At 44.8% G+C, this 1132770-nt stretch overlaps 3 protein-coding genes across 7 annotated transcripts in view; 2 read left to right on the top strand and 1 right to left on the bottom strand.

The window, feature by feature from the left end:
* Positions 1–160, top strand: part of zfhx4 (zinc finger homeobox 4) — a 249213-nt gene extending 249053 nt beyond the window's left edge. The window contains exon 10 of the mRNA XM_078540278.1: positions 1–160. This exon is cut by the window's left edge and continues 3965 nt beyond it. The gene's annotated coding sequence lies outside the window, so the exon portion shown is untranslated.
* Positions 161–158008: 157848 nt separating this feature from the next.
* On the bottom strand, positions 158009–186884 carry pex2 (peroxisomal biogenesis factor 2). 2 transcript variants are annotated; one of them, XM_078540275.1, is made up of 2 exons: positions 186652–186884; positions 158009–160979 (listed from the first exon to the last, which is right to left on the bottom strand). In XM_078540275.1, exon 2 carries the CDS (start codon positions 160960–160962, stop codon positions 160054–160056), a length of 909 nt encoding a protein of 302 aa, XP_078396401.1. In that variant the 5' UTR covers positions 160963–160979; positions 186652–186884; the 3' UTR covers positions 158009–160053. The 2 variants fall into 2 exon arrangements, with proteins under 2 accessions (XP_078396401.1, XP_078396402.1); XM_078540276.1 differs by lacking the exon at positions 186652–186884 and adding an exon at positions 180703–180779.
* A 355-nt stretch (positions 186885–187239) lies between these two features.
* On the top strand, positions 187240–852563 carry LOC144679671 (uncharacterized). Of its 4 annotated transcripts, none has more exons than XM_078540271.1 (32): positions 187240–187644; positions 214920–215069; positions 219155–219286; positions 249244–249314; positions 254183–254318; positions 303143–303283; positions 356849–357007; positions 357757–357840; positions 370824–370970; positions 389202–389369; positions 405785–405964; positions 427702–427785; positions 464975–465142; positions 467549–467632; positions 490033–490200; positions 492399–492641; positions 494108–494338; positions 539855–540085; positions 563633–563755; positions 572526–572810; positions 581615–581861; positions 634709–634898; positions 653712–653865; positions 711056–711223; positions 712149–712316; positions 745608–745775; positions 773806–773915; positions 785455–785529; positions 793527–793620; positions 801367–801437; positions 826497–826599; positions 851496–852563. In XM_078540271.1, the coding sequence occupies exons 1-32, from the start codon at positions 187366–187368 to the stop codon at positions 851958–851960; spliced, it is 5277 nt and encodes a 1758-aa protein (XP_078396397.1). In that variant the 5' UTR covers positions 187240–187365; the 3' UTR covers positions 851961–852563. The 4 variants fall into 4 exon arrangements, with proteins under 4 accessions (XP_078396397.1, XP_078396399.1, XP_078396398.1 ...); XM_078540273.1 differs by lacking the exon at positions 851496–852563 and adding an exon at positions 826990–827062; XM_078540272.1 differs by lacking the exon at positions 214920–215069.
* The last annotated feature ends 280207 nt before the right edge of the window (positions 852564–1132770 follow it).

Below are 1132770 nucleotides of genomic sequence, written 5' to 3'. Positions count from 1 at the left end.
AAATAACATGGTTTTGAAAACATTTTTTATTTTGTCACAGACCTGTTGTCATAGTTGAAATGACGTTTATTGTAGATGGTATCTGAACTTATTCTTCTGGAAATAGTTCATCAAGTATGTTTGTTGCTCATTGTGATACATTAAAAACTGTATCTGCAAATCTTGTCTAGTGTCCTGTGCTCTGCATACAGACATTAGAAGTTAGTTTATGAGAATATACACACAAAATAATAAAACTGTTAGAATTCTACAAGTCACATGGTTAAGAAACTCACTTGATTACATCATATTTTGCTATGACTCCCTTCAATAACATGTAAAATTGTTCAAGTTATTGGAAAGTTCAAAGTTCAACCAATACATTTAGATTGCAACATAAAATATTTTTAGGTATTTGGGAAACTCCAATCGCTCTGTTTCAGGATAATTTATCATATGATCTGGACCCCTTGTCAGAGCAATATAAATCCTTTTCACTTAGATACTTTTGCAACATTTAGTTAATTAAATACATGTATCATTAAAAGATACAGCAAACAAAAAAACATTTATAAATACCTGCTCTCCTTATGTGACCTAAATGACTTCACAGTACTCTTATTTCCCAGTTTTTACTGGTGTTCCATTTTAAGGTATACAAGACCAGTTCAGGCCAGTATTTTTATTTCCCAGTTTTTACTGTTTTTTCACTCTGGGTTTTACTTTATTTTCTACAGATCAAAGACTTCTGGTCTGCAAAAGCTCTGAATGCTCCATGCAACAAAGAAATAGTTTGCTCGGTGATTTAATGGGGAGAATTTTAGCCTGAAAAGCAGGCAGTTTTGGGTCGGGTTAGGGCTGGTCTGAGAAATCTATTTTCCAACTCAAAACCACCCCCAATGCAGCCATTTCTGGCTTTAACTGAGGCTGGAAGGTGGGAGAGGTAACCAATCCACTCCAAGGATGCGGGTTGGTACTTTTAAATATAAGGAGGCCTTGAGTTTCACTGTCATTCAGCTTTTCAACTTTAACCGTTGTCAGTCAGGTTTCCTGACTGTCAGAAACTCAGCAACTTCATCCAGGCAGAGACATGATCACTTCAGGAGGTGAATGTCTTTACATCTACCTCCTGAATCCAGGTCCATGCCTGAGGAGTCTCCACAATCGGGCACCCCCTCAAAAACCTCCCCCCACCCCGAGGCCTCCAATTTCACTGCCCCATTTTTGGCCTTTGATATCCCCTACAAAGAGGCCTTCGATATCTCCCACTTCCCCAGCATAGGCTTCCGATCTCCCCTCTGTCCCCCAGCCAAACCCCGGGACCCAACCTCCCTGAAAATGAGACTTCCGATTCTCTTCCCAGGCCTGACAGCCCACATGATCAATCCCCCTTCTCTCCCCAATGGAGTCTCATCTTTCACAGTCGACTCCCAAATCAAGACACTTCCCCCGCCCCAAAACATGGACCTGCCTGCTCCTGCAGTCTTCACTAATTGGTTTCCTGCCCAACTAGAGGTCACTCAGGCAGGGAATCAACCAGTGGTGTCATGGACTTGCTGTGGAGTTCAAACTCCCCAATATATATGGAAATTCTAAACTCCAAATTCATCATGAATTCCTGACTGACCCTTGGACAAGTGAAAATTTAGTAAAAGTAAAGTAATAGTAAAAATGCCTTGAGGTTTCTACCATCGCAAATATTTATTTACCACATTTATCAGTAGAGTGGAGCATTTTAGTAAATAGCAAGACCTCCCTCCCTTAAAAATATAACATCATATAAAATAAACCACCGATGAAGACAAAGTACACTATGGCCACAGAATTGTGGCTCATGTTCTCTCATAGTTACCAAAACTGGCAGCTTCTTGCAGCCACCCCAGTTGATAGTTCTATAATCTCTGCGTACTATTCAATCACGGTCATAAACAATGACTACCTAGAAAAAGCAGACAGTTTCTTGTACATTAAGTAATTCAGACAGTCAATATTTCTGAACTTTTGACATTTAACTTTAATAGAATAAGTGAAACCCTCAATAAAGCAGCAGGTAAGTGACAAAATGTTGTTTAATCAAATCAAAAGCTATTATTGGCAGTATTTACAACTGGAAAATCTGTACATTTGTAGACCTGTTTTTGTTGTGCTTGCCTCAAGAGACAATACTTAAATTCTGAGCAAGTTTTTTAAAATTTCTTGTTATTGCACTTTTTTTATTGCAAATTCTACCAATGTTTCCTTGTTACAGCCTGACTTGGATGAATGATTGAAGGAAGAAGGTCAAGAGACTAAAGGTCAAGATCATTAATCTTTCAGTCTGCACTCAATTTTGTAGAGCAGTACAGATATGAAGTTGATGATTTCTATTCAATCAAACCTGTTCTTTTCCTTTCAGTACTTTAGTATCTTCGAAACAACAAATTCTTTGTAAAGCCTCAAGATAGCTACAAATTACAAAATTTTCCAGCACCAGAAATCCTTATTCAGGTACTCATGAATTTTTCGAACTTCTTTTTGGGTTGTTGGATTGCTGGCAAAGCTGGCATTTATTGTCCATTCCTAATATTCCTGAGAATATTTTTTTAACTGTTAGTTTTTGTAGTGATTTGATGCAATGGAATGGCTGGCTGGTCAACTACTCTAGTGGGGAGCAAGAATTACATACAGGCTAGACTGGCTATGGACAGCAGGCTTCCATCCCTAAAGGACATTATTTAGGTTTTTACAACTATCTGATTGGCTGCTTCATTGTTATTTTTACCAATACCAGCTATCTCCAGATATTTAAAACTCTAATTCATATTCATATGCTGTGATTTGAATTCATGCTCCCTGGATTACTTGTCCAATAATATAGCCATTATACTAAACGACCAGACTCAATAACCCCTTTGTGCTTCAGTTGAGTTATTCAGTTGGGGAAGATGAGTAATTATGACAGCTGTTCAAGACAGTCTGTTCCTAACAGTAAAGGAGAATGCGTATCTGCCATAATGTTTTTAGTCTCCAAAATTTTAAGAAATTATATTCTGTGTATTGGATATTTTTATTTATTATTTCATGGGATGTGAGCATCGCTGGCTAGGCCAACATTTATCATCCATCTTTAATTGCCCTTGGAAAGGTAGAAATGAGCTGCCTTCTTGAACTGCTGCAGTGGATGTGGTGTATGTACAATCAGAGAGCTATTAGGGAGGGAGTTCCAGGAATTTGACCCAGCAACAGTGAAGGAACAGCGATATATTTCCAAATCAGGATGACGTGTGGCTTGGACGGGAACTTCCAGGTGGTGGTGTTCCCATCTATCTGCTACCCTTGTCCTTCTAGGTAGTAGAGGTCATGGTTTTGGGAGGTGCTGTTGAAGGAGCCTTGGTGAGTTGTTACAGTGCATCTTGTAGATGGTACACGCTGTTGCCACTGTCATCAGTGATGGAGGGAGTGGATGTTGAAGGTTGTGGATTGGGTGCCAGTCAAGCAGGCTGCTTTGTCCTGGATGGTGTCAAGCTTCTTGAGTGTTATTGGAGCTGCACTCATCCAGGCAAGTGGAGATTATTCCATCATGGCCTACTCCTGCTCCTATTTCTTATGTTCTTATCAAACTTCGGACTTGTACCTTGTAGATTGTGGACGGGCTTTGGGGAGTCAGGAAGTGAGCTACTCATCACACAATTCTCAGCCTCTGACCTATTCTTGTAGCCACAGTTTTTAAATGGCTGGTCCAGTTCAGTTTCTGGTCAATGGTAACCCCCAAGATGTTGATAGTGGCGGACTCAGCAACGGTAATGCTATTGAATGTCAAGGGGAGATGGTTGGATTCTCACTTATTGGAGATGGTCATTGTCTGACACTTGTGTGGCGCAAATGTTACTTGCCACTTATCAGCCCAAGCCTGAGTGTTGTCCAGGTCTTGCTGTATAGGGGCACGGACGGCTTCCATATTTGAGGAGTTGCGAATGATCCTGGACATTGTGCCAGTCATTCCCATTTCTGACCTTAAGGTGGAGTGAAGGTCATTGATGAAGCAGCTGAAGATGGTTGTGCCTAGGACACTACCCTGAGGAACTCCTGCAATGATGTCCTGGGACTGAGATGATTGACCTCCAATAACCATAACCATATCCCTTTGTGCTAGGTATGACATCAACCAGTAGAGAGTTTTCCCCTGATTTACATTGACTCCAGTTTTACTAGGGATCCTTGATGCCACAGACAGTCAAATGCTGCCTTGATGTCAAAGGCTGTCACTCTCACCTCACCTCTCGAATTCAGCTCTTTTGTCCATGTTTGAACTAAGGCTGTAATGAGGTAAGGAGCTGAATGACCCTGACGGAACACACAGTGAGCATCAGTGAGCAGGTTATTGCTGAGTAAGTGCCGCTTGATAGCACTGTCAACGACCCCTTCCATCGCTTTGCTGATGATTGAGAGTAGACTGATGGGGTGGTAATTGGCTGGGTTAGATTTATCCTGCTTTTTGTAGACAGGACATAACTGGGCAGTTTTCCACATTGCTGGCTAGATGCCAGTGTTGTAGCTGTCCTGGAACAGCTTGGCTAAGAGCACAGCTAGTTCTGGAATGTTGTCAGGGTCCATAGCCTTTGCAGTATCCAGTGCATCCAGCCATTTATTGATTTTTAAAAATTAATTCACAGGATGTGGGCTTCACTGGCTGGGCCAGCATTTATTACCCATCTCTAGTTGCCTGAGAAGGTGGTGGTGAGCTGCCTTCTTGAACCGCTTCTTGAATCATGTGGAGCAAATTGAATTGGCTGAAGACTGGCATCTATGATGCTGGGGACCTCAGGAGGAGGCCAAGTTGGATCATCCACTTGGCACATCTGGCTGAAGTTTGTTGCAAATGCTTCAGAATTGTCTTTTGTACTGGTGTGCTGGACACCCCCATCATTGAGGATGGAGATATTTGTGGGGCCTCCTCCTCCTGCCAGTTGTTTAATTGTCCACTACCATTCATGAATGAACGTGGCAGGACTGCAGAGCTTAGGTCTGATCTGTTGGTTGTGGGATTGCTTAGCTCTATCTTAGCGCATGCTGCTTTTGCTTTTTGGCATGAAAGTAGTCCTGTGTTGTAGCTTCACCAGGTTGACATCTCATTTTTAGGTATGCCTGGTGCTGCTTCTGGTGCAAACTCTTCATTGAACCAGGGTTGATCCCCTGGTTTGATGGCAGTGGTAGAATGAGAATCTGCCGGGCCATAACGTTACAGATTGTGGTTGTATACGGTTTTGCTGCTGCTGATGGCCCACAGTGTCTCATGGATGCCCAGTTTTGAGTTGCTAGATCTATTTGAAATATATCCCATTTAGCACGGTGGTAGTGCCACACAACACGATGGAGGGTATCCTCAATGTGAAGGCTTGACTTCATCTCCACAAGAACCTTGAGGTGGTCACTCCTACTAACATTGTCATGGACAGATACATCGGCAGCAAGTAGGTTGGTGAGGATGAGGCCACGTAGGATTTTCCCTCTTGTTGGTTCCCTCACCACTTGTCACAGACCCAGTCTTGTAGTTATTTCCTTTAGGACTCGGGTAATGATGGTGCTACTGAGCCACTCTTGGTGATGGATATTGAAGTCCCCCACCCAGAGTACATCCTGCACCCTTGCAACCCTCAGTGCTTCCTCCAAGTGGTGTTCAACATAGAGGAGTACTGATTCATCAGCTGAGCGTGTGCAGTAGTGATAACCAGCAGGATGTTTCCTTGCCCATGTTTGACCTGATGCCATGAGACTTCATGGGGTCCAGAGCTGATGTTGAGAACTCCCAGGGCAAATCTCTCCCAAATGTTTACCACAGTGCTACAACCCCAGGTGGGCCTGTCCTGTCAGCAGGACAAGACATACCCAGGGATGGTGATGGTGGTGTCTGGGACATTTTCTGTAAGGTACGATTCTGTGAGTGTGACTATGTCAGGCTGTTGCTTGACTAGTCTGTGCAACAGCTTTCCTGATTTTGGCACATGCCCCCAGATGTTAGTAAGGAGGATTTTGCAGGGTTTGGGTTTGCCATTGTCATTTCCAGTGCCTAAGTCAGGTGGTCTGCCTGGTTTTATTTCTTTTTGACTTTTCTGTAGTGGTTTAATGCCATTTCAGAGGGCATTTAATAGTTTGGGTCTGGAATTGCATGTAGGCCAGACCAGGTAAGGACAGCAGATTTCCTTCCCTAAAGGACATTAGCGAACCAGATGGGCTTTTATAACAATCAACAATGGTTTCATGGTCACTATTACTGAGACTAACTTTTTAATTCCAGATTTATTAACTAGCTGCTGTGATGAGATTCGAACTCATGTCCCCAGAGCAATAGCCTGGGCCTCTGAATTACTGGTCTGGTGACATTACCAGTATGCCCCCTCCCCCTCCCCCTCCCCTATCCAGACGAATTTGTTGCTCCCTTGCAAATTACATATTCTAATGATAATGATCTTTGAAATATATTTCTTCGCTCAGTCACTTTTCAGTAATTTATTCAGGTATGATTGAATATTTGTTATTGATGAATATGCAGTTTTTGTGTAGAATTAAAAGGCATTCTTTGGCCAAGTAATAGCGTTTGAAAATAGAAATCTATTCTGTTAGCTACGAAGTTAAAATGTCACTATTTCAATCATAAATTTGCAATTGCGTATCTAATAAAAGCTATAACTTAGCAGTTAGTGTTTGTGATCTTAATGAACAGATATTTAATGCTTTTTTATGATAATCCACTATTCACTATTTTAACAAAGATGTTAATCTTCTTACTTTAAATATATTAATAATAACATGTAGGAGACAGCAGAATGTGACACTAATGCTTTACATGTCCGTGTGGTAATATAACATTAGCATGCTATGAAAAAGTAACTTAAACACTGCCAATCTCAGGTATCTTTTAACCTTTGAAAAACTTCAGGCGCCAGGAACATTTCCAGGTTCCAAACCCACATGTGTCAGAGTTCTGCCAACAGGAGGAAATCTTCCGGAAGACCAAATAACAGGTTTCTTCTGCATCTGCCATCCAATTAAGAATAGCTAGAGGAAGGCCAAATAGGAGGGCCCGCAGCACTGGATGAATGGATGCCTCAATGGGAGAGGTGGACACTGCTGAGGCTGGTGTAGTATTAGGATGTTCGGGACTGTAAGGGTTAATGTGGGACTGGGAAAACTGTACCTCCCTATTATGATGTACAGGGTCACATGGGAGTGGTAGCGTGTAGTAGTGAGTCTGGTAGAAGTCAGCATGAAGATAGCACCTAGTCAGGACTGTATCCTGTATATATGTAAATAGTTATTTGTTATTAATAAACAGTTATTATTCAACCATACAAGCCTCTAGACCTCTTCATAAGACAACATGTGACCTTACAACATGGTGGCATTGGGTGAAGGACCCCAAAGTCCCTAAGAATGAAGAAATAAAGAAACTGCAGTCTGATCTGAGAGAAGTGCGCCCAACTTGAAGACCTCGAATACGTAGCTGGAGATCACCTATGAAGTTCCATTACAGGCGTGGAGGCTGAAGGGCAGAAGAAAGATCCACTGTGCAGCGTAAGAGAGCTCCACCAGAGCACATGGGGGTCAATTGTGAGACCCAATCGAAAGCAGTCAAAGGACCTAGTCAGATTGCAAAAGAAGGCTGAAAAAAGCTTTGAAATTCAGTGCAATAATCAGGCAGAACTGGCAGACCAATTGTTTAACGAGCACGGCTTGAACGCAATGGCCTGGATCCAGAGTCAGCGCCATAACGCATGGCAACCACACCTGAACAAAAAAAAAATTAAGGAGAAGTCAGAGCAAAAAATTGGCTTCAGTTCAATTCTTCAAGCTCAGGAAAGCAACCTGCTGGCCAAAATGATTTGTTCAAAAGATCTTCTGCAGAATCGCTGAAGTTTAAAACAACTCCGTCACGGCAAGAGCCCGTCAAATCCTGACAAGCACAGGAAGAAAAAAATTATTACAGTGGTGCCATTTAAAAAAAATAAATTTAAAGCTGTACTGTGCCATGATGGTAAATCAACATTGTCAGATCAATTAAGGCAAATGGAAGAGCCAGACCCGGTGCAAAATTGGGCATTATGGAGAAGAAGATTTTTAAGATATATGATAGCATCGGGCTTGGATAAGAAAACAAAGGCTGAACAAGTGAAGATGCTATTATGTTCAGTAGTTCCAATAGCTGATGACATAATTGCCATAAAAGGAATAAATGAATCTTTGGAAAACTTTGAAGAGGTCATGAATTCCTTTGACACCTACTTTAACCTGAGGCAATAAAACTTTGGAGCAAGCAAAATTTAACTAGAGTCCAAACACCCGGAGAACCTGTAGGCTCTTTCATAAATAAATTATACAGATTGGCTAAAGACTGTGACTGGTGACCTTAAGCTGGAGCTCATAAGAGACGGAATAGGAGTGGCCAATGACACTTTTTCAAATGTGCTCCAGTCTAAAGAAATTCTGACTTTGGAAAAAGCCATCCAACTCATCAGACAATTGGAAGACCGCCAGAAAAGCCAATCCATTTTTTGCGGCTAAGTTAAACTGTGGTATGGAGCAACCCCAACAGTCCAGTTGATAAAACAACAAAAAGACAAAGTGACTCCAGGCCAAGGAAAACAAGACCCAAGCAAAACACAAGATGATGGGAGAGCATGTCAGTGCTGTGACGCCAAAGGACCTCTCAGTTGTGAGCAGTGTCCAGCAATCACTGTGCAGTGCTTTCACTGCAATCGCATGGAACATTTTGGAAAGATGTGCAAATCCAAAACCTCAAGATGTGCGGAGGATCCAAAATGAGTCCATGAGATAGAAGAGCCACACCAAGACATCCAACAAAACTTCTTTCAAGAAATTAAGGATCCCAGATTCATGTTTTGGAATGCTGACGTATCTGTAAATGGTCACTTCACAAATTTCAAGTTAGACACAGGAGCCAATGTGATGTTCCTGTCTGATAAGGAACCGTGGCTAGTGAAACAATGTCTGAAGCTGCCTACAACACAGTTATATGGATGGGAGACATCAAGCTCCAGGTCAAAGGTACATTGCAAGCAACGCTCCAATATAAAAACAAACAAATATGGGCAACGTTATATGTGCTCCACAACCAAGAATTTTATCTACTGAGCAAGAAAGCCTGTGTCGACCTCATCCATAACATTGACAAAATTAACCGGCAAGGATCTAGTCCCAATTTTAAAAAGGATTTTCCAAAATTTTTCCATGGCCTGGGGCAATTTAAGGCTGCATACAGCATAACACTGAAAAACAATGCCAAACCCATGTGCTTGTTTGCACCATGGAAAATACTGCAGCCGTTTATGTAGCAAGTACAAAAGCAGCTTGATGAGATGACCAAGATGGGGGTCATCTTCTTCACTCAGCCGACAGAATGGTGTTTCAGGATGGTCCCAGTTCTGAAGCCAAACGGGTCCATTGGCATCAGTATCAACCTGACACAATTCAACAAGGCAGTGGCGAGGTAAATCCACCTGATGTCCTCAGTGGGTGACAACTTGACCAAACTCTCCAAGACCACAATGTTCTCAAAACCTGATGCCAACAGCAGCTTCTGGTAGGTACCTTTAGACGAGAAATCTAAGTCGCTGAGTTTGGAGGAGTGGCAGTCTTGACTGTTTTGGGCCGATTCTATTGGTCTGGTGTTGAAGTTGTACTTGGTATTTCCATCATTTGGGTTTCTACTTCTGATTCACTCAAATGTATGAAAGGAGGTTTGCCATGAGGAATGAGGAGAAGACTTCTGGGGTATATATCAAGTAAGAACATTGTTGATCTTCATCACTCAGGACAATGACACCTTCTCTGTCAAGATCCCTGATCCAAACCTTGACACCTTTGTTTAGCCTGGGCAGGTTTTTAGTACAGTACCACCTATTGTAAGTGGAAGCTTGTCGCTGTCTGTTGGACTGATTTCGGTCCTGAATCTCCTGATAGTCCCTGACAGCCAACCCAGGGATTAATTTCATCGGCAGCATGGGAAGTTGAGTGTAAAGTTTTCTGCCCATCAGCAGCTCTGATGGGACTAATCCACATTGTACTGGGGTGGATCTATATGTCAAAAGCACAGTTGGAAAATCATCATTTTTCTTCAAGAGGGTTTTAATAGTGCAAACGCCACTTTCTGCCTCACCGTTAGATTGTGGATACCTTTGGGAGCTGGTGAGGTGTTGAAACCCGTAATTGCTGGCAAAATGAGTGAAGTGCTCATGAGTGAATTGCAGGCTGTTGTCGGGCACCACCTGGTCTGGAATGCCATGGATTGCAAAGATTTCTCTCGATGGCCTAATGACCAATTCTGTGGTCATTATGTGTAAACACTTCACTTCAATCCACCAAGAGAAGAAATAAACAATGAGGAGGAAGGACTTGCCATTTTATAGGAATAGATCCATTCCCAAAAGTTCCCATGGTCTGGTAGGGAAATCTTTGGGGATAAGGGGCACCCATGGACTGGTTTGTGCAGCGCACACACCTGGCAGTTTAAAATCACCTCAATTGCTCTTGATATTCCTGGCCACCACACTGCAGACTGGATTCATGCTCTGCACTTTGTGAAGCCCAAGTGGCTTTGGTGGATTCGGTGTAGAATCACTGGCCGGAGTGAGACAGGAATGCCCAACTGATCTTCATACACTGGCAGATCATCAATAACAGTGAATCGAAAGAAGCATTCTTGGACTTCTTCTTGGTGTAGCTCATCTATCTCATGGGCTCATTTTGGATCCTCTGCATGTCTTGAGGTTTTGGACTCACACATCTTTCCATAGTGCCCCATGTGATTGCAGTGAAAGTACTGCACAGTGATTGCTGGAACACTGCTTGCGCCACAGCATTGACATGGTCTACTACTGTCTTGTGTTTTGCTTGGGAATTGCTTTCCTTGGCCTGGAGTCACCTTGTGGATTTGTAAGACGTTTCTTAGTTCATCCAGAAATACCCTACATTCCCCTCATTTAAATTTTTTTTAGTTTCTTAAATTACTCCATGTCAATCACGCTCTGTGAGAAGTACTTCTGATATTGGTCCTAAATTTCTCTTTTGCTAGTTTGAACTTATGTCCCTTTGTCCTACTGTTGTAATAAACTAAAGGGAAATGTTGGAGAAGTTGTTGAACTAAAGGAGACATCCAAGGACACTAACAGAAATTGAGGAAGAAATAGCGAAAGCTCTGTCGAGAGTGGATCTGTTCCAGAGGACTGCAGAGCGGCCATTGTAATATTTCATTTAAAAAGGAAGATAGAGCACAGGTCAGCTATTTTACCATCTCTGATGTTAAAATTGGGTAAAGTGGTAGGGAGAGGTTCCTAAATATCTAGATGAATATAAAGTAATAATCAGAATTTTAAAAACCTAGATATCTGAAAAGATTACACTTCAAAAAAAACTGATAGAGTCCTTTAAGGAGGTAAAATATATGGTAGATAGGGGAAATGCAGTGGATGGGGTGTGCATGGATTTCTCAGAAAGCCTTTGGCAAGGTACCACTTTGGAAAAATTAAGGGGTATAGAATTAGGGGAGGGTAACAAATTTTATTAAAAGTGGATTGGCAGCAAGGAAACTCAAAATGCAAATTCACCTCAACATAGTCAATCATAGGAAGGCCCAGCTGCAGATCCTGCCCCTGTTGCCGGTGTATAGTTCCCCGGTCATGAAATTTTATAGCCTTTCCTGCCAGCTTCCTGCCCAGAACAGGTGGAGTATGGGTCAGCAGGATATAAATGAGACCTAGAATTTTTCATTTTTTTTTATTCATTCATGGGATGTGGGCATCGCTGGCTAGGCCAGCATTTATTGCCCATTCCTAATTGCCCTTGAGAAGGTGGGGGGTGAGCTGCCTTCTTGAAGCCCTGCAACCCATGTGGTGTAGATATATTCACAGTGTTGTTCGGGAGGGAGTTCCAGGATTCTGACCCAGCAACACTGAAGGAACAGCGATTTATTTCCAAATCAGGATGGTGAGTGGCTTGGAGGGGAACTTTCAGGTGGTGGTGTTCCCATGTGTCTGCTGCCCTTGTCCTTCTAGATGGTAGTGGTCATGGGTTTGGAAGGTTCTGTCTGAGGAGCCTTGGTGAGTTCCTACAGTGCATCTTATAGATGGTACACACTGCTGTTACTGTGCGTCGGTGGTGGAGGGATTGAATGTTTGTTTGTGCATGGGGTGTCAATCAATCGGACTGCTTTGTCCCAGATAGCATCAAGCTTCTTCAGCGTTGTGGGAGCTGCACTCATCCAGGCAAGTGGGGAGTATTCCATCACACTCATGACTTGTACCTTGTAGCTGGTAGACAGGATTTGGGAAGTCAGGAGGTGAGTTACCAGCTCTTGTAGCCACAGTATTTATATGCCTAATCCAGTTCAATTTCTAGCCAATGGTAACCCCCAAGATGTTGATAGAGGGGGATTTAGCAATGGTAATGCCATTGAATGTCAAAGGGAAATGGTTAGATTTTCTCTTGTTGCAGATGGTAATTGTCTAGCACTAACGTGGCACGAATGTTACCTGTCTCTTGTCAGCCCAAGCCTGGATATTGTCCGGGTCTTGCTGCATTTGGACATGGACTGCTTCAGTATCTGAGGAGTCGTTAACGGTGCTGAACATTGTGCAATCGTCAACGAACATCACCACTTCTGACCTTATGATAGAAGGAAGGTCATTAATGAAGCAGCTCAAGATGGTTGGGCTGAGGACACTACTGAGCCTTATTTCTGAAGCAGTGTGGAGGCACACAACAAAGGTTGTAATGCAGCACAGCACAGCATCTGACCTCCTGTTTGGCACTTCAGTTTATCCTCCCCTGAGGAGTGCAGCGTACTTTGCCTCTCAGAAGGTGGTGGTTGTTCAGGACACGAGTAATACCTTAAACTCTTGGGTACACGAACACCTGGTAAATGTTTGGTGCTCTGTCAAACCACTGCCTTCTTTCCAAAACGAAAGCAGTGAAAATGTTGTTCCTGAAGAAGAAGGTTTCTGTTACTTGCTTAATGTATCTGTGAGCAACTGGCTGGCTGATTTCATATTTTTCACCCATGGTAGCATGGAACAATGGGATAGCAAAATTTTTTAAGGCAAAACCATGAGAAGAATTCCTATGTAATGCACATTCTCTGTAGGTTGGCCTCCAAGAAGTGCTATAGCTATATAGCAGCTGCTTATTTAAATGGCAGAGCTGACGATACTCTTATGAAGGAATTTCTGGGTCAGAAAGAGTTAATTATGAAGTAAGAATGGGTGCTTACATAACAGTATCTTAACAGTGCAGAAGGAGGCCATTCAGCCCATCAAGCCTGCACTGGCTCTTTGAAAGAGCATTCCACTTAGACCCACTCTCCTGCCTTATCTCCATAACTTTGCACATTCTCTCTTTTCAGGTAGCAATCCAATTCCCTTTTGAATATCTCGATCGAACCTGCTTCCACCACCCTTTCAGGAAGTTTGTTCCAGACTCCAACCACCTTCTGGGTGAAAACATTTTTCCTCACATCACATTTACTCTTTTTCCCAATTATTTTTAATCTGTGCCCTCTAGTTCTTGATGTTCTCTTGAGTGGGAACAGTTTCTCACTATTTACCCTGTCCATACCCCTCAGGATCTTGTATACCTCTATCAAGTCTCCTCTCAGCCTTCTTTTCTCCAAGGAAAAAAGTCCCAACCTCACCAATCTATCCTCATAGATTCAGTTCTTTATTCCTGGAATCATTCTTGTGAATCTTCTCTGTACTCTTTCCAATGCCTTCACATCCTTCCTCAATTATGGTGCCCAGAACTGGATGCAGTACTCCAGATGAGTCCTAACTAGTGTCTTATACAAGTTCAACACGACCTCCTTACTCTTGTACTCAATGCCCCTATTAATAAAGCCTAAGATACTATATGCTTTATGCTTTATCAACTGCTCTCTCAACATGCCCTGCCATCTTCAATGACCTATGTACAATTCACCAAGGTCCGTCCCTCTGTTCCTACATCTCCTTTAGAGGCTCTCCCTTTATTTTATACTGTATCACCATATTTTTCCTGTCAAAATAAATCACCTCATACTTCTCTGCATTGAACTTCATCTGCTACTTGTCTGCCCAGTCCACCAACATATCTATGTCCTTTTGAAGTTCAAGACTATCTCCATCACAGTTGACAACATTTCCAATCTTCGTATCATCTGCAAATTTTGAAATCATGCCCTGCACACCACAGTCTAGGTCATTAATATATATCAGGAAGAGCAAGGATCCCAACAATGACCTCTGGGGAACTCCACTACAAACCTTCCTCCAATTTGAAATTTCACTACTCTCTGTTTCCTGTCACTCAGCCCATTTCTTATCCAAATGCCTACTTTCCCTTTTATTCCATGGCCTAGAATTTTGTTCACAAGTCTATTGTGTGGCACTGTATCAAATGCCTTTTGAAAATCCATATACACCACATCAGCAGCGTTTCCCTTATCAACCTTCTCTGTTACCTCCTCAAAAAATTCCAGCAAATCAGTTAAGCATGATTTTCCTTTAATGAATCCATGCTGGCTTTCCTTAACTATCCTGCACTGAGTGACTATTGATTTTATCCCATACTTTAGTTTCCAGAAGTTTCCCTACCACTGAGGTCAAACTGACTGGTTTGTAGTTGCCAGCTTTATCCTTGCCCCCTTTTTTGAACAAGGATGTAACAGTCATGATTCTCCAGTCCTCTGGCACCTCTCCTGTGTCTAAGGAAGACTGAAAGATTATTACTAGTGCCTCTGAAATTTCCACTCTCACTTCCGTCAGTACCCTTAGATGCATCTCATCCGGCCCTGGTACCTTATTTATTTTAGGTAAAGATAGCCTTTCCAGCACCTCCTTCCTCTCAATTGTAAGTTCTTCTAGTGTACCAGTTACCTCCTTTCTTATCTAGGCCTGGGTAGGATCCGCTTCCTTTGTAAAGACAGATGCAAAGTATTCGTTCAACACCTGCGCTATTTCTCCAGCCTCCATATGCAAGTCCCCCTTTTTGTCCCTAATCGGCCATACTCTTTCTTTTATCACCTTTTTATTATTTACTTGCTTATAGCAAACCTTGGGGTTCCCTTTTATGTTCGCTGCCGGCCTCTTTTCATGCTTTCTCCTTGCATTTCTTATTAGTCTCTTCACTTCCCCTCTGGTCCTTCTATATTCAGTCTTATTCTACAGTTTATTTTCTACCTGACGTTTATCGTACGTTCTCTTCTTCCTTTTCATCTTAACCTCTATCTCTCTCATCATGCAGGCTGCTCTGGATTTATTTGTCCTACCTTTCCCCTTCAAGGGAATATATCTTGATATTGCCTGCAATACTTTTTCTTTGAAGGTGGCCCATTGTCCAATCACCATCTTTTCTGCCAACATTTGATTCCAACTCACTCGACTCAGATGCATTCTCATTCCATCGAAGCTGGCTTTCCCCCCCAATTAATTATCCCCCCCGCTCTGGATTGTTCCCTTTCCTTTTACGTGATTAACCTAAACTTTATCATACAATGGTCACTGCCCCCTAGAGGTTCTCCCACTCATATCTGATCCACTTGGGCCAACTCATTCCCCAGAACCAGGTCCAAAAGTGTAGTTGGCCTGGAAACATACTGCTGCAGAAAATTATCTTGAACACACTTCAGAAACTCTCGCCCCTCTTGTCCCTTTGCACTATTCCTATCCCAGTCTATAATTGGATAATTGAAGTCCCCCATTATAATTACTCTATAATTCTTGCATTTCTCCATAACTTCTTTGTACATTTGTTTCACTACATTCCTTCAGTTAGCTGGTGGTCTACATACCACACAAATCAACGTTATCGCACCTTTTTCATTCCTTACCTCTAGCCAGAGAGATTCCGCCCTTGACCACTCTGGAGCATCCTCTCTCCCCAATACTGTATGCCAGCTTTAATCAATATTGGCACTCCCCCCATGACCACCCACCCCCCCCCCCCACCCCCCACCTCCACTTTTCCTCCTAAACAACTTGTACCCAGGAATATTTAATGTCCAGTCCTGCCTGCTTTGAGCCAGGTCTCTGTTATAGCAATAATATCATAATTCCATTTGTCAGCTTGTGCCTGCAGTTCACCAACTTTATTTATCACACTCCGTGCATTTACATACATGCATATTAGCCCTGATTTAGGCTTTTTTACTTTCCCCCTTATTCTGGCCCCATCTAATGACTTGCTATTGCCTATTCTAATTCTATCAAACTCTCCAAGTATTCTGTTTACCTTGATACTACTCTCTGATATATCTTCATTATCAGTTGATACTTCACTACTTCCACTTTTTCTCCTTTGCGCTCTGAATTTCCCCTCAGACTTCCACCCCAGCCAATCTAGTTTAAACCCTTCCCAACAGCACTAGCAAACCTTCCCACGAGGACATCCCTCTTCTTGTACAGGTTACACTTGCCTCAGAACTAATCCTAATGCCTCTGAAATCTAAAGCCTCCCTTCTATTTAATTTCTCCAGCCACAAGTTGAATTGCTCAATGTTCCTATTCTTATGCTTATGCTCACTAGCACGTGGCACTGGGAGTAATTCTGAGATTACTGCTCTTGAGGTCCTGCTTTTTAATTCCCTTCCTAACGCCCTAAAATTTGCTTTTAGGACCTCATACCTTTTCCTACCTATGTCATTGGTCCCAATGTGGACCACGACCTCTGGCTGTTCACCCTCCCCCAAAAGAATGTCCTGCAGCCACTTTGTGACAACCTTGACCCTGGCACCAGGGGGATAACATACCATCCTGGATTCACATCTATGGCCACAGAAACGCCTGTCTGCTCCCCTAATTATGGAATCCCCTACTACTATAGCACTTCCACTCTTTCTGCTCCCCTCCTCTGTAGCTGAGCCAGCTGTGGTGCCAAGACATTTGCTCCTGCTACAGTCCTCTGAGGAACTATCTTGCTCACCATAATCCAAAATCAAATGGAAAAGCAGTTAGAGACCAAGATAGCCTCAGCCTCAGGGGGTTTCTGCACTACTTGCCTGTTTCTCTCAGATACTCTGGCAGTCACCTATTCCCTCTCTGCCTGTGTACTATTTAGCTGCGGTGTGGCCACCTCTCTAAATGTGCTAACCACGTAATCCTCAGCCTTGTGGATGCACCACAGTGACTCCAGCCACCGCTCAAGCTCAACAATTCAGAGCTCAAATTTCTGTAGCTGGCGACACTCCTGCAGATGTAGTCATCAAGGGCACTTTGTGCCTGCACAACTTTCCACATGCCGCAAGATGCGCATTCCACATAGCTGAGCTGTACTGACACACCTTAAACTTTTATATAAAGTGTTTACTACAGTATTTATTTACTAATTTATTTTAATTTACTTATTTATTTTAATTATTTTCCTAATTAATTTAGAACAATTCCTATGTATACTACAATTTACTGTGTTTATTAAGTGTTAGAACCACCCACAAATACAACTAAAAGTTATATGTTTCTTAATTACACAGGTATGTGTTTTAGGTATTTATTTTAATTATTTTATTTTATATTGTTTTTATTTTAAAGTTTTACTTCTTGTTATTTATAGATCTACCTTAACTCCTGTGTCCTAAGCTGGCTTTTAACACACTGTCCCTTACACCAAGCATTTAACGGCCAATCAACTTACCTGTCTCCTGTGATGTCACAGTTGTTTTTCTCCCACTCAGTTTCTTCAAAAGCTGAAATGCTCCTGCCCCATGTCTGCCGCACTCCGATCCCTGGGCTCTATTTATGCTGCTCCCAGCTCCCGGCCTGCCTCTGCTCTGCTCCCGGATAGGAAATGCCGCGATCCGATCCTTGGGCTCTTTTTATACTGTTCCCGGCTCCTGACTTGCCTGTGCTCCGCTCCCAAGTAGGAAAGCCTGGGCTGAACACCTGAGCTACACTCACATCTCCCTTTCTGTCTCTGCAAAAATTGCTTCTGCTCCAAATCTGGGGGCACCGTTTAACTCCTAAAGGGATTCCCATCCAATCTGTAACAATTGCTGCAAAAGTTGGTGCAAGTGAAACACCACCTGGAAGCATCATCCGAGATTAATCAACCAGAAATGCCGAGTGGATGATCCATCTCAGCTTCCTCCTGAGGTCCCCAGCTGCCAGTCTTCAGTCAATTCAATTTGCTCCATGTGATATCAAACAATGGCTGAATGCAATAGATACAGGAAAGGCTATAGGCTCTGACAACATCCCATTGTAGTTCCAAAGACTTGTTCCAGTACAAATCCAACATTGGCATTACTGAAAACTTGAAAAACTGCCTAAGCATGTCCTGTACACAAAAAGCAGGACAAATCCAATGCGGCCGAATGTCAATCTATTCTCAATCATCAACAAACTGATAGAAGGTTATGTCGGCAATGCTATCAATTGACCCTTACTCGACAATAAACTGCTCACTGATGTTCAGTTTGGGCTCTGCTAGGGTCATTCAGTTCCAGTCCTCACTAAAGCCTTAGTCTAAACATGGACAAAAGAGCTGAACTCCAGAGGTGAGGCGAGAGTACCTATGGCATCAAGGAAGTGCTTCACAGAGTGTTACCTCAAGTAGTTTTAGCAAAGTTGAAGTCAACGGGAATCGGGGGAAAGCATCACTGATTGGAATCATACCAAACATAAAGGACGATGATTCCTAACATAAAGGATGATGATTGTGGTTGTTGGAGGCCAATATCAGCCCAGGGCATTGCTACAGGATTTTCTCAGGGTAGTTTTGGAGGCCCAACTATCTTCCGCTGCTTTGTCAATGATCTTCGCTCCATCTTAATGTAAGAAGTAGGGATATTCGCTGATGATTCACAACTCCTCAGATATTTAATCAGGTTGTGCCTGCATGCAGCAAGACCTGGACAACACTCTACCTAGGGCTGATAAGTGGCAAGTAATATTCATGTCACGCAAGTGCCAGGCAGTGACCAGCTCTAACAAAAGAGAATCTAACCATCTCCCTTTGACATTCAAAAGCATCATCATCACTGAATCCTCCACCATCGACATCCTGTGAGTTACCATTGACCAAAAACTTAACTGGGTTATCCATATAAATACTATGGCTACATGAGGAGGTCAGAGACTAAGAAATCTGGTGAGTAACTCTCCTTCTGACTCCCCAAAACTTGTCCATTATCTATAAGGCATAGGTCAGGAGTGTGATGGAATACTCTTCACGTGGCTGGACGAGGGTAACTCCAACAACACTCAAGTATCTCAACGCCTTCCAGGACAAAGATCCCACTTTATTGCCACTCCATCCACTACTTTAGACATTCACTCCCTCCACTACCAATGCACAGTGGTGGCAGTGTGCACCATATACAAGATGCACTGCAGCAACTTGTGTAGGCTTCTTTGACAGTCCCTTCCAAATCCACAACCTCTACCACCCAAAAGAAAAAGGGCAGCAGAAGTTTGGGAACACCACTATCTGCCAGTTCCCTTCCAAGCCACACACCATTCTTACTTGGAACTATATTGTCATTGCTTCACTTTCACTGGGACAAAATCCCTCCCTAACACCACTGTAGGTGTACCTCCACCACATGGACTGCAGTGGTTCAAGAAGGCAGCTCACAACCACCTTCTCGAAGGCAAGGATTGGCAATAAATGCTGGCCTTGTCAGTGATGCTCAATCCTATGAATGAATAAAAAAAACAATAGTTGTAAAAAATTGATTTCAAAATAAGTCATGCAGTGCAAAAAAAAAGGACCTAAATGGCTATCATGTAAAAGTGCAGGAAAGGTAATGTGATGAAACTAAAATAATCTCCAAACTAGTAAAAGGCAATCCTCATTCCTGCAGGCTGGATTATGTACATGCTGTTGGGCCACTTTCAACTGGGTGAGCAGAGGAAGCAGTAAGTTAGGTATAAGATGCAGCGTGGGACTCATTAAATATTTCTACCTTGAGCAGGCTATCGGTGAAGCCTCAAAAATGGCAAAACTTTTCTTCATTGCAAAACATGAGCCACTGTGAATCATGCACACTGGACTAGTTGCCCAAATATAAGCAAGGCTTAAGAGAATTGGTTCCGTCAAAACCTATACTGGAAATATTTTTTATTCATTTTTTAAATTGTTTACAAGTATAATTTGCATCATCTGTGTCTAAAGGTTCTATAGTAAATGAGCTGTTTTGTGCAATAATCCATTTAGATGTTCTTAAATTTAGATTAATAACCAAGATGAATGTATTTGAATATTTTTGATTGTATTGAGTAATTAATCAGTATTTACAGGTTGATCTCTGGAACTAGGTTTATTTCCTAAATGTCATTCTACAAAAAAAAGAGAAATTCAAAGTACAAGCATTCCAAATGTATATACACAATAGGCTAATTAGAACTTGCTCTGCCTCCAGTTACACTGGAATTAAGCCACTAAGGAATATAATGTACTATCAAATGCTTTTCCCCAGTTTACCTAATTAAGGTTGCCTAATTTATTTTTAATATATGGTGTAAACAGAATGTATAATGACTTCCCATGGGATATGACTTGCATCCTACTCATTGTCCTGATCATGGCTGCTCTAGAGTAGTTGTGACCTATCTCATGGGTCTTTATAATAGTCCACTACATATGGTGCTTTGGGTGATGATGCTCTTGCGGTTCTTTAATAAGAAATTTGAATGGAATTTATTTTACATTTGGTTAAAGAATTTCTCAACTAGTCTAATAATTTGTTTTGAATAAGAGCATTAGAGTTTAATGGCCTTTTTTGTGTCAATTTTTACAAGGGCATTATTTTTCAGCTTGCAGACTTGTTGCTCCTGGCATGGCCCATACTAGTTAGAGTAAAAAGATACACACGTACAAACAAATGAATTAGAGGCAGGAGTAGGCCACTCAGCCCCTCAAGCCTGCTCTGCCATTCAATAAGATCATGGCCAATCTGTTTGTAACCACAACTCCACATTCCTGCCTATCCCAGGTGACCTTTCACCCTCATGCTTATCAAGAATCTATCTGCCACTGCGTTAAAAATATTCAAAGACTCTTCCACCGCCTTTTGAAGAAGAAAGTACCAAAGACACACGACCCTCTGAGAGGAAAAAAAATTCTCCTCATCCCTATCTTAAATGGGCGACCCCTTATTTTTAAAGAATTCTGGATCAGGCAAGAAATCACTTTCACAAAACCCCAGCCCAATTCACACTTTCTGCCTTAAACTGTAATGTTTTGGAGGAATCAAATCAAGGGGCTCAAATAGTGCTAACTTTTAGAACAGCTCTGCAAGTGGCACAGCATCAAAAGCTCACCCTGTAATGCCCTTTAGTAGGACTAAGATAAAATAAAATTAAAGATAGAATTTTTTTAAAGCACCCTAAATATTATATTTCATATTTGAAGTGCCACAAGATGAAAAAGCATGTAAGGGGATCAGCAGATATCAGAGCCAGGCTGCTCATTACTGCATCATTATGCTGGGCCCTGGCACAACTCCCTGATAGTGGCCAGGGATCAGCATGCATTTTCAGAACCGTAGCATCCACTTTAAGAGCCACGGGATCGAGAACAGTATGGGCAGGCTTTGAAAATCATGATCTCAGAGGTCATATTGGAATCACATCACATCTGGGACAGTTTCAAATTTTCAAAGGGCTAGCAGGGAAGGGAATGGGAAACACACTCACTCCTAATTAACTCCCCCTTAAGCACATTAACGAGCTCATTAAAGAGCTTGTCCTCTTGAGTCTAGAATTTTAAATTATTTTCTTGGCGAGCCCTAATGGTCTTGTGCATGTGCACAACTGTCAAGTTCGTCTAGGGGACCTGGTAATTTTTTCTGCAGTTGCTTTGAGTTGAAATCTGGGGGACCAACTCGCACTGGCAAGAGAATGGGTCAAAATCCTGGAACTCTCTCCCTAACAGCACTGTGGGTGTACCTACACCACATGGACTCAGCAGTTCAAGAAGGCAGCTCACCACCACCTTCTCAAGGGCAGTTAGGGATGGGCAATAAATGCTGGCCTAGCCAGCGATACCCACATCCCATGAATGAATTCTTTAAAAAGAGCGGTGCAACAAAGCTTATTGTCCATGGCTGCATTAACTTGTCCTTGCAAGGAACTGCCTGGATCTTTGATAAAAATGTCTGGAGTGCTTTAAAAAATGCTTGCTATTTCACTCTGTCTGTTGACTTAAGCCTGAGGAGTATGATTACTGGATTAGTGCCGTATGACTGATTTCACAACCTTCCAAAATCACAGGAGGATGCCTTCCATTTTACAGTTTGATTGGCAGCTCCAATTGGTTATAGACTGTTTGAAGTAGGACTATGAATTCAAATGTTTGTGTTTATAAGGATTAAGGATTTGAATGTTTTTTTATAAGAATGTAGTTAAAGGAATGTAAATGTTTTGAATGGGTTTTTTATGAATGAGTTTTTTTTAAATAAAGTTTACATTGACACTTAGAACTTTATTTAATCTCAGCATGGGTCCTGAGGTCCACCTATGGTGAATACTGGGTGAGTTGGCATGGTAGATGTAAGGGCAAAGGGTGATGATGGGAGGGCATGGGTTGGCATGAGTAGACACTAAGTTGGCATAGAGGCTATAAAGGGCTGTAGAAAGTGGGTAAAGGTTGGCATGGAGGGTAACAGGGATGATGGGGGTGAGTATAGGGACATACTTTGACATGGAGTGTATGAGAGGCCATAGGGGGTTGGTAGAGGACATGAGGTGACATGAGTTGGCATGGATGGAGCATGGGGAGTGTACGAGGAGTGTGAGGGGTGAGGGCTGTTTTTAGTTTTATTTCTTTTTTAAAAATCTTGGGCACAGTGCCAGAGCACAGACTCAGACCTTCTGCAAGCCCACCTCCACATCCTGCAGCCTTCACATTCATTCCAGGAGTGGTGGACCCGACTCCCAGAGAACTCCACCACCCCGGAACAAAAATCCAACCATCCGGGGCTCTTTCTCCCAGGTCGGGTTTGTGGAGCCGAGAAATGTCCCGACTCTGCACTCCTGACACCGGAACAAAAATCCAGCTCTCAACACCTTAAGCAAATGTCATACAGGGAAATAAATGTTAATACCTACTTTGTATCTGGGTTGTAACCAACATTGATTCTTTCATTCTTCTCTCTCTCTACAAACGGTAATAGGAAGCTTACAATTTTTATAGGGCTCTGGTCAGTACACCCATCCATTGTAACCTTGATGATTCATTATCGTTTTTCCGTTTTCCTAATGAATTGTTGATCATTGCCTTTGTTTGTATGAGATATAGGCTACCCTCTTATCTAAAAGACCTTTGTAGCTTTATTCATCACTCATTGCTAACAAAAAAAATCCTCCTTGCTGACAAAGCCTTTTCCTGTAAAGGTCCTCCATACTCTAAAACATTCTAGGAATGAGCTAATTGACTATTTTATTATTTCTGGCCACATTATAAGTCTACAAGCTATAAGGCAAAAGAAACCAAAAACCTTAACCATATGAGGTTAAAACAAATTTTATCCCAACATATATAATATATTTTTATTTGTTCATAGGATGTGGGCATCGCTCTATAGGCCAGCATTCCTAATGGCCCTTGAGAAGGTGGTGGTGAGCTGCCTTCTTGAACCGCTGCAGTCCATGTGTTGTAAGAACACCCACAGTGCTGTTAGGAAGGGAGTTCAAGGATTTTGACCCAGCGACAGTGAAGGAATGACAATATACTTCATAGTCAGAATGGAGGGAAACTTGAAAGTGGTGTTGTTCCCATGCATCTGCTGCCCTTCTTCTAGGTGATAGAGGTTGCAAGTTTGGAAGATGCTGTTGAAGGCATCTTGTAGATGGTACACGATGCCACCACTGTGCATCAATGGTGGAGGGAGTGAATGTTTAAGGTGGTGGATTGGGTGCCATTCAAGCAGGCTGCTTTGTTCTGGATGGTGTCAAGCTTCTTCAGTGTTGCTGGAGCTGCAGTCATCCAGGCAGGTAAGAATATTTCATCACACTCCTGACTTATGCCTTGTAGATGGTGGACAGCTTTTGGGGAGTCAGGAGGTGAGTTACTCCCTGCAGAATTCCCAGCCCCTGACCTGCCCTTGTAGCCTTAGTATTTATATGCCTAGTCCAGTCAGTTTCTGATCAATGGTAACCCCCAGGATGCTGATAGTGGGGGATTCAGCGATGGTAAAGCCATTGAATGTCAAGGAGAAATTGTTGGATTCTCTCTTGTTGGAGATGGCCATTGCCTGACACTTGCGTGGCACGAATGTTACCTGCCACTTAGTAACCCAAGCCTGAATGTTGTCCAGGTCTTGCTGCATATGGACATGGACTGCTTTAGTAGCTGAGGAGTCACAAATGGTGCTGAATATTATGCAATCGTTCGCGAGCATTCCCACTTCTGACCTTATGACAGAGAGAAGGTCAGTGATGAAACAGCTGAAGATGGTTGGGCCTAAGACACTACCCTGAGGAACTCGTGCAGCAATGTCCTGAGACTGAGATGATTCACCTCCATCACTTTGCTGATGATCGAGAGTAGACTGCTGCAGCAGTGATTGACCAGGTTGGATTTGTCTTGCTTTTTGTGGACAGGGCATACCTGGGCAATTGTCCACATTGCCGGGTAGATGCTAGTGTCGTAGCTCTACTGGAATACCTTGGCTAGGCGTATGGCTAGTTCTGGAGCACAAGTCTTCAGTACTATTGCTGGAATGTTGTCAGGGCCCATAGCCTTTGCAGTAACTAGTGCCTTCAGCAATTTCTTGATATCACATGGAGTGAATCAAAATGGCTGAAGAACGGCATCTGTGATGCTGGGGACCCCCGGAGGAGGCTGAGATGTATCATCTACTAGGCACTTCTGGCTGAAGATGGCTGCAAATGCTTCAGTCTTGTCTCTTCCATTGATGTGCTGGGCATCATTGAGGATGGGGATATTTGTGGAGCCTCCTCCTCCAGTTAGTTGTTTAATTGTCCACCGCTGTTAGAGCTTGCATATCTTTTGTTACAGAAGATTTGCCAAGTACAAATGTTTGACTCACCAACTGTCATAAGTTGAGGCAGGCTGCTTTCTTTCCTGAACATGGCCACAATGCTGTCTTTTCACTCAGCTGTAGTTATCTAAATCAAAGTTTATAGTTATGCAATCTCTGCTGCTAATTTTTGAAATTAAAGATTAGAGTCCAAAAATTGCCATCGGTGATCATAGTTAAACTGGCAGAAATTGTGTGATTGTAGTCAGTAAAGTCAGAGTGTGAATTTCCACGTGTTCCCTCCCCAATTTCCACTTGTAGTAAAATTACTCTGAAGGTGTTGGGGCTGCCATGCATTAATACTTTGCTGTCCTTGCTATTTCTCATGCAACTGGTCATTAAGGGGAACATGTACCAAATTACAGGCTTCACAGATCACACATGCAACCCATTCTTATTGGCCATTTGGATTTTGCTGAGCAGCTGAGCTCAGCTGTTCTTCTCACCTCTACACATCAAGTTGTTGTTTCCAAGATCATGACTGACCTCAACTCCTCTGACAATCTCCCCTCTATAGCCTGCAACCTCAGTCTCCCAACCCTGAATAGCTGACTTCTACTTGCTTCCCGAGATTCACTAACATGACTGTCCTAGAATACCCATCATTGCAGTCTATTCCTGCCCCACTGAACAAATTTCTTACTATCTTGCATTTTCAATTTTTTTCCTCGCCCGGTCTCTTCCCATCACCACTCTTCAGACACTCTCCACCACTTTAAGTGTTTCCAGGCCCTAACCATCTCCTTTTCACCTTGGATGTCCAATCCTCTACACCTTCATTCCCTATCAAGGTGGATTAAGGGCTCTCCCTTAGAGGGAGAAGTCAAAACAGTCTAAATCCACCACCATGCTGTTCCACCTGCCTGAACTTGTTCTTACTTTGAACAAAGTTTTTAACTCTACACCTTTCCTCCAGATAAAAGTTATTGCTTTGGTTGCTATTGGTCCAGCTATTCCTGTCTTTTTGTGCAAAATGTGGAACATTCCTTGTTCCAGGACTACGCAGGTTGCCTCCCTCACCTCTTTTTCTGAGACGTTGATAACTGTATTGATGTGTTTCTTGCTCTTGCCCTAAACTTGAAAATTTAATCAACTTTGCTTCCAATTTCCACCATTCTCTCACCTTCACGTGATCCATCTTTGATTATTCCTCAACGTTCCAACTTCATTTCTGGGGTTAGGCTTTCGACAAATATCCATTTTAAACCCACTGACTCCTAGAGCTACTTTGACTACCCTTGTTCTTACCCCATTTCCTGTAAGGAATCCATTCCATTCTCTCAGTTTCTCCATCTCTGTCACATCTATACTGATGGTGCCACCTTCCGTACTAATGCTTACAAAATGTTTCTTTTTTTTCTCAACCAAGGATTTCCTTTCCTACTGTGGTTGACAGGCCCCTCCAACATAGCAATTCCATTTCACGGACTTCTGCTCTCATCCCTTCCCCTCCGCTCCTCAAATGAAGCCATATAGGGAGAACTGAAAAACAAAAAAGGAGCAATCACATTGCTGGGAATGTACTATAGGCCCCCAAACAGTCAGAGAGAAATAAAAGAGCAGATATGTAGGCAAATTTCTGAGAAGTGTAAAAATAATAGGGTAGTAATAGTGGGGGATTTCAACATCCCCAACATTAACTGGGTTAGTCATAGTGTGGTAGGTTTAGAGGGAGCAGAATTCTTAAAAAGCATCCAGGAGAACTTTTTAAGCCAGTACATAGAAGGTCCGACAAGAGAGAGAGCGGTCCTGGACTTAATTTTTGGGAATGAAGCCGGGCAAGTGGTAGAGGTATCAGTGGGGGAACATTTTGCAAATAATGATCATAACTCTGTTAGATTCAAGGTTGTTATGGAAAAGGTCAAGGATGGGCCAGAAATCAGAGTTCTAAATTGGGGCAAGACCGATTTTAATAAGATCAGATATGATTTGGCCAGACTGGACTGGGAGCAGCTACTTTTAGGTAAATCTGCATCAGAGCAGTGGGACTCATTCAAGAAGGAAATAGGGAGAGTACAGGGCCAACATATTCCAGTAAAGATGAAGGGTGGGCCCAACAAATCCAGAGCACCCTGGATGTAGAGGGATATACAGGATTGGATAAAGAGAAAATGGGAGGCTTATGGCAGATACCAAGGGCTCAAAACAGCAGAAGCCCTAGAGGAGTATAGAATGTGTAGAGGGGAACTTAAAAAGGAAATCAGGAGAGCAAAAAGGGAGCATGAAAAAACATTGGCAGGTAAAATAAAGGAAAATCAAAAGTTATTTTACATGTACATTAAGAGTAAGAGGATAACTAGTGAAAGAGTAGGGCTCATTAAGGACCATAGTGGTAATTTGTGTGTGGGGTTGGAAGACATAGGTAGGGTTCTAAATGAATAGTTTGTGTCGGTGTTCACAAGTGAGAGGGACAACATGGGTATGGAAATCAGGCAGAAGGACTGTGATATAATTAAAGAAATTAACATAGAAAGGGAGGAGATTCTAAGTGATCTGGCAGGCTTAAAAGTAGATAAATCTCCAGGCCCGGATGAAATGTATCCCAGGCTGTTGAGTGAGGCAAGGGAGGAGATAGCAGGGGCGCTGGCAATAATTTTCAAGACCTCTCTGGCCACAGGAGAGGTGCCAGAGGACTGGAGGACAGCCAATGTGTTACCGTTATTCAAGAAGGGAGGAAGGGATAAACCAGGGAACTATAGGCCAGTCAGTCTAACCTTACTGGTGGGGAAACTATTGGAAGCAATTCTGAGGGACACAATTAATCTACACTTGGAGAGGCAGAGATTAATAAAGGACAGTCAGCATGGTTTTGTTAAGGGGAGGTCATGCCTGACCAGTTTGATTGAATTTTTTGAAGAGGTGACCAGGTGTGTAGATGAGGGCAATGTATTTGACGTAGTCTACTTGGACTTCAGCAAGGCTTTTGATAAGGGCCTGCATGGGAGACTGATAATGAAGGTAAGAGCCCATGGGATCCAAGGCAATTTGGCAAATTGGATCCAGAATTGGCTGAGTGGCAGGAAGCAGAGGGTGATGGTTGAGGGGTGTTTTTGTGACTGGATGCCTGTGTCTAGTCAGGTTCCACAGGGATCAGTGTTGGGTCCCTTGCTGTTTGTAGTATATATAAACAATTTAGACTTTAATGTAGGAGGGTTGATCAACAAGTTCGCAGATGACCTGAAAATTGGTGGGGTGGCAAATAGTGAGGAGGGTAGCCTTAGATTACAGGAGGATATAGACGGGCTGGTCAGATGGGCTGATCAGTGGCAAGTGGAATTTAATCCGGATAAGTGTGAGGTGATGCACCTGGGCAGGACAAATAAGTCACGGGAATACACGATGAATGGTAGGACCCTGGGAAGTACCGAGGGTCGGAGGGACCTTGGCGTGCATGTCCACTGGTCCCTTAAGGTAGCGGGATAGGTAGATAAGGTGGTTAAGAATGCATATGAGATACTTGCTTTTATTAGCTGAGGCATAGAATATAAGAGCAAGGAGGTTATGCTGGAACTGTATAAAATGCTGGCTAGAGTATTGCATGCAGTTCTGTAAGGATGTGATTGCACTAGAGAGAGTGCAGAGGAGATTTACCAGGATGTTGCCTGAGATGGAGAGTTTTAGTTATGAAGAGAGATTGGGTAGATTGGGGTTATTTTCCTTGGAGCAGAGGAGATTGAGGGGGGACATGATTGAGGTGTATAAAATTATGAGGGGCATAGATAGGGTAGACAGGAAGGAACTTTTCCCCTTGGTGGAGGGATCAATAACCAGGTGGCACAGATTTAAGGTAAGGGACAGGAGGTTTAGAGGAGATGTGAGGAAGAATTCTTTCACTCAGAAAGTGGTGGGCATCTGGAACTTACTGCCTGAAAGGGTGGTAGAGGCGGAAACCCTCATAACATTTAAGAAGTATTTGGATGTGCACTTGTGATGCTGTGCATACAAGGTTATAGTCCTAGTGCTGGAAAATGGGATTAGAATAGTTAGGTACTTGTTTGACCAGCGCAGACTCGATGGGCTGAAGGGCCTTTTTCTGTGCTGTAGACCTCCATGATTCTGTGACTCCCCACCAGAACAATGAAAGGGTTCCCTTTGTCCTCATCTTCCACCTCACCAGCCTCCACGTTCAACAGATCTCCCTCCATCATGTCCATCACATTCAGGGTAATGCCACCACCAAATACACCTTCCCTTCCCCTTTCTGCATCTGAAGGGACTGTTCCCTCTGCGATACTCTGGTCCACTTCTCTATCACCCCTAACACCTCCCTCCTTTTCTATGGCACCTTTCAATGCAAGCGCAGGGATACACCACCTGCCCTTTTATCCCCTCCCTTCCCACCCTCTAGGGTCCCAAATACTACATCCATGTATAGCAGCGATTTACTTGTATTGCTTTCACTTTTGTGTACTGTGTTTGTTTCTCATGATGTGGTCCCCTTTACATTGAGCAGACCAAACCCAGATGAAGTCACTGCTTTGGGATCATCCCCATTCAGTCCGTAAGTGTGGTCACTTACCATTTTAATTCACTGCCCCAATCCCATTCTGAGCTCTCTCCCCTCAGCCTCCCACACTGTTCCATGTATCGCAACATAAGCTCGAGGAACAACACCTTGTCTTTTGATTAAGCACTTTACAGCCTTCCAGATCCAATGTTGAGTTCAATCATTTTAGATCATAGCTGTTTTCAGCCTTATCCTATTTTTCGCTCAATGTCTCTGGAGTCTGAAGTTAGATGGAAGGCAGTTACAGATCTGTGCTGTTCATTTCAGGAAGACCTACACCCAATTCATACAAACAAACATACAGCCCCTCGAGCCTGCTTCGCCATTCAATAAGATCATGGCTGAGCTGTTTGTGTTTCGAATTCCACATTTCCATCCACCTCCAGTAACCTTAGATTCTTGTTAGGCAAAGGAATCAATCTACCTCTGCCTTAAAAATAATCAATGACCCCACCTCCACCGCCTTCAGAGGCATAGAGTTCCAAAGTCGCACTCTCTGAGAGAAAAAAAATTCTCCACATCTCTGTCCTAAAAGGGTGACCCCTAATTTTAAAACACTGCCCCGTATTTCTGGATTCACCTACAAGAGGAAACATCCTTTGCACGTCCACCTTGTCAAGACCGTTCAGGATCTTATATACTTCAATCAAGTCACCCCCTAACTCTTCTAAACTCCAGTAGAAACAAGCCCAGCCTGTATAACCTCTCCTCATAAGAAAATCCACTCATTCCAGGTATCAATCTTATAAACCTTCTCTGAACCATCTCCAATGCATTTACATCCTCCCTTAAATAAGGAGGCCAAAATTGCATACAATATTCAAGATGTGGTCTCACCACTGCCCTGTATAACTGAAGCATAACATCCCTACTTTTATGTTTAATTTCTCTCATAATAAAGGATAGCATTCCATTAGCCATCTTAATTACTTGCCTGCGTACTAACTTTTTGTGACTCATGCAGTAGAACACCTAGATCCCTCTGCACCTCAGAATTCTGCGGCCGTTCTCCGTTTAAATAATACTCTGCTTTTTTATTCTTCCTGCCAAAGTGAACAACTTCACATTCTCCCACATTATACTCCATCTGCCAGATTTTTGCCCACTCACTCAACCTATCTATATCCATCTGCAACCTCCTTATGTCCTCTTCACAACACACTTTCCTACCTATCTTTGTGTCATCTGCAAATTTAGCTACCATGCCTTCACTCCACTCATCTAAGTCATTGATATAAATTGTAAAAAGTTGAGGCCGCAGCACATAACCCTGCAGGATTCCACTCGTCACATCCTGCCAATCAGAAAAAGAACCATTTGTGCATTGTCTCTGTTTTCTGCCAGCCAGCCATGACACTTGTGCTGGAGTATTCGCACGGTCTACAACCTACAAAATTACCAAAAAGATAAGTTTTTTAAAAATGTGATTTGAGGAGCAGCAGTGTCTTTCCTACTCCACAACACACTTAAGGCCCACTAACAGACTATGGTTGCCACAAACCCCCAACCCAACCTCCCATTATTCTTCCCCTGTCCCACCTACGAGTATTTAACTGTAATTGTATCACTCAGCATGTGTGAGCTGCTTCTGGAGGTGAGTCAGGTACTAGCTGCTCCACCCATAATATTAAAATGAGGCCAGGGGCAGCAGTGGCGCGGTGGTATTGTCACTGGACTGGTAATGCAGAGATGCAGGGTAATGCTCTGGGGACCCAGGTTTGAATCTCACCACAGCACACAGATTACAATCAAAATCTGGAATTAAAAGTCGATTGTTTGAAAAGCCCATCTGGTTCACCAGTGTCCTTTAGGGAGGGAAATCTGCTGTCCTTACCTGGTCTGGTCCACATGTGACTCCAGATCCACAGGAATGTGGTTGACTCTTAAATGCCCTCTGAAATGGCCTAGCAAGCCACACTTCCTCTTTGCTACGGCTGGAAACTAAGCATTTCCCAGGCACAGTGTCGAACAAAGTCTGCCGTCTTGCCTTTTGAGGGTTTGTTAAGTACTGTGAAAGCCTTTTTAAAGCTGAGCATATTTCTGTTGTAGTGTGCCTATTGATTTCCTGGTGGACAATTGGAGAGGAAAATCAGTCTTAAGTTCTTTATTTTGGCTATCTGGGAAGTTGAAGCAAAATTGAGCAAATATGCAATATGAATAAACAGTGAGTCAGGCATTCTCTCTTGGATGAGTATTAGTCATACAATAAAAGGACAAGATTTGGATTAACAGCACATTATTAGGAGAAATTAACCTTTCATATGATTTTTTAGCACCACAAAATGAATGAAACAGTCATTGTCAGTTATTTTATTGTGCAGCAGAATTTGAGAGAGATATAAACTTGGGAGAACAGAGAAGATGGGAGGCATACTCTCACAAGACTAACTACCCCAGGGGCCTTTTGTATTATAACATTCAGCTATCCCAGGATGATGCAAGACCACCATATGCTGAAATTCAGGGTCAACATGGACACTGTGACTGTTGTCTGATGTGAAAACCTAACTCTAGACTGGACCATTGTCTGATGCTGAAATAATCAACATAAGGAAATAGACTTCGTGACCTTATCCTTGCCAGCCTAACTGCCGTAGCCATATCCGCCCCTGAAGTAACCATCGCACAATTCTGGTGAAGAAAATGTCTTGTTTCTGCCAGGATGTCCACCATCCTGTAAGGCGGTGCTACCACAAACTGAGGACAGATGTAGCATCCCAAAGACAGGCATTCATAAGGCATTGTGGGCCATCAGTAGCAGCAGAACTGTACACAACCACAAACTGCAACCACATTGTCCACCACAATTGATGACCCTGAAGTCAGGAGATCCACTCTGAAAGCTGACTCAAGCAAAGTGCACTAAGTATAGAATCAGACAAATCTTGGAGTGAGGTGGCAACCTGGTAATGCACATAGCTACCCGAATTCTAAGCACCAAAGTTTTGTCCTAGAGATAGAACTACCCATAATCAATGGATCAGAGTGGAGCTCTAACACCTGAACACATCCAGTCAAGAATGGCAAAAGACAATCGGGCAAAGAGGCACAATGAACATTTCCATCCTCGACAATGGCAGAACTCAACACAAGAATGTAAGGCATAGCATGAAGCATCTTCAGTGAAAGGTGCTGAGTTGGTGACCTTATTTGGCATTCTCCTGAAGTCCCCATCATCATAGATGGTGTCTTAGGCTCAACAATCTTCAGCTGCTTCATCACGGGCCATCCCTCCATTCTAAGGTTAGAAATGGGGATGTTTGCTGGTGATTGCACAGTTCTCAGCACCCCCCACCCCCACCACCCCCCGCCCAGATGATAAAGCAGTCCATGTCCACATGCAGCAAAACCTGGATAACATTAAGGCTTGGGCTCAAAAGTGGCAAGTAACATTCATGTCACACAATGACCATCTCCAACAGGAGAGAATCTAAGATATTCAATGGCATTACCATCACTGATTCCCGGACAGTTAACAACCTAGGGGGTCACCATTGACCAGAAACTTTTCTCAACCAACCACATAAATACTGTGGCTACAAGAGCAGATCAGAGGTTAGGAATTCTGCAGTGAGCAACCTCACCCATGACTTCCCAAAAACTGTCCACTATCTACAAGGCACAAATCCGGACTGTGATGGCATACATTTGCTTGGGTGAATGCAGGTCCAACATTGCTCAAGAAGCTCCACACCATCCAAAACAAACCCCACTTGATTGTCAACCCATCCATAACTTTCATCATTCACTCCCTCCATCACAGGCACACAGTAGCAGCAGTGCGTCATATATACAAGAGGAACATAGGACTTAGGAGCAGGAGTAGACCATTCAGCACTTCGAGCGTGCTCCGCCATTCAATAAGATCATGGAAGATCTGGTAGAGATCTCAACTCCACTTTCTCTTGAACCCCTTGTCTACCAAAACATAAGCCTTACTCTGAATTTATCCAGGCAATGTCCCAGCCTCCACTTCTTTCTGGGGAAGAAAATTCCACATACGAACAACCTTCTGAGAGAAAAAAAATCCTCGTCTCTGTCTTAAAAGGAGACTCTTTATTCTTAAACTGTGTTCCCTAGTTCTAGACTCCCCCAAAAGTGGAAACATCCTCACAGTGTCTACCCTATCAAGTCCCCTCAGGATCTTATCTGTTTCAATAAGATTACCTTTCATTCTTCTAAAGATACAAGATGCACTGCAGCAATTCACTGAAGCTTCTTTGATCTCCCAAACCCACAAACTCTGCCACCTAGAGCAAGGGCAGCAGGTGATGGGAACACCACCTCTTGCAGGTTCCTCTAAGTTGCTGAAGACCTGGGTACCAGAATTATCTACTAATCTGTTCCAGCACAGCTATGATACTGGCATCTACCCAGAAATTGGAATATTTCTTGTCTAATTTCTATCGAAAGAAGATAGGATAAATCTAACTCAGCCAATTACCACCCAATCAGTGTCCTCCCAATAAGCAAAGTGTTATAAGAACTCATCCCTCTTGCCATCCAACAACATCTACTCACTAATAATCTGGTAACCAAAGCTCAGCTTGGATTCTACCAGAATCACACAGCTCCAAATCTCATCAGAGTCTTGATCTGGTCCAAGAGCTGAATGCCAGAGAAGAGTTAAGGATACTTGTTTTGAACAACAAGGCTACAATGGACCAAGTAGAGAATCTAAAAGCCCTAGCAAAAGTGAGGTCAATGAGAGTTAAGGGGATAGCTCTATAGACCCTTGGTTTAGCTTCTCACCCAAAAGATGATGCCTCTGACAGTGCATCAATAATCTTCCCTCCATTTTGACATAAGGTTGGGTTTTTGCTGACATTTCCACAGTGTTCCATCCATTCACAAATCTTCTCAGAACAAAGCAGCCCATGCTAACCTACAGCATAACTCGGATTTGCCAGTGGCAGGTACAATTCATGCCATGTATGTGTCAGGTAATCTTATTGAACAAGAGAAGAAAAAGCCCAATTTTATCCCCTTCAATTTAACAGCTCCCATCACTAGCTTCCCATCATCCTGTGGCTACAGAAATAGGGTAGAGGTTGGTTAATTTTGAATTAGTGGCTCATCTTCTCGCCAGTCAAAGCCTTTCTACCATCTACAAAGCTCAAGTCATAAATATAATGGTGTACTCAACATTCATCTGGATGCTTGGAGCTGAAAATATACTTAAGAAGTTAACTCAAGTCTAGAAACAAGCAACTCATTTGAACGGTGTCACTGCCACAGATTCACACATTTGGCTTAAGAAAGTAGAAGCACAGGGTATAAAATGAACAGTTGTGACCTGGGCATATCGTTGGCTAAGGGACAGGGGGCAGAGAGTAGAGGTCAAGTAGTGGCCCTATGGGACTGTCAACCAATGTTCATTTTTTATGTGAGCCAAGTGACTGGAGTGTCATTCAGGTAGATTGAATTAGTGATTAGACCATCACTTGATTAGAATGGTTTTTAGGGAGTCACTGAGCTTAGCACATGCCCATGTACTTCCTTTCTGCAAGTGTGGCGTAACATCAAAGGGAATAGCTGACATAAGAGCCCTTGTATAGGCACATTAATAAATGTAAGGTTGTCAGATGAGCAATGGGGCCAATTAAAGATGAAAATAATGATCTATTGGTGGAGACAGAAGGCATGGCTGAGTACCTTGCATTGGCGTTTACCAAGAAAGAGGACTTTTCCAAGGCTAAGGTAAATCAGTTGTTGTCAGGATACTGGATAAGATATAAATAGATAGGAGCCACTGGAAAGGCTGACTACTTAAAGTGGATAAGTTACCTGGTCTGGATGGGATGCAGTTTAACGTTGGCAGTGGGGAAACAATACTCTGGGCAAAAATTAATAGTCATATGGAAAAGAATAGAATAACAAAGAATTTGATAAGGACAAATCATGTTTGACTAACTTGATTGAGATTTTTGATGAGGAAACAGAGAGGCTGGATGCAGGCAGCGCAGTTGATGTTTTTATGTAGGCTTTCTGAAGGGTTTATCAAAAATTACCACATAAAAAGGTATTGTTAGCAAAATTGAAACCCATGGAATAAAAAGGGCAGTAGCAGCATGGAGAAAAACTTGACTAAGGGATAGAAAATTATTTTGGTGAGTGGCTGTTGTTTGGACTGGAGGGAGTTATGCAGTAGTGTACATCAGGGTTCAGTACTAGGACCACTGCTGCTTTTAATATACATTGAGGACTTGGACTTGGGGTACAAGGTACAATTTCAAAATTTGTAGATGGCATGAAACTTGGAAGTGTAGTAAACAGTAAGGAAGATAGTAATGGACTTTTAGGAGAAATAGACAGGCTGGAATGGGCAGACACATGGTAGATGAAATTTCACACAGAGAAATGTGAAGTGGTGCATTTTGGTAGGAAGAAGGAGGAGAGACAATACAAGCTAAATAGTACAATTTTAAAGAGAGTGGAAGAAGAGAGTCCTGGGGGTGTTTGTGGACAAATACTTGGATGTGGCAGGACAAGTTAGCATGGTAGTTAATAAAGCGTATGGGATCCTAGACTTTATAAATAGCGGCATAAAGCACAAAAGCCAGGAAGTTATATTAAAGCTACAAAAAAATCTAGTTTGGCACCAGCTCAAGTACTGTGTCCAATTCTGAGCACCACACTTTACAAAAGATGTGAAGGCTTTGGAGAGGATACAGAAAAGATTTACTAGAATAGTTCCAAAGATCAGGGCTTCAAGTTTTGTGAATAGACTGGAGAAGTTGGGATTGTTCTCTTTAGCGCAGAGATGGCTAAGAGGAGATTTAACAGAAGTGCTTAAAATCATGAAGGATTTATGTAGAGTGAAATAGGAGAAACTGTTTCCAATGGTTGTAGTGCCTATAATCAAAGGGCAAAGATTTAAGGTGATTAGCAAAAGGATCGGATATGACATGAGTCTTATACAATAAATGGTTAGGATTTAGAATGCATTGATTAGGTGGTGCAGATTCAGTAGTAGCTTTCAAATGAGAATTGAATAAATACTTGAAGAAGAAAAAAGATCAGAAATATGGGAAAGAGCCTGTGATTGGGACTAAATGGTTTGCTCTTTGAAAGCGCTGGCTCAAACTCGATAGGCTGAATGGCCTCCTCCTATCCTACACTATTCTACAATTCCATGTGATGCTAATCAATGCATTATGGTCTTCATATTTTCTGGTTTTAGCTTGGTGGCCCTTTTTGGATGTAGAACGGGAGACTTGAGAATTCTGATGCCTATGTGGATCACACTATGTGGATGTCCATTTCTCTTTCATTAACTTTACAGATGTATATATGTTTTGCTACATGAAGGGTGATTGAATGGCAAGTAAGCTTAAGTAATTTTATTTGAATAATACAAACAGATTACTGTTTTTATATTGGTCTGGGAGCTTCCTGTAATTAAAATAGTTGAGAATGAAAATGCAGCATTTGCCATGGCCGCTGGCCCCATCTGCAAGCCTCTAAATCTCAGGGTGAAAATTAAGCCTTGTTATGAGTAAGGCTTTAAAAGTGTGAAACTCTACTTTGTGCAAGTTTTGTGAATACCATTTTACCAAAAAAAATCTCTAGTTTGAAACGCAACTCATTTAGGAAACTAACTTGAATCTGTTTAAATGTAAATTAAATGATGTTCTGCACTATTATGTGAAGATGTCCCTCTTGTCCCTCCTTCCCTCCTTATTTCAGAATTTGGAAGAAAACTATTTTGAACTGTATCGTAACAAGGAAATGTGTTCGTAACTCCCTGTGAAAAATGTTCTCCATTTTATAGCCTCGACTTTCAATAGTGGGTAAAAATGGAATTGAGCAAAACACAAACATTCTGGTGCATACAGTATAGGGAACAGACCTGGTTTAATTTTCTGATGGGAGTCCCTCTCCATAATCCTATAGGTACAGTAAAACCAAGACATTATGCTTGGAATCAAAAAATCTCACAAGGCAGAAGTTCATGAATGACTCCAGCTGGCAGTTAAAAGGAAAGCTGTGGTGGAGACAGAATTAATTAATTACAATGGCATTCCATTACAATTACAATTGCATTGGAGAAATGCAGGCAATGGATTCTGCTTTCAGAGGTGCATCAAAGGAAATTACTTTTTTTGGAGGTTGAAAAACAACCTCCAGCAAAAAGTACAGTTACCAGCTGCCTGGAGGGAGATTGGCTCAACTGGCAGTGTGGTCATCCAAATTTTCCTTGCACCTGTCTGCAAACTGGAAGAAGCTTACTAATATTTATGAGCAAGTGAAGGTCAATGCACTTCTCACTTTTGCACATATTTTGTGTGTGTGTGTTAGGGCGGAATTTTCCGAGCCCGCTGGTGGCGGGCGTGATAGGTGGTGTGTGCGGAAAATATGGCTTGACCTGCTTCCCGATGGCCTGAAGGCAGGTTGCGATCGTCCACTCAGCCTGCCGATGGTGGGCCACGGTTCCTGCCATTGGTCAGCGGGGAGCTAATTGCAATACGTTGGCATATAATTAAAAGGCCATCCCGCCAGGCTCTTGGAACCCCACCGTATCGTCCATCCACGTCGGCGGGAAAGCACGCTGACGTGTTTCACAATAGCACACAGGCAACGTGCACTTGGCGGCCTTCACTTGGGGGGAACTGATGTGAGTGGGCAGCAGCGTTCTCCATAGCTCGCCCATTGTTTACAGGCCTCAGGGGCACCAGGGGGCAGGGGCAACTGATGCCTGGCCCCAGAGGCAACTGCTGAGGGGGGTGGGGATGGTGTCTGAGGGCAAGTGCTGGACGGCCTCGGAGGAGACTGGTGAGTTGGGTGGGGGGGTGGGGGGGGGGGGCGGTCAAGTGCTGCCCTGGCGCTGCATCCCGTGCACAGGCAATCGAGGAGGGGGACAGGGTAAGCGAAGGGAGTGGCCACACATTAGGGACACCTGTATAAACTGACCATGCCTCTACAACTAAGACAGATCAGGCACAGCCACAGTGATATGATTGGGGTCAGACTATGCAAGCAACGCGGAGGCACCAAAGGGCCACCAAGTGCTCCATACTTTACCCCACTCACGCCACCCCCCCCCACCCCATCCCGCCAGAGTTCGAATCCGCCACCACTTTATTGGATCGCGAAGCAGTTGGACTGCACACGTTGTACAATCTCCTCGCCAACGCTGGCCATGTAGCTGTCACTGCTGAGGTGCTCACAGCCCCTTGCAAACTCAACATCCTGGTTTGGACCAGTGTCCCCCATGTTGCAGGTCGACAGGGCAGCCATGCAGCACACTCATCTCTGGCGATTCGAGGGGTGACCTGCACTCTCCAGAAAGTATTAAGGGGCGTACACACAGGGCCAGGAAAGGTACTAAGTACAGCCAAGGTAACCATGTCTCTCTCTCTTTCATGCTGCAGGAGGACCATGTTAGGATCATGGATCCTGGTGACCTAGCTGTATGCCTGATGGCCTACAGAGACTGTAGAAGACGGAGGAGAGAGTGACTGAGGCACCTGGCCGCGCAAAGGCAGGAGCAGCAACCTCAGGAAGAAGGGGCAGAAGGGGCTCCTGCACATGCTGCACAGGAGCGACAGCGAGCCATGGCTGGTCGGCACCTAGCGACACCCAGGATCTATATCTGCATTCCTGCAGATGACTGAGAACCAGTGTCACCAATGACTGCGCATGTCTAGGGACCTGATGGCTCTCATTTGCCACTTACTGCAGGACTTGGTGCCAAGGGGACATGGAGGGCATCCACTGCCAGCGGCTGTGAAAGTGACCACGGTGCTCAATTTCTGTCAGTGGCTCCTTTCAAAGCTCCACAGGTGACCTCTGTGGGATTTCACAATCCGCTACGCACAAATGGATCCACAAGGTCACATATGCCATCTTTTCCATGGCACACAACTTTATGCATTTCGCCCGGGACCAGGACAGCCAGGATGCAAGGGCCATTGGATTTGCCCTGATCTCAGGATTCCCACAGGTGCAGGGCATGATTGACTGCACTCATGTAGCGCTCAGGTCTCCATCGCTACACTCAGTGGGCTTCATCAACCGCAAGGGCTTTCACTCACTCAATGTGCAGCTGGTATGCGACTACCAGAAACGCATCCTGCAGGTATGAGCATGGTTTCCAGGGATTGTGTATAACTCCTACATTCTAAGTTGCTCGCAGATCCCTGCAGTCTTGCAGGGTCCACAGAGGTTGCAGGGTTGGCTTCTTGGTGACAAGGGCTACCCGCAGAGGCCGTGGCTGATGATAGCCGTGCGGTACCTCAGACTGCAGCAGTGCGAAGGTATAATGAGGCTCATGCAGCAGCTCGCAACTTGGTGGAGAAAACCATCAGGATGCTGAAGATGCAGTTCCGGTGCCTGGACTGGTCTGGTGGAGCCCTGCAATACAGTCCGCAGAGGGTGTCTCACATCATCGCCATCTGCTGCGCCCTTTACAACCTGCACTGCAACGGGGAGAGGAGCTGGCTGAGGAGGAGATGGAGGAGCTGCATGTCTCCTCCAATGAGGAGGACGCTGATGGAAATGAGTGTGAAGAGATCCTCGGTGGTGACAACAACGGGGCTGAGGCTCTCGCACTAGCTTGACGAGGCAGGCACACGCGGGAGGCCCTCAGAGCTGCCATATCTGTGGAGGATGATGACGACATGCAGTGAGTGCATGTACAGTTGTGAACGTTTGACTCCAGTCTGGCTTTTGGCAGCACCAATACCCTCTGTGAGAATGCCCCTGTCATTGAGATGCAGTGGAGGCCCTAATAGTCGCTCGATCACAGGAGGATGATGACGACATGCAGTGAGGACACTCCACAGATCTTCACATAGCCTCTGAGAATGTCTGGCTCCTGTCTGACCGAGGGCGGCTCATCTGCGCTCCATGATCAGGGCCATCTCAGAGATGCACCCATGAAACTTTAGACGCATCTGATGCTGTGTCTGCCTTCAGTGCCGCAGCGTTTCAGGAGCTGGTGCACAGCATCACTGGGCGCAGATGCTGGTGTGATGGGGGCCAGCCCCATCTTAAAGGTGCTGAGGGCACACAGAGAATGAGAGAACTCTGTGGCGCCTGCCCACTACAGTCTTTTTGCCTTTGCTGGCCATGTCTCCCAGACAGCAGTGGTGGGCTGGTGGTGATGAGTGCTTTGCTGGTGGCTACTTTTTAAAGATGGCAGCCGGCGTGATGCAACAGCAGGTGATGGCAAGTGGGCGAATGGGAGCCTGCCCACCTTGGAAACGGTGTGTTTCCCGGGAATGCTTAAATAATGAGGTGGGCTCGGGATGATACAGCATGAAAACCTACTATTTTCGTTGGCAGGTAGGACTCCATTTTACCCGCCCGCTACCACACTTGGTGCAAATTTGGGAAAATTCCACCCATAGAGCTGATTTTCCTGGCAACTTTTCTTGGTGGAAATATTGAACTTTATTTACAAGACAAAAGCAGCAACTACATGCGTGCACCAAACTCTAAAACTAAAGGAGAACTCTCTCCTCGAGGTTCGCCGCGCTGCTAACTCATTGGTTTACACAGATCATGTGATCTTACAACACAGGATTATTCTTAAAGCTGTAGTCCTATGTTTATCAAAACTATAATTACTACATTCCTCCCCCTTTAACTTTTTTGTACATTTTGTATTCACAAGGATATTTATCTCATGACATTACAATGTTTACGCAGGTCATGAAATTACAAGTTCAGTCTTTCAGGTGGTTTCCTGATTCGTGTGGAAGGTCGTAGCTCCATGACCTCCAATTCTTTGACAGGAACCACATTCTCTGGACACATTAACATCAGGTACCTCATTAGGCAGCTCAGTGTCGTCCGCTCTAACAGAGACATCGGGCATGTCTATCCTTGGTTGAGCAACTTCAACAGCAACCACAGGTTCAGCAATGGTTACAGGTGCAACATCATTTTTTGGGGTATCTCCCTCCTTCTTAAATGGCCCACATGCTTACGGGTGATCCGGCCCTCCACTTCCACGTGGCATGACAATGGTCCGGTCACAGAGCTTACATTACCAGGTAACCACTTCGGTCCTCCACCAAATTTCCTTACATGTACTGCTTCTCCAACAGTAAATTGTCACTTACAACTATGCAGATCATGAGTCGCTTTTTGGTTCCCTTGGCTTTACTCCACCTTCCCGTCCAAATTGGGAAGTATCAGGTTTAGACTTGATCGAAGACAGCGCCTCATCAGTAATTCTGCAAGTGTTGCACCTGTTGTAGTGTGGGGGTGGGGGGGTTGTTCTGTAGTGAAATAGGAAACAAGCAAGTTTAGTTTCTAACAATTCACTTGTTAACTTTTTCATTCCCTCCTTTTATTGTCTTTTCGGAACCTTCTTCCTTTTTGTCTTCTTTCTACCACAGAGTTTAGTCTCGGCCTTCTTTTTGACTTCACTGTCGGCCAGACTTCTCTCAGGTGAAATCTCAACTTGTCTTAGTTCAGTAGTTGAGCTACCCATGATTTCATTATCTACTCGCATCTTAGAAAGTTCTACGACTTTTGCTTTTGAAGCCTCTTTTGCTTCATTCAGCTGATTCTTCAGCTCTTCTGTCTCCTTCCTGTATCTGTTGGCTTCCTCCTGGAACCTTGAACATTGCTGCGTCCTCTCTGCCAACTAGTTCTTCAGTTTGTTCAGAGGGATGTTAAATTCTTCCTGGTTCTCTTCGTAATTTTCCAGAGGTGCAAACTTTGACCTGAGGGATCCTTGTAATGTGTGAAGGTCTTTCAACAGGTTTTCCTTCTCTTTATGAAACTCACTCACTTCATCTTGAATCTTGTCATTCAGCAGAGTCTCATTGAGTTTCTTCTGCTGTTCTTCCATGTTGTTGTTTCAGACAGTCTTCATTTCTTCAGGTTGCTGAATGTTTACACATTCCTTTTTCATCCACTTGCGGTCCTTGGACTCTCCAGGCTCTTTCTGCAGTACCTTGCCTTGTTCCTTTTCCAACTCAGTAACTTTTCCTGCTTCCTTTTGAAATCTTACTGGCCAATTAAGGTTAATTTCCCTCAAACAATTTCGATCTAGAAGGCTTGGCCCTCTATCTCCTAAGACCATCACTGGTAGTTGTGCTGTTTGGTGTCTATAATAAACAGGTGCTCTGGTGATACCTTTTACCTGGATTTCTTCACCTCGTATACATTTTCAACTTGGCAGAAGTTTGTTCCAAATTTAATTATTGAGCACATTATATTTAAATATATTTATATAATATATTTAAATATCTGAAAGTGTGTTCTCCTATTACAGTGGTAGAAGCACCCGTGTCTACTTCCATTTTTTAAGGTTTACCATTCACTTGCAATGTGATGGTAATTGGCTCATTTGACCCAACTTTCATGTTGAATCAGGAATAGATGTGAGAAATGTAAGGTTGTTTCAAGCTCTTCTATGTTATATAATTTATTGGGCTTTGTTTGTTGCCTGGAAGCCTGTTTAAATCTCGCTTTGCAACGTTTAAATATGTGCCCCCTTTTGTGACAAAAATAACACTCCACCTTCTTAAATTGCCAATTGTTCGGAGTAAGATTATTTCCATGTCAATAAAAATTAGTTTTTGAATTTGCAGCTAAGCTGTTTCCTCTAAATTTCCAGTTAATGGGGCTGTTTCCCACTTTGTGGCAGAGTCCCGGCTTTTCATGTCACTTTCGGCTGACCATTCCCGCCCAACTAGGGAAACGGCGCCATTTTGCGCACCTTGAATCACTTGTCAATCCCTTATAGTGCTTTCCATCACAAGCACTATTTCTAACGCTTTCTTAAAATCAAGATCCGTTTCAGCCAGCAATTTTTATTGAATAGCGTTATCTTGCACGCCACAGACCAAACAATCCCTGAGCATATCATTCAGGCTTTCACCGAAATCACAATATTCTGTTAGTTGTTTTAATTTTGCCACGTAGATAGCAATGGTCTCCCCCAGGTCTTTAATTCTGTGAATTGAACCTGAACCTCTACAGGGCTTGGGTTGGAAATGTCCCTTAATGAAGTCTACTAATTCGCTGAAGGTCTTTGAATCAGGGGCACTGGGGACTATCAAGCTTCAAATTAAACTGTAGGTCTTGCTCCCACAAATACTCAGGAAAATTGCTCTCCCCCCGCGCCCCCCTCCCACCATGATTTCGTTGGCTTGAAAGTAGAACACAAGACGTTCTATATATTGAGACCAGTCATCTTTGGCTGGCTCAAATGAATCGATTTAGTCAAACTGTGGCATCTCGGATGAGTATATCTTCCTTTCCTTTTAATTACCTTAGATACTCACAATCGCTGGGTGAGGGACAGCACCGGATCTGATTTATCCTCATCGCTAGTTTGTTATAGAGTTGATTTTCCAGGCAACTTTTCTTGGTGGAAACACTGAGCTTTATTTACAAGATAGCAGCAGCAACTACATGCATGCAACAAACTTTATAACTAAAGAAGAACTCTCTCCTAGAGGTTCACTGCACTGCTAACTCATTGATTTCCACAGATCATGTGATCTTACAACATAAGATTATTCTTAAAGCCACAGTCCTACATTTATCAAAACTATAATTATTGCAGTGTGGGGATCATCAAACATGGTACAAGCCAAATTAAGAACTTAAACACCTTCTCTGAAATGCAATTTGAAGCATTTATACACTGCATACAATTCCTCATTGAGTGAAAACTGGATGTCACTTTTCTCTTGCAGGTGGACTAGTCAACATGGAAGAAAAAAAAACAGGTTCTAAGTCTCTCAATCCAATCAGTGGTCTTAACAGCAATGGATACAGAAGTTATCCCTAGTATCCTAAGAGCCATTAACTTCTCCCTTCCTTCATAGTGCAAAAATCCAGGAACCGTGGACTGGTAGTTACTGATGGAGTAGGGCCAATTCCCTGATCAAGATCTGGTTTTTAAATATTTTTAGTATGCCTCCTGTATTTTGTATAGATCTATTTAAATGCTAACAGCAACTAACAACAATTAAGGAAATATTGACTAAAAGAATAACATGCAAAAATGGCAGAGGTCCTAACAAAAACAATTAATACAAGGAGCAAATTGAGCCTTAAGTGTTTGGAAACACAAAGAAAAAACACTTTTTCACACAACAGGATCTTGACTTACCTTTAAGAAGTAGGCCAGACTTCAAAATTCCCAATGAGTTCAACTGAAATGAGCAAGAAGTCCCTAGTTATGTGCTTGAAATTCCAACAAGGTTCTGTGTTCAAATAATTATTCACTATAATAGACACGCACATGCTCGTAGTATGGTCTCATTTTTTGAAGCCAAAATTGCAGGCTGTGTATCAGGTGCCTGATTTCTCCAGCTTCTACACTGCTGAGACAGCCTTGCAAAGTTTACCTTCTTATTTAACAAAATCATGAATCCATTCTTTATAAACAGGTTTATGAAAGTTAGTTTCCAAGGATCTTCTCCCTTGTTGAAGGGGAAAAAACCCTAAGAAGTTCACCCTCTATGACTATACTACACAAAGGAAACTATCCCCCCCTATCAGGTGTGGATATGATTAGATAACACATCTGCAAAGTTACTCAGCACTTTTACAAGCCTCTAGCATAAATTCAGTTACCTAGGTGGATTCTGAAGTAATATCTATTTCCAGGAGATTTTTCTGCCTGCACAGGTAGACCTGACCAGGGCTGAGGCTTTCCGTGTATCCATCTCACTGATGCTGCTGGGAACTTATGAACAAACATTTAAGTGAGCAGTAACAATGTTGGAATGCCCAAATCCTGTGACTTGAGCTCCCAATGCACCAAAGGTACTTAGAATTAAGTAAGAGTTACACCTGTACAGGATGAGGAGCAGTGCTCCCCTGGGGTCTATTCACCTCTCTCCATCATATTCCCGACCACAGGAACCTTCTCTTCTTTGCCATGTTTCCCTCCTCATGTGGTATTCTGGTGTAACCCATTGACACTCCTCTAGGTCCAGCTTTATTTCTTCCCTCATTGTCACCCACTTTTGCATTGCACCAACCCTCCTTTTCTCCTTCCCTCCACAATATTACCAACATTCCCCTTTGTTATTTTCTCTTTCCCTTTTTTTGAGGCTTGGTGCTGAGGGACGATGGGTCAGTCAGACAGGCCCAGGTGATCGGGGTGGGGGGAGGGGAGGTAGGCCCGCCACCCAAAACCTGTTGGAAGGCCCCAAGGGACAGCAGGTCTCCCCGACATGAGCAAAATTTCCATGGAGGCTAGAAGTGGCCCTTAGTCAGCCAATTAAGTCACTCAGTTGGACTCCGAGCAGGCAGCTGATCCGCCAGGTTTCCCATTGCTGTGAAAATGGCATGGAGGCAGGCAGACATCGGGCACTCCTCCAAGACTTTCCCACGCCATTTTTCCTATCTTCCCTCCTCCCATCCCATCGCCAAAGGCTGGTAAAATTACCATCATTAACTCTAGCCGGGTTTTTCCGTTCCCACCAGCGGCAGGTGTTATGGTAGGCAGGAGGGGAAAATATTGCAGGAGCAAAATAGTCACCATAAAAACAGGTTGTGATTGTCCGCTCCCGCTCTCAATGGTGGTGTGCTTTTCCCGCCATATCATGTTGGGAATTCCATTTGATTACATTAGAATACATGAGAATATCATGAATGCTCATTATCAAGGCAGCTCGCTGGAATCACATCCCCACGCTGGATCAAAAGGCCACGCTGGCATCTAATTAGATGGTGTGATTCATAACCGCATATAAGCAACTGGCACCTGACGACCTGCACTTCACTCATAACTTCGAGGTTAGTTTGCCCACCTTCCATCATGCAACACTTGTGGCACCTTGGACTCTGCGCCAGCTTCACGGGTAGCACCACTTCGCTTTCAAGGGAGTGCTGTAGAGGCAAGGCTGTATGTACCAGACCAGCCATAAGACAGGGGTGGGTTGTGATATGCTGCAGGGCAAGGGCTCAACTGGGCGGTGAGTGGGTGGGGGAACACAAAACAGTGACAAAGGAAGGGGCTGGAGGGCAAGGGCTCGGCTGGGGCATGGGGAAGACAAAACAGAAGTAAGGGAAGGGACTGGAGGGCAAGGGCTTGACTAGGGGGGTGGGGGGAGACTTGGGAAGCTTGCACTCAGATACATGACTGGAGTGGGCGGGGGGAAGGGGTAGTGTCCTCTGGGCCAGGATTGGGAGAGTCTCTTACAGTAAGACATAAGCAAGTCAGGGTCAGAGTGGGAGGATTGCGAGTGAAGAAGCGCTTCAGCTTCCATTGTTGAGCTTCCAAAGACAGTCCTTGTCCCAATCCAGGGAGGGGAAGGGCATGTCAGTCCGCTGTCAGTCGTGCTCAGCATGGTTTGGGCAGGAAGTGATCATCTTCTCACGAATGGCAGTCAAGGGGTTTCTGGCACAGTATTCGGCTGCAGATTGTACAATCACAGTCAGAGGAGGTATCTGCAGCCTGTAGATGGGGAACAAGTCGTGCAGGGGTGGGCACTTGATGGTCTCTTGGGAGGGTCCCTATATGTGACAATACAGTAGGCTTCAAGATGGGGAGGGGCAAGGTTTACATGGGCCTAGGTACATCCACCTCAAACGACTCGGGGGTAACACAGAGATATCAACCAGAATTACAATGGGATCAAGGATTACAGGAGGAAGACTGAGTAATAGGAGGGAGTGAAACCTGAGCATTATGCTACTCCAGGACAATGGGAGGGATGTCCACGGTCACACAGAGAGAGTTGAAGCTGGTCTGGTAATAAAAGCCTGAGGACCACCACCTTGGAGCCTCAAGCAATGGTGCAGCAGAAAGTGAAGCTAAGAAAAAACACTGCCGGGGAGAGCTGTTAGGGCTTCTGGGAGGAGTGGATCACAGCCTTGGAGGGCTGATTAAAGGCACATCCATCTGAAATCTGTATTACCAAATGGGGAGCTGAGACTTGTTAGGAGCATTTCAATAACTATTGAGGCAATCTGGAGCCTTCAATGTAATAGCACATTCATGGGAGATTAATTCTGATGCGTTACAATCATCGATCTCCCTGCAATAACCCATTGCACCAATCATGGTAACTCCCCAGTGTGATCATGACTCCAAACACAAGTGGGGACCTGGGCAAACAGGAGAAGCCTCTTGGAAACATCACCTTGCAGCTGCAAGGTTCAGAGATGGGAACTCCCAAGCCCCCCCAAAAAGAATCTCATCCCCTCACAGAGCATATGCCATCATTTATATTCCAAAGGATGTAGTTATAGGGTCCACTGAATGAGCAATTTATCGCCTCGAATAAATGCAGGACCTCCAAGCGCCTGGCCAAATCCATCTCATAGCAGTAGGTCTGTTGAAATACGGCCGGGGGTGTGGGGAGCGGAAGCATACTGTGACACTTGGAGCGGTCATTGCTCAGGCCAGGACTGTATTGGCTAATAGGTGCCTAGACTGTAAGAAAGCTCTTAAACCCACAGTCACTCATGAGCCAGCAACAGAAAGCGAACCTTTGGAGGCTGATGTTCAGTCATGTCTTTCTTTCAATGTTCCTGCAGAGAGGAAACCTTCAGGAAGATAGAGGGTGCATTTAATGTTGCCTGCATCATTGCATGCAGGCAGGAGAAAGGCCGCGAAGTGTGCTACAGCGGCGCCAGGCTCGCCAAAGGGAGGAGCTTCACTCTGATGAGCAAGGGGCAGCAGTGCCCTCTCTGGTCCCAGAGGATGAGGCCCACAGAAACGTTGCATGTAGGCACCTCTCAAGACCGAGGATGTACAGAAGACACATGTCTCTTCTGTAGATGAGCGAGAGACAGTGTCGTCGACGCCTCCGCATGTCCAGGGATCTGGTGGCTCACATCTGCCCCATTCTCCATGAGTTGATGCCGTGGGGATTGGGAGGGCATCCTTTGCCAGTGGTTCTGAAAGTCACTGCCACCCTGAACTTCTACGCAACTGGCCCTTTCCAGTGTTTCACTGGGGAGCTTGGCGGGATCTTTCAAGCTTCAACCCACAGGTGCATACAAGAAGTGATGGATGCCCTCTTTGCCAAGGCCCGCAGTTATGTGCATTTTGCTAGAGATCAAGTTAGCCAGGCAGCCAGAGCATTGGGCTTTGCTGCTATTTCCAGATTCCCACAGGTGCAGGATGCCATCAACTGCACTCATGTGGCTATAAGAGCTCCCTGTCAACAAGCAATGCAATACATCAAATGGAAAAGCTTCCACTTGTTCAATGTGCAGCTGGTTTGCAACCACCAGAAACACATCAATGCAAGTTTGTGCGAGATACCCATGAAGCTGTCACGACTCCTGCATCTTGAGTAGATCTCAGATTCCGAACATTTTCAAGGGATAGAACCATAGAACCGTTACAGCACAGAAGGAGGCCATTCGGCCCATCTTGTCCATGCCAGCCCGAGGACACCCAGGTGCCCTTTCTAATCCCAGCTTCCTGCACCCGGCCCATAGCCCTGCAGCTTACATCACTTAAGGTGCAGATCCAGGTACTTTTTAAAAGAGTTTAGAGTTTCTGCCTCGACCACCAACTTGGGCAGCGAATTCCAGACGCCCACTACCCTCTGCGTAAAAAAGTTATTTCTCATGTTCCCCCTACACCTTCTGCCACTTATCTTGAATCTATGTCCCCTGGTTCTAGAATTCTCCACCAAGGGAAACAATTTTATCCTGTCCACTCTATCTATTCCCCTCATAATTTTGTACACCCCAATCAAGTTACCTCTCAGCCTTCTTTGTTACAAGGAAAATAACCCCAACCTATCCAATCTCTCCTCGTAGTTACACTTTTCTAACCCTGGCAACATTCTTGTAAACCTCCCCTGCACTCTCTCCAGAGCTATTACGTCCTTCCTGTAATGTGGTGACCAGAACTGCACACGATACTCCAGTTGTGGCCTCACCAGTGTTTTATACAATTCCAACATTATATCCTTACTTTTATATTCTATGCCTCTGCCAATGAAGGAGAGCATTCCATATGCCTTCTTTACAACCTTGTCTACTTGAACTGCTGCCTTCAGGGGCCTGTGTACTTGTACGCCAAGATCTCACTTCATCTACCCCTCTTAGTACATTCCCATTTATTGTGTAATCCCTGTAACTGTTTGACCTCGCTAAATGTATGACCTCACACTTCTCTATGTTAAAATCCATCTGCCACTTTACCGCCCACTCCACCAACCCATCTATATCGTTTTGGAGATTATGGCTATCCTCTACACTATCCACTACTAGGCCAATCTTTGTGTCATCTGCAAATTTCCCAATCGTGCCCCCCACATTAATGTCCAAATCATTAATATATAACACAAACAGCAAGGGTCACAACACCGAGTCCTGTGGAACACCACTTGAGACAACTTTCCATTCACAAGGGCATCCATCAACCATTACCCTTTGTTTCCTGTTACAAAGCCAACCTTTTATCCAGTTTGCCACATTACCCTGAATCCCATGGGCTTTTACTTTCCTGACCAATCTGCCATGTGGGACCTTGTCAAATCCATGTACACAACATCCACTGCACTACCTTCATCAACCCTTCTTGTCACTTCCTCAAAGAATTCAATCAAATTTGTGAGGCATGACCTTCCTTTAACAAATCCATGCTGACCATCCCTGACTAGTCCATGCCTTTCCATGTGACAGTTAATCCTATCTCTCAGGATTGATTCTACTAATTTGCTCACCACTGATGTAAGACTAACTGGCCTATAATTGTTCGGCATTTCCTTTGATCCCTTTTTAAACAATGGAACTACTTTTGCATTTCTCCAGTCCTCCGGTACTTCCCCTGTATCTAATGAAGATTGAAAAATCATCCTCAGAGCAGCTGCTATCTCCTCCCTGACTTCCTTCAGCAGCCTCGGAAACAATCCATCTGGCCCCGGTGACTTATCAACTTTCAAGGATTCCAATCCTTCGAGTACTTCCTCTCTCTTTATGACTATCCCGTCCAATATCTCGTAGTCTTCCTCCTGGACTTCTATATCTACATCCTCCCTTTCCTTTGTAAACATGGAGACAAAATATTCATTCAAAACCCTTCCCACAGCCTCTGCATCTACACACAAGTTTCCAACTTCATCTCTGATAGGTCCCACTTTTTTCTTAACTAACCTTTTAGCATTAATGTATTGGTAAAACATCTTTGGGTTATCTTTAACTTTACTTGCTAATCTTTTTTCATGCCCTTTCTTTGATTTCCTTTTTTACTTCATCCCTGCACTTCCTATATTCTTCTAGGCTGTCTGCAGTGCTTAATTCTTTGTGCCTATCGTCCACTTTCTTTTTCTGTTTGATCTTCCCCTCTATTCCTCCAGAAAACCAGGGGGGTCTAGATTTGGCAGTACCGCTCTTATTTTTGTAGGGGACATGTCTACTTTGTACAATTAGGATCTTGCTTTTTAGTGCTTCCCACTGGTTTTCCACTGTTCTATCCTCCAGCAGTGCTGTCCAGTCCACCTCAGCCAAGTCCCTTCTCATTTATGCAAAATTTGCCTTCCCCCAATTCAAGACTTTTGCTCCTGCCTTATCTTTGTCCTTTTCCATCGTAATGCTAAATCTAACTGAATTGTGATCACTGTCCCCAATATGATCGCGAACTGTCACTTCACCCACTTGCCCTTCTTCGTTCCCCAAGACTAGGTCTAGAATTGCATCTCCTCTTGTTGGGTTTGTCACTAATTGGTTGAAAAAAATTCCTGGACACACTGCATGAATCTTTCTCCCTCAGTGCCCCTTATATGTTTGAATCCCAGTTGATATTAGGATAGTTGAAGTCTCCTACTATTATTGCCCTCTTGTTCTTACAAGCAGAAGTTTGCCTACATATTTGTTCTTCTATCTCCCTTTCACTATTTGGGGATCTGTAGTATACTCCCAGTAGTGTGACTGCCCCTTTTTTATTTCTAAGCTCAATCCATAAAGCCTCGTTTGTTGACCCATTTAGTATATCATCCCTTCTCACAACTGGAATTGATTCTTTAACTATTAGTGCTACCCCCCTCCTATTTTATCTCCTACTCTATCGTGTCTGAAGACTCTATAACCAGGGATATTAAGCTGCCAGTTTTGTCCCTCCTTCAGCCAGGTCTCCGTAATAGCAATGACATCCTGCTGCCATGTGTCTACCTGTGCCCTTAACTCATCTACCTTGTTTGTAATACTCCTTGCATTGAAATATAAACAGTTTAACCCCATCAATTTCCCTTCTGGACACTTTTTAAACTTTGCTTCTCCTGTAACTCCATGTAAATCACAACGTCCCTAGCTAATGTTCTACATCCATTTTTCTGAACTGAATCTGACCTATCTATTCCTACTCCTGGATCCCATCCCCCTGCCACACTTGTTTAAATACTCCCCAACAGAACTAGCAAAAGCCCACTCAAGGACACTGGTCCCAGCTCTGCCTGGGTGCAGCCCGTCTGCTTTGTACAGGTCCCACCTTCCCCAGAACCAGTCCCAGTGCCTCAAGAATCTGAATCCCTCCCGGCTACACCATCTCTCCAGCTACATGTTCATTTGGTCTATCCTCTTATTCCTGCTCTCGCTAGCACATGGAACTGGGAGTAATCCTGAGATTACTACATTTGAGGTCCTGCATATTAATTTATCTCCTAACTTCCTGTACTGAGCTTGCAGGGCCTCATCCCTTAGTTTACCTATGTCGTTGGTACCAATGTGTACCACGACCACTGGCTGTCTACCTTCCCTCCCCAGAATGTTTAGCAGCCGCTCCATGACATCCTGGACCCTGACACCAGGGAGGCAACATACCATCCATGATTCACGTTTGTGGCCACAGAGGCGTCTGTCTGTGCCCCTAACTATTGAATCCCCTATCACTATAGCCCTGCCACTTGTTTTCCTCCTGCCCCTCTAAGCAGCAGAGCCACCATCAGTGCCATGAACTTGGCTGTTGCTGCTTTCCCCTGAGAGGCTATCCTCCCGCAACGGTATCCAAAGCAGTATATCTGTTAGAGAGAGGGATGACCACAGGGGACTCCTGCACTACCTTCCTGAGTCTTTTACTATTCTTGATGGTCACCCATTCCCTTTCTTCACCTGCGGTGTGACCACCTCGCTAAACGTGCTATCCACGACTTGCTCAGCATCGCGGATGCTCCACAATGAGTCCACCCGCAGCTCCAGCTCCGAAATCCGGTTAGCTAGAAGCTGCATTTGGACACACCTTCCGCACGCATGGTCACCATGATACACAACATCCATGGTTGGCTCCTCGGTGACAAAGGCTACCCACAAAGGATATGGCTGATAATGGCTGACCAACAGCCACAAACTCCAGCTGAGGAAAGGTACAACAATGCTCATTCTGCCACCCGAACATTGGTAGAGCAGACCACTGGCATTTTGAAGATGCAATTCCGACGCCTCGACAGATCTGGCGGTGCATTCCAGTACACTCCCCAGGGGGTCTCACAGATCATCGTGGTTTGCTGTGCCCTGCACAACCTAGTGCTGCAAAGGGGGAAGGATGCCGAGACGGAGGAGTTCCATGTCTCCTCCAATGAGGAGCATATCAAGAGGGATGGGGGTGATGAGGTCGAGAAAGCCGGGACTGTAGGGGAAGAAGCCATAGCAAGGGCCAGATGAGGCAGGCATGCATGTGAGGCGCTCATAACCACCAGATTCCAGGCAGATGATGACGAGTAGTAGTTCTTATCCTGTCGGACCAGTGCCCTCCATGATGGGCCCACATCACCACCAGCGTGGCTAGTCTTCTCAAGCATTCTGAGATTGAGAGTTTACGCATTCTGTTCACCATGTCCTCATCCTTTGAAAGATGATGAAGCCTTGGGTGCATGTGTCCTTGCTGAGATGAGGTACCAACTGGAGGTTGTTCCGGCATCACATGGCAGAAGGTGCTGTCTCTTCAAGCATCTCTCCAGCATCCCAGTCGCTAAGGCAGTCTAAAAGAGGCAGGAGTTGCACTACAGTGCTCAGTGGATTCATGGCAGTGTACCTTCAGTCTGACAAAGCACCCCAAGAAGATCCATCTCCAGCAATGGAAAAATGCCTTGTGTGTCACTTTGATGGTGATACTGCTACGCTAGACTTGGGCCAAGGCAGGCAAGGATGTTCAACAGATGTTAACGCTTGTTCAAAGCACTCAGTCCTCAACATTACCTTAATCCCCCATTACATTGAGACCCTCAATTCTCAATTAGGGATGCAGGGCTCCAGTTAGCCTGACCTTTCAATGGGCATAGATCATTTCACGATGACCATCTCCACACATTTGCCTGGCAGGTGTAAAAAAGCTTCCTTTTTGACACCATCAGTTTCCCATAATTGTTAGTCCTGGCTCTTGTGATCCCAAAAATGCAGACACGCCACGGAGCCCTCAAGGTTCTGCTGCATTGATAATAAACAGCACACATCAACTGCATTACATCCTAGCTCCTAGCCCATTTCTGCCCTGAGCATTGTTTTCCCATCAAACTAACATATAAGCATTGAGGCCATGCTTAACGGTTCCAATGACCACAACATATCTCCATATGGATGTAGAATCGCTGAGCTTGGCGAGTGCTTAGGGGAGGGGAGGCTAAGCAGAACGAGTGGGCCAGCGCTGCATCCCTTTTTGATGATAGCCTTATGGGTGCTATGCAGTTAATTCCAAGGTGCAAAATGGTTAAAGCTGTACCTTTGAACACCAGGACACATGAGGTGGGAAGGTATGCGCATATTGTCAGCTTAGCAGATGTACATTCGTAGAGTCGACAGTACTGGCAGGAGCGCACACGATGTCTGAGTATGGGCTTATAGACAGGAAATCCTCACGGATGACAGAGAGCACAGAGTTTAAGGAAAGATTACCCTTCACCATGCACATCTACATCTCTCTTTCTACACTACACCTTCACCTTCCCACAATGAAGACAAGTCGGGGAATACACGAGCCTCCATCTTACACAGCCAAGAATGAACATCACTTGAACCTGCAATGCATGTCCGCGAGATGACTTGCACAAGCACACTTTACATTGAGGGTGAGGCATCACTGATTTCAAAAATGAACTGAGAAGAGACACACTGTGATGAGATGGCTGTACACACATCGACCAGAGGCACATGATGCAAAGTTTTCCGTAAGGAGCGGGAGGGAACATGGTATGATACCTGATTGACCACAACACAACTCAGCATACAGAGGAGGCATACACAAGAGGAGAAGTGGAATGGCTGCAATTTTATTTGCATTGGTATAAAGTATATACATATTGTGCTCCAAATATTTCTTGACCTTCCTAACCCTGTCGCGACATCTTGATGCATCCCCGACATTCACAGCGGAGGTGGAGGCAGCCTGCTGACTGCTGTGCCCTCTTGTCCATGATTACTTTGGCAGGCGTCCTCTGGAGGGCCAAAACTTGGAGGGCCCCAGCCTGCTTTGAGTCTCCTACTGTGGGGAAGGTGCACCCTGCTCGGCTTGAGTAGCTGAAGGTGATGGGGTCACAGGCAGAGGGGTTTGGAATTGTCCGGACGCTCCCGGAGTCACCCAGAGTGGATGGCCCCGGGGTGTCCAGCTGCTGGTCCTTGTCCCTATGAGTGCCAGAAGGCCCCTTGCTGACTCCTTGAGGGCAAGGAGCACATGGAATGAGATCTAGGTGCCCTGGCCCCCTCTCACATAGCCACTGGTGGATGCCACCAATGCCTATAGTGATGGAGTGCAACTCCCGCAGTAGCTCAGGCACAATGTCCTGGACGAAGGTCTCCATGGCAGTCGCCACCCTACCAGTATTGACCTCAGTGCGCTGGAATGCCAGGTGCTATTACCTCAGACTGAATGCAGACGGACTCCTCCATCAAACACTGCAATCTGTGGAATGCAGCTGAAAACCCTGCCTGATTTTGCCATGTCTGTTGCTGCAGCTCAAATATCTGCATTAGGACTGAGTCCACAGGCTCGTCATCTGACTGGGACTCAGCAGAATCCTGGCCTTCAGCAGTCCTCTTGAGTGTCGGTGACCTTGGATATCCCTGCCTCTGCCTGCTGTGGATCAGAGTCTCTGCTGTGCTCATCAGATTATGACACCGAGCCTGCTCTAGATCTAGGTCCCACTGTGGTGTATGTCTCTGCGCTGGTGGAGGGTGTGGGTGAACACTGTGATGGGTCTTCCATAAGTCAGTCCTCAAGATCCTCATCCGAGATGTTTTTAGGGCTGGACTTGAGGGGGCTGGCTTCCAGTGTCCCTGGGGTGCTTAGCTGTGGTGCCTATGGAACAGAATAGAGAGTAGTGATTTGGACAAGCTGAGTGCGTGGGCAAATGCATGGCAGATGCAGCATAATGTGGATAAATGTGAGGTTATCTACTTTGGTAACAAAAACAGGAAGGCAGATTATTATCTGAATGGCTATAAATTGAGAGAGGGGAATGTGCAATGAGACCTGGGTGTCCCCGTACACCAGTCGCTGAAGGCAAGCATGCAGGTGCAGCAGGCGGTAAAGAAGGCAAATGGTATATTGGCCTTCATTGCGAGAGGATTTGAGTACAGGAGCAGGGATGTCTTGCTGCAATTTACAGGGTCTTGGTGAGACCACACCTGAAATATTGTGTGCAGTTTTGGTCTCCTTATCTGAGGAAGGATGTTCTTGCTATAGAAGAAGTGCAACAAAAGTTTACCAGACTGATTCCTGGGATGGCGGGACTGACATATGAGGAAAGAGTGAGTCAGTTAGGATTATGTTCGCAGGAGTTCAGAAGAATGACGGGGGATCTCATAGAAACCTATAAAATTCTAAAAGGACTAGACAGGGTAGATGCAGGAAGGATGTTCCCGATGGTGCGGGAGTCCAGAACCAGGGGTCACAGTCTGAGGATACGGGGTAGACCATTTAGGACTGAGATGAGGAGAAATTTCTTCACCCAGAGAATGGTGAGTCTGTGGAATTCGCTACCACAGAAAGTAGTTGAGGCCAAAACATTGTATGTTTTCAAGAAAAAGTTAGATATAGCTTTTGGGGTAAAAGGGATCAAAGGATATGGGAAGAAAGCGGGAGCAGGCTATTGAGTTGGATGATCAGCCATGATCATAATGAATGGCGGAGCAGGCGGAGGGCCGAATGGCCTACTCCTGCTCCTATTTTCTATGTTTCTATAATTAGTGCATGGCAACAGACTCCAAGACATAACATTGCACTTACAGTCTCCCTATCTGAAGGATCAGCCGGTGCCCTCACTTGGGTGTGTGCCTCCGACCTCACCGGTCCCAGTCCTCTCCAGCCAAGTGTACTGCATGCTCCTCATACTGGGTGAGGGCCCTGATCTCTGGCATCCCACCACTGGTCTGGGACTTCCTTTTATTATGGACAAACTTAGCCTGCATGAAGACAGATGGAGAGTGTGAGCATGAAGCAATGCCTGTGTTGTGTGGGTGCTGAGTGGAGCCTGTACAGGATGAGGACACAAATTGCACAAGATGTGAGCCCCTATGGAGATGTCAAGGTGTGTGTGGGAGAGTGAGTGGTGATGTACCTTGTGCTGGTAGTATGTGAGATCCATGTGGACTGTCATCCAGCGAATATGCGAGGGGCTTGTGAGTGTGTGAGCTTAGAGGGATGAAAAGATTGAAATACCCTGGCTGTGTGGATGAGATCATTCATCCTTTTGTTACACTGTATTACTGTTCTCCTGTGGGCTGAGTTTGCGCTCACCTCCTCCCAAGCCGGGCTGATGACCTTGTTAAGCCTCCGCCAGCCATCCCCAGGGTAGAGAATGCCTTGGTAGCCCCGACAGCATCCAGAAGATGACCCAGCGAGGCATCACTAAACTTGGAAGTGGCACTCTTCCTGTTTTTGGGGGCCATTTCTTGCCTGGGCTGCAGACATTGAAAGATGTATGTGCGGGTGTAGTTTAAATATGGTGCCCGGGGCAAGGACCCGCTGAGGTCACGGCAAGGCGAGCGTATAATATGCCACCAACCAGTGAAATGGTATGTTTCCAGCATACTTAATGAGGCAAGAAGTGGACAATTGGGCGTGAAAACATGCCATTGAGGTCAGCGGGGAAAAAGCTGCTTTTCCCACCTGCCACTGTATTTAGACCACAGAGGGGAAAATTCCACCTGTGCTTCTCTCTTCACAGATGCTGCCTGACCTGGTGAGTGTTTCCAGCGTTTTCTATTTTTTGTGAACAGGTGGTTGGTGGGAGACTGCAGGGCTAACCTCTGCAGCAAACACAAAATACTATGGATGCTGGAAATTTGAAATAAAAAGAACAATAGTGTTTTTTAAAGGAAGTAGTATCTGAGGAAAGGGAGAGACTTACAATGTCAGCTAGCATGGGGGCCAGGGAATTTGATAGTCAGCAGTTTAATAGGAATGAAGTGAAGGGAGTGGTAAGTCAACCTCATGAACAAGGTGAAGTTGAAGAAGGCATGACAGAAAAATGGGAGGTAAACCAGAGAAAGACAGGTTCAGGGATAAAGTGGTGGGGTGAAAAAGGTGAGGAAGTCTTGCTTGAGATTAGGCTTGGTGGGCAAATCTATCAAATATCCAATTAGCCTTCTTTCTCTATGGAGAAGAGTCCCAGCTTTTCCAGTCTCTTCATGGATCCAGCAGATGTAGTTAAATGAATGAGCTTTAGTAACAAAGTTGTCTATTAGTGCCTCACAATTATTGGAGGTGGGGGTGGAGGAGGAAAGGGAGAAGGGTTTTTCTAGTATAGACAAATGCAGTGTTATGCACACTGCATAGGGCCATGCGGAACCAATCCTATGGGTGTTGAGTAGGGAAAGACTCAGATGGTGTAGTACATGAATCCCTGAAGGGGCACAGCCAGTGTTGAGAGGCTATTACAAACACAAATATAGTTCTAGGATATATTGCCAGGGCAATTAAATGTAAAACAAATAATACTATTCTGACGTTATATAAGATCTTGGTTAGGCCACATTTAAAATACTGTGTCCAGTTTTTGTCACTCCCCCCTTCATTCTGCATGATGAAGGGGATCTGAAAGTAGAGTGCCAATGGTTAATATATTGATCAAAGGCCATTAGTTACCATGGGCAGGATTTTACGCTGGCAGGATTTTACAGTCCTGTTGATGTCAATGGACTTTTGAATGGCTTGCTGCATTTTATGGCCCCACCTCTGCCACAACAGGGCCATAAAATTCCTACCCATGAGTTGGAGCTTTTTGATTCAGAAAACCATAGACTTCAAAGAAATTTGATTCAGGTCTTTTAACTAATGAAAGGATGAGATTCAGTCCATGCGGATTGGCTATTTGAGTTAGATTGGTTAGGAAGAATTAGGGGACATGAATATAAGTTGCACAAACTTGGAACAAGGTTAGCTATCAGGAAACATTTCTGTTCATAGTTTCATTGATCAATGAAGAAATTGAGTGTGGATTTGCTGCAAACATTCAAGAGGAAACTGGACAAGTTCCTAACAGTGGCTGACAAAACCACGGATAGAAAGATAGATATTGAAATGTGTCTCTAAGTCATCATGGTCCTCTGGAACTTACATGATTGCCCTTGGTGGTAGGGGTGGGGATGTGGGTGTCAAAAAGAAATATCCTAGCAGTATACCTTTTTAAATTGGTCTAGAGTTTTGTTTTCTTAGGCTTTCGCAGGTTATTGCATGCTGGTTGGGAGGCAGGGGGAGCAGATGCGAACCATCATGTGCATGAGTTGCACCATGACAGTCTACAGCAGCCTTGATGGACTAGATGATCTTTTCCTGTCCTTTGTCTTTCTATATTGATTTATATTGATTATCTGTCATTCATTCATTTTCTGCTTATGGGACCTGGCTGTTTGCAAATTGGATGCCACTTTCACCTACATAAATGACTATACTTCAGAAGTAATTCTTCCACTGTGAAACACTTCTAGTCATCCTAAAGGCATGTTAAGGTGCGATATAAATGCAAATTCTTTCTATCCAAGTCACATTTTTGTATCTTAAACAGCAAAAGAACATTTATGAATCCCTTTGTTATGGAAGGCTAAGACATAAAAAATGGTCAATTAAGGTTTTGCATCTGTGAAACACTCCAGTAGGCTTAACAAGGACCTGAAATAGTTCAAAGCTATTCATTATTGTGCATATTCATCAAATTGGGGTCCATAGGCCATCAAGCTAATGTTAAAATTGCTCTTTAATGTTACTTTGTATCTGCAGTTTATATTGTTAACACAGTGTAGCAGTCTACTTTTCTAGCACTGCACTAACATATTATTTTAAATTGCAGTATGTCTGCCAGATGTTTAACTGAAGTATGCCAACCAGATGTGAAGCATGTATAGTAGAATAAAATATATGCAAATGGAACACCAGAAATGCAGATAGCAAATAATTGTGACATAAAAACACAACTGAATCTAGGCCAGTAAAGAAGGATTTTGTAACAATGAAATTGGCATTCTTGTTAAGGAGTCCTTAATGTTATGTCATAAAACTGCTTTAAATTCCCAGCCAGGGGGGCAATGTTCTCTAAAATGTAGGAATAAATTATTGCTGCTTCATAGATTTTTTGAAAATGCAAGAAACTAATGACTAATGCTAAGTAAAGCAAAATCTAAATGCAGGTAGAAGGCACCATTCACTGAAACTCAACTCTCCATTCTAGGAAAATGAACACTCACTGTGGAATAAATGACAATGGAAGTTAAATTCAAATCACAAAACATGTTAGCAGTGAAATAGAAGGACAGAATCAGCCACCATTAAACCATTAGAGTGAGGAAAGAATGATAAAACTGGAAGAGATCAAGAAATACCGGTAAGTTTTCCATCAATGTAAATATTTAGAATTAGATAATCAAAGGCGCTGTGAGGGAAAAAAGAGAGGAATACATACAAACTGGATAAGGTATTCTAACACACTATTCCTCAAAAAAGCAGGCAAAGATTCGCTTTCAAGTATTCTGTTATGATAAAGAGAGTATGAAGGACTTATGACATCAAATGAGAAAGTTAGTAAATATAGTCATGATGATATTATGATAATCACATACTAACTAAATTGAATAAAGCTCTTCCAAGTAACACATGAGGACTAACAGTGGGTCCCCAACACATTGAGAAATCCTATACTGGCAAAGACTAATATTTATTTCTCAGTTGCTGATACAGATTTGAAGAAAGAAAACAGATGCATGGAGCAGCTCTGTGATGCAATATTAGTTGAGAATCTGAAATGTACTGGTGACAATATGAGTGCTCCGGCACTCTTTACTAATAATGGCAAGGCACAATCCTCAGTGAAAGGTCATTCCAAATCCTTTATATATGCCAAGATCATATAGCATCCATTTGTTAAATATCAACATATGCGAAAAGTGAATCTCAGATCCATCAATGTAACTACTTCTACAACCTGTTTTACATAGGCTTCTGTGCCTTGCAAATAGAAAGCCTTCAGATATTTTGGAATTGTCTTGGCGATGACAGATGCAGCTGTATTTTATATGCAGGTTCTCCATTTAACCTCATGAAAAGTGGTTTTAACAGTGCCACAGGCAATTACCACTTAGTGCCTACAAATTGCCATATAAAATAGCACATGTGGCTTGAAATGTGATGGTCTACATCATTTACACAAGTGCTAAGTGCTCCACCATGCTATGGGGCATGCATATAGCGACAGGCACACTAAAGTGAGTCAAACCATGTTGTGTTGCAATAAAACTGCAAAGCATAAATAAATACATATTAATCCCCTAAATTGCAATTCCAACACGGCATTGGCAAAATATATACAAATATGACCTGGTCATGTTCTAACTGTTGTGGAAAAAAAACATAATTAAATAACTAGCTGATATATAAGCAATTTTGTAAAATATACCAGGAAATATTGTTGATCAGCATATTGTTAAATTAGAATACAAATCTGTTTGAAGCATTAATTCAAATCTTCCAATGCAATTATATGGCCATCTTGAAATACCACACGGTAGGGTCGCAAGTGTCAAGCCAAGTTTCAAATATTCCATATGCAGTGGGGTGGGGGAGGGGAAGTCTGAATTAACAGTTTAAATTGGTCAGTTATTGATAATAGGGACTGTTGTGCTAAATGATTGTAGAATTACTTTATGACTTAACGGAAGTATAGATGGAGCCCAAAATATCAAGGGAAGAATTTGAGTTGGATTAAAAAAGGGAAGTTTGCAGGGAACAATCAATTGGTAAAGTTGGAGTGCCAAGTTGATAGCCACTGTACACCTTAAATGGGAATAACATTGATTTTGACAATGTAACACATTTTGCATGCTTATCTGTGACATTGGTCATGGAAGAACACTGGCTTGGGTTTAATTCTGTTCATGTAGTGGATTAAAATATCAATTGTTGTTGTCCTATTACCTTCACTTTGTCTATAATTTCATTTGTGATTTGTTATAGTATAGATCACCTTTATCAGAGCAACACACACTAGAGTATAACATCAGCAATAATTTCCTAACATATTTGTTGTCAATGAAAGTTCCAGATAGGTGGAAGGAAAAATAAAGAATAGTTCTGAAAGTAAGAAGAACTGAAAAGAGTGCAAGCACAAAGAAACATGTTCCTTAAATGTTAAAGTTTTGTGAACCTAATGTCAACTCAGGAACTTTGGTTTTGGTATATAGGCCATACATCCCAATGACTGTTGGATTGTATCAAACAGCATGTCCCTTTGACTGTTCACAACAGGCAAAGTACTGACTATCCCCAACCAGGCCGTGCTTGCAAAACTCAAAACATAGTGTCCAACAATAGATGTGATTCTGTGATTGAACAAAACTTGCTAAACAATTATGATTGTGCTAAGAATTACACTGAAACCAATTAAGATAGACAGTTGGGTTCGCAATTTGGTTCACTTACGCATGCTAGAAGCCACATATATTCACACACAGGGCCCTGCCCTTTACAGACAGAAGGAGCATGCCCAGACATTGTGCCTCTTTCAACTAAAGAAAGGTTGGAACAGTCGTTCCTGATTCATTCCCCAGGCCAATGCCCTGACCAATCAGAGTTGACCCGCCCAGTTTAAATTTGAACAAAGCTGGGCAGTTAATTGTTCCATGTTGCATTCTCCATGGGAACGCCTCCACCAATCAGAGTCCAGTTGCCAACCAAACAGCACTCTCTTCTCATGCAGTATAAACTGTTGTTCCTTTTTACTATTGGTCTTCGCATTTTTCATCAAACCTCATCCAAGGGCTGGATGATATTTCCATTATGAAATAGAATAAAAATAAATATCTGTGGACAGCATTTTAATCATTTATATTTTAGGTCATTGATTGTGAAGCATGGAGATTTCTTTTCAGCTTTTAAAACCTTTATTTTAGCTTTTTCAGGTCTTCAGTGCCCTGAGGCAGTTGTCTGCCTTCAGTGAACTTTCTCGCAGCGCTCACCCACGACCGTGGAAACATCATCGCCCGCCCTCTTCCCCCCACCCCGCCACAGCAGCGCTGAGCCTTTCAGCATGCATTTCACACTGGCTGGCCAATTAATTGACGTGAAATCACGGTCAGGGGTCGATCGTGATCAGGGGCCCGTTTCTCGACTGTTCCCAGGCCCGCCGATCGGGTACACCTGCTGAAGGTAAAATTCAGCCCTATAAACCCAGCTTGCCGGAATCATCCCCCCACGCTGGATCATCTGACGTATTTCACAACTGTGCATAAGCAATGTGCACCTGGCGAGCTGCACTTTGCTCAGGACTTCGAGGTTTGCTTGCCTACCTTGCTTCAGGCAGTCATCGGCGCCTGGCTTCACAGACAGCACCACATCACTTTTAGGGCAGGTCTCTACGTACCAGGCCAGCCATAAGGCAGGGGTGGCTTTTCAGTGGCTGCAGAGCTAGGGTTTGCTTGGGGAAGGGGGAGAAGTGGCCTTAGGCAAGGGAAGAGGTTGCAGGGTGAGGGCTTTACTGCAGAAGGAGGGTATCCCAGGCTGTGTGTGGGGGCACAAATTGATCTGTGCAAGGGGCCTCAAGGTGGTGCGGGCTGAGGAGTTAGTCTCCAGAGGCCAGATGGAGATGTGAGGGTGTGTGTGAAAGAGTAAGTGGTGATGTCCCTTGAGCTGGCAGTTAGTGAGATGCCAGTGAATGTGTGATGGGCTTGAGTGTGTGTGTTTAGAATGATGAGATGGTTGCCTTACCCAGGCGGCACAGATAAGGTGATTCATTCTCTATCCACATTGGATGGCCAATCTCTTCTGTGCAGCATGGGCACTGACCACCACTGCCATCATCTACCAAGCCTGAGTGGTGAGATTACTGGACCTCCTGCAGCCAGAGCTGGGGTAGAGGACATCATGACAGGCCTCCACACCATCCAAAAGGCATTCCAGGGATGCATCACTGAATCAGGGGGCTGCAGTCTTCTTGCATTTTGAGGTCATGTATTCTGTGCAGCAGTCCAGGGCTAGAAGCACTGAGAGGTGTGCACGCGGCTGCACTTTAAATATGGCACCTGGCGTGAGGAAATGGCAAGTGGCAATGAGGGCCTGCCCACCATCGAAACGGTGTGTTTCCCGGGAATGCATGGTTAACGAGCTGGGATTGAGACAATATGGCGTGAAAAGCCGCCATTGCGGCCTGTGGTTAAAACGTTCCTTTTCCTGCCTTCCACCACACTTAGTGCAAATCTGGGACAATTCCGCCCATAGTCTTTTGATGGTGACCTTAAATTGGATTGTGCCTACAGTCAGGCTGTCTGTACACCCTACTGGCTACCTGCTTCTTGAGATGGGTATATTAAAGCTTAAATAAATTGCCTGAAACTAATTAGAACTAATTTCCTGTGCATATTGAGTAAGGTGTAGGAAGCGTACTGAAACGGGTGGGAGCAGGATGTCTGGTTTGTTAAGATAAAAGCAAACTGCGGATGCTGGAAATCTGAAACAAAAACAGAAAATGCTGGAAAAACTCAGTAAGTCTAGCAGCATCTGTGGAGGGACAAACAGAGTTAATGTTTTGAGTCCATATGACTCTTCTTTAAGAGTCACATGGACTCAAAATATTAACTCTTTTTCTCTCTCCACAGCTGCTACTAGCCCTGCTGAGTTTTTCCAGCATTTTCTGTTTTTGTGTCTGGTTTGTTAAAGCTGCTGAAAAAATTTATAAGTGCATGACTACATTGGGGGAAAGGATCTTCCAACTTTTAAAAAGGTAAAAGACAGTATTTTTTAAAAGTAGCAGCCTTTATAAAAGTTTCTTTGTAGATGCAGAAACAGGGCAAGCCAAACGCGAGTGAAGTGAACCCAATGCTAGGGTACAGAATTAAGTCTGTTGCAAGTCTATTGCACAGGGCTGTATCCCCTAATATAGGTTGTTTGATAGCTGATAAAGAGGACATGCTATTTGACTTCTGTTTGATAACTCCAAGCCATCCTCCCTACAAGACAGTATTGTGCGATTACTGGCAGGATGTGCCAGCCAGACTTAACACTGAGTATAGTATACTTGGATTCAGAAAATGGAAAGGTAAGACTACCCAATAGTACTGTGCACCAAATACATGGCTCCACATTGCATGCAACAAAATGTTGCTTGTCAACCTGTTCCATTTTTATTGCTCAGTCATTACAAGCCCTCAAACCTCTTTCATTTCTATGATAGGGAGTTTAGTGATGGCGGCTGAAGTTCAGAACTGATGGTTGGACTTTTTGTTTCAGTGAAGACCATTGCTTGGTACATAAGTGATATAAATGGTACTTGCCTTGGTCACATACTAGCTGTACATTCAGCGAGTGGAAACTCTTCCTGTTGATGAAGGCTCCTGGCACCTCTTTAAAACCCTAAGATGCAGGACATTAGGTCCAAGGTATTTGTTATTTTTTAGTCTCAATAATTTCTCCAGGACTATTTCTTAACTAATAATATACTTAAATCTTTCATTTTCACCAAACCCTTGGTTCCTCATTACTTCGGATATTCTTATGGGTGGAATCATCCCAGATTTGCACTAAGTGAGGTAGCAGGTAGGTAAAACAATGTCTTACCTGCCGGCCGCAATGGCGGCTTTTCACGCCGTATCGTCCCAAACCTGCCGCATTAATTATGCATTCCCGGGAAACACACCATTTTCATGGCGGGCGGGCTCTCATTTGCCCGTCATGCCATCACCTCACTGCTTCATCACGTCGGGCGCCATATTTAAAGTCCAGCCATGCACACACCTCTCAGTGCTTCCAGCCCACCACTGCTGCAAAGAAGACATGGCCCTGAAAGACAAAAAGGCGGCAGCCCCCAGGGTTCAATGACACATCCCTTGAGTGCCTGTTGGATGAAGTGGAGGCTCATCCTGATGTCCTCTACCCCTCTTTGGCCGCAGGATGGGCAGCAACATCACCAATCCAGCTTGGGAGGCAGTGGCGGCGCAGGATAAGTCACTCTTCACATCAGTCTCAACTCACACACTCACAAACCCGTCACACATCCAAAGGGCCCTCACTCACTGCCAGTTCAAGGGACATCACCATCCACTCTCTAACACTCACCTTCATTGTCTTCTTCCCGCTGATGGGACCACTCACCACCCACACATGCCAAACACACATCACCTGGCCTGGCAGGGGTCCTGCTTATGCTTTCTCCATTGCGGTTTATGCAGGACAAGCTGGCACCCAACAAGAGGGAGAGGTTGCAGACTGCGGAAGAATGCTTGAAATCAAGGTCCACACAGACTTTGAAAACAGAGCCATCCAGTTGGCCGGCGAGGACCTGGACTGATCCTGTGCTGACGGTGAGATCAGCGGTGCTCTACCAAGTGAAGATCCAGCAATGCAACATCCATCAGACAACCATGCTGTGAGTGATATGTCCTGTTTCACAGACCACTGCCATGCACTAATTATCTCTCCTAGTTTTTGCAGGCGCATCTGGGAAATAGCCAAGGCAGTCGACGACCCAGGGCCTCCAATCAAGCCCTGAGGGAAGCTGTGAAGAGGAATCCAGTGAAAGCCTCCCTAAAGATCCATCACAGCGCTCACCCACACCCTCCACCAGCGCAGGGACACACACCTCAGTGGGACTTAGCTTTAGAGTAGCCTTGGGATCACAATCTGGTGAACACATCGCACTTTCTGATCCACAGCAGGCGGCAGCAGGGACTTGCCAGGTGTCTGGCACTCAGAGGTCTGCTGGAGGCCAGAACGTTGCTGAGCCCAAGTCAGATGACGAACCTCTGGGCTTGATCATGTCACAGTTGCTGGAGCTGAAAAGGCAACTCAGGAACATCAGGAAGGGATGGCCACTGCACTCCTCAGATTGCAAGGCTCGATGGAGGAGACCTTCAGGCTGAGGTGATAGCGCCGGCATGTCAATGCACCGAGGTCAACACTGGTAGGATGGCAGCTGGCATAGAGACCTTGGTCCAGGTGTTTGCTCCTGCTCTGCTGCGTGGGCTGAACTCCATCGTTGATGCCATAGTTGGCCTCCAACAGTGTGTACGTGAGAGGGGTGCGGGGCAGATCAATCTTACTTCTGCTACCCCTTCTCCTCAAGCAGTCAGCCTGGGGCCCTTGGGTACCCATAGGGAGGAGGGTCAGCAGATGTACCCCCCGGGGCAATCCACCCAGGTGACTTTGGGTGTGTCCGGCCCATCCGAATCCCCTCTCCCTGTGACCTCAGTGGCTGCAGCTGCACAGGCTGAGGAGGGAGACACTGCCACATAGCAGGGCTCTGAAAGTAGGCCAGGGCCCTCCAGGTCTCAGCCCTCCAGAGGACGACCGCCAAAGTCACACAGACAGGGCGTAGCAGTCAGCAGGCTGCTTCCACCTCCACTCTGGATGACCGGGGAGCACCATGACATAGCGGCAGGATTAGGAAGGTTAAGAAGATGTAATTATACAGCCTGGGCATGGGTGTTAATCACTTGTACATAATGTTCACTATTGTCAATAAACTCCCAAGAATGTTTCCCTGCTCCTTGTTATGACAAGCAATGTTCATATCACTCAGATGTGAAACCTTGGTTCCTGCACAAGATAAAGGCAGGGCCTCTTCCCTGTGCTTTGTGCAGCCTTCAGACCAAAGTGATGGTCCGGACTCATTGGGCACATTACTGATGCCTGCACCTCGATGGTGCTTTTCATTACTTCCAGAATGTAGGGGGCAGGCATCACAGAGTTCCATCATTCTCTCTGTGTGTTCTCAGCACCTTACGGTAGGGCTGGCCCCCATCTCTTCTGTAACCAGCGACACTGTACTCCTGAAGGGGTCAGGTGCTGAAGGCAGACAAAGGTTCAGGTGCTTTTAAAGTTTCATGGCTGCGTCTCAATGATATGACCCTGATCACAGAGTGCAAGCGAGCTGCCCTCGGCCAGACAGGAATCGGACATTCTCAGAGGTTATGTGAAGATCTATGGACTGTCCTCACTGCATGTCATCATCATCCTCCTGCAATCAAGTGACTATTTGGGCCTCCACTGCATCTCCATGACAGGAGCTTTATCACAGGGGGTATGTGCACTGCCATAAGCCAGACTGGAGTCAAACGTTCGCAGATGCAATGTGAGGATCTATGGGGTCACCTTCCTGCATGTCATCATCATCGTCCACAAACCTAGCAGGTATGAGGGCCTCCCGAGTGTGCCTGCCTCGTCAGGCCAGTGCAAGGCCCTCATCGCCATCATCGTCGCCTTCGAGGATCTCCTCACACTGATCACCATTAATGTCCTCCTCATCGGAGGAGACCTCCAGCTCCTGCATCTCCTCCTCAGTGAGCTCCTGTCCCTGCTGCAGCGCCAGCTTGTAAATGGCACAGCAGGTGACAAGGATCCATGACGCCTTCTGTGGTCTGCATTGCAGACCTTTACCAGACCGGTCCAGGCACCAGAATCTCATTTTCGGCATCCCGATGGTTTGCTCCGCCAAGGTGCGAGTTGCAGCATAAGCCTCCTTATTGTTATACCATCGGTCTGCTGCAGTCTGAGGCTGCAGTCTGAGGCTGCCGCATGGGTGTCATCAGCCACGTCCTCTGCGGGTAGCCCTTGTCCCCAAGGAGCCATCCATGCAGCTTCTGTGGACCCTGGAATATGTCAGGGACCTGAGATTGACTGAGAATGTAGGAGTCGTGGACACTCCCTGGAAACCATGTGCAGACCTGCAGGATGCATTTATGGTGGACACACACCAGATGCACATTCAGCGAATGGAAGCCCTTGCGGTTGATGTAGCTGACTGTTTGTTGCGACAGATATTTAAAAGTTACATGAGTGCATCTGTGGGAAACCTGAGATCTGGGCAAATCCAATTGCTTTTGCATCCTGTCGTTCCTGGTCCCGGGCGAAATGCACAAAGTTGTGTGCCCTCACGAAGATGTCGGCCGTCACCTCATGGATACATTTGTTGATGGAATCTTGTGAAATCCCACAGAAGTCACCTGTGGAGCCCTGAAAGGAGCCACTGGCATAGAAATTCAGCACCGCAGTCACTTTCACGACCATTGGCAGTGGATGCCCTCCATTTCCCAGTGGTGCCAAATCCTGCAACAGGTGGCAGATGTGACCGACCAGTTCCCTAGACATGTGCAGTCTTTGGCGACTCTGGTTCTTGGTCATGTGCAGGAATGAAAGGCGGCATCTATAGACCCTGGGTCTAGCTAGGTGCCAACCATCGACAGATCACTGTAACTCTTTGGTGGCGTGTACAGGAGCCCAAGCCACCCATTCTTCCAGATGACTCTGCTCCACCCTCTGCGCAGCCAGGCACCTCAGTCCCTCTCTTCTCCGACATCTTCACTCTTCGTATGTCATGAAGCATACTGCGAGTTCACCTGGCTCCATGATCCTGATGTACTCCTCCTGCAGGATAAAGGAGATAGACGCATGGGTTAGCTTGTGTGTACTAAAAACCTCTCTTAGTTAAGTCTGAAGGTCCCTTAATACATCCCGGAGAGTGCTGGCCACCACTTGGATGGTCAGATATTAGTGCTCTGCATGGCTGCCTGAAACCCCATCCACCTCCGACCCATTCCACCTGACCAAAGCGGCAGCTTTGCCCACTGGACTGCATGCTGTGCTCTCAGCTCAGGTGCAGTCATTCTCCTAACCCGCATTGCAAGGCTGCACTGTTAGCTTGAACCATGGGAAGGAATGGTCCAAGCGGAATGATGACATTGCAAGGGGCTGTGAGTGCCTCCACCAGTGACTGCTCCATAGCCAGCTTTAGCAAGGAGATTGTACAATATGTCCAGTCGTCCAACTGTTCTGCAGTCCACTAAAATGCAGTCTGTACCCGAGGGGTGAAAAACTCTGGAGCACTTTACCGCCTCCCAAGTTGCCTCAACCGCAGGGCACCCCCAATTCAAAGTTGCCTCAACCACAGGGCAGCCTTTGCACCCCCAAACCCAAAGTTGCCTCAACCACAGGGCCACCTTTGCCCCTTCCAACATTCCTCAACCTTGAAGTCCAACAGGCGATCCTCACAAGCACTCCACAACATTACTGTGTACTCACCTCTGAGTTCCCCTCAAAGTGCAGCCCACCAAGTGCATGCCTTATACATGCTGTTGTGAAACACGTCAGCATTGTGGGCGGATGATCCAGCGGGAGCGGTGGGGGGAAATGATTATGCCAGGCTGTCCTTATAATGACATGCTGATGTATTACAATGAAGGTCCCAACATCCGATGGTGGAAAACGCGGCCCACCATCAGTGGGCTGAGCACAAACTGGTTTGGTTTCAGGACATTGTGAAACTGATTTTTGGCCTTCTTCCCATATTGTCTGCTCACGCCACCAAACACGCCCGACGCCAGTGGGCAGGGACAATTCCGCTCTATATCTTCTACCCTGAAGACAGATACAAAGTATTTGATTAATGACTCATTTCTTTATTCTCCATTTATGATATTTCCTGCCTCTGCCTCTAAGGGACAAATGTTATTTATCTCTTCCTTTTTACATACTGATAGAAGCTTTTACAATCTGTGTTTATGTCTCTAGCTAGTTTACACTTATATCCTGTTAATTTCTTTCATCAGCAACATTTTTGTCATCCTTTGCTGAATTTTCACATCCTCCAAGTCCTTAGGCTATTCATTTTAGCAACATCACAAATCTCTTCCTTTAATCTAATACTATCTTTAAGTTCTCTTGGCATCCACTTTTCCAGTGGGGTTTCTATTTCTTAATGGAAAGTGTAATTGTTGAAAACTATTAATTAATTCTTTAAATATTTGCAATCATGTGTTTTAATATAGTTTCCCAATCTACCTTTTCCACCTTTGCCCTACATAGTTTGCATTATTTAGGTATAAGCCCCTTATTTCAGAATTAACCACCTGATTCTCACACTTGATTTAAAATTTTGTCCTATTATAATCACTCTTTCTCAGTAGCTCCTTTACCACAACATAATTGATTCATCCTGTCTCATTGCCAAATCTAGATCTAAACAGCCTGTTGCCTAATTGGTTTCTTTACATACTGAACTAAAAACGTGTTTTTGAACACATTTCATGTATTTGTCTCCCAAGCCATTGCTGCAAATTTGGTTTGCCTAGTCTTTAGGAAGGTAAAAGTCCTCTATGATTACTATATTACCCTTGTAATATGCACCTCTAAGTTTTCCAATTTATAATCTTCATGACACTACCAAAATTGTTAAGGGACCTATAAACTTCTCCCACTACTATTTCACCTGATATTCCTTAGATCCACCCAAACAGATTTTGGGCAGGATTTTGGGTTTGGGGTTGGGTCCCAGACATCAAGGTTAAATAGGGGTTGCAACCTTCACTTTGTGGGGAACAATCAACCAGCAGTGATTTTCTCCAAACTGGTCATTAGCAACCAAAGGGCGGGCTTGCTGTCCAATTATGAATGATAAGCTCCCAAAGCTGGAGGGCCCATAGGGGACCCCCACCACTGAAGGAGATGAAGCTGCAGTTCAGACAAGAGGCAGAGAGAGTGCCTACATCTTAAGCTGCCCTCTCTCCAACTTTTTAAACCTTTTAATTAAAAAAATCCCTTAGCAGTCAGGCCATGGAACCCGTCCACAAGGTGACCTGTTGCAGTGGCAGCTGTGGCTGGGCAGGCAGAGAGTGTCTCAAAGCCTGCCTGGAGCACAGGATGCTGACCTGCTGTCAGGAAGCTGCATCCAGGATGGTTGCCTACTCCCCAAAGCCTTGGAACATTCCATTTGACCTCGACCAGTAGACCTTAAGTGGCCATTTAACCTCCTTAATTGAGGAAAATCTAAAATGGCCCGGGTGGGGTGCAGAATGACACTGGCAAACCAGCCAGCGACACAGATTTTTGCACCGGCACCTCCATGCTCGCCCCCATCAGGGGTAAAAATTCTATGGGCTGGATGTTATGGGACGCTGTTGACCCTGCCCTCCCTGATCATAAAGTCAGGGGGGAGCTCACCCAACAGAATGGCTGCCCACAGCCATTTAACACCAATTGGCCATGAATAGACTGGAGGCAGGATTTCTGCACCTCAGGGCAGGAAGTTCCATCTCCGAGAGCTGGTGGCCAATCAGATGCTGGCAGCTCTCCAACATTAATTGCCCACTTAAGGGCCTTAATTGGCCCACTTATGAGCTGGCCACCCGATGCCACCCCCACCATTAGTAAAATTGCTGCTGGAGTAGGGATGAATGGCTAGGTGATCAGTAGGTTGTAGCTGGACTTTTTGTGTTCCCCCACCTTCAAACCCGCCAGTGGGAGGGCATATAATCCAGCCCTATGTCTTAATTTCTGAGCCAAGATCGTTTTCTCTACTGTCTTTATCCCATTCTTCAGAATCAGGGCAACTCCTCCTTTTCCATTTTGTCTATCTCTTTTTCAGGTCAAGTACCATAGAATATTTAATCCCCAACCTTGTTCACTCTGTAACCATGTTTCCATAATGGCTATTAGATCAAACCAGTTAATTTCTAGATGTGTTATTAATGCATTTATTTCCTTGTGAAAGTTTCATGGATTCAAATATAGTGCCTTTAGTCTTTTTAAATTTGTTTTCTATTTTTCCCTGATGTCACCCTAGTTGATAATGTTCTACACCTCGATTACTCTCTCTGTCCCTGACCCGCTCTGCTCATTTTTCTCAAATTGCTACTTGTCTACAGCCTTGACATTTCTCCTTTTGCTTTTGAAGATACCCTTTCCTGAATCCACCCAACCCTTCCCTTCATTAGTTTAAAGCCCTATTTGCCACTCTAATTTTTCTATTTGTCAGGACAGTGGTCCCTGCCTGGTTTAAGATGAGCCGGTCCCAGTGGAACAGCTCCATCTTTCCCTAGTACTGGTACCAGTGCTCCATGAACTGCCTCCCTCACTACTGTTTCAGTGACACATTTAAACTTCTAATCTGTTTGGCGCTATCCCTATCGGTGTGTAGTTCAGGTGACAATCCAGAGATTATTACCCACAAAATTCTTAATTTTAATTTCAGCATGAGCTCCTCAAATTCCCTCTCGCAGAATCTCATTCTTAGTTCTGCCTATGTATTTGGTTCCAACATGGACCACAACAACTGGATCCTTCTCCTCTCATCCCAAGTTCTTCTCCAAACATGTGGGGATGTTCTTAACCCTGACACCAGGTAGGCAACACATCTTCAGAATTCCCGGTGGTAGCTGCAGGAAACAGTATCTAGCCCCCAGACAATACTGTTTCCAACCATTACCACATTCTTTTTCATTCCCACCAACTCCCCAAATGGCCTCCTGTACCATGGTGCCAAGGACAATTTGCTCATCAACCATGCAGACTTTGCCCTCATTCAGGCAGGCAGCAAGAACCTCATACCCATTGAATCACAGCAAAGGCTGAGGCTCCTCCACCACTGCACCTGGGGTCCTCTTACTTGCCCAAAACACATTTGTATCCTCCTGTCCCCACCCACTAACCAGGCCTGTATCATTTCCTTACCTAAGGGGTGTAGCTATCTTCTGAATCAAAAGTCTGCATTTTACTGGAAGAGAGGATGTTGAGACATTGGGGCCCAAATCACGTCACGTGGCCGCTCAGGTAAGCGATGGGTCATGGAAATGGGTTTCACTGCTCAAATTTAATTAACAGCCATTAGTGTGGGAGCCGGCCAATAATGGGTAGCAGACAGGAGGAAGTCCCAGCAGCTAAAACACGGGTGCTATATTTAAAAGGAGGGCATCACTCTGTTTAAAGACATCACAAATAGAGGCACTTGGATTGGAGAGTAAACAAGGGTTATTCAAAGGAATGACTGTATTTCAAGGAAGAGTTGCTACTAGGTGTTTTGTCTTGTGTTCAGGGTCTAAATGGGGTTCTTTAGGGTTTGTCTTTTTCCCTAATAAAGCTATTTTAAACTGTAGTTCATAAAAATCATTCTTATTTATTTACAAATCTACGAACATCTCAGCAACTCTGCACAAGTTTATACATCCCCTTCCCTCCAGATCTCAGTTCTTTAGCCATGTGTCATTAAATCATAGTTACATTAACATCATGTGCTTCTGATGTTAACCCTTTACTCTACATCTAACCTCAAGTCTTTATCCCAACTATATACATCCTCCTTTATCTTTCCCCCAAAGTCACAGACTTCCCAGGGTTAGTCTCTGAGGTGCCTTGACCAATCTCCCTGATCTTGTTCTGATCTCTTTCTAAGATTGAAGACATTCTGCACTCTCTTCATTCAATACAAGTGTCCTTCTCCTGCGTGGCTGTAGAGCTTTGTCCTGTTTCTTGTTCCTTATCTTTGTCTGTATCTGAATAGTAAGCCCAAGTTTCTATTGGCTTCCTTTCCAAGGATATTAAGGCATTGCAGTTTTTCCTTATATTTCTCTGGTCCATCTCAATCTTATATGATCTTGGCTGTGGAGCTCTTTCTATGACTATGCCTCCTGTCTATTGCTCTCATACACATACTTTCTTCCCAGGCTTCAGCACTAACAAGTCTCATGCTCTGTGCTTGAAGTTGAAGTCATGAGCTTGTTTGTGTCTCTGTTGCTCTTCTCATTTTTTAATTCTTTCTTGGTCATTTGAGGTGATATTTGGTTCTAGTTTCTGTTGCAGAGCTTCTAGTTGCATTCTTAGTCATCTTCCCATTGTTATGATATGGCAGGTCGTAATTGCTGGGCTGTCCAAATCCCAAAGGGAAACTTGGCCAAGCTATCACAATGATTTGCAATTTGTATTTTATTACAAGAGGGTATGTCTACTGAAGTCAGAAGTAAAGATTCCACTACCAATTTTGGAGATTTTAAACATTAAATTAAAACATTTATTAACAAAAGAAACAAAAACTTAAACACACAAGATTATAGTCACATAGCTAAATTTAGCCTTATAACATTTCCCAAAATATTTCTACCTAGCTAGACCACAAATAAACACCATTTTACAGACAACAGTTCCTATAGATTCTTAAGCTATAAAACATCCAATAATATTACTGCAAGGCACTCACTGTTGCAATAGGGGAGGTATGTCATGAGCTTCTCCCTCCCTCTCATTCGCCAAGGCTTATTAAAAAACAACCTGGCTTTCTGGAACCAACAGACACTTCTCTGGGGTGACTAGGTGCTGCCACTTCACAATACACTCTTCAAGATTTCACATAGCCACTCCCATACAGCTTTCAATCTGCTTAAAAATATTTTTTCTTTTTCATCTTTACCCATTTTTCTTAACTGTCTTTTGAAAGTTACTTTTCCCAGAAACTAAAATCTTTCATGTTGCCTTTATGGCCACTACATTCAGGAAAAATAAACTTAATAACTTTGCTTTATGTATTTATGATCTTTGCCTGTTGTAAAACTTCCTGTTATGTCTCTTTGAAATTCAATAGCTAAACATTCAACTCCATATCTATCTCGTAATGCAAATTCTTATTCACGCTGTATCTACTGGGATCCCATCTTAACTCACTTATTTCCGCTTCAAAATGCCTACTTTTATACCTAACCCCTTTGAAGATTTAAACTTTGCAGCCTGACTGTCTTCAGTTTAATTAAATTAGTCACACATCCAACATGCACATAGTCCCCATAAGCCTGCATCACAGTATCCCAAAGTAATATTGAAACAAATGATATTTCCTTTACACCATTAACAACTCTGATGGTGAAACCGATTTTGTAGCAGTGAAGTTCTAAAACTAAAAGGTCTTCATTCTTTCTCATTGAGTTTTTTATGGCTTTCTCACCTCTCTCAGCTTTTCCATTAACCTGAGGATATTGAGGTGAGCTAGTCACGCAAATGAACCCATATTCCTTCACAAAGTTGTGGAATAATTCATCAGCAAATTGTAGACCATTGTCTGACATCACAATATCCAGAATTCCATGTGTTGCATAAATTCTCTTCAGTGTCTAAATGACTGCTCCACCATGATGCTGGGCAATCTGTTCACTTCAATCCATCTGGAGTAGTAATCAATGATACTGATGAATACTTTGCCTTCAAACTCACATAAATCCATTCCCAGGTGTTCCCATGAACTCAAAGAAAAAGTGGAGAGTGCCAGTGGTTTGCTCTGCTGATGGCTATTTACTGCACATGTAAGACAATGGAAAGTTATCTCTTCAATAGAACAAGTAATGCCTGGCCACCAGACTGACTGCAAGGCTCTTTCTCAGCATTTCCCTATCCCTAAGCGGCCTTGATGTATTTTTTTGGAGAATTTCAAGTCAAAGTGTTTTGGGGATGACTAGTCTATCGGTTAAACCAAGAAATCATCAATGATTGTGAGATGTTTTCTTTGTTCAAAGCATTGGCACAGTACTGGGTTGTTAGGAGTACAATCTGGCCATCCTCTCTGGCAATAGTCTTTTATTTGGATACATTTATCATCCTGCTGTTGTGATTGTTTAATCTCTTAATTTAATCTCTTGTTTACTCTCTTCTCAGTGGCTGGTAAGTGTTTGGTAATGAGTGATGTATATGCTTCCATTTCCTCAATGAATATCAAATCTTCCAGTTTGGTTACTTCAACTATTATTCTTGATAGTGCACCTGCTGTCATCTAGTATTTCTTTTGAACATACTCAGTCACTGAATTGTATCCCATTAGTCTGAGTCCGAAACATTGAATTTGAGTCGCCATTTTTGCAATCTCCTTAGATTAATAAGAGCAGCTAAAGGCTTGTGGTTGGTTTCAATTTTAAATCTTAATCTCATCACATAATCTGAGAACTTCTCACATGTCCAAGTTGTTGTCAATGTTTCTTTCTCAATGGTTGCATACCTTTTCTCTGTGTCTGTAAGTGATCTTGAGGCATAATAAATTGGTTTTATTTTTCCACCATTTTGAACTTGAAATAAAACTGCCTGTAGACAATGCATCCGCTGCTCTGCTACAATTGTTGGCAATTCTGGATTGTAGTGCACTAGAATTTCAGGAGAAATTAGAAGATTTTTGATCTTGTCAAAAGCATTTTGCTGGTCCACATTCCAGCACCACCGTTGACCTTGTCTCAACAGATGTCTCAATGGCTCACTGGTTTCTGACAAATGTGGTAGAAACCTGCCTACTTGGTTAACCATTCCTAGGAAACTCCATAGCTCTGTAATATTCCTGGGTTGCGGGAAAGGTCTAATCACCTTAGTTTTCTATGGGTTGGCTGGTATTCCTTAAGCTTGAAAAATGTGCCCTAAACATTTAATCGTACGTTTTGCAAATTCGTATTTCTCGTTCAATGTCGAACCTGTATCCTGTAGAACTTTCAGGTCCACTTACGCTGTATGGTCATGCTTTTACTTAATGGAGCCACGTACAAATATGTCGTCCATATGGCATATTACTCCTTTCATGCCTTATAGGGTCTGAGACATCATTCTCTAGAATATTTCTGGAGCAGACACAATTCCAAATGGTAATCTATTTAAGCAATAATGGCCAAATGGTATTATAAAAGTAGTCAGCAGTCTGGATTCTTTGTTGAGGTAACTGCCAAAAGCCATGGTTTGCATCTAATTTGGTGAAGAGGGTACTTTTTGCTAATTTGACAAAAATTTCATCCGTTGATGCCATTGGGTGAATCTCACACTCTACGGATTTGTTTCATTAAGTCAAGTCTCTTCAGATTCCAATTGAGCCACTAGGCTTTGGTACTGTGACTAATCGAGAACACTACTTTATCGGTGTGGTTATTGGAGAGGTAACCTCTTGTTGTAGCACAAACTCAATCTCTCTCTTGACAAGCGTGGGTGAGGGACCTTTGTCAGTGTGAAGAGGCAAATTGGTTTATCATCTGCTCTTAGGGTTACATGACACTCTGTTTTCAGCTTTCCTAAGCCTGCAAATACTGTTGGAAATTTATTCCTGAATATGTTATTGGACTGCTCATGAGAAATTTCATCAACCTTATAGATCGGCCTCAATTGTAAGCATGCTTTCCTGCTTAATAATGATGATTCTTGGTTCTGTATGACATTTAGAGGTTCAATAATTTCTTTATCCTTATATCTTCATCTTGCCAAGTGTTGTCCTAATACTTTCAGTGTAGTCCCTCCTGGATGGATGATGGCAGTACTGTGAAATATTTAAGCGCTTTGCTTCATCAGATAAGACTGAACCACCTGCATCTGTGTCTAATTTAAACACTGTGGGGTGTCCATCCACTTCAAGTTTAGTGCTTCAGTAATTATTTTCTTTTAGTTTCTTTAACCTCCCCTAGGAAGGTTTTTGTTTCTGTGGCTCTTCCACGTCTTGTATTTGGTTTGACCTTGTTGTTTTCTCTTTTCTCTTGTGGCTACTTGTATTTTAGATTGGCAAACATTTCAAAAGTGTCCTAACTTTCCACTGTTCTGGCACTCTGCCCCACCCCCACCCCCTGCTGGGCATTCTTCCTGCTTGTGCAGGGTTTTCTGCCACACCAAGAGGATTTCAAGATGGCAGTTGGCGCGATTTTCCCTGATTTCGCAGGCTTCTGCTTTAATGCGCTTTCTCTTTACTGTCTGACACATTGAATGGCGTCACTCATTCATTTCCAAGGAACATCCCTTTCCCCATGAGCAACCACTCTATTTTGCTTTCTGAGCTTGGTCTGTCATGTGAACTTAGGTCTTCTCTTGTTTGCAAGAGATCTGAAAGAGTGTCATCTAGGATCCCAACTATTATGCGATTGCGTATTAATTCATCCCTTAGGATCCACCTAGTTGGAATTTTACGTTAGCCTATACAGGTCGTTAATGAATGAATCCATGCATTCACCTGGTTTTTGTTTCCACTTATTACATTTATTTCAATTATTACATTTTTTTGAATTCTGAAGAATGAATCAAATACCTGGAGGCTTCATCTTAAAAGCTTGAAGCCTCATTGATTCCCTATCTCACTATTACATTGTTGGCAATAGCTCCAACTGCATAGAGTAAAGTACTAACCTGATCCTTTTTTCCCTTGTGCAAACATGAAGCTGTTTGATACCTGAAAAATCTCTTTTTCCAGTTGTCTCAGTGTTGAGCTTGTTGTGAGCCTTCAGCACTTTGGAATGATTCTGTGAGTGGCAGTGTAGACTCCATGCTTGTCCTAAACTCTGGATCTGCTGCTGTTTCAGTAGTCTGGCTTGTAGATTCTGGTCTTTGTTCGCTGCTGTCTGGACTCCAGGCCTTTGTCTCAGCTTGCATCTGCTGCACCCACGATCTTCCGAGCCCTCAGATGAGTCTTCAATCTATTTTCTTTTTGACCTTCTTCCAAGCATCTGTAGGTCTGTCAGGTCTGCAGTCATCACTTCACAGTCTGCAATTTCCCTAAGAAAGCTGCTTTAGATTGTAGTTCTGAAAAACTAGTCTTGTTTATTTACAGACCTATGTACATCTCAGTACTCTACATGAGTTGTATTTCTCCTTCCCTCCAGATCTCAGTTACTTAGTCATGTGTTGATACATCGTCATTATCAGCAAGAAGCAGTCCATGTCCAAATGCAGCAAGACCTGGACAATATCCAGGTTTGGGCTGACAAGTGGCAAGTAACATTTGCACCACACAAGTATTAGAGTGTATAAAGTGTTTTCCATTTGTTAGCAAAGGTAACCTAGGTGTTTGGTAGCGTAGCATGACTGCAGTAGTAATTTTAGCCATGAAAAGGTATTAGGTAGGAGCCTGTAATGCAAAGGCTGCTGGGGAACTTGACATAGGTTAGCCTAGACAAAGGACAGAGCACAAACTAGGCCATAATAGTCCACAGCAGGTGTGAACCCAGTGATTAGAGGTATATGGGTGTAAGTTATTAGAATGCTAAGTAAGACGAGACAGGAGACCTACAACACTTAGCACTTATTGGCCCAAATTTTACACCCCATGGGTGGATGCGTGCCTGACCCGAACGGGCATAAAATCGCACAAGATGACGTTGGGCGAGCGTCCCGATGTCACCACGCGATCATACGTTCGGCGGTCGCGCACAAAAGTCGGAAGAGCATCTGCCAACAATTAGGCAGGCAATTAAGCTCACTAATGCCCCATTTGCAAACGATCTTTCATAGCCCATCTAACCTTACAGTTGGCGGACAGGCCAATCAGCCAGGTGGGCTTTACATTTTTGATGAAACCTCATCCAAGGGCGGGATGAAATCTTCGTTAGGATTTAAAATTAAAATAAACATCTGGGGATTGTTTTTTTTATGAGGTATGCTTTCAGGTGCTTGATTGTGCTGCATGGACATTTTTTGCAGCATTTTTATGCTTTCTTTTATTATTTGGAGGTCTGCAGCTCCCTGATGCATCTGCCTGCCTTCAGGGAGCTCAGTGGAAGCGCTCACCAACACCAGCGTTGACGTTGACGCCCACCCTCTTCCCACCCCCACCGGCAGTGCTGAGCCTTTCTCAGGGCGCGTTTCACACTGGCTGGCTGTTAATTGGCCAGCCATCATGAAATCGGTCAGCAGCCGATTGCGGTCGGGGGACCATTTCCCGTCTGCTCCCAGGCCCGCCGATCACGCACACCCGACAAGTGCAAAATTCAGGCCATTGTGACAGCAATTATAGGTAACGAGGTGTCAATCATTGGAATGCCACACAACAGGACAGGACAGTTGATCGGAAACACTTTACACCTATTGTGATAGGTTGTGAGCCTATGTGACCAAGAACACATGAGGAGTCACGAGAGGACAGGGACTAAATGTATAAAAGACAATGTAACAACTCAGAGGGAAAAGTACTGACTTAGATTGGATTGACTAAGACAGGCTCTCCCTGTGTTCGCTTGAACAAATGATCGAAAACTGTACCTGAATCTCTGAGGTGTTTGATTTCACCGCCACACAAGTGCTAGGCAATGACCATCTCCAACAAGAGAGAATCTAACCATCATCCCTTACCATTCATTGGCATTACCATCGCTGAATCCCCCACTATCGACATCCTGGGGGTTACCATTGACCAGAAAATGAACTGGACTAGCCATATAAATACTGTGGCTACAAGAGCAGATCAGAGGCTCAGAATCCTGTGGCAAGTAATTCACTTCCTGACTCCCCAAAGCCTGTCCATCATCTACAAGGCACAAGTCAGGAGTATGATGGAATACTCTCCACTTGTCTGGATGAGTGCAGCTCCAAAAACACTCAGGAAACTTGACACCATCCAGAACAAAGCAGCCCACTAGATTGGAACCCCATCCACAAACACTGTCTCCCTTCACCACGGATACAAGTGGCAGCAGTGTGTACCATCTTCAAGCCACACTATAGGAACTCACCAAGCCTACTTAGTCAGCAGCTTCCAAACTCATGACCATTATCATCTAGAAGGACAAGGGCAGCAGACACATGGGAACACCACCACCTGCAAGTTCCCCTCCAAGCACTCACCATCATGAGTTGGAAATATATTGCTGTTCCTTCACTGTCGCTGTATTAAAATCCTGGAACTCCCTCCCTAACAGCACTGTGAGTGCACCTACACCACATGGATTGCAGAGGTTCAAGAAGGTAACTCACCACCACCTTCTCAAGGGCAATTAGGGATGGGTAATAAATGCTGGCCCAACCAACAAAGGCCACATCCCACTAACACATTTTTAAAAAATCATGTGCCTCAGATGATAGCCCTTTACTCTACACCAGATTTAGTAATGCCTCCCTGGTGATAGCTGTATTGTTGCCAATGGAGGAGGAGGCAATGGAGCTCGAGGAGTTTCAACAGGACAGTTAGTCACTGAGGGTGTGGTGGGTCCACAGCGTTTAAAGAGTGAGTTACTTTATGGAAGCATCTGTGAAACCTTCTATCAAGCAATACCTATGGTGTACCTTTAGCCAGTGATGAACACGGGGAGTTCCAGATGAAGGAGTTAGTGGAAAGTGAAACTCTGTACATACGAACATACTAAACAGAAGCAGAAGTAGGCCATTCGGCCACTGGGGCATGCTCCACCATTCAATAAGATCATGGCTGAGCTTTCTGTGTTTCGAATTCCACATTCCCATCTACCTCTGATAATCTTTGATTCCCTTGCCTAACATGAATCTATCCACCTCTGCCTTAAAAATATTCAATGACCCTGCCTCCACTGCATTCGAAGGCAGAGAGTTCCAAAGTCACACAACCTGCAGAGAAAAAAATTCTCCTCATCTCTGTCCTGAAAGGGCAACCCCCTAATTTTAAAACAGTGCCCCTTATTTCTGGACTCACCCACATGAGGAAACTTCCCTTCCACGTCCACCTTGTCAATATCGTTCAGGATCTTATATACTTCAATCAAATCACCCCCTAACTCTTCTAAACTCCATTGAAAAAAAGCACAGTCTGTATAACCTCTCCTCATAAGAAAACCGACTCATTCCATTCCTTACAAACCTTCTCCGAACCACCTCCAACGCATTTACATGCTTTCTTAAATAAGGAGACCAAAACTGCACACAATATTCATGATGTGGTCTCATCATTCCCCTGTATAACTGAAGCATAACATCCTTACTTTTATGTTCAATTCTCATAATAAAGGAGAACATTCAATTAGCCATCTTAATTACTTGCTGTACCGCACATTAACATTTTGTGACTCATGCACTGGAACAGCTAGATCCTTCTGCATCTCGAAATTCAGCGGATGTTCTCCGTTTAAGTAATACTCTGCTTTTTTATTCTTCTTGCCAAAGTGAACAACTTCACATTTTCCTACATTATACTCCATCTGCCAGACTTTTGTCCACTCACTTAACCTATTCATATCCGTCTGCAACCTCCATACATCCTCTTAAGAACACTTTCCTGCCTATCTTTGTGTCAAATTAGCTAACAGGCCTTCACTCCTCTCATCTAAGTCAGTGATATAAATTGTAAAATGTTAAGGCCCCAGCACAGACCCCTGCAGGATTCCAATCTTCACATTCTGCCAATCAGAAAAAGACCCACTTATACATACTCTCTGTTATCTGCCAGCCAACCAATCTTCTGTCCATGCTAATATGTTACATCCAATGCCATGGGCTTTTATTTTCCGCAATACCCTTTGTTGTGGCACTTTATCAAATGCCTTCTGTGGCTCCTCTTTATCCACAGCACTTGTTACTCCTTCAAAGAACTCGAATAAATGTGTTAAACATGATTTCCCTTTCACAAAACCTTCTGACTCTCCCTGATTACTTTGAGTTTCTCTAAGTGCCCAGCTATAACCTCCTTAATGATTGATGCTAACAACTTCCTCATGACAGAGGTCAAGCTAACTGGCCTATAGTTTCCTGTTTTCTGCCTTCCTCCGTTCTTGAATAGAGGGGTTATATTTGCTATTTTCCAGTCTGATGGAACCTTTCCAGAATCTAGGGAATTTTGGAATTTTAACACCAATGTGCATCTACTACCTCATCAGCCAGCTCTTTTAAGACCATAGGATGAATTCCACCAGGACCTGGAGACTTGTCAGATCACAGCTCCATCAGTTTGTTCAGTACTGCTTCCCTAGTGATTGTAATTTCACCAAGTTCCCCTCTCCCTTCCACCTCCTGATTTACAGCTACGACTGGAATGTTTGTTGTATCGTCTATAGTGAAGACAGGAACAAAATATTTGTTAATTTCTTCCGCCACTTCCGTATTATCTACTATTTACTCCCAACTGTCACTCACGAGAGGACCAACATTCACTTTACTTATTCTTTTCCTGTAGAAACTCTTGCTATCCATTTTTACACTTGAAGCTAGCTCCCCCTCATACTCAAATTTCTTTCTCCTGATTAACCTTTTGGTGATTCTGTGCCATTCTTTATATTCTGACTAATTAGCTGGCCTGCCACTCATTTTTGCACAGGACAATGCTTTTTCCTTAAGTTTGATGCTTTCCTTAACATCTTTAGTTAACCACAGATAGTGGGTCCTCCGCTTAGAATTTTTCATTATAGTCGGAATATACTTATCCTGAGTATTCTGAAATGTACTCCTTAAATGTCTGCCACTGCCTGACTTAATATCCCAGTTAACTTCAGCTAGCTCAGCCTTCGTGCCCACATAGTTGCCCTTATCTAAGTTTAAAACGCCAGTCTTAGATCCAGTCTCTCTCAAACTGGATGTAAAATTCAATCATATTGTGGTCGCTGCTGCCTCGTGATGCCTTCACTCTAAGGTCATTTATTAATCCTATCACATTACACAATACCAAGTCTAATATAATCTGCTCTGTGGTTGGTTCCAGAATGTGCTGCTCTAAAAAGCTATCTCAAAAGCATTCTATGAACTCCTCATCCAGGCTGCTACTGCCAATCTGATTTTTCCAGTTTATATGTAGATTAAAATCACCCATGATTATTACTGTCCCTTTATCACAAGCACCCAATATTTCTTCTTGTATACTTTGTCCTACATTGTGGTTACTGATAGGGGTCCTGTAGACCACTCTCACTAGTGACTTCTTTCCCCTACTATTCCTCATCTCCACCCAAACCAATTCCACATCCTGATCTTCTGAACCAAGGTCATCCCTAACTATTGCACAAATGCCATCCTTGATCAACAGTGCTAACCCTCCACCTTTAACTAGTTTCCTATTTTTCTTGAACATCAAATACTGCTCAATATTCAGGACCTACTCTTTGTCAACCTGCAGCCACGTCTCCGTAATGGCTGTTAGATCATATTTATTTACTTCAATGTGCACTATCAATTCATTTACTTTGTTATGAATGCTACACGAATTCAGATACGGAGCTTTTAGTTTTGTCTTATCTTTGTAACATCTAGTTTTGGCTATTGGTGTATTCTTAGGTTTTATCTCTCCATCCCTTCTTGCTATTCTATAACCCTCACTTCCAATATTACTATTATGGTGTCTCCTGCCTTGAATCTACCCCTTGATTTGCCATATATACCCAAGCTTGATCCCTCAGCCCCCTTGTTTAATTTAAAGCTCTCTCCACTTCCCTAGTTGTGTGACTTCCAAGAACCTGCGTCCCTGCATCGGTCAGGTCCCAATGGTACAGTCCCCACTTTCCCCAGTGCTGATGCCAGTGCCCCACAAACTGGAACCCACTTCTCCCACACCAGTCTTTGAGCCATGCATTCATCTCTCTAATCTTATTTGCCCTATGCCAATTTGCATGTGGCTCAGGTAATAATCCAAAGATTATTACCTTTGAGGTTCTGCATCTTAGATTGGTACCTAGGTTCTCATACTGACTATGCAGAATCTCCTTCCTTGTTCTGCTTATGTCACTGATATCTACATAGACCACAATGACTGGATCCTCCCCCTCCCACTGCAAGTTCCTCTCCAGCCCTGAACAGATGTCCTGAACCCTGGCACCAGGCAAGCAACATAGTCTTCTGGACTCTCACTCTTTGCTGCAGAGAACAGTGTCAATCCCCCTCACTATACTGTCCCCTACTACCACTACATTCTTGTTTGCTCTTCCTACTTGAATGGTTTCCTGTACCATAGTGCTATGGCCAGCCTGCTCATTTACCTTGCAGACCTCATCTTCATCCACACAGGTTGTGAGCACTTCAAAACTGTTTGACAATTGCAAAGTCTGAGGCTCCTCCACTACTGCCTGCTCGGTCACATTACCTGCCTCACTCGTAGTCACATCCCCCTGTCCCTCACTGCTGACCAAAACAGGCGACCCTATTCTGAGAGGCATGACCGTCTTCTGGAACAATGTCCAGGTATTTCTCTTATGTTGCGCAGTGTCTGCATTTCGGCTTCCAGATCGATAATCTTGATCCGATATTCTTCTAGCTGCTTACACTGTGCATTCAGATACAGAGGGGGAGGCGGTGGAGTGGTTGTATTGTCACTAAACTAGTAATCCAGGGACCCAAGGTAATGCTCTGGGGACCCAGGACCACGGCAGATGGTGGAATTTGGATTCAGTAAAAATCTGGAATTAAAAGTCTAATGTTAATTGTTGTAAACCCTTTAGGGAAGGAAATTGGTGACTCCAGATCCACAGCAATGTGGTTGACACTTAAATTCCCTCTAAAATGGCCTGGAAAGCCACTCAATTGTATCAAACCACTCTAAAGTCAATAAAAAGGAATGAAAGCGAACAAACCACCCGGCATCGACCTAGGCACTGGAACTGACAATGGTAAATCTAGTTCTGTTGACCCTGCAAAGTCCTCCTTACTATTATCTGAGGATACTCTCCATCATGTTGTGTGGCACCACCACCGTGCTAAATGGGATAGATTGCAAACAGATCTAGCAACTCAAGGCTGGGCAACCATGACGCGCTGTGGGCCATCAGCTGGAGCAGGATTGTACTCAACCACAATCGTAACCTCATGGCCCAGCATATCCCCCACTCCACCATTACCACCAAGCCAGGGGATCAACCCTAGTTCAATGAAGAGTGCAGGAGGGCATGCCAGGAGCTGCACCAGGCATACCTAAAAATGAGGCGTCAACTTGGTGAAGCTATAAAACTGGACTACTTGTGTGCCAGACAGCATAAGCAGCAAGTGATAGACAGAGCTAAGCAATTCTAGAACTAATGAATCAGATCTATGCTCTGCAGTCCTGCCACATCCAGTTGAGAATGGCGGTGGACAATTGAACAACTCACTGGAGTCCACAAATATCCCCATCCTCAATGATGCAGGATCACAGCACATCAGTGCGAAAGATAAGGTTGAAGTATTCGCAACAATCTTCATTCAGAAGTGCCAAGTGGATGATCCATCTTGGCCTCTTCCGGAGGTACCCAGCATTGAAGATGTCAGTCTTCAGCCAATTCACTTCACTCAATGTGATATCAAGAAACGGCTGAAAGCACTGGATACTGCAAAGGTTATGGGCCCTGAAAACATTCTGACAATAGCACTGAAGTCTTCTACTTCAGAACTTGCCACGCCCCTAGCCAAGCTGTTCCGGTACAGCTACAACACTGGCATCCACCCAGCAATTGGAAAATTGCCCAGGTTTGTCCTACACACAAAAAGCAGGACAATTCCAACCCGACCAATTACCGCCCTATCAGTCTACTCTCGGTCATCAGGAAAGTGATGGAAGGGATCATCAACAGTACTATTAAGCAGCACTTGCTTAGCAATAACCTGCTTACTGACGCCCAGTTTGGGTTCCGCCAGGGCCACTCAGCTCCTGACCTCATTAGTTCAAACATGGACAAAAGAGCTGAACCCCGAGGTGAGGTGAGAGTGACTGCCCTTGAGATCAAGGCCGCAGTTGACTGAGTGTGACATCAAGGAGCCCTAGCAAAACTGGAGTCAATGGAAATCAGAGGGAAAACTCTCCACTGGTTGGAATCATACTTAGTACAAAGGAAGATGGTTGTGGTTGTTGGAGGTTAATCATCTCAGTTCCAGGACATCACTGCTGGAGTTCCTCAGGGTAGTATCCTAGGCCCAGCTATCTTCAGCTGCTTCATCAATGACCTTCCTTCCATCTTAAGGTCAGAAATGGGGATGTTTGCTGATGATTGTGCAACGTTCAGCACTATTTGCGACTCCTCAGATACTGAAGCAGTCCATGTCCAAGACCTGGACAATATCCAGGCTTGGGTTGACAAGTGGCAAGAAACAATCGTGCCACATAAGCGCCAGGCAATGACCACTTCCAACAAGAGAGAATCTAACCATCGCCCCTTGACATTCAATGGCATTACCATCACTGAATTTCCAATTATCAACATCCTGGGGGGTTACCATTGACCAGAAACTGAACTGAACTATGGCTACAAGAACAGAGGCTAGGAAACCTGCGATGAGTAATTCACTTCGTGACTCCCCAAAGCCTGTCCGCCATCTACAAGGCACAAGTCAGGAGTGTGATGGGATACTGTCCATTTGCCTGGGTGAGTGCAACTCCAACAACACTAAAGAAGCTTGACACCATCCAGGACAAAGCAGCCCACTTGATTGGCACCCCATCCACAAACATTCATTCCCTCCATCACTGACGAACAGTGGCAGCAGTATGTACCATCTATAAGATGAACTGCGGGAACTCACTAAGCCTCCTTAGACAGCACCTTCCATACCCCCGACAACTACCATCTAGAAGAAGGGCAGCTGACTCATGGGAACAGCACCACCTACTACTACTTCTGATCTTGATTCTTAATCTATAGTTAAAACCTGAAAAGGACTTACCCTAACTTACCACATGAACCTAATTCGCTACTCACTCAGTCTCCATCTCACTCCGGCTTAGTCGCCTGTCTCCTCGCACACCCCTTACTGATGGGCTGCCCTTATTCTAACATTACTCTTGTCTCTCTGACAGGTCCAGTACCAGAGAAGGCAACAACTAAGGAAGAGGAACCTAATGAGACCTCAGAAGGAGCCACCATCTGAAGATACTGCAATAAATTATTCTAGTGCACCCTCCATCCGCACAGATACTCGCATACCAGTGGGCATTAGTGTGCAATTAGAAAGGGTGGCACCAACTGGTGAGCAATGGTACAGCAACATGTGAGCAGCTATCAGAAGTAGTGATAGGTATGCAGCCCCCCATTAGAGGACTGAGGAAGGGCTCAGTGATGCTCAGCTTCACACAGATAGTGAGCCTCTGGAGCCATCAGCAAAGTGGCAGATACTGGAGCAGCAACAGCTGAAAATGTGTGGACAGCTGTCCAAGTTTCCAGAGGTTGCTCACACCCATGTGTGGGCAATGGAAGAATCCATCCAAACCATAAGTGGAGCCATATCTCCTTCTTTGAGAAAGTGGAGACCATCATAGAGAGACATAAGTAGAATACTACCCTGTGGGTGCAGCAAGTACCCGCTGATCTGCGCATGTCATCGCCTCATCCATGAGCTCTGTTGAGTGATGGGTGGATGAGATGGTTCTGAGATACCTGGACCAGGTCCCAGCTGCTCAAGTGCTCCAGGAGCAGAGAGAGGGACAGATGGGCCTTGAAAGGGTGGAGGGGTGGCTTTCTGAATCTTGTAGGGGTTTCTCTCAGTGTGCTTCAGTCATTGATTGTGGCTTTTCAGCCCTTTTGAGGGTGACACCAATATTTCATGAAGCCACGATGACAGACAAGTGTCCTGCATAGATGCAGATGCCCCCACCTTGTGCCTGGACCCTCAAGGCCTCAGCCACCCAGAGGATGAACGCCGTGGTCTCAAATGCCTGAAACAGAAAGGCAGGCAACCTGTTTCCACTTCAGCTGCATGCATCGGGACAGCACAATGTCGGAGCACCATGAACATTCGCATAAAACCACTTAATTGCACTTGGGTCTCACAGGTCATAATTGATTGTGGAAAGTGACAGATTTGACTCAATATGTAAAATGAAAGATAATGTCTTGCTTCAGGTAATACCTCAAGTGCTCATTTCTGACCACTGGGCTGTCATCAGCTGGTGAGCTCTTGAGAAGGGGCTTCAGAAGGTTTGCACTGCATGAGGTAATGGTGAGTGTATGCCTTGGCATCCTTCAAGATGGACTAATAATAAGGGCATTCATGGAAAGGCCACCAAGGCTGTCTGAGGAAGTGAAGCACTTACATAGGCATTTAAGATAGGCTCAGGAGGAACGGGTCCATATGAATTGTTCACATGTCTCCCTGGCTGGCACTTCAGTGCCCATTGGCATCAGCCACATTTGCTATCTGGTTTCGAGCCCCTTCCAGATCCTCCTCTAGGACGAGGCTTCACGCTCAGGGAGGTCCCCATTCTCCAAAGACTCCTCCCCTCTGCAGCACAAGGTTGTCCAGAATATAGTACAATGCTACGTGAGACCCTTGATAGTGCATGCTGAAGTGTTTAGCCAGATCTCTCCAGGCACTAGAACCTAACATTCAGAAGGCCTATGGCATGCTCAATGGTTGCCCGTTTAGTCATGTGGCACTTGTTGTGGGTGTCTCTGCCTCTGTGTTCAGGTGCCACACAGGTGTAAGGAGCCATGTCTTCAGTACATAGCCCTTGTCGCCCAGGATCCATCCACAAAGGCATGTGGGTGGCCTGAAAGGTTAGGGCACTGGGGACCACCTCAGGATGAACAAGCCATGACAGCTTCCTGGGAATCTTGCACATGACAGCAGGAACCATTTATGATGGTCACATGCTAGCTGTTCATTCAGCGAATGGAAACTCTTCTTATTGACAAAGCCTCTGCAGCAGCCTTAATGGCCACATGCTTGCAGTCTATTACGCTCCACACCTGGGGGAATTCAGTGACAGCCCTGAATCTAACAATCTTCTTGGCCTGACTGGCCTAATCTGTGTGAAACCATATGAATTGGCCTACCCTCTGGTACCAGGCATCAGCTACCTGCTTGACGCAGCGAAAGATTGCTCACTGGGAGTTCCCACAGAGGTCTCCAGAGATTCCCTGGAATGATCCTGAGGCATAAAGGTTGAGGACCATTGTGACTCTCATCGCCACAGGCAATGGGTGACTGCCACATCCCACAGGTCTTAATTCGTTCTCCAGAGTTTTGGACAGCTCCAACGCCGCCTGCCTGGACAGCCACAGCCTTCACAGACACCACTACTGTGACATCTGCATGCATTTGCCGATAAATCCTTTTGGCCGGATAACACCTCTATGACGGTGAACATGCAATCATGGCCATCTCCGCCCTCCTCATCTGTGTCTCTGTTCACCCTCATGAGCCAGCTGCTCCCCAGGACTGCTGTTGCAGTCCAACACCCTGTAACCGTACCTGTCACTCTCTCTCTCTCTCTCATCCCCTCCGTCAGTGGAACAGTCAAAATCTAAATCTGAGGAGGTATTAGATATGCTGTCTGTACTTAAAGTTGATAAGGCACCAGGACTGGATGAGATCCAAGAATCTGAGGGCAGTGAGATTGGAAATTACAGAGGCAATGACCATAATTTTACAGTCTTCCTTAGACTCAGCACCCCTAAGCTAGGGGTGCTGAGTCTAGAGCGTGCTAGAGGACTGGAGAATTGCAAATGTTACACCGTCATTCAAAAAGGGGTGTAAAGTTAAGCCCAGCAACTACAGGCGAGTCAATTTAACCTAAATGCTTTTAGAAATGATAATTCAGGACAAAATTAACAGTAGTTTGAGAAAATGCAGGCTAATTATGGAAAGCAGCATTGATTTGTTAAGGACAAATCATGTTTGACTAGCTTGTATTTTGATGAGGTAAATAATGAGCGTGATGTTGCTGATGTAGCGTATATGGGCTTCCAAAAGTCATTTGCAAAAGTGCCACACAACATTAGCTGTCATGTTCAGGTAAATTTTTAAAGGTGTCATGTCCTTCAGTGGTTGAGTGAGTGGATGAGTGAGTGGGTGAGTAGGTGGATGGGTGAGTGAATAAATAGGTGAGTGAGTGGCTGAGTTAGTGTGTGGGTGGGTGAGTAAGGAAGTGGGTGGATGACTGGGTGGGTGGGTGAGCAGTTGAGTGAGTGGGTGAGTGAGTTGGTAAGTGGCTGAATGGGTAGTGCGATGGGAACAGGTAGTCAGGTCAGGGGGGTAATAAGGTCAGGCCAGGAGTGGTTGGGTTGTTGGGATAGTCAGATAGGGTTGGGGTCATGGGCTCAAGTTGTGGGGGTAATCGGGTCGTGGGATAGTCAGGTCGGGTCGAGGGGTAGTCGGGTCGGGTTGTGTGCATAGTCAGGTTGGGTCAGCGGGGTGGTGGGGGTGCGGTAGTCAGGTTGGGTCAGAGATTTACTGGTGTAACATTTCAATGTAAGTCTTGCATGTCTGGCCTAAGTCTCTGACCATAAACTCTGTATCGGAGACTTTCATGTAGTGTCCTGGGCAGTGCAAACAGCTCACTGAAAGTTTGAAATTCCCAGGCAATTTCAACACATCCCAGGCACGTAACAGCAACTTATGTCCAGATTTTGCTGCTCTGGATCTTGGAGGATCCTGGACAATATAAAATAAAGGGTATAATTTTAAAGGGGATTCAGGAGCAGAGGGACCTGAGTGTATATGTGCATAAATCATTGTAGGTGGCAGGACAAATTGAGAGTGCAGTTAATAAACCATAGAGCATCCTGAGCTAGGGGCATAGAGTACAAGAGCAAGAAAGTTATGTTAAACTAATAAAAATCACTGGTTCGGCCGCTACTGGAGTACTGTGTCTGAAGGGTGCGAAGGCAATAGAGAGGGTACAGGTTCACGAGAATGGTTCCAGGGAAGGTGAACTTCAGTTATGTAAAAAGACTGGAGAAGTTGGAACTGTTCTCACTGGAGAAGAAGAGGTTGAGAGGAGATTTAATATTGAGGTATTTAAAACCATGAGGGGGTCTGAACAGAGTAGATAGGGAGAAAGTGTTCCCATTAGTGGAAGGATTGAGAACCAGAGGGCACAGATTTAAGGTAATTGGCAAATGGAGCAATTGCGACATGAGGGAAACCCTATTCACACAGTGAGTGGTTAGGATCTGGAATGCACTGCCTGAGAGCGTGGTGGAAACGGGGCCAATTGAGGTTTTCAAAAGAGAATTGGATAATTTTGCTGGGCTATGGAGAAAAGGCAGGGAAATGACACGAGATGAATTGCTCCTTCAGAGTGCCAGCACAGACATGATGGGCTGAATGACCTCCTTCTGTCCTGAAACCATTCTATGATTCCATGATTTTATGAATCATGAGACCCATTACTAATTGCTGTGCTCATATCTCAAAACTCTCTCAGTTCCTAACTCTGCATGCATGCGTTGCACACCAGAGAGATCTTTCCCATATTTTGTCCCTGTTGTGTACACCCACTTGGCAGCACCTCCAGCTTCTCCCTCCCATGCTGAATTACCTATCCCCCTTCCTGTGTTGAAATGCTGCTGCTCTCAGTGCTTCCACCTCCAGCCACCACACAGCTACCACTGAACTCTCATCTCCTTATAGCTGATGAGCGCTGAAGCTCTGTGGGCCCCGTGCACCCCTAGTAAAAACTGGTCAGTGAGAAACAAGGATAAACTCTCCAGTGGCTGCAGTCATATGTGGAACAAAAGAAGATGACTGCGATTGTTAAAGCACTAAGGTCTCAGCTCTACGACATCACTGCAGGTGTTCTTCGTGTTAGCATCCTAAATTCAACCATCTTCAACAGCTCCATCAATGATCTCCTCCCCACTGTGCCTTCTCAGGATGACAGCATCGGTTTTGCAACCGCTACCAATTCACCCAGTACCCTTAAATAAAAACATGAGAAACAGGAGCAGGACTAGGCCATTCGGCCTTTTGAGCCTGCTCCAGCATTCAATTCAATCATGGCTGATCTTCTATCTCAATTCTACCTTCCAAAGTTCTCTGCCAGCCAGCCACCCTAGGCTGTGGCTGTCCATGCCAAGGCAGTGCAATCCAAAGGCAGGCCTACCAGGGCCATAGCTGTGTAAGGTTGTCCCGCTTAATTGCTTAAACTCAATTGAATGATTTCTCATGTTACAGGCTCGAGCCTATAGTCCAAGTGCAAATTTATTTCTCAGATGTCCAATAGTATCACAAATTATGGTTTTGCAACCTGGCTTACTGCAGACCCAAGGTGATCAAACTTGGCCTCTGTAGATGTTTCTCTTTCAACTGTCCCATGAGCTCTGACTCGAGAAAGCTGCTCCCCTGATCCATGTGTACCCTTTTTTTCTGAGTCATATCACATGATGCCCAGAATGTATCTTGAAGCAAAGTTCCTTCTCGCCAAACCTCCAGACTTGACATAATAGCCTTGATGGTTTAGCTGTTAAGCAGCTGGTATTATAAAAGGAACAGGTGACCTAGACAATCCCAGATGGTTAAGGTCAGGATTTTAAGTCCCACGGGCAGGTGGGTGCCTGACCCGGACAGATGTGAAATAGTGCGAGATGGGCCGAGTATCCCAACGTCATCGCGCACTTGCGCAACGTTTCACTCAGTGGGTGCGCTTCCAACTGCCACGCGCACCCACCAACAATTAAACAGGCAATTAAGCCCATTATGCTACAATTAACAGCGATTTTACATGGCCTGTCCACATTTATAGTTTGAGAATGGGCGGCATTCCAGGTGGCATTCACATTTTTGCTCCAACCTTGATCCAGGGCAGGATGAAATCTCCATGGGGAAATAAAATAAAAAGAGATATCTTGGAGACCTTTTTTTATGAGATATGCTTTCAGGCACCTGATGGTGCTGCATGGGCATATTTTGCAGCATTTTTGTCATTTCCTTTTATTCTGCGGAGGTCTGCAGCTCCCTGGGGCAGCTCACTAGAATTTCTCACCTGCACCCTCAATTAGGTTGGTGCCTACCTCCACCCTGGTATTGTTGAGCATTTCAGTGCACGTTTCACACAGACTGGCTGTCAATTGGCCAGCCAGCGTGTAATCGCAGTCAGGGGCCGATAGCGGCTGAAGGCCCATTTCCCGTCCGCTTCCGGGCCTGCTGATCACACATGCCCAACTAACTAAAAATTCAGGCCATAGGAAAGTTACAGTTCAGAAAGTGGCCATTCAGCACATCGTGTCTGCGCCAGCCAAAAAGAGAAAAAAGAAATTAGCCGCTCATTTTAATTCCACTTTCCAGCACCTGGTCTGTAGGCTTGCAGGTTACAGCACTTCAGATGTAGATCCAGGTACCTTTTAAATGAGTGAGGGTTTCAGCCTCAACCACCAACTTAGGCAGTGAATCCTAAAAGCCCACCACCCTCTGGGTGAAAATTTTTTCCTCATCTCCCCTCTAATCCTTCTACTAATCACCTTAAATCTATGCCCCCGGTAATTGAAACCGTGAGCTCGGGGAAAGATGCCTTTCCTGTCTACTCTATCTAGGACCCTCATAATTTTGTACACCTCAATTAGGTCACTCTTAGCCTCCTCTGTTCTAAGGAAAACAACCCTAGCCTATCGAATCTCTCCTCATAGCTGCAATTTTCAAGCCCTGGCATCATTCTTATAAATCTGCACTCTGCACTCTCTCCAAGGCAATTATGCCCATCCTGCAATGTGGTGACCAGAACTGTTCATAAAATTCCAGCTGTAGCCTAACCAGCATTTTATACAGTTCCATCATTACATCCTTGCTTTTGTATTCAATACATCGCCCAAGAAAGGAAAGCATTCCATTTACTTGCTTAACCACCTTGTCCGCTTGTCCTGCAACCTTCAAGGACCTGTGACCATGTACTCCAAGGTCTCTCACTTCCTCAGCACCTCTTAATAGTTTCCCGTATATTGAGTATTCCCTTGCTTTATTTGCCCTCCCCGAATGCATTACCTCACTTTTCCAGATTGAATTCCATTTATCACTTCTCTGCCCACCCAACCAAACCATTGATATCATTCTGGAGTTGACAACTATCCTCTTCGCTATCAACCACATGGCCAATTTTTGTTTCATCTGCAAATTTCCCTATTATACCTCCCACATTTAAGCCTAAACCATTAATATATGCAACAAACAGCAAGGACCCCAACACTGAGCCCTGTGGAACACCACTGGAAACTGTTTTCCGTTCGCAAAAACATCCATCGACCATTACCCTTTGTTTCCTGTCACTGAGCCAATTTTGGATCCAACCTGCCGCCTTTCCCTGTATCCCACGAGATCTCACTTTCCTGACCAGTCTGCCATGTGGTACCTTGTCAAATGCCTTACTAAAATCCATGTAGACAACACCCACTGCACTACCCTCATCAATCCTCCTTGTTGCTTCCTCGAAAAATTCTATTAAGTTAGTAATACACAATCTTCCCCTAACAAAACCACGCTGACTGTCCCTGAACAATCCTTGCCTTTCTAAGTGACAGTTTACCCCGTTTCTCAGAATTGTTTCCAATAATTTGCCAACCACCAAAGTCAGACTGACCGGCCTATAATTTTCTAGCCTACCCCTCGCACACTTTTTGGTGTAACGTTTGCAGACCTCCAATCCTCTGGAACCTCACCTGTATCAAGTGAAGATTGGCAAATAATCCTCAGAGCATCCGCTATTTCTTCCCTGACTTCCTTCAACAGCCTGGGATGCAATCCACCTGGTCCTGGTGATTTATCCACCTTCAAGGATGCCAGTGCCTTCAGTACTTCCTCTCTCACTATGCTTATTGATACTGCATGGGTACATCATTGTTTCCCTCATGAATTGCCAGCCTGATGTGGTAGAGATGCTTGTGTATTCTGACAATTCCTTGAGTGATGCTGTCGGGAGATCTTTGCTCCTGCTAGAACCACCATGGCAGCAAGATTGGGGGCAGGTGCCAGACAAAGTGTAGTCAAAAAAGTCCTCAATGGCCGAACAGGTAAAGGAAGACTGTGCATCTCTTTGGCTACAAAGGCAGATGAAGACTGCCGTGGCAAGGTGGTCCTGGTTATTGTGGCTCAACATGTCACCAAAATCTAACCACTAATCCGTCAAGATTGTGTGGAAATTGACGACACCCAAGGTCCCTATGTTAAATAAAGCCACGCGCACACTTCTACCAGGGTCCATTTGTCAAGTCCTGTGGCGATGGGGAATTGATGACAGGGACAGGGCTGTGAACCTGAGAGTCCCCAGTCAAGAATCTGCACACAGACAGATGCTTTGGGTTGGGGCAGAGCTATCTTTAGGGTACAGCATCTGTGACTGAGCAATCCTCTTCAGGATACCATCTGCTCACCCTAGATGGGGAAGGGACTAGAAAAGGTGCCCTAAAAACAGGCTGTTCCACTTTCTCCTGACTGGAGAACCACACACTGCTCGATTACCATCTTTGTCTTCAAAGAAAGAAAACTCTGAATTTTGCAATTTTGAATGTTAGAACACTCATGGATAATCTCAAGAGTGACCATCCAGAAAGAAGAACTGCAATTATATCGGACCGTTGGCAGACAAGAAAGGAAAAGGAAGCAAAGCCTGCACTGTGGATCCCACTGCCTCATGGGACATCCTGCCCTTTGTGCCCAAAGAACAATGGGTTGAGAATTGGCCCATTCAGTCAGATGAAGAACCATGGCAGAAAAACATGATCCTGAGTAGATGTCATCCTCGAATCGAGGGACAGACGATGACAATGCTTCCATTGTTCTCATGCATCTCCGATGTTAACACAAATCCTTATCAAGGTATGATTACCTTTGATGGGGCACAAACAAAATCTAACATAAGGCCATATGCAGTTTCCCCTACTGAGTCATCAGCCTTTCACCAGCCATACTGCAGCTGCTGTTTAGGATTGAGCACTAGGCCAGGCAAAGGCATTCTCAAAAGAGACACCAAGGGAACGTGGATAGCCTTTGTTATCCAGTAACCCTCTGGTTGTCCAGTACCCTCTGGTTTCTCGGTACCCCAAATGCTGATAGTACAGAGGACTACCATGAAGTAAAGGCATCATTACTATTTCCAGAATACCAGGCATTGATGAGCATGATGTGCTGAATATGAACAAAAACCATTGAAAACTGAGAGAGGAACCCTTTGCAGCTGCAGTACATCTCTTGATTTACGTGTGGTGCCTACAAAGCAATGTGTGTGCAGCTATTGACATTCTGCATATTGGGGATGCCTGCTATCTTGGCAAAGCTACATACTCACTCTGCCTGCTTCCCTCCAGAAAGAGAGAATTAAATATATTCAGCTCTCTTGGAATACACGTCCTCAAATCACCTCCCTTGTACAAACCCTCCTTCCTGCACTATCTCTCAAGTCACACATTCATCTGCATTATCATTCTACTTCTTTCTTCACGAGTGTGTGGAACTGGGAGTAATCTGGAGATTACTACCTTTGCGATGCTGCTTATTAATTTCTTTCCTAGCTCTCTAAAATTTCCTTGCAGGACCTCAACTCTCTTTCTACCTATGTCATTGGTACCTACATGGACCACAGCTGCTGGGCTGGTCATCCTCACCCCTCAGAATTTTCTTCAGATGCTTAGTAACATTCTTGCCTCTATCACTAGGGAGGCCACAGACCAATAATTTCTGTGACCACAGAAATGCCTGGCTGTTGCTCTAACAATTGAATCCCCTATTAATATTGGTTTTCAGACAGTGCTCTTTCCCCCACCCATCCACCTGTACAGCTGAGCCACACGTGGTGCCATGTACTTGGCTTTAGCTGTACACCCCAGAGGAACCATCAGCCTCTCCAGTATTCAGAACTAAATACCAGTTAGAGAGCAAGATGTACTGAGGGACTCCTGCACTATCTGACTGGTCCTCCTCTCTGACTGTCACCCATTCTCTCTTTGCCTGCATACACAATAGCTGTGGTGTGACCACCTCCAGAAACATAGGGGGAGGCGATGGCGGAGTGGTATTGTCACTGGACTAGTAATCCAGACACGCAGGTTAATGCTCTGGGGACCCAGGTTCAAATCCCACCATGGCAGATGGTGGAATTTGAATTCAATAAAAATCTGGAATTAAAAGTCTGATGATGACCATAAAACCATTGTCGATTGTTGTAAAAACTCATCTGGTTCACTAATGTCCTTCAGACAAGTGACTCCAGACCCACAGCAATGTGATTGACTCTTAAATGCCCTCTGAAATGACCTAGCAAGCCATTCAGTTGCTACAAAGCCTCAAAAAAGGAATTAAACCAGACGGACCACAGGCATTGACCTAGGCACCTGAAATGATAATGGCAATCTCAGCCCTGTTGACCTTGCAAAGTCCTCCTTGCTAACATCTGGAGCCTAGTGCCAAAATTGGGAGAGCTGTCTCACAGATTAGTCAAGCAACAGCCTGACATAGTCATCCTCATGGAATCATACCTTACAGGTAATGTCCCAGACACCACCATCACCATCCCTGGGTATGCCCAGGCCCAGCAGAGGTGGCAGCGCAGTGGTATACAGGGAGTTGCCCTGGGAGTTCTCAACATCGACTCCGGACCTCATTAAGTCTCATGGTGTCTGGCCAAACTTAGGCAAGGAAACCTGCTGATTACCACATACCGCCCTCTCTCAACTGATGAGTCAGTACTCCTCCATGTTGAACACAACTTGGAGGAAGCACTGAGGGTGGCAAGGGTGCAGAAAGTACTTTGAGTGAGAGACTTCAATGTCCATCACCAAGAGTGGCTCAGGTAGCACCACTGCTGGCCGAGCCCTAAATGACATAGCTGCTAGACTGGGTCTGCGGCAGGTAGTGAGGGAACCAACAAGAGGGAAAACCATACTTGACCTCATTCTCACCAACCTGCCTGCCTCAGATTCATCTGTTCATGACAGTATCAGTAGTGACCATTGCACAGTCATTGTGAAGACGAAGTCCCGCCTTCACATTGAGGATACCCTCCATCGTGTTGTGTGGCATCACCGCCACCACTAAAAGGGATAGATTTCGAACAGATCCAGCAACTCAAGACTGGGCATCCATGAGGAGCTGTGAGCCATCAGCAGCAGCAGAATTGTACTCAAATCTGTAACCTCATGGCCCAGCATATCCCCCACTCTACCATTACCATCAAGCCAGGGGATCAACCCTGGTTCAATGAAGAGTGCAGGAGGGCATGCAAGGAGCAGCACCAGGCATACCTAAAAATGAGGTGTCAACCTGGTGAAGCTATAACACAGGACTATTTGCGTGCCAAACCGCATAAGCAGAAAGTGATAGACAGAGCTAAGCAATCCCACAACCAGTGGATCAGATCAAAGCTCTGCAGTCCTGCCCCATCCCCCCAGTCACGAATGGTGGTGGACAATTAAACAACTCACTGGAGGAGGAGGAGGTTCCACAAATATCCCCACCCTCAATGATGGAGTAGCCCAGCACATCAATGCAAAACATAAGGCTGAACAATCTTCAGACAGAAGTGCCAAGTGGACGATTCATCTCGGCCTCCTCCAGAGGTTCGCAGTATCACAGATGCCAGTCTTCTGTCAATTTGATTCACCTCACGTGATATCAAGAAATGGCTGAAGGCACGGGATACTGCAAAGGCTATGGGCCCTGGCAACATTCCGGCAATAGTACTGAAGACTTGTGCTCCAGAACTTGCCGTGCCCCTAGCCAAGCTGTTCCTGTACAGCTACAACACTAGCATCTACCCGGCTATGTAGAAAATTGCCCAGGTATGTCCTGGACAAATCCAACCCAGCCAATTACCACCCCATCAGCCTACTCTCCTTCATCAGTAAAGGAAGGGGTCATCAACAGTGCTATCAAGCGGCACTTGCTTAGCAATAAGCTTCTCACTGATGCCCTGTTTGGGTTCCGCCAGGACCACTCAGCTCCTGATCTCATTACAGCCTTGCGTTCAACCATGGACAAAAGAGCTGAACTCTCATGATGAGGTGAGAGTGACTGCCCTTGACATCATGGCCACATTTTACTGAGTGTGGCATCAAGAAGCCCTAGCAAAACTGGAGTCAATAGGAATCAGGAGGAAAACTCTCCGCTGGTTGGAGTCATACCTAGCACAAAGGAAGATGGTTGTGGTTGTTGGAGGTCAGTCATCTCAGCTCCAGGACATCACTGCAGGAGTTCCTCAAGGTAGTGTCCTCGGCCCAAATGATTTTCAGCTGCTTCATCAATGACCTTCCTTCCATCATAAGGCCAGAAGTGGGGATGTTCGCTGATGATTGCACAATGTTCAGCACCATCACGACTCCTCAGATACTGAAGTAGTCCATGTCCAAATGCAGCAAGACCTGGACAATATCCAGACTTGGGCTGAAAAGTGGTAAGTAACATTCGCACCACACAAGTGTCAGGCAATGATCGTCTCCAACAAGAGAGAATCCAACCATCGCCCCTTGATGTTCAACGGCATTACCATCACTGAATCTCCAACTATCAGCATCCTGGGGGTTACCATCGACCAGAAACTGAACTGGACCAGCCATATAAATAATGTGGCTACAAGAGCAGGTCAGAGGCTAGGAATTGTGCGACGAGTAACCCACTTCCTGACTCCCCAAAGCCTGCCCACCATCTACAAGGCACAAGTCAGGAGTGTGATGGAATATTCCCCACTTGCCTGGTTGAGTGCAGCTCCCACAACACACAAGAAGCTTGACACCATCCAGGACAGAGCAGCCCGCTTGATTGGCACCACATCCACAAACATTCACTCCCTCTACCACCGAAGCAGTAGCAACAGTGTGTATCATATACAAGATGTACTGCAGGAATTCACCAAGGCTCCTTCTACAGCACCTTCCAAGCCCACGACCACTACCATCTAGAAGGACAAGGGCAGCAGATACATGGGAACCCCACCACCTGGAAGTTCTCCTCCAAGTCACTCACCATCCTGACTTGGAAATATATCACTGTTCCTTCACTGTCACTGGGTCAAAATCCTGGAACTCCCTTCCTAAAGCACTGTGGGTGTACTTACACCACATCGACTGTAGCTGTTCAAGAAGGCAGCTCACCACCACCTTCTCAAGAGATGGGCAATAAATGCTGGCCAAGCCAGCGAAGCCTACATTCCATGAATGAATGAAAAAAACCAAGCTGGCTACATAGCAGTAATCTTCACAGATGCACTGCAGTGCTGCCAGCTGCCACTCAAGCTCCAAAACATGGAGCTTAAGCTCCTCCAGCTGATGACACTTCCTACATGTGATTGTCTAGGGCATAAGCAACATCCTGGGGTTCCCACATGGTACAGGATGTGCTGGGACTGAGGTGCCCTCCCATGCCTCTATTTGACTATGATCTAAACTTACCAGAGATAAACTAAGACTTGTCCCTGATCTGGCACACTAGATTTTTTTTTACCTCTCACCCTGACACTTGTGGTTCCTTACCTCCGAGCTCTCTGAATGAGGGGATTCACTACTTATAACTCTTCCACCACTCTGCTGTTCCATCCTGAACTCTCTCAGTTTCACATTCCCTTACCTCTGAGCTCTGAAATTCTTTCTTAGAAACTGACCTCTGAAAAGCTATGATACTGTTGGTCTCTTGCAATATTTCCCCCCAGGCTCCCTCTCTCTCCAGTCTCGCTGACTTTCTGCTCCTGCTTTTACCTGACAGTCTTTCTCCCTGTTTCCCCTCAGGCACGATCTCTCTGCTCTCACTGATGTAGAAATTCAGTTATTTTTATCCAGCTTATTTGTTTGATGTCAACACTGCTGTTTTAGTATTTGGGTGATGGTGTTTGCAAAGGACTGAAATGTTACTATGGGGACCAGGATTAGATGCATTAGAAACATTTTCATCCTCCTCTGCCTTGTCCCTATCCTGCAAGTTCTTCAATCTCTTTGTCTGAGGTCTGTTTTTCCTCACTCAGGTCAAGTCCCAGTCGATTGCAAAGTTCTGTAGGATAAAGCACATCATTATGATCTGAGATACTTTGATGGGACTATGCTGTAAAACTGCTCCTAATCAGTCAAAATATTGAAACCATTCAGATTAGAATTATTGAATTCCAATATTTCCGTTCATATTGGCCATGGGGTTATATGAAGAGCTCTAATGTCCACTCCTAATTGTGATTAAAATGAAACAGAAAAAGGCGTATGGAAATTGTCAAGCTCATAATGCAGCAGAGAAATCGTGCTGAATGCAGGAAGTGCGGAGAAAAACTGAAAATTGAATTAAGATAGCATACGAAACTAGATTGGCAGGTAAAATAAAAGAGAATACTAAAGTTTTATAAGCTGATAAAGAGTAAAACAATATTCAAAGGAAGATTAATGATCAAAAAGGAACCCTGGACAGAGAGCATGGCTGAAGCATTAAATGAATGCTTTGCACCTGTCTTCATAAAGGAGGAGAGCATTGCCGATGTTGAAATAAAGGGGGAGATGGTAGGGAAATTGGTTAGAATAAAAATAAAGAGGATGTTCTAAAAAGAATGACAGAACTCAAAGTAGTAACATCACCCATTCCAGATGGGAAACATCTGGGTTGCTGACGGAAGTAACAGTGGAAATTGAAGAGGCTCTGGCCACAATCTTCCAATTCTCTTTGGATATGTTCGTAGTGCCAGAGGAATGGAGAATTACAAATGTTATACCTTATTTAAAAAAGTGGGGAGGGTAAACTAGGTAACTATACACGAGTCAGCCTAACTTCAGTGGTAGGGAAATTTCTAGAGATCATAATCCGGGACAACATTAACTGGTATTCGAGAGAATATGGGTTGATAAATAATAGCTAACCGATTTGTTAAAGGCAACATTTGAGTTAGCTGATGAAATAACAGAGAGGTGTGATGAAGGCAGAGCAGTTGATACGTATAAGGACTTCCAAACAGCATTTCATAATACGTCACACAATAGACTTATTAACAAAATCAAAATTAAACGCACAGTGACACAGTGGAGACAAAATTGGTTTAGAGAAAGGAGAGAGCAGTGGCGAATGATTGTTAGTCAAACTGGATGGAAGCATACAGTGGTGTTCCACAGGGATTGGTTTTAGGCCCACTACGCTTTTGACACGTATGAATAACTTGGACTTGGGTATATTAGGCAAAAAAAGAAATTTGCAGATGACACAAACTTGGAAATAGAGTAAATAGTGAGGATGATAGTAACAGACTTCAGGAGGCCATAGACAGATAGTTGAAATGAGTAGACACATAGCAGATGAAATTTAATGTAGGGAAGTGCAAAGTGATGCATTGAGGAACTAAGAATGAGGAATGGCAATATAATTGAAATGGCACAATTTTAAAGGGGGTGCAGAAACAAAGAAATCGGGGGGTTAATTTACACAAATCTTTGATGCCCTGCCGGACAAGTTGAGAGACTGCTAAAAAAGCATTAGTGATCCTGAGTAGAGACATAGGCCTCAATATTAATCTGAAGGTGGCTTCCATGTGGGTTTGGGGGGGTGGTGGCATGGGTGGTGGAATTAAGTGGTGGAAACCTAGAAATGAACTGAGCGGGTCAGAGTCTGTGACTGCAACTCAAAAGAACTAATTAATTTTAACCTCTGAGTTTTGCATTTCCAAGTTGTGTAGCGAGCTGATGTGATCTTAACCATATTTAAAGGGCCAGTTCATAAATGTAAACTGGAGATGTTAAGGGTGAATGGTGAAAATAAAGCAAGGGTAGTATCTAGATTTAATGATGTTTTGCGAGAATTACTGCTGGGTGCAGTCAAGAGGAGGAAAAGAAGGGACATACATTTTCCCAGCAATGGGAGGAAGAACACTATGGCTCTCACCAAGAAGGTATAGTTGGAGGTAGCTGAGGAGGTAAGTAGCAGAAGCATTGTGTCTAGTTCATGGATGCAACGTAGAAAGTGATTTAATGACCGACCCAGATAAGAAAAAGTGAGTACATCTGCTGATTGAACTATGCCCTGTGATTTAAGCAGGCTCCCGTTTACTCTGGCTGGGGTTTTCCAGCTCCGTCGTGGTGGGACCTGCCGCTGGAGATTCGGCGCCCCAGCCAAAAGTCCATTGGCTGGACTGGCCAGAAAGTCTTGTCCTCTGTCTTTTTGTTTTCCATCATTCCTCACATCCATTCAACTTTCAGCATCTTCCAACCTTCACTTTCTATGTACTTCATCACCTCCCCATTTACCCATCCACTGTTGATACTCAAACAAATACTTTTGCGTACAATGCAGCAAGCCCTGTTCACCTATTACCCCTGTGCTCGCTGACCTACATTGGCTCCCAGTCAAGCAACTTCTTGATTTTAAAATTCTCATCCTTGTTTTCAAATCCTTCCATGGCCTTTCCCCTCCCTATCTCTGTAATATCCTCCAGCCCCACAGCCCCCCAAGACATATGCACTCCTCTGCTCCTGTCCTCTTGAGCATCCCCAATATTAGTTGCTCCACTATTGGTGGCCAACCATCAGCTGCCTACACTCTAAGCTCTGGAATACCCTCCCTATACTTTACCTCTCTAACTTGCTTTCCTTCATTAAGATGCCCCTTAAACCTACTTCTTTGGCCAAGCTTTTGGTCATCTGACCTAATGTTTCCTTAGGTGGCTCAGTGTCAAATTTTGTTTTATAATGCTCATGTGAAGCACCTTTGGGTGTTTTATTATGTTAAAGGCAGTATATAAATATAAGCTGTTATTGTTATCTTATATTCACCATCACTGGTTCCACTGCATCCATTGGGTAAATACCTCCCCTTCACTCACAGGCAATTATCACACTAAGCTGTGTGGGTTTACGACCTCTCAGCTGCCTTGAAGGTATCTTGCAGGCTTTGTTTTGTGATAAGTACTGCACTTTAGCAACTGCTGCAAAAAAAATTAAAGGGCAGCGCACTGAAAAAACTGGCAGCACAAAACAACTAAATTTTAAAGGGGCGTTACGCACAGGTTTGCTTTCTCAGGAGGGGGATTTACAGGACCGAGGTGAATCACTTCAAATAGTACAGTTCACAGAGGGGGCCACCCTGGGGGTAAGAGCCACAACTGCATCCCTCTCAGTCAGAGATGCAGAGATAGGGAGCTCTTAGATAGCTGGTGATAGAATTACAAATATCTCTGACATGGGTATGCTGTGTTCAATTTATTAAGGACTGAATTATAAGAAGGCTGAGAATGGTGATTGTCAAAATTGTGACTTTGCTAAAGCTAAATGAATCATTTTGTCTTCTATGTCCTTCACATATAAAGTGCAAGTCCCAGGACATCCATGTGAAGGATTCCTCAGAGGACCTCATTCTTCTCTGGACACACGACTACAGGACCTATAGTCCTGCACCTTTGCAGATGCTCACACTTCGGTTGCCCAGTTACTGGCTTCTCACCTTATGATTCACATCTCACAACTAAACACGAGTAGGCACTTCTGGCAGGAATAGCTGTGGACAGTGTGCTTCAGGAAGCACAATCCTTTGCAAACTCTACTCAGCTGGCCACATTTGCTGAACCCTGGGACATATCATTGAGAAGGAGAATGCTAAAGGTGCATCAACAAATTCACCAGGTACTGACAGACGTTGCCATGCGCACTCTCTATAATAGGCAAACGGTTAGAGGAGTCCAATTTGCTTGCTAGTGGATTGGTGGTATGGTGGTGCAGGGAATTGTTAGAATTTCTGCCATGGAGAGAAAGCACACATCAATGGATATTCTAGCAAAGCTCTCAATTGAGTCCATGCAGACTATGACCACAGCCATGCAAACTTTGGATGCCAACATGGATGCTACCTTAGACAGGATAACAGATATCTTATCTGTAACCTCGTAACATGTCTTTGATCTTCACCAAGCTGATATGCAGCAGAGAGGAGTTTTGTAGTGCTGGCCAGAGATAGGGATGATGGTGAAAGGGGAAATCAAAGTGGAACTCGACACAAAGTACTTCCAATCCCTACTTGCTACACTTCCCTCAGCCAGTGTCTCACATGTTGCCTCAGCACCCGATGGCCAACTCTGTGCCTGCACAGGTGTAGGTGTGGTAGCCTTTGGCCAGAACATCAATTTCTCCAAAACCCAGGAGTCATCGGCCAAAAGTAACTCAGCAGTAAAGGCAGGGAACTGCGGAGCCTGCCTCTACCTCTACTAAAAACCTTAAGGGTTGCAGCATATAGAAACAATAGGAGTTGTAAGTTAAAGAAACTGTTATTCACCAAGGGTATGTTCGTGTTTGACACAATATTATGTTGTTACATTTATTTTTTCTAATAATGCTACATAAAATTTATTGATTTGCACCGATTCCACATCTTCTCCATCATTGCATCCCAGTGGCCAATTTGTCCTTTCATTAATTTCACAATGGATGTCACATTTTGGGACTCCTTAGACAGATGTGCAGTGAGTGGATGAGTAGTTGAAGCACTCTGTAATGCAAGGTTGGTGGATCGGTTGCTGGTGGTTGTGGGGGCGAACTGTGGTATTTCATTTCTTAATCTTTTACACTGGATGAAACCCATTTGATATTAGGGCACCATGGCATTCATGGCAGGAGGTTGGTCTAACAATGAGTGCTCCACCTTGAAACTCCTCTTTGTCCTCCGCCCCTTTATGTTCTTCTCATCCAAAGATGAGTGGTAAGCCCTTTTCTCCTCCCCGATCAGGACCTCTCTCCTGTGGATCTGTCTCCTGTATACATGCTGTTCCCACCATAGCAAATTGTCACTGCTGTAGATGGTGGTAGTCTTCTTCTTCTAACATATTATTAAAGACATCTAAGGTGTTTCCCATTTGCTCTTGTCAATTTGAAATTTTCCAAGCTGTGTCCAAGCACTCTTTGGAGGCATCTGTCAGAGGGAACTGAGACAGCAGCTGTGTTGAGCTTTTATTCAGATGGGACAGTGATGTTTAAATACCCACCTAAGCAGCTGCTCAAAGTCACCCCTGTTTCCCTTGCCAGTTTCTTAAGCCCCAGGAAATCCATCCTGCTCAAGCTAAATTTGCAGCCAAGTTTAAAACAATTTTTAAAAACCTCAGTAACATCTCCTAAGGATGTTAATTGAGCTGACAATGAGCAACAAATTAGAAAATCCCTCAACTGCAGCCCGTCAGTTTCTTGCCAGGAACCAAACACATCTCTGTTAAACCCGGAAGTGGGCAAATTGGAGCTAGGTTGTTCTTCTGCTCTAAAAATCAATAATTATTTTTCCTCCCTGCTGCTCCCAACCCATCCATTCTACCCATAAAGTACTAAAACATGGAAGTTATGCTAAACACTAATAAATGACTGGTTAGGTCTCAGTTGGAGCAGCGTGTCCAATTCTGGACACAACACTATATGAAGGATGTGTACGCATTGGAGTAGATACAGAGGAAATTTACTATAAGAGTGCTGGGATGGAGGGAATTCAATTATATGGAGACACTGAACTCTGGGGCATAGAGTGAATTGGGAACTGCATACTTCATAAACAGGGTGTTGAAGTTAGGAATTTAATGCTTGTGGGAATTTGGTGCAGAAGAGGGAGAAAGTGTTGCTTTTATTTCTTTTTGTTTTAACTCCAGTAGCTGCTGAGTGTTTTTCTTTCGTCCTGAAGCAAGGAAACTAACTTACTGTAATTTACATTACTAAATTATTAACTAATTAAATAAATAAGATTGAATAGACACAGCAGGCAGCTAGTGTGCCATAACCGTGCCACGTGGGAGTTTGGGGCATGCATTGTGACCCCGGATAGACATATTTGCGGTCAGTGTCCAAGTTCAAATACTTTGGCTCAGAGTTGTTGAGTTGGAGTCTGAGCTGCAGACATTGCAGTACATCGGGAGTGGGGAGCGTGGTGGTGGTGGTGGGCAGGGGCGTTAGCTGGGTATTTGTTCCAGGAGGCAGTCCCTCCCCTTAGGTTAAGTAGAATGTTTGAGTTGGTCAATGGTCAGGGACAGAAAGTTATGACTACGAGTCAAGTAGGTACAGGGATCAGCATGTAGTGATGGGAGTGCCTCATCCCTTGACATTGACCAACAGGTATGAGGTACTTGCCACCTGTGTGAATGAAAGCAATGCAAGCAGGATGGATGGGCAAAATGACCATAACATCATGGTGCATGAAGCCATTTAAGTAGGGGAAATGAAAAAGAATGTAGTAGTGATATGGAACAGTATAGTCAGGGGGATAGATGGTGTTCTCTGCAGCTGTGACTGGAAGTTCTATAGCTTGTGTTTCCTGCCCAGTGCTAGGGCTAAAGACATCACCTCACAGTTGGAGACAAACTTGGAGTGGGAGAAGGAGGATTGATGTTGTGGTCCATGTAGAAAACAATTACATAGGTAGGCTAGGAATGTTATTCTGCTCAGAGAGTTTCAGGAGTTAGGGTCCAAACTAAAACACAGAACCTCAAAGGTAATAATCTCTGGATTGTTACCTAAGAAACATGCCAATTGGCATAGGGTCAAGCAGATTAGAGAATTAAACACATGGCTCACAGGGTGGTGAGAGAAGAAGGGGCTTTGATTCATAGGCACTGGCATCAGTACTCAGGAAATAGGGAGCTGTTCCATTGGGATGGGCTCCATTTAAACTGGGCTAGGATCAGTGTCCTGGTATATTATATAACTAGGACCATGGATAGGGCCTTAAACTAAAAAGGGGAGAAGGATCATGTGAAGGGAGATTTAGAAACCTATAGAGAAAAGTTGCGGCAGTAGAGCAATGTAGTGATCTGGGTAACATAAGCGGAGGGAGACAGGAAGGCATAGAGTTTAACAGTCATAGTGCTTCAAAGAATAGTAGTAAAAAATAAAATTAAATCTTTTTATCTAATATGCGAAGCATTCATAATAAAATAGATGAACTAGTGACACAAATAGAGATTAATGATTTAGATCTAATCGTAATTACAGAGACATGATTCCAAGGTGACCAAGGTTAGGCACTAAATATTCCAAGGTACACCACGTTTCATAAAGACAGACAGAATGGAAAAGCAGAAGGGGTAGCCTTGCTAGTAAAGGATGACGTAAGGACAGTGTTATGACCACAGCCGATGTTAATTGCTGTGCAAACCAAATCCCAGAGGAAAACCTGGCTTACAAGCCATACTCCTTTTTTTGTATTCTGAAAACAAGAAGAGAACGTATTGATCTCAGCAGTAAAAAGTCCAGTAATACTTTTGGGATTTTAAAGATTAAAAATAAAAGTGTTATTAACAAGAATAAAAGAAAACTTAAGCACACAAGATTACCGATATAATTAAAATTAGTCTGACAAAACATTCCCCCAAAAAGACTTTCTACTTGGTCAGACCCAGAAGTGAACACCTTCCCGGCAACACTCCCTTATAATTGTTTAACTTTAAAAAATCCAGTAATATTACCCAAGGCAAACTGCTGTAGCTTCAACAAAAGGCATATCACATGACCAGTAGCTCTCTTCCACTCTGCTGTGAAAATACAAACTTCAGAATAAAACTGTTTTTTGCAGCCCAAGACTTTTCTGGCTTAACTGGATGGTTGATTCAAACTGCATCCTCTCTCAGCCAGAGCTCAAGCTATAGCTCCAGCTGCTACATCACACACCTCCTGCTCAATAGCCCAACAGCTTCAAACAGCTACAGCCCCAATAAGCTCTCCACAGTAACTCTGAAATACCTTTGTTTCCCTTTCATCTCAGGTTCCATTGTTTTTACACCTCTTTGAAACTCAAATCCTTTCAAAAATAAGATCTTTCATGTTTCCATCTCGTCTTTGCTTTCGGGTCAATAAAATATAATATCCCCACTTCTATTTACCTATGGCTATTTACCTATGGAACCCCTACAAGATGCAAACATGTCCCTTTGTATCTCTGACTCCCCTTTGATATTCAAACAAACTCTCCACTTATCTAAAAATGCAAATGTTAGATCAAACCTATTCACTCGTACCTCAAACCTAACGCCTATATCCTTTTCATGTTTTACACTCCCCAGGCAACCTGTCTCCTAATAATCTCTGCCCAGCTTAGGCAGGTTAATTAGTAATCGCATATAAAAATGCCCCTGCAAGAAGTGTTCATAATACAGGGTAAAATCGTCCCAGAGTTGTGCTAAAAGCGGTAGCGGGCAAGGAAAAGAATGTTTTACCCGTCGGCTGCAATAGCGACTTTCCATGCCGTACCGCCCCAATCCTGACTCATTAATCATGCATTCCCGAGAACACGCTGGGTCGCTGGCCTCTCATTTTCCCACTCTGCTATCACACCAGGCCTTCATTAAGCCAGGCGACATGTTTAAAGGCCACTCCTGCACAGAGCTAGCACTCTTCAATAGATAGGAAACTGCTGCAAAGTCATGGCTACCAAAAGGAGGAAACGTGCTGCCCCAGATTTAGCAGTGCCTCCCTCAAGCACCTACTGAACGCAGTAGAGGCCTGCCACATTGTCCTCTGGTCAAGGTCTGGTTGAAGGCCAGCTAGCAAGGTCACCAATCCAGCATGGGACGCAGTGGCAATGGTAATCAGCAGCAAGGCCCTACAAAAGAGGACATCCATCCAGTTCCAAAAGAGGATGAATGATCTAATCTGTTCTGCCAGGGTAAGTTACTCTTCTCATCACTCTTAATTCACACACTTACAAACCCATCACGCATCCACAGGGATCTCACACCTGAAGGGACAACGCCACTAACTCTCTCACACACCCTCACATCTCCATCAGGCTCAGATTCTCTGGAGTCCACATCCCCATCCTGTCCATGGCTTCGCTCACCACACAAACAGTCCAAGCAGTGTCATATGTCCTGCTCACACTCTCTCTATCTGTTCTCATGCAGGAAAAGCCTGCTCACAACAGCAGGGCAATTTCCCAGTTCAGGGGTGGAGTGGCTCACATGAGGCCCCTCACTCACATTGAGGAGCATGCCATCGCACTGACTGGTGAGGATGTGGACCATGCCTGTGGCACTGGTGAGGTCGGCGGTGAAGATCCACGTGAGGGCCCTGCACCACATCATCCCTCTCACAACACAAATGTGAGTGTTCTCTCTCTTACTTTTGACTCTGCTGCCATGCACTAATTATCTCTACTTTGGTTCACAGGGAGCTCTGCCAGGCGACCGATGCCCTCAGCCCAGCCAATCCCTCAGCTCCATCTAGGTCCTCACCGCCAGCCAAGAGGACACCTCCGTCATTGAAGAGCTGGAAATAAGCAGCTGGGAAGGTCCATCACAGCGCTTACCACACCCACCACCAGCGCAGAGACACACACCTCAGTGGGACCTAGATCAAGAGCAGGCTCACGTTCACAATCTGGTGGTCACCGCACGGACACGTGTCCACAGCAGGAGGAGGCAGGTTCAGCCGAGCTTCTCGGCGCTCAGGGGACTGCTGGGGAAGAGGCATCTGTGAGGTCAGATGATTCGGCCTCCCAACTCATTGTGGAGAGTCAGCATAAGGCGGGGGAATATCATGCCTGCTCTCTAATGAAGTGGTGCCCACATGTGCGCGGATGGAGGTCTCCATTGGATGGATGGTGGATGCAGCAGCTGGACACCCTGGGCCATCCATTCAGGAATATCAGAGGCTGTCCTCTCCCTCCGAGTCCCCTTTCCCTGTGACCCCCTCAACCTCGTCCTCTGTCACTGCAGAGGTAGTAGCTGGCCCGCAGGAGGACAGCCAAAGCAAACCAGGGCCCTCAAGGCCTTGGTTATCCAGAGGATGTTTGTCGATGTCATCAGAGGCAACAGGGGCCACCATTGCACAGGCTGTCTCTATCCCAGCTGCGTATATCAGGGCAACACCTAGAAGTGTTAGGTCTAGAAAATTTAAGAAATTCCAATCACAATTGGTTGCACAGGTGAACATATTATGTCACTTCATAATCTGAAAACACATTCACTTTCACAGAATGATGTGTAATGGTTTTAGTTTCATTGACAGGCTTTGTGAGTCTTCCCACTGCATCCCCCTCCCACTAGCAGTTCAGCTGCACGCAGCTGGCCCACGAGTGATTCTGGAAGGAGAAATGTGTGTGTGTGTGTGTATGTCACGACCTTTCAGAGCCTCGTGCAAGCACTCTCCCGCACAAGTGCATCCTTCTTCCATCACACGTGTCTCAATGTTCTCAGCATTTTCAATGCTGTCTGCTGGAGTTTTCTGAGCTGACCTGCATCTCCGCCCACCCACTGATCACACTCCCATGCAGCATGAGTATCCTTTTACTTTTGATTTTAGAAGCATGGCACTGGTGAAGTTTGTCTCCAGCTCCCCTGCCCTTTCTCCTCCCCCAGTCACCTATGTCCTTTCCCCCATCACTGTCGACCCCCCTAGCATCGCCTTCCACCTCCCCACTGTCACCTACCAGCTAGAACCCTTTACTTTCGGGGACATCCCGGTGAACGTGCACATTCCCTACCTCCCTGAGAATCCTACCCCCATCCACATTGACCTCCTCCTTCCCAACCCCATGGTCCGTCTTGCCTTTGTCAGGCAGGCTCGGCATGGGCAGTCGGGAAGCCAGTGGCCCGCAATTGAGGCTGGAAGGCGATTCCCCACTGGCAGGCCAATTATGGCACGCCCAGCATGAAACGCGAGCGGCAGTGCTCAGCACTCCCTGTGCAGGCTGTGGGGGAAGAGACGGCGAGCGGGGTAAGTGCGAACTTCACACATGCGCAGAGCTGCCTGAGGGAGATGAACCGTTTTTTTAAAAAAGTAAAGAAATTACAAACAATATAAAGTATGTCCCCTCATGTGACTCTGTTATGCAGGGACATGTTATTTATTCAACTTAATTTTTAAAATTTTATTCTTATTTGCGTTAGGAAACCTCATCCTGCCCGTGGATGAGGTTTCCTAAAAAGTGCAAAGGCCACCTGGCCTTTTCGCCTTCCCGTAACCATAAGGTTGGACGGGCAGTGAAAAATGTCAGTCAATTAATACTTTAATGGCCTGAACAGGCCTTTTAATTGCCAGCGCGCCCGCCAACCGAAATATCGTGCAACTGCACAATGACTTCGATACGCTCGTCCAACATCAATGCGTGTCATTTTATGCTCGAGCGGGTCGGGCGCATGCATGCCTGCTGAACTAAAAGTTTTGCCCCAGGTCCCCACTCTCCGTCCCTCTTCAAACGCTACCATCACACCTTCACCGTCCCACCCTACCGGCTCAGTCTGCCCTCTCTCATTCTCACCATTACCTCCTACCCTCGTCCACCCTCATTTCGCTCCCCCAGAGGCAGTCATCGACCCCACAGACCTCTCCCTCGCATGGTCACCTGGACATTCCCCCTTACTCCTTCCTCCACCTTTACTCCTTCCTCCCTGAACTCCTTCCCCCATGCGGACACCTTGTCCACTGCAGTCTCCTCTCCCCCCTCCAAACTCCTTTCTCCCCCCACCAAAACCCTGCCCCCCTATGAACTCCTGCCCCTTCCAAACTCCTTCCCTTACACCTTCCTCCCCAGTACACCTACCTACCCAGTTGTCATAATCTCTGTTACACCCTCCTCCCCCATACTCCCACCCCACCTTCCCAATCTCACCCCCGACACCATCATTCCCCACCCAACAACCTCAACCGCCGACACCATTGTTCCTCCTTCTCAACTTCACCCCCCCACCGACATCATCGTTCGCCCCTCCCAATCTCACCCCCACCAACACACCTTCCTGTCCCAGTCAAACCTAGACCTTCTTCTCCCATCAGAACCACCCCTCCAACCCCACTCCTGGTAAACCTTCTTCTCCCTGTCCAACCTATACCTTCCTCTCCGCCACCTCAACAATCATCCATAGCAGCTCATTTTCAAGACACTGATGTCCAGAAGCATACACTCAATGGTGACCTTCCATGAGCTGCTTCGCAGCAGAGCCATGTCCATATAAATCCACTCAGCATGCGATGCCCTCCAGGGTCCAGTTGCTGTAGGGCTCCAGCATCTCCTGCTGCTCGGATGTCTGTGATGTGAGCAAGGCCCTGGCAGCATGTCCCGACTTTTGTACGTCACACTTGTCAAGATGTGTTCTGCACCGGCGTGTTTTCCTGTCAGCATGGGCAGTAAATTTGATATGGGGGAATAATTCTGGTGAGCTGGGCTTACAATGATATACAGATGTATTAAAATGAAGTTCACAATATGCGGTGGTAGGAAATGCGGCCCACCATTGTGGGTGGAGTGGATGATTGCAAACTGGTTTCACAACATCGCAAAACCAATTTTTGGCCTTCCCTCTCCATTGGCCACTCACCCCCGCCATGACGGCCGACGCTAAAGGGCATGGAAAATTCTGCACACAGTTGAATTCTATATTAAGTTTGAGAACGACATATTCCAGTCCAAAACAAGAATCTTAAACTTAAACAAAGCTAATTACATTGGCGTGAGAGGAGAGCTGGCTAACATTCATTAGGTAAGTAGACTATAAGGTATGGCAGCAATTAAACAATGCGAAACATTTAAAGAAACAATTCAAAATATTCAACAAAACTAAATCGAAAACAAACATTAAAAAAACAAAACCTCAGCGAGTAAGATTCAGCCTTGGCTTCCAAGGAAAATTAACGACTGCATTAGATTAACAAAAGAGGCCTATGGTGTTGTGAAGAGTAGTATTGAGTCTGATGATTGGGAAAGTTTTAGAAACCAGTAAAGGGAACCAAAAGTTGATAAAAAGGGAAAAGCTACAATGAGAGTAATCTAGCCAGGAATACAAAAAACAGATTGCAAGAATTCTTACAAGTATATAAAAAGGAGTATAGATAAAGTAAATATTGATCCCTTAGAGACAGGCAGCAGAAGTTATTAAGGGAAATGATGAGATGGCAGAGAGGTTGAAAAAATATTTTGGCCAGAATTTTCCCGTTGGCGATTTGAGGGCGGGGCCTGCTCGCCGATGGGAAAATGATGTGGGATATGTTGGGAGGAATCCCCGACGTCATCCCGGTCTCTTTAAATTTTTAGGAAGGCGGGCGGACAGCAAAATCAGCTGTCCGCCCGCTGACCTGTCAATGGCCAATTGAGGCCATTGACAGGGTCATTAAGATAATTAAAGACCTTGCCCGTCCAACCTTAAGGCTGGCGGGCAGGCCAGGAGCCCCAGCGGGCATCTGATAATACATGAAACCTCATCCACTGGCGGGATGAAGTTTCATGTCCATTTTTAAAAACTTTAATAAAGTTTATGTCCTTTTTATTAACATTTCCCATCTCATGTGACATTGTCACATGAGGGGGACATGTTAATAATTTTGATATTTTTCTATTTTTAATGTTTTTGACACTGTCAGTAATCTCCCTGAGACAGGACTTAGTCTCAGGGAGCAGTGTGCTCTTTCGCGTGCATGCGCAAAAGAGTGCACTTTGACAGATGGGGATTCCCTCCCCCACCTCCTGTCGGGCAGGCTGCTTGGGGGGCCTTAATTGGCCCGCCCACTCAAAATGGCAGCGGGCCCCGTTTCGGCAGCAGAGTTTAGCTGTTCGCCCACTGCCGAGCCGGTGGGGCCCGCCCGCCAACCGAGGGCAAAATTCTGCCCTTTGTTCTGTCTTTGCAATAAAAGACACAAATTACATACCAAAAATAAATGGTAACAAAAGATCTAATAAAACTGAGAAATATAAGGTAATTAATATCAGCAAAGAAAAAATTATGGAGAAACTTAAGGGACTAAAAGCTGACAAATCCCCACATATCTTTGGTTTTTTTTAAAAGAGGTAGCTTCAGAAATTGTGTGTGCGTTGATTGTGATTTTCCAAAATTCCCTACATTCTAGAATAGCCCTAGTGAATTGGAAGTTAACAAATATAACATCGCTATTCAAGAAAGGAGGGAGAAAGAAAACAGGAATCTACAAGCCAGTTAACCTGACAGCAGTCATTGAGAACATGCTGAAATCTATTATTAGGGAAATCTTAACAATGCACTCAGAGTTAACATGGTTTGACAAAAGGGAAATTGTGTTCAACAAACTTTTAGTATTTTTGAGGATGTAACTAATGTTATGATGCGGCAGAATATGTGTGCCAGGCTGACCAAATCCACAAGGGAAACCTGGTCCCGCTATCACAATGTTTTTGCAGTTTGTATTTATTATGAAAAGATGTGTGTACTGAATTCAAAATTAATTAGTCCATCAAGACATTTAGAGATTTAAAAAATTAAATTTAAATATTTATTAACAAAATAAAAGGTTTCAAGCACATACATAGGACTACAATTACTTAATCCTATAATAACTCCTAAAATTCCTAATTAACCTGACTCCCAATTACACACCTCCTTTAAGGCAACAGTCCAAAATAGATTTTAGATTTACAACAAAACCAGCAAGCTGACACAGTACCCACTTGACAGTGGAATTCCAAATGGTTTTCTCCAACTTCAGTTACTGGACACAGCCGACTTATGCACAAATGGCTGGAGGCTTCTTGATGGCTGTTTCACACACTCCTGTTAGATCTTACATGGCCCTCTTTTCAATAGCCTTTCATTCTCCTTTATATAGGTTTCTCTCTCTTTAATATGCAAATTCCATTGTTCCATATGTCTTTGGAATGGTACCTTTCCCATAATATAAAAGCTTTCATGTTGCCAATGTTGTCAGCAACCTTTGGGAAAAATAAACACACTCCTTAGCCTTGCTTATCTGTCTAGTTGTAAGCAGACTAACTTTGCAATCCAAACAATTCCTTCACTTATCTAAAAATGCAAATTCCCTTCACCTCTTACATGCTAAGCCAGCATCCATGTTTACTCATTAGTATTTCAAGCACATTTCTACACCTAACTTCTTTTGATAGTTCCAAGCTTGCAGTCTACCTGACTCCAAATGTAATTAAATCACACAGACAAAGCCAACTATACTCACACCCATAAAGCTACTTTACAATAAACTAGAACAATATTATGAAAATTAATAAGATTGAATAAATGTTGTATACATGGATTTCCAAAGGGCATTCAATAAAGTGCCACACAAAAGGCGAATGTGCAACATTAGGGTGCATGGAGTCTGGGATAATACATTAGTATGGATAGAGGATTAGTTAATGGACTGTAAACAGAGAACAAGAATAATAGGGTATTTTCAAGTTTGCAAGCTATAACTAGTGGATTATCACGAAAATCGGTGCTAGAGCCTCAGCAATTTATACTCTTACATTTATTACATTAATAGATTTTGCGGGCATGGGGTGGACAGCTTTTTCCCCCATTTCAGGAGTCAGCCAACAGCTGAAAGATCCAAAAGAAGCCTGCATTGCCGGTGGGCTTAACAAGTTGAGAGTGGAACTTATGCCTCTCAGTGGAAGGAAGTTTTGCCTTTGAGAGCTGCCAGCCAATCTGATTGGCTGCTCAGACTGCATGCAGGCCCAAGAAGAAGGCAGCCTGGCATCTGGCCCCAGGTAAGTTGAGGATCTTAGGCAGGGAGGAATCAGGCAGCCTAGGGAGGAGGCTGTGGTTTAGGGGGTGAGAGGGCCCATTTTGGAATCCAGGTGGGGAGGAACAAAGGGGAACTAACAGGGCAGGGGGAAGTCCCAAATGCATAAAGAGCACCCCTCAACAACTGTACCCTCATCCTTCCCTCCCACCTTTACAAAGCTTTTTTTTAAAAAAAATCCCTGCCCACTCCAGCCTACCCATACAAACTATCTAATGGCATGGGTAGTACATTTTATGGGTCAATTGGCTTCTTAACTGTTTTAATATGCCTTTAAGAGTATAGCAGCATGACATTACTAAAAGGGAAATGTGATCATGCAATCCAGCCTTCCACTTTTGCTTAGCATAGACCATTGCATACAGAACTGTTTTCATCAAGCTTAATGTGATCTCATGTTCCACATCTTAATAAATGAACCCACAACGTGTTTACCCAATCCCTTATGAGCGATAAGATATTATGTCATTAAAATAACATGATGTGGTGATGAGCAGTGGTTAAACAGCCTGGCAGTGAGATTAGGTACAGGGATTACAGGGTTAACAGCTTTAGGTAGTCCTACATGGCATGAGAAGACCCCCAACATTTTGGTCAGACCTCAGCGAGTCCATAGCATCGATGAGTATTAAAAACACAGCGTCGGACTGCACAGAAAAGCTTTGAAGATACAATGCCGAGATAGTGCACAAATATAGAGCTGGTAAGCAGATGGATCCCTTGTGCTGAGATGGCTGAGCATAGCCTGCCAGTTCTGTCAGTCGAGAGGACCAGCATCGGGTTAGCTCAAATATAAAAGCAAAATACTGCGGATGCTGGAAATCTGAAACAAAAACAAAAAATGCTGGCAGCAGGTCTAACAGCATCTGTGGAGAGAAAAACAGAGCTAACATTTCGAGTCTGTAAGACTCTTCTTCAGAGCTAAAGAGAAGTAAAAATGTGATGAAATTTATACTGTTTAAGGGTGCTGAAGCAGGTGAAGCTGGATAGAAGGCCAATGATAGGCAGGGGCAAAGGAGAGACTGACAAAGATGTCATGCACAAAAGAACAAAGGGGTGTTAATGATAGTAGTACTGGCTAAAGGAGGTGCTGATGGAGGCATTAAGGTAAGAAAGCAGAATGTGATAATAGCAGGACATGGGTAAGCACTTTGGAAAGAACAACATGAACAAGTGACAGATGGCCCTTTTGGGGGGTGGGATGGGGGGAGGGGACAGTGGTGGGAAAAAAGATTGAAAATAGGATAAAAGGTAGGGATAAAACAATGAATAAAAATGAAAATAAATAAAAATAAGTGGAGAAAAAATTAAAATTAAAAAATAAAAATGAATATTGAAAAAAAGGGATAAAAAAGGGTGAAATTGGAGGAGACAGTTCATGGTCTGAAGTTGTTGAACTCAATGTTAAGTCCGGAAGGCTGTAAAGTGCCTAATTGGAAGATGAGGTGCTGCTCCTCCAGTTTGTGTTGAGCCTCACTGGAACATTGCAGCAGGCCAAGGACGGACACATGGGTACGAGAGCAGGATGGTGTGTTGAAATGGCAAGCGACAAGAAGACCTGGGTCATGCTTGCAGACAGACCGATGGTGTTCTGCAAAGCGGTCACCCGTCTGGTTTGGTCTCTCCAATGTAGAGGAGACCAAATTGGGAGCAGCAAATGCAGTACACAAAATTGAAGGAGGTGGAAGTGAAGTGCTGCTTCACCTGAAAGGAGTGTTTGGGCCCTTGGATGGTGAGGAGGGAAGAGGTAAAGGGGCAGGTGTTGCACCTTCTGTGATTGCATGGGAAAGTGCCATGGGAGGAGGATGAGGTGTTGGGGGTGATGGAGGAATGGACCAGGGTGTCGGAGAGGGAACGGTCCCTATGGAATGCTGACGGGGGGTGCGGGGTGAGGGGAAGATATGTTTGGTGGTGGCATCATGCTGGAGTTGATGGAAATGGCGGAGGATGATCCTTTGAATGCGGATGCTGGTGAGGTGAAAAGTGAGGACAAGGGGGACCCTATCATGGTTCTGGGGGGGGGCGAGGAAGGTGTGAAGGCAGAGGCATGGGAGCTGGGTCGGACACGGTTGAGGGCCCTGTCAACCACAGTGGATGGGAAGCCTAGGTTAAGGAAGAAGGAAGACTTGTCGGAAGCTCAGTTTTGGAAAGTGGCATCATCAGAACAGATGTGATGGAGGCAAAGGAACTGAGAAAATGGGATGGAGTCCTTACAGGAAGCAGGGTGTAAGGAGCTGTAGTCGAGGTACCTGTGGAAGTCGGTGGGCTTGTAATGAATATCAGTGGATGGTGTATCACCAGAAATTGAGACAGAGAGGTCAAGGAAAAGAGGGGGAGTGTCGGAGATGTACCATGTGAAGGTGATGGAGGGGTGGAAATTGGAAGTAAAACTGATAAATTTTTCCAGGTCCAGACAAGAACATGATGTGGCACCAGTACAGTTATCAATATACCGAAAAAAGAGTTGTGGGAGGGGGCCTGAGTAGGACTGGAACAAGGAATGTTCCACATACCTCATAAAGAGACAGGCGTAACTGGGGCCCATGTGGGTACCCATAGCCACACTTTTTATCTGGAGGAAGTGAGGTAAGCTTAAGAAGAAATTGTTCAGTGAGAGGACAAGTTCAGCCAGATGGGGGAGAGTGGTGGTGGATGGGAATTGTTCGGGCCTCTGTTCAAGGAAGAAGCAGAGAGCCCTCATCAGGTTAGCTCAGTCAGGAAAGACAAGTGACCAGGGTGTAGGCCAGATCAATAGCAAGCAAGGAAGTGTCAAACAAAAAGAACATCATAAGACTCGAACCAGTGAAGGTTGTGATTATAATGGGCAGCTTCGGGAGTTGCTGAACAAGAAATAGAATAAAAAGTAAAGACGCTATTACTCTTTGATGCATTCCTGCTGCAACTCATCTTGTTCCTGGACAGTGCTTCAGAAAACCAATCTAGGTACTAAAGAAGAAGAAAGGTCAAAGGGATATTGTCAGAATGTTCACAAACTCCCCAGTTTGAATTGAGATGCAGTTGACCTACTATTCGAATTCAAAATGTTTAAACAGCATACAGAGCTATGATTTCTTAATTCAGGTGTATCTGAACCAGACAAGCAAGCTATAAAATTTCACTTAGCAATTGGGAGTGAAGGTTTAATAGGCTGAACACATCAGGATTAACAGAGGAAGAGCTAAAGGATCTACAAAATATATGGATGAATTGGAAAACTAGTTCAAAGGCAGGTTAAACTTCCGTATTCATTGATTAGAATTCATGTTATTTCAACAACAGCCTACAGAACCTATAGACCACTTTGTCAGCAGATACAGAGAAAAGGGTACATGCTGTGATTTTTCAAACACAGAGCTAGCAGACAGAATTATTGAATTGGTGCTTGCATCCACTCCCATGGAAGTATTCCAGAGAGATCTGCTAGACAAACCCAAAACATATAGCATCCACTCAAGGATGGAATTAAGTACAAAACAATCCTCGCAAGTTGACAAAGCTTACAGGTCCTCAGTACCACTCCAATTGTTGACACACTCACTAGAACACCCAAACCTAGCAAGGCACTTGGAAGGTATGGCATTCTGCATGCACCAAGGAAATGCCCAGCTTTTCACCAATCTGCAAGAGATGTGGCAGAAAGGGACATTGCAATGGCAGTGCACTAGAGCAAATGTTGATGCAGCTACAAAGAGTTGTGCACTGATCCAAACAGACCATACACAACCAGTACCTTCAAGCAATAAGAATGACCATCTGGTGTCCCATCAGAAACATTTATATGGGGTGATTGACAAACCAGAAATGATGATGATGTGCATGATGAGACAAAGAGCAGTGAACACATGTTTCAGACTGTCAATCTAGTGGAAAACACAGGTGCGACCACACCACTCAAACTGTTTACCAAGATTCCAATTATCTGTCGTAAGAAATTTGGTAACTATTTGTTATTGGCCAAGAGTGACACAGGGGCAAGTGCCAACATACTATCTCTGCAAATTCTATAAGTCATGTATCTACAGATGTGGAAGGCCATGGCAAATCCTACTATTGTGAAACTTTCTGTGTACAACGATTGACTAATTCCATGCACAGGATCCATTGTCCTGGAGTGCAAGTAAAATCAATCCTCCTTGGTGTTACAGATGTTCTACATCATGGAGGCTAAAGGCCCAGCATCTGCAGGTCTACCAGCATGTTGTGATCCCATGCTAGTAACAATCCATGGAATCAGTCAGACCTTACAAGGTAGATCAACATCAGAACCTACTCCTATTGACATAGTTCGTGACTTAACATTGAGATATCCAGAATGTTTCAACATAATTGATAGTTTCAAGGGAGCTGCAACATGACACTCTCAGGAGAATGCACGTCTGTCAGTTGATCTACCACATAAGCACAGCATCCACATACAAACCAAATTGAAGGTTGAACTAGACAAAATGGAGAAAGAAGGAATCATTAGAACAATACAAGAGCACATAGATTGTTGCAGCTCAACCATGTGTCATAAAGAAGGACAGATCATTGAGAGTATGCCTTGATCCACGATGTTTAAATGCAGCTTTGAAAGATTGTCCTTACAAAATACCCACATTAGAAGTGTTAAACTTGCAATTTGCAGATGCAAAATTCTTCTCTAAGCTTGACGTTAGTAGTTACTACATCTCACGGAGAAGTCCCAAAAGTTTACTACATTTCGTATCCCATTCAGACGATACTGTTTTCAACAAATTCCTTTCAGGCTATCTGTTAGCCAGGATCGCTTTCAACCTCACACAGACCACATTACATGCACTGAGCCAGGATGCATCTGTTTTGCAGATGATATTGCTATTGTGGGAAGAACAAAGCAAGAGCATGATCATAATCTGCACTTATTGATGCAAGCGGCACATAATGAAGGATCAATGTTCAACAGTCTGAAACATGATATCAACTTGCTGCAGACCAATTTCTTTGGTTCTATTTACTCCAGTGCTAATGTATGTCCCAATCCAAGTAAAATGGAGGATATTAAAGTCATGCCAACTCCTTAAGATAAGGATGATCTTTGAAGATGTCTAGGTCTCCTTAACTTCTTGTCTCCATACATTCCCAATTTCGCTAAAAATCTTTATTGCTAAGGGAATTGTTGAGAAATGATGTGCCCTTCCTGTGGCATGAAGGCCACCAATACCTCTTTGAAGCACTGACATTGCATTTTTATGATCCTTGGGAGAAAACTACCCTGGAGATAGATGCCTCACAGAAAGGTCTAGGAGCATGCATACTACAAAAAGGCAAACAGTTTGCATTTGCTTCAAAATCTCTGTTCATAAGGCAATCCAACGATTCCAACATTGAGCAGGAAACATTAGCTTTAATGTTTGGAATCATACATTTTCATACCTATCTATTTGGCAAAAGGTTTGTGGTGGAGTCCGACCATAAGCCGCTGGAGATGATTTGGCAAAAACCATTGACCAGTGCACAGCCAAGATTGTAACATCTCTTGATAAAGATTCAAGGTTATGACTGTGAGTTTAGATACATGCCAGGTAGCTTGATAGTCACACCGGATATACTTAGCAGATTGTCTTACCTAGCTAAAACAGAAGGTATGTCCTTAGATCTACAAGTTGACTTCATTGACATTGAACTTGAAGATGTTATACAAATCGATCTGGTACATTTTGCATAATGCAAATGCCAGCAGCTACAAGAAGAAACGGTGAAAGATCCTACACAACAGAAACTGGAAAACCATCATTGAAATATGGCCTGGTTTAATTCAGCACGTCCATGAATAGGTGAGACCATTTTGGCCTTATCAGGATCAGCTAGGCATCTAGCAGGGAGTCATTTTTAAAGGCTGGCAGATCATCATACCGGACTCTTTGAGACCTGATATTTTTCAACAACTTCATCACTCATACGTGGGCATAATCGGCATAAACAAGAAGACTCACAAGAGAGACAGTCAATTGGCCAGGTATGAACAATGACATTGAAGTTGTATTCAAGAAGTGCAAGGCACGTCAGCACAAAGCACCATTGATTCCACATGAAATTCCTACCCATCTTTGATCCAAAATTACTTCCAACCTCTTTCATGTTCAGGGTACCGATTTCATCGTCATTGTCTACTACTTTACGATCATTTGACAATTGCACAATATATCAAGCACAACTGTCACACAAACTCTAAGTGCAATTTTCTGTTTATTTGGTGTGCCTAGAGAGATCATCATGGATAATGGTCTGCAATTTATTGGCAAGCCTGGGGTCCGTAAAATCCAGCCCTTAGACAAACAGACCGAATGTAATCTGTCAAAATTTGCTGATTATACAATGCTAGGTGGGAATGTAAGCTGCGACGGGGGCACAAAGAAGCTGCAAAGGGCTACAGACAAGTTAAGTGATTGGGGAAGTGCAAAGTTATTCATCTTGGTCGTAAGAATAGAAAAGCTGAATATTTTGTAAAGGAGTGAAACTTTTAACTGTTGACGTTCAGAGAGACTTGAATGTACTCATACAAGAAACTCAGAGGCCTGAATTTTTGCTCCTGTGACCCAGCACAGAGTCAGGACAATGCCGGCTCCACAAACCCAACCTAGGAAAAAGTGCCCCGGAAGTTCCGATTTTTGGTCTGGCGGGGTGGAGAGGTAAAAATGGGAATCGCGGAGGGCAACCCCTGAAACAGCGCAGAGACTGTTGGGTGCAGAGGCAGGCTGGGCGGAAGACCTGCCTCAGTGTTCTGGCACTTTGTAGATGATATCAAAAAATGAATAAAACAAAAAGCATCCTTCCAGCCCTCACTCATCACATCCTCTCACTCACCCACACACACGCCCCTGTCTGATCCATTCCAACTCATGACACCTCATGCCCCCCACCCACCACCCCCATAGCCCCTCATACCCTCCATGCCAACCTATACCCCTCTATCCATCGCCCATAGCCCTTTATAACGCCTATGTTAACTTATTCCCCTCTACCCACCGCCTGGCTCCTTACAGCCCATATGCGAACTTATGTTCCTGCAACCCCCATGTAACCATTTATAGCCCCATGCCAAATTATGCCCTCCATCCACCCCCATGACCCTTTATAGTCCCTATGCAAACTTATGACCCTCTACCCATCCCATTACCCTTTATAGCCCCTATGCCAACTTAGTGCAAATTCATGCCAACCCATGCCTCCTACCCCCATTACCCCCTGCAAAAATGGCAGAGGCCATATTCGGGGGTGGGACTTCTGGATCCAGGCCTCCACTACCATTTTTGCTCTGCATGAAAATTCTGGCCAGAAAGTTAGCATGCAGGGACATCATACAATTAGGGAGGCAAATGGCATTTTGGCCTTTATTGCAAAGGGATTGGAGTACAATAATAAAGTTATTTTACAATTGTGTTGGCTTTTGTTGAGACTGCACTTGGAGAGTGTGTGTAATTTTGGTCTCCATATCTAAGGAAGGATATACTTGCAGTGGAAGTGGTAGAACATAGGTTCACTAAATTTGTTCTTGGTATGAGAGTTTTGACCTATGATGAGAGGCTGAGTAAATTCAGCCTATGCTCTCTGGAGTTTAGAAAAATGAGAAGCGATCTCATTGAAACATATTGGGCAGAATTTTTAGGTTGGTGTGCGGGCGCGCACCCGACCCGATCGGATGCAAAATCACGCGAGATGAAGTCAGGCGAGCATCCCAACGTCAAACCAAGTACATGTGACGTTTTGGTCGGCGGGCGCGTGCAAAAGTCGGAAGCACGCCCGCCAACAATTAAGAGGGCAATTAGTATAATTAAAGTTGCAATTGTCTCCGATTTTTTGTGGTTTGTCCAACCTTATTGTTGGCAGATGGGCAAATAGGTCAGGCGGACTTTGCATTTTTCATGAAATCTCATCGAAGGGCAGGACGATGTTTCCATTATTAAATTAGAAAAAATAAAAATGTATGGGCAGCATTTTTATCATGTATATGTTCAGGTGGCTGATTGTGATGCTTGGACATTTTTTCCTGATTCTAAAAGCTTTATTTAATGGTTTTGAAGTCTTCAGCTCCCTGAGGCAGCTCTCTGCCTTCAGGGAGCTTTCATTCCGTGCTCGCCCGCGCTTACATCAGCACCCGCCCTTCTCCCGCCCCCACCCTGGCAGCACTGAGCATTTCAGCGTGAGCTTCACGCTGGCTGGCCCTTAATTGGCTAGCCAGGGTGAAATCGCGGACAGGAGCCGATCGCGGTTGGTAGTCCATTCCCCAGCCAATCCTGGACCTGCCGATCCCGCCCGTCCGCCGACCTAAAAATCCTGCCCATAAGGTTCTGAAGGGGCTTGACAGTGTAGATATTGAGAGGAATCTAAAAGACTGGGGTACCGGATAAGGGGCCAATCATTTAGGACTGAGACAAGGAGAAATTTCTCCACCTAGAGGGTTGTGAATCTTTGGAATTCTCTACCCCGGATGGTTGTGAATGCTTCATCATTGAGTGTGTTTAAGGTTGAGATAGACAACATTTTGGTCTCTCAGGGAATCACAGGATATGAGAAGTTGGAAGGAAAGTGGAGTTGAGACAGAAGTTCAGCCATGATCAGATTAAAAGTAGAATTAGGCTTAAGGAACCCTATAGCCCATTCCTACTCCTATTTTTTTATGTTTTTATGTTCTTCAGCTGGGACTGTTCTTTTTAGAGCAGAAAATGTTAAAGGAAAGTTTAATATATGTGTTCAAATTCATAGAAGGCTTTGATAGGATATTCAGGGAGAAACAGTTTGGTATCAGACGGCTGATAACCAGAGGACGTAGATTTAAGACAATTGGCAAAAGAACCAAGAGGGAGATGAAGAGACATTTTATTTTATGCCGTGAATTGTTATAATCTGGAATGCACCACCAACTAGTCAAGCATGATGGGCTGAATGGCTGAGTCCAAATCCTGGAACTCTCTGTCTCACAGCACTGAACAGCAGTGGTTCAAGAAGGTGTTTCACCAACACCTTCTCAAAAGCAATTAGTGATGGGCAATAAATGCTGGCCTTGCTGGCAATACCCATATCCCGTAAATGAATTTAAAAAATCTGTCAGCTGCAACAAAAATGTCTAGAACAAGTGCAACAGCAAGTGGGTGCGAGATCCTAAACCAGAAGAACTGAAGATGAAAGAATCATCAGGAGAAACTAGAGACACCAGCAGGAATCTGCATCATTATTTATGAAGGCACGTAAAAGTCTGATTATACACTCTGTAGCAGAAGTGGAGCTATCCAGATGGCTCACAATAAACAAATCACTGGTTACAAGTACAAGTTACAAGTTACACGAGAGAAGAAAAGATTGGATGGCAACCAATAAATAAGCATCCATATGAATATAGTTAAAACAGCAACTAAAATTTCTAATAGAAAAGATTCTGAGCAACATCACGGATAACAAAGTCACCACCAATAAAGAATGGTAGAATAGTGCAAAAATCTATAACAATTACCTTATTTATCAGTACCTTAAAGTTGTTGGCACCAGAACTGTTAAAGTTTATAGTTAATACCCTCACTGATTATTTTCATTTTATATAATATTTTATTTTCCTTTGAGAAAGATAATGTAGGGATATTGGTGTAACTTTGTATCCAAAGTAAAGCACAGGTTATTGCTGTCTTTCCTCTCTGGTGCGGAAGTGTATGCATGACTGACTATTACATGTTCTTAGTTTAAAATAGCAAAAGTAGCAACATAAAATCTTAAATCACTTTCTTGACATCAATTGAATACAGTAACAACATTGCAAAAGGGGGATCAAGGGAGAAAAAGATAAAGTTAACAGGAGAGGGAAAGAAAGGAGCTGGAGAGAAAAGACATGAGGGGAATTTCAAGGGGTGGGTTTGGGTTAGGTATTAAAGTATTAAGTATTAAAAATCTGAATCCTGACTCCAACACACTTCCAACTCCACCCACTTCCAGTTTTAAACAGAGAGGGGATGGCACAAGGCAAGGGGAGGGCGTTGCAGGTTGGCAATCTGCATTCTAATTTCCTTTCGCTGTGCGCAGCCTATTTGTTGAACTTTGCAATGCATTTAAGATTGCCTCATGGCTGCACATGTATACATCCTAAAGGGACTGCTTCTTATGCATGGCCTGTTTATTCCCAGCGCAATAAGTTCCGAACTGCTGCGAGACTATGCACCTGTGTAGATTTGGGGGAATGTTGAGAACGGGCAACCATTTCGCTTCCAGAAGGTGGGTTGACAATTTTAATGCTATAATGAGCCTGTATGCCTCATATTTATCCACCATTTCCAATTTAACTCTGGTCAGCTTGGTTTCCAGTCAGGTGGAGAATACTGGAGAAAAAGCCACAGGACCAGGTAAGGAGTGAGGGGGACACCATCCCATGGGTATGGTCCAATCCCAACCCTGTACTTTGGGGGACAGAGGGGTGGGGTGGGGTCATCCAATTCCTGACTCCAGGTGGTGAAGACTGCTGGTTCATGGAGTTAAGTGCCTTTCCATTTACCTGCTGGATCCAGTATATCTGCCTCACCAACCTCCCACAATCAAACGCACCCCCAACTATTCTGATCCACCCCAAGACCTCCAAACTCCCTCCCTCCATCCCAAGGCCTCCAATCTCCAACACCCCCACTCCACCGAAGGCTTTGAACTCCCCCACGTCCTCTGATCTTGCCCCTCCACTTCCAATAAATTAGAATCAAACCCTCCCACCAGGATTAGATGCCCCACTATAGGGTTGAACCCCTTCCCAGGGTCAAGCATCAGACCACTCCTCCTCCCTGGGTTGGGAGTCTGACCTACTCGGTCCTGTTGCAGCCTCTTCTTCAGCATTCCATGCTAGATTGGAATCCAAGCCTGTCAATCAGATTGGTTTCCAGGCAGGGAAGCTGTCAGTGACATCACACATACGCTGGGGAGTTAAATCTCAAGAACATGCAAAAATGCATTCACTTTCATGTTTCCTGTGTGTGACCTCCCTCCTCCCTCCCATGGGTCAATAAGTTAAAATTCCCCACAGAGAGAAACAATGCATAAGTGAGAGATAGTCAGGGGAAAAGAGTGACATAATGGATGATTGCATTAATTGATTATCCCATTGAAAATGATGGGTGTGCAGAAAATAAGAAGGAGAGAGAGAGAAAGGAAAGAAAGATGAAAATATAGACAGAGAAAACTAATAGGGAATGAAAAGCACAGAGGAAGACAGACAGATAGAGTGATGGATAGGATTTGACAGCTAGACTTCATACGACAGTTACGTATTAAACTGTCTCCTTTCATTCAAGGTAAAATTGAAGTTTGGAGAGGGGGATGTGACCTCTTACAAAATCTGTCCAGAGATAAGGCCATGTGACCTCATACATAATCTGCCCAGAGACAAACCCATGTGACCAGCTTGTTATGGAGACAAAGACTTAAATCAAAACTTATTGAAGTAAGGTACAGGTTTTAAGAGCTGGACACAAAGGGGATGCAGCTGGTCTTGTTGTGCCCAGATATATAATGTATAAACGTGGCATAAGGTTTTCAGTTGTGTTAAGAAGTTAATGGGAAATACCTTTTCTGTAGTTTAGTCTATTAGTTGCCTACTAAGTAATGTTTAGTCAACGTTGATTTTAGCTCTGTTAGAGTCTTAAAAATGTGAAATCTTGCCATGCGATTCTTTGTGTTGATCACTGGGAAATTTATATTTATTTTTAAAAGTTATCAGTCTCTACAAGGCTCATAACAAACCGGGGGTTCTTGTGGGATATCAATGCAGAGGCTGTAAAATGGATATACTGGAATATTCCAGAGTTTCAATGAACAAGATTTCATATTTACTTTTGTTCCCTTCATTGAAAAGTTGGCGTGGCTGCTTCTATTGCTCGAGCATTTGTATAAAGAGAGGAATTGTTTCCAAATGCCTCACAATAGTTAACAAAGGTTGATTTGAAGGTTGTAGCAAAGAAGTTAAGAGTAACTTTGAAAGTAGAAGCTAAAAATGCAGAGATTTTTGATGTATTGGCTCAGCACTTGAATTTGAGGAGGAAAAGGGTGATTCCAATAATACTCAGGCTGTGTTAGATAGCATTTAATTAAAAATGAAACAACCTCAATTGGAAAGAGATAGAGAAAGGTAAAAACTTGAATTCAAGAAGGAGAGAGAAGAATTAAAAAAAGAATTAAAAAAGAAGAAAAATTAAGAGAAATTCGAAAACTTGAACTTGTTTTCCAAAGTGCAAAGTAGCAGGAAAGCCTTGGCCTGATTTTCGCTACTGGGTCGGAAGCACAGAGTCAGGACAATTCTTGGCTCCACAAACCTGACCTGGGAGAAAATGCCCCAGAGGGTTGGATTTTCAGTTGGGGGGGTCGGGTGAAAATAGGAATCATGGCAGGCGACCCAAAACAATTGTGGAGGCTGCCTGGTGCAGAGTTGGACTAGGTGCAAGGCCTGCACTGGCACTGCATCAAAGGTTTGTTTTTAAAAACACAATAAAACATAAAACAGCCCTCCAGCCCTCATCCTTCACAGCTGGTCAACCCCTCACACTCCCTATGCAAACCCATGCCAACTGATGCCCTCCACCCATCCCCATGGCCTCCATGCCCTCCCAATCAGCCCATGACCCTTACACCTGACCTTTCTCAAAGGTGTCCCAGGACCATATCCAAAGGGGTACCCTAGCTCTCCAAAAGGGTAGCCCACCTCTCCAAAGGACTCCGCAAAGTTTAGACTCGCTCCAACCAGATCTAATCTGCACATGCCATGTTTCCCACTCATAATTAATGAAAATCAGACATGACTGGAGACCACTGACGTTTTATATGGGCAGCTGCCTCTGTGAAACACATATGTGCAAATCCTGACCCTCCCCATTCCTTCACCCACCCCGAAAATTGTAGGTGCCATGTTAGGGATCAAACTTCCAGATTTTGCTTCTTCCACCATGACAGTCTCTCCGTCATTGTGAAAATCCAGGCCCTTGAGTTTCAAAGAGAAAGCAAGATAGAAAAAGGGAAACTGGAATGAGATAAATTAGAAAGGAAATTTAAACTCGACAGAGAAAGGCTTTGATTACGTGAACAGAGGGTGGCGGGAAAGCATTATGACTCATCTAACTCCTGGTTTTTATTTGACAAGAAATTTTCACTTAGTGTTTAAATTCAGTGAAGAAGGTGTTGAAATTTGTGTGATTTGAGAAAGTTGTTATGAAACTGCATTGGGCAAAAGAAAGTTGGATAATTTCATTGCAGATCGAGTTTGTGGGGAATGCTTTAGAAGTGTACTCACCTCTTTCAGAGATACAATCTGATGATCATAAGTGAAAACTGCTATTCTCAATGGCTATGACTTAGTGCCACAAATTACAGCCACAAATTTAGAAATTTAAGGGAGAAACAGGGTAAGACTTTTGTGGAATTTGCAAGAGAAATCAAGATGATATTTGGTAGGTGGTATAGGTTTATGAGGGTTTAACATGATTTTCAAAACCTTAGAGAGAAAATACTAATGGAAGAATTTAAAAATATTGTCCCTTTAGGTACAAGGCCCCACCTAGAAGACCATAAAATTTCTAAGATAAGAATGGCTGTAGTAACGCCAGGTGACAATGAACTGTCTCATAAGCACGAAAGTGGCAGTAAGCCTTTGTTTGCAAACCCACAGAGAAACTGGAGAGGTAAGAGGTTTCATTATGAATGGATTGCTAGCTACAGCGAGGAAGATAGCAAAAATGAATTGGCAGATACACCTCACTAGTAAGAAAAGAGAATATGGTTGATAAATATGATTCAAGGAAACTAACATATTATTTTTGTCATAAGAGAGGGCAAGTAAAAGTGGACTGCTTGAAATTACAAGATAAACCTGTAGCATTGTAAGATTGCACAATGTTTCTTCAGAAAATGCTGCATCGGTGGGTGAAGCTTAGGACAAACCAATAGCTTCAAATATATTTACCATTGGAGTAGATCAGAGTATATACAATTATAGAAGTTTTCTGTTTAAAGGTGAAGTAATTCCACTTTTGTCTGGTATAGTTGGCAGGTTGGTCGGTATTCTGAGATACAGGGCCATCTCAATTATTGATGTTAGCAAGTGACATGAATTTCTCTCCAGAAATTTCGTTAAATGAAAGCATTTTGATATGGGTTATTGATGGAAATTATTTACCTGGTTATGTAAGGGTGGAATTTTACCTGTGGTGCACTGCGCTCAATGACAGAACAGGAAGTAGGTGCTATTTACGCTCTGTTACTTTTTGCTGATTCCCACACGATTACAATTAAAATTTAAAGTGCCAGAATCATGCACTTTAGACACGTGTGATCATGTGGTAGAGGAAGTTTTGCAGTAATGAAACCCATCGTCATCTGACAATGGAAGCAAGTTGGGTGAGTCCATTCCTGACTTCTTCCTTTAAAATTGGAGGGCTATCTACCCCATTCTACCCTATTCTCCTTTGAGCTTTTTTCTCCTTCCTTTCTGCCCTTTCACTAATATCCTATTTCCCACTCTTCTCCCACCTTTTGTCCTTACCACACCTCTAGAGATGATTCGGGAAAGGTCTATGAGTCAGCTCATCAATTAACTGGTGCATTCTCCATTGCAGCACTTTTACCAATCAGAGTCCACTTGCCAACCAATCAGCACTGTCTACTCATGAAGTATAAATTGTTGTTCCCTTTACATTTTGTATTCTTGCGAATACCCTGATGAGTGCAAGATGTAAAGCTTCAACATGTTTTTCATTCAATGATAATCAAATTCTTGTTATTTTGCTAATAATCTAAGTACATGCTTTATCTTTATAACTCATCTTTTCTTGTGTATATGGGTCTGTGTGTTTGAGGCAGTGAATGCTTTCATCGCTTTTACATTTCAGGTGTTGTGTAAATAAACATTTATTCTTTCTTTTGAGTTAAATGCACCAGAAAGCTTGTTTGTATCAATCCTTTAAAGTCACAACACTCCAAAATGTTTATAACACCCCTTCTAAAATATATACATCTTGTTGTGAACAACTATGAGATGAGGGAAAAGGGGAAAAGTTATCCCAGCACCTCTCTCCATCTATAACAATGCAAGCTGCCATTCTCCTGCTCCCCTACCTTGCGCTGCAAAGTTCAACAAGTGGCAGTTGGAGATGAGGTAAAGCCATCTGAATTAAACATGCAGGCAAAGCGTGAACAAGGTGTGACAAAGCACGTAGCAAGAGTACTCAAAGCTAGTTACGAAACAAAGGAAAGCAATGCTTTGAAACAGTATGGCTCCACTGGAATCAATACTGACACCTTCAAGCTGCGAGGGACAATTCGTGTCCTTGGAGATAAATTCAAGCTTCAGAATTATGAAGCTATCACTCTTGCTAGAAAATAATTGGAATAAACTAGAATTCAGTGGGAGAATGAAAACGAAAAAGAAATTAAGGAAATTTGTGAGCTGAATAAAAAGTAGTAACAAACATTCCTAGATAAACATTGAAATAACCTTAACAAAGTTCTTAAAGCAGCTTAAAAGGATTTTATTGAGCAAATGAATGAACAGCTTGCACAAAAGGAGGCAAAGGATTAAATGATGGAACAAACTTAGATAAACGTGATCCTGAACGTAAACAGCATGAAGTGAATTCAATTGCTGTAGCGAACAATCCAGATGTTTTGTTGGTTGAAACTTTCTTCACAGACTTAGACATTAAGAAAACCCACAGATGTGGAAGAGAATGGGGATCAGGGGTTAAAACCTGACGAGGAAGGTTTAAAGACTGTGTTAACACCCAGATGATGATATTGTCCTTGACAAACTTAACCAGACCTTAACCAAACTTAATCCGGGACACCCTGGTCCACTCCTCCATCATCCCCTACTCCTCAACCCCCACTTATGGCACCTCCCCATGCCCACGCAGAAGATGCAACACCTGCCCCTTCACTTCCTCTCTCCTCACCGTCCAAGGGCCCAAACACTCCTTTCAAGTGAAGCAGCATTTCACTTGCATTTCCCCTAACTTAGTCTACTGCATTCGTTGCTCCCAATGCGGTCTCCTCTACATTGGAGAGACCAAACGCAAACTGGGCGACCGTTTTGCGGAACACCTGCGGTCTGTCCGCAAGAAAGACCCAAACCTCCCTGTCGCTTGCCATTTTAACACTCCACCCTGTTCTCTTGCCAACATGTCTGTCCTTGGCTTGCTGCATTGTTCCAGTGAAGCCCAACGCAAACTGGAGGAACAGCACCTCATCTTCCGACTAGGCACTTTACAGCCCTCCGGGCTGAATATTGAATTCAACAACTTTAGATCTTAAACTCCCCCTCCCCCCATCCCCACCCCGTTTCTTTCCCCCCCCCGCTTTTTTTTCAATAATTTATATAGATTCTTCTTTCCCCACCTATTTCCATTATTTTTAAATCTAAAACTAAAACCTTTAGTCTTTCCACCCCACCCCCACTAGAGCTGTACTTTGAATATCCTGTCTTCCATTCTTAATTAGCACTTTTCTCAGACAAATACCACCACCTTCAACACCTCTTTGACCCTTTTGTCTGTGACATCTTTTGATTATCTGCTCATCTCCACAATCACCACACCACACCCTCAATGTGTCTTCCCCCCCCCCCCCCCCCCACCCACCTTAAACCAATTTTTATTTCTCCCTTCTTCTAACTATGCTCCAGTTCTGCCGAAGGGCCATGAAGGCTCGAAACGTTAACTGATTTCTTCTCCGCCGATGCTGCCAGACCTGCTGAGTTTTTCCAGGTAATTCTGTTTTTGTTTTAACCAGACCAAACTAAGTATATAACTTTCTAACCAAGGACATGGAAAAGTTGTAAAGGCTACACGAAACGGGGCTGTAAAATTCTGCCCCAGGTCACAGGCTGGGACTTCTAGAGTGAGTAACTCACCCTTTGACTCCTGAAATCCTGTCTATCATCCACAAGGCACAAATCAGGAGTGCAATGGAATACTCTCCACTTGCCTGGATAAGTGCTGCTGCAATAGCACTCAAGAAGCTCGACACTGTCCAGCACAAAGCAGCCCACTTGATTTTGCCATAAATATTATTAACCTGGATGAAGGAACAGAAAGTTGTAATTTTGCACAAGACACTAAGGGGCAAATTTTCACAGAGTCACAAAGATGCTGCGGACCTTTAAAAATTATGGATGGGACCTGGATGCTGAAGCCCCACCACCATTTCCAACAGATCCAACTTTTGCCTGCAAGGGGAAGAGGGCTAAAAGCTACAAAAGCACGTATCTCAACAAGGGGTTCTGAGTTCACAGATTGATTGACAGTTTAAAGAGGATGTTAAAGGATTAGCTGTCTTTGCTGCATTACTGAATAATATGGATTTGTTTTTATAACAGATTAACCCACCTATGGAGATTTAAAAGCTTTGAATGGGCTTCATGAATGCGAGCTTTTTTTACTCTCGAGTGTGTGTGTGAGTGAGAGTTGTATTAGATTCTTAGAAGATTATTTTCTTTCATGGATGGCTCCTGAGGTCCACTCAAGATGGATACTGGGTGAGTGGCTATGGATGTGGCATGACGAGTATGAGGGGGTGCAGAGAGTGGGTGGGGGTATGAATTGGCATGGAGATGGCATGAGTTGGCATGGAGGTGGCAAGGGGTTATGATGGGGGTGTGAGGTGGCATGGGGATGGGTTCATGGCATGACTTGTGGGTAGGGAAGTGAGGAGGCGTGAGGGCTAGAGGGCTTAACAGCTTCTAAAACAACAGGGATGAAGTCCCAGAGAACCAAGAGGAGCCCTCTAAACAGCATTTGCTCATGCCTTTGGCCACCTACAGTGTGCTTCTAGGGTTGACAGGCCTGACTCTATCCCGTCTCCGCCTTCCCAGAATGAAAATTTGGTCTAATGGGTTCTTTAAATTGAGGCACGTCTAGAGGAAATTTCCCGACTCAAACTAACCGCCTGGATAGTGAAAATCAGTCCCTAAGTTGGGAGGCATGAAGAGTTGTGTGTTTAGGATCAGGAAGTTACAAAGGTACATAGATAATCCAAAGTTAACAGGCAAAAGTATAGCCAATGGAGTTCAACATGGGAAAGTGCAAGCACATCCACTTTGCATTCAAGAAAGGCAAATTGGAATACTTTCTTAATGGGGAGAGATTAGGAGCTGTGGAGGAACAAAGAGATTTAGGTTTTCATAAATCACCAAAAGCTAGTGCACTTGTGCAAAAAGAAATCAAAAAAAGCTGGTGGAATGTTGGCCTTTATCTTAAGGAGAATATGGAATAGAAAAATGAGGCATTTATACTTCTGTTATACATAGTCTTGGTTAGTCCCCATCTGGGGTATTGTGTTCAATTTAAGGCAACACACCTCAGGAAAGATATTAGCTCTGGTAGGGGTACAGTGCAGATTCACTAGAATTATGCCAGGTTTAAAGGATTAAATTACAGATTGCATAAACTTTGATAATGTTTCAAAAGGTTTCTTCAGATAAAATTTCTAATTAAGTTTTTTTTAATAAAAAAGAGGCTGCCTGTGTGAGACAGGATGAGAAACAAACGGGCAGACTTCAAACATCACAACCTTCCTATTTTTCGTTTATATCTGAATTCTAACCAGTCAAACAATTACTCTTTGCAATGGAAATTCACATTATGGGGGTGAATTTAACCTAACGTACCCAGTGGAAACCTGGCATGATTAGGTTGGTTGTAATTGTAAAACAGGTAGGTGATCTGATCCCATCAGGGATCTGGGAGGATTAGGTTAAAATTACCTCCAGTCTGTGTATATAGTACATATATTTCAGTTTGTGTTTTTCAAAATGTTTTGTAGTACAGAAATTGGATAATGGAGTAGTTTTTCAAGTGAACTTTTAAATAAAAAGCTATTTTTTTTATGAGAGACAAATGTGAGAGAGAGAGATAGAGGGAATGTTGTAGTCCTATAAAGAAAATTCCTGTTTACATATGATTTGTTTATACAGCTGCAGGGGTGGTGGGAGAGAAGCACAAATCATTTGCAGTTGAGTGGAAAATTCCAGAAGCCATGCAAGTTTTTTTAAATTTTAACCTGATAATAAAGTTAACCATTTTGTTATCAGTTCTTTTTAAATCAGAAATCAGGACACCCAACTCTAACAAGCAGATCAATCTTGGGGGATGAGGTAACATCCAAATATAAGTGGGTTTGGATTAGGTGGGAAGTTAAAATATTAAAAAATTCCAACTTGACTCCAATCCGGCAGCATTTGGTCTTAACTGAGGCAGGTTAAGAGGTGGAAACCCTCAGGAGGCAGTTGGTAAAACTTCATAAGGAGGCTGCGTGCCTCCATTTTAACATGATTTCTATTTTTAACTCATGGTAGCTGGGTTTTCCTGGTCTCAAGAAACCCGGTAGATAAAAGGAGGCAGGAAGGGCTGGATCCTTAAGGTGCATGCCTTTGCAGTGGTTCTTCCATGGCCCAACAAGCTACCCATCGTGATCGCTCCTCTCCCCTCCCAATCTCTTTGCTCACCTGGGCCAGATTTTCGCTCCCAAGGCAAGTAGCTCAAGTCAGGAAATTTCCTGGCTCAGTGCACCTACTTCAGCATGAAGTGCCCCAAATGGAGCAATTTTCATTTGGGGAGGTTGCAAGATAGAGTCAGGCTCCCTGCCCCCGGACATTGATCGGAGGCTGCCACAGGGGCTGCCTGCTGATTGCCAAGGTGGGCTGTTTAAAAAAGCAGCTTTGGTTCTCTGGAACTTCATCCCAATTGTTTTGTTAAACTGTAGGCTCTCTAGCCCTTACCCCTCACAACCCCTACCCATTCCCCATGTCCATACATGCCAACCCATTCCCATAGCCCCTTACAGTACTTATGCCAACTTAATGCCAATTAATGACCTTCCAACCACCACCCTTTTCCCTTACACCTTCCATGCCAACTTACCCAGTATTCACAATAGGCCGATCTCTGGAGCCATGCTGAGCTGAAATTAAGCTCTAAGTACCTATTATTGAATTCACAATATAAAAAAAGAGCCCCATTCATGAAAGTCCATTCGATATATACCCTTGAAGGGTCAAGCACTTAATCCTTTATAAAATAAATATCTGTATACATAACCCCATGTCAACGACAACTAATCCTTTAGTAAGTTCTTTGATCTGTCAATCAAATTGTGAACTTATAACATCCCCACTGTGATAACGGGAGGTTGTGGAAGGCAGGCAAAGCATTAATAATGCTATAATGATAGCACTTAGGGTTATGCCAGCAAACAGCTATTGAAACTGCTAGAACAGATTACCTTTCAACTCTCAGACACAGGCAGGCAGTTTTTTTCAAATTTTTAAAGTTCAACAGCCCTTATCCACTCTTCAAGAGTATTTAAGACCTCTCTAAAGATTTGCAACTCTCACACTGCAGAATGGGGCTCTTGCTCCAGCAAAAGTGGGGCCTGTTTGAGCTCAGTAGTAGTGTTCAGACATTGGGTTCCTCTCATGTGTGAGTCACGTCTCATCCCCATTCCTATCAAAAATGGGGGTAGAACTTCTGGATCCAGGTCCTGTATTTTGTAAAGATTCCCAGAGTCTCCACAACACTGCAAAAATCCAGCCCAATATCTCTGCTCCACTATCACTGAACCTTTCCACTCTGCGATTGTGGCCTTGTGCCACAGGCTTTCTTGTCCAATGGTCTAGTCAGCTTGTCAATCAGGCTGGCTGTTAGCAGAAGGTCTGGAGGAAAATATTAAGTTAAACCTGGAGGGTGTTTGGGGAGATTGGTCCTTCTGCATTTCCTGCTCATAACTCCTATAACGCCTATCCACCACTCTGCCCCTCACCCCTGGCTCTGACCACTTATCTTAGTAAAGCTTTGGAGTCAATTCCAAACTCCCTCACAGCAGCAAAAAAGAGGCATGAGATATTTTAACTCATTGGGCTTATTTAAATGCTGCTGGCCCAATTTCCACTTGTTCCAGAGGCAGGAACTTGACGAAAAGTGGTTTAAATTCACATGGCCCTGATGCCACCCACCAAGACAAGGTAGATGGCTTGCTGGCTGTTGCTCTGTCCCGTGAGGTCCCAGTGATCAGAGGAGGGGTGAATTCTCCTGGCCCCACAAGGAAAGTAACAAAACAAAATAGCAACTTACCTTTTGGGCCTTTAAAACTTTATTGACCCCAGTCCATTTCCTCACTAGGTTGGGTGAGCAACTCTTAAGAAACAAAATAAGTGGCATTTCGACTGTGGGATTGGGAGTTGGTTGGGGTTGATGGTAACTTTGAGAATGGTAGGGGGCTGCTGGTGACCCTGACAGCAGGGTGCTGGTGACCTTAAAGCCAGGGGAGAAAAATTATTTGCAATGCCTGTAAGCTATTGCAGCATCACATTTAAAGAGGAACAACAGAAAAATATGTTAAACAGCTATAGTTTTTAACTTCCTTACACTGTTGTTGAATTCAAAGCTGCCATTTTCAAGTTCGGCTGCTCTCTGGGGGCTTCAACACCACCTTGTGGCCGACGGGGGGTGCGCAGTTCAGTTGTGCAAATAACAAAGAAACACAGGTGGCTGCAAGACTCCAGCCAGTCTCCTAGATTGCAGGCCAATCAAAGCTTTAGAAATATGGGACAAATGCCATCCTGGGAAGAAAAAATACGGGATGCAGGGCATTCAGCAAAATTATGGGATGATCCCGTAAAAAAGAGGAGGGTTGATCATCCTGCACTAGGTTGACCTGCAGGAAACTGAGGCCACCTAGTAAATTTTGCAGTTGGGTCTTGATGATGTCATGGAGATCCAATATGCTAATATTAAAGGGGAGCTCACTGCCTTTGCTTGGGTGTTCTTGCAACCTGCTCAATGGACAGCTCAGCTCCCAGCAACACAAGTGACCTGGACAATTCTTGCTGACCACTTGAAACCTGGATTTCAACAGTGGAATGGATTAATATTGCCCCTTTGGACATTTGTTTCAGGTCATGTTTTGAGAAGTAATTGCTGGACATCTTAATTCATAGCAAGATTGGCCATTCGCAGTTGTTAGCTCACTTCATTTCCAAGAGATTTTAAAATTTGCTGACTAAATTTTGCTCAGTTAAATTTAAAATTAAATGGTGTTTAAGCAGCTATTCATTTCACAGAATCAGAAACACCAAGCTTAAAATTTGTATAATTTATATATTTTTGCAGCTGTGGTATGTATTTGATTGAAGGAAAACAGCACTTACCAAAACCAGGAAAGTAATCCTTGACCCCCAAGATCTCCGGCTGAAAATGTGGGGCCAACAAGATAGCCACCCCGCCAGAATTGAAGGCTAGGTGGTTAATGTAAACTCCCCCTCATCGCCACTCCAGGAGCCACATAGCTTTGTCTCCCAGAATGGTATGGGTTTCGTGCAGGAAGCACACCGCATACTTCCCGTCCCTGAGGACTGAGAAGTTCTGGAACCTGCGCTGTGCGTTCCTGCTGCTGTTGATGTTGAGGCTGGCTATGGTAGTCTTCATTTACTATTTTAAGCCTTCCTCTCCTTCAGGAGCCCAGCGAGAGACCTGTGGTCCCTGCTCTTAGCGTTCCGATCCAGCCTCGAGGCCCTCATAGGTGGACCAGAACCCAAGCGGAAAAGAATGCTACTGGTCCAGGGCCGACCGGACACTGTCTCGGCGACCACGATTACTCGCTAAAAAATCCTGAAGCTCATGTAAAGGGATGAGGGGAGAATCGTTGGGGGGCAGCAGGGGATCCATCACCTCACCTGACAACGACTCCCGGTGCTCACCACCGAAACCCCATCCTCCTCCTGGTTGTCGCCTCCAGCTTCCAACCCCTCCCCCGTATTGAGTACGGGGGCTGGTTTGGAGCTGCCAGTCGGCTCCGCCTCCACCTCAGTCCCACCCCTAGGATCAATGGGTCCACTCTGGTCTCCTCTTGGGGATGTGGGCCAAAGGGCGGTGGAGGCTCGGAGCCCCGCTTCCCCCCCAGGCACCAGGTTACCTGGCGAGTCTGGAAAAAAACTCCAGACCTAGGACGGAGGTGCCCGGTGTTGAAGGTTGGGAGGGAGCGGGGAGGCCTTACTCACCACCGCCGTCCGATGACCCAGTTGTCGTGAAGGGACTGCTGCAGTCCCCTGGTGGGCCAGATGGTATCTCGAGGGTAAAAGGTGGGTCGGGGCAGGGCACCACTGCAAGGGCAATACCCTCACTGACCCCCGAGGGGCCCTGCTCAGGGAACTGTAGCAGGGGGACAGGGATTTGGGCTCCCCCACCAGAGGGCAGAACGAGGACTTATGGGGCAGAGATGCCACCATATTTTCATTGTGGAAGGGGACACATGTGACCTCGTAAGTCTCGAGGTCCTCCTCCTCCAAGGGATGGCGTCTCTTCCAGGGTAGGCTGGGGCCTGGGGTGACCTTCATCTGTGAGGCCCATGCCGCCTCGTCCATCCCCTCCGGACGCTCTGCCCTCTGGGGCTTTGGCTGGTCTATTCTTTTTAGGACAACCACCAGCTCGGGGTTGCATGCCCCATTGCTGCCGGACCCAGGAGCCCATGTATGAACGATGCCGGGCTCAGCACATGGTGCTGAGGCGCACTCGGGCCCGGGCCGGATGATGATTTTCTCTCTGAGCCGGTGTCCCTGGGTGTCTGGGGATCAGGGTTTGTTTGGGGAGTTTGGGGGATTTGAGCGGCCGCCTCCGCATGGCGGGTCTTCCGTCGCGCCTTCTTCTGCGCGGGGTCTCTCCCCCCCGCCTCGCCAGCAGCCGAGATGGTGGTGGCCACCGGTGGCACCTCCCCTTACGGGGGAGGAAGATGGAGTGGTGGCGGGGAGAGGAGCGGCAGTACCAGCGCGGCCGTTTAAGTGACATTGGCGGCCTTGGAGGCGGGGCAGTTCTTTCAGACGTGCCCCACCTCCTTGCAGGCATGGCACCACACGCCGTCCGCCAACCAGAAGACACGGTAGGCAGCGCCCTCAAAGGTGACATCAAACCACCCCTCCGTGAAGTCCACATGGGCCAGGTGCACCACCCACTCAGACCTCAGGAAGAACACCGCCTTCCCATACATGCACAAGGCTGCAACAATGGCCGGGGGGCCGACAACCCCAGCCAAAGCCTTCACGCACGTTCCTACGGTCAACTTGGGGTGAATGGAGCTCTTTACCCCTATGGCTCTGGTCAGGAGGCAGAAAGGTGATGAGGCTGCGGGAGCAACGGAGGCCACGGAAGCAGTCACTCCAACATAGGACTTCTTGGCGGGTCCCACCACTGGTGATAGCGCCGCCTCCACAGCTGCTGCGGCCACCGGTGACCCCGCGGCCGCCATTGGGAGATTAGCCACACCTACCTCGAGCTCTGTCGGTGGTAGCAACAGCGTTTAGAAAGGGGGAGAGGGGGAAAAGAAGGACTACTCTCTCTTTCCTGATGGTGTGTAAAGACAGAAGGGGAGGAGAGAGAGGGAAAAAGGACAGGGAGGCACAGAAGGGGAAAGAGTAATGGGTGCAGGGTGGGTGGGTGTCGCTGGGTGGAGTGGAGAGGGGTGGTGGGGACCTAGCTGTTCTTCTTGTAGAGGAAGGGCAATGTCTTCACCAGGCAGCTGGTACTGCCTGGCACAAGGAAGTCAAGCCCATCCCTGTTCACCAGGCAGCACCTGCTAACTGGACTTGGACATGGGCAGGGCAAGAAGGCGGAGTGGGGGGCAAGATGTTAAATGGACATACGCATGCACCCCTTCTCCCAAGTCCTTTCAGTCATCCTCTTCCTCCCCCTACAAAGCAACATGGTCTTCACAGCCCCCACCAAACAAAAGTCCAGACACCCACCTCAGATGTAATGAAAAAAAGTCCTTGCCTCCCTGTCTTGCATAATCTCCTCTCTCTCTCTCTCTCTCTCCTCCAATTCTTTAGGCCTCAGGCCTTGCAGGCTCCAGGCCCCTGCAGCCCTGGAAACAATACCAGCAGAAGGCTTCTAGTGTCCCTTGGGCAGCAGCAAAACCAGAGCAGCTTGTAAAAATCCAGAGGAGTGTGTTGGAAAACCAATAATAGCAGCAGCAGGGTGTACCTTTCCCAGTGGCAGCAGGGTGTACCTCTCCCAGCAGCAGCAGGGTGTACCTCTCCCAGCAGCAGGGTGTACCTCTCCCAGCAGCAGGGTGTACCTCTCCCAGCAGCAGCAGGGTGTACCTCTCCCAGCAGCAGGGTGTACCTCTCCCAGCAGCAGGGTGTACCTTTCCCAGCAGTAGGGTGTACCTCTCCCAGCAGCAGCAGGGTGTACCTCTCCTAGCAGCAGCAGGGTGTACCTCTCCCAGTGGCAGCAGGGTGTACCTCTCCCAGTGGCAGCAGGGTGTACCTCTCCCAGTGGCAGCAGGGTGTACCTTTCCCAGTGGCAGCAGGGTGTACCTCTCCCAGCAGCAGGGTGTATCTCTCCCAGTGACAGCAGGGTGTACCTCTCCCAGTAGCAGCAGCCATAGTCAACACACTACACACAGCAACAGATCCCACTCAGGCAGGGACGAGCTGCCCCAAGCCCAGTCAGGAAGCACAGCCTGGACACGGGTGTTAATCACTTGTACGTACTGTTCACTATTGTCAATAAACTCCCAAGAATGTCTCCCTGCCTATAGCTCCTTGTTCTGATGAGCAATGTTCATGTCACTCAGATGTGAAACCTTTCTGCACAAGATAAAGACAGGTGTCTCAGTCCACGGCCTCTTCCCTGTGCTTTTGTGCAGCCTTGAGATCAAACTGATGGTCTGGCCTCACACTCACTGGACACATTACTGATGCCTGTACCTCGATGGTGCTTGTCATTGCTGCCAGAATGCCAGGGGCAGGCGTCACAGAGTTCCGTCATTCTCTCTGTGCTCTCAGCACCTTTAAGGTGGGGCTGGCTGCCATCTCTTCAGCATCTGTGACCACTGATGCTGTGCTCCTGAAGGGATCAGGTGCTGAAGGTGGACAAAGTGTCAGGCACTTCTAAAGTTTCATGGCTGTGTCTCGATGATATAACCCTGATCACAGAGTGCAAGCGAGCTGCCCTTGGCCAGACAGGAGTCAGACATTCTCAGAGGCTATGTGAAGATTTATGGAGTGTCCTCATTGCATGTCGTCACCATCCTCCACAAATCTAGCAGCTATGAGGGCCTCCCGAGCATTCCTGCCTTGTCAGGCTAGTGTGAGGGCCTCATCCCCGTCATTATCGTCTTCGAGGACCTCCTCATCCTCAAGTCTGTTGGCGTCCTCCTCATCCTAGGAGACCTCCAGCTCCTCCATTTCCTCTTCAGCCAGCTCCTCTCCCTGTTGCTGCACCAGGTTGTAAAGTGCACAGCAGAAGATGATGATGCATGACACCCTCTGTGGGTTATATTGCAGGGCTCCACCAGACCGTTCCAGGCACCAGAGCCTTATTTTCAGCATCCCGATGGTCTGCTCCACCAATTTGCGAGCTGCAGCACGAGCCTCATTATACCTTCGTTCGGCTTCAGTCTGAGTCTTCCGAATGGGTGTCATCAGCCATGACCTCTGTGGGTAGACCTTGTCCCTGAGGAGTCATCCCTGAACCCTGGAATACATCAGGGATCTGTGACCAATTGAGAATGTAGGAGTCAAGCACGCGCCCTGGAAACCCTAAGCAGATTTGCAGAATGTGTTTCTGGTGGTTGCACACCAACTGCACATTCAGCGATTGTGGTTGATGTAGTTGGCCGTGTGTTGTGATGGAGACCTGAGGGCCACGTGAGTGCAGTCGATGGCATCCTGCACCTGTGGGAAACCCGAGATCTGGGCAAATCCAATCGCTCTTGCATCCTGGCTGTCCTGGTCCCGGGCAAAATGCACAAAGTTGTGTGCCCTCACGATGATGGCATCTGTAGGTGCAGATTCATGGATGCATTTGTGGGTGGAGGCTTGTGATATCCCACAGAGGTCACCTGTGGAGCCCTGAAAGAAGCCACTGGCATAAAACATGAGCGCCGTTGTCACTTTCATGGCAGTGGATGCCCTCCATGTCCCCCGTGGTACTAAATCCTGCAGCAGGTGGCAGATGTGACCGACCAGTTCCCTAGACAGGTGCAGTCTTCAGCGACACTGTTTCTCGGTCATCTGCAGGATTGAAAGGCAGCGTCTATAGACCCTGGGAATTGCTAAGCGCCGACCAGTGACAGCTCGCTATGCCTGTACGGCGGCATGTGCGGGAGGCCCAGCCAACCCCTCCTCCAGGCAGCCAGGTGTCTCAGTCCCTCTCTCCTCCCTCAACTTCACTCTCTGTATGCCAGGAGGCATACAGTTGATTCACCAGGCTCCATGGTCCTGATGTACTCCTCCTGCAGGATGAAAGAGAGAGACGCTTGGTTAGCATGGGTGTACTAAGAACCTGTCCTTGTTAAGTGTGAAGGCGCCTTAGCACTTCCTGGAGAGTGCTGGCCACCACTTGGATGGCCAGAGATTAGTGCGCTGCATGGCTGCCCAAAACCCCACTCACCAATCTGACTGATTGGTGGCAGCTTTGCCCATTGGACTGCATGCTGTGCTCTCAGCTCAAGCGCAAGCATTCTCCTAACCCACGCTGCAAGGCAGCACTGTTAGCTTGAACCATGCTGTTAGCTTGAGCTTGACTGGTCCAATCCGTGATGCTGACATTGCAAGGGGCTGTGAGCACCTCCGCCAGTGACTGCTCCATGGCCAGTTTTAGCAAGGAGATTGTACAATGTGCAGATTCGTCCAACTGTTCTGCAGCCCACTAAAATGCTCATTAATTTGCAGTCTGTGCTTGAGTGGTGAAAAGTTCTGGAGCACTTGGTGGCACTTTGATGCCTTGATTGGGCAGATAAACTAAAAGCCCGACTCCAATCATATCAATGGCTATGCCTGAACTGGCTCAGTTGCAGAGGAATGGTCACTTTATATAAGGTGCCCCTAATGCGTGGCCGCTTCCCTCACTCACCCGACCCGCCACCTTGAATGTTTGTCCGCTACATTCAACCGCGGGGCTGCCCTTGTCCCCTTGCAACGCAACTCAAGCTTGAAGTCCAACGGGGGACCTTTGTGAGCACCGCACAATGTTACTACGTACTCCCCTCTGAGTTCCCCTCAAGATACAACCTGCCAAGTGCATACCTTTTATATGCCGTTGTGAAACATGTCGGCATGCTTTCCCACTGACTTGGGCAGATGATCCAGTGGTGGAGCAGGCGGGGGGGAGGCGATTTCGGCAGCCAGGCCTAATAATGACACGTGGATATATTACAATGAAGCTCCTGATGTCCGATGGCAGGAAATGCGGCCTGCCATCAGCGGGCTGAGTGAATGATTGCAAACTGGTTTCACACCATTGTGAAACTAATCGTGCTATGTTGTCCGCTCAAGCCACCAAACACACACAATGCTGGTGGGCACGGAATATCCTGGCCTTCATTGCTTCTCCATATCCCTTCTGCCAAACGCATCACTTTACACTTTTCTGTATTAAATTCCATCTACCACATCTGCCCATTCTAGTAGCCTGTTGCAGGAAATTTGTGTTATCCTCACTGTTTGCCACTCCCCTATCCGCAAATTTTGAAATTTTACTCCACATTCCAAGATCCAAGTCATTTGTTTATAGCAACAAAAAATGTTGATATTCCAAAAGCCTACCAATATTTCAGGGGCAAAATATCAATTTCATTTCCCCCATCAGTAGTAACTTTGAAAAACTCCCAACAGGCTGGTTAAACATGACCTTTCTTTCCTGAGCCATGCCTTCTCTTTTAAAGTTATGTTTTTTCAAATATTTATCCATTAGATCTTTCCAAATTGTTTCAAAGACTTTTCCTACAATTCTCCTTACATATTCATTGCATCCAACACTGCTTCGATTCTTTTTCAAATAATAACTACTACATTAACCATTTTCCAATCCTTATAATTTGCTTCTAAATTTAACAAACTTACAAAAATAGCAGAGAAGTTTCAGTAATTTCAGTCCTTCAAGACTTACAGGGGGTGGGGGGTGGGAAGCGTGTTTTCTGCGGTTTCCACAGGTTTTGCATGGAAGTTACTGTAATCAAGCAGGAGAGCCTCATGGATAGTCACCCCACTGGTGTATGTTAATTTTTTTGTCATGCATTTATTGTTTTCTATTAGTCACCCTTGTGGGGAAGTGTAGAATCACTGACAGCAACCTCTAGATTTCCATTTAATGGTGCATATGCGGACTCTAGACACCGTTGGCAGTTTCAGAAGAAAAATGACAGCGAAAATGAACAGTTTTGCTCCAATTGCTACTGCAAAATCCAGGCCTTTATTATGCTTAAATCCTGTCAAACACTGAGCTACTATAGAGTAGTATATTACACGCATTGGGGTAGATTTTCTATGTTAAATTGCCTTTTTTCCTTCTATTTCCTAAGTCTTCATTGAATTTCTGGCCAGGTAGGAAAATTTAACAAGATAGATGTGTTAATTGTAATATCAGGTTTTTTTGTAATTGTAAAAGACTGCAGAAAAACGTATTCAATTTATACTCAGCCTTGCAATCAAATGTGGTGTTTAGAGTTATAGTCAACCAAATAATTATTTTACCCTTTTATCAAAATGGAGGATCTACCATAATTTTAGTTCTACAATAGATCAACTTATGTTAATTTTGCGAAGGACAGCCAAAAGTTAGCCTATAACTGTTTAATACCGAGACTGTGCATTCCTATGGGTCTGCCGTTCAAGGCAACTGCAGTGCAGGAAGTAGCTTTTTGCCAAGCAGGTGCTTCCCATTGAGCTATAGTTGACCCAGAAGGCAACCAACAGGTGCTTCAATTTCTGAAAACAGATTGAACAGTTCAGAGAAAGGAGATGCTATGATTGCCACGTTGGAATCTCCAGTGAGACAGGCTGGAGACTATGTGAACTCAGCAATTGAGGACAGAAGGCTATAAAAATGTGCTTTGAAATGCACTAATGGAAGTAATTTGCCTGAACTGCAAAAATTAGAGGGAGACTGTGAAGTTCACCTTTGGGATCTGTAATGTTCATTTTTTAAAAAGTGGATTAATTGAGAATGTACTAAAATGTAATTAAGTATAGTTTCTGCTGAGAATGGATGCTCTTAATTCTTCACTGGTGATGCAAATAAGCCCTGGGAGATTCACTCTAGTTTGACCTAGGCACATTGATAACAATGCTCTGATAGATACTTGATCTATTTGCCAGGCAATACATGTTACAGCTTGTACAAATGTCCAACATTGTCCGAGAATTTGCTGCAACAGGGCAGTTTGTGGTGTGCCCTCTTCATGTGTTTTTTTTCCCCTCACTCTTTAGCTCCAGAATATTTTGTGCCACAGATTGCTGGCAGGACAGCAAAGTCCCATTTTTACGAGGCTAACGGTGGGGCAGTGCAAATTGTTCAACAATTTCTGGTAATTGGCAACTCATGACATATCACTTCCTTGCCACAAACTGGATTACTTACATGCTAAATGCCAAGCACATTAAACTCTATTTTCCCAGCAAATAGGAATCCAAACAGGTTTGTGTCTAATTATTCTTGAGGCAATAATTTGCCTCTACAAAGGTTCTATAATTATGGATAAATAAGGGACTTGTTATTAAGACAGGAATTTAGAACTTTATCTCTGTATTTTCTCACTAATCACCACAACCTTTAGCAAAGTATACAATGTAATTACATAGAGGAAAGAGAGAAATTAGGGTGAAGGTACATAATTCCATGAAAGGTGAATACAAGTAATTCATAAAATGTCAGTTTCTTTACTAGCGATAGGGCAGATAAATTTTCATGCATGTTCTCCCAATTGTCTGTCATAGCTTTGAGTGAAGAGCTGTAGAAACCCTGGGTAAACAAGTACAAGCTCAAGAGATAGTCTTGAATTTGTAAAAGGCATTAAGTAGGCCACAGACCAAGCAGTGTGTGTAGTTTTAGATGCAGCATTATAGAAGACATTAAAGTCACAGACAAAATACAGTGTAGATTCACCAGGATAATAGCAAGGATGAGAAACTGTAGTTTTATGAGAGACCCCAGATAAATTTCCACTGCAGCAGAGAAAGCTAGGAGATTTATGAAAGGCTTTGATGGGCTGAATACTGAAAGACTTTTTCCTCTGGTAGGGGAATCATTGCCAAGTGGGTCATCAATTTAAGATGGTCACCAAGGGAGTTAGGAGAATTGTTTACACAAAGAGTTATTAGGACATGTAATGCTTCACCACAGGGGAGTTGTTGAGGCAGAGATCACTGCACCTTTTAAAGAAAAGAATAGATAAACATTTGTGTCAAAGGAAAATATAGGACCAAAGGGTGACAGCAGACAGTGAGAATATTTTGGATAGCTCAAGCAAAGAACTGGCAAAGACAAAATGTGGCAAATGGCCTCCTTCGATGATGCAAGCTAACGCTGGAATTTTGTCAGGCCGACAGGATTATTGTCCACTGACCAGAGACCCGGCTTGTTCCATGGGGAGGTCTGATGGAATCAAGTGCCCTTCAGGCAATTAGTTGGCTGCCATCGGGACTTTTCTGTGGTTGGGGTCACTGGTGACGGAAGTACTTTATGGATAAAGGTGTATACTTTTGAAAGATCAAGGGCCATTTTTGAGTGCATAAACAGTGACACCCCAATAGGAAGCCCAAGGTTCCACAGTGACTTAGGCAACAGGCATAATGGTGGTCTTAGGCAGCTACATGAGATGCCTAAAAAATGGGTCAAAAGAATTTAGTAGATAATTGAATACACAGCAGATTGGGCGTGGGCTGTCCCATTGCTAAATTTGCCAGCATTGTACCTATTTTACACCTGAAAATTTCTACTCCCAAATGGTGTTTGTGTAGAAAGCCAAATGTTGGAGGTCCATGAACTTTAGAAACACATAAAACCTCAAGGCTAGAAAAGACCAAAATGTGCTGTCTTCAAGATTCTTGTTTAATTTGACTTCAAGGAGAGCGAAGTGATATGCTCATACAACCTCCCTTGACGAGATAACTGAAAATTAACCATCCTCTGAGAAGCTTTCATATATTCTGCTGAAACTCATATACTCATGTGCAAATATTCTATCATGTACTGATTAAAATATCTCCGATGGATCCTCTGTATCTCCAAATCATATGCAATTGAAAACCTCCAACATATACGGTCCCTCATTCTTCTCCTTCAGCAAGAATAGTCTCAGTTTTGAGAGTCAATTCCAAATTTTTATTCTCTAATCTTTTAATCATTCTTGGAGCACTTCTTTCAGATCACCTAATTCGTTCCTGCAGTGGAAGTCTCCAGAACTACACAAAATATTGCAGGTGTAGTCTCACAAATGCTCTACAAAATGGCAGAATACCTTCCTTCAATAGACTATATTCCTAATTTTATTCAGCCAAATCCTAATTCTTTTTCTTGACAGTAACTGGAAATTGGTTTGATGTTTTGAGAAGTAAATCAAATACAATTTCTTTCCTGAGTTATTTTGTCAGTGTTTACCCTGTAAGTGCATAGTTTCATTCTTATTGACATTAAAGTGCCTCTGCCAATTATTGGCCTGTGTTCCCAGTTTAGGTTCATTGTATCTTTGTCCAGTTTTGCAGGATATGAGGTACACCTTTTTGCAAATGAAGCTGCTGACACCCTCTTGCAGATCATAGGGCCGAATTTTACGGCTCCAGCTTGGGGGGGGGACGCCTGATCAGGCGTAAAATCGTGTGAGATGACGTCGGGCAAGTGTCCCAACATCATTGCACACTTGTGCAATATTTTGCTTGGCAGGCACGCACGGCAGTCAAAAGCGCACCCACTGACAATTAAAAAGGCAATTAAGCCCATTAATGCCACAATTGAATGTGATTTTTCATGGCTTGTCCAACCTTATGGTAGGCGGATGAACAAATAAAAAAAAATCCACCTTAGCATGCCGTCACCAGCATTATGCATGTTATTTTTTAAAAAATTACTTTTGCAATTAAACACTGAAATGTTAAAAAATTACTTTTGCAATAAAATTTCCAGTAAATGACACTAGTAATGACACCCCCATCCGCATCTTTAGTTACTTTATGAACAAGTCCTATAAACTGGTAAGGTACAACTTGCTCATTTTTGAAAATTCCTGCCTCTTGCTAATTGGTTTATAGTTTATATAAGGGTCTTTTTAAAAAGCTTGTGTTACTTTTCAGCATTTTCAAAAGGGACTTTTTTCCCAACCTTACCATGAACTAATCAATGGTAATTTAGAATATTTAATATAGTTAAAAATCAGTTTTAACGCATCCTCCTTGAAACATGAAAGGATGCAAATAAACTAAGCACATTACTGATATTTCAGCATAGTTTTTAGAACACACATATCTATATATAATAGAAAGTTTGTTTGTTGGGAGTACATTGGTGTATTGTGTTATGTGAATATATTTTTTTCTTTGAGTGCCCATCAGTTTTCAATTTCTTCAGTGGTCAATTATCTCTTTTTATTTTTCCTTATTGGGTAAATCTCCCATCTAATTAGTAACTATTGGTAATTGAAGCATTCATGAGGGCATTAGATGATTATTTAAATAGAAACAGTGTGCAGAGTTATGAGGAAAAGGCAGGAGATTGGCATTAAGTTAAAATGTTCAGAGAGCCTGTACAGACACGATGGGCCGAATGGCCTCCTTCAGCACCATAACAATTCTGTGATCCAGTGAACTAACAATAATAGAAAGTAACCAATCTTATTGCACAAAATATTTTTCCCTCTCCCAAAATTGTTCCACCTAATCACATTGCAGCATCCCATTCTCTGCAGGACACTTATATGCCCTGAAAGTAAACTTGATACAATAAAGAAAAATATTGCAAAATTAATAAAGTTCTCCATCTCATTTGCTAGTCACTCAGGCACCTCTTCCTACTCCCCCAATGAACAGTCTTGACCCTAGATACACCCTCCCATGCTTGCTGATAGCACCACTTAGAGTATCAAAGAAAGCTAGATAGAAATGTAAAACAACACCAAGGGTAGAACTTTCGGGTCGGCAGGCGGCCGCGATCAGCAGGCCCGGCAGTGGCCGCGGAACGGATCGCTGACTGTGATCAGCCTCCAACCGCAATTTCACGTTGGCTGGCCAATTAATGGCCAGCCAGCATGAAAGGCGCGCTGAAAGGCTCAGCACTGTTGGGGTGGGGGTGGAGGAGGGCTAGCGCTGAAGTCAGTGCCGGCGCAGGGGAGCACGCAATGAAAGCTCCCTGAAGGCAGAGAGCTGTCTCAGGGAGCTGACAAATTTAAAATCAATAAAAACAGAAGTTAAAATCCAGAAAAAATGTCCACGCATCAGAATGAGTCACCTCAACATATGGATGCTGAAAATTCTGTCCAAACATTTTAATCTTCTTTTTAATTAATCTCGGAAACCTCATCCAGCCCTTGGATGAGGTTTTCTCAAAAAGGCAAAGACCGCCTGGCTGATTTGCCTGCTTGCCAACTGTAACATTGGATGGGCAGTGAAAAATCGGCGTCAATTGCTACTTTAATGGCCTTAATGGGCCTCTTAATCGTTGGCGGACGCGCTGCAGACTCTTGCACGTGCCTGCCAACCGAAATATCGCGCGAGTGCGCGATGACATCGGGACGCTTGCTCGACATCGTCATGCGCTATTTCACGCTCGAGCCTGCCGGGCTTGTGCCCGCACGCCGAGCGGAAAATTCTACCCTAAGAGTTTCTACAAGTATTTAAAAAGGAAAAGAGTAACTAAAATGAGTATTGGTCCTCCAGAGAGAGAGAGCCTGGGGAATTAATAAAGGGAAATAAGGAAATGGTGGAAGTGTTGAACAGATGTTTTGTGTCTATCTTCATTGTAGAAGACACAAGTAACATCCCAGAAATACTTGTAAATCAAGAAGTGAAAGGGAAGGAGGAACTTAAAACAATTACAACCACTAGGGAAAAGGCACTGAGAAAAATTTTAGAACTAAAGGCTGTCAAGCCCCCGGGAACTGATGGCTTGCATCCTAGGGTCCTCAAAGAAGTGGTTGCTGAGATAGTAGATGCATTGGTTGTAATTTTCCAAAATTCCCTAGATTCTGGAAAGGTCCCATCAGATTGAAAAATAGCAAATGTAACTCCTCTATTCAAGAAATGAGGGAGGCAGAAAGCAGAAAACTAAGGCCAGTTAGCCTAATATCTGTCACAGTGAAAATGCTAGAAACTATTAAGGAGGTTATAGCAGGCCACTTAGAAAATCTTAAAGCAATCAGGCAGACTCAACATGGTTTTCTGAAATGGCAATTGTGTTGACTATTTCATTAGAGTTCTTTGAGGAAGTAACAAGCAACATGGATAAAGGGGAACCTGTAGATGTGGTGTACATGGACTTTCAAATGGCATCTGAGAAGGGCCACATCACAAAATAAGAGCTCGTGGTGTACAGGATAACATATTGGCATGGATGGAGGATTTTTTAGCTAACAGGAAGCAGAGAGTATGGAGGCTGTAACTAGTTTAGTGCCACAGGTCTCAGTGTTGGGGTCTCAACTAGTTACAATCTATATCAATGACTTGGATGAAGGGACCAGATGTATAGTTGCTAGATTTGCTGATGACACAAAGATAGGTAGAAGAATAGTTGTGAAGAGGACATAAAAGACTCTAAAAGGGATATAAATAGGTTAAGTGAGTGGGCAAAAATTGGGCAGATGCTGAATATAATGTGGGAAAATGTGAACTTGTCCACTTTGGCAGGAGAAATAGAAAAGCAGAATATTATTTAAATGGAGAGAGCTTGCAGAACTCTGTGGTACAGAGGGATCTCGATGCCTTGGTACAAGAATCATGAAAATGTTAATCTGCAGGTACAGCAACTGACTTAGGAAGGCAAATGGAATGTGTCATTTTTTGCAAGGTGAATGGCATATAAAAGTAGGGAAACGTTGTTACAGTTGTACAGGGTGGTAGTGAGACCACATCTTGAAAAATGTATACAGTTTTGGTCTCCTTAAGAAACTATATAATTGCAATGAAAGCAGCTCAAAGAAGGTTTACTCATCTGATTCCTAGATGATGGGGTTATCTTATGAGGAAAGGTTGGACAGGTTGGGTCTTTATCAATTAGAGTTTAGAAGAATGAGATGGTGATCTTATTGAAACATAAGATCATACGAACATATGAAGTAGGAACTGAAGTAGACCATTCAGCCCTCGAGCCTGCTCTGCCATTCAATAAGATCATGGTGGATCTGTTTGTATTTCAAGTTCTACATTCCCATCTACCTCTGATGACCCTTGATTCCCATGCCTAACAAGAATCTATCTACCTCTGCCTTAAAAATATTCAGTGACCCTGCTCCCACTGTCTTCTGAGGCAGAGAGTTCCAAACCCTCAGAGAAAAAAAAATCTCATCTCTGTCCTTTTAGGGTGATTCCTAATTTTAAAACAGTGCCCCCTAATTCTGGACTCACCCACAAGGGGAAACATTCTTTCCACGTCCATCTTGTCAAGACCATTCAGGATCTTATATACTTCAATTACGTCACTCCTCAATTTCTAAACTCCAGTGGAAACAAGCCCAGCCCTGTTCAACCTATCCTCATAAGATAACACATTCGTTCCAAGTATCAATCTAGTTAAACCTCCTCTAAATCACCTCCAACGCATTTACATCATTCCTTAAATAAGGAGACCAAAACTGCACACAGTATTCAGGTTGAGGTCTCACCATTTCCCTGTATACTGAAGCATAACATCCTCACTTTTATGTGCAATTGTTCTCGTATTAAAAGGATAGCATTCCATTAGCCTTCTTGATTATTTATTTTACCTGCGTAGTAACATTTTGTGACTCATACTAGAACACCTAGATCACTCTGCACCTTGGAATTCTGCAGTCGTTCTCTGTTTAAATAATAAACTGCCTTTTTTTATTTTCTTGCTAAAGTGAACAACTTCACATTTTCCTACATTATACTTCATTTGCCTGATTTTTTCCCACTCACTCAACTTATCTATATCTGTCTGCAAACTCCTTCTGTCTCCTTCACAACAAACTTTCCTACCTATCTTTGTGTCATCTGCAAATTTAGCTACCATGCTTTCGTTCCCCTCATCTAAGTCATTGATGTAAATTGTAAAAAGTTGAGGCCCCAACACAAACCCCACTAGTTGCATCCTGCAAATCTGAAAAAGACCCATTCATGCATAGTCTTTGTTTTCTGCCAGTCAGCCAATTCTCTATCCAGGCGAATATGTTACCCCCTACACCATGAGCTTTTATTATCTGCAATAAACTTTGATGTGGCACCTTATCAAATACCTTCTGGAAATCCAGGTACAGTACATATACAGGCTCCCCTTTATCCACAGTACCGGTTACCCCTTCAAAGAACTCTAATAAATTGGTCAAACGTGATTTCCCTTTCACAGAACCATGTTGACTCTTCCCGATGACCTTGAGTTTCTCTAAGTACTCAGCTATAACTTCTTTAATGATCGATTCTAACACCTTCCCCACCACAGATGTCAAACTAACTGGTTTATAGTTTCCTGTTTTTGGCTTCCCTTCCTTGCTACTTTCCAGTCTGGTGGAACCTTTCCAGAATCTAGGAAATTTTGGAAAATTAACACTAATGCAGCTACTACCTCGTTAGCCACCTCTTTTAAGAACCTAGGATGAAGTCCATCAGGACCCAGAGACTTGTCAGCCCGCAGCTCCATCAGTTTGCTCAGTACTCCTTCCCTAGTGATAGTAATTTCACCAAGTTCCCTTCTCCCTTCCACCTCCTGATTTACCCACCCAAACTGATTCCACATCCTGATCTCCTGAATCAAGGTCATCTCTAATTATTGCACAAATGCCACCCTTGATTAACAGTGCTACCCCGCCACCTTTACCTAGCTTCCTATTCTTCTTGAAGGTCCTATATCCCTCAATATTCAGGACCCAATGCTTGTCATCTTGCCTGTAATGGGTATCAGATCATGTTTATTTACTTCAATGTGCAATATAAATGTGTTTACTTTGTTATGAATGCTATGTGCATTCAGATACAAAGCCTTTAGCTTTGTCTTTGTGTTATCTGTGAGATATCTAGTCTTGATTCTTGGTGCATTCATAGGTTTTTTCTATCTCTGTCCCTTCCTGCCATTCTCCGACCCTCATTTCCCATTGACTATTTTCCTCTCTTACCTGTCTCCACTCTTTGATGTCTCCTACTACCACTATGTTCCTTTTTGCTCCCCCAACTTGAATGGCTTCCTGTACCATGGTCAGTTTACTCATCCACCCTACAGCCCCCACTCTCGTCCAAACAAGCTGAGAGAACCTCAAACCTATTGGACAATTGTAGAAGCTCACAATCCTGCACTCCAGCCCTCTGGGTCCCCTTACCTGCATCACTCGCAGTCACACCCTCCTGTCCCTGACCACTGACAAAATCAGAAGACCCTATCCTAAGTGGTGTGACTGCCTCCTGGTACAAGGCAACTGGTAACTTTCCACCTCTCTTATGTGTTGCAGAGTTTGCAGCTCAGCCTTCAGCTCAATGACTTTGAGCCGAAGTTCCTCGAGCCACAATTACTGCAGACATGATTGCCCTGGATCACAATGTTATCCAGGAGCTCCCGCATGCTGTAGCCTTGGCACATCACCTGTCCTACCATCCTTAATATGTTTTAGTTAATTATATTATTCACTTACTTATGCTTTTTAATATATTTTATTAACTCTGCTACCAATTTGTATACTATTTTAAACCTTAGGAATAGAAAAGGCTTTAGCCGCTCACCAGATACTCACCAAACAACTAGTTCCTTTTCCTGTAGTAGAGCAAGAACCAAATCCTACAGTGTGAGAAAGATAGAATGAGAAAACAAACACCTCCCTCCCCCCTTCACCAACCTCCCCCTCTCACCAAACTCCAAGTCTGCACTCAGTTTCCTCAGCTGCACTTCGTTTGCTAAGGCTGAGATCCAGAGGATACTTGACGGAGTGGATGTTGAGAGGATGTTTTCCCTTATGGAAGTGTCTGGAACTAGGGGACATGGTTTAAAAATAAGAATCCTCCTATTTAAGACAGAAACGAGGAGAATTTTTTTCTCTCAGTGGGCTGTTAGTCTGTGGAATTCTCTTTCCCAAAGAGCAAGGGAGGCAGGGTCATTGAATATATTTAAGGCTGAGTTAGATAGGTTCTTGATTAACAAGGAAGTCAAAGGTTATAGGGGAAATTAAAGTTGAGGCCACAATCAGATCAGCCACGATCTTATCAAATGGCAGAGCAGGCTTGAGGGGCCGAATAGCCTATGCCTAATTCGTATGTTCATACATATATCCAAAGACACCCTTCCAATCCAATTCTAGCAAATTGTTTAAATGCCTGATGTGAAGGACACATGCACATGACAAACAGACAAAAAGTAAATGTGTGTTGGTGTACCTCTTGCTCTCTCTCTCATTCTGTGATTAGTCTTTAATGTGAAAGGTTGCTGGACGAAACGACAAGACTACTTAAGGAAAAGGTTCCAGCTGGCAGAGATCACTGGAGGAACAGAGAAAGTACTGGAAGCAGTGAGAGAGAGAGAAAGAGAGAGAGTGTGATGAACATAAAGAGAAAGTGGGAGAGTATTTGACACAGAAAAACTTGATAAAGTAATACTCTCTTTCCTCTTGTTCTTTCTATATTAGAGGCATGGAGAAGCGCAGACCAGCTTCTATTAAAGGGTGGGGCCGGGTGTTCAAACCTCTGGCTGTACATACTAGACACTGCAAACATTGGCATACAAACTGCAGCAGTTGCGGCTAAGTCTCACAAACATCCAAATATCCTCAAGTACAGAAAGAATAAAGCACATCAGTCTCAACTCAGCACTGCAGCCTGTCAGTGTTCCCTATCCTCACACCCAGCACCTGGATAAGCTAAGCTCACAAGAGATAACGATACCGAAGATGGTGATGAGAAGCAAAGCTCAGTACAGGTAACACATACAGAGCTCCATGTTTTACATCTTAAATGTACCCACGAGAAATGCCATGGAAAGCTTAGTGTTCTAATAAAATATACACTGCCATTTCTTTTTGGCAGCATGGATGATTTAGAACTATCAATCCAAAATACATTTTTCCCCCGATCAATTTAGAAAGAAAACTAATTTTCACAGTAAAAGAGAGAAAAGGTGATGCATAATGAATGGATTAAAATAATGAATTATTAAAGAGATAGACACATTGAGGTTTATCTGCTGGACATCATCTACATGTAGCACGATCAGCACAGAAAGGTAAATTGATGAGTGAAGGAATAAGGAAATGACAGGCTGATTACCTTTTGATTATTTTGCAAAACTGATGAGACAGCAGATGGTATTCCTTTGCATTAAAAGACTGAGCACAGCGTTTTTCTTCTTTCACATTCCTCATATTGGGACTGTTTGTTAGCTTCCCCCTCCCCCAACTCAATTCAGTAAGATTGGAAATTACTGCATATTTGCAATGAAATTGGTTTTCTCAGGAAAACTGATGAATCACTTACTGCCAGTGACTGGAAGGAAAAGCTGCTGTATATGCCCTTATATAATGAATTTTTAGGTGATACACTTCATGGAAAAATATAACTCAAAGCAAGAACAGTCACAATAGTATTTTTGGGTGATAATAAATGAAGGGACTGATTCATACTACTGGTTACAGGAAATATAAATGGTCTGAGAATCCATTCTATTTCTCCTGCAGAGCTTTATACATAGTGTTTACATATTTTCTCTCGTAAGTAATGAACTAATACACTAAACTTAATATAGTAGACATTTGTGTGAATCACCATTTTATTAATGCAAATGGATACAGTAACTGCCAATGAATGCACTTCTAAAATGAATATTCCACCTTCCCCAGATTTTTAAAAGATCATCAATTAGCTGTTTTTTTCCCCAAAACCCTCCGCCCCCAAAGTTTAAAACAGGCAATGATCATTGATAAAATAAAAGCATCTGGTGAAACACTCTTCCACCTCAATAAAATTAGTTAGCCTGCCTTAATTCTTGCTTCCACACAACCACTGTGACCCCAACTCATTATGTCTTAAAGCCCAAGTTCATACTATACCATTATGGAAGTAATTTTGACATCTATAAGTGCAAAGCTTAGCAATTTCTGGACCAATTTAGTAACCAAATAATTTTGTATTAAGATTTTTATAGAAAACATGTTGCGAATTATGCTGAAATATTTAAGCGATTTGAACTTGGGAACAGCATCAAAATTTGCAGGTGGCACAAATATGATGACCATTGTTTAAGAGTACCTGAAGTGACTTCAGGAGCATATAGATTAGTAGATGAGTTAATAAATGTTGGATTAAATTTAAAGTAGAGTGTTCTATTTTGGGATGAAGAATAAAGAGACAAAATATATACACAATGGTCAAACTCTAAAGAGCAGATAGATTCGGGAGTTCAATAAAATCTTTATCCCACTCTTAAAGTTGTAAAAACATAAAAGGGGTCATTTGAGATCTTAGTTTGGTTAAAAGGGGCATAGAATACAAAACCTACAGAAATGATTGGTTTCACAACCGCTCTAAATGTTTAGGATTCGGTGCCTTAAATTATAAACAATGTTGAGGTTTGGGAGACGGTACAGGAGATGTAGTAAGATATATATACACCAGGTTGAGGCTTTAGTTACAAGGATTATTAGAAATTTTGGTGAGGAGACTAAAATCACCAAAATAAAGGGAAGGCTAGATGATGTTTTTTAAATGTTGCTAGGAAATGGATTATTTTACCAGAAATCACGTTAGATACAGAATCCATAATAACTTTGAAAGGGAAGTGGATAAATATTTGAAAAAGAAAATTTTTAAAGAATATGGGAACATGTTCACTCTCAGGGCAGGCAAAATGGACCAAGAAGTATACTGTGTTGTAAAATTTTATGAGGGAGGTGGGCTAATAGTACCAAAAGCTCCTCCAGCCATTTTCACTGCTTTTCTATCATCACTTCACTACAGAAACAGTTATTTTTCCATCATCAAAGTTTAAGGTTAGAACAAATTGAATACTCAAATATAGTTGTGATACAGGATTCAGTATAATGAACAGTGAATTTTAAAAGCAAATAAATTGGAGCGGCAGGCAAATACAGAGTATATTGAGGACATTTTTCAAGAATTTCTATGTGTTACAGATGAAATTAAGATGCTTGGGACAAGGGATCTCAAGTTAATCAAAACAAATGACTATGCTTTAGTAATGCACAACATATTAGCACAATAGTCATTTGGCAAGGAAATTATATTAAATTTCATTCATGTACTTATGTATTGAGTAGATTAGATTTCTAAAACCCAAAAAGGTCACACATTGTAATCACTAGTAAAGGAACAGGAACAATACAATTTGGTCTTAACTGAGAGATAGCAAAATACAGAGATGATAGGTAAATGATTTCCTGCAGTGAATTATTTAGAAAAGGTTTCTGTATTTCTGCAGCCAAAAATGTACATGTTTTATCTTATTTCGAAAATAATTGCATTTATGATGTCCTCAGGATGTCTGAAAGTTTCCACAAATGGCAAATTAAACAAGTAGCCTAATCTGTTTATAATGATAGGTTTGATCGAGGGAACAACTTTGGCTAAGATACTAGGAGCAGTCACTACCTGCTCTGCAGATAGTACCATGTAATCTTTCACATCCATCTAACCAGGTAAATGTGGCCACATTTTCTCTTATCCAAAAGATGGCATCTTCAACAATTCAGCTGTTCTTGAAATATTGCATCGAAATGTCAATCCAGATTATGTGTTCAAATCCCAAATTAGGGGTTAGGCATATTTGAATCAGACTGACTTGTGAACTTCAGGTGTCAAAGGTACTAAATTTTGGACTTCACTGTTGCATTTTGGGCAAGTGAAGTAAGCATCAGATAGGTAATTACTTTTAATGCAGTAATAACAAAAAACGTGCTTACAACCAATTGTGTGAGGCATTGTTGGCCAATCACCACAAAGGGCACATTCTTTACAGTGGATAGCTAGTGTGCCATCATTATCATGGTGATGACCTACTGGAAGGAACCACGATGAGACAGCTGTTTTCAGTCTTCTTGCATTGATCAGTGGCAGAAGAAATATTAGGAATTCAGCAAAGCCGTGCCATAACAGTTCTCGATTCATGTATTCAAAGCCAACTTGACGAAAACCCTGAGGTCTGGAGAAAACTGCTCTGATTCCCAAGAGTCGTTCTGGAAATGTGGCAAACCTACCCTTCTGAAGAAAGATAAGAAAATTCAGTAGTCCAGCCACCTTCAAAAGTCCAACTATAAAAGTGATGAAATATTTCATCTTGTGAATACTTGACTCTGGAGAGTGATGACTGAATAAATCATGGGCTCTCTCTTGCAACCATTTCGCCCCAATGGTGCATAACGCATACCATAACTTCTGATGTTTACTCATTGGCTGATACTTTGGTCCCTGAGATAAGTCATTTTTATATTTGATATTCAGAAGTGTCTGGCCAACTGTTGCATTTTTGGAATAGACTGTAAATCTCCACAACAGAAGTTGTAGAAAGGCTTTCAGTTCTGGCTCAAAGTGTGTTAATAAGCCGGGTTTGAAACATTGAAAACACTGGGTAAACTGGGACCACATGAGTTGTTCTAAGGCTCCATCCAGTTCAAAAGCATCCAGCTGGCTTATTCTTAGTACTGGATTCAGGGAACTTAAGCTGTCCTCTTTGGAATCCATGTTGCAACCAATGGCATCTAGAGAGAAACAAACAAATAGACCAAAGAATTCAGTATTTAATCTCATCTAATTATCTGAAAGAAAAGCTTGCATATCCTCAGCCATCGTAATTTAACTACATTAAAAAAAACAAAAAATACTATACAATCCATAAAATCAAATTTTTCTTGTGGGGTCAATATTTGTGAAAGTTAATTTTCAGCAAATCATTTTAATCCTCAACATACTTTCTGCTCTCTCCAAACCTGAAGCTAATAACTCATGTATATCGTTTCATTGTACAACCAGTCCTCAACTATTCTCATGCGTACAGATGTGCAGTGTGCAGACTATTGAAACACAAGCAGAAGCAAAGTATTGTAGATGCTGGAAATCTGAAATAAAAACAGAAAATACTGAAAGTACTCAGCAGGTCTGGCAGCATCAGTGGAGAGAGAAATAGAGCTAACGGGCTGGATTTTTGTGGAAGAGATGGGAAGGGCCAGTTGGGAAAGTTCCTGACCCTGCATTGAGATGATCCCTGGCTTCCATCTTTTTGTTCCTGGGCTGCAGGGGTGGGAATGAGTCTGGGCTGCTGACTCTGGAGGCAGGACTGAGGCAACAACTGAGGCAGGCAGATGGCTAGGCTGGCAGGCTAGATGCCTGCCTCCTTTTACTGGGGCATCGGCCCAGTTGTAATCGTGACTGCTAGGCCCCCACCCGGCCACAATTCCCATATCCCACATGCCTCCTCAAATCCCAATGTCCCTTCCATTACCCATATGCCCCTTCAATGCCTCCCCATGCATCCTCCACACCCACTCTCCCAGTATCCACTATGGACAGAACCAATGGGCCATTTGGAAAGTCTTTGAAACGTTCCTGAAACTGACAGCTTAAGCAGAGACTTTGAAAAGATAGTTTGATAAAAATTTTTCGGTTTACAACTTCTTAAAAGCTGTCAATAAATCACAGCCATTCATTGTTTTAATGTCAGAAGCTTTTATTGATTTCAGACTTCTTAATCTTGTGCAAGTAAACACACAGGCTTTGAAAAAAAACACATCAAAGAAATAATAACTTATTACAAAGTAATAGAGATGTCAAACAAAGCTTGCTCTCCCCTCTGCAGCTGTGTCAACATAGTCCGCTGACCTAAGTGGATTAGTCATTCTTGGAGCTCAGCCCAGCATTCATGCTGAGGTCATCTGGAAAAAAAGGTGTCTGCTTCTGTTGATACAGTTGCCAGATGAATTCATTATGAATGCTTGGCTGAGCTTCAGGAATGACTAATCCACTTATCTTAGCAGGAAATTTTGACAGCTGCCGAGAGGAGTGCAGGCTTTGTTTGACTATCATCTCAATCAACTTGTAACAAGTTATTCTTTGATGTGGTTTTTCAATGCTGGTGTGTTTATTTACATAAGAATTTAAGAGGTCTGAACTAGATAAAAGCTTTTTGAAATTGAAACTACGAATGGCTGTAGTTGACAGACAGCTTTATGATAAGGTAAGAACGGCTGTTTTCTCTTGGTTGCCAACTCAGAACGAGCGATCCCCATGGTTCTCAACTCCACCGAGGTGCTGTGAACCACATACATTAACAGAATGGGTCCAACTCCATCAACATTGAGGTGGAGAGAGGTTGGTGCATGTGTCTGAAATGCCCTTCCAAGCAATGGAGCTGGAAGGGCAGGAGTGCAGGCTGGTTTTGATTTCTTTTTTCTCTTGTTTATCGCGCACCAGCCAAAATTGCCAGATATGGAAATGGTGGCAGGAATCCTAGAATTGTATCCCACCTGTCATTTTTGAAGGCCTCACTACTCGACCTAACTACAAAAATCCGGGTCAATGTTTCAGGTCAACAACATTTCATCATAAGTGGGGAGATTAATGTTTTAAACAAGGGAAAGTGAGAAAGATGACAAAAAGAACAAAAGGGAGGTCTGTGAAAGGGTGGAAGGCAGGAGATTAAATGACAAAGGAATTGATGGTACAAGATGAAATGGAACCAGGTCAAGAAACAAAAAAAATGTCGAGAGGAGGTGTGAATGGCAGAATCATGAACAGTTGCCATCTGAAAGGAAAAAAAAATAGAAAGAAAGAGAAATAAACAAAATCTGCGAAGAGAAAATAAACAAAATGTGGATAGAGGTTACAATATAAAATTGCTGAGCTCATTGTTGAGTCTGGAAGACTTTAAACTACCTAGTTGAAAGATGAGGTGCTGCTCCTCAAGCTTGCGTTGAGTTTCACTGGAACATTGTAAGGGACTGGAGATGGAAAGGTCAGTGTGGGAGCAAGGTGGAGAATTAAAACAGCAGGTGGTTAGAAGTTTCGGGTCAAGCTTGTGGACTGAACAGATCTATTCCACAAAGACTTCACCCAACCTGCATTTGGACATTGTGGAGGTCACATAATAAGCAGCAAATACAGCACACTAAATCGAAAGGGGTACAAGTAAATCAGTTTGACCTAGGAGGAGTGATTGGGACTTTGGATGGTGAGAAGGAAGATGGTGAGAAGGAAGGCGGTAAAAATGCAGGCGTTGTATCTCCTACCCTTGCATAGAAAGATGTCACGGGAAGGGGAGAGAGTGTTGGGAGTGACTGAGGAGTGGACCAGGATATCTTGGATGGAACGTACCTTCATGATGCTGAAAAGGGAGGAAGGGGAATATGTGTTTGGTACTGGCACCACGCTGGAAGTCTCAGAAATGGCGAGGATAAACTGTTGAATGTGGAGGTTGGTGGGAAGGAAGGTGAGGACAAGTGGAACCCCAATCTGGTTCTAGGAGGGAGGGGAAGGAGTGAGAGCAGAAATGCGCAAAAGTTAATGGACATGGTTGAGTGCCCTGTCAGCCACTATGAAGTGGAATCCTCAGTTGAGGATAAAGAAAGACATATCAGAAGCACTAGTATGGAAGGTTGTGCTTTTGAAACTATTATTTACTTTATACCCACCGACTCCCACAGCTATCTTGACTACACTTCCTCACACCCAGCTTCCTGGAAAGATTGCATTCCATTCTCCCAGTTTCTATGTCTTCAAGCGCTCAGGTCTCCGTTGCTACACTCGGTGGACTTCATCAACCGCAAATGCTTCCACTCACTGAACATGCAGCTGGTATGCAACCACCAGAAACGCATCCTGCTGGTGTGCGCATGGCTTCCAGGGAGTGTGCACGACGCCTACATACTGAGTCGCTTGCAGATCCCTGCAGTCTTCCAGGGTCCACAGAGGCTGTAGGGTTGGCTCTTTGGGGACAAGGGCTACCTGCAGCGGCCGTGGCTGATGATACCCGTGCGGCGGCCTCAGACCGCAGCAGAGCGACGCTATAATGAGGCTTATGCAGCAGCTTGCAACTTGGTGAGTAGACCATCCGGATGCTGAAGATGCGATTCCAGTGTCTGGACTGGTCTGGTGGAGCCCTGCAATATAGTCCGCTGAGGGTGTCACGCATTGTTGTCATCTGCTGCGCCATTTATAACCTGGCGCTGCAACGGGGAGAGGAGCTGGCTGAGGAGGAGATGGAGGAGCTGCACATCTCCTCCGGTGACGATGACGCCGACGGGGATGAGGGTGAGGGGGACCTTGGTGGTGGCGATGACAGGGATGAGGCTCTCGCACTGGCTTGATGAGGCAGGCGCACTCAGGAGGTCCTCATAGCTACCAGATTTGTGGAGGATGACAACGACATACAGTGAGGCGTCCCTATATATCCTCGCATTGCAGTTGTGAAGTTTGAATCCAGTCTGGTTTATGGCAGTGCCAACACCCTCTGTGAGAATGCTCCTGTCATGGAGATGCAGTGGAGGCCCTAATAGTGGCTCGATCGCAGGAGGATGACAACAACATGCAGTGAGGACACTCCATATATCTTAACATAGCGTTTGATAATGTATGACTCCTGTCTGGCCGAAGGCAGTTCGCTTGCGCTCCATGATCAGGGCCATCTCTGAGACGCAGCAATGAAACATTAGATACATCTGATGCTGTGTCCGCCTTCAGCATCTCAGCCCTTCAGGAGTTGGTGCACAGCATCACTGGGTGCAAATGCTGGTGTGATGGGGGCCAGTCCTACCTTAAAAGGTGCTGAGAGCACACAGAGAGAATGAGAGAACTCTGTGGCACCTGCCCACTATATTCTGGCAGCAAAGAGCAGCACCGCCGAGGTGCAGGCATCAGTAATGTTTCCAGAGAGTGTGAAGTTGGACCACTGTGGTCTGACGGCTGCACAGGGTACAGGGAAGAGGCCCTGGACTGAGACACCTGCCTTTTATCTTGTGCAGAAAGGTTTAACATCTGAGTGACAAGAACACTGCGCATCAGAACAAGGAGCTACAGGCAGGGAGGCATTAAGAGTTTATTACAATAGTGAACCGTATGTACAAGTGATCAACACCCGTGGCCATACCGTGCAACTACTTTACCTAACTTTCCTAACCCTGCCACTGCGTCTTGGTGCTCCCCGGGCATCCACAGCAGAGGTGGAGGAAGCGTGCTGACTGTGATGTCCTGTCTGTGATGACTTTGGCGGGCATCCTTTGGAGGGCCCCAGCTTGCTTTTGGGGTCCTGCTGTGTGGCAGTGGCACGCTCCTCGGCTTGTGAAGCTGCAGCTGCTGAGGTCACAGGAAGAGGGGGTTCAGATGGGCCGGACACTCCCAGGGTCACGTGGGTGGATGGCCCTGGAATGTGCAGCTGCTGATCCTCCTCCCTACGGGTGCCCAAGGGCCTCTGGCTGACTCTGTGAATGGAAAGGGTAGCTGAAGTTCGAGCTGCCCAGCACTCCTCTTGCGTACACACTGGTGGAGGCCAACTATGGCATCAGAGATGGAGTTAAGCCCGCGCTGCAGTGAAGGAGTGATGTCCTGGACCAAGGTCTCCATGGCAGCTGCCATCCTACCAGTGTTCACCTCGGTGCGTTGCATTGCAGGCGATATCACCTCAGCCTAAAGATGGACAGAGTCCTCTATCCTGCCTTGCAATCTGAGAAGTGCAGCGGACATCCCTTCCTAATGTTCCCGAGCTTGCCTTAGCAGCTCCAGCAACTGTGACATGACTGAGTCCAGAGGCATGTCATCTGACTCAGACACAGCAACGTTCTGGCCTCCAGTAGTCCTCTGAATGACGGGCACCTGGGAAGTCCCTGCCTCCGCCTGCTGTGCATCAGAAAGTGTGATGTGCTCACCAGATTGTGATCTCGAGGCTAGTCTAAAGCTACGTCCCACCGAGCTGTGTTTGAGAGTGAGAGTTCGGAGTGATGAAAGTGATAGAATGACTTACTCTAGCGGAACAGAGGAGATCATTCATCTTTTTGCGGCACTGGGTGGCTGTCCTCCTCTGCAGGACATTTGCGCTGACCACCGCTGCCACCAACCGGGTTGGTGACTTTGCTGCCCATCCTGTGGCCAAAGCGGGGGTAGAGCACATCCCTTCGGGCCTCCAAGGCACTTCTCAAGTTGCTCAAGGGGCCCGTCGTTGAAGCCGAGGGCCGCAGTCTTTTTTCCTTTGCTGACCATGTCTTCCGGGCAGCGGTGGTGAGCTGGTAGTGATGAGCGCCTTGCTGGCAGCTGCCTTTTAAATATAGCGGCTGGCATGATGCAACAGCGGGATGGTGGTGAGCAGGCGAATGGTAGCCTGCCCACCATGGAAACGGCGTGTTTTGCGGGAGTGAATAATTAATGAGGCGGGCTCGGGAAGATACGGCGTGAAATTCGCCATTTTCGTCGGTGGATAGGACTCCATTTTACCCACCCGCTACCGCATTTAGTGCAATTCTGGGAAAATGCCGCCCATTATGCGTTCTTTATCCCATCCAACACCCCCCTCCATTTGCTCTAAACCTGTTATATTCTGCCTCTCTACCTCACTTTCCTGCTTTAAGATGCTCTTTAAAACATACTTTAACCAAGCTTTCGGTCATGTGACCTAATATCTGCTTTTTTTTTGACGTGGGAAGACCATTTATTTTATTAGCAATTACATGTAAACTCCTGAGTTAACAGGAGGTTTCCTGGGAAAACCAGTTACAAGACTGCAAATCATTCAAAAAAAATCAGAACAATGCTTGCTAGGACCGACATTTATCAATGGAAACCTAAAAATGAAACAATGGAATGTGGCAGCTTGGTATCATTGTTTTCATAATGCTCCAGTGAAGCACCTTGGGATGTTTTATTACATTAAAGATGTATATAAATATAAGTTGTTGTTTGTCTGTCATTTTCCAGTTCTAATCAAAGGTCATTGATCTGAAATGTTAACTCTGCATCTCACTCCACAGATGCTGCCAGACCTGCTGAGTAGTTCCAGCGTACTCTGTTTTTGTTCAAATAAAAAGAGCCAAGAGGATTGTAAGGAAATGGCAGACCACCCAACCCTGACCCTGCCTTTGCCAGGCATTTATTTACTTTCTAGCTGAGGTCAATAGATAGCGATCAAGATTTCTTTCCCTTCTTGTTGAGGTCAACTGCAGCATGACCACTGCCGTCAAGAGAAAATGTGTTTAATGATAGTTTAGCAATATATTGTGTCCCCATTTTATTTGTTACACTCAAGAACGTTCCAAAGATTCTCTGCAATACAGTAGCTTTTAATTTCTACATTGAGTAGAATTTATGTTTAATTGAAATACTACAGTAAAAGCGTTGGTGTGACTCTGGTACAAACCACATTTCATAGGAGTAAGCACTAAATAGAAGACCACTTAACCATCTGGGGATGATCAATGTTGTTATTTTAAATCATTTCTTAATTTTTATACCAGTTTATCTATCATGTGCATTCTTTTTATTTTTAAAAAAAAATATATTTTGGATAAAAGTAAACAACCAGCTTAGCGGATTTGAGCCACAGCAAAACTGCTAATTCACATTGTGCCTTGAAGACAAAATATGGATTAGAGCTCCAATTACATTAGAAACGATTACATCTCAATATGCAAAAGTAATTGTATCAGTGAATTCTGCATATTGATGATGCAACTACTCCATATTAAGAAAAGCCCAATAAACAGTATTGTCAAACTGCAAAATGCCCAAACTAGCGTTATGCTATCTAAAAGAGGACAGAATGGGTGAAATTGACCCAAATTTGCACTAAATGTGGTAGCGAGCGGGTAAAATGGCGTGCTGCCTGCCGACGGCAATGGCGGGTTTTCACGCCGTATCATCCCGAGCCTGTCTCATTATCTATGCATCTGGGAAACACGCCTTTTCCATGGTGGGTGGGCTCCTCATGAGCCCGATCGCCATCACCCTGCCATTGCATCATGCTAGGCGCCATGTTTAAAAGCCAGCCGCAAGCACAGCGCTCATTGCATCCAGCTCACCACTGCTGCCCGGGAGACATGGCCCTCAAAGGCAAGAAGACTGCAGCTCCTCGGTTTAATGACAGATCCCTTGAGCGACTGCTGGATGCTGTGGAGGAAAGTTGGGATATCCTTTATGCCTGCTCTGGCCGCAGGATGGGGAGCAACCTGACCAATCTGGCTTGGGAGGTGATGGCAGTGGTGGTCAGCGCCAATGCCCTTCAGAAGAGGACAGCCATCCAATGCCGCTAGAGGATGAATGATCTCCGTTCTGCCAGGGTAAGTCATTCTTTTCATCACTCTCAACGCACACACTCACAAACCCAGCACACATCCACAGGGCCCTCACTTACTGCCAGTTCAAGGGGCATCATGATTCACTCTCACACTCACCGTCATTGTCCTCACCCCATCCATGGGACCACTCACCAACCGCACAGGCCAGGCACATTTATCATCTGGCCTGGCAAGCGTCCTGCTTATACCTTCTCCATCTCTATCCATGCAGGACAAACTGGCACACAAGAGAGAGAGGTCACAGACCGGTGGCGGAATGCCTGAAATTTAGGTCTTCACGGGCTTTGAAAACAGAGCCATCCAGCTGGCAGGTGAGGATCTGGATCTCTTACACAGGCCACTGCCATGCACTAATTATCTCTCCTTGCTTTCAAAGGCACATCTGCCAAACAGCTGACAGAGTCCATGGCCTCCAACCAAGCCCTGAATCTAGAGGAATCTAGATTCTAGAACCCTCCCTGAAGTCCTGTCACAGCGCTCACCCACACCCTCCACCAGTGCAGAGACACACACCCCGGTGGGACCTAGCTTTAGAGTAGCCCTGGGATCACAGTCTGGTGAGCACATCGCATTGTCTGATCCACTGCAGGTGGCAGCAGGGACTTCCCAGGTGTCTGGCAGTCGAAGGACTGCTGGAGGCCAGAAATTTGCTGAATCTGAGTCAGATGAGACGAGCTGTCAAGAGTTGCTGAAGCTGCAAAGGCAAGCTTGGGACAATTAGGAAGGGAGGTCCGCTGCGCTCCTCAGATTGCAAGGCATGATGGAGGAGTCCATCTGCCTTCAGTCTGAGGTGATAGCACCGGCATTTCAACGGACAGAGGTCAACACTGGCAAGATGGTGGCCGCCATGGAGACTTTGATCCAGGACTTCGCTACTGCGCGGGCTCAACTCCATCGCTGATGCCATAGTTGGCCTCCAACAGTATGTATGTGAGAGGGGTGCTGGGCAGCTTGATCTCACTCCAACCACCCCTGCTCCTCAAAGAGTCAGCCTGGGGCCCACGGTCACCCATAGGGAGGAGGATCCACAGGTGCACACTCCCATCTATCCATGTGATTCTGAGAATATCCGGCCCATCAGACTCCACTCTTCATGTGATCTCAACAGCTCTAGCTTCACAGGCCGAGGAGGTGCCACTGCCACACAGCAGGACCCTGAAAGAGGACGCCTTCCAAAGTCATCATAGACAGGGCATCACAGTCAGCAGGCTGCCACCACCTCCGTTGTGGATGTCCATAGTGGCAGGGTTAGAACAGTTAAGGAGAATTAACTCTTTTTGAGTCAACCAAGTAAACTAAATTAACAAAATTAGGGACAAAGTAAAAGGCAGCCCATTTAAGGGAAACTGCAAAAACAAAGACAAAATTTAAAGGAAACTTACAAACATTAAACCAAAATGTGATTAATAGTGTCAATAAAACACCCCAGCCCCCACGGTGCCCACTGAGCATGGAAGGCCTCGAAGTGCTGGCAGACACCGCGTGCTCCCTCTCCAGGGACACCTGGCCGCGAACATAGTCGCGGAAGAGGGGCAGGCAGTTGGGTCGGATGATCCCCTTGATTGCCCGCTGCCTGGACCTGTTAATGGCCAAATTGGCCAGGCCCAGGAGCAGGTTCAGTAGAAGGTCCTCCTCCCTCCCGGCCTCCCTCCGCATTGGGTGTCCGTAGATCAGAAGCATGGGACTGAAGTGCAAACAAAACAACAGTAGAAGATCTTTTTAAATAACTGAAAAGGAAGTGCAGCCTACAACACCCTATATATACACACAGGGTCCACGGACTCCACAAGACCGCAAAAGACGCAGGTGTCTTGGGAGTCCGTGAACTGACACAACCTACAATTGTATGAGACTGCTGCACGCAACACCCTCCACCCCAGGTCCCCAATGGAAAGTGGATGACACCTCCGTAGATGGCCCCCCACACTGGGGAAGCAGCAGAATAGATCTCCCGGCACTTGCAGGTCAGCCGGGTCGGTGAATATGAGGAGCACGTCATCGGCATAAGCTGAGAGGACCACTCTGATGCCCGGCCTGCGCAGAACCAATCCCGACAACCTCCTCCGCAAAAGGCCCAGAAAGGCTCCACGCAGATAGAATACAATTGGCCAGACAGGGGGCAGCTCTGACGCACTCCTCTCCCAAAGCGAAGGGGCGCTGTCAGGGACCCATTAACCTTAACTAGACACTCTGCGGCATACAGAAGTCAGATCTGGGCAACAGAATGCATCCAGAACCCGAATGCTCGCAGAGCCCTGAATAAATATTCGTGATCCACCCTGTCGAACGCCATCTCCTGGTCAAGAGGCAGGAAGGCACTCGACAGACCCGTCTTCTGGAAGAAGTGGATGATGTCCCGGACCAGATGGATATTATTGAAGACGGTGCGGCCAGGACCATGTAGGACCGGTCGGGGTGGAGCATGTGGTCCAGCAGGGTGCTGAGGAGGGAGGCCGGGCGCCAGTTCTTAAGGTGGTGGAGATCCTCCTTCTTAGGCAGCAGGGCAATCACAGCCTTGCGCCATGAGAGGATCATCACCCCAGTCACGATACTCTCCCCCAGGACCCCTGTGTAGTCGTTCCCCAGGACATCCCAGAACAGCCTGATTACTCCATGGTCAGCCCTTCTAGCCCCAGGGACTTGCCTGCGGATAGGCTGTCGAGGGCACCAGTCAGCTCCCCCAGACTTATAGGGGAGTTAAGCTTTCCGGCGCCCTGCGGGCCGACCTGCGGCAGGTCCTCCCACAAAACTCTGCGAGCATCCTCGCTGGACGGATCCGGAGAGAACAGAGCAGTATAATAGTCTCGGGCGATGGCCCTGATGCCCCCCCAGATCCAAGACAAGGGATCCGTCATCGGCCAGCAGCATAAGGAGCTGCTGACAGACCCCATGCCGTTTTTCCAGCAAGTAGAAGGGGGAGCCGCAGTCTAGGACTCGAAGGAACTTGATCCGCGACCTCACGAACGCACGGCATGACATGACAAATTGCAGGTCACGCAGCGCGCCCTTCTTCTCTTCATACGCTAGCCTCAGGGCCGGGTCCTTATCGGGCGGATGGAAACATGCCTCCAGGTTGAGTACCTCCTTCTCCAACTCCTTGACCCTGAATTTTCGCCTCCTTGTCGACCCCCTCACGTACTTCTGACAGAAGATGCGGACGTGAGCCTTGCCTACGTCCCACTATAGCTTCAAGGAGAGGAATTCTCCCCACTTCCTTCTCCAGCCAGCCCAGAAATGACGGAACGAGTCCAGGAACCCCTCGTCCTTCAGTAGCAAGCTGTTGAAGTGCCAGTATGTGGAGCCTGTCCGAGCGCAGAACAGAACGAGTTCTGCCCTCACCAGACGGTGGTCCGTGCATGGCACCTGCTGCACAGAAGCCGACGGAACGCAGGGCACAAATGCCTTAGAAACGTTAAGGTGGTTGAGTCTGGATGCTCTGACTCCAGGGTGACACAAAAGTGAAAACACTGGAGTCAAGATGGAGATGTCGCCAGACGTCCATCAAGTCGAAGGACCCGACCAGGTCCCTCAAATTACTCATACCTAGCGAGCAGTGCTGGGCACTGTGAAGGCCTGGCCCCGTGGGTACAGTTGAAATCCCCCCCACCGAGGACGATGCACTCGCCCACGTCGATATAGCCGAGATGAGTGGACACTTGCTCAAAGAAGCTCACTTGCTGCTGTGCGCCCAGGGGAGCGTACACATTCACAAAGTGAAGCAGCGCACCCCGTAGGTGGACAGTAAAGTGCAGCAACTGGCCTGGCACCATCTTCTTGACCCCCAAGATCTCTGGCTGAAAGCGTGTGGCCAACAAGATAGCCACCCTGCCAGAATTGGAGGCTAGATGACTCATGTAGACATATCCTCACCACTTCAGGAGCCTCGTAGCTTTGTCTCCCGGAACGGTATGCGTTTTCTGCAGGAAGCAAACTGCATAGTTCCCGTCCCTGAGGACCGAGAAGATCGGGAACCTGCGCTGTGCGTCCCTGCTGCTGTTGATGTTGATGCTTGCTATGGTAGTCTTTATTGTCAGAAGTAATGCAAAGTGTAAGAAGGAGAGGACTATTTTAATCCTTCCCCTCCTTCAGGAGCCCAGCGAGAAATGTGTGGCCCCTGCTCTTAGCGTTCCGGTCCAGCCCAGGGGTCTTGAGGGCCTCGCGTGCGGACCAAAACCCAAAAGGAAAAGGATGCCACCGGTCCAGGGCCAGCTGGACCCTGTCTCGGTGACTGCAATTACGCGCTAAAAATTCCTGGAGCTCCCTTAAAGGGATGTGGGGGGAATTGGTGGAGGGCTCTGTCAGTGGTAGCAACAGTGTTTAGAAAGGGAGAGAGAGGGGGAAAAGAAGGATTACCCTCTCCCTCCTGATGGTGTATAGAGATGGAAGGGGAGGAGAGAGGGGAAATGACAGGGAGGCACAGAAGGGGAAAGGGTAACGAGAGTAGGGTGGAGTGGAGCAGGGTGGTGGGGGCCTAGCTGTTCTTCCCATAGGGGGAAGACGATGTCTTCACCAAGCAGCTGGTACTGCTTTGTACATGGAAGTCAGGTCCATCCCTGTTCACCAGGCAGCACCTGCTACCTGGACTTGGACATGGGCAGGGTGAGAAAGGGGGGCCCCAAGATGTTAAATGAACATGCGAACACACCCCTTGACCCAGAGTCCCTTCAGCAGTCTTCTTCCTCCCCCTACAGAGCAACATGGTCTTCACAGCCCCCACCAAGCAAAAGTCCAGACACCCACCACAGATGTAATGAAAACTGTCCTTGCCTCCCAGCTTCCCTGTCTTGCAGCACTTCCTCTCTTTCTCCTCCAATTCTTCTTGCCTCAGGCCTTGCAGGCTCCAGGTCCTAGCAGGGATAGCCACAGGAATAAGGCAGCAGCAAGAAAGCTACTGGAAATCCCACATCAGCAGCAACAGCCACAGTCACAGCCAGCACCAAGCACAACCACAGCAACAGCACACAACTCAGGCAGTAATGAGCTGCAGCTGAGACCAATCAGGAAGTACAGCCTGGGCACGGGTGTTAATCAACTCTTTTCGAGTTATCGACAGATCGCATGTAACTCTTTCGAGTACATTCACAGTTCTTGGTTTCCGGGAGTGGGACATGAACCCACAACCTTCTGATTCAAAGGCGAGGGTGCTATGAACTGAGCCACAGCTGACACCTCTCACGGGTGTTAATCACTTGTACATAATGTTCACTATTGTCAATAAACTCCCAAGGATGTCTCCCTGCCTATGGCTCCTTGTTCTGATGAGCCATGTCCTTATCACTCAGATGTGAAACCTTTCTGCACAAGATAAAGGCAGGTGTCTCAGTCCAGGACCCCTTCCCTGTGCTTTGTGCAGCCTTGAGACCAAAGTGATGGTCTGGCCTCACACTCACTGGAGACATTACTGATGCCTGCACCTCGGCAGTGCTCATCATTGCTGCTAGAAGGTAGCGGACAGACACCACAGAGTTCTCTCATTCTCTCTGTGTGCTCTCAGCACCTTTAAGGAGGGGCTGGCCCCCATCTCGTTAGCATCTGTGACCACTGATGCTGTGCTCAGGCTCCTGAAGCACTCAGGTGCTGAAGGCGGACAAAGAATCAGATGCTTCTAAAGTTTCATTGTTGCGTCTCTATCATATGATCCTGATCATGGAACGCAAGCAAGCTACCCTCGGCCAGACAGGAGTCAGGCATTCTCAGAGGCTGTGTGAAGATCTATGTCGTCATCATCCTCCTGCAATCGAGTGGCTATTAGGGCCTCCACTACCGCTCCATGACAGCAGTCTCACAGAGGGTATTTGCACTGCCATTAGCCAGACTGGAGTCAAACGTTCATAAATGTGATGTGAGGAACTATGGGCTCACCTCACTGCATGTCGTCATCATCCTCCACAAATCTAGCAGCTATGAGGGCCTCCCCCATGTGCCTGCCTCGTCTAGCCAGTGCGAGGGCCTCATCCCTGTCATTGTCGCCTCTCAGGCCCTCCTCAGCCTCCTCCCTGTTGGTGTCGTCCTCCTCAGAAGAGACATGCAGCTCTTCCATCGCCTCCTCAGCCAGCTTGTCTCCTTGCTGGGAGCGCCAGGTTGTAAAGGGTGCAGCAGATGACAACGAATCATGATACCCTCTGCGGACTGTATTGTAGGGCTCCACCAGACCGGTCCAGGCACTGGAACCTCATCTTCAGCATCCTGATGGTCTGCTCCACCAAGGTGCGAGTTGCAGCATGAGTCCCATTATGCCATCGCTCTGCTGCAGTCTGAGGCTGCCGCATGGGTGTCATCAGCCACGGCCTCTGCGGGTAGCCCTTGCCCCCGGGAGCCATCCCTGCAGCTTCTGTGGACCCTGGAAGACTTCAGGGATCTGTGACCAACTGAGGATGTAGGCGTCGTGCAAACTCCCTGGAAACCGTGCACACCGCTGCAGGATGCGGTTCTGGTGGTCGCACACCAGCTGTACATTCAGCAAATGGAAGCCCTTGCGGTTGATGCAGTCCACCGTTTGTTGTGACAGAGATCTGAGTGCCATGCACAAAGTTGCGTGCTCTCGTCAAGATAGCATCCATAACCTCATGGATGCATCTGTGGCTGGAGGCTTGAGAGATCCCAAAGAGGTGAAGTGTGGAGCCCTGAAAGGAGCCACTGGCATAGAAAATAAGTACCACAGTCACTTTCACAGCCACTGGCAGTGGATGTCCTCGTGGCACCAAATCTGCAGTAACTGGCAGATGTGAGTGACCAGTTCCCTAGACATTCACAGTCTTTGGCAACACTGGTTCTTGGTCTTTTGCAGGAATGAAAGGCGGCATCTATAGACCCTGGGTGGCAGGTGCAGGAGCCCCAGCCACCCCTTCTTCCTGAGGTTGCTGCTCCTACTTCTGCGCAACCAGGAGCCTCAGTTGCTCTCTCCTCCGTCTTCTTTGCGCTCTGTAGGCCATCAGGCATACAGCTAGTTCACCAGGCTCCATGAACCTGATGTACTCCTTTGCAGGATGAAAGAGAGAGACACGTGGTTAGCATGGGTGCACTAAGAACCTGTCCTAGTTAAGTGTGACAGCCCCTTAACGCCTCTTGGAGAGTGCTGGCCACCACTTGGATGGCCAGACATTAGTGCGCTGCATGGCTGCCCTGTTAGCTTGAATCATGAGGGAGACTGGTCCAAACCAGGATGCTGAGTTTGCAAAGGGCTATGAACGCCTCTAGCAGTGACTCCTACATGGCCAGATTTAGCGAGGAGATTGTACAAAGTGTGCAGTCCAACTGCTCTGCAGTCCACTACAGTGCTCATGAATTTGCTGTCTGTACTGGGTTGGGGGGAGCTCTGGAGAACTTGGTGGCAATTTGAAGCCTCTGCGTTGCTTGAGTTGGCAGATAAACTAGGTGCCCGAACCCAATCATATCAATGTGGCTGCGCCTGGACTGTTTCAGTTCCAGAGGAACAGTCACTTTCTGCAGGTTTCCCAAATGCGTGGCCACATCCCTCGCCCCACCTTACCCCCAACCCTGAATGCTTGTGCATTATATTCAACAGCAGGGCTGCACTTAGCACCCCCCCTCACAAGTTGCCTCTGAGGTAGGGCGACACTTGCCACCCGCTCCCCCTCAAAAGTCACCTCCGAGCAGGGGACCCCCCCTACCCCCGCCACCACACCCCTGAAGCCTATAAAGCAACAGGTGACCATGGCGAGCTCTGCAGAAAGTTGCTGTGCACTCACCTCCAGTTCACCCATAGTGCATGCCGCCAAGTGCACGTCACCTTTGTGCTGCTGTGAAACACCTCTGCATGCTTTTCCACCAACGAGGGCAAACGATCCCGTGGGGGTGCAAGAGCCTGGCAGGATGGCCTGGTAATGATATGCTGATATATTACAATGAGGTTCCTGATGACCGATGGTGGGAAACTAGGCCCGCTGTCAGTGGGCTGAGCAGACAATCACAACCTGCCTTCCTGCCGTCGTGAAACCGACCGCGCCATATTATCCGCTCACGCTACCTGTCACGCCTGCGGGCATGGAATATTCCACCCAATATTTTTAACGAAAGACTGTAAACTTTAAGATCACTCAAATAGGCTACAATGTACTAAAGTTGTACATAAATGCCTGTGGATTTATGTGATTGAAGGTCAAATTTACTTTTTTACGATTGGTGCTGAGAAAAATGTAATTAAACCTAGGGCAGGAAAGTACTGAAAAGCTCGGATTAAACCTTAGAGAAAATGATTTGGGGTAGACAAAGTTCTATTAAACCCATTTAAAATAACTGATAATTCAAAGATTAGTCATAGCCTAATTGACATAAAATATTTGATTAATATCTAGATTTTATGTTATGGTAATATGTATAAAAGCAAAAAAAAAGATTGTTTTACTGAAAATTACTGTACATAAATGCCATGCGCTACTGTACAGAAATATTTACTTCAGCATAGGTAAGGTACCAGTAGCCTGGATTTTGCAGTGGTCATGACAGGAAAACTGTCAGCATTCGCTGTTATTACTCCACTGAAACTGACAGCAACTTTGGAGACCTGACATGTGCAGAATTACAAAAAAATCCAGAAGTTGCTGTCAGTGATCCTATGCTTCCCTAGAGGGTATGTCGTTAAGGTACCCCCAGATGGCAATCAATCAATGAGAAATCAAGTGAATTGTTGAGAAACTTCATTCTTAAACAGTTAGTCTCACTGTAAAAACCCTTGAAAAAGTTACACCTTATTGAATGAGGTTTTTAACTGGGTTTTTAAATGATGTGCTAACTTCCTAATTAACGTTAAATCTTCCCACTGGTCATGAGTAACTAATTTTATGTTTGTGGAATGCCAAATTTCTCCATGGTAAAAAAAGTGGAATTCTTTTATTAAGTTTGTTCATCTTTATTTTAGCTCCTACTTAGCCCAATCGTAATAATTTAATTTATTTCTCTATTTGAAAATTCAAATTAAATGTTAAGGATATTAGGTACTTTTAACTGCTTGGTTTGTTGTATGCAAGAATACTTCAATTTGATTAGTTGCTTGCTGACACCATTGCTGCTACGTGCCAAGACTTCCCCTTGACTTAGTTCCAGATTTAAACCGTTGTCAGGAAAGAGGAAAACCATGCCACAGAGATCACTAGATCTTTTTGGGCAGCTTTCTTCAAGGTCAGTAGCATGCTGCCATTAATGGAGCAAAGAGAGAGGTGATGCATAAGAGTCCATGGTCAAAGGAAGGGACAGACAATGAATTTGTAGTGTTGAAGACAGGTAAGACTAAGACCACAAAAGGGATTTAAAAATAAGGATGAGAATTTTAAATCTATGGCATTGTGGGTCTGGGACCCAGTGTAGGTAAGCAACAACATGGGTGAGAGCTAATCAGGACTAGCTCCCAAGAAAGACTACCAGCTTGTAAGACAAGGGTTAATGAGGGCGTCTTGAGGTATTCTAATGTTATATTGCCATTGATTTCTTTTTATATTGTAATAATATTAACCTTTAGCCTTTGCTTGTTAAGCAGGGAAGTATGAATTGCTTTGGAATGGTGATCTCTAGGCTGTTGGATCAGGACTGACCCTGCAGCAATGGTCAGTTTCAGGATGAATGAATAAAAGACTTAATTAAAAGCGTCCCATTTTACACCTGTTTCTTACGTTTCAGAGAACTTTAATCATTTGATAACGATATGAGAAAATATAGTTTCACAAAGGAACACATCTGGTCGTACATCATCAATTTAATTGGTATGGATGATACAGAAACAACGACAGACTTATAATTAAAGGTTTCATTTGGTAGAATAGCAATTATATGGAACAAGAGGGAAACTATCAATAAGATAATGAACTAAAAGAGTCACACTTGTTAGCTCAATGGAGAAAAAAGCCTGTTAAGCAAGAAAAACTAACATTATTGATAAGGTTATGTCAATTAAATTCTCCTTACATGGATTTGTATTTTAACATTTATATAATTGCGCAATGAAGAATTATGTGTTTTGTCACGCACACCAACAACTTGCACTGTTAATGTAGCAAAATGTGCCAAGGTGCTTCAAAGGAGAGTTGGCAGACAAAATTTTACACCAGCCCCTTAAGGAGATATTAGGACAGGTGATAAAAAAGCTTGGTCAAATAGGTTTTAAGGTGCATCTTAAAGGAGGAGATAGATGTAGAGAAGTGGAAAGTTTTCGGGAAGAAATTTCAGGGCTAAGTGTCTAGATGGCCAATCACACCCTAGTCAATGGTGGGGTGATGGAAATCCAAGATGCATGAGGCCAAAATTGGGGGAACACAGACACCACACATAATGGGTATGAAAGAGATATATAAATTGGCATTTTTTTAATGAGTATTTGATTTTGTAAAGGCCTAAGATACAAAGCTCAAAACTGTAGCATATTTGAAACCAACCAACCATCATCAAGTGTGGTGGTCAGTACGACTTTTTAACTGTATGCTTAAGTCTATCGCATGTACTGCATACTTGAACATTAAAGGCAGGTGTCATAGGTTTATTAAGTATGCCTTATTAGAAACCTTGTGCCAATATCCTAATCCATTGCCAAATGAGTTCTGCCACCCTGGCTTTCCTTTGATACTAAACTTAACTCAGCTACTTGCTGTTGAAGGGTCATGTTGGACTCGAAACGTCAACTCTTTTCTTCTCCACCGATGCTGCCAGACCTGCTGAGTTTTTCCAGGTAATTCTGTTTTTGTTTTGGATTTCCAGCATCCGCAGTAGCTTTTTGTTTTTACTTGCTGACATGCCTATCTCCTCCAAAGCTCCCAGTTAGAAATCATTGTTATTCCTTGGTGCAAACAATCATCCCCCTTGCAAAAAATCATTCTGCACCAATTCCACCAGTGTCAAAAGCTTTTCCCCCCAACAACAAATATGCCTACTATACTACTATTTAAGAACACCATATCTCTACTAGGTGCCTAGTCATGTGGGCTCTTAATTCCAGCGTCACATTTTTCCTATAGTCTCAGGAGACTCTGAGGTGACTAGCTGAGCTATTATTTCCAATCCTTTGGTTGTGGGCCATTTCCCTTTTAAGAAACAATGAAGAGTAAAGGCATTTGCATGATATCATATGGAATACAACCCCGGTTTCTGAAAAGGGAAAAACAGGTACTATCAAGGAAATATTCATCACGTGAGTCTTCTGCATGTCCAGCTATAAGTAAAGAAACACTTGCAGAAGAAGGGAGGGGGTGTGAAGGGTACTATGATACTCCTGCACGTAGATGTTAAACTGCAGATGGGGCAAGAGCAAGGTAGCTGCAACAGGAAAACATCCTCATTAAGGTACGATTGCCTCCTGCTACTCTGACGGCCTTGGCGATGTCACTGAATTTCTTCTGGCACTGAGAAACCATGCAGGGGTTGCAGAAGGTGGCACTAATTGTTAAAGCCTCTTCCTTCAATGAGTCTGCACCACAACCTCAGTGGGCCTCTTTCATTCTGCAAAAGTGCAGTTGCAGTACTGTTTTGGAGCTAATCCCTCACTAAAAAATTCTAGTCTCCAAATATCTGTATAACTTTTCATCAACATTTTATTTCAGTTTTTGAAAGGAATGCATTTAGCCAACTTTGAAGCAGATTTTATGGCTTGTCTGCACAAAACAGAATGTTAATTTGTCACATGCTTTAATGTACTCTCTCCAGTACGGAAATCCAAATTCCAGAAACACCAGAGCTGGATTTTTGTGCCTTCATTCAGGCTGGAACGCTGCAGGGGGACTTAAAAATGGCAGGCGGGACCAGATTCCAGAATTCCCACATTATGTCAGAAAATGGTTTGACTCGCAATTCGCATCTTGAGGTTAAAAATCTGGGCCCAGCTGTCCAGAATTTTTTTGAGCAGGCCTAAGCAACTCACAGGCTCGCCACTCATGGCATTGCAACAGATTGTGAAATAGTGAATGTGAAAGCCTTTATAGTCATTCTAATGGTCCTGCTTCTACTGAAGATAAGAGTAAGTCTTTAGTGTTTCAGTGGGAAGGCTGCAGGAGAGAGACAAGATGGATGACAGAGGAAGAAAAGTCAGCTAATTGCGTAGGAATTAAAATTAAAAATCAAAGCCTTTCACACTGGTAATACATTGCCAATCTTTTTGGGAAAGAAACCTGGTTTTTTATATTGAATTTTTAGTAAATAATCATTACCCTACTTTCCCCAGCCTGGGCCTGTTGGTAGTGCAAATTCTGGGTCACCTGGAATCACCTGTTCTCTAGGCATCATTTTGGTACAGTACTTTGGAAACATGGAAGATACAATATTTGGATAAATATTTTTGTTAGTGCTTTATAATGTTTTGTCGCTGCTTTGTATCTCAGGTCCATATATATATATCTGGTTCACACACTTATGGTTATCATTCTAACATTATTCTATAATCCAGAAAATTCTGAAATCCACAAATGCCTTGGTCCCAAGCATTTCGGACTGGAGAGCTTTGTTACCATAGGACTTTACATCATTTGTGTTTATCATGTTTCTTAGCTAAACTCACCACAATATCTGGCAGTAATGCTTGTTTTTAAAATATATTTTAAACCAATATAAATTATAATAGCATATCACTGTGGGAGTAGGAACTTCCCTTGAATTTTTCTTCAATACAGTTATTGAACAGTTTACAAATTATGAATTAATACATTTTATTTGGCAACATATTATTGACAGAAACCTATCAATAGTAATGTGACTATTGTCAGGAGCTTGTCAACATTAATGTAGTTATGATTTAGAGATCACACGGATGTAAGGCAGGCAGAAAGACGTCTCCCACAGGCTTCTATCAATACCTACATTTCTATTGACAAGCTCCCAAGACGTACCAGGAGATGTATTACCATCACAGTCCTCTGTCAATAGCTTTTCCCTTTAAGAAAATTGTTGTCTAAATTTTCAAAGCTTATGGAAAAAGCCTGTTTCCTCAAACAACTTTTAGGCCTACTACACTCCACAAACACTACCAATAACTTGCACTTCAATTTGGAAAAGTATGCGCTCTATTATATTGATGGTAATAACTAAGGAATTAGATTGAATCAAAAATGTGTTTAAAGGCATTTAGGTATTGTACTGCTCACTGCTTAAGATAAAAGTCTTCTCTGCAGTTTTTTGGGGGGAAAATGCTTGGACAAAGCGAAAAAACAAGCAGCAAGAAAGATGAGATGCTTCCTTGATACTTTGAAAATACACCAACTTGAAGCATTGCAAATATTACTGTAATATATAGACAAAAGAATCTTGGAGCTGCAAACATTTTGCCAAGTCCAGATTCCAGCAGTAGACACAATTGGGGGGCGGGGTGGTTGGCAGTGGTTACAAGCATCATTTAAGTTCGAATTTTTGCTTTGGCCACGTTAATAGATTTGTTGGGTGGTTTACATTTTATTTAGTTCATGCTTGTCCCTAGTTGCCCTGAGAGATAGCTTCTGTTTATGTTACCAACTCCACTAGTGCGATCCAAGGCCTCCCAACTCTCCAAAAAAAAGCTCTTCCTGCAGTTTCCAGTGGCAGGAATGTCAGTAACCAGAGTTCATAGATTTAAGTTGACTGGCAGAGGAACTAAAGGCATTTTTTCACACAGCAAGTAGTTATGATTTGGAGGACTGCCTGAAAGCATGGTGGAAGCAGATGAAGTATCTTTCAAAAGGAAATTGAGAAATATTTAGACGGAATCATGGAATGATACAGCACAGGAGGCAGCAATTCAGCCAATAGTGCCTGTGTTGGCTCTTTGGTAGAGCTAAACAATTACAGCCTGCTCTTTCCTCATTGCCCTGTAAATGTTTTCCCTTCAAGTATTTACCAAATTCTCTTTTCATCTCTCTAAATGCTGAATTATGTGCAACTCTGTTCTGTGGCCTTAAGTTGCAGCTCAAAGGAATTGTTGAAATTTTCTAAACTTTTTTGACAGAGGATTTCTACAGCCAGCAGATTTCTATCTCACTGTCTCCACTGGATTTAAACCAAAGTCTAGCTTCTACAACAGGATTTATGAATCATTTACCTCACTGTTCTGTCACTGGCAGCAGCCCCAATTTAAACTTAGAAACTAAATGCCAAAGCACCACTGCCACCCAGAGATGCTGAGACCTACCAAAAGCAGTTTTCTTTGGTGCTTGGGAGGCAATATATTAGAAGTAATGCAGATGGCTACATTTTTTATCTGATTTCAGATGGGCTTAGCTGCCTGCTCAAGCCTCACAGTTTCCCAATTTCTGCCTTGTATGAACTCAGGCTTCATAGATTGCAAATTGCATCTTTCATAATTAAGAATAAACACACTTGCATTTATATAGTGCCTTTCACAAACCTCAGGGCATTTCAAAGTGCTTCACAACCAGCAAAATATTTTTTTCATTCTTTCATGGGATGTGGGCGTTACTGGCAAGGCCAGCATTTGTTGCCCATCCTCAATTGCCCTTGAACTGACCTTGCTACATCATTTCAGAGGACAGTTAAGAGTCTGGAGTCACATGTAGGCCAGACCAGGTAAGGATGGCAGATTTCCTTCCCTAAAAGGGCTTTAGGGAACCAGATGGGTTTATATGACAATTGATGATAGGTTCATGGTCACAATTGCTGAGACTAGCTTTACATTCCAGATGTATTAATTGAATTCAAATTCCACCAGTTGCAGTGGTTGGATTTGAACCCATGCCCCCAGAGCATTAGCCTGGGTCTCTGGATTACTAGTCCAGCAACATTACCACAACACCATCGTCTCCCCCAGTGTAGTCACTAGTAGTAATGTAAGGAAATACATGACAGTCATTTATTCCTGCTAGTGCATTGGAGTCTGTCTTCATTACAAGTTGGACAGATCCCTCAGCATTGCATGCTCCAGCATATTAAAGAACAGGTTCCACTTTAACCCGCTGTTCAGATCAACATGACAGAACTTCTCAAAAGTGATACTGTATAAACTTCCTTTGAATTCTGAACTTTAGTTTCCATGTATCAAGTGGACTTTTTTATATTATAATTTGCACATTTTGAAAAGACAATCTTCTGAAATGACAGCTTATTTTTTGCAACATTTAGAATTATGTCACTTTTCAGTAGAATACACTTCTCTAGTGGCTAGCAATACATATCAAAAACAGTATCCTGGAAAAGATTAAATGAAAATGGTAAGATAAATCCTTGAAGTGCTGTTTCATAAAGTACTACAGTATCTGTAAAACACCCCCTATAATAAATAACTTAATAAGCTTCTCTCCAGGTAGCTGGTTTTCCAAACAGGTCACAATCTGTCCTGTAGTTCCAAGCTCCTGGAACTTCTCATTCTGTTACCAACTTTTAGCTCCCAGGACTGCCACTGCTACTGGGCTTGGCAGAAGAATGTTGTATTTCTGTATCTAAACCTGAGAAATGCAGATAAGATGGAAGCCCCAATCAGGAAACCAGTCACCTTATGTTAAGGTTATACACAAAAAAGGCAAAAAAAAAGTCTGCCAATGTTTTTTATTTAAACAGACAGATATTTAAGTACTCATCAAGGGACTGATAACCTGCAGCATTCCTTTAATATAGTTACATTTTTCTAGAATTCTGAAGGTTATGATGTCATACAAATGTTTACAATTCATTCAGGCTAAATTAATGTACCTGCATGTCAGCCGTGGTTCAGTTGGCAGCATTCTCACCTCTGATTCAGAAGGTTGTGGGTTCAAGTCTCACTCCGGAGACTTGTGCACAATAATCTAGCCTGCTACTCTAGTGCGGTACTGAGGGAGTGCTGCACTGTCAGAGGTGCTGATTTTGGAATGAGATGTTAACCCAAGGCTCTGCCCTTTCAGGTGGGTGTAAAAGATCCCAAGGCTCTACTTCGAAGATGAGTAGGGGAGTTAACCATGGTGTCATTTAAAAAAAAATTCTTTCATGGATGCAGGTTTCGCTGGCTAAGCCAGCATTTGGTGCCTATCCCTAATTGGCCTTGAGAAGGTGTTGATGACTTCTGGGCAGTACTTCCCTCAACCAACATCGCAAAACCAGATTATCTATCATTATCACATTGCTGTATGTTGGAGTTTGCTGTGTGCAAATTGGCTGCCACATTTCTCACAATACAACAGTGAATACTTAAAAATGTTCTCATAGGCTTTGGAGAAGGAGTCAACAATGACCTGGAGCTCAGTTTCTGAATGAACCATTGACACTCGTGTCCTTTAGGGGTGTCCTCAAAGCACCCCTGAAGAGGTCAAACATCCCACTGACTTGTGACTGATTAAAATGGAGAAGGTACATTTGGGAAGGTGCCAAGCACATTGAGAGATTTTGTCAGGAACAGCAGAGGCAAAGTCAAGAGAGTGCGCCCCAACCTCCAAACAAATCATCAACCCAACCCTTCAAGCACCACCTGCCCCACATGTGGCAGAGTCTGCAGATTGTGCATTGGAACTCATCAGCCATCTCAAAACCCACTGAACTGGAGTGGAAGCAAGTCATCCCAAGGGGCTACCTAAGAAGACACATAAAAGTGCTTCATTGGCTGTAAAGTGCTTTTGCATGCTCAGTGGTTGTGAAAGGTATTATATAAATGTAAGTCTTTTTTCTTCAGCCAGACATTTTAACAAGAGGGCACTCAGTAGAACACATACTTCTGCTATGCTGTGTTAACTCAATGTTATTACAATTACGCAGCTCTTTGTTGTGTGATTGTTGCTCTGTAACTACAAAGCTGAAAAAAGAAATCTTTTTATTAAGAGCTTCCAGCTCACTGAGGAGGGGCTTTAGGCCAATCCACATCCAAAAACCTGCTCTGAAAACTCTGCTCACATTTTGACAACGGTGACAAATTCCATCCCAGCAGCTGAGACAATCCATATCATTCTAAAACAATCAACAACATTCTAAATAAAACAGCCCAAAACATTCTAAAAAAAGTCAATTCACCCCATCTCCCAATGTTAATGGATCCTTTTAAAATTCCAGGATCTGAACGCGGATCTGCATCTTCGCAAAAGACTAATCAGTTCTTCCTTGGGCCGTGCCCCATCTGTGTACCAAGTTTCATTGAAATCTGCCCATTAGTTTTTGAGATCATTTATAGATAAACAGGCTAACAAATGGGCGAAAGCATTACCTCCACCCATCGTCAGTGGCAGAGGTTAAAACATTCCAGTAGTAATCAAAATGGCAGTTTGCTAACAGTAGCTTCCTCTCCTTGCGTCCTCCACCCACCCCGATTTCTGTTCTAAGTCTTATGATGATATATCCATTGCTGGCTTCAATTTCTATTCATCTGCCTCACATGGGAGAAAGAAAAAAGTAGTTGAACTCTAGTCCGTGCCTCACACAGTCTGAGATCAGGACCTCATTACGGACCATCATAGGCATTAACCTCATGGTATTGTATTATATACTACAGAAGAAGGCCATTCGTTCCATCATGCCTGTGCTGGTTTCTTGTCAGCACTCTCTGTTCATACAGTATAAAATTGTTGCTTCCCCTGACATTGGTATTCTTGCGATTGTCCTGATGAGTGCAAGACAAAAAGATTTGGCAAAATATCTTTTTTCAGCAATACTCGAGTTCTGTACTATCAAACGATTATTTATAATGTAATCTTTTGTGAAACACCAGATCTCTTCAGAAGGTCCAGGGTAGGAAACATGCAGCAATTAGAGGAAGGGGAAGAAATCCACAAAACAATACATGTCAAAGAGGCTTCTGAAGGCAAAGGGTGAGGTAGGTGATTTTGATAATTCACCAAAAAGCTCTTCATTGTAGGAGTAAAATATTATTTGTGGTCTTCCACATTATAAGTTGAAGATGCTAAATTTGCTCTAGTAGCAGATTAATGCCAGCCACCAAAAATACTATGACTAAGATGACGTTTCTCTCTAAATTTGAGGGGCTACGGAAATCGTAAGAGCGCGTTCGAGGTAAATTTGTGACAAGAGGTTGGGCATGCCCTGGCTCAAGCGCTCCGTAGAGCAGCCACAGGTAGGCCATGATTTATTATCGTGCTTTTTAATTAAGGAAATTGAATCCGGACTTTAACAGAGAGGACGAGGAAATAAACGCCCGGTCCCTTTTTTAAAAGATACAACTACAGAGCATTGACCGAGTTTCACCGATTACAAGCACAACACCTACCAGAACCTCTCTTCCTCCCAACCGCGTAAAGCCTCTGTAACCAAGCGACCAGTTGCCCTTCCGGAATGCAAAACAACCAATCAGAGGGCAGCTTCCGCCTGTCACTCGTCAACGGTTACCGGTTTAGGGGTGTGAAAACAATCGCTGCAAACCCGTTTGACCCTTTTCAAACGTATAAGAGAAGAAAATGGAGCTTGTCTATGCTAAGGAGGCCACTCGTACCCTCTCCCTCTCCCTCTCTCGGTTAATAATTCACATTTTTTCCTTTGCGCCGCTGATTTTATTACAGGCTCTCGGCCGACCAAGTGCGAGGAACCGGTTTTAGTGACGTACGCGATTGGCATGGGAGCGAACCAAACCGCCCGCTCGAGCGACCTTTCTCACCAACCAGTGGCGAGGAGGCGGGCGCCCCAAACGCACCCTCTACCAATTAGTGTAGAGGAGGCGGGAGTAGCAGCCCCCCCCCCCCCCCCCGCCTTTTCACCAATCAGTGTAAAGAAGGCGGGCGCTCCAGCCACACCTGCACCAATCAGTGTAGAGGAAGCGTTCGCTCCTGCTGCCCTTTCCACCAATAGGGGTAGAGGAGGCGGGAGTTCCAGCGGCGCATTCCGTTAGATTCAAAGTTTGGTTAACAGCTAGAACCAAGCGGCTGGAGATTGGCGTATTGTCAAAATGCCTAACGACAAAAGTCTTTTGTATGATTGAACCAGATCAATGGATATTGGCGAGCAGGACCTGAGGGTCCGTTGTTCTGATCGGGATCGAATAAAATTACAGACTGGCTCCTCGGGCCGTGGTAATGTTGAAGGAGGCGTTAGTGGCGGCTTGCGGCGGGACTTGGAGCTGCTGGGAGCGGGAGGCAAGGAATCTGCGTTTCCAGCACCAACATTAGTCAGGCAAAACATGAAACATTTATCGAACGAATTCCAAGGCTTGTATGAGGAAAAATTGAGACAGCTAGAAAATAAAGATGAAAGTAAAGGCACTCTAAAGGTAAGTAGTCTGCAGAAAACAAGAATAAATTTGTAACTGACAAAGATCCAAAGTGTGTCTTTCTTAATCACATACATTAGAACAGGTACACATTTGGAAGAGAAAATATAGGCAATAGGTTATTCATATGGCGCCTTAGTTTTCTTACAACAAATGGCAACAAGTGCTATCCGTCTACCTCAAAAATGTGATGAATGAACCATTCCTCAGTTCAATTCATGCCTCACGACATTAAATACTTATTAAGACTTCAAAACTTCATAAATTCTTGCTAGATCACAACCTCTTAATGTATTTGGCCATATTTGAAACCATAGTTCTCTTTAAAAATGGAAATTTTCAGAACCATCCCTGATATATTTAAACAGTGAGGAGGTTAGTTATAGACTTCAGGAGGATGTAAACTGGTAAATGGGAGATGAAATTTAAGAAGAAAAGTATGAAGTCATGCATTCTGTTAGGATGATGAAAGTAATATAAACTATTTTAATTTTAAATGGGCTGCAGGAACAGATACAGGCCAGGGAGGTACTTATTCAAATCTTTGAAGGTGGACAAGTTAAAGAACGTTGGATTGGTAAAAGAAGCACTGGTGACATGAAAAATATTTTACGCAGCTAGTGGTTAGGATCTTGGATGCACTGCCTGAGAGTTCGGTGGAGGCAGACTAAATTTTTAAAAATCAGAAGAGAATTGAATAATTAACTGAACAAAACATTTGCTGGGTTATAGGGAACAAACAGGTGGGTGAGTGGGATGAGGTGAGTTGCTCTTGCAGAGAGCCAGCAAAGAAAAGATGGGCTGAATGATCTCGTGCTGTAGCCGTTCTATGATTTTATAATATGAAATTTGTTTCATTCAACGCAGTTATTTCGGGAGCCAGGTTCAGGCATGCGAACAATATGCCTGCCCAGCAAAGCTGGTTTTGGGTGAATAGCACGTTGATGCTGGGAATGTTGACTTGGGAGAGGATGTTGACATTAGATTGATTATTTTTCCAATAAATTTGAAGGATTTTGTGGAGACAGCATTGATGGGGGGTATTTCTCCAATACTTTGAGGTGCCAGATTGATGTACTGTTGCCTTTGGATGCGCATAGATCTGCTTTTCTGTTGAAGTATGGTGGGGGTTCCAGAATGCTTTGCACTTGCACTTGATTAGCTCCTGTATCTCTTGGTCATTCTTGTTGAACCAGTTTCTGGTCCCAGTTGAGAAGCCAAGAATGTCTTCATTATGGTGAAATGTAAAGTAGACAATTACTCTGGACACATTGTAACTCTTGTGGCGAGGAGTTGAGAGGCTGTGTGTAAGGCAGTGGCTGAGAAGAGCTGCCTTTGCCGGATCCATGAGGCTTTAACGTTAATTTTCTTAGGGCTGTGTTCTGTTGCTGTCACTGTTTAGGGGCCAGGTTGATGGAGATGATGGATTAGGCAACAATTGTCCAGCAGTCATTGACACAGGCCATAGCGTGAGTGACTCGGACATCCCTGCAATCTTTTGCTTGGATGGTGACGTAGTTAATCAGGTGCCAGCGCTTGCATTGTGGGCGTTGTTACAAGGCCCTATGCTAGTCTCTCTGACTAAACAGTGTTGGTTATGACGAGGTCATGTTTTAAGCATTTCATCAGGTGAAGAACTCCATTGGAATTTGTTTTCCTTATTCCTCCCTTGCTAATTACACCTTTCCAGAGGTTCGTTGAAGTTACCAAGGCTTATCTCTTGCTGGGACTTGGGTTAGGGATTACTCTAGGTTGGAGTAGAATCCCTCTTTGGCTCGCCTAATACATTTAGTCTAAGAGTATATACACCCATGACAGTAGCACACAGTTTCCTTATTAGGGTGAGCCAAAGGGTCATGAGGGTCTCGCGTATCCAACTGGGGAGTCACTGCGTAGCCAGACAGGCTCATTTTTGATGGTGAAGCCCATCCCATGAAGGTGCCATTCCTCTTCCAGATTGCTGTTCCAGAAAAAAGTATTTGCTATGGCTCTCACTGGTTAGAGGAGGGAGGTTTTTAATAATAGCTGGTGGGTTTAATTGGCAGCTTGGTGGACTAATATTTGCCACAGAGCTGAAGAAAGGATCAAAGGTTACATTTTTGGCTTCCGTCTATGGAGGGAAAAAAATCAATTTGTTACAATGAGGGAGGCAGAAAAGTCTCTCCTTTCTTACAGCTAGAGCAACACCTAGATACTGTAGATTTGATGCATGAACACTAATATGAACATTCATTGTCAGATGTTATGATCTCCATAGAAACTGCTAACTTTTAAAAAGAGATTCAAATTTCCAGTTAGTAACTAAAAGAATGACATGGCAAGATTTCATGTTTGAAAACTTTTACTCTAACAAATGACTAAAAGCACTATTGACTAAGCACTGTTTTTCTTTTTGTAGCCATCTTACATTTTGAACTACAGCGAGGAACATTCCTTTTTTATACTTATTAAACATCACACTCTCCATGGAATTTCAAACTTTATAGCAAACAGTCCTCAGTTGCTTCTAGCTTCCCAATGGGTTCTAGTATCCCCTCTTTACCGAGTAGTAACTTTGAGTGACTGTCTCCAAGCGCTTTCCCCAGTTTTCAGAGTTTCTTAAATCCACCACTAGCAGTAAAGCCTGCTGCAATGATTCTTCTCCAGGTTATACCAGGACAGATCTCCCGGAATCCTTAGGAGGCTGCAAGGACATGTCTCTCCTGTGTCCAGCAATAGTATCTCGTGAAGCCAAGCAGCCTTTCTCTCGGATGTCGACACAGAACTGCTGTCTGTGATATTCATTGATTTGTAGGGAAGCTTGTAGCCTGATCTCCTCTGCCCTCTTTCCCCATGGCAATGTGAAACATATTAACTTTGTGTCCAGGTAGAACTGCTGATTAGCTATTTTTGACCCAACTCCCTCTCATCTTATAAGTAAATGGACAGATTGCAGCACAACTATTTATAACCGGTTATCTACAACACCTTTCTGGCACTCAGAGTCTACTCATCGTAAACTCAGAGACTGTTGCTATTGTCTCAAAGTATAAATACTTTGCACCTTCTTCTCAGTAAAACAATCTAAGTCCTCCTGTGATGTCTAACAATTAAACCACCCAGGCTTACTGTCAGGCAGACTGCAGAACAGGTCAGATTGCATGACCTCCTTCATTTACCCTAAGTTTAAAGCTACAGTCCCAAAATATAACAATCTTATAATTGTACCACAGTTAGCTCAAAGATTATTGAATTGCACAATGAACTTGGGCTGTTCACATTATTTGTTATTTCTGATGTGTGGATCACTACTCAAGAAAGTAGGGAGAGCGAAAACTACAAGCCAGTTAGCCTGACATCAGTTGTTGGCTAAGTGCTGGAATCTATTATTAAATAAGTCTTAACAAAGCACTTAGAAAATTCAAGGATGACCAGACAGTCAACATGATTTCACGAAAGGGAAATCATGTTTAACAAATTTAGTTTTTTGAGGATGTAACGAGTAGGGAACCAGGGGATGTAGTGTACTTCGATTTTCAAAAGGCATTCGATAATGTGCCACAGAAAAGGTTAATAGGCAAGATAAGGGAGGTAATATATCATGGATAGAGGATTGGTTAACAGACAGGAAGCAAACAGTAGGGATAAAAAGGGCATTTTCAAGTTGGCAGGTTGTAACTGGTGGAGTGCTGCAAGCATCAGCGTTAAGGCCTCAACTATTTCAATCTGTATTAATGACTTAAATGAAGAGACAGAGAATGTAATGTATTTAAGTTTGCTGATGATACAAAGCTAGGTGGGAATGAAAACTGTGAATAAGACACAAAGAGATGTGGACAGGTTAAATGAGTGGGCAAAAAGGTGGCAGATGGAGTATAATGTGGGGAGGTGTGAGGCTATTCACTTTATTCGTAAGAATAGAAAAGCAGAATATTTTTTAAAAGGCATGAAACTTGTTAATGTTGATGTTCAGAGGGACTTGGGTATACTCGTACCAGGAACACAGAAAGCTAGTGTGCAGGCACCGCAAGCAATTAGGAAGGCAAACGACATTAGCCTTTATTGCAAGTGGATTGCAGTACAAGAATTAAGAAGTCTTGCTACAGTTGTACAAGGTCCTGGTGAGGACCTGGGATATTGTATGCAGTTTTTGTATCTGTATTTAAGAAAGGATATACTTACATCGAAGGCGGTTCACTAGCCTGGTTCCTGGGATGAAAGGCTTGTCCTAAGATGAGAAGCTAACTAAATTGGGTCTATAGTCTCTGGAGTTTAGAAGAATGCGAGGTGATATCATTGAAATGTACAAGATTCTGAAGGGTTTGACAGGGTAGACACTGAGGTTGTTTTCCCCTGGCTAGAGAATCTAAACATAAGAACATACGAATTAGGAGCGGGAGTAGGCCACTTGGCCCCTCAAGCCTGCTCTGCCATTCAATAAGACCATGGCTGATCTGATTTTAACCTCATACCCCTGCCTACTCCGATAACCTTTCAGCTCCTTGCTTATCAAGAATCTATCTACCTCTGCTTTAAGATATTCAAGGATACTCCCTCAACCACCTTTTGAGGAAGAGAATTCCAATGTCTCACTACCCTCTGAGAGAAAAAATCTTTCCTCATCTCTGCCCTAAATGGGCAGCCCCTTATTTTGAAACAGTGAGCCCGAGTTCTAGATTCTCCCACAAGAGGAAATTTCCTTTCCACATTCACCCTGTCAAGTCTCCCCAGGATCTTATCACAGTATCTTTACAGTGCAGAAGGAGGCCATTCGTCATCGAGTCCGCAACTGTTTTTCTGTAAGACCATGCCACCTCCACCTAGTCCCATTTCTCTGCCTTATCCGCGTAACCTTGCACATTCTCTCTTTTCAGGTAGCGATCCAATTCCCTTTTGAATACCTTGATCGAATCTGCCTCCCCCATCCTTTCAGGAAGTTTGTTCCAGACTTCAACCACCCTCTGGGTGAAAAAAATTTCCTCGCATCACATTTACTCCTATTGCCAATTATTTTGAATTTGTGCCCTTCAGTTCTTGATGTTCTCTTGAGTGGGAACAGTTTCTCACTATTTACCCTGTCCATACCCCTCATGATCTTGAATACCTCTATCAAGTCTTCTCTTAGCCTTCTTTTCTCCAAGGAAAAGAGTCCCAACCTCTCCAATCTATCCTCATAGCTGCAGCTCTTCACACCAGGAATCATTAATCCCTCCAATACCTTCACATCCTTCCTCAAGTATGGCGTCCAGGACTGGACGCAGTACTCCAGAAGAGGCCTAACTAGTGTCTTGTACAAATTCAACATGACTTCCTTTCTTTTGTACTCAGTGCCCCTATTAATAAAGCCTAAGATACTGTATGCTTTATTAACTGCTTTCTCAACATGCCCTGCAATCTTCAATGACCTATGTGCGTATACACTGAGATCCCTCTGTTCCTTTAGAGGCTCTCCCTTTATTTTATACTGTCTCACCATAACTTTCCTGCCAAATCGAATCACCTCACACTTCTCTGCATTGAACTTCATCTCCCACTTGTCTGCCCAAAATGTTGATGTCCTTTTGAAGTTCAAGATTATCTCCATCACAGTTGAAAAAATTTCCAATCTTCGTATCATCTACAAATTTTAAAATCATGCCCTGCACACCACAGTCTAGGTCATTAATATATATCAGGAGGAGCAAGGGTCCCAACATTGACCCCTGGGGAACTCCACTACAAACTTTCCTCCAATCTGAAAAACAACCATTTATCACTACTCTCTGTTCCCTGTCACTCTGCCAATTTCTTATCCAAGTGCCTACTTTTCCTTCTATTCCATGACCTAGAATTTTGCTCGCAAGTCTGTGTGTGACACTGTATCAAATGTCTTTTGAAAATCCATATACACCACATCAGCAGTGTTTCCTTTATCAACCTTCTCTGTTACCTCCTCAAAAACTCCAAGTTTGTTAAACATGATTTATGATTTTTATCCTGTTCTATAGTTTCCAGAAGTTTCCTTACCACTGAGGTCAAACTGACTGGCCTGTAGTTGCCAGCTTTATCCTTGCACCCCTTTTTGAACAAAGGTGTAACATTCGTAGTTCTCTAGTCCTCTAGCATGCCCCCTGTGTCTAAGGAAGACTGAAAGATTATCACTAGTGCCTCTGCAATTTCCACTCTCACTTCCCTCAGTTCCCTTGGATGCATCTCATCTGGTCCTGGAACCTTATCGATTTTGGGTAAAGCTAGCCTTTCCGACACCACCTTCTTGTGTACCAGTTACCCCCTTTCTCACCTTAGCCTGGGTAGCAAGTGCTTCCTTTGTGAGGACAGATGCAAAGTACTTGTTCAACATCTCCGCCATTTCTTCAGCCCCCACATACAAGTCCTCTTTTTTTGACCCTAATCGGCCCTACTCTTTATTTTACCATCCTTTTATTTTTTTACATGCTGATAGAAGACCTTGGGATTTCCTTTTATGTTTGCTGCCAGCGTCTTTTCATGCTCTCTCCTCGCTTTTCTTATTAGTTTCTTCACTTCCCCTCTAGTCCTTCTATATTTAGCCTGATTCACCATTGTATTTTCTACCTGACATCTGTTGTACGTGCACTTCTTCCTTTTCGTCTTTACTTTTAACTCTCTCGTCATTCAGGGCGCTCTGGGTTTAATTGCCCTACCTTTCCCTTTCAAGGGAATATATCTTGACATTGCCTGAAATACTTTTTCTTTGAAGGTGATCCATTGTTCAGCCATTGTCTTTTCTGCCAACAATTAACCCCTACTCTGGATTGTTCCCGGTCCTTTTCCATGATTAACCTAAACCCTATGATACAATAGTCACTTCCCCCTAGAGGCTCGCCTACTTTATTTGATCCACTTGGGCCTTCTGATTCCCTGGAACCAGGTCCAAAAGTGCATGTCCTCTCGTTGGACTGGAAACATGCTGCTTTAGAAAATGATCTTGAACACATTCCAGGAACTCTCGCCCCTCTTGTCTTTTTGTACTCTTCCTATCCCAGTCTATATTTGGATAATTGAATTCTTCCATAATGATAACTCTATAACTCTTGCACCTCTCCGTAATTTCTTTGCAAATTTGTTTCTCCACACCCCTTCCACGAGTTGGTGGTCTATATACTACACCAATCAATGTTACTGCACCTTTCCCATTTCTTGCCTCTAGCCAGAGAGATTCTGTCCTTGACCTCTCTGAAACATCCTCCCTCTCCAGTACAGTAATGCCAACTTTAACCAATATTGTCACTCCCAGCCCCTCACTTTTCTTCCTTTCCTGTCTCTCCTAAACACCTTGTACCCAGGCATATTTACGCCCATTCCTGCCCTTCTTTGAGCCAGGTCTCTGTTATAGCAATAATATCATAATTACATTTGTCAACCTGTGCCTGCAGTTCGCCAATCTTATGAACCACACTCCTTGCATTCACATACATTAGCCCTGATTTAGGCTTTTTTACTTTCCCGCTTATTTTGACCTCATCTAATGACTTTCTGTTGCCTAATCTAATTCTATCAAACTCTCCAAGTATCCTATCTACCGTGATGCAACTCTCTGATTTATCCTCATTATCAGTTGATATTTCACTACTTCCTACTGCCAGTTTTTCTCCTCTGTACTTTGAATTTCCCCCTAGGTTCCCACCCACCCTGCTAAACTAGTTTAAACCCACCCCAACAGCACTAGCAAATCTCCCTGCAAGGACACTAGTCCCGTCTTTCTTGTACAGGTCCCATCTGCTGCAGAACCGATCCCAATGCCTCAGAAATCTGAAGCCCTCCCTTCTACTCCATTTCTGCAGCCACGTGTTAAACTGCTCAATCGTCCTATTCTTATGTTCACTAGCACATGGCACTGGGAGTAATCTGAGATTACAGATCTTGAGGTCCTGCTTTTTAATTCCCTTCCTAACTCCCTAAAATTTGCTTTTAGGACCTCATCTCTTTCCCTACCTATGTCATCGGTCCTAATATGGATCACAACCTCTGGCTGTTCACCTTCCCCCAAAAGAATGTCCTGCAGCTGCTCTGGCATCCTTAACCCTGGCACCAGGGAGGCCACATAGCATGCTGGAGTCACGTCTATGGCCGTAGAAACACCTGTCTGCTCCTCGAACTATGGAATCCCCTACTATAGCACTTCCACTCTTCCTCCTCCCCTCCTGTGCAGCTGAGCCACCTATGGTGCCACGAACTTGGCCCTTGCTACACTCCTCTGAGGAACCATCTCGCTCACCGGTATCCAAAATGGAAAAGTAGCTCGAGAGTGAGATGGCCTCAGGGGTTTCCTGCACTACCTGCCTGTTTCTCTTAGATACTCTGGCGGTCACCCATTCTCTCTCTGCCTGTGTACTTCTTAGCTGCGGTGTGACCACCTCTCTAAATATGCTATCTATGTATCCTCAGCCTTGTGGATGCACCACAGTGACTCCAGTTGTTGCTCAAGCTCTGCAACTCGGAGCTCAAGTTTCTGCAGCTGGTGACACTTCCTGCAGATGTAGTCATCGAGGCCACTTTGTGCTTTCACAACTTCCCACATCCAGCAAGATGCACATTCCACCTGGTCGAGCTACACTGACATGCCTTATACTTTATCTAAAGCACTTACTACAGTATTTACTAATTTGTTTTAATTATTATCTTAATTTAGGGTAATTCCTGTGAATACTACAATTTACTGTGCTCATCTCAGCCTTGCTCCTTCTCACGCTTTTAACTCTCTGACACTGCTCTCAGTTTCATCCCTTCTCGTGCTTTTATAACATTCAGACTCAGCTCTCCAGTCCAGTTGTATGTTTCAATCAAGTTGCCTCTTATTCTTCTAAACTCCAGCAGATACAAGCTTAGCCTGTCCAACCTTTTCTCATAAGATAACCTGCCCGTTCCAGGTATTAAACGAGTAAACCTTCTTTGAACTGCTTCTAATGCATTTACATCTTTTCTTAAATAAGGATATCAATACTGTACACAGTACTCCAGATGTGGCCTCATCAATGCCCTGTATAACTGAAGCATGACCTCTCTACTCATGTATTCAATTCCACTTGCAATAAACTATAGCATTTCATTAGCTTTGCTAATTACTTGCTGCACCTGCATAATAACCTTTTGTGATTCATGCAAGTCTGGAACACGAGAACACAGCCTCCGGGTGGAGCTGATCATTTGGGAGTGAGATGAGGTGAAATTTCTTAACTTAAAAGGTTGTGAACCTTTGGAATTCTCTATCCGAGAGGGTTGTAGAAGGCTGAGATAGACAGATTTTTGGCCTTTTAGGGAATCCAGGGAGTGGACAAGAAAGTGGAGTTGAAACTGAAGATCAGCCATGATTGTATTGAATGGTGTAGCAGGCTTGATGGGCCATATGGTCTACTACCCCTATTCCTTATGTTTCTTATGGAGGATTGCTTATTTTGCATGTGCTTTTCCAACAGCATCAAGTATGTTCTGCTCAAAGCACTAATCACAAGCTTTATATTTGCAACTATATTATCCCTGATTGGTCTGTCTGTGACATTCACCTTATCCACTGTCTCTGTTTTGTACTTCATTTTTGAAGTACTAATGTCTTGCTTGGTTCCAATGCAAGTGACACAGCTCCAAAATACCACCACCTTGGATTTCATGACTACTACTATGCTTCCCTGATGTTGGGTGTGAATGCGTAAGAAATTTCTCTAACTTAACACTAATAAGTCCAACAGTACCCTGATCATCTCCTGCCAAAACCTCCACATCTTAGGCCTGGTCTGTTATTATTTAGACTGAACACCACTGCACACCAAAGATAATTTATCCATGATGCACAACCTCATTGTTTACTTTCACCTTGAGTTTCACTTGAATTCCTATTTGCAAAGCATCACTAAGGTTGCCTATTTCTGCCTCTGCAACATTACACACCTCTAATCTGTATCACCTCACTGCCACTAAGACCTTCATCTGGCGTTTATTTATCTTTAGGCTCATCAGTGGTCTCCTTGCCAGCTTCTGAAATTTAACCCTACATAAACTACTGGTCAGTTAAAACTCTGCCACACAAATTATGTCATCTTCGTTTCTGCTAACCTGCATTGGCTTCCCTTCCCCTAACACATCAAATTCAATGCTGAACCTTGTTCTCATTTAAATGGCTTTACCCCCCTGCCCCCTTACATTTGCAAAGTCTTCGGGTCGTATGTGTCTGTGCATTTCTTTTGCTCTTCCAACTTTTTAAGAATTCATGGTTGGCATATGGGTGTCACTGGTGAGAATATCTTTTATTGCTCATCCTTAGTTGCAACTGAAAAGGCAGAAGTGAGTTGCCCTCTTGAACCATTGCAGTCCGTTTGGTGAAGGTACTCCCACAATGCTGCAATGTAGGAAGTTCCAGGATTTTGACCCAACGACAATGAAGCAATGGAGATAAGTAACTTGGAGGGAAATTTGCCCTTCCCCTTCACTATAGTGGAGGTTCTGAGTTTGAGAGATGCTGTCGAAGAAGAGTTAACATGCTGCTGCAGTGAATCCTGTATATACTACATACTACAGCCAGGTGGATGCAGTAGATGTTTATGGTGCTGGATGAGCTGCTGATCAAGCAGACTGCTTTGTCCTGTATGATAAACTTTTGAGTGTTGCAGCTACACTCATCTAAGAAAGTATGGGGTATTCTGTTACATTCCTGACTGATGCATTGTAGGTGGTGGAGAGGCTTTGGGAAGTCAGGAGATGAACCATTCTCTGCAGAATACTCAGCCTCTGGCCTGTACTAGTAGCTATGACATTTGTTTGGCTCTTCTAGTTCAGTTCTGGTCCATGACAATACCCAGGATGGTGGAGAATTTGGTGAAGGCAATGCTGCTGAATGTCATGGCGGGATGGTTAGACTTTCCCATGTTGGCAATGTTCATTGTCACTTGAGTAGTACGAATATTGCCACTTAATCAACTCAAGCCTGGATGGAAGTTGCTCAGGTCTTGCTGCATGCAAATGGAGTTGAACTCTGCAATCATCAGTGGATAGCTTTCTAACCTTATGATGGAAGGAAGGTAATTAATGAAGCAGTTGAAGATTTGGCCTAGGATGCTGCCCTGAAGAACTGCTGCAGCGATGTCCTGGAACTATGATTGGTCTCCAACAACTCCAACCATTTGTGCTTTGTACCTAATATGAATCCAGCCAGTGGGGAATTTTCTCCTAATCCCCATTGGCCAGTTTTACAAAGCTTCCTCGGTGCCACATTGGTCGACTGCTGCCTTCTCGCCAAGGACGGTCTCTTTCAGTTCACCTCAGCTCTTTTGTCATGTTTGGATCAAGACTGTAATGAGGTCTTGGAGATTATGCAATCCTGACTGAACCCAAACTAAGCTTCAGTGAGCAGGTTATTAGTTAGTAAGTGCTATATGATGACCCTGTTGATGATCTCTTCCATCACTCTGACTATTGAGAATAGATTGATAAAATGGACATATTGGGTAACTTTCTGCAATATCTGGTAGATGCCAGTCTTGTAGCTGCACTGGAACAGTTGGGCTGTTGTCAAGAACCACAGCCTTTTCTGTGCCCAGTGCACTCAGCCATTTCTTCGTATCACGTTCACAGAATCACAGAATCAAACAGTGCAGAATAGGCCCTTTGGCCCATCGAGTCTGCACCGACATGTGAGAAACACCTGACCTACCTACCTAATCCCATTTACCAGCACTTGGCCCATAGCCTTGAATGTTATGACGTGCCAAGTGCTCATCCAGGTACTTTTTAAAGGATGTGAGGCAACCCGCCTCCACCACCCTCCCAGGCAGCGCATTCCAGACCGTCACCACCCTCTGGGTAAAAAAGTTTTTCCTCACATCCCCCCTAAACCTCCCGCCCCTCACCTTGAACTTATGTCCCCTTGTGACTGACCCTTCAACTAAGGGGAACAGCTGCTCCCTATCCACCCTATCCATGCCCCTCATAATCTTGTACACCTCGATCAGGTCGCCCCTTAGTCTTCTCTGCTCTGATGAAAACAACCCAAGTCTATCCAACCTCTCTTCATAACTTAAATGTTTCATCCTAGGCAACATCCTGGTGAATCTCCTCTGCACCCCCTCCAGTGCAATGACATCCTTCCTATAACGTGTCGACCAGAACTGCACACAGTACTCCAGTTGTGGCCTCACCAAGGTTCTATACAACTCCAACATGACCTCCTACTTTTGTAATCTATGCCTCAATTGATAAAGGCAAGTGTCCCATATGCCTTTTTCACCACCCCACGGACATGCCCCTCCGCCTTCAGAGATCTATGGACACACGCCAAGGTCCCTTTGTTCTTCAGAACTTCCTAGTGTCATGCCGTTCATTGAATACTTCCTTGTCAAATTACTCCTTCCAAAGTGTATCATCTCACACTTTTCAGGGTTAAATCCCATCTGCCACTTATCTGCCCATTTGACCATCCCGTCTATATCTTCCTGTAGCCCAAGACACTCAACCTCACTGTTAACCACCCGGCCAATCTTTGTGTCATCTGCAAACTTACTAACCCTACCCCCCACATAGTCATCTATGTCGTTTATATACATGATGAATAATAGGGGACCCGGCACAGATCCCTGTGGTACGCCACTGGACACTGGCTTCTAGACACTAAAGCATCCTTCTGTCATCACCCTCTGTCTCCTACAACTAAGCCAATTTTGAATCCACCTTATCAAATTACCCTGTATCCCATGTGCATTTGCCTTCTTTATAAGTCTCCCATGTGGGACCTTGTCAAAAGCTTTGCTGAAATCCATACAAACTACATCAACTGCACTACCCTCATCTACACACCTGGCTACCTCCTCAAAAAAATTAATCAAATTTGTTAGGCATGACCTCCCTCTGACAAAGCCATGCTGACTATCCTTGATCAAACCTTGCCTCTCCCAAGTGGAGTTAGATTCTCTCCTTCAGAATTTTCTCCAATAGTTTCCCTACCACTGACGTGAGACTCACTGGCCTGTAGTTCCCTGGCTTATCTCTACAACCCTTCTTAAATAGCAGAACCACATTAGCTGTTCTCCAGTCCTCTGGCACCTCCCCTGTGGCCAGAGAGGAATTAAAAATTTGGGTCAGAGCCCTTGCGATCTCTTCCCTTGTCTCCCTCAGCAGTCTGGGACACAACATCCAGACCTGGAGATTTGTCCACTTTTAAGCCTGCCAACATCTCCAATGCCTTGTCACTCCATATATTTGTGAATCAAAGTGGTTGAAGACTGGCACCTGTAATGGTGGAGACCTCAAGAGGATGTGAAGAAGGATCATCCGCTCGACACTTCTGGTTGTAGATGGTTGCAAATGCTTCAGCCTTTTCTTTTGAACCCATCCTGTATTCCGCTATTATTGAGGATGTTCGTGGAACAATTACTTGTTTAACTGTTCACCACCAGTCATGACTAGATCTGATAGGCTTTCAGAGCTTTCATCTGACTCATTTGTTGTTAGACAGAGCTAAGCAATTCCACATTGTACTTCTCTTGTTTAGAATGCATATAGTCTTGTTGCTTCACTAGTTAGCATTTTCAAGCATGCCAGGTGCTGTTCCTGGAATGCTGATTTACTCTCCTCATTGAACCAGGATTGGCCATCTGACATGATGAAAAAGTGGGTATATGTTGGGCCATGAGGTTACAATAAAGTACATTCTTTCCTGTACAACTACTGCCAAAATCCTGGGTTCTCACTGTAGTGTTGCATCACCCTCTGAAATTTCCTGCCTCATCATTAAGCTTGATCCTGGGATCTATGCTTTGAGCTCTAGTTGTGGTTTCAAGCTCCATTTTTTGCCAGAGATGTATAATTCATGTGTACCTGAGTGTTGTCACTAAGATTTCAGTGAAGGCTTGTGATGGATGTGTAAAATTATTATGCTCTGTCTACTTGAACTATAGGGCAGAGAAGAGAATAACCAATGGGCCCAATTGTGGTTTTAGATCTTCTAAACATAGATTCTGCCTGGAGAGAACATTTTTAACTTTCAAATTGTAGGGTTAACTATTGACAATTACAGGCCTGGCACTTATAATTTTCTTTTGGTGGTGGGGAGAGGGTGCAGGAGGGGAAGAATGGAGTGAGCTGGATGCCTGGCATGTACAGAGATTAATTACCATGGCTAAAATGGCCCAAATAAAGATATTGAAATCTCTAACCCAATTGTTGGATTTCTGTGTGCCAATTCTCTAAGTCTGGAGTCCTTGGGTGCAGAATAGCATAGTTTGGATTTAGCTTTCATTAAGTGTGCATGGGGATACTGCCAGAGCTTAACCAGTTAAAACTGTGCAGCTTACTGGTGTTGCTGGTGTTTGTTTAGCTAAGGCCACTTTGGGCATTGTCTGGTAGACTTTCTGGAGCCAGGTGGAAAGTACCGCAACTCCTAGTGACAGATCTAAGTTGTAAAGTGCTATTAGTGAGCCAGTTTTGCTGGTCAATCATTAACAGAACTCTGAAATATTATGGACTTGCCTAAAGTGAACCACCAGTTTAGGTCTGAAGTCAGGTTCATTCTAGATTAAGTAAAGGTGACTGTTTCCCGTCCGTGGTGGACATTTAGTGGCCAGTTTTTTCTGTTGTTGCTAGCTGATACACTACATGATTCATTAAATTCATTTTTGCACCATTCCATGGTGGGATTTGAACTCAAGATTTCTGGGTTTCTATCCTAGTAGCATGGCCACTATACTACCATACCCAGTCAGAAAGCAGAGACAAAGAATGCCTTAAGGTGCATGGTAAGCAACAGTGTAAAATGAGAATGCATTGCCACGATCTTGCTTATCATAACATGGATGTATATCGCACAGTGGCTGAAGGTGTAGAATTTCAGCAGCTGCTGTTTGTTTCTCTACAGCTTGGGCATGGTCGCTACCAAGACAGATGTTGTTTCTTTGAGGGTTACAATTCATTTTAAAATTTAGTTTGTAATTCAGGCTTGCGACTCTACAATGAGATACTTATTGAGGCAAAATTGATATAAAATTATATAAAAAGTTATTCAAAATTCATTCAATGTAAGATGATCATACATTAGCAAAAATCTTGAATAATTACGGAGAAGTTTTATCACTGCTACCGATAAATATGGTGTTGTCTGTGCCCAATCTGGGAGACGACAATCGTTCCTAACCTGGACCACTTCTCTTGCATGCTCCTGGGGATGAATTCATCAGAATTTCTTGAAATTTCCTGATTTAAATTCCAAGATCCTAGGTGTACGTGATCACTGTCATGCCTGCTCATTAAGATAATTATACCAAAAGAGTTAAAAACAAGTCTATATAAGGCAAAACTAATGAGCAGACATCTACAGTTCTACTAATGAGATGAAAACTCTTCTTTGAACTACTGAGCACAAATTATGTTATCACACAGCACATTCTTTCTGCAGCTGGTTAATGCTCAGTCTTGGGAATCGAGTGACTCCAGGTCTGACTTTAATCCTGCAACCCTTCCATATTGCAATGCATTAGTGTTACATTATAATTGGTATGTTAATTCATTATTTCAATAGATTCAATTTATATTTCAACAATACAAGATGCAGTCTCATACCTAGCCTTCATGTTACACTTCGAGAACTTCATCTTCCTAAGTCTCTTTCCTTGTCAGCGATGTGATAGGTCTTTGTAGTGTTTTGAAAATTGCATTGTGCATTTTGTCCACTTGGGGCTACCATACACACATGTACCAGCAGAGGGAGTCTGCTAGGAAGAGATAATAAAAGGTCCATGTTTACAGTTCGAATTCTAAATGTCTTTGGTTGAATATGTAACTGTTTCTGTCCCAAGAAATTCACAATTGCTTCAGGATGGGGGAAAAATAAGAAACATTGCTTTCAGGCATGAAACTTTTTGAGGTTTTTTTGTCTACTTGCTGCAGATAGCATTTTAAGTTGGAGATTTATGGATATACACAAGAGGCACTCCAGCTCAGATTTAGAAACAAGAAAGCTTGCATAGTGTACACACACACTCACTGATCTTGCAAAAATAACTATCAAATCAAAAAGAAATCTTGAATCATTACAGAGAAGTTTTATCACTGTTACCAATGAATATGGTGTTGTCTGTGCCCAAGCTACCACCTTTTGATGTGCATTCAATGTTTCAAAGGCATGATGAAGGTTTTGCAATCACAGATGGCAAAAAAAGCCTGACTTCTCTACAATAGAGGTGAAGAATTGGAAGATATTTTTGTGACACTTTGCCTGTGCAAGATTAAAATGCCTATGACTCAAATAAAATGCATTAACAACCTATTTCATGCCCAAGAAAAATATAGTTTACGAACAATTGTCTTCCAACGCACTAAGCAAGAAGCAAACTGGACAATTGACCAATATTGCATGCATTTGAGGCAACTAGCAATCAAATGTGACTTAGGTGATGTTGAACATGTCAAATGAGAAATCGAAACACAAATAATCGAAGGTCATCTCTCTAGTCAACTATGCTGAAAAGCAATTAAGACAGAAAACTGTCAGAGCTGATGGAGTTAGCAAGATTGCTGTCGCTTTCAGAATCCAGACCGACTGAAGTTAAGGCTGCCAAAATTAACTACCACAAGTTCAAATGTCAGGAAGATATAATAGTTTTCATAATGTTATTGGAATTTATTGTAGAGTTGTCTGTGTGTGTGTGTGTCTGTGTGTGTGTCTGTGTCTGTGTGTGTGTGTTTGTTTGTGTGCGTGTGTGTGTGACTGACTTAACTGAATTAAAGGCAGCTGCTCTGAAGGCTTTGATGTAACAGAAAATAAGCCAGGTTTGAAATGTTAAGTAGATAAACATAGGTGTAAAGGGAACTTTTGCATTTTTAAATAAACCAAACTAGCTTGAATTCAAAAGAGGGGGCTGAAATGTTTCACCTAGCCAGGAGAAGTTAAGAAACAGTGTGTTAATTTTTCCCAAAGATTCCTGGTAAAATTGGTACTATGGTAAATTTTATTATTAGAGAGGTAAAGTCCAAAGACGCAGTGAAACAGTGGGAATTTGCATTCAAATGGGAAAATATGTATAAAGGAGAGAAGGCTGTGTGTAAGGGAAGGCATTTTAAGACCTAACGCACGTATGAAAAGCCTCCAGCATCTAAGCCTCAAGCTGCTGCTACAAGGAACCAAAGCTGAGAAAAACACTTTGAATTCGGCCGTTCAGGGTATTTTGTGTTACTTTGCCTGGGTCTTTTAAAATCTATATGTCTCACTCTTGCTTTATCGGAAGTGAAACCGGGGTTTAGATTAATTAGCGGATTTAGAAGTTATCATAGTAGTAATTTGTAGATCTATGTGTCTGCTTAAAATAATTTCTTTTATTAATAAAGGTTTAATTTCATTTTGTAAGAAACATATAAGACTTGGTGGCCTTCTATTTACTAAATTCAAAGCCTGCATCTCGAAATAAGTACAAATTGCAAATAGTTGTGGCAGCTGCTTCAAGTTTACCTCTGGGATTTGGGCAGCTTGGCATTTACCACCTGCCTGCAATACATCAACCCCTGTGAATACCCATCACTCACTTGCCAGGAAAGCACCTGCAAAGCAACAATGGCACACTTGTCCAAATGACGCTTCCACCATGGTGGCGCTTCTCCACACTGTATAGTGTCCTGTTACTGCAAAATAGTGTAAAGCTTGTGGAAAACCCAACCACTTTTCTTGTGTTTGTTGCTCATCAGCAAAATCAACTATTAAGAGCAATACCGCAGAAGGGTGCCACACATTCGTATCATAGCAAAAAGTCAAGAAAATGTAGCCAATGGAGAGACAGATGACTCTGAATATACTTTTGCACTTTTTTTCGGACACTGTGACTAGCCCTTTGTGACAGTGACCTTTGGCTGCTCAGACATAGATGCTCTGTGATTGCCAATTGCAATTCCGCCATTGGACAACATTTGCTAAATAATCCTCAGTGTGCAAAAAATTACGCTGACCACCAATTTAAGATTGTCAGTGGAGCTCGCAGTGTGGCACACTTGCAAGTACTGGAAGCTACATATATTAATATATAGGGCCCTGTTCTTTGCAGACAGAAAGAGGATGTACACACATTGCGCCTGTTTAGGTACGTAAAATAAGTGACAGCCGTTTGCTGACTCATTCCTCGGCAATGCCTTGACCAATCAGGGTCAAGCTGTCTGCTTTAAATTTCAAACAATGCTTGGCAGTTAACTGTCAGTCACCATCACTGATGCATTCTCCATGGCAATTCTACTTGCCAATCAATCAGCACTCTCTTCACATATGGTATAAATTGTTGTTTTCCCCTTATATTGGTATTCTTGCAAAATGGCCTGATGAGTGCAAGACAAAAAGCTTAGACATGTCTCTTTTTTCAGCAATACTCAAGATCCAGGAGCATCTCTCAGTGTCACGGGAGACAAAATGTTTAACAAACCTCAGGATTGCCCCATTTTCTGCATATCAGAGAACACAAAAAATTTCCCTTACAATAGTGACAAAGCACTGAAAGTTCTCGGGACTTTAGAAACCCCCAATCTCGTTCAAAGACACCAGAATAAATGCTGTATTCTATGTTATATCTGGACAATGTGACACAGGGCAGGATTTTCAGGTCTTTGGGCAGGCATTGCAGGCGGGCCCCCGAACGGCTGGGAAACGGTCTGCCTCCTGCGATCGGTCCCCAACCACGATTTCATGCTGGCTGGCCAAGTAATGGCCAGCCAGCGTGAAAGGTATGCTGAGAAGCTCAGCGTTGCCGGGGTGGGGGTGGGAGGAGTGCGAGCACAAAAATCTGGCCATGCGTGGGGGAGTGGCACTGAAAGCTCCCTGATGGCAGGGAGCTGGTTTGGGGAGCTGCACAATTTTAAAATCAAAAATAAATATTTATAAAATCTGAAAAAAAAGCCCTGACATGGGACTCTCTCACAATTACATGAAGAGAATAAAAATTCTGCCCAAAAATTTATATTTATTAGTTAATTGTAGAAACCTCATCAGATTAGGTTTGCTAAAAAATCAAAAGGCTGCCTGGCTTATTCGCCCGCCTGCCAACTGTAAGGTTGGATGTGCAGCGAAAAATATGTTTAAATTAATTGATTAAGGGCCTTAATAGGCCTCTTAATTGTTGGTAGGCGCTCTGCTGCCTGCCCATTGAAATATCGCATGAGTGCGCAATGATGTTGGGATGCTTGCCCAACGTCATTGCACACTATTTCACGCCCGATCGGGTCGGGCGCGTGCCCGCCCGTGGGATGTAAAATCCTGCCCATAGTTATCAGTTTCCACACAGCAACAGATCTGCATGTGATCGCAGTCACATACGCAGTTCCTACACATACCAGCAACATTCTTGAATTGCATGCTGGCCACTGCACTGCTATCGACAAACTGAAAGATGTTAAATGCAAGCTGCATATAGACCCCAATCTGTCCTCAGTCACACGTTAATGGCGACAAATACCATTTCAAGCAAGGAAGCAGACAGAGGAAGAATTTTAGTGCCTACTTGAACTTGACATTATTGAGAAAGTTGGGGATGAGCCTACCCCTTGGGTCTCACCCAGACAAGTAATGAAGAAACCCAAGAGTGAGAACCAGATTAGAATCTGCGTTAAAATGCGGTCACCAAACCATACAATCAATGGCATCACAGAGAAAGTGAATGGTACTAAACACTTTGCTAAACTTGACCTCAATACGGACTACCATCAATTCGGGTTTGCAGAAAAATCAAGCTATCTTACAGTATTCTCCACTCACATTGGACTTTTTCTGTACAAGAGGCTCAACTTTGGAGTAATTCAATAACAGGTATTTTAGTACCTGATTCAGGATGTACTTCAAGAATTTGAAGGCATGCTGAACATTATTGATGACATTCTCATCTATTGTCACACTGAAAGTGAACTCGAGACGTGCCTACGACATCTTAGAGAATGTAACCTCACTTTGAACAAAGACAAGTGTTTAAAACAAAATAAAAGCAGAATTACCTGGAAAAACTCAGCAAGTCTGGCAGCATCGGCGGAGAAGAAATCAGTCAACGTTTCGAGCCCTCATGGCTCTTCGGCAGAACTGAAGCATAGTTTCAACAAGGGAGAAATATAAATTGGTTTAAGGTGGGTGGGGGGGAAGAGACACATTGAGGGTGTGGTGTGAGCAGATAATCAAAAGATGTCAGAGACAAAAGTGTCAAAGAGGTGTTGAAGGTGGTGGTCTTTGTCTGAGAAAAGTGCTAATTAAGAATGGAAAACAGGATATTCAAAGTACAGCTCTAGTGGGGGTGGGGTGGAAAGACTAAAGGTTTTAGTTTTAGATTTAAAAATAATGGAAATAGGTGGGGAAAGAAGAATCTATATAAATTATTAAAAAAAAAGGCGGGTGGGGGGGGAAAGAAACGGGGTGGGGATGGGGGGAGGGGGAGTTTAAGATCTAAAGTTGTTGAATTCAATATTCAGCCCAGAAGGCTGTAAAGTGCCTAGTCGGAAGATGAGGTGCTGTTCCTCCAGTTTGCGTTGGGCTTCACTGGAACAATGCAGCAAGCCAAGGACAGACATGTTGGCAAGAGAACAGGGTGGAGTGTTAAAATGGCAAGCGACAGGGAGGTTTGGGTCTCTCTTGCGGACAGACCGCAGGTGTTCCGCAAAACGGTCGCCCAGTTTGCGTTTGGTCTCTCCAATGTAGAGGAGACCGCATTGGGAGCAACGAATGCAGTAGACTAAGTTAGGGGAAATGCAAGTGAAATGCTGCTTCACTTGAAAGGAGTGTTTGGGCCCTTGGACGGTGAGGAGAGAGGAAGTGAAGGGGCAGGTGTTGCATCTTCTGCGTGGGCATGGGGAGGTGCCATAAGTGGGGGTTGAGGAGTAGGGGGTGATGGAGGAGTGGACCAGGGTGTCCCGGAGGGAACGATCCCTACGGAATGCCGTCAAGGGGGGTGAAGGGAAGATGTGTTTGGTGGTGGCATCGTGCTGGAGTTGGCGGAAATGGCGGAGGATGATCCTTTGAATGCGGAGGCTGGTGGGGTGATAAGTGAGGACAAGGGGGACCCTATCATGTTTCTGGGAAGGAGGAGAAGGCGTGAGGGAGGATGCGCGGGATATGGGCCGGACACGGTTGAGGGCCCTGTCAACGACCGTGGATGGAAAACCTCGGTTAAGGAAGAAGGAGGACATGTCAGAGGAGCTGTTTTTGAAGGTAGCGTCATCAGAACAGATGCGACGGAGGCGAAGGAACTGAGAGAATGGGATGGAGTCTTTACAGGAAGCGGGGTGTGAGGAGCTGTAGTCGAGGTAGCTGTGGGAGTCGGTAGGCTTGTAATGGATATTGGTGGACAGTCTATCATCAGAAATTGAGACAGAGAGGTCAAGGAAGGGAAGAGAAGTGTCAGAGATGGACCATGTGAAGATGATGGAGGGGTGGAGATTGGAAGCAAAATTAATAAATTTTTCCAGGTCCCGACGAGAGCATGAAGCAGCACCGAAGTAATCATCGATGTACCGGAGAAAGAGTTGTGGGAGGGGGCCGGAGTAGGACTGGAACAAGGAATGTTCCACATACCCCATAAAGAGACAGGCATAGCTGGGGCCCATGCGGGTACCCATAGCCACACCTTTTATTTGGAGGAAGTGAGAGGAGTTAAAGGAGAAATTGTTCAGTGTGAGAACAAGTTCAGCCAGACGGAGGAGAGTAGTGGTGGATGGGGATTGTTGGGGCCTCTGTTCAAGGAAGAAGCTAAGGGCCCTCAGACCATCCTGGTGGGGGATGGAGGTGTAGAGGGATTGGACATCCATGGTGAAGAGGAAGCGGTTGGGGCCAGGGAACTGGAAATTGTTGATGTGACGTAAGGTGTCAGAGGAATCACGGATGTAGGTGGGAAGGGACTGGACAAGGGGAGAGAGAAGGGAGTCAAGATAACGAGAAATGAGTTCCGTGGGGCAGGAACAGGCTGACACGATCGGTCTGCCAGGACAGTTCTGTTTGTGGATTTTGGGTAGGAGGTAGAAGCGGGCCGTCCGAGGTTGGGCGACTATCAAGTTGGAAGCTGTGGGAGGAAGATCTCCAGAGGAGATGAGGTCAGTGACAGTCCTGGAAACAATGGCTTGATGTTCTGTGGTGGGGTCATGGTCCAGGGAGAGGTAGGAGGAAACGTCTGCGAGTTGACGCTCAGCCTCCGCGAGGTAGAGGTTGTTCAATGAAAGTAAAATTGAATCCTCCATTCATGTGTTCAACAGTGAAGGAGTATCTCCTGATCCACGGAAAGTTGAAGGCATTGCAAATCTGCGAATCCTACAAATGTGCAGGAAGTCTGGAGTCTGCTAGGACTCGTCATGTACTGACGTCGCTTCATTCCTGACCTCGCTATGCTATCTGCCCTCCTACGTGACCTGACAAAAGAAACCACCAAGTGGCAGTGGACTACATCACACAAGCAGGCTGTGATCGAACAAGTTGCACAAATCCTTATTTCAACCCTGAGAACCTGAGAAAACCACCAAGCTAGTTGTGGCTGCAAGCCCGGTTGGCTTAGGTGCAGTTCTCGTGCAGAAAGATGAGACAGGCAACCTATCAATCGTTGTGATGGCAAGCAGATTGCTAAAACTCATAGTGCAGCGTTCTTCACAAACAAAGAAGTGCTCTCAATCACATGGGGTATCTACACTTTCACCTTTCCTTGTGTGGAAGCAAGTTTTAAGTAATAACCAATCATAGACCATTAGTAGGTTGTTCAACAATCTGCATAGCAAACTACCCACTGAATAGAGTGTCGGATACTCGAACAATGACTATAAGTTGCATGCTGATAGTCCACTGGGTTGAGGTTGCTTGGCTGATACTCTTTTGCGACATCCATTGACAATGGTCAGTGTTAACCGTGAGGAAAAAGTTGTTGAACAACATCTTAACTAAGTAAGCCAAAATACAGTGCCAGAGTCACTAAGACTGTCTGACATCAAAGCAGCAACAAAACAAGATGAGGCATTAGAACTATGTATAATGGCTATGGAATCACAAAACTGAAAAGAAATGATCAGAGAGCATCTACAAACAAATTTGCTCACACACGACAAGGTCTTCACAATAATTGAAATGAGCTCACCTGAACTCTGCTCAACCACATCTGATCTTGTATTAACCAACAATTGCATTGTTATTTTACAATCATTGTGAGAATGTGTTGTAGATATAGCATGTGAAGGTCACCAGGAAATCGCCAAAACTAAACAACTCCTTAGAGAAAATATATGATTTCCAAGAATTGACTGCATGATAGAGCGCAAAATCCATCAATATTTGCCATGTCAAGCAACCACAATGTCAAATCTTCGTGATCCTCACAAGGTGTCTGAACAACCTCCAAGACCATGGATTGAGGTTAGTGTTGATGTCGATGATTTGCACTCTGGTGAACACCTGCTTGTTGTCACTGATGACTACAGCAGATTCCTAGTCATGGAAATAGTTACATCAACTTCAATGAAAGCAGTTATCCAAAAGCTTGACCAGATTTTCGCTTTGCTTGGAATTCCTTAAACAGTGAGAAGTGACAGTGGATCCCCATTCAACAGCGATAAGCTCAGTAAATTTGCAAACTACCTAGATTTCAGTCATCGAAAAATCACACCCTGTTGGCCAAGAGCTAAAGGCAAAGTTGAGAGATTTACGTGTACTTTGAAAGAACTGATATGTAAAGCTGCAGCTGAGAACAAGTCATGGAAGCAAATGTTGTATTGCTTTCTTTGCAATTACAGAGTGACTCTGCACTTGGAAAACCTCCAGCTACAATCATCTTTGTACATCCTATGTGCACCTGTTTTCATGAGCTACCCTGTGGAGCTAATGAACAACATGTATGCAAATGTGATCGGAACAGAAGGATCGAATGGGAGCAGAGCAAAACTTGAAATTTAGAGCTACACCGCTAAAGCCAGGAGATGAAGGACTTGCAAAACGTGATGGTCATGTTGGAAAGCAAACAGCCCCACTATGACACCCGACCATTTATTCTGACCAACGCAAAAGAGTCCGTGATCACTGCTAAGCACGGTTCGCAAATCATCACACGAATGCCCCATTCGACAAAACGTAATTTGTAAACATTGAATCTGATTCCAACATCGACACCTCAGAGGAAGAACATGAGTTAAATGAGACCACGGCTGATGTTAATCGATACCTTACTCGTGAGAAAAAACATCCACCATACTTAAATGATTGTTATGTAGTGAACTATTTTCAATTGATGAACAAATCTTTCATCTCATTGTATATAACTGAGTAAATTGTTAAATTAATACAAAAGTTAGAATATGTAATAGTGGGCTGAATCTCCCATGGAGTGGCAATCAGCGTTGAATTGACGCTCCACTCCTATTTGTTTACACAGCGCTGGAGCTCCACATTTCTGGACTGGACTACCAAACTGGGCTTCTTCAGAAATGCGGAGTATACCTGTTCTTGGAGTCTATCCTCGTAGTCCAGGATCATTGGGGAAGCCAAGCTACGCCCCATTTCTGCAGCACCAGCTGCTGTATTCTGGTAAGTTTTCATTCATTAACACACTGAAACACTTTGCGACATTTAAATAGCGTTTCAGTGTGTTAGTAAATGAGTGCGAGTGTGGTATTTGGGTAGATTGGTGAGTTCGGGTCGGATCAGGGTTAGGTGGAATCAGAGGATCAGGGAAGTGAGTCGGAGGTTGGAGGGTCGGGGTGTGGGGATGTCAGTGGGGATCAGTTGTATAGTTACCCAGGAGTTAGACATGGTTTTCTTCTGTCTAATATTCCCTGTGTAACTATCCAGGTAACTGAGTTGGAACCTTCTGAAATCTACAACTTTAACTCAGAGCAGGGGAATTGTCCATCGGAAGTTCAAACTTCCTAGGTAATTGCCTCGAGTCCTTGCATTGGGATTTTCTAAGGTTCCCACTTTGCATCTTCTGAAATCAGAAGATCTGGGCCAGTGTTACTGATGAAGTTGAAAGTTCAAGTTATCCCTAAGTTTATTGTTTACACTTCTGGAAACAAACCATTGAAGTATGCTATGCCTCTTATCAACTAAGAAGGGGAGGAATGTAGTGTATTGAAAATTACATTGTGCATTTTGTCTACTTGAGGCTACCATACACAAGTGTACCAATAGAGGGACTCTGCTCGGAAGAGATAATAAAGGATCAATGTTTAACAGTTCATGTAGTTCTAATTCTAAACATATCTGGCTGAATGTATTACTGTTTCTGTCCCAAGAACTTTGTAGTATCTGCTTTCAACGTGATGGAAGAAATTACATAGGGGACCTTTTGTCCTGCTGACCACTTTGATATTCTAGACGTCCAAGTCCAATAACATAATCCAGGCTTACTCATTGTCAATTTTCAAACGTGACCTTATGCAAGAGCTTTGTTGAAGGAGTGTGTTTGCTATGAGGCTGACTCCCTTCCATTTTAATTACTGAAGGCTGATATAGACTGGAGTCTTCCATTCCTGTATCTACTTTTCTACTTTGCCATATATCCACCTTGGTATTTGGTCCTGGTTCTCATGTTTTATGGAGGAAGCCCTTCTGCGCTTGACTGGGTGGACAGCCCTGCAGACCACCCTGTATGGTGGCCTCCACCATAATATTGAGGAAGCCATAAAATAGTCTGGGTAGCAGAGGGAATGCTTGTCTTACTGCTATTTTGAGAGAGAATAGTTCAATAATCCTTTTATCTGCCCTGGCATTGATCTTGAAGCTTGAATACACATCGTAGATAAAATATTTGGCCTTGCAGTTCCATAGCTTCTTGCTTCTTCATGAGGACCATGAGCTACTAGTTGGATAGCCTTAAGTATCAATGAATGTAATTAAATGGAGCTCCTGCTGAGCTTTATGACATTCTCCAGTCTCATGCAAAATGGCAACCTATGCTTCCTATGACAATCCTAAGTACCACTTTAACAACTCATTGATGCAAGTGAAATTCTTGGGATGTTTTCCGACTCAACTCACAAGGATCCTGTTCTCTGGAGTGCTAAAGGTACTGTGCCTTAAATAAAATTCTATTGATCAGCTTTGGAAGAACAGTTTCAGAGTGAGTCAGTAGTTCCTGGCATGGTTTTCCGAAAGCATTGTAATTTCTCTCTTTACGCACTTGCTTAGAGCAGCGTTTAGGAATTTGAATGCCATATTAAAAGTGGTAGGAACAATTTTAATTGAATAAAATTATCACATAACTAGCTTATTGGTTTAAGTCTGATTATTTGTCTCTAGTGTATTAGTGTTAACCTGCTTAATAAACTGAATGACAACTGCCATGTATAGAGGTGGAGTTTAGCTGCATTTGTGTTGATGATTTTCTTTTACAAGGCATTTCCTTTTCTCTTTTTCCATTTCTTGGAGAGACTAAAGGATGACCAATCAGCGGGCAGGCAAGTAACTTACTTGTGGGCCTCTGTGGATGTGATTTTAAAACTGTCTGCTGTAAAGAGAACATGAGAGACTCAAAGTGACTATCCCTTTAGTTTCCCCTCCAGGGAGGAAGCTATCTGACCTTGTATTGGCACCTTCCCATGTTGGTTAGCTTCCTGTCCTTGCAGGTGCAAATTCAGTTTGAATTCCGTGTCATTGTACACTGGATCTTTATTATACTACAACATTATGTCACCCAGTTAGTGAAATTGATATGCAAATTGTAGGATTGGAAGTTGGCTGTCTGCCACAAAGCAATTAATTGTAAAATTGATTGAGCTATAAACACAATAGTGCTATATTTTTTATCTTGAAATTTTTTGAAAAGGAATAGTAGGTGGGTATTGTTCAATTGTGATTTGAACATATGGGCAGATATTGTAGCTTCTGCACTCAGCTGCCAGATGGTGGTGTTGTGGCTGTGCTAAGACCTGGTGTTTTATCCAGGATGAAGTTTTCAATCTGCCTGAGTTGCTGTGCTAACTTTCTATACAATTGATGCATAGTTTTTGCATATCAGGCAATAGTTATGTTTTCCAGTTGGTGAATCAAGTGGTCGGCATCCTCAAGTACTAGGTAGAATGGAATGGAAGAAATGGATATAAAACTAGAATTTATCAAATGGGTGCACTGTGAGGTTTCTGAAACTGCACCAACTTGAAATTATTCCTTGAAATGGGTCATATTTACATTGGTAGTGCTTTAACACAAATCGGGCAAATTTTATATAATTTGTATTTTGACTAATTTTGGGTCCAATTTGATTTCAAGCCATGTAAAAAGGACACATTGAGCTGTTCTGGCCTTCAAGTTGAAGGAAATGTGAAGGGTCAAGTGTGAATTCAATGCTTTTGTTAAACTTTGACTAGGTTTAATTTTATTTTAGATGAAGTTAAGGATTCTTCAGTCCTATGTAAATGATCTTAGTGACCAGAATGAAGTATTGGTTCAAGCCGTTGAAGACCTTGAGAGAGAAGCAAATGAAAAGGTTACAAATATGGATACTAAACTTCAGAGAGCTGACCAAACACTATACGTAAGATTATATATATTCTATTTTTCCTATTTTTTTCTTTGTTTTTGAGTTTCAGCACAAATGGTCTACAAAAGTTCAGTGAAGAATAATTAACTCTGTAGAAGTATCTTCTAGGCAAAATTAGAGAAATGTTTTTTCACCAGAATACAATTGTGAAGCTTAGAACCTGTCTAATTAGATAGATTATTTGAGGTGGAAAGGGGTGAGTAAACTAGGAGGCATTCATATAAAACACAGAGCAAGGACTTAAGTTTGAGCGGAAGTATTTCTTTTCAGGAAGAGTTATCACTCTGGAAACAGTTACCAAAGCATGCAATATGGATTTGCTGAAGAATTTATTGGTCCCTCATATCCTGAAACTTAGGAGACTGGCCGAGATATTTACAAAAAAAAGCAGTTCACTGAAAAAGTCTTGTAAAATGAGTTGATAAAATTGTGGGATCCTGGGTTTTATAACTAGGGACAAATAACAAAAAAAATCAATAAAGGTGACAATAAACCTATACAAATCATTAGTTGGGCTATAGTTAAAGTACTTCTACTTTAGGGAGGTCATCAAGGCCATGGAGCACAGACTAAGATAATGGACTGTAACTTCTGAAGGAATGGCAATTGCTTTGGTATGCCACTCCGCTTGAAAGTACTTAGTATCACCTGGATTTCCAGCTATCTCGCCTGACCTTCCGACTCAGGGCTGGCGAGATCTGTGTGGTGCATATTTATTGACTTGTCTTGTAAATGCTTCTGTAAATTCTGTGCCTACCACTACTTCTGGCAGGGCATTCCATGTGCGAATAACCCACTTCATTAAAAAAATTCTTCTAATATTTTCCTTTGTTGTTTTGACAATGATTACAAATGTATACCCTTTAGTTACTAACTTGTGGAAAAAATATTTCCTTATTTACCACATCAAAACAGTTGGAATTTCAAACACATCCAATCAAGTGGTCTCTCATCTTTTACGGCCTAATAAAAGAAGCACCGTTCCTCTAGTCTCTCCTCATAATTAAAATTACTCAAACCTAATGGGCTGTAACTTCTGAGCTCCAGGAAAGTGTAGGTTAACTAAAAGGTGCACTGGGGTGTCAGGTCAGGCCGGGGTAGTGGGAGGGGTGTTGAACGTGGCCGGGGGCAAGAAGGGTGTCTGCCCTGGGTTGGGGAGTGGGGGGGTTGTGGGAGGGGGTGTTCGGCCTTGCGGGTAGGGGTGGGTGTTGGGGGGGGGGGGCTGTTGTCGGGTGTGGCTGGGGGTGGGAGGGGTGTTGGACATGGCCAGAGGGGGTCACGGGGTTGGGCATGGCCTGGGGTGAGGGGAGTCGAGCCTGGTCAGCGGGAAGTGGAAGAGGGGGTTGTTGGGGGAGGTCGGCAGTTGGGCCTCAGGGAAGGGAGCCCTGGGTTGGGGGTGGGGGGCCATGGGAGTGGAAGTCCCATGGGGGTGGGGTGGGTAGGGGGTGTCCCATGTGGGGGGTGGGGGGGGTGTATCCCATGGAAGACTGGTGTGGGTCTACACACTTCTTGCTAACTATTGTACAGACCCATACCAGCCCCCATGGGACTCTCCCCACCCGCCACCCCTAAAATATGCCCCCTACGGGACTCTTCCACCCCCACCCCCACCCCCACCCCCACCCCCACCCAGGAACTCCCTTCCTTGAGGCCAGACTGCGACATCCCCCACCACCAGGTCTAACTGCCCACCCCTCCCACCACCAGGTCCAACTGGTGACTGCCAACCCCACCCCCCACTTAACCCTAGGCTTGTCAATGACTTTTAAACCTGGCTGGACCTTTAGCTGCTGTAAACCAGGTAAGTTTAGTGCTGTAAAAAGGGGGTGTGGCGTACTTACCTGCGACTGAGCGGCCCTCGGCGATGGGCCCTGGGAGTGAGCATTTTCGGGTTGTTCTCGGTGCAGGGCAATTGCCCATCGGAAGTTTGCACTTCTTGGACAATTGCTGTGCAATCCTTGCCTGGCAACGTCTGGGGATGGGAGTGGGGTGGGTGGTTTCCCCAGTGCACCTTTGGGGTAACCCCCTACAATTAACTCAGAAGTTACAGCTCATTAGGTTTGAGTAATTTTAGTCATGAGGGGAGACTAGAGGAACTGGGGCTTCATTCATTAGACTGGTAAAAGATGAGAGACTCCTTGACTGGAAATGTTTAAAATCCAAATGTTTTGATGTGGTAAAAATATTATTTCCACAAGTTAGTAACTAAAGGGTATACATTTGTAATCATTGCAAAGCAACCAAGGGAAATATTAGAAGAATTTTTTTTATGAAGTGGGTTATTTGTACATGGAATGCCCTGCCAGAAGTGGTGATGGGCACAGAATTTACAGAAACGTTTACAAGCGAAGTCAATAAATATTTGTAAAAGAAAAGAAATGTGATAGAGCAGGGGATTGGATCCGAGAAAGACAAACCTGAATGCTTTGTTAATGATGAGAGACGAGGAGCTGTGAAGGAGCAAAGGTATTGGCAGATCAGCTTAACGGGCTAATTCTCCCCCACCAACACCCACCCCTGCCGACCCCCCGCTCTGCCCCTCCCTCCCGCCCATTGCCAAGTGCACTTTGGGCATCTGCCTAGTGGAATGTGCCCAGTGGCCTTGGGAGGAGGCCAGAACCTTTTGAGGCCTGAACATTTTGAAGGGCGAGCTTCATGAGCACTGGAGTGGTGATCAAATGTCCAGCTAAGATCAGACCGCAAGAAGATAGGTAAGATGAAATATTAGGGTGGTCCTGATCTGTGGAAGGGGGCAAAGGTGAGAGTGGTAATGAAGCAAGCTGAAATTTTGGAGCCTGGAAGTGCCTTCCTGTTCATCCTGGCCCCACAAAAAGGAAGAGGAACTTATCTTTGGAATCTTCTTTGGCTGGGTCACCTGATTATGGTAACCACTCAGTTTAGACCAAAAATAACCAAACCTATGTATGTCTTAGGGAGCCGATCAGAAAGACTTGCATTTATATGACATGTTTTATGATCCCTTACTGCCCCAAAGTGCTTTACAGCCAATGAAATACTTATTTAGGTTTAGCCACTGATAGTGTAGGAAATGCAGCAGCTAATCTGGATACAGCAAGATCCCAGAAACAGCAACGTGGTATTGACCTGATAATTTCTTTTAGTGATACTTAGGGACAAACACTGGTCAGGATACTTGTGGGAACTCTCCTGCTCTTCTTTGAAATAGTGCCATGGGATCATTCACATTCCAACAAGAGGACAGATGGGGTCTCAGTTTAATGGCTCATCTGAAAGCTGGCACTTCCTAGTATTGCACTGCAGTGCTGCCTGTGTTTTGTTTCAGCCTTTGGGATGGGACTGGAACCTACAACCTTCTGATTCAGAAGCAAGTGTGCTTCCACTGAGCCATGGCATTAGAATTTACAGCTTCACTCAGAGTCATTGTTGCAGCTGCAGTGATGGCAACAATGGAGAGGTAGATCTTTGCCCTTGGTTTTGGGCCTTAACACACATTTCCACAGGGTTAGTGGCACAAAAATTCAGCCCTATGTTCCAGTGGCTAACAGTGCATAACCGGCAAAAGTATGGGCTGAATTGCTTTCTTTTCTTCTGCATGATTCTAGGTTGCTGGATCTAAAAATACATACATACAAAATGGGAGCAGAAATAGGCCATTCGGCCCCTTGATGCTGCTCCACCATTCAATTCAATGACCCCGTATATGAATACGTAGAACTGGTAATAGACCCAAAGCAAGAGAAACTTGAAAAAATTTCAATTTTTAGTCTATAGTCACAATCCTGTGGGGGTTGGTAAGCTCATTTGGCTAGATGGCTAGAGTGTGATGCAAAATGATGCCAATGGTGCAGGTTCAATCCCCGTATTGGCTGTGATAGTCCATGAAGGCTTGCCTCCTTGCTTTGCCCCATGCTTATTGCGGAGTGGTACCCCCCAAGCCATATAACCACTTGTCTCTCTCTAATGGAGAGATGTCTATGGTCCCTTGTAGACTATGGCTAATTGCCAATCACAGTTCTGCACCTATTATTGTCAACAATTTCAGTACATATGTTTCAGCAAAGCAAAATAGAATGACTCCAGTATCTTGTATTTGACAGGAACAACAGTTGAAATGGGAAGCTTCTAAGAAAGAAACTGATCATCTACGCAGAGAAAACCTGGACATAAAAGTGGATCTCAGAACCCTGGTTGGTGCCATCCAACAAACTGAAATAATGCAGAGCTTTGATGTAGGTGATGATTATTATTAGCCTTGGCATCTAAATTTTGCATGATTTTGGAACCATAGAGCTACCACACTGAAGGATGTAATTTGACCAATTGAGCTTGTTTAACCTAAAAAGAGAGGCACATTTGGATCAGTAGAGGGAGGGGGGATGTGCTAAAGTCTGAAAAACTATTTCATCTGCTTTTAACCTGCCCCTTTCTAGCTTTAACTGAGGCCAAGGTAGGATGGGCAGCCAACCAGCTCCAAGGAATTCTTTTGGAACTTTAACTGATAATGAGACTATCAAGCTCGTTGTCATTCAGGTTTTTAACTTTAACTCTCATCAGCCAGGTTTCCAGAGCATCCAGGCGAGGACTTGGTGGATTTGGGAGGTAAGTGCCTTCACACCTACCTTCTGGATATAGGTGCCTGTCTGAGATCAAGGCTCCCCCATGACCTTCCTTCTTTGCTGATCTCACCATGAGTCCTCAGATTTCCACACCCTGCCCACTGCCACAGCCCTAGATTTTCTCCCTTCCCACAATCAGACTCCCAATTTTCTCCACATCGTAACAGGTCTCCAATTTTGTTTTCCTTTCTCCCCACGCCACTCTTTCACCACTGCCCCCAACATGAGGCCTCTTAGCTAACCACCCCACCCTCCCACCCTGACTTTCAAACTCAGATTACCCCTGTGGAATCCAATTTCCCCCATCCCATTCCCCTCACTTCTCCTGGGATCGGCATCCTGCCGAACTGGACTCCACTCTTCCTTTCTCACCCTTCCTCCTACCAATTCTCGACTGACCCAGCTCTGAACCCGGCACTGATTTATGTGCTACTGCAGCCTTCACTGGCTTGCTGCTCGATTCGAGGCCCAATTTGTCAATCATGTTGGTCTCCTGGAAGAAAACTGATTAGCAATGTCACTAACATGCTGTGAAGTTAAAAGTACACACTGTGCTGGGAAATCCCAAATTGTGGATTCCCCATGACTTTCTGACTGACCCTCATCCTGTGGCTCAGGTAAGTAAAGTTTTGCCCCACTGTGTCTGTGCTGGCCCTTGGAGCAATCCAAACTTGTTCTCAATGCCCTGTTCTGTCCCTGTCTTCGTCTGCTTCAAATATTTATCTACTTTTCCCTTTGAAAGGTGTAGTGATGTCTGCCTAAAATACTCTCTGGTAAAGCATTCTTTATTTCAACAATTGTCTGTCAAAGAAACATTGCCTACCTTTCTTCCTCACATCTTAGTGATAATTTTAAATTGATAACCTTCCATCATTGACTATGCAGGAGGAATTTATCTTTCCCTGTTCATTTTCTGCATATTTTAAAAGCTCCATTAAATCTCCTCTTTGTCCCAGTGTATTTACTCCTGGAATCTCAAATGCCTCCTTATAACCAGATTGTTGTTTGGTTGTATAAAACTTAGTATTGTTGAAAAAAGACATTTTGTTGAAGCTTTTCATCTTGCACTCATCAGGCCAATTGCAAGAATACCAATGTCAGGTGAAGCAACAACTATACTGTATGAGAAGAGAGTGCTGATTGGTTAGCAAATGGACTCTGATTGGTAGAGGCACTGCCAGAGAGAGTGCTCCAGTTAATGGTGAGTGACAGTTAACTGCCAAGCATTGTTTGAAATTTAAACCAGGCAGCTTGACACTTATTGGTCAAGGCATTTCCCTGAGGAATGAACCAGCGAATGGCCATTAGTTATTTTGTTTAGCTGAAACAGATGCAATGGGCAGAATTTTGCACTTGTTGGGCAGGCTCGGTGGGGTTCGTTGTTTCGAGGAGGTTACCAAGAAAGTAGATGAAGGAAAGGCTGTGGATGTTGTCTACATGGACTTTAGGAAGGCCTTTGACAAGGTCCCACATGGGAGGTTAGTTCAGAAGGTTCAGACACTTGGTATCCGTGGCGAGGTTGTAAACTGGATTCGAAATTGGCTGTGTGGGAGAAGACAGAGAGTGGTAATGGATGATTGCTTCTCAGACTGGAGGTCTGTGACTAGTGGTGTGCCTCAGGGATCTGTGCTGGGACCATTGTTGTTTGTTGTCTATATCAATGATTTGGATGATAATGTGGTGAATTGGATCAGCAAGTTTGCTGATGACACTAAGATTGGAGGCGTTGTGGACAGCGAGGAAGGCTTTCAAAGCTTGCAGAGAGATCTGGACCAACTGGAAAAATGTGCCAGAAAATGGCAGATGGAATTTAATGCGGAAAAGTGTGAGGTATTGCATTTTGGAAGGTCAAACCAAGGTAGGACATACACAGTAAATGGTAGGGCACTGAGGAGTGCGGAGGAACAAAGGGATCTGGGAGTTCAGATACATAATTCCCTGAAAGTGGCGTCACAGGTAGACAAGGTTGTAAAGTAAGCTTTTGGCATACTGGCCTTCATAAATCAAAGTATTGAGTATAGGAATTGGGATGTTATGGTGAGGTTGTATAAGACATTGGTGAGGCCAACTTTGGAGCATTGTGTGCAGTTCTGGTCGCCTAACTGCAGGAAGGATATCAGTAAGATTGAGAGAATGCAGAGAAGATTTACTAGGATGTTGCCGGGTCTTAAGGAGTTGAGTTACAGGGAAAGATTAAACAGGTTAGGACTTTATTCCTTGGAGCGTAGAAGAATGAGGGGAGATTTGATAGAAGTTTACAAAATTATAAGGGGTATAGACAGAGTAAATGCGAGTAGGCTCTTTCCACTTAGATTAGGAGAGATAAACACGAGAGGACATGGCTTTAGGGTGAAAGGGAAACGGTTTAGGGGGAACATTAGGGGGAACTTCTTCACTCAGAGAGTGGTGAGAGTGTGGAACGAGCTACCATCTGACGTGGTAAATGCGGGCTCACTCTTAAGTTTTAAGAATAAATTGGATAGATACATGGATGGGAGAGGTCTGGAGGGTTATGGACTAGGTGCAGGTCAATGGGACTAGCGGAATAATATTTCGGCACAGACTACAAGGGCCGAAAGGCCTGTTTTCTGTGCTGTAGTGTTCTATGGTTCTATGGGTGGGTCGAGAAGCTAACTGCTGCCCGTGATTGGGGCTGGACCACGATTTCTTGCTGGCGGGCAAATTAAGGACCGCCCATGTGAAATGTGTGCTGCAGTGCTCAGTGCTGCCTGTATGGGTGGGGAGGAGGGAGAGCGGGGAACTTTGCGCATGCGCACGAGTGCGCGCTGGAAAAGATCCTTGAGGCACAGAGTTGCCTCAGGGATATGAAGAGTTCTGAAAAACAAAAATAAAAGGCAGAATTTTCACCTCAGCGGGCGGATGTGCGCCTGACCCGCTCGAACATGAAATGATGCGTGATGACGTTGGGCGTGCGTCCCAACGTCAACGTGCGATTGTGCAATAGTTCAGTCGGTTGACGTCATTGTGCGCTCGAGTGGGTTGGGTGCGCGCCCACCCCCCCGAGGTGAAACTTCTGCCCAATGTGTTTACATCTTCTGTCTCTCTATAAAGAACAGGGCCTTGTGTATTAATATATGTAGCTTCCAGTACACGCAAAGGTGCTATACTACGAGCCGACTGACAATCTTAAGTTGGTTGTTAGCTTAATTTTTAGCACACTGAGGATTGTTTAGCAAATGTTGTCCAATCGCAGAATCACATCTAATGTTGGACATTGTTTTGAGTTTTGCAAGCATGGGCTGGTTGGGTACGGTTTGTACCTTGCCCGTTGCAAACAGTGGAAGGGACATGCTGTTTGATTCAATCAGCCAGTCTTTGGGATGTATGGCCTACATATCTAGCATCACACTGGGGTACTGAAATTCATATACCACATTACTCATTTGTGTGACAGGTAAAACGTCTTTTTGACTTGACGGCAGCATCCTGTTAGCGGCAAATACCACTCGTGTTGCTACTGCATAGTAGCAGTGTGAAACAGTTAGCTTCACCTGTTGCTCAAATTTTTGAGAATTGCCCTTCCAGGGACATCTGAGATAGACTGGGCACTTCTCAGGGTCGAAAGTGATATCCTTAGGTCAGTTTATGAGTTTGCACGAAATAATCTGATCAGGGTAGCCATTACCTCGCAGAATATTTTTGAAGCGCCCTATTTCAGCATCAAGCTTGCATGGTGAGCAAATGGCTTGGGTCCTATTTATGAGGTTGCTGATAAGGCCAATCTTATAGCATATGTAACTATAACTTGCTATTGTCCTAAAATGAATATGAAAAACTTCAACAAAATGTCTTTTTTCAGCAATATAACCAGATTCTTTCCCCTTGCGTACTCGTGGATATTTGCTGTATGCTCTTGGTATCTTTAATATCCTTTCTGTAACATAATTTCTAGAATGGCACACAGCATTCTATGGCCTAATCAATGTATAAATGTAATATGTAGTTTATATTTAAGGGTTACGTGGGGGGCAGGCAAAAAAGTGGAGTTAAGGCCACAATCTGATCAGCCACTCCTAGTTATTATGATTTTATGATCATCTTTACTTATTTGCATCTGTTTATAAAAAGACAGTTCTACTGGGCATTTTAGAGCTTTATCTACGTATATTTTTGTTCTGAAGGAGTCATGTATTTAAATTCATGGATTTCTGTTCATCCACACCCTTCTATTTAGTGTATGCATCCCATTAATTGTATTTTTTCACTTTTCCCAAAATGCATTACTTCACACTTAGATTAAGTTGCATTTGACGCCTGTCCAAAACTTTTCTCACTGCCTTGTTCTGTCCCAATCTTCCCCTACCTCAAATATTTGTCTCCCTTTCCCTTTGAAAGGTGCAGTGATCTCTGCATAAATCACTCTGTGGCAAAACATTCTGTACTCCAACAACTTCCATGGAAATAAATTTTTCCCAACCTTGCTCCTCACTTTCTTAGTAATCTGAATATAACCAATAGAATTGTGGTTTTATAAAGAGGGACGAAGAAGTCCATTTCACTAAATGGTCCTTGTCATCCAAAAACCTTTTACTGGTCCTCGTTGTTTGGAAAACCTCTTACTTCATTATTATTCACATATCATTTATTTTTGAAAACAAAAGGGTGTGACTACAAGTGAGGCAGGTATGGGAATCTAAAATTTAATATTGGAGGGGCCTTGGGCCCTTGCAATTGTCCAACAGATTTTAGGCTCTTGCAACTTGTGGGGACGAGAGTGGGGGCTGCAGGGAGGATGAACAAACTGACCACGGCATCGTGGTGCAGGGAGCCATTCAATGGGGTGGGGGGAGTAAAAAAGAAGGTAATGGTAGTAGTTAGGGACAGTATAGTTAGGGCCAGACTTAAGGACAGATCCTCAGGGATGCAGAGGAATTTGAAGTGGGAGGAGAAGGATCCAGTTGTCGTGGTCCATGTGGTATCAATGACATAGGTAGGACTTCGATAAAGGTTCTGCTGAGGGAGTATGAGCACCTAAGGACTAAATTAAAAAGCAAACCACAAAGGATTACTGCCTGAGCCATGAGCAAATTGACATTGGATAAGTAGGATTAGAGAGTTGAATGCGTGGCTCAAAGATTGGCATGAGAGAAATGCATTTCATTTCATGGGGTACTGGCACCAGTAGTGGGGAAAGTGGAGGTGTGCTATTGGGCCGGCCTTCACCTGAACTGTGCTGGGATCAGTGTACTGGTGAATCATATAACTAGGGCTGTAGAGAGAGTTTTAAACTAAATAGTGGTGAGGAAAGATTTGGGAAGTTAAAGAGAAAGGAGAAGACAATAGTGCAGGGTAGCAATGAAGGTAATGATAACCAAAGTGTGAGAGGAAGGGGAAGAGCATACAATCGTAAGAGAGCTCCAATAAAGAAGGTCATAGTGGAGAAAAATGGTAAAAAGATAGAATTAATGGTTCTTCATTTGAATGCATGCAGCATTCATAACAAGATGGATGTATTGATAGCACAGATAGAAATAAATTAGCATGATATCGTAGCCATTACAGAGTTGGTTGCAAAGTGACCACGGCTGGGACCTAAATATTCAAGGGTATTTGACATTTTGGAAGGACAGGAAGAAAGGAAAAGGAGGTGGCTCTGTTAGTAAAGGATGAGATCAGTAGTGAGAAATGATCTTGGTTCAAAGGATCAAAATGTAGAATCAGTTTGGGTGGAGATAAGAAAAAGCAAAGGAAAGAGATCACTGGTGGCTGTGGTTTATAGGCCCCCCTAACAGTAGTTGCACTAGAGGACAGAGTATAAATCAAGACATGATGTGGGCTTGCAAGAAAGGTACTGCAATAATCTTGGGAGATTTTAATCTTCATTAACATTGGATGGATCAAATTGGCAAATGTAACTTGGAGGATGAGTTCATAAAGTGTGTTCGGGACAGTTTCTTCGAACAATACGTTCCGGAACCAACGAGGGAACAGGCTATTTTTGACCTGGTAATGTGTAATGAGTCAGGATAAGTTAATGACCTCATGATAAAGGATCCCCTAAGTAAGAATGATCATAAATGATAGAATTTCACATTGGCTGGAGTTTTCTGGCCCTGTTGGTATCAGGCGTCATGATGGGTGGGGAGGGGGAGCAATATAGTGAGAAGGCCAAAAATCGGTTTCATGTTGGTGTGAAAGCACAGCAGTATCATCTGATGGTGTCAGCCGTGGCAGAACATCAATCCTGCTTGAGGCCGGTGTGAACTCACTTTGCATCCCGTTAATGGAATGCAAAGTAAGGCCCAACCGGAATCATCCCCCCACACCATTTACTGTTACACCCGCAGGAAAACACGTCTGCCCAGAACACGTCTTGACAAGTGTGACATGTAGAAGTTGGGACTTACCATTAGGGCCTTGCTCAGATCATGGATGTCTGAGGAGCAGAATATGCTGGAGCCCTACAGCTGACCCTGGAGGAACATGTGCATCGCATGCTGGGTGGACTCTCATGGACATGGATCCACCATGAAGCAGCCCACGGAAGGTAGGAGGTCTCCGTTGATGTCTTGGGTCTGCTTCAGAACATCACAGTCTTGCCATGGGCTGCTATGGATGATCAACTTGGGGGTGAGTGGCAGAGAGGAAGGTCCAGCTGTGAGTGGGAGAGCACCGGGAGGTGGGGCAAAGGTGTCAAGGGGTGGTGAGGTTGGGAGGGAAGGATGAAGGTGGCGGGGGGGGTTGAGGTTGGGAGGGGGGAACATGGGGGAGTAGGGTGTAACGGGGGAGAATGCAGCAAGTGGAGAGGTAGGTGTAAGGGTTGGAGGAAGGTGTAAGGAAAGGAATCTGGAGGCGGGCAGAGAAAGGAATCTGGAGGCGGGCAGAGAAAGGAATCTGGAGGCGGGCAGAGAAAGGAATCTGGAGGCGGGCAGAGAAAGGAATCTGGAGGCGGGCAGAGAAAGGAATCTGGAGGCGGGCAGAGAAAGGAATCTGGAGGCGGGCAGAGAAAGGAATCTGGAGGCGGGCAGAGAAAGGAATCTGGAGGCGGGCAGAGAAAGGAATCTGGAGGCGGGCAGAGAAAGGAATCTGGAGGCGGGCAGAGAAAGGAATCTGGAGGCGGGGTGGGAAGGAGGAGTCCGGGGGGAGGACCAAGCAAGAGTGGAGGAGGGAGTAAGGGTGGAGATGGGGGTTGTCTAGGTGAACATGCAAGTGAGGGGTCTGTGGAGTCAATGACTGGCTCCTGGTGAGCAAACTGAGGGAGGGTATGGTACAAAGGAACGGTGAGTCTGAGAAAAGGCAGAGGGAGCCTGAAGGGTGGGAGGGTGAAAGTGTGTTGGTTGTGGTAGAAGGGACTGTGAGGATGGTTGTTGGGGACTTGGAGGCATACATGGACCCCGGGGATGGGAAGGAGGAGATCGGGGAGGTCATTGTGGATGGGGGTAGGACTCTTAGGAAAGTAGGGAACGTGCACGTTCACCTGGAGTGACGCGGGTTCAGGTTGCTAGGCGACTGTGTGGATGTGGAAGGTGATGCCGGGGGATCAACAATGATGGGGTAAAGGACATGGATGACTGGGAAATGGGAAAGGACAGGGAACTTGAGCAAAAATCTGACTACAGCCATCGTTGTCGAAATCAAAAGTGAGCGGAGCCTCATGTTGGATGGGCACAGGTGCTGCATGGGAGTGCGGTCAGTGGATGGGCGGAGATGCAGGTCAGCTCAGGTGGACAACTGAAAGAGAACCCCAGCAGGCAGCATTGAAAATGCCCGGGACGTTGAGATGAGTGTGATGAATGAAGGATCCGCGTGCGTGGGAGAGTGCTTGCAAGAGGCTCTGAAAGGCCTTGCCACACACACTTCTCCCTCTGGAATCACTCATGCTCTGGCTGGGTGCAGCTGAACTGTTTGTGGGGACAGCAGGGGTGGTGAGTGGTGGGTGAATGTATGGGGAGGACTTGCGGAGCCTGTCAATGAAGCTGAAAGACAACATTACACATTATTCAGTGAAAGTGAATATATTTTCGATTATAAAGTGACAAAATGTGTTCACTCATGCATCCACTTGTTGTCAGAATTTGTTAACTTTTCTCGGCCTCCGACTCCTTCTAGTTGCTGACCTGACATCCGCAGCAGGGGTGGAGACAGCCTTTGCAATTGGTGGCCCTGTTGCCTCTGTTGACTTTGGCTTGTGTCCTCTGGAGAGCTGAGGCCTTGAGTGCCCTGGCTTGCTTTGGCTGTCCTCTTGTGGGCCAGCTGCTCCCTCTGCTGTGACAGGGATGAGGTTGAGGCGGTCACAAGCAAACGGGACTCCGAGGAAGTGGACAGCTTCTGAGATTCTTGAGTGGATGACCCAGGGGTGTCCAGCTGCTGTGTGATGTTCCCCCACCCTTTGTTGATTCTCTATGATGAGTTGGAAGGCCAAATCCAGAGGCTCATCATCTGACTCGGACCTCACTGGTGCCTCTTCTCCAGCAGTCCTCCGAGTTTCCGGAGCCCAGCTGAAGCTGCCTCCTCCTGCTGCCCCATAACCCTTGATTCCCTTACTGATTTAAAAATCTGTTTATCTCAGCCATGAATATACTTAATGATCCAGCCTCTAAGCCCTCTGCGGTAAAGAATTCCACAGATTCACTACCCTCTGAGAGAAGAAACACCTCCTCACCTCTCTTAAATGGGCGACCCCTTACTCTGAGATTATGCCCCCTGGTCTGAGATTCTCTTACAAGGGGAAACATCCTCTCAGCATCTTCCCTGTCAAGCCTCCTAGGAATCTTGGATGTTTCAATAAGGTCGCCTCTCATTCTTCTAAACTCCAATGAGTACAGCCCCAACCTCCTCAAACTCTCCTCATAGAAAATCCCTCCATACCTGGGATCAACCTAGTGAACCTTCTCTGGACTGCCTCCAATGTCAGTATATCTTTCATTAGATAAGGGGACAAAAACTGTTTACAGTATTCCAGGTGTGGCCTATTTAGTGCCTTGTATAATTTTATCATACTGCATTCCCTTTGAAATAAAAGCCAACATTTCATATGCCTTCCCGATTACCTGCTGAACTTGTATGTTAGCTTTTTGGGATTCATGCAAGAGGACTCTCGAATCACTCTGTGCTGTATTTTTCTGCAGTCTTTCTCCATTTAAATAATATTCAACTCCTCTATTCCTGCCAAAATGCATAACCTCACATTTTCCCACATCATCTGCCAGGTTTTTGCCCACTCGCTTAACCTGTCTATATCCCTCTGTGGACACTCCGCTGCCATTTCTTGGTTCCCCATTATTATTTCCCTAGCCTCATTCTCTAAGGGGCCTATGTTCACTTAGGCCTCTCTCTTCCTTTTTATATATTTAAAGAAGCTCTTACTTGCTAGTTTACCCTCAAAGTTTATTTTCTCCCCCTTTATTATTTTTTTGGTCATCTTTTGTTGGTATTTAAAACTTTCCCAATCCTCTGGTTTACCATTAATCTTTGCCACATTGTATGCCCGAACCTTCCTGTCACACTCTGGGTATCATTACCTAAATAGCTGCCCTGCAATGCTGCCATATCCTTTTGCTTTGTTAGCCTACGTATCCCCTCTCCACTATCCTCCCCCCTACTATTTAGTTTAAAGCGCTCTCTACAGCCCTAATTATTCAATTCGCCAGGATACCGGTCCCAGCAAGGTTTAAGCGAAGCCTGTCCCAACGGAACAGCTCCCTTCTACCCCAGTACTGGTGCCAGTGCCCCATGAACTGAAATCCATTCCTCCCACACCAGTCTTTGAGCCACACCTTTAACTCCTTAACTTTATTTGCCCTATGCCAGTTTGCCCGTGGCTCAGGTAGTAATCCAGAGATTATTACCTTGGAGGTTCTGCTTTTTAAATTAGCTCCTAACTGTTCAAATTCTTTCAGCAGAACCTTCTTTCTAGCCCTATCAGTGTCTTTGGCACCAATGATGGACAATGACAACTGGATCTCTCCCACTCCAAGTTCCTTTTGAGCCCTGAGGAGATGTCTTTAACCCTGGCACTGGGCAGGCAACACAGCCTTCAGGACTTACGCACACGGCTGCAGAGAACACTATCTATCCTCCAAATTATACTGTCCCATACCACTACTACATTCCAATTTCCTCCCCTCACTTGTATGGCTCCCTGTACCACGGTGCCGTGGTCAATTTGCTCATCCTCCCTGCAGTCCCCGCTCTCGTCCACACAGCTTGCAAGAACCTCATGACTGTTGGACAATTGCAGGGGCCGAGTCCCCTCGAACGCTACCCCCCTGGGTCCCCATACCTGCTTCACTTGCAGTCACACCCTCCTGTCCCTGATCACAGACCAAATTTGAATTACCTAGTCTGTGGGGTGTGACCGCCTCCTGGAGCAAAGTGTCCAGGTAATTATCCCCCTCCCTGATGTGGCGCAATGTCTGCAGCTCGGACTCCAGCTCCTTAACTCGGATCCAAAGCTCCTTGAGCTGCAAGCACTTAGTGTGGATGTGTTCGCTCTGGATCACCTTGGTGTCCAGCAGAACCCACATGGTGCAGCAGCAATATCACCCATCCTGCCATCGCTATCTTATTTTATTTAATTAATTACTCTAGTATCCCTGCTTTTTACACTTGAAGAATCTCCCACTCTTTACACTTTATTGTAATTCTTTGACGCACCAGTATTGCTCTTATACGTAACAAACTATTTTTAAGAAAAAGACAACAAATGAAAAATAAGACTAGAGACCTAAACACAAACTAAAAACCTTACTTTTACTTTAAAGACTGGCAATACTCACCAATGCTACTCACCAATCAGCTTCTCTCCATGTTCTTTAAAGGCCTCTCGCCCCTTTCTCTGCGCTCTTTAATGGCCTCTCGCCCCTTTCTCTGCGCTCTTTAAGGGCCTCTTACTCTTCTTGCACTCTCTCACTGTTAATGGCCCCACTGCCCCTCTTGCTGTCTCATTGTTAAAGGCTCCGCTGCTCCTCTTGCAGTATCGCTGCTAATGGCCCTGTGACTCCTCTCGCACTCTCACTATTAAAGGCCCCTCTGCTCCTCTTGCTCTCTCACAGTTAAAAGCCCCGCTGCTCCTCTCGCTCTCTCACTGTTAAAGGCCCCGATGCTCCTCTCGCTCTCTCACTTAATGATCCCGCTGTTCCTCTCGCTCTAACACTGTTAATGGCCCCGCTGCCCCCCTCACACTATCACTGTTAATGGCCCTGCTGCTCCTTTCGCTCTCTTGCTGTTAATAGCCACGCTGCTTCTCGCACACTCTTGCTGTTAATAGCCTTGCTGCTCCTCTCGCACTCTCTGCTGTGTCACATAAGACTCTCGAGGTCGAAGGCTCAAGCACTGAGATGTATCTTTTATTTTCCATCTAAGCGTTACTTTAAGGGAGGCTTAATGATCAGACTCCATGATGAGATGCTGGTTTTCAAGTCATCAGGCGCATCTCAAGAACGCTGGATGCAAAACATTGATCCACGCTGCAGTGTTGCACTTTGGCCTAGGTGTGGGCATTACAACTCGGTATGTGTGTTTGACATATAATGAGGCCCATGTTTATGATGGGGAGAGGTTAAGTAGCCATATGAATGTGACTGAGTCAAGCACTTTGATGTTCATTTGCTTAGTTGTAGAGATAGGCACTCCTGTGAGTAATTGTACAAAGGTCTTTATGTGGAAGTATGTCACCAGTAAACTGCTGATGGCAATTATTATAAAGATGGATCTCATGAAAATCTATTTTGAACACGGACCCCTCTAATGATGAACCCCTTCTGCATGGTATCAGTCTTGGTTACATGGCTTTGCCTCCCTGCTGCTCTGCTATTGGCAGGCTCCTCATCCTCATCCGTTTTGGAATTAGCAGAATGTACAGGAGCACCCTTCTCCAACTCCTAATCCTCTTCTTCCTCAGAGATAGCAGTTCTGCCTATGGCCTTGTCATCATCAATTTGGAGGCCCCTACGCTGTGTAGTGTTGTGCAGCATACAACAACTATTCTTGAAACCTTTGCTGGGGCATATTGCAGAGCTCTACCTGAGCGATCGAGACACCTGAATCTCATCTTTAAATGCCAATGGCTTGCTTGATGGTACTCCTAGTGATGGTATGGCTGCTGTTGTGGTTGTGTTCTGCCTCGGATTGTGGGTTCCTAAAGGGGTCATCAGCCAAGTTCTTAACGGGTAGCCCTTGACCCCTAGGAGCAAATCACTGATCTGTATTGGTTGCTGAAATAGATGGAGGAGTTGCAAACGCTTTAATATGAAGTAGTCAAGGCAGCCGTCTGGGAATCTTGCATACGTTTGAAGAAAGACCTTGTTGTGGTCACAAACCACCTGGACATTGAGTGAAAGGACTTCTGGTTAACAAAGCTGTCCGCGCATGCTTAGTTGGGGCCTTTATTGCAACATGGGTGCAATCTATGACACACTGCACCTGAGGGAAGCCTGCGATTTACGTGCAGGCTGTAACACTCTGCATTTGAGAAGGCATTAGTTACTGCCTTAATAAAGCGATGTGCTGCTGACTGGGATATACCAGACAGGTCTCCTGTTGAGCCCTGGAAAGAGCCAGAGGCATGGAAGTTTAGTGCAATGATTAACTGGCAGGCATGCAGGTCGATGGATTGTGCCTCCTGGATCATGCGACAGATGCCTGTTACAACTTCATGGCTCAAAATAAGTCTCCTACTGCACTGATTTTCTGTCATGTTGAGGTCAGTATGCCCTTCCCACATGGTAGAACCTGGTTGTGTGTCTTTCCGCCCCCCACCCACAACCATGCTTTCCTAGTGCCTTCTCCTCATGACCTTCGGCCCTCCCTCTGGGTGCAAGAGTTGGTAAGGGCAACAAAAAAAAATTGCCCTGGGAGAGCTGCAGTCCCACCCTCCCACTTCCTTGGGTGATGAGAAGACATTTGGAGTTAAGTTCTTCACACTTCTTGAACAGTAAATACAAATTTGAAGATAAATCTACAGGAGTACCTTACCAAAAGGGGTACCCTGGCTTTCCAAGGAAATGCACAAAGAACTGACCTGCTCTGACTTGGTCTGCTCTGCTCATGTTGGGTTCCACACAACAGGAATGGCAAAATCCAACTTGACTGGAGGCAACTGATGATTTAAATGGCCAGCTGCCTTTGTGAACCGTGCATGTGCAAACCCGGCCCGCTCCCGCCAAAATAGGAAGCGCTGTGTTTGGGGGCAGGACTTAGGATTTCTGTGCTAATTTGCCATTTTCACCATGACGGAGAGCCTCTTCGTTGTGGTAAAAATTCAGGCCTCTCTCCCTTCAACTTGGCTGTACCAGTAGTCTAAGTCACTGTTAGGAGTTCATTAGAATTTTAAACTCTTCTAGCCAACACCAGACTTCAACTGAATCTTTCTTGAAAAAGATGTTTCTTTCCATCCAGCTTGTGCTAAACTCAAAAATATCAAAGAACCTAAAAAAAACCCTGCTTGAACACAGAATCACACCCACAATCTACTCACAATATAATTAACTTGTTGATCCCTTCTTTGAATGGTTTACCTTGCAGGCAGGGAGCCACATTATCTTTTACTGGAAACCCGGTGCTTTACCAGAAAATCTTATCTTGGAGAAGCCTAGTTCTTAAAGGGACCATTGTTCCAAGATTAAAATATAGTTTGTTTTCCCCCAGAAGCACATGGGGCATCACACTTGACACTTAAAAATGCTTACATCTTGTGACAACCTATTTTCTATCTGCACCAGGTTACCACTCTTAAAACACATCAGTGAATATTATTCAATATAAAAGGGAAAAAAAACTATTTGTTCTATTACTGACTGCACAGGTTTCTGGACTGGTTTGAGAGAGGAGGGGTTTTAATTCGCTTGGGACAGTGAGTGATTAACCTCTGACCCAAAAATTTGATTTGAAACAAATGACAACCAGGGATGGGAGGGAAAATCACCCTAAAAATTGGTGGGGGCGCAGATGGGGAAATTATTGTTGAAAACTTTTTGAAATAATATCTATATGCTGGTCATGGCTAGACCATGCAACCACATTAAAAATGTCAAAAACTGCCTCACATGCAACATCGTGGCCAAAGCTTGTAATTGTGACAGTTTACAGCAAAATTAAATAGGAAATGTTGATACATCAATTAATAGTGGGAAAGGTTACCTATAACTACGAGCAATAAATGTGACTAGAGAAAGTAAGGTTTTGTGGACAAGAAGTGTATTTAGACAATAGATTTTAATATTATAAAGCAACATATATATAAATTGAGATCTAGATAGATATTACCTGACACATTGAACTGCACTTGCTATCGACTGGCTCAGTCACCTAAAAGAATCTGCTTGCTTTGTTGTGAATTATTTATTTTGATTTGTGCATGTTGGTCATCATCTGTAATCTTGTAAATGTGTGCTAATATCCTGATCCAGGTCATTTATATGTATACATTTAAAACTATCAACGATCCTCAGGATGACACTTGGTATTTTGCAAATTATCTCTTTCTATCCTGGAAAGTTCCTATTTTCAGGCTGTTACATCAAGGCCTATTGGAGCTTAATCCTCCAATACTTAACCATCTGAATGCTACATCTGTATTTTGCCATCCAAATGAATTTTGAATGCATCCAGAGGTTGGATATAGACTAGTCAGTCTAATGAGTTATTCCTGATATTTATCATTCCAGGGGCAGAATTTTATCTGCCAAGGGGAGGTGGGTTCGGATGTGGGGTTAAATTCTCAAGAAGCAGCGTTGAGTCGGGAACCCAGTATGCTCCTGCACACTTCTGAGTTTGAACGTGAGTGGGGAACCCCATGCAGCTGTTGGGAAATTCATCAAAATATGCAAATTTAATCCTGCATTCTGGCTTTAACAGCCAGTGTACAGGCTTCCTAAGCTTTCTGCGTCTTGCCATGGTCACCGAGGAGGGAGCACATCAAGGAATGATTGTTTAATGAAATTGATGTGTTGGGAAAACTTCAATTGTGAAACTGAAAATCTGCAGGCTTGCCTATCTGAGATGATGCTGCTCACAGCACTTCTAAGAGTGTGCTCTTTGTGCTTGACAGGTGATTTCCAACTTTTGCAGATCAGTTTACTTGCCTTGAACTCACCTTGATCTGCATTTCCCTGTTGTTAATCTTCACCGTAGCAAGTGAGCAGTTTATACAGCCTCTACCTTGCACCTCTGCTGAGAAATAAGAGGAACAGCAACACCAACAGTACCAGCAGCAGAAGCAATGGCAGCAGCAGCACCAGCTGACTTCTCAGCCACATGGCACTCCACAGGACACAAGATAGACCCAGATCCAGCTCAAAGGAAGTGAGACACCTAACACAGAGTATACAGGTAGAAGATCATCTCCCATGACATGTGTAAGTATTTGTGCCTCAGGAGGCTCAGGCTTCCATGGCGGGTCATTACTGACATCTGCAGCCTCCTTGAGGAAGATCTCCTTCCCAGTGGACTGGGAGAGCATGCATTGAAACTGGCCAACAAGATGGTTATCACTGGAACAACCCCCCCGTTCCACCCTGCCCCACCTCACTGCACTCGCAGTTCTCTATCTTTCCCTGGATATATAGAGTTCTACACTTTCTTAACGTGTAAGGAGAGAAAGCAGAGAGTTGTTAGTGTGACCTGGAGAGGAGGGAAGGACATCATGTGTGGAGGGTAACTTTGAGATATGGGTGCGAGATGGCACAAAGATGTGGTGAGTGTGTGTTGACTGTTCGGATGAGGATGTGAGGAGGTGCCTGGAGAGAGAGAGAGGGATGCGTGGATCTGCAATGTGTGTTGGTCTGAGGAGTGTTGTGCAGGAGAATGTTGGGAAAGTTAGAATATTGGCTTTGTCACCTCAGTGATAGACCACTCACCTTTCTTGCCCACCCTTCTCCCCAGAGGTCCATGAATCTCTTGGGGCACTGTCTTCAGGTTTGAGGGACCACACTCCTGCTGCTCACTTTCTTGATCATTTCTATCCAGGCCTGCTTGGTTGGAGAGACTGTCCCTTTCCTCCCGTCCTTGACAAACATCACCTCGTTTCAGTCCTTAAGATCCCTCCAGGTAAGAGTCCTAGAAGTGGTGGGGGTGGTGGGAAGGAGCAGGGCAGCCTTCCCTGGCCTCCATTCCTGTGGTTGCTGAAGACACAAGAATCAATGTACAGCTCAGCCATTTCAACCCCTACTGGGGTCCCTTTTAACTAGAAACCCTTCCTCTGTCAGATTGGTAGTCATCCTGCCTGCCTTCTATAATTGACGGAAAACTCAGAATTGGAATTTTGAAGCTATGTTAAACAGCCAAGGCAAAGCTTGCTTTGATTAACTGCAGGTTTCTGACTTGCTACCAGTCTACCTGCTGCATGCAGGTCAGTTCAGTTAAGATTCTGTTCTAAATATCAGCCTGACATGTGGCCTTTTTTTCCTCTGAGGATTTGGGATCAAGCCCACTCACAGACATGAGGGAGTAAGCCAGGCTGATACCTGCTGGAGGTTCTGCCCTTTAAATGAATCTGAGGTTACCTGATCATGAAATCATGTGCTAATTGCCAAGAGGAGATGTGAGAGTAAATGCCCATCGGGGCAGCGTTTGATTGAATATGGTGTTAAAGAGCCTTAGCAGGACTGAAGTTAGTGGGGTCAAAGAGAACACTTTCCAATCACTGGAGTTATATCTAAACCAATGAAAGATGGTCATTGTTGTTGGAGGCTGATTATCACAGCACTAGGATATTACTGAATGAGTTCTTTCAGGGCAGCATTCTTGGTTCAACCATTAATCAGCTGCTTCATCAATGACCTACCTTCTCATTAAGTAACCTAATTACTTAATGCTACTTTCACAAGTGTAATTCTTCTGATACTCCTCTGGTAATGGAGCAGCCTAAACTAGTGTATTGCAAGACGTGGATATAATTCCGTTTGTGGTTGACAAATGGCAGGTAACATTCATGGTAGGTAATAACAATCTCTTTCTGACCTTCAACAGCACCACCATTGCTGAGTGTTCCACCCTCAACATCTTGAGGGTTGCTGCTGATCAGAAGCGTAATTGGACTAACTGTATTCACATTGGGTTTACGAGAGCACAGCAGAGGCTGAGTAGTCTTTGATAAGTGGCTCACTTCTGATCCCTTAAAACCTCTCCACCATCAGCAAAACTCAAATCAAGAGTGTGATACTGTAATCAGCTCTTGTTTGGATAGGTGCCGCTATAATAAGGCTCAAGAAGTTTAACACTGGGACAGAGCAGTTTGCTTGATCTTCCCCACAAAAGGAAACATTCTCTCTCTATTCACTCTATCAAAAGCTTTCATAATTTTAATGATCTCTATTAGGCCACCCCTCAGCCTTTTTTGAAGCGAGGAGAGACCTAGCCTGTGAGTCCTTTCCTGATACTTATGGCATCATTCTTGTAAATTTTCCCTGCACCCTCTCCAGCGCCTTCATATCCTTTTTATAATCTGGCAACATGAATTGCAGACAGTCCCTATTAGCTGCTAGACTTAAAATTCGTAAAGATGATTGACTGCTCCCAAATTAACTTTTTTGTTGGGAGGGGGTGGTTTTGTTTATCTTACTTTAAATTTTAAAAAATCAACACTAGTACTGATTAGCAGCATGGTAATGCAACATGATGGAGTGGTGGGATGCAAGTTAATTCACACTTTAAGTTTGCGGGCTTTACTGGAGCACTGTGTGAAGTGCCAACTGATACCAGGTAGTTTTCCACAGGCAAGGTTTCATGCATTGGCTCTATCCAGACAAGAGCTGATTACAGTATCACACTCTTGATTTGAGTTCTTCCTCTTTTTTGGGAAGGGATAGCGACCTGGGTTCTGCATTCTCCCACCGCTGCTTTCAGTAGCACTGTGATCAGTAGCAGATTTGTTTCTGTCGCATGATTTTGGTTACAGGAGATTTTTTTTAAAAAAACTTTGTTACTACAGCCTGCTCCATCTAGTGGCTTGGACAAGAAATGGCCTATGTCATATAGTGTAAGATGGTGATTCTGCTTCAGCGAAGACTCTGGAACAACTTTCCAGATCTTTTTACAGCTTAAAATGTTAATTCTTCTTTGTCGAGGGAGGCTTTCTTAGGCATACTTTGACATTTTTGTTCTGCTAATATCTCATAGTGCTTCACCAAAAATGTTGGCATTTTTATGTTAAATTCATCTATCTTCAGTGAGTTTGAGGAGATGCTGTTAATAATGGTTGCATTTTATCATGTGTGTACAATGTATTATATTCAAAGAGAAATAGAAATATTCCCTCACTTGAGCAACCGGAAGAACTAGGTAGATATTTCAACATACAACATTTCCAGCAATATGTGCTAAGTTCAATCTTCCTGTTCCAGTGGTTCAGGTGAAAGTTAAAAGATTGATTGGCACTATTTGAGGAAGAATTCCTCTAGTTTGGATAGCATTCTGTTCTCAACCAAAGTCACCAAGTAAACTTTGAAACATCTGATAATGCATTTCATCGTAGAGTGACAGGAGAGGAATCAGGAACAGCAGAGTTATGAGCTGAGAAATTATGGCAGTTGCATTTTTGAATCTTTCACTAGATTCAAGAGATCAAAGTTGCTGATGAGGGATTGAAACTCTGGGAATACAGCAGAAGGCAAACCTAAATCCCCACCCAAAAAACAGAGTAATATATGGGTGAAAGTTATTGTTGCTATTGGAAGGTGTGATTGGTGAGCTTATAGATATAGTTTGCAACTATAATACAAACATATGAATGCATTTTCTATCTTTAAGACTTTTAGACACTACGCACTCTAATCCAAAAGTATAAAGAAAATCAGTCATTTGCAGTCTGTCTATTATTTCTATTAGATATTAAATTTGTACATGTGGCATGCACTTCACTGAAAAGTAATTGTAAGTACTTGCAGTACCTTTAACTCCTGTGGGTGATCCTGCTGCTTCTCCAGATACCATGCCCTAAGAGCACGCTGGTGACCATGGACTTCCATGGAATTGGTCCATGCTTATTTTTGGCAAAGTACTTCAGTGGTTTGCCTATGTGGTGTAAGTACACCCACAGTGCGTTTAGAGAGGGAGTTTCATGATTCGGACACAGTGACAGTGAAGGAATGGTGATTATAGTTCCAAGTCAAGCTGGTGTGTGACTTGGAGGGGCTCTTGCAGGTGGTGGTGTTCCCATGTGTCTGCTGCCCTTGTCCTTTTAGGGAGTAGGGGCTACAGGCTGTTGAAGGAGCCCTGGCGAGTTGTTGCAATGCATCTTGTGAGATGGTACACACTGCTGCCTCTCTGTGCTGGTGGTGGAGGGAATATTTACAGTGGTGAATGGGGTGTCGATCAAGTGGGCTGCTTTGTCTTGGACGGTGTTGAGCTTCCTGAGTGTTGTGGGAGTTGCACTCATCCAGGTAAGTGAAGAGTATTCTATCACACTTCTGACTTGTGCCTTGTAGATGATAGAAGGGGCTTGGGGAGTCAGGAGGTGAGTTACTCATCACAGAATCCCCAGCCTCCGATCTGCTCTTGTAACCACAGTATTTATGTGACTGGTCCAGTTCAGAACCTTGTCAATAGTAACTCTCCAGGATGTGTACTTGGGCTCAAATGTTAGAAAGAAAGTATATTGCAACATCTTTGTCGAAACTTAATTTATTCTCCTAAGGTAAAGTCTCCTAGATGACTAAATTGCTTTGGTGCTGTGCAGTGCTGGGAAAGTTTGAGAGAATCCTAAACATTCTCCTACCATCATGCTAAGTCAAGTAAGGCCAATCAGCTGAGGGCTACAATTCACAAACTCTCTATGTTTTAACTAGAGCTTCTCTGCAAGGTTGTTTCCTAGTTTTATTGACATTTGCAAATTACTGTTCCATCATTTTATATGCTGTCTTATTGATCAAAGGAGAATTGTAGTATCCACTTTGCAAATACTTGCACAGCTCCTCATTTCTCTGTTTATTAAATTTGAGGATTTAGGAATTCTAATACCTGTGTGCATATTGGTTGAAAAGTATTGGCAGGATTGTGAGCTGTAATCTTACCACTGCATTCTAATTAGAAAAATCAGGGGTTCAGTGAAAAGCCATTTCCATTCATTCTATTATGGCTTCTTGAGGTTTCCTTAAGTCTGAATTGGCAATATTTGTAAAGGAGCTGCTTGACAAATTTATTGACATTACTTGTTTAAAGTTGACAAATGTTTTTGACACCAGAGTTTGGTGTTTGGTACATGCCAGGAAAGCCCTGCTCCACATATTCTGCAACACTCTATCAAATGATTTAAAAAAAAACTACCATAAAGGAGTATCCTCCATTTTTCAAATATTGGTCTTTTTCACATTCTGAAATCTCTCCCAGCTATTAGCGCACATTAGGTTTGTTTTTCGTTAGGATAAGAATTTTATTGGCTTTGATTAGCTTCATGTCAAAATGAACTAATGCTATTATGTGGTCCTGGGGCTTTATATAACATGGCAGAGGAAGGTTAAGTTTGATTTGCCTGGCATGTGATCATAACCATGAAGTTTGGCATGCCTAGCTGCTGATGTTCCCAGAAACATTCAAACTTAGCCTTAAACAATGTCCTATGGTATGAGAATGTGAGAAAGGTGTACATACTTCAAAGAAGAAAGAAAACCATACACGATAGATGACTGTACCATTGTTATTGTTTGGATCAGTCTGGATTTTTAATGTTGTTTGTTCGACAATGAGCTGAAATTGCAGGAAAGAATAGAAATAAATGGGTTCAGATCAATTGGAAGAGTAACATTTATTTATGTAAACATATTGAGATAAGTGGGTTATGTTTCCATTATAAATGAGAATAAAGAGTTTTTTTTTGCACTTAACAACATAAGAGAGGTGTTGTTTGTACCTTCTGAGCTATTTCTCACTTAAAAGCTTCTCTGCAACATGCAGATTCAGCAATATGCTGCAATGGGATTTGAATTTTCATGTAACTGACAAAATTGTTAATCATTCCTGTGTTTTTATGCTTTTTACAAACTGACAGAGCAATGTTTACACTTCTTAATGGCTTCCTTTATGGTCGCTAATTGATTTGCTTCATTACCACATGCCATTAGGGTAGTGGAATGCAGTAAATGAGCTGTTTGATGCTAGAACATAATGAACTAATTGGGCTAATTAAAATCAATATGTGTGCCAATATCTAACCAGGAACTGGAATGCTACTTTTATCTATGGAAGATTACCAACTCTGTAGCTGAGACCTAATGCTGATTTATGAGTGCCCGATGATCATTAGTTGGAATAAATTGCTTGTAGTCGTAGAAACAGCATTATTCAAGTAGATGATACTAAGTGCATTGTTAGGTCACCAAAAAGGGCAATCTATGTTGTAGATTGTCACCTTAAACCTCTGTTCGTATATCAGTCTGCTGTTGTGAAAATTTACTTTATTTTTGGAACTGTTATTAGATGGTGTAAACTACTTTGCCTGATGCACTTCACTGTGATGGTGAAATTTGAGCAAGGAATTAAATTTTAAAATGTAGCACTTTCTAATTAAAATACCAGTATGTATGCTTATCAAAAGTAAGAGAAATACAAATAAAACAATATTGTAGACAAGTTGCACCTGACAATGCTTCTGAACTGTATTCACAAACCCCTATGCCAGCTGACACATACAGTTACAATTCGCTTCAATAGTATTTTGCCAGTTTGTGGTTGAGCTATGATGTAGATGTAACACTAATTTTGTAATATTTAGTCTCTTCGTAGAAAACAAAAAGACACAACTCGAGTCAGCAACCATAACAGTTGTGGAAGTCTGAACAGCATATGCTGAATCAATATTGGGTATGCTTTCTAATTGTTAAGGGCCTCAGAAAGGTTCATGATTCAGAATATAATACCTTGGCCCGAATCTTCCGTTCAGGGTCAGAGCACCTATTTCCAACCCTGACCATTCAAAAAAACTCATGCTTACCTTGCTCCGATTTTTCAGGGTAATCTTCTGATGAAGGATCCTGCAGAACTCAGTGCAGGAAACCTTGGAGGGAGCAGCAGAGAGAATCCATGCAGAAACCATGGCCCTTTTTTTTATAGCACCAACTGCCATATTCTGAATGTAAAGGGTTTAAATGTCCCAAAGCATCTTTGAAAAGCTACGGTGGGAAGTTAAGGATGTAAGGTGGGTTAAGTAAGTGGGTAAAGGGGTACTACGGTGGAAGCTGGGTAGGATGGCAGGTGGGTGAGGTGGTAGGGTGGCAGCTGGGTAGGGTGGCAGGGTGGAGGTGGGTGAGGTGATAGGGTGGCAGGTGTTTAGGGTGGGAGTTGGGTAGGGTAGAAGGTGGGTAGGATGGCACCTGGGTGAGGGGGTAGGTGGGTTGGAGGGTAGTCGGGTCAGGAGGAGTTGTCAGGTTGGGTGCTAGTCAAATTGAGTTGGGGGAGTCGGGTGGTGGGGGCTAGTCAAGTTGGGTTGGGGGAGATGGATGGTGGGGGCTAGTCAAGTTGGGTCAAGAGGAGCTGGCAGAGATGGCATGAAGCTCGTCTGCCAATGTGAGGTCAGTCTGGACCTTCTTGCTCGCCATTAATAGATGTAGCAGAGATTTTAGGTGCCTCATCCGTCTTTCACACTGGCAGTGACCTCCTGAGGTCATTGCTTGTATGAAGGCTTGCAGGTCTGAGCACAAGCCCAGAGACCCCTGACTCTGTTCCTGGAGCTGCCTCTCCATGAGAGTCACCATCTCTCAATGGAGGAGGCAGTGCGTTTGGTGCCCAGGGTCATTGCAGTACTCATGCTGCGCATGGACTTCTCCATGACAGAGACCATGGCACGCAAACTCTCAGGAATCTCCGCCAGATCCTCCCGTGTACCCCACTGGTCATCCAGCATCTGTCGCCAGAGGCTCGTCATTTGCCTCAGACTCAGCATGTTCCTGGTCTCCAGCAGCCCTCTGACTGTTGGCACCTTGAGCACTCTCTGCCTCCAACCAGCTCCTCGGAGTGGAGTGTGTTGTGCTCCTCACAATGTGCACTGACATTGTAGCTGACGACTTAATGACCACTGGGGTGCTTGTCTCTGCGCTGGTGCCTGGTGCAGGGAGGGGTGTGACACAGGTGCATCTGATGGGCACTGGTCCTCCGGTGTCAAGGTGGTTCCTTGGGGTCCTGCAATCATTTGCTGGATGGCAATTCTAGGGCAGGAAAATGACATGTCAGTGGAAAATTACATGTCAGTAGTATCAGTCATCACACCGTCACTGTGCATGCTAGGCGGGCTCGTCTTTCAATGAACAATGGGGACTGAAGGTTGAGGTTTCCATTTCAGATGAGACAACAGGATAATGTTTACACACTCCGACACTCTTGCATCTGTGCACTGCACTCTTACCTTCATCAGAGACCCCTGCCTCTCCACAACCAGTAGATCGAGTTGGGCATCGGCACTCCATCTCCAGGGCATCCATCTCGTACCTTGTCAGAATCATCAGGTATGCCTGTCCTTGATCTCTTGATGGTGTTATGGCTTCTCTTCTGAAAGGACAGAGGAGCATTGATTAGTCCTCTCTCTACTTGCAGCGCCATTGCAGCCTGGCCAACCATACCTGAGGAACACCTTGCACGGCACATTCGAGTCGTGGCCCTCAACCTGCAAAGCAATCAGGCCAAGCAGCCAGAGCTCTCAGCCTTGGCCGACGCCGATATCAGTGACAGTTGGCACTCAGACTTGTACACCCCTTAGCACCGGGGGGGGACGGCCAGCTGTTAACACTTTCCCACACAGATCCATGCCAACTCGGTACTCACCCTTGCCAAGCACAGCAGATCATTGAACCTTTTATGGCACTGTACCCATGTGCACCGCACAACATCATGGCTGCTGACCTGGGCTGCCACCTCTGTCCATGCCTTCTTCGTGAGGTCTGGTGGCATCCTCTTGTCACCCCTGGGTATCAAGATGTCCTGCCTGACACTGACATTCTCCACAATGATTCCTAAGCACTCATCCAAGAACCAGGGGGCAAGTGCCTATTGGACTTGCCCTCCCACCTGGCATGCCCAGCAGGTGCAGATGCCATTGCTATTCCACACAGATCTTTCTTCCTGGAACTTGACAGCTCCCCCTGGGGACCTGGCAGCCTTCAGGAAGCTGCCTGTGCTGCTTTTGAATCCCCCACCGGTTTGTCATTGGACCCGGCATCTGATAGGCTCCTGGCCCAACTTAGCCCTTCCGACCAGTGAAAAGATGCATTTCCCCTGCGGGCCTTAATTGGCCACCCGGTGTGATATTGCATTGAAAACGTGATCCCACCCGGTAGCGGATTTTTCATCTGCTTCTGGGCTCGCTGACTGTGCGTGCATGCCTAGGATGAAAAGCATGAAGTACAGGCCTTAAAGTTGGAGACCATTTTTGAAAGGTCCTGGGGAGCAGGGGAATTGCCCCCCGAAATTCAAAGTTCCCGGGCAATTCCCAAGGAGTCCTTGCATTGGGACTTCCGAGGGGTCTCGTAGTGACTGAACAGTGGGTATGTCCAGTCTCCGACCATCTAGAGATTGGAAGATCTGGGCCCTTGTTTATTTGGTGTCAGTAGGAAAGCTGTTTTGTAGTCCAATGCCCTGTAATGTTTAAGCTAAAAGTTAATATTTTGGTGTTTTCTATCATTAATAAAGTATGTGCACCCAACTTCCCCTCCTGGGTCCTTTGTTAGTCGTTATTATAAATGGTACTCCTTCTTCAGGTGTTCTCTCTCTCTCTCCTTTAAATCTGCCGTCATCACCCTTATCCTTAAAAACCCAACCTTTGACCCCACTGTCCTTGCAAACTACCATCCCATCTCTAACCTCCCTTTCCTCTCCAAAGTCCATGGAGGTGTTGTCACCTTCCAATCCTTTCCCATCTTTTCCAGAACTCCATGTTTGAAACCTTTCAATCAGGTCCTGCCCTGGCACCGTACTAAAACAGCTCTTATCAAAGTCACAAATTACGTTCTATGTGACTGTGACAACGTAAACTTTCCCTCCTTGTTCTTCTTGACCTGTCTGTAGCCTTTAACATGGTTGACCACATCATCCTCCTCCAGTGCCTCTTCACTATTGTTCAGCTGGGTGGGACTGTTCTCAACGTGATTCCATCCTTATCTATTCTAATTGTAGCTAGAGAAGTACTTGCAATGGCTTCTCTTACTGTTCCTGTACCATTACCTCTGGTGTCCCTCAAAGATCTATCCTTGGTCATCTCCTATTTCTCATCTACATGCTGCCCCTCGATGACATCATCCAAAAGCATATTGTTAGTTTTCACATGTAAACTGACGACATCTACCTCTATCTCACCACCACCTCTCTTGACTCATGTACTGTTGCTAAATTTTAGACGGCTTATCCAACATACGGTACTGGATGAGCAGAAATTTCCTCTAAATAAACATTGGGAAGATTGAAGCCATTGTTTTTGGTCCCTGCTCCAAACTCCATCCCTTAGCTACTGACTTCATCCCTCTCTCTGGCAATAGTCTGAGATTAAGCCAGTCTGTTTGCAACCTTGGTGTCACGTTTGACCCAAGTTGAGCTTCCAACTTCATTTTTGTAGCATCATTAAGTCTGCCTATTTCCACCTCCTAACATCTCCTAACTTCATCCCTGTCTCAGCTCATTTGCTGCTGAAACCTTCATTCATACATTCAATGTCTCGAGACTTGACTCTTATCTTGGAATCTGCTGCCAAGCTTTTATTTTTTGAGGCAGACTCGAACTGAAAAGGGAAACTGAGAAAGGAAACAGGAAAAGGAAACTAACCCTTCCAGTTTCTAAGGAAATGGAAACTGAACTTGAGATTTGAAAACCAAAACTTCTGGGCAGACTGAAACTAAGGCTAGAGAAAGGGATGCAGAGCCGTCCAAGCTCAGTAGTATGTTATGAATATCTAGTTCATGGTTAATGTGTTATAGAGTTTAGCTTTAGGTTTGGGAAATTAAAGTCGTAGCTGTAGAAAATGGGATAAATGCAATTCAAGCAAGCTTGGAGCCTATTATACTTAAAAGGTTGGGACCATGTTGCTACAAGATGTTAACAGCTAGAAAGGTAAGATAATTCAAATGCTGAATTTTAGAGGTTGCCATAAAACCTCAAGTAATGGCAGTTCAACAGGTGACCCATGTCTGTTTAATTAAGTTAGAAGAGATAGAGCTATAAAATAGCTTGTGGGTTCACTTAACCAAAGAGCTGGAGACGTGGTGTCTACAAAGTTTGCAGTACTGGCAGCCCAGAAGAATATTTTTGTTTTGGTAGGTAGAGCTAAATTAGTTTAAAAGCATTCAGTAAAACCCATTCACTTCATCAGGTCAAAAAGAAATTGTAAATGAGGGAGAAAGTCATTTAGTAGTACAGAACTTGAGTATAATTTAAAAAGAGACGTACTCTCAGTTTGAATCTTGTGAGGGAGCAGAAGCTTGAAGATTGCCTAATCTGAAGCTAGTGGGAGAATCTACAATGGGCCTCACAGTGTCTCATTGCAAAAGAATCATCTGAATTAGCTTGGAAGTATTGAAAAGTAACCAGAACAAGGGACTTGAGGCATCCGCAGTCAAGAGATGGTAAATGAAAGTTTTACTGCTGAGAATAGCTGGAGGAGAATTCTCCAGAGGACCATGGAATACTTGTGGGTGGTCCCCACAGAAGTAAATAGCTTTAAAATTGAAGTGTCTTAAAAGAGAATTCTTGGGGGAAGCAAGAAGTAAACATGAGTGCATAACATTCATAAGCTAATCATATTTGCTTTGTTTAATTTTTTTATGTGCAATAATGTTTGTTTTGATAAAAAAGTGAAAACTTGTGGTTAAAGTGAGGTATTTGGATTTATTTTTAATTGTCAATGGTCCCTAACCAGATCGTAACAGGTAGCAGTTGGTGAGCCCAGTGGTGTAGTACAGGCAAGCTGAAGAAGACAGGGCCCAGATCTGGAAGCTGAGAATAAGTTATTTTTTAATTTTTTCATGGGACGTAGGTGTCATTGGTTAGGCCAGTATTGTTATTGTCCATTTCTAATAGCCCTTGAGAAGGCGGTGGTGAGCCAAATTTTTGAACCGCTGCAGTTCACGTGATGTAGGTTTACCCACAGTGCTGTTAGGGAGGGTGGCCCAGGATTTTGACCTCGTGATAGTGAAGGAACGGCAATTTAGTTCCAGATCAGATTGTTGCATGGCTTGGGGCCCTTTCTTATTTCAAGATAGCATTGGAAGATTTACGCTATCCAGTTCATTGGAAGAAGAGTTTTGGAGGTTCTGCAGACGTGCGCCATTTTTGGTAAAGACCCCCATGTCTGTGGCACTCTGGTTGGTTGTGTGCTGCTGTTGGCTGAGGATAAGACTACATCCTAGAAAGAAAGGAGTTGAAATTCTTTGTAAGGAAGACAGAGTTTTGAAGAACTTTCTGATTGAATTTGATGTGTGGACTGCTGAGCAATTCATAAGGTCTGTCTTAGTTGTACTTGCCATTTAATGTGTAATTTATACTTATTTATATTGTAGTTTATAATCAACCATAATTTGCTTGTTAATTCATGTTTAACTTATGTTGATTCTAGATGTTAGTGTAAATGAGGTTATTTAAAATAGTATTTAGTGTTTGTTTTGTTTGACTCCTGTAGAGTAAAAATTCTTGTGTTCAAAACTTTGGAATTTTACTAACTTTTTAACTAACATTCTTTTACTAACTAACTGGGATCTCAGATTCCTTTTTTAAAAAAAGTTATTAGTCTCTACCAAGATCGTAACACCATTCCAATGTACTCCTGTCTGGTCTCCCACATTCTATCTTGCACAAACTTTAGGTCATCCAAAACACTGCTACCCATGTCCTAACTCACACCATGTCCCTTTCCCTTATCACCCCATGCTTGGTAACCTATATTGGTTCCCAATCAAGCAACATCTTGATTTTAAAATTCTCATCCTTCTTTTTAAATCCCACCATGGCTTGGCCTCTCCCTTCTCTGTAATCTCCTCCAGCCCACAACCCTTCAGTCTGTGCCCTCCTAATTTTGGCCTCGTGAGCATCCCTGATTTTAATTGCTCCACTATTGATGGTCGTGCCCTTAGTTGCTTAGGACCTAAGCTTTGGAACACCCTCCCTGCACCTTCGTACCTCTCTACCTTATTTTCCTCCTTTCCTCCAAACATACTTCTTTGACCAGACTTTTAGCCATCTGACCTAATATCTCATTATGTGACTTGGTGTCGCATTTTGTTTTTTAATGCCCGGTGAAGTGCCTCGTGATGTTTTATTATGTTAAAGTCTGTATATAAGTTTAAGCTGTTATTTTTGTGTGAACTTCTTAAATTGGGATAAGAGGAGAAACCACCTTTAATTGCACTTGGCAAATCAAAGCTGGGTTGTGACTCTTTAATTCAATGATAAAGTTCCAATTGGATCTGTGTAACTTTTAAGGGAAGGAGCATAAAATTGTTGAGAAATTTAAGAAGCTAACTATGGGAAACTGCTCATGAATACTTAGCTTTTTTTCCTTTTTGCACAAATTCGTAGGTTGGGGGTGGGAAAAAGTATCTTGATAGACTTTGCTTTCATCCCAAGGGTTAGAATTCAGGCAAGCATTAAGGCCTAGTCCAAATTGAGTCAAGTCTTACCTTCCTTCTGGACACAAATGCAAGCTGGCCCTAAATTTGGCAATGGAAATGAGAGAATACTTGGTGTATGGGATGGGGAAAATTCACATTAAAGCATTCCTGATGGCACCAATCTTGTTGTTAAGACGCACTGTTGCTGCTGAGAAGAGGAACCTTCACTATCTTAGGTAATGTCATATCTGCATTTAGGGTTTTTTTTTCTTCAGTTCTTGGTTACATTGTGCAAACATGTTATGTTATCAGTAATAGAAATTGCATGAGAGTTAAACTCAGGATCTTGCATGATTCTTCCCATTTCAATAATCGTCATTGGTCAAATATTGGTGAAGCTTCAATGACTGTCCACCACATGTTGTGCTTTGGACCGTCCAGTGCTCTTCCATTTAATTATGTGTTGTAGCTATGTCATGGTTTGTAGTTTGAGGGGTACCATTGGGTAATCAAAGGATTAATTCATCTGCCTTTTAATATTTTCTTCGTCAAGGACCCTACTACCTTCCTCTCGGCACTCATCTGACTGAAACAGTTGTATCTTTCTGGGGATAGCCAGGTTTTGAACCACTACTTGGCCATGTAGCACTCTGTACTGCTATCACAGTAATGAGTTTTATCACCTGACCTGGCACCAGTGCCTTTCAGTAGTTCTGTGCAGTGACAGGTTTAAATGGATTCTTTGAAGGTGGGACAAATTTAGCAGGGTAGTTGGGTCAGGGCTTACCAGCACTGGAAGTATTTAAGGTCTGAATATTGAGTGGTCCTGACTTTATAGGTGGACAAGGAGCTCCAAGCCCACTATCATGTGGAAACTGAGCCAGATGGACCTCAGTCTTTTTAGAATAACAATTACTAAGTTCTTATGAAGTGTTATCAGTAGATATTTTACTCTATGCCCTTCTATTCAATGCCAAAGCAAATGTCCATAGAGCTCCATGGACCAAATCTGTAAATAAAAATCTTTAAAATGCTTAAAAGGAAAAAAACCTGAGTTTCCTCTAACCATATTCCTTTTCCTTTTATACACTGTAGTTTTCTTCCCTTAACTTGAGGAATATTCCATTGGAGCTAGTTGCAAAATCAGCACTTCATAGTTCAATCAGGTAAGTGTAGAATTACAGAGATTTTGCCTGGCTTAAGCCAAGCTGTGTAATCTGATGGCTCACTAAGTGCTCTATGTTTGGATGGAAAGAAATGGGTATAACTTGCGCCATGCACGCTATATATAGTTGTACCAAGCATTTATTGGCCTAACAAATGATCCTTAAAAAGATTGCAGGAGGCTGAAAAAAAAAGTCAAAGAACATTCTTTTTTCTTGTTCATCTTGAAGAACAGGCGTGCTCCTCTTGAGTCCACAAGGAACTTTGGGACACTCCTGGCTTATTTTTTTGACCCTGCGTGGGATCTCCTTCCTCCAGCCCCTTGACCTGATCTGCCTGTTGGTCAGCACAAGAGCCAGTTGACCTCCCTGACCAACCTGCTTCAGCAGGATACCGGTTTGGTCTAATTGTTTCTTACCTTCATTTTAATGGGGCCCAATGCTGAATTTCACTCGGTCCTCAAACTGGAAAGTTTTGGACACCAGTTTAATTTTTCCCCATGTAACTGTTGTTCAGTTTCCAGGCAAACAAGAGTGCTGTCTTACAGCACAGTGCTACTGTCTTACAGACAGTGTTGTCTAACAATTTTTAAATTTCTCTTTTTTTTAGGTGAAACACTAAAAAGGCTTGCTTAAACCTGTAATCAAATTGTTAATTGTAGAATGTGAAGGTTGCTAGTCCAGTCATGCTGCCTACTTTGTAATGCACCAAATTTATGTAAGGTCAGTTAATGTAACAACAGGTAGATTGATACGAAATTATTGAAGTATTTGTTGTAGTTTTGAAACCATGGAGCCTTCCCTGTTGTTTAGCTTTCCTCAGCTGGTAAGTTTTGACATCTGCTGGTTTGGAACAGTTGTCAACAGCAGGGTAGCTGCTTTCAGTAGCAGTTGGCTGGATGGCTGCATGCCAGCTCGTACCATCTGTGCACCTGACATTTCCTTCTAATTAACAGAGGGGTTAATTGTTTTGGCAGGCTCAAGTGTAGTGTCTAACATTACCCAAGGGAAATTCGTACAAGTGCAGGAGTGGTGGGGAACTGGGGATGGTGGAGCTAACATTCTATTGTCAGACAATGGTTAACAGTTTTACTGGCTAGGCATTTGCAATAAGCTTGAACAATTTTTCTGATGAATTATGCCAGGCTGCGGTAATGATGTAGAAGGAATTGAGCTTAGCAATGCGAAGACCACTGCCTCGAGGCAATTGTGGGAGACCAATTTGCATGTTATTACTGCATATTCATACCTAATTTTGTTAGGCTGTGCTAATAGAATAAAATGACAGTATGAAAAACCTAACATCGAGTCTATTGCCAACAAAGTTTTTGGGTTTCATTTTTTGGTTTTAATACTGATAACTGATCGTTTGGATAAAGATCCAGAAATTGACAGTAGCACCATTTTTTAGCCTGACAACATAATTTATAAAGCTGTATTCTGTGAGGTTTGTTTATACTGATAGTTTTATATAATTCTTGTAATGCTAACTCTGATAGTGTAAGGTTCATGGCTTTTCCAAATATGAAATTACACTAAATACCAAAAATAGATACCTCTTTTTCTGACTATAATTTGAGTTCTGCTATAATTTGAGTCCTGCAATATTTTTACAATATCTTTACATTTTTCATTATAATGCTTTCAGATATGACTTGGGATACTTAATTATATATTATCCTGCTTTCACATTGAACCTAGTAACTAAAACTTCTATTAAAGGCTGGACTTTTGGATCACAGGAAAATATTTTTTATTTTAACTTCATAAATGCTAAATATATTTTGCCTTGATAATTAGTAATTGAAATTGAATAAACTGTTGTATTTTATTAGCTGATGTTTTTTATTGGTTCATGGGATATGGGTGTTGCTGGCTAGGCCATTTATTGCCCATCCTCATTGCCCTTGAAAAGGTCGTGGTGAATCGCCTTCTTGAGCTGCAGTCCGTGTGGAGTAGGTACACCCACAGTATTGTTAGGCAGGGAGTTCCAGGATTTTGATCCAGTGATAGTGAAGGAATGGTGATATAGCTCCATGTCAGGATGGTGCGTGGCTTGAAGGGGAGCTTGCAGGTGATGGTGCTTCATGCTTCTGCTGCCCTTGTCAATCTCAGTGGTAGGGGCCGTGGATTAGGAAGGTTCTGTCAAAGGAGGCTTGCCGAGTTACTGCAGTGTATCTTAAAGATGATACACTCTGCTGCCACTGTGCGCCAGTGGTAAAGGGAGCGAATGTTTATGGTGTTGAATGTGATGCTGATCAATGTGATAATATTAAATGCTAGTTAATGTAATATAAACTAGTTTTTAGTAACACTTTTCTAGTAATGGAAAGATGTTGTAAATTGCCCAATAAGGTTGGCAAACTCATCCGAGGCCCTTGGGTCAATCTCAGCCAACTTGATAGGATGATATCTTGGACCAATGGGCATGTCATAGGGGAGTTGACATCTAACCACTCCCAGCAGCTCACTGGAGTGGCTTTGACCTCCTAGCAGGGAATCCCACAGCTCTGCCTACACTGTGCCTCCAGTGACACCGCAACTCAGACATGCTTTAACCAACCTTAACCATACAGCCTAAGGAAGAATGTGATGAATTTACATCATAAATCCCCGACTTTCTTTCATATTTCATTTTTTTCCTCATTTTATTTGTTTCATGTAACCTTTATGTTCTGAGCAACTACATGTTATTGCTTAATGAGGGAAAGGGACAGGCAGCATTCAGAGCCAGGGAAGATGAAGAGGCTAGAGCAAAAAGTTGACAGAGTGTGACAGAGCAGAAGAAGAATCATTATTGCAAGTAAGAGACCTGGATGTTCGCCAAGTTGGGATGGCATGGGAGCCCTTTAAAAATAACAGGCGGGTCCCAATTCTGGGGTTCCTGATTCCTGACCTCATTCCTGGGCTTTCTGATTTCTGCCGGGGCCTTTTAAGGGTGCGGCTTGGTTCAGATCAAATGCCCGCATCCTGCACTCCAAACTTAGTCAACAACATTGCGAAGATAGGCACGTCCTAATCCTCTGCAATTTTCATGTAGTCAGGCCAGCTTTTTAAAGAGTCGTAGTTTCACAGCACCTCAAAAGGTGTCATGAACCATGGTCTGCATGATGAAAACTTTTGAAAGGTAAGTTCAAAAAGCCCTTCTCATGCTCCCTATGCCAGGTTTTATAGTGTATAGTGAGTCAAGGGGCGTGAAAGCCCCACAGCTTGGAAACATGAGGGACTATGGAGGTTGGACGGAGGGGCATAAGGTAGCATGGATGGGGCATGGGAAGTGTGTGGCTTGTGTGAGGAGTGTGGGTTGAAGGGCTTTACTTTTCTCACTATAGCTGGGATGGAGTCCCAGCGGCACCAAGGCGGGCCTTTTAAACAGCCCACCTCGGCACTGGGCGGCCTCTGTGGCTCCCTCCGACCGCTTTCACAGGTTGGCTGTCTCAGCTGCATTCCACACCCGACCCATCGATGAAGATCCCATCTTTGCGGACACTTTCTCCCGAGGTGGGCATGCGAGGCAGGGAATTTTCCTGACTCCCACTACCCATCTCAAAGATGAAAATCCAGGCTCAAGACTCTTTCAGGAAGCTTTCATTTATGATTCTCGCCATAATTGTGAGTCAGACCAAGATGATATTGGCACTAGATTAGAGGTATGTGAATATTGTGGAACAAAAAAGTGGAAAAAAGAGCCATCTTTCATGTGTTGTGTAAATGGTAACATCTGATTACCATCCTTAAGTGAGCTGCCTGACCTACTGAATGTTGTTCTTATGGGAACAACAACAAAATCAAAACATTCCTTGAAAAACATCAGTAAATATAACAGCTGAGTAGGATCGTCAAGAAATCTCTTTATTTTGGCTCAAGAAGGAAGTTCTAATGTGATTTATCATTAAATATTTAATGTTTCAACAAACATTGAAAATGCAGACAGTGGCACTGAGAATGTAGAGGATGACACTACAGATGGTGTCTTTGACACTGATGATGAAATATTCAGAATATTAACAAACACTGAGGAAATAGGTGTAGATGTTGATTTTGATCCTGAGGATTTTGAGCGACACTGAGGATGTAGAGTATGATTAGTAGAAATCATATAGGCAAAATTGTAAATCTAATTAAACTAGAGTCAAGTAAAGTAAACGAAAGTAAATTCATTGTGAAAAAAATTGTCAAGTAATATTTTTGAGCATAATAATTTTGTGTGAATTTAGGTATGTGTTTCATATTTGTATTATTAAAATTGTTGATTAAAATAATTGTGTGAAAGAAGGTAATTATGTGAATTATTGAATGAAACTTGTTGGATATGTGGTCCATATGCCCTTAGGATGAATATCTCAGCTTATTACTTAATAAAACAATTTTTTCTTATTTTTAGTACCTTATTTTTAACTCCAAACCCTTTATTTAAGAAATAGGAGCAGGAGTAGGCCATTTGGCCCAATGAGAATTTCCTGGACTGAGGACAGGTAGCCCAACTTGTACATGAATAAAATTGACAACATGTACATTATCTAGATCTTCATATTTCCTATTTTAGTTATGACTTAATTTGGTTATTAGTAATGTGGTATGACATAAAGCTTACTATGTTGAGCTCACCATGAAAGCTTGTTCCATCTGCTTTAATCATAGGTTTTTGTCTGTTTTATAATCTTTGCTTAAAGTTATGTTAGTAAACATTGAGGTGCCTAATAACATAGTAAAATCATGCAATAAGTGAGATGTAATTATGATAAATTAACTTGTATTTGCCATAATTTTGCTTTTGTAAATTTTTCACGAGCTGTTAGTAAAGATCGAAATGTTATGTATAGTAAATGGAATTTTATTTTGGCTATGAACTATACATTTATACCCAACAGAGAGAAATCTGAGGAGATTTTGAAGCCCCACTTGAAAAGCTTAAAATCCCAGTTGGTAGCTGGAGATCAATTGGCTCAAAGGCTTCCTGAGGAACTAAAGGAAGTGTTGTGTGACAGTGGAAGAAGTGAGGCCGAGGTATGTTTAATTATATTATTCAAAGGAAATTACATGCAGCAGAAAGTGCTTGAATACTCTGCAAATGTTAGCCTCTGTGGAGAGACCAGACAAGTTAATGAATGGTGCTCACTGTTCATTATCTCAAAAAGCTACCCACAAAGATTTAGTGAGGTCTAGAACATAGGCCAGGATTTTCCGCGCCTGCCAGCGTCGGGAGTGTTTGGTGGTGAGTGGACAATATGGCACGATCAGTTTCACGATGGCGTGAAACCAGCTCGTGATTGTCTGCTCAGCTCGCCGATAGCGGACCGCGTTCTCTGCCATCAGACATCGGGAACCTCATTGTAATACAGCAGCATATCATTATTAGCCCTGCCTGCCGGAATTGTCCCCCCCCCACAGCTGGATCGTCCACCCACTGGCGGGAAAACACGCCGGTGTAGAACACACCTTGACAACTGTGATGTGCAGAAGTCGGGACTTAGCCACCAGGGCTTTGCTCACGTCACAGACATTCAAGGAGCAGAAGATGCTGGAGCCTGACACCAGTTGCACACTGGAGGAACATCCATGGCATGCTGGGTGGATTGTCATGGACGTGGCTCTGCTGCGAAGCAGCGCATGGAAGTTGGATGATCACCGTTGATGCTCATGATGGATGATGTCAAGGGGGTGGGAGAGGAAGGGTTAGGATTGCCTGGGAAAGGAAGAGGTTATGGGAGTTTGAGTTTGTGGGGTGGCTGGGGGAATGAAGATGGTAGGATGGGGTGAGGTTGGGAGGGGGGGGAAATTAAGTTGTTGGGGGGAGGGAGAATGAGGGAGGAGAGGGTAATGGGGGAGAAGATGGCAACTGGGGAGTTGGGTATAAGGGGGGCTAGAAGGTGCAAGGGAAGGAATGCGGAGAGGGGAGGGTGTCTGGGGGGGAGGAAGGGGTGTGGAGAGGAGAGGGTGTCCAGGGGGAGGAAGGGGCGCGGAGAGGGGAGGGAGTAAGGGCGGAAGAAGAACTAGGAGCGGAGGAAGGAGTCAGGAAGGGGGTAGTGGTAACGCTGGAGGAAGAGGTAAGGCTGGAGGAAGGAGTCGGGAGGGGGAGGGGCTAAGGGTGGTGGAAGAGGTAAGGGTGGAGGAAGGAATCTGGAAGGGGGAGGGACTAAGGGGGTTTGGGAGGACTAGTGGGGGTGGGAAATGGGTTCCGGCAGGGGGGAAGTGGCTCCAGAGGGAGAAAAGGGGGAAGGAGTGTGGAAAGTTGGGATGTGCATGTGAACGTGCATGGAAGGGGTCGGATAGGTCCATGTCTGCCTCCTGGGGAGTGAACTGAGGGTGGGCGTGGTATGGAAGAAGGGCCCTGGGGGTGGGAAGGAGCAAGTTTGGTAGGGGTGAATGTGGATTGTGGTGGGATTTTCAGGTAAGAAGGGAACGTGTATGTCCGCCTGGACATTCCCAAAGGAAAAGGGTTGTGGTTGGTAGATAATGGAGGGGAGATGGAGGGTGATGCTGGGGGTGGGGGGTCAGCTCTGATGGGGGAAAGGAAATGGGTGACTAGGGGAGGGTAAAGGACAGGGGAGCGAAAGTGAAACCGAATTAGCGCCGTGCTGTCCAAATTGAAAGTGAAACGAGAGTCGTGGTGGGCGAGATCAGGTGCTGCATGGGAATGTGATGAGTGGGTGGGCGGAGATGCAGGTCAGCTCAGGTGGACAACTGAAAGTGAACCTCAGCAGGCAGTATTGAAAATGCTCAGGACATTGAGATGAGTGTGAAACGTGAAGGATCCGCATTCGTGGGAGTGTTCTTGCACAAGGCTCCGAAAAGCCCTGCCCCGCAAACATTTTTCCTTCCAGAATCACTCGTGGGCCGGCTGCTCCCTCTGCAGTGACGGGTCTTCCAGGCTACTTATTTCCACCTCTTCACTGGAGGAGGAGTCCACTCGGCTGCAGGTGAAGATATGGATGGAGCTGAGGGACTGGCTGGCTAAGGGTGTCAGTTCCAGACCTCCCTGTGAATCATAGTAGAGATAATATTTCATGGCAACAGAGTCAAAAGCAGGAGAGGAAGCACCCGCAGTTGCGTTGAGGGAGGGTTGATGTGGTGCAAGATCCTCAGGTTAGTGTTCGCCGCCGACTTTACCGTCACCACAGGCATTGTCCACGTCCTCGCCAGTTAGCGTGATGGCACACTCCTCAAAGTGAGTGAGGGGCCTAATGTGGGCCACTCCACCCCCAGTCTGGTGATGTGAGCAGGCTTCTCATGCAAGAAAGCAGATGGAGAGAATGTGAGCATAACACATGGCACTGCATGTAATGTTTGTGTGGTGAACGGCGCCATGGACACAAATGAGGATGTGAGCTCGAGAGGATATGAGCCTGATGGAGATGTGAGGGTGTGCGTGAGTTAATGGTGTTGTCGCTTGATGTGTGAGATCCCTGTGGATGTGTGATGGGTTTGTGTGTGAGTTGAGAGTGATGAGAAGAGTGAGTTACCCTGGCAGAATGAATGGGACCATTCATACTATAGTGGCACTGGGTGGCGGTCCTCTTTTGCAGGGAATTGGCACTGACCACCGCCTCCCAAACCTGGTTGGTAATGCCGATGCCCACCCTGCGGCCAGAGCAGGGGTAGAGGACATTGTGGTGGGCCTCCACGGCATCCAAAAAGTGTTCCAGTGATACATCATTAAACTGGGGGCTGCAGTCTTATGATAATAGCAAAAAACTGCGGATGCTGGAAATCGAAAACAAAAACAAAAATACCTGGAAAAACTCAGCAGGTTTGGCAGCATCTGTGGAAGGGAGCACAGTTAACGTTTCGAGTCCGCATGACTCTTCAACAGAACTAAGGAAAAATAGAAAAGGGGTGAAATATAAGCTGGTTTAAGGGGGGGCGGGGTTTAAGGTGGGTCTTGTCCCAACCCCCCCTTAAACCAGCTTATATTTCACCCCTTTTCTATTTTTCCTTAGTTCTGTTGAAGAGTCATGCGGACTCGAAACGTTAACTGTGCTCCCTTCCACAGATGCTGCCAGACCTGCTGAGTTTTTCCAGGTATTTTTGTTGTTGTTGTTGTTGTTGATGTAGTCTTCTTGCCTTTTGTGAACATCTTTTCTGCAGTGGTCATGGCTTGGAAGCACTGAGATATGTACGTGCAGCTAGACTTTAAATATGACGCCCGGCATGATGAAGTGGCAAGATGATGGAGGATGGGCAAAGAAATGGCGAAGAAATGGAAATGGCATGTTTCCTGGGAATGCATAAATAATATGGCAGGTTTGGGACGATATAGCGTGAAAATCTGCCATTGCGTTTTACCTGCCCGCTACCACACTTAGCGCAAATCTGGGATGATTCCACCCATAGCTTTCCTCATTTTTGTTGTCTGTTCCTTTTTGCCACCATCTACAAGGGATCTGTAGAATCCAACAGCAGGACAAGCAGTAGGCAGGCTGATCAGCCCATCAGATTGAATAATTCTTAGACAGCAAGCCAGGAAGTAAAAAACAGAGAATGTAAGTCACATTCAAATCATTGTACGGTCAGCAAAATAAAGATCAGGACATACACATGGAGTTAAGGGAAAAACATAAATGTCAGGACAGGCTTTTAAAACAATAGCTTTTATTTTGTTAAAAATCTGTAATTTTTAAATGTTCTTAGGCAATGAGACACCAGAATTGAAGAATTAGTTTTTCAGGGCTAGAGGGATTGTTCAATATTTATTACTTAGTACATCATTTAAAAATACAGTTACTCCTGTTCTGAACAGGATTTAACATTTTCATTGGTTTTACAGTAAGAATAGTGCATGAATAGTTGTAGTTCACAATAAATCAGCGATTTCTAATGGTTCCATCAGCGAAGACTGCAACAGTACACCCAAGGATGTCCAGGGTATCGCTGACTGTAACTTCTGAATTTCCATGCTTAACCACATATACGGATGCCAGATGTTGCGCTGACAGAATTGTTGTTCATTGTACTGCAAATTCTGGGACATTGTTTTACTTGTGTAACCTTTTTCAAAGGGGGATTACACTCAAAATGTTAACTTATCTACTCTGTCCATTGAGGCTAACAGGCCTGCTATGCCATTGTAGCATTTTCTATTTTTGTTTTACATTTTAACTATCTTCAGTGTTTTTCTTTAACTTGTATAATGTTCTTCATATGATATAAATATTAGCCTTTGATCGACAAACTTGAAGAAATATTTTAAATTATACATTCATGTGAATTTACTGCAGCTTTCTTTTGTTTATGCATTATGTCATAAAATATTCTGCATCTATTAAATTCCTTTAGAACGTACCTATAAATTCACTGTCTTCCTAGCAATGACCAAAGACAACTAATGTAATATTAGTAGGATATCACATCCTTCAACAATTTCTGTAATGTATCAAAACATTGAGAATTTAATCATGAAGTAAGATAAAGTACATTAAGTAATTTTAAAAATGAGGAAAACCAATTACAATCTTATACTTTTTTTCAAAATAACAGGGTCACAAACAATATAATTTCTATATTTGTCTCTTAAAAGATAGTTTATACATAATAGAACTATGATACTTTCAACAGACAAGATCCACTCTAATTACACCACCAACTGCCATTATCTTTGAGCTAAAAACTGTAGTGCACATAGCAGCATTTGCTGTAGTGAATGAATTAAACAATAGAGTTGGATCTAATATAGACTGGCTATTCAAAGTAGTAACGATTTTTTAAGGGCATTTGAATTTTTATTAAATAGACAAAATCTCTGCTGAAGCAATTGTTAATATGCATTATCTGGAAAGTATAAAGCTGCGAGAATTTTTCACTGTATATAGTATTTTCACAAGCTTCTTTTCAGGCAATAAACTAATGTTTTATTATAATGTAGTGGTTGCTGATAAGTAGCATTTTTATCACTTGATGCTTTGAGATAAAACTACAATACTTAACATCGTTAAACTTTTAATTTTACAGAACAAATAAATGTAAAAGTATTTACCAACAACATAGCAGTACAAAGTCAAAACAAAGTGATATGATTGCATTATCTGCATCTATTAAAATCTCAGTTGTATTTGTAAAATTTGACAGAACAAATCATTGGAAAACATCCTAGAGCATTAATTTTTACTTGCGCCTTCTGTAGTTAGTGCATTGAATGATAACAATGTCATGAATATAGCTTGTTGTATGTTGTAATATTCAACTTTATTGATGAAAAATATTGTGAATAATTTTAAATTATGTGTATTCAATGGTTTCAAATAAGGGTTGGGAATCTATGCAGTATCCATGAAGAGGTAAAAAGGTTTATAGAAATTTATAAAGCTCAAAAAAGTAGACACTTCAACGCTTTTCAGTATAAAAAGCTTAACTGTTTCATAGAAGAAGTCTCCATTTTCAATCTCCCAACTGTCTAGCCTTTGGCCCTTCGTTTGCCACAGCAAGCTCCCTCAAGTCTGCTTTTGCTGCCTCTTTGTCATTTTCTCCCGCCCTGGTTGTTCCCCCGTCATCGTTCTCATTTTCCTCCCTCAAGCCCAAGGGATTTTACAAATATGGCATACAGTTGACTCAACTAATCATCACATGGTTTGGCTGGAGCAAATGAAGCACAATTAGACCTTCCCCATCTCTCCCAAAACTGCTTACTATCCAGGATCATCTTGGAATGCAGAAATAGCCCCATGAATTATTTTCTCTGCTAACAATTGTCTCCTTAAACCCCTCTCCCCTTGTCCCTACATCCTGGCCTCCTATGTTTGAGAAGCTCATGAACTTATTTGTCATTAAGATTGAGATGATCCATTCAGCTGTCCTGGCACATTCCTTTCTTTCCCATCAGCTACCAAGCTAGACCTCGCTCAAGGTTCAACCCCTGCATCTAGCCTAAATGTTATCCCATCATTCTATCTATCTTACCTGTTAACACTTCTACAACTCCTTTTGCTTGGATGATACCCATCTGGTCCTTATAGGTTTCCTCTATTTTAAAAGGTGTTGCCTAAGTGACCAAAATCGTGATGCCCTATGCCAATACCTTAATTTTTTGCTTTGACTAACTACCCTCAACTTGTTCATCAGTATGTAGAATAGGTAGTGTTTCAGAAAATATAACACAAGCTCTTTGCTGAAAGTTTCCTTCCTTAGGCTGGAATCGTCCCAGATTTGCACTAAGTGCATTAGCGGGTGGGAAAAAGGACGTTTTACCCACTGGCCGCAATGGCGGCTTATCACGCCGTATTGTCCCAATCCCACCTCATTAATCAAACATTCCCAGGAAACATGCCATTTGGCTGGCGGGCGGCCTCCGATTCGCCCGCCATGCTGTCATCTCGCTGCTTCCTCACAGCAGACGCCATATTTAAAGTGCAGCCACGCGCACACCTCTTAGTGCTTTCAGCCCAGGACTGCTGCGCAGAAGACATGGCCCCGAAAGGCAAGAGGACTGTAGTCCTTCGATTCAGTGGCACGTCCCTAGAATGCCTTTTGGATCCACCATATGTCCTCTACCTCTGTTCTGGGCGAAGGTCAGCAAGCAAGGTCACCAACCTGCACGGGAGGCAGTGGTAGAGGTGGTCAGCACCAACACCCTGCAAAAGAGGACAGCCACCCAGTGCCGATAGAGGATGAATGATCTCCTTTCCACCAGGGTAACACTCTCAACTCATACACTCACAAACCCATCACACATCCACAGGGTTCTCACATCTCAAGACGACAACACCAATAGCTCTTGCACACACCCTCTCATCTCCATCAGGCTCATATCCTCTGGAGCTTGTGTTCTCATCCAGTCCATGGGTTCAATTTTACCCCCCTTTGGGGGGGTTGTGCGGGGGCTGGTGGGAGTGAGCGTGAACCCGATCAGTGCCAACGATCGGGTCCGTGCTGCCACTGTACGTGGGCGGGCCAATTAAGGCCCGCCCAGCGTGACGCTCGCCCGGAAGCGCTTAGCAGCCCCTGTGGAACATAGCAATCTTTCGCACTGTATCAGTGGTATTCCTTTCATATATATTTCTCTGATTTTTTTAATATATCAATAAATAGCTCGACCAACAAGACCTGATCAACAGCTGCACAACCAGATAGCAGCCAATAGAAACAATAGTTGTTTATAAAAAAATTGAATTTGCGGGGAAAATAATTGATATAATAGGTAATAGTCTGATTAACAGTTATCCTTATTGTGTGTGTTTTTGGCATCCAGATGTTTGTATAACACATCTGTCTAACATCACGGGGCACTTAAACAGCTTGTCTCTTTCTAATTAAGTCATTATGCACATTTGTACATGTGTATATTAGCGGTTTATTCCACATTCTAGTGTAGACAGAAATATTGCATGCATCAACCTTGGCAGACAAGATGTTTCAAAAATTTAACAGTTTTTAGATGACAGTTTTACATTGCCTTTTTTAACACTTATTAACTAAAGAAAAAATGCAGCATTTGAAAAGAGAAATTACTGAAGCATGATTGAATAGTTATTGCTTAACAGAAAATGCATTGAAGTCTTTATTTGTTAATGACATTGTTGCATTCTATTGAATCAACCTCTAAAAAGCATGGTAATAGTTAAAAATGTAAGTTTAGAGATTATTTTAATTGAAAATATTGAATTGTGGAGCTGCCACTGCCCACCTGGCTCTTCGTTTCTTTTGCAATTTATAATTGATTTAATAATTTAATATTCCCATCATCACAGATGAATTATTTATTACCCATAAGCTCTTATCTTACTAATTATTTAATTTTAGTGGATGCAAGTATTTTATTAAAATCTGAATAGTCATGTTCAGTGATATATCAAACTTAAGCATGACAGTGATGCATGGGGATAAGGCAACTGAAGTTTATCAGCTAAGATAAAAGCAAAAAACTGCGGATGCTGGAAATCCAAAACAAAAACAAAAATACCTGGAAAAACTCAGCAGGTCTGGCAACATCTGTGGAGAGGAGCACAGTTAACGTTTCGAGTCCACATGACTCTTCAACAGAACTAAGGAAAAGTAGAAAAGGGGTGAAATATAAGCTGGTTTAAGGGGTGGGGGGGGGGAACGGACAAGAAGAGCTGGATAGAGGACCAGTGATAGGTGGAGATAACCAAAAGATGTCACAGACAAATGATCAAAGAGGTGTTGAAGGTGGTGATATTATCTAAAGGAATGTGCTAATTAAGGGTAGAAAGCAGGATGAGCAAGATACAGATAGCCCTAGTGGGGGTGGGGTGGGGTGAAGGAATCGAAAAAGGCTAAAAGGTAGAGATAAAACAATGGATGGAAATACATTTAAAAATAATGGAAATAGGTGGGAAAAGAAAAAGCTATATAAATTATTGGAAAAAACAAAAAGGAGGGGGAAAATCGGAAAGGGGGTGGAGATGGAGGAGAGAGTTCATGATCTAAAATTGTTGAACTCAATATTCAGTCCGGAAGGCTATAAAGTGCCCAGTCAGAAGATGAGGTGCTGTTCGTCCAGTTTGCGTTGAGCTTCACTGGAACAATGCAGCAAGCCAAGGACGGATGTGTGGGCATGAGAGCAGGGTGGAGTGTTGAAATGGCAAGCGACAGGGAGGCCTAGGTCATGCTTGCGGACAGACCGAAGGTATTCTGCAAAGCGGTCACCCAGTTATCTTTGAAGTAGTCCTTGCCTGCATGCAGCAAGATATGGACAACATTCAGACTTGGGCTGATAAGTGGAAAGAAACATTCAGATCATACAAGTGCCAGTCAATGATCATCTCCAAAAGAGAAGTCAACTTCCTGGGAATTACATTGACTGGATTAATTGCACTCGCCATATAAATACTGTGTCCAAAAGAGCAGGTCAGAGACTGGGAATTCTGTGGCAAGCAATTCACCTCCTGATTCCCCAAAGCCTGTTCACCATCTACAAGTCAGGAATGTGATGGCACATTCTCCACTTGCTGGGTTAAGTGAAGCTCGGATAACACTCAGGAAGCTCAACACCATTCAGGACAAAGAAGCCCGCTTGTCGGCACCTCATCCACCATCTTAAACATTCATTCCCTCCACCACTGGCGCACAGTGCCAGCAGTATGTACCATCCATAAGATGTACCTCAGCAAATTGCCAAGCCTTCTTCAACAGCACCTTCTAAATCTGCGACCTCTACCACCTAAAAGGGAAAGGGCAGGAGATGCAAGGAACACCGTTACCTGCAAGTTCCCTTTCAAGGCACACACCATCCTGACTTGGAATTGACTTGACCGTCTCCTGCCCATCGTCTGCGCATACACTCCTTTCAAGTGAAGCAGCACTTCACTTGCACTTCCCTCAATTTAGTCTACTGCATTCACTGCTCCCCGTGTGGTCTCCTCTACATTGGAGAGACCAAAGGCAGACTGGGTGACCGCTTTGCGGAACACCTTCGGTCCGTTCACAAGCATGACTCAGACCTCCCTGTCGCTTGCCATTTCAACACACCACCCTGCTCTCATGCTCACATGTCCGCCCTTGGCCTGCTGCAATGTTCCAGTGAAACTCAACGCAAACTGGAGGAACAGCACCTCATCTTCCGATTAGGCACTTTACAGCCTTCCGAACTTAACATTGAGTTCAACAACTTCAGATCATGAACTCTCTTCTCCATCCTCACCCCTTTCCAATCCACTTTTTTCTAATAATTATTATATATTTTTGAATATATTTTTCTTTTCCCACCTATTTCTATTATTTTTAAATTTATTTCCATCCATTGTTTTATCTCCACCTTTTAGCCTATTTCGATCCCTTCCCCCCACCCCACCCCCACTAGGGCCATCTGTCACTTGCTCATCCTGCTTTATACCCTTAATGTCACCATTAGCACATCCTTTAGCTAATATCACCACCATCAACACCCTTTTGTCTATGACATCTTTGGCAATCTCTCCTTTGCCTCCACCTATCACTGGACCTCTAGCCAGCTCCACCTGTCCCACCCCCCTCAAACAGCTTATATTTCACCTCATTTCTATTTCTCTTCAGTTCTGATGAAGAGTCATATGGACTCGAAACGTTAATTCTCTCTTCCTCTCCACAGATACTATCAGACCTGCTGAGTTTTTTCCAGCTATTTTTATCCTTGTTTCAGATTTCCAGCATCCATAGTATTTTGCTTTTATCTGACTTGGAACTATATTGCTGTTTCTTCATTGCCACTGGGTCAAGATCCTGGAACTCCCTCCCGAACAGCACTGTGGGTATGTTTACTCTGCATAGACTGCAGTGGTTCAAGAAGGTGGCTCTCCATCACTTTCTCTAGTGTAACTAGGAATGGACAATAAGTGTCTGGCTTTCCAGCAATGCTTACATCACTTGAACAAATAAAAACAAATGTGTGTGATATATTCTCGCTTACATATCAGTCGTACTTATATTGACATATTTTTCCTTTGATTCCCATTAATTTCAGTTATGCTAGTGTTCTTTGATGCCACACTCAGTCAAATGCTACCTTGATGTCAAAGGCAGTCACTCTCACCTCCCCTCTGGAATTCCATTCTTTTGTTCATGTTTGGAATAAGGCTATTAATGAGGTCTGGTATCGTGCCCCTGGCAGAACAGAAACTAAGCATTGGTGAACAGGTTATTGCTGAGTAAGTGTTGCTTGCAGTATTGTCATTGGCACTTTGCTGATGGGATTTGAAATCATGTCTCCAGAGCATTAGTCTGGTAACAGTACCATTATGCTACCATCCTCACCGCTCATATATATTCACCACTCTCTGCACAAGGTGATCCAAAACAAAATGTCTGCTTTCCTTCGAAGCATGAATTTGTACACCCTTGCTGAATTAGTCATTATATTAAACATTAAGGTTTTATTTTCCTGTACCTCTATAGAATATTGAATATTTCAATTATTTCATTTAAGAGCCAATTTTTCACCAGTGTAAATAACCAGTCTCTTGTAGCCCCTCCATATAACTCCTGTGCTTCGTCTAAGTTATCAATTTAGTGTCCTTTACCAAACCTTCTTTAATACCACGCTGATATGGTTACCATAATTGTACACAATATTCCAGACTGGGCCAGACATAGCTTTGAACAAACTCATTATCACTTCCTGGCACGTAAGTTGTGTGTTTAGATGTTAGAACTTAAGATCAAGATTGCTTTGTTTGCAACTGGCACATACTATACTAATGGTTTTGTGTAATTTATCTACAATTGTTTCCAGATTTTTTTTTGAGCTATATTCTGTAAACTAAAATCATAGTTACACTAAAATTGTTGGCATTGATCACCATACTTGAGTATCCAGGTTATCAACATTATAGCAATAATAATGAGAATTTGCTGTTCAACAAAATACTTAGTTTTAACTTTTTTATATTTCATAATGTCTGTATAAATATAATGGTTAGATTTACAAGATGGCTTAATAATGCAACATATTAATATACTAATGCCAGATTAATATAAATATGCTACTATTGTTGCCACCAGTGCTATTTCAACAATCTTTGTATGAATCTTTCGTCTGTGCACTGCCAGTACTACCTATCCCCAAATTACAGAGAGAGAGAATGAGAGAGAAATTCATTCATGTAGCACTACTTCTAGTGGTACTATGCAGACTTTCCTCAATTTTCCAGGGCAGGCAGCACATGGGCCACACGGCACCCATCTTTAATATGGATGCACACAGTCAGGTAAAGGGGGCCCATAAACACTGGCATAGACTTTTTGGGTTTATTGGTCTATTTCTCTGCTGTAAATTCTATGGCCAGGATTTTCTCCTCGTCGGGCAGGCTCGGCCAGGCTGGGTGGGAGCGGATGGGAAGTCGACCGCCACCCACGATCAGGGTGGACCTCGATTTCCAATTAAGGCCCACCCAGCGTGAAATGCGCATGGCAGCGCACAGTGCTGCCTGTGTGGGGGGGAGGAGGGCGAGTGTGCAACTTCGCGCATGCGCATGGGTGTGCGCTGGAAAAGCTTGCTGAGGCACAGAGCTGCCTCAGGGAGCTGAAGAGTTTAAGAATTAAAAATAAACAATTTTAAATTGTTAAAAAAGCATGTCCCTCATGTGACTCTGTCACATTAGCAGGGACATGTTCTTAATGAAATGTTAAAATTTATATTTTCTTTTTAATTGCTATTCGAAACCTCCTCCTGTGGATGAGGTTTCCTAAAAAGTGCAAAGGCCGTTTGGCCTTTCTGCCTGCCCGTTTACCGTAAGGTTGGATGGGCAGCGAAAAATTACATTTAATTGGGACTCTAATGGCCTTAAAGTGCCTTTTAATTGTCGGTGGGCACACTGCCGACTGCAGCGTGCGCCCACCGACTGAAATATCGTGTGAGTGCGCAATGACGTCAGGATGCTCGCCCGACGTCATCGCATGTCATTTTACGCTCGAGCGGATCGGGCTCAGCGAAAATCCTGCCCTATGTAAAAATTGTACTGGACGGCCAATCACAGATTTTCCATAACTTGGGCAGAGGTTTACCATTGAAATCTGCTAAAAAAAAACTTTTACTCGTTTTCTCCACCCCATTTTTATGAAAAACTATGATCCTTGGATATTTGTGCTAAACAAAGAAACTAGGGGCAGGATCTTGGCCCCAATATGAGGACAAAGATGGGGCGGACAGGCTCGTAATTTAACACCTCCATTCAACATGCTGATCTGTTAACACCATATCACCTCCGAGCCATTCTGGGGAAAGCCAGATCGGGGCAGAACGGTTAGCTACCTTAAGCATGTGGTGGGTAACTTGTTCAGGTAATTAAAAGGAAAATTAAGACCATCAATCAGAGGCCAAAAGAAACTTTATCATGGACAAGTCATATGTTTCTCATATAAGATAAAAGCAAAAAACTGCGGATGCTGGAAATCCAAAACAAAAACAAAAATACCTGGAAAAACTCAGCAGGTCTGGCAGCATCTGCGGAGAGGAGCACAGTTAACGTTTCGAGTCCGAATATGTTTCTTATGTTATGCTTGCTACCATATGTCAGGCGAGATGTTGACATCGTCCAAATATTAACTATATTACTTTTGTGGGCTATGCCTTGCAGTCGAGCAGTTGATGTTACGATGGTTGCAGGTAATTTTGAAGAAAATTATATTAGATATTATGTAAAAGGTTTTGAATTTCTCCATACAATTCAATCTCCTTTGCATTCTCCAATTCGCCATAGAAAACTCCAATCTGTTATTCCACTGTTGCCCCACTGAAGCTGTTTCTGTCTACTGCATTGCACCTTGTCTGATGGCAATGTGACACAATTTGACTATGAAGCTCTCATGTTTCCTTGCAATCTCAAACAGCATTATATCTTTAATAAACATTCCAAAATTGTAGTAGTAATATATCTCTTCTAGCACATTCAATAAAAATGTAGTTCATAATTATCCAAATCTAATTCTCTAAAATATTAAGATAGTTTATGCTATTAAGTTAATTTTGGAAATGATAATTAATGAAATGGTACATTGCAAAATGTAGAAATTATGAGTCATCTAATGTAAACCTGTAAGATGTTAAAATTATTTTAAAAATTCATTGCAAGCAAGTATGTCAATATGTAATTAAAATAAATTTATATTTATGAATTTAAATATACAAATGTACATTTATATCTATTAATATTTATGAATTGAACATTTAAAATTATTTACCAAAGATGGTTAAATAAATATTTATGAAATTATAAGTGACACAACATTTACAAATTAAATGAATAAATATTTATTGAAAAGGTTGGTGAGTTGCTGAGTGAATTGGTGCATCCTAAATACTAGACTTGGAATCTCCTGAGTGGTTGGGGCTGGGTGCAGTGGAAATGATCTTGAGGCCTAATTCTGAGATGGATGAATTTTAAGAAAGTTGAGAGAATGAAGCTGATTGAGTTGGGTGGATATGATGTTTTTTCGGTAAATAAAAATTATATAAATCTTAAAAATGGTTAAATGAATAAGTATTTCTTGAAAAAAGACAGGGGGTGTGTGTGAAATGAGTGGAATAGGGGGTGCCCTGGAGACTAGAACTGGAATCCCATAGCAAATGGCAGGTGGTGCAGTGGTAATGGGAATGACCTGAAGTCCCAATATTGGGAGGAGCAAGCTTCTGCAAAGTATCAGACTCCAGAGGATGGTGGATACTCCATTATTGAGCTGAGATAGATATATTTTTGATCTTTCACTGAATAAGGGATATGGGGAATTGATGGGGGAGGAGGGGGTACGGGAGGAGTGTTGAGGCAGATGATCAGCCATGATTGTATTGAACGGTGGAGCAGGTTCGAGGGGCCATATAGTCCACTCCTTCTCCTATTTCTTATTTTCTTGTAATGCAAGGTGGATGACATGCAGAAGGTGACAAACATATTAAAAAATAATGTAAAAAAGAGTTGAGGATGCCAAACAGGGAGAAGGGAGGGTCCAATTTGGAAAAGTTTGATATGTTATTTTAATGATGATGATAAATCATTTAATAATTAAAAATAAGAAAAACTGGAAAGGCAACAGTAATAAAGTTATTTCCCTGAATTAATAGTTGGCAGAGTAGAACACTACCTGCATCCTGGGGGTGTGAAGGCTAGGAAGCTGTGGTGACTTAGCAGTGGGGACCTGGAGCTTTTGAAATGGAAATGCTGGTGTGGCTGGAATCATGATAGCCAAAAGGTCATTATTTAATATTGGGAAATTCTATTAAAGGCATGCCTAGAAGCATGAAGTGAAATAGTGAGGTATAACTATGGACACCTTAACATTGGAAAACTCATACCTATCTATCTATTTTTGAAATGGAATGTGTGGCATACACACTGATTTTCATGCATTATAAGTGCATAAACACTCAAGTGGAAAACTGAAGTTGGGAGAAAAATGGTAATGGTGGTTGAAACAAAACTCCTTACAGAATACTGAATTAGGTACACAAACAGCATTGCTCAGTTGGGATTGTTGTGATTGAATTGAAAACCACTATTGGCAAAGTTTTAGTTGTGGAGAGAGATGAGAATCTGAAAGATGGTAGTCTTGTTCTACTGACAAATCTTACAAAGAAAAAAATGACATGGCTTTTTCATATCTAACTGTTTATTGGAGATGATCCATTGGGACTGATTTTTCACCCATCAAAACCTATGTTAATAAGGCAATAATGGCCTCAAAATGTTCAGTTCTTTCCATCCCCCCGGGCCCTACCTACCTGTGGATTGGTGAGGCAATGGAGCCACGCTTGATACTGCACTGACCTGAGTTGCAGTTGACTGAACAATTTGAGCTGTGCAGCTCGATGGTAAGATTTAAGTGAGGCCCAAGCTTAAAATTGAAAATTGGCTACATTGCAACTCATCTGCACAAATTTTAAATAATTTTGTATCTCAGTGAATTTAAAGTCCTTTTGTCAGATTATAGCAATAACCTAGTTCTAGCTCAGCTCTAATATAGCTGGCATGTTGGAACAAGGAATTGTGCATTGTTTTTAGATGGTCTTGTGAAGTGATTTTTTGAAAAAGTTTGTATTTGTAAATCTACCAACATGTATGGGAATTTATTTAATGTTATCCTGTTGAATAGAACATTTTTTAAACATTTTATAACAATTTTGCTCCTTCTCCTCCTTCACCTCCCTGAAGAAAAGCTACGTGAGTTATTTTTAAATTATCTAATTAATTGGAAAAGAAGTTGACACATTTTTGAAAGTATTACACAGTACTATAGTTTGCACTTGTTTGTCAAATATTGAGTTCTTTTCACAGTTCTAACAGCCTGAATATTTCAGTTTACTATATGCGTTTAATGGACGTTAACTATACTCAGGCAAAATTCTGCATATGCCTTCAGGCAGTTGGAATATTTTGAGTATGTAACAGGTAGTTAATGAAATTGAGAGCTGCAAAAGAAATATATGAACACTAAATTATTTAGTTTGTTCTAGTATAACTTAGCTTCCAAGACATATGAATGTCAGGATGAAAAAATACCATAAATTGGTTTTCTGGACAACATTTACTCATATTGCTCTTGGTCTCACTTTGCTTACTCAGAGCATTTATCCTGATTTATTTCCTCATGAACAATTATATCAGGTGTGCAGTATTTCAACATGCTGGGTTAGATAGGAGTTATTGAACATGAGAATGTCTTTCCTTTCTTCTTCCCAAATTGTGGTTAATATATAATGTGGCATGACAGCAGGATTTAGGTAACTATTGAGTTATCATTACTGGAAGATCTTCAATTTTCTTATTTCCCCACTTGCTCCCACCCTTTCAGTTATTCAGCTTTTTGTTCTTTGTTCTTACTCCCCTTCACTATACAAAATACTTGGAGAGGTGCTCGGTACGACACTGCGCTGTAGTTTTGTGATCATTATAGACCTGAACCCATTAGGGGTGCTGAGGGAAGTTGTTCCATCAGAAGGTTAAAAATGCTGGCATAGCTGCAGTCAGTTCTTGCCCTACTTGTCTTACTTTATAGTTATATCTCAGGATAGCAGTTGAAAGGCTACATGGTATATCATATAGGATTTGCCAGACCCTTCTCCTATTACAGTAGTGACAGTTTCTTTTCCTTGCCTTTTTTCCCTTTACATGAATGTAGACCAAGATTCAAACTGACAGGCTCCTGAGAAACCCAAACTGTATTCATCAAACACACTACATTCCATCTAATTTAACCTACAGTTCTGTAATTTATGATGCTTTCTTGAATTTGAACTTGCTTTGTGACAAATGTAGAATTTTTGTTATGTTAGAGTTGTGTTTCACCCCACAAACTCCAACTCATGCAAAATTCTCTGTCTGCATCCTGTTTGGCACAAGGTTCAGCCCATCTGTCACTGCAACTGAATGCCCAGTTAGTGTCCACCACCTGCAATTAATTGATGTACAATTAACAGATTCTCTTCTCTCTTTTAAATAAAAAATAAAGTTTATTAAATGTGTCAACTTATTTTCCAATTAATTAGACAATTTAAAAATAACTCATGTAGCTTTTATTCAGGGAGATGAAGGAGGACAAGGGGCGAAACCGTTATAAAATGTTTAAGAAATTTTCTATTCAACAGGATAACATTTAAAAGTTCCCAGAATTGGTAGCTTTATAAGTACAAACGTAAAAAGAAATCACTTCACAAGACCATCAACAACCAAAATTTTAAAACAAAATCAAATATCTCCATATTTTGTACAAAGCATTGTGAGACACCCTCTAGGATCCGTAACAATTTTTTATACATGCATTTCTCTTGTAAAACAATCTGATAGTTAATGGCCTGCATCCACTTGTTTAATTTTCAAGGTTTCCTTGTTCTCCATTTGTTGCAAGCCAGCAAGGTTAATTCATAACCTTGTTATGATTACACTTTTTGTAGAGTGTACATTATCCCACAAGGAATGATTATCTATGTAACACTCAATGGGTATTTTCAGTACATCCATTGTACAAAATCTCAGGAACTATTTGATAAATAGAATCCCATATTGACTGCCTCCATAAGAGCAATGTTTCAATAGCCAGGGCACTTTTGGCAACCCTTTTTATTTTCTTAGCATCATATTCTCACCAATCAAAATATAAAACCAGCTGCATTAGAACTCCCGTCAGGAAGAAATCCAGGTTCCCACCTGCCCTCATTATGCATCCTTGACTGACAGCCGCGACCAATAAAAGCATGAGCTCAACAGGAATTCTGTTTTGACAAGTGAAGTAAATTGTTGACTTTGCTTGATTGACATCTTTAAGTGGTTACAATAAATTGTTCCTTCTGACTCTCTTTTGTCAATGTCTCTCCATCTATTTGGACAAGATTAAGAGGTGTGAAGTGTTTTAATGCCTCTGTTATTGATACCTTAATGGTTCGCCTGGTTGACACTTTTATACGGTTGTAGGAACGCCATGTTTTTTTCAAAGATAATTTCTGAATGTGTAACTTTTTTCTTCTCAGTTCCGCACTTGCCATTGCTGTTATATGACTCTGGTTATGTACATACTGGGTGAATGGACATGAGTTGACATGGAGAGTATGAGGGGCCTTGGGGAGTGGCTGGGGGCATGATTTGGCATTGAGTTGGCATGGAGGGTTTGAGGGGCCATAAGGAGTGGCTAGGGGTCATGGGTAAGACTTTAAGCTTACCTTTAAAAAGGTTCCTGAATCTAGACTTTGGTTCACAGCTCCCCTGAGGGACCATGAGCCACAAGTCATGAAGAAGCTGGTCCAATTCCATGAAAATTGGGAAGGGATCGTGGGGTGGTGGGTGGACCTGGAGATACCTACCTCCATAATGGATTTGGGAGAGCTTGCTACTGCACCATGATCCCGGGCTAGTGAAAATTGCCAGCACTGTGAATGGGGGTGAGAATACCAGAATTTTCCCACAGCCTCTATTTTTAAATGGGTCTGGAGCTCCTGACTATGTAAAAATCAGACCCAATATATTTAAAAACCACACAGGTCTGACTCCAAATTTTAAGTTCTACTTTAATCTCAGTAATAACACACGTCAAAAAAAAAACATGCCCATAAGAGTTCATCAACAGAGTTCATCAACATACACCATGGAGATACCCGAAAGATTTATTTTGTGGTACCAATAAAACATTGCATGGACTGCTTTTAGTTGAACACCTATTTTCAGCAAAACAGATCTCACCTAAAAAGGCGCCATGCCATTGATGCATAATTCAGGCCGTAGACGCTTTAGTTTAGTTTCCATAGTTTTCCTTCTGCATCAGCTGCCTCTTCTCTCTGAAAGGTATCGCCTTAAGGAAATGTGTCTTTTATGTGGATTGACCTACACTCCCATGAATATGTTACCAAAAGATTTTCAAGATTACTTTTCCAGCTGTGGGGGAATCACACTAACATCTCTATCAGCCAGTTGCTCTTCAAATCCTCTAGAAAAGAACCTTACTTTAACCTTAAGTCACATTTTTCAGTACAAACCCACCTACTGGTATGCGACAAAGCTTATTATAATCTTGAGTAAACTCCAAACTCTCTCCCAACCACCTAATTCTTGGTGCTTTGCTTCTCATTAGTTTAAGCTCAAGTTTACTGGCAGCTACCATAACTTCATGGCCATGAGAACTTTTGCTTATAACTTCTGTTATGAGACTGCTCTATGGCTGTTATTTCATTGTTTAGTGTATTCAAGCTACGGCCTTGATTTGCACTTTTATATTTGTCAGGAAGACTGCTGTGAGATCTCCCTCTTTCACTTTCAGAGGTTCTTTCTCCAGTTCATTACTGTTCTCTGAAAACGAGTCATGTCTGGACTCACTTTCACTACTTGCAGCGTGCTTTCTTACTTTCCACTCTTTCACTTCAATTTGTTAGTCTCCTTCTTGGCCGTTATCCTGAACATTCAACCAATATTTAAACTTTACAGTAGTTCTTGCTGCATATCCCACCATTTTCACAACCCTCCATTCATTAGACCCATCTGGAATATATGTCACCTTTGTTCCTGCTCTGGGCAGTTGGCCTGTGGATGTCTTAGCTGTCTGTGTGTCATGATCACTCACATTACCACTCTCCAGCTCTTGATCAATTGCATTCTGTTCCTCAGAACTCTCATTGCAAAAGACATGTTTGAGGTACAAGGTGCTTTGTTTGCTTCTACTAGCTGCTTTGATTCTGAGATTTTATAATGCTAGTTAATCATGACAATTGAATGGATTGATTGCCATGTTTGCCATCATAGTCAATTATCTTACTAGGGTCATTCCATTCCCCATGACCCTCCCTTTTATAACATACCAAAGCTCCTGAATTAAACTCTGTCTCAGGTGGTCTTATACTGCCTCAGTTCTTTCTGAATTTTCTTTGAAATCTCAGCTTTGATGGAACCCTGTCTCCCTGCATGTAGAACATTCAAATATGCAGAAAAATTGGAACTAATTGTAGTACCTTTTAGAGCAGAAAGACTGCACACAGCACAGAAGGTAATTTGGGATTTTGCCTGTAGACTAATTGATGGGGGCTATGTCCTCTGACCATCTTCAGTGAATTCTTGGTAGAATGCTTATGTGACAGTATCATGAAACAAAAATTGTGCAACCAACTAAGGAAAAAGCTATTTTAGATCTAGTATTGTGCATTATGACTGGTTTAATTAGTAAGCTCATAGTAAAGGATCCTCTGGGAAAAAGTGATCATAATAAAACTGAATTCCATATTAAGCTTGACAGTGACACACTCTTAAGGCAGAATCATCCCAGATTTGCACTAAGTACGGTAGCCGGTGGGAAAAAGGATGTTTTAACCGCCGGCTGCAATGGTGGCGTTTCACGCCATATCGTCATTGATGGCAGGCCGCATTTCCTGCTGGCAGACATCAGGAACGCCATCTTAGTACATTTGCATCTAATTATAAGCCCTGCTCACCGGAATCATCCATCCACACTGGATCATCTGGGCATGTCCGCATGATTGCACGCTGACATGTTTCACAACTGTACATAAGCGACGTGCACCTGGTGAGCTGCATTTCGCTCGGGACTTCAAAGTTTGTTTGCCCACCTTGCTTCAGGAAGCACTCACGGTCATTAGCGCTAGCCTTCGCAGGCAGCTCTCATTCTTCTAAACTCCAATGAGTATTGGCCCAACCTGCTCAACCTTTCTTCATAAAATAAACCTGTCATCCCAGGAATCAGCCTGGTGAACCTTCTCTGAACTGCTTCCAATGCAAGCATTGTACCCCCTTAAGTAAAGTGACCAAAACTGCACACAGTACTCTAGGTGTGGTCTCACTAATGCCCTATACAGTTGTAGCAAGACTTAACCTACTTTTATACTCCCCGCTTGCAATAAAGGCCAACATTCCATTTGTCTTCCTAATTATTTGCTGTACCTGTGTGCTGTCTTTTTGTGATTCATATCCAAGGACACCCAGGTCCCTCTGTACTGCAACATTCAGCAGTCTTTCTCCATTTAAATAATGTTCTGCTTTTCTATTCTTCCTGCCAAAGTGGATAACCTCTCATTTTTTCCACATTATACTCCACATGCCAATTTTCTGCCCACTCACTTAACCTATTTATATCCCTTTGCAGACTCTTTGTATCCTCCTCACAACTTGTATCCTCCTCCAACACATTCCCAAGTGCACCTAGGGATGGACAGTAAATGTTGGCCTTGGTAGTGATGCTCATTTCTCGAGGATGAATAAAAAGAATAACAAAACAAAAACTAGGACCATTTACTAAAGGATTAAACTAAACATTGCCATAAAATTGAACAGATATTGCAATAATACACGTGAACTGGTAACGTAAATTTCATTTAAATTATATTTTAGGGTGATACATGGTTGGAATGATCTAGTCTATGACCGTAAATATTTTTCTCCTGTATTGTTGTACTCACAGATTATTTTCAGAATCGTATATTTTTGCAATGCATTATGCTTTAACAAAAAATAAGGTTGAGATTTAAATAGAGTTTGATACAGAAACAACCAGTTTGTGACTTGAAAGAAATATTGTTATATTACATAACTGAATGTTGCCCATTGATAGAGTGCTCTCACTTGACCTAATACGCATGGAGTAGGTACCTCACCATGGTAACCCTGGTCTTCAGGCGCTCAAGACAGTAAATCATTTGAACCCTTTCTATGTAATACTTTTATTGGCTCTGCAATTGAAATGTCACGCTTCACGAGCAGAAAAGCTAGTAATTTCTTGCGGGTGATTAAACTACCTCTATAATGTATGAGGATGGATGAAACTCTAATGCTGCTGGTCAAAATAAGGTTCAGATTTTCTTTGTAAAATCCAATTGCAGCTATGCTTTCCAGGTTGCTTTGTTTTATACTGCAGTTGCCAATGTTTTGATAGATTTCTGAATGAATATACTATATCAGCACTCTGTTGTATCTAGAGTAGTAAAGGATGCCTTGATTTTTTTTTTAATTTATAAAAATATCACTTGGCAGAAGTAAACATAAAACCCATAACTATTAACAGAAATCAAATAGTGTTTTATGGTGAAACACTTTTTACCCCTTTTAAGAGAATAGTTGGAAAATATATTACAACCTGTCTGATTTTCTGATGAATGTAACGTGCCTGAAATGTTTTTTCAATTCTGTGTAAAGTTAATTTTAAATTTCAAATTACTGCAAACAAAACATCATCTCATGTTCCGGTGATAGTAATTATTCTGCTAAAAATCTTTATCAGATTTCTCAAAATCCCCTAAATGTACCTTTCATCTGCTGATTTAAAGAACTGGTTGAAATCCTTTCCCATTTGTACCCCCTTTTCACATCCCCCATTCTCCTATCACATTCCACACTGGAAAATCCATTACTTCCTTCTTGTTTCCATTCACTGTCTCCTACCGTAGCATTCTAGGTGCTTCTGCCTCGTACCCTGACCCTTTTCCACCTTGCTCCTTTCCTGGCCTGCCTTACCCATCTTCCTTCACCCTACCTTACTCTGATGCTTCTCTCATGCAGTACCTGACGGCCACCAATGCAGAACACTCAACACGCTACCATACTTCATCCCACCTAAAAGAACATAAATGAGGCAAGGAACCTGAACATAAATGAAGCAGACAACTTGAACACACAAGGAGCAAATCAACTTAAAAATTGGATGAGAGTAGAAGGTGTCAAAAAAAAAGGGAGAGAGATGCAGAAAAGAAGTGAGAGAATGAAAAGAGCACACAAAGAAGAAGAATCCATAATACACTGCTGAGAGAGTTTCTTCCCCTGCTTTTCTGTTGTTTAAGTCATAGGAGACACACGAGTGATACTACAATTATTAAACAATTGAAAAGGCACCAACAAAAAATAAAGTTGTTTCAATCCTCAGAATGTGGCAATAACATTACATTTTTCAAAACTAATTTTGAGACACCTGTCCTTATTTTCTAATCAAATAGAAATGGAAATACGCATATGTTGAATTAATTTCTGATGTTGCTTGAAGCATTTCTTGAAGCTTTCAGTATTGAAGTTTTCTATTGATGCTGAGCCATTTTATTTGTATTGTGGGACAAATTTGATGACAGTGGGAAAACATTGTGCAATTTTATGTATTTGCAGTTGCTCCAAGCTGCTCCTGCATGTGTGTAAATCAAACGTGTAGTTATTGTGAAGTCATATTTGCAACTTTGTCAGTATGGATTGAACTTTTCCCAGAGTCCATGGTAAGTCCATAAAGGCCAACAGTAATGGAATTTCTTGGCTGGCTTGTACAAGTAGGCAATGTGGCTATCTTTCTTTCAGCGGGAGCCAACGTGACAGGCCCAATATTAAGTGTCACTGGTGGGACATGTTTAGTATCACCATCAGCAGTATTTTGGTTAGAAACAGCTGATTTAAGCTTATGCTTAACAAAAATATCATGGGCTGAATTTTCCCCCCGTTGGGGGGGATGTTAATGGGTGCGTGCAGACGCGCTTCCGATCGGCGCCCCCGATCGGAGGTGCAGTGCCATTTTATGTGGGCGGGCCAATTAAGACCCGCCCAGCGTGATATCCACAGGGAAGCGCTAGGCACTTCCTGTGTGGGCGGGGGGCACTCATCTCCCTAAGGCTAAGTGCTGCCTCAGGGAGATCGCCTCTACTTTCAAAAATATTAAAAATAGAAAAAAATTTCCCATACATGTCCCCTCATGTAACAATGTCACGAGTTGGGACATTATGTTCATAATTTCCAAAAAAACTTTATTAAAATTTTAAAAACCCTACATGAAACCTCATCCCGCCTGTGGATGAGGTTTCATGTTTTTTCTAGTTCCTGCTGGGGCTCCTGGCCTGCCCACCAACCTTAAGATTAGACAGGCAGGTCCACTAATTATTTTAATTGCTCTATCAGTGGCTTTAATTGGCCTTTGACAGGTCGGCAGGCACGCAGCTGATTTTGCTGCACCCCTGCTTTCTTGAAAATTTAAATGGGGCGTGGTGATGTCGGGAGTTCCGCCCGACATCGCCGCGTGTCCCGCCCCCGCTCGCCAACGGTAAAATCCAGCCCCATGTGTCTGATGGAAAGTACTTAGGAGCATAGGATTTCGGAGCAGGAGGAGGACATTTGATAAGATTATGGCTGATTTGATTGTGGTCTGAACTCCTTTCCCTTGTAGCTCTTCTTTCATTAGATTTCTATTGTGTAGGGGAGGCGCTAAAGTGTTAACATAAACACCAGCATAGACCAGCTGGACTGAATTACTGGATTCTCTGATGTACCTTATATATGATGACCCCATTAAACAATCGGCTTGGTAAAATATTGATCTCTAGTTGAATTTGACATTTGTATAAACCTGGCAGGGGCATCTAATGACATAGATGAAGTATTACAACATTGTAGTGTTATGTTTCCATGAGAGTCTCAAAATTGATAGGAATATTTTAGTTATTCAGACAAAACTCTTTAAGCTGAACATTTCCTATTCAGGTTTTTTATTCAATTAAATATTAAAACAATCACCTATGTATATACTGCATGTTTCAAATTTCAAGCTATCAAATGCATATAGGAAAACACAAGGAAAAGCTAATAATTTGCTGCTATTTTTACTGAGGGCAGAATTTTATGGTCTGCTGATGGACTTGCAGGCGGGGACCTGTAAACTTCCCCGAATGGCCTAACTGCCCCTCTCCTGCTCTCCCTCAACATGTCCACAATTTTACGTAGGTTGGGTGAGGCCTAGGGATACCTGCCTGCTCTGACCCTAATTGAGGCCCTTTTTAAGGGCTGCTTGCCCGGTCTAAATTTTGCAGCTGGCGGGAGGAGTTCATGGGCAGGCTGGAAGCCTAGCAGTGATCCTGCTCTGGCGTCAGATGGGAAGTGGCGTGGTTGTGTGCCTCTCTCAAGGGCCTGCTTTCCAAATCGGATGCCTCTCCCCTCTCCTCCACAGGCCTGCCCGCCGACATCTTCATCAAGACCCCCCTCCTACTCCTCCCTATTAACATGCCGGGCCTCACCTACCATTCCCACTGTGAGACCCTCTGGACTTGTCTCTCCTGGACTCTGGGACTTAGAATCTGTGATCGGTTGTGTACGACTCTTGCCCCTGCTGCCACTGGCACTACTGGGACTATAGAGCTGCTGGCTAGTCTGACTTATGCATTAAGCAGCTGCTGTGATTGGTAGGGATGCTTTTTCTGCTGAGTCCTAAGGTGGTGGGGCAGAAAACCTTGCTATCCAAGAAATCCTAACCCTGGTCTTTCCCAAGACCAGTATTGGGGTGATTATGAACAGCTGTCAATCTACAAGAACTTGCTCTGACAATTGACCTCATCCCGCTTCCCTATAAGGAGCAGGTGAGCAGTTGTCATAAACAGTTTGGCAGATTAAATGCAAGTTCAGTATAGACCATCTGACTACTCGCGTGCAATGTAATGGAACATCAGCTACTAAGTAAATATGTGCACTTAATGATAATTGTATATAATTCTGTTTCATTGTATACAGGCTATGGGCATTAACTGGGGATTCACTTACGTCATGATGAATAGGAACAGACTGAAACTTTGGTTGTTGGGTTGGAAGGTGTGCGCTTGTGCTGTGTATCTCAGTAAATAATGCTTATTAAGGTGTAAAGAATGGCTTCAGGTGTATCCTTCATCACTTGGCTTTCTGGATTAGAACATAGGGGGCTGAATTTTCACGAGCGTGAAATAGCACACGACAGCGTCGGGCGAGTGTCCTGATGTTGTCATCTGCGGGCAGGATGAGGTTTCTGATGTTAATATAAAAATAAAATAAAAGTTTTCAGAACTCATTTGCAACATGACCCTGCTCATGTGACAGAGGGGACATGTTTACTTTATTTTTAAAAACTTTATTTTTAATATGGAAAACCTTCAGTTCCCTGAGGTAGCTCTATGCCTTCAGCAAGCTTTCTGAATGCACCCGTGTGCATGCGTTGACTTCCGCGCTCGCTTGCCTCCCACCCCCCCGCGCCACCCAGGCACGCTGAGCATTTCAGCGTGTGATTCATGCTGGCTGGTCGTTAATTGACCAGGGAGCGTGAAATTGGGATCGGGACCCAACTGCAGGCGGTGGACCGTTGCACAGCTGCTCCCAGGCCCATCTGACTAAGGGAAAATCCTCCCCATAGTAGCGGAGGATGGTTGCCTACAAGTGAAAGTTGGAAACTAAGAAAACATTTTTACAGACAGAAAACTAAAATCCAAGTAGTCATTGTGTAAAATGGTAGAAAGCAAATGAACATTGGTGGGGGATGAGCTATCTGCTTACCAAAGAGAAACAAGGCAGGCATAGCCTTGAATGCACTTCTTACAGGTAGTAAAATCAGAAGTAAAGTATTTTGTGAGATGGATGTCTATCAGTTAGATAGTGATGAAGGTTTGGATCTTGTATTAGAATGCCTTTGAAGAAGTCTACAAGAAAAATGAACTGTTAAATCCTATGAGGCATGGCCAGAATTTGAGAGATTTCAGAAAACAGATGTCCATTCAATGGAGGAATATATTGTGGACCATAACAGGTTGTATTAAAGATTGACAAAATTCAATTTGGGGATCCCTGGATGAGTGCTAGCATTTAAATTACTGGAATATGCTAATGTGCCTCATATAGACAGACAGTTGATTTTAACTGGTGTTCAGTTCTCAGAGAAGGAAACCTTATTGGATCATATGTCTGCTGCCTTAAAAAAAATCCTGGGGAGAAAAATAGTAATTTACTTCCGGCTTCATAGAATGAATAATATACTTTCACAGTGACACAAAGAATTGAAGACATAATGATTACCAGATTTTGTAATAGTCCAAACACTAGATGCAGGTGTCAATACAATGGAAAGATTAAAGAGTGGCAGAATAAGGATAAAAGCATGTTTAACAGATCTAGCTATTACAGCAGAAGACAAAACTGGAACGGAAGTAATTATTGAACGAATCCCAGAATGTTCAAGGAACAGTTAATGGGTGCTTCAGGTATGATTTGAAATATCACTATGTGGTGAACTGCCCAAAGCAAAGAGGCAGGGTCCTCAAAATTATACATAACAAAGACATTGCTGAGAAGGTGGATGAAGATAATGATGAATCCAAGCAAATTATACTGGTCACAAGAAATTTTAATCCTGAGATCAATGTTAGCCTTGGACTCATTTAACTATGCAATGCTAGATAGCGCTTGTACTTCTACAGCACACCTGACAGATTGGTTAGATAGACAATTTGCTAAATCTACTTGTGAAAGGTTAAAAATCTTGCTAAAATAGACAGGTGTGGTTAATGAAGTGTATGTGAGGCTCTAGAAGAGATTAGTGATAATTGTGAAATGTATAAAAGTGTTGGAGGACAACATCACATTCTATTGTAAGCCTTCTACTGGCATGTGACTTTAATGAGGTAGTTGCCATGGATCTAAAGGCATGGGACAAGACAGATATTTTCATCCCACTTTTATAGGCCTGTCTACAACAATACATAGTAAGGACAATAGGGTTTTTATAGATAAAATCATGGAAAAGGACTGGATTTGGGACGCCAGTAAAGTTTATGATTTGAAAACTGTGGAAATTAAATAACTGCGTCTGCATCTATGGCTTCAATGATCCTTCCAGATCATGGTATTTTTAGCTGCGATGTGTTTTGCTGAAAATAAGTTGTTTTCAACTAAAAGCACTCCCGCAATGTTTTATTGATACTGTAAAGGAAAATTTTTAGGTATCCTCATGATACATGTTGATTTCTTCTGAGATCGTGCTATGGAATTTGAGAAATACGTTGTTAATAAGATTAGAGTGGAATTTAATTGGGAGCCAAGCTTGTGGGGCTTATAAATATATCGGCCTGAATTTTCCCGTTGGCGATTTGGGGGTGGGACCCTCAACGTCATCCTGGTCCCTTTAAATTTTTAGGAAGGTGGGCGGACAGCGAAATCAGCAGTCCACCTGCTGACCTGTCAATGGCCAATTGAGGCCATTGACAGAATAATTAAGATAATTAAAGACCTGCCCATCCAACCTTATGGCTAGCGGGCAGGCCAGGAGCCCCAGCGGGCTTCTGATAATACATGAAACCTCATCCACTGGCGGGATGAGGTTTCATGTCTGTTTTTAAAACTTAATACATTTTATGTGATATTTATTAACATGGCTCATCTCGTGTGGCATTGCCACATGAGGGGGACATGTTAATAATTTTTTAATTTTTCTATTTTTAAATTTCTTTGGACTGTCAGTAATCTCCCTGAGACAGCACTATGACAGCTGGGGATTCCTTCCCCCCCCCCCAACCTTGCACAGGAAGCGCATAACGCTTCCTATCGGGCAGGCCACTGGGCGGGCCACTCAAATTGGCGGCGGACCCTGTTTCGGTGGCGGGGGTCGGTTGTCCGCCCGCCGCCGAGCCGGTGGGACCCGCATGCCCACCAAGGGCAAAATTCTGCTCATTGGTTTAGATATTAAAGAAAGTACCCCTAGAATAACTTTAATCAACAATCCTATTCAGAGAGTATTACTCCCATCCCGTTTAATCATACTAGATCATGACAGAAAGGTAGTTTCTTTACAATTGGGGACAATTGCTAAGCTTGATTGGTCTGTTGAATTAGTTATGCTCTCAGACTAGAGCAGATGCTAGTTTTGATATGATAGAGAAAAGAATACGATGTAACATCCTAAAGTAGAGAATGTTTTAACAGCAAATAAAACTGGATAAATGCATACTTAATTTCCCATCCATGGATGACCCAAAGGACATGGAGCTTGTCATTTTTAGTGATGCTTCACATGCTAACCTTCTTAATGGATATTCTCGTATAGCTGATTTCATAATATTTCTGACGGGTGAAAATGAGAAATCTTGCCTTTAGCTTGGGAAGCTAAGAAAATAAAATGTGTTGTTAAAAATACTTTAGCTGCCGAAACTCTGGCTCTTATGGAGGCAGTGGATATGGGATCTTATCTGTCAAGTGAAATTCTGTACAATGGACATACTGAATATAGAATGCCCATTGAATGTTCTGTAGTTAAGCATTCCTTGTAGGATAATGTACATTCTATTTAAAAGTGTAAATGAGAAAAGGTTATGAATAGACCTTGACGACTTGAAACAAATGCTGGAGAAAAAGGAAATCTTGAAAATTAAATGGGTTGATGTAAGTCAACTGTTCAATTGTTTTACAAAAGGAACAAAAAAATTGTTAGGGGTCCTGGAAGATGGGTATCTCACAATGTAAAGCTCTGTACAGAAAATATGGAGGTCTTTGATTTAATGTATTTTGAAATTTTGGTTGTACATATAAACTCTAATTTTTATTTAAAAGAAAGACAAGGGAATCTATTAATTGTATATTAATTGTATTTAATTATATTCAGGTGGTGGACATTAGCTGGGTATTTGCTTGTGCTCCTAGAGATAGGAACAGATTTAAACTGTGGTTTGTGTTAGCAAGTGCATGCTTCTAATGTGTATCTTTGTAATTAAAGCTTATAAAAGTTTGTAAAAATTGGTGACAATTCTATCCTTCATGAACTAGCTTTCTGGAAGAGAACAGTCATTTCTGGATGGTGAGGAGAGGTATTGCTGGTGACCCTGCTGCTGCTGTCTGTGGAATTCAGAGGAGAGGAAAGGTGTTGCAGCTGCTGCTGTGGTCTGGAGGAACCTGTGGCAGAATTTTACATTGGCAGGTTTGCAGGCAGGGAAAGCCCGTAAAATTCCTTGGATGGCCTTCCTACTGACCTCCTGCCTGCCCTGACCTCTCTGTAATTTTACAGTGGAACAGGCTAGACTTAGGCCAGCCCTTGCCCCATTTGAGGCCCTTAAGTGGCCAATTAATAACCACTTAAGGGCTGTTCCCCACCCAGCCTCAACTTTCAGGCTGATGGGAGAAGTTTAGGAGCAGGAGGGAGGCTTGGAAAGTGACCCTGCACAGGCCTTGGGCCCCCTCCCACAATCAGGCATGCCCCCACAGCCCCCCCCCCCCCCCCCCCCCCACCGCTTGACCTATCAAACAACACCCTCACCTCTCTTGCCCATTCCCTGGGCCTCACCTCCCTTCACTTCCCCACTCTGAGACCCCCAGGTTTACCTGGTTCTGGACTCTGGGACTCAGAAACTAGGTACTGCTTGTTATCCCAATCTTGTCCACGGCAGCCTCTGGTGCTGCTGGGACTAGAGAGCTGTTGGCCAATAGCTCTCTGAGGCAGGACTTCCTCCCGAGCAAGGGGGAGTAAGTCCTTTCTTCAGCCAAAGGCTACAGGGTAGTCAGTATTTGCAGTGATGCATTCTCCACTGACTCTTTGGGTGGAGGGCTGGGAAACGCTGCATCCAAAAAATCCTGGCCCTGGAGTAAGTGGAGGAGCCTGGGAAGAGGGAGCATCTTTGAGCTCCTTTGCTGTTGACTCTTCCTATTAGGAGGGGGAAAGGGAGGAAGAGACAATGAGACTTAGCAGCATCTGTTTCAGAGAAGGGAGAGAGAGAGCCCAACTTTACTGCAAGGGGTGGTGTTATATTGTTATATTATTTGTGAAGAGCTAGGAACTAATTATTATGCGGACGTACAAAAGTGCAGACTGACGTTCAATACTTTTCTAAAAGGCACTAGTGGAGAGGAAAAGGTCAGCTACATCCTTTTGTGGGCAGGAGAGAAAGGGTCAAATTTATTTAATAGCTGGGAGATCAGTGAGGATGACTGTATAAATCCAGTCAAAAATTTTTTTTGAAAAATTCAGTGCACATTCCTAGTCAAAGTAAAATCACCAGATCCACCAAAATGAATTTCAAAGCTTGAGGTAGGAACCAGGTGAGCCTTGTTGATAATTTCATAACAAATTCGAAAAATGGAGCCTGAAAATGTAAATTCCAAGAAACAGTTGAAACGCTGCTAGATTAACTCACTTGGCTCTCAGGACACTCTGAAGTACAAAAATATTTATTGGAAAGGACAAACTCTCAATATCTCAGGCTGTAGACATTGTCAGAGCACAGGAAGCAACAAGTATGCAGATGACAATGCTGACTACCCAGATGGCTAAATAAAAGCAGCAGGGTTGGTGCAACAAAAGAATGGAAACCAGACAGAGGGACAGATGTGCAGGAGCTGTGGACAACCATGAGTTCACAAACAGAAGGAAACGACCCTCATATGGTTCAAACTGTAGAGCTTGTGGAAAGCGCAAACACTGGGACAAGAGGCGCAGAACAAAGAAAGAAGATGGTAAACAAATTATCAGACTGAGCAACAGGGCGATTGAGAAGGAAAAGAAACTAAAACATCCATACCCTGGCAGATGAGGGAGTATTACCTATTGTGTCTCAGCAAATGATCCAGGGATGGCCTGATAAGATACAGCAAACACAGCAAGCAATGCAGCAGTATTGGTCTATCAGAGATGATATCTCGCTAGAAGATGGTGTTCTGCTAAGCAGATCCAGAAAAATCATAACAAAAACGATGCGGAAAGAACTTCTCCTGAAGATCATGAAGACAACATAGAAATGGAGAAGTGTGTAAGCTCAGAACCAGATCAGCTGTGTACTGGATAGACATCTACAAAAGTATTGAAAGAATGGTGTCTACGTGCAATGCACACCAGAAGTACACAAATAGACAGCAGAAAGAGGAGAGAGATGATGGCTACCGAAGTACCAGCCAGAACATGACATACTGTGGCAGCCGGTTTATTCACACATAATCAAGAATGGTATCTCGTGGTTGCATATTACTACTCAAAGTTCCCTTTTATCCGAAAGGTAAAAGGTTTGAGAGCTACAATAATCATCTCGCATTGAGTTCTGTTTGCTGAGCAAGGGATTCTTGAAAGAATAATATATGACAATGGAACCCAATTCACCTCTACAGAATCTAAGGAATTTGCTGAACAGTATGTGTTCAATGCCATCCCCTCATCACCACATTACCCAAGGAGGACATGGTTTTTGAAAGACACATCTAGATGACCAAGAGAACCCTCATGAAACGCCAAGTGACAAAGGAAGACTCAAATCTTGCCTTAGTGTCACTATGATCTACACCTCTCAGGGCTGACATGAAATTGCCTGCAGAGCTATTGAATGGAAGACGGCTCTGCCAAGCAAGATACACCTCCAAATGACCAGGAGGAAGTAAGACAACAACTCACTGATGCACAGGTAGAAGGAGGTCAACACTTCAATATGCATGCCAAATCTTTGCTTGTCTTGTTGGGCAGACAAACCGGACATGAACAGGATCCAATCGTGAAAACCTGGAACCCAGTAAAAGTTGTTGGTGAAGCTGATTCTCTAAGGTCATACATTGAGACAGAAATGGTCCACATTTGACCTACACCTGAGCTGGAAAAGCAGAAAAGATCATCAACATCACTAACCAGCGAGGAGACATCAACAACATCACCAGCAAGTGACACTGCATTAATGACCATATAAATACTGTGGCTACAAGAGCAGGTCAGAAGCTAGGAAGCCTGTGGTGAGTAACTAGCCTCCTGACTCCCCAAAGCCTGTCCACCATCTACAAGGCACAAGTCAGGAATACTCCCCACTTGCCTGGATAAGTGTAGCTCCCACAACACTCAAGAAGCTTGACACCATCCAGGCCTGCTTGATTGGCACCCCATCCACAAACATTCACTCCCTCCACCACCGATGCACAGTAGCAGCAGTGTGTACCATCTACAGGATGCACTTCAGGAATTCACCAAAGCTCCTTTGACAGCACCTTCCAAACCCGTGATCACTACCAACTAGAAGGATAAGGGCAGCAGATAGATGGGAGCACCACCACTTGGAAGTTTCCCTCCAAGTCACTCACCACCCTGACTTGGCAATATATCGCTGTTCTTTCACTGTCTCTGGGTCAAAATCCTGGAACTCTCTTTCTAACAGCACTGTGGGTGTACCTACACACCACATGGATTGCAGCAATTCAAGAAGGCAGCTCACCACCACATTCTGAACGGTAACCAGGATGGGCAATAAGTGCTGGCCTAGTCATCCTGTCAACGAATAAAAAAAAAAGCACGACTCCTACATCACCAGAATCAACACTCAGCATCGCCTGTGCAGCATGCCAACTCACCGCTGAGAGCAATGATTGCTAAATCAGGGAGGCAGTGGCATAGTGGTACTGTCACTGGACTAGTATTCCAGAGACCCAGCGTAATGCTCTGGGGACGTGGGTTTAATAGTGAAATTTGAATTCAATAAAAATCTGGAATTAAAAGTCTAATGATGATCGTGAAACCATTGTCAATTGTTGTAAAAACCCATCTGGTTCACTAATGTCCTTCCTTTAGGGAAGGAAATCTGCCTGTGACTCCAGACCCATAGCAATGTGGTTGACTCTTAAAAATGCCCTTTGAATGAGGACAATTAGGGATGGGCAATAAATGCTGGCCTAGCCAGCGATACACACAACCCATGAATGAATTTTAAAAATCTACAAGATAGAGGCACAACATCTTACCATCTGAATGATATGAATAATATTTTGAGAAACACAAACTATAACACACAAGGTATTCAGTTTAATTATAAAAGGTGACTTTGAATCTTCTTTAACTTTTCTCTTATCCAAACTAATGATTGGAACAGTTAGATTGATATAAAGGCATTATATTTTGTAAAGAATATTATTCGTAAAGAGCTAGTTGTTATGCAGACATACATTAAGGATGCCACATTTACTGCTGTACTGCAGTCAGGTGCTGAGCAACAGTGTATTAGTCCACCAGACACATGGGCTAGAGTTTTCCCGTTGGTGTGCGGGGGCGGGCCCTGCACGTACATGTGTAAAATGACGCGCGGTGATGTCGGGCGAGAGTCCCGATGTCACCCCGCACCGTCGCGATATTTTGTTGGGCAGGCACGCGATGCTCTCCAATGTGCGCCCGCCATTAATTAACGGGCCACTTAAGACCCTTGAGGCACCAATTGACTGCGATTTTTCAGCCCTTGCAATCTTCGGGTCGGCGCACGGGTGCAGCAGGCAGGCAGGTAGGACACATTTGTATAAACCTCGTCCACGGGCGAGATAAGAGGGCTCAGTGGGGTCACAAGTGCGCTCTGTCAAATATTGATGTTTCAAAGTTACTGACACTTGCCTGTGTGATCAGCAATACTTCAAAACGCAGACCAGCTGCTTGGTCTGCACTCTCAACCTTCAGGTCAGCACTCTGCAGTGAGGAATCTTTTTTGGGCCTGCATGTTTCAGCAAGCCTTCCCTTAGCCTGGGAATGGTGGCTGAACTCTCCATTGGAGGCACCTCCTCTGAGGAGGAAGGGAGGGATAAAATAGGGAGAATGCCAGGAGTGCACATTCAGCCTCCAGGGGAGCGACCTTTGGGAGGTCAGGTGCAGGCACGAGGGGTGCAGGGCCAAGAGGTAGTCCAAAGCGGAAGGGGCTGCAGAAGTCACCACTATTCTGCTGCCAGGGTTTACAGGTGGCGAAGCAGCTACCTCAATATGACTGAGGTGCAGTGCCAAAGGAGGCTCCGTCCCTCAAGGGAGACAGTCAACGATATCTGTCAGATGATTGGGCTTGAGATCTCCGCTAACTGTGTGGTTGGACACCCTATGCCAGTGGCTCTAAAGGTCACAGCTGCCCTGAACTTCTATGCCTCTGGCTCCCTCCAGGGGCCAGTGGGTGATCTTTGTGGTGTCTCCCAATCAGCTGTCCACACTTGTGTCAAGCAGGTTACAGACACTCTGTTCGTGCATTGACCTTCATCCTCGACTGTTGGGACGAGGCAAGCCAGATACAGCGAGCCAGAGGCTTCGCGGCCATTGCTAGCTTCCCCCGCGTCCAGGGTGCAACAGACTGCACACATGGCCATCAAGGTGCCAATGGGTGAGCCCGGTGCCTTTGTCAACAGGAAGGGCTTCCACTCCATGAACGCGCAGATAGTGTGTGATCACAGGATGTTGATTCTACAAGTTTGTGCAAGGTACCCAGGCAGCTTCCGCGACGCCTTAATCCTCAGGTACTCCCAGATGCCGGGGCTCTCAGTGCTCCAGTCGGGCTGGATGGATGGCTCCTGGGTGACAAGGGCTATCCCCTCAGAAGGTGGCTCATGACACCTTTCCGCCATCCAAGAACGGAAGCTGAGCAGCTGTACAATAGGAGCCACACCTCCACAAGGGCTGTGTTGGAGAGAGCCATTGGTCTTCTCAAGGTGCGCTTCCGATGCTGGGACCGCTCAGCGGGCACATTCCTGTACCCCCCCCCGGGTCGTGTGTCACTGATAGTGGTTGCATGCTGCGCTCTCCACAATCTTGCGCTGGAAAGGGGGGGGGGACACTGCGGACGATGAAGACGTCGACACAGTGGCTGCGGCTGCACATGATGAGTCCAGCAGTGAGTCTGAGGATGAGCATGCACAGGGAAATGCTGAGGGGGTAGACGTTGACCCAGGCATACTCCAGGGAGGCAGGAACACCCAGGAGGCTTTAATCCATCAAACCTTCAGCTAGCACACCATATATGGACCTCTAGGACAAGCCTGGGCTGTATGCTCCATATTTGAGACCTAAGTGCAAAATTTGCCTGGTTAGGAACATTAACTAAGGCCCTTGTTAATAAAGCTGAATGTACCACAAAGCACTCATTACATTATATGAAACCATCCACCTGCAGAAGGAAAGAGGCAACCTCAACCATGGTGACATGACTGAATTTATTATTGCAACCAAAGAAACTTAATGAAACAAAATGAAAAAGTTGTTAAAAAATCACAGCAACTCATAAAAACCTCATTGCGAGCCAACACAAAAGCACCAGTGATAAACCCGGGTGCTATGTCTTGGTGCTGACTCCTCGCTGGGAGTGGCATCTGAGACAGCCTGCTGACTCTGCTGTCCTGTTGGCGTCGATGACCTTGATGGTCGCCCTCTGGCCCGTGGAGCCTGTGCTGGCCCCGCCTGGGAGGGAGCTGCCAGTTCCACAGCTGGCATCTCCCCAGTGATCGCAGCCTCACCGGATGCAACGGTCACTAGCAGAGGGGCTGAGGAGCCGCTGCCCTCATCCGGAGCGCCCTGAGAGGAGCCCACAGAGACGACAGGCAGCTGCTGCACCCAAGTGAGGTCGCTTCGGACCTCCCTGCTCACCGTGGATGGATAGGCATCAAGCTGGGAAACTTGGTGCCCAGACCATCTCCCACACTGGCACTGACCAGCTGAGGTCAGTGCCAATGTGAGGGCTTGCTGGTCCAAACGCATGCCCAGGAAGCATTTGGACCAGCCACTCTCTCCATGGAGGACGCATGGTGCTTGGACATGAGGCTCACTGACACCAAGCCAAGCATAGCCTCATGTATCTCCCCCAGATGCTCCACACCCGGCCACATTTTCTGCGCTTGCTGCGTCGCAGATAACTCTAGCGGCACATCATCAGGCACCAACTGAGCATATGCCTGGCCCCCTGCAACCCTCCGACTGCTGGCACCATGGACACTCTCTGTCTCTGCCAGCTCCTCCAGCAACTGTGAAGTGCCCTCACCGCTGTGCCCCGGGACACTAGCCGATGTTCTAATTCCCAATGAGGTGCTAGTATCTGCTCTGGTGCCTGCCTGGCAGAGATGGTGTGACGCTGGTGAGACTAAAGGACCCTCAGGTGTGAGAGGGGACCCCTGCTGCTGCTCCTCCCGGCCCTGCTCCGCTGATGCTGAAAGGAAGAACAAGGACATTGGATTAGTTAACGTGGAGACAATGTCAATGTGTGTCCCTGTCCCCCAGATCATTATGTGCTCATCCTTCCATAAGCAATGGTCAGGGCATGTTGCAAACTTCAATCACTGAACATTCAGCACTGCCATGGCTGCTGGGAGAACAATGGTGACCTCACTGCTGGGCAAACATACCTACCCGTGGCACTCCAGCCTCACCGACACCAGTGGACCAGCCCGCATAGCATCTCTCCAAATCTAGGGCCTCCTGCTCGAAGCGGCTGAGAATTGCTTACTGTGCCGGCCCGCCGGCAGTCCTCACCCGATCGGCAGCATTATGTGCATTCTTCTCCTGAAAAAGAGAGAAGAGCATTGATTTGTGCTAATTGTACCTCGACTCTCTTCGCGGACGGCCCACCCCAACCAGAGTGGGACATTGCAGGGCTCCAGTGTCTTCTCAACCTGCTGCTGTTGAACACTCATAAAGATGCTAGGCCTGTCTCCCCCACCACCACCCCACCCCCTTGGACAAATGCTGCCTACATCACATCAGGCACCACACGGGGGGGCGGGGAGGGGGAGGTGCACCAGGGGGAAAGCCCACCTGTTGGGTTACGTGACCAATGCCAACATGTTACTCGCCCTTCCTGAGCGCAACAGGTCGTTGAAGCGCTTGCGACAGTGAACCCAGGTGCGCCGCATTACGTCGTGGGAGCTCACCACCTCCGCCACCTCCTCCCCGGCACGTTTGATCATGTTGGCGGACCTCCTCTTCCCATCCAGGAGGCACCAGATACCAGGATCTCCCGCCATGCTGCCACCTCCTTGAGGACGGCAGCAAGGCAATCATCAGAAATACAAGGGGCACAGTGCCCCCCCCTGCCTTACCCTTCTGTCTGGCCTGCTCACCAGCAGCGCTCTGGGAAGCCCTTCCACTGGCCATCATTCGCAGCCTTTGAAAGGTTGCAGCAGCTTTTTAAAACAGGCCCCCAGGTTGCCATTGGACCTGGCGGTCATTGCAGACCCGCTGCTGCCCGCCCACTCCCGCTGTCCTTGGGAGCCGCGTTTTACGCTGGGCGGGCTTTAATTGGCCCGCCTGCATAAAATGGGTCAGCACCGCCCACTCCTGCTCTGCACCCCCCGCCAGCCAGAAAATTCAGCCCATGGAATGCTGTAAGAAACACACTCAATGAAGCACCAGCATTTTGAATTTACAATGTGGTTATTTCAAATTTATGGGAACCACAAAACACAACAGGTGGATGCCTGGTGCACTATTTGAAAAAGATTTACCTGAAGATGGTGGAGGGAGGAAAGAGAAAGTGTGTGTGTATTATATAGGCCACACAAACAATAAAATGCACCCACCCCCATTGCCTGGCCTGGGATAGCTGGAGCTGCCTGGATGATGTTTTTTATGAGATCTGGTGGAGGACTGTGCCCAGGCAGTCCTCGCCGTCCCGAGTGAGGACATCTGCTTCTGCCTATCAGGAAGATCAGTACCAGAGACTTTTAATAATCTCTAGAAAGTGCAACCCTGCAGCACTGTCCCACCCACCAAGCCCAAGCCTGACTTTGAGTGGTGACCCCTTCCCTTTCTTTTCTCTCTCTCTCTCTTTAAGACTTGACCTGCGTTCTCCTAGAACTGCATTGAAGGGAGGAAGGCACTCTCCAAACCCAATCTAAAAGTGAGGTTGTTTTTCCTTTTCAGTTCCATTCCGTGCAGATTAAGATCATAAGAATAAGATCATAAGAAATAGGAGCAGGAGTAGGCCTATCACCCCATCGAGCCTGCTCTGCCATTCAGTAAAATCATGGCTTATCTGATTGTTGCCTTAACTCCACGTGCCTGCCAGCCCCTGATTATCCTCGATTCCCTTGTACAAGGCTATCATGAGGAACATCAGGCCTGAGACTTGGGGTGGGTAAACCTCGCAAAGCTTCAACAGCGATTTCAACTTTCCTGGCTCTGGGGTCCACAAGGACCTATTCGGGAATGGTTGCCTCTGCTGCTTCAGCTGCCTCTGCAGCCCTGTCACTGTTCGCTCTAATCACCATAAAACATGGGTGAGGAGCTACCCTTACCCCAACATGACGATTGGCACCTCAACCATCGGAACAGCCTCGAAAATGTATAGGAAGGCCATCCTTTTTTGGAAGTGGAAGTGGTGCACCTGCCCTCGAGAGAGAGGGCACATGGTGGGCAGAACCTTCCTGCTGGTACATCCTCTTGAGGCTTGTGTGCAGCAGACTGTCATCTCACCCTATATCCTGGGTGAGCTCCCCCTCCCCTGCCTTTGCCAACTGGAGGAAGTGAGGTCAGGGAGGGTGCCGATCCCGCCCCGCTTTAGAGAGACTAACCCTGACATGCCTTCTCTATCCAGCACCTAGTCTTTGTGGAGATGGCACAGGAGGACAATATGGAGGATTGATTCTCCATTTAGCATAGGGGACCGCCTACTGTGGCTTCTCGATGTTGGACACTGAGTAGTGCCATGCTTGTAAGGAGGTTGGGCATAAATGATAAAACTGCCCCATCTCCTGGGTTGCTGACAAAATCCAGGCAACTGAGGGTGGCACCCATCGCCATTCGTCCTGCTGCTGCCATACGCGGATCCGAACCCTCGGGCCTGCATTTGGCAGCCAATGTCACTGCTGCTGTCAGTGGGGAGGGGTGGAATGTCTGCGCAGAAGGAAGGTGAGGTGAGGAACCAAATACCTCGATGCAAACCCCCATCCCCCCCACAAAGATTATGCAAACCTGCCGCATGTGTCCCCGTGTGCGACCCTGGGTTGTGCCTGAGCCTGAAACTGTGCCTGCTTTGGTGGAACTTTCATATCTCAGTTGCAGGAGTGAAGGAGAAAGGAAGGGTGCACGCTGGAGGTCTCAGCAGACTTCGAGGTCTCCTTTCCTCTCCATCTCTCCTGGAAAAGGAGAAGAAGGTGCCACTCCTCAGATGTGGGAAAGAGCCTGGGTAAGGGATGTCCCTCTGTGTTCACCATGCACTATTAGTGGAAGTCCTCCATCTTTTGTCTGGCCTTAACCTCTCGAGCATGTCAGAAGACCCTGCCCGAGGGTGGGATGGAGGATCCACCTGGTATAACCCAGTCACTCGTTGCCAGGTTAGGCATCCTGGAGGCTGAGTTGGGTGAGGTCAATGAGGCTAAAGTTGCCTGCTCATGTACATGACCTGCTCGACCTGGTGCAGGATTCAAATAAAATGGCCCCACCCACTGGGTCACTGCTGCTGGTGGGGAAGGAAAGGTCCCCTTTCTCTGTCTTTGACTTGACACAGGGGTACTGGTCGTGGAGATGGAGCTTTTCCCTGTGTCGGCACATGCCCCGAATTCTGGGGCCTTGATCCGCTGCTTCCCTCTGGCCCAGCCCCCCTAGAGGAGCACACAGAGGACCTGTCTGCTGTTGATCCTGCATTGGGATAGTGACAAAGGTAGGGTTGGCTGGCGTGGCTGTGCGGTGAGCGGGTTGGTTACTAATGGTGACAACCCAGAGGAGGACATGGCATTTGGTGGAGGGCACCATGAATGACTTGAAATCCATCGCGAGTGAGGCAGTGGACAACTGAGTGTTTCCTACCGAGTCTCCCTTCATCCCCCTTGTGGAACTCTGGGAATTCCTGGCCAACAGATTGGGTCTCTGTGACAAGTTTCAGCTGGATCTTAACTGATGATTGGAGCTGGCACTGCCTGACAGATCTATCTGTTCTGCTGCAAAGACTACAGGCATGAGAGAAAAGTGAGCTGACTTGAGGTACACTGGTTCAAGATGTTCCTCACTAGGCTGCTGTGGGTGGGAGGATCATGCGTGACTATGTTCCCTCCGCTCTGTGCAGTGTAGGTGGTGGTTGCAGTATACTCTTGCCTGAAGGACAGCTATAGCCAGCCTCAACATCAAAGGCGCCTTCCTGGAAGAAAACCACACCTTTTAAGGTGACAAAGCTATGCAGCTCCTACAGTGGCAAGGAGTGGTCTAGATGAGCCAGCTCACCTCCATTTCTGTCTTGCTGGCCCCACATTTTCAGCTGGAGATCTTAGAGGTTGAAGAATCTGTGCAAGGTTTCTTGCTTCACCTCCCCATCCAGCTAGGGCATGTGCCTCTTCACTTCATGAATGTGTACATTCTCCAGGCTGGCACATGCAGTAAGCACGCTCCTTTGAAGAAGAAGCTCCATCTTAGCTCCATTGTCACCTTTGATCTTTTCCTCAGGGGAGATTTCAACTGTTCCCTTGAGGTGAGGGACCACTCTGGTTCCTCGCACTGCCAGGTGGTGATGGAGAAGTTGGGGGACTGGGCCAGGCACTACGACTTGGTAAACATTTGGTGAAATCTCCAGACCTACTCCAGTGCTTTCACTTTCGTGAGGTCTGGAGGAGGGACCAAAATTGACTACCTTTACGTTTCTTGGGCATATGTCTCCTACTTTCCAGCAACTTCTGTGCAGGCAGTGCAGTGCTTGGAGCACCGCCTGGTGTGGGCGCAGCTGGTTTCGCTCTCTGCTTGGGTGGGCTCTGTATACTGGCATTATAACTTTGCTTCTGGAGGATGAGTGTTTCCGGGACGTCGATTCTGGTTTGACTGGAGAAAGAAGCAGGGAGGTTCCCTCTCCTTGAAGTTATGGTGGGATGTGGGCTAGGCTCACATCAGCACATCTTCTTTCGGGAGGACACAAGAGGGTCAACAAGAAGGCAGAAGGCCAGGTTCCAGAGGTTGGAAAAAATGTGCTCAACCTAGAGTTCCACCTTGGTCAGGCCGTTAAAGACCCTGCCCTGTGGAAGGCCTATGGAGAGAAGAAGGATGTGCTAGCTGCACCTCAAGGCATGTTCATGAGTTTGTGGATCAGGCTCCTCCAGAACCTGGACTGAGGCTCCCCCTTCTACTTCCTGGAAAAAAGGCTGGGAGTCTGTAAGCAGCTTCTGGGGCTGCTGGCTGCCACCAGGTCCCCGGTGTCCAACATTAGTGTCCAGGCTTGAGCCTATTATAGTACTCTGTTCTCTTGGGATGCTCACAGGAGGACCTGCTGAAGATTGGCCCAGAGAACGTACAGCATCTCAATGCTCTGCTTAGACTGGCGAAGTTAACTGGTGCCCACGACAGGTTTTTGAGGGGCATGTCCTCTGGGCTGGAATGGTTGACAGTGGAGTAATGAGCAGGAATGTCTTGTTGAGTGACTGCACACAGGTCCCGGGGAAAGTCTGGCGACTGGGGAGATAGCCCTCTGTTGGCGCAGGGCCGTCAGTGTCCTGCTGCCCAAGAGGGGTGAACTCAACCTGCTTACGAACTGGCACCCAGCCTCTCTCCTCTTCACGGACTACAAGATTTTTGTCAGGGCCAAGCCTGCTTGCCTTGGCGCCTTGCTGACCCGCATGACCCACCCTGACCCATCCTACATGTTCCCAGCTGGACAATCCATGACAACATCCATTTGATCCAGGACCTGGTCCACTGTTCCCAGAGAGCTGGTTTGTCGGTCGCCATCCTTTCCTCACTTGAAGCCTTTTGCCTGGAGCACTACCCAGTTCCTTTACTTGGGAGTCTACCTTAATTCTGGCCAGAATGCCTGGCCATTGAACTAGCAAGAGCTGGAAGCCAAGATAAGCACTCACCTAGGGCGCTGGATAGGACTGCTCTGTGTGCTGTGTACTGTGACTAAATTAAAGGAACCACTTTCATTGCATTTATAACATTACTAGAAGATTTCTTTGTGGATTGGCAAGTTTAAGGATACTGCTTTATAAGGACACGAAGATTATATCATTTTTTCATTCATGCATGGGATGTGGACATCGCTGGCTAGGCCAGCATTTATTACCCATCCCTAATTGCCCTTGAGATGTAGTGTACAATGCATTTTTCTGCTGCTGAAGAATAGGTGAATGTTTCCTTAATCATTCTTAAAATCAGCTGTGCGGTCAGTTACAGATAAGACAGCTCTGTTTTTTAAATATTTAAACCTACAGAATTTAATTGTCAATATATAGAGGTTGTGATGAATCATGGTTTGATTCTTAATTTTGCTGATTGTAAGGTGTTAGTTTTAGATTCCGGTCAGAAAATGGGCAGCATTAGGCCAATGACTGTTTTTCTTTTTAATATATAGGTATACAGCATTATCCCATGTAGATGAGAATTTTAGTTCAATTTTCCACATCGGATAAATTAAGGGTATTAACCTGAGCTTTGCAAACAAGCAAAGTATTATACAAATAGAGATGGGGCAGAATTTTCTGTCTACCGGGCGGGTGGGCCCGACCCAATCTCCGGCGGGCGGGGAGCTGATTCCCACCGGAGAAGTGAGCCCCGCTGCCATTTTACGTGGGCGGGCCAATTAAGGCCCGCCCAGCGTGACGTCCAATGGGAAGCGCTATGCGCTTCCTGTGCGGGTGGGGGGGGGATTCCCCGAAAGCGAGAGTGTGCTCTTTCACGCATGCGCACAAAAGAGCGCACATCTCCCTGAGGCTAAGTGCTGCCTCAGGGAGATCGCTGACACTTGTACAAACATTAAAAATAGAAAAATAAAATCCTTAACATGCCCCCCTCATGTGACAATGTCACATGAGATGGGACATGTTCATAAATTACACTGAAATTTTATTAAACTTATAAAATCCCTACATGAAACCTCATCCTCATGTTTTTTCTATTGCCCATCGGCACTCCTGGCCTGCCCGCCAGCCTTAAGGTTGGACGGGCAGGTCCTTTAATTGTTTCAATGATCCTGTCAATGGCCTCAATTGGCCATTGACAGGTTGGCGGGCGCACAGCTGATTTTGCTGTGGGCCCGCCTTCCTGAAGATTTAAATGGGGTAGGATGACGTCGGGGATTCCCCCCGACGTCGTCCCGCGTCATTTTACGCATCGGCGAGTGGGCCCCACCCCCTGCTCGCCGATGGCAAAATTCTGCCCATGCTGTCCTCCATATTATATGCTGCATACACCACCAAAGTGGTCTTGTAGATTGCTGCATTGCACTATGAATTGGGAAACTTTAGGCATTGGGAAAAAATATATAAGGAATAACCTCTTTTTAAGCTATTTAGTGATATTACATTGCAATAATCCCATGATTCTGTGCAGTGTAAAAAGCTTAACCACCCTGCAACATTAGTTAATTTTTCTTAGTTTAGGATGAATATTGGTGCTTATTCTCAAGTAATCCTGCTTGGGAAAACAAAATGTTACACTACCAATTTCCCTGACTAATTTTTTTCACTGCGCCTTTAGATGCTTCAATTCTTACAGACTTCCTGCTATATCTTTCCAGGATTATTGCCAGATTTCTTTTCATCTTATTAAATTCTTCCAGTTTTTCGATAATGGCCGTTACCTATGTCAGTTGTAAACATGGGATTTTACCTTCCTGCATAGCCTTGACTAAAGTCTGTCATGAAAGGACCTGCAACCACAAGGTTTTCCTGCTCAAGGACCTAGCCTTCGGCTCAGGTACCCTGTGGCACTAGGTACAGCTCCAGCTTCACTCTCTCAGGTTATCACATCTAGTCCAACCCACAAGGTACATGGGTGTGTGCTTGTTTGAAATTTTTCATCAATGTAGGAGAGAATCATGGCAGAGGCTTAGGCATGGGAGACAATCATTAGGGGTTACTCTGTATAAATTCAAACTGACCTGCTGCACTTTTGCAGCGTGATTTGTTCTAGTTACCTGAGGGAACCTTAGTTAGTGGGTATATCCTTCTGTTATTTGTGACAGATGCACAGATAACAGAATCTGTGCATGTCTGAATCAAAGGGACAGATTTTACTTACAATTTTATGTATTCCTCAGAAAGTTGGAAGAGTACAATCATTTATTTAATATTTGAGCAATGATCCAGGTTCCTTTGCAAAGATTGGTTCAAGAAGGCAACATGATCTCAAGGCATTTGGGCAGCATATCCAGGAACCTTTCAATAGATTCAGAAGATGCCTACTTTTACATTGTTGCTTAGCAATGTCACCATATGTGTCACAGCTTTTGTTTCAGTGTCTTATTTGGCATTATAACATGCCTTCAATTGTCCTTTCATTCCAAGATTGTTCAGAAATGGCTAAATATTGTATTGTGTTCTTAAATGATCAATTCTTAAAAATACTTTGTCACAACACCATTTAAACAGTCCTCCACAAATTCGCTTTGCATCCCAGGAGTTTGGTTTCATTGACCACAATAAGTTTCATCTGTAGATATAACAAGATGTCACATTTGTAGATAGCTATCTGTGTACTATATTGGAATCCTGCCTCTAGATTAATTTGCAGAACTGGTTAGTGCTAGATTCATATTCTCGGCCAGATATTGGTGTCCATTTTCAGCATCCTATTCGAGATTTCTACATTTGAAACTACTATGTAAGTGGTCTGACTACAGGCTATCATTATTCTAGTAAACAAAGGGGTTCTGTGTGCATGTGAGATACTAGCCCCAAGTGTTGAATGTTCTCCAGGTGGACTTGTTATTGACATTACCTGCTCAATATTAGTTGCATTCCACCCATCATAAACTTAATGGCATGAACATCACTTGCATGGACAACCCTAAGCAGGCTCAAAACTAATAAATTGCCTGTGATGGGTACAATGTATGTGAGGGTTGGGTCTGAGGCTGGTCACATGGAGATAACCTCCAGTACGCAGTGCCCTGGCCAATATTTATGCCTCAGTCAAAATGTTTTTTTTAAAAAAGCAGATTAACTGCTCATTGCCACATTGCTATTTGCGGAAACCTATTGAGGAGAAATTGGCTGCCATGTTTCCTACACTACAACAGCGACAACACATCAAAATAAAAAGTCCTTAATTGGCTGCAAAGCTTAAGGGCATTTTGAAGTTGTAAACAGCACTATATAACTGCACTCAAAGCACTGGAGAAGTATCACCAGCAGTGCCTTCACAAGATCCTCCAAATCTAGTGGCAAAAAAGATGGTCCAACAACAGCTTCCTCTCCTGAGCCAACATGCCCAGCGTCGAAATGCTACTTACGCACAACCAGCACCGCTGGGCAGGACATGTCATTCGCATGCCTGACACCAGACTCCTGAAGCAACTGTTTTACTTGAATCTCAGTCATGGCAGGAGGCTCCCATGAGGACAGTGGAAAAACTTTAGGGGTGTCCTCAAAGCATCCCTGAAGAGATCAAACACCCCAGCTGATTCATGGGAGTCTCCATCTTTTGATCTTCCAAAATGGAGAAGCTTCATTTGGGAAGGCACCGAGCACATCAAGAAGCTTCATCGGGAGCACGCAGAGGCAAAGTCGAGGCATCGGAGAGAGCCCTCATCTGCCCGACCCTCCAACCACCATCTGCCCGGCATTTAGTAGACTCGACACATTGCACAATGGGCATCAGCCATCTCAGTAGCCATCAAACTAGAGTTGAAGCAGGTCATCCTCAGTCCCAAGGGGCTGCCTAAGAAGAAGGATATAAATGAAAGTCTTTCTTTCTTTAGTGGCACTTTTGAATATCAGTGGGAAATAGTTAAACTTTCTGTTGTTTGATATAGTCATTGACTGGCACGTATGCAGTATAAATTTTACTTGCCACTTGTCAGTCTAATCCTGGATGTTTTTCGGGTTCTGCTGTAGGCTGGCATGGGCTACTTTAGTATTGGAGGAGCTATGAAAGGATGTGAATACTGTGAAGTTGTAAGCAGTAGAGCTGTTTGCTAATATTGTTAAGAGAGCTACATCAATGAAGCATATGAAGGTCATTGGTCCAAAGATGGTTTCCTTAGGCGTTGCTGCAGTGATGTTATTAGGATTGTGATGAATGCGCCTGACAACCACAGGCATCTTTCTTTCATGTCAGGTATGACTTCAGCACTGGAGAGTTTGCCTATTAGCATGCATTGACTTAAGTTTTGTCTAAGCTCCTTTGTACCATATTTGATTGAATGCTGCCATAGTGCCGAACGTAGATTCGCTACAATGATGCTAGGGTTGGGAAATTGTAATTTTGAGGAACAATATGAGATACTAGGATAATTTCCACTGGAGCAAAGAAGATCAACAGGAAATTTAATTGAGCTTTTTAAAATTATGAAGGATTTTGCTAGTGTTATGAGATAGTTGAAAAGTTAGCTATGAGTGCTCATCAGTTTAAAATTAGAGTAAAGAAATAAGGGGGAATTTCTTTGCATTGTTGTTGGAGCATGGATTGCTTTACTAAAATGTTTGGTTAAGGCAAAGATTGTAGCATGTATTACTGGAAAGTTGATTAAATATTTGATGTGGAAGGGCACACAATGGAAATGCAGGATTCATTTGGTTTGTTCTGCAAAGAACAAGCTCTGTTATGATACGTTGACTTACCTCCTTTTTGTGCTGTGAACTTCTATGGTTCTATGCTCATTAGAAAAAAAAATACCCTACATATATCCTGGTGTACGCTTACCCTGGTAGCTAATTTTCCTCCTGTAAGGAAGCTCCAGGTAAGAGGAATTTTATTTGTGCTCTTGAGGTAATTCAGTAACTCTCAAGAAATACTAAAACGTTTGCTTTCAGAAGCAAGCTTTCCAAAGTTGTTTGTCTTTGCAGAGAAAATTTACTACTTACTGTTAAGAGTGTGAGTGAATGATTCGCTTCCTGCACCTAGAACCACATGAGGCAGACGAAACACATGCTTGCATCTGTTTCTGTAGCTAGTTTTTTCTGGACCAAGTTGCCAGAGGCTTGAGGGGTGCCACTCCACATCGAGCATAACTAACCAGGACGCTCTCCCGCTCTTACTGTCTGCCATTGGCATATTAGAAGGATTTACAAGTTGAAAATCAATTGTTTGGCCACATTATGAATGCACCTTCTGTGGCCATCAAGCCCTGGAGTGGGACTCAAATCTGGAGCTGTTGGCTCAAAGGCACTACCCACTGCACCACAACATCTCCTGAATGTCAAATGATCTTCAGATAATAATAAAATGTGATATAATTGCAGTGTTTATCTATAATTGGGTCAAATACTATTAAATTACTAATGCTGCCAAGAATTTAAAAATTAATCATTAAAATTTTTAATCATAAAATTAAATACCTGCTAATCTTGGTTTTAATCACATTTTATGAATGTATTTACTGCATCTGTCTCTTTCAAGTTTGTTTTATACATATCTTTAAATAAATCGATTCAGTATTACCACAAACTGTTAATGAATGAATAAATAAATAGATTTAAAAAAACGTTTTAATAATGAAAACACAAAACCAAGCCTCACTGAACTATAACACAGCCTCAGTTCAGCATACTGAACTGAGCCACTATGTGAAAAGGACACCTGAGCCCTATTGCTTGCTATTAGTTACATCACAAATCTCAAGTTTAAAAAAAAGCATTCAAAAAACTCCAAAAATATTAACACGTTAATGACAGAATTTAACTACAATTAATTAAAATGCTAGTATATAAATATTATTTTGATCAGTATGTTCTAACTCGTAAAGTGTCAGCTTTTGACTAACTTGGACTTTATCTTAAAATATTTACATGGAATTTAAACACAATTAATAACAATATGCAGAAATTGATTATCTTGGCAAGGTTTACAGCTTGCTTTAATTGCTTAAAATAGCATTTGTCAGTTTTATGTTTTATTGACAAACTTTATCGATTTATCTGATTTTTGACTTTGTCTTGTCTCTGGTACATAAGATTCACATGTGCTGTTGAAATGGGAAATGGTTGTATTGATTTCCTTAACTTCAGCTGAAATGCTAAAGATTTTTGGATAAGCTTTCTCATTACTTAAGCCAAAATCAATGTGAAAGAGCTTCTTTTAATGAAAGAGCAGCCTGAGCACCTACTACAGAAATGGAGTCCTGTTCATCCTTTGCTTTAGGTATTGATCACCTAGGCTGTTTTACTGATGTCCAATTGGTTGACTTTGTCGTTCAGCTTTGTGTGTAAACTTGCAGCTTCAGAAAAGAAAAGGCATGATACAGAGATGACAAATGAAATCCTATTCCTGCAACAGAAAAAGGTGGGTTCCTTGTTGAGGTTTAGCTCTAAGCTATTCTGTGTAACTTATATTGAATGATTGTCTTAAATGTGTGATCTACTAGCACAACAATACGAGTACTTGCATGGAAGGCACGTTTATGTTCGTACAAGAGAAATAAAAGAATGTTGATTGAGTTTTCAGTTTGTCAATTGTAGATAGTATTTTCTGATTCAGGAGAAGAGATCAAGAATCAGTATTTGGTCTTCCTTTGCTGAAAGTACGTTCGTAGTAACATTAATATATTTTCTTTGGCTACTGTTATTAATTAATTGTTGGATTCCTTTCAGCTTGAAGCAAAGGAACACAGGATTCATTATCTTCAAAAAGAGCAACAAAACAAGAAGACAGAAGCTCATGGTAGGACAGCTCAGCAAGAACAGAATGAACTGGATGTTGATTGCAAGTCACTTCAGCCGGCACAACATAAGGTATTTTGCATAGCTATCATTAACTGTCCTGTACTACATAAATTACCTAATTACTCGTCTTAATTAAGTGAAAGGGACTTATTGACATGTGAGTCAGATAGCAGTATCATGGTACTGTGTTCTGAATTTATTAATTTTCAATTAATGGTCTTTTCACGTAAGCTTCATAATTTCAAAATCTGCAAAGCTACATAGAATTATTTTGTATACAGAACATTATGCTTTTGACTCATAACTGAGTAAGTGTATTTATATAATGCACCATGGATTGGCACTTTCTGAGCAGAATATTCAGCTGTAGGTCAGTCTGCATTTTTTTCCAGTTATTTCAAACGTCAGTGAGTGTCAAACTATTCAAAGTGTTGGTAATCGATTTATATAGTTTCTGTACACAGAGACCAGAAGGAAGTCAATATTTTAAAGGCCGTACACTGGCAACAAGAACACACTGAAATGGAGTAGTGGCATTTTTGGTGCATTCTTCCTCATCTCTATTTCCCTGTCAGCATAACAGCAGCCAAATTGATCCAGGCATACTTGAGTGTATGCTGTAAATTGCACTGAAAATTTTATTTGTGTAATCTTAGAGGGCTGAGTCATACATATTTTTTCATCAGCCTCAAATTTTGGAGGAGCATCCCTGACATAGTGATACTTCATTTATACCAGAGTATTAGAATCTGTGCTGTTGAAGGTAATAGAACAAGCAGCTGAGAAGTATCCATCCTTTTGGAGTGGGTTGAGGCCTTGACTGGTTTATATAAAACTTTCAATGCTAGTTGTGTTCATGTATTGTATGACACATTGCTTGAAATTTATTTGAAAATGTTTCATTTTGAAATGATTTATTTCTAATTGTTCTGTTGTGATTGACATGGATACATAATCCAATGAATCTTTCTCTAAGAATTATTGAAGCTTTTTCTTTCATTAGCACCTATATTATAATCATTATTTAATTATTGATTGTTTTATACTCAAATTCATATTAGCATAAACACACAAGCAACAAAAGAGAAAATGTGTTTTATACAGAGGTACAATGACAATGCCTATGTTATATTTGAAATTACTTTGATATGCTCATCCAGATTGCCACTCCTCTTGTAATTACTTACCTTGAAATCCAACCGCTCCTAACCCGCCTGACCTTCCAGCTCAGGCCGGCTGAGATCTGTGCAGTTTTGCACACTCCTGGAGCCTACAGTCGAGGGCAGCTCAGTCGCAAGTGAGCAAGCCATGCCCCCGTTTTTACGGCATTAGCTGCCGTAAACCAGAGAAGTTTAAAGGTCTTTTACAAGCCAGGAAGAAGGTAAGTGTGTAAGGTAACTGGATAGGATTTGGGGAGGTGGGGAGGGTTGAGTTGGCCTAGGGTTGGGGGAGGGGAAGGGGGGTGGTTGTTGGGTTGGGCCTTGGTGGAGGGGGTGGGGGGGCTGCTTGGGGGAGATGGGGGGTAGTGTCAGGCCCGGAGGGGGGGAGTCAGGAGTCGGATCGGGTCAGGGGTGGGGCGTGGAGTTGGGTGTAGGGAGTTGGGTAATCGGGTCGGGGTTGGGATTCGGGAGCCGGGAGCTGGGAATCGGGAGCCGGGTCAGGCCTGGTGGTGGGGTAGGGTAGTCAGGTGAGTATTGGTGAAGAGTCCTGTGGGAAGTCGGTGGGGGGGTAGCTTGGGGTGGTAGTGGGGGACTTTGGGAGTCCCGTTGGGGTGGTGGGGGGGCTTTCATGGGGGGGGGTCAAGATGGGTCAGTACAATATTTACCCAGAAGCTAGAGGTGGTTTTAATTCTTCCACCTGTTTCTGGGTAACTATTGCTGTAACACAGTCAGAACCATCCAAAGTTTGCGATTTAAAGCACATTTTCAGATGGTTCCCATTGCAGGGGAACTGCCCATCAGAATTTTGAACTTCCTGGGCAATCTCCGTGCAGCCATTACCTGGGAACTTTTGGGGGTGATTCCCCAGCGCATTTTTTTACCCCCAAATACACTGCCCAGGAGCTCGGAAGTTATGGGCCAGTAAGTTGAGACGGGAAGTGAAGAGGAAAATGTGATTGGCAAAGAGAGAATATGATAATAGAATGGCAGTTAACAACCCAAAAATCTTCTGCTGGTATGTAAATAGTAAGTGGGTAGTAAGAGGCTGTCCTATTAGGTACAAAGAGGGTGGTATATGCTTAGAGGCACAGGGCAAGGTTAGAATACTTAATGAGTACTTTGTATCAGTGTTTACTAAGGAAGAGGATGCTGACAAAATATCGGTAGAAGTGAAGATGGTTCAGGTATTGAATGGAGGGAAAATTGATAAGATCTACTAGATATATTAGAAAGATACACTAGAAAGGTTGACTGTGCTTGTAGGGGATAAATTGCCTGTTTGGGATGACTTGCATCCCAGGTTGCTAAGGGAAGTGGGGCTGGAAATAGCGAAGGAGCTTGCCATAATCTTCCAATCTTCCCCAGACAGAAGGAAGGTGCCAGAGGATTGGAGAGTGGCAAATATGATGCTCTTATTCAAGAAAGGGTGTAAGGACATTTCGAGTAACTACAGCCTAGTCAGTTTAACCTCAGTGGTGGATAAGGCTTTCGACAGGGAAACTCAACAGACACTTGGAGAGGTTTGCGTTAATTACAGAGAGCCAGCATGGATTTGTAAAAGGCAGATTGTGCTTTACTAATCTAATTGAATTTTTTGATGAAGTAACAGAAGGTTGATGAAGGACTGAATGTTGTCTATTTTAAGAAAGTGTTTGAAAATGCCACATAAAAGGCAGGCTAACAAAATTGAGGCTTATCAAATAGGAGGGTCATTGTTAGCTTGGATTAAAAAAAAATGAATTAAGGACAGAAAACTGCGAGCTGTGGTAAATGGTAGTTTTTCAGATTAGAGGATGGTAGTGGCGTTCCCAAAGGTTAGTGCAAGGACCGCTACTGGAAATGTTTGAATTGGGAACACATCATGTACTGAATTGGTAATAGAGCGAGGTAGGACGAGTAGAAAAAAATAATTCCATTATGAGAATTTGACTAAACTTGGGAATTTGTAGCAGAAGGGATGGAGTAATATTCTTGGGTCACGTGGACTGCAGCAGTTAAAGAAGGTGCTTCATGACCACCTTCTTAAAGGCTACGAAGGATGGAAAATATATTCTGACATGGCTGGTGACATTCTGATTCTGAGAATTAATTTTAATAAGCAATTTAATTTCAATTTAAATGACTAAGGAATTTCTGGTCCTGCCCAAGGTGGGAAACGCCACAGGTGGGACAGAAAATTTGGAGAGGCAGCCAAAAGTCCATTGACTTTCAGTGCATGGAAGCGATGGGACTGGAAAATCACAGCCAAAAAGTCTGAACCTATACAACATTTATAGTAAAATGGCAGCACAGGAAATAGCTATATCACATGTTCCTGCAGAATGTGGGAGTTTTGAGTCACAAATATTAATTTGGACAAACACAACTGCAAACTTTCAGTGCATAGAAGCGATGGGACTGGAAAATCACAGCCAAAAAGTCTGAACCTATACAATATTTATAGTAAAATTGCAGCACAGGAAATAGCTATATCACATGGTCCTGCAGAATGTGGGAGTTTTGAGTCACAAATATTAATTTGGACAAACACAACTGCAAACATTCTCTCTGAATGAGATCACTTGTACTCAAGATCTCAACTTGAGATAGACAATCTGGAGAAAGAATTCGGAAAATAGTCACATCAGTCAGATAGGACGCAGGCAATGGTCAGCAGAGGATCAGGGAAAGTAAGGACGGACAGTATGATAAAAATATGAAAGTGTATGAGAAGAGAAAGAGGTTAGTGCAGCTTCCTACATGTTATGATGGAAAAAATAAACAAATCTTACCGCTTAATTTTGAAATTTTTCCCAAGAGCTTCCCTTATCCATTGCATTTCAGCTGATGTTACCCCTTCTCCGGTGTCTCTGCTGTGCTGACTCCACTAGGGTTGCCAACGCTAGGGAAAAACAAGGGATGCAGAGGTAGGGGAGGTGGCAGGGTAAAGAAATAGTCAACAATGTAAGTAACAAAGTAAGTGTGGCACCGCTGAGAAGTAACAGTGCAGTGGAATTAAATTTATAAGTATATACTGAAACAAGAAAGTTAGCAATTCACCAAGGCTCCTTGACAGTATCTTCCAAACCAGCGACCTCTGCCATCTGGAAGGACAAGGGCAGCAGACACATGGGAACACCACCACCTGCAAATTCCTTTCCAAGCCACACGCCATCCTGACTTAGAACTAAGTCCCCCTGTCGGAGGGGTTGTGCGGGGGCGGGTGTGAGCGGGCGCAGACCCGATTGGTGCCCCCGATCGGGTCCGCGCCACCATTTTACGTGGGCTGGCCAATTAAGGCCCGCCTATTGTGACGCGCACCCAAAAGCGCTGAGCGCTCCCTTTATGGGTGGGTTGCCTGAGTCAGGAGTGCACTCTTTAGCGCGCAAATGCAGAAATTTCCCTGAGGCATCTCTGTGCCTCAGGGAGACAAGTTTTAAGTTTTAAAGGTTAATGAAGTGGAGAAGTCATTTTTATGACATGTCCCCTCATGTGAAACTGCCACATGTGCATTAACTTTAATAAAAATTTGTGTGGAAATTTAAAATCATTCATGAAACCTCATCCCGCCCGTGGATGAGGTTCCATGAAAAATGCGAAGGCCGCCTGGGCTCTTCGCCGGCCCACCAACCTTAGGGTTGGACAAGCAGCTCAGGTAATTGCTCAATTGCCTTTTTAAATGGCCTTAATAGGCCTTTGACAGTTTGGTGGGTGCGCAGCCGACTCGGCTGCGCGCCCGCCGAACTGAGAATCTAAATGATGTGTGGTGATGTCGGGATGCATGCCCAATGCCACCCCACTTCATTTTACGGCTCGGCGAGCTGAAGATTCAGGCCTATGTTGCTGTTCATTCACTGTCGCTGCGTCAAAACTCTGGAATTTCCTTCTTGGATGCTGATCTTGAGTACCTGAACACCGAGATTCAGGAACTGGCGAGCAATGTGGCCCGAGTCAACAAGAAGACCTGCACCAACCTCCACCACCTGCTGCTCACCATCAGCAATGACAAGGTGCTCAACAAGCTGCCGGGAGAAACCACCATAGCCCTGAACATCATGGCCATGCTACTGCCCAAGAAAACCAGACATCTCAGCAAGGTTTATGCCTGAAGGGGAAAGATCAGAAAAAGATCAAAACATAATGCGAATAAAAAATTTTAAAGAAAAAATATACTGCCCAATGTATGGCTAAAAACCATAATCTTGTGGTACAGCAGCCCCCCACTGTCAAAACCTCAGTTCTTCCAAGATCCCACTTCCCCTGCTATAAGTCAGCAACAGCCAACTTGCAGGCTGCCTGGACCCTTCCCATCCCCTTCAAGCCTGGCGGAAATGTATCTACATAGGACAGTGTACCAGCTCCCATCCCAGTCTCGGGGTCAATCCCTGACGCCCCTGCAAGCCTTGGCCCTACACACCCAACCCTCAAGCCTCGGCCCCCTCCTCCAAGCCCGCCATCCGAACAGCCTATCTGCACTCCCCTCCAGTCTTGCCCCCCTCCTCACCCCACCCTCTCTGTCTCACCCCCTTCCCCAGCACTCCCCTCTGTCCGTGTCCACCTCTTCCTCTGTCTCCCCCTCGTCCGCCTCCCACCCCCTCCCTCCCAGTCCCCCTCCTGCTCCCCTCCATGTCCTCCTCCCCTTCGCTTCTTGTACCCCTCCTCCTCTGCCCCGTCCCTCCTCTCTCTCTCCATCTCCCTCTCTCTCTTTCTCCCCGTCTCCACCTCTCTCTCTGTCTCCCCTCTCTCCTTCCCCTCTTACCCTGTCTCTCCTTCTCCCTCCTCTCTCTCTCTGTCTCCCTCCTCTCCATCTGCCTCCCTCTCTCTCTCCATCTTCGTCTCCCTCTCTTTCTCCATCTCTGTCTCCCTCTCTCTATCCCTCTATGTCTATCTCTCTCCCCCTATCTTTCTGCCCCCCTCGCTGCCTGTCTGTCTCTTTCTCTCGCTGTCTCTCGCTCCCTCTCTCTCACTGTCTCTCTTGCTCCCTCTTTCTCTCTGCCGCCACCCCCCCACCCCCCTGCTATCTCCCAGCTGATGTTACAACTGGACAAGCCTGATCCCAGAGTGGAACCCAGCTTCTTAGATCCCAACTTTTAATTTGTTTGGATACGTGGAGAGTGGCTACTGAGCAGAGTCACTGGAGTTAGCTGATGAACTTTTAACAAAAGAATAAAACATTTAGTTAACAAGAAAAGATGGACTATATTACAATACTCCTTCACCCACAACTATACTTTTACAGATATGTACAGACTTGTAAGGATAGCACAAGTTACAAAAGCTATCTTTTACTCTAATATTCACAGTAAGTACACAGTCCATGTAAACGAGTAGACGACCTGTGGTCAGACACCCCACACTCTGAAACAAAGTTACAAATGCCACCTCAACCAGATGGTATGGATCTCTCAACTCCCCCCAAATGCTTGTCACACCATGAGCCAACCAGCCTCACTGAACTCTGTCTTTCACGTGAGGGTTTCCAACCTCCACTCTCCAAGAACTCGCTTTGGAATCGTCTCTCAAACCAACGCTTTCTCTCAGACGCCTTCCGCAAGGGTCCACTTCCAGGGTTTTGCACCCTCTGTCCGATGTTTCTCTCCCCATGGGTCACCACATGCTTTCAAGCTGTCTCCCACGCATTCTCTCTCACCGACTCAGCTGTCAACAGTACACCACTGCTTCACATGCCCATAACAAAAAGTTACAGACCTTCAACCATCTCTTCGGACCTTCTGGCCTCCCACTAGCCTTTATATCACTATAAATCTGCTTCCCATGTTGTTTGTCTCTTTAAGCCGGAAGCCTTTCTCTGCTCCTCACTCTTAACTTCACCTAACAGGATCTTTTCCAGGTTCCTGTCCTTCCTTTGACTAGAAGGTCTTCTTGGGACTTTCTCCTTTTCCACTCCCCTGGATTTGGGGACTTTATTCTTTAGCTTGGGACTTGCTATCTGTCCCTTCCAGGTTGCTTCTGTTTGGCAGCTGTCTTCAAACTGAACTGACAACTGCAGTTTCTTTAGTTTTTCTGTGTGTGTGTGTGTGTGTGTGTGTGTGTGCGTGCGTGCGCGTGTGGGGGTGGGACCTGCCTCCCTGGACCCCTGTTGCTAGGCAGGTTTTTTCCACTTGTGTTTGCTTTAACTTCTCTTAGAGTTGAAAAATTAATTAGAAATGCAGGCACCTTTTAAAGTGAAACTAAAACTCAACTTGACCTTTTCTTAACACACAAATATAGAAATACAAATCAAACTTAAACTTTAAAGCTAAATCTCATGTTGAACACCCACAAATACAAATATAACTTACTTAAACTGCTTTTATTTTCTAACACTTGCTCTCGTTGTCTCTCTCTCACTCTCGCTGTCTCTATCTCTCCTTCGCTCTCAGTGTCACTCTCTATCAATCTCACTGTCTCTCTCCCTCTCACTGTGTCCCTCTCTCTCGCGTTCTCGCTGTCTCTGGCGGAATCGTCCTAGATTTGCATACAATGGTAGGCTTTCATGCCATATTGTCCCGAACCCATCGCATTATTTACGCATTCCTGGGAAACATGCCGTTTCCATTGCGGGTGGTCTCTCATTTGCCCGCCATGCCATCACTTCACTGCTTCGTTACGCCGGGTGCCACATTTAAAGTCCAGCTGCATGCACACATCTCAGGACTGTTGCAGTATAGACGTCCACGAAAGGCAAAAAGACTGCAGCCCCATGTTTAATGACACATCACTGGAATGCCATTTGAATGCCGTGGAGGCCGCCATGATGTCCTGTACCCCCGCCCTGGCAGCAGGATGGGCAGCGACATCACCAATCCAACATGGCAGGCGGTGGCAGTGGTGGTCAGTGCCAATGCTGTACAGAAGGTGTTGGCATCCAATGCAGATAAAGGATGAATAATATCATCCGTGCAGCCAGGGTATGGCAACCATCTCATCACTCTAAACTCACACACTCAAGCTCATCACACATTCACTGGCATCTCACTCATTGCCAGCTCAAGGGAAATCACCACCCAGTCTTATACACATACCCTCACATGTCCATCTGGCCTAATTTCCTCTGGAGACTACCTCCTCAGCCCTCACCATCTTGAGGCTACTTGCAACATGTGCCCCCATGCACACCCTGGGATACCCTTCTTCCCTAGTACAGTTCTCGTCCTGCAGCCTCTTCCATTGCCTGAGGTCACTTCTCCCCTTTCACCAAGCAAGATCTTGCCCTTCAGCCATTGAAAAGCCACCCACACATGGTTGATCTGGTAGGTAAAGACTTACCCGTGAGCCCCTCTAAAAGTGATATGGTGCTGTCTGTGAAGCCTGGCGCTGATGACTGCGGGTGCTGTCTCTCTATTTCTCTCTCACTGTCTCTCACTCTCTTTCTCACTGTCTCACTCTCTCTCGCTGTCGCTCACTGTCTCGCTGTCTCTCACTCTCTCGCTGTCTCTCACTCTCTCGCTGTCTCTCACTCTCTCGCTGTCTCTCTTTCTCTCGTTGTCTCTCTTTTTCTCGCTGTCTCTCGCTTGCGCTCACTTGCTCTCGTTATCTCTCTCTCACTGTCTCCCTCTCGCTGTCACTCTTGCTGTCTCTCTCTGGCTCTCTCGCTGTTTCTCTCTCTTGAGACTAGTTCATATCTGGTACCTGTGTCTGAAAATGGCTTTTAAAATTCTGGTCGATTCTAAGCACATGGGGCAGCATTTTTCGCTGAGTGGGTGGGCACACACCCGACCCGCTTGAGTCTAAAATAACATGTGATGACATCGGGTGAGTGTCCCGACGTTATTGTGCACTCGTGTGACATTTCGGTTGGCGGGTGCGCACGGGAGTTGGAGCCATGCCTGCCATCAATTATGAGGCTAGTTAAGGCCATTAAAAAGGCAATTAAATGTTTTACGTTGCCCGTGTGATGATGCGCTTGTTGCATGGGCAAAACGGGCAGGCGGGCAGCCAACAATTTGCTAAATCTCATCCAAGGGTGGGTTTAAAAGGGTCAACAGCAGTGCCAGTGTGAGTAGTGAGGAGTTTTGGAGATAGTTTGCTGCTGGTTGCTTATTGGTACTTGGCAGCTTCATCTCTGTTCGAGGCTTCATTAGACCGTGTGGACCTTTCCAGGTACCAGACAGCCTCCTGTTACCTTGGTAACGGGGATTGTGATCTCTGATGGTGGCACACTCCCCCTCGGAGGAGAAGAGGGGCAGAAGGGAGAGGAGGCCAGGTGTCCCAATACAGCTTCCCGAGGAGGGATCTGTGAGAGGAGAGGCACAGGCACAAGGGGCGCAGGGCCAGCAGGAAGTCTAAGGCAGTAGGGGATGCAGAAGATGCTACTATCCTGCTGCCAGGATTTACAGGTGGCGATGCAGCTACTTCAATTTGTCTGAGGTGCAATGCCAAAGGAGACCGCCCCTCAAGGGAGACGGTCATCTCCATTTGTCAGATGATTGGGCCTGAGATCAGCTCCACTGGAGGAAGAGGATCTTGATGCAGCTGCAAAGGCCATAGATGATGAATCCAGTAGGGAGTCAGAAGAGGAGCACGGTGAGGAGAATGCTGAGGGTGTGGAGGCAGACCTTGGTAACCTCCAGGGAGTCAAGGACACCAGGGACGCCTTGATCCAACGCTCCTTCAGCTTGGCTACCAAAGATCTGCTCCCACCTCATGCCAGGGCTGCTGCCTCCATCCCAGATGTCTGAAATGACCCTTTCACTTGCAACCAAAGTCCACTCAATGCTTGTGCAATAAAGTACCCAGGTGCTCACGTCCAGCATTACATACTGGCGTACCCTGCACCAGAAAGAATAAAGGTGAAGCATACTCAGGCCATCAGAACCAAAGCAAATTTAATGTTATTGTCACATTGAATGCATAATAACATTACCATTACTGGTGTTGATGCCCACACCAGCAGACATATAAACCAAACATAAATAACGGAAAATTACCTCAGAACTGTCCTTCTTGTGCTCGTGGTGCCTTTAACTTTCTGAGTGCTATGTCTTGGTGCCCCCCGCACCCCCCAACCTTGCTGGCACCAGCATTAGAGACAGCCTGCTGACTCGGCTGTCTTAATGGCCTTGATGACTTTGGCATTTGCCCTCTGGCCAGTAGAGCCTGTGTTGGCCCCACCTGGAAGGGAGCAGCCAGTGCCATGGCTGGCATCTCCCCAGTCATCACAGCCTCATGAGATGCGATGGTCACTGGTGGAGGGGCGGAGGAGCTGCTGCAGTCATCCAGAGTGCCCTGAGAGGAGCCCGCAGAGACGACAAGCAGCTCGTGTGCCAAGTGAGGCTGCGCTGGACCGCCCTGCTCACCATTGATGGACAGACACTTTGCTGGGATACTGGGTGCCTCATCCATCTCCCACACTGGCACTGACCACCTGAGGCCATTGCCTGTGTAAGGGCTTGCAGGTCCGAGCGCAATCCCAGGAACCCCTGATCCTGTCCCTGGAGCTGCCTCTCCATGACAGTTGCCACTTGCTCAATGAGGAGGCAGTGCGCTTGGCCATGAGGGTCAACGCACTGCTCATGCTCCGCATGGACTCCTCCATAACAGAGACCACGGCGCTCAGACCCTCATGGATCTCTGCCAGATCCTCCCGCACATCCTGCTGGACATCCAGCATCTGCCACCTAATGTGTGACGCCAGAGGCTCATCATCTGCCTTTGACTGAGCATTGTCTTGGTCCCCAGCATCCCTTTGACTGCCGGCACCCTGGGCGCTCTCTGCCTCCACCTGTACCTCAAGCGAGTGTGAAGTGCTCTCACCAATGTGCACCGACATCCTTGCCGCTGATCTAATGCCCACCGAGGTGCTGGTATCTGCGCTAGTGCCTCGTTCAGAGAATGGGTGTAATGCAGGTGCAAATGAAGCTTGGTGGTCCTCCGGCGTCAAGGGTGGCCCTTCGGGGTCCGGAGAGCGAACGCCTGCTGGCAAATCTAAAAGGGAAAACAAGGACATGTCATTAGTTAAAGTCATCACACTGTCACTGCACTGTGCATGCCAGGCACCCTGGTGAGACAATAGAGATCTGCCTCAGTGTACCATCATCTTTCAACGATCAATGGTGACGCCAGGCTCGAGGCTCACATCAGTGAGGAGTCTACACTAGAATGGTTGCACAATTTGAGTGTATCACCTCTGTGCAGTGTGTTCTTACCTTTGTCTGGCACCCCTGCCTCTCCATGCCCAGCTCCACGTGGAGCATGCTGGCTCTCCAGCTAAGGGCTCAAACCTGGTCAGCAGCAGCTGGTTGGGCGGACCTCCGCCTGTACGTGACCTCTCTGATTGTTAATGGCTTGTCTTCTCCTGAAAGGACAGAAGAGCATTGATAAGTCCACTCTCTACCTGCAGCCCTATTGCAGCCTGGCCAACCCCAGCTGAGGAACACCTCGCAGGTCACATCTGAGTCGTGGCCCTCAAGCCGCCATGCACTCAGTCCAACAAGCAAGGGCCCACCCCCTTGGCCAACTCCGGCGCCACTGACAGTTGGCACTCAGACTCTAGCCTACCTGAGATCCATGGGGAGATGGCCACATCTTAACATTTCTGCACATTGACCCATGCCAACATGGTACTCCCCCTTCCTGAGCACAGCAGGTCATTGAACCTCTTCCGGCACTGTACCCATGTGCGCCGCACAATGCCATGGCTGCTAACCAGCGATGCCACCTCCTCCCATGCCCTCTTTGTGAGGTGCAGTGGCATCCTCTTCCCACCTCTGGGGACAAGGGTGCCCCTCCTGGTAGCCACCTCCTCTAGGAGGACCGCGAGGCACTCATCCGAAAAGCGGGGGGGGGGGGGGTCGAGTGCCAACCCGAACTGCCCTCCCACCTGGTGTCTCCAGCTGCCCTCGGCTCCTTCACTTTGCTAACGCAGAACAGGCGTTCTTCCGTGGCAGGGGCTGCCTGGGCCATTTTTAAACCGGCCTCTGGGTCGCCATTGGACCCAGTGGTCGACAGGCTGTCACCCCCACTCGGCCCTTCCCAACCACTGAGGAGCCATGTTTCATGTTGGGCGAGCCTGAATTGGCCCACCAGTGTGAAATTGCGGTCTGAGGCCAATCGTGATCTGAGGCCGATCGCGGGCAGCGGTCCGTTTTCTGGCCGATCCCGGGCCCACTAACTGCTCCTGCCCGCCGAACTCAAAATTCTGCCTGAGGTATTTCATCTGTCTTTAATTAAATTCAAAGCTGTCCCTGTGTGTAAAATGGGTAAAAAGTTTGTAGCCCTCTTCTGTCTGTTAACAAATTGATTCAATTCTAAATTATAAGGCCCTAATTATATATGAATTCTACCTAATATCTATATTCTGCTTAAATATATGTCTATACTCTGTGATACCAGAAATTGGGAAGCGGAAGTGTTCACTACCTGGCCGGCCCATACTAATTGCTGGTACATGCATTTAACCACACTGCAGGGACAAATTTCCAAGTACAGCGGATGTAGGGACTTAGTTCATTTCCAACAACATTCTATCTCTGAGTCCTGAAACAAGCCAAGATACTTACTGTGGGCACAATTGGAGCTAGCTGATTGCTGATCCAGCATGATTCCATGACGGTTTAACACCAATGATGTCAGCTGAATGGTGGCTGTTCGTAATTGATGTAGTTTCACCGCTTGCAAGCAAATAAATGTCCGCAATTGATGTGGTTTTAGGTCAGTTCGTTCACTTGATTACTTTCAGATGTCAGATGATGACTTAAAAATTACTTTCGGACGTCGAGTATCGCACCAGTGCAAGTTAACATTTTTGCACGCACCCATAATACGGTAGGCGAGTGGTGCAGAAATCGGCAGCCCGCCCTGCCATTTTTTAAAAAAGTAATTAATGGGAAATTGAGGTGGTTAACAAGCCAATTCACCTAAATATTATACTGCTCACGCCATAATACAATCGACATGGGTGGGCAGGCGAGATTCAGAAGGCCTTTTTTAAAATAGCTTTGTTGAAGGAAAGGGGGCACATCATATGGGTGTGTGCCCTGTGCACATTGGTGGAATCCCCCCCCCCCGGCCAAGAATGGTAACCCCCCCCCTCCTTTGTGCCTCCCCCACCTGCCCTCCAAAAACCACCTCCCTCACCCTGCGCCCCTCTCTTTCGGCTCCCTAATCCTTTCCTGCCTTAAAAGCCCAGGACTTACCTTAGTCTGGGTCCTCCAGGATCCTTTGCTCTTCTTCCTGGGTGTGCTTGCAGTCCCAGCAGCAGCCACTACCGAGTTCTGGAATTGTTAGGACTACTAGAATTGCCAGCTTTGTTTCAATGTTCTATTGAAGTTTGATCTTTGTCACAGCACTGGAGAATGGCCGATGTAATTCATGCCTGTTTTCAATTAGGATCTAACCCAGGTAATTATAAGCCAATTGGTTTAATATCTGTGATAGGAATACATGAAATTTTTAAAAATAAAGATGATATTACTAAAAAATAATGAAGAACAAAATCAAAAATGGCCAACATGGATTTCAGAAAGAAGGATCATGCATAACAAATCTGAGCGAGCTCTTTGAGTTGATTGGTAATGGGAAGAATACAGTGCATGTGGTGTATGTGAAATTTTAGAAAACCTTTGACCAAGGAGATCATTGAAGACGATTAAGGAGAATGGATTTAGTGGGAGGGCAGCAAACTGGATTAAAAACTGGTCAAAAAAAGACAAAAATTGTGGGAGTTCGGAGCAATATTTCAGAGTGGTTGGAAGTGTTTGGTAGTATCCCACAAGATTCTTGTACTGAGACCACTTCATTCACTGCACACATTAGTGATTTGGATATAAGGCTAGAGGGAGTTGCAGCCAAATTTGTAGGCGTTCTAAAATTGCAGGTATAGTAAATGATTCTGAGGACCGAAGGAATCTGAGCGGGTTATTGATAAAGTGGTGGAAAAGGCAATAAAGCGGCAGATGGAATTCAGTGTCAGTTAATGTGAGCTGGTACATTTTGGATAAAAAAATAATAATACTTCGGGGGAAATCTAGCTAAGTGATATGAAGGAGCAGAGAGATTTGCAGGATTAAGTTCATAAGATGTTAAAGGTAACATCTCAAATGGGTAAACCATAAGAAACCCAATTGTGTTATGGAAAGAAGGATTGTTCCTTCCATGAAGAGCATCTTCCATGGAGAAAGATAAGTTGAGACAGTGCAGTAAATCTATATAAAACCTTGGGGTGGTATGGAGCAGGTAATATTTGTATCATCTCCCAATTTGTCATCCACAGTTATATACAGAAGGTCTAGAGGCTCTGTATAGTGAAGGAGCTGAATACATTTCATTCTCTTTTGCTGGAGAGCTGTAGGCAGAGCAAAATGCAGCTTTGGGAGGATTACCTATAGTGCAGGGTGTCATTGACTGCATGCATATTGAGTTACAGGCATTGCATGTCAACACTGAGATGTACTGCAAAAGAAAGGGAATCCACTCTATCAACATGCCATTGGTGTACATGGGGAGTTATGCAGGTCAGTGCCCGATACCCTGACAGCAGTTATGATGCCTTCATTCTGTGGCCGTGCACTTCAGCTGTGCCATCTGCATTTAACCCATAATGACAAGATGGGCACCGGGTGACAATGACTATCCTTTGATGACATGACTGATGACTCCAGTCCACAAGCACGCGCATGTGGGCAGCATGCATACAACGAAAGTCATGCTGCCACACATAATGTGATAGGAGAGACTGTCGACTTGTTGAGACAATGCCTCCACTACTTCACGTGCTCTGGTGGAGCCCTCAGCTGAATGGATATCGAGGTTTGTGGTAGTATGCAGCATTCTACACAACCTTACCATCATGATGGCACAGTCCTTGCTGTAGTATAAGGGCCTGGCACAAAAAGGGTTAATGTGGAATTGAGAGTACCGCCCAGACGATGATGTAAGAAGCCACATAACCTAGATCCAGGGTCATTGTGGTGTTGAACAGAGATGTATGTAGACTTAAGCATGGAGATAGCTCTTAGCTTGTACCTTTTACTGTACATGTGTAAATAGCTCTAGTAGTTAATAAAGACTTACAGTTAACCTATGGAAGAATACGGAGACTTCTTTAAGACATACTGATCTGTAACCAATACCCTCCCAACATGCTGGCAGCAATGGGATAAAAACCCAGAACCTTGCTAAACTGCAGCGACAAATCAAAATGCTAGCAGACTGAGAAAAATTTAACAAAGCCTTCAGACCTGAAAAGAAGCTCCTCAAGAAGCAGAGGAAAAATCGCTGGAAAATGCTCCAGAGGAAGGCCTGGAAGCTGAAGGCAGAGATTTATAATTCGTTACTGTAGCAGAAGACTCCATTGAATCCCCTTTGGACGTACAGCTTCAGAATGCAGAGTCAACAGAACCTGAAGCCAAATCTTTGAAAATTCCAGGCTGCAGCTAGTCCTGAGAACCCCTTTAAGTAATTCATTATAGAAGTGTTGTTTGAAAGAAACCCATCACTAAAACTTGATTCCCGAGTCAGAGCCTGAGCATGTGGTGCCGGAAATTAAAAAAAAGAACAAATTAATTTAATATTTCGGAAACATCGTGACTGCTCAGCTCAGTAAAAAAACAAGCAGAAGCTCCAATTCAACCAACTTGACAGTTTACAAAGTAAACAGCTGAACAAAGGAAGCCGGTAGGCAGCCATTGTTAAAATATTTTTTCAAGAAGAGCGCCATCGCCATTTTGCAGAGCCCATCAAAACTGGCAAGCGTGGGAAATCCCTTTGTCTCCGAGTGAACAGCGATGCCATCTTGAAAATCAGACAGCTCTTAAAGGTACACATGTACTTTTAAATTTTTTTAACGTGGGTCAAAATTCCACGCTTCCAAGTCAATTTGGACTAATCCAAGGCCTAGAACAATCACAAAATTGTAGACTTGGAGGAAAAAGTTCTTAAGATTCAGGTTTAAATAAAAAGCCAGAAGACCTGTAAGCAAAGGAAGATCTAACACTGGAAAAGGCAAACCAGATAGGCAGTCAGAAATCTGTGAGCAGCATAGGACAATCTTAAGGAGAGAGAATAAAACATGGTGTATAGATCAACCCTCAGTCCAGCTAGTTATGCAACAAAGACACATGAACGCTCTTAAGTCAGGGAAAGCAATACCGGAACGGGCCAGCACCGCAACCATGCCAATATTGTGGAGCGAATTGGCCTTACATGCATGGTCAATGTCCTGCAAGTGCAGCCCAATGCCTCCATGGGTTGGACACTATGGCAAACCATGTAAGACAAAAACTCTGAAATGCGTTTCCCATTTTGGACCGTGGACATTTCTGTCAATGGCATAGAACAAGTCTTAATTTAGATACAGGAAACAGTGTGACAGTCTTGTCAGACAAAGAACCATGGCTGAACGACCTCTGGCTTTGAACAACTGCCACACCACTTGTTAAGACATACTGACCTATAACCAACACCCTTCCAACACTTGCCACCAGCTAAAAACCAGATAAAGATAGTCATTGAGCATTACAACATTTGCTTGGCAACAATGCAAAAAGAAAGGGCAACGCAAAATAAACATTCAAAACCAAACTTATGGACTGAATTTTGCGATCGTCGGGCGTGTGTGATTGGCGGGCCGGGGAGTGGTTGGGAAATGGGCCCCCGACCGTGATCGGCCCCCAACCGTGATTTCATGCTGGCTGGCCAATTTACGACCAGCCAGCGTGAAGCACACGCTGAAGCTGCCAGGGTGGGGGCAGGAAGAGGGCTGGCGACTACGCCGCCGCGGGCGTGGGTCAGTGCTTCCACTGAACTCCCTGACGGCAGACAAATGCCTCAGGGAGCTGCAGACCTCCAAATAATAAAGCACAAAAATGCTGCAAAAAATGTCCATGCAGCACAATCAAGCACCTGAAAGCATACCTCATAAAAACGCAGTCCCTAGATATTTCTTTTTAATTTGTATCCTAACGGAGATCTCATCCCGCCCTTAAATGAGGTTCCATCAAAATGTAAAGGCCACCTGGCCTGTCCACCAACTGTGAAATTGGACAGGCCACGAAGAAACGCTTACAGTTGCGCCGTTAATGGGCTTAATTGTCTGCTTAATTTTCGGCGGGCGCTTTTCTGACTGCAGTGTGTGTCTGCCGAGCAAAACATCGCGCGAGTGCGCAATGACGTCGGGACACTCGCCCAACATCATCTTGTGCAGTTTTACGCCCGTTTGCATTGGGCCCATGCCCGCCCGCGGAATGTAAAGTTCTGCCCTGTCTTAGCCTGTCCTAGTGCTACCTCCATGGCTGGTGGAAGACTGCTGACTTTTATTGGTGAAACTTCAGATGGCCTTGTGTGATGACTTTGATCAGCTCTGGCTTTAGAGAAGGCCTGGCTTTTGGACTGCAGCTCCTTGGCCTGGCCGGCATTAGGCTGGTCTGGTTGACTGGCAGGCAACAGCATTGGTGTAGTATCAGTTGTAGGAGCATGAATGCAGCCATCCTGAGAGAATCTGAAGCTGGTTGTTCAGGTACCTTGTACACTGCAGCATCTGGCCCAACTGTGTTACTAATTCACATGACCTCTATTGCCGTCTAGATCCTTTTCAGCCACTGCTTGACTGGGTTGGGGCTCAACGGTACAGGCAGAGCGGGACAGCAGAGCAAATTGTTAGTGTCAGCATCCACAATGTGCCCTTTATGGCAGTCACAGGGATGGTGGCCCAGGCGGTTGCAACTAAAACAGCACACCGAGTTCCTGGATAGTCCAGATTTCTGGTTAAGCAATGAACCTTTGACGGTCACTAGCTAAGTATTCATGAGTGCTTGGCAGAAGTTACAGTTCCCAGATCATACGGGAATGGAGGAGCAATGGGCACTAACCTAGGCACCCTGTACATGTGTGAATGAATCCTCTCATATACATTGCAAGGCAGCTCGTCACTCTTATACAAGTCCAATAAATGTTTTCGTAACTTTTGAGCAAGGCTGTGCATAATTAAGATACCTGGATGATACATTCATGATCTGTGAATCTTCAACCACATGTAAGGATTTCCTTGTATACATTAATATGCTCCATCCTGTGCAACAATTCACTTTCAAGATGGAGTAGGCAGACACACTCCCTTTCCTCAATGTGTTAGTTGAGAAATTGCTAAAGGTTTCTCCACATCTGCCTACCACAAACCCACCTTCACCAGTCAAAATATGCATTAGGATTTGTATAGTTTCAAACGCTAATATTGACTTAATCAGCAATCTTGTAAATAGGAACTTGATATTTGTTCACCTGCAGGCACAGTGTAAAAATAGAGTGCATCAAAGCTATGTTGCAAGATAATGGCTATCCTTATTAAATTGTTGTTCACTGTGTCCCACAAACTTGCAAATGGGCCAAAGACTGCCGTTTTCAGGCCTGAAAAGTGCCTGGTCTATCTCAAATGCTCAGAGAGCCGGTGCAGACACGATGGGCTGATGGCCCCCTTCTACACCGTAACAATTCTGTGATTCTGAAAAGGTAGCAGATTTGTGCTTCACTGAGCCACCTCCAGCTCCCTGGAGCGGCCCATCATTAATCGTAGTTATCTGAGCTGCTGTGACACCCTACAAGCCTCTTTGAATGCTGGTATCCTCGGTCATGACAGCAGCAAGCCTGAGCTTGCACGACTTCGGTCTGAGCTTCCATGTTGCAGCACTCAGACGTCGGGTGGCTTCTGCTTGTGCGCAATGGAAACTGATACATTGGCCATTAGACATTGCATTGCGGTGGGGTGCACAAGTGTGCTAATGGAATTGCCCATCTCTTCCATGCTGGAAAGGATGGGCTCCAAGCTCTTTTAATCAGTGTCAGACTTCATCTGCTGCTTAACATTGCAGACAGGCTTTCTAACAGGTCTGCCAATGCATCAGACATTTCATTGTTCATACCCGTCAGTATTCTTCTGTAGCCAATCTCATCAAAGTGCTCACCTGAATTCTCTACAGAAGAACTTGTGTGTGGTCTCACAAGGGATATGGGTCAGTGAGTGTGGCGCAATGTCTTTGGGCGATGTGTCTGTCAAGGTTGAATAGAGGGTAGTGTATGCAAGCTGTGAGATGTGGGTGTGAGGCTTGCAGTAGATCTATGTATGTAAAGGTGAGATAAAGCTATGAGTAAGAGGTATGAGTTACAATTAATAGAGAATGTTGGGTGGTGGGTGATAAGGTTGTGATGCATTGTGCTGTATGTGAGGCCAATGGTGCAGTTGGTGGGATGTTGCATTTGAAAATGAATTAATTGACTTTGACCATTTATGAGGCTGTTGAACTTTTTGTGGCACAGCTTCCAGGAGTCTGGGACTTAACTGCTGGCATTTACCGCCAGGACTGTCTGCTCCCATTGCCTCTGCATGGTTTATCAGCAGAGCTGTCTGATATTTTGTGGATACAGGACATCTCTACTCCCCACACCTCCTCCACCCAGGCCTCCAGTGCAGTGTGAGAGAACCTTGAAGCTGGTCTCTCTCTTTTGTGCCATAATTTACTCTTCTTCCTGCTCAGATTTTCGTCCACTGGTTCCAGCCAGAATGCACCTTTCCTTTAAGAGGTTCAGACTGGCTTTAAGCAGTGCAGCCTAGCTTTAAGTGGTGCTAGCCTCACACAAATTTCGGCCTCTTCTGAGGCGCACAGCCACTCAACCTTCAACAATCATTAAATTTAGCAGGCTAATGAAGCTGTCACGTTGCCTGTATCAGAAGCAACAAAAGCAGGTTAATTATGCATCGCCATCTTCACACCCATTTCTGGGGCTATTGAATTTAGTCCCCATAGAGTTTTGTCGAGTTGCCCCATCAGTAAGTTTAGCTGCTCTTCTGTGTCTTGGTAAATGTGACTTAATGTACTTGGCCAAGGTGGGGGGTGCGGGTTAGGGCGCAGCACATTAAACCACAAGATGCAGAATGTGGGACCCGCAAGAGGTAACAGCCCCATTATTTTGATTTTTTCTGATTTCTATCAACAGTAAGAATAAAAGGAAAGAATGATCTAAAGTCTCAGAAAAGATGCTCATCTCTGAAGTACCGAAACAGCACCCACGATATCTTGTATTTTCTCTTCTTATTTTGTTTGGCCTTGCCCTGCAACAACATTAGCAGATACCCAAATCTCACTCGGCCCACTTTTTCCCCAATCAACTGCAGCAGAATTTCTCCTCTTTTTTACTCACTCTTTTCCAGTTTCCTTGTTATACTTTCGTTCTGGTTTCCTCCATAGAAGTTGGATGTTCTTATACTTGATCAGCCCCTTCATTACTCGCTTCTGCTCGTTTAACACCTTTGAATCATCTGCCTTGAAACTGTGAATAAAATAAATGTCTTCCTTGCTCTGCTCTGCCTGTTGCTTAATGGACCTTGATTATTCCCTGGAACATTTTAACGTTTTGTCCAACAAAATAATAGCCTTCAACGTAAACCTCTTCCCCTTGCACCTGCTGAAATAACTATTATTGGTGACTTAATTGTCCACCATCGCACCAGCATCAGCATGAATTGGTATTAAGTTGACAAGGGGGCTATAAGGGGCCATTGGGGTGGGTGAGGGGGTATGAGTGGGCATTAAGTCAGCAAGGAGGCTATAAGGGGCCTTGGGTTTGGGTGGGGGACATAGTGAGCATGGAGGGGGTCATGAGTGGCATGGGTGAGACCTTTTGAAGTTATCTTTCAAAAAGTTTCCCGAATCCAGATTATAGTTCATGACTCCTCTGAGTTCCTGGGAAGCTGGCCCAACTCCATGAAAATTGCTGAGGGCTAGGAGATGCCTACCTCCACTATGAAGCCAGCCAGGTTGGGAGTTCAGGGTGTGGGCTCACTCTCCGCACCATTCCCCCATGCCAAAGAAAATTGGGGGCACCAGGAATGCTGGAATAGGGTATCACCTATTATTTTTAAAGGTCTGTGGAGTCTCCATAACTCTGTAAAAATTTGGCCCATGGTGTTGCAAGATCCACTAAAGGAAAAACAGTAAAGAAAAGAGAAAGAACATTTGGAGAGACCAAAGGCATCTCAGAGGCAGTCACCATATCTTGCGGGAAGTGCAGTGATCTATTTCCTTTCTCTACCTTTCATTCCTATAACTGGGATGATTGTAATCTGTTCTACACTTGTTAGGGACAATGTTCCTAATTTTCAATTTTCTCAAAACAAAAAACCCTAACCTAAGGCCACACACCCTTCTATTTTCTTTCTATTACATTCATCATCGTTCATATAAAAAATTTAAACATTAGTGGCACCTCTGACAGGAACATAAGGTGCTTTTTCAACTCTAATTTTTGGAAGTGTATGAACTACTAATCTCTAAGATGTCCATCTCAAAAGGTTAAATGGAGACTACTTGTGGATACCTTTAGCCATGTGTAATCTTGGAAATCGTTGCAGGGAGTGGAATTTATGCTTCAATATTTCAATATCTTGTCCACCAACAGAACTGTCGATCAAATTTTTGCTGAGTCTACAAATCTGCTATCCTCTAATTCTTTTGCCAATTATCTTAAGTCTCTGACCTCCGGTTACTGAGCCTTCTGCCACCAGAAACAGTTTCTCTTTATTGACCGAATCAATACCCTCTATGATTTTGAACTTCTCTGTTAAATATTCCCTTAACTTTCTCTGCTCTAGGAAGAACAACCCCAGCTTTTCTCCACTCCCACTTAACTAACATTCCATATCCTTGATACCATTATAAATGTGGCTATTGCAATTTATAATGTGAAAAAGTTGACAGGACATACATAGATATGCAAGGCTTTTTAACAGATTACAGATATATAACCATTGCAGTGGTGAAGGCACTCTTCACTGTATTACTAAGTCAATGCAGACTTGAAAGTCCCAGGTTCAAATCCTGGACTGCTAGCACCTATGGCACCAGACCTCAGCAAGAATCAGCACCTCAGTGAGGGAATGAGAAAAATGGGGAAACAAAACTGTATAAGATACAAACAAAATACTGCAGATGCTGGAAATCTGAAGCAAAAACAGAAAATGCTGGAAAAACTCAGCAGATCTAGCAGCATCTGTGGAGAGAGAAACAGAGTTAACGTTTCGAGTCCTTGTGACCCTTCAGCTCTTAAGATACTGTTATACTGTTTAAGAGGGGTGGAGCAGGTGAAGCTAGATAGATGGTCAGCGATAGGTGGAGAGAAAGGAGAGATTGACAAAGATGTCATGAACAAAAGGATAGATGGAGTGTTAATGGTAGTGATAAGGGCTAAAAAAGGTGCTGATAGTGGCGTAAAGGTAAGAAAGCAGAATGTGATAATAGCAAAACAAGGGTCGCAGTGTGTAAGAACAATGTGGAGCAAGTAACAGATGGCCCTGTTGAGGATGGGGTGGTGGGGAAGAAAAGGATAGAAAATGGGATAGAAGGGGGAATAAAAAAAGCGATAAAACCATGGATAAATAAATAAAAGTAAGTGGATAAAAAATAAAAATGAAATAAGACCCCCCTGCACTTACCTGACCCTCTCTGGGCTTTGGCACTTAGAGTAGTGGGACTGCTTGTCGTCCCAGAAGTGGCCACCGCTCCCGGTAGTGTTGCTGGGACTACAGGGCTGATGGCCCATCAGGTGGCTGGAAGCCCTGTGCGGCAGGACTTTATCCCAAATGAGGGCCAGGAGTCTCGCCTCTGATTAATTAGTGCCCATGGCTGTGGAACAGCTGGCATCAGCAGGAATATGTGCCTTGCTGACTCTTGGGGTGGCGGGATGTGAAACACCACCATCCATAAAATCCAGCGCCAAGAGATGACAAGGTTGAGGAGGTGGCCATGAATATGCTTGGCAGCATCTTTATGAAGACAAAAGTTTGAAGAGAGCAGGAGGGCATGTAAGTTTGAAGGAGACAGAGTAAGGGCAGTTGAGGTGAAGACTGAAATTACCAAAGTTAAGTTATTATTTGGGCCAGAGGCTGAGGGAAAGAAAAAGAGAGCATCCTCAGGGAGGAACATTAGGTGCAATTTGGGTAAATTATGAGCATTTTAAAGGAGCAGAGGGTGATTGAGGACTACAGGGAAGAGAACAATGTGTGACAGTAATACAGGTACCGGATCCCTTATCCGGCATCCCAAGATCTGGAAGGACCCGAAAACTGGCAGTTTGAAATTAGCATGCAAATCCTTTTATTCTTTATTTGATTCTCCTCATTCTGTGATATTTTGTTATCTTTGTTTCAGCAAAGACTCTACTGTATCTCTTCTTCCAGCTGTCCACTTCCTCTTAAGCATAACTGACAGATGGCCTTGTTAAGGAAGCCTGGGGAGTGTTATCTCTGTTACAATTGGCGACGCCGGTTGTATCGGAGATGTCAGGAAAGTACTGGGAGAATGCGTCTGGATAGCTCTCTGACTTCTTCCCATCGCTGGTCACATTTCCCAGGGACAGTTGGGGAGTAGGAGGAGGAACCTTCAGGCTAGTGGCAGGTATCCAATTCAGGCTGTTAAGGGGGTCATTAACTGTGATTTTGTGCAGAGCTTTGAATGTTGTAGGAGACGCACAGGTCCTGTGGAGCTTCAGCTCATCAACTATAATGAGGTGAGAGCACAATAGCGGGAGGCTGTTGTTTGTAACTTTATTTTTCATAGTTTACTTTATTTCATGTATTATAGGTATTTTATGTATTGTAAGTACAGGACTCAAAATCTGTAAAATCCCCAAATCCGGCACACATCCGGTCCCGGGCTTCCTGGTTATGGGGTCCAGTGCCTGTGTGAACTTTGATGCTCGTGTGATGGTATAAGGGGAAGCTTCCAGGAAGGAGAAAGGTGTTTCCGCTAGTGAGTGACATTTCAATAAATATCAATACATCAACTTAGTCATACACAATTATGTCATAAATGGTGAGTGAGTAGATATTCTGGAGGGAAATGCCGAGAGTGATAGATTTGTTGATCTGTTGACAGAAGCCAGGGAGATGGTAATTAATGAGTTGAGTAGAATGGGGAGATTATTTTAGTCAAGCGCATATCTTAAATTCATCAAAATTGGAACATGGCTACTGGCTTAGCCATTTAATCACTGTATTTGACGTGTGGGGTTGCTTGAACTAACAGAGATTTATGCCAGGGTGAGCCTGGCAGACAGTGCTAAGTTACACAGAGGGTAGCCATGGCTTTTGCAAGGGTATCAAAACCTGGTGGTAGAAGAGAAGCTACTTTATAGAGTAATGATGGTTGAAATAGAGATTGGTGAAGGGACTACCTGAGGAGGGGAGATGAAATGTTGATGTGACTGGGTGAGAAGAGAGCTGGGTCCAAAATGGGCTGTAAAAAGGGAGATAGAAGTACTGGTCTTGGGTCTGGAGTGGCTGCTAAAATGCATAGGCATGAAGGGTTCTATCTGCATGGCAGAGATTACACAAAACATGTAAGACAGGATTTTAACTCAGGACTCTTTTCCCTGACCGGAATCTTCTTGTAGCGTTGAGTGTCCTGATGGTGGAACTGTACAGGACTTCTGCTCTTTGGCGGAACGGCTGACCACGCACAATGGTGCAGCAGGCAGCCAATTAGATATTCATGGACGAGGTGCCCGGCCAATCGTGCAATGGGCCCGGGTAGGAAGTTAACAATTTCACCGTTACCTCATGGGATTGAAGGTCTTAGTGCCATATTTAAAGGACACATGGACCGGCATTTATCAGGGCAATAACTTGAGGAAGGTGTCCCAGAAATCAGAATCCTGATACCCATAGAAGAGGAGGCTGCAGAACTGGCAGGGGAGTCAGAAATCTGGAGTGCAAAGGGACTAATTCAGAAATCTGGAGTGCAAAGGGACTTGGGAGTCCTAGTCCAGGATTCTCTTAAGGTTAACTTGCAGGTTGAGTCGGTAGTTAGGAAGGCAAATGCAATGTTGGCATTTATTTCGAGAGGACTAGAATATAAAAGCAGGGATGTGCTGCTGAGGCTTTATAAGGCTCTGGTTAGACCACATTTAGAATATTGTGAGCAATTTTGGGCCCCGTATCTCAGGAAGGATGTGCTGGCCCTGGAGAGGGTCCAGAGGAGGTTCACGAGAATGATCCCAGGAATGAAAGGCTTAACAAAGAGGAACGTCTGAGGACTCTGGGTCTATTCTCGATGGAGTTTAGAAGGATGAGGGGGGATCTGATTGAACCTTACAGAATACTGAAAGGCCTGGATAGAGTGGACGTGGGGAAGATGTTTCCATTAGTAGGAGAGACTAGGACCCGAGGGCACAGCCTCAGAGTAAAGGGAAGACCTTTTAGAACAGAGATGAGGAGAAACTTCTTTAGCCAGAGAGTGGTGAATCTATGGAATTCATTGCCACAGAAGGCTGTGGAGGCCAGGTCATTGAGTGTATTTAAGACCGAGATAGATAGGTCCTTGATTGGTAAGGGGATGAAAGGTTACGGGGAGAAGAATGGGGTTGAGAAACTTATCAGCTATGATTGAATGGCGGAGCAGACTCAATGGGCCAAATGGCCTAATTTCTGCTCCTATGTCTTATGGTCTTATGGGAGGATGGTTGTTGATCATGTGCGGACAGAGAGGCATCAGAGTGAAGATGTCTCTGGCCTGATATTCAGAACTGGGCATACAGGATACAGACATGATATCTTGATGGGGAAAGAGATCTTGCATAACCGTCAGCTAATTCTTTGTGTTCTCCACTACAGGTACTCACAGTCACAACAGACAGCGAAAGCAGCCTGTAGCAAGCCCGACCTCCACCTCTGCAGATGATGAAATGGACCAGTCAGGGGATGCACTGTCATGTCATTCCCCTGCACCCTCCACCAAGGCAGAGACATTCACCTAGTGGTTACACTTTTGCGATTATACTCAGTGTCACAGTCTGATGATCACATCATAGACACACCCTTGCAGTTGATGAAGAATCTGACAGCTGAAGTCCCTGACAGTCAGAGGATTGTTGGAGACCAGGGCCATGCTGATCCCCATGCAGGAACCTGTTGGATATGCAGAGATAGGCAGGGGAACATCTGGCAGGTTTGCCAGAGGCCATATACAGCCTTGAGCTAAAGTTGGATGAGTCCACCCAAGTCTTGAGTGCTGATATGGCTCTGCCATGTGAGGACATGACTTCCTCCTTGAAGAGGTTGGCAACCACCATGGGGAACCAGGTCCAGGAGAACACTCAGTAGCTGCTGGATATGCACTGGAACCTGTATTCAGTCACACTGGCCATGGGCTGTATACAGCATTGGCTAGGCGAGAGGGACGAGCACTTTGATCTCTCTCCAAGTGCATCTGCTCCTCCTGGAGTCAGGGAGGTGCCATCGAGTACCAAGGAGCACCAGCAAGTCACCCTGAGAGCACCATCTCAGGGCGCCGCAAGGGTGTGCTATCACCGCTCCTCCCCTCTGCTAGTGTTCTCATCGCCTCCAGCAGGTGAGGTTGAAGAGGATGCAATTGCACTTGTGCGGAAAACCCTCAGCAGGCTGGAGCCCTCTAGGCCTCAGACTGTCAGAGAAGCGCAGCCAAAGTCAACTCAGGCAACAGGGCGTAGCGTTCATTAGGCTGCCTCCATTTCAGCTGCAGATGTCGGGGTTACACCAAGGCATAGTGTTAGGAAACGTAAGATGACAAAATTGTAATGTCACAAAGATGGCAGAGGTGCCTATTCATTCTATGGATGGTATAAGTCATGTGTTAACATGTGGTTTAGATCAATTTATTCATGTGTTTTTAATGGTCATTTTGTTGGGAGTTGCTCGTGCTGATGGGTGTATCTAAGGGTATGACACTTCAATGATTATCATCGATGTTTGATGTGGGCTTCTGCAAGGTTGTGTAGGTGTATCAGGCCATAGTGAACCTGGAGACTCTCTGTGGCATGTACTGCAGCGCTCCAGCTGAGCAGCCCAGGTAGCGGAACTTCATCTTCAGCATTCCAGTGGTCTGTTCTATTGTTGCCCTTGTTGAGGCATGGGCAGCATTATAGCTCTCTTCTGCTGGGCTTTAGGGGTTCTGCACAGGTATCTTGAGCCAGGCCTTCCGAGGATATCCCCAGGAGCCACCCCTACAGTTGCTGAGGGGGAGCAAACAGTTGTGGCACCTGAGACTGAGTGAGAAATTAAGAGTCATGAGAGCTCCTTGGGAATGGAGCACAGATCTGCACGATTTGTTTGCGGTGATCGTAGACCAGCTGCACATTGAGAGAGTGAAAACTTTTTCAGTTTATGAAGGCCGCTGGCTGATCCAGGGAGTTTGTAGCCCAACAGGTGTGCAATCAATTGCCCCTTATACCTGTGGAATTTCAGCCATGGCACCGAACTCCACAGCTCTCGCTGCTTGGCCCTTCGGGTCTGTGGTGAATCTCACAAATTCCTTGGCTCTTCTGAACAGGACATTGGTGACCTACTGATCCATTTGTGAGTGGCTGACTGCGAGATGCCACACGTCCCCAGTGGAATGATCCGGTAGCGTAGAAATTCAACGCCATGGTTACCTTTAAAGCTACTGGCATTGGATTGCTACCCAGTCCACAGGAACTTAGATCACCCTGAAGCAGCTGACTTGGTGAAAATCCCTGGACATCCTTGGCTGTCTCCGACATTACTCACTGACATTTGCAGGTAGTTAGTTTGCATGTGGTATATTTGGTTATGCGCCAATGCTTGGCATCTCACGGGACCCCTGGTTGCCATCATTTGAGTTGCCTGACCCTCTGCTGGTGCCCCTTGTTGGAATTCTGGCCATTGTTGCACCTGGCCCTTAAGCACCCTCTGCCGATTCCTCTCCAGAAGCATCAGAGCTAGCAGAAGCACTGGGTGCAGTTGACCCATCTAGTCTGCTTGAGGTGAAGTACGGACACAGGGCAGGCAAGGATCTGGTCAGCACAGCCTTTAAGGCCCTCTCTCCTGACCTGAGAACCTTTGACCAATGGGGAGCATTGGCTATGCCCTCATCTCCACCCATACCACCATGGACACCTCCATCCTCGACTTGTACTCCGGTGATCTCTTCTTGTAGTCGCAGCCATGTTCCTGGACATTCCTACATTGATCCTGGAGCTTAAAACCATCACCCTGCATCCTCCCTCAGTCACCTTTCCTCCATCACCCTTGACCTGCCTTCTGCTACTCTCAACTCTCAGGACCTCACCTTTGACCTTCCCTCTATAACCCTGTATCTCTGCACAATCATGCTTGACCGACTGTCTGTCGACATTGACCTTCCCTGTGTCATCCAGCTTCCTCCATCTGTCCCACATGAATCCTCATAGGTTCTCCATGACTCTTCCTCCCTCTGTCAGCCATGTCTCGATCCCTTGCGCTGCCACCACCTAATCTCAATACATGAATCCCTACTCTCTGGTGGTCCAACAAAACTTCCCATAAAAGAAAAGCAGCTCCTACTCAGTCCAAATCCATCAGGAAGACCACCTTGCCTGCTGCACGTCCCCTTTAACCAGTTGTGAATCTGAAAGCACGCGTTTCTCATTCACTGCAGAGTTAATTGCTAAGGTACCATTTAATCTGGTGAAATGGTGATTTAATGAGTATGCATGACATGCTAATGCATTACAAATAGGTCTCTGCCGCTTCCTATTGGGAAGCTTGATCTGTCTTCAGCCCTCTTAGTTCCCTACTTTCATCCCACTGTCAGGAAGTTGATATTTCACTTACCACACAATTAAGTGTGCTTGCCAACCTCGTTTCTCGCTACCAGTAGCAGCACAAGATTCCGCCCTCTATCTTCTATTTCAAGTACTGAAATGTGAAGATACCTCTTCCAAAAGAGGAAAGCCAGCCTATGGCAACTCTCAGTGTTGCCATCAAAGCTCAGATGGCTGACATCTTGGCCCTGGGAAGGGGACCTTCAAAGTGACACAGCAGTCTTGAACTCTGTTTTTGTGCAGAGCTGTAAAGGGTAAGGTGAATATTGAGTCCAGTGGAAGGAATGCCAATTCACTGAACTCTGTCGAGGATGGTGTTGAGCTTCTTGAGCATTGTAGCAGCAGCAGGTGAGTGGTGAGTACTCTATCACTCTAACAAACTATGTGAATTATCTGAAGGCTTTGAGGGGTTAGGAGGTGAGCCACTCATTGCAAACAACTTAGCCCCTGTCTTGTTCTTGCAGCCATGGTGTTGATATAGCTAGTCCAGTTCAGCCTCTGGTCAATAGTGACCACTAAGATATCGATTATGGGACACTAGGCTATGGTGGTTGAACGTCAGGAGACGGTGCCTAGGCCTTCTTTTGTTTGAGATGCTTATTACCTGACACTTAATATTATGTGAATGTCACCTTTCACTTGTAAGTCCAAACCTGGATATATGCCAGGAAGTGCTGTAGGTTTATATGGGCTGTTTTTTTTTACTGAATGAAGCTGAATGCTGTGGAGTCAGGAACAGTCCCAGTCCTAACTTTATGACAGCAAGAATAGCATGGATGAAGCAGCTGTAGATGGTTAGGCTGAGATGATTCACTGAGGAACCCCTACAATGATGACTTGGGGCTGTGATTATTGTCTGCTGACAGCCACAGTTGCCTTTCCTCGTGTCAGAAAAATCCAGCCACTGAATGGTTTTCTTACTGATCACCATAGAGTTCAGTTTTGTTAATGATGCTCAGGGCCATACTTGGTCGAAAGCTGCTTTGATGTCAAGAGTCAAGCTACCCTCACCTCTCCTCAGGCATTTCACTGTTACATCCATGTCTGTAGTAAGGCTGTGATGATTCGGAGCAGAGAGACCCTGGGAGAAACCTAACTGAGTGTTGGTGATCAGGTTATTGGTGAGTAGGTATAACTTGATGCTACTATTGATGGCTCCTTCAACTACCTTTACAATAATTGGTTAAGGGCTAATAGAGCAGTAATTTGCTGAATTATATTTGTTTTGCTTCTTGTGGATAGAACATATAAATCATTCAAGTTTTGGCTGATGACTCAGAGCTGCACTGGCACAACAACTGTTAAGTTATCAAAGCCTTGCTGTATCTGTTACATTCAACTGCTTTTTAAAATCTCATGGAGTGAACCAAATTGGTTATACATTGTAACTAAGTTGCAGGCAATCGTGTCCATTCAGCATTTTTCGCAGACACTTGTAAATACTTCAGCTTTGTATTTTTCATTCATCTGCCTAGTTTCTCCATAGTTGAAGATGGACATTTCAAGAGTCTTCTGCTCCCAATAGTTACCATATTTTCCATCACCATTCTCGATTGGATTTGGTCAGGCTACAGAGCTTTGCCATGATCCATTGATGATCGAACTGTATGACTTGATGAGTTTGGTACTTAGCGTTCAAGTAGCCGTATGTAGTACCTCATTTTAAGTTGACCCTGATGCTGGTCCTGGCATGCCGTTCTACACTCTACACAGAACCAGGGGTACTCTCCTGGCCTGATGGTGAGGTCGGAGCGATATGTTGGGCCATAAGATTATGACAGTGTGCAATTATTCTAATACCCTATGGCACCTCTAGTTTCTAGATCTGCTGTTCATCTGCCCCATGTAGCACAGCAGTAGTGCTGCGATACATGGTAGACAATTTACTCCATGTAGCGGTGAGATTTTATTTTCATGTAGGACTGTGGAATGATTATGCTCCACCTGTAGACAGGCAGGTTGGTGGTTTTAGCCCTTTTGATGATTTGGTGCATTCAAGTTAGGGTGGCACATATTAATGTCCTTTGAGTCCAAGAATCTCTAACTTTCCTTAACTACAGACAGAAAATCTATATGAGACTTAGAAGATATGAAGAGAAACCTTCTGACTTTAAGGAGATAATTTTGATTTTGGGTGATATTGAATCAGCAGCCTGTTTTCAGTGCTGTCAATGTAAGTGAAAATCGTGAGAGATGTGGAACAGGTTGCTGATTTGCTGTTGTGCAAAGTCAGAATTACCCCTTTGTAGTTAAATTTTAACTAGACAGCATCCCTTCAAGTTATTTTCCTCCAAGATTCTTACTAAAAAAAGACTTACATTTATATAGCACCCTTTATAAACTCAGGACATCCCAAAGTGCTATACAGCTAATGAAGTACTTTTTAAAGTCACTATTGTAATACAGGAAATGTAGCAGCCAATTTGCAAATTGTAGTATAAGGATCTGGCATGTGTAGGGTTAACGTGGGACTGAGTACAGTACCATCCACAAAGTGATGCAAGAGGAGAAAATAAACCGTGGTACAAAGGGAACCCCACTCTCCAGTTACACAGAAACGGGGACACTCCAGGCAAGGGAAGCAATACCCTAACTGACCAGTACAGCGACCATCCCAGCACTGTGGAACAAAGTGCTCCCACAGGCGAGCTCAGTGCCCTGCAATTTCAGCCCAATGCTTCCAATGTATCAGAATTGGCAAATTGTGCAAGGCCAAAACATCTAAATGCACAGAAGACCCAGAGATGATTCATGAGGTCGACAGTGCACACCAAAAGGGTTTACAGCTATGCTTCTTGGGTGAGGTCAAAGATCCTGGATTTTTGTATTGGAATGCAGATATTTCAGTTAATGGCCATCTCGCAAACTTTAAATTGGATACGGGAGCCAGTGCTATGGATTGGACAAAGAACCGGTCGAAAGATCTTGACCTCAATCAACAGACACAGCACTCTATGGGCCTGAACACGATTTCTGGTCATAGGCATGATTCTGGAACCACTAAGGTATGGCAGTAAACAAATCTTTATGCTGCTGTACGTCATCCGTAACCAGCCTTTTTCTTTTTTGAGCAGAGATGCCTGTGTAGCCCAGGATCTCCTCAAAACAGCAGAATATGTCAAGACAACCACTGTCATAAATTAAACAGAACTGAAAGTTCCTGAGAACTCAAACAAGAAAGAATATCCTGACTGGGACTTCCGCTCTGAACTGTGTACTCTCTTTGAAGAGCAGGTTTTGTCCATTTCCTTTACAGGTGCCAGAAAACCCTTGTGGTCAGACCGGTCAACCACTTAGATGGTTATCACGATGCCTTCAATGGAGGATAGACAAGAGAGCAACCAACAACCAGAAGAGCCTCAACCTCCGGCTCCGACGGCTGTTGACAAAGCCAACACTGAGACCACAGAGTAAACACTGCAACTCCGGCCAGCATGACAGTGCCACAAATGATGCTGGAATCAAGTAGCAGCTTCCCATTGCCGACAGCACACCACACAGCCTAACACAACTGTGAACTTACTGAAAAACCACATCCTCATAACAGGAAAGGCCATCTTCTGTCACTGAGGATATCACGACGACCCACACGATGAAAGTAGAAGAGGAAAAAATAAGATGGAGATGAGCACAATGATGGTACGCTTCGGAAGAAACGGGATAGAACAACAACCACCTAATGCCACAGCTGCTGAACTGACAAAGAGCGGTTCAATACCAAGGAATGGAAAAAGAAGATAAAAAGATACCCAGATGTCAGAACAACCTCCAAATTAACAGAGCCTACCTGCAATGACAGAGACTATTACTCCTCCGATAGTAGTGCAATCGAGATATGGAAGTGTCGTAAGGCCTCCAGACCACCTGAACCTATGAACTCAGAGACTTGAAGGAGGGAGATGGGGTTGTAATTGCGATGTAAATACATGAGGTAAAGTAGAATAATTTGAAGTACTTTGGATAAAGACTTTGGGGGAGGAGGGGGGCGTGTAGTATAAGGGTCTAGCACATAAAGGATTAACATGGGACTGAGTACAGTACCACCCACACAGTGATGCAAGTGAATACTTACTGAACAGTATCCAACACTGTACAAACAACAGCATTCCACAAACAACAGTGGCATAATGAATAATCTGTTTTAATGATAATGGTTAAGGGATAAATACTGGCCAGGACACCAGGGAGAACTCCCTGCACTTTTCAAATTCACCTATTAGTACTATAATCTAGTTGTCTAAGTGACCTAGTAGTCAAAAATAATGCACGCATTGAAATTGCTAAAATTAATTTTATAACATTCGAGCAACTAAGAGTGAGATTCCTCCTGTCAGTACTTTTTTCCGAAAAGTTAGTGGGAGCATACAATATTGGAAATCTCAATTTTTAATTATGCCGCATTTTTATTAATGTTATTAACAGGAGAAATTCCAACCTATGCATATAAATAAAATGTGCAGAGCAATATTCTAAATGGCATCTGAAAATATCTTTGTGAGATCATCATTTTTATTTCACTGGATTTCTTTTAACTAAAAAGACTCCCAACTTAATAAAACATTTTCTTTTTATCTAAAAACAATCATACTCAAATTGCCATGACTGTTAAATTAGTAGTGCAGCAAACACTCAAATTTTAAGAACCCTGGAGAAAAATATATTTCATATTTAACAAATGTTGACTACATTCATTGTAAGCATTATGCTTCAGGAGCAGAACTTCATATAAACATTACTAGCATTTCGAGTTACGTTTGCCACTGGAACAATATCAAGTTCCATGAAGAAATTCAAAGCCTAAGTTTTCAGATCTTGGGAACTTGTGCATGGTACAGATATTTAATGAATAATAAGTGAAATGCTTGTTGCATAAAGATTCATCAGGAAAAGGTTTGGGCTGGTAGGGGCTTATACTGTAAATAATAAATTGTAGAATGCAGCCAGGCTTGTAGAAAATAACTATTTGAGGGATGGTGCATGAACTGAAAGCTGTAATTTTGACAGGTGGCAAGGTGTCATGTCACCAGGCCCTTCTAAAGTCTTATATCTCATACTCATTGATTAATGGCTCTAATTAAGGAATGAAATCAAGCATGTGAAGACAGGGGATCGCTTAAGGTCCTTGTTTGGTAGTTTTCTCATCCAGGTGCATAGCTCATCCATCTAAATATCACTGTTCTTTCATTTATTACAGCTGGATGATACCAAACATGAACTGTAGGGGATTCATGCTGCTCTCTTCATTGCTAAGCACACGCTTGATATATCATATTCTGAGATATTACACAAGGTGATTGAGTCCATCTGAGTAACCAGTTCTTTTAGGAAATGCTCAGTGCATAATTTTTTTCCATTGGATTATTTTGTTTTCCTTAGACTATCCATATTATTTTTAGAGCTGCCCTGTTTTTGCATCTGTATGTTCTTATTCTTTCATAGCTGCTCATTTCATGTTCGCTGTATTTGAAAATTAGATCTGATCTTTGTAGTCCCTGAAAACTCAAAGTTCAGAAATAATTAAAGCAAAGGGAACCAAAAAGCTTTGAAACTCATTTGATAAAAAAAACTTGATGTTTTCTGCTGTCAGAGTCAGAGAGGGAGGAAACAGTCTGCAGAGATGGAGTAGAAAGGGATTTCTAAAATATCCTATTAAATCAGGTTGAATCAATGATTCCAGCACTGTTTGTTTGCTTCGCGAGTGCAGCCACACAAACTGCTTACTAACAAGGCCCAAAGTCAGGCATTACATTGCATAGCTAAATAAGTCCCCTGAGAGGGTAAGCAGCTGCTTTTTGGCCTGCATTATAATGCTTTATTATTGAATCCCCTATTGGTTTTAGGTGTGAGGTAGTCAGAGGGAGCCACCACCTGGAGTCTCTTGTGTACTAGGTGGAATTATGAGTCATTTAAAATCCTACATAATACGTGATATTTAAAGGAAATGTCTGATTAAACGAGCTGCATTACTGATGAAGCACAAATTTCTATATGGGTGCTCCACGGCTTGCATATGTTCATTTAGATTTCTGTGATAGTTTTAGTTTGCCTAACTTAAGAAGAAAAAGAAATCATGCCTTTAGAATAAGAATTTCAATAAAAGTCTTCAACCGAGATTTGTTTCATATCAAACGATATTTGGTATTCTATGATTAAAAAAGATTTTAAATTCATAAAAATTGGACTCGCCCAACTGCATTCACATATTATAGCTAGCTGTTTTGGCATCTGCAGAACAAAAAAAATGGATTTCTGATGAATTCTTGCATGACCATATGTGGTATTAGTCAGTGTGAGGTATTGCTAGCAAGCTCATTGCTTTCAAAAATCAAAGTTAAATGGTTCATCTATCATCAGAATTTGTGTCTGGGAGACTTGTCTGAACATCAGTATGATTTATGGTTTGAATTGGAGGAGTCAACCATGCATGTTTCTTAGTTTATCGTTTTATGCTGTCTTCAATTAAATGTCTATAAACATGGTGATGGCTTTACGACATTGTCCATCAATAAAGACCATCCGGTTTTTTGCATGAGAATATGTAATTTTCAGGAAAGTAATGCCCTTCTGACTTCTGATAAAACAGATTCTACATATGGTTTGTATTATACACAGGCTTAAAAGCTGGCCTCATCATACTTTGATTTCAGCCTTGTAGCATAATTAGGTCAGTAGCCAGCTTAATAATTTTATTTATCTTTGATGTGCTGTGCCTTTATCCTGTATCTAAGAACATTCCTGTAATATATTTTAACATATTAGTGTTTGGATCTTCAATTTACGTATATGTTTGCATGTATGCATAAAGGCAAAATAAGGGTGAAGATGAAGGGGTGAGATGGCATGTCTGAATTTTCCAAAAGGTTTTAACTTGTTACAAACATAAATGTACCTCAAAATGGATATACATGGTGTCTAATTATAAATGTTTTGCAATGGAAAAATAATGACTAGCAAAATTAATGGATATTCGAAAACTGCGGCCTTCAGTTTTCTGTAGGGACAGTGAATAATATTACCTTCATTCTCTACATGTATAAATCTGTGGCATTCATGATAGCAGCATTTGATACCAGATCACTGTCTGTGCAGCTGTGCCTTAATATGGCTATCAACTACTCAACCTTTGTGGCTGTAAAATGCATTAGATAGGGTATTTCATGGCTTTTTCAATATATTTAGAAAATTCTTTTTGTTATTTCCATTTTTATACCCTTACTCAGTTTGATTTGAATTACAGCTTTGTAAATTTTTTGTATAGGAATTGCCATGTTAAAATATGACTACTTCACTGATGTAAGAGAATGTACTCAAGGAATGGGGAGGGTAGGAATTGAGAGTACTTACTTAAGATTGGGGATGGGGGGGAACTGTGGTACAGTTCCTGGAAAATATAACCAATAGCTGGTGAAATATTTCCATTTCCCACTCTTTATCACTTGGTATTAATAGATTTTAATGAAGTCCGATTTATTGCACTAAACCGAAGCCGATTCTTTGTGATGCTAATCTATAACTATTAACAAGTCTTCTATTGTAAATTATTTTTCAGTAAACTAAGAGGACTTATGCTCAGTGGAGCTTTTGCCTCACTTCTTCTGAAGTTATAGCAGCGGAGCAAAGAAGCACTGAGGAAATTTGCTCTGTCTCAGTAAATTAAGAGAGAAAGACACTGGAATGAAGTATTCTTAAGGAAAAAAACTTACTTTTTAATTGCTTTTGCTTTCTAAACCTCTGCCCCTCTCTACTGTCCAATCTGGTTTCCATTGCTGCAGCAATGAAAAATCACAAATTATGTTTCCTGTGATCATGACCTAGGGTGCATTTTCCCTCCTTGACCTCTCTATAACCTTTGACATGGCTGACAACACTCAGTTTCCCCAGTCCATCCCCCCTCTCAATCTCTCCACTGCCTGTGCACTAGCAAGACTGCTTTTCAGGCTTTTGATTACCTTCATTTAGGCATTGGGAAAACCATTTTTTTTGATCCCTACCACAAATTCTATATCCTTTCCATTTCCTTCTCCAACCACAATCTTGGGTTGAACCAGACTGGTCACAATCCTTAGATTCTATTCAACCCCGAGTTGTGAGATTGGCGGGGTAGGGGATAGTCTGGTCTGGTTCAGGGTTAGTTGGGGGAGGTGGTCGGGGCGGGGGATTAGCCAGGATGGATGCGGGGGGGATAGTTAGGTGGTCGGGATTAGTCAGGTTGGGCGGATGGTCAAAGGAATAGTCAGGTCGGGTTGGGGGTTGTCAGGTCGGGCTGGGGCTGTGGTCAGGGAGTTGGAGGTAGTCGGATGACTGGGGCTTCGGATGGTCGGGTGGTTGGTGGGGGTGATCTGGGGTGTCATTTGTGATGTTCAGTTGACTTACACAGCTGTTAGACCAGGTGTTAAACTGTGTAACATTTCCTGGGTAAGTATCTGGCACAAGTCTTGCCCTAAGCTCAGATCAGAGACATTCGCAGAAGGTCCCAAGTGGCAGGGAAATAGCCTATCGGGTGTTTAAACTTTCCAGACAATTTCTGTGTATGTCTGTGCTTCAAGACTTCTGCAGAGTCCTCACGAGCGTTTCCCAACATACGTCCCATCTCTGGCAATCCGGAGACTGGAAAATTTGGCCCATCATCTCATTCTTTTCCTCATTGTCCATTTTTATCTGCATATGGCTCTGCGAAGCTTAGGATACTTTTCTATTTTACTGAACCAGATTAACATTTTGTGTCTTTTGACTTGCTTGCCAGTTTTTTTTAAAACAGTTGCAAAGTCCAGCAAATATTTTCTCAGTGCCTATGGACAAGCTGGTAATTGAACATTTATATAATGTCCTCAGCTGCAAAACTGGTAAAAGACTAAAAATTAACTACATATGTTAAGGAATATATATAAAATGCAAGCTACATTTTTACGGTATTTACAGAATAATGCAAACTTTTGAAATTTGATCCCCTGAACAGCAATAATCCATTTAATACAATTTGAGTTACTCAGTCACTAAATCAGTGGCCCTAATGTTATATTTTGCATGGCACAATTATTCTATTCTTATAAAATAGAGTATTCTCCAACTCACTGTGAGTCATGGGAGATCAATTTCAGTATGTTGTGTGCCTGTATCTTCTATATGTATATGAATGTTTCCTGTTCATCCATGTGTCAGCCATGTTGGTACTACTTTTGCCTCTGAATCAGAAGGTTGTGTAGGACTTGAGCGCAAAAATCAAGGTTGACAATCTAGTGCAGTGCTAAGGGAGTGCTGCACTGTTGGAGGTGCTGTTTTATTTGATGAAAGTTTAAACTAACACTCCTCTCAAAGTGGACATCAAAGATCCTATGGCACTATTTTAATGAAGAACAGGGCATTATCTCTCGTGTCACGGCCAATATTTATCCCTCAATCACCATGACAAAAGCAGATTGTTTGGTTATTATCTGATTGCGGTTTGAGGGAAGTTGCAAATTAGCTGCTGTGTTTCCTCTACATTGCAGCAGTGACTACATTTCAAAAGTACTTTTTTGGCTATAAAGTTTGGGACGTTCGGTGGTTTTTAAAGATGCTATGTAAATGCTTGTCTAGGTTAATCATAGCCAAAGTTAGTCTTGGTAAATTGATTAGCTCACACATAAGTTTCTTCTAATGATCTTTCAAGACAATGGAGAGAGAAGCACCGTGATTTAGAATTTACAGAGAAATTTCCTCTCTGATAGATCAGGGTTCAAGATCTGCGATTAACCTGTGCCTGTTGATTGCAATGCAGAAACTAAAGGAATATACAAGGATAATTGGTTGACATTTGCATGCAATATGGCATGCTTTAATTAAACATTTGGTTTGGAATATTTATTTTGTTTTGTATTGTGACCAAGTTGATGCTATAATGGACAGTGACAGAGGGAAGGTGAGCTGTGGTATGTTATCGAATGGAAATTGTACTTACTGGTATCTTGGATGAGTCTTCAGTTGACCTTGGCAGGAAGTGGCTGTCTAGGTTGCCTCCACCCTTCTTTTCCCCCTCCTCCTCCTCCTCGTGCTTTTGTTTGTCAACTGTTTGTCATATAACTGGTGGTCAGGGTTGAGCTCCCGTGATGGTGAGATTGTGTAGCGTGCACCAGTGCACCATGAGTTTTGACACCCAACCTGCTGAGCACTGCAAGGGTCCTCTAGGGTGGTCAGGCAATGGATGTTGTTTCAGCATGCCATTTTGTATGATAGCGTTAATTTTAATGTATGCATGCTGCGCATTGGGGTCATCAGCCACTTGGTCAATGGATAGCACTTGTTACCCAGTAGCCATCCTTTGGTTTGCAATGGTGGCTCAAATGTAGCTGACACAGCTGACTGCCACAAAATGAAGGCACCGTGACTGCGGCCAGAATACTGAGTATTAACCTGCATGATTCGCTACCTATGGCCACGTACCAGCTGGATGGTGAAGACATGGAATCACTTTTGATTCCAGTATATAGCTTGGTTGACATGTGGCACCTGCAAAGTGATGTGCATGCAGTCAATGGCATGCTGCACAGTGCGAAAGACTGCAGTCCTAGCAAAACTGCTTGCTCACTCCACCTGCTAGTCTCAGACAAGAGAGAATAAAATATCATTAGTTCTCATTGAGTAGAGAGCTTCTTTGATCTCCATTATGCAATAGTGTCCATTACGCAATAGTGTATGACAAATTGCAAGATGTTGCAAAGATTTTCAGCTCCTGCCTGGAAGGAGTTAAATACATAAATCTTCATTGCCATGGTCACCTTTACAACCTCTGGCATTGTGGTTCTTATCCTGCTCTCAGACTGCAGTTGTGGCTGCAGATAGAATTCAATGAAGATGTCCTTACTGAAACACAGACTTCTTACACATTATCCCTTTCTGAGGTTTGGACAAGTTGCATGATGGGCCGATATAGCCTTCTGCTGAGAACCCTTCTTCCCTTATCCTGCTTCTTCCAGCAGCCTTCTGTACATTTCCCAAGTTACGTTGTATTCCAAAGGTGCCTACTAGGGCACCAGTGTTTGGGAGCAGTTGCTTTTTGCAAAAACCTTGGGGCTGAATTTTACACTTATGTCAGGACCCCTGAGCCCACCTCCATTTGGATGGCTCATGCCACAGCCATTGAATGACTATCAGAAAGTCATGCCCCTGAGATCTGTTGCCAGTCACATTGCCGGGAGACCTCTTGTCCCAGCAGTGCCACTGGGAGAGATGGCCCTGCTGGGCAATCCTGAAAAAGAGACGCTGATGGAACTGGGACTTAAAGGCGCTTTGCCGGGCCTTGCCAACCTGGGGGGTGGGAGGGTAGCTGGGATTGCCTGGGGGATGTGGGAGGGGAAACCCAGAGGGGAAAATTACCTTGCAGGGTGACTCCGATGGGGACAGGGCATCCGATAAGGAGGCATGCCCACCCTTGCCTTGCTACCAGTCCACCAGGTTTTACTTGGCAGAATGGACGCTTGGCCCCTGTAGACCATTTGTAATTTTAAACAACTATAGAAAGCATCAAATATTCATAGTGTCTTATTCAGAACAGCCAGAACAATTCAACCGGCAAGTTATCTGTAGGTAGTTGATGATCCATTTAAATAGAGCTGGTTGGAGTTTGTTACTGTTGTTTAAAGCATGTTTAGCTGTATCAGGCTAATGGAGAGTGGCAATTGGAGCATAGAGCTCTAAAATGGCAGTGGCTGTGTGTGTGTGTGTGTGCGCGCGCACGCGCTAATGCCCTCACCAGTATAGTGTTCAGCTTTGTCCCACAAGTGTGTGCGCGCATGTTGCAGATGCTATTTTGTAGCTCTGAGGCAGTATTGCCCAAGAGGATTTCGATGCTTGCTAAATTTGTGGTGATCAGGTCATCATATTTGCTACATGATGCAAAATATCTGCAATATTAATGAAACAAATGCAAAATCTTTAGAAAATAGGTTTGAGGTTTTAAACTGTCAGCAGCCAAGAGCAATACACTTACTGCCAGAGCCAGGCAAATAGCTTCAAAAGGATTTTGCACTCCAACAATTCCCCAAAGCAAGCCTGCTATATATACTCTCAAATGGTGGTGACAATCTGTTAACGGAAATGTTCTGTTTCTGACAGTGTACTCCAGTTTGTTTAAAAAAAAAATTTCCTCAAGAGTAAATTGTCTTAATTTTGTAAGAATTAATATATTATGATGCTCAGGGAGGAAAAAAATTAACAGGTATCTTTGTATTGACCTTAGTAGACCTTTAATTCATGGCCAACCTTCTGTAATCTCTCCTTTTATGCCAATAGCTATGACCAACCTCCTGTTATCTCCCCATTTGTGCCAATAGTTCCCTATTCCTTTCAATCCCTTATTTAACAGATTTATTAAGATGAAGACGGATCATTTTAGATCTTGCTATACCTCCCCACCTTGACAAAATTGTACATTTCAACCCTCATTAGTAGTCAGGCAATGCTGTACGTTGCTCACACACCTCAACTATTTTGCAAAACCACCAACTACCAACTAAACAAAACCAAGTTCTTCAGTTAGTACTCCTCGTGTCACTAGATTCCCCAAGGAAATTTCAAAAGCAAAGGGACCGCTATCTTTCCAAAGGCTGGCTCTGCTTTTGCAGCGATTCACAGAGTGGTCCTACAGATCTAAATGTATCATCATTTCGAGGCACCCTGAGAGAACAAAAACAAAGAGGGTAACAAATTGCGGACTATTTTTGTTGTTTCATTGAGCAAGTGACCTTTCAGCTTCCAGGTCACTAGCAACTCGAAAACTGAACTATATTCTGATGAACATAGCCACAGTCTAACTATCTAAGTGGTCCCTATCTAAGAGCAATGTGGTTGATTTTTCCTTGCTTAATTGGGGATGGATGATACGTAATGGTCTAGTGAGTGACACCCATACTCATACCCACTGCTGTAATTTTAGCAGAACTCTGTATTATCTGGCTTCAAAAATGAACAACTTCAATTAGCCACATACCTGTGGCCGATTCGCCACGTGACCAGTGGTAAGTGTATTGGACAACACTGCTTTAAGGCATTGAAAAAATGTGCACAAACAATCCTGAATTCTCGCCCAATACATCAAGCAGAAGTTATCTTAATAAGATAAAAGTCAGAAATTCCATAGCCAGTGACTTAATCAATAACTGTAACAACCATGTTTTCTTTCTAAAATGAGAGGCATTTCTTCACTGGTTCTGAAGAGCAGTTAAACTCTCATTGACCTCATCTTCCACAGTCCCCACCAACCAATAAAGCCTTGTCTCAGGCTGTTTAATTAAGAGTATGAAGATGCTGATGTCCTTTATAGACAGCTGAGAAACCCTGGGCCACAGTTTGCCATGAATGACTGTCTCTTGTGCTGCCTCAAAATATTATTTTAAAACTAATGTTACCAATAGGTAAGGAGGGGTCGAATGAGTCTCCTCTTTGCCCTCTCCCCGTTTGTCTGCAACAGGCTTTTTTGTTTGAAAGGCTATACCTGCCATTTTAGTGAGTACTTAACTACTTATGTGCTTCGACCATTAACGAACCAACAAGACAAGTTTTCTTGGGTTTAACAAAGAAAGAGGTTAGCTTTATTATACTTAAATCGATCCAAGTAAAATAATAAAATACATACCGACTTTCATATGCACACATACTCGAAGTTCACTCACACATAAATACAGATTACAGAGTGGGGAAAGATAGGTTGGCCAAATTAGATTCCATAAAAAAAAAAGAGATTACAGTCTGTTGTCTGGTGACTCAGCTGGCTTCAGGCTGAATTCGATAGTCTCGATGCCCCCGATATAAAGATGTAGACAACTGAGTTGGTTGTTCTTCGGGAGAAAGCAGTGCTGGGTTGGATTCTTTTAAGAAAGTTCTGCAACAGGGTGCCCCTGGAAGTTCGCAGTCAACAAACAGCGCTAGAAGCTTACCAGGTAGGTTAGAGAAAACAGGAGGCAGGACGAACCCAGTTTAGGTCTTCTCCATTTGCTGCATGTCCTCAGTTCTGCTGAGAAAACATTTACTTAAAACATACAAAGGTTGGCTTGTCATGTGACTTTCATCCTCCAGCTGCCAGGGGAATTTTTAAAAAACACACTGGGGAGGATATTTCCCCTATCCGGCAGGTTCGGCGGGGGCGGTCAGAAGAACGCACACGGTAGCACTCGGCGCTGCCTGTGTGTGGGGGGGGAGGAGGGCAAGAGCACAAGTTCGCGCATACGTGTGATTGTGCACTGAAGAAGCTCCCTGAGGCACAGATGAAGAGTTTAAAATCTTGTGATTCTGTTACAAGAACAGGGACATGTTATTGATGAAATGTTAAAAGTTTTATTTTATTTATATTTACTGGTGGAAACCTCATCCTGCCCGTGGGTGAGACTTCCTTAAAAAAATGCAAAGGCCGCTTGGCGTTTTCACCTGCCTGCCAACCGTAAGGTTGGATGGGTAGCGAAAAATTCCTTTCAATTATAAACTTTAATGGCCTTAATAGGCCGAAATATCGCGCAATGTCGGGACGTACGCCCAACATCATCGTGTGTCATTTTACTCTCGGGCAGGTCGGGAGTGTGCCCACCTGACGAGCATTATATTCTGGCCATTGTCTGTGTATTCCAAAGGTGACTTTATTAGATTATGTCTAGAAGCTAACTTAGCCAAGGTCCCATTATCCAAATCATTAGTCCTAATGGCCCGTCTCCAACAGTGAATACCTCAGATGATTGCCATAGATGCCTTGTTCATGAGACAGGAGATGTGAGCCCTTCACACTCCCCTGAAGTTATTGTCTTTGATGGGTTTTGTGGACGGACTGACTCCACTCCAATGAATTTGAATGTGAAAACTATAGTAATGCAAATTGGAGTTAGCCATCTTGGGTTGTACGTTCAAATCACTTTAGTCTCTGTGTTTTTCAAAAGTCTGCTTTTAGAAGTTCAATTCAGAATTCCAGCCGGCGGAGTAAAAATTATCATTTGGCAAAAGCACATCTTCATGGCACCAATTGTGTTTTTCAACTTTGTAGTCTACAAAGATCTCACAGCCTAACAGGGTGGTAGAGGCAGTAACTCTCAGCACGTTTAAAAAATTTTTGGTTGCTTACATGAAAATCCATGACCTGCAGGACTGTGGACCAAGTGTTGGAAGGTGAGATTAGGCGGGGTAGCTCTTCGTCAAGCGGCATGGACGCACTGCCTCCTTCCATGTTGTAAATTTTCTAGGATTCCATCCCACTGGTGTTTGGAGGTTAAAGTTCAAGCTTTTATTACTCTGCCATGATCAGATTTTTTTTTGTTTTATTTATGATACTTGCCAATTACTTTTACATTTCCTTTCTGCTATTTGTAGTGAGGCTACAGTTTTTGCACCACTTCAAACAAGGTATGTAGGTTTTCCACTGGGGATTATTCTTTATCTTTGCTTTATGGAAGATGTACAAATGAAAGTCAGTCTGGATCGAGATGCATCATACCTACCTGCTGATACCCCACAACTTTATGTACAGCAGAGGCGCTCCTCCACAGTTTACTTCAAAAAGGAATCCCTCACTGATTAAGCACAGATGTAGCCCTTCTCATCGTAGGCACTATTTTTCCCATGTCTATTAAAGATCATCACTGCCCTGTACACCTGTGCCGGAGTGTCATGCCAGACTGCCAATAGGTTAATCTGTCACGGAACCTAAACAGATCAAGCAAAACACGAGTGCATTGTTCTCTTAGCAATTTTACTAGCTATAATGTCAGTGTGACAGATGGAATTTTATTGAGTGGCTGAGGTCTGCAAAGTATAAGGTGTCATAGATAATATATACACTTGGCCATAGTGTGACTTTCTTGTTGACTCCCTTTATCAATGGAAAGAATCACAGGAAAGGATACCACATAGTACACAAAGTACCACATAAGTTTTTGATGGCATAATAAGTTCATAATTATTGCTAAGCATCTTCACTGGTCATGTAAGACTAGTTTAAAATTTGTTGAATTTTCACAAATTTCTCCATTATGGTAAGAAATTTCACATTTTTAACAATTTCTTTTTCAAGAAAAGCTTGTTTATGGTATTTTAGCTCATACCTTAATCCCTTGTGAATGTTATAATTGCTTATTTTGCTACCTGTAAAATTTAAACTTAAAAGTGAAGGGGCTCTGTGGCTTTTACTTTCTGGTTTGCTTGCTGAGAATACTGCAATGTGATTGGCTGCTTGATGACATCATTGTTGCTGGATGCCTGGCGATTTCCTTGACATGGCATCGGATTCCAACTGATATTGGGAAAGAGGAAATCAGCACTACAGAGATTGCTAGATCTTTGTGGGCAGCTTTCTTCGAGGTCAGCGCCAAGCACTGTTGCTTCGTTGCTGACCACACAAACCGCCTTTATTTTTCTTTCTCATCCTCTTACTTTCCAATGGGAGAAAGCAAAGGAATATTATTAAGAAGTGAGGCTGCCTTGAAAATAGGTATTTTAGATTTAAATAAATTACTTTCATTTGTACTAAGGCTGTTGTCTCTTGTTGAAGAGCAAGAAGGAAAGATAGTAGCATTTAAAATTCAACATACGCAACAATTAAGCAGGACTGCCAGATTGTTACAAAGTTTATTAAGTTTTTATTTGGTGATCAGAATGTTGCTATCATTAGCAGATTTTACTGGGTGAACAAGGTTATCTCTAATGAAACGAATATGTGCGTAGGTTAAAATACTTGAATTATTAAGACAATGGGTGGAATCATCCCAGATTTTCCTAACTGCGGTAGCAGGCAGGCAAAAGGACATTTTACCTGTCGACCGCAATGTGGCTTTTCATGCCGCATTGTCCTCTTCCCACCTCATTAATTATGCAGCCACAGGAAACATGCCGTCTCGCTGGCGGGCAGCATCTGAATTGTCCGTCATGCTGTTACCACACCGTTTCTTCACTCTGGGTGTCATATCTAAACAGCAGCCGTGCACACAGTTCTCAATGCTTGCAGCCCAGGACTGCTGCAGTGAAGACATAGCCCTGAAAACCAAGAGGAGTTCAGTAACCCGTCACTGGAATGCCTTTTGGAGATCTGCCGTGATGTCTTCCACCCCCGCTCTGACTGCAGGAGGTTCAGCAATCTCACCACTCTGGCTTGGGAGGCGGTGGCAGTGGTGGCCAATGCCGACGCTACACAGATGAGGTTGGCCATCCAGTGCAGAAAGAGGATGAATGATCTCATCTGTGCCGCCAGAGTAAGGCAACCGTCTCATCACTCTGAACTCTCACACTCACAAGGCCATCACACATTCACTGGCAACTCACTCATTGCCAGCTCACGGGACATCAGCACTCACTCTCTCACGCACAACCCCACATCTCCTTCTGGCCTCAGCCCCTCTGGAGACTGCCCCCTCAGCCCTCACCATCTTGAGGCCACTTACACAAATCAACAAGGGCACAACCCTGGGATAATCCCCTTCCCCAAACAAGCCCAAGCCCTGCAGCTGTTGAAAAGCCCTGCAGCCCCTTTCTCCCCCATCCCCAAACAAGCGCCACCCCCCCGTTCCAGCTGGTTTGGTAGGTAGAGACCTGCCCATGAGCCCCCCTAAAAGTGATGTGTTGCTGCCTGCGAAGCCTGGCGCTGATGACCGCAAGTGCTGCCTGAAGCAAGGTAGGCAAACAAGCCCTGAGTAAAGTGCAGTTTACCAGATGCACGTCGCTTATGTATAGTCGTGAAACACACGCTGAGGCGCTTGGATGACCCAGTGTGGGGGGATGATTCCAGTGGGCAGGGACTATAATGATATGCAGATGCATTAAAACGATGTTCCTGACGTCCGGCGGCGGGAAACACCATTGACAGGTGGAGCGGACAATCCCAAATGCTTTCACGATGTGAAACCAATTTATGGCCTTCCCGCCATATTATTCGCCAGACACCAGTGGTGACGGAAAATTCCGGCCAATGTGCAATTTACTATTATAATGTTTGGTATGATATTTGTTCATAAATAAAGTCAATTTTTAAAAAATCACTTGGGATGTGGGCATGGTTAGAATGGCCAGTATTTATTGCCCATCCCTAATTGCCTTTGATAAGAAGTTGATAAGTCACCATCGTGAACCTTGGTGGTGTGTTGTATAGGTATATTTACAGTGCTGTTAAGTAGAGGGTGCCAGAATTTTGACCCAGTGACGATGAAGGAATGGTGGTATATTTTCCAGTCAGGAAGGTGTATGGCTTTGGAGGGGAAATTGTAGGCGGTGGTGTTCCCATGCACCTGCTGCCCTTGTTCTTCCAGGTGATAGAGGTCGTGGGTTGAGAAGGTGCCGTCAAAGAAGCTTTGGTGAGTTCCTGCAGTGCACCTTGTAAAAGTTACACACTGTAGCCATGATGCATTGACAATAGAGAGAATAAATAGTTAAAGTGTTGGTTGGCATGCCAGTTAAGTGGGTTGCATTGTTCTGCATAGTGCCAAGCTTCTTGAATGTTGCTGGCGCTGCAGTCATCAGGAAGTGTGGAGTATTCCACCACATTCCTGTTATGTGTCTTGTAGATGGCGGAATGGCTTTGGGAAGTTGAGAGGTAAGTTATCTGTCACAAAATATCCAACCTCTGACCTGCTGTTACAGCAATAGTATATATTTGGCTGTTCCAATTTTTTGTCACTGGTGAACCCCAGGATGTTTATGACGGGGATTCAGGGCGCTGGCAACGGGTGTGATAGGTGGCATGCATGGACAATATGGTGCAATCGGTTTCACGATGGCGGGAAGGCAGGCCTCGATTGTCCGCTCAGCCCGCTGACAGTGGGTTGCGTTTCCCACCAGTGGTTGTCGGGGAGCTCATTGTAACACATCAACATCTCATTGAAAGGCCATCCCTCTAGGCTCTTGGATTCCGCCGGATCATCCGTCCACGTTGGTGGGAAAGCACGTCGATGTGTTTCACAACAGCACACAGGCGATGTACGCTTGGCGGCCTTCACTTTGGGGGAACTGAAGTGAGTGAACAGCATTGTTTTCCACAGCTCGCCAGAGTTGCCTGTTGCTTTGCAGGCTTCAGGGGCGCCGGGGAGCCTGGGTGAAGTGCTGCCCTGCCTCGGAGGCAACTGTTGCTGTTGTCGGTGGGGTGGGGGGTGCAACTGTTGCCCTGGCGTTGGATCCCACGCACAAGAAATTGAGGTGGGGGGATGGGGGGCAGGGTAGGTGAGGGAAGAGGCCACGCATAAACTGACCATTCATCTGCAACTGAGACAGTTCAGGCGCAACAATAGTGATATGATTGGGGTCAGGCTCCTAGCCTGCCTGCCATGCAAGCAATGCGGAGGCACCAAAGTGCCATCAAGCGCTCCAGACCTTACCCGCACCTCCCCCCTCTGGCACAGACTGCGATTCCGCGACCACTTTACTGGATCGCAGAGCAGTTGGACTGCACACGTACAATCTTCTCGACAACGCTGGCCATGTAGCAGTCATTGCCGGAGACGCTCACAGCCCCTTGCAATCTCATCATCCCGGTTTGGGCCAGTGTCCCCCATGTCGCAGGTTGACAGGACAGCCATGCAGCGCACTCACCTGTGGCCCTCCAAGGGGTGGCCAGCACTCTTAAGGAAGCGTTAAGGGGCCGTCACACAGGGCCAAAAATAGTGCTAAGTACAGCCATGATAACCATGTCTCTTTTTCTTTCGTGCCGCAGGAGGACCACGTCAGGAGCATTGAGACTGGTGACCTAGCTGTATGCCTGATGACCTACAGAGAGCAAAGAAGACGGAGGAGAGAGAGGGACTGAGGCGACTGACCACGCAAAGGCAGGAGCAGCAATCTCAGGAAGAAGGGGCTGCTGGGGCTCTCACATACATTGCCCAGGAGCGACAACGACCAGGTGGCTGGTCGGTGCCTAGTGACACCCAGGGTCTATAGACGTTGCCTGTCGTTTCTGCAGATGACTGAGAACCAGTGTCGCTGACGACTGTGCATGTCTAAGGACCTGGTCGCTCACATCTGCCATCTGCTGCTTGACTTGGTGCCAAGGGCACATGGAGGGCAACAGGTGCCAGTGGCTGTGAAAGTGACCGTGGCGCACAATTTCTATGCCAGTGGCTCCTTTCAGGGCTCCACAGGCGACCTCTGGGATATCACAAGCCGCCACCCACAAATGCATCCAAGAGGTCACGGATGCCATCTTCTCAAAGGCGCACAACTTTGTGCATTTCTCCCGGGACCGGGACAGCCTGGATGCAAAGGCCATTGGGTTCGCTGGATCTCGAGACTCCCACAGGTGCAGGGTGCAATCGACTGCATCCGTGTGGCGTTCAGGTCTCCGTCGCTGCACATGGCGGACAACATCAACTGCAAAGGATTCCACTCACTGTGCAGCTGGTATGCGACCACCAGAAACACATCCTGCAAGTATGCGCACAATTTCTAGAGAGTGTGAACGATGCCTACATCCTCAGTCAGTCACAGATCCCTGGAGTCTTCCACGGTCCACAGAAGCTGCAGGGATGGCTCCTTGGGGACAAGGGCAACCCGCAGAGGCTGTGGCTGATGACACCCGTGTGGTGGTTTCAGACTGCAGCAGAGCGACGGTATAATGTGGCTCATGCTGCAGCTTGCAACTTGGCAGAGCAGACCATTGGGATGCTGATGATAAGGCTCCAGTGCCCGAACGGGTCTGGTGGAGCCCTGCAATACAGTCCGCAGGGGATGTCATGCATTGTCATTGTCTGCTGTGCCCTTTACAGCTTGGCACTCCAACGGGGAGACGAACTGGCTGAGGAGGAGATGGAGGATTTGCATGTCTCCTCCGATGAGCAGGACACTGCCGGGATGAGGGTGAGGAGGTCTTCGGAGGTGACAATGAGGATGAGACTCTTGCAATGGTTACACAAGGCAGGCACACTCGGGAGGCCCTCATACCTGCTTGATTTGTGGAGAATGATGACGACATGCAGTGAGGTGACCCCCTAGATCCTCATAGCGCATTTATGAACGTTTGACTCCACTCTGTTTTATGGCAGTGCAAATACCCTGTGAGAATGCTCCTGTCATGGAGACGCAGTGGAGGCCCTAATAGTTGCTCAATTGCAGGAGGATGATAGTGACATGCAGTGAGGACACTCCATAGATCTTCACGTAGCCCCTGAGAATGTCTGACTTCTGTCTGACCGAGGGCAGCTTGCTTGCGTTCTGTGATCAGGGTTATATCATGGAGATGCAGCCATGAAACTTTAGAAGCATCTGGTGTTTTGTCCACCTTCAGTACCTGAGCCCTTCAGGAGCTGGAGCACAGCATCAGTGGTCACAGATGTTGAGGAGATGGGAGCCAGCCACTCCTTAAGGGTGCTGAGAGCACACAGAGAGAATGAGAGAACTCTGTGGCACCTTCCCACTACATTCTGGCAGCAATGACTAGCACCGCCGAGGTGCAGGCATCAGAAATGTTTCCAGGGAGTGTGCGGCCAGACCATCACTTTGGTCTGAAGGCTGCACAGAGCACAGGGAAGAGGCCCTGGACTGAGACACCTGCCTTTATCTCATGGAGAAAGGTTTCATATCTGAGTGACAAGAACACTGCTCAAGGAGCCGTAGGCTGGGAGACATTCTTGGGAGTTTATTGACAATAGTGAACAGTACGTACCAGTGATTAACACCTGTGCACAGGCTATGCAACTAATTCTCCTTAGTTTTCCTAACCCCGACACCACATCTTGGTGCTCCCCGGACATCCACAGCAGAGGCTGAGGCAACCTGCTGACTGCAACGCCCTGTCTGTGATGACTTTGGCGGCGATACTCTGGAGGGCTGAGATTTGGAGGGCCCTGGTCTGCATTTAGGGTACTGCTGTGTAGCAGTGGTACCTTCCTCAGCTTGTGAAGCTGGAGCTACTGAGGGTACTGGAAGAGGGGATTCAGATGGGCCGGTCACTCCCAGAGCCACCTGGGTGAATGGGCCCGAAGTGTGCACCTGCTGATCATCCTCCCTATGGGTGCTCATGGGCCCCTGGCTGACTCCTTGAGGGGAAGGGGTAGCTGAAGTGAGACCTAGCTGCCCCGCACCCCTCTCGTGTACACTATTGTAGGCCAACTTTGACATCAGCGGTGGAGCTGAGCCCAAGCAGCAATGCTGGAGGTCACCATGGCGGCTGCTATCCTACCAGTGCTGACCTCGGTGCTTTGCAATGCTGGTGCTATCACCTCAGCCTGAAGGTGGATAGACTCCTCCATTGTGCCTTGCAATCTGAGGAGTGCAGCAGACATCCCTTCCTGATGTTCCCGAGCTTGCCTTTGCATCTCCAGCAACTGTGACATGACCAAGCCCAGAGATTCGTCATGTGAGTTGGACTCAGAAAATTTCTGGTCTCCAGCAGTCCTCCAAATTGCGGGGACTTGCGAAGTCCCTGCCACTGCCTGCTGTGGATCAGACAGTGTGATGTGATTACTAGATTGTGATCCTGTGTCTATTCTAAAGCTAGGTCCCACCAAGACGTGTGTCGCTGCGCTGGTGGAGGGTGTAGGTGAGCGCTGTGACGGAACTTCGAGGAGGGTGCCTTCAGATTCCCCTTCGGAGGTTTCTTCGGGTCTTGATTGGAGGCCTCGGGTCATGGACTCTGTCAGCTGTTTGGCAGATGTGCCTGCGAAAGCAAGGAGAGATAATTAGTGCATGGCAGTGGCCTGTAAAAGAGGACACATCACTCACGGCATGGTTGTCTGATGGATGTTGCACTGCTGGATCCTCACTTAGTAGAGCAGTGCCAACCTCACTGTCAGCACAGGACCAGTCCAGATCCTCGCCAGTCAGCTGGATGGCTCTGTTTTCAAAGTCTGTGAGGACCTTGATTGCAGGCGTTCTGCCACCAGTCTGCAACCTCTCTCTCTTGTGTGCCAGCTTGTCCCTCATGGATAGAGATGGAGAAAGTGTAAGTAGGACGCCTGCCGGACCAGATGATAAATGTGCCTGAAACAAAAACAAAAAGTGCTGGAAAAACTCAGCAGGTCTGACAGCATCTGTGGAGAGAAAGGCAGAGTTAATGTTTTGAGTCTGTATGACTCTTTCTCAGAACTCTGAATAAGAGTCACATGGACTCGAAACGTTAACTCTGTCTTTCTCTCTACAGATGCTGTCAGATCTGCTGAGTTTTTCCAGCACTTTTTTTGTTTTTGTTTCAGATTTCCAGCATCCGTGGTATTTTGCCTCTATTTTAGATAAATGTGCCCGGCCTGTGCAGGTGGTGAGTGGTCCCATGGACGGCTGAGGACAATGAAGGTGTGTGTGAGAGAGTGAATGGTGATGTCCCTTGATCTGACAGAGTGAGGGCCCTGTGGATGTGTGCTGCGTTTGTGAGTGTGTGAGTTGAGAGTGATGAAAAGAGTGACTTACCCTGGTGGAACGGAGGAGATCATTCATCCTGTTGTGGCACAGGACGGCTGTCCTCTCCTAAAGGGCGTTTGCACTGACCCCCACTGCCACCACCTCCCAAGCCGGCTTGGTCACGTTGCCCAACCTACAGCCAGAGCGGGGGTACAGGATATCCCGGCGGGCCTCCACGGCATCCACAGTCACTCGAGGGACCCGTCATTAAACCGGGGTGCTGTGGTCTTTTTACCTTTGCTGGCCATGTCTCCTGGGCCGTGGCTGTGAGCTGGTCACGATGAGCAGTATGCTGGCGGCTGCCTTTTAAACATGGCAGCCAGTATGATGCAATGGCAGAGTTATGGCGGGAAGGAAAAAGAGAACCCGTCTGTCATGGAAATGGCGTGTTTCCTGGGAGTGCATAAATAATGAGGCGGGTTTGGGACGATATGCCGCGAAAACCCGCCATCGTCGTCGCCGCGTAGGATGCCATTTTGCCCACCCACTACTGCACTTAGTGTAAATTTGGGAAAATTCTGCCCTCAGTGATGGTAATGTCTTTGAATGTGGAGGTGGTCATTGCCTCATGTGGAGTGAATTTTACCTGCCACTTATCAGCCCAAGTCTGAATATTGTCCAAATTTTCTTGCGTATGATGACAGACAGCTTCATTAGGTGATGAGTTACAAATGGCACTGAACCCTGTAATCATCAATGAACATCCCCACTTCTGACCATATGATGAAAACAAGGTTATTGAATAAGCAACTGAAGATTTTTGGACCTAAGTCACTACCCTGAGGAATTCCTGCAGCAATGTCCTGGGGCTGAGATGATAGTCTCCAACAAACACATCCGTCTTTCTTTGTGCTAGGGTATGACTCCAAACAGGGATAGTTTTTTTCCCCTGACTTTAATTTTGCTAGGGCTCCTAGGCCACACTCGATCAAATGCTGCCTCAATGTCAAGAGCAATCACTATCTCCTCACCTCCATGATTCAGCTCTACTATCCATGTTTGGACCAAGGCTATAATGAGGCCTGGAGCCGGGTGGCCCTAAAGGAAACCAAATCAGTATTGATGATCAAGTTAGTGCTGAATAAGTTCTGTCTGATATCACTATTGGCGACACCTTTGCTGATGATTGAGAGTAGACTGATGGGGCAGTAATCAATTAGCCAGGTTGGATTTGTCCTGCTTTTTGTGGACAGGACAAACCTGAGCAATTTTCCACTTTGTTGGGTAGATGCTAGTGTGGTAGCTGTACTGGAATAGCTTGGCTAGTGGCACAGCTAGTTCACAAACACAAATCCTCAACATGACAGCCAGGGTGTTGTCATTATTATTCACCAAATTATGATGATCACTTTTATCTGTTTGTGCTTCAATATTAGCTTAAACCTGAATTCAAATCTTAACTTAGCTATAGAGTACTTTAGCCCTGTCAGCTGTTGTAGGTAAAGTAGTAGCTTACCTGTGATTTAACTGCTACATTAAAGCAGCTCCTTTCAAATGTTAAAAATAGTTTATTTGGCTAAAGTTACAATGAATGTATAGCTTACCATATCCAAATTTGCATGTTTTTTTCATAAGATAATTACGCATTTAGACATTTATTTCCTAATTGAAGGTTCAAAAGAAGAAAGTCACCATTATTGACCTGAAAGATCAAATGAAACAACTTCAGCAGCAATACAATGAATCGGTGGAGGACAATGGACGCTTACAAGCCCGACTTGAAGCTTGGATGATCACTGCGCAAAGTGAACAAGATATCCTTTCAAATGAGGTAATTTCCTGAATTTTTAATAAATATTCCGACAAATGTATCTGAAATGCATAGATCTTTGAAGGTGTCAGAACATTTTGAGATAGCAGTTAGCAGAGCATATGGGACCTTGGGCTACATAGAAGTATTGAGTACAAAAGGCATTAGGCTGAAGGTATGTAAAACTTTGGTTAGGCCACAACTAGGGTATTGCGTACAGTTCTGGTCACCAGACTTTAGGAAGGATGTGAAGGTCCTTGAGAGGAGATTTACCAGAATGATTCAAGGAATGAAGGAATTCAACTATGTGATTGGCTTGGAGAAGCTGGAGTTGCTCTCCTTGGAGCTAAGGAGATTTGTTAGATGTATATAAGATTATGGAAGGTTTAGATAAGGTAGGCAAAGATAATTTATTCCCAATAGCTAATGATACAAAGACTAGGGGACACAGATTTGAGATTTAGATTTTGGGCAAGAGATACGGGGAGGTTGGGGGGTTGGTGTGAGAAAGAACTTTTATGCAGCGAGTGGTAATGACCTAAAACTCACTGCCCATGGGGGTGGTGGAAGCGGAGATGATCAATGATTTCAAAAGAAAATTGAATAGGCACTTAAGGGAAATAAATTACAAAGGCTACAGGCCTGGAGTGGGGAATGGGCCTGACTGGATTGCTCTATAGAAAGCCAGCATGAACTCAGTGGGCTAAATGGTCTCCTTCTATGCTTTTATGACTCTTAAATTATTATTTTTTTAATTTATAAATCTACAGGTCTTTTGTAAAGAAGACATAATCCATAAACTAAGAATGAAACAATTAGCTCAAGAGGAAAAATGTAATATAGCAGAAGAACAGGCAAGTTTTTAAAGTTTTGTTTCATGTCAATATAGTGTGTTATGCAAACAATTTTATTAACTGAAATAATTTTTATTCTTAAGATACATATATAAGATTCAGTGGACTTCCATTAAATTTTCAACTTCTCATATTTTATATATTTATATATTCCAAACTAACTTGAGTTGTATCAATATATATTCCAATAATTTACCTCATCCAGCATCCGATAGTTATTCAGGCTTTCAATGGAGAGAACCATTATGGCATACTGACTCCAAGATGTTACCCCATTATTTTCCTTTCCCTCAATCTGTAGGGTGTTCCCTGTGATGTGATGCATCAGTTCTTTTCTCCATTTTCTCCATAAGGATTCCAAACTGAATAAAAACCTATTCCAATAAGATAGGAAGAGGTCAGCTTCAATTAACTGTGCATGGCGATGGGGGGAGGTTGAGGTTAACAAACAGAAATCCAGATTAGAGATGAAGAATTTTCAAATTTAAGTGCAAAGGTGAAAGAGGGAGGCGTATTAGAGAAAGGTATTCTTTGACTGAATAGAAAGAGATGGAAACCTTAAAGATAGGCATATGATAAAACTAATGCAAACAATGCTAAGGAATATCATGAGGAATGTGAGGAATGCAGCCGGGGAGCAAGGGTGAAAAGTAGAAGGGCCAAAAGAGAACTTATAAAAATCTCGGTAATATAAAAGGAAATAAAAAAAAGTTTTTATAAGGAGATTAAAAGTGAAAGAATAATTGGAGAGAGTGTAGGATTTCTCAGAGATTGAGAGGGACTCTAGTTTGGGAAGTTAAAAGTATTGGGGACAACATATTTTATATCAGCTTTTACAAATAATAATTGAAGCGAGAATGTAGGTGTACTAGGGGAGAATTTTCAATGTAAGCTGTTTTCTTCCATAAACATGCATATAATTTTGCTCCTTTTCTTGCTACGCATCTTTTCTTTATTCCCAAAGAGGTGGTGGGCCAGTAATAGACAACCCTGCTGAGAGTCTGGGACCAGGGATCTCACAAAACAGTGGATTTAAAGTGTTCATTGATTGCCAAGATAAGCTAACAAATTGCTTATTGTTTTTGATTCTTGGGGAAACAACTTCATAGCGTAGCTTATCAGAATTTGAATCATAAGTTAGATTCCCTGCTCTTATTTAAAAACTTGTATGAACACATTTTGCTTTAAAGGCCAGTTCTTCATTCTTTTCCAAATCCTTAATATGGAAGAATGGGAGGCAGTTTTAGGCATACACCCAAAATGGCTGGACCGCCTGTCTGAAGCTAGCATTTTTGGATTCAAGTGATGCTTGAACTGTGAATGCCTCCCTGCAACTCACCATTAAGGTAGTGTGGCAAACCAGCTTGGTCCTGTGCTGGGCCTCTAGGAATGAAGGAACGAGAACTTAATTTATTGGTATTGGGGCTCATCAGGCTGTTGGAACTGGAAGACTTCTGTGGATCCAGGATTACAAATTTCTTCAGCTGTAGACGGTTTTTAATATAAGTGAAATTTGATTCAGTTGGTATACTTTGTCCATCCATGAACATGTCAAGAGCTCAATAATGCAGGATGCTTAATGGAATGGTTAAATTAAAAAGAAAGCTAGGAAAGCAAAGAGAAGCAATTAAAAATAAATTGGCAAGTTGAATCAAGGAAAACCCAAAGATGTTTTATAAATACTAAAAGAGAAAGAGGATAACAAAGCAAAGAGTAGTGCAGATTAGAGATGAAAAGGTTAATTGTGTATGGAGGAGCAAGTTGTAAGTATGGTTCTTGGATTCATAGGAGTGGATTTTAGAGGGTGCCAAAGTTGCCACCTCTCTGGTTAAAAGGTCGGCGAGGTGGGGTGGAGGCACACAGCAGGAGCCTGCCCCCACTCCAGTCAGCTGCCCCGCAGCCATTTAACACTTTGAGAAGTTTTAATTGGCCTGAAGCAGACCTTCTGCCCCATCCGGGGAGAAAATTCCTTCTCCAAGAGCTGCCAGCCAATTGTATGTCCAGCAGCTCTCTGGTCCCAGCAGTGCCATTGGTGGACATTGCTGGAACTGCATATAGTCCGGGATATCGAGGAGCCAGGTGACGAATGCATATTAAAAACTGGGGGGAACAGCATGTTGCCAGGATCATGCTGGCAGGCTGAGGGGGCAGGGAGGCTGCAGGCATGGCCCTCACTGGATTTTACATGCCCTACGTGTTCAAATCCACCATGGGGGAGCTTAAATCCAGCCCATAGCCATTACAGCACAGAAAGGGGCCATTCGGCCCATGGAGTGCGGGCTGGAAAACAGGGCTTTTCTGGGATTTGAGCCCGGGACCTCTTGCATACTTTGACCAAGAACCACAAAGTAAGACTCATCCCCTAGATCAACAAGCCAATGATTATTTAGTGCCTGCTTCCACAAAAGAGAGGGACGAAGCAGACATTGTAATTAAGATGTGTGAAATATTGGATAGGATAAACGTAGTGAGGGAGGCAATATTGAGGAGGAATTATTGGACAACCTCAGCCTCTTTGAAACTAAATAAACCACTAGACCCAGATGAAATGTATTCCAAGCTGCTCAGAGAAGCAAGGGAAGAAATAGTAGAAACTCTGACCATCATTTTTCAACCCTCTCTAGCTACAGGTATGGTACTGTTTAAAAAGGGAAGGAAAGCCAGAGTAATTGCAGGCCTATCAGCTAACTATGGTGGTGGGAAATTAATTGGAAGAATGCTGAAGGATGGTATAAGTCATCATTTAGTGAGGCATGGATTATTCAAGGACAGCCAGTATGGATTTGTTAAGGGCATAAAAACATAGAACATAAGCAATAGGAGCAGGGGTCGGCCATTCGGCCACTCAAGCCTGCCCTGCCTTCCAATAAGATCATGGCTGATCTGCCCCAGGCCTCAACTCCTCTTTTGTGCCAGCTCCTCATAGTCCTCAACTCCCCAATACTTCAAAAATCTATCTACCTCCTCTTTAAATATTTCAGTGATCTAGCCTCCACAACACTCTGGGGTAGAGAATTCCAGGCATTCACTATTGTTTGAGAGAGCAAATTTCTTCGTATCTCAGTTTTAAATGCGTGCATTCTGTAACTATGTCCCCTAGTTCAAGATTCCTCCACTAATGGAAGCATCTTCTCAACATCTACCTTGTCAAGCCCCCTCAGAATCTTGTATGTTTCAATAAGATCACCCTCCATTCTCCTGAACTCTCATGAATAAAGGCCTAACCTATTTAGCTGTTCTTGATAAATCAACCCTTTCATATCAGGAATCGGCCTACTGAATCTCTTTTGAACTGCCTCCAATGCCAGTATATCCTTTCTTAAATACGGGGACCAAAACCGTATACAGCACTCCAGGTGCGGCCTCACCAACACCCTGTACAGTTGTAACAAGACTTCCCTATTTTTAAATTCCAACCCCCTTGCAATACAGGCCAAAATTCCATTTGCCCTCTCAATTACTCGCTGTATCTGCAAGTTAACTTCCTGTGTTTCATGCACAAGAACACCCAGATCCTTCTGTGCTTAGGTTTTGGGAGTCTCTCTCCAGTTAAATAATAGTCTGCTTTTTGATTCTTCCTACCAAAGTGCATGACCTCACATTTTCCTACATTAAACCCTATCTGCCAAGTGTTTGCCCACTCATTCAACCTATCTATATCCCCTTGCAGATTCCTTATATCTTCTTCACAACATGCCTCCCATCTATTTTTGTATCATCAGCAAATTTCAATACATTACAGTCTGCCCCCTCCTCCAAGTCATTAATATAGATAGTAAATATTTGAGGCCCTAGGACTGATCCTTGTGGCACTCCACTAGTTACGTCTTTGCAGCTTGAAAAAGCCCCATTAATCCTGACTTTCTGTTTTCTGTGTGTTGAAAAATCCTCAACCCATGCTAATACATTACCCCCAATACTGTGAGCTCCTGTATTGTAGAATAATAATTTTATGTGGTACTTATGGAATGCCTTCTGGAAATCCATCTACTGGTTCCCCTTTGTCAGCTCTGCTTGTTATATCCTCAAAGAACTCTAGCAAATTTGTCAAACATGATTTCCTTTTCACAAAACCATGTTGACTCTGTTCGATTGCGTTAAGCTTTTCTAAATGTCCTGCTATTTCTTCCTTAACAATGGACCCCAGCATTTTCCCAATGACAGATGTTAGGCTGACTAGCCTATAGTTTTCTGATTTTTGCCTCCCTCCCTTCTTGAACAGGGGTGTCACATTAGCAGTTTTCCAATCCGCTGGGACCCTCCTGAAATACAGTGAGTTCTGGAATATCTCGACCAATGCCTCCACTATCTCTGCAGCCACTCCCTTTAAAACCTTTGGATGCAGGCCATCAGGTCCTGGCGACTTGTCTGCCTTTAGTCCCATTAGTTTGTCAAATACTTTATCCCTCGTGATGGAGACTGTTACACGATCTTTCCTCCCATTAGCTCCTTGCATATCTGATATCTTTGGGATGTTTATAGTGTCCTCCACTGTGAAGACCAATGCAAAATATTGGTTTAAATTATCTGCTGTTTCCCTGTTCCCCGTTATCAATTCTCCAGCTGCATCCTCCAAGGGCCCACACTCACTTTAGTCACTCTCTTTTTATATACCTGTGGAAGCCCTTGCTGTGTATTTTTACATTTCTTGCCAATTTCCTTTCATCATCAATTTTCTCCCTCTTTATTAGCTTTTTAGTCATCCACTGCTGGTTCCTAAAAAAAATCCCAATCCTCTGGCCTACCACTAGTTTTTGCCACTTTGTATGCCTTAGTTTTTGATTGGATATTCTCCTGACCACCTTTGTTAACCATGGGTAGTTCATCCTTTTCATCGAGTCCTTCTTTTTGACTGGGATAAATTTTTGCTGAGTGTTATGAAATATCTGCTTAAATGTCTGCCAGTGCTTATCCACTGATCTTTCCCTTAGTCCATTTTCCCAGTCCGCTTTAGACAACCCTTTCTTCATACCTCTGTAATTCCCCTTATTTAAGTTGAGGACACTGGTTCGAGACCCGAGTTGCTCGTCCTCAAACTGAATTTGAAATTCTACCATGTTGTGATTGCTGTCCTCTAGAGGATCCTTAACTATGATATCCCTGATTAACCCCACCTCATTACACATTACCAGATCTAAAATAGCCTGTTCCCAGGTAGGTTCTCCAACATATTACTCTAAAAACAATCCCTGTTGCACTCTACAAATTCGTCTTCCATGTTACCCCTGCCAATCTGATTTGTCCTGTCAATATGCAGATTAAAATCACCCATGACAATTGTAGCGCCCTTCTTACACACCTCCATTATTTCCCGACTTATACCTTGTCCTACAGTGAGGAAATTCTTCGGGGGCCTATAGACGACTCCCACCCATGACTTCTTCCCCTTACTATTCCTTATTTCCACCCAAACTGATTCCACATCACGACTTATTGTACCTATATCAGTACTCACCACCACACTGATACCTTCCTTTATTAACAAAGCTACCCCACCTCCTTTTCCTTTTTCCCTATTTTTTCGGAATGTCGAATACCCTTGAATATTGAGTTCCCAGTCTTAGTCACCCTGCAAACACGTCTCTGTAATAGCTATCAAGTCATTCATTTATTTCTATTTGTGCCATCAACTCATCTATCTTGTTACAAATGCTGCGTGCATTCAGATAAAGAGCCTTAAGTTTTGACTTTTTAACCGTTATTACTCATTCTGGTTCTAATTTCTGCTGCACTCTTCTGCTTTCATTTTCTGCCCCTTCCTGTCACACTTTGATTATCATTCGCCTCTTCTTTCTCGTTACTTTTTGATATTTTAAACTTCCCTTCAATTGAATCCTTCCCCCACTAATTAGTTTAAAGTCCTAAAGTCCTGTAGGACTTTAAACTAATTGTATAACCCTAGTTATATGAGTCGCCAGGACACTGGTCCCAGCATGGTTCAGATGAAACCCATCCCAATGGAACAGCTCTCTCCTCCAGAACTAGTGCCAGTGCCCCATGATTCGAAGCCCATTTCTCCCACACCAGTCTTTGAGCCACGCATTTACCTCTCTACTCTTATTCACTCTATGCCAATTTGTACATGGCTCAGGTATTGATCCAGAGATTACTACCTTTGTGGCTGTGCTTTTTAATTTAGCCCCAAGCTGCTTGTAGTCCCTCAGCAGAACCTCTTTCCTAGTCCTAGCCATGTCATTGGTACCAACGTGAGCCATGACAACTGGATCCTTCCCCTCCCACTCCCAAGTTCCTCTCCAGCCCAGAAGAGATGCCCTTAACCTAGGGACCAGGTAGGCAACGCAGCCTTTGGGACTCTCTGTCTTTGCTGCAGAGAACAGTATCCATTCCCCTAACTGTGCTATCCCCCATCACTACTACATTTCTCTTTTCTCCCCTCACTTGAATGACACTCTGTACCACGGTGCTGTGGCCAGTTCGCTAATACTCCCTGAAGTCTGTGCCCTCGTCCACACCGGGAGCAAGAATCTCGTACCTATTGGTCAAAGGTACTAGCTGAGGCTCCTCCAAAACTAAATTCTGGATCCCCATACCTGCCTCACTCGCAGTCACACCCTCCTGTCCCTAACCATGGTCCAAATTTGAAGTAATTAATCTAAGGGGAGTGACTGTCTCCTGAAACGCAGTGCCCAGGTAACTCTCCCCCTCTAAGATATGCCGCAGTGTCCACAGCTCGGACTCCAGCTCATCAACTCTGAGCCGAAGTTCCTCGAGCAGCCAACACTTGCTGCAGATGTGGTCACCACGGACCACACCGCCGACCACTGGCGACCACCAGTCCCACATACTACAGCTGCAACACATCGCCTACCCAGCCATCTCTATTCTATTTGATTAATTAATTTAGATGATAAATATTTTAAAAGTGAATTTCTTAACTGTACCCTTCAGCTGTAATAATGTCTCCTGATTTAAACCAATTGGCCAATCAGAAGAGTCACAGAAGAGATACCCACCAATCACCTACCAGCTTTCCTTTGATGTCACACTTTGGCTCTGACAGGTAGAAACAGGTTTAAGGGGATCTCTGCCGCTGGTTTTTATCTGCCGCTGCCCTTTTCACACAGGTCAGCTCCCTGTGTCTGAACTCCCGGCTCTCCCCGCTGTTTCAAACTGAACTCCCATCTCTCTCCTTGCTGTTATAAACTGAACTCCCTGCTCCCCTCGCTGTTTTAAACTGAACTCCTGGCTCTCTCCTCGTTGTTTTGAACTGAACTCCCAGTTCTCTCCTCGCTGTTTTGAACTGAACTCCCGGCTCTTTCCTTGCTGTTTTGAACTGAACCCCCGGCTCTCTCCTCGCTGTTTTAAACTGAAACTGCTTCATCTCTCCTCATTTGGGGTGTTCTCCATGGCAAGAAACACCTGACTAACAACTAAATTTTTTGAGCAGGTAACAAGGAGAGTTGAGGAGAATAGTCTGTTTGAGGTTGTCTATCTGGATTTCAACAAGGTTTTTGACAAGGTACCACATAGCAGACTGATCAGTAAATGGGTAGTAAATGGATCCCGTGAATCCAAGGAAAAGTGGCAGGTTGGATCCAAGATTGGCTCAGTGGCAGGAAGCAAAGGGTCATGGTTGATTGGCGTTTTTGTGACTGCAAGGCTGATTCAGGGCTCACTACTGGGCCCCTGGCTGCTTGTGGCATATATCAATGATTCAGACTTAAATGTAGGGTGCATAATTAATAAGATTATAAGATGATCAAAAATAGGAACAGAATAGGCCATTTGGCCCATCAAGCCTGCTCTGCCATTCAGTAAGATCATGGCTGATCTGATTGTGGAATTAACTCCACTTTCCTGCCTGTCCGCCATAACCCTTGACTCCGTTGTAGATCAAAAATTTGTCTAACTCAACCTTGAACATGTTCAATGACCCAGCCTCCACAGATTTCTGGGGAAGAGAATTCCAAAGACTAACAACCTCCTGAGAGAAGAGACTCCTCCTTATCTCTGTCTCAAATAGGAGACCCCTTGTTTTTTAAATTGTATCGCCTAACTCTAGATTCCCCCATGAGGGGAAACATTGCCTCAGCATCTACCCTGTCAAGCCTCCTCAGAACTTTATGTTTCAATAAGATTACCTCTCAATTTGCTAAACTCCTAGTCTGTATTAGTTACTTAGAACTTTATTTTCACCTTAGCATAGCGCCTGAGGTCTACCCATAGTGACTACTGGGTAAGTTGACATGGAGGCTGTAGGGGAAAGGTTGGTGGGTGGGGGGCATGGGTTGGTATCATTTGGCACTAAGTTGGCACAGGGGCGATCAGGGGCCATGGGGGGGCAGTGTTATGAGAAAGGATGGAATTTCACTAGAGAGGGTAGAGAGGAGATTTACAGGGATGTTGCCAGGGCTGGAAAATTGCAGCTATGAGGAAAGATTGGATGGCTCTGGGGGTGTTCTCCTTGGAACAGAGGAGATTGAGAGGTGATTTCTTTGAGATTTACTAAATTGTGAGGGGTCTTGTTAAAGTTTTTTCCTCTTTCACGGGATGTAGGCTTCGCAGGCTAGGCCAACATTTATTGCCCATCCCTAATTGTCCTTGAGAAGGTGGTGGTGAGTTGCCTTCTTGAACCGATGCAGTCCATGTGGTGTAGGTACACCTGCAGTGCTGTTAGGGAGGGAGTTCAAGGATGTTGACCCAGTGACAGTGAAGGAACGGTGATATATTTCCAAGTCAGGATGGTGAGTGGCTTGGAGGGGAACTTGCCAGTGGTGGTGTTCCCATGTGTCTGCTGCCCTTGTTCTTCTAGATGGTAGTGGTTGTGGGTTTGGAAGGTGTTGTCTAAGGAGCCGTGGTGAGTTCTTGGAGTGCATCTTGTTGATGGTACACAATGCTGCCACTGTGCGTCGGTGGTGGAGGGAGTGAATGTTTGTGGATGGGGTGCCAATCAAGTGGGCTGCTTTGTCCTGGATGGCGTCAAGCCTCTTGAGTGTTGTTGGAGCTACATTCATCCAGGCAAGTAGCAAGTATTCCATCACACCCCTGACTTGTGCTTTGTAGATGGTGGATAGGCTTTGGGGATTCAGGAGGTGAGTTACTCACTGCAGGATTCCTAGCCTCTGAGCTGCTTTTGTAGTCACAGTATTTATATGGCTAGCCCAGTTCATTTTCTGGTCAATAGTAACCTCCTGGATGTTGATTTAGTGGGGGATTCAGTGATGGTAGTGCCATTGGATGTCAAGGGGTGATGGTTGGATTGTCTCTTGTTGGAGATGGTCATTGCCTGACACTTCTGTGGCGTGAATGTTACTTACTGCTTGTCAGCCCAAGCCTGGATATTGTCCAGGTCTTGCTGCATTTTGACGTGAACTGCTTCAGTATGTGAGGAGTTGCAAATGATGCTGAACATTGTGCAATCATCAGCGAACATCCCCAATTCTGACCTTATCATGTAAGGAAGGTCATTGATGAAGCAGCTGAAGATGGTTGGGGATAGGACACTACCCTGAGGAACTCCTGCAGTGATGTCCTGGAACTGAGATGATTGACCTCTAACAACCACAGCCATCTTCCTTTGTGCTAGGTATGACTCCAACCAGCAGAGAGTTTTCCCCCTGATTCCCATTGACTCCAGTTTTGCTAGGGCGCCTTGATGCCGCATTGAGTTAAATGCTGCCTTGATATCAAGGGCAGTCACTCTCATTTCACCTCTGGAGTTCCGCTCTTTTGTCCATGTTTGAAGCAAGGCTGTAATGAGGTCAGGAGCTGAATGACCCTGGCAGAACTCAAACTGAGCATCGGTGAGCAGATTATTGCTAAGCAAGTGCCATTTGATAGCACTGTTGATGACCCCCTCCATCACTTTACTGGTGATCGAGAGTAGACTGATGGGGTGGTAATTGGCTGGGTTGGATTTGTCCTGCGTTTTGTGTACAGGACACGCTTGAGCAATTTTCCACATTGCTGGGTGGATGCCAGTGTTGTGGATGGAAAGAGCTTATTTATCTTAGCAGAGAGGTCAGTGTCCAGGGGGCATAGATTTAAAGTGATTGGTAGGAGTATTTGAGGGGTGATGAAGAAAAAACGTTTCACCCAGAGGGTTGTAGGGGTCTGGATCTCACTGCCTGAAAAGATGGTAAAGACAGAAAACCTCATCTCATTTGAAAAGTGCCTGGACATATACTGAAGTGCTGTAGCCCGCAGGGCTACGGACCAAATGTTGGAAAGTGGGATTAGGCTGGATGGCACATTTTGTCATTTCTATGATTCCATGAGTTGGCACTAAGTTGGCATAGGGGCTATTAATTAAGATACAACTGGGACAAAATCCCAGAGAATTAAGGCGGGTCTTTTATCCAACCTGTCTCAGCACTCAGCAGCCCCTGTGACCACCTCCAATTTGTGTCCGGCAGCAGCAGACCTGACTCTATCCCGCACTTGCCACCAGAACGAAAATCGTAGCTTTCGGTTGCACTTTTTCTTGAGGCGGGTGCACGGGCAATTTCCCTACTCCAACTATCTGCCTCCAAGATGAAAATCCAGTCCGTTTTTCTTTTAGAAATGCCTTGATTGAAAACATATTTTTTTGCCATTTACTGATTTCTTACTGCAATTTCAGACCTTTAATTATTTGATAATGATGTTAATGACACAGCGTATGTTTCTGAAAATTATACAGTCATTCATGTATTTACTGCCAAAAAATGTTATCCAGTTTGCTTCATGGCATGTGATCCTATAAATGTGTTAAAAGACAGTGGATTGCCTTATTTTTACCCCAGCAATGTCCTGCTTTTGTACGGTATATGTCTTGCCATATGTAATGTACTTGCCAAACAGATTAGATTAACTTTGCTTATCTTTATTCACAACTTTCTTTGGTTATAATACCAAAGGATTTTCTATTTTCTGTGCAAAAAACTTCTGGGCTGACACAACTCCTTCAAACTATCTAGATGCTATTCTGCTCTGTGTAGTTACTAAAATGAAATGCACTTCATACAATAGTATTTTTGGGCTTCTGCAATTTGATTGTATCAATTGTAGCAAAGAGTTTTTGCTTAAAGTACAATTGGTGATTAGGCGCAAGTTGCGCTCAAAATTGTGCTAATTTTGCAATTCTTTTTTTTAATCTGCTCAAACTTATTTGCATATTGTCAAAATTTTGCATGAGCTTGTTCAGTTGGACAGCGTTTTAGAATGTAATTTTAAAAAATATTGCTTTGCATTAAAAAGAATTTCATGGTGTATTTATGACTGATAACCTGGTGCAGTTTTATTATTTTTAATTAATTTATTGATTAAGCATTTTTAATCAGAGCATCTAGTCTAGCGTTGTCCAATATACTTGTTACTTGCCACAAATGTCAAAATGGTCACATATGACTAATTGATGCTGTCCACTTTTACACTCACACATTACTGAGTTGTGTTAAAGTTGCAGCAGTGAGTATGAGTATGGGTGTCACTTGCTAGACTGCTAATTGTTGTACGTCCCGAATTGAGCAATGAAGAATGAACCACGTTGCTGTTAGATAGGAGTCACCTATTGATCATACTATGACTATGTTTATCAGAATATAGTTCAGTTGTCAGGTTTCTACTGACCTGGAAGCTTAAGGGCCACTTAGCCAATGAAAGAAGAAAAACAATCTGCTTTGTTACCTTCTGTTCCTGTATTCTCTGGATGCCTCTAAATGACAATACATTTAAATCTATGGGATCACTCTGTGAAGCGCTGTGAAAGCAGGATTGGCCTTTGGAAGGACATTGGTCTGATTGTTCTTGAAATTTTCTTGGGGAGTCTAGTGACACAGTGAGTGCTAACTGAAGAACTTGGTTTGCATAGCTGTAATTGGTGGTTTTTAGAAAATAAGTGAGGTGTGTGAGTGGTGGACAGCACTACATGGTTGCCACTGAGGGTTGAAATGTGCAATTTTGGCAAGTTGGGGTGTGTAGCAAGACCCAAAGTCCTCTGGAAATCTGTGGAAATGAGCTACTGAAAGGAATAGAATGCTATTGGCATAAAAGGAGAGTTTACAGGAGACTACACATGATCCAAGGGCCTATTGAATGTCCGGATGCTGTGTTTGGAAATGGCAGGCGACAGAACCTGAGCAAAAGTTGGACCGCAGAAGCAATACATAGAGGTCTGTTGATTATTTTCCCTCCCCGAGTCTCCTGATATATTAGTTCTGTTTTTTTAAAAAAAGAGACTGTTTACTCTTGAGGAAATTTGTTTTTTTGAAATAAACTGGAGCACAGAATACTTCAGTTAACAGATTTCCACCACCCTTTGAGAGCGTATACAGCACATTTGCTTTGCTGAACAGTTGGTTTACAAAACTCTTTTGAGGCTCTTCTCCTGTTTGTTTTTTTTTTATTTGATTGAAGTGTGGCTATTTGCAGTGCAGTAACTTGTGGAAACTCTATTTACATTGCATGTAGGTTGGCACTTGAAATTCCTCAATCTTTTATGCTGGTTTGGCTGATTTTGGGTGAGTTGTGCTAACACCAACTTGACCTAGTGGAAACTCCATGCCTATGTTTGTGTTTCGAGATCAACCCAATAGTACAGGAGCAGTATGAGTTCCTTTCAATTTTCTTGCATAAATGACCAAAACCAAGGTGCTAATTACTTTCCATATTTGAATACATTGCAGCTTAGTGACTGGTTTGACTCAAATGTTGCTACTTCATTGAAAACAATCATAGTTGAATTACTTAGGTTTTTTTTTAGTGGCAAAAAATTGCAACTTTTTCTGAATGTATTTCATTTTTATTTTTCTGAGCACTATAAAACTATGTAAAATTACATTGAATATACAGCACAGAAACAAGCCATTCAGCCCCACCAATCCATGCTGGTGTTTATGCTCCACTTGGGCTAATTTTCTTGGGTAGTCAGTTAGCTTCACTAATCCAAGCTAAATTAGATCTTTCCGTTTCACGTTTATGAGCTGACATAATTTTGCAAATGTAACACTTGTAATTGAACAACTTTTCAAAATTTATTTTAGATCCAGCATCAAGAGAAGCTGCTGGAGCAACAACATCAGAAATACATGGCTTCAGTTAACATAGTTGAAAAGCATCAGCAGATGATTCATTCTTTAGAACAGGACCTTCAAACTGCCATGATTGCAGAAAGGGAAATGGCTACTCAGGTAAAACAAGAATACTATTTTTAAATACAGACATTATAACTGTATTATGAAAGTACTATTATTTAATACTCTAAGGGTATTACGGTTGTGAAATGGATAAGCTCATTGCTTTGCCACTTTGTGTAACTACTGTGGATCACAGCATATAAGTTGACCTTTGAATTCTTGAAAAATCCTCCCAAAATTGGGGGTTGATTTATACACTAAGTATAAAATATGAACGGCCGGTGTTGTGTTCGTGGTCACCATTTTGAAATGTGAAAAAAGCACAACATTAGTAATTCAAATTAAATCAATGTGACACATTTATTGAATGAATTAATTGCGAACATGACCCTTGAATGACTTATTGAGGCTATTATGACCACAGCTGGTGTTAATTGCTGCGCAAACCAAATCCCAAAGGGAAACTTGGCTCATGGGCCATAACTTTTTTCTTTATATTCTGAAAACGAGAAGAAAATGTACCGATCTCAGCAGTAAGAGGTTCAGTAACACTTATTTGGGATTTTTAAAAATTAAAAGTAAAAGTTTTATTATCAAGAATAAAAGAAAACTTAGTCACACAAGATTGCAGTTACACAATTAAGGTTAGCCTTACAAAATATTCCCAAAAAACACCCCTCTGCTTGGTCAAACCCACAAGCAAACACCTCCCAGGCAACACTCCCTTCTTAGATGTCTAAACATGAAATCCAGTAATATTATCCAAAGCAAACTGCTGTTGCCTCAATAAAGGCATACCACATGACATTTACCCTCATCCACTCTGCACCGGAATCAATTTCAGAATAAAACTGCTTGTTGCAGCCCATGATTTTTCTGGCTTGACTGGATGGCTGAACAAACAACATCCTCTCCCAGCCCAGAGCTCCAGCTGTAGCTTATCAGCTCAAACAACTCCAACTTTCTCCCCAACTAAGCCCTCCACACTAACTCTAAAATACCTTTTTTTTTTTTGCCTTTCAACTCTGGTTCCATTCTTCTCACACCTCTTTGAACCTCAAATCCTTCCAAATATAAAAGTAGCTTGCCTTTGCTTTTGGGTCAATAAGGTATAATACCCCCACTACTATTGACGTATGGAACTCCTGCAAGATGCAAATATGTTTCTTTGTACCTCTGACTCCCCTTTGATATTCAAACAAACTCTCAACTTATCTAAAAATGTAAGGGGAGGCAATAGCATAGTGGTATTGTCACTGGACTAGTAATCCAGAGACCCAGGGTAATGCTCTGGGGACCTGGGTTCGAATCCTTCTATAGCAGTCGGTGGAATTTAAATTTAATAAAACTCTGGAATTAAAAGCCTAATGATGACCATGAAACCATTGTTGATTGTCGTAAAAACCCATCTGGTTCACTAATCTCCTTTAGGGAAGGAAATCTGCTGTCCTTACCTGGCCTGGCCTATATGTGACTCCAGGGCAAGGTTAATATATTCCACAGCAATGTGTCTTACATGCCCCCTGAACAAGGGCAATTAGGGATGGGCAATAAATGCCAGCCAGTGATGCCCACATCTCATGAAGAAAAAAAAATGTTACACCTAACCTATTTACAAACCTGGAGACAACCTGGCTCCTATCAACCTCTTTCCCAGCTTAATTAAATCTCCCTCACTCACACACACAGCCTTCTTTACAGAATAACACAATATCCCCCAAAAATATATAAAATATAACATCGATTCTTACAAGGCACACATCCAAAAGTTGAACTACAGATGTTAGACCCCCTGGTGTACTGCAATTTGGGTGTTATTTCTTCACTGCCACCACTTGATCTCATTGGTTATCTGGGATCTGAACAATGTTCCACACTAACACAAAAGCAAAAATTGCTGGAAAAACTCAGCAGGTATGACAGCATCTGTGGAGAGGAAGACAGAGTTAACGTTTCGAGTCCGTATGACTCTTCATCAGAACTGGTTCCACGCTAATAAGCTGTATCCTTTGCATAGGACATTTGGGTGCCTATTCCACACATTATCGATCGACAACTTCACTCCACCTCATACATCCAACCTCTGTCATGGACATACACAAAAACTCCAGCAGGGAACTTGATTTTCAGCATGGTTTTACGTTTGAAAATTACGATAATTTTGTTCTATCGGCCATCCAGGTTAATACCACTCTGAATCTTGCCTTCCCATGTCCTGTGGTTTTCACTATAACTGATTTTGAACCATTTCAATCCATAGTTTGGTTGCTGGTCATATTAAAATTCATGGGTGTTTCATCCATGTTGCCGATGTGACATAATGGGTACTCGTGTTTTTGCCACTGTCTGATGATGAATTGCTTAAAATTGGTCATTTTGGCATTGCGATATTTTGGTAGTCTCTGAGTGATCTTGATCTTCTGCCACAATGGACTGTTTAATTCCATAAAGTGGCTATGCCAACTAGCTGTTGCTCTGAAATCTTTGCTTGACTCATGGTCTAACTTGGACCACCTAAGTGCCTATATATGCATTGCATTTCTGGCGATGATGAAACCATTCTGATGATATTTGAGGACCCATTCTGATAGATGCTTCTCAAGATCAGGCCAGTAACTGATCCCTGTTCTCATGGCACATTTGATCTTGGAAATCTTCAGGGCATATTCCTCCTTCTTCAATTCTCCCTATGTAGCACAGTTATTTGATGAGTTAGCAAATGTTACAACTTTTAGCTCGAAACCCGCTTCATATTTCATTCTTTTGCTGGATGACCCATTTCTCTTTGCCGTTCACCAGGCATAGTCTACTCTGTGTGGGTGTGTCTTAAACTCCTACACATCTTGGTACACAGCCATATTGCCAGGTTGATTGCATGCGCCGACTTATAAGGTGAGTAAAGCAAGCATTTCTGAAGTGAAAAATTGGGGTGACTCCTAATGCGAGTATAGCATTTCTTAATAGAAAAGGCGGTGTGAGGGAGAGGGTAGTCAACTCATTTGCCGAGCTAAGGCCTAAACATGATTTTTGGTGTTGAGAAAATGGGGTCGACTTATATGCCACGATCTAAGGTTAATTATCTTAAAATTGTTTGTTTTCAGGAAAAGAGTGCTTAAAAAATCCATCTCCTCAATTTACATTTTCTTATTGAAATTTTAAACTTGCACTTTGCTTCTGAATCTTAAAATATACCTGTGCCATACATGAACTCTAAATGACGTTTGCCTCGTTTTGCTGTGGACATCCTTTGTTAGGAGATAAGCGGCCTTACTTTAAATGTGAATTGTTGTGATGGCGGTGCACTTGAGTGTATTTGGAAGGATGCAAGTGGAAGTATTTCAGATGATTTGAACTTATCCTGTAAATTTGTTTGTAAAGTAATGCATGTTAAAAAGTGATCTTCCACTTTTAGACAAATAATTCTTCAAACAGCATTGCATCCATATTTCAACCCCCAATTTTGCTGGAGCTCTTATTTCAATACCCTTCTCCCTAACTCTCGATTTGCTGCTCCCTCCTTAGGCTCCTGGCCTCCCATTCACCTTTCTCTGGTTTCTGAACTCTCATGCACATCTCATCATTGATCTCTCATTCCGCCATTTGTACTCAGCAGTGCCTCAGTTAGGTATTGGGGGAGGGGGGCAGGGATGGTGATGACAGTACTTAATTCAAATATATGCTCAATAGATTGCATTTTAAAACATTTAATAGATAGTTGTTTATATTTGTTTGTGTTTCGCTGGATAATATTTCTCAACCTGGCTGGTTCAAAATGGACAATCTGCCTGAAATCTTTGGAAAGGCCATATTACATCTGTTTAACATTTTCACTTTCTCAGCCCACTGTCTTCCTCTGCAGTAAATGTGGTAGAGAATGCAATGCCAGAGTGGGGCTCCTGAACCACACCAGGCAATGCTTAACACAGAGTTGACCACCACAGTATAAAACCATCATCTTACAAGATAGAAGGCTGCCACTAGGTATAAAATATGTGAGCAGTAAGAAAAGTAAAAGAACTGCTCCATAAGAATGCAACAGTTGTGACATTTCAACTTAGAAGAATTAAGTTTAACAACAAATGTAAAATGTATTTTGTCATTCCTACTTTTCATTCCCCCTTACTGTTTAACAAATTTATTTGTCAGTTAAAGCCTACATGACAGTTTAACGTAGTATTGTTTTTTCCACCTTTCAAAGGTAAAGAGTATCATGTGCAGATATGTGGTAGAAATCGAAGAAGATTCTCTGTTCAATCCTAGGGCATACCACAAATTTACTAGATATTATGACAAAGCAAAAGGATGTTGTGAGACAGTGAGATTAATGATTAGATTTGGTATGTAAAGTGGGTATTGAAGTGTAGAGATCTACACATAGCCTGTTGATTTCATTGAGGTCACAAGTAGATTGTCATCTGCTTTCCTTCCAGATGCAGTGGGCCTGCAGTATTTGTTTAGAATTTTCAGTGCTTATTGTCTAAATCATAGAAGGGGATGGTTACAGCACAGAAGGCGGCCATTTGGCTTGTCATATCCATGCTGGCTCTCTGCTAGAGCAACTCACCAATCCCAATCCCCTGCCTTTTCCCAGTAACTATGCTTACAGTGTTTTGCCTGCTGAACAGAGGAGTTTTTCTGTGCCTGTGGACAGCAGGAGGTATAGATCCCCTTTATCTGAATTGGATTTTTTAAAGTCACTTAGGACTTCTGTTATTTTGGGGCAGTAGGCAACCCATTTCCATGTAGGAGAGCAAACTACTGCAGATGGTAGAAATCTGAATTAAATACAGAAAATGCTGCAAATACTAAACTGGTCTGGTAGCATCTGTGGAGAGAGAAACATGTTTGAGAGAAAAATACTTGATGAGAATTTACAGCATTTTCTGTCTTTATTCAATTTGTATGTATTTCAGGCTGGACTGATTACTTCCTCAAAGGACATCAGTGAGTCAATTGGATTTTTTTATAACAATTCAGCAAATTTTATGGTCACTTTTTTTTGTGCTAGCTAATCAATCGCCAGTCTAATTAAACTCAATTTCATAACTCACGATGGTGAGTTTTGAACTTGTAACCTCTAGGATGCTAGTGTAGTACTATAACCATTACACTTGATTACATTTAGAAGGATTTATATTTGGCATACTGTATTTATATGCATTCCAAATGTGAATCCTCTCCTGCAAAACAATATAAAACATGCGAATAGGAGTAGACCATTTAGTCCCTTTAGCCTCTGTTCAGCCATTCAGTGAGATCAAGGCTGAACTATGACTTAACTCCAGGAGCTGGATTTAGTGGGATGCCGTAGCTCCCACCTCTCTCCGGCCAAAATATCAGAGAAGGTGGGGGGAGCCTGCCCGGGAGCTCTGAGTCCCAGCTTAGACGACTGACCGGAAGCTCTGTAGTACCAACAGTGCCCTTGGGAGTGGTGGCCATTGTTGGGACTGCAGTCCCACAATGCCAAGGAGCCCAAGTAAGCCCAGGGTTACCAGGGCCAGATTGACAGGCCCAGGTGTGGGGCGGCATTCAAGAGGCCATAGGTGGAGGACTAAAGTGGGGGAAATGATTTTGGAGGAGGAGGTTCCTTTTGTGTGTCCAGTATTCTCGCAAAGGAGATTTCCCCCAGTTGCCCGACACCAGCCTGTGCAGCTAAAGCTGTCAGGCTTCCTGACTGGCATGTGCCTCCCTCTGCCATGGGTATAATACATGCGGCTGAAGCGTGAAGCCCTTAAGATGCTGTTAATTGGCCATGTAAGGAGCTCCCTGTATCCAGCTTAATTGAGATGGAAGCAGGTAGGTGGTGGGCATGGCACCAGCTGGATTTTAAGTGCCCCCACCCCCACCTTCAAACCCGCCGGCTGGGGAACGTGTAATCCAGCCCCATGTATCTGCTCTTGCCCATTCCCTTAGTACCTTTCGTTATCTGTTATGACCTCAGCAGATGTTAATTGCTGAGCAAACCAAAACCCAGAGGGAAACTTGACTTACGGGCCATTCCTTTTTTTTGTGTTCTAGAAACAAGAAGAGAATATACTGATCCCAGCAGCAAGAGGTCCAGCAGCACTTTTGGGATTTTAAAATTTAAAGTAAAAGGTTTATTAACAAGAAAAAAACATAAGCACACAAGATTACAGTTACACAGTTAAAATTAGCCTTACAAAACATCTCCCAAAAAGACTCCCTACTTGGTCAGACTCACAAGTAAACACCTTCCAGGTAACACTCCCTTATAGATGTTTAACTATAAAAATCTAGTAGTATTACCCAAGGAAAACTGCTGTAGCTTTAATAAAGGCATACCACATGACCTCTTAAACTCTCTTCCACTCTGCTGTGGAAATCCAAGACTTCAGAACAAGAATGCTTTTTGCAGCCCAATACTTTCCTGGCTTGACTAGATGGCTAATTCAAACTGCATCTTCTCCCAGCCTAGAACTGTTTCCAGGAGATCTTCCTTACACAGCCAACAACCAACCTCTCCACAGTAACCCTAAAATATCTTTTTTCCCCTTTCTTCTTGGGTTCCATTATTCTCGCACCTCTTTGAAACTCAAATCCTTCCTGGATTGGTGCCTGCCATTAATTAACAGGCCACTTAAGGTCCTTAACAATGCAATTGTCTGAGATTTTTCATTGCCCGTGCGATTTTCTGCTCATTGCATTCGCAAAATGGGCAGGCAGCCAGCTGACATTTCTTCCAATCTTATCCAAGGGCGGGATAGAAAAGGTCAGCAGCATTGCCAGTGTGAGTAGTGAACAGTTTTAGAGATAGTTTGCAGCTGGTTGCTTATTTGTAGTTAGCAGCTTCATCTCTGTACGGGGCTTTATTCTTAGCATTTCCAGGCTCTTGGAGGATTCAGACAGCATGGACCCTTCCTGATATCAGACAGCCTTCCTTTATCTTAGTAATGGGGATTGTGATCTCAACTGGGGGCACCTTCTCTGAGGAGGAAGAGAGGGGCAGAAGGGAGAGGAGACCACATGTCCCCATGCAGCTTCCAGGGGAGGGATCTGTGGGAGGCGAGGTGCATGGCCAGCAGGTAGTCCAAAGCGGAAGGGGCCGCAGAAGACACCATTATCCCGCTGCCAGGGTTTACAGACGGTGATACAGCTACCTCAATGTGTCTGAGGCGCAATGCTGAAGGAGGCTCAAGGGAGACCGGCACCTTCATTTGCCAGATGATTTGGGCTGAGATCAGCACCGACTGTGTGGGTGGACACCCTATGCCAGTGGCTCTGAAGGTCACAGTAGCCCTCAACGTCTATGCCTCTGGCTCTTTCCAGGGCTCAGCTGGGGATCTGTGTCGATTCTCCCAATCAGCTGTTCACAGTTGCGTCAAGCTGGTGACAGAAGCTCTGTTCAGGTGGGTACTGGCCTTTATTCTTTATTGTAAGGATGAGGCCAGCCAAGCTGAGTGAGCCAGAGGCTTTGCAGTGATTGCTGGGTTCCCCCGCGTCCAGGGTACCGTCGACTGCACACATGTGGCCATCAAGGCGCCAGCAGATCAGCCGGGTGCCTTTGTCAACAGGAAGGGATTTCACTCCTCGAACGTGCAGATAGTGTGCGACCACAGGATGCAGATTCTGCAAGTGTGTGCAAGGTACCCTGGCAGCTTCCGTGACGCATACATCCTGAGACACTCCCACGTGCCAAAGCTCTTCAGTGCCCCAGTCTGACTGGGTGGATGGCTGTTCGGTGACCATGTGGCTCATGACGCCTCTCTGCCACCCAAGAACAGAGGCAGAGAAGCGTTACAATATGAGTCATGGCTCCAAAAGGGCGGTGGTAGAGAGGGCCATAGGTCTTCTCAAGATGCGCTTCCAATGCTTGTACCATTCAGGGAGAGCACTACAATACCCCCAAGAGCGGATGTCACTGATCGTAGTTGCATGCTGTGCTCTCCATGATCTGGCACTGGCAAGGGGGGGCGGGATCCACCGCAGAAAGGGGATCTTGACGCAGCTGCACAGGCCACAGATGATGAATCCAGTGGTGAGTCCAAGATGAGCATGGTGAGGAGAATGCTGAGGGCATGGAGCCAGACCTCGGTAACCTCCAGGGAGGCAGGAACACCAGGGATACCTTGATCCAATGTCCCTTCAGCTAGGGTACTAAAGATCAGCTTCAGATGCATGCCAGGGCTGCCTCCTCCATCCTGGATGTCTGAAAGGACCCTTTCATTTGAACTCAAAGGACACTCAGTGCCTGTGCAATAAAGTTTAGAACCACGTATGTCCAGCATTACGTACTGGCGTACCCTGCACCAATGAAATAAAAAGGTGAAGCATACTCAGGCCATGATGACAAAACCAGATTTATGTCATTTTGACAAGTACACACTATTTACATCAACCTCCCTGGGCTTAAGTCCCAGACCAGTATACATGAACTAAACATAAATGAACATAAAATCACCTGTGCCCTGTCCCTCTTGTGCTCATGGTGCCTTTAACTTAACGCTTGTGAGTACAACGTCTAGGTGCTCTCCCCTCGCTGGCACTGGCATTGGAGACAGCCTGCTGACACTGTTGTCTTGTTGGCCTTGATGACCTTGGCGGGCGTCCTCTGGCCAATGGAGCCTGTGCTGGCCCCACCTCGGAGTGAGTAGCCAGTGCCACGGCTGGCATTTCCCCAGTTGTCGCAGCCTCATCAGATCACTGGCGGAGGGGCGGAGGAGTTGCTGCCGTCATCCCGAGCACCCTGAGAGGAGCCGGCAGAGATGACAGGCAGCTAGTGTGCCAACGTAAGGTCGCTGTGAACCTCCCTGCGCACTATTGATGGATGGGCACCTAGTTGGGATACTGGGTGCCTCATCTATCTCCCACACTGACACTGACCACCTGAGGTCAGTGCCTGTGTGAGGGCTTGCAGGTCTGAGTGCAACCCCAGGAACCCCCCATTCTGTCCCTGGAGTTGCCGCTCCATGAGAGTCGCCACACTCTCAATGGAGGGGGCAGTGCACTCGCCCATCACAGTCAACGCAGTGCTCACACTCTGCATGGACTTCCCCTATCACGGAGACCATGGCATGCACACCCTCATGGATTTCCACCAGATGCTCCCGCACACCTCGCTGGACACCCAGCATCTGCCACCTAATGGACTACTCCACAGGCTCATCATCAGCCTTGGACTGAGCATCGTCCTGGTCCCCAGTACTCCTCTGATTGCTGGCCCCTTGGCCACTCTCTCCCTCCACCTGTACCTCAAGCAAGTGTGAAGTGCCCTCACCAATGTGCACCGAGGCACTAGCCATCGGACTAATGCCCACTGAGGTGCTGGTGCCTGCTTCAGAGAGTGGGTGTGATGCAGGTGACAGTGACGGCTGGTGGTCCTCTGGCGTCAGGGGTGCCCCTTCAGGGTCTGCGGATGGGACACTTGCTGGCGAACCTAAAAGGGAGAACAATGACATGTCATTAGTTAAAGCCATCACACTGTCTCTGCGCATGCCAGGCACCCTGGTGAGACAATGAAGATCTGCATCACGGTGCCATTGTCTTCCAACGATCAATTGGGACGCCAGGCTCGAGGCTCACATTAATGAGGAGACTACACTAGAATGGTTGCAAAATCCAAGAATCTCACCTCTGTGCATTGCGCTCTTACATTCCTCTGGCACCCCCACCTCTCTATGCCCAGTTGCACGAGGAGCGTGCCGGCTCTCCAGCTCAAGAGCGTCCTGCTGTAACTGGGAGATCAACAGCAGGTTGGGCGGGCCTCCGCTGGTATGTGACCTCTCTGCTTGGTTATGGCTTGTCTTCTCCTGAAAGGACAGAGGAGCATTGATTAGCCCACTCTGTATCTGCAGTGCCATCGCAGCCTGGCCAACCCCAGCTGAGGAACACCTCACAGGGCAAATCCAAGTCATGGCACTTGAGCCACCATGGACTCAGTCCAAGCAGCCAGTGTTCTCACCCCCTTTGCCAGCTCCAGCATGATTGATAGCTGGCACTCAGACTCTAGCACCGCTGAGGTGGGGGACAGCTGCACCTTAACACTTCTGCACACTTACCCATGCCAACACGGTACTCACCCCTTCTGAGCGCAGCAGGTAACTAAAGTGCTTCCGGCACTGCGCACATGTGCACCCCACCACATCATGGTAGAGGCAACAGTGGGGGAACATTTTGCTGATAGTGATCATAACTCCGTTAGATTCAAGGTTGTTATGGAAAAGGACAAGGATGGGCCAGAAATCAGAGTTCTAAACTGGGGGAAAGCCGATTTTAAGAAGATTTGGCCATAGTGGACTGGGAGCAGCTACTTTTAGGTAAATCTGTGTCAGAGCAGTAGGACTCATTCAAGAAGGAAATAAAGAGAGTACAGGGCCAACATATTCCAGTAAAGATGAATGGTGGGACCAACAAATCCAGGGAACCCTGGATGTCGAGGGATATACAGGATTGGATAAAGAGAAAAAGGGAGGCTTATAGCAGATACCAAGGGCTCAAAACAGCAGAAGCCCTAGAGGAGTATAGAATGTGTAGGGGGGAACTTGAAAAGGAAATCAGGAGAGCAAAAAGGAGACATGAAAAATCATTGGCAGGTAAAATAAAAGAAAATCCAAAGTTATTTTACAAGTACATTAAGTGTAGGAGAATAACTAGGGAAAGAGCAGGGCCCATTAAGGACCATAGTGGTAATTTGTGTGTGCAGCCGGAAGACGTAGGTAGGGTTCTAAATGAATGCATTGTGCCGGTGTTCACAAGTGAGAGGGACGACATGGGTATAGAAATCAGGCAGAAGGACTGATATAATTAAAGACATTAGCATAGAAAGGGAGGAGATTCTAAGTGGTCTGGCAGGCTTAAACGTAGATAAATGTCCAAGCCCGGATGAAATGTATCCCAGGCTGTTGAGTGAGGCAAGGAAGGAGATAGCAGGGGCGCTGGCAATAATTTTCAATACCTCTCTGGCCACAGGTGAGGTGCCAGAGGACTGGAGGACAGCCAATGTGTTACCGTTATTCAAGAAGGGCGGAAGGGATAAACCAGGGAACTACAGGCCAGTCAATCTCAGTGGTGGAGAAACTATTGGAAGCAATTCTGAGGGACAGAATTAATCTACACTTGGAGAGGCAGGGATTAATAAAGGACAGTCAGCATGGCTTTTGTTAAGGGGAGGTCATGTCTGACCAATTTGATTGAATTTTTCAAAGACGTGACCAGGTGTGTAGATGAGGGCAATGCATTTGACATAGTCTACTTGGACTTCCAGCAAGGCTTTTGATAAGGTCCCGCATGGGAGACTGATAATGAAGGTAAGAGCCCATGGGATCCAAGGCAATTTGGCAAATTGGATCCAGAATTGGCTGAGTGGCAGGAAGCAGAGGGTGATGGTTGAGGGGTGTTTTTCTGAGTGGATGCCTGTGTCCAGTGGGGCTCCACAGGGATCAGTGTTGGGTCCCTTGCTGTTTGTGGTATATGTAGACGATTTGGACTTGAATGTAGGAGGGTTGATCAATAAGTTCGTGGATGACATGAAAATTAGTGGGGTGGTAAATAGTGAGGAGGATAGACTTTGATTACAGGAGGATATAGATGGGCTGGTCAGATGGGCTGATCAGTGGTAAATGGAATTTAATCCAGATAAGTGTGAGGTGATGCACTTGGGCAAGACAAACAAGGCACAGGAATACACGATGAATGGTAGGACCCTGGGAAATACCGAGGATCAGAGGGACCTTGGTGTGCATGTCCACCGGTCCATTAAGGTAGCGGGACAGGTAGATAAGGTGGTTATGAAGGCATATGGGATATTTGTCTTTATTAGTTGAGGCATAGAATATAAGAGCAGGGAGGTTATGCTGGAACTGTATAAAACCCTGGTTAGTCCACAGCTAGAGTATTGCGTGCAGTTCTGGATTCCGCATTATAGGAATGATGTGATTGCACTAGAGAGAGTGCAGAGGAGATTTACCAGGATGTTGCCTGGGCTGGAGAGTTTTAGTTATGAGGAGAGATTGGAGGGGTTATTTTACCTGGAGCAGAGGAGATTGAGGGGGCACATGATTGAGATGTATACATTTATGAGGGGCATAGATAGGGTAGACAGGAAGGAACTTTTCCCCTTGGTGGAGGGATTAATGCCCAGAGGGCATAGATTGAAGGTAAGCGGCAAGAGGTTTAGAGGGAATGTGAGGAAGAATTTTTTCACCCAGAGGGTGGTGGGAATCTGGAACTCAGTGCCAGAAAGGGTGGTAGAGGCAGAAACCCTCATAACATTTAAGAAGTATTTGGATGTGCACTTGTGATGCCATGGCATACAAGGCTATGGGCTTCGTGCTGGAAAATGAGATAGTTAGGTACTTGTTTGACCGGCGCAGACTTGATGTGCTGAAGGGCCTTTTTCTGTGCTGTAGACCTCTATGACTATGAGATTTCCAAATGTCTACCACTCGTGTGTAGAAGTGTTTCATAAATTCATTGCTGAAATGTAATCAATCCCCTAACTTAACCCTTCAAGTCCTCTATCATTCTGATAAATCTGTGCTGCACTCTCTCCAAACCCAGTGTATCCTTCATGTGATATGGTTCCCAGAACTGATGACAGTACTCAAGTTATCACCTAACCAGAGTTTTGTGTAGCTGGAGCATGGCTTCTATCCTCTTCTATTCTCATCTTCTTGATATAGAGATCAACATTCCATTATCCTTTTCAATTATTTTCTGCATCTGACCATGACATTTTAATAATCAATGTACCTGAACCCCCAAATCTCTTAGAACCTCTACTGCTTCTAGCTTTGGCCCATATACTAAGTACCGTGTTCTATTCTTCTTACATCCCAGGTGGATGATTTAACATTTGCTGCCTTGAAATCCACTTGCCACACTTTAGTCCATTCCCCTAATTACCAATACCTCTGCAGTGTTCCGCTTCTTCTAAGCAGCTTACAGTGCCACCTATGTTTCTGTTACCTGGATATGTGGCTTTGTATCCCATCAACTGATGACGGCAGATTCTTTGTAGGCAAAATCATGGGAAGGCTTATGACATGATTGGTGGTGATTGAAAGGGCCAATTTTTGAACTGCAGGCTTTTGCGCAATTGGGGCACAGGAACTCCTGGTGTGTAGAGGCTCTGGCATAAGCAGATTTCATCTGTTGTCTGCACGTGGCTTCACATCTGTTTGTTTTGAACTTCTAGGTTGCTTTCCTGGTTGTTGTGCACCAGCTGTCCCTGTTGACAGCTTCCTGCCCGCACACCTGTTGGTTAAAGTCGGCCAGAGAGAGCTGTTTTTTCAGCTGGTCTTTGAAGCGCTTGCAAGATGCACTTCTGTCTTGCTTACCAGATCATAAAGCACTTTCCAGGGCAATTAGTATTGTAAGGGAATGCATTCAATGCTGAGTCAATCGGTTCTGTTGAGGACTTCATTATTTGTGATGTTCATAATGGATGAAAGACAGCATTACTGGAAATGTTCCAGCAATCGCATTTGTCCTCTATACAGCCCAGGCACAGCATCTGCTCTGTGGTATCTCAGTCTAGGTTCACGTATACCATTTATATCCATTTTTTAGTTTGTTGTAAGTTGATCTTCTTCTACACACTTTTGCACGAAGTAGTAAACATTGGACAAAAATTTTAAATATCTACTGCCTCAAGGTTATATGAACTAATGTAAGCAATTGAAATCCAAAAACAATACCTCCTTCCCATTCTGTACCGAATTGTCCCCTCACCAAATTTACAACTGTTGCACTCTATTCATGCCTCACTGTTCTTGTGACCAGCCTACTGACTTTTACTGTAAAGTATTGTTATGATCCCTAGCTGAAGCTACCACTGGACAAGCCTAATCCAAGGGTGGAACCCAGCTTGATAGATCCTAACTTTTATTTTTTTGTTTAGATATATGTCGAGGGGCTACTGAACAAAGTCACTGGAGTCAGCTAATGAACTTTTAACAAAAGCATAAAGCGTTTATTAAACAAGAAAAGATGAACTGTATTACAATACTCTTCCACCCACAACTATACATTTAGAGATATATTCAGATTTGTAAGGATAATACAAGTTACAAAAGTTTTCTTATACTCTAATGTCCACAGTAAGTACATAGTCCATGTACCATTAGGCAACCTGTGGTCAGACACACCACACTCTGAAACCAAGTGACAGATGCCACCCCACACAGATGCTATGGATCTCTCCTCAACACTCCCCAAGAAACTTGTTACACCTTGAGCCAACTGGTGTCACTGAACAATGACTTTCACCGAGGGTTTCCTATCTGCACTCTCCCAGAACTCGCTTTGGAGTCTTCTCCTAAAACTAACGCTTTCTCTTAGACGCCTTCCGCAAGGGTCTACCCCCAGGGCTTCGAACTCTCCTTCCGATGTTCTTTCTCCTGAGTCACCACATGCATTCAAGCTTTCTTCCACGCACTCTCTCTCATCGACTGAGCTGTCAACAGTACACCACTGCTTCACATGCCCATAGCAAAGTGTTACAGACATTCAGTTGTCTCTTTGGACCTTCTGGCCTCCTTCAAGCTATTCTTGCTTTAAGTATGCTTTCTGCAGCTTTAGCCTCTAAATCTGAAGCTTGGAGCCTTTCTTTCTGCTCCTTGCTCCTAACTTCACTTAACAGGACCTTTTCTAGGTTCCTGTCCTTTCTTTGACTAGAAAGTCTGCTTGGGACTTTCTTCTGTTCCAACCCCCTGGATTTTGGAGTCTTTTCTGTTTCCTTTGTTCCAGTCTCTCCTAGCAGCTGTCTTCAAAACCAACTGAACTCAAACAGCTTCCAAATCAAACTGCTGTTTCTAATTTCTTCTGTGTGCCTGTGGAAGGGACCTGCCTCTCTGGATCCCTGTTGCTAGGCAACAGCCCAGTTTCTCTCTCCTTGTTTGTTCAACTTAGCTGCAACAATCGTAAAACTCTCACTAGAAATGCAGGCATCTTTTAAAGTGAAACTAAAACTTAACTTGACCTGTTCTTAACACACAGATACAGAATTACAAATCAAACTTAAGCTTTAAAGCTAAAACTCATTGCTAACACCTACTAATATAAATTTAACTTAATTAAACTATATCTATTTCCTAACGGTATTTAAAGTATCTGAATAAATAAAACCCCAAATAAGGTACATGTGAGTACTAGAGTTTAAACAATGCAATATATTTTCCATATTCTGATTATTTAAGTGTTCATTGACGTGGGCCCAGACTTTGTGGGAGTAATGATGCCAAAGTGTCAAGCGTCACCGCTTTGAAACTAACAGCAGCTTCTGAAGTCTGCACATGAGCAATTAAACGTGGAAATCCAGAAGTTGCTGTTAATAACTCTTATGAGTTGGATTTTACATGCCCCCATGAACGCTGGGTGTGTTTTTGGTAGGGGGCACATAACGTAGGTCAGGTGGCTAGCTCACAATCTTCCTGCCCACCCCCGGCTGACCTCCATAATACACTAGGTGGGCCTGGAAATCTGCAGCCCATCGGCCTTATATAAATAAATAATTAAAGGTTAATTAGGCTTGTTAGCAAGTCTATTGACCTGAATAATATGCTGCTCACACCTAAATATGGCTGGCGTGGGCGGGAGTGGGGAGGTCATTTTTTTAGGGCCTAGATGTAAAAGGGTGGGAAGGGGGTCACCTCATTTCGGCGTTGCCCCATGCTCATCGGGAGCACCCTCCCCACCACAATGTTCCCCCCACCCCCTGCCAACCTCCACTACCTGCGCTCCAAAACCTGGCCACCCACCCCCTCTCCCACCTCTTTGGGCTCTTGGATCCCTCCCTGTCCTGAAACCCCAGGACTTACCTTTGGGTAGCCATGATCTTCTTCATCCTCCTTCCTGCAGACCCAGCAGCGCCCACTACTGAACTCTGGTGCTACTGGGACTGCTGGAACTGCCGGCCAATCAGATCCACTGAGGGGCAGAAGACCCTCACCCAACCAATTTTGCCTCCCACCTTCCACCCCCAGTGTGTTATGGGCTTGTTCCGGTCATTCTGGACTAGTTTTCCAAAAATCCAAGGTAATGCTCTGGGGTCCCGGGTTCGAATCCCACCACGGCAGATGGTGAAATTTGAATTCAATAAAAATCTGGAATTAAAAGTCTGATGATGACCACGAAACCATTGCTGATTGTTGTAAAAATCCATCCGGCTCACTAATGTCCTTTAGGGAAGGAAATCTGCCGTTCTTACCTGGCCTGGCCTACATTTGACTCCAGACCCACAGAAATGTGGTTGGCTCTTAAATGCCCTCTGAACAAGGGAAATTAGGGATGGGCAATAAATGCTGGCCTAGCCAGCGATGCCCACATCCCATGAACGAAGAAAAAAGTCAGCTTTTAACTGACTTTCCTTCTGGGATGGGGTTGGGGGGTTGGGGGGGTGGGGGGGGTGGGTGAACAGATCCCTGCACCCCTCGCCAACCCCCTGTAAAATGAAGCATTATGCTTCTCTGTGGAGAGCGCCATTGAAGCTGCCAAGGTTGTAATCAATTAGAACTCACTGAACTGATGACAGCTTGTCATTTTACACTATTAGTCTTGCTGTACAACCCTTAAAAATGTTAGACCCAGTTGAATGAGGCGTATCTGGGTTTTTAACCGTGCCCTGAGTTCAAAGTTACTGCTAACAGCCTCACTGTTCCTGAAAAAACTAATTTCCTATTTGTGGAGTGTTAAATTTCTCCATTATGATATTAAAAAACCCAACACATTTTTCAGCTGTTACCTCCAACCTGTGTGTATGTTGTTATGATCCCCATAGAGACTGATAACTTTTAAGAACACTTTTAGTATAGAACACAAGTTAAAAGCAGCATCGACTTAACACTATTTAAGTAGACAAAGTATGCTCTAATCTACAGAATAAATCTCACATTTCACTTTGAAATAACCTAGGTGAGGATTTCCCGGTAGTCGAGCGGGCGGGCCCGGGAGCGGTCAGGAAGCTGACCGCCACCTGCCATTGGGCTCCGACCGTGATTTCACACTGGCTGCCCAATTACTGGCCAGCCAGTGTGAAACGCGCGCTGCAGCACTGCCAGGGTGGGGGCGAGAGGTGCACGAGCGCTGAAGTTTGCGCATGCGCGTGGGTGCGCGCAGTAAAAGCTCCCTGAGGCACAGAGCTTCCTCAGGGAGCTGAATATTTTTAAAATTAAAAATTAAAATCTTGGGCAGTGTTAAAAACATGTCCCCTCATGTGACTCTGTCACATGAGCAGGGACATGTTATGAATGAAATTTAAAAGTTTTTATTTAATTTGTATTTTCTGTTGGAAACATCATCCCGCCCGTGGATGAGGTTTCCTAAAAAATCCAAAGTCTCATTTAAAGCCTCACAAACTTGGCCTTTTCAGTCCAAGCATGAACTCCCAACCACATTCTTGTATGGTGAATCATAGTGACTTGCTGCTCCTGTCTCCTCCCTCTGTGGAATTCTGTCTGACTGACCCTGACTGTGAAGCACAGTGATATTTTAAGAAAACGCCCTGTAATTTGATTCTCCAATGGCTTCCTATGGACTCTCCCCCTCCCAAAGCCCATCTCTATAGCACCATGAATCACAGGTCTTGTATCCAGATAGAAATACAAATTAATTATCCTTTTAACTCCTAACTGCGTTCTGTCTTGAAACTAAATAGATAGTAGAAATATAAACATTTTCAAAACCTGACATTCCCAACACCTCCCTGGAAATTTGGACACTAACACTTTATTCACCTTCAAATTAGATGCCTTGGTCATTTGTTATAGACATGAACACCTTGCACATTCTTTGAGTGAAACAACCTGTGCTCCCCTTTAATATTTAACATCTAAGCCACCCAGACTTGCTGTCAGCAGAAATCAGAACAGATAATATTGATCCCCTTCATTCCTCTATTTTACTGTAAATTAAAGACAGTCCCGAACACAACAATCTTATAAAACCTTGCATTTGTAACAATGTCCCAATCATTTATTTTGCTCTTTGTAACTTAAAAGTGAAGGATAATCAGTGCTTTTAGCTTCTGTTTGCTGTCTTGGCTCCTTTCCTTGCTTGATGGCCTTGCCTGATGTCTGGAGCTCCTTTTGACTTGGTGCCAGATTCAATCTGACATGAGAAAAGAGGAAATCTATGCCACAGAGGTAACTAGATCTTTGGGGGCAGTTTTCTTCAAGGTTAGCGGCGAGTGGCATCACTTTACTGCTGATCAGAAAATCCGAGCCATACAGTTCATGATTTGTTGTAAGTAACTGTACCAGTTCTCTCATCAAGTGTTGGCTTGTAAATTACTTTTATGATGATAGTTTGGTATCATTTTTATTTTTATAGGTGGCTCAGTGTGAAGAAACCATTAAACATTTGCGAATCGAATTATCTTCAACACATTCAGCACAAGAATTGAACAATAGGACCATTACACATAAAAAGCAGATTATTAGCGAGCTACAGGAAGAAAATGATTCACTGAAGCAGAAATTGAAAGAAACATTATGCAAGGTGTGGTAAGATTTAACAATTAAGTTTGTATTACATTAAGTATTGATCTATTGTGTTAGATGATATGTACTTGCCGTACACAGGCCTTACTTTCTATTATCAAAGATTTCCAGCACTCTTCCATACCAACTTTTCCCATTGTAATTTTTGAGTCCTTATTTCCTATCCAATTTTGCTTTTTCTGCCATAATTCTAGCTAATAAATGATGGCAGAATAGGACCAGATCTGAGAAAATTCCAGGCCTCTGTAATTAGAGGTTAAGTGGCACTGTATTATCTTTTCCCACACATCATCCAAAACACGTTCTGAACAAAATTCTCTGTATCATTTCCTTTCACAGTAAGTGGAATTTCTAATGTCTAAAATTAGGATTCAAACAACATTTTTATAAATTATGTATTTCACATTAATATTATTAAATGTAACCATTGAATTGTCTTTTTGTCTTTTAATATTGTCATTGAAGTCTTTATTTGAGCCCATAGTCTCCCAAAATTCTGAGAGTGAAGTTGATACATTTCCCCCAGAGCTGTAATTCTGTTGGCTGATTGTAGATTTTATAGCCTGGGCAAATGCAATGTTCCCAATTTGTCAGCATGCATCAGTACCGTTTAATCAGCTGACCTGCTGGAATATCTTTCGTTAGCTTCCATTAAATTCTGCTCAATTATCAAAGTCCTGGAGGTTACCATTGACCAGAAACTGAACTGGACCCCATATGAATACTGTGGCTACAAGAGCAGGTCAGAGGCTGAGAATTCTGCAGTGAGTAACTCACCTCCTGATTCCCCAAAAGCCTGTCCATCATCTATATGGCACAAGTCAAGAGTGTTATGGAATACTCTCCATTTGCCTGGATGAGTGCCGCACCAACAACACACAAGCTTGACGCCATTGAGGATAAAGCAGCCCACTGGATTGGCACCTCATCCACCACCTTAAACATTCACTCCTTCCACCACTGATGCACAGTAGCAGCAGTGTGTACCATCTACAAGATGGACTGCAGCAACTCACCAAGCCTCTTCCTCTTTTGATAGCACTTTCCAAACCGGCCACCTCTACCATCTAGAAGGACAAGGGCAGCAGATGCATGGGAATACCACCACCTGGAAGTTCCCCTCCAAGCCACACACCATCCTGACTTGGAACTATATCGTTGTTCCTACATTGTCGCTGGGTCAAGATCCTGGAACTCCCTTTCTAACAGCACTGTGGGTGTACCTACACCACATGAGGCGTCAACCTCATAAGCTATAACACAGGACTACTTGCATGCCAAACAGCATAAGCAGCAAGTGATAGACAGAACTAAGCAATCCCACAACCAACGGATCAGATCTAAGCTCTGCAGTCCTGCCACATCCAGTCATGAATGGTGGTGGACAATTAAACAACTCTCTGGAGGAGGTAGCTCCACAAATATTCCCATCCTCAATGATGGTGGAGCCCAAAACAGCAGTGCAAAAGAAGCATTCGCAACAATCTTCAGCCAGCAGTGCCGAATGGATGATCCATCTTGGCCTCCTCCAGAGGTCCCCAGCATCACAGATGCCAGTCTTCAGCCAATCTGATTCACTCTACGTGATATCAAGAAATGGCTGAAGGCACTGGATACTGAAAAGGCTATGGGCCCTGACAATATTCCGGCAATAGTACTGAAGACTTGTGCTCCAGAACGTGCCACGCCCCTAGCCAAGCTCTTCCAGTACAGCTACAACACTGACATCTACCTGGCTATGTGGAAAATTGCCCAGGACAAATCCAACCTGGCCAATTACCTCCCCATCAGTCTACTCTCAATCATCAATAAGGTAAAGGAAGGGGTCATCAACAGTGCTATCAAGCGGCACTTGCTTAGCAATAACCTGCTCACTGATGCCCAGTTTGAGTTTCGCCAGGGCCACTCAGCTCCTGACCTCGTTACAGCCTTGGTTCAAACAAGAATAAAAGAGCTGAACTCCTGAGGTGAGATGAGAGTGACTGCCCTTGACCAAGTGTGGCATCAAGGAGCCCTAGCAAAACTTGAGTCAATGGGAATCAGGGGGAAAACTCTCTGCTGGTTGGAGTCATACCTAGCACAAAGGAAGATGGTTGTGGTTGTTGGAGGTCAGTCATCTCAGCTCCAGGACATCACTGCTGGAGTTCCTCGGGGTAGTGTCCTAGGCCCAACCATCTTCAGCTGCTTCATCAATGACCTTCCATCATAAGGTCAGAAATGTGGATGTTCGCTGATGATTGCACAATGTTGAACACCATTCGCGACTCCTCAGATACTGAAGCAGTCCATGTCCAAATGCAGCAAGACCTGGACAATATTCAGGCTTGGGCTGACAAGTGGCAAGTACCATTTGCGCCACACAAGTGTCAGGCAATGACCATCTCCAACAAGAGAGAATCCAACCACCACTCCTTGATGTTCAATGGCATTACTACCACTGAATCTGCCACTATCAACATCCTGGGGTTACCATTGACCAGAAACTGAACTGGACTAGCCATTTAAATACTGTGACTACAAGAGCAGGTCAGAGGCTAGGAATCGTGCGATGAGTAACTCGCCTCCTGACTCCCCAAAGCTTGTCAACCATCAACAAGGCACAAGTCAGGAATGTGATGGAATACTCCCCACTTGCCTGGATAAGTGCAGCTCCTACAACACTGAAGGAGCTGGACACTGTCCAGGACAAAGCAGTCCACTTGATTGGCACCACATCCACAAACATTCACTCCCTCCACCACTGAAGCACAGTAGCAGCAGTGTGTATATACAAGATGCACTGCAGGAATTCACCAAGGCTCCTTAGACAGCACCTTCCAAACTCATGACCACTACCACCTAGGACAAGGGCAGCAGATAGATGGGAACACCACCGCCTGCAAGTTCCCCTCCAAGTCACTCACCGTCCTGACTTGGAAATACATCGTCGTTCCTTCACTGTCACTGGGTCAAAATCCTGCAACTCCCTTCCTAACAGCACTGTGGGTGTACCTACACCACATGGACTGCACCAGTTCAAGAAGGCAGCTCACCACCACCTTCTCAAAGGCACTTAGGGATGGCCAATAAATGCTGGCTTCGCCAGTTAGGCACACAACCTGTGAAAATAAAAAAATCCGTTTTATAGGATTATATGCAGAAAACCTAGAGCGTTATTCATATAAAGGTTTTTTTTAACAGACAGGCTGTTTATTTGACTGTATTGATGCATATTTATGGACCATAACTTCCGACCAGCGTCGGAAAGTGCTGGCCATCAGAAATTAGAAGAAATAAATGCACACTTACCTAGTGTTGAAAATTGTGTAGCCACTTCCGTTCAATGGAGCTGCTTGGGGCCTGCAGCGAAAGACTCCTCACAGGCTCCAGCGAAGTCTAGATCTAGCATATTCAAGGAGAACATGCCCCCATTTTTACAGCACTTGCTGCTGTAAAACAGGTAAGTGTAAGGGGCCAGGGAAATTGTCAGGCTAGTGTCTATGGTAAGTAGATAGGATTTGGGGGTGTCCCGAGATCGGGGGGTGGTGGGGGCGGGAGGTGAGGGGCGTCCCAAGGCCATGGGTGGGGGAGAAGTCGGTGTCCTGAAGCCTGGAGCAGGGCGGGACGTGGATGACCTGAGGTCAGGGGGTGGGCATCCCAAGGTCAGCGGCGGGGCAGGGGGTGGGTATCCCGAGGTCAGGGGCGGGCTGGGGGGGCGGGTGTCCCGAGGTCAGCGGGGGGGCAGGGGGTGGGTGTCCTGAGGTCGGGGGCGGGGCAGGGGCGGGTGTCCTGAGGTCGGAGGGGGGCTGGGGGGGTGGGCGTCCCAAGGTTGGTGGGGGGGGGGCATCCCAAAGTCGGGGGAGGGGTCCAAGGTCTGGGGCAGTTGGGGAGTGTCCTGAGGTCGGGGTGATCTGAAGTCTGGGGCGGTGGGGGGGGTCCGGAGGTCGGAGGGTCTGAGATTGGGTGGGGAGCTGTTGTCCTGAGGTCGGGGCCGGTGATGTGCCCAGAGGTCAGGTGGGGTGGTGTGTCCAGGGGTCTGGGGGTCCAGAGGTTGGGGGGTCCGAAGCCTGTGGGGGACGTCGAGTGAAATGCGTCCGGAAATCGGGAGAGTCTGAGGTCTGGGAGTTTGGGGGCGCCTGGAGGTCGGAGGATCTGAGATTGGGGGCTGTCAGGGGTGGGGGTCTGTAGGTCGGGGGGCTCTGGAGCTGAGGAGTGTCCGGAGGTAGGGGGTGGGTCCGGAGTTCAGGGGAGGGGTCCCGGAGGTCGAGGAGGAGGGTCCCCGAGGGTGGGGTTGGGGTCCCTGGAGGTCGGGGGGGGTGGTTCCTGGGTGTCGGGGCGGAGATGAGGACATTCGGAGGTTGGGGAGTCCAAGGTCTGGGCGGGGTCCAAAGTCAGAGTTTGGGGTCCGAGGTTGACGGGGGATGGGGTTGTTGGAGGTCGGTAGGGGTTGTGGGGGCATGGTTGGAGTCCCGTGAGTCGGTCTGGGTCTTTACAATAGTTACCCAGAAGTTAGAAGAGGTTTTAATTCTTCTAACATTTTCTGGGTAACTATTGGCATAGCCCTGGCAGAACCATCGAAGTTTGCGATTTAAATCGCATTTTCGGATGGTTCACAGTGCAGCACAATTGTCCATAGGAAGTATGCACTTCTGGGCACTTTCTTTGTAAACTCTTGTTTGGGAACTTTTGCCAGAGGGATGCCCAGCGCATCTTTGGGATACCCCCCCCAAATCCGAAGCTGGGGTGCACGGAAGTTACGGGCCATTTTTTTCTTGAAAAAGTGCAGTAAGTGTATTAAACTGAGACCTGAAAATCCCAGCTTCCTGGTCCTGTTGTTCTGTAGGATTATGCTGCCTTGCCATCCTGTGCCAACTTCACTACGCATCATCCAACTTTTTAAAAAAATGTATTCTTTCATGGGGTTCCCTAATTGCCCTTGAAATGAGTGGCTTGCCAGACCATTCCAGAGGGCAGTTAAGTGTCAATCATATTGCTGTGGGTCTGGAACAGACCAGGTAAGGATGGCAGATTTCCTCCCCTAAAGGACATTAATGAACCAGATAGGTTTTTTTATGACTATCGGTGATTGATTCATGGTCACCATTACTGAAACTAGATTTCAATTCCAGATTTTACTAATTGAATTGAATCCAACAACTGCTATGGTGGGATTCGAACCTATGTTCCTAGAACATTAGCTTAGGTATCTGGATTACTACTATGCCACCATCTCCCCCAATTATATATTAGTATATAACTTCCAGTAATGTGTCAAATCTCAACTGATCTAGCGAAATAAAAACCCTTTGTATAGAGGATTTGCATCCCAGCACTGCTCCCTTACTATTTTGAACTTGAGTGAAGGAGGCTATGTTCTGTGCCTTACAAGTTGGACTTGATTCTTGCTATATCTGGTGAGTTTCTCCAGACTTTCACAAGAGTTATTTGCAATAATTTTTTAAAAAGTCAGCTATTTTTAAGGAATGGTGGGGATGGGAGGATTGGGGGGGGGGGGGTGACTTTCACTTGGGGAAAATAGGGCAATTAGGGCTTCAAAATGTGTTTGACAAACTTAAAGCTTTGTTAACACTGATACTACAGCTCCTGCCATTTTGAAAGATGCCTACACCTGGATTGTCAAAGTATCCACCTAAATGGACAGTAGTCTTTTTTCCACACAAGTTGGGGTCCTAATTACATAATTATGGTCAGATTTTTTTTTAAATTGTATTTTTGTGGAGTTGGGAGCAGGCCTGTGCCCCTTCTCCAACTACTGAACACTTCCTGCCAACTTCCCAGCTATCTAAATTTCTGATGCTAAAGACTGGTATAGAAACATCTTTTTTGTGTCCACAGTTTGCATGTTAAATTCAAATAAGGTTAGAGCCCCAAAATCATGGCTGTTGGCATGGACAGCCGCTTAAGAGTTAAAATCAGCACCCACATGTCTCTTTATATCATCTGTGTTATTTTAGCAGTTATCACAGATGTCATTTTGATGGCAGAGAACAGAGATTGATCAATGAATAAAAACAAATGTTGAACTTTCAAAGCAGACAGAAAGTCTCTAATTATTACAGATTGCCAACCGTATTTTGTTAAAAAATGTTGCCATTCTTACAATTAACAATGGTCAGATACTGAGAGAGACAGATATAAAGAATTATATATTTGAAATGTTCGAAGCAAAATGATATGTAATTTGATTCCTACAAGGTAACTGCAAGGAATACTCCCGAACTGATGAGTAATCTTTTGGAGCATTTATCATCCATAAATTATGTAGCAAATTGTGTGTTAACTTTCATCACAGTTAATCAGTACTGATTCATTGAGTTAGCTCATTTAAAAAGACATTGGTTAATTATGTCAGGAAGTGAAAATGAAGGTTATGGAGTTAGATTTAGCTTTTAGTGAGTAAATACAACTGGAACATGTTTTTTTGGTATATAAATTAAGCATGTTACTTAGTTCACCTTCAGGTCTTTTTTTCTTTCATCAACAATTTTGACTGTTAATTCTTTTTACGGTTCAGTATATGTACAATTTTACCTCTGAACATAAACTGGGGGCGGAATTTTCTGTGCCCGCTGGTGTCAGGCGTGTTTGGTGGCATGAGAGGAAAATATGGGGAGAAGGCCAAAAATCGGTGAAACCAGCCTTGGCCGTCAACGGCAGGGTGCGTTTTCTGCCGTTGGATGTCGCGAAACGCCGACGCGTTTCACAACAGCATATATAAGCACTTGGTGGCCTGCATTTCGAGGGGAATTCAGAGGTGAGAGCACAGTAATGTTGCGCAGCGTTCGCCAGGGTCACCTGTTCTACTTCAAGGTTGAAGTGCTGCGCATACAGGAGAGGCCACAGGCAAGTCACTTTTTCCTGGCTGGCTTTGCTGGGGCAAGGGCTGCCCTGCAGTTGAGGCAAGTTTGGGGGGTGCAAGGGCTGCACTCCGATTGATGGTAGTGCACAAGCACGTGCGGGGGTGGGGCTGGGGGGGAGTGACCACGCATAAGGGAAACCTTGTATGAAGTGACTATTCCTCCGCAGCCGAAACAGTTTTGATGCAGCCACATTGACATGCTTGGAGTCGGGCCTCTAACTTATCTGCCCACTCGAGCAATGCAGAGGCACTAAATTGCCACTAAGTGCTCCTGAACTTTTCATCCCTCGGGGACAGACTGCAAACTAATAAGCATTTTAGTCGACTGCAGAACAGCTGGATGACTTGGCACGTTGTACAATCTCATTGCTAAAGCTGGCCATGGAGCAGTCACTGGTGGAGGTGCTCACAGTCCCGTGCCATGTCATCATTCAGGTTTAGACCAGTCTCCCCCCCCTGGGTCACGCTAACAGTGCAGCCTTGCAGTGCAGGTTAGGAGAATGTCTGTCCCTGAGCTGAGAGCACAGCATGCAGTCCAGTAGATGAAGCTGTCACCGATCAGTCAGGTGGAATGGGGAGGAGGTTGGTGGAGGCTCGGGCAGCCATGCAGCATACCAAACTCTGGCTATCCAAATAGTGGCCAGCACTCTCCAGGATGCATTAAGGGGTCTTCAGACTTAACCAAGAGAGGTTCTTAGAACACCTAAACTAATCCACGCATCTCTCTCTCATCCTGCAGGAGGAGTACATCAGGAGCATGGATCCTGGTAACCTAGCTGTATGCCTTGTGGCGTACAGTGAGCGGAGATGAAGGAGAAGAGAGCGACTGAGGTGCCTGGCTGGGAAGAGGGAGGAGCAGCACCCTCAGGAAGAAGGGGCATCTTGGGCTCCCATACACGATGCTGAAGAGCCACAGCGAGCCGTAGCTAGGCTGCCTTACATTCCTGCAGATAACTGAAAACCAGTGTCGCCAAAGACTGTGCATGTCTATGAAACTGGTCAGCCACATCTGCCAGCTGCTGCTGGATTTGGTGCCACGGAGACATGGACTGCATCCACTTACCTTGGCTGTGAAAGTGACCACGGCACTCAATTTATACACCAGTGGCTCCTTTCTGGGCTCCAAAAAGTGACCTCTGGAATATCACAAGCCCCCACCCACAAATGCATCCCTGAGGTCATGGATGCCATCTTCACGAGGCACACAACTTTGTGCATTTCGCCCGGGAGTGGGAAAGCCAGGATGCAAGAGTGATGGGATTTGCCCAGTTCTCAGGCAGAATTTTATGTCCCTTGGGTGGATGCGTGCCTGACCTGATCAGGTGTAAAATTGCGTGCAATGACGTTGGCGAGCATCCGGATGTCATCGCACACTCACGTGATATTTCAATCGGCGGGCACACGTGCATGTCAGCAGTGCGTCCGCTGACAATTAGGAGGCCTATTAAGGCTATCAATTTATTAAGAGAGATTTTTCGCTGCCCGTCCAACATTACAGTTGGCGGGCAAGTCAATCGGCCAGGCGGCCTTTGCATTTTTGAGGAAACCTCATTCACGGGCGGGATGAGGTTTCTGACATTGATTAACAAAAAACAATGTTTTGACATAATTTTTATTATGTATATGTTCATGTGAGTGAGTCCGATGTGGGGATGTTTTTTTCAGAATTTCCAAATCTTTATTTTTGATTTTATAATTCTTCAGGTTCCTGAGGCAGCTCTCTGCCTTCAGGAGCTTTCATTGTGCGCTCCCCCGTGCCTGTGCAGACTTCAGTGCTCGCCCTCCTCCCACACCCACATCGGCAGCGCTGAGCCTTTCAGCGCAAGTTTCACACTGGCTAGTCATTAATTGGCCAGCCAGTGTGAAATTGCGGTTAGGGGCCAATTGCGGGTGGTGAACCATTTCCCGGTCGCTCTTGGGCCCGCCAACCATGCCCACCTGACGACCTGAAAATCCTGCCCCAGGTTACCACAGGTGCAGGGTGCCATTGACAGTACTCATGTGGCGCTCAAATCACCATTGCAGCAAGTGGTCAACTATGTCAGCCACAAGGGGTTCCATTCGCTGAATGTGCAGCTGGTGTGCGACCACCACAAACGCATCCTGGAGGTCTGCACACCGTTCCCAGGGAGTGTGCATGACTCCTACATTCTCAGGCAGTCACAGATCTCTGAAGTCTTCTCGGGTCCACAGAAGCTGCAGGGTTGGCTCCTCGGGGACAAGGGCTACCTGCAGAGGATGTGGCTGATGGAATCCGTGCGGCAGCCTCAGACTGCAGCAGAGCGAAGGTATAACGAGGCTGATGCTGCATTAGTGGAGCAAACCATCAGGATGCTGAAAATGAGATTCCGGTGCCTGGCCAGCCTGGTGGAGCCCTGCAATATAGTCCACAGAGGGTGTCATGCATCGTTGTTGCCTGCTGCGCCCTTTATAACTTGTTGCTGCAATGGGGAGAGGAGCCGGTTGGGGAGGAGATGGAGGAGTTGGACGTCTCCTCCGATGTGGAGGACATCAACGGGGATGAGGATGAGGACGTCCTCAAAGGCGCTGATGACAGCGATGAGGCCTTCGCACTAGCCAGACGAGGCAGGTGAGCTTGGGAGGCCCTTATAGCTGCTAGATTTGTGCAGGATGATGACAACATGCAGTGAGGGGACACCATGGGTCCTCACATTGCATCTATGAACATTTGACTCCAGTCTGGCTCATGGCAGCGCACATACACTCTGTGATAAGGCTCCTGTCATGGAGACGCAGTGGAGACCCTAATAGTCGCTCGACTGCAGGAAGATGATGATGACATGCAATGAGGACGCTGTATAGATCTTCACATAGCTTGTGTGAATGTCTGACTCCTGTCTGGCTGAAGGAAGCTCATTTGCACCCTGTGATCAGGGTCATATCATGGAAATGCAGCTGTGAAACTTGAAATGCACCTGATCCTTTGTCAGCTTTCAGCACCTGACCTCTTCAGGAGCCCAGCCTCAAGGGTTACAGATGCTGAAGAAATGGGTGCCAGCCTACCTTAAAGGTACTGGGCACGCACAAGAGAAAAGGATGGAATTGTGTGATGCCTGCCCATAACATTCTGGCAGCAATGACAAGCACCATCGAGGATGTGTTCAGGGAGTATGAGGCCGGACATTACTTTGGTCTGAAGGCTGCACAAATCACAGGGAATGGGCCTTGGACTGAGACGCCTATCTTTATTTTCTGCAGGAACCACGATTTCACGTCTGAGTGACTCGAACACTGCTCATCAGAACAAGGAGCCATAGGCAGGAGACATTCGTGGGATAAAAGCAAAATACTGCGGATGCTGGAAATCTGAAACAAAAACAGAATATGCTGGAAAAACTGAGCAGGTCTAACAGCATCTGTAGAGAGAAAAAAAAGTTAACGTTTCGAGTCCTTATGACTCTTCTTCAGAGCTAAAGAGAAATAAAAATGTAATGAAATTTATACTGTTTAAGAGGGGTGGAGCAAGTGAAGCTGGATAGAAGGCTAGTGATAGATAGAGGCAAAGGAGAGATTGTCAGAGAAGTCATGGACAAAAGTACAAAGGGGCGTTAATGATAGTGATACTGGCTAAAGGAGGTGCTGATGGTGGCATTAAGGTCAGAGAGCAGAATGTGATAATAGCCGGACCAGGGTAAGCACTCTGGAAAGAACAACATGAACAAGTGACAGATGGCATTGCGGGGGTGGGGTGGGGGGAGGGGACGGTGGTGGGGAAAAAAGATGAAAATAGGATAAAAGGTGGGGATAAAACAATGAATAAAAATGAATTTAAATAAAAATAAGTGGATAAAAAATAATAAAAATTAAAAAATAAAAATTAATAAATGAGAATGGATATTGAAAAAAAGGGATAAAAAGGGAGTGAGGGTGGAGGAGAGAGTTCATGATCTGAAGTTGTTGAACTCAGTGGGCTGAATTTTGCCGTCGCCGAACAGGGGGTGGGGCCCGCTCGCCGACGCGCAAAATGACACGGGATGATGTCAGGCGGAACCCCCGACGTCACCCCGCCCCATTTAAATCTTCAGGAAGGTAGGCCCGCAGTAAAATCAGCTGAGCGCTTGCCGACCTGTCAATGGCCAACTGAGGCCATTGACAGGATCATTAAAACAATTAAAGGACCTGCCCGTCCAACCTTAAGGTTGGCGGGCAGGCCAGGAGCACCGGTGGGGAATAGACAAAACATGAAACCTCATCCACTGATGGGATGAGGTTTCATGTAGGCTTTAAAAAAGTTTAATAAAGTTTTGGTGAAATTTATGAACATGTCCCATCTCATGTGACATTGTTACATGAGGGGGACATGTTAGGGATTTTATTTTTCTATTTTTAATGTTTGTACAACTTTCAGCGATCTCCCTGAGGCAGCACTTAGCCTCAGGGAGATGTGCGCTCTTTTGTGCGCATGTGTGAAAGAGCGCACTCTCGCATTTGGGGATCTCCCCCACCCGCACAGGAAGCGCATAGTGCTTCCCACCAGGCATCACACAGGGCGGGTCTTAATTGGCCCACCAGCTTAAAATGGCGGCAGGGCCTGCTTCTCCGGCAGGGATCGGCTCCCCGCCCGCCGGAGATTGGGTCGGGCCTGCCCGGTAGGCAGAAAATTCTGCCCAATGTTAAGTTCGGAAGGCTGTAAAGTGCCTAATCAGAAGATGAGGTGCTGTTCCTCCAGTTTGCTTTGGGTTTCACTGGAACATTGCAGCAGGCCAAGGACGGACATGTGGGCATCAGAGCAGGATGGGGTATTGAAATGGCAAGCGTCAGGAAGTTCTGGGTCATGCTTGCGGACAGACCGAAGGTGTTTTGCAAAGTGGTCACCCAGTCTGCGTTTGGTCTCTCCAATGGAGAGGAGACTGCATTGGGAGCAGCGAATGCAGTAGACAAAACTGAAGGAGGTTCAAGTGAAGTGCTGCTTCACCTGAAAGGAGTGTTTGGGCCCTTGGACGGTGAGGAGGGAGGAGGTAAAGGGACAGGTGTTGCACCTTCTGCGGTTGCATGGGAAGGTGCTGTGGGAGGAGGATGAAGTGTTTGGGGTGATGGAGGAGTGGACCAGGGTATCCCAGAGGGAACGGTCCCTACGGAATGCCGACAGGGGAGGTGAAGGGAAGATGTGTTTGGTGATAGCATCATGCTGGAGTTGGCGGAAATGGCGGAGGATGATCCTTTGAATACGGAGGCTGGTGGGGTGAAAAGTGAGGACAAGGGTGACCCTATTTTGGCTCTGGGAGGGAGAGGAAGGTGTGAGGGCAGAGGCACAGGAGATGGGTTGGACATGGTTGAGTCCCCTGTCAAACCATGAGGTGGGAATCCTTGGTTAAGGAAGACATATCAGGAGTGTCGGTTTGGAAAGTGGCACCATTGGAACAGATGCGACGGAGGCGAAGGAACTGAGAGAATGGGATGGAATCCACACAGGAAACGGTGTGAGGAGCTGTAATCGAGGTAGCTGTGGGAGTCGATGGGCTTGTAGTGAATATTGGACAGTCTATCACCAGAAATTGGGACAGAGACACCTAGGGAGGGAAGGGATGTGTCAGAGATGGACCATGTGAAGGTGATGGAGGGGTGGAAATTGGAAGCAAAATTGATAAATTTTTCCAGGTCCAGATGAGAGAATGAAGCAGCACCGAAACAGTCATCGATGTACCGAAGAAATAGTTGTGGGAGTGTGCCTGAGTAGGACTGGAACAAGAAATTTTCCACATACCCCATAAGGAGACAGGCATAACTGGGGCCCATGAGGGTATCCATAGCCACACCTTTTATTTGGGGGAAGTGAGACAAGTTAAAGGAGAAATTGTTGAGTGAGAGAACAAGTTCAGCGAGACGGAGGAGAGTGGTGGTGGATGGGGATTGTTCGGGCCTCTGTTCAAGGAAGAAGTGGAGAGCCCTCAGACCATCCTGGTGGGGATGGAGGTAAAGAGGGATTGGATATCCATGGTGAAGAGGAGGCGGTTAGGGCCAGGGAACTGGAAATTGTTGATATGACATAGGGCATCAGAGGAATCCCAGATGCTGGTGGGAAGAGACTGGACAAGGGGAGAGAGAAAGGAAGAAATCAGTTCTGTGGGGCAGGAACAGTCTGACACAATCGCTCTATCAGGACAGTCCTTTTTGTTGATTTTGAGGAGGAGGTAGAAGTAGGCTGTCCAAGATTGGGAGACTGTGAGGTTGGAAGTTGTGGAGGGAAGACGTTCTTGGGAGTATATTTACAATAGTGAACATTATGTACAAGTGATTAACACCCATGTCCAATCTGTGAAACTACATCTTTTTAACATTCCTAACCCTGCCGCTATGTCTTGTTGCTTCCTCAACATCCACAGCAGAGGTGAAGATAGCCTGCTGACCGCTCACTGTTTGTGATGACCCTGGTGGGTGTCATCTGGAGGGCTGAGACCTGGAGTGCCCCGGCCTGCTTTCGGGGTCCTGCTGTATGGCAGTGGCACCCTCCTCGGCCTGTGGAGCTGGAGCTGCTGAGGTCACAGGAAGCGAGGGTTCAGACGGGCTGGACACTCGCAGAGTCACCTGGGTGTATGTCCCCGGGGTGTGAACCTGCTGCTCTTCCTCCCTATGGGTACCCGAGGGCACCTGGCTGACTCCTTGAGGAGAAGGGGCAGCTGGAGTGAGATTGAGCAGCCCGCACCCCTGTCGTGTACACACTGTTGGAGGCCAACTGTGACATCAACGATGGAGTTCAGCCCACACAGCAGTGCAGGATAGATGTCCTGGACCAAGGTCTTCATGGCGGCCACCATCTTACCAGTGTTGATCTCGGTGCATTGGCATGCCAGCGCCATCACCTCAGCCTGAAGACAGACAGACGCTTCCATCGTGCGTTGCAATCTGAGGAGTGTAGCAGACATCCCTTCCTGATGTTCCCATGATTGCCTTTGCAGCTCCAGCAACTGAGACATGACTGAGTACAGAAGCTCGTCATCTGACTCGGATTCAGCAGATTTCTGGCCTCCGGCAGTCCTCTGAGTGCGTGAGACTTGGGAAGTCCCTGCTGCCGCCTGCTGTGGAGCAGACAGTGCAATGTGCTCATCAGATTGTGATACCGAGGCTATTCTAAAGCTAGGTCCCACTGAGGTGTGTCTCTACGCTGGTGGAGGCCGTGGGTAAGCACTGTGACGTGCCTCCAATGAAGGTGCCTTCAGATTCTTCTGCAGAGGTTTCTTCAGGGCTTGATTGGAGGCCTTGGGTCATGGACTTCTCTGGCTATTTCCCAGATGTGCCTGCGAAAGCAAGGAGAGATAATTAGTGCATGGCAGGGGACTGTGGAACAGGTCACATCACTCACAGCATGGCTGTCTGATGGATGTTGCACTGCTGGATCCTCGGTCGGTAGAGCAGCTCCGACCTCACCATTAGCACAGGAACGGTCCAGATCCTCACAGGCCAGCTGGATGGCTCTGTTCCCAAAGTCCGTGAGGATCTTGATTTCAGGCATTCCTCCACCAGTCTGCGACCTCTCCCTGTTGCTGTGTGCCAGCTTGTCCTGCATGAACAGAGATGGAGAGTGTGTAACCCGGATGTCTGCCAGGCCAGATGATAAGTATGCCTGGCATGTGTGGGTGATGAGTGGCCCTACAGATGCGATGAGGACACTGAAGGTGTGTGTGTGTGTGAGGGAGTGAATGGTGATGTCCCTTGAACTGGCAGTGAGTGAGATCCCTGTGGATATGTGATGGGTTTGTGAGTGTGTGAGTTGAGAGCGATGAGAAGAGCGACCTACTCTGGCGGAACGGAGGAGATCATTCATCCTTTTTTGGCAGTGGTCGGCTGTCCTCTTTTGTAGGTCATTGGCGCTGACCACCGCTGGACTGGTGATGTTGCTGCCCCTCCTGCGGCCAGAGCAGGGGCAGATGACATCACGGCGGGCCTCCACAGCGTCTAAATGGCGCACGAGGGACATGTCATTAAACTGGGGGCTGCAGTCTTCTTGCATTTCGGGACCATCCTGTCTTCCGTGCAGCAGTCATAGCTGGAAGCATTGAGAGCTGTTCGTGGGACTGCACTTTAAATATGGTGCCTGGTGTGAGGAAGCGGTTGGGTGATGGTGTGGCGGGCAACTGAGAGCCCGTCCAACATTGAAATGACATGTTTCCTGGGAATTCTTTAATAAAGAGGCAAGATACAGGCGGTACGGCGTGAAAAGCCACCATTGTGGCCGACAGATAAAACGTCTTTTTCCCCGCCTGCTACCGCACTTAGTGCAAATCTGGGACAATTCCGCCCTAGGTTTCTGCTGGTATTTTTTTTCCTTGCCTGCTCCATAGCATATTCAGTGACACTCTAATGGTTGTTCTGTACATCAACCCACTGAAGAATGGAATCAGGATGCACTTCTGCATAGAAAGGGTCGAGCACAATGTCATACACTTCCCCAAAAAGGCTAATTTTGCCAGGTGAATTGAAATGTTTAAGTGTGATAGAGGTAGGTTTTATTTAGAGGAGGGTATTGGGAAATATGGAGCAAAGGTGGGTATATGGAGTGAAGGTGCAGATCAGGCACAGTCTATTGAAGGGTGAAATAGGCTTGAGGGGCTGAATGGCCTACTTTTTCTACAAAACAAAGCTTACTTCATGAGTGTAATTTCCTTCTTGAGAGAACACAAGAAAATAAGACATAGGAGCAGGAGCAGGTCATGGCTATTCAATACTACTGCTCCATTCAGTACTCTAATGGCTGATCTTTGACCCCAACTCCATCATCCTGCATTCTCCCCAGATCTCTGAATTCCCTTAATATTCAAAAATCTATCAATCTCTATGTTGAATATATTCAACGACTAAGCATCTACTGCCCTCTTAGGTAGATAATTCCAAAGATCCACAATCCTTTGAGTGAAGAAATTTCTCCTCATCTCAGTCTTAAAATAGCTGATCCCTTATTCTGAGACTCTGACCCCACCTTCTAGACTCTCCAGCCAAGGAAAACATTATTTCAGCATCTACCCTGTCAAGCCACTTAATAATTTTATGTTTCAATGAGATCACCTCTCATTCTTTCAAATTCAAAGGAAATTCTTCCAGTCTACTCAATCTGTCCTCAAAGGATAGTCCCCCTCAATCCAGGAATCAGTCTATTGAATCTTTGCTGCACATGCTCCAAGGCTAGAATATTCTTCGTTGGGTAAAGATACCAAAACCATATACTGTATTCTAGATATGGTCTCACCCAATCCATTTGCAATTGCAGTAAGACTTCTTCAGTTATATACTTCAATCCCTTTGTAATAAAGGCAACATACATACATACAGGTTTTCTACCTTCATAGGTAGAGTAAACCTTTGGATCTCAGGATGGAAACTTTTGCTAAAATGTTTGCTATGCTTAAAAGAAGATAGTCAAAGATTTACCAAGTGGAAATCACTTGCAAGTGAAAGTCTCTTGGAAGAACTCATATGCATCAAATTACAACTCTTATCTTATCAGTGCTTAGTGGAGTATTATTTGTATATTAGTTATAACTAATGGTATATAATAACTTCTATAAAATAAACTAAGAAAAAAATGTAATTACTTTTAGGTAAACGATAGTGAAGAACAAGTTAGCACTCTGGACCTGGAAGTAAATATGCTGAAGATGAGATTGGTGGAAAAGACAGATCTGGCTCAAAACTTGGAAGATCAAATTCTGAAACAGCATGAGTCCTTAAACAGAGCAAATGAAACTCTCAGAGATACAAAGAAGGCAGCTGGAAATAAGGTAACAACTGTCATAATGCAAGAAGAAGTCATCTCCATATAAAGGCAGGGGTCCTGATTTCCAAAAGATTTTCAGGATGACCTGTTCCTGAACATAGGGGAGAATATTCCTTGGTCACCTGGATAAGTGTGGTTCCAGCAGCACCATCCAGGACAAGGGAGCCTCTTCATTAGCACCCCACCCACCACCTTAAACATTCACTCCCTCCACCACTGGCACAGAGCGGCAGCAGGGTGTACTATATAGAAGATGTACTGCAGCAACTCGCCAAGGCTCTTTTGACAGCACCTTCCAAATCTGTAATCTTTACCACCTAGAAGGTCAAGGGCAGCAGGCACATGGGCACACCAAAACATACAAGTTCCCCTCCAAATCAAACACTATCTTGACTTGGAAATATATTGTCTTTCCTTTAGTGTCCCTGGGTCAAATTCTGGAACTCCCTTTCTAACAGCACAGTGGGTGTACCTATTCCACATTATTGTAGCAGTTCAAGGAGGCAGATCACCACCTTTTCAAGGGCAATTTGGGATGGTTAGTAAATGCTGGTTGGTCCAGTGATGCTCACACCTCCTGAACAAATAAATAAAATATAAGAAGCAAAAGTTAGCATCATTGATTTAAGATCCAAAACCATAGCCCACATCATACATGGGACAAATGCCTTTTTCAGTTGACCCATTTATACCAAATGATCTACGATAAATTTAGTGATCCTACACCCCCAGCATAGAGTCTCATTGAAGAGAGTGTTGGCTAGAGATAAAGCTATAACACTGTAGCCTCAACTCTTCCACCTGTGCTACCTTTGAGCATGGCTCTGCAGGGAGGATGAGCTTTACCTGTTTGTTTAAAAACATTAGTAAAAGAATTACACATAAACTTAGTATCCATAAATGTATTGTACAGTAACTAACAAATAAATTATCTGTTTCTGGCTTTTGTGAAATGTGGCTTTGTTTTCATTCATTCCATGTCATTTAGGCCTCTGTCTGGGAGTATACTTTAATTATTTTTCTCCCACTATTGGCACCATTTTCATTGTGGTCAGGACAAGAAGTTCTAAAACCACACTTACATAGTTGATAAGGGTCCTTTACTAGCCAATCCCTCATAGTAATGTAGATAGGAGATAGAATTAAATTTAACTTTGGTGCAAAATGTGATGATAGCAGATGAGCTACCTTTAAACACTCCTGATTTTCCTCTCCATTGACTTCAAGGATAATATGGCCCTCAGTGACTCCCTTTCTGTCATCTACTCCAATCACTCATGTTTCCTCCATTCCCTTCTTCCAATTATGTCCCCTACTAATTTACCTTCGCACAACGACTTCATTCCCTATACCCGCTCACACCCATTGCTACACCTACTCACCTCTATCTAGGTTATAGCCTATCTCTTCTTTGAAGACCTCTTCATGCACTGTATTCTTTGTGCCTCCTTGTTCTGCCATGATCCACCTGACCTTCACCCTTCTATCCACTCCTCTCTTTTCACCTGCTGTCCTGAAGGGCAGATATTGAACAGCCAGAGGCTCATTCAACATAATTCCTTTCTCCCCATCCTTCTGCTCATCTATTTGCCTCAAACGAGGAAAGAAACAGTTTGCCTACTACTTTTCCGTTTGTGCCTTTTTGAGCTCAGTTTTAACTCCCAGGAGGAATGCAGCAAAGGGAGTGATTGGTTCTGTCTGGGAGAGGAAGAAATTGGAGGGAATCTCCGATGTCGAGGATTGAGTGTTTTAACTTTACAAAAATGATCTCTAGTAATCTTCAAACACCACATATTTCCCAATATCTGTGCTTTGTAAATAAAATGATAAAATACCATTACCTTACAAATTATCACTAGGACACTCCTGATAGCTCAAATTATTTATCGAGTGAGCACCAAGTTTATCTAGTGATTAGTTGAACCATGCAAACCAGGATGATGCAGCACCTGATCCTGCAGTAAAGGAAATGTTAGCTCATTTCACAATGCTTTAGGGTGTTCACCCCAAAATCAGCACTTCTAGCAAACCAGAATAGAATGTCAGGGAACCAAACCCACGAGAGGGGGAGGTGGTGACGTAGCGGTATTGTCGCTGGACTAGGAATCCAGAGACCCAGGGTGATGCTTTGGGGCAAAAACAAAAAATGCTGGAAAAACTCGGTAGGCCTGACAGCATCTGTGGAGAGAAAACCAGAGTTAATATTTCAAGTCCATATGACTCTTCTTCGGAACTACTCGCTAGATAAACTAGATAAATAATTTGAGCTATCAGGAGTGTCCTAGTGATAATTTGTAAGGTAATGGTATTTTACAATTTTATTTCTTCATACGGACTTGAAATGTTAACTCTGTCTTTCTCTCCACTGATGCTGTCAGACTTGCTGAGTTTTTGCAGCATTTTTTGGTTTTGTTTCAGATTTCCAGCATCCGCAGTATTTTGCTTTTATCGTGATGCTTTGGCGACCCGGGTTCGAATTCCACCCATGACAGGTGGTGAAATTTGAATTCAATAAAAATCTGGAATTAAAAAGTCTAATGATGACCATAAAACTATTGTTGATCGTTGTAAAAACCCATCTGGTTCACTAACGTCCTTATCTGGCCTCGCCTGCAAGTGACTCCAGACTCACAGCAATGTGATTGACTCTCAAGCCACTCAGTTGTATCAATCCTCTAAAAGGAATGGAACCAGACAGACCGCCTGGCATTGACCTAGGCACAAGAAACGACACTGGCAAACTCAGCCCTGCAATGTCCTCCTTACTAATATCTGGAGGCTTGTGCCAAAATTGGGAGTGCTGTCTCACAGACTAGTCAAGCAACAGCCTGACATACTCACGGAAACATACCTTACAGATAATGTCCCAGACATTACTTCGCATCTGTGCTGCTTAAGGTCAGTGGGAGATGATTAGGACTTTCTTATTGCAGATGGTCATTGTATGTCCCATATGTGACATGAATGTTATCTGCCACTTCTCAGCTCAGGCCTGGATTTTGTTCAGCTCCCCCACGGCTGCTTAATTATTGGAGGAGTTGTGAATGGAGTTGAACATTGTAGAATTGTCAGGAAATGTCACATCCCAATCTTATGACTCTTGTTGAGTGACAATGACTATCTTTCAGCAACTACAACTACTTTTCTTTGTGTCAGAACTGAACTAGGACTATTTTGACTTGCCACATTCCACACTTATCCCTTGCTATCGAGCCATAAAGTTGCAGATTGAGGTTGTATGTAATTCTGTTGCAATTGGTGGCCCCAGAGAACATTTTGGTTGGCCAATTGTGGGTTGTTAGATCTGCCTTGGTCTATCTCACATGGTATGGTAGCTAGAGGGTCTTTTTACTGTGAAGCTGTGGCTTTGGGGCATTTTTGATTTCCATCCAAAATGGATATGAAGTCAGTGAAGGGGTTCTGCCACCCATTCAGACTTGGCATTAGGAGGTTTGAAACATTTGCAGATCACACTGCAGCTCACTGGTTGGGGAGAGTGGGAAATCAGGTAGCTTCAATGCTGAAACATGTGCCAGGTTGTATCTGTGGGGTGAATGGGAGCCGATCACAAAAGGGAGTGAGCACTTGCCCACTAGCTCTGTCCATTTTCTCATAGACTCATAGATGTCTATAGTACAGAAGGAGGCCACTTGACCCATCGTGTCCGCGCCGGTCAACAAAGATCTGACTACACTAATCCCATTTTCCAGCGCTTGGCCCATAGCCCTGGAGACAATGGCAACGCAAGTGAATATCTAAATACTTCTCAAATGTTACAAAAGTTTCTGACTCAACCGCCTTTTCAGACAGTGAGTTCCAGACTCCCACTACCCTCTGGGTGAAAAAAAATTCTCCTCAACTCCCCTCTTAGCCTTCTATCTCTTACCTTAAATCTATGTCCTCTGGTTATTGACCCCTCTATTAATGGAAAAACTGTCTTCCTATCCACCCTATATATCCCTATCATAATCTTATACACCTCTATCAGATCCCCTCTCAACCGTCGTTGCTCCAAGGAAAACAACCCCAGCCTATCCAATATTTCCTCATAGCTCAGACCCTCCAACCCAGGCAGCATCCTAGTAAATCTCCTCTGCACCCTCTCTGGTGCAATCACATCCTTCCTATAATGTAGTGACCAGAACTGCACCCAGTACACCAGTTGTGGCCTAACCAGCTTTTTATACAGTTCCAGCATAACCTCCCTGCTCTTGTATTCTATGCCTCGGCTAATAAAGACAATTATCCCATATGCCTTCTTAACCACTTTATCTACCTGCCCTGCTACCTTCAGACATTAATGGATATGCACGCCAAGGTCCCTCTGATCTTTAAGATAAAAGCAAAATACTGCGGATGCTATATATTTTTCTTTTCCCACTTATTTTAAAATTTATTTTGATCTATTGTTTCATCTCCACCTTTTAGCCCATTTCGATTCCTTCCCCCCACCCCACCCCCACTAGGGCCTTTGCCACTAGCTTGTCCTGCTTGCTACCCTTAATGTCCCCATTAGCACATCCTTTAGATAATATCACCACCGTCAACACCCCTTTGTCCTTTTGCCTATGACATCTTTGGCAGTCTCTTCTTGGCCTCCACCTATCACTGGCCCCCTATCGAGCTCTACCCGTCCCACTCCCCTCTACCAGCTTATATTTCATCTCATTTCTATATTTCTTAGTTCTGATGAAGGGCCATACGGGCTCGAAACGTCAACTGTATCCCTCTCTGCAGATGCTGTCAGACCTGCTGAGTTTTTCCAGCTATTTTTGTTTTTGTTCCCTCTGATCTTTAATACTTTCCAGGGTCCTACCATTCATAGTTGGCATAGTTGGGGCCCTTGCTGTTTGTGGTGTACATAAATGAGTGTAATCCCTTGCCTTGTTAGCCCTCCCCAAGTGCATTACCTCACACTTTATCAGGTTGAATTTCATTTGCCTTGCTCTGCCCACCTGACCAGTCCATTGATATCCTCCTGCAGTTTACAGCTATCCTCCTCACTATTTACCACCCTACCAATTTTCATGTTATCCATGAGCTTCTTGATCATACCCCCTACATTTAAGTCCAACTCATTTATGTACACCACAAACAGCAAGGGCCCCAGCACCGAGCCCTGCGGAACCCCACTGGAAACAGACTTCCAGTCACAGAAACATCCCTTTTTTATCACCCTCTGCTTTCTGCCTCTCAGCCAATTTTGGATCCAACGTGCCACTTTGCCTTGGATCCCATGGGCTCTTACTTTCTTGACCAGTCTGCCATGAGGGACCTTATCAAAAGCCTTGCTAACGTCCAAGTAGATCACATCAAATGCATTACCCTCATCAACACTCCTGGTTACCTCCTCAAAAAATTCGATCAAATTTGTCAAACACGATCTTTCCTTAACAAATCCATGCTGACTATCCCTGATTAATCCGTGTCTCTCCAAGGGTAGAATCTTCGGCTCGGCGAGCGGGGGCGGGGCCCACTCGCCGAGTTGTAAAATGCGGGGTGATGTCAGTCGTGCGTCACTGCGTGTCATTCAGATTTTCAGTTTGGCGGGCCTGCAGCCGACTCGGCTGTGCACCCGCCGAGCTGTCAAGGCCTCTTAAGGCCATTTAACAATCAATTAAATCATTGACCTGAGATGCCCGCCCAACCTTAAGGTTGGCAGGCAGGCGAAGAGCCGAGGTGGCCTTCGCATTTTCCATGGAACCTCATCCACGGGCGGGATGAGGTTTCATGAACGTTTTTAAAGTGTTGGAAAATTTTTTATTAACATTAATGGAGATGTCCCAGCTAATATGACAGCTTCATATGCGGGGAGATGTCCTTAAACTTTTTTTCTCCCTTCATTCAATGTTTTATACGTGAAACTTATCTCCCTGAGGCACCTCTGTGAGATTTGAGATTTCTTTTCATGCATTTTTCTCATTTCACGCATTCTTCTCATTTCACGCATGCGCGAAAGAGCGCACTCCCCTACTCAGCCTATTTCTCCCGCCTGCACAGGGAGCACTCAGCACTTCCCGGCATGCATCATGCTGGGCGGGCCTTAATTGGCCTGCCCACGTAAAATGGTGGCACCCAGCCAATTGGGGGCGTCGATCGGCTGTGCACTCACCCCCGCACAACCCCCCAACGGGGAGAAAATTCTCCCCCAAGTGCAGATATATTCTGTCTCTCAGAATTCCTTCTAGTAACTTCCCCACCAACGAGGTTAGACCGACTGGACTGTAATTTCTTGGTCCATCCCTTCCTCACTTTTTTAATAATGGGACAACATTAGCAGTCCTCCATTCCTCTGGCATCTCACCTGTGGCCAGGTAGGTTTGAAAATTACTGCCAAGGCCCCTGATATCTCTTCCCTCCCTCAACAGCCTGGGATACATCTCATCCGGGCCTGCAGATTTATCCACTTTTAAGGCCGCTAGTGCCTCCTCTCTCTCTCTATGCTAATTTCCTCTAATATTTCACAGTCCTCCACCCTGATGTCTGTATCTGTGTCGTCCTTTTCCATTGTGAAGACCGACGCAAAGTATTCACTGAATAAAGACTGCACCCACGTCTTCCAGGTCCACACACACATTACTTGTATGGTCTCTAATTGGCCCTAATATTTTCCTAGTTATTCTCTTGCTCTTTATATATTTAAAAAACCCCTCTGGATTTTCCTTTATTCCACCCACCAATGCTTTCTCATGCACTCTTTTAGCTTTCCTAATTTCCTTTTTAAGTTCCCCACTGCACTTTTTATATTCCTCCAAGGACTCTGCTGTATTGAGCCCTTGGTATCTGCCATAAGCATCTCTTTTTTTCTTAATCCTAACCTTTATGCCTCTTGTCATCCACGGTTCTCTGGATTTGGTCCCCCCCTTTGTCTTTATGGTAACATATTCGCCCAGTACTCTCGCTATTTCCTCCTTGAATGCCTCCCACTGCTCTGACACAGTTTTATCTGTAAGTAGCTGCTCCCAGTTCACTTGGATCAAATAGCATCTCATCTTAGTAAAATTAGCCTTTCCCCAGTTTAAAACTTTTATTCCTGGCCCAACCTTATCCTTTTCCATAACTATGCTAAATCTAACTGAGTTAGGTCACTGTCTCCAAAACGCTCCCCTACTGGTATGTTTTCCACCTGCCTGGGCTCATTTCTGAATACTAGGTCCAAACTGCCCCCTCCCTTGTTGGGTTTCTATATACTGGCTAAAAAAGTTCTCCTGGATGCAACTTAAGAAATTTGATCCCTCCTTACCTTGCACACTAAAACTATCCCAGTTAATATTTGGGTAGTTAAAATCCCCAACTATTACTGCCCTATTATTCTTACACTTCTCTGAAATTTGATTACGTATTTGATCCTCTATCACTCCCTGACTGTTTGGGGACCTATAGTACACACTCAATAGCACGTTTGCCCCTTTTGTGTTTTTTATTTCTACCCATATGGCTTCATTTGATGATCCTTCCAAGATATCATCCCTCCTCACTGCTATAATTTATTTATTGATCAATATTGCAACCCCGCCTCCCCCTCCTCTAACCCCCTCTCTATCTCATCTGAATACCCTATAACCAGGAATGTTGAGTTGCCAATCCTGCCCTTTTAGCCAAGTCTCGGTCATAGCTATGATATCATACTCCCATGTGCTTATCTGTGCCCTTAGTTCATCTGTCTTATTCCTCAGGCTCCTTGCATTAAAATATATTCATTTAGCCTTGCTAAACTCACTTCTTTCTTATCTAGCCTATGTTTCCTCTACCTTCCAGACTCACTTACTAGCGTTTTAACTTCTAATTCCATCTCAGTTTCTCTCCCCCCTCAACTGCTTTTCAGGATCCCATCGTCCTGCCAATTTAGCTTAAATCTGCCCCAACAGCATTGGTAAACCTCCTGTAAGGGCCCTGTTCCTGTTCAGATGTAACCAGTCCCACCTCCCCCAGAAACAGCCCCAATGCCCCAGGATTCTAAAGCCCTCCTTCCTGCACCACCTCTCCAGCCATGCATTCATCTGCTCTATCTTTCTGTTCTTATACTCGCAACTGCATGGCACTGGGAGTAATCCGGAGATTACTATCTTTGAAGTCCTGCTTTTCAATTTCCTACCTAACTCCCTAAAGTCTGCTTGCAGGACCTCATTTCTCTTTCTTCCTATGTCATTGGTCCCAACATGGACCACGACCTCTAGCTGTTTACCCTCCCCGTTCAGAATGTCCTGCAGCCGTTCTGTAACAACCTTGATCCTGGCACCCGGGAGGCAACATACCATCCTGGAGCCACGTTAATGGCTGCAGAAGCGCCTGTATACTCCCCTCACTAATGAATCCCCTACCACAATTGCCCTTCCACACTTCTTCCGCCCGCCCTGAGCAGCTGGACCACCCACAGTGCCATGACCTTTGATCTGGTTGGCCTGCATAGAGGAACCATCACTCTCACCGTTTTCCAAAGCTGAAAAACGGTTTGCGAGTGAGATGCACTCAGGGGATTCCCTCACTACCTGCCCAGTCCCCTTCTTCTGTCTGGCAGTCACCCATTCCCTCTCTGCCTGTACTTCCTTAAGCTGCGGGGTGACCACGTCCTGACACATGCGATCCACGAACCTCAGTCTCGTGAATGTACCGTAGTGCCCCCAGCTGCCACTCATGCTCCAAAACCGGGAGCTCGAGTTGCTCCAGTTAGAGGCACCTCCAACACACATGGTCACCCAGAATGTCAGGAGTATCTAGGATTTCCTACATAGCGCAGGATACGCAAATCACGGGACTGAGCTCCCCAGACATATCTTAACTAAATGGACCCTTGCTTTTAAGACCATAAGACATAGGAGCAGAAATTAGGCCATTCGGCCCATTGAGTCTGCTCCGCCATTCAATCATGGCTGATAAGTTTTGCAACCCCATTCTCCCGCCTTCTCCCTGTAACCTTTCATCCCCTTACCAATGAAGAACCTATCTATCTCGGTCTTAAATACACTCAATGACCTGGCCTCCACAGCCTTCTGTGGCAATGAATTCCATAGATTCACCACTCTCTGGCTAAAGAAGTTTCTCCTCATCTCTGTTCTAAAAGGTCTTCCCTTTACTCTGAGGCTGTGCCCTCGGGTCCTAGTCTCTCCTACTAACGGAAACATCTTCCCCACGTCCACTCTATCCAGGCCTTTCAGTATTCTGTAAGTTTCAATCAGATCCCCCCTCGTCCTTCTAAACTCCATCGAGAATAGACCCAGAGTCCTCAAACGTTCCTCTTTGTTAAGCCTTTCATTCCTGGGATCGTTCTCGTGAACCTCCTCTGGACCCTCTCCAGGGCCAGCACATCCTTCCTGAGATACGGGACCCAAAATTGCTCACAAAATTCTAAATGTGGTCTAACCAGAGCCTTATAAAGCCTCAGCAGCACACCCCTGCTTTTATATTCTAGTCCTCTCAAAATAAATGCCAACATTGCATTTGCCTTCCTAACTACCGACTCAACCTGCAAGTTAACCTTAAGAGAATCCTGGACTAGGACTCCCAAGTCCCTTTGCACTTCAGATTTCTGAATTCACTCCCCATTTAGAAAGCCTATGCCTCTATTCTTCCTACCAAAGTGCATGACCTCACACTTCCCCACGTTGTATTCCATCTGCCACTTCTTTGCCCATTCTCCTAACTGTCCAAATCCTTCTGCAGCCTTCCCGCCTCCTCAATACTACCTGTCCCTCCACTTATCTTTGTATCATCTGCAAACTTAGCCAGGATGCCCTCAGTTCCATTATCTAGATCATTAATGTATAAAGTGAAAAGTTGTGGTCCCAACACTGACCCCTGCGGAACTCCACTAGTCACCGGCCGCCATCCTGAGAAGGACCCCCTTATCCCCACTTTCTGCCTCCTGCCAGACAGCCAATCTTCTATCCATGCTAGTGCCTTGCCTCTAACACCATGGGCTCTTATCTTACTGAGCAGCCTCCTGTGTGGCATCATGTCAAAGGCCTTCTGGAAGTCCAAGTAGATAACATCCATTGGCTCTCCTTTGTCTAACCTACTCGTTACCTCCTCAACGAATTCTAACAGATTTGTCAGGCATGCCTCCCCTTGATGAAACCATGCTGACTTTGCCCTATTTTATCATGCACTTCCAAGTATTCTGAAATCTCATCCTTAATAATGGACTCTAAAATCTTACCAACGACCGAGGTCAGGCTAATCGGCCTGTAATTTGCTGTCTTTTGCCTCACTCCCTTCTTAAACAGGGGGGTTACATTAACAACTTTCCAGTCCTCTGGGACCCTCCCTGACTCCAGTGATTCCTGAAAGATCACCACGAACACCTCCACTATCTCTTCAGCTATCTCCTTCAGAACTCTGGGGTGTAATCCATCTGGCCCAGGTGATTTATCCACCTTCAGACCTTTCAGTTTTCCTAGCACCTTCTCCTTGGTAATGGCCACCATACTCACCTCTGCCCCCCCGACTCTCTTGAACTTTGGGGATGTTTCTCGTGTCTTCCACCATGAAGACTGATGCAAAGTACCTATTCAGTTCCTCCGCCATTTCTTTGTTCCCCACTACTACTTCTCCAGCGTCATTTCCCAGCGGCCCAATGTCCACTTTTGCCTCTCTCTTACCCTTTATATATCTAAAAAAACTCTTGCAATATTTCTTTTATATTACTGGCTAGTTTACCCTCATATTTAATCTTCTCCCTCCTTATTTCTTTTTTAGTTGTCCTCTGTTGGTTTTTGTAGGCTTCCCAATCCCCTGGTTTCGCACTGCCCTTCGCCGCATTGTATGCTTTCTCCTCAGCTTTTATGCTGTCCCTGACTTCCCTTGTCAGCCATGGTTGCCTTGTCCTCCCTTTAGTATGCTTCTTCTTCCTAGGGATGAATTTTTGCTGTGTCTCCCAAATTACTCCCAGAAACTCCTGCCATTGCTGTTCCACTGTCTTTCCTGCTAGGCTCATCTCCTGGTCAATTCTGGCCAGCTCCTCCCTCATGCCTCTGTAGTTGCCTTTATTCAACTGTAATACCATTACATCTGATTCCAGCTTTTTCCTCTCAAATTGCAGGGTAAATTCTATCATATTATGGTCACTTCCTCCTAAGGATTCCTTCACCTTAAGCTCCCTTATCAAATCTGCCTCATTACACATCATTAAATCTAGAATTGCCTGTTCCCTAGTGGGCTCCACCACAGGCTGCTCCAAAAAGCCATCTCGTAGACATTCTACAAATTCCTTTTCTTGGGATCCAATACCAACCTGATTTTTCTAGCCTACCTGCATATTGAAATCCCCCATGATCACTGTAACCTTGCCTTTCTTACACGCCTTTTCTATCTCCTGGTGTATCTTGTGCCCCACATCCTGACTACTGTTCGGAAGCCTGTACATAACTCCCATTATGGTTTTTTTTACCTTTGCGGTTCCTCAACTCTACCCACACAGGTTCTACATCATCTGACCCTACGTCATTTCTTGCTATCGATTTAATTTCATTTCTTACTAACAAAGCAACCCCACCCCCTCTGCCAACCTGCCAATCTTGTCGATAGGATGTATATCCTTGGATATTTAGCTCCCAGTCCTGATCCCCTTGCAGCCATGTCTCTGTGATGCCCACCACATCATACCTGCCAATTTCAATCTGCGCTACAAGCTCATTTACCTTATTTCGTATACTGTGTGCATTCAGACACAACACCTTCAGTCCTGTATTTCCCGTCCCCTTTCTCAGTTTTTTCATAATTTTCCATGAAGATGAATCCACCGCCCCCCCCCCCACCACACGGTCCTCCTCTCACACTCTCCTTACCCTTAATCCTACTTGAGTATAGACTAGATGCTAGATCCTCTAGGAAGGCTTGATCCTCTAGGTGGTGCTGACTTCCTGTCCCAGGGTCCTCCTCTCACACACTCCTCTAGGTGCTGCTGATTGCCTGTGCCAGGGTCCTCCTCTCGCGCTCTCCTCTAGATGCTGCTGACTGCCTGTCCTAGGGTCCTCCTCTTGCACTCTCCTGTAAGTGCTGCTGACTGCCTGTCCCAGGGTCCTCCTCTCGCTCTCTCCTCTAGATGCTGCTGACTGCCTGTCCCAGGGTCCTCCTCTCACACTCTCCTCTAGGTGCTGCTGACTGCCTGTCCCAGGATCCTCCTCTCACACTCTCCTCAATTTCAGTTCAAATTGTGATTGGAGTCTTACAAACCCACCAGTTGTATATATGAGCAGCCTTACACCTGAGAAAGGTGGTCATGGCATTTGCCCACTTATAGGTCCACCTAAAATTTGAAAATGGTGGCCAAAATGCCCCATATCAAAACCAATTTTTCAGGCCATGCAGCGGCCACCTCACTTATGCTGTTGTGGACAGACAAGTAAACCATTAAAAAAATGAATTCTGATTGAGAACCATAAAAATGAACTTAAATGCTAAAAGTGGTCTTTTGGATTAGCGTAAAAAAATGATTTTCAACCAATTTTCACCAAATAGTTGTTAGCTTTATTTTAGGTTGAATAAGTAAGTAATGATTTACTCCTAAATTTGAGAAAATAAACTTGAAAATTTGCATTATTTTTCTCACCAAAATCAGGTGCATGGCTACTTGTACATGTTGTGTATATGTGCTTTGCTGCTGTCATGGTTTTTGATGAGCAAGCAGTTATGCACAAGATTTTCTTTAGCAAATCTAACAGGCTGTGTAGTCCAGATTTTTTTCAAGGGGTTCTGGATCATCTTTAGGTGTTGCTGAGAGGTTGATATTCCTTATGCTGCTTTAAATGTCAGTCTTCATTTCTAGTTGGGTACAAAGCAAGAACAGCCATGCACTGCTAAAATTTCCACACTAATAGTCATCATCAATCAAAAGTTGACTCAGGTCACACATCAAGACAATGGGGTCTTGAACATTTGTCTTTACTAAAGACAATGTCAAAATTGTTTCCCTATGCATAGTCACCAACTGCTTGTATTATCTCACCATCAGAGGGTATTGTGAGTGGTTAGTTTTACTTTGAAACTTCTTCGGATTTAAGTGAGAAACTATTGTTGTCCGTGAACTGTGTAAATAGTTGTGAATTATCATTTAGCTTGAATACATTTTTTAAATACAAAAATACCATGCTTGTTTTCTTGTGTTTTGATAATGCTTAAGACATTTGGCGGTATCAGACTAGATTTGCATTAAGTGCAGTAGTGGGCTGGTAAAATTACGTTTTACCTGCTGGCCTGAATGGCGGGTTTTCATGCCATATCGCCACATTATTTGTAGATTCCTGGGAAACACGCCGTTTCCACGTGGACGGGCTCTCATTCATCGGCCCGCCAGCACCTCACCAGTTCATCACGCTGGGCGCCATTTTTAAAGTCCAGCTGCGCGCACACACCTCAGTGCTTCCAGCCCACGACTGCTACAGGGACAGGTCCATGAAAGGCAAAAAGACTGCAACCCCCAGGTTTAGCGATGCATCACTGGAAAGCCTTTTGGATGCCGTGGACACCACCGGGATGTCCTCAAACCCCTGCTCTGGCCGCAAGATGGGCAGTGGCTTGGGAGGTCTGAAACAAAAACAAAAATTGCTGGAAAAACTCAGCAGGTCTGACAGCATCTGTGGAGAGAAAGACAGAGTTAATGTTTCAAGTCCTTATGACCCTTCAGAACTAAAGAGAAATAGAAGTGTGGTGAAATATATGCTATTTAAGGGGGGTGGGACAGGTGAAGCTGGATAGAAGGCCAGTGATAGGCGGAGGCAAAGGAGAGATTGCAAAAGATGTCATAGGGCAGGACTTTCCCGTCGGGGGGCGGGGCCCACTCACCGACGCGTAAAATGACGCGCAGTGATATCGGGTGGAACTCCCGAAGTCACCGTGCCCCATTTAAATTTTCAGGTAGGCGGGGGCTCAGCAAAATCAGCTGTACGCCTGCTGACCTGTCAGTGGCCAATTGAGGCCATTGACAGAGTCATTAAAGTAATTAATGGACCTGCCCGTCCAACCTTAAGGTTGGCGGGCAGGCCAGGAGCCCTGGCGGGAATTAGAAGGGAGGAGATTTCCAAGGTGTTAAAAAATTTAATTAAAGTTTTTAAAAAAGTTATGGACATGTCCCAACTCATGTGACGGTTTGAGGGGACATGTCAGGGAATTTTTTTTTCTTCTATTATTAATATTTTTGTCAGTAGAGGTGATCTCCCTGAGGCAGCACTAAGCCTCAGGGAGATGAGTGCGCTCTTTCGTGAGCATGCGCGAAAGAGCGCACTCTCAGGTTTAGGCAATCCCCCCACCGTCCGCACAGGGAGCACATTGCGCTTCCATGCGTACATCACGCTGGGCGGATCTTAATTGGCTCGCCCAGGTAAAATGGCGCCGATCGGAGACGCACCTCAGTGCGCCCGCATTTCAACTTCGCCCCCGACGGGTGGGGAAAATCCTGCCCATAAACAAAAGGTCAAAGAGGTATTGATGGTGGTATAAGGACTTGAAACATTAACTCTGTCTTTCTCTCCACAGATGCTGTCAGATCTGCTGAGTTTTTCCAACAATTTTTGTTTTTGTTTCAGATTTCCAGCATCTGCAGTATTTTGCTTTTATCCAGGCTTGGGAGGTAGTGGCAGTGGTGGTCAGCACCAACGCCTTTCAAAAGAGGACAGCCACCCAGTGCCGCAAGAGGATGAATGATCTCCATTCCACCAGGGTGAGTCACTCTTCTCATCACTCTCGACTCTCACACTCAACGTCATTGTCCTCATCACGTCCATGGGATCACTCACTACCCACACATGCCAGGCATGCTTATCATCTAGCCTGGCAGGCATCTTGCTTACACACTTCTATCTCTATTTATGCAGGACAAACTGGCACACAACAACAGGGAGAAGTCGCAGACCAGTGGAGGATTGCCTGAAATCAAAGTCCTCACGGACTTTGAAAACAGAGCTATCCAGCTGGCCGGCAAGGATGGACCATCCACTGTGCTGATGGTGAAGTCGGTGGTGCTCTACCAAGTCAGGGTCCCGCAGTGCAACATCCATCAGACAACTATGCTGTGAGTGATGTTTCCTGTTTCACAGGACACTGCCATGCACTAATTATCTCTCCTTACTTCCACAGGCACATTTGGGAAACAGCCAATGGAGTCCATGACCCAGGGCCTCCAATCAAACCCCAAAGAAACCTCTGAAGAGGAATACGGAGGCACCCCTCTTGAAGCCCCATGACAGCGCTCATCCACACACTTTACCAGCGCAGATCCACACACCGCAATGGGACCTAGCTTTAGAATAGCTTCAGGATCACAACATGGTGAGCACATCGCACTGTCTGATCCACAGCAGGTGGCGGCAGGGACTTGCCTGGTGTCTGGCACTCCGAGGACTGCTGGAGGCCAGAAATTTGCTGAGTCCGAGTCAGATGACTAGTCTCTTCACTCGTTCATGTCACAGTTCCTGGATCTGCAAAGGCAAACTCGGGAATATCAGGAAGGGATGTCCATTGCACTCCTCAGATTGCAAGCCACAAGGGAGGAGTCCGTCTGCCTTCACCCTGAGGTCTTAGCGCCGGCATACCAACGCACCGAGGTCAACACTGGTAGGATGGTAGCCACCATGGACCAGGTCGTCACTCCTGCACTGCTGCGCGGGGTCAACTCCATCGCTGATGCCATAGTTGACCTCCAACAATGTGCACATGAGACGGGTGTCAGGCAGCTCGACCTTACTCCAGTTACCCCTTCTCAAGGAGTCAGCCTGGGGCCCTCGGACCGCCATAGGGAAGAGGACACTTTGGGGCCATCCATCCAGGTGACTCCGGGTGTGTCCAGCCCATCCGAATCCCCTCTTCCTGTGACCACAGCAGCTCCAGCTCCACAGGCCGAGGAGGGTGCCACTGTCAAACAGCAGGACCCCGAAGCAGGCCAGGGCCCTCCAGGGGCCCGCCGAGGTCATCGCAGACAGGGCGTTGCATTCAGTAGGCTGCTTCTACTTCCTCTGTGGATGTCCAGGGAGCACCAAGATGTAGCGGCAGGGTTAGAAAAGTTAAGAAGAATTAGTTGCACAGCCTGGGCATGGGCGTTAATCACTTGTACATACTGTTCACTATTGTCAATAAACTCCTAAGAATGTCTCTCCGCCTTCGGCTCCTTGTTCTGATGAGCAGTGTTCTTATCACTCAGATGTGACGCCTTTCTGCACAAGATAAAGGCAGGTGCCTCAGGCCAGGGCCTCTTCCCTGTGCCCTTTGCAGCCTTCAGACCAAAGTGATGGTCAGGCCTCACACTCCCTGAACACATTGCTGATGCCTGCACCTCGACAGTGCTTGTCATTGCTGCCAGAATGTCGTGGGCAGGTGTCACAGAGTTCCGTCATTCTCTCTGTGTGTTCTCAGCAGCTTTAAGGTGGGGCTGTCCCCCATCTCTTCAGCATCTGTGACCAGTGACACTGCTTCTGAAGGGCTCAGGTGCTGAAGGTGGACAAAGATCAGATGCTTCTAAAGTTTCATGGCTGCCTGTCTACGATATGACCCTGATCACAGAATGCATGCGAGCAACCCTCGGCCAGACAGGAGTCAGACATTCTCAGAGGTTATGTGAAGATCTATGGAGTGTTCTCACTGCATGTCGTCATCATCAAGAGACTGTTAGGGCCACCACTGCATCTCCATGACAGGAGCATTCTCACAGAGAGTATTTGCACTGCCATAAGCCAGACTGGAGTCAAACATTCACGGATGCGATGTGAGGATTTATGGGGTCACCTTGATGCATGTCGTCATCATCCTCCACAAATCTAGCAGCTATGAAGGCCTCCCGCGCATGCCTGCATCGTCTAGCCAATGCGAGGGCTTCATCCCTGTCATCGTTGCCTTTGAGGACCTTGTTACCTTAACCCCCATTGGCGTCTTCCTTATCAGAGGAGACGTGCAGCTCCTCCATCTCCTCCTCAGCCAGGTCCTCTCCCCATTGCAACGCCAGGTGGTAAAGGCACAGCAGACGACAACGATGCATGACACCTTCTGCGGACTGTATTACAGGGCTCCACCAGACTGGTCCAGGCACCGGAACCTTATTATCAGCATCCTGATACTCTGCTCCACCAAGTTGCGAGCTGTAGTATGAGCCTCATTATACTGTCACATTATATCAGCCACAGTCTCTGTGGGTAGCCCTTGTCCCTGAGGAGTCATTCCTGCAGCTTCTGTGGACCCTGGAAGATGGATGTAATAGTTGTGCACACTCCCTGGAAACCGTGTACAGACCTCCAGGATTCATTTCTGGTGGCTGCATACCAGTTGCACATTCAGCGAGTGGAATCCCTTGCGGTTGATGTAGTTGACCGCATGTTGCGATGGAAATCGGAGTGCCAGGTGAGTGTAGTCGTTCACACCCTGCACCTGTGGGAAACTGGAGATCTGGCGAATCCAATCCCTCTTGCATCCTGGCTGACCTGGTCCTTTGTGATATGCACAAAGCTGTGTGCCCTCGCAAAGATGGTGTCCGTGACCTCATGGATGCATTTGTGTGTGGAGGCTTCTCCAATCCCACAGAGGTGACCTCTGGAACCCTGAAAGGAGCCAATGGCTTAGAAATTGAGTGCCGCGGGCACTTTTACAGCCACTGGCAGTGGATGCCCTCCATGTCCCTCTGGCGCCAAATCCTGCAACAGGTGGCAGATGTGAGCGACCAGTTCCCTAGACATGCGCAGTCTTTGGCGACACTGGTTCTCGGTCATCTGCAGGAATGAAAGGCTGCCTCTATAGACCCTGGGTGTCACGAGGCGCCAACCAGCGATGTCTCACTGTGGCTCTTCAGCGGCATGTGCGGAAGCCCCATTCACCCCATCTTCCTGAGATTGCTGCTCCTGCCTCTGCACAGCCAGGAGCCTTAATCGCTCTCTCCTCTCTGTAGACCATCAGGCATACAGCTAGTTCACCAGGCTCCATGATCCTGATGTTCTCCTTCTGAAGGATGAAAGAGAGAGACATGTGGTTAGCAGGGGTGTACTAAGGACCTGTCCTGGTTAAGTGTGAAGGCCCCTTAACACTTCCTGGAGAGTGCTGGCCACCACTTGGATGGCCAGAGATTAGTGTACTGCATGGCTGCCCGAAACCCCACCTATCTCTGCCTCACTCCGGCTGACCGATTGGTGGCAGCTTGGCCCATTGCTGTGTTCTCAATTCAGGTGCAGGCATTCTCCTTATCCGTGCTGCAAGGCTACATTGTTAGCTTGAATCATGGAGGAGACTGGCCCAAACTAGGTTGCTGACATTGCAAGGGGCTATGAGCGCCTCCAGCAGTGACTGCTCCATGGCCAGCTTTAGCAAGGAGATTGTACAACGTGTGCAGTCATCCAACTGTTCCACAGTCCATTAAACCGCTCATGACTTTGTAGCCTGTGCCAGGGACCATTTGGTGGCACGTTGATGCCTCTGCGTTGCTTGAGTGGGCAGATAAGCTAGAAGCCCTACTCCAATTGTCAATGTGGCTGTGCCTGAACCATCTCAGCTGCAGAGGAATGGTCATTTTATACAGGTTTCCCTAAAGCATGTCCGCTTCCCTCACCCACCCTACCCCCCACCCCGACTGCTTGTGCACTATATTCAATGACAGGGCTGCCCTTGACCTCCACCCCCCCAGTCACCTCAATTGTAGGGTTGCCCCGACCCCCCTCCCACAAGTCAACTCAGCAGAAGGGCTGCCCTTAACCCCTCACAATCAAGTGCTTCTCAAGCTTGAAGTCCAACAGGCGACCCTATCAAGTGCTGCGCATCGTTGCTGTTCTGAGTTCCCCTCAAAGTGCAGCCCGCTAAGCGCACGCCTTTTATGTACTGTTGTGAAACATGTTGACGTGCTTTCCCACCGACATGGATGGATGATCCAGTGGGGGTGGTGACGATTCTGGTGGCCTGGCCTGATAATGATATGCAGATATATTAATATATTACAATAAGGTTCCCAATGTCTGATGGTGGGAAATGCGGCCCGACCCAACCAAGCGTAAAATGATGTGCGATGACGTCGGACGAGCGTCCTGATGCCATCGCGCACTTGCGCTATATTTCGGTTGGTGGGCACGCACCGGAGTTGGCAGCGCGCCCACCAACAATTAAAAGGATTATTAAGGCCATTAAAGCCATAATGAAATAAATTTTTCACTGCCCGTCCAACCTCATGGTTGGCGGGCAAGCGAAAAGGTCGAGCGGATTTTGCATGTTTTAGGACACTTCATCCACGGGTGGGATGAGGTTTCCAACAGCAAATAAAAATAAAATAAAAATATTAAAATTTCATTTATAACATGTCCCTGCTCATGTGACAGAGTCATATGAGGGGACATGTTTTATAACATTTTTAAAATCTTTATTTTTGATATTCACAGAGTTGCCTCGGAGATTTTCAAGTGCGCGCGCGCATGCGCAAAGTTTGCGCTCGCCCTCTTCCCACCCCCGCCAAGCCTGCCTGACGAGGGAAAATTCCTCCCCCTAATTTTTACACTAAAAACAAAATGGAAAAGAATAGCTTTTTAAAAAGGCAATGCAAACTGATTTTAGACATTATTATATAAATATCTTGCTTGCCGAATTGACACTGAAAGTTCCCACACAAAAGGGAAGTACTATGTTATACATAGGATTGTCTTTTCCTTGATTACCTGGTCCAGGATTTTGCAGCCCTCGAATGGCAGGCTAAGAGGTGCGAGCTAGTAAAGGTACCGGGAGCCATCTCAGGAGGGCATTCCGATGTAGTGCCACTGCTGGGCCATTTTGCAATAGTTTACATAATTAAAGGACCAATTGACAAACATTTCCCCAGGTTACTGGGATTTTGCCGGTGGTGGAGCGCACCCCCCCTCCCCCCCAGCTGCATGGAAGCAGCCTACAAGCAGCTTCCCAGGCATTGGAGCCCTCAGAGCCTTCTGGCCCAATGAGGGCCCATGGCCCAATGAGGGGGCTCTAGGTGGCAAAGGCCATCCCCACGACGCCGGTGTTGCTCTAATCACTGGGGCCTGCCTATCTCATTCTCCTTGCAGCCTCAGCAGCGGCCACCTCTTGCCAAGGCTGCCAAGCTGCCAGTCCTCTGTTTGGGCTGGCAGTGTAGAGAACCAGCCCGCTGTTCTTAATTGGATGGTGGGCCTTGCAGCGGACTCATAATTGTCTGCCGCCAGAAAGATTGTTGCGATCCAAGCCTTAGTCTCATTAAAAACTAAACAGTCCAAACACTTATAGGAGAACTACATTCTTGTTTTAGGTCATCTATTCAGGCCTTAAATATGAAGTTGAAATTCATTTTAAACTAAAATTATGTGTGTTTCAGCATCTGCCTATTGTGAATATTTTGACCTTAATTATATTGGTTTAAAGCTGTCATCTCTCATGTCTCATGCTGATATCTATATGTGATCACACATTTTTATGAAAATTAATTTTTTTTTTTACAGATTTTAAATCTGTTTGATTTACAATATCTCCAAAATATTATCTGCTTTAAAACACAATGAACATTTTCAATCTTCTTTGTAGAAAAGGAGTTTGGATTCCATAAAATAGAGGGGAAGCGAGTGAGCCACCCCTCAGTTGTATCACAGATTATCGAAGTTAAATATTTTTTCATTTTGTGTTTTTAGGCGATTTATCAAAAAGAGGAAAAATAGTGTTTTCTTTAGACATATTACTTTCATACTATTATATTTCAAGTAAGGAACATAAATTCTGTTGGAGAAATAGTTTATAAACACATATGATAATTCACTGATCTCAAAAAATCTAAATTTAAATATTTTTGTTGTGATTTGCTATTTCCAATATATTAAGAGTCCCCATGTACTATGTAAAATTATTCAGGTGTTTACAAGAAAGCTATTTTTGAAATGCAAAGGTTGTAGAATTAGTTTCTACTGTAAATTATGTTCATCATTTTAAATTATATATTTATGAGGTAACCTTGATGTTTATATGGGTCTCTGAAGAAATTATTCAACTAGATCAGCTTAAAAATAATAAATAAAAGGACATACATTTGAATTCATGAAAATTACAGACTCAGAACAGTATTAAAAGATGGTTTGCTATTTAATGAAGGAAGACTTGAGGTAATTAAATCTTGATGTACAATTATGAGCACATTTCAGAACATAGCTACAATGTGATTTAGAATGAAAAGGACAGTATCCAAAAACTTGTATGATGCTCTGTCATCTGAGACTATACTTCATGAGTGCAGGGTGAAGGTCAAGGAGCTATCTAAACTCCATCAATCCTGTGGACAGTTACAAATGACCTTTCACTTTCCATAAGACATTCAATATTCTGAATTGTAGGGATACATTTTTCTGTGTTTAGAAAATGGAGAAATAAAAGCCTTTCATGCTGCCATAGATGCAGTTATTGCAGCATCTTCTGAATGGTGCATTCACCCTGTGCGCTGATAGAAACTAATATCTAATTTACACCGACTGAGTCTCAATCTGAAAAATTGCATTTCTACAGTTGTTAGTGAAACCATAGGTAAACTTTCAGCATATAGAGTGGGTTATTAGTCACTACATCAGATGTTTTATCATTCTGAATAGAAACAGGGAATTTGTGCATTTTTTAAGTCTATCTTGAGTTGAAACATTGGAAAACAAAAATGCAGCCCATTGTTCAGCAGTGAATTATTTTCAATATATGTACAGGAAAAGTATAGCATTATACTAGGTATAAATGGGCCAGGCGTTTGGGTAGATTGGCATAGTAAAGACTGCAAAAGAAAAAATGTGCTCTTGAATTGTCTTCCTTTTTGTTTTATAGATTCATCACAAAGAAAACAAATTGTGTGTTTTGCAAAAAGAGCTAGTGGAGGCCCAAACACAATACTCTGCCTGTTATGAGGAGGTAATAATTTTCTAAATAAATAAACTTTGGAACCTTATTTCATGACCTATTGTTTCTCATGTATCATCTAATGTAATCAGATATAACAGTTTGCATAATTGGGCAGCTTTTGTGCTGACAAAAACATCTGTCGTTCGAATAAGGGCCTATTATCCATCACATTTACAATAGTCCAGATTTTGCTGGAGCTGGACATCTCACAGCATACGCTATTAATTAGACTTGTGTATGTTTTGGTTTTAAAAGTTTTTAACTCGCAAAGTTGCTAGAACTACGAGTTGATAATGGAACAGCAAAGGCAACAGGCCATCTGGTAACTTGAAGGACAGTGTATCTCCCTAACCAAGGAGATTTGAACAGAGGAAGGACTGAGAAGTAAGATGAATTAGAATGGGTGAATTCAGTGCATACAAAGAGAAATAAAGAGAGAGAAGAAAAGACCGGATTAAGAGAGAGAGAAATTAAAAGTTAGAAAATAGAAATTTAAAATTTGACATTTTTAAAATTGCCTAAAACAGTTCACTACCTGAAGGAATGAGACGCCACACTTAAAGTAATTTCCTGGGCAAGAGAGGTTGATTCGATGTCATTAATAATTATTACATCATTAATCAGGTACTGTTAATTACTAGATTTAATGTTCTATGAAAAGGTTAATGGGCAATTAATATGATGATCGCGGGGAATTTAAGAGTGAGATTTTGTTTTTGTAAAGCTCATGCTGAAGCAATGCAAGCCAACCAGCAACTTGTGGTGATTTGCAATTCTTCCTAATCACAAGTTGCTGGCCAATTTGTGCATTATTGACTGTGAACATCTTTCATTTACTATTATTCTTGCAGCAACATCTGGGCTTTCTATCTCATTATGTCTTGCATGCATATACTTGTCAGTGCACAATAGATCATTTTTAAAATAATGGAACCCTAAACAATTGTTCACGATCCTTTGAGTAGTAGGAACAGGTAAAATATTACTTCATTTTAATTTGTATCAATTCGATCAAAATATATATTATGCTTATTGCATAATCATGTTACTAGGCTAATTAAAATGGACTACTAATAAAGCAATTTTAGGGCTTAACAGTTTCCTTGGAGTTATTTATTTGTAGTCCATCAATACACAAATGTGAAGCTTACAAATAGCAAGTTCTGTTTAGTCTTCCTGTCAATCAAAAAACTTCCATATTGTGAGCTGTAGTCTGAAACCTGGTCCTAGAATGTGGCGTTGCGTACTTTATCTGTGCCTACTTTCTCAGAATTCCATGTTTGAACTCCTCCAATGAAGTTTCCACCTCAGACACAGTACTGAAATGGCTCTTATCAAAGTCAGAAATTACATCCTATGTGACTGTGGCAAAGGTAAACAATCCCTCCTAATTCTTCTTGATTTGTCTGCAGCCTTTGACACAGTTGACCACACCACCCTTCTCTAACATGTCTCCACCATTGTCCAGCTGGATGTGTCTGTATTCGTCTGTTTCCATTCTTATCCTATCATAGCCAGAGAATTGCCCACAATGGCTTCTCTTCCCGCTTCTGCACTATTACCTCTGGTGTCCCCCTCCTATTTCTTATCCACATGCTGTCCCTACAGCACCAATTTTCATGTGATCGCCGCCCACACCCATCTCCACCTCACCACTACCTCTCTTCACTGTCTAAATTGTCACACAGCTTGTCAGATTGCCAGTACTTAGATGAACAGAAGTTGTCTTCAGTCCCTGCTGAAACTCCGTTCCCTAGTCATTGACTCTATCTATCTCTCTGGCAACTGTCTGAGGCTGTTTGCAACCTTAATGTCATTTTGACTCTGGTCTGAGCTTCTGACCTTTCATTTCTCAGCATCACAAAACTGCCTTTTCCACCTCTGTAATACCTCCAGATTTTACCCGCCTCAACTCACCTGGTCCTGAAATCCTCATCGGCACCTTTGCTATCTCTAGACCTCTCTAGATCTCTCTCCAAAGCATTCAACCCCAGCCTTTCACATTCCTCCCTCCATAAACATTGAAGTTATCCAAAACTTTGCTGCCCATTTCCTTAATCGCAGCAATCCTGTTCACCCTTCACCTCTGCATTCACTAACCTTCTTTTGCTCCTGGTTAAGCAATGCTTCTATTTTAAAATTTTCATCCTCATTTTCAAATCCTTCCACAGCTTCACTCCTCTCTATCATTGTCATCTCCTCCAGCCCTATAATCCTTTGAGATCTCTGTGCTTCCCTAATTCTGGCCTCTTGAGCATCCATGATTTAATTGATTCACCTTTGGCAGCTGTGCCTTCAGATGCCTAGACTCTTAAGTTCTGGAATTTCCTCCCTAAACCTCTATGCCTCTTTGACCAAGCTTTTGATCATTGGCCCTAATATCTCCTTAAATAGCATGGTGTCAAATATTGTTTGATAATGCTCCTGTGAAGCACCTTACAATGTTTAGTACATTAAGGATGCTATATAAAAGTGTCAATGATGAAGAAGATTATTCTCCTGTGCAGTTTGTAAATTTGATGTTGCAGTATGTTACTTTATTTTGATTAGTTTGCTAATTGGGATGGATTCAGAGCAGAACTTGCAGTTCAAAACTAGACATCCATGAGGTGCTGTGGGTCATTAGCAACAGTATTCAACCAAATCTGTAACCTCATGGTCCGGTATATCCCTCACCCTATTATTACCATCAAGCCAAGAGATCATCCCTGGTTTAATGAAGAGTGCAGGAGGGCATGCTAGGAGCAGCACCAAGCATACCTAAAAATGAGGTGTCAGCCTGATGCAGCTATAACACAGGACCACTTGCATGCCAAACAGTAGAAGCAGTATGCAATAGACAAAGCTAAGCAATCTCACAACCAACAGAGCAAATCAAAGCTCTGCAGTGCTGCCACATTGAGTCGTAAATGGTGGTGCACAATTAAACAATTAACCAGTGGAGGAGGATCTACCAATATCCCCATTCTTAATGAAGGGGGAGCTCAGCACATCCATGCAAAAGGTAAGGCTGAAGCATTTACAACCATCTTCAGCCAATAGTGCTCAGTGGATGATCCATCTCAACCTCCTCCTTAGGTCCCCAGCATCACAGACGCCAACCTTCAGCTAATTCAATTCACTCCATGTGATATCAAGAAATAGCTGAAGGCACTAGATACTGCAACATCCTGGCACAATAATACTGAAGACTTGTGCTCCAAAACCAGCCGCAGCCCTAGCCAAGTTGTTCTAATTCAGCTACAACACTAGCATCTACTTGACAATGTGGAAAATTACCCAGGTATCTCATGTCCACAAAAAGCAGGACAAATCCAAACCAGACAATTACTGCCCCATCAGCCCCGTCTCAATCATCAGCAAAGTGATGGAAGGTGTAGTCAATACGGCTATCAAGCATCACTTACACAGTAATAACCGGCTCATTGATGCCCAGTTTGGGTTCTGCCAGGGCCACTCAGCTCCTGACGTCATTACAGTCTTGATCCAAAAATGGACAAAAGAGCTGAATTCCAGATTTCAGGAAGGAGCAACTGCGCTTGTCATTGAGGCATCATTTGACCAAGCGTGGCATCAAGGAGCCCTGGCAAAATTGAAGTCAATGGGAATCGGAGGTGAAAACTCTCCACTGGTTGGAGCCATACCTAGTACAAAGGAAGATGGTTGTGGTTGTTGGAGACCACTCATCTCAATCCCAGAAAGTTACTGCAGGAGTTCCTCAGGTCCTAGGCCCTACCATCTTAAACTGCTTCATTAATTACCTTCCTTCCATCATAAGCCCAGAAGTAGTGATGCTTGTTGATAATTGCACAATGTTCAGTACTGTTCACAATTGCTCAGATACTGAAGCTTTTCATGTCCATATCTATCAAGACCTGGACAACATTAGCTTGGGTTTATAAGTAGCAAGTAACATTCACATCACATAAATGCCAAGCAATGACTATGTCGAGCAAGAGAGAATCTAACCATCTCCCCTTGACTTTCAACGGTATTACCATTGCTGAATTCCCTGCTATCATCTTCCTGGGGGCTACTGTTGACCAGAAACTGAACTGGTCCAGACATACACAGGGATGAGAAATTTCCATCCTTTGGTGGATTTCTGACCTTTAGGACTAGTGCAACATACGAAGGTTAAAAAAACAAGCTGTTAGTCAGTGAGAGCGGAAACTAACTCCAGAGCTGTGATTGGAGGAACAGCTACTCACAGATTAAAACAAAAAACTACTGCAGATGCTGGAAATCCAAAACAAAAACAGAATTACCTGGAAAAACTCAGCAGGTCTGGCAGCATCGGTGGAGAAGAAAAGAGTTGACGTTTCGAGTCCACATGACCCTTCAACAGAACATACTCACAGATTATGTCTCTCCCACGCTTACTGTGCCTCCAATCACAGGTTATGTCTTTCCCATGCTGGCTGTTCCAGCTCCTCCAATCACAGGCTCCCTCCCTTCCGCTTTTGCTGCTCTTCCAGAGACAGAATATATTATGACTGAATTTCTGCCAAGTGGACAAATTCACATTTTCTCACATTATACCCCATCTGCCAAATTTTCCCCACTCACTTAACCAATCTAAATCCTCTTGACAACTTACTCTCCTATCTACCTTTGTGTTATCAGCAAATTTAGCTACCATACATTTGGTCCCTTCATCCAAGTCATTGACGTAGATGATAAATAGTTGCGGCCACAGCACTGACCCCTGTGGCACTCCACTAGTAACGGCTTGCCAACCTGAAAATGACCCATTTATGCCTAATTTCTGTTTTTTGTCAGCTAACCAATTCTCTATCCATACTAATATGTTCCCCCTGCATCCCCCCACCCTTACAGTGTGAGCTCTTATTTTATGTACAACCTTTGATGTGGCACCTTATCGAATACCTTTTGGAAATCCAAGTGCACCATATCTACAGGTACCCTTTTATCCACCTTGCCTGTTACTTCCTCAAAGAACTCTAATAATTAGTCAAACTCAATTTTCCTTCACAAAACCATGTTGACTCTGCCTGATATTATTATGATTTTCTAAATGCCCTGCTATTACCTCTTTAATAATGGATTCTAGCATTTTCCCTATGACAGATTTTAGGCTAACTGGCCTATATTTCTTATTTTCTGTCTCCTTCCTTTCTTGAATAAAGATATTCCAATTGCAATTTTCTAATCCACTGGGAACATTCCAGAACCTAGGGAATTTTGGAAGATCTCAACCAATGCATCTACTATCTCTGCAGCCACTTCTTTTAAGACCATAGGATGCAGGCCATCAGGTTCAGTGAACTTGTCAGCCTTTAGTTCTAATAGTCTTCTCAGTACCTATTCCTTAGTGATTGAGATTGTTTTAAGTTCTTCCCTCTCTTTTACCTCTTGCTTTTCAAGTATTCTTGCGATATTTTTTGTGTCTTCTACACTGAAGACAGACACAAAGTACTTGCTCAATGCTTCTGCCATTCCTACTTGTAGAAACTTACTATCTGTTTTTTATATTTCTGGCTAGCTTTCTCTCATACTCTAACTTCTCCCTAATTATTTTTTAATCATTCTTTGCTGGTTTCTAAAATCCATCCAATCTTCTGACCTGCCACTAATCTTTGCAGTGTTGTATGATTATTCTTTGAATTTGGTACTATCCTTAACTTCCTTAGTTAATCATGGATGGTGCATCCTTCTCATAGAGCCTTTCTTTCTCAATGGAATACACCTTTTTTGAGTTATGAAATATCTCCTTAAATGCTTGTCACTGCTTCTCTACTGTCCTAACTTTTAGCCTATTTTCCCAGTTCACTTTAGCCAACTCTGTCCTCATACCCTTGTAATTGCCTTTTTAAGTTTACGACCCTAGTCTTATCCCTCACTTCTCACCCACAAAATGAATGTGAAATTCTATCATGTTATGATCACTATTTCCAAGAGGCTCCTTTATTATGAGGACATTAATTAATCCTGTCTCATTGCACATTACCAGGTTTAAAGTAGCCTGCTCCCTGGTTGGCACTAGAACTTACTGCTCTAAGAAATTGTCCCAAATACATTCTATGAACCAATCTTCCTGGTTACCTTTACCAATCTGACTTGTCCAATCTATGTGAAGATTAAAATCCCCCATGATTATTGCGGTACCTTTCTTACAAGCTGCCATTATTTCTTCTAGCATACTCTGCCCTTCAATGTAGCTACTGTTAGTGGGCCTATAAACTATACCCACAAGTGTCTTCTTACCTTGGTTATTTCTCATCTCTACCAAAACCGATTCTACATCTTGATCTTCTGAACTAAGGTCATCTCTCACTACTGTACTAATGTCATCCTTAATTAATTAACAGAATTACCCCACCACCTTTTCCTAGATTCCCTTCCTTCCAAAAAGCCAAATACCCTTGACTATTCAGTTCCCAGCCTTGGGCCAGGATTTTACTGCCTCGTCGAGACGTGTCTCCCCCTGCCGCCCCCTCCCCAGCGGATGTGGCAAGCCATTTAAATCTCCATTCAGTTCGGCGGGACTGTAGTATCCTGCCGGGCGAGAGGGGCCGTAAATCCTGGTCCAGGTTATCTTGCAACCACATTTCTCAAATGGCTATCAGGTCATACATATTTATTTCTATTTGTGCTCTTAATTCATCTGTTTTGTTATGACTGCTGTGCACATTCAGATACAGAGCTTTTAATTCTATTTTTTTAGCCATTATTCTAAACTTGGCCTTATCTGCTTGTGCAATCTTCAATTTATATGCTCCATCGCTTCCTGACACATTCTGCTTATCATTCTAAAATCACTACCCTACTCTATTGCCCTGTCCTTGCCCTTTAAATTACCACATCTGCCCTCACATGATCCCTCCAACCCCCCCACCAATTTGTTTAATGCCCTTTCTATTGCCCTAGGTGTAGGAGTCGCCAGATCACTGGACTGAGCATGATTCAGATGAATACCATCCCAATGGTACAGCTCACACTTTCCCCTGTAATAGTGCCAGTGCCCAATGAATCAAAGCCATTTCTCCCACACCAATATTTAAACAATGCATTCAACTGTCTAACCTTGTTTACCCTATGCCAATTTGTATGTGGCTCAGATAGTAATCCAATGATTATAACCTTTATACTTCTGCATTTTAATTTAGCCCCTAGTTGCTCATAGTTCCCAAGCAGAACTTCTTTCCTGGTGTTATCTATGTCGTGTATACCCACATGAACCATAACTGTTTCCTCCCGCTCCCACTGCAAGTTCCTCTCCAGAGCAGATGTTCCAAACTCTGGCGGCGTACAGGCAGTGCAGCCTTCTGGACTCTCACTTTCAGCTGTAGAGAACTGTGTCCAAGCCCCAGACTATACTGTCCCCTACTACCACTACATTTCTATTTACTTTCCAACCTGAATGGCTCCCTGCACCCTGGTGCCATGGTCAGCTTGCTCATCCACCCTGCAGGCCCTGCTCTCATCCATTCAAGCTGCAAGAACCTCAAACCTGTTGGACAATTGCAGTGACTGAGGATCCCCCACTTCCACCTTTTTGATCCTTATACCTGCCTCACCTGCAGTTGCACCCTCCTATCCTTGACCATGGACCAAATCGGAAGACCCTAGCCTAAAGGGTGTCGTTACCTTCTGGAACAAAATCTCCATGTAACTTTTCCCTTCCTGATGCACCGCAGTGTCTGAAACTCAGCCTCCAGCTCAATGACTCTGAACTGAAGTTCCTCAAGCCGCCGACACTTACTGCAGATATGGTTGCCGTGGATCACACTGGCATCCACCAGAACCCACACACTACAGCTGCAACACATCATCTACCCTGCCAGCCTTATTCTGTTTTAATTAACTATTTAATTATTTATTTACTTAAGTAAATGTTAATGTTAAAGTCCTGCTTGTACTTTTATACTCTTAGTATATAAATTAATGTTGTACTTACCCCCATAAAATTTCCTAGTTTAGATAAAAGAAAAAGGGAAAATACTCACCAACCAATCACTTAGCTTCTTTCTTATTACATCACACTTCTATTTTCTTTAGAATGCAGACGGTCTGCTCTGAATCCACAGACTTGCCTCTCGCTCTTTAAAATCTCGCTGCTGTCTTACTACTCCCTTGCAGGCATACTCCTTAAAATCTCGTCACTTGGGACTAGGACATGAGGAACTCCAGCAATGTACTGGGACTGAGATGAATGGCCTCCAACAACCACAACCATCTTCTTTTATGCTAGGTAGGATTCCAACAAATGAAGAGTTTTCCCCTGGATGCACTTTTGTCAGGGGTCCTTAATGCCACTGAGCCCTGGGTTTTGGCAAAACAGGGACTGTGCAGTGATCACTCCTAACAATACTGTCATGGACAGATGCATCTGTGACAGGTAGATTAGTGAGGACAAGATCTAGTATGTTTCTCCCTTTCATTAATTCACTCACTACCAGTCTAGCAGCAATGCCCTGTAGGACTCGACCTGCTCAGTCAGTAGTGGTGCTATTGAGCCACTCTTGGTGAAAGACATTGAAGTCCCCCACCTAGAGTACATTCTGTGCCTTTCCACCCTCAGTGCTTCCTCCAAGTGGTGCTCAACATGGAGGAGTACAGATTCATCAGTTGAGAGGGAGAGGGGGTGGTGGGTGGGGGTGGCAAGAGGTTTCCTTGTCCACGTTTGATCTGATGCCATGAGAATTCATGTGGGCCAGAGTCAATAATGATGACTCTGCCACCAACTATGCCACCACCTCTGTTGGGTAAGTCCTGCTGGTGGGACAGGATATACCCAGGGATGGGGATGGTGATTTCTGGGATGTTGTCTCTAAGGTATGATTCGGTGAGTATAACTATGTCAGGCTGTTGCTTGACTAGTCTGCGTGACAGCTCTCCCAACAAAGAGATAGAAATGAGGGCATCTGAATAATAATTGTTAACTGATATCAACCACCAGCTCAACATTTACAGATTTGACTAGATAAGTAAGAGAGTAAATCAGATAAAAGAAAAAGGATTATTTGTGTTGATGCATCCAGGGCAAGACAAGGCCGTCAAGCCCAAAAGTGCTCATTTCCATCCCTATTTCATTTCATTCCCATTATCAAATACTTTGGCCCAATATTTATGGGGAGGGTGCTGTAATTGGCCAAAGTATCTGGCAAGGATAAACCTCAAAAATAAATTTCACACTTGTCGTCTGGCAGAGGATCTGGTACCAGACAGGTTTTGCCTGATGGGGGAGCAGACAATCCACGCCCGTCTACGCCCCTACTGCCTCGGGCCTCTGATCGATATTTCATATTGTGTCCTGATGGCATCATCGGACCCGATCTGCATAGTTAAAACAGGACCAAGAATGGCATCAAGGAGCCCTAGTGAAACTGAAGTCAATAGGAATCAGGGGGAAAACTCTCCACTGGTTGGAGTCATAGCTAGCACAAAGGAAGATGGTTATGGTTGTTGGAGGTCAGTCATCTCAGCTCCAGGACATCACTGCAGGCATTCTTCAGGGTAGTGTCCTCGGCCCAACCATCTTCAGCTGCTTCATCAATGACCTTCCTTCCATCATAAGGTCGGAAGTGGGGATGTTCTCTGATGTTTGCACAATGTTCAACACCATTTGTGACTCCTCAGATATTGAAGCAGTCCATGTCCAAATGTAGCAAGACCTGGACAATATCCAGGCTTGGATTGACAAGTGGCAAGTAACATTCATGCCACACAAGTGCCAGGCAATGACCATCTCCAACAAGAGAGAATCTAACCATCGCCCCTTGCCGTTCAGTGGCATTACCATGACTGAATCCCCCACTATCTACATCCTGGGGGTTACCATTGACCAGAAGCTGAACTAGACTAGCCATATAAATACTGTATCTGCAAGAGCAGGTCAGAGGCGAGGAATTTGGCAACGAGTAACTCACCTTGTGACTCCCCAAAGCCTGTCCTCCATCTACTCCACCAACTACAAGGCACCAGTCAGGAGTGTGATGGAATACTCTCCACTTGCCTGGAGAGTGCAGCTCCCACAACACTCAAGAAGCTTGACATCATCCAGGACAAAGCAACCTGCTTGATTGGCACCACATCCACAAACATTCACTCCCTCCACCACTGACACAGCAGTCTGTACCATCTACAAGATGCACTGCAGGAATTCACAAGGCTTACGAGACAGCACCTTTCAAACCCACGACCACTACCATCTAGAAGGACAAGGGCAGCAGTTAGATGGGAACACCACCACTTGGACTTGGAAATATATTGCCGTTTCTTAACTGTCGCTGGGTCAAAATCCTGGAACTCCCTTCCTAAGAGCACTGTGGGTGTACCTACATCACATGGACTCCAGTGATTCAAGAAGGCAGCTCACCACCACCTTCTCAAGGGCAGTTAGGGATGGGTAATAAATGCTGGCCCATCCAATGAAGCCTACATCCCGTGAATGAATTTAAAAAATCATTGAATGGTCGCAGCACAGAAGGAGGCCATTTGGACTGTTGTGTCTGCGCTGACCATCTGAAGAAGCAATTCATCTAGTGCTTTTTCCTCGTAATCCTGCAAATTTTTCCTTTTCAAATAATGATCCAGTTGTCTTTTGAAAGCCTCAATTGAATCTGCCTCCACCGCACTCTCAGGCAATCTATTCCAGATCTTAATGACTCACTGCACGAAAAGGCTTTTCCGCATGTCGCCATTACTTCTTTTGTCAATTACGTTACATTGGTGCCCTCTGGTTCTCAATCCTTCCACCAACGGGAACAGTTTCTCCCTATCTACTCTGTCCAGACCGCTCATGTTTTTGAATACCTCTATCAAATCTCCTCTCAACCTTCTCTTCAAGCAAAACAGTCCCATCTTCTCTATCTTGCTACATAACTGAAGTTTCTTATCCATGGAACCATTCTCATGAATCTTTCCTGTACTCTCTCTGATGCCTTCACTTCCTCCTTAAACTGTGGTGCCGAGAGCTGGACACAATACTCCAGGTGAGACCAAACCAGTGTTTCATGCAGGTTCGACGTAACTTTCTTGCTTTTGTACTCTATGCCTCTTTTGATAAAGCCCAGAATGATGTATACTGCCACCTTCAATGATTTATGCATACCTTTAGAATCGTACCCTTTATTTTATATTGACTCTCTGCCTTCTTCCTGCCAAAATAAATCACTTCACACTTCTCTGTATGAAATTTCATCTGCCACTTGTCCACACATTCCACCAACCTGTCTATGTCGTTTTGAAGTTCTACACTATCCTCCTCATGGTTCACAATGATTCCAAGTTTCATATCATCCGCAAGTTTTAAAAATGTGCCCTGTACATTAATATAAATCAGGAAGAGCAGGGGTCCTAACACCGATCCCTGGGGAACGCCACTATAAACTTTCCTCCAGTCCAGAAAAGAACCATTCGCCACTACTCTCTGCTTCCTGTCACTTAGCAAATTTCATATTCATATTGCTACTGTCCCTTTTATTCCATGAGCTCTAACATTGCTCACAAGTTTGTTGTGTGGCATCTTATCAAATGCCTTTTGGAAGTCCATGTACACCACATCAACAGCATTACCCTCGTCAACCCTCTCTGTTATCTTATAAAAAAACTCAAGCAAGTTAGTTAAAATGAATTGCCTCCCTGGTGCCAGGGTATCACTTCTGACTGAAGATGGCTGATAACACTTCAGCTTATCTTTTCCACTCATACTGGGCTCTGCCATCATTGAGGATGTTGATGTTTGTGGATTCTTCTCCTCCCATTAGTTGTTTAATTGGCCACCACCATTGACAGCCTGACTTGGCACTTGCAGAGCTCTGATCTGATCCGTTGGTTTTGGTGTTACTAAGCTCTGACTATAACATGCTACGCCTGCTGTTTTGCATGCATGCAGTTTTGTGCTGAAGCTTTACCAGGTTGGCACCTAATATTCCCGGTGTTGCTCTTGGAATGCTCTCCTACACTCCTTGTTGAACCAGAGTTGATCCCTGGCTTGATGGTAATGGTAGAATGAGGGATAAGCTGGACCATGAGATTACAAATTGTGGTAGTATACAACTCTGCTGGAGATAGCCTACTGTGCTTCATGGATGCTCAGTTTTAACCTGTTAGATCTGTTCTGAATCTGTCCCATTTTGCATGGTGATAGTACCACACAATACAATGGAGGAGCCCTTAGTGTGAAAATGGAACTTGTTTCTACAAATATTGTGTGGTGGTCATTTCTACCTATACTGTCTTGGACAGATGCATCTGAAACATGTAGATTGGCGAGGACTTAGGTCAATTGGGGTTTTTCCATGTGTTGGTTCTCTCATCACCTGCCACAGGCACAATCTGACAGATGTGTCCTTCAGTACTCAGCCAGCTTGGTCAATAATGGGACTACAGAGGCACTCTTGGTGATCGATTTTGAAGTACCCAACCCAGAGTGCATTTTGTACCCTTGCTACCCTCAATGCTTCTTCCAATTGATTCTCTGGAAACTTCACTGCACCAGTATCTTACTGTTAGATTAAGCATTAAAATGTATGAAGGGTGTAAAATTACAATGCTTATCCACTAACTACCCAGGAAACATAACAGAAATTTTAGAGGTGAGTGAAGTTTTAACAATGTGATAAGATTTAATTATCACCAAACAGCGCCTCTGACACTGAAAATTAAATTTTACAAGTAAGTGTTCTCGTTCCTTCAGGATGTAATTATTGTTAGAGTTTTTAAAACTCTTTTCTTTATGTTTTTTATCACTTTTTCTTAATCCTTTCTTTCCATCTCAGTATTTCACTTTCTGTACATAAATTTATGTAAAATTAAATATTCTAAATCATACTTCCTGGTTACAGCTCTTTAGGGGAAGTTTAACCCTCAAAAACAGGTAGGTTTGGGTTGGTTGGGATATAAGAAGGTTAAAAATTTCAAATGTGAACCCAAGCTGCTTCGAACCCATCCACTTTTGATTTTGAAGTGAGGTGGGTGGCCAATCCCCTCCCAGGAGGCAGATTGTTTATTTAAATATCTGAATGAGCCTATGTGACTCAGATATTCCATTTTAGGTTTAAATATGACCGTCTGGATTTTCTGGGCATGGGGAAACCTGGCAACTAAAGGGGTTTTCAGCATTGCTTGTGGGTTGAAAGGAGTATTCACCAAGCTAATCTGTCCACCAAGCTAACCTGCTTGTTCCCCCAATTCTTTTATTGGACCCCTTCCCCCTCACCACCCCCAGATCCAATCACCCACAAGCCACAGTCTTCTGCCCACCACCCTCATCAATCCATTAGTCTTTCTGATTCCTCCCTCTCTCTCTCTGCCTCCTGGGTATGGCCCCCAATCCTCCATTTCCTACCTGAAACTTTCCGGTCCCTTCGTTTTAACCCTCTCCCCCACCCCCTCCACCATCGCCCCAGCTTTTCCAATTCCTCTGTTTCTCTTCTCCACTCCCCAGTTGCAGGCCAAAGGCCTTCCTGCACAGCAGCCAACCGCTTCTTAATGTGGCTGGGGCTGTGAAATGGAACCACAAAATTTGGCAGAACTTGAGTGAAAAAGTTTTTCGGGATTTCAGGAATGCAGAACTGTCCTCCCCACTGCCAACCTGACTTATTGCTAATGTCAGGGCCTTCTTGTCTCAGTGAGGATTCTTTAATCTGAATGCTGAAGATACACACTGTTGCTTTTCCTGCTTTTACACATACCACAGTTCCCATATAAAAAGCGTTATACTAAAAGGGATCTCTAATAACTGTAAATTGCTGTGCAAAAATCCACAAAAAGTCTACAGGCAGCTGTAAGCATAATGAACAACATGCTAATTTTGTCGCTAATCACAAAATCTGGGCTGTTGAGTTTCAGTGTCCAACTCACCGATGTAAATTAGAAGCAATATCTGGGATTTTCTGGCCCCACTGTGGCGGGACCTGCCACAGGGGATGCAGTGGGCCCGCCAAAAGTCCAGTGACTGTCGGTGGGACTGGAAATCCTGGTGGCGGGTGAAGCTGGAAAGTCCCGGCCAATAGGGGTCCCAATCTTGCCCCTCTGCCCTCCAACCTGCAGCCTGACAATATCCCTCTAATGAGTAGCCATTGTTTCTACAATTCAGCCAACTTCTTGTCCATATTCAAGTTTTATCATGAATTCCACAGCTTTGAGCTCAATTAATAATCTCTTTTATTGAACTTTACCAAATGCCTTTGGAAGCCTAAGTATAGAACACATGCAACTTGAATTATCACTTTCTCAAAAGAAATCAAGGAAGCCAAGCAGATTTTTCACCATCTAAAGCCCATGTTGATTGCATCTTAGTAAGTATATATAATTGTTATTTTTTTCCTGAATAATCAATTCCATTATTTTACACATAATTAATGTAAAACTAATGGACCTGCAGTTGCCTGTGCCTGTTCTATGAACTTGTTTTGAGTACAAGCAACAAATTTATCTGTTTCAAATCTACTGGGACCTCATGACTCCAATATCTTCATCAGAATAATTCCCGGTGCCTAAAAAGGTCCTCAGTAGTCTCACAATATGCCAGATAGATAACATCTAGAGAAGAACGTAAGAAATAGGAGCAGGAGTAGAACATGTGAGCCTGCTCCACCATTTACAGGAAAAGTGAGTCAAACATGGCTAACAAAGGAAATTAAAGATTGCATTAGATCAAAGGAAGAGGCTTATAAAGTTGCCAAAAAAGTAGTAAGCCTGAGAATTGGCAGCATTTTAGAATTCAGTAAAGGAGGACCAAGAAACTGATAAAGAAAGGGAGAATAGAATATGAATGTAAACTGGCAAGAAACATAAAAACGGACTGTAAAAGCTTCTAGAGGTATGTAAAAAGGAAAAATTAGCCAAGACAAATGTGAGTCCATTACAGGCTGAGACAGGGGAATTAATAAGGGGGAATAGGGAAATGGCAGAGAAGCTAAATAATTACTTTGTGCCTCTCTTCATGGAGGATCTTACAAAAAACCTCCCAGAAATAATAGAGAGCCAAGGGACTAGTGGGGATTAGAAACTGAAAGAAATTAATATTAGTAAGAAAGTAGTACTGGAGAAATTAATTGGACTGAAAGTTGATAAATTCCCGGGACCCGATGATCTACATCCCAGAGTGCTGAAAGAGTTGGCTATAGAGATAGCGGATGCATTGGTGGTCATCTTCCAAAATTCTATAGGTTCTGGAACACTGTCTGCAGATTGGAAGGTTGTAAATATAACATCATTGTTTAAGAAAGGAGGGAGAGAGAAAACTGGAACTATAGATCTGTTAGCCTGATGTCAGTAGTAGGGAAAATACTATAATCTATTATCAAGGATGTGATAAGTGGACACTTAGAAAATGATGATCTGATTGGCCAGAGTCAGCATTGACTTATGAAAAGAAAATATGTTTGACAAACCTATTGGAGTTTTTTGAGGATGTTACTAGCAGAATAGAGGGGGAAACCAGTCCCACACAGGAGGTTAGTAAACAAAGTTAGAGCACATGGGATAGGGAGTAATTTACTGGCATGGATTGAGGATTGATTAATGGACAGGAATCAGAGTGTAGGAGTAAATGGGTCATTCTCAGGTTGGCAGGCTGCAAATAGTGGGATACTGCAAGGATTAGTACTTGGGCCCCTGCTGTTCACAATCGATATCAATGATTTGGATGGGGGTATCAAATATAATATTTCAAAGTTTGCGGATGACACATAACTATATAGGAATGTGTGTTGTGAGGATAATGCAAAGAGGCTTCAAGGGGATTTAGACAGGCTTATTGGGCAGAATTTAGCCCTTGGCTGGCAGACGGGCCCCACCAGCTCGATGGCGGGCGGGCAGCCGAACCCCGCCGCCAAAACGGGGCCGGCCGCCATTTTGAGTGGGCAGGCCAATTAAGGCCTGCCCAACAGGAAGCACTATGCGCTTCCTGTTCCGTGGGGGAGGGTATCCACAACTGTGATTGGGGATTTCGCTGTCTGTCCGCCTTCCTTAAGATTTAAATGGACTGGGATGACGTCAGGGATTCCTCCCGACGCCATCCCATGTCATTTTCCCCTCGGCGAGCAGGCCCTGCCCCCAAATCGCTGAGGGGAAAATCCTGGCCATTGAGTGGGCAAGAACATGGCAGATGCACTATAATGTGTGTAAGTGTGAGGTTATCTACTTTCGTAGGAGGAATGGAGTACTTCTTCAATGGTGTAAGATTGATAAGTGTTGATGTCCAAAGGGGCCTGGGTGTCCATGTTCATAAGTCATTGAAAGTTAACATGCAGGTGCAGCAAGCAATTAAGAAGGCAATGGTATGTTGGCCTTTATCACAAGAGGATTTATGTACAGGAGTAAAGATGTCTTGCTGCAATTGTATAGAGCCTTGGTTAGACCGCACCTGGAGTATTGTGGACAGTTTTTGTCCCTTTACCTAAGGAATAATATACTTGCCATAGATGGAGTGCAGCCGATGTTCACCGGACTAATTCCTGGGATAGTGGGACTGTCCTATGAGAAGAAACTGAGGAGATTGGGCCTGTATTCTCTAGAGTTTAGAAGAATGACAGGTGATCTCATTGAAACTTATAAAATTCTTAAGGGACTAAGCAGGGTGGTTGCAGAAAGGATATTTCCTCTGGCTGGGGGATCCAGAACCAGGGCACACAGCCTCAGAATAAAGGGTAAGCATTTTAGGACTGAGATGAGGAGATAATTCTTCTCATGTGGGTAGTGAACCTCTGGAATTCTGTACCCCAGAGTGCTGTGGAAGCTCAGTTATTGAGTACGTTCAAGGCAGAGATCGATAGATTTCTAGATACTAATGACATCCAGGGATATGAGGATAGTATGGAAAAATGGTGTTGAGGTAGATGATCAGCCATGATCTAGTTGAATGGTGGAGTAGGCTCAAGGTGCTGAATGGCCTACTCCTGCTCCTATGTTCTTATGGCTAATTCACCTCAACTCCAGTTTCCTGACCAAATCCCAAGTCCCCTAATTCCCTAAGAGACCAAAAATCTGTCTATCTCAGCCTTAAATATACTCAATGATGGAGCACTCACAGCCCTTTGGGTTAGAGCATTCAAAATCCTTTGAGTGAAGAAGTCCTAAATGATCGATCCCCTATCCTGAAACTGTGCCCCTGTGTTCTAAATGCCCCAGCCAATAAAACAAATTCTTGCATGTTTCAACAAGATCACTCTCATTTTTCTAAACTCTAAAGAGTATAGGCCCAATTTACTCAGCCTCTCATCATAGGAAAACTTTCTCATCCCAGGAACCGATGTAGTGTACCTTGATTTCCAATGTAAGTATATCCTTCCTTAAATATGGAGACCAAAACTGTACATCTTACTCCAGGTGTGGTCTGACCAAAGTAGTGTACAATTGGAGGAAAACTTCCTTATTCTTCTACTCCAATCCTCATGTAGTAAAGGCCAACATGCGGGTTGCCTTCCAATTGTTGCTCTACCTATATGGTAACTTTCTGTGTTCTTGAATGAGTACACCAAGTCTCTTTGAACATCAATATTCACAAGTTTCATGCCTTTTAAAATGTATTCTGCTTTTCTGTTCTTACTAACAAAGTAAATAACTTCACAGTTCCCCACATTATACTCCAGGTGCCACCTTGTTGCCCATTCAGGACATTGGGCCCTAACAATAGTAATACTGAAGACTTGTGCTCCAGTGTTAGCTGTGACCTGAAACATGCTGTTCCAGTAGAGCTACAACATTGGTATCTACCCAATAATGTGAAATATTGTCCAGGTATGTCCTGTCCACAAAAAGCAGCACAGAATTTGCAACTTCTCAGATACTGCAACAGCCTGTGCCCATATGCATCAAGACCTGGGAAACATTCAGGCTTTAGCTGACAAGTGACAAGGAACATTCTCACTGTGTAAGTGCCAAGCAATGACCATCTCCATCGAAAGATAATCTATCTCCCCTTGACATTCAATGGCATTACCATCGCTGAAACCCCACCAACATCCTGAGCGTTACCGTTGACTAGAATCTTAACTGGACTAACCATATAAATACTGTGACTACAAGAGCAGGTCAGAGGCTGGGAATTCTGTGGCGAGTAACTCAGTTCCTGACTCCCCAAAGCCTGTCCACTATCCACAAGGCATAAGGAGTGTGATGGAATACTCTCCACTGGCCTGGATGAGTGCAACTCAAGAAACTTGACACCACCTATGACAAAGCAGCCTGTCTGACTAACACCCCAGTCAGCACCTTAAACTTTCACTCTCCCCATCACCAAAGCACAGTCTACCATCTACTAGATGCGCTGCAGCAACTCACCAAAGCTCCTTCAACAGCACCTTCCAAACCCATGACCTAGAGTCATAGAGTTATACAGTACACAAAACAGGCCCATCGGCCCATCATGTCCATTTTTGCCATCAAGCACCTATATTCTTATCCCATTTTCCAGCACTTGGCCCATAGTCCTGTATGCTACGGTGTTTCAAGTGCTCATCTAAATACCTCTTAAATGTTGTGAGGTTTCCTGCCTCTACCACCCCCTCAGCCAGTGTGTTCCAGATTCCAACCACTCTCTGGGTGAAAAAAATTTTCCTCAAATCCCCTCTAAACCTCCTGCCCCTTATCTTAAATCCATGCCCCCTGGTTATTGACACCTCCGCTAAGGGAAAAAGTTTCTTCCTATCTACCCTATCTATGCCCCTCATAATTTTGTATACCTCTATCAGGTCCCCCCTCAGCCTCCTCTGCTCTAAGGAAAACAACCCTAGCCTATCCAGCCTCTCTTGATAGCTGAAACGCTTCAGCCCAGGCAACATCCTGATGAATCTCCTCTGCACCCTCTCTAATGCAATTGCATCCTTTCTATAATGTGGTGACCAGAACTGCACATAGTACTCCACCTGTGGCCTAACTAGCATTTTATACAGCTCCAACATAACCTCCCTGCTCTTTTATTCTATGCCTTGGCTAATATAGGCAAATATCCCATATGCCTTCTTAATCACCTCTACCACCTAGAAGGACAAAGGAAGCAGACACACGGGAACACCACTAACTGCAAGTTTCCCTCCATGCCACACGCCATCCTGACTTGGAACTATATTGCTGTTCCTTCACTGCCACTGGGTCAAAATCTTGAAACTGAATTCTTAACAGCACTGTGGTTGTATCTACACCGGATGGACAGCAGCGGTTCCAGAAGGCAGCTCACCACCACCTTTTCAAGGCTAATTAGGGATGAGCAAAAAATGCTGGCCTAGCCAGCAATGCTCTCATACCATGAAATTATGAAAGAAAAACTTAACTTGTCCATATCTCTTCACTGCTTTTTTGTAGCCTCCTCACAGCTTACATTCCCACTGATCTTTGTATCATTGGCAAACTTAGATGCATTACGTCTCTTCATCTAAGTCATTAATATAGATTAAATAGCTGAGGCCCCATCACTGCCGAACTTCATGGGTTAAAACCTGCCAACTTGAAAATTTCCCATTTATCCCTACTTTCCACTGCTATCCTCTATCCATGTTAATATATTACCCCCAACTCCATGCACCCTTGCCTTGCGTATTAGCCTTTACTTAGGAGATTTATTTGTTTTGCGATGTTTCAGCTTGTTGGAACTTCCAACTTATCAAAGTCTTGAATTATGCTTTGGCATTGTCTTTTTGGGAGCATCTGTTGTTCATTCTTTTTTCTGAATATTTATTGTCTCAAGATCATTATCAAGACCATTACTTTTTTAATACTTTTCCCCATCTTCCTGACAGCTGTTTTGCTATTGTAATTCAGGTACTGAAAGAACTTGCCACAAATTATTTTAATGGACAGCAGATATGTGGGCTAGTTAATGCACAAGCAAGTAATTTCAACTATACTGTTTTATAAGAATTAATCACAGTGTGAAGAATATCATGAATGAAGAATAAATGTTGTTTTCTCACCTTTATTCCTCTTTTTTGGATTAAACAATATGCATAAAGTATTCTGCACTCTCCTTGTATGATTTTGAGCAAAAGTGCACTCAAAAAAGATAGCTACCCTTAAAGAAAATTTCCAATTGTACATTGACTTAACAGTGGTATTTAGATAGTAACTCTATTTGAAGTTTGAAAAACACCATATGTAATGGTGCATTATCTACCTTTACTGGTAGCTGTAGCTTTTATCCCTTATGGCTTCACAAGAACAGCAGCTTGTCTGAAAATGTCTAATCATAAATAGACATGCCTTGAGAGAGAGTTCAGCTCATTTTAATATTCATGCCAATGTCACAGAAACTGGAACACTTTCACTGACACATTACAAGGTTTTATTTTCACATACTGGCATATTACTATCTGAAGCCATGGAAGGTCCTTTTACCTTGTCAAACAAATATGATTGCTTATTAATTGAGATGTAGAACAGTTGACAGGTATACATACTTCATCACAGAGTCTGAACTATGAAAACTCTACTTGATTCATTACATAACATGATTCTGCTACTGAAGTCACAGTCAACTAGAAGATTACAGCATTGCAAGACTCTGGAAGGCTGATTGTAAAAGGAAACAAAATCTTCATTTTTATGCTTTCCACTTATTCTTTGTAAATATTCAATAAATGGGAATTTAAAATTTGTGCACCTAACTAAAGTTAGAATAACATGGGGATTTTATGATGTGTATTTATAGAATCGCAGAATACACAGCACTGTGACAGGCCTTGGTCCATCAAGCCTTTGCTGATATAATTCTCCATGTGAACTACCTAGCCTAATCTCACTTTTGTTCTCTTCCCATATACTTTAATACTCCTGGCAAACAACCGTCAAATTCACTATTAGAACAATTTCTAAATACTGCTTAAGCAACATTTTGTGACAAAGAAATCATTATCATAATCTTGCTGCAGGCTTTCCCTTAGACCTGAATATATGTCATAACAGTTTCTCCCCATGTCTCCTCAGGCACTCTACAAGCTCATTTTATCCATAAGAATTTTGTCCCTTGACCTTACTGACCACCCAACGTCCATTCCTGGCTTGCATGCTCTCTGACATTGTAAATGGTTCACTCTGCTCAAGCACTCTGTCTCACTTTGAAATCAACCATTGTCGCCTCCTCCACCTCAAAAAAAACACCCTCGCATCTCCTATCACTCCATCTCCAACTTCCCCTTCCTCTCATAAGTTTTAAAGAACAATGTTGCCCCCAAAATCAGTGCCCATATCTTCTACAATTCAGTATTTGAATCTCTCTGATCAAGATTCTTTCACATTTGCAGCACTGAAATGGCCTCAAAATTGACATCTTATGTGATCATAGACTATTCATGTATTCTTCTGGATGATCTCCCATCTTTCACTCTGCATAAACTTGAATTCATCCAGAATGCTGCTGCCCATTTCCTAGTTCACACCAAGTCCCATTCACCCTTCACCCCTGTGTGCTCATTGAATGACTTTTACTTCAGGTGCACAAATGCCTTAATGTTAAATTTCTTAGCCTTATGTCCAAATCCTTCAATGGTCTCATTGCTACTTGTCTTTGTAACCTCCTCCAGCCATACAACCCTCTGAGAATTTTGTGTACCTCCAACTGTGGCCTTTTTTTGCATTTCCCACTTAGTTTGCCCTGTCCTAATATCTCCTCCTTTGGTTTGGTGTCAATTTTGGCCTGCTTACACTCCTGAGAAGTGCCTCAGGACATTTTCCTACATTAAAAGGTGCTATATAAATACAACAAGTGTTGTGATCATACTGTATTATTCCTCTTTGACCTCTCTGCAGTCTTTGACATGATCAACCATACCATCCTCCTCCAATGTTTTTCCTCTGTTGTCTAGCTTAGTGGAATTGCCTCTGTTGGTTCCACTTTTACCTATCTGGCTGTATCCATAACATCTCCAGCAATGACTTATTTTCCTATCTCCTGCACCATTTTCTCTGGAGTTTCTCCAGAGATCTGTACTGGTCACCTTCTTTTCCTCATCTACATCCTGTCTCCTGTTTACATCATCCACAGACACATGTGGACATTTTCTATATTTCCCCCTCTTACATATCTTAGGGGAGATATGTTGTCACATATCTTAGGGGAGAACTTGGTTAAGACCTGACGATAGGCTCAGGGATCATGGTGCACAATCAGCCCACACCGTACATAGCTTTGCAGGCAGCATGGTAAGTTTGTACTGCCTCAGCTTTTAAATGATTTCTGCATGCAGCCAGCACTAGCATGCATTAGCAGGGGCCTTGATAGCATGAGTGTCTAATGCTGTTTAAAGGTAGGCAGCACATCTTGGAGTAGAAATGCACCAAGTGGCTGCACCAAGCCATAGAGAGTCATGAAGTGATTACAGCACAGAAGGAAGCCATTCGGCTCATCAAGTCCATGCTGGTTCTCTACAGAGCAATCCAGTCAGTCCCATTCCCCTGCTTTATCCCCATAGCCCTGCCAGTTCATTTCCCTCAAGTGTCAATCCAGTTTGCTTTTGAAATCATTGATCATCTCCACTTCCGCAAAGTTTGTAGCCAGTGACTTCCATGTCATTACTACTCGGTACATAAAAAAGTTCTTCACATTCCCCCTATATTTCTTGCTCAAAACCTTAAATTTATGTCTCATAGTTCTTGTACCATCAACAAATGGCAACAACTTTTCATTATCTACCTTATCTAAACCTGTCATAATCTTGTACATCACTATCAGATTTCCTCTCAGCCCCCTTTGCTCCAAGGAGAATAACCACACCTTTTCCTCCTTTTTCAAAAGTGAAACAGTGCTGTCTTACTTTGAGCAATGGCTGAACCTGCAAGAGAGCAAACACCAAGGTTTTCAAGCAATGCCTGGAGGCCTTGGTACAAGAGGTGGAAAAGAGCAGAGATACCCTGTATTTGCAAGGGGATGGGAGGCCCTCCAGACACATGTTCAGGAGACAGTGCAAAGAAATAGCAGAAGACGTCAATGCCAGGTGCATTGTTCCAAGAGCACGGATTAAGTACAGGAAGAAGTTTCATGATTTCATACGATTTGTCAAGGTGAGTGACTTCATCTTCAAATGGCATATCATACTAACTACACCAATAGCTTCACCCACTGCTCAATTTATTGAATTCCCATCACCAATCTCTAACAAGCAGGGCTCAACCTAACATTCATATGCTTTACCTCACCCACATGTCTATAACTCACAGCTTGCACACACTGGCAACTTGTTCAATCATGGCACCACATTACCCAAACATAGTGCACGACACTCGCTGACATACTTTTCCTCCTTCCTGCAGGAGAATGTGACACATCACAGCAAGCAGCAAACAAATAGAGGGGGACAAGCACACCTGCATACTTCAAAAACCATGAGTGATGCAGTATTGTACATCATGGGAAGGGACAGTCGCTGAGGCCATGGCCGTAGGAGGTGCTGAAGCAACTGACGAGCAGGGTATGCCCTTACCGAACTCTTCTCTCATCCCACTTCTGCCTCATCCCTCAATCCTTTCAGTGAGAGACTACAGAGGGTGTAAGCATGCACTTTTAACTTTCTTCTTCCGGCTCACCACAACCCAACCCTTGTCCCTTTATAATTCCATATACCCAAGAACTGGAACCTGCCTAGTCTATGTAGGAAGGACAAGAAAACAATGAAGCTGAAGATACATTGGGCGGAATCATCTGCTCCTGTTTGCGGTGGGCATCATGGTGGGCGAGGGGTTAGAATTCGGTGGGCAGGGCAGAAATCATTTCATGCTAGCGAGCAATCACAGTGGGATCATCCAATGGTGTTCGCTATGGCAGATCGTGAATCCCACTGGAGGCCGACGTGAACCCAGTTTGCATCTCGCTGATGGGGAAAGCACTCCAGCCCAGAACACGTCTGGACAAGCATGACGTGCAGAAGTCTGGACCTAAATTCAGGGTCTTGCTCAGTTCGCAGACATCCGAGGAGAAGAAGATGCTGGAGGCCTACAGCTGCTGGACCCTGGAGGAACACATGCATCTCACGGTGGGTGGATGCTCATGCACGTGGCTCCACCACAAAACAGAAGATGGGAAATCTCCATGCAGCAACTTGCTGAGGCTTCGGAACTTCACAGGCTTCACCATGGGCTCGCACCATCTTCCCTGGTCTCCGCTGATACTTCAGACCCGCTTCAGAACTTCATGGACTTTTCCGTGGGCTGGTACGGATGAAGGTGGGGGTGGGGGGGGAAGAGGAAGGCCAGGTGTGAATGGGAGAGGAAAGCATACTGGGGGGGGTTGAGGTTGGAAGTGGGGGTTGAAGGTTTTAGGGAGGTAGAGTGAGGTTGGGGGGGGGTGAAGGTGTCGGGGGATGAGGTTGTGAGGGATTGCGAAGGTGTCGGGGGGTGAGGCGAAGGTGTCGGGGGCTGAGGTTGGGGGGGTGGGGTCGAAGGTGTCATGGTTGGGAGGGGGAAGAAGGGGGTCCAGGGGGAGAGGATGGATTCTGGAGGGAAAGGTTAATGGGGAGAGTGGTGCAAGTAGGGAGGTAGGTGCAAATGTGGAGGAAGGTGTAAGGGAAGGGAACCCAGAAGGGGAAAGGTATAAGGGAGGGAGTTCGGATGGGGGAAGGTGTCAGGGCGGCGGAGGAGGGAATACGGAGGGAGGAAGAAATAAGGGTGGAGGAAGGAGTAAGGGGGGAGGAATGTGTGGGGGTGGAATGTCCAAGTGAACATGCAAGGGAGGGGTCTCTGGAGTCAATGACTGCCTCCTGGGGAGTGAACTCAGGGTGGGCATGGTAGCTCAGTATGGTTAGAGTAACAGGAGAGCAGAGGGAACTGGTAGGGTGGGAGGGTGCAACGGTATTGGTAGAATGGGTAGCGAGGGTGGTTATTGGGGACACTGAGGTAAACATGGACACACTGGGTTGGGAAGGAGGAAATCGGGGAGTTGAAGTGGATGGGGGTGAGATTTTCAGGAAGGTAAGGAATGTGCATGTTCACCTAGACATACTGGAATGACAAGGGTTTGGGCTGGAAGGATACAGTGCGGAGGTCGTAGGTTATGCCGAGGTGTCTATGGTTATGGGGGGATGGACATGGGTAACTGGTGGAGGAGAAATGGTGGGGAGCGCTCATGAGCAATTTGACCATGGGCATCTTTTCGAAATCGAAAGTGAGCGGAGCCTCGTGTTGCACGGGCACAGGTGCTGTATGGGAGTGCGATCAGTGAATGGACAGAGATGCAGGTCAGCTCAGATGGACAACTGAAAGGGAACCCCAGCAGGCAGCATTGAAAATGCTCAGGGCAGTGAGATGAGTGTGATGGAGGAAGACTCCACGTGCATGGGAGAATGCTTGCATGAGGCTCAAAAAAACCCTGCCCTACACACACACACACTTCTCCCTTCAGAATCACTCGTGGTCCGGCTGCATGTAGCTGAGCTGCTGGTGGGGGGGCGGGGAATGCAGGGGACTGGCTTGCGAAGCCTGTAATTGAAGCTGAAAGACAACATTACACATTATTCAGTGAAAGTGAATATATTTTCAGGTTATAAAATGACTAAATGTGTTCACCTGTGCAACCAACTGTGATCAGAATTTCTTAACTTTAAAAGGCCTACCACTTCTTCTAGTTGCTGCCCTGACATCCGCAGGGGTGGAGACAGCCTGTGCAATGGTTGGCCCTGTTGCCTCTGATGACTTTGGCATGCGTCCTCTGGCGATCCAAGGCCTTGAGGACCCCGGCTTGCTTTGGCTGTCCTCCTGCGGGCCAGCTGCTCCCTCTGTGGTAACAGAGGATGAGGTTGAGGGGGTTACAGGCAAAGGGGACTCAAAGACAGTGGACAGCCTCTGAGATTCCTGAGTGGATGACCTGGGTGTCCAGCGGCTGCTCATCCTCCTTTCGGGTGCCTGAGGGTCCCAGCCTGACCCCTTGAGAGGAAGGAGCACCAGGAGGGATGTCGAGGTGCCCTATTTCCCTCTCGTGTTGCTACTGCAGGAACTCACCCGTGGCTACTGCGATGAAGTGCAGGTTTGCGTACATCTCCACGTCCTGCTGGACCAGGGTCTCCATGACATCTGCCATCCTTCCCATGAACGCCTCCATACACGCACATGTGGGCACCACTTCATCAGAGAGCAGGCGGACACACTCCTCCGACTTGCGTGCCACTCTATTGAGGGCCTCTAACAGCTCTGCATGATGTTCCTCCGCCTTCTGCTGACTCTCCACGATGAGTTGGCGGAGGGCTGAATGCAGAGGCTCATCTTCTGACTCGGTCTGACAGATGCCTTTCCCCAGCAGTCCTCCAAGTGCTGGGGAGCTCAGCTGAACCTGCCTCCTCCTGCTGCGGACACGTGTCCGTGCAGTGACCATCAGATTGTAAACCCGAGCCTGCTCTACATCTAGGCCCACTGAGGTGTGTGTCTTTGTGCTGGTGGAGGGTATGGGTAAACGCTGTGACAGGTCTTCCAGGCTGCTTATTTTCAGCTCTTCCATGGAGGAGGTGTCTTCTTGGCTGGAGGTGAGAACCTGGATGGAGCTGAGGGACTGGCTGGCTGAGGACATCGGTCGCTTGGCGGAACTTCCTGTGAAGCAAAGTAGAGATAATTAGTACATGGCAGCAGAGTCAAAAGCAGGAGAGAGAGCACTCTCAGTTGTGTTGAGTGAAGGATGATGTAGTGCAGGATGCTCATATGGGTGTTCACTGTTGCCGCAGGCGTGGTCCATGTCCTCACCAGTCAGTGTGATGACACGCTCCTCAAAGTGAGTGAGGGGCCTAATGTTGGCCACTCCATCCCAGTCTGGGACCTCTCCCTCCTGTTGTGAGCCAGCTTCTCCTGCATGAAAACATGGAGAGAGTGTGAGCAGGACACATACCATGGTAGATGTTAAGGATGTGTGGACTGTTTGTGTGGTGAGTGGAGCCATGGATGGGATGAGGACGCAAGCTCGAGACGATATAAGCCTGATGGAGATGTGAGGGTATGTGCGAGAGTTAGTGGTGTTTTTCCTTGAGGTGCGAGAACACTGTGGATGTGCGATGTGTTTGCGAGTGTGTGTTGAGAGTGATGCGGTGGTTGATTTACCCTAGTGGAACAGATGAGATCATTCATCCTATTCCTGCACTGGATGACTGACCTCCTCTGTGCTCAGTCAGCGCTGACTGCCACTGCCACCACCTCCCAGGCCGGATTGGTGACTCTGATGGACCTCCTGCAGACAGAGCGGGGGTTGGGGACATTGCGGCGGCCTCCCACTGCGTCTAGCAGGTGCCCCAGAGAAGCATCACTAAATTTGGGGATTGCTGTTACCTTTGCTTTCTGGACCATCTATTGCTTGGAGCAGGCCTGGTCTGTAGACATGAAGTAGGCTACGCTCTGATGCGTTTTGAATATAGCGCCGGAAGCAAGGAAGCGCTAAGGTCATGGCATGGCGAGCAAATCTGAGCCTGCCTGCCAGTGATCTGGCATGTTTCCTGTGAATGCATTATTAATGAGGCCAGGATAGCAGGAAGCAGATGATATGGCACGAAAACCCGTCATTGCAGCCAGCGAGTAACAAGTTTTTCACGCCCGCCACCACACTTAGTACAATTCTGGGGGCGATTCCACCCATTGTTACTTGATCTTGCACTCACAGCCACCAGCTAAGACACTGGCACTGCACGTATTTTAGAGCGTAGATAGAGAAAGAATTTGCGCAGGGTGAAATGGGAACTAAGTATTCATTCCTCCAAATTTAAAAAAAAATTTTATTTGCCCTTAAAAAAACATTCTCTACTTTGTGTATTTCATTGTGTTACTTAACTCAATCGATACTTAACTCAAACACATCAAAACCAGCATCTGATCAAATCTGAATGCATAACCAGATCAACTGACCAATCAAACTTCACAAGTTCTCTGTCTCTTCTTTAGACATGATGTTATCTAAACACGATGTTATCTAAATATGTTGATTAGCCAACATTTTATACAACATGCCATCATGGTACAGAGGGATCTGGGTGTCCTGGTTCATGAATCACAAAAGACTTGCAGGTCCGGCAAGCGATTAGGAAGACGAATTGAATGTTGGTGTTTATTGTAAGGGGAATAGAATATAAAAGTAGGCAAGTTTCAGTGCAGCTACACTGGATCTTGGTGAGACCACATCTAGAGTACTGTGTACAGTTTTGGTCTCCTTTTTTGAAAAAAAGATAAAATTGTGTTAGAAGCAGTTCAGAGAAAGTTCATTCCTGGAATGGCTCATTCAGTCTCTGATGGCCTATATCACAGCTTGCATTACAGCACAGGTAGTTTCCTACAAAGGTCTCAGTGCTGCAATAGAAGATCCAACTGTTGTCTCATTCCTGGAATGAAGGGCTTACCTTATGAAGAAAGGTTGAACAGATTGGGCCTATACCTATTTGAGCTTAGAAGAATGAGAAGTGACCTTATTGAAACATATAAGATCCTGAGGGGACTTGATAGGGTACATACAAGGAGGATGTTTCCTCTTGTGGGGGAGACTAGAACTAGGTGACACAATTTAAGACTAAGATGGAGATGAGATTTTTTTTCTCTCAGAGGGTCATAAATATGCGGAATTCACTTCCACAGAAAACAGTGGAGGCTGGGTCATTGAATTTATTCAAGGGAGAATTAGATAGATTTTTGATAGACAAGGGAGTCAGACAGGAAAGTGGAGTTGAAACAGAACTAGATGAGCCATGATCTTGTGGAAAGGTGGAGCAGGCTTGAAGAGCTGAATGGCCTGCTCCTGCTCCTAAATCCTATGTTCCTTTCAGTCATCGCATGATTTTTATCACACAGTCAATTGCTGAAAGACTTTCAGCTGCAGTATTCATGGTCATGATGTCATGCTTTCACTAAGATAAAAGCAAAACGTTGCGGATGCTGGAAATCTTAAAGAAAAACAGAAAAGCTGGAAAAACTCAGCAGGTCTGACAGCATCTGTGGAGAGAAAAATGGAGTTAACATTTCAAGTCCGTATGAGCCTTCTTCAGAGCTACAGAGAAGTAGAAATGTGATTAAATTTATACTGCTGAAGGTGGGTGGAGCAGGTGAAGCAGGATAGAAGGCCAGCGATAGGTGAAGGGCAAAGGAGAGATTGACAAAGGTGTCATGAGCAAAAGGACAAAGGGAGTGTTAATGGCTAAAAAAGGGCTAATAGTGTGCTAGTAAGGGCTAAAAAGGTGCTGATAGTGACATAAAGGTGAGAAAGCGGAATGTGATAATAGCAGAATGGATAAGTACTCGGAAAAGAACAACATGAACAAGTAACAGATAGCTCTTGTGGGGTGGGGGGAAGGGGCGGTGGTGGGGAAAATAAGATCAAAAATGGGATAAAAAGAGGGAACAAAAAGGGGATAAAAGAATGAAGGAATAAAAATAAAAATAAGCGAATAATAAAAAAAATAATTTTGAAAGAAGGGATAAAAAATGGATGAAGATGGAGAGAGTTCATGGTCTGAAGTTTTTGAACTTAATGTTAAGTTTGGAAGGCTGTAAAGTGCTTAACCGGAAGATGAGGTGCTATTCCTCCAGTTTGCGTTGGACTTCACTGGAACATTGCAGCAGGCCAAGGATGGACATGTGGGCATGAGAGCAGGGTGGTGTGTTGGAATGGCAAGCGACAGGAAGGTCTGGGCCATGCTTGTGGACAGACTGAAGGTGTTTCGCAAAGCGGTCACCCAGTCTGCTTATGGGCTCCAATTGCTTGCTTCCAATTTCCACCCCTCTATCACCTTCACATGGTCCATCTCCGACACTTCCCTCCCCTTCCTTGACCTCTCTGTCTCCATTTCTGGTGATAGACTGTCCACCAATATTCATTACAAGACTCCCACAGCTATCTCGACTAAAGTGGTCACCTAGCTTGCGTTTGGTCTCTCCAATGGAGAGGAGACCGCATTGGGAGCAGCAAATGCAGTAGACCAAATTGAAGGAGGTGCAAGTAATTAGACACTTCACCCTTTTTTATCGTCCCCTTTTATCTCATTTTCGACCCTTTTTTACACAACAACACCCCACCCCACCCCACCCCGACAAGGACCATCTGTTACTTGCTCATGTTGTTCTTTTCTGAGTGCTTTACCCTGTTCTGCTATTATCACATTCTGCTTTTTAATGCCACTATCAGCACCTTTTTAGCCCTTACCAGTACCATTAACACTCCCTTTGTCCCTTTGTTCATGACATCTTTGTCAATCTCTCCTTTGCCTCCACCTATCACTGGCCTTCTATCCTGCTTCACCTGTTCCACCCACATTCAGCAGTATAAATTTAATCACATTTCTACTTCTCTGTAGTACTGAAGAAGGCTCATACAGACTTGAAACATTAACTCTGTTTTTTTTCTCCACAGATGCTGCCAGACCTGCTGAGTTTTTCCAGCATATTGTTTTTCTTTCATAGTTTCACTCATGCCTCTGAATTCATCACTGGTACATTCCCCTTCATTATCAGTGAGAAAGTTTGCCGATGCCCAAGTCTGGTCCATATCCATTTCTTCATTATTTTATCTATAATGATCTTTCTGCCCTTACTAAGTATTATTGTGGAAAGACTAAATACGGTTAGCAGGTCTACAAAATGTAGAATTAAAATATTTCTTTCATTGCCCTATGGCAACTACCTTGTTAAAATCAAGTGCAAAAGGTTTTCTGCACCCTTTGATACTCTTTACAGATTTCACACATCTCACTAATCTCTTCTATTAGCCTTATACTCTTCATTGACCACACCTACATCTTTAGGCAAAGTTTTAATCTTTGACAATTAGGGTGGTAACATTGTCAATGTAACTTTAAGGCAGTTTACCTTTTGCCTCTGACTCTTATCACCTGATGCCATTAATACTTGTTTAACGCTCTCATCAGGTTTTGTTAATGGAATACAATAATGTCCTGTCTAGCTAAACTGCAGATCCACTGACTTTCCGAAAATAACTGCCTTATCAAGCTCGATTTTAAGTTTCATTTGTGCCTTTTACACAGAAGGTTTAATCAACAGCATAGGTATCTCACTAGGGATTATATCAATACTTATAAAATGGCTTACTCCAGCTATTTTACATGCAATTATAGCTCTCCTTAGTGACTCTAGTGTGTTCTCAACACCAAACCTAAAGCAGGCAGTACTTGTGTTTTCCTTAATCGTGTGTCAATCCTCAGTACTTAGTGAATCAAGGTAACATTTTAACTAATCTTTTCCACATAGTGTTGAAGTATGAGCGCTACTAGCTCTACACATCTGCAACTAAGACATTCATCACGGTGCTAAAACTCATTGTGACCAGTATAATTTGTTCGGATTAATCATTATTGTCATCCTGTTCTTCAGAATTCTCTTTATCATGTGTCATTTTGAGCTCTTTGCCTCTCCACTTTGGGCAGGTTATTGCATAATGATAATTCTAGTCACACCTGAAGCACCTATCTTCTTCCTCAGGCATTCCTAGGGTTCATCCGCCTTATATTGCTGTTCCAATTCTGTCTCCTGCTGTAATAGCCAGGTCTGCTAAAGGTACTTTCATTCTGCTTGTCATTAACCCTTCAATTGTAATGGCATCTGTGTCCAGTATCTGGACCAATTTGAAATATGGCAATCATTAAGTACGCTATTCTTTGTCACAGCGGAATGTCATCTATTTTTTCCATGAAGGCCGAAGGAAATGATTCTTTCCCCTGGAATTTTTCAAGGCAACAGACAACTTATCCAACAGGTTCTCCCTCTCTGAGAACAAAACACTAGTTTGAATCAGGAGCCTGTCCATATGAGACACCTTAGCATAATCCAACAATTTAAAAGTTAGTACTGATCCAGGGATCCCCAAATTGAATTTCATCAATCCTTTATACTATCTGTTAGATTCTATATGTTCCTCCATGGAATGGCCATCCACTTTTCCAAATCTATCAAAGTCTAACCATGCCTGGTGGGTATTTAGCAGATCATTAAAAAAAAAAATTATTCAAGAGCACTAATAAAAGGTCTAAACCTTCATCACTATCCAACTGACAGGCATCCAGCTCACAAATATACTTTGTTTCTGATTTTACTTTTTGTAAGCAACAACCCAAGGTCATATCTTGTTTCATGTTTGGTAGGGACATAACTCATGTTCACGTATCCATTTCATTCTTCCACTGGTCATATGGTTCAGAATCCAAGAACATTAGAGTATCATCATACCTTGACAATTTACACTTGCTTTCTGCCATTTTTCACAATGACCAATAGATTGTAGTTTTCTGTCTGAATTTTTTTCCTTTGCTTCGAACATTCAACTTTAGGCAACCATCCTGTACTGCCATATTTTACTCCAGAAAGCCAGTTGGTGAAATATAGAAATGGAGCTAATTTTTGCAAACTTTTATATTTATTTACAGAGTGACACATTACAAGTATGCACCTCCTAAACCCCCACGAGAATAATTTTGGTGTGTGTCTATATAAAGGGGCTTGCATGAATCCCCAGTTAAAGCCCACCACCTGTATGCAATTAAAACACAATTAATATATAATTAATATCCTGGGGTCAGCACTGATCAAAAATTTAACTAGACCAGCCACATAAATACTGCGGTTAAAAGAGCAGGTCAGAAGCTAGCTATCCTGTGGCAATTCACTTGCCTCCTAGCTCCTCAAAGCCTTTTCGCCATCTACATAGCACAAGTCAGGACTGCGATGGAATACTCTTCACTAGCTTGAATGAGGACAGCTCCAAGAAATCGCTGGAAGCTCAATATCATCCAATTCTACATGTTTTTGGAGCTCTCTTATATTTTAAAAAAGTTTTAATAGTCTATAGAAAGCGGCATGGCACTGAAGTACTATATTGTCCATTTAAAAACCTGTGCTGAAACATGTTTCTTTCAGAGATGAATGGCCTAGAGTGCCTTCATCTTGGAATTGTGCATGCCTGGAAGAATGAAGAGAGGTCACCCAGAGCAATGCGGGTGGCTAGAAAAGGGAGGAGGAGGAGTGGAAGAAAGGTTCTCAGCAGGAGGCCATCTTTGTTCAGAATCTTTAGGGAGACGCTCTCTAACCTAAATATCTGCAAGGACCATGCATGAATGTTTGCGCAACACAGTGGAGCTTGTAACTGAAATCAGCCGACTGTTGTAGCCAGAATTACAATGCCAAAGCAGCAAAAAGACCACATTGCCCATGACTGTCAAGCTGACCGCGGCTCTTAAATTGTGTGTGTCAGGTTTCTTCCATGCTGCTGCTGTAGAAATAAACAACATCCACCAGTTTGTGTTGTACTGCTGCATAAGGAAGGGCACAGAGATTCTCCATGCAAAGAAAGACAACTTCACTTTATTCCTTCTTGCCTCAAACAAGTTGGGGGGAGCAAAACAAGGGATTGAACAGATTTTCATTTAATTTGTTGATGGGATATGGACACCACTGGCAAGGCCAGCATTTATTGCTCATTCTTAATTGCCCTTGAGAAGATGGTGGTGAGCCGCCGCCTTGAATTGCTACAGTCCATGTGAGGTAGGTACTGTCACAAAACTCTGTTCCAGAGAGTTCCAGGCTAGCAACAGTGAAGGAATGGAAATTTATTTCCAAGTCAGGATGGTGTGTGATTTGGAGGGGAAGTTGTAGGTGGTGGTGTTTCCATGCGCTTGATGCTCTTGCTTTTCTGGGTGGTAGAGGTCATGGGTTTGGTAGGTGCTGTTGAAGAATCCTTGGTGAATGCTGCAGTGCATCTTGTAGATATTACTTACTGCAACCACCTGGTACAGGGAATGAATGTTCAAGATGGTGAATGAGGTGCCAATCCAGCCAGCTGCATTGTTCAGGACGATATCGAACTTCTAGCGAGTTCTTGGAGTTGCCCTCAATCAGGCTGATGAAAAGTAGTCCATCGCAGTCCTGACTTTTGCAATGTAGATGGTGAAAAAGCTTTGGGGAGCCAGGAGGTGAGTGAATAGTCACAGAATAGCTAGCGAGAAGAAGTAAACCAGCAAGTAACCTGTAACTAGTTTTTGATCCCTTTAATATGTGTTGCTGGGGAATTGGAGGGACCTCCTTCATGCTGTTGAGCATGTGTTCATTTGTGGAAGGTTAAGAGAGGGTGTTGGCTGGAGCTGGAAAGTGACAGTGCTGGCATAAAATTAGCATTGTATGCTGATTGACATCATAATCTACCACTACTTGTGCTACATGCTGCTGGCAGCTGTTAGCTACATACTGCAAAACCCTTTCCAAAGTCACATTCAGTGCACTTCTTGACAGAGAAGCTGTAATGGTCAGCATGGCTGATACCTGACTAACGCTCCATTTTTGGCATGCAGTAGAGCTGACTTACGGAAATAGCACCATGGAGTGGCATAGAATTCTTTGCTAAGCAGTAGATACTGCATCACCTCCAATTGGTAGTTATAAAACAGAGGGTCAGGTGCTGGGCTGCATCACTAATTATCTGCACCATTTCAGGCTCCATTTTCCTTCCTCATCCTCAGTGATTTCAACCTCCAGCTCAACTTATCGTGTTCTCTTTCCTCTGAATTCATTGCCCTCTTACTCTCCCTAAAACTCTCTCTCCAATAAATTCCCCAACCCATATTCATGACCACCCCTTTGACCTTGCCATCTCACATGGCCTCACTACTTCCATAGTTTTAATCACAGATAAGGCCACCTCTGATAAAACTATTACTCTCTCTCACCCTGGCTGTTCCCTCTTGTACAGCTCTCATCTCTGCTTACTTAATTCCAAGGAACGCAGACTTGAAACGTTTAACAATCTACCCCAGATCTGGCTGGACCACTTAAAACACTACCCGGTCCTCCTCTCACCTGCTAAAACTGTTCACTATTCTATGATCATCCTGGAATGCAAAGATAACTCCCAGCTTCTTTGCTTGACTGCAGACCATCTTCTTAAATCCCTCTCCCCTGTCTTTTCCACCCTCACCTCCAACCATAAGTGCAAGGAGCTCACTAAGTTTGAGATGATCCGATTACCGACCTCCTTTCCACTAGCCCACCTGGCCAAACTTCCTTTAATGATCTCCCTTGCCTAGCCCTAAACTCACATATTTGTCTTTTTCTCTCATGTTTCCCTCATGGTTTCTCTGAGCTCATCTTGTCCAGAAGACCCACCTCCTATTCCCATTAGACTGCTGATCACTCACCTTCCCCTCCTGCCCCCAATACTAGTTGATATTGTAAACTTCAGGTGTTGTCCCTCTCACCTTTAAACCTGCTATCATCACCCCTCTTCTCAAAAAAAAACAACCCTTGACCCCTTTGTCCTTGCAAGCTGCCATCCCATCTCCAACCTCCCTTTTCTCTCCAAAGTCCTTGAATGCATTGTCATTTCCCAAATCCATTCCCATCTTTCCTGTAACTCCATGTTTGAATCGCTCCAAACAGGTTTGTACCTCTGCCATAGTAGTGAAACAGGGCTTATCAAAGTCACAACTGACTTCCTGTGTGACTGAGTCAAAGGTAAATTTTCACTCCTCGTCCTTCTTGACATTGTTGACCACACCATTCTCCTCCAATGGTTCTCTATGTTATCCAGATAAGGGGGACTGCTCTGACCTCATTTCATTCTTATCTATCTAATCATAGCTAGAAAATCACTTGCTATAGCTTCTCTTTATGTTCTCGCACCGTTCCCTCTGGTGTCCCCCAAAGATCTATCCTTGATCTCCTCCTATTTCTCATCTACAAGCTGTCTCTTGATGACATCATCTGAGGGCATACCATTTGTTTTTACATTTATGCTGACGAGACCTAGCTCTACCTCACCACCACCTCTCTCAATTCCTCCACGGTTGCTAACTTATCAGACTGTTTATTCGACATCCAGTACTGGATGAGTAGAATTTTCCATCAATTAAATATTGGGAAGATTGAAGCCATTGTTTTTGGTCCCTGCTCCAAACTCCATTCCTAACTACTGACTTCATCACTTTCCCTGGCAACAGTCTGAGATTTAGCCAGTCTGTTTGGAACCTTGGTGTCACATTTGACCCTGAGTTGGACTTCTGACCTCATATTTGTGCCACCTCTAAGACTGCCTATTTCCACCTCCGTAACATGGCTTGACGTAGCCCTGTCTCAGCTCATCTGCTGCTGAAATCCTCATCCATACCTTCATTACCTCTAGACTCAACTATTCCAACACACACTTGGCTGGTCACTCACATTCTACCCTCCATAAACTTGATGTCACCCAAAATTCTGCTGCCCCTGCCTTAATTCATAGTAGGTCCCATTTTGCTATCACCCCTGTGCTCACTGGCATACATTGGCACTGGTCAAGCAATGTCTTGATTTTAAAATTTTCATCCTTGTTTTCAAATCCCTCCTTGGTCTCATCCCTCCCTATTTCTGTAATGTCTTCCAACCCTACAACCCCCTGAGACACCTGCACTCCTTTAATTCTGGCCTTTTTTTGCATCCCCAATCATAATTGCTGCACCATCGGTCCAAGCTCTGAAATTCTCTATCTACACCTCTCTACCTCACTTTCCTCCTTTAAGACACTTCTTAAAACCTACCTCCTTGACCAAGCTTTTGGCCGTTTGGCCTAATATCTCCTTTTTTGGCTCCATGTCATACTTGTTTTATAATGGCTCTGTGAAGTGCCTTTGGATATTTCATTATTTTAAAGATGCTATATAAATGTGAGTTGTTGCTCTTGTTGCTAATGGGTTTTGATGTCCTTCTAAAACTTTCAGAATATTTTTCATCCTTTTGTGAAACCTCCCTTTAAATGTCCCTATTAATGTAAGTTTGATTCACACTCAATTTTATTCTCACAGAACTAATGTACTCCCGACACCCATCTGAGTCTGTACTGGTGCTGTCAATAATATGTCACTGGAGAATTGAGTGCTATTTGCAATTGACCTTTCGGAAAGAATTTCTTAACCATTCAGTATTGACTTAGACTTGGAGCCAAGAATTGGTGCTATTGTGTATTAAAAGTTAAGAATAATTGAAAAGAGATGATATGATGCTGTTATATATTGAACCATCAAAGTGAACGTTCACATGAGAGGACAATGCAATGTAGTTTTAATGTGTCATCAGAACCTTCCAGAGAGCTACAAAAACTTTATATTCTGACTGTAAGCTAGAAATATTGATATGTGGAAAACTTTGTTTGAAAGATGACAGCTACTTCTGCTGTGAATAATGTATTATAAATTACTGTAACTCTGAATTGCTCACACAAATATATTCACATAGGAAATTGTATTAGGTGTTAGAATTCAAGGACATAATGAATATCATTTGAAATAATGGCTGCAGCTTTCAGTTCTGATCTCAGTTGCTCCACAGAGAAAAGCTCATGCAGAAGCTAAAAGAAGAATCTATGAAGTTGACAGACCAAATAACACAGCATTCCCAGGATGTCAGCAAGCTCAGCACTGAGAAACAGGAAATAGAACTAGAGATGGCAGTAATTACTGAGAAACATAGAACTGCTCAACAAGAGGTATATTGGAGATGTCAATACAAGCATAAATTGTTGCTGTCGCCCTTTGCATATTTTTGTTAATATTTGGATAATGATTTACCTCCTTTAAAATTAATGATCATTATAAAAATGTAAAGGATTTTAAGACATTGGTAACCAAATAAAGTTATGGTGATCAGTATTTGTTGTAAATTGTAATGCCAGCATTACAGCATGTCTATTGTTTTTTGGTTCTCATTCCTCTTGGCAGATCAATCTATTCCCATAAGACACTGCTGAAGTCCTTATTGACTCATTCACAGAGCATCACTAGTGTTAGAGACATGGGAGAGTATTCAGTACTACTTAACCTTACCAGTTACAAAGTCAGATCCTCAAGATTAGAGTCAAAAAAGATAAAATAGGAAATATAATTAAGCTTTTATTGTTGCATGCAGTCTAGCACCTAGGTGGAATCTGAGATCTTTTGACTTTAAATTAAATTTTACCTGGCACTTGATATCCAGAAGATTTGATCAAATTTAGCAAATAAATGCCTAGTTTACTTGCGTCCTAAATAATGACCTGAATCTTCCAACGCCCAGAGCAGTGAAATATGGACTTCAGTCTGTGCTGGGACCCTGCTCAATTCCTTGTGCATACACGTGTTGTAATTACCCGGGAGGCTTAAACTTCCGATGGGCTAATTTCCATTGCCTGGTCCCTCTGCTCAGACCCCGAGCTCAGTGTCAGAGACTTGGGCCAGATACAAAGACTTAACCTGGATACTTACCCTGGAAATATTACACAGTTTAAATCTCTAGTGTAACTCAGAGATTAACCATTGTAACTGCTCTGAGCACCATGATCGACCAACCCCCAGTCACCCATCCAACCTGATCTGACTATCTCCTGACCCGAGCTGACCTGACTAATTCCCTCACCTGACTACTGCCCCCCCCCCCCCCCCGACCCGAGTACCACCCCCAACCCAACTACTCCCCGAACCAAGTACACCCCAACCCGACTGTGCCCTGGACCCGACTGCACCCCCGACCCGACTGCACCCCCGACATGACTACCCATGACCCAACTACACTCCAAGACTCAACTACCCTTCTGACCCAACTACTGACTGACTCACTTACTCAACCACTCATTCACTGACCCACTCACTCACTTGCTCACTCACCCACTTGCTCACTCACCTACTTACCCACTCATTTACACATCCATATCACCAACTCATTCACCCACTCATTCACTCATTAGCCACTCACTCATCCACCCACTCACTCACCCACTCATCCACCCATACACTCACTCCCTCCCACACTCATTCACATACCCGCTCAGTCACCCGCCCACATACCTACATTCCCACCCGTTCACCCACTCGCTCACCCACTCCTGCGCTCACTGACCCACTCACTCTCTCACCCACTCACACTCTCACCCACTCACACCCACCCACCCACTCTCATTCACTCCCGCATTCACTCGCCCACTCACACCCACCCACACACTCACCTACCCACTCATTAACTCACTCACTCATTGAAAGACTTGGCACCTTTAAAAGCCTTCCTGAATATGGCAGCTACTGTTGTAAAAAGGAGGTGCATCCTCTCTTTTTCCAAATTCTTCTGCATTCGCTGAACTTGCCATGGAGAGACCCTGTGCTGGCCCATTTCTGCTAGAGCTGGGATCAGAAGTCCTGACCGCAAATGCACAATATAGTCGGAACACAGAAAATTTTGTAGACAGCAGAAATATGCCCACCATTGCCGCTGACTGGGAAACCTGGGCCATTGAATTTGCACTGTCCTCCATACAGCTCAATGATTGAGTACTATAAACCAACTGTGCTGATCAATGATTCAAACATTTGCCACATTGTTTCTTCCATTTTAATTTATTGTTTTTCAAACTTAAAATTACATTAGTTGTACCAATAGTGATATACTTTATACTGTATTAATGTTTCCTCAAGTGATTGTTTTACAGTTTGTTTAACTTGCATTCTAATGCTCAGAAAAAGAATCAGTAAAATATGTACTTTGAAAAGCTGAACAATGTGGGATGTTAAGGTCTGGGCCACTGCAAGATTGAAAGATAAACAAGAATTGGAATTAATTTTAAATTTTATAATTCATGTTCTTCATAGGATCCTTTTCTGAATTTTTCTAAATATTGGTGCTAAGTGTGGGTGCTAAAAGATGGCAAATTTTATGGATTTATATTTGCAGTTGCACATTTCTATAAAGAATACAAGAGTAAGCAGCATGTATTTTTCTTTTTAATGTGACTGAGTCTACATTGAATTCTCATGCCCAACGATATAGTAGCTGATATATTAAACCAGGCTTGATAATAGTAGATAGAATTATTCAGTTTATAGTGTTTGTGTTATTCATATCCACATTGTTTTGTTTGGATACTTAGGTCATAAACAGAGATCAGATTATACTAAAATTGAAGACTGACTTGAAGACTGCACAGGAGAAATATACAGGCTCACAGGAAGAAGTATGTATCCTTTTGTTTTTCTTATAGTCACCAGGATAAGACTTCAGAAAAGTGTCATGGGCTGGAACTTTTCAGGGCGTATTCAGGGGCTCTAGCAGACAATATGGCGAGAAGGCCAAAAAATTGGTTTCAAGATGTCGTGAAATCAGTTTGCAATTGTCCGCTCCACCCGCCAACGGCAGGTTGCGTTCCCTGCCATTGGACGTCAGGAACCTCATTGTAATACATCAGCATATCATTATAAGGCCAGCCCACCGGAATCGTCCCATCCCTCCCCCCCGCTGGATCATCCGCCCAATCACACCGACGTGTTCACAACAGCATATAAAATGCATGCAATTGGCGGACTGCAGTTTGAGGGGAAACTTTGAGGTGAGTACACAGTAATGTTGCGGAGCGCTCGCCTCTGGGGTACCTGTTGGACTTCAAGGTTGAGGTGTGTTGGGGGTGGGGGGCTGTAAGGGCTGCCCTGCGGTGATTTGGAGGGGAGGGAGCAAGGGTTGCCCTGCGACTGAGGCGACTTAGAGGGGGGCAAGGGCTGCCCTGCAGTTCAGGCTACTTGGGGAGGGGTGGGGGCAAGGGCTGCTTTACGGTTGAGGTAACTTGGTAGGGTAAGATAAGGGCTGCCCTGCAGTTCAGGCTACTTGGGTGGGGGTAACAGCTGCCCTGCGGTTTTGAGGTGACTTGGTGGGGGGTTGGGGGGGAGGGGGGGCAAGGGCTGCCCTGCAGTTGAGGCGACTTGCAAGGGGAGGGGGGTGCGGCACAACAGCTGTCCTGTGGTTGAGGCAACTTGGGGGAGGCGGTGATAAGGGCTTCCCTGCGGTTGAAGGTAGCACACAAGCACATGCGGGCTGGGCAAGGAAAGTGGCCATGCATTAGGGACACCTTGTATAAAGTGACTGTACCTTTGCAGCTGAGACAGTTCAGGCACAACCATATTGATATGATTGGAGTCCAGATTCTCTGCCTACTGAAGCAACGCAGAGGCATCAAAGTGCCACCAAGTACTCCAGCATTTTTCACCCCTCGGGCACAGACTGCAAAGTAGAGTGTTTTAGTGGACTGCAGAACAGTTGTACAGTCTCCTTGCTAAAGTTGGACATGGAGCAGTCACTGGTGAAGGTGCTCGCAGCCCTTTGCAATGTCATCATACCGGTTTGGACTAGTCTCCCCCGTGGTTCAAGCTAACAGTGCCAGCCTTGCAGCGCGGGATAGGAGATTGCCTGCACCTGAGCTGAGGGCACGGCATACAGTCTAATGGGCAAAGTTGCTGCCAATAGGTCGGGTGAAGTGGGGTGGAGGAAGGTGGAGTTTCAGACAGTCATGCAGCGTGCTAAACTCTGGCCATCCAAGTGGTGGCCAGCGGTCTCTGGGATGCGTTAAGGGGCCTTCAGACTTAACTAAGACAGGTTCTTAGTATACCCATGCTAACTCACACATCTCTCTTTCATCCTGCAAGAGGAGTACATCAGGATCATGGGGCCTTGTGAACTAGCTGTATGCCTCATGGCTTGCACAGAGTAAAGATGAGGGAGAAGTGAGCAACTGAGGCACCTGACTGGGCAGAGAGAAGAGCAGCACCCCCTGGAAGAAGGGGCGGCTGGGGCTCCCTCGCACACATGTGGCTGATAACACCAGTGTAGTGGCCTCAGACTGCTGCAGCGCGAGGCTCATGCTGCAACTCGCAATTTGGTGGAGCAGACTGTCAGGATGCTCAAAATGAGGTTCCAGTGCCTGGACCGGTCTGGTCGAACCCTGCGATACAGTCCATAGTGGGTGTCATGCATCATTGTTGCCTTCTGTGGCCTTTACAACCTGGTGCTACAATGGGGAGAGAAGCTGCCTGAGGAAGAGATGGAGGAGCTGGAGGTCTCCTCAGATGAGGAGGATGCCGACAGGGATGAGGGTGAGGAGGTCCTCGAAGGCAACGATGACGGGGATGAAGCCCTTGCACTGGCCAGATGAGGCGGGTGCGCTCAGGAGGCCCTCATAGCTGCTAGATTTGTGGAGGATGGTGACGACATGCAGTGAAGCGACCCCATAGATCCTCACATCGCATCTGTGAATGTTTGATTCCAGTTTGGCTTATGGCAACACACATACCCTATGTGAGAATGCTCCTGTCATGGAGATGCAGTAAAGGCACTAAAAGTCATTTGACTGCAGGAGGATGATGACGACATGCAGTGAGGACACTCCATAGATCTTCCGATAGCCTCTGAGAATGTCTGACTCCTGTCTAGCCGACGGCAGCTCACTTGCGCTCCATGGTCAGGGTCATATCATAGAGACACAACCATGAAACTTTAAAAGCATCTGATCCTTTGCCTGCCTTCAGCACCTGAGGCCTTCAGGAGCATAACTGAAGAGATGCTGAAGAGATGGGGGCCAGTCCCACCCTTAAAGGTGCTGAAAGCACACAGAGAGAATGATGGTACTCTGACACCTACCCCCAACATTCTGGCAGCAATCACAAGCACCGTTGAGTTGTAGGCATCAGTAATGTGTCCAGGGAGCGTGAGGCTGGACCATCACTTTGGCTTGAAGGTTGCACAAAGCACAGGGAAGAGGCCCTGGACTGAGACACCTGCCTTTATCTTGTGCAGAAAAGTTTCACATCTGAGTGACATGAACACTGCTTATCAGAACAAGGAGCCATAGGTAACGAGACATTCTTGGGAGTTTATTGACAATAGTGAACAGTACGTACAAGTGATTAACACCTGTGTCCAGGCTGTGCTTCCTGATTGGGCTCAAGGGCAGCTCGTCCCTGCCTGAGTGGGATCTGTAGCTGTGTGTAGTGTGTTGACTATGGCTGCTGCTACTGGGAGAGGTACACCCTGCTGCTACTGGGAGAGATACACCCTGCTGCTGGGAGAGGTACACCCTGCTGCCACTGGGAGAGGTACACCCTGCTGCCACTGGGAAAGGTACACCCTGCTGCTACTGGGAGAGGTACACCCTGCTGCCACTGGGAAAGGTACACCCTGCTGCTACTGGGAGAGGTACACCCTGCTGCCACTGGGAGAGGTACACCCTGCTGCTACTGGGAGAGGTACACCCTGCTGCCACTGGGAGAGGTACACCCTGCTGCCACTGGGAAAGGTACACCCTGCTGCCACTGGGAGAGGTACACCCTGCTGCCACTGGGAGAGGTACACCCTGCTGCCACTGGGAAAGGTACACCCTGCTGCCACTGGGAAAGGTACACCCTGCTGCTACTGGGAGAGGTACACCCTGCTGCTACTGGGAGAGGTAGACCCTGCTGCTACTGGGAGAGGTACACCCTGCTGCCACTGGGAGAGGTACACCCTGCTGCCACTGGGAGAGGTACACCCTGCTGCCACTGGGAGAGGTACACCCTGCTGCCACTGGGAGAGGTAGACCCTGCTGCCACTGGGAAAGGTACACCCTGCTGCCACTGGGAGAGGTACACCCTGCTGCCACTGGGAAAGGTACACCCTGCTGCTACTGGGAGAGGTAGACCCTGCTGCCACTGGGAAAGGTACACCCTGCTGCTAATGGGAGAGGTACACCCTGCTGCCACTGGGAAAGGTACACCCTGCTGCCACTGGGAGAGGTACACCCTGCTGCCACTGGGAAAGGTACACCCTGCTGCCACTGGGAAAGGTACACCCTGCTGCCACTGGGAGAGGTACACCCTGCTGCTACTGGGAGAGGTACACCCTGCTGCTACTGGGAGAGGTACACCCTGCTGCCACTGGGAGAGGTACACCCTGCTGCCACTGGGAGAGGTACACCCTGCTGCTACTGGGAGAGGTACACCCTGCTGCTACTGGGAGAGGTACACCCTGCTGCTGCTGGGAGAGGTACACCCTGCTAATGGGAGAGGTACACCCTGCTGCTGCTTCTACTATTGCTTTTAACCGACACACTCCTCTGGAATTTTACAAGCTGCTCTGGTTTTGCTGCTGCCCAAGGGACACTAGAAGCCTTCTGCTGGTATTGTTGCCAGGGCTGCTGGGGCCTGGAGCCTGCAAGAGCCTGATGCCTAAAGAATTGGAGGAGAGAGAGATAGGAGGTGCTGCAAGACAGGGAGGCAAGGACATTTTCATTACATCTGCGGTGGGTGTCTGGACTTTTGTTTGGTGGGGGCTGTGAAGACCGTGATGCTTTGTAGGGGGAGGAAGAAGACGACTGAAAGGGGAGAAGGTGTGCATCCGTGTGTCCATTTAACATCTTGCTCCTGCCCCACCCTCGCCCCACCTGTGTGCAAGTCCAGTTAGCAGGTGCTGCCTGGTTGTCCTGACTTCCTGTGCCAGGCAGTACCAGTTGCCTGGCAAAGACATCACCCTCCCCCTATGGGAAGAACAGCTAGGCCCCCACCACCCCTCTCCACGCCACCCAGCGACACCCACCCACCCTGCACCCATTATCCTTTCCCCTTCTGTGCCTCCCTGTCCTTTCTCTCTCTCTCTCTCCTCCCCTACTGTCTTTACACACCATCAGGAAGGAGAGGGTAATCTTTCTTTTCCCCTTCTCCCCTTTTCTAAACGCTGTTGATACCACCAACAGAGCTCGAGGTGGGTGTGGCTAATCTCCCAATGGCGGCCGCGGGGTCACCGGTGGCCGGAGCAGCTGTGGAGGCGGTGCTATCACCAGTGGCGGGGCCGCCAAGAAGACCTATGCGGGAGTGATTGCTTCTGTGGCCTCCGCTGCTCCTGTGGTCCGTTCCGCATCCTGACCAGAGCCATAGGGGTAAAGAGCTCTATTCACCCCGAGTTGACCGTAGGAACATGCGTGAAGGCTTTGGCTGGGGTTGTCAGCCCCTCGGGCATTGTTGCAGCCTCGTGCATGTATGGGAAGGCGGTGTTCATCCTGAGGTCTGAGCGGCTGGTGCATCTGGTCCTGGCCAAGGGGCTCACCACAGGTGAGAGCTATCTGGCAGTGGATCCTCTCGAGACCTTCATCCCGATGAGCTGCTCCTCCCCACCTTCACCAACCAGGGGAGGTCAGGTCCGGGCTGGTGCCGATCCCGCTTGTCCTCAGGGAGCCCAGTCTCCGTGTACTCCTTGCGGTGCCAGGTCTTTGTTCACCTGGCCCATGAGGACTGCACAGAGGGGCAATTTGATGTCACCTTTGAGGGCGCTGCCTACCGCATCTTCTAGTTGGCGGATGGCATGCAGTGCCATGCCTGAAAGGAGCTGGGGCACATCTGAAAGAACTGCCCCGCCTCCACGGCCACCAATGTCATTCAGGCGGCTGCAGCTGGCACCATCGCTCCTCTCCCCGCCACCACTCCATCTTCCTCCCCGTAAGGGGAGGTGCCACCGGCGGCCACCACCATCTCGGCTGCTGGCGAGGTAGGGGGAGAGACCCCGCGCAGAAGAAGGTGCGACGGAAGACCCGCCATGCGGAGGTGGCCACTCAAACCCCCTGAACTCCCTAAACGAACCCTGATCCCCAGACACCCAGTGACACCGGCTTGGGGAGAAAATCATCATCCGGTCCCGGCGACTTGTTTGTGTGTGCTCCCGGGCCCGTATGTGCCTCAGCGCCATCTGCTGAGCCCGGCATCGATCATGCGCAGGCTCCCAGGTCTGGCGGCGATGGGGCACGTGACTCCGAGCCGGTGGTGGTCCTGTAAAGGATAGACCAGCCAAAAAAACCAGAGGACGGACCGTCCAGAAGGGCTGGACGAGGTGGCGGGGCCTCGCAGATTGAGGTCTCTCCAGCCCCCAGTCCACCCAGGAAGAGATGCAACCCTTCGGAGGGGGAGGACCTTGCCACTTGTGAGGTCCATTGTGTCTCCTCCCCCAATGAAAAGGTGGTGGCGTCTCCACCCCATCAGTCCTCGCTCTGCCTTCTGGGGAGAGCCCAAATCCCCAACCCCTTGCTGCAGTCCCCTGAGCAGGGCCCCTTGGGGGTCAGTGAGGGTACCGCATTTGCTCTCGTGCCCCACCCTGACCCACCTTGGACCCCCAAGATGCCATCTGGCCCGCCAAGGTTCTGCAGCAGGCCCGCTGGGTCATCGGGCGGCAGTGGTGAGGAAGGCCTCACCGCTCCCTCCCAACTTTCAGCGCCGGGTGCCTCTGTACAAGGTCCGGAGCTTTTTCCAGAATTGCCGGGCAGCCTGGTACCTGAGGGTGGAGTGGGGCTCTGAGCTGCCGTCACCCTTTGGCTCATATCCCCAAAAGGAGACCAGAGAGGACCCCTCTGCCCTTGATCCTGGGGGTGGGACTGAGGTGGAGGCGGAGCCGACTGGCAGCTCTGAACCAGTCCCCGTACTCAATACTGGGGAGGGGTTGGAAGCTGGAGGCGACGACCTGGAGGAGGGCGGGGTTTCGGTGGTGAGCACCGGGGACGACTTAGAGTTGTCGTTGGGTGAGGTGGTGGATCCTCTGCTGCCCCCCAACGATTCTACCCTCATCCCTTTACGGGAGCTCGAGGAATTTTAAGCGAGTAATCGCGGTCGCTGAGACAGGTCCAGTCAGTACTGGACCGGTGGCATTCTGTTCCTCTTATGTTCTGGTCCACCCGCCAGACCCTCAAGGCCCCTGGGCTGGACTGGAACGCTGAAAGGAGGGGCCACACATTTCTCGCTGGGCTCCTGAAGGAGAGGAAGTCTTATAATAGTCCTCTCCTTACACTAGGCATGGTGATGGTAGTGCATACTTTTGACAATGAAGACTACCTTAGCCAGCCTCAACACAACAGCAGCAGGGATGCACAGCGCAGGTTCCAGAACTTCTCAGTCCACAGGGACGGCAAGTATGCAGTGTGCTTCCTGCAGGAAACCCACTGTTCTGGGAGACAAAGCTACGTAGCTCCTGGAATGGTGAGGGATGGGGTCTACATGGGTCACCTAGCCTCCAATTCTGGTGGGGTGGCTATCTTGTTGGCCCCACATTTTCAGCTGGAGATCCTGGGGGTCAAGGAACCGGTGCCAGTCCGGTTGTTGCACCTTACTGTGCGCCTGGGGGGTGCGGCGCTTCACTTTGTGAATGTCTACACTCCCCTGGGTGCGCAGCAGCAAGTGAGCATCTCTGAGGAAGTGTCCACTCATCTCGGCTCCATCAACGTGTGGGCGAGTGCATTGTCCTCGGGAGGTGGGGGGGTGGGGGGGGGAGGATTTCAACTGTACCCTCCAAGCCAAAGACCGTCACGGTGCCCAGCACCGCGCGCTAGGTGTAAGTTGCGGAACCTGGTCGTGTCCTTCGACTTGGTGAACGTCTGGCGACATCTCCATCCTAACTCCAGCGTTTTCACTTTCGTGTCCGGACTCGACTGCCTTTACATTTCCAAGGCATTTGTGTCCTGTGTTCCATCAGCTTCTGTGCAGCAGGTGTCGTGCACGGACCACCGTCTGGTGTTGGCGGAACTTGTTCTGTTCTGCGCTCAGACGGGTTCCATGTACTGGCACTTTAACAGCCTGTTGCTCGAGGACAAGCGGTTCCTGGACTCGTTCCGTCGTTTCTGGGCTGGCTGGAGAAGGAAGCGGGAAGGCTTTTCCTCCTTGAGGCTATGGTGGGAGATGCGCAAGGCTCAAATCCATGTATTCTGTCAGGAGTACACGAGGGGGTCAGTAAAGAGGCAGAAATCCAGGGTCGAGGAGTTGGAGAGGGAGCTGCTCGACCTGGAGGCACGTCTCCATCAGCCCGATGTGGACCCGGGTCTGTGGCTGGCGTACGAAGAGAGGAAGAGCGCATGGGGGAGCTCGTCGTGAGGTTGCGGATCCAGTTACTCCGGGTCCTGGACTGTGGCTCCCCCTTCATCTACTCGCTGGGAAAAAGGCACGGAGTCCGTCAGCAGCTCCTTACGCTGCTGGCCGACAACGGAGCCCTTATCTCGGATTTGGAGGGCATTAGGGCCGTTTTCAAAACCTATTACACTGCCTTGTTCTCTCCAGATCCATCCAGCAAGGATGCTCACAGAGTTTTTTAGGACGACCTGCCACACGTCAGCCCGGAGGGCGCCGGAAAGCTTGACTCCCCTCTCAGTTTCGAGGAGCTGACCGGCGCCCTTGACAGCCTCTCCATGGGCAAGTCCCCGGGGTTGGACGGGCTGACCATGGTGTTCTTCAGGTCGTCCTGGGACGCCTTGGGGAATGACTAAGCGGAAGTCCTGGGGGAGAGTATCACTCCCGGGAGATGGCCCTCTTGTGGCATAGGACAGTCATTGCCCTGCTGTCTAAGAAGGGAGATCTCCGCCAACTTAAGAATTGGTGCCCTGTCTCCCTCCTCAGCACGGATTGCAAGATCTTTGCCAGGGCAATGTCTTCTCACCTTGGCATCATGCTGGACCACATGATCCACCCTGACCACTCCCACACGATCCTGGGCCAGACTATTTTTGATAATATCCATCTGGCCCGTGACATCATCCACTTCTCCCAGAGGACTGGTCTGTCATGCGCCTTCCTGACTCTTGACCAGGAGAAGGCGTTCGACAGAGTGGATCACAAGCGTTTATTCGGGACTCTGCAAGCTTTCAGATCCGGGACGCATTTCGTCGCCCGGATCCAACTTCTGTATGCTGCCACAGAGTGTCTAATTAAGGTTAACGGGTCCCTGACAGCGCTTTGGGAGAGGAGTGCGTCAGGGCTGCCCCCTGTCTGGCCAATTGTATTCCTTCTGCGTGGAGCCTTTCCTGTGCCTCTTGCGGAGGTAGTTGTCGGGATTGGTTCTGCGCAGGCCGAGCATCAGGGTGGTCCTCTCGGCTTACGGTGTGACATACTCTTCATGATCACCGACCCGGTTGACCTGTGGAAGATGCGCAAGTGCCAGAAGGTCTACTCTGCCACGTCCTCTGCCAGGATCAACTGTGGCAAGTGTTCTGGACTCCTGGTCAGTCAGTGGCAGATGGATTCCCTACCCAAGGAGCTTGGGCCTTTAACCTGGAGCAGGACCAGCCTCCTCTACCTGGGGGACAACCTCTGCCCTGCTGAGGAATCCTGGCCGGTGAACTGGCAGGAGCTGGAGGCCAAAGTCACCACTCACCTGCAGCGCTGGACAGGACTGCTCCAAGTGCTGTCTTACCGGGGTCGAGAGCTGGTCATAAACCAGCTGATTGCCGCCACAAGACCATAAGACATAGGAGCAGAAATTAGGCCATTCGGCCCATTGAGTCTGCTCCACCATTCCATCATGGCTGATAAGTTTCTCAACCCCATTCTGCCGCCTTCTCCCCGTAACCTTTGATCCCCTTGCCAATCAAGAACCTATCTATCTCGGACTTCGTCACTTTGACCCCTCCCCTGGATTTTGTCACAAAAATCCAGAGAATGCTCGTCAACTTCTTCTGGGGCAAAAGGCTGCACTGGGTCGCTGCTGAGGTTCTGAGTCTCCTGCTTAGGGAGAGCGGTCAGCGCTGGTGTGCCTACGCACCCAGGTGGCGACTTTCCGCCTTTAGGCCCTGCAGTGATGCCTTTACGTTTAGCCCCCTCCGAGATGGTGTGCCCTGGTGATGTATTTGTTCCACCAGGTGCACAGCCTGAATTATGATGTGCAGCTCCTGTTTGTAGACCTGAGGGGCCTTTGTGGCTCCTTGCAGGTGTTGCCCGTCTTTTACCAGGACCTGATCAAAGTCTGGAACATGGTCGCTTTGCGATGCAGCTCTCTGCCATCAGGAGTAGCGGCTATCGTTAGAGAACCGCTGCTCGGAAATCTGCCCCTCCGTCCTTTTCAGTGGCTGGCGGAGAGGAGGGCTGTGGCTGCCGGGGTGACCAGGATCGAGGACATGCTGGGTGGTGGAGGATGCGCTGGATGATTTCCCAGGAGTTGGTGCAACATGCGTTGGTGGACGTTCGTCTCGCGGCAAATGCCATCTAAGACCTTAGGACAGTTGTGCTCGGCCCCCACTTCATACTGGGACTTGAGGTGGCGCAGGTGCATGGTGGTCTTCCGTCCAAGCACCCCTGTTCAGACGGAATTTCACATCGGCGCCAATTCTTGAACCCTCCCTCGAGAGCCAGTTACCCGCAGCCTGAGTCACTTTGCGGAAATGCCTTCCGTGCTCTTGAGCATGGCACAGAGGAGTTTCCTGTATGGGCTGCTGTTTCACACCCTTCACTTCCTTGCTCTCGCCCGCAGCTAGGACATACCCTGGCGTGCTTTGACCTGGGAGTTCCCCAGTGGGGGTCCCTCTACGGAGATGTCCTCCACTTTTCCATTGGGGACCTGGGGTGGAGGGTGCTGCATGCAGCAGCCCCATACAATTGTAGAATGTGTCGGTTCTGGACTCCCAAGATACCTGCGTCTTTTGTGGTTGTGTCGAGTCCATGGACTACGTGTATGTTGGTTGTTGTAGGCTGCACCCCCTTTTTAGTTTCTTGAAGAACCTTTTATTGTTGTTTTGTTTGCACTTCAGCCCCACGCTCCTGATCTACAGGCACAGTGCAGAGGGAGGAGGACTTCCTCGTGAACCTGCACCTGAGCCTTGCCAAGTTGGCCATTAACAGGTCTAGGCAGCGGGTGATTGAGGGCGTCATCCGATCTGACTGTCTGTCCCTCTTCCACGGCTACATTCGCGGCTGAGTGTCCCTGGAAAGGGAGCACCGTCGAGGCCTTCCATGCTTGGTGGGTACCACAGGGACTAGGGTGTTTTATTGACCCCATTAATCACATTTTGATTTAATGTTGATAAGTTTCCTTTGAATTTTGCCTTTTGTTTATGCAGCTTCCCTTTAAGGGGCTGCCTTTTACTTTGTCCCTTGATTTGTTAATTTAGTTTATTCGTTTTGTAACAAAAAAGGAGTTACATCTTCTTAACTTTCCTAACCCTGCCATTACGTCTTAGTACTTCCCAGCCTTCCACAGCAGAGGTGGAGGCGTAGACAGCCTGCTGACTGTGATGACCTTGGCAGGTGTCCTCTGGAGGTCTGAGACCTGGAGGGCCCTGGCCTGCTTTCGGGGTCCTGCTGTGTGGCAGTGGCACCCTCCTCGACCTGTGGAACTGGAGCTGCTGAGGTCACAGGAAGAGAAGATTCGGATAGGCTGGGCACTCACGGATGAATGGCCTTGGATGGTACACCTGCTGATCCTCATCCCTGTGGGTGCCGAAGGGCCCCTGGCTGACTCCTTGAGGAGAACGTGGATCTGGTGTGAGATCGGGCTACCCCGTACCCCTCTTGTGTACACACTTTTGGAGGCCAACTATGGCGTCAGCAATGGAGTTGAACCCACGTAGCAGTGCAGGGTCGACGTCCTGGTCGAGGTGTGTGTCTCGACACTGGTGAAGGGTGTGGGTGAGCGCTATGAACGAACTTCAAGGAGGGTGCCTCCAGATTTCCCTTCAAAGGTTTCTTCAAGGCTTTATTGGAGGCCCTGGGTCATGGACTCCATCGACTATTTCCCAGATGTGCCTGCAGAAGCAAGGAGAGATAATTAGCGCATCTCAGTGGCCTGTGAAACAGGATACATCACTCACAGCATGGTTGACTGGTGGATGTCGCACTGCTGGATCCTCACTTTGTAGAACACCGCTGACCTCACTCGGCACTGGAACAGCCCAGATCGTTGCCGGCCAGCTGAATGGCTCTGTTTTCAAAGTCTGTGAGGCATTCCTCCACTGGTCTGCAACCTCTCCATCTTGTGTGCCAGTTTATCCTGCATGAATAGAAATGGAGAGAGTATAAGCAGAATGCCTGCCAGGCCAAATTATATATATGCCTAGAATGTGTGGGTGGTAAGTTGTCCCATGGACATGATGAGCATAATGAAATTGTGTATGAGAGAGTGAATGGTGATGTCCCTTGAAATGGCAGTGAGTGAGATCCCTGTGGATCTGTGATGGATTTATGTGTGAGTTGAGAGTGACGAGAAGAGTGATTTACTCTGGCAGAATGGAGGTCATTCATCCTCTTGCGGCACTGGTTGGCTGTCCTCTTTTGAAGGTTGTTGACAATGACCACCGCTGCCACCGCCTCTCAAACCTGGTTGGTCACGTCACTGCCCATCCTTTGGCCAGAGCTTGGGTAGAGGACATCGTGGCAGCCTCCACGGCATCCGAAAGGTGTTCAAGTGACCTGTCATTAAACCTGGGGGCTGCAGTCTTTTTGCTTTTCGTGGACATCTTCCCTACAGTAGTCCTGGACTGGAAGCACTGAGATGTATGCACATGGCTGGATTTTAAATATGGTGCCCGGCTTGATGAAGCAGCGAGGTGATGGCATGGCGGGTGACTGAGTGCCTGCCTGCCATGGAAATGGCGTGTTTCCTGGGAATGCATAATTAATGCAACATGTTTGAGATGATATGGCGTGAAATGCCGCCATTGCGGCCGGTGGGTAAAACGTTGTTTACCCGCCAGCTACCGCACTTAGTGCAAATCTGGGACGATTCCACCCATAGTCTCAATAGATGCCATATTATGCCTGTTGAAACAAAGTAACATCTTTATGCTTTGGTTCATTTTTACAAACATTTAACTTCCCCTCTCAATTTATTAGGCTGTTACCTACTCAAAAGGAATGTGCATCACCTTCTCCACTGGAGTCCTGTCCAAATAGCAAAATGTTTTGTGGTATTCCTTAATTCCCACTCTGTACCTGTATACAGCCATCATTCTGGAAGTATACCACAAATCTTTTGTCAGCCGAATTTCCACTGTTGTCAACACAGAAAGGAAAAAATGTATAATTGTCAAAATTAAAAATCTCCAACTGATAGCTTCCTGGGATGATTTTATGATTATCAGTTTAAGGTATGGTACTTTCAATTGCTGGTATTTTAAGGATTCCAAAGTCTTCCAAGGCCACTTTGCTGTTACTTTGATCTCTCATCTGCTTTAGTGGATACAACAGTGGGAATTTACAGCATTGTGCTGAAAGGGCACCACAAAGATATTTCCTTCCTTGTGACAAGTGTTACGATCCAAGTAGAGACTGACAACTTCTGAAAAGAGATGAATTTCCCAAATAACCAACAGAAATAGATGATGGACAAGATTTCATGTTTTAATACTTTTGCTGTAACAAACAAACTAAAATCGGCTAGATCAAACATTAATTAACAGGCAACTAATACATCAAGCTAAAGAAAATGTATTTTTGTATTAACTAACTAATACAATTAAGATGTATCTTACTATACCTTTCACTGTGCACCACACTTTTGGCAGATGTGTAACATTGTAAGAACAAGTCCAAAGTTCCTCTCAGCTCTGAGAATGCTCATTTCTCCCTGCCTCGCCAGGTCAAAATTCCCAGTGAAAATTTGAAAGTTGTTCTGCTCAGCCTGAGTCTTCCAGATCCGACTTTCACCAGCAAGACCTACCTCAGCGATTCCTTGTTTGTTAAATCTCCAAAACTTATATCAGCTCTGTTTTCTCTCTTTCAAACAGAAAACCAATTCTCACAAGGTCCTCCTTTTCCACAACAGTAGCTTCTTTGTTCTTCTTCTACACAGTAATTTCTTCTTTCTCTCTCTCTCTCTATGCCTTAAAAAGCAACTGTTCCTTTATTGTGAGTTACTCTCCACAGGAGATTTCAATGAATTACTGGTTGAGTTTCATCCCATGGTAACCAGACCACATAAGCATGTCTCTGAACTGGGGTGCTTCTGGAATTCCCAATTTTACCTCAAGTTAGGGGAGACATTTTAAAACATAACTGTGTTGTATAGTCTGGCATTCGTAATGCAAGCTATCTCTTGGTGGGCAGAGTTTGGTTCTGAGCAAGTGGCCACCTGAACCCTTTGCACCTGTGTGTCTTGAGGAACCATCTTAGATTAGTGCAAGTGAAGACTTTTTTTGATAGAAGTTCAAAACTAATCATGCACATAAAATATCCCAGCTCTGCTTGATCAACATTTGTTTCTTTGACCTGTGGAGGCTAATGTCTAGGGTGAAAATTTCTCAGAAATTGGGTGGAATTTTCTGTGCCCGCTAGCATCAGGCGTCATGGCAGTTGTGAGTGGACAATATAGAGGGAAGGTCAAAAATCAGTTTGGCGACGTCATAAGACCGGTTTGCAATCGTCTGTTCCGCCTGTCAATGGCGGGCCGCATTTCCCACTGCCACACATCGGGAACTTCATTGTAATAAACCTGCATATCATTATAAGCCCAGCTTGCCAGCATCATCCCCCCACGCTGGATCATCTGAGCACCTCAATCACGTCGACGTATTTCACAACTGAACATAAGTGACGTGCACCTGACGAGCTGCATTTTCACTCTGGACTTTGAGTCTTGTTTGCCTACCTTGCTTCGGGCAGCACTCGCAGTGATCAGTGCCAGGCTTCGCTGGCAGCACAACATCACTTTCAGGGGGGCACACTTGCAGGTCTCTACTTAGTAGACCAGCTGTAAAGCGGGGTTGGCTTTTCAATGGCTGCAGGACTAGGGCTTGCTTGGGGAAGGGGGGGAAGTGGCCTCACGCAAGGGAAGAGGCTGCAGAGCTAGGACATTACTGGGGAAGGGAGGTGTCCCAGGGTGTGCGTGGAGCCACATGTTGATCTGTGCAAGTGGCCTCAAGAGGGTGAGGGCTGAGTAAGCAGTCTCCAGAAGAGATGCGGCCAGATGGAGATATGAGAGTGTGTGTGAGAGAGTGAGTGATGATATGCACTGGAAGACCAACCTCTTCTGTGCAGCTTTAGCACTGAGCACCACTGCCACCGCCTCCCAAGCTGGAGTGATGACACTGATGGGCCTCCTGCAGTCAGAGCTGGGATAGAGGACATTGTGGAAGATTCCAATGGTGTCCAGGAGATGTCCCAGGGATGCGTCACTGAATCGAGGGGCTGCAGTCTTCTTGCCTTTCGGGGCCATTTCTTCTGTGCAGCAGTCCTGGGTTGGAAGCACTGAAGGGGCGTGCGCGTGGCTGCACTTTAAATATGGCACCCAGCGTGAGGAAGCAGTGAAGTGACGGCATGGCGGGTGAATTGGAGGCTGCCTCCAACGGTGTGTTTCCCAGAAATGTATGATAAACGAGGCGGAATTGGGATGAAATGGCGCGAAAACCCGCCATTGCAGCCAGTAGGTAAAACGTCCTTTTTCCCGCCCGCTACCACATTTAGTGCAAATCTGGGATGATTCCGCCCATTGTATTCCATGTCATTTTACTCTTGAAGATAATGACGATTCTTTTTCATACATGGAAATTCAATTTCTTCCAAAGAATGTGAATAAATCTACCTGAGGTAGCTAATCTCAGTGTGATCTTGGCCCACTGTTAGTATTTTCACCTCTAGTGATGGGTTCAAGCCTGATCTCTGGAACTTGAAATCATAGTGTAGGCTGATGCTTCAGTGCAGTATTAAAGCTGTGTGACATTCTCAGAGGTGTAATATCTCAAATGAGACCTTAGCCAGGATTTGTCTGCTTATTTCAGTGGGCATAAAGGCTAGAATTTTGGCAAATCACATGTTGTCCCACTGCCAGTACCAAAAGTGAATGTGAGCCTGCGCTGATGGATGCCGGCACCCCAGGTATTAGAAACAGTAGCCAACATGGGCCACCACTAGGACTGCTGCCCAATTGAGAACAACAGCCCACTTCACAGAGCTACCAGCCCAATCAGAGGGCTGGCAGCTTGGCAGCCTCAGCAGCATCACCAATAGAGATGGTTGTTGCTAAGGCTACAGGAAGAAGTAGAGAACATCTTGAAAGCTTGGTAAGTGTTTTTATTTACTGTGCCAGTGCCAGGCAAACAGGCTCCAGCGATCGGAGGGGGTGAACCGTCCAGCAGCAGTGTTGGAGCCATGGGAGCAGCCATTGCTGCAGAGGGTGGCCCTCAGTGGGCCATGAAGCAGCCATTAATCCCCACCCTGGGAACCTGCTGGGCGGCCACCATGGTTTACCTGGCCGTCTCCCCACCTGGTGGAAATTCATCCCTACGCCGCTAAATGCGGACAGGGGAGGCGAGGGGAGGTGGCCATTTTTTGGTCAATTAATTGCTTAATCTGGCTGGCCGCCTTTGGTCAGGCTCCTCTCCCATCGCTTCCGCCACCATTTTACATGGCTTCCTGCCTCCCAACCTGTCTCCAAAGGGCTTGTAAAATCCAGCCCAAAGTTTCTCATAGTACTATTCAGAGAATAACAGGGACCAACATACATCCCTTTGTCAATGCCTCCAAAAACAAATTAACTGGTCATTTATCTCACTGCAGTTTGTAGGAACATATATACGCCAATTGGCTGCCATACATAATAATAGAGACTAAACTCAAAAATAATTAATCAGCTGTGAAGTGCTTTATATTGTGCTGCAAATGTGAAAGGGACTATATAAATTGATGTTTTTTTCTAACATTTGTTTCACTTTCCTTTTGAGCATTGCTGGATGATGGACTATGAATGCTTTCCTTCAAAACATCTGGCTTTTTGTACCATCATGGCTTCAAGTTTAAGATCATGGTGCATTTTTGCCATTTAAAGCATGCTGTTGTCATCTGGTTATGACACAGACTTACATAACAGATGAAGGATAATCAATGGCAATATTCAGGTTATGTACATACTTTGCTATAGTGAAATGGAAGAATATTGGCTTACAGTAAAAAGTGATGACCAGTGACTTGTACAATTGATTACCGGTGACATGTATCTTCTAAACCTAACTGAGATCTGAGCTAATGTGACAACCATATATTTCATGTGAAATGAATACTCAAATACAGCACCATGTAAGTTAAATAAACCAATATTGTTTTCTCACAGTAATATTTAATATTTCAGGGAAGAATAAGTGTTCATCAGCTTAATAAAATGTCTAGCATTCTTCTCCTGAAAATTTGATTAAATGCAAAATCTACATAATTGTAGTCAAGCTATATCATACAGTTGTATTTGTAGAAATTTCATTATGTACAAATGCAGTCAGGCTGTATGTTTTACACCCCAGAAGACAGTGAAAGTCCTCATCTGAGTAAATTTCTGTTAAGTATTGTATTATCAAATATATTTTTCTCATCAAGTACAGTCGAACAAAGATACTGAAAAAGAAAATATGAACAACTCTGTCTGTATAAAACAAATACCATTATTCACAAGAGAAGTTTTGGTTTTCAAATAATCAATATATTTGATAACACCTGACAGAGAAAGAAACACAAAGCAGAGGTTCTAGATAAAGTGAATAAGCAACTCAGTGAAAATGTCATTAGAACAAGGATGATCAACTTATGAAACAGGCTGTCTGTATAGTTGGTTTTAAAACTGAAGAGTTTCAAAAAGAAATAGGCAAGTTCCCAGGATTGCAAAAGATTAATCATCATGATTATTTAAAGGTTATAAAACAAAGGGAAAAATTGGTCAACATGGACCGATGGCCTTCTGCTTGACCTACATTGTATAAATTTTAGAAATTTGTATCCTGATCTTTCCCCACATTGCTGTGTACAAGGCCTCAGTCAAAGAATGGGCAAAAATGGGCCCCGCACGCCCGCATGTAAAATGACGCGCGGTGATGTTGGGCAGGTGTCCCAACATCACCACGCGCCATTGTGATATTTCGTTGGGTGGGCACGCGTTGATCTCCGATGCTCGCCTGCCATTAATTAACCGGCCACTTAAAGCCCTTGAGGCGCCAATCAATGGTGACTTTTCGGCACCCTTGCAATCTTTGGGTCAGTGCACGGGCGCAACAGGCAGGCGGGTAGGACACATTTGTATAAGCCTCATCCACAGGCGGGATAAGAGGGCTCTGGGATCGCATGTGTGCTCTGTCAAATATTGATTTTTCAAAGTTGCTGATACTTGCCTGTGTGATCTGCAATACTTCAAAACGTATACTAGCTGCTTGGTCTGGACTCACAACCTTCAGGCCAGCACTCTGCAGTGAGGAATCTTTCTTCGGTCTGCATGTTTCAGGAAGCCTTCCCTTAGCCTGGGAATGGGAACTGAAATCTCCACTGGAGGGACCTCCTCCTCTGAGGAGGAAGGGAGGGCTAGAAGGGGGAGGAGGCCAGGAGTGCACATTCAGCCTCTAGGGGATCCACCTTTGGGAGGTCAGGTGCAAGCACAAGGAGTGCAGGCCAAGAGGTAGTCCAAGGCGATGACGCTATTTTCCTGCTGCCAGGGTATACAGGTGGCGAAGCAGCTACCTCAATATGTCTGAGGTCCGAAGAAGGCTCCATCTCTCAAGGGAGACAGTCAACTATATCTGTCAGATGATTGGGCCTGAGATCTCCACGAACTGTGTGGGTGGACACCCCATGCCAGTGGCTCTAAAGGTCACAGCTGCCCTCAACTTCTATGCCTCTGGCTCCTTCCAGGAGTCGGTGGGTGATCTTTGCAGTGTCTCCCAATCAGCTGTCCACACCTGTGTCAAGCAGGTTACAGATGCTCTGTTCAGGCGTGCCTTGACCTTCATCCATTACCGTTGGGACCAGGCAAGCCAGACACAGCAAGCCAGAGGCTTCACTGCCATTGCTGGCTTCCCCAGCATCCAGGGTGCAATAGACTGTACACATGTGGCCATCAAGGCGCCAGCAGGTGAGCCCGGTGCCTTCATCAACGGGAAGGGCTTCCAGTCCATGAATGTGCAGATAGTGTGTGATCACAGCATGCTGATTCTACAAGCCTGTGCAAGGTACCCAGGCAACTCCCACGACGCCTACATCCTCAGGCACTCCCAGGTGCTGGGGCTCTTCCGTGCTCCAGCCCGGCTGGATGGATGGCTGCTGGGTGACAAGGTCTATCCCCTCAGAAGGTGGCTCATGACGCCTCTCCGCCATCCAATAACAGAAGCTGAGCGGGTACAATAGGATCCACGCCTCCACAAGGGCTGTGGTGGAGAGAGCCATTGGTCTTCTCAAGATGCGCTTCCGATGCCTGGACCACTCAGGGGGCACACTCCCGTACCCCCCAGATCATGTGTCACTGATAGTGGTTGCATGCTGAGCTCTCCACAATCTTGTGCTGGAAAGGGGGGACGCAGTGGATGATGAGGATGTTGACGCAGTGGCTGCGGCTGCACATGATGAATCCAGCAGTGAGTCCGAGGATGAGCATGCACAGGGAAATGCTGAGGGGGTAGACGCTGACCCGGGCATACTCCAGGGAGGCAGGGACACCCGGGAGGCTTTAATCCAACGAACCTCAGCTAGAACACCACATAAGGACCTCCAGGACAATAATGGGCTGTAGGCTCCATATTCGATATATAAGTGCAAAATCTGCCTGGTTCGGAACAGTAAGTAAGATCCTTGTTAACAAAGCTGAATGTCCCACAAAGCACTCCTAATGTTTTTGGAAACCATCCACCTGCAAAAGAAAAGAGGCACTCTCAGCCATGGTGACGTGTCTGAATTTAATATTACAACCAAAGAAACTTAATGAAACAAAATGACAAAGGTGTTAAAAATCACACCAACTTATAAAGACCTCATTGCGGGCCAACACAAAATCACCAGTGATAAACATGTGGTGTGCCTACGGTGCCTTATGTTTACATTTTCAGGTGCTATGTCTTGGTGCTGACCCCTCGTTGGGAGTAGCATCTGAGACAGCCTGCTGACTCTGCTGTCCTGTTGGCCTCGATGACCTTGGCAGTCGTCCTCTGGCCCGTGGAGTCTGTGCTGGCCCCGCCTGGGAGGGAGCTGCCAGTTCCACAGCTGGCATTTCCCCAGTCATCGTAGCCTCACTGGACGCAACGGTCACTGTCAGGGGGGCAGAGGAGCTGCCGCCCTCATCCGGAGCGCCCTGAGAGGAGCCAATAGAGACGACAGGCTGTGCCGATGTGAGGTCGCTTCGGACCTCCCTACTCACCATGGACGGATGGGCACCAAGCTGGGAAACTTGGTGCCCAGACAATCTCGCACACTAGCACTGACCAGCTGAGGTCAATGCCTATGTGAGGGCTTGCTGGTCTGAGCACATGCCTCTCCACGAGAGTGGCCTGCTCCAATGATGCTGAATGTTAGAACAAGGACATTGGATCAGTTAACGTGGAGACAATGTCAATGTGTATCCCTGTCCCCCGGATCATTATGCGCTCATCCTTCCATAAGTAATGGTCAAGCCATGTTGCAAGTTTCAATAACTGAACATTCAGCACTGCCATGGCTGTTGGGAGAACAATGGTGACCTCACTGCTGGGCAAACATACCTGTCTGTGGCACCCCAGCCTCACCGACACCAGTGGACCTAGGCACATGGCTCCTCTCCAAATCTAGGGCCTCCTGCTCGAAGCGGCTGAGAATCGTCAACTGTGCCGGGCCACTGCCAGTCCTCACCCACTTGGCAGCATTATGTGCATTCTTCTCCTGAAAAAGAGAGAAGAGCATTGATTAGTGCTACGTGTACCTAGACACTCTTCGCTGTCAGCCCACCCCAACCAGAGTGGGACACTGCAGGGCTCCAGTGCCTCCTCAACCTGCTGCTGCCGAACACTCACATAAAGATGCTAGGCCTGCCATCCGCCACCTCCTGTCAGGCACGTTTGGTCATGTGGGGGGCCTCCTCCTCCTGCCGAGCTGCCACCTCCTCGAGGAGGGCAGCAAGGCAATCATCCAAAAAACAAGGGGCACAGTGCCCCCCTGCCCTACCCTCCTGCCTGGCCTGCTCACCAACAGTGCTGTGGGGAGCCCTTTCACTGGCCATGATTCGCAGCCTTTAAAAGGCTGCAGCAACTTTTTTAAACAGGCCACCGGGTCGCCATTGGAACCAGCGGTTATTGCAGTCCTGCCGCCACTCGCCCTCTCCCCCTGTCCTCGGGAGCCGCGATTCATACTGGGTGGGCCTTAATTGGTCCGCCCATTTAAAATGGTGGCGCGGACCCGATCGCGGGCGGCGATTGGGTCTGCCCACGCCCCCCCGACAGGTTGAAAATTCTGCCCAATGTCTTTGGATCTTTGCTTGGATATGACAGCATCGAGACCCCAAGCAACAACAAGGATACTGAAATGCAAAGTTAAAGAATAGCACACCTTTAGATTAGAAAGGATAGGCTGGAAGAGAACTTTGTATGTGGAAATTGAGGGGCAGGATTTTTAGGTCGGCGGGCGGGCGTGATCGACGGGTCCGGCTGTGGATCGGCCCCCGACTGCGATTTCATGCTGGCTGGCCAATTAACAGCCAGCCAGCGTGAAGTGCGCACTGAAAGGCTCAGTGCTGCCGGGGTGGGGGCGGGAGGAGGACGAGCACTGAAGTCAGCGTGGGCGCAGGCAAGCGCTCACAGAAAACACCCCGAAGGCAGAGAGCTGCCTCAGGGAGCTGAAGACATGAACAACCTAAAATGAAGGTCACAGAAACCGGAAAAACGTGTCCAAGCTTCATAATCAGTCACCTGAAAATGTAGGTAATGAAAATGCTGTCCACAGAAATTTATTTTAATTTTAATTTATCACAGAAACAACATCCCGTCCATAGATGAGGTTGCCTGAAAAATGCAAACGGCTGCTTGGCCGATTTGCTTACTTGCCAACCGTAATATTGGACAGGCAACGAAAAATCTCTGTTAATTGTGCCATTAATGGGCTTAATTTCCCTCTTAATTGTTGGCGGGCATGCTTCTGAGTTTAGTGTGTGCCCACCGACTGAAATATCACGCGAGTGCGCGACGATGTCTGGATGCTCACCCGATGAGTGGGTCGGGTAGGCGCTTGCCTGCTTGGCGAAAAATTTTGCCCGAGGAGTCACAGTTCAATCTGCCATCCAGGTGTAAAACTGGAATTGTGAATTGGCTGCCCATTGTAGAAACAGCCTGCTTTTCATTTTCATTTCCATTGAAAATCTATCCCTGAATGTCCTTCAAAAGAAGTACCTATTTAAGAAATATCTAGCAAGGTTCAATTGAGGCTTTATTTGTGTTTCAATTTCCAGTAAAGCAATAGCATTAAAAATAAGGAAGGGCAGTCTCAACTTACTAATGATGTTTTGTTCCATTCTCATTTCAGTAGCTAGAAACACATTGTACCTGTACATTGGTATCAGCTTGGCTTATTGCAGAAAGGGAGAGAGTTCCCAATTTTTTGGGAGTATAGTGACTGAAAGTGGCTCAGACCAATAATAGAGATCTCATGAGATGGAACTCAGCCTGCCAAGTGAAAGTGATTGACTCATTAATGGGGAGTGCAAAAACAGAAATGTTCTGGGGTTGCAACTCTTCCCACTTAGCTTCAAATAACACTGCAGCTTGTGACCTAATGGTGGAGTGGTCCTGGTTGGCTAACCTGCAGCAGTTTACCATGACCTGCACTGGACTGTGTTAAGGATTTTAACTTAATAAATTCCTCCAGCGCCTCTTTGCACAATTGTCGAGATCTAAATCTTGGATCTTGTCAACCTAAATACTCTGATCTTAGGTATGTGGAATATATCTCTATAGGTGGTTCATTTAAGTCAATGGATACCCTACACTTTTGTGGGTTTATCAGTAGTCTGGTTTGGAGATTTAAGTACAATTATAGATTTTTATACATGTCAAACACCTAGCTGACAAAAAACAATAATTTTGTGCAATGTAAATCGCATAAGTGCTTTATTTTTAATAAACAGCTTGGTGTTCAGGAAGCTGAGATCAACAGACTTAATGAAAAAATGAAAGATCTGCAGAATGAAATTTGCAAACAAAAGAATATTGGCAATGTACAAGAAGATCGGCTGAGCCAGACTGAAAAGTCTATTCAAGAATTTACACATGAACGGGAAATGCTCATTGAAGAGGTTTGTAAAAGGCAAAGTAAACAATTGCACATTTAAGTTACTGAGTGTAAGTAGGATTTTAGACAGTTATTGAAAAAGTATTTTATAATACTGAAGACTGTGCATGAAAAATAATTTCAAAATGACTGTTAAAAAGGTTTGGTCTTTCTATTTTCTCCATTAACATAATGACTACTTAGTTTCCACTACTAGGCTATTGATTGTTTGCTGCTATCAGGTTCCACAGAGAACCATTCACCCTACAGTGGCTCCCCTGGATGGCCATTATGCAGTTGAGAACCTCAATAATCGATATTGTCTGACTATTCAACACAGGTACTTGGGGCTTGATTTTCAAGGCTCCCTGCTGACTGGTTTAGAAGGGGTGGGGGCAGGAAAGTACCTGGAAACCTGTTGGACAGCTTCCCAACACTGTCCCACCTCCTGGCGATTTTCCCAGGGTGGGCTGCCATGGCAGTTAGTGATGCTTCATGGAGTCAAGCAGACAATGAAGCTAATTAGTGCTCAAATCAAGGGCCATTTTCCCCCAGTCCTGCAAATTCCCTGACATTGCATGGACTTCTCGCTCTGCTGGAAGCCTGGCAGTGCTGGCCTCTCATAGGAAAGTGAGTGGACCATGGATGGTTGAATTGATTGTCAGTATCAGGAGACTGCAATACTCTTAGAGATCCATGAGCAGCTGCATGAGGGGTCAATCCTCCATCCTAGGCAGTAAATGTGAAGGAGGCCATTTAGGAGGTTGCTTTATGTAATGTTACTCCAGTGCAGCCTCTGGACTTGCTTATGGTCCTGACATTGGCGTCCGGGCCCCCTGGAAAATTTAGGCCAGGGTAGCTAACTTGATTCTGGCCTCAATTCTCATCTATGCACATGCATCACCTCCAGTGGTCCATGACATTTGGGAATTGATATTCCCCATTCTAACCTAGGCACTAAAATAAGCTTGGAAATGATTTTGAGTGAAGCAAACTATTAATTGTCATTTAGTAGTACAGGACTTGAGTATTGCTGAGAAAAGACACATCTCAAAGCTTTTCGTCTTGCACTCATCAGAACATTTGCAAGAATACCAAATGTAAAGGGAACAACAATTTATACTTCATGAAAAGATTGAGACTGTTGGATGGTTGGCAGATTGACTCTGATTGGTAGACGCGTGGCCATGGAGAATGCACCAGTTAACTGATGATTGACAGTTAACTGCCAAGCTTTGTTTAAATTAACATGTCAAACTACGAGCCTGACTAACAATCCTAAATTGGTTGTCAGTATAATTCTTAGCACACTCAGCATTGTTTAGCAAGTGTTGTCCAATCACAGAATCACATCTAATGTTGGACACTGTGTTTTGAGCTTTGCAAGCATGGGCTGGTTGGGTATGATCACTACCTTGCCTGTTGCGAACAGCCAGAGGGGCTAAACATCCAAGCCTTTTGAATTGATAGGAATGCTTGAGGGGCCTTTTGTGTTAGCAGACTCTCTGTTGACTGCTGGCAAGCCTGAGTTATCAAATGCAAATGGCCTTTTTATAGCTCTCTTTGAATTTCGGCTGCGCAGTCCCCAGGTGATCATTCGTGGCTCCTCAGAGATAATGAGGTATAAAAGTTTTCCTGAAACTGCAAAGTGTCTTCTTTAGTTCTGTGGTCACAGACAGACATAGGTTCAGCAATTTTAAGGATCGTGGTCAGCCAAGGTTCAGTTTTAAAAGTTAGAAATATATATTATAAAAAAGTACAATATGAGATCGTAGTCCATCACACGTGCTATGAGCTACACATATTAATACACAGAGCCCTGTTCCTAGCAGACAGAAAGAACAAAAACACACGCCTGTTCCAACTGAACAAAATAGGTGACAGCCATTCTCTGGTTCATTCCCCAGGGAAATACCTTAACCAGTCAGTCAACCTGCCTGGTTTGAATGTAAACAAAGCTTGGCAGTTAACTGTCAGTCATCTGTTAACTAGTGCATTCTGTATGGCAATGCCCCTACCAATCAGAGTCCATTTGCCAACCAATCAGCACTCTTCTTTTGAAGTATAAATTGTTGTTCCCTTTACATTTGATATTCTTGCGAATGTCCTGATGAGTACAAGACACAAAGCTTCGACATGTGCCTTTTTTCAAAATATAATTTGTAGAATTTCATGCTGCAGAGGAATATCTATTTGATAAAATGCTTTTTTTTAAAAATATAGCTACAAGCCAATAAAAAAAATATAGCACAGTTGCACAATGATTTGGATGTCGCAAAACAATCTTACAATGTCGATTTGGAACGATGGTCACAAAAGAACTTTTTGTTGCAAAATGAGTTGGATTCAACGGCAACTGAATTGCAGGATACTCTTGGTAAAGTGCAAGAATACAAGGCAAGAGTAATACAACTCAAAGAAGACTTGGAAAAAACAAAGCATCTTCATCGTGACTCTGCAAGCCTAGTAAGTGTTAAGAAAACCTTGAATATATTGCACTAAACATCAGCCATTAACTTTTGATTAAATCTTTTTCAATTTTTAACTACAGTGATTAGGCTCAACCTGCTAAACTAAATATTCTCTTCTATATATTATCCTTACTATTGTCTTTATGTTGATAAAAGCAATTTTTAAAATTTAAACTCATTTAAACTTTGGATTGACAAAGGGTGTAAGAGTTCGAGGATTTTAATAGTTGACATATTTTAGGACACCCTGTAATTGGAAACTAAAAAAGACTTCTTTGGTGTTTTGTGGCTATTTCAGAAGAAGGTAGAATTTTGGTGAAATTACTCCAAATAAAAAGTCAGCTTGTTGACATTTTCCACTTATTAATACTCAATTTCTTCATAACAAATAATTACTAGGTAGCAGAAATATTGCTACGTAACTGTATATTTGTTTAAGTAAATTTTCTCCTAAGCGATGTGATCTATAAAATTTATTATGATTGGTATGGTTAAACAAATAGTAAACACATCCTATTTAAAGTGTCAATTGCTAAAATCAGCAACAGATCTTGAAGTAAATCTATCAATGCTTTACCTCTGACATCTGCCTGGACTAGTTTTCATGTTTTATTGAGCAAAAACGTGGGCCTGAAACTTGCGTTCGTCAGGCGCGCATGATCTGCGGGCCCAGAAACAGGCACGAAATGCGCCTCTAGCTGTGATCGCGATTTCACACTGGCCAATTAGCAGGCAGTCAGTGTGAAACACACGCTGAGAAAGGCTCGGCGCTGCCGGGGAGGGGATGGGGGGGGTGCGTAAGAAGAGGGCGAGCGCCGAGAAAAGTGAGGGTGTGGGTGGGCGCTTCTAATGAGCTCCCTGAAGGCAGACAGCTGCTGGGGAGCCAAAGACCTGTACAAATGAAATGAAAAGAAAAACATGCAGTAAACCGTGTCTATGCAGCCCATTCAAGCACCTGACAGCAGAACTCAAAAGACCCCGGACCCAGACATTTAAAAAATTATATTTCACCCCGGACATTTCATTCCACCCTGGATTGAGGCTGTAGCGGAAAAGTGAAGGCCACCTGGCCGATTGGCCTGTTTGCCAACCGTAAAAGTGGACGGGCCACGTAAAATCACTTTCATTTGACTCTTTAATGGGTTTAATTGTTCGCTTAGTTGTTGGCCGGTGCGCTTCCAACTGCCCCGCGAGCCCACCGAACAAAATATCACACGAGGATGTTGGGACGCATGCCTAACATCTTGCGCGATTTCACATGCTGTCAGGTCAGGCGTGCGCCTTCTTAAGCAACGTAAAATTCTGGTCATGTTCTTTACGCAAGTGGTTCCTAGAGGCTAAAATTAAAGTTTTCAAATATATGCATTCATCTGATCTTTTTCTAGAAAGTTAAACAGCTCCAACAAAAGCCAGTGAGAAATGACATTGCCTTGTAACAAAGCAAACTGTTTGTTTCTAAAGGTTGAACAACACAAAGACACCATCCAAAAACAAAATGGTGAGAATTTGCATTTAAGAGAGCAGATTGATCTTCTAAAGGATAAAATTACAGAAAGTCACATTCAGGCAAAAGCTTCTGAATCTACTGCAGATCTGTACAAGCAGAAATGTCAAGCAAACACAGATAGAATACAAGAGCTAGAGAAACTTGTGCGAAGCTCTGAAGAAGAATCAACATATTCGAGTAATCAGGTATGTTCTCTTTTATGAGTAGTTCTGTTTTGTTGCTTGATTGCATTATTAATCAAATTAATTATACATTTAAGCATACAATATCTCAGCTGAAAAACCATGCACTTCTATTACTTTGCAACCATCACCAGTGCAAAATGTCTGTAAGGTAAACTTTTTTTTTCTGAATCACCTGGACAGTAATCTACAGAGCAAATCACTTGTCTATTAGAGAACCCTTTGTGATTTCCATTCTGAAGGATGGATCAGATGGATTCTATAATTGGTAGGTTATAAATCTCTCCCAGCCTGAAGTATTCATTCACTTATTTTCTCACCGAGATATCTTCACTGTGTTCCCCCTCAGCCTCTGCACTGAGCGACTTCTTATCCTCAGTGATTTCAACCTCAATTTAAATTCATCATGCTTTTACTCTTCTGAATTCACTGATCTCCTATCCTCTCTTAACCTCTCCCTGCATGTGAACTCCCCCACCTTTATGTGTGGTCACCTGATTGGTCTTGCCATCTCTTGTGGCCTCGCTATTCACATTATATGAGTTGCATTTCTGATCACTTCCTTGTCTCACTCTCCAACCATGTCCCCCTTACACCTCCCAACCCTACTTCCTTCTCTGCCTGCCCTGGAAAAATGCCAACTGTCTAGGCTTTGACCCTCTGTTCACCACAATATTTCTGCAGTTACTGATCTTCTCAAACAAATGCTCAACTCCTCTTTGATGTCATTGTTCCCATGAAAACCATTACTGTATTCCACCTTGGCCGTTCCCCCAGTAGAGGCCTCATCTCCACTCCTTTTAGTTCTAGGGACACAGATTGAACTATGGCAAACAACTGGTTTTGCCATACACCTCCAAATCTGGCTAAACTACATAAATTACTATTGGACCCTGCTCTAGTCTGCTAAAACTGCTCACTATTCCAGGATCAACCTGAAATGAAAATATAACCCCCCCAACTTTTTTTTCTATACTTAAACTGCCTGTTCCACCCTGACTTCCAGCAACAAGACTGAGAAACTCATGGACTTCTTTGTCACTGAGATTGTGACCATTGGATCAGCTGCCTCTGCCACTTACCTCCATTCTCCTAGCCCACTGGGCCAAACTTCCTCTAAGGTGTCCCCTGCCCTTTCCCTAAGTTTGCATTGTTCCCTAGTTTCTCTGCTTTCTCCCTTCATACCCCTCCAAATTCATCGTGTACAAGAGACCAACCTCTTGCTCCCTTGACTCTATTCTCACTAAACGCTCACCATCTAACTTCCCTTCCTGACTCTCATCTTAGCTAATATTGTTAATGGCTCTCTCACTTCAGGTACCATCCCTCTCTTTCAAATTTGTTGCACCCCTCACCCCTTTCCTCAAAAAACATCTCCTTGATCCCTCTGCCTAGCAAACTACAGTTCCATCTCCAACTTCCCTTTCCTATCCAAAGTCCCTGAAAGTGTTGTCACCTCCCAAATCTGCGTCCATCTTTTCTGGAACTCAATGTTTGAATCCTTCCAGTTGGATTTCCTCCCTTGCCACTGCACTGAAACAGTTCTTATCAAAGTCATAAATGATGTTCTATATGACCAAGGTAAATTTTCTCTCCTCGTCTCTCAGTTTGTCTGCAGCTGTTGGCATGATTAACCACACCACCCTCCTGCAATGCCTCTCCAGTTTTGTCCAGCTGAGTGAGACTGACCAGCCTTGTTCCATTCTTAACTAGCTTTAGCCAGAGAATTACCTGCAGTGGCTTCTCTTCCCACTCCCGCACCGTTACATCTGGTGTTCCACAATAATCTATCCTTGACCCCATCCTATTTCTCATCTACATCATCTGAAAACACAGCATAGTTTCCACTATATATTCTAATGACCTCCAGCTCTAGCTCACTGCCACCTCCCTCAACCTCTCCAACATCTCTAAATTGTCAGACTGCTTATCCCACTGTTATGACATGGCAGATGATGTGTGCCATGCGGAACAAATCCAGGAGGGAAACTTGGTCGCGCTATCACAATGGTTTTGCAATTTGTATTTATTTCGAGATACGTGTACTGATTCAGAAGTAATAAGTCCACCAAGACTTTTAGAGATTTAAAAAAAAACTAAATTAAAATATTGATTAACAAAAGAAAGGATTTCAAGCACAAATATAGGACTACAAACTACTACTATAGTAACTTTTAAAATTACTAATTAACCTGACTCCCAGTTATACCCCTATAAGGCAATGGTCCAAAAAAAATTTTAGATTTTAAACAGATTCAGCAAATTAACACAATACCCTAGACAGTGGAATTCCAAATGACTTTTCTCCAGCTTTGGTTTTGGTAGATAGCAGGCTTATGCACAAATGCTGGAGGCTTCATTAAGGTTACTTCACACACTTCTGTTGGATCTCACAATGCCTTCTCCTGACACGTAGCCTCATTCCTCTTTATATATGTTTCTCTCTTTTTTAATATGTAAATTCTATTATTTCATATGTCTTTGAAACTATATCTTCCTCACAATATAAAAACTTTCATGCTGCTACTATTTATTGTCTGTAATCTTTGGGGAAAAATAAGCACATTTCTTAGCCTCGCTTATTTGGCTAGTTGTAAACAAACTGAGATTCCTTTGAAATCCAAATCTCCCCATAACTATCTAAAAATGCAAATTCCCTCACACCTTACATGCTAAGCCAGCATCCATGTTTACTCATTAGCATATCAAGCACCTGGCTTCTTTTGATGAGTTAAACTTGCAGTCTACTTGATTCCAAATGTAATTAAATCACACATAGACAGACCCAGCTACTTACCTCTATAAACCTACTTTACAATAAACCAGAAAAATATTATGAAAATTATTATACTCTCATGACACCCACATCTAGTACTAGATGAACAGAAATTTCTTCCAGTTAAATATCAGGAAAACCAAAATCAATGTTTTTGGTCTCCACCACAAACTTCGTTCCCCAGCCACTGACTCCATTCCTTCCCCTTGTACCTGTCATTTGACCCCGAGATGAACTTCAGACCACTTATCTGAGGCATCATGAAGACCATCTCTTTCCACTGCCATAACATTCCCTGATTCCATCCTTCCTCAGCACATCTGCTGCTGAAACCATCAACAACAACAACATATAGTTCCTGTAACATAATAAACCATCCCAAGTCACTTCACAGGAGGCATATAATGCAGAATAAGACTCTTGGTGAAAGTAGTGTCTTAAAGGAAGAAAGAGAGGTAGAGAGTCAGAGAGGTTTAGGGAGGGAATTCAAAAGCTGAGGGCCTAGGTAGCTGAAGGCACGGCCACCAATGGAGCAAATAAATTCAGGGATGCTCAAGAGAACAGAATTAGGTGAGAACAGATAACTTGAGGCCCATGGCTCGAGGAGATTACAAAGCTGGGAAGGGGCGAGGTTATGGAAGGATGTGAAAACATGAATGAGAATTTTAAAATCAAGGCATTGCTTGACTGGGAGCAGATGTAGATCAGCAAGCACAGGGGTGAGGGAGATCAGAATTTGGTGTGTGGGGTTTGGATGGGCAGCAAAGATTTGGATGACTTGAAGTTTATGGAGGGTAGAATTTTGGAGCACAGCCAGGAGTGCATTGGAATAGTCAAGTCCAGAAGTAGCAAAGGCATGAATGAGGTTTTCAGCTCAGATGAGCTGAGCGGGGGAAAGTTGGCCAATTCCACACAGGTGGAATTAGGTGATCTTGGAGATAGCACGGGTCGGCAGCTCATCTCAGGATCAAGTATGATACAAAGGTTTGTGAACTGTCTTGTTTAGTCTCAGACATTTTCCAGGGAGAGGAATGGAGTCAGTAGCTGGGGAACAGAGTTTGGAGCAGCGACCAAAACCATTATCTTCAATCTTACCAGTATTTTATTTGAGGAAATTTCAGCTCATCCAGTACTTAACCTCTCCGTGTCTCTATCTCTCTCTTTTAGCCTACCCATTTAATACGCTTTTGGCCATCTGACCCAATATCTCCTATGTGGCTCAGTGTCAAATTTTTCTTTGTAATGCTCCTGTGAAGTGACTTGGGGTGCTTTATTACATTAAAAGTGCTATAACAATACAAATTATTGTTGTTGCTTCTGCCTTAGGAGATTTTTGCAGCATGTGGCTGGCTTTAGTGAAATAGCCTCTGAGGTGTTTCTTCAGGTTGTGTTACTGACGATAGAGGTATGACAGAGGCTTAGCGGTACTTTCATACCATGAATGTATGATGTCAGTTTTTGCCTGAAGCGAATATTGTGGGTGTATTTTCTCTGTTATTGTTGTCTTTGGTCTGGCATTTGGTAGTTGTGGTCCTGGAGTTACAGTAAGGCTGGAGATGACACTAATAGCAAACTATATATATTATTTAACATTATGCTATGTACAAAGTAGTTCTAACACAAGGTGCTACATGGAACTCTCTCTCCCCCGTGCTCTGTTATCATGTGATCTTACCTCACTGATGATGTAGACTATATATTTACATATTTAATATTAACCCTTTATAAGATTCAAGTTCTCCCTGTTCCCTCTTGAACTCTGTTGAGTAGCTTGTGAATCTTCACAGACTATTGGTTCTCTGTTCAGGTTGCCTTTCTGATCATATGGATACTTAGTCCATTCAACTGGTGGTCTTCTCCTTGTTGATATGAGTGCACTTCTATTCCTTTTCACTATCCCATTCTCTGTTTCAACCTGATAAGATCTCGGGCTTCTTGTCTTTTCCAGTACTTGGCCTTCTCTGTTCTGGGCCAGGATTTTACGGGCCCGCCACATTGTGTCTCCCCACGACGGCAGAACCATAATATTCCACCAGTTGGAGGGGCTGTAATATCCTGACCGTGGTGTCTAATCCAGACTGACTCACCTGGCTGGAGTTCTGGTAACTCATGCACTGTATGACGTTGATTGTAATTCTTTGCCTAATTTGCACAATATTCATCCTCCTTCTCCCTTACTCTCTGTGCCAGAGAATTTTAGACATGGCATGAGCTTATGTGAAAGAACAGGAAATTGAGTGCATAATATTCTTCTCATCAGTAGTTCTGAAGGAGCTCACCCATTCTGTAGTGGTGTGGAATGGTAGGTGAACAGTGTTAAGTTGAGATCATCATTCTTTTTCAAAGCTTTGACTATTCTAACACCTCTTTCGGCCTCACCATTTGTTTGTGGGTACCTGGGCGATCTAGTTGTGTGTCAAATCCATAGTCTTCTGTTAATTTCCTGATTACGTCATTCGCAAATTTTGGACCATTGTCGGAAATGACAAGATCTGGAATGCCATTTATGGCAAACATTTCTTTTAGTGAATTGATGACTGCCTCTGAGGGTATTCCATGAAGACATTTAACCTCAATGCATCTGGAGTGTATAGTCGATAACTATGAGGCATGTATTCCCCCTTGAGCTCAAATAAGTCCATTCCAAGATGCTGACAGGTCTAGATAGAAATGAGGATACCATCAAAAGTTCCTTCTGCTCTAGGTGATGGATGGTACAGACGATGCAGCTCAAAATCATGTCCTCTAGTGACTTTGAAATTCTAGGCAACCATAATTTTGTGCCCTAACACAACACTTTGTAATTCCTAGGCGTTTGTTGTGTATCCTTTGAAGGATTTTGATTCTGAGGACTCTTGTGTGACCAACTTCTTATTGTAGATTAATAATTCAACCCCAGTACTGAGATATCTGTGTTGTTCGAAGTACTGTTTTAGGATGATATTGTTAGGAATATATCCTGGCCATTCATTTACTGATATGTTCTTTGCTAGTCTTTTCTGCTAGTCCGGATTCTGTTCTGTATCTGGTGAACTTGCAACGCCAGTTCTGCTACTTCTCAGCATGGTCCAGGCCTTCCATGTGGTCGAGGCACTCAGGTAGAAGTAGGACTTTTCCATCTCTTCTTTTTACTGTTGCTTCTTCTGGAGTATGGCTGAAGATCTTCCCATGCTGTTCTTGTCCTGCAGTCACTTCCCTCGCTGCTCCTTCCAGTCGCTGGGCTCTTCATTTGTTGCTCCTTGCATCGTGATTAACTGTTGACATCTTCTGTTATTGTTTTCTTTGGTCAGGTATGTGGTAGTTGTGGTCCTGGACTTACAGATAAGGCTGGAGGCAATACTATAAACAAACTCCGTGGCCTGAATTTCACACTCCCGCGCTAGCGGGTTTTTAGGTGAGGGGGAGCACGAAATTGAATGAACGGGATTCCCTCTGGGTTCCCGCCTGTCCCGACCTCACAGAGATTTTACGCTGAGGCAGGCAAGGCCTCAGATGGGACACCCGCCCTTGCCCCAATTGAGGCCCTTAAGTGGCCAAAGGGCTGTTTCCTGCACAGCCTCAATTTTTAGGCTGGTGGGAGGATTTACCTGACATGGGGGAAGCCTGAAAAAGAACAGGCTTTGTTCTAGGGCAGGAAGGAACGGGGGCGCCTCCATCAGAAGCCCCCTTCTGACCTCAGGTGCCCCCCTTTAAGGTCCAGTGGCCACTGGACCTTTCTCCAGCTCCGCCCCCAGCCTCTCCGCCAACACACCGATCACCCCCTGTGCTCCCCCCAGTCCCCTCTACCCTCCCCGCCCTGAGATCCCTTAAACTTGCCTTGTTCTCCAGTCCCGGGACTTAGGCTCAACCATTTTCATGCACTTCTTCTTCAGTCCAATGCAGCTCCTGTTGCTGCAGGGACTGGTGAGCTGCTGGCCAATCAGATTCATGGCGGTTCTCTAAGGTGGGATTTCCTCCTGAGTGAGAGGCTGAAGTCCCGCCTGCAGCTAATTGACGCTCATTCAAGTGTGAAATGGCTCGGAGTAGGCGGGGAAGTTTTCCCCACTGACTCTTCGGATCGCGAGAAGGGAGACCCAACGATCCGAAAATTTCAGGCCTATGTTTTATTTAATGTTATGCCAACTATTTCCAAGGTAGTCTCTACACAGTGCTTCACATGGAACTATCTCGCTCGATACTCTAGGCAATCTTGCATCACTGATGTAGGCTATATATTTAAATATTCAATATTAACCCTTTATATTGTGTTTTCCTCTGTATGTAAAGATAAAATCCTCTTTAGCTTAAATTCAGTAGAGGATACCTTCTTTAACTTTACTACATATAACAAAATTGAATTTTCAGAGGAAGATGGATATGTATGACCTGAAGGAATTCCCGGCAGTGCACAAAACATTTCTCTGCTCCTGTGTCACAGTTGTTTTAATGCACATATTGCTTCTTGTTCAATAATTAGGTTCTAAGACCTGCCAATAGGGTCATGGCCAGCGCACTTCCATGTGACAATATGTACTTCATTTTATAATGGCTCCCAAAATTTTATTTGGAGTCATTGGTCAGACCTGGTGGATAGTAAAATTCAAACAGTGGAACTGATTTTCTTGTCTAAAATGCTGGTTTCTGACACTTCACAGGGTGTTGCAAACCAGAAAAAGGGTGGAAAAAGATCTTTAATCTTTTTGCGCATGTTAAGCTTTTCCATCAAACAAGGAAAAAGTAAATAACACGTGGCTGAAATAATGATGCATGCTGTGTTATTTTCCTGTCTTCTTGCTTTGCACAAGGCAGAATCATCCAATATACTGGGCACACACAGTTTCTGGGTTGCACTTGTAGGCTAATAGGAATCCAGTGAGTGGGGGAAGAGGGTGTGGGCAGCAACTTTATTTTGAATTTAATCATTTTGGAGAATTTTTTCAGTAAATTTAAAAGCTTTGTGCTACGTACGATTGAGATCAAGGGAATTTTTAGACCACAGTCAGGGTTACATTTTAGAACCATAATCTTTGTGCCTTTGGTGTTCTCTTCAGAATACCATTGTGTGTGTGGGCCTAGAACTTTCTCTAAGTTCTGGATTTTTCACTGAAATCACCAAACAGTGCAACAGATTGAGAAATTTCACAGGCAAATGATGTCCAGTGCAAGTTGAGTTTCTGCACTCTTTGCACTGGTTTAAAAACATTGGACAGGAAGCCACGTCTCAGCCAATTCCACAACCCACCCCCCAAAAAAAAACAAGCTGTCCGTGCCTGCAGGTTGAAGTAATCAGCCTGCCGAGCTCCCGCTAATTACACCTATACAGGGCCCTTCGAGGAGGCCCAGGGCATTAATAGACAGTATTTTAAAGCTTTTAGATATTAAAATATATTTAATTTACTCAGAAACTGACGAATGTGCATCAATGAAACTAGTAAGTCGTTCTGTATGGCTTTTTAAAATCATTTTGAATTATTCAAAATCAGGTTACTCACAAGTGGTGGACTTGGCACTCTGATTAAAAATATTTACTTTTTTTTAATAAACCCACTTTTCACCTGTAATAATAAAGCTGTACCAGGTTACCACTCATAAATACATCAAGGAATAATTTTTAATGTAAATTTCTTTGGAATTACATTCTAAAATGTTGCCTGATTTTACTGGTTCATGGAAGGTTTTACATTCAGTGAGATGCAAATGAGTTTGAACAGAAACATGAACAAAAAAATATTCAATTTTGAAAACTGTGCCTGGATCATTGATCAAACCCAAAGCAAAAACTCTACCCCGTGTTTTTTGGAGGAAAATTCAATTAAAGAGGAACATTTGGGTAGCAGGAAAGTAAGGCTGTGTTACAGGAGGAGGACTACCACCTAATATCACCCTGTAATCAGCTGTTGAGGAATTACCTTGTCCTGACTGAGGAGAATGTATGTGGAAGCTCAAATGTCGCATAAGACAATGACAGAGGTATGGGGTGGAATTTTCCCATCCTGCCCGTGGCGGGTTTTGTTAGGGAAGGAAACAGTTAAAGAAGTTCAATTGCTAATTATTAGGTTGTTCAACCTGGGTATCCATTTGGGTGTATAAAAGGGGTAACAGCTGAGACTAGCGCTGACTGGAGAGTTTTATGACAAGCAATAAAACGCTGAAGGAGTCTGTCTTGGTTTCGGTCTTCATTTCTAAACAACTATTGGAACTTAACAGTGGTAGCAGATGATGGTTACTGCTTGTATGTAAAAAGATTGGAAACTAAGCTTTCTTTGGACAAAAGACTGTATTTGGAGTTAACCTTAAGAGCAGAGCGGTTTTGAGCCACTCAAAAAAGAAAATGGCTGAATCGAAATGTAGAATGTCGGGGTATGATCACTCACCGATGTTTTCGGAACATCAACCATATGACCAATGGAAAAATGAAGTAACCATGTGGACACGAGTTACATCCTTGCCAAAGAAAAAATAGGGGATGGCTTTGGCACTTTCGCTACCATATGAAAGCAAAATAAGATGCAAAGTATTTTTGGAGTTGGAGCCTAAGCATTTAGACACAAATGAAGGTTTAGAAACTTTATCAGATTTTATGGATAAGATCGATCAAAAAGATGATTTATTAAGTGCTTATGAAGCATGGTCTGATTTTGACAAACTTAGAAAGTTGGAAGAAAATTCCATAGAGGATTACGTAATGGAATTCAGTAGACCATATGCAAGATTGCAAAAGTTCCATCTAGAAATTCCCCAATTAGTGCTGGTGTTCAAGTTACTAGACTGAACCAAATTATTGAACATAGACTAGCTTCTAGTTCTAACGGGAGTTAAGTTTGAAGAAAGACACACACTGCTAGAACAGATGTCAGAAGCGCTAAAAAAAATTCCTTGGAAAACATTCCTATTCGGCACCATTCATGCTGCAAATGAGCCATTCAGCGGTAAGGCAGAAAATGGAGGATACAATGTTAATGGAAAGGCAAGATTGTTTAGAAACAGGACGCAGGTGTCAGTACAAAAGGAGATTTGTAACTAGAAACACCTCAGACAATCAGTGTTTTAGATGCATTTCAAAATACCATATGCAATGAACTGTCCTAAATGATATAATAAGGTATTTGAGATTAAACATGAGACAGAAGACTCAGAGGAAGAAGATGGAGATATTGACCAAAGAGAGGGAGTTGTATTAGTCACAAGAAATTTCAGCCTGGTGATGAATGTCTTGGCAGAGTCCTTCAACTGTGCGGTGCTAGATAGTGGATGCATGTCTACTGCCTGTGGATTAGACTGGTTAAAATGCTACCTGGACTCCTTAAATGACAAGGACTGGAATAAGGGCCAGGATTTTCCCCTCAGCGATTTGGGGGCGGGGCCCAGTCGCCGAGGGGAAAATGACGTGGGATGACGTTGGGAGGAATCCCCGACGTCGCTCTGGTCTATTTAAATTTTTAGGAAGGCGGGCAGACAGTGAAATCAGCTGTCCGCCCGCCAACCTGTCAATGGCCAATTGAGGCCATTGACAGGCTATTTAAAATAATTAAAGACCTGCCTGGCCAACCTTAAGGCTGGTGGGCAGGCCAGGAGCCCTAGCGGGCTCCAGATTATTGATGAAACTTCATCCACTGGCAGGATGAAGTTTCATGTCCGTATTGTAAAAAATTAATAAAGTTTATGTGGTCTTTATTAACATGTCCCATCTCGTGTGACATTGTCATATGAGGGGGACATGTTAATTTTTTAATGTTTCTATTTTTAATGTTTTTGACACTGTCAGTATTCTCCCTGAGACAGCACTTTGCGTCAGGGAGAAGTGCGTGCTTTCGCGAAAGAGCGCACTTTGACAGCTGGGGATTCCCTCCCGCACCCCCCCCGCACAGGAAGCGCATAGCGCTTCCCGTTGGGGATGCTGCTGGGCGGGCCTTAATTGGCCCACCCACTTAAAATGGCGGAGGGCCCCATCTCAGTGGCAGGGTTCAGCTGCCCACCCGCTGCCAAGCCAGTGGGGCCCGTCCACCATCCAAGGGCAAAATCCTGCCCAAGGTTAAAGAATTTGAGAGTTCCACCAGTTTTAGATTTGGAGATGATAATACCCTAAATTTTTTAAAAAGGGCTGCGATTCCCTGTAAGATAGCTGGAGTCAATCATTTCATCAGCACGGATGTAGTGTCCAGCGAAATACCGTTACTGTTGAGCAGACCATTAATGAAGAAAGCGCAAATGAAGCTGGACATGGAAAATGACAAGGCCATTGTATTTGGAAAACTTGTGGATTTACAATTTACGCAACCTGGACATTACTGTATTCCCTTAATGAAACCTAACTTTTCTACGATAAGAAGTGCTATTAGGTGAAGGAGGGAGAGGCGACACCGAGCACAGCTGCAAGAAGAGGCCCCACCTGAGGCCCAGGGTCAAGGGGAGCCAGAGCAAGAGCAAGAGGGTCAGGAGGAGAGACCCAGACAACAGAGGCAACTTGCCAGACCTAGGGTATAACGAAGGAGACTCCTATTTATAAATGAGTGTGAGACAATGCCAGGCATGTCTCTGCTTATCCCAAGCTCTGGTAGATCACATCTGCCACATTCTTCGTGAAAACCTGACATGCCGTGGAATTGGAGGCTACCCCCTGCCAGTGGCTTTAAAGGTGACCGCCATGCCGAATACTTTTGCATGTGGGTCTTTCTAGGGATCCACAGGGGACCTCTGCAACATTTGTCAATCTGCAAAGGATAGATGCATAAAGGAGGTCACAGATGCCCTTTACAGCAAGGCACATCACTGTTATATTTGCTGTGGACAAAGATAGCCAGGCTGCAAGATTCATCGGTTTCGTTTCTATCTCAGGCTTCCCAAGAGTGCAGGGTGCAAACAACTGTACCCATGTGGCTTTAAGGGCTCCAAGACAGCAGCCTCTAATGTTTATAAATTACAAAGGCTGCTGCTCCATCATTGTTCAACTGGTGTGCGATCATCGGAAGCAAATACTGCACATTTGTGCACGGTACCCTGGGAGTTGCCCTGACTCATACATCCTGAGTTACTCCCAGGTGCCTCAGATTTTCAAAGGTCCTGAATGTCTGCAGGGATGGCTGCTTGGGGATAAGGGCTACCCACTGAAATGTTGGCTGATGACACCGATGGGTTGCTCTGAGTTGTTCAGAGGAGAGGTACAACACTGCTCACAGCTCCACATGGTCCCTAATCGAGCAGACCGTTGGCACTCTAAAGATACGCTTCAGATGTTTGGACCTCTCAGGCGGCGCAGTACTGTTCACTCCTGATAGGTTTTCACACATTATTACTGTGTGTTGAGCCCTTCACAGCCTGGCACTACAAAGAGGTGATCCCTTGCCAGAGGGTGAAATGGAGGAGGATGAGAGCTCTTTGGAGGATGAAGATCAGGAAGGCCAGAAACCTCAGGGCGATGAGGGTCAATTTGAAGGTGGCAATACTATAGAGGAAGCAAAACATGAGAGATGTGCCAGTGACACTTGAATCGCTGCCAGATTTTAGGAGGAGTAAAGTGAAGGCAAGGGAAATGGCCACTGTTCTTCTGGCCTTCATTGCCATTTCATTTCATCTCAAGGGACGTTCAACCAGTCGCATTGAGAGCTAGTCTAGCATTCACACTTGTACCTTCTAGTCTCATGATTCACCAGGCCATGATCTCTAAGGAGGTCAGCAGTGCCTTCCTGTGTGCGTTCGCTCTGGGGAGTGAGAGTACACTCAATAATGAGAATGATGCAAAAACTTACTTGAAGCAGTCATCGCCACAAAAATGAGAAACTACAGTGAGATGAGGACGTGGTTGGGTATCTCCTCCTCCCATCCATGCCTTGTCCTTTGGCACTACCACTGAGGAGGCACAATTGCCGCTATTCCCTCAAGGCTGCTGAGCTGCTCTCGCACAATGATGTTCCGTGAGGACAAAGGGTTGCAAGCACATATATCACACACTTCCAATAAAGATTTTAACACATCTCCCTGACATCACACAAGGGTGAAAATATCTTCTTTAGAGAGGCTGACATCACATGAATGTGAATCTCAGAGAGGGACACTATCACTGAGTGGGAGGATGGCTAAACCTGGAGATAAGAGGATTCAAATGTACATGATTACAACACCTTCAGTCGACCAAGTTATCCACATAACCATCTAATGTATTTACAGAAGTGCAATATTTTTACATTGGTACCGTACCTGTGACCCAAAAGTGATTTCAATACTTCTTAATTCTACTAATCCTACCAATACACCTGGGTACAGCCCCGACATTTGCAGTAGAGGCGGAGGAAACCTGCTGACTGCTACATCCTGATGTTGGTCCTGGTCTTGGCAGACATCTTCTGGTAGCCCAAGGCCTGGAGGGTCCCGGACTGATAAGAGTCCCCTGCACAAGGGCAGGTGCACCCTCCTCGGCTTGAGCAGCTGGAGTGGATTGGGTCACAGACAGAGGGGACTCCAAGCGGCTGCACATCCTTGGGTCCTGAGAGGAAGCCCCCGGGGTGTCCGGCTGACACTCACCCTCCCTGTGGCAGTGAAGGAGATGGTGCACTTGAAGAGAGGTCAAGGTGCCTCGTACCCCTGTCGCCTACATCTTGAGGGTACCCACCAGGCTGTGTGACCACAGAATGCAGGGCCAAGCACAAATCCAGCAAGGTCTGTTGGACCAAGGTCACCATGGTGGTCGCCAGCCTTCCCATGGTAACCTCGAAGCGCTCGCATATCAGAGCCACGATGTCGGACAGAACATGGATGGACTCTTCCAGCCTTCGCTCTAGTCTGCTAAATGACTGCTGAATCTCTGCCTGATGTTCTGCCACCTGTTGTGGCATCTCCAGCACTGAGTTGGTGGCCGCTCACAGAGGCTCATCATCTGACTTGGAATAAATGGGTGACAGGTCTCCTGCAGCCCTCCGACTGCTGGAGACCTGGGCTGTCCCTGCCTCCTCATGTGTCTGCTGCGAGGACTTGTCAGTGAGGTGTTCTCCAGCAGTTGAGCCTGAGCCTAATGTAGAACTATGCCCCACCGAAGTGTGTGTCTCTGCCCTGCTGCAGGGTACGGGTGAGCGCTGTGACGGGTCTGCCAGAGCTTCCTCTTCTGACGTGGTCTGGGGGCTCAGACTTATGGTGGGATGTCTTGTGGACCTCAATCTGCTGGAGCCTAAAGGATAGAGAATAGAGTTTTAGTTGATGAGCAAGAGGATTATAAGACTGCATGTCACTCACTGTAATTGTCAGGGTGTGATTGGTACAAAGTTGTTGAGACAATCCAGTCTCACCTTCTCCAGAGGAGCAATCCTGACTTCCCCAGCAATCTCAGCTGTAGCCTCCTCGAATTCACTCAGAGCTATTATGTCAGCCGTGCCTACCCCAGTCTGTACTTATTCCCTTCTGTTGTGTGCTAGCTTGTCCTGGATGAAGACAAAAGAAAGGCATGTGATGAGAAGGGATGCAGTATAGGTTGGGAAAGATCCATGCCCCCTGTGTATGGTGAGCCCTCCCCAGCAGGTCTGAGGATGGAGAGTGCACATCATGGTAGATGGGACGGTGGTGATGTGATAGTTTCCGTGAAACAATCAATGGTGATATGGATCTCCTGCTAATGGTTATGTGAGATCTCTGAGTTGCCCTTTGATTACATCATGCCATGATGAAAGTTTGATATTGGATGGAGTTGAGGGATGATGTACCCTGGTGGTGCGGATGAGATCATTCACCCTCTTCCTGCACTGGATGGCGTTTCAGGTGCAGTTGCCAGTCACGCTGACGTTCCCTGCGATGGCCTCCCAGGCCGGAAAGGTGAGGCCGGTATGCTTTCTGGAACCATCCCTGGGATATAGGATGTTGCTATGTGCCCGGACTCCTCTGATCAAGGCCTGGAGGGCCTCGTGGCTGAAGCGGGGTGCTGCCTTCTTCTTGAGGCTTGCAGCCTTCTTCTTTTGGCTCGAAGACACCTTCGTGCATGTCCTGGAGACAGGTGAGCTGGAGAGAATGAGATGTGTCTGTTCAGATGGCGTTTAAATATGCCACCCGGACCTTCGACCCCGCCAAGTAACAGCAGAGTGGGCGAATCAGCTCCCAGAGAGATACTCACCTCTGCATAATTAATAAGCTTCTAAGCATGAATTGGACACAATTTCCTGCCATTCTGAGCAGCAGGATACACGCCACAAAACCCGCCTGCAACCGTACTTGGGGCGGAATTTTCTGTGCCAGTTGGTGGTGGGCGTGTTCGGCAGCGTGAGCAGACAATATGACAAGAGGGCCAAAAACCAGTTTCACAACGTCATGAAGCCAGTTTGCAATCGTCCACTCTGTCCGCCAAGGGCGGGCTGTGTTTCCTGCCGTCGGATGTCAGGAACTTCATTGTAATACATCTACATATCATTGTAAGCGCAGCTTGCCAGAATCATCCCCCCACATCAAATTTATGGCCCACGTTAGTGGTAAAATACGCTGGTGCAGAAAACGTCTTTGCAAGCATGACGTGCAGAAGTCAGGACTTACTGTCAGGGGCTTGCTCACAACACAGACATATGAGGAGCTGAAGATGCTAGAGCCCAACAGCAACGGGACCCTGGAGGAAGGCCTATCGCAATCCTGGGTGGATTCTGATGGACATGGGTATACCAGGAAGCAGCTCACAGAGGGTGGAAAGTCACCGTTGAGGGTCTGCTCAGTATCTTGGCCATGGTCTGTAAATAGATGATTGTCGAAAGGGTAGAGAGCACGGTCCAGCTGTGTTTGGGAGAGGAACATGTACCGGAGGGGGTGGGAGAAGAAAGTGTAGGACTAGAAGAGGAAGGTGTGCCGGGGAGGAATTAGTGTGGGAGGGGGAAACAAAGGTGTTGGGGTGGGATGAGGTTGGGAGGGGAGAGGGAGTACGGGGGAGGAAGGGATAACAGGGAGAATACGGCAACTGGTGCGGTAGGCGTGAGGGGGGTAGGAAAGTATAAGGGAAGATGTCCAGAGGGGGGACGGGGTCCGGGGAGAGGAGGGGAAGGGGCCCGGCAGAGGGGAGGAGGAAGGCGTCTGGGGGCGTGGGGTAGGAGGAAGGAGTCCGGTGGTGGTGGTGGTGGGGGGGGGTGGGGGGGAGCGGTAGGAGGGTAGGAGGAAGGTGCCCAGGGGAGTAGGAGGGCAGGAGGAAGGAGTCCGCGGGCGTAGGAGGGTAGGAGGAAGGAGTCCGGGGTGGTAGGAGGGGTAGGAGTCTGGTGGTGGGGGGGTGGTTTGGAGGAAGGAGTCCGGGGATGAGGGGGAAGGAGTCCGGGAGCGGGAGGATGAAAGAGTCCGGGGTGGGGAAGGAGCAATGAGTCTGGGGGGGAAGGAGTAAGGGTGGAGGAAGAAGTCGGGAAGAGGGAGGGAGTAAGGCAGGAGGAAGAAGTCAGGAAGGGGGAAAGGAGTCCGGGGATGGGGGGAGGGAAGGAGTGCAGAGGCGGAGGTGGAGGAGTCACAGTGTGGGGGAAGGAGTGAAGAAGTCCGGAGGTGGGGATGTCCCAGTGCGTGTGCAAGAGTAGTGTCTGTGGAGTCGATGACTGCCTCCTGGGGAGCGAACTGAAGGTGGTTGTGGTAGGAGGGAATGGTGAGATTGATCGAGGGCAGAGTGAGCCAGTAGGGTGGGAGTGTGAGGGTGTGACGGTATTAGTAGAAGGGACGGCGACAGTGGTTGGTGGAGGCAGGCACTGACCCTGGGGTGGGAAAGAGGAGGTCGGGGTGGTTAATGTGGATAGGCATGGGCTTTTTGGGGATGTAGCCACCATGCACGTTCAACTGGATGTCCCCAAAAGAAAATGGTTGTGGCTGGTAGATGACGGTGGAAGGTGATGCCAGGGGCTTTGACAGTAATGGTTGAAAGGAAATGGGTGACTGGAGTAGGGGAAAGGACAGGGGACCTCAAGAAAAACTGTACCACCAAAATGCTTGTTAAATTGCAAGTGTAACAAGAGTCGTGATGGGCGAGATCAGGTGCTGCAAGGGAGTGTGATCAGTGGGTGGGCGAAGATGGAGGTCAGCTCAGATGGACAACTGAAAGAGAACCCCAGCAGGCAGTGTTGAAAATGCTCAGACATTGAGATGAATGTGATAGGGGAAGGATCCGCGTGCGTGGGAGAGTGTTTGTACGAGGTTCCGAAAAGCGCTGACACACACACAAACACCTCTCCCTCCAGAATCACTCGTGGGCTGGCTGCGTGCATCTGAACTGCTAGTGGGGGCGGGGGGGTGCAGGGGGCTGTCTCGCGAAACTTGTACATGAAGCTGAAAGACACCATTACACATTATTCAAAGTGAATATATTTTCAGACTGTAAAGTGACAAAATGTGTTCACCCGTGCAACCAACTGTGAAAAGAATTTCTTAATCTTTGAATGCCTTAGACTTCTAGGTTCTGCCCTGACATCCACAGCAGGGGTAGAGACAGCCTGTGCAATGGTTGGCCCTGTTGACTCTGATGCCTTCGGCATGGGTCCGCTGGAGAGCCAAGACCTTGGGGGCCCCGGCTTGCTTTAGCTGTCCTCCTGTGGGCCAGCTGCTCCCTCTGTGGTGACAGAGGATGAGGCTGAGGGGGTCATAGGCAAAGGGAAATCGGCGGGAGAGGACAACCACTGAAATTCCTGAGTGGATGACCCAGGGGTGTCCAGCAGCCGCTCCTCCTCCATTCGGGTGCCCAAGGGTCCCGGCCTGACTCCTTGAGGGGAAGGGGTACTTGGAGGGACGTCGACGTGCCTCGTTTGCCCCGTTGCATTGCCACTGAAGGAACTCACCCATGGCTAACATGATAGAGTGCAGAACAAAAACAGAATTACCTGGAAAAACTCAGCAAGTCTGGCAGCATCGGCGGAGAAGAAATCAGTTAACGTTTCGAGCCTTCATGGCCCTTCGGCAGAACTGCAGCATAGTTTCAACAAGGGAGAAATATAAATTGGTTTAAGGTGGGTGGGGGGGCGGGAAGAGACACATTGAGGGTGTGGTGTGATGATTGTGGAGATGAGCAGATAATCAAAAGATGTCACAGACAAAAGGGTCAAAGAGGTGTTGAAGGTGGTGGTCTTTGTCTGAGAAAAGTGCTAATTAAGAATGGAAGACAGGATATTCAAAGTACAGCTCTAGTGGGGGTGGGGTGGAAAGACTAAAGGTTTTAGTTTTAGATTTAAAAATAATGGAAATAGGTGGGGAAAGAAGAATCTATATAAATTATTGAAAAAAAAAAGCGGGGGGGGGTGGGGGGAAGAAACGGGGTGGGGATGGGTGGAGGGGGAGTTTAAGATCTAAAGTTGTTGAATTCAATATTCAGCCCGGAGGGCTGTAAAGTGCCTAGTCGGAAGATGAGGTGCTGTTCCTCCAGTTTGCGTTGGGCTTCACTGGAACAATGCAGCAAGCCAAGGACAGACATGTTGGCAAGAGAACAGGGTGGAGTGTTAAAATGGCAAGCGACAGGGAGGTTTGGGTCTTTCTTGCGGACAGACCGCAGGTGTTCCGCAAAACGGTCGCCCAGTTTGCGTTTGGTCACTCTTGATAGAGTGCAGGTCTGCGCGCATCTCTGCGTTCTTCTGGACCAGGGTCTCCATGGCGTCTGCCATCCTTCCCATGGAAATTTCCATATGCGCACGTGGACACCACTTCATCCCAGAGTGGCAGACTGTTGGATCCAGTGCGCTTGGTTTGTTGGGGCTAAAGGATCCAGGTTGCACGCTTGTTTAAGGGTGACCGAGTTGGTACAGAGACAGAGAACATCCGGAGATCATTGTTAGAATAAACACATGCTGTTTATTTACAAACTAAACAAAGCAGCTACACTTGTGTGCTTACAACTCAAACTCTGTCTTCACTCTTCAGTGTCTAACTCAAGACCCTCCCATACAGAGATAGCCCCCGCTACTCTGCTATTGGGTATTAAGATCATATGATCTTACATCACAATACTTGTCTTAAGATATATTATATATCAGATTACTACATCCCTCCCCTTTACTGAAAATACATTTTACAAGTTTTTTAATACATCAAGTTATTTACACAGATCAATTATTTACAAAGTCAGTCTCTCTAGGGGTTTCCCTAGAAACGTCTCAGCTCTACAGCTTCTGAAGCTTGACTAAGAATCTCCCTTACTGAAGTACTCATCTGAGTATCTGATTCTTTTGTAGGTACCTGTAAATCTGTTTCTTCAACTCTTTCAGGTACAGTCGGCCCTTCAAATACAATTGTACTCGGTTGAGTTCTTTCAACAGGAGATGTGGATTCGGTCTCGAACACTGGTGGAATTACTTCTGGATATTTGGTTTCTCCTCTTCTTATGTGATCCACATGTCTCCTTATTAATCGATCTTCGACTTTCACGTGGTAGGAAAGAGGCCCCGTTACAGCACTTATTTCACCAAACAACCATGCTGGTCCTTCTCCAAAATTTTTCACAAATACTTTCTCTCCTACATTAAATGTTCTGTCCCGACTGTGACAGTCATGTCCAATTTCCTGACTTTCCTGCCTTCTTTCTTCCATCCCCCCACGTTTGGCATAATTAGGTTCAGTCTCGATTGGAGATGGCGCTTCATCAACAAATCCGCAGGTGTGACACCTGTTGTCGAATGAGGGGTGCTTTTATAGTGGAAAAGAAACGTGCTAATTTAGTTGCTAAAGAATGTCCAGATAATTTCTTCATACCAGATTTGAACATCTGAACTGCTCTCAGTAAGTCCTTTTGAAGAAGGGTGGTATGGAGATGTTTTCACATGAACAATACCGTTGAGGCTTGTAAATTGGGTAAATTCAGCACTTGTGAATACTGTTCCATTATCTGATACTAGCACTTCAGGTAGTCCATTTATAGCGAAACTTAGTCGTGGCTTGTCTATTGTTGCAGAAGATGTGGGCGACCTCACTTCGTGTATGTCCATCCTTCCCGCCCGCTACCACACAGTGCAAACCTGGGATGATTCTGCCCTTAGTTTCAAAAACAGAAAATTCCACCCATACAGTGTGATCCAAGAAGATCTCAAGGGAAATTATAGCGCAGGCATTGTGCTGCAAGCTTCAGTTAAAATTACAGCAGCCTTAAACTTTCTGCTTTGGATTCTTTTCAGGCTGAAATAAATTATATCTGTAATGTCAGTCTGTAGTTCACCATTGCATAAAATCTTGATATCTTGTTTGAGAGCAGAAACAATCACATAGTTTCTCTGTGGGCACAAGAGAACAACAGGGGAGAACTGTAGGTTTCTTCCAAATAATAGAACTTCTCAAAGTCCAGTGTGTAATTGATGGTGCGTGCATAGCCTACATGATCCTTTAGACAGGTATGCCCCTTGTTTGTATTGCAAGGGCTTCTACTCAATCAATATGCTCATCCCTGACCATACAGGCTGCCCATGTTTTGCAACTGTCTGCTACACCCTAATCATTTGCAAGAAATACCCACTACAACCTTGGCTCATGAGCCTTATGGAGCATCCATGACAGACAGTAAACAGGCAGTAGAGCGCGAATATAACGTGATGCTTGCGTTCACCACAGCCATCGTTGACAAACATCTGTGGCATGTTTAAAGCAATGATTATGATATACTGAAGGATTAGGAAGTATTCTTCACTGCATCCTGTCTGCTTTCCGACGCATTTAAAATCATTGGAAGAAGATGGCAGAATCAGATGAAGATGTTTCTATCATGGGAGATAACAACATTGGGCAGAAAGTTTAGGCATGCGCCTGACCCGATTGGATGCAAAATTGTGTGAGATGACATCGGGCAAGCGTCCCAATATCATTTCGTGCTCGCGTGATATTTCAGTCAGCAGGCACGTGCAAAAGTTGGAAGCGCACCCACCGACAATTAAGAGGCCAATTGGTGTAACTAAAGTTGCAATTGCCTCCGATGTTTTCGTGGTCCATCCGACCTTACGGCCGGCAGACAGGCGAATTGTCCAAGCGAACTTTGCATTTTTCATGAAACCTCATCCAAGGCGGGATGAGGTTTCCGTTATTAAATTTTAAAAAACCTATGGATATATATACGTTCAGGTGACTGATTGTGATGTGTGGACATTTTTTCCCTGATTTTAAAAGCTGTATTTAATGGTTTTAAAGCCTTCATCTCCCTGAGGCAGCTCTCTGCCTTCAGGGAGCTTTCATTCAGCGCCCGCCCTCCTCCCGCACCCACTGAACATTTCAGCACCTGTTTCACGCTGGCTGGCTGTTAATTGGCGGATCGTTCCCCGGCCGATCCTGGGCCCACCGATCGTGGCCGTCCACTGACCTAAAAATGCTGCCCATTGTCTACCCTCCCCGCTAACTATTCCTGAGCTCTAGTTCATGGTGCATTTGATTTGTGAGTATGTGGTAGATACCAGTGATACCTGTTATTCTCTCAATTCAACCTGTGAACCTATCAAACAAGGATTTGAATTACATCCTAAACCTTATGGGCAGGATTTTTAGGCCCCGATAGGAATGAGTGCAGAAGCAGGCGGTGTGAAATTTTGTACTGCCAACCAAAGTGGCAGTTTCATGTCACCCGTTCCTGCCCCAGTGATTTTGCTCAAGACAGGATAAGGTGGGACCAACAACCCTTCCGATTTAGGTGTGTGGCCAATTGATCTTGTTATCGAGTTTGTTGTCAGCTCGTTAAGATCCAGTTTTGAATTATGGTGGTGGTGCTCATGATGAATCAGAAACAGTCCTGGTGCAAGAAAGCACCAATACAGCAGAGAACCAAACATGGCTGCATCATGAAATTAGGTGAGCCCATGAAAGGGAGCATGGCTGAGAGGGACACTCATCCATTAGACCAGGTGCCATCAGGTAGCAGAGCAATTCGCCTGTAGGTGCTTTTTCAGTGGAGGGGATCAGACGAGGAGACATGTAATGTAGTAGTATCAGGAAGATTTATTAAGCAACAAAAGTTATACTTAACGAAAGAGGTCAGCCAATATCCCAGACAAGGTAGTTCTTGCTTCTTGGAAAAACTCAGCAGGTCTGACAGCATCTGCGGAGAGGAACACAGTTAACCTTTCGAGTCCATATGACTCTTCAACAGAACTAAGGACAAATAGAAAAGAGGTGAAATATAAGCTGGTTTAACCGGGGGTGGGGTGGGACAAGTAGAGCTGGATAGAGGGCCAGTGATAGGTGGAGATAACCAAAAGATGTCATAGACAAAAGGACAAAGAGGTGTTGAAGCTGGTGATATTATCTAAGGAATGTGATAATAAAGGTACAGATAGCCCTAGTGGGGGTGGGATGGGGGGAAGGGATCGAAATAGGCTAAAAGGCAAAGATAAAACAATGGATGGAAATACATTTAAAAATAATGGAAATAGGTGGGAAAAGAAAAATCTATATAAATTATTGGAAGAAAGGGGGTGGGGATGGAGGAAAGAGTTCATGATCTAAAATTGTTGAACTCAATATTCAGTCCGGAAGGCTGTAAAGTGCCTAGTCGGAAGATGAGGTGCTGTTCCTCCAGTTTGCGTTGAGCTTCACTGGAACAATGCAGCAGGCCAAGGACGGACATGTGGGCATGAGAGCAGGGTGGAGTGTTGAAATGGCAAGCGACAGGGAGGTCTGGGTCATGCTTGCGGACAGACGGAAGGTGTTCCGCAAAGCGGTCACCCAGTCTGTGTTTGGTCTCTCCAATGTAGAGGAAACCGCATTGGGAGCAGCAAATGCAGAATGCTAAATTGAGGGAAGTGCAAGTGAAATGCTGCTTCACTTGAAAGGAGTGTTTGGGCCCTTGGACAGTGAGGAGAGGGGAAGTAAAGGAACAGGTGCTGCACCTTCTGCGGTTGCATGGGAAGGTGCCGTGGGAGGGGGTTGAGGTGTAGGGGGTGATGGAGGAGTGGACCAGGGTGTCACAGAGGGAATGATCCCTGCGGAATGCCGCCAGGGCGGTGAAGGGAAGATGTATTTGGTAGTGGCATCATGCTGGAGTTGGCGGAAATGGCGGAGGATGATCCTTTGAATGCGGAGGCTGATGGGGTGATAAGTGAGGACAAGGGGGACCCTATCATGGTTGTGGGAGGGAGAAGAAGGTGTGAGGGCGGATGCGCGAGAGATGGGCCCTGTCAACCACCGTGGGTGGAAAACCTCGGTTAAGGAAGAAGGAAGACATGTCAGAGGAACTTTTTGAAAGTGGCATCATCAGAACAGATGCGACGGAGGCGAAGAAACTGAGAGAATGGGATGGAGTCCTTACAGGAAGCGGGGTGTGAGGAGCTGTAGTCGAGGTAGTTGTGGGAGTCGGTAGGCTTGTAATGAATATTGGTGGACAGTCTATAACCAGAAATTGAGACAGAGAGGTCAAGGAAGGGAAGGGAAGTGTCAGAGATGGACCATGTGAAAATGATGGAGGGGTGGAAATTGGAAGCAAAATTAATAAATTTTTCCAGGTCCAGACGAGAGCATGAAGCAGCACCAAAGCAATCATCGATGTACCAGAGAAAGTGTTGTGGGAGGGGGCCGGAGTAGGACTGGAACAAGGAATGTTCCACATACCCCATAAAGAGACAGGCATAACTGGGGCCCATGCGGGTACCCATAGCCGCACCTTTTATTTAGAGGAAGTGAGAGGAGTTTATGGAGAAATTGTTCAATGTGAGAACAAGTTCAGCCAGACGGAGAAGGGTAGTGGTGGATGGGGATTGTTCGGGCCTCTGTTTGAGGAAGAAACGGAGAGCGATCAGACCATCCCGGTGGGGGATGGAGGTGTAGAGGGATTGGATGTCCATGGTGAAGAGGAGGCGGTTGGGGCCAGGGAACTGGAAATTGTTGATATGATGTAGGGTGTCAGAGGAATCACGGATGTAGGTGGGAAGGAACTGGACAAGGGGAGAGAGAATGGAGTCAAGACGTCCAATCCCTCTACACCTCCATCTCCTTAAACTCCTCTCACTTCCTCCAAGAAAAAGGTGTGGCGATGGGTACCCGCATGGGCCCCAGTTATGCCTGTCTCTTTATTGGGTATGTGGAACATTCCTTGTTCCAGTCCTACTCCAGCCCCCTCCCACAACTCTTTCTCCGGTACATCGATGATTGCTTTGGTGCTGCTTCATGCTCTCGTCTAGACCTGGAAAAAATTATTAATTTTGCTTCCAATTTCCACCCCTCCATCATTTTCACATGGTTCATCTCTGACACTTCCCTTCCCTTCCTTGACCTCTCTGTCTCAATTTCTGGTTATAGACTGTCCACCAATAATCATTACAAGCCTACCGACTCCCACAGCTACCTCGACTACAGCTCCTCACACCCCGCTTCCTGTAAAGACTCCATCCCATTCTCTCAGTTTCTTTGCCTCCGTCGCATCTGTTATGATGATGCCACTTTCAAAAACAGTTCCTCTGACATGTCTTCCTTCTTCCTTAACCAAGGTTTTCCACCCACGGTGGTTGACAGGGCCCTCAACCGTGTCCGGCCCAACTCCCGTGCATCCGCCCTCACACCTTGTTCTCCCTCCCAGAACCATGATAGGGTCCCCCTTGTCCTCACTTATCACCCCACCAGCCTCCGCATTCAAAGGATCATCCTCCGCCAACTCCAGCATGATGCCACCACCAAATACATCTTCCCTTCACCCCCCCCGGCAGCATTCCGCAGGGATCGTACCCTCCGGGACACCCTGGTCCACTCCTCCATCACCCCCTACACCTCAACCTCCTCCCACGGCACCTTCCCATGCAACCGCAGAAGGTGCAATACCTGCCGCTTTACTTCCCCTCTCCTCACCATCCGAGGGCCCAAACACTCCTTTCAAGTGAAGCAGCATTTCACTTGCACTTCCCTCAATTTAGTCTACTGCATTTGCAGCTCCCAATGTGGTTTCCTCTACATTGGAGAGACCAAACGCAGACTGGGTGACCGCTTTGCAGAACACCTTCGGTCTGTCCGCAAGCATGACCCAGACCTCCCTGTCGCTTTGCCATTTCAACACTCCACCCGGCTCTCATGCCCACATGTCCGTCCTTGGCCTGCTGCATTGTTCCAGTGAAGCTCAACGCAAACTGGAGGAACAGCACCTCATCTTCCGACTAGGCACTTTACAGCCTTCCGGACTGAATATTGAGTTCAACAATTTTAGATCATGAACTCTCTCCTCCATCCCCACCCCCTTTCCGATCCCTTTTTTCCAATAATTTATATAGATTTTTCTTTTCCCACCTATTTCCATTATTTTTAAATGTATTTCCATCCATTGTTTTATCTTTGCCTTTTAGCCTATTTCAATCCCTTCCCCCCATCCCACCCCCACTAGGGCTATCTGTACCTTTATTATCACATTCCTTAGATAATATCACCAGCTTCAACACCTCTTTGTCCTTTTGTCTATGACATCTTTTGGTTATCTCCACCTATCATTGGCCCTCTATCCAGCTCTACTTGTCCCACCCCACCCCTTAAACAAGCTTATATTCCACCTCTTTTCTATTTTTTCTTAGTTTTGTTGAAGAGTTATACGGACTCGAAACATTAACTGTGTTCCTCTCCGCAGATGCTGTTAGACCTGCTGAGTTTTTCCAGGTATTTTTGTTTTTGCTTTGGATTTCCAGCATCCGCAGTTTTTTGCTTTATCTTAGTTCTTGCTTCTTGCTGACTCTGGCAGCTACAGATTGCTGGTCGTGATTTCTGTTCTGCTTTCTCTCCCTTTGCCATCTTCAAAGTTTGTACACTGAGCCTGTTTTGCTGTTTGTATATGTTTCTGCAGCCAAAGCCCATGCTGTATTCTAATATAGCCGTCACACATTTGATCTTACTATTCCATTAGTCAGTAGTCACAGACTCGTGAACAAGATATCCTCAAAACTTAAACAGTTCATCGTTAACTTTCTCCTGTATAACAATTTGCTGGACTTAATAATCCTTGCACCCATTTATTTACAGCCCCAAAGCCTTTACATTTCAAAGCGTAACCTTTGTGAACATCTGTCCTCCTTTTGCCATTCACACTATCAATTCACATTACAGTGTGACTTCAATTTGACTCAAGTTACACAGGCCAGTCGCAGGTCGTTCACGTACATTTAGAATTAACCTTTCATCTAGCAGGAACTCAAGCAAAATACAAAATACAGAAAAAAGGAATTAATAGCGCACAAAGTATTATAAAAGTATATAAAAAAGGTACAAAAAGTATAAAAAGGCTCCCATTTCCTACAGCAATCATGCGACCATAAGAGGTGGAGTGGAGGTGAGGGTCCAGAAAATATTGTGAGTGCAGCTGAGTGCAAGTAAGGCAACAGCTGGACATAAGATTTAAGTTTCCAGATATTGGGTTGAATAGCGATGAGGATCAGCAGCCTCAGCAGCAGAGGCAGAGCCCCAAGCATGAGGAGGGCAGAGGAGAGGAGCGAGGGGCAGGAAGGCAATGGAGGCCATACCTGTAGCACTGTGTGTACCGCCAACAAAGGAATTAACTGGACATATTGGAGAACCAGTGCCACAGCGGGTGGCACCTAGATAGGCATATGGTCACTCAGATTGTGCTCTCGTAGAGGAAGACCTCATATGTCGCAGGACTGCCTGCCCACGCCCTGCCTTAACTATCAAAGTAACTGTGTCCATGAATTTCTTCGCTTTTAGATCCTTCCAAAGATTAGCTGCGGACCATGGTCACGTCTCTCCAGCAGCAGCACGCCATTGCATCTTGCAAGACACTGATGCCCTTTTTGCAAAAGCTAGACTGCTATGGAGCAGACCATCAGGCTCCTGAAACTGATTGGGTAACACCCTGCAGTACATTCCTGCAAGGATCTCACAAATTGTGGTGGTCCGCTGCGCTCTCCATATAATGACACCCCAGAGAGGCATGGACTTTGAAGAAGCCCTGCTCATTGGAGGAAGAAGAGGAGGATGAAGAAGAAGATGCAGGGCAGAATGGTGCCCAGACTGTGCAGGGAGGCTGCCAGGGCTGATGCAGCTCTCATTAGAATGGCGTGGACGCCAGGAAACATCTCATCCAGGCACATTTCGCCTGAGTGCTTCCCACATTGCACCTCACAGTATCTCATGTTCTGGAACTCACTTTGAGCTGCCTTCCATTGAAGAGGTAGCTTTGAATAGATACACTCTTAATGCCAATGCACGATGTGTAACTTTCCAGCGATCTCACTGTTCCTCTTCAAAGACCATTGCTTCCCTTCACCATTTCACTCCTCTTTTTGGGCTTTGCCATTAAAGAATGGAAACTCACACATATGGAGTCGTGTGTTAATATTTAGTGTTAGCAAGAAGTAACACAGTGCACATTAACAAGTAAACTCCAGTGAACACCCAGTGCTCTGTCTGATTTCATAGCCTCCAGTCTTGACCACCTCCACGTGGCCACGGATGAAGGGGAGAAAGCCTGCTCGATTGTGTATATTAATGACCTAGACTTGATTATAAGGGCACAGTTTCAAAATTTGCAGATGTCACAAAACTTGGAAGTATTGTTAACTGTGAGGAGGGTAGTGATAGACTTGAAGATGACATAGACAGGCTCGTGGTATGGACAAACAACATTTAATAGCGAGAAATGAGAAGTGATATATTTTGGCAGGATATGAGAGAGGCAATATCAAATAAAAGGTATAATTCTAAAGGGTTGCAGGAACAGACAGACCTGGGGGTATATGTACACAAATTGTTTAAAGTGGCAGGGCAGATTGAGGAAGTGGTTAAAAAGGCATATGGAATTCTGGGCTTTATAGAGATATACAGTACAAAAGCAAGGAAGTTATGATGAAATTAGAACAAAAAATGCAGGAAAAAGTCAGCAAGTTAGGCAACATCTGTGTGGAAAAACAGTGTTAAAGTTTCAGGTCGATGACCTTTCATCATGAATTCTGATGAAAGGTCATTGACCCAAAATGTTGACTCTGTTTCTCCCCACAGATGCTGCCTGACCTGCTGAGTTTTTCCAGCATTTTTTGTTCTTATTTCAGATTTCCAGCATCCACAGTATTTTGCTGGTGAAACTTTATAAAACACTTGTTTGGGCTCTACTGGAGTATTGTATCCAATTTTGGGCTTTGCACTTTAGGAAGGATGTGAAAGCTTTACAAAGGATGCAGGAAAGATTTACAAGAATGATTTCAGGTATGAGGGTCTTCAGTTACTTAGAAAGATTGGAGAAGCTGGGGTTGTTCTCCTTGGTGAAGAGGAGGTTGAGCAGAGATTTGATCGAGGTGTTCAAAATCATGAGGGGTCGAGACAGAGTAGATAAAGAGAAACTGTTCCCATTGGCGGAAAGGAAGTGAACCAGATGGCACAGATTTAAGGTGATTGGAAAAAGGACCATTGGCGCCATAAGAAAAATCATTTTTTTATGCAACAAGTGGTTAGGATCTGGAATGTACTGCACGAGAGGCAGATTCAGTTGTGACATACAAAAGGGAATTGAATGAGTGACTAAATTAAAATGGCTGGGTAGTGGGACTAGCTGAGTAGCTCTTGCAGAGAGCTGGCATGTACACGACAGGCCGAATGGCCTCCTTCTGTGCTTCAACCATTCTATAATTTTAAGCCATCTATTATTACTTTCTTATAGTCAGCATATGATGTTTCATTTTCAGAATCAAATCTTTCATCTAGGCTGCAGCTTTTCTCCAACAGGCTGGCTGTCACAAAGAAATCATTGGTAACTAAGGATGTGTGCCTTCTGATAAATCTTTCATTAACACACTATGCAATGCAAATGGTACTCATCTATCGCAGGAATAGACATCCATAGGATTTTCTAATTTGTGAAGTCTCTTTGCTTTGTAGTATCAGATAGTTTCTTAATATACACTTGAATTCTTATCCTGTTGGAGCACATACTGCAGCCATTTCAGTTAATTTTACATTCCAATGATTCAATTTGGGGAACACCTATTTTGTGGTATGTAGAAAATCAAATCAATATGATGGCCTCCTAAACTGGGATTTAAATTTGGTGCAATGTAGCAAATTAATAAACTCCAGATACTTGTATCAGACTTTGCACTTTTATATATCCTCTTTTCCCTCTGCCTTTTAACCACTTCAGAACCCATCTTTTTAAATGTTGATCACTCTTCTGATTTCTCCTTATGTGTCATTGTGTGTTGTTTATATAAGTTTATTTATTTATTTAATTCCCCCTGTAAAGTGCTCGGGGCATTTCCTACATTAAAAAAGCAATATTTCTGTATTCTGTTATTTCTGTAGTGCCTGATTTTCTTCCGGACCTTGATATTTATCTAAAATTGTTAAATTTGGGTAGAATGTGCGATCCTATCTATTTACCTATATTCTCACAAATTGAAAGTGCATCATTTACTTTAGCAGCAAAGAGTTTTTTTTTTAAGTTTACTATTTTGACCGAACTTAATTATTTTTATTTGTCTATATTATTTGTTCTCAAAATCAAGATTGGCTATCTAAAAACAGGTGGTTTGTTGAATGCAATTCTTGCCATTTATCAAGTGAAAATCCTTCAGTTAACATAAAAAGCCACTGCAACTGATCTACGTTTTTTGTCTTTGGCTACTCTTAAAGAGAAGGGCTCAAAATTCCTGAGGTGGTGGAAGGCACAATGTAAATTGATCTCCTGTGGGGACTGGGCAATAAGAATTTGAGACAGAACCCAAATTCACTAAGTTTGCATTCCATTTACTCGGCAACAAAAATTCTTAAGAGGAGCAGGTCAAATCTTCCTGTGTTTGGAATGGTCCCAACCTACCCAGAGATTTTGCCCAGACCACTCTTAGGTTCAGTGATGTCAATTCTGCCAAGAGCAGGCATAAGTCCCATACAAGCCCCCTTTGAAATCCACACAGAGCTTTCAGAGATAAGGAAATCAATTATAAGGGGAATTGATTATCACTGATTGCAGTTGATTCCCATCAGGGAAAAACTAAAAAAATGTTAGTGTTGTTTTTGGCCAGGTAAGGCATTCTGGCCCCCTCCACCAGAGAAGCAGAGTGCTGCTCCGGTCTTCTGTCGAACATTTGTACCCAGATTTTCACAGCGTTGAAAGAACTACGGAGCCATTCAAAAATGGCAGGTGGAACCCAATTCTGTGATTCCAGCCCCCACTCCTAATTTTCACTGTGCGGGATGAGGGTGACTCTGTCCTGCACCATTGTGATGGTAGGCATCTCTATTACGATCCCCAGCTGAGGTTATCCCTGGACAAGCCTGATCAGAGAGTTGAACCCAGCTTGATAGATCCTAACTTTTATTTACTTGTTTAGACGGGTGGAAAGTAGCTACCGCACAGAGTCACAGGAGTCAGCTGATGAACTTTTAACAAACGAATAAAACATTTATTAAACAAGAAAAGATGAACTATATTACAATATTCCTTCACCCACAACTATACCTTTACAGATATATATAGATTTGTAAGGATAACACAAGTTACAAAAGCTATCTTATACTCTATTGCACACAGTAAGCACACAGTCAATGTAAATCTATGGCACCCTGTGGTCAGACACACCACACTCTGACCTCAAGTGACAGATGTCACCTCAACCAGATGCTATGGATGTCTCCTCAACTCCCCTCAGACACTTGTCACACTATGAACCAACCAGTCTCACGAATTCCATCCTTCACATGAGTGTTTCCAATCTCCACTCTTCAAGACCCCGCCTTGGAATCTTCTCCCAAACCGACGCTTTCTCTCTGACGCCTTCTGTAAGGGTTCACCTCTCGGGTTTTGAACTCTCCTGCTGAAATTCCTCTTCCCTGGGTCACCACATGCATCCAAGCTGCCCTCTGCACACTCTGTTTCTCTGACTCAGCCATCAACAATACACCATTGCTTCACATGCCCATATCAAAGAGTTACAGACCTTCATTTATCTCTATGGACCTTCTTGCAAGCTGTTCTCGCTTTAAATCTGCTTTCTGCAGCTTTTGTCTTTTTAAATCTGAAACTTGGAGCCTTTCTCTCTGCCCCTCATTCTTAACTTCACTTAACAAGACCTTTCCCCAGGTTCCAGTCCTTCCTTTGACTAGAAGGTCTTTTTTGGACTTCCGCACTTCCACTCCCCTGGAGTTTTGGGTTTTTTCCTTTAGCTTGGGACTGGCTATCTGTCCCCTTTTGCTCCAGCCTCTCCTGGCAGCAACTTTCAGAACCAACTGCACTCAAACAGCTTCCAAAACAACTGCTGTTTCTCTTCTTCTGTATGTGTGTCTGTGGGAAGGACCTGCCTCTCTGGGCCCCTGTTGCTTTACAACAGTCCAATCCTTGTACCCTTGTATATTTACTTTCTCTTTAGAAGTCGTAAAACTCCTCATTAAAAATGAAAACACCTTTTTAAAAGGAAACTCAAACTTAGTTTGACCTTTCTTAACACACAGATACAAAAATACAAATCAAACTTAAACTTTAAAGCTAAAACTCATTCCTAACGCCCACAAGTACCAATATAACTTACTTAAACAATCTCTATTTCCTAGCAATCTCTTTGCCCCATGCAATTTTCATGGAGTTGGGCCAGCTTCTCCATGCTTTGTGGTTCACGGATCTCAGCGGAGTCTGAATTCGGGAACCTTTTGAAAGGTAAGGTCAAAAGGTCTGACCTGTGCCCCGCCCACAACCCCCCATGTCCCTACCATTCCAACTCAGTGCCAACTCATATCCCCCACACACGCCAATGACCTCTTACAGCCCCCATGCCAACTTATAGACCTTCAATGCCCAATCGCCCATTGAACACTTTGGACAGACCCAATGAGCCATATATTACAATGGCATGTGGGGAATGGTCAGAACAAAAACACCCATTCACAAATTTTCTTTGGAAAAAAAATGCTGCTCCTACAACCACAAAAGTGTCTAAATCAGAAAGATCATTAAAGTATCATAAGAGAGGTTTCAAACACTTAACACCGCTTAATCTTGTGCACATTAACATTGAGAAATTGACAACAGAGATCACAGAAAAAAACAATTATTATAACCACTTAAAGATGTCAATTAAGCAAAGTTAGCAGCTCTCTCTAGCTGTGAAAACAGAACCTCACTGAGACAATCCTGTTATGAGTCTGAGCTCTCAGCGATTTAAACTTTTCCATTTCCATTTCCATTTGGGAAATTTTCCGACTCAAGCTGCCTACCTCAGTAGCAAATATCCGGGCCCTGGACCTCTGTTACATGCTGTATAAACATGGGACATTTTTTTTGTGGATGATACTGGAAAGGTTGTGTTTATTGCCCATCTCTAGTTGCCCTGAGAAGATGGTAGTCATCCTGCTCCTTGAAATGTTGTTTTTCTTAAATAGTTCAGGTTTTAGTATTATACCGGGATTTCATATGTTCTTGTTCAACCTGAGTCAGAGTCTAGGGAAAGGGATAGCTTTAGTATACAGGGAATGAAGTTTGTGACCAGCACTGAAAATCATGGTTTCTAACTTCCTAATGTTCAGTTGAAGGAAGTTGCAGTTCATCCAAGACATTTCATCAGATGGACAGCTAGAAACCACAGAAACCATTAAAAGATTGTGAGAACTTATGAAGAGATAGAATTGTGCATTATTAGCATATCTATGGAAGCTAACTGCATGCCTGCGAATGATTTTACTGAGCAGCAGCATATATCTAGGGAAAAGATGGATGCCAAAATCGATTCTTAGGGGAATCCTGGAATGACAGTGCAGGAGAGGAAGAGCAACCATTGCAAGAGAAGTATTTGCTTCATCCAGATAAGTAGGAGGGAAACCAAGGAATGCCTTTGACCATAGCAGGCTTACTGTTATGACATGTGCAGAGGCAGGATTAAAGGAATTTAAAAGGGAAATTCCTGGAGATAGATGAGCCGCATTGGATGGTGATGATGCACTGCAGAATATTAGAGAAGAATAAGATGATAGTTGAGAAGACAACTGAGTTGAGGGTAGATTTTCTGATAAGAGCATAATGACATTGAATTTGAAGGGGAGGGAGATGATATGCAAATTAAATCATTAATATTGCCAATTAACATGGGGTCAGAAGTGGATACTGGATGACCAGGATTTGGGTGGGGAACGAATTAAGGAAACAAGAGTAGGCCTCATGGAAAATATGAGTTTGAAGAGGCCAAGGCAATTGTAGAGAAACTGTAAAGTGATGTGTTTGGAGCTTTACTGATTGGGAAATTTGGAAGATGACAGAAGTAAAGGAGGAGAGGTAAGTTGTGAGTTAGTGGTGCCAGCTGCATAGATGATTTTAATGTTAGAGACAAAAATATCTATGTGCTCTTTGTATTTGATATTGGAGGCTAGAGTGGAAGGGACAGGGGAGAATAATTTGAAGTGGAGAAGGGAAGCCAATGATTGCCTTTGCCCTCTAGCATGATTTAGTCTCATGGAAAATTGTGAAATTGAATTAAATAAATTAAGGTGCATTCTGGGCATCTCATGGAAGGACAAAATCATGAACGTGACAATCCTCTCAAAGGCACACCTCCCAAGTATGTAGACACTCATCAATCAGAGGCGACCACTGGCTCGGGCATATTCATAGGATGGAAGACAGTCCATTTAAGGATTTTCTGTGTGACGAGGTAGCCAGAGTCAGACGACTGATAGGATGCTCAAAGCTCTGCTTCAAGGATGCTTGCAAGCCTGACATGCAGGCCTTAATCATTGAGTCTTGTACCTGGGAGACACTTGCCAACGGTAGAGGAGAATGATGACATCATCTCTGGGCAGGTGTGTGTCACCATGACGATCTGTGACTACTCTTTTGCCAATTTATTGCCCAGATTCCAAGAACAAATTAAAAATTGAGACACAGTAAAGTTTGATTTGGTTGAACCAGATCTATAGATTTTGATGAGACTGGTTAAATTTGATTTTGCATTTCTCTGATTTAATGGAGTGAATATACTGGGGAATCAAAGGATTCAGATGGATTAAATGATTATTTTGCACGGAAAAAAGGCATCAAAGATGGAAGAAAGAGAAGATGTAGTCAGTCAACAGCAGCAGTTAAGGCAAAAAGAGAGGGAATTGAGGGCTCAGAATAAGTCTTCTCTTCCAGCTTACATGCTACTTCTGCGCAACATCATCCAAAGCCATGGGATCAGATTCCACACCTCTGCCGATGAAACCCAGCTGTACTTCTCTTAATTGCTTCATTTATTTTGTGATATCAGACTACTTGAACATCATTCAGTTATGGAACATAACTTTCTGAGCTAACTTTGGGAAGACTGAAAGCATGTCCCACTGACTTAATTTGCCTTTTAGCCAGTGTCTTATGCTGAACCAGACTTGGTATCCTATTTGACCATGAGCTTTGATCATCTTTATCAAAAAGCCCACCTATTTATGTCTCTGTTCCTCCCTGATCCATCTGCCACTGAAACTTTAATTTATTCTTTGTCACCTTCTGATTTGATTAGTCCAATTTTCTCCTGGCCAGCCACCACCCTCTATAAATTTTATTTTCCCCTAAACTCTGCTCTGCATTTCCTATTCCACTCCAAATCATAAATATCCATTAATTCTGTCACTGGCCTAGATTGAGACAAAAGCCTCTCCCCAAATACCTTAAATTTCAATTTCTTCTTATGTTTAAGCCCCTCACCCTCCCTATTTCTGTAATCTCCTTTCTGCATACATTCCTCTGCTGCATACTTTCTGAATCCAGCCTCTTGTACAGCCTTTCTTCCTCTTTCTTTCAATAATCTCTAGAATTCCTTACGATCCCTAAATTCTTTCTTTAAAATTCTCCTTAAAATCCCACTTCCTTGACCAAGCTTTTAACCTTGGCCCTCTGGCCTCATTTGCATCAGACTGCCTGGGCCTCCCCGGGTAGCTTGATGGAGAAGAATATTTGACTTTAGGGCTGCTACATAGAAAATAGGAACAAGAGTAGGCTCTTTAGCCACTCATGCCTGCTCCACCATTCAACTGGATCATAGCTGATCTTCTACCTCGAAGCCATTTTCCCATGCTATCCCCATATCTCTTGATATCTTTAATATCTAGAAATCTATTGATCTCTGTCTTGAATGTATTCAATGACTGAGCCTTCACAGCCCTCTGGGGTAGAGAATTCCAAAGATCCACCACCCTCTGAGTGAAGAAATTCCTCCTCATCTCAGTCCTAAATGACCTACCTCTTATTCTGAGATTGTGTCCCTGGTTCCAGACACCACCCCATTGCCACCCCCCCACAGACAGCAGAAACAACCTTTCTGCATCTACTTTGTTGAGGCCTGTAAGAATTTTGTATGTTTCAATGAAATCATCTCACATTCTTCTAAACTGTAGAGAATATAGACCTAGTCTCCTCAATTTCTCCTTATAGGACAATCCTGCCATCCCAGGGATTAGTCTGGTGAGCCTTCATTGCACTCCCTCTATGGCAAGCATATCCTTCCTTAGTTAAGGAGCCCAAAAGTGCACACAGTACTTCAGGTGTGGCCTCACCAAGGCTCTATACAATTGCAGCAAGACTTCTTTATTTCTGTATCCAAATCTTCTTTACAGAAAGGCCATCATACCATTTGCCTTCCTAATTGCTTGTTGCACCTGCATGTTAGCTTTCAGTGATCCATGAACAGAACACCCTGGTCCCTTTGGACATCAATACTTCCCAATTTCTCATCATCTCTACATTCCTGTTTCTCCTACCAAAGTGGATAACTTCACATTTCCCCACATTATATTCAATTTGCCATGTTCTTGCCCACTCATTTAATGTGTCTAAATCTCCTTGAAGCTTCTTTGCATCCTCCTCACAACTCACATTCCCACCTAGTTTTATGGCATATTGGAAATATTACATTTGGTAACAACATCCAAATAATTGATGTAGATTGTGAATAGCTGGGGCCCAAGTGCTGACCCTTGCGGTACCCGACTAGTCACAGTCTTCGAATCTGAGAATGACTCATTTATTCCTATTCTTAATTTTCTGTTTGTTAACCAATTTCCAATCCATGCCAGTATATTATCACCAATCCCATGCACTCTAATTTTTCTTATTAATCTTCTGTGTGGGATTGTTATGACCGGTGCAGTTGGTAAAGCTGAATTACTTTAAAAATCCCAGAGGGAAACTTAAAACAACTGTCATAACCTATAATTTTAAATGTTATGTTTGAGATGCGACTCTAAATTCAGGAATCAGACCATCAGGTTCTCGAGGTTTTACATTAAACTAAATGGAATATTTTATTAATTTACACAGGTTAAAATATCGATACACATGGCTTCAAATTACTTCAAATTCAAATCATAACTTTTAACAAATTCCCAAACTGATCTCCATTAAGGCAACAGCAACCCATAGACTTAACCAAACACTAGGCAAAGCACTTTCACCTTACGGATTCAAAATGAGCTTCTTTTCATTTTGGTTCCTATGGAGCCAGTTGGAGACTTACAGCTGCTTTTTGGTCTCACACTGCCTCTGCTCTGCACACCCAAGAATTGCTGAAGTTATACCTACCACCCCCATTAAATGTAAATTTTCATTGTATCACCAACCTCTGAACTAAACCTCTCTAACAATAAAAACCCCTTTCACTGTACCAATTTTATTAGTAATATAAAAATACTGCTTGGTAACTGCTAAATAGGCGTCAGTTTTCACCCCACGTCTTGAATACTCTATTCAGAAAATGGAAATGTACTCTACCTCTCTGTTTACATCTCACAACTAGTACATATCAAAGCACCCAGTCTAGCTGGCTTTAATCCAATTAAGTCAGGATCACAGACTAAACCTCCAATTTAAAAGAACAATATTTTCCAATAATATATACATTAATAGCTTCATGACATCCCCCTCCTTATCGAAAAATTAACCATCATAATTCTAAAAGACGGCTTCATTTTAATAACCCACCTCACACTATCTCCTATACTCATTACACAATTATATTACCAGAGGCATGCATTAACATAACATATATACACAAGTCCTTGGTATCAGCAGAAATCACTCTAGTTCAGTGTCCAGGTTTTTTTAAAAAATGTTCCATTTTCCTTTAGGTTTCAAACTCTTGATAATGCATCTGCGAACAGATTTGCTCTTCCAGCAATATGTATAATCCATAGGTTAAATGGTTGTAATAATAGACTCCACCTGAAAGGCCTTGCACTTTTGTCATGAAATTTGTCCAAAAACTTCAAAGGATTATGATCTGTATAAACAATTGTTTCTGATGAATTGTTTGCAACATAAATTTCAAAATGCCACAATGCTAACATCAAATTCAAAGTCTCTTTTTCAATTGTTGAATATCTCCCCGGTTGTACATTCAGCTTCTGTGAAAAATGCTTTATTGGCTTTTCAATTCCAGTGTCGTCATCTTGTAACGGTACAGCTCCAATGCCAGTATTGCTTGCATCAACGGCCAACTTGAATTGCTTGGCATAATTGGGTATTGCCAAAACTGGTGTCGTAGTTAATAAAGTTTTCAAACTATTGAATGACTTCTGACACTCCAGTATCCATTGAAACTTCTTGTTCTTTTTTAATAATTCAGTCGATGAAGCAACCACTTGGCTAAAATTTGGTTCAAATTTCCAGTAAAACCCACTCATGCCCAGAAATCTCAAAATTTCTCGTTTTGTTGTGGGCACTTGGAAATCCACAATAGCCTAGACTTTCGCATCTCTCGGAGCCACCTTACCATGTCCAATGGTATGGCCTAGATACGTAATTTGCACTTTTGCAATTCACTTTTAGCCAAGTTCATCACCAAATTAGCTTCTTGTAGTCAAGTAAATAATTCTTCCAGATGCTGTAAATGCTCCTCCCACGTCTGACTGAAAACAATTAGATCATCAATATAAACTGCACAATTGCTTAGACCCGCAATTACTTTGTCAGATTTTGAAATATCGCAGGTGCATTCTTCATACCAAATGGCATAACTTTAAACTGATATAGTATACTTGGTGTTATGAAAGATGATATCTCCTTTGCTCTCTCCAACAATGGTACCTGCCAATATCCTTTTAGCAAGGCAACTTTTTTGATAAATTTCGATTGTCCCACTTTCTCAATGCAATCTTCCAACCATGGGCCTGAATTTTCCCGTCGGCGATTTGGGGGCGGGGCCGGCTCGCCGATGGGAAAATGACGCTGGATGCCAATTGAGGCCATTGACAGAGTAATTAAGATAATTAAAGACCTGCCCGTCCAACCTTAAGTCTGGCAGGCAGGCCAGGAGCCCCAGCGGGCTTCTGATAATACATGAAACCTCATCCACTGGCAGGATGACGTTTCATGACCGTTTTTAAAAGCTTTAATACATTTTATGTGATATTTATTAACATGTCCCATCTCGTGTGACATTGTCACATGAGGGGGACATGTTAATAATTTTTTAATTTTTCTATTTTTCAAGTTTTCTAGACTGTCACTGATCTCCCTGAGACAGCACTTTGTCTCAGGGAGCAGTGCACTCTTGCGCACTTTGACAGCTGGGGATTCCCTCTCCCCCTTATAGGAAGCGCATAGCGCTTCCTGTCGGGCAGGCCGCTGGGCGGACCTTAATTGGCCCACCCACTCAAAATGGCGGCGGGTCCCGTTTTGGTGGCGGGGGTTGGCTGTCCGCCCGCCGCCGAGCCGGTGGGGCCCGCATGCCTACCAAGAGCTAAATTCTGCCCATGGTATGATATATGAATCCGCTTTTGGCATCGCATTCACCTTTCGATAGTCCATACACAGCCTTTGTGTTCCATCCTGTTTTGAGACCAGTGCAATATCCGAACTCCAGTTACTGGAATTAGACTCAATGATATCATTTTGAAGCATGAAATCAATTTCTTTTTGTACTTGTGATAACTGTGCCAGATTTAATCTGTAAGGCTGTTGCCTTATTGAAGAAGATATTCCTACGCATAGATCATGTAAAGCTAAATGTGTCCCAGCTTATTTCAACAAAAAGGTTTATGTGACTGCAATAGCTTTTCCAAATCACTTTGACACTTGCTTGGAAGGTAACTCAAGATTTCATTTAAATTTTCAGCACCCCCCCCTCATTATCCAATTTGACTAGTGGAAAATCAATTTCACCGTCCTGCACTTCCACCTCTTTCTCATCATCGACCATCACTAATACCTCTTTTTGTTCCTCTTCCCTGTCAAAGTGCTTTTTAAGCACATTTACATGACACATCCTCTGTTTCTTTCTTCTATCTGGCATGATTATTAAATAATTTATTTCACTCAATTTCTTTTCAATCCTGTAAGGCCTGCTAAATCTTGCACTTAATGAATCACCTAGTACTGGTAACAAAAATAGTACATTCTCTCCAGAAACAAAACTGCGAATTTTAGCCTCCATTTCTACTTTCACTTTCATCACTTGCTGTGATACCTTCAAATGTTCCCTAGCCAGCTCACATGCTCAGTTCAATCTTTCCCTGAAATTTGATACGTAATCCAGGAGATTAGTTTCTGAATTTTGACCCACCAATTTCTCATGAATCAATTTCATTGGTCCCCTTACTTAATGACCATAAACTAGCTCAGAAGTACGAAAACCAGTCGATGCATGAGGAGCATCTCCAATAGCAAATAACAAAAATGGAATTCCTGTATCCCAATTCGATGCATAATCATGACAGTATGCTCTTATCATAGTTTTTAAAGTTTGATGCCATCTTTCCAAAGCTCCTTGTGACTCCGGATGATAAGCTGTTGACTTAAACTGTTTTATCCCCAAACTGTTCATTACTTCCTCAAACAGCTGTGGCATGAAATTTGACCCCTGATCTGATTGTATTTCCTTAGGTAAGACATATCTTGTAAAAAATTTAATTAACTCCTCTACAATCCTCTTAGTTGTAATATTTCTTAAAGGTATCGCTTCAGGAAACCTGCTAGACACATCCATTATTGTCAATAAATACTGATTTCCACTTTTAGTCTTAGGGAGGGGTCCTACACAATCAATCATGACCCCAGTAAAAGGTTATTCAAACGCTGGTGTTGGGATTAAAGGCACCGGCTTAATCACTGCTTGTGGTTTTCCTGTTACTTGACACATATGACAGGTTCTACAGAATTTGACTACATCCCTATGCAATCCAGGCCAAAAATAGCCTCAGTATCTTTTCCTGTGTTTTCCTAATTCCTAAATGTCCCCCATTGGAATTTCATGAGCGATCCTCAGAATCTCATTTCTATACCCTAATAGGATAACAATCTTATGCATCTCCCTCCAGCTTTCATTTGCTGAGACATGATCCGACCGCCACTTTCTCATTAAAATATTCCCTCAAAGATAATGACATGCTGGAATACATTTTGCTTCAGTTTATGAATAAGCTTTCTGATATAACTATTTTAATTACAGATCATTTTTCTGTAACTCCACTAATCTCTTTGAGTTAAACATTTCAACTGAACTGTCCTGCATTCCTTCCTCCTGAACAATGTTATGAAATACAGTGACAGCTAATTGGATTTTGGCACCTTCTTCTTGCCTTTGAATTGCCTGCTTATCTTGTCTATCTTGTTCTTCCCTATGGGCCTTTGATCTCATAACACAATCAGGAAACAATCCAGCTTGTTCCTTCTGTAGCACTCCTGTTGAAAGCACTTCTACAGGCTGCTGAACCACCATAGGCATCACCCACATTTGCGATCCAGTTATATCACTACCCAGAATAAATTGAACCCCTGCAATGGGCAAGTTTTCCACCACTCCAACTATAACTTCACTCGTCTTCCATCTGCTCTTTAAATTTACCCTCCACAATGGAATAGAATTAGCATCTCCATGAACCCCATTTATTATTACATTCTCCTGCAACACTCCCTCTGAACAACAAATATCACTATCCCACAACATTAAGGATTGACTAGCCCCTGTGTCTCTTAAAAGTTTAGCATCTTTAACTGATCCACCCTGTACACATGGAAAGACTTTCCCTTCACATACAAAATCTTTAAACACTTCTGCAACCTGCTGTCCAGAATTCCCTTGAGTAAACTGTGAACACATTCCCGCTTCTTTACTTTTCACTGATTCTCCCTGTTTCACCTGTACACAAACCACTGGTTTCTCCTGTACCTGAACCTCAGAACCCACAGCACTTTTACTTCCAGAGCTTTTCTGTACCCCTACAATTCCTACAGATTTTTCCTGCAACCTACAGCACACTGACTTTCTGTGCCCCACTTTATTACAATGAAAACACCTCAATTTTTGAATGTCACTTCTACTTTCAGCTCCTTCCTTTTTATTCTGAGAAAAAAACACCCTGGGAACTTCCAGCTACTCCTTCTCTTTGACTACCTACTTTCCTTTCATCTTCCCACTTTTTATCCTTTTCCAATTTGAAAGGGTGACAGCAAAAAGGTTTAGCTCTATGAACTAACTCATAATCATCAGATATCTCTGCTGCTGGTCTTACAGAATCAACCCTCTGTTCCTCCACATGAGCTCTTACTACAGAATGGATTGAATCTTTAAATTCTTCCAAAAGAATGACTTCCCTAAGAGCTGCATAAGTTGTCTCTATTTTGCATGCCCGTATCTACCGATCAAAATTACTTTATTTTACTCTTTCAAACTCAGTATAAGTTTGCCCAGGCTGTTTTTTCATAGTCCTAAATTTCTGCCTGTATGCTTCAGGAACCAACTCATATGCACTCAAAATAACTTTTTTCACCACATCATGATTCACCGACATTTCTTCTGAAAGTGAAGCATATACCTCAAGTGCCCTACCTAACTACTTAGACTATGATAATAATGTCCAGTTTTCCTGTGGGCATTTCATCTGTTTAGCTAGCTCCTCAAATGAAATAAAGAATGCTTCAATATCTTTTTCCCCAAACTTTGGAAGAACTTGTACAAATTTAAACATATCCCCACTGGGTTCTACTCTGGAGACAAATCGTTCCTCACTTACTGACATCTCTTTTCTAACTGCCAGCATTTTCAGTTGGAATTCTCTGCCTCTCTCTCTTTATCTTTCTCCCTTCGCCATATTTGTAATTTTTAATTCCCTTTTAAAAGCCATTTCTCTGTCCTTTGCTTCTAATTCAAGCTTTTTCATTTGCAACTGAAGTCTCACTACCTCCAGCTGTGACTCACTAGTGTCAGGTTTCACTTCCAACCATAGATGCTGTGCTATACTTTTATCTATTTCTGATTTCCTAACCCCCGCAGGTAACCCCAATTTTAACTTATCTGCCAACTCTGAAAGCTTACTTTTGGTTATTTTCTCCAACCCAATCAAAGTCTTAGCAATTGTCAAAGCCATCTTGCAGTCTCACCACTTCTAAAATAGCTCACCAACTCCTGAATTCAAAGTGCCCCTCATACTTGTAAGCCTAAGATTCACCAATTCCTAACCAAACAAGGAATTAGAAATATAATTTATCCTGGGAAGAGCCCCCAATTGTTATGACCAGTACAGTTGGTAAAGCTGAGTTACTTAAAAAATCCCAGAGGGATACTTTAAACAACTGTCATAACCTATAATTTTAAGTGTTATGTTTGAGATGTGGCTCTTAAATTCAGGAATCAGATCACCAGTTCTCGAGGTTTTACATTAAACTAAATGAAACATTTATTAATTTACACAGGTTAAAATATATAAATACACATGGCTTAAAATTACTACTGTCATAACTTTTAACAAATTCCCAAACTAATCTCCATTAAGGCAACAGCAACCCATAGACTTAACCAAACACCAGGCAAAGCATTTTCAACTTACAGATTCAAAATGAAGTTCTTTTCACTTTGGTTCATGTGGAACCAGTTGGAGGCTTACAGCTGCCTTTTGATCTCACATTGCCTCTGCTCTGCACACCCGAAAACTGATGAAGTTATACCTACCACCCCCATTGAAAGTAAATTCTCATTGTATCACCAACCTCTGAACTAAACCTCTCTAACAATAAAACCCCTCTCATAGCACCAATTTTATTATTAAAAAAACATATTGCTTGGTAGCTGCTAGATAGGTGTCAGTTTTCACCCCACTTCTTGAATGCTCTATTCAAAAAATGCAAATGCACTCCAACTCTCTGATTACATCTCAAAACTAATACATATCAAAACACCCAGACTAGCTGGCTTTAATCCAGTTAAGACATTCCCGCAGACTAAACCTCTATTTTAAAAGAAAAATATTTTCCAATAACATAATGTACATTAATAGCTTCATGACAGGGACCTTGTAGAAAGCCTTCTGAAAATCTAGATACACCACATTCACTGGTTCTCCCTTATCCTGCTAGTTACATCCTCAAAAAGCTCTGAACACGTTTGTTAAACATGATTTCCCACTCATAAATCCATGTTGACTCTGCCTAATCCTACCATTATTTTCTAGGTGTCCAGTTATCACATCCTTTACAATAGATTCTAGCATTTTCTCTACCACTGATGTCAGGCCAGCAGGTCTGTAGTTCCTAGTTTTCTCCCCCCCCACCCCTACTTTCTTAAACCGTGGGGTTACTTTTACTATCTTCCAAACTGCAGGAACCATTCTAGAATTTATAGAGTTTTGGAACATTTTGGAAGGCCACCAATGCATCTGCTATCTGTACAGCTACCTCTTGCAATACTTTGGGATGTAGATAATCAGGTTCAGGGGATTTATCAACTTTCAGTGCCATTAATTTCTCTAGCACTACTCTTTTACCAATACTAACTTATTTTAGTTCCTCATTCTCGTTAGTTCCTTGGTCTTCTAGTATTCCTGGGAGGTTTTTTGTTTCTCCAAAGATGTATGTACGCTCATTATGTATGCTTGGCTCAGAGCCCAGATAGCCATTATGCATGTTGAAACTCTTGTGTTCCAGGGAAAACCTTGCTTGATTGACAACGTCAGCTTTCTGATCTCTACTGTCAATTTCATAATGTTCATTTACAAGGTTAAGTGGTTTAAAGAGTTTGTGGTTTTGTTATTGATACTTTAAAGGGGCTGGATGATTAACACTTTGCCTTCTAAGTGAAATTACCTTTTTTAATGTAGTAGAAAGTCATGAATTATTTACTTTTTTAAAAGCTTATTTTTACACATCCTACTGTCACTATAGTCTTCACTGGTTCTATGCAGTGTATAGTGGGTCAATGGGCATGGAAGGGCCATAGCTTGGCATTGGGGGCAAGAAGGGCCATGGAGGATGGTTGGAAGTGCCATAGCTTGACATTGGAGGTATGAGGGCCATAGGGAGTGGGTGGAAGAGCATAGCTTGGTATGGGGGAATGAGAGGAATTAGGGAGTGGGTGGAAGAGCATAGCTTGGCATGGGGGAATGAGAGGAACTAGGGGGTGGGTGGAAAAGCAGAGCTTGGCATGGGGTCATGAGGGGCAATAGGGGGTGAATGCAGGGCATTTTAACCGGGACGAAGTCCCACTGCACCAAAGTGGACCTTTTAAATAGCCTGCCTCAGCGCCTGACTCCAGCCCGCACCTGCCCCCAGCAATGAAGATACCGCCTTTATGGGCACTTTCTCCCAAGGTGGGTGGGCCACGCTGGGAATTTTCCTGACTCACGCTACCCACCTCAAGGATGAAAATTCAGGCCAAAGTATTTGTGTAGTTTCTCTGCCATTTGCTTATTCCCATCATAAATTCTCCTAACTCTGCCTTTAGTGGGCCCACATTTGTCTCTTTTTTACATACCTATGGATGCTTTTACAGTCAATTTTTATGTTTCCCGCCAGTTTACTTACATATTCCATTTTCTCTTTTTTTTTATCAGTTTCTTGGTCCTCCTTTGCTGATTTCTAAAATGCTCCCAATCCACAGACTTGCTACTTTTTTGGCAACTTTATAAGCCTCTTTCTTTGATCTAATACAGTGTTTAACTTCTCTTGTTAGTCATGGTTGGATCACTTTTCCTGCAGGGTTTTTGTGCCTCAAAGGAATATAAATTTGTTGTAAACAATGTGTTAATTCTTTAAATGCTAGCCATTGCCTCTCCACCGTCATACCTTTTAAAGTAGTTTCCCAATCTACCACAGCCAATTTTCCCCTTAAACCTTCATAGTTCCCTTTGTTTAAATGTAAGACCCTAGTTTTGAACTACGTCACTTTCAAACTTAATGTAAAATTCTATCATATTATGGGCACTCTTCTTTAGAGGCTCCTTTAGAACGAGATTAGGTATTAACCTTTTGTCATTACAATTATCCCTTTCTCATTGTTACATTGGCTGTTTGTTAAATCAGCCTTGGGAGAATGGCATGTGCATTGGAAAGAAAAGGAGAGCGTGATTGGGTGTGAAGCAGAGATCGATTATAGGTATTGGAGATGGGGTGGAATGGGTGTTGGAGTGGGGATGTGACCAGCTGTGCCCAGTGACTTTAATGTGTTATCAGAAGGAGCTCTCCTGAACCTCCAACCTCCATCTTCAGATAAGTATTATTAAAACACACACCTTTTTGATGGCATCCTGCAACAGACCCTTTAAGAATTGTTGGTTAGGCCACATGTATATTTAATTTTACTGAATGTATTTGACAAAAAAAAATCTTCAAAAGGAGTTAGGCTCTTTGTTTGCAAATGCAAAGGGACTATTGCCTGCATCAGGTCTGGGCCTGGATGCCCACTTTAATTCTTATAGCAGTATGGCAAGCAGTTAACTGACAGCTCAGAATTATGGCTACCATTTTCAACCCTTTCGAATAAATTTCTATGCCATTTTATATCCAAGTCAGGATAGTATGTGACTTGGAGGGGATCTTGGAGGTGATGATGTTTGCAATATGTTGCTGTTCTTGTCTGAAAATAATTATAAGATAATAAAGATGATGCAGTATAACTAGATTTTTTTATTCAACCTCGTAAATAATAAATGTTTTTGAAATTAGATTGTTTATTCTCAGAATTTGAAATTGACAGATATTTGAGCTGAATGAGACAGTCCGTAATTTAAAAGATAAAATGGTGACCTTGCAACATCGATATGAAGAAAAGTATAGCCAAATGGAAACTTGTGAAGAGATGATTGATCAACTATCAGAAGAGTTGAATGCAAGACAAGCGGACTTACAAAGTAACAAAGATCACACTGCACAGTGCGAACAATTAATTGAGACATTAAAAGACGAGGCCCAGAAGATGCAAAGAGAGGTATATATATTTAAAGTACTGTATTTGTCTTGTGATTTGAAGTGAAACTTGCTATAGCTATGTACAAAAATATTGAACTAGGAATAGGTGAGGATGAAATGCACAATATTAATACGTAAGTAAATAGATCACCGGTGACATTGCCCATGGTGAATTATTTGTTGTGTAATGTACAAAACATTATTCATGCCACTGATTTATGAGCCCATATTGTAATTTGGACACATGGAAGATGCAGCGGGCATCAAACTGTTCTGAGCTTGGCAACGTACGATTTGGGCAAATTTTAAGTTCCTGGTCCTGATTTGCATGCCGCCAATCAGTTAGCTCCATGAAACTGGTGGGAAGCAGCAGCTGGGCACCCGTGTCAGAGCTAAAGTTGGGTGACAGAAATCTGCCTGTAAGTCATCGGGAAGTATTTTAAGGAGGCCTCTTCTGGACTCACTTCTTCTTACTGTAGCTTGGCCATGCAGGAAAGCCACAACTGCTTCCCCGCTCGTGCCAGTGGTTGGTTTAGGAATAAGGCTCCCTGACCATTTGGGAACCCAATTTGCATATTTAGAGAAAGATCCCACCGGTTTCCAGCAAGGATCTTTGCCAAAGGTCAGAAGATCTGTTTAAAATGAACAACTGTGCGATGGGAGCATGACATTGGTGGGCAAGATTACTATCTGACTTTAAATACCCAACTGTCCCAGTTTCCGCCAGGAAGGCAACATTAATATTGCCCCTATAATGATTGAATAATTGAAATTGTGCTTATTGCAAAGTACTGTTCATGTTTTCCAGTCACATTATATAATTATGTTCACACTTTTGTAGAATTTGAACATCAGTGGCTTCCACAATTTTTCTTACCCATTTGCATAGCTATGTAATGAATTATATTCCTTACCTTTGTTTAAGTCCAGGATCCAGAAGATGACTGGAGGAAAGATGTGGTTTAAAGGTAGCTTTGAGGCTTGTAGAAATACTAAGAATGACAAAGGGGCCTGGAGTTGCTGCTCAATTGTGCTAATTACTATGACACAATTCTCCAGATTTTGGCATAACTAGTACAAAGGATCACAAAATTGTAAACACAAATTGCATTCAGTGCAACTCATGTTTCAGGGGTCTTTTGCGCTAGTTTTAAAAACATCAAGGGCAGAATTTTACGGCCCCATTTCAGCGGGGACAGAGCCGTAAAATGAGGCGAGACATTCTAAACCTCATTGACTTCAGCGGGAACGTAAAATCCAGCTGTCGTAAAATTCTGCCCCAAGTTAGAAGCAGGCCCTGCGCATAGTACTGGCCATTCCCTAGAAACAATCCCTCTAATGGCCCTTAACTGTGCACAGCCCTTTTGTTGCACTGCTTTACTCTTTATAGAAATAACCTGATTTTCATTTCCATCTATATTGATGAAAAGGAATATCAGATGATGGACAGCTGATCTGCAACACAAGTTTTACATCTGGTGCCAAATTGTTTCTTTAATTTTTACTTGTGTTCAACTTTTATTGCAGTGATACCTTTGTCACTGTTTCCATCTTCATTGAGCAAACACTTTGGGCTGAATTTTACCCCCGTCAGAGGGAAAGTTGATGGGTGTGTTTCCGATCGGCGCCCACAATCGGAGATGCACCGCTATTTTACGTGGGCGGGCCAATTAAGGCCCGCCCAGCGTGATGTCCGCACAGAAGCACTATGCATCCCTGTGCGGGCAGGGGGGAGGATCCCAAAATCGAGAGTGCGCACTTTCGCGCACAAAAGAGCACACTCATCTCCCTGAGGCTAGGTGCAGCCTCAGGGAGATCGGTTGTAGATATAAAAATAGAAAAATAAAATTTCCCTAACATGTCCATTCATGTCACATGAGTTGGGACATGCCCATAATTTTTACAAAACTTTATTAATTTTTTTTAAACCCTATGTGAAACCTCATCCCGCCTGTGGATGAGGTTTCATGTTTTTTCTAGTTCCCGCTGGGGCTCCTGGCCTGCCCGCCAACCTTAAGGTTGGACGGCTGGTCCTTTAATTTTTTAACTGACCCTGTCAATGGCCTCAATTGCATACCAGAACTAGAGAATAACCAAAGGGCTAGTAAGAGAGAAACTTAAGTTATTTAATAACAGGAGAGACTAATGCCAGGATTTTCCCCTCGGCGATTTGGGGGTGGGGCCCGCTCACTGAGGGGAAAATGACGTCGGGAAGAACCCGCTGCTGAGCTGGTGGGGCCCGCCCGCCATCCAAGGGCAAAAGTCTGACTTAAGTAAAATGGAAACTTGGCAGAAAGAGCCTCTGACAACTCTTGAAGACATATGAATACAGGATCTGTATCTAAGGACTGGCATCTGATGTTAATTCATAATGTTTAATTTATAAGCCAATAAATCTATAAAACAGATCATTAAGCCAGAGTAACTTAACAGAAACTTAAGGGACTAAAATCTGACAAATCGTCAGGACCTGCTGGACTACATCCTAGCAATCTAAAAGAGATTAGAAAGCTGGTTATGATTTTCTAAAATTCCCTAATTTCTACAATGTCCTAGCAGATTGAAAGTTAAGAAATACAACTCTACTATTCAAAGAAGGAGGGAGAGACGAAACAGGAAATACAGTCCAGTTAACCTGATATCAGTTGTTGGGAAATGCTGTAATCTATTATTATGGAAGTCATAGCAATGCACTTAGAAATTCATGGTAAGATCAGACAAAATCAACATGGTTTTACGTAATGGAAATTGTTTGGCATACTAATGAACGTTTTGAGAACATACCTAGTAGGGTAGATAAAGGGGAACCAGTAGATCTAGTGTACTCGGGTTAAATAATCGATAATGTACCACACACAAGGTTAATACACAAGATAAGGATTGTGGAGTTGGCTTAATATATTAGCCTAGATAGAGGATCAGTTAATGGACAGGAAACAAAGAGTAGGGATAAATGAGGCATTTTCCAGTTGACAGGCTATAACTAGTGGAGTGCCGTAAAGGTCAGCGATGGGGCCTCAGCTATTTACAATCTATATTAATGGCTTAGATAAAGAGACCAAGAGACCAATCATTTAGGACTGAGGTGAGAAGAAGCTTCTTCACTCAAAAGGATTGTGAACCTTTGGAATTCTCTGCCCCAAAGGGTTGTGGATGCTCCATCATTAAATATATTTAAGACTGAGGTAGACAGATTTTTGGTCCTTCAGGGAATCAAGGGATATTGAGAGCAGGCAGGAAGTGGAATTGAGGCAAAAGATCAGCAATAATCGTATTGACTGGAGGAGCAGGCTCAATTGGCCCAATGGTCCTCTCCTGCTTCTATTTCTTATTTTCCTACATTTTTATGTTCTAAGCCAATCCAATGTAATGCCCTCTAGAGCGCACAATGCTTAAATTTACCCTTAATGATTTTTATAGACTTAAACAACCCTATTTTATCCTATATAAAATGTACTGAATGTTCATCTTAATATTTTATATTTCTTACTAATAGATTCACTTTAACCAGATTTTTACAGTGACCGATCCTTTTCATCTTTGCCAAAGAACATCCATCGAGCTCATATGTCAAGGTTTCTGTACAGTTACATTACATCTTACTACTTCCTTTGTTATTTCACATCATTCACCCATATCCCATTGAATATTCTCCATCTTGCCTCATTTGCTCATGGATCTTGATATCATCAGCAAACCTTACATTAAAGAGACGCAGAATGGCCCTTTGTCAACTCTGCCGTTTACTGTTTCCCAAGACAGATTTTCATTATCAAATTTTCAATGCCTTCTGGGTTCCTTTTCCAATGTTCACTTACACCAGCTAATATTTATCATTCATTCTAAGAGCCTTAGCCTTGTTTAAAAGTCTCACATGCATAAAATTATCAAGTGCTTTCTGAAAATCTACTAATCTCTAGCATTCATCTGCTAATTGAGTTCCATTTTCGTGGGATTCCATTTGATTCTTCAGGTATGATTTATTTTCTCTAAAGCCATGCTGAATGTTACTCTGGCTTAATGATCTGTTTTATAGATTTATTGACTTATAAATTAAACATTATGAATTAACATCAGATGCCAGTCCTTAGATACAGATCCTGTATTCATATGCCTTCAAGAGTTGTCAGAGGCTCTTTCTGCCAAGTTTCCATTTTACTAAGAATTTAGGAGTGTACCTGATCTTGTCCAAGGACCCTGTGTGTATTTTTTCAGACTGCAACTGCTGGTAATGGTTCTGCTGCTGCCATTTACAGATCTGACTAGGCCTAAGTAGCCTCTAATTTTTTTTTTGTAGTGTGCAGTCAGTTTATTTCAGTGCATTGTCCCTTTAAATGTTTTTGTGTGGCCATGCAAGCATGGTAACTTAAAGGGACTGACTTGTGTGAGAACATTTGGGTTGCTGCGTGGCTGGATAGCTTAGAGGGAACATTGTGCTAGACCTATCTTTTCTTTCTTTACTTGTCCTGCTCTATTTAACCTTGCACCATCATCCTTTTGTCATTTAATCATTCCTGCCTTCCACTCTATAACAGACCTTCCCTTTTCTTCTCGCCACCACCCCGCCCCCTATCCCCTTTCCATGCCTCTGTACTTACCCGTTGCATTTTTCCCCTCCGGACTGAAAACATTGGGCAGTCCCACGGAGGGCATCAGGTTGTGGCAGGGAGGGATGCTCACACGGGCGATCTTGCTGGAGTTGAATGAACGACAGAAGAGGCTACCCGCCCTTTCTTCCGGCTTTCCTGACCTCACAACAGCGCTCACATGACCCCTCCCAAGCCCGCATGAAACCTTTCCCTAGTCTGAAAGCCAGGCTTCTGTTTCTGTCCAAGATGCTGCCTGACCCGCTGAGTGTTTCCAACATTTCCTTTTTCTATTTCACATTTCCAATTTCCACGATCTGCAGTATTTTGTCCTTGTTTACATTTTAATTATTTGTGTTTCTTTGTCAGATACATTTTATCAGTATCTGCATAAGTTGCTGTTTTCTGCAATTTGGGAAATATCAGGTTTGATGTGAAGAATGTAACATGATTTGTAAATGTTTATGTGAAGAACTGATTTAATTTTATAACCTTATTATTGTCCAGTTAGATTTTAGACTCTTTGGGTTGGATTTTCTAAGCCCTCTGAAGGTGGGAACAGAGCTGGTGGGCCCGGAATTTCCTGGTGCCAGCCGGGGTGCTAATTTACTGGCATCTTCCCACCACTGGATCAGTATTAAAGAGACAGGTCAGGAGTGGTGATGGCTACCCGCTGACAAGAGACAGGCAGTTTGTTAACATAACTAAAAGCCTATTAAGGCGAATGACCATAGACCAATGGGAATTTTCCAGTTGGCCTGCGGGCCTCCGCATTGCCCTGAACCTGTCTGCTTTCTAGAGTCAGCCTTCTGGTGGCTGAACGGAACAGGTGGGATAGCCCTCTAAGATCAGTTTGAGGCCCCCCATCCCTCTCCTCTCCCCTCCTTTCCAACCTCTGCAGCTGCCATACTTAAATGGCCACAATAACAGCCGTAGTATACCATATAGTTTCCCCCTCACAATGGTGGTCTGCCATTTGTTTTATAAAAGTTTGTAATAAGTCCTGAGAGGGCCCTTGCATTTTGAGGCACCCTTTCTCTCCTTTACCTGCATCGGCAGGCTGCGGCTCCTTCAGTGCTGGAGGGCCTCTTATTGAACTTCTAGCACCAGGAGCCCGCCCACTGTCTGTAATTGGACATGAGTGCACCCTCTGGCCATTAATTGACCATTCCTTTGAAAATTGTGTCAGGTGAGTATTTGTTACACTATGTGGTGTAGGGGCCTAGAATTGATCCTAATGTTGAGATCCTGCCCAAAACAAAAATCCAACCTTTGAATCTTAATTTCACGCTGTTTTCCTACCCTTTGTAACTGGGCAACACTTATTTTTACCTCCTGAGTTTTTCCAGCATTTTCTACTTTTAGAGCACAAGTAAAGCACAAGAGAAACAAAAGACTTGTGTTGTGCTTACCTAAGTTTCCTCCAGGCTTCCTTTAACAGGGCCAGAATACCTATGGCTATGATAGGCGGAGTCTAAAAGCCAGAATCCTCTGTGCTCGCAGGAGGCGGGGAAGGAGGAAGAGGGGTCTGAAAATTTGGTGGGTTAACATCAGGATCAATACCCGACGCCTTCCCGCCTCCGCCCGAAGTAACAGAATCTATCAGTAAGGCCCATGGTCAACCTTCCCACTCCACCTACAGTTGAGTCCCTTAAGTGGCCAATTAAATACCACTTAAGGGCCTCTTCCCACTTACGCTGCAATCTCCCCAGCTCCAGGTGGGCCTGCCAACATGCGACCTGCAAGACTGGTAAAACTGTGGGGACTGCATGTCAGCTGGATGGATTGGGTTGGGTCAGAATTCTGGACGGGGCTGGGGGGGGTGCACTAATCTGTGCATGATCAATGGCATGGATATGGGGCAGGCAGGTGGCTGCGGACAGCCACCCTCCTGCCCTTGCTGCCAAACCTCATGGCTCCCCTCTTCTTATGACCTCCGCCCCACGAGACCCCAACCCCCCAACAGCACTTACCTTTCTCCTGCATCTTCTGCCACCCTGGTACTCCAGGGGATGTTGGCCCAGTATCAGCACTGGCCTCCTCCATGCTCTGCTGAGTGCGAGAGCTGCTGGCCTCTGATTGGCCAGTAGCTCTTGGTGGGTGGTACATTGTCTTCCGGGGTCCTCGGCCAGAAGGAAGGCTGCCACTGTCCACTTAACTGCCTGATTGGCAGAAGATATGGCGGGTCTTCCTCCTCAGAGTCAGCGCAGGTGTCTCACTGCATTTTCAGGCAGCGTGTGAAACACCTACCAAGAACAAAAGACTCTGTCCAAAAGAAGTGGGAACAGGTGTTTCCAAGCATTCCAATTCATTTTCCTCTTTGTCCATTTTTAGGTTGGTGATTTGTTTTCAGGGCAACAGGGTGAGGCAACATCTTATTGCTGCTTTTAATGAACTTTTCAGGCTTGTAACAGTGGCTTCCTTTTTTTGAGATGGGCCTACAATGGGGTAGAATCTGCCCCATGCAGTTGTCTTGAACGTGAACATATTGTGGAGTTCAGATCATCATAAATAGAGCATATATCAGTAAAAGCAATATACTGCAGATGCTGGAAATCTGAAATAAAAACAGAAAATGCTAGAAAAACCCAGGAGGTCTGGCAGCATCTGTGGAGACAGAAACAGAGTTATGTCTCAAGTCCGTATGACTCTTCTTCAGAGCTCTGCCCTGTTATCATTATTGTAGGTTTTAAATGGGGTTTCTCATGGTCTACATTTACAGATACAGATGGTGGCAAGGCTGTTGGTGAACTTTACCTTTTATTTAACATAATACTAACTATGTACAATACAGACTGAGCAAAGTGATGGAAGGGATCATCGAGAGTGCTATCAAGCAGCACTTACTCAGCAATAAACTGCTCACTGATGCTCAGTTTCGGTTCTGCCAGGGCCACTCATCCCCTGACCTCATTACAGCCTTAGTTGAAACATGGACAAAAGAGCGGATCTCAAGAGCAGAACTCCCAGGCCCAACCATCTTCAGCTACTTCATCAATGACCTTCCCTCCATCATAAGATCAGATGTGGGAACGTTTGCTGATGATTGTACAATGTTCAGCACCAATGGTGCTGAACATTGTACAGATACTGAAGCATCCCATGCCCATATGCAGCAAGACCTGAACAACATTTATGCTGGGTTGATAAGTGGCAAGTAACATTCATGCCACACAAATGCCAGACAATGACCATCTCCAATAAGAGAGAATCCAACCATCTCCTCTTGACATTCAATGGCATTACCATCACTGAATCCCCGACTGTCAACATCCTGGGGGTTACCATTGACCAGAAACTGAACTGGACTAGCCATAAAAATACTGTGGCTACAAGAACAGGTCAGAGACTGTGAATTTTGCGGAGTGTAACTCACCTTCTGACTCCTCAAAGCTTGTCACAAGTCAGTAGTGTGATGGAATACTTTACACTTGCCTGGATGAGTGCAGCTCCAACAACACTCAAGAAGCTTGACACCATTGAGGACAAAGCAACCCGCTTAATTGGCACCCCATCCACCACCTTCAACATTCACTCCCTCCACACACACCGATGCACAGTGGCAGCAGTGTGTATCATCTACAAGATGAACTCACCAAAGCTCCTCTGACAACACTTGACAAACCCATGATCCCTACCACCTAGAAGAACAAGGATAGTCTACAAGTTCCTCTCCACCACCTACAAGTTCCTCTCCAAGCCATATATATGTGGCATATATAGTGACTTGGAACTATATCATCGTTCCTTCATTGTTGCTGGGTCAAAGTCCTGGAACTCCCTCCCTAACAGCACTGTGTGGGTGTACTTCCATCACATGGACTGCAGCGGTCCAAGAAGGCAGCTCACCATCACCTTCTCAAGGGCAATTGGGGATGGGCAATAAAAATGCTGGCCTAGCCAGCGATGCCCACATCCCATGAATGAATTTTTAAAAAGAGGTTCGACATAGAACTATCTCTCTCCATGCTCTCTTGTCATGTGATCTTACATCATTAATGACGCAGACTAACCCAGTTAATGTTGGGGAAGTTGAAATTCCCCACTATTACTACACTATTATTTTTACACTTCTCTGAAATTTGCCTACATATCTGCTCTTCTATTTCTCTCTGACTGTTTGGGGGCCTATAGTACACTCCCAGCAATGTGATTGCTCCTTTTTTGTTTTTAAGTTCTACCCATATGGCTTCATTTGAGGAGCTTTCTAAGATGTCATCCTTCCTTACTGCTATAATTGATTCCTTGATCAATATTGCGATACCCCCTCTACTTTTACCTCCTTCCCTGTCTCACCTGAAGACCCTATATCCTGGAATATTGAGCTGCCAATCCTGCCCCTCTCTCAACCATGTCTCTGTGACAGCAGTGACATCATACTTCCATGAGTTAATTTGTGCCCTCAACGCATCTGCCTTATTCGTCAGACTCCTTGCATTAAAATAAATACCATCCAACCTTGCCAAACTCCCATGTGCCTTAATTGGACTATAAGTTCTATGCATTCCAGACTCACTTGCTCTCTCTTCTAATTTTGGCTGTGCATCTCCCCTGCTGAAACTCCTCCCAGGATCCCATCCCCCTGCCAAGTTCATTTAAACTCTCTCCAACAACACTAGCAAACCTCCCCGCAAAGATGTTGGTCCCATACCAGCTCAGGTGCAACCCGTCCACTTTGTTCAGCTCCCACCACCCCCAAAAATGGTCCCAATGTCTAAGAACTTTAAAGCCCTCCCCCCTGCACCATCTCTCCAGCTACATATTCATCTGGACTAACCTCCTTTCTATACTCACTAGCGTGTGGCACCGTAAGTCTTCCAGAGATTAGTACCTTGAGGTCCTGTTTTTTAATCTGCTTCCTAGCTCCCTAAATTCTGCTTGCTGGACCTCATCCTTCTTTCTACCTATGTCGTTGGTACCAATATGTACCACGATCTCTGTCTGTTTGCCCTCCCACTTTGGAATGCTCTGCAGCCGTTCAGTGACATCCTTGACCATGGCACCAGGGAGGCAACATACCACACTGGAGTCACATCTACGGCCACAGAAATGCCTGTCTGTTCCCCTTACTATCGAGTCTGCTACCACTATTGCTCTTCCCCTCTTTTTCCTTCTCCCCTGTGCAGCTGAGCCACTCACAGTGCCATGAGCATGGCTGCACTCCCCACAGGAACCGTCACTCTCACCGTTTTCCAACACAGAGAAACAGTTCTCGAGCGAGATGCAACCTGGGAATTTCCAGACTACCTGCCTGACACCTTTCTTCTGACTGATGCTCACCAATTCCCTCTTTGTCTGCACTTCCATAAGCTGTGGGGTGACCACATCTAAAAACGTGCTATCCACGAAACACTCAGCCTCGCGGATGCATCTCAGTGCCTCCAGCTGCTGCTCAAGCTCCAAAACTCGGAGCTCAAGTAGCTGTAGCTGGTGGCATATACTGCACACGTGGTCAGTCAGAGTGCAAGAAGCATCTAGGACTTCCCACATGCTGCAGGCGGTACATAACACGGGATTGAGCTGCCCTGCCATGCCTGTAGTTGAAAAATAAAACCTTACTTTAAGTTAAATACGTGGTGCTCAGATCTCTGTGACAACAAGCGGTCAAGTACGTCAAGTGCAAGGGCTTCCACTTGCTGAATGTTCAGCTGGTGTGCAACCACCACAAACGCATCCTGCAGGCCTGCGCACAGTTCCCAGGGAGTGTCCACAACTCCTACATTCTCAGTAGGTCTCAGATCCCTGACATATTCCAGGGTCCAGAGAGGCTTCAGGGTTGGCTCCTTGAGGACAAGGGTTGCCCGCAGAGGACGTGGCTGATAACACCCATGTAGCAGCCTCAGAGTACAGCAGAGAGAAGGTACAACAAGGCTCATGCTGTAACTCACACCTTAGTGGAGCAAACCATCAGAATGTTGAAAATGAGGCTCCGGTACCTGGACCGGTCTGGTGGAGCTCTGCAATACAGTCCATAGAGGGTGTTAAGCATAGCCATCACCTGCTGCACCCTTCACAACCTGGCACTGCAACGGGGAGAGGAGCTAGCTCAGGAGAAGACGAAGGAGCTGTACGTCTCCTCCGATGAGGAGGACATCGACGGGGATGAGGGCAAGGAGGTCCTTGAAGGTGAGGATGATGGCGATGAGGCCATCGCACTGGCCAGACGAGGCAGGCGTGCTAGAGAGGCCCTCATAGCTGCAGGATTCATGGAGCATGATGACAACATGCAGTGAGGAGACACCATTGACTCTCCGAATGCATCTGTGAACATTTGACTCCTGTTTGCCTGATGGCAGCACACATACCCTCTGTGGAAAGGCTCCTGTCCTGGAGATGCAGTGGATGCCCATAGTCCCTCCAGTCCCTACATTCCAGGAGGATGATGACAACATGCAGTGGGGCTACTCCATTGATCCTCACATAGCTTTTGTGAATGTCTGACTCCTATCTGGCAGATGGCAGCTTGCTTGCACTCTGTGAACATCATGGAGTCATATCATGGAGATGCAGTGGGAAGCTTTCACTACTCCTGATCCTATGGCATCCTTTGTGACCTGAACCCTTCAGGACCACACTGTCATAGGACTCACATGCTGATGAGATGGGGGTCCAGCCACAGCTCAAAGATGCTGGGAGCACATAGAGAGAATGACCGAACCCTGTGCCGCCAGCCCAGGGCATTCTGGCAGCAATGATAAGCTCCATTGAGGTGCAGGCATGACAATGTGACCTGCGACAGTGACAGCACACCATCAGTGTGCTGGGAAGGTTACTCAAAGCATTGAGGAGAAATCCTGGACTGTGCAGGGACCAAGGTTTCACAACTGAATGACACAAACATTGCTCATCAGAACAAGGAGCTATAGGCAAGAAGACATTCTTGGGAGTTTTTTAACAAAGTGAAAATTATGTAGAAATGATTAACACCCATGCCCAGGTGTTCAACTGCATCTTCTTAACCTTCCCAGCCCTGCTGCTATGTCTTGCTGCTCCCCTAATATCGACAGTGGAGCTGGAGGCAGCTTGCTGATTGCTGCACCCTGTCTATGATGACCTTGATGGCGACCTCTGGAGCGCTGAGACCTGGAGGGCCCCGGCCTGCTTTCAGGGCCGTACAGTGTTGCAGTGGCACCCTCCTCGTCCTGTGGAGCTGGATTTGCTGGGGTCACAGGAAGAGGGGATTTGGATGGGCCGGACACTCCCGGAGTCACCTGGGTGGATGGCCCTGGTCTGTGGACCTGCTGTTCCTCCTCCATGTGGGTGCCAAAGGGCTCCTGGGTGACTCCTTGAGGAGAAGGGGAATCTGGAGTGAGATCAAGCTGCCTTGCACCCCTCTCGTGTTGACACTGTTGGAGGCCAACTATGGCGTCAGCGATGAAGTTCAGCTGGCGAAGCTGTGCAGGACCAATGTCCTGGACCCCAAGGCCTCCATGGTGGCCGTCATCCTATCAGTGTTGACCCCAGTGCATTGGCATGCTGGCACTATCCCCTCAGACTGAATGTGAATGGACTCCTCCATCATGCCTTGCAATCTGAGGAGTTCCTTCCTGTTGTTCCTGAGCTTTCCTTTGCATCTCCAACAACTGAGGTATGACCAAGTTCAGGGGCTTATCATCTGACTCTGACTTAGCAGATTTCTGGTCTCCAGCTGCCTTCCAAGTGCTGGAAACCTGGGAATCCCTGCCTCCACCTACTGTGGATCAGACAGTGCGACGTGCTCACCAGACTGTGACCCTACTTTAAAGCTTGGTCCCAACAAGGTGTGTGTCTCTGCGCTGTGGAAGGTAAGGGTGATCGCTGTAATGGGTTTTCAATTAGGGTTTCAGCAGATTTCTCTTCTGAGGTGTCTTCGGGGCTTGAGTCGAGGACCTAGGTCGTGGACTCCCTCGGTTGTTTGGCAGATGTGCCTGCGAAAGCACAGAGAGATAATTAGTGCATGGCATTGGCCTGTGAAACAGGACACATCACTCACAGGATTGTTCTCTGATGGATGTCGCACTGCTGGATCCTCACTTGGTTGAGCACCGCTGACCTCACTGTCAACACAGGAACAGTCCAGATCTTCACTGGCCAGATGACTGTATTTTCAAGGTTTTTGAGGACCTTGATTTCAGGCATTCCTCCACCAGTCTGCGACCTCTCCCTTTTATTGTATGCCAGCTTGTCCTGCATGAAAACAGATGGGGAAAGTGTGAGCAGGATGTCTGCCAGACCAGACATGGCATATGTGGATATGCCTGGCATGTGTGGGTGGTGCCATGGATGTGATGTGGACAATGAAGGTGTGTGACAGAGAGTGAATGGTGATGTCCCTTGAACTGGCAGTGAGTCAGATCACTGTGGATTTTTTACTGGGTTGTGAGTCAATGAGTTGAGACTGATGAGAAGAGTGACTTCCTCTGGTGGAACGGAGATCATTCACCTTCTTTCAGCACTGGGTGGCTTTTCTCTTTTGCAGGGCATCGGCACTGACCACCGCTGCCACTGCCTCCCAAGCCAGATTGCTGATGTTGCTGCCCGTCCTGTGGCCGGAGTGGGGCTAGGGGACATAGTTGGCCTCCACGGCATCCAAAAGGCGTTCCAGGGCCCCGTCACTGCATTGGAGGGCTGCAGTCTTCTTGCCTTTCAGGGTCATGTCTCCTATGCACAAGCCCTGGGCTAGAAGCACTGAGTGGTGTACGCGTGGCTGCACTTTAAATATGGCGCCTGGCGTGAGGAAGCGGCGAGGTTACAGCGTGGCGGGTGAATCAGAGACCGCCCACCAACGAAACGGCACATTTCACGGGAATGCATAATTAATGAGAGGGGATTGGGACGATACAGTGTGAAAAGCCGCCATTGCGGCTAGCGAGTAAAATGTTCTTTCTCCTGCCCTCTACCACACTAAGTGCAAATCTGGGATGATTCTGCTCATAATGTACAACATCAGATGTGATTCCGTGATTGGACAACATTTGCTGAGTAGTCCTCAGTGTCAGATCATAATTACTCTGACAACCAATTTAATATTGTCAGTCAGGCTCGCAGTGTGGCACATGTACTCGAAGCTACATAAATTAGTACATAGGATCCTGTTCTTTGCAGACCGAAAGAACATGTACACACATTGTGCCTGTTTCATCTAAACAAAATTAGTGACAGCCATTCGCAAGCTCATTCCTCAGGGCAATGCCTTGACCAATCAGGGTCAAGCTGCCTGGTTTAAATTTCAAACAGTGCTTGGCAGTCACCATCACTGTTGCATTCTCCATGGCAATGCCTCTACCAATCAGAGGCCACTTGCGAACCAATCAGCACCCTCTACATACAGTATAAGTTGTTATTTTCCCCTTATAATTGGTATTCTTGCGAAGTGTCCTGATGAGTGCAAGATGATAAGCTTCAACATGTCTCTTTTTTCTGCAATATTCAATGTAAGCTGACCTCCAGTCCTCTGGTGCCACACCTGTAGCCAGAGAAAATTGAAAAATTATGGTCATGACCTCGTAATTTCTTCTCTTGGTTCCCTTAACAGCCTAGAGTACATTTGATTTGGGCTTGGGGATATACCTACTTTCAAAGATGTTAAACCCCTTACTATTTCCTCTCACTATGATAATTTCATCCAATATTTCACATTCCATCTCTTTTATTTTAGTGTCTGCATCATCCCTCTCTTTTATGAAAGCAAATGCAAAACATTCTTTAAGAAGTATACCTGCACCCTCTACCTCCATACACAAGTTACTTTTATGGTCCCCAATCGACGCGGCACTTTCTTTAGTTATCCTCTTGCTCTTTATGTATTTTAAAATATCTTTGGTTTTCCTTGATTTTACTTGCCAATTTTTTTTTCGCGCCTTCTCTTTGCTTTCCTAATTTCCATTTTAATTTCACCCATTCACCTTTTATTTTCCTCTAGGATTTCTGCAGTATTGAACCCTTGGTATCTGTCATAATCTTCCCTTTTTTCCTTCATCCTCCCATTTACCCCCTTGACATCCAGGGGATCCATCCTTTTTCTTTGAGGGAACATACTTGCTCTGAACCTTCCTATCTCTTCCTTGAATACCTACCACTGATGTGGCACTGATATATAAAGAATGGGAAGTTTGTTTCAAGTAAACCAAATCCTCACAACCTGTTCATTCTCGCTGTGTCTAGTTGCATGGGGTCAATGTTGCCTTGTTCCTGTCTCCTCTTTCTCCTCCTCTTCCTCCACCACCTCTTCTTCCACTCCCTTTTCCTCCTCCTAATGTGGCCTCCCGTTGGCAGGAGGTAATGGCTGTGCTCTCATAATGACCAGGTTGTGGAAGATGCAACATGCCACCACAAACTCAGAGACCCTCTCCTACATGCACTGCAAAGACACCCTCTTGAGCAGCCTAGGTAGCAGAAGCATTGTTTCAGAAGATCAATTGCTCGCTCCACAATGTTAGACCTGGCTCCCTGACTTTCATTGTATGGCCTCTCTGCTCGTGTCGTGGGATGGTGGAAGGAGGTCATACACCAAGCACAGATGGGGTCTTCTCAGAGGCCCGAAGACAGTGCATAGGGCACACTGTCACTGGATGATTGTACCCTGACTGCTGCCAGAATAGCGGGCATTCAGTGAGAGGAACTTCTTGGTGTGGTCCCACACCACCTGCACATTTATAGAATGGTAACCATTATAAGCCGTTGCCAAAACTGGTTTCTGCACCTCTCCATGATGACATGGGGGATCCACAGAGAAATATACATGCACCATTCGAAATCCACTATCCTGGTGAAGTCATGGGACCTTGCAACCTGTCCTTGCCTCCTGAGGGAGAAGAGGATAAAACTTGTGGCTATGACCTCCGTCACCTCCTGGTTGCTGTGTTGACTGAATTCCACGCTGCAAAATATTTATGTTCTCTCCTGCTCGCATCTGAAAGCTCCAGATTTGTAAAACCTTCATGACACAGGGAGAGCCGCCCTCATTATGCTGTGAGACTCCAGGTCAGGCTGAAGGAGGTGACACAGTTCCATGATCACGACCTTGGTAAGTCAGAGCCACCTCAGGCATTGCTTCAGATTCATACGAATGTAGGAATATTGCTCCTACAATACTCACGGTGGGTGGGATCTTCGATGAAGAGCCTCCTTCTCCTCTCTCCTCACAGATTTCCCCCTCCCTGTCTCCTCCATTACATCTGCTGGTTGTGTTGCAGTTGAAGAGGTGCAGGAACAATTGCTCCCTTGCCTGGGTTCTGTACTCCTTTCTCCTCCTTGACTGTAATCACCAACTACCAGAAAACACCTCCAACAACATTCCAGAGTGCTTCCACCAATCTCCTCCTGAGCAAAAGTGAATGGAAAACACCTCACCTTAATTTTGTTGACTGGCTGTTTAAATAACTCTGGTTCAAGGCCCACTTTACCTTCCTGCACTTGTTTTTTTTAGTGATTCACACATATGTAGATATGACCTGCATATTCTGGTGTCGCATCAGTGCTTAGGCAATGTGATGTCAAGGTGACGTCCATTCACAGCCTTCCAGCGCACATAAGGGAGCTACCTGTGTGGACCCTTCTGCATTTACAGATGGCAACTGGAGGCACGGCCCACGCCTGTGTTAGCAGCACCACACAACCCAAATTTGCTCCCTTCGAGTTAAAAATGTAACATAAAATTTGTGTTTCTGATGAATATCATGTTCACAATACACAAGAGAATCAAACTGAAAAAGGAAATAAGAGGGACAAGAGCATGTAGGAGAATAGTTTAGTGGGCTACTTAAAGAGGAACCCAAAAGTTGAAAATCTGGCAGTACTGTTACATGCAACTACTTATTTAATGAGCTGCATGTATTGGTGAGAGATGTTTTGTCCTTGCGAGAGAAAAGGGTGAACAATACAAGGGAGAGGGTGCACACAGGAGAAAAACTGCCCCAGCTCGCCATCTTCACCGCAATGGAGGTGGCAGCGATGGACATTGTGAGGGTGGTACCACGTGAAGAAGTAAGCAATGGAAAGATTGGAATATGTGGAAGAGAGGGTGAAATAATATTGAAACCTATAGATGAAGGGGATCCTGCCCATCTGACAGCATGCCAAAGCCTCAGCTGCATTGGGAAGCCTCATTTCCATCTGCTGTCACAGGTGAGTTCTCATGATCTCCTTCTTATGTCTCTTACAGGGCCAGTTGCAGAGGGAACATGTCATTGCTGCTGCAGCACCACTAGGACCATCCGATGAGAGGGAACCAACAGACTCAGCACTGTTTCATCATTTAGAAGCACCCTCCACCAGCAGCATTCATATTGGTTGATCCCCGTGTGCGATTAGAAAAGGTGGCACTAGGCAAGTGAGAATGAGGAGGTGATGGAGGCAGTGGAAGCTGTGGGCAGTCCTCCTTGAAGGATGGAGGATAGACATACCCTTGCTCAGCTGGGCACAAGTGCAGGACCTGGAGAGTCGCAAGCTAGGCCACTCGACTTTGATCAGCAACATGAGGTGTGTGCCCACATGTCAGAGTTCCCTGAGACAGTGTGGGGTCATGGGCTGAGTACATAGGAGTCTACCCAGCTCATGTGCCCCATCATGGTTCAGGGCTGTGAATGCATGCGTTCCTCCTCTGAGAGTGTGATCAACATCATGGAGAGTCAATTGCAGAAGCACTCTTGAGTGATTGCAGGAACAGCACACTGACATGCACTGAATATATGCAATGCACTGGCATTGACTGATCAGTGGTGCAGATGGCACAGAGGCATGGAGTGGATGCCAGTTGCACCCTCCTGGAGGTCCCTTCCAGTGATCCAAAGCACCATCAGAGGGCTCACTGAAAGTTATAAGGGTGCCACTCCTCATGGGACACCATCATCATCAACTTCCTTGGCCCCTCTGACTCAGGGTCCATCTATGCAGCAGGCCCTGTGACGCAGGCTGCTCCTGAATTGACGCCAATGCAGCGGCCTCTGGAGGTGTCACTACTGACACCTCCACGATGAGAATGACTGGCACATGTGTCTCAGTCACAAGCAGATAGATGGGAGCAGGCTGCTTTCAACTCATCCAAGGCAGCAGGGGGAGCACTGCATAGAACCTTTCAAGAGCGAAGGCCACCGCGGTAATCACAGCACTGAGTAGTTCACTTGGCGTAATTACACTTGTGATTGTGTACATCGTAATTTGTTAATAATATTTGAAATACTGAGCCATGATGCAGACAAGTGAGATTACATTCTTTAATGGGAAGACATTGTGAAGTGAAGCAGTGGGCTTTGAACGGGGACTCTGAGGTTGCTGGAGAGATGTGTACTATACATTGCTGGAAAGAATGGATCTATTCATGTGCTTTTCACGGGGTATGTCCTCACAGGCTGATCAAAGAGTGTGCCAGAGCATCCAGTCCTGCCAGATGAAAAGTGTTCAGGTGAAATGTGCCAGGACTAGATGTTCCTTGGCATTCACTGCATCCTGATGAGAGCTTGGACTGCTGAGCCAGCCCCAGCCACCTCCCTGCACAGCATGGGCACCATTCTGCTTCTGCACCCTCCTCCTCCACTCAGCACTTTTATGGGATTATGCCTTCCAACTGTGGGAATCCAGAGGTGGAGGTGAAGCTCATTGAGGCCCCATCTTTTTGAAATTGCACGTACTGGCCTGCTCTCACAAATAGGGCATCAGTAACCTGTAAAATGCAGTGATGTGTTGCTGCTTGAGAGACACCACCAAGATCTGCTGCTGATCCTTTGAACGAGCCAAAGGCAAAGATGATCAGTGCCACGTAGATGGCTACTGGAAGGGGTAGGAAAGCTGTACTACGAGACCTGAGGCCTTCCTTAAGAGGGCACAAATCTCACTGACTGTTTGCCTAAATAGGCACAGTCTTCTGCGACACTGATTCTCTGACATGTTCAGGTAACTTCTTCTTCGGTGGTACACTCAATACTGAGGCTGTGACCTCCGTTGCCTTTCTTGCCTCTTGTTCCTTGCCTTTGCCCTCCTTATGCCCTCCCCTAGAATGTTCTGCAGATGCTCAGTGATATCCTTCGCCCTGGCACTCCCCTAACTATGGAATCCCCTATAACTATGGCTTTTTTGGTCTTTCTCCTCCCTCCCTATATAACTGAGCCACACAAGGTGCTATGATCTTGGCTGTTGCTCACTCCACAGATGAGCCCTCTTCTCCATCAGTATTCAGTACCTGCTATTTTCTGCCTGTCTGATAGTCACCCAATACCTCTCTATATACATTCACTTAAGCTGTGGAGTGACCAGCTCCTAAACTTGCTAGCCACAAAATACTCATCCCTGCAGTTGGATTGAAATAACAACAGCGGTTGCTCAAGTTCCAAAACACAGACGTTGAACTCCTCCAGCTGACAACACTACCTGTACCTGTGGTTGTCTGGGACATGGGAAGTGGCTGGGAGTTCCCACATGGCACATGTCCTGCCATACCTCTATTCAATAGTAACTTTCAAAAAGAATTGGATATCTGTGATACAGTGAAACAGTACTGTATATTTTTATGATTTAATCTCCTTCCTCCAAAAGTAATGAAGTGGAGCGGAGAATCAGAGGGCAGAATTTAACGGGTGGCCGGGATTCCCACCCCAGCACCCGAAGAATTGGTGGGGAACACATAACGCTGATTCCGGCTGTCCAGCAACCATTTAATGCTCCATGGACCATTAAGTGGTTGGATGTAAGGCTTCTGCCCTTCACTTGGGCTTCAGATTTCTGGGCATTGGGACTGGTTCTGGGGAAGGTGGGACCTGTACAAGCCAGATGGTCTATACCTGAATAGGACCGGGACGAATGTCCTTGCAGGGAGATTTGCTAGTGTTGTCGTGGAGGGATTAAACTAGATTGGTAGGGGACCGGAACCTGAGGGCAGATTCAGATAGGACAAGTTCAGAACGGGGAGTGGGAGACAGAAAATTAGCGGCTGACTCTGAAAGACAGAAGAAGCAAAGGCTAAAAGGTTTACAGCATAGGAATTTGGCAATGTTAAAAGGTATTTATTTAAATGCGAGGAGTATAGCAAACAAAGCTGATGAGCTGAGGGCACAGATAGACACATGACAGAATGATATCATTGCTATAACAGAAATTTGGCTTAAAGAGGGGCAAAAATGCAGCTCAACATCTCAGGATATAGAATTTTCAGGCAGGACATGGAGGGGGATAAAAAAGGTGGAGGTGTAGCATTATTGGTTAAAGAATCAATTACAGCCGTGAGGAGGGATTATATACTAGCAGTGGGTGACCATTTTAGAGACAATGCCCATAATATAGTTAGATTTAACATCATTATGGAAAAGTTCAAAGATAGAACAAGAGTAAAAGTTCTAAATTGGGGGAAGACAAATTTTACGCAGCTGAGAGGTGAGCTGGCAAAAGTGGACTGGTTACAGATACTTGAAGGGAAATCTGTGACAGACCAGTGGAAGCCATTCAAAAGCGAGATTCTACAGGCACAGTGTATACATGTCCCCACAAAGAAAAAGGGTGGTACTGCCAAATCTAGACCCGACTGGTTATCTAGAAGTATACAAGGCAAGATAAAGCAGAAAACGAAAGCTTATGACAGTCACAAGAAACTTAATACTGAGAGCCTAGAGGAGTATAGAAAGTACAGGGGCGAAGTAAAAAAGGTAATTAGGAAAGCAAAGAGGATATGAAAAAAAATGGTAGGTAAAATCAAAGAAAACCAAAAGATGTTTTACTAGTACATTAAGAGCAAGATAATAACTAAGGAAAGGGTAGGGCTGATCAGAGATGTATATGGTAACTTGTGCTCTGATCCTGAAAATGTGGGCACGGTTCTCAATGAGTACTTTGTCTCTGTCTTCACTAAGGAGAGTGATGAAGTAGATATTCTATTTAAAGAGGAGTGTGAAATATTAGGTACAAGGATGTACTGGAGGGACTGACATCATTGAAGGTGGATAAGTCACCAGGGCCAGATGGATTGTATTCCAAACTATTAAAGTAAGCCAGGGAGGAAAGAGTGGACACTCTGAGGATCATTTTCCAATCCTCACTAGATGCAGGTGAGGTACCAGCGGATTGGAGGCCTGCGAATGTTGTACTATTATTTAAAAAGGGCATGAGTGATAGACCAAATAATTATAGGCTGGTCAGTCTGACTTCTGTGGTGGGAAAATTATTAGAATCAATTCTGAAAGACAGGATAAACTGTCAATTAGAAAGGAACTAATCAGGGATAGTCAGCATGGTTTTGTTAGGGAAAGGCCATGTCTAACTAATTTGATCAAAATTTTTGAGGAAGTAACAAGGAGGATTGATGAGGATAGTGCAGTGGATGTTATCTGCATGGATTTTAGTAAGGCATTTGACATGGTCCTACATAGACTGGTCAGAAAAGTAAAAGCCCATGGAATACAGGGGAATGTGGCGAGTCAGATTCATAATTGGCTCAGTGCCAGGAAACAAAGGTTAATGGTTTATGGATGTTTTTGCGAGTGGACAACAGTTTCCAGTGGCTTTCCTCAGGGCTCAGTGTTGGGTCCCTTGCTGTTGTATATATGAATGATTTGGACTAAAATGTGGGTGGCATAATTGAGCAATTCACAGATGTCACAAAAATTGGCCGTGTAGTTGATTGTGAAAAGGATAGCTGTTGTCCCCTGAATGAAATCAGTGATTTGGTTGAGTGAGTGGAAAAGTGGCAGATGGAATTCAATCCAAAGAAGTGTGAGGTAATGCATTTGGGTACAGCAAACAAAGCTAGGGAGGATATTGGGAGGGGTGGAGGAAGTCCGAGACCTTGGTGTGTATGTTCACAGGTCCCTGAAGGTGGCAGGACACGTGGATAAAGTTGGAAAGAAAGCATACGGAATGCTTTCCTTTAATGGACACGGTATAGAATACAAAAGCAGGGGTGTAATGATGGAACTACGCAAAGCGCTGGTTAGGTCACAGCTGGAATTTTGTGTATAGATCTGGCCGCACATTACAGGAAGGACATAATTGCTGTGAAGAGAGTACAGAGGAAATTTGCAAGAATGTTGCCAGGGCTTGAAAATTGAAGCAATGAGGAAAGATTGGATAGGCTAGGGTTGTTTTCTGTGGAACTGAGGAGGCTGAAGGTTGCCCTGATTGAGGTGTGCATGATTATGAGGGGCCTAGATAGAGTAGACAGCAATGCCCTGTTTCCTCTGGCAGAGAGGTCAATTCCCAGGGGGCATAGATTTAAGGAGATTGGTAGAAGGATTAGAGGAGACATGAGGAAAAACTTCTTCACTCAGAGGGTGGTGGGTGTTTGGAATTCACTGCCTGGTTTGGTGGTCGAAGCAGAAACCCTCAAATTATTTAAAAGACACCTGGAGCTGCACCTGAAGTGCTACAGACCAGGAGCTGGAAGGTAGGATTAAAGTGGTCATCTAGTTTTTTGTTATTTTTTTCTTTTTCGGCCGGCACAGACACAATGGGCTGAATGGTCTCTTTCTGTGCTGTAACTTTTCTATGCTTCTAAGTCCTACCTCAAAGAGCTACCAGTCAGTCTGATTGGCCAGCAGCACCATAGTTCCAGCAGCATCACCTGGAGCAGTGGCCACTGCTGGGACTACAAGCAGTCCCTAGAGTCTAAGTCCAGGACCAGGTAATTACTGGGGGTCTCATGGTGGGAAGGGGAGGCCTGCAGTGGTGGGTGGCAGGATGGGGAGGGAGCAGATGGGGATTCTTGATGGAGAGGCAGGGAGAGGAGGGGGCACCCAGTGGGGAGAAGGGGTGAGTGGGTAGCCTTTGGGGGAAGTTGCCCGATGTGGAAAGGGCAGCCTTTGTTCCTGCCCCAAGCCCAAGCAAGGTAACTTGTGCTGGGCTTCCTCTTCTCCTCCGCTCCCGACCTCCTCTCGCTGGCCTCGAAATTGAGGCCAGGCAGGAAGTGGCCCACAAGTGGTGATTAACTGGCCTCTTAAGGGCCTCAACTGGGGCAAGGGTTGGTCAGCACCCTAGACCTCATCCCTCCTCCACCCTCCCCACCCCATAAAATTGAGGACTTATTGGGAGAGGGCTGAGAGTGGCAGGAAGGCCACTCAGATAATTTAACAGCCCCCCCACCTGCAAACCCAAATTCTGATTATAGAATCATTGAATGACATAACACAGAAGAAGACCATTAGCGCATCATGCTTGGTAGAGCTATTCAGTTCATCTTACTTCACTGCCTTTTCTGTTTAGCCCAGCAAATTCTTCCTACTGAAGTACTGATGCGATTTCTTTTTGAAAGTTATTGTTGAATCTGCTTCCGCCAGCCTCTCATTCCAGATCGTAACAGCTCGCTGCATAAAACAAATTCTTATTGTGTCACCTGTGGTTCTTTTACAAATTATCTTAAATCTGTGTCCCCTTGTTACTGACCCTTATGGCACTGGATACAAACTAATTTAATGGAATGGATCAGCAGAAGTAAAATCAGTGATCATTCTATTGTAACATGGTAGGGCATTTTATACAAGCTTTGGTGCAAATTTAATTGATTAAATAAAATAGTGGCCATTTAATTCAATTGTATTCCTGTAATGGAAGAATTTTTTAAAAAATGACTGGTGCATAATATATTAGTTAAAGAAAAGATGTGGAACTTGAACCAGAGAGGATTGAGTTAAAATTTATTGATGAATTAGAAGGAACAAATGTAACATGGCTTTGCTAAATTGAATTGATTAAATAATATCAACAGGAATTATGCAATCAATTCTGGGAGGAGGATCTCAGGATAGTAATAGAGCAGGAGAATTGCAGTGCGCTTTAAAGAAAGCATTAACCACACTTGGAGCCATGAACTAGTTGTAAGTTCTTTGAAGTATTTCTTTTGATATCTCAGGAATGGAAAACTAAATGGTTTTAAGTTTAAACATGGTAAAAAAGTATAACAGGAAATAAGTGTGGCACTTACAGGTAGTGTGATCCAAACAGAAAATCTAACTTCGAATTTTTCCCCCAAATTTTCCCGGTGAAAAGTGACATATTATGCTACCTTTTAACGTGTTATTATTTAGATTGCAGAACAAACAGAGGTAATACTACAACTCCAATCAGACTTGACACAGTATCAAATCAACCATCACCATTCCAATGAGGAGTATGATGCGCAGACTACAGACATTGAATATTTACAGAAGGTCAGCTTTGCTCTAACTATCTGGATAATAATCAGATCTCTTTAAATATAAGAAAACGGAGTGATTGTTTGTATTTTCTCTTGCCTCCTCAATGGTTTTTTGAACTGCTAGCAATTTCTTGTAACTTGCACTCCAAATGTAATGGACAGGGAACTTTTAACCAAAGTTTGGCTTCTAACTAAAACGTAATTACTAAACCACAGGTATATATCTGAATTTCTTGTTTTTATAACTTACCTTCCCCATTTTTCAAATAATATATAATAATTTGAAGAAGAATAACAGAGCTGATGTTATTTGTCCTACAGGAAGTCTCTAGTTCCATATAAATATCACGCTAACTCTCAGCCAAGTATAAAAAACATGTTTCAGTTTGGAACTACTCCTTTTCTTTTCTCTACCTATTTAATTTACCTCTTTAAGAACATGATTCTTGGCACATTGAATTTTACCTCTGATATCTAAATCTGAGTCCAGTCCAGTGTTGTGATGGAAGTTTTTCTTCCTTGTCTCTGGGAGGGCCCCAAATGAAATTAATTTTAATGGTGTAAACCTGGCCCTAAATAGGTATGGACCCATAGCACAAAAATATTCATAATTTTGCGTAATATAGCATTAATTTGGTACAAACATGGTCCTTGCCTTCTTCTAGGCCAACCTGCCTTTGTTAAACTCCGCAGCATCAATAAAAGGTGCTGGCACTCCATGAGCAGCCAGCAGCTCTGAATTGTTTGACCCCCACATTTATGGCTAGTGGCACTCCTGATGTGCTGCACCCTAGGCACAACAGAAAAATGTTTAAATTAGCTGGTCTCGTATAATGCTGATATCAGCTTAAGCTGAGTGACTCAAGACAAACACCATTCTCACACCTAGGGCGGAATTTTCCATTCATGAGACTAAGTGCAGTGGCGGGTGGTTTTAGCAGTGCCCACCCCACTGGCACGAATGGCTGGGACTCCTGCCTGATTCCGCGCTTGGAGGGTCATTAATTATGCCCAAGTGCGTATCGGTCCAAATCACCTGGCGGGTCAGGAGCTAAGTTGTCCGCCCGCCGTCATCTGGCAGACTCAAAGATCTGGGCGCCATATTTAAAGGCCAGCCCAACACTTAGGGCAGAATTTTCTGAGCCCGCTGCCAACGGGCGTGATAGGTGACGTGCGCAGAAAATATGGCACGACCTGCTGCATGACGGCGTGAAGGCAGGTTGTGATCATCCGCCCAGCTAGCCGACAGCGGGCCGCGTTTACCGCCATTGGTTGGCAGGGAGCTAATTGTAATACATGAGCATATAATTAAAAGGCCATCCCGCCAGGCTCTTGGAACCCACCGGATCGTCCGTCCATATCGGGGGAAAAGCACGATGATGTGTTTCACAACAGCACGCAGGCGACATGCACTTGGCAGCTTTCACTTTGGGGTGAGTGAGCAGCAACGTTCTCCACAGCTCACCCGTTGGTTACAGGCCTGAGTGGCGCCAGGGGGAAGGGGCAACTGACACTGGACCCGGAGGCGACTGCTGAGGCGGGGGGATGGTGTCTGGGGGCAAGCGATGGCCAGCCTCAGAGGCAACTGCTGAGGCAGGGGCGGGGGGATGGTGGGGTCAAGTGCTGCCCTGCCGCTGCATCCCGCGCACAGGCAATCGAGGTGGGGGGCAGGGTAAGTGAGGGGAGTGGCCACACATTAGGGACACCTGTATAAACTGACCGTGCCTCTGCATCTAAGACAGATCAGGCACAGCCACAGTGATATAATTGCAGTCAGACTCCTAGCCTGCCCACCCGTGCAAGCAACACAGAGGCACCAAAGGGCCACCAAGTGCTCCATACCTTACCCCCTAGCCCCACCCTCCCCCACCTCCGGCACAGACTTTGAGTCCGCCACTATTTTATTGGACCACAGAGCAGTTGGACTGCAAACATTGTACAATCTCCTCGGCAACGCTGGCCATGTAGCAGACACTGCTGGAGGGGTTCACAGCTCCTTGCAAACTCAGCATCCTGGTTTGGACCAGTGTCCCCCATGTCGCAGGTTGACAGGGCAGCCATGCAGCGCACTCATCTCTGGCAATCCAATGGGTGACCAGCACTCTTTGGGAAGTGTTAAGGGGCGGTTGCACAGGGCCAGGAAAAGTGCTCAGTGCAGCCATGATAACCACGTCTCTCTCTCTTTCATGCTGCAGGAGGACCACATCAGGATCATGGATCCTGGTGACCTAGCTGTATGCCTGATGGCCTTCAGAGACTGTAGAAGATGGAGGAGAGAGCGACTGAGGCACCTGGCCACGCAAAGGCAGGAGCAGCAAACTCAGGAAGAAGGGGCAGCAGGGGCTCCCACACATGCTGCCCAGGAGCGACAGTGAGCCGTGGCTGGTCAGTCCCTTGCGACACCCAGAGTCTATAGACGCCGCCTGCCATTCCTGCAGATGACTGAGAACCAATGTCGCCGACGACTGTGTATGTCTAGGGACCTGGTGGCTCACATCTGCCACTTAATGCAGGACTTGGAGGGCATCCACTGCCAGTGGCTGTGAAAGTGACTGAGGTGCACAATTTCTATGCCAGTGGCTCCTTTCAGGGCTCTTTTCACAATCCACCACCCACAAATGTATCCATGAGGTCTTAGATGCCATCTTCTCCATGGCACACAACTTTGTGCATTTCGTCCAGAACCGGGACAGCCAGGATGCAAGGGCCATTGGATTCGCCCTGATCTCGGGATTTCCACAGGTGCAGGATGTGATTGACTGCACTCATGGCGCTGAGGTCTCCATCGCTACACTCAGTGAACTTCATTAACTGCAAGGGCTTCCAATCACTGAATGTGCAGCTGGTAAGCAACCACCAGAAATGCATCCTGCGGGTACGCGCCCAGTTTCCAGGGAGTGTGCACGACGCCTACATCCTGAGTCACTCACAGATCCCTGCAGTCTTCCAGGGTCTACAGAGGCTGCAGGGTTTGCTCCTTGGGGACAAGGGCTACCTGCAAGATGACACCCGTGCGGTGACCTCAGACTGCAGCAGAGTGATGCTATAATGAGGCTCATGCAGCAGTTCACAACTTGGTGGAGCAAACCATCAGGATGCTGGAGATGTGGTTCTGGTGCCTGGACAGTCTGGTGGAGCCCTGCAACACAGTCCGCAGAGGATGTCATACATTGTCGTCATCTGCTGCGCCCTTTACAACCTGGTGCTGCAATGGGGTGAGGAGCTGGCTGAGGAGGAGGTGGAGGAGCTGCACATCTTCTCCAATGAGGAGGACGCCAACGGGGATGAGGGTGAGGGGGTCCTCGGTGGTGCCAAGGCAGGTGCACTCAGGAGGCCCTCATAGCTGCCAGATTTGTGGAGGATGATGACAACATGCAGTGAGGTGACCCCATAGATCCTCACATCGTAGTTGTGAATGTTTGACTCCAGCCTGGCTTATGGCAATGCCAATACCCTCTGTGAGAATGCTCCTGTCATGGAGATGCAGTGGAGGCCCTAATAGTTGCTCAATCGCAGGAGGATGATGACGACATGCAGTGAGGACACTCCATAGATCTTCACATAGCCTCTGAGAATGCCTGACTCCTGTCTGACCAAGGGCAGCTTGCTCCATGATCAGGTCCATCTCAGAGACGCAGCCATGAAACTTTAGATGCATCTCATGCTGTGTCTGCCTTCAGCACCTCAGCCCTTCAGGAGCTGGTGCACAGCATCACTGGGTGCAGATGCTGGTGTGATGGGGGCCAACCCCACCTTAAAGGTGCTGAGAGCACAAAGAGAGAATGAGAGGACTCTGTGGTACCTGCCCACTACATTCTATCAGCAATGACCAGCACCGCTGAGGTGCAGGCATCAGTAATATTTCCAGAGAGTGTGAGGCTGGACCATCACTGTGGTTTGAAGGCTGTACAAAGCACAGGGAAGAGGCCCTGGACTGAGACACCTGCCTTTTATCTTGTGCGGAAAGGTTTCACATCTGAGTGACAAGAACACTGCTCAACAGAACAAGGAGCCACGGTCAGGGTGACATTCTTAGGAGTTTATTGACAATAGTGAACATTATGTACAAATGATCAACACCTGTGGCCAGGCTGTGCAACTACTTTTACCTCACTTTCCTAACCCTGCCGCTACGTCTTGATGGTCCCGAGACATCCATAGTAGAGGTGGAGGCAGCCTGCTGACTGTGACGCCCTGTCTGATGATTTTGGTGGGCTTCGTCTGGGGGGCCGAGACTGGAGGGCCCCGGCCTGATTTAGGGGTCCTCCTGTGTGGCAGTGTCATCCTCTTCGGCCTGTGAAGCTGGATCTGCGGAGGTCACAGGAAGAGGGGATTCAGATGGTCCAGTCACTCCTAGAGTCACCTGGGTAGATGGGTCCGGAGCATGCACCTGCTGATCCTCCTCCCTATGGGTGCCGGAGGACCCCTGGCTGACTCCGTGAGTGGAAGGGGTAGCTGGAGTGAGATCAAGCTGTCCAGCACCTCTCTTGAGTACATACTGTTGGAGGCCAACTATGGCATCAGCGGCAGAGTTAAGCCCGCGCAGCAGTGCAGTAGTGACATCTTGGACCAAAGTCTCCATGGTGGCCGCCATCCTGCCAGTGTTGACCTCGGTGTTTTGCAATGCCAGCGCTATCACCTCAGCCTGAAGAGGGACGGATTCCTTCATCGTGCCTTGCAATCTGAGGACTAGAGAGTATATCCCTTCCTGATGTTCCCGAGCTTGCCTTTGCAGCTCCAGAAACTGTGACATGACCAAGTCCAGAGACTCGTCATCTGATTTGGACTCAACAAGTTTCTGGCCTCCAGCAGTCCTCCAAGTGCCGGCGGTCTCGGAAGTCCCTGACTCCGCCTGCTGTGGATCAGAAAGTGCGATGTGCTCACCAGATTGTAATCCCGAGGCTACTCTAAAGCTAGGTCCCACCTAGGTGTGTGTGTGTCTGCGCTGGCGGAGGGTGTGGGTGAGTGCTGTGACCAGACTTCAGAGAGGATGCCTCAAGATTCCTCTTCAGAGGTTTCTTTGTGGCTTGATTGGAGGTCCTGGGTCATGGACTCTATGGCTATTTGGCGGACGTGCTTGTGAAAGAGGACACAACATGATGGATGTTGCACTGCTGGATCCTCATTTCGTAGAGCAGCGCTGACCTCACCATCAGCACAGGACTGGTCCCGGTCATTACCATACAGCTGGATGGCTGTGTTTTCAAATTCATTCAGAACTTTGATCTCCGGCATCCCTCCACCTGTCTGCGACCTTTGCCTCCTGTTGTGAGCCAGTTTGTCCTGCATGTTATAGAGATGGGGAGAGTGTTTCAGGACATCTGCCGGGCCAGATGATAAGTATGCCTGGCCTGTGTGGGTGGTGACTGGTCCCATGGATGGGATGAGGACAATGACGGTGTGTGTGAAAGAGTGAATGGTGATGTTCCTTTCACTGGCAGTGAGTCAGGGTCCTGTGGATGTGTGATGGGCTTGTGAGTGTGAGAGTTGGGAGTGATGAAAAGAGTGACTTACCCTGGAGGAATGGAGGTGATCATTTTGCAGCGCTGGGTGGTGTGTCCTCCTCTGCAGGGCATTTACTCTGTCCACCGCTACCACTGCCTTCCAAGCCGGGTTGGTGACTTTGCTGCTCATCCCGCGGCCAGAGCGCGGGTAGAGCACATCCCGTCGGGCCTCCACGGCATCCAGCAGTCGCTCGAGGGACCCATCATTGAAGCGCGGGGCTACAGTCTTTTTTCCTTTGCTGGCCATGTCTCCTGGGCAGCGGTGGTGAGCTGGTGGCGATGAGCGATTTGCTGGTAGCTGCCTTTTAAAGATGGCGGCTGGTGTGATGCAACAGCGGGGTGATGGTGGGCAGGCAAATGAGAGCCTGCCCACCATGGAAACGGCATGCTTCGCAGGAGTGAATAAATAATGAGGTGGACTTGGGACGATGCAACGTGAAAACCTGCCATTTTCGCCAGCGGGTAGGACTCCATTTTACTCACCCGCTACTGCATTTAGTGCAATTCTGGGAAAATTCCGCCCATAATCTCACATTCCCCAGCCCACCAGAGATGCCTGGCAGCCAGAAGAAGAAGGCTAAGAGCCTCAAGAAGAAGGCAGCACCCCGCTTCACCCACCAGGCCCTCCAGGCCTTGATGAGAGGGGTGCAGGTACACAGGCAGGGGCACTTTCCCAAATATGGCTGTAGGAAGCACAAGAGACCTGGTAGGCTGTCAGGGAGCAGATCAGCACAGCTGGCAATCGTGCCTGAAATGCCATCCAGTGCAGGAAGAGGATGAATGATCTTATCCGCTCCGCCAGGGTAAGTCAACCTTCAACTCCGCCCAATATCAAACTCTCGTCATAGCATCATGCACTCAAATGGCTACTCCCCTCAGGGATCTCACGCAGACATTAGTGGGGGACACATACCAACACATTCTCTCACCGAGACTTTCACATCACCACCATTCCATCTATCATGTTGCTGACACTCCATCCTCTGGCCCTTCCGGGGAGGGCTCACCACACACAGGGAACATGCATCTCCCCCAACCTCTGCTACATCCCTTCTCATCACGTGTCTTTCTTTCTTCTTCATACAGGCCAAGCTGGTGCACAACAGGCACGAGGAAGCACAGGCCTGGGGAGGGAAGGCCGACATCATTGCCCTCAGTGAGTTTGAGGGGGCTGCAGCCAAGCTGGCTAGGGAGGACAGGAATTGACCCTTTGGGGAAGGGGAGATTGGCCTCTCCCAGCAACCTAGGCAAGATCACAGCTCCATCACGTCATCAAATCCTGACATTCCCAATGAGTCACATGCAGTCTTATCTAGCTCATGCTCATTAACTGAAACTTTATTTTCCAAGCACTAGCAGATCGAGGCCCCCAAGCCAGTCCAGCACTAGTGTGACCCCACAGACTACATCTGAAGAGGAAGCTCCGAAATAACCATCATGGCGCTCACACATATCCTCCATCAATTCTAAGACACACACGTCGGCGGGGCACAGCTGTTGATTATGCTCGGGCTCATTTTTTGGGGAACACCTCACTGACACATCCCTGCAGCAGTCAGAGGCAGGGACAGCCGAGGTCTCCAGCACTCGGAGGGCTCCTGGAGACCAGCCACCCGCTTAGTCCGAGTCAAATGATGAGCCTCTGGAAGCTGCTGCCAAGTCAATGCTGGAGATGCACTGGCAGGCGGCAGAACATCAGGCAGAGATTCAAGAGTCACTCAGCAGACTAGAGCAAATGATGGAGGAGTCCGTCCGCTTTCTTTCTGATGTCGTGTCTATGACATACGAGCGTCTCGAGGTCACCATCGGAAGGTGTTATGACACAGCAGATGATGTATGCCAGGCGGACCAAATCCACGAGGGAAACCCGATCGCGCTATCACGCTGTTTTTTCAATTTGTATTTATTTCAAGGTATGTGCACTGAATTCGGAAGTAATAAGCCCACCAAGACTTTTAGAGATTTAAAAAACTAAATTAAAATATTTATTAACAGAATAAATGATTTCCAGCTGATACGTAGGACGACAATTAATATCATAATAACTCCTAAAATTCCTAATTAACCTGACTCCCAGTTACACCCCCTTTAAGGCAACAGTCTAAAAATAGACTTTTGGATTTTCAACAGATCCAGCAAATGAACACAATATCCTGGACAGTGGAATTCCAAATGACTTTTCTCTACCTTCAGTTTTGGTAGACAGTAGACTTATGCATTAATACTGCAGGCTTCATTAAGGCTATTTCACATACTTCTGTTAGATCTCACAATGCCTTCTCCTAATACATAGCCTCATTCTCCTTTATATGTGTTTCTCTCTTCTTAATATGTAAATTCTATTGTTTCATATGACTTTGAAACTGTATCGTTCTCACAACATAAAAACTTTCATGTTGCTACTATTTATTGTCAGTAACGTTGGGAAAAATAAACACATTCCCTAGCCTTGCTTATCTGGCTAATTTGTAAACAGACCAAGATGCCTTTGAAATCCAAATCTCCCTTCATTTATCTAAAAATGAAAATCACCTTCACACCTTACATGCTAAGCCAGCACCCAACTTGACTCTTTAGCATGTTAAGCACCTAGCTTCTTTTGATGATTCAAAGCTTGCAGTCTACTTGACTTAAAATGTAATTAAATCACACATCGACAGACCTAACTATACTTACCCCCATAAAACTACTTTACATAAACCAGAAAAATATTATAAAAATTATTATGCTTCCATGACAGATGGCTGGCAACCACCATGGATTTGCGCTTGGCCCTGCACTCCATGGTCACACACCATAGTGGGCACCATCAAGATGTAGGCGACATGGGGACGAGGCACCTTGAGCTCCCTTCAGATGCTCCTTCTTCTTCAGGAGTCAGGGCGGTGCCCTTGAGCACCCACAGGGAGGATGAGCATCAGCGGACACCCAGGGGGCCTCCTCTCAGGACACTCCAAGGGTGTGCCGCTCACAGACCCTCTGCCTGTGACCCCATCCACTCCAGCTTCTCAGGCTGCCAAGGGCGCTTCTGCCCCACATGAATAATGTAAGCTTGTATCCATAACTGGTTTTATATCATTTTTAGTCTACTAATTAAACATTTGAAATGTTTGTTAAGAAATGTGAATGCCCGTAGTCAGCTATAAATTTATTTTTAACTAGCATGTACCCATTCTCATATATTACAGTACTTTACACAGAAATTAAATACTTTGGATAGATTTTGAAGGATGGCCAGTATGCCATGTTTATTTTTATATTTTATTTTGTGGTTACCAGGAACTTGAAGCAGTAAAAAATGTTTGCAGTGAAAACATCAGTAAAGTTGGAGAATATGAGCAAACTATATTCGATCTCAGAACAGAGATAACAAAATCTTCTGATCAACGAGAGAACTACGTACTTGAAGTGGAAAAACTTGAAAAAATTTTGCAAACCCTTCAACTAAATGTAGCAGCTTCCGAACATAAACACAATCTAGAGGTTATACAACTGCAGCAGCAGATTACCCAGCTTGAAAATGATCTTACAGTTTCCCAGAAAGCTTGTAATCAGAAGGATCAGGTTTGTTGCATATTTGGTCATGAAAATTGTTAAGGTGCTTTGAGCAAATTTCCTAATGGAGTCTACAAATTGTCAACATAACTTAGGTGAAGGTTCAGCGCATGGTTTATCTATATCTTCTACTAATCTACTGATGTTACAGCGGCTGGTCAGGAGAGCCTCCAAAGAAATTCCCAGTTGCTATGATTTTTCGAAGAGTCACATAAATGAAATACAGCAAAATAATTTGATAAACAACATAACTATGCTGCATTTAAAAGTTATGATTATTTAAGTTGATGTACACATGGATAATCAAGCCAATTTAGTTGAGTGCATCAGATCAAAGTATTGGCATTTAGTTTTTCACGAGCAGAATTTTCCCGTTGGTGTGCAGGGGCGGGACCCGCACGTCGATGTGTAAAATGATGCGTGGTGATGTCGGGCGAGCGTCCCAATGTCACCGTGCGCCATCGCGATATTTCGTTGGGAGGGCACGCAATGATATCCGATGCGCGCCTGCTGTTAATTAATGGGCCACTTGAGGCGCCAATTGACGGTGATTTTTCGGCGCCTGTGCAATCTTCGGGTGGGAGCACGGGCGCAACAGGCAGATGGGTAGGACGCCTTTGTATAAACCTCATCCACGGGTGGGATAAGAGGGCTCAGTGGGGTCACGAGTGTGCTCTGTCAAATATTGATTTTTCAAGGTTAATGATACTTGCCAGTGTGATCTGCAATACTTCAAAACACATACCAGCTACTTGGACTGGACTCACAACCTTCAGGTTAGCACTCTGCAGTGAAGAATCATTTTTGGGCCTGCAAGTTTCAGGAAGTCTTCCGTTAGCCTGGGAATGGAAGTTGAACTCTCACTGGAGGCACCTCCTCTTAGGAGGAAGGGAAGGCTAGAAGGAGGAGGAGGCCAGGAGTAGACATTCAGCCTCCAGGGGAGAAACCGTTGGGAGGACAGGCGCAGACACAAGAGGCGCAGGGCCAAGAGGTAATCCAAGGCAGAAGGGGCCGCAGAAGAGGCCCCTATCCTACTGCCAGGGTATACAGGCAGCAAAGCAGCTACCTCAATATGTCTGAGGTGCAGTGCCGAAGGAGGCTCCGTCTCTCAAGGGAGACAGTCAACCATACCTGTCAGATGATTGGGCCTGAGATCTCCACGAACTGTATGGGTGGACACCCCATGCTAGTGGATCTAAAGGTCACAGTTGCCCACAACTTCTATGCCTCTGGCTCCTTCCAGGAGTCAATTGGTCATCGGTGGTGCCTCCCAATCAGCTGTCCACGCTTGTATCAAGCTGGTTACAGACGCTCTGTTGAGACGTGCATTGACCTGCATTCACTACCGTTGGGATCAGGCAAGCCAGACACAGCGAGTCAGAGGCTTTGCAGCCATTACTGGCTTCGCGTCCAAAGTGCAATAGACTGTACACATGTGGCCATCAAGGCGCCAGCAGGTGAGCCCAGTGCCTTCGTCAGCAGGAAGGGCTTCCACTCCATGAACGTGCAGATAGTGTGTGATCACGGGATGCTGATTCTACAAGCCTGTGCAAGGTACGCAGGCAGCTCCCATGACACCTACATCCTCAGACATTCCCAGGTGCTGGGGCTCTTCCGTGCTCCAGCCCGGCTGGATGGATGGCTGCTGGGTGACAAGGGCTATCCTCTCAGAAGGTGGCTCATGACGCCTCTCTGCCATCCAAGAACAGAAGCTGAGCAGCAGTATGACAGGATCCTTGCCTCCACAAGGGCTGAGGTGGAGAGAGCCATCGGGCTTCCAAGATGGGCTTCCGATGCCAGTACCGCTCAGGGGGTGAACTCCAGTACCCCCCAGATCGTGTGTCGCTGATAGTGGTTGCATGCTGCGCTCTCAGCAATCTTGTGCTGGAAAGGGGGGACACTGTGGACGATGAAGACATCGACACATTGGCTGCGGCTGCACACGATGAGTCCAGCAGTGAGTCCGAGGATGAGCACGCACAGGGAAATGCTGAGGGGATAGATGCTGACCCGGGCATACTCCAGGGAGGCCGGGACACCCGGGAGGCTTTAATACAATGAACCTTCAGCTAGCACAACACATATGGACCTCCAGGACAAGCCTGGGCTGCAGGCTCTATACTCGATACCTGAGTGAAAAATCTGCCTGATTAGGAACATTAACTAAGGGCCTTGTTAATAAAGCTGAATGTCCCATAAATCACTCATAACATTATTGGTAACCATCCACCTGCAGAAGAAAAGAGGAACCCTCAGCCATGGTGACATGTCTGAATTTAAGATTAGAACAAAAGGAACTTTAGAAAATAAAATATCAAAGGTGTTAAAAATCACACCAACTTATAAAGACCTCATTGCAGGCCAACACAAAAGCAACAGTGATAAACCCGTGGTGTGCCTAAGGTGCCTTATGTTTACGTTTTCGGGTGCTACGTCTTGATGCTGCCCCCTCGATGAGAGTTGCATCTGAGACAGCCTGCTGACTCTGCTGTCCTGTTGGCCTCAATGACCTTGGCAGCCATCCTCTGACCCATGGAGCCTGTGCTGGCCCCGGCTGGGAGGGAGCTGCCAGTTCCATAGCTGACATCTCCCCAGTCGTCGCAGCCTCATCGGATGCAATGGTCACTGACAGAGAGGCAGAGGAGCTGCTGCCCTCATCCGGAGCACCCTGAGAGGATCCCACAGAGCTGACAGGCAGCTGCTTCACCGCCAGGAGGTCGCTTCGGACCTCCCTGTTCACCGTGGATGGATGAGCACCGAACTGGGAAACTTGGTGCCCAGACCATCTCCCACACTGGCACTAACTAGCTGAGGTCAATGCCAATGTGAGGGCTTGCTGGTCCGAGCGCAGCCCCACCTGATTGGTCTCCTGGAGGAGCTTCTCCACGAGAGTCAACACTCTCTCCATGGAGGACCATAAGACCATAAGATACAGGACCAGAAACCAGGCCACTCGGCCCACCGAGTCCGCTCCGCCACTCAATCATGGCTGATAAGTTTTTCAACCCCATTCTCCTGCTTTCTACCCGTAACCTTTGATCCCCTTACCAACCAAGAACCTACCTATCTCGGTCTTAAATACACTCAATGACCTGGCCTCCTCAGCCTTCTGTGACAATGAATTCCATTGATTCACCACTCTCTGGCTAAAGAAGTTTCTCCTCATCTCTGTTCTAAAAGGTCTTCCCTTTACTTTGAGGCTGTGCCCTCTGGTCCTAGTCTCTCCTACTAATGGAAACATCTTCCCCACGTCCACACTATCCAGGCCTTTCAGTATTCTGTAAGTTTCAATCAGATCTCCCCTCATCCTTCTAAACTCCATCGAGTATAGACCCAGAGTCCTCAAACGTTCCTCATATGTTAAGCCTTTCATTCCTGGGATCGTTCTCGTGAACCTCCTCTGGACCCTCTCCAGGGCCAGCACACCCTTCCTAAGATATGGAGCCCAAAATTGCTCACAATATTCTAAATGTGGTCTGACCAGAGCCTTATAAAGCCTCGGCAGCACATCCCTGCTTTTATATTCTAGTCCTCTCGAAATAAATGCCAACATTGCATTTGCCTTCCTAACTACCGACTCAACCTGCAAGTTAACCTTAAGAGAATCCTGGACTAGGACTCCCAAGTCCCTTTGCACTCCAGATTTCTGAATTCTTTCCCCATTTAAAAAATAGTCTATGCCTCTATTCTTCCTACCAAAGTACATGACCTCACACTTCCTCACGTTATATTCTTTCTGCCACTTCTTTGCCCATTCTCCTAACCTGTCCAAATCCTTCTGCAGCCTCCCCACCTCCTCAATACTACCTGTCCCTCCACCTATCATTGTATCATCTGCAAACTTAGCCAGGATGCCCACAGTTACTTCATCTAGATCATTAATGTATAAAGTGAAAAGTTGTGGTCCCAACACTGACCCCTGCGGAACTCCACTAGTCACCGGCTGCCGTCCTGAGAAGGACCCCCTTATCCCCACTCTCTGCCTCCTGCCAGACAGCCAATCTTCTATCCATGCTAGTACCTTGCCTCTAACACCATGGGCTCTTATCTTACTGAGCAACCTCCTGTGCGGCACCTTGTCAAAGGCCTTCTGGAAGTCCAAGTAGATAATATCCATTGGCTCTCCTTTGTCTAACCTACTCGTTACCTCCTCAAAGAATTCTAACAGATTTGTCAGGCATGACCTCCCCTTGATGAAACCATGCTGACTTTGCCCGATTTTATCATGCACTTCCAAGTATTCTGAAATCTCATCCTTAATAATGGACTCTAAAATCTTACCAACGACCAAGGTCAGGCTAATCGGCCTGTAATTTCCTGTCTTTTGCCTCACTCCCTTCTTAAACAGGGGGGGGTTACATTAGCGATTTTCCAGTCCTCTGGGACCCTCCCTGACTCCAGTGATTCCTGAAAGATCACCACTAACGCCTCCACTATCTCTTCAGCTATCTCCTTCAGAACTCTGGGGTGTAATCCATCTGGTCCAGGTGATTTATCCACCTTCAGACCTTTCAGTTATCATAGCACTTTCTCCTTGGTAATGGCCACCATACTCACCTCTGCCCCCCGACTCTCTTGAACTTTGGGGATGTTACTCGTGTCTTCCACCGTGAGGACTGACGCAAAGTACCTATTCAGTTCCTCCGCCATTTCTTTGTTCCCCACTGCTACTTCTCCAGCGTCATTTTCCAGCAGCCCAATGTCCACTTTTGCCTCTCTCTTACCCGTTATATATCTAAAAAACTCTTGCAATCTTCTTTTATATTACTGGCTAGTTTACCCTCATATTTAATCTTCTCCCTCCTTATTTCTTTTTTAGTTGTCCTCTGTTGGTCTTTGTAGGCTTCCCAATCCCCTGGTTTCCCACTGCTCTTCGCCGCATGGTGCTCGACCATGAGACTCATTGCATCAGCGATGATCCATGTAGACTCCTCCACCACAGACACCAAGCCAAGCATAGCCTCATGTATCGCCACCAGATGCTCCCGCACAACCTGCCGCATTTCCTGCATTTGCTGCATTGTGGATTTCTCCAGAGGCACATCATCAGCCACCGACTGAGCATGTGCCTGGTCCCCTGCAGTCCTCCGACTGTTGGTGCCATGGGCACTCTCTGTTTCTGCCAGCTCCTCCAGCGACTGTGAAGTGCCTCACCACTGTGCCGCAGGACACTAGCCGATGTTCTAATTTCCACCGAGGTGCTAGTATCAGTGCTGGTGCCTGCCTGGCAGACATGGTGTGTCGCTGGTGAGTCCGAAACTTCAAGGCCCTCAGGTGTGAGAGGGGGCCCCTGCTGCCCGTCCTCCCAGCCCTGCTCCACTGATGCTGAAAGGAAGAACAATGACGTTGGATCAGTTAACGTGGAGACAATGTCAGTTTGGATCCCTGTCCCCTGAATCATTATGCGCTCATCCTTCCATAAGCTATGTTCAAGCCATGTTGCAAACTTCAATCACTGAACATTCAGCACTGCCATGGCTGTTGGGAGAACAATGGTGACCTCACTGCAGGGCAAATATACCTGCCCATGACACCCTAGCCTCACTGACACTGGTGGGCCTGGGTGCATGGCACCTCTCCAGATTTAGGGCCTCCTGCCAACTGGGACGGCCCTCCGCCATTCCTCACCCGCTCGGTTGCATTTTGTGCATTCTTCTCCTGAAAAGAAGAAAAGAGCATTGATTAGTGCTACTTGTACCTGGATTCTCTTCGTGGACGGCCCACCCCAACCAGAGTGGGACACTGCAGGGCTCCAGTGCCTCCTCACCCCGCTGCTGCCGAACACTCACACAAAGACGCTGGGCCTGTCTCCATCCTCCCCCTTGGATAAATGCTGCCTGCATCACTTTTGGCACCACACGATCTAACCTTCCATAGCAAGGAGGCACAAGCACGTGGAGCGCAGAGGACAGCAGATCGATCGGTGCCACGCCACCTTGAAGCTCCCCTCCCAGCATGTCACCATCCTGACTTTGACATGTCCTGGAGTTCCAGCTCTGAGCCTAGGCGCAGATCCTCTAGGTTGCCCCCAAAACAGTAATGTGGGTCTCAGTGTACCAAATGCTGCAGGTGCAAAACCTATTTCTTCACCACCCTCTCAAGGTGTCCTCAGCATGGGTAATATCTGCTGGCCCACCCAGTGAAGGACATGTGCTGTCAATGATTCAATGCAGTCACTACACTCAGACTTGGGGGGTGCGGGGGGGATGCCAGGGGGGGAAGCCTACCTGCTGGATTAAGTGACCAATGCTAACATGGTCCTCACCCTGCCAGAGTGCAACAGGTCATTGAAGCGCTTGCGACACTGGATCCAGGTGCGTCGCACAACATGGTGGTAGCTCACCACCTCCGCCACCTCCTCCCAGGCATGTTTAGTCATGTGGGGGGGCCTCCCCCTCCCATCCTGGGGTACGAGGACCTCCCGCTGTGCTGCCACCTCCTCACGGAGGGCAGCAAGGCAATCGTCAGAAAAACAAGGGTCACAGTGCCCCCCTGCCCTACCCTCCTGCCTGGCCTGCTCATCAGCAGCGCTCTGGGGAGCCCTTCCACTGGCCATAATTCACAGCCTTTGAAAGACTGCAGCAGCTTTTTAAAACAGGCCACCGGGTCACCATTGGACCCGGCGGTCATTGCAGTCCCACCGCCGCCCGCCCCCTCCCTCTGTCCTTGGGAGCCACGTTCCGCGCTGGGCGGGCCTTAATTAGCCCGCCTGCATAAAATGGCGGCATGCACCCGATCGCAGGCGGCAATCGGGTCCACGCTCGCCCAACAGGCAGAAAATTCTGTCCCACATGTTTTTCAAAATATCATTTTATCAGTTACTCAAACTGTGGCCCCTTAACCATATTTCTTACTTTTCAAGTTTATTAAAACCTAAACCTTTGCCAGATATCACATCGAAATTGTGACCAATTTGAAATTGTGGTGAAAATCTAGCTCAGGAATTAATATATGACTTACATTGGAAAAAATTGCAACCTGCTTTTTGATTTAGTTCTGTTGGAATTTGGTTACATTTAACAGAATTCAAGATTACTTACAGAGCAGAATTTTCCCCCCTGTCAGCGGGGAAGTTCAGGAGTGAGCGCAACCAGGTTCGCCGCCATTTTACATGGGCGAGCCAATTAAGGCCCGCCCAGCATGACCCCCGCCAGGAAGCACTGTGCGCTCCCTGTGCAGGCAGGGGGGGGATTCCCTAAGCTGAGAGTGCATGTATCGCGCATGCACATGAAAGAGCCCACTCATCTCCCTGAGGCTAAGTGCAGCCTCAGAGAGATCAGCGCCAAATTCAAAAATGTAAAAAATAAAAAAATAAAATTTCCCTGACATGGCCCCCCCATGTGACACTGTCACATGAGTTGGGACATGTCCATCATTTTTAATTAAACTTTTATTACACTTTTAAAAACCTACATGAAACCTCATCCCACCCGTGGATGAGGTTTCATGCTTTTTCTGAAGCCCGTCAGGGCCCCTGACCTGCCCGTCAATGTTAAGGCTGGACGGGCAAGTCCTTTAACTAGTGCAATTACTTTTTAAATGGCCTCAATTAGTCGTTGACAGGTCAGCAGGCGCACAGCTGATTTGGCTGCAACCCCGCCAACCTGAAAATTGAAATGACACAGGGTGACGTCAGGAGTTCCGCCCGACGTCATCCCGCGTCATTTTAAGCATTGGCGTGCTGATCCCGCCCCCGCACGCCGACCGGGAAATCCTGCCCATAGTGTTTTAATCTCCATGGATGTTTATTTTCCAATTTGTACCTACATTTCCTGATGGCAGTGATACTGTGCTATGGCCAAAAAGAGAAGGAGAGAGAGTAGAACCCTGGCTTGAGAAACCACCACCCACCCCGCCCACCTCTGTCAGGGCAACTCTTGGTCTCTCTGCCCAAAAAACCTGTAAAGACCTGTGGCTCCAAGATTGGCCTATTGAGTCGCCTGAGGACACACAAATGAAGCCTGGTGGACATCGGCTTGGATTTTCATCCTCCAGACGGGTAGGCGGAGTTGGGAAAATGCCTGGCTCAGCCTATCCACCTCAGGAGAATGTGCCCGCCAAGACAGGATCTTCATTGCTGGTGGGTGGGTGCAGGCTGGAGTCAGGCCAGCCAACCAGGAAGAAGTATGGAGGCAGCCACAGGAGCAGCTGGGTGCCAAGGTGGGCTGCTTAAAAGGCCCATCTTGGTGCTGTGGGACTATGTCCCAGGGAAACAAAAACACAAAGACCCTCACATGCCCTTCAGCCTCCAAAAACTCCCATATCCTATCCATGCCACCTCATGCTCTGCAACCACCCCCTTAGGCCTCTCATACTCCCTGTGCCAAGCCCTGCCCTTCCCCCCAGGCCCTCTGAGCCAAGCCCTGCCCTCCCACCCACCCCCCCTGTCTCCTCATGTCCCCTAGGCCAGGCTCTGCCCTTCCACCCACCCCCTCAGGCCCAGAGCTGGGCTAATTAGGAGTGAAATAAGGAAGCATTTTTTTCACAAAAAGCACAGTGGAAATCTGTAACTTACTCCCCAAAAGCTGTGGATGATGGTCACTTGAAATTTTCATACCTGAGATTTTTGTTGGGTAATACGTCAAAGGATATGCAACGAAGATGGAGAAATGGTGTTCAGGTACAGATCAGATATGATCTATTTGAATAATGGAACAGGATAAAGGGGCTGAATGGCCATTTCTGTTCCTGTGTACCATCTTATAGCTGGTTGACGTTATTTGCTGTTGAAAGGCCTCAGCCTTTCATAGCTCAAAATTTAAATTTTAAGAAGAATCAAGTGGAAAAATAGTTCGTATTTTCTGTTGTTATAGGAAATATGGAAAAGAGATGATCTCCTGCAGAAGACACAGGCCGATCTCCTGAAGTCCCAAGAAAATCTCAAAAAGAAATTAGCAGAGGTAGAAGATTTGGACACCATAGCCAAGGGCCTGAGAGTGGGAATGCAGGAATTACAGAATCATATGAAACAGATTGATAAAGAAAATATAGCACTGAGAACAGAGATTCAGCAACTAAACCAGGAGCTGCAGGATATCCATCAACAGTACAGGGAGAAGGGTAAGCATTTTCCTTTAAAATAGAATACAGGGGAGGTGGTGGTGTTATGGTGATGTCACTGCACTAGTAATACAGATACCCAGGCTTGTGCTCAGGACATGGGTTCAAATCTCACCACAGCCGCTATTTAAATTCAACTAATAAAATCTGGAATATAAAGCTAATCTCTGTAATGGTGGCCATGACAACTATCATTGATTGCTGTCAAACCCATTTGGTTCACTAATGCCCCTTTAGGGAAGTGATGTTCCGTCCTTACCTGGTCTGGTCTACACGTGGCTCCAGATCCACGGTAATGGGGTTGATTCTTAACTGTGGCTTGAGATGGCCTGCCAAGCCACTCAGTTAAAGGGCAATTGTGGATGGGCAGCAAATTCGGGCTTTGCCAGTGAAGCGCACATAACATCAAAGAATAAAAAATAATAATTCCCTTCCCAAACTAATTGAGCTCTTAATGTAGATTCTTTGTCTGGGAGATAGACATATTTCGCTGCAGCTGAGGGCGAGAGCCTAGAAGGCTGTGTTGCCTGCCTGGTGCCAGGGGTTGGGACATCTGCTCGGGGCTGGAGATTAACTCGCATTGGGAGTGGAGGGAGATCCAGTGGTCGTGGCCCACGTAGGTACCAACGATATAGATAGGACTAGGAAGGAAGTTCTGCTTAGAGAGTATGAACAGCTAGAGGCTAAATTAAAAAGCAGAACCTGAGCCGTGAGCAAATTGACGTAAGGTAACTAAGATTAGCGAGTTAAATGCATGGCTCAAAGATTGGTGTGGGAGAAGTGTGTTTCGATTCCTGAGGTACTGGTATCAGTAGTAGGAAAAGTGGAAGCTGTACCATTGGGAATGTCTTCACCTCAACCATACTGGGACCAGTGTTCAGGCAAGTTGTGTAACTAGGGCAGTAAAGAGGTCTTTAACCTAAATAGTGGGATTGAGGGAAGGTGTGATAAACTAAAGAGAGAGAAGGTAAAGGAGCAGGTTGGCAATAAGGGGAAGTGGTTATCAGAGCATGGCAAGAAAGGACAGAAGGAACAAACAAAAGAGTGCGCCAGCAGTTAAGGCTAGAGATTATGAAAATAATAAGTCAAAATTAAAGGCACTCTATCTGAATGCACGCAGCATGGTAGATGAATTGACTGCAAAATAGAAGTAAACAGATATGACCTAATTGCCATTACAGAGATATGGGTGGGGGGGTGACCAAGGCTGGGAACTGAAAGTTCAGGGTATTTGGCAGGGTATTAGGAAGGATAGGCAAAAAGGGAAAGGAGTTGGTGTTGCACTTTTAATAAAGGATGGGATCAGTACATTAGTGAAAGAGGATCTTACACCGGAAGATGAAGATGTAGAATCAGTTTGGGTGGAGATAAGAACAGCAAGGGGCAGCAAACTTTGGTAGAAGCTGTTTATAGGCCACCAAATAGTTGTGGTAATGTAGGGCATGGTATTAATCAGGAAATTAGAGGCGCATGTAACAAGAGAGATAATAATGGGGGACTTTAATCTACATATAGACTGGGTAAACCTAATTAGCACTATTGCTGAGGAGATCAAATTCCTGGAATGTATACATGATGGTTTTCTAGAACAGTATGTTGAGGAGCCAATGAGAGAATTGGCTATTTTAGAGCTAGTATTGTGCAATGAGAAAGGGCTAATTAATAATCTCTTTGTAAAGGAGCCTTTAGGGAAGAGTGACCATAATATGATAGAATTTTACATTAAGTTTGAAAGTGATGTAGTTCAATCTAGGGTTTTTAATCAAAACAAAGGAAACTACGAAGATGTGAGGGGCAAGGTGACTAAGGTAGAATGGGGAACTACATTAAAAGGTATGAAGGTAGAAAGGCAATGGCTAGCGTTAAAGAATTAATATGTGGTTTACAACAAATTTACATTCCTCTGAGGCGCAAAGGCCAGAATTTTTAGCTCGGCGGGTGGGCGCGTGCCTGACCCAACCGAGCGTGAAATGACATTGGCCGAGCGTGCCGATGTCAACGTGCAGTTGCGCGGTAGTTTGGTCAGCGGGCGCATGCCCGCCAACAATTAAAAGACCTATTAAGTTATCAACTGTCCTTAATTTTTCACTGCCCGTTCAACCTAACAGTTGACGGGCAGGCAAAAAGGCCAAGCGGCCTTTGCATTTTTTAGGAAACCTCATCCACAGGTTCCAAAAGCAAATACAAATTAAATAAAAACTTTAATTTTTAATTAAAAACATATCCCTGCTCATGTGACATAGAGGGGACATGCTTTATTAAAGTTTTCTGTTGTTTAATAATTTTTTCAAGGGCATTTTCAAGGAGATTATCCAGCGCTCTTTCACGTGCATGTGCGAAGTTCCTGCTAGGCCCACTTGCCCTCCTCCCCCTGCCCACATAGGCAGCGCTCAGCACTGCTGCTTGTGTATCACGCTGGGCAGGCCTTAATTGGCCCGCCAGCGTGAAATTGCAGTGTGCTGTCTGTCGCGGGTGGCGGGCAGCTGCATGACCGCCCCCACCGATCCTGCACGCCAAGGGAAAAATTCTGCCTAAAAATTCAGCAGAAAAGGTGATCCAACCATGACTAACAAGAGAAGTTAAAGATTCTATTACATCAAAGAAAGAAGCATATGTAGTTGCCAAAAAAAAGTAGTATGCCTGACAATTGGGAGCATTTTAAAATTCAACAAAGGAGAACCAAGAAACTGAGTAAGAAATATAAAATGGAATATAAAAGTAAGCTAGCAAGGAACATAAAAACAGACTAAAAGCTTCTATAGGTATGTAAAAAGGAAAAGGTTAGTAAAGACAAATGTGGGCCCATTAGAGGCAGGGAATGGAGAATTTATCACCATAATCAGGGAATGGCAAAGAAACTAAACAAATAATTTGTGCCTGTCTTCAGGTAGGAAGATACAAAAAAACCTTCCCTTAAATACTGGGGAGTCAAGGAACTACTGAGAATGAGGACCTGAAAAAAAAATAGTATTTGTAAAGAAGTAGTGAAGGAGAAATTAATGGGACTGAAAGTTGATAAAATCCCTGGACTTGATGACCTACATCCCAGTGTGTTGAAAGAGGTGGCTCTAGAGATAATGGATACATTGATGATCATCTTTCAGAATTCTATTGATTCTGGAACGGTGTCAGTGGATTGGAAGGTAGCAAATGTAACCTCACTATTTAAGAAAGGAGAGAGAGAGAGAAAACAGGGAAATACAGACCTGTTAGCCTGACATCAGTAGTAGGGAAAATGCTAGAATTTATTATAAAGGATGTGATAATTGGGTACTTAGGAAATAATGGTAGGATTGGACAGAGTCAACATGGATTTATGAAAGGGAAATCATGTTTGACAAACCTGTTGGAGTTTTTTGCAGATGTTAATAGCAGGATGGGCAAGGGAGAACCAGTGGTGTATTTGGATTTTCAGAAGGCTTTCGATAAGATCCCACATAAGAGGTTAGTAAGCAAAATCAGGGCACATGGGATTCAGGGGTAATATACTGACATGGATTCAGGATTGGTTAATGGACAGAAAACCGAGATTAGGGATAAATGGATCATTTTCAGGTTGGCAGGCTGTGATTTATGGGGTACTGCAAGGATCAGTGCTTTGGTCGCAGCTATTCAAAATCTATTTCAATGATTTGGATGTGGGGACCAAATGTAATATTTCAAAGTTTGCACATGACACAAAACTTGGTGGGAATATGAGTTGTGAATAAGATGCAAAGAGGCTTCAAAGGGATTTCGACAGGCTAAGTTAGTGGGCAAGAACATGGCAGATGGAATATAATGTGGAAAAATGCGAAGTTATCTACTTTGGTAAGAAAAACTGAAATGCAGAGTATTTTTTAAATAGGGAGAGATTACAAAGTCTTGATGTCCAAAGAGACCTGAGTGTCCTTGTTCATAAGCCACAGAAAGCTAACACAGTTGCAACAAGGAATTAGGAAGGCAAATGGTATGTTAGCCTTTCTTGCAAGGGGGATTGAGTACTGGAGTAAGGAAGTCTTGCTGCAGTTGTATAGCGCCTTGTTGAGACCATACCTGGAGCATTGTGTACAGTTTTGGTCTCCTTATCTAAGGAAGGATATACTACCCATAGAAGGAGTATAATGAAGGTTCACCAGACTCATCCCTGGGATGTCAGGATTGTCCTATGAGGGGAAATTGAGGTGACTGGGCCTGTTTTCTCTAGAGTTTAGAAGAATGAGAGGAGATTTCATTGAAGTGTACAAAATTCTTACAGGACTCGACAGAGTAGATGCAGGAGGGCTGTCTCCTCTGGTTTGGCGGGTCTGGAACCATGGGACACAGTCTCAGAATATGAGGTAGGCCATTTAGGACCGAGATGAGAAGGAATTCCTTCAGCCAGAGGGTGGTGAATGTTTGGAATTCTCTACTCCAGAGGGCTGTGGAGCCTCAGATATTGTATATGTCGAATGTAGTGGTTGATAGATTTCTAGATACCAATGACATGAAGGGATATGGGGATAGTACGGGAAGATGGCATTGAGGCAGAAGATCAGCCATGAACTAGTTACATGGCAGAGCGGGCTCGAGGGGCCGAATGGCTTACTCCTACTCCTATGTTCCTAGATCATGTGGTGGCTGTAGCTTTCTATATATAGATTTGAAAGTTATCTATTGCATGCACCACTGATATTAAAAAGTCATTATGTAGACTTTAGCTTTCAGCTGATGGTAGCAATCGGCCACCTTCAATGGAAAGGAATATTGGACAAAGTGTATAATGTGCCATCCATTCTTTCCTGCCAGTTTTCCACCCAGCTGTGAAAGTTAAATTTTGCCCTTTGATTTCAAGACTGAGTTCATTTGCTGTTGCAGCTTCATCTATTTAATGATGTTCATTCGTTTTGTATAGACTTGGGGAAATGAGGGAATGTGACAAAAATTCATGAGTTATAGGACTGTGAAAAACAGTCTCTAGTATAGAACAGCCACTTCTGGAATGTAATGGGAGTACTGAGAAATTCATTAAACTGAATTGGGTATTTATCATGTAGAAGCTGGGATGGTATCGCAAACAGGCTTTTTACAGGTAACAAAGGTTGCTGCCTGCACTCACATAATTGTGTTTTATACAGTTGCTGAGGAACAGTTGTATTCATTTCTATGTCTTTCACTCCATGTCAAAATGTGCTGACAGATACAGCTAAAAATTAAAAAACCATTAGAGTTTGTATTGAAATTAAATTGTTTGACACTGTTAAGTTCTCAAACCAATAGGTAACTTCTAAATTGCATTGTTAGATTACTATTGTAAAGATTCTTTGAATCCACAAATGTATCGTTGTAATTGTAGATTTTTCTGCATCTTCTGGCCTTTTTCATGGAAATGTTTAATTTTATTATAACTCTTTATCTGAGTTAATGAAATGTAAGACATTGCCTGGATTTTCACGAAGATGTGGAGACTCCCTTTGCCTTTAAAAATGATGGGTGGGACCCTGATGTGGACTTTCTGACCCCATTTCTGACAGACATTTTCGTCGGTATGAGGCATGACACATGAATGAGGGAAACCCAAACTCAGCAGGACCATTTGAACTCAGTGCTGAGTTCAAACAAATCCCATTTTCGCTGTAGCAAAGATTTTAAACTGCAGTATGTGAATCACAATTTTTTAGAGTAGACATAAATACTCTTGAAGGGTGGGTAAGGTATATGCAACTTTCATGATGTGATCCCCAGCTGAATAAAAAAATTTAAAGAACAGGCTGCCTGTGACCATGAGAGTTGAAAATCTCTGTTCTAAGAGCTACAATAGCTGTTTATTGACATTTCCCCGAGAGCTATCATCATGTCATAATGAGTGCATGGCTGCTTTCCACAAGCTATAATTATCTCACCAAGGGATTTGAAATTCACAGTTTGATTGACAACTCAGAGGTTATTAAAGGATTTGCTGTCTTTGATTTGGGGTTCAACACATGAGGAGATTTAAAAGTTTTTAATGGGCTTTCATGAATGGGAGTGTTTTTTTTAATACAGTGAAGGCTGTAATAGATATTTAGGCTTTATTTTATTTCAGCTCAACATGACTCCCAAGGTGGGCAAGTTGGCATGGAGGGTTTAAGGGCCAAGGGTGGTGGGTGGGGGCCATGAGTTGGCATTAAGTTGGCATGTGGGTAACATGGGGAGTGGGTGAGGGGGGGTAATGGTGTGTGAGGGGTGAGGACCAGATGGACTAAATTTAACAAAATAACTGGAACGGAGAACTGAGACCGGCTTAAACTCAGCAGCCCCTGTAACCACCTCCGCCTTTGTCCGGGAGTGGCTGACTCAACTCTAACCTACCCCTGCCCCAGCCCCTCACCCCACCCCAGAACAAAAATTAGTTCTGACATGGCACTTTCTACAGGTAATTTCTCAACTCGAGCTTCTGGCTTTGGTAACAAAAATCCACCATAACGTAGAACACAATTGTTTATGAAATGTAGGAATTATAAATCTTTGAATCGACTGATCAATAATACTGGAGAGCTTTCAAATATTTTAGATCGTTTTCAAACATTGTGAGAATATTAGCTTAGATATTGCTTTGAGCATTGAAGGAATGGCTGTTGCAGTTCACCTCATATACATGGACTTTTAGTGGGCTTTGTTAGTGGAGATTTCCAGTCATCCAGTGTCTTTTTGAATACAGCATCCGCGACAGACATTTGTGGAGTCTGAGAGTAGGTAAAGCAGGGGAAGGTTCCTCTGTCAATCAGATTAAAGAATCTTCACTGAGACATGAACTTGACTTTTAGGTTGGTGGGGTTTCCCTTCCCGCCATCTGAAGAGCTGGTGGTCAATGCGTCGCCACCAGTACTGGCTGCCCCGCATTCATCTAATCTGATTGGCCAGCAGACCTCTAGTCCCAACAGCACCAGAAGCTGCGGTGCCCAAAGTTGAAACAAGGTTGTTGATGGAGGCATCCCACCCCGCCACTTCGTGTCTAAGGCCTGGGCAGGGTTACCTTCTTGGCCTCCCCCCCCCACTATCCTGAACTCAAGCCAGCCTGAAAATTGAGCCTAAGCAGGAAACGGCCCTCAAGTGGTCATTAATTAGCCACTTAAGGGCCTCAATTGGGGCAAGGGTGGACCAGTTTTCTGTCACACCGTGAAATTGCAGAGAGGTCGGGGTGGGCGGGAGCCCAGTGGGAAGGCCATCTGAGGAATTTTACCAAACCACGCCCCCCCCCACCCCCGCCAACCTGCAAACCCGCATAAAAGAGAACAATGTGAAACTATTTAAAGAATGTAACTTTTCAAAAAAATCTGCAACATAAATTTACTTCAGAGCAAATGAGACTCCATTTTTGTAAAATTATTTTTTCTCAGGGCCAGAGAGCTTTTTCAGCAATGATTATTATTTACCACACCATTAAAAATTCAATTACTCCTGATTGTATAAACTCTAGCATTTTCATCTGTTTTTACATTGAATTATATAGAATATACTGGACAGAAACGGGTCATTCGGCCCAACCAGTTCATGCTGGTGTTTATTCTCCACTCAAGCCTCCTACCATCCTTCTTTGTCTAATTCTATCAACATAATTTTCTATCCCCTTCTCCCTCATGTGCTTATCTAGTCTGCCCTTAATATATTTGTGCTAAGTGCCTCAACCTCGCCCTTTAGTAGTGATTCCATATTCTCACCATTCTCTGGGTAAAAATTTCCTTCTGAATTTCCTATTGGATTTCTTAGTGACTATCTTATATTGATGGTCTCAATTTTTACTTGTTCCCCACACATGAAAACACTCTACCATATCTACTCTATCAAAATTTTTCATAATACTCAAGATCTCTATTTGATCACCCTTCTGTCATTTCTTTTCAAGAAGACAGAGACCTAGTCTGTTTATCCTTTCCTGATAGACAAAACCTTGCATTTCTGATATCATCCTAGTAGATCTCTTTTGTACACTCTCCATTTTCTCTACATCCTTTATGTAATTTGGCAACCAGAATTGTAACCACTACCCCTGTTGTGGTCTAACCAAGGTTCATTACAAGTTTAGCCTAACCCCTCTTTTTCAGTTCTATTCCTCTAGAAAGACAATCTTGTGTTTTCTTTATGCTCATTCTGCAATTTTATATTTATGTCTTCTTGTAATTTCTTGTAGTCCTCCTCAATATTGACAATCCTGCCTCCAATTTTGTGTTATTCGCAAATTTAGAAATTGTCTTTTTGATTCTAAAGTGTAAATTGTTTGTGTAAATTATAAACAATAGTGGTCCCAGCACTAATCTTTGTGTGATTGCACTTTCCATCTTTTGCTTTGGCCCCTTGGTCTTTGCTTTCTGCTTTACAGCCAGTTGGCTATCCATTTGCCTATCTGTCCCTTGACTCTGCATGCTCTGACCTTATTCATAAGTCTAATATGTGGTGTCTTTTGGAAATCTAGATAAATGACATCTATTGCATTATCCTTGTCTACTCTCTCTGTCAACTTCTTTCGATTTCTCAGTGAGATTAGTCAATCAAGATTTTAACTTTTCAAATTCATGTTGGCTATTCATTATTTTTTGTTTCTGGATGCTTTTCTATTTTCTCCTTTAGCATGGATTCCATTATTTTTCTTACCAGCTCACTTTAGAGCAAGAATAATGGGTAATTAGCCTATGTTCACACTATTACAGTAATCCCTGTAAAGATTCCAATGACAAAGACTGCAATAGGGAATCCTATGGAAAGGTGGGGTATGACTGACAGCAGCTTTTATATTTCTACATTTAACTACTGATCTGTGGATGACAGGAATTGCTGTCAGTTTCACCCAGTAATAATGGCAAGCGCTGACAGCGTCTCTGTTATTTGTGCAGCAAAATCCGGGCTGATGTATCTCAAGATATGAATCATAAACAGCAACATAGAATTTACAGCAGTGTTGTCCAATAGGATTTCTATGCTCACCATACTTGTGGCGATCAGGTCATCATATTTGCTACATGATGCAAAATATATGCAATATTAATAAAACAAATGCGTAATCTTTTGAAAATAGGTTTGAGGTTTTAAACTGTCAGCAATTAAGAGTGACACATTCAATGCCAGAACCAGGAGAGCAGCTTCAAACTACTTTTGCCATCCAACTGTTCTGCAAATCAAGGTTGCTGTATGCACTCTCAAAGGGTGGTAACAATGTTAACTGTAGTATTCTGTGTCAGACAATGTGTCTCCAGTTTATTTCGAATAAGTAAATTTCTTCAATAGTAAACAGTCTATATTTTATCAGAATTGATATATAATTGGGAATCAACAATTCTGTACATATTAGCTTTTCACTCTGCCTTGCTCATTCTCTGTTGCCTGCCATTTCTGAACACAACATCCTAACATTTAATAGACCTTTGGCTCAGGACTAACCTCCTGTAAGTTCCTCTTTTATGTCAATAGCATCCTATTTCTTTCAATCCCTAGTTTCAATAGATCTATTGAGATGAAGGTTGAAAATAGTTGGATGTTGCTGCACCACCCTAGCCTGCCAAAATTGCACATTTCAACCTGCACTGGCAGCCATGTAGTGCTAGCCACTGCTCACGCACCTCAACTGTTTTGCAATAAAAACACCAACTACCAGCTAAGCAAAACCAAGTTCTTCAGTTAGCATCCCCTGTGTTGCTAGATTCTACAAGAAAATTTCAAGAGCGATCAGACTGTTGTCCTTCCAAAGGTCAGCCCTGCTTTCACAGCACTTCACAGTCCCACAGTCCCAGATCTAAATGTATGGTCATTTAGTGGCACCCAGAGAGAACAGGAACAGAGAAGGTAATAAACCGTGGACTGTATTTTCTTGGCTCATTGAGCATGTGGCCCTTGAGCTCCCAGGCAACAAGAAACCTGACAACTGAACTACACTCTGATGAACATAGTCGCGGTCTAACTGATATGTAACTCCTGTCAAACAACGTGGTTGATTTTTCCTCACTCAATTACGGACGGATGATAAATAGTGAGTGAGACTCATGCTTATACCTACCATGCAATTAACGCAATTCAATATTATCTGGCTGTAAAATTGAACAGCATCAATTTGCCACATGTGACAAGTGTGCTAGACAAAACTAATGTATAGCACAGAGGGAGGATGCTTGGCCCATTACACATGTTCCAGGACTGGTGGTCACTCTCCAACTGGAGCTGTCTACTTTCATTCTACATCTGTGTTCTTTGCCCATATGCTTGTCTGTACTTCCTTTTCAAATGTTTATCCAGTTCCGTTTTAAATAATATTACTGTCTGCCTGTGTAGGTATGTGAGGTAAAGCGTTCGGTGTCTTAGGGCAGGTTTTTACTGACCTGACCTGTTGGGAGGTTGTTCAGTACAGAACAGTGCCTTTTAAAGAAGTCTTCGTAGTCTTCAGTAGGTTAACTGTAAGTCATTATTAACTATCAGAACTATTTACACATGTGCAGTAAAGGGTACAGCCAGGGAGCTATCTCCATGTTTAGGTCTTTACCCGTGCCTGCTTCTCATGAAGCTATTAACGTATATAATATTATTGGAAAATATTTTTCTTTTAAAACAGAGGTTTAGTCTGTGGGTGTGTCTTAATTGGATTAAAGCCAGCTAGTCTGGGTGCTTTGATGTGTACTAGTTTTGAGATGTAAGAGAGGTAGAATGCATTTGCATTTTTTTGAATAGAGCACTCAAGAAGGCGAGTGAAACCTGGCAGCTAGCTAGCAGAGACCAATAATGTGTTTATATTACTAATAAAATTGGTACCATGAAAGGGGTTTTATTGTTGGAGGAGGCTGGTGATACAATGAGAATTTACATTCAATGAGCTGTGCTAGGTATAAGGATAGCAGTTTTATGTGTGCAGAGCAGAGGCAATGTAAGATCAAAGTAGCTAAAAGCCTACAACTGTCTCCACGGGAACCAAAGTGAAAGGAACCTCATTTTGAATTTGTAAGGTGAAAATGATTTGCCTGGTGTCTGGTTAAGTCTATGGGTTGCTGTTGCCTTAATGGAGATTAGTTTGGGAATTTGTTATAAGTTATGATAGTAGTAATTTGTAACCATATGTATATATTTAACTCGTGTAAATTAATAAAATGTTTCATTTAGTTTAACATAAAACCTCTCGAAAACTGGTCGTCTGATTCCTGAATTTAGAGCTGCATCTCAAACATACCACTTAAAAATATAGGGTATGACAGTTGTTTAAAGTTTCCCTCTGGGATTTTTTTAATAACTCAGCTTTACTGAAAGGCTGTCTCATAACACTGCTCAACACCACACTGACCCCTGGGTCTGGGTCATGTGCCTTCTTACAACATTGTGTGGATAATACTGCACTCAGTCCCACGTTAGCCCTCTATGTGCCAGACCCTTATACTACACCTTTATCCAATGTATATGGAGTTACACTGGTTTACAGGTGGCATACAGGCCCCCTAAATGTAAAACAGAGTGCAGCTGAGACAACTAAGTGAAGACTTGGAATTTGGTGAGAGGGGGAGGTTTAAGTGTTAATTTTGTTCTTAAATTTTGGTCTTAAAATCTAATCTAGTCTGTAATTAGCAGTAATTGGAAAGTACTATGTGAGCAGACTAAGATTTCTCTGAATTCTTTTAGTTGTGCTGACTTGGGAATGTTCATTAATGTTCTACAGAACCGACAAGGGGCCAGTGCCAGACTTTGTAATGTTTATAGAAGGTTTGGCTGATATTTGTCGTAATGGCTTTGACGACAAAAATTGTACTTTGTGATTAAATAATAAAGTGAGCAGACTAAGTTCTTGCTTTCTGGCAGTTCAGACAGGGTAAGCTCACTCTCAGCTGTAGTCGCTCAGTAGTTACTTAGCTAACTGGTTAAACCTGGTTACTGTAGCCCCAGTTCCGTTTAGCATAATTTAAGGGCTCTTTAGTGCAGCCTTGGAAAAATGGAGTGCAGCTGAGCTAACTGAGTGAAGACTTGGAATTTGGTGACAGGGGGAGTTTGTAGAAGGAGGTGTTTGTTTCCTTTCTCTAACTTTCTCACTCCATAGGATTTGGGTTTTGCTTTATGACAGGGAAAGGAGCTAGCTGCTTGGTGAGTTTCTGAAAAGTGAGTAAGTTCTATTCTATCCCTAAGGTTTAAAATAGTATGCAAATTGGTAAAGTTAATAAAATATATACGAAAGCAACATAAATAAATGATTAATATAATTAAGTAATTATTTAAAACACATTAAGGATGGCAGGATAGGTGATGTGTCAAGATGGGTACTTCTGGATAACACTGTCTGCAATAAGTGTTTGCGGCTTGAGGAACTTCGGCTCAGAGTCATTGAACTGGAGGGTGAGCTGCAGACTGTGCGACACATCAGGGAGAGTGAAAGTTACCTGGATGCTTTATACCAGGAGGCAGTCACACAATTTAGGATAGGGTCTTCTGATTTGGCCAGTGGCTGCTAGGGACAGGAAGTCATGACTGTGAGTGAGGCAGGCAAGGGGACCCAGAGGGCAGGAGTGTGAGCCTCCACAATTGTCCAATAGGTTTGAGGTTCTCTCAGCTTGTTTGTATGAGAGTGGGGGCTGCAGAATGGATGAGCAACCTGACCATAGCACTGTGGTACAGGAAGCCATTTAAGTGTGGGGAGCAAAAAGGTGCATAGTGATAGTAGGGGACAGTATAGTGAGGGGGATTAACACTGTTCCATGTAGCAAAGAGCGAGAGTCCAGACGACTGTGTTGCCTGCCTGGTGCCAGGGTTTGGGACATCTACTCAAAGCTGGAGAGGAACTTGCAGTGGGAGGGGGAGGATCCAGTGGTCTTGCTCCATATAGATACCAAAGACATAAGCAAGATGAGGAAGGAGGTTCTGCAAAGTCAGTATGAGGAGCTAGGCACCAAATTAAGAAGCAGAACCTCAAAGGTAATAATTTCTGGATCATTACCTGAGCCACGTGCAAATTGGCACAGGACAAATAAGATTAGAAATGAATGCATGGCTCAAAGACTGGTGTGGGAGAAGTAGGTTCTGGTTTATGGGCACTGGCACCAGTATTGGGGAAAATGGCATCTGTACCATTGGGATGGGTGACACCTAAATGGTGCTGGTGTCCTCATGAGCTGCATAATGAAGGAAGTAGAGAGAGTTTTAAACTGAATAGTGGGGGAAGGGATCAAATGTGGGAATCTATGGTCAACCAAAGAGTAGAGACAAGGCAAGAGAGACAGTTATTAATATGAAAAATGATATACGGACCGTGACAGGAAAGGGACAAATGGCGGAATTTTCTGTGCCCGCTGACGTTGAGCATGTTTGGTGGCATGAGCGGACAATGTGGAGAGAAGTCCAAAAGTCAGTTTCACGACATCATGAAACCAGCTTGCAATCGTCCACTCAGCCTATTGATGGCGGGCCGCGTTTCCTGCCATTAGACTTCGGGAACCTCATTGTAATACATCAGTATATCATTATAAGACTAGCCTGCTGGACTTATCCCCCATTGCCGATCAACCACCCATGCCAACGTGTTTCACAACAGGATTTAAAGGTGCGCACTTGATGGAGGCGCCCACAGACCCTTGCAATGTCATCATGGTTTGGACCAGTCTTTCCCACCAACCCCCACCCCCCATGCTTCAAGCTAACAGTGCAGCCTTGCAGTGCGGATTAGGAGAATGCCTGAGCTGAGAGCACTGCATGAAGTCCAGAGGACGAAGCTGCCACCAATGGTGTGAGACAGTGGAAGGTGGGGTTTCGGCCAGCACACTAACCTCTGGCCATCCAAGTGGTGGCCAGCACTCTCCAGGATGCATTAAGGGGGCCTTCAGACTTAATGCTAACCCACACATCTCTATCTTTCATCCTGCAGGAGGAGTACATCAGGATCATGGAGTCTGGTGAACTAGTTGTACACCTCATGGCGTACAGAGAGTGAAGACGATGGAGAAGAGATGGCTGCGCAGAGGGTTGAGCAGCACCCTCTGTGAGAAGGGGCGGCTGGGGCTGCTGCACACGCTGCCGAAAAGCCACAGCAAGCCATTGCTGTTTAGCACCTAGCTAGACCCAGGGTCTATAGACACCGCCTTTCATCCCTGCAGATGACCAAGAACCAGTGTCACCAAAGACTGCGCATGTCTAGGGAACTGGTCAGTCACATCTGCCAGCTACTGCAGGATTTGGCACCACATGGACATGGAGGGCATCCATTGCCCGTGGCTGTGAAAGTGACAGCCGCCACCCACAAATGCAACCATGAGGCCACGAATGCCATCTTCGCGAGGGCACACAATTTTATGCATTTTGCCCAGGACCAGGACAGCCAGGATGCAAGAGCGATTGGATTTGCCCAGATCTTGGGTTTCCCACTGGTGCAAGGTGCCATCAACTGTACTCACATGGCACTCAGATCTCCTTCGCAACACGTGGTCAACTATGTCAGCCGCAAGGGATTCCATTCGCTCAATGTGCAGCTAGTGTGCGACCACCACAAACATATCCTGCAGGTCTATATACGGTGTCCGGGGAGAGTACGCAACTCCTACATTCTCAGTCGGTCACAGATCCCTGAAGTCTTCTAGGGTCCACAGAAGCTGTGGGGATGGCTCCTCAGGGTCTAGTGCTACCCACAGAGGACGTGGCTGATGACACCCGTGCGGCGGCCTCAGACTGCAGCAGAGCAAAGGTTTAACGAGGGTCATGCTGAAGCTCGCAACTTGGTGCGGCCAACCATCGGGATGCTGAAAATGAGGTTCCGGTACCTGGACCAATCTGGTGGAGCCCTGCAATACAGTCCGCAGAAGGTGTTACGCATCATCATCGCCTGCTGCACCCACAACCTTTACAACCTGGTGCTGCGATGTGGAGAGGATGAGGAGATGCAGGAGCTGGAGGTCTCCTCCATTGAGGAGGACCTTGAGGGTGAGGAGGTTCACGAAGGCAGTGATGAGGCCCTTGCATTGGCCAGATGAGGCAGGCGCGCTCAGGCGGTCCTCATAGCTGCTAGATTTGTGGAGGGCAATGACAACATGCAGTGAGGAGACCCCCATGGATCCTCATGGTGCATCTATGAACATTTGACTCCAGTCAGGCTTATGGAAGCGCAAATACCCTCTGTGAAAATGCTCCTGTCATGGAGACGCAGTGGAGACCCTGATAGTCGCTTGATTGCAGGAGGATGATGACGATATGCAGCGAGGACACTCCATAGATCTTCACATAGCCACTGAGAATGTCTGACTCCTGCCTGGCCGAGGGCAGCTCGATTGTGCTCTGTAAACAGGGTCACATCATAGAGATGCAGCCATGAAACTTTTAAAAGCACCTGATCCTTTGTCCGCCTTCAGCACCTGAGCCCTTCAGGAGCACAGAGTAATTTGTCACAGATGCTGAAGAGATGGGAGCCAACCCCACCCTAAAGGAATTGAGAGCACACAGAGAATGATGGAACTCTGTGATGCCTGCCCATGACATTCTGGCAGCAAGACAAGCACCTTCAAGGTGCACGCATCAGTAATGTGTCCCTGGTGTGAGTCCAGACCATCACTTTGGCCTGAAGGCTGCACAAAGCACATGGAAGTGGTCCTGGACTGAGACACCTGCCTTTATCTTGTGCAGAAAGGTTTCACATCTGAGTGACACAGACACTGCTCCTCGGAATAAGGAGCCATAGGCAGGGAGAGTTTCTTGGGAGTTTATTGACAATAGTGAACATTATGAACAAGTGATTAACACCTATGCCCAAGCTGTGCAACTACAACTTCTTAACCTTCCTAATACTGCCGCTACACCTTGGTGCTCCCTGGACATCCACAGAGGCACCCCGCTAACTGCTATGACAAGGTCTGTGATGACCTTGGCGTCCACTGGAGGGCCCCCGCCTGCTTTCGGGGTTCTGCTGTGTGGCAGTGGCATCCTCCTCGGCCTGTGGAGCTGGAGCTGCTGAGGTCGCAGGAAGAGTGGAATTGGATGGGCCGGACACTCCCGGAGTCACCTGGGTGGATGGCCCCGGAGTGTGCACCTGCTGATCCTCCTCCCTATGGGTGCCCAAGGGCCCCAGGCTGACTCCTTGAGGACAAGGGGTAGCTGGAGTGAGATTGGGCTGTCCCACACCCCTGTCACGTACACACTGTTGGAGGCCAACTATGGCATCTGTGATGGGGTTCAGCTGGCACAGCAGTGCAGGAGCGACGTCCTGGACCAAGGTCTCCATGACGGCCACCAGCCTAACAGTGTTGGCAATGCTGCCATGCTGGTGTTATCACCTCAGCCTGAAGGCAGACGGACTCCTCCATCGTGCCTTGCAATCTGAGAAGTGCAGCGGACATCCCTTCCTGATGTTCCCGAGTTTGCCTTTGCTGCTCCAACAACTGTGACATGACCGAGTCCAGAGGCTGGTCATCTGACTCGGACTCAACAAATTTCTGGCCTCCAGCAGCCCTCCGAGTGCCAGACATGCGGGAAGTGCCTGCTGCCACCTGTTGTGGATAAGAGTGCAATGTGCTCACCAGCTTGTGTTCCCGAGGCTACTCTAAAGCTAGGTACCACCGAGGTGCGTGTCTCTGCGCTGGTGAAGGGTGTGGGTGAGCGTTGTGACGGGTCTTCAAGGAGGGTGTCCTCAGATTCTTCAGAAGTTTCTTCATGGCTTAATTGGAGGCCCTGGGTTGTGGACTCCGTCGGCTGTTTGGCGGATGTGCCTGCGGAAGCGAGGGGAGATAATTGATGCATGGCAGTGGCCTGTGAAACAGGACATCACTCACAGCATGGTTGTCTGATGGGTGTTGCACTGCTTCACTTGGTAGAGCACTGCCAACCTCACTATCAGCAGAGGAAAGGTCCAGATCTTCTCCAGCCAGCTAGATGGCTCTGATTTCAAATTCTGCGAGGACCTTGATTTCAGGCATTCCTCCAACGGTTGGCGACCTCTCCCTGTTGTGTGCCAGTTTGTCCTGCATGAATAGAGATGGAAAGTGTAAGCAAGATGCCTGCCAGGCCAGATGATAAGTATGCCTGGCATGTGTGAGTGATGAGTGGTCCCATGGATGTGTTGAGGACAATGAAGATGTGTGTGAGAGTGTGAATGGTGAAGTCCCTTGAATCGCAGTGAGTGAGGGCCCTATGGATGTGTGATAGGCTTGAGTGTAAGAGTTGAGAGTGATGAGAATAGTGGCTTACCCTGGCAGAACAGAGGAGATCATTCATCCTCTTGCGGCACTGGGTGGCTGTCCTCTTTTGTAAGGCGTTGACACTGACCACCACTGCCACTGCCTCCCTAGCCAATTTTACATTCATTTTGAGGGAGAAACGAGGGCGTCCAAGACTAGTATTTGAAAATTAAATAAGGGCAATTATGAGGGCATGAAAGCAGAGCTAGCTAATGTGCACTGGCAAATAAGGTTAAGGGATAGGTCAATAGAGTTTCAGTGGCAGACATTTAAAGGATATTTCAGAATAAACAAAATATACACATTCCAATGAGAGAAAAATTCCAAAGGGAGGGCCCACCCTCTGTGATTACTAAAAGTTAAAGGCCGTGTCAAAACGAAAAAAAACGAACATATAATTATGCAAAGACGGGTGGCATGTCAGAAGATTGGAAAGATTATAAAGAACAACAAAGAAGGCAAAAAGATTAATAAGGAAGGAAAAATTAGAGTACAAGAGAAAGCTAGCTAATAATATAAAGATGGATAGTAAGAGTTTCTATAGATATTTAAATAAGAAAAGAGTTAACAAAGTGAGCGCTGGTCCTATAAAGTGCTCCTGGGGAATTGATAATGGAAAGTAGGGAGATGGCGGATGAATTAAATAGGTATTTTGCTCCAGTCTTCATTATAAAGGATGCAAGAAACATCCCAGAAATAGCTGTAAATGAGGAAATAGAAGGGAAGGAGGAACTCGAGAGGCATTTGATAAAGTGCCACATTAGAGGTTATTGCAGAAAATAAAAGCTCATGGTGTAAGGGGTAATATATTGGCATGGATAAAAGATTGGCTGACAAACAGGGAAGTGGTTTTGAGCAAATTGTTGGGGCTATGGGCTGACAAATCCCCAGGTCCAGATGGACTTGGAAGAAGTGGCTAGTGAGTTAGTTGATGCATTGGTTTTAATTTTCCAAAATTCCCTCAATTTGGGAAGGTTCAATTAGAATGGAAAATAGCAAATGTAACTAATTTATTCAAAAGGGGAGGGAGACAGAAAGCAGGAAACTACAGGCCAGTTAGCCTAACATCTGTCATAGGGAAAATATTAGAAGCTATTATCAAAGATGTTATAGCAGGGTACTGAGAAAAATTCAAGGCAATCAGGCAGAGTTAACATAGCTTTGTGAAGGGGTAATCATGTTTAACCAATTTATTGGAGTTCTTTGAAGGAGTCACAGGTGCTGTGGATAAAGGTGGATGTACTGTACTTAGATTTCCAGAAGGCATTTGATAAAGTGCCATATCAAAGGTTATTGCAGAAAATAAAAGCTCATGGTGTAGGGGGTAACATATTGGCATGGATAGAAGATTGGCTGGCGAACAGGAAGCAGAAAGTTGGCATAAATGGGTCTTTTTTCTGGTTGGCAGCATGTGACGAGTGGTGTGCCACAGGGATCAGTGCTGGAGCCTCAACTTTTTACAATTTATATAAATAATTTGGATGAAGGGACCAAAGAAATGGTTACTAAATTTGTTGACGACACAAGGATAGGAAGGAAAATAAATTGTGATGGGGATGTAAGGAGGCTACAAAGGGATATAGATTAAATAAGTGGGCAAAGATCTGGCAAATGGAATATAATGTGGGTATATGTGAGATTGTTCATTTTGGCAAGAAGAATAAAAAAGAAGCTTATTATCTAAATGGTGAGAGATTGCAGAGCTCTGAGATTCAGAGGGATCTGGGTGTCCTAGTGCATGAATCACAAAAGGCTAGTATGCAGGTACAGCAAGTAATTAGGAAAGCTACTAGAATGTTATCATTTATTGTGAGGGGAATTGATTACAAAAGTAGGGAGGTTATGCTACAGTTGTACAGGGCACTAGTGAGACCACATCCAGAGTATTTTGTACAGTACTGGTCTCCTCATTTAAAGAAAGATCTAAATGCATTAGAAGCAGTTCAGAGAAGGTTTACTGGACTAATACCAGGAATGGGTGGATTGTCTTATGAGGAAAGGTTGGACAGGTTAGGCTTGTACCCACTGGAATTTAGAAGAGTAAGAGGCGACTTGATTGAAGCCTTTAAGATCCTGAGAGGTCTTGACAGGGTGGATGTGGAGAGGATATCTCTTGTGGGAGAAACTAGAACTAGGGGTGACTGTTTAAAAATAAGGGGTCGCTCTTTTGAGACAGATGAAGAGAAACGTTTTCTCTCAGAGGGTAGTGGATCTTTGGAACTCTTCCTCAAAAGGCAGTGGAAGCAGAGTCCTTGAACATTTTTAAGGCAGAGCTAGGTTGATTCTTGATTAACAAGAGGGTAAAAGGTTAACGGGGGGTAGACAGGAATATGCGATTGAGGTTACAGCCAGATCAGCCATGATCTTATTGAATGGCAGGGCAGGCTCGAGGGGATGAGTGGCCTACTCCTGCTCCTAACTCATATGTTTGTATGTACTTCATGTTTTACGTGATTATCAGTCTCATGCATTAACATTGTCGTTACCATATCATTGTGATTACTACATTATTGCTATTACTATATTAGCATTATTACAATATTCTCAATAACCCATCTTCCCCCTTCAAGTCCTTGAATTTACAGGTTCAGGTGGTCTAGAGGCCTTATAATCCTTCCCTATCTCATTCACCCTTCTGTCAGAAGAGTGGTAGGTTCTGTTATTTCTGGTTCTTCCTGTTGGCTTGGAGGTTGCACTGGTATTTGGATGTACTTTCATTCTTTTCTTCCATTCCTTCATGTTGAACTGCACTTGGTCAGTTTGGCCATTGCGTGGATCAGTGGTTGCTGCTACTCTAACTCATTTCTTACAGGATGGGTGAATATTGCGCTCGTCTCCATGTAGCTTCTTTCTTTTCTTTCTACGAGTAGGCTGTCTCGATGCCGTCTGTGGCTGAGGAAGAGCGTTCCTATGGCGAGAAGAAGGTTTAGTGATATGAAACCTCTGCTTTCTGCTGTCGATGGTGTGAGACTGCTGCCAGGTTCCAGCATGTGGTGGCTAGAAGCTGCAGTGTGTGCACGGTGGTTCCTGTGTTGATTAATTGTACCATCATCGTAGTTGGAGTAGAGGCTTCTCAGACTGCTGATCAGTTTCTCTTGTAGCACTTCCACAGGAAGTGTTGTAGTTATCCTATGGACGGTAGGCTGGTCTGACCACTGGCGATTTTCTGGGACCTGCAATGAGAATGGACAAACCTGTCCCGCAAAGAGAGAAGTGAGATCAGAACTGAAGTCTGAGTCTGAATACATTTTAGTATTTGTGTACTCAGGACTGTGCAGTCCTGTTGGCTAATGACAGTGGTTGTTTTGACATCCTCTGCCATCTGGAAGAGATCCAAGGCTGCGCAGGCATCCCTGCTCAGGAGAGAGCAAGGCTGGTTATGGATGACGTAGATCAGCTCAAAGACCTGTTTGCCGCCATACCTCAGTGGTTCCAGGATCATACCAATGACTGGAAGTCAGATTCTTCCCGCCTGTAAAGTGATGTGTCCATCGTTCAAAGCCAAAGATCTTTGAACCATGGCTACTTGCCTGGCAGGACTCTCATGCTGGCACCTGAATCTAATTTAATATTTGTTAGATGGCCATTGACAATGATGTCTACATTCCAGAATGAGAAACCACAATCCTTGACCTCACCCAAGAAGCATGGCTGCGTATCTCCTGGGTTTTTGGTCTCGACTTCGTGTATTACTTTTGGGACTTTTGTGCATTTCTGAGGTTTTGACTTGCACAGTTTACCATAGTGGCCGACCTTGTTACAGTGGAAGCATTGGGCTGTACTCGCAGGATATTGATCTCTCCTATGAGGGCGCTTCGCACTGCAGTACTGGCAAGATCACTCTGCTGGGCGGTTCAGGAATTGCTTTCCCTGACTTGGATTGTTCCTGTGCCTTTGTGGCCTGATAAACTGGACTGAGAATTGGCTTCTGCCCCATGTTTTATTCTCTCCCCTTAAGATTGTCCTGTGCTGCTCACAGAGTTCAAACAGGCTAACTATCTGGATAGCCTTGTGCAGGGATAGATCTGATTTAGCTTGTGGGAGGAGGTCAGAGAGTGTATCATCTGTTCCACCCACCACTATTCTGCCTCTGAGTTCAGACTTTAAATCTCTGCATTCACACCCCTCTGTTATCCTATAGAGATCATTTATGAAGCAATTGATGGGTTCCCCTGACAGTTGGATTCTCTTATTGAGTTTAGCTCTCTCCAGTATTTTATTGCATTGCAAATTAAAATAAATGTCAAAAGATTTTAAAACCACCCCAAATTTGGCAGATGACTCATTAATACCTTATCTTACAATGATATCATCTGCAATTGGGCCTTGAGAGTAAAGGAGCGTGTTTAACTGCTCTTCTTCCGACTTTTTATTTAAACCAGAAGCAGTGCTGTATCTTAAAAAATCTTTTCCTTCAAAGACCCCAATTTTATGACTGGTCTAGACCTTGGGTTAGTTCAAATTGAATTGGAAGTGTGGCATTGTGATCTATGTTAAAATGTTTTAAATTGTATGTGCAGCTTTAAGAGCTTACAGGTTTTCAAGTTGGTGTTGTCTTTGACTCCAAGACAATTTGCTGCACTTGCCGGTTTTAGCAGGCTCTGCAAAATGCCGATAGTGCGCTTCTTACTGAAAACTTTTAGCAATGGCTGCCTGGACCGGCTGAATGCCAACTTTTTCAGTTCTGCAGTTTGCTATGAGTATTGAGGCATTCAAATTTAAAGTTATGCTTGCTGTTCTCTGAGCTGGACAGTCATGACGTTCCTGAGAGATTTAAATAAATCATTCTTTTTTTTATATCTTATGAATTCAGAAGCTACACATTTGGGCTTCAACTGGGAAATCGATTTTAACAATGTTCTTTCCTTCAATGGCGCCTCTGACACGGAATTAGAGAAAGGGTTCTCGGGACTAGCTGCAGCCTGGAACTTTAAAAGATTTAGCTCACTCTTGCAGGCTCTGTGGACTCTCTGCTCTGAAGCTGGGCTTCCAAGGGAGATTCAATTGACTCTTCTGCTGCAGTAAAATTTCTGCCTTCAGCTTCCAGGTCTTTTCTCTTGAGTATTTTCTGGCAAATTTTCTCTGTGACTTCAGCTTCTGTTGGATGCTTCTCCCAGGCCAGAATTTTCATTGAAGTTTTTTTCTTAGTTTTCCAACATCTCAGCTTGTTTCAGCATTTTAGTGAGGTTGAGGGTTTTTGATCCACCTGTGCCAGTATGTTGGGAGGGTATTGGTTACAGAATGGTGTCTCTTAAAGAAGTCTTCATAGTCTTCAATAGGTTGACTGTAAGTCTTTATTAACCACTAAAACTATTTACACTTGTACAATAAAGGGTGCAGGCCAGGAGCTATCTCCATGTTTAGGTCTTTACCTGTCCCTGCTCAACACCACACTGACTCCTGGGTCTAGGTCATGTGCCTTCTTAAATTACTGTGTACTGTACTCAGTCCCAAATTAACCCTGTATGTGCCTGACCCTTATACTACATGACCCACAGGGAGTGGGTCAGTCAAAAAGTGGGGAGGCCGCAATTCTGTATTCCTCCACTTGCTGTGGAGTTTTAACTTCATAGCTTGCCTTTGAAAGTGATTGTTTCCCGGTCTGCTGGTCCAGCCTGATTGACAGCTGAGCTTCCAATCAGGCAGGTAGATGGGCACCGCAGCAGTTAAATCCATGCCAGTAATGGGAAGTGAGTGTTGACTTGGGGGTAGGGGGTGCAATTAAGGGGTATCGATCAGATTGGGTGTGTTGATTCCACGGGGTGGTCTGGCATCTGAAGGGAGAAGGATGAAGGCCTCAGCGGGAGTCAGGGTGCTAGTTGGCTTGGGTGAGCAGTGGGCATTGGGCCTTGGGTGGGTGAGGGGGGCACAGGGCAGGGGTGTGATTGGGGCCTAGTTAGGAAGGTTGTTGGGAGGCTCCTCAAACAGCCACCTGGATCCAGGAGTTGATGTGAAGGCAGCACCCTCCTTAATCTGCCAAGGCTTCGCCTCAAGGATTCAGGAAACCTAGCTGGCAGCTGTTAAATTTCAAAAGCTGTATGTCAGTGAGGCTTAGAGTCTTATTATCATATTTAAAGTTCCAAGCCATCTCCATGGATCAGGCTGGTCATCTGCCCACCTTCCAACTTCAGTTCTAGATGGTATAGAGGCAGGTTTGGGTCAGGAAATAGACTTCCAGTACTTTAAACTTCCACCTATTTTTAAGTTAAAATTCAGCCTTTAGTAATTTTTTTTATGTATAATAAATTCTTCCAGCTTCTGGTTTCATTCTTCCAGTGATAGTCCTCAGTCTATGTCCTCTTGTTACCAATTTGGCAGTCAGTGGAAACTGTAATTCCCTAGTTGGCATCTCAAAAGTCTTTAATAATTCTGAAAACCCTTGTTATTTTTGTGAGCTTGGCCAGGATTTTCCCCGCGGCAATTTGGGGGCGGGGCCCGCTCGCCGAGGGGAAAATGATGCGGGATGACGTTGGGAGGAATCCCTGATGTCACCCCGGTCCCTTTAAATTTTTAGGAAGGCGGGCGGACAGCGAAATCAGCTGTCCGCCAGCCGACCTGTCAATGACCAATTGAGGCCATTGACAGGCTAGTTAAGATAATTAAAAACCTGCCCATCCAAGCTTAAGGCTGGCGGGCAGGCCAGGAGCCCCAGTGGGCTTCAGATTATTCATGAAACTTCATTCACTGGCGGGATGAAGTTTCATGTCCTTTTTTTAAAAATGTAGTAAATTTTAAATGTTTATTATTAACATGTCCCATCTCGTATGACATTTTCACATGAGGGGGACATGTTAATAATTGTAATATTTTTCTATTTTTAGACTTTACTTACCTTTCACGAATCTCCCTGAGACAAGACTTTGCCTCAGGGAGCAGTCGCGAAAGAGCGCACTTTGACAGATGGGGAATCCCTCCCTCCCCAGCCCCCGCACTGCTTCTGTCTTAATTCTGTGGCAATCCACTATGCTAGCTGTATTTAGGAGCATAGGATTTAGGAGCAGGAGTAGACCATTCAGCCCTGGAGCCTGCTCTACCGTTTATTAAGATCAGGTTGATCTGGTTGGGGTCTCAACTCCACTTTCCTGCCTGCCCTCCATACCCCTCGACTCCCTTGTCTTTCAAAATTCTGTTTAACTTTGCCTTGAATAAATTCAGTGACCCAGCCTCGGCTGCTTTCTGGGGAAGAGAATTCCACATACAAACAACCCATTGAGAGAGAAAAATTCTCCTCATCTGTCTTAAACAGTAGACCTCTAAATCTTAAACTATGACCCCCGGTTCTAGTCTCTCCCACAAGTGGAAACATCCTCCTGGTACCTACCCTATCAAATCCCCTCAGGATCTTACATGTTTCAATAAGATCACCTCTCATTCTTCTAAACTCCAATAGGCCCAACCTTTATTCATCGGATAAACCCCTCATCCCAAGAATGAGTCAAATGAATCTTCTCTGAACTGCTTCTAACACATATATCATTTTTCAAATAAAGAGACCAAAACTGTACACAGTACTCTAGATGTGGTCTCACCAATGCCCTGTACAGCTGCAATAAAACTTCTCTACTTGGAAAAGTATGGTATAGATTTCAGCCATATCCCTTGTTGGGAGGCTCCTCAAACAGCCACCTGGATCCAGGAGTTGATGTGAAGGCAGCACCTGGTTAACAAATTATCAATCACAGCTTTAAAATTAATGATTGAGCAAGATTCAGCTGCAGTTTGAGGAACAGAGTTTAAAAACTGCTACTACCTTTTGCAAGCATGAGGCATCAGAGAAAGGGAGACTGAAACCTTGACAGCCCCTTTCTGCTGAACTTAATGAAAAAACTAAGTAGATTGTAATACCAGTAACATCAACCCCAATTCCCCATTCACCAGAAGCCCCACATTCCTTTCCTGACTTTCTGTCTCTAATTGACAATCACGTCATCGTCATCCTCTTGGCTACAATGCACAACTAAAGGTCAACACAAAATGCACGTTACAAACCAAATATATAATTTAAATAATGCAACATTGCACACAAAATCACCCATGTACATTCTCTAAGTGTGTATCTTCCATGTGCCTTTGCCTATCCTAGTGTTCTTACTAAGTGCCCTCCAGTGGAGGAAGACTGCAGACAGCCTTGGAGGGTGACCTCGTGCAGCTCTGGAGCTAGGTGGCCTGACTTCAGACTTCACAATCTCGACATAGAGGGCAGCAGTCAGGGTTGACAGGCTCACATGCATTGATGGAGTGGAAGGGGTGGGATTATCAGGGTTTGGTGGACTGGCATCTTAGAAATCCACCATTTTAAATATATTTGCCAACCTTTGGGGCTAGTCCAAGGTATGGGGATTTAAAAATAAGTGCAACTCTGCTGTCAATCAATGAGAGCGGGAAATGATTGCAATTCTATGATATGAGGAGTGGTGAGCGTGGGAGAGACAGAATCTGAGAGCAACTGCCCCTCCAATTATAGATTCTGTCTCTCCCTTGCTGGCTGCTTCAGCTCCTCCAATCACAGGTTCCCTCTATACCAGTCTTGCTGCTCCTCCAGACCCAGAATCTATGATTGGAAGAACAGCAAGGGAGGGAGTCTGTGATTGGAGGAACTGAAACAGCAGCAAGGGAGAGACTGGAGAATTGAAACCAAAGAAAAAAACTTTCCCTGCGTTCAAGATAGAAAGAAAGAGAGATGGAAACAATTCTCTTCAGAGCAGAACCTCAGAACTTGGGAGTCAATGGAAAGTTCACACTTATTTTCTTCTCTTTGGCATTATTTATTTTTAAAAATCCTTTTAGAGTTGTGTGTTTTTATTGAAAAGGGAGAGGGGCTGCTCCTAGCAGCCGCCAGGGAGGATGCATTAAGCTGAGTCCTTTCTTCATTGTTTACAGATAAACAGTCTCATCCCCACCCTCCCCACTGCGCTCTCTGCAATGAATCCTGCAATCCTAACAGAGGCTCGCATTCACCTTAATCATTTCACTCCCCTGGGGCACACCTCAGTAATTCTAGTAGTGTTTTATACTCGCAAGCCTCTTTAAGCAGTAGTATCGACAACTATAATACAGAAGGCTGACCTTGCATGGCATCAGTCTGAGCTTCCACTGCAGCGGCCGGACTCTTGATGGAAGCTGCATTTTCTTTATCTTGCATTGGATGTGAGGATTGCATGCAAGACCAGTATTTGTTGCCCATCCCTGGTGGCCCTGGAGAAGGTGGTGGTGAGCCACCTTCTTGAACCACTGCAGTCTATGAGGTGTAGGTATATCCATAGTGCTGTTAGGAAGAGAGTTCCAGGTTTTTGACTCAGCGACAGTGAAGAAACAGTGAAGGCTGGTGAGTGACTTGGAGGAGAATATGCAGGTGGTGGTGTTCCCATGTGTTGCCTCCCTTGTCCTTTTGGACGGTAGAGGCAGCAGGTTTGGAAGGTGCTGTCAGAGGAGGCTTGGCAAGTTGCTGCTGTGCATCTTGCAGATGGTACACACTGCTGCTACTGTGTGTCGTTGGTGAAGGAGTGAGTGTTTATTATGATGGATGGCGTGCCAATCAAGTGGGCTGCTTTGTAATGGATGGTGTCGAACAACTTGGGTGTTTTTGGAGCGCTACACATTCAGGCAAGTAGAGAATATTCCATCACACTCCTGATTTGTGCCTTGTAGATGGTGGACTGGCTTCAGGGAGTCAGGAGGTGAGTCCCTAACCTCTGACCTGTTCTTGTGGCCTCAGTATTTATATGGACTGGTCTAGTTAAGTTTCTGGTCAATGGTTAACCTGAGGATGTTGATGGTGGGGGATTCAGCAATGGTAATGCTGTTGAAAGATAAGTGGTGATGGTTAGATTCTTTCTTGTTGGAGATGGTCATTGCCTGGCACTTTGTGTTACGCGTATGTTACTTGCCATTTATCAGCCCAAACCTGAATGTTGTCCAGGTCTACCTACATTTGAACAAGGACTGCTTCAGTTTCTGAGGAGTTGAACATTGTGCAATCATCAGTGAACATTCCCAACTCTGACCTTACAATGAATTAACAGGCAAACTGTATACCTGAAGTGACAAATTCAACCTCTAGAAGCACTGTTCTTCCTAGAGGTCAAGGAAGCTGAACGTCTGTACACTCTTTTGTAGTTAATGCCTCTTGAGTTAATGCCTTTTGTGAACTTGATCACTCTTTTGCTCATGTCTGTTGCCCTCCTAGTGCACTTCACAGCACACCCTTGCTGCTCCTGATGCTGATTGTCTTCATCATCCAAAGCTTAATCTAATGCTGCCCTCCATCCTGATGTTCAGTATGTGAAGACCTCCAAAGTCTACCCTCTGAGGGAACTGAGAAAGAAGCTATGAGCATTGATCCTTTATTAATCTCGGGATTTCTCTATAACTAGCCTCATGAAGTGCAACTCAATCTCACCTCCATTTTAATGTGTAGTTACCTGAACCACAGGAAATAATTGCAGGAGGCATTTGGTTTAAATTGTAGTGAAGGTCTCATTAAACCGGCCTAATTTAAATATTAAAATCACTAACCTGCATCTCCAAAGGGGTTTACACCCAAACCTTTTGTGGTTAAACAGAAAGTAAATAACACAGCTACCTCGACTACAGCTCCTCACACCCCGCTTCCTGTAAGGACTCCATCCCATTCTCTCAGTTCCTTCGCCTCCGTCGCATCTGTTCTGATGATGCTACCTTCAAAAACAGTTCCTCTGACATGTCCTCCTTCTTCCTTAACCGAGGCTTTCCACCCACAGTCGTTGACAGGGCCCTCAACCGTGTCCGGCCCATCTCCCGCGCATCCGCCCTCACGCCTTCTCCTCCCTCCCAGAAACATGATAGGGTCCCCCTTGTCCTCACTTATCACCCCACCAGCCTCCGCATTCAAAGGATCATCCTCCGCCATTTCCGCCAACTCCAGCATGATGCCACCACCAAACACATCTTCCCTTCACCCCCCCGGCGGCATTCCGTAGGAATCGTTCCCTCCGTGACACCCTGGTCCACTCCTCCATCACCCCCTACTCCTCAACCCCCACCTATGGCACCTCCCCATGCAAACGCAGAATATGCAACACCTGCCCCTTCACTTCCTCTCTCCTCACTGTCCAAGGGCCCAAACACTCCTTTCAAGTGAAGCAGCATTTCACTTGCATTTCCCCCAACTTAGTGTACTGCATTCGTTGCTCCCAATGCAGTTTTCTCTACATTGGAGAGACCAAACGCCGACTGGGTGACCGCTTTGCAGAACACCTTCGGTCTGTCCGCAAGCATTACCCAGACCTGCCTGTCGCTTGCCATTTTAACTCTCCATCCTGCTCTCCTGCCCACATGTCCGTCCTTGGCTTGCTGCATTGTTCCAGTGAAGCCCAACGCAAACTGGAGGAACAGCACCTCATCTTTCGACTAGGCACTTTACAGCCTTCTGGACTGAATATTGAGTTCAACAACTTTAGATCTTAACTCCCTCCTCCAATCCCACCCCCTTTCCGTTTCTTCCCCCTCCCTTTTGTTTTCTCCAATAATTTATATAGATTTTTCTTTTCCCACCTATTTCCATTATTTTTAAATGTATTCCACCCATCGGTTATTTCACCCTACCCCCACTAGAGCAACTTGCTTGTCCTGCTCTCCAGTCTTAATTAGCACATTCTTTTAGATAATATCAGCACCTTCAACACCTCTTTGTTGTTTTGTCTGTGACATCTTTTGGTTATCTCCTCCTATCACTGCTTGCTTGTCCCAACAACAACCCCCCCCCCCCCCCCCCGCCTTAAATCAGCTTATTTCACCCCTTTCCTATTTCTACTTAGTTCTGTTGAAGGGTCATGAGGACTCGAAATGTCAACTTTGCTCTTCTCCGCCGATGCTGCCAGACCTGCTGAGTTTTTCCAGGTATTTCTGTTTTTGTTTGAGATAAATGTCTGAGTTGTGATTGGATTTTAAATTATTGCCAATTTCACTCCTTCCCCTGCCTGTAATTGGGGGTTAAAATCCACTCTCCTAGCCCGAGTCCTGCCTCATCTTAAATCTTCTCTCCCGAAAACCCACTGCCTCTCCACCTACCTGCTTCTTTCAGACTTCTTAAAACCTACTTTTTCGACCAATCTTTTGTTCACAAGTTGGCCAAAGTGAAATGGGAAAATAGGCTAAAAGATAAGACATTAGAGAAGCAGTGGCAGATATGAAAGGAGATGTTTCATAACTCTCAACAAAGATATATTCCATTGAGAAAGAAAGACTGTACAAGAAGGATGTAGCATCCGTGGCTAACTAAGGAAGTTAATGATCGTATCAAATTAAAAGAAAAAACATACAATGCTGCAAAGATTAGTGGTAGCCCAGAGGATTGAGAAAATTTTTAAAACCAGCAAAGGATGATGAAAAGAAATAATGAGGGAGAAATTGTAATGTGAGGGAAAACTAACAAGAAATATAAAAGTAGACAGTAAAAGCTTCTACAAGTATCTAAAAGGAAAAGAGCTGCTAAAGCGAGCCTTGGTCCCTTAGCGAGTGAGACTAGGAAATTAATAATGGGAAACAAGGAAATGACAGATACCTTGAACAAGTATTTTGTATCTGCTTTCATAGTAGAAGACACAAAAAGCATCCCAATTTTCAAGAAAAGAAGGAGGGAAAAGGGAGGGAGGAATTTAAAACAACCATTAGAGAAAACAGACTAGAAAAACTAAAACCAGAGCCTAAAGACTGACAAGTCTACTGGACCTGATGACCCCTACCCTAGGGTCTTAAAAGTGGTGGCAGAGATAGTAGATGCATTGGTTGTAATCTTCCAAAATTCTAGAAAGGTCCCAGTGGACTGGAAAAGCACAAATGTAAACACCATCATTCAAGAAAAGAGGGAGACAGAAACCAGGAAACTGTAGGCCAGTTAGTCTAACATAGAATCATAGAAAAGTTACAGCACAGCCCGAGGACACCCAGGTGCCTTTTCTAATTCCACCTTCCTGCACCCGGCCCATAGCCCTGCAGCTTACAGCACTTAAGGTGCAGATCCAGGTACCTTTTAAAAGAGTTTAAAGTTTCTGCCTCTACCACCAACTTGGGCAGCGAATTCCAGACACCCACTACCCTCTGTGTAAAAAAGTTCTTCCTCATGTCCCCCCTACACCTTCTGCCACTTATTTTGAATCTATGTCCCCTGGTTCTAGAATTCTCCATCAAGGGAAACAATTTTATCCTGTCCACTCTATCTATTCCCCTCATAATTTTGCACACCTCAATTAAGTCACCTCTCAGCCTTCTTTGTTCCAGGGTAAATAAACCCAACCTATCCAATCTCTCCTCGTAGCTACACTTTTCTAACCCTGGCAACATTCTTGTAAACCTCCTCTGCACTCTCTCCAGAGCTATTACGTCCTTCCTGTAATGTGGTGACCAGAACGGCACACAATACTCCAGTTGTGGCCTCACCAGTGTTTTATACAATTCCAACATTATATCCTTACTTTCATATTCTATACCTCTGCCAATGAAGGAGAGCATTCCATATGCCTTCTTTATAACCTTGTCTACTTGAACTGCTGTCTTCATGGACCTGTGTACTTGAACACCAAGATCTCTCACTTTATCTACCCCTCTTAGTATATTCCCATTTATTGTGTAATCCCTGTAACTGTTTGACCTCCCTAAGTGTATGACCTCACACTTTTCTATGTTAAAATCCATCTGCCACTTTACCATCCACTCCACCAACCCATCTATATCGTTTTGGAGATTATGGCTATCCTCCACACTATCCACTAATCTTTATGTCATCTGCAGATTTCCCAATCGTGCCCCCCACGTTCACGTCCAAATCGTTAATATATAACACAAACAGCAAGGGTCCCAACGCTGAGCCCTGTGGAACACCACTTGAGACAACTTTCCATTCGCAAGGGCATCCATCGACCATTACCCTTTGTTTCCTCTTACAAAGCCAGCCTTTTATCCAGTTTGCCACATTACCCTGAATCCCATGGGCTTTTACTTTCCTGACCAATCTGCCATGTGGGACCTTGTCAAATGCCTTGCTAAAATCCATGTACACAACATCCACTGCACTATCTTCATCAACCCTTCTTGTCACTTCCTCAAAGAATTCAATCAAATTTGTGAGGCAATACCTTCCTTTAACAAATCCATGCCGACCATCCCTGACTAGTCTATGCCTTTCCACGTGACAGTTAATCCTATCTCTCAGGATTGATTCTACTAATTTGCTCACCACCGATGTAAGACTAACTGGCCAATAATTGTTTGGTATTTCCTTTGATCCTTTTTTAAACAATGGAACTACGTTTGCATTTCTCCAGTCCTCCGGTACCTCCCCTGTATCTAGTGAAGATTGGAAAATCATCCTCAGAGCATCTGCAATCTCCTCCCTGACTTCCTTCAGCAGCCTTGGAAACAATCCATCTGGCCCTGGCGACTTATCAGCTTTCAAGGATTTCAACCCTTCGAGTACTTCCTCCCTCTTTATGACTATTCCGTCCAATATCTCGCAGTGTTCCTCCTAGCCTACTATATCTACATCCTTTCCTTTGTAAACACGGAGGCAAAATATTCATTCAAAACCCTTCCCACAGCCTCTGCATCTACACACAAGTTTCCATCATCATCTCTGATAGGTCCCACTTTTTCCTTAACTAACCTTTTAGCATTAATGTATTGGTAAAACGTCTTTGGGTTATCTTTAACTTTATTTGCTAATCTTTTTTCATGCCCTCGCTTTGATTTCCTTATTTCCTTTTTTACTTTGTCCCTGCACTTCCTATATTCGTCTAGGCTATCTGCAGTGCTTAGTTCTTTGTTTCTGTCGTACGCTTTCTTTTTCTGTTTGATCTTCCCCTGTATTCCTCTAGACAACCAGGGAGGTCTAGATTTGCAGTACCATTTTTATTTTTGTAGGGGACATGTCTACTTTGTACAATTAGGAGCTCGCTTTTTCGTGCTTCCCACTGGTTCTCCACTGTTTTATCCTCCAGCAGTGCTGTCCAGTCCACCTCAGCCAAGTCCCTCCTCATTTCTGCAAAATTTGCCTTCCCCCAGTTCAAGACTTTTACTCCTGCCTTATCTCTGTCCTTTTCAATGGTAACGCTAAATCTAACTGAATTGTGATCACTGTCCCTGATATAGTCGCCAACTGTCACTTCACCCACTTGCCCTTCCTCGTTCCCCAAGTCTAGGTCTAGAATTGCATCTCCTCTCGTTGGGTTTGTCACTAATTGGTTGAAAAGATTTTCCTGGACACACTGCATGAATTTTTCTCCCTCAGTGCCCCTTATATTGTTTGAATCCCAATTGATATTAGGATAATTGAAGTCTCCTACTATTATTGCCCTCTTGTTCTTACAAGCAGAAATTTGCCAACATATTTGTTCTTCTATCTCCCTTTCACTATTCGGGGGTCTGTAGTATACTGCCCCTTTTTTATTTCTAAGCTCAATCCATAAAGCCTCGTTTGTTGACCCATTTAGTATATCATCCCTTCTCACAACTGGAATTGATTCTTTAACCATGTGTCTACCTGTGCTCTTAACTCATCTACCTTGTTTGTAATACTCCTTGCATTGAAATATAAACAGTTTAACCCCATCAATTTTGCTTGCTGGACAGACACCTTGAACAAGTATTTTGTATCTGCTTTCATAGCAGACGACACAAAAAGCATCCCGATTTTTAAGAAAAGAAGGACAGAAAAGGGAGGGAGGAACTTATAACAACCATTAGAGAAAACAGACTAGAGAAATTAAAACCAGAGCCTAAAGACTGACAAGTCTACTGGACCTGATGACCCCTACCCTAGGGTCTTAAAAGTGGTGGCAGAGATAGTAGATGCATTGGTTGTAATCTTCCAAAATTTTCTAGATTCTGGAAAGGTCCCAGTGGACTGAAAAAGCACAAATGTAAACCCTATAATTCAAGAAAAGAGGGAGACAGAAACCTGGAAACTGTAGGGCCGTTAGTCTAACATCTCTCATTGGGAAAATGCTAGTGTTCATTATTAAGGAGGTAGAAACAGGACATTTAGAAAATCACAATACAATCAGGCAGAGTCAACATGATTTTGTGAAAGGGAAATAATGTTTGACAAATCTATTAGAGTTCTTTAAGAATGTAACAAGCAAGGTGGTTGAAGGGGAATTAGTTGATATGCAGTGTATTTGGATTTCCAGAAGACATTCAGTAATATGCCACATAAAAAGTTACTACACAAGATAAGAGCTCATGGTGATGGGGGTGATATATTACCATGGATAGAGGATTGGCTAACAGGAAACAGAGAATCAGGATAAATGGGTAATTTTCAGGTTTGCAAACATTAACTATTGGAATGCCACAGGGATCAGTTATGGGGCCTCAACTATTTACGATTTACATTAATGACTTGGATGAAGAGACCAACTGCATTGCAGCCAAATTTGCAAAAAAAGGTAGGAGAGCAAGTTGTGAGGAAGATACAAAGATTCAGCAAAGGGTTATAGATAGATTAAATGAGTGGGCCAAATTTGGCAAATAGAGTATAATGTGAGAAAATGTTAGGTTGTCCACTTTGGTAGGAGAATAGAAAAGCTGAATATTATTTAAATGGAAAGAGGCTGCAGAATGCTGTGGTACAAAGGGATCTAGGTGTCCTTGTACATGAATCACAAAATCTGAGCATGCAGGTACAGCAAGTAAGTAGGAAGCTAAATGGAATGTTGGACTTTATTGCAAGGGCAATGGGTATAAAAGTATGGAAGTCTTTCTAAAATTGTACAGAGCATTGGTGCAACTGAACCTGGAGTACTGTGTACAGTTCTGGTCTCCTTACTTAAAGAAGGATATACTTGCATTGGAAGCAGCTCAGAGAAGATTCACTAGGCTGATTCCTGGGATGAAGGGGCTGTCTTATGAGGAAAGGTTGAGCATGTTTGGCCTGTACTCATTGGAGTTTAGAAGAATGAGATGATCTTATTGAAAAATGCACAATTCTGAGGGGGCTTGACAACGTAGATGTTGGGAGGATGTTTCTTCTCATGGGGGAAATCTAGAAATAGGTGACACAGTTTGAAAATAAGGCATCTCCCATTTAGGATGGAGATGAGGAGAAATTAATTTTCTTAGGGGATTGCTAGCCTTTGGAATCCCCTTCCAAAGAGAACAATGGACGTCGGGTCATCAAATATATTCAAGGCTGAGTTAGACAGATTTTTGATTTATAAGGGAGTCAAGAGTTATGGGGGACAGACAAGAAAGTGGGGTTAATGCCATAATCAGGTCAACCACGGTCTATTGAATGGCAGAGCAGGCATGATGGGCTGAATGGCCCATCTTGCTCCTATTTCTTATGATCACCCTTCTACCTTGGGAGCAACGTCCATTTTATTTATTACTCTTCTGTGAGTTGCTTTGGGACATTTTTCTACATTAAAAATGCTATATTAATGTTGCTGCAATTTTAGTTTTTTAAAATAATAAATGAATTGAACTTTGTTGGCAAACAAAGCCTCAAATTATCACTTGCATTTTGTTGATGGTTAGAAAACATGAACATTCTCATTCTTGACATAGTGTGTAAAAGTAAGCCAAACCAATTAATACATATCTCTGCCTCAACTTAATTTGAGTTTTTTTTAAACAACAACACAAATTAGTTGAATTTTGATTCAAAACAAAGCCTTTAATCTTCACCTGTTTAGAATGATAATGAACAAATGTAAACATTTTAATCACTGGAACCTAAAAGGTACACAGAGGAATGCACACACAGGGACAGAGAAATTTGACTTCTGCCTGCACTGGGCACCATTTTGAGAAGAGTGACCATGCTACCTGTACACAGCTACACCAGGATCCCCATAGGTGCCCTGGAATGCAGACTGCCCATGAAAACTGAATGTTAATAGTTCCCACTTGCCCTGTCGGCAATAACAACTTGCATATCTATTGTTCCTTTAATGTAATAAAATTTTCCAAAGTGCTTCACACGAGCATTATCAGATAAAATTCTCTACCAAGCCACATGAGGAGACATTAGAAAAGGTGACCAATAGCTGTTAATGTAATAGGTTTGCAACAACTTGCAATTATACAGGGCAGAATTTTCCCGTTGACGTGCGGGGAGGGGCGGGACCCGTATGCTGACGTGTAAAATGACGCGTGGTGACGTCGGGCGAGCGTCCCGACATCACCGCGTGCCATCGCGATATTTCGTTGGGCGGGCACATTAATTAATCGGCCACTTGAGGCGCCAATCGATGGTGTTTTTTCAGGGCCGGTGCGATCTTTGGGAGGGCGCATGGGCCCAACAAGCAGGTGAGTAGGATACATTTGTATAAACCTCATCCACAGGCGGGATAAGAGGGCTCAGCACAATAGTTGTGCTCTCTCAACTATTGATTTTTCAAAGTTATTGACACTTGCCTGTGCGATCTGCAGTACTTCAAAGCGCATACGAGCTGCTTGGTCTGGGCTCACAACCTTCAGGTCAGCGCTCTGCATTGAGGAATCTTCTTTTGGGCCTGCAGGTTGCAGGAAGGTTCCCTTTAGCCTGGGAATGGGAGCAAAACTCTCCACTGGAGGCACCTCCTCTGAGGAGGAAGGGAGGGCTAGAAGTGGGAGGAGGCCAGGAGTGCACATTCAGCCTCCAGGGGAGCCACCTTTGGGAGGACAGGCGCAGGCACAAGGGGTGCAGGGCTAAGAGGTAGTCCAAGGCAGAAGAGGCCTCAGAAGACACCACTATCCTGCTGCCAGGGTATACAGGCGGCGAAGCAGCTACCTCAATATGTCTGACGTGCAGTGCCAAAGGAGGCTCTGTCTCTCAAGGGAAACAGTCAACGATATCTGTCAGATGATTGGGCCTGAGATCTCCGCTAACTGTGTGGGTGGATACCCCATGCCAGTGGCTCTAAAGTCACAGCTGCCCTCAACTTCTATGCCTCCAGGACTCAGTGGGTGATCTTTGCGGTGTCTCCCAATCAGCTGTCCACACTTGTGTCAAGCAGGTTACAGACGCTCTGTTCAGGCGTGCATTGACCGTCATCCACTACCGTTGGGACTAGGCAAGCTAGATACAGCGAGCCAGAGGCTTCGCAGCCATTGCTGGCTTCCCCCGCGTCCAGTGTGCAATAGACTGCACACTTGTGGCCATCAAGGCGCCAGCAGGTGAGCCCGGTACCTATGTTAACAGGAAGGGCTTCCACTCCATGAACGTGCAGAAAGTGTGTGATCACAGGATGCTGATTCTACAAGCCTGTGCAAGGTACCCAGGCAGCTCCCACGACACCTACATCTTCAGACACACCCAGGTGCCGGGGTTCTTCAGTGCTCCAGCCCGGCTGAATGGATGGCTGCTGGGTGACAAGGACCATCCCCTCAGAAGGTGGCTCATGATGCCTCTCCGCCATCCAAGAACAGAAGCTGAGCAGCGGTACAATAGGAGCCACACTTCCATAAGAGAGCCATCAGTCTTCTCAAAATGCTCTTCCGATGCCTGGACTGCTCAGGGGGTGCACTCCCGTACCCCACCAAATCGTGTGTCGCTGATATTGGTTGCATGCTGCCCTTTCCACAACCTTGCGCTGAAAAGGGGGGATGCAGTGGACGACGAAGATGTAGACGCAGTGTCTGCGGCTGCACACGATGAGTCCAGCAGTGGGTCTGAGGATGAGCTCGCACAGGGAAATGCTGAGGGGGTAGATGCTGACCCGGGCATACTCCAGGGAGGCAGGGACACCTGGGAGGCTTTAATCCAATGGACCTTCAGCTAGCACACCACACATGGACCTCCAGGACAAGCCTGGGCTGCAGGCTCCATACTCGATACCTGAGTGCAAAATCTGCCTGGATAGAAACATTAACTAAGGGCCTTGTTAATAAAGCTGAATGCCCCACAAATCACTCATAACATTATGGGCACCCATCCACCTGCAGAAAAGGGGCACCCTTACCCGCTCAGCAGCATTATGTGCATTCTTCTCCTGAAAAGGAGAGAAGAGCATTGATTGATTGATACTTCTACCTGGATTCTCTTCGCGGACAGCCCACCGCAAGCAGAGTGGGACATTGCAGGACTCCAGTGCCTCCTCACCCTGCTGCTGCTGAACACTCACACAAAGATGCTAGGCCTGTTCCCCACCCCCACCCCTCCCCGTTGGACAAATACTGCCTATATCACATTTGACATCACACGGTCTAACCTTCCATAGCAAGGAGGCGCAAGCACATGGAGCGCAGAGGGCAGCAGATCGATTGGCGCCACGCCACCTTGAAGCTCCACTCCCAGCATGTCATTGCCCTGACTTTGACATGTCCTGGAGTTCCAGCGCTGCACCTAGGTGCAGCTCCACCAGGTTGCCCCCAAAACAGTAATGTGGGTTTCAGTGTACATGCTGCAGGGGCAGAACCCATCTCTTCACCACCCTCTCAGGGTGACCTCGGCATGGGCAATATCTGCTGGCCCACCCAGCGAAGGACACATGCCATCAATCATTTAATGCAGTCACTACATTCAGACCGGAGGGGAAAGCCTACCTGCTGGGTTGAGTGACCAATGCCAACATGGTACTCACCCTGCCAGAGCGCAACAGGTCGTTGAAGCACTTGCGACACTGGATCGAGGTGCATCGCACCACATCATGGGAACTCACGATCTCCACCACCTCCTCCCAGGCATGTTTGGTCATGTGGGGGGGGTGCCTCCTTCTCCCGTCCTGAGGTACGAGGACCTCCTGCTGTGCTGCCACTTCCTCGAAGAAGGCAGCAAGGCAATCATCAGAAAAACAGGGGACACAGTGCCCCCCTGCCCTACCCTCCTGACTGGCCTGCTCACCAGCAGCGCTCTGGGGAGCCCTTCCACTGGCTATGATTCACAGCCTTTGAAAGACTGCAGGATCTTTTTAAAACAGGCTCCCGGGTCGCCATTGGACCCGGCGGACATTGCAGTCCCGCCGCCGCCCGCCCACTCCCTCTGTCCTCGGGAGCTGCGTTTCATGCTGGACGGGCCTTAATTGGCCCGCCTGCGTAAAATGGTAGCAATTGAGTCCATGCCCGCCCGCTCCCACATGGCCCGCCTGACAGGCAGAAAATTCTGCCTACAGTGTCTATAACAGGCTTGTCCAACCTTTTCTCGAGGGGGACAACATTTCAACTTTTCTCACACTCGGGAGGCGATGAGAAAATTTCGGAAAGATAAGGTTTGGTGCAACATTAAACATGAATTTTTTTAAAAAGCTGATGTGTGATTAGAAATAACTTGCTGAGCAAAAAAAAACCCCAATAAATTGATAATTAAAAAATGAGAAATAAATAAAGATGAGTGTGGAACAGTGAAAGCGTGTGTCCAGATCGCTCCGAGCCTCAGGGTGCTCACCCACTCACCCTCACCCACTGAGAGTGCCTGCTGGTATGTGGGGGTGAGGGTGAATAAGAACCCTGCGACTGGGAGTGAGCCAGACACACACACTCCCCTCCCTATCGCCCTCTCTCTCTCACACACACACGCACACAGGCTTGCGCGCTCACCTTCTTTCCCTCACAAGCACGCACCCACCCTCACTCGCGTACACCCACATTTACTCAACCACCCTCACACTTAATCACCCACCCTCACACTCTCTCACCCACCCTCACACTCACTCACCAACACTCATGACATTGGCTTAGAGGTGGGGGTAGGTGTGATGTGAGCTGGAGCGAGGCCTGAGGCCGAGCGGTGCCTGAACACGGGTGCCCGCCGAGGGGAAGGCTGAGAACTGGGGGAAAGCTGGAGGAATGTGGGGAGAGCCGGGGGAGAGCCTGGGGAATTAGGGGGATCCAGGAGAAAGCAGGGGAGAACCAGTGGGACACGGGGAGAGCCGGGGAAATGCAACCGGGCCAGAGCACCGACAGACGAGGGAAAGCAACTGCAGCTGGGCCAAAGCACCATCAGCCACTGGAAAGCATAGTGAATGTGCGCTCCAAAGTCTTTCTCTATTTTCAAAATACTCGCAGTTGCCAGCGTACACTGCTCTGGTTTTCTCCCAAGTTTGCTGTTGATAGGCTCATTATTGAGCCTATCAGCATCAAACATGGGAGAGAAACAGGCTGTGATTTGAGGAGTAGGCCCCTGGAGAATCTTCAAACGGACTGAGCCGTCTTACTGACATTTTACTCCGGGAGCCTTTGGGCCGCAGGTTGGACAAGCCTGGTCTATAATGTACTAAAACCTCCCAAGGCACGTATCAGGTGCTTTATCAAACAAACTCTGAGACCAAATGACATAAGGAGATACTAGAATAGGTGACCAAACACTTGGTCAAAGGAGTAGGTTTTAAGAAGCATGTTAAAGGAGGAGAGAGGGGCAGAGCGGTTTAGGGAGGGAATTCCAGGGCTCAGGCAGCTGAATTCATGGTCACCAATAGTGTAGCAATGAAAAGCAAAAATGTGCAAGAGGCCAGAATTGGAGGAGCTCAGGGATTTTGGAGCAATTATAGGGCTGGAGGAGGTTACAGACATGAAGAAGAGTGAGGCCTCAGAGGAAATTGATAACAGGGGTGTGAATTTTAAAAGTGAGCCATTGCTGGACTGAGAACCGGTGTAGGCCAACAAGCACATGTATTGGGTGAATTGGGCTTGGCACAAATAGAAAATGGACAGCAGAGTTTTGGATTAACTCATATTTATGGACATGCAAGGTAGGAGGCAGCCCAGGAAGGCATTGGAAAAGTTGAGTCTAGAGGGAATAAATCCATGATTGAGGTTTTCAGCAGGTAAACTGAGGCAGATTAGAGATGGGTGATGTTGCAGAGTTAGAAGGAGACAGCCTTGGTGCTGGATCATGTCAAAAACTCAGCTCAGGCCCTCCAATAGGATGCCAATGTTGTGAATAGTCTGGTTTGGCTTCACACCATTGCCAGTGAAAAGGATGGAGTCAGTGGCTAGGGAATGGAGTTTGTTGGAGGAACAACAATAACATTTATACAGTGCCTTTAACATAGCAAAATTTCCCAAGATGCTTTAGATTGAAAGTCTGCAAGCAGAAACATTCCTTCAAAGCACATTTTCCTAGTCTTCAGTGTAGCAAAAATGTATGCAAGAGAGTAGCTCATTTAGCTGCAGATAGCAGACCAAAATACAATTGAGACTAATGTTGTTGCAAACCTACTTCCGATTCCAAGGCAGTCTTAACCAGTCTATCTAACCTGGTGCGAAAGGCATCAGCAAAATTGACTCCTGTGTTTGACAAGTGCATTTTATACCCAGCATACATGGGATATGACTTTTTGGATATGTATATAAGGGGAGGTGATGGCGTGGTGGTATTGTCGCTGGACTAATGCTCTGGACTAATCCCACTACGGCAGATGATAGAATTTGAATTCAATAAAAGTCTTGAATTAAAAGTCTAATGAAATCATTGTCAATTGTTGTAAAAGCCCATCTGGTTCACTAATAACTTTGAGGGAAGGAAATCTGCCGTCCTTACCTGGTCTGGTCTGCATGTGACTCCAGACCCAGAGCAATGTGGTTGACTCTTAAATGCCCTCCGAAATGGCCTAGCAAGCAACTCAGTTGTAAGAAACTGCTACAAAGTCTCAAAAAAGAAATGAAACCGGACGGATCCCCGACATCGAACTAGGCACCTTCACTGTTGCTGGGTTAAAATCCTGGAACTCCCTTCCTAACAACACTGTGGGTGTACCTACACCACATGGACTGCAGCGGTTCAAGAAGGCAGCTCACCACCACCTTCTTAAGGGCAACTAAGGATGGACAGTAATTGCTGGCCTAGTCCGCGAAGCCCTGAATGAATTAAAAATGGATTTAATTACAGAATTTTATGCATAAGCATATCTTGAAACATTGGGCAACATTTTCCCCCCATTGGGGGGATGTGTGGGAATGGGCGTGAGCGGGCGAATTCCCGATCGGCGCCCCCGATTGGGGGCACGCCGCCATTTTACATGAGCAGGCCAATTAAGGCCTGCCTAGCGTGACGTCCACCAGGAAGCGCTATGCAGGGGGATTCCCTGAGTCAGCAGTGTGCTCTTTCGTGCATGCGCGAGAAAGAGCGCACAGATCTCCCTGAGGCAAAATGCTGCCTCAGGGAGATTGGCTCTGGTTTGAAAATTTCAATAAAGAAGGGGGAAAAAATTACTGACATGTCCACTCATGTGCCACTGTCACATGAGCTGGGACATGTCAGTTTCTTTGATTTAAACATTTTATAAAAATTTTAATACCCGTGGATGAGGTTTCATGTTTTTTCCGTTGCCCGCCTGGTCTCCCGGCCTGCCCATCCAACCTTAAGGTTGGATGGGCAGGTCCATTAATCATATTAATTACTTTATTAGTGGCCTTTTGGCGAACTGAAAATCTAAATGACGCGGGGTGACATTGGGATGCATGCCCATCGTCACCCCACATCATTTTTCACGTCGGCAAGCGGGCCCCGCCCCTCGCTCGCCGAACAGAAGATTCTGCCCATTGTATTTATGTTCTTTTTACACAAAACTGGAAAAAAAGGCATTTCACCATAATCTTAACTGTTTTTATTGTGCGCCACTTAACCACATTTTTCTGGTACAAATTTAGAAAGGAACTAGAGGTTGATCGCATTACTTTTCCAGCACTAACATATCTTTGCAGATAAGTGTATTACATGCAGTATTGATCTAAAATTGTTTTACACAGGAAACTTTTGTTCAAAAGGAATTTGTTTTTCTTTATTTTTCCTAATTCATAAATGCAGCTCTGAATGTTACCTGTGAGAAAGGCAAGGTGAATGCATCTAAGAAATTGCCTCTTAAGAAGAATCTATTGATCATCTTAAATCAAAAGAATATGTTTGACATAAGATTACCTGCCAGTTTCAACACTAGGTACATTGTGTTATAGCCCCAGGCAGTTGTAAGTCTGCCAAAGGGTTGTAAATAAAGCATGCTGCTGTTGGTGTCTGTGCCCCAACCAATTAAGGAAGAATAAAAAATTTTAAAGAAATTTGGTTAATATGAAGAATTCGAGGTGTTGATGAATTAGTCTTGCAAATTTTTGCTTGTCTTAAATAATCAGAATTTACTTAAATTGTTTTGATAATTTTCTGTTTTGATCACAAAGATTACTGTATCCAAAGAGTTATTTTGAAAATTGAGCAGATCGGTGGTTGGGTGAGTTCATGTGATGTGAACATTGTTAGAAAGGGCAACATTTATTGCCCATTCCTAATTGCCCTTGACAAGATGGTGTGGTGGTGAGCTGCCTTCTTGAATACAACTGGGTGCATTGTATTAATTGTACAGTAAATGTGTTTACTTGTATGCAGATGGTAGACATTAACTGGGGATTCACTTCTGCCCTTATGAATGGACACAGATTGAAATTGCGATTGTTGGCTTAGCAGGTGCATGTTTGTAATGTGTAATTCTGTAATTAAATGCTTATAGAAGTGTATTCTATTCTTCACCAACTGGCTTTCTGAATTACAACATGGTAGCAAAGCGTGGTTGCTTAAAGGTGAAAGTTGGAATTTTTTTTCAGACAGAAAGCAAAAATCCTAGTGGATATTGTGGAAAATGGCAGAAAACAACTGTAAATTATCAGGGTATGATTACCCTCCAATGATCCTGGAGTCTGAACCATATGACCAGTGGCAGAATGAAATGGATATGTAAACAGGGGTTAAGTCCCTACCAAAGAGAAAGCTTTGGCTTTGGCATTGTCCCTTCCGACAAAAAATAATAATCAGAACTAAGTATTTTATGAGCTGGATGCATGTCAGTTAGATTGTAATGAAGATTTGGATCTTTTATTAAAGTGATGAAATTGACAAGAAAGGTGGTCTACAAGGCATGGTCAGACTTTGATTGATTTCAGAAAACAGATCCCATCCAAGGAAGAGTATATCATGGATTTTAACATATTGTATAAAAGATTGACAAAATTCAATTTGAGGATCCCTGGATCAGTACTAGCATTTAAATTACTGATTTGTGCTGAAGTGTCTCAAATGGACAAGCTACTGGTTCTAACTGGTGTTCACTTCTTGGAGGGGGACAACCTGGTGGATCAGATGTTTTCTGCTTTGAAAAATTTCCTGGGAGAAGAGTTATTACCTTCAGTCTTCATGGAACAAATGGGACATTCAGTGGTGAAACAAATAATAGAGTGCTAATCATTACCAGATTTCAAAATGGTCCAGATATTGGGCTCAGGCAACCATACACTGGAAGGATTAAAGACAGGCAGAATGGGGATAACAGCACTTTTATCAAATTTAGCTATTACAGCAGAGGACAGAATTTGAACAGTAATAATAGGCAAATTAATCCCAGGAATGCCCAAGGAACAGTTACTAGATACTTCAGGTGTGACTTGAAGTATCATTATGTGGTGGATGTCCAAAGTGGAGAGGTAGGATACTCAAAATAACAGCTGCCAAAGAGAATTCTGAGACAGAGGATAGAGATAATGATGAATACGAACAAATTATACTGGTCACAAGGAGTTTTAGTGCTGTGATGAATATGTTAGTCACAGATTCCTTCAGTTGTATAGTATTAGATAGTCCTTGCACTTCAACAGTATGTGTGTATAGATTGCTGAAACATTGGGCTGGATTTTCATCCTCGATATTGGTAGTGGGAGTTGGGAAAATTCACGACTTGGCCCACCTGCCTTTGGAGAAAGTGCCTGCAAGGACAGGATTTACATTGTTGGGGGCAGTGGGGTTTGGGGGGGTGTGGTGGCGGTGGTTGGTGGTTGTACAGGTGTGAGCTGCAGTCAGGCCAGCTGACCTGGGAAAAAGGTCGGACGTAGCCACTGGGACTGCAAGGTGCAAAGGCAAGGCTGCTTAAAAGGCCCGCCTCGGTGCAGTGGGACTTCCCCCTGGTTATAAGAACAGAAGGGCCCTCTAGCCCTTACTCCTCACAACCCCACACACTCCCCATCCATGCCATCTCATGCCCCCCCATATCAAGCTATGGCATTTCCATGACCATTCACCTACTATACACTATATAGAATATGTATAGAACCAATGAACCCTATAATGACAGTAGGATGTGTAAAAAAACACTTTGAAAAAAAAATCATTCATTGAGAACTGTACACTTCCTTCAAAAAAATAGCTTTTTACTACAGGGCAATAAAAATAAAAGATGATTAAAGGATATAATCCCCATTAATTAATCGATGGTTAAAATCCCAAATGGACTTTTGTTCTATGCGATTGTTCTAGAAGTTGGGACAATTAGTTCAATTTTTCCTGCATATTTGAATATTTTACATTCTGGGAGAGAGACTTTCATCAAGGCTGAGATGTCAGAAAAAATTCAGAGATTACTGAGGTATCACACAAGACCACCTGAATTGGAGTTTAATTCAGGAGATTTGGTGTATTATAAAAGAAAAGCTCATGGGGAATGGAAAGGTCATGATAGTAAGACAGCACTAATCAAACTATTAAGGTTCATTCTCATGATTAATCGGAATTAATTACAAAATCTCGGACTCTGAGCAGCTAATAGAAGTAAACAAGAAGCCTTGTTCCACAGCTGCTCGTGTTTTGTGTTGAAGGTCCTGAGGAACAGAATAGAGTAGATCAGTGATTACGTTACTTGTGGTAATGTGAGTGATCATGTTCACACAGGACAGAGCAAATTGCCCAGAGTGGGCACTCAGGTAACATATATTCCAGAGGGGGGTCTAGTGAATGGAGAGATGCAATAATGATGAGACATGCAGGAAAAGCTACTGGCAAATTTAAATATTAATTGAATGTTCAGAATGAAAGCTAAGAAGTGAGGTCCATAGCTGGCAGAATGGGGTGAAAACCTAGAGTAAGAAAAGACAATGCAAATACTGATAGTGAGTCCAGAAGTCACTATTGTGTCAGAAAATGATCAAATGCTGGAGAAAGATCTTCCTCTGCAGGGGGAAGATCTCGTAGTAGTAGTAGTAGTCCCGACAAACATAAAAATGCAAGTAGAGGTTGGCAGCAGAGGCACCTGTCCCTCGATTCGAGGATGATGTCTACCCAGGGTCATGGGTTTCTGCCATGGGTCTTCATGTGACTGAACAGGCCAATTCTCAACCCGCAAATCTTTGAGTACATGGGGCAGCATGTCCCAAGAGGTAGTGGGACCTGGAGTGCAGGATTTGCTTCCTTTTCTTTCCTTATCTGCCAGCGCTTTGCCTCATCATTAAGGCGTTTGGACTCAAAGCATGATGCAGCTTAATGGACAACTTGCCCATCCCAGTCATTAACGTCAATGCTGCCATGCTTCAAAGAAAGCTTCAGAGTATTTATGATTTTGATTTTCTTTCTCTGAAAACAAAAGTCATGGATTTAATGTATTAGAAAATGGAATAAAGGCCACAGAGATGTCTCGGACAGAACCCTAAGCAGAAGTTCTCATGATCGTGAAGCTTTGTTCGCTGCCAATAAACTTGAGGATAAACTAAAAAAAGAGGCAATACAAAGGGAATTAGATGGCTGGAGAGAGTTTGGAGTTTATTCTGAAGTACCTGTGAAGGGGCAACCAGGTTTGTCACATAGGTGGATTGGTACAGAAAAAGGTCCTTGCAAATGAGACTTATAAGACTAAAGTGAGGCTAGTTGCTAGAGGTTTTGAAGTGTGACTGGGTGATATAGCTGTTAGAATGGACTCTCCCACAGCTGGAAAAGTAGTGTTGAATATCATTTAACTCTTTAAGCCACGTATTTATGGGAGTATTGTTAGGAACTAGAGATGGTTTAACTAAGTTACATTGGTATTTGGGAGTGTTAGGAATGAGTTTTAGCTTTAAGTTTAATTTGTGTTTCTGGGTTGCTGTGTTAAGAAAGGGGGGAACTTGAGTTTTAGCTTCATTTTAAAAGATGCCTGCTTTCTAATGAGGTTTTATGACTCGAAGGGAAGTTAAAACAAACACAAGGTAGAAAAAACTGCGCTGTTGTAAAGCAACAGAGGTCCAGAAAGAAGGGCCCACAGACACAGAGAAAAACAGGGAAGTCGTTTCAGTTCAGTTGAAACCAGGAGCCAGGAGAAGCTGGACACAGCAGACGGAACTGCAGAGAACAGATTTCCTAAAAGAGTCAAAAGGTCCCAAAGGCAAGGAGTGAGACAGTAAGGAGGGGGTCCCAAGAAGACCTTCTAGTCAAAGTAAAAGAACAGGAACCTGGAAAAGGTCCTGTTAAGTGAAGTCAAGAGTGAGGACCAGAGAAAGGCTCCAAGCTTAAAGGGAGAAAGCTGCAGAATGCAGACTTAAAGCAAAACAGGCTTGTGAGAAGCCAGAAGATCCAAGAAGGCAGCCAAAGATTGGTGATTCCTTACTATGGGCATGTGCAGCAGTGGTGTTCTGTTGACACGGCTGAGTATCTAAGAGAGAGGGGAGAGGAACATTGGAAGGAGAATGCAAAACGCTGGAGGCAGATCCTTATGGAAAGTGTCCGAGAGAAAGCATCGTTTGGGGGAAGATTCCAAAGTGGGCTCTTCGAGAGTGGAGATTGGAAACCCTCATGTGAAAGACAGAGTTCAGTGAGACAGGTTGGTTCAGGGTTTGACAAACGTCTGGGGGGAGTTGATGAGGGATCCATAGCACGGTTTGGGTGGCATCTATCACTTGGTTTCATAGTATGGTATGCCTAAATATAGGTTGCCTACTGGTTGACATGGACTGTGTACATACCGTGAACATGAGAGTATAAAATAGCTTTTGTAACTTGTGTTATCCTTATGCATCTGTACTTATCTGTGAAGGTATAGTTGTGGGAGAAGGAGTAATGTAATATAGTTAATCTTTTCTTGTTTAATAAATGTTTCATTCTTATATTAAAAGTTCATCAGCTGACTCCTGTGACTCTGTTAAGGAGCTGCCCTCCAAGTTTCTAAATAAAAAATATAAGATAGGATCTAGCAAGGCAGGTTCCACCCTGGGATCTGATTTGTCCAGCAGTAACATCAGCTGGGATCACAACAGTATAGATCAATCGACATAAAAGTCACATTTCTGCAGGGTGGTACCTTTCAGAGAGAGGTGTTTCTGGAACCAGTCAAAGAGGCAGCAAATGCAGGAAGAAAACTATAGAAACTAAACAAATGTGTGTATAGCCTGAATGATGCATCTATGGCCTTAATGCTGCTTCCAGAGTGTGATATGTTTCAGTGAGAGCTGTTTTGCAAAAAAAGGTTGTGTCCAGCCAAAAGCAGATTCCGCATATTTTTTGGTATGAAGGAAAACGTTAACACATCTTCATGGTGCATGTTGGTGATTTCTTATGGGGTCATACTGCAGAATTTAAGAAATATCTTATTAATAAGTTTAGAGTAAAATGTAAAGTTGGCAGTCGGGCTTGCAAGCCTTCAAAAATACTGGTTTAGACATTAAAATAGACCTGGAATAGCTAGAAATCCACAATCTTAGTTAGAAATTGTTCCTCTGATCCCAGTTAATCATACTAGGTCATCACAGAGCAATGATGTTATATCTAAAGAAGAAGGCAGAGCAGCTGAAAATCTTGATTGGTCAGTTGAACTGGTTGTGAACTCAGTAGACCAGATACTAGTTTTGATGTGTTGGAGTTAAGTACTATGGTGAAACACCCTATGTTCCAAGCACAAATAAAACATTTTAAAAAATCCTGGAGACATGAGTACTTAAGCTCCCATCCTTATATGACCCAAAGAACATTATACTAGTCACTTTTAGTTCAGGCTCACATACTAATCTTCCGGATGGTATTGTAGTGCACTCGGTTCAATAACATTTCAATGGATGAGAATAGGAAATGCTGTCTTTTAGCTTAGGAAAAAAGCTAAGAAAATAAAAAAAAGGTTGTTAAAGGTATTGTAGCTGCTGAAACCCTGGCACTAGTGGAGACAGTGGATATGGGATTCTATTTACCAAAAATTTTAATTGAAAATCTGCCAATTGGGCATACTGAAGGCAGTATACTCAATGATGTTATATAGATAATCATTCATTGTGTGCGCTCTAAGAAAATTGTGAATGACAAAGAGTTATAGATTCACCTTGCTAACTTGAAACAAATGCTAAAGAGAAAATTTCAAAAATTAAATGCGTGATGCAAGTTATTAATTGCCTGACTGGATTACAAAAGAAATGCTTATGCAAAAAAGTTGTTTGGGGTCCTAGAGGAGGAGTATCCTGCAATGTAATACTTTGTACAAAATATGGATGTTTTTGATTAAATTTATGAAAGCTCAGCTGTGCATATAAACCCTAATTTATTTTTAAAGCGAGAGAAGGGAATTGTTAAATGTATATTAATTGTGTTTACTTGAATGCAGGTGATGGGCATTAACTGGGGATTCTCTCAGTTCCCTATAAGTTGACACAGAATGAAATTGTGGTTGTTGGAGGATGTACGCTTGTATTGTGTAAATCTGTAAATAAACAGGTTAAAAGTTTGTAAAGCTTGGATTAGGCTATATCCTCCACCAGCTGACTTTCTGAATTATAACAGCTTGCTAAGCTATTTCAGAAGGCAGCACATTGTCAACCACATTGCTGCAGATCTGGAGTCACATACAGAAGCAGATTTCCTTTCCTCAAGAGATAAATACTAGCCAGGACACCAGGGATAAGGCCCATGCAGTTCTGTGAAATGGTGTCATGGAATATGAGTGGTCAGATGGGGCTTCATTTCGGCATCTCATATGAAAAATGTTAGCTCCAACAATTCAACACTACCTCAGTACTACATTGAGATGTCAGCCTAGAATTTTTTTGCTCAAGCCTGGAATGGGACTTGAATCCACAAACTTCTGATGAGATAGTCAAAAACTGACCTGCAACTGGCACTCAAGGCCACCATTTCTGATACTAACTTTTTATTTATTTAATTATTGAATTTTAATTCTCAATCTGCCATTTGGTAGGATTCATCAGGAAATCATAGAATATTTACAGCAGAGGAGACCATTCGGCCCATCATGTCCATGTCAACTCTCTACAAGAGCACTTAGCTTGCCCTATTCACCTGCCCTTTTCCCATAGCCCTGCAATTTCTTTTCATCAGGAATTATCCAATTCCTTGTTGAAAGCCACAATTGAATCTGCCTTTGTCACACCCTCAGGCAGTGCATTCCAGATCCTAACCGCTCGGTATATGAAAATGGTTTTCCTCATGTCAGCTTAGGTTCTTCTGCAAATCACATTTTTGTTGTTTGCCCTCTGGTTGTCGATGCTTCTGTCAATCTACCCTCTCAGCCCCCTCATGATCTTGAATGCCTCTATCAAATCTCCTCTCAACCTTCTGCAAGGAGACCAACCCCAACTTCTCTAATCTATCCACTTAACTGAAGTCCCTCATCCCTTGAACCATCCTCATAAATCTCTTTTGCACCCTCTCTAAATGCCTTCATATCTTCCTAAATGCAGTGCCCAGAACTGGACACTTCAGCTGAGACCAAATCATTATTTTATAAAGGTTCATCATAAATTTCTCCCTTTTATACTCTATGCTTCTATTTATAAAGTCCGGGATACTACATGTTTTTTAATCACTTTTTCTACCTGCCCTACTGTCTTAAATGATTGTGCCCAGATACCCCCATGAGACCTCTCTGGATATTTGGTTTGGTTTTCGTTCCATTTCACATTTATTGATTTACTTATTAATTTCCATTAACTAACTCTTGCTCTAAACTGCAAAGTTCTTATTGTGTCTTTTCTGGCAATAAATTTCAGTTGAATCTGTGTGTTGTAATGAAGATTGCAGCAAATTAAAAACAGATCTTTTTAGAACTGTGTGCTGTATTTAATGCAGACTTTTTATTTTCAGCAGTTAACAAAAATGTACATTGTTGTACTTTAATGTTAATGCATTTGGATAAGATAATGTTGGTTTTCCTGTGACCCAGAAATATAGCACCATCTATTGGTTTATTCTGTGTGCTAGTTATGTGCAGTATTTTCTTCTTACCTGAGAGAACACTGTCACTGAGGAAGCTCGAGACACCATGGAAAGCCTGCTCATCTTGGCAAAGCTGGATATCAAACCCACAATGGAGGAACGTAGCAAAGTTATTGACCCGCTCACCTTAGGCAAAGCTCCAGCTGATGCTGTACCGCCTGAAGTCATTGAGCACGGGAAACAAGCACTCCTGTATCATCTTCATAAACTTCTCTGTCTGCTGGAGGGAGGGGGCTGTGTGCCAGGGTAGGCATGATGCAAAGATTGTGACCCCGTACAAGAACAAGGGCGACTGCAGTGATTGCAACAACTATTGAGACATCTTCCTGCTCAGCATCATGGGAAAAATATTTGCCCATGTTGCCCTTGTCAGATTGCAAATCCTGGCTGAACTCCGAATCCAAGTGTGGTTTCAGAACTGGAAGACCTACAGCTGACATGATCTTCACAATCCGGCAGCTGCCAGAGAAATGCTGTAAACAAAGGAGACCACTACATATTGCCTTCATCAATATTACCTAGGCATTTGATCATATGAGCAGAGGCAGTCTATTTAAGCTGCTGGAAAAAAATTGGCTGCCCGCTGAAGCTGCTCAATGTGATCTCCTCTTTCCATGACAACATGATGGTAAGGTCAGCTATGTTAGGGCAACATCACAACCCTTTGAGATCCACAGTGAGGTCACACAGGGTCAAGTTCTGGCACTGACACCCTGCATATTCCTTTCTTTGCTGCTGCCATATGCCTACAGAAGGGTCCTACTTACATATCAGAACTGATGGAAAACTGTTCAACCTAGCCAGGTTGTCATCAGAGAGTTGCTCTACGCTGATGATGCTTCACCAGCATGCCAAGGTGCATGGAGTGGATGACTGGTATGTCCCAGTTGGTGGTTCCCTCTGACATTCAAGCAGCATGAAAGGGCTGACACAGGCAGTAATAAGGTGGTGGGTGTGGTGAGGGGGGCACCCCTCACAGAGCACCATCATCATCTGCAACCCCTTGGCCCTCTGACTGAGGCACCGTCAATACAGGCTGATCCTGTGACCATGGCTGCCCTCCATCAAGACAGGTGAGGCAGCCTGTCATCGTACTGACACTGGCACTGGGGTGACAAGGATGTTATGGTTATGACCAGTTCAAATGAATCATAGAAACATAGAAAATAGGAGCAGGAGTAGGCCATTCAGCCCTTCGAGCCTGCTCCGCCATTCATTATGATGATGGCTGATCATCCAACTCAATAGCCTGCTCCTGCTTTCTCCCCATATCCTTTGATCCTTTTCACCCCAAGAGCTATATCCAACTCCTTCTTGAAAACATACAATGTTTTGGCCTCAACTACTTTCTGTGGTAGCGAATTCCACAGGCTCACCACTCTCTGGGTGAAGAAATTTCTCCTCATCTCAGTCCTAAATGGTCTACCCCGTATCCTCAGACTGTGACCCCTGGTTCTGGACTCCCCCATCATCGGGACCATCCTTCCTGCATCTACCCTGTCTAGTTCTGTTAGAATTTTTTAGGTTTCTATGAGATCCCCCCTCATCCTTTTGAACTCCAGCGAATATAATCCTAACCGACTCAATCTCTCCTCACATGTCAGTCACGCCATCCCAGGAATCAGTCTGATAAACCTTCGCTGCACTCCCTCTATAGCAAGAACACCCTTCCTCAGATAAGGAGACCAAAACTGCATACAATATTCCAGGTGTGGTCTCACTACGGCCCTGTATAATTGCAGCAAGACATCCCTGCTCCTGCACTCAGATCCTCTTGCTATGAAGGCCAACAAACCATTTGCCTTCTTTACCGCCTGCTGCACCTGCGTGCTTACCTTCAGCGACTGGTGTACAAGGGCACCCAGGTTTCGTTGCACATTCCCCTCTCTCAATTTATAGCCATTCAGATAATAATCTGCCTTCCTGTTTTTGCTACCAAAGGTGATAACCTCACATTTATCCACTTTATACTGCATCTGCCATGCATTTGCCCACTCACTCAGCTTGTCCAAATCACACTGAAGCATCTCTGCATCCTCCGGACAGCTCAACCTCCCACCCAGCTTCAATGAAATGAAAAGGTTATTGATTGGAGCCAAACTTGTGTGACTCTAATGATTGGCTTTAAGGCACATGAATAATGAGATGGGGGACCGATGCACATGACTGTGTTACTTAAAATAGCATGGCAGTTGGAGACTTGTTTTCTTGATAGCGTGAGGAAGAGTGGAAACTCTACGCTTCCTGTAAATCTTGGAATCGCTCCCACCCTCTGAGAAAAATGTGTTTATGAGCTGCTTCACTTCCAGTATGAGGGGCCCTTAGTAGAAACGTACCTGAGTTAGTGCGGCCCGAGCATCCCTTCCTTCCTGCTTGATACTTTGAGTTTTCAGCCAGACCTGGGGAAGCTGTTGCATGGCTGATCCACCCTGCTTTCCTACTTCCTCATCCTCTAAGGAAGTGTACCACTCCCCCGCTTCCCCTTCAAGGTCCACACCTCTCTGGAGGCCCATGTTCTGAGGAGTGCAATAGAGCACTACAATTAGAGAAATCCTTGAGGGAGCACCTGGAGGAAGCCCATCAACCCCTGACCAGTGGCCTACTAATGGTCAAGTATTGTACATAAGTAATGTCTACTTTGGCAAGGAAGAGAGTGACCATGAGAACTGTGCCAACCAGGCAATTAGTGCTTTTAGGAGAGAAGGGGAGAAAACAAATGAAGGAAATAAAAGCAAAATTGGCTTCTATTTGTGTATTTTCAGCATCCAGTATTAAAGCCTGAAAATATTATCATATGTAATTAATAGGGAAGTATACAAATGATTTTAATGTTAAAAATTATTGATATCCAATTGTAGCTCAAGAGCTTGCAAGTCGAGAGCAGAAGCTCATTTTACTGGAGTCTAACTTACAAGCTACTGAGAAGCAGCTAAATGAACAAATAGCTGAGACAGTTCGTCAGGAGAAAAAGCAACAAAAATTACGTACGGAACTAGAAACACTGAAAGACCACCTTGAAACTACAGAGGAAGAGATGAACAAGTACAAGTGAGTTATTGTTCCTTTTCAGCTATCTTATTGGTTTGTAGATTTTAACACAAAAATACTTTAATGTTTTCACTAAGTGACACTTGTTAATTTTTCTCCTTACCGAAATAAAACTTCATAAGCCATATCAACTCCCTAAGCTAATTCAAAATTGTGACCTTTGGGTAAACTATTTGAAGTTTGGTTTGGTAATGCAACAACAACAACGTGTATTTGTATAGAGCCTTTAATGTAATGTAATAAATGTGCAAGGTGTTTCACAGAAGTATTATAAAGCAAAATTTGATGCTGAGCAACCTAAGACTACATTAGGGCAGATGGCCAAAAGTTTGATCTAAGAAGTAAGTTTAAGAAGCATCTTAAAAAAGGAAAGAGAGGCAAAGAGATTTAAACAGAGAATTCCAGAGCTTAGGGCCTAGGCAACTGAAGGCACGACCACCAATGGTGGAGCAATTAAAATCCAGGATGCCTAAGAGGCCAGAATTAGATGATCTATCGGATAAAAGTATTGTAGGTGATTGGGGTAAGCCTTTTAAACTATTCTGGAACTATCTTAAAACAAATTCCACAACCTTTATTTATGTCTACCTGAGAGGTCAGGGACCTATATTTAACGCCTCACTAAGTGTCATTAGAAGACAACCCTTTAATAGGAAAACTAATATAGCAAAAAAGGTTGCATTTAGATTAAATACCAAAAATTAATATCTCAGGTTACTTCACAAATGAATAATGGGTGTTGAAAAGGACACTGAGCTATGGAGAAAGAGATAACCAGAGGTGACCAAAAGCTAGGTCAAAAAGATAGATTTTTCAGGTGTTTTCTAAAAGAAGAGAAAGAAATAGAGAGGCAGAAGGGTTTAGGGAAAAAACCGAAGAGAGCAGGGTCAAGGAAACTGAAGGGTCATAGTGGTTGTGTCTATGACCAAAGCATGGAAAAGGTTTCCAGCAATGGAAGGACTGAGGTAGATTGTAAAGGTAGACAATATTGTAGAAATTGTTAACCTTCACATTTTAAGATTTTAGGGCAGATTTTCCCGTTGTCGTGCAGGGCTGGGCCCCGCACATCCACGCGTAAAATGACACGCGGTGACATCAGGCGAGCGTCCCGACGTCACCACGCGCCATTTCGCTGGGCGGGTGCGCGATGATGTCCAACGCGGACCCGCCATTAATTAACGGGCCACTTAAGGCCCTTGAATGTTCAATTGATGCCGATTTTTCGGCACCCGTGCAATCTTCAGTTCGGCGCACGGGCAGGCGGGTAGGACACGTTTGTATTAATCTCATCCACGGGTGGGATAAGAGGACTCTCTGAGGTCATGAATGTGCACAATCAAGTATTTATTTTTGAAAGTTTTCAAACTTGCCTGTGTAATCTGCAGTACTTCAAACCGCATACCAGCTGTTTTTTCTGGACTCTCAACCTTCAGGTCAGCATTCTGCAGTGAGTAATCTTTTCTGGGCCTGTAGGTTTCAGGAAGCCTTCCCTTAGCCTGGGAATGAGAGATGAACTCTCCACTGGAGACACCTCCTCTGAGGAGGAAGGGAGGGCTAGAAGGGGGAAGAGGCCAGGAGTGCACATTCAGCCTCCAGGGGAGCCACCATTGGGAAGACAGGCGCAGGCACAAGGGGTGCAGGGCCAACAGGAAGTCCAAGGCGGAAGGGGTCGCAGAAAACGCCACTATCCTGCTGCCAGGGTATACAAGCAATGAAGCAGCTACCTCAATATTCCTGAGAAGCAGTGCCGAAGGAGGCTCCGTCTCTCAAGGAAGACAGTTAACTATATCTGTCAGACAATTGGGCCTGAGATCTCCGCAAACTGTGTCGATGGACACCCCATGCTAGTGGCTCTAAAGGTCACAGCTGCCCTCAACTTCTATGCCTGTGGCTCCTTGCAGGGCTCGGTGGGTGATCTTTGCGATGTCTCCCAATCAGCTGTCCAAACTTGTGTCAAGCAGGTTACAGATGCTCTGTTCAGACGTGCATTGACGTTCATCCACTTCCATTGGGACCAGGCAAGCCAGTCACAGAGAGCCAGAGGCTACGCGGCCATTGCTGGCTTCCCCCGCATCCAGAGTGCTATAGACTGTACACATGTGGCCATCAAGGCGCCAGCAGGTGAGCCCAGTGCCTTCATCAACAGGAAGGGCTTCCACTCCATGAACGTGCAGATAGTGTGTGACCACAGGATGCTGATTCTGCAAGAGTCTCTGCAAGGTACCCAGGCAGCTCCCATGATGCCTACATCATCAGACACTCCCAGGTGCCGGTGCTCTTCAGTGCTCTGGCTTGGCTGGATGGTTGGCTGGTGGGTGATAAGGGCTATCCTCTCAGAAGGTGGCTCATGATGCCTCTCTGCCATCCAAGAACAGAAGCTAAGCAGCGGTACAATAGGAGCCACGCCTCCATAAGGGCTGTGGTGGAGAGAACCACTGGTCTTCTCAAGATGCGCTTCCGATGCCTGGACCGCTCAGGGGGCGCACTCCAGTACCCCCCAGATCATGTCTCGGTGATAGTGGTTACATGCTGCGCTCTCCACAATCTTGCACTGGAAAGGGGGGGGACAGAGTGGATGATGAAGACATTGACACAGTGGCTGCAGCTGCACACGATGAGTCCAGCAGTGAGTCCGAGGATGAGCTCGCACAGGGAAATGCTGAGGGGGTAGACGCTGACCCGGGCATACTGCAGGGAGGCAGGGACACCCAGGAGGCCTTAATCCAACGAACCTTCAGCTAGCACACCACAGATGGTCCACCAGGACAAGCCTGGGCTGTCGGCTTGACACTCAACACCTATGTGCAAAATCTGCCAGGTTAACCACAGTAACTAAGGATCTTGTTAATAAAGCTGAATGTCCAACAAAGCACTCATCACAGTTTTGGAAACCAAACAGATGCAGAAGAAAAGGGGCACCCTCAGCCATGGTCACATGTCTGAATTTAATGTGTCAAACAAAGCAGCTTATTATAAAAAAAAGACAATAGTGTTACAAATCAAATAAATTCATAAGGGCCTCATCTCGGGCCAACACAAAAGCACCACTGAAATACCCGTGGTGCTCAAAAGGTGCCTTATGCGTTTGTTTACAGGTGCTATGTCTTGGTGCTGCCCCATCGCTCAGAGTGTCACCTGAGACAGCCTGCTGACTCTGCTGTCCTGTTGGCCTCGATGATCTTGGCGGTCGTCCTCAGGCCCGTGGAGCCTGTGCTGGCCCCGCCTGGGAGGGAGCTGCCAACTCCACAGCTGGCATCTCCCTAATCGATGCAGCCTTACCGGATGATACGGTCACTGGGAGAGGGGCGGAGGAGCTGCCACCCTCAGTCAGAGCGCCCTGAGAGGAGCCCGCAGAGACGACATGCAGCTGCTGCGCTGACGTGAGATCGCTTCAGACCTCCCTGCTCACCGTGGATGGATGGGCACCAAGTTAGGAGACTTGACGCCCACGTCATCTCCCACACAGGCACTGACCATCTGAGGTCAATGCCGATGTGAGGGCTTGCTAGCCAGAGCGCATCCCCAGGAAGCCCTGACGGGTCTCCTGGAGTAGGTTCTCCATGAGAGTCACCACTGTCTCCATGGAGGACGCAAAGAGCTCGGGCATGTGGCTCATTGCTTCGGCGAGCGTCCGCGTAGACTCCTCTACCACGGAGACCCAAGCCAAGCATAGCCTCATGTATCTCCCCCAGATGCTCCCTCACACCCAGCCACATTTCCTGCACCTGCTGCGTCGCAGACGACTCCAGAGGCACATCATCAGGCACCGACTGAGCATGTGCCTCGTCCCCTGCAGTCCTCTGACTGCTGGAGCCATGGGCACTCTCTGTCTCTGCCAGCTCCTCCAGCGACTGTGAAGTGCCCTCACCGCTGTGCCTCGGGACACTAGCCGTTGTTTGAATTCCCATCCAGGTGCTAGAATCTGCGCTGGTGCCTGCCTGGCAGAAACGGTGTGACACTGGTGAGACTTCAGGCCCCTCAGGTGAGAGAGGGGGCCTCTGCTGCTCCTGGCCCTGCTCCAATGATGCTGAAAGGAAGAACAAGGACAGTGGATCACTTAGCGTGGAGACAATGACAAATTCCATCCATGTCCCCCGGATCATTATGCGCTCATCCTTCCATAACCAATGGTCATCATGTTGCAAAATTAAATCATTTAACATTCAGCAGTGCTATGGCTGTTGGAAGGACAATGCTGACCTCATTGTTGGGCATAAATATCTGGCCGTGGCACCCTAGCCTCATTGACACTAATGGACCTGGGTGCATGGTGCCTCTCCAGATCCAGGGCCTCCTGCTTGAAACAGCTTAGAATGGAAATCTGTGCCTGGCCGCCGCCAGTCCTCGTACGCTCTGCCGCATTATGAGCATTCCTCTCCTGAAAATGAGAGAAGAGCATTGATTAATGCAAATTGCACATGGACTCTGTTCGCGCACGGCCCACTCCAACCAGAGTGGGACATATCAGGGCTCCAGTGCCTCCTCATCCTGCTGCTGCCGAGCACTCACACAAAGATGCTAGGCCTATTCCCCACACCCCCCCACCCCCCCAACCCCCCTTGGCCACATGCTGCCTACATCACATTAGGCACCACACGGTATATCCTTCCATAGCAAGGAGGCGCAAGCATGTGGAACACAGCAGATGGTTCGTTGCCATGCCACCTTGAAGCTCCCCTCCCACCATCTCATCACCCTGACTAGGACATGTCCTGGAGTTCTAACACAGTGCCTAGGTGCAGCTCCAAGTTGCCCCTACACCAGTCATGTGGGACTCAGTGTAACACATGCTGTGGGGGAAAAACACATCTCCTCATCACCCTCTCAGGCTAACCTCAGCGTGTGCAGTACCTGCTTGCCCACCCAGCAATGCCGTCAATGATTCAATTCCGTCACGACACTCGGACTTGGGGTAGGGGGCACAGCAGGGGGCAAGCCAACCTGCTGGTTTAAATGCCCAGTGCCAACATGGTACTCACCCTGCCGGAGCACAACAATTCATTGAAGCACTTGCGACACTGGATCCAGGTGCGCCGCACCACATCGCAGGAGCTCACCACCTCCGCCACCTCCTCCCAGGCACATTTCATCATGTCGGGGGCCTCCTCCTCCCATCCTGGGGGACCAGCACTTCCCGCCATGCTGCCACCTCCTCGAGGAGGGCAGCAAGGCAGTCATCTGAAAAATGTGGGACACACTGGCCCTCCAGCCTGTCCTGTCCCGCTGCCCTACCCTCCGGACTGACCTGCTTACCAGAATCCCTCTGCTGTGGCCTTGCACTTGCCATTGTGAGCAACCTAGAAAAGGCTGCCAGGCCTTCATTTAAACAGGCTACCGGGTCGCCATTGGACCAGGCGGTCTGTGCATGCCCGCCGCCGCCCGCCCACTCCCACTATCCTCGGGAGTTAAGAAATACACTGGGCGGGCCTTAATTGGCCCGCATGCGTAAAATGGCGGCGCGGACCCGATCACGGGCGGCGATTGGGTCCGCGCCTGCCCGTGCCCGCTCCCGCTCCACCTCCTGGAAGCTGGAAAATTTCCCAACTCGTGCTACCCACCTCGTGAGCAAAAATCCTTCCTGATGTGTCTGTTTTTGATATCGAAAGAGTATACCATAAGAAGCAGATTTAAACTTTAGCTTTCTAATGTGTTAATTTTTGCCTTGTCAAAACTAACTCCTGAATCACCTGAATTTCCATCCCTAATATATAGAATGCAGGGTTATGGTCTAAACCAACTAATCTTTTCTGATATAAGAACAAAATACTGCGGAAGCTGGAAATCAGAAATAAAGACAGTGTGTGTTGGAAATACTCAGCAGGTCTGGTAGCATCCGTGGAGGGAGAAACAAAGTTAACATTTCAGGTTGATGTCCTTTCTTCAGAACTGGGGTTAATCCATTCAGATTCCTCCTTTCTTGACCTAAGGTGAATACTGCAATCAGTTAATTCATTGTGGATTATTAGAAAAAGCAACAATATGGTAAAGAAAATAATTTTCTCATAAGAAGGGAGAAAAAGAAAAAAGAGCTTTAATATCGTAAAATAAGCAAACTAGTATAATTGTCATGCCTCTTTTCACTTTTCCCCCCCGCTGGATATTCTACCATCCTAATTCCCTATTCCAGCTCTTTAGTACTCCTCCACCCTTGCCACCCTCCCAGACTTCACTCCCTCTTAGATAAGCCAAAGCTTTCCTCTGTGTATCTGTCAGCATTCTCCAAAAATCTTAACAAGGCATTCAGTGGTAGCTCATTACAAGCAGCAACCCCAATTGCCTTCTCCTGTTCTCTTGCTCAATTTCCCACCCAGGGTGTCTGCTGAGATCGAATCTTCCCAATCTTCTTCCCATCCAACTTGCCCCTCTCAATGCTGACCCTGTGGACTTTGCCAGTGGATCAGCTCTCACCACCCCTCTGCATATCTCACTCCAGCACGTCCATTCACTTGCGAACAAGGCCCTTGCTGTCCATTAACTTATTGTGGGGATGATTGCATTAACATATTGGCCTTAAGGGGGACCTGGTTGAGGGGTGTTGACACCTTCCCCTTTAAAGAAGCCTCCCTGCCTTGCTATCCCTTCCCCCACTCACCCCGGCTCTTATCTGTCTGAGCACTGAACAACTTCTCATTCTTGGTGATTTCAACCTCCACCTCGACTCATTGTATTCTTTTGCCTCTGAGTTCACTGACCACGGATCTTTCCTAAATCTTTCCCTCCATGAAAACTCCACAACCCAAATTCACGGCTACCCCCTGACCTTGCCATCTCAAGTGGTTTCCCTGCTCCCATTGTATCAATCAAAGAAAAGGCAATCTCTGATCACATTTTTGTGTCACTCTGCACTCATATTGCTCTTCCACACTCCAACCCTACTTCGCCTGTATCAGGCCCTGGAAAAAGTTTTTCTTCTAATTAATTTACAACTGCACTTTCAAAATCCCAACTGTCTAGCATTTGGCTCTCTGTTTGCCGCAACATTTCTGTAGCTACTGGTTTGCTCAATCATACCTGCACCTCCACCTTTGATGCCCTAGTCCCCAATAACACCAGTTAACATCATGTTTGAATCTGTCCAATCAGTTGCCCAGCTCTGCCACAGTAATGAAACAGCTCTTATCAAAGTCATGTTATGTGACTGTGACAAAGGTAAACTATCCCACCTCATCTGTCTCGACATGCCTGCAGCCTCTGACATGGTTGGCCACATCATCTTCTTCCAAAGCTGTGCCATTATCATTCAACTAGTGAGAATTGCACTCGTCTCATTTCATTCTTATCTATCTACAGATATTTGACCCTAGGGTGAGCTTCCGACCATATATGCGCAGCATCATTAAGGCAGCTTATTTCCATCTCCATAACGTTGCCTACTTCACCCCTGCCTTGGCTAATCTGCTGCTGAAACCCTCATCCATGACTTCATTACCTCTAGACTTGACTATTCGAACACAAACATGGCTGGCCTCCAAATCCTGCCCACTGTAACCATGAAATCATCCAAAACTCTGCTGCCCATGTTCTTACTCCTACCGAGTCCCGTTTATCTTCACCTCGTGCTTGCTGACCTACATTGGCTCCCAGTCAAGTAACACCCTGATTTTAAACTTCTCATCCTTGTTTTCAGATCCTTCAATGACCTCACCCCTCCCTATGCCTGTAATCTCCTCCAGCTCCCTCATCCTCCAAAATATTTGCACTCATCTAATTCTGGTCTTTTGAGCATTCCTGATTTTAATTGCTCCATCATTAGTGGCCACGCCTTCAGCTGCGTAGGCTCAAACTCTGGAATTCACTCCCTAAACTTCTCCAGCCCTATACCTCTCTCTCTTCCTTTAGGATGCTGCCTAAAGCCTATCTCTTTAACCAAATATTTGGCTATCTGCTCTAATGTCACGTAATAAGGTTTTGTGTCTAATTATGCTTTAAAACACCCTGTGATGCACTTTGGGATGTTTATTATGTTAAATATATGTTGTGATTTTATTGCATGCAAAAATAGGTTAATTTTTCTCCAAATCTATGTGGCATTGATCTAATAGATTATTTAAAGGAATAGACACACTTGAAGCATTCCATTTTACCTAAATTGTATGATACAAATTGATATTAATGAGTCACACTAGATTGCAAAAGCAAGTTAACATCAAAAGTTAGAGCCAGGGCCAGTTCCACTGAATGAATTTATATGAATTAAAAAGGCAATTGAAGAAATTGCAAACAATGAGTTATCAACTTAAAAACCTCTATTGGAACTAATTGCACTTTCAATTCTTACTGTATATTCCAACACTTAAAAAGTTGTCAAAGTGTCCAACTGGAATACTGGACAATGTAATAGTTTATAGTATATTATCCTGCCAGCCAGTTGTTTGTCAAAGACAGATAATATCAGTCAACTAGCTGGCTTTGGGTCAGGTCTAAATCGCTGGACCTGAAGGCAAGGTACCAGCACCAAGTTAAGTGCTTGGGAAGAGAGGGGTTGAGGGAGGAAAATCAGTATGGGCAGAATTTTACATCCCACGGGTAGGTTTGCGCCCGACCCGATCAGGCGTAAAATAGCATGTGATGTCGTCGGGGGAGTGTCCCATGTGATATTTCAGTCGGTGGGTGCATACACGAGTGGGCAGCATGCCTGCCAACAAAGAGACCTATTAAGGCCGTTAAAGTATTAATTAACAGTGATTTTTCATTGCTCGTTCAACCTTACGGTCGACAGGCAGGCAAATCGGCTGGGCGGCCTTTGCATTTTTGAGGAAACCTCATCCACGGGCGGGATGAGGTTTCTGACATTTTTTTTTTAAATTAAAATGTTTTGACATAATTTTTATTGGGAAGAATTTTTCGTCCTGTGGGCGGTCGCGTGTCGACCTGAACAGGAGTGAAATAGTGCGTGATTACGTCGGGCAAGCACCCTAACATCATCACGCACTCTCGCAATATTTCGCTCGGCAGCGCACGTGCCGACAGTTAAGAGGCTTATTAAGGCCATTAATCAATTAATTAAATTGAATTTTTTGCTGCTCATTCAACCATTCGGTTGGCATGCGGGCAAATAGGCCAGGCGGCCTTTGCATTTTTAACAAAACCTCATCCACGGGTGGGATGAGGTTTCGGACAGTAAATAAAAAACCAATAAAAATTTTTAAAACTCATTTTCCACATGTCCCGTTTATGTGACAGAGTCACATGTGGGGACATGATTTCCTTATTTTTTTAATTCTTTACTTGTCAATTTAAAAATCTTCAGCTCCCTGAGGCAGCTTTGTGCCTTCAGGGAGCTTTCACTGAGTGCACTCCCACATGTGCCCACACTTCAGCCCTTGTGCTCCCCCCCCCCCCCCCCCCCCCCCCCCACCACCATACACACACCGGCAGGCCTGAGGTTATCAGCGCACGTTTCACCTTGGCTGGCCGTTACCAGCCAGCATGAGATCGCGGCTGGGGCCCGACTGGGACGGCGGACCGTTGTTTCGCTCACCCGCCATGCCCCCCCAATGAGGGGAAAATCCTCCCCATTATGTATATGTTCAAGTGAGTGAGTCCTATGTGGGGACATTTTTTTCAGAATTTTCAAAATCTTTATTTTTGTTTTTAAAATTCTTCAGCTCCCTGAGGCAGCTCTCTGCCTTTAGGGAGCTTTCATTGCATGGTCCCCCCCACCTGTGCAGACTTCAGTGCTCGCCCTCCTCCCGTCCCCACCCCGGCAGCGCTGAGCCTATTGGCGCACGTTTCACACTGGCTGGCCGTTAATTGGCCAGCCAGTCTGAAATCGTGATCGATCGCGGGCGGTGGACCGTTTCCCAGCCGCTCCCAAGCCCGCTTGCCACGCCCGCCCAACGACCTAAAGAGCCTGCCCTATGTTTTGAAGGTGGGAAAGGAAAGTAGGCCAGGGCATTAGTGGCCCAGATATTATTTGTGATGGCTGGAGGTACAGATCACTGATAGCAAAGGGGAATCTTGCAAAAGTGGTGCGCCTTGATGAGACGTACTTATATAAGTGACTGCACACATTATTAAATCTGAAATATTTTTAAAATTTAGAAAACAGGCTCTCATCTATGTCTTAAAGTTGAAAACTTGGGGGTGAGAGGAATAGTGGGCAAGAAGAAATGGGTGAGGAAAGAGCACTAGATTAAGTTGAGGAAAGAGGAATGGATGGATTTCTCCCATATCGCCTGCGGCAGGTTTCATGGTGGGCGGGAGCGGAGAATCCAGCAGCAGGCAGAAAGTTGCTAACCCTTCGTTGTAAAAATAGGTTGCAATTCTCCCAATGGTGTGTTTATGGGGGGTCGGTTATCACAATTGACTTGTGGCACGAATGCTATTTGCATTCATTAACATGTCATGAATGCTTATTGAAACAGCTGCTCACCAGAATCTTGCCAAATCTGTTTGAAAAAGGGTGGCGTGCACAAGTCGGACCTCAGTTCACTCGTAACTTTGAGGTGAGTTACATAGCCTACAAGCCATAGCGCTATGTTGGCCTTGTTGCAATGAACGCCACCCTGCTGGGGCTCTGGGCTGGTCTGCTCTTTGCCTACATTGTCCCGAGGAACACCACTTTCAGAAACTCGCATTTCAACTGGGGGTGGGGGTTGATGAACACAAAGGGGAAGGCTGTGGAATGGCAGTCAGGGGGAAGGACAAACACAAGAGGGGCCTTTCTGGGATCGCCCTTGTTGCCGCAGGAGTTGCTTTTTTATTCATTCATGTGGGTATCGCTGGCTAGGCCAGCATTTATTGCATTTTTAAGAGTAAACCACATCGCTGTGGGTCTGGAGTAGGCCAGGCAGATTCCCTTCCCTGAAGGGTATTAGTAAACCAGATGGGTTTTTACAACGATCGGCAGATGGTTTCATCAGACTTTTAACTCCAGATTTTAGTTGGATTCAAATTTCACCATCTGACATGGTGGGATTCGAAACCAGGTCCCCAGAGGATTACCCTGGGTATCTCTGGAATGCCAGCCCAGTAACTACCACTATACCACCACCACCTCCCCCTGTGAGCAGGAGTCTGCTTAGAAAGAAAGGAGGAAGACCTCCTTGCGATGAAAGCCACTGAAAGCCAATGGCTTCTTTAGCACAGTTAAAGGGCTACTCTTAACTCTGGCTTCATATCACAGTTGCTGCATCTCAAGCGTAACACATAGGAATGTAGAATTTGGGAATGCAGGCAACAATGAAGGAGGCACAGCTGTATCATATATGACATTCCTTCAATGAAGACCTGTCACATGTTCACCAGAATTCATACTCCAAATGGGCCAAAGGGCATCCACTCATTGACCATGAGCAACTGAATGGTCATTAATATGCCACATCAGAGATTGGAGCACAGAGCTAGGTTGGGTCACTCATCTCACTGAAACCTTAGCATCCCACGCAGGGCTCTAGATGTTGCATATCTGAGATGCCTTCTTGGTCATCTGATGTGTGTGCTAGTGTCTCAGGGACAAGGTGGCATTAGCCACCATACAAGTAGGGCAAGAAAAACTATGGACCCTTACAGTCCCCAAACATGTCATCTTTTGAGCTTCGCTTTCTTGTCCCTTGAATCATTAATGTCTTCAATGTTTCCTTTCAGAGAGAAGGCAAAAGCATATATGGATCCAGGGCGCAATGCTGACTTTGTCAGGGTCTCATTGCAAAGGGGGAGGCTAAGCGGAGCTAGACCATGAACAGGAGGAGAGACCCAGACAATTGGGGCAACTCACCCGACCTACTGTTTATCGTAGGAGAGACTCCTATTTACAAATGAGCGAGAGGCATTGCCGTGCCTATCTGCACGTGTCCCGAGCTCTGGTACATCATATATGCCACATTCTTCGTGAAGATCTGACGCCACGAGGAGTTGGAGGGTATCCCCTGCCAGTGGCTTTGAACGTGATTGCAGCACTCAATTTCTTGGCCTCTGGTTCTTTCCAAGGGTCAACAGGTGACCTGTATAGCATCTCTCAGTCTGCAACACATCAATGCATAAAGGAGGTCACAGATGCCCTGTACAGGAAGGCCCATGATTATGTCAGGTTTGCTCTGGACGAAGGTAGCCAGGCTGCAAGATTCACTGGCATCGCTGCCATCTCAGGCTTCCCAAGAGTACAGGGTGCAATAGGCTGCATCCATGTGGCTTTATGGGCTCTTTGGCAGCAGGCCTAATGTTTATAAACCACAAGGGCTATGATTCCATCAACGTACAACTGGTGTGTGATCACCAGAAGCACATACTGCATGTTTGTGAACGGTCACCTGGGAGTTGTCATGACTCCTACATCCTGCGTCACTCCCAGGTGCCTGAGATTTTTGAGGAGCCATTATGTCTGCAGGGATGGCTGTTTGGGGATAAGGGCACCCACTGAAATTCTGGCTATGACACCAGTGCATCACCCTCAGAGCCGTTCTGAGGAGCGGTACAGCACTGCTCACAGCTGCACACGCTCCCTTATAGAACAGACCATAGGGCTTCTGAAGACATGCTTCAGATGCTTGGACCGCTCAGGTGGCTCACTACAATACACTCCCAACAGGATTTCCCGCATCATCGCAGTGTGTTGCACCCTTCACAATCTGACAATGCAAAGAGGTGAACCCCTGCCAGATGATGAACTGGAGGAGGATGAAAGCTCATCAGAGGATGAAGATCCGGAAGCCGGAACCTCAGGAGGCTGCTGAGGGTCAGTATGAGCACGATCACACCATGGAGGAAGGAAGACGTGGAAGATGTGCCCATGATGCGTTAACTGCTGACAGGTTCCAGGAAGGGTAAAGTGAGGGAATATGGAAACATCTCTCCTAGCCCTCAATGTCATTTTCCTTCAACTCAGGGGATGTCCACCCACTTGCAGCGAGAATGATTCCTGCATTCACACTTGTGCCATCTGACCTCATGAATCGCCAAGCCATGATCTTTGCTTTGGTCCGTGGGTGAGTGAGCTCACTCTGGGAACTGAGAGTTCACTTCGGAACAAGAGCGATGCAAGAGAAGACTTGAAGCCTTCGACACCATCTAATAATGCCAACACTGCTGCGACTGAGATGTGGACTTGCCTAGGGATCCTCTCGTGCACGTCTTTTCTTCGCCGCTACCAATGAGGAGACACAAATGCTGCAAGAATATCAATGCTTATGAGCTACCCTCACTCAATGGTGTTCCTTGAGGAAGAAGGGTTAGAAATGCTTACATCACACATTTCCAATAAAGATTTAAACACATCTCCCTGACATCACACAAGGGTGCAAAGACCAGGTCAACTGAGGTTGACATCACAGGAATATGAATCTCACAGTGGGACACTATCACTGTGTGGGAGGAAGGTTAAACCTTGAAATATGAGGATCACAACGTCTTCAGTTGACAGGAACATTCACATAACCATCGAAAGTATTAACATAAAAGGGGATCCTAATGTCTTCTATAAGCATGTAAATAATATAAGGATGGTAAAAGAAAGAGGAGGGCCAATTAGAGACAAAAAGGGGACTTGCTTGTGGAGGCTGGAGAAATGGCGGAGGTGTTGAATGAGTACTTTGTATATGTCTTTACAAAGGAAGAAGATGCTACCCAGGCCAAGATGAGAGCAGAGGTAACTGGTACACTAGAAGGACTTACAATTGATAGGAAGGAGGTGTTGGAAAGGCTATCTTTACTTAAAAAAGATAGAGAATTACAAATGTTACACCCCTGTTCAAAAAGGGGTGCAAGGATAAAGCTGGCAACTACAGACCAGTCAGTTTGACCTCAGTGGTAGGAAAACTTCTGGAAACTATAGTACAGGATAAAATTAATAGTCACTTAGACAAGTGCACGATAATTAGGGAAAGCCAGCACGGATTCATTAAGGGAAAATCATGTTTAACTAACTTGGAGTTTTTTTGAAGAGGTAAAAGAGAAGGTTGATAAGGGAACCACTTTTGAGAGAGTTGGGATAAGGCGGGCATTTTCAGGATGGCACCTGTGACTAGTGGAGTGCCACAGGGATCAGTTATTTACAATATATACTAATGACTTAGATGAGGGAAGTGAATGCACTATCGCCAAATTTGTGGATGACACAAAAATAGATGGGAAGGCAAGTGGTGAGGATGACAGAAAGAGTCTACAGAGGGATATAGACAGGTTAAGTGAGTGGGCAAAAACTTAGCAGATGGAATATGATGTGGGAAAATGTGAGGTTATGCATTTTGGCAGGAAGAATAGAGGAGCTGAATATTATTTAAACGGAGAAAGACTACAGAAAGCTACAGCACAGAGGGATTTGGAAATCCTCATACATGAATCCCTAAAAGTTAACATACAAGTTCAGCCGGTAATAGGGACAGCAAATGAAATGTTGGCCTTTATTTCAAAGGAAATGGAATATAAAAATAGGGAAGCCTTGCTAAAACTATACAAGGCACTAGTTAGGCCACACCTAGAATACTGTGAACAGTTTTGGTTCCCTTATCTAAGGAAAGATACACTGGCATTGGAGGCAGTCTAGAGAAGGTTCACTAGGTTGATCCCGGTATGGAGGGATTTTCTTACACGGAGAGATTGAGTAGGTTGGGCATGTACTCATTGGAGTTTAGAAGAATGAGAGGCGACATTATTGAAACATAAGATTCTTCGGGAGCTTGACAGGGTAGATGCTGAGAGGTTGTTTCCTCTTGTGGGAGAGTCTAGGGCCAGAGGGTATAATCTCAGAGTAAGGGGTCACCCATTTAAGAGGGAGATGAGGAGGAATTTCTTCTTTTAGAGGGTAGTGAACCTGTGGAATTCTTTACCACAGAGGGCTGTAGAGGCTGGGTTGTTATGTATATTCAAGGCTGAGATAGACAGATTTTTGATCAGGAAGGGAATCAAGGGTTATGGGGATAAGGCAGGAAAGTAGGGTTGAGGATTATCAAATCAGCCATGATCTCATTGAATGGTGGAGCAGAATCGATGGGCCGAATGGCCTACTTTTGCACCTATGTCTTATGGTCTTTTGTGGTGTATATGGATTTTCAAAGGCATTTGATACAGTGCCACACAACTGAGTTAGTGAGCAAAATTCTAGGTCATGGAATAAAGGGGAAAGTAGGCACCTGGATAAGAAATTGGCTGAGTGACAGGAAACAGAGAATAGTGATAAATGGTTATTTTTCAGATTGGAGGAATTTTTGTCAGTGTTGGCACCCTTGCTGTCCCTGATATATATTAATGACCTAGACTGTGGTGTGCAGTGCATGGTTTCAAAATTTGTGGATGATACAAAGATTAGAAGAGTTGTCAACTGTGATGGGGATAGTCTTGAACTTCAAAAGGACATAGACATGTTAGTGGATTGGGCAGACAAATGACAGATGAAGTTCAATGCAGAGAAGTGTGAGGTGATTCATTTTGGCAGGAAAAATATGGTGAGACAGTACAAAATAAAGGGAGAGCCTCTAAAGGAGGTGCAGGAACAGAAAGACCTCGGTGTACATATACATAGATCGATGAAGATGGCAAGGCATGTTGAGAGACCAATTAACAAAGCATATAGTATCTTAGGCTTTATTAATAGGGGCATTGAGTACAAGAGTAAGGAGGTCATGTTGAACTTATATAAGACACTGGTTAGGCCTCACCTAGAGTACTGTGTCCAGTTCTGGGTGCCATACTTGAGGAAGGATGTGAAGGTGTTGGAGAAAGTACAGAGGAGAATTATGCCAGGGATGAAGAACTGTAACTATGAGGATAGATTAGAGAGGTTGGGGCTCTTTTCTCTGGAGAAAGGAAGGCTGGGAGGAGACTTGATAGAGGTAGTCAAGATCCTGAGAGGTATGGACAGGGTAAATAGTGAGAACCTGTCCCCACTCAAGAGAACATCAAGAACTAGAGGGCACAGATTCAAAATATTTGGCAAAAAGAGGAAATGTGATGTGAGAAAAATATTTTTAAAACAAACTTCCTGAAAGGGTGGTGGAAGCAAGTTTGATCAAGGTATTCAAAAGGGAATTGGATTGCTACCGGAAAAGAACGAATGTGCAAAGTTACTGGGATAAGGCAGGGGAGGTGGGACTAGGTGGAATACTCCTTCAGAGAGCCAGTGTAGACTTGATGAGCCAAATGGCTTCCTTCTGCACAGTAATGGTACTGTGATACCGTGATATTTTCACGTCTATCACACCCATGACCCAAAAGTGACATCAATTTTTAACTCTTGCTATCTCTAGCACTGCGCCTGGGTGCAGCCCCGGCATCCACAGCGGAGGTGGAGGCAGCCTGCCAACTGCTGCGTCCTGATGTCTGTGATGACCTTGGCGGACGTCCCCTGGTGGTCTGAGGCCTGGAGAGCCCTGGCCTGACAAGGGTCACTTGCTCAGGGGCAGAAGTGCTCTCGGTGGCCTAAGAAGTGGGAATGGATGGGGTCACAGGCAGAGGGAGCTGTGAGTAGCTGCACACCCTTGGAGTGTCCTGAGAGGAGGCCCCCAGGATGTCTGGCTGACATTCATCCTCGCTGTGGGTGCCTGAGGGTCCTGCCCTGACTCCTGCAAGCGATCTTGCACCTTTGCACCTTGCGGGGGGGGGTGTCTAGGTGCCTCATCCCCATGTCGCCTACACCCTGATGGTGCCCAATAGGGTGTGTGGCCATGGAGCGCAGGGCCAAGCGCAAATCCGGCAAGACCTGCTGGAGCAAGGTCACTGTGTTGATCGCCAACCTTCCCATGGTGACATTGAGGCGCTCGCATGTCAGAGCCACGATATCAGACAGACCACGGACCGGCTCCTCCATTGTTCGCTCTTGTCTGCTGAGTGAGTCGAATCTCTGCCTGATGTTCACCGCATGTAACATCTTCAGCATTGAGTTCATGGCTGCTTGCAGAGGCTCATGATCTGACTTGGACTGAGCAGGTGGTTGGTCTCCAGCAGCCCTCTGAGTGCCAGAGACCTGGGCTGTCCCTGCCTCTGACTGCTACGGGAACGTGTCAGTGAAGTGTTTCCCAGAAGGTGAGCCCGAGCCTAATCTACAGCTGTGCCCCACTGACGTGTGTGTCTCTGAGCTGGTGGAGGGTGCATGTGAGTGCCATGATGGTTCTTCCGGAGCTTCCTCTTTGGAGGCTCACACTGGTGTTGGGCTGTCTTGGGGGCCTCGATCTGCTGCTGCCTAGAAAATAGAAGATAGAGTTTCAGTTAATGAGCATGAACTTGATAAGACTGCATGTGACTCAGGTGAATGTCAGGGTTTGACAAAGTGATCGAGCTGTGATCCGTACTAGGTTGGTGGGAGAGGCTGATCTCCCCCTCCCCACAGGAGCAATCCTTGTCCTCTCCCACCATTTCGGCTGCAGCCTCCTCAAACTCAGTGAGGGCAATGATGTCGGCCATCCCTTCACCGGCCTTCGATCTCTCGCGCCTGTTGTGCACCTGCTTGGCTGGATGAAGAAGAAAGGCATGTGATGAGAAAGGATGGAGCAGAGGTTGGGTGAGATGCATGTTCACTGTGTGGGGTGAGCCCTCCCCAGAAAGGCCAGAGGATGGAGTGTGAGCATCATGACAGATGGGACGGTGCTGATGTGAAAGTCTCAGTGAGAGAATGAGTGTTGATATGTGTCACCCGCTAATGGTTGCATCAGATCCCTGAAGAGAATAGCCATTTGAGTACCTGATGCCATGAAGAGAGTTTGATGTTGGAGGGAGTTGAAGGTTGACTTACCCTAAAGGGGCGGATGAGATCACTCATCCTCTTCCTGCACTTGGTGGCATTTTGGGCATGGTTGCCAGCCATGCTGACTTGCTTCATGATGGCCTTCCAGGCCGGAGAGGTGAGGCTGCTGCACTTCCTACAGCCATTCCTGGGATAGAGTATGTCCCTTTGCTCCTGCACCTCTCTGATCAAGGCCTGGAGGTCCTGGTGGTCTGGAGAGAGTCAGATTGCGTGTTGGACTGACCTTTAAATATGGTGCCCAGGCTTTCGAACCCACCAGCACAAATCAACTCCCGACCTTGCCAGGTGATTTGGACCGATATGCGCCTTCGCATAATTAATGAGGCTCCAAGCGCAGAATCGGGTGCAAGTTCCTGTCATTCTGGCCAGCGGGGTTAGTGCTGCCAAAAATGCCCGCCACCGCACTTAGCCTCATTTATTGAAAATTCTGCCCATTGAAAACACAGGGTATGGGTGGGGAAAAAGGAAAGTGGTAAGGAGAAAAGAATAGGGGGGATGTAATGTCAGTCGGATTTAATTTGTGGAAATAACTGGAAAGGGAGAGGGATGGACAGAAGATGTTTTCTCTGTTGTAACTTAACTTCTGCATCTTAATTTATTATGTTATACTGTCAGAATCTTTTCTACACAGGTTTAAGGTTTACTATTATTGTTTGAGAGCCTTGATACAAAACTTTTCCAGACTGTATGGCTCTTGACTGTCTGGGCGGGACTTTCAACTTCAGCAAGGGCATAAAACTGGTGGTATCAGATCTGCCACCTGTTGTGCATTCAGCTTGATTTTCCTTTCTTGGCCTATGTAGGAAGAAAAGATTCAAGTTCTGGAACATTGAGGCAAGTGGTAGATTAATCAAATAAATACACCAAAAAGTAACCTTCACCTGATACAAAATGGCACCAATGTCCTTACAAATCTGTAAGAGTAAATTGAGTGGAGATGGATTTAAACAGCTTGTACAGACATGATAGGATGAATAGCCTTCTTGCATGCTACAAGCACCTATGTAGTAATTGATACCATTCTTCTAATTGTGCTCATGCTTTCATAGAACCTTGCAGTCCCCATCACAAAATCTAACCACACTTGGCTACAGTATTTTTGTTTGTGTCTGAAATGTTTATTTTTGTTAATTACCCAGACAAATCGAAGAGGAGCTAAGAAGTGAGCTGAATATGAAAAGACAGCAGCAGCAACAGAATTTCCAGGAAATCATGAAGCATCAACATGATAATCAGAAGACAGAGTTGGAACTGACCATTGCTCAAGATCAGGTCCAAACTCTGCAGCAACAGGTACAAAATTGTCAAATGTTTGCATTCCAAAGAAACCAAATCCATACAAGTAAAGATTCTTTAGACCTAACCTGCATGGGGGGAGAAACAGAGTTAACATTTTCAGTCCAATTGACTCTTCTTTAGAACTTTTTATTGTAATATAGGTTTCTTGATTAAGACATTTTTTTTCTGTTGCTATCCAGGAACTATAAAAATTCAGAGCAGTAAATTGATTTAACCAATTAAAGGAGAGGTTATTAGGAATTATATCAAACCTATAATAAGCGAAATAAATGATAAGCCATAAAATTTATAGGCCAGTTAGTTTGCTTTGATTGTGGGTAAATTTCTGAATTCCATAATAGGGATGAAATGAGTAAACACTTAGAACGGCATGGACTAAGCAGTGCAGCCAGCATGGTACTGTGAAGGGCAACTTGCACTTGACTAATGGGAGCTTGGTGATCTTGGCTTAAGTGCTCAGACAGACCCAATTGGGACCTTCACCACTCATCCCGCCAAGGGTCACTGGAAGGGAGAAGTCCTTTAATGTGGCTGTAAATGGAACATGCCCAGGCCATCTGGGCTGCATCTGTGACACCTCACATTGTAAAAATACTGGGAAGTAGGACAAAGATTGTCCAGTAGAGGATTTACCCATTCACAACCCCATCCTCCCCCATTGCCCACCACCGCTCCCCCCACCCACCCCCACTGCAACCCTGAAAGAAGAGCACTGTCCTAGCAGCTCCAAGAACCTTTTCAATTTAAAAAAAATGTAATTTTGAGAGGGCCAGGTATTGACCGCAGCAAGATTCCCAACTGGTACCCTTTTGCAGAGGCACATCTAGTTTGAGTATGCATTACGTTACTTTGAAGCCCTCGAGTACAGGAACTTGCAACATAATGGATCTGCATCATCCTTATAAGGATGTCCATGTTTGGGACAGGCAGAGAGTTAGTGGGTAGAGTTGGTCTTGGGCACCGGCATAAAATGGGAGTTAGCGAATCAGAACACCTCTTTAATCTCTATCCAGTTTTTGTCCCCATTGAAGTGAATAATATAGTAATTGGGAGTTATGTAAAAGGGATGCTGAATCATTATTGCCCATTTTGTGCTATCCAATTTTCTTTCATGGTATTGAAGGGAAGGAAATGGAATCACAATGGCACAAGAGCAAAGAGTACAGATTAACTGAATGTTTTGGTTCTCCAGGATTTGGTAGTGGAGTGTCATGATCAGCGCTATGACTATTTTAGTCTCCTTTTTTTCCAAATAATTTGAAATTGGCTATAAGGAAGTTATATCAAGGTTTGCTGATGATACAAAATTTGAAGAATGACAAATTGAGGAAGAATACAAGAGATTTCAGGTTATAGGAGGCAGGTTGGCAGAGTGGGAAGATAGGTGGCAGATACATGATGTGTAATATTACATTTTGGAAATTTTGTAGTGAAATGAATTGTACTGTAAATTTCTCTTAACTTTATAGAAGAGGTGTGTGGCTATAGATAAATCTTCAAAGTGTAGAGAGTGCAGATTGAACAGAAAATAAAAAGGCAAATAGAATTCTGGGTTTTATGCATGGGGCATTGAATATCAATGCCAGAGGTGATGTTTAATTTGCACAAATCATGGTTAAGATATAGTTGCAGTATAACATGTAATTCTGCAGCCCACCCCCATACTATAGAAAGGATATTAAAACTATAGAATGAGTGCAATGAAAATTCACGACAATTATAACAGAAATGAAAATTATAGTTATATGGTTCTAAAATTAATTTTGGCTCTTTGGAATAGTGAAGATCAAAGGTGGATTATTACGGAGGTGGAAATAGGTGATCTCAGTGATGGTGCCGATATGTGGTCAAATATGACACCAAGGTTGCAAACAGTCTAGTTTAGTCTCAGACAGTTGCCAGGGTGAGGGATTCAGTTGGTAGCAAACAAAATCATAATGCATTATACAGAAAACTACAGTTTATGGATTTAAAAGATTCTGCAACTGTCCATTTATTAGTAACCACCTTGGGCATAATTCTTGCTCAGTATTTGCACTATTTCTCCTTAGCCATCAATTTTCCCAAAACAAGGAGGGGATTTTTATGGAGCCAGCGAGAACAGAAAGCATGATGTGCGGGGTGACTTAATTAGGCAGGATGTGAAACCTGGATTTCCCGATGGCAGGCTAAGATGCAGAAATGAAGCGGTGTGTTTGCGGCATGTCAAGCCTCACGCAGCCTGTGGCAGATTCACACTTGTAACTTATTTGCATGCCATGAATACTTATTAATATAAAACTTTTAAAAATTATGTCCTACTTTCATTCTTAAGATAAAGTCAGCGCTGCACTAGAATTTCATAGCACCCGGTTCATATTTGTTTCAAGGTGGCGTGCACCTGTCGTAGGCTTAGTGCAGTTGTGTGTAAGGTCAGCAGTTTTCCTTGTTGAACTCTATGGCACAAGGGAAGGGAGTGGGAGAATGGCAATTTACATGGAGGCTCAGTGGTGAAAGGATATGTGGTGTGGGGTCAAGGGCATGGAGAGTGGAAGAGGGATCCAAGGAAGTACAGAGGATGGGATCAGAGGCATGGAGGAGTGAAGTGGGGGGAGGGTTGGTGGGGACAGTCAGCCAAGGTAAGAAAATAAGGGTCCTAAAGGGTGGTGTCAGTGCTGTCCACATGTGCATCCATCTCAGAGTGTTGGCTGACAGAGACCTTACAGGGCTTTGAGTTCACCTGCAGCATTTGAATTATCCCTGCTGAGTGTGATCTTGAACAATGTCCTTTACAATGCATAGAAGGGAAGGCAAGTTGAGCCTGCAAGATCAGCCATGTCCCACACAGTGGTGAGTACAACATTGGGCACTAACATGAATATTCAATAAAGAATGAACAAGAAAACACACATTGTTTCTTCCACAATAAAGGTAATGTAACTATCAGTGGATGCCAACCATGAGATGTGCCAGGACATTTAGCTCTCTCACTAAGGTAGTCTCAACAAATAACGATGATGCACACATGAATAAAGTGAAACCAATGTAATGTGTAGTATTTACAAGTGAAATTTAATTTTGAAAAATTCTCATGCCATCTTTGTACTCTCAAGTCTTATGTTAATGGCAATGATTTGGGCAAGAAAGTTTTGGCCATGATGCAAGTTTGACCAGGAGGCTCTTTTAAAGCCACCTTTAGCTGCAGCAAGTCAGCTGATGGCATGATTCATTACTGAAAAGCGCCCCCCTCTGCGTGATCACATGTATCTCCCACACTCATCATCGGAATTTTAAATTTTAATTGTAATCGCTTGGGAAATGGGAAAAAGCAAGAGGACAGATGTGGCACACTCTTCCAGTTATGCTGTAACAAACACACTGTCAACAAAATCCACTGCCTCCCAAGTTTTATATTGCTCTATACTTTCATTTTATTGCTTATGACAGATACCAGTATGTTTGACTCTATTCTGATTGTCTTAAAGTCAGTTTCTCTCTCAAATATGTATCAATGACCTGACAGTTCCATAGATTTTATCCACTTGATGATTTAAAAAATTGCCCAATCTACCAAGCCACATTAACCATTTCCTCTCTTGTCAAGTAACTGAGCATGTCTGAAACCCATACTTCAGTTCAAATCCACCATGCATTTCTGCATGCTAGTTGCTTTAGATGTAACATCTCATTTGCACACACATATCAGTATTCTAAAATCATGCTACACATGCCATCGGATACAAGCCATTCTTGGGCTTTCAAGAGGCGTCTGCCTGGAGACTTTTACTTGTCTCCCATGCATGATCTCAATGTTTAATGTATTGACCAGGCTATTAAATGCAGTTTTCTTAAAAGGCTCACAGGCAACAACACAAACATCTTCAACAGAAAGCTATCAATAGCTACTCTGAACCACACTTTCTTTTCTTGCACTAGAACAGGGTTGTCCAACCTTTTCATATGAGGGGACCACATTTCAAAGTGTTTCTCACTGAAGGGGCAATGAGCAAATTTTGGTAAGATAAAGTTTGGCACAACATTAAACATGAATTTCATTTAAAAAAAAACGGAGGTATGAAAGAAAACAACTTGCTGAGCAAAAAAACTGGGTAGAATTTTACGTCCCACGGGTGGACGGCACCTGACCTGATCAGATGTAAAATAGCTCACTCGCGCGATATTTCGGCTGGTGGGCGCGCATGAGAACCGACAGCACACCTGCTGACAATTAAGAGGCCTATTAAGGCCATTAAAGTATTAATTAACAGCGATTTTTCACTGCTCATCCAACCTTAAAGTTGCCGGACAGGCGAATCGGCCAGGCGGCTTTCGCATTTTTCAGGAAACCTCATCCAAGGGTGGGGTGAGGTTTTCGTAATTAAATTTAAAAAATAAAAATGTTTGTGCAGAATTTTTATAATGCATATGTTTAGGTGAGTGAGTCCGATGTGTGGACGTTTTTTCTGCATTTATAAATCTTTTCGATGGTTTTTTCTTCAGCTCCCTGAGGCAGCTCTCTGCCTTCAGGGAGCTTTCACTGCGCTCTCCCTCGCGCCAGCACTGACTTCAGCGCTCGCCCTCCTCCCACCCCAGCCCTGGCAGTGCTATGCCTTTCAGCACATGTTTCACGCTGGCTGACTGTTAATTGGCCAGCCAGCGTGAAATCGTGGTCGGAGGCCGATCGCGGGCAGCAGGCCGTTTCCCGGCTGCTCCCGGGCCCGCCCACCTTGACCGCCCGAAGACCTCAAAATGCAGCCCAATGAGTAATAAATACAGATAAGTAATAAAGTGTCATAGGGTGAGTATGTGTGTGTCTGGCTCACTCCCAGTCTCAGGGTGCTCACTCGCTCACCCTCACCCATTGTGAGTGTGGATGATGGGTATGTGTGGGTGAGGGTGAATAAGAACCCTGATATTGGGAGTGAGCCAAACTTATGGACACACTTTGCTCCCTGCATACACACTCCCCTCACACTCTCTATCCCCCTCCCCCTTACTCTCTGTCTCTCTCTCTCTCTCTCTCATCTCAACCCCAACTCTCACTCTCTACCCCCCCACATGCTCTACCCACTTCTCACATGCTCTACCCCCCTCACCTGCTCTACTCCCCTCACATGCTCTACCCCCCTTACATGCTCTATCCCTCTCTCACACACTCTACCCCCCTCACACTTTATGCCCCCACACACTCTGTACCCCCTCTCACTCTCCCTTCTTCCTCACACACTCTCACCCCCTCCTCACACTCTCTTTCCCCCTCGGCACACTCTCTCTCCCGCTCCTTACACTCTCACTGTCTCCCTCCTTACACTCTTTCACCTCCTCCTCCCCACACTCTATTACCTCCCCACAAACCTTTTCACCCCCCCACACCCTCTCACCCCCTCACACTCCTCCTACCCCTCACATCCTCTCTCTCATCTCTCCCCCCAACACGTTCTTCATTCATTCACTTACTCAAATGCCAGTGGGCCTTGTCCCACTCCGCTCTGGGAGCCTGAGCCCCGCTCGAATTTACCTGAGCCCCACACCGCATGCCTCAAGCCCCACTCCACCTCGCCTGGAGTCCACTGTGGACAACTGGGCTCCGCTCCACCTGCACCTCCGCTCCCTGGGCCATGCTCCTGGCTCCTCTGCTCCCTGGGCCATGCTCCCTGCTTCTTCGATCCCTGGCCCATGCTCGCCAGCACCTCCACTCCTTGTGTCATGCTCGCCGGCACCTCTGCTCCCTGGGCCAGGCTCATGGCACCTCCGATCCTTGCGCCATGCTCGCCGGCACCTCTGTTACCTTGGCCACGCTCATGGCACCTCCGCTCCCTGGGCCATGCTCATTGCACCTCCGCTCCTTACGCCACACTCGCCGGCACCTCTGCTCCCTGGGCCACGCTCATGGCACCTCTGCCACCTGGGCCACGCTCAACACCGCCTCTGCTCTCTGGGCCACGCTCGCCTGCACCTCCACTCCCTGGACCATGCTCGCTGGTGCCTCCACTCCCTGGACCATGCTTGCTGGCGCCTCCACTCCCTGGACCATGCTAGCTGGCGCCTCCGCTCCTTGGACCATGCTTGCCGGCACTTCTGCTCCCTGAGCCACACTACCAAGCCCCCAAAATCACCACCGCTGCTATTCGCTGCTCCTCCAATCACAGATTGCTTCTCTCCCACATTTTGCTGCTGAGGAGCCTATCAGCAGCAAACACAGGAGAGGAACGTCCTGTGATTGGAGGAGCAGCTCCATGCAGAATCTTCCATTCAAACTTATTTCTTTGATCAGCATTTTGAAAACTGGCTCCAGCAGCTGCAAAGAGGGGCTTTGTGGGCCACATCCGGCGCACGGGCCTGTAGTAATTATAGATTTGATAACCATTAGGACTGTAGCTTTAAGAATAATCCTGTGTTGTAAGATCACACGACCTGTGTTAACCAATCAGTTAGCAACACAGGGAACCTCGAGCTCAGAGTTCTTCTTTAGTTACAGAGTTTGATGCACCCATGTAGTTGCTGCTGCTGTCTTGTAAATAGAGTTCAGTGTTTCCACCAAAAAAAAGTTGCCTGGAAAATCATCTCCGTAACAACTGGCAATGAGGATAAATCAGATCTGGTGCTGTCCCTCGCCCAGCGATTGTGAGTATCTAGGATAATTAAAGAGAAGGGAATATATACTCATCCGAGATGCCACAGGTTGGCAGAATCGATCCCTTTAAGCCAGCCACAGATGACTAGTCTCAATATATAGAACGTCTTGCATTCTACTTTCAAGCCAACGAAATCATGGGGGAGGAAAAGAGGAGAGCAATGCTCCTGAGTATTTTTGGGAGCAAGTCCTACAGTTTAATTCGAAACTTGATGGCCCCCAGTGCCCCTGATTTGAAGGCCGTCAGTGAATTAGTAGTAGAATAAGTGGCATTTTCAACCAAAGCCCTCAGTCACAATGCAGAGGTTCAGGTTCAATTCACGAAATAGAACCCCAGGGGAGACCATTGCTACGTACGTGGCAAGATTAAAACAACTAATGGAATATTGTGATTCTGGTGAAACCCTGAATGATATGCTCAGGGATCGTGTGATCTATGGCATGCAAGAGGATGCTATTCAGCAAAGATTGCTGGCTGAAGTGGATCTTGATTTTAAGAACACATTAGAAATAGCACTTGTGATGGAAAGCATTGTAAGGGATTCACAAGCGATTCAAGGTGCGGAAAATGGTGCCGTTTTCCAAATTGGGTGGGAGCAGTCAGCCGAAAGTGGTGCCAAAAGCTGGGACTCAGCTGTGAAGCAGGAAACAGCCCCCGCTAACCAAAATTTAGAGGAAACAGCTTAGCAGCAAATTGGAAAACTCATTTTTATCGACATGGAAACAATCGCACTCCAAACGATTGGCAATTTAAAAAGGTGGAGTGTTATTTTTGTCACAAAAGATGGCACATTTTGGAACATTGCAAAGCAAGACTAAAACAGGCTTCCCAGCAACAAACAAAGTCCAATGAAGTATATAGTGTAGAAGAGCCAGAAACAACCAATTGGCATATATTCATTATTCAACATGAAAGTTGGGAAGACAGAGCTAATTACTGTCACATTGCAAATGAATGGTAAACCCTTAAAAATGGAAGTAGACACTGGTGCATCTACCACTATAGTAGTAGGACACATTTTCAGATATTTAAATAAAGGTGCTCAACAATTAAATTTGGAACAAACCTCTGCCAAGTTGAAAATGTACACAGGCAAAGAAATCCAGGTAAAAGGTATCACCAGAATACTTGTTTATTATAAACACTAAACAGCGCAACTACCAGTGATGGTATAAGAAGATAGAGGACCAAGCCTTCTAGGTTGAAATTGGCTGAGGGAAATTAACCTTCATTGGCCAGTGAGATTTCAAAAGGAAGCAGGAAGAGTGCTTAAGTTGGAAAAGGAACAAGGCAAGATACTGCAGAAAGAACCTGGAGAGTCCAAGGACCACAACTGGATGAAAAAGGAGTGTGTAAACAGTCATCAACCTGAAGAAATGAAGACTGTCTTAAACAACAACATGGAAGAACAGGAGAAGAAACACAAGGAGACTCTGCTGAATGACAGGATTCAAGATGAAGCGAGTGAATTTCGTAAAGAAAGGGAAAACCTGTTGAAAGACCTTCACACATTACAAGGATCCCTCAGGTCAATGTTTGTGCCTCTGGCAAATTACGAAGAGAACCAGTAAGAATTTAACGTCACTCTGAACAAACTGAAGAACCAGTTGGCAGAGAATACGCAGTGATGTTCAAGGTTCCAGGAGGAAGCCAACAGATACAAGAAGGAGATGGGAGAGCTGAAAAATCAGCTGAATGAAGCTAAAGAGGCTTCAAAATCAGAAGTCATTGAACTTTCCAAGATGTGAGTACATAATGAAGTCGTGGGTAGCTCAACTACTGAACTAAGACAAATTGAGATTTCACCTGAGAGAAGTCTGGCCGACAGTGAAGTCAAAAAGAAGGCCGAGACTAAACTCTGTGGTAGAAAGAAGACAAAAAGGAAGAAGGTTCCGAAAAGACAATAAAAGGTGGGAATGAAAAAGTTAACACGTGAATCGTTCGAAACTAAACTCGCTTGTTTCCTATTTCACTGCAGAACAACGCCCCCCCCCCCCCCCCCCCCGGCCGCCCCACCACCCCCACACTACGACAGGTGCAACACCTCCAGAATTACTGATGGGGCGCTGTCTACGAACAAGTCTAAACCTGATACTTCCCAACTTGGAGGGGAAGGTGGAGAAAAGTCAGGTGAACCAAAAAGCGACTCAAGATTTGCATTGTCATGAGCGACAATTTGCTGTTGGAGAAGCAGTAAGGAATTTTGGTGGAGGACCGAAGTGGCTACCTGGTAAAGTAAGCTCTGTGACCAGACCATTGTCATACTATGTCAAAGTGGAGGGCCAGATTATCCATAAGCATGTGGATCATTTAAGAAGAAGGGAGCTACCCCAACAAAATGATGTTCCACCTATAACCATTGCTGAACCTGTGGTTTCTGTTGAAGTTGCTCAACCAAGGTTAGACATGCCTGATGTCTCTGTCGGAGTGGACGTCACTGAGCTGCCTAATGAGGTATCTGATGTTAATGCGGTTCCAGAGAATGTGATTCCTGCAAAAGAATCGGAAGTCGTGGAGCTACAACATTCCACACGGATCAGGGAACCACCTAAAAGACTGAACTTTTAATTCCATGACCTGTGTAAACATTGTAATGCCATGAGATAAATATCCTTGTAAATACAAAATGTACAGAAAAGTTAAAGGGGGAGGAATATAGTAATTATAGTGTTGACAAATTTAGGACTGTAGCTTTAAGAATAATCCTGTGTTGTAATATCACATGATCTCTGTTAATCAATCAGTTAGCAACACGGGGAACCTCTAGGACAGAGTTCTTCTTTAGTTATTGAGTTTGATGCCCACGTGTAGTTGCTGCTGCTGTCTTGTAAATAAAGTTCAATGTTTCCACCAAGAAAAGTTGCCTGGAAAATCAACTCTATTACACGGCCGTATGTTGGACAAACATGCACTAGAATGTACATTAATATCTGATTGATAACTTTCAGAGAATCATGCTCAGGTGGTTTTTCAATTTGTCAAAGAAAAAGTAATGATTTCCAAAATTTCAGATCTTAGATTGGTGGTTTTACATGGTTGCTTCGCATTAGGGACAGAAGTGCAAGCAATTAGTTTGGAGGTGACTTTCTTATGTCCTTTCTCAAGCATTCTGGGCAGGATTTTGCCTGGAGGCTTCTGAAACCATCAGGCTCAAATGTGGGTCAGAAGCCTGCACTTTGTGGGAGACAGTCACTCATTATGGCTTTCCCCATGGCTGCCAATTAATGCCCAGAGGATGGGCTCGCCATCCAATTAGGGATGAAGGGCAGGCCCTTGAAGCTGGAGAGCCAATCCAAGTCCGTCCAGCATGAAAGCAGCAGAAATGGAAGGTAAGTATGGGGAAGGCACTTCAAAATGCCAGCTCCGGGTATTTAAACTGCCCATGACCACCTGCAGAGACGTGGTGGTTGACTGGAAAATCCCAGTTAGCCTCCTTAAATTGGCGCTAAGTAGCCGTTAACTAGTTGGATCAACTTCCTGCCACTTGCAGCCCTGCCTTCCCTCTCACCCACCCCCATCCGGCCTCCATGAAATGACCTGGGGCGGGATGGAACCGGGACAGTGGCATGTCAGCCAGTGGTATTATTTTTATCCTCTGATTTCAGCCCCAGCGTGGGGTAAAATTCAAGCCCGAGTCTTCTAAGATAACAAATGACCCTGAATAGCAAAACTTTTAATTCCAATCATCATCATGCAGTGATATTTGACATCTTCAGGTAATTCTTAAATTCCTAAAACTGCTGGATCTTTTGCTACGCCATCATGGAGTGGACACCTATTTAAAAGAAAAGAAAACAGAGGACAACATTTTAATTGAAAAGGGTGGGCGTGTTCAAGTGTGGGCAGGGGTTAAATCCCCCCAAAAGTTTCAACATATTGGAAACCCTACACGATTGCCCTCACTTCTGGCTTTTTCCCTGGCATGCATTCAGAGGTGCAAGGGAAAGCCTTGTGGAGATGTCGGGTCTCGAATTTAAATATGCTAAGAGGCAAAGAATTCAGACTTTAACCCAGCCAGCGCACAGATTTACTGAACTGCTTGAAACTTGCTGGCATCACAAGCTGAGAGCGTAGTGGGAATTCATTGCTCTGTGAAACTCTCTCTGACAAACTGGAAAGCCTTTAATGACTGAAACTACACAGCTGCCTCCCTGGCTATATGTGAAAGGCTAGTGCTCACAAGATTTGTTCAGGGGGTGTGCTTTCACTGCTTTACAGCTGATTTTCAACATTTTGGAATTTATTTCACTTTTTTTGGACTTGTTGACTTTGACCTGCACTTCCCTGCTGTCCTTCACTGCAGCATGGGAGTAGCTTATGCAGCTATACTATGGACTTTCAATGAAGAATAAGAAGAGGAACAATACCAGAAATAGCAGGAGCAACAGCAACAGCAATTGCCTTCTCCTCAGCCACGTGCTACTATACAGGACAGAGGGGATGGGCAGAGATCCAGCTCAAAGGAAGCGATACCCTCAACATAGGGTATATATGCAGAGGATCAGCTTTCTTAATATGATGGAGCAACAGTGCCCCAGGGACCTTATGCAGAAAGACTTGACATCTGCAGTCTCCGAGGACAATATCTCCCCAAAGAGCCATGTGGGTATGCATTGCCAGTGGCTGTCAGTGCCCTGAATTTCTTCACCTCTAGCCCCTTCTAGGGATCTGCTGGTGACATCTGTAGAATTTCACAACCTGCTGCCTACTACCATGTTTAAAAGGGCCTCCAGTACTTAGATACTGATGAGGCCACTCAGAACCGGGGGGCTGTCATTCTTGCTGCAATGGCTGGATTTCCACAGGTACAAGGAGCCATAAGCTGCACACGTGCAGATACTTGGCAATCAAATTGCCCTGATATCAACTAACAGTCTTTGTCAATCAGAAGGGGTTACAATCCATCAATGTCCATCTGGTACATGACAACTGAAAGATTTTCATGCATGTCTGTGCAAGATATTCTGGAAGCTGCCATGGTGCCTTCATTCTGTGCCAGTCACGCCTCCCACATATCTTTGTACATTCAAGCAGAGTCAGTGAATGACTCCTTGGAGTCAAGGGCTACTGTCTAAGGACATGGCTGATGACACCTGCGAGCAGCCCGACCATTACCAAAGGCAAAATGCAACCAGAGCCTCATGAGCACAAGGGCACATTAGGTTGCTGAAGATGCGATTTAACTGCCTGGACAGATCTGGGGTGCCCTTCAATATGTAGCAGCAAAGGTCTCCAGAATGATAGTCATCTGTTGTACCTTGCACAACATAGTGTAGCAGAGAGGAATAGATCTGCAGGTGGAGGAAGGTGAGGACCACTCTGCTTCATCAGGGGAGAAGAAGCAGATTAGGAGGAGCCTGATGTGGCCCGGTGCTTGCAGTCATTCACCTAGCTGGCTGAGAAACTGATGTCAGGCTTATTCAGGCAAGGTTCAGATAATCTTGAACCTGAGTGTGTAAAAATATATTCCATAACTTTGTTGAACCCACTGCCCACTGCACTCAACACATATCATTCCCACAGTCAGAAATTCCTCGTCTTCTACTCTGGTCATACTATTCTCCTCAAGACTAATGTCCTTTTGGAAGGCTGGAGGAAACAATGGAGATGACAGGAGAATAGAAGCTTGAAAAAAAATTCTATGATTCATTCACATTTTATAATACATTAACACTCTGGCAATGTTATTATCACCCAAGTGAATCCCGTTGTGCAACTAAAAAGTCTTCTCCTTTTCTTATTACTTCCATGTGGTGCTACCCTGGTGGCTTCAGCAAAGAAAAATGCACTCTGCTAACTCCCCTGCTTTGACAGCTGAGATGCCTGTGTCAGATGTCCTCTGGGTTTTGGGGCCCATGAGCACCTGGTCAAAGAGTGCCCATCTGTAACGGTGTGCAGGCTTGATTATTGGTACAGGAGGCATCATGTGGGGCTCATAATAAGGGGTGAAAAAGGATAAGGAATGAGAAGTAAGACCACCTTTGAGCAGAAACCCCACTTCCATGTTCCATCTTTCTCCAATTTTCCTCTCATGGCCCACCCACACTTCTCTGCATGCCAAGTGTTGAAGAGAGCACATAATTGCACTTCAGTGTGTTTCCCAACGGCCGATGTGAGGTTTTCCTTCATCCTGTTTGAAGTGTCAGACTGAGTAGTGCAGATCATCGGTCAGAGTCAGCATGCATTCAGTTGCCTGTCACATCTGATGCTCCATGCAGATGGCCACTCTTTCCATGGAGGTGGAGATCAGCGCAAAGGCCTGAGACATCATGGCACTCGTGTCTGAAATATACTCCTCAAATCTCTCTTCAAAGATGTGCAGTGCCTCTGGAAATGCTGATAAAACTTCATACATTTTCTGTTGCTGCTCCAGAATAGTCCTCTGTGAATGACCTCCTAGGTTTAGCACCTGCGTACAGGTAAGCAGAGCTTGGAGTGGTCTGTTCCCTTCAAAGGGAACTCTCCACTGCTGTCCCTGTCTCTGACATCTGCTCCTACTGACTTGTGATGTGGCTACCTAACTATCTCCCTTTGAGTCCCCACCAAGCTGGGTGTGTCTGAGCTGGTAGAGAGTGCAAATGATTTCTGTGACAGTGCTGCCTCAGAGTGTAAAACCTCCTCTGAGGACTTCTCAGACTCTTCCAGCTCCTGTTCCAGTGTCATTCTTGAAGAGCTTGTGAGTAACAGAAGACATGAATAAGAAGCGACATGGGGAAAGGGTTCAAAGTCACCATTGTGCAGATATTCACATTTCAGTTAGTGATGACAGCAAATCACCATTGGTGATTGTTATGTGCCATGTGGCAGAATGAGGGAGATGTCTAATTCTGTCAGCAAGCATCTCGGAGAACCCCCCACCCCACCCCACCATTTCTTCATTACAATGGCCATGCTCTCCATTATCCTGCCGGTCTCCAAGACCTTTTCCTCCACAGAGGTCTGGGTGGCTATCACTTCTAGGGCTAAAACATCTTGGCTAATTGACCTGCCAATTCTCATTGGTCCAGGAGCAATTTTAGAATGGGCTCATTCTTTGACCACCCCTAAGTGCTGTTGCCTCCTCTCAACCTCTGCCAGAATCCACCTGATCAGCCCTGCCAAAGTCAACATTTTAGCTTCCAGACAGGTAAATATGTTATGCCAAATTGCTTCTTACTATCAAAACCTAAAGATGCATGGAAGGGGTCAATCACAATAGCAGGTCTTAGGTTTACTGTAGCCGAACTGAGAAGACAGTGCTTTGTAAATTTAAAACAAGACTATACATTTTAAATGTAAACTACAAAAAGAAATAGCAATTTTTGCCATAATCTAAAAAATGCTTTGAAAAATTCAGATTGAAACAATACACTGTTTTTCAGTTGTACAATAAGCTTTAGTCAAAATAAATCCATACCAGCATCTTTAACTTAAAATGTAATTTAAAATTGTTTTCCCCAAATCTGAATCTTAATTGGAATGAACATACTTAATTACATTCACGGTTGACACAATTTAGAAATAGCAATCCAAGAAATGAGTTAGGAATGCAAAGTGTCAAAATTTATGCAATATTCCCAGGTCATAAACCCAAGGAACATTCATATGGTTTAAATCAGTTCAAAAGCCTAAAATTACTCAGATATCTTGAAAAATAATACACATGTGTATAAATCCATGGAGCAAACAATTAACCAACTTAAAAGAGGACACGCCTGTATACTTACAGCATCCAAGGCTAGACTCTAGAGGCTTTTAGCTCTGTGCACAGAGCCATGAGTACTGCTGACATCAAAGACAATCAATTAGATACTTTTTAAAGACAGACTTTCAAACAAAAGAAATGCTATAACTACTTACACATTCGTACACTCAGAAACTTTATCCTTTTTAAAATAAAAGCAAAGCCTGCTGAAAACACATATCCTATTTCTTTCTCACAGGAATTTTAACTTTTTAACTTCTTCCTTAACCATTTTTTTCACATATTTCAGTTGCCTAGGCCCTCAGCTCTGGAATTGCCTCCCAATACCTCTCCATCTCTCTACCATGCTTTTCTCTAAGACACTCCTTAAAACCTACCTCTTTGACCAAGTTTTTTGGCCATCTGACTATATCCCCTTATGTGACTCTGTGTGATATTTTGTTTTAAAATTCTCCTGTGAAGCACCTTGGTGCATTTTATGACCATAAAGGTGTGATAAAAATATAAGTTGGTAATTTGGTGGTGTTGTTCACAATTTTTTGAACATAATTTTCCACTCTCACCCTCCATAAAATTATTATTTTACTACACCTATACCATGCTTAGCCCTTCGCTCTTTGGATCCAGCCCTTATTGGAGATGATCAACCTCAATATTTTCCTACAACAACACCCCACTTTCTCATGATGTCGTTAGATGTTGAGGTCTGCATGCCTAATACAGTAGCTCCTTTCACTGTCGTGTTAAAACACCATACAATTGTGCATCAGTTTTAATCCCCCAATAAATTAGGCACTACCCAAACATATACATAATCTTTATCCTGTGCCCTGCAATGCAATTGTCATTGTAAATTGCTGACAGTGGAAATAGTCTACATCCTGCCCAAGAGCTCATTCCGGATTGAGATCTTGATAGATGAAGTTTCACTTCAATCCAATGACACCCCATTTTTCAAAACAAATAGCTGCAAGTTCAGGCCATGGCTAAGCTTTCTATTCCATAAACTGAGTTCCCTTTTAACCTCTAGTTGCCTCTCTGCTAAACTAAATTCTTTAAACTTGCCTACTACCTCTCTTTACCCCACATTCCAACAAGGATCTATTAGAGGTTTTCGAGGTAAGTTGTGAATGATGGTGTTCATTGGTTGAAAAATCTCTCAAGATTATCGTGAGAGAACAGGGAGAGTCAGTTTATTTTCACACAGAGGGTAATTAGAACAAAGGTGTTATTGAGGCGATGACTATTAAGACGAAAGTTATTTGCAAAGGAAGGATATAGGGAAAGAACAAGAACAGGATAATGAGGTTAGTTTGGAGAGGTATCACTGATATAGGACAGAATCATTTCAGATTTGCACTAAGTGCGGCAGTGGGCAGGAAAAATAATGTTTTACCCGACGGTCGCAATGGTGCTTTTCACGCTGTATCATCCCAATCCTGTCTCATTATCATGCATTCCCAGGAATCACGGCATTTAATTGGTGGGCAGCCTCAGATTTGCCCACCACATCATCACCTCACCACTTCCTCACGCGGTTGCTATATTTAACGTGTAGCCACGCGCACACCTCTCAGTGCTCCCAGCTCAGGACTGCTGCACAAAAGACATGGCCCCAAAAGGCAAGGATACTGCAGCCCGCTGATTCAGTGACATGTCACTGGAACACCTTTTGGATACTGTGGAGGCCCACCATGATGTCCTGTAGTCCCACACTGGCTTCAGGAGGGGCAGCAACTTCACCAATCTGGCTTAGAAGGCGGTGACAGCGGTGGTCAGTGCCAACGCCTTGCAAAAGATGACAGCCACTCAGTGCCGAAAGAGGATGAGTGATCTCCTCTGTTCCGCCAGGGTAAATCACTTTTCTCATCATTCTTGAGAGTATTAGAGGAAGCTAACTATAAATGTAAAAACAGATAGCAAGAGTTTCTACAGATACTTAAAAAGAGTAAGTAAAGTGAGTGTTGGTCCTCTAGAGAGTGACAGTGGGGAGTTAATAGTAGATAATAAGGAAATGGCGGAAGAAATGAACAAATATTTTGCTTCTGTGTGCACTATAGAGGATACAAAAAAACATTCCAGTAATAGCTGCAAATCAGGAAGTGAACAGAAGAAACAACTAGATGAAATTGAAATCACTAGGGAAATGGCACTGAGCAAATTGATGGAGCTGCAGGCTGGCAAGTCTCCTGGTCCCGATGTACTATATCCTAGTGCCTTAAAAGAGGTGGCAACTGAGGTGGTTGATGCGCTGCTGTTAATTTTCCAAAACTCACTAGATTCTGGAAAGGTTCCATCAGATTGGAAATTAGCAAATGTAACCCCTCTATTCAAGAAGGGAGGGAGGCAGAAATCATGAGCAGAATTTTCCCGTTGGTGTGCTGGGGCGTAAAATGATGTGCGGTGACGTCGGGTGAGCGTCTTGACATCACTGCACGCTATCGCAATATTTCGGTGGGCAGGCCGCGATGATCTCCGACGCGTGCCCGCCATTAATTAAGGGGCCACTTAAGGCCCTTGAGGCGCCAAGTGACGGTGACTTTTCGGGGCCCGTGTGACCTTCAGGTCGTCACACGGGCACAACGGGCAGGCAGATAGGACACATTTGTATAAACCTCACCCACGGGCGGGATAAGATGGGCCAGTGGGGCTGTGAATGTGCTCAGTCAGATATTTAAGTTTGAAAGTTACTGATACTTGCCTGTCTGAGCAGAAATACTTCAAAATTCATACCAGCTGCGTGGACAGGACTCATAACCTTCAGGTCAGCACTCTACAGTGAAGATCCTTTTTGGGGCCTGCAGGGTTCAGGAAGCCTTCCCTTAGCCTGGGAATGGGAGTTGTGCTCTCCACTGGAGGCACGTCCTCTGAGGAGGAAGGGAGGGCCAGAAGGGGGAGGAGGCCAGGAGTTCACATTCAGCCTCCAGGGGAGCCACCTTTGGGAGGAGAGGCGCAGGCACAAGGGGCGCAGGGCCAACAGGAAGTCCAAGGCAGAAGGGGCCGCAGAAGACGGCACTACCCTGCTGCCAGGGTATACAGGCGGCGAAGCAGCTACCTCAATATGTCTGTGGTGCAGTGCCAAAGGAGGCTCCGTCTCTCAAGGGAGACAGTCAACTATATGTCAGTGGCTCTAAATGTCACAGCTGCCCTCAACTTCTATGCCTCTGGCTCTTACCAGGGCTCATTGGGTGATCTTTGTGGAGTCTCCCAATCAGCTGTCCACACTTGTGTCAAGCAGGTGACAGACGCTCTATTCAGGTGTGCATTGACGTTCATCCACTACCCGTGGGACCAGGCCAACCAGACAGAGTGAGCTGGAGGCTTCACGATGATTGCTGGCTTCCCCCGCATCCAGGGTGCAATAGACAGTACACATGTGGCCATCAAGGCGCCAGCAGGTGAGCCCGTTGCCTTCGTCAAAAGGAAGGGCTTCCACTCCATGAACGTGCAGAAAGTGTGTGAGCACAGGATGCAGATTCTACAAGTCTGTGCAAGGTACCCAGGCAGCTCCCATGACACCTACATCCTCAGATACTCTCAGGTGCCGGGGCTCTTCAGTGCTCCAGCGCGGCTGGATTGATGGCTGCTGGGTGACAAGGGCTATCCCCTCAGAAGGTGGCTCATGACGCCTCTCCGCCATCCAAGAACAGAAGCTGAGCAGCGGTACAATAGGAGCCACGCCTCCACAAAGGCTGTGGTGGAGAGAGCCACTAGCCTTCTCAAGATACGCTTCTGATGGCTGGACCGTTCAGGGGGCGCACTCCAGTAACCCCCAAATCATTTGTCGGTGATAGTGGTTGCATGCTGTGCTCTCCATAATCTTGCAATGGAAAGGAGCGACGCTGTGGACGAAGAAGATGTCGATACAGTTGCTGCGGCTCCACAGATGAGCCCAGCAGTGATTCTGAGGATGAGCATGCGCAGGGAAATGCTGAGGGGGTTGACGCTGACCCGGGCATACTCCAGGGAGGTAGGGACACCCAGGAGGCTTTAATCTAACAAACTTTCAGCTAGAACACCACAGATGGACCTCCAACAAAAGCCTGTGCTGCAGGCTCCATACTCTATACCTGAATGCTAAATCTGCCTGGACAGGAACATTAACTAAGGGCCTTGTCAATAAGGCTCAATGTGACACGACCCACTCATAACATCATGGGTAGCCATCCACCTGCAGAGAAAAAGAGGCACCCTCAGCCACGGTCACATGTCTAAGTTTAATGATATAACAAACTGATCTTAAGGAAACAAAGTGACAAAGGTGGGAAACAAAATGACAAAGTTGTCAAACACCACACCAACTAATCATGATCTCATTGCGGGGCTACACAAAAGCACCAGTGACAAACCTGTGGTGTGCCTAAGGTGCCTTAAGTTTACACTTTTTGGTACTACGTCTAGATGCTGTCCCCTCGCTGGCCTTGAGTGAGACAGCCTGCTCACTGTGCTGTCCTGTTGGCCTCGATGACCTTGGCGGACGTCCTCTGGCCCGTGGAGTCTGTGGTGCCCCTGCCTGGGACGGAGTGGCCAGTTCCACAGCTGGCATCTCCCCAGTTGTCACAGCCTCATCAGATGCAACGGTCACTGGCAGAGGGGTGGAGCAGCTGCTGCCCTCATCTGGAGCGCCCTGAGAGGAGCCTGCGTGAGGTCGCTTTGGACCTCCCAGTTCACCGTTGATAGCTGGGCACCGAGCTGGGAGACGGTGCACAGACCATCTCCCACACTGGCACTGACCAGCTGAGGTCAATGCTGATGTAAGGGCTTGCAGGTCCGAGCACAACCCCAGGAGGCCTGGATTGGTCTCCTGGAGAAGCCTCTCCACGAGAGTTGCCACTCTCTCCATGGAGGAAGCATGGCGCTCAGCCATGAGGCTCATTGCATTGGCGATGGTCCACGTGGACTCCTCCACCACAGAGACCAATCCAAGCATAGCCTCATGTATTTCCGTCAGATCCTCCCGCACACCCTGCAGGACCTCCAGCGTTTGCTGCCTCATGGACGACTCCAGAGGCACATCATCAGCCACTGACCGAGCATGTGCTTGGTCCCCTGCAGTCCTCCGACTGTTGGTGACATGGGCACTCTCTGTCTCCGCCAGCTCCTCCAGCGACTGTGAAGTGCCCTCACCGCTGTGCCATTAGCCGATGATCTAACTCCCACCGAAGTGCTAGTATCTGCGCTGGTGCCTGCCTGGCAGAGATGGTGTGACACTGGTGGGTCAGAGATTTCAGGACCCTCAGGTGTGAGAGGGGGCCCCTGTGCAGCACCCATCTCATCACCACCCCCTCAGGGTGACCTTGGCATGGCCAATATCTGCTGGCCCACCCAGCAAAGTACACATGCCGTCAATGATTTAATGCAGTAACTGCACTCAGAGTTGCGGGGGAGGGGTGCGGCCAGGGGGGGAAGCCTACCTGCTGGGTTAAGTGACCAATGCCAACATGGTACTCACCCTTCCAGAGCGCAACAGGCCATTAAAGCACTTGCGGCACTGGATCCACGTGCGCCGCACCGTGTCTCGGGAGCTCACTACCTCCGCCACCTTCTCCTAAGCACATTTAGTTGTGTAGGTGGGCCTCATCCTCCTGTCCCTGGGAACGAGGACCTCCCGCTGTGCTGCCACCTCCTCGAGGAGAGCAGCAAGGCAATCATCTGAGAAACGAGGGGCACAGTGGCCCCCTGCCCTACCCTCCTGCCTGGCCTGCTCACTCGAAGCGCTCTGGGGAGCCCTTCTGCTGGCCATGTTTGACAGCCTTTGCAAGGCTGCAGGGGCATTTTTAAACAAGCCACCAGGTCGTCATTGGATCCGGTGGTTATAGCAGTCCCGCCGCAGCCCGCCCACTCCCGCTGTCCTCGGGAGACGCGTTTCACGCTGGGCCGGCCTTAATTGGCCCAGCCGCATAAAATGGCGGAGTGAACCCAATCGCAGGCGGTGATCGGGTCCGCACCTGCCTGTGCCTACTCCCGCACGGCCTGGCCGACAGACAGAAAATTCTGCCCCAGGAACCTATAGGCCAGTTAGCTTGACATCTATCATGGGGAAGTTATTAGAATCGATCATTAAGGATGTTATAGCTGGGCACTTAGAAGAGCTTAAAGCAACTGGAAAAAGTCAGCATGGTTTTGTGAAAGGAAAATCACGTTTAACCAATTTATTGGAGTCTTTTGAAGGATTAACATGCGCAGTGGATAAAAGGGAGCCTGTAGACAGACGTACTGTACTTGGATTTCCAGAAGGCATTTGATTAGGTGCCACATCAAAGATTATTACGGAAAATGAAAGCACATGGTGTAGGGGATAATATATTAGCACGGATAGAAGATTGGCTGGCTGGCAGAAACCCAGAGAGTATGCATACATGGGTCTTTTTCAGATTGGCAGGATGTGACAAGTGGAGTCTCACAGGGGTCGGTACTAGGACCTCAACTTTTTACGATTTACATCAATGACTTAGATGAGGGGAGTGAATACGTGGTAGCTAAATTTTCAGATGACACAAAGATAGGTAGGAAAGTGTGTTGTGAAGAGGACATGAGAAGGTTGCAGATGGATATAGAAAGGTTGAGTGAATGGGCAACGATCTGGCAAATGGAGTTTAATGTGGGTAAATATGAAGTTGTTCACTTTGGCAGAAAGAACAAAAAAACAGAGTATTACTTAAATGGAGAACAGCTGTGTAATTCTGAGGAGCAGAGGGATCTAGGTTTCTTGTACAGGAGTCACAAATAATTAGTATGCAGATACAGCAAGTAATTAAGAGGCTAATGGAATACTATCCTTTATTTTGAGAGGGATTGAACATAAAGGTAAGGATGTTATGCTTCAGTTATACAGGGCATTGGTGAGACTGCACCTCGAATACTGTGTGCAGTTTTGGTCTCCTTATTTAAGGAAGGATATAAATGCATTGGAGGCGGTTCAAAGGAGGTTTACTAGATTGATACCTGGAATGAGTGAGTTGTCTTATGAGGAAAGGTTGGTGAGACTGGGCTTGTTTCCTCTGGAGTTTAGAAGAGTGAGGGGTGATTTGATTGAAGTATACAAGATCCTGAACGACCTTGACAAGGTGGACATCGAAAAGATGTTTCCTCTTGTAGGTGAGTCCAGAACTAGGGGGCACTGTTTTCAAATTAGGGGTCACCCTTTTAGGACAGAGATTAGGAGAATTTTTTTCTCTCAGAAGGTTGTGCGACTTAGGAATTGTCTGCCTCAGAAGGGGTGGAGGCGGGGTCATTGAATATTTTTAAGGCAGGGGTAGGTAGATTCTTGTTAGGCAAGGGAATCAAAGCTTACCGGGATTAGATGGGAATGTGGAAATCAAAACGCAAGAAGGTCAGCCATGATCTTATTGAATGGCGGAGCAAGCTTGAGGGGCCGATTGGTCTACTCCTGTTTCTATTTCTTATGTTCTCAACTCACACACACAAACCTATCACACATGCACAGGGCTCTCACTTACTGGTGAGTGGTGCCATGGAGACCTTGGTCCAGGACGTCGGTCCTGCACTGCAGCATGGGGTTAACTCCACTTCTGACACCATAGTTGGCCTCCAACAGTGTCAACACAAGAGGAGTGCGGAGCAGCTCGATCTCAATCCAGCTTCCCCTTCTCCTCAAGGAGTCAGTCAGAGGCCCTCAAGCACCCATAGGGAGGGCAATCAACAGGTGCACATCCAAGGGCCATCCACCCAGGTGACTCCGGGAGTGTCCGGCCCATCTGAATCCCCGAATCCCCTCTTCCTGTGACCGCAGCAAACCCAGCTCCACAGGCTGAGGAGGGTGCCTCTGCCACATAGCAGGACCCCGAAAGCAGGCCAGGGCCATCCAGGTCTTGGCCCTCCACAAGGCACCTGTCAAGGTCATCACAGACAGGGTGTAGCAATAAGCAAGCTGCCTCCACCTCTGCTATGGATGTCAGGGAAGCACCAAGACATAGCGGCAGGGTTAGGAAGGTTAAGAAGATGTAATTGAACAGCCTTGGCATGCGTATTAATCACTTGTACATAATGTTCACTTTATTAATAAATTCCCAAGAATGTCTCCTTGCCTTTGGCTCCTTGTTCTGATGAATAGTGTTTGTGTCACTCAGATATGAAACCTTGATCCCTGCACAAGATAAAGGCAGGTGTCTCAGTCCAGGGCCTCTGCCCTGTGCTTAGAACAACCTTCCCAGCACACTGATGGTGTGCCTTCACTGTCACTGGTCAATGGGGCCAGAATTTATGGGCCGGCAGCACAGAGTTCCATCATTCCCTCTGTGTGCTCCCAGCACCTTTGAGATGCGGCTGTACCCCCATCTCATCAGCATCTGTGCCCGGTGACAGTGTGGTCCCAAAGGGTTCAGCTCACGAAGGATGCCATAGGATCAGGAGAAGTGAAAGTTTCCCCGCTGCATCTCCTTTATATGACCCTGTTCACAGAGCGCAAGCGAGGTGCCATCAGCCAGACAGGAGTCAGACGTTCACATAAGCTATCTGAGGATCTATGGAGTGTCCCCGCTCCATGTTGTCATCATCCTCCACGAATGTAGGGACAATGGGCATCCGCTGCATCTCCATGACAGGAGCCTTATCACAGAGGGTATGTGCGCTGACATCAGCCAGACAGGAGTCAAATGTTCACAGATGCAATGTGAGGATCTATGGTGTCTCCTCACTGCATGTCGTCATCATCCTCCATGAATCTAGCAGCTGCGAGGACCTCCCGAATGCGCCTGTCTCGTCTGGCCAGTGCAATAACCTCATCGCCATCATCCTCACCTTTGAAGACCTCCTCACCCTCATTCCCATTGATGTCCTACTCATTGGAGGAAACCTCCAGCTCCTCCATCTCCTCCTCAGCCAGCTCCTCTCCCCGTTGCAGCGCCAGGTTATAAAGGGCGCAGCAGGCGACAATGATGAGTGACACCCTCTGTGGGCTGTATTGCAGGGTTCCACTGGACTAGTCCAGGTACAGCAACCTAATTTTCAACATTCTGATGGTTTGCTCTACCAAGGTGTGAGTTGCAGCATGAACCACGTTGTACCTTCTCTCTGCTGCACTCTGAAGCCGCCACACAGTTGTCATCTGCCATGTCCTCTGCAGGTAGCCCTTGTCACCCAGGAGCCAACCCTGCAACCTCTCTGGACCCTGGAAGACTTCAGGGATCTGAAACCTACTGAGAATGTAAGAGTCGTGGACACTCCTGGGAACCATGTGCAGACCTGCTGAATGCTTTTGTGGTGGTTGCACACAAGTTGAACATTCAGCGAGTGGAAGCCCTTGCTGTTGATGTAGTTGACCACTTATTGCCACAGAGATCTGAGCATCACATGAGTACAGTTGATGGCACCCTGCACCTGTGGGAAACCCAAGATCAAGGCAAATCCAATCGCTCTTGCATCCTGGCTTTCCTGATCCTGGCGAAATGCATAAAGCTGTGTGCCTTCATGAAGATGGCATCCGTGACCTCATGGATGGATTTGTGGGTGGAGGCTTGTGATATCCCACAGAGGTCACCTGTGGAGTCCTGAAAGGAGCCACTTGGGTAAAAGATTGAGTACCACGGTCACTTTCAAGGCCATTGGCAGTGGATGTCCACCAAATCCTGCAACAGGTGGCAGATGTGACCAACCAGTTCTCTGGACATGCGTAGCCTTCAGCGACACTAGTTCTTAGTCATCTGCAAGAATGACAAGCACCGTCTAAAGACCCTGGGTTTAGCTAGTCGCCGACCAGCGACATCTCGCTGTGGTTCTCAGCGACATGCACGGGAGCCCAGCTGCCCCTTCTTCCAGAGGGTGCTGCTCCTCTCTCTGTCCAGCCAAGCACCTCTGTCTTCTCCTTCATCTCCAATCTCTGTAAGATATGAGGCATACAGCTACTTCACCAAGCTCCAGGCTTCTCCTGCAGGATGAAAGAGAGACACATGGGTTAGCTTGGGTGTACTTAGAACTCTTAGTTAAGTTTGAAGACCCCTTAACGCATCCCAGAGAGTGCTGGCCACCACTTGGATGGCCAGAGTTTAGTGCGCTGCATGGCTTTCCGAAATCCCACCCACCTCTGCCCCACTCTGCCCGGCCGATTGGCAGCAGCTTTGCCCACTGCTAAATGCTGTGCTCTCAGCTCAGGCACAGGCATTCTCCTAACCCGCACTGTAAGACTGCACTGTTAGCTTGAACCATGGGGAAGACTGGCCCAATCCGGGATGATGCCATTGCAAGAGGCTGTGTGCACCTTGCTGGTTGCACACCTTATAAATGCTGTTGTGAAACATGTTGGCGGATAATCCAATGTGGGGGTATAATTCCAGTGAGCAGGGCTTGTAATAATATGCAGATGTATTAAAGTGAATTTCCTGACGTGCTGTGGCAGGAAACACAGTCCACCATGGTGGAGTGGACGATTTCAAACTGGTTTCACAACACTGTGAAACCAAATTTTGACCTTCCCACCATGTTGTCTGCTCACGCCTGCCATGACGCCTGATGCCAACGGGCATGGAAAATTCCGTCCATAGGTATAACAGGTAAAGTGACTCCATTCTATGATTGTAAGGCATATGAAGCCGCTCAGATCAGCAAATAGATTTGATATTTGAACTTGGTGTTTTCCTGATCTTGGTGACTCAGTCACTTTCTGGATAAATACACTAAACTGTCAGGGAAGCTAGAGTAATTGTTTTATTTACATAATTTCCATAGAGATGGTCTTTCCTTAGATATAAATAAATTTGCTTGATTTATATGTTATTTTTGTCTTTATTTGTACATACTTTTTTATTTTCCTTGTCTAAATTTGTTCAGATATATATTTATTGAATATTAAAAATAGCCACCAGAGGCTTCCCTACATGCCTGGAGAAAGCTGTGGTGGGCATGTCCAATCATTAACGGCCTTCCTTGGTGTTTTGCCATTTTGAGCTAACATGCAGGTGAAGGCATCAAGTAAGGAGGCAATGGGCAATTTAGCCTAGACTGCAAGAGGGATTTGAGCGTAGGATTAAAGAGGTGTGCGTGCAGTTGCCTGAAGCCTTTATCAGACCTCACATGAAGATTTTTTTGGCCTGCTTGTCTCCTTATCAAGGGTGGCAGTAGACTTCGCATAAAGGGTTTGCAAAGTGCATCAGACCTCATTGAAGGACTTAGACTATGAGGTGAGAGAGAGGAGAATGGGCCTTTGTGCTGGACCGTGCCGTGGACTGTGAGGCTATCCATGTGAAGCATCAGCAGTTCGAATAGGGCTCTGCAGGGTCCATGCAGGAAAGATGCTTACCTTGGCTGGGGTGTCCACAATGATGGATCATAGTCTTACACTAATGCTAAGGCCATCTAGGACTGAGACTTGTAGGAGTCTCTGGAATTGGAGTATCTGGAGTGGTTGCAACTCAGCAGCCCATGGTGCTGGTAAGACACTGTCAATGAGTGGACTCCAAAGTAAACTCAAAACTTTTCGGCAAGATAAACATGTCAAGGGATATGAGTTTACTATGGGTGAGTGGCGATTGGGGACAGGGGTCAGTAACACAATCTTCCCTGATCAATCTGTAGGGACAGGTGATCGTGAGGGGCCAAATAGTGTTCCCATGCTGCTCCTCCCTGTGGACCCATCTATCTTGTTCTGCCTGAAAGAGCTCTCTGCCAGGTCTGCCCCGCTTTGGCAGCAAGTGTGAGGCTGACATGAGTGCATCCCTGCTGAGGTTAGATTTGATATTGTTTCCAAGTTGTCATGCACACTGAGGGCAAGAGTAAGATCTCAAATCTCCTTACAGATGCCCAATGTCACGGTGAATTGGAGTGCTGTTCATGTTCTAATGCGTGCATTTAGCGCCAGGTCTCTATATATTAGCACAGATTGGCACATGCAGAAGATCAAACCAGCAGGGCAGATGTTAAGTAGTGCAATTTAATTCAGTTATCACAAATAAAGGTACATTAAAGCAAAGTATGATGCCTGTAACTAAAAAGAAGCTGGGGCTTTCCAGCCAGCAGAGGATAGAAAACCAAATAGTAAAGGAAATATCTCGGCAGCTTACTCTGCCTGGAATCTGTTAGCTATCATATTGGCACGGGTCTCTCTGCTGCCTCATACCTCTGCTATGGCCTCTGTATGTGGCTGGTTGACATATGGCCCTTGTCATCACCATCCCCTTCACCATCCTCATCATCAGAGATGACATCTCACTCACCCAAGTCTCCCTCAGCATAGATATTCCCCCCCTTTGTTGCGTAAGGGCGCAGGAGGCAACGATACTCTCTGTGGTGAGCATTGGAGAACCCCGCCTAAGCAGTCCAAACATTTGAACCTCATCTTTAGGGGCCTATTGTCTGCTCATTTGTGGACCTGGTGGAGGCTTGTGCAGCATTGTACCTCTCCTCAGCAACATTTTGCGGCCCCCAGTGGAGCCCTGGAAGGAGCCACTGGCGAAGAAGTTTAAGGCAGCAGTGCCCTTTAATACCACTGAAATGGGATTATCTCCAAGTCTTCAGGGTACAGACCTCTCTGGAGGGTCATGTTATGGAGAGGGCAGCAGACCACCATAATGAGCATTAGGGTACTAACAGGTACCACCTGGCCAGTCCAGGCACTGGACTCACATCTTCAGAAGCCCAATGACCTGCTCAATGTTGTTCTGCTGAGCAGATGGCATTGGTTTTATCACCTCTTTGTGTCTGTGTGGGGCTCCTGTACAGGGTTCAGTAGCCATCCCTTCAAGGAATTTCCCTTGTCCCCTACACGCACTTTGGAGATTGGAGCGAAGATCTGAGGCAACCTGGATCAGCGGAGTTTGAAGAAGCTCAAGGCCACAGCGACCTTGATGCTACCAACAGAGAATCCGACCAGCTCTGCAAGGTGCAAGGTTTCAGCGTTGAGGGCAGAGATCCTGTTGAACATCTCCTTGGAGTCGTGGTCTCCTGCGGCACTGTTTCTTCGGGTAGCTATCCAAGTCTTTTTCTGATGATTTGGCCTTTTTGCCTTACTACCCTTCCTGATTTTTAATTTATTCTCTTATGGGATGAGGATATCACTAGCTAGGTAAGCATTTGTTGCCAACCCTGAATTGTTCTTGAGAAAGTGGTGGTGAGCTGCCGCTTTAAACCACTGATGTCCATCTGGTGTTAAGTACACAAACGTGGTGCTGCTAGGAAGAGTTCTAGGATTTTGAATCAGAGACTGCGAAGAAACAGGAATATAATTCCAAGGCAGGATGGTGTGTGGCTTAAAGGGGAATTTACAGTGGTGGTGTTTGCATGTGTCTGTTTCATAGAGTTATACAGCACAGAAACAGGCCTTTTGACCCATCGTGTCCGTGCCGGCCATCAATCACCTGTCTATTCTAATCCCTTTTTCCAGCTCTTGGCCCGTAGCCCTGTATGCTATGACATTTCAAGCGCCCATCTAAGTATTTGTTAAATGTTGTGAGGGTTCCTGTCTCTGCCATTCACTCAGGCAGTGTGTTCCAGATTCCAACCACCCTCTGGATAGAAATATTTTTCCTCAAATCCCCTCTAAGCCTTCTGCCCCTTACCTTAAATCTATGTCCCCTGGTTATTGACACCTCTACTAAGGGGAAAAGTTTCTTCCTATCTACCCTATATATGCCCCTCATAATTTTGTATACCTCTATCAGGTGTCCCCTCAGCCTTCTCTGCTCTAAGGAAAACAACCCTAGCCTATCCAGTCTCTCTTCATAGCTGAAATGCTCCAGCCCAGGCAACAACCTGGTGAATCTCCTCTGCACCCTCTCCAGCGCAATCACATCCTTCCTATAGTGTGGTGACCAGAACTGCACACAATACTTCAGCTGTGGCTTAACTAAAGTTTTATACAGCTCCAACATAACCTCCCTGCTCTTATATTCTGTGCCTCGGCTAATAAAGACAAGTATCCCATATGCCTTCTTAACCACCTTACCTACCTGTGCTGCTGCCTTCAGGGATCTGTGGACATGTACACCATGCCCCTCTGATGCTCTGTACTTCCTAGGGTCCTACCATTCGTTGTATATCCCTTTGCCATGTTAGTCCTCCCAAAATGCATCACCTCACACTTCTCAGGATTAAACTCCATTTGCGATTGCTCTGCCCATCTTACCAGCCCACCTATATCGTCCTGTAATCTAAGGCTTTCCTCCTCACTATTTACGACACCACCAATTTTCATGCCATCTGTGAACTTACTGATCATACCTCCTATATTCACGTCTAAATCATTAATGTACACTACAAATGGCAAGGATCCCAGCACTGATCCCTGCAGTACACCACTTGTCACAGGCTTCTAATTGCAAAAACAACCTTCGACCATCACCCTCTGCCTCCTGCCACTAAGGCAATTTTGGATCCAATTTGCCAAATTGCCCTGGATCCCATGGGCTCTTACCTGCTTGACCATTCTCCCATGCAGGACATTGTCAAAAGCCTTACTGAAGTCCATGTAGACTACATCAACTGCACTACCCTGATCCACACAACTAGTCACCTTGTCGAAAAATTCAATCAAATTTGTTAGACATGATCTCCCCCTGACAAAGCCATGCTGACTATCCCTGACTAATCCCTGCCTCTCCCTGTCCCTCTGAATTTTTTCCAATGGTTTTCCCACCACTGGTGTTAGACTCACTGGCTTGTAATTACTTGTTTTATCCCTACTACCCTTCTTGAATAATGATACCACATTTGCTGTCCTCCAGTCATCTGGCACCTCTCCTGTGGCCAGAGAGGATTTGAAAGTTAACGTCAGAGCCTCTGCAATCCCTTCCCTTGCCTCACACAGCAGCCTGGGATACATCTCGTCTGGGATACATCTCATCTGGGCCTGGGGATTTATCCACTTTTAACCCCGCTAAACCCACTAATACCTCCTCACTTTCAATGCTAATTTGTTCAAGTATATCACAGTCCCCTGCCCTGATTTCTACTCCTATATCATCCTTCTCCATAGTGAACACAGATGAAAAGTAATCATTTAAAACCTCACCTACATTCTATGGCTCCATGCACAGATTGCCACTTTGGTCCCTAATGGGCCCTACTCTTTCCCTGGTTATCCTCTTGCTCTTAATATATTTATAAATTGCCTTGGGATTTTCCTTTGTCTTGCCCGCCAGTGTTTTTTCATGCCCCCTCTTTGCTCTCCTAATTAGTTTTTTAAGTGCCCCCTATACTTTTTATACTCCTCTAGGGCTTCCGCTGTTTTCAGCCCTTTGTATCTGCCATAAGCCTCCTTTTTTGTTCCTTATCTGATCCTCTATACCCCTTGACATCCAGGGTTCCCTGGACTTGTTGGTCCTACCCTTCACCTTTACGAGAACATGTTGTCCCTGAACTCTCACTATTTCCTTTTTGAATGACTCCCACTGGCCTGCTGTAGACTTTCCTATAAGTAGCTGCTCCCAGTCCACTTTGGCTAAGATCCTGTCTTATCATATTGAAATTGGCCTTCCCCCAATTCAGGACCTTTATTTCCGGTCCATCTTTTTCCTTTTCCGCAACTACCTTAAATCTTACAGAGTTGTGGTCACTATCCCCGAAATGCTCCCCCACTGACACTTCTACCACTCGCCCAGCTTTATTCCCTAAGATTAGATCCAGATTCGCCCCTTCTCTTGTCGGATTTTCTACGTGCTGGCTCAAAAAGCTCTCCTGGATGCACTTTAAGAATTCTGCCCCCTCTAAGCCTTTCACACTAAGACTATCCCAATTACTACTGGGGAAGTTGAATTCCCCTACTATTATTACCCTATTATTTCTCTGAGATTTCCCTACATGTCTGCTCCTCTATCTCCCTCTGACTGTTTGGAGGCCTATAGTACACTCCCAGCAAAGTGATTGCCCCCTTTTTTGTTTTTAAGTTCTACCCATATGGCCTCATTTGAGGAACCTTCTAAGATACCATCCCTCCTTACTGCAGTAATTGACTGCTTGATCAATAGTGCAATGTCACCTTCTGTTTTGCAACACCCCACCCTCTTTCACACCTGAAGATTCTATACCCTGGAATATTGAGCTGCCAGTCCTGCCCTTCCCTCAACCATGTCTCTGTGATAGCAACAATATCACATTCCCATGTGTTAATTAACACCCTCAATTTATCTGCCTTGCTTGTTAAACTCCGTGCATTAAAATAGATGCAATCCAGCCTTGCATTATTCCCTTGTGCCTTAACAGGGCCATATTTGCTCTGCCTTCCAGACTGACTTAGTTTCTCTTCTATATTTGGCTGTGCATTACACCCTACTGTACCTCCACTCTGTTTCCCACCTCGCTACCAAATTAGTTTAAACTACAAGGACTGTCTAAGATTTCCCACATGTGTACAACACATGGGACTGAGCTCCCTTGCCATATTTTTTGTTTGTTTTTAATTAAAAGACTATTTCCTTAAATTTAAGCCAAGTAGAAAATAATTTAGTTTTTCTTTAAAAAAGAACGAATGCTGAGACTCTTACCTTCTGTAATGTCGCTTTAAAGTGAAAAAACAACTTACCCACTACCTACCAATTAGTTCTCTCCCTTGTCTTGATGTCACTCCTTTTGAATTCCAGCGCCGCTGAGTGTCTGGGTGAGAACCGGCTCCATCACAGGTAAACTCCGCTCTGCTCTTTATACAGCTGCACTGCTCCCTCACAGGTAAACCCCCACTCTTTATACAGCCCCTCCACTCCCACTCTTTATACAGCTGATCCGCTCCCTCACAGGTAAACCGCCACTCTTTATACAGCCCCTCCACTCCCACTCTTTATACAGCTGCTCCGCTCCCTCACAGGTAAACTCCCACTCTTTATACAGCCGCTCCGCTCCCTCACAGGTAAACCTCCGCTTTTTTTGCAGCCGCTTTGCTCTTGCTCTTTTTTGTTGTATCTTTATTATTTATTTAATGTCACCCTATCCTTAAGTTACTAATTTGATAATACCCAACAAGTGATAGTTACTCAGTTGCTTAAACAAAGCTAAAAGCTGAAATACTCACCAGCCAATCACCTGGCTGCTGTCTGTGACATTCACTCTTTGTTCTTTCAGTGTTGGTTTGAATTGCTGTTTGGGGCCTCTGTCTCTCTCCCACACTCTTTATTCATTTTCTCTCTGTGCTGTTTTCACTCTCTCTCCTGGCGCTGATAGCGGAGTCCCTGTCTCTCTCCGCCGCTCTTTATTCACTCTCTCCGCACTGTTTTCGCTCAGGGATGCTGTCTCTACTGCTGCTGATGTCCTTCTAGGTGGTAGAGGTCAGGGGTTTTGAAGGCGCCTTCAAAGGAGGCTTGGCAAGTTGCTGCAGTGCATGTTGTAAATGGTAAACACTGGTGCCACTGCGTGCCGGTGACAGAATGAGTAAATATGTGAGCTGGTGGTTAGGGTGCCAATCAAGCGGGCTACTTTGTCCTGGATAATGTCAAGCTTCTTGAGTGTTGTTGGAGCTGCATTCATCGTAATTGGAGAGTATTCCATTACATTCCTGACTTTTTTGTGTAGATGATTGTAATAAACTTGGCGTACTGGACAGGTTTCTTTTAAGAATCAGTAAACTTTCTTTACAAAGCTTCTGATGAAGCTACATGCTTGTACCGAGACCAAGGCTAGAAAGCTCTGCCCCTAAGATTACCCATGCTTAAGCCTGCTTCGTCTATACAGTCACATGATTCCCATTGTAGCTTTTGCCTTTGAGGTGGTTTTCAGATTCGGGTAGAGAGACGCCACTCTATGACTTGAGATTCTTCCATTGGATTGACTTGACCAAGAACTGCAGAGTCAGGGACATCCTTGGACAATGGCAGTTCAGAATTATTTACTTCAACAAAGACATCAGGTATGTCTATTCTTTGTCGAACTGACACTTCAGGGATCAAAGATTCAACTTCAACTTCAGGTAGAGTAACTGGTTGTTGGAGTGTCTCTCTACTTTTGAGATGATCCATGTGTTTCCTAATACTCCTGTTTTCCACTTCCACTTGATATGACAAAGGTCCTGTTTCAGAGACCAGGAACCCATCTCGATCCAGTTGCAAAATTCCACACAATAACTGTCTCCCACACAGTAAATTTCCAATCTTTACTGTGAACATCATGATTCCCTTTCTGACTACTCTGGTTTTTCCCAACCTTCCCCATTAAGTCAGGGAACACTAGACTCAATCATATATGAAGGCGGCGTTTTATTAGTAATTCAGACGGTGTTGAACCCATAGTTGCATGAGGAGTCGTGCAGTAGTTGAGAAGAAATCTTGAAATTCGTGTTTCTAAGGCTGTTTTGGATAATTTCTTCATGCCTGTTTTAAAGGTTTGTACAGCTCTTTCAGCTAACCCATTGGATGAAGGACGATACAGTGCTGTTCTGACATGCTTAATCCCATTTAGGTTCATGAATCTCTAGAATTCTGTACTATTGAAAGCAGTACCATTATCCGAAACAATGACTTCTGGTAGGCCATGTGCACTAAAACATTGGTGCAGCTTTTCAATACTTGCACATGATGTGGGTGATTTCACTTCGTATGCATCCATCCACTTTGAATGCGCGTCAATGATGACTATAAACATGGTACCTAAAAATGGACCTAGATAGTCGATAAGTAGTCTAACCCACGGTCGACCATACCACTCCCCCAGATGCAGTGGAGTTGAAATAGGCAACTTCTGCTGTTGCAGACTCTGGAGACAGTGTTTAACTATGTTTTCTATATCACTGTCTATACCTGGTCACCAGATGTAACTTCGTGCGAGCATCTTCGTTTTTGAAATGCCTGGATGTGCATTATAAAGCTCTGTCAATAGTGGTTCTCTTCCTTGTGTAGGGACAATGACTCTTGGTGCCCATAAAAAGATACCACCTTGACAACTTAGTTTAGGTTTACAAGCATAGAATTGTTTTAATTCTTCAGAGACTTGTGCATTTGACCATCCTTGCAATACCTGTTCTCAGACTCTTAAAAAAATTGGATCCCAGTTTGTCCAATTCTTTATCTGCTTCGCACAGACTGGTGAGATGTCCAGGAAATTCAACGGAAGTACAACTTCTTGAGGTACTGGAGCATGTGTCATGCTGTCTGGCAAAGGAAGACAACTGAAGGTGTCTGCATTTGCTATATGCACACCCGGACGGTGCATAAAAGTATACTTATATGCTGATAAAATCGAAGGCCATCTTTGAATTCCAGCAGAGGCTATCGGTGGGATTGCTTTATCTTCACTAAACAAACCCAACAGTGGCTAGTGATCTGACACTATGATGAAGTGTTGACCATGCAAATATTGATGGAACTCCTTTACTCCAAATATTACAAATAAGCCTTATTTTTCAATTTGTGAGTAACCTTTCTTGTCTGTAGAGAGGGTTCTGGAGACATATCCTATTGGCCTTTCAGATCCATCCTCCATCTTGTGTGACAAGACCGCTCCCACTCTGTAGGGAGATGCATCACAAGTGAATATTAATTCATTTGATGGGTTATAGTGTATATTCAGACTTAGAACAGAGAACATTGAAAATAGGAGCAGGAGTAGGCCATTCGGCCCTTCGAATCTGCTCCGCCATTCATTATGATCATGCCTGATCATGCAACTCAATAGCCTGCTCCCGCTTTCTCCCCATATCCTTTGATCCCTTTTGCCCCAAGAGCTATATCTAGCTCCTTCTTGAAAACATACAATGTTTTGGCGTCAACTACTTACTGTGGTAGCGAATTCCACAGGCTCACCACTCTCTGGGTGAAGAAATTTCTCTTCATCTGTCCTAAATGGTCCACCCCATATCCTCAGACTGTGACCCCTGGTTCTGGACTCCCCCGCCATCGGGAACATCCTTCCTGCATCTACCCTGCCTAGTCCTGTTAGAATTTTATAGGTTTCTATGAGATCCCCCCTCATCCTTCTGAACTCCAGCGAACATAATCCTAACCGACTCAAGCTCTCCTCATATGTCAATCCCGCTATCCCAGGAATTAGTCTGGTAAACCTTCGCTGCACTCCCCCTATAGCAAGTACATCCTTCCTCAGATAAGGAGATCAAAACTGCACACAATATTCCAGGTGTGGTCTCACCAAGGCCCTGTATAATTGCAGCAAGACATCCCTGCTCCTGTACTTGAATCCTCTCGCTATGAAGGCCAACAAACCATTTGCCTTCTTTACCGCCTGCTGTATGCTTACCTTCAGCGACTGGTGTATGAGGACACCCAGGTCTCATTGTACATTCCCCTCTCTCAATTTATAGCCATTTAGATAATAAATTGCCTTCCTGGTTTTGCTACCAAAATGGATAACCTCACATTTATCCACATTATACTGCATCTGCCATGCATTTGTCCACTCACTCAGCTTGTCCAAATCACACTGAAGCATCTCTGCAACCTCCTCACAACTCACCCTCCTGCCCAACTTTGTGTCATCTGCAAATTTGGAGATATTACATTTAGTTCCCTCATCTAAATCATTAATATGTACCCCACTAGTCAGTCACTGCCTACCATTCGGAAAAAGACCCTTTTATTCCTACTCTTTGTTTCCTGTCTGCCAACCAGTTTTCTATCCATCTCAGTACACTACTCCCAATCCTATGCGCTTTGATTTTACATGCTAATCTCTTATGTGGGACTTTGTTGAAAGCCTTCTGGAAGTCCAAATAAACCACATCCACTGGCTCCCCGTCATCAACTCTACCAGTTACACTCTCTAAAAATTCCAGTAGATTTGTCAAGCATGATTTCCGTTTCGTAAATCCATGCTGACTCTGTCTGATTCTGCCATTGTTTTCCAAGTGCTCAGCTATTAAATCTTTTATAATGGACTCGAAAATTTTCCCCACTACCAACGTCAGTCTGACTGGTCTATAATTCCCCGTTTTCTCTCTACCTCCCTTTTTAAATACTGGGTTACATTAGCTACCCTCCAATCTGTAGGAAATGTTCCAGAGTCTATAGAATCTCAGAAGATGACCACCAATGCATCCACTATTTCTAGGGCCACTTCCTTAAGTACTCTGGGATGTAGATTATCAGGCCCTGGGGATTTATCAGCCTTCAATTCCATCAATTTCCCCAACACCATTTCCCTACTAATACTGATTTCTTTCAGTTCCTCCCTCTCACTAAACCCTGTGTTCCCCAACATTTCTGGTATGTTATTTGTGTCCTCCTTTGTGAAGACAGAACCAAAGTATGTATTTAGTTGGTCAGCCATTTCTTTGTTCCCATTATAAATTCCCCTGTTTCTGACTGTAAGGGACCTACATTTGTCTTCCCCAACCTTTTTCTCTTCGCATACCTATAGAAACTTTTACAGTCAGTTTTTATGTTCCCCGCAAGCTTACACTCATACTCTATTTTCCCCTTCTTAATCAATCCCTTGGTTCTCCTTTGCTGAATTCTAAAGTGCTCCCAATCCTCAGGTCTGTTGCTTTTTCTGGCCAATTTGTATGCTTCTTCCTTGCATCTAATACTATTTCTAATTTCCCTTGTAAGCCATGGTTTGGGCACCTTTCCTGTTTTACTTTTACGCCACACAGGAATAAACAATTGTTCAGTTCACCCATACGCTCTTTGAATGTTTGCCATTGCCTATCCACCGTCATCCCTTTAAGTAACGTTTCCCAATCCATCATAGCTAACTCGCACCTCATACTATCGTAATTTCCTTTATTAAGATTCAGGACCCGAGTCTCAGAATCAACTACGTCACTCTCCATCTTGATGAAGAATTCTATTATATTATGGTTGCTCATCCCTAAGGGGCCTCGCGCAACTATATTGCCAATCATTCCTTTCTCATTACACAGCACCCAGTCTAGGATGGCCTGTTCTCTAGTTGGTTCCTCAACGTATTGGTCCAGAAAACCATCCCATATACACTCCAGGAATTCCTCCTCTACAGTATTGTTACTAATTTGATTTCCCCAATCTATATGCAGATTGAAGTCACCCATAATTACAAATGTTCCTTTATTGCATGTGTCTCTAATTTCCTGTTTAATGCCATTCCCAACATCACCACTACAGTTTGGGGATCTATATACAACCCCCATTAATGTTTTTTGTCACTTAATGTTTCTCAGCTCCACCCATACAGATTCCACACCATCGGAGCTAATATCTTTCCTCACTATTGTGTTAATTTCCTCTTTAACCAACAATGCAACTCCACCACCTTTTCCGTTTTGTCTGTCCTTCCTAAATACTGCATACCCCTGGATGTTCAGTTCCCATCCCTGGTCACCCTGCAGCCATTTCTCCGTAATCCCGACTATATCATACCTGTTTACATCTATTTGCGCGGTTAATTCATCCACTTTATTGCAAATGCTCCTCACGCTAAGGCACAAAGACTTAAGGCTTGTCTTTTTAACATTACTTGTCCATTCCCGCTATTTTTCACTGAGATAAAAGCAAAAAACTGCGGATGCTGGAAATCCAAAACAAAAACAAAAATACCTGGAAAAACTCAGCAGGTCTGACAGCATCTGCGGAGAGGAACACAGTTAACGTTTTGAGTCCGAATGACTCTAGTCATACATTAAGTTAATCATAAGCTGTCAAAAGCCAAGGTCATGTCAAGTGAGCTTAGTCACTTTGGATACAGAGTCAGGAGAAGGGGTATACTCTTGCTGAGGTATGTAAAGATGTGTTCTCCCACCACCATGGTTGATGCTCCTGTGTCAACCTCCATGATTAGAGGCTTCCCATTTACTTGAAGGGTTACGGTGATTGGTTTTCCTGGCCTTGAGATTGTATTGGGAATAGATATCAGTAGCAGCAGCTTCTGGTTCATTATATTGTGCACTTCATTCAACTTAGCCTGCTGTATGAATAGCTGTCTTGATTTTGCCCTGCACTGTTTTATAACATGCCCTTTTTTGTGACGGTAGTGGCATTCTGCCTCTTTAAATCTGCAGGTTTCTGGTACATGATTACCCCACATCGGTAACACTTTTATTTCTGAATTACTAGTGAGCTGTTGCAGTATTTCTTTTTGTTTGTGTGGGTGGTTGCCACTTCCCGCTTCATGGTTGCCTCTCTGGTTTTTGGATTTTGTGCTATGACCAGCGGCAGGCTGCCGCCCTAACTGAAGAATAGCGCTATGTTGCACAGTCTGCAAAACCTGTGAATCCCTCTCAGCACTCTCCATTGCTAGCGCTATTTCCATGGCGTGCTTCAGGTCTACATTAGCTGCTGCAAGTAAACGGCGCTGAATGGCGTCATCGTGTATGCCGCAAACCAAACGATCTCGCAACATGTCATTTAAAGTATCACCGAAGTCACAGTGCTCCATTCATTGTTTTAACTTGGTGATGTGCATTGCAATTGACTCACAGGGGGCCCTGACTCCAGAGTTGGACTTAAATCTTTGCATAATCACTGATGGTTTAGGCTGAAAATGTGCTTTCACGAGGTCTACTAGCTCGTTGAAGGATCTGGAATTTGGCACTTTCGGGGCCGTCAAGCTACAGATTCGGTTATACGTTTTGTTCCTGCAGACATTTAGAAAAATTGCCTTCTGTTTCTCCCCCGCCGTAACTTCGTTCACCACAAAGGAGAAACCTCAGTGCCCTATGTACTGACTCCAGTCCTCGAAGGATGAGCTGTACACGTAACTTCTGCCAAAGAGTGGCATGACTGGCGAGTACACTTTTCTTTCTTCCCTTAAAAATTGAAATACTCACATCTAAGTGGTGAGGTGCAGTGTTGGAGCTATGTATCCTCGTCACCAATTGTAATAAACTTGGTCAAGTTTCTTGTAACAAACAGTAAGCTTTACTTACAGAGCTCCTGATGAAGCTACATGCTTGTACCGGAACCAAGGCTAGAAAGCTCCGCCCTTAAGGTTACCCGTGCTTAGGGCTGATTTGAATATGCAATCACATGGTCCCCATAACCGTATGAAAGGTTTTCCTTACAATTGCTTCAGTGGTGAACAGGCTTTGAGGAGCCAGGAGCTGTGTTACTCGCCACAGAAATCCCAACCTCTGGCCTGCTCTGTTGGTTTAGATTCTGCCGTTCTTGCAGAGGTTGTTATCTCTTATTGCCATGAGACCCAAAATCTGACAGTTATGCCCCCATTAGCACTGCTTTCCTTCTTGTCAAGTGGCAGCCCCATTGTCCTTTGCAGCCTTGCCTCCTGCTCTTTTGCTCCCATGTTTCCAGGGGCCACTGAGTGCCCACTCTCCCTGCCACCATTGCAGTGCCTAGGGCACCTCATTACCAAATGCCCAACCCCCCTTTGCATCCCTGACCCTCTAATGCGGTCAGGGTGATGCCTGGGACAGATATGACTGACCCCTTGCTCTATACTTGCCTGCCTTCAGCTCATCAATTTCTGAAGGCACGGGTAAACTGTCTGCCACTTTACAAATTGAACTTCAGCACCTAACAAGCTCTAAAAGAGATTTTTTAACGTTTATTTGCACTCAGTTAGGAGGGGAGCAAGATTCCTGTCGCTCCCTCCTATTGCACTAGTGATAACTGCCGGTGCCAGGATCAGCACCATGAAATTGGCACCCACCCAAATCCAGTATTTTCAGTTCCTACCCACCTCCATTTCCAACTTGAGGGGGGCTCCAAAAATTCAGTCCACAGATTGCAACACTTAAAGACACTACTTGGCCCCAATCTATGAAGCTGGAGTTCAATCCAAACTCAGGAACTGCTATTAAACCACACTGTAAACCGTAGTGCCAAATAAGGTAAAATTATATATGTCATACATAATAAATTCCATCCCTTCATTTCTCATCTGGTAATCAACCCATAGTAGTTTTCTTCAAATGTTTATTAATTATGTTGCTCCTACTAATCAGAGCTAATGGAAAGTTGCTGTTCATCCTATGGTGGCCCTGGAGATACTCATGGCTAGTGACTTATGGGTGTCCAAGCCTGAGAGAGACAGGACACAGGCTACTACAACTCCATTGGCTTGCGAGTGGTGAGTGGGTATTGGTTGTGGAGGGATGAATGTGCTACCCCCATTATGTCATTGTCACTCTCTTAGGACTGGGCCTCATTACCTCCGCTGATCTCAGGAAAACATATTACATAAGGTGACCATACTCTTCAAAGCCTATATCCAATCGATCCACCATCTGTTCACTGTGGAGCCCAGAGTCTGATTGGTTGCCATTTGAGCTTCCACCAAAGCTGGAGAGTATGTTATTATGATCTCTTCCAGTGAGGGCCCAGCTAACCCATTCTTAGAGGTGAGCACACTATATCCATGGTAGATGCAAAATGAAAGAAAAAGCATACAGTGGCAAAGATTAGTGGTAAGCCAGGGGATTGGGAAAGTTTTAAAAACCAACAGAAGATGACCAAAAAAAATAAAGAGGGAAAAAATAAACTTGGAGGGTAAACTAGAAAGTAATATAAAATCAGACAGTAAGAGCTTCTTTAAATATATAAAAAGGAAGAGAGAAGCCATAGTCAATATAGACCCCTTCGAGAATGAGGGTGGGAAAATAGTAATGGGAAACCAGGAAATGGCAGAGGAATTGAATAAATACTTTACATCAGTCTTCACGGTAGACAATACTAATAGCATACCAAAAATACTAAATAATCACGGGGCAAAAGCAGGGGAGGAAATAAATATAATAACTATCACTAGAGAAAAAGTACTAGGGAAACTAATGGGGCTAAAGGCTGATAACTCTCCTGGACCTGATGGGTTGCATCCTAGGACATTAAAGGAAGTAGCTGCAGAGATAATGGATGCACTGGTAGTAATCTTACAAGAATCCTTAGATTCTGGAAAAGTCCCAGAGGATTGGAAAACTGCCAATGTAACATCCTTATTCAAAAAGGGAGGGAGACAATAAACAGGTAAAATATAGGCCACTAAGATAAAAGCAAAAAACTGCGGATGCTGGAAATCCAAAACAAAAATAAAAATACCTGGAAAAACTCAGCAGGTCTGACAGCATCTACGGAGAGGAACACAGTTAACATTTCAACAGAATTAAGGAAAAATAGAAAAGAGGTGAAATATCCAGTTAACTTAACATCTGTCATTGGGAAAATGTTGGAGTCTATAATAAAGGATGTAATAGAAGAGTATTTAGAAATGCATAATATAATCAAGCACAGTTCACATGGCTTCATGAAGGGGAAATCATGCCTAACAGATTTATTAGAATTATTTGAGGAGGTAACAAACAGGATAGATAAGGGGGAACCAGTAGATGTAATATATTTGGATTTCCAAAAGGCGTTCAATAAGGTACCACACATAAGGCTACTTAATAAGATAAGAGCCCATGGTGTTGGCAGTAGTTTATTAGCATGGATAGAGGACTGGCTAACTAATAGATGACTAATAGTTGGGATACGGGGGGTATTTTCAGGATGGCTACCTGTGATTAGTGGAGTGCCACAGGGATAAGTGCCAGGGCCACAGTTATTTACAATATATTAATATTATATATTAATGACTTGAATGAAGGAAATGAATGTACTATCGCCAAGTTTGCAGATGACACAAAAATAGGCGGGAAGGCAAGTGGTGAGGATGACACAGAGTCTACAGAGGGATGTAGACAGGTTAAGTGAGTGGGCAAAAATATGGCAGATGGAATATAATGTGGGAAAATGTGAGATTATGCACTTTGGCAGGAAGAATAAATGAGCTGAATATTATTTAAATGGAGAAAGACTGAAGAAAGCTGCAGCACAAAGGGATTTGGGGGTCCTCGTGCATGAATCACAAAAAGTTAGCATACAAGTTCAGCAGGTAGTAGGTAAGGCAAATGGAATGTTGGCCTTTATTTCAAAGGGAATGGAGTGTGAAAATAGGGAAGTCTTGATAAAACTATACAAGGCACTAGTTAGACCACACCTAGAATACTGTGAACAGTTTTGACCCCCTTATCTAAGGAAATATATAGTGGCATTGGAGGTGGTCCAGAGAAGGTTCACTAGGTAGATCCTGGGGATGGAGGCATTTTCTTATGAGGAGAGGTTGAGTCAGTTGGGCCTGTACTCATCGCAGTTTAGAAGAATGAGAGTCAACCTTATTGAAACATATAAAATTCTTAGGGGGCTTGACAGGGTAGATGCTGAGAGGTTGTTTCCCCTTGTGGGAGAGTCTAAGACCAGAGGGCATAATCTCAGAGTAAGGGGGCGCCCATTTATAACAGAGTTAAGGGGGAATTTCTTCTCTCAGAGGGTAGCCAATTGTGGAATTCTTTACCACAGAGGGCAGTAGAGGCTGGGTTGTTAAGTATAGTCAAGGCTGAGAAAGACAGATTTTAATCAGTAAGAGAATCAATGGTTATGGGGAAAAAGCAGGAAAGTGCAATTGGGGATTATCAGATCAGCCTTGATCTCATTGAATGGCGGAGCAGACTCAATGGGCTGAATGGCCTACTTCTGTTCCTATGTCTTATGGTCTTATTGCAGAATATACCAGTTATTTTTAATCTACGCATTTCAACACCACTCCGCCTAGGGCTATATCCTCATCATTGGCATACACAGTGACTGGAATTGGCTCCAGAATGAGCCCCTGTGGGACACCACTACCCTCTTTCAACCACTGTGATAAATTGCTATTACTTTCTACTTTTTTTTTCTCCATTCTAACCAATGTTCAATCCAGTTTGCTATCCTCTCCCCTAAAACCATAGCCTTTAACAATGTCCAGTATTGTATGTTGCAAAAGGAAAGTCAATTTATACTACATCCACTGCTTTTCCCCTGTCTACAAAATCTGTTGCTTCCTCAAAGAACTCTGAGATTGTCACACGTGATTGTCTCTTTCAAATGCATGCTGGCTACATCTACTTTCTTTCTCTTTATCTAGATAAATGGCAATTTTATCCTTCATTAATGATTCTAAAATTTTTGCCATCACAGGTTTAAACTAACTGACCTGAAATTACATGGATTATCTCTTGTCTTCATTTTTAAAAAATAGTCCACTCTCCAGTTCTCTGGCACACATTGGGCAGAATTTAATGAAGACTGCTGGACATGGCGGGCATGGCTGGAGAATAACGTGGAAGAACTTGTGTCAGAGTCCTGGCAGCGAGAGACCAGTTTCTAATCAAGCGTATGGTGGGAAGTTTGTGACGCCACAAAGCCGTCCGCAAACAACAGTCATTAAGACAATTGACAAGTTGTTGAGGTTGCATGTCTCTCACCCAAATTAGATGAAGTCTTGGGAATTCAATAGGAGGCACATGGATCTTTTGTGCCTTCAGAAACCCGACTGTTGCAAGCTGGTGGTTTTGAGTCGGCTTCTTTAACACACACTGCAAAAGTCGATCTGACTCCCATGAAAGTGAGGTTCAGGACAAAGGAGAAAATTAATCAAAAATCTGTTGGGAAGAGAGAGGCAGCTCTGAGGAGCTTCACAGTTTTACTCTTCAAGAAGCAGTGTATACTTAGGAGCTGAGCAGCCGGAGTGGGTCAACACCTCTAGTTCTATCAATTAGCAAAGGTTGTTTTTTTTCAGTTGTTCTTTCATAGGATCTGGGCATCACTGGCTAGGTCAACATTTGTTGCCTGTCCCTAATTGTCCTTGAAAAGGTGGTGGTGAGCGCCTTATCACTGCAGTCCATGTGGTGTAGCTGCTGTTAGGGAGGAAGTTCCAGGATTTTCACCTCGTGACAGTGAGGGAACAGTGGTATAGTTCCAAGTCAGGATGATGCTTACCTTGGAGGGGAACATGTGGGGGATTTGTCAGGCAGTAACTCACTGCTGAATCAAGAAGGTCATCAATGTGCTATTTAAGAGGACAGGTGACTTCATCAGATACTGAACAGACCATGATAGCCAGGCTGAGAAGTCCATAGGATTCGCTGCCATAGCCAGTTTTCCAGGGAGGCATCAACTGTACTGATTTGGCCACAAAAACACCATCTGATCAGCTCATGGCCTCCATAAATAGAAAGGACTTATTTTCACATAACTTCCTCCAGGAAGCGTGTTATGCAGGTTTGTGCAAGATTTCCAGAAAGCAGCCACGACGTCAATGTTCTGCTCAAATGTGCCACATTTGTTCAACCCCTCAGCAACTAAACGGATAGATCCCCAGCGATAGGGACTGTCCTGTCCAGATCTGCGTGATGATGCCATTCAAGAACACTCGCAGTAAGGCTGAGGAGAGATACAATACCAGTCAAGATGCCGCAAAGGCCAAAATAGAGAAAACCATAGATATACTGAAGATGCACTTCTGTTGTCTTGGCAAGTCCTGGAATGTTTTCACGGATCATCATATGTTGCACGCTGCACAACCTGATGCTGCAAAGGGGAGAGTACTTGAACCCAGAGGATGCTGAGGAGACATAAGCCTCATCTGAAGAGGATGATGGTGTAGAGAAAGCTAAACTGAAAGGAGGACAACAACATCTGACCACTGCCGAGGTCACAAGAATGGAGATTGACGCCAGGCAGGCCTGAGAAAACTTGAACCACATACATCTCTAGCATCCTCATCTCTCCTGATGGGTACCCAATCCCCAGGCTGCATATCAGGCCACATATCTCAACAATTACACCAGATAGGCCTTCTTTATGAGCTGCTCCATTCATCTGAGAAAGAAATATATATCTAGGCCCCTTGCACATATATCCATGGGGATCCAAGCATTTTCTGATGCCATAATTAATAAGCTATCAATGAATAGAGCACACAGTATTGAATGCACTAACACCTTAATCGCACACAAACAACCGACTCATGAAGGAATGACATAAACACCCATGCTACTCTGGTATGTCTATGTGACCTTTTTGAATAGTTTCCTTGTGCTGTGACAAGGTGTGTCTCTGATATCTGCAGTTTTGTTGGAGGCGGGCTGCGGATCTCCATGTCCTGTGGCCTTTGATGACTGTGGTAGACATCTTCAGGTACCCCAGGCCTGGAGGACCCATGGACGCTGAGGGACTCTTGCAGCAGCGCAGAAAGCTCCTCTGTGGCAGCTAGCACTAGAGGAGTTTGGATCACTGGCAGAGGGGCAAGGGAGCTCCTGTCAAGCCACACTGTGCCTTGAGAGGAACCCTAAAGTGTGGCAGACTGCAGCTCCTTGGGCATCTCTGTGCACGATGGCACCTTCCAGCTTCCTGTAGGTGGAGATGCACCCGGAGACACGTCCAGGGGCACCGTCAATCTCTTGCTCACCCACTGCTGCAGTGAGGCCATGGAGACAGTGAAGTCGATGGTCTGCAGGTTAGCGCTAGCACCAAGAATCCTCTGAATGGTCTCCTGGATCTGCATCTCCACAAAAGTTGCCAACCACTCCATTGATGAACAATGCACTCATTTCCTGAGACACGGTAGAGGTCATGGGCTGATGAACTCCTCCATTGCCCACACATATCTGCCCAAAGCCTCAGGCAACTCTGTCAGATTCTCCCCTGTTTGTCTCTGGAACTCTGTGACTGACCAGAGGCCCGTCATCAGCCTGGGGTGCCACATCGCCTGGCCTTCAACAGTCCTCTGACTGTCAGGGCTGCAGCTTTTACAACCTCTGTCAAATCCTTCTGCATTCCTGTGAGGTGCTCACCGGAATGTGTCACTGAGCAAAATCATGAACGTCTACTCACTGAGGTGATTGTATGTGCACTGGTGCTTCAAGCATGGAAGATGTGGTGCATCGCCATCTGAGACATTGACACTCACGTCCTCAGAGGAAGTTTGAGGAACTTTGGCTTTGATACGTCCCTGAGATGCAAAGAAAAGAAACACATAATTGCCTCCTTTGCATGTCCATAAGACCATAAGATGTAGGAGCAGAAGTAGGCCATTTGGCCCATCGAATCTGCTCATGGCTGATCTGATAATCCTCAATTCCACTTTCCTGCCTTTTCCCCATAACCCTTGATTCCCTTACTGATTAAAAATCTGTCTATCTCAGTCTTGAATATACTTGACGACCCAGCCTCTACAGCCCTCTGCGATAAAGAATTATACAGATTCATTACCCTCTGAGAGAAGATATTCCTCTGCATCCCTGTCTTAAATGGGTGACCCCTTACTCTGTGATTATGCCCTCTGGTCCTAGACTCTCCCACAAGGGGAAACAACCTCTCAGCATCACCTGTCAAGCCCTCTAAGAACCTTGAATGATTCAATAAGGTTGCCTCTCATTCTTCTAAACTCAATGAGTACAGGCCCAAACTACTCAACCTCTCCTCATAAGAAAATGCTTCCATCCCCAGGACCAACCTAGTGAACCTTCTCTGGACTGCCTCCAATGCCAGTATATCTTCCCTTAGATAAGGGGACCAAAACTGTTCACAGTATTCTAGGCATGGTCTAACTAGGGCCTTGTATACTTTGAGGAAGACTTCCCTATTTTTATACTCCATTCACTTTGAAACAGAGGCTAAAATTCCATTTGCCTTCCCTATTACCTGCTGAACTTGTATACTAACTTCTTGTGATTCATGCACGAGGACCCCCAAATCCCTTTGTGCTGCAGCCTTCTGCAGTCTTTCTCCATTTAAATAATATTCAGCTCATCTATTCTTCCTGCCAAAATGCATAACCGCACATTTTCCCACATTATATTCCATCTGCCACATTTTTGCCCACTCACTTAACCTGTCTATATCCCTCTGCAGACTCTTTGTGTCATCTTCACCACTTGCCTTCCCACATATTTTTGTGTCATCCGCAAACTTGGTGATAGTACATTGACTTCCCTCATCCAAGTTAGTAATATATATTGTAAATAATTGTGGCCCCAGCACTGATCCCTGCGGCACTCCACTAGTTACAGGTTGCCATCCTGAAAATGTCCCCCTTATCCCAACTCTCTGTCTTCTATTAGTTAGCCAATCCTCTACCCATGCTAATATACTACTCCCAACACCATGGGCTCTTATCTTATTAAGTGGCCTTATGTGTGGTACCTTATCGAATGTCTTTGGGAATCCAAATATATTACATTTACTGGTTCCCCCTTATCTATCCTGCTTGTTCTCCTCAAAGAGTTCTAACAAATTTGTCAGGCATGATTTCTCCTTCATGAAGCCATGCCGACTCTGCTTGATTAGATTATGTATTTCTAAATGCTTTGCTATTACATCCATTATAATAGACTCTAACATTTTCCCAATGACAGATGTTAAGCTAACTAGCCTATAGTTACCTGTTTTTTATCTCCCTTTTTGAATAATGGTGTTACATTGGCGTTTTTCCAATCCTTTGGGACTTTTCCAGAATCTAAGGATTCTTGTAAAATTACCACCAGTGCATCCACTATATCTGTAGCTACTTCCTTTAATATCCTAGGATGCAACCCATCAGGTCCAGGAGACTTATCAGCCTTTAGCTCCATTAGTTTCCCGAGTACTTTCTCTCTTGCGATAGTTATTTTATTTAATCCCTCCCCCCCTTTTGCACCTTGATTATTTAATATGTTTGGAATGCTATTAGTGTCTTCTGCCATGAAGACTGATGCAAAGTATGTGTTCAACTCAACTGCCATTTCCTGGTTCCCCATTATTATTTCTCCAGCCTCATTCTCTAAGCAGCCTATGTTTACTTTGGCCTCTCTCTCCTTTTTTATATATTTAAAGAAGTTCTTACGGTCTGTTTTTATATTACTTGCTAGTTTACCCTCAAAGTTTATTTTCTCCCTCTTTATTGATTTTTGTTCATCTTTTGTTGGTTTTTTAAAACTTTCCCAATCCTCTGGCTTACCACTATTCTTTGCCACATTGTATGTTTTTTCTTTCAATTTGATACTATCCTTAACTTCCTTGGTTAACCATGGTTGATTTATCCCCTTCCTAGAATCCTTATTCCTTACTGGGATATATCTTTGTTGTGAATCATGAACTATTTTCTTAAATGTCTGCCATTGTTCATCAACCGTCTTTTCTGCTAAACTCCTTTCCCAGTCCACTCCCGCCAACTCTGCACTCATTCCTTTGTAATTACCCTTATTTAAGTTTAGCACAGTTGTTTCTGACCCAAGTTTCTCACTCTCAAACTGAATACTAAATTCTACTTTATTATGGTCACTGTTTGCTAGGGGATCTTTTACTCTGAGATCATTTATTAAATCTGTCTCTTTACACATTACCAGATCCAAAATAGTCTGATCCTTGCTTGGATCCACAACATATTATTCAAGGAAACTGTCCCGAATACACTCTATGGGCAGAATTTTGCCCTTGGTGGGTGCGCGGGCCCCACCGGCTCGGTGATGGGCAGACAGCCGACCCCCGCTGCTGAAATGGGGCCCGCCGCCATTTTGAGTGGGCGGGCCAATTAAGGCCCAGCGGCCTGCCTGACAAGAAGAGCTATGCGCTTCCTGTGCTGGGGTCGGGGGGGGGGGGGAGGGAATCCCCAGCTGCAAAAGAGCGCACTGCTCCCTGAGACTAAGTGCTGTCTCAGGGAGATTAGTGACAGTGCACAAAAGTTAAAAAATAGAAAAATAAAAATATTATTACCATGTCCCCCTCATGTGACAATGTCACACGAGATGGGACATGTTAATAAAAACCACATAAACTTTACTAAACTTTTTAAAAACGGACATGAAACCTCATCCCGACAGTGGATGAGGTTTCATGTATTATCAGGAGCCTGCTGGGGCTCCTGGTCTGCCTGTCAACCTTAAGGTTAGGCGGGCAGGTCTTTAATGATCTTAATTAACCTGTCAATGGCTTTAATTGGTCATTGACAGGTCGGCGGGCGGACAGCTGATTTCGCTGTCCGCCCGCCTTCCTAAAAATTTAGAGGGACCGGGATGACGTCGGTTCCTCCCGACGTCATTCCGCGACATTTTCCCGTCGGCGAGCGGGCCCCGCCCTCAAATCGCCAACGGGAAAATTCTGGCCTGTGAATTCTTGCTCGTAGCTACCTCTGCCAATTTGATTTTCCCAATCTACATGAAGATTAAGCGCACCCATGATTAATGTACTGCCTTTTTTAGATGCCATCATTATCTCCTGATTTATTCTCTATCCTACAGTATAGCTACTGTTACGGGGCCTATAGACTACTCCCACCAATGTTGTCTTCTCCTTGTTATTTCTTACCTCCACCCATATAGATTCTACATCTTCTGATCCAAGATCATTTCTTACCATCGTACTTATTCCAACTCGTACTAACAATGCTACCCCACCTCCCTGCCTGTCCTTTCTGTTAGTCACGTACCACTGACTATTTAGTTCCCAGCTTCAATCTCCTCATAACAATGTCCCTGTAATGGCTATAAGGTTATACCCATTAACCTATATTTGTGCCGTTAATTCATTTATTTTGTTCCGAATACTATGTGCATTTAAGTAAAGAGCCATTAATTTTGCTTTTTTTCTCTATCCCTTCCTGTCACCCTCTGGGTATCATGACCTAAATAGCTGCCCTGCAATGCTGCCATATCCTTTTTCTTTGTAAGCCTACATATCCCCCTCTCTAGAATCCTCCCCATCCCCCCTCACCCACCCCATTTAGTTTAAAGCCCTCTCTACAGCCCGAGTTATTTGATTCACCAGGACACTGGTCCTAGCACGGTCCAAATGAAGCCTGTCGCACCAGAACAGCTCCCATCTACACTAGTACTGGTGCCAGTGCCCCATGAACTGAAACCTATTCCTCCCACACCAATCTTTGAGCCACACATTTAACTCCTGGACTTTATCTACCCTATGCCAGTTTGCCCGTGGCTCAGGTAGTAATCCCAAGATTATTATCTTGAAGGTTATGCTTTTTAATTTAGCTCCTAACTGTTCAAATTCTTTCAGCAGAGCCTCCTTTCTGCTCTTATCAATGTTGATGGCACCCTTGTGGACAAAGACAACTGGATCCCTTCCCTCCCACTCCAAGTTCCTCTCCAGTCCTGAGGAGATTTTCTTCACCCTGGTACCGGGCAAGCAACATAGCCTTCGGGACTCATGTTCATGGCTGCAGAGAACAGTATCTATCCCCCTAATTATACTGTGCCCTACATTCCTATTTCTTCCCCCCGCACTTGATTGGCTCACTGTACCATGCTGCCATGGTCAATTCGCTCATCCTCCCTGCAGTCCCCACCCTCGTCCACACAGCTTGCAAGAACCTCGTAACTGGTGGACAATTGCAGGGGCCGAGGCTCCTTAAACACTACCCCTTGGGTCCCCATACCTGCCTCACCTGCAGTCACACTCTCCTGTCCCTGATCACAGACCCAAGCGTGACCATCTCCTAGAGCCAAGTGTCCAGGTAACTTTCCCCCTCCCTGATGTGGTGCAGTTTCTGCAGCTCGGACTCTAGCTCCTCAACTTGGATTTGAAGTTCCTCGAGCTGCAAACACTTACTACAGATGTGTTCACTCTGGATCACCTTGGTGTCCAGCAGCTCCCATGTGCTGCAGCAGCAAAATATCATCCATCCTGCTATCACTATTGTACTTTATTTAATTTATTAATTCATTACTCTAGTTTCCCTGCTGTTTACACTTGAAGAAACCCCACTCTTTATAGTTTATTGTAATTAAATTTTTTACACCAGTATTGATCTTATACTTAAACTATTTTTAAGATAAATACAGAAAAAAGGCTAGAGACCTAAACACAAACTAAAGACCTTACTTTTACTTTAAAGACTAGAAATACTCACCACTGTTCTTACATAAGCCTCTCTTACAGTCTCACATTCTTTAGTTTTTCATTACTATTCTTATCGTCTTCATAGGCCCTTTTCTCCAATTTTAATTGGCCTCTAACCTCTTTATTCATCCATGACATCCCTACTAGTAGTGTCCTGAATTCTTAATGTAATATTTTTATTCTGTACCTTTTGTAATTCATTTTTAAAAGAAAAAATCCCACTGTTGCTTTATAGCCCATGTGCCACTCCTTCCTTCCACCTCCCTCTTTCTATGGCCTGCGCTAATCCAATTTGGTAGTATTGTTTTTGGACTGATGTTTTCGTCTTTCTATTTGGATCTTGAACTTTACATTAAGGTAACTATTCCCAAGCTGTTTACCCATATTTAGCTCAACCACAGATTTAACAATACAACCTTTGTAAGCCTATTAATGTACAGTTTGAGGAAGGAGTCGTAAAAACATTTCAGGGATTCTATTCTCCTCCCCCTCTGTGACAAGCGATAAATGGATGTAGATAGAGTGGATGGGAAGGCCTTATTCCCTTTGGTTGTGGGGTCCATAACCTGGGGCATAGATTTAGGGTGAGAGGTAGTAGGTTCAGAGGAGATTCAAGGATAAATTTGTTCACTGAGAAGTTGGTAAGAATCTGGGGCCCATTGCCTGAAAAGGTGGTAGAGGCAGAAACCCTCATAATATTAAAAAAGTATTTGGATGTGCACTAGAAATGCTACAAGGATCTGGGAAATGGGATTAGACCGGATGGCTACGTGTCAGCCAGTGCAGACACAGTGGGCCGAATGGCCTCCTTATGTGCTGTGAATCTCCATATTTTTATGGATAATTAAAATATCCCAAAACAATAATTTCATTATTGCTACTCATTGCTACTTGGATATTGAAATACAGAGAAACATTTCACAATTTGCCAAGGACACCAAACTTGGAAGTGTGACAAACAGTAAGAATGTTACTAATCAGCTGCAACAGGATATAGATAGGTTGGCAGAATGGGTAGACAAGATGCAGGTAGAATTTAATATAGAGAAGTGTGAGGTGATTATTTTTGCAGAAGGGATGGAGAGAGGCAATACATTTAATAGCATAGTTCTAAAGAGTGTGCAAGGACAGAGGGACCTGGGGTTCATATGTATCAATTATTGAAAGTAGCAAGATAAATTGAGAGAGTAGTTGGCAAAGCATATGTGATCCTGTGCTGTAAACAGAGGTATTGACCACAAGAGAAGGGAAGTTATGCTGAATCTTATAGGTCACAACTAGAAAATTGCATGCAGTTCTGGTCACCACACTTTAGGAAGGATGTGAGGGTCTTTGAGAGAGTGCTGAGGGGACTTACCAGAATGATTCCAGGGATGAGGGATTTTAGTTACAAGGTTAGATCATAGAAACTGGGGTTATTCTCCTTGGAACAAAGGGAAGATTTGATCAAGATGTGCAAGATTATGATATGTGTAGATAAGGTAGGCAAAGAAAATCTGTTCCCATTAACTGATGATACAGGGTCGAGAGGACATAGAATTAAGGTTATGGGCAAGAGATGCAGGGTAGATGTGAGGAAGAACCTTTTTATACAATGAATGGTAATGACCTGGGACTCTCTGCCTACAAGGGTGGTCAAAGTGGAGACAATAAATTATTTCAAAATGAAATTGGATGGGAACTTGAGGGAAATAAACTTGCAGCGCTATGGGGATAGAGCATACATATGAGACTATGTGGATTGCTCTACAGACATTGGCATGAACTCGATGGACCGATTGGCCTCTTGCACCATACTGAGATTTTTGCCCTGTCAGACCCAATTTTCACGAAGGACGGTTGGAGGGTGGTGGTGGAAGGGTACAGGATAGAGTTGGGCCCACTCCGGAAGTACATCAGGGTGGCCAAGTGCCAAGATGGGCCTTTTAAACAGCTTATCCCAGTTCTCTGGGACTTTGTCCCAATTATTTTGTTAAAATTTAGGCCCTCTAGCCCTCACCTTGCACAACCTATTACCCCCCCGTCCACTTCTCATGCCATCCTTAATGGCCCCTCACACCCTTCATGTCAATTCATGCCACTTACAGCCCCACTCCAGCTTACTGTCAACCCATGACCCCTACCCACTACCCTTTGTCCTTACGCCCTCCATGCCAACTCACCCAGAATACACCATGGGCAGACCTCAGGAGTTATGTTGAGATGAAATAAAATAAATGTCTAAATATCCATTACAGCCTTCACTATACTTTTAAAATTAGCCCCACTCATGAAAGCCCATTCAAAACTTTTAAATTCCTCATGTCCTTATTCCCTTTTAAAAACAAACAACTTGTTACCATAACCTTGCATCAAAGACAGCTATTCCTTTAATAACCTGTTTGAACTGTCAATCAAACTGTGATCTTAGGAACCCCCTGCTGAGATAATTATTGCTTGTGAAAAGCAGACAAGCATTCATAATGAAAGAATGAGAGCCGTTGGGAAATGTCAACAAACAACTCTTGTAACTGCTGGACCAGAGGTTTTTCAACTCTCACTGACACAGGCAGCCTGTTCTTTAAATTAATTTTTAATGGGCTAGGGATTTAAATAATTTCACATCATGACAGTTCTACAAAGCTTATCTGCCCTTCAAGAGGATTTACGCCTACTCTAAAGATCTGTGACTCACACATTACAGGTTAAAGCCCCTGCTACATCAAAAATGGAGGTTGTTTGAACTGAGTACTGAATTCAGATGGCCCTGCTGAGTTCAGGTTTCCATCATGTGTGAATCATATCCCACCCACTTTCTCCAACTGGCAAAAATTGGATCTGTCGGAAATGAGAGCAGGACTTCTGCATCTGGGTCCCGCGCTCCATTTTTAAGAGACTCCACAACTCCATGAAAATCTGGCCCTGCAGCTCAAATCTGACTGCAGATTCCCTCTTCTGTTACCTTCCCATAATTTGGAGATCTAATATTGGACCAAAACTCCTGATCTCCGAGGAGTCATACCCAGAAGGTACCCCAGAAGATGCACTGGTAAACCCCCTGAAGTTCCCACACAAGGACTGCATGGGAATTTCCTGGAAGGTCAAACTTCCGATGGGCAATTACCCTGCATTGGCAACCATCTGATACTCCGATTTAAATTGGAGACTTCGGAGGCTTCAGACTCTCTTAGCAGAATAGTGACTCAGGAAAAGTTAGAAGGATTAAAACCACTTCTAACTCCTGGGTGACTATACGAGTGATGCCCCAACCCACCCCCGCACACCCCACCTCGCCACCCCCCTCCTCTGACTAGACCCCTGACCATCCCCCAACTATCCTCCCCACCTCTGACCAACCCCCGACTACCCTCCCACCCTCTAACTAACACCCCGACTCCTAACCATTTCCCCATACGCCAAAAATGCACCCCAACCCCTTTAAATTATCTGGAACCTTTAACAGCTAGTGCTGTAAAATGGGGGCGCGGCTTTACTTCTCCCGCCACTGCTGCCCTGCACAGAAGAGTCCCAGGAGCCGGTATGCTACACATTTCTTAGCAGGCCTGAGCCGGATAGTCAGGCAAGAAATGTGTAACTCCTGACTAAGGAAAGTTAAAAGGAATGGAGTGGCAATCTAATTGTGATTGTCACTCCACGAAGTTCTGGCCCATAATTTTATATTAATTTGACAAGTCCTTTTTATATTTGAGCTGCACCCAGATTAACTCTGATTGCACCCCTTCGTTTTTTACATCATCCCTCTCTGTACCATGTACTCCACCTTTCAACAATATTGACACTCCATGTCCTGGAATTGATTTGCAAATCTACTGCAGGTGTGTGATTCGTTCTGTAACAGAGACCTTCAGGTATCTGCAGAAATGTCCAGGTTCAAGAATGTAGCCCACGTACACAGGAGTGCCAGCATAAGACTGACTTAAAATGGGGTGTCTTCAAAGTGTGGATACATCTGTCTGGTATGCCTGTTTGATCTTCATCCTCCAGAATCTGCAAAGGAAGATGTGTACCCATAGGGATACCCATTAACGGTGTTAGCTGTGAATATTGTCACAAAAAAGAAATACGGTATAGTTTTAATTAGCTGTCAGGGAGGCTGCAAGAAGCTCCTCTAATGACCAGTTATTAAAATAGTCAGTTGCTACAAGATAGAACAGTGTATCTTCAACAACAGGACCTCAATGAATTAACAGGCCTCCCTTATTCCACTGTTTTTATGTGGGCAAACATCTGAGCACTACTCAGGACTTCAGATCACATTTCCTTTATTTAAGGAAACTTCTTGCTGGTTACCACCTATTGCACCGCCCCAGTTGATGAATCAGTACCTCTCCATGTTGAAGAAGCCATGTTGAGGACCACTTGGAGGAAGCACTGAGTGTGACAAGGGTGAAAAATGTACTCTGGGTGGGGACTTCCATGTCCAACGCCAAGACTGGTCTGGTAGCACACTACTGACCAAGCTGGCCAAGTCCTAAATGACATAGCTGCTAGACAGGGTCTGCGGCAGGTGAGGGAACCAACAAGAGGGAAAATCATACTTGACCTCATCTTCATCAATCTTCCTGTAACAGATGCATCTATCCATGACAGTATTGGTAGGAGTGACAACCGCACAGTCTTTGTGGAGACGAAGTCCCGTCTTCACATTGAGGTTAATCTCCATCGTGTTGTGTGGCACTACCATCGAGCTAAATAGGATAGATTTTGAACATATCAATCAATTCAAAACTTGGCATCCATGAGACGCTTTGAGCCATTGGCAGCAGCATAATTGTACACAACCACAATCTGTAACCTCAGGGCTCGACATATCCCACACTCTACAATTACCATCAAACTGGTGGATCAACTCAGTTTCAATGAAGAGTGCAGCAGGGGTTTCCAGAGCAGCATCAGGTATACCTAAAAATGAGGTGTCAGCCTGGGGAAGCTACAACCCAGGACTATTTGCATGCCAGAAAGCAGAAGCAGCATGCAATAGACAGAGTTAAGTGATCCCATACCCAATGGATCAGATCCAAGCTCAGCAGCCCTGTCACATTGAGTCATAAATGGTGGTGGACAATTAAACAACTAGCTAGAGGAGGTAGCTCTACAAACATCCCCATCCTCAATGATGGGGGAGCCCAGCACATCAGTGCAAAAGACAAAGCTGAAATATTTGAAACCATCTTCAGCCAGAAATGCCGAGTGGATGATCCATCTTGGCCCCCTGCTGAGGTCCCCAGCTTCACAGATGCCAGCCTTCAGCCAATTTGATTCACTCCACATGATATCAAGAAACCGCTGAAGGCACTGGATACAGCAAAGGCAATGGGCCCCAACAACATTCCGGCAATAGCACTGAAGACTTGTGTTCCAGAAGTAGCTGCGCCCCTAGCCAAGCTGCTCCAGTGTAGCTATAACACTGGCATCTACCCAGCAATGTGGAAAACTGCCCAGGTATGCCCGGTACACAAAAAGCAGGACAAATCCAACCCAGCCAATTAACACCCCATCAATCTACTCTTGATTATCAGCAAAGTGATAGAAGAGGTTGTCAACAGTGCTACCAAACTGCACTTACTCAGCTGACGCTCAGTTTGGGTTATGCCAGGGCCACTCAATGCTTGCCCTCATTAGCTTTGGTCGAAACATAGACAAAAGAGCTGAACTCAAGAGATGATGTGAGAGTGACTGCCCTTGATATCAAGGCAGCATTTGACCAAGAGTGGCATGAAGGAGCCCTAGCAAAACTGGTGCGAATAAGAATCAGGGGGAAAATTCTCCACTGGCTGGTGTCATACCTAACACAAAGGAAGATGGTGAGATTGTTGGAGTTTGCTCATCTCAGTCCCAGGGCATTGCTGCAGGAGTTCCTCAGGTTAGCGCCCTAGGCCCAACCATCTTCAGCTGCTTCATCAATGACCTTCCCTCCATCATAAGGTCAGAAGTGGGGATGTCTGTTGTGTTCAGCACCATTTGGACTCCTCAGATACTGAAGCAATGTACGTCCATTTGCAGCAAGAACTGAACAACATTCAGGCTTGGGCTGATAAGTGGCAAGTTACGTTTGCGCCATACAAGTGCTAGGCAATGACCGTCTGCAATAAGAGAGAATCCAACCATCTCCACTTGACATACTTACCATCATTGAATCCCCCACTATCAACATTCAGGGGGGTTACCATTGACCAGAAACTGAATTGGATCAGTGATATAAATACTGTGACTACAAGAGCAGGTCAAAGGCTGAGAATTCCACAGTGAGTAACTCACCTCCTGACTCCCCAAAGCACTGTCAACTATCTGCAAGGCACAAATCAGGAGTGTGATAGAATGCTGTCCACTTATCCGGATGTGTGTAGCTCCAACAACACTCAAGAAGCTCGACAGGATGCAAGACAAAGCAGCCCACAGCCTTCAACAGTCACTCCTTCCACCACCGATGCACAGTGGCAACAGTGTGCACAATCTGAAAGATGCACTGCAGCAACTCACCATGGCTCCTTTAACAGCACATTCCAAACCTGTAACCTCTATCACCTAGAAGGACAAGGACAGCAGCTGCATGGGAACACCACCGCCTGGAAATCCCCCTATAAGAAACACACCATCTGACTTGGAACTATATCGCTGTTCCTTCACTGTCACTGGGTCAAAATCCTGGAAAACCCTTCCTAACAGCACTGTGGATATACCTATACCACATGGACTGCAGCAGTTCAAGACGGCAGCTCACCACAACCTTCTCATGGGCAATTAGAATGGGCAATAAATGCTGTCTTAGCCAGAGATGCTCACATCCAGTGAAAGAATAATTAGAAAGAATCAACTTTTAGTGAGTCTTGCCCACAGACAAGAGGTGCAGGATATCAGCTTTTCCCAGTCAAATAGACATGCTCTATGTGCGTGAGGTATGTATAGAATGTGACTTAGATATTTCCTTGTCGAAACTTTTCGTCTTGCACACATCAGGTCAATTCGCAAGAAAACACTAGGGTCAGGGGAAACAACATATTTATACTGTATGAGAAGAAAGTGCTGATTGGTTGGCAAGAAGACCCTGGTAGAGACATGCCTTGCAAAATAATGCATTCTGTGTGAAGTGCTTTGAGAATTTTCAACATAACAAGATGCTGGATAAATGGAAGTATTTCTACCATATTGCTTCAATTTTTTTTTATTGTATCCAAGCTTTCAATAGCAGTTACATAAATTCCTATTACCAAGGTAATTTGTCAGCCTAGATTAACAGATTTGTCCCATTGAAGAAAATTTGGGAGCTGACCTCAAAATAGATCTCTGAAATTTAAATTAAGTTATTTACGGATTTACATATGTTCCCAATACTCAGCAGTTATTGTAATGCTCTAATACTGTTGGTATTTGTTTTGTAGTTTCAGCAACAAGAGGATCTAGTAAGGTACTTACGGGATGAGCTTAATCAGGAACAGAGCCAATATCAGAAGCAACAAAGGCAGCTGGTTAAATTAAAGTACCATACGTCTGAATTGGAGGCAGAAGTGGATAATCTCAAAATGAAACAAAGAAGCGAAATGCAGATGGTAAATAAACTTCCTATTATTATAAGTGGTCTGTGGTGACATTGCTCACAAGTAGTCCTTGACAAGTGTTGGAATTCAGGGGTGTCACAGCCAATTAACCCTTCAACCCCTTCAACCTCAAGTTTTAAAAAAGGTTCAAAGCAATACCGTTATTCATGATAGTTGTTATTTTTTATTCAGTATAAGTAACATCTGAGCAGTAATTTAAAACCAAAAGTATTATTGTTACGCCCTGGGGTGAAGCACAACCTCCATGTGAATAGACCCCAGTCGTGCCCGAGACATGTCAGTCAATGTGAGTCGTTACAATCTCTGTGGTCAGAGCACCCTTTTTTATATTCTTGCTCAAGTCTATGAAGACTGATTTAACCTAATCACCTTGCTATTATTTGAGCAGTCCAATTGCAAAAGATGGCATATACCCACCTGCCCATGCTCAGACCATGTTCTTTGGAATGGACTCTTTCCTGACTGGCATCCAGTATTAGAATTGAGCTTTTTCCGGTCAGTTATACTGTGATTAGATTCAGATTACAACGCCCATTGTTCATCCTTAACTGTATGTGTTAGCCTTGGCTGTAGAAAGATAAAATCTACCGTACCCATGTGACATTTTTACATTCCCCTCCATAAATTAGAGTACGAAAGGAATCTTAGACCTTAGCACACTGGTGTAGAAATTATTAAAATGTCACGCTGGTGCAGTTTGGTGCTGTGGACACATGCCTGCTAGCAACCAGATTGTTCAAACTCATTTGGGCCTATGGAATCAGCTGTTTATTTGAATTCTAACTGCCATTTTACCTGTAAATCTTTCACAAATAACAAAAAAAATCAATTCTATGTGAGCATAACATACTGCCAAAAATGTTAATTCCCAATATATTCTCATTACAATAAGTAGAATGCCTTGGTGATTTCACAGATTAAGGATCAGGAACATCATATATCTACACTGGAAGAAGAGATGGAACAGCTGAAAAATAAACATCATAGTGTCTGTGAGGAGCTCATGAAAGAGAAGTCTCAAGCCAAAGATCTTCAATTAAAGATGACTACAGCTGAGAAAAAGACAAATAGCCATGCTGAAGAGGTACTCTATAGTTTCATGGTTCATGGGACACTAGCACCAGGGTCAGGAAGGAACAGTACTATTGGGACAGGCTCTGCTTGAACCAGGCTGGGACCAGGGTCCTAGCAGCAAGGATAAATGGAGTGGTCACAAGGATTTTCAAATTGTAAACTGGGGGACAGGGCTCAGGTGGAAGGGTAGTTAAATATTAATTCAAAAGCAAACAAAAAGACAGTAGAATAACAGTCATAAATTGTGTTGTAGGCATCACAGGTAAAAGGAAAACTAAAATATGTAAATTAATTAACCAGTATAGAGAAATAAGAAATGTGTGAGTAAGAAGAGCAGAAGGACAAGTTAGGGTGTGTGGCCCAAATAAACATTCTTTATATAAAAGCACAGAGTATAAAGAACAAACTGAATGAATTTCAGGCACATATTCAAGTCAGAGGATATGACATGGTAACCATTACGGAGACATGGCTACAAAACTGTCAGGACTGGTAACTAAATATACCAGATGATAAGGTCTACACAAAAGATAGGGAAAATGGTAGAAGTAGTCTTAGTGAATAAAGAAAAGGTACATCTTGCTTATACCCCCCTGTACATGTCTTCAAAAGCTGTGGTGATCAAAGATTGGTTACTCCCTGCAAGGTCAGCTCTATGAGTCGTCAAAGGTGATGTCACCGTCATGGACAGAGTATCTATGATCTGTTTCAAAATGTCCTTTTAGACTTTTAAAGGCTTAGCATTTCACATGGTTGATAAGCATCATCCAAGTGTACATATCTTCACAAACAAAAACAAAAAATGCTGGAAAATCTCAGCAGGTCTGACAGCATCTGTGCAGAGAAAGACAGAGTTAATGTTTCGAGTCCATATGACTCTTCTTCAGAGCTACATATCTTCACGCTATTTCAAGGGTGCCCACTCTCCTGACCACAATGGTAACCTATGAGATCAGAAGTTGTTTCAGAATTCTCTTAATGAGATCCATGCTGTCAATGTTTTGTTAATCATAGGTCTTGGAATCTTAGAATCATAATACGCAAAGTCCAAGAACATCAGCAGCCAATATAGATGTGCTTGATTGATTTTGAGAAGGCGTTTGATGCAGTTTCACATGAGGAACTGTAGTTGACAATGTTAGACATGGGATACCCATGGGATACCCACATTTAATCGACTTGCTAGCCAAGCTTTATCGTAAGCAACAAGCTAGGGTCAAAGTGCTGGCACCCTCTCAGAATGGTTCAGAGTCAAAAGGAGCATTAAACAAGGTCCTCTCATCATATATGTTCAACATCCTCGCAGCAATGGTTATGTGAGAGACACTTGATGGATACAAAGGTAGGATACCGATTGATGGGCAGCAAGTTTTGAATCTTCCATTTGCTGATGACATTATTCTGCTCGCTATGTCAGTGGAGGAGCTACAGAAGTTGGCGGATCGTCTTGATCAAGGTAACTGGAAATATAGTCTCCTGATCAATGTCAACAAGACTAAGGTGATGAGGATGGGTGGAAAGACCTGCAAGTTCAGCTTGAACAGGTTGATATCTTCCACTATCTTGGGTCACTCATCACGGAAGATGCAGAATCTACCAAAGAATTTCAGGCAAGACTTAACATAGGTCATGGCATTGTGAACTTACTTAAAAGAGTATGGAGTAGCCACAGCATCTTGATTTACAAAGAAAATTCATTTTCTGAAAGCCCTTATGTGACAATGTATGGCTATGAAAGCTGGACCAACAAGAACAGTGGCGAGGTTTGAATAAGAACATTTGAAATGAAAGGGCTCAGATAGATATTACATGTGTCATAAATGGCCAAGCAGATAAACAAGTGGATGCTCAAGAAAGCTGGTGTTAGAAGGAACTTGCTTGAGGCGGTGATATCAAGAAAGCTCATTTTGAACATGTGATGTGAGCAGGAGAGGACTGTTTGGAAAAAGAATTAATGCAAGGCAAAACACCTGGGCCTGAATCTTCGGCTCAGTGAGTGGGGGCGAGGCCCACTCGCCGAGGCCTAAAATGACGGACGGTGACGTCGGGCGGGCGCCCCAACGTCACCGCGCGTCATTTAGCTTTTCAGTTCGGCGGGGGCGCAGCTGAGTTGGCTGCTCGCCCACCAAACTGTCAAAGGCCTATTAAGGCCATTTAAATATCAATTAAACTAATAAACTGACCTGCCCATCCAACCTTAAGGTTGGCAGGCAGGCAAAAACCCCAGGCGGCCTTCGCAATTTTCATGGAACCTCATCCACAGGCGGGATGAGGTTTCATAAAGTGTTTATAAATTGAATAAAATTTTTTATAAAAATTCATTGACATGTCCCAGCTCATGTAACACTGTCACATGAGGGGACATGTCTTAAAATTTTTTATTTTCTTTATTAAAATTTTGGGAACTTAAACTAATCTCCCTGAGGCAGCTCTGTGCCTCAGGGAGATTTGTGAGCTCTTTCGCGCGCGCGAAAGATGGCAGGCTCCGACTCAGGGAACCCCCACCGCCCACACAGGGAGCGCTCAGCACTTCCGGGCGCACATCACGCTGGGCGGGCCTTAATTCCTCCCTTCTCTGCCCGTCCCTGCACAAGCCCCCCAACGGGGGGAAAATTCTCCCCCTGGAAAACATGCACAAGGAAGGCCCAAGATGTCATGGATGGATAACATCAGAAAGTGGACTGGCCTCGCTATCGGACAGGCAGTGTGAAGGCAACAGAGAATAGAAATCAGTGAAGAAAGACTGTTCATAGTATGGCCAACCCACAGAACGAGGATGGATGAAAGACAAATTGACAGGTATTGGTACCATTGGAACATCTGCAATAACAACCGACACCATACCTGACCTCTTGTGATTACAAACTTTGAGTCATTTTATCGTCTTTATCCTGTTTTAGGACATTCCGTACTGAGGTAAATTGACCAGGTTTTCATTACTTTTGTTCCCTTAACCCTTGTGTTCCTACAAAGATCAAGCTAGCAAAGTGGCCAGTTTGACTTTAATGTTTCATTACCTTATGCACATTTTAATAACGTAACAGAAAATTAATCATTTCAGGCTTTTCTCTCCATATTACTTGACTCCAAATCAGATGTGTCTGATAGCCCTCTGCTCCTTGTTCCACCTGCTGGCAGATTCCCTTTTAGCCTGTCTCAAAGCTGCTCCCAAGTTGACTCCAACTGCCTGTTTCTGTGAGAAATGACCAGATAAAAACCCAAAATTAAAAAGATCCTCCATGTAGTCTGTCCCCACGTCAATGTGGCACACCTGGGATGTCCCAGATGGAAACTAATTATCTCCAATTCCAAAATCTTCCCTTTGTTCTGGGAAGCCATATGAATAATTTAAACCCCTTATTGAAACAGCTCTGGGCAGAATCATCCCAGATTTGCACTAAGTGCGGTAGCGGGTGGGTAAAACAACGTTTTACCATCCGGCTGCAATGGCAGCTTTTCATGCCATATCGTTCCAAACCTGCCGCATTAATTATGCATTCCCAGGAAACATGCTGTTTCCATGTGGGCGGGCTCTCATTCATGTCGTAAAACAGGATATAGACAATAAAATGCCACGCCATCACCTCACCGCTTCAGCACGCCGGATGCCATATTTAAAGTCCAACCGCACATACACCTCTCAGAGCTGCCAGCCCACAATTGCTGGAAAGAAGAGATGGCCCTGAAAGGCAAAAAAATTGCAGGTGCCAGGTTCAATGAGCCGTCCATCGAGCACCTTTTGGACGCAGTGAAGACTTACGGTGTTGTCCTTTATCCCCGCTCTGGCGGCAGGATGGGCAGCAACCTCACCAATCTAGATTGGGAGGCGCTGGCAGCAGTGGTTAGTGCCAACATCCTTCACAAGAGGACAGCCACCCAGTGCCACAAGACGATGAATGATCTCCTCCGTTCCACCAGGTTAATTCTCTCTACTCATCACTCTCAACTCACACACTTACAAACCCATCACACATCCACAGGGCCCTCACTCACTGCCGGTTCAAGGGACATCACCATTCACTCTCTCACACTGTCATTGTCCTCATCCCATCCATGGAACCATTCACCACTCACACATGTCAGGCATACTTATCTGTCCTGGCAGGCGTCCTGCTTACACTCTCTCCATCTCTATTCATGCAGGACAAGCTGGCACACAACAAGAGTGAGAGGCGGACCGGTGGAGGAATGACTGAAACTAAGGTCCTCACATACTTTGAAAACAAAGTCATCCAGCTGGCCAGCAAGGATCCTGTGCTGAGGGTGAGGTCGGCGGTGTTCTACCAAGTGAGGATCCAGCAGTGCAAAATCCATCAGACAACCATGCTGTGAGTGGTCTTGTTTGACAGGCCACTGCCTTGCACTAATTATCCCCTCTTGCTTCCGCAGAACATCTGGGAAACAGCCGACAGAGTCCATGACCCAGGGCTACAATCAAGCCCCAAAGAAACTTCTGAAGAGGAATCTGGAGGCACCCTCCTTGAAGTCCCGTCACAGCACTCACACACCCTCCACCCTCCAGAAACACACACCTCGGTGGGAACTAGCTTTACAGTAGCCTTGGGATCACAATCCGGTGAGCACATTGCACTTTCTGATCCACAGCAGGCGGTGGCAGGGACTTCCCAGGTATCCGATACTCGGAGGACTGCTGGAGGCCAGAAATCTGCTGAGTCTGAGTCAGATGATGATCCTTTGGATTCGGTCATGTCACAGTTGCTGGAGCTACAACGGCAAGCTTGGGAATATCAGGAAGTGATGTCCGCAGCACTCCTCAGATTGCAAGGCACGTTGGAGGAGTCCGTCCACCTTCAGGCTGAGGCAATAGCTCTGGCATGCCAACGTACCGAGGTCAACACTGGTAGGATGGCGACCGCCACGAAGACCTTGGTCCAGGACGTCACTCCTGCACTGCTTCAGATGCTCAACTCCATTGCTGGCGTCATAGTTGGCCTCCAACAGTGTGCATGCGAGCGAGTGCGGGGCAACTCAATCTCACTCCAGCTAGCCCTTCTCCTGAAAGGGTCATCCAGGGACCCTCGGTCAGCCATAGGGAAACAGGTCAGCAGGTGTACCCCCCCCCCCCCCCACCCCAGGGCCATCCATCCAGGTGACTCCAGGAGTGTCCAGCCCATCTGAATCCCCTCTTCCTCAGACCTCAGCAGCTCCAGCTCCACAGGCCGAGGAGGGTATCACTGCCACACAGCAGGACACCAAAAGCAGGGCGGGGCCCTCCAGATGACGCCCACCAAGGCCATCACAGACAGGGCGTAGCAGTCCGCAGGCTGTCTCCGCCTCCGCTGTGGATGGGCAGGGAGCACCAAGATGTAGCAGCATGGTTCGGAAAGTTAAGAAGATGTAGTTGACAGCCTGGGCACGGGTGTTAATCACTTGAGCATACTGTTTACTATTGTCAATAAACTTCCAAGAATGTCTCCCTGCCTATGGCTCCTTGTTCTGATGAGCAGTGTTCGTATCATTCAGATGTGAAACCTTTCTGTACAAGATAAAGGCAGGTCTCTCAGTCCAGGGCCTCTTCCCTATGTTCTGTGCAGCCTTCAGACCAAAGTGATGGTCTGACCTCATGCTCCCTGGACACATTTCAGATGCCTGAACCTTGACAGTGCTTGACATTGCTGTCAGAATCCCGTGGGCAGGTGTCACAGAGTACCGTCATTTTCTCTATGTGCTCTTGGCAGCTTTAAGGTGGCGCTGGACCCCGTTTCCTCAGCATCTATGACCAGTGGCACTGTGCTCCTGAAGGGGACAGGTGCTGAAGGCAGACAAAGGATCAGATGTTCTGGAGGTTTCATGGCTGCATCTCTATGATATGACCCTGATCACAGAGTGCAAGCGAGTTGCCCTCAGCCAGACAGGAGTCAGACATTCTCTATGTGAAGATCTATGGAGTGTCCTCACTGTATGTCATCATCATCCTCCTGCAATCGAGTGACTATCAGGGCCTCCACTGCCTCTCCATGACAGGAGCATTATCAGAGAAGGTATGTGTGCTACCATAAGCCAGACTGGAGGCAAACATTCATAGATGCAATATGAGGACCCATGGTGTCTTCTCACTGCATGTTGTCATCATCATCCACAAATCTAGCAGCTATGGGGGCCTTCCAAGCACGCCTGCTCATCTGGCCAGTGCAAGAGCCTCATCCCCATCATCGTCACCTTCGAGGACCTCCTCACCCTCATCCCCGTCTGAGTCCTCCTCTTCAGAGAAGACCTCCAGCTCCTCCAAGTTTTCCTCAGCCAACTCCTCTCCCCATTGCAGCGCCAGGTTGTAAAGGGCGCAGCAGACGATGACAATGCGTGACACCCTCTGTGAACTATGTTGCAGGGCTCCACCAGATCAGTCCATGCACCAGAACATCATTTTCAGCATCCCGATGGCCTGCTCCATGCTGCGGACTCCAGCATGAGCCTCGTTATACCTTCGCTCTGCTGCTGTCTGAGGCTGCCACACGGGTGTCATCAGCCACGCCCTTTGCAGATAGCCCTTGTCCCCAAGGAGCCATCCCTGCAGCTTCTGTGGACCAGGAAAATGTCAGGGATCCGTGACCAACTGAGAATGTAGGAGTCGTGGACACTCCCTGGAAACTGTGCGCAGACCTGCAGGATGCGCTTTTGGTGGTCGCATGGTCACATACCAGCTGCACATTCAGTGAATGGAACCCCTGCGGTTGACAGAGTTGAGCACTTTGTGGCACTTTGATGCCCCTGCATTGCCTGAGTAGGCAGAGAAGCTAGAGGCCTGACTCCAATCATATCAATGTGGCTGTGCCTGAACTGTCTCAGTTGCAGAGGAATGGTCACTTTATACAAGGTTTCCCTAATGTATTGCCGCTTCCTTCGCCCACCCACCCCACGCCACCCCGCACATGCTTTTGCGCTACCATCAACCACAGGGCAGCCCTTCCCCCACAACCTAATGCGCCTCTACCACAAGGCAGGCCCCCCCCCCACACACACCAAACGCATCTCGACCACGGGGCAGCCCTTCCTCCATCCCCCTCAACCGCAGGGCTGCCCTTGCTCACCCCCAACGCGCCTCAACCACAGGGCAGCCCTTACCTCGCCCCGCCCCAACATGCCTCAACCACAACTTCCATTTTCTATGTAACCTTTGAATGGCAGACTTTGTTATTAATATCTAATTTTATGTTTCATGTGAATCTTCCACCGCCCCCCCCACCCCCACAAACCCCCCACAACATGCCTCAACCTTGAAGTCTAACAGGCGACCCGGGCGAGCGCTGCACAACGTTTTCGTGTACTCACCTTCAAGTTCTCCTCAAAGTGCAGCCCGCCAAGTGCACCCCTTTTATATGCTGTTGTAAAACACGTTGGCGTGCAATCATGCCAATGTGGGCGGACAATCCAGCGAGAGGGTTAGGACAATTCTGGTGGGCTGGGCTTAGAATAATATGCAGATGTATTACAATGAGGTTCCCAACGTCCGATGGTGGGAAACATGGCCCGCCATCGGCCTAGCGGAGCGGATGATCGCAAGTTGGTTTCACAATGTCGTGAATCCGATTTTTGGTCTTCTCGCTATATTGTCTGCTCAAGCCACCAAAAACGTCCAACGCCAGTGGGCATGGATGATTACACCCTCACTCTCCATCAAGTAGCTCATGGAAGTAGCCTATTGTTTCGGATTTTTCCACTTCCAACTCTGACTTTATTAAATAAAGATAGGCCACCCTTTGATTTGCAATTACTTTAGGTTTGTTTACTGCCTTCTCAAACCAGGTGTTTTTATTTGTCTTGCATTTAAAAATTTCAACCCCCAAACTTAAAGTTATACTCCTAAAACATATAAAATTAGATATTTGTAACAAAGTCTTCCATTCAAAGGTTAGACAGAGAATGGAAGATGTTGGCAAGATGATTTTCTTAATGATGCACCCTCTGAGCTATGTTCATTATTGATTTACATGGCCAAATAGAAGGCACTCCTTAGCCTACACAACCTCTGCAGTGTCTGTCTCAATCAACTAATCTGATTAAGTAGTTCTACATGACAGGTAGCTGCGGTGTGTTTATCTTTTGTTTGAGTTGTCCATCTTGTCCAAGGAGGAAAATAAGAGAGAAGAGGTTAACAAAAACGGGTAGAGCGCCCATTACAGAAGGCATCAATCAAAGCCTCAACAAAGTCATCAGCCAGCACACATTCCATTTGATGTTATAACAAGATTGCTTCACAGCATGGTGTTCAGCCATGGTCAAATCCTAGACAGTAGGCATATGTACCACACATTTATTTGCAGAGCTTCAATTATTATTTTTTTTAATTTGCTCTTTCATGGGATGTGTGGCAACGCCAGCATTTGCTGCCCATCCCTGATTGTCCTTGAAAGTGACTTACTATTTCAGAGATCAGTTAAAAATTAACCATTTTTCTGTGAATCTGGAGTTGCATGTTGGCCAGACCAGGGAAGGATGCCAGATTTCCTTCCCTAAAGGACATTAGTGAACCAGGGTTTTTACAACAATCAATGATAGTTCCATGCCACCATTACTAAAACTTTCAATTTCATTAACTGTTTTTAAATTCCACCAGTTGTCATGGTGGAACTTGAACCTATGTCCCACAGCATAAGTCTAGGGCTCTAGTCTGGTGACATTACCACTACACCACCATTTCTCCCTAATTGAAGTCAGCAACAGACCAGATCCTTCTCAGCCAAGCAATAGCATTCTTTCACACATGGAGTGACATTGCCTTTGGGATTAAGCATGCCAACACATTGATTAGTAGGACCTCAGAACAAAACAAAACCCTGCTTCCTCCTCCATCATCATACATTGCACCAGTCCAGAGAGGACGCTGGTGAGGAAGACTTTGCATATCACTATTTCACAACAGGTTGCAATATATGACTAGCGAGGACTAGTGATGTCCAAGTTTTGTGGGACATCAAGGTGCATACCACTGTGCCATAAAGTTTAATTGCATGTTTCCACTTATTTGCATATATTTCAAGTTTCCGGCACTAAAGGCTTTCATATTCTGATTTAGGATTTATTCATAATGTGGTAACATGCTAAAAGCAGCCATTTGTTAAACTCCGGGCACAAAAAGCTGAAGCAAGCCAAACCAGTAAATAAGTATGAACAAATAGAACTGAGTTCCTCTCAATATCATTGTAATTGAGTCCGATTTGTTCTTCATTATCCTTCACTGATGAGGGACAAATTATCAGAATGGATACCTTTGGCATAGATGGGAGGAGGGCCGTGGTCCATACTTCAGGGAACTCCATTTGTACAAGTGAGGATATTATTTTCTCAAGAAGGTCCAAGGATGGGCTGACACAGGATCCTTAAGCACACAGAGGTATGAAGATTGTTGATCCCTAGACTCATGGAATAGGTCCCATAAAGCAAAAGAAAGCAGAATTTTCTTGTACTGTTGTTCCCACATATGGCGCAGAATTTTATGGTCCCCCGTCAGAGGGTTTGCAGGCAGGGGCCCCCTAAAATTCTGCCAGTATCCTTCCCACCACCTACCCACCCACTTCAACTTGGCAGCTATTTTATGGAGGGTGGGCAAGGCCTAGAGCAGCCCACCCATCCTTTACCCAGTTGAGTCTCTAACGTGGTCAATTAATGGTTGTTTCCTGCTGGGCTGCAACTTTTAGGTCACTGGGAGGAGATCAGGGACAAAGGGAAAGCCCAGCAGGTTAGTCTGCTCGGACCTCAGGCAGAAAGTGGGGCCAGCCACCCTCACAGCCCCACTTTCCCAATTCCCGGCTCGCGACCCCCTCCCCAAGGCATTCCTTCCCCCACCCCTCACGCCCAGGTGTCTCCTCCCACCCCATGGCCTTTGCAACCCAGCCCCCAACTCCCCTTGCCCCTCCACACCCACTCCCAGGGCCTCCTCTGCTAGCCCCACAAGAGACCCCTGGACTTACCTCCAGTGTGGGTTCCCGAAACTTTGTTCCATGGGACTTGATGTAGTTCCAGAAGTAGCCACCGTTTTTGGTGCAGGGCAGCCATAGGGAGCAGGGATGTGATCCCCACATTGGGCTGGATTTAGCAGTCAGCAGCAAAGCTATGGTTTTCACTGCTGACATTGAAGGATGCTGTCCATAAAGATCTAGCGATCTTGGTGGCACGGACTTCCTTTCCTGACAGCAGTTTATTCTCATAGGCGGCAAAACAGGAAGTTAGAAGCAATGAGTAATTTTTGATTTAAATTTTTGATAGTGAAATGAATTATTATGCTTGGATTAAGATAAAAGCTAAAATAAAGATTAAACTTTAAAAAGACATTTAAAAATTGGTGGATATTTTATCATAATGGAGAAATTTAGCATTCCACAAATATAAAGTTGGTTTTTCAGGGCCAATGAGAGTGTTAAGCAGTAATTATGAATTTAGTACACCATTAACAACCCAGTTATATCTCATTCAACAAGGTGTAACCTAACATCCTAAGATTAGAAGTTTTCATCAATTCACTGTTTATGTAGGGATTTCAGCTTGGGGACCCACAACAGTGCAACTCCTGGAGAAGCATAGAATTACTTCCAGTAAATTCTGGATTTCTGTGTTAATCTGTGTGTGAGGACTTCCAAAGCTGCTGTCAATTTCAGTGGAGTGATAATAGCAAACATGGACAGTTTCACTACCACTACAATCAGAAAATCTGGGCCAATACTATCCATGCATTGTCGGGAAGGGGTTGAGCTGTGTCGGGGCGGGGAGGGGGTGCGGTGAGCTGCGTCGGGTAAGTAAACTGTATCAGGATTTTGCAGTGTTAGGGGCACGGGATCCGAGCATTGTCAGGAGGGTGTTGAGCTGGGCCTGGAAGTAAGCTATGCTGGATGGGTGAGAGCATTGTTGGGAGGGGCTGAGCCATTTCGGGGGGTGAGCATTGCATGGAGGGGGTTGAGCTGTGTTGAGGGGTGTGGGGACGTGAGCTTTGTCAGGATGGGGCTGAGCTACGTCAGTGGTTGAGCAGTGTTGGATGGGTGTGAGCATTGTCAAGGGAGGTGTTGGACAGTGTCAGGGAGTGATCTGTGTCAGTGGGATGAGCATTGTCAGTGTGTGAGCATTGTCGGGAGTGTGGGGTTGAGGGAGGGAATCTAACAAGACAGGGCATTAAAAAACTCTGCAAGTCAATGAAATGACCACAGACCTTAGGGGTCTTCAGTTCACGACAAAAGAAGAACATGCCTTTACTGGAATTACCCTTCACCACTAGGCTTCCCCGCTCTGCTTGTTTTCTGGATCCAAGCTGGAGCCAGGGCAGGAAGGTCCTAAGGCTCCAGCATAAGAAGCTAAGGAGGTAGGGGGACAATTTTAAATGCGGTCAGAGGTGTGTTCTGCCACTAACTGGAAGACCTGGGCCCACCTCTTAGCTCCTACTGCAGTGCACACAATCATGGTGCAGGTCAATTTAAATGGATCTTTCAATTCAGTATGAGGGGATGAGGGAAAAGATTGTTGTTGACATTTGCAGTGCTTTAGTATACTACTGTTAGTATCTGAAGACTGGATGAATAAGGGAATCTCTGCGTCTATCCACCTTGTAGGTGGTATTACTTATCTCCCTGTTTCTTTTGTTTCCTGATTTGTTTAAGGAATAAAATTGTTGCTTGAGGTCAGAAACTTGCCTCCTCCAGGTAGAGAACTAAGAGTGAGGCCTTGAATAAGTTAATGTGGACAATCAACTGAAGTTCCAGCTCATTCTTTCTTAAACAGGACAGTGTTTCCTTGTGAACACTCTCAGATGATGGTATGAAAAGTTAGAAATTCTTTCAAATACAATAGGTGAGTTAGCATTATCACCCAATGACCTTCGCCATATCAAGCAGGCCTGGAGCATGAACTGTTTCCTTGTTTACTTTTAATATATGTAAATTTAGTTACCCTATCTCTAGGGAATGCTAAATAGCCTAAAGGCATATGTTTTAAGTGCTGTATTTGCATTTAAAAGTCATTATTTTTAGTGAGGCCTGGAAGAATTTGATGGCCTGGTGTCACTATCTGTCTGTGTGTCATTGTATCTGTAATTGGTAATGATACCAGCTATAATTGCTCATGCATGCAGATGAAATACCTTGAAATCTTAGCTGGGTGTAAATAACTACAATTTTAATTTTAGAAAGCATGCTTTTTAGGAGTGGATTGAATTTTTAAAAATTACCTCATTTGAATTATCATATAATCTATTATGAAGCCATTAATATGTTGAAACGTGTTTAAAGATGATTTTTGTAATATCATAATCAGTCATTTCATTTTGCTAAACTAATGAGATTTAATTGGCACCACAAATGGCCTATGGTGTATGACATCAGCCTGGCAGCTGTAAATTATGTCTTATTTGCAATGCTGGTTCCATTATAGACTGACATTGGGTTAATTTGTTGTTATAACATCAGTATTCAGCTTGCTGAGTGCCAAATGTTGAATTCCATTTAATGAAGGTAATGCTGGTGGGCAATATTTAAAGAGGAGAATTAATGAGACACAACTTAAATTTCTACAGCATTTCTCATAAAATAAAACAGCTCTGATCATCTGCTTCTCCAGTAGCTCAGTAAGTTCATTCAATCCATAGACAAACCATAAGCACGGGAAGATCCCAGGTTCAGTTCCTGTCTAAAGAGTGGGCTGACCTCATCTAGCATAGCAGAAAGGGTTGCACCATGTATATTATGAATGGCCTGGACACCTTTGATAGATGATAATCAATGAAGGCACCATTCCTGATTGCTATCCTGCTAGAAGCCGTTGAATAAGGTCAGGATTATGCTTGACTGTGATATTCCTAGTGCTTGAATAGCCTACCATAATGCATACTAACAGCTTTAGACAGACTGTGCATTTGTACTACAATGAAATAAGAAAATTTAGCGAGAAAAGGAAAAAAATACAATGTTTAATTGAAATTATTATATTTTATGGAGAAATTAATTATCTTCTTTCACAATGAGATATTGGGGTAGTTTTTGTCTTTACGGGACAAATAGTAATCCGCGGAATGGATTAATAAAATAAAAATCAAATGTGTTAGATAACGGGCAGGCAAACTGCTTCACCACTTTACCACCCTTGTAGTGAAAACGAGAATTTTCCCGATTTCTTGTTTAATATTTATAAAACTAATTTCAACTGCCATATTCTCCATTTCTGTCAATTCTGGGCTTATCAAAGGTCATCCAGTAATAGAAATTGAATATACCATTCACAGCTTTTCCCATTATTTGCAAGTTCTCTTTCAAATATAATCCTGATTGTGGCATAAGGTGTTCAATTGTTCCTTGGTAAAATTAGCATTATTAATAGGAGTTTTAATATTGCTGAAAAGAGAGACATGTTGCCAAAGCTTTTCATCTTACACTCATCACAACAAGCGCAAGAATATTGAATTTCAAACGATCACTACAATTTTTACTATAGATTAAATGGGTGCTGATGCGTTGGCAAGACAACTCTGATTGTCCGAGACATTGACATAGAGAAAGCAACAGGGAACTATGGGCTCCCCAATCTCCTGGGTGATTCAAAAAAGGTACAAGGCTTGAACATATTCCTTTTGTTTGCAGAGAACAGGTCTTGAATGTAAGTCGCTTCTAACAAGTGTATATGAGCTTGACTAATTATCTTAAATTAGTTGTTAGCATAGCTTTTAGTGCTCTCAGGATTATTCAGCAAGTGTTGTCCAATTGTGGAATCACACCTAACAGTAGATGCTTTGTTTTGGGATTTGCAAGCGTGGGCTGGTTGAGTATAGTCTCTTCTCTGCCAAATATGAACAACCAAAAGAACAGGCTGTTTGATTTGATCAACGAATCATTGGGACATACAGCCTAGATACCTGACATCACACCGGGATTGAAATTCATACACGATGTTGTTCACATAGGCCATACCACCACTCCTCTGCACCCCCTGAGCAAAATTGCCAGTGCTCAGAACAGCGATGACACACTGGCACAATTGCCGAAGGTGCTAATTTTCATGCCCATTCATCGATGGAGAACTGGATGTAATTATGTGCCTTAATGAAAAGGGCATCAGTGACCTCCCTTATTCATTTATGAGTGGACGATTGCGATATTCCACAGAGGTCCCCAGTGGAACCCTGGAACGATCCACTGGTAAAAATATTGGGTAGCAGCAGTTATCGTTAGTGTGACCAACATTGGATGGCCTCCTATTCTGTGCAAAGTGAGATCTTCACAGCGGTTATGGCAGATATGATCCACCATATCCCATGACAATCACAGGCACCATCTCTCGCTCGTCTCCATGTGTGATAGGTGTCTTCTGTAGACCCTTGGTCGTGCCAAACGCCTCTGTGGATGTGGTCTCTCATCAGCAACATACAAGTCTTCCTCGACCCTCCACTGGCTCTTGTTCATCAGGGCGATGGTGTTCCCTGAGCTGTGCCCTACAGCGACGGGCCCTTCTTCTCCTCACTTGCATCAGAACTACTAAGAAGGCAGCGTGGCCTGAAGCCTGCATTCTACACGCCTCCTTGTATCTGTGGACAAATAGAATGGAGAGATAATAGCACCCTACCCTGGAATTCCCTCCCTCAGCCGGCATGCCACGAGGCCAGTGTGAAACCATACACCTACCCTCATTCTTGATGTGTCATCTCCAGGCTACCCCTTATAGCTAAAGCACGTTCTGAAGGTTCACAGGCGGCTGAGCATCCCCCTCCAATATGACTGTGCATTCACCAAGGGCTTTGAACAGGCTGAATATGGCCATATACTCTCACTTTCAGTCAGGCTACTGTCATTCTGCCTGCTTTAGCCTTGACACTAGCCCAGCCTCACTCCAATTTCATGACTGCAAGCATTGTGGCCTGTAAGACATGATGATTGAAATGATTATGTGGAGCCTTGGCTAGAGCTTGATGCTTATGCTCAACAGCCCTGGCAGCTTAGTTGTTGCACCCTCTTCCTTCTTCGCATGCCTCCCCTACTGATGAAATCAGACCAAATCAAAGATTTCCCCAATCATTAATGGATTCCTGCATGAATGTGCTCTATGAATTAAGGTGCCAAACGTTTTCAATTTTCCAAAATTGCAGCCATTGACTCCTCCCACACACCCTTAGACTCCTCCCCAGGCAATTTTTTTCAGACTTCATTTTTCAACTGCGTCATTCGAGATCTGAGTTAAGATGGTGGTGCTGCAGTTCCTGTTTGAGACCAGCTTCCAGTCTCCCCCTCTTACCCTCCAAGTCCGTCCTCTCCTCCTCCATCCTCACCACATCCGAATTCCCCTTCCTCCAATCACTCTCCTGCCTCCCCCTTCACCCTGGAGCCAATTTTTATTTATGTTTATATTCCTGTCCTCCGCCGAAACCCTTTTCTGTTGATGTGCCCATGCTTATGTTGACCCAACCCCTTCCCTTCTCGAGGCCACATGTACCATGACATTCCAGGACCACCCCATGAAATCTTCTAATACCCAATCCCCCAAGACTTACCAGCTCCCATTTTACAGGATGCAGCTGCCTCCCCTGACCATGGCTGCACAATTTTCTTCCCAAAATGGATCCGCCAACCGCCAGGACCAGCGTCTGTAGCACACTGACCACGCCTTGCACAACATGCTGTGCCTGACCGTCACTGCCCAGAGAGGCCTTCCCCCTCCCAGGACCGGGACCAAGGCATGTATGCCAGGCAGAGTCCTCTAGCATGGCCCACTCAGCCCCAGGACTGTCTTCTGATTCTGCCCCCGATAGTGTGGCCTCAGCCCCAAGACTGTCTGATGCTACTATCCTCTGTACCTTTGCCAACAGCTGCCCCACCCCCAATCATGCGTCTGTGTTCCAGTCTTCCCTTCAGTGCTCCACTCACTCCCCCCAATCATGCCTGTGCCTTCACCCCTTGCCTCCCTGGCTCCACTCACTCCTTCCTGGGTACACCTGTGCCTTCCCTCCTTGCCACCCCGGCTCCACTCATTCCCCCACAAGTCAAGCCTGTGTCGTCCCTCCCTGCATCCCTGGCTCCACTCACTCTGCCCCAGCCATGCCTCTGTGTTCTTCTTCCCCATTGATATTGCCTCCCACATAACAGTTTAATGGAAGCGCTGAGATCTCACAGCAGCACTATGAAAGGTAGGTGAAACTCGCTAATGAAGTGAAGGTCACCAGGTGCACGCCACTTTTATACAATTGTGAAACAGACCATTCTAATTATCTGTTGGCAGGGCATTTAAATTTGGAGTGAGAACATGATTCTGGCACATTGCATTTTAATGAGTATTCATGAGATGCAAAGAGTTGCAAATGCGGCTCCCGATATGGATCAGTAGGAAACTCGACTTGCCATTAAAGTTGAGAGAATAAAATTCCAAACTAATTTCCTGCTGGCGGGAAACTGACTTTTGACATCACTTCAAATTTTGTACCCCAACCCACCACGAGTCCCACCTCTGGCAGGAGCAGGAAATTCCAACCTTTATCAATTCTTAGCAACCCGGTGTCTCAACCACCTCCTCGTTCACTGTGACTTGGGCATCATGTTTTCCTTTGATAGATAGATGCAAAGATCTCATTTAGTACCTCAGCCAGGCCCGGTACCTCCATGCATAAATCCCCGTTTTGGTCCCTAATCGCTCCCACTCCTCACTTTATCATGCTTTTACTATTTATATGCCTTTTGAAGATTTTTGGATTCCCTTTAATGTTAGTTGTCAGTCTCTTCTCATACTCTCTCTTTGTTTTTCTTTTTTTTTTCACTTTCCCTCGAAACTTTCTATATTCAGCCTGGTTTCAATAGTGTTATCAACCTGATATCTGTCATATGCACCCTTTTTCTGCGTCATTTTACTTTCTTTCCCAGCATCAATGGAGCTCTGGCTTTGTTTGTCCTACCTTTCCCCTCTTAGGAAGGTACCTCGACTGTACCCACACTAGCTCCTCTTTAAAGACAGCCCATTGTTCCATTATAGTTTTGCCTGCCAACCTTTGATTTCAATATACCTGGGCCAGACCTATTCTCACCCCAGTGAAATAGGCCCTCCTTTAATTAGTTTTACTCTAGATTGTTCCTTGTCCTTTTCCATAGCTAGCCTAATGATACAATGATCACTGTTCCCTCCAGGCACTTGATTCACTTGACCCACCTCATTCCTTGGAACCAGATTCAGCAATACAAACACAAAACACTGCAGATGCTGGAAATTTGAAATAAAAACAAAACATGCTGGAAATACTCAGCAGGTCATGCAACATCTGGGGAGAGAATCAGAGTTAACGTTTCAGGTCGAGATAACCTTTCATCAGAACCCTGAATCCTGAAACATTAACTCTGTTTCTCTCCATAGATGCTGCCTCACTTGCTGAGCAGATCCAGCAATGCCTCCTTCCTTATTGAACTGGAAACGTACTGATCAAAAAACTCCCCTTGCTTGTATGGTGATTATCTGATGTACACAGATCTAGAAAGATTTTTTTGGTGAATACAGCTCTGGCATTAACATTTTTTTCTTAACTATTTATCTGCACACATTGCTAGAACCCCAGCTGCATACTGCAATTGTATCTGTACTGATTTTAAGGATTTCTTTGCTCTATACAGAGAGATAAGGCCAATTTTGCAGTCGTCCTATTTGAACAAGTAGCATCACCAACCAAAACCTTATAAATTGTGTAGTAATCCTGACCTGAGCACCATAGCTTCGATTCCCACCTGTTAGAGTCTGAAGTTTTAACTAACTCTACGAAAAACTATCCAAGTAACATTTAAGAGGCAAAACAATGAACATTTAAGCAGACCATTTAATCAGGTACAATGGATAGAAATTTCAACTTTGGTAAGGGTGGTTGCTCTTTTTATGTCCCAATTGAAGTTGAAAATGCTAGCCAGTGGAGTTGATTTTTCTTCATGTGCAGACTTCAAGTGGCTGACTGGCCGATACACGTTAACAAATGAGCAAAGGAGGCAAAGGAAAACCAGATGGCCTTCGGGCTAGAGAAAGCTAGATCAGTTGATGTGTACAATGCCAGGAATAAGTGGCCCAAGCTGGTTTTCACCTAGGCTCTCCTTGCTGGATTACTGGTTGACACTTGGTGAAATGTGTGCAGCATATTTATCTCCTAGCACTATCTTAAAATGACAAATGAGGTTTTATGTACGCCATTGGATGCTTATTTGCATATTTTAAGGGCCTACAATGTCCAACTCAGCCACCCGTCGATAAACAAAGATGCCATCAATTGACCTGAGAAAATTGTAGTGGCGAGAATGATGGCAAGAACAGAGCACAATGTCTTCCCTCCTCATATTTTGGGCATTTCTGCAGACTGTTTTATGAGTTTATGTTGCAGACAGGAACCCTCCCAAGCTGTCAGCAGATATTCAAGTGCATGTCATTTAAGACTTCTGACTGTGATTCTCAGCTGCCAGAATGCATGACAGAAATTTAACATGCACTGCCCAAAATTATCCAATCATTTAGTTGGAAGATATTGAGTATCATGCCCTTGATTTTCCAATATGCACTGCCGGCAGGCAAGGCTCTGACAGTGTAAGCTCAAAATTCCCCATATGGGGAGGTGGTGGTGTTGTCATACTGTCACTGGACTAGTAATCAAGAAGTCCAGGCTCTGTGGATATGGATTCAAATCCCACCATGCCAGCTGGTAAAATTTAAATTCAATTGATAAACCAAAAATATAAAGCTAGTCTCAGTAACAGTGTTAGCATGATAACTATTGGTGATTATTTTCAAACCCATCCAGTTCACCAATGCCCTTTAGGGAAGGAAATCTGGCATCCTTACCCAGCCTGGCCTACATGTGACTCCAGACCCACAACAATGTGGTTGACTCTTAACTGCCCTTGAAATGCCTAGCAAGCCTCTCAGTTCAAGGGCAATTAAGAATGGGCAACAAATGCTGGCCTTGCCAACGATGCCCACATCCCATGAAGGAATAAAGAAAAATATCAAGTAAAAAATGAAATCTTTCAGTAACCAGAAGATTCTCCTCTCACGAAACAATGGATATGTAAATTCCCAGCAAAAGTAGCTAATGGTAAGGTAGTTTACTCGATAAAAAATCCATAGGTGGAACTTTCAACTTTGAAGACTGGAATTGAATGGTGATGGGTCCCATTGACTTCAGTGGGAAAGGAAATAGTGCAGAAGCTATAACGTGTGGTTGAATCACCAACCATCACCTTAATTAAAAAAAGTTGGGTTTACAGAGATTAGTAGAGACAGAGTAGAGCAATGGAGCCAATTTGAGCTTGGCCTAAAATTGAGGTTAATAGACTTAATATCATCAATACTGATGGTCTGGCTACGCCAGTTTGAAAGAGGCCTACGCCTGAGTGAATGTAACACCTGCCTGTTTCAGGTGCTAGGTCCTTTTAATATGTAAATCTCGATCCTATGGCACCACTTCCCACAGTTTCAGGGCGAAGAATAGAATGAAACAGGGCTGTGTCCTTGCCCCCACATTGTTTGGTACCCTCTTCTCCATGCGCTTGACCTTTACCTTCCCTGCAGAGATGGAAGGGATTTACCTGCTTATTAGGTCAGACAGCAAGCTCTACAATCTGTCCAACCTGAAAGTGAAGGCAAAAATACGGCACATCTTGATCAGAGAACTCCTCTACGCTGACGGTGCTGTGCTAGTCGCTCACATGAAAACTCAGCTATAGAGACTCATGGACTGTATCTCCCATGCCTGTAACTTATTCTCCCTGACTATAAGCTTTAAGAAAACTATGATTATGGGAGAGGGTGTCACATCTCTACCCTTGATTACACTAAAGAACATTCTGCTGGAAGTGATTAGCAAATTCTGCTACCTTGGATACATGGTGACAGACAAACTATCTCTTGATGCAGAAATCAATACATACATAGGGAAAGCAGCTACCTTCTTTAACCGACTCACAAAATGAGCATGGAATAACATGAAGCTGACTCTTCAGAGAAGATGCTAGCTTATGAGTCCTGTGTTCCCAGAACCTTGTTGTATGGCTGTGAAACAAGGTTGACTTACAGCTGACAAGAGAGGAAGTTCAACAACTTTTATCTTTGCTGTTTGCAGCACATTCTGGGCATCTCGTGGAAAGATAAAATCATGAATGCTGCTGTCTTCTCAAGACAAAGTTTCCAAGTATGTTGCAGTCACTAAGCAGAGTGGCTTCCCTGCCTCGGGTACATTCAGAGGATGGAAGACAGTCATATGCCTATGGATTTTCTATATGGTGAGGTAGCTGGAGCCAGATGACCAGTAGGACACCAACAGCTCCACTTCAAGGATGTCTGATAGTGTAACATGAAAGCCCTAAACATTGATTCTCGCACCTGGGAGACACTAGCTGACAACAGATGAAAATGGTGACACCACCTATGGTCGGTGTGTGCCATCATGTTGATCAGTGGCTACAGTGACTTGGCAATAGGCGCCAACACTGAAATCAACAACCCACAATGACATCTGAGAACCACTTTACATGCGGCACTTGTGGCATAACCTCCCTCTCACAGATGGCTCTTCAGCCATCAGCAAAAGTGCACCATTTCAAGCTACCCCATCCTCAATGGATTTGATTTGCTGCATGTCCATCATCTTAAATAAATGGAAGGATGGTGATGATGGTGACAATGGGACTTAAGATGCGCATAGGACCTCAATGCCATTTTAGATCCGAATTAAGTGGAGAATGCATGTTGCATGCTCAGACCAGTTTTACTGGTGGTACAGCCAAAGAAAACTTCAGTTTTAAATTATTTTTGTGGGATCAGGAGAAACAGGAGTGCTTCTCTCAAACTCAGAAAGATAATGGACACCAGGGTTCAAAATAAATTAGGCAACGGTGAATTTTCCCTCAAAAGCCACCAAAAAGCCCAGGAAAATTCAGTCATGGGGATGACCAATAAGAGAAAAACCGCTCCCATACATGTAAGCAGCAGAGTGAAGAGCTGTGCGTCCAATCACAGGCTGACTCTCTCCTGTGCTTGCTGCTGAAACACCGGAGAGAAACAGCCTGTGATTGGAGGAGCTGTGAGCAGTGCGAAGGTGAGTGGCAGTGCATCAGCCTGAGCACTGGAGCGTCCATGGTGAGAACAGCTGTGGGAAGGAGGCTCTGGGGAGGAAGCTGGATGGAGAAGGCTGCGAGGGAGAGCCAGCTGTGAGAGTGGCTACAAGAGAGGCAGCTGAGAGGACAGCTTACATGGGAGAGGTTGCAAGGGGAAGAGACTGGGAGGGAGAGGTTTCTGGAAGAGGCTGCGCTGGGGGGCAAGAGTCTGGTTGCGGGGAGAGGCTCCGAAGTAGAGAGAGGCTGCAGTGGGGAGAGAGGCTGCGAAGGGGAAAGAACAGTTTTAAACCTGTCAACAAAGGAATACTCAGCTCATTGGGAGTCACTGAGGTAATCAATTGCTTGCAAATGAATGTGGAGTCTCTAGCTTAAGGCTGCATGAATTCAGGAGCTACTGTATGGGGAGAAAGTGTAGTAGATGCTATTGTAATGAACACTGTGTTAATTGGATAATTTAATACTGAACAGTTTCATTTCATAAGAAAGATTTGCATTTGTGTTATCACATCTCAAAGTGTTTCACATACTGTAAATTACTTAAGGTGCAGTGACTGTTAGAAACAAACATGCAACCGTTTTGCATATACTAAGATCCCAAACAGTAATGAATGACTTACATTTAATGCTTTTAATGGCCTTGGAATATTACAGTCAGTGAAATACTTTGGAAGTGTAGTCATTGTTGTAATGAACAAAATATAATGAGGTAAATGATCAATTAATTTAGGGGAATCTAGGACCAGGAAGCCCCTGAAAACCAATGGCTTCCAGAGCTACAACCTGCAGCTAGCTGGTGTTGTACAAATGAAGACAGCAAATGACCAATTAGCCTTGGTCCTGCTGCCAACCTCATTAGGCGTAAGTAGCATCTTCTGCTCCTTGATAGCACCCTCGCCTTTGAATCAGAGGGTTGTGGGTTCATGTCCCACTCCCGGAAACCAAGAACTGTGATTGTACTCGAAAGAGTTGCAATCTGTGACTGTCGATAACTCGAAAGAGTTTGATCACACCCTGATCCAGGCAAGTGTCAATTTCCAGGCCATTATCTCTGTATTGGGCACATCATAATCTCCGGGTAACCATTCCCCATTCCCTACATGGCCTGTTGATTTTTTTCTGGGGTTTTGGCAACCCAAAGTTTATTGAAGTTGTTGCCTAGCACCATGCAACTAAGACAGAAAGAAAGAAAATGGAAAGTGCTTTGAGGTTAATTATTTCTTCAGTGATGGAAATTTTGTCACTTGGCAGACATATCTCCCTATTACAAGGTTATCAGCCTCCCACTATAAACCTTTAAGTTTCCAGACATTCTAACACTGCTAAAAACAATGTTTAGAAGTGTCAGGCTGCTGCATCTTTCCACTTTTGGCTGCTTTAATGAATGGTAAGTTACAAATGTATTTCTTGTGGAAAAAGTATGCAAACTTAATGAAATACGAACATATGAACAAACAAAGGAAATAGGAGAAGTAAGCCATTTGGCCCCTCAAGTCTGCTCTGCCATTCAATAGGACCAAGGCTGATCTATTTGTGTTTCGAATTTCACATTCCCATCTACCCCTGATAACCTTTGATTCCCTTGCCTAACAATAATCTATTTAAATGACTCCACCTCCACCGCCTTCTGATGCAGAGAGCTCCAAAGTCGCACAACCCTCTGAGAGAAAAAAATTCTCCTCATCTCTGCCTAAAAGGGCAACCCCTAAATTTAAAACAGTGCCCCCTCGTTCTGAACTCACCCACAAGAGGAAACATCCTTTCCATGTCCACCATTCAGGAAATTATATACTTCAATAAATTTTCCCCTCATTCTTCTAAACTCCAGTCGAAACAAATATAGTCTGTCTAACCTTTCCTCATAAGCCAACCCACTCATTCCAAATGTTAATCTAGGAAACATCCTCTGAACCGCCTCCACCGCATTTAGTAAATAAGGAGACCAAAACTGCACACAATATTCGAGATATGGACTCACCAACGCCCTGTATAACTGAAGCATAATATCCTTATAGGTTCAATTCTTCCCATAATAAAGGATAGCATTCCATTAGCCTTCTTAATTACTTGCTGTACCTGCATACTAACTTTTTGTGACTCACGCACTAGAACACAGAGATCCCTCTGCACCTCGGAATTCTGCAGTCGTTCTCTATTTATGGAATACTCTACTTTTTTATTCTTTCTACCAAAGTGAAGACCTTCACATTTTCCCACATTATACTCCATCTGCCAGATTTTTGCCCACTCACTCAAACGACCTATATCCGCCTCCAACCTCCTTATGTCCTCTTCACAACGTACGTTCCGACCTATCTTTGTGTCATCTGCAAATTTAGCTACCATGCCATCACTCCCCTCATCTAAGTCATGGATATAAATTGTAAAATGTTGAAACCCCAGCATAGACTCCTGTGGGACTGCACTCGTCACATCCTACCAGTCAGAAAAAGCTCCATTTATGCATATTCTCTGTTGTCTGCCAGCCAGCCAACCATCTACCCATGCTAATATGTTACCCCCTATACCATGAGCTTTTATTTTTGCAATAACCTTTGATGCGGCAACTTATCAAGTGCCTTCTGGGAATCCAAGTACAGCACGTCTACAGACTTCCCTTTATCCACAGTGCATGTTACTGCTTTAAAGAATTCCAATAAATTAGATAAATACGATTTCCCTTTCACAAAACCATGCTGGTTCTTTCTGATTGTCTTGAGTTTCTCTAAGGCCAGAATCTTCGGGTTAGCGAGTGGGGATGGAGCCCACTCGCCAACGCGTAAAATGACGTGCGGTGATGTCAGGCATGCATCCCGACATCGCCGCACATCATTCAGATCTTGAGCTCGGCGGACATGCATGGAGTTGGCTGCGCGCCCACCGAACTGTCAAAGGCCTATTGAGACCATTTAAATATCAATTAAACTAATAAACTGAGCTGCCTATCCAACTTTAAGGTTGGCAGGCAGGCAAAGAGCCCAGGCAGCCTTCGCATTTATCATGAAATCTCTTCCATGGGTGGGATGAGGTTTCATGAAGGTTTTTAAAGTTTAAAAAAAACTTTTAATAAAATTCATTGAGATGAGCTCATGTGACACTGTCATATGAGGGGACACATCTTAAAAATTTTTTTTTTCTTTATTAAAATTTTCAAATATCAAACTAATCTCCCTGAGGCAGCTCTGTGCCTCAGGGAGACTTCTGCACTCTTTCACATGCATGCGCAAAAGAGCGCAGGCCCCGACTCAGCCTACTCCCCCCGCCCAAAAAGGGAGCGCACATCGACGCAAAATGGCGGCGCGCAGCTGATCACAGGCAGCGATCATCTATGCGCCCGCCCGCGCCCACTCCACTCCAACCTCCCCGACGGGGAGAAAATTCTCCCCTAAGTGCCCAGCTTTAACTTCTTTAATGATCAATTCTAACACCTTTCCCACGGCAGACGTCAAGCTAACTGGTCTGTACTTTCCTGTTTTCTGCCTCCCTCCCTTCTTGAATAGAGGCGTCATATTTGCCAAATCCCAGTCTGATGGAACCTTTCAAGAATCTAGCGAATTTCGGCAAATTAACATCAACACATCTACTACCTCATTAGCCACCTCTTTTAAGACCCTAGGATAAAGTCCATCAGGACCTGGAGACTTGTCAGCCTGCAGCTCCATCAGTTTGCTCAGTACCGCTTCCCTAGTGATTGTAATTTCACCAAGCTTCCCTTGACCACCCCTTACTGATTGTGCGTTTTGAAAAGCCTATCTCTTTTATAGACCCTCTGATGAGTCACTAGCTAGTTTAGCTTCCTGCTACAGAAATTAACACCACTTGAGACAACTGCTTTCAGGTGATTGACAGATAACTGCCGCTTGAGGCAGTTCTCTATTTAACAAGCTAACCTAACTTACTTGAAGGTTAGTACTATATCAGATCTTGATTCTTAATCTATAGTTAAAACCTGAAAAGGTCTTACCAGAACTTACCATGTTAGCCTAATTCACTACTCATTCAGTCCCCATCTTGCCTGTCTCCTCATGCATGCCTTACTCCTAGTTCCTTGTGATTGAGATTTTTGGTAGTTTGACTTATTATAGAGTGCCAGTAAGTGTAAAACATACGCTTTTGCATTGTAATGAAAAACAAATCTCCTCCGGATGTTCCCAGCATCACAGATGCCAATCTTCAGCCAATTCGATTCACTCCAAGTGATATCAAGAAACGGCTGAAGGCGCTGGATAGTGCAAATACTATGGGCCCTGACAATATTCCAGCAATAGTACTAAAGACTTGTGCTCCAGAACTTGCCCTGCCCCTAGCAAAGCTGTTCGAGTACAGCTACAGCAGTGGCATCTACCTGGCTATGTTGAAAATTGTCCAGGTTTGTCCTGTACACAAAAAGCAGGACAAATCCAACCTGGCCAATTACTGCCCCATCAGCCTACTCTCGATAATCAGTAATGTAATGAAAGGAGTCATCAACAGTGTATCAAGCAGCACATGTTTAGCAATAAGCTGCTCACTGACACCAGGACCATTTAGCTCCTGACCTCATTACAGCCTTGGTTCCAACATGGACAAAAGAGCTGAACTCCCGAGGTGAGGTGAGAGTGACTGCCCTTGACATCAAGGCCGCATTTGACCGAGCGTGGCATTAAGGAGTCCTATCAAAACTGGAGTCAATGGGAATCAGGAGGAAAACTCTCAGCTGGTTGGAGTCATACCTAGCACAAAGGGAGATGGTTGTGGTTGTTGGAGGTCAGTCATCTCAGCTCCAGGACATCACTTCAGGAGTTCCTTATGGTAGTCTCCTCGGCCCTATCATCTTCAGCTGTTTCATCAATGACCTTCCTTCCATCATAAGGACAGAAGTGGGGATGTTCGCTGATGATTGCACAATGTTCAGCAGCATTCGCGACTCCTCAGACACTAAAGCAGTTCATGTCCAAATGCAGCAAGACCTGGACAATATCCAGGCTTGGGCTGACAGGTGGCAAGTAACATTTGTGCCACACAAGTGCCAGGCAATGACCATCTCCAACAAGAGAGAATCTAACCATCGCCGCTTGATGTTCAATGGCATTACCATCACTGAAACTCCCACCATCAACATCCTGGGTGTTACCATTGTCCATAAACTGAACTGGACTAGCCATATAAATACTCTGGCTACAAGAGCAAGTCAGAGGCCAGGAATCCTGTGATGAGCAACTCACCTCCTGTCTCCCCAAAGCCTGCCCACCATCTCCAAGATACAAGTCAGGAGTGTGATGGAATACTCCCCACTTGCCTGGATGACTGCAGCTCCCACAACACTCAAGAAGCTTGACACCACCCAGGTCAAAGCAGCCCGCTTGATTAGCACCACATCCACAAACATTCACTCCCTCCACCACCGACACACAGTAGCAGCAGTGTGTACCATCCACAAGATCACCAAGGCATCTTAGACAGCACCTTACAAACTCATGACCACTACTATATAGAAGGACAAGGGCAGCAGATAGATGGGAACACCACCACTTGGAAGTTCCTCTCCAAGTCGCTCACCATCCTGACTTGGAAATATATCGCCGTTCCTTCACTGTCGCTGGATCAAAATCTTGGAACTCCCTTCCTAACAGCACTGTGGGTGTATCTTCACCACATGGACCACAGTGGTTCAAGAAGGCAGCTCACCACCACCTTCTCAAGGACAACTAGAGATGGGCAATAAATGCTGGCCAAGCCAGCGAAGCCCACATCTCGTGAATGAATAAAAAAAAGTGGATAGATTTGATTTTTTTTCAGCAAGATACCAGATTATTCATGATGTTGTAATATTTTCATACAGCAGCTATTCTGGTGGGCATTGCGCATTTTGGTTTTAGTTTGTCATAATAGCTTTTCATTTATATTTGCTACAGATAACTGTATCAAAGGATGGCTTATGAAAGTTGACCTTTTGAGAAATCAAGTTGTGTCTCAAATACAAAGAAAGAGTGGCTGGAATTCTGAACCTCACACATTTTTGATAACCTGAGAATATAGGCTGAATTGTCACTTCAAGGGTGGGAAACAGGAGTCTGGGACTGATTCTGAGTTCTGAACCCACTCCCGGTTGGGGGGAAACAGTCACAGATTGGGATTTTCACAGAGCCGCCCCCTTAATTGGCATGGAAACAGGTTCCCTTTCCAGTTAAGGGCAGCAGGCCTTGAAGCTGGAGGGCAGATCAGAGGCCTTCCAGCTTGAGAGGAACAGCAGCCTGCAGTAGAGGGTAAGTAACGATGAGGGCACTTCAACATGGAGGCCAGGCCACTACTGTGTGTATGTGTGTTGGTAGGGAGAAATCCTTCCATAGGTTGGCACCCACACCCAGGCAGGCAGTTGGAGCCTCTAAGCCTGCCTGGAGCACTGGCCTTACAACCTGCCACTGGGTGCCCACCTCCAGGCAGTTAAATTGTACCACCTTCCCAACCCCACCCCCCCACCAACCCATCAGGTTGGGAAATTGGACACCAACTTGAAAATTTTAATCAGCCTCCTTTAAGTGGGCTTAACATGGCTCTTAATGATTGGCTGCTCGCCTCGTTGGGGTGGGTAGCCCTGCCATTCACAAACCTGCCTCAGCAAAAATGACTGATGTCAGAAACTTTGTTGGGAAACAGGCACACTGCTCAGCAGCGGTATTTTTGGACTCTGTCCCCCTGCATTCCTGCCAGGCCAGGCCTGTAAATTCAACTTATATAGAGTGGATGCACACAAGGCTTTTTCTTGTAAGTTTTGCCAGGAGGGATTGATAGAATATATCGTGCTCTCGCCATGACATTCTAGTAGAAACATTATGCTTATCTACAAAACTGAATTTTTAATTATGTCTCCATAATAGTCAATTTTTGATCTCTTTTGCTTTACTTTATTCTGTTCCTGTCTTATGCAAGTTGAATGCCATTGTTGCATTTTGTTATTAACTAGAAAGGGATTTAGAAATGGTAATTTTGTACTGTCTTGATGTAACAGAGTAAGTTGTCAAATATCATGCCAATTGACAATGTGATGTCCTTCTATGATCTGCCAGCAGCATAATAAACACCATAGCTTGAAGGTTAAAGCAAATCAGTGAGGATTATCAGTAACAGCTTTAATATGTCTAGGTATATTTGCTATGGATAGGACCAAATAATATATGCCTTCTATAAGAAAATAAGCCAGACAAATAATATGAAAATGTATTCTCTGAGAGAAGGTCAAAGGGAGATATGACCATTTTAGGATTTGAAAGGAACCACAAAATGTATAGTATGATGAGCTGTTTCACTTTGTTCAGAACGACAGAAGCAGAGGACATGGCCTATATTGGAAAGGGCTAAATTCAAAACTAATCTGTGGAAACAGTATTTCAGTGAGCAAATGTTCAATCTGTGAAACAAGCTCACTAGGGAGATTGTGGAAGCAATTAATATTGATCAGTTGAAATGCAAATTAGATTTATTTCAGAAAATAACATTTTGGGATACACTATATGAGTAATATGAGACATGACCTGTGGTGAGTTCAGCTTTGGAGGAACAGGTGAATTTGAAACTGTTCCCCAAGCTCTCTGACTGGGGTTTTCATCACCTCATGCTTAGGTTTGGTGTAGAGTAATTGATAAAGATTGATTGATACGACCAATCAACAGCTCCATTATGCTTGTATTGTACAAACACCATAGACCCAGAATAGTTGGTAAATGAGATGGACCTTAGTCTTTTGATCGTCTAGCAATTCCAATGCTTATATGATTGGCCCTTTAAATAGTTCTTCCAAATGCCATTTCATGTCTGTATACTGGGCAGATCCAGTAATATGCACTACTTCTATGCTTTCTATCGAAAATTACATCAAAACATTATAGAACCCCGATTTGAATACTTCTGTGAGGTCCCTGTCCACTTTTAACAGGCACCAGGGATGCTCAAGTGAAGGCCCAAACAAAATGGCAGCAGGCAGGAACAGGGCAGTCCCATAATATTTGGGCTACTATCGCTTCATCACGGCTGGGTGGAGTTTTAGGATTGGGGGCATATATAGATATGTGTGTACACATGCACACTTTGTTACATTTATTAAATGTTGCAGTCTCCAAGTAATCTGTGATCAGCATCCTTCAGTATTAATTATATTGTTAGGGAAAAATAGCTTCAGCATCTTTTTTATATATATTTAAAAGTAAGTTCTGTGTTACTGATATTTGTACACCAGTATATTTTGGACAGCAGTGATTTATTTTTGTTTCAAAACTCCCAATATCAATGCATCGACGTTTAATTTTTTTTAGACAAAAGTATGTGCATAATGTAGAACCTTGTTAGTTTTAGACAGCTTATGAAAGTGTTTCAGGCTTCATAATTAGATTGGATTTTATATTATACCCTTTCAGGGATCTACAATGAGGCACCTCTGTCAACCTTTATTCTATTCACAGCTCTGGCAGCTGTTTGAAACAAAAGAAGCTACATTTAAGTAATCAAAATATAGTATTGCTTGGCCATTTACAGTTCCCTATCAAGACATAGAAAAATGTTAATTTTAGAAGATTTATTTTATGACCTGTAATTACTGTCATTAAGAAAGCTCTGGAGACTAACATGGAGCTTTGACTGAAATTTAGCTTGACACATTCCATAATTAATGCTGAATTAACATGCTACATTATGTGCTAGATAAAATTATTTTCCTTGCAGCTAGAACTGCAGTTCAAAGCATGAGCTCTGAATGGTTATACTGACTAACGTATAATGTTTTAAAAACCTGAATCAAATATATATGTTCATTTAGAAGCAATAAAATATTTTAAAAATCCAGAAATGTCTTTTTACAAGAATGGCAAAGATACACAAAACAGCAACTTCAGCCTATAAATATAACTGAAGCAAATAATCTTATTAACTGCACAATTTGTACCAGAAGATCATTATTTCAAAAGATTTGTTTGTAATAATGTGCTATGTAGAAACAACATAATAAAATACAACTTAATAGTAAATACTTTTTTTACATATAAAGCAGATCAACAAAACCTCCAAAAATGGGGGTTGACCTATGTGCTGAGTATAAAATGTGAACTGCCAGTGTGGGTGGTCGCCATTTTGAAATATGAAAAAAATAACACTGGTAACATATTAAATTAATGTGGCAAGAATAAAGATACCCCTAACCACAATCAAAGCATTTTAAAACCATCAAATTCATTGTCTTCTGCACCAACACAAAGAGTCCAATGAATTCATTCTGAGTTACTCTTGCTACGGTATCATCATAAGGATCCGACTCTGAATCAGATTTGGAACTTTTGCTTTCAGAATCATCCCTCCATAACAAATCATCTTCCTCTCCATGCATTGAACTGGATATTCTGCATCTTTTTGAATCTGCTGACACTTTGTGCACTAATAGCATCCAACAATTTGATAATGAAACCATACAAAACATCAAGCAAGGCAGTGCGCATATTTCCAATCCTTGTGAAGATTTTTTCTGTCAATCGTCTACCTATTCTATTTAACATGAACACAACCCTTGAATGGCTTCTAGAGGCATGCATTGAAAGGTTGAACTGTAATGTGGGCATTATTTCTTCACAGGCACCTCTTGATCTCATCGGTCATATGACATTTGAATATATCCCAAACTAATTATCTACATTCTTTATGAAGGCCACCAGGATGCCTATTCCACACACTATCGAATTATAACTTCATTCCATCCTCATCCATCCAATTGTTGCCATGGACATGTACAAAGACTCCTGCAGGAAACTGATATTCTGCATGTTTGACATTTGAAAATTGCCATAGACTTTAATTCTGTTTTGTCAACCATGCAGGCTAATACCACTGTGAATCTTGTCTTCTCATGTCCTGTGGTTTTCACTAGATCTATTTTCAAACCTTTCCACCCCATAGTTTGTCTGCTGGGCATATCAAAATTCATGGGTGTTTCATCCATGTTTCCTATGTGACTTCATGGATATTCTTGTTTTTGCTGCTGTCTGATCATGAACTGGCATCCAGTCATTTTGGTATTGAGGTCTCCTGACAGCCTCTGAGCAATCTTGGTTTTCTCTGCGCTAGACTGTCTGAACAACTGTTGGTCTGAAATCTTTGCTGGCCCACTTTAATGCATACATATGCATTGCATTCCTGGTAACAGTGCAACCATTCCAATACTTGCTTCTCAAGATCAGGCAGGTGGTTGGTCTGTTTTCTGCTGGCGCATTTGGTCTGGGGCATCTTCTTCAGGGCAGATTTGTCTTTCTTTCATTGTCACACCAGTTTTTCACTAACACCGAATGTCCTCGCTGCGGTGCAGTTATTTGACAAGTTAGCAAACGTTAAGGGGAGAATTTTTCTTATGGCGGGCGGGCTGGGCGGGGGCGGGCGTGGTGCTGATCGCCACCCATGATTGGCTGTGCACTGCCGTTTTATGTGGGCGTGCCAATTAAGACCCATCCAGCATAACACGTGGCCAGTAGCAGCATGGGGCTGCCTCAGGGAGATTAAGTTGACAATAAAACTTTTTAATAAATAAAATAAAAAATTATTTAAACATGTCCCCTCATGTGAGAGTGTCACATGAGCTGGGACATGTTTGTGAATTTCGCATAATTTATTTAATTATTTTATAAAACCTTCAGGAAACCTCATCCCGCCCGTGGATGAGGTTTCCTGAAAAACGCGAAGGCCACTCAGGCTCTTCGCCTGCCCGCCAATCTTAAGGTCGGATTGGCAGCGTTTTTAACAACTTTAATTACTTTTTTAATGGCCATAATAGGCCATTGACAGTTCAGCGGGCGCGCAGCCACCTCCAGCACGCGCCCACCGAATGAAATATCGAAATGACACACGATGAAGCCAGGATGCATGCCCGACGTCATCGTGCATCATTTTACGTGTTGGCGTGTCGGGCCCGCCCCCGCACGCCGAGGACAACATTCTGCCCCATGACTTTTTGTTTGAAAGCAGCTTCGTACTTTATCCTTTTTGATGGAGGACCTGTTTCTGTTCATCATTTGCTATGCCATGCAGTCTGCTCAGCATGGCCATGTCTTAAACTCCTGTGTATCTTCTTCACAACAAAGCCCGTTTTGTCTGCTTGATCCCATGCACTGGCTTACAAGTATGAGGTAAGTAAAACATGCATTTCTGAGGTGAAAAATTGAGGCCAACTACTAATACGAATATAGCATTTCGTAACTGAAAAGCTGGGGCGGAGGGCATCGGTTGACTTATTTGCCAAGTATATGCAAAAACATGATTTTTGGCGCTGAAAAAATGGGGTTGTCTTATATGTCTAGTTAACTCTGTGATCTACGGTAATTTATCCAGGTTAAAGTTACAATTGGTGATAACAATCATTTGTTATGTAAAGCTTTCTGCATGCAATGAGTAGAATTAGCCCCATGCATTACAAATAATAGGAAAGTTTCATCTCTACACATTACACCTCTGATATTAATTGGATTATCTACTTTTAAATCTGCATGAATTCCAAATACAAGTGCAAATGAAAGAATCTTATGCAAAATTCAGTTTTTACGCTTAACATTGCAAGTTCTTATGTTCCAACTGATCTTGTGCTATATTTGTAGTTGTTCATTCTCAAGTCTGCCTAAAAATAGATATTAATATTACTTTTGTATTTGTTGCATGAGAATTATTTGATTTGCAATTCTTGAACATGGCGAGTGAAACTTTTTGCCTCATAATAATTTAACTGGAACGCCAAAGAAAAACAAAACAATAAAGTCAAAATTCCAGCAGGCCCAGTCCATTAACATAAGTGAGGCAGAGCAGAACCCAAAGCCACCCAAATGAAGGATAATAATCTCATTGCAAGTTGTGTGAAGATGGTCATTCATTATTTTGGGGGCAGGCCCCTCTAATTTACCCTAAAAAGATTTTTCCTGTCTGGAAAGATCCTAAGTGAAAGATCTTTAGCATCAATGGGAACCATAACGCTGGCAGCTTGTTAAGTCCCTTCCGAAGTAGTTGCATGTAGGTGTCAGACCTGACAGGCTCCCTTCCCGAAGGACATCAGTGAGCCAGTTTTTTTTTCACGAGAATGCAGAGCAGGTTTCAGGTGCCAAATTACAAATTACTAGATTTATTGAATTCGAATTGACAGCTTGCTATTTGAACTCACAGTCACTGAATTGCTAGTCCATTACCATATTATACTAACATAACAATGTATTCACTAGGAAAGAGAACTTTGATTAGCCTGTTAATTATTTGCTCTTCAGGTACATGAATATGATGAGAGAATAACAGAACTTAGTATTCAGTTGAACCAAGCACTGAAAAAGAACAAGGAAAATACCAAAGATTTGGTCACCAAAGATGAGCAACTGATTATGTATAAAAGGGAGATGGCTGTTCTAAACGAGAAGCTCCAAGACAACATGAAGGAGGTATAGTTGTGGAAGCACTATTTAGCATTGTAAGAGTATAATATAGTGCTTGTAATCCAGTGAATAATTCTGTATAGCCTTTGAAACTGAAGAATCAATGTTACTCTTCTATCAGTAACTCAATAGACTTTGCATTCTTATTATACACTAAGAACTACTATGGATTGTGCACAGAATCACTTGTTAAAGCAGCATAGCAACATTTTTTATTTCAGTAAAAGTGTGTGGGATAATTCTGTACTCTCGAGGGAAGCACAGGTTAGAGATAAGTGTAGATGTAATTCACTGACCCTCACTCTCTGCAAGAATAACCCTTGCTGTGAACTCTGGATTGCAGCATTATTCTTTAATAGTTGCCTGCAGTTAATGACTCCTGCACCATTTCCTCCTTTTCCTGATCTGTCTGCTGTCCCTGGGTGACATCACCAATAAGCACAGGACCAACGTTCATAGTTATGCTGCCAACACTCAGCTCTATCTCTCACTGTTTACTACTTTTTTTAGACCACTCAATCCTCTGTGATGTCAGGCAGCCTACCAAACATTAAGTCATGGATGAGCCAATATTCCTCAGGAAAACTAAAGCCATCTTATTCAGCTACTTCCAAAAGCTCCACCTACTTACCACTGACTCCCTCCCTATTCTTTATCACTCGCTCAAGCTGAATCAGAATATGTGAAATCTCAGTGTTCTGTTTGATCCTGAGCTTGATTTCAAACCTTCTATCCTACCCAGTATCAAAACTGCCTATTCCTGTTAAGAAAATGAATTTTGTAATGTTATAGGCAAAGACTGCCAAACTGCATCCCTGTTAAACATGAGGTCAACATTAGTCAAATATTTGAAGCTTTGTTATGGGTTAAATGAGGATATATTAAATTTTCAGCCGATCAGAGTCAGCATGGAATCATAAAGGGTAGATCATGCCTGACGAATCTGATTTAATCTTTTGAAGAGGTGACTAGAATATTGGAAAAGGGAATGGAATGAAAATGCTAATGAAATACTGGCCTTTGTATCGAGAAGACTAGAATACAATGGGATATAAACCATGCTTCAGCTATACAAAGACTTGGTCAGAGCAGTTCTGCACACCACGCCTTAGGAAGGACATATTGACTTTGGAGGGAGTGCAGCCTGATTAACCAGAGTGATACTTAGACTCGAAGGGTTAAAACATAAAGAGAGATTATACAAATTAGTGTGACCCCTGGAATTTAGAAGGTTAAGTGAGTCTAGGACTAGAAGGTACGGTGTAAGAGGGCAATTGATGCCACATCAGTTGCAAATTTTAAAGCTGAGATTGATAGATTTTTGTTACCCAAAGGTATTAAGTGATATGGGGAAAAGTCAAATTTATGGAGTTAGGTTGCAGATCAACCATGACCTCACTGAATGCTGAACAGGCCCAAGGGCTAAATGGCCTACTCCTATTCCTATGGGGAGAATTTCTCCCCATTGGGGGCGTGGACGGGAGCAGGCGCGCAGCAGATCACCGCCTGCGCGCCGCCATTTTACGTGGATGGACCTTAAATGACGCACACCCGGAAGCACTGAGCGGTCCCTGTGCGGGCGGGGGGAGGAGGCTGAGTCAAGGCCTGCGCTCTTTCGCACAGAGCTGCCTCAGGGAGATTAGTTTGATTTTCAAAAATTTTAATAAAGAGAAAAAAAAAAATTTAAGACATGCCCCTTCATGTGACAGGGTCACATGAGCTGGGACATGTCAATGAACTTTAATTTAAAAAATTATTTTAATTTATAACCCTTCATGAAACCTCATCCCGCCCGTGGATGAGGTTTCATGATAAGTGCAAAGGCCACCTGGGCTCTTCACCTGCCCGCCAACCTTAAGGTTGGACGGGCAGTTCAGTTAATAACTTGAATTAGTTTTTAAATGGCCTTAATAGGCCTTTGACAGTTCGGCGAGCACGCAGCCAAGTCGGCTGCGCACCTGCCGAACTGAAGATCTGAATGACGCGCTTGCCCGACGTCACCATGCATCATTTTATGCGTCGGCGAGCGGGGCCCATCCCCGCTTGCTGACCTGAAGATTCTGGCCCATGTTCCCATGTCACAAGAAATTAATTTCTGTTTTGCCCAGTTTGGGGGCATCAAATCATTATTTAATCTGTTAGTCTCTTTTAAATTAGCCTATTCGAATAATCCAACAAGATAATTCCCTGTCACAGGAGCCTGGGAGATGAAATGGCACTGATCATCCTATTAGGAATACTGATTTAACTGATTCCCAAGGCAAGGCTGGGAACTACAAGTCCCAGCATTTCCCGGGAGATTCCACACATAAATGGATTGGGAGTGAGCAGTGCACGTGCAGTCCAGCATTTTAGAGTTCTTCGGACCGGAATGAATGTCCAGCGTGCCGGCGTATTATGACACAACCGATGGTAAAGGCTGAGTTGTTCAAATCCCAGAGGGAAACTTGAAACAACTGTCATAATCCATTTTTTTCAATGTGTATGTTTCGAGATGCAGACTTTGAATTCAGTAGGAATAAGACCAACAAGTCTCATGATGTTTTATATAAAACTAAATCAAACATTTATTAATTTAGCAACAAATTAAACGCATACACATGGCTACAAATTACCACTATAATAACTTTTTAACAAATCCCCAAATTAATCACTGCCAGGTAAATCTCTACTAAGGCAACAGTAACCCATAGACTTTAAATAGACACCAGGCAAAGCACATTTGACCTTACAAACTCCAAATGAGGTTCCTTTGCATGTTGGTTGGAGATGTACAGGCTGTTAGACCTTAAATGATTCTACCTTACGCACACAAACTCCTTTCTTTATATACCTAGCTTTCCCTTTGAATGTAAATTTTCCGTTGTATCACTAGATCTTTTGAACTTCAGCTCTTCTAACACTAAAACCCCTTTCATAGCACCAATTTTATTAGTAAACTGAAAAAATAAACACATTGTTTGGCTTCTTCTAGCTAGGTGCAAGATTTTACCTGCGGTCTTGAATGGTTTATTCAACAAATGCAAATGAACACTTTACCTTACTGTTCTCCTTACTGCTCACCCAATTAACATCTCAAAGCTACTATACATCAAAGCACCCAGACTAGCTGGCTTTAATCCAGTTAGGACACACACAGACACACGCCCAGACACAGACCCCCACTAGAATTCTATTTTAAAAAATAATTTCCAATAACATTATACATTAATATCGCTTCATGACACTGCGTGGGAAAAAACGATGCAAAAAACCAAACACGGGACCCAGGAGTGGGGCACCATACAAAAGAGGAGTACCAAGACAGGAAACAGGGAGCGGGACAAGGCGAGGTCCCAAAGATGGAACCCAGAGAGGGTACCCAGGGAGAGCTCCTAGAGAGAGAGGGGGAGAGAACTGGAGAATGAGCCAATGGAAGGAGAAGGCCATCAGCAGGAACCACAGGGGAAAGGAGCAAAGAAAGAGGCTCCAAGCAGTAAAAGGGTGGCGGTTGGCAACCTTCAAGCAGTGAATGCTCAGGAGGACCCTGGAGATCTGAGAATGCAGCCGAAGGTTGGTGATTCCTTTCCGCAGGCTGTTCAGGTAAAGATAAGCCTTTGGAGCAGTAGTATTCTGCACAACATGTCTGAAAAGCTAAAGTTGTGCTTGTGAGTTAATGCTGGAGTACAGACTGGGAATCCAGGGAAACGTAGTTTCAGGAGACGAGATTGAAAGTCTGCGAGGTGAGCTGTTCAGATAGTCTGTGCCGGAGCTACTTTTGGAGAGAACGCCAAAGGGAATTCCAAATTCAAAAGGGAAGAGTGAAGACTTTCAATTCCTTATAAGGGAAACAGAGTTCTAACAAGATTGTGTAACTCAGTAAGCACTCACATCTGGATGGGTTGCTGAGAAATCCATGGAATCTGCCTTGGTCGCATCTGCCAGTTAATATGCAGTATAGGGTGTTCGATCACAGTTTGCCTGTTTATTCACATTTACCTCATATTAACCCTGAATGTTAGAGTATAAGATAGATATTGCAAATTGTTTTATCTTTCTGACCTTGTAGAGTTGTTTATTTTGTTTATTCAAAAACCACAGAATCTTGTGGCTTTATTATCTTAGCAAGTGTTTTGGATCTCAAAGTTTGTCTGCTTTAAACAAAAAGTTACTGATCCCTAACCAGACCGCACCAAAAATTTGGGAGTCTGGTCCAAGATTATAACAACCCACTGAAGCCAGTTGAAATGGCCATGGTGGATGATCTTGAGTAGTTCCGTCCCTTGCTCTAAGCTCTTCCTCTGCTAACCTTGAGCTTTCCAATATTGCCCAACTGCAGTATTACCTCACTCTCTTTGCCACTGAAACCCAAATATATGCTTTGTCACCACCAAATTCAACTTCTCTAACATTTTGCTTGCTTGCCTCCCATCCTTCACCCTACAGACACCAATTTGTGCAAACTTAGTTGTGTAAATCCTGCCTTACACTAAGTCCCATCACCTCCCACCAATTTCCTCACTGGCCTAGACAAGTTCCCTGCCCTCAAGCCATTAAAGTCAAATTCTTTGTCCTTATCTATTAAATTCCTAATTGGTTTTGCCCTGTCTTGTCTCTGTAATTTTGTACACACTCTTTCCCCGCCTATATGCTCAGTTCATCTGATTCTAACCTTTTGCACTTGCCCAAACAATGGTGTTAGTCCTAATTTCTGCAATCCCCTCCCTAAACATTTGTACCTCTCCACCTTTAAAAATCTTCTCAAATACTTTTCTCCTATTCTCTCCCATCTTGGCTCAATAACTATTTACCTTATACCTATTTGCATTTCACAGAATCACATTTATATTACATACTTAGATTAAAGGGGAAAATAATTGTTGATGCCTGAAACAAGAGCAGTGTGATTGCCTCTCTGATATTTTTAAACTTTAGTACAAGGCATGTTGGTGCACTTCTTCTGGATAAGTAACGCGATGGTTGTCGATAAATAAGTTGGACCAATTCCTGGTCCATTTGTCCACAAGTGTCTAAATAATGATTGATACCTACAGCAAAGCCTTTAGCTACAACAGGCATTTTAACAGTAGAGACTTGCAGCTGACTACCAGTCCACACCTACAAGGTAATCATCTGGGGTCAAAATATTTTTTTTCTCCTCTTGAGACTTATCAAGGGTTACTTTTTGATTTTTGTGGGCTACTTTTTTGGCTTTCAGGGGCACCTGTTTCATTCCCACTAACTTCTTTATTAGGTGGTGCAGTCAAGTCGTAACATTACCTTCTGTGTCTGTGTTGACATATGCAGTATTTAAACTCAGACAGAAGCAGAATAATCCTCAATAATCATCACCCCTCCATTAAACTTAAAGCCACAACACACAAAGAAAGCATTAGTTTCCTGAACACCACAGTATTTAACTTGGCAGAAGATAATAGGCACAAGTTAATAACAAAAGTTTTTTTTCAAAATAATTGGCACACAGTTCTACATGCAGAAAAATCATCACCCTGAACACACCTTCTGCAGACTGGTGAGGTCAAAGCTAATGGGTTTTCATCGTATTTGCACAAAACTAGAAGATTTTAACCAAGCAGTTACAACCCTTTTTACTGCATTTCAGATCTCAGTCCCAGATTTAAATTTAACAACTGATCTAACCTTGATATTGATCTAGCACTAATTATTGCTTACGGAAGAGAGTTCCAAATTTCTACCACCCTTTATGTGTAGAAGTGTTTCCTAATTTCACTCCTGAAAGATCTGGTTCTAATTTTTAGATTATGCTCTGTAGTCCTAGACTCCCTAAATTAATTGATCATGTACCTCATTACATTTCCTTCAGTGACTATACTTCTAAAATATTTCATTGACTGTAAAGGACTTTGAGATGTCCTAAGGTCATAAAAAGCACTGTAAAATTGCAACATCGTTCATTACTGTTTGGGATCTTAGTATAGGCAAAATAATTGCATGTTTGTCTCTAACACAGTCATTGCATCTCAAGTAATTCACAATGTGTGAAATGCTTTGAGATGGGATAATACATAAATGCAAATCATTCTTATGAAATAAAACTATAAAGTATTAAATTATTTAATTAACACAATGTTCATTACAATAACTTCTACTATATTTCTTCCCAGCTGTAGCTCCTGAACTTATGCAGCCTTAAGCTAGAGACACCACAGTCATTTGCAAGGGACTCATTACCTCAGTGACTTCAAGTTTTCCTGTCTCCCAGTTAGTTGAGTATGCCTTGGTTGATAGGCTTGAAACTGTTCTTTCCCCTTCACAGCCTCTATGCCCCGGCAGCTACTCTCCCCCGGCAGCCTCTCTTCCCCCAACAGTGCATCTTCCCCCGGCAACCTCTCTCCCCACCAGCAGCCTCTCCCCTCCACCTCCAACCCAGCAGCATCCCCCTCGCATCCTCACGGCTCCCAGCAAATTCTCTTCCCCGGCAACCACTCACCCGATGCTCGCCCCCCCCACCCCCTAATACAGCCCTCGGCAATCTCTTTCCCCCCACCCCCAGACAACCTCTCTTCCTCCCCAGCAGCCTTTCCCCCCCCAACAGCCTTTCTCCTCCCGACAGCCTCTCTTTTCTGGTCAGCCTCTCTCCTTCCAGCAACTTCTCTTCCCCCAGCAGCATCTCTTTCCCCGGCAGCATTTCCCTCATAACCTCTCTCCGCCTGGCAGCCTCTCTCTTCTCGGCAGCCTCTCTCTTCCCCCCGCAGCCTCTCTTCCCCAACCGTATATCCCTTGCAGCATCTCTACTTTCAGCAACCTCCTCCCCAGCAGCACCTCTCCAACCCCATCTCCCCACACAACTTCCTTCCCCCCCTGGCAACCCCTCCCTGTGGCAGTCATTTTCCCCCAGGCAGCCTCTCCGCCCTGGCAGCCTGTCTCTCTCCCCCACCCCTGAGCAGCCTCTCTCTCCTGGGGTTCCCTTATTTCAACAGATTAATAAATTTCTGGGCTCTCAGCCAAGCCTCATTGTGTATTCTTGGCTGAGAGCCCAGCAATCCATTAGGCTGTTGAAACACCTGAGCCCCAGGCAAAACATTCCTTGATTGACAACTCTGGCTCTCTGTTATATGTTGTCTATTCACAATTTTCATTTACAGAAGATAAAGAGATTCCAAGTGCTTGCATTTCAGCTCCTTATATTTTAAATGGTATGGATGATTGACACTTTTATTGCCCTGTAGCAAAGACAAGTTTTTTTTTAACAAAGTGGAAAGTTATCAATGAATGACTGTTTTTAAAAAGTTTTTATTGCGCATCTTACTGTCACTAGGGGTCATTGCTTCCATAATTATACAGTAGGTGAATAGGCATAGAAGTGCCACAGCTTGGCATGGGAGTGTGTGGGGCCAGAGGGTTTCTTTATGGGAGCATACCTTGGCATGGAGGGCAAGAAAGGCCATAAGGGGGTGAGTGGGGGCATAGGACATGGTGGGGGGGGCATGAGATGCCATGGATGGGGAATGGGGAGTGTGTGAGGGGTCAGAGCTAGAGGGCCATCCTGTTTTTATCATAACTGGGATGAAATCCCACAGCATTGAGGTGGGCCTTTTAAACAGCTGGCCTCAGCACCCGGCAGCCCCTGTGGCTGCCTCCAAAATTTTTCCTCGGCTGGGCCGACTGCAGCCCGCATCTGCCCCCGGCACCATATCTTGGATGATCACTTTGTTTTATTCAATCTATATCTTTATTTATCTCGAAAACCAGTGCATTGCAGAAAATCAGAGCTGACATACTGAAGCTTATTTTGGTAATTGTATTGACCTCACAAGCCATGGTTCTTGGTTATTTTAGTAATCTTACGACCTGAAAGGAGATAGCACAACTGTCAGACCAGTTATAGTCTAGTGAGTGGGAACAACTTGGCTAAACCAAAGCATGTATCATCAATAATAGACTGGCAACTTGTTTTTTGCAGTCTATTTACCAATTGTTAATACCAAGTGGAAGACATTTTATTTTTCTAATAGTATTTCATAAAATCGTTTGTCCTCTTTCTTCTGATATATCTTATATCATTAAATGTACAATATTTACATACCTTTGAATAAAACCCAACTTCATAACAATAATTCACATCTTCCAACTCAATAGGAAAAGACTCATGGGGCAGGACTTTCCATCTGGGGGCAGGAATCAGAGATTAGGACCGTTTCCTGGCCCTGAGCTGTCCTTGGGGCAAAAGTCACTGGTCCTGATTTTCACGATTCGCCCCATAATTGACTTTCTCAAGGGCAACTAGAGATGGGCTATAAAAGCTGACCTTGCTAGCAACACCCTTATCCTGGGAATCAATGAAAGGAAATTGTGGGAGTCATTTATTACCAGTATCATTAAGCTGATGAGCATCCGCACCTGCTCCCTGTTAAAATTTGTCAGAATAACAAGAAAGGGGTGGCAATCTGGCAGAAATAGCTTTGCCCACCAGTTTCTTCGCATCTGCCCTCTCCACCTATATAATGTCTACCCAACACCCCATACAAGCTGGAATTTATAGACATCTATGTTTATTGTTGTGACTTCAGCCTTTTTCACTGAGTGCAACTTTACAGAGTGAGCAGCTGGGGGTTTGGTGAGTGAGGGCATCTTAAGGATCAATCTCTTTCTAAAAACTTAGGGTAGAATCTTCACCCCCCCTCGCCCCCCCCCCCCCCCCCCGCCCCCGTCGGGAGAGTTGTGCGAGGGCGGGCGTAGACCCAATTGGTGCCCCCAATCGGGTCCGCACCGCCATTTTACGTGGGCAGGCCAGTTAAGGCCCGCCCAACGTGATGCACACCCAGAAGTGCTGAGTGCTCACTGTGCATGCGGACGGCGGAGGGTTCCCCAAGTCGGGAGTGCACTCTTTTGCGCGAGCGCAGAAATCTCCCTGAGGCACCTCTGTGCCTCAGGGAGATTGGTTTTAAGCTTTAACAGTTCAATAAAGCATTGATAAAATGTTTATGACATGCCCCCTCATGTGAAACTGTAACATGAGCTGGGGCATGTGCATTAATTTCAATAAAAATTTTTGAGAAAATTTAAAATCATTCATTAAACCTCATCCCGCCTGTGGATGAGGTTCCATAAAAAATGCGAAGGCCGCCTGGGCTCTTTGCCTGCCCACCAACCTTAAAGTTGGACGGGGAGCTCCATTAATTATTTTAATTGTTAGTCAAATAGCCTTAATAGGCCTTTGACAGTTCGGCGGGTGTGCAGCCGAGTCAGCTGCACGCCCGCCGAACTGAAAACCTAAATGACGCGCGGTGACATCAGGTCACATGCACAACGTCACCCCACATATGCACGACGTCACCCCGCGTCATTTTACGCCTCGGCGAGTAGGCCCCGCCCTCGCTCGCCGAAACGAAAATTCTCCCCCTAGTTTTGTTTGCATTTAGCATTTAACTGAAATTACTGTTTAAGTTAAGTTTAGATTTCTTACAGTCTTAAACAGGAGATAAACAAGCTCTCTACTAAAAAGTAGCTATATTTAGTTAATTAGTTAGATAGCTTAATCTTATTTCTGTAGCTATAGCAAAGCTGACTCATCTGAGTCTCAGCAAGTATTAATACAGATCTCTCAGTATGATTTGCATGGAGTGCAACTTCACAGAGTGAGCAGCTGGGAGTTTGATGAGTGAGAGAATTCGGGCAACGAGGGTCCTTTCTTTTTCTACCTTTTTCAGCCTCCAGTATTTGGTTCATACTTCAGTACAGGGGAGGAAGCTGATTAGTGAGTAATTGGTAAGTTATTCTCGTTATTCCACTTATAATAAATATTTTCTAAAGTTAAGGTACGGCAGGGCAGTTTGGCCGAGTGAAATGTACATCCTGTGGCATGTAGGAAGTCAAGGACACACCATGTGTCCTAGACAAACACATCTGCAGGAAGTGTCACCAGCTGCAGAAACATGAGCTCCAAGTTTTGGAACTTGAACGGTGGCTGGAGTGGTGCATCCGCGAGGCAGAGAACTAAATGGGTAGCACATTTAGGGAGTTGGTCACACCGCAGGTTAGGGGCATGCAGGCAGAGAGGGAATGGGTGATTGCCAAGCAATCTAAGAGAACCAGGCAGGGAGTGCAAGAGTCACCTGAGTCAATCTTGCTTGCTAACTGGTTTTCCGGGATACTGGTGAGGGCATTAGTTCCTCAGAGCAGTGCAGCAAGACACAAGTCCATGGCACCACAAGTGGGGAGAGGAGGGGAGAAAGAAGAGTGGAAGAAAATAATGATAGTAGATTTGTTAGTTAGGGGAACAGAGGGTGCTTATGCGGCCATAGACGTAACTCTAGGATGGTATGTGGCCTCCCTGGTGCCTGGGGCAAGGATGTCACAGATAGCCTGCAGGACATTCTTCTGAGGGAGGGTGGTCCACATTGGTACCAATGACATAGGTAGGAAGAGGGATGAGGTCCTGAAAGCAGATTTTAGGAAGTTAGGAAGGAAATTAAAAAGCAGAACCTCAAAAGCAATAATCTCAGCATTGCTCTCAGTGCCATGTGCTAGTGAGCATAGGAATAGGAGGATTGAGTGATTGAACATGTGGCTGGAGAATTGGTGTAGGAGGGAAGACATCAGATTTCTGAGGCATTGGGACCAGTTCTGGGACAGGTGGGACCTGTACAAGCTGGAAGGGTTGCACCTAAGCAGGACCGGGACTAATATCCTCGCAGGGAGATTTGCTAGTGCTGTCGTGGAGGGTTTAAGATAGATTGGTAGGGTTTAAACTGGCTTGGCAGGGAGATGGGAACCTGAGAGGGAGCTCAGATTGGAGAGAAGCAAAACTTAATAGGAAGTAGAAAAGTAGCAAGCAAAATTAGAAGGCAGATGAAGTGAAGACAGGCATCAAAAAGGATCAGAATGCTAAATCATGTTAAAAAGGCAAAGTTAAGGGCACTCTATCTGAATGCATGCAGCATTCCCAACAAGGTCGATGATTTGAAGGCACAAATAGAGGTAAATGGGTATGACTTTTATCACAGAGATGTAGTTATAGGGTGACAGAGGCTGGGAATTGAATATTCAAGGATATTCGTCTTTTAGGAAGGATAGACAAAATGAAAAAGGAAGTAGGAAGCACTGTTAATAGGGGACAAAATCAGTACATTAGTGAGAAAGGATCTTAGATCAAAGGACCAAGATGTAGAATCAGTTTGGGTGGAGCTAAAAAACAGCAAGGGGCAGAAAACATTAATAGGAGTAGGTTAAAGGCCGCCAAACTGTAGTGGTAATGTTGGGCACTGAATAAATCAGGAAATTAGAGCAGCATGTAACATGGGTAATATAGTAATAATGGGCGACTTCAATTTACATATAGATTGGGTAAGCCTAATTAGGACTGTTGCTTTACAGGATGAATTCCTGGAGTATGTACAAGATGGATTTCTGGAGAAGTAAGTTGAAATACCAACTAGGGATCAGGCTATTTTAGATTTAGTATTATATAATGAGAAAGGGCTAACCTTGCTGTAAAGGAATCTTTAGGAAACAGTGATCATAATATAATAGAATTTTACATTATTTTGAAAGTGATGTATAGTTCATTCTGAAATTAGAGTTGTAAATCTGACCAAAGGAAACTATGAAGGTATGAGGGGCAAATTAGCTATGGTAGATTGGGAAAATACACTGAAAAAATTGCTGGTAGACAGGCAATGGCTAGTGTCTAAAGAAGTGTTACATGGTCTACAACAAGTGTACGTTCCTCTAAGACACAAAAACCCAACAGGAAGGTGAATCAACTGTGGGTAACAAAATAAGTTAAAGACTGCATTAGATCAAAGGAAGTGGCTTATAAGGTTGCCAGAAAAATTGGTAAACCTGAGGATTAGGAGCAATTTAGAATCCAGCAAAGGAGGACCAAGAAACTGATTAAGAAATGGGAAAGAGAACATGAATGCAAACAATCCAGAAACATAAAGGCAGACTGTAAAAGCTTATTTAGGTATGTGAAAAGCAAAAGATTGGCTAGGACAACTGTGGTTTCATTGCAGGTGGAGACTGGAGAATTTATAATGGAGAATAAGAAAATGGTGAAGAAATTAAACAATTGTTTTTTGTCTGTGAAAGAGGAAGATACAGAAAATCTCCCAGAAATACTAGTGAAAATGAGGAACTGAAAGAAATTAGTATTAATAAAGAGGTAGCACTTGAAAAATTAATTGGATTGGAGGTTGATAAAGCCCCTGAACCTGAGGAGTTACATCCCAGAGTGTTGAAGGAGCTGGCTGCAGAGATAGTGGATGCATTGGTGGTTATTTTTCACAATTCTATTGATTCTGGAAAGGTTCCTGCAGACTGGAAAATAGCAAATGTCACCCCACTATTTAAGAAGGGAGGGAGAGGGAAAATCGAGAACTACAGACCTGTTAGTTTGCCATTACTAGTTGGGAAAATGTTTGAATTTAGTATAAAGAATGTGATAACTAGACATTTGGAAAATAATGATATGATTGGGCAGAGCAACATGGATCTATGAAAGGGAAATCATATTTGACAAACTTGTTGGAATTTTTTGAAACATTACTTGTAGTATAGGTAAAGGAGGATCAGTGGATGTGTATTTGGATTTTCAGAAGGCTTTTGATAAGGCCTCACACAAGAGGTTAGTAAACCAAATTAGAACACATGGGATTGAGGGTAATGTAACGGCATGGATTAAGAATTGGTTAACAGACAGAAAACAGAGAGCAGGAATAAACGGATCATTCTCACGATGGCAGGCTATTATTACTGGGGGACTGCAAGGAGCAGTGCTGGTCCCCAGCGTTCATAGCCTATATAAATGACATGGGTGTCCGGACCAAATATAATATTTCCAAATTTGCTGATGACATAAAACTAGGTGGGAATGAGAGTTGTGAGGAGGATGAAGGAAGCTTCATGGGGACTTGGACAGGCTAAGTGAATGGGCAAGAACATGGCAGATGCAATATAATGTGAACAAGTGTGAAGTTATCCATTTTGGTGGAAAAAACTAGAAAGGCAGTGTATTTCTTAAATGGTAAGAGGTTGGGAAGTATTGATGTCCAATGGGATCTGGGTGTCCATGTTTATGAGCCACTAAATATCGCATACAGGTGCAGCAAGCAATTAGGAAGGAAAATGGAATTTTGGCCTTCATCACAAGAGGTTTTGAGTACAGGAGTAAAGATATTTTTGCTGCAATTTTATAGAGCCTTGGTGAGACCACACCTAGAGTATTGTATACAGTTTTGGCCTCCTTATCTAAGGAATGATATCTTTTCCATAAAGAGAGTGCATCAAATGTTTACCAGACTAATCCCTGGGATGGCAAGATTGTCTTATGAGAAGAGGTTGAGGAAACTGGGCCTGCATTCCCTAGAGTTTTAGAGAACGAGAGGTGTCTCACTGAAACTTTTGTGACAGGATAGATGTAGATAGGATGTTTCCCCTGGCTGGTGAGTCTAGAACCAGGGGACATAGTCTCAGAATAAAGGATAAGCCATTTAAGACTGAGATGAGGAGGAATTTCTTCAACTCAGAGGGTGGTGAATCTTTGGAATTCTCTACCCCAAAGAGCCATGTAAGCTCAATCATTGAGCAAGATCAAGACAGAAATCAGTACGTTTCTGGATACTAATGACATCAAGGGATATGGAGATGGCGTGGGAAAGTGGCATTAAGGTATGATCTAATTGAAGCCATGATCTAATTGAATAGTGGAGCAGGCTTGATGGGCTAAATGGCACACTCCTGCTCCTATGTTCCCACTAATATGTTGGTTAAATAAGAAAAACTATTGGAGATTATATGTAAGGGAACAATTGTAATATTTCTTTTATTTTAAATAATGTCTTGTTGTGTGACCTGAATCAACCTTTGATTGCTGACTTCAGTCTTCAGCTTCGCTGATTTTTACCTGTGCCTGAACAGTGTGTGTTCATTTTCAATGAATTTCGCTCCCATCATCTTCACAGAAGTGCCTAAAGATCATCCAAATTAACAGCCTTTTGTTTATTTACCTCTCAAAATCAGATCCAAAGATACATTCACATCACTTCCATATCATAAGAACAACAGTGTGTGTGCTGAAATCTCAGGTTTGATGTGCACCAATCTTTGGAAATGATCTTTGATAAGGGAACAATTGGAAATTGTGCATTTTTCCTCAAGCTTATGAAGAAATTGAGAAAAAACTGATTTTATAATCCTTATGCACTATAATCAATAAATTACAGTATTGTAATGCAAATTTAAAGGTGTAGATGATGGACATAAATTAACCAACCTCTGCATAGGCGATTAGCCACATCATCTGAGCCCTTTAACCCCAACTGCATCTAGGCATTCAGACCCTATTGTCTTCTACGCATGTAACTGAAGCTAGTTCTATATAGTTGAAATTAATAATACAGGATATGTCAGAATGTTAAACTCATAACGAAAGTTTCAACTTGGAGAGTGTTTACTGCAACTAGGAAATGTTAGAATGGATGTCCAACACTGGGGTTGAAATTAATCTCTCCATAAAAATCCTAAAGCAAACAACAAGTTGACTGAATTAGCAGAATGGCACATTTTATTATTTCATTACTTTATGAACACTCAAGAGTACAAAATATGCTTTTGGCATGGAATGGTGAATATTCCTTTCACAGCTATGTATATTTAATAGTAACCATAATGTATTGGGTCTTTTCTTGTGATATCAGTAATCATGCATTGACTTGATAACAGAGTAATTTACCTTTATTTCTATATTATTGCCACATTGTGCATGCCTGCCACTTATTCCAGATGAAGAAGGTTTTCAACAGAGTCAAGCAAACCCAAAAAGCCAGGTTTCTAAGGTTCCTCACCCATTCCCTTCTCTATTTGCGATGCGAGCCAGAGTCACTTTAACTTCATTTTCAACTGTAATTTCTTCAAATAACTCATCTGTAAAAACGAAATCCCAATTTCTGTGTCCACGTTTCCAAATTGCCAGCACGCCTACAATTTCCTATAACATGTTGCAGTGATACTAGCCTTTCACTTTAACAAACCTAGAGATAACTAAACCTAGTAAGGCAATTTTTATTCACTATGAATCTCCTTAAGACTCAAGAGGGATGACTTTACCTATTAGCAAAAAAATGGCATTATCAGATCTGATGCTTGTTACATACCCTGTCTCATTTTCTTTTCTATTGAATTAAATGGGATTGACTTTAACTTTCGCTGATTAGTTAAAATGGAGTAGAGCCACCAACCCATGTGATTTTATTTCCATATGAAAATGATGGATTGAAAAATTGAGTAGCATGCAAATTACCACGTATTTTCTGTCACCACTGAAAGTTCGAATCTGCTCTCAGGTGCCTATGTGTGAAAAAGTATTGGAAATGGTAGTGCACTGCATGTCAATGAGTATCTCCCAATGCTTGAGGAGTATTGCATTAACATTTTCATGTCATCTGCAAGACATAATTTGAGGAAATTGGGAACAAATTTTTACAAGGGAGCTTTATCAGGCAGCAAGCTTATGAACTGTTTTGACACAGATGGATTCATAAATTGCCCATTTTCACAAAGTGATAAAGCAGTGCTGTGAGAAGTTTCTACCTTCTCAAAAACTTATCCAAATAGTAACCACAAACTACATCCTAAGAAATTACATATTTGTCATAACTGACTTTTTCAAAGTGTCTTATGCAATCGGCGCTTCAAATTATGCAAGCTGTTCCTCAGAGTCAATCTGCAGAAGGAATTAGAACTTTCCCTGGACATCAGCTCTCAGGATTCTAGCTATATAGGAACTTAAGAAATCGGAGCAGGAGTCAGCTACTCAGCCCTTCGAGCCTACTCCACCAATAAAATCAAGGCTGATTTTCTACCTCAACTGCACATTTCCTCACATTCCCCATATTCCTTGATTCCCTTAGTGCTATGACAGGATTTGTCTCTGTTATGACCACAGCCGGTGTTAATTGCTACGCAAACCAAATCCCAGAGGGAAACTAAGCCTACGGGCTACAACTTTTTTTTTTGTGTTCTGATATTGAGAAAAAGACGTACCGATCTCAGCAGTAAGAAGTCCAGTAACACTCTTGGGTTTTAAAAAATTAACAAAACAATAAAAGAAAACATAGGAAAAAACTTTCCCCCCGTTGGGGGGGAAGTGTGGGAGCGGGCACGCCTCCAAATTGCCAACCCCAATCGGGGAGCGCGCCGCCAATTTACGTGGGCAGGCCAATTAAGGCCCGCCCAGTGTGACGTCCGCCAGGAAGTGCTATGCGCTCCCTGTGCGGGCAGGGGGATTCCCTCAGCCGAGAGTGCGCTCTTTCGCGCAAAAGAGTTCACTGATCTCCTTGAGGCTAAGTGCTGCCTCAGGGAGATCGGCTCCAAATTAAAAATTGTTATACAAATGATAGAAAGATTTCCCTGACATGTCCCCTCACGTGACACTGCCACATGAGTTGGGACATGTCCATAACTTTTATTGAAACCTTTATTAAAAATGTAAATACGCTCATGAAACCTCATCCCACCTGTGGATGAGGTTTCATGCTTTTTCTGAAGCCCACCAGGGCTCCCGGCCTGCCCATCAACCTTAAGGTTGGATGGGCAGGTCTACTAATGATGTTAATTACTTTTTCAATGGCCTCAGTAGGCCGTTGACGGGTCAGTGGGTGAGCAGCTGACTCAGCTGCGCCCCAGTCGACCTGAAAATGGAAATGATGCGGGATGACGTCGGGAGTTCCACCCGATGTCATCCTGCATAATTTTATGTGTCGGCGAGTGGGCCCCATCCCCCCTCGCCGACAGGAAAATTCTTCCCATGAGCACACAATATTACAGTTACATAATTAAGGCTAGTCTTACAAAACATTCCGCCAAAACTCTCTGCTTGGTCAAACCCACAAGTAAACACCTTCTAGGCAACAGTCCCTTATAGATTTTTAAATATGAAATCCAGTAATATTAGGCAAACTGCTGTAGCTTCAATAAAGGTGTACCACATGACCTTTACCCTCTCCCACTCTGTGGTGGAATCCACTTCAGAATAAAACTGCTTGTTGCAGCCCAAGACTTTTCTGGCTTGACTGGATAGGTGATTCAAACTCTATCCTCCCCCTGTCCAGAGCTCCAGCTATCCCAACAGCTCCAGCCATCTCCAGCTCAACAGCTATATCCACTTATCAGCTATCCAGCTCAACAGGTAAAAACCAGCCATCCACAATAACTCCAAAATGCCTTTTTCCCTTTTACCTCAGTCCCATTGTTCTCACACCCCTTTGAAATTCAGACCCTTCCAAATATAAGATCTCTCATGTTTCCATCTTGTCTTTGCTTTTGGGTCAAGAAAATATCATATCCCCACACCTCCAAGATGCAAACATTTTCCTTGTAACTGACTCCGCTTTGATATTCAAACAACCTGTCAACTTATCTATAAATGCAAATGTTAGATATAACCTATTTACTTGTACCTCAACTTAATATCTCTATCCATTTCATGTTTCCAAACCCCCAGACTCGCATCAAACTCTTGCCCAGCTTAATTAAATCACACACACTGATACCCAGCCTTCTTTACAGGATACACCATATTCCTCAACATATTAAAAGTAAATCCATTCTCACATCTCCGAATAGGAATAGAAGTCCTTCAGAGTTGTGTAATAAACACATAGATCATGTGAAAATATTACAAACTGGCAACCATTTTGTCCTTAATGTATTTTTAATATGGCAAGATTCTGATATGCAATGCCAGTGAATTGCAGGTAAATAGATCCATGAGATTCACTATTGCTTTCCTAATGGTCATACAAGTGCCCTCTTCTCTGATGTTCATTATCAGTTATTCCATCTATGACTAAGTACCTTTGTGGAAAATATGCACCTAGAGCCCGACCAATTGGTAAAATTACATGTTGATTTTATGGCAATTTTACAAATCTGTAAATAGCTTGAAAATTCATCCATGGGAGCACATACGTGGAATTTAAGTACGTGACCCCCAAGATTTTATGTGTATTCATTTAACTTTTTACAAATTACAAGAAGCATGTTCCCCAACCATGATATGCACTCCCAATATGGAAGCTCCACACTAGGAGCACAAATTTGTGAATTACGCTTTTGTTCTCAGTTGGAATAAAGACATACTAAGAAATTTCATCTCCACATCCAGAATTATATCATTAATGAATCATGTAAGCAGGTGGGGAAGAATCCAGTGTTTGTCCCTAAGGGATGACCTCAAAATAGGGCACAATTGGAGTAGGAGCAAAGTAACTTTTGCCGCCAGAATTTTATAAAGAGAACAAACCTTGGTGAGAGGGCCTCCTTATTAAGATAATGATTTGCCCTCAACAATGGGCTCGCAACATCTTCACAGTCTTCCAGAAGTGAAATATTCTTAAATTACCCTCTATCCCATGTAAGAAGAGACAATTGAAGTTGCTCTGTACTGAAACATAGGTTCAGATGGAAAAGCCTTTCTTTGGAGAATGATAGTCCATTACATTTTGGAGTGCTTTTTTGGAATTCTGTCTAAAAGCTTTGGACTTGTTTGTAACTACTTGTAGAAGTGTGATATTTTAACCTCCCACTCACAGAAGGGGCTTCTCAGAAGAGGTATGGAGAGGAATAAAACAACATTTATGGAGGGTACTTCCCAGCAGACACTACTATCACCATACAAACAAAACAAACCTTTAAGGATCTTAATGAGGAGATGTGGACCTGTAGTCACTCACACAGCTCTGTCTGTGACTATGAAAATGACGATCTTACTCAACTTTTATGTCACCAGATAATGTCAGGCATCCATAGGAGATTTCTATAATATTAGTGAGGATGCACTACTGGCATGCGTTTGTCATGTGACTAATGCACTTTACAGGAGATCTGGCAAAGTCATTGACTTACGCATCACAGCAAGGCAGCAGTGAGAAAGGATCATCCAGTTGTGTGGGGTTTCTGACTTTCTTAAGGTCAAGGGTGCAAAAAATGGAATTCGTGTTGTTTTGCGAGCTCCCACTGACAATTCCGTCAACGGTAAGGGCTTACAGTCCTAAATGTACAGATGTAACAATATGTAAAGTATCCCATGAGGTTTGTTAGAAATTGTCATGATGCAGTAGTTTTTTAAAATTCAGCACTTTTTGACCTCTTCAAGGGAGAAAATCATGCCAACAACAGGCCTACACCCTGCTCCACAGATAATGAGTTCACAAAGAATTACCTGCACAGCAGGAGAGGAGTGCTACAGCAAGACACATAGTGCTACCCAGTGTGGTTATCGAGTAAACCATTGAGATTTTAAATGGGTGCTTTTTCTCCCATGGCAAGACATGAAGAGGTTCTCTATAATGTTCCAGCCTATGTATCTCTCATGGTTGTGACTGCAAAACGTCATTGTACTAAAAGACCTGAATTTGAACATAAATGGCAAGGTAGCCTTAGCTGCTTTGAAAACTAAAGTGCATTCACTAAGAGAACTCTTCAATGACTGCTCTAAGGGGCATCAGATCACAACTGACCATTAAAGTTTATTCTGAGAGACATTAGTCTCAAACAAATTGATTCCAGCCATTGCCATTCCACCAAAACATAAATCTGTGTCGCCACTGATCAGCAACCTAGCTTGTTTAATGGCAGCTATCAGATGCTTAAAGCCTTGAAACATTGTAGCTTGCATTCCAACTGCTAAGATCTAAAAGCCAGTACATGGGTTGCTGTTTCACAGAATCACAGAAGCACACAGTGCAGAAGAGGTCCTTCGGCCCATTGAGTCTGCACCGACACGTGAGAAACACCTGACCTACCTACCTAATCCCATTTACCAGCACTTGGCCCATAGCCTTGAATGTTATGATGTGCCAAGTGCTCATCCAGGTACTTTTAAAGGATGTGAGGCAACCCGCCTCCACCACCCCCCCAGGCAGCGCATTCCAGACCATCACCACCCTCTGGGTAAAAAAGTTTTTCCTCACGTCCCCTCTAAACCTCCTGCCCCTCACCTTGTACTTATGTCCATATGTTTCCATTGATGTCTGCAACCAAGATAAAGCTTTCTTGGTGTTTACTTCAAATGAAGGCCCCAAACTCAATAATCATATGCTGCTTATCTTCAGAGACTGATCTCACAGCCTTCTTTGAACATCCTTCTCTTGAGGAAAGCACACATGGACCCACCATCCACCATTCCAGAGTCATGGGCAATCTTCTTAACCACCACTGGGAAGGTGGCCCATCCTCACACACACTCCATTCCTCCTTCCCTCATGCTGTATGTATTATCCAGTGTCTTGTCCTTACTCCACTATTTCATTTCCACTAGAGGAAAGTATTTGAGCTGATGCGTGGGAATGGAAAAGCAAGTGATGCAGTGCCAGTAGAACACAAGGCAGGATGCAGGAATTCATGAGTATATTTCACCACACCTTTTGTCCTTCTTCATCATCATCCTTGTTTTCATTAACCACATAATCCATCAGGAAGAAATATATCCCCCCTCCATATTAAACTTAGAAGACCTCCCACATCTAGAAACACATGAAGCAGACAAAGCACATGTTTACTCCTGTTTTCTGTAGCTCATTTCTCCTGGAAAAAGTTTCTCCTGGAAAAATTTGCCTGAAGCAAATATAACAGAAACAGCTGGAAAAACTCAACTGGTCTGGCAGCATCCGTGGAGAAACAGAGTTAACGTTTCAAATCCAACATGACTCTAAGGGAGGAATTTTCCCATAATGAAACTAAGTGCAGTGGCAGGCGGTTTTGGCAGCGCCCAGCATGCTGTCCATAATGGCGGCAGCTTGCACCTGATCCTGCGCTTGGAACCTCATTAATTATGGGAGAGGCGCATATCAGTCCGAATCACCTGGCGGGTCAGAGCTGATTTGTCCGCCCGAAGTCTGCTGGTGGGTTCGAAGGTCCGGGGCGCCATATTTAAAGGCCAGTCCAACACACAATCTCACTCTCTCCAGCCCACCAGAGATGTCTGGCAGCCAGACGAGGAAGGTCGAGAGCCTGAACAGGAAGGCAGCACCCTACTTCATGCACCAGGCCCTCCAGGCCTTGATCAGAGGGGTGCAACTCACAGGCAAGTGCTCTATCCCAGGGATGGCTGCAGGAAGTGCAGCAGCCTCACCTCTCCGGCCTGGGAGATCGCTGCAGGGTGGGTCAGCGCAGCTGGCAACCGTGCCCTAAATGCCACCCAGTGCAGGAAGAGGATGAATGATCTCATCCGCTCTGCCAGGCTAAGTCATCTTTCAACACCTTCCAATACCAAACTCTCATGATGGCATCATGCACTCAAATGGCTACTCTTTTCAGGGGTCTCATGCAACTATTAAGGGGGACACATATCAACACTCTCTCACCGAGACTTTCACATCACCACTATCTCATCTATCATGATGCTCACACTCCATCCTCTGGCCCTTCTGGGGAGGGCTCACCACACACAGGGGGCATGCATCTCACCCAACCTTTGCTCCATCCCTTCTCATCACATGTCTTTCTTTCTTCTTTATACAGGTTAAGATGGTGCACAACAGGCACAAGAGAACGCAGACTGGGGGAGGGACAGCCAACATCATTACCCTCACTGAGTTTGAGGAGGTTGCAGCCAAGCTGGCTGGGGAAGACAGGGATCGCTCCTGTGGGGAAGGGGAAATCGGCCTCTCCCAGCAACTTAGCACAGATCACAGCTCCATCACTTCATCAAATCCTGACATTCACAGTAATTCACATGCATTCTTATCTAGCTCATGCTCATTAACTGAAATTCTATTTTCTAGGCACCACCAGATCGAGGCCCTGAAACCAGTCCAGCACCACCAGTGTGAGCCCCGAGACTTCATCCGAGGAGGAAACTCTGTAAGAATTGTCACAGCACTCTCACGCACCCTCCGCCAGCTCAGAGACACACAGGTCGGTGGGGCACAGCTGTAGATTAGGCTCGTGCTCACTTTCTGGGGAAAACCTCATTTACATCTCCCCACAGCAGTTGGAGGCAGGGACAGCCCAGGTCTCCAGCACTCAGAGGGATTCGGCAGTCACTCAGCAGACTAGAGCGAATGATGGAGGAGCCCGTCCACATTCTGTCTGATGTTGTGGCTCCGTCGGGCGAGTAACTCGAAGTCACCATGGGAAGGCTGGCTCTCAGGCACTCACAGGGAGGATGAGCATCAGCTGGGCACTCTGGGGGTTTCCTCTCAGGACAGTTCAAGGGTGTACAGCCGCTCATAGCCCCCTCTTCCTTTGACCCTATCCACTCCCAACTTCTCAGGCCGCTGAGGACGCTTTTGCCCTGAGCAGGTGATCCTTATCAGGCTAGGGCTCTCCAGGCCCCGGGCCACCAGAGGACGTCAGCCAAGGTCATCACAGACATCAAGACGTAGCAGTCAGCTGGCTACCTCCACCTCTGCTGGGATGTCGGGGCTGCACCCAGGCATAGCGCTACAGTTAGGAAAGTTAAGAAAAATTGACGGCACTTTTGGGTCATGGGTGTGCTGGACATAAATATATTGCATGTCTACATTTAATGGTTATGTGAATGTTCCTATCAACTGAAGGCGATGTGATTTTGTACTTTGGAATCCTTATTTCGAGGTTTAGCCTTCCTCCCATTCAGTGAAAGTGTCCCACTGTGATATTCACATTCCTGTGATGTCAACCTCAGTTGAACGCATGACTTGTGTGATGTCAGGGAGATCTGTTTAAACCTTTATTGGAAATGTGTGATGTAAGCATTTCTAACCCTTCTTCCTCAAAGAACACCATTGAGCAAGGGCAGCTCATCAGCATTGATATTCTAGCGGCATTTGTGTTTCCTCAGTGGTAGTGTCAGAAGAAAAGACATGCACAGGAAGAGGAGATCCCTAGTCATATCCACATCTCAACAGCAGCAGTGTTTGCATCATTAGATGGTGGCGAAGGCTTCATTTATTCTCTTGCATCATTCTTGTTCCTAAGTGGACTCTCAATTCCCAGAATGAGCTCACTCACAGGGCCCTATGGACTAAAGATCATGGCCTGGTGATTCATAAGGCAAGTATGAATGCAGGACTCGTTTTGCTGCAAGTGAGTGGACATCCCCTGAGTTGGAAGAAAATGGCATTGAGGACTAGGAGAGATGTGGCCATATTCCCTCACTTGACTTTTCTCTTCCTGGAACCTGTCAGCGATTAACGTATCACGGGCATGTCTCCCACGTCTTCCTTTTTCCATGGCGTGATCGCGCTCAAACTGACCCTGAGCAGTCTCCTGAGGTTCTTGGGCCTCCAGACTTTCATCCTCCAATGAGCTCTCATCCTCCTCCTAGTAATCCTCTTGCAGGGGGTTCACATTTTTGCACATCCAGATTGTGAAGGGCGCAACACACTACGATGATGTGGGAAACCCTGTCGGGAGCGCATTGGAGTGAGCCACCTGAGCGGTCCAAGCATCTGAAATGCATATTCAGAGTCCTATGGTCTGCTGTATAAGGGAGCGTGTGGAGCTGTAAGCAGCATTGTACCGCTCCTCAGAAGGACTGTGAGGGCGACCCACTGGTGTCATTAGCCAGTGTTTCAGTGGGTACCCCTTATCCCCAAGCAGCCATCCCTGCGGACGTAGTTGCTCCTCGAAAATCTCAGGCACTTGGGAGTGACCCAGGATTTAGAAGTCATGGCAACTCCCAGGGTACTGTGCACAAACGTGCAGTATATGCTTCCAGTGATCACACACCAGTTGTACATTGATGGAATGATAGTCCTTGCGGTTTATAAGCATTAGGCCCTGCTGCCACAGAGCCTGTATAGCCACATGGGTGCAGTCTATTGCAGCGTGCACTCTTGGGGAGCCTGAGATGGCAACGAAGCTGGTGAATCTCTCAGCCTGGCTATCTTCGTCCAGAGCAAACCTGACATAATGATGGGCCTTCCTGTAAAGGGCGTCTGTGACCTCCTTTATGCATCAATGTGTTGCAGACTGAGAGATGCCGCACAGGTCGCCTGTTGATCCTTGGAAAGAACCAGAGGCCAAGAAATTGAGTGCAGCGGTCATCTTCAGAGCCACTGCAGGGGATACTCTCCAATTCCATGTGGCGTCAGGTCTTCATGAAGAATGTGGCATATGTGATGTACCAGAGCTCGGGACAAGCGCAGACGTGCACGGCATTGCCTCTTACTCATTTGTAAATAGGAGACTCTTGGTCTCGCGAGCCACCCCCATTGTCTAGGTCTCTCCTCCTGATCCTCCTGTTCAAGCTGTGGCTCCAGTTGACAATGTCCCTCCTGCTGAAGCTGTGCGCAGAGTCACCTCTCCCACCTTTGCCTCCTCCATTGCATTAGGACTGTGACAAAGGCAGCATTGAGCCCTGGATCCATATGTGCTTTTGTCTTCTCTCTGAAAGAAAACATTGAAGATGTTAATGATTCAAGGGGCAGAAAAGCGAAGCTCAGAATATGACACGTTTAGAAACTGTAAGAGCCCATAGTTCTTCCTGCCCTACTTGCATGGTGGCTGATGTTGTCTTGTCCCTGAGACAGTAGCACACACATCGAGGTGACCAAGATGGCATCGCAGATATGTAACATCTAGAGCCCTGCGTGGGATGCTAAAGTTTAAGTGAGATGAGTGACTCAACCTAGCTCTGTGCTCCAATCTCTGATGTAGCATATTAATGACCATTCAGTTGCTCATGGTCAATGAGCGGGTGCTCTTTGGCCCATTAGGAGTGTCAAATCTGGTGAACAGGTGACAGGCCTTCATTGATGGAATGCCATATATGATATAACTGTGCCTCCTTCACTATTGCCTGCACTCCAAAATTCTACATTCCTATGTGTTACACATGAGATTCAGCGACTGCGATATGAAGCCACTGAGTCTGAGTTGCCCTTTAACAATGCTAGTGAAGCCTTTGGCTTTAAGTGGCTTTTGTTGCAAGGAGCATTCCTCCTTTCTTTCTAAGCAGATTCCTGCTCACTCCGGCAACAAGAGGTTAGAGGGCAACCCCAGAAAGGCTCCAATCATGTTTGCCCTTTCCTCTCACTGCCATTCCACAGCTTCCCCCCCCATTGTCCCCATCGTTTCACCCTTCCTTCTCACTGCCATTCTACAGCCTTCCCTCCTCATTTCCCCCATCGTGTTCACCCTTCCCTCTCACTGCCATTCCACAGCTTCCCCTCCCATTGTCCCCATCGTGTTCACCCTTCCCTCTCACTGCCATTCCACAGCTTCCCCTCCCATTGTCCCCATCGTGTTCACCCTTCCCTCTCACTGCCATTCCACAGCTTCCCCTCCCATTGTCCCCATTGTGTTCACCCTTCCTTCTCACTGCCATTCTACAGCTTCCCCTCCTCATCTCCCCCATCGTGTTTGCCCTTCCCTATCACCGCCATTCCACCGCCTTCCCTCCCTGTTGCCCCCATCGTGTTTGCCCTTCCCTCTCACTGCCATTTCACAGCCTTCCCTCCCCATTGAGGTCCAACTTGTTCATGCCACCCTTTTTCAAATGGATTTGAGGTCGATATAATTTCCCTCTGGTGTGACTGAAGACTAGAAGATGTGGCAAGATTCCAGCGAGCAGCTGTTTTACTGAGCATTCATGACATGCTAATGAATGTAAATGGCCACTAGTCAGTGGAATAACCGACCTGCCATAAACACACCGTCGGGAGAATTGCGACTTGCTTTTACGATGGCGGATTTGCGACTTTTGGCCTGCTGCTGGATTCTCCACTCCCGCCCACCACAAAACCCGTTGCGAGCATCATGGAAACATTCCGGCCTAAATGTCACATTGGAAGATAGAATTCCGAAGAAGAGTCATATTGGTCTCGAAGCGCTAACTGTCTTTCACACTCCACAGATGGTGGCAGACCTGCTGTTTTTTTCCAGCACTTCCTGTTTTTATTTCAGATCCACGGTATTTTATTTTTGTACTAGCCTGAAGCTATAGCTTGAAGGGCACCGCTGCACTTCAAGAATAGCTGGTCATGAGTCCCTCAAGCTCTTACCACGTGCCAGAGATGTTTTTGAAGGATTTGCAGGTTGACAATCAATCTGTTCGGCTGTGTTACAAACGCACCTTCCATGGCCATGAAGTCCTGGAATGGGACTTGAACCCAGAGCTTCTGGCTGGGACACTACCCACTGCGCCACAAGACATCCAGCTGCCACTCCCCCTCAGCCCCTCCCATTTTCCTAACTAATTATTTGCATGCACAACCTTAAAACCCCATTGTCCACTTTAACTGCCCATATCAGCTGTTTAATGCTGCCCGGCAGATTGCTAGCCTTCATCTAATGCACTGTAGTGATTGTAGGCATAACCTTTCCTACTGCCTTTAGGGGTCACGTGATTGTACTGACGAATGAGCCCTAAGTGCGGGTAATCTTAGGGGTGGAGTTTTTTCTAGTTGTGGACCTGGTTCAAGCATGTAGCTTCTAAATGAGCTCTGTAATAACGTTATCTGTTTCAAGTAAGAAACCTGTCCAGTACATCAAGTTCATTATATGCACTCAATGCTATAGATGAAGTACTTTTGGAATATTGAGCCCATGTAGATAGAAGGCAAAGCCAAGGCTCAAACTGGTGTTTAATCAGAACACTGAATTATTTCTCTCTCACACACACATACACCCACAGCTGCTTTATTTCCTTTTTTTTTAAAAAAGCACTGATCGGAATTTTACATCAGTTAAGCTTTTGCTTTTGTTCATATTATTTTGAAAAACTTTTAGTGAAGAAACATCTTAAAGCTAATGAAAAAATATTCTGCAGAACAAAATAACTGAGCAGAATTCACGTATCCTGAGAAATAAGGACTCTGCACATCTAGACTGCACAGTCCAAATTTAGTAAACTTTAAAAACTTTAGAGAAAATATCAAAAAAACTTTAATAAACATAATCATTTTGTGAAATAAGTATGTTTACTTTGTTTACATCCTTTTTTGGATTTCAAAATTTCAGTTACTGTGGGAAAAATACTGTTTTTGTAAAAAACATTCAAAAAGCATTTTGAAAAAATTATGGGAGTGGCCAGATTACACAGTTAGTGATATGTTTACATGCATGTCTCTTTTATGAATGTGGACATAAGACTTTAAAATTGAAAAACATTGACATAGTAATTTTGACAATAATATGGCAGTGGAAAGTTAGGTGGCAAAGACATGAAGTGAACACACAGATAAGGGAGAAATTGGACTCCGTAATGCTTGCTTTTTAGGCTTGGCACAACCTTCTGATGCTTGAAAATGGTGTCTAAGATGCCTGCACACATTTCCAATAAATAGGAAGTGTACCAGATACCATCTTGGTAGAAGGGTGTGCATGTGCACCTGATGACTGCCAGCTGCATGCAGAACACTGACATCAGTTGATTTGGAAGACTGATTTGTGCCAGTGCTGCCATTTTCAAGTACCATGCCCCAAGCTATGCCCTGTTCTAACCTTGCGCAGCAGAACACATATGGAATAGCATAAAGAACTCTCCAACTTGAAGGGATCAGGAATGACTTACAGGCTTGTTGTTGGATTATTTCTTCTGGTTGCTGGTGCTATTGTACGTGTTTTTGATGTTTTCTTATACTTGCCATCGGTTCAAAACTTCACAGGAAGCGTACCTTGGATTATTCTTTAATGAGTGTTGTAGCTTACATTATAGTGATCTTTCTTCAAAATCAAAACAAAACTAGCCAAGGTGAAATATATAGGCACATTGGTGAAAGTAATAGGCAGTGAAAATCTTTTCCTACCTAGTTTATAGGAAACACATTTATTGGAAGAATTAGGACTACTATATCTAAACGTTGAATGCTCTGTTACTTTATGCACATAACTAATTAATCTAACGTACAAAAAAAATTGACAGCAATAATCCTGATTCAGAGTACATTGAAATATGGGGAATTGTTAGCAGTTGAATTAAAGTTCTTAACTAGGAAGCAGGAAGGAAATGTGGACTATACCATTGCCGTTGGGAAGATACACCTGCATACACGGGGGAAATTTAAATGTTATACTGGAAACTACTTAACTTTGAGCTCTGCTTCATTCTAAAAGACTCGTCTCCCTCTTTGATCTACACCCACAGCTGGAAACTCAGAAAGAGGCTTTGGAAGCTGCGCAAAGAGATAATAATCGGTTCCATGAGGAAAGTGAGTTAATAGTCTCAAACGTTAATGAGTGGATCACAGAGCAAGGGTGAGTAAATTTTATCGTTGCTTAATCATAGGATCATAGAATCTTACAGCACATAGCCCATCATGCCATCATTTGCCCCACTCCCCTGCTTGACTCCACAGCCCGGCAAAATTTTCCTTTTCTATATATATCCAATTCCCTTTTGAAAGTTATTATTGAATCTGCTTCCACCACCCTTTTTCAGGCAGTGCATTCCAGATCATCATAACTCTGCATAAAAAAAATATCCTCATCTCCCCTGCCTGTTTCTTTTGCCAATTATCTTAAACCTATATTCCTGGATTACTAATACGCCTGCTAGTGGAAATAGTTTCTCCTGATCTACTCAAATCAAAACCCTTCATCTTAAATCTAACACTTTACTCATACTGACATCAGCTGTTCTAATCATCATAGTTATTGCAGTTTTCATAGACCAGGATTTTACATTTGGCGTGCGGAGGCAGGCCCTACACGCCGGAACAATGACGTCAGGCCTGCTTCTCGCGCTGTTTCACTCACCGGGAGCGCGCTGGAGTCGGCTGCACACTCGCCAACAATTGATAGGCCTATTAAGGCCATTAACAGGAAATTAACATGAATTTTACACTGCCTGTCCAACCTAATGGTTGGCGGGCAGGCGAAAAGGCCAAGCGGCCTTTACATTTTTTAGGAAACCTCATCCACAAGCGGGATGAGGTTTCCTAAAGCTAATAATGATTATATAAAAACTTTTTCTGAAAAATAAAAACACGTCCCATCTCATGTGATACAGTCACATCAGGGGACATAATTCATTAAATTTTTATTGCTTTTATTTACATTTTTAAAAACCGCTTCAATCTCCCTGAGGCAGCTCCATGCTGGACCCAACTCTCTCTCCTTCCCCCGCCCACACAGGCACTACCCCTCGCATATTACACTGGGTGGGCCTTAATTGGCCCACCTGCGTAAAATGGCAGTGCAGAGCCGATTGCGGGCGGCGATCGGGTTCCCGACCGCTCCCACTGAGCCTGCCCAACGAGGGAAAAATTAAGGCTGTAGTTCTGCAGACGTTGTTGTTTGTTTAAAGCTCAGCTGTATTGGTGTAACTGTAACCTGTTTAAAATTGATTAAAATGTTATTGTATTATTTATTTGTGGGATTTTCAGTATGTTTTCATGCATCATTTAATGTGAGTGAATTGTTTCTCTTTATTTTGCTTGGAAACTAATTAAGATTGTGAATCTAGATTAACCCTTCTAAAAATTGTAAATATTCAGTACAAGTAGTCCAATCTCTGGTTTTTAAATTTTCTTTGATTGTTTTAGAATGTTAATGCAGAAAGAACTTGCATTTATATAGCACTTTTAAAGTACCAAAGCATTATACTGCCAAATAATTAATTAAATAGTCAGTGTTGATATGTAGAAAAACATGGCTGCAATCTGCAGCAAGGTCCCAGAAAGAACAGTTAATTAATCCGTTTTTGATAGTTTAAGTTGAGGAAGCAGTGATGGCTAAGACACCGGGAGAACATCTTCCTCTCCTTTGAATGTGCTATGGAACTTTTATGTCCGCCCAAGAGAACAGGCTGGGAGACGATTTAATGTCCTACCCAAAAGATGGCACCTCAAAAATGTGCAGCATTCATTCAATCTACGCTGAAGTATCAGCTAAGATTCTTCCTCTTCATGAGTTCCCAGTCCGAAGGCAGGTCCGACCTACAGGTCACAATCTCCAAAGTAGAACAAGGAGGCAGGTCCCAAATCCACCCCAGCCAGAACAGGAATCAAACCCTATGCCATTGCCACCAATCTGATCCCTGTCGACCGCCCAACCAACTGAGCCAACCAGGGAGTCTGAGTTGCTGTGGCAACGTACACTTTTACATGAATGTTGTAGCTTGGAGCTATGGTAGAGGCTCCAATTTCTTTTGATTACATGGCTGACCAGGAAACTCTTCCACTCTTACCTTTGGCATTGGCATTGTTGGAAGGACTTACAACCACATTATGAACGCACCTCCTTTGGCCGTCAAGACCTGGAGTGTGACTTGAATCCAGAGCTTCTGGCTCAGAGGCAGGGTGCTACCCACTGTGCTACAAGAACTCCCTCAGCTCAGATTAAATTCTACATATGTGCTGAAATCACAACTTTATGCCTTAATGGCAAGAGTGCTACAGCAGAGCAGAATTGGCACTTAACTACAAAGTTTCTGGCTGGGATTTTACAGCTCTGAAGTGGACAGCATCGGAGGCATGGGTAGCCATTAAATTGCACATGATGGCGTTGGGGTGAACCACTGATGTCATGACACTGAAGCCACATTTCATAGCGCCGGACAACAACCCTCATGGGAATGGCACTTGCCTTTTTGAAAGAGCCAATTTAGAGGTATTTAACGACGTTAAGGATCCAATAGAGAGCAATTTTATGGCCCCCTCCAAATTTTGTGAGGAGTGCACAGGGGACACAAGACATCGGACCCTCGGCAGGCTTTTTAAGAGCAGCAGCAGGGTGGCAGCTGAGGTCATTGCTGCAGCTGACAGCCATGGAGTCATAGGAAGGCTGATGCAGCACAGCCATAGCATTTAGCATAGAGGAGAGGCAGTTGAGGAGTCATTGATCCGGGGTTGAGCCTTTCTTGGTGGCGCTCAGTTGCTGGCAGGGGATCCATTGAGAGATGCCTGACAGGGAGGTGGGGTGCACAGTATTGTAGTAGCAACTAACAGAGTAGCACTTCAGACCAGCAGTGTCCCAGTACAAGGGGCATCAGCCTTTTAGGAGAAGAGTCCTCCAGTGTGAAGGAGAACCTGAGAAGTATGGAGATGCGTGATCATGGATCAGGGCAGCAACAATCTCCTGACAACCTACAGGGACAGCCTTGGGATGGGGAAGCAGCAGAAGGCCTCAGAGGGAACTGACGACAAATGCCACACAGAGAAGAAGGTAGCCTGTAGCAAGGGTATACAGCCTAAGAATGCGCTGCCTGTAGATGTCAGAGAGGCAATGTCACTGGAGACTGCGCCTCTCCTAAGACACCGTGACCAATCTTTGTGCCATGCTGGCAGAGGAAGTGAGCTCTGGTTGCATTGGCGGTCACCCAATGACAGTGGACATCAAGGTCATTGTGGCCCTCAATTTCTATGCACCCAGCTCATTCCAGGGGCCCACTGGAGACTTGTGTGGCATCTCCCAGTCAGCCACACATCACTGCATCAAGGTTGGGCCTAATACTTTCTTCAGATGGACCAGCCAATACGTACACTACTGAACTGATGCAAATAGTGAAGCCCAGAGAGCCAGAGGATTCGGTGCCATCGCTGGATTCCCCCAGGTGTAAAGTCACATAGACTGCACAAAAGTGGCTATCAAGGCTCCCACTGGTGGCTTTCATCAACAGGAAGGGATTTTATTTCATAAATGTGCAACTGTAACTACTGTCAAGGAGTCCTGCAGGTGTATGCTTGTTACACTGGGAACAGTTACGATGTAAAAATACTCTGGCATTCCCAGGTGCCACAGCTTTTTACCCCTTTGCCCCTGAATGCCTTCATAGATGGATTCTTGCCAACAAGGGATACCCATTGAAGAGATGTCTGCTGACACCAGTAAGGAAACCTAGGACAGAGTAGGAGGAATGATACAACGCAGCAACCCAAGCCCCCATCAAACAGACGATCGGCCTCCTTGAGAAGAGATTCAGGTGCCTGGATCATTCTGATGGGACACTTCAATACACCCCAGCAAGGGTCTCCCAGATTGTGATGGTCTGCTGCGCTTTACGTGACCAGATGCTGCAGAGGGAGACCCTGTCCACTGAGGAATTAGAGCACAAGGCACCCACAGAAGATTATAACGATAAGGAAGCTGATAATCAGCCATGTCATCCCGATCTACATGAGGGGCCACATGGAGGGCATTAAGATATAGGTGCAAGGGAGGCCTGGGAGACCTCACTCGATATTTGATTCAGATGACCCTTCCACCAAGCCATCCAACAAAATAAAGATCCACTTTCCAGCCACACTGATGTCATTCACCTCTGCTCCTAGCCTGCACTTACTCATTGCCATCTTGTGCTTGCAACGTACAAAAGATTACCACACGTGCAAGGGTCTTCCCCAGCCAGAACTTAGGTCAACCCATGCCACTCCTGCACTGCCAGAGAGCCACCAACAATAAATGGAAAGTTGCAGAAACCAAATAGGACTTCTATTACATAAATCATCAGACACAAGCAGAGAAACATTAACTATCTAATAACCCATAAGGCCCAAATGCATCTAGTTTACTTAGTTCTTTTATGTGTGCTCCTACATGGTGCTCCCCCTTTGCTGCCAGCTGACGTGGAGGTAGGCTGCTGATCTTCCTGCCCCATGACTTAAGACAAGCTTGGCAGTTGTCCTTTGGCTACCTGAGGCCTGGCAGGCCCCGGCATGCTGACAGTCTCCTGCACACGGCAAGGATGTTCCTCTGTCATCGCAGCAACTTCAGGCACTGGTATCACTGGCAGAAGAGCTGAGGAGCCGCAGTCCAAAACAGCAGCATGAGATGAGCTCCCAGAAGCAGAAGTCAGCTGTTCCTCCTCCTTTTCAAGGCACATTTCTACCTCCTTGCTAACTTGAGAAGGACGAGAACCTAGTGGAGAATCCAGCCTCGTCCCCCTCTCACCTTGCCATTGATCCATTGATGGTATACAGATCTGCGCATACCTCCACTGGCTGGGATGCTCAATGTGTTTCTCTTGAAGAGTGGACAATGTTTTAGTGGAGGCGGCCATGCATGCAGCTAAAAGGGAAATGGCAGCACTTATAGACTGGATGGAGACTCCTGCTCTAGCCAAGCCAGGGTGCGGATATCGTCTGAAAACTCCACTATATCTTCATGCACCTCACGTGGAAATTCCAGCATCTGCCACCTTACAGAGCACTCCAGAGGCACGTAATCAACCTGAGAAACAGCATGGGCCAACCTCCCACAGGCCTCCAACTGTCTGCCTCAGCTGTCATAGCCTCCAAAAGCTAGTCAGGCAGGCGTGTGGCGTTCATGGCAGGTTGTGACCCGAATCTACTTGCAAACGCATACCTGCCAAGGTGAAAGAGTGCATGCTGCTGGACGGTGCGGAGGAATGATGCGATGCTGTACCGTCTGAGGTCCCCTCCTCAGAGGTGGGTGGGTGTCATCCAAAGACAGCAGCTCTCTTCCAGGATTGTGATAATTGGGACTCTGCCACAAGTCCAGGCCCTATCCTTAGTGTTTTTGGGCTTTCTTCTCCAGCAGGAACACAAAACAAGAAAGTTCATCAGCTTCCAAAAGCAGGCAGAACCCCTATTCAGCTTGCATACTAGCGGCTGCTTCTGTGGCCACTTGCCTGCCTGTGGCCTTGGCCCACTCTGGAACCACTTTGCACAGGGTGGCAGTGCCAAGCTGACGTCCCTTGACAAAGCTTCAGTCATTTCTTTCCACGGGGATGCTGCAGTCTCTACCCATCGCCAACTACATGGCGGGCTGTTACTCCTTAGCATCTGCGCCCTCACATTAATCGATTTGCTACCCCCCCTACTCACCTTCATGGAGTGAAGAAGATCATTAGCGTGCTTGTGGCACTAAGGCAAGTTCTCTAGACGGCCCCACAGCTGCTGACCTCCTCTGCGACATCCATCCAGGCTTGCTTGCTTAGGTAGGGAGATGTCCTCCTTCTGTCCCTGGGGAAGAAGACCACCCACCTTCCCTGAGTAGTCTGCAGGAGTTTTTGCATGGAGTCATCGCTAAAACATGGGGCCACCAGGGATCTTCCTTTTTCCATGCAAACAAGCACTTCTTTCCCCAGGAGTTCTTCCGAGGCTAATGGGCTGAATGCTCAGAGGCTGGTGCAGGAATGAATGATCAGAAGTTGATGCAGGAATGAATGGTCAGAGGTTGATGTAGGGATGAATGGTCAATAAAGATGTTTTGAAGTAGTGTTCCGGTACTGTCAGCCCTTTATACATGGCGCCAGCACATCCAACTGCATCAGCTGACAATGCAGCCTCAATCCCCGCCTCTGTCCGATGAATGGTTGGCCACCCTTCCTGCCTGCTGGCTGTTAATTGACTAACGAGTGCAAGATGCCTCCAGAAACAGGATTCAGAGTGGGAGGGCCATCACCAGCCACTTTTGGTTCCACCTTCCACTTTCCACCAAGTCTCATAAAATCGTGGCCTAAAGTTTTGTTGAAAATCCTATGGCATTACATTTGCTCAGCTATATTTAATTCACATATCATAAGTATCACATTTTACTAACTGATTGAAATGTAGGAGTTAATGTGATCCACAGTACATTTAATTAGTAATTAGTAGTTGCGTAAGTGCTCAAAATACACATTATTTGGTACAAATCAAGTAAACAGTTTTTGCATTGAAAATGGAAAGAAATCTTAAACAAGGCGGTAATTAAACCATAGATGGTGTTATGATCCCAGCTGATGTTACAACTGAACAAACATGATCCCAGGGTGGAACCTGGCTTGATAGTTCCTAACTTTTATTTTTTGTTCAGAAAAGTGGCTGAGTAGAGCCACATGAGTCAGCTGATAAACTTTTAACAAAAGAATGAAACATTTATTAAACAAGAAAAGATGAACTATATTATATTACTCCTTCACACACAACTATATCTTTACAAATATACACAGATTTGTAAGGATGACACAAGTTACAAAAGTTATCTTATACTCTGATGTTCACAATAAGTACATAGTCCATGCAAACCAATAGGTGACCTATGGTTAGACACATCACACTCTGAAACCAAGTGACGGATGCCACCCCAAACATGGACCTCTCCTCAACTCACTCGAGACGCTTGTCACACTGTGAGCCAACCAGCCTCACTGAATTCCGCCTTTAACACATGGGATTTCCAATCTCCACTCTCGAAGAACTCGCTTTGGGATCTTCTCCCAAACCGATGTTTTCTCTCAAACGCCTTCCACAAGGGTTCACCTCCAGGATTTTGAACTCTCCTTCCGATGTTCCTCTCCCCTGGGTCACCACATGCATTCAAACTTCCTTCCACGCACTCTCTCTCACTGACTCAGCCGTGCCAACAGAGCACCATTTCTGCACATACCTATAGTAAAGAGTTTCAGACCTTCAGCCACCTCTTTGGACCTTCTGACTTCTCACGAGCCTATATCACTTTGAATCTGCTTCCTGCAGCTTCCGTACCACTAAGCCTGAAACTTGGAGCCTTCCTCTGCTCCTCACTCTTAACTTCACTTACCAGGACCTTTTCCAGGTTCTTGTCTTTCTTTTGACTAAGAAGGTCTTCTTGGGAAATTTTCCTAGGTTCCTGTAACCTGATTCTGCAGTTTCCTCTCCTGTCCAGCTTCTCATGAGTCTTGGCTTCAGCTTTAGTTTGGGAATTGCTATCTGCTCCTCTGCAGTCCAGTCTCTCTCTGGCAGCTGTTTTCAGCTGAACTAAAACTGCTGCTTTTTTTCCCTATCTGTGTGTGTTGGTGGGTGGGGCCTCCCTCTCTGGACCCAGGCAAAAGCACAGTTTTTTTCTACTCTTGTGTTTGCTTTAACTTCTTTTCAACAGTCGTAAAAATCTCATCAGGAATGCAGGTACATAAACAGAGCTTTAGACCTCCTGTCTCCACTCAAAAAATGAAACTACATCCCAGGTTTCACCTTTTAACCCACAAATAGAAAAAAATATAAATTAAACTTAAAAAATATACCTTATTCTTAATCTGCTCAAATGCACGTATACCTTACTTAAACTATCTCTATTTCCTAACAATGGCTAATTCTAGCTATCTTCAATATAGAAGCATGATAGCAGTTAGCAGAACTCATCAAAACATGGTCAATTTTATGCTCAAACTATAAAAATTTGAATTGAATGATTCAAATTTTAAACAAAATATTCAGTCAGAATACCCAGGCTGCAAAATTGAGCTCGATAGTGGTGCTGGGTTCAACGCTACAGAAACCAGGAGATGAAAGAAATGGCGGGCAGTCCTCTTCCAATGACTTCTGGTGCTGCCCATGTCGATCGCTATATTGTGGAAGGATATAGTACAGGAATCTGTGTATCTGCTAGTATTATTGCAGAAAGGCCTGAACCTAAGCCAGAAACAGGTCTTAGGTGACTGCGCTTCAACGAGAAGGTGGTCATGGAACTGTGCTCCCTCCTTGAACTGGGCCTGCAGCCACAGGGTAGGGTGAGATTGGCTCTTCCATTGGCTGTCAAGGTCATTATGATCCTCAGTTTCTAGCAGCAGATCCTTCCAGAATGGAGCCTGTGACATCGCAACATAATTCGTTATCAATCACTCCGTATGGGAGGTCAATGAGGCCCTGTAAGTTAGGACAGGGGCTTGATTGTCTTCTCTCTGAACATAGAGAAGCAGGAGCAGTGGGTGACTTTGTTGGGATGGCAGGCTTCTCCATGGAGGAGGAAGCCTTCAGCTGCATGCTCTGTGGCTCTGCAGGGACCGCGTTTAAATGGGGAAATATTCACCAAACTCAAAAGGTTCCAGTCCCTGAATGCACAGTTAGTATGCAACCACACCATTAAGCTGGTGAATGACAGCTATCCTGGCAGTAGTCAGCATTGCAACCATGCTTTCATTCTGTGTCTTATCCATATTCAAGCCACCATGTCGAACAGAGGGTTGTTCCTTGGCAACAAGGCCTACCTGCTATACACATGGCTAATGGCTACCATCCGACCAGACATGAACAATGTTCCTACAATGACAGCCAGGCTGCAACTAGGAATGTCGTGGAACAGACCATTGGCATCCTGAAGCAATGGTTCCACTGCTTGGACGGCTTGGGGGCAGGCTTCCAGTACTCGCCAGAGTGTGCCTTATAAGTCATGGTCCTGCTGCATCCTCCACAAACTTACCATTATGAAGATACATCCCTTGATTTCAGGGCTTTAGTGACCACCTCAGAAGGTGGAGGAAGGGAGGAGGCTCCAAGGCATCATCATTCTGGACTGGCTATCCCTAGATGTCCATGCAAGATGTTCCCAAGTGCTCTAGGCCTTGAGGACCTAGCTTCTGAATATACCACCTCAACATGGGCAGCAGCAGTCTGGGCTGGCTGGATGACCGCAACAGTAGGGGCACTGACACTGGTAGGAGCACGAATGCTATCAACCTGAGAAAATGTAGCAGGTTTGTGCATCACAGGACCACTGACACTCCTCCAGCTCAGCGTCGCAGCAATCCTAATAACCTGCTGGAGCACAGATTGCTGCACTCTGCAAGTACCTGCACAACTCTTTGGGCATTGGTATCCACAGCCATCATGCCAGCAGTTTGAACCTGCATGGCACCAAGCTGGGCTTGCATGACAATAAGAAGAGATCACATGACCTCAGTCTGAGCTTTCAGTGCTGCACACAGACGTTGAGTGGCTTCTGCCTCTGTTGCAATGGAAGCTAAAACATCAGCTAGAGCCACAAGTGTTCTTGTGGAGTTGGCCACCAATCCCACACTGTAAAGGATGAGCCCCAAACTCTGAGAAAAGCCCTGTGTCAATTTGGAGCCGGTCTCCTCCATGCCCCTTGACTGTGACAGGAAGTTCTGTGGCAGGCCTAAAAATGTACCAAACATTTTGGTGTGCATGCCCATCAGCCTTTTCCTTTACACAGCCCCATTGAAGTACTCTCCTGAGTCTTCTGTAACAGAACCCATCTGAGACCTTGCCCTCCAGGAAGCTGGCACACACATTATCGTTCCCCTTGGCCTGGCTGCAGCCCACTCATTCCTGGTGATTCCCAGATATTGATCCACTTCTGTGCTGCCCTGTAAGGTACACGCAGTGCCAGTATTTGAGCTGGTGGTTGTGTGTGTCAGATCAGGTGATGGTGCTTCTTCCTCAGAGCTATGTTGTTTCTCTGGGCCTTCAGCTCAGGCAGCATTATGTCTGGCCAGGCAGCAGTTCTTGGGCATGAATTTGATGGCCGCAGCAGTGACCCTATCCACAGGCCAGAAAGCCGGTGGCAACCCCATCATGGTCTTTTTCAGAAGCCCCAAAAGAATTAACTGCCATTCAGGCAGTTAACTGCTTACCTTCGGGGCTTCTGTTCCTCTAAAGGTGAAGAATCTGCCCTCAAGGGCTGCTAGCCAATTGGAGGGTCAGAAGCTTAACGCTCAACTTTCTTGCATTAGGCTCATTCCAGGCATTTGTTAGATCTCTCAGTCAACAGCTGATCATTGCATCAAGCATGTGGGAAATGCCTTCTTTAAGAGGGCAGAGATTTACATCTGGTTTTGCGCCAGACAGGCTAGTTAGGCCAAGAGGGCGATTGGATTCATGGCCATGGCAGCATTCCCTGAGGTCTAGAGTGTTATAGACTGCATGCATGTGGCCATCACGGCAACCTCAGAGCAGGCACGTTCATTAATGAAGGACTTCTACTTGCTCAATGTTCAAATAGTGTGCAAGCACTGCAAAGAGATCCTCAAAGTGTTTGCAAGGTTTCCGAGAAGCTGGCATGACTCATACATCCTGAGACAGTCCCAAGTGTTTCAATTCTTCACTCCACCAGAACACCTTTGTGGATGGATCCTGGGTGACAAGGGGCATTCACTAAAGACATGGCTGCTTGCACCTGTGCAGAACCCCAAAAAAAGACAGAGAATACCTATAACCTCTGCCATATGACTACAAGTGTGACCATCAAACAGGCATTTGGGATTTTGAAGATGTGGTTTTGATGCTTAGACAAATCTGGGGGAGCCCTTCAACACATCCCATCAAGAGTGTCCTGAATCATGATGGTTTGCTTCACTCTGCACAACTTGAGGCACCAGAGAAAAGTTACATTGGTCTCTGAACATCTCTGAACCATATCGCCAACCCAGCGTTCAACACAGCTCAAGGCTGAGGTCACACTGTGGAGGCTGGTGCGTAACTCCTGCAGCCACTCGGTGGTCTGCCACATGTGGCTCTCCATTAGGGTCACCGTTGTCTCAATGGAACAGGCCATGCAATCATAAAACAGAGACAAAATGCCACTCATGGCATTGATGGGCTCCTCCATTGCACGCGCATAGATGCAAGCAGCCTCTGGGAACTTCGACAGATGTCCACACATTTCATGCTGTTGCTCTAGTAGACTCCCGAGGCTAGGCATCTGTGGGAAGCTGAGCATTGTTGGACCTGTCCTCAATCCTCCGATGGGCTCTGGACACAGCTGTCATTGCCTCCGTCATCTGCTCCTGCACTTCTGTACCATTCTCACCTGCTGGTGCCAACCTTTCCAAACATGCATCAATGCCCACCAATGTGAGAGGAAGAAAGATTTTCATTGTTCAGACTAAATCTGATAACAGAATAAGAAAAACATGTCTTAAAAACATGTACATTTTTATTTGAATTTGAAACAAAAAATCTTTAAATTGTCAGAGGTGTGACAGAGTACTTTCAGCATTTTGTACACACTGGTTATTCTTACTTGAAAATAAAACAAGTTAAAAAAATTCTGTTTTATTAAGTTAATCAGTAATGCAAATTTATGTTATCCTTTGGTAATTATGCAGTAATACTATATGTTTTATTCGTTATAGGATTGCAAATGAAACTTTGGGAACAAAAATCAAAGAACAAAACCAACTTGTTTCCCACTTAACTGCGGATAAGGTGTAAGCAATCAAATATTTCTGTAAATAATAAAATCTATAGACATTATAATATATTGTTTTACTGGTTGCAAAGTAATTAGTACAATTAATACAATTGACGGTAAAAAATGATATGCAAGCATGCGGTTAAAATAGCTTATTTAATAGTGTGTTTTAAGAATAGCGTCACATATGTTTAATTTGTCAGATATTTAAAATACATAAGAATGCACTGAAAATATTTTGTAGCCAGCCATTGTGCTGGTTAGATTCAAGGTTGTATTTAAGACATATGTATATGTAAATCCAGTAGTGAGAAGATTCCTGAGCCAGATGTTCTGCTGAAAAGTACGCCGTTTATTTCTCAAATTAAACTAGCAGGAAGAATTAGGAAACTTATTTAAACATCAGTAACTGAAGTACTTGAAATTACTAGTTACATTTCTGCTAGAAAGAAGGAAATTTGGTATGAATTCAGTCCCCTGAGGAATGTCATAATGCAAAGGCTCCATTTCTGATTCATGTAGGAATTCAAGTTCATCTGAATGTGATGTGTCACTATGTTTTAAGAGTCAACCCAGAAATTTTCTATCACCACAGTTTCTAATCCAAAATGAGCACTACAATGTGACATTATGAGGTGGAAAGAAGGCCTCTTTGAACAAATCAGGCAAGCTGTCCATCACCTGTCATACCTCTACAGGCAGCTTGCCCATTACAACTTATGAATTTTGGGCTGATGCCTTGCCATCACCAACCCTCAAATAATTGCCAAGCAGCGAGAATTGTGGAATGGGAGACAATTGTGGCTGGCAAGAATGCTATGGAACTCCTGGCTCCACAAGAATTTTTGGAAGGAAATTAAATTAGCTTTTCCATGGTGGCCAGGTCCTAGGCCCGATCTACAACTGGAAAATTGAGGGAAGAAAACTCAATAGCTGCACTGCTCAGGAAAGCCAACTTCTTGGAGGGGACCTAAAGTAGACATTAGATTCCTCCTTAAAATATGCAAGGGGCCTAATGTTTTTTTAGGTGACCACCAGTTCAAGCCCAATATAATATGAACATTTTTCAGTCATCCTTGAACCACAGAGCTTCATGCTGTGGAATTGGTCATATTTGCATCCATTTTCCATCTCCCTCTATGTCATTAGATCATACACTTGTTAATTGCAAATCTTTTTCCAGACTTCTTCAGAAGTAGTCTCTCAGAGGCAACTCAAATGCTTCCGAATGTAGCCAAGAATAATTCAAGCTAATGAACTAGAGGGCAGAGTCTTGCACCATTAATCTATCATGTGGCACCTTATCAAAGCCTTTTTGAAATCTAGATAAATTGCATCTGCTGCATGTCTAATTTCTCTGTTAGCTCTTCAAAGAATTCAATGACATTGGCCAAATAAGACTTTCCCTTTGAAAATCCACCCTGACTATTCATTATTATATTTTTGGCATTCCATTATTTTTTATACTATTGATTTGAACCTACTGGTTAACACTTCCCTGGATATGTTCTATCTCCAGTTTTAAATAAAGAAATGATATTAGTTAACCTCCAGCCCTTTGGTTCTACATCTTCTAACAAATTATTAAATATGTGTAATGCCACCTCTGCTATCTCTTTTCTAGATTTTTCTAAAATGCGTGGATGAAATCCATCCAGACAAGGATTTTTACCTTTTTTGAGTTTGATTAATTTATTTAATATTAATTATAAATAATTATTAATAATCCAACATTAAATGTTATTCTGCAACTGGACAGCACTTGCTAAACAATCCTGATCGTGCTAAGAATTATACTGACAACCAATTTAAGATTATTAGTCGGGCTCACAGTGTGGCTCACTTACATGTGCTAGAAGCTACATATATTCATATAAAGGGCCCTGTCCTTTGTAGACAGGAGCATGTCCGTGCATTGCGCCTTTTCCAATTAAGCTAAAGCTTGGGACAGAGCCATTCCCTGGTTCATTCCCCAGAGCAATGCCTTGACCAATTAGAGTTGACCTGTCTGATTTGAATTTAAATAAAACCTTGGCAGTTGACTGTTCCCTGGTTCATGCTCCATGGCAACACCTCTACCAATCAGAGTCCACCTGCCAAACATTTTCTTTTCATGCAGTACAATTGTTGCTCCCCTTAGAATTGATATTCTTTCGAATCTGGCCTGATGAGTGCTATACAAAAAGCTTTGACAGCATGTCTCTTTTTTCAGTAATACTCAAGTTCTGTACTACCAAATGACAATTAGGGAAATCTTGCTACAACTCTACAGGTTGTTGATGAGACCATGCCTAGAGAATTGTGCAGAGTTTGGCCTCTTTGTTCAGGAAGGGATTTCTTTTTTATTTCTTTTCTTTTGTGGGCATCGCTCACTATGCCAGCATTTATTGCCCATTCCTAATTTCCCTTGCGATGGTGGTGGTGAGCCACCCTCTAGAACTGCTGACGTCCATGTGGTGTAGGTACAGTCACAGTGCTGTTAGGAAGGGATATAGTTACATTGGAGGCAGTTCGGAGAAGGTTCATTAGGCTGACTCCTAGGATGAAGGAAAGGTTGAGCAGGGGACCATCCTCTCAGCATCTACCCTGTCTAGCCCTCTCAAGAATTTTAAATGCTTCAATAAGATCACCTCTCAACCTAGTGAACCTTCCCTGAACTGCCTCCAATGTTTCCTGTTAGTTAGCCAGTCCTCTATCTGTGCTAATATATTACCCAAAACCGTGAGTTCCTATGTAAGCATGGTCCCACATCAACTGCGTTTTCATCAAGTGGTAACCTTTACAGTTGAGGAACATCTCAGCATTTAGATGCAGCTCCCACAAAATGTGCAGTCGATGGCTCTATGGACTATCCTAAGTGCTCTCCCTGCTTCTAACTGATCAGAGAAAACACAATGAGGTCTCACCTCTCTGATGCAGCAGTGGGTGGCTAAATGCGGGATATTACAGATTTTGCATGCTCCAGCCGGGAAGGATCCTGATGTAAAGCAATCCATGGCCATGGTCACCCTCACAGCCGCTGGTAGCTGCATCCTTGGCCTGTTCTGAGGTTAGAGGTCTCATTACAGGATGTGGCAAAGCTCTGTGAGCACCTCCTTCATAAAATGCAAACAATGCACACATTGCTCCTGGCTTAGGTTGAGGTAAGAGAAATGCTTCTGGAAGATCCTAGGTGTATAAGGCCTCCTCTGAGATCCTCCCCCTTTCCCCTGTTTCCACTGCAAACAGCTTATCCTCTTCTATGTTGCTTCTGCTCAATCTCACTCCAGTGTGCAGGCCAAGGGGAATGGTGACTACAGCACCCATCACTGGGAGCAACATGTCTGTCATGAAGGGATATTAATGTCTATAATGTTATTAGAAATTATTTTTAAATTGGAATTGTAGTGGGGTCTGTGTCTATTTGTTTGGCTGTGTGTTTCTTAGTTTGATTGAAACCAGCTAGTCTGGGTGCCTTGATATATAGTAGTTTGAGATGTTAACTGGGTAAACAGTAAGGAGGATAGAAGGTAACGTGTAAATTTGCATTTGCTGAATAAAACATTCAAGAATGGGAGTAAAGTCTTGCATCTAGCTGGGAGACGCCAAACAATGTGTTTATATTATTAATAAAATTAGTGGGATGAAAATGTTATTGTTAGAAGATGTTAAATACCTAGTAATACAATGGAAAATTTACATTCAAAGGAAAAGCTAGGTATCAACAGAAAGGAATTTGTGTATGTAAGTCAGAGGCATTTAAGATCTAACCAGCCTGTAAGCCTACAACTGTGTCTGCAAAGGAACCAAATTGCAAGGAACCTCATTTTGAATTCATAAGGTCAAATATGCTTTGCCTGGTGTCTGTTTAAAGCCTATGGGTTACTGTTGCCTTGGTGAAGATTTACCTGGGAGTGATTAATTTGGGGATTTGTTTAAAAGTTATTATGGTAGTTATTTGTAGACATGTGTATATGTTTAATTTGTTATTAAATTAGTAAATGTTTAATTTAGTTTTATATAAAAGCTCCCTTGAGGCTCAGTGGTCTTATTCCTGAATTCAGAGCTGCAGCTCAAACATACCAATTGAACATATAGGTTATGACAGTTGTTCAAGTTTCCCTCTAGGATTTGTACAACTCAGCCTTTACCATTGGTTGTGTCATAACAATGTCTGACCAAAACCCTTCAGGTCATAATCAAAGCCTTCTCCACATGCAGCACCACTTCAAAGTTGGAATCTACCAAGCACTTCTACAAATTCAAACGGAGGAAGTAGAAATTCACCAGCAAGTTATTGATGAGCCCTTTCTATAGCTTTGGTGGGGGAGCGTTCCTGCTGCTGAACACATGTTTAGTTGTGTGTGTTTTCCATTGCTGTTCTACATTATTGTTTGCCAATATTGTTGTTCACTTTATTTTCCCAAGTTTTATTCTTAGCCCCTCAAAATTCACTTTTCTCTAATTTAATACCTTGGTTTTTGTCAAACTCATCATGTTCTTCTCAATTATTATCGTAAAGTGTTTTATATTATGGTAATATTGCCTAGATGTTCCCCTATTTTTACTTCTCTTCTCTGCTCTAGTTCATTCTCCATTACTCGATTCATACATACTGGGTTAGAAAGAGGTCCTGTACACATTGTAGGAGTTCTATTCCATTATTCCCTTTACCCACCTCTTTTGACCAATTAATTTTGAGGTGGCTGAAATTCCCCATGACTATCATTTGCTATTTTTACTTTTCTCTAATTTGTCTACATATTTCTTCCTCCAATTCCCTTCCATTATTAGGTGATCAGTATACTACACCTACAAGTGTGATTGATTCTTAATTATCTTTTATCTCTATCTTTGTGGATTCTATTTCTGTCTTACTGACGCTGCTTCACCTTTTTCTCCTGCAATTATATTATCTCTAAAAAGTATTGCTCTACCTCCCCTTTTACCCTTCTGCCTCTTCTAATTATTTTACCCTCTGCAATGTTGAGTTCCCCATTCTGTTTTTCCTGATATGTGTCAGCTTTAGCTCAGTTGGTAGCACTCTCATCTGTGAGTTACAAGGTTCTGGTTTCAAGTTCCACTTCAGGGCTTAAATCAAGGCAGACACAACAGTGCATTTCTGAGGGAGTGCTGCACCAATGGAAGTACCATCTTTCAGATGTGATGTTAAACCAAGGCCCCATCTGCTTGTTCAGGTGATGTAAAAGATCCTAAGGTGAAACTTTGAAGAAAAGCAGGGGAGATATCCCCACTGACATGGCCAATATATTTATCACTCAATCAATGCCACAAAAACAGATTATCTGGTCATAATCACATTGCTGTTTGAGAGAGTTTGCTATCTGCAAATTGACTGTTGTGTTTCCTACAATACAACAATGACTGCACTTCAAAGGTACTTCATTGGCTTTAACACACTTTGAGACATCCAGTGGATGTGAAAGGTGCTGCATAAATGCAAGTCTCTTTTTGTTACTCTGTAGCCATGTCTCAGTAACCCATACTATATCTGGTTCCCCCTCAACATATTATTGCCAATTTTATTGTGGACACTGTGCATTGCTGAAAAGGCAGTTGAACCAATTTTTAATAGCTGTTCTCTCACTTTATTTTTAGCCATCTTTTTATACTCCTGCTCTACAACTTTATTTATTTCTTGGCCATTTATGTCCTCTCTTATTATAATATGTCTTATGTTTCCCTTTCCTTTTTTTTGTTTATATAGAGGGTTTCATTTCTTGTAGATCACTCCCCCATCTTCTTAGTTTTAAAGCCTTTACCACCTCACAATTTACCCTATATGCTAGGATTCTGGTCCAGGTTCAAGTATCCTAATTCTTTATCTTTGACCCTTATCTCACCTTAAGCCCGGATTTTTGCTCTCAGGTCGGGAGCGCAGAGATGGGATATTTCCCGGCTCCACCAACCTGACCCAAGAAAAGATTAGATTTTCCTTCTGGAAGGTGGGACAGGCTGAAACATAAGTCAGACCCTCCACCCCCGGACCGAGTGCAGAGGCTGACGGGTGCAGAGGCGGGGTGGGCGGAAGGCCTGCCTCAGAGCTCCGGCACTTTGTTGAAGTTATTAAAAAAATTATTAAAACAAAAAAGAACCCCTCCAGCCCTCATCCCTCACCCCTTCATCCCCCGCACACCCCATCCATGCCAACCAATGTCACTTCATGCCCCCACCCACCCTCCTTGGTCCTTTATACTCTCCATGCCATCCTATGAACTCTACCAACCCCCCATGGCCCCTCATTCCCCTTATGTCGCTATATGCCCCACTACGCACTTCCCATGGACCCTCATGCCACTATGCCACCCTATGCCCCTCTACCCACCCCCATGACCCCTCATATCCCCCTGCCACACTATGTTCCTCTACCCACCCCATGACCTATCATAGCCCCTTTTCCCCTCTACCCACCCCCCATGGCCCCCTCATACCCCCATGCCAATCCATGCCCCCATTCATCCCCATGGCCCTTTATAGCCACAATGCCAACTCATGCCCCTAACCCACCACCCCTTTCCCTTACTCCCTCCATGCCAACTCACCTAGTATCCACCATGGGGAACCCCAAGGGCCATGCTGATGTAAAATTAGTTCTTGTGTATTTTGATTATGTCACTATGTAAAGAAAATACTCTCATTGATTAAAAAAAGTTCAAGACATTGAAATTCCTTCAACTGATCTCTTGTGAAAACAAGCTTTTCACTTAAGTACTAAATCTTTTATGAAAACAAATATTTATAATCTATAACCACTTGGAGCTGTCAATCAAACTGTTCATTTAACAGGCACCCCACTGTGATAATGTTAGGTTGTGAAATCAGTCATACAGCACCTTCCTATATTGATAGCCTTCAGGCTTATGTGCACAGAGTGAAATAGTAGGGACTTATTTTTTTAACTCCATACATTTTGTAAAAAATTTAAAGTCCAACAGCGTTAAATCCCATGACAACTTTGACAGTTCCAATGAGCTTTGACCGTTCCGGTGAGTTTTGACAGTTTGTTGGTACCTTGACAGTTCTTTGACAACTTGACAGTTCTTTAACAGCTTTGACAGTTCCAATGAGTTTAAGCACTTTTTACCCACAATCTATCCAAGAGTAAATGATCTACCCCAAAGGATGCCTTACCTCTCCCAAAGGTGTCCCAAGACCATATCCAAAGCAGTACCTTACCTCTCCAAATGAATCCACAAGGTTCAGACCTGCTGCTCCCTGGTCTAATATGCAGACTTTGGGTCTCAGACACCTACTTCAGCAAAATACCATGAGTGGAGGTAGCTACTAATTTAAATGGGCAGCTGCCTCCTTGAACCATGGAAGTAAGATTTATAGCCCACCCCCATTCCCCCCTCCCCTTGTCCCTGCTGTAAAAATGGCAGAAGCTGGGTTTGGCACCAGGACTGCTGGATTTGGGCCTCTCCTGGCTTTTTCATGCAGACTCTCTCCGTCTTGTGAAATTTCAGGCCTTAGTACCTTTTATGTCTTTTTTGTTTGCGTTTTTTTAAACACAATAACTTGCACTATATGAGCAAGCACTGAGCAAAATGCTGAATACTTACTACCTCAAGCTTACACAAACAACTACAGGTGTTAAAGGCAAAATGCGGCACCTGTCCCCCCCCCCCGACTAAATTCCTTCTCTCACGAATTCTAAACTACCCACTTGGTTCATGATCATCTCAATTAATGTTATTTGGTTATGTTCTGTGCTGCAGCTTACTGGAGGATTTTCCGGAAATTGTCTGTCCTTTTGTATTGTATGTGCACAGAAGTAATGAGACTGGCTGTTTTCACTTTTGTTAAGTTAATGTTATTCTTATAAAGAAATAATAATATGAACTTTTATAATTGAGATAGCATTTAGGCCTAAGGATTCATTCATCAGATTACAAAGGAAAGATTAAAGGTGATGTAATTGATAGCTTCTGTGAAAATATGCTCCTGATTAAATCATTGTGATGCAAGCATTTAAAAAGACTACAATATCAAAATCAGAATGTTGTTTCAAAGCCTTTTACAGGAAACCATTGAAGCTATGAGTCAAGAATTGAAGAAAGTGAGAGTTGGGTTAGAAGAAAAGAAAAATTATACAGAACAAATACAGGTAAGCAAAATAAATCCGGTTATTTTCATTGTGTAATTTCCTTATGTACAATGATATTTGCGACTGTTTTGTAGTACTAAGTAATAATCTTTGTAAACCCATGTGCGCTTCTTGTTGTATGTTCAATCTTGTTCAAATTCATTGGGCAGAATTGTCCCAGATTTGCACTAAGTGCAGTAGAGGGCAGGTAAAATGACTTTTTACCCACCAGCCGCATTGGTGGGTTTTCACACCGTATTGTCCCAAACCCGCCACATTATTTATGCACCCCCGGGAAACACACCGTTTCCATGGCAAGCAGACTATCATTTGGCAACCTGCCATCGCCCCGCTGCTGCATCACTCCAGGGCCATATTTAAAGTCCAGCTGCAAGTCTCAGTGCTTCCAACCCACCATTGCTGCATGGAAGACATGGCCCTGGAACTGAAGAAGACTACAGCCCCCAGGTTCAGCAACGCGTCCCTCGAGTGCCTTTTGGATGCCGTGGATGCCCGCCGGGAAGCCCTCTACCCCCGCTCTGGCTTCAGGATGGGCAGCAACAGCACTAACCTGGCTTGGGAGGTGGTGGCAGCGGCGGTCAGCGCCAAAGCCTTTCAAAAGAAGATAGTCACCCAGTGCTGCAAGAGGATCAATGATCTCCATTCCGGCAGGGTAAGTCACTCTTCTCATCACTCTCAACTCACACACTCACAAACTCATCACACATCCACAGGGCCCTCACTCACTGCCGTTTTAGGGAACATCACCATTCACTCTCTCACACTCACCGTCATTGTCCTCATCCTGTCCATAGGACCACTCACCACCCACACAAGCCGGGCATACTTAACATCTGGCCTGACAGGCATCCTGCTTACACTTTCTCCATCTATATTCATGCAGGACAAGCTGACATGCAACAAGTGGGAGAGGTTGCAGACCAGTGGTGGAATGCCGAAAATCAAGGTCCTCACGGACTTTGAAAACAGAACCATCCAACTGGCTGGCAGGGATCTGGACCGGTCCTGTGCTGATGGTGAGGTCAGCGGTGCTCTACCAAGTGAGAGTCAAGCAGTGCAGCATACATCAGACAACCATGCTGTAAGTGATGTGTCCTGTTTCACAGGCCACTGCCATGCACTACTTATCTCCCCTTGCTTCCGCAGGCTCATCTGCCAAACAGCCAAGAGAGTCCATGACCCAGGGTCTCCAATCAAGCCCCGAAGAAACCTCTGAAGAGGAATCTGGAGACACCCTCCCTGAAGACCCGTCAGAGCACCCACCCACACCCTCCAACAGCGCAGAGATACACACCTTGGTAGGACCTAGCATTAGGATAGCCCCAGGATCACAATCTGGTGAGCACTTGCACCGCCCGGTCCACAGTAGGTGGAGTCAGGGACTTCCCAGGTTTCTGGCACTCGGAGGACTGCTGGTGGCCAGAAATTTGCTGAGTCCAAGTCAGATGACAAGCCTCTGGACTCGGTCATGTCACAGTTGCTGCAGCTGCAAAGGCAAGCTCGGGAACATCAGGAAGGGATCTCCGCTGCACTCCTCAGACTACAAGGCACGATGGAGGACTCCGTCCGCCTTCACTCTGAGGTCATAACGCCGGCATGCCAACGCACCGAGGTCAACACTGGTAGGATGGCGGCCGCCATGGAGACCTTGGTCCAGGATTTCGCTCCTACACTGCTGTACTGGCTCAACTCCAACTATGATGCCATAGTTGGCCTCGAACAGTGTGTACGTGAGAGGGGAGCCAGGCAGCTCAATCTCACTCCATATACCCTGCTCCTCAAGGAGTCAGTCTGGGGCCCCTGGGCACCCATACGGAGGAGGATCAGCAAGTACACACTCCAGACCCATCCATCCAGATGACTCCAAGAGTGTCCGGCCCATCTGGCTCCCCTTGTCCTGTGACTTTAGCAACTGCAGCTCCACAGGCTGAGGAGGGTGCCATTGACACAAAGCAGGCCAGGGCCTTCCAAGTCTTGGCCCTCTGGAGGACGCCCGCCAAGGTCATCACAGACAGGGCGTCACAGTCAGCAGGCTGCCTCCATCTCCAAGACGTAGCGGCAGGGTTAGGAAAGTTAAGGAGAAGTATTTGCACAGCCTAGACACAGGTGTTAATCACATGTACATACTGTTCACTATTGTCAATAAACTCCCAAGAATGTCTCAGCAGGTCTGACAGCATCTGTGCAGAGAAAGACAGAGCTAACGTTTTCAGTCCGTATGACTCTTCTTCAGAGCTAAAGTAGAAATGTGGTGAAATATATACTGTTAAGCTGAATAGAAGGCCAGCAATAGGTGGAGGCAAAGGAGAGTTTGCAAAAGATGTCATAAACAAAAGGTCAAAGGGTTGTTAATAGTGGTGGTACTGGCTAAAGGAGGTGCTAATAATGACATAAAAAGTGGAAAGCAGAATGTGATAATGGCAGGACCAGGGTAAACACTCAGGAAAGTGACAGATGATCCTAGTGGGGGTGGGGTGGGGGGAGCGGGCGGTGGTGGGAAAAGAGATGAAGAGGCCAAAAGCTGGGGATAAAACAATGAATAAAAATGGTAATAATTTTTTTAAATAATAATAATAATGAAAATAAGTGGAAAAAATAAATGAATAAAAATTTTAAAATAAAAATGAATATAGAAAAAAGGGGTGGGAATGGAGGAGAGAGCTCATGGTCTGAAGTTGTTGAACTCAATGTTAAGTCCGGAAGGCTGTAAAGTGCCTAATCAGAAGATTAGGTGCTGCTCCTCCAGTTTGCATTGAGCTTCACTGCAACATTGCAGCAGGCCAAGGACGGACATGTGGGCATGAGAGCAGGGTGGTGTGTTGAAATGGCAAGCGACAGAAAGGTCTGGGTCATGCTTGCAGACAGACTGAAAGTGTTCCACTAAGCGGTCACCCAGTCTGCATTTGGTCTCTCCAAAGTAGAGGGGACCGCATTGCGAGCAGCGAATGCAGTAGGCCAAATTGAGAGAAGTGCAAGTGAACTTGAAAGTAGTGTTTGGACCCTTGGATGGTGTGAGAGAGATAGTAAAGGGGCAGGCGTTGCACCTTCTGCGATTGCATGGGAAGGTGCCTTGGGAGGAGGTTGAGGTGTTGGGGGTGATGGAGGAATGGACCAGGGTGCCCCGGAGGGAACGGTCCCTACGGAATGCCGACATAGTGGGTGAAGGGAAGATGGGTTTGGTGGCGGCATCATGCTGGAGTTGGCGGAAATGGCGGAGGATGATCCTTTGAATGCAGAGGTCGGTAGGGGGAAAATTGAGGTCAAGAGGGGCCCTATCATGGTTCTGGAAGGGAGAGGAAGGTGTGAGGGCAGAGGCACGGGAGATGGGTCGGACACGGTTGAGGCCCTGTCAACCACCTTCCCATTCAATCGCAGAAGGTGCAACACCTGCCTCTTTACTTACCCCCTCCTCACCATCCAAGGGCCCAGACACTCCTTTCAAGTGAAGCAGCGCTTCACTTGCACTTCCCTCAATTTGGTCCACTGCATTCGCTGATCCCAATGTGGTCTCCTCTACATTGGAGAGACCAAACGCAGACTGGGTGACCGCTTTGCGGAACACCTTCGGTCTGTCCACAAGCATGTCCCAGACCTTCCTGTCGCTTGTCATTTCAACATGCCACCCTGCTGTCATGTGCACATGTCCATCCTTGGCCTGCTACAACGTTCCAGTGAAGCTCAACGCAAACTGGAGCAACAGCACCTCATCTTCCAACTAGGCACTCTACAGCCTTCCAAACTTAACACTGAGTTCAACAACTTCTGACCATGAACTCTGTCCTCCATCCCCACCCCTTTTTGATTCCCCCCTTTTTTATATTCATTTTTATTTATTAATATTTTTATTTATTTATTTCCCACTTATTTTCATTATTATTATTTTTAAATTTATTTCCATTTTTATTCATTGTTTTATCCCCAGCTTTTAGCCTCTTCGATCTCTTTTCCCACCACCATCCCCTCCCCCCACCCCCACTAGGGCCATCTGTCACCTTCCAGAGTGTTTACCCTGGTCCTGCCATTATCACATTCTGCTTTCCACTCTTTATGTCACTATTAGCACCTCCTTTAGCCATTACCACCACTATTAACAACCCTTTGACCTTTTGTTTATGACATCTTTCACAATCCTTCCTTTGCCTCCACCTATCACTGGCCTCATATCCAGCTTAACGGTATATATTTCACCACATTTCTACTTTAGCTCTGAAGAAGAGTCATATGGACTCAAAACGTTAATTCTGTCTTTCTCTCCACAGATGCTGTCAGACCTGCTGAGTTTTTCCAACATTTTTTGTTTTCATTTCAGATTTCCAGCATCCGCAGTATTTTGCCTTTATCCCAAGAATGTCTCCTTGCTTATGTCTCCTTGTTCTGATAAGCAGAGCTCTTGTCACTCAGATGTGAAACCTTTCTGCACAAGATAAAGGCAGGTGTCTCAATCCAGGGCCTCTTCCCTGTGCTCTGTGCAACCTTCAGACCAAAGTGATGGTCCAACCTCTCACTCCCTGGAAACATTACTGATGCCTGCACCTCAGCGGTTTTGGTCATTGCTGCCAGAATGTAATGAGCAGGCACAACAGAGTTCTCTCATTCTCTCGGTATGCTCTCAGCACCTTTAAGGAGGGGCTGGCCCTCAACTCTTCAGCATCTGTGATCACTGATGCTGTTCTCCTGAAGGGCTCCGGTGCTGAAGGCAGAAAAAGGATCAGATGCGTCTAAAGTTTCATGGCTGCGTCTCCATGATATGACTGATCACAGAGCGCAATCGAACTGCCCTCGGCCAGACAGGAGTCAGACATTCTCAGAGGCTATATGAAGATTTATGGAGTGTCCTCACTGCATGTCACCATCATCTTCCTCCAGTCGAGTGACTATTAGGGCCTCCACTGTGTCTCCATGACAGGAGCATTCTCACAGAGGGTATTTGTGCTGCCATAAACCAGACCGGAGTCAAGTGTTCATTGATGCGATGTGAGGATCTATGGTGTCACCTCACTGCATGTGATCATCATCCTCCACATGTCTAGTAGCAATGAGGGCCTCCCGAACGCGCCTGCCTCGTCTAGCCAGTGCAAGGGCCTCATCCCTGTCAACACTGCCTCCGAGGACCTCCTCACCCTCATCCCCATCTGAGTCCTCCTCATCGGAGGAGACGTGCAGCTCCTCCATCTCCTCCTCAGCCAGCTCCACACCCTGTTGGAGCTTTGTAAAAGGCACAGCAGATGACAACGATGTGTAACACCCTCTGCGGATTGTATTGCAGGGCTCCACCAGACCCATCCAAGCACTGGAACCTCATCTTCAGCATTCGATGGTATGCTCCATCAAGGTGCAAGCTGCTGCATGAACCTCGCAAAGATGATATCCGTGACCTCATGGTTGCATTTATGGGTGGAGGCTTGTGAGATCCCACAGAGGTCACCTGTGGAGCCTTAAAAGGAGCTGCTGGCATAGAAATTGAGCGCTGCAGTCACTTTCACGGCCACTGGCAGTGGATGCCCTCCATGTCCCCATGGCGCCACATCCTGCAGTAACTGGCAGGTATGACCGACCAGTTCCCTAGACATGCACAGTCTTCAGTGACACTGGTTCTCGCTCATCTGCAGGAATGAAAGACGGCATCTGTAGACCCTGGGTGTCGCTAGATGCCAGCCTGCGACGGCTCGCTGTGGTTCTTGGGCAGTGTACGTGAGAGCCCCAGCCACCCCTTCTTCCAGAGGTTGCTGCTCCTTCCTCTGCGCAGCCAGGAGCCTCAGCCACTCTTTCTTTCATCATTTTTGTGCTCTGTAGGCCATAAGGCATACAGCTAATTCATCAGGCTCCATGATCCTGATGTGCTCCTCCTGCAGGATGAAAGAGAGAGAGACACATGGTTAGCATGGGTATACTAAGAACCTGTCCTGGTTAAGTGTGAAGGCCTCTTAATGCTTCCCAGAGAGTGCTGGCCACCACTTGGAAGGCCAGAGATTATTGCGCTGCATGGCTGCTCTGTTAGCTTGAACCATGGGGGAGACTGGTCCAAACTAGAATGATGACATTGCAAGGGGCTGTGAACGCCTCCAGCAGTGACTGCTCCATGGCCAGCTTTAGTGAGGAGATTGTACAACGTGTGCAGTCGTCCAACTATTCTGTAGTCTACTAAAATGTTGATGAATTTGCAGTCTGTGCCAGGGGAGGGTGGGGGGCGCAGCAGTGGGGAAGCTCTGGAGCACTTCGTGGCATTTTGATCCCTCTGCATTGCTTGAGTGGGCAGATAAGCCAGGAGCCCGACTCCAATCATATCAATGTGGCTGCGCCTGAACTATCTCTATATATTCAACGGCAGAGCTGTCCTTGCATCCCCTCCCTGCTCCCCCCCCCACTACTAGTTGCCTCAACGGCAGGGCTGCCTTTAACCGCCCTCCCACCGCCACGAGTTGCCTCTACATCAAGGCTGCCCTTAACCCTGACACCCCTGAAGCTTGAAGTCCAACAGGTCACCTTGGTGAGCTCTGCACAACGTTACTTTGTACTCGCCTCTATGTTCCCCTCAAAAGTGCAGGCCACCAAGTGCATGCCTTTTATGTGCTGTTGTGAAACACATCTTGTGCTTTCCTGCTGACGTGGATGGGGCGTTGGGGAACGATTCCGGTGGGCTGGCCTGATACTGTTATGCTGATGTATTATAATGAGGTTCTTGACATCCGATGGCGGGAAACGCAGCCCGCCATCGGTGGGCTGAGCGGACGATCGCGAACTGGTTTCCCGCCGTTGTAAAACCGTTCATGCCATATTGTCCACTCATGCCACCGATCGTGCCCAATGCCAGTGGACACGGGAAATTCCTTCCATTATCTAAAGCTGCATGAGTCATTTGTAACTGTAGTGAATCACTTGAATAAACAGGGCTATTGCTTAACAAAAATAAAAATACCTGGAAAAACTCAGCAGGTCTGACAGCATCTGCAGAGAGGAACACAGTTAACGTTTCGAGTCCGTATGACCCTTCAACAGAACTAAGGAAAAATAGAAAAGAGGTGAAATATAAGCTGGTTTAAGGGGGGGTGGTCCCCCCTTTTTTCCAATAATTAATATAGATTTTTCTTTTCCCACCTATTTCCATTATTTTTTAATGTATTTCCATCCATTGTTTTATCACTACCTTTTAACCTATTTCGATCCCTTCCCACCACCCCACCCCCACTAGGGTTATCTGTACCTTGCTCGTCCTGCTTTCTACCCTTAATGTCACCTATTAGCACATTCCTTAGATAATATCACCACCTTCAACACCTCTTTGTCCTTTTGTCTATGACATCTTTTGGCTATCTCCACCTATCACTGGCCCTCTATCCAGCTCTACTTGTCCCACCCTCCCTTAAACCAGCTTATATTTCACCTCTTTTCTATTTTTCCTTAGTTCAGTTGAAGAGTCATACGGACTCGAAACGTTAACTGTGTTCCTCTCCGCAGATGCTGTCAGACCTGCTGAGTTTTTCCAGGTTTTTTAATTTTTGTTTTGGATTTCCAGCATCCGCAGTTTTTTGCTTTTATCTTAGAGCTATTGCTTAACCTGTTCCTGTTGCAAGACACAGATAGTTAAGGAAATTCTATTTTTACTAAGTGCCTTAACAAAAATTGCTGTTTGACAAATAAACATAACTGAAATTCTGTAACTACTGCCTATGTTTCCTCTCATCTGCCTAGCACTTGATAAATTATGGTCATCTGAAAATTCAATGCATGCTGCTTTCTATTGAATAGGCATTACAGAGTCATTCTGCCAATCAGCAGATACTTCTCAATCAACTCAGAAGTCTTCTGGAAGATCAAGAGTAAGTGGTTCTACCATATCTGCAATTGAATATCTTCTACTACATTTCAGCTATTCATTTGAGATCCTTCCTAACATGCTGACAATTTCATTGTATACAATGAGCTTTAGCTAAATTTCTGTGTTGAAGAAGTCGCTGCCACGAAGCAAGAAACTTGTATTTAATATTTCTAAAATATTACAATTGCAACAGATTCAATCAAAGTCAAATTTGGAAGTGATTATATTCTTTTGTCGGAATACAGCACCACAATCTCCATCACAGATAGGGCAAGGAGGCAGGTCCCAAATCCACCCCAGCCCGAATGGGGATCAAACCTCATGCTGTTGGCATCAATCTGATCCACACCAGTTCTCCAGTCCCTAAAGAGTCTGAGTTGCTATGACAACATACTTTTTGCATGCACGCTGTAGCCTGAAGCTATGAATAGTGATGGTAGAGGTTCTAATTTCTTTCCATTACATGGCTGACCATTTCTCTCCTGCTCTCACCATCTGCCATTGGCATATGTTGGAAGGATTTACAAGTTGATGCTCAACCTGTTTGGATGCATTATGAATGCACCTTCCTTGGCCATCAGGTCCTGGGGTGGGACCTGAACTTCTGACTCAGAGGCAGGGACGCTACCACTGCACCTCAAGACCTGTTTTCCTCATATACTTTGAATAATAAGCTTGATTTCTAAGACTTTTATAAAAAATAACACTTTTATGTGCTCAAGGCTTTGAAATAAAACATTAGAACATGGAAAATGGATTCATTTAGATGGAGAAATTCTGAAAACATTATTTACACACAGCATTTGATTGGCTTCTTAGAAGTCATGAACATTTTTTAAGATTCTCAACAACATTGATGCCTTTGGTACTTCAATTATTATATTATCATGTGTAAAGAAAATATCCTTCAGTGTAGATTGAATTGCATTTTTTAAAAATTCAGTTTTTCATGAGCGCACTCTTAGATGGAACTCCCTGGACTGAGAAAATAATTGAGATCAGGATCATTCCAGTTCCCAACCCCACCCCCACCACAATTGCACCTGTTGGGTAGATTTCTTGGAAGTGGCCAAATAAGAAGCTGCCTCTGGGAGCCCTATCTAATTTGGAACAGCAGCTGGGTTCCAGCGTCGGGAGATGCAATCAGTGCAACCTATGGATATGGCCACCCTCACAATGCAGATGCTGCTGAGGGGCTAACAGCAGCAGCGGCACAGTGTAGTGGAGATGCCTTCAGTAAAGAAAATAATGCTTGAGAAATTAATTGGAGTAAAAGCCAATAAAACCAGATGATCTAAGGTTTTAGAAGAGTTGGCAATAGAGATGGCGGATGCATTGATTTTGATCTTCCATAATTTCCTAGATTTTAGAATGATACATGTGGATCGGAAAGTATTATTTACGAAAGGAGGGAGAGAGAAAACGGGGAGTAGTAGACCAGATAGCCTGACATCAGTAGTAGTGAAAATGCTAGAACTTATTAATAGGGGTGCGGTAAGAGGACATTTAAATGTTGTAATGAGCACAGTAGATAAGGAGGAACTAATGAATGTAATGTATTTGGATTTTCAAAAAGCATTTAATAAGATGCCGTGCGAGAAGGTGTTGTGCAAAATCCAGGCTCATGGGATTGGGAGTAATAAACTAGTATGGATTGAGAATTGGTTAACGGACAGAAAAAACAGAATAGGGATAAAGGGTCATTTTCGGGTTGGCAGGCTGCACAAGGATTGGTGTTAGGGCCCCAGCTACTTACAAATCTATATCCAGATTTGCTGATGATACAAAGTTAGGTGGGAAGACACAGGCTGCAAAGAGAAATAAGCAAGTTAAGTGAGTAGGCAGATGGAATATAGCATGAAGAAATGTGAAACTATCCACTTTGATAGGAAAAATACAAAATCAGAATATTTTTTAAATAGTGAGGTACTAAGAAATGTTGGTATTCAAAGGCATCTGTATGTCCTTGAACATGAATCTCAGGAAGTTAACATGCAGCTAGGAAAGCAAATGGTATTTCATCCTTTATTCCAAAGGAATTGGATTGCAAGAATAAAGAAGTCTCATTGGAATTATATAGGTGGGGGCTTTGGTGAGACCACGTCTGGAGTACTGTGTACAGTTTGTGTCTCCTTACCTAAGGAAGGATATGTGCACCTTAGAAGGAGTGTAGTTTAGAAAACTAGTCTGATTTCTATGTAGGATGAGGGGTTGGTCATATGAAGAGATTGAGTAGACCAGGCCCATATCGCATACAGTTTGGAAGAATGAGAGATGATCTCACTGAAACATATAACATTTTTAAGGAACTTGACCTGGTAGGTGCTGGATGTTTTCCCTGGCCAGGGAGTCTGGAGCTGGAGGGTTACAGTCTCAAAATAAGAGATTGCCATTTAGGATGAGATGAGGAATTTTTTTTCACTCAGAGAAATGTGAATTTTTGGAATTCTCTACCCTGGAGAGCTGTGGATGGTCATTCATTGAGAATACTCAAGACAGAGATCGATAGATTTCTGGATACTGAGTGAATCAAGGGATATGGGGATAATGTGGGATGGTGGAGTTGAGGTAGAAAATCGGCCATAATCTCATTGAATGGCGGAGCAGGCTTGAAGGACCAAATGGCAAACTTCTGATCTTTTTTCGTATGCTCTTATGTAAAGAGGTACAGGTTGCCAATAGATAAGGCTTAAATCCCGCAAGTGTGAGTAGGGCACAGCTGGAGTTTAACAAGCTTAAATTATGCAACATTCCATAATTAAACTTCCTGCTGCTTGTTCAGGTATGGTCACCCTAACATTAGGACATTGGCTTGCAGAACTATCTGGAGCTGAGTGCAAGAAATTCCAGCCTTAGTGATGGGCCTACCCTTCCAGTCTCTTTAATGGACCAGATTGACAGGCCTAAGTTCTTTGAGGTATTATGAATCCATTTGGCTCAGGTTTCAGATTACCAAGGCAGCCATGATATCCAAATCAGTGATATCCTTTGCTTTTACAAATGATTTGAGCAATCTTACTTTTGTGAGGGTTAACGACCTTAAATCTCCATGTATGATAATGTTATCTGAGGTATAACACTGAGATAAAGCAAATGTATTACTTGAGGAAGCCAATTCTCTGACACCTTACCACAGGCTAACAGTAAAGACTGCTTCAGACTCCTTTACTAAAGACTCTGGTTCATCCAAAACTATCTGCAGTTAGTAAATGCTGGTCCTGGCATGAGGTGAGTTTCTAATGGCAAAAGCCAGGGAAGCCTAATCATCATGGTTCTGGTCTCCATGAGCTCATTCAGTCACTGACTTCAATTCAACTGCCGATTTTAAGGCAATATATGATTTTCAATTCCCAGTGTATCTTTTGTTTCTTTGAAGACTACAATTCTAAATGGTATGTCCCAGTCAAATCCTAGGTAGGCTGACCCCAAACCATAAAAATTCCTGCCCAATTTATGAGAAACTACCTGTTGTTGCACACATAGGGCTGGATTTAATGGTTGCGATGGTGGGCCTGCCACTGGCTGGAGTGCTGGTGGCAACTTCACCGAGGCCATTCCCAGGTGTCCTGACGTGATTAAAAGCTAATTAAGCACCTGCCTGGTCAGCCTCGGGGTCCCCGGGCCCTGCAGGGAAATCAGAGGCTTGTCAGTAGCAACAGTGCAACCGGGAGTGATGCCCATTGCCTGCACGGCAGTACGCCGCAGGGGGAGGAACTGCCATGGAGCCCCAGAATCCAAGTAAGTAGGCTTGCCAGGGCTACTCAGGTGGTGAGTCCCTCTTGGGCACAGTATGCCCTAGCAGGTTGGACCACCCACTCACGGTCCACTGGCAGCTTGCACGTATGGTGACAGAGTCACATGAGGGGACATGTTATTAACATTTTTAAGTTCTTTATTTTTTATTTTCAAAATTCTTCATCTCCCTGAGGTGGCTCTGTGTCTCAGGGAGCTTTTATTGTGCACACCCGCGCGCATGCACACACTTCCGCGCTCGCGCTCCTCCCACCCCCACCCTGACAGCACTGCAGCGCACCCTTCACGCTGGCTGGCCGTTAATTGGCCAGCCAACATGAATTCCATGTCGGGGCCTGATTGTGGGCTTAGCAGCCGCTCCCAGGCCCGCCCACCGTGCTTGCCTGACGAGGGCAAAATTCTGCCCCATGATACAAACAGGCTCAAGGGGCCAAATAGCTCCTATTTCTTACGTTCTTATGTATACAACAATTTTGGCAATTAGTGAAACAGAAAGGAACAGAGTTCAGTGGTAATAATGCATTCTTAAATAGGATTAAATCAGCAGAAAAGGGCAAAACATTAAAATTAAAGGCACTTTATCTGAATGCAGGATGCATTTGTAACAAGTTAGATGAATTATTAGTACAAATAGTATGTATTATCCAATAGCCATTACAAAGAGGCGGTTGCATGGTGACCAAGGCTGTAACTAAATAAATGAAAATGGAAAAGGAGGGAGGCCAGCCTGGTTATTAAGGGTGGCACAAGGACAGTTGTGAGGAAGGATCTTGGGTCAAATGATCAGGAAGTTGAATAAGAAAAAACTTAGGGGCAGGATACACTGGTAGGAATAGTTATCGGCCTCCTAACCATAGCTATATTGTTGGAAATTATATGAATCAAGAAATAAGAGGCACTTGTCACAAAGATGATGCAATAAACATAAGGTACTTTAATCTTCATATATAGCAGACAAATAGTGCCAAAAGTAGTTTGGAGATAAAAAGACAGGTTTTGTATGGGAAGTTGATCATGTGAAGGGGAGTAGGTGTTAGAGTGAATGGAATAGTGAGCCAGGATTTCATGGAGGCAACAGTTCCTTTGCAATCCTGTTTGTGGAGGTTGTGAAGGAGGTGAAAATGGAGTTGGGGATCAATGAGGTTGGAGGTCCAATAACATAATCTTAAGAATATTGAATGGCGGAAGCAACTGTGGTGGCAGGCAGGTGCAAGTTGAAGTGACCTTACAACGGCTAGATCTAGGTAGGATGATACAGGGATTTCTAGTGTATGCTTGCTCTCTAGCACTGCTTCGATCCTTTGAAGGACACTGATAGATATGAGGTCAGCCTGAGAGAAAGCAACCTTATCTGTCCCATTTCCTGTCATGCCCCAAGCATTGGAGTGTTTAACAAATAATCAAAAGATCAGTATTTACCTTGGCAGCCTAAAATAGCAAATGGCCACATTGTACCACCTACATGCATAACTGTGCTCTTGGTACATGCTGACTTTTGTTATAAATTTTCCATTAACCAAGTTTGACATCAAAATTTTTCACTCATTTCTAAATGAAAAGTTACCATTAACTCAACATTTTCGTGCGTAAGGAGTTTGTGTATGTGTTACATTATAACATATTTGCTTACTTATCATATGTATATTTGAAACATAGAATGAACTCTGACTTATCCTATCACCTACTAAGAACTGGAGGGAGATACTGTGGAGGCATAGGTTAGGAGGCTGCTGACCTTTTACTTTGATAAACTACTAGTGAGACATGCTTGAAAGCCTAGGGCATTAGAACTCACCTATCAGAGTGATCTAAGGTACAAGAGCAGAAAATCTAGAGCAAGCCTGATCAACCCATGGCCCGTGGGCCACATCCAGCCCCCGAAGCCCCTCCTTGCGGACCCCGGAGCCAATTTTCAAAATGCCGGTCAAACAGATATGTTGGAGTGGAAGATTCTGCAAGGAGCTGCTCCTCCAATCACAACCCCACATTTGCTGCTGACAGTCTCACTGACAGTCTGTAATTGGAGGAGCAGGGAAACCAGTGGTGGTGAGTTTGCTGGGGGAAAGAGGTTTTCTTTCAGGCGGGGTGCTGGGAAGGATGAGAGAGAGAGAACCGTGGGAGGGAGCGCGGCGAAAGTGCTGGGAACCCTGGGAAAGGGAGACTGGCTGCCAGGGCCCTGGTGGAGAGAGGCTGCTGTGGCCCTGGGAAGGAAAGGCTGCCAAGGCCCCAGTAAGGAGAGGCTGGCTTGAGACCCCAGGAAGGAGAGGCTGGTTGTGGAGCCCCAGGAGGGGAAGCCGGCAGTGAGGCCCCGGAGATGAGAGGCAGCCAGGGCCCTGGGAAAGAGAGGCGGCCGGGGTCCCAAGAAAGTGAGGAAATTCAGAGTGCAGAGGAGAAAAACTGGCAGTGAGAAGTAGAAAAGTATCAACTGATAACGAGGATAAATCAGAGAGTAGTATCAAGGCAGATAGAATACTTGGCGAGTTTGATAGAATTAGAGTAGGCAACAGTAAGTTATTAGATGGGGTCAGAATAAGGGGGAAAGTAAAAAAGCCTAAATCAGGGCTAATGTGCATGTATGGAAATGCACGGAGTGTAGTTAATAATATTGGTGAACTGCAGGCACAGGTTGATAAATGGAATTATTATCTTTTTGCTATAACAAAGACCTGGCTCAAAGCAGGGCAGGACTGGGCGTTAATTATTCCTTGGTACAAGGCATTTAGGAGAGACAGGAAAGGAAGAAGAGTGGGGGTGGAGTGGCAATATTGATTAAAGATGGCATTACAGTACTGGAGAGAGAGGATGTTCCAGAGGGGTCAGGGACGGAATCTCTCTGGCTAGAGGTAAGGAATGAAAAAGGTGCAGCAACATTAATTGGTATGATATATAGACCACCAACTAATCGAAGGGATGTGAAGCAAGGAATTTACAAAGAAATTACGGAGAGGTGCAAGAATTATAGAGTAATTATAATGGGGGACTTCAATTATCCAATTATAGACTGGGATAGGAATAGTACAAAGAGACAAGAGTGGCGAGAGTTCCTGGAGTGTGTTCAAGATAATTTTCCGCAGCAATATGTTTCCATCCAACGAGAGGGCAGGCACTGTAGGACCTGGGAAATAACTTGGCCCAAGTGGATCAAATATCAGTGGGAGAGCCTCTAGGGAACAGTGACCATTGTATCATAAGGTTTAGGCTAATCATGGAAAAGGACAGGGAACAATCCAAAGCAGAGATAATTAACTGGGGGAAAGCCAACTTCGATGGCACGAGAATGCATCTGAGCTGGGTGAGTTGAAGTCAAATGTTGGCAGGAAAGACGGTGGCTGAACAATGGACCAACTTCAAACAAAAAGTATTGCAGGCAATGTCAAGGTATATTCCCTTGAAGGGGAAAGGTAGGACAAATAAATCCAGAGCACCCTGAATGACGAGAGAGATAAAGGTAAAGATGAAAAGGAAAAAATGTGCGTACAACAGATTTCAGGTATAAAATACAGTGGAGGATCAGGCTGAATATAGAAGGATCAGAGTGTAAGTAAAGAAACTAAGAAGAAAAGCAAGGAGAGAGCATTAAAAGAGGCTGGCAGCGGACATAAAAGGGAATCCCAATGTCTTCTATAAGCATGTAAATAATAAAAGGGTGGTAAAAGAAAGAGTAGGGCTGATTAGGGACAAAAAAGGGGACTTGCATGTGGAGGCTGGAGAAATAGCAGAGGTGTTGAATGAGTACTTTGTATCTCTCTTTACAAAGGAAGAAGCTGCTACCCAGGCTGAGGTGAGAGAAGAGATAACTGGTACACTAGAAGAACTTACAATTGGGAAGAAGGAGGCGTTGGAAAGGCTATCTTTACTTAAAATAAATAAGATACCTGGACCAGATGAGATGCATCCAAGAGTACGGAGGGAAGTGAGAGTGGAAATTGCAGAGGCACTGGTGATAATCTTCCAGTCTTCCTTAGACACAGAGGCTGGCTGCCACGGCCCCGGGAAGGAGCGGCTAGTTGTCAAGGCCTGGGAGTGAAGTGCTGCGGAACCCAGGATTGAAAAAAGGGGGTGGGGGAGAGGCTGGCTGGCGTGTGTGAAGGATTGAGTGATTGTGCGCGTGGTAGTGAATGAACGTATGCGTGGGAGTGAGTGAGTTTGTGTGGGAGTGTGAATGTGCGTGTGTGTGGGAGTGAGAGAGTGGGCAAAAATTTTAGCTCGGCAGGCAGGTGTGTGCCCAACCCGCTCGAGTATAAAATGACGCAGGTTGACGTCGGGCAAGTGTCCCGACATTGACGCGCAGCCGCACGTTATTTCAGTCAGCGGGAGCGCGCCAGAGTCAGCAGCGTGCGCGCTGACAATTAAAAGGCCTATTAAGGCCAATAACAACGTAATAAAAATAAATTTTTCGCTGCCCGTCCAACCTTATGGTTGCTGGGCAGGCGAAAAGGCCAAGCGGCCTTTGCATTTTTTCGAAAACTTCATCCACGAACGGCATAAGGTTTCCTAAAGCAAACAAAAGTAAAATAAACATTGTAAAACTTAATTAATAGTATGTCCCTGCTCATGTGACAGAGTCACACGAGAGGCATGTTTTATAACATTTTTACTTTCTTTATTTTTTTTTAAACTCTTCATCTCCCTGAGGCAGTTCTGTGCCTCAGGGAGATTTTCAAGCGCTCGATTGCGCGCATGCACGAAGTTCGTGTTCGTCCTGCTCGCCCTCCTCCCCCTGCCCACACAGGCAGTGCTGAGCGCTGCCACTCGTGTTTCACACTGCGCAGGCCTTAATTGGCCCGCCAGCGTGAAGTCGCCTTCCGGCCTCAATCGCAGGCAGCGGTCAGCTTCCTGACCAGCCCCGCCTGCCCCAGTCGAGCCCGACTGACAAGGGCAAAATTCTGCCCAGTGAGTCTGTGTGTGAGAGTGAAAGAGTGAGTGTGAGTGAATGAGTATGTGTGTGTGTGTGCATGTACAACGAAGTGAGAACGTGAGTGTATGCCTTACTCCCAGTCTCAAGTTTCTCACTCACTTCCACCACCACACACTCACAACCACTCACACAGTGGGTGAGGGTGAGTGAGTGAGCACCCTGAGAAGGTGAGCCTGGCACACGCACTCTGACCCTCTCATACTCTGGTCTTTTTTTATTAATTACTCTTTTTCAAACTTAACAATTTATCTCTTTGACATTGCTTTATTTTTGCTCAGCAAGTTGTTTGTTTTCTTAATACCACGACTTTTTTTTGAAATTCAGTTTAATGTTGTGCCAAACCTTATGGGCAGAATTTTCTGCCTGCCGGGCGGGCCCGACCCAATCTCCAGTGGGCGGGGAGCCGATCCCCACCAGAGAAGCGGGCCCCACTGCCATTTTAAGTGGGCGAGCCAATTAAGGCCTGCCCTGTGTGACGCCGGGTGGGAAGCGCTATGCGCTTCCTGTGTGGGCAGGGGGGATTCCTCAAATGCGAGAGTGTGCTCTTTCACGCATGGGCACGAGAGAATGCACATCTCCCTGAGGCTAAGTGCTGCCTCAGGGAGATCGCTTACACTTGCACAAACATTAAAAATAGAAAAATAAAAATTCCTTAACATGTCTCCCTCATATGACAATGTCACATGAGATGGGACATGTTAATAAATTTCACTAAAACTTTATTAAAGTTTTTTAAATCCTACATGAAACCTCATCCTGCCGATCGATGAGGTTTCATGTTTTTTCTATTCCCCACCAGGGCTCCTGGCCTGCCCGCCAACCTGAAGGTTGGACGGGCAGGTCCTTTAATTGTTTTAATTATCCTGTCAATGGCCTCAATTGGCCACTGACAGGTCGGCGGGCCCGCAGCTGATTTTGCTGTGCCCCCGCCTTCCTGAAGATTTAAGTGAGGCGCGGTGACGTCGGGGGTTCCGCCCGATGTCATCCCGCGTCATTTTGCACGTCGGCAAAATCCAGCCCCATGTTTCTGAAATTTGCTCATCGGTCCCTTGAGTGAGAAAAAAAATGGAAATGTGACCCCCGTCCACTACCCCAAGCGAAAAGATTGGACAAGCCTGATCTAGAGTAAAGAGTAGAAATGAACCAAAATGAGCAACACCTAATTTGTGTGGAGAGGTAAAGAGAACAGCATGCAGTAGGTGGAAGTGACAGAAAATTCCATAAATAACTTTAGTGCATTATTATGCATTTATAAGCACTCACTCAAACTGGAAAGTGCTTCAAAAGACAATTAAAATCCCTATTGGAAAATTAAGATAGATAAAAAAAAATGCAGATACCCAATGTAATGGATAGCAAACCAATTTTCTGATCAGAAACACCCACTTTACACACAAAATTTGGCTATTCTTAATTGAAAAATCTACCCTGATGTGTGGAGAAGAGCAGCCTCCTTCCACTCCAAACAGAAGTAACTGACTGGCTTTCATTCGCTACTGATCTTTCAGAATATATCTGGGGCAGAGAGGATGGAATGAATTAACTAGATTGCTTCATAGTCATGGGCCTCAAAGCTCCTGTTTCCAGTAGCAGGGTTCTCGAGACAGAGTTTGATTTATCAAATAGAGAGCTGCTCCTGAATGTGTATTTGGTTCTGATAACTATGTTGTTGAAAGGCCAGTCAATAAACTAGGCTTGTCTAACTTTTTCCATGGTTATAACTTGTTCTCATCATTAATGCCTCATCATATAGTGCTGGATAAAAATGTTTCAATTTCTTGTACACAAGCTATTTTGTTCCTTTTGTCAAAAATATTCTTCCCTTAAACATCTGTGTGACAGCTGCTTACAGACCAGCTGAATTATCATATGCAGTTTACTGTTTTTGCATTTTACGTGGAGTTAAATTAGGCTCCAGCTGGCTCTTGTTTCCTAAAAGGGGCTTTCCTGTTGTATTCAATGGTCAAATCTAGTTTACCAGCCTATGATTTAAATTATCTGCATAAATTTCTTCTCTATTTGAACCTGCTGCCACATGTGACAAAGATTTTAGCTTGAAAGGGATATTTGTTGGCGGGGGAGATTCCAACATACTAAGAAATATTAGCTAGTTACAAGAACTTGTCATCAATTTCTCCTTCAAATAAATTCTCTGGGATTCTTCTCTCCTGGAGACAATCCCAAAGTCTTAATGCAATGTAGTCTCAGAATAATTTTAACTTAATGCTAGTAAGTAGATCCTTGAAAGATCATTGAACTGTTTTTACTTTGATTTTACCATGCTAATGACATTTGCTGATCCTTGCTTTGCTTTCCACAAGAGAAAATGTGTTTGTTAGTTTTCTTATCTCTGAGCAGAGGTTATTAAGTTAGATATCATTACTGACCTAATTTTGTTACACCCTCTTAAATAGAAAAATTCTTTTTCAGTAAGGCGTCATTCCACAAAGGATATTACATTCTATTTGGCGGTTGTTGTTATAAGAGATGAAATACAGCTGCATGGGTCACTGAGCATGCCTTCTCAAACAGCCTTGAACTAACCAGTTAAATCAAAAAAGGAAGACAGCACTTTGTACAGCCTCGCTCCTTTTGAACAGGGTCTTCTAATTCTTGGGTCAAATTGATGCTGTTTTCTATTTTAATCTTTGCCATAACATTCAGTACCCACTGTACTTACTTAAGTACCTAAAGAAACTTAGATCGGAAAATATCCTTATTTTGACTAAAAACAAAAAGGCACTTATTTCCCATGCTAATATTTATGTTAAGTCAGAAAATAAGCTGTCTTTCAATACCATGTAATGCTTAGGCCTCTTCTGGTCATCAATCCAGCTCTGACAGATTTGTCCTGATGGGGCTTCCCCACTCAGGCCTCCAACTAAATAGCAGATTGAGTCACAGTAATATCATCAGACCCAGATCTGCATTTTTAAGCAAGATCTTGCCAGATTGGGTCAGGTGTTCTGCTAACTTGACAGGGAGGCAGCAGGGATCAGAGGGCAAGTCCCTGCTATCATTCTGATTGTCTGGGCAAGTTAAAATCAGGGTCAATGACACCCCCATCCTGTGAAAAATATTTTTAAAATCATTTTGTTCAAATGTGCAAGCTGCCTTTGGAGTTGCGGCAGACACCGACAACATTTGTTGTATTTGTTCACAGGATGTGCACATTGCTGACTAGACCAGCATTTATTACCCATCCCTAATTGCCCTTGAGAAGGTGGTGGTGAGCCGCCTTCTTGAACCATTGCAGTCCATTTGGTATAGGTACACACACAGTGCTGTTAGGAAGGGTGTTCCAGGATTTTGACCCACCAACAGTGAAGGAAAAACAATATATTTCCAGGTCAGAATGGTGTGTCACTTGGAGGGGAATTTGCAGGTGGTGGTTTCTGCTGTTTCTGTCCTTCTAGGTGGTAGAGGTTGCACCTTTGGAAGGTGTTGTCGAAGGAACCTTGATGAGTTGCTGCAGTCCATCTTGTAGATGATACACATTGCTGCAACCGGATGTTGGTGGTGGAGGGAGTGAATGTCTAAGATGGTAGGTGGGGCGCCAATCAAGTGGGATGCTTTGTCCTAGATGGCATTAAACTTCTTGAGTGCTGTTGGAGCTTCACTGCAGGCTAGTGGAGAGTATTCCATCACACTCCTGACTTGTGCCATGTCGATAATGGACAGGCTTTGGGGAGTCAGGAGGTGAGTTGCTCTCTGTAGAGGTCCCAGCCTCTGACCTGCTCTTGGACCCACAGTATTTAGCTCAGTTCAGTTTTTCCTCAATGGTAACCTCCAAAATGTTGCTAGTAGGGGATGCAGTGATGGTAATGCCACTGAAGGTCAGGTAAAGATGGTTAGTCTCTTGTTAGAGATGGTCATTGCCTGGCACTTGGTTGGCATGACTGTTGCTTGCCACTTATCAGCCCAAGCCTGGATATTGTCCAGGTCTGGCTGCATTTGGACACGGACTGCTCTAGTATCTGAGGAGTTGCAAATGGTGCTAACGTTGTGCAGTCATCAGCAAACATTCCCCACTTCTGACTTGACAATGGAGGGAAGGTCATTGATGAAGCAGCTGAAGATGGTTGGGTTTAGGACACTACCCTGAGAAACTACAGCAGCGATGTCCTGGGACTGAGATGATTGACCTCGAGCAACCACAACCATCTTCCTTTGTGCTAGGTATGACTCCAACCAGTCGGGAGTTTTTCCCCCTGATTCCCATTGCCTCCAGTTTTGCTAGGGCTCCTTGATGTCAAACTCGGTCAAATGCTGCCTCGATGCCAAGGACAGTCAATCCCACCTCATCTCTTGAGTTCAGGTCTTTTGCCCATGTTTGGATCTAGCTGTCATGAGGTCAGGAGCTGAATGGTCCTGGGGGAACCCAAACCGAGCATCAGTGAGCAGATTATTGCTGAGTAAGTGCCACTTGATAGCATTGTCAACGACACTTTCCATCACTTTGCTGATGATCAAGAGTAGAATGATAGGGTGGGGGGGGTCATAATTGGCCAGGTTGGATTTGTCCTGTTTTTTGGGGCAGGACATAACTGGGCAATTTTCCACATTGCCAGGTGGATGCCAATGTTGTAGCTATAGTGGAAAAGCTTGACTAGGGGCGCAGCTAGTTCTTGTGCACAAGTCTTCAGTACTATTGTTGGAATGTTGTCAGTGCCCATAGCCTTTGCAGTATCCAATGCCTTCAGCTGTTTCTTGATATCACATGGACTGATATCACTCAATTAATATTAATGAGAACCAAGACCCAATTTAGGGCTACTTCTAGTCCAGGCAAGCATTGAGGCTGCATCCCTGCCTTCATACAAGATGGGTGGATACATGACAAATTAAATTTAGTGCGGAGAAGTGTAAAGTGGTATAATTTGGTAGGAAGAACCAGGAGGGACGATATAAAATAAAGGACTCAATTCTAAAGGAGATCAGGTTCAGAGAGGCCTGGGGATATATGGGCGTAAATCATTGGAGATGGCAAGACATGCTAAGAAAGTGGTTTAAGAAGCATATGGGATCTGGGCATAGAGTGCAAAACAAATAAATTATGATGAATCTCTATAACTCTGTTTAGGCCTAAGCTGGAGTATTGCATTCAGTTCTGGACACCACACTTTAGAAAGGATGTAAAGACTTTAGAAAAGGTGCAGAAAAGATTTATGAGAATGGTTCCAGGGATTAGAGATGCCAGTTACACAGATAATTTGAGAAGCTCAGGCTGTTCTCTTTAGGGAAGAAAAGATAAGAGGAGATTTGAAAGAAGTGTTCAAAGTCATGATGGGCCCACACAGAGTAGATAGGGAGAAACTTTGACGGAAGGGTTGAGAACGAGGGGACACCAATTTAAAGTGATTGGCAAAAGAACTAATAGCAACATGAGGAAAAACTTTTTTACGCATTGTATGGTTAGGATCTTGAACCCACTTCCTAAGAGTGTGGTGGAGGCAGATACAATCTGGACTTTCAAAAGGGAATTAGATAATCATCTAAATAAATGCTTGCAGGGCTACGAGGAAAGGGCAGGGGAATGGAACAAGCTGAGTTGCTTTTGTAGAAAGCTGACATGGACCTGATGGGTCCAATGACCTCCCCTGTGCTGTAACCATTCTATGATTCATTCACTGAATGTCTTCATCAATAGGGGCACTGCCTCAAAATGAATACATCGGGCCCTATTTTAACTTTGTGAATGAATGCGTTTTGAGTGAGTAAGACTCTTGCCCATCATGTGTGCTGCCAGGTAACCTTGGTATACCAATGGTCACACATGGACTGAACATTCACAAAGCAGATAACCTTCTGATTCATATATGGGGTATTCCTTTATAGAGTAGTACAAAGGCTAAGGAGTGACTGATGGTATGCAAGTTGGTCTTCGTTTGGAAAAACCCAAGTTCTCAGACTTGCTAACCCCTGTTCCATGAAGAATGCAATGCATTTGCCAAATCTGGCAAACAAATGACTCAGTGAAAGCATTAATCCATAATTGGACAGTTAATGTTGGCTGTGCCACCTGGGCTGCTGGAAAGCCCCCGCTTGAGGCAAAACATTTAAATGCTATTGTCACCTTGACTGACACTGACAGTAGCACAGCAGCCCTGGAGCATAGCTCAAAATCTATGTGAAAATAATGACATAACTCCCATACTACCTCCCTGCTAAACCTCAGCTTCCAAAGGTACTGCTCCACAGTAAGATCCCCATATACATTCTGGAGGCAATAAATCTGGGCAATAAGGTAACAGCAGATAGGTACCGACCTCCATCTGTGATGGCTGGCACCGACATTCAGACGAGCTTTCCATTCATTATCCTCTTATTCATCTTTTCTATGTTTTGCACCAAAAACTGGTGGGAGTTTAGGTACTCATGAGAGGACAATCTGGGCCAATATTAACAATTAAATACCTGTCTAATCCGATAATTTTGATCATCTTGTGCTCTAAGGAAATCTCCTTATGTACCACTACATTGTGTTGTTAAGAGCAACATAATAGGTAACTTAAACAGATAATGCCTACAGTAAAATGAGAGGTTCAAGAAAATATTTATAATTGCAAAATACTTGTTAACTGTGACCTTTCCAATCAATGCTACTTAGTCAGGTAGGGCATTGATAGTTTAGTTCCTTATAACAACTTAAACTGCTACAGGAAAGAAAATTGTTGCCCCTTTCCTTACCTCATTTAGAAACAGCAGCAATAACATGCTCTATAACTTATTATCTAACTAAACCATCACTACTGGTTGGTAAGCAATGTTTGTGTGTGTGTATGTGTGCGTGTGTGTACATACAGAGCTGACAGTGACTGTTATCTTGGAATAGTTATTACTTAATGTCATTAAGTTCTCAGCTTCTCAGTATGGGTTAAAAAAACTTATAAATTAAATTCTACAATGTCCGGAAACATGGCTGAGAGATAAAGCACATTTTTCCATATAGACATTGATGTTCCATTACCAGAAGAATTTTTTTTCAAGGAGCTGTTTCTAATACAAATGCACTTATTAAAAATGATAGCTCAGGGCTGATTCTGGCTAAGTAAAACAGCATTTGTCTTGATATTTTTGGCAGTAAGCCAGAAAAAATGTTCTGGGCCTCTGTTTTTTGGTATGCTAACAATTACTGTACAGTTTTTATTTACACACTAGTTCACTGGCCTTAGCAACTTCCAAAATGCAGATATATTACCATTTACTGTATCTCAGCCAAACTGTTTCGATGTGTTTTATTGCATTAACATTTTTAAACTGCCTTCAGCTCCTTGGGTTTTTTAGTGTTGCAATACTGAATGTTTACATAAGTTGCAATCAGTGTGTTGTCTGCCAGTTAAACCATTAGCAACTTTAAAATATTAAATGGTGTAAAGCAGCAATGATTCTTTGAAAATTATAATGCACATTTTAGAGTTATTCATGTGGTTTTATAACTTTTCAAATTGATGTAATCTTAGTTCATTTTTCAATTTCTATACATTGCATAATGTCAAGACTAATTAAACCTTACTGAAACTTAAGAATTTAAGACAATACAGAATAGAAAACTCCATTTGAGCCATCCAGTTCAGTCCTTGGCCAAACCAATTTGCCTTAATATAGAACAAAAACAGAATTACCTGGAAAAACTCAGCAGGTCTGGCAGAATCAGTGGAGAAGAAATCAGTTAACGTTTCGGGTCTTCATGACCCTTCGGCAGAACTGATTTAACTGATTTCATCTCCACCGATGCTGCCAGACCTGCTGAGTTTTTCCAGGTAATTCTGTTTTTGTTTTGGATTTCCAGCATCCGCAGTAGCTTTTAGCTTTTTGTTTTTGCCTTAATATAGACCTACCCTATTCAATCTGCTGAGGGAAGTGACTAAACACAAATTCAATTCTTTAGCAGTCTGTAAAACGTCTTCTTGCCCATTATGTGATTTTTTTTCTAGTTCTAGAATGTAAGTGAAATATCATTACTTTCATTATTTGACCCTCCATTCCACAATGACATATTTTCATGATCCTGGCGGTGCAGGTATCATCTTAGCCCAGAGTATTTGTCCATTAGTCCATTTCTATCTTTATAACTTCCGATTGTAAAAATAGAAATATTTATAGCCAATTTTAAATGAGTTAATAAACGCAGTTCTACTGCATTTTGAGGGAAAAATGTCGTCAAATTTCTGAGGATTGCTAGTTTTGCACTTTTCTCCACTAGTTCTGTGACAACAAGTTAAAAGTTAAACATTCTGCTATGTTTGTATTATGTACACCCTTCACGTTAAAAACCCAAATCTCAATTTACCTTTTACAGAGGGACATGTCAGTTATGCATTTTTCTGTCTCCACAGTGTAAAGCCTTGTGTATCATGCAATAATCCTAACAAGTCATCTCAGAACTCTGTTTTATGCATCAAAGTCAATTTTGTAAGAATGTGAACATTTTGAACAATATGCTAAATATAAATTTACCAGTGAGTCATACAGAATTTTTGCCTGCAAGGGTCACCATGGTACTTCTTTTTTAAGGTAGCCACTCTTCAATTAATCCATGTGTAATCAATTTTTTCTCATATTATCTTCATTTCATAAAATGTTTCAGGATCCATGCCTTTGTCACTGAGAGGAGAGGCCTGTTGTTTTTTCCAAGGCCACTTATAACAATATTCAGAAAGCTGCTAAGAACCATGCAACAGCTTAATAAAGGCAATTTTCCCCCTTAGAGCCTCAGCCCATTTCTGTGTAGCCTATCGCAGAACTAATCAGTGGGCACTGGATACTTTCAGTGCAGAGTCAGTAACAATACTCAGTGGCTTGGGCAACTACAAAAATAAATCAAAAATGCTAATGGAATGTGGGCCTTTATCTCCAGTGAGCTACAACACAAATGGGAGGAAGTTACACTCAAGTTGTATGGAGTTTTGATCAGATCTCATCTGGAGTGCTACGTATGGTTCTGGGTACTGCATCCCAAGAAAGATATGTTGGCCTGGAAGGGGTATAACAGATTCGCCAGAATGATTGCAAACAGTTAAATTATGAAGACAAGGTTGCATTAACTTGATTTGTATTCACTTGCATTTAGAAGGTTGAGGGGTGACCTAATCAATGGGCGGAATTTTTACCTTGGCGTGCGGGTGCACGCCTGACCTGCTTGAGCGTAAATAGCATGTGATAATGTCGGGCGAGCGTCCCAACATTAACCTGTGCTCGCACGATATTTCGGTCGGTGGATGCGCGCGAAAGTCAGAAGCGCACCTGCTGACAATTAAGAGGGCAATTAAACCCATTAAAATTCCAATTATCATCGATTTTTCGTGGCCCGTCCAACTTTGCAGTTGGCGGATGGTGAATCTGCCAGGCAGACTTTGTATTTTTGATGAAACCTCATCCATGGGCTGGATGAGGTTTCTATTATTAAATTTTTTAAAAATGTATGGACAGAATTTTCATCATGTATATATATGTTCAGGTGACTGATTCTGATGTGTGGTCATTTTTTTCCAGATTTTAAAATATTTCCTTATTGCTTTTAAATTCTTCAGCTCCCTGAGGCAGCTCTCTGTCTTCAGGGAGCTTTCATTCTGCATTCCCCCCGACCCCGCGCATACGTCAGCGCCTGCCCCCGCCCCAGGAGCTAAGCATTTCAGCACACATTTCACACTAATTTCAGCTTCACAAGCACATTTCACCATTTAATAAGATCATGGCTGATTTGCATTTCAACTTCATTTAGCCACCTTTATTCCATACATTCCATATCAGTGAACAAAAATCTATCAATGTCACCCATGAAAATTTCAGTGGATCTCGCATCCACACTTGTTTGGGGAGTTAGTTTCAGGTTTTCTCCAGCCTTTTTGTGAAAACGTGCTTCATGATTTTATTCCTGAATGGTCTAGTTCTAATTTTAAGGCCACGCCCTCTTCTGGGTTCCCCAACTGCAGGGAAGTTTCTCTGTAGCTACTTGAACAAGTTCTTGTAAACACATTGGGCAGAATTTTTAGCTCGGCATGCAGGCACGATTGGCGGGCCTGGGGGCCAATTAACGACCAGCCAGTGTGAAATCACAGTCGGGCACTGATCATGGGCGGGCGGTCCATTCACCGGCCGCTCCCAGGCCCGCCAATCGTGCCCGCACGCCAAGCTAAAAGTTCTGCCCAATGTGTTTACAAGAACTTGTTCAGGTAGCTACAGAGAAACTTCCCTGCAGTTGGGGAACCCAGAAGAGGGCGTAGCCTTAAAATTAGAACTAGACCATTCAGAAATAAAATCATGAAGCACATTTTCACAAAAAGGCTGGAGAAAACCTGAAACTAACTCCCCAAACAAGTGTGGATGCGAGATCCACTGAAATTTTCATGACTGAAATTGATAGATTTTTGTTCACTGATATGGAACATATGGAATAAAGGTGGCGAAATGAAGTTGAAATGCAAATCAACAATGCTCTTATTGAATGGTGAAATGTACTTGTGAAGCTGAAATTAGTCAAATTCCTGTGCACAAATTGGCTGCCCTGTTTCCTACATTACAGGAGTGACTACAATTCCAAAGTACTTCATTGGCTGCGAAGAGCTTTGGGATGCCTGAGAAAGGCGGTATATAAATGCAAATCTTTCTTTGAGGAGCTGTTTATAGTTACAGATTGTAATTGTGTCGCTACACAAGCCTATATTGTCAATACACACCATTATGTCAAATGTCATATCCAATCATTGTCTACAGACACAGGTTTTGATAAGTCATTGCTGGTATACAGGGAGATGCTATTAATTATTCATCCTTTGTCAATGCAGTATCTTTGCATTCTTTCAGAATGAAGGGCAAGATTCCAGATAGCTTCTTAGAATCAAGGGGTATCCAATAATACCGTAGCTCCTAGCTTGCTGTGAAGGCCCACGAATGAAGCAGAGGATTATACAATAAGGCCTACACTTAAAATGAACAGATATCGGTCTCTTCATTCCATTACTTAAGGCTTGAATGACACCATTCAGAGCCTCCACATTGGAAGTGACACATATTCTGTGGGACATAAGCAGAGAGATTTCCACAGCTGCCAGTCACTCCACACTACTTTGCACTGTTTGGAAGTTCTCCCTGTGTAGGATTTTCCGTTCGTCAAGCAGGCATGGCGGGTGGGCCCCGGAGTGACCCGGAAAAGGTCCGCCGCCCATGATCGGGCCCCGACCACGAATTCACGCTGGTTGGCCAATTAACAGCTCAACGCTGTCGGGTTGGGGGTGGGTGGTGGGCGAGCGTGGAAGTCTCCGCATGCACAGGGGAGCGCACGCTGAAAACTCCCTGAGGCCACAGAACTGCCTCAGGGAGCTGAAGAATTGTGCAAAGGAAAGTAAAGATTTTAGAAATGATATGAACATGACCCCATATGTGACTCAGTCACATGAAGAGGGACATGTTTAAAATGAAGTTAAAACATTTTTTCTAATTTTTTATTTACCGTTGTTATCCTGCCCATGGATGGGGTTTCGTGAAAAATGAAAATGTCGCCTGGCCCATTTGCCCGCCCACCAACCGAATGGTTGAGCGGGCAGCGAAAAGTACAAATTAATTACTTGCTTAAGGGCCTTAATAAGGTTCTTAATTGTCAGCGGGTGCACTGCCTTCTTTCCCATGCACCCGCCAACCGAAAGATTGCGAGAGTGCGCGATGACATCGGGACGCTCGCCTGACATCATCGTGCGTGATTTTACGCGCTCGCCTGCAGGATGTAAAATCCTGCTCTCTGATGTTGAATTAAAGATTGCATTTTCTCCACTGCCAGGCCTGCGTCCTGCTGTATATTTTTGGATAACCTTTGCAGTACCTTCATCAAGTTTGATGCTCCCTCTCACCTTTCCATTCTTGACAAGATCCTTGAAATCCTTTTCCAAATACTCTTCAGTAGTGGGCTGACATTTCCTTAGCCTCCAATCAGAAACATCTTCTATTCCCCTCCTACCTCCTGGCTCTGGCTTCCTTCTGTGTCATACAGTAGTCAGTGACTACTCCTCATCTGAACGATTTATGTCACACAACCCTCCCTTTCGCAAGGACTCACTGAGGGCTGGTGAGTGTGAATGAGAGGGTGAGTGATGATGTGAACAAATCTTTGTTGATTATCCATGCTGCTGAGGAAGAATGGCAGATTCCTCAGCAGCAGGGATAATCAACAAAGATTTGTTCACATCATCATTCATCCTCTCATTCACACTCACCACTTTCTCTCTTTGCTTCTTCTTCCCAGCTTTCAGTTCATATGGACATAATAGGACAAAGAACTGAAATAGATTCTCTGCTGGCCACCATTTTCTACTGTTTTATTCCACAAAAGATCCCTTCAGACAATGAATGGGAGAAAACTAAAATTATTGTGAGATATGCTCAGACTAACTGCAGCTGCAGGACTCTCACATTTCCTTCCCCTATCAGTTGACAAAGTCAGATCCCATTATCTCAATTGCCTTCTCTTCCTGCTGGATTAATAACCAAGGACTGGAGGCGAAGGGGTCTTGCCCGCTGGCTGGAGATTAGCAGGAGCCCCATGTCGCCTCTTTTAGGGAAGACCTGCTGAATTCAGTGTCATTTAGGCACTTAATTGGACAGCAGCCGGCCCTACCTAGGATCACACTAGGGGCAGAAGTCTCACCCACCAACAGATGCTTTATCGAACATCAGTGCCACCAGGAGGTGGTAGCTGCTGCCAGCACTGCACCCATCCAAGACCTAGGATTGTCACTGGACACCAGAGAGCTCTTCCGGTCCCACCCATGGCCAAAGGTCCGTTGACTTCGGGCGGGATTTTCTGGTCGTGCAGCGGGCAAGACCTGAAAATCCAGGCCTGTGTCACAGGTGAGTGATGGAGGGAGGGGATGTCACATGGTGGGGGTCTCAAGGAGGGGAGGTCAGCTGCCAAGGCAAGGGTGTGGCTCTCAGCGGGCCCATCCCCTATTCCCAGTGCTGGGTCTCTTAATGAGGCACTGAGTGCCTTTAAACAAGAGACGCCGACCGCCCCTCCACCCCACCACCTCAGGAGCTCACAAGTAATCCCACAGAGCTTTGCTTGCTGTGCTCCTCACATGGTGAGCCCCCCACCCAATGCTGGGTTAATACCAGTGGTGATGGGTTGAGGCCCCTAAGTGGCCATTAATTGCCCACTTAAGGGCCTTAATTGGCAGCGGGGTGGTAAAGTTGTCCATGAGCCTTCCCACCATGGACTTAATCAGGGCAGAGGTGGGAATATGGTGGGACCCCCACCTGCCACCCTCCCGTCTGATTAAATGCCCCTCGCCAAAGGGGAGGGCATTAAATTCTGCCCCAAGCAGCATTCCATATCATTGAATACAGGAAAATGTTTATTCTTAAGCTTTTAGTGTAAGATAGTTTAGCTACTTTGTTAGGGTAGCTGGTGATTCATTCATGCCTAAATAGACTAATTTAAAGCCCTAATTTTGCAAGTGAAGTAATAATCACCTTCTGCAAGTCTTTGGAACAGGTTCACCTGCAGTAGTAGATCAGGAAGTAGGTGGGCCACTCAAAAATTTTGAATTGCAGTTCCTGCCCATAATTTCAATAAGCCTATTCCGCAACTTAATTTTGATGTATGTCCGGAAACCTCAAAGCCTCATCACTTTGGCCAGAATATAACTCTCGTCGGGTAGGCACGTGTCCGACCTGCTTGAGCGTAAAATGACGCACAATGACGTCGGGCGAGTGCCCCGACATCATCGCACACTCTCACGATATCTCAGTCAGCGGGTACGTGCAGAAATCGGCATCGCGCCTGCTGACAATTAACAGGCCTATTAAGGCCATTAAAAAGGTAATTGAATTAAATTTTTCACTGCCTGTCTAACCTTTTGTTGGCAGGCAAGCGAAAAAGCCAAGCGGCCTTTGCACTTTTTCGGAAACCTCATCCACGGGCGGAATGAAGTTTCCAACAGCTATTAAAAATTAAATAAAAATTAAAACACTTCATTAATAACATATCCCTGCTCATGTGACAGAGTCACATGAGGGGGCAAGTTTTATAACATTTTAAAAATCTTTAATTTTAATGTTTTAAACTCTCATCTCCCTGAGGCAGCACATGCGCGAATTTCTGCGCTCACCCTCCTCCCCCACCCCATACAGGCAGCACTGAGCACCTCCACGCACGTTTCACGGGTGGACGGGCCTTAATTGGCTCGCCGGCGTGAAATCGCAGTCCGGCCCCAATCGCAGGTGGCGGTCGGCTTCCTGACCGCCCCCGTCAAGCCCACCCGATGAAGGAAAAATTTTCCCCTTTGTATGGTGGAATTTCAAAGCCAGCAGTCACTGTGAATAATGAAACTAAGTATTTGCAAGGAGACAAAACCCAAAATGTGAAAATGGAGGACAACCCAGTCAAACTAACTAATGCTACCAGTAAAATTCAACAAAAGCGAAATAGAAGTGCATAAGCAATTACATAACGTGGAGTAAAGACTTCTTCATAATTTTTGCTGGGTCAAAATCCTGGAACCCCCTCCCAGCAGCACCATGAGTGTACCTACACCACATGGACTGCAACAGTTCAAGAAGGCAGCTCATCACCACCTTCTCAAGGGCAATTAGGGATGGGCAATAAATGCTGGCCCAACCAGCGATGCTCAAATCCCATGAGCAAATAAAAAAAACTTTATTCCCTATTCCTTCCACTTCATGCAATTATCCACCCGCTCTTCATTTCTGGAACTTCCTGCCTAGCTCCCACTATGTAGCTACCTCCTTCCATGCTTCCAAAGCCCTCCTCTTCAATGGTGCTTGTTATTCTGTATCCCAACTGTCACAATTTTCATTTCTCCTCTTTTGGTTGGTTTGCCCACTGTTTACTTCCCTCTTCAATTAAGCACTTTAAGACTTCTTACTACATATTAAGAACATTACAGAAATATCAGTTAATATTGTCACTGCTAATATTTTGTTAACTTGGTAAAATTAATCATAATACTTAAGATTAATAAGATAAAAATAAGCAATCTAGGTAAGACTTCTGTTTAGTATCCCAAAAGCAAAATACTGCAGATGCTGAAATAAAAACAGAAAATGATGGAAATGCTCAGCAAGTATGGCAGCATCTGTGAAGAGACAAACAAAATTAACATTTCAGGTTGTGACCTTGCATCAAAACGTTGGACTAGATTTAGTGGAGTCCATCGGAGCCAAAATCCTGGCAGGTAAGACCAAACAAATCAGGTGGGAGTACCTGCATCGGATTCCCAAACTCTCCCCAATTAAGTTTGGGTTGGGAAGGCCCTGATGCAGGAAGGCAATTAGGCTCATTAATGAGTCACTTAAAACCAATTATCCCTGAGCCCAACAGAATATATTGGTGGCTCAGACATTCAATGGGAGCTGCTTGGCTTTCTCAAGTCTCCCTAAGGCCATTCAGCTAACCTTGTAGGGTTTGCCTGTGGCCTTTGAAAGGGGAGGGGTCCCTTGTTGACAGGTACGATGTGCTCAATCGAGGGGCCCAGCATCAGGAGGGTGGTGTGCTGAAAGACACCCTCCTGACACCTCCCCTGGCACCGGAGATTCCCTTCCCGTGACCCCCATCCTGCCCTCAATCTCACCCAGTGACCTGGAATCCAGCATCAATCCTGGGGCTGGACCTCAGTGCATTACCAGAAGCAGCCACTGCTCCTGGTAGCGCACCAGTAATTGAGGCCTATCGGCCTCTAATTAGCCGGAAGCTCTCGGGGGCAGGATCTCTGCTTCAGTGGGCGCTTGATCATATGGAGGCCCGACTCTGGCCAGTGAAGTACCTGACGGGCACTTATTCACATCCAGCCTCCCCATCGGAAGTGACACGCAGTTCCTGCCAGTTCTCCAACTGGTGGGGGGGACTCGCATCACCAGAACAAAATCCAGCTCATTAGCTCTGATTTTTCTCTCTCAACAGGTGCTGCCAGACCTGCTGAGTATTTCCAGCATTTTCTGTTTTTATTTCTGTTTGGTATTGTCCACATAGGAAACTGAAAATCTTTTAACACTTTTCATGTTTCTCAACACACAAAGGCAGGGATAATTGGTTCTACTCCTATAAGGAATATTTGAGAACAGCAGCCCCTGTTTGTCTTAATCATTCAACAGTTACATTAGTTGAATCTGCAGAGAAAAGAAAACCCTGTGCTCCACCCACCTTGCAGAAAATGAAGTGATGATAAATAATAAGCTAAGAGATGATTTCTGTAACCGGTAAGAAACCTGATAGCCTGCAGGAGGCAGTTTTGCTGCCAGTCTTTGTCCGTGGAGTTGGCAGTAAATCATTTTTTCAAAAACATTCTTTCCAGTAGAAACAAATTTGAAGGAAACAAAATCCCCGATGTGCTTTATTCACAAAAGACAGTGAATTGTTTCTGTACCTTTTGCATTTAGGCATGAACAGAAGAATCATATAGCAGAAAAACTTGCAACTATTGAAGACATGCATAACAGATTGAAGGCCAGTATTCAGTCAATACAGCTGCTAAACCAACAGGTACAATACATTAAAATGTTCAGCCTAAGCATGATAATAGATTGAATATTCAACTATTATTGCTTAATTTCCATGTTAAGTTTCCTTAACTCTTTGTGAACCAAGAGCTTTTTAGCTATTAGATTTTAATATCCTGTATATTGTAGGAATTAACAAAGCAGCTTTAAGTTAGTGACTGCCATTTTACTTGTGTGGTATCTACGATTTGTAAATCTGTTAGCATTAACCCAGGTAAACTTGTTTGTAAAACTTGTTTCACACTTAAACATATAAATGTCTATTTAGTTGACATAAGAGACGAAGTATTTATTTGCCTGTCAGTGGTGTGCGCAAATCCAATTGTGATTACCAAACAACAATTCCATAAAGGATTCATTGACTGTGTTTCAGGTGTTCTCCAACACAATGTACTGGAGAGGTGAGTTGGCTGGATAACAACTGTCTTCAGACTGCTACTGAGCAGGTTGATCATCAAAGCCAACTTAAAAGATGCATCAGAACAGGATTCAAAGTCCTTAAAATGACTAACAATTTTGCACTTGAATATATATATAGGCCTTGTGAGGTGATGATAATTTAAATGAAGATAGGTCAATTTGACCTAATCCTTCCAAATATCCTATGATAGCTTTGACATTAACTTGAACAAGCAGATAGGGCCACAATTTAATGTTTCATCCAAGTGATGGAACTCTGACAAACCGGTATTTTCTAAGGACTATGCTGGAATATCAGCTTAGGTCCTGTGGTTGGGCTCCAATGAACAACTTCATGAACTGAAGTCAAGACTATTCCCAGGTACTATCAGGACAGCTACTAAATGTTTTAATTTTCATGTTAGATATTTTCTCGGGTTCATTGTTGCAGATCATTCCCATAAGCAGTTCTCACACATCCTATGATTTGAAATACACTTTTCCTGCCCGATATCTAGATTAATAATAGCACAACTCAAGAATTATTTCAATGTATCACTCAACATTATGGGCAGAATTTTGCCCTTGGTGGGCGTGCAGGCCCCACCGGCTCAGCGGCGGATGGACAGCCGACCCCCACTGCTTAAGCGGGGCCCGCCGCCATTTTGAGTGGGTGGGCCAATTAACGCCCACCCAGCGGCCTGCCCGACAGGAAGCACTTTCCTGTGCAGGGGGTGAGGGAATCCCCAGCTGTCAAAGTGCGCTGTTTTGCGCAAGCGTGCGAAAGAGCGCACTGCTCCCTGAGACTAAGTGCTGTCTCAGGGAGATCAGTGACAGTCTGAAACACTTAAAAAATAGAAAAATAAACATATTATTAACATGTCCCCCTCATGTGACAATGTCACACAAGATGGGACATGTTAATAAAAAGGACATAAATTTTATGAAACTTTTTAAAAATGGACGTGAAACCTCATCCCGCCAGTGGATGAGGTTTCATGCTTTATCAGAAGCCCGCTGGGGCTCCTGGCCTGCTCGCCAGCCTAAGGTTGGATGGGCAGGTCTTTAATGATCTTAATTAGCCTGTCAATGGCCTTAATTGGCCATTGACAGGTCGGCGAGCAGACAGCTGATTTCGCTGTCTGCCCACCTTCCTAAAAATTTAAAGGGACCGGGATGACATCGGGGGTTTCTCCCGATGTCATCCCGCGTCATTTTCCCGTCAGCGAGCGTCCCCGCCCCAAAATCGCCGACGGGAAAATTCTGGCCTATGTTACTTCTCCTTAATTTGCTATTGGTAGACTGGAAAAACACTCTTTCTAAAGAGGTTCCAAACAACCATATAGTTGTATTTATATTTCATAAATGAATGATCAGGACACAATTCCAGATAGTGAGATTATAGAGGAAACTTCCAATTTGGGAATACCCCTTTATCGCAAAAATTAAGTGCAAAGGCTGAGAGTCAGGTCGCAATATTCTCTGCCCTTTTTGCATGCAGCATTTTATCCGATAACCACATAGGACCTAGATTTACATATTTGAACAAGTCCCCATATGAAACAGGCAAGTGTGCTGTTTGCCCAAATGCAGGCCCAATTGATCATTGTATCAGTTGGGCTTTGAACACCAAGGTGCATCCAATGCTGGTAGAGCTGAAGGTCACCATGGCACTGAACTTTTACACTTCAGGATATGTGTGGGATCTCACAGTCTGTGGCGCATCGATGCATCAAGGTGGTGACCTTTTCAAGAGAACCAGCAACTATGTGCCCTAGTGCACCAATCCAGAGAGTAAAATTGAGAGAGTCATTGGGTTCGGCACCATCGCTGGATTCTGGTGCAAGATGTCATTGATTACATGCATGTGGCCACCAAGACTCCTACAGACCAGGCAGTGGCCTTCATCAAAAGAAAGGGCTTCCACTCGCTCAGTGTGCAACTGGTCTGCAACCACCACAGATGGATCCTTCAAGTGTGTGCACAGTTCCTGAAAAACAGCCATGATGCATACATACTTTAGCAGTCCCAGGTACCAAAGCTTCTCAGGCCCCCCACCCCATGCCTTCAAGGATCAATACTGGGAGACAAGGGCTACCCACTGAGGGCATGGCAACTTACACCTTTGAGGAATTCATGCCCGAGAGAGGAGGAGAAGTACAACACCTGTCACAGGGAAACCTGTGTGACCATCAAGCAGGCCATTGGTCTCCTGAAGATGCAATCAGGTGCCTAGACCGATCAGATGGAGCCCTTCAGTATGCCCCAGCGAGGGCCGTGTGTATTGTAATGATCTACTGTAGACTGCACAATCTGGCACTGCAGAGGGTAGAGATGTTGAACAATGTGGATCTGATGGATCATGATGCCTCCTGCGATGATGAGGATGTGGAGGAGGCTCCTGACCAGGCAATGCAATTTGAAGGACCCCAGAGACCACTGGCAAGGTGAAATGAGATATGCACAAGGAAGGCTAGGAATACGCTTATACATAGATGTTTCATGCGACCCTTACTATCCGTTGGAACCATGCCAGTTAAGCCTTACCTTTTTGCAATCCCAGTGTTGCCTCCTTCATCTTGCACTCCATCACCCAGGTGCACATCGCACAGTGGCAAGGCTGAAGCATTGACTGCATGTGGCATGGTCCCTCATGATAAGTCCCTTGAGGAAAAGAGGGTATAACAGGGCAGAAAGAAATAAAAAGAGATATAACACTAATACCTTAATCCTTTATTAAGTGGCACAGCAGATGCAAAGCTTAACACTTAGATACTCTATTCACCAGTGAACCCCAGTTGCAGCTATGTGCTCTTCTTAACTCTCTTACATGTGCTCCTACAGTTGCTTACCCTGCACTTGCAGCTGAGGTGGAGGCAGTCTGCTGACCTTGCTGAACCTTGGTGGTCAGGTGAAGGACCTCCCCTCTGTTATCATGGCTATTTGAGATGCTGATGTCACTGGCAGAGAGGCTGAGGAGCCACTGTGCACAACAGGAGCACCCTGAAAGGTGCCCCAGATGCAAAAGACATCCATTCATCTCCCTTGCAATGGACGCTGATGAGGACCTGATGGAGGCCTTTTCCTGCTCTTGTTTTGCCACTGCTGCACTGAGCTCATGGATAAGGCAATGGACTATAGGTCTGCACGTACCTCCAGCATCCACTCACTGGTCAACTGGATCTGGCTCTCCATGAGGATCACCGGTCTCTCATGGAGGAAGCCAAGTGCATACATCAGAGACATGGCAGTACCCAAGGCCAGGATTGACTCCTCCGTGGGTGTATGTAGCCCCTGGAAGCTCTGCCAGATGTTTACTCACCGCTCACTGTAGCTGCAGCCTTTGCCTTTTTCTGAGGCCTCCAGAGGTGTATCATCAACATGCAGCTCAGCATGGTCCTGGCATCCTGCAGTCCACATCTGTCAGTGGCCTCGGCACAGCCTCCAACGGCTGCTTGGATACATGTGTGATGTGCTCACCAAGGGCTCGGGTACGTCTGTGATGTGCTCACTAGGTTGTGATCCTAATTATAATCATGAGTGCATACCCACCGATGTGAGAGTTTCTGTGCTGGTAGAGGATGCAGGGAAATGGAGTGATGCCGCACCCACTGAGGATCCAGCCGGCTGGCCCCCAGTCTCTCCAGCTGTGTGCACTTCAGCCTGACAGGGAACTGCATGAAAGAACTGATAGAATGAAGGGTTATGGGCTTCCCATTACGTCTTCCAACTATCCCAACTGTGGAAATCCATGTTTCCAGTGGTGGACAAATGAGCACTATGCCTTGTGCACTCCTGCCTCACCATCAGCATTCGAGAGGCTGCCATGCTGCCCTCGAAGGCCTTCTCTTCCCTGGGGGTCAGCATGGACAGAAATGGAACCCTTCTGCCAATCTTGGCCCATTCCTTTATGCTATGGACTGTCTTCTCCTGCAAGCACAGATGATCACTGTTAGTTTCACCACAGAGACAAGCACTTATGCCTGTGCTGCTGGGAGCCCAGCGATCCATGATGGGGGCGCACGATTGGCTCCTGCATGCAGCCACTTTCAAGGGACCTCGTGAGGGACAACAATCACAAACAGGCCCCTCTCACTGTGATGCAGCCAAGCCTCTGACAGGGTATGACACTGCCAGACTCCTTTACTGCTGACTGTAACAAAGGTAAACTTTCCCTCCTCATCCTTCTTGATCTGCCTGCAGCCTTTGAAATGATTGACCACACCATCATCCTCCAATGCCTCTCCACTGTCGTCCAGCTGGGTTGGGACTGCTCTCACCTAGTTTCATTCTTATCTATCTAATCGTAGCCAGAGTATCATTTGCAATGCCTTCCCTTCCTGCTCCTGCACTGTTACCCCTGATGTCCCCCAAAGATTTATCCTTGGCCCCTCCTATTTCTCATCAACACCCTGCTCCTTAGCAACATCATCTAAAGGCACAGCGTTGCTGACAACCAGCTCTACCTCACCACTGCCTCTCTTGACTTCTCTACTGTTGCTAAATTATCAGACCGCTTACCTGTCATATGGTACTGGATGAGGAGAAATTTCCTCCAATTAAATAATGGAAAGACTTAAGTCCTTTTTATTTTCAGTCCCAGGTCCAAACTCTGTTCCCTAGCTACGGACACCATCCTTTTCCCTGGTAATAATCTGAGATTAAGCCAGTCTATTTGTAATCTTGGTGCTAAATTTGACCCCGAGATGAGCTTCTGACCTCATATTGATGTCACCATTAAGACTGTCTATTTCCACCTCTGTAATCATCTGACTTCATCCCTAATCCCTCAGCTCATCAGCCACTGAAACCCATATTCACACCTTTGTTACCTCTAGTCTTGACTATTCTAATGCACGCCTGGCTGGTCTCACACATTCTACCCTCCATAAATTTGAGGTCATCCAAAACTCTGCTACTCTGTTCCCCTGTCAGCCCTGTACTCACTGATTTACACTGGCTACTAGTCAGGCAACGTCTTGATTCTAAATTTCTTATCTTTGTGTTCAAATCCCTCCACGGCCTCACCCCTTCTTTTCTCTGTAATCTCCTGCAGTCCCACAACCTGCCAAGATATCTGCACTCCTCTAATTCTAGCCTCTTGTGTGTCCGCTATTTTAATCCCTTTATCACTGGTGGCCGTGCCTTCAGCTACCTAGGCCATAAGCTCTGGAACTCTCTCCCGAAGCTTCTCCTCTCCACCTCACTTTCGTCCTTTATCTTACCACACGAAATCTACCTCTTTGACCAAGGTTTCGTCACCTGTCCTAATATCTCTTTATATGGCTCGATGTCATACTTTTATAATGATCCTGTGAAGCACCTTGGGACATTTTATTACATTAAGGCGCTATATAATTATAAGCTGTTGTTTTTGTTCACTGGGTGGTCACTTACTCTCCACCAAATGCACCCTCTCGTATTGCCACATTGCAGCCACAAAGAGGTATGGTAAAGAGGTATGGAGTGTTCACCTTGGCAGACTGAATAAGGTCATTGATGCTTTTAACACTGTATCCAGGTTCAGGGGGTGGCCCCATGGCTGCTGACCTCCTCTGCAATCTCTGTCCAAACTTGCTTGGTCAGGTGGGCCGGCCTCATCTTCTCGTCCCTAGGGAAGAGGATCTCCCACCTTGCCCTTGCAGCCTGGAGGAGAGCCCGCAGGGGGTCAAAAGTGAAACGTGAGACCACCCGGGGCTTGCCAACTGCTATTGCAGCTTCAGATTTCCTTTAAATTTTCAGCTTTCCAGGAGGGAAGGCTGTCAGTTTTTGCAGACCAGGCAGTCACAGGGCTGGCAGTCCTTTAAGTATGGTGGCAGCACCTGCTGTGACATCTCTGACACAGCCTCCGACACCTCGCATCCCACCTTCTCTCTCCCACCAGATGACATCCGCACCTCACCACTGCTAATTGGCTGGCCGCCGGAAGAACAAGTTTGGCTGGCTGCTCCCCACTTGAAGGAAAACAGAACCTGCTTCAGGATCTACGGCCTAGTCACAAAATTCAGCCCTATACATATATGTATATAAACACATATATATGTATATCTCACTCAAAAATGCCGTTGTGGTTCCCCAAGAGTTAAGATTAATAAATGGTTTATTTGAATCCTCAAAACTGCTGTGAGTACAGTAATTGACAAAAATGCACATCTGTTTTGTTTTCCTCTCTGTATTTAAGGCATCCAATAGCAATAAAGAAAAAATGCTTCAACTAAAACGCTTTTGATGTACATTGTAATTTTAAATGTTTTTTCATGCAATCTAACAATGAGGTTGCTTTTAATTCTGTCATAGGCCCAAACATTTATATTTAGCCCTCACTTTTTATTCTGTGGGAATGTCTGCCTTTTCTCTGGAGGTAGGGGACCTGGAAGCCTGAGAGAGTAGCCATTCTATAAAAAATAATGGAAGGAAGTCATTAGACAGTTGAGTTTAAGAAGTGAAGGAGGCAAGTTTTGAAACATTCACATTTTAGGTCATCTCAGTAATTAACTGACATCTACAGATGGAGTCATTTCTTCATCAAAAAAATGAATCATTATAGATATTGCTTCAGACTCGGGTGTTTAAAATAATGAACTCAGTAACCCCAGTATAACGAATTCTGCAACTTTGCTTCCAAAGTCTCAGTTTAAATAACAATTATCATGGCCACATAAAAGGCATTTCCTCAAAATGGTCCATGAGCTAAGAATTTATGTGTCTGTGTGTATGTAGCCCCTTTTACTTTGAGTGGTTCAATTTAAAAATAACCCAGCAGACAAGTTTTAGTCTTAAACAAGATAAATCTTAGTTTATTACAAAATTACTGCTGAAGTAAAAATGATAAACTTATTAACTAAGATACAGTTCCAAAGATTAAAATGCAAATAAAGGGAAAAAAATATGAGATTTTCAAATCATTCTCTGAGATATTGTTGCTGGTCCGTTGCTTGAGTTCCTTCTTTCTGAAGTGAAGGTGTTGAAACTTGAGGTTTGGTTTAGCAGCTGTGAAGACTTCTGCAGTTGACTAGTCAGTGTTTGCCTTTTTTAGGTGGACTCAGTAGTTCAAGTAGGTTCTCGGAGAGAGAGAAGGTTTCTTGTTCCTCCTTAGTTATGAGGTTACAGCACTTGCATATTTCCTGGACTCTTTTGGCAGAACAGTAGTTGATTTCTTAATACCTTCCTCTTTGACTGCCAGTGGCAAAGAGAAAACCCCTCTGATGATGCCTCTCAGAGTTCTTCTTGGGGGTTCTTCACACATGACCCCAGCAACTATGTTAATTTTGATGAATCATTGTTCCACTAGGCAAACAATTATGTTGAGGCCCTTTGAAATCCCTTCCTGCCTCCTGTTCTCTCAAAACCTTTCAGAAGATACATTGGACATCTCTGGAGGAGTCTTTGCATTTTAATAACTCTTCGTAGCCAGCTCCAGAGACAAGGTTCGAACAAACACAGAAAGGTGCCATGTTGCCTGTCCATACTTACATTTTGAATAAGGCTTTTAAACTCAAAGTAAAAGTTTGACAACAGAAATGTATGTGTAAAACGGTTGCCCTTAAAATCTTTTATATCACAATTACACATTGGTGACATACCTTCCCCCTTACAGGAAAAAATGGTAATATATTTTCTTCTTTTAACAGAATTACGTTGTGGAAACAAGCAATAAAGAGATACATACATTTTTCACACACTCTTACATTTTCTGGTTAGGTTTTATATGGGGATTCTCTTCCTTTTTTTCCTGGTTTTTCCAACAGTCTGCACTGATTTTAATTTTGGATCTTTGGTATCTGTAACCTTTTCATCACTGATGTCTTCAAAGAATGTGCCAGACAAATCTAAAGCTAAATCAATTGCTGTTTCTTTGCCTGGATTTGTTTCCTGATCTCTTCCCAGACATAAACCTTTTAAATTCTCTCTTTGAGTAAGCAAGTTAGCAATGGCCTCTTTCTGTGCCAGTAACTTGTGTCCCTTCTTTGATCAAAGTCTCTTTTCGCTGATACAAGAATGTCACAAGATGATTTTTATGCTGTCGCAAGAATATTCATGTCTGGTTTGTTCTTTGGACAGCTTAAAATCTCTCAGTTTTTCCTCATTCCACTCAGGTCATATTGCATTTAAATCTTTTGAGCTAGGGCGACAGCTTTTGTGTTTTGTGTTGTTGCTTTTTCCTCCAACACCTTCAAACTGCCCCTCAATCCACAAATCAGTTTATCCCAATCATGTTTTGAACTGAGCCCAGTAGCCACTATGTCAGTACCTCAATTCTGAAACTCTTTTCCTGTCTCTTTCAACTCATTTGGCTTGGCTTCAGCTCTTTCAACATCCAAATGACTTCCCTCAAGCTCTTCAACAAAGTGAGGCATCTCCCTCACTGTCTCTTGGCCTGCTTGTGGACTTCCTTGGTCCCTGTTTAACTTTGCTGAGCAATTTCAACCTTCATGTGTTTTGTCGCCCCCTGTAAAGCTTCTTCAGCTGTTTGGAACTTTACAATTCCTGCTGCTCTGTTTGCTCAGTCTCTCTAGACTGTTTTTGAGTTTTATGGGGTAACACCTTTCAGCTTGCGAGATAATTTCCCAGCAAACGTTCAACCCCTTGCATAGGCAAGCTTGAGGTTATACCCGCCGTTACCAACCCGATAACAAGTTCAAAACAAAAAACTACTGCGGATGCTGGAAATCCAAAACAAAAACAGAATTACCTGGAAAAACTCAGCAGGTCTGGCAGCATCGGTGGAGAAGAAAAGAGTCGACGTTTCGCGTCCACACGACCCTTCAACAGAACTGAAGAATAGTTAGGAGAGGGGTGAAATATAAGCTGGTGTAAGGTGGGTTGAAGGGTCGTGTGGACCCGAAACGTCGACTCTTTTCTTCTCCACCGATGCTGCCAGACCTGCTGAGTTTTTCCAGGTAATTCGATAACAAGTTCACTCTTTAAGTGAATTTCCAACAATGGTACCTTGATGCTTCTCCAGTTAGTTGTTTGACTATCACGTTGGAATTTATATGCTTCTGCAGGGTGGGAAATCTTCAATTCTTTCTGCCAGCAATGTCTGTAAACAACCTGTATCCCGGATAGGTTTCTGGGGCTTCCTTTGCATTTGCACAAAGGGTTACAATTTTAACACTACAGATACTGGCTGCATTGGAATACTGCATGTGGCTTTCCTTGCATGCCAGCAGTGTTCTTTTATGTTCTTTTTATTCATTCATGAGATGTGGGTGTCTCTGGCTAGGCCAGTATTTATTGCCCATTCCTAATTGCCCTTGAGAAGGTGGTGGTGAGCTGCCTTCTTGAACCGCTGCAGTCCATGTGGTGTAGGTACACCTACAATGCTGTAGGGAGGGAGTTCCAGGATTTTGACCCAGCGACAGTGAAGGAACAGTGATATATTTCAAGGTCAGGGTGGTGAATGGCTTGGTGGGGAACTTCCAGGTGGTAGTGTTCCCATGTCTCTGCTGCTCTTGTCCCTCTAGATGGTAGTGATCGTGGATTTGGAAGATGCTGTCTAAAGAGGCTTGGTGAATTCCTGCAGTGCATATTGTAGATGGTACATACTGCTGCCACTGTGTGTTGGGGCTGGAGGGAGTGAATGTTTGTGGGTGTGGTGCCAATCAAGCAGGCTGCTTTCTCCTGGATGGTGTCAAGCTTCTTGAGTGTTGGAGTTGCACTCATCCAGGCAAGTGGAGAGTATTCCATCATGCTCCTGACTTGTGCCTTGTATACGGTGGACAGGCTTTGGGCAGTCATGGGGTGAGTTACTCACCGCAGGATTCCTAGCCTCTGACCTGGTCTTGTAGCCACTGTATTTATATGGCTGGTCCAGTTCAGTTTCTGGTCAATGGTAACCCCCAGGATGTTGATAGTGGGAGTAAAGCAATGGTAATGCCATTAAATGTCAAGGGGTGATGGTTAGGTTCTCTCTTGTTGAAGATGGTCATTGCCTGGCATTTGTGTGGCACGAATGTTACTTGCCGCTTGTCAGCCCAAGCCTGGGTATTGTCCGAGTCTTGCTGCATGTGCACGGACTGCTTCAGTATGTGAGGAGTCACGAATGGTGCAGCGAACATTCCCACTTCTGACCTTATGATGGAAGGAAGATCATTGATGAAGCAGCTGAAGATGGTTGGGCCTGACACTACTCTGAGGAACTCCTGCAGTGATATCCTGGAAACTGAGATGATTTACTTCCAACAACCGCACCCATCTTCCTTTGTGCTTGGTGTGACTCCACACAGCGAAGAGTTTTCCCCTTGATTCTCAATGACTCCAGTTTTGCTAGGGCTCCTTGGGGCCATGATCAGTCAAATGTTGCCTTGTTGTCAAGGGCAGTCACTCTCATCTCACCTCTGAAGTTCAGCTCTTTGTCCATGTTTGAACAAAGGCAGTAACGAGGTCAGGACCTGAGTGGCCCTGGCAGAACCCAAACTGAGCATCAGTGAGCGGGTTATTGTTAAGCAAGTGCCGCTTGATAGCACTGCTGATGATGCCTTCCATCACTTTACTGATGATTGAGTGTAGACTAAAGGGGCGGTAATTGGCCAGTTTGGATTTTTCCTGTTTTACTGTGTACAGGACATACCTGGGCAATTTTCCACATTGTTGGGTAGATGCCAGCGTTGTAGCTGTACTGGAACAGCTTAGCTAGGGGCACGGCTAGTTTTGGAGCACAACTCTTCAGTACTATTGCCTGAATATTGTCAGGACTCATAGCCTTTGCAGTATCCAGTGATTTCAGCCGTTTCTTGATATCACAAGGAGTGAATCGAATTGGCTGAAGACTGGCATCTGTGATGCTGGGGACCTCTGGAGGAGGATCGTGCACTCGGCACCTCTGGTTGAAGATTATAGTAAATGTTTCAGCCTTACCTTCTGCATTGATGTGCTGGGCTCCCCTATCATTGAGGATGGAGATATTTGTGGAGCCTCCTCCTCCAGTGAGTTGTTTAATTGTCCACCACCATTCACGACTAGATGTGGCAGGACTGCAGAGCTTAGATCTGATCCATTGGCTGTGGAACCGCTTAGCTCTGTCTATCACTTGCTGCTTATGCGGTTTGGTATGTAAGTAGTCCTGTGTTATAGCTTCACCAGGTTGACACCTCATTTTTAGGTATGCCTGGTGCTGCTCCTGGCATGCCCTCCTGCACCCTTCATTGAACCAGGGTTGATCCCCTGGCTTGGTGGTAATGTAGAGTGGTGTATATGCCAGACCATGTGGTTATAGATTGTGGTTGACTAAAATTCTGCTGTTGCTGATGGCCCACAGCGCCTCATGGGTGCCTGTCTGGAGCTGCTATATCTGTTTGAAATCTATCCCATTTAGCACAGTGGTAGTGCCACACAACCTGATTTGTGGCCTGGTTTACTAGAATTATAACAGACAGGGTGCAGCCTACAGCTCTGCCATCTACATTCCTTCTTTTCAGAGTCAGAGATTGGTTTTACCATTTTTCCCCATTCTTTCCTTCCTCTCTGTCCCCTGTTATCTTTTCCCTACTACATTATACAGACCATTTGACCCATACCTGCTGTGACTCAGAGGCCTGTGAGTTAATGTGTGTGGCAGATGGAGTTTAATGTGGTAAAATGCGAACTTGTCCACTTTGGTGGGAAGAATAGAAAAGCGGTATACTCTTTAAATGGAGAGAGATTGCAGAACTCGGTGGTACCTAGGGATCTGGGTGTCCTGGCACATGAATCACAAAAAGTCAGTATGTTGGTACAGCAAGTGATTAGGAGGGTAAATGGAATGTTAGCATTTATTGCAAGGGGAATGGAATATAAAAGTAGGGAAGTTCTACCACAGCTGTACAGGGCCACATCTGGAATACTATGTGCAGCTTTGGTCTCCTTATTTGAAAAGAGATATAATTGTGTTCGAAGCAATTCAGAGAAGGTTCACGCAACTCATTCCTGGGATGAAGGGCTTATCTTATGAAGAAAGGCTGGACAGGTTGGACCTATACCCATTGGCGTTTAGAAGCATGAGAGGTGATCTTATTGAAACATATAAGATCCTGAGGGGATTTGATAGTGTGGATGCAGGAAGGACGTTTTTGGGAGAGACTAGAAGCGGGGACACAGTTTAAGAATGAGAGGTCTACCTTTTAAGATGGAGATGAGGAGGGTCATTACTATGTAGAACTCTCCTCCCCAGAAAGTAGTGGAGGCTGGGTCAGTGAATTTATTCAAGGCAAAGTTAGACAGATTTTTGATTGATAAAGTAGTCATGGGTTATGGGGGGGTGCAAACGGCAAACTGGAGTTGAGACACAACCAGATCAGCCATGATCTTATTGATGGTGGAGCAGGCTTGAAGGGCTGACTGGCGTACTATTGCTCTGAAGTCCTAAATTCCTAATTCATAATCCTCAGTCTTCACTGCAGCTGCCCTTGCTGAAGTAACCTTTTGTTCCCCCATTTTAATATTGTAAGGGAGGCAATTTTTAAACTCCTCTAACAAAGCCAGTTCTCTTATCCCATCGTAGGCATGCTCTATTTTTAAAGTGTACACCCATTGCTCGAAAGTAATCTGCTTGATTCTTTCAAATTCTAGATATGTTTGTATGGGCTTTTTAGGGAATTTCAGAATTGCTGACGATATATCTCTGGCATGAGTTCATAGGCACTCAGGATTGCATCCTTAGGTTGTTTGTAGTCAGCAGTCACTTCAGGAGCCAGTGTGGAGAAGATTCCTTGGGCTTTTCCTGTTAGCTGACCCTGGATCATCAGTGTCCACACTTCCTGGGATTAATGTAGCTGATCTGCTACTTTTTTGAAAGCAGTAAAGAAGGATTCTACATCTCCATTATCAAATTTGGGAACAAAGTTGGAGAATTTTAGGGTGTCGAGACCTGTTTCGGGGTTATGGGGATTTTGGCTGTCATACACAGAGTGAATTTCCCCAAGCACCTTCAAGCTGTCTTAGGTCTCTATTTCTCTGCACTTGCAACTCCAATTCCAACTTCCGTAGCTGGAAATTCCGTTCTTTCCTTACCCTCTCTTTCTGAGCTTGCCTTTCTAACTGTCCCTTTCTTTCTGGGTTTGAAGTTCTAGCTCCTATTCTCGGGCCAATATCTCCTCCTGTTCTTTCTGGGCTTTAATCTCCAAATGAATTTTCAGCTTTTCCAGCTCTATTTTCGCCAAATTAACCTGATCCGATTTTGATTCAACTTCTGCTGCCTGTTCTGACTCTGTACTGAATTCAAAATGCTCAGCCAGCATTTTAAGGAATTCCTGACTCCTTGTCTTCCTGGGGATCTTAAGTCATACCAACCTCGCATGGCTTATAGTTGTTCCACGTCTACGGACACTAACTTTTGCCAATTCAAACCCTCCTAATCAATAAACTTTTATGCATCAAAAGTTGCCAACATAAATTATGGTTAGTACTTTTTATAAAACAAAACTCGCTGCTGTAGCTTCTGGGTTGGTTTCAAATAATTTGGACTCTGTTACTTCGCAGCTGTAGAAGGGAAAGTAACTGTGAGCCCCTTTTACTTCCAATTCCTTTGCAGTTTAAAATGTGACTCTTTTCATAATGGACTGAATCCTGGCTTTTAGTGCAAATTTGACTGTGGGTCGTTTTGCAATGGGTACTGTCTTGGACATGAGACTCCAACTGTCACAACCATGTAAAACCCGTCCCTCAAAGTGGTCTGCAAGCTAAAAATTTTTGTGCGTGTGCATGTAGCCCCCTTTTAATTTATGAGTGGTTCAATTTAAAAATAACCCAGCAGATAAGCTTTAGTTTTAAACAAGATAAAGGCTAATTTATTACAAAACTGCTGCTGAAAGTTACTTAAGTAAAAGTGATGAAGTTATCAACTAAAAGACAGCTACAAAGATTAAAATGCAGACGAATTTAAAAAGATATTTGAAGATGAGAATTTCAAATCAGTCTCTGTGAGATATCGTTGTGGGCCCTTGGCTTGAGTTCCTTAATTCTGAAGTGAAGCAGTTGAAACTTGACGCTCAGTTTAGCAGCTGCAGTGGCTTCTGCAGTTGACTAGTCAGTGTTTGCCTTTTTAAGTTGGATTCAGTGGATCGAGCAGAACTTGGGAAAGAGAAGGTTTCTTGTTCCTCATTAGTTCTGCGGTTATGACACTTGCAGATTGCCTGGACTCATTCGGCAGAACAGCAGTTGATTGCTTAATACAATACTCTTTGACTCCCCGTGACAGAGAGAAAACCCCCCTGATGATGTCTCTCAGCATGCTTCCTGGGGGTTTTGCACACATGGATTTAACACAATCTTCTTCACAATCGGGAACAAAATAGCTACTATGTTAATTTTGATGAATCATTGTTCCACCAGTCAGTAAGTTAATTATATTGAGGTCCTTTGAAGTCCCTTCCTGTCTCCTGTTCTTCGTGTGCAGGAAGTGTCTCCAACTGCAGCTACTCCAAATCCTCATTTTGGAGATGGAGTTGCAGCTGAAGTCACTGCGGAGCATCCACAAGGATGAGATCTTCGTGAATAACACGTATAGTGAGTTGGTCACATGTGCAGGTAAAGAATGCACAGGCAGACAGGGAATGGGTGACCGCCAGACAGAGTAAAAGCACTAGGCAGGTAGTGAAGGAGACCCCTGGGTCCATCTCCTTCTCTAACAGATTGTCCGTTTTAGATACTGCTAGGGGAGATGGTTTCTCAGGGGAATGCAGCAAGAGCCAGTCCATGACACCACAAGTGGCTCAGCTGCAGAGCGGGGGGGAGAAAAAACAGTAGGAGAGCAATGGTGAGAGGGGATTCTATTGTAAGGGGAGCAGATGGACGTTTCTGCGGCCGTAGACATGACACCAGGATAGTATGTTGCCTCCCTGGTGCCAGGGTCAAGGATGTCACTGAGCGGCTGCAGGACATTTTGAAGGGGGAGGGTGAACAGCCAGAGGACATAGTCCATGTCGGCACCAACGACATAGATAAAAAGAGGGATGAGGTCCTGAAAGCAGAATATAGAGAGCAAGGAAATAAATTAAAAAGCAGGACCTCAAAGGTAGTAATCTCAGGATTACTCTCTGTCCAATGTACCAGTGAGATCAGGAATAGGAGAATAGACCAAGTGAATGTGTGGCTGGACAGATGGTGTAGGAGGGAGGGATTTAGATTCCTGAGGCATTGGGACCGATTCTGGGGAAGATGGGACCTGTGCACACTGGACAGATTGGACCCCAGCACGACCAGGACCAATATCCTCGCAGGGGTATTCGATAGCATTGTGGGGGAGGGTTTAAATTAGACTGGCAAGGGCTTGGGAACCTGAGCAGGGAGACACAAGAGAGGGAAACAAAGAGAGGAATGAAAGACAGAAAAGTAGAAAGCAAAAGTGGAAGGCAGAGGAAACAAGGGCTAGCAGCAAATAGGGCCATAGTACAAAAAAATGTGTAAAAATGTTAAAAAGTCAAGTCTAAAGGCACTGTATATGAATGCACGGAGCATTCACAATAAGGCAGATGAATTAACAGCATAAATAGATGTAAATGCGTACGATCTGATTGTGATTACGCTGATATGGCTGCAGGATGACTAAAGCTGGGAACTGAACATCTATGGGTACTCGATATTTAGGAAGGAAAAGCAAAAAGGAAAAGGAGGTTGTGTGGCATTGTTAGTTAAGGATGAAATCAGTGTGACAGTGAGAGAGGATATTGGCTGAGAAAATCTAGGTGTAGCATTGGTCTGGGTGGAGCTAAGAAGCAACAAGGGGCAGAAGACATTAGTGGGGGTTGTCTATAGGTCTCCAAACAAGGTATGGGACTGCATTAAACAGGAAATGAGAGGTGTGTGTATCAAGGGTGCTACAGTAATCGACATATAGACTGGGCAAACCAGATTAGAAATAATACTGTGGTGGATGAATTCCTCGGGGAATCATGGCAAGCAGAAGGGCTCCCCAGAGCGCTGCTGGTGAGCAGGCCAGGCAGGAGAGCAGGTCAGAGGGGCACTGTGCCCCTCGCTTTTCCGACAAGTGCCTTGCTGCCCTCCTCAAGGAGGTGGCAGCACGGCAGGAGGTTCTCGTTCCTAGGGACGGGAGAACGAGGGCCCCCCACATGACCAAACATGCCTGGGAGGAGGTGGCAGAAATAGTTAGCTCCCATGACGTGCAATGCACGTGAATCCAGTGCCGCAAGCATTTCAACGACCTCTTGCGCTCGGGAAGTGTGAGTACCATGTTGGCAGAGGTCTCTTAACACAGGAGGTAGGCTTTCCCCCTCTGCCCCCCACAAACTCTGAGTGCAGTCACTGCATTGAATCATTCACAGCATGTGTCCCTCGCTGGGTGGGCCAGCAGATCTTGCCCATGCCTAGTTCACCCTGAGAGGGTTGCGCTGAGATGGGTTCTACACCCGCAGCATGTGGTAGACTGACACCCAGAGTTACTGTTTTGGGGGCTACCTCAAGGATCTACACCTAGGGACAGTGCCGGGAGTGCAAAACATGTCAAAGTCAAGCTGCTGACATGCTGGGAGGGGAGCTTCCAGGTGGCGAGGCACCCATCCATCTGCTGCCTTTGGCGTTCCACATGCTTGTGCCTCCTTGCTTTGCAAGGTGAAACCGTGTGGTGGCAAATGTGATGGAGGCAGCATGTGGTCAAGGGGCGTTCAGCCCTTAGTATGTGTGTGCGGCAGCTGCGGTTCACTGGAGTCCTGCAATGTTTCACTCAGGTGGGGGTGGCAGGGATGCTATGGCAACCCAGGTACAGGGTGGACTCATCAATGCTCCTCTCTCATTTTCAGGAGAAGACTGCACACAATAATGCAGAGCGGACGTGGACTGGCAGAGGCCAGGCCCAGTTGACCATAATCACCAGATACGAGCAGGAGGCGATGGAGCTGGAGAGGCACCATGCACCCAGGTCCACCGGTGGCGGTGAGGCTGGGGTGCCTGGGGGAGATAAGATTGCCGTGCACTAAGGTCACCATGTGTGTCCCAGCAGCCATTGCACTGTTGAATGTTCAGTGATTTAAGCTTCCAACATGGGTTGACCATTGATTATGGAAGGATGAGCGCATACTGATCCGGGGGCCAGGCATGCACATTGACATTGTCTCCACTTGAACTAACCAAATGTCCTTGTTCTTCCTTTCAGCATCACCGGAGCAGGGCCGGAAGGAGGAGGCAGGGGGGCCACCTCTAACACCCAAGGCCCCAGAACAATTAGAAGCACCAGAGTCACACCATCTCTGCCAGGCAGGCACCAGTGCAGATACTAGCACCTCGGTGGGGATTAGATCGTCGGCTAGTGTCCCAGGGCACAGGGGTGAGGGCATTTCACACTCACTTGAGGTGCAGGCGGAGACAGAGAGTGCCCATGGCGCCGACAGTCGGAGGACTGCAGGGGACCAGGCACATGCTCAGTTAGTGGCTGATGATGAGCCTCTGGTCCCTGAGGCAGCAGATGCTGGAAGTCCAGCAGGATCTGCGGGAGGATCTGGCGGAGATACATGAGGCAATGCGTGGCATGGTCTCTGTGCTGGAGGATTCCACGCGGAGCATCACCGATGCAATGAGCCTTATGGCCAAAGGCCATGCTTCCTCCATGGAGAGAGTGGTGACTCTCGTGGAGAGGCTCCTCCAGGAGAACAATTAGGCCCCCCTGGGGTTGCACTCATACCTGCAAGCCCTCAGAGTGGCATTGACCTCAGCTGGTCAGTGCCAGTGTGGGAGATGGATTGGGCACCAAGTATCCCAGCTAGGTGCCCATCCATCAATGGTGAGCAGGGAGGTCCGAAGCAACCTCACGTCAGCAGAGTAGCTGCCTGTCATCTCTGCGGGCTCCTCTCAGGGCGCTTTGGATGAGGATAGCAGCTCCTCCGTCCCTCTGCCGGTGACCGTGGGATCCAATGAGGCTGCGGCGACTGGGGAGATGCCATCTGTGGAACTGGCAGCTCCCTCCCGGGCGGGGCCATCAAAGGCTCCACGAGCCAGAGGACACCTGCCAAGGTCATCGAGGCCAACAGGTCAGCAGAGTGAGCAGGCTATCTCGAATGCCTGTGCCAGCGAGGGGACAGCAACTAGACGTAGCACCCGGAAACGTAAACTTAAGGCACCTTAGGCACACCACGGACTTCTCACTGGTGGTTTAATATTGCCCCACTATGAGTTGATGACAAGTTGGTGTGATGCTGAACACCTTTGCATTCAGTTTCTTTTCTGTTTTATTTTGTTAACTCATTAAATGCTTCATTTGTGAACATGGCTCAGGGTGATTCCTTACTTCTGCAGGTGGACGGGAACCCATGATGCTATGAGTGACTTGTTTGTCTTTGAGCTTTATTGACAAGGCACATAGTTAATGTTCCTACCCAGGCAGATGTTGCTCTCAGGTATCAAATATGGAGCCTGCAGCCCTGGCATGTGTTGGAGGTCCATCTGTGGTGGGCTAGCTGAAGGTTCATTGGATTAAAGCCTCCCCGGTGTCCCTGCCTCCCTGGAGGATGTCCGGGTCAGCATCTACCCCCTCAGCATTCTCCTGTGCGAGCTCATCCTCGGACTCACTACTGGACTCATCGTGTGCATCCGGAGCATCTGCGTCAACATCTTTTTCCTCCGCTGCGTCCCCCCTTTCCAGTGCCAGATTGTGGAGAGCACAGCATGCAACCACTATCAGCGACACACGATCTGGGGGGTATTGGAGTGCGCCCCCTGATCGGATCAGGCATCGGAAGCGCATCTTGAGAAGAGCAATGGCTCTCTCTACCACAGCCCTTGTGGAGGCATAGCTACTATTGTACTGCTGCTCAGCCTCTGTTCTTGGATGGCGGAGAGGCGTCATGAGCCACCTTCTGAGGGGATAGCCCTTATCACCCAGCAGCCATCCATCCAGCCGGGCTGGAGCACTGAAGAGCCTCGGCCCCTGGGAGTGTCTGAGGATGTAGGCGTCGTGGGAGCTGCCTGGGTACCTTGCACAGACTTGCAGAATCTGCATCCTATGGTCACACACTATCTGCACGTTCATGGAGCGGAAGCTCTTCCTGTTGACGAAGGCACCGGGCTCACCTGCTGGCGCCTTGATGGCCACGTGTGCAGTCTATTGCACCCTGGACATGGGGTAACCCAGCAATCGCTGTGAAGCCTCTGGCTCGCTCTGTCTGGCTGGCCTCGTCCCAGCTGTAGTGGATGAAAGTCAATGTACGCCTGACACAAGTGTGGACAGCTGACAGGAGACTCCGCAAGGATCACCCACTGACTCCTGGAAAGAGCTAGAGGCATAGAAGTTGAGGGCAGCCGTGACCTTCAACGCCACTGGCATGGGGTGCCCACCCACACAGTTGGAGCTGATCTCAGAGGCTATCATCTGACAGATGGAGGTCACTGTCTCCCTTGAGAGACAGAGCCTCCTTTGGCATTGCACCTCAGACATAATGAGGTAGCTGCTTCACTGCCTGTAAACCCTAGCACCAGGATAGTGTTGTCTTCTGCGGCCCCTTGTGCCTTGCACTTCCAGTTGGGCCTGCGCCTGTCATCCAAAAAGTGGCTCCCCTGGAGGCTGAATGTGGACTGCTGGCCTCCTCCCCATTCTAGCCCTCCCTTTCTCAGAGAGGAGGTACCTCCAGTGGAGAGCACAACTCCCATTCCCAGGGTAAGGGAAGGCTTCCTGAAACTAGCAAGGCCCCAAAAATGATGTTTACTCCAGAGTCCTGACCTGAAGCCTGTTACTCCTGTCCAAGCAGCTGTGAAGAGCTTTGAAGTATTCCTGCTCACACAGGCAATTAGCAGTAAGTTTAAGCATTAAATGTGTGCCAAATAACACTCATGACCCCACTTACCCCCCGTATCCCGTCCATGGATGAGGTTTATAAAAATGTGGCCTACCCGCCTGCCCATTGTGTCCGTGCAACGACCTGAAGATTACACAGGCCCTGAAAAATCAGCGTCAATTACTAGCTCAAGGGCCTTAAGTGGCCCATTAATTAATGGCGGGCATGCATCAGAAATCATTGCGCGCCCACCCACCGAAATATCGCAAACGCGCGCGGTGACGTCGGGGCGCATGCTCAAAGTCACAGCGCATCATTTTACGTGTTGGCGTGCGGGGCCAGCCCCCACATGCCGACGTGAAAATTCTGCCTCTGGAGTGTTCACAAGATGGTTTTTCAGACCAGCAAGTCGAGGAACCGACTGGGGAACAGGCTATCCTAGATTTGGTTTTGTGCAGTGAGAAGGGGTTAATTAATAACCTTGTTGTGTGGGGTCCTTTAGGAAAGAGTGACCATAACATGACAAAATTCTTCATTAGGATGGAAAGTGAAGTAGTCCGAACTGAAACTAGGGTCCTAAATCTAAACAAAGGAAACTACAAAGGTAGGAGGCGTAAGTTGGCTAAGAAAGAAATGAGGTGAAGTTTTTTTCTCCCATTGGGTCAAGAGTCTTTGGAACTCTCTTCCTGAAAAGGCGGTGGAAGCAGAGACTTTGAATATTTTTGAGGCATAAGTGGATAGATGCTTGGTAAACAAGGGGATGATAGGTTATCAAGGGTAGGTGGGATGCAGATTTGAGGTTGCTATCCGATCAGCCATGATCTTATTAAATGGTGGAGCAGGCTTGAGGGGCTGAATGGCCTACTGCTCCTTGTTCATCTGTTTGTATGATAGATTGGGGAACTTCATTAAAAGGCATGATGGTGGATAGGCAATGGCTGACATTTAAGGAATGAATGCACTGCAACAGTTATACTTCCCTTACTGTCACAAAAATAAAAGTGGAAAAATGGCCCAACCATGGCTAACAAAAGAAATTAAGGAAAGTATTAGATCCAAAGAAGACTCATATAAAGTTCCTGAGGATTAGGAGCAGTTTAGAATTCAGCAAAGGAGGACCAAGAGATTGATTAAAAAGGGAAAAATAAGAGTACGAGGGTAGACTTGCAAGCCTCATAAAAGCAGTCTGTAAAAGCTCCAAATGTATGTAAAAAGAAAAAGATTAGTAAAGACAAATGTAGGTTCCTTACAGTCTGAAATGGGAGAATTTATATTAGAGAGCAAGGAAATGGCAGAGCAATTAAACAACTACTTTAGTTCTGGCCTCATGGAGGAAGAGACAAATAACTTCCCAGAAATTCTAAGGAATCAAGGGTCTAGTGAGAAGGAGGAATTGAAGGAAATTGGTATTAATAAAACAATAGTGCTGGAGAAACTAATGGGATTGAAAGCCGATAAATCCCCAGAGCCTGATAATCTACATCCCAGGGTACTAAAGCAAGTGGCCATGGAAATACTGGATGCGTTGGTTGTCATCTTCCAAAGTTCTGTAGATTCTGGAACAGTCCTGGAAGATTGAAGGGTGGCAAACACAACACCACTATTTAAAAAAGGAGGGAGGGCGAAAACAGCAAATTACAGTTTGGTTAGCCTAACAATAGTAGTAGGGAAAATGCTAGAGTCTATTATAAATGACGTGATAACAGAACACTTAGAAAATACCAAAGAGATTAGCAAAGTCAACATGGATTTGTGAAAGGGAAATCATGTTGACAAACCTTGGTGAGACCACACCTGGAGCATTGTGTGCAGCTTTGGTCTCCTTACATAAGAAAGGATATACTTGCCATAGAGGGAGTGCAGCAAAGGTTCACCAGACTGACTCCTGGGATGGCAGGATTGTCGAGGAGGAGAGATTGGGCCAATTAGGCCTGTTTTCACTGGAGTTTAGGAGAATGAGAGGGGATCTCATTGAAACATAAACAATTCTGACAGGGATGGACAGACTGGATGCAAGGATGATGTTTCCTCAAGCTAGGGGGCCTAGAACAAGGGGGTCACAGCCTCAGGATACAGGGTAGAACATTTTGGACTGAGATGAGAAGAGGTAAACCTGTGGAATTCTCTACCACAGAAGGCTGTGGAGGCCAAGTCACTGAATATATTTAAGAAGGAAATAGATTTCTAGACTCTAAAGGCATCAAGGGGTATGGGGAGAGCGCAGGATTATGGCGTTGAGATAGAGGATCAGCTATGATCATATTGAATGGCGGAACAGACTCAAAGGGCCGAATGACCTACTCCTGCTCCTATTTTCTATGTTTCTGTAACTGAGTGTGACAAGGCTTGAACAAACACAGAAAGGTGCCATGTTGTCTCTCCATACTTCCATTTTCAAAGAGGCTTGAAACTCAACATAAAGGTTTGAAAACAGAAATGTACCTATAAAAACAGTTGCCCTTAAAATCTGTTGCATCATAATTATATGTGACACAACAAATTGCCTTAATTGAAAAAATGCATGTTTAATTTGCATGTGTAATTATGACAGAACTAAATTTACTGGTGAATATGTCTAAGTGGCATTTATTTTCAAATTCTTCAACAGTTGAAATGAATATGCAAAATCGTTCTTGAATTCTGTGGTTTCTTTAATATTTTACTGAACAGTGTTTGAGGCATTTCAAGCCTGCTGCAGTGTTTTCATTATTTTAGACTCAGGTTATCAAGGCAGATTCATCCATTTTTAATGAATTCTACATACAGCAGTCATTACGAATTACATCTGTATGTAATTCACAACTCAAAATCACAATAAAAACTAATTTCTTGACTGCATTTACTACTTTAATCTTATGCGGTACGTATATGAAGGAATGCTTTAATGTATTTTACAACATTTTTGACAGTTTTAAGACTTAAAGCATCTGTCTGCATGGAATGCAAATAACTTGTTTAGTAAAGCGAACTGTCAAGTTTAAAAAGTCACTATGCTGTCAAGGCACTGTGGTGTAAATTTGAGTACCTAAGATTTTCTTTGCTGAAGGCAGATGTAAAGGCCACAGAAAATATATGTTGTTTCTTGTTTACTTTCTAAGGCCCCATTCCCAATTTGAATATTAAGGTGCATCAATGTAAACATTACAGCGTCCTTTCTGGATATCAATTACTTGCAGACCCGGAATTATAGGCACGTCCTTGTATTTTGCTTGATTTAAAAATATTAAATAAAGAAGGTATTGACAGATTTATTCTCTTACTAAATCTACACTATCTACATTTCATAAGCAGCTCTATAAGCCTACATTTTTAACAACTTCTGTTAATTTGTCTAATTGTTACTAAGTGGAAAAGGTGGATTTATGCATGCTTTTATTTTGATAAGCATTTGAACACATGAAAATTATATTTATAATTTTACGTTTAAAGTATCCTTTGAATCTGTGAATTTTGCTGCTTTTAGAATGGATATAGTTTTGACAAATAACCTTCATAACACCTTATGAAATATATGAAAATGTTAATTTTAAATCAAATAATCCTACCTCCACTATTTCACCATTGCCTTGGGAAATGGAGAAGAATAACTGGTTCAAGTGTACTCAGTTGCTTTGGGTTTTTGCAAATGATAGAAATCTCCCCAAACCTCAAAAAATATCTGTCCCCAGGCACCATCTACTGGATTTTAAAATTTATTACAGTATTTAAATAGCAAACATTCATAGTATTTTATTTTCTTATTGGTATATTTTGGCTCTCTGAGGTATTAACTACATGTGGAAATAAATCAAAAAAGATGTAACATTGGTGAATAAAACATGGCGGATTCAGGAACTCCAGTTATTTGTGCAATCTATACGTTACCCTCAATAATACAATGGTGGAGATGCTAACTGAGCATACAAAATGCATTACGTAGTACATCATATTTCAAAAAGCTAAAGCCATCTTCTTGAGACTGCTTTGTCAACAAGTAGGATGATTGCATTTCCCATGCGTCTGGCCTTGTTAGTTTCTAGGCATTATGTAATAAAAATTGCACTATTAATATACACAATGTGTGTAAAATCTGCAAGTTGTCTTAATGTGGCAGAACATCCTTTACAAAAATTGGGGAAAAGTTAAGGAGGGTGACTGAAAAGAGGATTGAAAAGATAAATTATGAAAAGGCTATTGGGGCTGGCAAGAGATGTAACACTGTGGAGGAGCTTAGGAAATGTTCAGACTCATGAAAGTTCCACCACCAATGATACATAATGAAGACAGAAGAATAGAATGTGAGCTCGTGCATAAGACAAGCGGATGTTGGAGCAATAGGATGGAGCAAAATAATTTTAAGTAAAGATGAGCATCTTGAAATGAATGCTTTGTAGAATGACATCGTAGACAGGGATTATAGGAAAGTAGAACATCATGGAGAATAGGAAGCAGGCAGCAAATCTTTGAGTATCCTTCCTGAGGTGCAGTATCTAAAACTGCAGGTGACATTTCATGTGGTTATAGCAATGGTCTAGTTACTAGCATTTCATAGGTAAAAACAGCAAGTACTGGAAAACTCAGCAGGTCTGGCAGCACCTGTGGAGAAACAAAAGTTACCGTTTTGAGGTCAATGTGACTTATTTGGTATATAATATCAATATTCTTTTTTATTTTTATATATATATACAGAAAGAATATATATATATATAAATATAGTATTATAATTCTCTTATAATGCTTGTGTATAAACCAAATTTAAGAATCTCAATTTACTATGTATGCCTTCTTTGTTGAATTGTAACAGCTAAATACACTCAACAGAGAAAATCTAAAACAGAAAAGAGAGTTGGAAAAAGAACAGCTCCTCCGTCATCAACTTGAACTCCAGTTAGAAACCTTTGGTGAGACTATCCGATCCCTTAGGAGGCAACTGAAGGATCAAAGAGATCTGGAACATCTACCAAGTCAGCAAATATCTTTACCTAAAAGGGCTATGGCTTCTGATCCGGCAACCCTTTTAAACTGCTCCTCTGGACCTGAACCAAAGCCAATCAATGTTTCTCAAAAGGAGAGAGTTGAAGAATTAACCAGAGAGGATCTAGAAGAATCAGAGATAACTGATCCAATGATACCAGACAAATCTTACTGGATCCAGCGAGTTGGAGAGCTTTCTGCTCAGCTGCAAGAGAGCACTGAATACTGGACAGAAAAAATGAATGAACTAACCAAGGAAATTGAGCATGTTACTTCACGCTCTTCCAAAAAATAATGGCTCCTGAATTATCAAGTTCAGAAGACTCTTGGGAAAAGAATGATAATTAAAGGTCTCCTTGGATAAAAGATTTTTATGTTCATAACAAGATGTTAATAGGAATAAAATAATACCAATAACCTCATTAAAATTATTAGTAATGTAAAATTTGCATGAAATACTTACTAATTGCAGGGTTACAACAAAATGTGTGTAAGTCCAATGGAAAAATAATGAAAATGGATGAACAACTGTATCTAGAGCACTGAAAAAGCAGACTATGAAAGGAACTCAAAGAAATATTATGTATACTGAATAATTAAAACTCTAAGTAGTATTGGTATATAAACAACCTCCTCGATTTACTTTTTTCTGGAAGGTGTCCATTTTCATGACTTCTATATGTCGTGTACAGATGAATTGGGGAAGGGTGGTCAGTTTTGTTTCTGGTATGCACTGATTGTCACCACAGTTGATTCAATATCTTAGCAACAGCTATTATACCCAATAGATAGAAGAGAAAAGGTCTACTTTTTAATACAAGACTCTGCATACTTAAGCAACAGTGAATATGTACATTTTTGTCCAATCCATGACACTATTATTAAAGATATGTTGTTGGATAAGATGATATATATCTCTTTCCTTGAAAACCCTTCTCAAAGGGGTATGATTAAAAAATAGCTGATGGTTTTGGTAACTAAAATAACATAACACACCTTTATTTGCTCTCTTATTTGCAACTGGCATGATACCTTTTTCAAAGAGGATGGAACATCTGGAAATGACATAGTGCTGAGTGAGTGGTCACTATTTTATTTGTAGTATCCCTTAAAAGGCGAGAGATTATCCAGATTGAAAGGTTTTCAAAGCCAGCCTTATACCACATCTAAAATGTTTTTAAATTCAATGAAAAATATTTTAAACTCAACAAACATTAATTTAAAAAAAGCATACTGCTCTTGAAGATTCATTAAAATGTACTGTGCAGGTGCAATTTTAAAGACCTTTTTCTCAATTCATTCATGGGATGGCAAGGCCGGCATTTATTACTCATCCCTAATTGCTCTTGAGAAGGTGGTGGCGGGCCGCTGCCTTGAACGGCTACACTCCACATGGTGTAGGTACACCCGCAGTGCTTTTAGAGAGGGAGTGACAGGATTTTGTCACAGCTATAGGGCAGAATTTTCTGCCTGTCGGGCGAGCGGAGCTGGAGCGGAGGTAGGCGGGCACAGACCCGATTGGAGACCGCAATCGGGTCCGCACTGCCATTTTGCACTGGCGGGCCAATTAAGGCCCGTCCAGCGTATTTGCCAACTCCCATGGATAGCGGGGGTGTATAAGTGGCAGCGGGCGTGCACAGACCGCCAGGTCCAATGACGACCCAGCAGTCTGTTTAAAGCAAGGCCTGGCAGCCTCCTGTAAGCTGCTCACAATGGCCAGTTCGAGGTCACACCGCAGGGGGTCGGCTGAGCAGCGCACGCTGGAGGGAAGGGCAGAGGAGCAGGCCAGACTGCAGGGTCTGCCACAGGAGCAGGGCAGGCTGCAGGGTAGGCCAGCAGGGGGCCAATGCGCCCCTCGCTTTTCAGATGAATGCCTTGCTGCCCTCCTCGAGGAAGTAGCAGCACAGCGGGAGGCATGGGTCCCCCAGGATGGGAGCAGGAGGCCCCCCCACATGACCAAACGTGCCTGGGAGGAGGTGGTGAGCTCCCGCAACATGGTGCAGCGCACCTGGGATCCAGTGCCATAAGTGCTTCAACGATTTGTTGCACTCTGGAAGGATGAGTACCATGTTGGAATTGGGCATTTAACCCAGCAGGTAGCCTTAGCCTTTGAGGCACCCCCCAACAAGTCTTACTGTCGTGACTGCATTGAATCATGTTGGGCATTTCTCATACACTGGGTGGGCAAGCAGATAGTGTCCATGCTTAGATCAGCCTGAGTGGTTCATGAGGAGATGAGTTCTCCCCCGCACCATGTGTTGCACTTAGTCGCACATGACTAGTCTGGGGGCAACCTGCAAAAGATGCAGCTAGGCGCACACTCAGAATTCCAACACATGTCCTATTCACGGTGATGAGATGGCGGAAGGGGAGCCTCAAGATGTCGTGGCCAAGAACCAGCTCTCGACGCTGCATGTAGTTGCGCCTCCTTGCTATGGGAGCAAAGACCGTGTGTTTCCTAAAGTGGTATATGCAGAATGTGTCCAAGGTGGCCGTTGGGGGTTGGGAGCAGGTGTACTATCTTTGTGTGACTAATCAGCAGTAGCGGGGAGAGGAGGCACTGGAGCCTGATATGGGCCACTGTGGTTGGGGTGCGGTGTGCGGGTGCAGAGTCCATGTGCAAATTGCCGCAATGAATGGTCTTCTCTGTTTTTCAGGAGAAGAATATTCAATGCGTCGGAGTGTTAGAGGACTGGAGGCGGCTAGGCTCACCTGATGATGTTAAGCTGTTTTGAACAGGAGGCCCTGGAGCTTGAGAGGCGCCATGCGCCCAGGTCAACTGGTGTCGGTGAGGCTGGGGTGGAATGGCCAGGTATTTGAGGCCAACAGTGAGATCCGCTATGTCCTCCCAACATCCATAGTGCTGATGGTTGTTTAATTTGTTATTGTTGCAACATTGCTCGGTCACAGAGTGATAGAGTCAGAGGTGTAGATCATAGAAAAAGGCCCTTCGGCCCTTCAAGGATGCAGGTGTCAAACACGTTCCTAAGTCTTCTAATCTCATTTCCCAGCACTATGCCCATGGCCTTGTATGCCATGGCATCGCAACTGCACATCCAAATACTTATTACATGTTAGGAGGGTTTCTGCATCCACCACCATTTCAGGCAGTGCGTTCAACATTTGTAACACACTCTGTGTAGAAAAGTTGCCCATCACATCCCCTGTCAACCTCATGCCCCTTACCTTAAATCTATGCCACCTGGTTACTCATCCCTCTGCCAAGGGGAAAAGTTCCTTTCTGTCGACCCTACCTATGCCCCTCATAAGTTTAAAAACCTCAATCATGTCACCCCACAATCTCCTCTGCTCCAGGGGAAATATCTCCAGTCTATGCTATCTCTCCTCATAAGTCAAACTCTCCAGCCCAGCCTGCATCCTGGTCAACAAACTCTGCACTCTCTCCACTCCAATCACATCCCTTCCTTGAAGCGCATTTCACAACTGCACGCAGGTCTATGGCTGTGGCCTAGGCAGCGTTTTCTGCACTTGGAACATTACCTCCCTGCTCCTATATTCTACTCCTCGGCTAATAAAGGCAAGAATGGCATTTACCTTCTAAAACACCTGTCCTGCTGCCTTAAGGGACCTGTTGACATGCACAGCAAGGTCCCTCTGATCCTCCTTACTTTCCACGGTCCTACCATTCATCGTGTATTTCCATGCCTTGTTTGTCCTGCCCAAGTGCATCACCTCACATTTATCCACATAACATTCCATTTGGCATTTATTAGCCCATCTGACCAGCCTGTCTATATCGGCCTGTAATGTAATGCTATCCTCCTCACTATTTGCCACCCCACCAATGTTCATGTCCATTGGTTCTGGAAGGTTGAGCGCAGGATGAGCCAGGGGGAAAGGGATGAAGAGTGTCACTGTGTGCACGCTAACTGATCCACTGTCCTTGTTGTTAATTTCAGTATCGTCAGAGCATGGCCGCCAGAAGGAACTGCAGATGCCCCCTCTTACACCTGAGGGCCCTCAAGTGTCACCTGTGTCACACCATTTCTGCGAGGCAGGCACCAGCGCAGATACTAACGCCTCGATGGGCATTGTAACATCGGCTAGTGTCCCGGAGCACAGTGGAGAGGGCACTTCACAATCGCTGGAGGAGCTGGCTGAGACAGAGAGTGCCGATGGCGCCAGCAGTCAGAGGACTGCAGGGGACCAGGCACATGCTGAGTTGGGGCGTGATGATGTGCCTCTTGAGTCGTCCGCGACGCAGCAGCTGCAGAAAATGTGGCCAGGTGTGCGGGAGCATCTGGGAGTGATACATGAGGCTGTGCTTCGCTTGGTGTGCGTGGTGGAGGAGTCCACGCGGAGCATCAGTGATGCAATGAGCCTCATGGCAGAGCATCATGCTTCCTCCATGGAGAGAGTGGCGACTCTCATGGAGAGGCACCTCCAGGAGAACAATCAGGTCCTCCTGGGGTTATACTCGGACCTGCCAGCCCTCACAGCGCCAGTGGCCACAGCTGGTCAATGCCAATGTGGGAGATGGTGTGAGCTTCAAGCTTCCCAGCTCATTGCCCATCCATCCATGGTGAGTAGGGAGGTCCAGGGCGACCTCACACCGGTGCAGCAGCTGCCTGTCGTATCTGCGGGCTCCTCTCAGGGCACTCCGGATGAGGGCACCAGCTGCTCCGCCCATCTCCCAGTCATCGGGTGAGGCTGCGACAACTGGGGAGATGCCAGCTGTGGAACTGGCAGATCCCTCGCAGGTGGGTCCAGCACAGGCTCCACGAGCCAGAGGACAACCGCCAAGGTCATCGAGGCCAACAGGACAGCAGAGTCAGCAGGCTGTCTCAAATGCCACTCCAAGCGATGGGGCAGCACTAAGACATAGCACCTGGAAACATAAACATAAGGCACCTTAGGCACACCATGGGTTTCTCACCGGTGCTTTTGTGTTGGCCCGAGATTAGGTCCTTATAATTTTTTTCTGCTTGCTTAACGTTTTATTTTGGATTTGTGAGAACTTCTGATGTTTAAAATTAAAACCAGATGTGTTACCCATGGCTGAGGGTGGCTCCTTTGTTCTGCATTTATATGGTTAAGATAAATGTCATGAGTGTTTGTTTGGACATTCAAGTTTATGTCCAAAGCCCTTAGTTGCAGCTGATGACCTGGCAGATTTAGCACTTAGGTGCCGAGTATGGAAGCGCCAGGCAAGGCTGGTCCTCCTGGTCTATTTGTTTTGAGCTAACTGAAGGTTCATTGGATTAAAGTCTCCCGGGTGTCCCTGCCTCCTTGGTGTAGTCCCGGGTCAGCGTTTAGCCCCTCATCATACCCCTGTGCTTCCTCATCCTCAGAATCAGCGCTGGACTCATCGTGTGCAGCCGCATCCAGTGTGTCAACAACTTCATCGAGCACTGCATCCCCCCTTTCCAGCGCAAGATTGTAGAGAGGGCAGCATACAACCACTATCACCGACACACAATCTGGGGGTTACTGGAGTGCACCTCCTGAGTGGTCCAGGCATCAGAAACGCATCTTGAGAAGACCGATGGTTCTCTCCAGCACAGCCCTTTTGGAGGCGTGACTCCTATTGTACCGCTGCTCAGCTCCTGTTCTTGGATGGTGGAGAGGCATCATGAGCCACCTTCTGAGGGGATAGCCCTTGTCACCCAGCAGCCAACCATCCAGCTGAGCCGGAGCACTGAAGAGCTCCGGCACCTAGGAGTGTCTGAGGATGTAGGCTTCGTGGGAACTGCCTGGGTACCTTGCACAGACTTGTAGAATCTGCATCCTGTGATCACACACTATCTGCACGTTCATGGAGTGGAAGCCCTGTTGATGAAGGCACCGGGCACACCTGCTGGCGCCTTGATGGCCACATGTGTACAGTCAATTGCTCCCTGGATGCAGGGGAAGCCAGAAATCACTGCGAAGCCTCTGGGTCACTGTGCCTCACTTGCCTGGTCCCAACAGTAGTGGATGCCTGAACAGAGCGTATGTAACCTGCTTGACACAAGTGTGGACAGCTGATTGGGAGACACCGCTAAGATCACCCACTGAGCCCTGGAAGGAGCCAGAGGCATAGAAGTTGAGGGCATCTGTGACCTTCAGAGCCACTGGCATGGGGTGTCCACCCACACAGTTAGGAGAGACCTCAGGGCCAATCACCCAACAGATATAGTTGACTGTCTCCCTTGACACTCGGAGCCTCCTTCAGCACTGCACCTCAGTCATACTGAGGTAGCTGCTTCGCCGCCTGTATACCCTGGCAGCAGGATAGTGGCTTCTTCTGCGGCCTCTTCCACCTTGGACAACCTCTTGGCCCTGTGCCCCTTGTGCCTGCGCCTGTCCTCTCAAAGGCGGCTCCCCTAGAAGCTGAATGTGCACTCCTGGCCTCCTCCTTATTCTAGCCCTCCCTTTCTCCTCAGAGGAGCTGCCTCCAGTGGACATGTCAGAACCCATACCCAGGCTAAGGGGAGGCCTCCGGAAAGCTGCAGGCCCTATAAAGATTACTGACTGCAGAGTGTTAACCTGAAGGTTCAAAGTACATAGAAAGCTGCTGGAATTCATTCTGAGCTGCTGCAGATCACACAGGAAAGTTTAAAAACCTTTCTCCAATAAATACTTCACAGACCAGATTCACGACCCCACTGAGCCCTCTTATCCCGCCTGTGGATGAGGTTCATAAAAAAAGTCTCTTACCCACCTGGCCGTTGCGCCCATGCGCTGACCCGAAGATTGCAAGGGCACCTGAAAATCACCATTGATTGATGAATTAAGGGCCTTAACTAGCCCGTTAATTAATGGCAGCTGCGCGTTGAACTTCATCGCGTGCCCGCCCAGCGAAATATCGCAATGGCGCGCGGTGACGTCGGGACACTCACCCGACATCATCGTGCGTCATTTTACACGCTGACGTGTGGGGCCTGCTCCCCGTACATCAAACAGAAAATTCTGCCCATAGTGAAGAAACAGCAATTTAGTTCCAGGTCAGCATGGTGTGGGACTTGGAAGGAAACTTGCAATAGAGTTTTGGAAGTAATTCTATCTAGAGTGATTTTAATTTGGCGCAATGCAGACTGCGAGCAATTAGCTGGAACCTAGCCTTTCAAAACCAGAAAATTGATATTTTTGTTATTACTTTATAAATCTAACAAGTGGACTTCTGTGTGTATATGATTGTGTCACAGAGCAGTTTGAAATGTATTCACACCCGTTTTGAGTTCTCAGTCTCAGCCTGCTATCATGGATAGAGACCAAATAGAGACCAGGGTCTTTGCTGGAAGGAAGGGGTGATTCATTTCTCAGTTGCTCACAAATGGCTCCAAGAAATTAGTTCCCAAGTGGTATTATAGGAGTTCTGAAAAGACATTGACTACTTCTTGGCCGGGAAATGATGCAATGTCGTTAGGTTTCTTTTGAAACAGAGCTATGAACATCAAAATAGAATTCAATAATATGGGCAAATACCTGTTCCCCTTTTCATGAAATATTTCTTACAAGTACAAATCACAGTGCAACACCATGAATCGTTTATGCCTTCCTTACTTTAGGAAGACAGTACATATCATTTTATTCATTTGCAAGAATATGTTTACATGTTTTTATAAATTTATATATTTTGGAATTGTTACCAGTCATTTCACTGTATAAACATTTCCTATCTACATACTACTTGACTCATTAATATATTTATACAATTCTTACTGAGTGTGATCAAGACAAAACCTCTAATTCTAAAAATTACTTGGGCAACCACAGTATGATGTAATATGGCAGAGTGAATTATTTTGTAACTGAATCAACATTCTTAATGTGTGAGTAAAGCTCTTTTTGATATTTGCTTTGAAAAAAATGTAAATTAAAGTATAAAATATTATAGGCATGCAGCTGACCTGCCATATTAAACTGCTCTGCACATTGTTACACTCCTCAATCACTATTAAAGGAAGAGATGGAGTCAGTGAGCTGAAAAATAAAATATTTATATAAATATAAATAAAAAATTGTTATGACATCATAGTGTACTGACAAAGGAACTTCAGTTAATGCTAAGTGGATTTAACGTCCTATAGCTATTGAAACATTACCTACTTACACAGGTGTAACAGAGTTATACCTGTTGCTAACTGACAGAAAAATATATTTTCTATGCTAGCAAATGTCCCATAGCATTTAACATAGTGCATTAAATGATAACCATCTGAAACACAACATAATCTGCTGCTGAAGGACACTTTGCGTTAGGTGGAATCGTCCGGTCCCGTTTGTGGCGGGCGTCATGGCAGGTGGGGGTAGAATTCGGCATTAGGGGCAGAAATCAGTTTCACACTGGTGTGAAAGCACAGCGGGATCATCCGATGGTGTCTGCCGCTGGAAGCCAGTGTGAACAAGATTTGCATCCCAGTAATGGGGTGCAAAGTTATGCCCTACCCGAATTGTGACCCATTACGCCGGTTGGAAAACGTGCCATCTCAGAACACGTCTGGACAAGTGTGACGTGCAGAAGTCTGGACTTACCATTAAGGCCTTGCCAAGATCACGTACATCCGAGGAGATGAAGATGCTGGAGCCCTACAGCTACCAGACCCTGGAGGAACATGTGTATCGCATGCTGGGTGAATCCTCATGCACATGACTCTGCTACAAAGCAGCTCTCCGAAGGTGTGAGGTCTCTGTTGATGTTTTGGGCCTGCTTCAGAACATCACGGTTTTGACCACGGGATGCTATGCATGATCAGTGAAGGGTGGGGAGAGGAACATGTAGCAGGGAGGGGGGCAAGGTTGCAGGGGGGAACAAATGTGTCAGGGGTTGGGTGAGGTTAGGGGGTAAGCGAAGGTGTCGGGGGCAGTGAGGTTGGGGGCTAGAAATGAAGGCGTCAGGCGGGGGTCCAGGGGGAGGAGAGAATACGGGGAGGAGGATGGAGTACAGGGGGAAGGAGGTTGTAATGCGGGAGAATGCTTCAAGTGGGGAGGTAGGTGTAAAGGAGGGAGTTGGGAGGGGGAAGGTTTCGGAGGGGGAGGAGGGAGTTCAGAGAGGGGAAGTGTTTGGGGGGAGAAGGGAATTCGGAGGGGGGAGAAGGGAATTGGGAGAGGGGAAGATGTCCAGAAGGAGTTCAGAGATGGGAAGGTGTCTGGGGGGAGGAGGATGTAAGGTTGGAGGAGGGATTAAGTGGGGGAATGTCCAGGTGAATGTGCAAGGGAGGGGTCTGTTGAGTCAATGGCTGCTTCCTGGGGAGCGAACTGAGGGTGGGCATGGTAGGAGGGAATGGTGAGTGTGGGAGTCGGCAGAGAGAGCCAGTAGGGTGGGAGGGTGAGGGTGCATTATTAACAGTAAAAGGGGTGACGAGAGTAGTTGGTGGTGGCATGGAGGCAGATATGGACTCTTGGGGGTGGGAAGTAGGAGGTAGGGGAGGTTAGTGTGGATGGGGCTGGGATCCTTAGGGAGGCTGGACATCCTGGAAAGACAAGGGTTCAGGTTGCTGAGATTGCAGGGAAAGGACATGGCGGACTGGTTGAGGGGAAAGGATGGGGGAGCTGATCAGAAACTTAATGACTACTATGTTTATCAAATTGAAATCTGGGATAATTGCTCCCATAACCTCTCCGTCCCTTTAAGGCCATAGTGTCCAAATTCACGTACACCTAAGGTCACACAGAGGTTTATTATTTCTGTAATGATTCTTGGTCATTTAAAGGTTGATTAATTGTTAGCAGGAAATGACTGACTATCTTGGTCTTTTTTTAATAGCTTTTTTTAAGACCAGTCAATTTCCCAGGACATTACACACAGGAAGTGCAGTCTTAAAGAGAAGTAAGGTTAGAAGGTGGGAGTAATAGAATCAGTGTGCAAACATAATTCAGGTCCCACTTTAAAGTCAAGTGTTCTAGCCTTATTTTTATGTAATATTTATTTTGCTATTTATGACAAATGACAAAATCTATGTCAATTTTGAAGCAGAGATATGTAGTGATAGATCACAGCTTCTCTACTGAGGAGTTGGTAAACACAAAACTAGGTGGTACACCACTGGCGGGAGGCCCTAATTACAGCGTGAAGCTTACATAGCGAGCTTCCATGATAAATGCGAACATGGGAATTTAAGATGGGAAAAAGTGGGCAGGAAATTAATGTAAATGTAAAATTTTTAATGTTATATGCATATATAAATGTATAATTTCCAAAGTTATATTTCCTTCATGTATGTAAGCTGTCTGACTTCACAATGTTTTAGCCTGCATATATAGGGGTGCATGCTCCCAGGGCAATATGTTGTCTACCAGATTATATCAGGACGACCAGGAAATTATGACCTTGAACTTGAGTGGAGTGGCAAACAGAGTTGGATTGCTACTCCGCTTCTAGTTTCCTACCTTAGAATCCAACCACTACTTTCTCGCCCGACCTCCCTACTTAGGCTCGACAAGAACTGTAGTGCAGCAGTTTCACAAGGCATTGTGTTAAGGGCAGCAGTCAGAGATAAGGAAGCCATGTCCCCTTTTTTTGGAGTAGGGTGGTCAGGGTGGGGGTGGTGGGCTGGGGTTGGATGTTCAGTGGGGAGGTCAAGTGGTCAGTTGGGGGGATGTTGGGTTGTCAATGAGGTGGGGGTTGGGTGGTCAGTAGGGTAGGGTGGGATCAGGTGTTCATTTGGGAGGTTGGGTGATCAGTGTGGGGGTGGGTGTTTGGTTGTCAATGGGGGTTTTTGGGTGATCATTGAGGGGGTGGGGGGTTTTATAGTCACTGGGGGCTTGGGTGGTCATTGGGATGGGCTCAGGTAGTCAGTGGGGGGTTGGGGTACAGGAGGTGGGAGTGGGTGTCAGGCGGTCAGTGGGGAGGTGGGGGATGGGTGGTCAGGAGGGGTGTCAGGTAGTGGGAGGGGCTGGGCCGGTTGGTCAGAGCGTTTCAAGTGGTCATTGGGGGGATTGGGTGGTCAGTGGTGGGAGTGGGCATTGGGTGGTCATTTGGGGGGTTTGGGTGATCAGGGGGTCATGGGTGGGGTGGGGGTCGGGCGGTCAGTGGGTGGGGCTCGGGAGGTCAGTGGGGTTTGGAGGTTGGGGGGTAGGGTGTTCGGGGAGTCGGGAGGGGGTCAGCTGGTTCATGGAGGAGTTGGGTGGTCAGCGGGGTGGGTGGGGGCGAGGTGGTCAGTGGCGGGGTGTGGGACAGGCGGTCGGGAAAGGTGTGGGGGGCATCGGGGGGGGCTGGGTGGTCAGTGGTGGGGGCATTCAGGTGGTCAGTTGGGGTGTTGTGTGGTCAGTGAGTGGGGTCAGGGGGGTTTGGGGCAGTGGGGGCAGTCCTATGGGGGTTCGGGTGGTTGGGGGGAATCCCCTGGGGGTCGGGGCGGTTGATATCAGTACTATAGTTACCCAGGAGTTAGAATTTAATAGAATTAGAATTTAAATCGTAAACTTCGGGTGGTTTTAATTCTTCTAACTTTCTCTGGGTAACTATTCTGGTAAGACAGTCGGAACCACCCGAAGTTTACGATTTAAATTGTACTTTTTGGGTGGTCCTGACTGCGGGGCAATTGCCCAACGGAAGTTTGAACTCCTCGGGCAATTGTCATGAAATCTTTACCTGGGGACTTCCGTGAAGTGTTGGGGGGAGGTACCCCAATGCGTCCTTTGGGTATACCCCAGTTACAATGCCCAAATCAGGAAATCACACACATGCAGCTGTCAGAAAATGTAACCTTTTGTACCATGTTGTAAAGACATATGGGTGGAATCATTCGGTCCATTGGCATCGGGCATCATGGCGGGCGGTGGGTGGGACAATTCGGTGCAAAGGGCAGAAATCAGTTTCACGCCTGCGTGAAAGCGCAGCGGGATCATCCGATAGTATCCGCCATGTGGACTGCGAATCCTGCTGTAGACCAGCATGAACCCAATTTGCATCCTGCTAATCGGATGCAAAGTAAGGCTCGACCAGAATCGTCCCATCGCACCAGATTTACTGTTAAACTGGCGGGAAAATACACCGACCCAGAAAACGCCTGGCCAAGCGTGATGTGCAGGAATTGAGACTGAGTGTTAGGGCCTTGCTCAGATTGTGCACATCTGAGGAGAAGAAGATGCTGGAGGCCTATAGCCACCGGACCCTGGAGGAACACGTGCATCGCATGCTGGGTGGATCCTCATGGACATGGCTCTGCTGCCGAAGCAGCTAACGGAATGTGGGATGTCTCCATTGACGTCTTGGTTCTGCTTCGGAACATCACGGTCTTGGCCATGGGCTGCTATGGATGATCGGTGAGGTGGAGGAAAGGAAGGTCTGGGTTTGACTGGGCGAGGAAGGTGTACTGGGGTGGGGGGGGGGGGGGGGGGGGGTGGCTAGTGAGATTGGCGGGGGGAAATGAAGGTGATGGCGGGGGTGAGGTTTGAAGGGTAGGGAGCGAAGGTGTCGGGGGAGAGGTTGGGAGAGGGAAGAGGGAGTATGGGGGTGCGGAGGGTGTAACGGGGGAGAATGCAGCAAGTGGGGAGGTAGTGTCAGGGGGAAGAAGGTATAAGGGAAGAAGTTCAGAGGGGGGGAAGAGTTCGGAGGGGAGAAGGTGTCCAGAGGGAGGAAGGTGTAAGGGAAGGAGTTCGGAAGGGGGATGGTGAGCGAGGGGAGGAACGTGTCCAGGGGAAGGAGGAAGTAAGGAGGGGGCTGATGAACATGCAAGGGAGGAGTCTGTGAAGTCAATGACTATGTTCTAGGGAACAAACTGAGGGTGGGCATGGTAGGAGGGAATGGTGAGTATGAGAGGGGGCAGAGGAAGCGTTAGGGTGGGAGGGTGACGGTGCTTCGGTTGCAGTAGAAGGGACAGCGAAGGTAGTTGGGGGGTCTCGGAGGCAGACATGGATACTGGGGGTGGGAAGGAAATGGTCAGGGAAGTCAATGTAGTTGGGGTTGAGATTCTCAGGGAGGGAGGTGCATGTTCACCTGGACATCCCTGAAAGAAAAGGGTTCGGGTTGTAGGGAAAGGACGTGGGTGACTGGGTGAGGGGATAGGATAGAGGAGCTGATGAGAAACTTAATGACTACCATGTTTATCAAACTGAAAGTGAGCAGAGCCTCATGTTGGATGCCACAGTTGCTGCATTTGTAATGTGTTCAGTGGATGGGCAGAGATGCAGGTCAGCTCAGGTGGACAACTGAAAGAGAACCCCAGCTGGCAGCATTGAAAATGCTTGGCACATTGAGATGAGTGCGTGTGATAGTGCTTCCACGAGGCTCTGAAAGGCCCTGCCACACACACAATTCTCCCTCCAGAATCATTCATGCTCTGGCTGGGTGCAGCTGAACTGCTAGTGGGGGCAGATGCAGTGGGAGGATTCACGTAGCCTGTCAATGAAGCTGAAAGACAACACACATTATTCAGTGAAAGTGAATATGTTTTCAGATTATAAAATGACAAAATATGTTCACCTGTGCAACTACTTGTGAGCAGAATTGTGACCTACCACTTCTTCTAGGTGCTGCCCTCTGCAGGAGGGGTGGAGACAGCCTGTGTAATGGTTGGCCCTGTTGCCTCTGATGACTTTGGCCTGGGTCCTCTGGAGAGCTGAGGACTTGAGGACTCTGGTTTGCTTTGGCTGTCCTCCTGTGGGCCAGCTGCTCCGTCTGCAGTGACAGAGGACAAGGTTGAGGGGGTCACAGGCAAAGGGGACTTGGAGGGAGAGGGCAGCCGCTGAGATTCCTGACTGAATGACCCAGGGTTGTCGCTCCTTCTCCCTTCAGGTGCCTGAGGTCCCCGACCTGACTCATTGAGGGGAAGGAGCACCTGGAGGGACATAGAGGTGCCCCATTTCCCTCTCGTGTTGCCACTGCAGGAACTCACCTATGGCTACCTTGATGGAGTGCAGGAGTGCGCACATCTCCGCATTCTGCTGGACCCAGGCCTCCATGGCGTCTGCCACCCTTCCCATCGAAACCTCCATGCACGCAAATGCGGGTACCATTTCATCAGAGAGCAGGCAGATGTGCTCCGCTGACTCACATGCCCCTCTGTTGAGGGCTTCCAACAGCTCTGCGTGATGTTCCCCCGCCTTCTGCTGACTCTCCACAATGAATTCAGAAGGCTGAATTCAGGGGTTCGTCATCTGACTCGGACTTCACAGGTGCCCCTTTCCCTTCCATCCTCCAAGTCTCGGGGAGCTCGACTAAACCTTCCTCTTCCTGCTGTGGACACATGTCCATGCCATGAACACCAGACTGTGAACCCAAGCTTGCTCTAGGTCCAGGTCCCACTGAGGTGTGTGCCTCTATGCTGGTGGAGGGTGTGGGTAAACACTGTGATGGGCCTTTCAAGCTGCTTATTTCCAGCTCTTCAATGGAGGAGGTGTCCTCTTGGCTGGAGGTGAGTACGTGGATGGAGCTGAGGGACTGGCTGGCTGAGGGTGTCGGTCACTCGGCAGAGCTCCCTGTGAACCAAAGTAGAAATAATTAGTGCATGTCAGCAGAGTCAAAATCAAGAGACAGAGCACTCACAGTTGGGTTGAGAGTGGGATGATGTGGTGTAGGACCCTCACGAGGGTGTTCACCGCTGACATCATCGTCACCACAGGCATGGTCCATGTCCTCACCAGTTAGCGCGATGGCACACTCCTCAAAGCGAGTGAGGGGTCTAATGTGGGCCATGCCCACCACCCCCTCCACCCGGGTCTGGGACCTCTCCCTGCTGTTGTGAGCCAGCTTCTCCTGCATGAAAACAGATGGAGAGAGTGTGAGCAGGACACATGGCACTACATGGAATGTTTGTGTGGTGAGTGGAGCCATGGATGGGATGAGGGCATGAGCTCGAGAGATAACAAGCCTGATGGAGATGTGAGGGTGTATGTGAGAGTTAGTGGTGATGTCCCTTGAAGTGTGAGATCCCTGTGGAGGTGTGATGGGTTTGTGAGTGTGTGAGTTGAGAGCGATGAGATTGTTGGCTTAGCCTGACGGAACCAATGGCTGAAATCCTCTGTGCTCCAGTGACAGTGACGGCCACTGTCACTGCCTCCCAGGCCGGATTGGTGACTCTGGTGGACCTCCTGCTACCAGAGCAGGGGTAGAGGACATTGCGGCGCCCTTCCTGAGTCCAGCCGGTGCCCCAGCAAGGCTTCACTAAATTTGGGGGCTGCCATCTTCTTTGCTTTCGGGGCCATCTGTTGCCTGGAGCAGTCCTAGTCTGAAGATATGGAGTAGGCTGCGCTCTGGTACGCTTTAAATATGGTGCCCGGAGCGTGGAAGTGCTGAGTTCAGAGCGTGGCGGGCAAATCCAAGTCCGCCCGCCAGCGATCCTGTGTGTTTCGTGAATGCATTATTAATGAGGTGGGACACACCAGGAATGGGACAATATGGCATGAAAGCCCACCATTGTGGCCGCCAGGTAAAATGCATTTTTTCACGCCCCCTACTGCACTTAGCGCAAATCTGGGACGATTCCACTGTGATACATTAAGAAACAGTTCACATTTTAATTTTGCTTTGAAACTAATTACATAGAAATCACAACACAGAAATATGCTCCTCACAATGTATTTTGTTCATCTCACCACACTAATATATCTTTCTATCTGTCTCATGCACATATTTAGTTTCCACTTAAATACATCTACAATATTTACCTCAACCAATCCATTTGGTTTCAAATTCCTTATTGTCAATAAGTACATGTTCAACTCTGGAAGACTATTTGTGCCTGAAAATTAGTCTATAAACTACTTGGTTAATGAGTTAAAATCCTCAGTTCTGTGAGCCGATTTGGTGATTGCATTTTTGACTAAACAAAAAATGTTGGTACATCTCAATTTATTGGTTAAGCTATTAGATAGATCCTTTCAAGAAAAATGCAGGACAGAATTTTTGTGACTTCTTGATACCATTTTGTAGAATTAGTTCCTACTGGAACTTAGAGCTTATGGTATATTTTTCATATCATAGATATAGAAGATCTTTAGTCCTGACTAAGATTTAATCCGAAAACCTGGCAAGGATTTTTGCCTACTAAAAGAGTGGGCAACAATTTCACTGATGGTATTCACAGCACTTGAAATAGGATGAAAAATTGCAGCACTACCCCAGTGACATTCCATTCCATTTGATTACTTGGTTGCTGTGAAATGTAAAATTATAAGTGTATGTCAGTGACTTTATACCAGTCATCTAACCCTATTCTTGAGTCGTGATTTGTTGATAATTGCATCTTGTAGTATAATAACTTATTTGGACAAGCTCTGTGTGTAACTTTTCTCTTTATCTTAGAAAAATTGTGGTGTCAAGTAGGGTTACATAGGTTTTAGTGTATTTTGAATGACTTGGGAGTGATTTTCCTTATTCTTGGATAAGATGAAAGTTATGTTAAGGAAAAACAAAACTCTGATATAGTAAGAGCAGCATTATTTTCAGAGCTCCGATACTGATGCATCAGGTAGCAATGACTTAGTAAGATTGGAAATGCCTGATGCTGTAAGTTACAAACTCAGCAGAATATATGCAAGTGCTCACCAATAACCAGTTTTCTACCACAACTATTTTTATTCTAAATGTACATTGTTTCGATATGTCTTGGTCGAAAAACATTTTTAAAATGTCTACTAGGAAAAATTAAAAAATAATAAACATGATCTGTGGAAAGATGCAATATTGCATTTTTATTTATGTGGTTTCTTTCTAAATAAAAAACTTTCTAAAACGAATATGAATATGGAGTTGTGCACTGTAATTATGAGTTCTAATGTGGCAGCACACCACCAAAATTAAAGGTATAAACTATTTGCATCTTACCAATAAGTCTTGAATATTCTTAACATCATAACCTGGGGAGGAGAAATTTAAGGAAAAAAATAATCAAATATTTACCTTTTTCATCATTGGCTCTTGTTGAAATAATTTCAAGCAAAAAGAAAGGCTTGCATTTATATAATGATTTTCACAATCACCAGTCGTCTCAAAGTGCTTTACGGCCAATGAATTAATTTTGAAATGTAGTCACTATTGTAATGTAGGAAACAAAGCAGCCAATTTGCTCAGAGCAACCTTCCACAGACAGCAATGTGATAATGACCAGATAATTTATTTTTCTGAAGTTGATTGAGGGCTAAACATTGGCGAGGACTCCGTGGCTAACTCCCTTGCTCTTCTTCAAAATAGTGCTTTGAGATCTTTTACCACATCTGAGGAGACAAATGGGGCTACAGTTTAACATCTCATCTAAAAGACTGCACCTCTGTCAGTGCAGCACTCTCAATACTGCACTAAAGTGTCAGCCTTGACTTTTATGCTCAAGTCCTGGAATGGGACTTGAATCCAGAACCTTGTGCCTCAGAGGTGAGTGCACCACCAATTGAGCCTCAGCTGACACATCTATAATCCTAAAGTGCTAAATGAAATGTGCAGTTTACAGGCTTGAGTATAACATTCTTTTAATTCTCCATTTACTATTTTAAAGATGAATTACATCTCCTTTCTGCAACCTTAATGCAGTTTAAAAAGAAAACACTTAATATTTTTATCCTTATTGGCTATCCCACAATAGCAAGGATGATTGTCTTCCATGAGTCTGAAGATGTCTGATGAGGCCGATTTGAGATCTGCAGGTGTTATGGCACGTGGGGCATTTGTTGTCATGTGGGATGTCTGGTCTTGTATTGCCAGCTCAGGTCATGGCATGTTCTTTTTGCCACTCTCAATTTTTCTCTTCATTTGGTCATTGTTGGGTCTCAAAATGCTGAGATCCTTCCCACAGACTCTGCTGCCGTCTGGCTTGATCCAAGGCGATGGTCTCCTAGCAGTTTATGTCAATGTTGCATTTCTTCATGTAGGCTTTCAGCACATCCCTGAGGCGCTTATTCTGTCCTTGTCTGGTGTGTCTGCCCTGACTGAGCTGGGAGGAGATGACCTGCTTTTGGAGCCTCCTATCTGACATCCGAACTATATGACCAACCCAATGGAGCTAATGACGGATGATCATAGCCTCGGTGCTTGTGGTGCCTGCTTGTGAGGGGACACTGATGTTGGTGCGTCTGCCCTCCCACTTAATGGGTGAAATTTTCTGTGCCCGTTGGGGGCAGGTGTGTTTGGCGGCATGAGTGGACAATATGGTGAGAAGACCAAAAATTGGTTTCACAATGTCATGAAACCAGTTTGGAATCGTCCACTATGCCCGTCAGACGTCAGGAATTTCATCGTAATACATCTGCATTTCATTATAAGTCCAGCTGGCCGGAATCATCCCCCCAAGCTGGATAATCCGAGCACATTGGCATGATAGTACACCAACGTGTTTCATAAGCAATGTGCACCTGGCAAGCTGCACTTCACTCATGACTTTGAGGTTTGTTTCCCTATTTTGCTTCGAGCAGTACTCATGGTCATCAGCGCCAGGCTTCACAGGCAGCACCACATCACTTTTGGGGGGGGGCTCATGGGCAGGTCTCTACCTACTAGATCAGCCATAAGGTGACGGTAGCTTTTCACTTGCTGCAGGGCTAGGTTTTGCTTGGGGAAGTGGGAGAAGTGGCCTCAGGCAAGGGAAGAGGCTGTAGGGCGAGGACTGTACTGGAGAAGGGGGGGTTTCCCAGGGTGTGTGTGGGGGCACAATTTGATCTGTGCAAGTGGCCTCAGGAGGCAGTCTCCAGAGGGGATGGGACCAGATGGAGATGTGAGGGTGTGTGTGAGAGAGTGAGTGGTGATGTCCCTTGAGCTGGCAGTGAGTGAGATGCCAGTGAATGTGTAATGGGCTTGAGTGTGTGAGTTTAGAGTGATAAGATGGTTGCCTTACCCTGTCAGCACGGGTGAAATCACTCATCCTCTTTCTGCATTGGATGGCCAACTTCTTCTTTGATGCATTGGCACTGACCATCACTTCCATCGCCCGCCAAGCTAGGGGCGTGAGATCGCTAGACCCTCTGCAAGGATAGGGGACATCACGGCACCCAAAAGGCATTCCAGGGATATGCCACTGGATAGGGGGGCTGCAGCCTTCTTGCCTTTCAAGGCCACGGCATACTTGCATGATATTTCGGTCAGCGGGTGCGCGCGAGAGTTGGCAGTGCACCTGCCGACAGTTGAAAGACCTATTAAGGGCATTAAAGTCCCAATTGAGTAAAATTTTTCACTGCCCGTCCAACCTTACGGTTTGTGGGCAGGCAAAAAGGCCAAGCGGCCTTTGGATTTTTTAGGAAACCTCATCCACGGGCAGGATGAGGTTTCCAACAGCAATTAAAAATTAAATAAAAATGTAAATATTTTATTAATAAGATGTCCCTGCTGTTTTTTAACAATTTAAGATTCTTTATTTTTATTTCTTAAAATCTTCATCTCCCTAAAGCAGGTCTGTGCCTCAGGGAACTTTACCTGCGTGCACCTGCGCGCATGCGCAAAGTTACCCGCTCGCCCTCCTCCCCTCCACACAGGCAGCGCTGCAGCAGGTGTTTCACGCTGGGCGGGCCTTAATTGGCCAACCAGCGTCAAATCGCGGCCAGGCCCCAGTCATGGGCGGCAGTTGGCTTCCCGACTTGCTCCCGCTCGCCCCCGCCGAGCCCACCTGACGAGGGCAAAACCCTGGCCTATGTCTTATTTGCAGCAGTCCTGAGCTGAAAGCACTGAGAGGTGTGCAGCTGCCCTTTAAATATGGCACCCGGCGTGAGGAAGTGGCGAGGTGGCGGCTGGCCGGCAAATGAGAGCCCGCCCGCCATCAAAACAGATTGTTTCCTGGGAACACGTGATTAATGAGGTGGGATTGGGACGATACGGTGTGAAAAGCCACCATTGTGGCTGGCGGGCAAAATGTTTTTTTTCCCGCCTGCTGGCACACAGTGCACATTTGGGACGATTCCGCCCCATAAGTAAGATCTTCTGCAGGCAGTGTTGATGGTACGACTCCAGAGCTTTGAGGTGTCTGCTATACATTTCCCGGGTTCAGCCTCGTCCAGTAAGGAAGGGATCACAACTGTATAGTAGACCATGAGCTTGGTTTCAGTTTTGATGTCACAGCCTTAAGTGTTTTGCTTCCTCAGGTAGCGAAAGGCTGCACCAACAGATTTCAGGCGATGCTGGATTCCTTCATCAATGTCAGCCGTCTGTGAAAGATAACTTCCAAGGTACTGGAAGTGTTCCACATTTTCCAGCCCTTGCAGAAGAGCTGCTCCCTGAATCTCAATGTGTGCTTAGGCCATCAAAATGGGCGGCCAACATGATTTTTACAGCTCACCAATTACAGGAAAAAATGTCGCAAACAACACCAGCCTCTCTACGTAGCTTTCTTTGACTTGACAAAGGACTTCAACTCTGTAAATCATGAGGTAGTCTGGAAGATTCTGCTGAAGTATGGATGTCCCCCAAAATTCGTTATCATCCTTCATTTGCTTCATGACAATATGCACGGTTAAGATAGGAGCCAAACAAGGTCGTATCATCGCTCCAACTCTTTTCGATCTTTCTTGCTGCCATGCTCCCCATCTGACTAGACACAATCTCCCTGCTGGAATGCGGCTTATTTGTTGAATGCATGGTGAACTATTTAATCTCAGATGCCTTCAGTTAAAAACTAAGACCACCCCAACCTCAGCCATTGAGCTCCAATGCGCTGCAGTAAGCGCTGTGTCAGAAACAGATTTCCAGAGAATTGTCAAAGTATTTACTAAGTGTATGAGAAGATAGGACTTACGCTCAACATTCAGAAGACCAAAGTCCTCCATCGGCAAGCTCCAAATGCACACACCCCAGCTACATTGATTTGGATTCAAGATGACTCCCTAGGAAACTTAATATTGTATAAGGGGAGGCAATGACATAGTAGTATTGTCACTAGGCTAGTGATCCAGAGACCCAGGGTAATGCTCTGGGGACCTGGGTTTGTATCCTGCCACGGCAGATGGTGGAATTTGAATTCAATAAAAATCTGGAATTAAAAGTCTAATGATGACCATGAAACCATTGGTGGTTGTAACCCATCTGGTTCACGAATACTCTTTCGGGAAGGAAATCAGTGGTCCTTACCTGGTCTGGCCTACACATGACTCCAGACCCACAGCAATGTGGTTGATTCTTAAATGCCCTCTGAAATGGCCTAGCCACTCAGTTGTTACAAAGTCACAAAAAAGGAATGAAATCGGACAGACCACAGACAGCGACCAAGGCACTGGAAACGACAATAACAACGGCAATCTCAGCCCTGTCGAACTTGCAATGTTCTCCTTACTAACATCTGGGGACTAGTGCCAAAATTGGGAGAGCTGTCTCCCAGACTGGTCAAGCAACAGCCCGACATAGTCATCCTCACGGAATCATACCTTATAGATAATGTCCCAGACTCCACCATCACCATCACCAGGGTATGTCCTGGGTATGCCCTGTCCCACCGGCAGGACAGGCCCAGCAGAGGTGGCAGCACAGTGGTAAACAGTTGGGAGGAGGTTGCCCTGGGAGTCCTCAACATCGACTCTGCACCCATAAGAAGTATCATAGCATCAGGTCAAACATGGGCAAGGAAACCTCATGCTGATTACCACATACTGCCCTCCCTCAGCTCATGAATCAGTGCTTCTCCATGTTGACCACTACTTGGAGGAAGCACTGAGAGTGGCAAGGGCGCAGAATGTACTCAATGGACATATCTGGCAAGTCAAGACTGGGCATCTGTGTGGCACTGTGGGCCATCAGCAGCAGCAGAATTGTACTCAAACACAATCTGTAACCTCATGGCCTGGCATATCCCCGACTCTACCATTACCATCAAGCCAGGGGATCAACCCTCATTCAATAAAAAGTGCAAGAGAGCATGCCAGGAGCAGAACCAGGCATACCTAAAAATGAAGTATCAACCTGGTGAAGCTATAACACAGGATTACTTGCATGCCAAACAGCAATAGCAGCAAGTGATAGACAGAGCTAAGCGATCCCACAACCAACAGATCAGATCTAATCTCTGCAGTCCTCCCACGTCCAGTCGTGAATGGTGGTGGACAATTAAACTGGAGGAGGAGGCTGCACAAATATCCCCATCCTCAATGATGGAGGAGCCCAGCACATCAGTGAAAAAGATAAGGCTGAAGCATTTGCTACAATCTTCAGCCAGAAGTGCCGAGTGGATGGTCCATCTCAGCCTCCCCCAGAGGTCCCCAGCATCACAGATGTCAGTCTTCAACCAATTTGATTCACTCCACTTGATATCAAGAAACAGCTGAAGGCACTGGATACTGCAAAGGCAATGGGGCCTGACAATATTCCGGCAATAGTACTGAAGACTTGTGCTCCAGAACTTGCCGTGCCCCTAGCCAAGCTATTCCAGTACAGCCACTACTCTGGCACCTACTCAGCTATGTGGAAAATTGCCCAGACATGTCCTGCACTCAAAAAGAGGACAAATCCAACCCAACCAATTACCGCCCCATCAGCCTACTCTCCATCATCAATAAAGAAATGGAAGGGGTCATCAACAGTGCTATCAAGCAGCACTTGCTTAGCAATAACCTGCTCACTGATGTCCAGTTTGGGTTCTGCCAGGGCCACTCAGCTCCTGACCTCGTTACAGCCTTGGTTCAAACATGAACAGAAGGACTGAACTCCTGAGGTGAGGTGAGAGTGACTGCCCTTGACATCAAGGCAGCATTTGACAGAGTGTGGCATCAAGGAGCCCTAGCAAAACTGGAGTCAATGGGAATCAGAAGGAAAACTCTCCACTGACTGGAGTCATACCTAGCACAAAGGAAGATGGTTGTGGTTGTTGGAGGTCAGTCATCTCAGCTCCAGGACATCACTGCAGGAGTTCCTCAGTGAAGTGCCCTCAGCCCAACCATCTTCAGCTGCTTCATCAATGAACTTGCTTCCATCATAAGGTCAGAAGTGGGGATGTTCGCTGATGATTGCACAATGTTCAGTACCATTCGTGACTCCTCAGATACTGACGCAGTCCATGTCCAAATGCAGCAAGACCTGGACAATATCCAGGATTGGGCTGACAGGTGGCAAGTAACACTCACACCACACAAGTGTCAGGCAATGACCATCTCCAACTAAAGAGAATCCAACCATTGTCCCTTGATGTTCAATGGCATTACCATCACTGAATCCCCCACTATCAACATCTTGGGGCTTACCCTTGACCAGAAACTGAACTGGACTAGCCAGATAAATACTGTGGCTACAAGAGCAGGTCAGAGGCTAGGAATAGTGTGATGAGTAACCCACCTCCTGACTCTCCAAAGCCTGTTCACCATCTATGAGATACAAGTAAGGAGTGTGATGGAATACTCCCCACTTGCCTGGTTGAGTGCAGCTCCCACAACACTCAAGAAGCTTGACACCATCCAGGACAAAGCAGCCTGCTTGATTGGCCCCACATACACAAACCTTCACTCCCTCCACCATTGAAGCACAGTAGCAGCAGTGTGTACCATCTACAAGATGCAGGAATTCACCAAGGCTCCTTCAACAGCACCTTCCAAACCCACGACCTCTACCATCTAGAAGGACAAGGGCAGCAGATAGATGGGAAACCACCACCTAGAAGTTTCCCTCCAAGTCACTGACCATCCTGACTTGGAAATATATTGCCGTTCCTTCACTGTCGCTGGGTCAAAATCCTGGAATTCCCTCCCTACAGCACTGTGGGTGTACCTACACCACATGGACTGGAGCGGTTTAATAAGGCAGCTCACCATCACCTTCTCAAGGGCATGTAGGGATGGGCAATAAATGCTGGCCCAACCAGCGAAGCCCACATCCCATGAATGAATTTTTAAAATTTGGTTGAATTGGTTTCTGATGAACATTAAAATGTATCAATATATACCTCTGGGCACATGAGAACAATACTACTGAAAATTAGCTGTCACCAGAACAAATGATCCCTTATGCAAAGAAGCAAGGTGAGTCACATTTTATCTTGCCTATAAATGTTTATCATGTACTGTGAGGACTTACTGCTACAATGCCATGTCTCTTTATCAGCAATGGAAATTGAAATTGCTGTAATGTCTCACCTAAATGGATGAAATACCTGGACTTGATGTATACATATCAACCGAATTCTGTTGTGATTTCAAAACATTTTCAAAAAATCAATTTTATTATGCACACTACAGCATTTCCTCATCATCTCTTTGGTAACAGCTATAGCATTTTCAAAGAGGGAGCCTTTAAAGTCTTATCAGGGTAATCAAAAGATATAATTTATTATTACATAATACAGCAACAGGAAATGAACTATTGTGGCAACGCTAGCATGGTAACAGATCTTGCCCCTGGTGTGGTGCTAGCCTGGTTGGATTTTAATATTGCAATCTTGAATGCATATCTATAGAGTTCCAGCAAGTGGTCATATGATTATAGTAAAATAGCCTTCGAAAGAATCATCTATTCTTTCTCAGGATTTGGCATGACGAGTCAATCATGTTGGTGTGGGACTGATGTCACATAAAGGCCAGTGTAAAGAATGGAAGCTTTATTTTCCTACAGGACTGTCAAGCATTTGAGGTTTTACGACAATCCAGCACCTTCATGATTGCTTACTGATACCGGCCTCTTATTTTCAGATTTTTAAAACTGTATCCTAATTCTAAAACTGCCAAGATGGGTTAACTCAATTCTAGGCTTTTAAATTACCAGCATAGTGATAAAATGACTACAGTACCATATCTCACTAATAACTGGAATATAAGTTAAATAGTCTAAAAATTTGACACGGCATGGAAGGTTTCAAAAGTGCTAAAGCATCACTACTTATCCAGTTCTGTGATTGAAATATACATTTTACAAAAGGTGAACATGCACATAGGTAACAGTCAGATATAATATTATTATGTATTTTCAATAGTTGTCCCTTCACTTAACTCATGGACATCATAGTAAAATGGTTGTAATTCGAACCTTATTCTTTGTAAATTATTTTGAAGCAATATTGGCCGTGATTTTCTGGCTCTTTTGCAGTTGGAGTTGGGGAGGATGGTGGGCGGGCGTGAAGAATCACGTGAGCAGTTCCGACATCATCATGCCAGGCCCAGGTTTTACCAGTGACGGATGACAAGTCAGGCATGAACAGCACATGGTTTTGAAAAAAAGGCAATTGGAAGGTAGTTAAGGAAATTAAAGTGGCAATTGACTGGTATTTTATGGGCCTGTTCCAAATTTCTGGAAAATGCATGGGAGCTGTGGGTTGTCAGAACCCCAGCAGGTATGTCAGGGAAGCAATGAGGTGGCAGCTCAGGTCTTTGTGGCAGTCTTTGGTTGAGGCAATTTGCCTTTACAGGATGGCTAGGACAGTACAGCCAGAGCTTTGGGGAGAGGGCGACATAGTGGTAATGTCACTGGACTAGTAATCCAGAGGCCCAACTAATGCTCTGGGCAGCTGGTGGAATTTAAATTCAATTAATAAATCTGGAATATAGAACTAGTCTCAGTAATGATGGCCATGAAGCTATCATTGATTGTTGTAAAAACCCATCTGGTTCACTAATGCCCTTTAGGGAAGGGAATCAGTCGTCCTTACCTGGTTTGGCCTACATGTGACTCTAGACCCACAGCAATGTGGCTGACTCTTAAATGCCCTCTGAAATGGTCTAGCCACTCAGTTGTTACAAAGTCACAAAAAAGGAATGAAACCAGACGGACCACAGGCAGCGACCAAGGCACCGAAAATGACAACGACAACGGCAATCTCAGCCCTGTCGACCCTGCAAAGTCCTCCTTACTAACATCTGGGGACTGGTGCCAAAATTGGGAGAGCTGTCTCACAGGCTAGTCAAGCAACAGCCTGACATAGTCATCCTCATGGAATCATACCTTACAGATAATGTCCCAGACACCACCATCACCATCCCTGGGTATGTCCTGTCCCAATGGCAGGACAGGCCCGGCAGAGATGGCAGCACAGTGGTATAGAGTCGGCAGGGAGTTGCCCTGGGAGTCCTCAACATCGCCGCTGCACCTATAAGAAGCCTCATGACATCAGGTCAAACATTGGCAAGGAAACCTCATGCTGATTACCACATACTGCCCTCCCTCAACTCATGAATCAGTGATTTTCCATGTTGAACACCACTTGGAGGAAGCACTGAGGGTAGCAAGGGTGCAGAATGTACTCAAGGTGCGGGGCTTCAATGTCCATCACCAAGAGTGGCTCAGTAGCACCTCTACTACCCGAGCTGGCCGAGTCCTAAATGACATAGCTGCCAGACTGGGTCTGCGGCAGGTGGTGAGGGAACCAACAAGAGGGAAAAACATACTTGACCTCATCCTCACCAACCTACCTGCCACAGATGTATCTGTCCATGACAGTATTGGCAGGAGTAACCATGGCACAGTTGTTGTGCTCTGAAGTCCCAGTTTCACATTGAGGATACCCTCCATCGTGTTGTGTGGCACTCCCATCGTGCTAAATGGGATAGATTTTGAACTGATCTGGCAAGTCAAGGCTGGGCATCTGTGAGGCACTGTGGGCCATCAGCAACAGCAGAATTGTACTCCAACACAATCTGTAACCTCATGTCCCGGCATATCCCCTACTCTACCATATCATCAAGCCAGGGTATCAACTCTCGTTCAATCAAGAGTGCAAGAGAGCATGCCAGGAGGAACACCAGGCATACCTAAAAATGAGGTATCAACCTGGTGAAGCTATAACACAGGACTACTTGTGTGTCAAACAGCATTAGCAGCATGTTATGCGATCCCAGAGCCAACGGATTAGATCTAAACTCTGCCATCCTGCCACATCCAGTCGTGAATGGTGGTGAACAATTAAACAACTCACTGGAGGACGAGGCCCCACAAATATCCCCATGCTCAATGATGGAGGAGCCCAGCACATCAGTGCAAAAGGTAAGGCTGGAGCATTTGCTACAATCTTCAGCCAGAAGTGCCAAGTGGATGGTCCATCTCAGCCTCTTCCAGAGGTCCCCAGCATCACAGATGTCAGTGTTCAGACAATTCAACTCACTCCATGTGATATCAAGAAATGGCTGAAGGCACTGGATACTGCAAAGACTAGGGGCCCTGACAATATTCTGGCAATAGTATTGAAGACTTGTGCTCCAGAACTTGCTGCGCCCCTAGCCAAGCTGTTCCAGTACAGCTACAACACTGGTATCTACCCGGCTATGTGGAAAATTGTCCACATATGCCCTGCACACAAAAAGCAGGACAAATCCAACCCAGCCCCCATCAGCCTACCCTCCATCATCAGTAAAGTAATGGAAGGGGTTATCAACAGTGCTATCAAGCAGCACTTGCTTAGCAATAACTTGCTCACTGACGCCCAGTTTGGGTTCCGCCAGGACCACTCAACTCCTGACCTCATTACAGCCTTGGTTCAACATGGACAAAAGAGCTGAACACCTGAGGTGAAGTGAGAGTGACTGCCCTTGACATCAAGACAGAATTTGACAGAGTGTGGCATCAAGGAGCCCTAGCAAAACTGGAGTCAATGGGGATCAGAGGGAAAACTCCCCACTAGTTGGAGTCATACCTAGCACAAAGGAAGATGGTTGTTTGTTGTTGGAGGTCAGTCATCTCAGTTCCAGGACACCACTGCGGGAGTCCCTCAATGTAGTGCCCTCAGCCCAACCATCTTCAGCTGCCTCATCAATGAACTTGCTTCCATCATAATGTCAGGAGTGGGGATGTTCGCTGATGATTGCACAATGTTCAGCACCATTCCCAACTCCTCAGATACTGAAGAAGTCCATGTCCAAATGCAGTAAGACTTGGACAATATCCAGGCTTAGGCTGACAGGTGACAAGTAACATTCATGCCACACAAGTGTCAGGCAAAGACCATCTCCAACAAAAGAGAATCCAATCATCGCCCCTTGACATTCAATGACATTACCATCACTGTCAACATCCTGGGGCTTACCATTGGCCAGAAACTGAACTGGAATAGCCAGATAAATACTGTGGCTACAAGAGCAGGTCAGAGGCTAAGAATCGTGCAAGAGTAACTCACTTCCTGACTCCCAATAGCCTGTCCACCATCTCCAAGATACAAGTCAGAAGTGTGATGGAATACTCCCCACTTGGCTGGATGAGTGCAGGTCCCACAACATTCAAGAAGCTTGTCACCATCCAGGACAAAGCAGCCCACTTGAATGGCACCACATCCACAAACATTCACTCCCTCCACCACCGACGCACAGCAGCAGCTGCGTGTACCATCTACAAGATGCACTGCCAGAACTCACCAAGGCTCCTTCAACAGCACCTCCCAAACCCACGATCACTACTATCTAGAAGGACAAGGGCAGTAGATAGATGGGAATATCACCACCTGGAAGTTCACCTCCAAGTCACTCACCATCCTGACTTGGAAATACATCACCGTTCCTTCACTGTCGCTGGGTCAAAATCCTGGAACTCCCTTCCTAACAGCACTGTGGGTGTACCTACACCACATGGAATGCAGTGGTTCAAGAAGGCAGCTCCCCACCACCCACTTCCAGCCCTGCCTTCCAGTCCACTCTGGTTCACACAAAATCCCAGTATCATATTTCTATTTCTTGAATTTCTTAGAACTGTGATATACCTTATTAATCTAAATGATTTCTTAGAAATTCAAATCAATGTTTCCTTTTTTCAGGAGTTTTTTTATTTGAAACTTTCAAACTTTTTTTTCATTTGAACTCTAGTAATATACAAGACAAACTAATCACACAGCATGGATTAAGTTTGAAATATTGCTCTATTCAGCTTGTAACTGTTAGAACTTACAACATTGTATTAAATTAAGCTTGGTGCATGGTGTTAGGTCATTTTTTAAACTCCTGTAATAGAATTTAAAGGTGCAACCACTATATCAAGATTAGGCTAAATAGCTCATTTTTGTCATACTGGCCTTTTAAAATTCTGTGAAAGATGACAGAGAGGATCAATAAAGGAAACACAGTGAATGTGGTTTACATAGATTTTCAAAAAGCATTTGATATGATATACACAAGTGTCATACTGCAAATATAAATGAACTATGGGTAATTTGAAAGCATGAATGTGGGAACAGGACTAGGCCATCTAGCCCCTCGTGCCTGCTCTGCCATTCAATGAAATGATCTGTGGTATAACTCCATATAACCACCTTTGCCCCATATCCCTTAATACTTCTGTTTAACAGAAATCTATCAATCTCAGATTTAAAAGTAACAATTGAGTTAGGATCAATAGCGATTTGCGGAATAGAGTTCCAAATTTCTACCACACTTTGTGTGTAGAAGTGTTACCTAACTTCACTCCTGAAAGATCTGGCTCTTCTTTTTACATTATGCCTCCTAGTTCTTCAATCAAATCATCCCCTTTACCTTCTAAATTCCAGGGAACACAACCCTAGTTTGAGTAATTTCTCTTGATAATTTAACCCTTGGAGTCCAGGTATCATTGTGGTAAAGTTATGCTACACTCCCTAAGGTGTAATGTTCAGAACTGCTTCAGAGTAGTTTGACCTGGGCTTTATGTAGCTGAAGATGACTTCTTGTATTCTAGTCCTTCAGATATAAAGGCCAACATCTCATAATTCTTTTTAGATTATTTTTTGCATTTGACTATGATATTTTAATAATCAATGTACCTGAACACTCAAGTCTCTTTGGACCTCCACTGCTTCTAACATTCCACTATTTAGAAAGTGCCCTGTTATGACACAGCAGTTGGTAAAGGCTGAGTTGTTTAAATCTCAGACGGAAACTTGAACAACTATCATAACCTAAATTTTCAATTGGTATGTTTGAGATGCAGCTCTGAATTCAGAAATAAAACCACCAAACCTCAAGAGGTTTTTTATATAAAACTAAAATAAACATTAATTTAGTAACAAATTAAACACATATACATGTCTACAAATTATCACCATAATAACTTTTAAACAAATCCCCAAATTAATCACTCCCAGGTAAATCTTCACCAAGGCAACAATAACCCATAGACTTTAAACAGACACCAGACAAAGCACATTTGACCTTATGAATTCAAAATCAGGTTCCTTTCAATTTGCAGACACAGTTGGTGGCTTACAGGCTGGTTAGGTTTCACATGCCTCTGACTTATACACACAAATTCCTTTCTGTTTATATCTAGCTTCCCCTTTGAATGTAAATTTTCCATTGCATCCTAGGCTTTTAACGTCACATCTTCTAACAATAACATTTTCATCCCACTAATTTTATTAGTGTTAGGGGGAAATTAAATATATATGTTCAGATAAAAGAGAACACAGTAAGAATTTGCTGAACATACTTAAAATCTCCAGGCAGCCATTGATGCTAAACCTAGTGACAGCTGAGGGTAAGCAGATGGACATTGCACACAAAGGGGATTTGAGCTTTTGTTTGATTTACACAGTTTCAAGAGATGAGCTAATGTCCAGTCACAGGCAAAACAATTCAAGTGGTGCAATGGTGCATTGAAGCCTTGAGAGCTGGACTGGAGATAAAACATGACATAAAGTTAGATTAGGTATATTCCTCTCTCAGATAGGGATGGGACAGATGATTAAGCTTAGATATGGGAGGACATACAAAAGACAAAGAGAGGGCTTTGATGAAACACAAAGAGTTTTGTGAATCAAGGTTTTTGCATTCGTGTTATAATTTTGATTGGATATTATAATTATGTATACACCCTTTAGAATAATTGGTTAGCAAAATCACATGCTTATGTACTCAATAGGATAGTTTTAACATGGTACCTGTGTGTCGATTACCGATTGGATGTATTCAAATGTACTCAAGTGTATTGAGATAAGAAAAAGTACAAAAGTAATGAAATGTTATCAATCTGGGAGCTGGGTCTTCATTCTTAGGGATGATTGCGGCTCCCTTGTATATGCTTGAATAAAACCGGTTAAAGGAAGCCTGAGTCGCTGTGTGATCGGGGATTGTAATTTCTCCTCTTCAACTGGCCTCTGTGGTAGTTGCTGGATTGGAGGGAGTGCCTTCTTCAATTAGTAATATAAACACATTGCTTGGCATCTCCCAGCTTGGTGAAAAATTTTACTCCCACTCTTGAATGCTTTATTCAACAAATAAAAATTTACACTTAACCTTTTTTTTAACTTCCTTACTTTTATCTAATTAACATCCCCAGCTACTATACATCAAAGTGTCCAGACTAGCTGGCTCTAATCCAATTAAGCCACACACATAGACCCTATTAAAATTCCAATTTTAAAATAATTTCCAATAATACTGTTGACATTAATCTCTTCATGACACCTGTTCTATCCTTTTAGGTCCAAAGTGGATGACCTTACATTTTCCTCCATTAAAAGCCATTTGCCACAGTTGTGCCATTCACTTAATATATTAATATCTCTTTATAATTTTGTGCTTCCACCTACACTGCTTATAATTCCTCCTATCTTTGTCTCAAATTTGGATATGTGGCTTTCTATCCCATCCTTTAAGTCATTATTAAATAGCATGAATATCTGAGGCTCCAAAACAAAACCACAAGTCACATCCTGCAATTCAAGTACCTGCTCATTATCTCTACTCTTAGTCTCTTTTTGCTTAGCCAACTAGAACTTTAGCCAATTTACCTTTAACATAAACTCACAGGGACTTTATCACACACCTTCTGGAAGTCCATATAAATAAATTCACTGATATTCCCCTGTCCATTACTTTGTCACCTCTTCAACAACTTCAATCAGGTTCATCAGGCATAACTTATCCTTTAAGAATACAGACTGGCTCTTTCTGATCAGCTCAAAATGTTCAAGGAGTTCACTCACACCACCCTTGATGATTGACTCTATCAATTTCCTGGCAACAGATGTTGGGCTATCTGATCTATAATTACCTGGTTTTCCTCTCACACCTTTCTTAAATAATGGAGTGACATGTACATTTTTCCAATCTAAAGGAATGATTTCCAAATTGAGAGAACTTTGGAAGATTATAGTTAAGGCAGTTGCAATGTTCTTACCTGCATCCTTTAAAACCCCAGGATTTAAACCATCTGGTCCTGGGCTAAAAGCAAAATACTGCAGATGCTGGAATTCTGCAACAAAATCATAAAATGCTGGAAAAACTCAACAGGTCTGGCAGCATCTGTGGAGAGAGAAACAGAGTTAACGTTTCGAGTCCATATGACCTGCTCTGAAAAAGGGTCATATGGACTCGAAACATTAACTCTGTTTCTCTCTCTACAGATGCTGCCAGACCTGCTGAATTTTTCCAGCATTTTCTGTTTTTGCATCTGATCCTGAGGATTTGTCACTTTTTAGTGTTATTACTTTCTTCACTACTATTAATTTGGTTACCTTAATTTTGATGATTTACCGTTCCTGTTACAATATTAGTTTCCTTGGCCTGTCCGGTATGCAAGCCCTGTTAGGCTATTAAACGAATCTGGACCATTAGTCATTATTAAATTTAACGTAGCATACATCCTTGCTGATTCTGGGCAGAATTTTCCAGGCCCTTTGGGGATGGGTTGGCATAATGGCACGGGAAGGCGTTGCATGGTGCCTGAGGTCTTCCTGCTGCCATGCCATTTTGCCAGCAGAGAGAAAGTTGTGGCCAATTATGGGCCACTTCACACCTCCATGGACACTTTAAATGGGCAATTCTAAAGCAGCTGTAGGTATATGTGCAAAATCATTGCAGGTAGCAGGGCAGATCGAGAAAGTGGCTGTATAAGTAGGGGCATAGAGTACAAAAGCAAGAAAGTTATGATAAACCTGTATACAACAGTGGGCCTCAACTGGAGTATAGTTACAGTAGGCTCAATGTTGTTCAAAAAAGCAAAAATTGACCCAATGGGAATGAATTTAATTTATAAAATTATACTACAAGATAAAACATGAGTTGATATTAAGAATGAATTTTGTTATGCATTCTTTTTCTTAGCTGCTGCGGAATCCTTTTATAACTAGGGTCCTATTCAATAGGTAAAATGAAAAGAAATAATCAGTAAATGATAAGAAACAAGGATAGGACTTTAGAACTTGCTGGGAAGAGCTTAACGCTTATTTTGTGCAGCTTAAAAAATGTTCTAATTGTCAGAATTGAAGATTCTAAAAGCAAATTCCAATATTATATCTTTCTTTGGGTGAAAAAAACTTAAGCGTAAGCCACCCTATTGAACAGTTGCGATGATTTTAGAAAATAATTTGCCATTTCCACCCAACCAAAAACAAAGGGGGAAATTTTAATTTTAATGAATGGGTTGGTTTGGATCAGGTGGATGGATAATTAAAGCCTTAAAAGTGAGATTCCCGACCCAAGCAACCTCCAATCAGTCCACTTCCAGCTGTAACTGAGATAGGAAAATGGGTGGACGACCAACCTCCTCCAAGGGGACCATTGTTATTCAGCTTTCCAACTTTAACCCTGGTCAACTGAGTTTCCCGTGCCTTGGGAAATCTGACAGCTATATTCAAGTGAGGGCTTGCCTTTGCACTAAACTTCTGGATCTGGCATGGCTACCTAAGCATCCCCCATGATCAGGCACCTCCACCATGAAAGTCTCAAGGGTTTCAATCCACCACCCACATCCACAACAGCACCAAGGCCTCCAATTCTCTCTGAGGTCTGTAATACCTTCCATGCTTCTGTATCCACCTTCCAGGCCTCCAGTCCCCCTTCTGCAGGCCCCTAACCTGTATCCCTAGACCTCAGACTCTCCTCAACCTCCCATCCTCTTAGGCCTGCCCATCCCCAGGACTGCAGGATTGGCAGCTGCTCCAGAATCGTGCCACACCCCTCTGACCTGCTATTCCTTCTCCCACCTTCCCCCAACTGATTCCCCGACCCTGCCCCGGGATCCATCCGCCATTCCCTGGGCAAGAATTTAGACTCATAGACTCATAGAAGTTTACAGCACAGAAGGAGGCCATTCAGCCCATCATGTCCACACCGGTCAACAAAGACCTGACTACCCTAATCCCATTTTCCAGCGCTTGACCCATAGCGATGGAAGCTAATGTTGCGAGAGTTTCTGACTCAACTTAGCTTGTCTTGCTGCCTTCACTGACTGGTTCCTTGTCTGACTCGAAGCCAAGTCTGTCAGTCAGGCTGGCTTCCAGACAAGGAATTAATCGGTGATGTCACCCGCACAGTGTATGGGGATGCTCCCGATTTCCAGGTTCCCCACTCCTTTCCAGCCCACTACCCCACTCCCCTCCTGACAGGTCAGGTAGATAAAAATTCGGGCTAAGGCTCTTAAATGCTGATATTAATATAAACAATATCTGTTTTGTTCCTTTTCCTCTATTTCTTTGCCAGGAGGCAGTGAGTATGGGTATAGTTCAGCAGCAAAAGTTCTCTGCTACTTTGTCCTACTGGCTGTTCTCACATGTGAGCCTCAAGCAGTAGTGGGCCATTTTTCACAGGTACATGCCTTCTTATTTCATCTGTAATCAATGGGCTGGATTTAATGCAGCCTGTCATGGCAGCAACCATGGCAGCCGGACCCCCTTAATAGTGGGAGAGGCTCCCAGTGGCGGCAAACCTACCACCCCGGCCCCCTCCCCCCGATTAAATCAGAGGGCAGAAGGGACTGACGCGGAATGTCCCAGCCACCAGCAGGCAGCATGTTAATTGGGCTCATTCATTAGTGATTTGACACCCATTATCTCTGAGCCCATTACAATTCAGCGGTGACTCAGGGGTTCAATGGGAGCTGCATGGCTTTTCTGTGCCTCTTAAAGGCCGCTTAGCAAATCGTATTGGGTTTGTCAGCAGTCTCATTGTGGGTGTCCATCGTTAGAAGGCACTCTGTGCTTGATCAAGGGTCCCAGAACCATGAAGGGAGGAGGGGCCACTGAAAGCCACCCCCTGTCCAACCCCTCCCTCCCCCTTCTCCCCACAGCACCCGCCATGCAGCCCCCATCCTGCCCTCACTCACCTTTGACTTGGTGATCTTGGATCTCTGGTGAGTGCATTACTGGCAGCCTCCACTGCACCCACTGGCTCTGATGAGCAATGAGGAGCTGCTGGTCTCTGAATGGCCAGCAGTTCTTGGTGGGAGGGACTTCTGCTGCCGGGGTCCTGAATCCCATGGAAGGACCGATGGTGGAAGGCCTGAAAGGCACTTATTACCACCTGGCTTCCCTCATGGAACTGACAAGGGTTCCCCACCAATTCTCCATCCAGTGAGCGAGACCCCCATTAGACCCACTAAATCCAGCCCTGTGTATGAGATCCACTAGCAGGGTTGGAGCTAGGAATAGAAACATTTACCATTTCTCCCCTCCATTGTTCTATTCTAGAACCACACTGCTTCCTTGGGGAAGGTTAGCTAATTCGACACGAAGCAGATAATCTTGTTGAAGCACACACCACCCTGTTTACCTAATTACCTAATCATTGTATAGTGTAATGATCCCTGTAGAGAGCGAAATTGTTCAAAAGAGACTTTCACTACAGCAAACCAACTAAAATCAACATTGACTAAACATTACTTAGTAGACAACAAATCCACTAAACTACGAAAAAGGTATCCCCGTTAGCTTCTTAAGACAACCGAAAACCCCATGCCGTGTTTATACATCATACCACACTCCCCAGAGATATGTAGTCTTGAGTTAAAGTCCAAATTCTCCTGGCTCTAACAGGATCTCTTCCCCCTGCTATACCAAAGTGAATCTTCCAGTATCCTTTCAAACAAAGTCCCCTTCACTCAACCCTTTGAGCATAATCAAATGGACTCGCCGTTGGGTTCCTGCTGATGATTCCGTGATCTTTCACTTTTCACAACCCTTGAACAAGGTTTCCGTCCTCTCCAGCCCATCACTTGGTGATTAATCCAAGAGCAGTTCTTTCCTTCTGCCTGGCATAGCAGCACCTCTTGTGGGCCTTCTTCCCCCAAAACCTTCGACCGGCTGACTGAGTCTTTGGGAAGAATTCACCCCCGAGGTGAATTTGGAGGTGTGAGGGCATTTAAACAGGTGAAAGCGTGCCAGCTGGGGCCCCCAGCGCCTTCCAGCCTCAGCCCCGATTAAATCCAGAGTGAAAAGGCTCATGGATGACCTACGTGCCCCAACACCAATTGAGGTTATTGCCCACTTATGCCTACAATTAATGCCCACTTAAAGGCCTCATTCCAGGGGGTAGTATATTAGCATGGATAGAGGATTGGCTAACTAATAGATGACAGAGAGTCGGGATAAGGGGGGCATTTTCAAGATGGTAACCTGTAACTAGTGGAGTGCCACAGGGATCAATGCTGGGGCCACAATTATTTACAATATATATTGATGACTTAGATGAAAGAAGTGAATGTACTATTGCCAAATTTGCGGATGACACAAAAATAGGTGGGAAGGAAAGTGGTGAGGTTGACACAAGGAGTCTGCAGAGGGATATAGACAGGTTAAGTGGGTGGGCAGATGGAATATAATGTGGGAAAATGAGGTTTGGCAGGAAGAGTAGAGGAGATGAATATTATTTAAATGGATAAAGACCGCAGAAGGCTGCAGCAGTGGGTGAGGCCCTTATGTGGGCATTAATTGCCAACATTAGGGCCTCAATTGGCATCTGAGTGAGAAAGTCACGCACAAGCCTTCCCACCCTGACTTAATTGGGCAGAGGTCGGAAGGTGGCAGGGTCCCCACACCACACCCTCTTGCCCGCTTAAATGCCTCCAGACCTGCCTCCACGTGGGACATTAAATTCCATTCAATTTGTCTCCCAGGAACAAACCAGAGGAAAAGCTCCCGAAATAACTTTAAATCCACTATCAAAACATTTTTGCAGCTATGCTGTGGTGAATGGTTTATTATTAGTAATGAAAACCACACAGTACAAAGAAGTACAATTCACACTTGTAACAAAGTAGGGGCAATGTCATAGTTAAGATGAGTTTTCTTAGTTTTTGATTTTTATATAATATTGGATTTTTATATTAAAACAAAGCAATCTCAGAGCTGAATTCAGATCATCAGTTTTAGGAAGCAATGTAAAATGATCATTACAGCTCACCCCTGTATGGAAGAACAATAGGGGTCCTTTACTCCAGTTGGAAGAAATGCTTTATGCACATTTACATTTTAAAATGCACTGCACGCATACAGTAACCTTGGTAACAAACTGCTAGTTGGAACAATACACTTGGGGGAGGGGAAGTTTTGTAAAAGGTAACAACTTAAAGATTGTGAGACTTCATATTGATTTTTAAAACATTGGCTCTCAAAAGCCTCCTCCTCAAGTACATTAGTTGTATAACAACAGCTGGAGGTACTTAACTCCATGCATATTGTGTAATCTGATCTGTTTGACTCCCTCCTACGTATTATCGATCTGCTTGGCTGATGCCTCGGTTCTGTGGTGCTGGTACAAGTGTGCACAATACATTTTATATGTTGAAGCCTGTACTTTCAACTGACATTATAAAGTTGTTGTCATTTTGCGAGCAACTTATTTCGTGACACCTAATTTTTAGTTACTTGTGCTGCAGTTTAAGGTTTTACCAACCATCTTCTTTCAAAAATCTAGCATCAAAAATCAGTAGACCTTTATCTTCTATAGATCTAGAATATGTACCCTTTGCACCTGTTCCCATTCACCCACCACTCTTGTGTCCACTGACCTACTGGCTACTGGTCCAGCAACATCTTCAATTTAAAATTGTCACCTTTGCTTTCAAACCCTTCCATGACCTTATTGTTCCTAATCTCTGTAACCTCTACCAATCCTAGAACCCTCCAAGATCTCAGCACTTTGCCAATTCTGACCTATTGTGCATCCTATATTTTCATTGCACCACCATTTGGCAGCTGTGCCTTCAGCTGTGCAGACCCTAAGCTTTGAAATTCCCTCAACAAACCTCTCTGCCTCTGTATCCCCCTTTCCTTCGTTAAGAAGCTACTTAAAATTTACCTCTTTGGGCAATTTTTTATCAGATCAAATAAATTAAAATTTCATGCAGTTTTCGAGTTAATATAAAAGGTTGTTCCAGCTTGTTTCCTCCCCTTGACATTCAATGATATTACCATCGCTGAATCCCCCTCTATCAACATCTCGGGGGTTACCATTGAGCAGAAACTGAATTGGACTAACCATATAAATAATGTGGCCAGAGGCTGGGAATTCTGCGGCAAGTAACTCACCTCCTGACTCCCCAAAGCCTGTCCACTATCTACAAGGCACAAGTCAGGAGTGTGACGGAATGCTCTCCACTTGTCTGGATGAGTGCAGCTCCCACACACTCAAGAAGCTCAACAACATCCAGGACAAAGCAGCCCTCTTAATTGGCACCCCATCCACAAACATTCACTCCCTCCACCACGGGTGCACAGTGGCAGCAGTGTGTAACATATACACGATGTACTGCAGGAGCTCAGCAAGGTTCCTTTGACAGCAGCTTCCAAGTGCATGATCCCTACCACCTAGAAGGACAAAGGTAGCAGTTGCATGGGAATACCACCACCTCCAAGTTTCCCCCCAAGCCACATACCATTCTGACTTGAAACTATGGCCAGGATTTTACGGCCCCTCCCGCCCAGCGAGATATTATGGCCCTGCCAAACTGAATGGAGATTTAAATGGCTTACTGTATCCGCCAGGGCAGACACGCCACAACAGGGCTGTAAAATCCTGGGCTATATCGCCGTTCCTTCACTGTTGCTGGGTCAAAATCCTGAACTCCCTCCCTAACAGCACTGTGGATTTACCCACACTGCATTGACTGCAGCGGTTCACGAAGGCAGCTCACCACCACCTTCTCAAGGGCAATTAGGGATGGGCAATAAATACTGGCCTACTTGGTGATGCCCACATCCTGTGGAAGAATAAAATTAACTAAATAATTAAACAATATTTCATCCATTAATCATTCTGAAGAGAGTCCATGGCAGCGAGCTTGACTTTTAGGCAGTCAATTGATAGGGTTTGTCAGGCAGCCATCCATACTGGTGGTGAAGAGGCAGCTAGGAATTGGAAATCCTTAGCCTCATCTAACTTTGGCAGGTAAGTATTGTGCACGCCAGTGCAGCTTTCTGGTCCTTAGCTTCAAGATTCTCAGCCAGCTCGGCCACCACCAGATACCCACAGGTAGTTCCAAAGTGGGGGTAAGCAAGAAGCGTCGAGTTGAGGGATGCCCAGGCCCAAAACAATTTCTTGGAGCCAGGAGTAGAAATAGTCCTTCTGTCTTCTAAATGTTTCTGTCCAGAAGAAGACAATTAGGCCATTCAGCCCCTTGAGCCTGTTCCACCAATCAATTGGATCATGGCTGATCTTAACTCCATCTACCTGCATTACTTCTATACCCCTTATACTCTTGCATAACAAAAAGCTACCAATTTCAGTTTTGAAAGCTCACTCTGTCAATGCATTCTTTAAATTTGCAAGTGGGACCCTAAGTAGATTATTAGGCCTCTTATTTACATGAGAAAGAGGTCAACCGCTTGTTTCAGGCTCAAGCTTAGGACCTTGTGAAAGTCATGGCAAGACAATCATTGGGGTTAACAGGACAGTAAAGTTGCTAACAATATTTTGACCCTCATGCCCATCAATGCTGATTTTCCCAAGTGAAAATTTGCCCCAAGGTGTGCAGAAAAAAACACTGAAATTGTCAATTCTACAGTTCCTGACAAAAATAGTGAAGAATATTCATGTCTAATTGGTGAGAGATAAAGGCAGTTTGCATGCACAAGACAAATGGATTTTTAAATTAATTGTTTCAATGCCTTCACTATTGAATAAACTTTGCATGGTTTAAATTTCAAACAATGCTTGGCAGTTAATTGTCAGTCAGCATCACTGGTGCGTTCTCCATGGCAATATCTCTACCAATCAGAGTCCACTTGCCAACCAATCAGCACTCTCTTCTCACACAGTATAAATTGTTGTTTTCCCCTTATATTGGTATTGTTGCAGTTTCCTGATGAGTGCAAGACGAAAAGCTTCAACATGCCTCTTTTTTCATCAGTAAACTAATTCTTTGTTATGGGAAGTCTCCAGCTAATTATATCATGCCCATCTGCTATTTAGATCACAGATATCATTTGAAAATTACAATCAAGAAGACAAACAACTCAGATTCTGTCACAAACTTGCAGCATCACCCAAGCTTATCGTTTTTGTCCTCCATTCCAGTGACATAATCAGCTGACACACTTAAACCTGTAGCTTGTGGGAGAAATCCTCAAAGAGCACAGACTAACTCTCCAATCTACGTCAGAGATTTTTTCATGTAGGGAACGTTGTGTGCTATGTTTAATTAAATGGTGAGAAATATGACTGGATGCCCCTTTTTATTGTAAGTTTGTACATTGTCTCATGAAGAGGTCTAGAGGCTTGTATGGTTGCACAATAACTGTTTATTGATAAGACATAGCTGTATACATATATAGAGGATACAATCCTGACTAGATGCTATCTCCATGCTGACTTTACCAGAGTGACTACTACCCTCTACTAATCCCATGTGACTCTCTACATCATGAGGTGGGCAGTACTGTTTCCCTAGTCCCACATTAGCCCTTACATTCCAGAACACCATAATACTACACATTTCAAGTAGGACTCACAGTAAACACTTCATATAAAGTTTAAGGTATGTCAGTGCAGCACAGCCATGTGGAATGTGCATCCTACAGGATGTGGGAAGTTGTTCAGGCACAAAGTGCTCTCGATGACTACATCTGCAGGAAGTGTCACCAGCTGCAGAAACTTGAGTTCTGAGTTGCGGAGCTCGAGCAGTAGCTACAGTCACTGTGGTGCATCTGCAAGGCTGAAGATTACATGGTTAGCACATTTAGAGAGGTGGTCAGACCGCAGCTAAGAATTACACAGGCAAAGAAGGAATGTGTAACCGTCATAATACTTAAGAGAAACAAGCAGGTAGTGTAGGAACCGCCGGAGGTAATCTCACTCCCTAACCGTTTTTCCATTTTGGATTGAGCGAGATGGTTCCTCAGAGGACTGTAGCAAGAGCCAAGTTCATGGCACCACAGTGGCTCAGCTGTGGGGATCAGAGGAGGAAGAGTGGACATACTATAATGGTAAGGGATTCCATTGTTAGGGGAGCTGACAGGTGATTCTGTGGCTGTAGATGTGAATCCAGGATGGCATGTTGCCTCCCTGGTGCCAAGGTCAAGGATGTCACAGAGCAGCCACAGGACATTCTTTTGGCAGAGGGTGAATAGTCAGAGGTCGTGGTCCATATTAGGACCAATGACATAGGTAGGAAAAGAGATGAGGTCCTAAGGCAGATTTTAGGGAGTTAGGAAGAGAATTAAAAAGCAGGACCTCAAGAGCGGTAATCTCAGGATTACTCCCAGTGCCACATGCTAGTGAGCATAAGAATAGGAAGATTGAATAGTTCACCATGTGGCTGAAGAAATGGAGCAGGAGGAAGGGCTTTAGAGTTCTGAGGCATTGGGACCGATTCTACATAACATAACATAAGAACCAGGAGCAGGAGTAGGCAATTCAGCCCTTCGAGCCTGCCCCGCCATTCATTACGATCATGGCTGATCTCATTTTAGCCTCAACTCCAAATTCCCGCCCTCTCCCCATAACCTTTCAACCCATTAATAATTAAAAATCTGTCTATCTCCTCCTTAAATTTATTCAGCACTCCGGCATCCACTGCACTCTGAGGTAGTGAATTCCAGATTCACGACCCTTTGAGAAAAGTAATTCCTCCTCATCTCTGATTTAAATCTACTACCCCTTAGCCTAAAACTATGGCCTCTCTTTCGAGAATGCCCCAGAAGGGGAAACATCCGCTCCACGTCTACTTTGTCTATCCCCTTTAGCATCTTATATACCTCAATTAGATCTCCTCTCATCCTTCTAAACTCTAGCGAGTATATGCCTAAACCGCTCAATCTCTCCTCATAAGACAAGCCCCGCATCTCTGGAATCAATCTAGTGAACATCCTTCCTCAAGTAAGGGGACCAAAACTGTGTACAGTACTCCAGGTGCGGTCTCGCCAATTCCTTGTATAGTTGCAACAACACTTCCCTATTTTTACACTCTATTCCTTTAGCAATAAATGCCAAAATTCCATTTGCCTTCCTTATTACCTGCTGTACCTGCATACTAGCTTTCAGCGATTCATGCACGAGGACACCCAGATCCCTCTGCACTGAAGCATTCTAAAGTTTCTCTCCATTAAAATAATAAGTTGCCTTTTTATTCTTCCAACCAAAATGGATAACGTCGCACTGATCCAAGTTAAACTCCATCTGCCAAATTTTGGCCCATTCACCTAACCTGTCCATATCCATTTGTAAATTTCTTATTTCTTCATTGCAACTTACTTTCCCACCTATTTTGGTGTCATCTGCAAATTTAACTATTGTACCTTCTATCCCTGAATCCAACTCATTAATATAGATTGTAAATAGTTGGGGCCCAAGGGCTGAACCCTGTGGCACCCCACTAGTTACAGCTTGCCATCCAGAAAAAGACCCATTTATCCCGACTCTCTGCTTTCTTGGTTAGCCAATCCCCTATCCAAGCTAATCCGTGTGATCTTATCTTGTGTATTAATCTTTTGTGTGGCACCTTAACAAAGGCCTTCTGGAAGTCCAGATATACTACATCTACAGGATCCCCATTATCCACTTTGCTTGTCACATCTTCAAAGAACTCTAGCAAATTAGTCAAACACGATTTACTCTTCATAAAACCATGCTGACTCTGATGGATTGCATTTTGACTTTCCAAATGCCCCATTACTACTTCCTTAATAATGGATTCCAACAATTTCCCAATGACAGACGTTAAACTAACTGGTCTATAGTTTCCTACTTTCTGCCTCCCCCCACTCTTTTTGAATAAGGGCGTTATATTGGAATTTTTCCAATCCACTGGAACCTTTCCAGAATCCAGGGAATTTTGGAATATTATAGCTAATGCATCCACTATCTCTGCTGTCACTCCCTTTAAGATCCTGGGATGTAGGCCATCAGGCCCTGGAGACTTGTCACCCTTTAATCCCAATAGTTTGCTCAGCACTTTTTCTCTAGTGATGGCGATTGTTCTACGTTCCTCCTTCTCTATATCCTCTGCACTACCTATTACTATTGGGGTGGTACTAGTGTCCCCCACTGTGAAAACTGAGGCAAAATATTGATTAAGTGTCTCTGCAATTTCTGCGTTCCCCACTATTAACTCCCCAGTCTCGTCCTCCAAGGGACCAACATTCACTTTAGCTACTCTCTTTCCTTTTATATACTTGTAGAAGCTTTTGCTATCAGTTTTTACATTTTGCGCTAATGTTCTTTCATTATTTACCTTTGCTCTTTTTATTATTTTTTTAGTAACCCTTTGTTGATCTTTAAAAGTTTCCCAAACTTCCAGCCTGCCACTGACCTTTGCAATTTGGTTTGCCTTAGTTTTTGCCTTTACGTTATCTTTAACTTCCTTGCTTAGCCATGGATGCTTTTTCTCCCTCTTACCATCTTTCTTCCTTGTACAGGCCCCATCCCCCTCTGGGCAGATGGGACCTGTACAAGAAGGAATGGTTACACCGAGCCCACCACATCAGTGCAAAAGATAAGGCTGAAACATTTGCAACAATCTTCAGCCAGAAGTGCCGAGTGGATGATCCATCTCGGACCCCTTTGGAGGTCCCCAGCATCATAGATGCCAGCCTTCAGCCAATTCAATCACTCCACGTGATATCAAGAAACAGCTGAAAGCACTGGATACTGCAAAGGCTATGGCCCTGACAATATTGTTTTTTCAAATTCAATTACAAGTTGTGGGTGTCAGTGGCTAGGCCAGCATTTATCGCCCATCCCTAATTGCCCTTGGGAAGGCGCTAATAAGCTGCTTTGTCTTCTTGAACTGCTGTAATTCATGTGGTGTAGGTACACCCACAGTGTTGTTAGTGAGAGAACTCCAGGATTTTGACCCGGTGACAGTGAAGGAATGTCGGTATATTTCCAAGTCAGTATGGTGAGTGGCTTGGAGGGGAACTTCCAGGTGGTGGTGTTCCCATCTATCTGCTGCCTTTGTCCTTCTGGATGGTAGTGGTGGTGAGTTTGGAAGGTGCTGCCTGAAGAGCCTTGGTGAGTTCCTGCAGTGCATCTTGTAGATGGTACACACTGCTGCCACTGTTCGTTGGCGGTGGAGGGAATGAATGGTTGTGGAAAGGGTGCCAATCAAGCGGGCTGCTTTGTCCTGGATGGTGTCAAACCTCGTGAATGTTGTTGGATTTTAATTACCCAGGCCAGTGGAGAGCATTCCATCACACTTCTAACTTGTGCCTTGTAGATGGTGGACAGGCTTTGGGCAGTCAGGAAGTGAGTTACTCGTCACAGGATTCCTAGCCTCTGACCTGTTCAGTTTCTAGCCAATGATAACCCCCAAAATGTTGATGGGGGGAGTTCAGCGATGGTAATTCCATTGAATGTCAAGGGGCGATTGTTAGATTCTCTCTTGTTGGAGGTGGTGATTGCCTGGCACTTGAGTGGCATGAATGTTACTTGCCACTTGTCAGCCCAAGCCTGGATATTGTCCAGGTCTTGCTGCATTTGGACATGGACTGCTTCAGTATCTGAACAGTCACAACTGGTGTTGAACATTGTGCAATCATCAGCAAACATCCCCACTTCTGACCTTATGATAGAAGGAAGGCCATTGATGAGGCAACTGAAGATGGTTGGGCCTAGGACACTACCCTGAGGAACTCCTGCAGTGATGTCCTGGAACTGAGATGACTGACCTTCAACAATCACGACCATCTTCCTTCGTGCTAGGTGTGACTCCAAATAGCAGAGAGTTTTCCTTCTGATTCCCATTGACTCCAGTTTTGCTAGGGCTCCTTGATGCTGCAGTTGGTGAAATTCTGCCTTGATGTCAAAGGTAGTCACTCTCAGCTCACCTCTGAAGTCCAGCTCTTTTGTCCATGTTTGATCCAAGGCTGTAATGAGGTCAGAAGCTGAGTGATCCTGGCGGAACCCAAACTGAGTGTCAGTGAGCAGGTTATTACTAAGCAAGTGCTGCTTGATAGCACTGTTGATGATTACTTTACTGATGATCGAGAGTAGACCGATGGGCGGTAACTGACTGGGCTGGATTTGGCCTGCTTTTTGTGGATGGGACATTCTTGGGCAATTTTCACATTGGCAGGTAGATGACAGTTTTGTAGCTGTTTTGGAACAACTTGGCTGTGGCGGGGGGAACAATTGGGCCACACAAGTGTCAGGCAATGACCATCTCCAACAAGAGAGAATCTAACCATCGCCCTTTGAAATTCGGTGGCATTACCGTCGCTGAATCCCCCACCATCAACAGCCTGGGGGGTTTACCACTGATTAGAAACTGAATTGGACTAGCCATATAAATACTGTGGCTACAAGAGCAGGTTAGAGGCTAGGAGTCCTGTGGCGAGTAACTTACCTCCTGCCTGCCCACCACCTACAAGGCACAAGTCAGGAGTGTGATGGAATACTCTCCAATTACCTGGATGAGTGCAGTTCCAACAACACTCAAGAAGCTTGAGACCATCCAGGACAAAGCATCCCACTTGATTGGCACCCCACCCACAAATTTGCCCTTGAGAAGGTGGTGGTGAGCTGCCTTCTTGAACTGCTGCAATCCATGTGGTTATGTACACGCACAGTGCTGTTAGAAAGGGAGTTCCAGGATTTTGACCCAGCATCTTAGAAGGAACGGAAACATAGTTCCAATCAGGATGGTGTGTGGCTTGGAGGGGAACTTCCAAGTGTTGGTGCTCCCATGCATCTTTGCCCTTCTTGATGATAGGGGTAGTGGGTTTAGAAGGTGCTGTCTAAGGAACCTTGCAGTGCATCTTGTAGATGGTACACACTGCTGTGCGTTGGTGGTGGAGGAAATGAATGTTTTGAATGGGGTGCCAATCAAGTGGGCTGCTTTGTCCTGGATAGTGTCAAGATATTTGAGTGTTGTTGGAGCTGCACTCATCCAGACAAGTGGAGAGTATTCCATTACACTCCGGACTTGTGCCTTGTAAATGGTGGACAGGATTTGGGGAGTCAGGAGGTGAGTTATCCACCACAGGATTCCGAACCGCAGACCTGCTCTCATAGAGACAGTATTTTTGTGGCTAGTCCAGTTCAGTTTCCAGTCAATGGTAACCCCCAGGATCTTTATTGATTCCCTTGAAGGGGAAAGGTTTATTTTTATTCTGTCATGGGATTATGGGTATCCCTGGCGAGGCCAGCATTTGTTGCCTATTCCTAATTGCCTTTAGGTTGAGTGGCTTACTCAGCCATTTCACAGGGCACATGTTGGCCAGACCAGGTGAAGACAGCAGATTTCCTTCTCTAAAGGGCATTACTGAACCAGGTGGATGGTGGTTTTCATGGTCACATTTTACTGAAACTAGCTTTAAATTCCAGATTTATTCATTGAATTCAAATTCCAACAGCTGCCATGGTGGGATTTGAACCCCTGTCCCCAAAGCATTAGCCTGGGTCCCTGGATTACTAGTCCAGTGACATTACCACTATGCCACAGGGTGGACAAATAAATCCAGAGTGCACTGGATGATGAGGGAGCTAGAGGTGAATATGAAAAGGAAGAAGTGCGCGTACGACAGATGTCAAGTAGAAAATACAATGGAGAATCAGGTTGAACGTAGAAGGACCAGAGGGGAAGTGAAGAAACTAATAAGAAAAGCAAGGAAAGAGCATGAAAAGAGACTGGCAGTGAACATAAAAGAGAATCCCAAGGTCTTCTTTAAGCATATAAATAATAAAGGGGCGGTAGAAGAAAGAGAAGAACCGATTAGGGATAAAAATGGACACATGCACATGGAGGCAGGAGAAATAGCGGGGGTATTAAACAAGAACTTTGTATTTTCCTTTACAAAGGAAGGTGCTACCCAGGCTGAGGTGAGAGAGGTGGTAACTGCTACGTTCGAAGAACTTACAATTGAGAAGGAGGAGGTATTGGAAAGGTTATGTTAACTTAAAATAGGTAAGGTACCGGATGAGATGCATCCAAGGGTACTGAGGGAAGTGAAAGTGGAAATTGCAGAGGCACTAGTGATAATCTTCCAGTCTTCTTTAGACACAGGGGTGGTGCCAGAGGACTGGAGAATTGCGAATGTTATACCCTTGTTCAGTAAGGTGTGTAAAGGTAAAGCCAGCAACTACAGACTAGTCAGTTTGATTTCAGTGGTTGGAAAGCCTCTGGAAACTATAGCTTGGGACAAAATCAATAGTCAATTAGACAAGTGCAGAATACTTAAGGAAAGATTGATAAAGACAATGCTATTTATGTGGTGTGTATGGATTTTCAAAAGGCATTTGATACAGTGCCACACAACAGACTTGTGAGCACAATTCTAGCTCATGGAATAAAAGGGAGAGGAGGCACTTGGATAAGAAACTGGCTGAGTGACAGGAAACAGAGAGTAGTGATAAATGAATGTTTTTTTCAGATTGGAGGAAGGATTGCAGAGGAACTCCCCAGGGGTCAGTGTTGGGTCCCTTGATCTTCCTTATGTATATTAATGACCTAGACTGTGGTCTGCAGGGCATGATTTCATAATTTGCAGATCATATGAATATTGGAAATGTTGTCAACTGTAATGAGGATAGTCTTAAACTTCAAAAGGATACGGACATGTTGGTGGATTGGGCAGATGAGTGGCAGATGAAACTCAATGCAGAGAAATGTGAGATGATTCATTTTGGCAGGAAGAATATGGTGAGACAGTATAAAATAAAGGGAGAAACTTAAAGGAGGTGCAGGAACAGAGGGACCTCAGTGTATATGTACATAAGTCATTGAAGATGGCAGGGCATGTTGAGAGAGCAGTTAATAAAGCATATAGTATCTTAGGCTTGATTAATAGGGCATTGAGTACAAGAGTAAGAAGGTCATATTGAACTTGTATAAGCACTAGTTAGGCCTCATTTGGAGTACTGCATCCAGTTCTGGGCGCCATACTTGAGGCAGGACGTGAAGGCATTGGAGAGATTACAGAAGAGATTCAAAAGAATGATTCCCGGGATAAAGAACTGTAGCTTTGAGAATAGATTGGAGAGGCTGGGACTGCTTTTCTTGGATAAAAGAAGGCTGAGAAGAGACGTAATAGAAGTATTCAAAATCCTGAGGGTTATGGACAGGGTAAATAGTGAGAAACTGCTCCCACTCAAGAGAACATCAAGAATCAGAGGGCACAGATTAAAAATAATTGGCAAAAGGAGTAAATGTGATGTGAGGAAGAATTTTTTACCCAGATTGTGATTGGAGTCTGGAACAAACTTCCTGAGAGGGTGGCGGAGACAGGATCAATCGAGGCATTCAAAAGGGAATTGGATAGCTACCTGAAAAGAAAGAATGTGCAAGGTTACAGGGTTAAAGCAAGGGGGGTGGACTAGGTAGAATGCTCTTTCTGAGAGCCAGTGTAGACTTGATGGGCCAAATGGCCTCTTCTGTATGCTAAAGATTCTGTGATGGGAGCGGGTGAGGGGGGTCATCAGCAAGGGCAGAGGGTGGCTCTCAGCAGGCCTTCCCCCTTCCTGATGCCGCATCCCTTGATCAGGTATTGAGTGTCTTTGTTGAGGGACCCCACCAAAAGCCCGCAAGCAAACACAGTGTTTGATTTTTGGGCTTTCCATGTAGCGAGTGTCCTGCCCACTGTAGGGTAAATACCAGCTGCAGCGGAGGAGGCCCTTCAGTGGGCATTAATTGCCCTCTTAAGGGCCTCAATTGTTAGTGGGGTGGGAAGGCCATCCACGAGCCTTCCTGTACCAGATTTAAGCGGGACAGAGGTGGGAAGGCGGCAGGATCCCCATCCACCACCCACCCACCTACCGAAATGGCTCCTCAGCCAAACTTGCCACAGGAGAGGTCATTAAGTTCTGACCGTAATGTTTTCCACTTGATGTGTTATGGCAGTGCTTACAGACAAAAATAAAATATTTCCCTTTCTGTAACTGCCTCCCTCTTTTTCTCCCACTCTTTCTGCGTCCTTCTCTTTGGTTCTTTTCCACTCCCTTTCTCTGTGTGATTTTCACTCACTGGGGCCTAATATTTCCATTAGGCAACCTACTGACTGAACATGTCCAGGAGAAACTGGAGCCTGAACTGAAAAAAATGACAGCGGCAGGGTGTGGTCTGGAAGGGAATGGTAAATCTGGCTGGTGTTGCAGTGGGTTTGGGGTATCAATGTTGATCATTGCCCCTGAGCATTGTTGGGGCATGTACGGAAGTGAAGGAAAATGGAGACATAGGCCTCTTGCTGAAGGAGAGAATTGGACCAAAAGCTGGACCAAGTGGGAGCACCTAGAGCCATGAGACTAGAGCATGGGAAGGAGTGAAGTGGAGCCCTGGGTTTGGATCTGGAGCAAGAATAGACTGATAAGGTGTGAGGTCTGAAGCCAGAATGTTAAGGAACTAGAATGAAGATGAAGGGCCAGGGGAAGAAAGGGATGGAACAACAACTTTGTGTGCTGGTCTTTGATGTTTATTGGTTAGATAATATTTTAGGTATACAGGCAGGGTGCTGCTGTTGGAGAGAGGCAATGAAGCCATAGCTGGATCACTCAAAGCAATAGCGATATGAGAAAAAATCTTTTTCATGCAGCGAGTGGCTAAGGTTTGGAATGCACTGCCTGAGAGTGTGGTGAGGCAAGTTCAAGAATTTGAGATGGAACTTGGCTGTTATCTGAAGAGGAAGAATTTGCAGGGTTATGGGGATAAGGCGGGAGAATTGCACTAAGAGAATTTCTCATTCTGAGAGCATGTGCAGACACAATGGGCCAAATAGCCTCCTTCGCTGTAACAAGTTGGTGATTCTGTCATAAGCCAATTAGCAACTTTACAAGTCTGTTATAGTTTTACAATATTACAGACATACATAAATACTTACTTACTTACTTTGACTTAGTTCCCCTGGTCCCGTGCAGGACAACACACAAGTCTTTAATTAGATGGATAGCTAGATGTTAGTCAAGTAGAAACAGTTTAGGAAAGATGTTTGGACATTGTCCATTTTGAAACTGACTGCATTCTGTCACTCAGCCATTAAGATTACAGTGTGGGTGCAAAGGCAAACAGTTTCTTTTATTAGACCTGCATAATTTTAGAGTTTCTGACTGAATGAAATAAAACCAAATGCAATATGTCATTATGCAATCACATAAATAAGATCTTCTTCTGTGGAGTTTAGATGTATGGGCTCATGTTCACAAAGCATTTGCTGATTTGCTAAAATGTATTTTCTTCCATTTTTTTCAAGTGTTAGCCCTTGTTTACCCCAAGCATTTTTTTTTTGCAATGGCATTTTCAGAGTAATTGTAACATTAGCACCACCTTTATGAATACTGGCCAATTATGTAAGAAAACACAGGTTTCATAACCAGTAATTGGTTAACATTACTGGAAAATAGCTGTAAAATGTATAGCCATTGCTATTTAATAGTCGGACAGGAAGCTACAGAGCGTTTTTGTCCCCATTCAGATTCACGAGGAAAACTAATTTTTTTTTGTCCATATTGAAATTCAGATGACATTGCTTTGTCCTGTAATGACTAGGCTGTCATCATGGACGCTGCTGCTCAAAATGCATTTCAGCATCACTTTATATCCTCTTACCCAAAGGATTGATGTTCTAATTGAGATTATAACCCCTGACAAGAAATGTGAACACCAAGAGCTGGTAACATAATTTCATGGTGTAATTCGCCGAATTTAAATCCATTTCAGCAAGACAATTAAGACCCCGAATACAACAAATGGTTTGAAGTTCACAGGAATTTCCTTTCTGACTATTTTACACTGTTTCAGTGTCAAAGAAAAATAGCCTAAATGGACAGTAGTTATTTTTTTGTTCATTTTCTTCTTTGTCTGATACGAAGGCCTTTAATTTTCTGTTTCATTGCACAAATGTGTAAGTAGTTCATGAAAGTGGTAATTTCAATGTTGTAATGAACTAGGGCGCAGCATAAGACTTTCATCCCATACCAGGTAGCATTTTGAACTTTAAGCCTAGCGGGGAGGTGACCTTTATCCCTATATGCTCAGTCATTTTTATCAAGCCTCTCCAAAGGGACTCATCATATGCAGGGCTGTGTGAAGAAGAAGAAGAGTATTGTCCTTATCATCTCCTTCCAGAAAGTGGCAGAGTAATAGGACTTTGTAAGTAAAAATGAAGCTCAGTCTGATGGCTGCTGATTAAAAATTGACTCTGCCACATCAAAGAAGAGTTGAAGGTGAAAATGATGATCACTTCCTTCTCTCTGGGACCTTGCATCATTTCTTTTATTCAACCTTGAAAGGTTCTTTCTGAATAAGATAATATCCCATGAGTCTATCCAGCTAGACAATATGAAAATGTAGATCACTACATCTGTTCTTTATGGAAAATAATATGCTACTTTGTTAATGACATGGCACTTTAAAGCTTTACTGTTGGTCCTAAATGCAACAAAATTAATTCTAGACTAGCAGTGCTACATAAAATTGAAGGCCAACTTAATTACTGACTTTTGTTTAGTCAGATATTTAATAAGCTGACAATCATTGACAATAAATGCATTAATTTCTCAAAAACAAAAACATTAAAGATTACCAAAAGCTGGAATCTTATTTAACACTTCTAGGCACGGGATTGTAATTTAGGATGATTTACTGACAAATGATGCAGAATTGAGCTGTTAGGCACTTGTGCTGTCTTATCATCATTGCTTTGATTTGGTTGTGCTGTGGGCAGACATAATCACAACTTTGCCCAAACTTGTCTGCATTTAGTTTCCGGCTTAATAGCATTGTCCCACATTTTCAGTTAGCTATGTGCTGAATACTGTGTATTTAATTATAACCTAGCATGTTGATTCCTGAGTACCAAAAGGCTCTGAACTCTAGGTGATGATTAACTGCACTGTCAGATAATTGCAAAAACGATTGCTTATGAAGTGCTACATTATCTTTTTGAACCGTGTCATCATTAGCTCTTTAAGGAACAATAAAATGCTGCAAGTGCAGTTTGAGCTTTTTATCTCTTCCAAGTAAATCAAGGTATATAAGGTTACTTAAAAGTCATAGAAATTCTTAAATTCAGGCAAAATTTAAGTATGATTAACTTGAAATAAAAATGGTGATAAAATATATTCACCACCTGTATTGTAAAATGCTCAATAAGGCAAAGACAGAATAGTATTAGTCTGCCTAGAACACTTAACAGTTACACATAATATTCCTATCTTTCTGATATCTCATACTCATTGATATATTTATAAGCTGTAAGATTTACTTTTAATTTTCTAATGCTCCTCATTAGTAAAGCAGTAATAGAATAATTCATAATACAAATGCAATTTTCTTTTCATAGAATAGCAACATTGATTCTGACTAGTGTACTTAAAATATGCAATGCTGGGGGTATAAAATATGTATGAAATTATGCAAATTTAGTGGAAAAAGACTCCTGGCAAATTGTGTCTACCATATTTCAGAAAGTTTGCCAAATGGGAATAAAAGAAGCATTCAGTAGAATGTTTGGACATCTGGTTACTTTTCCTTATTAATTTAAGGAAAATATTCGTTATGTTTTCAGTTGAACAAACTGGTACCAAAGTTACTATTCCACTAGTGTTTAAAGGAACTGCACATTCTTTGCCGAATACTGCTCTGTTAATTGTACCTCCCTTTTATATTTCATTAAAGGAATTCAGAAAAATGTCTCACTGTTTCTCATTTTGCTTCACTTGTTTTAAGATTCAAGAGCTTGCCTTTAAAGCCTGACGCAAATTTGTACCACACTCCCACCCAAGAGTTTGCATCAGGAGATGGTTGAGATGTGGCCTCAGAAAACATTCTCACTTCTGGTTTTACATAACCTGGGAATGAGCAAACCATTTGACAAACATCTGGTTCCATTTAGGAAAAATGAAGTCAGAATCATTATGAATCCATAACATCAAAAATTGGCGAAGCAATTGATGTATCCATACAGCTGTGGCTGCCAGCTTCCTGGTCTAGATTCACATATATTGTTTTAAAAAATGTTTTCTTTTTCAAATTTTAATTTGGTTCAATAATTTCTCACAGAAAATGTTGTTAGATTTATGGTATATTGGATTGTATTCTATATCAGTGCATTTAAAACCTTATAATGAGTGTGTTCTGATGAGGATATCCTATAGGTAAAAGAACAATCACATAATAACTTCCAGAAACATGGGTAATTAACTTTATAGATTAAATATGCTTCTAAACAAAGTGCAAGATATTCTGATATCCTTTATGTCTTGCAACTCTGTTCAGCTAGACCTAGTAGAATTAATCCTACAGCTCCCCCAAATGTATAATTCAATTGCTGCTGAATTGAGGATTAATACATCAGTTACTTGAGTTGTTATCCTGTATCTGCAAATGTGAAGTTTTTAAATACTTTGGAATAAATTCCAGCAATTTATTAGTCGGCCAATCTTAAAGAATTCAGGAGATGTCAAAAGAGAATACTGTGAAATGAGTCAGCATGCAGTGACATTATCCTGAGACATCTTGAATTTAAATTTGTGTTTATAGCAAATTTAACCAGTCTTTTGGAAAAGAAATTGAATATGTAATATGAGCCTCTATTGTGATAAAGACCATCTCTGTGTAACTGAATCTTTATATTATGCTGTGTTTACTCTGCAACTGCCACCTAGGTTCAGCAGTTGCAGTGGGCTCCAGCCAGGCAGTTACCCTTTTGCATTGTCTGGCTGGATCTGCAAATCTCCGGCCCAAAAGGGAGTTCCTTGTAGTGCGGTTGCACATATGAACAGAACTTGTCGACCAGGAACTGCAATTTAAATGTTTAGAAAGTGCAGGCGGTGCTTTACAAACATTTTAATTCACTGTAGGTAGACTTAAAAATGTCCAAGAGGTTGAAGGGATCCTCTGTGCATTTTTAAAATTTGGCTTGATATTATTCTGGAGGCACACGCCTATTAGTACCAAATCCAAGGCATGTGAGATTACCACACCTGGGAATCTCACTTCTCAGTTTAAGGATCCATTGTAAATTTAATGCTGTTGCTTTTTAGTTCAAAAATTTGTCACAATCTATATCAGAAAGAGAGATTTTGATAGATGTTGCTATCCTCCCACTGAATTTTATCTATACCTGTAGATATTTTTCCCATTGGAAAGGGAAGGAAGAGCATATTTCACAAAGAAGTATATACTGTGTGGCTGGTTCTGTCTTTACATTCACTGAATAATTTTATGATTCAGAGTATTGGAAAGTCTTGAAACAAATGTGTTAATGTCATATTACCATTGAATAGAGATGAATAATTTGTGCATTATCAGTCACTTTATTTTGCAAACAAAGTATCATATGTTGTAGAAGAGTGAATTTTCTACCCTTCAGATGTTTGCTTTGCAAAGAGTTTCAGAGATTTCTCTTATCTCTAAACCAGCGCTTGAAACCTCTGGGATTGTAAATATGTCAGTTGTTTCTTTGCTCAGAGCTCTGGGTATTCATTAATTATTCCTCAATGTAGGTGTTGAAAATTTATATCAAGTAATTTTGTTTCAAGTTAACTGGCCTGTATCAAGAATCTATTTCATCATATACCAATATTTATCAATCAGATTTCATTAAACACTATACTATGCATACAATATTCCTTTTCTGTAAGATCACTCTCAAGAACTATTGTCTTCACTATAGGGTCATCTGCCTTATAGATGCAGATCAGAATAAGATCAATGAGAACATTTTATTGTGCTAAATTACTACTCATATTTTATGACAATCCTTTATTTTAAATTATAATTTTATTTGCTGCTGAAAGTTTGCATGTTTTGTTTTAAGTGACAATTGATAAGTGAATTCTCTACATTTTGTAAATACAATTAATGGGCTGCATTTTACATGCCCTTGGGCGTGTTCTGGGTGGGTGCACATGAAACAGGGCTGGTGCGCACCCTATCACCTTCCCACCCACCTCTGAGCTCACCCCAATAATACGCAGGTTAAGCAGACACTGAAATCAGCAGCCCACCCAACATATTTAAATAAGCAATTAAGGGTTAATTAGGCTTGTTACCAAATCAATTGATCCTGATAAAGCACTGCCCATGCCATAAAATGTTTGGTGTGAGCAGTCAGAGAGCCCGATTTTTTTTAAAGTTCTTCAAAGGATGGAAAGGAAGGGGGGGATTTGATTTTGGGTGCTGCCCTTTGCCGATCAGGGGGTGACCCCCCCCTAAGATGGACCTCCTGCCGCTTTCTTCCTGCCCGCCCAGAGCTTTAAATCCACACCCCCGTCTTCCTGCCCCACTCCCTGACCTGCCCAAACTCTCCCTGCCCTCAGTAAAAACTGAGAAATAAGGATACTGGTCTGAACTGGTCTTATATACCTTAAAATGGAACACCAGTAAGAACTGGGAAACAAGAGTACTGCTCCAAACCATTTTCACCTTCTGGGTAAAACCCCGGACTTAGGTGCTCCGGGAATCCTTGGGCATTCTTCCTTCTTCTCTTGCAGTCCCAGCAGCGGCCATTGACATGCCCTTGGCACTGCTGGGACTGATGGAGCTTCAGAGGCCAGGGGCAAAATTTTGCCGTCAGCGAGCAGGGGGCGGGGCTCGCTCGCAGACGCATAAAATTACGCGAGATGATGTCAGGTGGAACCCCCAATGTCATCCCACCCCATTAAAATTTTCAGGAAGGCGGGGGCGCAGCAAAATCAGCTGCAGGCCCGCTGACCTGTCAATGGCCAATTGAGGCCATTGACAGGATCAATTATACAATTAAAGGACCTGCCCGGCCAACCTTAAGGCTGGTGGGCAGGCCAGGAGCCCCGGCGGGCAATAGAAAAAACATGAAACCCCATCCACTGGTGGGATGAGGTTTCATGTAGGGTTTAAAAAAGTTTAATAAACTTATTATGTATATTATGAACATGTCCCATCTCATGTGACATTGTCACATGAGGGGGACATGTTAAGGAATTTTTTTTCTACTTTTAATCTTTTTAAAAGTGTAAGCGATCCCCCTGAGGCAGCACTTAGCCTCAGGGAGATGTGTGCTTTTTCGTGTGCATGCGTGAAAGAATGCACTCTCGCTTTTGGGGAATCCCCCCCCGCACAGGAAGTGCATAGCGCCTTAATTGGCCCGCCCATGTAAAATGGCGGCGGGGCCCGCTTCTCCGGTGGGGATCGGCTCCCCACCCGCTGGAGATTGGGTCGGGCCGCCCGCCCGACAGGCAGAAAATTCTGCCCCAGGTCTTCCTCTCCAGTGAGGGGCAGAAGTTCCACTTGGTCCTCATTAAGCCCACCTGCAATGCTTTTTGGTTGACTTTGCTTCCATGGGGCGGTGCGGGGGGTGGGGGGGTGGGGAGGGTGGTGCGGGGGTGGGGAGGGTGGTGCGGGGGGTGGGGGGGTGGGGGGGCAGGTGCAAGCCATCCATTCCCCCGTATTATTCAGCCCGATATGTTAAGAGCCACTGAATGTCTTTCTTATTTGTGGTAAATTAGGCGACTGCAAAACACTAGTTCATGAACATCTATCTGTTACTTATTTATCAAAATATGGAATGAAATTGATGGCAATACATAACTGGTTAGTCAGCACCTGAAAGAGAAAGTAATGGCTGTATCCAAATGTTTCCTCATCTTTCTCTTTCTAACCATAATTGTCTGTATTTATTTTGAACAGGCATTAATGCCCATATAGGAGGTCTTGTGCTGCAGTGGGTAGTGTCCCTGCCTCTGAGTCAGAAGCTCAGCATTCAACTCCTACTCCATAACCTGATGGCCAGGGAAGGTGTGTTCATAATACAGCCAAACAGGTTGAATATTAACTTGTAAATCCTACCAATTACATACACCAATGGCATGAAGAGCAGGGGAGATTTCTGGCCAGCTATGTGATGGAAAGAAATTGGAGCCTCTACCATCACTATCCATGGTTCCAGGCTGCAACATGCATGTAAAAGTTTATGGGCAGGGCCATAAAATTTGGTGAGCTGTTCAAAATTCCAATTTTCAAAACTCCCTTGACGTCGATGGGAACAGAAGATCTCACCAGTGTGAGGGGCAATAAAATTCTGCCTTATGTTGCCACAGCAACTCAGACTCCTTGGGGGAGCTGGTTAGCTCAGTTTGGCTGGATAGCCAGTGTGGATCAGATTGGTGCCAACAGCATGGGGTTTGATCCCCATTCCTGCTGGGGTGGATTTGGGACCTGCCTTCTTGCCCTGCTCATTGCAAAGGTTGTGGCATTGTTGGTCAGACCTGTCTTTGGGCAGGGAACCCAAGAAGAAAAAGAATGCTCATATACTGTTTAGACGGCACATTTAGTTGATTCAGGGAAATCTATTCCTTCACAACCATTGCTTTGCATTATAACAATAATTGAGTTAGAGACATAATATGGGTCATTTTGACTATGGGTAGTAGTGTATAACAAGCAATATTAGATCAGCTGCTTGTTATACATCTCTCCCATTTTTAATTTCAAATCAATGGAGATGTAGAATGGGTGCTTGATCCATTATCACCAATCTTATACCCTTGCCCAGAGTCAAAATTACCCCTTGTGAGCTTTAAATATTATTGTGGAGTATACACTAAGTTCAAGTTTACCACTAAAGTATTTAAAATATGCTGCCTAATTTCAGCACTTGACCTAAAGTATAAAGGTAACTGGTACACTAGGAGATCTTACAATCGAAAGGAAGGAGGTGTTGGAAAGGCTACCTTTACTTAAAATAGATAAGGTACCAGGACCGGATGAGATGCATCCAAGGGTACTGAGAGAAGTGAGAGTGGAAATTGTAGAGGCACGAGTGATAATCTTTCAGTCTTCCTTAGACACAGGGGAGGAGCCAGAGGACTGGAGAACTGTGAATATTACACCCCTGTTCAAAAAGGGGTGCAAGGATAAAGTTGGCAACTACAGGCCAGTCAGTTTGACTTCAGTGGTCGGGAAACTTCTGAAAACTATAGTACGGGATAAAATCAACAATCACTTAGACAAGTGCAGGATGGTTAAAGAAAGCCAGCATGGATTCATCAAGGGAAAATCATGTTTAATTAACTTACTGGAATTTTTTGAGGAGGTAATAGAGAAGGTTAATAAAGGAAACGCTGTTGATGTGGCGTATGTAGATTTTCAAAAGGCATTCAATACAGTGTCACATGATAGACTTGTGAGCAAAAATTCTAGGTCATGGAATAAAAGAGAAAGTAGGCACTTGGATAAGAAATTGGCTGAGTGACAGGGAACAGGGAGTAGTGATAAATGGTTGTTTTTCAGATTGGAGGAAAGTTTGTAGTGGAGTTCACCGGGGGTCAGTGTTGGGACCCTTGCTCTTCCTAATATATATTAATGACCTAGACTGTGGTGTGCAGGGCATGATTTCAAAATTTGCAGATGATATGAAGATTGGAAATTTTTTCAACTGTAATGGGGATAATCTTGAACTTCAAAAGGACGTAGACATGTTGCTGGATTGAGCAGACAAGTGGGAGATGAAGTTCAATGCAGAGAAGTGTGAGGTGATTCGATTTGGCAGGAAAGATAAGGTGAGACAATATAAAATAAAGGGAGAGCCTCTAAATGAGGTGCAGAAACAGAGGGACCTCAGTGTATACGCACATAGGTCATTAAAGATGGCAAGGCATGTTGAGATCGCAGTTAATAAAGCATATAGTACCTTAGGTTTTATTAATAGAGGCATTGAGTACAAAAGAAAGGAGGTCATGTTGAATTTGTACAAGACACTAGTTAGGCCTCATCTGGAGTACTGCGTCCAGTCCTGGATGCCATAGTTGAGGAAGGATGTGAAGGCATTGGAGAGATTACAGGGGAGATTCACAAGAATGATTCCCAGGATGAAGAACTGTAGCTATGAGGATAGATTGGAGAGGTTGGGACTTTTTTCCCTGGAGGAAAAAAGGCTGAGAGGAGACTTGATAGAGTATTCAAGATCTTGATGGGTATGGACAGGATAAATAGTGGGAAACTGCTCCCACTTAGGAGAACATCAAGAACTAGAGAGCACAGATTAAAAATAATTGGCAAAAGGAGTAAATGTGATGTGAGGAAAAATTTTTTCACTCAAAGGGTGGTTGGAGTCTGGAACAAACTTCCTGAAAGGGCAGTGGAGGCAGATTTGATCAAGGTATTGTAAAGGGAATTGGATTGCTACCTGAAAAGAGAGAATGTGCAAGGTTACAGGGATAAGGCAGGGGAATGGAACTAGGTGGAATGCTCTTTCAGAGAACCAGTGCAGTCTCAATTAGCCAAATTGTCTCCTTCTGCAATGTAAAGATTCTGTGATACTGTGATAATAATGGATGATGGACAAACATGGACAAAAGAGCTGAACTCAAGAGGTGAGGTGAGAGTGACTGCCCTTGACATCAAGACAGCATTGGTGGCATCAAGGAGCTCTAGCAAAACTGGAGTCCATGGGAATTAGAGGGAAAATGGTTGGAGTCATACCTAGCACAAAAGAAGATGGCTGTGGTTGTTGGAGGTAAATCATTTTAGTCCCAGGAACTACAGAAGTTCCTCAGGGCAGTGCTCTAGGCCCAACCATCTTCAACTGCTTCACCAATGACCTCCTCTCCAGCATAATGTCAGAAGTGAGGATGTTCACTGATGATTGTGCAATGTTCAGCATAATTCGTGAATCCTCAGATGCTGAAGCAGTCCATGTCCATATGCAGCAAGACCTGTGCAACAATCAGGCATGGGCTGATAAGTGGCAAGTTACATTCATGACACACAAGTGTCATATAATGACCATCTCCAACAAGAGAGAATTCAATCATCCCCCCTTGACATTCAATGGCATTACCATCGCTGAATCTTCCACTTCCAACATCCTGGTGGCTTACCATTGACCTTAACTGAACTGGACCAGACATATAAATACTGTGGCTATAAGAGCTAGGAATTCTATGGTAATTAATTCACCTGCTTAGTCCCCAAAGCCTATCCACCATTTACAAGGCACAAGTCAGGAGTGTGATGGAATACTCTCCACTTGCCTGGGTGAGCGCAGCTCCAACAACACTCAAGAAGCTCAAAGCCATCAGGACAAAGCAGCTTTTGATTGGCACCCCATCTACCACCTTAAACATTCACTCCCTCCACCACTGATGCATAGTGGCAACAGTATGTACCATCTACAAGATGCACTGCAGTAACTCACCAAGGTTCATTTGACAGCACCTTCCAAACCCACAGCCTCTACCATCTAGGATGATTAAGGCAGCAGATGCATGCAAACATCACCACTTGCAAGTTCCCCTCCAAGCCACACACCAGCCTGACTTGGAGCTAAAGCACTGCTCCTTCCTAACAGCGCTGTGGGTGTACCTACACCACATGGACTGCAGCTATTCAAGAGGCAGCTCACCACCACCTTCTCAAGCGCAATTAGGGATGGACAATAAATGCTGGCCCAGCCAGCGAAGCCCACATCCAATGAATGAATAAAAAAAATTGCTGGTCCAGCCAATGATGCCCATATTCAGTGAAAGAATTTTAAAAATGATGATAAAAATCTAGATCAGAGCACTTATTTATTGCAATATACACTTAAATACAAATATCCATATTCCCTTTAGCCAACAGGACTAGTTGATTAGGGAAAGAAGAAACCATCATGCTTGCTCATTGTATTCTTCCAAAGCTACTTCTATTGTATGCAGAACATCTTTCTTTGTAGCATTCACAGAACAAACCTAGCTCGTACCAGATAAACTATATTGTTGATGAAGGTACTGAAACATACGTGAAAATGATGCACAATTCATAAGTTTGTGATCAGGAATGTTAAATGGTTATTAGCTGAAAGAAAATATGTTTATTCTTTTATGTCAATATTCTGATACCTTTATATAATGTTATTATGTCCAATTCCACACGATACCTTCTAACAATGTACACTAAAGGGTTGACATTTTGTTCTTGTGATTGTTCTTCCCTGGTTGAAGTTTAAAACCTTGTGTAGTGCTGCCAGGATTTTTAAAGATTTTTATGGTTCTGCAGGAATCTATTGCTGTGGTATTAGCTTGTTCAAAATTACAACACAGCATTCAAATTGAATTTTAACACAATATGCGCCACACTTTTTCCCAGGCACAATTTTAATAAGATATATGAATATTTGATTTTGTCTGTTTTGAATTACAGCCTTAGGTAGGCCAAGAGGAAGGAATACTCAATCTTTCAAGTATTGGATTTCCTTTATCCCCAAACACCATGCATTGTTCTTCATTTCTCATATGTAAAAAATCCTGTAAACATTTTAAACTGAATATTGCAAAAATAAATGCAAATAATATTTCCTTAGCCATTTTCTCTAAAATTCTAACCTGAGAAGTCTCATGTTGGCCTTATCGAAATTATGCAAAAATGATGTGAGCATTTTCAAAGGGTTTATGCTAAAGAGTGTTGGTGATTGATATTCCATCTGCCTTACAGGTAGGTGAAGAAGAGCATAATCCAACATTTGATATTTATTGGTGGTGTTCAGCAGAGATGACAGTGAATAGGCAGAACAAAGCAATACTAGCGTTTGTTTTACAAAGTGTCCAGATCAGTTAAGTAATGCTTAATCCTATTAAAAATGTATTGGTTAGGGATTTGCTAACCTCTATGGATGAAATGATTTCAGAAACTGTCCCCAGCTCATTAGTTATTCAGTATTATCTCAATTAGGCTTCAGGTGCAAGTTTATTAGCATGGAACATTCTTTATGATACAGCAAACGGTTAAGCTCAGAAAAGATAAGTGTAAAGTAATTTAAATTATGTATTGCTTTGATTGAAGTAACTCATATTTCTGAACATAAAATAATTTTAACCCTAGGATGTTTAAACTAATTCACGTCAATGAATGTGAATCATGCAAGAACCTGTGCAAGCCATCAATAAAAACATCTTGTTAATAAATGAAAAAACAGTTTAATTGCTTTTATTATCTTTTAATTTTAACATGGTGGATAGATAATTTTGGTAGGGAGTCTTTGAGGGTTCTGTGATTCCTACAAGAAGTATAACTTATATAACTGTGAGAGTCAATAGTTTAAAATAGGATTAACTTAAGTGTTTTTAATTGGTAGAAGTGCAATTGGAAAATTCCAAGAATACCACAAAGTTAAATACCCAATAAAAACAAAACATTCTCAGCAGATGGTAAACATTCAGACTGGTATTATAGGCAGAACAATCAACTTCAGCGGTTGAACCTTTAAGGCTCCAGCCAACATCTTTTTCTTCTTGAGCTTTTTGCCTGAAGGCAAGTCCTTGGCGATTATTTGCCGAACCATGGTCAAGTGCCATAATTTTTTTACATTGGGTAGAGTGAGGAGGCAGGCCCCAAGTCTACCTGAGCTGGAATGAGGGTCAAACCCCATGCTGTCAGTGCTAATCTGATCCACATGCTAGCTGTCCAGCCAACTGAGCTAACTGCAACCCCCACAAATATAACTTGCATAAAATTTGATTTTGCCCAGAACTCATCCTTCTTAATATTAAAATGTCAGAACGTATGCAGGTTGAAAATAACCCCAAAGCTAGGATTAGCTGGGCAATTTATTTTTGTTATAAAACTCAACTTTTAATTCTCGATTAGTTTTTGTACAGACCCATTTTCTTTGTGATTAAAAGCTGTTAGTTCTGAAAAGTTTAATTGGAACAATCAAAATATTGTTAAAAAGATACCATGGCCTGAACTTTTCGGATGGCAGGGTTTCCAATGCCGCCACCTGAAAGTCGGTGAGGAACACATTGCCATTGACTCTGAGTGCCCTGCAGCCATTTTTTGTTTGAATGAGCGTCAATTGGTTACAGGCAGGGCTTCCGGCCCTCACTTGGGAGGAAGTCCCGCCTTAGAGATGCATACAAACATACATACGAACAAGGAGCCATTCAGCCCCTCAAGCCTGCTCTGCCATTTAATAAGATCGTGGCTGATCTGATAGTGACCTGAAATCTTCATCCCACCTACCCCCAAAAACTATCACTCCCTTGCTTCCCAAGAAGCTATCCACCTCTGTCTTAAAAATATTCAGAGACTCTGCTTCCACCGCCATTTCAGGAAGAGAGTTCCAAAGACTCGCGACCCTCTGAGTGAAAGAATTTCGCCTCATCTCTGTTTTAAATGGGTGACCCCTTATTTTTATACAGTGACCCCTAGTTCTAGATCTTTCCACAAGAGGAAACATCCCCTCCACATCCACCCTGTCAAGACCTCTCAAGATCTTATATGTTTCAATCAAGTCGCCTCTTAATTTTCTAAACTCCAGCGGATACAAGCCGATTCGATCCAACCTTACCTCATAAAATAACCCACCCATTCCATGTGTTAGTCTGGTAAATCTTCTCTGAACTGCTTCCAATGCATTTACATCCTTTCTTAAATAAGGTGACCAATACTATACACAGTACTCCAAATGTGGTCTCACTCGTGCCCTGTACAACTGAAGCATAATCTCTATACTTTTGTATTCAATTCCTCTCGCAATAGATGATAACATCCTACTAGCTTTCCTAATTACCTGCTGTACCTGCATACTAGCCTTTTGTGATTCATGCACTGGGACACCCAGATCTCTCTGCACCTCAGAGCTCTGCAATTCCTCACCATTTAGATAATATGATTCTCTTTTGTTTTTCCTGCCAAAATGGACAATTTCACATTTTCCCACAATATACTCCATTTGCCAGATCTTTGCCCACTCACTTAGCCTACCTATATCTTTTTGTAGCTTCCTTTTGTCCTCTTCACAATGTACTTTCCTACCTATCTTTGTGTCATCAGCAAATTTGGCAACTATCCCTTCCATCCCTCCATCCAAGTCATTTATATAAATTGTAAACAGTTGACATCCCAGCCCTGATCCCTGTGGCACACTATTTATTACATCTTCCCAACCTGAAAAAGGTCCATTTGTGCTTACTGTCTGCTTCCTGTTAGCCAGCCAATCTTCTATCCATGCCTATATGTTACCATGAGCTCTTATTTTCCACAATAACCTTTGATGTGGCACTTTATCAAATGCTTTCTGGAAATCTAAGTAAAGTACATCCCCTTCATCCACAGCTCATATTACTTCCTCAAAAAACCCCAATAAGTTGGTTAAACATGATTTCCCTTTCAACAAGCCATGTTGACTCTGCCTGATGACCTTGAGCTTATCCAAGTGCCCTTTAATAATAGCTTCTAATATTTTCCCTACGACAGATGTTAAGCCAACTGGCCCGTAGTTTCCTGCTTTCTGTCTCCCTCACTTTTTGAATAACAGAGTTACATATTCTATCTTCCAATCTAATGGGACCTTACCCAAATCTAGGGAGTTCTGTAAATTTAAAACCAATGCATCAACTGTTTCACTAGCCACTTCTTTTAAGACCCTAGGATGAAGTCCATCAGGACCCGAGCTTTTGTCAGCCTGCAGCTCCAACAGTTTATTCAGTACCACTTCTCTGGTGACTAATTTTCCTGACTTCCTTCCCCACCCCCATTTCCTGGTTTATAGCTGCTTCTGGGGATGTTACTTGTATCCTCTACAATGAAAACTGATGCAAAATACCTGTTCAATTCACCAGCCATCTCTTTGTTTCCCATTATCAATTCTCCAGACTTACTTTCTATAGGACAAAATCTCACTTTGTTAACTCTTGTCTTTTTTAAATATTTATAAAAACTCTTAGTATCTGTTTTTATATTTCTGGCTAGCTTTCTCTCATACTCTAATTTTACCCTCTTTATTAGTCTTTTACACATTCATTGCTATTTCTTATATGCTGTCCAGTCTTCTGACTTGCCACCTGTCTTTGCACAATTATATGCTTTTTCTTCGAAACAAAACAGATGAACTGAGAGCACACATTGAAATAAATAATTACTATTCGATAGCCATTACGGAGACATGGCTGCAGGAGGACATGGATTGGAACCTGAATATTGAAGGTTAATATTAGCACAATAGAGAGGGATGACCTAAGTTCAGGAAACCAGGATGTGGAAACGGTTTGGGTAGAGATGAGAAATGGAAAGGCAAGAAATCACTTATGGGAGTTGTGTACAGGCCCCCTAACAGTAACCACATAGTAGGGTTGAGCAAAAAGGAAGAAATAATTGGAGCTTGTCAGAAAGGCATGGGGATAATCATTGGAGATTTTAATTGACATATAGACTGGAAAAATCAGATGGGCAAAGATAGTCTAGATGAGGAGCACATCAAATGTTTTCAGAGTAGTTTCTTAGAACAGCATGTTCTGGAGCCAAACAGAGAGCAGGCTATACAAGACATTTTTTGTTTTGAATGCTACATGCATTCAGATACAGAGCTTTTAGTTTTATCTTTTTATCATTTTTAATATCTCTAGTTTCAACTACTGATTTAATGTTAAATTTGTACCTTCCTATCACGGTCTGTTTTTCATTTTCCATAATAATACCTTTTTCTTTATTCTTGTTTCTGCTCTTTGATTTACCACATCTTCACAAATTTGATCCCTCGGCCCCACTATCTGGTTGGTTATGCAACTCACAAGAACACCAGTCTCAGCACAGTTCAAGTGTAGACCGTCCCAATGGTACAGATCCCACTTTCCCCAGTACAGGTGCCAGTGCCCCACAAACAGAAACTCACTCCTCCCACCAAACAGACATCAGTCTTTGAGCCACACATTCATCTCCCTAATCTGATTTGTCCTATGCCAATTTGCACGTGGCTCAGGTAATAATTCAGAGATTATGACCTTTGAGGTTCTGCTTCTTAATTTGGTGCCTAGGTCCTCATACTGGCTATGCAGAACCTCCTTATTTATCCTGCCTATGTCATTGGCACCTAGATGAACCATGACAACTGGGTCCTCATTCTCCGACTGCAAGTTCCTCTCCAGTTCCGAGCAGATGTCCCGCACCCTGGCACCAGGCAGGCAACACAGCTGCCTGGACTCACGCTCTTTGCCGCAGAGAACTGTGTCAATCCCTCTAACTATACTGTCCCCTACTACCACTACATTCCTTTTTGCTACCCCTCCACTTGAATGGCTTCCTGTACCACAGTGCCATGGCCAGTTAGGTCATCCACCCTGCAGCCCCCACTCTCATCCAAACAAGCTGGAAAAAACCTCAAACCTGTTGGACAATTGTAAAGGCTGAGGCTCCTGTGCTCCTGCCCTCTGAGTCCCCTTACCTGCCTCACTCACAGTCACATTCTCCTGTCCCTGACTACTGACCAAATTGGAAGACTCTATCCTAAGAGGTGTGACTGCCTCCTGGCACAAAGAATCCAGGTAACTTTCCCCCTCCCTGATGTGTCACAGTGTCTGTAGTTCAGCCTCTAGCTCAAACTCTGAGCTGAAGCTGCTCAAACTTCAAACACTTACTGCAGATGTGTTTGCCCTGGATCAAACTGGCATCCAGGAGCTCCCACATGCTGCAGCTGTGACACATCACCTATCCTGACATCCTCAATGTGTTCTAATTAACTATTTAATTATTTTATTCAACAAATATTTTACTTCTGTTTTTATATATTTTATTAACCTTACCACAATTGCTATACTATTTTGAACCATAGGAATAGAATAAACCTTAGTCACTTACCAGATACTCACCAAATAACTAGCTTCTGCTCATGAAGCAGAGTACGACCGCTCCCTGAAGGCCGAGAAAGTTATAAAGCAGCAAGCAAAAGAGCACCTCTTTCTCTTCCTTTCCCAACTCCCTTAATTACTCAACCCCCAGCGCTCTATTCCATGTCGCACTTCTTGCAGTAAAGCTTATCTACAGCCCCCCCTTTTCCCCTTTACTCTGAATTCCCACTTTGAACCAAGTTCCCAAATATCCTCACTCGGTCTCTGTCTCACCCAGGCCGAAGTCTCCCCTTGCTGATCATGCACCCCTTACTGATTGGCCAGCAACTCTCCAGTCCCTGCAGTGACAAGAACTGCAGTGGACTGAAGAGGAACTTCAGGAAGATGCCTGAGCCTAAGTCCCGGGATTGGAGGACAAGGTAAGTTTAAGGAGTCCCAGGGCAGGGAGGCTAGGGAAGGTCTGGAGGTGGTACAAAGGGGACGGTCAGGGTTTTGGGGGAGAGGCCGGGGAGGGAGGGAGGGAAGGGGGTCCAGAGGCCACCGGACCTTTAGGTGAGGAGGGATGCTCCCACAGTCAGAAGGAGGCTTCTGATGGAGGTGCCCCCACCCCACCCGACCTTTCCACCCAAGATCTAGGCCCGTTCTTTCTCGGGCTACCCCCAAACCAGGTAAATCCTTCCACCAGCCTAAAAATTGAGGCTGGCTGGGAAACAGCCTTTAAATGGCCAATATTTGGCCACTTAAGGGCCTCAACTGGGGCAAAGGTAGACGTTCTGACTAAGGCCTTGCCGCCCCAGCGTAAAATTGCTGCAAAGGTGTGGTGGGTGGGAACCCAGCGGGAATATTGTTCCTTCATTTTCACGCACCTCTCCCCACCTAAAAACCCACCACAGGGGGAGTGTGAAATCCTGACCCACGTGTGATGGAATCTGTGCTTTCAAAATTGACATTTTTTTGAGGCAGACCATAACTGAAAACAGAAACTGAAGAAGGAAACTGATCCTGCAGTTTCTAAGGGAACAAAAAAAACCAAACTGAGATTTGGAAACCAAACTGGGCAGATTGAAACTGGCTGGGGGTATATAAAGGGACGCCGTCATTAAAGCTCAGTAATAGCGGTTGATGAGTCCAGTGGTGCAGTCCAGACAAGTTGAAGAAGAGAGAGCCCAGATCCAAAAGCTGAGAATAAGTTGCTGCAGCTGTTTCTGATACTTGAAGATAACAATGGTTGATCTATACCATCAAGACTGAGTTGAGGAGGTTCTTCAGATGTGTGCCAGTTATGGTGAAGGCCATGCCCATGGAACTCAGGTTGGTTGTATGCTGCTGTCAGCTGGGGATCAGGCTAGCTCCTAGAGGAGCTGAAATTCTTCATGAGGAGGACAAGATTTTGAAGGACTTTGCGACTGATGTCGATGAGCTATATGCTGTGTGAACTGCCGAGCAAATTTGTAAGACCTGTCTTCGTTTTACCTGCCATTTACGGTGTAATATATAGTTTATAATCAACTGCAATTTGACTGTTAATTCATGTTTAACTTATGTTGATTCTGGATGTTAGAGTATAGAAGGTTATCTACGATAGTATTTGGTGTTTGATTTGTTTTACTCTTGTAAAGTAAAAATGTTTAAGTTTTAAACCGTGAAATCCTGTGACTTCATTCTTTTAATAAATAACTTGGATTCTGGATTTCATCGTTTTTTAAAAAAAAGTTACTGGCCTCTACCGAGATCGTAACTCATGGTTAGAGAGGGAAAAATAGCCAACTAAGGACATTGGAAACAAAGCCCCAACAGCCTTTTCCTGGAAACAATTGAAGCAGAAATTTAGTGGAAAAACAGAAGAGGAAGAAGAAAAATTGGATGGGTGGATAACATTGAGACATGGTCTGAGGGAGTCTTGAATAAAGCCAGAGAAGGAGCAAGACAAAGCCAACAGCCACACTAAGGCTATGGTAAAGAGGAGTGAACAAACAATGGTGCATGTAGCAAGAGTGACACTGCATTTATATAGGGCTTTAAAATGTTCCTCAAGAATGGCACAAAGAACTAGAATAAATTAATTTGAAGTGAAGTCATTACAGTTCTAGAGGGAAACATGGCAACAAATGTCCACACAACAAAAAGTTCCACAAGCTGCAATGAAATGAATAATTAATAAATCCGATTTGATGGTGTTTGTTCAAGCAGGAACATTGGCCTAAACACTAGGAGCATTCTGCTCTTCAAATTATTCCATGGGGTCTTTAATGTCTCCCTGAACCACTGGAACAGGCAGGTGGGACATTTTGGGCAAAATTTTACTGCCCCATTTCGGTGGGAACGGGGCCGTAAAATGCGACAAGACATTCTAAACCTCATTGGCTTTGGCGGGAATGTGAAATCCCGCTGCCGTAAAATTTCGCCCTTTATCTGCATTATGGCCCCTTTACAATGCAGCACCTTGTTCAGCATTACACTAATACTAAAAAAAAGCATACTTTAATCATCAGTGATTAATTTCCTTGTATTCTGATTAAAGCATTTAACCACTTTGCAGTTTTAAATATCAATTTTATTTTGCTACCATCAGCTATGCAAAAAAGATATTGCTGTTGTCAATCTGACCACCCCAAGGATTCATTCTAAATTTGCTGTGTTCAAAAATGCCTAGATCTTATCCTTTTCTGACAAAGATCACATAGTTGACATGAGATCCTGTCTCTGCTGCTGTGCTGCTCATATTAGGCCCTTGCTTCTGGCAATCATGCCAATCATTTCAAGCCACACAGCTAGTTCTTAGAATTCACCTGACATACCATATATTGAAAGCGCACGGAAACCTGATCTCTTCAACATCTTGATTTAAAACTATGTGTCATCCAGAGTTTCTGATTTGCAAGCCAGAAGTTTCTGACAATATATGGTTCTAAATCTTTGATTTATGCCCTTTGAGTTTTCCCTCCTGTAATGCTCGTGTTCCTCCTGACATAGAGTCCGCAGATTTACAATGAACTTGCACTGTGGTTGGGGTGCAAAATGGAAATCTTCTCTACCAGTTTATCACATATTGTACCAGAGTATTGCACTCAAACTAAATAAGAGGAGCATTAATGAATTGCATATGCAAAGGAATAAGAGGTAAATTATGCACAAAAATAGGCATAATGATATGTTAAAACAACCCATGCTGGATGCAAAATTGCAAAGACAAGCTCTAAAGAGAATTGTTAAATGTCTTTCATGTATCGGTAGGCTGATCTTCGCTCTGTAGAGGTGAACATTTTAAACCAAAAAACAAACATTAGATGACAAGATTTCCCATCAAATATGAGAGGCAGGGGAAAATAGCTACAAAGATTATCTATTTTCTTGGGAAGAATGCCATAGTGGTTTATTAGTACTGTTCACAATAAAAGGGAAGTGAGGGATTCTGAACCTCTTTGTAGAAAAAAAGGAAGTTAGGAGTAAGCAGAAGGGAAACGAGAAATAAGCAAGCAATTTTAATTTACTTAATTAAAAAAAAATGAAGACATTTGTAGCTATGCCCCAATTGTTAAATAGGCAAAATAAGATATTTTCCGATAAGAGCTAGTATTGGCACATAAGTCTGTCAAAAATCTTTACAAGTGAATACAGTGGTAAGTTATAGATAACTCCTTCAACCTCAAGAGTTAGAATGTGTCCTTGGTAAATTGGAAACTAGTGACTGTGAACAACGTGGTGTATCAGCTAACTTTTCCTTCCTCAGACCTAGCTTTTATATGCTATCTTCTCCTGATGAAACAGTTCAGATTAAGAATGCACAATGGGGAGCTACACATGCAAACCTGTGAGCAACCAATCTGTTACATTATTGCTGAAGCACGATTATAGGAAATTATTTAGTTTTTCTCTTTGCCAATTTTCTACCCTCCTGCTCCTCTGCAGGGCACTAACTTATGGTTACTCCCTCACACCTCAGACAAGTAGCCATCCCTCTTGTGTGAGCCTTGACTGTATTAGAATGCTCAATTACGCATTCCCTTCACTGGCATGTGTCAAAACCACTTTTGTCTTGGTTTATAAGTTCTTAGTATGTTTTTTCTTCCTATTCTGTCTCCTCATTAGCATCAGGATTCCCTCTGCCTGCTGAATAATCCTCTTCTGTTTTACAGCAGCTGTTAAAGCTCATTGAAGCCATTGTTTAATTAGTACAATTGAACCATTAATTGTTTCTGAATGATTAAGGCCAAAAATCCTTGTACAGACCCATTAACAATATGACCCTTAATTAAATTACTCCTTGTCAAACCTAATAGTATGAGTTACTGCCCCTGAAATTTTTACAGGGGAAATTTGATCAAATGTAAACCGTATTGCAACACAATTGAGCCAATTTTACAAAGCCTCACTAGTGGAGGGTAGCTGTTGACAAACTGGAATCCTGAAGTGCACATTTTGTTGCACATCACATTTTGCCATTCACTGGCATATTCAGGCCTTATCCAGATCGATGAAATATATGTCAGGTCCTACAACAAATTTTATTACTTCAAGTGAGGCTAAATCCACAGTTTGAACACCACCCATGTAATCCAACAAATAATCCTTAATCTTTGGAACTCTCTAACCCAGAAAGCAGTGTGAGACTGGATCATTGAATATATTCAAGGCTAAGTTAGATAGATTTTGGATCTACAAGGGTATCAAGGTTTATGAGTTGGGGGGTGCGGTGGGGGGGGGTAGGGAGGAAGAAAAGTGGAGTTAAGGCCAGCTATGATCTTAATGAATGATGGAGCAGGATCAAGGGGCCAAATGGCCTACTCATGCTCCTATTTCTAATGTTCTTATGTTCAAAATTTGTTGATGATACCAAACTTGAAAGAGGCACATACAGTGAGTTTGATATTAATTGACTGCAACAGGACATAGGTAGGCCAGCAGACATTTGGCAGATGGAATTTAAAACAGAGGAGTGTGAGTTGATGCATTTTGGCACATGGGAATGGGAGAGGCAATATAGAGTTAACACAGTTCTGAAGAGAATGCAGGAAAAGAGGGATCTGCAATTGCATGTGTATTGATCTTTGAAGGTGGCAGGACATATTAAGAGAGTGGTTAGCAAAGCATATAGGGTCTTGGGTTTCATAAACTGAGGCATTGAGCACAAAGGCAACAAGTTGTGCTGAACCTTTATAAAGCTCTGATTAGATGACAAAAGAGTATTACATCCACTTCTCGTCACTACACTTTAGGAAGGATGTGAGGGTCTTTGACATGGTTTTTCTTTTATTCATTCATGGGGTGTGGGCATCACTGGCTAGGCCAACATTTATTGCCCATCCCTTATTGTCCTTGAGAAGGTGGTGATGAGCTGCCTTCTTGAACTGCTGCAGTCCATGTGATGTAGGTACACCCACAGTGCTGTTAGGGAGGGCGTCCCAGGGTTTTGACCCAGCGACAAGTGAAGGAATGTCGACATGTTTCCAAGTCAGGATGGTGACTCACTTGGAGGAGAACTTCCAGGTGGTGGTGTTCCCATGTATCTGCTGCCCTTGTATTTCTAGATGGTAGCAGTAATGAGTTTGGAAGGTGCTGTCTAAGGAGTCTTGGTGAGTTCCTGCAGTGCGTCTTGTAGATAGTACACACTGCTACCACTGTGCATTGGTAGTGGAGGGAGCGAATGTTTGTGGATGGGGTGCCAATCAAGCAGGCTGCTTTGTCCTGGATGGCTTTGAACTTCTTGAGTGTTGATGCACTCATCCAGGCAAGAGAAGGGTATTCCATCGCACTCCTGATTTGTACCTTGTAGGTGGTGGATAGTTCTTTGGGGAGTCAAGAGGTGAGTCACTCACCACAGGATTCCTAGCCTCTGACCTGCTCTTGTAGCCACAGTACTTATATGGCTAGTCCAGTTCGGTTTCTGGTCAATGGTAACCCCCAAATATTGATAGTGGGGATTCAGAGATGGTAATGCCATTGAATGTGGAGGGGCAATGGTTAGATTCTCTCGTTGGAGATGGTCATTGCCTGGCACTTGTGTGGCATGAATGTTACTTGCCACTTGTCAGCCCAAGCCTGGATATTGTCCAGGTCTTGCTGCATTCGGGCATGGATGTGGCCTCAGTGTCTAAGGAGTCACAAATGGTGCTGAACATTGTGCAATCATCAGCGAACATCCCCACTTCTGACCTTATGATGGAAGGAAGATCATTGGTGAAGCAGCTGAAGATGGTTGGGCCTAGGACACAGAGGAGATTTACCAGAATGGTTCTAGGGATGGTGAATTTTAGCTACAGGGTTAGGTTGGAGAAGCTGGAGTTGTTCTCCTTGGACCAAAGGAAATTGAGGGGAGATTTGATAGAGATGTACAAGAGTAAGGTGGGTTTGGATAGCGTACATAAGGAAAAACTGTTCCCCTTAGCTGATGTTACAATGACTAGATTTTGGGCAAGAGATACTGGGGGAATGTGAGGAACAACCTTTATGTGCAGTGAGTGATAATGACCTGGAACTCACTGTCCATGAGGGTAGTGGAAAGTGGAGACAATCAATGGTATCAAAAATGTATTGGATGGACACTTGTAGTAAATAATCTTGCAGGGATATGGTGATAGAACAGGGAAATGGAAGTGACGGGATTGCTCCATGGAGAGCCAATATGGACTCAATGGGCCAAATGGCCTTCTTCTCTACCTTAAAAGATGCTGGGAATTCTGACTGATCCCACTCAAGAAAATTTCTAAAGGGAGGTTATAGTTTCAGTTTCCGGTTAGATAATCTTTATTGGTGCAAGCATCTTGTTCAATGCATTAGTTGGTTTTCCTTGGGTAGTTTACCAGCTTTGGAGGTGGGAGATGGAATATTCCTTGAGCCACTCTCCTTCATCACTTTTGGTTGTTGCTGGCTTTTAGTCTGCAGAATATTGAGAGTTGATATTTCTTTGTGAATTCTAAACAAAGGCAGAAGCACAAGGACTAAACAGCTCCAGAGGTTTTTTGACATTACGCAGGCAAATGTGACTCTGGAATAAGAGACTGCCTCTCTGAAAGTAAATTAAATCCTAACATGGAAACAAAGCTGCAAAAAAATCACAGAGGAAAGAATGGTATCAGGGTCAAGTTTTGATTCGATGTCAAAGATGGCAGCTTGACATTCAATCCTTGAGAGTAATTACAAGAATTGAAACCTGACGGGGACAGGACAGTTATCAAAGAACACTGGGGCAGGCCCTTTAGGTTGTGCTTAACCGCCCATTCACCATAAATGGGTCAGCTATACATATGCTTCAAGACTGGCCCAAGTATAAAAACCTGGACAGCAAGCCATCTGTTGTGGAGGTTGATAAAATCGTCAGATCTCTACCCTCAAGGAAAGCTCCAGCCTCAGATGGGATCCCAGGAGAATTTGCAAATCTGGGGAACCCCGGCTATCCATCAGGCTCACACAACTATATCACAGAATGTGCAATCAAGAAACTATTCCTCAGGAGTTCAAGCATGTTGCGATTGTTTACCTGTGCAAAGGAAAAGGGCAAACATCTGTTTGACAACCACAGAGGGATCTCGTTGATGTGATAGCTGTAAAATTCTAGTAAAAGTTTCACCCATCAGACTGGTAAGCGACATAACTGAATGTCTACTACCAGAAAGTCAAAAGGGTTCAGCAAAGGCATAGGCACTTGAGACATGGGGCTGTAACTTCCTCGGAGTGGCAATTGGCGTTGGATTGCCACTCCGTGTCCGCTTACCTACACCAAATTTCTTCAGTGCCTGTGTCACCTGACCTTCCAACTCAGGCCGGCTGAGATCCAGGCAGAGCAGTTGTCTCCAAAGTCCAGCATCTCAGTCCAGCAGAGTTGAATTGAAGGAAGACATGCCCTTTTTTACATCACTAGCTGCCGTAAAGCAGGTAAGTTTAAAGGTCCAATTGGAATTGACAGGCTGGGGAGAAGGTAAGTGGATAGGATTTGGGCGGTGAGGGGGGTCAAGGGTCGTGTGGGGATGGTGGGAGAGGGTTGGGCATTGGGGGTGGTGGGGTAGTCAGATATCAGGTGGGAGTTCAGACATCGGGAGGGTGGGGGATATCTGGAGGGGCTGGGGGCATCGTTGGACATCAGGACATATAGTGGGGGTTGGACATTTGGGGGTGTGGGAGGTTGGAATTTCTGGGTGGTGGGGGTGGTCAGATATGGGTTGGGGTTTGGTCAGGTGTCGGAGATAGGGTGGGGTGTCTGGTTGGGCCTGCGGGGTGGAGGGTCCAGTAGGGTCAGGGGGTCAGTTCTGGCCTGCAGGGGTGCGGTGGTTGGGTGAGGAGTCCTGTGCAGATGCGGGGGAATCCCATGGTGAGTCGGGGGGGATGGTTGATGTGGGGGAGTCCTCTGGGGGTTCGGGGGTGTTGGGGGAATGCCATTGGGGGATCAGTCTGGATCTTTACAATAGTTACCCAGAAGTTGAGGTTTTAATTCTGCTAACCTTTTCTGAGTAACTATTGATGTAACCCTGTCAGAACCACTTGATGTTTGCTTTCTAAATCGCATTTTCGGATGGTTCCCAGAGCATGGCACTTGCCCAGAGGAAGTTTGCACTTCTGGGCAATTGCCATGCAAATGCTTACCTATGAAGTTCCTAGGTGGATTCCCCAGTGCATCTTTGGGGTATCCCCCAATCCGATACTGGGGAGCTGGGAAGTTATGGCTCAAGATCTTCATCCTTCGGCAAATACAAAACAAATGCTGCAAACATCAGATGGGACTCCAGCTATGCCTTTGTTGACCTTATGACGACCTTTGACACAGTAAACAGCGAGGCCTTTTGGAAAATCTTAGCCAAACTTGAATGCCCTGATAGAGCTGTAAACCTGATACAGCAGTTTCACAATGGAATAATTTGCTGATTATAGTAAATGCATTTTTGACATAACAAATGGAGTGGGGATGTGTCATGGCCTCTGTGCTCTTCAGAATATTCTTTGCTGTCATGTTTTCTGAGGCATTTGATAGAAATGTTCATGGAATAGATGTCCAATTCAGAATAGATAGCAATTCAACCTCAGATGACTGAAATCCTCAACCAAGCTATCAGAAATGATGATACAGGAATTTCTGCTTGCTGATGATTGTGCCCTCATGTCAAATCCTGAGCATATGCCTTCAGATCATGGACTGTTTTTCAAATGTAACTGGAGGATATGGGCTAACCATCTGCTTAAGGAAGACAGAGATATTCCACCAGCCATCTCCAGATTCTGAATATACTCCACCGACTATAACTATCAATGACACAACCCAAAAGGCTGTAGATAACTTCACCTATCCCAGAATCACTATCTCTAGAAATATCTGCATTGAGAGTGCGGTGCCAAGCTGTGGAGGAAACAACTTGCCAAATTTACAACAAAACTTGCTATGAGCAAAAACTATGGTAATAACCGCCCTAGTATATAGTTGTGAGACATGGGGCAGGATCTTCAGCTTGGCGAGCAGGGGCAGGGCCCACATGCCTAGGTGTAAAATGACGCATGGTGATGTCGGGTGTGCGTCCTGACATCACCGCGTCATTCAGATTTTCAGTTCGGCGAGCACGTACCCTAGTCGGCTGCGCACCCGTCAAACTGTCAAAGGCCTATTAAGGCCAGTTAGCTATCAATTAAAAAAATAAACTGAGCTGCCCGTCCAGCCTTAAGGTTGACGGGCAGGCGAAGAGCCCAGGCGGCCTTCGCATTTATTATGAAACCTCATCCACAGGCGGGATGAGGTTTTATGAAGGTTTTTAAAGGTTTGAACATTTTTAAAATAAAATTCATAGACATGTCCCAGCTCATGTGAGAGTTTCACATGAGGGGACATGTCCTAAAAATTTTTTTTTCCCTTTATTAAAATTTTTTAAACTTAAACTAATCTCCCTGAGGCAGCTCTATGCCTCAGGGAGATTTCTGCGCTCTTTCGCGCACATGCATGAAAGAGCGCAGGCCCCGACTCAGACAACACCCCCACCTGCACAGGTCGTGCTCAGTTCTTCTAGGCCCGCCCACATAAAATGGTAGCGCCCAGCCGATTGCGGGCAGCGATCGGCTGCGTGCACGCCTGCGCCTGCTCCCGCACAACCCCCCCCCACCCCGCCAAAGGGGAGAAAATTCTCCCCATGAACTACCTATCCCAGACATATTAAGCAGTTGGACAGGTTCCACATGAAATTTATTCAGAATATCGTGGGCATCAAATGGGAGGACAAAGTGCCCAACATTGAGGTACTTCAAAGAGCAGAAATGTCAGGAATTGAAGTACTCATCATCAGAGCTCAGCATAGATGGAGTGGACATGGAGTACATAAGACTGACGATAAAATCCCTAAGGCAGTCATTTATTCAGAACTTAATCTTAGACACCGCCTACAAGGTAGGGGGAGACTAAGGTCCAAGGACTCCTTAAAGGCGAACCTCAGAAATGTGGCATGTCTACCACAGACTTAGAGAAAAATGCACAAGAAAGAATTACTTGGCAAGTGATCTCAAGTAGTGGCATTGCTTCCTTTGAATACAGGCAGCAAAGGACAAAGGAAAGCTAGAAAGACTGGGCAGTCCCAGGCTAAGAAGGCTAATGGTATGCTATCTCTTATTATGAGAGGGATTGAGCATAAAAGTAAGCGTGTTATGCTTTAGCTAAACAGGGCATTGGTGAGACAGCACCTCGAATACTGTGTGCAGTTTTGGTCTCCTTATTTAAGGAAGAATGTAAATGCATTGGAGGTGGTTCAAAGGAGGTTTACTAGATTGATACCTGGAATGAGTGGGTTGTCTTATGAGGAAAGGTTGGACAGACTGGGCTTGTTTCCACTGGAGTTTAGAAGAGTGAGGAGTGATTTGATTGAAGCATACAAGATCCTGAACGGCCTTGACAAGGTGGACTTTGAAAGGATGCTTCCTCTTATGGATGAGTCCAGGACTAGGGGGCACTGTTTTAAAATTAGGGGTCGCCCTTTTAGGACAGAGATGAGGAGAATTTTTTTCTTTCAGAGGGTTGTGCGACTTTGGAACTCTCTGCCTCAGAAGGTGGTGGAGGCGGGGTCATTGAACATTTTTAAGGCAGAGGTAGATAGATTCTTGTTAGGCAAGGGAATCAAAGCTTATCGGGATTAGATGGGAATGTGGAAATCGAAACACAAGAAGATCAGTCATGATCTTATTGAATGGTTAAGCAGGCTCGAGGAGCTGAATTGTCTACTCCTGTTCCTATCTCTTATGTTCTTCTGTCCCAACAAAATCAGACAATTCATACTTGCCCACATTGTGGATAAACATGCATGTCTGCAATCGGGCTCTACAGCCATGTTAGAACGCACAACAGATAACTCTTCAATGCTGAAGGGAAACTGATGGCGATGGACCCTGACCATAAAGTATGTAATAGTTTAATTTCAAGGCAAAGAGCATAAACATAGATACTGGGTCTTTTTTTGATTGCTCCAGTTAATTGAGAGAAAGCAAAATCTACCCATTGAGAATTACAATGGAAGACTTACTTTGAAAGCTATGCAACCAATTAATCAGAGTTGCTCTAAAAAACGTAGGGGAAGGTACGGCGATGGAATGCCCACTTTACTTGTGCAAAAACCATAAATGTACATCAAACCAAAATGCAGTGGTGGGACTAGAGTCAGCAAAAGAGCTACAGCTCATTGAGATGCATAATATTTGAGCAACCAACTCGAGGCAATACAAGACTGATCACTGGTGGGGAAGGGGTAGAGATAGTGAATGAAAAAGCCAAGGCCATTTGTCCTGTCCAGTTACTTTATCATTCTGTGCTGAGCAACTAATGAAACAAAGGATTGCTCACAATTATGCAATGGTGAAGAAGCTACAGTTTGATGGAAACTGCTCTGTGTGGAGTTGTGAATTTACATGTTGTTGGGTTCTGTCACGCCAAGGCTATTGACATCTCTTGCAGGGAGAAGCATTAGTAAGTAATGCTCCCCTTGATAGTGTTGAGACATTGTGATTCATTATCTAAGCCATACTGGGAGTAATCTTCAACTTTGATACTCAGATGGTAACCTAATGGAGACAGGTTAGCCTGTCTGTCATAGAACCCACTCAAAAACCTGAAATCAATGGAACAAAAGTTGTGTAATTCTACAGCCAGTGGCATTCTGCTTCAGTAGGTTACATCCCAGGTACAAAATTATCCCCAGTTGAAGATTTCTTTGAGTTGTTTGGAAGCAGCTAGGGAAAGAAACCATACAGAAATCTCACAACATTCTAACAATCTCTGCTCAGAGGATCACAAAGACTTTGCCTCCAGTAGCATAGGAATAGAAGAGTGACTCAAGTTGCTACTAGTCCCTTGACAACACCTGGTTCTGGCCATGAGATAGAAGAAGCACCTTAAAGTATAAAGATTCCTACAAGAACAACTTGCATTTATTAGCATATTTAATGGAGTCCAATTGCCCCAAGGTGCTTCACAGGACTGTAACAAGACAAAAATTGACACTGAGCCAAAGAAAGAGATCAGGGTTCGGTGACTAAGGCAGAATCATCCCAGATGTGCACTAAGTGTGGTAGCAGGCAGGAAAAAGGAGGTTTTATCCATTGGCCTCAATGGCAGCTTTTCGTGCCATATTGTCCCATCCCTCATTATTAATGAATTCCAGGGAAACACGCCGAGTCATTGGCAGGGCAGCCACTGATTCACCCATCCCGCCATCACCTTAGCCTTTAGTAATCTGGGCGCCATACTTAAAGGGTGCCCTGCACTGAGCTAGCACTCTTCAAGGGATAGGAAGCTGATGGGAACTGATTGTTGCCAAAGGGAGGGAACATGCTGTCCGCAAATTTAGCAACACTTCCCCTCAAGTGCCTATTGGACACAGTGGAGACGCGCTGCAAAGTCCTCTACCCCAGCTCTGGGTGAAGACCAGCAAGGAAGGTCATCAATCCAGCATTGGAGGTGGTGGCAGCGGTCGTCAGCACCAACGCCCTGAAAAAGACGACAGCCACCCAGTGCAGTAAGAGGATGAATGCTCTCATCCATTCTGCCAGGGTAAGTTGCTCTTCTCATCACTCTCAACTCACACACTCACAAGCTCATCGCACATTCACAGGGATCTCACACCTCAAGGGACATCACCACTAACTCTCACACACACTCACATCTCCATCAGGCTCATATTCTCTGGAACTTGTGTCCTCATCCCGTCTATGGCTCTGATCACCACTCAAACATTCCATGCAGTGCCATGCGGCCCAGACACAAGCTCCATCTGTTTTCATGCAGGAGAAGCTGGGAGAGGTCCCAGACTGGGGGTGGAGTGGCTCACGTTAGATTCCTCAGTCACTTTGAGGAGCGTGCCATCATGCTGACTGGTGAGGACATGGACCGTGCCTGCAGCGACAGTGAGGTCAGCAGCCAACACCCATGCAAGGACCCTTCACCACATCATCCCTCTCTCAAAGCAAATATGAGTTCTCTCTCTCCTGCTTTTGGCTCTGCTGACATGCACTAATTATCTCTACTTTGCTTCACAGGGAGCTCTGCCAAGTGACTGACACCCTCAGCCAGCCAGTCCCTCATCTCCATCCAGGTCCTCACCTGCAGCCAAGAGGCCACCACCTCCATTGAAGAGCTGGAAATAAGCAGCCTGGAAGACCCATCACAGTGCTTACCCACACCCTCCACCAGCGCAGAGACACACACCTCAGTGGGACCTAGATCAAGAGCAGGCTCAGGTTCACAATCTGGTGGTCACTGCATGGTCTCATGTCCACAGCAGGAGGAGGTAGGATCAGCTGAGCTCCCTGACACTTGGAAGACTGCTGGGGAAGAGTCAGATGGTGAATCTCTGGATTAGGCCTACCAACTCATCCTGGAGAGTCAGCAGAAGGCAGGGGAACATCACACAGAGCTGTTGGAATCCCTCAACAGAGTGGTACGCAAGTCGGAAGAGTGCACCTGCATCCTCCCCATAGCACCCATATGTTACTGTATGGAGGCCTCCATGGGGAAGATGGTGGTTGCCATGGAGGCCCTGGCCCAGCAGAACGCGGAGATGCGCAGACCTGCACTCCATCGTGGTAGCCATGTGTGAGTTCCTGCAGTGGTAACATGAGACAGAAACGGGGCACCTCGACGTCCCTCCAGGTGCTCTTTCCCCTCAAGGACTCAGGCCAGGGACCTTGGGCACCCAAAGAGAGGAGGAGCGGCATCTGGACACACCTGGTCATCATCTCCAGAATCTCAGAGGTCGTTCTCTCCCTCCAAGTCCCCTTTGCCCAGGACCCACTCAGCCTCATCCTCTGTCACCACAGAGGGAGCAGCTGGCCCAAGAGAAGACAGCCAAAGCAAGCCTCGGCTCTCCAGAGGACCCATGCCGAAGTCATCAGAGACTATATCAGGTGCCAACAATTGCTCAGGCTGTCTCCACCCCTGCTGTGGATGTCAGGGCAGCACCTAGAAGAAGTGCTAGGCCTAGAAAAGTTAAGAGTTTCTGATCATAAGTGGTTGCATGGGTGAACACATTTTGTCACTTCACACTCTACACAGGGACTTTCAGAGCTTCGTGCAAGCACTCTCCCATGCACATGAAGCATTCCTCCATCTCACTCACCTCAATGTCCCAAACATTTTCAATGCTGCCTGTTGGGGTTCTCTTTTAGTTGTCCACCTGAGCTGACCTGCATCTCCACCCACCCACTGATCACACTCCCATGCAGCATCTGTACTGCCCAGCACGAGGCTCCTGTCACTTTCAATTTCAAAAGCATGGTTGTAGTAAGGTTTGTTTTCAGCTACCTTATCCTTTCCCCTCCCCCAATTGCCCATGTCCTTTCCCCCATCACTGTTGACCCCCCCAACCTCTCAGCATCACCTTCCACCTCTCCATCGTCACCTACCAGCCACAACCCTTTTTTTCCAGGATGTCCAGGTGAACTTGCATGTTCCCTAACTCCTTGAGAATCCCACCCCCATCCACATTGATCTCCCCGACCTCCTCCTTCCCACCCCAGGACCCGTGTCTGCCTCCGAGTCCTGACCAACCACCCTCGCCATCCCTTCTTCCGCTACCATCGCACCCTCAGCCTCCCACCCTACACCTCACTCTGCCCCCTCTCACACTCACCATTCCCTCCTACCACGCCCACCTTCATTTCACTCCCTAGGAGGCAGTCATTGACTCCACAGACTCCACCTTTACATGTTTACATGGACACCCCTGCTCCATCTTGACTTGGAAATATACCGCCGTTCCTTCACTGTCGCTGGGTCAATATCCTGGAACTCTCTTCCTAACAGCACCATGGACGTACCTACACCACATGGGCTGCAGCGGTTCAAGAAGGCAGCTCACCACCACCTTCTCAAGGGCAATTGGGATGAGCAATAAATGCTGGCCCAGCCAGTGAAGGACGCATCCCATAAATGAATAATAAAAAATAGTGCATTATTGTTTGTACTTTCTTGAGGCAACGTGAAGTTCCAAAAAAGAGGCACCAACTGAACTTAGGACAAATAACCCATGTCTGCCAGTAACCAATTTTGTACTCTGTTTTCCCTCGCCTATACAAACAGTTGAGGAATGCTTTACTTCCCCAGCTTTGCAATGACTCCTGGAAAACAAGCATTAACCTGCATATATTTTTGCAGGTTTTGCCGACCATCTAAATGTTCAAGGAACAGTTACTAATAATATTGATGAAAGGGATTGCAGTGCCTGATGGTGAATGAATGGTTACAGTGCAATCAATGGTGTCTTGTACTCGGACAATGCCAAATGATTAGAAAAATTGAGTGTGCCTTCCCAGCTGCTGCTGCATGCTGGCACTGAACTTGATATATGCTGACAGGGGCTGAAAAAAGGCAGCTATTATCTCTAGAATTTAGTTGTATATTGCATACTGGCTGATTAAAGTTATGTCTCCGGTCGGTGGCTAGGAAAGTGCTGTTTGAATATTGCTTTTGTTTCCAGGAGCTGAGACAGATTTGACATTATAGCTGCTGAAGTACTGCTTCCTCATACATCAGGCAGAATCTTTGTTCTGGGGTTGGGACCCCAATGTCGGCAGCATTTTCTGGTATGCACCCCATGTTGCATCAGCTCCTGATATGCTATGAGATTTTAAATGAGTCAGCCAATTAATGACCAGCGTCTCCCCAGGGGCTCTATTCCATGAATTGAACCTGAACCTCTGCATTGTGACTGAGGGCTTGGGTTGAAGATGTTCCTTAATGAGGTCTACTAATTCACTGAAAATCTTCGAATCTGGGGCACTGGGGGCCATCAAGCTACGAATTAAACTGCAGGTCTTGCTCAGGAGAATTGCTCTCCTCTTTCCCTCCCCTGTGATTTTGTTTGCTTGAAAGAGGAATGCAAGACACTCTATATATTGAAACCAATCATCTGTGACTGGCTCAAAGCGATTGATCCTGACAAACTAAGGCATTTCAGATGAGTATATGTTCTTTTATTTTTAACAAACTTAGATACTCAAAATCGCTGGGTGAGGTAAGCACCGAATCTGACTTATCTTCGTCACCAGTTTGTTATAGAGTTGATCTTCAGACAACTTTTCTTAGAGGAAACATTTAACTTTATTTACAAGACAGCTGCAGCAACTACACATATGCATTAAACTGCATAACTAAAGAAGAACTCTCCTATAGATGTTCCCCGCATTATTAACACATTGGTTTAGATATATCATGTGATCTTATAACACAGGATTATTCTTAAGGAGACAGTCCTACATTTCCCAAAACTGTAATTACTACATTCTTCCTCCTTGAACTTTTCTGTACATTTTGTATATACAAGGATATTGTATATACAACATTTTGTATATACAACTCATGACATTACAATATTTACACAGGTCATGAAATTACAAGTTCAGTCTTTCAGGTGGTTTCCTGATCCATGTGGAATGTCGCAGCTCCATGACTTCAGATCCTTTTGTAGGGAACACCTTCTCTGGAACCACATTAACATCAGGTATCTCATTAGGAATGTGATAGCATTGTGGTATTGTCACTAGGTTAGTATTCCAGAGACCCTGGGTAATTCTCTGGGGACCCGGGTTTGAATCCCACCAAGGCAGATGGTGAAATTTGAATCCAATAAAAATCTAGAATTAAAAGTCTAATAATGACCATGAAAGCATTTCTTTAGGGAAGGAAATCTGCTGGTCCAGCCTATGTGTGACTCCAGACCCACAGCAATGTGGTTGAGTCTTAATATGCCCTCTGAACAAGGGCAATTAGGGATGGGTAATAAATGCTGGCCTAGCCAGTGACACCTACATCCCATGAACGAATATTTGAAAAAGTGGTTACAGGTGGAACATCATTTTGTCAGGGTATCTCTCTTTTTCTTAAATGATCCACATGCTTTAAAGGTGATCCTGCCCTCCACTTCCATATGGTATGACAATAGTCTGGTCACAGAACTCACTTTACCACTATGGTCCTCCAGCAAAATTCTTTACATACACTGCTTCACCAACAGTAAATTGTCACTCATGTCTTTGCAAATCATGAGTTGCTTTTTGGTTCCCTTGATTTTTCTCCACCTTCCCCTCCAAATTGGGAAGTATTAGGCTTAGTCTTGTCCGATGAGGGCACCTTGATAAAAGATAGAGGCATATTCAGAATTCCTGGGTAAGCAAATTATGGGAACTGGCACTTGTATCGCTGGATTAACTTGTGTTTGACCAGCATTTGTGTATGGTAATTCCAGTAGTTGCAAGTGAACAAATGGCACAGTCATGGGTTGCCTCTGATCCAGAGTTCTAGAATGTTTCACAAAATCAGGATGTTGAGCAATGCTGAATCCCACACAGTATGATTTTTTGAAAAGTCAGTAATCCTGCATCCTCTTTCTACGTGTCTTCTTTCCACCACAGAGATTAGTCTCGGCCTTCTTTTTGACTTCACTGTCGGCCAGACTTCTCTCAGTTGCAATCTCAACTTGTCTTAGTTCAGTAGTTGAGCTACCCATGACTTCATTATCTACTCACATCTCAGAAAGTTCTATGAATTTTGCTTTCAAAGCCTCTTTAGCTTCATTTAGCTGATTCTTCAGCTCTTCTGTTTCTTTCTTATATCTGTTGACTTCCTCTTGGAAACTTAAACATTGTTGCGCCTTCTTTGCCAACTAGTTCTTCAGTTTGTTCAGAGAGGTGTTAAATTCTTCCTGTTTCTCTTCGTAAATTTTTAGAGGCACAAGATTTGACCAGAGGGATCCTTGTAATGTGTGAAGGTCTTTCAGCAGGTTTTTCTTTTCTTTGTGAAGTTCGTTCACTTCATCTTGAACTCCGTCATTCAGCAGAGTCCCTCTGGGTTTCTTCTGCTGTTCCTCCATGTCATCGTTTAAGACAATCTTCGTTTCTTCAGGTTGCTGAATGTTTACAGACTCCTTTTTCATCCAGTTGCGGTCCTTGGACTCTCCAGGCTCCTTCTGAAGTACGTTACCTTGTTCCTTTTTCAGGACAGGAACTCTCCCTGCTTCCTTTTGAAATCTCACTGGCCAATCAAGGCTAATTTCCCACAACCAATTTCGGCCAAGAAGGCTTGGTCCTCTACTTCCTAATACCATCACTGGTACCTATGCCGATTGGTGTCGATAATGAACAGTCGCTCTGGTGAAACCTTTTACTTGGGTTTCTTTGCCTGTGCACATTTTCAACTTGGCAGATGTTTGTTCCAAATTTAATTATTGATCACCTTTATTTAAATATCTGAAAGTGTGTTCTCCTATTACTCTGGTAGAAGCACTTGTGTCCACTTCCATTTTTAATGGTTTACCATTCATTTACAATGTAACAAATATTGGCTCTGTCTTCCCAACTTCCATGTTGAATAATGAATAAATGTCAGAACTGGTTGTTTCTGGCCCTTCTACACTATGGGCAGAATTTCCCTGTTGGCATGCGGGGGCGGGCCCCACATGTCCGCGCGTAAAATGATGCACGGTGATGTCGGGCGAGTGTCTCGACGTCACTGTGCCATCACGATATTTCGTTGGGCAGGTGTGCGATGATATCTGCTGCGCACCCACCATTAATTAACAGGCCACTTAAGGCCCTTGACTCACCAATTGACACCGATTTTTCAGCACCCGTGCAATCTTCAAGTTGGCGCAAGGGCGCAATGGGCAGGCGGGTAGGACACATTTGTATAAACCTCATCCACAAGCGGAATAAGAGGGCTCACTGGGGTTGCGGGTGTGCTCTCTCAAGTATTAATTTTTCAAAGTTATTGAAACTTGCCTGTGTGATCTGCAATACTTCAAAACACATACCAGCTGCTTTGTCTGAAGTCTTAACCCTCAGGTCAGCACTCTGCAGCAAAGAATCATTTTTGGGCCTGCAGGTTTCAGGAAGCCTTCCCATAGCCTGGGAATGGGAGCTGAACTGTCCACTGATGGCACCTCCTCTGAGGACGAAGGGAGGGCTAGTAGGGGGATGAGGCCAGGAGTGCACATTCAGCATCCAGGTGAGCCACCTTTGGGAGGACAGGCGCAGGCACAAGGGGCACAGGGCCAAGAGGTAGACCAAGTCAGAAGGGGCCGCAGAAGATGCCACTATCCTCCTGCCAGGGTATACAGGCAGAGAAGCAGCTACCTCAATATGTCTGAGGTGCAGTGCCAAAGGAGGATCTGCCTCTCAAGGGAGATAGTCAACTATATCTGTCAGATGATTGGGCCTGAGATCTCTGCTAACTGTGTGGGTGGACACAGTGTGGGCCAATGGCTCTAAAGGTCACAGCTGCCCTCCACTTCTATGCCTCTGGCTCCTTCCAGGGGCCAGTGGGTGATCTTTGCGGTGTCTCCCAATCAGCTGCCACACTGTGTCAAGCAGGTTACAGACGCCCTGTTCAGGCGTGCATTGACCTTCATCCACTACTGTTGGGACCAGGCAAGCCAGACACAGTGAGCCAGAGGCATCGCGGCCATTGCTGGCTTCCCCCGTGTCCAGGGTGCTATAGACTGCACACATATGGCCATTAAGGCGCCAGCAGGTGAGCCTGGTGCCTTCGTCAACAGGAAGGGCTTCCACTCCATGAACGTGCAGATAGTGTGTGATCACAGGATGCAGATTCTACAAGTCTGTGCAAGGTACCCAGGCAGCTCCCACGACACCTACATCCTCAGACACTTGCAGGTTCCGGGGCTCTTCAGTGTTCCAGCCCAGCTGGATGGTTGGCTGCTGGGTGACAAGGACTATCCCCTCAGAAGGTGGCTCATGATGCCTCTCCGCCATCCAAGAACAAAAGCTGAGCAGCGCTACAATAGGAGCCACGGCACCACAAGGGCTGTGGTGGAGAGAACCATCGGTCTTCTCAAGATGCACCTCCGATTCCTGGACAGCTCAGGGGGTGCACTCCAGTACCCCGCAGATCGTTTGTCGGTGATAGTGGTTGCATGCTGCGCTCTCCACAATCTTGTGCTGGAAAGGGGGGACGCAGCGGACGATGAAGACGTCGACGCAGTGGCTGCGGCTGCACACGATGAGTCCAGCAGTGAGTCCGAGGATGAGCATGCACAGGGGAACATTGAGGGGGTAGGTGCTGACCCGGGCATACTCCAGGGAGACAGGGACATCCAGAGGGCTTTAATCCAATGAACCTTCAGCTAGCACACCACAGATGGACCTCGAGGACAAGCCTGGGCTGTAGGCTCCATACTCGGTGCCTATGTGCAAAATCTCCCAGGTTAGGAACAGTAACTAAGGGCCTTGTCAATAAAGCTGAATTTCCCACAAAACACTCCTCAAAGCAAATCATAAAGACCTCATCTCGGGCCAACACAAAAGCACCAGTGATAAACCCGTGGTGTGCCTAAGGTGCCTTATGTTTATGTTTCCGGGTGCTACGTCTTGGTGCTGACTCCTCGCTGGGAGTGTCATCTGAGTCAGCCTGCTGACTCTGCTGTCCTGTTGGCCTCAATGACCTTGGCAGTAGTCCTCTGGCCCGTGGAGACTGTTCTGTCCCCACCTGGGAGGGATATGCCAGGTCCACAGCTGGCATCTCCCCAGTTGTTGCAGCCTCACTGGATGCTACGGTCACTGGGAGAGGGGTGGAGGAGCTGTTGCCTTCATCTGGAGTGCTCTGAGAGGTGCCCGCAGAGACGACAGGCAGCTGCTGCGCTGACATGAGGTCACTAAGGACCTCCCTGCTCACCATGAATGGATGGGCGCTGAGCTAGGAAACTTGGTGCCCAGACCATCTCCTAGACTGGCACTGACCAGCTAAGGTCAATGCCGATGTGAGGGCTTGCTGGACAGAGCGCATTCCCAGGAAGCCCTGATTGATTTCCTGGAGGAGGCTCTCCATGAGAGTTGCCACTCTCTCCATTGAGGATGCTTGGCACTCGGACATGAGGCTCATTGCTTCGGCAAGCATCCGTGTAGACTCCTCCACCACGGACACCAAGCCAAGCATAGCCTCATGTATCTCCCCCAGATGCTCCCACACAGCCAGCCACTTTCATGCCCCTGCTGCGTTGCAGATGACCCCAGAGGCACATCATCAGGCACCGACTGAGCATGTGCCTGGTCCCCTGCAGTCCTCGGACTGCTGGCGCCATGGGCACTCTCTGTCTCTGCCATCTCCTCCAGTGACTGTGAAGTGCCCTCACCGCTGTGCCCCATTAGCCGATGTTCTAATTCCCACCGAGGTGCTAGTATCTGCGTTGGTGCCTGCCTGGCAGAGATGGTGCGACGCTGGTGAGACTTCAGGGCCCTCAGATGTGAGAGGGGGCCTCTGCTGCTCCTCCTCCCGACCCTGCTCCGCTGATGCTGAAAGGAAGAACAAGGACATTGGATCAGTTAATGTGGAGACAATGACAAAGTGCATCCCTATCCCCCATGTGCTCATCCTTCTATAAGCAATGGTCAAGCCATATTGCAAAATTAAATCACTGAACATTCAGCACTGCCATGGCTGTTGGGAGAACAATGCTGACCTTACTGCTGGGCAAACATACCTACCCGTGGCACCCTAGCCTCACCAACACCGGTGACCTGGGCGCATGGCGCCTCTCCAGATCCAGGGCCTCCTGCTCAAACCGACTGAGAATGGCAATCTGTGCCTGGCCGCCGCCAGTCCTCACACACTCTGCCGCGTTATGAGCATTCTTCTCCTGAAAATGAGAGAAGAACATTGATTTGTGCAAATTGTACCTGGACTCTCTTTGTGGCCGGCCCACCCCACCCAGAGTGGGACATATCAGGGCCCCAGAGCATCCTCACCCCGTTGCTGCCAAACACTCATACAAAGGTGCTAGGCCTGTTCCACCACCTTGGACACATGCTGCCTACATCACATTATGCACCACACGGTATATCCCTCCGTAGCAAGGAGGCACAAGCATGTGGAGCGCAGAGGGCAGCAGATAGTTCATTGTCACCTTGAAGCTCCCCTCCCAGCATGTCATCACCCTGACTTAGACATGTCCTGCAGTTCAAGCACAGCGCCTAGGTGCAGCTCCTCCAGGTTGCCCCCAAAACAGTAATGTGGGCCTCGGTGTACCACATGCTGCGGGCGCAGAACCCATCTCATCACCACCCTCTCAGGCTGACCTCAGCATAGGCAATATCTGCTGGCCCACCCAGCGAAGGACACATGCCATCAATGATTCAATGCAGTCACTACACTCAGACTTGGGGGGATGAGGGTGGTGGGGTCGGGGGGGGGCGGGGGGGCGCGGCGCCAGTGGGGAAAGCAGACCTGCTGGGTTAAGTAACCAAAGCCAACATTGCCCTCACCCTTCCAGAGCGCAACAAGTCGTTGAAGCGCTTACGACACTGGATCCAGGTGCACCGCACCACGTCGCAGGTGCTCACCACCTCTGCCACCTCCTCCCAGGCACGTTTCGTCATGTGGTGGGGCCTCCTCTTCCCGCCCTGGACAATCAGCACCTCCCGCCGTGCTGCCACCTCCTCGAAGAGGGCAGCAAGGCAGTCATCGGAAAAATGAGGGGTACATTGGCCCCCCCGCCCTACCCTATGGCCTGGCCTTTCCCGATGGCCTAGCCTTTGGACAGGCCTGTTCTGATGGTCTAGTCTCTGGACTTGAATAACCTCCATTGCCCTTCTGCAAAGCCCTTCCTCCAGACATTCCAGCAGCCTGTCCGTGTAAAATGGCGGCGTGGGCCCGATCGTGAGTAGTGATTGGGTCTGCGCCCGCTCCCGCTCCCCCCTGCCGCTATCCAGAAAATTCTGCCCTATAGATTTCATTGGACTTCGTTTGTTGTTTGGAGGCCTGTTTAAGTCTCGCTTTGCACTGTCTCATTATGTGTCCACTTCTGTGACAAAAATAACTTTCTACTTTTTAAAATTGCCAATTGCTAACAGATTGACTGTTTCCACATTGATGAAAGTTAGTTTTTGACTTAGTTGCTAAGCTGTTTCCTCTCATTTTTCAGTCAGCCACTTTTGGCTGACTGTTCCTGCCCAACTAGGGGAACAGTGCCATTTTGCGCCTCTTGAATTGCTGGTGAATCCCTTACAGCCCCTTCCACCACTAGCACTATTTCTAACACTTTGTTAAAATCATTTCAGCCAGCAATCTTCGCTGAATAGTATCTACCTGGCCATGTCATTCAGGGTTTCACCAAAATCACAATATTCCATTAGTAGTTTTAATTTTACCATATAGGTAGCAATTGTCTCTCTGAGGGCTCTATTCCATTGAACCTCAACCTCTGTATTGTGACTGAGGGCTTGGGTTGAAGATGTCCCTTAACGAGGTCTACTAATTCACTGAAAATCTTCGAATCTGGGCACTGGGAGCCATCAAGCTTCAAATTAAACTGTAGGTCTTGCTCCCACAAATAATCAGGAGAATCTCTCTCCTCTTTTCCTCCCTCGTGAATTAGTTTGCTTGAAAGAAGAAAGCCAGACGCTCTATATATTGAGACCAATCATCTGTGGCTGGCTCAAAGCGATTGATCCTGCCAAACTGAGGCATCTTGGATGATTATATGTTCTTTTATTTTTAACGAACTTAGATACTCACAATCGCTGGGCGAGGTATAGTACTGAATCTGATTTATCCTCATCACCAGTTTGTTATAGAGTTGATCTTCAAACAATTTTTCTTAGAGGAAACATTTAACTTTATTTACAAGACACCAGCAACAACTACAAGTGTTCATCAAATTACATAACTAAAGAGGAACTCTTCTGTAGATGTGCCCCATGCAGTTAACACATTGGCTTACACAGATCATGTGATGTTACAACACAGGATTATTCTTAAAGGAACAGTCCTACATTTCCCAAAACTACAATTACTACAACCAGGGACACATGATTAGGGCAGAGGAGGTGAGGATTAGACAGGACAGCAGCAAAGTGAGCATGATTTAATAAGGAGCAGGTAGCCATTATTGTGGTTGCCAATTTAGGGGGAGGTGGCAGAGGGAAAGGATCAGTATATCTGCAGATGTACAGGCACGCATGCTAGGGTGTCCCCTGATTTAGCGATGCCTCTTTTGAGGCTCTCCTGGAGGTGGCATTCTATTCCCAGCAAATGGCAGGCAAAGACCAATCAGCCAGACCAAACAGTCTTGGCTAGAGGCGACAGGGTAAGTAAGTGTACGTACCATTGTGAGGAGGAGCTGGATTAAAACAAATGCTTTAATGACCTTCTGCTGACTTACTCAAGGTAAATGTAGCACTACACCCAGGTCTGCAATCACAAGCATCACGCAAGTTGAGGCCACATAATCCTCCTGACTACTCCATACATGTGAACCCAGGAGCATAACTGACCTATGGACAAAGCTGACCTCTCTATCGGAAGTGCAGGAGGCGACACTGCAGCCCGTGTCATCACATGTGTGGGTGCAGCTGAATGTAGTGAGAGAGTGTACATTGGTCTTAACTTATGCACTCTTGACCTTGCAGTGAAAGAGAGCACATAATGCTAGAGCAAGGACCCAGTCGGGCGATGCAGTGTCAAATCTGGCCATTCTGAAGGCATTGGAGGAGGTGGTCCTTGACCTGGTCAGAATGGCAACACATGAGGGAGTGGGCAATAGAGAGAGAGTGGAGACTGTCCAAGACAGTGTGAAAAGATCTGAACAACTTCAGTTGATAGGTGTGGGGCTCCTTCCTCCTTGGTTGCCTTCATGCCCAAGGGCCTGCTTCAGTTCTGAAGAAGTAGATGAAGACACCCTCTTATGTTTCTCACAGAGCCAGTTATGGAGGGGGAAATAGCGCAGACCAGAGTGGCAGGATCGACATCACCTGTAGAGGAGGAAGAAGCAAATAAGTCTGCACCATCACACCAGTCGAGTGCACCTTCCACCTTACAGACATGCTCACCTCAGTGGGTCCTCAAGGAATCATAGAATAGGTGGCACAGGATGAGCAACACATTATGGAGGAGGTGAGGGAGGCTGAGGCAGCTCAGGGCAGTCCCAATCAGAGGATGGAGGACCAGTACAGCCATGGTCAGCTGGACGGAGATGCCGAGCCTCGTGTGTCAGACACAAGGCAGGTCTTCCTAGAGTAGCAGCAGGGAATGTGTGGCTAAATGTCGGAATTCCCTGATGCTGTGCAGAATTGTGGGCAAAGATTGGAGGAGTCCATCCATGACATGTGCTGCACCATATCTCAGGCATGATCTTATCCACTGAGAGCATGGTCAACCTCTTGGAGGGTCATCAAGCCAAGTGGATGCAGGATCAGTACACTGACCATCAGGCAGCAAATGCCACTTTATGTAGCACAGACCGGTCTATGGCACTGATGGTGCAACGTTGTTTGGAGTGAGTTCCATGTATGCCCCAGCTGGTCATCCACTCTGATATTCAAGTGTCCCATGAAAGGGCTGAGGCAGGTAATGATGAGTGTGAAGAGGCTACGTCCCACAGGGCTACTTCATCACCTGACACCCCCTTGGCCCCCATGAATGAGGCACCATCAACACAGTAAGGCCCTTTGGCAGCAGTTGCCCCTGCGTCAATGCAGGTGGGACAGCCTGTTGCAGTGTACATGTTGGCAATGTGGCATCAAGACAACCAGCACAGGCATCACAGCCTCATCCACACACACATGATCAGCCTGCCTCCACTGTGCCTCAGCCACAGGTGAGTACCCGTATGTGATCAGAGGGTGATAGTCCCATAGTTTGGCTCATCTGGGTGATTTTCATTATGTTTTTGGTCTGTTAAAATTAATCAATTTATGGCAATGAAGATGATTATGATATGTGATTCAAACAATTGGTGGCTTAAAGACAGATCAGTTAGAGGTGGGAGAGGGAGACAAAGAAGTATTAGTTGACATAGGCCAGAATTTTACTCTGGTTGTGTGGGCACACGCCTTATCCGACTGCATGTGAAATTGCGTGAGAAGACATCGGGTATGCATCCCAATATCAATGCACACTTGTGCGATATTTCACTCGGCGGGCACACGCAGCAGAAGCATTCCCACCAACAATTAAGCAGGCAATTAAGCCCATTAACGACGCAATTGAAATACATATTATGTGGCCTGTCCGCCAACCATTAAAGTGGATGAGTTAATCAGCCAGATGGCCTTTATATTTTCACTGAAACCTTGATCCAGGGTGGGATGAAATGTCTGGGGTGAAATTTAATTTAAAAAGATATCTGGGGACTGACGTTTTTTGAGTTCTACTGTCAGGTGCTTGAATGTGCTGAATAGACACAGTTTGGTGCATTTTTTTCCTGCCATTTAACCTGTCCAGGTCTGCAGCTCCCTGAGCCAGCTCCGCAGCAGCTGTCTGCCTTCAGGGCGCTCACTAGAAGCGCCCGCCTGCACCCTCACTTTTGTCGGTGCCCACCCTCTTCCCACCACACCGCCACCCACCCCCCTGGCAGCGCTAAGGCTTTCTCACAGTGTGTTTCACACTGGCTGGCTGTTTCCTCACCAACAGAGCCTCCATCAGCTCCTTGTGCTGTGATGGGCAGCTGACTGTGAGATGCCAGTGAGCTCTACTGCCAACCCTTGGAAACACGCAGAAGTAAAGGAGTTCAGCAACACTGTCACTTTGACGGCTTCTGGCAGGGTGTGCGATGTGAACACAAATGATAGAGGTGTAACTTTACCAGGACACACAACTTCACTACCACCTGCCTTGATAGGCTCATTTTTCGCGACACTGATACTGTGTCAGATTCTGGAAGCTCACTTGTTGCCGGTATACCCTGTGTGGAGGGTATCACAGAATCAGAATCACAGAATCTTTACAGTGCAGAAGCAGGCCATTTGGCTCATTGAGTCTACTCTGGCTCTCTGAACGAGCATTCTACCTAATCCCACTCCCCTTGCCTTATCCCCGTAACCTTGCACATTCTCTCTTTTCAGATAGCAATCCAATTTCCTTTAGAATACCTCAATCAAACCTGCCTCCACCACCCTCTCAGTTGTTCCCTCCCTGCCTCTCATTCAATGTGCCTCAAGAGCATTGGCCTGCACTTGCTTTGTGAGTGGCCGCTCCTCATTGCTGCTTATGTCCAATTTCAAGTAGCTGAGCCCCATCTCGATGTTTGACCTCCTTTGCCTCTAGAAGTGATGTTACAGCTGCCTGGACCCCTCCATCTGTAGGGTCACTCCCCCCAAGTGCTCCAGTGCCTACAGAGTTGCCTCGATGTGAGCTTTAAACACTCAATGGTTACTGTGTACCACTGCCTGAACAGTTCTCTGAGCCATTCTCCTTTAATCCGCTTACGTTAAATGGACTCACCTCCTGCTGCTTGGGACGTGGTTGCAACCTTTCATGTCCCCCATGCCTGCAATCAAAAGAGTCATTTATGGCAGAGAAGAGAGGCCATTCAGCCTATCGAGCCCATTACCGGGTGGTAATTTACATGCTAAAGTGTTGAACCTTTGTGGGGAGGTTCGTGTGCCTTGCCAACATACAGGTCCCGATGCCTCTTCAAAAAGCAGGAGGAGGCAGGACCATGCCAGAGGCCTGGCAAGTCACTCTGGGATTCAGTTTTGTGCCCTTTCCTGTCTCCAGTCCTGCCTCCTCTAGGCATTGAAAATTCTGTGCATTATTTCTCTGGGGGACCTGGCTCGGAGAGCCTGGATAGAAGAGAGTCCTCAAAGTGTGCCTCTGTGGTATAATGCTGTTTTTCCTTTTCTTCCTCCTAAATAACTAGCCTTGCTCCTAGTCTTGCTGAGCATGGATAGAAAGCTGCCATTTCAAACTGATAGCCTTATGTAAAAACCACCACAATACCTCCCCTGTTAATTTCCAATATCTCCGCCTGGTGGCGGCTTAGTTGGTGCTGTCCCTGCTGAAAGGGCACTTTTCAGTTTCTGCCCAGTCCCCCTCAATTTGGAAGGTCCAAGCAGGGGCTTGTAGCTGCCTATTTACCATTTTTGTTTCGAGTCAGCAAGAAATCAAGCCTTTCACTCTTGCAAACCTTTCCTTAATACGCACCTATTCCAAGGAGCATTCTAGCATTGGAGAAAAGAAGGTTGAGGAGAGATTTGATAGAGGTGTTCAAAATCATGAGGGGTCTGCACAGAGTAAATAGTGGGAAATTGTTCCCATTGTCAGAAGGGTTAAGAGCCAGAGGACACCGGTTTATGGTGATTGGCATAAGAACCAAAGACAGAATGAGGAAAAACCCTTTTAAGCTGTGAGTGATTAGGATCTGGAACACACTGTCTCAGAGTGTGGTGGAGGCAGATTCAATCATGGCTTTTAAAAGGGAATTGGATAATTATATACAGGGAAAGGATAGGGGAGTGGGACTAACTAAGTTGTTCTTGCAGAGAGCCGGCACAGACACGACTGACCAATGGCCCCGTTTTATGCTGTAACCATTCTATGATTCTACGTACACCACCTCCAGAGTAACACACACAAAGACCAGGATTTTATGCCCCCCCCCCTGCCCGGTGGGATATCATGTCCCACTGAACTGAATGGAGATTGAAATGGCTTGCCGCATCCGCTGGAGGGAGATACGCCATGGCGGGGCCATAAAAATCCTGGCCAAAGAGTTATGGAGTAGATCATGGGCAATTCTGAGAGTGAAGTAGAAAGGGATACTATCCATGCCAAACATTATGGGGAACAAATATCCTTTATCTGGACAACTCAGAAAATTATCACAGCTTATTGCACAATTACTACAAACTCTATTCTAATGCTCAGGGCAAATTACTCTTGGTTACCTGAACAAACCATTCCAGCAGATTTGTACAGTCAATTCTATGCCCCATCTGCGCTTTCAGGTGGACGTAATAGATTCCATGGCATTTTTCGAAGAAGAGCGAGGGAGATCTTCCTGGTGTCCTGACAACATTTATCCCTCAACCCACATCTCAAGAACAGATTATCTGGTCATTATCTCATTGCTTAGTGTGTGCAAATAGGCTGCTACATTTTCTCCATTGCAACACTTCACAAAATAAAGCTATTTCTTTGTCATGCAAGCCATGCTGAGGGAAGGGAAACATTTTGTTTGCGTCATGCATCCCTCAGATATAGGGGAGAACAAAATTCTGTGTGCCTAAACTTCGATAGATAAAGAGGAAGAGAAAGTGTAATGAAGAGTCTACTAACCCAGCATTTCGACAGATGTTTGAAAACTTCTTGCGCACTATCTCCAGATCTGGTGTAATTATGGGACTTCATTCATCTGCAACACACCACCATCTTTTCAGGAAGAAATCTCCTGCCCATTAAAAACTGTCACTTGCTACAGTAGGAAATTTCAGGGCCACATCATTGAAAGAGACATCTAGCAGAATATATATTGTTTGCCTATTCCAAAATGTGTCTCCCTTTTAGGTTGAATGTCCTCCCTTTAAATGCTGCTGGCTGTCCAAAGTTTGTGGCTGGCAACCAATCAGCTTTGCAGCCCTGACTTCCTGTATAAATTTTTCATGTGTGTGTGCCTACACAGTTGGTGATTGGGCGTTAGATTGCAAATGTTTGGCACAGCAATCCCCTGCACTCATCAAATTGGTCATGGCAATTTCAGCCTCTACTCACAAATCCTGGGATTTGCAGGCCCCTAGTCCTAGTTTTAAAGGTTTGCAAAATTGGGGTTGTTTTGCACAACGTTCATGTTGTCACTTCACTAAATACAAAAGCTCAAACTGCAAAGTTTGCAATTGTTACTTGGTATTATTTTCCCAGTGCCAGTCCCTCATTAATCCCTGCTTAACCAGGTTCTTAATGGCCCTAAATGCCTGCCCGGCCCATGGGGTGACCTTCCTAGGCCTCAAACTTGGTGTCGGCCAAAATGGCTGATATCAGGATCAGGGTCAGGAAGCCATCACACTGGCCGACCTCGCAATTTTGAGACCCCATCAGCCTCCATTCTGATGTTGATGGGGTCCAAACATTCAACCCCTAAAGGCCACTTGGTTCTTGAGATGTGGGTTGAGGGATAAATGTTGTCAGGACACCAGGGAGATCTCCCTCGCTCTTCTTCAAAAAATGCCATGGAATCTATTACGTCCACCTGAAAGCGCAGATGGGGCATAGATTTTACTGTACGAATCTGCTGGAATGGTTTGGTCATTCTCTCTCCACCTTCATGCTTGCTGAATGAGTCCATTGTGTATGCTCTCTGTATTGCAGCAGGATTATGTTGTGGAGTGTGAAAGGCTAAAGGAGTGTAGACTTTAGCCCCAGCAGGAGTTCAATTTTGAGATGCAGTCAGGCAAGAGTTATGTTCTATAATTCACAGTTGTGTAAGCAGGTTTACTTTTTTTTAAGTTAGACACAGAGCATTACAGGTGTGATATGTGGCCTATCCTGTTTCTTGGTGTGTCTAGGGCACTTGCATTGATTCTGAAAATTGATAGAGGACCCATGTCCTTGAACAGCCACATTCCACAACATCAAAGAGAAGGAGAGGTTTGGGCCAGGATAGAAAAGCATAATGTGATATTAGGTTTGTGATAGAGAAGAGAGAGTCAAAAAGCAAGGTTTTAAAGTTAATTAAGGCAAACTTTGAAGGGACGAGAAATAAATTGTCTGCAATAAACTGAATGGTAATGTTACTGTGTAAATTTACAAATGGTGGGAAATATTCAAAGAAACATTTGATCTAATGGAGAACCCTTGCAAAGCCGTTTCATACCCCAAAAAAGCATGTGCTCAACTTGTGTAATTAAGAAACCACCGACAAATTAACTAAAAGAAAAGGCTTAGGCAATTAGGAAATAAGTGGAATTACAGTGAACAGAGAGAGATTGAGAAAGCAACAAAGGAATGCAAATAAAATATTTAAAAAAAAACTTGCATGGGATCTCAAAGCTAACAGCAAAGACCTTACAAATATATTAGCAGAAAAAGTGATGAAAAGGGATCGTGGACCCATATGATGACCTTTGACCTGGAAACAGTATCGTAAGGAACATTTATAATTTCTTTAAAAGGCGGGATCCATAATTGTTTGAAAGAATGTTTGAAAAGGACTTTTAAGGAGTTTGCATTAATTGTAAAGGACTCAATTGTATTTGTATTGGATAATAAGAAATACTGATTCATGCGATTTGATGACACTTGACCTGGAAGCAGGACCAACAGGAAGAAAGTTATGGCTGGCAGACACAAAGGAGAGCTGCAGGCAGAGGAGCTGGAGGGTGAAAGCCATTAGTGCACAGATGCAGACACAAAGAGAAAGTAGACAGAGAAAGAAAGAGGAACACAGAGAATTCTTGTGAAGAGAATCAAATCACTCTCAGTAAGAGGTCAGTTTTTGTGTTTGGTAGAAAAGGAGACAAGAGTGCTTAGAGGTTCTGTCAAGTCAGCTAAGAGCCTCTAAATCCTGTGAAAGCTGTGTGAATAGCTCAGAGACATTAAAAAGCAGGGTATTTTCCCAGAAATGACCAAACCATGAACCATCTTATTGGTTAGTTGGTTGAAAAGGAACTCTGGAAATCTACACCATCAGGACTGTTGTGATCCAAGGGAGAGAGGGTTCATAGAAGTGTGCCTTACTGGTGATAATCGTATCCGTGAAACTCTGAGGTGAAAGTTCTTGTTAGGTAGGATCCTTGACCTATTCTGCATGAATAAAGAACAGCATATTGTGGAACTGTGCAGCTACTTAGCGCTACATGCCTGTGGGGAGTGATGTGAGTGCATGTGGTTGCATAGGACAATTCTTTGTTGTATCAACTATTTAAAGTGAAAGTTACCTTTTTATTTGAAGTATCTTTTGCCTGTTAATTGATGATTAATTGATGTGGATTCTGATTCGTGTTAAAGTAAAAGCTACAGAAAAGTGGAACCGCGTTGGTAATTTTTTCAGGTGTTGTGGGGTTGGGGGGGGTGGGGTGGGGGGTTGGCGGTGGTCATTCAGTAAATTTAGTTATTTTGGCTTAAAGTTGCCTCACCTGGATCCTGGCATCCATTAAAACAGATAGAAGCATAACTATAATGGATAATAGGGAATATTGTTAAATGTGTAATTTGTACTTGTTTTCATAGTAGAGGAAGAGGGCAAATTATGATGAGATACAGGGGAATATGTGTTGTTCCAGGTCCACAATAATATGAGCACTAAACATGAAACCTATCTTTCTGGTGGCAATATCTAACAGTTTCTTTAAGGATCTGACCAAACTAGTTGTTTATTTTTTTGAAGTCACTGGCATAGTACATCGGAGTAATATATAGAAACATAGAAAATAGAAGCAGGAGTAGGCCATTCAGCCTTTCGAGCCTGCTCTGCCATACAATATGATCATGGCTGATCCTCTATTTCAACACCGTACTCTTGCTCTCTCTTCATACCATTTGATGCCTTTAGGGCCTAGAAATCTATCTACTTCCTTCTTAAATATATTCAGTGACTTGGCCTCCATAGCCTTCTGTGGTAGAGAATTCCACAGGTTCACCACCCTCCAAGTGAAGAAGTTTCTCCTCATCTCTGTTCTAAATGGTCTACCCTGTATCCTGAGACTGTGACCCCCTTGTTCTAGACCTCCCAAGCCAGAGGAGAGATCATCCCTGCATCCAGTATGTCCATCCCTGTCAGAATTTTATATGTTTCAATGAGATCCCCTCTCATTCTTCTAAACTCCAGTGAATACAGGCCTAGTTGGCAAGAGTGAATAGCGGAAGAGTATTTCCTCTGGTTGGAAAGTTACTGATGGGTGCTCGTCAATTTTAAATTATCCTTATGTGAGTGAGCAAAGAGGTTAAGATAAATTTCTTTGCACAGAAGGATGTTGGAAAATGGAATATTTTGCTTGGGTGAGTGGCTGATCTAGAGAAGACTGCATCATTTGAAAGGAAATGGGATAAAAAATGGAAGCAGAGGATTATACTGAGCTGCAGGGAGAGAATAGGACAGTGGGATTAATCTACAAAGAGATGGCATAGTCAGGATAGGCCGAATAGCTTCCTTCTGTTCTGTCAAAATCATTAAACTGTTTCTGTAGTTCTGTGGGTAGTTGTGGGGCATGCTGAAGCCACTGATATAATAGCGAAGACTCTTGGTAAGCTTTTCAGGTCATAGAAGTTCTGACATTCATCAGTTGGGGCATTTGATCCACAGACAAAGTGATAAGTCAATTACCGAATGGGAATTAAGAGTTCCTGGATATTCAGCCTCCTCCACAGTTTGTCCAGGTGGCCCTTTGTTATACCCAAGCAAATTGTGCTATTGTATCAATTTTCGTATTACTGCAAAATATGTGTGGCTGAAATGTGGTTTCGAGTTTGAAGCAACACAAGGACCTCAGCACAAGTGCAACCAGAGTAGAATTAGTTCAGAAGTTAACATATTTATCTGACAGCTCTGTGGGAGTATATTCACCACACCAATTGCAGCGGTTCAAGAAGATGGTTCACCACCAGTTTCTGAAGGGCAATTAGGGATGGGCAATAAATGAGGGCCTTGCCAGCCAGAGTCACATTCATGAATGAATTTAAAAATAATTAACATCAAGTTTGTTGCCACCTTGATAATTTTAAAGTTTGAAAAGGCCAGACAGGCAGTCTGCTAGACTACCTTCAAATTTCTAATGATGGAAAAGACCCACTGCCCCAGCAATATGCTACCAGCATTTAACATTTTCCTGGCTGCTGTAAGCCAATGAGTAGATCTCTGCACCTGCATTTATGTGTAGGTGTTCCTGCAGAAGTGGGACAATATAACTCATTGCTGCCTGATGTGACAATAGGTACTGCTGTCAGATGGTACTTACAACACTAAATAGCGCATAGAAGAGACCTTTATCTATCTGGATATCCTAGATTTCAACCTCAGTTTCAGGGTGGAGGGCATTATTTAAACAAATTGGTTTCAGCCAGCAATGCATGCTGGAATGTTAACCTGGCAAGATTAAATGTGCTACTTATTTTTATTTAAATGCTGTCACATCACATAACCACAGAAAAAGTCAGCTGAGTAAACTCATTTTTTATTTGATTTTCAAATTGCTTGGGGATAAGATAACCAATTTAAAGACATATATCTAATACTCCAGAGCTATAGATTATTCTTTGAACAATTAGTCCAGAGTGAGGCTATTTCACTTCAGGAGAGGATATGACTCAAAAGGTTTGCTTTGATCTTGCCTATTTGAATAAATAAAGAAGAGCTTTGTCAAATAAATTGTAGTACTGAAAGCACCCGCAGAGTTGACTTTGAAATAACTATAATGACGACTAATTGAATTGGAATGTGTTTACTTGTGATTTTTTTAACCCTTTAAATATGTATGCAAGCGCTTCTGTATAAAATAGATGTTGGGTTACTGCTGAGGCATCAGTGCATGCTGCAGGAATCTATTGTTTTCTTTTGAGAAGCCCATTAATTTTGAAATCACCGAAGAGGAAGACATGGATGCAAACATTGCTTTGTTGATAAAGTAGCAAGAGGTTTCTTTGAAGCACTCAGCTGAGGAGACAGCAAGGATCAGTACATGAATAAGATAATACAGACCAAATAAAACAAACAAATTTTACTTTCTATTGATATGGTGCTATTTTATCAAGACAAGAGATTCTATTACAATGTTGCACAAATATAGGTTCTGCACATTGTCTCAACATTAAATCACAGTACAAATGGAATATTTAATGACATTTTGATGTTCTCCAGTTAACTCTTTCATTAAGGAAATAGGTAATATATTTAGACTATTTGTCAAAAAAACCTGAAATGAAGAAGTTAGTGACATTTTCATTACCCTCTAGTTATGAGGTGATTTGAACTTTCCTTCATTCAATGAATTTTAATATATTTTGCAGCTCCTGAAAATTAATGTAGTGTATATCAAACCATACTGTGCAATCTGAACACACAGCTTCAGAAGCAAGAGTCAGCGGTCTCATTCTATTAAATAATGAATTCAGGGATATATCATATATAAATTGTAAGCCATATAATGCTCAGATTAGAAGTTTATTTTTAAAGCAAAAGTTATGCATCCAAAACAAACATTTACAGAGACTCTCTTGTTAATTGAACATGGTTTGCAACTTATAAATAATACAATTTTTTTTTAGTAATTATCATACATTTGGGATTAATTCTTAAATTTCTAATGTTTCCTTTCTCATTGTCTGCCAACCAAAGGTTAACTTTAGTAAAGGAACCTTCTGAGTCCTCCCCCTCCTTCAATTCCTGAACAATAGGGTGGGGGTTGGGGGGGTGGATGGTGGTTGGCGATGTACAATATCTGCCTATATATGGGCGGGTGTATTGTAATAATATGTAAATTAATAGAAAGATCTAATCCAATGTATTCCCTGTCACTCTCACCATAGCAACGCTGTTTGTTCCTGGTGTCTAGCTTTAGCAGGAAATGATGCTAGGCCCATTTAAAATTTAAATGCCCCCAAAGCTTATGCAATTGATGACTGAATTAATAATTGTGTAGGCTTAGGCATAAAAGTCAAGAGAAAAATTACAATGGGAGCACTGAGTCTATTGGTGACAGCCTGCTGCAGCACTCTCTACCCACCCCCACCTCTCCACCCCACTCCAAGTGAACTCCACAGTAAAGGCCAAGAAATCTGTCAAAATAGTGAAAATGACCCCAAGGCTAAATCTGCTCTATTTGTAGAGCAGTGGTTATGTTATTGGTCTAATAAACCAGAAAACCTGAGTTCAAATTCTACCATGGCAGTTTGAGAATTTGAATACAGTGAAAAGGAAACCTGAAAATAAAAAGCTAGTTTCAGTTAAAAAAAAATGACCATGAACTATCAGATTGTTGTACAAACCCAGTATGAGGTTCTCTCCTTTCTTTTAGGGAAGGCAACCTGCCATTCTTACCTGATCCACCCTTTATGTGGCTCCAGTCCCACACAAATGCCACTGATGCCTAACTACCCTCATTCATATCAAGCCACAGCAAGATTTGGAGAATACCATCAGCACATGGACTGCAGCAGTCGAAGAAGATCCCATCACTTCCTCAGGGAAACTAGGGATTGGCAATAATTGCCCAGTGAGGCCGTATCTCAAAAATTAGGAAAGAAATTCTGTCTTCGTGTATAGGCTAAGGTGCTGAATGCTGTTAGTCATTTATCATTATCTTTCATTTGTAAAATTATGGTCCAGCTCTGTTAGCTATCATGAGCTAAATGGTTAAGTTGTCATTATGTTCCAATGCTCACTTCACTCTTGTATACGTAAAACTTAACTTTATTCATTCTTCTTTCATTTTTTCTTATCTGCATGTTTATTAGAACAATGTTTTAAAAGAATACATATTTGTTGTGATATCAAAAGCATAAAAAATTCAGCTAGAAGACAGTATCCCATATCATGTCACAGATCATGATATCCTTTCTAAATAATTGCCTTCAAACTGTGTTGAATCTTAACAAGAATATGATAATTAATTTAATAATGCTTAATGATTTTGCCAGCAGTGTGCTTAATTGTGGCTGTGTATAAACTGGCAAAATATCTGTAAGCATAATGCTTAAATGCATAAATATTATGGTGCAGAGGATAAATTTAAATAGATTCTGCAGGTAAAAATATTGTTACCTAAATTTTAATGCATCTGAAAATGACGCAGGCTTTTTTTTAGAATGTGTTCATTTATCCACATTCTACACCCTTCAGCTACATATATCAGTATGATACAATGCATTTGGAAACCTGTCAACTTTATTTTTCACTGCATTTATGGTCCTCTGTTGACCAATATTAGAAAAAACAAATTCCACAGGGAGGACAATGTGCATGATTGCATGTTTGCCTTGTCAAAATCCTGGCTGTTTTATACAGTCATCTTTTCATATGAATAATGCATGGAACACTATCTCATTATATTTCATTTTCTTTATAGCAACATCACCACACCTAGATAGATTACGATTCCCTTTGGCCCTTCTCAGCTCATTCTAGTCTCAATTCTGTCTAACCGCCTTATGAGATAACTCTAACAAAATAGGTGAGTTTGGCCTGTCATCTCATGGCTTCTGTGAATTATTCACCGGAGCATTGCATAGATTTATATAATAACAAGATTTGTTACCCAGAGCTGTTTACTGTTTTTCATTTCTTCCAATGCTTTTGATGCAATTTTCATATAAATCTGTTATTCCTAACTAATATTTGGAAAGGTTTGGGGGGAATAACAAAAGATCTTGTGGCTTTACATTATTTATATTGCCATTTACCTGTGAATGGAATAATAGCAGCTTGGGTTGGAAGTAAGTTAGAGTTTTGCCTTGTTGGCATGTTTATTAATGCAACAATTTTACAGAAGTATAGCATCCCATGCATCAAATAAACACAAAATAGTAACAGCCATAGAATAACAAGAAAAACCTTTCCTACATTTTCTGGATGTCAGCTGACTGGCTGCTAACATCGTGAAAAAGAATTCGTATCTGTTTTAAAGGTGTGTTGTTTGCATTAAGTTAACGTTTGAAATATTTCTGATAGATTAATACATGATATGACATAATCTCTTGGCTATATGACAGTTCAAAGATCAACAATATTCCAGAAGAGCCCTGTGTATATCAATGAGCTGGGAGAATTATTAGGTTGTACAGTTTGACAGCAGCCTGCCATAATTCTAAAGAGCAGGAAGTGTGACTTCACATGCAAGTAAATGGAAATGTTTATCCCAAAGAGGAGTTCCTAAAATACATGCATTTAGTGAAAATATCCACTTACATTTCTGAATATTTTTAATACCAAAACACTTAGTGAAGGATTCAGAGATATTTTTATTACTGAGGTTTCCATAGACCTTAAGTCTTGTTGAGGTTAATTGGCCCAGTACTATCAGGTAAAAAAATGTGACAATCATTTGGACATTCAGAAAATGTAATGAAAAGTGCCTTTACAAAATTTCTTTAGATAAATTTGCACTAACCAATCAGTGAGTGTGCCGACTATAAATTGTTGTCACTGCCTAATTTTATATCAGATATTAATTTAATTTTGCTTCTAATTAAACATCTTTTCATCTAATTGGCTTTTTAAAATTCTACCATGAAAGTCATGCTTTCTTTTTTTATATTGTTCTTCTATTGCATTTTTTTAACAAGGATTATAATAAAAATAAGTGGATGACGTGAAATTGTTGTTTTTATAATTCAAGTAATGAAACATTACAAGTGGAAGTTAAATAGTTGCAAATGCAATTAATAAGTGACTGCTTTAATACTCTTCTGAACAGCTGTCTTTGCTTCATTCAAGTCAGCACATGGTCTGCCTGCCAATCCGCAGTCCGGTGATTGATAAAACAGCACCAATCCTTGCAGCTTTCAAGCACTGAACAAAGTGCTCTCACATCTTCACAGCTAGTGATAGACATGATCTTTGTCATCACATGACATTGTCACTTAAAATATTTTCTTGGGCCTCTCAACCCACACCAAGTGGAACTGGCTTCAAAGGCTACTGGAAATCCTTGAAAGAGAAAGCAACAACGAAGTGCTGAGCAATGTAGCCAGAATGGACTGCCTCTATTCAGGTATTTCATAGCACTAAGGATGGCACACCAAGGACCATCATCATTAAGGTCAACTTATCCAATCTTGGCTTCTGTTGTAAGAAAAAGTTTAGCTATCATCATTGCTCTGGCATTCAGTGATGTCAACCCTTGCCACTTCCCAAAAGAGAGTATACTTTTTGCAAGTGCTTTTTCTCTTTCAAGATCTCAATTCAACTCAGGAAATAGACTGCGAGTGCCTTTCTGAAAAGTAGCATGTCATTGTCAGCATTAACCATACATAGTAACAGGGCCCCATTTTATAGATGTCACTTGCTTCTGCTCAAAGCTTTGTTACAATCCTGGGGCATGCAGTCTAGTATGGCCAAATACAGCTTCAGGTTAACATTTGTTCCAAAACTCATACCTAGGTCCTAATTAAATTTACAGGTATTATCGTATGAGTACATCAGGGACCCAAAGATTTGTGGAGGGTCAGGTTTTGGTGTTATTTTCTGTTAGGTGGGAGTTTTTGTTTTGTATATTCCAATAAAAGAAGGCTTTTGGAAGTAATGTGCACATGAGCTAATCAACTGATTAAATCAAATGAAATCAACTGAACTAATCAAATTTGCATAAAATAAAATAAAATCTATATATTAATCTGGCAGAGTGGGCTGTGTTTTGGGCTAGACCCCGAAAGTGGGAATGGAAGTGGTGGGAGGGGTCCTGAAAATACTGGCACCAAGTGATGTGTCAGCTACAGGATGCTGTTCCTGGTACCAGCAATGTTTACCAGGGCGAGGGGAAAGCAGGTGAGGAATCCCACTCTCCTCCCTATTTGGGCCAATTGAAACTGTTCACGTGCTTGTTAACAGCTTGTCAAAGCTGGAATTTAAAATTTTTGATGGGGTACATGGGTTGCAAGCCTTCAGAAACAGCTCTGCTAAAGAGAGGCGGGTACAGAGTGGGGAGTCAGTCTTGGCTGTCTCAAGGCATCCCCATAAAAAGGTGAAGAGGGCAAAGGGAGACTCAGTACTTTGTGCGAAGGTGCCCTTAACATTGTTCAGGTGGCAGGGAGTGTGCCTAGGTGTCGAATGGGGTCTTCTGAGTCACTCCAGGCATCAGCTGTAGGCCTTGGTGGCATTTTGCAAGTGGCTGCACAGCACTGCACCTTGGAGGTCACTGATGCATCTTTATACATTCATTTCATGACAGTCACAGCCTCGCAGGATCAGAGGGCATTGATAACACTGCCATCACTGGATTCTCCCAGGTACAGGGCATCACTGATACACCCATGTGATCACCAAGGCACCCAGCGACTGCCCACTCAAACTTATGAGGAGGAAAATCTTTCACTCCTTCGGTGTTCAACTTGTCTGCAACCAGAAAAAGAACCTCATTGTGGTGGTCTGTTGCGTTATCCATAACATGGTCCTCCAGAGACGTGTGAACCTTGGTAGATGGTGGGGCCCTGGAAGGAAACAGCTCAGGGAAGAGAAGGAAGTAGGAGATGTGTATGAAGGGGAGATGGAGGGAATGTGACACTGAACAGAGAAGGGTGCTCCTGCTGCCCAGTGAGATGGCCTCCTCTTTCTACCTTCCAGGAAAAGGACCACCCTTCTCTCCCTCAGGGCCTCCAGTATTAGATCCTGTTTGGCATCAATGATATGAGGGGCAATCCTGCGGGCTTCTTGTCCCGCCTTCCCCCTACCAGGGTGAACATTGCTGGCACCAGGAACAGCGCCCTATAACTGACACATTACCTGATGCCAGTAATTTTGGACCTCCTCCCACCACCTCTGTTCCTGCTTTCGTGGGATGGGCGGGGGACGGACGGGGGATGGTGGGTATTTGGATGGGGTGTGTGTAGTGATTGTAAGCAAAACCTATCATGCTGTTATGGGGATCATGTGATTACAGACAAATCAGCCCTAAGCGTGGGTAATCTTAGGGGCGGAGCTTTCTAGCCTTGGCCTTAGTACAAGCATGTAGCTTCATCAGGAGCTCTATAAATAAAGTTTACTGTTTTTAACAAGAAACCTGTCCTGGTGCACCAAGTTTATTACAAGGTGAGTGGCTGAAAATTCAACCCACTATGTCGGATTGATAGATTTTATTTTATGCAAATTTAAGACCGTTGATTGCTTCGTGCATATATTTCTTCCAAAAAACTTCTTTTATTTGAATAAGAAAAACTCAAAAACTTTTGGCTTCTGACTCACCTGTGACATCTGTGACAGCCAAAGGCTTCAGCACAATTAGCAGATTTCTCCCATAGGACAACCAGCATCTCAATGATGGCTGCCGTGGGGAGTGTAACTGAGTCCCACACTTTATCTGATTCATCTTCATTCCTGCCTCCACTGGTTCTAAGTGGATAGGAAAGCTCTCTCCGTACCATTTAAGGGCTTACCCCAGTGAAAATTTTAACTTTAATTAGTTTCCCACCAGGGTTAGCTTTCTGACCCGATAACAAACCCAGCTTCTGTTTCCACCGATGTGGTGAAAATTCAGCCCAGTGAGTGCTATGATGGACAAGAAATGCATACACATATGAAATCCTTTATTATATTAACTGTAGATCTCCCAAGGAGCATTTCATGCTTAGAATGGATGTGCAATATTCAATAATTTTTTCTACTGCTAGGTTGGAGCTGTGTCCCTTTAAGGCTACAAAGTTCAATTGTTAAATACACAGTCTCACATTAATCAAAATGTAATTATTTAGTGAAGGAGCTGTGCAGGGTGAGGTCATTGACAGTTTAATTGCTTTAGGTTGCAATTCAGAACCCAGGATGAAATCTCTGCCATTGTTTTTCGCATGTGATTACTCTAATTGTTTTTTAAGTCTTCTAGAACAGATATTTTGACTCCTGTGTTTGTGTAGTATCATCCACCAGTGAAAAATAATTTTTCCGTGTCTTTCAAATGTCTAGTTTTCTTGCTTCAATTAAAGATTTTTGGCATTTCCCCCCTACCCTTGTGAGCCAATCAACAGAAAGATATTTGTTTAGGTTAAATTTGGCTTAAATCAAGTATGACATGGGAATATGGCACAAGCAGAGTGATTCTTTGGTGGGGGAGGGGCCCAAGATGCATTCACATGCACAGTTTTTATTTTATTATAAAATGATATGGACCTAAGGTACTTCATAAGCCTTTACATAAAAATAATTGCCTCTTATTTTGAATGTATACTACGATACTATAATGACCTAACTTAAAGGAAAGCCAACAAAATGTGGTTTGCAAACTCTCCATAGGATCAAGAGATGAGATTTTGGGGTCGTGAGCAACAAGACAACAATGGCTGCTCTGAAGCTCGGGGCATTGGGGGTGATCAAGCTTCAAAATTAAACTGTAGGTTTTGCTCGCACAAATACTCAGAAGGATCGGTCTCCTCTTGTCTTCCCCTGTGATTTTCCTCGCTTGAAAGAAGAACGCAAGATGTTCTATATACTGAGACCAATCGTCTGTGACTGGCTCAAAGAGATCAATTCTGCCAAACTGTGGCATTTCGGATGAGTATATCTTCTGTCATTTTTACTGAACTTAAATACTCATAATTGCTGAGCAAGGTACAGCACCGATATTTCCTCATTGCCAGTTTGTTATAGAGTTGATCTACGGACAATTTTTCTGAGTGGAAACATTTGCCTTTATTTACAAGACAGCAGTAGCAACTACATGCGTTCAACAAACTCCATAACTAAGAAGCACTTTCCTCTCCAAGGAGGTTTCCCGTGCTGCTAACGCATTGGCTTACACAAGTCATGTGATCTTACATCACAGGATTATTCTTAAAGCTACAGTCCAACATTTCCCAAAAGTATAATTATTATAGCAGCAAACCCCTTTTGTGTGTTAAAAAAATTACATTCTGCAGAGAGTTGAGGCTGATGAGCTGAGAACAAGCAGCTGAAGCCGTTGAGACTTGCCATCTCTCCACCCTCTTCCTGACAAGCTTTGAGCACACCGGGAACATTAAAAATAATGGAGATAGGTGGGGAAAGAAGAATCTAAATAAATTATTGAAAAAAAAAGCGGGGGGGGGAAAGAAACGGGGTGGGGATGGGGGGAGGGGGGATGGGGGGAGAATAATGTAATATCTCCATTATTTTTAACGTTCCCTCCGGGACACCCTGGTCCACTCCTCCATCACCCCCTACTCCTCAACCCCCACTTATGGCACCTCCCCATGCCCACGCAGAAGATGCAACACCTGCCCCTTCACTTCCTCTCTCCTCACCGTCCAAGGGCCCAAACACTCCTTTCAAGTGAAGCAGCATTTCACTTGCATTTCCCCTAACTTAGTCTACTGCATTCGTTGCTCCCAATGCGGTCTCCTCTACATTGGAGAGACCAAACGCAAACTGGGCGACCGTTTTGCGGAACACCTGCGGTCTGTCCGCAAGAAAGACCCAAACCTCCCTGTCGCTTGCCATTTTAACACTCCACCCTGTTCTCTTGCCAACATGTCTGTCCTTGGCTTGCTGCATTGTTCCAGTGAAGCCCAACGCAAACTGGAGGAACAGCACCTCATCTTCCGACTAGGCACTTTACAGCCTGCCGGGCTGAATATTGAATTCAACAACTTTAGATCTTAAACTCCCCCTCCCCCCATCCCCACCCCGTTTCTTTCCCCCCCCCCGGCTTTTTTTTTCAATAATTTATATAGATTCTTCTTTCCCCACCTATCTCCATTATTTTTAAATCTAAAACTAAAACCTTTAGTCTTTCCACCCCACCCCCACTAGAGCTGTACTTTGAATATCCTGTCTTCCATTCTTAATTAGCACTTTTCTCAGACAAATACCACCACCTTCAACACCTCTTTGACCCTTTTGTCTGTGACATCTTTTGATTATCTGCTCATCTCCACAATCACCACACCACACCCTCAATGTGTCTCTCCACCCCCCCCACCACCACCCCCACCCCCCACCCACCTTAAACCAATTTATATTTCTCCCTTCTTCTAACTATGCTCCAGTTCTGCCGAAGGGCCATGAAGGCTCGAAACATTGACTGATTTCTTCTCCGCCGATGCTGCCAGACTTGCTGAGTTTTTCCAGGTAATTCTGTTTTTGTTTTGGATTTCCAGCATCCGCAGTAGCTTTTAGCTTTGAGCACTGTTTGTTGATCGAGGCCACTAAGAGGCATTTTTACTGCGAGCAGAGACCATGTAAAACAGAAAATCTGCTCAACACCACTGCCCCCAGAGGAACAACCAAATTAACTGGCCATAACTTTAAATCAAAACATCAGGACCCTCGAAGGAGCCTCTGACCAGCAGAGTCACTGAGCCACTGACCGGATATTCCTTTTACTTATGAACTCAAATTTGATCAACCTATCCTTCCTTTGTGTGTGTGTGGGTGCTTGTGCGCGCGTGCGTGTGTGTGTGTGTGTGTTATATCCAGATTGAAATAAGTAAAATAAAGCTTTTTCTCTGTTAAACTGAAGAAAATCTGTCCGATTGGCCCTTTTATAATCACAGCACTTAAACAGTTAAACATTTAAAGTATATCCTTTTAAGTTAAAAGGACCCTGTTAGGATCAAGAAAGGATGGGAAAAGAGGGGGGCCATTTAACTGCACCTCAACAGGGGCAGAACTTTCCGTGCCTGCTGACGTCAGGCGTGTTTGGCACCGTGAGTGGACAATATGTCGAGAAGGCCAAAAATCGGTTTCACAATATCGTGAAACCAGTTTGCAATCGTCCGCTCTGCCGGTCAATGGCGGGTTACGTTTCCCGCCGTCAGATGTCAGGGACCTCATTGCAATACATCTGCATGTCATTATAAGGCCAGCCAGCCGGAATCATCCCCCCACCACTGGATCATCCACCCATGTCGGCAGGAAAACACGTTGGTGCAGAGCACGTCTTGATAAGTGTGACGTGTAGGAGTCGGGATTTACCGTCAGGGCCTTGCTCACATTGCGGACATTGGAGGAGCGGAAGATGCTGGAGCCCGACAGCAATAGGACCCTAGAGGAATGTTCATCACATACTGGGTGGATTCTCATGGACATGGCTCCACCGCAAAGCAGCTCACAGAAGTTGGAAAGTCACCATTGAAGGTCTGCTCACAACGGATGATGGTCGAGGGGATGGAGAAGAAGGTCCAGCTGTGTTTAGGACAGGAAAATGTACCGGGGTGGGGGAGAATAAAATCTAGGATCGACTGGGGAGAGAAAGGTGTGTTGGGGGGGTGAGGTTGGGAAGGGGGGAGTGAAGGTGTTGGGGGAGGAAGGGGTAATGGGGGAGAAGATGGCAACTTGAGAGGTAGGTGAAGGGGGATGAAGGTGTAAGTGAAGGAGTCCAGGGCGAGGAATGAGACCGGAGGGAGGGAGGATTAAGGCTGGAGGAAGAAGTAAGGGTGGAGGAAGGAGTTGGGAAGGGGGAAGGACAAAGTGCGAGAGGTGATTTTGGGGGTTGGGTGGGGTCAGAGATCCAAGGCGGTGGGAGCCCAGGGGTGGGAGCAAGGAGTTCCATGAGGGGGAGGAATTTCAAGCAGCAAAGGAGTTCCAAGGAGGGAAAGATTCTGGAGGGGGAGATGTCCAAGTGAATGTGCAAGGGAGGGCTCTGTTGAGTCCATGACTGTCTCCTGGGGAGCAAACTGAGGGTCGGCATGGTACAAGGGAATGGGTGGTAGCGGTAGAAGGGACGGCGAGGGTGGTTAGTGGAGACTCAGAGGCAGACATGGACCCTGGGGTTGGGAAGGAGGAGGCCAGGGAGGTTAATGTAGATGGGGTGGGATTTTCAGGAAGGAAGGGAACATGCATGTTTACCAGGACATCCCTGAAAGCAAGGGGTTGTGACTGGTAGGTCATGGAGGGGAGATGGAAAGTGATGCCGGGGGGTCGACAGTTATGGGGAAAGGAAATGGGTGACTGGGGGAGGGAAAAGGATGGGGGAGTGTAAGGAAAGCTGTAGTGCTATCATGCTGTCTAAACTGAAAGTTAAACGAGAGTCATGGTGGCCGAGATCAGGTGCTGCATGGGAGTGTGATCAGTGGGTGGGCGGACATGCAGGTCAGCTCAGATGGACAACTGAAAGTGAACCCCAGCAGACAGCACTGAAAGTGCTCAGGACATTGAGATGTGTGTGATGGGAGAAGGATCCATGTGTGTGGGAGAGTACTTGCACGAGACTCCGAAAGGCCCTGCCACACACACACTTCTCCCTCTAGAATCACTCGTGGGCCAGCTGCGTGCAGCTGAATTGTTCGTGGGGGGGATTCAGTGGGAGGACTCATGAAGCCGTTTCAATTAAGCTGAAAGACACCATTACACATTATTCAGTAAAAGTGAATATATTTTCAGGCTGTAAAGTGACAAAATATGTCATGAAACCAACTGTGATCAGAATTTCTTAACTTTTGAATGCCTTAGACTTCTAGGTGCTGCCTTGACATCTGCAGCAGAGGGGGAGACAGCCTGTGCAATGGTTGGCCCTGTTGCCTCTGATAAATTTGGCATGGGTCCTCTGGAGAGCCGAGGCCTTGAGGGCCCGGCTTGCTTTGGTTGTCCTCCTGTGGGCCAGCTGCTCCCTCTGCGGTGACAGAGAACGAGGCTGAGGGGGTCACAGGCAAAGGGGACTTGGAGGGAGAGAACAGCCTCTCATATTCCTGAGGGGATGACCCAGGGCTGCCGCTCCTCCTCCCTTCGGGTATCTGAGGGACCTTGCCTGACCTTGAGGGGAAGCAGCACCTGGGGGGATGTTGAGGTGCCCTGTTTCCCTCTCATGTTGCCACAGCAGGAACTCACCCATGGCTACGGCAATGGAGTGCAGGTCTGTGTGCATCTCCGGATTCTGCTGGACCAGAGTCTCCAAGGCATCCGCCATCCACCCCATGGGCACCTCCATGCACGTACATGTGGACACCACTTCATCAGAGAGCAGGTGGACACACTCCTCCGAAACGCGTGCCACTCTGTTCAGAGCTTCTAACAGCTCTGCATGATTTTCCTCTGCCTTCTGCTGACTCTCCGTGATCAGTTGGAAGGCCAAATCCAGAGGCTCATCATCTGATTTGGACCTCACAGATGCCTCTTCCCCAGCAATCCTCTGAATGCCAGGGAACTCGGCTGAACCTACCTCTTCCTCTTCCTCCTCCTGTGGCCACGGCCCATACATTGACCATCAGGTTGTGAGCCCGAGCCTGCTCTAGACCTAGGTCCCACCGAGGTTGTGTCTCTGCACTGGTGGAGGATGTGGGTAAGCGCTGTCACGGGTCATCCACGCTGCTTATTTCTAGCTCTTCAATGGAGGAGGAGTCTTTTTGGCTGGAGGTGAGTGTAACGGAACTATCATATTTTTCTTAATATTACTCTGGGGCACTTTAAAGCAGGCTTATGTTTGTGTGTGTGAATGGTATGTTTGTGTGGTTAATATAGTTAAACTAGAGACGATTCAACAGCAAGATTTAAATTATTAAAGAAATGAGGCATGAAACAGCTGTTTGAAATGGAGATGAGTAAGCTCGGGTGAGGTCTCAGCAGATGTGGTGTGAATGAAATTTGCATTTTTAGATAAGCAGAGAAACATTTGATTTTCAAAGGGACATGTTGACAATCGGCAAGATAAATAAGGTAAGGTTATTATGTTGATTATTTCCAAAAGTGCTGGCCATAATGAGAACATGAAAGATTATTATATTCTGGGAAAAGTAACTTCTAAAGACATGTTGAAATAATGAGATTTACAGATCAAAATGGGAGAAATATATAAAAGGAAGGATGGGAGGCTGTGTGGAGTGTGGATGTGTGAGATCTTGAAGGGTGCACCGTCTGAAACAGACTTGGGGAAATGCCGCCAGCCACCCTGAAGAAGTTTGCTGTTCCAGTAACAGGGTTGTGTTAAAAGCCTTTGGAATTCCATTGTCCAGTGGGTGCTTGTGGTAATATAGCTGGATGACTTTGTAAATATGGAATCTATTCGGGCTGTTGCCTTAAATGAGGTGTGTAGTTGGGAGTCTGGTCAAGTAGAAATTTTGGGAACGGCTATAACTATGTAGCTGTAATCTTGTGTGTGTTTAAGTTTATTCTTCTTTTGTTAATAAATAATTTAACTTAATCTTTAAAATTTCTAAAGGTGGTAGTGGGCTCATTACTTCTGACTTCAGTACACAAGCCTTCTTATAATAAATACAAATTGCAAAATCGCTGTGATAGCGTGGCAAAGTTTCTCTTGTGGATTTGGTTAGCCAGGCAAATACCACCAGCCATATCATAACATGAGGATGTGGATACAGCTGAGGGACTGGCTTGGCAGAGCTCCTTCTGAACCAAAGTAGAGATAATTAGTGCTTTACAGCATAGTCAAAACAGGATAGAGAGCACTCACATTTGCGCTGAGAGAGGGATGATGTATTGCAAGATCGTCAAGAGGGTGTTCGTTGCCGACCTCACTGTTGCTGCGAGCACAGTGCACATCTTCACCACAGGCACATTTGCACTCTCCTCAAAGTGAGTGAGGGGCCTAATGTGGGCCACTCCACCCTGGGTCTGGGGCCTCTCCCTGCTGTTTTGAGCCAGCTCCTCCTGCATGAAAACAGATGTAGAGAGTGTGAGCAGGATGTATGGCACTGCCTGGAATGTTTGTGTGGTGAGCAGAGCTATGGACAGGATGAGGATGTGAGCTCCAGAGTATATGAGCCTGATGGAGATATGAGGGTGTGTGTGAGAGTTAGTGGTGCAGTCCCTGTGAATGTGTGATGGGTTTGTGAGTGTGTGAGTTGGGAGTGATGAGAATAGTGACTTACCCTGGCGGAACGGATGAGACCATTCATCCTGCTGCGGCACTGGGTGGCTGTCCTCTTTTGCAGGGCATTGACGCTGACCACCGCTGCCACCGCCTCCCATGTTGGATTGGTGACCTTGCTTGCTGATCACCAAGAGCTGAGGTAGAGGACACCACAGCGGGCCTCCAATGTGTCCAAAAGGTGCTCGAGGGACATGTCATTAAACCGGGTGGGGGCTGCAGTCTTCGGGGCCTTGCCTTCCATGCAGCAGTTCTCGGCTGGTAGCACTGAGAGGTGGGTGTGTGGCTACACTTTAAATATGGCGCCTGGTATGAGGAAGCAGCGAGGTGATGGCGTGGTGGGTAAATGAGAGCACGCCCGCCATCGAAATGGCGTTTTTCCAGGAATGCATGATTAATTAGGCGGGATTGGGATAATACAGTGTGAAAAGCCGCCATTGCCGCCGATGGGTAAAACGTCCTTTCCTCGCCTGCTACAGCACTTAGTGCAAATCTGGGACGTTTCCACCTCTGGCCATGACAGTGGGTTCTGCCTTATGGACTGCCATCTGAGGCCCAATTGTTGCTGCAGCTACTGCTGCAAAAAGCCTGTGGATAGGTAGATACTTCTTTCCTTTGGAAACCCTGCCTTTTCGACAGCTTCCCTGATGGGGGAGATGGGAGGGGTTAAGGAGGGGGAGATGGTGGGGAGGGTGGTGAAGGAGTGGGAGACGGGGTGGGGGTGGTGAAACAGGGGAGACAGTGAGGGGGGTGGAACAGAGGGAGACGGTCAGGGGGGTGAAGGAGGTGTGGGTGGTAGGATGAAGGAGAGGGAGATGGTGGGGGAGTGAAGGAGAGGGAGATGGAGAGAGGTGAAGAGGGTGAAGGTGGGAAGGTGAAGGAGGGGGAGACGGTGGAGGGGTGAAGGGGGGTCAAGGTGGGGGTTGTGAAGAAGGGTGAAGGTGGGGGGTGTGAAGGGAGGCGAAGGTGGGGGAGATGGTGGGGGGGGCAAAGGAGGGGGAGACAGTGGGGGAGTGGAGGAGGGGAAGATGGTGGGGGAACGGAGGAGAATAGGATGGTGGGGGATGGTCAGCCCAAGCTACTTGCATTGCCACATCTCCCTCCTGTAATAATTTCCACATGTTTCTTCACTGACAGACCTATTCTCACACAAACAACTTTCCACCCCTTCACGTGATAAATAAACTCCATCGGCCTGCATTTTACCCTTGGCGGGCACGCGTGATAGGCAGGCCCGCGACTGGTTTGGACACGGGTCACTGCCCCTGATCAGCTCCTGAACGCGATTTCATGCCGACCAACCAACTAAGCCCCGCCCAATGTGAAACATGTCTTCCCGATGGTCGGGAGGGGCCAGGCGAGGGCGGGGGCCTGTTGGCTGCCGGGTCCAATAGCAACCCGGCGGGTGGTTTAAAAACGACACAGGCAACTCCTTGAAGGCTGCCAGGGAAGAACATAATTTGCAGCGTTGTGAACACCGAAGTTACGGCCTCAAGTGCGGCTGGGGACACCAGGCGGGAGGGCAGGTCGGGTGGGCACTCGGCCCACCTGGTTTTCAGACAAGTGCTTCACGGTTCTCCTGGAAGAGGTGGCTGCCAGGAGGGACACCCTCGTCCCCAGAGATGGAAGGAGGAAGCCTACACATCTCACAAAAAGAGCTTGGGAGGAGGTGGCAGCTCAGGTCAGCAGCCATGATGTTGTGCAGCGCACAAGGATGGAGTGCCGCAAAAGGTTTAATGACCTGTTGTGCTCGGGAAGGGTGAGCACCGTGTTGGCATGGATCAGTGTGGAGAAGTGTTAAGGTGTGGCTGTCCCCTTGTGGAGATCAGGGCTGTTAAGAGTCTGAATACCAACTGTCATGATGCTGGAGCTGGCCAAGGGGGTGAGCCCTGGCTGCTTGGGCTGAGTGTCTTGTGGCTCGAGGGCCATGACTCGGCTGTGCCCTGCAAGGTGTTTCTCAGGTGGGATTGGTCAGGCTGCAATGGTGCTGCAGGTAGAGAGTGGACTAATCCATGCTCCTCTGTCCTTTCAGGAGAAGATGATCCATAACTACAGTGACAGGCCGCAGACAGGCAGAGCCCCCTCAATCTCCCAATCCTATCCAGATTCGAGCAGGACGCCTTGGAGCTGGAGAGGCACCACACACCTCGGTAAACCCGCTGCGGACAGGCTGGGGTGTCGGGCGAAGGTAAGAGTGCAGTGCACAGAGGTGAGAGTTTCGGATGGTGCAAACATTTTTGTGTAGTTTCTTCATTGATGGGAGCCTCAAAACTGGAGTCCCCATTGATCATTGAAAGACGATGGCACCATGATGCAGATTTCCATTGTCTCACCAGGGTGCCTGGCATGCACAGTGACAGTGTGATAACTTGAGCAACAACATGGTGTTATTCTCCCTTAGATTCACCAGCAGGCACTCAATCGCAGGGCCCTGAAGAGCCACCCCTGACGCCAGAAGACCACCAGGTTTCACATACACCTGTCTCACATCTGCTGTCTGAACCAGGCACCAGCATAGATACCAGCACCTCACTGGGCATTAGATCCTCAGCTAGAATGTGGAGCACAGCGGTAAGGGCACTTCGCAATCGTTTGGGGAGCATGCAGAGGCAGAGAGTGCCCAAGGCGCCGGCAGCCCGAGGACTGCTGGAGACCAGGACGGTGCTGAGTCGAAGGCAGATGATGAGCGTCAGAAGCCATACATTCGGCGGCAGATGCTGGATGTCCAGCGGGATGCGTGGGAGGATCTTGCGGAGATCCATGAGGGTCTGCGTGCCATGTTCTCTGTTGTGGAGGAGTCCATGTGGAGCACAAGCATTGCGTTGACCCTCATGGCCGAGCTCACTGCCTCCTCATTGAGAAAGCAGTGACTTTCATGGAGAGGCAGCTCCAGGGACAGAATCAGGGGTTCCTGGGGCTGCGCTTGGACCTGCAATCCCTCACATGGGTAATGACCTCAGAAAGTCAGTGCCTGTGTGGGAGATGGATGAGGCACCCAGTACCCCAGCTAGGTGCCCGTCCATCAATGGTGAGCAGGGAAGTCCAGAGCAACCTCACGTTGACACACAAGCTTCTGGTCATCTCTGCGGGCTCCTCTCAGGGTGTTCTGGATGACGGCAGCAGCTCCTCCGTCCCTCTGCCAATAACCGTGGCATCTGATGAGGCTGCGATGACTGGGGAGATGCCAGACGTGGCACTGGCTGCTCCATCCCAGGTGGGGCCAGCACAGGCTGCGCTGGCCAGAGGACAACTGCCAAAGTCATCAAGGCCAACAAGACAGCAGAGCGAGCAGGCTGTCTCCAATGTCGCTGTCAGCAATGGGGGGGTCACCAAGACGCAGCACTCTCAAATGTAAGTTTAAGGCACCATGAGCACAAGAGGGACTGTTCACGGGTGATCCTCTGTTCTGTAATGTTTTGTTTATGTTTACTGGTCTGGGAATGAAGACCAGAGAAAGTTATGTTAATTTTTTTTGGTTTGTCAAAATGAGGTAAATTTTGATTTTGTCATAATGGCCTGAGTATGCTTCACCTTTTTATTTTTTTGCTGCGGGGCATCCCAGTTTGTAAAGTTGGAATGCAGGCACTGAGTGGATTGTAGGTTCAAATGAAAGGGTCAGTTCAGACATCTAGGATGGAGGCGGCAGCCCTGACATGAGGTGGAAGCAGATCTTTGGCAGCCCAGCTGAAGGAGCTTTGGATCAAAACATCCCTGATACCCCTGCCTCTCTGGAGGATACAAAAGTGTGCCTCCAAGCCCTCAGCATTCTCCTCACTATACTCCTCTTCTGACTGACTACTGGATTCATCCTCTGTGGCCTGCAGAGCTGCATCAAGATCCTCTTCCTCTAATGGGTCCCCCCTTGCCAGTGCCAGACTGTGGAGAGCGCAGCATGCAACCAATATCAGTGACACCCGCTCTGGGGGGTATTGTAGTCCACCCACACAGTCAGAGCTGATCTCAGGCCTAATCATTTGACAAATGGAGGTCATGGCCTCCCTGGAGAGGCGGAGCCTCCTTCGGCATTGCACCTCGGACATGTTGAGGTAGCTGCATCTCCACCTGTAAACCCTGGCAGCAGGATAGCGGCGTCTTCTATGGCCCCTTCTGCCTTGGGCTACCTGCTGGCCCTGCGCCCCTTGTGCCTGCACCTTTCCTCCCACACGTCACTCCCCTGGAAGCTGCATAGGGACACCTGGCCTCCTCTCCATTCTGTCCCTCTCTTCCTCCTCAGAGGAAGTGCCTCCAGCGGAGTCCACAATCCCTATTATCAGGGTAACAGAAGGCAGTCTGATACCTGGAAGGGTCTACATGGTCAAAATCCTCTGGGCGCCTTAGAGACACCAATAAGTCCTGAAATAAAGCCTGGAAATGTGAAGAATGAAGCTCAGAGCAGAGATGAAGCTGTCAAGTTCAAATGAGCAACCAGCAGCAAACTATCTCCTCAACTCCTCACTACTCACAGTGGCAAAACGGCAGCCCCTTTTTATCCTGCACTTGATGAGGTTTTGCAAAATGTGGGCTACCCGCTGCCCGTTTTGCCCATGTGACAAGCACAAAACCGCTTGGGCAATGAAAAATCGGATTCAATTGGGTTTTAATGGCCTGAAATGGCCTCTTAATTGATAGTGGGCGCAGCCCCGACACCCGCATGTGCCCGCTGACCTGAAGATTGGGCGTGTACGAGGTGACGTTGGGATGTTCGCCCCATGTCTCCTCGCACTATTTTCTGCCCAATTAGGTCGGGCATGCGCCCGCAAGGTGTAAAATTCTACCCATAGAAATTTACAGCACTGAAGGAAGCCATTCTGCCCATCGTGTCCATCCAGCCTTCAAGTTGTCATCCAGCCTAATCCAGCTCTTGGTCCATAGCCGTGTTGGTCCTGGCATGTTAAGTGTATACATTTTGAATGCTGTGGGGGTTTCTGCCTCTACCACTCTTTGAAGCCCTGAATTCCTCAGTGGAGGAGGTAGTGCGCTCGGCCATGAGGGTCAGCGCAGTGCTCACACTCCGCATGGACTCCTCCACAACAGAGACCATGGCACACCCACACTCATGGATCTCCTACCATTTACTCTAAATCTATGACTCTGGTTATGGACTCCTCAATCAAGTACAATAGGACCTTTCTATCCACTCTATCTAGACCCCTCATAAATTTTTTTACACTTCAATTAGATCTCCCCTCAGCCTCCTCCATTTCAAAGTAAACAACCCTAACTTATCCAATGTTTCATCATAACTAAAATTCTCCAGTCCAGGCAACATTCTCATAAATAAAAACAGAAAATGCTGGAAAATCTCAGCAGGTTTGCAGCATCTGTGGAGAGAGAAACAGAGTTGACGTTTTGAGTCCTAATGACTTCTTCAGAGCACTGTTTGTCTCTCCACAGATTATGCCAGGCCCACTGAGTTTTTCCAGCATTTTCTGTTTTTAATTCAGATTTCCAGCATCCACAGTAATTTGCTTTTAAATCTCCCGTGTAGCCTCTCTAGTGTAACCACATCTTTCCTATGGTGCAGTGAACAGAAGTGCATACAGTACTACAGCTGTGGCCTTACTAGTGTTTTATACAGTTCCAGCATAACGTCGCAGCTCTTAAGCTCTCAGTGAATAAAAGGAAGTAATCCGTATGTCTTCTTAACCACTTTGTCTACCTGTCCAGATGTGTTTACTTTGGGATGCACTTGTTTCCCGGTGATTTTTTATTTCTGGACTTTGCAGTAAATCAGAAAATAAACCATTTAGTAGCATCAGATTTCTTTGCACAGTTGTGGAGCCTTGGCAAGGTCCTACTGGGGCTAAAGATACCTTCTGCGGTGTTATCAGGTGGGATGTAGAAGGTGTGCTGCCACTGCGGTTGGTCAACTGATGAAGATGTCCTGCAAAATCTGCCCTCTGATGCCACTTGTTGCAGGGGATGAGGCCATGGGCCTGGTTTGAATGGGGAAGCCAGCTGTCCTGTTGAACTCCTGGCTCTGCATCTCAGCTGCCTGGGGGCAATGCCCAGGTACAGGAATTTGGCTGCTCTATGAAAAAGGCCATCTGCATTATTCAGGCCCTGACAGCTCCCTGGCTGGTGCTGCACATATGCTTTCTCGAAGCCTGGAAGGATGTGGTGCTGTAAAAGTTGTGAACACCTGCCACTTTAATTGTGACAGACGGTGTAGTTGTGGCAGTGTACTGAGTCTGCCAGCCTTCCTGATGAAGTTGGCAGGAGGGCTCGATGGAATTGTTGGAGAGGTGCAATCAGTAGATGGACAGCTCCTCTAGTGGTCTCCTTGTGTGGCATGTGCAGACATTGGGAAACCAAATAGCTGTTGGGCTGCAGTCCTGAGCCATGCTGCCTGATTCTCCAAGCGTGGACATACAGCTGCAAAGCCTGTGATAACATAGAGTGATATCTTATTGAGGAAAGTCATACTCTGTTTGTAGATGATATAAATGTGCATTTGGGAGTGGGAGAAGTTAGGGGATTCCAATATTTGTTTCTTTGAAGTGAGGAAAGCACTACAGTAAAATGAAGTAGAGGTTTCAGTGATTAAATAACGTAAGAAAGTGGTTAAAAAGTTCCTCTGAAACCGGTAATCGCTAAGTGAAACATGAGCCCTCAGCTCACCAAATCCTCACTTGCACGGTTTTGAAGTACCAGGGGAGAAATTAGACTATTTTTGGGGGGTGTAAACCTACAGTGACTGCAGGAGTGGCATAAAGGCAGGAAACTTCCATGTACTTGAACAGTGTAGATATGCAAATGAGCCCTTAACATTCAACAACATTTGAACTGTCAATAAGATTGCGGAAACTTGCATTCAGGAATAGCAAATTATGCAATTGCACCAAAACGTTAATTTCCACAATATTTGCAGTGCAAAAATGGCAGAACAATGGAGTAGGTATTATAGCTGACAAGGAATTCAAAGGCAGTTTCTCTTTAACCTTCAAGGCCTGTGGTAGCACAAGGTTTCCCACCCATGAGAGAAGGAGCTCATATTCATGCCGGAACTAATGGCAATGGATGACCCTGAAGTGGGGGGAATTTTCTCAGGTAAGTGGTGGCGAGGCCTGGGGGTGGGGGGCAGTGGTGGGGGGTGGGGGACGGTGGTGGGAGGTGGGGGCCGGAGGCAGGGAAAAAGTGCAGAAACTGCTGTCGGGCTGGTATCCTGGTGTCTCCCCACCTCCTTCCATCTTTCCAGGGGTGAGTTTGGAATGAAGTAAGAAGCTCAAATGACTGAAGTGGCAGCTCATTGAAACATTTAAAACTTCAGTCAAGAACTATTTTACACTTGTAATTCCTCTTTCTCAATGGTCCATTGGAGACCTGAGGACCATCTTCAGCACTAGGGACCACACTGCCTCTAGGACTTCTGATAGATGCACATGCATTTCCCTTTGCTGATCCAGAAATATCCCCGTCTGCAAGACGATCAAGGGTCACCAGCTTTGGTTAGCTCAGCATATCTCATAGTGTCCTCAGGTCTCCAATGGAATGTTTCTATAGCTGTCTCTGCCTCCAGTACCTGCTCCTGTTCATGTGTGAAGAGCTCCTCACCTTGCGCTAGTCTTTCTACCTTCGAACCCACCGAAGTGAGGTTGTGTGTGAGCCAGTGATGGTGCTCCCTCAGAGTGCTGTTTCTCCCCTGAGGACTCTCCCTCCTCCCTCATCTCTCACTGTGCCTCTGGCAATGACCCTTTGGGAGATGAAAGACAAATGATTGTACTGCACGTGTGTTCACTAATGTCCTTTAGGGAAGGAAATCTATCATTCTTACCTGGTCTGCCCTTTATGTGACTCCAGATACACACCAATGTGGTTGACTCTTAAATTCCCACTGAAATTTGAAATGGCCTAGCAAGCCATTCAGTTTTATTAAATTGCTACAAAGTCAAAATGGAATGAAACCAGACGGACTATCCAGCATCGACCTAAGCACTGGAAACAATAATGGCACACCTAACCATGTCGACCCTGCAAGTCCTCCTTACATTTGAGGGCATGTGCCAAAATTGGGAGAGCTGTCCCACAGACTAATCAAGCAACAGCCTGACATAGTCATACTCATAGAATCATACCTTACAGATAATGGCCCAGACACCACCATCACCATTCCTGAGTATCTACTGCCCCAATGGCAAGGCAAATCCACTAGAGGTGGCGGCACAGTGATATACAGTCGGGAGGAAGTTACCCTGGGAGTCCGGGTGACTCCGGACCCCATGAAGTCTCATGGAATCAGGTCAAACATGGGCAGGGAAACCTCTTGCTGGTTACCAGCTACCACCCCACTCAGCTGATGATTCAATACTCATCCATGTGGAAAACCACTTAGAGGAAGCGCTGAGTGAAGTTAAGGGCACAGAGCGTACTTTGGGTGGGGATCTTCAATGTCCATCCCCAAGAGTGGCTTGGTAGCTCCAATACTGACCGAGCTGGCTGAGTCCTGAAGGACATAGTTGCTAGACTCAGTCTGCGGCAGGTGGTAAGGGAAACAACAAGAAGGAAAAACATACTTGACCTCATCCTCACCAATCTACCTATCATAGATGCATCTGTTCATGACAGCATTGATAGGAGTGACCACTGCACAGTCCTTGTAGAGGCAAAGTCCTGTCTTCACACTGAGGATACCCTCCATCATTTTTTTTTATTCATTGATGGGATGTGGGCTTCATTGGCTGGGCCAGCATCTATTGCCCATCCCTAGTTGCCCTTGAGAAGGTGGTGGTGAGCTGCCTCTTGAACCACGGCAGTCCATGTGGTGTAGGTACTCCCACAGTGCTATTAGGGAGGGAGTTCCAGGATTTTGACCCAGCAACAGTGATATATTTTCAAGTCAGGATGGTGAGTGACTTGGAGGGGAATTTGCAGGTGGTGGTGTTCCCATCTATCTGCTGCCCTTGTCCTTCTAGGTGGTAGTGGTTGTGGGTTTTGAAAGTGCTATCTAAGGAGCCTTGGTGAATTCCTGCAGTGCATCTTGTAGATGGTACATACTGCTGCCACTGTGCGTCGGTGGTGGAGGGAATGAGTGTTTGTGTATGTGGTGCCAATCAAGCGGGCTGCTTTGTCCTGGATGGTGTCCAGCTTCTTCAGTGTTGTGGAAGCTGCACTCGTCCAGGCAAGTGGGGAGTATTCCATCACACTCGGACTTGTACCTTGTAGATGGTGGACAGGCTTTGGGGAGTCAGGAGGTGGGTTAATCATCACATGATTCCTAGCCTCAGACCTGCTCTTATAGCCACTATATTTATATGGCTAGTCCACTTCAGTTTCTGGTCAATGGTAAGCCCCAGGATGTTGATAGTGGGGGTTCAGTGATGGTAATGACATTGAACATCAAGGGGTGATGGTTGGATTCTCTCTTGTTGGAGATGGTCATTGTCTGACACTTGTGTGGCGTGAATGTTACTTGCCACTTGTCAGCCCATCCTGGATTTTGTCCAGGTCTTGCTGCATGTTGACATCGACTGCTTCAGAACTTGTGGAGTGGCGAATGGTGCTGAACATTGTGCAATCATCAGCGAACATCCCCACTTCTGACCTTATGATGAAAGGAAGGTCATTGATGAAGCAGCTGAAGATGTTTGGGCCTAGGACACTACACTGAGGAACTCCTGCAGTGATGTCCTGGAGCTGAGATGACTGACCTCCAACAACCACAACCATCTTCCCTTGTGCTAGGTATGACTCCAACCAGCGGAGAGTTTTTCCCCTGATTCCCATTGACTCCAGTTTTGCTAGGGCTCCTTGATGCCACACTCGGTCAAATGCTGCCTTGATGTCCAGGGCAGTCACTCTCACCTCACCTCGGGAGTTCAGCTCTTTTATCCATGTTTGAACCAAGGCTGTAATGAGGTCAGGAGCTGAGTGGCCCTGGTGGAACCCAAACTGAATGTCAGTGAGCAGGTTATTGCTAAGCAAGTGTCGCTTGATAGCACTGATGATGATCCCTTCCATTACTTTACTGATGATGGAAATAGGCTGATGGGGCGGAAATTGCCAGGTTGGATTTGTCCTGCTTTTTGTGTACAGGACATACCTGGGTAATTTTCCACATAGCCGGGTAAATGACAGTGTTGTAGCTGTACTGGAACAGCTTGGCTAGGAGCGCGGCAAGTTCTGGAGCACAAGTCTTCAGTACTATTGCCGGAATGTTGTCAGGGCCCACAGCCTTTGCAGTATCCAGTGCCTTCAGCCATTTCTTGATATCACGTGGAGTGAATTAAATTGGCTGAAGACAGGCATCTGTGATGCTGGGGCCTCTGGAGGAGGCCGAAATGAATCATCCACTTGGCACTTCTAGCTGAAGATTGTGGCGAATGCTTCAGCCTTACCTTTTGCACTGCAGTGCTGGGCCCCTCCATTATTGAGGATGGGGATATTTGTGGAGCCACCTCCTCCAGTGAACAGTAAGTTTAACTGTCCACCACCATTCACGACTGGATGTGGCAGGACTGCAGAGCTAAGATTTGATCCATTGGTTGTGGGATCACTTAGTTCTGTCTATCACTTGCTGCTTATGCTGTTTGGCATGCAAGTAGTCCTGTGTTATAACTTCACCAGGTTGACACCTCATTTTTAGGTATGCCTGGTGCTGCTCCTGGCATGTCCTCCTGCATTCTTCATTGAACGAGGGTTGATCCTCTGGCTTGATGGTAATGGTAGAATGGGGGATATGCCCGGCCATGAGGTCACAGATTGTGCTCGAGTACAATTCTGCTGATGCCCCACAGTGCCTCATGGATGCCCAGTCTTGAGTTGCTAGATCTGTTCGAAATCTATTCCACTTAGCACAGTGGTAGTGCCAAACAACACAATGGAGGGTATCCTCAATGTGAAGGCGGGACTTCGTATCCACAATGACTGTGCAGTGGTCACTCCTACTGATACTGTCATGGACAGATATATCTGCAGCAGGCAGGATGAGGTCAAATATGTTTTTCCCTCACCACCTGCCACAGACCCAGTCTAGCAGCTTTGTCATTTAGGTCTCAGCCAGCTTCCTTAGTAGTGGTGCTACCGAGCCAGAGAACATCCTGCACCCTTGCAACATTCAGTGCTTCCTCCAAGTGATGTTCAACATGGAGGAGCACTGATTCGTCAGCTGAGGGAGGAGGTTTCCTTGCCCATGTTTGACCTGATGCCACGAGACTTCATGGGGTCCGGCATCAATGTTGAGGACTCCTAGGGCAACTCCTTCCAAACGTTATACCACTGTGCATACATACCCAGGGATGGTGATGGTGGAGTCTGAGACATTATCTGTAAGGTATGATTCCATGAGGATGACTGTCAGATTGTTGCTTGTGACACTAGTCTGTGAGACAGCTCTCCCAACGTTGGCACTAGCCCCCAGATGTTAGTAAGGAGGACTTTGTAGGGTCAACAGGTCTGCGATTGCCGTTGTTGTTTCCGGTGCCTAGGTCGATGCCGGGAGGTCCGTCCAATTTTGTTCCTTTTTTGTGTCTTTGTAGCGGTTTGTTAGAGCTGAGTGGCTTGCTAGGCCATTTCAGAGGGCATTTAAGAGTCAACCACATTGCTGTGGGCCTGGAGTCACACGTAGGCCAGACCAGGTAAAGACAACAGATTTCCTTCCCTAACCAGGTTTTTACAACAATTGACAATGGTTTCATGGTCATCAGTGGACTTTTAATTCCAGGTTTTTATTGAATTCAAATTCCACCATACGCCATGGTGGGATTCAAACCCAGGTCCCCAGAGTATTACCCTGGGCCAGGGTCTCTGGATTACTAGTCTAGTGACAATACCGCTATGCCATCGCCTACCACCATGTTAAATGGGATAGATTTCAAACAGATCTAGCAACACAAAACTCAACATCCATGAAGCGCTGTGGGCCATCATCAGCAGCAGAATTCAACTGAACCACAATCTGTAACCTCATGACCCTGCATATCCCCCACTCTACCATTACAATCAAGCCAGTGAATCAATCCTGGTTCAATGAAGAGTGCAGGAGGGTGTGCCAGGAGCAGCAACAGTCATATATAAAAATGAAATGTGCACCTGGTTAAGCTATAACACAGGACTTCTTGTGTGCCAAACAGCATAAGCAGCAAGTGATTGACAGAGCTAAGCGATTCCACAACCAATGGTTCAGATCTAAGCTCTGCAGTCCTGCCACATCCAGTCATGAATGGTGGGTGGACAATTAAACAACTAACAGGAGGAGAAGGCCCCATAAATATCCCCATCCTCAATGATGGGGGAGCTCAGCACGTCAGTGCAAAAAACAAGGCTAAAGCATTTGCAACAATCTTCAGCCAGAAGTGTCGAGTGGATGATCCATCTTGGTCTCCTCCTGACAGGTGCCTACCTTTAGTTAATTTGATTTACTCCACGTAATATTAAGAAACGGCTGAAAGCACTGGATACTGCAAAGACTATGGGCCCTGACAATATTACAAAAATAGCACTGAAGATTTGTGTTCCAGAACTAGCTGTGCCCCTAGCCAAGCTGTTGCAGTACAGCTACAACACTAACATCTACCCGGCTATGTGGAAAATTGCTCAGGGGGTATGTCCCTGTACCCAAAAAGCAGGACAAACCCAACCTGGTCAATGGTTGCCCCATCAGTCTACTCTCGATCATCAGCAAAGCGATGGAAGGTATTGTTAACAATGTTATCAAGTGGCTCTTAATCATCAATAACCTGCTCACTGATGCTCAATTTGGGTTATGCTACAGCCATTCACCTCCTGATCTCATTACAGCCTTGGTCAGAACATGGACAAAAGAGCTGAACTCAACAGGTGAGGTGAGAGTGACCGCCCTTGACATCAAGGCAGCATTTGACCGAGTGTGGCATCAAAGAGTCCTAGAGAAATTGAAGTTAATGGGAATCAGGGGGGAAAAGCTCTCCCCAGCTGGAGTCATAGCAAGCACAAAGGAAGATGGTTGTGGTAAGATCGAAGGTCAACATCTCAGTCCCATGACGTCACTGCAGGAGTTCCTGAGGGTAGTGTCCTTGGTCCAACCATCTTCAGATGCTTCATCAATGACCTTCCCTCCATCATAAGGTCAGAAATGGGGATGTTCGCTGATGATTACACAATGTTCAGTACCATTCACGACTCCTCAGAAACTGAAGCAGTCTGTGCCAGTATGCAGCAATATTTGGACAATATTTAGGCTTGGGCTGAACATTCACATCACACAAGTGCTAGGCAATGACCCATCTCCAACAAGAGAGTATCTAACTATTGCCCCTTGACATTCAATGGCATTACCATCACTGAATCCCATACTATCAACATCCCTGGGGTTACCGGAACTGGACTAGCCATATAAATACTGACTACAAGAGCAGGTCAGAGACTGGGGATTCTGAGGCGAGTAACTCACCTCCTGACTTCACAAAGTCAATCCACCATCTACAAGGCACAAATCAGGAGTGTGATAGAATACTCTCCACTTGCCTCCAATAATACTCAAGAAGCTCAATACTAACCAGGACAAAGCAGTCTTTTTGATTCACACCTCACCCAACACCTTAAACATTCACTCCCTCCACCACTGATCGTGGCAGCAGTGTACACCATCTATAAGATGAAACAAAAACAGAATTACCTGGAAAAACTCAGCAGGTCTGGCAGCATCGGCGGAGAAGAAATCAGTTAACATTTCGAGCCTTCATGGCCCTTCGGCAGAACTGAAGCATAGTTAGAAGAAGGGAGAAATATAAATTGGTTTAAGGTGGGGGGGTGGGGGTGGTGGGGGGAGAGAGAGACATTGAGGGTGTGGTGATTGTGGAGATGAGCAGATAATCAAAAGATGTCACAGACAAAAGGGTCAAAGAGGTGTTTTGTCTGAGAAAAGTGCTAATTAAGAATGGAGGACAGGATATTCAAAGTACAGCTCTAGTGGGGGTGGGGTGGAAAGGCTAACAAGGTTTTAGTTTTAGATTTAAAAATAATGGAAATAGGTGGGGAAAGAAGAATCTATATAAATTATTGAGAAAAAAAAAGTGGGGGGGGCGGGGGGAGGGGGAGTTTAAGATCTAAAGTTGTTGAATTCAATATTCAACCCGGAAGGCTGTAAAGTGCCTAGTCGGAAGATGAGGTGCTGTTCCTCCAGTTTGCGTTGGGCTTCACTGGAACAATGCAGCAAGCCAAGGACAGACATGCTGGCAAGAGAACAGGGTGGAGTGTTAAAATGGCAAGCGACAGGGAGGTTTGGGTCTTTCTTGCGGACAGACCGCAGGTGTTCCGCAAAACGGTCGCCCAGTTTGCGTTTGGTCTCTCCAATGTAGAGGAGACCGCATTGGGAGCAACAAATGCAGTAGACTAAGTTAGGGGAAATGCAAGTGAAATGCTGCTTCACTTGAAAGGAGTGTTTGGGCCCTTGGACGGTGAGGAGAGAGGAAGTGAAGGGGCAGGTATGGCACCTCCCCATGCCCACGCAGAAGATGCAACACCTGCCCCTTCACTTCCTCTCTCCTCACCGTCCAAGGGCCCAAACACTCCTTTCAAGTGAAGCAGCATTTCACTTGCATTTCCCCTAACTTAGTCTACTGCATTCGTTGCTCCCAATGCGGTCTCCTCTACATTGGAGAGACCAAACGCAAACTGGGCGACCGTTTTGCGGAACACCTGCGGTCTGTCCACAAGAAAGACCCAAACCTCCCTGTCGCTTGCCATTTTAACACTCCACCCTGTTCTCTTGCCCACATGTCTGTCCTTGGCTTGCTGCATTGTTCCAGTGAAGCCCAACGCAAACTGGAGGAACAGCACCTCATCTTCCGACTAGGCACTTTACAGCCTTCCGGGCTGAATATTGAATTCAACAACTTTAGATCTTAAACTCCCCCTCCCCCCATCCCCACCCCGTTTCTTCCCCCCTCCCCCACCCCCCCTGCTTTTTTTATCTCAATAATTTATATAGATTCTTCTTTCCCCACCTATTTCCATTATTTTTAAATCTAAAACTAAAACCTTGTTAGCCTTTCCACCCCACCCCCACTAGAGCTGTACTTTGAATATCCTGTCCTCCATTCTTAATTAGCATTTTTCTCAGACAAAACACCTCTTTGACCCTTTTGTCTGTGACATCTTTTGATTATCTGCTCATCTCCACAATCACCACACCCTCAATGTCTCTCTCCCCCCACCCCCCCCCCCCACCCCCCCCCACCCCCACCAACCTTAAACCAATTTATATTTCTCCCTTCTTCTAACTATGCTTCAGTTCTGCCGAAGGGCCATGAAGGCTCGAAACGTTAACTGATTTCTTCTCCGCCGATGCTGCCAGACCTGCTGAGTTTTTCCAGGTAATTCTGTTTTTGTTTTGGATTTCCAGCATCCGCAGTAGCTTTTAGCTTTCTGTTTCCATCTATAAGATGTATTGCTGCAACTCACCAAGGCTCCTTAGACAGCACCTTTCAAACTTGCTACCTCTACCATTTGGAAGGACAAGGGCAGCACTTTCACAGGAATATCACCTCCTGCATGTTCTCCTCCAAGTCACACACCACACTGTCTTAGAATTATATCATCATTCCTTCATTGTTGCTGGATCAGAATCCTCGAACTCCCTCCATAGCCGCATTGTGGGTGTTCCTACACCACATAGACTGCAGCGGTTGAAGAGACAACTCACCATCACCTTCTCAATGGCATTTGGGAATGGGAAGCAAATTGCTGGCCTAGCCAGCAACACTCACATCCTTTGAAAGAATACATAAAACAAGATGATAGAGGGATCAGTCCCTAGCACTTTGTACACCATCAAATTTAATATATTGGTCACAACAATTCTTCATGAATGACAGGTCAGTGCCAAGTGGCAGTGTGATTTTTAAATTATTTTACCAGTTCTCTGTGCCACCCCCATCTCTCCAATGGCAATAGCCTGCACTGCTGCCACACTGCCGATTTCCAGTACATCCTGCTCCATTGCCATCAGGATGGTCAAAGAGGAAGCTTCACCCCTGCATCTGGGAATTGTAGGCTCTCTTCTCCTGCAATGAGAAAAAACAGAGTTAGAACTGTTAGGAGCGCAGTTGTTGCTCGGCAAGTAGGCGAAACATTTATGGGGGAGGACGGAGGGTGGTCACTGTGGGATGGTGAATGTAAGGTCAGCAGATTGAATATGGATGTCAGTGTTGTCTGTGGTAATGTAGATTTGAGGCCTGGGAGACTTTGTTCTGTGTGGCTGCAAACTGTATGCCTCAGAGGATGTCTGTGCTGGAGATTGCTAAGGAGATGAGAGAGTGATGCTGCCCACTGGGAGTTGCATAGCACTCACCTTGCTGCACTTCAAGTCATCATTGAACTGTTTCCTATACTGAATCCATGTCCTCCAAACCACACTCTGACTTTTAACCTCCTCTGTAACCTTCACCCAGGCCTGTTTGGTGAGGCTGGCCACCTCCTGCTACCTTCTGGAAAGATGAATTCTCTCTCTGCCCTGCCTGCTTCCAGCATGATCTCCAGGGACATGTCTGTGAAGCAGGTGACCCTTTCCAAGTCTCCCATCCATTCTCTCCCTCTTTCATGCCTCTGACTGAGTAAAACACACTGAACAGTGCTGCCACTGTGAGTGCAGCCCGTGTCTCTTTAAATATTGATCATTCATTCATACTTCTGAAACTTCATCCCACCCACTGCCCTAATTGAATGGCAAACCCAGAGCTGGGCTTTTAATTGGTTAGCTTCTGTAAATGACAGCTAGAAGACTTGCCATTGGGTTGTTGGATTCACAACCCAGAAATGGTCCTGTCATTGCACCAGGGACTTAGTTTATAAGATTCTGCCCATTATCTCTCTCGAAGATTATCTTTATTTAACCACTAATATCTGATTTGCCTGATTTGCCATTCAAAGCCAGATGAATCCTCAGAAATATTCTTTCCATTAGATTACACCCTTCTTTAAAGACAAAAGGGTGTGAAGCTAAACTCATGCAGCAACTACAGGCCAGCCAGTTTAACTTCAATGGTGAGGAAACTTCTAGAAACAATAATCCAGAACAAAATGAATAGTCACTTGGGCAAATGCAGATTAATTAAGGAAATCCAGCAAGGATTTGTAAAGGGTAAATGGTGCTTAACTAACTTGCTGGAGTTTTTCGAAGAGGTATCAGAGAAGGTTGATGCAAGTAATGTTTTTGATGTGGTGTACAAGGATTGCCAAAGGACATTTGATGCAACGGTGCACGACAGACTTGTGAGCAAAAGAGAAAGTAGCAACACGGATGCAAAATTGGCTGAGTGACAGGAAACAGAGTAGTGGTTAATGGATGTTTTTCGGGCTGGAAGAAGATTTGTAGTGAAGTTCCCCAGGGGTTGGTTTTGGGCCCCTTGGTGTACAGGGCACAATTTCAAAATTTGTGGGTGATAAGAAACTTGGAAGCATTGTGAACTGTGAGGAGGAAAGTGTAGAACTTCAAAAAGACATAGACAAGTTGGTGAAAGAGGCAAACAAGTGGCAGATGAAATTCAATGCATTGAAATATAAAATGATTCATTTTGATAAAAGAACAGAGAGAGACAATGTAAAATAAAAGCTGTAATTCTAAAGGGGGTGCAGGAACAGAGGGGCCCGGGTTTAGGTTGAAGGTTGCAGGACAGGTTGAAAGAGTGGTTAATAAAGTATAAATTATCCTTGGCTTTATGTAATTCAAATTTGGTCTGTGATCAGGGATGGGGTGGTGGGGGTGTGACTGCAGGTGAGGTAGATATGGGAACCCAGGAAGTAGCATTTGAGGAGCCTTGGCCCCTGCAATTGTCCAACAGTTATGAGGTTCTTGCAAGGTGTGTGGCCAAGAGCAGGGACTGCAAGGAGGATGAGCAAACTGACCACGGCACCATGGTACAGGGAGCCATTCAAGTGGGTGGAGGAAATGGGAATGTAGTACTGGTAGGGGACAGTATAATTAGAGGGATAGATAGTGTTCTCTGCAGCCGTGAGCATGAGTCATGAAGGCTGGGTTGCCTGCCCGGTGCCAGGGTTAAGGAAATCTCCTCAGGGCTGGAAAGGAACTTGGAGCGGAAGGGGAGGGATCCAGTTGTCGTCGTCCACGTTGGTACCAACGACATTGATAGGAATAGAAAGGAGGATCTGGTGGAAGAATTTGAATAGTTAGGAGCTAAATTAAAAAGCAGAACCTCCAAGGTAATAATCTCGATATTACTACCTGAGCCACGGGCAAACTGGCATAGGGTAAATAAAGTCCAGGAATTAAATATGTGGCTCAAAGGTGGGTGTGGGAGGAATGGGTTTCAGTTTATGGGGCACTGGCACTAGTACTGTGGTAGAAGGGAGCTGTTCTGGTGCTACGGGCTTCACTTGAACAGTGTTGGGACCAGTGTCCTGGTGAATCAAATAAATCAGGCTGTAGAGAGGGCTTTAAACTAAATTGAGGTGGGGAGTGCTCTGGAGAGAGGGTATGTAGGCTAACAAAGCAAAAAGATATGGCAGCATTGCTGGGCAGCTTTTTAGGTAATGATACCCAGAGTGTGACAGGAAGAGTCAGAATGTACAAACATAAAAAACAGTAGCAAATAGGGTCAAAGGGAGAAAAATGGTAAAAATGCAAAATGAATGGCTCTTTACAAAGTACATGTAGTATTCAGAACAAAGTAAATGAATTTACGGCACAAGTAGAGGTTACTGGGAATGATTTTATAGCCATTATGGAGGCATGGTTACAAGGAGATCTAAGCTGGAAACTAAATATTCAGGGGTACATGACTTTTCAAAAGGACTGGCAGGAAGGAAAGGGTGGTGGGGTAGCTTTGTTAGTACGAGATGGATTAAGTATGATAGCTAGAAATGATCTTGGGTCAAAAGAATCCAGATGGGTGGAGGTAAGAAATAACAAGGGGAAGAAGGGTGTAGTCTATAGGCCCCCCGCAATAGTAGCTATACTATCGGACAGAGAACAAATCGGGGGATAATGAGGGCATGTAAAAAAGGTAGTACATTAATAATGGTTGACTTTAATCTTCATGTAGATTAGGAAAATCAAATTGGCAGAGGTAGCCATGAGCAAGAATTCATAGAATGTATTCGGGACAGTTCCCTAGAACAATATGTTGTGGATTCAACCAGGGATCAGGCTATTTTGGATCAGGCTATTTTGGATCTGGTAATGTGTAATGAGACAGGTTTAATAAATGATCTCAGAGTAAAGGATCCCCTAGGAAACAGTGACCATAACATGTTGAATTTAACATTCAGATTGAGAGGGTCAGAAACAACTGTACTGAACTTAAATAAGAGTAATTACAAAGGAATGAGGGCAGAGTTGTCTGGAGTGGACTGGGAAAGGGGTTTAGCAGAAAAGATGGTTGATGAACAATAGCAGACATTTAAGAAAATAGTTCATGACTCACAACAAAGATATACCCTTGTGAGGAAGAAGGAATCTAGGAAGGGGCTAAACCAACCATGGTTAACCAAGTAAGTTAAGGACAGTATCAAATTGAAAGAAAATACATACAATGTGGCAAGAGGATTATAAGCCAGAGATTGACAAAGTCTTAAAAACCAACAAAAGATGACCAAAAAAATAAAAAGGAGAAGATAAACTTTGAGGGTAAACTAGTAGGTAATATAAAAACAGACTGTAAGAGCTTTGTTAAATATATAAAAAAGAAGAGAGAGACCAAAGTGAACATAGGCCCCTTAGAGAATGAGGCTGGGGAAATAATAATGGGAACAGGAAATGGCAGAGGAGTTGAATAAATACTTTGCTTCAGCCTTCACGGTAGAAGACACTAATAACATTCCAAAAGTACCAAATAATCAAGGGGAAAAAAGGGGGGGTGGGTGTGGAGGGTAGGAAATAGCTATCTCTAGAGAAAAAGTACGAGGGAAACCGATGGGGCTAAAGACCGATAAGACCCATGGACCTGATGGGTTGCATCCTAGGATATTGAAGGAAGTAGCTATAGAGATAGTGGATGCACCAGTAGTAATCTTCCAAGAATTCTTAGATTTTGGAAAACTCCCAGAAGATTGGAGAAGACCAATGTAACACCCTTTTTCAAAAAGTGAGGGAGATACAAAACAAAGTAACTATAGGCCAGTTAGTTTAACATCCATCATTGGGAAAATTTTAGAGTCTATTATAAAGGATGTAATAGCAGAGCATTTAGAAATACATAATATAATCTAACAGAGTCATCATGGATTCATGAAGGGGAAATCATACCCGACAAATTTATTAGAATTATTTGAGGAGGTAGCAAGCAGGATAGATAAAGAGGAACCAGTAGATGTAATATATTTGGATTTCCAAAAGGTGTTTAATAAGGTACCACACGTAAGGCTACTTAATAAGATAAGAGTCCATGGTGTTGGCGGTAGTATATTAGCATAGATAGAGGATTGGCTAATTAATAGAAGACAGAAAATTAGGGTAAAGGGGGCATTTTCAGGATGGAAACCTGTAACTAGTGGAGTGCCACAGGGATCAGTGCTGGGGCCACACTTATTTACAATATATATTAATAACTTGGATGAGGGAAGTGAATGTATGATCACCAAGTTTGCGGATGACATAAAAACAGGTGGGAAGGCAGGTGGTGAGGATGACATAAAGAGTCTACAGAGGGATATAGACATGTTAAGTGAGTGGGCAAAAACTTGGCAGGCGGAAGATCACAAAAAGCTAGCATCAAGTTCAGCAGGTAATAGGGAAGGCAAATGGAATGTTGGCCTTTATTTCAAAGGGAATGGAGTATAAAAATAGGGAAGTCTTGCTAAAACTATACCAGGCACTAGTTAGACCACACCTAGAATACAGTGAACAGTTTTGGTCCTGTTATCTAAGGAAAGATATACTGGCATTGGAGGCAGTCCAGAGAATGTTCACTAGGTTGATCCCGGGTATGGATGCATTTTTTTATGAGGAGAGGTTGAGTAGGTTGGGCCTGTGCTCATTGGAGTTTAGAAGAATGAGAGGCGACCTTATTGAAACATGTAAGATTCTCAGAGGGCTTGACAGGGTAGATGCTGAGAGGTTGTTTCCCTTTGAGGGAGAGACTAGGACCAGAGGACATAATCTCAGAGTAAGGGGTCACCCATATAAGACAGAAATGAGGAGGAATTTCTTCTCTCAGAGGGTAGTGAATCTGTAGAATTCTTTACCGCAGAGGGCTTTAGAGACTGGTTTGTTAAGTATATTTAAGGCTGAGATAGACAGATTTTTAATCAGTAAGGGAATCAATAGTTATGGGGAAAAGGCAGGAAAGTGGAGTTGAGGATTATCAGATCAGCCATGATTTAATTGAATGGTGGAGTAGACTCAATGGGCTGAATGGCCTACTTCTGCTCCTGTGTCTTATGATCTTATGGTCTTTATTAAAAGGGGCATAGAGTATAAGAGTAATGAGGTTGTTGAACTTGTATAAAACACTGGTGTGGCCTCAACCGGAGCATTGCATCCAGTTCTGGGCACCAGACTTTAGGAAAGATGTGAAGGCTTGAGAGAGAGTGAAAGAATGATTCCAGGGATGAGGACTTCAATTACTTAGATAGATTGGAGAGGTTGTGGCTGTTTTCCTTGGAGAAAAGAAGGCTTTGAGGAGATTTTATAGTGGTATTCAAAATCATGAGGGGTCTCGACAGAGTAGATAGGGAGAAACTGTTCCCATTTGTGAAAGGATCGAGAACGAGAGGGCACAGCTTTAAAATAATTGGCAAAAGAAGCAAACGTGATATGAGAAAAAACTTTTTCACACAGTGAGTGGTTAAGGCCTGGAATGCACTGCCTGAGAGTGTGGTTGAGGTAGGTTCAAGCATTCAAAATGGAATTACGCTGTTATCTGAAGAGGAAGAACATGCAGGGTTATGGGGAGAAGGCAGGAGAACTTAATTTTGAGTTCAAACAGACACCTTTTTGGCTGTTGCAATAGCCTTAACATAAAGGGAACAAATTCATAACTACTTATTCTGTCCAGACCCCTTATGATTTACAATACCTCTAGCAAATCTCCTCTCAATTTTCTCTTCGCGAAGGAAAACAGTCCTAACTTCTCTAATCAACCTCTGCAACTAAAGTTCCTTATCCCTGGAACTATTCACATGGTAGTCATGAATTTATGGATTAGACATAAACACCCTTGAGGAGTAGATAAGGTCTGTTTAACAGTCATGATATCAAGTTTTTTAAATCCTATAAATTTTGAACTCATCACTAAGTTCTCCTGTCTTCTCCCCATAACCCTGCAAATGCTTCCTCTTCAGATAGCAGTCGAATTCCATTTTGAATGCTTGAACTTTGCTCAATCATACTCTCAGACAGTGCATTCCAGACCTTAACCACTTGCTGAGTGAAAATGTTTTTTTCTACTTAAACCGCCAAAAAAGAAAACTGGCTACAGCTGTTAGTGATGGCTTAAAAAAAACTCTGCTGGGCTGATTTGATTGACTGACCAGCTGTTGTAACAGTTTTAGTAGAATTCTTTCCCTATGTATGTTTGGCTGCATTACAAAAGCTACAATTATCTCAGTAGGGGTTTCTGAGTTCGCAGTTTGATTGACAGCTTAAGGAGGCTATTAAAGGATTAGGAGTATGAACAGAAGTTTGTTTTAAAATAAATTAACCAATTGTAATTTCAAAGCTTCAATGCTTCCATGAATGGGAGGTTTTTTTCACTATTGAGTCAGTATAGTGAGAGATGTATTAGGTTTTTAGAAGTTTCTTTTATTTCATTTTCACATGGCTCCTGAGATCCATCTATGGTGGACCCTGAGTGAGTAGCAATGGACTTGTATGGTCAATTTGAGGGGCCATGTGACTGGGTAGGGGGCATGAGTTGGCATTGAGTTGACATGGAGGGTATGCGGGACCATTGGGACTGGGTGGAGAGGGTTGGGGGGGTGTGTGGGTTAGAGGGCATATAATCTTCAAAAACAACTGGGGCGATGTCCCAGAGAACCAAGGTGGCCCTTATAAGTAGTCCATCACAGCACTCACCTGCCCTGTGGCCACCTACATTATGGTGCTCTTGGAGTTGACAGGCCCAAACCCCACCCCAATACCCATCCCCTAGAGTGAAAATCCCATGATTTGGGTTGCATTTTACCAAGATAGGTCCAGTGAGTCAGGAAATTCCCGACTCGGGCTTTCTGCTTCAGTAGCCAAAATCTGGCCCACTATGTTTGTTAGCTACATCTGACTTCTGCCTGATCAGAGATTCAATTTGAAAATCTATGCTAGTATTTCACTCCTTTATGACCATAGTCTTGTACAATAAAGTGACATTGTGAACAATGTTCTGCATCATTTGCTAACCTGGCTTGGTGAATGCGTAAATTTTAATTTCTTTTGGAGGTGAGTACGCATGTTATAATTGGAGCTATTCTCTTAGGCGGCATAATGAGTTAGAGACTGTTGTTTTCCCTCTGGATTGTGGTTCAAATTTAGTGCAGACAGATGGATGAAATTCTTCTTTCTTTGATGGCTGTTAGAAGTCCCAGCTGACCTGAGCTTGGACAGTCACCACCAAGATCCCTGTGGGCACAATCCACAATACAGAGCAGCCATAATTTGGCACTAATTGGCACTAATTGGGTAAGCTGAATCGAATAAAGCATGAGGATAAATGTTATGGGAAATAAAAATGTCACACTTATGCAGGATGGGCTGCTTCGAGACACTATTATTGAAACAGTAGGGGAGAAAGATTAACATCACATCTATCCCACCTTAAAGCAGATCTAAGAGTTTTTGATGTTGATATTGATGCAGAAATTGAAAATGTTACATTTCCCAGTATTGAAATCCCTTTGGTGCACATAAAACATTAAATTCTAAATATATATCTAGGTTGTGTTCTACCTGCATATCTTGATATGACTAGGATGCTTCTTTGATCAGCATACAGTCATGTAATTTCCAGAACATATATTTATAATTAATAACTTCATTGTCAATACTTTATGACTCCAACCAATTTCCTATTCAAGGCCAAAACCAATAGTATAATGAGAGAGAATCAGATAAAACTCCTGCCCACTCAAAAATAAAACTGTGCAGTCCACTACACAATACTGCAGCTTCAGGAGTAAAAGTCAGTATTGAACTGTTAAACCAAAGCCGTTGTACTTTCTACTCATGGTATGCTTTGTTTGAATCTAACTTTAACATTTTTAAGTAAAGACATAACTGTTTCCTTCTTAGGCATCTGCAGCCTTATTTTATGTTTTTTAAACCCACTGTAGGTTCTGATTTTTTTTGCTGAAAATCTGAAATGCATTTGCATAAATGTGAAAATAGACAGAGCAGTTTGAGGATTATAATATAGACTATAATGCTACTATAATAACTGCACCTTGATTAGTACTCCAGCTTGAGTACAACAAGAAGAACTTTAATAAGAACTTTAATAAACCACATTAACTGCAAGCTGAGAAACAGGGACATTAACGGACATCACCTGCCAGGGAAAGACAGCTGGAAACCAAGGATAAATTATGGTTGCTATGGGATTGGCAGATTGGACTGGTACAATCTTGAGGTGAGACATTATTGGACAGCAACAAGTAACATGCATGATGAATTAACCCCATTAAACTTTGACCCAGCCATGAACAACAAAACAAGACATGCCTGAAAGAACCCATCATTGAGATGTGCATGTGAGATTTACAAAGAAACTGTGGACACAAAGTCTTTTTTTATTTGTTCCTGGGGTATGAGCATCACTGGCAAGGCCAGCATTTATTACCCATCCCTAATTCCCCTTGCAAAAGTGGTGATGAGCCACTTCCTTGAACTGCCGCAATCCACCTGGTATAGATACACTTGCAGTGCTATTAGGAAGGGAGTTCCAGATTTTTGACCTAGTGACAGCGAAGGAACGGTTATATAGTTCCAAGTCAGAATGGTGTGTGGCTTGGGGGGAACTTTGCAGATGGTGGTGTTTCCATGTGTCTATTAGCCATGTCCTTCTAGGTGGTAGGGGTCATGGATTTGCGAGGCCCTGCTGAAGGAGCCTTGATGAGTTGCTGCAGTGCATTATATAAATGTCACACTAATGGTACATATAAGTACTAAGACAATGTCTAGCTCCTACACTGTAGTCGGCTTGGGAAGATGGGTTCTATAGTCTAACGAAAAGGAGATGTCTAAAGATTCAACAGATTTTGAGTAATTGTTGGTTTAGCCAACCAGACACTTAACACCAAGACAGGTCTTGTTGCACTTTTTAATTTAATTTGTGTGTTAGTGGTTAAATAAAGGCAAACTCTGTGTGCTATAGCGTATCTGTGTATTTCTGTCAAGGTGGATTCAAGTTCATGAATGCCACTTTAAATCTAATGTGGGAGGAGTGGAAGTCATATATAACGCCTACAGTTTTGACACCTGAATAGAGATTTGAGCGCAAAGACCAGTCATTGGACTATGCTGCTAGACTAGGCCGTATATAATAATACGATGGAGGACATAATGAAGCACTTAGAGAAGGAGTTGGGCACTTGATGCAAGGGAGCTGGGTGTTCAAATAGTACAGAGAAACCATGGCAAGTGGTGTGCATTGTCTAATAATGAATGTTTGAGCCTGGAGACAGGGAGCCTTTCTGTTTACTAGCCCTCAAATAGGAATGGCAGAAAGCACAATAAATAGTGAAGGAGTTAACTGAAATGAGGTATAAAGAGTTGAGATGGAACATTCCAGAAACAAAGATGATTGTGCAAGATGATATGGTGTTAATATTAACAGAGTTAATACCAGGCTTTTCACAATATAAAAATGTTGTAAAAGAATTCCATAAAATTTCTGGGTTGGAACATAGGAACATAGGAAATAGGAGCTGGAAAGGCCATTTGGCCCCTCGAGCTTGGTCCGCCATTCAACTAGTTCATGGCTAGTCTTCCATCTTAATGCCATTTCCCTGCACTACCCCCATATCCCTTGATATTTTTAATGGCTATCAATCTCTCTCAATCTCTGTCTTAAATACACTCAATAACTGAGTCTTCACTGGGGTAGAGAATTCCAAAGATTCATCACCCTTTGAGTGAAGAAATTCCTCTTCCTCTCAGTCCTAAATGGTCTACCTCTTATTCTGAGACCGTGTCCCCTGATTCTTGAACTCACCCAGCCAGGGGAAATATCCTTCCTGCATCTACCCTGCTGAGCCTTGTAAAAATTTTGTATGCTTCAATGAGATCACCTCTCATTGTTCTAAATTCTAGAGATTACTGGATCAATCTCTTCATTCTCTCCTCATAGGACAATCCTGCCATCTCAGGGGTCAGTCTGGTGAATGTTCATTACATTCCCTCTATGGCAAGTATATCCTTCCTTAGGTAAGGAGACCAAAACTGTATACAATTCTCCAGGTGCAGTCTCACCAAGGCTATATGCAATTGCAGCAAGACAACCTAACTTCTGTACTCGAATCCTCTTGCAATAAAGGTCAACATACCATTTGCCTTCCTAATTGCTTGCAGCACCTGCATGTTAGCTTTCAGTGACTTGGACATCCAGGTCCCTTTGGATATCAACACTTCCCAATCTCTCACCATTTAAGAAATACTCTGCATTTCTGTTTTTCTTACCAAAGTGGATAACTTCACATTTTTCCACACTAAATTCCACTTGCCATGTTCTTGCTCACTCATTTAGCTTGTCTAAATCCCCTTGAAGCTTCTTTACATCCTCCTCACAACTCACACTTTCGCCTAGTTTTGTGTCATCAGCAAACTTGGAAATATTACATTTGGTCCCCACATCCAAATCATTGATATAGATTGTGAATAGCTGCAACCAAAGCATTGATCCTTGTGGTACCCCACTAGACACAGCATGGTAAGTTGAGAATGACCCAGTTATTCCTACTCTCTGTTTTCTGTCCTTTAACCAATTCTCAATCCATGTCAGTATATTAACCCCAATCCCATGTGCTCTAATTTTGCTTACTAACTTCTTGTGTGGGACCTTATCAAAAGCCCTCTGAAAATCCAAATACACCACATCTACTGGTTCTCCCATATCTATTCTGCTAGTTACACCCTCAAAAACTTCTAACTGGTTTGTCAAACATGAATACTCTTTCATAAATCTATGTTGACTCTGCCCAATCCTACCACTATTTTCTAAGTGTCCACTTATCACATCCTTTATTGTAGATTCTAACATGTTTCCTACTACAGATGTCAGGCTAACAGTTCCCTGTTTTCCCTCTCCCTCCTTTCTTAAACAATAGGGTTACATTTGCTACCTGCCGATCTGCAGGAACCATTCCAGAGTCTATAGAATTTTGGACGGTGACCACCAACATAGCGGCTAACTCTACAGCCACATTTTTCAACACTCTGAGTCCAGGGGATTTAGCAACTTTCAGTCCCATTAATTTCTCCAGTGCTACTTTTTTACTCATACTAATTTATTTCAGTTCCTCATTCTCCCTTTGTTATTTAGTATTCCTGGGAGGTTTTTTGTATCTTCCTCTGTGAACACAAGCATTAAAGTTTCTGTGCCATTTCTTTATTTCCATTATAAATTCTCCATTTTCTTTCTGTAATGGGCCCACATTTGTCTTTGCTAATCTTTTACTTATAGAAGCGTTTAAAGTCTGCTTTATATTCCCACTAGTTTATCCTTATATTCTATTTTCCTTTTCTTTGTCAATTTCTTGGTCCTCCTTTGCTAAATTCTAAAATGTTCCTAATCCTCAGACTTACTACTTTTCTGGCAATTTTATAAGCCTCTTCTTTTGATCTAATCCAACCTTTAACTTTTCTTGTTAGCCATTGTTGTATCACCATTCCTGTTGGGTTTTTGTGTTCAAAGGAATGTAAGTTTGTTGTAAACCATGTATTAAGTCTTTAAATGCTAGTTATTGCCTGACTACTGTCACATCTTTTAATGTAGTTCCCCAAACTACCACAGCCAATTTGCCCCTCATACCTTTGTATTTGCTTTGTTTAGATTTAAGACACTAGTTTCGGATTGAACTACATCACTTTCAAACTTAATGCAAAATTCTATCATATTATGGTCACTCTTCCCTGGAGGCTCCTTTACAATGGGAATATTAATTAGCCCTTCCTCATTGTACAACACTAGATCTAAAATAACCTGTTTCCTAGTTGGTTCCTCAATGCACTGTTTTAGAAAACTGTCTCATACACATGCCAGGAATTCATCCTCCTCAGCTTTAGTGCTAATTAGGTTTACCTAGTCTAGGTGTAGATTGAAGTCCCCCATGATTACTGTAAATTCATCTCTAGTTGTCTGATTTATACAGTGCCCTACATTAACACTACTGCTGTGTTGGCCTATAAACAACTCCTACCAATGTTTGCTGTCTCTTGCTGTTTCTTAGCTCCACCTAAATTTTACTAATTCTTGATCTTCTGATTTAAGATCTTCTCTCACTCATGTACAGGTCTCATCCTTTATTAACAGCGCCACCCCATCTTCTTTTCCTTTTTGCCTATCCTTCCTAAATGTCAAATACCCTTGAAAATTTATTTCCCAGCCTTGGTCACCCTGAATCTAACTCTTCACAGTGGCAATTAGATCATACCTGTTTATTTCCATTTGTGCCATCAATTCATCTATCTTGTTGCAAATGCTGTGTGTATTCAGTAAGAGTGTCTTTAATACTTTCTTTGTATTATTTTCACAACCTCTAGCGTTATCTGCTGGCACACTCTTAAGTTTGTACACTCGGTCCTTTCCTATCACATTTATATTCGCTTATTGCTTTATTGCTGTCTTGGAAGAGATGTATAACAAAAGGATGAGCAAAAATCATGCAACAAACTGGCACTTTGAGATCATAACATGTTACAGAGATCAATATTTCTAAGTTGAATGAAAATGTCAATATGGTGGCTTGAGTATGTTCATTTCAATTTAAGGTTATGCATCCAGATTTGGGAACAACTTTGAATTACATTTTAAGTTAAAGATACTGGTGTGGATTTATTTTGACTAAAGCTTACTTGTGCAATTTTGTAAACCAAGGTGTTGGATCAATTAGAACTTTTCAAAGCACTTTGGTATAGTTGGAATACAGCTTAAAAATGCAAAGGCAGAAGAGGGACCAGGTCTCAAACAGTCCGGGTCCTATTAACAGTCTCACTAACATCGTAGCGGGCTCATTAAGATCCATCTCCAGGATGGCCAGGGTTCAGCAGCTGTCAGGTTTCACACTAGCTGCATGGAAGGGGGAAGAGGTTCAAAAGGTAAGTAATTTTATAAGCACTTTCGATTGTTTTTATGTTTTCAGTTTAGGCATCTGCTAAGATTAGCAGTTCTAATGTCAAAGTGTTTATTTGGGAGATTTGTAGACTCTTGGATGCAATCCAACTTTTATAGTAGGATTTGTGAGTTCATATTTTAATGAAGTGGATAAAGAGTGGAGAGGGTGGGGGGATGGGGTAGGTGGGGAAACGCTTCTAAATCTGAACATATTTTGAAATACTTTAAAATTTCTTTTAAATTAATTTAAATACATTCTGTATTTAAATTAATAATTTAATTAATTAATAATTAACCTTCCTGATACAGCTCAAGTTGCCCCATATCCTTCCAAAGATGCAGGCCGGTGTATTTGTGAAAGGACATGAACAGAGGTGGTCCTTTCAACCTACGTTGTCCAGAGTCAGCCCTCTTCCACTCCTGCCTTGGGTGTGCCAAAGTTGGCAGCAGTCCTGCCTCAAGGCAAATTAAGGCCCTGGGGACCACAAAATCATGTTCTCTGGCAGCCTGGAGATGGAGGCAGAAATGAGATTTGGGGCTTGATCCCGAGTCCCACCTCCCAAGAGAAAAGTGCACCCATGTTCTTGTTTTAAATCAATTTGAACAAAGCACTGTTAATGCAAGTCTGAGACCTGCTGTTGTGATGACTCCTCCTGCACACCCTAAGCTTTTGACAAGTAGTATCAGAAATTGTAAATTGAATTGAAAGAGAACAATACTAAACTAATCCAGGTTGTAATGAAGAAGGAGAAAGTGGAAACATTCTATCCCTTTTCTGCTGTCACGTGTTCTTTCTTTTAACCAACGTCTCTTGAGAAAGCCTTTGGAATGTTTCAGGTCCACAAACTATGGGAAACTCTGTCCTCTTTTCCCCTTTTGTGTAAGAGGTTGTGCTTCAATGAGAAAACTATTTTCTTAGTTATATTATTTAATATTTTTACAGTTACTTGGAAAGGTACCTGAAGAAAGAAACATGAAAGATAATGTAATTCACTTTTTGTAAGCACGTGCTATATTGTTATATGTTATCTGTTCTATATCGTGTTTAGTTAATACAATATTGACCTGAATTAAATTGGAACTATTAGGGTTAACTAACCTTTTAAATTGTGAAAACTGAATTTTCGTTGTAACCCCCAGTGAAATTCTGGTTCTTATAAATTGGGTGGAAGTCTCCAGATCTCAAATTTCTGACCAATGGCAAGGACTCAGTGATTTGGGATGATTCTGATTGTTTAATCACCTTGGCAGTACTGGAATGTGTGACCATAAAAATGGGACAACTATTGTTATTGAACAGTATGATAATGGTTTGAAAACATCATGTAGTTGGATTGTACTACAGAATTGTTTCAGAGTATGTTTAAATTTAATTATGATGTTACTAATGCCTTCTGCTGCTTTACCAGATTTTCATTTCTTATATTTTTTAAAATTGCGCAAGTTTTAAAAGGCAGGAAAACTTAGAGGGGGGTATGTTAAATGGAATTTGGTTCCTTTTCAATTAGGAAAGCATTTTTAAAGTTATGTGAAGTGACGGTATGACATCCAATTATCTCTCACTCTGCCTTCTTATATAGCTGTAAAAGAGTTAACCTTACCGCTGACAGCTGTTCTTTTTGAATTCACCAAACAATCACTTTTGTAATGCTGAATGTAAATTTATATATTGGACGTTATTAAAGTTTCTTAATGAAAGTGGGTATTTTCCCAAGATGGCAGAAAGAAATTATGAATTGACAAATTAATACCTTGGACTCTTGAGCAGAGCCACCGTGGATTCTATGGGTGGAATTCTCCCATCCCGTCCCATGGCGGTGATGAGGTCGGGGAGTGTCTCCCGCTGCGGAGGCCGATGGGAAACTGCGCCATATTTTTCAGCCCCAGCGTAATTAATTATGCATCTGGGGGCTTCGCGCTGTCTTCCATTGGCAGTTGGGCTTGATGGCGCGCATCCCGCCGTCATATCCGGACGCCATATTTAAAAGGCCCCCGAATATCTGCAATGTTGGGCCAAAAACAGAGAGATGTCTGCAAAGTCATTCGCTGGCCCAGCTCCAAAATTTACTGATGCCTCCCTGTGCATCCTCCTGGACCATGGTGAGATGCACAAGAATGTGCTGTACCCACCTGATGGGAGGAAGAGGCCAAGCAGGGATACCAATGTTGCATAGACGCATGTGGCTGATGCCATCAGTGCTCAAGGGGTGCACAAGAGGTCAGCAACACTGTGCTGGAAGAGGATGAACAACCTTATTCGCTCCACCAGGGTAAGTCTCATCAGATTGTTGCAAAAACCACAAAGACTCCAATATGTCAGGGTCCAAGGCTCAGAGGCAATGTAATGTCCTGCCTCACAGTCCCACCTCAGTGCATCCACAGTACAGTGAAGTGACCACTGTGCCTGCTTCACCTTCAACAGACATGGAACACTGCATGGGGGGAGGGTGGGGGTTGGTTAGTAGGGTAAGGGGGAAACCAGCTAAGGCGCTGAGGAAACCAGCAAGCTCCACAAATCATGTGCCTGTCTGAGCCTTCTCCTTGCATGTGGATTTGCTCAGCACCCTGGAGGGAGCTGGTCCACAATCCTTCTGCCCAATTCGCACCAGGGATAACATGCCACAAAAGCTGGCTCACTTCCAAAGGGAGGTGTGATAAATGAACCAAATTCTGCTGCTCCAATCCATGCAAGATGCAATTCCTTTCAAACTTGTTCTCTTCTTTGAGCAGGAGAAGCTCCATCACAATCACAGAGAAAGTGAGAAGACTGGCGGGAGGGTGGCCATTTTTCAGGCCTCTGACTGATTTCGAGGAGAGGGCATCTGAGCTCACAGGAGTGGAACGGGACTGAGCCATTGGCGATGGGGCGCTCAGCCTTGGGCGTCCACCTAGTTAAGGATTCATCTATTCAATGCAAACCTGAGGGTCGAATGTGCCTCCATGTTGGAGGCAGCTGATGCTGTCGCTTGCACTCTTCTATTTCACTTACAGGAGCCTCCAGGAAGGGACCAAGGCCCGAGGAGGAGGAGGACTACATATCAGTTGTCAGCCCCAGCCCCAGTCCAGAGATATGCCAGGACGGAGTGGAAAAGGAGAGCTCCATGCCTGCAGAGGCAACACAACAGTCACTTGCACCCTCCGCCAGCTCCGGAACACACACCTCAGTAGGTATGAGCGCTGGTTTAGGAAGGGTCGCACAATCTGGCGGTCATTGCATGGACATGTGTCCGCAGCAGGAGGAGCCAGCTTCAGCCAAGCTTGCTGGCTCTCGGAGGTCTGCTGGGGAAGAGGCGTCTGTGATGTCCGATTCAGATGATGATTCTCCGGAGTCAGCCTTCCAACTCATGGTGGAGAGTCAGTAAGAGGCAGTGGAACATCACGGAGAAGCCCTCAACAGAGTGGCAGGCAGGTCAGAGGAGTCCGTCCGTCTGCTCTCTGATGAAGTGGTGCCCACATGAGCGCATGGATGTCACCATGGGGAGGATGGAGGACGTCATGGACACCCTTGTCCAGCAGAATGCCTCAACATCCCTCCAGGTGCCTCTTCCCCTCAAGGAGTCAGGCTGGGGCCCTTGGGCATCCAAAGGGAGGAGGAACGGCAGCTGGACACCTCTGGGTCATCCATTCAGGACTTTCAGAGGTTGCCTGCTCCCTCTGAATCCCCTTTGCCTGTGATCCCTTCAACCTCATCCTCTGTTACCACAGGGGGAACAGCTGGCCCACAGGGGGACAGTCAAAGTAAACCGGGGCCCTCCAGGCCTTGGCTCTCCAGAGGACGACCGCTGAAGTCATCAGAGGCAACAGAGCAAACAACTCCACAGGCTGCCTCCACTGCGGCTGTGGATATTAGGGCAGCACCTAAAAGAAGTGATAGGCAATGTAAAATCAAGAAAATTTGATCACAAGTGGTTTCACAGTGAAGAGTCACTGTATTAGCTGCAAATATATTCACTCTCACTAAATAACATTGTCATTCAGCATCATTATATAGGCTTCACCACACCTCCTGCTGACCCCTCATTTCCGCCCCCCCCCGCCCCACCCCGGCACCCCCCTCCACCCCAAAACTAGCAGTCACGCAGCCGACCACAAGTGATTCTGGAGGGAGAAGTGTGTGTGTGTGTGGGGCAGGATTTTTTTGAGCCTCATGCAAGCATTCTCCCACGCACGTGGAGTCTTCCTCCATCACACTCATCTCACTGCCCTGAACATTTTCAATGTTGCCTGCTGGGGTTCCCTTTCAGTTGTCCATCTGAGCTGACCTGCATCTCTGCCCACCCACTGATCACACTTCCATGCAGCACCTGTTCCCGTCCAACACAAGGCTCCAGTCACTTTCGATTTCGAAAAGATGGTAGTGGTCAAATTCCTCATAAGCCCCCCTGTCCTTTCCCTTCCCCCAGTCACCCATATCTTTTCACCCACAACATTAGACCCTCCCGGCGTAAACTTTGATCCCCCCACCATCACATTCCAGCCCTAAACCTTCCCATTTCAGGGTGCCCACACGAACATGCACATTTCCTTCCTTCCTGAAAATCCCAATCCCATCCACATTGAACTCCCCGACCTCCTCCTTCACACCCGCAGGGTCTGTGTTTGCCTCCGTGTCCCCACCAACCACCCTCGCCACCCCTTCTACTGTTACCAATGCACCCTCACCCTCCCACCCTACCGGCTCCCTCTGCCCCCTGTCACTCCAACCATCCCCTCTTGCCATGCCCACCCTCAGATCGCTCCCCAGGAGGCAATCATTGATTCCACAAACCCCTCCCATGCACGTGCACCTGGACAATCCACCCCCTTACACCTTCCCCCCTCCATACTCCTTCCTCCATCCTCACTTCTTCTTCGATCTGTACGCCCTCCTCCCCCCTTACACCTACCTCCCCACTTGTACCATTCTCACCCGTTACACCTTCCTCCCTCTGAACTCCTTTACCGCCCTCCCATCTTCAACCCCAAACACATATGCGCCCTGTTCCATCTTCAACCACCTCCCCCAAGACCTTCCTCTCCCACTCACATTTAGCCCTTCCTCTCCCCCACCACCACCTGACTTCACCGCATCCTTTCCAGCCCATGGCAATATCCATGAGGTTTCAAAGCAGGGCCAAAGCATCAGCGACGTCCATGAAAATCCAAAGCCTCAGTGAAGTCAAAGCTGCTGCATGGAGAGCTCCCACCTTCTGAAGCTGCTTCATGGCAGAGTTGTGTGCATGAGGATCCACCCACCATCTCCAGGTAGCTATGGGCCTCCAGCATCTTTATCCTCGGATGTCTGCAATCAGGCCCTAAAGGTAAGTCATGACTTCTGCACGTCACATTTGTTCAGACATGTTCTGGACCGACGTGTTTTCCAGTCAGTGTAATGGAGAATCAGGCGTGGGGAGGTGGGGGGATGATTCCAGTCAGGCCTTCATTTGCATCCCATTTGTGGGATGCAAATTGGCTCTTTGCCGGCCTCCAGTGGGATTCTCGATTTACCATGGCAGGCAGCATCGGAATATCCCACTGATATTGCATGACAGCGTGAAACCGATTTTTGGGCCTCCCACTGAATTCTCCCACCACCCCTGCCTCCCATTGATCCCGCTGGCTGGAGCATGGGAGAATTCCGGCCTATGTTTCCATTTGTTTGAACCAAGGGTTTTTTGGACAACATGATGTTGTTGGCATTTCAAGAGATATAGCTGTTATAAGAATTTAAGAACTTATGTGCAGACAACAAATGACACAGTGTGATGACAATTTGAACTTAATATTTGCCTCTTAAAGGCTCAGACTTAACTCATTCAGGATTATTCGTTACCTTTCAAGACAGAATTCTTGAGAGATAGAGATATGCTTGTTACCACCAAAGTAACTGCAAACATTTCTGGCTTTAATTTCAAACCACCAGATCATCATTTGTTTTGAAATTGGGCTTGGCAAGATATACTGATATAAATCATTGTTTCAAGCAAGGGGAAATGTACTTCCAGTTCATGGAGATAATCAAATTTTTATTAAGAGAAAAAAGAAGACTGCAGACTAGGTTGTTCCTATGTAATAAAGAATAAAGTTGTTTTGGGCATATGATAAAATTGAACACTGACAACTGTCTTTGGATTTGGGATCATTTTGAAATGATAAAATGGAGTTGGGCATAATATTTTTGGAAATAAAAGGTACAAGAAAATAAATAAAATGTGTTAATAACTTGGACCTCATGAGAACTTCTGATTTATGTTTAAAGATATTATAATAATATTGCATTGGATAGTAAAGTTCCTCCAGGGCTCATGAATGAGATGAAATGGTAATTACTGTATAAAATTGAATGAGAGGAAATGATTGAGGATATAAGATAAAAAGAGGAAAATTACACCACCAAATGAGAATTTTACTAAACTCATTTTTTTCTCCCTGGATGAATTGGAATAAATAACCCTGCACAATTCACCAAAAGATATATTTTGGTATCAATGTACATGGGTGTGAAAGTCAGGGGACTGTAGTTAAGTATAGTTAATTGATAATTCTCTCTTGGAGATGTTGGTGTCCTTGCCTCTACTGAGTATATGATAACTACATTTAGTTATTTGGTAGTACAGAGCTTGAGTATTGTTGAAAAAAGGCATTTTGTTGAAGGTTTTCATCTTGCACTCATCAGGACAATCGGAAGAATACCAGTGTCAGGAGAAGGAGCAACTTTATACTATATGAGAAGAGAGTGCTGTTGGTTGGCAAGTGGACTCTGATTGGTTGAGGCATTGCCATAGAGAATGCACCAAACTACGAGCCTGACTGACAATCTTAAATTGGTTGTCAGCATAATTTTTTGCACATTGAGGGTTATTTAGCAAATGCTGCCCAATCGCAGAATCACATCTAATGTTGGCCAAAGCAAGCCGGGCCCTCAAGGCCTCGGCTCTCTGGAGGACCCCCACCAAAGTCATCAGAGGCAACAGGGCCAACCATTGCATAGTTTGTCTCCACACCTGCTGCGGATATCAGGGCAGCACCTAGAAGTGTTAGGCCTAGAAAAGTTAAGAATTTAAGCAAAAGGTGAACACATTTTGTCACTTTATAATCTGAAAATATGTTCACTTCCAGTGAGCTATGTCTTTCAGCTTCATTGACATGTTTCGTGAGCCCTTCTCCTGCATCCCACCCCTCCGCCGCCACCACCACCCCCCCACCCCCCCCCCCCCCCACCCCCACCCCACCCCACTCCAACCAACTAGCAGTTCAGCTGCTCACAGCCAGTCCATGAGTGATTCTTGAGGGAGAGGTGTGTGTGTGTGGCAGGGCCTTTCGGAGCCTCGTGCAAGCACTCTCCCACACATGCAGATCATACTCATCTCAATGGCCTGAGCATTTTCCCTGCTGCCTGCTGGGGTTCACTTCCAGTTGTCCACCTGAGCTGACCTGCATCTCCGCCCACCCACTGACTGCACTCCCATGCAGCACCTGTTCCCGCTCAATTTGACACTCCTTGCTCTTTCGATTTTAGAAGCATGGTACTGGTAATGTTTGTGTTCAGCTCCCCCATCCTTTCCCCTCCCTCAGCAACCCATGTCCTTTCCCCCATCACTGTTGACGCCCCCCCCTCCCCCCCCACCCACCGGCATCACCTTCCACCTCCCCACCGGCACCCACCAGCCAGAACCCTTGTCGCTCCAGGATGTCCAGTTGAACGTGCACGTTCCCTACCTTCCCGAAAATCCGACCCCCATCCACATTGACTACCCCACCTCCTCCTTCCCACCCCCAGGGTCTGTGTCTGCCTCCAAGTCCCCACCAACTACCCTCACTGTCCCTTCTACTGATACCATTGCACACTCACCATCCCACCCTACCGGCTCAATCAGCCCCTTCTCGTTCTCACCATTCCCTCCTACCACGTCCACCCTCATTTTCCTCCTCAGGAGGCAGTCATCGACTCCAAACACCGCACCCTCGCCTGTTCACCTGGACATCCCTCCTTACTCCTTCCTCTACCCCCATTCCTTCCTTCAACCTTACTCCTTCCTCCACTCTTACTCCTTCCACCCCACTGGACTCCTTCCCCCCCTGAACTCCCTTCCTCCTTGCGAACTCCTTCCTCTGCCTAACTCCTTCCCCCTGTGAACTCCTTCCCCCCCAGGCCCCTTCATGGCCCTGGACTCCTTCTTCCCCCTGGACTCCTTTCCCCCTCCAGACTCCTTTCCCCCTCCAGAATCCTTCCCCCCCTCAGGACTCTTTCCCCCCTCCGGACTCCTTCCTCCCTCTGGACTCCTTCCTCCTCCTGGACTTCTTTCTCCCTCTGGACTTCTTCCTCCACCAGAAGTCCTTCCCCCCCTCTGAATTCCTTCCCTTCCATCTACTTCCCTAGTTGCCATATTTTCCCTGTTACACCCTCCTCCCCTTGTACTCTCTCCCCCCACTCCAACCTCACCCCTCAGACAGCATTGTTTTCCCCCCCACTCCCACCTCATGCCCCAGGTACACTTTCCTCACCCAGTCAAACGTACATCTTCCTCTCCACTGCCTCAATGATCATCCATAGCTGACCATGGCCAAGACACTGATGTCCTGAAGCAGACGCTCAACTGTGACCTTCCACCTTCCATGAGCTGCTTCGCAACGGAGCCACGTCCATGAGAATCGACCCAGCATGTAATGGACTTTCCTCCAGGGTCCTGTTGTTGTCAGGCTCCAGCATCTTCCGCTCCTCAGATGTCCGCGATGTGAACAAGGCCTTGACAGTAAGTCCCGACTCTTGCACATCACACAGACATGTACTGCACCGGCGTGTTTTCCTGCCGACATGGATGGTATATTTGACGTGGGGGATGATTCCAGTGAGTTGGGTTTATAATGATATGCTGATGAATTAAAATGAAGTTCCCGACGTGCGGTGGTGGGAAATGTGTCCTGCCATTGTCCGACACATCGGATGATTGCAAACTGGTTTCACGACAGCGTGAAACCAAATTTTGGCCTTCCTGCCATATTGTCCACTCACGCCCGCCATGATGCCTGATACCAATAGGCACGGAAAATTCCGCCCTATGTTCCCAGAATTTCCTGCATTGCTCTTCTTCACCGGATGCATCATCCTGACAATCAGCCCCAATATCTGGCATATTCTAAGCCAGCTTATGGCCCAAATGGAGAATATGCCCAAAAGGTCTTTAAAGAAGGGGATCGATATGGTGCTGGTGGATTCCAGAATGTCCAAGCTTGAATGGTCAATTGTCCATTTTTCTCACTCCAGACTTTCTTATGTTCTTAATTTGTGCATCAAGGTGAGCAAGCACTGCACAATTATTGAGTGAGGAGGCAGCCCAAATGATTTTCTTTATGAGTCTTACCTGATAAATGCTCTTCTCTGGTGCTGTTTTATTTTAAAATTCAGGAGCCCTGTGTTTTTTTAAAATATCATATTTGGATAGGTCTGGATACAAATTACTGGTGGAATAATTTCTATAACTTTCATGTCAGAAAAGTTAGGTGATTAAAGGAAAGTAAATCTCTTTGACAACACATTTGACATTGTTAGTCTTGCTTAGGTGGTCACTTTAAGCAAATTATATCTAATTACTTGCTGAGCAAATCCCAGGGGGAGAGAACAAGGAGCAGTCGGAAAGATTCATCTATTTCTTTTTTTTCCCTGAAAACTAGCTGAAATTGTAATTTATTACTCTTGGATCAAAATAAATTATAATAAGTGCTGCAACTTTTAGTAACAAAAACTGACAAGCTGGCAATGGATTTCCTTACATTGTGAGTTTTGAATAGTGCATGTACCTGAGGCAAGACAATGAAAATAAATCAGTAAACCAGACTAAAAACAAAAATACATCAAGTCCATTAAATTTTAAACTGGCTATTCCTAAATTGGTTTAATGCTCTAAATGGTAGGCACTTATGTCCATAATGATGCATTGCAGTTGGTGTATCTTTCTCTGAACAAATTATATTGTTTTATTTGATTTTTTTAATATAATGGTAATGGAAGGAGCATTACACTTTGTTAAATGTCATTACATCATGTAAGTGCCCTTACATATATTTGAGTAAATGTGGTTAATATAGGAAGGCTTAATCTTATTTTGATTGTCAACTGTCCACACATAAGTGATTCTGTGCAGACTGCTAATCTGACCTTATTAAACTGTCACAGGGCTGTAAAATCAGAGTATCCAGTGAATATTAGGAAATAATGCTATATTTGGTGCCTGAACCATTATAATATTAGCCCTACAGGGGAATTGCCTGTTTAATGATTGTAAAATGCAAAGATAACCGTATATCATACAATGGCATTAAACTTATTTTTAATATTTTGTAAAACAATGAACAGTGGAATGAAACCACATGAAGTAGCACATAAAGATAAAAATTGCATTAGCAACAGAAATGTATGCAATTAATTAACATATGTAAGAAATTAAACCTTTAATAAATAATACTTTTCAGAATAAGTATAGAACTCTTATGGAATTAGTAGACATAGCTTAAGTTAAGTTTGTGGGCAGGTAGAAACAATGTCAACTGGGATGGTGTGGAGGCAGCTGATTTCTACAGGTACCACGTAAAAATAAAGAAAATGAGCTTTCCTTAGCTAATAATGCAAGATTAATTGTGGATATTAGTTGCATAATGCACAATGATTCTTATGGTACCTTGATTACATAGTAATTACTCTTCAAGACAGGTCATTCAGCCCAACAGGTCCATGTTGTTGTTTATGCTTCACATTGGTTTCCATCCACACTGCTTCATCTAACTCCATTAGCATATCCTTTCATTCCTTTCTCCGTCATGTGTTTGGTTTCCCCATAAATGCATCTTACTATTTGCTTCAACCACTCCCTGTGGTAGCAAGTTCCATATTATGACTGTTCTCTGGGTAAAGATGTTTCTCTTGAATTTCTGAATGGATTTTTGGTAATTATCATATATTTATGTTCCCTAGTTCTAGTCCATGATCTTAAAGATCACTATCAGCTCACCCTCATTCTTCTCTTTTTGAAAGAAAAATGTTCGAGCCTGTTGAATCTTGGAACTGTATAATCTGCACCATAAAATCCTTGTAAGGCAAATTAGTGAAATGATGAATGGTTACTTACAGACGTGCAATGGGCCTGCAGGAAGGCTGCATAGCTGCTGTCATTGATCCTTGAATAGCCATATCATGATGCTATTGTTGTTCAATGGGAAAGATGAAGAAAATATTGTACTTGCTAATGTATCGATTAGTCACCTGTTTGTATACAAGTGAGCTGGTTGGCACTGCAGATGACTCCCTAGCTTGGTTTGGGAGCAGGTGGGGGCAAAAGGTTGAAAAAGGCAATGATTTTGAGTAACTAAGCAGTGTTTTCCTTGTGGTACAGGTGGCTGCAGATGCCTTTGCATGTGATGGCACAGAGCCTGCAGAGGCAGATCTGCACAGTCATTGCCAAGTAGCTGTGCCAGGGTCTACAGGAATAGTTTGCAACATCGTTGTTGTAAGCAGTCCTGTTTCTGGTCTGGCTGATCTCTCTGACATTCTGCATTCACCATCCATCACTTTAACCATGAAATACTGTATTTAGGACACTTTAAAGCCTTTTGAATTCATGTGCCCGGTGAGGAGCATTGTCCACTGGGAAAATGTATCAGAAACACAAACAATGAGCAGCCTGAGATTTTTTTGATCATTTGAATAAGAAGTCAGAGAATAATGTACTTGAACTTGCAATTTGCATTCTCAGTTGGTGTAGCTCCCCACTGGGAGCCCAAAGTTGGAAAATTACATTTCTTAATTGAAATGAATATGTAAAATTTTAAAATGTAATTAGATATTAATATTCAACAAACTTCATTAAGCCATTTCAACTGTAATTACTCCAATTTAAAATAGAAATAAGCAATCTGTTAAATTTTGACAATTAACACATTTCTTATTGAACAATAATATTCAAAGATATGAAACAACAAGCTACAGTATGTACCTGTATAATTCAAAATTATCTTGCTGCTCATGGCCTCAATAGATGAATATTTTAGGCCAAATGTTTGACATGTTCTTAATATTTTCTATTCAACCAATGTCCCCATTGAGTATGATGGTTCTTATGGAAAGAAGGATGCAGTATAATTTTGTTCCAGTTTCTGAATGTTAAAGTCCTTGGATGAGAAATTGGGATTGTTTACATCCATTTGTTGGTGTTATGAGTACCCTTGGAGTTGCAAAATGGAATCCATAAGCATGTGCGCAAACCTACGAGACAAATAGCACCAGATGCCAGATTGGTAAGGAGGTTAACGTGCATGCAGTGAATGGCCACCAGAAGTATACAGCACAGCCAGGTCATGACACCAATCAGTGTGCCATACTGATTTGACACCAACAATGTCATTTTGCAATTAATGCCCCAGTTAATGTCGTCTGTTAACCTCACACATCGGAACACACTTTCAGTGACAGGAGCCCCATCCCACCAAATATATTTAAGGGATCATCAGCTACTTACAAGTTGCTGATTTGATATCTCCTGGCTGTTGGTTCAATTCTACAAATGTTTGGTGATTTCTTTTGGCATTATAGTTGGTGTTGCAGATGATGAAGGAGGTTTTGCTGATCTGAAGGCTTCTGCACAAACCTACAGACAAGGGTGCACTAGAAGGCATACCTCTTAGTATACAGCATGACTTGGAGAAAATAGAGGCCTTACACAGCAGAACATGCTCCTGGAAGGTCGGGGAGGAGGAGGGGGAGAAAGACACTCAGCAGGAGGCCATTTTACCCAGGGTATTCAGGGAACAATTCTCCTTTTTCAACCTCAGTGAGGAACAATGTGTGACCTGTGCTTCAGTAAGAATGTCCTCACTGAAATTTGCCACCTGATGCAGCCACTCAGAGCAGTGAAAGGACTGTATTGCCAGTGGCTGCGATGGTGACCCTGGTGATGAACTTTTATGCATTTGGTTCTTCCCAGGTTGGAGCCAGAGATATTTGCAACATCTTGCAGTTTGACACGCTCTGTTGCGTAACAGAGGTTACTCCAGCTCTCTGTTCAATGAGATATAACTACATTTCATCCTTTCTTACCAGGTTTGCAGGCTTCCCTAAGGTGCAGAGTATTATAGATTACAAACAAGTCACTTTGTGGGAGCCACATATCAACTCTGCTGTATATTGGAACAAAAAGAGATTCCACCCTCTTAACATCCTGGTCATATGCAGCAAATCATGCAGACCAATGTCTGGTATCCTGACAGCAGCCATGCATTCATTCTGCGACAGTCCGCTGTGCCAGCTGCATTTGAGGCACCATGGCAAACCATAGGATGGCTGTTGAGTGACAAGGGCTACAATGAAAGCCATGTCACCGCACAAAATGTGATAGAGCAGACCATTGGAGTACAACACTTCTGCTGCCTAGACCACATTGTTGACCCCTGCAGTTCTTGGCAGAGCAGGTGTCAGAAATTGTACTGGTCTGCTGAATATCATACAACCTCGCCAAATTACATTGCAAACCAAATTTGTAAATGAAATAATGCCATATTTTACAAAAGTCAACCGCCCATGTGCATCTTCCCTACTGCCTGTATTCCATGTGCCATTTCCTGTCTTAGTGCTCCTGTGCAGTGCTACTCGAGTAGCTGCAGAATGTCAGGTGGAAGAGTACTGAGTTTCAGTGGGGAGAATGCAGATGACTTTGGAGGATGACCTCAAGCCATTTTAGGCCTAGAAGGCCTTTCTGCAGACTACACAATCTCAGCCTGGATGGCAGCAGTCTGGGCTGGCTAGCTGTCGGACAAGAGCAAGGGTATACCCTGTTGGAGTGGTGGGAGGTTAAATGCTGCCTTTCTAGGGTAGCACATCAGCAATAGCCAGCAAGAAACCCAATGGGGGATTCAGAAGAAACTTCATTGCCCAAAGATTGGAACTCGCTATCGAAGTGAGTGATTGAAGTGAATAGTATAGATGTATTTAAGGGGAAGCTAGACAAGCACATGAGAGAGAAGGGAATAGAGGGTTAAGATGATGGATTTAGATGAGGAAAGATGGGAGGAAGTTCGAATGGAGGATAGTTGCTGGCATGGACTGGTTGGGTCGAATGGCTTGGTTCTGTGTTGTAATATCTTATGAAATGCTATGCAATGGGAATAGAGATGGCATGGGAAATAGCAATGTTTAAAGGGCTGGCCATGAATATCTGTAGGAGAGCCTATATGGAGGGAGATGTTAAGGAATCTCAGCGATTCATAAAAGAGAAGGCAATGGAGTTGAAATGGATTAAAATTATCAATGATAAAAAGTCACTCAGTGCAGGAGGAAAGGAGGGAGGATATCTTGGGAAGAAACTCTGGGTGAGATTCAGCAGGGGCAACAGACCACATGGATGTTAAAGAAGTGGTGAAAAAGGAGGAACGATGCAAAGTGTGCAAAGGAGGACAAGATGACAAAGGAGAAAGTAAGAGGGAACAAGGTGTGATTTGGTGATAAGAGCCATAGTGCCACAATAGAGGCTTGAGATGGGCAGGTGGTGGAATGTATGCTGGTGGGAGGCTTTTGAATCCTTAATTCCTGTTACAAGTATTAGGGTTATAAGATTATGGTTTTTGAATGTGTCTTTAATATAGGTTAAAGTGAAGGGAGTCATGTGACCTGTTCTGAAGTCTGCCTAATGACTGGTCTGGGTGATGAGGCTGTTAAAGATTAAAGGGAGATGTGGGTTGTTTTGCTGGAAAGAAGGAGAAAATGGCAACAGCACCTGTGTTTACAATGGTTAGATTACTAGGCTCCAAAGTATCAGGAAGGTATTGAGAATGTTGGGTTGCAAACAGTTATGCTTTAAATTGTCCATTTACTTTCAAGATAAAAGAGAGTTGGTGTCTCAATGATAGCTGATCAGCATTTCTACCTGGTTAAAAGGTCATGTGATTCATGTTGCTGCGGCAATGGGCTTTGAGAAGGGACGGGTTCTCTAAGATATCACTGAAAATCCACAGCCACAGGCAGTCTGCTAGGATTCAGAAGAGATGGAGCAGCTAGAGGCTGAAAGTTTTATGGTTCCCTGTGCAGGAATGTCGGTGGAAGCTTGCACTTGGATTGAAAAGGCTAAACTCATGAGAAGTTGAAATATAGCTGGCACTAAAGCGAGAATAGCCAGGATAAATCTTTCATCGTGAAAGACAGTTCTGGGGTTAAAAGTTACCAGGCTAGGAAAAGAAAGGGATGGAACTCTTGAGAGTTAAGAATCGCTTTGGACTGGGTCCAGGAAGATTGAATGGCTACTTAAGGGACAGTGTGTAGTGTACCTGCGAAGTGGGTTAAAAGTAAAAGGGGAAAGTTCTGTTCTGTAGTTAAAGTATTTGGTGCCTAAACAATAATGTTTATTTAAAAGTGCTTTTCATCTGTTTGTTACAGTAAAAGTCTTACAATGTGAAATCTTGTGTCAACCTTTCAGCTGTTCACTGGAAGTTTGAATTTCTTTTTTTAAAAGAAGTTAATGGCCTCTACGGAGATTGTAACACTATACACATTTTTGATTTCTATTTTCATATCTTTACAAGTTATTACATGAAATTTAATTTAAGAGAAAATAAAAAGGTGGGACCTGGTCCTGGGTTCTATTATTGAACTCATCCTGATATTTAACCTGAACGCACTTCCCACAAAATACCCATTTATAATTGACAGGGCTGCATTTGTTCCTGCCTTAGTGGTTATAAAATTACTAAAAATAGAGGAAAGTAAAAGGAAAAAGATTGACTAAAATAGCACAACAAATAAGGAAAGAGAAATACAGAAAACCAGTAATACAAAAAGGGGAACACACACAAGTAAAACTTGGAGACTGAGAGAAAGGTAAAAAAATAGAATGCAGATAGGCATAAAATGTAAACACAAGGGAAAGGAAACTATCAGTCTCATAGAAACTGAAAAACATGAAGAAACATAAGATTAGTCATTTGGTAGTACAGAACTTGAGTACAGCTGAAAAAAAGAGACATGCTGTCGAAGCTTTTCACCTTGCACTGATCAGGACATATCACAAGAAAACTGATAGTAAAGGGAACAACAATTTGTACTGAATGAGAAGAGAGTGCTGATTGGTTGGCAAGTGGGCTCTGATTGGTAGTGACGTTGCCATGGCAAATGCACCAGGGAACAGTTAACTGCCAAGATTTTGTTCAAATTCAAACCAGACAGGTCAACTCTGATTAATCAAGGCATTGCCATGGGGAATGAACCAGAGAATGGCTGTCCACCAAGCTTTTGTTTAGTTGTAAAAGGCCAATGCATGGATATGCTCCCTCCGTCTGCAAAGGACAGGGCCTTGTGTGTAACTATACGTAGTTTCTAGCATGCGTATGGGAGCGACACTATGAGCCCGACTGATAATCTTAAATTGGCTTTCAGCGTAATTCTTAGCACAATCAGGATTGTTTAGCAAGTGTTGTCTAATCACAGAATCAAAACTAATGTTGGACACCGTGTTTTGAGTTTTGCAAGCATGGCCTGGTTGGGTATGGTCTGTAATTTTCCTGATGTAAACAGCCAAAGAAACGTGCTTCTTGATATAATCCACCAGCCATTGGGATGTACAGCCTACATGTCTGGCATCACACTGGCACTGAAATTCATATATCACATTACTCATTTGTTTGATAGGCAGAGCACCCTTTTGTCTTGATGGCAGCATCCTGTTAGTGGAGCTGCCATCAAGCCAAAATGACGTTCTGCCTATCACACAAATGAGTAATGTGGTATATGAATTTCAGTGCCGGTGTGATGCCAGGTCTGTAGGTCATATGTTCAAATAACTGGTGGCTTATATAAAAACAGCAGGTCCCTAATTTGGCTGTTCACAAAGGCAAAGTGCTGACTGCACCCAACCAGCCCATGCTTGTAAAACTCAAAACATAGGTCAGGATTTTGTGACCCCACCGCAGCGTGTCTCCCCCCTGGTGGATGCATCGAGCCATTTAAATCTCCATTCAGTTCAGTGGGACCGTAACATCTCAACGGGCGGGAGGGGCCATAAAATCCTGGCCATAGTGTCCAACATTAGATGTGATTCCCTGATTGGACAACACTTGCTAAACAATCCTGATTGCTCTAAGAATTACACTGACAGCCAATTTAAGATTATCAGCTGGGCTCGCAGTATAGCTCACATACGCATGCTCAAAACTACATTTACTCACAAACAGGGCCCTGTCCTTTGCAGACAGAGCATGTCTGCGCATTGCACCTTTTCCAACTAAACAAAATCTTGGGAGACAACCATTCCCTGGTTCATTGTCCATGGCAATGCCTTGACCAATCAGAGTCGACCTGCCTGGTTTGAATTTGAACAAAATCTTAGCAGTTAACTGTTCACTGGTGCATTTTCCATATCAACACCTCTACCAATCGGAGTCACTTGCCAAGCAATCAACACTTTCCTCTCATGCAATGTAAATTGTTATTCCCTTTACTACCAACAGTAGTTGGTATCCTTGCAAACTGTGCTGTTGAGTGCAAGACAAAAAGCTTTGACAGCATTTCTCTTCTTTCAGCAATGCTCAAACATAAGATTGGCAGAAAGGCAGAGAAAACATAGCATGTAGGAGACTGACAGAACTAAGGAGACAACTACAAATAGAGGTTGAGGGAAATAGCGATACAATCAAATGAAATGAAACTTACAGAAAAAGGCTACAGCAAAAGAGCGTACCAGAAAAGGGAGGAAGAAATATCAGAAGTACAAAAGGCTGCAAAACTGGATTTCTCGACCCTTAGCCACAATAAATGTATTCGTTTCACCAGCAGCTCTTGCCTCTGAATAGCAGTACTAGATCTATTTTGATGACAATCAAATTGACTATTTTTGTAATTAATTTGTGACTAATGTTTCTGCTTATGGACAGATGGACAGGTCATTTATTAATTTCTAAAGTGTAAAAGCATTGATAAGGGTTCATTTACCTTATTATTTTGTTTGTGGTCTGTGCTCACAATTTACAGCTCTTAAATTACAATATGTTAAAGTAAAATATGGTGAATATCATGAGACAAAACACAGACTGCATCATGCAAAAATGCTAACCAAGATTTGAATATCTATGACAGAAAATCATGCTATAGCATAGGTGGGCTGTATTTATTCCAAAGCTCTGGTTCTCAAGTTTTCACGTGTTAAATGGCAGTCCTTTCTATGAAATGAGACTTCTGCAACAGTGATAACGAATGGCAAAAATAGCCTGTCACAGCACCTAGAAAGAAAAAAAGCAATCTTCGATCTTCTTTTTCTAATTTGTAGTGAATTGGAGTGATTCAATCAGGATTATACATATTCAGTCTTGAATCCAACCTCAGTGTGTGTCAGTGTATATTGGATTATGTTTTTATGCTGACAATGGCTTATTTATTAAAAATTTGCTACTTGATTCGCTACTTAAAACCTGGCGGAATCTTTCTATGCTGCATCGAGGTAAGGGATAAATCTTCATTCTTTTCAAAAGATAACTGCTTTTATGTTTGTGATAAGAGACTGGCATCTGTGAGCCAGCTTGCACTATTAAACCTGGCTTCCTTATCCATGCAGCAAACTAGTGAACCACGTGTTTTGTGGACCTGTAAGTCTGCCACCTGGGTAAGGGGGATGGATGTAGTTGTGTAAATGGCAGATCTGGGTCAGGGATCTTCTGCTGGAATCCAAGCCAAAGCTACAGTGATATAAGACAGTTGAAATGTATAGGGACAGGATAAATAACTTTGAATCAGACTTTTGGCCTATACAGCATTTCTCCTTCTCCCTCTCTCTGATGCAATAGTCTCCTGAACAACCCTGCTAGCTACCAGGCTGACACAATTCCATTTGAAGCCAGGAAATAGGAAATCCAAAGACAACTCTCCTGATTTGACCTCATTGCGTCTACCAAAATGGGGCAGTCAAAACCAAAACTGATATTAACGTGGTGGTACCGACCTCAAAATTAGGTTGATAGACTTACCGTGATGCCTTGTCTGCCCCCATCTTGAAAGGGGACAACCCTCACAGCACCTGGCTCAAAGATACCGCAGGCCACTTACTTCTGCAGTTCGGGGTTCGTAAGGTGCAGTTAGAACCTCAATTGCAATGTTAAGGGGCACACTGGCATTGAGCAGCCTGTGCAGCAATTCTTAAACAGGAAACAGTACTCCAAACTTGTACTCTTGTGGAACTGGAATGAGCACGAGTGTCCCTCCCCACTTCACAAAAATACTGGCCTGCTGCTGACCCTGGCTTACCCTCGCTTAGCAACACCTACCCCCTGACCCTTCAGCCTGCTGCTCTTGTTGATGTCCCAGTTGGCTAACATTCCTGGGTCCAAAATGAAGCTTGTATTTCAAAGTCAATTGTTTCTTTGCTGCTGTAGCAGGCAGGCAGCTGATTGGCTACTTTTGAAATCTACCCCAAGTTTCCACTGATGTCAGGAAGCCATTTCATGAAGGCGCAAACCTGTCTTTTACCTAACTATTAAACACACCATCCTACAACCCAATGTTAAACAATGGCTGCCATTACTTTCAAACTCTTGCAGCAGAGCAGTGTCAATCTTAATAATAGCCATATTATTAGAAAGAATCTTTTGATGATCAGTCCAATTTTTTTTCACTTCTATTAATAAGCGATATAATAATTCATTCAGGGCTAAGAAAAGCACCTTTGTATTAGCCTTTGCACCCTAACTCTTCCAAGTAAATGAGGAAGCCTAAGGCTCATTTTGCTAATTACCACCTTTCTCTCTTGGTTATTAAATTCAGATCTTAATTCTTTACTATAGAGACCAATAAAAGATAATGCAGCATCACACATATCCATTTGATTTTGTACCTATTCATTTATGGATGATCCATTTGCCTCTCTGAAAACCCTATTAGAGCATCTTCGAAGTAGCATCAATTTTAACTTGTATAAATCTCTTGTAATGGTGTTTGGTACAGCCCTGAATTATGGCTCGATAAGCAACCATGCAATTTCAAATCTTGAGGAGAAAAAGATATTAAACTCACTGAAGATCTATCTATCTGTCCAGGGAGGAATTACTTCATTTTGACAAGCTGCGGAGAGGTAGAAATTCAGTTCAGAGGAATTTTTCAGATACTTACAACTTTGCCATTTTTTAAATATATGATACATTAAGAAGATCCGGTGAATATCTCAGAAGTGAGCCGAGCCGATAACTCATGACCAATGAAGTCATGTGTGAGTTACGATTAGCACCACAGGCAAATAAATCATATCCCACTACGCGTTATACTGTATTGTGTAGAAAAAAATATTTACAGCAATGATTGAACCAGTATCCATTTCCAGAGCTGAAAACAGACATGTTTTAGTTTTGTTCTGAAATTTCTGAAATTATAGGCAAATTAAAGCACTGAAGTATATTTTAGATTTTTATTGCTTGGCCGTTAAACATTCCCTTGGTGCAGCGCAGAGAGGAAGATTGAGAAGGATGAATTGCTCAAAAGAAGGAACTCACCTGATTGTCTTACCCTCTGGATCAGACATTTTCTGTATCAGGCATACTGTGTTCAATTGTCATCATCTGGGCTCTGACCAGAAAATGTTTAATACCCAGGAGATAAAGGTGAAAGTCTATCACAGTATCATCAATTGTATTTTCCTTACATTCTCTAAAGTAAACTGGCACTATTGGAATGGAATTTCACTAACAAGATTTAAACTAAAAAGAAAACACCTGGCTGTGGTAATGACCCTGTCCACCCATTGGAAAGCCTGGGACAACCCTGCCACAGCAACTTCCGGAAACCCTGACCCAATTGCATCCCATTAAGCAGCCAGTTGCCTGGTGTCCATTTCATTAAGGGCATATATCTCACCTGCAAGTGCTGACAGCCAATCAGATGGTGGGCAGCTCTTTAATCCTAATGGTACCAGACCCAGGCTCCAGTGAGGATACAGGAGGAGTTGTGGCAGGGGTGGGTCGGTCATTGAGAGAAGATGGGGGGTGGGGGGTGGGGGATGCATCCATAGGCCTGCCCTGAGAGGGGGTGCCCTCAATGGGCTACAGGGTGCCTAATCAGGAGGGTCCCCTGAGCCTGAAAAGAAGCCATCAGCTTTTACTTGGCCACCCCACTGCTGGGAAATGAGGCCCTTGGTCACTTGAAGGCCTCAATTCGCCTCCGGGCAGGAAGGGCGTTCTTGACCTTCTCTGCCCCTGCCTTAATTGGAGGGAATTGGGAAGGTGATGTACACTCCACCCCCACCTTCCTCCCTGATCTCTGGCACACCTCCACCTCCAGCCTGGTTCTGAGGGGGGAATTAAATTCCGCCCATAATGTCGAAGGCATATGTCATGTGAAAAAGAAGTATTACAGTTATCTAATCCTGTCCAAACATGGTTAGAGAAAATATTTCCTGTTTCTGCATTTTTAATATTCAAAAAATGTGCAGGTACAATCTCTGCAATGGCAGTTGCGAATCTTATGCAGCAATCTTTGCAGCATCATCCATAGGAATCTTCCCTGTTATGATTTAGTAATAAGTGGCCTAAGAAGGCTCAGGTCAATTGCTAACATTGGAAAGTTGAACTCCCAAGAGCAGTAAGATAAAAGCAAAATACTGTGGATGCTGGAAACCTGAAACAAAAACAGAACATGCTGGAAAAACTCAGCAGGTCTGACAGCATCTGTGGAGAGAGAAACAGTTAACATTTTGCGTGCATATGATCCTTATTCAGAGCTAAAGAGAAGTAGAAATGTGATGAAATTTATACTGTCCAAGGGTGTGGAGCAGGCGAAGCTGGTTGGGGCAAAGGACAGATTGACAAAGATGTCATGAACAAAAGGACAAAGGGAGTGTTAATGGTAGTGGTAAGGGCTAAAAAAGGTGCTGATAGTGGCGTAAAAGGTAAGAAAGCAGAATGTGATAATAGCAGAACAAGGGTAAGCATTCTGTGAAAGAACAACATAGAACAAGTAACAGATGGCCCTTTTGGGGGTGGGGTGGGGTGGGGAAAGGAGACAGTGGTAGGGAAAAAGGATAGAAAGTGAGTTAAAAAAAAGGGGATAAAATGAAGAATAAATGAATAAAAATAAAAATAAATATAAGTTGATAAAAATAAAAATAAATTTTGAAAAAAGCGATTAAAAAAGGGGTGAGGATAGCAGACAGAGTTCATGGTGTGAAGTTGTTGAATTCAATGTTAAGTCCGGAAGGCTGTAAAGTGCCTAATTGGAAGATGAGATGCTGTTCCTTCAGTTTGCGTTGAGCTTCACTGGAACATTGTGCAGGCCAAGGACGGACATGTGGGCATGAGAGCAGGATGGTGTTTTGAAATGGCAAGCAACAGGAAGGCCTGGATCATGCTTGCGGACAGACCAAAGGTGTTCCGCAAAGTGGTCACCCGTCTGCGTTTGATCTCCCCAAGGTAGTGGAGACCACATTGGGAGCAGCGAATGCAGTAGACCAAAGTGAAGAAGGTGCAGGTGAAGCACTGCTTCACTTTTAAAGAGTGTTTGGGCCCTTGGATGGTGAGGAAGGGGGAGGTAAAGAGGCAGGTGTTGCACTTTTGCGATTGCAAGGGAAGGTGCCGTGGAAAGGGGATGAGGTGTTTGGGGTGATGGAGGAGTGGACCAGGGTGTCCCGGAGGGAATGGTCCCTACAGAATGCTCATGGGCGGGGGCGGGAGGCGGTGAGGGGTAGATGTGTTTGGTGGTGGCATCATGCTGGAGTTGACGGAAATGGCGGAGGATGATCCTTTGAATGAGGAAGCTGGTGGGGTGAAAAGTGAGGACAAGGGGGACCCTATCAGGGTTCTAGGAGGGAGGGGAAGGTGTGAGGGCAGAGGTGCGGGAGATGGGTCTGACACGGCTGAGGGCCCTGTCAACCACAGTGGGTGGGAACCGTTGGTTAAGGAAGAAGGAAGACATGTCAGAAGTGCTGTTTTGGAAAGTGGCATCATTGGAACAGATGCAACAGAGGTGAAGGAACTGGGAGAATGGGATGGAGTCCTTACAGGAAGCGGGGTGTGAGGAGCTGTAGTTGAGGTAGCTGTGGGAGTTGGTGGGCTTGTAATGAATATTGGTGGATAGTCTATCACCAGAAATGGAGACAGAAAGGTCAAGGGAGGAAAAGGAAGTGTCGGAGATGGACCATGTGAACGTGATAGAGGTGAGGAAATTGGAAGCAAAATTTATAAATTTTTCCAGGTCCAGATGAGAGCATCAAGCGGCACCGAGTCAGTCATCAATGTACCGAAAAAGAGTTGTGGGAGGGGGCCTGAGTAAGATTGGAACAAGGAATGCTCCACATACCCCATAAAGAGTCAGGCATAACTGGGGCCCATGCAGGTACCCATAGTCACACCTTTTATTTGGAGGAAGTGAGACGCTGAAGGAGAAATTGTTCAGTGAGAGAACAAGTTCAGCCAGGCGGAGGAGAGTGGTGGTGGATGAGGATTGTTCGGGCCTCTGTTCAAGGAAGAAGCAGAGAGCCCTCAGTCCATCCTGGTGGGGGATGGAGGTGTGGAGGGATTGGACATCCATGGTGAAGAGGAGGCGGTTAGGGCCAGGGAACTGGAAATTGTTGATATGGCGTAGTGCATCAGAGGAATCATGGATATAGGTGGGAAGAGACTGGACAAGGGGAGAGAGAATGGAGACAAGATAGGAAGAAATGAGTTCCATGGCGCAGGAAGGGGCTGACAAGATCTGTTTACCGGGGCAGTCCTGTTTTTGGATTTTTGGAAGGAGGTAGAAGCGGACTGTCCAGGTTTGGGGGATTGAGGTTGGAAGCTGTGGAGGGAAGATCTCCAAAGGAGATGAGGTCAATGACAGTCCTGGAAATAATTCTCTCTCCACTGATGCTGTCAGACCTGCTGACTTTTTCCAACATTTTCTGTTTTTGTCTCCCAAGAGCAGTTTGGATTAAGGATAAATGCTTCCATAGAACATTCTAACTGCACTTAACAATAAATGATTGTATACCTACACATTTTGTGATGGGGATTTTTTGATTGTTATGTTGACAGTGTTGTGTAAACTTGATCCTGTTTATCCTGTTACTGTTAAAATGCATTCACAGTCTGACTTGGTGCTGATTTTGAATGATAACCAGTCGCAGAGAATCACAGAGTTTTTACGCTGCAGAAGGAGGCCAATCGGCCCATCGTGTCTGCACCGGCTCTCCGAATGGGCATTATGACTCAGTGCCATTCTCTTGCCTTTTCCCATTAACCCACCACATTGTTTCTATTCAAATAATCATCCAATGCCCTCATGAATGCCTCAGTTGAACCTGCCTCCACCACACTTCCAGGCAGTGCATTCCAGACCCTAACCACTTGTTCTATGAAAATGTTTTTTCTCACATCACATTTGCTTCTTTTGCAAATCACTTTAAATCTGTGCCCTCTCATTCCTGATTGTTTTATGAGTGGGAAAAGTTTCTCCCAATCTACTCTGTCCAGGCCCCTCATATTTTGAACACCTCTATCAAATCGCCTCTTAGCCTTCTCCTCTCCAAGGAGAACAGTCCCAAATGCTCCAATCTATCCTTACAACTATAGATTCTCATCCTTGGAACCATTTTTGTAAACCTCTTCTGCACACTCTCCAATGTGTTCACATCCTTCCTTAGTGTGGCGCCCAGAACTGTGCACAATACTCCAGCTGAGGTCTAACTAGTGTCCTATACAAGTTCAACATAACCTCCTGGCTCTTGTACTCTATGCTTCTATTAATAAGGCCAGGAAACTGTATGCTTTAGTAACTGTTCTCTCCACTTTTCCTGCCACCTCTAGTGAATTCTGCACATTTACCCCCAGGTCCCTCTGCTCCTGCACACCCTTTTGAATTGTATCTCTTATTTTATATTGTTTCTCCATGCTCTTCCTACCAAATTGAATCAGCTCATTTTTATTCAGTGTTACTCAACTGGCATTGTTTGTCGTTCCTGCCTGAACAACATTAGGATGAAGATCAGGCCTGAGCTATAACATCATTTCATCGACATTTACAGCTGAATACAATTGTGGAAACAATTCCAGCCATATTGGACTCCTTTTTTAAAAATACGTTCACGGGGTGTGAGCATCGCTGGCGAAGCCAGCATTTATTGCCCATCCCTAATTGCTCTTGAGAAGGTGGTTCTGAGCTGCCTGCTTGAACCACTGCAGTCCATGTTTCTCTCTCCATAGATGCTGCCAGACTTGCTGAGTTTTTCCAGCACTTTTTATTTTTATTTCAGATTCCAGCATCCACAGTATTTTGCTTTTATACAGTTGTGAATAACTCTTTGGAAATTTATGCTTACTCGTGCAATCTCACATAACCGTCGAGAATGTGCTATTAGTCAGCGTGATTATGTTGCACAAAGCATTGAATTGTCACTTAAGGAAACATGAAAAGTCCTCAGCTATCTTTCCACTGAACTATCTTAGATCAGCTTGACTGCAGTCATCTTATCCCATATAGTACACAATTATTCTGTAACTAGGAAACACTTGGATTTTATGTACTTAATCTATAAAATTGAGGTCATTACAAGGAATTGTTTACTACATTCCCAGTCATTTTTGCTGCTGACCATGCTCCAATGGTCAAAATCAACCTGACAGGAACAGCAGATACTAATTGTCAATCTAGTTGTTTTAATTCACTGAAGGCCAGTCATTTAATTAACAGGGACAGTTGTGTTTGTTTCTCAGCCTATGCAAAAGCCTTCATCTGTGGGTTATGGATAATTGTTTAAGGGAGAGCTGGAGAGAATAGTCCCATAATACTAAACCTTGTTCTGGAAGATGGCACATCATTGCAGTGGATCCTTGGGATGACAACGGAGGCATTCTTGAACAACACACTTGCTTCCCGGAGCTCCGCAGTTTGCAGTTTAATGTGGTAATAATGGGCATCTAAGAGACACCAGTAAGATTACAGGTGATAACATTTGTATCATTAAGGAATTATAGGACAATTCAAAGGACCATATTTCCCCTTTAAGACACTACCACTGTTCAACTGATGCTAAAATCCTGGGACAGACATGACTGACACGGCCAGGCAGAAACACAGACAGACGAGGGAGGAAATCCAGGCAGTAGATCCCAAGGGTGTGAAGCTACATTAGTGAAGAGCCTAGGAGAGGATACATTGAGTGGTTTATTACAGTCTACCTCTGCATCCAGCTGCACAGGGATTTCTATTCCACTACTTATAATAAAATCTTTATTGAAGAATTAATTGTCTTACATCTTCATTTTAAGCTAATCCTTCAGGGACTCTAGAAACAGGCAGACATTATAACCTGTTTCATCTGCTGCTGGATAGATACATTTTCTTCTGACTATTGCCACTTGTTATATTTCTTGTGGATAACATCTGTACTTGCATTTATATTTCCAAGACTATGGGGTCAATTTTCAGATTGGGTGGGTGGGAACAGGCAGTTGGTTCATCAAGAGGGGGATGCAGTGATTCCAATAGCTCCTTTGCTGACCCAAGCTGGCAGTAAACCCTTAGAGGATTGGAGAGCAGAGGGAGGAAGTCACTGAGTGACCAGTACTGCATGGGAAGATTTTTGTGGGAGACAATTAAAGGAGGATTCACGGCCTGCAAAAATTAATGGCACAACTTTTCTATTTTACCTTGAAAAATGCAAAATCTGCCTGGCCGATTTGTCTGTCCGCCAACCTTAAGGTTGGATGGACCATGAAAAATCGGAGACAATTGCACCTTTAATAACGTTAATTGGCCTCTTAATTGTCAGCGGACGTGCTTCTGACTTTTAGGTGTCGTCCCGCTAACTGAAACATTGTGCGAGCGCGGGACGACATTAGGAAGCTCGCCCAACGTCACCTCGTGCGATTTCGCGTCCGATCAGGTCAGGCGTGTGCCCGTCCGATTAGCGTAAAATTCTGCCCAATGTGTATTACTGCCCTCTAAAACTTTTTTGGAATGACTGACTGAACATCACAGAGAAATTGTGTACCTTCACAGAATTTGTTTTCCTTGTTTCATTTTTTATTTCATTAGTAGATGTACATTTCTCTGATCTTCATTGGGTCAGTTTCCCTCCTATTCCTGCTTCCACTTCCTGCTCCTGTGATCTGCCTATACACTGCTTATTTCCAAAGCACTCAACTATTGGCTCTTTTCACAGGATTTCTGTGGATCTGCTGCCCCAGTTAGAACAGACAAAGGGGAGAAAACCCTGTGAAAATTTGCCGAACGCGAATATTATTTTGCTAAGTCCTTTATGCCAATTGTTGCCAGGCTGAGCTAATCCACTTAACAGTCCAAAAAATTAACATGCCATATGCAGTGGTTTAATATTGTTTGCAAACAGCCACCAAATTCTGTGTTCCACGAGGTTCAGGCTGGGCAGATGAATATTTACATTATTAAATTGAACGGGCAAAAGGTAGAACTCTAACTCATATTCCAAAATTGACTGTGGAATATTGGCAGATTTTAAAACAATCACCTACATGATCTGTGTGTCCTAGTGCATGAATCACAAAAGGCTAGTATGCAGGTACAGCAAGTAATTAGGAATGTTAATAGAATGTTATCATTTATTGTGAGGGGAATTGATTACAAAGTAGGGAGATTATGCTTCAGTTATACAGGGCACTGGTGAGACCATATCTGGAGTGCTGCGTACAGTATTGGTCTCCATATTGAAGAAAGGTTGTAAATGCATTGGAAGCAGTTCAGAGAAGGTTTAATAGACTAATACTGGGAATGGGCAGGCTGTCTTATGAGGAAAGGTTGACTGATTAGGCTTGAATCCACTAGAGTTTAGAAGAGTAAGAGGCGACTTGATTGAAAAAAAGATCCTGAGGGGTCTTGACAGAGTGGATGTGGAGAGAATGTTTCCTCTTGTGGGAGAATCCAGAACTAGGGATCACTGTTTAAAAATAAGTGGCCGCTCACTTAAGACAGAGATGAGGAGAATCTTTTTCTCTCAGAGAGTCGTGAGTCTTTGGAACTCTCTTCGTCAAATGGCAGAGTCTTTGAATATTTTTAAGGCAGGGCTAGATAGGTTCTTGATAAACAAGGGGGCGAGAGGTTATCGGGGTAGGTAGATATGGAGTGGAGGTTACAATCAGATCAGCCATGATCTTATTGAATGGCGGAGCAGGCTCGAGGGGCCAAATGGCCTACTCCTGCTCCTAATGAAAAGTGTCATTAAATTCACCCAAACCCAAAATGAGGTAAAATGAACTCCGAATGAATAGTCTTTGTGACAATAATACACCTCTAAATATTGTTGAGCACCACCTTCTAATTTCCTGGCAGAACTTCTTTTTTTGTTTTTCTCTTGAAGAACTTGCTTATCAGGTATTTTAAGACTGCAAGTGATTGAGGCTTCCTGACTGTGATGTGAAAATTGGATTTAATGAACTGGTGTCCCATAATTATCATTACACTGGTTAAGATATCCACAGATGGCATGAGTGAAAAAGAATTCGCTAGCTACAAATATTTCAGATTAGTGTACCCTTTCCTCCATTTCCTGCTCCATATCTTACTCCATTCTTGATCATTTCTAAGGCTAGTGGTTTTGGTAGCTGATGAGGTATCCATTGGTCTCAGGTGGGAGATTTGTGCATAAATGTAAACAGCTAATAGGACCCCAGTGGCATTATATGAAGCCTGTGTGAGGAAGTTACTGTAGCTTTCCATCAGGTGGAAGAAGGTTCACATCTGATCTGTAGATAGAGGAGGACCCCCAAGGAAATTCTGAAACTTTCCTTTAAGAAGCCAGGAGAAGCAGGAGTCAAAGCCTCTTCTGGTCCAGGCTCCCCCTCTTACACTCACTAAATCATGTCAAGCACCAGATATCAATTCATGACCGTACACGCTTAATTCTAATTCTATTAACTCTAATAATCACTTATCATGCATTGTTTGTTTCAGGGGTTGATTTTCCAATCACTCCCTCCTCACATTTGTGTGCTCTTAAGGTCGAGTGCGCCTGAAGTGCAATCCACTTGGCCTGATCATTGGCCCAGAGCCATTGCTTCCCAATTACAGGCCTGCCCACTGCATCAGGAAATGAGTATGGAATGCAAGAGATATTGGCTACATGGTTTGAGGCCTTCTATCTGTTGTTCAAAATCAGCAGCCTTGATCCCTGCCTTGCCAACCCTCTGTATCAGGGAACAGTTGGAATCATAGATAAAGACTCACTTCTTTCGGACATCCCTTAAAATCAACACCTGTTTCAGCTTTTTTGAAGAAAATGAGATATGAGCGATAGTTAACCCCTTCCCATCACATTAATGTACCTGCCTTTTGCCAGGGCTTTGTCCTCTTTACATTGCCTGGGAATCTCTGGTGCCTCCTTCATAAATGCATGGAATCCTTGGGCAATGGAAAACCACCAGCCAGTTCCAGTAGCATTCAAGATTAACAAATAACAACTAGCTGCTGAATAACGTTCCTTCTACTCTGATCCAATCATTGGTAAGGATTTCTCCTGTGAGATGGATCCAGCAAAATTGGAATTGTCTTTGTAATAGCAGGCATTTCCCCACTTCTTAACTTGTCTTTCACATAAATATTATGAAAGCATGTACGTTTGTACTATAATACTAACTTAGCAAGAACATTATTCTGTAGGATGTTGTGCTTATTGCTGGCTTTTAAGCAACCAAAGGTCCTTTATATGAGCTTGATTTTTCCCAGATGCTTTAGGCACTAAAGAATCTCTGAGCTGCCCCAGGTAGAATCTTGAGCTGCAACACTGATTGAGCTTGCCTTTACTGCAAGATGCCATCTTTTAAAGGAATTGAAGTGTGGCAGGAACTTTAAAGGCCTGATTGACAATTAAATTACCTGCTACAGTTTATTAAAAAGGCTACATGGCATTTTGGTGGCTAGTGCTTCAATTAGTGACCTCTCCTAAAAGCATCCAACAGAGCAGGAGTAAACAAGTCATTCACAGGATTTTTGCATGATATAAATTAATACTCAGTTTTCACTATTCACGTATTGCGGAGGGTTTAAAGACAGTTTCGAAATGTAGTGGGAGACTTTCTGGGACACTTTGTCACGACTTAAGCAACACTCAGGGCAGGATTTTCCATTTAATGTGCAGGGGGGTGCGGGACCTGCATTCCGATGCATAAAATGATGCATAGTGACGTCGGGCTAGTGTCCCGATGTCACCGCGCGCCATCGCGATATTTCAGTGGTGCGCGCGTGACGATCTCCGTTGTGTGCCCACCATTAATTAACAGGCCACTCAAGGCTCTTGAGGCTCCAATTGATGAGGATATTGCGGTGCCCGTGTGATCTTTGGGTCGTCGCATGGGCGCAACGGGCAGGTGGGTATTAGAAATTTGTATAAACCTCATCCATGAGCGGGAGAAAAGGGCTCAGTGGGGTCGCGATTCTACAGATTTAAAACTTATTGTACAGAAGTTACTGAAGCTTGCCCGAGTGAGCTAGAAAACTCCAAAACGCATACCAGCTGCTTGGACTGGACTCATAATCTTCAGGTCAGCACTTTACAGTGAGGATTTGTTTTGTGGCCTGTAGGTTTCAGAAAGCCTCCCTGAGCCCGGCAATGGGAGGTGATCTCTCCACTGGAAGCACCTCCTCTGAGGAGGAAGGGGGGGCTAGAAGTGGGAGGAGGCCAGGAGTGTACATTCAGACTCTAGGGGAGGACAGGCGCAGGCACAAGGGGCATAGAAAACGCCACTGTCCTGCTGCCAGGGTATACATGCGGCGAAGCAGCTACCTCAATATGTCTGAGGTGCAGTGCTAAAGGAGGCCCCGTCTGTCAAGGGAGAAGTCAACTCTATCTGTCAGATGATTGGGCCTGAGATCTCCACTAACTGTGTGGGTAGACACCCCATGCCCGTGGCTCTAAAGGTCACAGCTGCCCTCAACTCCTTTGCTTCCGGCTCTTAACTAGGGGTCGGTGGATTATCTTTGCGGTGTCTCCCAATCAGCTGGCCACACTTGTGTCAAGCAGTTTACAGACTCTCTGTTCAGACGGGCATTGACCTTCATCCACTTGCACTGGGACAGGCAAGCCAGACAGAGCGAGCCAGAGGTGTCAACGCCATTGCTGGCTTCCCCCGCGTCCAGGGTGCAATAGACTGTACACATGTGGCTATCAAGGCGCCAGCAGGAGAGCCTGGTGCCTTCGTCAACAGGAAGGGCTTCCACTCCATGAACGTGCAGATAGTGTGTGATCACAGGATGCTGATTCTACAAGTCTGTGCAAGGTACCCAGGCAGCTCCCACGACGCCTACATCCTCAGACACTCCCAGGTGCCGGGGCTCTTCAGTGCTCCAGCCCGGCTGGATGGATGGCTGCTGGGTGACAGGGTCTATCCCCTCAGAAGGTGGCTCATGATGTCTCTCCGCCATCCAAGAACAGAAGCTGAGCAGCGGCACAATAGGAGCCACACCTCCACAAGGGCTGTGCTGGAGAGAACCATTGGTCTTCTCAAGATGCGCTTCTGATGCCTGGACCATTCCGGGGGCGCAGTCCAGTACCCCCCAGATCGAGTGTTGCTCCACAATCTTGCGCTGGAAAGGGGGGATGCAGTGGATGATGAGGACGTCGACGCAGTGGCTGCGGCTGCACACGATGAGTGCAGCAGTGAGTCCAAGGATGAACACGCACAGGGAAATGCTGAGGGGGCAGAAGCTGACCCAGGCATACTGCAGGGAGGCAGGGACACCCGGGATGCTCTAATCCAAGGAACCTTCAGCTGGCACAGCACATATGGACCACTAACACAAGCCTGGGCTGCAGCCTCCATACTGGAGACATTAGTGCCAAATCTGTCAGGATAGGAACAATGACAATGGGCCCAGTCAATAAATGTCAATGACACACAAATCACTCATAACATCTCAGGAATCCATCCACCTGCCCAAGAAAAGAGGCACTCCCAGCCATGTTAGATGATCTTAATTTAATGCTTTCACAAAAGTCTCTTAACATAACACAAATAAAATGGGGTCGCACTGCAAACACAATCAGAAGGAACTCATAGGGGGGCCAACAAAAAACCACCAGTGATGAACCCAGGGTATGCCTAAGGTGCCTTAATTTTACATCTGCGGGTGCTACGTCTTTGTGGTGCCCCCTCGCTGGCACTGGCATCTGAGACATCCTGCTCTCTCTGATGTCCTGTTGGCCTTGATGACCTTGGCAGATGTCCTCTGGCCCATGGAGTCTGTGCTTGCCCTGCCTGGGAGGGAGCTGCCAGGTCCGCAGCTGGCATCTCCCCAGTCATCGCAGTGTCATCGGGTGCCGTGGTCACTGGCAGAGGGACAGAGGAGCCCTCATCTGGAGCTCCCTGAGAGGTGCCCACGGAGATGACAGGCAGCTGTTCCACCGATGTGAGGTCTGTTCAGCCCTCCATGCTCACCGTAGATGGATGGGCACTGAGGTGGGAGACCTGGTGCCCAAACCACCGCCCACACGGGCACTGACCACCTGAGGTCAATGCCACTGTGAGGGATTGCAGGTCCGAGCGCAACCCCAGGAACCCCTGATCCTGTCCCTGGAGCTGCCGCTCCATGAGACTCGCCACTCTCTGCATGGAGGAAGCTTGGCGCTCATGCGTGAGACTCAATGCATTGGCTACGGTCCATGTAGACTCCTCCACCACTGACACCAAACCAAGCACAGCCTCATGTATCTCCACCAGATGGTCCCGCACACCCGGCTGCATCTCATGAGTTGGCTGCATCACGGATGAATCCAGAGGCTCATCATCAGCCATGGAGTGAGCATGTGCGTGGGCCCCTCCAGTCCTCCGACTGCTGGCTCCATGGGCACTCTCTGTCTCCGCCAGCTCCTCCAGCGACTGTGAAGCGCCCTCATCACTGTGCACTGAGACACCAGCTGAAGATCTGATGCCCACTGAGATGCCAGTATCTGCGCTAGTGCCTGCCTGGCAGAGATGGTGTGATGCTGGTGATGTTGACACTTCATGGTCCTCAGGTGTCAGAGGGGGGCCGCTGCTGCTCTGGGTCCCGGCCCTGTGCCGCTGATGCTGAAAGGAAGAGTAAGGACATTTGATCAGTTAGTGTGCGGAAGATGCCAATGTACATGCCTGTCCCCTGGATCATCATATGCTCATCATTCCACACACAATGGGCAAGCCATGTTGGTAACGTCACTCACTGAACAATCAGCACTGCCATGGATGTTGGGAGACAATGGTGACATGAGCGCTGGCCATACATACCTGCCCATGGAACCCCAGCCTCTCCGGCTCCAGTAGACCTGGGCGCATGGCGCCTCTCCAGGTCGAGGGCCTCCTGCTCAGAGCGGTTAAGCAGCACTACCTGGGCTGGCCCACCGCCAGTCCTCACCTGCCCAGCGGTGTTGTGAGAATTCTTCTCCTGGAAATGAGAAAAGAGCATTGATAAGTGATACATGTACCGTGAATCTCCTCGCGGCCGGCCTACCCCAAGCCCAGTTGCAGGGGTCCAAAGCACCCTCACCCCGGTGCTACCGAACACTCACACAAGTATACCAGGTGTGTCCTTCCCACCCCCACCCACCTTGGCCACTTGCTGCCTTCATCACACTTGGGAGCACACAGTTTAACCTGCCTTAGCAAGGAGGCACAATGACGTGGATCGCAGAGGGCAGCAGATCGATCTGTGCCACGCCACCTTGAGGATCCCCTCCCACCATGTCATCACCCTGACTTTGACATGTCTTGGAGTTTGAGCACTGCGCCTGGGTGCAGATCCTCCAGGTTGCCCCGACCACAGTCATGTGGGTCTCAATCCACCACATGCTGCGGGTGCAGAATCCATCTCATCACCACCCTCTCAGGCTGACCAACGCATATGGAATATCTGCTGGCCCGCCCAGTTAAGGACACATGCCATCAATGAGTCATTGCATTCACGCCAGTCAGACATGGGTGGGGAACCAGGGGTGGAGAAGCTTACATGATGATGAGTGAAGTGAACGATGCTAACATGCTACTCACCCTTCCTGTGTGCAGTAGGTCGTTGAAGCGCTTGCGGCACTGGATCCATGTGCGCCACACCACATCGTGGGAACTCACGACCTCCACTACCTCCTCCCATGCACGTTTGGTCAAGTGGGGTGGCCTCCTCCTCCCGTCCTGGGATACAAGCACCTCTCGCCGTGCTGCCATCTCCTCGAGGAGGGCAGCAAGACACTCTTCTGAAAACCGGGGCGCACTTTGACCACCCACCCTACCCTCCTGCATGACCAGTCTGGATCTGCATTGGCCCTGACCGCTGGCCATGTACAGCAGCCTTGGAGCGGCTGGTGCTTGCCCTTTAAACAGGCTGCCGGGTTGCCATTGGACCCAACGGCGATTGCCGATCTGCTGCATGTGAACCCATTCCCGCTATCCCCGGGAGCCGCGAAACATGCTGGGCGAGCCTTAATTGACCCACCCGCGTAAAATGGTGGCACGGACCCAATCGCCCCTCCCACTCCGCACCCCCCTCCCCTTGCCAGACGGAAAATTCTGCCGCCAAGCAACATTTGTCCTGCACATTCTCTGAGAATTTCACCTAAAAAGAGTAAAAAGCCGAAGTCTTATTGATTTGAGCCCCTGAAAGGAGTTGATCCCAAGTTCCTGAGGAATATGCGGTTTGCCAAGTAACACAGCAAAAAAGGAGTCGGGAAGATTGAAAGCAAAAATAAAATGGCAATCGCTAAGAAAAGGACTGACAGTCTTAACGATTTAACACTGATTGTCCATGAGGATGGCAGACATATGATATATAGTATTCCAAATTGTTTATTTTGAATAAAGCCCAAGTTGGGACTTCAATTTCCAATAAAAAAATAAATAAAAAGAGTAAGTGTTGTGCTACCGTACCTTACTGAAGGCCTTATAGAACTCACCAGAAAGGGGGTGCTTGGCCTTGGACATCTTGCTAGGGCCCCCCTCTTGGTCTGGAGAAAGAATGGGAGGAGGTCATGAGCCCAGGCACAGAACACCAGCTGCTGAAGACAGCAGGGACAGGAGGGTTGGATACTGGGCTCCTCCATCCCTCCCTTGTGGGCCCAGAGCATATCACCTTCTATGGACCTCCTCCATCAGGACCTACAATGTAACACTGGAGAAACAATATGGCCCCTCCCTCCGGCCCTGAGCCATTCTGATTCACACTGTGTCAGCAGCACAAACCACACCTCCAATGGGAAAGGATACAGCGAAGCTACAAATGTCATTCTGAGAAAATTACTTCTGATTAGTGCCTAATTACTAAACCTGTAGATGTCTGTTTTAGCTGCCATTGAGCAAGTTTAAATCAAGATAATCATCAAGTAGCATCAAAAGTGCAGCTCCCAAGCATGACCAATACCACTGTTATGCATGAAATACTTCCTATAGGACCCAGCCATGCTCAAAAGCTTCGACATGAGCTGGGCCCCCTGGAGCTGTACCTTTATTCCCCATTAGACCTTTGCAAACTTATCTCTATGCTTTCTTCCAGTTCCAAAAACAACACTAAGAGAACCTGAGAGAATGCTGGGGAGGTAGTGGAATAGTGGTATTATCATTGGACTAGTATTCTAGACACCAAGGATAATGCTGTTGGGACCTGGGTTTGAATCCCACCATGGCAGATGGTGAAATTTTAATTTAATAAAAACCTGGAATTCTAAAAGTTGAATGATGATCATGAAACCATTGCTGATTGTTGTAAAATCCCATCTGGTTCACTAATACCCTTTAAGGAAGGAAATCTGTTGTCCTTACCTTGTCTGGCCTACAGTAGCTCTTAAAGAAAAAGTGGGCAATAAATGCTGGCCTAGTCAGCGAAGCCCACATCCCATAAAAGAATAAAAAAAAGGCTTGGGAATGAGACTTAAGTCATGAGACAGCTGAAGAGAAATGAAAGCAAACACTCACAACTACCGTCACAACAGAATGCATGAATGCCAACTTAAGAAAACAGGCAGAATTTTACATCCTGTGGGCGGGTGTACACCCGAGCCGATTGGGCATAAAACAGTGCGCTCACGCTCGGGACGCTCACCTGACGTCATTGCGCACTTGCGCGATATTTCGGTCAGTGGGCATGCCCACTGACAATTAAAAGACCTATTAAGGCCATTAAAATATTAATTAACAGGGATTTTTTCACTGCCCATCCAATCTAACGGTTGGTGGGTGGGCAAATTGGTCAGGCAGCATTTGCATTTTTCAGAAAACCTCATCCGAGGGCGGGTTTTCGTAATTAAATTTTTAAAAACTATGCACAGAACTTTATAACGTCCACACACAGGTGACTCATTCTGATGCATGGACATTTGTTTCTGGGTTTTAAGTTTGTCAGCTCCCTGAAGTAGCTTTCTGCCTCAGGGAGCTTTCCTTCCATGGTCTCCAGCACCCACGCCGACATCAGCGCTCGCCCTCTTCCCGCCCCCAACCCTGGCAGCACTGAGCTTCTCAGTTTGTGTTTCACACTGGCTGGCCATTAATTGGCCAGCCAGCATGAAATCGTGGTCGGGGGCCAATAGTGGGCAGCGGCCTGTTGATCGTGGCTGCCCACCGACCCGTAAGTTCTACCCAGTGGGGTGGATATTTGTGCTGCGATCAGGAAATGGGAGTTGGGCCATTTCTGCAGGTTCATTACTCCCCTCCCCCACCTGGCTGCCTTAGTTAAAACCAGAAGTGGACTGGCTCGAGGTGGGTTGGGATTGGGATTCAGATTTTTAGCATCTTTACATTGCTTTTTTGGACCCAGCTATATATCTAGGATGCCATATTATTTCTTTCAAACAATCTTGATCACCTTCATATCAAAAAAACTGTCAGGACCATGTTTTAGCTCAAGCAGAAATATATCTTTAAGGGTAGCTTGTAGTATTAAGAACTGCTGGTACATGATTCCTGCTTCTAAACCTTGCCAAAAAATTCTACATGCTCAAGAATATTAATGCAAACTTTGATACAAAACCCATTCTGTATGGACCAACTCTGCCATCTTCCCTCACTTCAAATTTATATTGTCTGCACCACTAAGATCAATTAGTTCAGAGAAGTCTATGTTGTACCGTCCAATCCTACAATGACATTTGGTTGTGAATTTATGCATTGAACCACTGAGGGATCCAAGACAGCAATCTTGTCTTAAACAGAAGTACTCAAGAAATAGGAGCAGGAATAGGCCATTCAGCTCCTCAAGCCTGCTCCAACATTCAATAAGATCATGGCTGATTTAATGTGGTCTGAACTTCACTTTCCTTCTTCCCCCCCATTACCCTTCACTCCCTTGTAGATCAAAAATCTCTCTACCTCAGCCTTGAATATATTCCATGACCCAGCCTCCCTGCTCTCTGGAGTAGAGAATTTCAAAGTTTAATGACTCCCTGAGAGAAGAAATTCTTCCTTGTCTCCATCTTAAATGGGAAATCCCTTAATTTGAAATTGTGCCCCCAGTTCTAGATTCCCCCATGAAGGGAAACATCCTCTCAGCATCTAGATTGTCAAGGCCCCTCAGAATCTTATATGTCTCAATAAGATCACCTTTCATTCTTCTAAACTCTGATGAGTATAGGCCCAATCTGCTCAACCTTTCCTCACAAGACAACCTCTTCATTCCAGGAATCAACTGAGTGAACCTTCTCTGAACTGCCTCCAATGCAAACATCCTGTCTTTTCCTGCTTGTGGCTATTACTACCAGGTGACCTGCTGTCATGGTATATGGCTATTACTACCAGGTGATCTGCTGTCATGGTGTGTTGATGACTTTCATGGCTAACTATGGGGCTTATATTGTGAGAGGTCCCAGACACTTCACAGGTGACTGGCCACTTTCCTTTCTGAACATCATGACAGTGCCATGGATGTGTCACCCACCTTGCTGGTGTCCGTCTTCTGAGCCATTGTACTACTAACTTGTTAGGATCTTCTGCCTCATCTGCTGTTCCCAATCTTTGTGCATTGAGAAGAGGTGATGTCTCTGCACTACGCCAGCTGAAGTTGAATGCAGTATACCCCTCCTTAAATAAGAAGACCAAAACTGCCCTGTAAGAACATAAGAACATAAGAAATAGGAGCAGGAGTAGGCCATTCGGCCCCTCAAGCCTGCCTCACCATTCAATATGATCATGGCTGATCTGCCCCAGGCCTCAACTCCTCTTTCGTGCCAGCTCCTCATAGCCCTCAATTCCCCAATATTTCAAAAATCTATCTACCTCCTCTTTAAATACTTTCAGTGATCTAGCTTCCGCAACTCTCTGGGTAGAGAATTCCAAACATTCACTACCCTCTGAGAGAAGAAATTCTTTCGCATCTCAGTTTTAAATGAATGTCCCCTTATTCTGTAACTATGTCCCCTAGTTCGAGATGCCCCACTAGTGGAAACATCTTCTCAACATCTACCCTGTCAAGCCCCCCAGAACCTTCTACGTTTCAATAAGATCACCCATCATTCTTCTAAACTCTCATGAATAAAGGCCTAATCTGTTTAGCCGTTCTTAATAAGTCAACCCCTTCATCCCAGGAATCAGCCTAGTGAATCTCTTTTGAACTGCCTCCAATGCCAGTAAATGCCTTTCTTAAATACGGGGACCAAAACTGTACACAGTATTCCAGGTGTGGCCTCACCAGCACCCTGTACAGTTATAACAAGACGTCCCTATTTTTAAACTCCAACCCCCTAGCAATACAGGCCAAAACTCCATTTGCCTTCTTAATTACTTGCTACACCTGCATGTTAACTTTGTGTTTCATGCACAAGAACACCCAGATCCCTCTGTGCTGCACTTTTTTTAGGAGTCTCTCTCCATTTAAATAATTGTCTGTCTTTTGATTCTTCCAATTAAAGTGCATGACCTCACACTTTCCCTACATTAAACTCCATCTGCCAAGTTTTTGCCCACTCACTCCACCTATTTATATCCCCTTGCAGATTCCTTATGTCCTCATCACAACATGCCCTCCCACTTATTTTTGTATGATCAGCAAATTTGGATACATTACACTCTGCCCCCTCCTCCAAGTCATTAATATGGATAGTAAATAATTGAGGCCCTAGGACTGATCCTCGTGGCACTCTGCTAGTTACGTCTTTCCAACCTGAAAAAGACCCATTAGTCCTGACTCTCTGTCTTCTGTGTATTAACCAATCCTCAATCCATGCTAATACATTACCCCTAATACCATGAGCTCCCATATCTTGAGCAATAATCTTTTATGTGGCACCTTATTGAATGCCTCCTGGAAATCCAAATACACTTCATCTACCAGTTCCCCTTTATCAACTCTGCTTGTTATAGTCTCAAAGAACTTTAGTAAATTTGTCAACCATGATTTCCCTTTCACAAAACCATGTTGACCCTGTTTGATTGTGTTAAGCTTTTCTAAATATCCTGCTATTTCTTCCTTAATAATGGACTCTAGCATTTTCCCAACGACAGATGTTAGGCTGACTGGCCTGTAGTTTCCTGTTTTTTTGTTTTCCGCGGGACCCTCCCAGAATCTGGTGAGTTCTGGAATATTTCGACCAATGCTTCCACTATCTCTGCAGCCATTTCCTTCAAAACCCTTGGATGCAGGCCATCAGGTCCTGGCGACTTGTCTGCCTTTAGTCCAATTAGTTTGTCAAATACTTTGTCCCTCGTGATAGAGACTATTACAAGATCTTTCCTCCCATTAGCTCCTTGCTTATCTGATATCTTTGGGATGTTTATAGTGTCCTCCACCATGAAGACCAATGCAAAATATTGGTTTAAATTACTTGCCATTTCCCTGTTCCCCATTATCAATTCTCCAGCTGCATCCTCCAAGGGTCCCACGCTCACTTTAGCCACTCTTTTCCTTTTTATATACACATAGAAGCTCTTGCTGCTTGTTTTTATATTTCTTGCCAATTTACTTTCATAATAAATTTTCTCCTTCTTTATTAGCATTTTAGCCATCTGCTGCTGGTTCTTAAAAAATTCCCAACCCTCTGTCCTAGCATTATTTTTTGCTGCTTTGTATGTCTTAGTTTTTGATTGGATGCTCTCTTGACCCCCATTGTTACCATGGGTGGTTCGTCCTTCTCATTCAATCCTTCTTTTTGACCGGGATAAATTTTTGCTGAGTGTTATGAAACATCTGCTTAAATGTCTGCCACTGCTCATCCACTGACTTTCCCCTTAGTCCATTTTCCCAGCCCGCTTTAGACAACTCTTTCTTCATACCTCTGTAGTTGCCCTTATTTAAGCTGAGAACACTAGTTTGAGAACCAAGTTGCTTGCCCTAAAACTGAATTTAAAATTCTACCATGTTGTGATTGCTACCCCCTAGAAGATCCTGAACTACAATATCTCTTATTAATCCTACCTCATTATACATATATATTAAAGCCTGTTCCTGGGCAGGTTTTGCAACATATTGCTCCAAGAAACAATCCCTGATGCACTCTACAAATTTGTCTTCCATGTTACCCCTGCCAATCTGATTTGCCAAGTCAATATGCAAATTAAAATCACCCATGACAATTGTAGCGTCCTTCTTACATGCCTCCATTATTTCCTGATTTATACTTTGTCCTACAGTGTGGCAACTCTTTGGGGGCCTATAGATGACTCCCACCCTTGACTTCTTTCCCTTGCTATTCCTTATTTCTGCCCAAACTGATTCCACATCATGATCTATTGCATCCATATCACTGCTCAACACCGCACTGATACCTCCTTTATTAACGAAGCTACCCCACCTCCTTTTCCTTTTTGCCTATTTTTGCAGAATGTCGAATACCCTTGAATATTGAGTTCCCAGTCTTGATCACCCTGCAAACACGTCTCTGTAATAGCTATCAAGTCATATTCATTTATTTCTATTTGTGCTATCAACTCATCTATCTTGTTACAAATGCTGCATGCATTCGGATAAAGAAACTTAAGCTTTGACTTTTTACCATTATTGCTCATTCTGGTTTTGATTCCTGCTGCACTCTTCTGCTTATATTTTCTGCCCCTTCCTGTCACACTTTGACTATCGTTCGCCTCTTCACTACGCTGCATCTCTACTCTCTCATTTCTTTTTGATTTTTTAAACTTCCCTTCTATTGAACCCTACCCCCAATAATTATTTTAAAGTCCTATCTAGTTATATGATTTGCCAAGACACTGGTCCCAGCATGGTTCAAATGAAGCCCGTCCCAATGGAAGAGCTCATCCTTCCCCAGTACTGGTGCCAGTGTCCCCTGGGATGAGTGAGCTGTCTTATGAGGAAAGGTTGGACACACTGGGCTTGCTTCCATTGAAATTTAGAAGAGTGAGGGGTGATTTGATTGAAGTATACAAGATCCTGAACAGCCTTGACAAGGTGAATGTCGAAAGGATGTTTCCTCTTGTGGGTGAGTTCAGAACTAGGGGGCATTGTTTAAAAATTTGGGGTCGCCCTTTTAGGACAGAGGTGAGGAGAATTTTTTTCTCTTAGAGGGTTGTGCGACTTTGGAATTCTCTGCCTCAGAAGGTGGTGGAGGTGAGGTCATTGAATATTTTTAAGGCAGAGGTAGATAGATTCTTGTTAGGCAAGGGAATCAAAGGTTATCAGATTTAGTTGGGAATGTGGAAATCAAAACACAAGAAGATCAGACATGGTCTTATTGAATGGCGGAGGAGGCTCGAGTGGCCGAATGGTCTACTCCAGTTCCTATTTCTTATATTGTTATGAATTGGAACCCATTTTTCCCACACATGCATTTACCTTTATAATCTTATTTACCCTACATCAATTTGCATGTGGCTCAGGTATTAATCCGGCGATTACTGCCTTTGTGGCTCTCTTTTTTAATTTGGCCCCGAGCTGTTCGTAGCCTCTCAGCAAAACCTCTTTCCTAGTCCCACCTATGTTGTTGGTACCTATGTGGACCACAACAACTGGATCCTTCCCCTCCCACTCCAAGTTCCTCTCCAGCCCAGAAGAAATGTCCTTAACCTTGGCACCAGGTAAGCAACACATCAGGTGTCTCTGTCTTTGCTGCGGAGAACAGTATCTATTCCTCTAACAATGCTATCCTCTATTACTACTACATTTCTCTTTTCTCCACCCACTTGAACTCAGTACCATGATGTTGTTGTCAGTTCGCTCATCCTCCCTGTAGTCTGTGCCCTCATCAGCACCGGGAGCAAGAACTTCGTACCTATTGGACAAGGATACTGGCTGAGGCTCCTCCAAAGCTACATTTTGGATCGCCATGTCTGCCCCACTCGCAGTCACATCCTCCTGTCCCTGACCACAGTACAAATTTGATGTAATCAATCTAAGGGGCGTGACTGTTTCCTGAAACACAATGTCCAGGTAACTCCCCACCTCTCTGATGTGTCGCAGTGCCGGCAGCTTGGACTCCAGCTCATCAACTCTGAGCCAAAGCTCACTTGCTGCAGATGTGGTCACTGTGGATCACACCAGCATCCACCAGCTCCTATATACTACAGCTGCAACACATCACCTGACCAGCCATCTCTATTCCATTTAATTAATTAATTTAGATGATTAATATTTAAAAAGTGAATATCTTAACTGTACTCTTCAGCTGTAATAACATTTCCTGATCTAAACCTCTTGGCTAATCAAAAGAGACAAGTAAGAGATACCCACCAATCACCTACCTGTTTTCCTTCAGCATCACACTTCAGCTCTGACAGGTAGAAACAAGTCTTCTTCTCGCACTTTCCTCCAAGTGCTGCTGATTGCCAGTCCCAGTGTCCTCCTCTCACACTCTCCTCCAGGTGCTGCTGACTACCTGCCCCAGGATCCTCTTTTCTACATGTTCTAGAACCAATGAACCCTATAGTGTAGAGTGGTATGTGTAAATAAAAGCTTTGAAAAAAAGAAATCCATTCATAACTTTCTCCTCCGTTTGAAAAGAAAAGTCTGCACTACAAGCTAATAAATCATCCAGGCCCTTTGAAGTCTCAACACAAACCACAACTTCTTGAAACCACTTAACTTGTATAAACAAACATGGTGAAGAGCCTGAGCTATCAACCAAACAATATTTCCTCTGGGGAGCAGCTGTTTCAACAAACCTAATGGATGCCTGGGCTCTCAGCCAAGCCTCATTATATATGCTTGTCTGAGAGTGCAGACGTCTATTAGAGTACTAAAACAGCTACCACCAAGATGAAACATTGTTTGACTGACAGCTCAGGCTCTCTGATCTCTGCTGTCAATTTCACAATGTTTGTTTACACAAGTTAAGTGGTTTCAAAGGGTTGTGGTTTTCGATACTTTAAAGGGCCTGGATGATTGATACTTTTATTAGCTTGCAAACATAGAAGAAAGTTATGAATGGATCACTTTTTTTGAAAACTTTTTTACACATGCCACTATACACTATCAGATTCATTTGTTCCAGAAGGTGTACAGTGGGTCAATGAGCATGGAAGTGCTGTAGCTTGGCATACAGGGGACAGGGTGTTGGTGGAAGGGCAGAGCCTGGCATAAGGGACATGAGGGGTCATGAGGATGGGTTATGGTCATGAGCTGGCATGGATGGGTCATGGGGGGTGTTTGCAGGGTGAGGGGGTGTGATGGGTGAGGGCTGGAGGGCCTTTGAGTTTTTATTTTAATTGGGACAAAGTCCCATGGCACTAAGGCAGCACTTTTAAACAGCTCACCCCCATACCTGGCAGCCCCTGTGGCTGCCTCCACATCTGCAGGCACTTTCTCCTGAGGTGGGCTGGCCAAGCCGGAATTTTCTCGATTCCAGCTACCTGCCTCAAGGGTGAAAATCCAGGCCTTGGTGTCATCCTCACAACTTGCTTTCCCACCCCCTTATGTATCATCAGCAAATTTATCTACAATACACTCAGTCCCCTCATTTAAGTCATTGATATAGATTGTGAATAGTTGATACCCCAGCATTGATCCCAATGGCACCCCATTATTTACAGATTGCCAACCTGAAAATCAGCCATCTATCCTTACTCTCTATTCCCTGCTAGTTATACAATCCTTTATCCAAGCTCATATAATACTCCCAAAAAAATGATCTCTTATCTTGCCTAGTAATCTTTTATGTGGCACCATATTGAATGTATAATACGCTAGACCGGGGTTGGAGGACATTGCAGTAGGTTCTAATGGTGTTCAGAAGGCATCCCAGGGCAGTGTCACTGATTCCGGGGGCTGCAGTCACCTTGCCTTTCAGTGCAGCAGTCCTGGGCTGGAAGAACTGAGCAGTGTGCATGTGGCTGCACTTTACATATGAAACCTGGCATCGGGAAGTGGCGAGGTGATGGCGTGGTGGGCAAATTGGAGGCCACCCACCAGCGAAATGGCTCAGTTCCCAGGAATGCATGATTAATGAGGTGGGATTGGGATGATATGGTGTGAAACGCCGCTATTGTGGCTGGCGGTAAGCGTTCTTTTTCCTGCCCGCTACTGCACTTTGTGCAAATCTGGGACAATTCTACTATGGAATACTATCAAACTTTTAGGGTTCTTCAGCTAGATGATGTAATCTCTGCTAAAGGTGGTTTTAATGCATGCTCCATTTGATTATTAAATAATTTGCTTCTTATAAGATTTTATCTTCAACATCAATGCCAGGGGTAACCACAGACCAAGAAAATTCTCAAAAATGATTTGCTAAGCAACTTGTAGAAATTCTTTACCTTAGAGTTAACCAGATAACAACAATTTGTAATATATAAAATGATGCTTTCTCAGATAACCATAAACTTGAAAACAATTGTAATGCTCCTAATCAAATCATTTACTCATTGAGAATGTTGAATCACTGTCACCCTATTTGTTTTTATCTTTCTACTGTTCTCTCTCATAAGCACTCAGCTCCTCTCTATTTTGCTTTCTGATCAATGAGAATAATTTAATTCCTTCCTCTATCCCAGAGTTGACGTTTTGAAGATTCCTCCTAGGCTTCCCCAAATCAAGCTTACAGTTAACCTTCTCCAGAACCCTTCTTGTTTTCATCTGTAATCTCTTTAATAAACTGCTGGACACTCAGTGTATCTGTTTTATGGACAGCTTCAGGCATACCTCATCCTTGCTTGCAAGTTATTTAATAATTGATTTCTCCAACTATTTTCCCAAAGTGCTGAGTGATGTGCAACAGTGGGGCTGCAAACCAGGCTATTTGCTTCCAAATGTATTCCTCCTGCTTCAGCCACTCTTTCTTCAGATAAATACTCAAAGACGTAGTCAGGAATGATTTATTTCAGAAGATATGGTTCTCACAAGATTAATGTATCCATTTTCAACCATTTAGAACTTCTGATATTACCTAAAAGTTTGCTTTTCATCCTTTCTATGGATATTTGTATTTCCATTATGCTACAATCTGTATCACTGCTAAGAAACCAGCCAAATACCAACATAAGGTTATTATTCATTTGTTTCTAAACAGACATCCAAAAACTCAATAGTGACTATTTTAGATAAAATTAAAAATCTAAGAAAATAAATATAGAAAATAAATTTAAGAAAGTTTTTAATCTTCCATGCTAGAAATTATAGAATCAAGAAAGCCAATGAGAGAGGAACTAAGTGCAATTAATTGCTTTCTCTATCTCTCAAATCTTCCATAAAATTTCTATTACTTATTTTGCACTTCTTCAAGAATTTAAAAGTAACTTTAAGACAGTGATACTGAGGTATTATGGGCAAAAACAACAACTTGTATTTATATAGCACCTTTTAATGTAGTATAATGGCACAAGGTGATTCATGGGAATGTTCCCAGACAAATTTTGACACTGAACCGCATAAGGTAACTAAAAGTTCAGTCAAACAGGTAGTTTCTAATCAGTACCTTAAAATAGGAGAGAGAAGTTCCAGTGCATAGAGCCTAGGCAACTGAAGGCACCCCTACCAATGGAAAGGTAAAGGAAATCAGGGATGTACAAGAGGCTATATTTGGAGAAGCACAGTGTTCTCAGAAGGTTGTAGGGCTGCAGAAAATTACAGCGATGTGGAGGGGTGAAATCACAGGTGAACTTGAGCTTAAAGGTGAGAATTTCAAAATTGAGGCATTGCTGGACTGGGAGCCAATGTAGGTGAGTGAGCACATGAGTAATGAATGAACAGGACGTGATGTGAGTTAGTGTCCAGGTAGCAGTTTTTTGGCCAAGATTTTTAGTCCCCAATGGGGGCTAACATGGTGGCAGGCACGAAAATTCACATTGTTGGCCAACCATCCTGTCCTTAGGCCATTTTCCTGAAGGACAGGTGGGTATCTGGGGTTAGGCCAGCAACTTGGAGGCAACCTTCCAGTAGTATTTTGGGAACCAGCACCCTAGGTTGGCTTGGAGAACTCCCCATTTGCCTGATAACAGTTGCGGCCACAGACTGCTCTGTGGATGGGTTCCCACTCCATGAAGATGGCCCAACTATTGTGTTTATTTTTTATTTAAAAATTTAAGAACTTGGAAAGAGGGAATTCTCTCTCTCTCTCTCTTACCTGAAAAGACAGCCTGCTACTTCTGCGCTGGGAGCCTTCTTTTGACTTACCTTCAGGGAGCAGAGAGGGACCAGACCTGTGTAGAAACACCTCTAATCAGGAGCAGACAAATAGCGGAAAAGGCTTGGGACCTTCACTTACCATCAGGGAGCGGAGAGGACCTGGACCTGTGTGGGAGCTCCTCTAATTGGGGATTTTTAGGAGCTGACTGCATTTGAATAAGAAAAACAGTGACATGACAGGAAAACAATGAGTTGATTGGTTGGTGAGTAACTGCTCTTGGGGAGTATCTGTAAATAGCTGAAAAATTTAAAATAAATAAACGTTTTTTTTAAATGTAAATGGAAGTAAATGGGTATGATCTAATTGCCATTATGACGGCATGGTTGAAGGGTGACCAAGGCTGGAAACTGAAAATTCAAAGATATTCCACATTTAGGAAGGATAGGCAAAAAGGAAAAGGAGGTGGGGGTAGTGCTGTCAATAAAGTATGAGATCAGTACATTAGTGAGAGATGATCTTAGATCAGAGGATCAAGATGTAGAATCAGTTTGGGTAGAGCTAAGAAACAGCAAGAAGCAGCAATTATTGGTGGGAGTTATTTATAGACCACCAAAAAGTAGTGGTAATGTATGGTATGGTATAAATCAGGAAATTTAGAAGTGCATGTAACAAGGGTAATACAGTAATCAAGGGGGGGTCTTCAATCTACAAATAGAATGGATGAACTAGATTTGCATGAATGTTGTGGAGGATGAACTCCTGGAATGTATACAAGATGGTTTTCTAGAACACTGTGTTGAAGAACCATCTAGGGAATAGGCTATTTTAGATGTAGTATTGTGCAATGAGAAAGGACTAATTAATAATCTCATTGTAAAGGAGCCCCTAGGGAAGAGTAACCATAATATGATTGAATTTTACATTAAGTTAGAAAGTGATGCAGTTCAATCCAAAACTAGGGCCTTAAATCTAAACAAAGGAAACTGCAAAAGTATGATGAGCAAATTGGCTGTGGTAGATTGGGAAACTACATTAAAAGGTATGACAAAAGACCGGCAATGGCTAGCATTTAAAGAATTAATACATGGTTTACAATAAATATACATTCCTTTGAGGTACAAAATCCTAACCGGAAAAACAATCCCACCATGGTTAAGAAGAGAAGTATTAGATCATAGGAAGAAGCTTATAGAGGAGAGTGTTCCCCATGTCGGGCGGGCCAGTCAGGAGCGGGCGTAGACCCAATCACCGCCCGCGACTGGGTCCGCACTGCCACTTTACGTGGGCGGGCCACTTAAGGTAGTTCACGACTCCCGTGCATAGGGGGAGTGGGTGGGCGGCGGCGGGCGCGCTCAGCCCGCTGGGTCCAATGGCGACCTGGCGGCCTGTATAAAGGAAGGCCTGGCAGCCTTGGAAAGGCTGCTGACAATGGCTGGGAGAAGGGCTCAGCAGAGGGGCAATGCTGGTGACGCAAGTCCGGAGGGTAGGTCTTCGGGGCAGGCCAGGCCAGAAAGTAGGCCACCAGGGCAGGCCAGGCCAGAGGGTAGGCCAGCGGGGCAGTGTGCCCCTCGTTTTTCAGACGAGTGCCTAGCTGCCCTCCTGGAGGAGGCGGCAGCGCGGTGGGAGGTCTTTCTTCCAAGGGACTGGAGGCAGAGGCCCCCCCACCTGACCAAATGTGCATGGGAGGCGGTGGCCAAGAGTGTTAGCTCCCATGATGTGGTACGGCACACATGGCTGCAGTGCCGCATAAGATTCAATGATCTCCTGCACTGGGGAAGGGTGAGTACCATGTTGCCTCAAGTCACTTAATGCAGCCGTTACCCTTCACCCCCTCCCCCCCGCCCCAGCCCAGCAACTCTGAACACAGTAAAGGCATTGAATCCCTCACGGCACGTATCCCTTACTGGGTGTGACTGCAGAGATTGCCCATGCCCAGTTCACCCTGAGAGGGTTGAGCTAGGATGTGTTCTCCATCCGCAGCATGTGTGACACTGACATCAAAAGTATAGAATGGGGTTGAAAGTCAAGGATCTGCACCTAGGCAGAGTGCTGGAACTGTGAAGCATGTCAAAGTCAGGGTGCTAACATGCTGGGAGGGGAGCTTCCAGTTGGCAGGGCACCAATCCATCTGCTGGTCTTTGAGCTCCACGTTCTTGTGCCTCCTTGCTTAGCAAAGTAATACCTTGTGGTGCCACATGTGAAGGAGGCAACATTTGGGCAATGGTGGGGGGGGGTCAGTCCTGGCTTGTTTGGGTGAGTGTGCGGCAGCTGCAGGGTGATGAGGAACTGGAGTCCTGCAATGTCCCGCTCTGGCTGGGTTGGCAGAGATACGATGGGGATTCAGGTGCAGGTCAGACTAATCAATGCTCCTCTCTCCTTTTCAGGAAACGACTGCGCACAATGCGTCGGAGTGAATGTGGGCTGGCGGAGGGCAGGCCCAGTTGGCCATCCTAATGGCTTTCAAGCAGCAGGCCATGGATCTGGAGAGGCACCATGCCCTCAGGTCCACCGGTGGCAGTGATGCTGGGGTGCCACGGGGAGGTTTGTTTGGCGAGCACTCAGGTCACCATGTGTGTCACAGAAGCCATGGCACTGCTGAATGCTCAGTGATTGAAGTTAGCAACATGGGTTTACCCTTGATTATGGAAGGATGAGCACATAATGATCTGGGGGAGCAGCATGTAAGTTGATATTGTCCGCACTGCAACTAATCAAATGCCCTTTTTCTTCCTTTCAGCATCACCAGAGCAGGGCCGGGAGGAGGGGACAGAGGGCCCACCTTTCACTCCTGAAGCCCCAGAGCAAATCCACTCACCAGCGTCACAGCATCTCAGCCAGGCAGGCACCAGCGCAGATATTAGCACCTCAGTGGGAATTAGATCTTCGGTTAGTGTCCCGCGGCATGGCAGTGAGGGCACTTCACACTCGCTTGAGGTGCGGGCAGAGACAGAGAGTGCCCAGGACGCTGCCAGTTGGAAGACTGCTGGGGACCAGGTACATGATCAGTTGGTGGCTGATGATGTGCCTCTGGAGTTGTCCCTGAGGCAGCGAACGCTGGAAGTGTAGCAGGGTATGCAGGGCAATCTGGTGGCGATACATGAGGCTATGCGTGACATGGTGCCCGTGCTGGAGGAGTCCAAGTGTAGCATCACCGATGCAATGAACCTCATAGCTGAGTGCCATGCTTCCTCCATGGAGAGAGTGGCGACTCTCATGGAGAGGCTCCTCCAGGAGACCAATCAGGTACTCCTGGGGTTGCACTCATACCTGCAAGCCCTCACAGCGGCATTGGCCATAGCTGGTCAGTGCCAGTGTGGGAGATGGTTTGGGCACCGAGTATTCCAGCTTTTTGCCCATCCATCTACGGTGAGCAGGGAGTTCCTCACGTCGGCGCAACAGCTGCCTGTTGTCTCTGCGGCCCCCTCTCAGGGCGCTCCAGATGAGGGCAGCAGCTCCTCCACCCCTCTGCCAGTGACCATGGCATTCGATGAGGCTGCAGTGACTGGGGAGAAGCCAGCTGTGAAACTGGCCACTCCCTCCCAGGCGGGTCCATCAAATGCTCCACGGGCCAGAGGACGCTCGCCAAGGTCATCGAGGCCAACAGGACAGCACAGTGAGCAGGCTGGCTCAGATGCCACTCCCAGCGAGGGGACAGCACCTGGACGTAGCATCTTTAAAACTAAATTTAAAACACCTTAGGCACACCACGGGTTTCTCACTGGTGCTTTTATGTTGGCCCATAGTACTTTGTGGAAGACTTGGTGTGATGTCCACACCAGTTTTGTTTTGCTTTATGAAGTTACATTTGTTTACTCAATAAATTTTGATATGTTGCCATGCTTCCTTAGGTGATTCCTTACTTCTGCATGTGTACAGGAAGCCATGCTGTTATGAGCGAGTTATTTGACAGTGAGCTTTATTGACAAGGGCCTTAGTTAATGTTATTATCCAGGCTGATTTAGCACTCAGGTATCGAGCATGGAGCCAACAGACCTGGCATGTGTTGAAGGTCCATCTGTGGTGGGCTAGCTGAAGGTTCTTTGGATTAAAGCCTCCTGGGTCTCCCTGGAGTATGCCCGGGTCAGCGTCTACCCCCTCAGTGTTTTCCTGTGCGTGCTCATCCTCGGACTCACTGCTGGACTCATCGTGTGCATCCGGAGCATCTGCGTCTACATCTTCCTCGTCTACGGCCTCACTTTCCAGTGCCTGATTGTGGAGGGTGCAGTATGCAGCCACTATCAGCGACACACGATCTGGGGGGTACTGGAGTGCACCCGCTGAGCGATCCAGGCACCGGAATCGCATCTTGAGAAGACCGATGGTTCTCTCCACCACAGCCCTTGTGGAGGCGTGGCACCTATTGTATCTCTGCTCAGCTTCTGTTCTTGGATAGTAGAGAGGTGTCATGTGCCATATTTGAGGGGATAGTCCTTGTCACCCAGCAGCCATCCATCCAGCCGGGCTGGAGCACTGAACAGCCTCGGCACCTGGGAGTGTCTGAGGATGTAGGCGTCGTGGTTCCCTTGCACAGATTTGTAGAAGCTGCAGCTTGTGATCACACATTATCTGCATGTTCATGGAGTTGTTGACGAAGGCGCCGGGCTCAACTGCTGGCACCTTGATGGCCACATGTGTGCAGTCTATTGCACTCTGGACACGGGGGAAGACAGCAATGGCCGCGAAGCCTCTGGCTCGCTCTGTCTGGCTGGCATCATCCCAGCGGTAGTTGATGAATGTAAATGCATGCCTGAATAGTGTGCCTGTCACCTGCTTGACACAAGTGTGGACAGCTGATTGAGAGACACCACAGAGATCACCCACTGACCCCTGGAAAGAGCCGGAGGCATAGAAGTTGAGGGCAGCTGTGACCTTTAGAGCCACTGGCATGGGGTGCCCACCCACACAGTTTGTGGAGATCTCAGGGCCTATCATCTGGCAAATGGAGGTGACTGTCTCCCTTGAGAGACGGCACCTCCTTCGGCACAGCACCTCAGACATATTGAGGTAGCTGCTTCGCCGCCTGTATACCCTGGCAACAGGATAGTGGCATCTTCTGTGGCCCCTTCCACCTTGCACTTCCTGCTGGCCCTGCGCCCCTTGTGCCTGCGCCTCTCCCCCCAAAGGTGGCTCCCCTGGAGGCTGAATGTGGACACCTGGCCTCCTCCCCCTTCTGGCCCTCCCTTCCTCCTCAGAGGGGATGCCTCCAGTGGAGAGCACAACTCCCATTCCCAGGCTGAGGGAAGGCTTCCTGAAAGCTGCAGGCCCCAGAAATGATCTCTACTGTAGAGTCCTGACCAAGGCTTTACTCCTGTCTTAGCAGCTGGCATGAGTTTTGAAGTCTTCCTGCTCACTCAGACAAGCATAAGTAACTTTCACACTTAAATAGCTCAAACATCACACTTGCGACCCCACTCACCTCTCTTATCCCGCCTGTGGATGAGGTTTATACAAATGTCTCCTACCCACCTGCCCATTGTGCCCATGCAACATCCTGAAGATTGCATGGGCTGCGAAAAATTGAGATCAATTGCTGCCTCAAGGGCCTTAACTGGCCCGTTAATTAATGGCGGCCGCGCATCCAAACTTATAGTGTGCCCGCCTTCCCCAATATTATGATGGTGCACGGTGACGTCTGGACGCTCGCCCGATGTCACCGTGCATCATTTTATGTGCGGGTATGCGGGGCCCACCTCGGCATGCCAACGGGAAAATTCTGGCCATAAAATTGCCAAAAAAAGTAGTAAGCCTGAGGATTGGAAATTTTTTAGACATCAGCAAAGGAGGACGAAGAACTGATAAAGGAAGAGAAAATAGAATATGACAGTAAACTAGCGAGAGCATTAAAATGGACTTTAAAATCTTCTATGTGTATGTAAAAAGGAAAAGATTAACAAAGACAAATGTGGACCCATTACAGACAGAGACAGGAGAATTCATGATGGGGAAATAAGGAAATGGCAGAGAAACTAAACAAATACTTTGTCTACCTTCACAGAGGACAATATAAAAACCTTCCAGAAACACTGGAGTACCAAGTGCCTAGCGGGAATGAGTAAGTTAATGAAATTAGTATTAGTACAAAAGTAATAGAGGAGAAATTAATGGGACTGATAGTTGATAAATCCCTTGGGCCTGATGGACTACATCCCAGAGTGTTGAAAGAGGTGGCTCTGGAGATAGTGGATGCATTTGTGGGCATCTCCTTCACTCCCTCCCTCTGTGCCCCTCTCTCCCTCCCTCCATGTGGCCCTCTCTCTCCCTCTCAGTCTGTGTCCCTCTCCATCCGTGTCCCTCTCTGTTCCTCTCTCCCTCTCTGTTCCTCTCCCGCTCTCCCTGTCCCACTCTCTTCTCTGTCAGTGCTTAAACAGTCTAATTTAGCATCATTCCATGTTAGTTCTATACCAATGATGTCAGTTGAACTGTTACTGTTCACAATCGATGTGATTTCAACGCTTGCAGGTAAATAAATGTTCACAATTGATGTGTTGTCAGTCAGTTCCTTCATATCAGTAAGGGTCACATGAAGAGAAGGCGACTATGCCAGAGTGAGGTGGAGACCGAGTGAGTCATGAATTAGGTTCAAGTGGGAATTTGGTGCACGGGGAAAGAAGTGTAATAAATATACAAAGGAATTATTTTAAGTTGATTCAGTGAGTGATTAAATTATGTTAACTAAATAACATAAGTAACAATGGCAGGACTGGTGTTATGTTGCAGCTGTGGAATGTGGAAGCTTTTGGATGCCAAGGCAATCCATGACAAACACATCTGGAGAAAGTGCAAGCAACTAGAACAATTCAGATCAGGATTATTGATCTGGAAGCCAAACTGCAGACACTGCACAACATAAGGGAGGGAGAGAAATACCTTAATGCTTTGTTCCAGAAGACAGTCACACCTCTTAGAATAGGGTCGTCTATTTTGATCAGCAACGAGGGACAGGAGGATGTCACTGTGAGTGAGGCAGGTAAAGAGACTGAGCAGACAGCATTGAAGGAGCCTCAGACTTTGCAGTTTCAAACAGGTCTGAGGTGCTCACAACCTGTGTGTGGAAAGTGAGGTCTGCAAGGTGGATGAACAGGCTAGCCGTGGCACTGTGGTACAGGAAGCCATCCAAGTCGGGGGAGCAAACAGGAATGTAGTGATAGTAGGGGACAGTATAGTGAGGGGGATTAACACTATTCTCTGTGGCAAAGAATGAGAGTCCAGAGTAGGCAAAACTCTGGTGGAGTATAATGTAGGAAAATGTGAAGTTGTTGTAAAAATGTAAAAAAGCAGAGCATTACTTAAACAGAGAATGACTGCAGAATTCCAAGGTGCAGAGGGATCTATGTGTTCTAGTGCATGAGTCAGAAAAAGTTAGTGTGCAGGTACAGCAAGTAATTAAGAAGGCTAATGGAATGATATCCTTTATTATGAGAAATATTGAACATAAAAATAAGGAACAACTTTAGATCATGAACTCCGTCCTCCTTTCCCCACCCCCTTTCCGATCCCCCTTTTTCCAATAATTTATATATACTTTTCTTTCCCCATCTATTTCCATTATTTTAAAATGTATTTCCATCCATTGTTTTATCTCTACCTTTTAGCCTATTTCGATTCCCCTGCCGCCACCCCCCACCCCCCACCCGCCCTACCAGGGCTATCTGTACCTTGCTCGTCCTGCTTTCCACCCTTAATGTCCCCATTAGCACATTTCTTAGCTAATATCACCACCGTCAACACCTCTTTGACCTTTTGTCTATGACATCGTTTGGCAATCTCCACCTATCACTGGCCCTTTATCCAGCTCTACCTGTCCCAACCCCCTTAAACCAGCTTATATTTCACCTCTTTTCTAATTTTCCTTAGTTCTGATGAAGAGTCATTCGGACTCAAAACATTAACTGTATTCCTCTCCGCAGATGCTGTCAGACCTGCTGAGTTTTTCCAGGTATTTTTGTTTTTGTTCTAGATTTCCAGCATCCACAGTATTTTGCTTTTATAAAAATAAGGATGTTATGCTTCAGTTATACAGAGCATTGGTGAGACCACATCTCAAACATTGTGTGCAGTTTTGGTCTCCTTATTTAAGGACAGATGTAAATGTGTTGAAGGCGGTTCAGAGGAGGTTTACTAGATTGATACCTGGAATGAGTGGGTTGTCTTATGAGGAAAAGTTAGACAGACTGGGCTTGTTTCTACTGGAGTTTAGAAGAGTTGGGGTGACTTGAATGAAGTATTTAAAATCCTGAACAGCATTGACAAGGTGGATATGAAAAGGATGTTTTCTCTTGTGGGTGAGCCCAGACTAGGGGGCACTGTTTTAAAATTAGGGATCACCCTTTTGGGACAGAGCTGAGGGGAATTTTTTTCTCTCAGAGGGTTGTGCGACTTTATAATTCTCTACCTCAGAAGATGGTGGAAATGGGGTCTTTGAATATTTTTAAAGTGGGGATAGATAGATTCTTGTTAGGCAAGGGAAGCAATGGTTATCTGGGAAGATTGGAATGTGGAATTCAAAGCACAAACAGATCAGTCATGATCTTATCGAATGGCAGAGCAAGCTCGATGGGTTGAATTTCCTACTTCTGCTCCTATTTCATATGTTTGTATGTACTTGAACACTTTCAGATATCAAATGATCACTTAAAAAGCACTTCCGAATGCAGAGTATCGTATCCGAGTGCAAGTTAACACTGGTTTGCGCAGAATCTGTCGAAGTTTTCAGGTGGGAAATGAAGCCCGCACCTCCACCAGAGCTATCATCGAATGTACCACTGGCCTTGACAGGTCCAGAAAGTCTGCAGGATGCACTACACAGGCTTTCATGGATAGTCATGGGAGCAACACCCCTCCTCAAACGAGGATGAATGTGATGAGCCACAGGAAGATGACTTGAATGTGCATGATCCTCTAATGGATGCCAGGGCCCTGGAGCGACATGCCAGGGATACCAGGGGCTATCTCATATACACAAGATTCACACAAGATTGAGGAACTTACATGACCATCCCCCCATCATCTAGGACAGCTTTGCCTGCTCAGCATGACTAACAAGCCCTGCCAGCCTCCCCCACAGGATCAAACTTGGAACCTGCATCCTCTACCATCTAGAATAGCAAGGGGAGTGGATGTCTGTCACACACTCACATCGAAGACTGATACCTAGGATAACAGATACGCCAATGGGCATATGTCATGTAGTCGAGAATGAGCAGAATCAATATGGCAAGAAGGCCAAAAGTTTATTTCATGCCATCGTGAAACCAGTTTGTGATTGTCTGCTTTGCCCGTTAATGGCAAGCTGCGGTTCCCACTGTCCAATGTCGGGAACTTAATTTTAATACATTTGCACCTCATCATTGTGCCCACATGCTGGAATCATCCCCTCACTTCAGATTTACCACACATGGCAGCATGACATCAGAACAGTGTGATTGACAACTGCCTTTGGAAGGTGTGTTCCTGGCGAGCTGATCTTCAAGGGGAACTCGGAGGTCAGTGCACATAACTTTGCGCAGTGCTTGTAAAGATTGCCCATAGCGCATCAAGGAAGAGGCACCGCGCATTTGGCGGGGGGGGCACAGGCAAATTGCTTTTTCCTGGCTGGCTTTCAGTGTGGTGCCAGGGCGGGGGCTCCAGTGTGGGTGGGCCTGGGGTGGGACAAGGCAGCACAGACTAAAGGAAGTACACAGGCACATGCCGGGATGGGTGCGGAGCGGGAGTGAAGGGTGAGGGGAGCAGCCATAAGAACATAAGAACTAGGAGCAGGAGTAGGCAATTCAGCCCCTCGAGCCTGCCCCACCATTCAATACGATCATGGATGATCTCATTTCGACCTCAACTCCAATTTTCTGCCCTCTCCCCATAACCTTTCAACCCGTTATTAATTAAAAATCTGTCTATCTCCTCCTTAAATTTATTTAGCATCCCAGCATCCACTGCACTCTGAGGCAGTGAATTCCACAGATTCACGACCCTTTGAGAAAAGTAATTCCTCCTCATCTCTGATTTAAATCTATCACCCCTTAGCCTAAAACTATGGCCTCTTGTTCTAGAATGCCCCAGAAGGGAAAACATCCGCTCCACGTCTACTTTGTCTATCCCCTTTAGCATCTTGCCATGCCATGTGCTTGCGAAATCAGGAATAGGAGAATAGACCAGATGAATGCGTGACTGGAGAGATGGTTTAGGAGGGAGGGATTTAGATTCCTGAGGCATTGGGACTGATTCTGGGGAAGATGGGACATGTACATGCTGGACGGATTGCATACCAGCAATATTCTCAAAGCGGTATTCACTAGTACTGTGGGGGAGGGTTTAAACTAGACTGGCAGGGGGATAGGAACCTGAGCAGGGAGACACAATAAAGGGAAACAAAGATAGTAATGAAGGACAGAAAAGAAGAAAGCAAAAATGTAAAGCAGAGGAAACAAGGGCTAACAGCAAATAGAGCCATAGTACAAAAAATGTGTAAAAATGTTAAGAAGACAAATCTACAGGCATTGTATCTGAATGCACAAAGCATTCACAATAATATAGATGAATTAATAGTGCAAATGGATGTGAACTGGCATGATATGATTGCGATTATGGAGACATGGCTGCTGGGTGACTGGGAACTGAATATCCAAGGATATTTGATATTTAGGAAGGACAGGCAAAGAAGAAAAGGAGATAGGGTGGTGTTGTTACTTAAGGATGAAATCAGTGTAATAGTGAGAAAGGATATTGACTTAGAAAACCTAGATGTCGAATCAGTCTGGGTGGAGTTAAGAAGCAACAAAAGATGCAAAACATTAGTGGGAATTGCCTATAGGCCTCCAAGTAGTTGTGGTAAGGTGGGGGGTAGCATTAAACAGGAAATTAGAGAGGAATGTAACAAGGGTGCTGCAGTAATCATGGGTGACCTTAATCTGCATATAGACTAGGCAACCTAAGTTAGCAATGATGCTGTGGCAGATGAATTCCTGGAGTGCATACAAGATGGATTTTTAGAACAGTACATCAAGTAACTAACTAGGGAATAGGCTATCCTAGATTTGGTATTGTGCAATGAGAAGGGGTTAATTAATAATCTTGTTGTGGTGTGCCCTTAGAGAAGAGTGATCATAACGTGATATAATTCTTCATTAGGATGGAAAGTGAGGTAGTCCAATCTGAAACAAGAATCCTAAATCTAAATAAAGGAAATTATGAAGGTACGAGGGGTGAGTTGGCTACGATAGATTGGGGAACTTCATTAAAAGGCATGGCAGTGGATAGGCAATGGCTAATATTTAAGGAATGAATGTATGCATTGCAACAGTTTTACACTCCTTTCTGGTACAAAAGCACAACAGAAAATGTTGCACAGCCATGGATAGATAACAAAGAGATTAAGGATAGTACTAGGTCCAAAGAGGAGTCATATAAAGTTGCTAGAAAAAGTAGCAAACCTGTGGATTGAAGCAGTTTAGAATTCAGCAAAGGAGGATCAAGGGATTGAGTAAGAGGGAAAAAATAGAGTATGAGAGTATAGTTACAGGAGAAAAACAGTGAATTACGACCAGTTAGCCTAACATCAGTGGTAGAGCAAATGCTAAGGTTTGTTATAAAGGATGTAATAACAGGACACTTAGAAAACATCAACGGGATTAGACAAAGTCAACATGGATTTATGAAAGGGAAATCATGTTTGACAAAACTGCCCTGGATTGAGACACCTGCCTTTATCTTTTGCAGGAACCATGATTTTACATCTGAATAACATGAACATTGCTCATCATGACAAGCAGCCATAGACAAGGGGACATTCTTGGGAGTTTATTTACAATCGTGAACATTATGTACAAGTGATTAACAACAGTGCCCACATGATGCAACTATATCTTCTTAACCTTCCTAACCCTGCTGCTACGTCTTGATGGTCACTTGACAGCAGAGGTGGAGGCAGCCTTTAACTGCTAAGCCCTGTTGTCTGTGATGACCTTGGCGGGTGTACTCTGGACAGCCGAGACCTGGAGGGCCCCGGCCTGCTTTGGGTATCCTACTGTGGGCCAGATGCACCCTCCTCAGCCTGTAGAGCTGGAGATGATGGGGTCACAGGAAGAGAGGATTTGGATTGGCCAGACATTCCTGGAGTCACCTGGATGGATGGCCCCAGGGTGTTGAGCTGCTGGTCCTCCCCGCTATGGACGGCCCCTGACTGACTCTTTGAGGAGAAAGGGAACTAAACGTGAGATCAAGCTGCCTCACACCCCTCTCGCATTGACACTATTGGAGACCAATTATGGCGTCAGCGATGGAGCTTAGCCCGCGCAGCAGTGCGGGACTGATGTCCTGGATCAAGGTCTCCATGACAGCCCCTATCGTACCAGTGTTGACCTCAGGGTGTCGGCATGTCAGCGCTATCACTTCAGACTGAAGACGGATGGACTCCTCCATTGTTCCTTGCAATCTGAGGAGTGTGTTAGAATCATATCTCTCAGGACCAAATTTTTCTTTTACAAAATGGAGGGACCTGGCATGACCTGGACATTTGGATGTTAACCTCGGATTTTTTTAAAAAGGTCACAGGTTCACCTTGGAACTGTCAACAAGCTGGCCTCTTCCAAGAAATCATCTGACCTGTATGGTACTTGAGAAGGAATTGTTTTGTCTGTGTTAAGCTGCAAAGCACTTTAATTAATGAAGCTGGGATACTAAAGGGCAATCACATGGGAGAGAGAAAAAAATCTTAAGTTGTGAACCTGCTTCTTTGGAAGGTAGTCTTGTTGGTGAAAAAGCTGAGGAAAAAAGGCTCCCTCTTTCTACCTTGCCTAAAATTGTGTGGCTACCAACCTGTAGGCAGAGAACCCTCACCTGAGTGCAACCAGTTTGCATTAGGACTTGCAAAGCTGTGACCAGTCGGTGACAATATCCAGGCATCCACCGAGGCCAGTGGCCCATCTTCACACGAGAGAACTCCATGGCGACAGCGTTGAGGCCCTGTGGGCTTTATCCTTTATTTTATGACGCCCATCCTCCAAAATTCATTTCTGCAGAGTGACTCTATCTATTTGTCCTTTGTTTTGCTCTGTGTGTGTGTGTGTGTGTGTGTATGTGTGCGCGCGCTGGGGGAATTCTTTAGGAAGAGATAGATAGTTATACTTCCCGCTTACAATAGTGTGTTAAGCAGCACTTGCAACTTGTTAAAAGAAGTTTTGTTTTTAAAATAAATTAATCATTCTGAGTTTTTGAAAGAAGCCTGGTCAGAGTCTCTTTTCTTCTGGGTACTAGAGGTATAGGTGCACAATTGGTCATTTTGGTGACAAAGTTAAACATTTAAATTCATGTATGGCCTGCGGAGTAGTGGGGCTTGATAATTTGCGCACTCTTCCTATACCGGTTGTAACAAGTGCACCTGACATCCTTTCCTGATGTTCCTGTGATTGTCTTTGTAGCACCAACAACTGATTGAGGACCAAGTCCAGAGGCTCATCACCTGACTCGGGCTCAGCAGATTCCTTGCCTCCAGCTGTCCTCCGAGTGCTGGCGACCTCAGGTGTCCCTGCCTTCGCCTGCTGCGGAACAGATTGTGTGGTGTGCTCACCAGATTGTGATCCTGAGGCTGTTCTACATTTAGGTCCGGCCATGGTATGTATTGCTGCTCTGGTGGAGGGTGTGGGCGACGCCGTGATGGGTCTTCAATGGTGCTACCCTCAGGGTCCTCATCTGAGGTGCTCTCGGTGCTGGGGTTGGGGTCAAGGTTGCCTGAGGGTGACGTGGCAGATGTGCCTAGGAGAGAAAGTAGAGATTATTAGTGCTTGGAAGCTGCATTGAACACAGAACAGTGGACTCAGAATAGCATTGACAGAGGGATGATGTGGTGCAGGATCCTCACGTGGATACTCACCGCCAACCTCTCTGGCCAGTTCCAATGCACAACTCTTGAACTGAGTGAGGACCTTGATGTCCGACAATCCACCCCCAGTCTGGGACATTTCCCGTTGATTGTGCGTGATCTTGTCCTGCATAAAAACAGATGGAGAGAGTATGAGCAAGGCGCACGTCAGGCCAAATGAGAAGGATGCCAGGCGTGCATGTGTGCTATGGGGAGCTATGGATGGGATGAGGGGGAGATCTCCAGAGTAGATGAAGCCAGATGGAGATGTGAGGGTGTGTATGAGAGAGTGAGTGGTGGTGTCTCTTGAACTGGCAGTGAGTGAGATGCCAGTGAATGCGTGATGGACTTGTGAGTGTGTGACTTGAGAGTCATGAGATGGTTGACTTATCCTGGGAGCACAGATGAGATTCATCCTTCTTCTGCACTGGATGGTCAACCACTTGTGTGCACTGTTGGCACTGACCACCTCTGCCACCGCCTCCCAAGTTGGAGTGGTGAGACTGATGGACCTCCTGTGGCCAGAGTGGGGGTGGAGGGCATTGTGGTGGGCCTCCAAGGCATCCAAAAGGCACCCTAGAGATGCATCATTGAATACGGGGACTGCACTCTTCTTGGCTTTTGGGGCCAGGTCTTCACTGGAGCAGTCCTGGGCTGAAAGCATTGAGAACTGTGTGCACAACTGCAGTTTAAATATGGCACCCGGCATGAGGAAACAGCGAGGTAAAAGTGTGGCGGCCAAATCGGAGGCTGCCCGCCAGTGATCCAGTGTGTTTCCCATGACTGCATAATTTATGAGATCGGAAGGGGGCGGTGAGGTGCGAAAATCCGCCATTGCAGCTGATGAGTTAAATGTCGTTTTTCACACCGACTACCGCACTTCGTGCAAATCTGGATTGATTCCGCCCATAGTTTCCTACATAATAAAGGAAATGCCTAACATTTCCTGCAGCCATCAATGAATGCCAACCATGAGGCATGCCAGTACAGTTAGAGCTCTAATCAAGCCCCTGAAAAGGAAAATGAAGCACACATGAATAAAGCTAAACAATATATTGTGAATTATTTACATGTGACAACATGAAATTTGGTGGAACACCCACTCCAAGTTCATAAATTCTTCAACTTTCACTTTCTACTGCTGCGTCCATGTGCAAACCCAACATCAGCAACTGAGGTGGAGGCAGGCTGCTGAGTTTGATGCCCTATTGCTTGTGATAACCTTAATCTGCGGTCTTTCAAGGTCCAGGGCCTTGAAAGCTCCATCCTACAGTGGGTATCCCTCATGGATGCAGGGGCAACCTCCTTGGCTATGCCTGATGGAGGCAATGGGATCAAAGGCAGAAGGAAAAATGAGAGGCCACTCACTGGGGGTGTCCTGAGGGGAAGCCCCTGGTGCATCTCTCACGTGCTCCTCCTCCATCTGGGTGCGCGATGGCACCTCCCTGTCTCCCTAAAGGGTAGAGGCACCTGGTGGGAAATCCAGGTGCCCCGTCCCCCTCTCGCTTAGCCACTGCTGCACTGATCTCATGGTTGGAGTGCTGGAATGCAGGTCAGTGTGTATATGAGTTGATTGCATGACCTGGCTCTCCATGGCAGTCATCAAGCTTTCCATCGATGAAACCACGCACTCACATGCCTGAGACATAGCAGAACACATGATGTTATGATGTGGGTTGACTCCTCCATACCCTGCATAAAGCTGTGCATAATCCCTTGCATCTCCACCAAATGTTCCCCTAACCTCTGCTGCATGTCCAGCAGGCTACGTGTGGCTGTGACCAGATGCCCTCATCAGCGCGGAGCTCAGCGGGGGCCTAATGCCCAGCAGCCCTCTGAGTATCAGGAAACTTGGTTACCTCTCCTCATAAATTAATTGTATTACTTCTCCCTAAATTTTAAGGGTACAGGGGTGTTTTACACACAGATATTTATGATAAAACTTTTTTTTTGTTAAGGAATTTGACAAGGTGCCACATCAAAGGTTACAATGCAAAAGGAGAGCTCATGGTATGGGGTAATATATTAGCATGGATAGAGGATTGGTTAGCTGACAGGAAACAGAGTAGGCATAAATGGGTCATTTTCAGGTTGGCAAGATGTGACGAGTGAAGTGCCCCGAGGACCAGTTCTGGGGCCTCAGCTATTTACAATTTACATCAATGACTTGAATGAAGAGAGTGAATGTACGGTCACTAAATTTGCTGGTGAGACAAAGACAGATAGGAAAGTAAGTTGTGAAGAAGACATAGGACAGAACTTTTCACTGAGTGGGCGGGCGCGTGCCCAACCCGCTCGAGTGTAAAATAGCACATAATGACGCCGGGTGAGTGTTCTGATGTCCTTGTGCACTCAGGTGATATTTCAGCTGGCGGGGGCGTGTGGGAGTCAGAGTCGCGCCCGCCATCAATTACAAGACCAGTTAAGGCCATTAAAAAGGAAATTAAGTTGTATTTTACGTTGTCTGTGCAATTTCACACTCAGGCAGGTGGGTAGCCGACAATTTGCTAAACCTCATCCATGGGCGGGATAAAAAGGGTCAGCAGCATTGTCAGTGTGAGTAGGGAAGAGTTTTGGAGATAGTTTTCTGCTGGTTGCTTATTGGTACTTGGCTCCTCGGGGCTTCATTGTTAGCATTTCCAGGCTTCATTTCAGGACTTTTTGGTGTCTCCAAAGCCCCCGGAGGATTCAGACCATGTGGACCCTCCCAGGTATCAGACAGCCTTACGTTACCCTAGTAATGAGGATTATGGTCTCTGCTGGTGGCACCTTCTCTGAGAAGAGGCAGAAGGGTGAGGAGGCCAGGTGTCCCTATGTTGCTTCCAGGGGAGGGACCTGTGGGAGGAGAGGCACAGGCACAAGGGGCGCAGGGCCAGCAGGAAGTCCAAGGCATAAGGAGCCATAGAAGACGCCACTATCCTGCTGCCAGGGTTTACAGGCGGCGATGCAGCTACCTCAATATGTCTGAGGTGCAATGCCGAAGGAGGCTCTGCCTCTCAAGGGAGACCGTGACCTCCATTTGTCAGATGATTGGGTCTGAGATCAGCTCTGACTGTGTGGGTGGGAACCCCATGCCAGAGGCTCTAAAAGTCACAGTGGCCCTCAACTTCTATGCCTCCGGTTCTTTCTGGGGTCAGTGGGAGATCTGTATGGAGTCTCCAAATCAGCTGTCCACAGTTGGATCAAGCTGGAGACAGGAGCTCTGTTCACATGGGTACTGACCTTTCTTCTTTACCATATGGACAAGGCCAGCCAGGCTCAGTAAGCCAGATGCTTTGCAGCGATTGCTGAGTTCCTCCACATCCAGGGTGCCATCGGATGCACACTTATAGCCATCAAGCCACCAGTGGGTCAGCTGAGTGCCTTCATCAACAGGAAGGGATTCCACTCCATGAACGTGCAGATAGTGTGTGATTACAGGATGCAGATTCTGCAAGTCTGTGCAAGATACCCTGGCAGCTTCCATAACGCTTACATCCTGAGACACTCCCAGGTGCCGAAGCTCTTCAGTGCTCCAGCCCGACTGGATGGATGGCTGCTGGGTGACAAGGGGTATCCCTCGAAAAGGTGGCTTATGATGCCTCTCAGCCATCCAAGAACAGAGGCTGAGCAGTGGTATAACAGGAGAATGGCTCCACGAGGGCGATGAAAGGGAGTTCAAGTACCCTCCGATCCTGCAGCGACCGTACGAGACTCCAGCTTCTTTTCACCAGTTTTATTCAAGCATATGCAGGGGAGCCACATCCATTCAACAGAATGGTGCCCAGCTCTCCGATTGATTACATTCCACTACTTTTGTACTGTTTGCTTATCACAATACATTTGAATACATCGAATCAGTAACTGACACACTTCTTACTCTACTATCTCTACCCAATTGAACCTATTTACACGTGATCAGGTTATCTAATTACATTCAAGGCACATACACAGGACCCCTGACCTTGTTTCAGTGACTCAGAGCTGCTTGTGGATTACCAAAGCTTCTCCCCTGTCCATTGTTCTAGTCTTTTAACCCTTTCATCTCCCCCTTCAGTCCCCCCTTTTGGCCCTTGGCAAAAACCCAAGTTCATTGAGAACTCCTCTTCCTGTCCTTCAGATGGCCAGTCATCCCGACTGTCAGAGGAATCCTAAACTACCCTACTGTACAATTTGAAGTCTTTTTCCTCCTTTTGCTGCTATGTGGGCAGGGGGATTGGGGCGCATCCTTGTATTGTTACTGCTGGTGCCCGGAGAGATTTGTTCCACATCTTCCGTTGATAACAGCAAAGTCCAACAGTCCAGAAGAGCATAATTCCTGTGGCCATCGTCATTCCCATTCTGGTTGTCCCCCACCAATTCATTAACCTTCCCCCTGTAATGCAGGGCGTAGCTGAGTGAGTTAGTCTTCTAGCTGATTGAGTAGCTAAGTTCACTTGGACGCGGCCCCAATCGGTTTGTTCCCAGGAGTCCTCTACATAACACTGTGCTATCCGCGCGGCCTCTTGCATGGCTAACCGTGCCACTCTACCAGGGGTCTTATCCGTGAATATCGTGTCATCCCACCATGCACTAAATAGGTATCCCGTGGTTCTGCTTGGCCGGTGGAAACCTCCCAAGGTAAAATAATTAGTCACCTGCAGACAGAAGCTTGCGCTGGTAGTACATATTAGGTCCCCATAAAGGAACTCAGTTTCGCGTGTCATAAAGCACCATTGAGTCGAGAATACCTGAATAGCCTTAAAGGCAGCATGGTGAATGTGATCTTACTATAATTTGTGAAGAGTTCCAAAGTTCAGCAAGAGCACATGATATAGTTTCTTGACTCCGTGCAACAATCTCTAGTGCTCATCAAAATTGAGTCATCCACGTGAGAGAAATACCCATGGCACACTGCCCTGTATATCCATCCCCCTCTATCCACCCCCAGGGGTTACAAATCTGTAACTGTTCAGGAAGGTCCCACTCGGCTGGTGTTCTTGGGGAATGGCCATGAGGAATTTTATGACCCCTTCGCCTCCCCCATCCTGGTGTTGCGTGATCACTAATTCCTGTCGTTCCTTATGTAAATTTATGAGGCTCAGTCAGTGTACCGATTCGAACATGTGTTTTGGGGTCGTTCCAAATCTAATACCCTCAATAGCTGATTTCACTCCATCAATCAGATCTCGCGCCAACATATCGCATGCCCTCCCAGTTGCCTGTGACTCAGCTGTGCTTATAATTCCATCGGCGGTCTCATTGAGAGTACGCAACAGGCCTTCGCCTTGTATATCCATTGCTTTTAAAGTGTACCGTCTCTTTGGCATCAAATTGCATGCCCCGAGACATTTCCGTGGCTACCCAGGAGGCATACGTGCTCAGGTCATATATTTGCTATGAATTTAAGACTGAGTTGGCACTTCCAAACAACCCGCCCACGTCCCCCATCAAACTCCTCTTTGTCTGTACTCTGTTTGTGGACCTAATTTTATCCTAATTTTACTTAATTAAGAGCTTTTCTATATTTCTTAGGAGTTGGTGTTGGTTCCACCGTATTATATTCTGATGGTTGCGACAGGATCCCTTAAGTAGAGTGTGTAGTCCCGTAATGTTATATGTTATTTCGAGTGTGACCATAGTCACATTGTGTAATAGCGGCTTCGACTTCCCTATCCTAACTATCCCATCTGGAGGGGACTTACTGTTTGGGGACATTGGGTTGGTCTTTGATATCCACAAGTACTCAAATTATAACATCAAACATCTATACATCCATGTCTTTCAATAACATATTTACATAACTCCTGGTATACCGGCCATCCAGGCCCGGCTCCCATACAAATGGAGGCAAGTCTGTCCAGCCGGCGATTAAGTTGACACTCAGTCCTGGTACGTCGGTGTGTGTGGACACACCAGAACTATCTGTGGTGTTGACGTTACATAGATAGTACCAGATACCCAATCCGGTAGCTCTGTCGTATATACCTCTAATATCTAAATTACCTTCAGAGTCTTCCAGGGTCATGAGGTTCAGTCCCCCTGCCATCTGCCCATGTTTTGCAGATTGTAAATTACCATAATACCTCCAACCGATTCTTTTGACTCTTTGTGTTGTCCCATTGATGTAGTAGGCTTTTGTCCAACTATACCTGGGATTCATGAGCCTAACAGGGGTCCCTGGTCTATTGAGTGTCGCATTCATGGTGGTATTTATACTGTATGCAGTTACAGTCTGTATTTAGTGGCTGGTGGAAGTTACCCTATCCAATAACCAGAAAAGTAATTCGGTTTCTTTATCCATTCTCCTGTACCCCATGTCGGCAGTTGTACGTATTGTCCGGGTTGGAGGCAGATGTCGTTGTCGACCTTAACTGTCGGTGCCTCCCATGCCAGTGCTTACACGCCCATGACCAGGATCGCAGGCCTGTGGAGACATTAACATTGGCTCCCGTTGTCCAGGTTACCGCTTGGTGATTCGTCATATATCTTTAACTGTGTGTAATGCCTCCATTTACTTCCCATTTTCATATCTACTAGTGCACACATATCACCTATCATAATTACCTCATATAGTCCATGCCACGTGGGGGAAAACCCTGTTCACTCTGGGCTCATCTTGACCATCACCTTATTCCCCACTTGTGGGGTATGTTGTCGTTCTTTGGATTTGCCTGTTTCCATGCCCTTAATCATCTGTCGGTCTCTGACTTCCTTTCTTAACTCATGCAACTGTTTACTCGTTTCCTTCACATAGTCTCGCACCCTTCCTTTTAGTAGTCCTACGTCTCCTTCTCCTATTATGGTACCCTTGGGTAGCTGCATGGCCCTACTCATCATTAACTCGAATGGGGTGAACCAGCGATCCTACTTGGGGGTAGCTTGCAGGCACATTAATATAGTCAGTAATACATCTATTTAGCCTTTTTCCAGCTTTCCTTTTACCTGTATCCAGCTTATGGTAAATTGTTGTTAAATATTATTTCTCCTTACCCTTCAATTGCCTCAACTACAGATTCCACATAGTTTTACCTCTAATATTTTTTTTCCTCTGACTACGATCATCCTAAGATTCTCTTGAGGTCAGTTTCTCTATTGTCTTGATTGATTGTTTAAAATGTTTCCTTATTCTTTAGGCCATATTCACCATTCTATGTCAACGGGGATCTCTGTCTCTAGATCTTTGCTTATCTCCCCCTGTGCAGTTTTAATGACTCAGGTGTTGGCCAGATTATCAAATTCAGTTCCTTTAAAACAGTTTGTATATGGTGTCCTCTTTCCCTAACTCTTTCTCCTACCCTTAATCCTTTCCTCATACCATTTTACACATGCAATAGCTACCATCTTATCTTGTTCAGGTGCATGGAGAGATTTTACAGTCCAATAAATTATTCTCATAACATATTTAAAACAGAAATCTGGCATTGACATGTTTTGCTTCCTTATCTTCTTCTCAAACAACATTTTATTGTCTCAAAAGTAACTCACTAAATTGTGTCTGACACTTTTCTTAGAATTATCCCAGATTCATTAACTTAGCCAAAATTGGATTTCTGCCAAACTTTGTCAAGGTCTTGAGCTTAACTTTATATTTTGGGAACAGACTTACAAATACAAAAGCTTGCAGCATTTCAATTATTGTCAATTGTTGTCAAACCTTTTAAAATAAAAATTCCCTTTTGAGAACTTTGTCAGGAACCAAACCACAATTTTAAAAAAACTTTGTAAGAACTGTGATTTACACTATCAAAGTTAAAACTATCTCTTTCTCATGTGTATTGATTTGTATCCAGATTAAAAGATCCATATGTGTATCAACACATTCTTTATCTTAGATAGCATCCTAGTTATTCAAAAGTAACCTGTTAAATTACACTGCACTTTTCACATCTCAAGATTGTTCCAAATTCAAATCACAGTGCTGTTGGGATGCAGATTTCCTTTCCTATTTAATTCATCTCTTCAAAAGAAACCCCTTTTTATCCATTGGAACCACTTAGACCGTGTGTTTATGTCTTAGGTTTTCCTAGAATCCTTTTGAATTTCAGGTACATTTTGTTTCCTCGGGATTTTAGAATACCAACTCGTATGAGCCAATGTAACTTGTATGTATCAATCAGCTTGGAAGCTGGTGAGAAGGGTTACGCCCTATTAGTCTGCAAGGGGTTGGTACAAAGGTTGGTTCATCTCAAACAAAGGCAAACCCTTGTTTTATCTTTACAATACCTTCAAAATGCGATTTTTGCCTGAAATCTCAACTCAAACCTTATACTCAAAACTTTGGAATATTTGAGTACACTTTTCCTTTAATCTAATATGGGGCTTTCAACTCTAAAGTACTGAACTCCACACGCAAATGACAATTTATGGAAGAAAACACATTAAAGCTCACATACAAATGCATACAAACACTTCATTGCCCACAAACATACACATAAATAAAGTTATGTATTTATATTCCTATAACATTGAACTTAACAACTTAAAACTCTCATACTCTAAACAAAACTTCAAGTAGCAGTGGGGGGAATAAAGGGACTTTGGAAGCTCCACCTACAGGGACAATCAAACTGACTGAAGTTCACATTCCCTCTGCTCCTGCCTGTCGCGGCTTATTAACACGCCGCCCCCCCCCCACCCAACTAGGGGTACCACTTTTTCTCTCTCTCTCGCTTTCTCTCTCTTCAGCACAAACAGCTGTTGTAACTTAGATCAATTCATTTTTTTTGAGTTATTTACAGAAAATTCAGTAGGGGACCTTTCGGATCCCAACCATTCTTCCGCATATTCCCATTCTATGTCGTTGGCCCCCGGGAGAAATCGATCTGCTGCTGCGGCCGGCGCAACTCAACCAAGGTGTTTCTGTATTAATTTAGTTTGTTGTAAATACAGACTCAGGATAAGTACAATAGCCTTGTCGGTCTTATCACTTGTCTGAGCTTTTCACCACTCCTTAGAGCATTGTGGTGAATTGCTCGGCTACCAATCTTGTTGTTTCATTTTGCTGATCAGCTTTTTATGCTTCCAGGCGAGATGAAGGGACATGGTTCCCTCATCTCCCCATTCCGCAATGAACTCAAGTTTTGTTTTCTTGTCCATAGTTATTGCGCGCCTAACAGGGATCCAGTCATCTCCCAGGACTCAATCGTCGCACTTTACTCGTGCACCCAGGATCCAATCATCTCCACTTACTTGAGTCCCTGGTCTATAGTTCGGATCCACCCTATTACACCTCCGTTCTAGTCTGACACGAATAACCGGAGAGTATTTTCAAATGAAATATACTCACCAGAACATTGTTCCGACTTCACAGAGATCCAGGCGAATCCTGCCAGCTACATCACTGAAAGGGAGTTCAAGCATCCTCCGATTCTGCAGCGACCACATGAGACTCCAGCTTCTTTCCATCGGTTTTATTCAAGCATATGGAGGGGAGCCGCATCCATTCAACAGAATGGTGCCCAGCTCCCCGATTGATTACATTCCACTACTATTGTACTATTTGCTTATCACAGTACATTTGAATACATCAAATCAGTAACTGACACACTTCTTACTCTACTATCACTACCCAATTGAACATATTTACACACAATCAGGTTATCCAATTACATTCAAGGGACATACACAGGATCCCTGACCATGTTTCAGTGACTCAGAGCTGCTTGTGGATTACCAAAGCTTCTCCCCTGCCCATTGTTCTAGTCATTTAACCCTTTCACCTCCCCCTTCAGGCAGTGATAGAGAGGACCATAGGTCTTCTCAAGATGCACTTCTGATGCCTGGACCGTTCAGAGGGAGCACTACAATGCCCCTCAGAGCGGGTGTCACTGATAGTGTTTGCATGCTGCACTGACCACAATCTGGCACTGGCAAGGAAGGACCCACTGGAGGAAGAGGATCTTGATGCAGCTCCACAGGCCAAAGGGGATGAATCCAATGGTGAGTCAGAAGAGGAGCACAGTGAGGAGAACGCTGAGGGCATGGAGGCAGACCTCGGTAACCTCCAGGGAGGCAGGGACACCAGTGACCTTGATCCAACACTCCTTCAGCTGGGCTGCCAAAGATCTGCTCCCACCTCATGCCAGGGCTGCTGCCTCCATCCCGGATGTCAGAAATTACGCTTTTATTTGAACCCAAAGTCCACTCAATGTCTGTGCAATAAAGTAATCAGCCACTCAGGTCCTGCATTACATACTGGTGTACCTTGCACCAGAAAGAAAAAGGTGAAGCATACTCAGGCCATCAGAACAAAAGCAAATTTAATGTTATTGTTGCACTGAATGCATCATAACATTACCATTATTGGTACTGGTGCCCACACCAGCAGACATATAAACCAAACATAAATGAACAGAAGATCACACGTGAACTGTTCCTCTCATGCTCATGGTGCCTTTAACTTACGTTTGCGAGTGCTACGTCTTGGTGACCCCCCTCACTGGCTCTGGTATTGGAGACAGCCTGCTCACTCCACTGTCTTGTTGGCTTCGATGACCTTGATGGTCGTCCTCTGGCCAATGGAGCCTGTGCTGACCTCACCTGGGAGGGAGCAGCCAGTGCCATGGCTGGCATCTCCCCAGTCATTGCAGCCTCATCAGATGCCACGGTCACTGGTGGAGGGGCGGAATAGCTGCTGCTGTCATCCAGTGCACCCTGAGAGGAGCCCACAGAGACGACAAGCAGCTCGTGCGCCAATATGAGGTCACTCTGGACCTCCCTGCTTACCATTGATGGACGGGCACCTAGCTGGGATACTTGGTGCCTGAACCATCTCCCAAGCTGACACTGACCACCTGAGGTCAGTGCCTGTGTGAGGGCTTGCAGGTCTGAGCGCAAACCCAGGAACCCCTGATTCTGTCCCTGGAGCTGCCTCTCCATGAGAGTCGCCACAGTCTCAATGGAGGGGGCAGTGCACTCGGCCATGATGGTCAACTCAGTGCTCATGCTCCGCATGGACTCCTCCACAACAGAGACCATGGCACGCAGACCCTCATGGATCTCCACCAGATCCTCCCAAATATCCTATTGGAAATCCAGCATCTGCTGCCTAATGGATGACTCATCATCAGCCTTCGACTGAGCATTGTCCTGGTCTCCAGTAGTCCTCCAACTGCTGGCATCCTGGGCACTCTCTGCCTCCATCTGCACCTCAAGTGAGTGTGAAGTGCCCTCACAAATGTGCATGGATATTTAGCTGCCAATCTAATGCCCACCAAGGCACTGGTTCTGCGCTGATGCCTGGTTCAGAGCGGGTGTGACGCAGGTGCAAATGAAGCCCAGTGGTCCTCCGGCATCAGAGGTGGCCCTTCGAGGTCCAGAGAGTGAGTGTGTGCTGGTGAATCTAAGGGTATGTCATTAGTTAAAGTCATCACACTGTCACTGTGCATGCCAGACACCCTGGTGAGACAATGGAGATCTGCATCATGGTGTCATCATCTTTCAATGATCAATGGGGATTCCAGGTTCGAGGCTCCCATCAGTGAAGAGACTACACTAGAATGGGTGCACAATCCGAAACTCTCAGCTCTCTGCACTGCACTCTCACCTTCATCTGGCACCCCCGCCTCTCCACGCCTGGTTGCACGTGGAGTGTGCCAGCTCTCCAGCTCAAGGATGTCCTGCTTTTGAACCTGATGAGCAGCAGCAGGTTGGGCTGGCCTCTGCCTGTACGTGACCTCTTTGATTGGTTATGGCTCATCTTCTCCTGAAAGGACAGAGGAGCATTGATTAGTCCATTCTCTACCTGCAGCCCCATTGCAGTCTGGCCAACTCCAGCAGAGGAACACCTCCCAGGGCAAATCCAAGTTGTGGCCTTTGAGCTGCAAGTCCAAGCAGCCAGGGCTCACCACGTGGCCAGCTCCGGTGTCATTGACAGTTGGCACTCAGACTTTAGCACCCCTCAAGCCCATGGGGGTGGGGTGGGGGGTGTTGGTGTGGGGTGGGGGGTTGCTGGTGAGGGGGGGTGGCAGTCATACCTTAACACTTCTGCACACTTCCTCATGCCAACACAGTTGATGGAATATAATGTAGGAAAATGTGAACTTGGTCCACTTTGACACAATTAACAGAAATCAGCATACTAATAAAATGGAGAGAGATTGCAGAACTCAGAGGTACAGAGGAATCTTGGTGTCCTGGTACATGAATCACAAAAAGTTAGTATGTAGGTACAGCAAGTGATTAGGAAGGCAAATGGAATGTTGGCATTTATTGCAAGGGGGATGGAATATAAAACTAGGAATGTTTTGCTACAGTTGTACAGGACATTGGTGAGACCACATCTGTAGTACTGTGTATAATTTTGGTCCCTTTTTTTAAGAAACTATATAAATGCATTAGAAGCAGTTCAGAGAAGGTTTATTTCACTGAAACCTGGAATGGGGGTGGGGTGTTATCTTATGATGAAGGGTTGGACAGGCTGGGCCTGTGTCCATTGGAGTTTAGGAGAATGAGATGTGATCTTATTGAAACTTGTAAGGCCCTGAGGGGACTCAACAAGGTGGATGCTAAAATTTTGTTTCCCCTTATGGGAGAGCCTAGAACTAGGGGAGACAGTTTAAAAACACTGGCTCTCCCATTTAAGACGGAGATGAGAAAAAAATGTTTCTCTGAGGGTTGTGAATCTGTGGAACTCTCTGCCCCAAGAGTGATAGAGGCACCACCAAGTTGAATGCATTCTCACCCTGCTGCCCAATCTCATCACCAGCAATAGATTGGCCTCTCTCCTCTCAGGCAATCTGGAGGGCTTCCTCCTCAGCAGGGTTGACAACCCTTAAATCAAGCAACCCTCTGCCAGTCTGCACCCTTACTTTCTGATGATCTACTTGACCTGCAGGAGAAAGTGGAGATTCAGTAATCTGACAAATACCAACTGAGCCCGTTTGTATGCATGCATTCCCATCACACATACTGACTTGATGTTTTACTCCGTACCTAATCGCTCGCTCAGGATTCAACCGCCTAGCCTAGCTGCACACTCACACATAGCCTGATGCCCACATGAATGACAATCTGATGCCCATGTGCTATTTACCCAACCGGATCGGAGGAAGTTGCTGACCCACTTCCTGCATCAGACCCAGGATCTTCAGTGAAATCCACGGTTGCTCACCACTTCTGCAATCTCTGTCCAGGCCACTTGGTCAGAAATCTTCTGTCGCCATCGCTCGGGAAGAGCAATTCCTGCTGTTCCTTGATGCCCTGGAGGAAAATCTGCAGGGAGGTGTTGCTGAACTGTGGGGGCAGTCTATGTCTTTGCTCTGACATGTTGTTAGCTTTGACGTCGTTGGGGGGATGGTCTGAGGATAATGAATTTGAATGAGGGGGTGTGTGCTGGGCGGGGAGAAGTTTGAAGGTGGTTGATGGTAATGAAGGGTTTGAAAAAAATTGCAGTAAATTGCAAAACAAACAGATGTGTAACCCATGGCCTTGATCCAGACCCTCCCTGATTGTCCAGGCGGCTCTTTTATAGTCAGCCTGAACCTGTTGAACGGACACTTTAAGATGGGATCCTCCAATAGAAACCTGCCCCCGTCACACATTTGCATGTGTTTTACGTGCCTGCTGCTGGCCCTTTAAATTTTGATCTGAATTGCGTGGGTGCCGGGTCTCGACACAAAAGCAGGAATGGCGCCCTCTTCCAGTTCCGCCATCAGGAACGACATATCACAGATTAAATTCCACCCATATATGTGTCATACTTTGAGTGAAGAACTGTCAACGGCAGTGCAACTTGTTTACAACTTACTACGTACGGACCAGATGTCGACAGCACTGAGTCCATTGAAACCCCTTCAATTAAACAGTATCATTCTGCAGGACATATGACATTAGAAAGGGTTTTAAGGGTGCTGGTGGATAAATCATTGATCTATTTTACAGTGTGTGTGGTAACAGTAAATGGGGAAAAGAGGATCTTGCGCTGTATAGCTAAAGGTGTTTGAGCACAAATCTGAAGGTAAAATTCTGAATTTGTTCAGAGTGCTGGCTTGGCCCCATGCACCTGGAGTACTGTGTACATAGTAGCCACCATATTGTGAGAATGATATCCAATAATTGGAAAAGGTGCAGTAAAGGTCAACTGAACTGAGAGCTGAGATTTGACATCTGAGTTATGAAGAGAGGATACAGATCAAATTTTATATTAGTCAAGATAATGATGCCGAATAATCTTATTGAAGTATTCAAAATCCTAGTAGGGAAATGAAAAATGAACATCACTCTGTTCAGCACAATCATAAATTCTACAAGAAGGCATAGTTTCAAATTTTAAACAGGGAGAGTCAAAAATGCATGGAATGGATTGCAAAGGGAAAAGCTGAAGATCAATTGGCCCTGGAAATACACAAAGTCTGCTTCCCAATGTAATATGGATGACCCTTCAGTTCCTTTCCAAATGAGACTGTTTCACTTTGCTAAAATCATTCAACTCCCCTCATCTTTAGGGATCCAGGGCCCAACTCCTGTCTGGATCGCAAATTAAACTCACTTCCATCCTGGCCAAGTTTGAGGCCATTCGGGTGAACTCTCACAGACTGACAGTGGGAGTCCAATGGAATGGCCATGGATTTTTTTAATTCATTCATGGGATGTGAGCTTCACTGGCTGGCCCAACATTTATTTCCCATCCCTAGTTTCCCTTGAGAAGGTGGTGGTGAGCTGCCTTCTAGAGCCGCTGAAGTCCATGTAGTGTGGATACACCCACAGTGCTGTTAGGGAGGGAGTTCCAAGATTTTGACCCAGCGACAATGAAAGAACGGTGTTATAATTCCAAGTCAGGATGGTGAGCGACTTGGAGGGGAACCTCCAGGTGGTGGTGTCCCCATCTATCTGCTACCCTTGTCCCGCTAGATGATAGTGGTCGTGAGTTTGGAAGGTGCTGTCTAAGGAGCCTTCGTGAATCCCTGAGGTGCATCTTGTAGAGGTTGAACACTGCTGATGCTGTGTGTTGGTGGTGGAAGGAGTGAATGTTTGTGGATGGGGTGCTACTCAAGCTGGCTGCTTTGTCCTGAATGGTATCAAGCTTCTTGAGTGTTGTCGGAGCTGAACTCACCCAGGCAAGTAGGAAATACTCCATCACACTCTTGACTTGTGCCTTATAGATGATGGACAGGCTTTGGGGAGTCAGGAGGTGAGTTACTCATCGCAGGATTCCTAACCTCTGACCTGCTCTTGTAGCCACAGTATTTATATGGCTAGTCCAGGTCAGTTTCTGGTCAATGGTAACCCTCAGGATGTTGAAATTGGAGGATTCAATGATGGTAATGTCATTGAATATCAAGGGGTGATGGTTAGATTCTCTTTTGTTGGAGATGGTCATTGCCTGGCACTTGTGTGGCATGAATGTTACTTGCACTTGTCAGCCCAAGCCTGGATATTGTCCAAGTCTTTCTGCATTTGGACATGGACTGCTTCAGTATCTGAACAGTCACGAATGGTGCTGAACATTATGCAATCATCAGCGAACATCCCCACTTCTGACCTTATTATGGAAGGAAGGTTATTGATGAAGCAGCTGAAGGTGGTTGGGCCCAGGACACTACCCCGAGGAACTCCTGTAGTGGTGTCCTGCAACTGAGATGACTGAGCTCCAACAATCACAACCATCTTCCTTTGTGCTAGGTATGACTCCAACCCGTAAGAGTTTTCCCCCTGATTGCCATTGAATGGACTATTACTGATAATCGAGAGTAGACTGATGGGGCAGTAATTGGCTGGGTTGGATTTGCCCTGCTTTTTATGTACAGGACATACTTGGGAAATTCTCCACATTGCTGGGTAGATGCTAGCGTTGTAGCTGTGTCTTGTATTTGGGAGTATATTTGTCATGGTATTGGGGAGTGTATTTACACTTGTACTGGGGAGTGTATTTGTCATGACAGTGGGGAGTGTATTTGTCATGGTATTGTGAGTATATTTGCAATGTTATTAGGAAGTGTATATGCCCTTGTATTGGGGAGTGTATTTGCCCTGGTATTGAGGATTGCATTTGTCATGGTATTGGGAGTGTATGTGCCCTGGTATTGGGGAGTGTATTTGCCCTGGTACTGAGGAGTGTATTTGCCATGGTATTGAGGAGAGTATTTGTCATGGTATTCGGGAGTCTATTTGCCCTGGTATTGGGGAGTGCGTTTCCACATGTATTGGGAAGTGTATTTGCTCTGGTATTGAGGAGTGTATTTGCCCTTGTATTGGGGAGTGTATTTGCCCTGGTATTGAGGATTGTATTTGTCATGGTATTGGGAGTGTATGTGCCTTGGTATTGGGGAGAGTATTTGTCATGGTATTGAGGAGTGTATTTGCCATTGTATCAGGGAGCGTATTTGCCATTGCATTGGGGAGTGTATTTACCCTTGAATTGGGGAGTCTATTTGCCCTTGTATTGGGGATGGTATTGCCATGGTATTGGGGAGAGTATTTTTCCTTGTATTGGGGAGCGTATTTGCCCTAGTATTGAGGATTGTATTTGTCATGGTATTGGGAGTGTATGTGCCTTGGTATTGGGGAGTGTATGTGCCTTGGTATTCGGGAGTCTATTTGCCCTGGTATTGAGGAGTGTATTTGCCCTGGTACTGAGGAGTGTATTTGCCATGGTATTGAGGAGAGTATTTGTCATGGTATTGGGGAGTCTATTTGCCCTGGTATTGGGATGGTATTTGCCATGGCATTGGGGAGTGCTTTTCCACATGTATTGGGAAGTGTATTTGCTCTGGTATTGAGGAGTGTATTTGCCCTTGCATTGGGGAGGGTATTTGCCCTTGCATTGGGGAGTCTATTTGCCCTTGTATTGGGGAGCACATTTGCCATGGTATAGGGGAGGGAATTTTTCATGGGGTTGGGAGAGTATTTGCCCTGGGATTGAGGAGTGTATTTGCTCTGCTATTGGGGAGTCTATTTGCCCTTCTATTGGGGGAGTATTTGCAATGGTATTGGGGAGTGTATGTGCCCTTGTATTGGGGAGGGTACTTACCTTGGTATTGGGGAGTGCATTTGCCCTACTTTGGGGAGTGCATTTGCAATGAAACACTTGCCTGATGTCATCGCGCGCTATTTCACACTTGAGCGTGCCTGGCGTGCACCTGCATGTCTAGCAGAAAATTCTGCCCACAGTATTGGGAAGGATATTCGCCATGGTAATGGGGAGTGTATTGCTGCGTTAGGCAGCCTCCCTCTTGTGCTGTCATGTCTCCTTTCATTGGGTGTACTGGGCATTTCTGTGTCAGGTTGGAGTCGTGGAAACTGTGACCCTTGATGCCTGCTCCCTGCAGCCACACACCCTCTACTGCAGATGTCCTAATTTGGGACAAATGAAAATCCTGCCAGAGACAAAGTCCCTTTGAAGCCAGCGGGCAGAGTCAATGTATCTGAGCCCTGGTCTAGTTCCCTGCCCTTCTGTCACATGATCACTGGATTTAGATTGCCAGTGTATATGGACATCTGTGGATTTTCAATCCTATTTCATCAGAAATGTTGTAATTCTAAAATGTCATATGCTTATAAAAATGCTGCAAAAAATAACTTAAATAGTATTAATGGACATTTCCATCCTCCTTTGTTTGTTGCTTCCCAGCTTGTCCCAGGTATGTAAAGTTTATGTGCTAAATGGAGTTATGTCTCCCCCTAGTTGCCAGATGTGTGTCAATCGAGTAATTGCTACTTGTATGTCAATTTCATTCTACCTTCATCTGACATCCATTTTCTTTTCTCTTCCTGAAATTACGTAATTGATGCAACTCAAAACCTAAAGACTGGCAGCTGTCTTTATGCCATAGTTAGCATTCTTTGTTTTGAGACTGTAACATCCTCTCCCTGTTCCACCAACAGAATTTTCTGGGTTCGGCCCTTATTTTAACTGTTTTGCTTAGATTTAGAATCCAATTATAATTACTGATTTCAGATATCACCATGACCCTGTGCATTTTCTTCAGTTGTTGTTAATTTATTTTTCCTTTGCCTTCTCTGGTTCTTCATTTTTATCTGGTGCTCAATGTAACATGTCCTTCTCCAGCTGAAAAGGCATGATGTGACTCTTCCCTAGCCACTAGCAATTACTCCATTAAGTCTCCATATGGATATGTCCAATTGTTGGTACACAGGGCTGAATTTTCCAAGCCTTTTGGAGATGAGCTGGGAGGTGAGTTGGCTGGCAAAATGGTGTAGGAAGGTGTTGGTGGAGTAGGAAGGGGTTGGGGTGGGGAGGGGTGGGGGAGGTGAGGTGGGTGAGGGGCGAAACGCTTGCCACCTTCATGCCTCCAAGATTTGTGGGAAAGTTGCATCTTGGATGCTTGTCGGGGGCCAATTGAGCCAATTAAGTGGCCAATTAAGGGTTACTTCCTGACTTCCAGGCATTTTGCTTGCATAGGCAGGACCTACCACTGCATGGGTGACTGCCAAGTGAAACCAGGTGGCCTCTCGATGGGTTCTGGGGTTGGGGACGGAGTGCCATGGCCAAGGAGGGCACCCCACTGCTGAGGCAATGCCCGCTCTTGTGGCAATGGCAATGCCAGTGCTCAGCAACCCCATTTGACCCCCTCCATGATAGCCAGGGCCTGCCCCTGGCGTCCCTCAACTCAACTCAACTCACCTGTCTTCGAGGGCAATTGCGAGCCCTCTCCCTGGAGCTGCACCCTCAGCACTGGCCACAGTTAGTGGTGGCATTGCTGAGGCAGCCAAACGTCCAGACCTCTGATTGGGCCGACAGCTCTTGGGAACAGGCTGCTGTCCTTAATTGAATGGTGTCTCATCCACTGGTCCTTTAATTGGCCGATGACAGCAATATGTCACTCTGGGTCCCGACGGCCGAAGTGGAGTCGCCTCCCGCTTTCAGCCCCAGTTACTGGGAAAATTCAGCTCATAGAGACTGCCATTAAGTGGGCCAACATGAACCTTATCCCTTTTAGTTTTCTCTCCCTACCTACTGGGCACTTCCATTCAGTGCCTCAATGATATCACACCAACAATTTGCATTCGTGCAATAGCTAAGATCAAAACTTGTGATTGGGGAATTGCTTGTACTGCAAGTTCTTTTATCATTTTCGCATTTGTGTCCATGTTTCCACATGGAAAAACCCACACCACAAAAAAAATCTAATGAGTTATTTCCTTTCCTGATAAATTGCAAACATATTGGGATACGAAGCACACTTTTTCTACAGAATTTAATTCACATAACGTTCCTTAGAACTGATTTTAAAAATTTGTATTATCTATTTTAATATTTCTAATATACTGTTAGAGGTAAAAGATTTTCCTATCATTAATATCTTAGTACCTGGAGCTTGAGGATTTCCAGGGTCTGAGTAAAGGAAATACAGATAAAGACCTGTAATACTGGGTCTCTGTTCCCTTGGCATTGATATGTGATATCTAGGGCTTTCCTGGGAAGGGGTAGATGATATGGTGGATTTACTATAACTGCAGTAGCTTAGAGCAGTCACTTAGGTGTAAGGTGGCATTCCCATCTCTTCTGCTTCATTTACCTGTTCCATTACCACGCAATGGCGAAACTCCACAAGGCCTTAACACCTTCTGGCCTGCTCCTCTTCAAACAAAGAAAGAAAGATATTAACCCAATAAATAAGTTGTTTTTTTGATTTTTCAGGGTTATTGTTTTAGACAGAATCCAAAGGGCACCAACATGCCTCCTTAGGTCTGCAGCAATAGTCAACTTTGCTCCTCCCACTTCCAAGTGTTAGTCCTTATGGACAGGCAAGCCTGCACCTGGGCTATAACTGGGCCACTCAAATGACCCAACCCAAAAAATGTACATGTAGAGGGGGCCCAGGGAAGTCAGCCCTTAATTAGACCTTGGATTCTAATATGTGATATCCTTGGTTTACTTGTACTTGGAAATATATCAATAGCATTGGAATAAATGAGAAAATTTTTGTAGACAATTACATGCAACAGGTAAATTGAACCTGTATCTGATTTTTTGTATGCTTTAAAATAATTTCACATCAACAAGTAATGTTTGGTGTAAAAAAAAGTAAAACCTCAAGTTTAACCATCTGTTCCTGACGAGAAATCTTGAATAAGCCCAGGAGTTAAAATGGCCCCAGTCTTATGTCACCAGTGAGGTGAGCATCAGGCTCCATGCTTACCCTACACTCCCAGTTAGGAACTGAAAAGCTGAATTACTGTCAGAACGAAGCTTAACTTACAATAGTTGCTACTAGAGGAGGAAATGATAATATACATAATTATTACTTGCCTCCTGATGGGGCTATCCTATTTGGAATGACAGAATGACTTTCTGACAGTATGCTATTTTTCAACAATCTGCCGATAACAACAACAAGGTGCATTTTGTAATACCTTCGATATATCAAAATGTCCCAAGGTGCTTAACAAGAGCATTATCAATAAAAACATTTTTGATATTGAGTCACAGAAGGCGATATCAGCTCAGATGACAAAAAGCTTGGTCAACGAGATAGGTCTTAAAGAACATGTCAAAGGAGAAGAGAGAGAGAGAGGGAGAGAGGGCGGGAGAGAGAGAGAGAGGGAGAGGAGTAATGAGGTCAAGAATTTTATGAAGAGAATTCCAGAGCCTTGTACCAAGGCAGCTGAAAGCAAGGCTACCAACAGTGGAGGGACTAAAATTGGGGATGCATAGAGGCCTGAATTGGAGGAACACACAGGTGTAAAAGGCTTCCAGGCCTGGAACAGATTACAGAGATAGGGAAAGGTGAGGATATGAAGGGATTTGAAAACAAGCAAAAGAATTTTAAAATTGAGGCATCGCTAGTCTGGAAGTCAATTATGTCGGTCAACAGTGCTGAGTGAACAAGACTTGGTATGAGTTAGGATAGGTGCAGCAGAGTTTTGGATGAGCAAAAGTTTATGTAGGGTGAAAGGTGGGAGGGCAGCCACAAGAACATTGGAATAGTCGAGTCTAGAGGTAACAAAGGCACAGAGGAGGCTTTCAGCATGTGAGATGAGGCAGGACTGGAGTGTGGGTGACGTTATGGAGGTACAAATAGGCAGCCTTGGTGTTGGTGTGAATATGAGGTTAGAAGCTCATTAGCAAGCATGTGGAACCCAATGTGTTTTCAGGTGTTATTATGAGAGGCAGTATGTAAATGAGATAAAAACAAAAAGCTAAAAGCTACTGCGGATGCTGGAAATCCAAAACAAAAACAGAATTACCTGGAAAAACTCAGCAAGTCTGGCAGCATCGGCGGAGAAGAAATCAGTCAACGTTTCGAGCCTTCATGGCCCTTCGGCAGAACTGGAGCATAGTTAGAAGAAGGGAGAAATATAAATTGGTTTAAGGTGGGTGGGGGGTGGGGGTGGTGGTGGGGGGGGTGGAGAGACACATTGAGGGTGTGGTGTGGTGATTGTGGAGATGAGCAGATAATCAAAAGATGTCACAGACAAAAGGGTCAAAGAGGTGTTGAAGGTGGTGGTATTTGTCTGAGAAAAGTGCTAATTAAGAATGGAAGACAGGATATTCAAAGTACAGCTCTAGTGGGGGTGGGGTGGAAAGACTAAATGTTTTAGTTTTAGATTTAAAAATAATGGAAATAGGTGGGGAAAGAAGAATCTATATAAATTATTGAAAAAAAAGCGGGGGGGGGGGAAGGGGAAAGAAACGGGGTTGGGATGGGGGGAGGGGGAGTTTAAGATCTAAAGTTGTTGAATTCAATATTCAGCCCAGAGGGCTGTAAAGTGCCTAGTCGGAAGATGAGGTGCTGTTCCTCCAGTTTGCGTTGGGCTTCACTGGAACAATGCAGCAAGCCAAGGACAGACATGTTGGCAAGAGAACAGGGTGGAGTGTTAAAATGGCAAGCAACAGGGAGGTTTGGGTCTTTCTTGCGGACAGACCGCAGGTGTTCCACAAAACGGTCGCCCAGTTTGCGTTTGGTCTCTCCAATGTAGAGGAGACCGCATTGGGAGCAACGAATGCAGTAGACTAAGTTAAGGGAAATGCAAGTGAAATGCTGCTTCACTTGAAAGGAGTGTTTGGGCCCTTGGACGGTGAGGAGAGAGGAAGTGAAGGGGCAGGTGTTGCATCTTCTGCGTGGGCATGGGGAGGTGCCATAAGTGGGGGTTGAGGAGTAGGGGGTGATGGAGGAGTGGACCAGGGTGTCCCGGAGGGAACGATCCCTACGGAATGCCGTCAAGGGGGGTGAAGGGAAGATGTGTTTGGTGGTGGCATCATGCTGGAGTTGGCGGAAATGGCGGAGGATGATCCTTCGAATGCGGAGGCTGGTGGGGTGATAAGTGAGGACAAGGGGGACCCTATCATGTTTCTGGGAAGGAGGAGAAGGCGTGAGGGAGGATGCGCGGGATATGGGCCGGACACGGTTGAGGGCCCTGTCAACGACCGTGGATGGAAAACCTCGGTTAAGGAAGAAGGAGGACATGTCAGAGGAGCTGTTTTTGAAGGTAGCGTCATCAGAACAGATGCGACGGAGGCGAAGGAACTGAGAGAATGGGATGGAGTCTTTACAGGAAGCGGGGCGTGAGGAGCTGTAGTCGAGGTAGCTGTGGGAGTCGGTAGGCTTGTAATGGATATTGGTGGACAGTCTATCATCAGAAATTGAGACAGAGAGGTCAAGGAAGGGAAGAGAAGTGTCAGAGATGGACCATGTGAAGATGATGGAGGGGTGGAGATTGGAAGCAAAATTAATAAATTTTTCCAGGTCCCGACGAGAGCATGAAGCAGCAAATGTAAATGAGAATTAGAAGGCGGTCAAGGACATATCCTTGGGGGACTTCAGGCATAACTGTGTGTAAGTGGGAAGAGAAACCATTACAGGTTTCTCAAGCTACAATTTGATAGCTAAGAATGAAACCAAGTGAGTACAGTTCCACTCAGCTGAGCAAAGGAGGAGAGGTGTTGAAGGAAGACGGTGTGGTCAGCTGTATGATGGTGGCAGCTTGGTCTAGAACAATGAGGAGGGATAGTTTACCATGGATATAGCCACATAGAAAGTCATTTGTGATTTTGATAAGAGCTTTTTCAGTGCTGTGGATGGGTTGAAGGGATTCATGGAATTATGGGAAAGGTAAGTATGAATTTGGAGGCAACAACACATTGGAAAGAAAAGAGAGATTAGAGATGGGACAGTTGCTTGCTTGGATAGAGGGTTCGGGGCTGGTTTTTGAGGAGAGGGGTGATGATATTAGATTTGAAGGTAAGGGGGATAGTACCTGAGGAGATGGAACCATTAGCAGTATCAGCAAACATAGGACCCAGGAAGGAAAGTTGAGTGGTCAACAGTTTGGTCACAATAGGGTTGAGGGAGCAAAAGGTGGGTCTTATAGAGAAAAATTTGAGTTTGGAGTCAGCAAGGTAGGAATGGGATAAAATCTAGAGAAATGTGTGATAAGATGAATGCTATTCATCACATCAAGCTAGATTATTCTTGTGATGGATTGGGTAATGTGACAGATGTGGTTAAATGTTGGAAGTACAGGTTGATCAGCACCCAAAAGAGAGGATCAATATTTAAGATATAATGCTCCTTCACCCAGAACTGGCAGATGAACAAAAATATTTAATAGGTCTGGAACAAAACAAAAAGAGGTGTTAAAAGATATTTTAGTATAGAAATCATCTCAAGTGTAGCTAAATAGTGTTGAGCTTAAATCTTACTCATTTTAGCTAAAATTATGAAGAAACATTTTGAGAATAAATTTCTGCAATACAAGTATGATTAACAAGTTAACTTTCCAAACAGAGCATTTTATTTTGGACAATAATATAATCCTTTCAACTCCTTTAGAAGTGTACCAGATAGACTTTTCATTAAATCACTCTTTACCAATTTGTAGTTTTCCTACTGAAACACTAGCAAGAGGTTTGATCAGAGCATGGCCATCTCTCCCAAATTCCTGTTAAAATTGCTCCAACTTCCTCGTTGCTTTTTTCCCTATGGCTTGTTCCATTCTCCTGTTCTTTGTCCATCATGAACTTCTACTTGATTGAAAAAGTTGGTTTGTCATCGAAGAGGTTAGTATGTTTGCCTTATAAACAATGGAGAAAATGCAGCCAAATTGGCACCAAGAAGAATGGGACAAACTACACATGTCCTGAATTCTTATTTTTAGCTGTTATAATTCTATTAACTAATATATTAAAAAGTTGTTAATTATAAACTGTAGCTAAGTCTGAAATGTTATTTGCTTGACTAATGCTGCCCTCCCACAGATGGTGCGAAAAATGCATTGCTCCATAATTATCTGTTACCTTTGAAGAGCATAAATCCCATGCGTCCTCTCATCAATAATTTTCACCTATTAATTCATTTTGTGTGAGGTAATAACCACAGCATAATAACAAATGTGCAAGTACTCAGACTTTGCAATTAAAAACAGTGGGGGTTCCAATTTTGATCACACAGAATGTGACATTCATCAAACAAAACAATTCAAGCCTTGCAGGATGACAGATGCCACACTGATGGCTCTACTAACTAACTGCCTGCCCTAAAAATATAATTGTCTGACTGCAACCTATAACTGCAAGTTATCTGATAGCTCCTGACCATCGGATGTAGAATACATGCAGTGACCAAAGTACAAAAAAGGTAATTTTACTTCTGAAAATGAGGCTTCTACAAGATTGCAGTGACCTAGATGTTACTAGTGCGAGTAGCAAGTTGAATTGCTGAATAAATAACCTATCAAGATTTATGAGCGAGCTGCAATGTGTCACTTTCTGGATTGCCAAAACATTGGAAAAAAAATTCAATGTGAATGATTAGAAAAAAAACAGGTGAAAGATACTATTCTCTGTAATTTGTTTTCCCTATGTTGCTTTTTAAAAATAAATAATGGTTAAGGATTTTGGTGATTTCTTTCAGATCAAATTGAATGTAGAAGCCAGGCAATTGGAGCACGATTACATTTTGTCATGCTCTATGCATTTCCATGGCTGAACAGTGCTCAGAGAAGAATAATTATACAGTGTTATGCTGTAAGGAAGCATCTACTGGTTAATTCATGCTATTGTATAAATTATTGGCCTTTTATGGGTCAAGGCAGCTTGCGTGCAATAGTAATCTGTTAATACAGATATTCTGCTAGTTCAAAACATTCACTCGTTTTCTGTGGAAATAAGACTTTGCTTACCATACAGGATGTTCCTTCAGCAGTATGGTTGGTTTATTGATTCATGACAGAACTATATTCTATAGTTATAGTAATAAATATAATTAAGAATGAAATAGAAGTTTACAGCAATTTTCTGCATTCCCTTTCCATTTGTTTTGCTACCCTTGGATTTGAGGCCATTTAAGGTACTCAGCCTTTATTCAGCATCATACTCACCCAGTGTTACATTCTGGCTGTACTATGGCTTCCCTGGCAACATCAATTGGACATGTCAGTCAGTGTGGAGAGGTACCATACCCCCATCAGAGACACAAATCATATAGGAAGGAGAGTTTATCCTTGTATTTCAGAAGCTAAATATGCTTATGGACATTGCGAAACATGGATTCAATCAATTATGCAGTGCCAAAAATATATTACAAGACATTTTGTAGCATGACGAAGCCTAATTATCACTGCATGTCTTCTTACTGCACCATTATGTCACATTGAGGCAACTGAAAGCTGTCTTGATGGAAATATTTAGGGCATCGTTAAGGAGCACTATGGCTAATATCTCCCTCCAACCTAAGAATAATCCTGTTGAGGGTTTTCTTTGAAGATTCTTCCAAAGCTCCTCCAATATAAGTACAAAATTTGTAATCAGAAAAAAAAGTATGCTATTATTGCAAAATAATTTCACAGTGCTATTTATTTACCTCATATTTCTCGTTATTGAATTGCACCTTAGTTATATGTTTTAAACTGAAGCCTGCAGTAGTGCTTTGGCACTTAACATCATTGCATTTAGGTATTTTTCTAGATATCCAGATATGCTTTAGGTTTGCCGGTTAGAAACTCAACATAACGTCATTTACTTACTATTTACCAACAGAGAGTCTTGACTCAACAGTAGCACCCATGCCCATAAGACCATAAGACATAGGAGCAGAAATTAGGCCAATCGGCCCATTGAGTCTGCTCCGCCATTCAATCATGGCTGATAAGTTTCTCAACCCCATTCTCCTGCCTTCTCCCCGTAACCTTTGATCCCCTTACCAATCAAGAACCTCTATCTCGGTCTTAAATACACTCAATGACCTGGCCTTCACAGCCTTCTGTGGCGATGAATTCCATAGATTCACCACTCTCTGGCTAAAGAAGTTTCTCCTCATCTCTGTTCTAAAAGGTCTTCCCTTTACTCTGAGGCTGTGCCCTCGGGTCCTAGTCTTTCCTACTAATGGAAACATCTTCCCCACGTCCACTCTATCCAGGCCTTTCAGTATTCTGTAAGTTTCAATCAGATCCCCCCTCATCCTTCTAAACTCCATCGAGTATAGACCCAGAGTCCTCAAACGTTCCTCATATGTTAAGCCTTTCATTCCTGGGATCATTCTCGTGAACCTCCTCTGGACCCTCTCCAGGGCCAGCACATCCTTCCTGAGATACGGGGCCCAAAATTGCTCACAATATTCTAAATGTGGCCAAACCAGAGCCTTATAAAGTCTCAGCAGCACATCCCTGCTTTTATATTCTAGTCCTCTCAAAATAAATGCCAACATTGCATTTGCCTTCCTAACTACCGACTCAACCTGCAAGTTAACCTTAAGAGAATCTTGGACTAGGACTCCCAAGTCCCTTTGCACTCCAGATTTCTGAATTCTCTCCCCATTTAGAAAATAGTCCATGCCTCTATTCTTCCTACCAAAGTGCATGACCTCACACTTCCCCACGTTGTATTCCATCTGCCACTTCTTTGCCCATTCTCCTAACCTGTCCAAATCCTTCTGTAGCCTCCCCGCCTCCTCAACACTACCTGTCCCTCCGCCTATCTTTGTATCATCTGCAAACTTAGCCAGGATGCCCTCAGTTCCTTCATCTAGATCGTTAACGTATAAAGTGAAAAGTTGTGGTCCCAACACTGACCCCTGTGGAACTCCACTAGTCACCGGCCGCCATCCTGAGAAGGACTCTCTTATCCCCACTCTCTGCCTCCTGCCAGACAGCCAATCTGGGGCCCTTATCTTACTGAGCAGCCTCCTGTGCGGCACCTTGTCAAAGGCCTTCTGGAAGTCCAAGTAGATAACACCCATTGGTTCTCCTTTGTCTAACCTACTCGTTACCTCCTCAAAGAATTCTAACAGATTTGTCAGGCATGACCTCCCCTTGATGAAACCATGCTGACTTTGCCCGATTTTACCATGCACTTCCAAGTATTCTGAAATCTCATCCTTAATAATGGACTCTAAAATCTTACCAGCGACCAAGGTCAGGCTAATTGGCCTGTAATTTCCCGTCTTTTGCCTCACGCCCTTCTTATACAGGGGGGTTACATTAGCGATTTTTCAGTCCTCTGGGACCCTCCCTGACTCCAGTGATTCCTGAAAGATCACCACTAACGCCTCCACTATCTCTTCAGCTATCGCCTTCAGAACTCTGGGGTGTAATCCATCTGGTCCAGGTGATTTATCCACCTTCAGACCTTTCAGTTTTCCTAGCACCTTCTCCTTGGTAATGGCCACCATATTCACCTCTGCCCCCCAAGTCTCTTGAACTTTGGGGATGTCACTCGTGTCTTCCACTGTGAAGACTGACGCAAAGTACCTATTCAGTTCCTCCGCCATTTCTTTGTTCGCCACTACTACTTATCCAGCGTCATTTTCCAGCGGCCCAATGTCCACTTTTGCCTCTCTCTTACCTTTTACATATCTAAAAAAACTCTTGCAATCTTCTTTTATATTACTGGCTAGTTTACCTCATATTTAATCTTCTCCCTCCTTATTTTTTTTTTAGTTGTCCTCTGTTGGTCTTTGTTGGCTTCCCAATCCCCTGGTTTCCCACTGCTCTTCGCCGCATTGTATGCATTGTATGTAGAGCCCCTGAGCTCTAAGGTCATAGTTTAAATCCTTCTCCAGAATCTTGAGCCTATAAATTAGGCTGATATTTCAGTATAATACCCCAAAGATGCAATGTATCTTGGTACTCCGAAGTATTAGTACATCAAAGGTGCACTGGGGAAACCCCCCCCCGGAATTCCTCAGATAAGGATTGCATGGCAATTGCCCAGGAAGTTCAAACGTCATTGGATAATTGCCCTGCAATCGGAACCATCCGAAAGTACAATTTAAATCGCAAACTCCGGATGGTTTCAACTGCCTTACCAGAATAGTTACCCAGGAAATGTTAGAAGAATGAAAACTGCTTCTAACTCCTGGGTAACTATAGTACTGATGTCCCCCACCCCCCAAACCCCCCCACCGGATCCCCCTGGTCACCTGACCCACCCCTCAACCGCCCTCCCACTGACCACCCGACCCTCCCCAGATCACCCTACCCCAAACACCCTGACAACCCAGCCTCCACCCCCAACTGACCACCTGACACCCCCACTGTCCACCCAAATCTCAACTGACCACTGAACCCAAAGTCCTCCACTGACCACCTGACCCCCAACCCTTACTGACCAACTGACCCCCTCCCAACCAACAACACCTCAACCGACCAATACCCCTCGCCTCCCTCCCCCCCTCCCCCCAATCCTACCCTTTACCTTACAAGTTTCCCTTTTCCCTGGCTTCTCAAAGTAGCTGAACCTTTAAACTTGCCTGTTTTACAGCAGATACTGCCATTAAAAAAAAGGGGGCATATCTTCCTTACCCTCAACTCTGCTGCCCTCAATACATGACTTTGGGGACACACTGCATTAGATAGTTCTCGGCTGGCCCTGAGCTGGAAGGTCCAGTGAGAATGGAGCGGCTGGATTTTAAGGTAAGAAACTAGAAGCAATCTGACTCTGCTACTCCACGGAGGTTCAGGGCCATTATATATCATGGCAGCATTCAGAGAAGAGCAGGGGAGTTGTCCTGGCAAATGTTTATCTCGTTGGTATTTGTGGAATCTTGCTGTGCACACATTAGCTGGCATGTTTCCCTAAGTTACAGCAGGGATACTACTTTAAAAGTACTTCATTGGCTGTGAAACAATTTATGACATTCTACCATGATGAAGGCACAATATAAATCCAACTTATTTCTTCTTTCCTTCATCACCGCTAGGTTTGGATCAAACGTGTGTCTAGGTCAGGAACTGATTGGACTGGGGCCTTAAATATGCATCAGTAAACAGGTTATTGGTGAGTGTATGCCACTTGGCGGCATTATTGGTGATACTTTCCATCACTTTGCTAATTCTTTTGCTTGCAGGCTTGAACATTTATGGCTCACAAATACTTTAGTCATTCATCACCGGATCTGGTTGGACTACATGAAGTGTTATTGGGTTCTGCTCTCCTCTGCTAAAGCTGCTCACCATTCCAGGATCATCCTGAAATGCAAAGATAACTATGGATCTCTTCTCTAACACAAGCCATCTACTTAAACCCCTCTCCCCTGCCTTCTCTCCCCCAACCTCACCTTCAACAAATGTGAGGAGTTCATGTCACTGAGATTGAGACCATCCTTTCAGCTACCTCTACGCTTTCTTCCCTCCTACTAGCCCACCAGCACCAACATGTTTATATAACAACTTTAATGTAATAAAACGGCCCAAAGTTCTTCATAGGAGCATTATAAAACCAAATATGACACATAAGGAGATATTAGGTCAGATGACCAAAAGCTTGGTCAAAGAGGTGGTTTTAAGGAGTGTCTTAAAGGAGTAAAGCAAAGTAGAGAGGTGGAGAGGTGTAGGGAGAGAATTCCAGAGCTTGGGACCTAGGCAACTGAAAGTGCAGCCACCTATGGTGGAGTGATTAAAATTGGAGATGCTCAAGATGCCAAAAATAGAGGAATGCAGGTATCTTGGGTTGTGTGGTTGGAGGAGATTACAGGGACAGGGAGAAGCCAGGTCATGGAGGAATTTGAAAACAAAGATGAGAATATTAAAATCAAGATGTTGCGTGACCAGGAGCCAATATAGGTCAGTGAGCACAGGGGTGATAGAACTAGACTTGGTGAGAGTTAAGACAGGAACAGCAAAATTTTGGATGACCTAAAGTATATGGATTTAGAATGTGAGCCATGAGTGTATTGGAAAAGTCAAGCCTAAATGTAACAAAGGCATGAATGAGGGCTTCAGTAGCAGATGAGTTGAGACAGGGGTGAAGTCAGGCGATCTTAGAAATGGCAGGAATATGAGGTTGGAAGCTCATCTTGGGATGAAATGTGACACAGATTGCTCCAACTCAGGCTATTGCCAGGGAGAGGGATGGAACCCAGAGCTATGAAACAGAGTTTGGAACAGGGACTGAAAACAATGGCTTCATCATTCCCAATATTTAATCGGAGGAAATTGCTGCTCATCCAGTACTGGATGTCAGATAAGCAGTCTGATAGTTTAGCCACAGTGGGGAGCTAAACTTCCCTGAGGGATCCCCCTATCTTTGTCCTGAACTTGCATCTTTCTCTATTCTCTCTCCTGTCAAAGTCACAAACGACATCCTATGTGACTGTGACCATAATAAACCATCCCTTCTCGTCGTTCTTGATTTATCTGCAGCCTTTGACACAATTGACCACACCATCCTCCCCCACTAGTGGGTGACACTGCACTCATCTGATTCCATTTATTTATCCAATCATAGCCAGAGAACACCTGCAACATCTTCTCTTTCTGCTTCCACATCATTACCTCTGGGATTCCCCCAAGGATGTATCTTTGCCTCTGCCCTATTTCTCATCTACATGTTGCCTCTCAGTGACATCATCTGAGAGCACGTCAGTTTCCACATGTACCATCTCAACACCTAGCTCCACCTCTCTTAATCACTCTGCCTCTTCAATTTGTCACATTACTTGTGACAATGTTAGAAATGCAGGTCCCTTTAAGAGTAAACCATGGCAAGCTTCAGAGTGAATTGAGAGCAGATGATGCTCATTGAAGCCTGTACTTAAGAGCTTTGTTTTTCCCCAGTGAGGGGGTTTTCTGTTTCTGGACAGAGAGAGGATCCAGAAGGGAAGGTATTTGTACTGAACTGTAGTTTAACAATAAAATAGTTATGATTCTTAGAATGTCTTCTGCTGCCTGATTCGGTAAAGGATATCCGACTGTTAAACAACTTGTTTGCAAAGCCACTGCTGGATGAGCAGAAATTTCCTGCAACTAAGTATTGGGAAGACTGAAACCATTGTTTTCAACCCGACCATGAACTCCATTCCCTAGCAACCAACTCTATCCCTCTCACTAACAACTGCCAGAGGCTGTATTTAACCCCAAGATGAGCTTCTGACCATATATCACCACTATCACAAAGACTGCTTAATTCCACCTTGATAATGTTGTTTATCTCCACACCTGCCTCAGTTTATCTGCTTCTGAATCCCTCAGCCATGCCTTTACTTCCACTAGCCTCGACTATTCCAATGCTTCCCCTAGCCAACCATCCATCTTCTACCCTTCATAAATTTGAACTCATCCAAAATTCTGCTACCCCTGTCCTACCCGTCCAAAGTCTTGTTCATATCTGTGCTTGCTGAAAGTTAGCATAGTAATTATGTTACTGTCTAGCAATCCAGAAGTCTGGACTAATGATCTGGAGATATGAGTTTAATTCCCATCAGGTCGCTTGTGGAATTTAAACTCAATTAATTCAATAAACTTGGAATTAAAAAGTTAGTATCGATAATGCTGATGATTAAACTGCATTGTTGTAAAAACCCATCCGGTTCATGAATTTTCTTTAGGGCAGGAAATCTGTCAGCCTTACCTGGGTTGGCCAACTGCTACTGCAGATCCACAGCAACATGATTGTCTTTTAACTATCCTCTCAAACAACCCAGGAAGCTATTCAGTTATATAGGGATGGGCAATAAATGTTGGCCTTTACAGTGTTGTCCACATCCCATGAATGAATAAAAAAAAAAAATAGATTCTCATCCTTGTTCTCAAATCTCTTCATGCCCTCATGTCTCACTATCTCTGCATCCACCTACAGCCCTACAATTCTTCAAGCTTTCTTCGCTCTTCCTGTTCTGGCCTCTTGCACATCTGCAATTTTTATCACTTTGGCATTGGCAGCTGTGTCTTCATCTGCTTAGACTGTAAGCTATGGAATCCTCTCTCTATACTTCTTTGCTTCTCTACAGTACATCTTCCCCTTTTGGATGCTCCTCAAAGTCTACCTCCTGGGTCAGGGATTAAGCTATTTGTTGCAGAATACACAACCTCCGCCCTGCCCTTGTAGCCACAGTGTTCCTATGGTTGATCTAATTTAACTTCTGTTCAATGGTGACTCAAAAGATATGGATGATGTGGAATCTGGTAGTGATGTTGCCTTTGAGGGTCAAGGGCAGATGAGTATGCTTCCTGTTGTTCAGTATATTCATTACATGTCACTTGTTAGCCCATGTCTGGATGTTTTCCATGTCCTGCTGTAGCATGGCTGAGCTGATTCATTACAGAAGCAGTTGTGAATAGAGCTGAGCATTGTAAATTTGCTAGTGACTCCCCCATTCCTGACCTCCTGAATGATGAATGGTCACAGGTGAACCAGTTGAAGACAGATAGGCCAAGGACACTCTCCTGCGAACCTCTTAAGAATTATTCCTAGGACTATCATAAGTGATATCTGACAATCTCAAAAATCTTCTGTTGCATTAGGTATGACTCCAGCTACTTGGCTCCTATTGACTTCAGTTTTGCTAGGGTTCCTTGGTGCCTTACTGGGAGAAATGTTGTCTTGGTAATTAAGAGGAGCCTGATAGATTTGTACTTGACTGGGTTAGACATCTCACTTTTGTGGATGAGAGATATTTGGACATTTTTTCACATTACCAGGAAGATGCCTGTGTAATAACTGTGCTGGATTATCTTTGCTATGTGATCAAATAGCTCCAGCCTGCAGATCTCCAGTACTACAGCCACAGTGTTATCAGGGTGAAATAATTTTGCCATCTGCTTCTCAGTTTTATGTCAAATGAACTGACTCGACTAAACATTAGCAGCTATGATGGAGATGGTGGGGTTCTCAGGAGGGAGACAAGTAGGATTGTCTACTTGTCATTTTTAGTTAAAGGCATTTATAAACACTTCAATATGTCTCTAAAAACAACTTTATTGTCTCTCTCCTTGTGATATTGGTTAATATACCCAGAGAGGATGATTCTAGAATGAACTAAATAAACCAGCCATTACATTGTCACACCAACAGAACATCTAATGAACACTTAACCCTATAATAGCCTACCTTGGCTCAGAATTTCACCATATGGAAAATAGAGGTTACTGAGTTCTTCCATAGTCTAAAGAAACGGTAATTGTTATGGACGGGGTAGAGAAGCAAACTGAACTCTTTCATTTTTCTCGCCATCTGCGACTGCCACCCGCGATAGGACTGGAAGGCCATTTCGCGTTGGCGGGCCAATTAAAGCCCGCCCAGCATGATACGCGAGTGGCATTGCTCAGTGCTGCCTGTGCAGGCGGGGGGAGGAGTGCGAGCCAGGCAAGTGCGAAATTTGCTGATGCGCGTGAGTGCACACTTCATAATCTCCCTGAGGCACAAAGCTGCCTCAGGGAGATAAAGTGATATGGGGGAAAAAAAAATTTTTTAAATAAAAATGTAATGAAATATGTCCCCTTTGCCACATGAGCAGGGACATGTTATTAATGAAAAATTAAAGTTTTAATTTTATTTTTATTTGCTTTCGGAAACCAAAAAAGTGCAAAGGCCACTCAGCCTTTTCGCCTGCCCACCAACCATAAGGTTGGAAGGGCAGTGAAAATTTTAGTTTAATTAACTTTTTAATGGCCTTAATAGGCCTTTTAATTGTCGGCGGGCACGCTACCGGTTCTGATGCGCACCCATCGACCAAAATATCGCGCAATTGCTTCAGGATGCTCTCCTGACATCATTGCGTGTCACTTTACGCTCGAGCAGATCGGGTGCGTGTCTGCCTGCCCGCTGAGCTAAAAATTTTACCCATGGACATTAATTCACTTGAATGTCAGAGTCTAGAATGTCAGAGTCCTTCTTGGAGGACTTAAGGTTCAGGTGGGTTCAGTTAACTAAAAGCAGGAGTTGCCGATTTCCTTTAAAGTTGGCGATGATGCAGCAAAGTGAGGTTGGTATATAGAGACTTGGTCCACTGTACAGGCGATGGCAGGAATCTCCCTGAGAACCAGGCTTTGAGGAGGTTTAGACTTGAGGCAGGCTTTGTCATCAGCCTGAAGGCCTGCTTTGGTGTTGGCAGACTGGGTGATAACAGCAGACTCCCCTGGGAATCCAGGAATATAACATTAAAACTTCCCAAAGGCCAAAGGAGCTTAGGTCATGTGGTGTTGCCCATTGATAAGTCAGTTTCAGGTTAGCAATCAGTTACTATGTCTCTGGTTAAAATCCATTATTCATCTTAGGAGACAGTTGGTGGCTATTAGTGCCTTCACAGGTATAACGAGTTCTGATGGCTCTCTCTTGTTATAAGTCTAGGCTGGGGAGACAGACCATCTGCTGCTCTCTTGGGGAGAATTTTCCCCATGTCGGGCAGGCCAAGCGGGAGCGGGCGTGGACCCGATAGCCGCCCACGATCGAGTCCGCTCCGCCATTTTATGCGGGCGGGCCAATTAAGGCCCGCCCAGCATATTTCTCGACTCCCGAGGATAGCGAGAGTGGACGGGTGGTGGCAGGAGTGCACTGACCGCTGGGTCCAATGGCGACCTGGCAGCCTGTTTAAATGAAGTGTTGGCAGCCTTTGCAAGGCTGCTTACAATGGCAGGTGGAACGGCTCACCAGAGGGCTTCTGGTGAGCAGGCAAGCCCGGAGGGTAGGCCAGTGAAGCAGGCCAGGCTAGAGGGTAGGGCAGCAGGGCATGCCAGGCCAGAGGGAATGGCAATAGAGCAGTGTGCCCCTCGTTTTTTGGGTGAGTGCCTAGCTGCCCTCCTGGAGGAGGTGGAAGCATAGCAGGAGGTCCTGCTTCCTAGGGACAGGAGGCAGAGGCCCCCCCCCACCTGACCAAACGTACCTGGGAGGAGGTGGCCGAGATAGTGAGCTCCCATGATGCGGTGCAACGCATATGGGTCCAGTGCCGCAAGAGACTCAATGACCTCCTGCGCTCGGGAAGGGTGAGTACCATGGTGGCAGAGGTCACTTAATGCAGCCATCAGCCTTTCCCTCCAAGGAGCACCTCCACCCCTCCCACCCCCCCAACAACTCTGAGTGCAGTTACAGCATTGAATCCTTCACAGCATGTTTCCCCAGCTCCACCGAAGCCAGTTCCAAGCCTGGTTGAAAAAGGAGGAAGGTTGGGCATGAGGCTAGCACCTTCATTCTGTAAAAACCCATCACCACTCCAGAAACAGCATTCTGTTTCAGTAGCGATACATAAGTACACTATGTGCCATTTTTAAAAATTAAAGTATAGCACTAACTAAATTGGAATATGAAATGACAAATACGTTTCTTGAATGGAAATTTGAAATCTTGAGGTATGTTTTATTTAGAAATGTTGTTGGCCTCCCCTGCTGAATATCTTTTGGCCCTACCTCTGATTGGTGGGAACTATGAATGAGGACCAGAAGTAATGTCAACAAAATGTATTGCGCAGAAGCTATATCACTACTAAACATATTGGTTTTTATAAGAATGATTGGAGTAAATAATTATTTGTTAACATTTTTATTTTTCCTCATTTTCATGATCATCTTCCCACGCTATCCCCAAGTCGATACTCAGCTTCCCTCATGGTTTGGGCTCCTTTGGATGGTTCTTCACTTGGATAGATTTCATTAATGTTCATCCTTACTCTGAACAATCTGTCCAAGATCAACACATTCCCCCTTCCATCCCTTTCTCCCTCAGGAAGCTTAAAGATGAAGACAGTGAAGACTGTTAATTGATTATGTCTATAGCTAAAGATCAAATGCACTAGTATCATCAATACTTGAGATATGGTACTGTTAATATGTGACATTTTTAAATTTACTACCAAATACAAAAGCACAGTTTTGATATTTTCTAGAATTATTCTGATTCAAAGTAATCTGGCAGATGAAAAAGAATAATTAAGCGATTAGAATAAATTTTTTTGATTGCGAGAATAAGCTTTTATAGATCAAACGAAAATTTCATAATTAACACTACCATTGTTTTCAATTTCTGGTGAAATAACAATAAATAGTTTGTATCCCCAGGTGTTCAGTATATTTTTCAGCATAACACTGGCTAGGATTGTTAATCACCTGGGATAAAACTGCCCTGATGCTTCCTGCTTTCCATTCTGTACTCCACATGTCACATTTCTCAATTTACCCCTGGTGTCAATCAGTCACATTTTTTACTTTACCTCCACAGAATTTTAAAAAGAGCTGCAGAAAAATTGTCTGCAATGACACTCTCAGGAACAGCTGTTGATATTTCAGTAAGCGATTCCACAAACCAAAAAGCTACAGAATATAAAACAGATTACTGAACAATGAGTAAAACATTTAGCAATATATGTTACCTTCTCTCACAGGTTAAACCCTTCCTGGTGTTTCAAACTGCTACTTGATAATTACATTTCAGAATAATTACTTCTGTAACAATGCTGTTTTTAAAAACAAAAGCAGTTTCAAATCAGTGTATGAAAATTGCTCTAACATCCTGTCATGCTAAGTATAACCTTAAACCTGACAATTAATTCTTTGCAAAGGAATAGGAATTAATGTATATGATTCTTCCTTTTTATCTACTATGAGTAGCAATTTAAATTAATATGATTTTGTTCCAGGATATAAGCAGATCCTTACTGTATATTAGTTAACAAAGCATGAATGTTATCAGACATACTTTCATTGTACCCTTATAGTAGATTCAGGTAAACTTTGTTTTAAAGTCAGATTTATTTTTGTTGCTTCATGTAATATAATACTGTTAAATGGTTTCTTCTCACCAACCCTAGAGGCCTTGGAAATTTTTTTTGCGTATAAAGTACATGCCATTAGTTTTGACTGTAACTTCTTAACAAGATTGACATTTGTAACATGTGTACTGTATTTGCAAAGAAAATGAAAGAAATATTCTATGTATATTTTCAAGATGTCAATCATTGCTCATTTTGTAGGATGCTCACTCAAATCACCTTCCTGTCAGTCAGCCAGTCTCATAACCAGCATCAAATGCCCCTCAACTTTGACTTCATGTCAACATAAGAATTGGACTTGAGCTTAAGTGCTCCATTATGCGCTTGAACTCTAGACCTGGTCATGTCAACATGCAAAGCTGCACACCATCATGCTGTGAGACTTCTTTGGATATGTGCAGAACAGTTCAGGACACAGTCGGTGGTAAAAAAAAAGCCACACTACTTGGAACATTGAATTTTAGACCTGTCAACACTCATTCCTTTTCAGTAGGAGTCACTCACTTTGGTTTAAAGATATGACTTGTTTTAATGAATGCTACACTGAAATATAATCAGCACCTTATAGGCTAGAAATTCTAATTGGTAGAATTCACAAATACATGCCTAATGTTCTCACATTACATTGCTATGTGAGCTCTTTATGTAGGTGTTAATCTGGTTATATGGGTTAATTCCTGTGAAATAATAACACACACAGGACTGTATTACAAATATATTGTCTTTTTGTATAAATTTCATTGATTGAAGTATTTGCAGTTTGTTTTACTCTTTTTGATTATAAATCCCATTTGTAAGGCAATCTCAATATCGTCAGTTCTGTTGAATTTCCACTTTAAGAAGACAACAAAATGCTTCAGAATAATCTCTGATAACTCTCAACAGAACTGGAACAGCTGTTTATTTTAGAGTCATGCTGTTCTCTTTGTCTTTCTTAAATAAACTGAATTGCTAATTGAGTCAGTCACTGTAACCAATAATTTCTAAATACCAAAATGCACAAGCACTGAACTGTCTTAATTAGTTCCAAATTAAATTATGGCACTTAAATTATAATTTAATTATGCACAGTAACAAATGGCTCTTCGTGCATTAATCAGCCTCTTCGGATGGTCATATTTTACATTAGCAAGTTTATAGAGTGCATGTTCTGCAGTATTATAAGTCAACTACATATTTTTCCCATTGATACAAAATTTACTGTATGCATTTGATGAAAAAAGGTTTGTCAAGTAGGTAAAATGAGAGCATTTCATAATTGGGAAGGCTGGTGGGCAATGCAGATTCAATAGAGTCACCAGTGTTTGATTCCAGTGGCATTATTCTGATGAGCCTACAGTAAGACCAGGTTTTAAGAAAGTTCAGCATTCTAAAGATTCAATTCTTCTGTCCTGATGTTCCTGATAACTGTTGTGCAGTCTATTTGAAGATTAAATTGAAGGAATTATTTATTTTACTCATAAATAATCATTTGTCTAAAGATGAATTGTATCAGAAATGTATGTAAATTATCATTACTCCACTCCTTTTAAAGTTTGCAGTTGAAACATATTCAGATTTCAACACAGTAGGATAAAATCAATGGTGTATTCACCTAGATAGTAAAAGTAACAGCCACCAGCTCTTTGAGGTTTAACACATAGGGCGGAATTGTCCCAGATTTGCACTAAGTGCGGTAGCGGGTGGGAAAAAGGATGTGTTACCCGCCGGTCACAATGACAGTTTTTCACGCCATATTGTCCCAATCCCACCTTATTAATTATGCAGCCACAGGAAATGCGCTGTCTCGCTGGCGGGCAGCCTCTGAATTGTCCGCCATGCCGTTACCTCACCGTTTCCTCACTCCGAGTACCATAACTAAACAGCAGCCATGCACACAGTTCTCAATGTTTGCAGCTCAGGACTGCTCCAGTGAAGACATGACCCTGAAAACCAAGAAGAGCTCAGTGACCTGTCACTGGAATGCCTTTTGGTAGCCCACCATGATGTCCTCCACCCCTGCTCTGGCCGCAGGATGTCCAGAAATCTCACCACTCCAGCTCGGAAGGACATGGCAGATGGGGTTGGTCATCCAGTGCTGCCAGGGTAAGGCAACCATCTCATCACCCTAAACTCACACACTCAAGCCCATCACACATTCACTGGCCATCTCACTCACTGCCAGCTCAAGGGACATCACCACTCTCTCTCTCACACACATCTGCACACCTCCATCTGGCCTCATCTCCTCTGTAGGCTGCCTCCTCAGCCCTCACTATTTTCAGGCCACTTGCACAGATCAACATGTGCCCTCACACACCCCCTGGTATACCCCCTTTTCCAGAACAGCCCTCACCCTGCAGCCTCTTCCTTTGCACGAGGCCAGTTTTCCCCTTCCCCAAACAAGCCCTTGCCCTGCAGCCATTGAAAAGCCACTCTTGCCTTACGGTTGGTCTGGTAGGTAGAGACCTGCCCATGAGCCCCCACTAAAAGTGATGTGGTGCTGCCTGAGAAGCCTGGCGCTGATGACCGCTTGTGCTGCCAAAAGCAAGGTAGGCAAACAAACCTTGAAGTCCTGAGCAAAGTGCAACTCGCCAGGTGCACGTTGCTTATGTACAATTGTGAAGTACATCAGAGTGCAACCATGCCGATGTGCTCAGATGATCCAGCATGTGGTGATGATTCTGGTGAGCTTGGCTTATAATGATATGCAGATATATTACAATGAAGTTCCCAACATGTAGCGGCAGGAAATGTGGCCAGCTATTGACAGGTGGAGTGGACGATTGCAAATTAGTTTCATGATGTTGTGAAACAGACTTTTGGCCTTCCCGCCATATTGTATGCTCACACTTGTCATGACGCCTGATGCCAATGGGCACAGAAAATTCCGCCCATAGTCTATTGCAACTTCTTCATGGTTACTTGGGATTTACAGCCAAATATCCTGAATTTCTTTGATGACCACTGTGCCTTTAATACATCAGAAAGTTACATCATTCACCAGCAGAGGGAGTTACATGCTAGTTTCCTGGGTGGGTTAATTTGATTTGGTGTAAGTTCTGGTGTAATTGTAGTCTCAAAGCACATTGAGCAGGAAATATCCGTATAGAAGCAGCACAGCCTTTGTAAAGGCTTGGCGGCAGCAAAGGGAGTCTTTAGAGATTCTTTTCTTGGTCCCTTTGCATTTTAGCAATTCAGGACATCACCCACCTTCATCTACGCCAGCAGTCACAAGCCATCGATGCCTACTGGGTGCAGTGACAGATCAACATCTCATTAAAGGACTGTGATTTTTTTCACAGGCAGACCTACCAGTCCTCCTGGTTGGTTGGCAGCCTTCCATCTGTGAGAGAAAATGGAGTGCAGCCTCAGAACTTTGGTGAGGTCAGATCAGGTCATCTGCCACACTTCTTTTGATGGATTCTGAAAAGGTAAAGTCTGCTACAAGTGCCACACATGAAGTTGTCCCTTACTTGCGGGATTATCTCTACTGATGCCTTGTTTACAGAGCTGGTGCCTGCTTCGGAGTTTCTAAAACCACATATTGCCATGATAGTGAACTCCTGCTCACAGTTGGTGTCGCCAATTGCATCAATCGTCAGCTTGAGTTTCCCACTTGTCGTGATTGATGTGGAGGGCTTTCATGTCTCTTTTGATAGCATCCTTGAATTGGGCTTTGTGTGCTCTGCTGATCTCTTGGTACAGATAACGTATTCTCATATAGCATATCCTTGAGGAGGTGGCCGTATTCCATCCCGTGCACATGCCCAAGCCAGCGAAGCCTTCTTTGCTTGATTAGTGCCAGCATGTGTGGCATGTTTTCCCTAAAAAAGGCTACTTCATTGACGACCGTTGGAAGTTATTGAGCCTTTTTTCGGTAGGTATGAGTTGTCCAGACTTCACTGCCATACAACAATGTAATGATGGAAAGGGCTTTATGGATAAGTATCTTGGTCCTGTGGGTCAGCTTGTTGTCTCCACATATTCTTGTTCCTCTTCCTAATAAATAAGGATGGCATAGAGAAGTCTGCCTATAGGAAAAAGCATACCTTCTTCAGAGTCATTCTGAATATGTGAGATGTCCCAGAGTGGGGAAGTAGAGGTATTGAAACTTATATGGGTGAATAAGATTGAGGCACTCTGGGGCGAAAGAGTTTAAGTGTAAGGGTGGAATTTTCCCTCCTGGGATGAAGTTTCCATGGTGGGGAGCAGGGTGGGGATGGGGAATGTTTCCTGCTGTGGAGACCGCTGGGATTCACAGCGTATCACGCGACTCCGGACTCATTAAATATGCATTGGGGGGATTTTGCGATGTTTCGGGAGGCAGGGTGGGCTGGATGACTCACACCCGCCATCATATTCAGGCGCCATTTTTAAAAGGCGTCTCGACATAACTGACCCACCATTGAAGGAAGAAGATGGACCTCCTGAAGAAAGAAAATGGACCTCCAGGAACACTCTGGAAGATGGATCTCTTCAAATATACTGAAGCCAGAAGATCCACTTGATAGATGCTCCCCTCACCCACTGCTGCATGTTCCAGGGTCCATGGTTGCTGGAGGCATCCATCGCAAACTCCAGAGACAGCCCTGGCCTTCTGCAGGTAAGTGCCAATATGTACATGCTGTGTTGGTCCGTATGTGTTCTGGACTGGCATGATTTCCCAGCGGAGGCGCGGACAATTGGCGATTCCGGTCGGGCCTTCATCAATATCACATTAATGGGTTGGAAAATGGTTTTATACCAGCCTTTGACGGGAATTGCAACCTGCCATGGTGGGCAGGAGCAGATTTTACGCTGGCGTGAAATCGATTTTTGGAGCTCCCACCACATCGTGCCCACCCCCCACCCCACCCCCGCCCACCAATAAAGCCACTATGTGGGGCATGGGAAAATTCTGCCCTAAGTTATTGATAAACTATGATAAAATGGGTTGTAAAAACATCTCTGAAGCTAGAAATTAACAATTAAAATTTATGGTTGCTTCGAAGCTCTCACACACCACCTCTAGCTGGATCAGTTGACTGGGGGAATGGCTATATTTTTTTAAACTGGATCTAGCAGTAATGGTGTAAAGGCACCTGGTGAGTGAGACACTTATACAAATGAGCCTGACAAGGCTTGGGCACACAAATTGTCAAAACTGACAAAAAGATTAAGGAACTCAAATTTATGAGATTACGCTGTTTATGCACTGTTAATGCTCAAGTTTTCTCAATTGCTTTCACGCAATAACAACATATTAATGGCTTAAGCAATGATGGTAGTGAGAAAATCCAGGGCCAATTTTTTTTTGAGCTAAGCTACCCCTTAGCTGAATCATTTAGCAGCTTTAGCTTATAATAGCTTGTCCCAACATTTTTCAGAGTGGGTGACATCAATTTACTGAGGTTGAATTATATATTTTCTGTACGTTGATTTGAAATCAAAATAGTGTTGCATGGAAGCTCAAGGGACTGCAATAATTTATTGTTCAACAACATATTTATAGCACTCCTGAAACCGATGTATCATTTATTCTTTTCCCTTCATTTTTGGGAATATATTTTACCTTGGATCTGATCTGTTTTTTCCTATGATTTTGCATTGACTGCAATGCGATACTAATTGGCTCTCATTTTGCAAGGCTATAAATATTTAAATGAAGCTTGATGAGACTTAAACCATGCTTCTGCAATGTTGCTGTCATCGAGCTTGTGCACATTTTTTGTCTGGAGAACTGACTAGGGTCATTCTTCCTGACATTTCATAAATTGTTTTACTCATATTAAGGATTTAAGGAATAATCCAGTTGAGCTCTTTCTTGGTATGTTTTCCCAACAACCCTCAAAATTTTAATTAACCCAAAAAGACTTGATTCCAATCATTTCTGGATGTCATTAGGTGGCTAGTAATTTCAATATGGAGCCAGAACTGTGTTTGTAATGGCATTACCTTCCCACATTGGTTATGCTGCTTACAAGAATATTACAATTGTGACAAAACACAGTTATTTGGTACTTTGGACCTAAGTGTTTCAAATAAAAAACTCATGGTTTCAATGCACAACAAAAAGTCTTTTCACATTAGTTGGTAAATCATAATTGTGACACACCATTTACTAAAGACTTTTACTGCAAAGCAAAAACATAAAATAGAGCCAATTTACATCCTTCAGAAAAATTTTAGCAGTTGAATATGATTATGGTGATGCACAGAACTAGTCAGCTTTACATAGAAGAAGGTTTCTACAGAACTATTTGCTGCACATTTCTTTTTTTAGTTTCCACTTCCTGTCTTAGAGTTTATCTAAACAGCTATGAGCTGTATTTTCCTTCCATCATGGAAGCTGGTTCTGGGTCCCGACCCCGCACCTGTCCTTCAGACACTCCCACCGATGTTTTTCAAGGTTCAGCCAATTAAAGGCCAGGGAGTGGGCCATCCAGGATGGGCTCCTGAGGCTGGAGGGCCAATGGGAGGCTCTAACGCATTCTCAGATCGGTAGCTTAAGGCTGAGGTAGGAGTTGCCAATCTGAACATGGAGAGGGGGAGAAGACCAGGTAAGTTTGTTTGATTTTTAAAACGGCTACAGGTGCCTGGGCAAGCAGAAGCAACCCTGCAGCTGTGGCCTGGCAGACTTTATGGGTGCGTGGGGGCAGGGGGAGTGGGAGTCTCTTGCTTGAACAATTGCAGCACCATTTTTCTCATCCTGAGATGACCACATTGGCCTTGGCCACTTTAACAATTTAATCCAGCAATTTCCATTGCTTTTAGGTCTTTGTTAAATTTCAGTCTGCTTCTAAATCAGCTTAAAATTAATTCACTTTAATTTACTCTTGTTCATACGAGACCGAACCAATCAAGGTAAGGCAGGATTCTGGATAGTAAATTTTCAGAAAGTTTATTAAAGGAAAGGTATACTTTTCAAACTTGAGACAATGGGTTTTACAATTTTAGATGGTTGCACAGTCCATTGAAGTGTTGGTCACGTTCGCCCTCTCTCAGGCTTTTGGTCTCAACCTTGAACCCACTTATGGAGATTGACATGTAGTTAGCACTCATGAGTCTTCAAATCTTGACTAGCAGCAGACCCCTACAGGATTCTCATTTTTATCCCCTTTGATGAACATTGCACCATGCTGAGTCAGGCTATTGTAAATTTAATGATTGGTTCTAGCTGTTGCTAGGTAAATTAAATTGGTGTTTAATTACATCTTCCAATTGATACCACCTCAGTTCAAAAGGACATCCATGGAAGACAATAGCTTCTTAACTTTGCTAATCTTAATCAAAATATAAACAATTCTTTTATACATGAGCCAGATCTTGCCAAGGCTATGGTGTCCTGTAGCTTATCAAAACATTAGAAAGATTCCATTGTCTAAACAGTTTCTATTAGAAACAAAATCCAATCTTTCCAAAATACTTATTAATTATACAAATTCACTATTTATAACTAAATCAAGTTCATTACTTAATAATCATCTATTTCATGACTGGCTTTTATTCAGTACAAAAATCAATGCAACTAGTTAATACTACACCACGACCAGGCCAATGTTATCTGCCTGCATTGCCGATAGAAAATCCCAGACAGCACCAGGCCGGAGCCATAATAGGCCCCTTAACCCACCACTTGCGGGTGGGGAGTTGATCTGACCTCAATCCAGCTTCTATGAAAATGGTTCGGGGTTGGGATCACGGCAGGGACCCAGCATGACAGCTGGTGATGCCAATTTGCAGACCTGCCTGCCCCCAATCTGGAACCCCAACCTCAATTGAAAATCCTGCCTTATCGTTCTCATTCCCAAAACATATACAATGTGCAGCAATCAATAAGTACAAATAGGAAGCCAACACTGGAGTTGTTTTTGGCTGTCCTACTTTCTACGCCTGGGTTGTTTTTCCCGGTGCATAAATTAATCTTCAGGTGTAGAAAGTGGAAGCAAAAATCTGCTCTCCTGCTGTCAACTGATTGTTTTGTTTTGATTTAATTGAATTAATTCTATTGGTTTAATTAGAACCATTAATTGAATATTCACTGAGTCATCATAAGGAGAACAACTTCTGAGTAAATATACATTCAATGTCTAATGCGGTAGTGTGTCACTGTTATGCTGGATAAAGATGAATGTGGTTAGATTACATTATTCAGTTAAAATATTAATTATCCAGTGAATAAACCAGAATTTATTTTGTTATTTTAACAGTGCTACTTGTGTTTCATGGAACAGGATTTGAATAATACTAAGCCATTCTATGCTTATTCTGAGTAGATGAATGGCAAGCAGCTTCCATTATAATAATTATCAGTTTGCACCCTAATAGATATAATCAACATGGCCTAGAATTTCCTCAAAGCTGCTCCTGTTCCTGTTGGTGCAACTTCACTGGAACTCTGGTTTAAACTGAGTATGAACTTACAGTGGCGTGGAAGCAGCTCATAGGCACCAACAGGATATAAATGCATTGGACTTTCTGGTGCCAGACCACTGTAATATCATCAGAGGCCTGGCAGGAATCCAATGAAGTTATGGTGGAGCAGGGGCAAAGGGAAGGAAAAGGAAATTTCAAAGGAAATTCAAGGCCACAGTTTTGGTAATGTTGAGCAGAAGCACAACATCAAAACCAGACCAGAGAGCACAACAGAAACTACACTATTTATTCTCTCTTTGCTCCAGAACATAGAAAAACAACTTCATTTTTGAACCTAATTTCAGCATCAAGCCACTCCACACTTAGGGAGGAATTTTCTGTGCCCATTGGCGGCGGGCATGTTTGGCAGCGTGAGTGGCGAGAAGGCCAAAAATCGGTTTCATGACGACATGAAACCAGTTTGCAATCATCCACTCTGCCCATCAATGGTGGGCCGTGTTTCCCGCTGTTGGATGTCAGGTACCTCATTGAAATATGTCTGCATATCATTATAAGTCCAGCCCGCTGGAATCATCCCCCCTATGCTGGATCACCCGAGCACGCTGACGTATTTCGCAACTGCATATAAGGCATGCACTTAGCGAGCTGCACTTCGAGGGGAACTCGGAGGTGAGTGCACAGTAACATTGCGCAGAGCTCACCAAGGTCGCCTGTTGGACTTCAAGGTTAAGGCACCGCGCATTTGGGCGAGGGCACAGGCAAGACGCTTTTTCCCGGCTGCACTGTGGATGAGGCAAGTGGGGGGGCGTGGGCAAGGAATGTACTGCAGTTGGTGGTAGTGCACAAGCACATGCAGGGTTGGGGGGAAGGAAGCGGCCCCGCATTAGGGAAACATTGTATAAAGTGACCATTCCTCTGCAGCTGAGACAGTTCAGGTGCAGCCACATTGACATGCTTGGAGTCGGGCCTCTAGCTCATCTGCCCACTCAAGCAATGCAGAGGCATGAAATTGCCACCAAATGCTCCTGAATTTTTAATCCCTCGGGCACAGACTGCAAACTAATGAGCAATTTGGTGGACTAGAACAGTTGGACGAGTACGCGCGTTGTACAATCTCCTTGAGAAAGCTGGCTTTGGAGCAGTCCCTGGTGGAGGTGCTCACAGCCCCTTGTAATGTCAGCATCCTGGTTTGGACCAGTCTCCCCCATGGTTCAAACTAATAGTGCAGCCTTGCAGTGTGGGATAGGAGAATGCCTGCACCTGAGCTGAGAGCACAGCACGCGGTCCAGCGGGTAAAGATGCATCAATTGGTCGGATGGATTGGGGTGGAGGTGGGTGGGGTTTCAGGCAGCCATGCAGCGCACTAAGCTCTGGCCATTCAAGAGGTGGCCAGCGCTCTCCGGAATGCGTTAAGGGGCCTTCAGACTTAACCAAGAGATGTACTTAGTGCACCCAAGCTAACCCACGCATCTCTCTCTTTCATCCTGCAGGAGGATTACATCAGGAGCATGGAGCCTGGTGAATTAGCTATGTACCCCATGGCTTACAGAGAGTGGAGATGAAGGAGAAGAGAGCAATGGTGACACCTGTCTGGGCAGAGGGAGGAGCAGCACCCTCAGGGGCTGAAGGCTGGGGCTCCCGCACACGCCGCTGAGGAGCCATAGCGAGCCATCGCTGTTCAGCGCCTAGCTAGATCCAGGGTCTATAGAACACCGCCTTTCCTTCCTGAATGACTGAAAACCAGCATTGTTGAAGACTGCGCATGTCTAGGGAACTGATCAGTCACATCTGCCAGCTGTTGCAGGATTTGGCACCATAGGGACATGGAGGGCATCCACTGCCAGTGGCCATGAAAGTGATCGCGGCGCTCAATTTTCACCCCAGTGGCTCCTTCCAGGGATCCACAGGTGACCACTGTGGGAGATCACAAGCCTCCACCCTCAAATGCATCCATGAGGGCACGGATGCCATCTTCGCGAGGGCACACAACTTTGTGCATTTTGCCCAGGATCGGGACAGCCAGGACGCAAGAGCTTTTGGATTTGTCCCAGATCTCAGGTTTCCCACAGGTGCAGGGTGCGATCGACTGCACTCACATAGCGCTCAGATCCCTGTCGCAACAAGCAGTCAACTATGTCAACCGCAAGGGCTTCCATTCGCTGAATGTGCAGCTGGTGTGCGACCACCACAAACACATCCTACAGGTCTGTGCTTGGTTTCCAGCGAGTGTCCAACTCCTACATTCTCAGTCGGTCTCAGCTCCCTGACATCTTCCAGGATCCACAGAAGCTGCAGGGATGGCTCCTCAGGGATGAGGGCTACTCGGAGAGGATGTGGCTGATGACGCCCCTGCGGTGGCCTCAGACTGCAGCAGAGCGAAGGTATAGCGAGGCTCATGCTGCAACTCGCGCCTTGGTGGGGAAAACCATCAGGATGCTGAAAGTGATGTTCTGGTACCTGGACCGGTGGAGCTCTGCAATACAGTCCACAGAGGATGTCACGCATCATCGTCGTGTGCTGCGTGCTTTACAACCTGGTGCTACAACAGGGAGAGGAGCTGGCTGAGGGGGAGATGGAGGAGCTGTACATCTCCTCTAACGAAGAGGACGTTGATGGGGATGAGGCTGAGGAGGCCCTCAAAGGTGACGATGATGGCATTGAGGCCATTGCAACGGTCAGACGAGGCAGTTGCATTTGGGAGGCCTTCATAGCTGCTAGATTTGTGGAGGATAATGAGTGAGGAGACACCATAGACCCTCACATTGTATCTGTGAACGTTTGACTCCAGTCTGTCTGATGGCAGTGCACATACCCTCTGCGATAATGTTCCTGTCATGGAGGCGTCCTAATAGTCGCTCAATTCCAGGAGGATGATGACAATATGCAGTGAGGACACTCCGTAGATCTTCACGTAGCCTCTGAATTGTCTGACTCCTGTCTGGCCAAGGGCAGCTCGCTTGCGCTCTGTGATCAGGGTCATATTATGGAAACGCAGCCATGAAACTTTAAATGCACCTGATCCTTTGTCAGCCTTCAACACCTAACCCCTTCCGGAGCACAGCATCCGGTCGCAGATGCTGATGGAATGGTGGCCAGCCCCATCTCAAAGGTTTTGAGAGCACACAGAGAGAATGATGGAACTCTGTGGCGCATGCCCATGACATTATGGCAACAATGACAAGCACATCGAGGTACAGGCATCAGCAATGTGTCCAGTAAATGTGAGGCCGGATCATCACTTTGGTCTGAAGGCTGCAGAAAGCACAGGGAAGAGGCCCTGGACTGAGATACCTGCCTTTATCTTGTGCAGGAACCAAGGTTTCACAGCTAAGTGACACAAATACTGCTCATCAGAACAAGGAGCCATAGGCAGGGAGTCATTTTTAGGAGTTTATTAACAAAGTGAACATTATGTACAAGTGATTAACACCCATTGCCAGTCTGAGCAACTACATCTTCTTAACCTTCCTAACCTTGCCGCTACGTCTTGGTGCTCCCTCGACATCCATAATGGAGGTGATGGCAGTCTGCTGACTGCTAGACCCTGTCTGCATTGACCTTGGTGGGCATCCTCTGGAGGGCAAAGACCTGGAGGGCCCTGGCCTGCTTTCTGGGTCTGCTGTGTGGTGGTGGCATGCTCCTCAACTTGTGGAACTGGAGTTGCTGGGGTCACAGGTGGAGGGGATTCGGATGGGCCGGACACCCCTGGAGTCACCTGGGTGGATGGACCTCAGGTATGCACCTGCTGATTCTCCTCCCTATGGGTGCCTGAGGGCCTCTGGCTGGCTCCTTGAGGAGAGGGGGTAGCTGGAATGAGATTGAGCTGCCCCGCATCCCTCTCGCGTACACACTGTTGGACGCCAACTATGGCATCAGTGTTGGAGTTCAGCCCAGGCAGCAGTGCAGGGCCAATGTCCTGGACCAAGGTCTCCATGGCGGCTGCCATCCTACCAGTATTGACCTCAATGCGTTGGTATGCTGGTGCTTTCACCTCAACCTGAAGGCAGACAGACTCCTCCATCGTGCCTTGCAATCTGAAGAGTGCAGCGGACATCCCTTCCTGATGTTCCCAAGCTTACCTTTACAGCTCCAGCAATTGTGCCATGACTGGGTCCAAAGGCTCATCATCTGAATCGGACTCAGCAGATTCCTGGCTTCCAGCAGTTCTCCGATTGCCAGAGACCTGGGAAGTTCCTGCCTCCGCCTGCTGTGGACCAGACAGTGCGATGTGCTCATCAGATTGTGACCCCGAGGCTACTCTAAAGCTAAGTCCCACCGAAGTGTGTGTCTCTGCGCTAGTGGAGGGTGTGGGTGAGTGCTGTGATGGGTCTTCAATGAAGGTGCTTTCAGATTCCTCTTCGGAGGTTCCTTTGGGGCTTGACTGGAGGCCCTGGGTTGTGGGCTCTTTCAGCTATTTCCCAGATGTGCCTGCAAAAGCAAAGGGAGATAATTAGTGCATGGCAGTGGGCTGCAGAACAGGACGCATCACTCACAGCATGGTTGTCTGATGGATGTTGCATTGCTGGATTCTCACTTGGTAGAGCACAGCCAACCTCACTGTCAGCACAGAACCGGTCCCGATCCTCACTGGCCAGCTGGATGGCTCTGTTTTCAAAGTCTGTGAGGGCCTTGATCTCAGGCATCCCTCCACCTGTCTGTGACCTCTCCCTCTTGTTGTCTGCTAGCTTGTCCTGCATGAATAGAGATGGAGAGAGTGTAAGCAGGATGTCTGCCAGGCCAGATGATAAGTATACCCGGCATGTATGGGTGGTGAGTGGTCCCATGAATGGGATGAGGACAATGAAGGTGTGTGTGAGAGAGCGAACGGTGATGTCCCTTGAACTGGCAGTGAGTGAGATCCCTGTGGATGTGTGAAGGGTTTGTGAGTGTGTGAGTTGAGTGTGATGAGAAGAGTGAATTACCCTGGCAGAATGAAGGCGACCATTCATTCTCTTGCGGTACTGGGTGGCTGTTCTCTTTTGTAGGGCATTGGCACTGATCACCGCTGCCACCACCTCCAAAGCCAGATTGTTGATGTTGCTGTTCCTCCTGTGGTCAGAGCGGGGGTAGAAGACATCACGGTGGGCCTTCAATGCATCCAAAAGGCACTCAAGCTTCATGTCATTAAACCGGGGGGCTGCAGTCTTCTTGCCTTTTGGGGCCATGTCTCCTTTGCAGCAGTCCTTGTATAGAACCACTGAGAGGTGTTTGCGCAGCTGCACTTTAAATATGGTGCCCAGCGTGATGAAACGGTGAGGTGGGCGAATGACAGCCCGCTCTCCATTGAAACGGCATATTTCCCAGGAATGCATTATTAATAAGGCGGGATTGGGACGATACAGCATGAGAAGCCGCCATTGCGGCTGATGGGTAAAATGTCCTTTTTCCTGCCCGCTACTGCACTTAGTGCAAATCTAGAACGATTCCGCTGTTAGTTTTACTCTAGATTATATGCACTTCAAATTTCCCGCTTGGCTGCCTCATCCACGTTCTTTAACCCCAAATTTATGCAGTCCCTGCACCACTGTGACCATTTTTTCCATCTCTGCCATCCTTATGTCTTCTGAGTTGGCTTACCCAATTATTGATAATTAATGCCGAGTTACAGACAGGTTGGCACTGTGGACTTCCATCCAGTGGGAATTTTTGACACAGAATGTGCAAGCTAATTTACCTAAGAACCTTATCAGCCAAGGGAGTCTAGGCTTTTCATCCTATTATTCTAAGTTGAATTTAAACCAAGATCTCTCAGGCAAGGTATGATGTTCTAATCTATTGTGTCACACAGCCTCTAATACATTTCGCTTAAGGAGTGCACATTTCATATGTCCTGATTTTTGAGTGCAGGAGCTGTGATTCATGGTGTGTCCATGCCAATTCAAATAGAGGTGGATTAGATACAAAATTCACCTACCTGCCTCAGCTGAATGACTTTCACACTGGTTCCTACGCCTCCAGTGCTGCTTTCTCCTTCTCAACACTACCGGTGAGCTTTCCATGCAGCAGGAGGCCCCAGCATTGTTTCTGTAGACCATGTGTTACAGGCAGACTGCTCTTCTTAAAGGCAGGCTGGCTCTTAAAGAGAAACTGCACAACAAGTTGCTGCAATGGATATTCTTGCAAACAGGGCCCAGGGCAGACAGAGGGACCCAGTCTGATGGATGCTGCACTGAAGGTATTGGTGCTGCAGGTGGGCAAAAAGAGAGACACCATGGTCGCAAGGTGGAGCTATGGAGGGAATTCCAGCATTTTGACGCAGCGGCAGTGAAGGAATGGTGATTTAGTTCCAAGTCAGGATGGTGTGCGAATTAGTGGGGAGCTTGCAGATGGTGGTGTTCCAATGCGTCTTCTGCCCTTGTTCTAGGTGGTAGAGGTCATGGGTTTGGAAGGTGCTATCGAAGGAGCCTTGGTCAGTTGCTGCTATACATTTTGTTGATGGTACACACTGCTGCCACTGTGCGGCCGTGGTGGAGGGAATGAATGTTTACGGTGGTGGATGGGTTGCTGATCAAGCGGGCTGCTTTGCCTTGAATGGTCTCCAGCTTCATGAGTGTTATCGGAGCTGCACTAATCCAGGCAAGTGGAGAGTATCTCATCACACATCTGACTTGTAGATGGTGGACAGGCTTTGGGGAGTCAGGAGGTGAGTTACTCACCACAGAATTCCCAGCCTCTGACCTGTTCTTATAGCCACAGTATGGCTGGTGCAGTTAAGTTTCTGGCCACTGGTAAGCCCCAGGACCTTGCTGGTGGGGGCTTCAGCAATAGTAATGCAGTTTAATGTGAGGGGGAGATGATTAAATTATCTCTTGTCAAAGGTGGTTATTGCCTGGCACTGGTGTGGCATTAATCTTACTTGCCATTTATTAACCCAAGTCTGAATGTTATCCAGATTGTTGCATGTGGGCACAGACTCTTCAGATTCTGAAGAGTTGCAAATGCTATTGAACACTTTGCACATCAGTGAACATGCCCATTTCTAACCTTATGATGGGGGCAGGTCATGTTTGAAGCAACTGGAGATTGTTGGGTCTAAGGTGCCACCCTGAGGAACTTCTGCAGCGATCTCCTGAGGTTAAGATGATTGACCTCCAACTACCACAACCATCTTCCTTTGTGCTATGGCTCCAAACAGTGGAGCATTTTTCCCCTGATTTTCATTGCCTTCATTTTATGGAGGTTTCTTGATGCTATACTCAGTCAAAAGCTGCCTCGATGCCAAGGACAATAACTCTTACCTCAGCTCTAGAATTCAGCTCTTTTATCCATGCTTTGACCAAGGCTGTAATGAGGTCAGAAGCTGAGTGGCTGTGACAGAACCCAAACTAAGCAGATTATTGCTGAGTGAGCCCTGCTTGATAGCATGTTGACAACACCTTCCATCACTTTGCTGATGATTGAGTGTAAATTGATGGATCTGTACTTGGCTTGATTAGGTTTGTCCTGCTTTTGTGAACAGGCTATACCTGGGCCATTTTCCACATTGTCAGGTAGATGCCTGTATTGTAGCTGTGCTGGAACAGCTTGGCTTAGGATGTGGCTAGTTCTGGAACACAAGTCTTCAGTACTACTGCCAGGATGTTGTCAGGGCCCATAGCCTTTGCTGTATCCAGTGCCTTCAGCCATGTCTTCATATCCAGTGGAGTGAATTGAATTATCTGAAAACTGACCTCTCTGTTGGTGAGGATCTGCACTACCTTGTAGGTTAGTATAGGGTCAGGATCAGCACGTGCTGAGTCACTTAGCATGCATGGGCTGCAACCAGGCCAGGTTGAAACAGGATAATTTATTTGCCAGCCTCCCAAAGGGCAAGGTTTCAGACAAGTGCTGCTGCAGAGGACTCATGTGAGGACTTCAGTGGTGTGGAATACAGGAAAGTGTTAACTGCCATGCACACTGAGATGCTGGGTGCATTGGCTGGCCTGCCAGGCAGCCTCCTGTCACTGGTGAGGAGCATAAAGGAGCCTAGCTCTAAGTTGGCAGAGGGCATGGTGTTAAGTTTGTCTCTCTGCAGCCTCTGCCCCATCTCCATGTCGTGCTGCAGCCCCTGAGGCATAGGCATTGCTGCCTCCATACCTGTTCAGCCTTTGTGTGTAGAGGTCAACTACTTATCTGCCATTCCTGTGAGGATGTGACAATATTCTCTGGCAAAAACAGGACCAAAATATTTCCAAAAACACTGCAGAGTGCTTCCAGAGACTTCGCTATAGAGAAAGTTCCAAAATTGTAACTTATCCTGCCATCAGGATGCCCAGCTCTTTCTATAACCGTAGTGCTGTTTTGCCCTCTTTTTTCAGAGTTGCCAAGCTTTGTCAGAATTTGGAATCCTGGCATGACGTCAGCTGGTTGGGATGTTTGATGTTAGGATCATGCCAATTCAATGTGTTTGGGAACATGCAGTGGATGCAGCTTTGTGCAGCCATATCAATGGAGAGTGTTGCATGGGCCACACAGATGCCAGCCCCATCACTGCAAAGGCAGATTAGTCTTTGTGGCACGGCTAGGATTCACTTTGCCACCCATGAATTTCTCCAAACTGAAAGGTATTTTAACTGGTATGCACAGCCATTTTATTCATGAAAATTTCTTGCTATTAAAGGTAGCACCATCTGACTCAAAATGTTAAATATTGGAGCAAGTCCTAATACCAACTCATGCCAACCCATGCCCCCAACTCACCACCCTTTGCCCTTACACCCTCCAAGCCAACTCACCTAGTAACTTCTGACAGTTCTTTGACAGCTTTGACAGTTTCAATGAGTTAATGCACTTTTTATGCACAATCATTTACTTTTAAGGGTGTCTTACCTCTCCCAAATGTGGCCTGGGGCCATAGCCAAAGAGGTACCTTACCTCTCCAAAGGGATACCCTGACTATCCAAACCAAGTTCAGACCAGCTCTTATCAGGTCTAATCTACACATGTCGTGTTCCACAATCCTAGCCTACCAAAATCCCAGTCCAGTGGAAGCAGCTTATGATTTAAATGATCAGCTGCATCCAAAAACCCCACATGCGTGAACCCCAGCTCATCTCCAGTCCTGTCCCGTGCACCCCCGCCACCACCACCACCACCACCCCCCCCACCCCCCCCAACCCCTACGAAAGTAGAGGTGCCATGTTCGATGGTAGGACTTAGGATTTCTGGGCTTGTCCACCATTTTCACCATGACAGAGAGGCCAAAATCTGGGCAGTAATGATCATTTTCATGAAGGGCATCCAGAAAACTCTGGCAACTATAAATCCATCAGCTCTCACCATAATATAATGAAAGCATTGTGGAGTCAGCTTGTCGATATTTATGATATTGATTGTAAGGCAGGAAGCAACACTTATTTATTACAATAGTTATATCAGACTGGGTTAAGTGCTGAGTGACAAAACCTAGGCAATAGGGCTGGGATTCTTACAGTTTTTAATTTACATTTAATAATTTTCATTCAATAGCTCAATGTAACTGGGCAAGTTCACAGTCAATACCACACTAGAAGGAACAGTTAAACCTGAGGAAGTAGCTCAGGAATTATAAAATGGCTAGGATTTGTAGAACAATAAAAGGTAAAATGATGTACAGACAATTATAAATTACTCCAGGTGTCAAGAGGAAAAAAAGATGATGGTATACCCCATGGACAGAATGTTTCACTCAGTGTGCAGGCACGCGTCCGACACACTCGAGCATGAAATAGCACGTGATGACATCAGGCAAGTGTCCCAACGTCATTGCGCGCTCGTGCAATATTTTGGTCGGCGGGCACACGGGAGGGTCAGCAGTGCGCCCACCGACAATTAAGAGGCTGTTAATGCCATGACCATATTAATCAACCATGATTTTTCGCTGCCCATTCAACGTTACGGGTGGCGGGACGGGCGAATCGGTCAGGCGGCCTCTGCCTTTTTGAGGAAACCTCATCGAAGGCCGGGATGAGGTTTCCGATATTATTATTTTTTTAAATTAAAACGTTTGCACAGAATGTTCATCTGGTATGTGTTCCAGTGACTGATTCTGATGCATGGGCATTTTTTCCTGTTTTTTGCAATCTTTATTTTTGGCATTTAAATTCTTCAGTTCTCTGAGGCAGCTCGCTGTCTGTGAGCGCTCCCTCGCACCTATGCTGACTTCAGCGCTCGCCCTGCTCCCACCCCTACCCTGGCAGCACTGAGCCTTACAGTGAAATCGCGGTCGGGGGCTGATCGTGGTCGGGGGTCCATTCCCTAGTCACTCCTGGGCCCACCAATCGCAGGCACCCACTGAACAAAAATCCTGCCCCATGAATACTATTGAAACGGATACTTGTAAGGATAAATTAAAGACAAAGGAGCCTTCAACATTGAACGGAAGTGAAAATAAGGTTTCATGGAAACGAAAATCAAGTATATTGTAAAATGTGATGCCAATTTCACCCTGACGAGTAATTTTGGGGTCTATTACAGTGCAATTTTTATAAACAATGTAGGCTTGGGTGTAGAGAGCAGCATTATAAAGGTTGTTGGTGATATGAAACTTGGTAATGTGGCATATAGTGATGAAGATAGTTATAGACATTAGGATGACAGCTAGGATAGTGAAATGGGCAGAAACATGGCAGATGGATTTCAATGCAGAGACTTTGAAGTAATGCACTTTAGGAGAACTAATTTGGAAAGACAATATTCTATAAATGGCATGATTTTGAAAAATGTAGGTGAGCAGAGAGGCCTTGTTGTCCATTTATACAATTCCTTGAGGACGTTCTGCCTATCACACAAGTGAATAATGTGGTATATGAATTTCAGTGCCAGTTTGATGCTAGGTACGCAGGCCATCCAAAAGACTGGCGGATCATATTAAGCAGCATGTCCCAGTGGCTGTCTGCAACGGGCAAGGTACATACCTGTAGTAATCTGATGTTTAATATACCTTTAAGACGAATCTTGCAATGGAAGATCACATGATCTTGGTATCCAATTGCAGAGTAGCATGGGCTACCTCTGTGGTCAATAGTCTTGAGTTAAAGTCTGAAGAAAAAAGACAAAGTTTTGAGTTGTAAGCACACAAGTGTAGCTGCTGAGCTCCTTTTGTAAATAAACAGAATGTGATTCTTCTAAGAACAATCTACTGATCTTCTCTGTCTATGGTACCAACTCGGTCACCCCAAAACAAGCAAGCAACCCAGATTCTTAAGTCCCAACGAACCAAGGTACAATGTCCAACTAGACTGTACCCAACCAGCCCGTGCTTGCAAAGTTCAAAACACAATGTTCAACATGAGATGTGATTCTACGATTGGATAACATTTGCTAAATAATCCTCAATGTGCTAAGAACTATGCTCACAACCAATTTAAGATTGTCAGTCGGGCTCACAATGTGGTACATTTGTGTGTACTGGAAGCTATTTATATTAATCCACAGGGTCCTGTTCCTTGTAGACAGAAAGAACCATATACACACATTGTGCCTGTTTCAGCTAAACAAAATAAGTGACAGCCATTTGCTGACTCATTCCTCAGGGCAATGCCTTGACCAATCAGGGTCAAGCTGCCTGGTTTAAATTTCAAATAATACTTGGCAGTTAACTGTCAGTCACCATTAATTGGTGCATTCTCTGTAGCAACATCTCTATCAATCAGAGTCCACTTGCCAACAAGTCAGAACTCCCTTCTCATGCAGTATAAATTGTTCCTTTCCCCTCATGTTGGTATACTTGCAAAGTGTCCTGATGAGTGCAAGACTAAAAGCTTCAACATGTTTTCTTTATCAGCAATACTCAAATTCCTTGAGGGTGGTATGGCAAGTTGATACGGTGCTTAAAAGAAGCATAAGAGTTATTTGGGTTTATAAATAAAGGAAGAGAGTATAAAAACATAGAGGTCATGCTGGAACTTTATAAATCCCTGGGGCAGAATCTTGCCCTTGTCGGGCGGGCTCGACGGGGGCAGGCGGGGGTGGTTGGGAAGCCGCCCGCGATCAAGGCCAGAAGGTGATTTCACGCTGTCTATCTCAGCCTTGAATATACTTAACGACCCAGCCTCTACAGCCCTCTGCAGTAAAGAGTTTCACAGATTGACTGCCCGCAGAAAATAAATTCCTCCTCACCTCTATTTTAAATGGACACCCCCTTACTCTGAGATTATGCCCTTTGGTCCTAGACTCTCCCACAAGGGGAAACAACCTGTCAAGCTTCCTAAGTATCTTATATGTTTCAATAAGGTTGCCCCTCATTCTACTAAATTCCAATGAGTACAGGCCCAACCAACTCAACCTCTCCCCATAAGAAAATCCCTCCATACCTGGGATCAAGCTAGTGAACCTTCTCTGGACTGTCTCCAATGCCAGTATATCTTTCCTTAGATAAGGGGACAAAAACTGTTCACAGTATTCTAGGTGTGGTCTTACTAGTGCCTTGTATAGTTTTAGCAAGACTTCCCTATTTTTCTACTCCATTCTCTTTGAAATAAAGGCCAACTTTCCTTTTGCCTTCCCTATTACCTGTTGAACTTCTATGTTAGCTTTTTGGGATTCATGCACAAGGACTCCCAAATCCCTCTATTGTAAATAATCTCCCAACAATGTCACCCTGTCTATGACTCCTTGTTATGTTGCACAGGATTTGTGTCAGTCTGAAGTGAATGTTTGGATAAAGGTGGGTGTCTCAGTCCAAAGACTCCCCCCTGTGCTTTGTGCAACCTTCCCAACACACTGATGGTGCGCTTTCATACTCACTGGGCACATCAATCATACCTGTAACTCGATGGGGCTTATCATTGCTGCCAGAATTTCCTGGGCCGGTGGCACCGAGTTCCGTCATTCTCTCTGTGTGCTCCCAGCAACTTTGAGATGCGGCTGACCCCCCATCCCATCAGCATCTGTGTCTGGTGACAGTGTAGTCCTGAAGGATTCAGCTCATGAAGGATGCCATAGGATCAGGAAAAGGTAAAGTTTCTCCACTGCATCTCCATGATATGACCCTGTTCACAGAGCGCAAGCGAGCTGCTATCAGTCAGCAGGAGTCAGACATTCACATACACTGTGTGAGGATCTATGGAGTGTCCCCACTGCGTGTATTCATCATCCTCCTGGAATGTAGTGACTATTAAAGCTTCCGTTGTGTCTCCATGACAGGAGCCTTATCACAGAGGGTGTGTGCACTGCCATCAGCCAGACAGGAGTCAAACGTTCACAGATGCTATGTGAGGATCTATGGTATCTCCTCACTGCAATTTATAATCATCCTCCATGAATCCAGCAGCTCTGAAGGCCTCCTGAGCATGTCTGCCTCATCTGGACAATGGGATGGCCCCACTGCCATCATCCTCACCTTCGAGGACCTAATCACAGTTAGTCCCTTTGACACCCTCCTCATCGGAGAAGACATGCAGCTCTTCCATCTCCTCCTCAGTCAGCTCCTCTATCCATTGCAGTGCCAGGTTGTGTAGGGCATAGCAGGCGACGATGATGCATTGCGCTCTCTACAGACTGTATTGCAGGGCTCCACCAGGCCGGTCCAGGCACCAGAACCTCATTTTCAACATCCCAAAGTGCAAGTTGCAGCCTGAGCTTTGTTGTACCTTCTCTCTGCTGCACCCTGAGGCGTCATAAGCCACGTCCTCTACAGATAGCCCTTGTCCCCGAGGATCCAACTCCGCAGAGTCTGTGGACCCCGGAAGACATCAGGGATCTGAGACCGACTGAGAATGTAGCAGTCATGGATACTCCCTGGGAACAATGTGCAGACCTGTGGGATGTGTTTGCTGTGGTCGCACACCAGCTGAACATTCAGCAACTTGAAGCCCTTGCGATTCACATATGGCACTGATTGTTGCCACAGAGATCTAAGCACCATATGAGCACATTCGATGGCATCCTGCATGTGTAGAAAAGCATAGATCTGCGCAAATCCCAGCACTCTCTCATCCTGGCTTACCTGAGCGTGGTCGAAATGCATAAAGTTCTGGGCCTTTGTGAAGGTGGCGGCCATGACCTCCTGGATGTACTTGTATATGGAGACTCTTATCTTATTAAGTAGCTTAGTAGCCTTATGTGCAGGAACTTATCGAACACCTTTTGGAAATCCAAATATGTTACATCTATTGGTTCCCCTTTATCTATCCTGCTTGTTACCTCCTCAATGAATTCGAATAAATTTGTTAAGCATGATTTCCCTTTCATGAAGCCATGCTGACTCTGCTTGATTAGATTATGTATTTCTAAATGCTCTACTATTACCTCCTTTATAATAGACTCCAACATTTTCCCAATAACAGATGTTAAGCTAACTGGCCTATAGTTACTTGTTTCTTGTCTCCCTTTCTTTTTGAGTAAGGGTGTTACATTGGCTAATCCTCTGGGACTTTTCCAGAATCTAAGGATTCTTGGAAGATTACTACTGGTGCATCCACTATCTCTGTAGCTACTTTCTTTAATATCCTAGGATGCAACCCATCAGGTCCAGGTGACTTATCAGTCTTTAGCCCCATTAGTTTCCCCAGTACTTTTTCTCTAGTGATAGCTATTGTATTTATTTCCTCCCCCCCTATTGCCCCTTGATTATTTAGTATTTTTGGAATGTTATTAGTATCTTCCATCGCGAAGGCTGAAGCAAAGTATTTATTCAACTCCTCTGCCATTTCCTAGTTCCCCATTATTATTTCCCCAGCCTCATTCGCTAAGGGGCTTATGTTCAATTTGACCTCTCTCTTTCTTTTTATATATTGAAAGAAGCTCTTACTGTCCATTTTTATATTACTTGCTAGTTTACCCTCAAAGTTTATTTTCTCCCTTTTTTTTTTGGTCATCTTTTGTTGGTTTTTATAACTTTCCCAATCCTCTGGTTTACCATTAATCTTTGCCACATTGTATGTTTTTCCTTTCAATTTGATATTGTCCTTGACTTCCTTGAATCCTTCTTCCTCACTGGGATATATCTTTGTTGTGAGTCATGAACTATTTACTTAAACGTCTGCCATTGTCCACCAGCTGTCTTTTCTGCTCAACTGCTTTCCCAATCTACTCCAGCCAAATCTGCCTCATTCCAGTGTAATTACCCTTACTTAAGTTTAATACAGTTGTTTCCAACCCAAGTTTCTCACTCTCAAATTGAATGCTAAATTCTACCACACTATGGTCACTGTTTCCTAGGAGATCATTTACTCTGAGATAATTTATTAAACCTGCCTCATTACACATTAGCAAATCCAAAATAGCCTGATCCCAGATTGGATTCACAATATATTGTTCGAAGAAATTGTCCTGTATACACTCTATGAATTCTTGCTTGTGTCTACCTCTGCCAATTTGATTTTCCCAATCTACATGAAGATTAAAGTCACCCATGATTAATGTACTGCCCTTTTTACATGCCCTTGAGGATGAGGATCTTACATGGTTACAGCCACAATGCGGCTGTGCAGATCTAAGTATGCCCACACTTTCAAAAAGCCAGCATGGGCATGGCGGGTTGAATGGCCTCTTTCTTTGTTTCAATTATGCTAATATGCACAATCACTGCAACACGGCAATCATTGAAGCAAATAGATTATTGAACTACATAGCTAAAACTGAAGAGTGTAAGTTGGAGGAGGCCTTGAATAACCTACACTTTGTTCAGGTCAAACCACACCAGAATAGTGTAAGCGAATAGGATCACTAGGGACACAACAGATATTTCAACCTTAATGCAAAGAAAATCCAGGAAGCTGAGCTTCACATCAGAGGACAAAATTAAGAGGAAGAGCTTCAGAAACTTGGGATTTTTAGTCTTGAAGAAAGACAACTAAGAGATGAATGTATATTGAGTTGTCAAGATAATGAATAGCATTAAAAAGATGAATTCAGAGCACTACACTCTGGTGTCAGCCTTGTTCAATGGTAGGGCTTTCCTTTCTGACGAAGAAGGTTCAAGGTCCACTCCAGAGATATGAACATGTAACAGAGGCTGACAGTCTTTGTGCAAAACTGTGGGAGTGCTGCAATGTCAAAAGTGTCTTTCAGAGGAGACATTAAACCATGGTGTGTCATCTTGAGTGGACATATATATTCCCATGACACGACTGGGCGAAGATATCACCTGTTACCCTGACTAACATTTGTCCCTCAACAAACACCAGGCAAATAGGTTTTCAGATAATTTATCTTGTTGTTTGTCTGACATTGCTGTGTGCAAATTAGCTTAAACATTTACTTATAAAACAGCAGTGACACTCATTTCATTGCCTGTAAAGCACTTTGAGATTTTCTAAGGGTACAGCAAGTGCTGTATAAATATAAATGCTTCCTCTCTTCACTTCAAATTGAAATGTCTCAAATGGACAAGGGTTCACAAATTCAAACTAGCTAAAGGCAAGTGTAGGATTGCTGAAAGAAAGAGAGCAAAAGCCTTGCTATTTAAACTAGCAAACTCTGACCCAGAGATGGCAGAGTATGAAGGTGAGGAAAGAAAGAGGAAGAATTTCCAGGCTCAGTATAGGACCTGAGGGCTGAGGCTGGTTGGAACAGATTTCTGTCTCCAATGCTACTCTAAATTTCTTGTTTTTCTCTGAGATGACATAGGTGCAGGACATATGTCTCTATTGCAGCGTAATGTTGTGATGTTTGAGATAAGGTTTGAGCACCTATTTCTGTACCCCTCTCCCAATCTCACCACACAGTCCTGCCAGGATGCGGGCCTGTGGTGGGACTGCACTCTGTCCATGCAAATGGCCCAGGTTAGGAAAATTGAGATTGCACCTTTCTTCACAAGTAGACTGGCCTTCTTATATTTGGCACCTTTGGGCTCACCATGTGGGTTCTGAGAGGAAAACCCAGCTTTTGATGCAGAATGCCACAAGTCCAGACTGCAAAGGGGGAATTTGGGCCTGGAGGTCAGTGTGCCTCACAGAATTTCCTGAATAATAAAATTGATTAATTAGAGAAATTTATACTACAGAAGGAGGTCATTGGGCCTCTTGTGTCTACACTGGCCAACAAGGAGCCATCTAGCCTAATCCCAATTTCCAGCTGTTTGACTGCAGCAATTGTAGGTTACAGCACATCAAGTGCATACCCAAACACTTTTTCAATACTACGAGGGTTTCTAGCTCTACCACCCTTTCAGGCAGTGAGTTCCAGATCCCCTTCATCCTTTGGATTAAAAAAAATTCCCGTTGAATCCCCTCTAAACCTCCTTATCCCAAATCCATGCCCCCTGGTTATGGACCCATCAAGCGAGGACTTTGGGGCAGGGCCCTATCCCTTCTATATTTTTTTTAATTCTTTTTACAGAATGTGGTGCCGAAGGAAGCATAATTTTTTTATGCTTCAATTAGGTCTCTCCTCAGCCTCCTCTGTTTCAAATAAAACTACCCTTACCTATCCAACACAGATGGAGAAAGGAGCTGCAGCCAAATTCTTCTAACATGTATCTGCATTGAACATACCATTGGCGTCTTGAAGATGTTTTTATATTGCCTTGACCAGTCAGGTGGTGCAGTATGAGCCAGCCAGAGTGTTGTATTGTGTTGGAGCTGAATATGTGCAGCAATTTTTTCCAGCAAGAAGAGTCTCGGGACCCAGTCTGCCCAAGGTTTATCCTTGGATCAATATCAATAGAAGAACCTAGTACAGAATTTGAACGTTGTTCTGCCAGTTTTGAGGGAATAGAACAAGTGCAATTTGGGCCAATTGCAGGGAGCAATGTCATGTGCACTAAGGACATCTCAAAGGTGTCTGATCAGAAACTGGGTCAAATATTTTCTCAGGCGCCCCTGAAATGATACTGAGGGGCTTCATGCCTATTTTAGGACCCTCGGCCATATTGGATAACGTAGAGCTGAGCAGGCGGCTTTGTTGAGAATCCTTTGTGACCACTGCGGCCGAAGCTATGACTGCCCCTAAAATATCCATTTAAAAAAGAAAATCAAAAGCCATTCTTGTGGAGCCATAAGCAGCAGGATTATTCCAATTCCGTAGTCTCCCTAATATATCAGTCCTCATTGCCACTCCATCTCCCCAGCCCCCATCCCCGAGGACTCAGCTTCAGTCTGCTGCTGGCAAGGCAAGCGGTTTGAAATTACATAGGATTACATAGGAAGCTTTGTGCTGTAGTAGGCAGTGTCCCAGCTGTCTCCATGCCAGAAGCTCTGGGTTCTAGTTCCTGCCCAGGTCAAGGAATGTGCCTTCATAATACATCCAAATAGGTTTATTATCAACATGCAAATCCATTCAACACATGCCAACAGCAGGTGATACGAGCAGGGGAGATTTCTGATCAGCAATGTGATGGAAAGAACATTGGAGCCTCTACCATCACTATCCACAGCTCCAGACTACAACATGCATGTAAAAGTGCATTGCTGCAGCAACTCAGACTCCCTGAGTGATCCGTAATACACATTAGGTATATAGCACAGAAACAGGTCATTCGGCCTAACCAGTCCATGCCAGTGTTTATGGTCAGCTTGAGCCTTTTACCATCTTTTCTCACCCTAAACCTACCATCATAATCATCTATCCCCTTGTCCCTCAATTCTTGTCTAGCTTCCTCTTAAATGCATCCAAACTATTTCCTTCAAGTGCTCCCTGTGGTAACAAGTTCCAGATTCTAACCACTCTTTTGGCAAAGATGTTGGGTGGAATTTTCCCTTCTTGGTCTAAGTGGCTTGGCAGGATGCGGGGATGGGGGGTGTTTCCCACTGCAGAGGCTGCTGGGACTTAGTGTGACCCTGGCCTCATTAATTATGCAGTCGGAGGTTTCCCGATGGTTATCGCGGCGGGGCGGGTGGGATGGTGTATGCCCCGTCGTCATATCCGGGCACCATTTTTAAAAGGCACCCAGATAGCAACTTACCCACCAGGCTGATTGAGGAGGTGGCCAGAAGAGGACACTCAGCTCCAATGCCCAAGTTCAGTGACACCTTCCTGGGTGTCCTCCTCGACCAAGTGGAGACCATGAGGGAGATCCTCTTTCCAGCAGATGGGAGGAGGAGGCCGAGCAGGGAGATGAACTCTGCATGACAGCAAGTCTCCAGGAGAAGTTAAGCCACAATCATAGAAAGAGGGAGAAGAAGGGAGAGAATTGGCCACAGTTGAAAGGACTTACTGACTTCAAGGAACGGGCAGACCAGATGGCAGGGGTGGAGCGGGACCGATCCATTGGAGATGGGGAGGTTGGCTCGTGGCCTTCATCCAGTAAGGGTCTTTGCATGTCATAGAAACCCCAGGATCAAGGGTGCCTTGTTGGAGGCAGCTGATGCAGTTACTCACTCTCTTCTCTCTCACTTATAGGTGCCACCAGGAAGAGGCAAGGCCCAGTCCAGCTCAAACACGAGCATGGAGAGGAGCAAGAACATCGCTGATGACCAAAGTGCAACTGTAGAGGTGTCACAGCAGACACCTACACTCTCCACAGCCTGGAGACACACACACTCGTTCTAGTTTAGGAAGGGTCTCACATTCTGGTTGTCACTGCATGGACAGGTTTCCACAGCAGGAGGAGACAGGGTCAGCCAAAGTCACCGGCATTTGGAGGAGTGCTGATGAAGAGGCATCTGCGAAGTTCAAGTCTGATCACAGGCCTCTGGGATCGGCCTTCCACAAGCTGCTGGAGAGGCAGCAAAAGGTGAGGGAACATAAGGAAGAGTTGTCAGAAGCTCTAAAGAGAGTGGCACACAAGGTGGAGGAGTCTGTCCACCTGCTGGCTGATGAAGTGCTGCCAAGCTGTGCACGCACCGAGGTCTCCATGGGAGGGTGGAGGACTCCATGGAGACCCTAGTCCAGCAAATTCTGTGGAGTAGCCCCAAAGCAGGACAGCCAAAGAAAGCCAGGGCTCTCTACGCCTCTGATCTCCAGATGACAGCCGCCAAGGTCATCCAAGGCCAAGGGTTCAGCATGCTGCCTCCACCCCTGCTGCACATGTCAGGTGAGCACTTAGAAGAAGTGGTAGGGAAAGAAAAGTTTAAGAAGTTCTGAATTCACAACTTTCTTTTCTTGATGTGATGTGATGTGTGCGTCTCTGGCAAGGCCAACATTTGTTGTTGCCCATCCCTAATTATCTTTGAACTGAGTGCCTTGCTGGGCCATTTCAGAGGGCAGTTAAGAGTTAACCACATTGCTGTGGGTCTGGAGTTGCATGTAAGGATAGCAGTAGTCCTTTTGTGACATCAGTGAGCCAGATAGGTTTTTACAAGAATCAGTAATAACTGAGCATCAATGAGACTAGCTTTATTTTTCAGATTTGTTAACTGAATTCAAGTTCCACCAGCTGCCATGGTGGGATTTAAACCCATGTCCCCAGAGCCTGAGCCTCTGGGTTGCTAGTCCAGCAACATTATCACTACACAACAATCTCCCCCATGTGATTGTTACACATAGCAAACCATTGTTACACATGTGGGGAGGTGGTGGTGTCGTGATATTGTTGCTGAGCTAGTATTCCAGCGACCCAGTATATTGCCCTGGAGACGAGGGTTCAAATCCCACCATGGTAGGTGGTGAAATTTGAATTCAATAGAAACCTGGAATTAAAAGACCATGAAACCATTGCTGATTGTTGTACATGGGTTTGCTAATATCCTTTAAGGAAGGAAATCTGCTGTCCTTACCTAGTCTAGCCTACATGTGACTGCAGACCCACAACAATGTGGGTTGACTCTTAAAAACGCCCTCTGAACAAGGGAAATTAGGTTTGGGCAATAAATGCTGGCCTAGCCAGTGGTGCCCACATCCTTTTAATGAACAAGAAAAAACTTTTGCACTTTAATCATGTCTGATGTGATTTATTTATGATAGTCCTTAAGCCTTTGCTCACCTGCCCCCTAACATTATCTTCCGGGGGACACCCCATGTCCCCTGGAATCAGGCACATGCAGGGAGGCCAAAGTCTTTGCCAGGGCCCTTGCCAGCCATGTGCTAGAAGCCTCCCATGCATGCTGAGCCTTTGCCCTTCACGCTCTCATCTGTCCCAAAGCCCTGACATAGTAAATACCACATGCTGGGGTTCCCCTTCAGTTGTCCAGTTGAGTTGATCTACATTTCTGCCCACCCCAATGATCCAATCTCCATGCAACATCTTGAGATCTCCACCACAAGGCTGTGCATAGTTGCGACCAGCCATGGTGGTAGTAGCATTCAAGGTGCATTCTAATACCTTTTCCCCTCCCCCTGTCACCCACACCCTCTCCCCCATAACCATTGACCCCCCCAGGAATCACTTTTGATCTCCCACTGTCACCCTTCAACCCTCCCCCATCACCTTCCGCCCTGTCCAGATTAATGTAGAGGACCCCTTCCTTCCCGAAAATCTCACCCTGTGACTATAGACATGCCCATCCTTGTCCTTTGATCCCCTGAATCCGAGTCACTACCCGCATCCCTACCAGCAACCCTTGGCGCCCCTTCACAAGACATCATCGCACACCCACCCTCCCATCCTACCAGCTCCCACTGTCCCCTTTAACTGTCACCATACCCTCCTTTCACCAGTTCTCTCAGTTTGCCACCTAGGAATCGTCCATTGACTCCACTGGCCCCTCTGAAGTCCTTTCCCCTTGGTAGCCACCCCATCCCCTCCCCACCTTTGCACAAACCCCCATGCCCCTTCACACCTGCACAAGCTCTCTCCAGCAACACCCCCCGCAACACTCCATCACAGCCTTTCCCACCCTCCCGCTCTATACCAATTCACCCATTGCAAGACCTCCATTGGATCTTTCTCTTTCCCCTAGCATCCCGACTCCCTCAGCCCTGCACACACGCCCCACCTCTTCATTCCTCTCCTCCTTGTCTTTCGCCCCACCTCACCACCTGCCCTCCCCCCCCACACATACCCTTGCCACCCAGCAGTTCCTCCTGCAGCCTTCCACCTGCAGCTTCATGATCTGAACCCTGGAAGAAGTGGTCACTGGAAGACACAAACCCTCAGAGAAGTGGCTGCTGGAAGATCCAAACCCTGGGAGAAGTGGCTGCACCAAGAACAACCACTTCCTGGATGCTGCTGAGCAGCCACAGCTGCATGTAGTGTTCCAGGGTCTGGTCACTGCAAACCTCCATCTTGTCGTCTTCTCCGCGAGCTGTCACAGGCCTTCTTAAGGTAAGTGCCGACTTTTACCCGCCATGTTCGTCTAGACGTGTTCTGGATAGCGTGATTTCCCACTGGCATCGCGGGCGATTGTGTGTGGGGGGTGTGGCGATTCTGGTCGGGCCTTCTATTAACGGGAAGCAAATCTGTTTCACACCGGCCTCTGGTGGGAATTGCAATCCACTATGGCGGGCGGGAACGAAGGATCCTGCCGTCATTTTACGCCAGCGGGAAAAAGATTTTTGAGCTCTCATGACATTGTCCCAGCCCCCCCATCACCGACCACCATTAAACCCGCCACGGCGGGAGGGGGGCCGGAACAGGTAAATTCTGACCCTTTCTCCTGAATTCCCTACTGGATTTCTTTGTCACAATTAATATTGATGGCCTCTAGTTATGCTGTCCCCTACAAGAGGAAACGTTCTCTCTGCAGAGTTTATTTAATAAAATGGATAAACTGCCTGTGGAGGCATAGCTGTCATCTCACTCAAATATTAAGAAGGCCAGGAGCTGAATTTCAGGCCTCCTGGTTGAGGCATCTAATCCATGGCTGCTTCAGATCCAAAAATGAGCCGAAAGCAATTTCATCTCCGTAATATGGTCATTTATCTCATTTGCTGTTCACTCATTAGCTGCCACGTGCCTCAAATTACGAAAGGTGCCATATAAATACAAGTTCCTCTCCTTATTCATTCAAATTGATATTTCTTTGCTGGGAACAAATTAGTAGTTACCTAATCTAAGCACAAATATCGTTCCCATAGAAAAATTGATGCTACAATTTTAGTAATGCTTTTGGGAGGTGCGAATTTATAGATGTGCATTACATGTCAGTCTTTTAGTTAAATTGATATGTTTCCCTCTTAATTTTTTGATACACACCATTCTGCAGCTGATAGGATGAGCAGGAAAACCTGACTCATGGGAATGCACAGCAGTGGCTTAGAGTAGCTTGGTAAACAACGTCCCCTCCATTTCTAAGGAGAAGCACAAATGTTCATCCCAATGTTTAATGTAGACCAACAACATGCACAAAAAAATGTATACCAGCCGGCTGCATCAAATGGTCACCCACCACGGATCACTAACATTCTTTTTATCTACAAAGAGTGTCTGATATTTGTATCCGGGCCTCTATGCAATCAAATGGATTATTCCATTTGTTGAAGTGATTAAATGTCGCTGAATGTATTCAAACTGAAGTCACAGTATGTTCTGTGAGAAGCCTGGAATTTCTTTCTAACTCCCGTATTCCCCCTGGGAAAATAAAGCAGAATTTTTTAATCTACATTTTGTATCTGCAATTACAACCTGACCATTTAAGAAGGAAAGACTGGGATTAATTCTGTAAAAGGCTGAACGGATAACCTATTAAGTCCCATCACTGTGGGCAAAAACTATACTCTCTAAGCTTTCATCCTGAAGTTCAAATGTCTAAGTTATGAGGTAATTTTATTATGGTCATTAAAGGTGACTTCCCCCTAACAAATTTATGGTTTTGTTAAAAAATGCTTCCTGTTTACAATTCTAATTTATTTTACATTATTCTGTTTCTGAAAATTGTGGTGCAATTTGAGAGACCTGGGGCAGAGCCAGACCTGTCACAGGAAAATTATTTAATACAGTTGGCAGTGCCTCAGTTGTCCTTCGGGAGAATTTGGAGTCAGAAAAATGCACACTTTTTATATTTTCTAAAGTTCTGAACTGTTTTAAAAAAGTATACGTCAAATCCTTTTAATTACCAAATTCAACCAATTCAAAAAACATTGCATCTGAAAAATCCTTTGTGAAGTGTAGCAGGAACAGCTGCCTAGTAATACATAGTTTATGTCCATAATAAAAAAAAATCAAAGAGCTGCCCTGTAATTGGATTTTACCCTGGAAACTGCTGATTGTGAATTATGTGCAACAATAAAGGTTTTGGAATCTGCTTTCAAAATGAGAGGATTCTGCACACCCCCCTCAAAGAAATGTAAGATTGTGGGTTCTGATCCTCATCATCAATGTGTTATATACATGCAGCATTATACATGAAATTATGACCCATAGTGGACAAAAACCTTCACAGTCTTTCATGCTGTGAAATAAAGATACTTGGAATAGAGGCTAGATAAAAAAAAAATTTAAGAAGAGCACAATCAGATGAAATTTCAATTAAAAAGAACACTAACTGAATTTGCACGGATTTGAGGAAATTACAGACACTTGGGGCGGAATTTTACAGCCCCAGCACGGCAGGGCGGGCCCGTAAAATGCAGCAAGCCATTCAAACGTCCATTGACTTTGGCGGGACCGGAAAATCCTACCAGCAGGAAGGGCCATAAAATTCCGCTCATGGTTAACTCCTTTCACTCTTTCCTCCTGTTTTATTTGGTGTTCAATAATTTACAATAGCCTATAATCGGCATTCGTTTTCGCCAAAGTAAAATGTTGTTTGTTGTTTTGTGAACTATAAAAATGTACAGCCCTAACCTATGCTGTACAATGGCCCCCTGCTGGAAGCCTGTGTGTGGGCACTGGGGAAACACAAGATCAGGTTCAGCTGTGATGTGTCCTTCATTCTCTTTTGACACTCACTTTCAAGACTCCTAAATGAATAACAGCCAATTGGAAAGACTCCAGTGAGGTAATTAATGTCTTCAGGCTAGAAGATGGGGGAGGCCTGAAAATTGAAAAGAAAAAGAAATAATGCAAGAAGGATCAAATCCAAGGCCCTGCTGGTGCATTCTATCTGTAACTCTGGTGAGTGCACTTCAAGAGTTGAAATATTCTAGGACCCAGTCTCAAAATTGGGTGGTCAGTGTAGCCTTGTATGAGGCAGAACTAACACCTGTGCCCATACAAGGGCAGCACCATAGGAGGGACTGGGCCCAGGGGCAAGGCCTCCCCTTTCCGGGAGCTTTGTGTCCTCAGAGGCACCTGGCACAATATTGGTGATGGTGTGCCGAGTAGCTGCCAGTGTGCTAATCGGCAGTTTTGGGGCCCACAGGGACTGGATCTTTGAAAAGAACATTTTTGATAACATTTGGCTTCAAAAGGGACCTAGGTGTGACAACTTTATCCATTCCCAAAGGGGGACCTCAAACCTCTCTGAAGGTCAGTAACTCATGTCCCAGTGTGTCTCTGGGGCAAAGTGGCTGGCCAAAATTTGCTCTAAGTTGCTCAGCATGTACAAACCCTGACTCCACCAGGCATATCTCAGTACATACAGCAGAATGCAACCTCAACCCCCCTCACCCCTTGCATCCTAACTCCCCACCCCCCAACACACATACACATAGGACTCCATATGGTAGCAGTGAGAAAGTCTACATTATGTGTTTGTGGGTTGAAATATTTATGGTCCACAGTTAAGAATAAAACACGAGCGTTTGAAATTGCACTGAGGCTCCTATTGACTTTTGAGCACCTGTCTAATGCAATCTGCCGGTGTTGCAGGTTGTCCGAGTTGTACTTTTAATGATAGGATAGATCTGCAGACACTTCTTGGGTGGAAACACTAAGGGCAGAATTTTCTGGATGGCGGGGGGGGGCGGAGTGGGAGTGGGCGGGTGCGGACCCAATCGCTGCTCGTGATCGGGTCCATGCCGCCATTTTACGCGGGCGGGCCAATTAAGGCCCGCCCAGCGTACTTAACAACTCCCATGCATAGTGCGAGTAAGCGGGCGGCGGCGGGCACGCTCAGCCCGCCTGGTCCAATGGCGACCCAATGGCTTGTATAAAGAAAGGCCTGGCAGCCTTGTAAAGGCTACTTGCAATGGCTGGACAAAGGGCTCTGCAGAGGGGCAATGGAGGTGACGCAAGTCTGGAGGGTAGGCCATCGGGGCAGGCCAGGCCAGAGGGTAGACCATCGGGGCAGGCCAGGCCGGAGGGTAGGACATCGGGGCAGGCCAGGCCGGAGGGTAGGCCATCGGAGCAGGCCAGGCCGGAGGGTAGGCCATCGGGGCAGGCCAGGCCGAAGGGTAGGCCATTGGGGCAGGCCAGGCCAGAGGGTAGGCCATCGGGGCAGGCCAGGCTGGAGGGTAGGCCATCGGGGCAGGCCAGGCCGGAGGGTAGGCCATCGGGGCAGGGTAGGGCGGAGGGTAGGGCTGGGGGCACTGCCCCTTGTTTTTCGGATGAGTGCCTTGCTGCCCTCCTCGAGGAGGTGGTAGTATGGCGGGAGGTGCAAGTTCCCCAGGATGGGAGGAGGAGGCCCCCCAACATGACGAAACGTTCCTGGGAGGAGGTGGTGAGCTCCTGCGATGTGGTGCGGCGCACCTGGATCCAGCGTCGCAAGCGCTTCAACAACTTGTTGCGCTCCGGAAGGTTGAGGGCAATGTTGACATTTGTCACTTAACCCAGCAGGTCGGCTTACCCCCCTGACACTGCCATTGCCACCACCCCCCCACCCCTAACACCCACACTCCAACACCCCCCCCCCTCCCCCCCCGCCCAAGTCTGAGTGGAGTGACTGCATTGAATCATTGATGGCATGTGTCCTTCGCTGGGTGGGCCAGCAGATATTGCCCATGCCAAGGCCAGCCTGAGAGGGTGGTAATGAGATGGGTTCTGCGCCTGCAGCATGTGGTACACCGAGGCCCACATGACTGTTTTGGGGGCAACCTGGAGGAGCTGCACCTAGGGGCTGTGCTTGAACTGCAGGACATGTCAAAGTCAGGGTGATGAGATGCTGGGAGGGGAGCTTCAAGGTGGCAATGAACCATCTGCTGCCCTCTGCGCTCCACGGGCTTGTGCCTCCTTGCTATGGGAGGATATACCGTGTGGTGCCTAATGTGATGTAGGCAGCATGTGGCCAAAGAAGGGGTGGGGGGTTGGGGAACAGGCCTAGCATCTTTGTGTGAGTGTTCGGCAACAGTGGGGTGAGGATGCTCTGGGGCCCTGATATGTCCCACTCTGGTTGGGGTGGGCCTTGCACGAAGAGAGTCCATGTGCAATTTGCACAGATCAATGCTCTTCTCTCATTTTCAGGAGAAGAATGCTCATAACACGGCAGAGTGTGTGAGGACTGGCGGCGGCCAGGCACAGATCGCCATTCTCAGCCGGTTTGAGCAGGAGGCCCTGGATCTGGAGAGGCGCCAAGCGCCCAGGTCACTGGTGTCGATGAGGCTGGGGTGCCACGGGCAGGTATGTATGCCCAGCAGTGAGGTCAGCATTGTTCTCCCAACAGCCATAGCAGTGCTGAATGTTCAGTGATTTAATTTTGTAACATGGCTTGACCATTTCTTATGGAAGGATGAGCGCATAATGATACAGGGGATAGGGATGCACTTTGTCATTGTTTCCACATTAACTGATCCACTGTCCTTGTTCTTCCTTTCAGCATCAGCAGAGCAGGGCCGGGAGGAGGAGCAGCAGAGGCTCCCTCTCACACCTGAGGGCCCTGAAGTCTCACCAGCGTCACACCATCTCTGCCAGGCAGGCACCAGCGCAAATACTAGCACCTCGGTGAGAATTAGAACATTGGCTAGTGTCCCGGGGCACAGCGCTGAGGGCACTTCCCAGTTGCTGGAAGAGCTGGCAGATACAGAGAGTGCCCATGGCGCCAGCAGTCGGAGGACTGCAGTGGACCAGGCACATGCTCAGTCGGTGCCTGATGATGTGCCCCAGGAGTCGTCCGCAATGCAGCAGTGGCATGAAATGCGGTCGGGTGAGCAGGAGCATCTGGGGGAGATACATGAGGCTATGCTTGGCTTGGTGTCCGTGGTGGAGGAGTCCACGCGGACGCTCGGCGAAGCAATGCGTCCGAGCACCATGCGTCCTCCATGGAGTGAGTGGTGACTCGTGGAGAGCCTCCTCCAGGAGGCCCATCAGGGCTTCCGGGGGATGCGCTCTGACCAGCCCTCACATTGGCATTGACTTCAGCTGGTCAGTGCCAGCATGGGAGATGGTGTGGGCACCAAGTTTCCCAGCTCGGTGCCCATTCATCCATGGTGAGCAGGGAGGTCACAGCAGCTGCCTGTCATCTCTGCGGGTTCCTCTCAGGGCGCTCCGGATAAGGGCGGCAGCTCCTCTGCTCCTCTCCCAGTGACCGTAGCATCTGGTGAGGCTGCGACGACTGGGGAGATGCCAGATGTGGAACTGGCAGCTCCCTCCCAGGCGGGGCCAGCACAGGCTCCACGGGCCACAGGATGACCGCCAAGGTCATCGAGGCCAACAGGACAGCAGAGTGAGCAGACTCTCTCAGATGCCACTCCCAGTGATGGGGCAGCATCAAGACATAGCACCTGGAAACATAAACATAAGGCACCTTAGGCACACCACGGGTTTATCACTGGTGCTTTTGTGTTGGCCCGAGATAAGGTCTTCATGATTTGCTTGGAATTGGACACCATTATCATTTTGTTTCATTAAGTTTCTTTGCCTGTGATATTAAATTCAGACATGTGACCATGGCTGAAGGTGCCTCCTTTCTTCTGCATGTGTGTGGTTTCCAAAAATGTTAGGAGTGCTTTGTGGGACTTTCAGATTTATTAACAAGGCCTTTAGTTACTGTTCCTAACCTGGAAGATTTGGCACATAGCTATTGAGTATGGAGCCTTCAGCCCAGGCTTGTCCTGGTGATCCATCTGTGGTGTGCTAGCTGAAGGTTCATTGGATTAAAGCCTCCCTGGTGTCCCTGCCTCCCTGGAGTATGCCCGGGTCAGCGTCTACCCCCTCAACGTTCCCCTGTGCGTGTTCATCCTCGGACTCACTGCTGGACTCATCGTGTGCAGCCGCAGACACTGCATCGATGTCTTCATCGTCCACAGCATCCCCCCTCTCCAGCGCAAGATTGTGGAGAGTGCAGCAAGCAACCGCTATCAGTGACACACGATCTGGGAGGTACTGGAGTGCGCCCCCCGAGTGGTCCAGGCATCAGAAGCGCATCTTGAGAAGACCAATGGCTCTCTCCACCACAGCCCTTGTAGAGGCGTGGCTCCTATTGTACCGCTGCTCAGCTCCTGTTCTTGGATGGCGGAGAGGCGTCATGAGCCACCTTCTGAGGGGATAGCCCTTGTTACCCAGCAGCCATCCATCAAACCAAGCTGGAGCACCTGGGAGTGTCTGAAGACGTAGGCGTCGTGGGAGCTGCCTGGGTACCTTGCACAGACTTGTAGAATCTGCATCCTGTGGTCATACACTATCTGCACGTTCATGGAGAAGCCCTTCCTGTTGACGAAGGCACCGGGCTCACCTGCTGGCACCTTGATGGCCACATGTGTCTATAGCACCCTGGACGCAGGGGAAGCCAGCAATGGCCGTGAAACCTCTGGCTCACTGTGTCTGACTTGCCTGGTCCCAACGGAAGTGGATGAAGTTCAATGCACAATGAACAGAGCGTCTGTAACCTGCTAGACACAAGTCTGGACAGCTGATTGGGAGACACCGCAAAGATCACCCACTGAGCCCTGGAAGGAGCCAGAGGCATAGAAGTTGAGGGCAGCTGTGATCTTCAGAGCCACTGGCATTGGGTGCCCACCCAGACAGTTAGCAGAGATCTCAGGCCCAATCATCTGACAGATATAGTTGACTGTCTCCCTTGACAGCTGGAGCCTCCTTCAGCACTGCACCTCAGTCATATTGAGGTAGGTGCTTCTCCGCCTGTATACCCTGGCAGCAGGATAGTGGCATTTTCTGCGGCTCCTTCCACCTTGGACTACCTCTTGGCCCTGCGCCCCTTGTGCCTGCGCCTGTCCTCCCAAAGGTGGCTCCCCTGGAGGCTGAATGTGCACTCCTGGCCTCCTCCCCCTTCTAGCCCTCCCTTCCTCCTCAGTGGAGGTGCCTCCAGTGGAGAGTTCAGCTCCCATTCCCAGGCTATGGAAAGGCTTCCAGAAACCTGCAGGCCCAAAAAAGATTCCTCACTGCAGAGTGCTGACCTGAGGTTTAAGACTCCAGGCAAAGTAGCTGGTACGCAATTTGAAGTATAGCAGATCACACAGGCAAGTTTCAAAAACTTTCAAAAATCAATACTTGAGAGAACACATTCGCGACCCCAGTGAGCCCTCTTATCCTGTCCGTGGATGAGGTTTATACAAATGTGTCCTACCCGCCTGCCCGTTGCGCCCGTGCACCGACCCGAAGATTGCACGGGCACCACAAAATCGGCGCCAATTGGTGAGTCAAGCGCCTTAAGTGGCCCATTAATTAATGGTGGGCATGCAGCGGATGTCATCGTGCACCCGCCCAATGAAATATCACGATGGCCCATCATTTTATGCGCAGACGTGTGGGGCCCGCCCCCGCACGCCAACGGGAAAATTTTGTCCTAAGTTTATTTACAACATACTCAGCAGCAACTACATGTGTTTTCAACTCCAACTCTAACTCTACACTGACTGCTGAGGTAGGCCAAGCTACTCTCCCATTGGTTACTACAGATCATGTGATCTTCCCTAACAAGTATTATTCTTAAAGGTACATTACGCACTAGTTAAAACCATAATTACAACATTCCTCCCCCATTAACTTGGCTATACATATTATATTTACAAGTACATATTTTTCAAAACAAATTAATATTTACATTGTGAAAGTAATTTACAAGTTCAGTCTTCCAGGTGGACTCCTGGTACGTGTGGAACGCCGCAGCTCCACAGCTTCAGATTCTTTGTCAGGAACCTCCCTTTTCAGAGTTGCCTGAACATCAGGTGCTTCGGTGGGCACTTGCAGTTCTGTACCCTCAACTCTTACAGGAACATTAGACATGTCTGTCCTGGGTTGAGTATCCTCAACAGGAATCACAGGTCATGATCACTGATGGGAGCAAATCTTGGTGATTTGTCTCTCCCTTCCATAAATGGTCCATATGTTTCCAGATGATCCGGCCTTCCACCTCCACGTTGTAAGATGAGGTCCAGTCACCACACTTACTTCACCCGGTAACCACTTTGGTCCTTCCCCGAAGTTCTCTGTATACTTGCTCTCCCACAGTAAGTTTCCTCTTGCGACTATGCCAGTCATGTCTAGTTTTCTGGCTTCCCTAACTCCTTTCCACCTTCCCCTCTAAATTCTGCATTATTAAGCTCAATCTCGTCCTGAGACGTTTCAACAATAACTCTGCAGGTGTGACACCTGTTGTTGTATGAGGGACAGTCCTGTAATGAAAAAGAAAGTGTGCTAGCTTGATTGCCAAGGAATTGCCAGTTAGCTTTTTCATGCCCGCCTTGGATATTTGAACCGTTCTTTCGGCCAGTCCATTTGAAGAAGGTTGGCACAGTGCGGTTTTCACATGAGTGATGCTGTTGAGGCTGATAAACCATTGAAACTCAGCACTCGTAAATGTGCCATTATCGAAAACGATTACTTCTGGTAGTCCATCAATGGCAAAACTCTGACATAGTTGCTCAATTGTAGCACCCAATGTTGGTGACTTCACCTCATATAAATCCAACTATTTTGAATGGGCATCGACAGTGAGCAGAAACATTGTTCCCAGGAAAGGTCCAACGTATTCAATGTGTAACCACACCCAAGGTCTACCTGGCCACTCCCATGGGTGTAATGGAGCTGTTA

This window comes from Cetorhinus maximus, chromosome 4 (assembly GCF_964194155.1).
Source record: "Cetorhinus maximus chromosome 4, sCetMax3.hap1.1, whole genome shotgun sequence".
NCBI classification, from domain to species: Eukaryota; Metazoa; Chordata; class Chondrichthyes; order Lamniformes; family Cetorhinidae; genus Cetorhinus; species Cetorhinus maximus.
Note: the sequence above shows the minus strand (reverse complement) of the source record. Positions and strands in the feature narration are given on the sequence as shown.

Bases quoted from the DNA above. Each gene is read 5' to 3' on its own strand.
- pex2 (XM_078540275.1), bottom strand. From the start codon at position 160,962: ATGGATTCCAAAGAGGACAGCTTAAGTTCCCTGAATCCAGTACTAAGA.
- LOC144679671 (XM_078540271.1), top strand. From the start codon at position 187,366: ATGGATATTGGCGAGCAGGACCTGAGGGTCCGTTGTTCTGATCGGGAT. The intron at 427,786-464,974 runs GTAATAATTTTC...TTCTGATCTCAG, and splicing joins ACTCTGCCTGTTATGAGGAG to TTGCTCCACAGAGAAAAGCT. The intron at 801,438-826,496 runs GTAAGTGGTTCT...TTTTGCATTTAG, and splicing joins AGTCTTCTGGAAGATCAAGA to GCATGAACAGAAGAATCATA.